The 1,153,433-nt window shown below is 30.5% G+C and overlaps 2 protein-coding genes across 2 annotated transcripts; both read right to left on the bottom strand.

Moving 5' to 3' along the window:
- Nucleotides 1-58,239: 58,239 nt before the first annotated feature.
- CCT6 (chaperonin containing TCP1 subunit 6) lies at nt 58,240-89,551 on the bottom strand. Its single transcript, XM_075356262.1, has 11 exons — nt 89,367-89,551; nt 88,079-88,142; nt 84,923-85,057; nt 82,062-82,235; nt 74,570-74,787; nt 73,250-73,409; nt 71,426-71,605; nt 69,413-69,560; nt 59,953-60,093; nt 59,234-59,402; nt 58,240-58,592 (listed from the first exon to the last, which is right to left on the bottom strand). Exons 1-11 carry the CDS (start codon nt 89,501-89,503, stop codon nt 58,520-58,522), a joined length of 1,599 nt encoding a protein of 532 aa, XP_075212377.1. The 5' UTR covers nt 89,504-89,551; the 3' UTR covers nt 58,240-58,519.
- A 283,469-nt stretch (nt 89,552-373,020) lies between these two features.
- Nucleotides 373,021-1,143,230, bottom strand: LOC142320256 (neuroligin-1-like). Its single transcript, XM_075357957.1, has 10 exons — nt 1,142,949-1,143,230; nt 1,105,383-1,105,689; nt 973,808-973,960; nt 808,126-808,305; nt 710,243-710,615; nt 643,234-643,480; nt 630,146-630,297; nt 532,170-532,270; nt 464,913-465,059; nt 373,021-373,785 (listed from the first exon to the last, which is right to left on the bottom strand). Exons 1-10 carry the CDS (start codon nt 1,143,069-1,143,071, stop codon nt 373,319-373,321), a joined length of 2,250 nt encoding a protein of 749 aa, XP_075214072.1. The 5' UTR covers nt 1,143,072-1,143,230; the 3' UTR covers nt 373,021-373,318.
- Between the last annotated feature and the right edge of the window lie 10,203 nt (nt 1,143,231-1,153,433).

The raw sequence follows: 1,153,433 nt of genomic DNA, 5'->3' as shown, positions 1-1,153,433 counted from the left end.
ATAATGATTTAAAAATAAAGGTACAAGAATTTACAGCAAAAGATCAAAAAAAAAAGTTGTGAAATTAAAATAGGATTTATAGCTAATGTAAACTAAAATAAAAATTGGCAATAGTGCCGCTGAACATTCATCGTACTTACTCCGAATTTTAAGTTTGATCTTGATCAACAAAAAAGTAGAGTATTTTAATCTTTCAACCAAATTTGTTTTTTTGTTTAAAGAAATATGCGTATTCTAGATTTATTTGTTAAACAAACAAAAACTTAAAAAGATTTACCTAATTGTTCAAGTATTAAACTGTCGTAAATATGGTTAAAAAGAATTTCATAAGTAATATTTTAGGATATATAAACATGATATATTTTTCGTAGTATGATTTAAAAGAATTTTAATCTTCCGTGACTCATACTACTGAGTTAACAGACGAATTATTAAGGTTAACTCTTATTCTACTCTATGTCAGTTTGAAATAACAAAAAGGTTAACAGGCTAACTAATATGAGATACAAGTTATTCCTGAAATTTTCATAGTCATTTTAAAGATAACAAGGATCTCATGTCAAGATCGCGGATACCGGTGCTCTTTGGTGGTTGGGTTTCAATTAAACACATCTCAGAAATGGTCGACTGAGATTGTACAAGACTACACTTCACTTATACTCATACATATCATTTTCAATCATACTCTGTAGCAATACCTGACGGTGATTACCGAAGGCTAAACAGGAAAAAACATCTCATGTCAGTATTACTAAAGTGAGGAGTGATGTGATTTACTACTGACTTTCTCACTGAACCGTATATACTGCTTGCTGTACATCGGGATGCCAGGGCCACCAGAATATAGGTGACATTCAGCTGTAAAAGTGGCATCTTTATTCTTTTCACTGTAGGTGCTGGCTGTTTAGTGAAGATCGTTAAAAACTGAAAAAGCAATTCTGCTTCTTTTGTTTGTCAGGCGCTTTAAATGCATCACAATTATAAGAATGAGAGAGATAATGATCAACAAATAAATGCAATCCTGCTGTAGAGGAACAATGTATCATATTTATTCTCTTTACTTATTAGAATACGTTACTATGTTATTATAAATCGCTTAAATTTTAATATAAATACATAAAGGTTTTAAAAAGTATTTCGTTAAGAAGGAATTAAATAATATTATTTAACTTTTTCTTTCCGTTTTATCAGAAACGATAACTTACTTCCTTGATGCATTTAATTATGATGATAGAGATAAATATCTAAAAAAAATATTATCTTAAATAAACGTTTAATTGGAAGAAAATTCTAAAACAAATAGTCATAAAAAGTCGTACAAAATACCAGTTTTCTGATAAATTATCACTACTCTCAAACATGAGTGAGCATATATGTATATTTATTCAAAATTGAAGTTTTGACTATAATGCGTTGATGTAAAAACTGGTAATGGAAGTGTTATCTTATCCTGCTATTATATTACTGTAAGCAAAAATATCTTGCTCATTTATTATATGCTTAAAGTCTATTTTTGTTTATGCATTTTTAGGAAATGAAATAAAAGGGTTTACAAGAAATATAATTATTTATATTTTGTACGAATACTACAAGTAGTGCAACTTGAGTCGATGCGTATAAATCAGTTTGAGGTGGGAACAGCAAGAAATAAATGTTGGCTGCCAAGCAACGCTTTTTTTGGAAATGCACAGATACATACCACTGCACTTACTTTTCTGCGTCAAACCGGTTATTCAGCACGACGGCTGAGTGATAGACATGCTGAAAATTGTATGCTTTTGATTAATAAATGTACAGATTACGTAACACTACGTCTTTCTTCGCCTGTGTCTTTCTTTTACTTTTTCTGTTTAGCCTCAGGAACCACCGTAAGGTATTGCTTAAGAGGATGATTTGTAAGAATATAAATGTAGTGTAGTCTTCAACAGTCTCAGATCGACCATTCCTGAGATGTGTGTTTAATTGAAACCCAACCGCCAAAGAAGGACCGGTATCCATGATCTAGTATTCAAATTCACATTTACTACAATTTGAACCTTAGAACTCTCGACTTCAAAATCAGTTGATATGCGATGACGAGTTCACCACTAGACCAACCCGGTGCGTTTTCTCTCCTGTGTCTAACGGTTATAACGCAAGGGAGTGACATGAATCTGGTTATATTTTACACGGAATATTATTATTATAATCTTAGCGTTTCATACAAAATTGATGTAAATTATCAAATTATCTCAATTTCTACTTTTTTCTATAAATGGTGCGAATACGGCTCAACAGATTTTAACGAAAATTAAAGGATGAATTAATTTATCTTAACCCTGATTGAAATTTTAGTTTCTGCTTAAGTAAAAGTATTTACATTGGGTACTATACACCTACTGTGAAAGAGTTTGTAATTAAATTGATTAGGAAACATTAAAAAACACTATTGAACCAACTTAAAAAAACATTTTTTTTGGAATTTTGACTAGACGGGACATTTTTCTCCCTCAGCAATAAGTAAGAACTGAAAATAGTAATAATTCTGGTTAATTTAATCGGTATTCTATAAAGTTATTTATTGAATAAGCTTCTATAAAATATTTTTATGATTTCGTTGGTTATATAAAAACCAATTTATTAATGTAAATAATTAAAAAAAAAGACATAAAAACCATTATCCTTTTTCTATAAGTTGTTATAGACTGATGCGATACATTTAATTTAAAAATTCGAATTTTATTTGCAGATAAACAGAAAAATGATGAGTAGAAAAAAATTCTTTAACAAACATTGAATCGGATGACTAAATCAAAGTAAATATTATTATTTTACTGCTATTATTACTGTAAATAAATAGCTATTGTGGGATAAAATATAGTGTACGTGTAAGTATATACTCGTACTAAAAACCTAAATATCCTAGAACCTGCTTGTTTTAATATTCTCTCTTTTCCTAATATTTTACGTTTTTGTTTAGTAACTATTTTTATTTATTTGGGTCTATTTTGATAAATTATTGTATTTCTTTTAAATAATTCTGCTTCTTTTTGTGATAAAATTAAAGCCAATGAGATAAAAATTTATATATATATATAAAGTTTATCTATTGATGAATAAGAATAATCTGAATAGCACTCAGAAAAATTTCTATTTAAGTTAAGGGATTTATAAAGTTTTATTCAATACAACATTTTTTCCTACGAAGTAGGAAAACAGAACAATTTTTATCAATGTTTGAACAACTTATAAATGAAACTAATTTATGAAAATTTATAAACAAGCAATTTATAAACAAATTAAAACTTATCAATAACAAAAAAAAAAAAAATAATAATAATAAAAAATTAAATTAACAAAATAAAAACATGTACTTTTGTTTTTTTTTTAAATTATTAAATATCAAAATGGTTATTTGATAAAGCTGCAAACATTTCTTCAAAGCAGTTGCTCACTCTGGTCGCCTTTCTGTTCAATTCATAGTTCAGGTAGGAGAATCCATGCCAACCGGTAATGTAGAACAGTATCATTATTATACCTAATAGTAGCTCCAGCTTCTATTACACCATGTCTCAATTCTTCTAGTGTGCCAATGCGAGCAGAATAAACTAACTACTTCATCTAATCTTAAAGTCCGCTGGCATGATCGGCAGATTGAGGTTGCCGTTTACTGGTCCGTTTCAACCAATCCATTACTTACTAAATGTGTAAATTAAATGATTCATCACATCACGGCAGCAGTGAGCACGTGCGTCATCATTGAAAAACCACATCTGCGCTCTTATCTGCAAGTGCAATTTCTTCCAAGAGTTCCATCAGATTTGTATGCAAAAAATGCATGTATCGCTTTCCATTGAGCCTTGGCGGTAAGAAAAAGGGCCTATGATATTATCGCCAAGACCACAACACACATTAAACGAAAAAGTGTGTCGGAAATGACTTGTAGCAGCCCCATGGGGATTTCCTTCTGCCAAAGTATGAGTGTTTCGATAATTTACAATCCCATTTCTTGTAAAACAGGTCCCATCAGTAATTATAATATTACTTAGGAATTCGGGAGGATGTTCACATTTCCTAATTAACTATCGACAGAATTTCACCCGTTTATCAAAATCAGGTGGTAATAACTCTTGCATACGAGTTTGGAATCGGTATAATTGTTGCTCCCGTAACGTTCGCCACACACTTGATTGCGAAACATAAAAGCGATATGACAACCCTCTGGTGCTTGAGGTAGGAGATAATTGTACCGCATTCAATATTGCATCTTCAGTGTTGGCATTTCTCACAAAATGTTCACGATCAGCATAGAATCGTTGTGGTTTAAGCATTCCTGTTTCTCGAACTCGCCTTTCCAAAGCCTCAAATGTTTTACGACCCGGTACTTTTCGATGTGGATTATTTTCCTGGTATTCACGTACAGCAGGCTATCCTTTTTTTATTTACTTTATCATAAATTAACAACATGTTCGTCAAATCTCCAAATGAAAAATGTTGTGGTATCAACCATTATAAATGACTAATCGAACAATAATAACAACACAAACACCGCTCAAATGGAGATTCAAATGCTACACACTAAACATAATTGTTGATCAGCTGTTATTGCCAACCTATGAAAAAATAAAATTTTTAATATGTTTTAGAAGGATGTCTTTCAAATATATTTTTATAATTTTTAACATTTGTTTGTAAATTTTTCTGTTTAAAATCACTTTACCGATCTAGTTTGTATTTTGTTTCTAATTAAAGTTGAACTCAAATTTGTGTTTAATTTTAATAGACGTTATTTACATAAATTTTCTCAGAATTAAAGTTTTTAAAAGTTCTTTAAAACTAGAAATTTTAATTTGTGTATTGGTAAATTAACAAAATTATTATATTCCAAACCTTAATTGTGTATTTTCCGACAAAATGTTTTCGTATTTTAATCCGATTTTCTCAAAACCTAAGTGAGATAAAGATCGGGACCAGTTTTACTTAATTTCTTAGATGAAAAACCATATGGAAGCACTTCGATTTTTATCCCAAGAACTTTTTTACGGTATAATTTCGCAGAGGGAGCAGAAAACAAGGTTAAAATTTCGCGAGCCGAAACTCGCTAACGAACCGTTTTCTGACCAACGTTTATATGAACTTTTTTATTTTTAGCTATAGAATCATCTTCCGAGAGATTATCATGAAATTTGGAATCACTGTACATGTATATACAATTACTTTCCAATTAATCTCTATTTAAAACAAGAAAAATTATTTGTAAAAACCATTTTTTTAAATGTTACGTTTAGTTTGATAAGCTTTGAATAAAAAAAAATTGTGCCGTAATTAATATCAACTATTATTACAGCGGAAATTATTTATTATTAAAAAAAAAGTTTAAAATTACTTTTATAAATACATATATATATTTAAATTAAAAAAAAAGTTCTAAAAAGGAGATGAAGTCTAATTCGAACCGATATGCCTTACCCTAAGATCCAGCGTATTTCATTAATTAAAATTTTATTTGGCTATAACTCTGGAAACAATGAAAATAAGTACCACTTATGATATATCATTGAAATCTCCCAATGAGGGCTCATTACTGCAGTTAAGAAAAAGTCCAAAAATCAAATTTGTTTGGATTTTAGGCTTTTTTGGACACTTTTGGTTCAGCCGATTGCAATAAAAAGGGAAGGTGCACAACTAGATGTTACAAAAGTCCTAAATCCAAAATTTCAACATTCTACGACAAATCGTTTTTACGTTATGCGAGATACATACGTACGTACATACATATATACATACGAATGTACAGACGTCACCTCCAAACTAGTCAAAATGGATTCAGGGGTGGTCAAAATGGATATTTCCGTTGAAATCTGAAATTTTTCGCGATCACAATACTTTCTTTACTTTGTACAAAGAAGTAAAAAACAAAAGAGATTAACATTAAAATTTAATGGAACTATTCTGTTTAAAAACCGGAAAAGTAATATTTATCAATGTCTAAATTATATTTAAAAGTAGATTAAGTGCTGTTCAGAAAAATTTGGGCGTCTTTATCAAATAGTTGAATTTATTTAATTTTATTCTTCGCATTGTGAACAGGTGTCTAGGACTATGGTTACATAAGACAGCTAATGTAAGGACAACTTGTTAGTAACAACCAGAGACCGAGTCCAGATCTCTGTTTTGCTTTTCTTTTTTAAAGATACCACAATGCTTTAAACCAGTCTACCGAACTTCTGTAAATATACAAAACTGGATTTATGAAAAATAAAATATAATTAAAATCTTTGGCCAAAAATCCTTTTTTTGTTATGTATATCTTTTTATTTAAATATTTGAATTAATATAAAAAAAATTAGTAAAATCTATTTTGTATACTAATTCACAAACATCACTGTTTCTTTTATAAACTGGAGTCTCAAAAGTCGCTGTAAAATTTACAATATATAAGCAACATTTTCCAATTCTTTCATCATATTTTTAACAAACAACTTATTAGTAGCAGGTTAATTATTAAGATAAAATCTTTAGCTTTCAATCTTTTTCTCTAAACTGAAAGTATGATGGTAATAAAAAAAAATTTAACCTCATTTCTATAAAATACTACTATTTTATTTCTTTTAACACTGTCATTTTAATGGAGCGAATAAACTCTTGAAATTATAATAAACAATATCTTTTAATTTACTGTGCTTACAGGCCTTGAAAGAGCCTGTATAAGAGCCTTTACAAGAAATGCATTCGTATAAAATGCATTTATATTTTATAAAAAATAGTGACGCTAATTAAAAAAATCTCAAATAAGAAAATTCTTTATTAAAGAGGTTTTTGTTGTTATTATTATTATTATATGAATTGTTAGAAAAAATAAATAGGTAATATTTTTATTTCTCGCGAATTAAACATGAGGAAATATTTAATTTATTTAGTGAAGGTTACCACGTAATAATAAAATTTGGATTGAAGTATGTACAAAACACCGATCATTCTAGGCAATTATCGGTTTTACAGCATATTTCATTTGAACATCCTCTTCAGGTTATGATTGTTAAGTAAATTACACATTGAAAAATTTGTTAATTTAAAAACGGGAAAAAATGTGAAAGTTATAAAATCTTTTTTATTATTAGATCGTTCATTTCAAGTTTTTCTACTTTTTAGATTTTAGATTTATCTATAAGATTTGATTTAACCGCATCCCAAAAAGTAGTCTACAGCAAAGTTGGTTTTTAATTTACAGACTATTGTTGCGGATTTGACGATCTTCGCTAAGTTCACAGAAATACTGTTTTTACATAATCTTAAACTTTGTATTAAGTAATCAGATAAATTTGGTAGTTAAAATTTTAATTCAATCACACTTTACGATTCTATTAAAAGCCAAAAAAAAGTTATTTTTTATTATTATCAAGTTTATCGTTCACAATCAAACCTACCTTAAAAACTGAAATTTGGGAAGAAATTTTTCTGCTATGAATGGAAACTATGTACTATTTTTACAGCAGTCTACATCAAACCTTTTTCGTGAAAAACGCAATGTTTGAAAACGAGATAATTTTCTTATTTTTCAGTAAAACATTCACTAAATTCTCCTTTTGGACACTGGTATAACTATTTCTTTTATGGAATAAAAATAAAAATTAAAAGAATATTTCATTGTTGTCAATTCAATAGAAACAAAATATAAATCACTGCTAATTTTCGGTTCCAAACAAAATATTGCTAGAATGGTGTAAATTCTTATGGTTGTATTTACTAATTAAGGGAGTATCAAAAGAGGGTAACAGGTTGTTTAACTTAGCGAAGAAGGCAAAGGGAAATCAATTCATTTCTCGTTTTCCTTAATCAAGTGAAGGATAGTTGTTACATTGCAAGTTGCTAAAACGATTTCAAGAGTGGTTTACAACACTCGAGTGGTTAATAAATGTCGCTTGCTACCTTTGCAGTTATGGCACCTAAATAAAACACACACACACGCGTGCGTGCGCACACTAATGTTAATAATAATAAACTGGTAAGAAAAATAATCTAAAACATTTGTTATTAAAAAAAAAAACTACAAAAAACTGAGGTTAAATTCTTTTATTCATCTCAATATAAACGCAGAAACTCGTTTATGAAGAAATGAGTAAATAATTATATAACATCGTACCACGCGTAGTTAAAGAATTAATCTAACGGTTATACAATTTCTGTAATTAAGTGCAAATATGGAAGTATAATGACATAGAATATAAATTAATATTATATAATAAGTTTTATTATAAAACTGTTTCAATGTTCATGCAAAATGGTTGAAAACAAATCATAAACATAGACTTAAAATTACTGTAAAACCACATTCAATTAAAACTTAATGGAAAAATTAAAAAAAGGGAAAGAGAATAAAGGGCAAGAATGGATAAATTTAATAACTAAGGCAAGAAAGGAGAATTTAGGTAGAATGGTAACAAAAAAAAAAAAGTTGATGGATGTACAGAGAAAATATAAACGTTCTAAAGATGAAGAAAGGAAACTGCATTGCATCTCGAATCTAAATTAATAGAATGTAAAAAATACAAAAGAAAATGTATTGAGTAAAAAAACACATATAAATAAGATTTATGTATAGTACAATAGAAGAACTTAGGAAAAATAAAACCAAAACATATTACTATCAAAAATCTGTATTGAAAGCTATCAATAAAGAAAGATAAAGAAAACAGGTGTCTGGTGTATATTTAGGAACTATACTAAAATATTAAAGGTTTAAAAGAAATGTTTATCAGATGGTTTTGAATGAATTCATTGGATATCATATAGACTTAAATAAGCAAGGATAAAATTTATAAAATAGAAAATCTACTATTATCAAATGGATCAAAGAGTTAGAAAGATGTAAAATATTTTTGGAGAATGTAATTGAAATTTGGTGTTACAGAAGAATGTTGAAAACTATTTGTTTGATCAAGATAGAGAAACTTGAGGCAGCATTTTTGTAAAGAGACGAACTAGATCGGTGGGCCATACATTACTATAGTTTGGTCATAGACGAATGTGTAGAAGGTAAAAACTGTAGAGAAAGAAAAAATCGACAAAATAGGTAACCAAAGGTTTTCTAAATATTGATGTTAAAAGAACAGTGGACTGGTGATGATAACATTCGATGATGAAAATAATGGGGTAACCTGTTTGGAAAAATAGTTCTGCTCATGAAATATTAGCAATCAAATTGGAAATAAATGAAGAAATTGAGTTGTAAGAATTTTTTCTTTGGATTTTCATCTTCAAATCTTTTTAAAACAACTATATTAAAATCATTCAGAATTTTATCTTACACTTGTAAAAATTAGATTAGTTAATATTTATGTATTTATATATACTAGAATCCCCGTCGCGGCTTCGCCAGCTCTAAATGGTTACTTGTGTTTCACGTGGTGGTCAACATTATTTTAATTTTATATATTTTAGTCAAGTAACCGGAGACAGGTGCAGTCAGTCGCGTCGCACATACAGTATCAGTGACTGTTTTGGTCAGCCGCCGCGACATACACCGTTGCACCCCTTAAAAAATCAAAATTCAAAATGGTTTTTAGGTATATATCTGAAGAATATTTACAAGTATAAATTGAATGAATATCTTGTTTAGCATAGTCGGAGTCGGAAATGGAGAACATTTGTAATCAATTTTCAAATTTTTGTTACCTTTCTTCACCCCTTTCAAGGTTGAATTTCAAAAAATCAAGAAAATTCTTTTTAGATATTTACATGAAAATTACACACATCAAAAATCAACTTGATAGCTTCATTGTTTTATCGAGAAATTAAAAAAATAGCCGGGTTTCAAAAAAAATTCAAAATCCATTTTAACCTTTTATACCTGGAATTTCAAAAAATCTAGAGATTAGTTGTTATTCAAGTGAAGATTACAAAAACCAAAAATCAAGTTGATATCTTAACTTGTTACCGAGAATAAAAGACAAAAAATTTCTTTGACTACATTTTAACTCTTTTAAACTCGGAATTTCAAAAACTTCTTTCTTAGCGTGCAGTTACATCGTAAGAACAGGAACACATATTTTCATCAATTTATCTTCAGTAGTTTTTGCTAGGCGTTAATGAATCAGTCAGTCAAGACAAAGTTGCTTTACAACTACTTACACACACACACACACACACACACACACACACACACACACACACACACACACACACACACACACACACACACACACACACACACACACACACACACACACACACACACACACACACACACACACACACAGAAGATTTATTTTAATGTTTTCATAAAAAATTTCCATAATAAAATAGATTTTGAAAGCTTATGTTTCTAAAATAAAAAATGTATTTCAAATTGCTCCTTTTTGCAAACAGGCAGCAAGCTAATACATGTAATAACGTTTAAAATCTATGAGCCCTATTTGGTGGTGTACAAACAGCTTCACGACTATAAAGTTTAGCTTTATAATTTATAAAGTAACTTAATTTGAACTATATTGCTAATATGCTGAATACAATTTTGTTTCATTCTATTATGATTGAATTTTTTTAAAAGAGTATTTTTTATAAATAATTATTGAATGTAACCTGAAGGAGTGAAAGGTAATTAAGTAATTACTGAAGAACATTCCCTCCCGATTAATTTCTTGAATTTTAGAAGTTTTAATCACTGATATTTTTTATATTTTCATATATCAGTGACGAAAACTAAATGTTTCGTCATTAAATCAGTGAAGAAACCACCTTGTTATTTTAAAATTGAAGTTGGATTCAAGAAGAGGAAGAGAAATATCAAACATTTAAAAAAATTTTTTTTTCTTCATATTTCTTAGATGGAGGTTCTAACCAAATTCAATTTTTTTATACGCAAACCCGTTACTAGACTTTTTATACAGCCTAAAAATGCATTATTTATTCTTTATCTTACTCTTTACCTCTTCGACAAAATACAAACGGTCAGTCGAATGAGAATTATCTTATCAATGCAATTTAAACACTGATATACAACACTGCATTAACTAAGTTCAGATTGCAAAGCCAGTTACCTGAATTTTAATGCCGTGATACCGGTTTACAGCTGCCGTCGACATTAAATTTATGGTGTTGTTTCAAAAATGTCGGTCTGAGACTTGACAGCTCTGTAATTGGAATTACAGCCTGCGGTACAGTAGTATAACCTCAGAAAAAACTTGTATTTATAATTTTTTCCATTTTGAAAAATGATATAAAAAAGTTTATACACTTTTAACTGTAGCATCAAAATATTTATTACACCGGAATATTATTCATTCCCCACGATTAAAGAACATAATAGTTACAATAATAACTAAATTAAAATCCTTGATAAAATAAATTGTAAATCAAAGACATGAACAAATATTTCTAAAAAATAAATTAATAAATAAAAATTAAATTAAAGTTTCAATTAATAGATAACTTATAATATTTAATACATTAGGTGATATCGTGACGGTCCAGATTCAGCGAGGTCGTATAACAGGAAATCATTATTATCAACTGAATTAAGAAAGGAATGTATTGTATATTTTCGTAAATAAAAGGGAATAAATAAATGTATAATACACAAATTACATAAAACCATGAAAGCGTGTATGTGCATATACACCCTTGAGTTGTATACACGTACGAGTACATTACGAATTCCATGATGATAAAAACGGAAGTAATACGTTAAGTCATATACATTTCTAATTTACTTTGCCTGGGAACATTTAATCATTGATAATGAAATCAAAATACAAAATTTACATGTATTTCTGTTCTAAAAAATGTGGGATTGAAACTCAAATTTATTTAGTCAAGACAGTTAATTATTTAAATTAATTTATCATTCAATTTTCTTTAAATTCCTCAATTAAATATATTTTTCTGTTAGAACCATAAACATAAAGGTTAATCAGTTGATAATAATCTTGTATAGATGGACAGAAAAAAGTAATACCTGAAAACGGCAAAGCCGTTCCACACTGCTATAATAAAAAAGTGAACGGTGAAATTGTATCTTCAGTATGATTAGTATACATACCATTAGTCGTCACAGAAATTGACATTGTAATGAACGTCATTATTCTCAGAGAAAGCAACTTTGACTCTGGTGCAATCTTTCGGAGAGAATGTATAGACGCGTTGAAGTTTTCGTCATCAAGCCATAAATGGCAGACCGGACATGCAGTATTCCCCTCCTTCCTAATACGACCAACTCTAATATCATTCATCATTCGTAATCTGTCTTTCAGCTGGTACGGGTTAGATACTTCACTATTTTACATTTTACTCTATTTTTAGAGTTAAAATTTGTCTCCGAGACCGATACTCTATTACTGAACAGTATCATACTTTTAAAAAATACTAAGAAGTGGAGGTATAGTGGAAGCTTCCTCCTCAAAAATTGTTATTTAGAGAATCCGGTGTTTCGGGAAATAATGCTTACGAATTTTTAATACATAAGATTATTTTTGGTACTTCCTAAACCTTTTACAATCATTTTCAATTAACAGCTCCGTTGTTTGCTTTCGTTTTAATGTTTATTTCTTTTTTATTAATTCAGTGAGCGAGGTATACTGTTCATATAACTACTAGTTATCGAACAAAGTTATTGTTAATCTTTTTAAAAATGCTGACCTCTGAGGAGAAGTGATGGCACCTTCCTCTATCTTCCGGAAGGTTCTCGACATCCTCTTTCAGTTCCAGTCAATTCAATTTCGGCAATTGAATTACAATTTAATTTCGGCTTTCAGTTCCATTTGTCATTTGCTAAAAAACTCATCCTCGTAAAAAGTAATTAAATTTTACAAATATTCTGTATAAATAAACAAATAATCAATAAATAAAAACATCAATTTATAATTTTTATTACGGTAGAAGTTTAAGTATATCTCTAAAATATTCCGGTAGGCTAATATAGATATAACGATTTTATCAACTTGAAATCGTTACGTACTTAAGGTTGTAAAAGATTATTAAAACGAAAGTGTTGAAATAAATTATTGAGTATTCGAAGTTATTGTGTTTCTTTATCCAAATAAGTTAATCAGATTTATTTTCAAATATTATATTTCATTAATTCGCGTCTACTCTGCTGTCATAGTTTCCATCCTTTTCCGTCTTTTTCAACATGGTTACACTGATCTCAAATATGTAGTTAGATTGTTCTAATCTTATCTTTATCGTCTTTATCCAATAAGCTATTTTTTTTTAAATTGTTGCATTAGCTTTGTTACTGGGCTATTGGTCTGAAAATGATGAGCAAAATTTTCATTTTATTTATATTATCTAAATTATGTGGGTTCTTCCAGTAATTAATTCCTATTTATCCCTTGAAAGTATTTTCAAATTTATCTGTTCTTTTTTTCAGTTTCTCGTAGGAGGAGGAAAAAGCTCTGCCAGCCACCGTACGCCCGCAAGAGATGGTAGTGTCGGGGACTCACCGACTAAAAAACCTCCCCCTTCTTCCCATAGGAACTGAACCTGGCCGCGAGGCATGAACACGGTTCCTATATAGCGGGGAAGGGATACATGTTCTGGCTTTTGAGCAGCAGGATCTGACGTTCACCGGGAGTCATCAGCAGGCGACGACCTGGGTGGGCCCCCGCTGCCCACTCTCGGAGACTGGCCTCATCCACTATCCATCCGCCAGTTTACCCTTGATTATGTCCGTGATCATGCACGCTAATTCCTCTTCTTCTGAGTTAATCAAAAATGATCATCCTATATAAACTATTAAATGTATTTTTACATCAATTAGGAGCACGACTGGAATCAGCCTCCTATGTCGACTCCCGCACGCCGCCCTGTCTACAATCGTTATCAATCTCCTAATAATTAATTTAATAATTATTACATTTTTTATTTTTTATTTATTGGTTATTTATTAAATATTTATATAATTTATTTTTTAGTTTTCAGTGCATTTTTATATTTGTTAATATATTATATTTTTTTTTTAAATTCTCAATTAGATTTAATTCTTATTTTTTACTTTTTAGAGGGTTTTCCTGATTTGTTTCCTTTTTTGATTAATGTTAATACTAATATTAGTTAAATAAAAGCATTTTTAAAAAATAATTTTTTATATGTAATCAAATATATTTTTGTAATTTTTTGTTGTTTTTTTGTATTTTTTTTTAAGACTAAAAAAAGTAAAAATATTTATTTTTACACATCGAAGTTACATATGTGTACCAAATTCAATAATTTTCATACGATAGTTCATGAGAAATGAAAATTTTCAACTAAATGCATGAATTTAGCGTATGGGTAACGCGTGGGGACGTGGGGGTTGTTCATATCCAATTCCGACACCGTAGTGTTGTATTGTCATCGAAGTTACATAAGTGTACCAAATTTCATTGATTTTCATACGATAGATCAAAAGATATAGCAGTTGCAAGATTTGATTATTCCTAAAGCGAGTTAAATAAAAGATTTTAATGACTCCGTAAATAACTCTTAAGTAAACATTTAAGAAAACTGAATTTTTCAACAAAGCCTACATTATAATAATCTTTTACAATCTACAATTTGCTATCTTCATTTTGCTTGAGTACCGATATCTGGTGTGCTCTTTCTTCCGTAATTTCTCCTTCTGTCCGATCTTATAAATCTGCGAGCCAGTTTTATCACTCTTACTTTCGCTACATCAATTTTTTTTATCACCCTTCGTTATTTTCCATACCTCTGCTCCATATACTATCCCCTATTCCGATAGTAGGCTACTGTCGTCTTTAATTGTGTGTGTGTGTGTGTGTGTGTGTGTGTGTGTGTGTGTGTGTGTGTGTGTGTGTGTGTGTGTGTGTGTGTGTGTGTGTGTGTGTGTGTGTGTGTGTGTGTGTGTGTGTGTGTGTGTGTGTGTGTGTGTGTGTGTGTGTGTGTGTGTGTGTGTGTGTGTGTGTGTGTGTGTGTGTGTGTGTGTGTGTGTGTGTGTGTGTGTGTGTGCCGGACTAGCGTAGACGATTAGTGGTAGATTTCCCGCACGAGAATTTGATAGTTCGAAACCGGCCGAACCAGTTATAGTTTAACGATAACGGCTTCTCTATACGGTGGCCTTGTCGGCCTCCGTTGTGCAGTTGGTTCCCAATTAACGATACATCCAGCTTGATCTATGGAAACTACAGATATATTCATTACATAATTGAGGTAAAATTACATACTATTGAGATAAAATAGTTTTGTTAAAGCCGTTAAAGTTGGAAATAGTATAAAAAGGAGATCAGAGTAATTCAAGTCTAAAGTAATAATTATTAAATAAATTATTTCGATAATTTAAAAAAGAAACAGATATATCACCGATAGAATTTATCTACGCTTTTGTGTAGTTACTAAAGAAATGTTTACTTTAGGAAGCACTCTGGTTTTGCCAAAAATTAATTACTAAAAAATTACGGATTCTTCTATTCGCCAATTTTTGGAAGAAAGTTTTAAGGTTGTTGTATCATATTTTTTCAAGGTCTCAAAACACGGAAGTCATAGATCTTGTTACATAATATTTAACAGCCAGTTTTTTAAAAGGATCCTACTAGTTTTTGTAGCAACAAACAACTTAGATTAATTTACATATTTTTATTAAATTAGATATAGATAATCTCATTAAAAAAATATTGAATCCATTTGTACATAAATACTTTAATTACAGGAAAGCGTTCGGTAGTAAGAAGCTTAAAAATTTGTGTAAACGTTAAATTTTACTGTATTAATTTAAAATTTTTATATAACATCTAATATTTAAGTCATTCACCTATTGCACACTTATTTATCTTTCTATATTGACATCACTTGCTGTCAAGTTATTTTAATGATATACAATTATATCAATAAATATATTAATTTTTGAATAATTGTAGTTATAAGATCATAATAATTATTCATTTATAGGGCTATTGTTTTATCTCAGTAATACTTCATCGTGTTCTGATGGAGATATACAAGTATCAATACGTGCTAATTTTTATCAGGTTCTCAACCTGATAAACAGTAATAATACATTTATGTAGTAGTGTAAAATATATAAAGTAGAGGAATGGATTTTAAAATCTTATATTAATCTAGAAGGTTTTTACATTATTATGCATACTATACTCGTATATAGGAACTAATAGTATCATTGGAGAAGTGAAATCTGCATACGAGTTGTCATCAGATGATCGGACACGATTTACTCCCGAAAATATGAGTTCTCAAAAATAATATGTATTCTAAACCAAGCTTACGAAGAAAAATGAGGATTAAGTAATTTCTCTTATCTTTTTACACGGATCCAAATGTTATAGTATCATTGGAGAAGTGAAATCTGCATACGAGTTGTCATCAGATGATCGGACACGATTTACTCCCGAAAATATGAGTTCTCAAAAATAATATGTATTCTAAACCAAGCTTACGAAGAAAAATGAGGATTAAGTAATTTCTCTTATCTTTTTACACGGATCCAAATGTTATTTAGTCGGTTTTTACGTTTAGAATATATATATATATATATATATATATGTGTGTTTAGAATATATATATATATATACACGAGTATATATTATAATTTTATATATTTTTCTAATTCAGTCAGTCGACTGAATCCTAATATCTATATATCCTTTTATTAAAATAAAACAGGAATCTCAATTAGCATTGTTCAAAATGCTAACTCTACCTGATGTATTTGTGTCACTACAAAATTGAAGTAAATCTAATTTGTTTCGTTTGCCTGCGTTATCATCAACGTATTAACATCATCAATTGAACCTGTTTTAAAGAAATTTGTTAATCCCTAATGAAATGTAGAACGTGTCATAATTTAAGCTATTTTGGAGAGCTATATTCTCTAATAATAAAAACTGAATTTTTATTATTTACCTATATTTACTGAAGGTGCGATTTTTAAAAATAATATAATGTAGAAGTAAAGACATAATTAAAGCCCATTTGATAAATATTATAGGAAATATTTTCTAGGAAGATTTTGCATGTGCTGTATTTATTTTTAATAAAAAATTTCCTTGAAAAAAAAAGGGGCAAACCTCCTTGTTAATCAACAGTGATATCTGGTGTCCATGAAACCAATGCTTAGTTGTTACAAAAGTAATAACATTATTTCTGGCTACGGCTCAACCTTCCACAATTAATTATGATCAACAATTCCGTTTTATACTTTACGTTAATTTTCTATAGTTTCGTCGTAGAACTCAATTTATTAAATTCTCTACAAAATGAGCGAATTGTCTGTCCAAAGAATTACTAGTAAAAGTTTATTTTGATTCGGTCGTAAATATAATTTTTTGGCATTGATATAGTTATCTTTTTTTGAATTGATGTCGCGTTACATTTTACAATCTTCTGTGTTGACAAAATTTGAAATATTCTATTTCATTATTTTACTTTTAATTATATTCTTTTCGTTTTCCTCATATATTTAAGTGAAAAATCAAAAATTTCGTGCAGCTAAGGGCGTTGTGTAAAATACGGTTAAGCTATCACCCGATTCAATTCATTCTGACTGAAAATTAATTTAAAAAATCTGATGTGGACAACACATGACTTCCTTGTGCGCTTATTAAATTACATTTACTCATTTTTTTTTAAAATGAAAAAACAAAATTTTATTTTTTTAAAATTTCTGATGTTTTTTCTTTTTTTTTGTTATTGCATTATTATTCATCGTAAAACCTTTTTACAATTAGAGGTTAATAATTTATTAATAAATTAATATATGTAAATTAAAAAAAAAGTTAAAAAAAGGAAATGAAGTCAGATTCGAACCGATATGCCTTCCCCTAAGATCCAAATATTTCATTAATTAAACTCTTATTTGGAAATAAGTCTGGAACCAGTGAAAATAAGTACCACTTATGATACATCTTTGAAAAGCTCTCAATGAGAGATTATTACTGCTTACGAAAAAGTCCAAAATCCAATTTTTTTTACATACATACATATATTCGTACGTACATACGTATATTCGTACATACATACATATATTCTGTACGCACGTACAGGGATGGTCAAATTACCGTTGAAATCTGGAAATCAAAACTTTTCGCTATCACAATTCTTCCTTTACTTCGTACAGTGACGTAAAAACAACTTTACTGTTATACGAACGGTACGTTTGGTAAGTTTAACTTAAAATAATTAAATGAAAAATATTCTGTTAAGTATCTATTATTTTTTCACTTTCTAATCTTTTTCCTTATCTCAGATTATTGTAATTTATTCAGTATTAACGCTATACGACTCAATCGTTTTCTTTGTCGATCTAAATTTCTTTTATCTAGAAATTTAGACCTTAGTGTAATTTCCTTAGTAAACACTAATACTCATCTTGTTGACAGAAAAGATATTTGTTGTAATATCTAATAACATTTCGGTATTATCTAAATCAATTGTTAATTAAATATATAAAATAAATTCCTTATCTGTATTTATTTCTATATTGACGTATCTTATATCCTGCAATATCTCATGATTTCTATTTAAGCAGCAAATTTATAAAATGAGATCGCCGAAACTTAAAGTTTAATTTAAGTAGTTGATTATTAAAGAGATTTATATTAGAACTAAAGATGTGAAAATCTACTTTAAATTAACAGCATTTAATCTTTTAGGTATGAAGATTTCACCTACTAGACCTTTACTATAAAAAAATAATTTTACGAAATATTTAAAAATATTTTATTTGTAATATGAAGTATTATTTAGTACTATGAGTGACTTTTACATCTTTTATGCGATTGTTTAAAAAATAATTTACTTATGATGCTAAAAGAAAATCTTATGTGGACACCACATAACTTCTTTGTACGCCTATTAAATTACATATACAAATTTTTTAAAATGAAAATGTAAATTAAATTTTATTTCACTGATACTTTTTCATATTTTATTATTGTTATTATTGAATTATTATTGACTGTAAAAGTTTTTTCCATTCAGAAACAAGAAGAAGAAATAAAATCAATATATCACATCTCTTAATCAAAGTAGAAGAAAATAAAATATAAACCAGTACTTTGCGTAATCCTGGAAATAGAGACTGGTATCTAAAGTGTGGCGTACATTTTGAACTAGCACTTCTAATGATTCTTAAAGATCAGATTTCGTTCTATCTCAAATTCCCAATCCGCAACTATCCAATTTGCTTACTTAAGATATCACATATTATCAAGTATCTTGCTTTGTCTAGAACCGAAATTTTTTATAAATCCGGATATTTCTTACAAATTTTTTTTCAGAAGTCTTTAGGGTAAATGATATTCAATTAGTATGTGTTATTGTTAGTACGTATGTTGGTGCCCTGTAATAAGTAAATAAGATTAATTTTACATCGAATTATTTTTCAAGACCTTTAGAAGCATTTCAAGAAATACTTCAAAATGAATTCTATAAATTATCTAAGGAGTTGCTCCACTATATTGAATTATAAGATAATCAAATTTTTTTTACGCGTTTCAATTCTTTTATTATATTTATTTTCTGTTTTTCTTATTGTTTTTATTTAATTCTGTCACAAAAAAATTCTGTATCGTTTTTGAAAAAAAAAAATATTACGTCTACTAATACTGTAAATGTCACAGAGCATTTAATTTGAGCCTTGAAACGGACATAAAAAACCGGTGCGCATGCGCAAGCTGGAGGTAGACACTTAACCACTGTCTTAATCAAGATGTCTAAGACCAATCGACTGAGGCTTTAATGATAATTGTTTAATTACGAACAAGTGCTCATTTGTTTTCGCGTACGTTCAAGAAATTAGTTTTTTTTAGAATAATATAATAATAAATAATTTATAATAATTAAATATCCACTTATTTATAGATGAGCTTAGTCGAAGTTCCACATTTTGTAATCAAACCGTTCCAGACAAGTGAAACATGTAATTAAACCTCACTTTAATTACTTCTATGATACGACTTAATTTTTCTAATAAGACTTCAGCAATTAAATACATATTTAAAAAAAAAAAATATTTTATTTATTCTGTTTACGCGTGTTAAATACTAATAATGCATCATAATTAATATTATGAACACGTTTTATTTTTTCTATAAATAATTTTTATAATTGTATAAATAACATTAATAATTATTTTTATTATAATTATAAAGAAAGTATTCAAATATATTCGTAATAATTAGCTCTTTCTTATAGCCAGTTATTTAACAATTAATCCTGAAGTACACTGAGTGGATAATTCATAAGTACCCTAAATTTACGGATTTTGCAAAATTTGGAAAAACAAGTAAAACAAACCGTCGAATATTTAAAAAAATATATATAAATATAACCTAAAAAACTTATTAAAGATAATAAAAATTATATAATTTTTTTTATAGAATAGTTATTCATGAAGTAATGTTTGCAACGAAATAAAGCATTTGCTGGATGCATTTTTAATGAACTAGATAACTTTCAAATAAACGTAATCCTGTATCGTGAATTTTTTACGCCGTATTAATATGTAATTCTATCGTCCAATGGGTTTTATAAATGAAACAAAGTACGTAACCTTTTAAAACAAAATTTGCCACATGCTTTGCTTTGGATTTTATTTTTTTATTTTATTAATTTTATTTATTACAAATATTAGAAATTTTCGTTTTAAGTGCCGTGTAAGTATATTCTGTTACAGTTGTTCTGTGGTTTAGATGCTTAGTATTTAGATAACTTACAGTATCTATCGGTAATATAAGTTCTAAATACGCATATTATTTTGTGCAGTTATTTTACTTGTTACCGAATATCTATATATTACGTTAACGTCAACGTGTGAACTGCTATAATACGCATTTTATAATTAGTGGAAAATTATGTAATCGGGTGTTCGAGAGAAGTCAGAGAAGTTGACTTGGGAATAATGTTTCCTTTGTTTTTTGCATGGTTTATTCAATCCCCTATTCAATTTTTTACGCCCTTGTGCAATAAGTATTATGATCGAGAAAAATTTCGGTTTTCGGATTTCAACGGAAATATACATTTTGACCATCCCTGAATCCATTTTGATTAGTTTTAGCGTGACGCACGTAGGAATGTATCGCGCATAACTCAAAAACGATTAGCGTAGGATGCTGAAATTTTGGATTTAGGACTGTTATAATATCTAGTTGTGCAACTCCTCTTTTGATTGCAATTGACTGAACCAAAAGTGTCCAAAAACCTTAAAATTCAAAAAAATGTGGATTTTGGACTTTTCTCTTAACTGCAGTAATAATCCCTCATTGAGATCTTTTCAACGATGTATCATAAGCAGTACTTACTTTCATTGGTTCCAGAGTTGTAGCCAAATAAAAGTTTAATTAATGAAATATTTTAATCTTACAAAGGGAAGGCACATCGGTTCGAATTTGACTTCATTTCCTTTTTTTTAACTTTTTTTAAAAATTTAAATGTATTGATTATTAATAATTATTAACCTGTGAATGTAAAAAAACTTTTACAATAATAATAAATCAATAATAATAAAGAAAATCTAATATGAGCACCAAATGACTTCATTTGTACCCTATTAAATTTCGTAACATATTTATTTTAAATGTAAAGTACATAAAATTTTATTTCATTAATAACTTCTGATATCTTTTTTTAATTATTTAGCGTAAATTTTTTTTATAATCAGCAGTTAATAGTTATTAATAAATCAATATATTTAAATAAAAAAATTAAAAAAAAAAAAAGGAGATGAAGTCTGATCTGAACCGATGTGCTTTCCCCTTCTAAGATTCAAATAATTCATTTATTAAAATTTCTTTTGGATACAACTCTGGAACCAAAGAAAATAGGTACCACTAATGATATATTGCTGAAAAGCTCTCAATGAAGGCTTATTGCAGCAGTTAAGAAAAAGCCCAAAATCAAAATTTTCTAAGATTTTAGGTTTTTTTGGACACTTTTGGTTCAGTCGATTGCAACCAAAAGGGGAGATGCACAACTAGATGTTACAACAATGCTAAATCCAAAATTTCAACATTCTACGGCTAATCGTTTTTGAGTTATGCGAGATACGTACATACGTACGTACAGACGTCACGCCGAAACTAGTCATAATGAACATTTCTGTTGAAATCTGAAAACCGAAATTTTTCGTGATCACAATACTTCTTTTACTTCTTACAAGGAAGTAAACTAAATTTTTTTTATTTGACAAAAAGCAAATAAAAAATTTATCTCTAGATTCGTCATCGAGAAGAAATTCACAAAATACAGATACGATAATTATTTGAAAATATAGTAAAGTTGTTTGTTTCAGCGGTATTATGAAAAATTATTTTCATAATATATTTGGGGTAATATATTATGGTATAATAAGATGGTATAAGAAGTTTCATGTATGTTCCTATTGCCTCGAAGTTAAAAAAATACAATTAAGAAAAAGTATGCTGTAAAACAAATGTTTTATTGCAAGTACCTTCTAATGAAGATATCTTACTTATTTAATATCCTGTTTTATTAAATTCTTAATTTTAATAAATTAACTTTGTTACATTTATTTTGGGTAATTCCGACATAAACGTATACTTGAGAGAAGGGAATGAGATCTTAATCTATGCAATTCAATACAAATTTATTAGTTTATTTAATAATACTGTATATTTATTTGTAACTTATCCGCTTTAAGACCTTTTGTTTTTTAACTCGTAATTGTTGTTTATAGTTACAATGTTGCCAAAGAAAAACAAGTATACCTTCATCAAAAATTGAATAATTACGTAATTATGCTGCGAAATGTATAACAATATAAAATATAAAAATAAATGGTAGAATTAAACAGGTTCAATTCTATAAATGAAAACACCGATATTTATTGCACACGATAACAGAACTAGTAACATCACAATGGATTCGGCCTTGAGAAAGCGATTCATTATCCTACGTTGGTGGAATTGGAACAGCTTGGAGATATTAACTTAGTTAAAAAAATCTGATGTGGACACCCCATGAATTCCTTGTACGCCTATTATATTACACTTACACATTTAAAAAAAATGAAAAGTACATAAAACTTTTTTTCGTTGAAAACTTCTGATAATTTTCCATATATATATATATATATATATATATATATATATATATATATATATATATACACACACACACACACACGAGGGCTATTCAGAAAGTAAGGAACAGTTCCACCTGACGCCGCCAGGCGCACGCCAATCGCGTATATATTGGTGTGCTCGTGCTCGGCACCTCAGTCAGCGTCCAGCCGTGACAACGGGAACATCTCCGCACTGCCCGTTTTTTTATATACAAATTTAAAATGTGTGCTGCAATCGAAAATCCCGCCAGTTGTGAGGTGCGGTCTGTGATTCGTTTTTTGTTGGCAAAAAACTTAAAACCAATAGAAATTCATCGGGAACTGTGTGAAGTGTACGGGAACAACGTAATGAGTGAAAGTTCTGTCAGGAAGTGGTGCATTCAGTTTAAAAATGGCCGAACAAACGTTCACGATAAAGAGAAGAGTGGACGTCCGAACATTGTGACTGACGATCTGGTCTCCAAAGTTGACGAAAAGATTCGTGAAAACCGCCGTTTCACAATAACTGAGCTTTCTCTATGTTTCCCACAAGTTTCACGGACTTTATTGTTTGAAATTGTTTCACAGAAGCTAGGCTACCACAAATTTTGTGCAAGATGGGTGCGTCACTGAGTGGTTGAGATCACAGGCGGCAGAATTCTATGACACAGGAGATTCAAAGCTTGTCCACCGCTATGATAAGTGCCTGAATTTGTATGGTGATTATGTTGAAAAGTAGTATTTTAGTACCTCTTTCACATGTATATAATAAAAGGTTTTTCTTGTACTTGGTTTTTTTAAATTCCAAAACGTTCCTTACTTTCTGAATAGCCCTCGTATATATTTTTTTAAATTTGTTATTGAATTATTATTCATCGAAAAAATTTGTTTATGAGAGGTTAATAAATTAGTATATTTAAATTAAAAAAACAAAGTTAAAAAAAAAGGAGATGAAGTCTGATTCAAACCGATGCGTCTTCCCCTAAGACCCAAATATTTCATTAATTAGAATTTTGTTTGGTTATAACTTTGGAAACAATGAAAATAAGTACCACTGATATAGCGTTGAAAAGTTCTTAATGAGGGCTTATTATTGCAGTTAAGTCCAAAATCCATATGTTTTTGGATTTTTAACTTTTTTGGACAATTTTGGTTCAGTTGATTGCAATCAAAAAGAGAGTTGCACAACTAGATGTTAAACAGGCTTAAATCTAAAATATCAACATCCTACTGCTAATCTTTTTTGTGTTATGCGAGATACATACGTACGTATATATATACATACGTACGTACAGACGTCACGCCGAAACTAGTCAAAATGGATTCAGGGATGGTCAAAATAGATATTTCCGTTGAAATCTGTAAACCGAAGTTTTTCGCGATCACAATACTTTCTTTATTTCGTACAAGGAAGTAACAAAAAAATATCAGAACAGAAATCAGAAGTTATTGAAATAAAGTTTTATGTACTTTTAAAAATGTGTATATGAAATTTAATACGCGTACAAGGAAGTGTCCACATCAGTTTTATTTTTAATAAGGTATTCCTATACTCGCTTTATACCTTTAACTATGAGTCTGAAGTTTAATTATTTACTTCACATTAATGGTAAAAAAAAAAACAAGGATGATCTTACTTTATTCCCCGAACCTTTTTTTTCTAATAACATATACAACCCATTCAATATTTTGATAACCTATACTAAACTTTGGTTTCAAAGAAAATCAAGAAAAGTATTATATTTTTTCTCACTTTTAAACTTAACTCGACTTTACATCCGTGTGGAATGCACTAAAGATATTCTAAAGATACGTATATAAAATATATATAAATTGCCTTAAAACAATTCTTTCTCGCTGTCTCAGTTCACTTTGGGCGTTTTTAATCTAACGTTATTCCCAGTTATCGGAAATTTTATTACTAATTGCTATTTAGTAAGGAGTAGTTTTCTAAAAATAAAATTAAAGAAATAAAATTGAATGGATAAATAGAAAAGTCTGGAGGATAACATCATCTTATCTCTCACCGACATTGTGAAGCGAGTTATTGAGTTACAAACTCATCAATAAAGATGTAAAACGAGTTGTGTTGCATTTTATTATTCTTCTTCTAACCGTTTAGTCGCGGTCATTTGATGGATTACACTCCTCTATTTCCTCCAGTTTCTGACAACTTCTTTCGGTTTCGTCACACTCCTGCTAATTGTTTGATATATATATATATATATATATATATATATATATATATATATATATATATAATATAAATATTTTGTGTTTTTTAGTGCCTGTTTTCCTTAATATAAGAAATATTTATATTTATGAATTAGTTTTGTGTGTATTAAAGAAATTGATTCGGTTAATCTTGATCTTGTTTCAAATCGGTTGAAGAGATGGGGAAATATTGGTTACGAGTAGTGTATATTAAAGATTTTAATAAAATTTCTACTCGCATATGTTTAGTTAATTTTGAAATGCAAAAAATTCATTTAATAATATATACATTTCTCCTACCAATTTTCCAGATATTGCCGGGTCTGGATGTGTGTGTGTGTGTGTGTGTGTGTGTTTATGCGCGCGCGTGTGTGTGTGTAAATGTGTGCAAACGCAATTAATGCTGCCGACTGCCAGGCCTGACGAAGCTGTCGTAGTAGTGCAATGAGAGTGTAAATTTACTGGTAAAAATGCATTCTGGAACAGAATCAATTCGACCTCTCCTGAGACGCGTGGTTAGTTGAAATCCAACCACCAAAGAACACCGGAATCAACAGTCAAGCATTCAAATTCATATAGAAGCAACTGCCTTTACAAGGAATCGAACCTTAGAACTTTCGACTTCAAAAATCAGCTGATTTTGCGATGACGAGTTTAATCACTAGGCTAACCCGGTGGGTTATCGTTTAATATACGAAAATAAAAAAAAATTGAAATAAAACTAAACTTTTTATTAAAAACTGTTTTAACAGGTTGAATGCCACATTGAAAATGCAACATTTTCAAGGCTGCTGTATTTATTTTGCTAAAAAATCCACCAGCGCTGCCATCTTTTTTTTTCAATTTCAATAAAGGTTTTGTTATCCCAGTACTAATTTTTGATGAAGTTCACTTTGCAGCTTTACTTTTTGAAATATTCATAGATAAAGTTGAGATATCAATTTGTGTTTCATAGCAACCGTGGATAACGAGACACCAATTGATGTCTCACAATGTTTAAAATATTTTAATTGAATTATAATATCTTTTACTTACTAACAACATATTGTATTTACTTTTAATTCTAAAGCTCCAGAATTGTTTGAATACTATTTTTATTAATCGCTATACTTTTTTTAAAATAAATTACAAGTCTTCTGTAATAAAATCGCATTTTATTGATAATTATACTTTGAATTTTTAAAGTAAAATTTAAATTTAATATTTTTAAGAGTATTTGATATTAGAATCTTACTAAACTTTATCAGTAAACAACTAAAATTAATTCACATTTTATTACAACACTTTTCAATTACGCTTATTTTGCTTTTATTTGGTGATATTCAAAAAAAGATTCTTTAATTTCAAATTTAAAGAAAAACTTCTCTTTTATATACAACACAAAAATACAAGAATTTTATATTTAAATAATTTGATACAAAAAAAAAAATTAAATAAACAACAATATTGCATCTTAAGTGTGACATTATACAGACATCATTTATTGTCTCATAGCAGTATTGGATTGCAAAACTGAGACATCAAATGATGTCTCATAGTAATATGAAGAAGCTGAAACATCATTTGATATATCATGGCAGTCAACTTGTTAGATATCATCAAAATCTTTAATGGAACAAATATTACGCGTTGGATAAAATATTTTAAAACATTTTTTTTTTAAAGTGAGGTTTTACCAAGGAAAAAAAATTGTTTATAAACTTTGTTCCAAATGTAAGCGTAAATTAAAAAAGAAAATAAATAGAAATTTTTTGAAATAACTCAGTAAATTGTGTTTATTGATTTGTAGTTAATGAAATTGATTTGATTTGTATTTATTTTATTATGTTACAACACTACCTTAACACAACGCTGAATTAATTTTTCAATTTTTATTATTTAAAAAAACTAAAAGTTTTTAACATTTTATTTTAGATACTTTTACGAAGTCTACCGCTTCACTGTTTCTAAAAAGAAAGGGATATATTAATTTGTTGTTTTACGCTGTTACAGTTTTTTTTACGGATGTTATACATATAAAACCTCTACGGCACAAGTAGTATCGGCTATAACTGGTTCAGTGAAAGTAACAATGTTCACTGTAAATAAATCAGGTCCTTACAGTGAACAGAATAAAGCTATCAATTGTAGAATTCGATTACTACCTAAAATTGGAGATTAATTTACTCGTGGTGTATTCGATATAATGATGTAAGTTACAATACGTTCGGGTCACTGAAGAAGGCAACGGGAAACTATTTCGCTCTTAATTTTTTTTTTTTTGTTAAAAATAACCAGAAAAACAGCGTTTCTTTATTATGGGTTTCTTCGGAGAATTTTCGGAGCGACATTTTTCTCTTATGTCATTTTTAATCTTGGCTATGGAACCTGGTAGACTGGTAAGAAATAATGTAAATAAATAATTAATTGTGACGAGAAAATGCAACATTGTTAATTCTTTATCAAGACTAAGATACTTATTTTAATATCAATACTATTTTTATATAATAAGCTGATTTTTATAAGTAGCTTGCATGCAAAACGGTCATGGATATATGTTTCATGGGGATTAGTAAATTAATTGATAATGTCGGTCTCCGTGGGGCGAATGGAAGCATCTTTCATCCGGAGGTCCCGGGTTCGAATCCAGATCAGACATGGCACTTTCACACGCTACAAAACTGTCATTTCATCTTGTCATCTGAAGCAATACCTAACAGTGGTCCCGGAGGCTAAAAAAATATTAATAATACAACAATTATTGTTTTATAAACCTCTGTATTATAAGACAATTCATTCTGTACCCCTATCTCGCTATTGGCCAATGGCCAATCAAACTTGCTTGTTTATTCTATAAATGTTTTGTATTTAATAAATTTTTGTCGGCTACAGATAGCTTGCAGGTATACGAAGACGTATAAATTATTATAATTTTGTTATTGTTTCGTTCAGACTTTGAGTTTGGTCGGAAATTACGTAATCGAAATTTTAAGCTGTTTTAACAGAGATGGCAACAAAAACTACCTGTAATTATTAATCATTGTTAAAAGATAATTTCTTTATATTTTATAATATAAATAATGTGTAAAATTACGCCATTTTTATATTAACTTTTATTCTAAAGTAAAATTTGCACGGTTTCAGAAATTTCATAAATTTTCCATAGATTATCACTAATACATATGACTTGACGGATTCCTTGGAAATTTTAAAATTTACCATCGATTTTTTATTATATATAATATACATATATATATAATTCTCATAATTTAACTAAAATTGCGAACAACTGCATTGGTTTGTTTCCTTCAGGTAAACGTGTGAGTATGAATTCGAACAAGGACAACCAGTAATGTACGTTACATGATAATTGATTAAACAGCTTACGGGAATTAATCAAACTTTTTCTTTAATATTATAGGAAATTTAAAGAAAATATACTTCAGATTAATCATCCCGGGAAATTGACCATTAATCTGTTGATTTATACCCGATGGCAAACTGTTATTTTATCACCCGGCTATCTCATTTGATTTTCATTAACTTAGACTGTTTTTATGAGATTTTTTGTACATTTACAGAGATTTAAATAGTGGTACATTGCTTCCTATCGATCCAAACGAAGGGTAGCATGTTGCTGTAACGGGGAAATCAAGCTGATCGTGCTAACGTAATACAGATTTCGAATTTATGAATTTTAATGTAGTCTTGTTTTTAAAATTTATATTTACCGACATTCTTATATCCTTGTGTCAAGATTCTACAAAACGTTTTCCAGATTTTGCATAACTTTGATTAACAATTCAAATCGATTGTGTGCGTGAATACACGTACACAAAATTGTGTTCGAATACACAATTTTCAAAGAACTCTATTAGAACCAATGAAAACATATTTATTTTTAGAAATGTAATATTATACTAAGCTATTTTTCAGTAGAAAAAAAACAGTGATCCCGGAGGATAAAAAAAAATTCTTAATAATACAATTATTGTTCTATAATCCTCTGGATTATAAGACAATTAATTCTATACCCTTATCTCAATAGAAGTATAATTGGTTTGTTATTCTTGCTTACTTGGATCAGTCTGAGACAATGGTGAGAGAATAAATGTTATTAAATCTAACAACAATAGTTGGAAGAGAATTATAAAATTTCTCCTACGACATTACTATCTCGGCATTTCAATTCAAGAGAGCGGGTAAGCGGATGAGCGTATACAAGCTTATACTTGGCGTATATACCTTACTAGCATACATAACTCGTAGAACTCCTTATAACTGGTAGAAACTGATTTCTCTAAATCAGTGTCGAATTTTTTTAACATTAAAATGATGCAAAATCCCATCTCAATTCGTTTCTTATCTCCATATACGTAACAGTCTCTCCGTAATTATTTTTTCTGCTCATTTAATATCTAGAGTTTAAAAAAAACTTAATAAATAAATTCTTTTTAAAAAAATGACAACTTTTTTTTAGTTAGAAATTTGATTTTCAGTTGGGTCTTAATCAGATTATCTGAGTAAGTTATTTACTATTTCCTAGACTCAGATCGGCCGATACTTTGGCCAATTACTATCAACCATCCCCATTCTTGCCGGTGTTTCAAACAAATTTAACCACGACTAGCATCTACCGCGACTTTGTATGCATGTATATCTTTTTAAAAGTATTCTTTAAATGGAAACAGGTCCCTTTTTACTTTAAGAAATATATGAATGTCTGAAGATAATGTACGCAGGATAGAAAACTACCTACCTTAAGAGGCAGATTTTAATTGTGGCGGCAAAGAAAGTTAATAAAGTAAACTTAAATTGGAAACCACTTTATAAATTAAGTTATATATAACTTCGTAAGCAATTCAATTAATATTACTGGTTTATAAGTAACATGTAATTAAATGTACCTGAGAAAAATAAGAAGGCAAAAAATTTAGTCAGTTAGTTTCTAGGGAGATTACGATGTAAACGTAGTATATACGAATAAACGTCAAAAGTAGGTAGCATTAAAAATAAAAAATCTGTAAAAATATCCGTTCGAAAACGCTTTGTTTTACATGTTTATAACTTGAAACGAAATTTATGAATCGATTAATATATATTGTATTTAAAATTTTCCAGTCAAAAAAATTATATTTTATTAGCTAAAGTTTGAAGTACATTATTTCAAACTACTGAATAATTACGAAAATCGTTTTAACATGTTTACGATTTTTAAAACGGGGGAAAATACCGATTTTTAATTGCTTTTCTTTCGCAATGAAAAATGACGTATTATTTATTAATAAATGAATTATAAATACTAAACTTGTTATTGTAATTTATAAAATAAATCTCACAAGACTTTTTTATATATCAATAACTAATTAAACTATTTACTAATAAACAATGTTTAATTTTTTTAGAGGAAATAAAATCGGACTGAAAATTTAGACTTTCTTTAGTTTTAGGAATAGTATCATCGACATGATAGAAGATTACAGTCTAACTAGGTTATTTTTGACTAGTTATTATTGTCTAGTAATGAACTTGTCATCGCAAAATCAGCCGATTCGAAGTCGAGAGTTCTAAGGTTCAAATCCCAGTAAAGGTACTTTTGTACGGATTTGAATACTAGATCGTGGATACCGGTGTTCTTTGATGGTTGGGTTTCAATTAACCACAGGTGGTTTCTTCACCCACCTGAGACTGTACAAGACAGCCTCTTACGTAATCATCTCTTACGTAATATTTTACGGTGATTTCGCAGGCTAAACAGAAAAAGAGAAGTTATTATTGGCTTAATACAAATAAATTAACAACCGTGATGGAAATATTTGCCCATTAACCTTTTGAGGTTTTGTAGAATCGCGACATAAAATAAAGCAAGGATAATAAATTTAAACTATTGTAGGAATCTTCAAATATATTCAAAATTATTTTATTACCACTTGCTAGTATATTCAATGACACGTTTAGTTGAGAGTATGGAGTAGCATACACTATGACTTTTTTACGGGAGTTCACAACTATTATTCACAATAAAAACATTCTGTTCAGTTATCGGCGAATTACAGTAGCTGAATAAATGTTATTAAGGAAAGGATAAAGTTTGTTAAGATCAGCCACAGCCTATAAGATCAATTACGGAGGTTTAAACGTAAAGAAAGATTTCTGAATGAATCAGAATATTATAATCAGTCATTTATCACAATTAATTGCGAAATCTGTCAACTGATTTATAAATGCATACATATTAAAAATAATGACATAATACTTGTTAATGATAACAATAAATACACGTGGAAATGTTAAACAGTGTGCGATCTCAAATGTAAATACCGTAATTCATTTCTTTTTTGCACGGCTAACCGTGAACTTCTTTTTCTTCTTTCTGTTTAGCCTCCGGGAATCACCCTCAGGTATTACTTCAGAGGATGATATGTACGAGTGTAAATAAAGTGTAGTCTTGTACAGTCTCAGGTTGATCGTGCTGAGATGTGTGGTTAATTGAAACCCAACCACCAAAGAACACCGGTATCCACGGTCTAGTATTCAAATTCGTAACTGCCTATCAGGGTATGTAAGGTAATAATAAATTCTTCTTTCTACCATTAGTTATGATGGCGTATTGGTCGGTTGAACAGCGTGCCTTCGCGATTAAAGAATTTTAAAAAAATGGCGGTAGTTTTATGGCTGCATGATGGTTGTTTTAACCTTAGTTCAATATCAAACTAATATATACAACTGTCTTATACAACGCCTTTATAATTGCAGCGCGCCTCACGGTTTTCTTTTTAGTCACGCATAAATACAACATTTTTATACAAGTAATTTCCTTTAATGTAAAAATTTTAGAAGTAATTTTCTTGTACTAAAAAGTAAAAAATGAGTTTTATTTATTTATTTGGAAGGAAAACATGTTTTTAAAGATTAAAATAAAATCTCTGTTCAATTTTGTTTTTAATAATAAAAGTTGATTTTTTAACACCCTTTAATACACTTCATTATGTCAATTTTCTAAAATTTAATTCTAGAATAAATAAATAAAATTTATCATTTAAAAAAGTTATTGTACTTCAAACTTAAAAATCGTGTTTTTCGTCACCAATTATTTCTGTTATAGGTTAGATATCATGAAAACTATGGGAGATAAAGTTGTGGGACCTGTTTTTTCGATTTTTCAAGTAAAAAAAAAAATCATCATGCCTTAAAAATTTCAGTATGATCTCATAAGTGAAATCCGGGCGAAATTTTTCGCTAGCCATTATTCGAAATAAAAGCGTTTTCAAATAAACTTTTGTTTGTTTTATTCAATTTATATTAAATCATTTTGTTCAGAATTAATTTCTCTACAAGTTTTGTTAAAAAAATTTTACGTTTTTATTACCCATTTAACAAAGTCATTTTACGTCAAACATAAAAAACAGGATTTTCTTACCCTAACTTATTGGTTTTCATTCCAGACTTTTTAAAAACTACTGTAGATATTGTTCTGAAATCAATTTTTCAGGTCAAAAACCGTAAGAAATCACTAAATCTGCATTTTAATTAAATTTCAGTACGACTTCATTTCACGGGGTAGCTGAAGAGTGAAATTTTGTACTAGCCGTAACTAGCATACGAAGACATATGTTTCTATGAACTATTTCCATTAGTTTCAGTAGAATAGGTTATGAAACTACCAGATCATCCTGATATATACCAGGTGGTCCATTTAAATTGAGCACCCTAAAAAAACTACACATTTTAGGGAAAAAGTTTTCTCTATTAAAATTTTTCCACTTCAAGGGGGGGAATACGTTCACAACCTATGTTGTGAAGGTACGACTGATATAAGGTAGGACTTAATTATTTTAAATAGGAACCTATATTTTTATTGCATAATTATAATTCTTTGCAAAAAAGAATTAAAATTTCATTTCAGACTTTTTTTCTAAATTGATAGTTTTTTAGTTATTCATCTTAAAAATTGCTTTAGGCGTATAAAGTGGTTTTTAGTTTCATTAGGTCTAACCCAGCTTCCGGCCTTCGTGGCGCGACTGGTAGCATCTCGGTCTTTCATCCGGAGGTCCCGGGTTCAAATCCCGGTCAGACATGGCATTTTCTTTCATAAGCTACAAATCATTCATCTCATCCTCTGAAGTAATACCTAACGGTGGTCCCGGAGTTTAAAAAGAAAAAAAAGGTCTGGCCCAGCTGATAAATTTTAAATAAAAAAAAACAATCAGTTAAAGGATTAACTTAAATAAAATTCATTTACGTTTTAATGAATTTTTTTAATCAAATAGTACGTACCAGTATGATACATAGCCTACATGTGTTACACGCTTTGGTCAGTTAAGTTATGTCGACTGTGAAAGTATTTGGTTTAATGAATTACTGATACTTTAAATTTTTTTTAATGCTCTTTATTATAAAAACTTACTAAACGTGAATTACAACACAAGTCCTTCTACTTCTATACATTTTTGATACGTTTTAATTACGACCTGTTAACATTTAGTAGTCCTTGATATTTCTACAGACGTTTGTTATAGGCTTTTTCATATTTCCAAGGGTATTTGGTACTTCTTGGTAAACCTTTTCTTTAAGGTAACCCCATAAAAAAAATGTCTACTGGAGTAATATGGGGAAACTAACAGGCCAATGAACTGGACCAGCTCGACCAATCCAACGATCATTGTATTCGCGGTCCAAAATTACTCTGGTGATAACTGAGTAATGTGCCAGACAGCCATCATGATGAAACTACATCGTTCTTCTCTTCTTCAAGGGTAGTTCATCAAGCAGTAAAGGCAAATTAATTTTTTTTCAAAGAATTCAAATCTTCAATAAAAAAATATAGGTTCCTACTTAAAAAAATTAAGTCGACTTCGAAATTGGCTTTATTTGAGCTTATCAAAGACAATATAGGCTGTGAACGTAATTTTCTTTTTGAAATGGAAAAACTTTAATATGAAACATTTTTTCCTAAAATGTGTAGTTTTTGAGATATTAGATGTCTCAATTTAAATGAGCCACCCGGTATAATTACTAAAAGTAAATTCCAGATCATTATAAAATTGTATTAAATTTTATTTCTATCAATGTCAATTTTGTTATTCAAAATTTGAAGCTGAGTCGAACTACGCTGAACTATAAGTAAATATTTTTCTGATAAACCAAAAATGCTATTGAAAAACATTTTTACAGATTATTAGACTGAGGTGATGTTTTAATTATTGAAATTTTGATCATTACTCAAAACAAAACTGCACAGTACTGTTTTCAGATACATTCACTTGCATATTTTATAAAAAAAATACCAGGCTTAAAATTAAAGACTGAAAAATTTGCTAGAATCTTTATTTTAAATGGCTGCATGGTTGAAAATTTCTGGATCCATTAATTTATTCCGTTATAAAATTCTGGTAACCTGTAGCAATAAAAAATAAAATAATTAACTTTGAATTGTTTTAAATAGTTTTAGATAAACATTTTGATTAACCACACATAATGAACCATTTTCTGCAAGAGATGGGGAAGAATCCCACTTTGAGATTTCAAAGTATGTTTCAGATAATGAAGTAATTCTTTAATTCTTGTGACTATAAAAATTTTGGAAAATTGCAAAATAAGCAGAAATGACAGGAAACATTGGCAACTACCGGTATGTTCGTAAGAATACAAATTTTTACTGGTTTAGGTGTCACCGCATGAAAATTATAGTATGATATAGAACCTATCATTTCTTTTGATAACTAAGCTTTTGATTGTGAAAATTTTTTTATATTGCATAAATTGTTTGTTAATTATAGGGTAACTAAAAAACAATCAAAAATTTCTATAAAAATAATCTAGAAGATAAAAATTATCTCTACATGATATTATTGCAGAGGAGAATTTTTTATCTTAATAATTTCAATTTGGAGAGAAATATTTCATTCTTATTAATGAAGAAAATCCTGTGCAGGTTGCAATGCCAAGAATAATTTGATTATATAATAATTTTAAATCCCACCACCTTCTAAACTGTTTATTACAAAGTCAACAAGCTATTTACATTTAACTAATTCGACATTGGTCATCTGTTATGGAAATTCTTCTACACTTACATTCACATCCAAGTAAATAACTTTTTTCTTTAAAAAAAATTGAACAAGCATATATACAATCACATAAATTATTATAATGACATTATAAGGAAAAGTGAAGGATTACATAATATGTAAAAAAAGTAACTTTTGCCAGTTTTAAATTAATATTTTTATTACCGAAGTAAATCGTTTCATTTTAATAGATTCATAAAACAGCAAAGCAGTTAAACACTGCCTTAATCAAAATGTAATTTTACAGCATTAACATTTTTAAAGCTGAAAAAAAATGTAGTGGAAGATGAACATTTTGGATGTTTATTGTATTATTAATTAAATTATAGTGTTACACGGCCCAAGTGCTCATGTATGATATTTTTCATTTTTACATGAATAATCTTTTTTAACACGAAAGAAAATAATTGGAAAAAATCAAATCGGTAAAGTGCTGACCTTCATTTTCTAGTTTGGTTGGTCAATCCTTTAGCCAACAAACTATTATAATTCTATCTTGAAATTTACTTTTTATTGAATCATTTATGTGGTAAGGACCTGATGACTGGGTTTGAGAGTGCAAATTGTAAGATAAATTGATCTATTGTAGCATATTGAAACATGTTGAAATAATATTTATTTTCAATTATAAATTACAATATTCAACATTAATTTAACCTAAATTTCTTACATTAGAGTCTTGCAAAGTTGGATTTCTTTAATTCAACAGTCTGTAAAACTTGATATCAAACTGCACAGACTACCAAACTAGCAGGCTGGCATAAACCCGTTTTACCACAAGGTGGGTTATTCAACCCTGTGGTCTGGTCATGTTTAAATATAATACTGTTACTGACACTTACAACTTCTGTTGCATAGCACTGTTCATCTTCAAATTTTTCAAGACTTTATTTACTTGTTAAATTGCATTTTATTATCTACATAATTTCTCTTCTGCATTTAATTGCTTGTATAATACTCATAGAATGTAGTACTTTTCCTATAAAGTGCATAATCTAAACTTAAGTTTAAATGTTTAATGTAATATTAAGTTTAATAAAAATAAGAAAATGAATAAATGTGATCTTTGAAATGACTTTGATGCAGTGAAGAGAAAAAAAGACAGTAAAATTCCTATAAATAAGTAGAAGGATAGACTACAACAAAGGAATGTAAAAGGTAAAGATGTGAGATTTACTCATGGTAATATGTAAAAAAATAATATTTCATGAGACTATTTATTTAGCGAGAGATTAATGGAAAGATAATGATACATAATGGAAAATTTAGGGAAAGTGGCTTCTAATGTTGAAGGAAAACCTTTAACTAAATTACTGTTAAAAAAGAAAAATAAGAAACTAATAGTTTATAAAAAAAAAAACTTTCAACCTGTTAATTACCTAAAGATTCTTTTTATATTACACTGTTCGAAATGCATGTATGCATGTATGTATGTATGAAGTGTATGCATTTATCAAGGAAGTGAGATAAATGAAATGATAAGTGGAAAAATGGCAGACCCTTGCCAGGAATCAAGCCTGACCAAATGATCTACAAGCCAACTGCTACAACATTTGACTGGTCTTGATTTAAAAGTAATGTCTCTGAGGTAATCAGATCTAAAATATTAGTATTTTAGAAAATTGATAGCAGAAACATTGGATTCTAGAAATGAAATATTACTGTCTATCTCTACATGAAACATACCAGACTAATGAAAAAGCAAAATCTGATCGATAACAGATGTTTACTAAGAAAGATTAATATAAAATCATGAACTACAATTTCAATGTATAGGGAAGGCCTCTCAAGCTTCTAAAAATGTAAATAAGGATGTTTGTAAAACTGAAATGTTTTTATGATCATAAAACATTTCAAAAAGAGAAATCAAATAAATTCTTCATTGGAGTAATATTATAGAAGCAGTTTTTACTGGTTAATAGCCTGCTAAAAACGTACACGAATTAAAAAATCTACTAAGGAAAGAACTTTTTACTTCTCTGTCTCATCATATGTTACTGTTTTTGAGCTTCATGGAAAGCAATATAAAGATCATTTATTCCAACATTTAATATCATTATCCTGACATAATGTTGTAAGTGGATCAAGAAAGATGTGTAATGGCTGAACAAGAAACAAAATTCAGAAGAAAAATTTTCTCATCCTTAATCTTTTCAACTGAGGCAAGTGAATCAAATATGAATGAGAATTAAAAAAAAAAAATTAAATGTTATCTGATATGTTGGAGTTGAATATCCATATCTTAGGTTTAAGTTAAATCTATTAGACTTGTTCATTTATGACAGAAGTTTACGTTTCCAGAAATTTGAATAGTACTGATGATCTCAATTAAGTAGTTCTAGTAAAAACCCACCGGGTTGGTCTAGTGGTGAATGCGTCTTCCCAAATCAGCTGATTTGGAAGCCAAGAGTTCTAGCGTTAAAATCCTAGTAAAGCCAGTTATTTTTACACGGATTTGAATACTTTGGTGGCTGGGTTTCAATTAACCACACATCTCAGGAACGGTCGAACTGAGAATGTACAAGACTACACTTCATTTACACTCATACATATCATCCTCATTCATCCTCTGAAGAATTATCTAAACGGTAGTTACCGGAGGCTAAACAGGAAAAAGAAAGAAAGTAGTTCTAGTAAAAAATATTCCCAGCTGCCAGGATCCAACAAATGATTAAATTATGCACAGATAAGAATGATTTGGTAATAGATGCAAGATGGTAATTATAATGAATGTACAGAATGAGGGTGATTAGGAAACACTGGAGGATTTCGGTATCTCAATGAATGAGTCACAATGATGGTTTGAAGACTGTCATTTTCAAACATGGTGTATTAACTGATAACATTATTTCTAGATCAGCTCAAGAACAAGCAGCAAGGAATCAGAACATTAGTGAAAGTTTACCCAGATTAGGTTTATTATAATTCTGTTTAAACTATACAGAAACATTATTTTATCATTTGTGATAAGCCATTTTAAAAGATTTCTTGTTCACAAACAATATAACAACATGCAAAATTAAGTTATTGAATCTTTTTTCTTTTTATACATTTAACTAGCTGACCTGGCAATGTTTCGCTATTGCTAGATTTGAGTATATGTAGATTAAAGGAAACAAATTTAAGTCTAATAAAACATTAAAAAACTGAACATTACAGAACATCACAAAATTTAACCTTTCCTTTTTTCCCTCATTCCCTTTTTCACAAAAATATTTCTTTCACGTAACTAATAAACAACAAATATAATTTTACACAGTGACTATTCCGTGGATTATGTTAACAATGTAAAAATGAAGCTTCATTCAACAGGAATGGTGTTCAAAACTTATCACAACCAGTGTATCTGCAGCGACAAGAATTCTCATGGTACCTTCCAAAGTAGCCATCAACAAAGATTTTCGGTGAACATGTGGGCAGGTATCTTTAATGACTATCTTTTTGGTCCTGTCATTCTACCAAATCATTTAATTGGAGAAAATTACCTTGGTTATTTAACCGAAATCTTCCACAATTTCTGTAAGACCTGCCTCTACAATTAAGAAGATATATATGGTTTCACCATGATGGAGCTCCAGCACATTTAAGTCAGCTGGTATTATATTTCCTGGATGAAACATTCCATGAAAGATGGATAGGCCTCAGAGGGCCAGTGCCCTGGCCTACCCCCTTACTTAAAGCCTCTTAACTTCTACCTGTGAGGCCATTTAAAATATTTTTTTATTAAACTCAACATTAAGGATCTTCAACAAAGAATACAAAATGAATTTCAAGAAATTAGGAATAGTCCTGGAATTTTTAAACAATTAAGACAATCTCTTAAAGACTGGGCAGTTGTGTAATTTCTGATGGTGTACACTTTGAACAACTCAACAACTTCTAAAAATCATTAACTGTTTAAGTACACCTAATGTTCTATAATAATTAATGTTAGATTATCACAGGTAGTTGTTTTATTTTTTTAATTATTAGGTCTACTATGAAAAAATTATACCTTAATTTGATACTAATTTACAATACTAGAATCAACAATAAATATTTAATTGAATGGAACGTAAAGTGGAGGACACGAAAACAAACACAAAATTATAACATCAATTTTCTGCCATAACTCAGCTATTTGTTAACCGATTTAAAAAAAATATAAGGCTTAATATTTTAGCAAATAAAATAAAATTTGATAAAACTAACATTTACGAAGATATAACGGATTAAAAAACAAACATGGCCGTTATTTTGTAATTTGCGAAGGTATTTAAGTCCTGATTTTTTTTCTAATTTTAAAACTTTATTTCCAAGACGCCTACCAAATATTAATGTGATTCGTCTAACCGAACTTGAGATATAAATTTTTATATAAAAATAACAAAATGGCAGACAGTGGGAGAACGAAGGAGAAATCGCCATTTTTCCTAGAAATATTTTTTGTTTAGTTTAAAAGTAGAATCTGAAAAAGTATAGCTAGCCCACCATTTTAGAAACATTCTATATATACTGAATATGGCCAACAAATCGGATCATAAATACAATTTTTTGAAATATCTCAACCCCCGCGCCACCTAGCGAGTCCAAACTAATTTAGAAACCTGTACGGGCGTGCGAACAACTCACGAAAGTTTCATCGCAATCGGAAGAACAGTAGAGAAATAAACAAACATTCATTTATACGAGGGTAAGTCAATTATTATCCGCAATTTGGTTATATTTTTGTTTATGTTAGTAGTACTGTCGTGTTTCGTAGATGACACATGCGTCGTTTAATTGTTACATCTGTGCAGGTTTGATGCTACTAGGTTAGTTCCATTATCGCTGGCCTGCCGTTAACCATGGCTGTTCCGCTTTCTGTTTGCACGAAAGAAGAGCAACGTTCAGCGATCCGTTTTTTGTGGTCAGAAGGTGTATCAGGGGACGAAATTCATCGAAGACTTTCGGTACAGTACGGGAACAGTGTGTTGCCGCAACGAAGTGTCTATGAATGGATTGAAAAATTAAAAAAATGGTCGCCCAAGTGTTACGCACGACGAAGGAGCCGGGCGACCGTTTACCGCCACAAATGAGGAAAACATTGAGCCGCAACGAAGTGTCTATGAATGGATTGAAAAATTAAAAAATGGTCGCCCAAGTGTTACGCACGACGAAGGAGCCGGGCGACCGTTTACCGCCACAAATGAGGAAAACATTGAGCGTGCACGTGACATTGTTTTCTTACTGTTGATGAAGTGGCACATCGTCTGTGCAAGATGGGCCCCAAAACAACTCACACAGTTGCATAAATAAACGTGCTTGGACATCTGCCAAAAAGATTTGGATCGCTGTGGTAACGAACGGGGGACACCTTCTTAGACAGAATCATTACTGGTGACGAAACATGCCATCATTACGAGGAGAGTAAACGGCAGAGTATGAAATGGAAACATCCAAATTCACCCTGCAACAAAAGTTCAAGACCCAACCATCCACAGGAAAACTGATGATTACGGTTTTTTGGGACTCAGGAACGGGACATTGACAATAAACAATGCGCGTTACAGTGAGATGCTTACTGCCAAGCTGAAGCCTGCAATTCGAAGCAAACGCCTTTGGACTGCTGTCCAAAGGTATGTGTTGTTGCACAACAATGCTAGTCCACATACTGCTGAAATGCTCCAGAAACTCAACTTTGAAGTACTGGCACAACGTACACATTTTTATAAAAATCGGTCCATCCGATTTGAAGATATTAAGCAAAATGATAACTGATGAAAAAAATCAAGCACTTAGACTTGTTATTCCCACTGAATAAAATCATCTAAATATACAACCAAACTGACATACTATTTTAAAGGGATTATCTAATTAGTACAAGAACATAACTCGAATCCAGAAATGACAAAAGTCAACATGTTTTTTGCTCCGACCCCTTATGCAGGATTTCAGTGAGACTAACCACCATCAGAAAGTATTTAGCTACGTAATCGGCATTAAATTATATTAAGAACTCTGATGTTGACACCACACGATTTCCTTGTATGACTATTAAATTACATACACATTGCTAAAAGTACAAAGAAATTTTATTTCGCTAATAACTTCTGATTTTTTTCTTGTTTTTTTATTATTAAATTATTTATTGTGTAAACGTTTTTACAATCACAGGTTAATAATTATTAATAAATCAATATATTTAAATTCAAAAAATAAAACTTAAAAAAATGAAATGAAAGTAAATTCGAATCGATGTGCCCCCTTATGATCCCCTTGTAAAATCAAAATATTTCATTAATAAACTTTTATTTGGCTATAATTCTGGAACCAATGAAAATAATAACTACTTATGATGAATTGTCGAAAAGCTCTCAATGAGGGTTTATTACTGCAGTTAAAAAAAGGCAAAAATTAAAATATTTTGGATTTTGGGCTTTTTTCGACACTTTTAGTTCAGACGACCGGAATCAAAAGGGAAGGTGCAAAACTAAATATTAAAAATAGTCCTAAATCCAAAATTTCAACATTCTACGGCTAATCGTTTTAGAGCTATGCGAGATACGTAGAGACGTCACGTCGAAACTAGTCAAAATGGATTCATGGACTATCAAAATGGATATTTCCGTTGAAATCTGAAAAACGAAATTTTTCGCGATCACAATACTTCCATTACTTCGTATAACGAAGTATAAATTGAAGAACACTTATGAGTAAAAATTTTAAAATACTACCCATATAATATTTGAGCCAAATTTATAGAAAATAGGTTCGGTATATCCTGAGATATAAGGTCAAAAGCAGTGCAAAACACACATATATTAGTAAAACCACTTCATACACAATTTTTGGCACATCATATTTTGTCATGCAAGTCTGTCACCAGGGGAGTCATGCAGTATTTATCCCTTACAACAGTCAGCAACTTTTTTTACTACTTTCACTGGATCTATAAAAAATATTACATTAGAATTTTTTTATTACATCCGAACTAAATAAAGTATTTTTATTTTTTATTAATAAAAATATTAACAATGGAAAAAAATCTTTAACAGTGTTTAATTCGTAACACAGCAACGTCATGTAATTTAAAGATTTCAATCTATTCAAATATCTAATAAAAGTGCATTTGTAAAAAATTTGTTAAAAACTAAAAAAAAATACAAGTTACATAAATTAAAAAATTAATTTTATAATTAAGTAAAGAAAACAAAAGCTTCAAATAAGGTGAACCTGGAAAAGACAAGTGGTACACATTAACAACATTTCTAATGAGTGTTTGTTTTAGAGTGATAGAATTTTGAATTGAAATAAAACACATGAATAGGTAAGTTTGAAGACAATTTTATTTTTATCTCAAAGATAACTTTTCCATTTAATGTTTGAAATAATACACTGGTGTTAATTTACATGATCTTGGAGGACAATTCACAACAACATTACATGAAATAATATGGTCGGAAAAATGTTTAAATGAATCAGTATGTGGTTTGGATCATTCAGATCATCTTCAACACCATCACTAACAACACCGATATTTTCGTCTGTACTTACAGGTCTTGTTGGTTTTTCATGGAGTTGAGTGAATATTTTTCAAGAATTATGAACATTCAGACGAATAAGTTGCTCTGATGGACGATTACGTGCACCATAAAAATTACGAAGTGCTCTACAAGTTTGGCGAACAGAACATTGATTTTTTGAATTATAAATGGTGTAATTATATGCATATAAAATTTGTTGCGGTGTCATTTTTTCCATGATAATTTTCCAATGCTCATTATTACAAAAATTCAAGAATAAAAAAAACAGAAATGGGTGAACAACATGGTTATTGTGGGGTGGGGTGGTGGAGGGCCCCCACCTCTAAAAATTTACAATAATTCAGAAATCAAGAAGTAGAGGAAACAGAAATGGATGAATAACTTGGTTATTCTGGGGTGGTGATAAAGTCAGGTGGGAAGGAGGGCCCCCACCTCTAAAAATTTACAATAATCAGAAATCAAGAAGTAAAGAGGAAAGAGAAATGGATGAATAACATGGTTATTCTAGGCTGGTGATAAAGTGCGGTGGGGAGGAGGGCCCCCACCACTAAAAATTTACAATAATCAGAAATCAAGAAGTAAAGAGGAAACAGAAATGGATGAATAACATGGTTATTCTGGGGTGGTGATAAAGTGAGGTGGGGAGGAGGGCCCCCACCTCTTAAAATTTACAATAATCAGAAATCAAGAAGTAAAGAGGAAACAGAAATGGATGAATAACATGGTTATTCTAGGCTGGTGATAAAGTGCGGTGGGAGGAGGGCCACCACCACTAAAAATTTACAATAATCAGAAATCAAGAAGTAAAGAGGAAACAGAAATGGATGAATAACATGGTTATTCTAGGCTGGTGATAAAGTGCGGTGGGAGGAGGGCCACCACCACTAAAAATTTACAATAATCAGAAATCAAGAAGTAAAGAGGAAAGAGAAATGGATGAATAACATGGTTATTCTGGGGTGACGATAAAGTGAGGTGGGGAGGAGGGCCCCCACCTCTAAAAATTTACAATAATCAGAAATCAAGAAGTAAAGAGGAAAGAGAAATGGATGAATAACATGGTTATTCTGGGGTGGTGATAAAGTGAGGTGGGGAGGAGGGCCCCCACCTCTAAAAATTTACAATAATCAGAAATCAAGAAGTAAAGAGGAAACAGAAATGGATGAATAACATGGTTATTCTGGGGTGACGATAAAGTGAGGTGGGGAGGAGGGCCCCCACCTCTAAAAATTTACAATAATCAGAAATCAAGAAGTAAAGAGGAAAGAGAAATGGATGAATAACATGGTTATTCTGGGGTGGTGATAAAGTGAGGTGGGGAGGAGGGCCCCCACCTCTAAAAATTTACAATAATCAGAAATCAAGAAGTAAAGAGGAAACAGAAATGGATGAATAACATGGTTATTCTGGGGTGGTGATAAAGTGAGGTGGGAAGGAGGGCCCCCACCTCTAAAAATTTACAATAATCAGAAATCAAGAAGTAAAGAGGAAAGAGAAATGGATGAATAACATGGTTATTCTGGGGTGGTGATAAAGTGAGGTGGGAAGGAGGGCCCCCACCTCTAAAAATTTACAATAATCAGAAATCAAGAAGTAAAGAGGAAACAGAAATGGATGAATAACATGGTTATTCTGGGGTGGTGATAAAGTGAGGTGGGGAGGAGGGCCCTCACCTCTAAAAATTTACAATAATCAGAAATCAAGAAGTAAAGAGGAAACAGAAATGGATGAATAACATGGTTATTCTGGGGTGGTGATAAAGTGAGGTGGGAAGGAGGGCCCCCACCTCTAAAAATTTACAATAATCAGAAATCAAGAAGTAAAGAGGAAACAGAAATGGATGAATAACATGGTTATTCTGGGGTGGTGATAAAGTGAGGTGGGGAGTAGGGCCCCCAACTCTAAAAATTTACAATAATCAGAAATCAAGACGTAAAGAGGAAACAGAAATGGATGAATAACATGGTTATTCTGGGGTGGTAATAAAGTGAGGTGGGGAGTAGAGCCCCCACCTCTAAAAATTTACAATAATCAGAAATCAAGGAGTAAAGAGGAAACAGAAATGGATGAATAACATGGTTATTCTGGGGTGGTGATAAGTGAGGTGGGGAGGAGGGCCCCCATCTCTAAAAATTTACAATAATCAGAAATCAAGAAGTAAAGAGGAAACAGAAAAGGATGAATAACATGGTTATTCTGGGGTGGTGATAAAGTGAGGTGGGGAGGAGGGCCCCCACCACTAAAAATTTACAATAATCAGAAATCAAGAAGTGAAGAGGAAATGGATGAATAACATGGTTATTCTGGGGTGGTGATAAAGTGAGGTGGGGAGGAGGGCCCTCACCTCTAAAAATTTACAATAATCAGAAATCAAGAAGTAAAGAGGAAACAGAAATGGATGAATAACATGGTTATTCTGGGGTGGTGATAAAGTGAGGTGGGGAGGAGGGCCCCCACATCTTAAAATTTACAATAATCAGAAATCAAGAAGTAAAGAGGAAATGGATGAATAACATGGTTATTCTGGGCTGGTGATAAAGTGCGGTGGGGAGGAGGGCCCCCACCACTAAAAATTTACAATAATCAGAAATCAAGAAGTGAAGAGGAAATGGATGAATAACATGGTTATTCTGGGGTGTAGATAAAGTGAGGTGGGGAGTAGGGCCCCCACCTCTAAAAATTTACAATAATCAGAAATCAAGAAGTAAAGAGGAAACAGAAATGGATGAATAACATGGTTATTCTGGGGTGGTGATAAAGTGAGGTGGGGAGGAGGGCCCCCATCTCTAAAAATTTACAATAATCAGAAATCAAGAAGTAAAGAGGAAACAGAAATGGATGAATAACATGGTTATTCTGGGGTGGAGATAAAGTGAGGTTGGAAGGAGGGTCCCCACCTCTAAAAATTTACAATAATCAGAAATCAAGAAGTGAAGAGGAAATGGATGAATAACATGGTTATTCTGGGGTGGCGATAAAGTGAGGTGGGGAGGAGGGCCCTCACCTCTAAAAATTTACAATAATCAGAAATCAAGAAGTAAAGAGGAAAGAGAAATGGATGAATAACATGGTTATTCTGGGGTGGTGATAAAGTGAGGTGGGGAGGAGGGCCCCCACATCTTAAAATTTACAATAATCAGAAATCAAGAAGTAAAGAGGAAATGGATGAATAACATGGTTATTCTGGGCTGGTGATAAAGTGCGGTGGGGAGTCGGGCCCCCACCACTAAAAATTAACAATAATCAGAAATCAAGAAGTGAAGAGGAAATGGATGAATAACATGGTTATTCTGGGGTGTAGATAAAGTGAGGTGGGGAGTAGGGCCCCCACCTCTGAAAATTTACAATAATCAGAAATCAAGAAGTAAAGAGGAAACAGAAATGGATGAATAACATGGTTATTCTGGGGTGGTGATAAAGTGAGGTGGGAAGGAGGGCCCCCACCTCTAAAAATTTACAATAATCAGAAATCAAGAAGTAAAGAGTAAACAGAAATGGATACATAACATGGTTATTCTGGGGTGATGATAAAGTGAGGTGGGAGGAGTGCCCTCACCTCTAAAAATTTACAATAATTCAGAAATAAAGAAGTAGAGGAAACAGAAATGGAAGAATATAAAACTAATGTAAAAAACTTAGAGAATAAAACCCAAAGGAAAAAACTATTAAACGGAAAGATACCAGTTAACACTAATATTGTAAGAAGAAAGAAAATAATATTGTAAAAATAAATATTGTAAGAAAAAATATTTCAGTTAAAAAAAAAAAAACGGAAATAAAATTATGATAGTGGAGGGCCACCGTGCCGAAAATTCAAGATCCTTATGAATAATTTTTTTAATGAAAGTAACTAATGAAATTGAATACATATATTCGAAATGTTAACATTATTTTTATTGAAAATATTTTACTTTTTTAATAAAATGTTTAATATCTTCTTAATTTTTGTACTACATTATTTTGCAATTCAGTTAATTTACTTTTATAAACCCAATCAATATATTTAATAAAAAGAAAAATATTTATAGAAATTTGGTTATTCTTAATTTTTTAAAAAACACCTCTTAAATGTTGAACCAAACATTTAAACATCAGGGTTTAATTTCTTAAGATTTTTATTTTGTTGGTACATCATTAATATTTGAAAGGCTGAAAGTTTTAAAATTAATTTCACTAAAATTTCATCCATTACTTTTTACTGTTCAAAAGAAAGGTTTTAAAAGCTAGAGAAACAAGAAATCAGACATGTAAATTGTAAATACATTTAAAGAACTAAAAGAAATAAAAAACCAATCAATAAATTAATGTAAAATTTATTGCCTGTATTTCTTTATAAATATTGGAAAATTACTTTGATTCATTTAAATATATTTATTCCAAAAAAAAACATTGTCATCTAAGATTTTTTGTAAGTGTAACAGGGATCAAAGGTAGATATGAAATGGATTTCATGTTGGTCATTCATCTTGGTCTTAGTCTATAGTGGGTTCTATATTTTTGTAGAGATTAAAATTATTTAGATATAATAAATTCATAAATAATAATTGATCTTAATTTAAAATAATTTATATTATTATAATAATAATAATAATTATATTTTACATACGAGATCTCTAAATAAAGTAATGAGACTGATTGAAAAAACTTTTTTACACAATCCAATTATACATGGATTCTATCAGCTTCGAAATAGTTCCCTTTGGTAGCCACGCAACGCTTCAAACGGTTTACCCCCTCTTCATAGCAGTGTTGGAACTCAGAAATTGGAATGTCCTTCACGTGGTCGGTTACATCTTTTCAGCAAATGCCGAGGACTGCTGTCGAAAGGTATGTGTTGTTGCATGACAATGCCAGTCTGCATACTGCTGAAATGCTCCAGAAACTCAAGTACTGGCTCATCTTCCGTATAGTACTGATCTTGTCCCTTCTGACTACCACTTGTTTGGTCCACTCAAAGAGGCATTAAGGGGTCGTCGATTTACCTCAGACAAAACAGTGAAAGAAGCGATACATTCTTGGCTTGCAGCTCAACCAAAAACCTTCTTTCATGAGGGCATCAGGAAGCTTGTGCAACGATGGACCAAGTGTGTTGAAATGCAAGCGTACTGTGTTGAAAAATGATGTATATATATATATGTAAGTTTCCTATTTGTATTGCAATAAAATTTATAACTACAGATTTATTACTGCAGATAATAATTGACTTACCCTCATATATATAAGATGTGGATTAAGCTATAACTGGAAATTAATTGCAGCATTTGAAACTTGCATGTATTTAATTGGCATTGCCTTTGTTAATAATCCACAATAAATAAGCCAGCAACATTTATTTAAACTGCATTCCAATGTTGTTAAACTTTGTTATCTATGAGAACAGGTTTATAATGTCTTAAGCCACTGGCATTTTAAGCCTTCTGCCTTTGAGTTTCTTTGCCTTTTTTACATTTTCCTAAACCACATCCGCAGTAAAGTGAATGGTTTACTATTTAACTCAGGATCCAATAAGTTTTTATTCTCCTTCCAATCAATCAATTTACATTATTCAATAAAACTCAACATTTCTATACCAATCCACAATCAATGTTTACTGTTGAAATTCATAACTGATACCGACTGTATTATTTACACAACCGGTTGTTATTGCCACACTACCTTAATGAGGCAGACAGGTAATATAAATAAGGTTAAATAGCAACTCGACAATCAACTATTTCATAATCCTTTATAGAGGGATCTTTGGTAGTTAACAGGTTAATGGACTGGTTGCAGTTATGTTATTAAGTTCATGACTTTCATACATTGGAAAATAATTAACATCTCAAAAAAAAATTTAATATGAATAAACAAATATTGAGTGGAAACATTTTCTGGTGTTTAGAAGCATTTTTTTTTTCAATGGGAAAATGGTTTACTCCCAGTAGTGGATGTTTGCAGGAAAAAAAAGATTCAGATTGCAGGAAAAGGGATCATATGTTTCTACATTTGGTCCCTGATGGAACTAAATACATATTACTAAGTGTTATAAAGGAGTGGATTTGACCCGGGATGAACATAATTTCTGATTGTTGCCAAAGTTGTAATGATATACCTATCTACAAGGTTACAATTTTAAACAACTAACTGATAATCATTTGGTTAACTTTCTAGATCTAATTACTGGGACACATTCAAACACAGTGGAGAGTTTATGGGCAACAGCGAAATGACAGAATCTCAAGGAATGCAGTATTATTGAGATCTAGCTAGACTCCAATTTATGTAAAACAAAACATTATCAGGGACCTGCTTGTCCGTTCAAATTAATGAAAAAAATAGTAAACACCATTCTAATTTGAAAGAATGTCACTGCTTCAACTCAGCAGGGAAAAAATAACACATCACTAAAATTATAAATAACTACATTTTATTTGTATTATTTTGTATATGAAACAAAATTCTTGAACAATGTTTTGGCAGTAATACAGGCAAGTTCTTTCTATCACACTAAATACCACTTGCCTTAATTAAAACTTTATTTTATTACAAAATTTAACAATACAAATGTACAACATGACTTTATATCAAAAAGACTCTTGACCTACTCTTGAACACAAAAAATCTCCATTCATTCATTCATTTTATTTATTGTTTCATTGTGTGTATTCATCTTTTGTGTTTAAAATATGCCATGTGTTCATAAAAATATCTGCAAAGTCACTCTACATAATCTATAATGAATTACACAATTTTAACTTTTACTGAAGTTATTATAAACTTAAGAAAATAAACTAAAATCAAAAAATGAATAGTAAGTGTAATATAAAGTATATTTTTTTTAATGAGGAAATAAAATGTATGCATGTATAAAAAAGTTGATAATGTAAAAATAATAATACATACAATAAAATATTTAAAAAATAAATACCATACAATGAATCACAATTTACAAAAATTTCTTAATAAAATATGTTTAATCATTTAAATAGCCAAATTCAAGAAATTTTTGGAGATCACAATAAAGTTATGAGGAAAATATCTATATTGGAAGCAGTAATTTGACCAGTTTATTAAATCTATCATGTGATAAGGAATGATCGACCTGAGACCGTACAAGACTACACTGCATTTATTATCAAACACATCATCATCCTCTTAAGTTATACCACCTTACAGTGGTTCCAAAGGCTAAACAGAAAAAGAAAGAAATGAAGTAAAGGTAAACCTCGTATTAGTGGTTTAGTGATGGGAACTTCCCCACCATTTTCTGTACAAGAAAAATAGCTCTAATTTTGAAATGAAAAATTTCTAAAAAATTGTTATAGATACATCATTTTCCCTAATAATTAATAATAAACTTGATGGTTCCAGATATAGCAGTTAATGAAATTTTGGAAATATTTATGTAATACAACAATAAAAAATCAATCCTGAGGTTGTTTAAAAATCCAGTTTCAATAGATCATTGTTGGCTGTATTTGCCTTTGGGTGAGTAACTGCAGAACATTAAAATCAATTTTAAACACGGTTAAAAAAATTTGTAAGAGTGGTCAGTTGGAAAGTTTTCAATTCAGCTGAGAATGATTTATGAAGTACCTCTACTTACTGCATATATTAATCTGATGTAATTCCAATCTGTATTGGAATTCTTAAGAGAAAATTTCTCTAGTTTTGATAATTTAGTATTTTCTAATAATAATTAGTAATACAGTTGTAAGACTTTATTTTTTATTTACCGATGTAAAGAAATGAATAATGATCTCAATGTGATAAGAACACAAAAAATGTCCTCTTAAATCTATTTTATGATCAAAAATATTACATGTAACGAATTCCTACACCAAAGATCTAAAAACTAACATGTTATTTACAGTCTCCTTTGTTAAAATAACTATCCCCAGTGCAGCTACCTAACCTGTACAATAACAGTTTATTTATAGTTTATAATAACAGATTTTAGGGGTTGGTGACCCCATCCTCTGTGCCTTTCTTCTCATTACAGACCAAGCTGCTTAACATTTTATAACATACATACTACACCAAAAACACTACCCACATTATTACAATATATACTCTTATACAGTTTCTTTCTACACATATACACAGTGGTGCTGCAACACCTTACAAAACACAACCATAACCAAAAGTGAAAACTATTCTGCCAGTGGGTGGATGGGTTCTACATAGTGAAAATCCAACATTCTCTAGGCACCTGGGTGAACCCAGTTGTATTTAGTTCTAGTCCCTGTATGTCTGAGTTTGCAGAGGTGGTTCTGTACTTCCCCAGTATTCATGGGATCAGAATTACTAGTTAAAAAATTGGGTAAGTGGTTCACCGAAGAATGTCAGAAAATTGAGATGGATCAACACTGGTTGAGGTGTTTAATAATGGAACGGTGTTGATCACTCTTGTCTCACCAATATGGGTGATATCAACTAGAGTGGTATGCTTGAATACCAGACGAGGTGTAATCTTTTGGCAGGACCTTTTGGAGATCAACATTACTGAGACTGTGTCCCCCAAGGTGTTGAAGAAGTGAAACAAAAAATGGAACGTCAGAGCAGAATGGAGGAACTTACTCCCTCTCTTATATTAACCTTCCTGTACCACCAGAAAAAATAAGAGTTGGTTACCTGTCACTTAAGAGTACGACCATTCATCCCCAATTGGTGATATTTCCAATCTCAAGGATGTAGGCACATTTCAACATCTTGCTCGAAAACTACATGTTTTAAAAGTCACAACGATAGCAACTGTCAGGAGGAAGAAAAATATGCTAACTATGTCAGATCACATTCACCTCACTCACGATATGGCCCATATTTTAAAGAGAAGGCAATTCTCAAAATTTGTACCTTGCAGAAGCTATCTTTTACGGCTGCACTGAGTATAAAAAGACACTAAACTCCTGGAACATGACCAGACCTCTCTTTTGCTGCCGCTACATTAAGGTGTCCCTGCAGATGCAGGTCTTGCAGAGTTAAAACAACTTGTTCAGGTATTACCTGAGCTAGTTGTTTCTCTCACAGCCATTATTTCAGAGCAAACTACGAGTATGAGCAAAAAGAAGGGTATTTTTGATTGACCACAAAATAAAATTCCTGCTGTTACTCAGCAAACTACCAAGATCCCTATGAAGGAACTGTTAATAAAATAGTCGCTTGGTATGGTAACTCCGGCCTCCCAGGATTCAACTCTCACCTCCATCTTGAGGTCTCTTAGAAGATACGATGGTGGATGAAGTGCTTGAAGAAGCAAAGCACTTCCTAAACACCAAAAAGAAAAACTGGATAATATTTGATAAATTTATAGTATTAAATACGAGGAAAGGTAATATTATGGGTACAAATATTATTCACTGGAATATCTGTTGTCTCAGTTCTCACCGTGAGGATATCTAAATCCTACAAAGGAAGAAACTCCATTGTTATTGTATCTGCAAGAAACTCACCTTCTTCCCCACAATGAAATGTCTTTTCTTGGCTATGTCTGCAAGAGATGTGATCATCAAACTGAGGGTAAAGGACGTGGGGGTGTGGATGTTTTCTTGAAGGAAAACATATTAGCTATGTGGATTCAGCTGGCTACAAGCATTCCTGCAGTAGCAGTGAAGGGATTGGCACCATATCCCTTCACTGGATATGGGATTGGCAATTTGTACTATCCCTAAATTTTGATGTCAGTGAGGATAATCTATCCTACCTGTTCCTTCACCCTGCCTAATAATTGGCAATTTCAACGCCTATCACAATTCATGGGGCTCATCATCTTGTTCTTCTCAAGGTACTATAATTGATTGACTGAGGCAGAACTAGGATCTTTGCTAATTGAACAACAGGCCGCATACATTTATCATAATCAGGTACTTTTTTGTGCATCCATCTGTCCTTATGTTCAGCATCCCTACTTCCACACAGATGGGTGGTTAGGATAGCAGATTGGATACAAAGATTTTCCTTCAACCAATATGATGGGGAATATCGCTATCACTCCTAACTAGCCATATTTACTAACATCTGGAAGACCAAGACAATCCACAAAAGCACCATTGCAAGGCCTACAGCAGAACTGCCCTGCACTTTTTGGAATGCGAGAGCTGTATACTGTTAACTCAATGTATTACATTTAGCTCAAAATTTATAACGTTCTACTCAGTCTATTTTGTATGAGTAGTTTTGTTATGTTAGTTTATAGGGTTTATGCTAAAGGAAATGTCATTCTGACAGGGACCAAGATCATGACTGACAGATGTCAATCGGTTAGTGGGTCTCAGAAGACAACTTCTGGTAAAACCAATCAGCTAGGTACAGAGGGGGTGGTGTAGCGACCGGAATTGTCACAAGGTGGGATCTTTCCGTTGGGGTCAGGATGTGCTGAATTATGTCAATAACCATTCCTCAGACAACTCCCATCATCCTGAGAATATTTTAAGTTCATAAATGACCAGTTTTTCCAGATTCTTGATCAGAAGCACTGGTGATTCCTGTAATGAAACATTGTAAAGATAAATCATGCCCTTCAAAGTTATGTCCTATACCCTGTGCAAATTGATGGAACAAATGGTACCTTGAACAGACGTCTAGTGTGGTACCTTGAGACGCAATTGCCAAGCACTGTGACTTCCGCCAAGGAAGATCATCTATCATGTTGTTGCCCTGGAAGCTGTTATCCAAAATATCTCCCTACTTCCTAAATGGTTGCTGTATTTTCGATATGCAATAGGCATACAACAACATGGCCTTGAGGAAAAAATCCTAAATGCACTGCAAGAATGAGATACACACCATTTCCACTGCTCCTTACCAGTTGTTGGGGTTGAAACGATGGTATCTGACAAATTTCACACTAGAAAATGGAATACTGCAGGGAAGGTTATCTTGTTTGCCGTAGCCATAAGTGAACTGTATGCGGAAAACTGTTATGTATAAATGATTTTTCAATCCACGTTGCCTGTAAAACCTTTAGCTACTGCGGAGAGCCTGCTCCAAAACATAACCTATTTAGAATTACTGGATTCAGTTTTTCCTAAGAGAAGACAAAATTATGTATATAAATAAATTTTTTATTTTTACAATCCCAGGTATAAGCTTCTTTGTAAGTTTCTAAGGTGAATTAATTATTACATAATATGCTTCTCATTCCACTTCATTGGTTAACTATTTTTTCTTTAAATTAAAGAAAAAATGGTGAACATCTTAAACAGTTCCAAATTAAAAATATCAAAATTTTTTTCTCCTTCCACAGCACATTAATTTTCAGCTCTTTCCTACACGAATTGCAATATTGGAAAAAAAAAGTTTTAGAAATTTCTTATAAACATCTGAATACATACCTGGTAATTACTTTTCCTAAATATTGAATGATTTTTGTAAAATTATCATTATATTTAACTTTCTTTAATATTTGTCACTTAATAGTTCAGTTATAAAAATCAGCTAATTACTAAAAAGAATATAAAAAACTCTTGCACGGTTCTGTACAAGATAGATTTTTTGTTCATATGAGAAAAATATACAACAAAAATTAAAAGAGATAATTAAAAGGATTATACTTTTTTTATTTAATATTGAAATATATATATATATATGTATATATATATATATATATATAGTGTACAAAAATTCAATCGTACCTCAAAACGTAAAAATTCAATTTCACCCCCTACTAAAACAATCACGCCATGCGATCGAAAATATTAGCACATTAATGAAAACAAAAATCTATGAAAATATGTTTTCTTGCATACAGCAAAAAAATACATTTTTAACATTTTTTTCCTCTATCTACAAAAATAATTTCACTTAAAAAAACAGTGAACAACTAATTCAGAAAAAATCATACTTCATAATCCATTAAGAGACTTAAGCGTGTTTTGTTAGCATAAGAGTTAAATATTTAAAAAAATGACTGCCAAATAACCTTTGTTTTCTTTAATTCAGAATAATTAAAGAGTGTGCGGGTGACAATTTTATATTTAGTAAAACTTTGTTTTCAAATTTTTTTACTTATTTAAACATATATATGTACAGCCTTCCTAGTAATGTTTCCAACATGGAATCATACATCTAAATTGGTTCAACCATGGAGCTGCTACAGTGGAACAAAAAAAAAACACACACCCCCCCTAATACATAACACTCATTTTTGGGTAAAGAATATTTCAAGAACACAAGCAGTTTCATTAATGTCATTAACATAAATGAAAATAAACAGAACCATTAATAAATGAAAATCCGAAGATATAACATTTCTGAATAACCATCACGAATGTACACCTTTTTCCTGCATAGCCTCTGGTAACTACCATTCAGATAATACTTCAGACAATGATATGTATGAGTGTAGTCTTGTACATTCTCAGTTCGACCATTCCTGAGATGTGTGGTTAATTGAAACCCAACCACCAAAGAATACTGGTATCTACAATCTAGTACTCAAATTTGTATAAAAATAACTGGTCTTGAACACTGGAACTCTCGACTTCCAAATCAGATTTGGAAAGACGCTTTCACCACTAGACCAACCCGATGAGTTATCAAGAGTACCTGATGCATGTAAAAGAAAAGTTACCCTTCAACCTTCTAACAAATACCCCATTTGAATTTGGAAAATTGTAAGATTGTTTACAAAGATTATATAATTATATAAGAGCACGCCATTGAACCTCAGGGGCACCCCATTTGTTACCAGCATGATGATTATTGGTCTAACCTCGGACGAGGTTCTTGCATTATCTCACCAGTCAAGCTTCACATATGCAATTCCCACGACCATTATTATTATTAAAGAGAAATTTATGTTAAATTCAATTCTATTATTTTTGTAATTTTATTAATCATTCAATTTAAATCCAGCTCACAGTTTGTGCTTCAACTGGCAAATTTCCACTACTACATAAATATTAATACATATTTATATAGCCTATGACACTCCTGGTAGGGTACAGATTCCAATGTGGGGTCATATCATTTAAACTGTTGTGATGCTACGGTGGAATAAACATACATATGTGTAAAAGGTGGGCTACTTAATGTACGTGTGTGTACCGGACAGAATTCCTATCACTTTATTTGCAATTTATATAATATTTTCACAGACTACTCAATTTATCAATAGGGATGAGTAAGTCTATGCATGTCGCATTTTATTGATGGATTTTCTTTGTAAGCACCTATTTTAACTGTATATTTTAAGTTTTGATTTCCATACTCAAATTATTACTATAACTTTGAATAAATATTTTCTTAGAATCTACAATCAAGATTTTTTTTGTGAAACTTTACTACTGTAACTTTTTAATTTATTTGTTTCGTATATAAAATGTTTCTTATTGGTTGATTAATTATCTATATTTTTATAATATAATTATAGATTTTAATTATCTTCAACAAGAGATAAATATTAAAAAATACTTTGTCTTTGTTCAGATTTGGTTCCATAGTGATTTTGTAATACACTAGCAAACACTCTACTTGAATTTTGAAAATAGATTGGTTGTGAAGATAAAATAATAATTCTGAATAACCAAGATCAGTTAGATCAAGAGTGAACCTGATGCTTGCTAAAGTAAGCCTTAAACTTATTAAATAATACCCCATTTGAATTTTGAAAATATACAATTGTTTGCAGAGCTATTATAAGAGCACCCCATTGCACTTTCAAAAAAAATTGCTCCAGGGATACCACTTATGTTACCTGTTGATGTTTGGTTTAGCCTCACATGAGGTGTTGGCATTACCTCACCACTTGCCTCACACACAGTCCTCCATGGGGAGCCCATTATTATTAAAAATAAATTTATTTAATACTAATTTATTTTAATTATTCTGATTTGAATCATTCAGTTCAAACCCAACACAGTGATAGAGTTCTCAGTTCATTAAAGATTGTGTTTAAACAGCAAATCTAAACTAATACATATATGTACATATTTATACACACTCCTCCCTCCTGGTAACATAAGGTTACTCCTCTCTTAATGTAAAGTAAGGATTCCATTGCGAGTCATAGATCTAAATTGGTTCAGCCGTTGAGCTGCTATAGTGGAGCAAACAAACACACAGCTTAAATACATTAGTCCTTTTTGGGCAGTTGTGTAATAAAAGAAAGGGATTATAAATTAATATTTAGCAATAAAACTTGTGGCACAGAGTGGACCAATGGTAGTGCGCTGGGCAGCTGCACACGGCTCCCTCCACAACTCTCTCCTGCTAGAAGCAGTCAATTAATTTACAGATTTTTATTTATATTTTATATCTGCATTTTTATTTATTTATTAACAAAAGAAAGGGATTATATTTTAGCAACAAAAAAAAGGATTCTTTATTTAGCAGGAGAGTCATTGGCGTGCATCCAGCTGGTATATTACATGGTCTGCTCTGCGCCAATAGTAGCAGCTGGACTGGCAACTAACAACCTCACAAGCCAACCTCCTATTATAATAAGGCTAGGGTTAAACATTATATTTCTACTAAATTCTTTATCAACTCACTCCCTGAGCCTATTTTAAATATAAAAACACAAACATGTTCAGAAAATATTCTCTACACACTAACATTTCTTTTCTTAAAATTCGCTCACAAACATGTGGATAGAAATGCATTGAGGGTCCCCTGGCTAGACAGTCTGGCAAACGAAGCAAGTCCTGACTGCCTAGTAATACGTAAGATGTAGCAACATCAACAAACAAGAGCAAGAAGAAAGAACATTCTTACATGAACAAATATACTGCCTGTCAAAAAATCATAAGGTTTCTTCTTAAATGATTATTAACAATAAATTACATTAATAATTATAAAATAAATTTTAGTACCGTAATTCATTCATTCAATATTCTAGCAGATCTTGAAACAACTATTTTTGATACAAAAAAATTGATCAGGATTTAGAATCCTATATATGATTTTTTGTGGCTTTTTAGTTGCAACTAAACACACACATAAATATTTATATAGCCATGACAATCCCTGTAATATATATTTCATGTACCACAGACAGCACAACAGGAATGATATGGATAAAGTTATTTTTTATCTTGCACACATTTTATAAAAAAAAGAAAATCAAATAGTTAAATCTGTAGTTCCAAAACTACAGAAAAAGCTACTATTCTAACAGATTGTCAGGCCTAAAATAAAAAAAAGAATCTGTCTTATAAGATCAACTGGACACAGGTTTGTTTGACTTCTGGTTAGTTATATTTTTTAAAATTACTTCCTGCACTTAAATTTAAATTACTTCCTAGTGTATGTCCTACACTGAATAAAAATAAGTAAAAATAATACTGCTCTGCAGTCACTGCTCAATGTTACTATCCTTAATATAGTGTTCAAATAAAGTGCTATTTTTAATACAGATGTGTATGATTTTTAATAGGGTTTGTATAGCATACAAGTGCATACATGTATGGTAAAAAGCAATGTTGGACTGAAGTCACATTATAAAAATGAGTAAAAGTAAATCATTTAATGAAAAAATAAATAAATGAGTAAAACAAAATAAGATTATTTACTTTAATTAAAAAAAATATTAAATAGTTAAGTGAGATAATTTGTTACTGCTTAGCTACAATAATACATGTTATGGAATTAAGGAAACAATTGCAATTGTGGTGTGTTAATAAATAACAACATTTAAGCATACAAAATAAATTACATAGAACAAGTTCACTCCTTTGATCACAGCATCAACAAAATCTCTGCGCTGCAAAGCACCATTAATACTTTACCATCCAAAAGTGTATTTTTTGAACTGTAACAAATTTTATGTATGATTTTTTTTATCCTTTCAAAGATGACATTCCAGCTCTCATAATTTCATCAACTAGGAGCAGATTACTGGCAATCACAGTACTGAAAATAAGATTAAAATTAATAATTATTTCAAGTTATGTAGACCACACAAAAAAAACTGAAAAATGATTCCGTAATTTAGCACTGCAAAATCAGTCAATACATGGCTGATTATAATAGAATGTTTCTCTAAAGCAAGTTTCAATAAATCATGAGGCCAAACTAAAATTTTATTTATTTTTTCATTTTAAATGCATGAAAATCATAGATAATAATGTACGTGTTGTCAATTAGCGTTGGCAAAGGTATATTTCCAACACTTTGATTAAATTCCCCTTTTTAGGGGACTAATAAAAATTAATGTTTAGAGGGGCTTAATCCGCTCAATGTTTAAAAATTATACCATTCATTCAGAACTGTAAGAAGTCCGATATACTAATGAAAAATGGATGTTTTCAGAAAGTGGAGGGAATGTTGTTATAGTAAGCATTATTATTAATCCAGCAATATGAACTAATATACCATACACCTCTATGATTCAGCAATTAACAATGGAAACACTAAATAATAACAAATTAAAGTAGTATACTTTAATACGTTATACTATCTTATGCTATACTATGTTATATTACATTTTTGAAGGGTTTGTAGGTTGCATGGAAGAGGGAAGGAGAGAAATATATGAAATTAAATTAACTCACCAAGAATTGATAATTTGTTTCTTAACACAATAATTATCAAATATTCCTGCATCTGATGGTTTAAGTACTTCTCCTGTGTTAATATCTAAACCTACGACCATATTTACACCTTTACCTTCCTCCTGAAGTTTAACTATAGATTCTTGAGCATCAAATCCACTATTAACAGCTATTAAAAAAATAAAAAAATATTTGGTTAGATATATTTAAAAAATAAATATTGTTACTAAAAAAAAAAGAAAATGATTTATTAAATATATGTTATATAATTTTAATTTTATCATCAGCCATAAATGGCTGCATTTCACAACTGACAGCTATTGATCAACTTCAATTCAAATGCATATAGCAAGCTAAAACAAGTTTTTCATTCATGTAATGATACTAATATTATAACAAGAATGATGACAAATCACCCATCATTCTGGTAATTGTTAAATCATTAAAGTTGTCAGGTATATAAGAAGACTACAGTAATGTTGTGGAAGAAAATTACTTCAGTGTATCATTACATAACACTATTTCAATAAACTAATCAGTATTTCAACTAACAATCCAATTTTATGAAATAAAAAAAAGATTTACACTGAGAAAGTATGAAAAGAACTAAAATTAGTCAAAGGAATGTAAACATAATTTACAACACTTAGTAAAAAAATCATTTGAAAGAAAGTTTAAATTAAAAAATCACATTTTAGCTTTTTTTTATTACAACATACCCAGAGTTTTTGGAATAACAAGTAATGCTTCAGCATAAGCCTGGATTCCTAAACGAGACTTTCCTTTGACTGTATTCTTGTAATTTTGGAGTTCTTGATAAGCAGCAATTTCAAAGGCACCTGCTCCTGGCACTACACATCCTATAAAAATTACATAATACAAACAAAGTAAATTATTTAATTATCTTTATAGTTTTATGATACTAAAACATTTATTTATTCTTAACAATCACCACATAAGACAGCTCAGTTATAAATGAATCCTCACACACTAGTAAGGTTTATCTATTTTATCCTGTGCAATGACAATTTACTATGACAAGCAAACTATACTATTCCTAAATAATTTATTAGGTCATGTGCCAGATGTTAAGCTATCAATTGAGCCCTGGCAAAACAACATGACCTCTGATGAATACAGTATCAGTTAACTTCTTTTAGTGTTAAGCATGGTTCATCCACCTATACACCAGATTTTAATTAGTATCCTGCAGATACTCAGCCCAAGGAATTGCTAACAAGTCACAGCATCCGGCATGCTATACTGCAAAAAAAGTTACTAGTTTTTATCTGTATCAGACCTGAACAAGTGAACCAAGAGAATCACATTGTGCAAACTTAGTAATAAAATTAATTTTATTTTAAGCTTGTTATTCATTCATCAGAAAGAAATATTTTTAAATTTACATAAATTTTTATGAAAACATTTTATGCTGCTTCAGAAGTTGCATTTTATGGATCGTACATGTTTATATAGGATATCATCATCAAGGTTCTTGCAAAAAAACTAGTATGTAAAATTAAAGATGAAGCTATTTTTTAATTTCATCTTTGTTTTTAAAAATCATATTTTGTTATATAGCAGTAGTACACCTCCCATTTTTCTTTCTTTTCATATTTTTGATAGGTTGATGTGTCAATAAATAATATTTATTGAATTATAATAACTTAAGTAGATTACTGCAGACTAATCATATAAATACTAAAAGTGAAGTTGCAGTTGAAACCTTCAGGTTGATATTGATAAAATTTGTGCATGGTCTGAGAAGAATAAGTTGGCATTTAATGTCCCTAAAACCAGTAATATGATTTAGTTAAAGAAAAATTTAATTCTATTAAAACTTGAATATGGTATCCCATCATGTAAAATATAGTGACTTATTATAGGGGATTTAAAAATATTTTTTAGATTTTTATTTTAAAACTTTTCTTGAGTATTCAGTACCAAATGCTCATTTGTTAGGTTACTATTAATTAAAGAGTGCTCGAGTGTAAAATAGAGGTGTCAGATGAATTTGCGGAGTAGTCAGTTATTTTTACATGGATTTGAATACCAGATCGTGGATACCAGTGTTCTTTGGCGGTTGGGTTTCAATTAACTATACACAACTTAGAAATGGTTAAACTGAGACTGTACAAGACTACACTTCATTTACACTCATAGATATCATCCTCTGAAGTATTATCTGATAATTACTGGAGGCTAAACAGGAAAAAGAAAAAAAAAGATGTATTTGTGGAGCTTGTAGGTTGGTCAAATTGATCTGAATATCATTAAACAAATTATTGTCTTTTAATAACAGATGCTGCAAGCATCGCTATAATAAGATATAAGATATAATAAGATACTGCATAACAATTGCTACAGCCAAGGAGTATGGCAGTTTAAGGGCAAAAACTCTTCATTTAAGTCTTATGGTTTGTCTTGACAAACGGACTATGCAAAATGGATTTACTCTTTGGTTGGATGAATTCATTTAGAAAGTCAGCTAAATCTACCTTTCACCTTGATATAGTTTTCAATATTTTTACTTTTATTTAATTATCTCTGTTTTTCTATTATAATCAAAGGGATTGTAACCAGATCCAACATATTATTTTTATTGTTTTTGTATTATGTAATAGTTTGATAAAATTATTTATTTAATTTTTGTTTGTATATTTGTGTGCATGTATATAAATAAATATACATATATTTTGTGACCAGTATTAACAGATCTGAGTAATGGATTCCAATTAAGAAGAATGTAATAGAAAATATAATAATGGAAGGAATCAGGTCCATTTAACAATTGTTCTTTGCAATACTGCCCGCTGACACTCCTACAACAAATGTTGTTCCTTGAAAAGAAATAACGGACCATAGTAGGAAATCCATAACTATTTGGTTTTAGAAGTTTAGTTGTTTTTATAATTTTATCCACTAATAGAAGGCTGTTCATTTTAAAACTAATTCTGCATTTTCCATATTGGTTATGTATTATTCTGCATAAAGGAATATATTATCTTGTTAAAGTCAATAAAAATATAAATAATGTAATTTATTTTAAATAATGTAATATATGTAAAATAATTTACTATTTAATCAATTTTCTTAGAATTAAATTCTCTATCAATGTAACAAGTTATTTTACGCCAAAGCTAAAAAAAAGTGTGTTCTTTAACTTCATTTTTTTGTCTATTACACTATTTTGAAGAAAATAGTGGGATTACAGGTCTGGGACCCACTTTTTAAAACTTTTTCATATAAAAAAACGTAAGAAACCACTAAATTTGTCCCTTAAGTTACATTCTCATAATTTCAGTGGGGCTTCATTTCAGCAGAGTAGAAATCAGGGTGAAATTTTTCTCTGGCTGTAACTTTCTAACAAAGCGTGTTTTCAGACCCATGTTTGAGTTTTTTCATTATTATAATGAGAAATACTCCTATGAAGTTTAGCAGAATCATCCTAGGACAACTGTTATATATATAAAAACAATTAGTTATTGTATGTGGTTGCAGATTTGTAGTTTAGCAAGTCAAAATATACACGGTATTGTTATTAAATTTTAAGTAAGAAGGAAATCCTCATATGTTTATAATAAAAAATTGAGTGGGCAATTCTGTGTCAAATCAAGTGGGAGAGCCATTCATATAACCAGACTGGCTGGGATTTTCATGAAATTTGATATGAATTAACTGTTGAGTTATGAGAAAATATTGCATTTCAGATCTTTATCATTAATTATTTTGTTTTTAGAGCCCTTTAAATTTGCTGGAAAATGGCAAATTTTGACTTGTGAAAAAGTATTAAGTCAACATAACTTTGTTATTTATTGGTAGAATGATAAACTTGGACTTATTTTAAAGCTTCTTTGATGTTCTTTTATATGATATACAATAAGCATATGTTTACAAAAATCTTTATTTTAAGGTCACTTTAAAATAAAATTTTTTAACCTTTTTAAGAAAAAAAACAGGTCTTATGAAATATTTTTGTTATTTTTCCTTTTTTTGGTAATGAAAAATTTTTTTATTCATTATATAAATAACTGTGCAACTTTGAAACTGAGACTACATTGGGATAAAAATAAAAACTGTATCAAATTTTAACAAAAAAAAACTTTATGGGATTTTGAGGTGGTAAATTCCTAACTTTTGGCGGCTGAACCTGTAAAATCAAATAAAATGTCAAATAAAAGCATAAAGCACTGTATAAATATGCCTGCCCTGAAGTCAAGATATTCAGTGTTTGTTTATTGATTGCTAAGTGATGGTGTAGTTACTTACAGTTTTCTTAAAGTTAGATATGTTTTGAAGTATGGCAACGTTTCATATTAATAAATGTTGTAATCAATTTTAAGAAGTAGGTCATAATAATGCCACTAATGTTACCATGGATGACAGAAGAAATCAAAGTTTAGAATGTGACGAAGATTTGTGGTAAGTGTTGGAAAAAACTTGCCTCAATTAGAAATAAAGCTTCAGAAGAAGAAGCAGATGATGGTGAAGAAGCCCTTTATGATGAAACTAATTATGCATTAGACAGGCTCAATAAGAGTATACTGAGTATTGGGGAATCACTTGTAAAATCTAAGATCATATCCCGCCAAAAAAGATTGCAAAAATTGTGTCATCAATGAGGGAAAAATATGCAATATAGCCAGTAAAAACTCTTCTCAAGTTGAATCTGATAGTAAAATCTTGGTTCAGTTGAAAAAAAAATTAATTGTACAATGGAGAGAAGTCTTAAAATAACAATTCTTACACACTTCTTCCATGAACTTGGAGCATCAGAAAAGTGCAGATGAATTCCCAGGAACTACCAATTACATGACACAACAGGCAAAACAAAAAGTTAAAGAACAGGGATTCTGTCATCACCAAGCCCTAAACCTAGAAAGGGTCTGGATCACAACATAGTTGAATGCATTCAGGTGTTTTATAAATCAAATAACCTTGTGGAAACATTCAAGTTCAAAAAAGACTAGACTGGCTAATCTCAAAGAGATGCATCAACAGTTTAAAGAAACTCATACAGGTATTAAAATCTACACTATGAGTGGAACTCATAATGTATGTGTGTGTTATCCATCAGAACATGAAATTAATGTTTGAAGGATGTAAATTAAATTATTTAACAAAACAGTGCAGCAATAATTTCATTTCATGAACAGTGTGTGGCACAAATTATTTGTAATCCACCTCAAGAAATTTATTATTATGGTGATTAATCCAAGAATTTCCAGACACTTTAAATGATAATTTAGTTATGTCTGACTGCCTTAAGCATGGTACAATATCAGTTCACCTTTTTCAGAAAAACCTAATTCACTCTCTAAAACAAAAGTATAATTTTGGGAATTTAACGTATCTTAAGAATGACTTCAGTGTCGAGGTGGAATGGTACTTCTTTGCCACATCACATGGCAAGAGGGCATGTGATGGGTCTTTGTGGTACTCTTAAAAGATTAGCATCAGAAGCAAGTTTACAATACCAATACAAAGATCAAATAACAGTCACTCAGTTTGACGATTGGGCTGTCAAATATTAAAAATATGAATTACATATTTGTTTCACATGAAGAATATCAGAAATAAGAAAAGTATTTAGTACCTTGGTTAGCAAAACCCTGTAAATCCTAAAGTTGCATGCTTTATTACTAATCAGGAAAGGATATCTTAAAACAAATTATCTCTGAAAATGAAAAATATGAACAACAAAGTTTTGCATGAAAATTGGGTTTCCTGAAATTTCTGATATAAAATGTTTTGTCACATGCATTTATAATGATGTTTAGTGGTTGGCTTGTCTATTATCTATAAATGAATCGACAGAAGTGAAAGTAAGTTTTTTTTTCACCTCAAGGTGAAAAAATTGTTTTCTTGATATATATATATATAATATATCTCATTATTGTTTTTCCAGCACACAATGATATTTTAATATTACATATAATATAGGACAGAAGTACTAACTAAAGTTAATCAAAAAACTGCTACTGGTTGTACAAATACATTATCTGAAAAGCAAACTACTCAGGCAGATGAAAAACTGACAGCAAAATATCAGGTATTTCAAATAAATACATAAACACTTAAAATTTACATTAATACTAATGGTATCGGTAGAATTTTTAAGTAGTAATAATTGAAAGCCAATGAAAATGTCACATTAACTGGAAAAAATTATTTTTATTAACCCTACAAGTGTCAACAACAGTTGCTTAAAGCGACTATCTACTGGTCTTTGGTGCCAAGGTTAACTGAACCAATTCTTAGAAAAGGGATTGTTACTAATCTCTGCTGCACTCTGTTGACTTTTCTTTATAATTATTTGAATAGAAAAAATAATACAGTATATTGATGTAAATATATCTGTGATTGACCAAGTGGCAGGCGACTTATATTATCGTGAATATAACTTCAATTTGGTCAGTTTGTTTACAGTTGTGTGCGTGCTACAGTTTTTCAGTTGTTGTGTTGCATTTATTATTGATACAGTAATTTAATGTTCTCTCTTTTATCTAGAAATGTTTAATGTTTTTCAATAGGCTACTGTAATTCTGTTTATCTCTTTAGTAGGTCGCTTAGTTGTTTTGTTTTGAAAATGAATACCAATGATGATTCAGTTCTTATAGATTGTGTAGGAAGAGATTTCGATATTTCAGATTATTATTCTATTGAATCTAATAGTGATAGTGATGATTCTGATGAAGAAAATAAGGTAAGAGAAAATATTGATACTGGTATTCTAAACATAATCTCAATCATTAGTATGCAATCTAATATCATTGTTATTGAAGTACCTACTGACTATCAGCTATCTTTAAACTTCTTTTGTTAATTTAGATGACAATGATTTAGTATCTCTGTCATCCCAAAACTGAGTTTCAGCGTACAGAAATTTCAGACATATTAACAAAAGAACCTAGGCCTATCTTAACCGGTAGTAACAGTGAAATCTGGATGAAAGTTATTCCACCTGAAACAAACACAAACCACAGTGAAATTCCCTTTTCTGTTCATCGTCCAGGAGCTAATATTCGACTTATTCCTCCAAGAAATTCTCCTCCAGGTTATTATTATTTTCCTCCTCATTATTCTATGATGTTTGATAACTTTTGGTGAACATTAGTGACAGAAACTAACTTGTACGCTGAACAAGAGATAGATAGCATGAAAGAATGGTTAGAGACTCATCCTTCTAGTAGAACTTATAAATGGAGGCCTGTAACATCTTCAAAACTTAAAACGTGGGTTGCTGTAATGCTGAATAGAACTTAAATAGAAAAAAAGAAATTCAACCCATTGGGATACTAGAATCCAAGTGATCCCTTATTTAGTGAGGTAATGGCACGGAATGAATTTCAATTGATTGAACATTACATCCATATTTCAAATAATAATTTGGTTCCAGGTTTAAAGTAAAATTTTTGCTTTCTTATTTTAATCAGAAATGGAAGGCACTCTTTATACCAAATCAAATTGTTTGCATAGATAAAAGCCAAATCAGGATGAAAAATAGAGTTGTAAATATTCAATACACGCCTAATAAACGGCACTCCCAAAATTCCAATTACGTAACAGTTCCAGTAGTTATGTCATGCACACTGAACTGTACAGCAGTAAAGATTTCTTTGCTAGTGGAGATTCACTTGGGATGACTAATGCTGTAGTGTCATTTTTAACTGATATTTGCAAAATAGAAAGTAAGGGATATCACCTCATTACAAACAACTCTCACAAGCACCCTTACAAGTATCTTTAGTAGAAGAGTTGTATAAAAGCAAAGTTATGATGACAGGAACTTTAAGGTCTAATTCCAGAGGTCTACCCAAAGAGCTAATGCAGTATAAATTTCAATCTGAGGGAGAAGCAGCATTTTTAGAAAAGGGGCTCTGTTAGCTTGTGCTTTTAGAGAGGAAAAACTAAAAAAAAAAATGTTCTCATGCTTTTATTTGCCTGAAGTGGCAAAGATGAACATACATAAAATTAAATTTGGTAAAGAGATAAGAAAACCATCCATGATACATACAATAAAAACATGGGTGGTGTTGATGTAAAAGACAAAAAGGTCTATCATGCTGCTAACCATGCTAGAAGGAGGTACTGGAAAAAAATATTTCAAAATCTATTAGATGAAGCAGTTATACATCATCATGAAGTATATGTACATCATCTACTATGATAATGCACAGACAATCCTTTGCCTAGATATGATTTCCTAGTGGATATTATTGAAGCAATATGTTATGGCAATAATGAGGATGATGTGCCTCTGTGACCTGGACGTCCCAAACTTAAAATATAGCAAGGATACAAAAAAAAACATTTTTTTAAAAAACTTTCAGATAGAAAGGAAAGAAAGTATTGTCTGTGGTCCAGAAAATAAAAGAAATATGTCAACATTTTGGTGCCCAGATTGTAATGTAGGATTGTAGATTATTACTGACAATTAGGCTACAAAAGGCAGAAAAATACCTGAAATAAAATTATATTTGCTAAATTATCCTAATATAAATAAAATGTAAATAGAGCAACTCTATTGAACAAGCCTATAAGTTAGTGTTACATATAAATGTATTTTGTTGTGTTCAGTGGTGAGTAGTGTAATGAATGTAGAGCGAGATGTTTTTTGTTTCTAACTTTTACTAATATCAATTTATTGCAATGAAACTTTGACAAACACAAAAAACTATAACAAACAAAATGTATATTTTGGAAAATTCCTGCTGTTTATGGATAATTCTCTGAAAGTACTCAAGCTTTTTTTTTTGTATGTTTCATGAATTTTTATGTTTGTTGCTACACTTAATGAATTGTCTTTTACTTATTTTACTGATATTTAGATATTTTGAAAGATAAAATCTTTCTGCATAATTTGATATCTTATACTTTACAGTGTTCCTGTAAACAACCAAGTTGTAAAGATATTATCAGAAGGCTGAAAAACAGTTAGATTTAAGCTGGCAACAGAGATTGTTCTTAATGACTATTCTTATTTTTCAAACATTACTTTGAAAAATTAATTAATTTGAATTATAACATTAGCATTAATCATACAAAAGTGACAATGTATTTTATCAAGCAATTGCTAATATTAACACAGATTAAAATATTTATTTAAAAAGCTACTGGAATGAAACTGTTAACAAGATTGTATAAAACTTTAATTTGAAATTTTTATTGATTTGCCTTAATTTTTGTATATTGTGTAAGATTTTAAGAAGGTCAAAATATCCAAATCTTAAATGCCATAACTGTATTAAGATAAGCATTATTATATATAATTATTATTATAATAATTATAAAAAATTATTATGTGCAAATACAATTATTATTTGCATTACTGCAGCTTCTTGAATTAGGAGAAGTGAGTCTTGAGAATTATATTTTACATAATTATGTTTTACACTTTTTAAGTGTAATTTTAAGTAAAACAATAAATCTCATACATTTTTAAATGAACTTAATTTCACTTTTAAGCATAAAGTGTAATGATTTTCAACATCATTTTGACTTAATATCCATTGCAGTCTTGAATAAAATTAACTAACAATTTTTAAAAAAGTAAATTTTGCTAAAACATTGACACACATTTTACTTTATCTACAGATCCCAAATCAGTTCCAGTCTCAAATTCTTTCAACTGCTTCATAGTATAATGACAAATAACACCTTTTTATTAAAAAATTGAAAACCCTTTTTTTCTAAAATTCAACATCAAAGGTCAACCTTGAAATCAAAATTTATGTAAACATAGGCTTATTGAATATCACACGAAAGAGCATCATATGAGCTTTAAAATAAGATCAAGTTTATCATTCTACCTTAATAAAATAACAAAGTTATGTTGACCTACCACAACTGTCGCAAAGTCAAAATTTGCAATTTTCCAGCAAATTTGAAGGGCTCTAAAAACGAAATAATTTATGATAGAAATCTGAAATTCAGTATTTTCTCATAACTCTATCAACAGTCAATTCAAACCAAATTTCATGAAAATCCCAGTTGGTCAGGTTGTGGGAATTTCTTAATTCAACACAGAATGACCAAAGTATTAACATATATGATGAGAATTGAAAAAGAGAGAATTAAAATCTTGTTTAATTTTTAAGGCAATATAATATTGCTTAATTTAAACAGTAAATTACAGAAACATAAATAGGTGGATAGAAAATAAAACTTTTTACATACCATCATCAATAGTATTTTTTATAGCTCGCAAGCCATCACGAACAGCATCTTTAATCTGAAGTAATGTATGCTTGTTTGGACCTTTCATTAATATAGTAACACTTAGTGGCAGCTTACATTCTTCTACAAAAGTAAATTTATCTTCACCCTAAAATTTTAAAAACATTCATTATTCAATAAGGAAACAAATAAATGTAGAATAATATATTAATTCTACATTAGATCAATCTGTGATGGCAAACAACATGTGCACAGGAAGTGATAAATTTCTTCTTGCAAAAAAATGAAAGATGAAGCCAATCACTGAGAAGTAAAAATTATATTCATGGCACATATTAAATTATATATATTTATTGTTCTTTTTAAAGCAATTTATACAATATATACTTTAGTATATTTACTATATTGTAGTAAGCAGATTCACATTTTTTTTAATTTGGGAAGAAAATGCCAAGCAGAACATATTTGATGAAAAGAGAAAAATTAAAGATCGTGCTACTTTTTAACATACAGTATCACTTCGGGAGATTGTTTAAATGAGGAGTCCTTTACTCATTAATAGATCAGGTCGTCCATTGCAATAAAAGGAGACTTTGATGATCTACCAGTGCATTAGAGGGCTAACAAAAAAGTATGGATGTTGGCAGGAATATTTACAGACTGGTTCAATAACCTTTTTATTCCTAAAGCATGAAGTACATGGAGGACGAAGGTCATCCATTTAAAATTCTTTCACTTGTAGATAATGCACCTGTACATCCTGTATTGAACACACAATATGAAAGTTTTACTCCTGCCATGTAATACATCCTTGATTCAACCTCTATATCAGGGTATTATAGAATAAGTCTTATATCAAAAGAATGTTCCATCAAATATATCCTGGATAAACTTTATAAGATGAAACACATCATGGATGCATGGAAAAGAATGCCAATTATGGTCTACATGAAATTTATTGGTATGGCCAGTTTTGGAACTAAAGCAATCAACTCTGAATACATGTTGGAGACCAATTTGTACAGAACGTTAAAACATGCTGACCCAAGTACAATTGAACTGCATTCATATATTATAAGTGTAACACATGCACTTGGTAGAGACGTTTTTGAAGGGCTTATGATTAAAAATGTCACTGAATTGACTGCTGACAAAGCTCTTACTGAGGAGGAAGTTCTTGACGTTACAGGACCACATTTGTTCAAAGGAAAGTAACGACAAAGCTCCAACAGCAGCAAATACAATCCTGGAAGGCCTGCTGCAACTGTCTAACTTGGAAATCATTTTCTAACAAATGATTGTAACATAGAATGAGCTGTGCAGTTTGAACAAGATTTGACTACTTGCATGGCAAGTTGCAGTTATTTAAGGAACTTAGGGAAAACAATCACGGCGATCAATAACTGAATTTTTATTTAAAGACTGAACCTGTAAATCTGGTCTGAAACAGTCAACCACCCCTCGATATCTCGGGTGATGAAAATGATTTCATACCAAAAGATGTGAAAGTAAATAAATTTTACAGAATTTTTAAATAAATATTGATATAATAAACAATAAATCTCTTTTTTGATATCCTAGATTGATATTTATACAATGAAACGTACCTCCTGTTTTTCTTTATTTTGCTGTAATTTTTACAGGGTTCTGTTTTTTATACATAGTGTTCTATGGAACGCACTCACCATGTAAAGACTTCACTATATAATAAATAAAGACAAAATCTGGTGTATATATTTATTATATAGTGAAGTCTTTTCTTTGTGTTATTAATAGTGTAACTATATATAAAATGTATTGATCCTAACATTCTTTTGCAGTTATTTTCCAAATTAATGAATGGTTTGCTGAACATATATTGAATTTAACACATAGGTATTTATATAAATTACTAAAAAGGTTTTGTACTAAATTACTAAACATGATGAATGTGAACTGTAACTGTACAGAATTCAATTAATAATGATTTAATTTTACAGCTTAGAATAAGAAAAAATGTATTTAAGTTATTACCAGAATATGTTCATAAACTAGACCAGCAAAACCAAGATATTCTTCTTTCAAATCATCAAAGGAATTCACTGCCAAACCACCACAAGCCAAAGTTAATCTTTCCATATTACGTCTTTTAGCACGCCGCAGTCCTAAAATACCTTCTTTTGCTAATTTATCTAAAGACATAGGATCAATACCCTGCAATCAAAATTTTTACCATTGTTATATAAACAAAAAAAAGCACACAAATTTTTCATTTTAAAATAACAAAGAAAAACTTTTTTATATATGAACCAACAAGTATTATATACTTTTTTACCTTAGTTGTTAACGAGTACTTTTGTGAGTTCCCCCGCATCCTTAAGGAACATGCCAAAGTACTCTCAAGAAAAATTAACCTAAGATCTCAATATTATCTACTTGGTGGTTTGTTAAATAGAATTTTAACAGTACAGAGGAATAATATGAATCTCAAAAAGATTAATTTCGGTAAAATAATAATTTTAGTATAATTAATTTTCAGTATAATTTTTAAATATCTGGAAACTTATTAATTAACAGCAACAAACAAGCTAAAACTGAATAAATGGTTAAGCAACAAACTATATATAATACAGGAGCACTTCTAATGATATCTACACACAATAAAAAATTACAAGAGGTTATCTCTAGTAAAGACTGTTTCATTGAATAAAAATTTATTCTGAAAACTTTTTTATTTCACTTAAACTATACACCGTATACTACTTCTCTATAGCAACTACTTCTCTGTGGCAATTATATAAAAATGAAATAAAATTAAAAAATTTCCTCAAGATACCTATCTGCAATTTAATCTACATTATTAATAAAACATCAAGTAGAATTTTTATAATTTAAATTTTTTTGTAGTTAAAATAGCCCAAAAAAATATGCAGTTCAGTATTAGAAAAAATGCAGAATATTGACTAAAATAATTCTGTTTTTATAGTAAATGTGGGTTGGATATGTGGATTATGCAGTAGGTTAAAGAATACTGCCTCATATCCCCATATCCTTTTTGCCTTAATAATGAAAAGCTAATTCATATTATTGTGGTATTTATGTTTGTAATTTAAGTTTCCAGATTATTGACATACTTTACAGCTACATATATAAAATGAGATACTGATAAATCAGACAATAATAAAGTGAGATCTGATAAAATTTCTGCATTAATGTATATAAGAAAAGCTTAACATTTTTAAGAGTTATTATTGACAACAAATTAAAGATAAAATAGTAAGATAAATTATAAATTAGATCGTAAAAGAAAAATTGACTCAAGCTGCAGGGTTATTAATGATAATGACTCGTGAAGAAAAATTAAAGAAATGATTAATTTTTCAGTGTATTCAAGAAAATTGTTACGACAAATGAAGTAAATAATTTATTGTTGCAGTCAATAAAGTAAAAACAAATACTCCGAATACATTTATATTTAACAATTCAAATATTGTTAGTTTCTAATATTTTCTTATTCTGTCTTGATGCCTTTGAAAAGAGCATAACCCTTGTTTTACCATTAAATAGAACAGCAGTAATTGGAATGAATTACTTGAAAATATAACTACACCTACAAAGGGATTCTTGAAATTAGAAAATAGTAAAAAGTGTACAATATCTCAAATAAATGAAAAAATAAATAACCTCAGAAATGTTACTTTCAGTTGACTTTGTGATCATACATACTTTGAGTAAAATAATAAATAATGTTTTAGGACAGATTATATAGAAGTTATTTTATGTTTGAACAAAAGACTAAAGTTCAATGTTAAAGATAATTAATGTATATTTAAAAAATGAATAGCTTCTGTAAATTACCTTTTGATTGATCAACACAAAACTCTTATCTGTACCATCACAAACTTTCTTTTTAAGAGCTATTACTTTATCTACACGTTTATCAATAAAATCTCTTTCAGCAGCAACAAGCTTTTCTCGTTCTTCAGCTGTTTTATAGAAGAAACCAGAACTTACTTCACTGTAAAAAAAATTTGACTTATAAGTTAAATAAATTAATGGCTTTGTAAATATTATTAACATTAACGTATCGATATCTTTTATACTACTAACTATACATTGAAACAAAGAGGTTTCAAAGATTAATGATTCATAAATTCAAGAAATAAATAAAGTTTTAAAAATAAGGTTACGAAAGGCAACAACTACAAAAAAAAAACCATTAGTGAATTCATAGTCAGAACAAGGAAACTGACTAGAGAACAATTATTCAACGGTCCATATGTAACAATCCTTGAACAGTCATATTTTAAGGAGCTTTTTTCCTTAAAAAAATCAGGCATTCTTGCCTGAATAACAGTTTTGCTTGAAACTACCTTTTTTGAGAAGAATTTCAGTTTGAAATCCAATGGATATATTTTTTAAGGCATAAAACCTGTTGTGGAAATATTTTGCAGACCAAAATCTTATCTGATTTAAAAAAAATACTTTACCCAATTCTGTACAAGGTTTTAAAAATCAGAGAATATACTGGGGCTTTGCGGACCTGAGAACTGATACTTCATAAAAATATTTAGCTCTCTATCAATGTTTTGAAAAGGGACTGTTTCCATTTTATGAAGACATGTTTGGTGCAAAACATTTTTTGAACAAATGGTCTTGCAAAGAATTTTTGATTAATGATGAATTTCTAGCCTGTCAAAAATAAACAAAGTTCAATCTAAATACACAAAATTCTCAGACTGCATAGAAGTATAGTGCAGTGTTCTCAGTGTGTGTAACAGTAGTACAACAGGATGGATGTTTCTTTCAGACAATAATGAAATCTCTTCAATAGGCCAGTGAGTCATTTAAAATATAGTAAATGTCACTCAAAAAGTTCCAAAGATTCTACTTAGCAGTCTCTTAAATCAGTTTGTAAGTAGGCAGACTTTAACACCAATTTTTTAAGCTTATGCCATCAGGATTTCTTCTTTCACTTTTTTTTCAAGAAACATTATGTTCTTGAATATTTAAAACATAACACTAACACTACTTTTCCTGGGTTATGAAAATTAAAAGCTTATTTTCATAATTTTTGTTTAATCAAAATTGATTTCTCTGACTAATTTTAAATTTCCACTTTCTTTATGAATCATGCAAATTAATTATATCAATAATAATGAAATATAAATACTATACCTCTTTTCATATTCCAAGCTAACATTACAAGTTAAAATGTACGCATTAGTAACTCTTTTGGGCATATCAGGATGACGGGATCCATGATCTAATACCAGACCTTTAATAAGTGTTGATTCAGTAGCTGTTTTATGTTTCATTTCCATTAATTCAATCATATGTAAATCTATTTCATTATTACCTTCAGGCTTGATAGCCAATATTGCATCAACACACACCTGAAAAAAAAAAATTTTGTCAATTAACATTTAAAAAAATAAAATATTAGCATAGATTTGATAGGTTCAACATATTAAGGCTAATTTCTTTGTATTGCTGATTGCATTAATATCACCTTTTTATTCATTGTAAAATAAACATGAAGGGTATACAGATGTTTGTTTTAAGAATTTTATATATGAATAAAAATTAAGTTGGTGAACAAGTTTAATGCAGAACAAAATAACTTTTAACTTCATGTATAGTTTTACTAAATAACCAAGAGAGGAGGTAAGAAGAGACGATTTTTTATAAATTTTCAAATAATTTTTTTTATAAAATACACATCTCAGCTAATGAAATAATGATGATTACAAAAGTACTCATAAAAATTTGAAAGCAGTAGGATGTCATTAAAAAAAAAATTAACACCTCATACCTCATACTACTTCTCTATATAATCGCCACATGAATTAAGACATTTATCATAGCGATACACCAGCTTCAATATACCCTTCTCGTATTCTGCCACCGGTCCATTTAGCCACTGATTAACAGCATTTTTATGTTCATCACCTGCGAATTACCACTAAAAATTTTGTTTCCTAAATAAATGGTAATGGTAATACATGGAGCTAAGTCCAGACTATATGGTGGGTGATCGTATATTTCCCATCCAAATGTTCTTAGTAAATCATGTGTCGGACCTGCAACATGTGGATGTACATTATCATGCAGCAGGATGACACAATCAGTAAGCAACCCACGTCACCAATTTTGGATGATGTGCCATAACTTAAGAATTTCTTAGTAGGCTTCTGCATTTATGGTTGTTCCATGTGACATGAAATCAATCAGCAGAATGCCAAACTGATCCCAAAAGACTGTGGCCACCAGTTTGCGTCCAAATGGCTGTGTGGCTTAACCTTTGTTGGTCTGGTTGGTGATTGAGGATGACGCCATTCACTTGACTGCTGTTTTCTCTCTGGCATGTAATACGAAATTGTTTCATCACTGGTAACAATTGGAACTCATCTTTTTCTGTGTAGCCCATTAAAAATTCCAAAGCAAGCAGATCCCATTCGGATTTTTTGTGGCGTTTCGTTTGACGTGTGACACCCAACGTGCACAAACCTTTCTGAAGCCTGAATGGTCATGAATAATGCGACCAATAACAGCTCTTGAAACATCAGGAAAAAGAAGGGTCATGTTGGAAATCATTGAGCGACGATCTTTTCTGATTTCATCAGTGCGTTTCAGTAAGTCCTCAGTGACTATTGAGGGCCTCCCTGAACATTCTTCATCATGCACATTAATTCTGTTATTTCTAAACCTTTCACACCATTTTCTGATGTTTCTTTCGTTCACTGCATTACCACCATACACAGCAACCAACTGCCTATGAATTTCAGCAGGCTTAAAATTTTGATGGTTTAAAAATGACTATTTTACAGTCGGTGGCAACATCGATTTTCCTATTAATTTTAAAACGTAATACCTAACATGTAATCATAGATAAAATGCGACAACTTAGTGTGTACATTACTAGCATGGTTATGAGCCGTTTTACTTTAGAAAATTCTCACAGGTAATAGTAGTAAAAAGAGAAAAAGAAAAGATAAATGAAAGAAATAAAGAAAATATCTATAATTATACTCATGTAACATGCTTTCACAAAACATATTATAAATTAATTTGTTACATCAGTTTTTAAAGCTTTGAAGGAGAACAAATAATAATTCAGAATTATTTCTCGATAATGAATTTTTCACATTCATAGTTAAAGCCCTCGAAAGCTATCAAGGATAATTGATTTCTACCTTCTAGCAAGCTTTTGGGTCTACGAAACCACACCAATTTCAATCATTTGTCCATTAACTGAGTATCCATCCATCCATTTTCATTACATCGAATAATTATTCTGAGAAATTATCTTTGGGCAAAATCTTTCGCTTGAAAATAACAAGGGTTAAGTTTTGTTCCATCTGTTAAATCTTTCACTAATCAAAGATAGTTGAATTCTGTGGCATTTTAAAGTACATAGGCATGTGATCAAAGTTACCTATTTGAAATTTAATATTTTTGTGCAAGCTAATAACACATCACTGAATTTCTATAATTTTATCTTCGCGTGCATCTGGCAATGTTTGACTAACAGTGGTCCGCTTCTTATAGTTAAACTAGATTTACACATAAATTTTTGAAACTAAACAGCTCTGGTATTTGTAAAATTCTCAATGTTACCCTTCTAGAGCTATTTGTTTTGCCTTTACAATGCACAGCTCTATATAAACTGCAAAACCCTTCCCTTTTCCTTTAATAAACAAAGACAATTCTTACTCTGGAATTTTCCAGATTTTGGTTCACGAAATCATTATCAAGAAGTGCTAATGCTTGGCACTTCTAAATAAATCCCTTTTCTTTCACCAATCTCGAATACAAAACTCATCAATGTCATATTAATAAAGCTAAAAAACAGGAATGTACCTACTGTATTTCCAGGCTCTTGTTTCATTCTAGGTTATTTTGTTTAAAAAATTAATAATAAATTTAACAGTATTCCTTATACTCTTCCTATAGTGGCAGAAACAGGTACTGTACTATAATATAATTGAACTCTGTTTATGTATCGTACCTATTTTTTTAAAACCTTTCATATTCAGTCATACATGACACTGGTTTGTAAAAAAATAATCAGATATAATACATTTTTTATACAGTAATAATTATTCAATAAATACAGTAATATTTTCAGCCAGAAAAAATTTTTGTGTAAGAAAGCATGGATACACATGAAGTGAAATGTTGCATTTGAAGTCTTCTTGTCTATTTACAAACATGCATTCTCAGACCATGGATCTTTTTGATGAATAAGATATGGGTTATGGAAAATGATATTAACTAACCACAGAGATGGACTTGTATCTTTTAGTAATCTTCCGCCTGGTCATGTCGGCATTTTTAAAATATTTGCATAAGATTCAGTTTGAATTTGATAAGTGGAATTTTTTCCTGCTTTTAATTTTGATAATTTATGAAGAGAACTCAAATTTCTATCAAATAAAGGAAGAGCTTCTTATATTAATTGTTTGATTTTCTGGCACTAACACTATATGACAACTACATGTTGTATTTATCCATGAGCCTCATGCTTTTATTATAATCTATTTTCGACAATAGTTTTTGTATTTGTTTTCCAGTTTTTTAACTTGTTTTTATATATGGCTGTTATAACAACCCTCATCATTTTTCACAGTACATGGGTGTTTTGTATAAAATCATACTGCTGTATTTTGGAAGAAAATGATGGTAATTTTTTCCCATTAGTCTTTAATATGATAAATACAACAGCTTTATTGTTAACCAAGAATAGAAATAATATTCGGTTAGAATACTACTTGGGTCAATCCATGTGAAATGACCAAAAAGTGGTTGCTTGACCAATAAAATAAAAACTGAAAATTACTCAATACTTTCCTACATGTTTCAGGGCCTTAAAACTATTTTTTTTAACTTTATTTAAGCAGCTTATATGTGGCGGCCATTTTTTTATGGTGCACACACCTATTTTTGTGACTGTAAGAGTTTATGGAAAAAATCACAACTAAAAAACTATTGGTCTAGTTGGTTTATTTACCTATCTATCTATCTCTTTTCTTTGTATGAGAAAATTACCAATATAAACGTAAAAACTGAGAAATTTCACTTTTGATAATTTGTTCAAGAAAGCAGGGATATGGCATACACAGTTTGAAATATTTTAGTGTTTTACCCTAAATAATACGAAGGTAAATCAAATATAAAGGGGATTTTATTTTTGTTTAAAATTTTATTTACTGAAAAATAAAAAGCAAATATAATTTACTTTTCTACACAGTTTCCTGCTTTAGGAAACTGTGTATTAGAAATACTTTTTCCCGGCAAGAAGGAAGGTTTTTTATCACAGCATCGTAGAATGAAGGTGGGTTGCATCAGGACCCAATTGTGTACAAATCCCTCCACGCCCTTGTCAACTTCAAATTGATGCCCTCCTACCTCCTAGAGTTTCTTTAAGCGACCCGAACAAATGAAAATCACAGGGAGGGGGGCACGCTGTAGGAAGGATGATAAAGTTGAGTCCAGTGCATTTCTTCTAGTTTTGAGACCATTAGAGCTGCTGCAGTAAGGGGTCTGATGTTGTCATGGAGGAAGATCATTCAACAGCTTGCAGTAGTAAGCAGCATTGATTGTGTCGCTCATTCAAAAAAAATCAATGAGCAAAATACCTTGCCGGTTGAAAAAAATGGTTGAAAGAACCTTGCCAGCTGATAGTCGAGTCTTGGCTTTTACTGGGACTGGGCTGCCTACCCTTTTCTCCGCCACTTCATACTGGCTTATTTCGACTGGGGAGTGTAGTGGTAGACCCATGTTTTGTCGCAGGTGATGATCTGTGGCTCAATCACCTTCTTTCAGACAGACAGACATCCAAACATCTCAACTTCTGATCTGCGAACAAAAGGCGAGGGACCCATCTGGCATACAATTTAAGGAACTGTAGGTCGTTTGTGATGATCACTTGACAACCTTAACTAATTCCAACCTGTTCTACAATTTCAGATACGCTCACCTGTCAATCATCTTCAAGAAGGTCTGAAACCACACGAATGTTTTGGTCTGTAATGCTGCTCAGAGGTTGGCGATCATGTTCCTGATTTTCCACTTATTCTCGCCCTTCTTTGAACTCTTTATGCACATGAGTCCTTGACAATGTTTGGTCCCCGAACTGTACAAGCAATCTCCGGAAAATTTCTGTTGATTGAACTCCTTCACGAGCAAGAAATTTTAGAATATGTGTTGTGCAGAGGAGGGGTGCATCTGTTGCTCAGACATTGTCGAGCGTTGGGATGAATTGGTTGGGAATGTGGAATGGCTGGCCTCTCCCCACTCAAGCATATTAGAAGTGTGGGCCCGGCCCCGTCCTACCAACCATAGACACTTAGGAACAAAAATCCTGTTTATATTTGATTTACCATATTAATGGTGATATACTTACCCCTAAATTTTTATGAATTTTTGTAAACTTAACTTTTTTTTAAACAATTCAAATTTAGGCTTCATATAACTCATGGGGCTGGTGATAAAAAATTTCAAATTTGAACAACTTGGCAGTAATTTTGTAAATGTTTATGACAAATTTTGTTGCATACTGTACTAATAAAAAAAGTTATAACCTCTCAAAAATCATGAAAAACCTGCTAAAAGCGATATCATTTTAAGTGCTCCAAGGGGGTTTCTTGACGTATTACTATAGTTGAAATAGACTTGTTTGAACCATTCAACTGCAGTGTTCATGTTATAACAGACGCTTGAATTTCCAGTCTGTCAGGAAAATAGCATCTATTTAGTTTTGCAGTTATAGACTGATCAGTCTGACATTAGTCAGTGACCTGTTCACATCTTTACTAAGTGTCTCAAATTTCATCCTGTGTTTGGAAGTGTTTATTAAGTAAATAAGTTTTAAAATCTGTTAAATTTTTACATTACTTAGTAATTTCAAATAAAACAATGCAAGAACAATGTTCCATAGGAATTTATGTGAATGAAAAGCGTCATAAAACAGTGTATGGTATAGTGCCAAAGAACTCATAAAAATTTGTAAATTTAGTGATGAAAACAAACTACTTATTTTTTACATGTTAATTCAGATGTCACTAGTGTTTGTAAATATCACGAAAAAAAATCTGTCAAAATTCCATCACCTGTATGGACAGAACTCATAAAAAAAAGTTAAAACAAATAACATTAGAGCAAGCTCTTAAAGAACATATTTTTCCAAATTTAAATTTAGTTCCTGGAAAGTTTCGTGTTAACCATTTCAAAAGTATTTTTTCTCAGCATAACAAAGAACTATATGAATGCAAAGACCAAGAGCAAAACATTGAACAATTGGATGCTGCTACAATTTAAAATTGTTACTATCCATTTTTTCTTCAATATAGTTTACAAAAATAAACTAATATAAAAATAAAAATGAATTCTTGAAAAAATCTCAAATTTGCACAACTTGCAGTGTTTTTGTATGTTTATGGCAAATATCACAAGTTTCTTGTGATTTGAGGTTTTTATTACCAGTCCCATCAGAGATACTTGAAACTAAATTTAAAACAAAATCAGTTTTCAAAAATTCTTAAAAATTTAGAGGTAAGTATATCACCATTAATATTATTTATGGTAAAATTAGTAACATATACCTACATATAACAAAAAATTATTCAAACTGTGAATGCCATACCTTCCTTTTAAAAAAATTACCAAAAATAAATATTGGTGTTTCAATAAGTTTATTAGTGCTCAAAGAATGACTTTTTTTTAACACGAGACATCAACAAAGTAACTGCCAAAAATTTGTATATATATCTGAAATATTTATTGTCACACCATTTCAGAACTTTGGACTTTGGTTTCACGGATGTCAGCGACTTGTAATACAGAAAATATTTACCGATATGCTCTGCAATATGACTATCACTGTTAACTATAATTAAAAAAAAATATTCTGTTCTCTGATCAGAAGTCACATCGATAGCTAAACAAAGTCAAGGATTCATTATCGTTGAACTCAATGATAATGAACTCCTCTTTAAGAGGAGAGGTATAATCATAACAGTTATAATCATTACCTGCATCCTGTTCAACAGTAGGTAGTAAGTCTTATTGAATTAGCAAATTTTTAATCAACAACCTTTTTATGATCGATGGTGTTTCTGTTTCATTTTAAGCAACAGCTTCATCTTCAGTCTCATTTATATAAAATATTCTATTGTATCACCACTAAGACTTTTATGAGACTTCTTAAAACAAAACAACTTTTATGTAATGAACTTCACATTATACAATACTAACATGGTATGTATACTTTGTATACTCACAACAATAGTACGCGCAATCACTTGATAACATGATTGTTATCACGCAACGATAAGAAAAACGCAACAAAAGCTATTGATTGTGTAAAAATACAAAAAAAATAATTTCACATTACACTGATATATAACAGGACAAATCAGATTAATGAACATCAATTCTCATGTTAACTGAAAAGTATACCCATACAGAAACTCAATGCGCATACTGAAAATGCCAAATAGTTATCCACACATTATTATGATGAGCATACTGGACCAAAGGATTCATTCGGGCTGCTTTATTACGTTAATGGATAAAACCAAAATATCAGAAAAATATCCTAAAACAAATACATTTTTCAAGTTGTTCAAAAGATATATTTAAATTAATAGATTAATATTAAACATACCTCAATTAAAATATTTGCAAGAGATGAATGAACTTTAGTAAAAAGAGATGTTTTAGCAACATCAATTAACTTTTCTCTGGTAAGTGCAATAGGGACTTTTATTTGATCTAATACTTCTAGTGTTTTCACTCGAGCTGCATCAAATCCTTCTGTGAGTATTCTTGGATGAAGTCCCTGAAAAATAAAAATGAATGCTTTGGAATTACTATATTTCCTCATCAGTTATTGAAATGTAATAATTTTGATAATAAACAATGATTTAATGTGACATGGTTTTTCACCAGAACACAATAATGGTTAAATTTAAAAAAATGACTAATACCTCTTTTAATATGAAAGAATGTACTAGTCTTTCTAATAAGTTAAGAACATACCACTTGTTATATGCGTTTTTGTAATCATTTAATCAATCTTAATGTTAAAAATGGGAAAAATATTTAAATAAATAGACTAACATAAGATATCATGGATTATTTTTAGTGGAAAAAAAGCCAAATACAGGTTTTAACAAATATATATATATATATATATGTGTGTGTTCAGATTCAAGTGTTTTCTTCATACTCTTGATAATTATAAACATCCTGTTATTTTCTTATTTCTTATTATTTAATAATGAACCAGCTGAGCTTACGTATTATTAACCAATTAATAACATATGACTTCATTTTCTTTTGAAATGTGAAATAAACATTACTATTTTTGTATCTGTTCTAGCTAGACAGTATGTTTTAAGAAATATTTAAAAATGTGTATTTAACTAAAGTATGAAATTATAATGATTTAATGTAATGAATAATTGATTCAATGTAAATTTAAAGGTAAATAAAGGAAGTGTAAATTAATTCTTGGTTCACATTTATCCGGCAATTACTTTGTGTATACTATTACCACAACCAACGTATTACACCACGGCTGGAATGGCTGTATATTAATTTTGGGCCGAATGCTTAAAAAATTGAATAGACCGGATAATTAAGTTATAATATTGTAATATATATATATATCTTCAATTGATCTTCAATAATAATTAACTTGGATTGAATGAAATTTTTTCACTACACTGAATCTGGGTTCGTAATTTATGTTAGCACAATTATCTATATAATATAGTGTAATTAAGTTTATTATGGATAATAATTACTAAGACAAAGAAACTCAATTAGCCTCCATAACAAGAATTGGAACATTTGCTGACAACTTTTGACATGTCACAAGGTTACAGAGCATGCAGATTTCAAATTATAAATTTTCAATGCAAATAAGGTTCCATTCAGTAACAATTAAAAATGAATGTTAGTTTGGCTTTAAGTAAAGTGAAGAAAATTTTTAAAAATGCTGCAATTTAGTCAAAAAAAAAAATAACATTGTCACCATTGTTTACATTCTTGAATGGCCTCGCTCTACATATATTTAATGACTTAATCCATACTCATAAAGATATAACAAATATTCGAAAATTACACTACATTCGTCACTAAGATAAAGCTTTAGCCATTGAACATCTTCAGACAACAAATCACATTAGATTTATTGATAGAACGATTTGATAAAAAATTCATGATTGCATATTTTAATGCAGATCACATTTTAAAAATAAATTTTTTGAAAAGAAATCATTAATCTATCTAAATTTGACCTTCTTTTGTCCAACTCGTTTGAAGCAATGAAACTTCCAGTTAACATATTTGAATTCATTGTAATTCAATTTCTAAGCTCAAAGCTATAAATACTGCCAGACTATAGAAGGAAAGATTATCAAATAAGAGCTGTTCAAATTTTCAAGAGTTCCTAGAATTTCTTGAGACCAGACATAACCTGGAAAATCTTTTAGTACAACCTCACAATTCAGTATAGAAAATGTTACAGGACATTAATATGGATTTAATTTTCATCGCAAACATTCCACTTCAATGTTAACAAGCATCACAAATATAAAGTTAGGCTCTGTACCCAGTGATGAACAGACTTTTTAGAAAATTCTCATACCTTTTCACAAAGGTTATAGTAACAATCAAATGACTTGTGATTTATGTCAAGACAATACACTCCGTCATACTGATAAAATTGACATTTTTGTTCAAACAAAAATGTAATTTTGTCTACTGCTGTAATGTTTTTTTGTCTACAAAACAACTCTGATATCTTGTTTGACTCAGGCAATCAATTAATTTTGCACATAAGTCTGCTCTCAAATTGGGACTACTAAATAAAGATTTGCCTATTTCAGGCATAAATAATGCATTAGTCATATCTGATAAATAACCTTCCATTACATACAATTGAAACTTCTAATCTTCAATCTACCTCATTTTGCCTTGTAAACTAGGAGATTCAAGATATCCTATTAGAAGCTAAGACATATTCTTAGCGGATGTCTTCCTAAAAAATTTAAATATAAGAATGTTGGTACATCTCTTTTTTTCAATAACTTAACAATAACAATAACTACCATACTTGATTCTGATCTTTCAGTTAATGACACTAATACATGTGAAACACACTTCCAACTTCAATTTACTCCAGAAATTTGCCAATCCATCTGGAAGTGATGGTCTACGGACTATCTTCATTATCTCCAGCAGAGAAATAAAGGTGTTTTATCAATGTCATGAAAAACACATTTAAATAAATCCTAGTCTCGCTAGATAGCGACAGTGAATATAATTTAGCTATTATTTATTAATATTCAAAGCATTATTTCTTACATTCTTATTGTATTACAATTCCTATGATAATACTATTATATATTATACTGACAAAAAAGATGTAAAATGCGTACTCGATTGTATTTTAACAATGTACTTCATTTTTCATAACCTAATGTCATCAAATTAATAATTTACACAGTAAAGGTTTACCTCTCCAATGTAGAGATCTGCCTGTTTCATCAATTCCCCAATTACAAGTACAGTAGAAGTTGTACCATCACCTGTCATATCATCCATTGCTGTTGAAGCTCTAGCAATAAGAGATGCAGTTGGATGTTGAATTTGCTGTAAAAAAGGAAGAAAATATACTGTGATTTAATTTAGAAAATACTTTCTAAGATCATTTCATACAGGCCATAGACATAAGAAAATGTATACCAATAAGCCAATGTTGAGTAAGAGGGAAAATTATTGGCCTTCAGAGGTCAATATTCAATTCAATTAGAGAAAAAAATTATGTTAACAGAGATAACTGTTCAAATATGCACTTGTGTTTGAGGTATATCAGCAGCATGATTATTAAACTGGATAAACTGTTCATGGTGGTCACGTCCCTGTATGTAACTGAAAAATATGTTGCTGATTGTCACAAGTGATGTAAAGATTTGAATAAGGTGGAATAGCTTTACTCCAGTCACTTTCAATAAAATTCATCCCCAAAGATTACAAAATTTTCAAGGTAATTGGGCTCCAGTTTGATTTGTAGTAAATTAAATAAAAATTATTTTTTTTGTAATAGTTGCCTCTTGCTAATCTAGACTTAATAAGGGGGCTTGAGGTTGAAGTTTGAATTAATATGAATATTTGAGAATACAGGTTTTTTGTATTTTTGTAAAAAAATACAAAATTTAAAATATTAAAGAACATGGCTCAGATTCAGGAGCATAAGCAATCAGCAGATTTATTTCAGAAGGCACTTTGAAAAACTGCTTATTTTTTCTTAATACGTATACTTCATTTCCACAAAGTCAATCACATAATTGTCCTGCTTTTGATAAATCATTTCTGTAATCTTCTAGTTCTAATACCACATTTAGTTTCCACTGGCCTTTTAATGTTCTGAACTGTTATCATCACTTGTTTCGATCTCTTCTAAAACTTCATTACTTAACTAAAGTAACTTGGTTACTTACAAAACAAAGCATATTTGTTACTGAAAGAATATATTTGTAATGTATCCATTATATTCTTACTGCATGAAGGTTTTTACACATTCTGACCATTTCTAGCTTTAATACATTAATACATTTTCTAGCATTAATACATGTGACATTACCACAGATCAAGAAAGATACATGCGCCTTATCAATTTTATGGTCAGGTATTATCAGGTTTTGCTCGCCAATATAATCTTCATCTGCATTGTACAACTGAGAGTAGACCATTCTCTTCAGATAGTTCTTTTTTAAATGGTATCTCTGCTTAGACTTTCTCCATGGATTACTTTGTTGAAAATACTGGAAATCTGTACAGCCAACCTGAGCTTTGTGAAAAGTTATCTAAGTAATTTGTGAATCTTTACACAGCAGCCTGTTTCTACACCATTCAAATCAGGTTTAGAGCATAACTCACAATTTGTCTAACCGAAAGCATACCAGACACCAGACTTAACTTCTGGCTCATTAAACTGACATGTTTAAACTCATTAAACTGACCTTGCAGTGGATGACCAGTTTCTGTGACTGACAAGAAAAGGAGGCGAATGATTAGCTTCAAAGTGGATTGGTGAATCAGCCAGCAATGTATCGCTATTATTAGGCATATCTAAAGAACAAGTAAGCCATATTATTGAGCAACTGGGTTACTGTAACTGAAGTTTGAGCCTATTCTGCATCTGCCACACTAGCCAGATTTGTTTCCATGTGACTTCCACTTCTTCCCTCATTACAGGTAATGATAATGAGGTGAAGGAAGCTGTGGCCACTTGGCTACACTAATGGGGACATTAGTGTTAGTTCATGGTAAACTCACAACCGCAGCTAGAAGACAGAGCGCAGGTGGCCGGATGGACATTTTAAATTTGAGATTTCTGTGCCAAAGATGAAGTTTATGCCTCTCAAAGGTGCAGGCAAGAGTTAGAGCATTAGTATATAGGTGTTAGATAAGTTGCTGTTTGGCAACACATTAGGCAAGCAGTGGTAGGATGCAGTCTCATTTGTATGTGTGTGTTTATTTGTACTGAGGTGTTTCGAAAGTGACCTCTTAATGTGGCATCTTTTTCTTTTTCCTGTTTAGCCTCTGATAATACTTCAGAGGATATGTACGAGTGTGAATGAAGTGTAGTGTTGTACATTCTCAGTTCCACCATACCTGATATGTGTGGTAAAGTCCGTGTAAAAATAGCTGGCTAGGACTTGAACGCTGGAACTCTCGACTTCCAAATCAGCTGATTTGGGAAGACGCGTTTACCACTAGACCAACCTGGTGGGACAATCTATTTGGAAAGGCTCTCCCCAATGATTTAGTGGTGAAGAGGCAGGGAGGCTGAGGTATTTGGGATGTGGCTTAGAGCTGGGTCTGTACTGGCCGGCCTATCTCAAAGCACCAGTTCAGTTTGGGAGGCTTTGTAGAGCCTCCCATGTGTGGAGGAGGCTTTACAGCCTCGTGATGGAAGCATGACAGCAAGAATTGCACACCATTACTAAGGGAATGTCCTTAGTAATGCCCTGTTTTAGGGGCAATAGGAGCCTGAGTGCTCTCAAACACCATGTAAATTTAAACTGATATTTGTTCCGGTTTCACCTGGCAGCTGATCAGCTGTGCATCTGTGGGGAGGTCACATGTTGCAGTCACACACATGCTTGACTGCCCAGCACCTTGGGGGACCAAAACTCAGGCCACCCAGTCTGTGTTCCTTGATGCAGCTGCTTTGTTCAACCAACATCAGTAGTTTACTTCTACCGCACTACTGTAGGAAGCTGAGAGATATGGTTGCTACCAGCAAATTAAGGCTCCCAAGCGCTTAATGGTGGAGGTACTTACAGTTCCTACATCCACATGGACCTTCCTTCCAGTACCCAGACTTTGAGGATGTTCTTAGAACATCCTGAGAGTGATGTTATTTCAAAAGGAAATCCCAAGTTAAATACTAACCAAAAGTTGTAAAAAGTGTACATTGTGTAATTCTGTGTAATTGCAGTTAAGTACACGCAAGTAAATTTTTGGATTTTTCTCAGCTCTTTAGAGCTGAGAAAATTGTTTTGAAAATTACCAGAGCCTAAATTATCATTTACCGGGCGATGGTCAAATTGTGAGGACCCAATATTATATAAAACTTCACTACAGCTACTATGTAAAATAAATTACCATTTCATGAAGTAAAGTATTTCCATCCTTGGTAATTTTTATATCGCCAGATCCAGATACTAACCTGTAAAATTAACACATTTTAAAATTATTTAAAATTTTTCACAGTAAATAATCTGACCCCTCTCTATATTGAATGAACCCCATCTAATTATTGAATGACCTTTTACTTTGAGTACAAATAATTTCTTTAGCAAAATTGAGGTCTTATGGTCCCTTTTCATCACACAAATATATTTTCTTAAATTATCTCTCCTAATTCTTTTGTTATTACTTGTGGAGTTTTGTGTAGAGAGGAATAAATAATAACCCTAACATTAACTAATCTCTCTCCACAGAGCAGCTTAGCATCTGAATAGGTAATCATAAACTGATAACACTGTATGGACTTTGATTTTGCACAATCATCCTCTGTTCAAAAATAAATTTGTATTTTCTTGACCCCAAATAAATAAATTTTTAAATAAAAATCAAAACTCTGCAGCACTATCTACCATCTAGTTTCTACAAAAATTAGTTAAACATTTTTAGGTAGTTAATAGTTGGGTTAGGTAACTGATTCTGTGTACTGAACTTTGTAAAATATCAATATAACTTATGCTATGTTAATATCAAAATATAACCTATGTATACCTATGTTATACAATTTATATACCTATGTATATAAATTGCTCAATTTATATACAACAAGGTAAATTTAAAATGAACAAGAGAATATCAATACAAACATTACTCTTGCCGGTAGGGTAACTTGTAATTTTACTAAAATCATTTTAAAATAGTCAAAACTACAAGCATTATCAAGCACTGAAAACATATATGCCAAGATTGACATATGCAAAGTATAAATCTAACTGCAAATTAAGAAAATGTTATTGAATTATAATTTATATTTAACACAATAAATTTATATATTTTAAGACAAAAATGAAGGCGTAACAGTAAACTCATGCTCAGAAACATGGATTTCTTATATAAATATGCACTTTTATTTTTGACTCTTTTGAAAACGTGTGCATTACGAAAATTAGCACAAACCGCCTACACCTGAAAATGTACCCACACTGATTATTATACATACGAATCAAATTTTAATTTTATCTAATCAAAACTAATGCAACTTCCGGTTCCGGTTCTTAACTAATATTCACTATGATTTAAATAAATTTGTTCATGAACTAAGCCACGATAATTTATAAAAATTTCACAAAGCAGGTGTAAACTACAACATAAAAAATGCGATGAAGAAGCACGTGGCTTCATTTGGTTTGAAGAACACACTACTTACATTTTCATAGTTCCCTTTGGTCCTAAGTTACTCTTCATTACATCCTGAATACCTTTTGCAGCAGATATATTAATTGCTAGCGCTTGGGCAGCTCTAGCAAATTCAGCTTTTGGATTAAGTAAACTTATAGCAGCCATATTCACTAGCAACGCCTACTGAATGATGCACTTAAGTAGAAATTCTTTGTAACCATACAGCTGATAGGTACGAATTCAGCCAGGGCTACCATCTCCCCTGTTGTAAAAACATAATCGTGTTGTCAAACGTAATTGTGTAATACATGTAAATAATAAAATAAATACTTAATTATTTCAATACTTTGAAATTTTTTGATTGCCTATTACGAGTTGTCTGCAGGTTAGGTTTCATTTACCTTTTAATACTTAAAAGGTATTTAATTTCTTATAAATTATAATAATTTGCTTAGTTTTATTATAAATAAATATTTTATATAATATATAAATTTATTTAAATTATATATTATGTAGTAATATAAGGGTGCTACAGTCGAGATTGTGGCGACATTAATCGCACATCTCTGTAATGGTCCACTTGCTAACAGAAATATGCCGATGTTTGAACCAGACCTCTAGTAGCAGACGCAGGGTGGTAACTTGGTGCTGGTTCCCGCGCAAATCATGTCTGGTATATACCGTGTTGTAAAAGGCGAATTGTGATGTCGCTACGGAATTATCTGTATGAAAGGGATGGGGGATGTAGCGACCGGAAGCGTCACAAGGCGGGTGGGTGTCGTCCCCTAACAGCTTAGGATGTTAATATCTAGTGTTCTAGAAGTACGTGTTGGGACAAGACATGTTGGAAAACAGTGGACATTTTTATTTTATATGCACATACAGGAAGCTTGCATATTAAATATTTCTGTAAATCTTCTCCTGTGGTATTAATTCCTTCTTTATTACGTTGTGCAAGAATAGAAATATTAGGGAAAATATAGTAATTTATCACACGTATAACACTTGTATACGCCATTTTGAAAAATTATGCGGAAGGCACGTACAATTTTCTTCCTGGCACGCGAAATTTTATTGACAAGCGTTTCCAAGTGCTAAACAGATAGTGGAGTGGATAAGGACCGGGATAGGCTTCATAACTGATGATGCCTATCCTGTATGGTAAGTTATTCAGGAATAGGTAGCTTATGTTTCTATAAAGTTTCATACAACCCACCGGGTTCGTCTAGTGGTGAACGCGTCTTCCCAAATCAGCTGTTCAACTCCTAGTAAGGCAGTTATTTTTATACGGATTTGAATACTATATCATGACTGGTCGAACTGAGACTGTGCAAGACTACACTTAATAATATATGTCTTATTATTCATCCTCTGAAGTAATACCTGAATGGTAATTCCCTAAACGTTCTACCGTCTCTTTATTTCCAATTACCACCTATGTATACATATATAATTTTTTACTGTTTAGTTTAGTCTTGTACAATCTCAGGTCGACCATTTCTGGGTTGTGTGGTTAATTGAAACTCAACCAACAAAGAACACCGGTATCCATGATCTAGTATTCAAACCTGTATAGAAGTAGAGTATACCTTTATTAGGATTTGAACATTGGATGTTCGACTTTGAAAACAGCTGATTTGTGAACATTCATCACTAGACCAACCCGGTTTTATAATGACCAGATTTATATATGTAAAACACATTTTACAACAATCTATTCTAGATTTTAAAAAATCTAGAATAATTTAAAAAATTTTTAAAACACAATTTTTTAAATTTATCACCTATATTGAACTAGAACTGTTTGGGAACAATCAATTATTTTCGTAAGTAATTGTTTCCTTTAGAAACTGATTTTGTTATATTTTTGAACAGCTCTCGTCCACCATTCAAGGAAATTTAAGATTCAGAGATGCACTGTTTTATATGATAATCAAATTTATTTTTTCCAGTTGAAGACGAGCTGCTCATGTTTTAGTGCAACTGTTTTTCTACCAAATTAATCCTATATACAAATTCCATTTAAACATTAAAAAAATTAAATTTATACAACAATAAATCAATTTTGCTGAAGATTCTGATTGTAATAATGAAATTGTAAATGGAACATCAAAATAATTCATATTATTATTGTGATACACAGTGTACAATAGAAACAGAATTATGTAAAAAATTATACAAAAAATAAATACTTCATTAACAAATAAAACATATAAAAAAACAAAAACGAAAGAAATGTTTAAATAAGCACAGTTTTAATAGCTAGCTTAATTGTAACCAGTTTAAATGACAAATAAAATCCATGGATTGAAAGTGTTCTTCCCCTACAAATTTGGTTGTATTTGTCAGTATCACTTGCACAACAGAGAGCAATACATAAACATAGGTATAAGTATGGTTACATAGAAAAGAAATTAAGGAAAAACTTATTAGAATCATCGTAGAAACTCGTGTTGAATTTCATCCTAACCCTTAAAAAAAAGTTTTTAACCTCATAAAAATGATCTTTATCAATTATGATAAACTTCCTAATAGAGCTATAAAATTTGTATGCTAAATCTCCCAATGACTGGAAAACCACTGTAATAGTGAATATTCCTACCATATTTAATGTTTAATATTTCTAGTTGGCACTTTAATGAATCTTCTGCCAAAGTTTTCTTTCGTAAAAATTACCCAGCACCAACATGAGATTGTTTCAAACTTAAAATGTTTGTATATAAACTTTGTCTGATTATTGTTGAAGTAAATTAATTTCATAATGTTGGATGGGATCTCAAAATATCAAATCAATCTTTGGGTATTTCAAAGTTTTTAATTTGGTCCTAATTTTCTGATATTTTGCTTTTTTTTTATATTCTTATGTTAGTTTTCATTTTCTAACTCCTTTAAAGTTAATTGTAATATTTTTATTGCTTAGTCCAAGAAAATTCAAATCTATCAAACCAGCATAATCAACCCTTTAACTTTGGAAAATGTATATGAAATTACAACAGTAATGCTACCCAGGATAGAAATGAACACTGCATAAGGTCTAACATTATAATCTACTGCATTCACCACATCTAAGTAAAGGCTTGCAGAATGATATATCAATGAAGATTGAATCGAAGCCTGATGATCTTGGAACCTGTGTACATCTTGATCTGTAGGACTTTAACTGAGTTGATAATTAGATGCTCTTAAATTCCCATTAAAACAAAGAAAAAATTACAATCATGATAAGTAATAATTAACTAGCTTTCAGATTACATTTAGCTTTTAAACAAAAATACAAAATTATACCACCAGAAGACTCATCAGACTACATATAAACTTATGTGCATCATCATAATCTTTTCCATTTTGTTTGGGGGGAAAAAAGGCTTGCCTTATAAAAATTCCATAGAATCGAGGAAGTCAACTGGGATATATTTTATATTACATGCTCACTATCTAGTAACATTTGCTTATATTGTCATCAATAGGTTGACAACACATTACATCTACCCAATTTTTTAGAAGAGTAATTGTGATGTGGTGTCAACCTATAGATGACAGTATAAGCAAATAAAGAATAACTACAATAAAGAATGGAGGGGACAGATAGGGTAAAACAGCAAATTAATGCACTCCTTTCTGTGGAACATTATTGTAGTTATTAATAATGAAAATTTCGGAATGAAGAGTAATAGTTTTGTATGTTTAAGATAAATAAATTTGACTATACATAATTTTTTCAGAATAAGAACATTTGTATTATATACTTGTTATATTTTTAATGTAGTGTAGTATAATGTAGTTGGAATGGATGTTCATTTAATATTATGCTATTTATCATCATTGATGTCTCTATCAAGCATGAGAAAATACTTTTAAACTTAATTTAAAACACTTAGTGTAATAAGAAACACTTGTAGGTCTAAGTAGCAAAGTTGTCTAAGGAAACTAATAAACTTTCTCTTCTATTTCACAAGTCTTGTTAAATACTGCTTGCTGCTTGCTTTTGTTTCACTGAAATGTTCAAATAAGTACGCATGACACCTATATATATTACATATATATATATATATATGTTTCATTTTATATTAAAAATTCCATGGAATATCAAGAAAATTTTTAAAGAAAAGTTGTTCATTAATATGACAAAAATGTGAAATTAGAAATCTAGAATGGTGAGATTGAAACTATAAAAAAACCTTAATTAAATTAAATTATTCAGCTTCTGATATTTTTATTTGATAAAAGTATCAGAAGCTGAGTAATATATTTGATAAAAATATCTAAGATATACGTTATATTACTTATATCTTAAAAAGTGCTTGTTAGTTTGAATATTCGTTTTTTATTGAAGGCAGTCTCCAGACCTACCAAAATTAAAAACTTCCATTTTAAAGTATAGCTTCCATTGTATAGATTACTAATTTTGCCTCCTTTTGTACCCCTTTGTGGTTATATCATAATTTCAAGCTAATGCCAGTTAATAATTTAAAGTGGGTGAAGATTATCCAAACTTCTGCTTCTATCCAAATAAACCTTTGCTTCAGCAGGAAATTTATTTTTATTGATCATTGTTTTTAGTGGTTTTTAATTTACTTAAATATTTCTTAATTGTAAACTTCTGAAAAGTTTGATGGAACACATTAATTGGTCAAATGTGAACTATAATGAAATGAGTTTCTTTTTATTCTGTTTGTATACAGTAGCTCAAAACTGACATCATTATTGTATTCTTTGTGTAAAGTTGTAGATATAGATAAACTGTTTTGATTATTGGATAGCTAATCCAATATTTGGACCAAATTTAGAAAAGAGTGCCATAAATTTGAACTAAAAACTAAATGAAAATGAAAAAAAATAAATTAAAATACAATATGTATGCGGTTATGAAATTTTAAACAGTCATGGAATTTGGCAACTTGAAATACAAGGAAAAAAATTATCAGTAAATGTCCCATTAGTAAATAAGTTTATATAACAATTTGATGATTTTTGAATGATGAAAATTTTGTTTATAACCTTAGATTGGAAACTAGCCTGGAATGGAAACTTTCCCTAATAACAGCTTGTCTGTAGCTATGGACTGTTTAGAGCGACAAAAAGAATGTGATTCTTGTTATTAGTATGATATGTCAAATATGTATAATAAACCATATTTAATCTTACAGCTCTCTGGATTCTGTCTTGCAAAGGTCAATCTGGATAACTGTACTCTAGCAGTCAAATAATAATATAAAAGAAATATTTAGTATAATATTGTTCTTTTGAAAATGTGCTCTGTGACAAAAAAAAGTAAAAAACATTTTTTTGAAACAGATTGATCTCCTTTTTCCCAAAGGGCTTCTTACCTCTTAGTCCCAAAAAACTACTGTGGCTCTTATCTCCTAAAAATTTCTAGCCACTAGACCTCTTAATAGTCAAATGTATCTTTCAATCTGTGTTCTACCAACAGAAATTCCTGTTTAATGTTCATAAAGATGTACAAAAGATTCAGGTCAACTTGGCTGCTAATTTAAAATAGTTGTATTTTCCACATTATACGAGTATTTCAAAATATGACAAAAAATAAATAACTTCAATGTATTTCAAATTCTCTTTTATGCAAAGGTCTCTTAACCCAGCTCATTGAATTAAAAAAGTAGAAATATTGTGGGCATTGTTGTTCTATTTCAAAATGTATTATCCTTAAGGGAAAGTTAAAAACAATGGTATTCAGGAGGTTTTGGCTCCTTTGATCTCCATAACATTTAGACCCTAGTCTTCATAATCAACAGTGTAGAAATATTAAATGCAGAATTTATTAATAGTAAAATACAGAGTAGAACCATTGGAGAAAATGATCAGAGTGTATTTTCAGCAAGTTAGAGTTACAGAAAATGCATGTGCTGATGTAACACACCATGAAGATTTGCTTAGGCCTAAGTGGATCAGTTTGCATGCACATGCATGTAGTGTCTAATGCAGTCAGTTGTTCAATGCTATTAAGCGATTAGCATGTGTTTTAAACATAACAAATATTGAGTCGTAATAAATATATATTTATATGCACAGATTTCTGATGATGGATATTTTAAACTGGAATATTGTGTTCATATTCATAAAACTTAATTGTATTGCAGCATATATTTTTTAATTTTTTTTTTTGTGAAAATTGTGTTTCAAGATCTGAGGTTATATTTATGTATTAGAAAATTATATTTTTCAATGACATACAAAATAGCACACAAGAGATAAATTATTGATTTTGCATAAATAATTAAACTACTTTTATCACATTTTGCATATCTGATAACCCTCGTGTCTACTCCATTGTCATCCGAAAAATTAATGGAACTAAACTAATCAAAATATATTCAAACTTTTATTTGTGGTTGTAGTAAAGTCATAAAAACACTTTATTAAAAATAAAACTTAACAGAAAAATGTTATGTTTGTAAAAATTACAAAAACATAACAATAGCTTGATTAAAAAATAAACACAATCAAAATTATGTCAAAAAAATCGCCTAACATTTATTGTTAACACGCAACCACAATTTTGGCAACAATGTAGTATTCAAACTAATTCAATTCACAGTTAATGTAGCCAATCTAATTTTTCAAAGGTGTAAATTTATTTTACTAAAAACACCTGTTTTTAATTTTTACAAATTCAAAATACTTTTCTCTAAATTTTTTTTTAGTAATAAAAGTTAACCTTTATTTTTAATTTTTAACAGACTTTACTAGTCAAAACTTTGTCTAGTCATATGTCATTTAACAAAGTTATTGTACTTCAAGCCGAAAAAAATGTTCTTTGTCACTGAATTTTTCTGTTTTATGTTTAATATCATAACTATGGTAGATACCAGGACCTGTTTTATTTTATTTTTCAGATCAAAGAATAGAAGAAAATATAAAAATTAAAAATTTCATAAATTATAATAAATAATAAAAAATATATAAATATAAAATTTATTATGTATAAATAAATTATACATTAATAAAAATTTATTTGTATAAACATAAAAATTTCAGTATGATCTCAATTAATTGGGGAACTGAAAAACAGGCAAAACTTTTCTCTAGTTGTACTTGATAACAAAGCGTTTTCAGATTTGTTTATATGAACTTTTTTACTTATTTCAAGCACTAGAATTATTTTCCAAATTATTTCCCTTTACTTATGAATCACTATATTTATAAATCATATATCTCATTAAAATTACATATAAATATAAATTACCCATAATTCTTAAATAATATTGTGTAATTATATTACTGTATTCTTTTAAATGATTATAGTACGTTGATTATTATTAAGTGTACTTCATTTTACCATACAGAAAAAAGTTGATTTGCAACTGACTTGATTTAAATGGATTACAACTAATTTGGTTGCAATTGCAGTGAATTTGTAGTACAGATCAAGTTCATTGATGTAAATGGATTTACATTTAAAAATTTAAATTTTATTAAATATTTTAAAATTATTCGCTTAAAGGACATTAAAACCAATGCCACCAGTAAATCCAATGAAGAAGATACTGATAAATAGCCCAAAAACTTTTTGGAAGAAGTATTTTCAATATTATAAAAATGAGTTTATAAATATTTAAAAATTTTTAAGTGTCACATTCCATTGTAGTACAATCAATTATTAAGTCTGTATGGACAATAAATTGTTGCCTGGTTTAATTTTATACCACCAAAGGTGATTAAAAGTTGATTAGTTCACTTCTGAAAATATGGAAATAGTAAAAATTACATTCTAAGAGACAATTCCTCACATTTTCATCACATTTGTGTTATTCTAAGTAATAAAAAACTTTTTTCAGGGATATAAGAAACAGTTTAAAAAACTACAGAGTTTAGTAAAGCACATTGACTTAACTCTTAATTTAATTTAATTTTATTTTATTACATTTATTTTTTGGTTGTACTGCTGTCAAAATGTGTGTGTGTACACACAAGCACACACATGCTTGTGTACTTGTGTATGTGTACAGTTGTGAATATACACATTCATCACAATTACTGTATAATTCAATTTTTCTTTTACTGCATTCAGCAGTTTTATAGCTTTTGTCATTTAGTTACAGAATCTATGTCGGTTTCAAACTATAAAATAAAACAAGAAAAAATCAATTTTATGTTTCAATTTGGTAAACAAAGTTGAGTTACTGTAATAAAAGACTTCCTTCCATACATCAATCTGAGGAAAGAAGAATGCTATTCAATTGAGATAATATTAAACATCTTATGATGAAAACAATAATCTACTATGAATTTTAAAATCCTACACATAAAAGCAAGTTAAGAAAGAGAATTAATTATCTAACTGGTTAATACTGTTGTAAAAGTTAATTTTCTCTAATAATGTAAAAGTGAAGGCTGTAACTGTCAAAATTATCTATTGCTATGATAATTATCTTTAATATAATAATATATTATATGATAAGTGTAAGCCCAGAGCTCAAACAATTTGAAAGTATAGCAGACCAACTTCTGGACCCAAAAGTAGATGAGAATTGACTTTTATTTTTGATAATAAAAAATAATATAAAAACAAAGCAATTAAAAAAAATAAAATAAAACAATGTATTTCTCTACACAAAACTGAGAAAAATTTTTTTAAAATTTTGACTATCAAGTTAAATAAAAGTTTAAAAAAATGTTTAATAGACAAAAGATTTAAAAATTATGTAATAGACTTTGTTTTTTTTAAAGTTGCATCAATTAGTAAAGTTATTAGAACTACAGGTTCTTACTATTTAAACCTTAGTCCAACAATACATAAATAAATTTTCTATTCAGATTGATATATAATGATACATTGTATAGATGAAGCATTATAAGAAATAAAATAAATGGATTGAAGACCATATTAATCATTTAAAATATAAACACATAAAATAATGTTAATGTGAATAGATAATATCAATAATTACTGGAAAATAATTCACAGTTCAATGAGAGCATTATAGAAACCTATTTTGAGGCTATAGTTATGTGCACGTTGAACAGGATGCAGAAAATTCAGGGTTTAAATTACTATTATTAAAAATTCACCAGTAGGGTAATATTGTTTTTATAAAATAAAAAAAATTATAATTGTATTTTAAATAAATATGTGTGAAAATTTGTTAAATGTTTGGTCATTTACAAAAAGTTACTTACGCACAATAAGGCTCTTTCTTATAAGCCAAAGTATTATGTTCAATTATATGAAAACAGTTATATTGCTGGTTTGGTTGAGGTGGATGCTTTGATCAAAACATACTACTACAATATCAGCTGTATTATGTTTACCAGAGAAGCGCAATGCAATGGTTTTATTCAGATTTAAAGTTAAATGGTTACAATCTATCCAATGAATAAATTTTAACTGCTATTGTAGAATTCTCAATTCTTTATAAATAATTATCTTCAAGTTTAGTTACAGTTGTGTTATCTGTGAAGAGGGCTACAATGAATGGTTCAAAATTTTGTTGCAAGAGATTAATAAATGATAAGAAAAGGAAGGGATTGAGGATTTTCTAAACTTTACACGTGTGTTCTTAATATAAGATGAAATTTCGGTGTTTGTTTACATTTGATAAGGTATGATTTTAAGCAATTGTAAGCAGCTCCTGTGATAGCATAAATGCAACTCTTTTCTTTAGTAAAAGGTGTGGAACTAAACAGAATGCTTTCCTGAGATTGCAAAAAGTGCAAATTTAATTTATTTTTATCTAAACACCATAAAATATTTCCAAAAACTGGGAAATCTAAGTCGGTAGGTAATTTTTTCTTAAAACAGTGCTGAAGGTTTGTTAACAGGTTATGGTTTTCAAGAAATGTTTAAAGTCATATTTTACAATTTTTCAAATACTTTAGAAAATACAGGCAGAAAAAAAAATGGCCAATATTTTGAAATATTAAATGCAGAACCTTCCTTAAAGAGGGGAATAATAACGGATCTTAAGAAATACTGTGTTGTTGAAAGATTCATTAATTAAATTTATAAGTCAGATAATAACAGCACCACGACTTCTTTTAAATTACTGCCAAGAATTTCATCAATATCCACTGAGTGTTTATTCTTTATATTTAAAATATACCGAGTGATTAAAAAGGACTTCACAACTTTAAAAGCATATAAAGTTTTATTTAGATAATTTACAGATTTGTTTGAAGTCTCATTTCATAGTAAAATACATAAAGTTTTGACTCATATAGTTCATTAGTACCAAATTTGGCCACCAGGTGTGTCACCAATGTTGCTAAAAGTAATTTACTTTACATTTACTGGTGTGGAACGTGCTCACTGTGTGTTTGGGTTTCACGATTTGCAGCCAGCAACTGCAGTTGAACATAATTTTTATAGAGAGTACAGTAGGGAGCCTTCTAGTAGGTGTACAATTTACTTTTACCACCAAACCTTTGTTGAGACAGATTGTTCTGTTGAACATGCAAAATCACCAGGATGCCTATGCATCCCTGAAGCTGCTGTGGAACAACTCAGAGAAAGCTTTGCACGTAATCCAAAGAAATCAACTTGACGTATGTCACGTGCAACTGGCAGTCCACAAATGACTGTTTGGGGCATATTACATAAACAATTGCACTTGAAGTTATACAAACTAACTATGGTTCAACACATTACAGATGATAACAATGTTGCTTGGCTATAGTTTTGTGTGGAAATGATAGATAGAACTGCAGACAATGATCCATTTTTAAACAATGTGATTTTTAGTGATGAGTCAATGTTTCACATCGGTGGCAAGGTGGACACCCATAACTACTGAATATGGGGTGGCGAAAATCCTCATGAAATTTTGCAGCACATACATGTTAGCCCTAAGGTCAGTATTTTTTGTGCCCTAAACAAACAATGACTGTATGGCCCATTCTTCTGGAAGGCAGTTGTAAATAATATCATTTATTTAGACATGCTTCAAAATTTTCTAGTTCCTCAGTTAGACTATGATAACCAAAATCCATGCTATAACTATCAGCAAGACAGGACACCACCTCTCTACCACCTAGAAGTCCGGGATTTTATTGGTATTTGATTCCTAGGTCAACGGATTGAACGTGAAAGTCCAATTGCATGGCAACCTCACTCCCCTAGCTATTTCTTGTTGGGTTTCATTAAAAGTTGGGCTTATGTACCATCTTTGTCTGCTGATCTTGTTGAGCTAAGACTTGAAAGCAGGTGGAGGTGGTGGTGATATACAATCAGAAATAATTTTTCAAGTACTTCAGGGGTAGTTGTCAGACAAATTACATTTAGATATTTCATGGTGATATCTAAGCTTAGAACTAGATTTTACAATTCCTTTAGTAAACCATGTGTTTTTCTGTTTATGTTTAAAGTAGTTTTTTCTTTTTTGTAAATAAATTAATACAGTCCATAGAAATAGTTGCTTAACACACATCAAATTATTTTGTTCTTTTAAAATTAATATAAAAAGACAGAATTAATTATCTGACAGTTTTATTAAAACAAAATTTTTAACTACATTTTTACGATTTTTCTGATTATTAAATAAATATAATTTAATAATTTTTTACTTACTAAAAAAAAACTATTTAATTATTGATTCCAGATAATGTTAATAAAATTGTGAAATTTATGTAGTTGCACGTGTGAAATGAAGTGAATTAAATTTTAGAAATACAAAATTTAACTGGATGTGTACGGATATAAATGTAGAAGAAAATATAAAGGGATATTAATATTAGAAAATATATTGCATATATTGTTAGCAAAAAATTGATTTAATTTTTCAAAATGTTTAAAAATCAAGTTAGTTAACTTTGATTTGAATTACACACAAGCGTGTGCACGCACATGCCCGTGCACACACATACACACACACACACACAGTATTAACTAATACAGCTTTATCTTTATTATTTTATAAGGTTACTGATAATATATTATAAAATTAAATATAAATAAATAAACCTACAGAACATTTTGTTTATAATTCTAAGCTTGTCATTAGCTATTTATGAACTTTACATTAGCTATCTATTGAACTGGCAAGAAAAGTTAGGTTTTTTGTTTTATATATATATATATATATATATATATATATCAGTATTATATATTTACATACAGCAAGCACAAAATGCTGCAAATGAACAAATTATTTTAGGGAAAATAAGATAAAACTGTTGGGTTAACCAACGAACTGCTGTAATCAGTAAACCAACTGTCAGATGTTGTGGATAATTGAATACTAAATTGAATCACTGACCAAATTGCCTCATCCATGAGATTGATGCTTTACTTACACTGTTGAGAGGTTGAGTTCGACTGTTTTATAAAGTAGACAGTAAAATATTTGGTTTAAAATCTAGAAAAAAAGTAAAACAATAGTAAATATAATAAACCAAATCATATTAAATTTCTGCCATGTTTTACTTTTAAAATCAAATTTCTCAAACTAGTATTTGGTTTTTTTTTGATTTTCATACATCAGTTTTCTCAGAATTAAATTCTACAAAATTTGTAACAAAGTTGTTGTTAAAATAATATCTACCTACTATTATCATTTCTGCTAATATCACCGTAGTTTCTACGTTGAGTACTGTTTATCTTTCATAGCTTCATTCTTTTATTATATGTTGACACATTATGGAACCACTCCATTGACAAAACTTATTGTACTGTATCTTTATCTAGCATTTAGTCAACACCCCTCCCTTTATTTGATGTTATGCCTTATCTAGGCCTTCCTTTTCAAGAACCTCAATTTCTTGAAAGCAAGAAATAGATAAATAAAATTAAAAGTATAACCATTAATAACAAGTAAATAAGAAGAAGGCAGAAAAAGAGACATATTGTCAATAAAAACCTGAACATTGCTAACGAACTGAAATGAGATTTATGTTATTGAAAAAAAATGACAGAAATTTATGGCGAAGTTGATTCTGAATGAACAACAGAAGTATCTCATTTTCCTAAACAATGAACAATGTCTACAATACTGTTTTAATGTTACACTTGCTGGGTGTCCAAGTTTAATTTTACATGTTTTATTTACTTGGCGGTTTTTTTGTATACTGAAATGAATTAAGTTATCTTTCAGTAAAATTGGTTAAAAGTTTTGCATGAATTTATTATTAGATCCTATAATATTTGTTGTTCATTATTATGGCGTATTATCTGGGTTAGTTGTGCATTGTTGCACTACATCCCTGTATAATTTTGAGAAATGATTGAATGAATATCCTAATGAGACAGTATTTTGAATTAAAAGAAAGAACATCTCAAAGAAAAAAAAAGATTACTTCTTTTTTTAGTTTTGTATCTTAAGTAGACATTAAAAAAAAACATAGATTTAAGTAAATTGTAAATAATCTCAGAAAAAAAAATTTTTCCAATGCTACCAAGTCCAAAAAAACTATTTTTTTCAGACGTTTGTGAATATGTATGTATATACATATATATGTTGGCCTGTTGGCTTATATTTGATCTTATAATTCTGACTCCTTCAAGCAATATACAAATTTTTGCCCATCACATTCCAATAGTCTGTGGTAACAAAAAATGTTTTTCTAATCTTTAAAAAAAAATTTTTAAATGCTCAAAGTAGAGTATTTTTATATACTCTATTAAACAAGTCACTAAAATAACTTAATATGCCTTCCCTGATGGGGAGCCCTCAAATTTTAAAAAAATCAAAAGAAAAATATTTAATTTAAATTTATTTAAAATCAATTTTTGTGAATATTTTAATCATTAAAAAAGCTCTCTGATGTGTGAGCCAAAAAATTTCCAAAAATTGAATACATATTTCAAAATTCTGATGCTAATATACTAATATTAAAAATTTTGGTTGTTGCTTTATTTTGTTGTCTACCTTGGCTTCAATAATTAAAATTAAAACAAGGAATTTTATGTTTAATAAAAAATCAATAACATTAAAATTTATTAATACACATGTGATTTTTTTATATGTTGAAGAGATAACCAAAACTGACTAATTCAACATTTTTAGTTAATATTTTGTAACACATTTGTATGTTGTATTTTTTATTTTTCCTAGCTGTTGAAGTTTAAATTTTTGAGCTTTTTGGATATTCATAAAGCATTTTTTCATTTAATATCTTGTATGAATGTTGTATTTTTTCATCATAATGTTCCTCTTCCATTTTTTCCAAAACAGGTAGATGTCTTAAAGGCCAGATTTTACCCATTCATATCAACATATATTTTAAGCAAATACATTAAAAAATGTAATTAAATTAAACAGTACTTACACGTTAAAAAATGCCTATAATATTATAGTTCTTTTACATAAAATTAACATAAAAAAATAATTCAAAATGTATATCTTTAGATATTTTCCAAATGTACTCTAATATAGACATAAATAAAATTTTAACAATTACTAAAAAACATTTAAAAAATAATAAAGATTTAATTTGTATAATGTATTTATACAAATGAATTAACCGACATGATAAAATTATACTGTGATTGAATTTTTTTACTTTTAATAACCAGTGTCATAACAACCATTTGGTTTGGCAGTGGGTGAACTGTTATTGGCAATTATGGCAGGAATATACCTACAACTTTTAGAAGATACTGATATTAAACAAATTCTAACGCAGCATGGTATTATGTTACATAAATATAATATTATGTTATGATACCATAATCATTTATAATGAAAATATTCATAATGAATCAGATATAATATTAGATAAATTTAATAAAATTGATATACACATAAAATTTACAAGAAAATAGAAAATGACAATTATTTAAATTTTTTAGATATAAAAATATAATATATTATAAACTTTCTTCAAATGATACAATAATTAATTTCAATTCATTTCATCATCCATGGTTCCAAAACATGACTATTTCTAATGTACTTTTATATAGAGCCATACATTATCTCAAAAATGATAAAGTTTCTTTAAACAAAGAAATAGTAATAATTAAAAATATTGCTATTGATGATGGTCAATATAATATTATTAATACTATAAATAAATTATACAATAAAATAAATACAACTAAAAATATAAAATTATTACCAGATAAAAAGGAAAAAAATATATATAAAAAATGTATACACTTCATTTAATCTAGGAATTGAAAAGTTGTATAAATGAATTAACATAAGAGATGATGTATTACAAATAATAAATTAATCAAATATATTAGTAATAATTATAATAATGATGCTAATCTAGATAAACAAGGGGTATATAGTTTGGGTTGTGAAGAATGTAACATAATATTTTAACAATAAATGAATCATAAATTCTTTATATATGCAAAAGAACACATGGATAATATAGAAAGCAATAAACCAGAAAATTCTAACTTCACTAAACATATATTAGGTAAAGGTAAATACAAGCCAAATACTTTTATGAAAATTTTAGACATACCTTATAATTATTATAATACATCTAATTTAGAAAAATATCACATTTACAATAAGCAAAAATGAACAAAAATTTTTTGAAGATAAATTATTTAAACACACCCTAAATATAAAGAGATAATAATTCAAATAAAATGCAATTCGTACAACATGGTTCCCGTTGATTTTATTTTATTCCACCAGATTACACTGTAAATTTCAATCAGTATACTGATAACTAGCAATCAGTCATGACTGCTTAATACTTTAATTTTTTAACTTTATTTTATAGTAATATTTTAATCTCCTGACGATGGTCTAAGGACTGAAAGATCTTGAGAAGTTCAAAATTAATTGATGGCAAGGTAGATATGCACTAATTTATTAATAAATTATTAACCTCTGATTGTAAAAAGAATTACAGTAAATAATAATTCAATAATAACAAAAAAAAGTATGAAAAAATATCAGAGATTATTAATGAAATAAAATTTTATGTACTTCTCATTTTAAAGAAATGTATATATGTAATTTAACAGGGATACAAGGAAGTTATTTTTGTTCACATCAGATTTTATTATTATTTTTTTTTTAACTATGTATCATAAAATTAGAAATAAATATTTTTATATAAAAATTTGAAAAAAGAATTCATAATTTTGGTTATTGTTTTCCAATAAAAAGGACTTATTTTATCATAAAGATACAAATAGAGCTTAAAATGATTGATTTGAAAAACTTTATAGCTACACCAAAAACTTTTTTCAAAAATGAATTACCAGCTTTTTAAAAATCAAATTTTACTAACCATCAAAATAAGTATTCCCATACCCTGCTCAAATTAATTAAATAATTACTAGTTGATTCAATCTTAATTGAAAGTTTAAAGAAATGTCTGTTTAGAGAAAAAAGTTAGTTCTAAAAACAATTTTTATATTTAAAAACAAATTTAAAGCAAAAACTAATCTTGAAAAATTTGTCCTAATATTTTTTTTGGAAAACTGAAAACTGATCATAAATCTTTGATGAAAAAAAATATTGAGAGACTGTGGATTAAAATAAGAATCATTAAAGAAGAACTACAGGAATTGGATACATAGTTACATGATGAGAAATGACAGTAGGGTTAGAGGGTAAAAAGTGATGATAGTACTAAACATTTAGTACTAATTCACTTCTATTTTTTCTACTATAAGAAATTGTCATCGCTAAAGAAAAAAAAAGATATTGCTTTATAAAATAAATATAATTTTTACAAAAATAATTTAGAACAATTTAGTCTTTTTCTAAACAGATACTTAGGATTATGTCTCCAGAAGATGATTTTTGACTTGTGGTGTCATTCCTTTGCTAGTGTTGCCAATAGTACTGGTGTTTGATAATCCTTGTTTTGAAATAATTGAAACTTGATTATTATCAGTGTATATTTTATGAGCAGAGTGTATTTTACTGAGTTTATTTATTTAATATGCATGCTCTTGTAAAATCTAGTGTGTTTGTAAATTTCATATTTTTCAAGTGAGTTGAGTTCATAACTTTAGAATGCTGTATACATATTTTTCATGTTAATTTCTTAGAAGTGCTTTGCACAAAGTTTGATTTTATTGGAGTTAAATTTTTTGTTTTTGAAATCTCTTAGAAACTAGCAATTCCAAAACATCTATAATATCTCAGGGATGAAATAAAATAACAGAATGCAAATTAAAGATGAAATGTTAAGGGTTAAGTCACATTTAATAAATGTGTTCCCAGTCATCATCAAAGATAACATAGAATGGAGTTGTCATTTCAGTTTGGTTATGTAGTTGAGATTTTTTATAATTTATAAAATCTTGCTTATTTATAGAAAAATGTTTTTCATGTAATTCAGGATTGTGATTTGTCTTTATTACATAGAAATGCAATGTTACATTGTATATGTTATTCTATTAGTGTAAAATGTATTGAAGAATCTGCAAATTTACTATAGCTATATAAGTTTGTTAATATTTATTTTTAGTTTAAAAAATTAGATAAGTAATGATCAAATAAAAACTAGCCCTTGTAATGTTGGAAGAAACCTGTAGAAATAAATGTTTGCTTTGGTGATAAAAACTATGACATAGTTTTATTTTGTGGACAGGAAACCTGTGCAATCGGTAACAATCTAGGGAATCCTCACTCACAAATTATAAGGTTTCTTTTTCATCTTCTTTCATAATGCTGTGATTTATTTACTCTTCCCATACATATATATGTATATATATATAACTTAGCAAGGTTGAATGCAATGTAAAAACTTTTTTTGTAGATGAATTTATTTTGCTGTCCTCATTTTTATTAAATAAAAAAAAATTTAACCAGAATCTTATTTTTTATTTATCTTTATCTTTATTTTCATTTTATTTTTGTTGTTAACATGTTATTATACAAAATAGCTTTAATTTTGTACAGGGTAAACAACATAAAACTGAACTCATAATGAAACCGCTACCAAGCACTATTTATGAAAGAGTCTCACACAACTAGCATGACTAGTGGATGTATATGTTATTACTGACTGTTGCTGCTGTTTGTCAGGTGGTTATATGTCAGTGCAATGTACATTTTGTTGCAGTGCAGAATTGTGAGTACAGTTGTGTTTGTGTAAAATGCCTTATTCAATCCAGGAGAGGATAGCTATAGTTGAGGCCTATATTTGTCTGGATAATTTAAAGAATCATATCAAGTATTCATAGAAAAATGTCCAAATGCCTCTGTCCCAGCAAAGAGTAGCATACATGATTTATTAAAAAAATGGCTTAAAACAGATTTGTTTTCAAATGCAAATGAAATAGGCAACCTTCCATTAGGATCACACAGGCTATTACCGATACTGAAAGGAGAATTACTGCCAGTCCATAAAATCACTTTGTAAGTTATACCAATAATCTGGTGTTAAATACACAGCTTGTAAAATTCTTCATGAATTAAAATTCAAACCATACTGCGTTACAACTGTGCAACAACTGAAGGAGACAGAGAAACTGAAACGACTTGATTATTGCAACTGGCTTCTTGAAAACATTGTTGGTGGACAGGTAGAGTTGTCTACATGCAATTTTTTCTTTTGGGGCTACTTAAAGGAGAGAATTTATGGATCTAATCCCCACAATACTGATGAACTGAAGATGAACACAATGAGAAATCAATGCAAATGACAACATTTTGTGTCGACGACTATCAATATGATCAGTTGAGCACAAAAGTGCATCGATGCCCAGTGTGGTCATTTTGAACATTTTTTTTTGTAACAATAAGGTAAATAAATGCAACATTTAAATGATGTTTTATGCTTTTCTTATTTAATTTATCCGTATCATTCATAAATTTCATTGCAACATAACCTAACGATTCTGCAGCAGTTACTTTATGGGTTTGGTTTTATGTTGCTTACTCTCTAGTTTGTGTCTATAAAAATTGTTCCAAAATTTAGTATCCTGATCTTTATTTGTTGTCTGGTTTTACTTAAAAATATATACTAATCTGGTGAATGCAGAATGTAACATAATCCCTTTTACATTGTTACTTTATGAACAAAGAACACACCTAACAACAATCTAAACTAATCAAAGCAATACCAGATATTCAGAGGTATGTTTGATTATACTGTCATTCAGCTGGGGATTCCCTCATAGAAAATTACTTATTTTGTGAGCATTAAAATACTTGATTGAATTATACTTTGTACTTTAAGTTGATTCTATTTTATGCTATATTTCTTGAGTACTTTTGTTGCATATTAACATTAGAATCAAATTCATCACAAATAATATTGATTTACAAATTTGAAAGAAAGTCATTTAATATTTAATAATTCTTAATGTTGTCATGATTTATCAACTGATCAATGAAAATGTGTTGTAATCAAGACATTCATTAAATAGCAGTTATACTCGTACATTACAGAATCGGATGGATACTTTGACATATTGCAAGTGGTTAAATTAAAGGGGGTTGTTTCAAATAAATGTTATTTTGTAGTTAATAAAAAAAAATTATACACATTGTTATTGTTTATTACAACATGTAATTAATATTAATGAATATAAAATTTCAATGTTTTATGATTCATGTTAAAAAAAAAATTAACAATTTTTTGTAAGAATCTAACAAGAAACTGAATTTGATAGAAGTTGATGTGAAAACAGTTTACAAAATTTATTTTGACTGTCAGTCATTGTGTACTAAGGAGTATTTTAAAGAGAAAATTGTATGTTCCACAACTCACATTGAACCAAGTTATGATCATAAGTCTATGTAGAGTTATAACTTTTTTCGATTGAAAGACCATTTGTAGTTGAACATACCTGAAAATGGATACACCTGGGTATAGACCCAGGTGTTCAAAAATTTTACTTGTTTCAGTTAACAGATTTAAAAGCAATGGGTTATAGGTATGTAACTCTTCAAACTAGACTTCATTAACCTAAAACTTAAAATATATACATATATATTTGTAATGTTGATGAATAATATGATGTTTCACTAAATAAGTTAATAATTTGCATTTAAACAGACTAAAAATCTATTTAATTGTTTCTTTGTTTATTTTCAGCAAACTTCAATAATATGGATTCTGTGGTATGGTTTAATGATGTGACTTCAGACATTAGCATGGGAAAATAATTTGTTTTTAACATTAATGATTTTCCTTGTTTCTTAGATGATTGAGAAAGTTATTTTCAGCCAATCTATATACTATTAATTTTCTGAGCAAATTTTATTAAAACTGATTCAGCTGTGATGAGTGAAGAATTAACTGGTAGAAATAGTGCAAATTGGGATAAAAAATTGACTTTTTTGTATCAGTTTTTTCAGTTACCAAGATATGATAAAAGTATTGAGAGGAATATATATGTAAAAGTTGACTAATAACACTGAAAAACATAAATTTTGTTTCCTAACATGATTTTAATCTGTTTTTGATGCTGAAGATCAATATGAAATCAGAATCTTTCTACCACCCACCATTTTTAAAAAAAATTTTAATTTTAATTAAAAGAATTTTTCAATGTATAGTTAGCAGTTTAAGCTCCTACATTGTACTTTTTTTAGCTTATTTTTTATTCTTAAACTTTGTTAACATAATTTGTAAGCAACAATTAAACAATACTAGACAAAGAATTAAATCATATCATAATCACATATTATGTCATCATATCTAATACTGAAGAGTGAGCCTTCATGACAAGATGTCTGTGCAGTCAAAATATGTAGCTGAAAACACAGCTGTGTTGTTTGTATTAAGCACTGGATTTAGGAATGAATTAATTTTGTTCAGTCTTATTGCTGTCTTAAGTTTGTTAATAGTGTAGGGTCATATTGCCTTGAAATTGTGTAAATGATATGGATGCCTTTTGTTATGTATGTGGTGAGTTTATCATAAAATCAAATAGAAAAAAACATTATACCTTTAATTAAAAAAGCATATCATTTGTACTTTCAGTGTAAAATTAGTGATCAGGATAAGAAGTGGGCTCCTCATATAGTATGCACTAATTGTTCTGTATATTTAAGAGGACGGCTGAAAGGTACATGGAAGGCTTTGCCATTTGGTTCTATGGTTTGGCGTGAATATCCTTCATTGCAATTTGCAATCAGGCCTGTATCTCACAGTGAAATTATTCCATTTCCTGAGCCACCTGTGAATGTATGTTTCAAAAGCAGCGATGAAGAATCAGGCATTACTGAAGAAGACAACAATGATTTTGATTTTGATCTTCCAATAAGCCACATCTTATATCACAAGGTGAATTAAATGATTTGGTTAGAGATTTAAATTTATCAAGAAATCAAGATGAATTGTTAATATCAAGACTGCAAGGTTGGATTTACTTAAAAAAATTACAAAAATTTCAGGCTTTCGAAGCCGACAAAAAGAACAAAAGAACTCGGTACTTTATTGATGAAAATAAACAATTTGATGAAAAAATTGCTTATAAAATACCAATCGCTTATGGTATTAATTTGAAAGAGACATACAATTTGATGAAAGATGTTCTTGAAAAAATATAAAAAACATAACCGAAACATATGTGATGATTTGAAAGTTATAGCTATTTTGTTAGGCATGCAGTTAGACTATACTAAGTACATGTGTTTTCTTTGCGAATGGGACAGCTGAGCTAGGAATAAACATTATATTACCAAAGAGTTGAAGAAACGAAACAACTTAACTCCAAATGGGAAAAATATTCATGAGCCCTTAGTGGAACCCAAAAAAATATTTTTATCCCCTCTCCATATCAAGCTAGGACTAATGAAAAATTTTGTAAAAGCAACGAAGAAGGATAGTCCTGGATTTTTGTACATCAGGCAGATATTTCCAAATGTAAGTGAAAGAAAAATTAAAGAAGGAATTTTGTTGGTCCTCAAATAAGAGAGTTGGTCAAAGATGATGTATTTAACTCAATGTTAAATAATGTAGAAAGCTACATGTTAAATAATGTAATTTGTTAATGTAATAATGTAATATGTTAAATAATATAGAAAGCTTAAATTTTAAGCGTTTGAAGCTTGTGCTTCATTTAAAGATGCTTGCAAAAACTTTCTCAGCAAACAAAAATCTGACAATTACCATAATATAGTTAATCAACTTTTTATTTCATACAGAGTTATGGGATGTAAAATGTCTTTGAAAATACTTTCCTCCACTCGCATCTGGATTTTTTTTGGATAACCTCGGAGATGTAAGTGACAAACAAGATGAATGTTTCCACCAAGACATTTTGGTGATGGAAAGCTGCTATAAAGGGAAGTGGAATGCTAACATGCTAGCCGATTACTGTTAGACATTAATTCGGGATGTGCCTGAGGCTATTTATCAATAAAGCATCAGCGAAATCATTCTAACACAGGTATAGCCATGCAAAATTATAATTTTTACAGATTTTAACTATATTTTCCCTTAATTTTTTTTGAAGTGTAATTTATTTAAATCTAAGGGTGATAGAAAAATTATATTTACAGATCTGTAATGTACGCAAAAAGGTTATTCAAGAAATGGTATCACACATAGAGAAACATTATAAAATTTTTTTTGTCTATCAGTGTAATTAATTTTTCAAATATAATTTTTTTGCTAATTAAGATACCCTCAGATTTTCTTAAATAAAGAGTTCTGAAGGACAAAGAAGGGAGACCTCATTGACAGTAATATGAATTTTTACTTGGATTTAAAAATAGAAGTTTAAAAGATTGTTAGACGATATAATGATATGAATACTTATTTTCATTTACTGAAGCAGGAATTTCAATTTTCAATTAAATTTTAATTTTTTCAATTTTCATTAATTGAAGCTTTGGAGTGGTTAGACATCACATATTTTTATATGACCATGAAAAATTATCCAGTTTGAAAAACATTTTGAATATCACAAAATTTCAGTTAATCTTAATAACGGGCCTCTGGGACCTAACAGTACTTGGGTGGCCAGCAGAGTACAAAAATTCAGACGATAAAGTTTTCCTGGCCCAAAAAACAAGATTTTGTAAAAGAATAGATTAAATATCCCATTGTTTCAGTTTTTAATTAAGGGCAGCCTGGTCATCTTAGACAGTACTGCTTATTTTTAAGGTAGAATATATTTTGCCAACGAACAGTTTGGATAATATAATATTTAGTTTGAAGTTATTTGAAGGCTAAGGAGTTAAAATCAGAAACAAGGAATCTGAACCTCTTGGAAAATATTACGTTTCAATTTTTACAAAAAGTAGAACTTAATTTGAAAAATTGTGAACATAATATTGTTAGAATACTGCAACATTAAAATTTATTTTGCAAGGGAGACAGTCTTAAGGAGTTATAGAACCTTGGATAGCTGGGGTTGAATTTCTTCAGTAATTTTGCTTTTTAATTTTTCTGATTATAGGACATATTTTTAAAAAAATGAGTGATGTGAATAACAATATTAATTTATTATAGTTGAGGAGCTAAGGAACTAAGGAATTAGATAGTATTTAGAGAAAAAATGTAGAGCCTCATGGACAAAATTAGGTGTTTTTCATCAATTCTGAAGATAGAAACTGTTTTGAAAAAGAATTATTTATATATTGCATTTTGGTGATGTAATTACTATACAGTCCATAAGCTATATAGTAATTCTTGATTATCATACACTCATAAAGAAGAAAGCTTAAAAGTAGTGAAGAAAATTTTTGTATCATTTAAGTACTTCTTGAGATTGTCCTGGTCAAATAAACAAACTAATATATAAATATATGAGCAGACTTTAATGTCTTTATACAATTGTATAGATAATTAAAAAATTGATGCAGGCTTGAAAAATTGTACTATAGTATACTATATTTTAAGAATGTACTTTAATTAAAAATAAACAACTTTGCAGGAAAACTTATTAGTTTCAGAATGCTTAGAATTTTAGCTGAAATAAAAATAGTGTCTCTGAGCAACTACCATTGAAATGACATATAAAAAATAAATAGAAGTAATAAATTGTTCAAAAGAGAAGACTTTTTTTGATATCGCCACATAAGCTTGAAGTTTTTGCATGGGCAGATATGGAAATGGAATTTTGTAGCACATGAAAAATCCCATGCCTAACCGGGATTTGAACCCGGGAATTAAAGACATTCCTGAAAAATTTCAATTGAACTGATTTATAAGTCGCTTATGTTAATGCATCACTCACTGTTACATAATGCATAATGTATTTGCATAGTGCTTTAATAGGAAAAGAATGTTTTAATAAATTGAATATTAATAAATTATGTTTGCTCCAATGAAATATGTTCTAAATAATACCAAAATAGACACAAGATGCAAATTGGTTTTGTATCCTCTTTTAGTACCATATATCCTAATTAAATTTCCATTTTTAATAAAACTGCTATAATATAATTACTAATCAAAAGACATAACATTTAAAATAAGTATTAATTTATTTTTCATGCATGTAAGTGAATAAATGAATTATATTTCAGATTGCACAGAGACTAAATGCTTGCCTTTTATTTATTTTTAATAAAATGTATTAAACATTAGTAGATTCATTAATCACATAATTTTATGATTACTGAATCTTAAAATTAGTCAGCTATGGTCTGAAGTTCCTTGAATATGACAAAAGGAAATGAATTTCTTAATAGAATTATGACAGAGGACAAGGTATGGTTCAAGTTTATGAATGTAGAGAAACAGGAACAATCCATAAAGTGGATGCAAAAGCATTCAACTTACGGTAGAAAAAAAAAATTGTTAACATTAAAAACCGATGACTTCTATGTTTTGGGTTTGCAAAGAATTTTACTATCAGATTTCTTGGGATCTAAGACCTATAAAATGCTGAAAATGAATGTAGATCAACTCAAAACAAGTAGTGTAGATGCTCTTGTGTTGTTTTCTTGCATGACAATGCATGGACCCAATTTGTAGGTCACAAAAAGGTTTTATTTGAACAGTTCAAGTGGGAGATTTGGTGACTATCCCTTCTTTAGCCTGGAGTTAATGGTGAAAGACTAAGTGGTTATCTCTTCATTAAAGTGCAGGTTTAGATGGTTACCTCTGAGGTTTTGAAATCAATGAGGAGGTAATGGATGGATAGATTTTGTCAGAGTTCATTGACAAGAGGTTGCAGAAACTGTTGAGGTAATAAGTGCCTGAATATGGATGTTGACTACATGAAGAAGTAGTGTACATTTGTAAGTAACTTATGCATATAATAAAACCTTTCTCTTTTTTTCTAGTCAAGCAAAAATCAATTTTGGCCTTTGTTCAAAGGACAACTGTAGAGTCAGCTGACTGTTGATGGTAATAATCATAACACCTAATAATACCAGTGTATATGATAATAATTATGTAGTAGGTTTTCCTGATTTGTTCTCAGAGAATTTAACGTTGTTCTTCAAGGTGAAGTGGTAAATCTTGCATTTCATATCGAGGTTCACTAGTTTAACTTGGACTCAGGCTTGGCATTTTGTAAGCGCTACAAAAGTTTCATACCAGTGGTAGTAGCAGGTTATTACTAGTAACCATATAATTTTATTATGTTAAATTTTGTTAGTAGTATTGCAGATTATAATGGTCGTCATGAAAGATGCCGATTGTGTTTTAACTGTTGTACCTTAGTTAAAAAAATCGCATAATAAAAATGAAGGTATCATCGGAACTGTAATTACTTTTGCTCTAAATGAATTCGACCGATTTTAGACTGTAATTTGTTTAAAAATTAGGGGCGTGAAAAGCGGAAAACTCACGATTTTTTGACATTTTTTTGAGAACGTCAATTACAAGAAAATCAAAATCGGTAGAGATAAAATTTTTTTTTGGAAGTAGAGTAAACGATTTTTTCTCAATAATTGTAATTATAGTATAGGTAAAATTTAAATGCGAGTCCTCCCTACAAGCTGCCTCTACTTGCTTCCTCAACTCCACTCCTACAACCCGACATGGGGAACACTTGATACTAATTGTTACAAAAGTAAGACTTCCAAATGATATTGCTTGTATTTATTATTATTTATATATATATATATTTTTTTTATTATTGTTTATTCTACATATTCATTTATTTTGTTATTGTTTATTTATTTAAATTTGTCATTTTAAATATTGATTATTTATTTAATCTGTTATTTATTTATTCTATTGTATTTATTTGAGCTATTATATAAATTATTTTGTATGAAGTCGTTTTATGTTTTAAGTTTATAAAATGTAGTTCGAATTAAAATTTAATTAATTAATTAAATTAATTTTACGTTTATTATAGTACTCTGTATTATTAATATTATTATAAATTTAATAATGATTTTAATTGTATTACTTTTACTCACGTTTCTTTAACACTTTATTTATGCGTGTATTTTTTTGTACAGTTTAATGCTTTTATTTTGTGGTTTTACAGGTCTAGAAAGTTCAAAAGAATATTACTTTTTCGTGCGTACGTGCTGTTTAGAAATAATTTTCGTAAATAACTACGCCACATCAAAGAAAATCATAACATTACAACCTATATTAAGTAAACAATTTATTTCATACACTTCTGTATTACGTTATTGTTACTGTTTATTTATAGCAAAACCTTCATTTAACATACTTGAAAAAAATGTAAACTTTAAGAAATAAATAAATAATTTTATATACATCTTGAACAAATTATTAGGCATAATAATTTTATTTATAATAACAAATTACCAGAACATACTTCGTTACTATAACAGTAACGTCATAATTAGATACGGTGTAAGTCATTGTAAAATAATTGATGTGACTTTTAGAATATACGACTTTGGCTGCTAGTGTGAGAAGTCGCTGAGTGATATTAAGAGCAGTGGAGGGGATGCCATATCGTACTACGGAGTCGCTTTCAGATATTACATACATTGTAAGATTTAGCTGAAAACTAACTAACTATTGTTTAAGCGTGCAGAGCGTTTTTTACGGGACGAAACTTTCTCAATGGATATTTTACGGGAAAAATCACATCGTTGTAATCCGTGAAACAATTTGAATAAGGTGACGGTATTTTGAAAATTAAGTGTTTAATATTAAGATTTTAATTGAGGTGGGAAAGGTTATTAAAAAAAGGTGGTTATTATTAAAAGGTGGGAAACGATTATTCAAAAAGTACAGTCGCAACTAGTAGTTGAGAGTGCATCTTTTTTTCCCTGTTTAGCCTGAATTAACGTCAGGTATTACTTCAGAGATGAATGAGGATGATATTTATGAGCGTAAGTGAAGTGATGTCTTGTACAATCTCAGGTCGACCATTTCTGAGGCGTGTGGTTAATTGAAACCCAACCACCAAAGAACACTTGAATCCATGATCTATTACTTAAATCCATATAAAAACCTTTACTAGGATTTGAACGTTGGAACTCTCGACTTCGAAATCAGCTGATTTGGGAAGACGCGTTCACCACTAGACCGACCCAGTGGGTTGAGCGTGCATCCTGTTCGTTGCTATACACACCAGTAATACGCAATGATTACTTACAATACTGAATCTGGAAGTTGTCCCGCCTCGTCTTCATCCTTTTTTTTTATTGTTTTAAGTATCAAATTCATTTTCGATAGTCTGATTCCTGAAGATTCATCATAAATCGCAATTCCTTGCAATTAGATCACCTCGCATTACTTGCGGAAATCCTCTTCGATTTTTCTTTCTGTATGTAAAACTCATTTTACCAGTTTTCTGCCGTAACTTTCTCTAATTCACCATTAATTAATTTCTCAACGTCTGTCAACTTGAAAGTTCGATTTCGATTAGCAACTTTCCTTTTTCACTTGCACCCACATAAGCTCTATCGCATTATATTGACAGTGATATGGCGGTAGGCGAATAACAGATTGTCCTTTCTCATTAGCTATAACATCAATTTCATACTGTTTACGTTCATTCTTACACGTAAGTATTTTTTTCCAACAGCTCTTCTTTAGTTTCAGTATCATTGCAAGCAACCGCTTTTTCTTAAAGCCACTTCTAGATTTCAGCATTCCCTTAGGTGTTTGTGGGAACTTTATTCATCGCAACAGAACGATAACTTGCATTATCCGTTAGTATTATGCTTCCTTCTTGTACGTAATTCAAAAAGTCATTTGTAAACCAATTTTAAAACTGTCGCTGTTCATTTCTGAATGATAATCTGAACTGGCTTTCGATTTGCTGCGGAAATACATCTTGCCATATGTATTTATGAAACAAAATATGTATTTCATTAATCTACGTCTCATCTTTGTAGTATATGGGTCAATCAAAACCTGATGCTTTTAATTTGTGAAATGTCTAAAAATTCAATTCTTTTTAACGCAATATCAGGTTTCCTATCAAGAAATGTCGACCTTTCATTTTTTTATAACAAAAGCCAATTTTTTTCAAAATACGATGAACGGTAGTAGATGATAGATTTACATCCAGTTTATCCCGTATTTCCTCTCTGAGCTTCTTAAGGGTAGGAATTTCATTCCAATGATAGTACTGATATATGATTCAGCGCAATGCATGTCGGTTGAAATCGTCCAGTAATAGATTTGCATTTCGTGGTCTATTTTTTCCTGTCATTACTATCGCACTCCTTAGCTGTCCATATCCTTTGTACTGACCTCCGACTATTGCCGCATGCTTCGGCATTGAGTTATTGAAGTTTGTATCAAAGTCAATCGTACAGGAATTCAAAGTCAGATAGAGTTTAAAAAGATCTATATACGTCGTAGATTACATTTCTCAAACTAGTCTTAACTGTACGGCCATATTGACCTGAAAACAAAGGTATTTAGATCTTGTCCATATTACACTTTAGATAGTCAGAAAAATTACAAAAAATTCTTTGACTTATAACTCGAAAAAAAAAAAATTGCAAATTAACATACTATTCCAAACTGTCTTTCACATAACGCGGCACCGTTAAATAAATTCGCTAAGAAACCATCACGACTGGACATATGGAAATCAGAAATCCAACTAATTTATTAGATACCGTCACTAATGGCTTAATGAGCCCATCAGACTGAAAACTGCCATTGCAATTCATTTATAGTAATACAGGTCGTTTTATAATGTTCTTAGGAGTTACAAAAATTCTGTACAAAAAAAATATTTCACTTACCTAAATGAAAGTTGTATGACGTGACGCAGGGACTCAAACAGTTTTTGTTAAAATCTATAAATGTTCAATATATGCTCCTCTGGTGACACGGAATACATCAACACGAAAATCTAGCTCTTGCCAAACTCGTTCTAACATGTCATTTTCGATAGAGTTGATTATAATGATTATGCGATCCTTTAGCTCAGAGATATCGTGCAGCATTGGTGGGATAAACACTTTATCTTTCACGTAACCCCAGAGAAAGAAATCACATGGCGTGAGGTCTGGTGATCTTGGTGGCCAAGCATAATGTTTTGGTCTTCTTCAGACGCACGTCCTATCCAGCGCCGAGGTAATGTTGTGTTAAGGTACTGTCGAACCTCGTTATGAAAATGGGCAGGACAACCATCTTGCTGGAAAATGAAGTCGTTGAGTAGCTGAGGCATAAGCCATAATTGTAATATATCCAGGTATATCATGCCGGCTACTGTCGTCTCCATAAAAAAGAACGGCCCATACACTGCCTTACGAGAGATCGCACAAAAAACATTTACTTTCGAAGAATCCTGAATGTGTTCCACATAAGCGTGTGGGATTTCAGTTCTCCAAACTCGCACGTTATGACGGTTAACTTTGCCGCTAATATGGAAAGTAGATTCATCTCTGAAAATGATTTTGTTTAGAAAACCTTCATCTAACATCTTTTCCTGTAACTGTTAACAAAAATCGAGCCTACGTGTTTTATCTCCATCAGAAAGACGCTGGATTAATTGAAGATGGTACGGTTTGCATAATAAACGTTTACGGAGAACTCTCCACACTGTTGTTTTCGCAATTCCTAATTCTCTGCCTGCAGCCGCAGTCGATTTTGACGGGCTGCGAATGAAACTTGCACGCACACATTTGACATTGACTTCTGAGGTTGATGGACGACCAGTTGAATTTCGCTTGCACAAGCAACCAGTTTTACTGAATTGTTTATACCATCCACGAATTGAATTGTCACTTGGTGGCTCCTTATGAAATTTCAACCGAAACGCACGTTGCACAGAAATTACTGACTTTGACAAGTGAAATTCTAACGCACAAAACGACTACTCGCTTCCCGTGGCAGCCATTTTCTCTACTGTCGACGCCTAGCGAGCAAATGGTTTACTAACTACCTAGTATATATGAAAAAAACTATTTGAAGTACTCTTTCGTACAGTACTTGTTTTATTCTTATGAGTGAAATAGTTTTTTGTTAATGAATTTTCGAAACTCCGAAGAAAATTATGAAACGCTCTGTATACAATGACATCATAATATGAGAAAACAAAGTAAGAACATGAACTGTAGGAACAATAACATGAGTTCTGGAAGTTATGAGTCATCTTACTACAACATTATCTGCTATTGCACAACAATCTCTTATCCACGAACAGGGGCATAAATTTAATTCTATTAGGTCTACATCAGTGTTCAAACAATAATAATTAAATAAGAAACCAAACGAAGAAAAAACGGTTAAAATCTACCGTGTTTCTTAACAATTTCATTATTTTTATTAGTTATTTATCATTTTATTATTTGTTTTATAAACCCTTTGTAAAAGGGGCCTTACAAAGGCCGCTTTTTATTTCATGCATGACCTGAAATGTACACATAATTGTAATAATATATTTATTTATGTATAATATAATTAATTAACATAAATACTAATTAACACATGTAGTGGTGTAAAGGATTCAGGAATAGAACACAAACGGAAGGTATTATATAGTTGTTGAGGCTGTATCGCTCGCTGAGACGATTTCTTCAGTCCATTATAATATATTTCCACATTTTTAAATCGATTTTTATCATCCTATAAATGACCCATAACATAAAACACAAACGTTTATTAATTTAAACTTTATAAAAATGAATTCTACAAAATTAATGCCAATATTAGCGGAAATTTCTTTTTTTTAACCTTACGTTAACCGAAAAGTGATGGTTTTACTTGAAACGACCTGTACGCTTAAATAATAATAAATTAATAAATAATGTTTCTGATGCACGGCTTACAATCACAACTTAATTTAACATATTTATCATTTAATTTAAAAAAAAAAAAAATTTATTTAATTCAATGATTTTAACTAAAGCGCGCGCCCATACCGTATTTAATTCGCGCGGGTGTGGCGGTACAAGCGGGGATGGTCGGCGCTTACTAAAATAATGTAATTTCACAACTTTCATAGAAAAAAGTTTGCTTGTTCGGTCAGCAGAGCGGTGTAGCCGCAAGGCTTAACGCACCAGGTACCGAAGGTGAAATAATGCAGTCCTGATGCAGAAATAAACACATTAGGAAGTCGCTAGCCCTGTGCAGTCAGGAAGACACAGAAGGACTGACATAAGATGATGTAAATGAATGGCTGACCAGAATTGAAGATGAAAATTATCGATTGATGACTGACCGGGAGACAATTGAAGATATGCTGGATCAGGATGAAGACGATGATGACAGTGAAAACGTAACACTATCACCATCGATAAGTACCATAGCTCACAAAAATACTTTTAGGGCATTTAACGTGTGTATGAAGTGGGCTGAAGAAAATAGTGGCAGCTGCCGATATTTTAACACTAAAACGTTTGTGAAAATAATTTTAAACTATCCATTAAAGCAAAAAACACAAAAGCTATTAACCAGTATTTTTCTGGTAAGTAGTTAATTGTATTATTGTTATTTTCTTAATCAAATTACATCAGTTATTCAAATGAAGATGTAAGTGCGTAATGTTTTCTGTTGGTTATTTCATTAAGATTAGGGTAAGTCCAGTAATCCGATAAATTCCGGTAATCCAACATCAGGGCTGCTCGATATGTGTCGGAATATCAAGAGCCTATTGTATATTTAAAGGAGATATAAAAGAATTTGTACATTTTTGAGTGAAATAAACAACCTAGATTTTTTTGCATACTGTATTTCATTTTTGCTTCTTTATTTAATATTATTTTTGACTATGTTTTCACTATATTTCTTTTAGCTAACAGAATACATCTTCTTCTATTCTATTTTACATTTATTTTATTTTTTACAGTTTATTTTATTTGATGTTTTTGTTATCTTCAGTTTGTCAAGGACTCATTTTTCATTTGCTTATTATTTTCGTAAATTAGAAAATATATCTTATTGCAATAGATATGATGTGATTTGATGTGATTTTTAAAAACAAGTGTTTTTAAAAATTTTAAAGTTTTCTTTAGTGATGTATCAAAGCTTATCACATTTTGATAAAAGAAGGTTGATAATTACATATTAATATGCTTTACTATATTTAAGGAAGGTTTCATTTCTTTTACCATAAATGAAGATTGAACTGATATTGAGGACAATGAATCCATTGTGAAAGCAATAGTTAAACCAATATTTAAAAAATTAGACAGCAGAAGAAACTGGTAATTTCAAAATTTAAAGTCAAGGACCTGGGTAAAATAGTAAACTGCATCCCTTATAACAAGAATATAGAGAGTATCAAGAATATATTTGGTTGGTTCCAAAATACTTGTTAATTCTCAGTGAGTTCTACACTGAAGATCAAATGGTATGAAGTAAAATTCTAATGGAAAAGAAACTGGGTTTGTTTAATCCAGTTAGTAGAGTTAGCAGTTTCTAGCACAGATTGGTATTTTTTGAGGTTAATAATCAGTCAGTTAATGGCAATAACAATTTATAAAAAAAATAAATGATAAATTGATTTTTTTTTAAACTTTTTATAAAAACACATTTTTAAAACAAAAAAATAGAAAATATAACTTTACAAATGAAGTTTTTTCAAACTTTATTAAAAGCTATCTTTATCCAAGATTTTGATCAATTTCATTAAATTTTGTCGTGTACAATTTGTGTTAAAATTTCTAAGTCATTCAGTTCTATAATATTTTAATAAGAAAGCTGTGGTGGATACAAAAACCATAAAGAGAAATTACGATTTTAAAAGAGAAATTATGGAGTGATTTTGTTAATTAATTTTAAACATAATTCTATGTTTTCCAAACTCATTGTTCTACTAAGGTAATGGATAGAAAGATATTATTGTTTTCCTCACTGCAAAATCTCTGTCATGAAATTGTACACAATCATATAAGAAGTATCTTATTACGATTATAAGTAGGAATTTTGCAAAATTTACTGAAATTCAAAACAGTGGATCATTCTAAAACTATATATTAAGATATAGGTTAGATATATTTCATTAATATTTATATGTTGTCAGTAGGTATTGTTTATGTCAGTGTCTATTACAGTTTGATCTAAAGAGTGGTAAATCATTTTAACACTCACTTTATAATAGTTGAGTGTCAGAACCAACTTTGATTTTGTTTTTATCCTAAACAACCGCTTTAAGTTGTTATTTGTACCTTTATGCTGATCTAAAAAGGTGGAGGTTGTTTACTGAAACCTGGTGTAGTTAATTATGTATTATTTCTTATATTTAGGATATAGAATAAAATTTTATAATCTTATTTTGAGTTATTTACCTTAAGGGGAACTTTCATATCACAAAGTGGTTCTTATGAAAATATTTTGAAGTTTTGGTGATTACAAAGAAAGTACCATGTTATATAAGGAAGGTACTCAGTAAATCCTTCAAAGATATTAACGCATGTATGAAGTGGGCAGAAGAAAATAGTGGCAGCTGCTGATATTTTAACACTAAAATGTTTGTGAAAATAATTTTAAACTATCCATTAAAGCAAAAAACACAAAAGACTATTAACCAGTATTTTTCAGTGGAGAACTTTTATGGTATCTTCAAGGTATCATAATTGGTTAATACAGGACCAGTGAGCAATTTGATTTAGAGAAATGGAAGAACATATGCACAAGATGTCTCTTGGTTGTTTGATGTTTGAGATTATATAATTTCTAATGTTAATATATACTAATGAAGATTTAATAAAAATTTTTACTTTAGGTTGTGAGTTTTTTTATACTAAAAGTTCAATAGTTTTAAATTACTTAAGCTTTTACATATTAGTACAAGTTTATTGGCTACATGATATTTTATTCATTACACAGAAAAGTTAAATTTTTTTTACTTAGTAAAATGATAAACCTGTTTAAAAAATGTTGGGGCTGAACTAATAATAATAATAATAATATTAAGTCTTAAATCTATTTCTTCAATATGAAATTTTACATGTCAATTACATTATGATTGTCATAAAATGTGATTGGAAACAGCATTAAAATGAATACAAAATTAACTTATGAATAAAATTTATTGTTACTTTTTATTAAGTTTCAATTTAAAAAATGAAGTGATTATTTTTAAATATTAACATAAAAAGACATGATAATATAAAAGTAATATACCAATAAAAAATTATCCTTTTATTTGAAAGCTTTTATTTCACAAGGGAACTCTAGAGTAAAGTTAGATATCTGCTACCTTATTACTATTCCAATTCTCATAGGGAGTGTGAGGACAACATCACTCCCAGCTGCCTTTAATATCCCTAATCAGAATCAGCTACCCATATATTGTTGAACTCTCTCTTTGTAGATATTCATATTGTAAAGGTAATTATCTGAGCAGGAGTTTGAATATGTGATTACTTGCTGTAGAAATAAGCTTTTATTCTGAAAGAGGATGAAATATAATGCATGTCACTTTTACACATTTAGAAATACAGTTATATAAAATTATTATACTTTATTTTAGAAAAAGTAGGGAAACTAAAAAAATGTTCAAAAACTGTTAAAAATGTTTTATTTATTAAAAAGCAAAACTGATGGTTCTCTTTATTGTTAAATATTCATCATCACACATCCTTAAACCATCGAAACCTCCAACCTCTTCTTTTGTAATAGCTATTTTCAAATAAAATATGGGTATAAATACAATTCAGTAACCGTTTAGCATATTATTTTCTTCTTGTTCATTTCAGAAGTAATAAAAAATCGAAAGTTAGAATATTAAATATGTTTATGGCAACAACAATATTCTATTCTTTATTGTTAAAGAATGTTATTACTTAAAATATAAAAAATACAGAATTAAAATTATTCTGTAGCCTTTAGTAGCCTTTAGCCTTTTCTATTAGTAGCCTTTATTATCTAATTAAAATTAAGTTAAAAATCGAGATAAAGAATTATTCTCAATCTTCTTAAAAATTTTAATTTTTGAGTCGGCGAAGCGTTAAAAAGGCTACTAAAACTTACTAATCCTTAATTTAATGCCAATTTGAAAAAAACATTTTTAATTTTTAATATTTTTTTCTATTTATTTCTTTTTCTATATAAAAAAATTATCCGCATGATACTGATAATTGTGTATTTATGTATTTATTTTTTTAACAGATTTTTTGAAAAACTTTTAAAACATTAATTTATCAGTTTATAATTATTAGTTTTATAACTTATTAAACAGAAAGTCTAACAAAAGGAGGAATGATTTTTGAAGGTATTTGAACATCTTTGTCTTGCTTTAATTGCAAGGAAATTCATAGAGCAGAATAGATGAAAATTGTTTGTTACAGATTACTAATATTTCTCTACTGAGTTGAGGTGGTGTATATAACACTTTATCCAGAGTGAAAATGTCCCAAAATGTGACATCTTTTTATTAATTTAGGCTTCTTAATTGATTGATCATATATTTAATTGTTCAACTTTTGATTTGACTTTTCATATATTCTTTTGTAATTTCATTTAATTGGTAAAAATGAAAAGAAAACAATATCTGATTTACTACAAAATATCTGACTGTAATTTGTTACTTTTTTCTTATGAACTGAAATGTATTGAATATATTGGAGTTTTCTTAGAACCATTCTGTTACACATCCTCTATTGTAATAGGCGACTTCATCTCTCTCCAGGGTATATACAGTGGTAAGGCACTGTTGTAGGAGTTGGTAAAGACCATTATTTAATATTAAAAAAATACTAAAATGCGCTAAAGTTATCGTTAAAAATGTTAAAGTTACCTTTGAAACAAACCACTTTTTGAGGATGTACTCTAGAGGGAGTGGTAGAAATGTCTTTTAATCAGTGATGCTTAAAATTATAATTTAGTTAGCTTAAAAGCTGACTACCTTTATATTTTTAATCACTAAAGATGAAGATGCCCACATTCATACTACTGATTTATTGGGTATCAATTAGGACACAAATTTGAAGTTTGATTTCAGGAGACAAAATTTGATGTATGGTAATTTTCTTGAAATCACCAGTAAATGTACTAAGAAACAAAATTAATTAAATAAACTAGTATATTATAATTTTATAAATATATATATATATTTTTAAGTGAAATAAAAGGATGAATGAAATATTTTAACAAGGAGAATTTCTTTTTTATATATTTATTTTAATGTTAACTGCTTTTTAATTTAGAAAAAAATAGGGATAATAAAATAATAATAATGAAGTACCATTGAATACTATGTAAGTCAGAAGTTAAACTCTGTCTGTTGCTTCGTGAATTCTTTTCAAAACCACTCACCTTAAGTAAATTTATAAAATAAACATGAGTTGCTTCTTCCTAGTTGAGTGAGCATTCTACTGGCAATTCAATTTTTTTTTTGCTGTTTTGAAGTTACTGTCGTTTTTATTTTGAACATTTATATCCTTGCTCTCCACGCTAAAGGTAGATATTTACATTAAATAATAGTAGATTACTTTAATACGTTTGATATATTTAAAAAAATTAAGTCGGTCATTTTAATATCTATATGATGCTGCAAAAATAATAAAAATATTAGAACAATTACTTTTCTATAAAAGAGTTTCATTTTATGTTAGCTGTTGACATTTGTCAGAAATGACATAAATATTTGTATATTTAATTATATACTAAAAGTACATTTTAATATATTAAAATATACTTATTTTATTTAAGTATATATTTATTTATATATTTAAATATTATTTAATTTAGGTTTATAAATCTAATATCCAGAACAAATGAGGTTACAAAAAAGTATTTGTAAGTATATTCACTAGGAATATGCTACCATAGCAATATTATTTTTAAGATAATATTTTTAGAATTTTTTAAACAGTTTTTTTGGGGTGGGAAAATTATAACTACATAAAGTCATTGCATGACTAAGTTCTGTCTAAAGAAAATAAATTAAAAAAATAAACATAATGAACCTTTATGGTTCAAATAGAGTATAATAAATAATAATTTTCTCAAATATTAGTACATTTATTTGAGACAGAAAATGAAATACATTGTCTTCTGGCTAATTTTTGAGCTAAATTTCAGTAATTTTCTCCAGAATTTTACATTATTGTGCGTAAAACTTACGTTCCTTCCGATTATCTCTTTTCTTCTAAAAGTGTTTACTCAATAAGTAAAATGAAATAAGTCAATAAGAATGAGTAAAAATTAAAAAAATAATAACTGAGGAAAAAAGGTAAAAAAAATAAAATGTATCAATGAAAAAAAAAAGATAGCGAGTATTATAATGAGATCCATTAAAATATAAAAAATACAGAATTGAAGAAGACTTTATTATCTAATTAAAATTAAGTTAAAAATCGAGATAAAGAATTTTTCTCAATCTTCTTAAAAATTTTAATTTTTGAGTCGGCGAAGAGTTAAAAAGGCTACTAAAACTTACTAATCCTTAATTTAATGCCAATTTGAAAAAACCCTGAAATTTAAAGAGAAAGAAAGAGAGAGAGAGAGAGAGAGAGAGAGAGAGAGAGAGAGTGAGAGAGAGAGAGAGAGAGAGAGTGTTTTGAACGTGAAAGAAAGAACTAAAGTTGTTGAAAATTTATAAATTATTGAAGGCGAATGCTGCACCAAAGAAAATCGTAAAAAATTATCAAAATCGTTTAACATAATAAATATATAAAAAAAAGGCCAAAATGTTTATACGAAAGAAACTTTTTTGAAAAAAGAAACAGTAAACTGTTAACAATAACGTATTTTGTATTTTCTTGTCAAATATCATTCACATTGCTACAAAATAATAGGAACAAAAATTTCAGCAAATACAAATATTTAAGGAGTGCTGAGAAGTTCTATTTAAATGATGCTGAAAGCAGTGGAATGTGATTTTTTCCAATTTTCCATTTAAATTTTATTTAATAAAATTTAGACCGTACAGTTCCTCTTATTTCGAGAATAACTCAAATGCTTTAAAACTTAAAACTCTTCTTAAAACTCTTTATACTTCTTTAAAAAAATGTTGATGGGAAATACTAACTGTTAAGGAGGATGATACTGGATTTATATACAAACTTTCATAAACACAGTAAGTATTGGTACCCAAGATTTTATATGGATTGTAATTAAAGGAATAATTCAAGATCGTAACTTCTACGAAATTTGAAAGTGGATAATCTTGCATTTTTAAACATGTTGTTGGAAACGTATTTTTATTAGTGTAAAATATAACTTCTGATATGAGCAGCGAACTCCACATTTCTTAGTAACGAAAAATATTACTGAGGAATAAGAGAAACTGGTTATATGATTATAATCAGTGGTAAAAGAAAGCTGTCATATCATATTTCGATAAAAACATCCATTAAAATATAGGTCCTTCTCTAAGATATAGAACGCGGGGTGACACAAAGAGTGTCCTCCATCCTTTATACGGCTTATTATTTATGTTATTTTTAAAACTTCAAATCACTCATTGTGACCTTCGTCATAAATGACATAGTCAGAGAAAATTATTTAAAGGGATTAAAAATTAAACAAAAAAAATTAATAATTAAGGATAATAATTATTCCTTAATTAATAATTAATTAAAATTATTAATTAAGGGATTAAATAATTGTACGATAGTTCCTCAAAAAAATCATTTACTGGTTGGAGTGTGACTACGTAGCTCTATATAATATAACAGACCAAGGTAACGGGTTTCTTCTAATTAAGAAGAAAGAGAGAGAAAATAAAGAAGAAACTAAATCTAAAGGAATTTTAATTATAAATCTAGAAGGAACTAAAAGGAATTCCTTTCTTAGAATAACAGGTGCGTTTAACAATTTGTTCTTTGTACTACAGACAACGACACCTTCAAGAGCTGTTGTTCGACCAGAAGAGTTACCGTACCGGAATAAGAAATTATAGAAAAACGTAAGAGTGAGGACGATGAAAATTGTCACACTTCAACAGCTTAAAGGACGAAGAGGATACTGGTCCTGGAGGCCAGGAACTATAAATACGGCCGAGGACTAGCAGTTAGGATGAGTATTTTTGAGATGCCGTGTTCGGCGCAGTTGTGATAACAGTGATATCAGTAAGCGGGAGGTAATTACGAGTGAAGAGTATATCACGAGCATTTCATTGTGGACAGTGGGTACTTTCATAAGGTTCGTACGGCGAAGAGGGAATCCTAGCGTTCTTTTGTGCATGAGCAAGGTAGCAACGATCCCTAAGTAGTCGTATATAGGGTTTTGAGATACAGACGAAGGAAGGACGTTCTCTCGACCAGGCTTGGTGTGATTTCAGATATGTCTGGAATCTTGTACACATTACTAGACGATTTACTGTCTGACGACGACGAGGCTGGGGAGCCGCATACCATCTGCGGGTGCGGCGTGAGGTTGCTCATTTTCGTGGAGGAGCGTTGTCATTGGAGATTACTGAGGCCGAGGTGCGTCAAGCCATCTGTAGTTTAGGTAGTGGTAAGGCTCCGGGCTTCGATGGAATAACGGCAGAGCTTCTTGTTCGCTCGGTAGGAGTAAGTGTGAGAGTTATCACGCGAGAGTTATCAACAATTTATTTTCAATAAATTGTTGTTTGGCGGATGCTTCCCGGTTTGTTGGAAGAAGGGGATCGTTAAATTATTGTTTGAATATGGCGACAAGGATCCCATTGCTAGTTCGTCGTATAGACTCTTGATATTACTTACCGGTTATTGGTAAGATCTTTGAGAAGGTTCTATACCTTCGCATAAATGAGAGGTTCACCTCGCGTGGCTTATTGATGGAAAACCAGTAAGGGTTTCGTCCCGAAAAGGTACTGAGGACGCCATACTCCAAGTGATGAGTGTGGTAACGACCAGTGAGATGGAATATGTCCTGGGAATTTTCCTAGACATTTCAGGGGCGTTTAACAATTTGTGGTGGCTCTCGGCCATTTATCAACTACAGAAAAGAGTTTAACTACTATGAGTGAATGGCAGGTAACGCAAAGTTACATTAGTGATCAGGATGAGCTCCTCGAGGGCAGGAATGAGTTAGGCAAGACGCTTTCGAAGGGGTGTCCCCAGGACAGTGAGTTGGGTCCTTTGTTGTGGGTGGTAGAATTCGTTTCTTTTCGGCGGATGAGGTTGGCCAGCGAGTGCTACACTGTAGCTTATGCTGATGAGCTCCTGCTGTTCGAAGGATGATCGCAGAGGGAGGTTGAGTTCATCTCTAGAATCCTGCAAGCTCAGGCTTGCAGGATTCTAGAGCTGTGGGGTCATCAACATAAGATGACTTTCAACCCGTAGAAGACCACTATAATGCTCCTCAAAGGCCGTTTGGCAATGAGCCGGCAGGTTTATGTTTCGGTAACAGGCTAGCGCATAAAATACGTTTAGGTTCAAAAGTACTTCGGGGTATTTGTCGAAGAGAATGCAATACAAGAAACACCTTCACTACGTTGTGGAGAAATGCCTTCTTTGATATTCAGTAGGTGGTTAATCCTGATTGGAGACTTATTTTTAAGATCATGAGTATCTTGTATAAGGGCGTCTGCGAGGCAATTGTGCTATATGTGGCGCCTGTTTGGGCGGATAAGCTAAACTTTAAAAGCTATCGGGATATATTGTTGAAGGCTCAATGCCTTATACTTTTTACGGTAGCCACCCGCTACCGTAAAAAGCGTGTTGAACTCACTCTTCTGCCTTCGGGTAAATAGTGGATTTCAGTTCCTTTCCATATTTTGTTTATTCAATCTTGTTTGAGACTACCGTGAGAAGATGTGTTTTGTTTTAAGTTTTTTTTTGTTGTAGGGATAGTAGTACACCGATGGGAATTGGGAATGTCACAAGTGGCATTCGCATCGGTGGCATCCAGACTGAGGCAAGAACAAGGCTGAGAGATGCCTTTTTTTGAGGTTTTGAAGATGACCTCCGGTAAAGACCATAGGGCTAGCGACGGTGGCGTGGGGACCGCAACTCTCACATGGTGGCATGTGACTGACAGTTGCTTCCCCTACGGGGTCAAGATGAGTACAAGAAGCTGTTCGGTGAGTTATTGTAAAAAGTAGTGAAACTGACAGTACTCCATTCATAAAGTCTAGGGTACTTCTTTTATAAACAGTAAAAGTAATACTACTTACAAAAATTGAATTATACGAACTTAAGATTTTTTTAGTGTTATCTTTTTAATGTAATATGAGGTTCTAGTGGTATTACAACGTTTTTGGTAAAATGGATTTTATTTTGGTTTTATAATTTAACTATCATTAAATAAATCTTGTCTTTTTTTAATTACCATTTTATATATAAATTTATTTATTGTCATTTTTCTTTAACATTTCTTTTTTTTTTCTTTTAGTACTAAATTGCACTTTATAAGAGATTTTTCCTTTGTTAGTCTCTCAATATTCTTGTCGAACCGCAAACACGCGATAATATGAATAAAACCGTCGTATTTCTCGGGTAGATGTACATTTGCTAATTACGAGGATAGTATTCCTGTATCATGAAAAATTGTGTTGTCCATAATAAAAAATTCCTAAACGTTTTAATATATAATACATCTTTGTGGACGATCAAACCACACTATTTCGCTTTGAAGTAGCTTAATAAAATACCAAGCTTGTCATCATTATTAAATATTTGTTATGCATTTGTATATTTCCACCTGAAATGCATTATTACATTTTGGGGCTTCCTCAAAATATCAGAACGCGTTTTTACTGTCAGATAAATTTTTGGCAACCGTATTATGAAGCTTGTAGACCGTTATCAAGTAAATTAAAAATATTTAATTATCTGTGTGTTTTTACGAATGAGGTAACGTTGCTAAAAAATGAAAAAAACATAAAAAAATTTGTTCCTAATAAAAAATTAACGATATCCATTTAGAATTTAATTATCCACTACAAAACTAGAAAATTGGACCACTTTAATGTAAAACCCTTCTCACCAATTTATTTAAAATCAAATTACGTTTATTTATTTAACTTCTACTATTTATTTATTTAAAAAAGTTATTATACTCGAAAACTTGCATTTTCCTCAACATCGTTTAAAAAGTGTTACATTATGTGGCCAAATAATTCCCACTAACAACTTGTAGATTAACCCAGCGGGATGGTCTAGCGGTGAAATCGTCATCGCAAATCAGCTGATTTTGAAGTCGAGAGTTCTAAGCTTCAAATTCTAGTAAAGGCAGTTACTTTTGTACGGATTTGAATACTATATCGTGGATACTGGTGTTTTTTGGTGGTTGGGTTGCAATTAACCACATATCTCAGGATTGGTCAACCTGAGACTGTACAAGGCTACACTTCATTTAAATTCATAAATCTCATCCTCATTCATCCTCTGAAGTAAAACCTTACGGTGGTTCCAGAGGCTAAACAGAAAAAGAAAAACAACTTGTAGATTGTTATTTTTATATTTATTTTATTTGTCTAGTATTTTTTTAATTATTTTTATTATTTTGGCTGATGGATTAATTCACCACAGAAGTTTACAAAGAAGCTTCTTCACGGGAATGTGAAAATGAAAGTGTTTAACCTGTGAAAAATGTCATGCCTGAATGAGCTTCGAACCCGGGATCTCAGGATGAAAGGCCGAGACGTTACCATCCACCAATAAGTAGGCCAAAATTTTCATTACAATTATTAATTACATTACAGTTATTTCCTATATTTATTACTTGTACTTACTAACATGGACTTTAAAGACATCTGATTTTTTTTTTCTTTAAGCTTTGAATAAGGTTTCATCATGGTTTCCTTTAGGTAAATAAAAATTTACCTTAAGCTAAGGTAGTTCCATTTTATATTTTTGCAGTCGCTCACTTACCCCATAATATCATTTATATAACATAAAATAATGAATTCTTCTACTAAAGTATTTATTTATTAATAAGATTAAACAATTTTTAAAAAAATATTTTTTTCTGAATAGTTAAAGAACAGTGAAGCAATCAGTGAGTTGTATAAAGATTTGCTCGTGTGAATTGTATTATAATTCAGGTAAATTATCATTTATAATACAAAAGAGTCATGTAATATTCATCAGTCATGTAATATTATAATAATCTTTTTCCATAACCGATTTTAAAATCGTTTCTCTAACGAGATTTCATCTTCACTTTTGGTTTTAAAATGAACAATTCAAAATGAAAAGCAAGTTGGGCGAAATTTTTTTTTTCAAAACAATATCTACTTAAAATTCAACAAAGGCTCTATTTTTAATTAAAAAAAAGAAAATTAATGTGAATATGATTTTAAAACAATAATAATTCTGAAAGCGAAACTTCCCTCGTGAAACTTACTACTTACTTTGTGTATATATAATTTACTTTTGAGATTCAGAAAAGGATTAGTTAAAGCGATAAATAGAATTAGGTAAGTTAGGTAAAGCGAGAGAAAACAGAAAACTCTACAATCAGAATTGTACAGTGTCGGCTATAATCGCTGTAGAATGTTACGAGTGAAAACTCTCGTTAACTTTGAAGAGCATTTAAAGATTACATCACAAATGGAATAAATGTAAAAAGATAGAGCACCTAGGGATATTTCCCTTTTTGATATGTAGGTGAAACATATAATAATATGCTTTTTTTAATTAGAAATAAATATTTAATTATCTCTAGATTTATATATAGCACAATGTTGGAGAATAATTAATTACAATAATTGGAGAAATGATTAAAATACCAGGAGTTTACTTACAAGCCGGAGCTAAAATTCAAAGTTTTATGTTTTCTAGAATTGTTTTAATGATAGAACTCATTGGATCTAGGCTAAATTTTTATTATTATTATTATTTTTTATAATTAAAAATATTCGTTCATTAATGTTTTGCTTATTTGACGTAACAAAAGCCGGACATGAAGATGAAAAAGGTTTTACTATTTGGTTCTATAGATCTGGACAGCACGATCTACCAGATTATATGACGAATTTTTTATTTTAAATAATATCTACATCTTCTCATCAATTAGAAATAAATTTTCCCTTAATACAATACGTAGGTATGTTTTTCACTGTTATTTAAATATACAGTAATGAAATTTATATCTCTAAATTTCATGGAGAATCGGATGTAATACATCTTTACAGCATTTATCGTTTTAAGTAATCAAATAAACATCAATGAAAAATGTGGTATGAAAAAAATAAAATTAAAAAGTAGTATCGGTTTATGAATTCGAATTCTACAATCTGATCGATCTGGACGAATAAGTTACACTGAATGGAACCGTGAAAGTCTCCTTGATAATGCAACTTCAAACATTTACCGATCTAAATGCGTTCCTTCGTATATTATAAACCAGCTTAACAATTACCGTTAAATTTTCAGAAATGTAAAATATGTCGATTTTTAGCGGTGTGTTGAACTTATTTCTTTTTTTACGTCTTGAGATAAACAACTACATTGATTAAAAAAAAAAAAAATGCTATAGTTTATACTCTATTTACACGAAGTAAGTTCCACTTGGCAATCGACAGTACCGGATGTCAAATTCACTTCATGGAGAGACTTAAAAGATTTGTAAATATCACAACAGAGAAGATCTTAAACTGCACTAAGTACAAAATATTACGTGCAAATATGAAGAAGCCTAACCCATAGCGGAGTGGTAGCATCTCAGGCATTAATCTGGAGGATTCTGGATCTGAATTTTGTACAGTTTGGCATTTTCCACACACTAAAAAATCTATTTTTCATTAGAATAAAAGCGAATAGTTAGTAGTAATTGGGCGTAATATATTATCGGATTGTGAAATAACAATAAAAAAATAAATAAATTATAATTATTTAAAACATAATACAAAGATTACGGGTAATATTAGTTTCGAAAAACATAATTATCTGAAAATAACTCATCATGTACAGAAGCTTATTTTGTTAAAAAAAAACATTCGAATAATCTAACCCTCTAAACAGCATGGTCTTATGACTAAATAATTTTAATTTCATTTTTTTTATTTCTATTTTTGAGTTTTACTCTATTTTCATTCATCAAAAATGAATAAAAAAGAAATTAAATTAAAACAACAAACGATAAAGATACTTAAATAGAGTAAACTAAGATTTACGGAAAAATAAATTTACCCAATTAACAATTCTTTTCTAAATATAATACAAAAATGGGTATAAATAAAAATAATAAAAAAAAATGTTTAATAGTAATATAGAAAAAAAAATTATGACAGTAATGATGGTATATACAAAATAAAATCTAAATGCAATTCAACAAACATTGGGCAAAGGGAAGAAGATTAAAATTAAGATATAACGAATACATGACATTCTTTAAAAATCAAAAACAAGATTCTAATTATGCAACTCATTTAATAAGGAAGGATATACTCCAATAAAAGTTGACGAACCAATGAAATTAATTCCAAACTGTGTTAAAGGTAGAAGAATGAATATTTTAAAGAATCTAGAAATCTTCACTCTAAAAAATAACAATAAAACGATCTTAAATCAACAGATAAAAAATCAGGCGCATGTCGTTTCAAAAACCTCAATTTACTGAAAACAGGAAATGGATAAATAGAATTAAATATAAGTATAACCGTTAATAACAAATAAACAAGAAGGCCAGATAGGGCATGACGTCATATGAAGGGAGGGACGTTGACTAAAATTTATATAAAGAGTACAGAATTTTAAACTACCAGCACAATAAGTCTTTACAATGGAGTAATTCCGAAACGCGTCAAAATGTGATAAAATAATGAAGTTAAGAAAGGTAAATAGTACTCAACATAGAAACTATAGCGACCTCAGTAGAAAAGATAATAGTAATTATTATTTTAATAAAAACAGTTCTATGGCACTAGTTAACCATGATTGTTAGAGTTCAATTAATTTCACTCTTAAAGGAAACACGTATGAAACTTGATTTTGAATATCAGATATAACATTTTGACTAAAGCTATTAACAATTGCGAGGGATTTTCATTTCATTGATATGAAATATGAATATCCTCTTTGTGTATAGCGGTTTATTAAACTCTGCATATCTGTTAGGTAGATCTAACAGAACCCCTACTAAAATAAAAATAAAAATTAAGATGTACTAAAATAAAAATAAGAATAAAAAAAATAAAAATTAAGGTGTAATTTTTAACTGTAAATTTTCCTCTGAAATTTGAGTTTTATTTTTATTTGAGTAAATTTTTTTTACTTACAAAAATTTATGATTACGTTATTGATCGAATTTTGTTATTACAAATGTACACTATATTTATCTATATTTTGCACCGTTTATAAAAATAAATAAATTCGTCACGATAATGCGATATGCCACTGCAAAATATGTCATTATAATTCACCTATGATGTTTTCAAAATTTATTACACAGATTAAGATGGTTGGTTTTATTTTGATAACAGAAAATTACTGTAAAATAACCTTAATTTTAGAATGCGTATTTCGTCAAAGTTTACTAATAGATAAGTAGAGGGAATGCTTAATAACGAATGCAAAAAAATTAATTTGGTTTGACGATAATAACATTGAAGCAACAGCAAGTTTCAAAATAAAATTAAAATCAGAGGACGATGTTTGCCATAAATATTTCTTCACTTCTATTCGTTTAAATTTCGAATTTCTATTCCTAATCTCTTCATTTTGAATTTTATTAACCGAATTAATTTTCAACAACTTTTGCTATGTCAAATTTAAATCTTGTTTTACTCTTTTCTTTGTAACCTTCTATACAAGTTTCATTTCTATTAAATAGTAATTAACTATACACAAATATTTTCAAAAGCTTCTTTCTAATTCTTCGATCTGTAATTGATCCTAACAGATTTTCTCCTTGCGTACCATTTTGTCCGGAATGACCATTGCAAAGAGCGTGCACGTACATGGATTTTAAGATTTCATATTGATGAAGATGTAATCATTAGACTTTTTTATATTAATCCATATAGAATTGTAATAAAAACTGCTTTGTTTTAATTATGAACCTACATCAAGTGCTCGAATCCCCCGTGGAGAATAAACCATGTAAATTTTACGTTTGATCTTACAACGTATGATAAACAATCAACGCCACCTATTGTTTACCAGCAGGTGTTCCAGTTTCTCCTCACCAAGTCGAACCCAGACGTGGTGGTATCCACTGATTGGTTGAAGCATGACGGTAACGTTGGTTGTGCTTTTGTTTTCAATGAACAGACTTATATGTTTGGCCTACCCGGTGTTACGAGTGTGTTCACCGCGCAACTACTCGCTGTGGTTAGGGCTCTAAGTATCGTTGGCCCTAAATATAGGAACATTCTTATTTGCAGTGACTCGTACAGTGCTCTCCAGGCGTTGGAAAGCCTTTATTCCAGGCATTCTGTCGTCGTTGGCATTTATGATAAAATCGCTGAGTTAGAAAAACGAAACAAAGGGGTAGTTTTTTGCTGGATCCCTAGCCACGTTGGGATTCTTGGTAATGAGAGAGCAGATTCTGCTGCGAAAGATGCGTGTATTCAGCCTCCTTTCACCACCCGAGTTACTACCTTTGATTTTATTAATCATATAAAACAATCACTACGAGTTAAGGTGGCAAAGTGGCTGGACGGCTGTCGTCGATAGTAAACTTCGCCGGATTAAAGACTCAGTGTTGCCGTGGGGCTCCTCTTGCAGGAACTCTCGTCGTGAGGAAGTGTTCCTCTGCCGGTTACGGTTGGGGCATACGAGGATCACACACGAATATCTAATGTCAGGAGGAGACCCACCCCTGTGCACACGATGCAACCGCCGCATGACTGTGCACCACATTCTCGTGGACTGGGTATGTTATGCGGCGTTGCGTCGTCAGTTTGATATACCCAGCAGCATTCGTGATGTCTTGGGCAATGATGGCAGGGTTTTAGAGCGAATGTTTCTCTTTTTGCATAGTACTGGGTTACTGCAAAGGATTTAATATACTTATATATGTTTTTCTGTAAGGAGAGTTTTTTAATAATTTTAACTTTTATTTTCGATTTGATTTTTTAGTTTAATTTTACTATCAGGGGTGGGGATTTTTGCACAACCCATCAGAGTTAGGTAAGTTTTTATACTTTCTTTATTCTATTATTTTATCTTTAATATTTTATCAACTTTGTCTGTGATATTAGTTTTGGGTTTTATTTTGCCTTCTTGGCTTGTTTTAGTAAATTTTTATTATATGATTAATATTATGTTTACACCTTGTATAGCTTATTATTTTGGAGTTATATTACCCTTTTAATAATAACTACCGGGCGATGATAACGCCCAAGCGTTTTTCGCCCACAAACAACCAAAAAAAAAATCAAGTGAAATAAAATGATTTAGATAAAACAAAAAAAATTGGCTGTTATTAATTACCGGCATTTGAAAATTAAACTCTACGACATGGTGTCAGACTTATCGTTGGTAAAAGTTTCGTATACGGTAGAATTACAGAATGAGTGAAAAAAATTCTTTCTCTGACACAGAAAGGTTATGTGTTATTGCTTACGCAGAGGTGAATAAAATTTGATTAGAGTCCTGCATTCTGAATAACGAAAAAATAAATAAATATTATTTCGTAGCCAATAAAAACAAGAGAGCATTACGGCGGAAAAACGCGAAATAACCGGTAATAAAAGAAAGACTTGCAGCGCATAATGTACCTTAATTTGGATACGCAATTACTACAGAAATATGTGAGATGAGAACCCTGGATACAGTAGATTAATTAAATATCGGTAGGAATGAATTTAAACCCGGCATACGCTGATTTATTTGCCGACATGGTTTTTCTGTTCGAAGAAGGATGACATTAGCACAGCAACTATCAGAAGCATTTCAAATAAACTGAGAAAATTTCAAAGATATGTCGTAAATTTACGAAAATGCAACAATTGCTCTCTAGATAAAATTAGAAATGCGGATGAGACAACTTTTGAAATGTCAAAGACAACAACAATTAGATGCAAAGAGTATTCAGATACGAACTGACGATTACGAAAAATAACATTGCTCAGCGATGCTGACAGTACGGAGGGGAAAAAATTACCTCATATGTAATTTAAAAAAAAAAAAAAAAAACACATTTACCGAATGGAGAAAAATTTCCACTCGATATTGTCGTCCGATCACAAGAAAAGGAATGGATGAATAATGAATTAGTACTGTATTGGATTAAATGCATCTGAGAGCTTGACAGGCACTTTGTTACGGAAACTTTTCATTCTTGTAATGGACAATTTTAGGAGTCATACGACCGATATAAAGCAAAGACATATTGCTGGAAAGTATGATTACGTTATTTATTATTCCTGGTAGAATCAGATCTATTCTTCAACCTCTAGTTATCTGCGTAAACCGACCATTTAAAACCGAACTCCATAAATACTGCACAAAATGGATGTCCACCAGGTTACATACGACTATTTATCTGATAAAATTAAGAAAATGTCTTTGATATGAATTTGTGAGTGGATCGGTCAGAAATACAAGATGATTTGATAAAAAAATCGTTCAAAAAATATGTTATAGTTCGAACGCTTTCGATAAAAGTGAGCGCCATAATTTGCGGTTAAGTGATTAAGATATAATTATAATTTTATGGATAACAGGAACTCAAGCACTGATAATAGTAATTAAGGTAAAATACCTACTATAATTTCTACGCTTTTAATTAAATATTAACGGTATAGATTAATTTACTTTAATTATGTAAATAAAAAAATGTTATTCATTCAATCTTCTATGGATAATTTTATTAATAAAATGTAAAAAATAATAATATTTTTTTACTTTTACAATTTTTCAAACCTGAGTGGCATCTTACTTGAGTGGGCATGGTACAGTACATCTTACATGTGTGTAATACAATATTCAATGATTACAATTTAAACATTTTCTGTAAAAAAATATGAACTATTTATTTGCAGTTATAACACCTTCACTAAAAAATAAAGTAAAGTAATTTATATAAAATCTTATAAAATAATGTTAATTATGTTTCATTGCTCTACTTTGTGATTTTGATGTCTGATTAGCTAATAAGATGGCACAATGAATGCGTTAATAAAATTGATAAATGATTAAAACCAAAACAAAAAAATAAATAACTCTGGTAAACGATTTCATTTTTTAATAACATATTACTACATCCCTTACACCCGGAACACAAAATCAATTTATATTTGTCGTATATTAAATTTATTAAACTAAATATCTACTGAGTGATTTATTTATGCCGCGTGTTTGCCAAAATAATAACGTTTCAATTTTTTGCTTTATATTTAATAATTTTAACTTTCAGTTAATTGGATTATAAATATTTATATAACACTCCGTTTTTTTCTTTTAACTATATACTTATCAACTATTTATCAAATGCGAACAAATTTTTTTTAGCAGTATTATAGTATGTACATTCCTATATTTTATATTTATCTGAAAATCCCAGTGACTATCGCTGTATGTGTTGGTGCGAGCGAAATAATAATTGGATAGAGACAATAAAATGTGGAACGGCGGAAGTGTGAGGATACGGCATGAGATTTACTGCATGAGCTTTGTAGGCTATGGTATGAGGGAGGCTGAGTGTAACCCGTAGTGCTTCTATTCTGGTGTATTCGGTTAAATTGGGGATCCCCATTCCAAAGTATTGCTAGTCCATCAGTATGTACAACGTACAAAAAGGTTGTTCATGCCTTTAGGGCATTACGTTAATTGACAATAGCGGACTATAATTAGGATAATATTAGAAGGCTGTTCTAATTGTCCCATTACATTTGATTACTTACTAAAACAAATAATAGTTATTGTTCGATGGCATTCAAAACCACAAACGATGTTTCTAATTTTTTCTTTGAAATCTGTTATTTTATTGTTTACAGACGCGGGGTTAATAATAACGGTGGAAAAACAACGGTAAAAAATATGAGATCATTTCAACACCATTGTACGCACGTAAAATGAAATCGAAGACTAAATTAACTAATAAAATATAAACGTTTCTTTGATATTTACTCTTTGTAATTTCAAAATTTCTCCAAAACTTAATCAATTTCACGTTAGCATGTCATGTCATCAATTTCAGCTAATGTTAATCTGAAAAAAGTAGCCATTTTTTTTGGCTATTTGTATTTTTGTTTGTTCAGAATGTATAAAGTCCTATTTTTTTATCCTGTCAAAGAAAATAATATTTAACAAGAATGTTTACATTTATTTCATTCATTAGAAAGCCCACGGGCTGGTCTAGTGGTTAACTCGTCGTCGTAAACCAGTTCTTTAACAAATGATTTTCAAAGAAAAAAAAAAAAAAATAAGGTATTAAGGTTCAAACCCCAATAAAATTAGCTGCTTTTTTTATGGACTTTAATACTAGACAGTGGATACCGGGTACTTTGGTGGTTGGGGTTGAATTAACCACAAGTCTCAGAAATGGTACATATCATCCTCATCTCATTGAGCCGCAGGAGAGGAAGTTTCTTATTGTTCACTAGTTGTACAAATTGCAACGACACATTAGGGAAAAAATAAATAGATATGTTTATTCGATTCGATAACATGCACGTATTGATTTGAAAATATTCTTGGCCTTATTTTAAAAATATCATTTTTTTCTTATACTACAGTTGAAGGAAAGTAATATGTGAATATTCGAGAATATAGAGCAATACTGATGTTTGAAAGTCTTGTCTTAAAACTGTTATCTAAAAAAAAATGAAGTGTAACTCAAAAACGTTGTATGACATTCAAAAAGTAATCGAACTTTATCTCAATCTAACGTGTCATCGGTTAATACTGATTTAAAATACAAAATGACGGACATGGAAGCCTTTTTTATCAAATCGAAAATTAAAAAAAAATCTTTGAAACTCGTTGAATATGGTACAAAAATACTGAAAAGTTGGGTATCAGATCATATATATATATATATATATATATATATATATATATGTGTGTGTGTGTGTGTGTGTGTGTGTGTGTGTGTGTGTGTGTGTGTGTGTGTGTGTGTGTGTGTGTGTGTGTGTGTGTGTGTGTGTGTGTGCGTGCGCGTGCGTTCGTGTATGTGTTTGTAAGTAAATAGTAACTCTGTTCGATCAGAAAAAATCACATGAAGAATGTTGTAACTGTAACAAATAAATGATTAAAATATTAAACTTTTGAAGTTTGAAATGTCATGTTAAAAGTTTGAATCCGATTTCCATGGCAGAATGGTAGCTTTTCTACCTTTCATCCGGAAGTTCTCGTTTCGAGTCTCGGTCAAGCATGGGATTTTATAACAAAAAAAAATCATTTCATTATCATCGGCAGCTGATACAGAGTCAGAATAAACGAAATATAGAGCAGTTAGTTACTATTGGGTTTCCCTTCAAGCCATTTATAGACATTCATGACTTCTATTAATTGTTCGGAACAGCTCGGAGATATTTAACTTAGTTAAAAAGTTTTAATTTTACGTCATTAAAAAATTTATATTATGTGTTTTTATATATATTTAGTAATTGTGAAATTCGTGAAGAAAAAATAGTAAAGTAGTTGAAGATGATTTTAAGTCGAAACCGATACTAGTTTAATGAGTTTTAGCTGTACTAAAACTGCAATAACCACATTTCAAGGTACTATACAATTATACGCTTTTATTAACGCTGGAAAAAAATTAAAAAAATTTTTAAAGAAAAATTTAACAGAAGTAAAAGCGCTTAAGTCAATAATTTTCTTTATTTTTTAGAGGTTAGCACATTTTTTTTTTATTGCTTACAGCATTGTTAAAAGCTATACGTCTTTTCTGTAGCGTCTTTCTTGTTCATTCTGGTACGGTAAAGATGAAGCTGGCTTTAGAACTGGGTAACACATCAATGAAAATTCACTGTTTTTGTTAAATAAATAATGAACTCATTATTCTGATCGAAATATTTTAACACAGTTTATAGATTACGTCAGTGTTAGGTACATTATAAATATAAAAAAGTTATAAGATAAAAAAAAAAAGATGTGATTAAAGTCCATATTAATTATTTAAATACAAACATATTAAATAATTAATGTTAAGATAAAGATAAATACACTAACTATAAAAATTTACTATATGGAATGCAGATAAATTAATAAAGTTGAATGGAATGCAGATAAATCGTGTTTTTGAGATTAGTATTATTTAAAAATTCAACAGATTAATAGTATCTCCATAAAAGAAAATCTTTTAATTGTATTTTAAATAAATTGGTGGGAAAAGTTTTAACTGGTTCGATAATGCAGGCTATATAAAATGGCGTCGAAAGGAGGCCCTTTCTCGTAAATCGAAGTATTATATTGAGTTATAGGAAAACAATTCCGACGTCTGGTTTGGGAATAAAAGTGGACATTTTTATTTATTTAATACTAACGGACCCGGCAATGCTTCGGTATTGCTGGATTTGAGAATATACGAGAATACATAGATTAAATGAACACAATTGAAAGTTCGATAAAACATTAAAATACTAAACATTACGGAACTTCACAAAATTTAACCGTTCACTTTTCCCCTTTTTTCTTTTTACCTATTTCCATTTCCTCCTTTTCTCACCTTTCCTTTTACCTTTCTACGTTTCCCCTCTTTTCGCTTTTCCCATTTATCCCTTTTTCCCCGCGCGTAAATCGGTCCAGTAGTTTTTTAGTCCACAGCGGATACGCGTACGAACATTGCCTTTTATATATATAGAAGAAGAAAGTCTGTTTGTATATTTCTTTGTTTCGTAAATATCTCAACACCGGCGCCACCTAGGGGTGTAGGGTTTTTGCAAAAAAATTTCTTTTCACGTAACTAATATATATCCTGAATATGAGCCAATTTCATAAATACAATTTTTCTAAATATCTCTACCCCAGCGCCACCTAGCGGGTCCAAACTAATTCAGAAACCTTTGCAGGCGTGCGTACAACTCACCAAAGTTTCATCGCAATCGGATGGTTGATATAGGAACGCATACGGGACAAACAAACAAACATTCATTTATATATATATATTGTCACCGAATGGCTTCGACGGCATGTGGCACTTTATCGCCTTGTAGTAGCCCTGAGAAGGACTGTTGTTATCGTCGATTGGCTTCGACGGCTCGTTGTAATTTATAACCTTGTGGTAGCTATGAAAAGGGCCTGTTATTTTGCGTTAGCTCTGAGAAGAGCTGTTGGGTCCGGAAGCTGGTATCCGGCGAAGTTGACTTGGCTGTAGTCGGACGGTCGAGGCTCGTCCATTGGATCAGACCGGGTTTCCCCTCAGCGGCAGTTGGATCCCCACTACAGCGTGGCAGTGGTGGCCCCCAGGGCCCTGCAGTGTTGGGTCAGCGTCGGTCGTCTTTCGCCGGCGCGGTCGAGGCGGTTCTCCCCGAGCGATCCCACGCTGGGCCGGCTCCTGCTCCTGAATCCGCAGGCCAGGACAATTGAAGCCCGGCGAGCTGGATCGGGAAGGTAGCGTCCGCGTCCAGCGGCTCCCTCGGCGGGCCGGCCAGCCTTGCTGCTCCAGCGGGGATGTTGGCATCCGCCTGGAGGTCTCACGCTGAGGCGGCCAGGGAACTTCTTCTGACTTCTTCCATTTTTTTCTTCTTCTTGGTCTTCTCCAGGTGATGGTCGACGATGAATTAAAAATTCACTCTCATCCACGCTCTTTTATTGGAGCCTGAGAGTGGTAGGGCCGCAGCGCCGCTATGATGAGAGAACTATGCGGTCATCTGCGCAGCGGGAGTGGCCGCTTGTACCAGTGCATACGTGTACTGTGCTCCCAGTGACATCTATGCTGCTAACGTTGCCGTCCGCCGATATTAAGTTCAGCATATATGTGGTAACAATATAAAAGATATGTGACCACTTTTTTTCTAACAAAGAATGCACATTAAAAAGTTTGAATACGAAGCTAAGTTAACATATTTCATTTTCTATATATAGGTCTACTCGGTTTATACTTATACGCGTCAGATAATGATTTGACAGCCGATTTTTGTATCTTAAAAACTAGTTCTGATTTTTTGAGGGAGTCCCAAGAGATTGCATTCAACAATACCCGATAATAAAGTACACCTATAATAAAGTTTTAAAAGCAAACCCTTTAGGTTCATTCCTATCCTAAAAACAATTATTTTCTATTAGTAAAAGTTTTCCTTGTACATATTTATTCATTCGTTCTTATCTCTTGGTTTAGAATGACTCCTACACCATTTGTTCCTTTTTTAGTTCCTGAATAAACAATATAATATCATTACTGTTTACTGCCTGCTTTATTTCACTTAACCCAATTACATAAACTCTGCTTATTTTCATTTCCCTTTTAAATTCTCTAACTTGTATACTTGCAGAATGTTCTTATAATAATTTATGCACCTATTCATACCTTCTTTCTCATTTTTGCTGATTTCCTTCTATCAGCTGATGGCCGCAACAACTAATGTTGCTTCCCTCAAAAATCTAACTGGAAAATGATTTTACCTCTTGAACAGTTAACAGAAAAAAGCTACGGAGTGATATTAAAACTTAGAGAATCACAGGGATAATCTATTGCCTTCTGCCTACAGATCAGCAATCCTTAACAAATGACAGAGATATTGTTTGGATCTGGTTTTAACATAGAAAGCAGAGTCTTTCTGGACCCATTTCTGATCTGGGAAAAGAGGATTCTGTTATCTATTTCTTAGTCTGGCTCCTCTTTTGACCTGCCTGGCTTTAGAGGTTCTATCAACAGCTAACCAATTGCTGGCATAGCTGTCAGGATGAAGGAAGCACACAAGTCTCAGTACAAGTTCCTGTACTTCCTATGTGAGGAATATAAATATTTATATGTATGTTAATTTTATCTGTTTTTAATAATTTCTTTACATCAATATTCAGTTAAAATAAAAATATATTTGAAATATTAAAAATTTATAAAATTATAAAATCATCATATGTTAATTTGGAGTATGAACATAGTGCATAGAAATTTATTAAAAGTATCGCTGAAAAAAAATTCAAATTTTCATTATTTGTTCTTTGACATGTTCATTGTCTTTTGACACATATCAAATGTATTTGATATTCAAAAACTTTATAAAAATATTGTTGCATGTATTTTTTGAAATAAATATTTAGTGTAATTTAGTGCATAATATTTAGTGCGTAACAAATGAATAACTCATGGTATGGTGAATGCTACATGGACAAAGAATAATCAAAACAGTAATTATTCCAAGTATTATATAAGAACACTTCTTGTAAGAATAACTTGATACAATGTGAAATATTTTACAATACTTATAAAAACGAGTAAATAAGTGGTTAAGGAAAGTCGGGCGTAGCAGGGATAGTTTAGTTTGTAAGCCTATATGTAGATGTGGATTATTGTAGTACTTATAGTATTGCTATATGTTGGTTAGGATATTTTATACGTACATGGATATTTATTACACACAGAATAAATATATAAAGTAATATAAATAGAGTGTATAAATATATATAGTGTTATGTTAATGATACAATATATAATGATAATATCATATACAATAATAATATAATAAACAGTGTCATGTTATGTTAAGATCTTTAACAATTATTTATCGCATAATTATGCTTAGATTAGATTAATGCACTGCATAAAATAAAAAAATGTGATGTGTACTTTTGTAGATTTAGAACTATAACAGATTCATAAAGTAAATTACTAGTAATAAGAATTTCTAATAAATAGTACTATATATTAACAATCAACTTATGATAAAATATGATAAAATGCTTAACATTTTTACATTACATACATTTCAAGTATTGCAGTAATTGTTTTTTTACATTCTAATTTAATTTCTTATGATGTATCTTTCTAATATTAATAATTTTTTATTAATATTTTATTTTTTTTGTTGTAATTAGCTGTTATGGAGGGAATTTAGGTGATGTTTTAAAATAGAATTGTGTATTGTTACTTTGTACAGGATTATTGTAGTAATTTTTGTGTTTTTGTAAGAGGTAACTAACAACTATTTGAAAGGTATAATTAATTATATTTAAACTTTTTTAATTATATTCGGGCTTTGGTCCGACTAACCTCAAGGTTAGGATGGATTGTGTACGAGCTAATATAATTGACATTGGGACGTCTGATTATAGAGGTTATCTGGTATCATCAAGAAAACATGGTTCATTAACTTTGTTGAATAGAAATCTGAGGAGGGTAGCTTGTAGAAAATTAATTAGAGATGACATAGTGAACAATTTATCCAGAAATATAAACAACAGTGTAATTATGGAATCCCAACTACCTGTACTCAGTGGAGAACAATACCAAAAAAAACAAACTTCAATTCATAATCTGAACAATGAAGGATTACCCATGTCAAATAGATTTAGCAGCCTTCCATTAGGGGTTACAAATATTACAAAGCAATTTGAACCCGTAAAGCCCCCACCTATTGTACTTTAAGGGATGAATAATGTCTAATAATGACTAGGTTATACGAACTGATAGAAATGGTTGTGGGTAAGGAAGAATACAAAATTCAACTGGAGGTAAACAATTTAGAATAATTTCTAAAGATACAAGAAGCATACAAGATAATCATAAATGTAGTTTGAGAACATGGATTAATAGGTCATACCTTCACTAGAAAGGATCAATGAGCCTTTCTTGTTGTGATTAGGAACCTGCACTACTTGATTCCACTGGAGATCATCAGAGAAGAAGTTGAAGGCCACGGGCGTAGAGTGAGAGACATAGTTACAGAGTAACTAAAGAGCCAACATCAATATTTTTCGTGAATCTAGAGCTGCAGAACAATAAAAGTATATTTGAATTAAAATATATTATGAATTGCAGCATGTTGTTTGAAACATCCTGGAAACAAACAGGCCTCATGCAGTGCATGAGGTGCCAACAATAAGGGCACACCAAAAACAATTGTACTTTCAACCCTTTACCCTTTCACTGGGTAAAGTATAGGGAAAGCCACCAAACAGCTGATTGTTCCAGGAATGACAGGAGCACTGCTGCAACCTGTGCTTTATGTCAGTACGACCATCCGGAAAACTATCGAGGTTGCATGGTGTACCAAGAAATATTACAGAGGAAAGGCAAAATTTGAAATCACAACTTACTCCAAGAGTCGAATCTGCTAGCCATAGGGTACCGGCTTCACATTTGATGATAACAATTTACCAACATTGGCGCAAAGCCTGAGATTCTCTGCCGATAATATGCTGCAGCACCTGGATGTAATCGTGAGAATAATGTAGACGTAGTGAGATTAATGTAGACACGTTAGACAGCCTTTCTTCAAATATAGATTCTAGTTCAACAGATTGGGAGTATGATAAGCTTGCTTACTCGGTACTCACAAAAATCTGTTAATGAAAAAATTTCTCCAGATCGTTACATGGAACATTAAACGTCTACTTTCTAGGCAGAAAGAACTAGAAACTATGGCAATTACCAATTCTCTGGATGTAATACTGGTATCAGGGACGCACTTTAAGACCGGAATTACTTTAGCCTTCAGGGTTTCTCAGTGTATTTAACAAATCACCCAGATGGGAGAGTTCATGGGGGAATTGCGATACTGATTAGGAATTATCTACGGCATCACCAACTTCCTGGTTCCTGCACTAACCAGATTCAGGCAAACCACCGTTGAAGTTACAGACTGGTCGGGACCTATAAGACTGTCCATGGTGTATGTCCTATGCGCCATATCATAACTAACGAATTATCTTCCAAATATATCTCAACACTAGGTTCCAGGTTTATTGCTGGAGTGGACTGGAACACGAAACACCCATTGTGGGATTTGCGATTGGCAACAAACAGAGGAAGGATATTGAGGAGCTGTGTTCAACATTTACGCCTGGATGTAATTTCAGGGCTTCAGCCAATATATTGACTTATGGACTTATCGAAGATCCCAGATTTACTTAATGGTTTTATCACTTTAGGTATTCACCTATATACACTTTAGTAGAAAACAGCTATGACTCGATGTCGGAGCACTTGTCTGTTTTACATACAGTGAGTACGACAGTGTTGAGGAAGAAAAGTACCCCTATTCTGCATATGAAATGAACAGATGACTGGATCTTAATATGACTCTTAATATGACTGGATCAAAGAGAAATTAATTGACCCAATTCCACTTGATATCCCTGTGGATAATGACTACGCAAAACATACAACTACATAATAATATGCAACGTCCGTCATGCAAGAAGGTGCATGGCGATCTACACCAGAGGAAACACATTCAAGCAGAGAAAATATCTATTCTAGAGAAGTTTTAGATCTAATTGGCTCAAAATGGCGTCTCAAAGACAGAACGCTTCTTAATAGGGCTGTAAGGAGGTTGTTGAGTGACAAAAAATTCTAGGATTGTATTGAAAATCTTTCTTACCTAAACAGAGACGGATGAACCTTATGGAAGGTCATGAACGGAGTACGACTATCCACAACGACGCTGTCTGCACTACAGGGACGTACTGAACATGGTTGAGGAATGAAAAAGGGAAAACCAATCTATTTGCTTCACACTTAGGCAAAACTTTTCAACCATACGATGAAGAGGGTCCTAGTGATGAGGATATTAAAGATGTCTTAGACAGCCCAATGCCAGTCAACTTTCCAATTAGACTGATCTCAACAAGGGAGTTACTGAAGTTAATCAACCAGGAAGGCAACTAAAGAAAGAGTACTTTTTCAGGATCCAACAGCCATTTTTTACTAAATATTTTCTTCCAAATCAGTGGGTATTTGGTGGTACTTGCAGAGAAATCATAAATATAATCCAACCAAACGTAACCTTGCTTGGCTTGTTAAAATATTTTTTTTTATTTGTACTCATCGATTTTATTCAAACACAGGTCTTCTAAATGTATCTGAGAGAGGTACAATATAAGCATTATGCTAATAATTATAAATATAATCTAACCAAACTAACCTTCACTCACTAACCTTGACTAGCAAGCGAAGCGAGTGTAGGTTAAGTTTGATTAGATTATATTTATAATTTTTCTGCAAATATCTCCAAATGCCCACTGATTTGGAATAAATTTAAAAAAATGGATGTTGGATTCTGAAAAAGAAACAAAGAAAGTCCTGGGGTTTGATTTAGTGATGCACAAAATGCTTGTAATGCAACCCCTTAAAGGCATCACGTACAATAATGATCTCTTTAACGCTATCCTGGGGACGTCTCACTTTTCAGCAGAATGGAAGGTATCTCACATGGTAATGGTCTTGAAACCGGGGAAACACATGAGGTTTCTTCTTACAGGTCAATTAGCCTCTTACCGGTTGTCGAAATATGTTGCTGATTCTTTAAATAAATTGTCTTTATGATCTTGTGATTATAATTATTTTTGTTGTAATTACGTATAAATATATTCATATGTATAACATTATTAACTTTATGTAAATTTATTGTATTAATAAATGTAATATCATGTAATGAGATTTGTTGAGTCCTTGAAACCTGTAGTAGACTGGATGAGGACTTGAATAGGACTGTATGAGGATGGTCTGAATGAAGTGAGGAATTTACTTATATACTGTGTACTGAGCTGCTGAATTGTCAGGAGCTGAGTGTGAATTTGACCAAGTCCAAAGATCTTTAAATTTTAAAAGTCCTAATTTAAATGAAAATGAATGTATCTTATTACTAGTGAATTTTAAATAATATGAATGAAACCTGTCTATACAAACTGCCCGCCAAAAATCATATGATATATGTATTATATTATTATAAATGACACATGAATCATATGATTTTTTGTTTTAAACATGATTTTTTAAAATTACAAATAAGTTACATAAAAGGTTCAATTTATAATGAATTATTTGAATGAATAAGTTTAGTTGTATATATGGACAATAACAAGATTAACATATTGTTAAAATAATACAGTTGAGTAATTTGCTTTTTACACAATCATTAAACTAATACAAATATATAATTAAAAACAATATTTATAAGTGTGTTCACAGACATTTTATAAAAATACAATCAAATGAAATTAATGAAAACAAGTGTATGAAATATTTAAATTGATCAAAAATATTTAAAAAAAATAAATAAAAAAATTATTTGAATTAATCATCTGTGTTTGGTAATTCTTAATGGACCGCTAGCTGTTTGCAAATCAACAATTTTTACAAGATTGTTAGAGCCTGGATAAACCTGGGTGACAATTGCATGTTTCCAACACATGGGTAGAGAATTTTCGTTTGTAACTGATACTGTCTCCAACACAAAGATTATGTGATGGAAAACGGTTACACAATAAATGGTATTGCTCATAAATGAACGACTATGAATTCAGATCAGAAACTAATTCTAAATGAATAACTTTAGTAGTGAGACATATGAAAAGTGCTGTATAAGAATTACTTGAAGATTTAGACCTCTGCTCGCCATGGCGAATCATAATTGGTCCACCACATTCTACTGTGCAAGTAGAAAATGGTTAGAAAGGAATTACCCTGTAGGGTGGTAGTTGACCAAGCTGTTGTACTTGAGTTTTTGCAGTATATCGAAAGCATGTCATACATTTACGAATGATGGAGGGAATAACTTTCTTGCCATTATCCAATATTTATGTTGAATGATGAATAAGTTGAACACCAGGATGCAAGAGTCGCAAGTGTTCAGCATTAATGATTATTTTCCTGATGTTAGTACTGGGGTGTAAAATAATAGGATGATTCACTTGGTAATGTGACAGAGAGTGTTGCTCTCTGCTACCTACGCGTAGTAAGCCAGAATTATACAGAAATGGGTCAAGTGAAATAAGTTTGCTTTGTTTAGAAATAGTTTGATTGTTTTTAAGATTATTTATTTGCCACTAAAATGCGTGTGTTGCGATTGCTGAATATTAAAAGGTAAGAGTGTGGTTTAGTTCCTGAGTAGTTAAAGGACATTTTCATTGTCTTGATTTGGTATTATGAAACAAAAATTAAAAGTGCGAATTAAGGTATGTAGTGATGAAATTCGTTCTGTGTAATCAAATTCAATATTAGATACAAATGATGTTACAATATGTTTGTATTTTTCTATTAGACATTCAGCACTTATATTACAGTTATTAAAGGTAATATTAATATCTTTCGGCCAATGGGCAGCAGTTTGTGAATGCCAATGAGGAGGACCATGCCACCAAAGTGACCTGTCAATTAACTTACTTGGTGAACAACCTCTAGACAATACGTCTGCTGGATTATCAGAGGATTTGATGTAATGCCAATTAGCATCTGTTGTAATTTGTTGAATCTCAGAAATTCTGTTGCTGATGAATACTTTCCGATTAGATGGTTTTCCCTAAATCCAATGTACTATCGTAGAATCTGTTTATAAATGGATTTCATCAAACTGTACGTTTAAGGCACTATTACCTTTAATAATAAATGACTAAGTAGTAAACCACCATAAAGCTCAAGTCTTGAAAGTGTAATTTCTTTTAAGGGTGCCAATTTTGATTTGGAACAAAGTAAATTAAAGGAAATTATATTATTAGTGTACACAGTTCTTATGTAAATACATCAGCTCCCTTTATGGAGGCATCGGGAATACATGTATTTGAATAGAATTAATTCTACTATCAATATTGGGTTTGGTAGAATGATCTATTTTAATGGATTCAATCAAATGCAACTGGTTGAATAAATTGAGGCATTGTGTTAATAATGTATTGGGCAATGTTTCTTCCCAATTAATTTTAAGTTAGTACAATGATTGCATAAAATGTGATAAAACAATTGGATCAATGAGTCCTGAAGGATCAAATGTACCTGTTATGATGGACAGAATATTTCATTTAGTGTGTTTTTTAGAATCAATAGCATGAGCAGTTTGGAAAAGTAGCTTATCTGAGGAATTATTCCATAAAACTCCTGAAGTACTAAGTTCTGTATTTGATTTAAAGGAATGGAAGTATTGTGTTCAGAAATAGAAATAATGTTATTATAGGAAAACCATTTATGGAGTGGAAAATCATATTGTTGTAATGATTCAGAAATATCAACTTTTAACTGAATAACTTCATCAAAGTTGTCTGAACCCGTTCTGAGATCATTAACATAAAAATCAATTCGAATGAACTTACATGCAAATGGAAATTCATTTTCATTTTCATTTGCAATTTGAATTAAACACTGTGTGGCAAAATATGGTGCAGAAGAGGTCCCATACATTACCTTAAATAATGCCTAGTGTTTTATCTCCTTATCTGGAGAATAAGTTGTAGATTGGACAGTATAAGTTGTAAATTGGAATCACTAGATTTAATTTATTTTATTAGATTTTATTTTATTTTTATAGATTTTATTAATTTTTTTCACTAATACTTGATGATATATTTTAGCTATGTCAGAAGTAATGATGTAATTATGGATTCTGAATCTAATCAATATGGAAATTAGATCTTGTTGAACTACAGATCCAACTAAAAGAGTGTCGTTGAAGGATAAACCGTTAGTGGTTTTCGCTAAACCGTCAGACAACTCGAATTTTAGTAGTTAAACTTGATGGTTTAAATACTGGATGGTGATGTAAATAACACACAATTTTATTTGTTAATTAACAAATTATCGGAGTTTAGTAGTGACATATGACCTAAATCTAAATATTCCTGTATAAAGCGGAATAGTCTTTTTTAAGGATGGAATTGTTGCTTAGCTTTCTTTCCAAAGATAAAAATCTATTTTTAGTGTTGATGAAGGAATCACCTAGTTGAATGTTATTAGCCTTGCATGGTAACAACATGAAAAATTTCCTCTGATTATTTCGAGTAGTATTGATTTGAAAATGTTTTTCACATGTTAAGGTTTCATTGCCTGAAGCATCATTATTAATTATTTCCAGAAATACTTGAGTACAGCAGATAGATTTTTATGAGCGTACAAGAAAAGATGCGACATTGTTGTTGCCTTCAATGTTATTAGGAAGGCGACCACTAATTATATATCCTAATTTAGTTTCCTGTAAAATAGGATATCTAAAATTACGAATGAATTTTCCAGGAAGGATAGCACTCAACTATAATTGAACTCCAATTAGTACGTCAATATTATTTGGTATATTAAAACTGGGATCAACCAGAAATATATTATGAGGTAATTTGAAGTGAACAATGTCAAATGTGGATGAAGGGAGACTGTCAATAATAACCGATAAAATAGCGCATTTCACCTTCAACGAAACGTTTTTAACGTGAGTGCAATGTAAGTGTAACACTAATTGGATTGAACTAATGAATCATTTATGTCTGAAATGGGTAGATTATTTTTATTAAGTTTAAAACCTACTTTGCGGGCAAAACTAAATGTACAAAACACATCGTTTAGTTCTGAACACGCAGCTAGCACATAAACATGTCTGCAACAATAGCATCTCCCGCCAAGTGTGAAGTGCGTGCGGTAATTCGATTTCTTCAGGCTGAGGGGTGTAATGCAGCTGAAATTCATCGACGAATAAGTAACGTGTACGGTGAAACTTCAATGAGTGACAGCAAAGTGTGACAATGGTGCAGGAACGTTAAGGCAGAACGTACAGACGTTCATGATGCAGGCGGTCAGGGAAGGAAGCGAGTGTCAACCGATGATCTCGTTGAGGGAGTGGATGAGGCAATTCGAGAAAATCGTCGGTTCACAATTTCTGTATTGAGTGATTCGTTTCCTGAAATTTCAAGGTCAGCTCTCTACACCATTTTGAGTAAGAGACTTCAGTACCGCAAACTGTGTGCGAGATGGGTTCCCAAGATGCTGTCCGACCATCACAAAACAATGAGAACGGATGCCTCCCTAACGTTTCTCCAGCGCTACCACAATGAAGGAGAAGATTTTTTGAACAAAATTGTCACAGGGGACGAGAAATGGGTCCATTTCGAAACTGAAGAAATAAAAGAAGAATCCAAACAGTGGATGCATTCCCAACCTACCAGTAAACCAAAGAAGTTCAAGCGAACCTTCTCCAACAGAAAGTGTATGGCTACTGGGTTCTGGGATCGGAATTGAGTTCTCTTGGTAGAATTCAAAGAACGTGGCAAGACCATCACTGCAGCCTCATACTGCGTGACTCTTCAACGTCTACGAAGGGCAATTCAGAATAAGCGGAAAGGAATGTTGTCATCAGGCATTGTCTTTCTACATGATAATGCTCAGCCGCACACTGCAGCTGTAACAAAGAAGCTCCTGCAGCGTTTTCGTCGGGAAGTGTTTGATCACCCTCCATACAGCCCGGACTTGGCTTCATCCGATTTTCACCTCTTTGCTGACATGAAACGCTGGCTAGTAGGACAACATTTTGGCACAGACATCGAGCTGCAGACCAGCGTAGAAACATGGCTGAAAGCATAGGCGGTTCCGTTCTTTCCGGTTCCGTTACGAGGGTATCGGAAAGTTGGTACCACGCTACGACAAAAGTCTAAATCGTAGTGGCGACTATGAAGAGAAATAGCGTAACTATGTAAGTACTTGTTACAAATAAAAAAAATTTTATTTTCACTGTGGTTTTAATTTCGTGACCTTGATCGAAACTTGAAAAAAAAATTATCGTACATACAGCTGTTAGACATAGCTAGAAGACATTTTTACAGGGTCAAAATAATTGTTGGATATCATTATGCCACTCATTCCGCAACCCGCTTGTATAAAAATTTACTAGTGTTTGTGGATTAAGGGACTTTTTGAATAGTAGATATTATTATTTTTAGAATGAGGCTCTATTTCTTCTCTAAGAATAATACTAAGAATGCTAATTATAGAATAACGATAGTAACTAGTTCCAAGAATGGTACATCTTAAGTTATACAGTATGTTGTATAAGGGAAAGCGGTAAAGGAAAACCGAATCAAATCCTTCATGTCGGAAATTTTGAAAATCTTGAGGTTTTATGATTCCCTATATATATATATATATATATATATATATATATATATATTGATATGTTACATTTATATATGTTACGTTCTTTGCAAACATAACCTTTACGAATCATTTTGTGACCTTAAAATATATCTTAATTGTTAAAAATTCTAGAAACTTTATAACACATTGAAAAATACAAAAAATATCACTAATAACATTAGTGATAATGATATACTATTGAATGAGAATGATATAGTAATTAATTTAATTTGCCAAATGTTTATTAAAATATAGAAAACAGTTTATATATGAGACAGAAACTATATATAAGTAATTCTGTAACATACTTAAATTATCGGTATCTGATGTTTGTATTGCGTATTAATAGAAGTTAATTCAACTTAAATCCCGTCCATTAACTGTAATTGTTCATGCATGTAGAAGCAGTGACCGTAGAAAAAGTTTCATGCGCATACTAAATTTATAAAACCCAGTAAATTTTGTCCATTAGTACATAATGCACAACTACGTGTATGTAAATTGTGCGTTTACTAATGCGCAAGGAAGTTATTTACTTTTGTACAATATTCGTATGAAGTTTGTTGTTAAATAAGTTTTAGATACACTTTACAAATGGTTTTTTTTTAAAATCAGAATTACTTCTCCAGCTCGACTCAATTGGCTAAATTAAAAATTTTCCTGAACAAAAACTATTTTAAAAACTTTTGTTTAGTATGAAAAAAATATATGATGGTTGGTTTTAATTCTAATGTAAGCAAATTTTAATTTTAAAAAGATCCATATGGTACAATCAACTACGTTAAAACAGAAATATTTATAAAGAGAATAAATATTTTCACAGCGAAGGGTGAATGAGTTTTTATGCAGCGATGAAAGAGGGAAGGAAAGGGTTTGGACACAGCTGTGGAGGGTGGTAATTCCATTTTGCTAAAGGGAGATCAGTACTCTTTTCCTAACACGGGTCTATCCTCCATAATTCTACCGAAGGTAGACTTTCCTGTTTTAATTTTACGATAGGAATGGAAGGATTCAAGAACTTTTTCATGTTTTATATCGAAAAAAAAAAGAAAAAGAAAACTGAAATGTTTGACAAGAAGTTTTTAGGTCATAAATCTAAAAGGACTGGAATACGAAGAGGAAAGATATAATGCTTGAATAAAATCGATGTAAAAAAGAATTGAAAACAATTAAATAATTTCTAGTGTGCATTTGAAAAAAAGAAAATTTAAATACAATGTTGTGTATGCTATACTTTATAAGTTTTATATAATTTTCTCCTGGAATGTAATTTTAAAATTATCAATGGCTTTCTTAATTAAAGAAAAAAATAGATATGATTTTTAGATTTCATTTGTCATCAACATGTGTCATCAGTTTCGTAATATTACAAACTGGCGGCCTACCTATCACGTAATTATGTTACGTACGATGATCAAATCTGTACAGTCGGAGATCAATACAGATATTTTTGTACTAGACCCAATTTTTTATTTCGATTTGTTCGAAATTTTTAATAATTTGGAACTTATATAATAATGCTGTTATATTTCACGATTTTTTTAGTTTTCATAAGTTACTAGTTTTCAGAACCTAATCGTTTTGGTGTTACAGTGATATATATTGCTAAGAAAAACCTGAAAAGGAATCTCGGGGCAATTCATTTCAGGAGTATGAATGTTCTGTAGCCATGGTCAAATTACTACGGTCTAAATAATTATTAAATTTCCAATAAATGAAAACGGGTAAATAAGTGATATTCTTTTGTTAATGAACAATTTACCTAATTTTACTTTAACCCATTTCTTTAAAGATGATTTATTTAATTTTAAAAGAAAATTTTAAAAGTATATTAGCATAAGTTAAGTAAAATATTTTTTGTTAATTTATACAATTATTAATTCAACAATCTTACATGAAATATTAGGACAGAGTTTTAGGACATGAAATATTAGTCCTTTTATTATTCGTATTACTAGATCAGTATTATTCGTATCATTGTGAGTTGGTGATTAACAAAAGTTTCAGATTTCTGGTGGGTCGTATAAATAAAAGTTAATGATTAAAATATTCCGTTTAGTGAACTCCTGTATACTGGTTACAAATGTTAATTTCAACCTTAGGGTGTAAATTATTCAGTTTTTATTATTGTATCATTTGGTAAATAATCAAAAATGAAAAAGAAACAATCATACAGGAAAAAGAAAGGTAACAAAAAAATATATCTCAAAAAAATGATAAGAAGATGAAAATGAAAAGGAAGAAAATGTTAAGAACAAGGGGAGAATAAAAAATTGAGATGATGATAAATATGAAGAGGAAGAAAATGTTAAAACCAAAGAAAGAATAAAAAGGAAGAAAATGTTGCAAACAAAAAAAAAGTAAACAGGAAGAAAATATTGCAAACAAAGAAAGAATAAAAAGATTAAGAGAGGATGATCAATATAAAGAAAGAGAAAATATGAAAACTAGAGAACGTGTAGATTAAATGATTGGCAACAAAAAACAAATAAACGAAATTATGATCAACTCCGAGTTAGGAAGAATGCTGTCGACAGTATGAGAGGAGTAATGAACGAAAAGATAAGAATTTTTTGCAATTTGTCAAAGATTGGGCATGTATGCCTCAATGTAAATGATCTTGTGAGGGTCTATCTTTTAGTCACTCTGTAGTTAGATTTAATGTAGATAAAATTAAATAGAAATTCCAGAATAATTAAATAAAATTAAACTAGAAAATGCATAAAATAAAACGATTCTAAATTATAATTTTCAATTAATATTAAATAAACAGATGTTTCTCCAAATCTATTACATATACACATATATAATAATGCCTACTGAATTACATATACACATTTTTAAAATTACATAAAATTTTATTTCACTAATAACTTCTGATTTTTCTCATATTTCTTTTTTATTGTTTTTATTGAATAATTATCTCTTGTAAATTTTTTTACAATCACGGGTTAATAATTATTAATAAATCAATTATTTAAATTAAAAATTGATAAGGAGATGAAGATCGATTCGAACAGATGTGCCTTCCCTTGCAAGATCCAAATATTTCATAATTAAAATTTTATTTGGCTATAATTCTGGAACTAATGAAAATAAGTGTTACTTATGAAATATCGTTGAAAAGCTCTTAATGAGGGCTTATTACTGGAGTTAAGAAAAAGTAAAAAATCCAAACTTTTTGGATTATCTTTTTCGGACACTTTTGGTTCAGTCGATCGCAATCAAAAGGGAAGGTACAAAACTAGATTTTACAACAGTCATAAATCCAAAATTTCAACATCCTACGGCTATTTTTTTTGAGTTATGCAAGATACATATGTACGTACAGACGTCACGCCGAAACTAATCAGAATGGATTCAGGGACGGTCAAAATGGATATTTCCGTTGAAATTTGAAAACTGAAAGCTTTTGCAATTACTATACTTCCTTACTTTGTACAAGGTAGTAAACACCGCTCTAAAAAGTAAAAAATAGTTACTTTTTAAATTTCAACTTTTTGAGGTCAGTTTAGATTTAAAAATAACAACTTACTAAAACTAAATCTGGTTCCGACTTCATAGTCGAAATTTAAATTTAAAGAATTGAAAATATGTTAGTTTTATACTTTTTAGAGTAGTTTATTGAAATCCACTTTTATTATTATTTTTAAATTCCTTCTAGTATTCAAATCCGTGTAAAAATAACTGACTTTACTAGCACTTGAACGTTGGAACTCTCGACTTCTCCAAATCAGGTGATTTGGGAAGACGCGTTCACCGCTAGACCAACCCGATGGGTTTTTTTTTTAAGTTTAGTTTAAGTGTTTTTTTAGTATTACTCAAAATAACCATTGTTTACAAAAATATGCTATCAATATTAAAAAGAAAAATAATAATAAAATCTTATTATGCTGGTTTATCTCTTCTTGCTTGTGCTAAACAAAAGTTTAGCCCTAAAAGTCTTAGTCTTAATCAAATTAAGATAAAAGATTCAGGGAAACGACGTGAAAATTTTGCTACTGAACGTGTGATGAGCCTTTTTAGAATGTGGAAATGTCTATTATTTTTTTAATGTTAAGTTTTTCAATTAATTTACTTCGGTTTTACTCTTAAATATTAAAATGGCAATTCATTTTATATCATTATGCTGTAGAAATCCAAAAATAAGTCAAGATGATGACAAAATATTAATAATATCTATAACTTTTCTATATAAAAAATGGAATTTTTGATTAAAATATCATATATAGAAATTTTACATAAAAGAAAACCTACAACGTAAACACCATAGTTTTTTTTAATAACAACAAATTTAAAAAAAGTTGAAATCGGTTAATTTTGTGAAGAGGAAGGGTTAAACATAAAAAAATGTACACCCGTTTAAGAACTTTCTTCTTTAATAAAGTTGTTTAAACACAGAGTTTATATAAAAAATAAGGCCAATAATATTATTTTTTAAATTCAATAAATATACATAGTGTTTATTTACTTTTAATAAAACCACTTGTACTTCATAATTAAGAAACATAGGCCTATATTTAATTATTTTTTTATTTTAAAAGTAATTCTTTAGCTTCAGATGTAAAATAATTTTCTAAACAAAAGAAAAAACCAATCATCATAGTTGGATCTGCCTTCCCAACCCACTTATTCCTTCCAACCACTAATGTTATGGCTCTTCCATTTCTTTATTATATCTTTAGAGCAGGTAAGCTTTTGTTTTTATTATACTCATACTTTTATCAGATCTTGCGATCTTAATGTTTTCTTTTTAGTTAAATTTCTTTTTTCGTTTTTTTTTTAAACTTAAACTTTTGCAGTTCTTGATTCTGTTTTGTTTTACTCGCAAAAAAAACTTCTTATGATGTTTTACTTTTTCCTTCTTTTGGGTCATTATGTAGTTTTTTGTTGGAATCAATTTTACATTAACTAGTTTTTACTAGTTTTAAAGTTTAGTTATGTTTTTGTTTCAATTTACTTTTGTTATATTTATTAAAAATTTCTTTTTAAGTTTCTTTAACCTTGCCGTTTAATAAATTTCTTTATAAATAGTCTATTAACTGTTATGTAGTTTCTTAATATTTTTTAAGCCTTTGTTTATTTTTTTAACGTCATTTTAAATAAAAAGATTTCTTTTGTTCTAGGTTTAGAAAGTTTCACTGCTTGGATTTTCCTGAAGTTTCTTTCAACTTATTATTATTTTATTAGAAAAATTCATCTTAGATATTTTTTTGTTATTTAATTTTTAAATATATTTTATTGCTTCTTTTATTTTTGTTAAACATTCTTCTACATATAAAATTTTTCTTGCTCTGTTTGGTTTTAGATTTATCCTTACCCTACATTTTTAAGAGCTTTCTTATTTTTATTTAACGCTCTATCCAAAATATTATACTTCTGGTTGTTTACAAATTTCTGTTGAAATTATCTAGTTATCTCTTGTTATTTACTGTTTAAACATTTTACTATTTTTACACTGTCTTTTTGGCTTCTAGTCTTTTAATTTCCTGTGCACGAGAAATCTTTTTTTAAGTAGTTTAATTTATATTCTTTTTGTCGTAGATTCTTTTCTTAATTGATTTCTTTTTCTATTTACAACTTTTAAATTAGTTTTTGTTTTCTTTCGAGTCCTTTGAGTTAAAATTCTGTTGTACTACCTTCTCTCTTTTCTCGGTTATAGGAAGGTATATTATTTACTTCTTTTTTACGTACTATTCTCTGTAATCTTATTTTAAAGTTGTAACTGTTTGGCATGTTTAAAATATCTAAACTGTTCTTGTTATGTTTTTCTTTTTTCTTCAATAACTTTTCTTGTTTTAACAGAATGAAATCGATAAATTTTGTTGATTTTTCTTTAAAACCGCTACTTTAATTTTTTCTTTTGTTTTCTTTTATTTTTTAAATAAAAAATCTGATATGGGGACCACATGACTTCCTTGTACGCCTAATAGATTACACATTCACATTTTTTTTTTAAATGAAAAGCACAAAAAATTTTATTTCACTAATAACTTCTGAATTTATTCATATTTTTTTGATTGTAAAACATTTTTTACAATCAGGGGTTAATAATTATAAATAGATCAATATATTTAAATTAAAAAAAGAAAATAAGTACTAATGATATATCGTTGAAAATCTCTCAATGAGGGCTTATTACTGCAGTTAAGAAAAAGTCCAAAATTGAAATCTTTGGATTTTGGGCTTTTTTGGACATTTATGGTGAAGTCGATTGCAATCAAAAGGGGAGGTACACAACTAGATGTTACAACTGTCCTAAATCCAAATTTCAACATTCAATGGCTTATAGTTTTTGAGTTATACGAGATACATAGTACGTAGTATGTACAGACGTCACGCCGAAGATAATCAAAATGGATTTAGGGATGGTCAAAATGGATATTTCCGTTGAAACTGAAAACCGAAATTTTTCGTGATTTTACTTCCTTTACTTCGAACAAGGAAGTAAAAATGTTTTTCATACAGTGTATTTTTTAATTTCTGTAGAAATTTCTTTTGAATTGCCTATTTTGCTATTTAATTCCTTGCTTATAATAAATGTAAATGCTGGTTAACAAAAAAAAGTTCTTACTTCATTTGGTGGCCGTAAAAAGCTAATAGGTTTTGTTTATTAAATGAAATCTCATTAACTGATCAGAGAAGGTGTACTCATACCGATAATCAAAAAAATAAGCAGTATTATTATAGTTTTTAAGTAACTAAACGATATTACAGAAAACTTGTTAGATATAAAATCTCAGTTGTATAAAATTTTAATAAGAAAAATTACCTTTTGTATACAAAACAAATTTCTATGATGTACTACGTTTATGATAAAAGCTGATATTTCTCACATCAGCTATAACAGCTATTTCTCATATATCTACGTATAACATACTTACTCTATGTATAAGTATGTGTTACTCTATGTATAACTTATTTGTATGTGTAACTTACTTTGATTCCGTTCTATTCAATATATTTCTTCCTATATATCCTTGCTACTTTTTCCTTAATAAGTACATGGGATCTACTACCGAGCTGAATCTATCTGCCAGGGAAGAAAGGCATTAGTCGGTGAAATAGCTGCTTCCTTGTTGGAGTTTAATAAGGCGATGACTTTACCTGTTATTACAATGATTATACTATCCATATATTTTTATCATAACATGGATAGTGCACTGAAAAAAACTTGTAAATCAAAGTTATGCACCAACTTTCCCTAACTTTATATCGACATTAAAATCGATATCCATTGCACTTTCAATGGCAATCGATAAAATCTTTGTCAAACTTTCGTTTTGAAGATTCTAATGTTCCTCAGATTAACTCTGTAAGATTTATTTTACGAATGTGTAGCATTTGATTTTTAGGAAATTGGCGTTATTACTATTAACAACAATTTACAGTCGCTAACGAAAAGATGAATATCGTTGATGCTGTGTAATTACATAGCAGAAGATGGAGACTTTTATTTAAAAGAAAATCTTCAGTAATTATCATTAAATTCATTACAAACTTTAGGAAGTTTAATTAATTATAACTTTAGGAAGTTAGATGTTTTATCTATAGATGTAGTATCAATGATCTCCATCCTAGATCATTTTAAAAAAACAAATTTTCGATTAGAAAAGCTTTCTGACACAATTTGGGCATTAAATTCAGTTATTTAAAAATACTTGTCAAATGTTACTGACTAAACTTTTATTATAGTTCATCATTTTCATCTCATATCTATGAATGAATTTCACGATTTAGGTTATACATTATTCTCCTTACCCTATGTAATACGGAAGAATAACGGACTGCAACCTACACAGGGGTATCGGTCTGGATGATTATGATAAATGCGTGGAGGATCTGGCCGGTGTAATTCACCCTCTTCGAAAGGATGTAGTCTTTGGTGGTCTTAACGCAAAGAACGTGACATGGGGAGGACATGTCACGGACCATAGAAGGCAGATTCTGGAGGAGTATATAACCGAGTTGGGTTTGGTGATGCTCAATAATGGGACAGCGCCTACCCTGATGAGGGTAAATGGGTGCTCATTTGTGGATGTTACGTTTGTCTCGCCGAGGTTTGCTGATGGGTCGTGGAGGGAGCTGCTCACCGAAGAGGAGTCGTTGAGCGACCATATCTTTGTTTGGTTTGGAGACGGTGGGTCTTATAGCGTGGAGGCTGACAACAGGAGTTTATGTTCGAAAGAGGGTCTAGTTAGTCTTAAGAAGTTGGTGAAAGAGTGCCTTGGTCATCTGGAAAACATCTTCAAGGTGATATCAAAGGCAACAGAAGGGTCGCTGGACCATAGAAGTCCGCAAAGAAAGAATGTATACTGGTGGACTGCTCGGGTGGCGGAGGCGAGAAGGTGCTGTATTAGGGCCAGGAGACGGGGGTATCTAACTTTAAATACCATTTAAATGTAAAAAAAAAAAACGGTTCAAAATTTAAAAATAGTGAGGACATCCTCTCATGCAGCTGCCAGAAAGCAGCTGGCCGAAAAAAAGCAGCGCTTACAAGAGTGAAACACTAGATAGTAAGAAGAGGAAGTGGAGAGAGCTTCTGGAGAGGTTGGAGGACGACATATGGGGTGATGCCTTACAAATTGTAACTGGTAGATTTGGTATAGCGTTACCCGTTCTTGCCGGGGCGGTTCTTAGAAACCAAATTGATATTTTATTCCCTAGAGGTGACCGGCCAATCTATAGAGAGATAGCTGCAGTGGAAATCCTTATATTCACAATTGGCGAGCTGCGACAGGCGGCAGGGAATCTGAAAGCTAAAAGAGTCCTGGCCTCGACGGGTTACTAACGAGGTTGTGGCTGCAACGGTGGAAGTTGCTGTGGACCAAGTGCTGGCGGCCTTCAACCGAATACTCCTGGATGGTTGTTTGCCAGCAGAATGGAAGGAGACCAGGGTGGTTCTACTGAGGAAAGATGGAGGAGATGTAGGAGGGCCAGTCGGATACCGACCTCTTTGCCTGTTGAGTTGCCTAAGCAAACTCTTCGGGAGGCTATTGGCAAAGCGTCTTCGAGATGAAGTAGAACGAAAAGGAGGCCTTAGTGAATGTCAATATGGATTCAGGAGAGGGCGGACAACAGAGGATGAAATAGCTAGGGTGCTGCGGATTGTTGATCAGGCCGCAGAGGGTTCTTGGAGGACGAGGTGCATCCCGGCGATGGTGATGTTGAATGTCAAGAGTGCATTCAACTCACTGCCGTTCGGGTGTATCATGGATGAGTTGATTCGGAGAGATATCAGCCCGTATTTTGTGCGAGTCCTTCAGAACTAATTTATTGGCAGGAGGATAGTTGGTCTTGCAGAGGGTAAGGAGGTTAAGACCACTATGGAGTAACACCACTGTGGCGTAAAAAAAGAATGTTCCGCACCGCACCACTCTGAGGTTCCGCAAAGTTTGGGTAATTGGACCGATCCTGTGGAACCTAGCATATGATGGCGTCCTCAGGTTGCGGTATCCTGAGGGAGTTTCGGTAACCGGCTTTGCCGATGACGTCTCCATGGCATTAGTCACCTGAACAGAAGAGAAGATAATCAATAAAGGTGAACGGCCATTCTACTGTTCGACAGATGGTTGGCAGGCCACGGCCTTAGCCTCGCTGTAGAGAAAACGAAGCTGCTGCAGGTGATAGCTGGGAGAAGCCGACTTTTTTCCATCAGTTGCTAGGGGTTACCAAACGGTCTGTACAGAGGCAGTTCTGGTGATTGCCTCGCTCCCCCTTTGAAGCTCTTGACGGAAGAACGGGTGCGAAAAAGAGAAGGGATGACAAAGAGCATGACCAGGAAGGAGACGACAGACCACTAGCAGGAGAGATGGACTGGATCAGAGGTGGGTCACTGGACGAAGAAGTTAATACCAGATATCAGGCCTTGGCTCAGACGTGAGCACGGGAACTCATGTTTGAGCTAACCAATTTTATCGGGGCATGGTAGCTTTAATAGCTATCTATACGGTAGGAAGAGACGGTCGTCTGAAAGCTGCCAGTATTGTGGAGAGCGCGAAACCACAGAACATACTGTCTTCCAGGGCCCAAGGTAGGAGGAAGATAGGATGATGATGCGGACGCGGTTGGGACAGGTTGCCGCAGATAATATAGCGGAGGTAATGCTTCATGGTGAGCGGAACTGGTCAATAGTCAGTAAGGTAATAGGGAACATTATCCAAAAGAAGACCCTGGAAGAAGTGGAAGATGGGTGAGGGGTGTTAGCTTTAGGGCAGGGAAGACAGCCCCGTTCAGGAGGGGTGCTCCGGCGTCCCACCTTCAGTGATTGAACGGGGACTCCTGGGGTCCTTAGGTAAGGAAAAGAAAGACCGAAACCTGGTCTGGGGCCCCGGTAGGCGATCCCGGACTAGAGGCAGCTGATTATTAAAAGACCGAGAACCAGCCACTGGGGGGTGCTGTTAGGAACGGCATAGCCGGGTCTGGCATGGTCTCCCAGGGAAGTAGAGGCAACTGGCATCCTCAAGGCCGTGTTATACGGGATCGCGGATCGGGCCTTGAGGGGAAGGGAGAAAAACAAACCTACACAGGGGTGATGTCTTGAGAAATTTATTGCTAATATTATCCAAACGTTTCCAAATGATAGTAACTGATGAGATTTAAAATAAAAAATTCTGGAAACCTCCTTTAATTAAAATGTTAGTTTTTTATAATAAACGAAGTGCTAAATTTTTCTTTATTACTCTATTTTAAAATACGACCATTGTTTCATGGAAAAAGAAATAGTATTTTTTGTTAAGCAAAATAGGTATTTTCTTCGTTATTTATTTGTTTATTATTTTTTTAAACAAAGAGGTTTCTTACAGAAAATTTAAAACAAAAATCTTTCCGGATAGGTACGGAGTTAATCCTTTCAAAACTGATTCTTGTTAGTTGATGTGTAAAAGTTTTTGTTTCTTTATTTATTGTTTAGATAACAATATAGTTTGTATTGCATTCAATGTTTCAATATAAAACAGTACAATTAACTACTGAAGATCAATATTACGAAACGGTATTCAATAAAGATTTCATTTTCTTTGTTTGTTTAATTAAACGTTTTTGTTTAACATTAAAAAGTTATTTACGGAAACAGTATGAAAACATTAATTAGCACCGGATACAACATTGACTTTTACAGTAATTGCAATTTTTTTATAATGCAAGCTATATGAAAGTTTTCATAACAGATAGATGTATTGTATATATTGTGCAATGGCACAATATATATCTAACCAATATAAACGTCATTACGTTTATTGTGTATCCATTTTTGATTTCGTTCTTTCTGTTATAAATTTGAAAAACTTCATATGAGCGTAGGAAGAATCGAATAATTTAAAAATAATATGAATATATTACATTTTATTACAAAACTGTAATAGTTCAATTTCTTTAAAGAAAGGAATTTATTATTTAAACAGAATACGGAAAACAGTAAAAATTTATTGTATAATCTTTTAAAAAAATTTTATTGAAAAAAGTTTTCCTTATATAAACTTTTTTTCTTTTAATTTATTTCCCATTTGAAAAAGCAGTACACTAGGACACGCTAGATAGTAAAGAATGTTTAACATTTAAACCCTCATTATTTAGGTCCAATATCGGAAGTTTTCAAAATATTTTTTTGTTAATCTAGTGTCCAGAATTTTGGAATTAATTTTTATAGTACTTAAAAAAATTGCCCTTTTTAATTTGGATCGGAAAATAGTAGAAAATTTAATTGTTGGGATGATTGGAGTGAAAATTTTATGTCCATTTTAAAACTGATATATTCAATATTAAAACAAAAATCTTACTGGAAATGCTAAAAATTATTTGTTATAGTAAATGTAAATAAAATCAAATGTTATAGATAGAATAAGTTTAACTTGGAAATGAGATCGTATCTAAACCAGGAATTCAAATAGTTATGTATCGATATTTAATAAGCTCTGGAATTTTGCCATGTATAATCTTTGCTACATATTAGTTACTGTTAAACAATGAATGTATGGCACAGTTTTATACAATTAGTAAAAAATAATAAATAATAAGTATTGCTGAGTGAAAAATACATTTATTTTGAATGGATTTCTATCACGAAACATTTCATGATCAATATTACAATAAGTAACTGAAGGATTATGTTTGGTTAAACAATAATGAAATCGTTAATTTTAAAATTACCTCTCTAAATTTGTATTTATTTAATTTGATAAAAAACCTGTCCGGTTTTTTAAATGTTGATTATTTATTTCGTGAAAAAACATCTGTAACCATAAAAATAAACACAATTTTATTACATGCAATGTGGCCTATATATTAATTACATAGCTATTCATGTGTTAAATACATCTGAATGAAGTAATGCTTTAAAATGTATTTTTAAACGAGGGGTAAGTAGTGTTCCGAACGTAAAACAACTAAGCGGTATGTAATACTGTTTACAGTCTACCGCACCGGTGGCAGTGGTCACTGTAAATCTTTTACAATATTCATTCATTCAAAACACATTTAAAATCATGTAAACTTAATGAATTTTAAAACGGAATTTTAAATTAAAATCAAAAGGAAAGTAATAACGCGATCAAAATCGATTAATGATTATCGAAAAGCGTGATTAATAATAATCTGTTCATCAAAAAATGGGGTAAATAATCTTATATCGATTAACATTCATGTTGCTGATTTTTTGTTTTGTTTTAAACTTTTGAATATACCTGGCAAAGGATAGCTTTACGTTAAATTAAAAAAGTTTAAACAACAATTTAACACTCGGTGAAATATTTTATTTATCAAAATGATAATATTAGGATTACTTTATTTGAGTGACATTTAAGCTATTATGAATAACAATAGCTGGTTATAGGAAGAGGTTGTGTTTATGTAGCGTTCCGTATTTTTTATGTTTTTGCGGTATTGTAAGAAGGTAAAAGGTATAGTTTGATATATTGCGAATTGAGTGAGTATTGTATTGTAAATTATTTTTAAATGTTTATTAGAACTTTCTTCTAGTCTCTTCTTCAAAGCCGTTTGACATGGAGGACTCATGACAAGAAGAAACGTAAACAGCTTACCTTTAAGTTCAGGAAGATGTACTGGTTAATAGGCAGGGGGTGGGAATTATCATTATCGAACAAATAGTTGTTGTATACAACAAACCTGAAACCGGTTTAGATCTATAGATATAGCTGTGGAATACTACAAGCGAGAGTAATATTGATATCTTTCAGCGATTTCAGAATAAATTATTGAGAACTATAACAGAGTCGCTGTGCTTTTCAAATTTATTAATTTTTTCATTTTAACTATTTTTTAATTTACTTTTTATTTTTTCGCTTTCTGATACTGACGATTCTGATAAAATCATCATAACCATGATTCTTTGTTTGGTTAGATTTGTTGCGATTTTTTGTGTAACTGTGAGTATACTTCTTGGTGTTTTTTTGTTTTCTTTTAATGCTATGGACTTGGACTTGCTTATGTTATGGTCTTTGGTTTGGTCAGTGTATGTAATTGTTTATCTTTATTATACACAAAAGTGTACTGTATAAAATATGTATCATATGTGTATACATGTGTATGTTTTTATAATTCTTGAGCGGTTTCAATGGAGACTTCTCTTTACATGACGTTTATTTATTGTAATAAAATTTTCTTAAGGTTCCGGTTAATTGAGACCTTAATAAAAATAATTTTACTGGCAAAAACGAACTTAAATATTCAATTTGTTAGAAAATCATTCTTCTACTTTTGGAATGATTAACTTTGGAGAAATTGAAGGGACTGGCTGTTGACGCGAGTTATAACTTTTTATTTTATTTCTTTAAAACTAATATCGGTTGATTAGTTTTGAAGAAAACAGGGTTTACAAGTTAATAACCTTGAGAAAGAAAACAGGTTTCCCAGAAACTAATCAACTTTCACCAAAGTTAATAGTTTTAATAACTACCGTTTTTAAATCGTACTAATTTATTTTTGCAAGTTTTATCCTTACAAATTATAATTTTTTTTCGTAAGTAAAAATTGTGAAGGGAATTTTTGAAAGCGTTTTTATAGGCGTTTTTGCAAAACAGTTTTGCCAGAAATTATAAAATCATAACAGTAACTTAATAATTATCTTTATTAAATGATTAGTAGTTTGAAATTATATTTTTTTCATACATAGAAAGTGAGTACATAGTTTAGGTATAAAAAACAATTTAACTATTTAATTACTTAAAAAAATAGACTCACACGAATTGAATTATAAAAATATATTTTCTTAAACTTGTATTTAACAAACAACGAACTATTAACTGAAGAAATGCTTATGATGCAAATTTTCATGATGTCTAGGAAAAATATGAGTGGGACTAACTTAGTGTATTGCTCATACAGGATTTCAAGAATTCATTGTATCAAAGTATTAATAGATAGCGTATTATAGTACTATATTATATATATATATATCTATATATATATATATATATATATATATATACAGCGTGTCCCATATAAAACGCAACCCATCAATCACTCATCCATGAAATTTCAAAAGTCAAGCTTACTCCCCTACTCGTTAGTGAAATGGACTCGTCCAAGATCTGAACATCGCGGCGACGCAGTAGAACACTACCGATAGTAACAACAATGCAATCATAACGTTCAGTGTATTGCTAGAGACAAGATGGTGTTTTCGCTAGATGAACGTGTTTTCATTGTTGAGTCGTACTTCAGTACGAAATCAGTGGTTGCAGTGCAAGATTTGTTTCGCCATAAGTACCCAGATAAACCAGCTTATAACAAAACATCAGTATTAAGGTTAGTTGCAAAATTTAGAGAGACTGGTTCTGTTGAACCAAAAGATCTGCACAAAAGATCACACAAAAGACGCACAAAAGATCTGCGTCAGTGTTGAATACAGATACAGTCACTGAAATCAAAGACCGATTACTCGCCTCGCCAAATAAATCGATCAGACGGTTGTCTGCTGAAATTAATTTGTCAAAATCAACTGTTCATCGGGCGACCAAACAATTACAATTACGACCTTATCGCATTCAAACGGTTCATCAACTTCTTGAACCCGTCAAAGAAAAACGGCTACAATATTGTCAATGGTTCCGTCGATTTCTGCGTGAGGGAATTAATGTTATGGATTCGTTATTTTTCACAGATGAAGTACGGCTTCATTTGGATGGCTACGTAAACAGCCAAAACAGTAGAATTTGGAGTGCTGAATATCCCCACGTTTATCACGAAAAACAATTACACCCGGAGAAGTTGGACGTGTGGTGCGCGATATTGCGGAAGAAAATAATCGGTCCTATTTTCTTCGAGTACACCATTAATGCAGAACGATATCAGGATATTTTATTTCAGTTCATTGCACTCTTGGAAGAGGAAGACAGACACTGCTGTCTACAACATGACGGTGCGACATCGCACTACACAGGTTCAACTTCTGATTTCGTTGAGGAATTCTTTGGTAATCGTGTTATCGGTCGAGGCTTGTGGCCACCAAGATCTCCAGATTTGACTGCGGCGGATTTTTTTCTATGGGGTTACCTCAAAGAAAAAGCCTACAGCAACAAACCACGAACACTTGAACAACTGAAAGTCAATATTGAACAAGCTGTATTAAATATTCAGCCACAAACTTTGAAAAAAGTTGCAAGAAACGCTGTAAAAAGAATTGAAGCTTGTATTCAAGAAGATGGCGGCCACTTCCAACATTTACTCTAAATGTAAGGTAATGGATGGTAATAATAAAAATTACATTTACATTTACACATGCCTTTTTATTATTTCAATACCTACTAATATAAGGTTGGGTTGCGATTTATATGGGATACCCTGGTATATATATATTATTATACTATATTTGGTAAAACATTCAAAAAACTCTCTCTTTCGCTCTTGTGTTGTGTGTGTGTGTGTTCACACACACACACGAAACTTAAGTACGCACATACAGATCAAGTTGTTGATAAGTAGGTATTATTTTTAAATAAAAATCTGGCAACGTTTTTCGTTAAAAGTGATATACATTTGCTCAACCCCTAGAAGGTTTGTTCAACTCGAGTAACCCTACAATAAGAAATTTGAATTTGGCTTATTACTCTTTTTAATTTAAGGGTTTTATAAATCGTACTTTCTTGATTGTAAGGTGTCCACAATTATAAAAAGTTATAACGTACTGCAAAAATTACAAACTATTATTTAAAGTTCATTTTCGATTTGCCTAATAATAATGCTCTTGGTGCACTTGGAGAAGTTAAATTCTACTTGTTGTGTAACTTATACTCGTAGTTAACAAAAATTAACTAACTAACAAAACTGCTGCTTAATTTAATTACTTTACCAAATTTCTATGAAACAGAGGTAAAAGATTAACAATATTGAAATTTTTTTTGTATTATAATAACGAAAAATGTGGAACAGCTAAAAATAAAAAATCTGCTATTTCGATTCAATTCTTATCTTTCGAGCTCCAAATATTAAAGGATAATATTTTTAGTTATAAAATTTCGTTCTTACATTCAAAAATTGCTAGATGTACAGTACAATTTTATTAGGAATTTGTTTTCTATTAAGTGTAATTTTTGTGTAAAAAGTATGAGAATAATAGGTTAATAATAGTAGAAGATTATTTATTTCTCTTCTTAGTCTTGACGATGTGTTAACATAGTGACTTTCAAAAAAAAATTACTCGGTGTGTGAAGTTTCATGGTCTCATTCTCTTCTTCGTAAATTGTTTTATACGAACATGTCAGTTTCATGAATATTAAAGCGCATTTAAAATAAAATTAAAACGTACACGTTCAGTACACCATGAGAAAAAAATAAAAGTAAAGTTTGAATGTTAAATTAAACAAGAAATTAACTTTTTATTGCTGAGAATCAATGAAAATTGTTGAGCTCTTTGCAAGATGTAAACCGCATAGCCAGCACGTCCTGCGTAACCGGATTTCACTTTCTCATCCGAAAATTCATGTATATATATCTGATGGAGTCAAGATACACGGTCATATTTTCAAAATATTATCTATTCGTAACGAGAAATCTTCCATTACCATATCATTTTCGTTTCGTTTTCCAGTCTCGGTTCTGATGCAGTAAATAGTAATAATACGAGTATTTGTTTTTGGTATTGTGCATTATAATTTATAAAGAAGCTTATAATGTAAAAAAATAAGAAATGGTGTACCTTATTTGAAGAAAAAACACGTGAAATTAAAAGATATTATTATTAAGAATTCGGATATGCTTCTAAAAGAATTTTAACAATGAAGATGAGGTGAATAAATGCCAGATTCCTGCTGCGAATCGATTCCGAAATCGGATGTTTGTCAATGAAAGTGTGCTCACTACTACACCGATTGGAGGGCCATATTCTGTTCGAATTTAACTTGCGGTAATAATAGACGAAATAAAAATTTCGGGAAAATCAACTTTGAAGAAGTTTCACTTTTGGAGATGAAATTGAAATCTTAAAGAGGTTTCAACTAACTCAAATTAAAATTTGAGATGTTGGTACTAGAAATCTATGTCTTCCTAAATTCTTAATAACATTATTTTGTTTGGGGATAACAGTTGAGACGTTACTTTTGTATACTTGAACATACATTACATTTCAGTATACGTGTAGACATTGCTAAGTAAAAAGATATGGCGGTTTCATGCATAAAATATTTTTACAGATATTTAGGATAGTAGGTGGTTTTAAAATTTGAATTTTAAGCTTTGAAAAAGAAAATACCTTTCCCTCAACGTAAGAAACAAGAATTATACTTGTAAATACTGTAATAAACTGATAACGAAGTTCACTTATGCTCTACACTAAAACAAGATCGAACTAAAACCTATTAAAGATGATGTGTCCACTTCCAATGAAAATTGAGTAAATTAAAAGAAATTACTCAGTAAACTATTATACCTGGGAAATTTCGATTGTTGATGTTGAATTGGGGAATCATCAATCCTAAGAAATTATAGGATTTTTCTATACACCTCCATTATCCTTTAAGTCTTTTCATAATTAATATATGAACAACATTAGCGCGATTTTACGAATCTACAACAGGTGATTGAACGTATATTTAAAGCTAATGGCAACGTAGTGGAATTAGAAAGTAGTAAAAGCAGATTTATTAACGTAGCTCGCAATGGATAGTTTCCAAGTCTTTGCCATGAATTAAAATTTTTATGACAGTTTCTTTTTTACATAGAAAGGAAAAGAATAGCAGTACGGTAATTTAGAAAATGTTTTTTTTTGGGTGATGGTTAAACTCATCATATAAGCTTGACGTTTTTATGAGGAAATATGGAATCGAAATTTGGTATTCGAATCCGGAACCGTCAGGATGAAAGGAATTACATAATAATTCCACCACAGAAGTGGGAACATATTTTTTTTTTGAATTTAATGGTTTTTTCAATATAGCACTGTAAAACAATAAAATAATGTTCAAAACTAGTTTAAAGAAAAAATAATGAAAATTAAAAATATTTTTCAAATCAATTTTTTCTCCAGTTTTCCCGTTCAAGTTTGTTTTTTTATTACTGTATTTTTTTTTTAGTTTCAGGTTTTTCATCCTGTATCTCCTGCTATAAAATTCGTAAAAAAACAAAATTGAACTTGCAGCTAAGCTATAAATATATAAAATCACGTTCTTGTAAATATGAACTGCAGTAGCTGCTCTTGGCGTGCAAACTTGGCGAGCCGAACGAACTTAGGCTGTCACTAGTTAAATTTTATTTATTTATTAACACACACATATATACATACATATATATTTATTTATTAACATATATATGTTCTTTTTTTTTAATAAAATCTAAATGGCATCGACTGCTATGGCCATTAGCCACTAATAATAAATAACAACAGCATGCTGTGAAACTACACCCCGCGTTGTTCAGCTTAATGTATAAAGACCGATTTATTTAACGTGGCTCAGATGCTAGCATTTATTCTTCCGTCATATCCTTCGATTTCTGGGATGATAGGTTTTGGTGCGGCTGAAATGTCAAGTAAGGTGAAATTTAACGTCTAACCATAAACCCTAAAAATAAAATTTTGCTTCATTATTTAAAAAAATCTCAAAAAAAAAATATATATATACATTTTAGGTTCCAATAGATAATGTAATAAATAACTTTATTTTAATTGTGGTAATACAAATATTATTGTAAATTTGTTCAAGCAAAAATGTGGTATCTTTTTCATTCAACTGTTATTAAAAGTTTATTAAAAAGTAACGTGTAGGCTAATCTGCACTGAAGTTTGTACAGAGACGCTAAAAACAAATTCGTCATCTGGTGGCGTCTTAACCATTATTCTTATATCCCTTGAAGTTTAGCGTAATTAAAATATTTATCATTTTAAATAGCTTTCATTGTAATTATTTAAATTTACATCAAGTCTCATTATATTCATGTTATTCACGTAAAAAATATTGTGATATATGTTTATACGAAAATTAATGTAATATTTATTTGACTAAGCCACAATTACCATGCATTTGAATCTATAAATACGAGGTTTGGCTGAAATAAAGTTAGTGAAAAATTTTGTAAAACCAACCGAAGTAAAAAAATAATAGTAGTAATATATTCCCCTATTTTTAAAGCACTATCCTTGTACAGTTTTTTCCAGCTTTTTCTGAAAACGTGTACGTACGTAAAGTAGATTTTGCTTCTGAATAGAATAGTAATTTATAAAGTAATACTAGTGTACCTTATACTGTATATGAGATAAAGTGCATATGTATTCTTCACTGAAAGTCTAATGTTCGAAGTGAGCTAAAAAAAGAAAGAAAAAAACGTGACTGCTTCACACTACTCGTTTCACAATGTCTCCATGGAAATTATTCCATATTGAAGAACATAGATGAATTCTTTTTACTTTTCCTATAATTTAAAACGTCGTGATTAATTAATTTTTAATCATTGATAAATTTAACTAAATGTGTTGCAAAAATAACAATAATTTTGTTATTGTAACAATAACATTAATCAAAAAATAGAGTTGGGTAGAGGATATAATTAGTTGGGTAGTTGGGTAGAGGAGGATGGCAACATATATTCACGTTCACCGTGTTGGTAAGGTAATTAGGGTGAATATTTAAAAATACATTATATTCCTTGTTTTTCGTATTTACGTTTCTTTTTGCATAAAATTCAACAAAGTAATTTCATGATAATTTTTCGATTATAAATAAATAGATTGCTTTTTTTACATTAATTCTTATATGTTGCAATTATGAAAATAATATTTAGCAAATAAATGGTTAGGTTTTTTATCAAAAAGTTTGAGTACGTACATAATTCATATTGCAATAAAAATCAAAGTCAAAACAAAAAATAAAAATGAGAATGAGGTAAAAACAAACCATCCAAAACATTTAAATTCAATATAGCCAGCCATACAGTAGAATTATTTATCTTCTTCAACCTCTCCCTTTCTGCTCATTCATTTGCCATTCTGCCAGGTTTCTCCACCACATATTTTTCTAAATTCCTCCTCCCAGTTAGTATCGAACTTCCTCTACATCTTTTTAATCTTATTGAAACCAATTTATCATTTTTTTTGACCACCTACCTAGGACATTGATTTTGGCTATGTTGCCCAATTCTACTTCCTTTTCAATATATTTCCTACTAGCATTCCCCTCGCAGCTTTGTATACGCATATGTATTCCCGCGTTGTATACGTGTAGAATTTAAAAAAATTGAAATAGTATTTAGTAATTACTTGTGGGGTGTTGCTATCCATAGTGAGTTATCACCATTCACAATTTACCGGGATAAAATAAACTTTTTAGATAAAGAATGTTCCCAAAATCATACTTTAATGAAATCAGGAGGATATTGAAATTGTTACTTTCTCCCAGCCCAGCAAAATCTAAATATTTCACGAAGATACGAGTATGTTAGATTGTACCAATAACAATAATCAACGAATAGAGCTGGTAAGAGAGCATAATTAACGCTATGCTCGATTTTGAGCCGAGCATATAAGTCTTTGAAAACGCTATGGTATAGATACTCGTCAACAGGAAGAATTTATTCTTCCTGTCGTGACCAAGCAACTAATCAGACTAGTCACTACAATCGACTACTTGCGACAACTACTAGCGACGCTAGTACTAATTACTATATATATATTATTTTTACTATGTATTATTTCTTACTATGTATATATTATTTATATTAGTTAATTAGCAACTAGGCATTACTAGCGACTACCAGTGACTACGCGCGACTACTAAGACTAGCGACTACTCATTTCTCTTAAATAGATTAGATGGCTACCAGCGAGTAGGAACTAATAGAGAATTTGTGTGATTTTTAACGAATACTAGATCTGCTAGCGGCTATTAGCGTCTACTAGCGACTGTAGAAAAAGATTATCTACTGCTAACGACTACCAGCGACTACTAGCTACTAGCGACTACTAGCGGCTACTAGTTACTACTAGCGACTTATTGCGACTCGTAACAATCGCTAGTAACTACTTAAGATTACAAACGACTTGCGACTATTCGCGACTACTTCTAGCGACTAGTGCCTGTTACCGACTATGGTGACTACCAAAGACTACTGGCGTACACTTGAGACTAGCGATTGCTAGCAAAGAGGCAGCAGTTGCGACTATTTGCGACTTACAGCGACTACTATCGACTGTTCATGACTACTCGTGACTACTAGCGAGCGAGTAGGCACTACTAGAAAAATTTAGCCATTACTACAAGTGATTAGGCACTACTAGCGGCTATCAAGTCTACTAGCGAATACTTGGAAATCTTAGGGACTACTAGTTACTAGCGATAACTAGAAATTCGGCACTTCTAGCGGGTGTTATCGTGAACTAGGTAGAGACTACTAGAGTATAATTGCAACTTCTTGAGGCTACTAGCGACTATTTGCGCTATTAGAGTGCTAACAAATACTCGCAACTACTTGGGTCTAATCGCGATTACTACCGTTTACTCCTACTATCAGTAACTATACACTAGTAACGGATACTAGCGACTATTAACGACGATTGGCGACTGATAGCGAGTAGCGGGAACTAGCGACTCGGCATTTCTAACGAATTTTATTGACAAATAGTGACTATTAGCGAATCATTGATACTCCTAGCGATGACTAACCACACTACTAGAGACTACTCGCGAGTCCTAGAGACTAATAGCGACTACTCCAGATACTCGCGACTAATAGCGTAGACTAGCCACTACTGGCGTTTTATGGCGACTTGCGAAAACTAGCACCTAGGCACTATTAGCGATAATTATGGTACACTACCGAGTTCTTGCAGCTCCTAGAGACAACTAACAACTACTCATAACAACCAGCTACTTCTAGTGAATACTTTTGAATAATAGGCACCAGCGATAGCAACTCTCAACAAATACTCGCGACTACTGGCGTTTACTCGCAACTATCAGCGACTAGCTACTACTAGCGAGTTCTCGCGAATACTAGAAACTATTAGCGGCGACTAGTCACAACTAACGACTAATTCGCTACTATTTTGTACTAGCTATTATCAATTACTACCAATAAGCAAGCAATAGAGACTGTTAGTGAGTACTAAAAACTGCTAGCGACTACTTGCGACCAGCCACTACTAGTGACTACTGGCGACTAATGACTATTCGCGACGACTAAAGGCTACTAGCGACTAGCAACTACTATCGACTACTGGCGATTAAGTACTACGAGGAATTTTGAGCGACCATTAGCGACTACTATCGAGTAGGCATTACTAGTAGCTATTAGCGTTTTATAATAAAAAAAAGAATTCCTTTCTTTAAACATCTCAGTTATTTTATAACAAGAGGTTATTCTTAGTAGACTAGTTAAATGATGGGAGTTAGTAGAAATGAAACTTCGTTTCCATTTTTACTACTGTTTCATTTTAAATTTATTTTATTTGTTCTCATAGTCTATTTCTATACTTTATTTTGATTTAGTTAGTAAAAATACTTCTTTTCGCGACTACTAGAAGCCCACTACTAGCAACTAGGCTCTAATAGCGACTACTAAGACTAGCGATAACTAGCGACTAGGCGATACTCCCAACTACTGGCGACTTCTAGTGAATAATAGTTAATACTTAACTAGTAAATATTCTAGTGACTACTCACGTCTACTTAGCGATTAAGCACTACTAGAAAATTTGAGTTACTTTAAGCGACTACTAACGTCAGGAGACCAGAAGCGACTGGAAGCGACTAGCAACTCTTAGCGACTACTTGCGACTACTTAAGACTATTAGCGACTAGCGACATCTAGCAACTAGGCACTACTTGCGAATCCTAGCGACTATTACCATAATACTCGCAATCACTAGCGACTACTGGCTAGTACCAGTAACTACTTGCGACTAGTCTTTACTATCGACAACAATCAATTACAGACTAATGGCGACTATTGGCGACTACTAGCAGCTAGGCACTACTATCGACAAGTAGCGACTTGTGATTAAGGAAAATATTAGCAATTACTTGCAACTATTAGCGGCGACTTGCCACTACTAGCGATTGGATACTACTAGAGATTTTGAGCGACTATTTCCTAACATTAGCGACTATACGCGACTCCCATTGACTACTAGTGACTTCTGGCAACTATTAACGACGGGCGACTACTCGCGGCTAGGCACTACTAGCGATTAGACCCTACTGGAAATTTAAAGCGACTTTTGAGTTTGAAATTTTGAACGTCTAGTCCCTACTAGCGGCTATTAGCGTCTACTAAAAAAAATTGGAAAAAACTTCTTTTTAAATATCTTAACCTTTTTTTATATCGTAAAGAGACGATTCATTCTTATTATTATAGATTATTCTATTTTTAGTAGTTTTATTAATTGACGGGAGTTAGCAGATATAAAACTTTGTTTTCATTTTACTACTGTTTTATTTTAAATTTAGTTTATTTGTTTGAATACTTTATTTTTATTTACAGTTAGTAAAGATATTTTTACCAAAATATTATTGCGATTATTTTAATCCCAAGATTTATGACATAATAGAGGTGCAGGATTTCTTCTTTTTGAATTACGTTAGTTTACATATGATAGTTCAAATTTAGTCAAAAATCAAGTTTAATAGATTTTAATTTAAGTTTAGATTTTAGTAAATCTAAATAATGTAATAAATTTTATAGTGTAAACTATTTCTTATCTAACATAGTTATAAACCTACAAAGCTCTACTTTAATAAGTCGTTATATTAAAAATTGAACATTTTTAGAAATATCATTTAAGGATTGAATGTTCACAAATCTTACTATGAGAGGTAAGTATTTAAAACCGACTGAAGAAAGGAATTAAATTTAAAATACGCTAAATTAGTCACTTTACATAGGCTCTTCTGTTTCTAAATAGCTGTAGTGAACAAAAGAACGGAAACAAACAGCTAAGAATATTACTTAGCGGTCATAAATCTCTTAGCGCGTCATTGTTTTGAAGATAATATATGCAAGAAATTTACTTAATTCTTAAATGCTCTACTGTAATCTGACCTAATCTTTACTCTTAACAGTTATTTTAACTTAACTGTTACCTTAGTTTTGGTTAAGTAAGTTAACTGTTTATTTTGATATTAATCAATATCACTATGTTTTGATATGTATTGTTCTATTGTATGTTTGAATAATTAAATTTAACATTATACATATATGTGTATATATATATATATATATATGTGTGTGTGTGTGTGTGTGTGTGTGTGTTTGTGTGTGTTATTATTATTATTATAAATTAATTAATTTATAAAAACTAATATTTTTTGTTATATTATTAATTACATAAATTAGAATTATCGTATTGAAACGTATAGTAGAAAGTACGTATCAAAACTTAAGTGATATTGATTAATATCAAAATAAACAGTTAACATACTCAACCATAACTAAGGGAAGAGTTAAGTTAACGACATAGCTGGTAAGGGTAAAGATAGGCCTAATCTTAATATAAGTGTATTTATAGTTACATTTATATGTGTGGCTGGGGTAAATTTACAATGATTATCATTGCAGTTTGTGGCCCTGAGTTCAGCCTTAGTAAACGTAAGGCTGTAAAAAAAGTAATATTTCTGCTGGAATATTAGATTCCAGCAGAAATATTAGATTTTGCTGGAGTATTAGATTCTGCTTAATAAAATACGGGGTAGCACATCCTACTTGCTCTATTAAATAGAAAGGGAATATAAAAAACCACACTGGTAGGAAACTAATTAAAATATACTTGTAGTTCAGATTAACCAACATTATTAAATACATATAATAAATTGGAAATATAGAAAGGAGGGTTTTTAGGGATAAAGAAATAGAATGTATCAATTAATATAAATATTTAGATGCAATTTTAAAACCCATAATGAATGCAGAGTAAATTTAAGAAAGAAATCTGATGTGGACATCATACAACTTTCTTGTACGCCTGTTAAATTACATATACACATTTTTAAAAGTACGTAAAATATTATTTCTCTAATAAATGTTATTTCTGATTTTTTGAAATATTGAAATATATTTGAAATATAACTTTTATATTTATGAAATCGTATTTTATTGTTTTTATAGAAATAAAAAGACTAATAAGTTTTTGTCTGGAGGTTGGAAAAGGATTTATAATCTTTTAAATTCAAAAATTAAAATATAAAAGAAAAAGGTTGACCTTTAAAGTAAACTATTTCTAATCCTATACTTATGGTATAGTTAATGTACACCTTTACTGCTTGCCTTCAAAGCAAAATTGCTCATCGGGGGCTACTACTAATGCTTACTACAGACTACTAGCGGAATAGCTCCAAAAGAGATGGCCGTTTAATTCTGTCTTTTCTTTTCGTATAGGAGTGTTTTTGCGTCGCATTCCTTCGTTGAAATGAACGTAATGGCAACATTTATTCAATTATCTTCAATTCAATTATTAGCTTTCTGTTTAAGTGCTTTCATTTAATTACATGTTGTGGTAAGTGCCCTTTCAGTCTGTTGTTATAAGTGTACCGCTTGGGCATTAAAAGAAATAGAGATTAATGTGTAAATAAAAATCAACTTTTAAACTGATATTGAACGAATTTTATATTTTTTGTAGTTTATATAACCTACTTTCCGCCTCTCATGTATAACAGCGATTAATAATATTATAAATTTATCATATAATTAAATTTTACCAACAATATTTACGCTATTATTTATTTAATTTTAATTATGTTTCATGAAACAACGTGAGCTTGTTTATTATTTACACGTTTATAAATTTTGTTGAAGTTTTAATTAAATTAATTTTTTGATAACCGTACATGATATTCATATTCCAAGATAAAAAAAAAATTAGACCAGTTTAAATGAACGACACTCGGTGTATTTAATAATGAAATACAAAATTAATTTAATATTTTAAATTGAGTTACGTAAGTGTTAACTCCTAACTGAAAGGAAAAGATGATTTTGCAGTATGATGTAGCAAATCGACACTTTTTTACCAGCAATTAGACACTAAGACAGAAAAGTGCAGTTAAGAAAAAGTCCAAAATCCAAACGATTTTGGACTTTTTCTTAACTGCAGTAATAAGAGCTCGTTGAGAGCTTTTCAACAATATATCACAACTGGTTCTTATTTTGATTGGTTCCAGAGTTATAACCAAACAAAATCCTAATTAATGAAATATTTAGATCTGACATGGAGAAGGTACAACCGTTCGAATCCGACTTCTTATACATATATTTTTATTGAACTTCTTTTTTTTAACTTAAATATATAGATTCATTAATAATTATTAACCTCTGACTGTAAAAAAAAATTAACAATAAATAATAATTCAATGATAACAATACAATAAAAAAAATAAATCAGAAGTTAATGAAATAAAATTTTATGTACTTTTCTTTTTATTAAAAAATTATTGCAATTAGAGGTTAATAATTATTAAAAATCAATATATTTGAATTAAAAAAAAGGTTAAAAAATATATATGTATATGAAGACGGATTCGAACCGATGTGTGCATGGCTTCAGATCCGAAACGTTCTCACTTACACCACATTTCTACTAGAGCTATGTGAAACAATATTAATATATAAACTATTATAAAATACTAAGGAAATTTTTAGGGCTACTTTTCTTAAGTATAACTGAATATTGCGTGTTAGTGTTTTGTGATATAAACACGTGAACAGTGTACTATTCACACACACGAAATATGGTTAAATCGGTGTCCCGAAGCCCGTGCCTTCTCCTTGTTAGCTACAGTAACATGGATCTTAGGTGCCTTATACTGATTAGATGGATATAAGACTTACATTTATTTAAAGAATAATCAAGAGACTTTTACTCTATCCTAATATTTCAGAGTAAGATTGTTGAATTACTAATTGTATAAATATTTGATGTTAATAAAAACTAATATTTTAGCAATTATGTAACTGTCCACTTTATTAAAGAATTGGAGGATCGTATCTCTCTATCAAATGAAATAACTTTAAATGAAGTGCAGAAAAAAATGTGTAAGTGTAATTTAGTAGGTGTAGAAAGAAATCATGTGGTATCCACTCAAATATTTTTGTTTTGTAATACTGATAATCTTATTTCGTTTAAGATTTAGATAAAATCTCTAAAATTTTAATATGTTTTATTTTTAATAAACTTCAAAATTCTTACGTTAGTATTTAGTTTGTATAGACTTTATTCATATCATTTTACCAATAGTCAAATTTTCTACAAGTTTTATTTATACATTTTAAGTGTTTATTAACCATTTAACAAAATTATTTTACGCCAAACATAAAAAAAGTCTTTTTTTTGATCCCGATTTTTTGCTTTTACCCCAGATTTCTTAAATACAACCTGGAACCTACTTTTTCAATTTTGTCAGGCCATATTTCTATAAAACCTCTATATTTACCCCTTAATTTGAGTCCCAAGTTTAGAGTCTGATTTAATTTTACCAAAGGAGGCAGAAATCAGGGCGAATTCTTTTTCTAGGTGACACTAGCTAACGAAGCGTTTCCAAACCTATGCTTATTTGAACTTTCTTTTTTGTTTTTACCAGTAGATCATGTCCTGAAAGTTTGTAATATTCTTCATGAATCACTCTGTTTAAATAGAGCTTTAAAAATTTATATATAAATACGCAAGCACTCTGGGGAAAAGGATCTATTCAGCAGTTATTACTACTTCAGTTTTAATTATTTATTAAATGGATTATTAAGATAGAAAGATGTATTTACTTGTTTTCATTAAAACATTTTAACGGAACATTAAACACGAAGTTTTCTTTAAGAGAATGAATGAGTTATCAAATTCATAAACTCGATATAGGATTGCAACGAAAACGGTGATTCACTACATTCTATGCGTTGCATTTTTGAAATCCGGGTACAGTAAAATAAACGATTAACAGTACAATAAAGTAAAATCAAAAGATTAAAGAAATAAATCCCTAAATTTATTTTATTGTTTCATTTAGTGACGCGAAGAATAAAACAGAGAAAGTGCTCAAGCCTTGTTTTGTAATGGAAAAGTATTGTTCTTACAGGGTCACATTAATCATTACATCCTCTTTTAAGAAAACTGAGCTAGGAGGAAGCTCTGTAGGCTCGATTATCCAACTCTAGAGTTAGTTAAATTTAAATGGGTCAGGAGTTAAAGCTAAATACCGTATTTCAACATAATGTAAAATATGAGTACAGAAAAAAATTTAATACAAAAATGGATAACGCAAATTAACATGAAATAATACTCATGTCTCGACCAATGAAGCTATTTATTTTACAGTAACAATTTTTACGGATAACAGATTAGTTTCATAAAAATAATATTGGTCAATCATAAAAATATATATATCAAGACGTTTTTGTGTTGGATTTTACGACTGCGTAAATAAATCCATGTACGTTCACACGCATATTTAGATGTAGGAATTCAATATTTATCCAAGAGAGAAAAGAGTGTAGTACGGCAAACTATGTTAGTCTATATTTGTTATTACCTAATAAGCTTTCTACCCAGTTTTGTATGAGAAACCATTGCATTTTCCTCATTAGCAGATGAGTGAACATTCAATATTTATTCATTTCTACTGTAAGTAATCATTTATGTTTTATCTGCAATTAATAATAGTAATGTAGAAAAGGATACCGGTATTTTGAAAGTTTGAAACTGATTTAAAACATTAAGGGGGAAATATTATGACGTTCAACAATCAAAAATAAGTATTTTATTCTGTTTATATTTGAAAAACTGTGAAAATATATAAACTAACAAAAATACTGTCATGGATCTGATAGAGAAATTAATAAAAAAATTCACTGATTATATAATCCGATGATACTCTACCATTGCTGAACCATTTTCATCGATATTTAAACGATAACTTGTAAAATAAAATTTCGACGTCTATAAATTGGAAACAATTAAAAAAACATACTTCATAAATTACGTTGTATTACTTCTTTCTTTAAATTTTTTACATACAATTTAGGAAACGAGAGAAAAAATAACTGGTCTCCGTCAAAATGTGCTAAATGTTTTCTATAATCAATTGTAAATACTGTAAAAATAATGCGCTAATATGCTACGTATGCAACTTTAATATAACAAATCTGTATTAGATTTCACAAATAAGAGGGTGTAGAATGTTATTCATGAAAGTAGTTTCTCATTCTGAATTTGCGTTACTGTTGTTATCTATATTGTTAAAAGGAATTTAAAAGTAAACTCGGTTTTCGAGACCGGGATTACGCTTACGATAGTGTTAAAGGAAAGAATTTCTTTCTATTTTACTTATTTTTGTAATAGCATCCGATGACACTAGAGTTCTTACAATAGCAACAATAATAGTATCGGTTCAAAAGCAATTTCTTAAAAATACACTAACCGGTATGTACCGTACAACTAAATTACTTTTGGAAAAGTGAAAGCTGAGATTACCAGTCCTTTAATAGCGTAATAACCACAACTGTGAACATAAATGCACAGACTGAGTGATAAAATTAAATGGAGAGTGACATTAAAGGAAGGTACGCTGCTAGCTAGGAAGTAAGTGGAGGCTTTCAATAGAGACCACGAGCAAATGCGCTAGTGAATAGCATTCTACGTAGGAAAGCGGTTGTTCAAATGAGACAATTTTATCTTCGTATTCCCGAGATAAACCTTGGTCTCTGTCACTGCGAGTTATAATACACGGACTTGAGTTTCATAAATAATTTATGTGACAAATTTAATTACCGTAAGTGTAGTTTTGCTTAAAACTATTTCTTGAATTTTATACTTAATTACAATCCTACGCAAAGTAATGTCGTGTTAAACAATTTATTATTATAACACATTCCCGTTAATATTATTACTAAAATATATGAGTTGTTTGCCCTGTTGATAAACACAAGTTATTTAATGTAAATCATCTGGGTCAGTCATAATATCAAATTAAGTTTAAACACATCCAAGAAAATTGTGGAACTCGTTAAGGTATCAAGTATACAGTTAAGTATCAAGTAGTTGTTTTATGGTAATTGTAGTTGAGTCAAAATACCTGTTGTTTCTTAAAGGATTAATTATTTTACATTTACATTAATAAATTGTCAATCTTTAAATTTTAGTTTCATTCTTTCAGTTTATGTTTTGTTACATGAAATGATACATTATGAAGAAAAAGATGGTAAAATCTATTTTCTTAACAAAAGATGTAATCTAAAATTTTTTCAAAAAAAAAGAAAAGAAAAACTATATACTGTTATATTAATTTTATTTCTTTACTTTTTTTAATATAAACATTAAATTTAAAAAAAAAATTATATCATCAGCGACAGATGGTGAATATACTTCTCTATACTTAAAAATTATTTATTTATGTTGCTTTCAATCAAAACTTTTAGATATTATTTTTGGCTAAGCTGAAATCTGTGTGAAAGCTCTAAACGTAGAAGAAAAAAATATAATAAAGCAATAAATAAATGGAAAAAATAATTTTTATAAAAAAAGACATCTTTGAAATTTAAAAAGCATTATTAACAACTGCAGTTAATATTAATAATTGACTAAATTATCTTATAAATTGTCATTTTAGGTTCTTTATTAATTTAGTTAATCAAGTTGTTTATAAAAATAAATTTAATTCGTAAAATTATTTACGAATGATATGGCTTATTGCTGAGAAAAAAATAAAATTTGTAATACAATCCTCCATTAAATGTAGAAATTATGTTTCGGTAGTAGTTTTTTTCATCGAGGAAGAATATTTCTTATGTTTTATATAAAGCTGCAGTAAAAAAAGCCTATACGCAGCGTACTTATGATCAGATTTTATCTTTCTATTGGAATATTTATATCTGAATGTTTTATCAAAATATAAAAAAACAAAACGAAGGAAATGTGATATTCAATTTCCCTTTTAGTTCTAAGTTCATATTTAAAAGAATAAAATATTATGACGTCAAACAGTTCAAATTGGGGAAGTTGAAATGTTATGTTGTGTGCGGTAGAAGTGTGGCTGAGAACTAGTAGTGTAGTAAAAGGGTGGTAGTTTTGGAGAATGGTGATGGTTCTGGCGGGTTGCCAGTTTGTGCTCAGGACAACAGAATGGAGATCAATTTATAGAGAATATTTTATCATAATGCAAACAAGATTTCTCTCCCCCCAGGAGGCCATGAATAGAGGCGCCCGTTCTGTTCACGACGGAGACCGCTCCTCCCTTTTCGACAAATGACCAATGATCCTGGCAACGTCTCTTAAAACCAATTCTCACGTGTTTTCTATCCTTGCTATTTGTAATTGTATTCGTCTTTTATAGAACACATATATTCAATGACGATTTTTTTTGTAGGTTTTTACTTTTATCTCAGAATATGAAATATATCAACTGACGTGCAACAGATTCATTTACAATTATTTTATTGTTGGGGAACAATAAACTTACTTTAATAAACTAATACTTTAAACTTACTAACAATAAAATTACTTCATAAGTAATTTTTTATTTATAAAAAAAAAATTAATAAAATTACAATGACAAAAAATATTTTTAACTATTTTTAGAATGTTACGTGCGACGTTTTGGGAAAAACAGATTATTATTTTTCGAAATTGGATCTTCACGAAGTATTTGTGTCACATGAGTTAAGGTGATGATGAGATGATATAAAAGCAAGGCATACCAATTACGCTTTGGTAATTGAAAAAAAATTTGTATTACCTAACAAAAATAAGCAACTCATAATAGATCATTTATGCGATTAGCAGAGTGTTATTCAAAGTACAGCAATAATTTGAGATGCGTTCAACACAAACAAAGAACGTACAAAATTATTTACGTTGTTCAGTGGTTTTATTTTTGGAGAGGGAGAAGGAAATTCTTCTTAAAAATATTCAAAGGCAAAAACATGCTAAATTAAAATTAAGATGGAATAACATAAGAGCCTTCTATAATTTAACAATATTTTTTCTTTTTTGTGTGGCTCTATTTTTCTCCATTTTAGAATTTTCATTATATCTCCAAAAAAATATATCCCTTACTATTGTCTTAAAGAGTAACTTTGAACCATTTTTACTATTTTAAAATTTTAAAAAAGGATTTAACTGAAAAAACTTTCATTTCTACCTCCTTCTTTATGGGATAAAGCAAGTATTTTTACATATCATATGAATTTTATGGATTGATTTTTCGATTTTATAATTTTTTCTCCTGCTAAAAAATCACACATTTGGTAAACATTACTTTTTCCTTTTGGCTTAGAAAAAACCTTCTTGTAAAAGTAAATTTACTTCACGTAATGGTATTTTTTTAAAATTAATTTTAAAAATGCAGGAAAATTGTGTATGTATGTGTCTAGATCTGATTTTATTTTCAAATTGAAGGGGTATAATAAAACTATGTTCTAATTTTTCAATATCTGAGTCGAAGACATTTATAAAAAAAAAATTATATTAAAGTGAAACGAATTAAGAAGGACATAAGGTCAAAGGAAAATTGCAATATTACGAATGGAAACGTGAATCTTATCCTTGGGGAATATATATTTTTTTATTTTATTTTCTGGAGTGATGAATTAGTTCACCACAGAAGCTTACAAAGAAGCTCGTACGTGGAAATATGAAAATGGAAATTTGTGGCGTATGAAAATGCCATAACTGACAGGGATTCGAACCCGGGACCTCTGGATGAAAGGTCAAGACGCTACCACTCCGCCTCGGAGATAGACTTTATACATTTTTTTATTGATATGGATGTGATGACAGGTGATAGTTGAATTGATGATAGTAAAAATTGCAAATAAATAAAACATCTTCAGTATCCTCAAAAGTACGTAAAATAAAACAAATTTTTATTTACAGATATCTAATTTAAGAATTTTAAACTTTTTCATGCCTTGATCGATTTTATTGTATCTTTTTCGTTAAATAAAAAAATAATTCACACAATTTATTATCTAATACAATTCTATTTTACTTACGAGACAATAAATTTTTTATTTTACGAAATGTGTAATGTTAAATTACTTTTACCTGACAACTAATTAAGTTTATTTATTTTTCGACGAACGAGGATATACTCGTATTATTAATTACGATCTGTGTGTTTATTTTATTACAGAGGTGTACAATTTTCAATGAAAAGGAAATAGACGAAAGGTAAATTGAGGCGACTTCTAAATAAAGACAAATATTCTCAGGAGAGAAATGCTCAGTGAACTACATCCCTGTGACTAACTGTCAACTAAGAAAATCCTACGTTCATCTAACTGTTCTGGGAATAATTACCTTATAGATATTTACGACATTTAAGCGCAGAATCATCTATATTAAAATTACTAGTTTCGATGCTGAAGTGAAATTTCAATAAAAATAAATTGATCAAGCTTTATTAATAAAACTTTATAGATATTAATATCGGTAAATATTTAGATATTTTAAGTAATTATTAATTTAATTTAACTTAATTTAAAAGGTGTAGGTAGAAAAAATCTAAATTAGTTTGAAGCAAATTTAATAAATTGCATTAAATCAAAGTTTGCATCTCATAAAGAATATAAGGATGAGAGGTAAAGTAAATGTTCTTATTTCTAAGCCAACGGTACGAAAGGTACAATTATGATGTATTCATATCTTCATAATTCAGTAGGATACGAAACACTATTAAGAATGTTATTTAAAAATAGGTTGTGATACATTTTGTTCATCACATATCTTTCGTTGGTATCTAATTTATGAATGGTTTTCAAAAAAGATTACTTCAACATTAATAAGCTTAGGCACAGAATTGTATAAGACTATGAATTGAAATATAAAAGAAGCTTCATGTAGTAGGAAAGTGATCTAATGAAAGTTTAAGCTTGTCAGAATGTGCTCTAATTACATTTTTTTTGCAAAGAAGTGAAGGTGGAATTGTTTCATGTAGATTAATAGAAATGTCTTATATTTAAATAAAAAAGAAACTTTACGTAATGGACAAAAATTGAATGAAAGTTTAATCCACAAAATAGTACGGACCATAAAGTCATATTTGTTCATAAATAATCTTTTTTTGTAAAACAAGTACGATCATTTATTTTGAAAATAAATTCGGAGACAAATTTCTGTTTTGAAAAAGCGTGGTTATATGCTCCAACATTGTTCAATATAAATATTAAATAAACCATGAAAAATATTTGACGGGATGTGTTTTATATATAGTTATTTGTCAATGTATAACATTTTGAGGCTCAAAAATCTCCAAACAAGTATATCAGTTTCATTGAATTTTAGATGTACATGTTAAAATTTGACGAAAATTGGTTGAGTCGTTCCTGAATCGTTCTTGACCGACAAGGATCAGCTGATGTCGGTCGGACCACTTCTGAAGTCTGAATATTTTTAGAGAAGTTTTACTGTGGACTTTGATATGCTCCAATAACCCACCGAGTTGGTCTAGTGGTGAACGCTTCTTCCCAAATTAGTTGATTTGGAAGTCGAGAATGTAGCGTTCAATTCCTAGTAAAGTCAGTTATTTTTACACAGATTTGATACCGGATACCGGTATCATCATGGATACCGGTATTCTTTGGTGGCTGGGCTTCAATTAACCACACATCTCAGGAATGGTCGAACTGAGAATGTACAAGACTAAACTTCATTTACACTCATGAATATCATCCTCATTCATCCTCTAAAGTATTATCTGAACGGTAATTACCGGAGGCTAAACAGGAAAAAGAAAGTGATATACTCCAATAAAAAAAATATATGTTTGCTTAAGACCGCACTGCCGAAGTGAAAACTTGTATTGGATTTTGAATTAATATATATTCCAAGTAGCATATAATGTTTACATTGAACAGCCACTTTTACCTTTGACCCCTAGAACCAATTTGACGCACAATTTGAACGTGTGTTTTCCACGATTATACCCTGTTTGTAATTAAATTTTCACGCTGAAAGAGTGGATTTACTGAAAAATACGTAGTAAAACACGGGTTTGAGATGCCCCTAAAATTATAACAAAGAAATTGACTATTGAACCTCCACGTCTCTTTTCACGGGTTTATTCGAATACATTAAAGAACGGCTACTTTCAATGAAGAATGTGGGTTCACGTGTTGAAACAGTTGATTTACTGAGAAATTCATAGTAAAACATATGTTTTAACTACAAACAGCATGATTAATTTAAAATTTATGATGATGATGTAGGTCATCATTACTTTCAGCGATATGTGTGTATATCATTGATAATTATTTAATATATGCAATGATCATTATTTACGATTCAAACTTCAAAATTATTGTTGGTTTTGTTAATGTAACAGCTACTTACTTAGTTAACGCTGTAAATATATAATGATGTTCTGCATAAATCAGTCATCATTACTTTCAGCGAAAGCGGGCATTGTGGATTTTTTATATTTTATAGTTGTGATAGCTAATTATTGACAGCTGATGTTATTTTATTAGTATTTCACATAAGAAACACGATTTCTCAGACATATCTTTCGTTAAATAAAAAAAGGGCGTATCTCGAAAACGGTGCGCCCTAGGGCATTTTTAACGCGATTTTGAAAGTCTGGATAGAAAAAGGTGCTTTGCGATCACCCGGAACGATAGGTCCTATGCGTCTAGCGCCACCGTTCTCGAGATACTAGCGCGAGCGAAATTCGTCCCCACATAATTGCAGGACCAAAATATTTCATTTAAAGTAATTTTTTAACAATAACAGCAATCTTTACCAACAATATTTTCAAGGTTAATGATTTTTAATGCATATAAATTAGGTGTTGAAAATCTATGTTATCCAAACTCAATAAAAAAATATTATATGAAACACTTACACTGAATTTAAAGAATTATTTTTTATTATTATTATGAGCGATAGAGAGGGAGAATTATTGTTAATCACCGGCAGTTTTTTCTCCCACCTGCCATCCTCTGCTGCTACATATACTATACATTCATATATGCGTATATATATTTTCGCTCTATGCCTTTTTCTCTTTCATGTATATATGCTTAGCGTCTTGCGTTACGTTACAGATTTTGAAATCCAGTCAATGATTTCTTTTCCCATCTTCCCATGTAATTTGTATGTACAAAATATTCTGATACAACCCGCCTAAAGTAGTTTTCACTTGAAAAAAAGAGTGCTAATCAAAAAACTGTTTTGTGCATAAGATTATATTTTTATTCAGGATTCTTAAACACAATTCATATAACCAAAATTACTGTTATTTATTTAATAAAATATATTTGAAGTTACAGAAGGTGTCGAAAAATCCCTTGTTAAAGATTATAGAAGTAGCGTCGCCACCTCTGTCAAGTTGTCATACTTGCCAGAGGCGACGCTAGCGACGCCACTCAATTTAATTTAACGCAATCCATCAGAGAAAAACACTTCTCTTTATTTTTAACATAAAAATGAAATAAAAATATCTTTAATACGAAGATTAGAAAACTGTGACAATGATATACTTATCTTAAAAGCAAAAATTTTAAGATAGTATATTACCGCTATATTAAAATTTCAAGTAACACAGAAAAAAATTTGTTTCTTCAATGTATATCTTCAGTACCCATTAAGCTGCTGTCTGTTGAACTATTGTCATCGTTTCCCAAATTTATCACAATATCTTCAATAATATTTTCTCATAAACCCTTCGCTTCCCGTGCTTTCTTTCTTCTTTAATTAATATTGAATACAATTTTTCCAAGCATGTGCATCTACTCTATTAACATATTCTATCAATAATGTTTTTACATCACATTAACTTAAATGTAGTGTTATTACTCCCAATGTAGTCTTTGACTTGTACCCATATCAATTGCATTGGTATGGAGGAACACGCAACACGAAACAATTTTTTAATTTTGTTATTTCATCTATTTTATAATGAATATATTTTCGTTTAGCTGATTTTACTAATCTTATAAGTTTTTCTTTTAACATGTGTTTGGTGTACGCGATTCGATTTTAACCATTCCTCAATTTCCGATTTTCGGGTCGAAGCGTTTGGATTTTTTTCAGCAATGGTACTGAGCATTACACATTACTGTGACGGATCCTTCAGCAACAATTTCGAAAATTTTTTTACCACTGAATAAAATTGTCACCATTCATTTCACTGTGATACTCTTGGGAAAATCTGAATATTCATAAACTACCGGTCAAAAACCCATTTTCACTTCCTAAGTGAGTTAATATTAAGTGTTATCTTTTCCAGCCAGGGTTTTCACTTCAGTTGACAAACCTTTTATAAAAGCGTCTTTTGTGCTCTTTATTTCTTTATTTACCGATACCTTTTCCCGTACATGTCCCGAATGAATGCAAGTTTCATCGAAATAATAAATTGTTTTACTCTCTTTACAAAATCACTTAATTTCTCTTAAATATTCCCCTACGCCATGAAATAATATCTTTGCGTTCAATAAAGAATTATTTTTTCTAGAAATAAAACAAAAATTCATTGATTTCGGAAGACGATGAAATGTACTAGTAGAAAAATTCGCCAGTTCAGAATCGGTATTATTCACAGCATTTAATATTTTATTTAAGTTAGAAAGCTCGTTACTGAAATAAATCGAATGAACTTTTTTTGTGATAGGATTTTAATAAAATCGTCCAACTTTTCCATTATTTTCACACGCTTTCGAATCTTTTTGGTTCTAATATGTTTACTATCAATTTGTGTTTGTTTATTATAATAAAAACTTTCGCTAACGTCTGCTGCACTACTTGATTTCCGAGCAACGTCTCAGTTTCAGGGTTTACTACTTTCAGGAAATACTACTTAATTTCACCATTAGTCTGAAATTTTGAATCGTTGAGTTTCAGTGTATTCCGCCATTATCACTGAAGCGATAAATCCATATAATTATAAAATTAATTCGCTTAAACACGCAAAAATCATAACAGCATCCTGAGTAATTTCAATATGTATACAAACAGTTACATTGCTGACTCGATTAAAGCTCTATAAACTGAATAAATTAAATAATCTTCCATAATAATCCAATACGCTTCTTCCTTTCAGGAGGGATAGGTTTTATTTAAAATAAGAGTATCGGTTTTTATTTTTAGAGTATTATTATACGAAATAAATCAAAATTCTTGTTAACGCTTCTTAAATTTTGGTGTAAAGTTTTTTCTACGTTTTGATTTTAAAAGATTTCAAATTTCTTTTTTTTTACACTTGGTAAAATTTTTCTAACATTTGGAGAACCAGAAATATTTATTTACATTCGAAACAGAAATAATTAATTGAAAATTAAACATGTATATTTAGTATATACAGGAAAAGACAAATAATCCATTACCCTATCAATGAAAAGATAACTAAAACAAGTGCACAAAAAGAGTTTAAACTAGAAAAAACTCAAAGAATCAAAACAATTAACCTGCACACTTCATTCAGAATGAAGCCGGAATCTGATTCGTAAACAATTTAAACATTGATTTTAACTAGAGTAACAAGAAGTATGAATAAATATTTAACGTAATTTATATAAAAATTAAGTATTCACTTACCAACAATATTGGTAAATGTTGTATAATACCAACGGTGCCAGATGTTAAGAAAATTCGATTTAACGTAATGTCACATAAACATTGGCTTCGTTTTGATTGAAATCATAATTGCTTATCACAATACTTATAGAAATATACAATTTTTCATATAAAAAAAATTGATTGAATAAGTAAATCATACGATAAACACAAGCAATTACAGTGGAACACTTAAACAATTATTAAACATGACTAAATTACATGAATATGACCTAACAGTAATATCATACTCCTATAAATGGTGTATAAAAGGAACATGCCCGCCCTCCACGACCGATAGTTAACTACTCTTTGAATGTCTACGCAAATATATAAGTAGTTACATATATATATATATATATATATATATACATTGCGCGTGCGCGCACAATCATTTATTTTGTACACCAAACATAATTTTCTATTAAATTTACCTAGTTGTAAGTCTTCTGGATAATCTATCTAGAAACCCAAACATTAGTGGGACATAGGGATATGTGACGCACAGAGATTGTAACTCGTGCGCTGAAACTGTTTTACAATATAAAAATAAATATTTATTTTATATCTACTTAGAATTAAAATATTTATTAAAAAAAAAAAGGAAAGGCAAATGATTTTAGGGAATCTACAGCTGGTTGGCCAGTTGTTTTCATAGTATTTCTTTAGCATAATTTCTTTAAAGATTTTTCAATTGTTATTTTAGGATTTAAAAAATTATCGAAAATTATTTTTATCCAAATATTATGTTTCTAATTAATTTCTAACTCAGATGTTAATGGATCGAACTAATCTCATATCGGTTAAACATTTTTATCTACTGAATGATTATAATCATCGGCTTAGATAATTACCTAAGCCGGCTTATCTTAATTGGTATTACTTGTACCAGTTGTCTATGTAGAAGAGCGATCACTTATCGTTGACGGTGAAACTTAGCATCCCCTTCCATCTATCATTTCTTTTGCTGTGACTACCTCGCTCTTTTCTTTTCTACCACTTGAGGGATTGAATTTTTCTTCACTTTTCGGACCGAATCAACATGTTGACTTAATACTTAATTCTTCGTAAATTTTGATCTTAATTTAAATCTTAAATTTTTCATCTTAATTTTTGTATCATTATGAGTTACTTTAATCTACCTACTTAATCCCTGTGTTATGAAACGGTGCAGCAGATTTAAATATGAATTCAACAAGTATGAGTTATATCTCAGTATTTTAGGCTGAATCATTCTGTAATTCGCACGTGCAAGTACAATTATTGTTCCATGCGTTACTTGTTTGACGTTTAAAAATTAATTAGCACAGGAGGATAAGCATTTAAAAATTATTTTGAGTCTTTGTTATTGATTGAGTGAAAGAAAGTATCTCAGTCTGTGTTATCATGTTACAATATGATATAGTTTTATAGTTAATGTTTATAACAGTTTTATTCAGTGTTATTTTCATTAATTTTAATTTGCCCTGTGTTTTTATGCCAATCGGGTTTTTTACAATGATGATTCTGTCGTGTAACTTAATCCCTTTATGTTAAACCCTTTAGTAGCTCCAAAAAAAAAAAAAATAATCAGCAACGTTTATATAACCTTAAAACAAGATAACCCTGAAACTGAGACGTTGCTCGGAAATCAAGTAGTGCAGCAGACGTTAGCGAAAGTTTTTATTATAATAAACAAACACAAATTGATAGTAAACATATTAGAACCAAAAAGATTCGAAAGCGTGTGAAAATAATGGAAAAGACCAGTATATTGAATGTCATTTTTTAGATAATTTTAATAAGCACTACACCACTGAATAAATTAACAGTTTTTCAAGCTTAGGCTTTAAACAGAAGTTAAGGTTTTATTACAACTTGATACTCATCTACAACAATTATTAAAGTCGTGTCTCGTTGCGAAGATTAAAGAAATGCGCCCTAGTAAAAATAGGGATAAGAGATGAAAATATCACTCATCTTTGTATGGTGGTTTCCTCATTAAATATAAAATTAAATAGTAGCAATTCGTATAGTGTACATAAAAGGCGTGTTTAACTCAACTGTCTTCTCGCAAAGAAGACAATGGGAAGCTTCTAGTTGAAACTATTCAATGAAGTCTTCTTTTTTAAAAATCTGAATTGGCCTTTGTAAAATTTCATGACAATATTTTTGGTGAATTAAATCTTGTAGTTGAATTAAATCAAAATAGCTGAGATAAACGAAAATTCTTGAAACCGTGGATGACCAGTGGTCAGGGAAATGCGATAATAATTCAAGAAAAACTTAATAAATATTATAAAAGCCTTTTTTTTAAACAATAATTTAAACGACTCGATGAATTAATGGAGTTAGATTAATACAATTATAAAATATGACGTCTGTAATTACAATGATTTGTAATTAATTATTAACAAAAATGCTTTAAAGTGATGATTTATACGTTGCAGTTAGGTTTAATGATTATTTTTTTAAGGCATCCATGTAGGATATTTATTGCATCCAAATGAGTTTGAGGTGTCAGTAAAGAATAATTTAATTAAACGTAAAGGCATAATTAATCCGTGTTACATCCAAAAACTTTCTTTCTTTGAACCTTTTGAGATTAAGGATTTAATATAGTAAATTCGTTACTGATGAAAAAGAATGATTTCGAATCCCTATCAGGTTTGTAAATATACGAATTTCATTCCTTGTAGTCAGAATAAAATTAGGATATGCTACCTATACTGTGTTAATGGGCAGAAGGCTGTAGTTTATGGAGGAATAAATAAATAGCTTATAACCTAAATAATTTGTTTTACCTACGGATTATTGAAGGTTGTCTTCCAGATGCATTAAAACCAACAGAAGTCCCAAATTTCAATAATAGCCTTTCGGTTTCAATTTGGTTGTTTCTGCGTATCAGCAAAATGTTTTCCTCATATTGGTTAATATTTTTCTCCTTCAGTGTCACAGATGTCTATGCACACTCGTACTTCTACTTATTAACTTTATTCTTACGAATTGCCATAAAAACTTATAATTTTTGCTTTCAGCATTTATTTTTGCGAATTAAAATTATTTTTTTACTTTTTTGAGAATAGAGAGTTGAATTGAAAATATAATTAAGTTAAACTGTAATATGGCCGTCCAGAAAGTACGAATCGTTTGCGCATCGAATGCGCGCAGCTTCACTCACAACAATAGGCCAAGGTCAGCTGGTCTTAATAGTTGTTTTGCTAGCGCTGAACGAAAACTCCTAGCTGTACTGTGATATGGATTTATTTGCATTTTTTTATAATGAATAATGGAAATCCTGCTGACAATGAGGTTACGATCGGTCATACGTTTTTGGAATGCCAAATTGTTAGTCCTGTGGAAATTCATCGTCAAATTACTGCCAAATTTGGTGGCAGAGTAATGAATGAATGAAACATAAGGAAATGGCGTCGTTTATTTACGGCAGGGAGAACATCTGTTCATGAAGAGTAACGCTCAGGACGCCCTACTCTCATTACTAAACAGCTGAAACAGCAGATTGAAAGACATGTTAAAGAGAACTGGCGTTTCACGTTAGACAAATTTAGTGATGAATTTCCTGTATGTTTACTGTCTCTGTAATATGAAATTCTGACTGCTTACTTATATGTGCCCATGGGTCCCATGAATGTTGACTGACAATTACAAAAAAAAACGCATGTCTGTTGCTCTGTCATTCCTGCAGCGATAACGTAGATATGGCGATGAAATGCTGGATCACGTAGTGACGGGTTATGAAACATGGATTCGCATTACACACCAGAGAGTAAAGGTCAATCACTTCAGTAGCGTCATTCGCGATCATCTTCAAAGCCAAAAAATTCAAACATTTTCAAAACGCGAAGTTATAGCCACAATTTTTTGGGATCGCCACGGAGTGTTACTGTGTAAGTTTATGCCTCACAGAGAGACAATTAATGGTGATTCTTATTCAGAAATCTTTATAAAACTTTGTAAATTCAAAATCGCCGGTGTGGTATTTTGACTCGTAAAGTATGTTTGCGTCATGTTAATGCACGTCCACATGCCGCAAAAAAGACATATGAACTTCTGAATGTTTCGGATGGGATTTTTTTAATCATCCGCTTTACAGTCCAGGATCAAAGCGATTTCCACTTGTTTACAAACTGAAGGAGTTCTTGGCGGGGACCGCTATGAAAGAGACTACGACGTCAAGATAACTGTTTGTGAGTAGCTTATTGGACTGATGGCAGACTTCTTTGACATACAAAAACTACTGCTGTGATTTGACAAATGCTTGAAAATAAGAGGTGATTATATGAACGAGCAGTTTAAAAAAATGTTGATTATGTTGAATACATTAAAGTAAAAATAAATACATTAAATTTGTTATAAAACAGAAATGGTTTTTGCTTTCTGAACGACCTTCATACCATATGATACTTTTCCAATACTTAAATAAAGTTCTAATATTTACAAATACTTTGGTTGGATAGGAATAAACATTTAAAACTCCAAGATCCAGGAGTTCGTATAATATTCATCTATTCCTTCTTAGAAAACAGCATCATAGACGTTTCTAGTTTATTTAATTCTATTGTTTGAATGTGGATTATTAATTTAATATTTACTGGGTTAGTACTGGAGTAACAGATTTGTAATTATAACCAATTTTAATATTTTTAATTAAATAAATAATTACGAAAAGAATTGAATGTATTAAAAAGTCCTGTTTAATATATTTTTATGTAAATACAATGATAACAATATAAACGCTCAACTCACTAATGAATAAACATTTATTTAAATTTTTGCAATTTTTCCGACAACTTTCTTGTTGTAGAACACTACAGCTTAAGTAGTAGATCTTACAGTTTATGGTTCATGTGATGCAAACTGTCCAGCTATGTTATAAATTATAAATTAGTTATGAAAATGATCTTTGAAAATTTATTTATTTTTCAAAATACATTCGGAGTGAAATAAGCAGATAAACATTGAAAAAATGGAGGAGAGATTAACTAACAAACACAAATTCACGCGAACACGTGCGTGCGCGCATTCAATTAGTACGTACTAATACACTCCAAAGTTTACTTTTTTTAATAAAACAATTATACAATTAGGTACCTGTTCACAAGAATGAAAAAGAAAACACATAATTCTTACCTATAAAATTGAAACGTGTAAAACAATATTTACAACCTAGGTTCATTCATATACGTACACGGAAACAATAAGGGGAAACAATGATAAAGGAAAAGGAAAACGAAGAAAGAGTTTTATGGGAAAAATAAAATAAAGATTACCTTCAGAAGGATAAAAAAAAAATCAATGAAACTCCTATGAGGGCTCAAAAACTCAAAAGCCATGGGACTCCTTTAGGAGGAAATATTTTATCGAATGAATTATATATAATACTCTTGCGTTGACAACAAGCACTTCCTTTCTGTAATTTGTGGTTTTATGAATCATGTGTGGGGATTTTTTCCATACCCAATTTATTACTGGCTAGAATTGTATTTCTTAGATACTGTAATTTTATACGAAAAATACATTGTTATTTTTTATTATACAAACTTTTTTCTGGTCCATATATAAATAATTGAAAGCTATAAATTATATATATTCTTTTATATTACAATTTAAGTAAGTTGAAGAAGATGGTTCAAACACATAACTTTTTTCAAAGATTATGAAAATTAATTTTTTCGTAATATTAACTTTTATGGATTTTTGTATATATTTTTGATATAGTTTATAATAATTTTTTATATATCAACATTGCTCAGTTTATTTATTTTGAAAGTTTTATATTATCTTAAAAAGAAATAAAAAAGATGGTTATTTTTACATCATAAATATAATGTACCTTTAGAATAACTGCTCTAATTTTCATTAAATAGGTATCATTACATGAATGATTGATTAATTTATGTAGATTAATTACACGAGTAATCATTGCTTTCTACATGCTGAGAAATGAAGGTCGTTTAAAACTCCTGAAGGGTATCAAGTATTACTGCTTAAAAAGCGGATTAATAAAATAAAAAAAGTTATGAAATTAAGAAAAATAATTTATTAGTGATAAAAATAAAGACTTTGATAAATAAATAAATAAAAAAGAGTTTTATAAATAAATAAATACATTCAAGCATTTTAATATTTATATATTGGATAAATTTGTATATGCATAATAATAAGAATAAGCGATTTAAAATAAATTTAAATTGGTGTATGTTAGGCATCATAACCTTATGGTTGTAAGCTATCTGATCCAAAACACAAGTCATTTCTGAAAATGACAAAACCATTTTTAGAAATAACCAACATCTTATGATAGACTTATTAGGAAAAAACCCACCGGGTTGGTCTAGTGGTGAACTTGTTAACGTAAATCAGTTGATTTCGAAGTTGAGATTTCTAAGGTTCAAATCCTAATAAAGATAATTACTTTTATACAGATTTGAGTACTAAATCGTGGATACCAGTGTTCGTTGGTGGTTGGGTTTCAATTAACCACACATCTTAGGAATGGTCAACTTGAGGCTGTACAAGACTACACAACATTTACATTCATACATATCATTCTCATTCATTCTCTGAAGTAATACCTTACGGTAGTTTCGGAGGCTAAACAAAAAAATTGACTTACTAGGAAAACTAAGAGTGAAATGCTTTTTATCGTTACCTTCTTCAGTGGGCTGAATATACTGATTTATATCAGTATATCAGATATTTAATCCTGAGTAAGCTTCTATCTGTTTACTATATTTTTTGGTTACGTAATGAACATTATTACTGTCAGGGAGAAGGCTCTGATTTATGTTTTTGAATCTGGGGTGTTTAATACTCAGCACAGGTAAGCCTGAGACAATTAAAAGTATATAATTAAATTTACACCATTCTGTATACTCTTTTTAAACTCTGCAAGGGAATATTTATGAGTTGTAGAAATTCTTTAAAGAATAGTTAAACATTTACATAATGAAAAAAAAAATCACATGTCACGCGTTAAATTAAAAAAATATGAAGTGGATATATTAAAACATTAATAAAACTATTAATTTATATAAATAAAGTATTAAATATTCGTTTATGCCCTATGAATAACAATTAATAAATTTTAGCTAAAACAAATCGGTTTTTAAGTATTATTTTCAATTATGGAGCTCCAGTAGCACTCATTTTCTTACCTGTAGAATCATATCACCAGAAATAGTGTCAATTTTTTCTTCCACTTTTTTCTGTGTGCAGTACAGTTGCCTCGGTTTAATTCCTAATTGTTCACGTTTACTCCGTAAAAGTGTCTGTAGTTCCTACATCATTCGGTAGGCAGCTGTAAATAGCACGTATAACAATAATAAGCTACCCTGAGGGACATCGAAGTTTAAAGAAAGTTGAAAGAAACGAATTAAAAATTAAATAATTTAGCAGTATTTATTTTTTCATTTCAAAAAGAAGATTAACCTTCTTTTTTATTTTATTTTAGATAGTTGAACAGTTTTTTAATTTAATTTTTTAAAAGCATTATAATTGTATGGATTATCGAAATGTTCCTGATAGTAACTGCATTTCGAAAGAAAATCGTTTATAGAAAGAGAAAATAATTTTTTTATTTACTTTAGAAACTAAGACTGTGAATAACTTTAACCATAAAAATAATTAATCTTTTGTTTAAGTTAAAAAAAATTGAGTTTTTAAAAGTTACGTTACTTTATTTATTTTTTGTCTTCAGTCATTTGACTGGTTTGATGCAACTCTCCAAGATTCCCTATCTAGTGCTAGTCGTTTCATTTCAGTATACCCTCTACATCCTACATCCCTAACAATTTGTTTTACATATTCCAAACGTGGCCTGCCTACACAATTTTTTCCTTCTACCTGTCCTTCCAATATTAAAGCGACTATTCCAGGAAGCCTTAGTATGTGGCCTATAAGCCTGTCCCTTCTTTTAACTATATTTTTCCAAATGCTTCTTTCTTCATCTATTTGCCGGAATACCTCTTCATTTGTCACTTTATCCACCCATCTGATTTTTAACATTCTCCTAGCACCATATTTCAAAAGCTTCTAATCTTATCTTCTCAGATACTCCGATTGTCCAAGTTTCACTTCCATATAAAGCGACACTCCAAACATATACTTTCAAAAATCTTTTCCTGACATTTAAATTAATTTTTGATGTAAGCAAATTATATTTCTTACTGAAGGCTCGTTTTGCTTGTGCTATTCGGCATTTTATATCGCTCCTGCTTCGTCCATCTTTAGTAATTCTACTTCCCAAATAACAAAATTCTTCTACCTCCATAATCTTTTCTCCTCCTATTTTCACATTCAGTGGTCCATCTTTATTATTTCCACTACTTACATTTCATTACTTTTGTTTTCTTGTTGTTTATTTTTATGCGATAGTTCTTGCGTAGCACTTCGTCTATGCCGTTCATTGTTTCTCCTAAATCATTTTTACTCTCGGCTAGAATTACTATTTCATCAGCAAATCGTAGCATCTTTATCTTTTCATCTTGTACTGTTACTCCAAATCTAAATTGTTCTTTAACATCATTAACTGCTAGTTCCAAGTAAAGATTAAAAAGTAACGGAGATAGGGAACATCCTTGTCGGACTCCCTTTCTTATTACGGCTTTTTTCTTATGTTCTTCAATTGTTACTGTTGCTGTTTGGTTCCTGTACATGCTAGCAATTGTTCTTCTATCTCTGTATTTGAACCCTAATTATTTTAAAATGCTGAACATTTTATTCCAGTCTACGTTATCGAATGCCTTTTCTAGGTCTATAAACGCCAAGTATGTCGGTTTGTTTTTCTTTAATCTTCTTTCTACTATTAATCTGAGGCCTAAAATTGCTTCCCTTGTCCCTATACTTTTCCTGAAACCAAATTGGTCTTCTCCTAACACTTCTTCCACTCTCCTCTCAATTCTTCTGAATAGAATTCTAGTTAAGATTTTAAGTTACTTTATTAAGTAGTAAATTTTATAATTTAAATAAGATACTTAATTTGACACATATTACTAAGCAAAGAGAATCTTCTATGTTTAGTATGAAGTTATTCATGCTTGAGGTTAAGATTTAGTATTAATTCTAGAAGGATTAACTGCTGTTGATCAATTTGGATCAGTTTTTCTCTTAGTTTTCGACTGATAAAACACGTAATAGTTGAAATAATAATCACCAGTGCCTCTCTGAAATTTTTCATAGTATGTTGCAATTGTTTAGTACAGATTTTAAATTTTAATTAATAGTTTTTGTTATTTTTAATGTAATATTACTTAAATGCAGAGGTTTTAAATCGGGGGAGAGGTGGAATAATCTTAATGGTATCTGATTAATGAGATTATCCATTCGATTAACGTTGTTAGTAGGACATTTTTAAACACGCAATTTATCAATTTTAATAATAAACAACGTTAAACACGCAACTATTTTAATAATGAAAAGGTACCCTTATTATTTTTATATCCACTTTATCACAACTTATGTAAATAAGTATATTTACCTATATTTATTTAAATTATTTAGTATTATTAGGAAGATTGTAATATTTTTTTATCAAGCTAAAATCTTATTTTTTTTAAATTTTTCACTGTAATACTGATCTTTATCTTACTGAATCAATGAGTACGTTTGTAAATAAAAAATAACTAGATTTCACTCGTTTAATTTTATCAGAATATCAGAAAAAAAACTTAAATACGCTGGATTGTGGTAGCTAGTAATTATTTAAATTGCTGTAATTTTGTTTCTTCATTTTTACTGGAATGAAGGCATATTGGAGTTCCATGTACATTTTATAACCTCATTCTTAATAAATCCGGAAACGATTTTTGTAAAGTTTCTTGCATATTATTTTTTATATAGAATATTTATGATTTGTTATATAGGACGTTTATATAGGATATTAACACGGAATTTCTTTTTTTTCGTAAATTTATAAATCTTATTAATCAAAAATCTATTAATATAATCTAATTTTAATTGCTAGAGCTACCTAATTTATGCTTCTTAAATGAATAATAAACTTTTTTACTAAGATTTGGTTGAAAATGTAACCATAAATAACAGTTCATTGGTCCGCCCTTTTTTTTCAGAAATAGTTCATATCAATTCATTTTTAATCATCCGCAGTCATTTTTTTTCTTTTAATACGTATACCCAAAGGGTAAACGAATGTACAACAATGTACAAAGAGTAATTTATATCGAGTGACTTGTTTCTTCATTAGATACTTTTCTTTTCTTTTTTCAATTATACTTTTCTTTTTCCTGTTTAGCCTCCGGTAATTACCGTTCAGATAATACTTCAGAGGATGAATGAGGATGATATGTATGAGTGTAAATGAAGTGTAGTCTTGTACATTCTCAGTTCGACCATTTCTGAGATGTGTGGTTAATTGAAACCCAACCACCAAAGAACCACCGATATCCACGATCTAGTATTCAAGTCCGCGTAAAAATAACTGGCTTTACTAGGACTTGAACGCTGGAACTCTCGACTTCCAAATCAGCTGATTTGGGAAGACGCGTTCACCACTAGACCAACCCGGTGGGTTCTTCATTAGATACTACGTCGAAAAAAATATACGTATGTATATTTATATGTAATGTATTTATGAAATTAATTTTTTCACTTTTGCATTGATATTTCTTCCAAATCTTATATTTTGGTGGTTATCATATTTTATTGTAAAATTAAATTTAAAAAAAAATCATAATTTAAAAGATTAAAACTACAGTGAAGATATTTAACATTTGAGAAAAAGTGTTTTTCTCAATCTCCTATCTAAACAAGCGACGATCCCATCTATACATCTTGCCGATTTGCTTATTTACTATTTATTTAGTTAAAAAATATATTGGTGTATCAAAGTTTAAAACTTTTCCTGTTTACAAAGTAAAGTTTTATCTTTTAACTCCTGAGGGATTTAAATATTAATACTTGAAAAGGTAAAGTTATAATAATATCCAAATATTTTTTCTAACGCAATGAAAAACTATTGCAAGACATAAAACAAGGTTCGTTATGAATAAAGATAAATCATTGGTGTGCGCAAATAATTCATCATACTTTATATTATGTAACTAAAATTTTCACACTGCAATAAAATTCTAAATTTGTTCGTATAAATAAAACGAAACTTTACATAGCTAGATGTGACAACTCTTCAGAATTTTTTATTGGAAACTTTTGAAATTCTGAGAGTTTAAAAAAATAAATTCGATTAAAATTTATTTAATTTTCTCTAAATTCAGCTAAAATTTGTATAAATATACGTTTTGATTTAGGTCAAGTATCCGAATTCTTTCTTTGAATTTTTTTCGAACTGTTACTGTAGAGCTTTAAAAACATCCAACTGAACTATAATAGGAAGAATGTTTTATTCCTCAGTAAAAAAAAAAGTAGTCTGTATAACAGATAACTTGAATTTCATTACTTACATTTTCATTAATTCTAAATCAGTTTTATAAAATATCAATACTAGTTTTTTCTATCTTCTTATTGGTATTACCGGTAACTATTATCGGTTACTGCATTTAGGTTACTCCATCTTTGAAGAGACATGTAATGTGACTGGGAAAAATTAATTCCGTCTTGATATGAGATCAGTTCAATGTGTGATAATAATAAATGGTTTTCAATTTCTGCTTCTTTAAAATTTCCAAAAATTATGATTTTGATACGATTACTTCCATCTTTTGTTCATATAAAATAAGAAGGTACGTTTTTTAGGAACTGAAACAGGATGTATGGTAGCTGACATTTGGCAACAGTATTTTCTGTCTTATAAAAAAAAATTAAGGAATAATTTCATAATTAAGGAATATTGTGATTTGACGAAGTAATAAGTCGTCATATTTTGAAAACTGCTTATTTTTATGTATTTTAAAATTAGTTTATCTATGTTTAGCTTTTCTTAAACTAGAGAAATGTAATATTTCAAATTAAAATTTTAATCTTACTTTTTAATTGATCTTCCTTTAATTTTCACTGGCGTGATCGACAGCAATATAAATTCAACAAAGATATTTAATAAATATAGAGAAAGTTGTTCACCTTTTATAGAAAATTTGATAAAAAAATATCATTACACTTGGTGCTACTATCGTCCGAGATTAGAATTATTATTAGGTCGTCTGTCTTCTTAGTGTACTCGTTTATGTTCCGCATAAAGTCAATTTATATTGTGTACTGCAGTGTGTGTGCAGTATGTGCAGGGAATGTAGATAGCAAGAAAGGGTGTAATTCTAGGCGGGTTGTTGTCAATTCCCGATTTATCAAAAGAAGAATTCCTACGATATCCCTTTTCGTTTGGTTTTATTATACTGAAGTATCTGATTTTGTTTACTTGGAAATAGATCGACTGTCAAATTGATTTAAACAAAAAGAAATACAAGTACTATTACTCAGAATTAAATATTGATTTCTTGGATTTAATTTTGTAAAATTTTCATTTACTAACTAACAAATAAAGAAAGGAAAAAACACAGAAGGTATTGAAATAGAAAAAACTGCTTCAAATTTAGATTAATCTTAATGTAAAACTATAAAACTGTCTTCTAGATCTATAATTTCTAAAATTATTTTCTTAATATTTTAGGTGAAGTATCAGGCATTCTTTCTTTGAACTTATTTCGAACTCCAACCGTAAAGTGTTAGACATCTGACTGAACTATATTAGGAAGAATACTCGGGTAATAAAACAGTATTCTATTACATTTACATGTCAATTTCATAAAATATCAATATTTTGCAATTTCGTAAAATATCAATATTAATATTTTCTTCTTTTATCAGTTCCTACTACCGGTTACGGCATTGAGGGTACTCCATATTAATAATTAATAGATTTCAGAAAACCTCATTACAAAAATAAATATTAACGTTTTGACTTATGAAAAATGTTTAGAGAATTTCATCATACACTTTGTTATAATGGAAAGTTTTAAGTTGAAATTCACAAAGGTGACAATTTTTTATCGTCTATTCAAAAATTCAAATTAATCTTAATGACAAATTAGTCGAGTTAATTGAATTAATTTAAATCAACAGAGATGAATAAATAAATAAATAAACGAATTAACCTAACTAATATTCAGGTGATATATGGCTCATATACTTTTGTTAATAAAGGTTTGTAATGTTTTCAGCTCATGAAACAATCACAAAGACATTAAAATTAAAAACTAATAATTCTGTAAAAGAGATTAAATAAACATTAATTATTATTAATTTAAAAAAAAAAATCACTTATGAATTTTTTTGTCTGTAATAATAGTAATGATTAATATACGGGTATTAACATGTTTTTTACTTTTAGCGTCAAAATATTAATTTTTTAAATAATTTATTATGAAGTATAATACTATGTACATAAAAACGTTTTTCAATATTGTACGTCATTTTTAAATCACAATATTTAAATAATGAAACATCGTTATATGTTCTATCATTTATTGAAAATAAAACTAAAACCTTTTCTGTAAAACGGATGGTTTCTTTCATTAATTCCTTTTAAATGAACACCGATTACTTTACGATATACTAAGAATGGAATGAACAATTTTAACAGATCACATTTACGCGAAGTTCGTGTTCTTTTGTGTGTAGAAAAGAAAAGGAGTCTTTGGTAAAGAGTGTTGATGACGTGTCCAGGGAAAAAGGAAATCAAAAGAAAAATCACGCAGTAAAGTGTTAGGCGACCTCCTGCTAAAACCAATTTGATTTTAGATCTCTCACGACTAAACGGATAGAGGATTTTTCAAAGAGATTTTCAGTTGGCATTTTCAATGTGTAAATGTTTCTTTTCAAGTAAATAGGTTTCTACAAAATTATAGAAAATATGATGAAAAAAATTTTCTTATATTATTAAAAAAAAATTGTATATAGTTGAACGAAACAGGAATTAACAGCTTGGCTGTAAATTTCTGGTAGGTATATATTAAACGTACCATTGAATACGTTTGTATTCATTGATATAATAAATAATATTAAATATATACACCTTCATTGTGTAGTGATTTGAATTTACTGGTTTGTTTTTATCAAGTATTTATATATTCACTTTAACAATCAATTTCAGACTCTGAATAAAATAAAAAAAACAAAAAACTGTTTGCTGGCTGAATTTACTTCATATTTTTTAGTGTATTGTAAATTAAGAAGATTGAGTTTTGACTTTAGGAACTAATTAGAATGCTAATATTTTATCCTATAGTTAAATTTTAGGTAAAATCCTGTACTTATCAATTAATTACTTAATGTATTCTTAGCATATCACTAAGTGTATGATATAAATTCAGATCAAAAAGATCACTTTAATTTAAAACGTTAAGAAGTTACAAAGATCGCCTCTTGAGATGTGAAATACACTAAAAGATAAAGAAACTATTAAATATACTTTAATATTATTTTTTTATTTGAAAAAATTTTGAAAAATACAGGATATAGTAATCATTTTAATTTAAAATTTTTAACTTTAAAAAAATTCTATAACAATAGTGAAAAGTATTCACTACAATAATATTTAAATAAAATTAATTAAAGGATTCATTTCGGTAGTTAAGAAAATTAACATAAAAAACAAAATAATCAGAATATTCAATGAAACGTAATTTTATAGTAAACCAAAATTTTATTATAAAAGTATACTAATGTCTCGTTATAACTAGAGACAGACAGTGTTTGTGATTCAATTTTTCTTAATAAAAATAATTATATTAATCCGTCCCTTTACCTATTCTTACTAATACTTTTTACTGTATTAACACATCTTAAGCAAGGAGGTACTTATAAAAACTGCTCTCTCTGAGAGTAATAGTGTTATACAGAGTGTTTCTAAAATGGTGGTTGGTTATACTTTTTCGGATTCTGCTTGAAAACTAAAGAAAATATATCCTTAGGAAAAATGGCAATTTCCCCTTCGTTCTCCCACTGTCTGTCATTTTGTTACTGTTATGTAAAAATTTATATCTCAAGTTCGGATTGAGGAATTACATAATATTTGGTAAGCGTCTTGGTAATAGTAAAGTATTAAAATTAGCAAAAAATCAGGACTAAATAAATACCTTCGCAAATTACAAAATGGCGACCATGTTTATTTTTCAATTCGTTATATCTCCAAAAATATTAGCATTATCAAAATGTATGTTATTTTGCTAAAATATTAAGCCTTTTATTTTGAAAAAAATGACATTTTATTTTTTAAAATTAGTTTATCGACAGGCGAGTTATGGTAGAAGATTGATGTAATCTTGCGACTGTTTTCATGCTTTCCATTTAACGTTCATTTCGATTAAATATTAATTATTTTTATTTATTGTTAATTCTAGTATTGTAAATTACTATCAAAGTAAGTATAATTTTTTTTCACATTAATAGACCTAATAATTATGACACAAATTACAACATTAATTTTCTCCCATAACTCCGCCATTTGTTAACAGATTTAAAAAATTAAAATGTCATTTTGTTCAAAATAAAAGGCTTAATATTTAAGAAAAACATTAATATTGATAAAACTAATATTTATGGAAATATAACGAACTGAAAAATAAACATGGCCGCAATTTTGTAATTTGCGAAGATATTTAAGTCCTGATTTTTGCTAATTTTAAAACTTTATTACCAAAACGCTTACCGCATATTAATATGATTCCTCTGTCCGAACTTGAGATATAAAAATTTACATAACAGTAACAAAATGGCCGACAGTGGAGAACAAAGGAGAAATTGCCATTTTTCCTAAGGGTATTTTTTTGTTTAGTTTTACGAGTAGAATCAGATTAAGTATAGCCAGTCCACCGTTTCAGAAACACTCTGTGTATACTGGCAATCCCTATGGTAAATAGAATGAATGTTCAATTTGGAGGCTGATATCTCCTGAATTCCATGGATAAAAAATACTGAGTTAGAAGGTAACAGTGAGCAACTTTACTCTCATTATCCTAGTAAGCTTCAGTCGTGATGTTTGTTATTCATGAGAACGTTATTCTCATTCTCAGAAGTTGCTTGCATCTCATTTCAGGAGAAACACAATCATTTGATTGTGATAGTTAACATATAAACATGAAAATAATACAAACATCACATAAAATAATACTGAAAATAAAATAGATATCGGAATATTTTAATTACGACTTCTTTAAATTCATTTTTGAGTTTGGCCTAAATGAAGTCTATCAGAACCGTCGCCTGAGTGCTTCTCTTACGAGTACTTAGAATGAACCAGATCTGATTCGTTACGGTCAGGCCATCTAACAGTGGTCTCGGAGGCTAAGAAAAAAAAAAGATTTGGTCTGTGAGTGAAACTTCAAAGTTTATAAAGCTCAGTTGACGCCCGGAGTGGTACGAACTCTAGACCAGCAAGAAGTCACAAGAAATATTAATATTAACACAAGTATCAAAGCGACTCGCTTCTTGCTATTATAACATCCTACCACAATACATTATCCCCTCTACTGTACTACTAGGAGTGCTAACACTATTTCTTCACCAAAAAAAACATATCAATTTCATCACGCTTTATAAACTTGGTCGAGTAATAAGTAGTGAGAGTTGATTTACTTTCCTGGCATCATAGTTCTAGAACTGTGCAAAAAGGAAAGTATTGGATTACAATACTTTCCAAAAAAGCCAAAAAAATACTTTTTTGGCATTTCTCGACGTTTCTGAACCCAGGAACCCTAAAAAAATAAATAAAAAGTGGGGGTAATTTTCGACCATATACGTATGTTGACGTGCTTAATAACTTTTGACTGGATAAAATAATTTTTATGAAATCTGGCACAGAGGCTCATGGTTTGGGGCAATTTGTTTGGGGCAAAAGTTTAGGGTCAATATTTCAAAGGGGGAGGGATAGATAATTTCTTTGGGCTCAATTTTCTTAACATTTTGTTAACATAACACCGTTTTTATTAAACCTAGTACATACGCACATGCTTATCTTACCACTTAAAAAAAAAAAATATTGGCCCCAAATTTTCTTTCATCTCCAAAAACCGAAAAGCTCCTTTTAATTTATTGTATATTTATTAACCAAAATTTTTGTCTTCCTAAGTATAGCGTATAACTCTTGCCTCATATTTTCATTGCTCGGCTATTTCCTTTAGCTGTTTTCCGGTTGCTTAAGAAAGAAAGTAACCAAATATTTTTAGGTTAGACTGTAGTTTTATTTCAAATTTTATTTTAATATTATTTTAAGTAACTAAGTCGCAATATAATTTTGTACTTCGATTATTTAACACTGTTTATAAAATATAATTAGATTAATTATAATATAGGATCCTAATTAATGGTAATTTTTTAAATATATAAGAAAGACTAAAACAGAAGATATGTTCGCTAAATAAATGGTTACAAGAATAATAAGCTACGAATTTAAAAAATTCTACATAGTAAAGAAGAAATCCACGTGATTTCATATCTTAACAAACAGTAGTAGAGTGCAAGCGGCCCCTAAAAAAAAAAAGAAATTACTTTGCGGTCAATACTGGAGCTGAGGAGCCGATCAAAGTTAAAAAATAACGATTTTTTGACTTTTTAAAACTTTTTTCTTGTATCATTATTTTTCCACTATATAAGAATAAATAACCAATGCCATAAATATCCAAAGTATAACAACTTTGTATCATTTTTTTTTTATGAAGTTGATGTTAAGAAATATGCGTATAGCATATCGAATAAATAGAAGGCGGAAAGTAGCTAACAACAATATTATTCCATTTTTGTGAGTGATTAAATTAGGTAAAAGAAAAATTACATACTATAATATTATAAGGAATTAGTTAAAAAAGCACTTATTATTGTAAAAATTAAAATTTCAAACAACCTTGAATAAACTAACATTTAAAGATGGTAGTTTGTTTTTTAAGCGAAAATATGATTTAAAAATGTCTAAATGGATTATGAATCCAACAGTATGTATTTTATTTATACTATAAATTTACAACTAAATTTATGTATTAAATTGGGGTAATGTTAGGGGTAGCTTTATCTTCTGGTTTTGTTGCTTTAAATTGTTAGCTTTTAAGTTTATTTTCATCTATTTTGAACCATTGTTTTGATTTTAACTTTAGTTAGGGGTGACTTCAGTTATTATCGTTGATTAAGGGCAGGAGATCCTTTTTTGAGTCGTAATTCTTTTAAGTAGTTCAGAAGTTACAGTAATCAAAAGTTATTTGTTTGAATTATATTTTCTCAATTGACTTCCATCGACTAGACCCAGTAGTGTTACATAACAGGTCTAAGATATTATAAAAAAAGCGAAAAGATGATCCAAAATTTGTATTCGACTGAATAGTACATAAATAAAAACAATAGAAGAGTTTTTGGGAACAAATATATATTTTATTAAAAATAATAATATCAATAAAATAATATATTTATGTAAATGAATTAAAAATTGCAAATGAACATACAAAGATTAAGAAAGTATGATCTTGCTTAAAGTAATTACATTATTCGGATAGTATTTATATTAAATTTGGATTTTATAATTAAAGAATTGTCTGTTTATACAAAAGAATGGTATTAATGATTAAAAAAATTGTGAAGAGAGCGTAATTTAAAAAAAAAAAAAAATAATAAAAAAGTAGAAAGGATTATGGAAAAAATCCAGTAAACGTAATTAGATAAAAAGTAGCTTACGTATTAATATTATGGTATTTATTTCTATCTAATATGTATTTCAGTTAATCTGGTGCCACAATATAATGATTAAAAACTTTATAATTGAGTTAATTTAGAATACTTAATTCAGAAAAAATTACACATTTGATGATTATGATATTTAAAAAAAATAAATGAAGATAGATGATCCAGATAATCTGTTTTACGTTTTTACAAAATATGTTAAGCTCTATGCCCAGAAAAAAGAAGAAAAACTTAAAGCATCAATGACCTTTAACCTGAAACATCATTCTGGCCGTAAAGATAAGATAAACCAAGACTGATTGTTCATTTCCGACGCCCTCACTACTTGGCAGTCACAAACGCACTTCCAAAGTACTGCACGCTACATACGTTCGATTAACGAGTTGACCTTACACACAAATATCAAGTTTAAACTCGCTCATCTCTGTAACTCATTGCATATGCGCGTAAGAAAAATACACCGATACAAAGTCAACATAACCTCGATTTGAGGTTACGTTGTCTGTTGTTGTCGTTAAATTACGCGTAGCTGAAGAATGACTCAACCAGTCTTCATCAAATTTTCACATGCACAACTTCAAATACACTAGTACAGCATATATAAATTTCAATGATATAGATGTAAGAGTTTTGGAGATTTTCAAGCCGCAATTTTTATACATAGGAATATATATAATATATGTATATGTTTATAAAAGGAAATTTCATTTTAAATGAATGATATTTTGTAATCCTCATACTTACAATGTAGAGAAAATTAAATTTAATCTCCCAATCCCACCGTGCGACCGAAAGTATTACCGTACATTTCTTCGGAAAGCCAGCAAAAAAGTTGATCTTAATAACTGAATAACTTAATATTGACTGATATACTCTTACCACTGAGAGTGAGGATTTAGAAAAATAAGTAAAATCGTGGAATTAGACACCTCAAAGTTCTCGTAACAGTAAAGATTAATTAAAAAAACGAATTTCTGGATTATGTTATAAGAATGGATCTTTTAAGTTGATTGCTGAAAGGGTTAGTTACGAAAAAAAATAGTAACGTCACTTGTTCGCAGAACGAAATAACTTCGACTAATTAAAACAATGCAATGAGAATAAAAGTGTAAATAAAATAAATAATACATGAAAGTTGCTACATTTATTTCCTCTTATTAAAACCTGTCAATGAAATAAATAATATAGGTTTTACAATATTATATTGTAAATCTTATACACGGGTAAGGTAAGCTCTTATTTCAAATTTTGTTGTACTACGGGTTTAATCCTGTACAACACATCAGTGGGTCATCGTTTTTTTATCAGAGTAGTATATTCTTTTCCGTTTCTACTTTACAGCAGGATTTTCTTTACTTTTAAAGATTTGATATTTTCCAGTAAATTTCGGGGTAATTTAAAACTTTTGTTATCTGACATCCAATTTAAAAAAAAAGTGAGATATGTTATACATCTGTGGCGCAAAAATCGACTTCCTGATAGTTGCAGTATAAAAAAGGTGTATTGAACTCTGTAATCTAACTGACGTTTTTGCATTACTCACTTTTTAGGCCCCAAGAATAGAAAAAACACAGAATCTATATGTATGTAGGTGACTATTTGCTTCTTATCTTAGGAACGGTTTGACATAACATGAAATTTGATATATGACTTAGGTATTAGCGACCTTGAACTGAGTGAGAAGACGTAAAGATCGATACCTCAATACCATATTTGGATAGTACATCTCAAATTTGGTTGGACTTGATAAATATTTTACTTGAATAAATTTTTAGTTCACCAAAAAGTAATATCACTGGAACAAAAAACAAATTCTCAAAGATTATCACAAAATTTTTAGTTTTATAGATTTTTTACACGTTATAGAAAAGTTATCGACTAATTGTTTTTATTCCTTATCCCTGAATACAATATAAAATTTTCTAAAGTAGCAGTTATCTGAATGGTAGACCTCTTCATTTTGCACTAAATTTAATAATAATTAAATTTAAAAAAAACAAAAAAAAACTAACAAACTGAAATTAAAAATTACGATCATAACTTATAATAAAATTTTCAGGCGGTAGCAACGATAATTTTGTTGTATAACCATATCATAAGGATTGTGTTTGTATCGAGGGAGACTGGATGTCACAAATTGATACTGTTTAGAAGGTATTTCCACAATATTATCTCCTTGGTTAACGATGTTGTAATTTTTAAATATAAAAGAAAATTATAAATATAATATATATGTAAAAAAGTTAATATTTACAAAATAGTGCGTAAAATGAGCACACTCCAAGCGGTGTTTATTTGAATTAATAGTTGACCCTCACCCTTACAGCTCTTCTGGCCACCGGATTTAAAACTATAAATTTTATACAATAAATATAAATTTATTGAGTTGTTATACGGACCTTGTTCCTCCTAATAACAGGGAACCTTACTGCAAAATATCATCAAAATTAGAAAATGTGTTTGACAGAACTAGATCATCAACACAAACAGACGAAAAGCTGAAAGTCGAATTAAAACAGAACTTCGTTTTGCTTGGTCAAAAAGTAATTTTTTGTTCATCTATTCAAAAAATATTGTCCTATGAGCTTTGTTATAAGATATATTTTAAGTTACTTAAAGTTACTATTTTAAGTTATATTTTAAGTTACAAGAACCTTTGTACAGGATTAAATTTTCGATGAGTTTATGTAACGTTTTATTATTTAAATAAATCAATTCATTAACTTTTTCTTATTATGTTTCTATAATAAGAGCTGGAAAAATAAAAACAAATTCTCATCACTTTTAATTGGAAGAGGAGTATTTTTTATTTTTTATTTTTATTTTTTTTTTATGGAGAATGCAAGGAGAATTGAAAATCATTTGCAGTGTATTTTTTATGAAGTTTTTTGTCAGTTTCTCTGTTTCTCTGCATTTACAGAAATATTTACCTTGCTGTTTTGAAATAGAAAACAAAAAAAACACGTTGAATATAATTCGTTGACTGATAATAACACGTTGAATACGTTAGGTGAACTGAACATTACAAATGATAAATAATTGATGCAATCATACATCAATGAGTAAATTATTAGAAATATGAACACACACACACACACACGCGCACATGTCTAATTAATGTAAAATAAATATTACTCAAATACGGTTCTGTCAGTATTAATAAAGTTTTTTCTGTAGAAAATATTGTTAAACGTATGACTGTCCTCCCCACGCATACATGCATTTTTGAATTTTTCACAAAAGTAAGTTTTTTACCACTGTATACTCCATTGATTTCAAACTATAAGTTGCAAACCTAAATCTGTCGACAGATTTAGGTCTGACGGATGATAATGTATGTTTTAAATTGTAAAAAAAATAAAATAAATAAAAAAGAGGATGCGGATTTTCCTATTGGAACATAGAAACTAAATTAAATTATTATTCTTTTTTTTTATATCAAGAGCGAAAATGGAAATATTTATATGGGCGACATTTAAAGTCAGCACCATTTTTTTATTCTAATAAGAAATCGCTGTTTCGAAATGATTGTGATATTTTTATAATTTTGATATGTGTGTTTTGTGTTAAGATATGGAATAAAGAAAGCTGCAATTATAAAGAAGGTAAGTAGTATATCACTACAAGAGAAAGATCTGGAACCAATTCTGTTAAATATTGGTTTATTTCTGAATAAATCAGTTAGTCACTAAATCACCAATTCTATTGACATCAACCCAATCTTGAAGATTAAAAGATCGTGTAAACAAATGTTTAATAGTAAATTTTGAGGGAATTTTGTGTGGGTCCTTCATTCGACCCACACAAATTCCCACCTAATAAACGTATGAGTGAGTAAAAGATTACATAATTAATTACTTTTCTCTTTGTATCTATGAAATATTTAAGTGCTCCTTAATTATTTCTTTATGATTTTATTATTCTATACAACGATATTTTTGTGTGATTACGATTCTTTTTTAAATAAGTAGCATAAACTTTGATAATACTGAAGAGCAGCCTTTATGAACTTGGTTGCTACGATAGGAGTTACAAGAAAATGGATATGTGCATATATTTTACTTTATATACGGAAAACTTTTAGTTATTTCTTAAAATTAATTCGGCAGTTGTTTGATTTTAAAATTTTCATACTAAATGGTTTTGGTTTTTTTTAGGATTATTACTGTTTTTCTCGAAATAAATAAGAAACAATTAAGCTAGCTTCATTCCATTGAAAATAAACCTTCCCAAACCTTAACCCAAGAAAAACGTTCCTACTTTATATATATATATATTATACGCAAATTTAATAATCAAGGTATGTGCTTATAAGTTTATCCGTTTATATCTTTTATCGAACATCAGTAGTTTATAAATTTACATTTGGTCTTAATTTTTATTATCGAAATTTCGAATATGATATACAAAAGAAACTCAATATAGAATTTCAATGTCAATTTGTTTATTTTTGATAAACTATAAGAATAAATTATTCTTTATCAAGAATAATTGATAAATCGACAACTTGTAATAATTATTTATGTATCTTCTTATAAATTAATATAAAATGATAAGATGCAAAGCAAAAAGAAAATTTTTTTTTTAAAAAACGATATAAAAAGGAGTATTATTAAATAAAAGGCACTATTCAATTTTTATTTTACACTAGGTGAAAAAAATCCCACAACAGTAATGAAATCTAATTAGGCTAAAAAAAAGAGGTAATAATCAGGCTAAAAGAGATAACAAACAGGAAAATATTATAGATAATATGACAAACAAAACTCGTCTGTATAAGCAGTTCAGTAAGAGAAGGGGTTGAAGACAGCTGTATCGAAGAATTCCTCTCTTTCAGGTGATAGAAGTAATAGTAGTAGTTGTAGTAATAGTAATAGTACTAGTACTAATACTTGTGTTCATGAATTTTTGATCACTGGCAATCCCAACGGCTTAAGTGCCTATCTGCTGAACACAAATTACAACGAGTTCTCCTCTTCAAAACCTTCTTTTTCAACCCAGCTTTCTCTTGTCGCTGATTAAATTTTTAACAATATCATTTTATCTTGATGCTTAATGAACACTTTATTGGGACGAAGATTAGTATTAAACGTTATCTTTCAAAACAAAATTTTTCTTTAAGATTTATCTAACGTGACAAGGCATTTAATTAAAAAAGATTATTATTAAAAGTTTCATTCGTATATGTCCCGTTAATTAAGAAGTCTTTTTCATAATTTATTTTATGTTAGGATTTAATGATTGTGTATTATACTACTCTACATAGATTCTATCGAAATATTCGATAACATTACAATAATTAAAGGGCTAAATGTAGTTTTTATTCTTAATTAAATTAAACATTTCGAAAAATGAAAGCGTAGAGCTACATAACTAAATGAAAAATAAGACCTGACTGTAAATTCTTCACGCTTATTCTTACACCAGATTAGCACTATTTGTTCACTATAGTCAGATAAAAAAATTATATTTTTATATAAATATAAATTTTGCACGATTTTGGTTATTCAAGAGTGTATCAAATTAGTTAATGAACTGAAATAATGCTAACTGAAATTGAACGATTTATTTTATGTAACAATTATTACATCTTTAAAGAGAAATATCGGGTGATTCAAAAAAGACCTCGCAACTTTAAAAGCGTATAAAATTTATTTATATGACTTACAGATTCGGTTGGGGTCTCATTTTATAGCAAAAGACATAACATTTTGATTCGTTTAGTTCATTAGTACTGAATTTGGCCACCGCGCTGTCAACAGTGTTTTTAAAAACGGATGCATTTACTCGTGCGGAACGTACTTGCTGTGTGTTTTGGTTTCACGATTTGCAATCAGAAACTGTTCAACGTAATGTTCGTAAGAGTACGGTAACGAGCCTCCTAGTAGGCATACAATTTTCTCTTGGCACCTAACATTTGTTGAGACAGGTTGTTCTGTTAAAAATACAAAATCACCAGTGCGCCCATGAGTCCCTGAAGGTGCTGTGGAAAAACTCAAAGAAAGCTTTAAGAAATCAACTCGACATGCGTCACATGAGACGCATTCTAAAAACGACTGTTGGCGCGTATTCGTAAATGATTGCAGTTAAAACCATAAAAACTAATCACAGTTAAACACATTACAGAACACAACGAAGTTGCTCGGCTGCAGTTCTGTGTGGAAATGGATAGAATTGCAGATGATTACACAATTTTAGACAATGTAATTTTTAGTGATGAGTCAACGTTTCACATCAGAGGCAAAGTGAACACTCATAACTGCTGAAAATGGAAGAGAAAAAACTTTCATGAAACTTTGCAGTACATTCTTGATAGCCCAAAGGTAATTTTTTTTGTGCCCTAAGCATACAAAGGATATACGGCCCGTTCTTCTTCCAGGAGGCAAACGTAACTATTTACGTTTTCCTCCTGGAAGTATCGTTTATCTAGATATACTTTAAAATTTTCTAATTCTTCAGTCAGAAAATAATGACTAAGATGGACGCCATTACTATCAGCAAGACGGGGTACAACTTTACTACCGCCTAGAAGTCGAGATTTTCTTGATACTTGATTCCCAGGTCGGTAGTTGGTGAACGTCCAATTACATGGCTACCTCGCTCCCCAGCTCTGACCCCGCTAGATTTTTTCTTGTGAGGTCTCATTAAAGATCAGATTTATGTACCACCTTTGTCTGCTGATCTTCAGAATTATCAATCAAAGGCTTCCATGGTAAAACGCAGAATTCAAATGTTAAGTCTCAACAGTTACGCTTGGTAAACAGTTAATAAACTTTGATACAACGTAAATAGGAATCTGGAATGCTGAATTTACTTACAATGATGGTAACATAAACAAATCTAAATTTGCAAGGTGGGTTCCAGGAATTATATTAATATACTTTAGGGTAGGAAACGTATAGACAATGCGGTTAATATTCCTGAAGGGCTGTCTTTGCAGAAAATCTTTAAAAATAAAAAGAAAAATGAAACAAAAAATAAAAGGGTAAAGGAGATGTGATAAAAGAAGCAAAAGATGAAGGTGAACTAAAAAAAATGGTGCAAAATGTCACTAATAAAATTTTAAGAGAATAAAACTTACTGTCAGCATTTACCCATTTTTTTAACTTACTCGAAAAGTTAAGAGTTAGATTTTCACTTTAGTAATTTTCTAGAAAACTGAGATATTTTCTTGAAAATTTTGAAACTTTGGTTAAACTGTTTTTATTAATTACTTTTCACGGTAGTCATTTATTAAGTTAAATGGATTCCTTAAAATTAGAATAGTTTTTTTAACAGGATAAAAAAATTCTTGTTTTATGATTTTTTAATAAAATGATAATAGAAACTTAATTAGTTCAGTGTAGAGCTCACTTAACTGAATAACATAGAGTTTTCTTAAATCTTTATCTACTCGTGCAATAGCAACTGGTAACAAAAAATTGCGACGTTAACAGGCAGAATACACAAACGTCTGTAATCCCAGAAAAGTTTGAAAAACTGAATATAAACTCTGATTTTTGAATACTTTCTTTATTTAGGTAGATAATCTTAGCTGTACATTAAGGGAAAGAGCAATTTTACTGTATAAGTTCTGTATGTAATTCTCGTCATTTAGTTCTATACCTACTGTAAGCAGTAAGCATTCTCCTACGAATCGGATAATTATCTGTGTCGATAGAATGGTTGGATGGGCATGTTATCATTTCTCAGTTGGCGGGATATCCGAGTTTACTCTATAAGCAGACCTAAACCTTATTCTTACCCACGCAGATATGAGCAAACGTTCAGCTCTCCTCTGCAGTACGTAGAAATGTGGACATATATCTGGTATTAAAACTACGTTTCGAATTTCTATTTACGAATATCTCTATATTTTTCCTTCTTATAAGATAATATACTACACCTATAGTTAGTTATCACTTTACGATTTTTCTGTTACAGTATAGGAGTCTGACACCCATACTCAAGCCGACCCACCTTTCTACGTTAGCTGCCTCCATTCCTCGGAACGTTCTCTTTTCACATCATGAAATGATGGGTTTGTCATGAAATCCCTTTGTCGGTCCTCTTTTATAAAATAGGTCTATTTTATGACTCAAAATAATCTTTTAGTAACTTATTTTTGTAGCAACACTTCTTCAGCCTGAACTTGCTTTAGTCAACTGACTAATGCAAACTTCATCCGTAGCAGGTATTTAACGAATTAGAAAGTTCTTAATTTTTTTTACCATCCTTTGTAGAGATTTTTTTCACTCGTATTTATTGCGACAGGTCACCGAATAAATGATTACAAAACGTACTACGCCTAAGGATTAAAAACCTAATATACCCCAAGCATCATCTCAATTTAATATAATCTCTTCAGATTCTTAAGAAGGATTATATTTAGTAGATTGTTTCACTCACAGACATATTCTGGGAGCTCTTTGTCTCAGAACACTTTTAAACCATGTAATAAGCTCCTTCTTTGATGATTCAAGGGTTTTATCTCGTTACAAATAACGGGGAAATTCCCCTTTAACTCGTATGACAATCTAATTACAACCCGAAATAATTAATTTGAAGTTATTCTAATCTCACCAACCTATTATCAAATCTATTCAAATAAATAATATAACTAACCTAATCGACTTAAATTGAATAAATTTTACTAATTCCAAAATGATGTTGGTTACTAAATTAAAAAAAAAAAACTAAATACTAGCAGTTTTAAAACTAATCTTTCTATCATAATTAATAGCGCGAAATAGTGGGAAGGGAATATAACCTTAACACTTAAGTAGAGAAAACTAACCACTTTAATGTGTTACTCCTAAAAGTCTTAACTACCCATATTTATAAAACGAGCTCTGCAAAGTAAAAAAAATTTAATTGTTATATTTTCACGCAATCATTAGATTAAATTTTCGAAAGTACAAGCACTTACTGTGAAAAATAGACCAAAAAAACTTCAAAAGTTTTTTGTATTAAATTAAAAATGACAATTTACATAGTATCAGTTTCTCGTTCATTTCCTTTCCTAAAATGATTTCATTCTCTACTATTGGTTTTTAAGTTGTTCATCTGTCTAGGTTTGTTCATGGTTTTGATAATTTCTGGAAAGTTCGACTCGCCAACTACTATTCTAAATTCCGTTTTCTAAACGAAATAGGTTGTTTTTATTATATTTCCAGGTATCATTAGATTTATTTATCTTTGATTTAAATTGATTAATTTTCTCTTTGTTCATATTAGCATTTTGTACATTAAACTTTCTTAATTTTGTTGATGACGTTTTACCTGAGACTTTAGGGAAGAATCTAACTTTGACTTGAGATAGTTAATGATCAGAATCAAACCCGTTATTTTTCATTCCAATAAATAATATCTCCGTCATTTGATTTATATAAATTGCAACATGATCTAACTGAAATTCACCCAGTATACAATTTGGGGGTTTCCAGGTATAGGCTTTCTTTTTAATTTTTCTTAATCTTGTTAAAATTAATGTTAGGTCAAATGTTTTGCAGAATTCAACTATTCTTTTACCGTTTGCGTTTGTTTGTTAAAGGTTGCATATCTTCCTTTGATTTCTCTATCTTCACCCTTTCTCTCAATCTGTGTGTTAATATCTCTTACAAAACTTCTTATATGTTTAGGGTTTCATTTCCTAAATTTAATCAGTACTGGTTGACTTTATCCGAATTGTTTAAATTATCCTGATTAATTCGGGCATGACAGTTAATTATATCATAATATTTGTTTCTACGCATAATTGTTAAAATTAATAATAATCTACTGTTTGCAGATTTAAATTCAATTAACTTAGGCTTTTCCTACTAGAAATGCTGTTTTCAGAATTTTAATTTTTAAATTTAGGATCTGTTGTGTACTGAACAGTTTCTGCTAGTTTTCCCTTAAATACTTTAAAATTTTTAAAAATCGAAATTATTCTCGTTTATAAACCTAGTCTTTTGGATCGCACAAATCTATCTTTCCTTTATTTGGTCTTGCAAAATCCGACTTCACCAATTAATATTTTGACCAATTAACAAATATTTTTCGCAAAATAACCTTTTATTTCTATGAATTTAATGTTTAAATTTCAGAAAGGAAATTTAGTAAGACTGCAATTATAAATTTGTAGAATTTATAAAGGCCGCTCCAATTAGTGATACAGACACCAGCCTATGAACATTTGTTAGGGCGGCTCACACACGCCCACGACACGATCTTTAATCCGCTTTCTGGTATTTTATAGAGGTAAAAGTGCCACAAAGTATCCCACTACGCCTCAAAACTACCGTTGTCTGTCTGCGATTGCTTATTCAGGTTACTCTTATTCACAGCTAACCCCCATATCTGAGGGTCTTTCTCCTATCCGGAACCTGGGGATGCGCCCTGTTGCCCACAACTTGGCTTCCAATCCTTATGACAGGGAAACTTCACAATTATTAAAGTTATATTGTCTTTTTTATTCTGAACACTTAATCTTGAACATTTACTTAATGTGTAGTATGCCGCCTCTGATAGAAGTCAAAAGTATCAAATTTTGAACTTTATATGTGAGGGAAATTTGTCTGAGATTTTAGAGCCAAGTGCCCAGTACATTTGAAATATTACTCTATCTTGATTTTATTTAACTGATCGCTTAAAGTTTAATTATGCCAATTGATTAAACTAACTGTGTAGTTATTTGTGAAATGTTTATAAGTAATTACAGAAATCTTTCTTTTATCTACACAATAGAAACCAAAATGTAGACTAAGTACGACTACAATAAAATTTGTGATTTTCTTGAAACATGAAAACATATAAAAGTAAGTTGGTTAGTAATCTTTAGAAAAGTTAATTGAACCATCTAAGTTAAGTGTTATTTCAGAACAAGATTTCCGTATAATTGAATTTTATGATGGACTTTTCTTATACATTATTTACTGTTGGCTTTCTACAATATGTTCACCGCAAAAAAGTGTGAGCCTATTAAAGTCAAAATATAATATATAAAAATAATAGTTTGAAAAATACCAAATGTTACAATTATGATAAATCGTTTATTTTATGGAGAATAAAAAAATTTATCATAATTCTCGAACAAAAAAAAAGTAATCATAAAACCTCTAGTAGTTTTTGTAAATATCATAATATTACGTATTATTCCCTGAATGAAATACAATATCATTACGCCTAAAGTATTTCTTATTTCAGATACTTTTGGTGTTATGCATTTATAAAAATGCAAAAGGGTTCCATGAGCTAAATAAAATATTTTTATGGACTAGGTAATTATTAATTTAAAAAATATTTTTCTTGTAATAAGAAACGTGTTTTTTTATTTTAAAAGCTCACTTTTTGCATTAAAACTGAAAAACTAAACTTCCCTCTTTAAAGTAACATGTTTTTTTTTTAACTTTTCTTCACGAATGTTTAAAAAAGTGTTATGTATTATATTAAAAATTTCCACATACAAGTTTGAAATTTCGATATTTCTACTTCAACCAATATGAAAACGTTTTACATAAGTTGAATTTTACTTAAAGAACTATTTCATTTACAGAAACGACACAGTAGTCTCATTTTTTTATATTTATCTAATTTTTGGAGATATGTGTCAAAAATCATAAAAGTAATTTTATTCCTATTTTTTATGGTAGTACGGAAATCGTTTAAACTTTGTTTTATATTAATGTACACAAAAGTACGACCTGAGTATAAAATTCAACGGATTTGAATTTTTTGAGACTTTAACGTAAATTTTACTTACAAAACTAAAATTTTATATGAATTAATTTGCATAAAACTAGAGTACAGTTTGTTCGATAGTCATAATATTGGTGTCAAAAGCATAGAGAATAACTGTTGTCCTACGGTCAAATTGAAGATTAGTGGTTGGTTGGTGAGAATTGTCAGAGAACATGTGCTCAGTCATAGGGATTTTATCATGATTAGATATAAATGTGCATTGGTTAATGACTTTAATACGTTAGTTCACCGGTTGCCATAGAAACATCTAAGTTAAGTGACATCGAGCAAGATTTTCTGATAATTGTATTGACTGGTGAACTGTTGATTTACTACTGTCATTCTCCAGTATGTTAGCGTCAAACAGGCATTCATCTATAAAAATCCTGACAAAAAATTTGTTTCACCAGTACCTCGAAAAACAGGTAAAAACGACTTAAAAATAATTTTAGGTTACTAAAAATAATCCCGGTTTTATTTAAAATGTAAAAATCTCGAAATATTACTGAAGTTTGAGAAAAACTAAACTTAGAATGTCGTAATCGAACATTGTTTGATAATGAACACTTGTAAAGTAAATATTTGTGGTGTAATTTTTGTTATACATTGGGAAAAGAATAATATATTCTAGTATAATATTTTAAGGCAATTAGGAAATAAGTAGAAATTAATCAGTGACGTAAAAGTACCATTAATGTGCAGTTTATTTTTAACATTAAAAAATTATTTTTAAAGCTGGTTGTAACAAAACCTTTTTTAAGGATTTGTTTGAGACGAGAAACATAAAAAAGAAGCGTTTTATAATTAATATGGTAATTATATATATTCATTAAGGAACTTAGCTTTTAAAAACTAAAAGGAGGTAGCAATAACAGTAAAACCTATAGTATTTTATTGTTAAAAAAAAAGTAAATTTTATGTTCATTTATTGATTCAATTTACCTAGATAAAAAGAAAAAAAATGTAATAGTAGGTATGAAATAACTGTAGAATTAAATATTATATTGCTCAGAAATATTTGTAAATTATGTGGAACATATAATAATGACAGACTTGTATCGTTATAAAGGGATAATTTGTATGAAGAAGAGGTTAGGGTACTGAAAAATATGTACCGTTACAAGCTGTCAATTATATATATATATATATATATATATATATATATATATATATAATGTAATATTAAAACAATGTTAACAGATGCGAGGGGGATGAAAATAAAAATGGAATAAAAGTTTACTAGTTGAAAATATAAATAAAATACAACTGTGTTTGAAAAAATAATGGTATTCTATATAAAAATTCAGGAAATTAATAGTGTTCAATTAATCATTTGACCTTTATTATAATACGATTTAACGAAGTTATGAGATAGAACGCTCTGAAAATCTTTACGTGTGCGTTAGGTATTGAAGTGTGAGTTTGTAATAATAGTTTTGTTTGTGTGTGATTAGTTAAAAAAAAAGTGTAAGTAAAATTTAATTTTACGTACAGTTTTGAAAGACGGTGTTAATTTATTTTTTATAAAAAAATTACTAAAGTGTGCATTTTAATAGCTGTCTAAAATAAAAATTACATCGCAGAAAAAACATCGAGAACCATCTCATCCCAGAAAGGATATGACGGTGAGAAAAATGTACAGAAAGGACATCATGATAAGATTATTGGTGGAAAGGACCCCGAAATATTATTTTAATGATCTCATTTTACCGTTAAGGTAAATTATTTTGCATACTTAAAAAAATTTTTTCTGTAAATAAGTTTTTTAGTTACAAAAATCTTTTCAAAATAAACAGTTCACGAGTTCATCGAACCGAATTCATCATTGTATTAATCTAATCATTATTTGTAAAAAAGATAATATACAGTATTATTTTATATAAAATATAATAGAAATAAATATTTTAACGTTCTCAGCAATAAAGTACAAAGTTTCAGCTTTGCAGATCTGATTTTTTTTTCAGTAAAAAACTTATAAAGCAGATACTGTAACTTTCACTTATTATCATATACTTATTAAATCAGAGACGTCAGAAGTCATTCTTCTGCCTTCTATGTAGTCCACGTTTACTTTTTAATAATATTTATTTAAAAATGTAATTAAACAAGTAAATTATCAATTTTCAAAAATTCTTTTTTTTTGTAGTCAGAGCAAATAAAATCTTTTTTTTTGTACTATTTCTTAAACACACTGATTGATTTTTAAAAAGGTTTTTTCTGTTTTTTATAAACTACCTATTACAGTTTATAAATACTCATAAGTGTGTTATGATGTAAGTGTCTTTTTAACTAATTCTTAATTAAAGTCTTAAATTTCTTTGTCAACTTAATTCTGAAATTCTTGTTAAAAATAAAAGTTTAATATTTAAATTACTGTCTCATACGTTTCTAATTTAGCAACGATGTAAACGAATGAAATTTATTTTTAATTATATTAAAAAGATAACTTTAAAAACTTTTTTCAATATCAGGTTTTTGTGTTTGTTATTTATCATTAGCCTATTAATGATTGGTTATTGCGTTTTTCTTAGAATTTTGATTTTTATCACCTAAATAGCTGAAATGAGTAATTATTTATTAATACTGGTGACTTAAGTTGAATAATCAAGCATTAAAGAAATAAATATTTTAAATACATAGTTACAAGATTTTTAATTTGTATCAGAAAAAAAAAGTTAAATTTAAAGCTTTCTTTTCATTTAGAAATCAGTTAAAAATGATTGTATCAACATATTTTGCTTTTTTTATTACAAAAATTAAAACATATTCAGCGTAATAACTAATGATTTTCTTCCATAACCGATAAACGCTGTACTTTTTTAATATAAACTTCAAAAAAATTTATAATTATATTTTATACTGTGTAAATAAAAGTTATTTACACTTTTCTATAGCCATTTTAAATTCTTTGCCCCTAATTATTTTGACACTTTATAAAGAGAGCTTAATTTATTTCTTAAGACACCCGCTAAAATGCTATTAAAAAATGCTACGTTTTTACTATATTTACAGGGGTTTTTATTTACATATTTTTGTTATTTTCCAAAAGAATGAATGGTATTCTATAGAGAATATCACAAAATTCATTTGTTACTATGTCAGAAGTTATGATTAGGGACCAAAGGTCTCCGTATGTTATCTCCGAATATAAGATACAGACGAATCTTTTTCCCAGCGGGAATTTGCCATCTATGAGATAGATACAATGTTTGCATGTACGTCCTCCGGAGAGAAATGCAATAAACAAAGAGAATACGAATGGGGAGTTCAATAAATAGTAAATATCTCAGTTCAATTTAAAAAAAAAAACTGGATGCCACTTATCGAATAACAGTAGTGCTTTTTGATCTTAACGTATAAAAATCATAAAAAGAAATAAGTAATTTAAATACCGAACTTACTTAAGATTAACATGCAATTTATTCTTATCTCCAAAACTTCTATTACGGTCTTAAAAAAGTATGTGATGCTGTAATAAAATAATAATAATAATTCCCCGGACAAAATCCGTTACATGTATGCACATTCCGGGACAGGCAACAACATGGTACTTCTGTACTTTTCATTTATTTCGGTCAACGAGCAATGATGTTGCTCAGAAGCTTCCCTGTGGAGCACGGGACTGGCGTTCCCGAGCTGTCCGAGCTGGTCACGGTTGTTCTTCATGGTTTCGCTGCTAGCAGCGGGATCGAAAGGAATGACCGTGATCTGTTATTACCACCGTTGAGCGGAATGCGGCGACGAGAAGGGATAACCCCCCTCCCGGTATACAAATCGGGCTGAGGGTGAGTTAATGTGAGCTTATTCTGCCGAAATCTTGCGCCGCTCAACGTGAGTCAGTCACTTCGGCCTTTTACAGGGATTGCCCCATAGGTGTGCTTATCGGAGTTTTACGGCTACGTGAAAGCAGTAATGTCGGTATATCGGGTAAGGCAGTAACTGACTCCCAGGCCCGGGTTAAATTGACCCAGGCAGGATCAGTGACACTGGATATGCCCAACCGCCTCTCCACCCGCACTTTGCGATAAATTGACTAAATTGATTTTTTTATGGAAATATCTACTTTCACAATTTCTGTGGTAGTGAGTCCACATAAAAACCCACGTCTTGGAGAGCCTTTGGAGCCTTGGAGAGTTGCCACATGTCCGAATCTTTAACATCCAAAGCACCATAGAGTCGGGAGCCTTGGAGAGTTGCCACATGTCCGAATCTTTAACATCCAAAGCACCATAGAGTCGAGATAAACGGAGACCCGATTTGTATACCGGGAGGGGGTTATTCCTTCTCGTCGCCGCATTCCGCTCAACGGTGGTAATAACAGATCACGGTCATTCGTTTCGATCCCGCTGCTAGCAGCGAAACCATGAAGAACAACCGTGACCAGCTCGGACAGCTCGGGAACGCCAGTCCCGTGCTCCACAGGGAAGCTTCTGAGCAATATCTTTGCTCGTTGACCGAAATAAATGAAAAGTACAGAAGTACCATGTTGTTGCCTGTCCCGGAATGTGCATAGATGTAACGAATTTTGTCCGGGGGAATTATTATTATTATTTTATTACAGCATCACAAACTTATTTAAGACCGTAATAGAAGTTTTGGAGATCAGAATAAATTACATATTAATCTAAAGTAAGTTCGGTATTTAAATTACTTATTTCTTTTTACGGCAGTTAGTGACACATAGACAGTGACATGCAATTCATGTCTTTCATTCTGTATGGGTCACCCTATATCTATTGTTTCTCCGTTAGCTACAGAATTACGCCCAATTACAATCGCCGTACTCTTGTTTTTAGAGGGAGATGATTAGAAGCCAAATTTAACCGTGAACTGATTTCAAATCCTCACGGATGAAAAATATATATGTATGTAGCCTAATATTATGTATGTATATATATATACGTAATATTGAGGTGAAAACAGAAACTGCCTAGTTTATTATTAATTAACACTTTCCGAATAGCTAGAAATCTGAATTCTGACTCATTTACCTATGATCGTTGTTTGGCATAATGTAGTGGTTTACAGCTTAAATAAACAATAATTTGATTATAAACAACCACCAAAGAATAAAATCAAACAATAATTTGATTATAAACAACCACCAAAGAATAAAATTAAATAGATGATAATTAAATGAAGTAATTAGAATGAAATTAAACAGAATTTTCATGACCGGAAGTGATAGAAACTTGCAACGTAATAGAAATTGCTTGCAGGATAATTGGCAGGGAGGTTAACTTAGTAAAATACTTCTAAAAATAAATTTTTCCTTTTATATGAGAAGGGTTGAAGGAAGGAGCACAAAAATAGATCATGTAAATAAATGGAAAGATTACTGAAAATTAATCTGTGTTACGTTTTTAGTAATCTAAGTTACTGAAATTGCGATTATTGATAATAAATTTAGAAAATTATTGAACCTATGTTGTAGCTAAAATATTGGCACATGTTTATCTGATAATCTGAGGAATAGATTTTGATTAAGTTCATAAATAACTTGATAAAATTACGCAAAATTATAGTTTGTTAACGATAAAATGTAAAATAATTTATTAGCGCTGGAGTAATTTTAATTGTAATAAATTCATACTACTAATGGACTATTTCTATGAAGCTAAAGTACATCTTTTATCTCTTAGGAAGAAAACAATAGAACGTAAGTCAGAGAAAAAAGTAGTAGAGAATTAAAAAGAATGTGATGAAAAAAACGAATAAAAATTAATTATTATATTGGAAACCGAAATAAAAATAACCTAATGAAATAATTCACTAAGCTGAAATTAATTCAGATTATGTTAAATCTTTTTTTTTTCATAATAAATATTATTACGAGGAAATTACCAAGCTAATTTCATTAAGTGAACGGAAATGTTAATTTTTATTTACACATTCGACCACTACTGACAAATAAGCGTTTGTGCGACAATTATTTTAATCACATAGAATGTTCGTATATGCACAACAATTTTCACAATTAGTTTGCTGTGAGGGTGAATTAATTTTGTATAAATTATAAACGCTCTCCCTCTTAAATTTAACATTCAGTAACGTATATTTGTACTGTGAGAGGAATATAATTTTGTTTAAGAGTTCTGCAGATGAGGAGAAATGGTATACATTGGTCAATACTTTTTATAAACTTTGGTTTTGTTCTTTTATACTACTAAAGTGGGTTTAATGACATCTGTTACGATATGGTAAAGGTGAACTAACTTTTAATTATTATTTAAACTTGGACTGGAATTCTATAAATTATTACTTGTTTCTCTCTCGATATATATGTAAATGAATAATATGTATTATATTATGCTTATTAATTGTGTATTATTTTATAAAATAGCAAATTGAAAAATAAAGAATGTTATAGTAACGCATAAATTCGTGCTGTTGCTACGACATCCCATGTTATGTGACATATAAATTTATATTGCTGAAATCAATGATAATGTTAAAGCTCTTCTTCTGTACAGTTTATTATTTACAAAAAAAATATTTTCATTTGAGAAGGAAATTAAAAAATAGCGTTTTATATTGTGAAATCATATAGCAGAGAGAGAGATTTAGAAATTTCTAAGAGGAAACGCGGAAGGATGAAAACTTACTAACTGGGAAGTACAATGCAGTGGTAAGCAAGTTTAGGATAGGTGTGAGTACAAAACTGCTGCTGCTGTTACCTCTCCTAAAGGTTAGCAGAGGAGGAGTAGCACAGTAGTCTGGTTGGTCGACATGCATCAGTCCGCTAACTTACGTAAGACAAGCGTAGTTGAAGATAATGACCGCTTCTAGCTGTAATAGACAGATGCGTATAGCAGCACCTAATACCCATTATATCTCGATTCATGTCTATTTGCTTGTGCAGGCATCAGCCAAGAACATTCAAACAAATCTTAATTAAACTTTAACCGTAAACTTACCTTAACCCTAATTGAAGTCTCAGTGATGTTTTAAGTTAAAAGAATCAGTGACCATTTTCATGATAATAATTGTAATTTTTTTACTTGCTCTGGGTACAGTTTATAAAAAGTAAATAACAGTTATATATCAGTAATTGTAATTCGAAACAATTTCCTTAAATGCTTTAAAAAGAAACCTTTTCTGAAACTGTGAGATTATTAAGATATAATTTTTGAGTAAAATATTAATTTCAAACTTCTTTTACCGATAGTTTTCCAGTGATGAAGAATTCGTTTAAGAATATTATGATTGCAGGAAATTAATAAGAATTAAATCTTTTCACCACGTGGACGATGGTAATACGGTTACGGTAAACGATTGCCACCGTGGGATTTGCGTACCGGTACTCTTATATAATGCACCCTTTTTTGATTTATAAGCTAAATTTGGTAAGTATTTATAATTGAGTATTACTTAATACTTCAGGTGATATATCTCTTTTTACTTCCTATTGCTATTATATATCGCTATAGGTTTTTTTTTATACAAAATGTGTTTCAATTGATGTGAAGAATCTCTTACTTACGCGTATTTAAGAAGAAAAGTTTTTCTTTTGCTCCACCAAAGTTTTGTGCTGCACAGTGTAAGTCAGTTACTTCGAGTATTGGTAGGGATTGTCCCATGGTTAACGGTATTGGAGATTTTACTACTACGTGCGAGTCCTGGCAGGGCTGTCAGGCAGCACCTGACTCCCCGGCCCGGGAAGTCAAATTTGTGGGAGAAGAAGGATCAAAGTAAATTTCAACCTAAGAGCAAGGACCAATATTAAAGTAGTTGGTCATTAGAAGAAAGAAGGTGATTTTTCTAAAGAGAATCCTTTCGTGATTCCTCGGAGATCACGGAAGCTGCAGGAGGACCTGTTAAAGAAACTAGGAAGATTGCTATGGGACTGTTTGTAGAGACTGAACGACCTACATTCATCACGATTTCAGAAAGGCAAGAAGATTGGACTGTTCGATATTGAGGTTGTTTTACATGGTTCGCTTAATACTTCCATGGTTCGTTCGTGTGTAGGGTCTTGCTAAACTGCACTGAAGAATAAATCGTTGAGAAGCTTCATGCATAACGAGTTGTTGCATGTCGACGATTGAACACACGACGCAATGAAGAAATCTTATCTTATGGACATCACTCGGTGAGATCAAGAAATTGTCGGAAATACAAGGAAGAAGTAGAAATACAGGGAGGTAAAGACCATTCAAAAGGTCAGTTATTTCGAGGTCAGAAAAATCGTTCTCAGGAACTCGCCAAAGGTCACGTCCTATGCACAGGTTGCTGCCGCCCCTGCAGCCACCTTTAAACCAAAGGACGTGATAACTAAACTGTCGTCAGCTTCAGCCAATTTAATGGAACAGATCATTAGTCAGAAGATCAAGAATCGACCAAATAGGGAAAGCAGCCCAAACTCGTCAAAGACAGAAACAGAAGTTATTAAAAAAGAGTTCATCTCCACCGAGGAATGAACTTTCGATCAGTTTCAAAGCGAAGGACAGTGAACGGGAAATGGACAGGAAGCCTGAAACTAAAGTAAAAATTGAAAAAATTCCTACACAGAAAACATAAAAAATAGAAATAAAAGTATTAGGAAAAGAAGATCTAGAAAAAACAAAAATGGAACCCCCAAAAGCAGGAGGCCTTTAAGTGAGAGGGCAAAGATGTCAGCCGCCTCACACGTATTGGGGGGTGATTGAGTCCCCCCCCAATTATGTATTGGGAGGGTATTGAGTCTAAACTCTGATGCACTACTGACCACAACATATGAGCTAGTATCGTCCGATACTGGCAGTAAAGGATCCTCCTTGCTTTACTGCGGAGTATCGAATGATTCCATCTCCGAAGTCTCAGATAGATTGAAATTCAACGTTGAGGTCTTTAGGAAGATGGAAAAAAGAAACAAAAAAGATGGCAAGGGAAAACCTAGGTGGTAGATTTTAAGAGGAAGTAAGTTCGAATGTGTTTGGGTAAAACAACCGACTAAGTGTTTTTTAAAATTTATTTTTATATTCTTTTGACAACATTTCATAGAAATGGATTGTGTATTCTAGTGTATTTTAACGAGTTCTGAAGTGTTTTTAATGTGTTTGTTTTAAATATTTTTAAGTGGAAAGGGCCGTTTACACTCTTGTATTTCTTGTATTTCATCTTGTATTTCTTTTGGGGTTACAATATCCCATGACAAGTGTTTATTACATAATCTGTATTGACAGGACTAGTCTTTTTAGTGTTTTTATGGGATGGAAAACACATGTTTTTTCTTTTTTTTTTAACGTGGAAAGGAGCTAATGGCCAAAGTAGTAGATGCTCATAAAGCCTCAAAGAAAAAAAAATCGCTGAAGCCGTCCGGAGGTAAGGAAATTTAGTTATTGATAATCCATCGTCGGATAATTTAGATTTATTTGTCCCTTTATTTTACAACGATTTCTATTTAAACACCATTCTCTTCAAACTAATACAAATTTATTGGTGAGGTTCCTGTAATTCACAAGAAGATATATCATATGTATCGATGTCCCACCGTACCCAAGTAAGACGGGCATGCAAATTTGGAACTAAAAAAAAAACAATATTGTTACGTTTTGCGTTTTATTAACAAAACCACCAAAGAAGCGTGAACGGATAAGAGTAGTATAGTATAAAATTACAAAGAGTTGTAATTTTTTCCCGTCAGAATGTATTGTCAGCATCATCGAGCACCGTTGTTTTTTCTTAGCCGCCTGTTCGTAACTGAAAATTCTCTTCACCTACACTTTTAATTGTTATTGTTGGAATTTCGAAAGTCATCGGTGTCTGATCAGCATTCCCGATCTGATCTAGGGATTAATTGTACCTTTTTTCGTAAAGTTATGACTTATCTTTGAAACTGTCAGTTTATCCTCGCATGCTTCTGGTAGCCAATGTTCTAACGTGGTCCTCTTCAAATAGAAAAACTATGTCGGCAAATAAATCGACTGACAGTTAAAGCTCACAGTTAAGGCTAGCGTTAAATTCATCCCTAGCGATATTTAACACATCGGCGAGCTATTTCCTCAGCTTCCATTTGACACATTACTGTAGAAATCTCATATCCAAATTCACATACATTCCTTACATACGCTGCATATTTTTCCTATGGATATTTCGGGTGTTTCCGCCGAAATTCTCGCTAGTTTTTATTGACTACGAGAAATTCGTTTTCTTTTACCATTAATGAATGCTGGGTTCTTCTTCATGAAACTTCCTGTCTGTACTACGATTTCCATATTCCTTTGCATAAATAATAACACGTAACCTTCCTGCTACAGTGAATTGAATGGAGTCTTTTTTATTCAATCATTCTGTAGATCAAATATACACAAAACGTTTATGTCCTGAACGGTCGTTGTCACAATGAAAACAGGTAATGAAAAGTCTAAAAAATAACTAAAAAATAATCAATAAAAATGTTTTCTTATGACATAAGAATAATCTTTTTGAGATAGAAATGCAGATTAATTTTTTAATACCGGTAATTACTCATATTCAATATTTAGTTTGTTTTATCTAACTAGTTGTATTTCACTGGATGAAGATTTTTAATCAAAATAAAGCAATTTGTATTACAATTCTGTACGAATTGATTAATATATGTATAAGTTTAAGAGATTACAATATTATCAATGTGATTCCTCAAAATCCATGGACGATGCGCAGGTTATTTTTACTATTGTCATTCCAAACAAAATGGTGCGCGTGGTACAAGGGTGAATATAGTAATATCCTGTTAACATAACTCAAACAATGATAGGCAGCTCAAACATTGCGGAATCATAGACTAAGATAAAGAATGAACTGAAAATAAAACTTCAAAATCTAAACTCATTTAAAATAAATAATATGAAAAATAATAAAAAATGAAATAAGAGCTATTCAAAAATCATCAATTTTTAGATTTATAACACACACACCACGCTCACAAAGACACGCGCACTCATACACAAATAGAGAGAGAGAGAGAGAGAGAGAGAGAGAGAGAGAGAGAGAGAGAGAGAGAGAGAGAGAGAGAGAGAGAGAGAAAGAGAGAGAGAGAGACAGAGTAGATGTATATTGTGTGCAGTATATTAAGTACATAAAGATATTAATGAAGTATCCAATCGGCAGAAGTAGACAAAGCAGTATGAAGAGGAGATCACGAACAAGTTATTAAAATGTAAATAAGTTTTTATAAATAAAAAGAGCGTTTTGTAAAAAGAACATAACAGTATATAAATTATTAAGGAACTAATAAAATTATTAAGTAAATAAATATAACAGTGAATACATAATACACTTTTAATAAATTTCAACACTGAATTATTATAAACAATAAAAAAACATTGTTTACATATCTCTTAATAACATGCACCTTAATTTACATAAATAAAAAATGCACTATATCGTAACCGCTCGGTTAACCTACTTCCGAAATCATACGGCGACATTTCAGAAATTACAAATTTTTTATTCTGAGTATCTATTCAATAATGTTAATGACCATAGTTATGAAAACAAAATCAAACAGATAATATTTTATTGAAAATAATTTTTCTTTATTGTTTTATTAGCTGTTGTACTAAACCCGATAGTCAATATTTAGTAATTATCATCATAATATTAAATTAATTTTACCGAAGTATGTGTTACGATAATAATGTATTATTACTTTATATGAACTTGTTTTATGACGTCAAAATCTTTCTGTTAACTTAATTCAATATTAATGCTTCACTCATTATTTAATTTAAGCTTTACTTAACACATTATTTAATGCTAAAATCATGTGTTCATATGTTTCCTATAACAGCATTTTGCTCTGATTACTCTGTTTCAGAATAATTTTAGTAATTCTAAGAGTTACTAACAGCACATTACATTATATTAAATTATTACTACAAATTATTATTATTATAAATTATCACACACGCAAGCACACACACACACACACACACACACACACACACACAAATATATATATATATATATATAATTTAATTTACTACTTTAAATGTGAAACGCGTCTAAAACGCTTATGTAATACATAAAAATAAGACATTTTTTGAACAATCAATTAAAAATATGAATATTTTAAGATAACATTTGTAAAAAAAAAATAGTTTAAATTAACAGTAGTTAAATAATAGTCATTTAATGTAATTTTAATTCAGATCATGGCTGTTTTCAATTCACATAAGCGTTTCAGAATGAAGTGGATAATGAGTACAATTATTTTGGGAGGATTCATACGGTATAGGTAATAATCTGGCGATTTTAAACTTACAAGTAACGGACTAATGCATATGGATCCTGTATTTTCAAGCTATATTAATAAAATTCTAGCAACAATATAATTAACTACACTAATTTTCTCAAAATAATATATTTTAAACCTAATTTATCTACACTGACCAATTATTTCAGAAAAAAAACTTTTTGATAGAAATCATTAAGTTTGAACGAGCCAAGTAACAGATAACTTCTACTTAATCTTTCTTTTTAGGACAATGAAGAAGTTTAATCACTAACCCTTCAATTTAGCAGTAAATTGAATATTTAGACTCATCATTATTAGCACAGTGGCTAGTGAGGTGGTATATAAATTCAGTTTACTGAACTGATGAAGATAATGCGGATTAGTGTACATACGGTGTTACACTTTATTTTTCATGTGACTAAAATATAATACTTTAAGTATTCTACTAAGGTCGGCACCAGTTTTTAAATTATACTGGTTTAATTTTACATTATCCTCAGATGGTTAAATGAGGAAGTAACGAAAAAGCTTTAAAATAGAAATACTTTAATCACTAATTCTTTGACTAAATTCTTTACAAAAAGTAGTTATTAGAGATATATTAGTTTTAAGAAATTTTTCATTATTATTTAAACAATAAATCAAGTTTTTCTGGAATGTGGATTTGTTTATGTGTATTTTTTCAGACACCATTCATAACATAATTGATTGTGAAAGCAATTAAAACTATTGCTCTATTTTCACTTCACAAGATAGTCCCACAATATAGTTGGTTGGACAAATACTCTATTAATCTGAACTAAAAGTCTTATTTAGACTGAATCTTCTATTCTTTTATTATTTTTATTCAGACTAAAATTTCTTAAATACAATTAATCAAGAGTTTATCTTCCATCCGTTACTAAGATTATAGAGTGATTTCATTAAACTTCAGACTTATAAATATATGCATGTGCAATTAAAACCGTAATTGTTATGGTAATGATTGCCATCTTTATAGTCTGACAGTTACCAATCAACGAATTTATTATGTAATTAACGCTCTATTTTAAGTGTTTTTTTAAATGAGTAATATAGACTTCTTAGCACTGAATACTTTAGCAAATTATTATTAACGATATACATTTTGAAAATTTAAAAAATAATTTAACACCAACAGTTAATATTTTATTTGCCCTAGTTGAAATATTTTCATGTGTGCTTTGTTGAAAAAATGGTAGAAATACGATAAAATTTAAATACGAGAAATTGTAGAAAAGCATGTGTGCTTTTCCTTTTTACCAGCGTTTCTGTGAAAAGTAGACCAGAGGGAGGTCTTCTCTTCTCAATGTGAACGACAGCATTTAGCCGATTAAGGTCTACAATGAAAATAAATTAATAAGGTGAAAAAATATACTAGTAAGTTTTATGTATGCATATACAGTAAGTATCGTTTATAGTGGCATCGGATACAATGGTATATCGGATATAGTGAGCAAAATCATGTCTCTTGATTTCTTTGGTGTGCTATTAATACATAAGTAGAGTATGTATATTGTTTATAATCACATCGGTTGTCGTGACATATCGGTTACTATGACTTATTTTTCCTACTGCAATGTAACATTTTATCGCTTATGATGACAGACGGAAGTGACTTGTCAGTAACGCAGTATACCTACATTGCAGCTACAGAAATATTTTGACGGTTAAAATGAGTCACCTTTTCCTTTTTACCTGAATTTGTACTATAGTTCTTGTTTTTCTTATCTTCTTCCTGTACCAGATTAATGCAAACTGAAGCAGCCACATTCAGTTGTTAATCATTTGTCTGTGAGCGTATCATATCGTACGGGTACAGTATTTTATTTTACGTATCCTGTGTAACTCATTTAATAGTGATTTAATTATGACTTTCCGAAAAACATTCACGATAGAGGAAAAAGCGCACATTATCTGGCAGTTAGGGAATGGTGAAATTAATGAGGACATTGCCCAAGAATTAGGCATAGGTCATACGACAATATCGGTGATATGGAAGAACCGTGAAAAAATTAGGAAAAATTTTGAAACATTCTATGAAATCAAAAAAATTGCGGCCTAGAAAAAATAATGATGTAGACCAAGAGCTGTTAAAATTTTTTAAATATCAGAGGGCTAGTGATAACTCTATAGCGGCCATATATTGCAAACTAAGGCGAAAGATTTTTCTAAATTTGAAATAACGTGAAATAACTTCAGCTTGGATGCAACGGTCCTGTCAGCGTCACGATATTGTGTCGAAGAAAATAAGCGGCTAGGCCGCAGCAGCTCCAACCGGTGTGTCAAAAAATGGCACGAAAATTAAAAGAGGGCTGTTCGGACGAAAAAATCTATAATGTTAATGAATCCGGTTTTTTTTTAAATTGACGGCAGAAAGACCACTACGGTTTAAAGGCGAAACAAGTTCGTTGGGAAAATTATCAAAAGAAAGACTAGCAGTACTAACTGCTACAAATATGACTGGAACTGAAAAAAATAAACTTCTGGTTATAGGGAAAAGTGCTGAAACCCGATGTTTTAAAAATTGAAATAGTTTCCTGTTATGTACGAAAGTAACAAGAAAGCTTGGAATAACAAGTGATATCTTTACGTCTTGGTTACGAAAATGGGACCGTGAATTAAAGATTGAAAATGACAAAATACTGCTACTCATTGACAACTGTCCGGCTTATCCACACGTTGAAAACCTTTCGAGTACAAAGTTTTAGTTCATACCACCGAAAATAACAGCAGTCTTAGAGTCCTTAGATGAAGTCGGTAAAAGTCCACTACAAAAAAAACCTAATTTTACAAATAATATAGAAGTTAGATCAAAAAAGGAAACACAAATAACTATTCTAGATGCTATAATTATGTTAGAGAGATCATGGAATAAGGTTTTTCCGCTGACTGTAAAAAATTGCTTTCGACATGCAGGATTTTTACCACAGGCTGGCGAAGTTACTGACGTCGCTTGCGAAGAAAAATCTTTAGCGAAATGGGCCAATAGTCTGCAAAACTAATCGTTGTCAAATGTGTTGTTTGAAGATTATCATGAGGTAGGTAATGACAACGCAGGTAACGATGAAGACATCAACCCGCCAAATCTTTTAGAATTTTAGCGGGAATGAAAATCGTTTACCGGTTTCCTAGTTTTACAGAAATTGCTAATGAAGAAACATAGAATGTTTGTTTTGATTTAGAAAAAAAACCTTCAAAAACTGTATCACAATACGAAATGTACGAAACAAAACAAAATAACAGACTTTTTGCAGAAAAAGTAATTTTTACAATTTTTCTCAACTTTTTACGCCACCCTATTTGTATTTATTATTGCATATTTTTGTTTCTTTATAATATTTTATTACGGAAATAAATTATTATTTTACTGTATTAAAATACCCGTATAGATGGAATATTAAAGAAGTACCACTAAGTTACCTAAGAATCGGTTATTGCGACTATCGTTTATAATGATCTAAACTTGTCGGTTACTTGGAGGTCACTATAAACAATATTTACTGTATATATATATATATATATATATATATATATATATATATATATATACACACACACACACACACACACACACACAATAATTTAATGTATTAGAAATACCCGGATTTATCTAATGTATTAGAAACGGTGCTAAGTTTCCAGGGACATCGGTCATCATTAGTGGTTGACTTAGAGACTTAGTTGAGATACTAGAGAGGTCTTATTTAATCTTCGAATTTTCTATATTTTTACAATTATCAAAACTTTTAACTACGCTATGTGGAATATATATACATATAACAAATTTAATATTAACAAAATAGTATATCAAAAGAGCACATGGTATGTTACATAGTGAGTGATGGTCAATAGCCGTCGCTCTTCCTAGTAACTGTACCGACCACTATTGTGAAATAAAAAAATATCTTTACATTAAAAACAATTCCAGTCTAATAGGAAAGGAATTTTACGAAAAGTTACTGGAGAGTTTCATTAAAATCGGAAAAATCGTTAGAACGTAAATGGATTACATATAAATAAACGAAATGTCATAAGGTTGAATAAAACAGTACCTCGCTTCTTTCCAACGAATTACAGTTTTCTATTATGTTATTTTCTGAACAAAAATGTATTTCTGTGCTAAACGACTGTACCAATTGCACATACGTCCATTGGTTTTTATTATATTTTTATAAAACACTGGGTTATAGTACCTAGTCTTTAACAAATAAAATTATACGTTAGTTTAAGAAAAATTGGTTAGTAAATTTAGTCTCGATAATGGTAAATTTGAATAGAAATCATTTTCGGTGAATAAGATCTAGAGAATAAATTATATTTCAAATACTGTATTTAAATTTAAATCTGTTAGCATTACTAAATCTGGGTGTTTTATTTCTGGCAACAGAAATTCATAATTACGTATTTACAAAAAGTAAAATTTTAAATGTTTATTTAAAAGTTACAGATTTAATTTAAACTTGGTTAACAACGTAAATTATGAAATATGAAAAATCCAAACCAACCCAACTCTATAGCTCCTGCTGCAACGGCATAGCTATTATAAAGAGAAAGTATAGTCAAGATCAATCAAAATGCTGGAGTTCGAGCAAATTTCGAAGTTCAAGACGGCGTTAGTACAAAAGATAAAAAAAAAGTTATAGAAATTTCCGAAAGATGTATGTATGCATATGTATTGGCTTGTATTCTGATAATTATTCTAGACAGGCTCAACGTAAATTCTTTGAAAAAGGCTTAAAAAATTTCAATATAAAGGTTATTGATAGAATTAAATTTTGGACAAAATTAAAAAAGGTGTAGGAGTAGTTTTTGTAATTTTTAATTGTTGACTTTTAGTATGTTTTTAAACTTCGAAGTTTTAACCCAGTCAGATTTAGTGGTGGGTAATATTCAAATTATTTCTGAATAGTTTCTTCTTCATATCTCAAAAATAAACCGCTGACCAAAAAGGTAGAAACTTGGCATAAATATTTGGCTACATGAATTTATATACACACATATGTATATATAAAATTTAAAATATTTATTTGATTAATATTTAAAATAAAAATATATTAATGGTAAAAACTGGAAAGCTGTACAACCCTTTGGCAGTTTTTTCAAAATTTCTAACTGTAATATTTTAATCTGCTCCACACAATAAGTAACGGTAATTAAGCTAAAGCATTATCAGTTAAATCAGACGTCCAGTTAAGTACTGTTTCATATGAATAGTAAATAATTAGAATACTGACATTAATAACAGTAATACAGATTAAAACTAACAACAAAATGTTTTACAATCATTCATTTATTTAGACCACTTAACCGATAGAAAAAATACCAATACTGCAAAGATTAATGATTATGTACAATGATTAATTTAACTTTCATCTAAATGCTGCGGTAATTAAAAGAATTATTTTTTAATTATTATCTATTTGTTATTATTTAGTCGTTATAGAATGACTATAAAGGAAATTAGGAGCAAAAAAAGGTAAATAAAATGTTATAACCTTTCAAAGAGGATGATGTTTTTTTTGTTTTCCAAAAAAGCGTAAAAAAATGTTAATTAACAGTAAAATTTTGATGAAAAGTAAAAATATGTATTAAATAAATTTTAAATAATAAATAAACATTTAATTTGGCTCGTCTACTGGGAAATCTACTGAAGTTCCGAGACTAGACTAGATTAAAAAAAAAATCATAATGTATTTTCTACTAGCTATGTAATTTAACTTTTAGACTCTATAAACGATTAATTAATGTTAAATAATAATTATATTAGCTTGGAATAAAAAAAAAAAAAAAAAAATAGTTATACTATTTTAATTAACAAAGGAAAATTTACGTTCTTTAATTATAATTTTTTTTTAATATAACAAATTACGTTATAAAAAACAAAAATAAATTTAAAAGCACTTATTTAATTAAAATGTAGCATCACTTACAATGACCGGATGGAGTCTGACACCCTGCTGACTGGAACAGCTTCACTTACCGACCAATTAACTACCGTAGTACATAGTAGCTGAGCAGCTTCCTATTGCTATTATGTGGTGAATGGTGGCTGGCTTCTTACCAACTCTGCAAAGTGGCTGGACTCCTACAACTAGACAAAGGTTCAGGAAACTTCTGAATTACTGAAATATTTTCAAGCGAAGTTATCGTATTTGAAATGTAATTTTTTTAAATAGGGAACGGGGAAAAATAGATTTACTGAACTTAGAGAAATATTACCCTTTTTTCTTGACGTAATCTGCCTGTGCTGGACAATGATAAAATATAGTAATAATATTAAAGTACAAAATTTAGCACGTATCAATAATTCAAAATCATTGTACACAGTATTAAATAGATTCTTACCTACTTTAGACATTTCCTGTAAGTAATAAGAAAATAAAAAACTCGAAATGCTATTTTTATCTCGTGAAAAGATTTTATTCCATCATAAAACAAAATTTGAAAAAGATTATAATTAAACTCGAAGCAAAAAAAAAAGAGCAAATTAATCTTCAAAAAATGTTAAAAAGCAATGAAATTTTTTATGACGAAAATCGGGCCCTATAATTATTGAGATATTAGAGTTTAAAAATTTCAGAAATAAAATTAAACATCTTATGAAATCGTGAAATAAATAGGATTTTATTAGAAAGAAGGCAAATAAAGCAATCATTATATCTTTGCATCTTACTCCAGTACAAAAAAGTGAAAAATTTAACAAATGATCACTTAGAGATTTAACCACGTTATGGGATAATAGACTTCATAAGAAAAAGCAAACTTTATTTTCGAAAATCGGCCCACGATTTGAGTAGTTTTAAGCACTTGGAACGTTTAATAAAAAGCAACGAGTTATTGACGTAATTTTTATTGAAGAACAAGGTATTGTTCTTTATACGCCTCGGTTGAAGTCATATTATTGAATTAAAACCAAAATAGAAGTAAAAACATAACAAAATATTGTTTTTAAGAAGGTATACGTACAATATTTGTTAAGCGTTTTTTGATAATGCTACTAAATTTTACTGTTTCGTATTTAAAGTAGTTATTTTAATATCTTGATAATTAATCTTGTTGCTAACGTACATGTTTATAAATTTTCCTGATTGCTTTGACAGAAGCGCTCGAGGATCTTTATGTTAAAGATATATCTATATTTGGCTACCGTATGTGTAAACTGATTTATACGTTTAACTTTGCTAGAGAGAAAAACAATTTAAATTTACCTAAAAGTAGCCGATATGTTTTTTTAAACTTAGATCTGAGTCCTTACTTTTAGATAGATATGCTTTCTCAACGTCTGACAGAGATCAAGTTGAAGTTATAAACAGAATATCGCCCGCCTAATCTTAACTGTGTCGTAAATCGTTACTGGTAGATAACTATTTTCACACAGCGTCAAATGTGTCACATATACTTCGCCTCGTTGGATTTCATTTCAATACATCTACTACTCCTGAGAAAATATTTGAAAAGGTTTGGAGCCCCTTCGAGGAAACACGTGGACTTTTATCAACAGAGAAAATAACAATCATCTGTATAAGTAGCTTTTATTGAAAGAGAAGTTTGGGAAACCACTACGGTAATAAATGAAACAGTTTTTCAACATATTTTAGATTTATTTGGAATCTTGCTAGGCAGGAGAGCAGTAAGCTTTTTATTTTAAGTTGCTATTTAATTTATTAAATAAATAATTTTTTACGTCATATACTGTAAAACAAACTGGATAAAGAGAGTTTACAAAGCTCCTTCAACTTTAGGAAGTAATATTTTTGGAACAAAACCATTTTTAAAAAATACTGTTTATATCACGGAATATAGGGAAAGAGTTTGATATCTTTTTCACAAATATTAAGAATCTCTTAAATATAGAAAAATCATTATTACTTCCTTGTACGAAGTAAAGGAAGTATTGTGATCCTGGAAAATTTCGATTTTCAGATTTCAACGGAAATATCCATTTTGACCATCCTTGAATCCATTTTGACTAGTTTGGGCGTGACGTCTGTACGTACGTATGTATCCATGTACGTAAATATGTATCTCGCGTAACTAAAAAACGATTAGTATCTGGATGTTGAAATTTTGGATTTAGGACTGTTATAACATCTAGTTGTGCACCTCACCTTTTGATTGCAAGCGACTGAACCAAAAGTATCCAAAAAAGTCCAAAATTCAAAACAATTGTATTTTGTACTTTTTCTTAACTGCAGTATTAAGCCCTCATTAAGAGATTTTCAACGATATATCATAAGTGTTACTTATTTTCATTGGTTCCAGTTACAGCCAAATAACATTTTTATTAATGAGTAATTTGGTTCTTACAAGGGGAAGGCACATCGGTTCGAATTCGACTTCATCTCCTTTTTTTAACTATTTATTATTATTTTTTTTAATTTAAGTATATTGATTCATTAATAATTATTAACTTCTGATTGTAAAAAAAATATGTACATGTAATTTATTAGGTGTACAAGGAAGTAATGAAGTGTCCACATCAGACTTTTTATATTATTAATGAAATGTTTAATAGAATTTAGCATTTATTTTTGTAATAATATTTGAAATATAAATGTGAAGAATTTTCTAGGTTAAATTTAAACTTATTTCAAATAATCTCTATTCAACAGTTTTAATATTTATTGTTTTTTTAAAATTAAATGTTCTTTAAATTAATTAATAAAAATTTTATGTTCATATTTCCACACATATGTGTCACGAGCCTTAAAATAGATACAAGTATTTAATTTATAGAAATCGCTTTTCAAGCACGTTATTAATATTGTAAACGATGAGGTGTCAACAATTTTGGTTTTGCTAACTGAATAAAATTGTTTTAATTGTCGACTACTTTGTTTTCCAAATTTGTATGCACTTGGTGTTACTGAAAAGACTGACAGGAATTTCTTAATATATTTTAAATGAAAACTGGTGCAGCCGTACAGAAATTATTGTACACCAAAAAACATTACAATAATATTATATTACACTCATCCTAGAATAATCCGGTACAAAGTTAATCTTTTGAAAAATATCCATATTGTTGCTTTACTTAAAATTGTTTTTATGGTAAATTAATACTTTACTGGAAAATTATGAAAATAAACAATAAATAATATAAAATATTTTTCTTAAATTATGAATTAAAAGGCATTTTTAATTTTTTACGAAAGAATATAATACGCTTTCTTTATAAATAACAGAAAATTTTTTCCCGTATTTAAAATGTTCAAACGCTGATGAGAGTTTGCCTTTATATTTTGAGCTCGTTATTCACATTTTAAATATTTGTACAAAAGTAACGCAAACTTAGTAAAACAAACAATTAACGACATTATAATATATTTTATTATTTGATTTTAATTAGCAAAATTAATTACAACTGTCTGCAGCTTTCTTGATTACTTGTGGTATTAGGAGCTCTAAAGTTCTTAACCGCATTTACAAACCTTCTCATCTACTTCGTTTCGTCTTAAACATGTACTTTCGTAAATATTAGAGTAATTAATATCTAGTTTAATATTAAATATTTGTGAATCTTATAAGAGTAAGTTCCTTTATTTCTTTACAGACCAAAGCGTTAGATACGTACATTTTCTCAGTAGTGTTACGCGACGAACCGATTCTAATAAAAATTATCAGGAACACCAACTTAACCTATCTGTTTGATTTTATGTCCGTGGTTTTTGGTCATTAAAATTAAACAAAATGAATTCGATGAAACGAGTGATAGATTTTAGAGCGAGGCTGGACTGTATTTTCATAGGTGATGAATGAAGACAACGCCTTGTTACTTGTTGAATAATGGCTTAATGAATTGTCATCTTGACAGTTAATGAAATGAATTGTAACATAACGTATAACATGAAATATAAAAATAAAAAAAATTAAATAAAACATTAAAGCTAACGTTCATCCGAAGAAAGAATGGAGTCCATACGGACTAAGAGTATGACGTGACCGCCTTGTATCAGATCTGAGCACCGAATGCGAACCTATGAGTAACACTAATTGTCCACCGGACGAAATGAAAAATGCGTCCGCACTGCGCGGGATTCTAACGTAGAATGCTAGTATGGCTTAACTTTCCGGTTAGCGCTAGCACCCACCAGATCGCAGCACCGGACGGCTCGACGTGGAACAGAACACTAACATACAAGTAGAAATCATGTAATGCTCGAATTTTCCTTAGGTTTTCAAATCGATGATATACTGTCCGTCTAAAGAATTTCAATGAGTTATCACCATATAAATAGATTCTGAGGAAGTATAAGAGTACTGATACTCGTAACTGAAATAATTTCTTAATCCGTTTCACATTAACAGTACTCTTTGGCATTAATAATGAATTTAATATTTTCCTTTTGTCGGGTTTTATCTGTACATATTTAAAAATTATTGTCTATTAGTTTAACAAATAATTAAAAAATAGGTAGTTACTTATCAAGCACATAGTTACACTTATTTAAATAATATTCTCGTTTTACTTTTAATGAAGAAATAATAAATTTCGTTTCCATTATTGAGGGATTTTTTATACAATAATTTCTCACTATTTACTGTTGATGACTGTTTAATATTCAAAATAGTCATACAATCTTAGATTAAAATCATTTATCTTTGGCAACGGTTTCGCGTTAACTCTTTTCACAAGTATAATCAAATTTAGTTAAGGGTGGTTTCTTGCGTCTATTTTTTTATTATATGACAACCCTTTAGCGAAGGTTTTACCTGTCTTTTCTTTTATTTAACAAACATTTTCCTTTTTAGAAAAACAAAGTGCAACTAATGAAAAAAAAATTATCACTGACTAAAGAATAACTAAAAGTAAACTAAGTGAAATTACTTTCTTGAGATCTTTCTAAATAATACATTATCGATGGCAAGTCATCTATTGAAAATGAAGAACGGCAAATGAAAGACGGAAAATCTATACGCGCCCTACAAGGCTAAACCATTTACAGAAAAGCAGAGTAACTTATCATCATGTTAGCACATAAGATATTCTACATTTGTGTGTCACCGTACATAGTAGTATAAAATTTAGATATATTTATTACGAGCATGTTCATCGGCAGACTTCAATTCCAATATGCATTCTGTAAGCCCCTCCAAGAAATGAACACTGAGAGGGTTGATTTCTCAACCCTTTCCTTGTTCAATGGAATTTTTCTGACGTAAAGAGATTTTAACCGGGAGTGGACCTAGTTTCGGAGACATAGCCAAAAGCCTGGTGTTCGAAGGGAGGCAAGGCAAGAGGTCACATCAAAGAATCAGAATCAGCTGAGAGCCATTTTGATGTTGTCTGCACTCAATTGGTAGTAATGTAATCACTCGTAATACCAGAAAGTTGTTGGTCCAGAATTCAGCACGCTACACGAAATAAAACTCCGAGTTGGCCATGAGCGCATTTCATCAATTGGAGGCACCTCCAGCAGGAGGGGTTTATTTAAGTGGTTAATAACTTAGTTGAATGCTTAGCTATTCCACAAAATTTTGAATGTAAGAGTTGTTTGCCAAGAATCCTGTACTAATTCATGGGTTGCTGTTAATGTTTTATAATAAAAGCTGTTTTTATGGCAATATAATTGATCAACGTAAAATCGTTGATCAGCTTTGTGCTGCTCCTAATTAGAAAACATTCTCTGATTTTCTACGGTTATTTTCTGTTATTAATTTACGAATTTATGTAAGTAATTGTTTAGGATAGCTGTTTCTTTTTATTCTAATAAGAATGCTCAATTATTTTAAAGAAATTATTATTATTAATATTAAAAATTTCAACAATATCAGATAAATTTATCCCAATATTATACGAAGAATCTAATTTATTATATTACATTTAGCAAATCATATCCGAAGGCTGGGTCAAGGAATTTAACAAAATGCTGATTTGCTAAAGTCTAATGTGGTTATGATTCAACAGTAACCTTTCCGATAAAATATATAAAAAAAGTGAATATATATGTTTTTTACTGATAAAATTCGGAAAGGAAATATCAATTCAATAATTGTATATTTGTTAGGAGTCTTCGGTTGTTTGAGAATAAATCTGAAGAATTTCTTAAAAATAAAAGCCAATGTAAAATATACTCAGTTAATTCGGTTAAGTAAGCTTCCACCGTTTTCAAGCGATAAATAAAAATAAATGCACTATTGTTAATTAAATAGCACACGGATTTCATCAGTAATAAATATTTTTCCTAATAATTACTTTTTTTGGCTTAATTATTACATATATATATATATATATCAACTATATCTTTTCAAAGACAAATTTTTTTAACATTAGATTAAAATAAAAAGGACCTCCTGGCAGAATATCATACGGTCGTAGTCTAGTAATGCATTTATAATGAAGTTAATTTTTTAGTTAAATTTATTTATTTCAGTTTTTAAATAAGGCATTTAATATTATCATCAGATTAAATATTTAACGTCATTACTGTTATTAAAAAATACTGAAATTTTTTTATTGAAGCAAAATAATGTAAAACATACAATGAAATATAAAAACAACGAAGGAAAAACAAAGTTTTATTTATTTAACATTGAATTTTACGAAATGTAATTTTTTTCAGTGACTTATTTTTATAAAGAGTAAAAATGTAGGGATAATTCAATTAAATATATTGCTCTGTTATTTTAAAATGTATTTATATATGTATTTTTTATGTTATATTAGATTTCGCAGAGGTATATCAGTTAATTTTGTAACCTCAAAACTAGTATTTTCAAAATCAAACACTGCAAGACTTGTAAGTTATTAAAAATAAATAAATAATTATATAAAGATATACGAATGTTTTATAAAAACGACATATTTTGTTCAATACTGATGAATATTTATGAATTTCAAATAACAGAGAAGAAAAAAATGCCGTTCCTATTCTAATTCTAAAATTCAGCTATTATAGACCATAAAATACATAGAATATCGAGTAAATCCACGTACCACCCTCACCCATGTAAGACACGCTTCCAGGTTTAAAAAATTGAAAAAAGTAAAAAAAATATTGTTACTATCTAATATTTTATTAACAAAATCCGCGTAGAAGATTGAACGTATAGCAATCTCTGTTATTTGCACAATGCCAGTAAGTCAGTTCTTATTGTAAATATTTAATTAAAAATATAGAAATTATAATAGGTGTATTTTACCTTAATTAATTAATTCATAGTATTGCAATTATTTTTGTTATCACGTGACCACAAATAATTATTCTTACTTCTATCGACAGATTCAAAGTACAACATTTCTTGAACGATATTTTAATTAAAACGTCCAGCATTTCTGACAAAGCCATAATTAACTCATAAATCTCTGTCAAAGATGGTAGCTTATTTTACCAGATGGTGCAATCTCGTTTGTCGTGTTAACCATCCAGTTTGTTTACGGAGTTTGGTTTTCAATAGTCGGTTTACGCAGATAGCTAAAGATTGAAGAATAGATGTCATTCCACCAGTAACAGAACACAAGAATGGCGGGAGTTTCAGTATTTCTCTTTAAAAATCACAGAGCCTGGACAATGTCCCTTGCTGCTGTATGTTTCTATTATCGGGCGGGTTTCATGGGTTTTTTAGGGACGGATATAAATTTTAAGTTTTATTTATGGACGGATTTGGTGATTTGCCTTCCTATCCGTATGGACCAGCGTGAAAATTATTTACTGGGTCTGGGACCTTCGGAGACTAAGCTTTTGAGTCTCGTACTTCCGGTGTGGTTCCCCTTCAGTCCGTCCTCTGAAGTCCTTTCGGTGCTAACTCTTTTCGGGCTAGCAGGAATACATCTATCGGGGCCCTAGTTATTTGGAGGAAGCAATGCGCCCCCTTCTCCGGAGGGAGTCGCATGTGCTGACTGAATTAAATTGTAAGTTTTGAGGATGGTGGGTAAGAGGATTGTAGATCTTCATCTTCTTTTGTGGCTGCCCTTCGTGCTGTTTCTCTGCTAGATTCTTCTACTGGACTCCAGTCCGTGGTGGTGGGTCGTGTCCACCAGTAATAATAAATTGATCACTCTTTCAAAAAATAAATATTCGCTTTATATCATCGATTGTATGACCCCTAAAACTGTCCATTACGATTATTGAAAATTTTCGTAATAAAGCGTCCGCTCCACGCTCCCTTACACATTTAATCCAGTCCAGTAATTCATTATTTATACATTTATTTTCTTGTGATCGTAGGATAATATCGGGTGGAAATTTTTCACTTTTTGGTAGATGGTTTCTTTTAAAAATTATTTACAGGAATAATTATTTTCCCTTCTAAAAAGTATTGTCAGAATCATCGAGAAATGTTATTTTTTGTAACCGGCAGTTCATATCTGAACACTTTGCATCTATACTCTTAATTGTTGTGGTTGGAATTTCGAAAGTTACTGGTATTTGGTCTGTATTCTCGATTTAATCTAGGGAATAATTGTTTTTTCGTAAATTTATGACATATCTATGAAACTTTTTGTCGGTTCACCTTTATATGCTTCTTGTAGCCGCTGTGCTAATGTCATCCTTCTTCGAATAAGAAATCGATGGCAGCGTACCCAATAAAATAAATCGGCTTACACAACTAGGACTAGCTTTAAATTTATCCCAACCGCATATTTAATTCATCGATATTTAATTTTTCATCATTTACCGATAATTAATTCATCGGCGAGTTTATGGCTTCCGTTTGACACATTTTTGTGGAAATAGAGTATTCAAACTGACGTACATTCCATTTATGCGCTGCAAGTATTTCTTCTATTTCGTGATATTCCGCGTTTTTAGCCGAATGTTTTTATTGGCTATAAGAAATTCGTTTTCTTTCTTTTACCACTTACGAATACAAGACACTTATTTATCAAATTTTCTGTCTGTAGCACTATTTCCATGCTCCTTTGCATTAGCAATAATACATAACTTTTCTGGAACAGTAAATGTACTCAATCCCTTTTTTCACTCATTCTGTAGTCTTAGTGTACCTGACAGTTTTACGTACTGAACGGTCGTTGTCACAAAGGAAACTGATCATAAAATAACTACAAAATGATCGACAAATGTATTTTCATATGAAATAAGAATAGCTTATGTGTGAGAAAAATGCAAAGGACAGCTTCCGATAATTCTGAAACCACGTCATAGATAATAGTTTATTCTTCTGACACCGGTAAATTACTCACAGCCAAGTTGTTTGTTTTATCTAAACATTTTATATTATTGCATCTAGCTTCATGGTAAAAAAAACTCTTTGTATTAAATTCTGTATAGATTGACGATTAATACACACACACATATATATAAGTTTAATGATTACTCATTGTCAATGTGAAATCTTTAAATCGACGTACGACGCGCAGACTCTTTTTGTAACAGCCATTCTGGGTAAAATAATACACATGGTAAAAAGAGAAGTCACACTCGGATATTCAAACTATACGTATCGATTCTAATTCTAGTGAAACCCCTAGGAATATAAATCTATCTATGTGTATTGGTTGAAATTCTTAAATACAGTTCGCAGTTTCAATTTAATTGCAATAAAGGTGATCGCTTGTGTGTGGCAACGGTTTCCAATAGAAGATAAAATTCTTTTGAGAATTGTATGGACGTAATTTAATATACAGTAAATTTAAACCAAATCGGGTAAGAATTTATAAATTAAAATTCCTTATCTATTTAAAGAAACTCAAAAAAATATTTAATTTTTAATTCAGTATCTTTAATTTCTGATAGGATAAAAAAATCATGTAACTAAGAAATTTTAACATTGGAAATGCTTATTTGTTACTGAACATGAATTATGATAAATTTTTCTTACGAATTAAATTAAAAATTAACAACAAAAGAAAACCTAGTTTCAATACATTAACTCAGAGAAAATGAAATCTTTTAGTTGTGGCTTAAATCAACACAGTTGGTTTGATTTATTAGAAACAATAAATGAAAATATTATTTCTTATGTCAGTGCCACGGTCAGTGAATGAATGGAGGGGGCCGGGCTCCGGCTGTCGTATAAGTCACTGTTTATCCCTATGGCGGGGAGAAGATGGCTGGGGTCCTTCCCAATAACAACTGATGGGGTAGCCGTCCAATCCTGAGAGACTGCCAAGTATCTCAGGATATAGTTAAATAGTAAACGGTCGTTTTCGAATCATGTACGGGAGACATGTGAGAAAGCCGGACGGACCGTCAAGATCCTCATTAAACTGATGTCAAATGTAGGAGAACCTTGAACGAGCAAAAGGAGGCTCAGGTGGCCAACTCGGTTTTGCTTTATGGTGCACCGGTTTGGACAAATGCAGTGTAGATATAACGTAATAAAAGCGCTTGGAAAGTGGTCAGCGTCGGATGGCCCTAAGGGTAACATCAACGTACGCCTCGGTGTCTACAGAGGCGGTGCTGGTGACTACAGGCATGCCGCCAATGCAACGGTTAATAATGGCTAGTACGATGGATTATCAGGGGAAGCCTCAGGAGGAGATAAGGGCGACAGTCGCCAGGGACTGGCAGGCCAGGTGGGATGCGTCAACTACGGGGAGGTGGACGCATCGCTTGATTCCATGTATAGAGCGGTGGGTCGGGAGGAATTTTGGTAAGCTGGGGTTCTGGCTCACCCAATTCCTGACCAGACTTGGAACCTTCCGTTCCTATCTGCATGGAAGGAGCAGAGCCGAGGATCCACTGTGCTCATACTGCCAAGAATCTGACACTCCTGAACATGTTATTTTTCAGTGCTCGAGGAGGGAGGAGGATCATTGCCGCTGCGTTGCAGTCACGGGGCAGATTATGGTAAACGACATAATAGACACATGTTGAAAAGCCAGTATCACTTTGAAGAAGTTGCAGGATTCATGGCAGGGGTTTTGCAAATCAAAGTCCGGGAAGAGAGGATTTGATGGATGCTTCCAGGTGGATCTTGTAGAGAGTATCACAATACAAAGTCCTCAGACTGAGGCGGAAGAACATGACCGGTGGGTTAGAGGGTGAAAGATAGCTCTCTGCGGAGTCGTCGTTCGTCCGCGCTTGCGTGGATAGGCGTCGGTGATGAAGCACGGAGACTCTGGATCCTTCTGGCACAAAGGCATCTCCCAGGGTCTTGCAATGCTTAATTGTGAACCCGGGAAGGGAGGATCGGTGAAATATGAGGTTTGGTCGGTAGGGCGTAGGCACACATACGCTCTCTTAATAACATCTAGCGGAACCTATTAGCGAGTCCGACACTCCGCTTGTAAACGGGATTCCTTAGACTCATCGAAATAAAAAGAAAATAAAAAAAATAATAAAACAAAATACTAATAAATATGTAAATTGATACATAATTGTTCCTCTTGATTGTAACGATGTCTTATCGTATTTAGATAGATAGATTTAGATTTAGATAGATCTGAAAATTTCCAAATCCATATATTTTTAATTAAATATTCAGGAGTAACTTGTTGTTGTTGTTGTTCAGGAGTAACTTGTAATAAATAAATGACTACACTGTTAATGGAATTGAAAAAGATTCTACTCTAAAATTTAAATAAAATGAGGAATTAAATTTTTACTTTCGTTGTAATAATTTTCTTTATTTTACTAAAGCTTTGAAATTATGCAATGTTATATTAATTTTCATTTAAACGTCGTTTCATTAAAAAAAAAAAAAACAATGCATGTAACTTTTATCTCTCCCTGAAATAGTTGCTTTATTATATTTTTTAGATTTTAATTGTAGAAATCAAAAGAAAATAAAATAAAAAATTGTAATTCAAAAGAAAATTTTAGATTTTATGTGAATGCAATATATCTTTATTATTAACGCATAGTTAATAATTGTAGGAAAAATTTCTTCAGATTAATAATAATTATAATAATAACTTTTCAAAATGTGTGACTAATATTAAAATATGTAAATAAATATTATTAATACAGTTCTTTTCGAATGTAGTCCAAGAAATAATAACTGAACTGTAACACGATTTTCATGCTCCTTTGCGTTAGCAATAACACGTAACTTTTCTGCAACAGTAAATGAACGATTTTGTAATTATAGTATTTATAAAATGATGGATATAAGTTTGAAGTTGATTACCTGCTGGAAACTCCCATCCTTATCCATAAAAAAAAAGCAGTAATTAGGGATTTTTTATTTTTATCATATAATGTTTTTGTCTTAAATCTTATTGTCTAATACATCAATTTATAAAACTCATTTCTCACATATTTCATATAAAACTATTTTGCGAGTTTCCTAATAGTTTTTTAATTTTTCAAAGCATTTTAAATTTAGAGAAATACCATTAAAACTACATCAAATATTGTGTAGATAATTCTTTTGGATTACTACTAGATTAAAATAGATATAAGTAATTATAATAAAAGGAATAAGGTTTTTTTTACGTTGAATATAAAACGTTGGTAAATATTTTCATCGAAGAAGTTAGTTTGTATTATTGTTCGTAATATTTATTTAATATAATGAAAAAAACAAAAGCAAAATTAAAATAAATAAAAACAAAAATTTCAAAAACCACTCTTAGAATATATAATACATTCAATCCTTCTTTTAATTTGTATTTTTAGAAGTCAACATTAAATTAAAAACATCTACGAACAATTTATTAGACAACATCTACGAAAATATTATTTTTTAGTTTCTAGTGCAATTTCTTGAAGTATTCTTTTAAATATATTTTATTTTATTTAGCATTCTTTTTTCTATTTTTATTTAAAATTTTGATAGGCCAAGAAAAACATTGCCCGTATAAAAATGATGCATTTATGAAACCCAAACGCTTGAAACCTGTCTTTATAAAAACAAGCAAGAGAATGTTACAAGCGTGAGGTAAGGGTTCTGAATCGCGATAATATGAAACCTATTCTTTTTTTTCAGTTAATTTTATTAAGTTCTTCTACTAAACTTCTAGAATTTTTGCGTGAAAACATTTTCAGTAGGGTAATTGTTATTATGCTACAAAAATCCATTACTAAGCAGTAATAATATTAAAAAATCTCCAATTTTAAAAAATAATTAAAAAAATTAATTTAAAAAAATGTGTTTGTAGGTAATATGATTTTTCGTTTAAAAATTGCCGGCTTAAATTATCTGGAAAATACGTAATAGAATCATAAGAAGAAACTATTTAAAAATAAATATAACATCGAAATTGGTTTATTCTGTGAAGAGTAAGGCCTAAGTACATTAAAAAATTAGTATGAGTCGGAGTAAGAACCTCCCCGTTTTTCAAGTCTGTTATTAGTTTAATTATGTAATAATCTCCACTTACCAACTATTTTTATTATTATATTCCAGCGCTTTCGGATATTAATCCATCATCAGAGCCATTTATTTGTTATAGATTATAATTATTTTCTTCACTCCTGAATTTAAAAAAAAAAAATTATAAATACAACAATTGATCGTCAAAATGTAGAAATAATGTCGACGTTTTCCGCCATGTCATTTGCTAGACATTTCTTAGAAAATAATCATAATTGCAACCCACATAATTTTATATATATTCTTGAATATTCCAACAACTTTCATAAAACAAATATTATTGAAAACTATTACATGTACTTAATAAAAATTTGATAAATGAACAAACGAAATTTGATAATAGATGTATTATTTAAACAAATACTAAACAATAATTTGATTCTTAGGTTGGTTGTACTGATTCATACTAATAAACATAACAATTGAGAGCTTCATACTGACACCCGTCGGACAACGTCGACATTATTTCTACATTTTGACGATCAATTGTATTTATTTTTGTTTTTAAAAAATTCACAATTCATCTAATATATTAATTTGTGAAGGAAATAATTATAATCTATTACACATAAATGGTCCTGATGATAGATTGATATCCGAAAGCGCTCAGACATAATAATATAAATAGTTTGTAAGTGGAAATTATTATATAATTAATTTATATGAATACCAACGGGCCATGATTAATAATAAAATAAATTTAAATGTTATTAGTTTTCATATTATGATATATTTTAAAATTTATTCATTTTTCATTTGCTTCCAAGAAGTCTATGGCTTAAAAAAATTGTTCATAGAGCGAAGTATTATTTTAAAATTGTATTATGATACAAAAAATAACTGTACTTAGTTCTTCTTGGCATTTATTTCTTTTGTTTTTCAATTTCAATCCGATGTAGAACATCTATCATTTTTATCGATTGAGTTCTTTTACTTTAAACTGACCTCATCTAAGTTACTTCCATTAGCTACTCTTCTTTACTTATTTTCTATAAAAAAATGTGTTGTTGTTAAACTCCCAATAAATTTTTAAATTCAATTTTCCTGCAAAAAAACTCTTACGATAAAAAATTAAGCTTTTCGATTTTAAGGACATTAAGGAGACTGGATAGATAGAGTTAATCTTAATTAACGGTCAACCATGATTTTTTCAAACCCTATAAAATATCCATTTCATTTCCACGCAAAAAATACCAGGTTGTTTTAAATTATTCATCTACAAAAATTTTAAATTTTCTATAAAAAAATCCTTGGAAAACAAAATTTAGCGATTTCTTTTCAATAAATTAGTGTAAGGCTTACATTTTATTTGTAAAGATTAAAGACTATTCCAGACTAAACTAGAATCAAGTACAAACCTGATCCAGTAAAATTTATGTATACTAATCTTCAACAAAATAGAATATAAAAATACTCTCTTATACGTATGTCTGGATTTTCCTTAAAAAAAGTAACTTTTTTTTGGAAGTATCCATTCTTGGATAAATTGCTTAATTTAAAACTGATTGCTTAATTAAAGTTATATCTGTTATGCTGCCTTAAAAAAACATTTCTCTAGAACAGTTATAACCGAAACTCAACTTTTCTTGCGAAAGTGTAAAGTGAATTGGTTTTTCATTGCCTTCTTCACTGAACTAAATATATAAACTGTTGGACATCAACAAGTCAAATCAAAATTGATATGTTATTGGCATTCATTGTCACAAGCGAGACTTTCATTACGTTCACTACTTCCTATCACGAGACAATAAATTATTTACGCTGTTCCTACTCATAAAGCCAATCAATATTCATAATTATTAATATTAGCTTGGTCTAAAAATGTAGTTCTCAATCAGAACTCCAACACCGGGAAACTAATAAAAATCATCTTTCACCAAAAAGTTTAGAAGATGTATCTCTAATATGAATAAAAAATCTATCCTTTTTGAGCATTTAAAAAAAAAATAGACCGAAATATATTTTCGAAACAAAACCTACTGCCACAAATAGAACAATTTTTTTATTCAACTTTTTATGAAAGAGATGCAACTTTTTATACTGTCATTAAACCTTTTTTTTCTTTGAAGTATAACTAATCTTTTTCTTTTCTATTAACAAGTCGTAAATCGTAATCACTAGATACCTTAGATATAAGCGAGAATAAAAAAAATTAATTTTTGTTAAATTAGATTATATATATTAAACAAGAAACCTGACGTTAATTAGAGCTAGACTTACTTTTGGTTTCTGACAATTGATCAACATGATTTCGAAGAAGTTTAGGGACAAATATACAGACTAACATGAAAATTTTACGAATTAGTGATCCTAAAGAAACTAAAACGTTCACATGCAGCTGAAGAAATTAGGAAAGCTGTTGAAAATAACGCAGAATATTGCCATCCATTCTCATATTTAATCTATATAGGACAGTTGCAGTAACTTATACGGATAAGTGATAAGTTTTAGAATATGTGATAAGTTTGTATTCTGAATTTAATATTTATTTTAATTCTTTCCTTAACCTTCCATGTTATTATAATGTACAAGTGAAATACAGTGTAATGCTAATAAACCACCTACATCAAATATTTAATTTCAAACGAAATATTATGAATTCATTACAGTTAGTTATTCATGGGAATAATTAATTAAAATATATAAATATATTTTAATAAAATGGGATTTAAATGATAACAAATCAACTTTCCACAACACATGTGTTACAAAATAGATTTAATTGTGAATATCATGGAATTTGACATACTGTTTTAACAGATTGTTATATTTCCATTTTCTGGTCCACTGTATAGCGTAAAATAATATAATACATACCCTGATTATTGGTGCATACCTGATCCATTGCATATAATACCCGTGAAGGGTTTCTAACGAAACAAATACGCAACGGTGATATATTGCCGAGCCATAGTTATACGTACAATATGTAATGTCAACTCGGTGTATCCGTTGTTACCATGGCAACAGCTATTGCACAATCTCAGGTATCATTATTTTCTCAGTATGAGTACACATAAGTACAGCATTAATTTCGCATTTTTATTTTGTAAAGATCTCAATCATTGATTTTACAATTTAAAAACTTTATTCAAATAGTTTCTTTAAAGCAATTTAGAAGTAATTTTTTTTTAGAAATCTAAATTTTCTATAAGCTTGAGAGTAGAAAAGTGATAAGAGACGTTAATGACATAAAAATAGTAAGACAATTGTGTATAATAATAGTGATTTTAAAGATTTGCAAGTGTAGGTCTCATCCATTAAGAAATAACAAAATATTCAGTACAATTTCAAAATATGTATTATTTTATTTACTTAAAAAAAATCATTTTGTTTCCAAAATATTCATAAAAAAAAAGAAACAGAAACTTTTTATAGTTCTTATAGAAAATTATGAACTTAACATGTCACATTGTTTTTTTTCTCTTCACATTAGTGGATAACATTTTTTAACTAACAATTAAATTCTGAATAATAATGAAATAAGACAATTCTAAAGATTTATTCAGATCTATAAATAATTATAAAATAATAGATAACATAAACTGTAAAAAACTGCAAATGATAGTTATTTTTAACGTTTTAGAATCATTTTAAAATTACGTGGAAATTATTCATCCAGAAGAAAATCTTTAATGAACTATTATCTTTTTAACAGTATCTGTCCTATGGAAGAACTGTTAGCAAAAAAAAAAAAAATTAAAACGGCTTTAAGATGGCTTACAATAACAACCGTGTCATACAAGAAACAAAATCTGCTCTAATAAGATCTGAAAGAAACCAAATCTATTAAATTTGAAAGCAAATCGTTAATAGTTTTTAACATTTTAAAAGTGTTGTCTCTTTTTGTCATAGTGATTCATGTTATTATAATTATTAATAATTATACATGAATATTTTACATATTATTCATGTTAATACATTAGTGTTCTGTTTATAATTTATTATTCTAAAAGAGTTCTAGAATTTTTAGATGAGAAAATTTTATTTATAATTTAGAAAAAAAATTAAATTATGTGGTTCATTTATGGTTTGAGTGAATTGTTGATAGTTGTAGTATTGGATATTTGCATAAACCAAACAATTCCAGGGATGGATTTGAAGCCTGAATATTTCATGAATACTATAAATCTGTTATTCTGAGTTGTTTTTTAATTTCTTAAAGAAAATAAATTTTATTGCAACATAATTTTAAGTTAGTTGAAACAAACGTTTTGATCAGTAATGTGCTGTTCTATCATGAGTAAGGATCTCCTATCCTTATATTCAAGTTTTTCTACTACTCCATCCATTCAATTCCATGGATCTTCTAATCCGTTGAAGTTCCATAGCGGTATTGAATCCCGAAGTGGAATTGGGGCCCGCTGTTTGGAAGAGTCCTTGAAGCTATCATCAGATTCCGGATATTCCCAATATTTTTTTCTTTTTTGTTTTGTGCTATAATTCCTTCGTTGTAGGACCATCCTTTCTCACAATTCACTATTTTTTTTGAATTTCCCTTATATTGAGTTCTACGGGTGCATTTCTGACCGTTCTAAGTTAGAGGCTGTGCTTTCCCTCCGCCGCTGACTACAAAATAAGCCAAAAGCTAGTAGGTAAATTATCAGGTTCAGTAATTAAATTGCACCTAAAATACAGTTTAATTCAATTTTTCATGTATTTTATACATATTACTGAGCCTTATCTTTTCAGACTTAAAAAACTATTTTTTTTTTTTTTTAGTTATTCTGATATAATTCCTAATTTTATACATTTATAAAGTACTACTAATAAACTATATTGGTAAAACTTAATTCAATTAAACATTATAAGCCGACCTCCACGGCTGAGAAGGTAGCGTTTCGTCATTTAGAGCGGAGGTCCCGGATGCAAATCCTGGTCAGGCATGAAATCTTTTCATATGCTATCAATTTTCACCGGGCTAATGAACATAGCTGTTGATACCCGCTCTTTCATAACAACAATTAAAAATACCTAGCCAAATTTCATTTTCATTACTTTTCATGTACAGTATTTGGAAAATCTCGAAATATAGACGGTACATGTCAGTCAATAATTAAATTAATCGTGTAGAGTTATGAAATTTACATAATGTCATCAATTATTCATTGTTTATTGACGATTGTAACAAAAATAACACATGTCGTAATATTTTACACTTACAAGTATAATTCCGTGTTTGGTAATAAACATTAATATTGTTGTTGATCTACTTTATTGCCATTTAGTATTATATATCTAAACTAGAGTCACTAATTTTTGCTTATTAATATTCATTATGGATGATAACTGGTAATTTTACATTGCTATTATAAATTATATCGTTAATTTACATAAAACTGTTATCAATTTATATAAAAAAATAATTTAATATCCCATTAACACATATTTATTTGTATTGTAAAGTAAACTCTAAAATCGAGGGAATGTTGACGATATAAATTATATTAAAAAAATAAATTTTTATTTAAAAATAAAAATTATTAAAGTCTTGTATATACTTCAGTAACAAGATTAGAGTCAATTTCCTTATACTTTTAATGAAACGTTTTTAGTTATAACTAAAAACGTTTCAGGAAGTGTCCTGAAGCGATAAAAACCGATTCTTAAGATATTTTCCATCGATTAAATTTATGTATTTACTCTTTATTTTTGAAATATTATGTGAATGTAAACAAAAGTATTTTTGTTACATCAAAGTTTTTAATAGCTTGGAAGATGCGATGTTTCTATAGTAGACATTAAATTAAAAGTAAAAACAGAAGTAAAACTAGCTTTTAATATAAAGTTTAACCTTTACGATTGTAGTTATATATACACGATAAAACATTTTCATATTTAATTTAGATTTACTTTTAGCTTCTACATCTACTGAACTCCAGTCAACTTATGACAATTAAAATAGGAATAAAATAATCTGAAGTCGCTTTTTTAAAACTCTTTTGTGTAAGATGTCATCCTGACATTCTTTATTTTTCTGTTTTTTCACTTGATTATCCTTATTTACGTTTCTGTAATTACTGTAATTAACGTCTGTTAGCATTTCAAACATCTTTCCTATTTTTTTCATTCAATTTTCAGTTCATTATTATGATTACTAGTATGTAAACACTGATACTGTTTTAGTAGTACCCACTGTTGGCCTCTAGGAGCGCTAGTGTCGTGCCGCCAGACCACCGGGTTGGTCTAGTGGTGAACGCGTCTTCCCAAATCAGCTGATTTGGGAGTCGAGAGTTACCAGCGTTCAAGTCCTAGTAAAGCCAGTTATTTTTACACGGATTTGAATACTAGATCTTGGATGCCGGTGTTCTTTGGTGGTTGGGTTTCAATTAACCACACATCTCAGGAACGGTCGAACTGAGAATGTACAAGACTACAGTTCATTTACACTGATACATATCATCCTCATTCATCTGAAGAATTATCTAAACGGTAGTTACCGGAGGCTAAACAGGAAAAAGAAAGAAAGTGTCGTCCCGCCATATTGGAAATTCCCTTTTTCCCTGTGGAAAATTATCTTTTCCCTCACACGCTAATTATTTTTAATTTTCAATATAGAAAATTTAACTTTATCTGATATTATTGTAAACAACAGGAAGCTTTTTAAAAAATTTGGATCCTACAGAACCCGATTTAAAAATTAAAAAAAATGTATTACCTCTTTCCAAGTTGTAACTATTATTTAAAATTGTAGCTGTCGAGCAAGGAAGTGAAATGGGACAAAATAAAATGGGTAAGGAAGAGACCAAAGCCTTCAAACCGATATTCGATAAAAAACCGGATTACTTTCAAACCGAGCTACCTCATAATGTGGGAAAGAGAAACTTTCTTTACTCTCTTCACGCGAATGTTATGTATATATATATATATATACATAACGGGGTATATATATTATATATACATAACGGGGTTGTGAGATTATATTACTGAGTGAGCCGGATCGAAGAACAATCGTCGATGACAGATGGGTGGTGTCGGCTGATTCCGGTGCGGCTATACTAGTCTCCTGTGGTACAGCAGCAGTACATAATAAGGGCGCAGGACCCGGCTATATATGAGTGGAACTGACAAGGGTGGTGATGTTTAGTGTATATTTGTCGCCTAACTCTGACTTTTTAGTTTATGCGAGAATGGTTGATGATTTCGTGGAGGAAATTGCCAGATGGAGGCCGAAAATCGTCGTGGTGGGCGGAGATTTTAATGTTAAGGTTCGGAGTTGGGGATCAGCTATCGGTGATCGAAGAGGCAGACTTCTTGAGGACGCTATGGCTTCAGTGGACCTTCAGTGCGTCAATCGAACGGGCGAAATGACGTTCGAGAGAGGAGGAGTGGGGATTTTTGTCCAAGATCTGACATTTGTGAACGTGAGAGGCTTGCAGAGGTTGTTGGGAGGAAGTGTTGGGGGAGGAGACCTTCAGTGACCACAGGCTAATAACTTTTGAAATTGGCGATATTATCCAGGAAGAACGGGCAGGCACCAGGAGCGTGAGGTTTCATTCAGGCAGTGTCGCGCAGTTCAACCCACCGGGTTGGTCTAGTGGTGAACGCGTCTTCCCAAATCAGCTGATTTGGAAGTCAAGAGTTCCAGCGTTCAAGTCCTAGTAAAGCCAGCTATTTTTACACGGACTTGAATACTAGATCGTGGATACCGGTGTTCTTTGGTGGTTGGGTTTCAATTAACCACACATCTCAGGTATGGTCGAACTGAGAATGTACAAGACTACAACTTCATTCACACTCATACATATCATCCTCATTCTTCCTCTGAAGTATTATCTAAACGGTAGTTACCGGAGGCTAAACAGGAAAAAGAAAGAAGTGTCACGCAGTTCAGGACGGCTACTGATTTTGAACTTGGCTGTAGCGAAGACACGGATTTGAATGAGCTGACTGACACAGTTTTCAGGGTGAGAGTGGAAACGGGTGTAATTAAGGAAGTGACTGCAGAGCGTGCAGGGGTATATTGGTGGACTCCCGAACTCGCCGAATTGAGAACAAGATGTGTGGTGAGTAGGCGCTGCCTCAAGCGAACGCACAGGAGGGGTGAGAACACCGAAGAGGAGCTCGGAAGGTTACGGCTTGCTAGACGGAACTTTCGTGGAGCAATTGCTGCGCCCAAAAAATGCAAGTGGCAGAAACTGTGTGATGCTGTGGAAATTGATCCGTGATGCCTATCGTATCGTCACAAAAAAGTTTGGAAGATGGCTGCCACTCCTCACCGATGATGAGCTGAGGAAAGGGGTTGATGAACTGTTTCCAAAAGGAGTGGACTTTCAAATGGAGGAAATTGTGGTGGAATCAATGGTTCCATTCTCGCTGCAAGACCTGAGTGAGGCGACTAAGTTGATTAAAGGCGGCAAGAGTCCTGGGCCGGATGGAAACCCCCCGGAGGTCATAAAAATTGGGGCTGAGACGGTGCCTGGTGTGGTATTGCGTGCAATGAATATGATATTGGAGATGGAATGGATACCGGAACGGTGGAGAGGTGCAAGGTTAGTGATGCTAAGGAAGACTGCTGGTCCTACGGGGGCACAGGTTTCGTTTTGACCACTTTGTTTATTGAATTGCTTTGCGAAGTTGTTTGAAAGACGTGGAAGACTAAACGACGGCGTAGAGATGGCAGGGGGACTTCATGAGGACCAATTTGGTTTTCGGCCTGGACGCTCAGCGATTGATGCGATCGGTCGAATGATGAATATTATTCGATCAGCTACGGAGGGCACGCGGAGGTCGAGAGAGATAGGAGCGGTCATGCTGTTAGATATACGCAATGCGTTTAATGAGCTGCCATGGGAAGTTATATTTCGTGAACTAGAAGTAAGACGAATTCCGGCATATCTGCGAAGGGTGTTGCACGAATATTTTAAGGACAGATTCGTGGTGGGCAGGTCGGAAGGTGGTGAAACGAAATTTCCGGTGGAGAGGGGTATCCCTCAGGGTTCGGTGTTGGGACCGGCCTTGTGGAGTATTGCTTTCGATAATGTTCTAAGGCAGCGCTTTCCGGCGGGCGTCACCCCAATGGCGTTTGCTGATAATTTGGCACTTGTGATTGTGCGCAAAACGGAAGAACTAATGGTGGCCGGTGAAGAAGCGACTGACGTGGTTAGTCGTGGATAATAGCTCATGGTCTACGGCTCCCTGAAGACAAAGTGAAAGTGGTTGTTATGGCTGGAAGACGCAGACTGCATCCATTGCGTTTTAGAGTGGGACACACGATAGTCCATCCTACTCCAGCCGCGAAGTATTTAGGCGTGTGGCTGGACAAGAACCGATCCTTTACTATACATGTTGAGGAGGCGAGAAAGGGCGAAAATGTGGTGAAGGCGCTGAGCAACATGATGAGAAATAAGGGCGGTCCTCAGACGGGTAAGAGGAAACTGTTGGCCAGTGTGTACTCTTCTGTGGTGTTATATGGAGTTCCTGTATGGCTGATAGCGTTATCGAGGGCAAGGGACGTGAGGCGTTTGGTTATGCAACAACGTAGGCTGAACATAGTGTCATCGTACGATCAATAGTGTATCGTACGATCAGCGCCGAGGCGGCTTCGGTTATAGCTGGAGTACCGCTCATAGACTTACAAGCGCAAGTGAGAGCTGCAATAGTGAATGGAGGGGACAGAAAGGAAGCAATTGACGATCTCTACATGGCTTGGCGTGACAGATAGCGAGATTCGGACAAAGGATGGTAGACCTATGGGCTAATACGAGACGTCAGGAACTGGGTGGAGCGAAAGCACGGTAATACAGGCTACGAATTCACCCAGTTCCTGTCTGGACATGGATGTTTTCGAGACTACCTGTACAGGATGGGCAGATGCCATACAAGTCGCTGTCATGATTGCGGCGGACTGGATACAGCAGAGCATGTAGTATTTTTTTGTCCTAGATAGCGCTACTTCCGCGTAGTGCTTGAGGGTCAGGGTGTGGAGGGGGCCAACAATATAATCGAGGTAATGCTCAGCGATAGCAACAAGTGGGACTGTGTCTCGGCTAGATCGCATCAATGATACGAGAGAAGGCCAATGAAGAGAGGCGACGGCAGGCTGAGTTGATGCGAATCTATGGAGGCTTGGAGTTCGATGACGGGTGATCAAGGGAGACCAGCCTCCGGGGGCGGGCGGCGGGGTCTCCTAGGAGTCGTCGCTCGTCGATCGCTCCCTGGGGACGCCTTCCGGTCACACGGATTCGGATAGTGGAGTGCCTGGGTGATCATGCAGGGGCTATACATACCATATGGCTTAGATCCGGCCCCTGCATGGTAGAAGGGGAGGTTTTTTAGCGGGTGAGAGCACGGCACTGCCGTCAGTGCGGGCCTGACGGCGGCTGGCAGAGCTTTTTCCTCCGCTACGGAAAGAAAAAAAAAAATATATTAATGACTTCATCTGTAGGAATGTTTGTATACATATCCTTTATATCAAAGAAAATCGTAAGCGATTCATCAGTTAGTGATATTTGCTTATTTCATCACGTCGACACTATTTTTAACACTAAAACTGCGTTGTAATTCCATAATCGTTTGCAAAATATTTGTTATCAGCTTAGATAATTTATAGTTGGTCTTCCTATAAAATTCACTAAAGTTTTCTTGGAGTATTTTCTTTGTGTACTTTAAATAAATAAAACAATACATAACAAAAATAATAAATCTGACGGATATTAATTACAAAATTATGAAACAAATAATAACAAAAATACTCGTTAATGATTCAGTTGTCACAAAAGTGGATAAACTAAAATGTTATACGCATTATGAAAAAAAAACAAAATTAAATCAGTTAAATAGAACAATACATTAGAGAAAATAAATTCGAATTTAAAGATAAAGATTCATCACAGAGTTATCAAAACACAATTAAGGATTATATAAACCATTCCAATCCAATCATGTAAACAAAACAGATTAAGATTGTTTATGCAAAACCCAAATGCGACGATAATGAAAGGGGATACCAAAGTACAAAAATAATTTTATTTAATTTTATAATTGTTTAAATATACACAATTAAGTGCAGAATAGTAATATGAGGAACAAAATATATATGCTATTTAATTATATAGGAGCTGAAACTTGTAAAATCACAAATTTATTAGCAAAAATAATTGGTACATAAATAGCAAAGTACAACAGTTCTGGTGTATACAAAATAACTTACAAATTGCGTCATAGTTTATGCATTGGCCAAACAATACATTTTAAAATAGGTACTAAATAAACATACAACTATATAAGATTAAATCAACCAGAAAAATCAAATTACTCACATCATATTTTGAACACCGGTCTTGAATATAATGCAATTGATAAAACAATGAATAAAAGTAAGTAATAAAAGGTTACAATATGAATGCGTAGGAATGTTTACAAATATATAAAAACAAAAAATCGCTCTGTTCAGAACTCATAAATGAACAAATAAATTTTGAACATCTTTTCAGCAATGGCAATAAAGGTAGAAAAATATTTCTATGTATACAAATTTTATTAAAAAAAAAAAAAAAAAATTGTAAAAAGTTTTAATATTTCTATATTAAAATTTTTCTAATATTAGTAGAATTTTAATCAGTTCAGATCTTAACTCAGACCGGAAAACACGGCAGTTACGCCTGCGTGTTTCTTGTGAATATATGCTTTAATATGTAATATTTTGATGTGATGTTACGTATTTTTTTATAGACAAGCCTAAAAAAAAGTAATGTGATAATTTTCATTCCCCGCCTTGTTTAAGTACAAAATTTATTGGTATAATGCACCATATACAAAAAAATTTAAGCTGAATTTCAAGTTTTAAACTTCAGATAATCCGAATATTTTAACAAAAACAGATCTGTATATATGTACGTATTTACATATATCCTTGGGGTTTTGTGTTTTTTGGTTAGAGGAGGTCATGAAACATCGAGATTTACTAAAAAAAGAAAAACCCAAACCGAAAATTCTGACCGATCGCCATACTTTAGCCACAAAGCTACTGTTGAAAAAATGAAATTTTATAGATAAATTACAGAAATTTTCATTTTAAAAATTTTAAGATACGATATCTATTTAAAGATTATCTGACATTGGGAAACAGTTGGACATGCAAACTTTATTTTTTTGCAAATTAACGGATTGTTTTATTTTTTTACGAATCGATTAGAAAGTACGTTAATTAAACGCTGAATTCAAATCAATAGGCTGTACGATTTATGCTTAACGTAGTTTTTATTTCATTTAAATCGATGTGTACACCCATTTTCTCTTCATATTTATTTATTTCAAACAACCGCGACAGATAATGTGTAAAGTTATTGTTTCACTGTTAATAGTTAGACGACGACATCGTCGCCTGATATGACAAAGTAATATGTATTTATTAAATAGTAATCGATCACTTAAAGAAAAATTCAAAAATATGTATGAGTAATTCCAATGTTTACTCGCAAGATCTTTTTAATTTCAACTTATTTTGATAAGACAATGTAAAATTCTTATTTTCAATAATACCCCAATGACTTATTTAACTGTCTGACAAATTTCTTCATTGATGTAATTTTATTTTTCGATTTTTAAAATTTTATGCAAATAAAGGTACGTATAGTTCCAATATTTAACGTTAACTGAAAAAAAAAATTCTATTAATTATTTGTTCAGAAAAGATGGACTGAAGCCACAAAACACTATATTAAGTAACGCGTGTGCAGCCATTTGTGCAGCCATTTACGCGTGTGCTTACATTTATCTAAAGAAGAATGGGGCCCAGATCCCGCTATGTCATGAGCATGATAATACGTTTTTGTTTGATGTTATTTGATAATTTCTATTGCGTCCAACCTCCACCTGTTTATTATCATATTGCATAAATACTTAACGCAATACTTTTGTAAAAAAAAAGAAAAGCAAAAAAAAAAAAAACGTAGCCACAGTTCAAGGGTTTTAAATGAAAATATCTTAAATATTTAATTCAAACTATTTCATACAAATTTTGATTCTAGTTCCTCGGTGCACCGAGCTCAGAATTTTCCTATATAAAATTAATCAGTGGATTATGTCTGATGTTATCTGAAGGGTTGGGTCATATCTCCACCACGAAGGTCGATAAGTTAAATAATAAAGATCGTTCGGTTTAAAACTATAGAAGAATATTATCTTTTTATCGGTTTATCTGAGATAAGATATATGGAATCGGATAATTTTCTTGTGCGCATATATTAGGTGCTAATAATCAGAAAGACGTACTCAAGCGTACGTTGAGTCAAATCATTCCTTAAAGTAGAAAATAGCATAGCAAATATTAACTTAACAAGCGCTTTCAAAGTTAAGTAGTTAAATCTTTTTTTTTTTCCGCTGGCTTAATCACAAATCCAAACATACGGTCATATGTCAGCATGCCAAGCAAGGTATCAACCTTATAAAGTCTAACATCACGAGCAGGATTTGGCTGTGTAATAAAACATCATTTCTATCAAAGAAAACAATTAAAATTAATATCTCTAGTGTAATGGTGGCTTTACAATACGTCACAACCATAGTTAAGATTAGAAAAGATTTTCTACTCGTAGTAAATGTGAAATCATGACCTAGTAGATGTGTAGTTTATTTTTCATTCATCGATTTAAAAGAATGTAAAACGGATCTCTACTCTGGTTGATTTTATTCTTTTCTGGGACTAAGTACCTTTATTACCGGCTTTTCGGTGAAAATTAAGAAAATTACGGTATTACTTTTGGTCGCGTGGTGGAAGTGGGTGGTGAAAATGAACTTTCTTTACTTTCTGAAATATGAGGAGTACGAAAATACCATTCACTTAAAATGGGGTTTCCTTTTTTATATATATATATATAAATAAAATCTCCAAAACGACTAAATCAATTTTACTGAAATTTTGGTATGCTGTAATAATGTACTGAGATTGTATATACGAAAATTTAATGAAGATTGGCTAGGTCATTCTTGAGTTAGGCTCAGTTTAAACTCGAAAATATTTGAGTAGGGCAAATTAGAAACGTGATTCGTTATGATGCTGCATGTTGGAACCTTGATTCTTTATTGCGGTATCTGTTAGCAATATTAAACCTAATTAAAAAAATATTAAATATAAAAACAAATTAAATTAACAAAAAATCGGTCTTCTTGCGCAAAATTGCGCAAGATTTATTTAGTTTTATTATTGGAAGGAAAAAATGTTTAAATCAAACGTATCGTTAAATTGTTTTCTGTATTTATGTGATATAATATTTTTTTGCAATATTATTTGGCCTCGCATTGAATACAATGGCGAGGCCGGTAGAACCACTCAAAGCGGCCGAAATGAATTTTATTTAACTGATTTATCTGTAATAGTATTTTTATAAAATAAATTTAAATAAAAAAGTAACAAAAAACGATTTTTAAAAAGCGCTAAAAGAGGGGAAAAATCTACAATTTCAAATCTCCAAAACTGTATTTTTAAGTCGAAAAAAATCGTGTTTTTACAATACGGGTGTGATTACAAACCGTTGTTTAACGGATATGAAAGAAATATGTTCCCAAGAAACTGAACAACGAAAACTCTACATCACGGCACAGGTAAGAAAAGGAATCGAAAAAGATGTTACTACTGAAAGTGAGCCAAGACTGTTTAGAATTGAAAGTGGGAATACGTACTTAATTTTTAGTTACCTTGAGTTTTCCAAAAAATTTACTTGGATATTGGTATAAAAATATTATATTAGAATTACGTCAGACTATATGTAATTAGAGTGTAACAATTAACAACTAAACAATAATTATGATAAAAGCAAAAACTATCTTCAAATCTGTTTAGACAACGTAGTTTTTGTTTATAAGATCTACTTATATTATTTGAAAAATTTACGAGAACAAAAAATTATTCAAAATTGAATGAAGAACTAAAAGATTAAATTAATAAAATAAAGAACAAAATCGTGTAAATAAACCCATTTGGTAAATCTTGACTTGAAAATACATATCAAAAATACAAATTGACGAATTGAAAAACTCATATTTTTTCTTTAGTCGTTAAAAAAATTAATTTCACGAATTTTTTAAGATTATGTGAATATTTTAAACTTTCTTAGTCGTCTTTTTTAGTCGTATTAATAACAGTAAGTAAATAAAGTACTCGTACTCTTCTGTTTCAATCTTCATTGTATACCATAATCACAGAGTTAAAAGATCAATTTTCTATACTTTAAAATATGAAAATAGTTCAGATATGAAAAAAGATTAGTTGTGTCATTAGTGAACATTATTAACTTGTTAGTTCTTCAAAAATTATTTTTACTAAAACGCCGTATATTCTTGTTTTATAAATCTGTATTTGTAATTGTAATTAACTATAGAAAATAAATCTCCTGAATAAAATTATGGTTTGCTTAAATCCAGTCACACGTGTATTAAAAATATTTTATTACAGGTTTAGCTGCTGTATCTACCTGTAAAAATATTAGAAATATTTAAAATTTAGCAAAATGTAGTAACATAATTTTTTTCTACTTGTGCTACATAATTTATATAATATTTTAAGCCTATGCAAGTGGTTTAACTTATTTCGTAATTTTCTTATTAAAAAAAAAGAATATATTGGTAAATATGCAATGGAAAATGTACAATATATAATTATATATATATATATATATATATACGAGTATATGTTTTTTAATTTATTTTTAAATTCATTTAAGTACTAATATTCGTATTAGTATAGAACAAATTGAGAATTGCATGACAATTGTAGATGCAATTCTAACAATGTACTAGTTACGACAATTCAGTGCTTTTGCACAAGTGAGTGTCTTTCTATGAAGAAAGCTTAATGCGAAACGAACTAAAATTTAATTAATTTTACCATTTAAAATTCCTAGCTTAGAGTTGTCACAAACTATTGCACACATTTCTTGTTACACTGAAGTGTTAATTGTACTGACTGCTGATGAACAAAAACATTAAATCTTACCAAAGTTAGTTCGTCATATTATTAATAAAAATCTTAAAGAATATTGTTGTATAACATTTTATACAAATTATGCAATGCTCTTTTTTCATTTAATCGAAAAATTAAACTATAATTTATTTTAATCGAGTTCGCTTATGCTGAGAATAATGGTAGTTGTAACTATAATACATAAACATATTAGGAAATTTATTTCTACAAGAATGTCCAAAAAGGATGGTAATGTATGTAGGGTGTATGTATATGTTCCACCGTAGCAACTCAACGGCTGAACCGATTTACAAGTATGACGCGTTGGAATCGTTAGGTAACGGAAGTGTCATAGACTCTACATATATATGTCTTTTGTATATATATCTATAGGTCTGTTCAGAAAATAACCGAAGATTTTTAATTACTCGCCAATGGAGATATTTAGTAAAGTGTGGTTGGGAACATTAAGTTCCGCAGAACCTCCTCTGTAACTGTATGTTCTTGGACTGTTGAAATTTTTGTAATGTGCTATTTTCGAGAGTAACGATACGATATGAAATTTTGGGAAACTGGGAAAAACGTTTCTACTTTTGAAACAAGCTTATGGAGATGATGATGATTCATGTTAGGAATGGTTTTCATGATTTAATAATGGTCGTCAGTCAACTGAAGATGACAAAAATTGCGTTGCAGCAAAGTTTGTTTCTCATTTGATGACCGAACAGCAAAAAGAACATCGAGTGGACCTTTGTCGGCAATTTTTTGAACAAGCCAATGACGATGAAACATTCATGCAATGTATCATATTGGAAGATGAAAGCTGATTTTACGGCTACGACATTGAGACAAAAGTTCAAATCATCACAATGGATCAGCAAAGCTTTTCCACGCCCCAAGAAAGCACCCAGTCTCAATCCAATGTCAAAGTGATGCCCCCAGTTTTTTCGATTTTAATGGAACTGTACATTATTAATTTTTGCCTCAAGGTGAAAAAGTGAATCGTGCGTACTTTCAAGAAGTTTTACAACGGTTACATGAAAAAATCCGCAAAAGGAGTCCAGAGTTGTGGCAAGATGACTCATGGTTCCTTCACCACGAAAATGTACCCGCCCACTTAGCTTTGTCAATTTGTCAGTTTTGTGCCAAAAATCAGATGACTATCCTCCCTCAGCTTCCCTACCCGCCAGACCTGGTTTCTTGCGATTTTATCTTATTTCCAAAATTAAAATCAGTGATGAAGGATGTCGTTTTAGGACTGCTGATAACATTAAAGCAAATTCGTCACGGACCTTAAAGGCTGTTTTAAATGATGCTATCCAGGATTGCTTCGGGAAATAGAAACACCTTTGGAAGGGAAGTAGTTTGAAGGAGACAAGTTCCAACAATCTGTAAAGTTAATAATAAAAATTAAAAAATAAAGTTCGATTATTTTCTGAACAAGTCTCTTATATGTAGTAGTGGAGATTTGCCTGTTGAAGAATAAACTTTGCCGGCCTCCGTGGCACGAGTGGTAACGTCTCGCCTTTCATCCGGAGGTCCCGTGTTCGAATCCCGGTCAGGCATGACATTTTCACACGCTACAAATCATTCATCTCATTTCTGAAGCAATACCTAACGGTAGTCCCGAAGGTTAAAATAAAAGAACAAACTTTAATGACCTGAATTAATGAATTGTAAGCCCTGTGTGAGCTGGGTTTTAACTCAATGAATCGAATCAATCCAACAAATAATATTATAAAAACAAACAGAATTAAATTTACGTTAAATAAAATAATATTAAATATATTTAAAAAATCTCTGTTTAATAATGGACTTCCCGTGATAACCGCATGTGGGGCTTGAATGGTGTGGTGGTGCGGGCATCTCGTGCGAGACTAGACCAATCATAACCATCAACTGGTAATAAACGAGATGCTCCTGAGGCGCTGTTTTGGGAGGTGCAGTAGGGTACGTATTTGTTAAAGGGGAATTTGTTAGCAGGTTGAAGGCTAATTGTGCAAGCATCAGGTACATTCTCGATCTAACAGATCACGGTTATTCGGAAATATTGTTATATCTTCGCAACCGATCTTCCGAATTTCAAAATTCAAACGGGGTATTTGCTAGTATAATATAAAATAACGATGGAACCAAATCAAACCAAGAATTAACTGATATACTTTGAAATGGACCTTATTTAACCCTGCATAGCATACGAATGTAGTGTTTAAAACTATAAATTAATGCGAAAGCATAACAATTAAATTAAAATTTATGAAAAACACAGACTTTCCACGGAATTGTGTTAAATATGTGTAATATTTTTTCGTAAAACCTCGTATCTCTGTTCTGTACAAACGGAAATTTCATGATAACATGAAAGAGGAATATATTTTTAAGGGCACCAAACGTTTGGGCTTCACATGCTTTGTAAAGTTGGTCCTAATGTTTGCTATTAAAAGTTTTACATTTTAAGATTTGATTTTAAATATTTTAAGATTGGTTAAAAATCTATACCTAGGTGAAATTAAGTTTCTGATAACACTCCTTACAATTTCTATTTTAACCATATCAGGTTTTTTTTATTTTTAATGCTGTTATGAAATTCCGTTATGAGTTAATAATATTATTGAAAATTACATTTTAAGTATTATTACTATTTTTTTTTGTCTTCAGTCATTTGACTGGTTTGATGCAGCTCTCCAAGATTCCCTATCTAGTGCTAGTCGTTTCATTTCAGTATACCCTCTACATCCTACATCCCTAACAATTTGTTTTACATATTCCAAACGTGGCCTGCCTACACAATTTTTTCCTTCTACCTGTCCTTCCAATATTAAAGCGACTATTCCAGGATGCCTTAGTATGTGACCTATAAGTCTGCCTCTTCTTTTAACATTTTCCAAATGCTTCTTTCTTCATCTATTTGCCGCAATATTTACCTCTTCATTTGTCACTTTATCCACCCATCTGATTTTTAACATAAATTACATGATAATTAGAGTTACAATACTTAATATTACTTTCGTGTACTCAATATATAACATGCGTATTGAAGGAGAGGATAAAAAACAATAGTTTATAATTTGTTATTTATTAATTAGTCGATATAATTTCAGATAAAATTCATGCAATTTTAAATTGGCTATCTGAAGTTATATGAATTAAAATTTGATATCTTTGTACAACATTTTTGATTCCATTTTCAAGTTACGCGTACATAAATCCTTTTAACTGGCTGCAAATCCCAGTTTCATGCAAGAATAAAAGCATTTTATTCCTGTAAAATTATTCAAACCGTAAATTGCTTTTTCATTTCAAACGAAAATCTCAAATTTTTTATTAGCTGACAATTGTTAACAATTAATGGATAATTAATATAAAATTATTTATCGTATACTGTTAAAAAATAATAAAATAAAAAAAATAGGCTTGATTACTATTGATTTTATTTCCAAAATTTAAAAGTTAAAATAGCAAGTCTTAAAATTCTGATAAAATATCAAACTAATTAATAAATTTATAAATATAAATCCTTTTTACAAATAATTACTTAAAATATTAAAAACAATGTTCAGTTTTACTTATAAATTGCATTCACGAACGGCAAAACAAGCAAAAATAAAATGATAAAATTTGTTTTTAATAACATGGAAGATGAATTTATATTTAATTTTATTACATGTTTGAAATATTAAATCTAGTTAGTTAAGAATTTTTATTTGTGGGTGATAGTATGTATGTTTGGAATAAATTATTAGCTGGCAGCCACGTATTAATGAATTCATAGGTTTTATTCAGTTTTAGAATAAATGTAGTGTAATTTTTCATCCACTTAAACGTTCATGAAAACTTATAGAGCATGAAAGGAGAATCGATTATCCGAATATTAAAATCATGGTTATATAAATAAAACATTTTTTAATAGAATGAAAGTATGTTTATATTTAACACATATATGAAGAAACGCACATTTTATATATATATATATGAATATTTTGCATATATTACATATATATTTTACATATATGAAGATACACAACATTATGTTGCTTTTTTTATTATTACAAATTAATTTATATTTACACTCATACTTGTACGGTAAAAAGTAATAAAAAGCTATAAATGTCTCTGATAAATGATTCTTAAACAAAACTCTTTCAGAAAAGACCAGTAGCTGGTGAGTTATGGATAAAATTAGGTGATTAATTTGCACTAAATTAAATGATAAGTTACAGTAGTATTGCAAATGAAACACAACGAAACTATTATTACAAAAGCACGAATAAAAATTTGAATATATGGAATGCCGAATATAAAACTCTACAGAAGGTTTTATTGGAAATTAATAAATATCGTGAAAAAATTTGTATTTTTTTTAATATAAGTAATAGAAATAATTTTTTACGTTCAGTTTTTAGAACAATATTGGTTTTTCGTTCTATTAAGAGTCCATATCTAACTTCAAGAAAACTGTTACAATTTAAATTTGTAAATCATGTAAAATTTTAATTGTAGTAAATCAATTTTTTTCCAAATATAAAGTATATAAAAAATTAAATAAATTAAGAATATATAAAATTTGTTTTCACCGCTTTACTTTTGAATGAGTTGTTACCAATTTTCTAAAGTAAATTTTGTTCCGCACCCAGAGATCCTACAAACAGGCAAAGAACTCTTCATCATTATTCCATTTTTTTGTAATACTTGTAGTATTTTTTTCATTACTTTTAATTACGTTAAATTAAAAAAAAAATTACTTCATTCAGTTATGCAAGTTCAAAACATGGTCTTCGACTGAAAAGAATGTTTAATCAAAATAATAATCCAGTAATATATAGTCTCTTCTACATGTATCATTCTTTGATAAATTTTATCCATAATCAAATGTTCCATTTTGTTGGTTTTCAAATGTTCTATTCCTCCATCTGGTGTTCTCCTTTATTTTTCCCCATCCCTCTTTGATTAATTGAAATGTTGTTTACACTTGAGAGAAAGGCTCTTCAGTTCCTGTTTTGAGATCTGAGCATACGTGTATATCATTGATGTTATATAATTCTAATATAAAAGCGAAATTAAAGTTAAAAACGCGTAAAATTATAACAAAATTTATTTGAAATAAAATTAAAAAAATATAAAAATTAAGTAAGATAAAATATCAGGTATAAAATCAGGTTTCATTTGAATACAATTTTGATTTTTTACAATAAATCAAGTAGAAGAGAGTAAATCAAACTTTGTTATCGATATGTTCTATATTTAAAAAACTTAAATGAGCTAGTAGACAACCAATAGTAGACGTGATGCGAATAGTTAACAAGTCATGATGTAACGATGGCAACGAAAAAATGTATCATTTGATTTTATATTACGTAACCGTTGTATTATTTTACTCTTTAACATTTATTCCGCTTTTTAAAATTTAATTTACTATTTACCTTCATACTGTAGTTTTATATTACATAAAATATTCATTCGCTGTTATATTCATTATAATGCTTCTGATAGGAATTAAGGTTGTCACGGGAATATCATTTCTACAAGCTTCGTTCTATATTTTATACGTTCCACCTGGTACAGTCCAATCAAAAGAAATAATTTATTCCAACATTTTCTCTTTTATTCTGCTTTAATAAAGCAAATAACTGAATCAACTCTATTCAGACCAAACGATAAAAGTAAACAGTTATAGCCTATACAATATGTATATACAACTACATAATTTAGAGACGCTTATATTTACTTTATACATAGCCAAGTTACATGTTTATTGAATCAATCACGCATAAAATGAAGCTACTACAAACGGTATTGATATTTTCATTTTTACAACCGAATTCATTATTTGACTGATTTTAGTGTACAGGTCCCATGGGAAAAAATAATTTTATTTTTCTTTCCATTCTTAAACTGCGATTGTGAATGATTGTTAGATTATCAGCACTTTAATTGTCACTGTCGGGTAAAATCAACAATATCCTATTACAATAAAACTAAGAATGTTAATTTTATATTACCTCCACGCATCTAGTTTGATTATTATTTTAAGAAAGTTAAACAAAATCTATCATTTCAGTGCAATTCATGAATATTAGATATTTATTATAAAAAGTATATTCAAAACAAAAAAGTACAATTACATGATTTTCAATGATCATTCTTGGGAGAGGTAAAAATCGTTTCTTTGAGATTATGAAAAAAAAAATTTCATATTTTTTTAATTTTAGTTCGAATTTTGATGTAGCTAAAAATGTGGAATTTGTACTACATGTTGTCAAAGAATATAATAATCATTAACATCGATGCGACTATAGAGGGCTGCGACAATTACAAGTGTTTTTTTGTATCTAAAGAAGTAACGGAAATTAGAGGACTTTGACCGTCAACAAGAGAGCTGGGTAGAGAAGGGAATGACTGGGGACGTAACGTCTTGGCAATGACTGCTGCGTAAGGAAATGCTAATGGACGTAGGCACCCCTAGAATAACATAAGAACACGCCGTATTTACTTGACGGTATACCAATCTACGCTGTAAGTTATAATACTCTCACATCTGCAAAAACGGGTAATTACGCATATAACAATAACGATAAAACCAGTGTTTCTAGAATTTTTTTATACTTGGGTCCCCCTTTAAATAATAAATAAGTCAAGTCACTATTTATTTTTACAATGGTTTATAAAACCAAATTGCTACACAAAAGAATCTTATTGTTGATACGTAAGCCGTATTGTTTTATGTTGAAACTTTTAAATGTAACTATTCAAAGATGCTAAATTATTTTTTTCTCTTTTATAAAACAGGGGTGAATAAGAAAAAATACTGAAGATGGGGCATAAAACACTAAAAAATTTATTAACTTCTAAAATAAGAAAAATTGAATATTCACAACTGCAAGGGTGTTTATTTATTTAAAATTACTCTTTAAAAATTAAGTTAAAATTTTAATCTAAATTAATTAAAACGATAAATATAGCTTGTTTTTAGCTTTCGAAACGTATGGCATTAAAATAATAAATATAAATTAAATATACTATTTTCCTGTTTCCATAATTTAATTATAAAAATTTACACAAAAGTTACAAACAATAAAATTAAAAAAACAATAACATAAAGGTTACATTTATTAATAAAAACTACTTTAAAAACACAATATTACTTTGTAGGGTGTTGACATTATAGTACACGTAAACTCTAGTATTTTTTATCATTTTTAATTTAAATAATCTAACAGTACAAAACGTATATCATGATTTTTATATTAACTTTAATACTTTAACGTAACATGCAGTTTTGAAGAGCAAATCATCTTTTTATTATAATGTTTTCATGTAAACTTTTAAAATTAATTATAGTTTGATTTTTTATTATATACCTAAGAAAAAGGAGGACCTACAGTCCGCCCCCGAATTTAGCATATAAGGAAAAAGAACTTTATAACGAAAAGGTTCAAAACCCTGAACATTTTTTAGCTGTTTTTTCTTTAATTGTGTTTCTTAACGCGTCCTGAAGGGCAGCCACCAAAGAAGTGGATGAAGAGCTTCTACTTAAACTTTTTCCTATATAACTTACAATTAAATCAAATTAAATCAGCAATTGCGACTTCCTCCGGTGAAGGGGGCGCATTGCTTCCTCCAAATAACCAATGCCCCTTTGTGGCGTGTTCCTGCTAGCCAATAAAGCGTTAGCAACGAAAGACTTCAGTGGACGGACTGAAGGGGAATCACGTCGGGAGCACGGGTTTTTAAAAAGCCTAGCCTTCTGCGGTCTGACCCAGAATTGGGTGTGATAACGCTGGACATGAACGGACACGGAACGCTATACAAAATCCGTCCATAAAATTAAAGAAACCACTAAAATCATACCCGACATTAAAATAAACCCATAAACACGCCCGAATAATAGATAGATACAGCAGCAAGGGACATTGTCCAGGATCTGCGTTTTTGAAGGTAGAAATGAAGCTCCCGCCATCTTTGCGTTCCGTTCCGTTCCGTTCCGTTTCTTAACACATCTTTAACCTCAATGTTTTTCCTTTTTATCACCAAAACACAAGTATAATTTTAGATAAATCGTTCGTATCAAGAAGTATAAATCGTTCGAACGAATGAATCTTTCAAGAAGTGTAAACTGTTCGAAAGAAAAATCGTTCGTGCGCTGCACGCAGCCGCCCACCGCACCACCATTGATTCGCTCTGCGCCAATAGCTCTCGTTTTCTGTTTAGCCTCTAAAACCACCGTAAGGTATTACTTCAGAGGATGAATGAAGATGAAATGTATGAAGATAAATGAAATGCAGTTTTGTACACTCTCAGGTCGACCATTCCATAAGATGTGTGATTAATTAAAAACCAACCACCAAAGAACACCGGTATTCACCATCTCGTATTAAAATCGGTATAAAAGGTAACTGCCTTTACTAGGATTTGAACCTTAGAACTCTCGACTTTAAAATCAGCTGATTTGCGATGACGAGTTAACCACTTAGATCAGCCGCAACTAAAATAGAATTGTGAGCACATACAACAAAGAAACCCACGCACCATCCTTTTTTTACGGAGAGTGAAAAAATGAGCTAAATTAAAAATGTGACCACATACAACAAATAAACAAACAAACAAACAAACCTACTCACCGACCTTTTTTATGGGAAACTTTTTTGAAATTAAAATTTTAATTTTCGGTCTCAATCGTTAAAACTCTAGGGTGAAAGTAAGAATGATAGTAAAGATTCTTTAATTACATCTCTTTTATTCATAAGCTCTTCAATTTTATTAGTTGAATTTTAATTATTTACTTCGAATTCTATAATATAACTAATAAAAAGTGCAAACAAACAATAGTTACACGTAAAAACCTGTTATAAAAATACAGTAAAAAGTTTAAAAACGAAAATTCCAACTAAAAGAAAAGCAAAAATTACTGATATCATACGGCTCTTCGGCCCTTTCACACAAAACTCCGCTCTTAAGATCCTAGAATTTGGTAAGCACTGGAAAATAAAGATTGATTTCTAACATAATAAACACGGCCGATTTCTAGGTCAGGTCGTTTGTTTCTTTTCATAAAGAACTACTTTAAATTTTATGATCCATTTTTGAAAATAATCCTATGGATGAAAAAAAATTAACTTGGTAATCCTTTTCCAGAAGCTTTATCTTTGAAAATACTTCTCTTGATAATAAAACTGATCGAAAACTTTCTCACTTGTGCTGCTTTTAATCAATTAGACAATACTACCGAGACAATTTCCCTTGTAGTAGTTTTTTTTTACTATTTTAAATAACACACTCTATTCACTGTATATCTCAGGGCGTAACTATAATGTATAGCGCATTATCTACTAATGCCTCTAAATGTGTAACTGTAGTGTATTACTCATTGAGAGGTAGAATTTATTTTAATTTGAATAGTACCAAGCAAATAAGATATTTACTGACATTAATCAAGCACAAAAATTAATTTGCAGTAATATTTTAATATTTAAAACTATTCTTTTTTGTTATCTGTTATTTAACTTTTATAAATACGTTAGAAGAAATATTTACTGATAAGGTTATATTAAAAGTAGCAATTTATTAATTAAAGTGTTAAATTTAAAAACAAAATTTGAAAGTAATGTAAATAGTAACTATTGTGTTACATTTTTGTATAGTAAAAAAATTGTACAGTTATACAATTTTACAAGAAATATTATACAATTCATCATTCAAGGATAAATGGGTGTAAAAGGTATTTATTATGACACATTTGTACATCAGGTTACTAGAATTGTAATAAAATATTCTTACATGAAAATTATATGCACTGTATTATAAAAACATAAATAAATGTGGGCGTTGTTAAAAGTAGATGAAATAAAAGTTAAATACAATAACGTTAAAATTAAAATTAAAATAAAAATTAGATTAAAATACAATAATGTTGAAGTTGTATACAACAACAAACAAAATTGGATTATATAGTGTTTGATGATGTTAAGACAACAGTATAGGTGAAGGTGAATTTTTCTTATGACGTAAAGTTTTCATCGGGTTGTCTTTTTTGAGTTTATAATAGCTTTTTAGGAGATCGTAATATAAATCTTTTACGAGTGCGCGTAGTTATCTGTAATTTTGAAATCATAATGATATTACGTTTGCGTATAATGAATTAGGTAGAATACGAAGTGAACAAGTAAAAAGCGTTATGTATTCTATTGAAAGGTAGTACTAATTTTCTGTTTTACGCTTAAGAGTTACTAAAGTGAGTATTTAAGTAGTCATCGAAACTAAAATCAGGATTGACTCCATCGTTTTCGTGTAACTAATGCTAATAATTAGGCTGTTAAAGATTAACAATTATGCTGCTAATGATAATGAATCGCTATTGTTTAGCTTACAGTAATTGCATCGTTCAATTTTGATTCAGATCATCCCGCAAAGAATATCACTTTGAGAATCATCATTCTAGAAATTGTACCATAGAGAGAACCCAACATACCGGTAATGGCAGCATGCAAGATTGTAACAATTTTATTTAAAATAAAGAAGCTTATTGTATAAGCTATATACACTAATGTATTTTGGTAAATTTAGTATTTGAAAATTTAAATACTTGTTTCATAAGATATCTCGTTTTTATTCGCGTGCCCTTTTCAAAAGAAATGAGTTAATTGTTATCAGAATCATTTTTATAATAAAAATTTATTGGACAGCTATAGGTGCGAGTTCCTACCCTACCTGACAACCGATAAAGCCTCTTATAATTGGTGTTAAGTTGTATCCTTTTCTCTTTCATGCGGTACTTCCTCGTTAAACGACGATCAAGGTGGTGTCCAAGGTACCGAACCCAGTCAGAGTGCAGGATGAAGACGCCGTCCAGGTGGACTCGGGGACAGTTAACCCTTCTCATCACTAATGTAACATGACTTATTCAGATTTACCTTTATCCTTAATTTTGCTAGCCACACGCCAATCAGGTTAATTTAAACAAAATAATTTAAACCAAATTTAAAACAAAAATTGTATGTATGCAAAAAAAATTGTTAAATTTCAAGCAGGAGTTATCTTGACTTATTTAAAATGTTTTTTTTTTAATAATTTTCTAGCGTATAGTGCATACTTATACAATATTTATAAGAAAAAACCTATGCTTATAAAACTAAGTTTTAATTTTTAAAACACTTTTAATGAGAAATAGTGTACTTTTATAGTTAAGTATAACGGATTTTAACAAAAGCATAACACGCTTTTGTTTCGTAAGATGCAAGAGAAATTTTTTTTTTGTACATTATTCATTTAATTTTTATAAAGTAATCTTTTACGTAAGTGATTGTAATTATATTCATAATTCCTACTTCCATGGCGGACTGTTAGTGCCTATACCCTTTCTCCAAAATGTTTGGGATCTGAATCCTGGTCCGGCTAGGCATTTTTTGTACGCTAAAAAATCAATTTATTATCATTAAAAGAGAATTAGGGTAATTTAATTGCCGTAAGCATGTAGTTGTTACCGGAAATAAATAAGTAAAATAACTGTTTTAATCGTCTTAATATTTTCATATAATAATAATTATTTGATCATCTCATGACTTTAAGTGGTATCCGAACGAGGTCCGTGCAACACTTAATATCAAAAATGTATATTTTATTCATGTTTACAAAGCAACTGAAAAATGTTACTATTAAAACTTCATTAGGAAAAAATTCACTTCAATGAATTCTAACATGTTCAATTAAAAAAATAATGTAGTTCATTTAAACTGTACTTTAAAATAAAATATGAATAAAGGATACATTTTATAACGAGAGCACACAGCGTAATAAATAGATGAAAGATAACACATATAAAAGGATATATATATTTTTTTCTCTCTATAATATATACAAAAAATATATTACAAAAAGGTTAAAAAAGAAATTTTCTTGATTAAAACTTCGAAAAAGATCTTATCAAGAACAACGTACAGTAGGTTGCACTGAAAATGTTAATGTACAGTATATTCTAATTATCTTGTTTTTGAAGTCTTATAATAAGATTTCGCAGTAAAGCATATTCTGCCCCCTCTTTAAACAGAGGAACATGATATTAATATTTTTTTTACTAATATCGTTATAAACTACCAATTTACTAATATAATTTTATATTTATTTTATACCTCTTTACTAATATAAACTACCATTTTACGTTAAATGTTAACTTTTATTTAATTCAGCTTAAAATAAACCTGTTTCATAACGAAATAGCCTTCTTAAACTTTTATTTTATTATTACTCGTGAAAATCAATCTAGTTACGTAAAAAAAAGCAAAAAACAAAAAAAACCTTTTTATACCTGTATATATATCATTTATGATTTTTTTTTCATGTAAAACATGCTAGATATAGTTTAAGCCTAATTAAAAGCTCTGCATTGAAGTTCAAAGCCCAGTGTAGATTGATAAATGAGAGTCAGTTAAGAGAATAATTGTAAGAAAACGGATGATGAACCATAAGAATTCCAGTTAACATATTGTTGCAACTAAATAATAAATTCATTAATTTTTAAACAAATTACACTGCAATATTTCTGTGGCTTCTAAATTCTTACTGAATATAAGATCGAAAGGATTTCTCATTAATAATTGAATTCATACGCCCCCAAGACGCACGCACATGCATACAAATACTTATGGATATGTCAGATATGGATAAACTCTGTTTCCCGGTGTAATTGTATTTACGAAAGAAAAACAAATTACAGGATAGGATAAATTACGAAACGGTAGTACTACGAACATTGTCGGTATTATCAAAATGATAAAACCTTAACTTATGATCTCTGCATTATCACTTTCTTGCTAGTAACCTACAAAAAGTACTAAATCTTTATACATACTTTTCACGTTTTAAATTAGTCTTACTAGATTTGGAAGGTTTTGTTGTGTTAAATTATGAATCTATTAATTTAAGATTTTATTTCCCCCATTCGAAGAAATTTTTATTTAGTATTCGTTATGTTAATTCTTTATTGTAATTGGTCGAAACTTGCTGTTTTCCTGAATGTGTGTATGGCTTTAATGGATGAAAAATGTGGGTTATGATTGGCTGGCACAGTTCGGAACCGTAATTGATTGAAAAGTTACGTACGGCGATTGGTTTAAATTTGGCGTAGTATGATTGGTTTCGGGTATTCAGATTGAGATTGGTCAGAAAAGGGGTAACTGTAATCGGTTGAAATTGAAATTTATTGCAATTTAATCAGTCATAAGCATTCATCGGTTGAATGATGAATGAATCGTATTTTATAATTATTCAATGTGTGATTAGTTAAGTGAATATCATGTTCAGATTGAATGGACTTCGTTTTTTATTGATTGGTCTGAACGAGTCAGCATTAGATTCTGCGGGAAAATTAAATGTTAGGGGTTGGTTAACTTAAATGGATACGCTTAATATGTGATACGCTGTAAATGGAGTACGTGATACCGGTGAACATATACTGGGACTCTTTAGTTTTGTTACGACTACGATCCTTTATCTTATTGGGAAATCTCATTCTGTTTAGATGTACTGATTCGCCGTTATAAATGACCAAAATTTCAATAAATTTAAATCAACAATTGCGCGTGATTTTTAATAAGGAATTTATAGCGTGCGCATGTACAGTCACATGCAATGTATGTTTGTTGGTGTTTGTGAGAGGAGTGGTTGTGTGAGTATGCGCGTGCACGTGTGCGTGTGAACAATTTTAAATTCATATTGTCCGTCTATTAGAAAAATATCTATTAATAAATAATTCGATGCCAACAATTCCTTTTTCTAATAGACGGACAATATGAATTTAAAATTGTTCACACGCACACGTGCACGCGCATACTCACACAACCACTCCTCTCACAAACACCAACAAACATACATTGCATGTGACTGTACATGCGCACGCTATATTATGTTTCCAGGTGTGGATAAACGATATTTCCCTATGTATTCGCAGACGAATAATAAATGTTTCAAAACTGCATCAGTTTGTAAATTTAAAAATAACTTTAGGTAGTGATATTTCGAAAAATGATAAGTTTATAAAATGTTAATAACTATAAAATGCCGAAATTTTAAATTACTATTTGTTTGAAGACAAAAATTTGATTGGTGTAATCCGGAGCAAAGTTTCAATGTTCCCATTAATACGTTTCTCTAAGTGGCCATTAGGACATTATTTTACTTTCCTTAAAGAAATACACATACTGCCAATATGAATTATTAATTTTAAATAACACTTATACATAATAAATAGTCATTATAAAGTTGCCCAAGAGCCTTAAATAATTATCAAAACCACTCGGTTCTTTTGTTGTTTAATTAATACCAAATCTGAATTTCGAGCTGTATATATTTACGGAAATCTGTTAAGGATAGATGGTCAGTAAAATAAAATAAGCCGAGCGAATGATTTTTAAAACGTAATTATTATTGAAATAAGATGAATAATTGTAACTAAATTATCCAGGTTACCACTTTATCTTGTGGTAACGCAGTTTCGCTCACAAAATGGGGAATTATTTTTGAATGGAATTTATTGTATTGTAATTAGTCAGTACCATTCAGTAATTGGAGTTCGGTGACTGTAAAAATGGTTGTTTTCTGATTGGTGAAATATATCCATTATTTTTTTAGTTATCTAAATTAGTTAGCTGTTTTAATTATTTAAGTACGGTATTCTGATTGGTTGGAAACTGATATGTTATGTTGAGTATGAACCAATCAGTATTTGATTATTGGACTTGTTAGAATAGTTGCGTACTAGAGCCGGTCCAATTTTGTGATTATATAAGTTAAGATTATTGAATGTTAAGATTACTTGATATTTTATCGGTTTTGGTTTTGCAGGATTAGAATCGTTATTGTTGGGATATATTTCATTTTGTATACTTCTATTAATTCGCTTATATCGAAGGAAATAAAATCAATTTATTTATGACTGTAATTTAATAATCTGTTATTTTCAGACATTTGCATAATAAAGATTAAGTCTAAAACTACGTACCTACGTGGATACATAACCGTCCACACAGAGATTATTGTCAACGTTAAAGACAGAAAAATACGGGTTTTCTTTCATTTTTCCTTACTGATAGATATGGTTACCACTATTCTATGTAGAATATATTTTATAATATATATAGTATAATATATTATATTATATATTTATGAGAAATTTAGTCATTAGTATTACTGAGTAGCCACAGGATATGGAACATAATCCGTCGTTCTGAGACTACCGTATCATATGACACCAAGGATGCTGTCTGTGTCTCTAGATCACCTCAATACCTGCATGGACTTTGAGTGGTTTGATCTACACCGACAAATAAAAATGGAAATGAGAAAGTCGTGTGTAAAGAAAACTCTAGACGGTGAAAAATGACTAGGATCAGAAGACCAAATGACTTTCAGAGGATCCCTTCATTACTCTTTTATCAATAGGCGCTCACCTTATTCCCATCCTTTTGGAAGATTTAGTTACTCCTAAGATAGGAGCAGTACAGTTTTCATCAAAATTTTGACCAAATTTTTTAAACAGTTTATTATAAGTATACGTTTTTTAAACAGTTAATTAAAATTGAATTAAAATATGTTTTTCGCCAAGAAATTAAAGAACCAGTTGAAAACAAATTCAAGCTTCCCTCCTAAAGGAAAAAAAATGTTAATTTCCGGAATTATTAATCGTGTTCACATAAAAAAAAAAAAAATAAATAAATAAAAATATCCAAAAAATTCACATTAGCTGTATTTGTTCAGCAAAGGAGGAAGGTTACTTTTTGCGGATTCGTATATAAAAACTGATTAAAGAAAAGATGAATTTTAGTATTTTCATTCGAAAAACTTTATAATTATTGTCGTTAAATTTTATTCATTTACAAAGTGTAACGAAATTTATAATGAATAATAAAGGAAAAAAGGTTATGGATATTATTTTAACGAAGAGTATTATTATAAATATAAATTAAAAACAGACTGTTATATAAATTAAAAACAGACTTTATTATAGTGCATTCGTAATCCATTCAAAGATAGTTGAATTATTTCAAATCATCGTTATTTATTAAAAAAATTCCATTTAAAACATAATACCAAAGAAATATTACATTTAATATTTCTGGCGGATTTGTTAAAATGAAATACTGTTTATTACTGTTTTGTCATTTAGAATGCAAGCTTTAAAAAAGATTATTGCGACTTAAAAATGATTAAATCTGGTATATGTTTTTAAGTTGCAGTACTTAATAGAATGTTAACTAAGTTGTGAGTGCTTGGCATGATAAATGTTAGCCTACTGAGAAGTGTACTGTTGTTGGCCAACTTGACTCATTCATCTGCATAATGTACCCGTATCTCATTCCTTCTTTTCTTTTACCATGGAGATTGCCTTCGCCTTCGGTTTACAGCATTTTTCTTTTAAATCTCATTTCTTAGAAACCGAAAGTGATGTGTATTCGAGGGTTGAAGTTATTTCAGTGCTATTAATAATTGATAGAAGCTTAATATTTTTTCTGTTCTTTAATTAAACGATATTTCATGTTAAAAAGTTTTCAAGAGAGCATTTATAAATAAATATTACCTTACCATCTATTTTCTTTATAACGCTTGTTTCATTTTACTATAAAGTACACAAAACAGTTAAATTTATTCCTTAATAAGAAGTAATTATCTTTTATCTTTAAACATTTTATTTTAAAAAAAATAAAAAAAATATTTGATATATACATTTTTTCTTCAATAGTCCGCAAATAAAATAATGAAAAAAATCAAATTTTGAACGATATATATATTGATTGTATTGAAAATATGCTATTAATTAAAAACAAGCTTTATATCGGTGGTAAATATTACCGCCGATATTTGTAAATAGATTATGTTAAATAAATGAATTCCCACCGGTCTGGTCTAGTCGTAAACTCGTCGCCGCAAATCACTTGATTAACAGATGATTTTCAAAGTCGAAAGTTCTCTGGCTCGAATCCCAGTAAAAGTTGATTTTTTTATATGGATATGAATATCAGACAGTAGATACCGGTGATCTTTGGTGATGGGAGTTTAATTAACTTCACATCTCAGAAATGGTCGGCCTGAGTTAGTTCAAAACTTTATTTACGTCGCACATATCATCCTCATTCATTTTTCCTTAGAAGGGGGTTGCTTATAGTTCTCTAGTTGAATATATTGCAACTTACACAACATTAGGAATACATATAAATAAATAAACTGCACTTCAGTGGGGACGTTATTGGAAAAACTTTCATAATCTGATGATTAACCAAACATTAAAAAAAAAGATTTTTAACCTTTCCTAACAAAAACCATCGTAGCCTAACCTAATATAATAAATGGTTAGCTACCATGGAGATTGGTAAGCTAGGAGCTAACCAGTCATAATTTTAATAATTTTGGTTTGAAAAATTACCAATAACTACAATAGTGGTTCGAAAAGTTGAGTAGATGAAAAATGCTAAAATTAGACAAGGAAAATGAAAAAAATAATTATATTTTAAGATTTTTTTTGTGTGTTTTACACGATAGTAAAGTCGAGTTGAAAATAGTAAAGAATAAAAAAATATTTATATTTATATTTTTTAAAGATCTTACTAATGATGTAGCACCTGTTAATGGAAAGAGTAGCTCCAACGAAATTTAATTGCCACAATAAAGCGAGTAATTAAACTTATCGGCAATTATGTAACCTGCTAGTATTATAGGAAGAAAACCTAGGTTATATAATTTGAATTACTAGAAAAAGGGGTTCTGGAGTAAAAAAATTACGCGAGTTCAGTAGTTCTCCAGCTGCATTTTAACTGAACGTATATATTGTAGCAAATAAGCATAAATAGCCAATCGAAATCTAGATAATATACTGCCCTACAAGTCACACCTTTACTAAATATTATGACAAAGTCTAGTTGTCGAACGAACGAACATCGTTATTTTCAGAGAAAGCAAGCTGTTTGCCCATCTTGTACTTTTGATACTAAACATGCGTTTTAGCTATAAGAAAAATAAAGATAGAGAATGAAAAGTAATAGATTTATTTATCGTTCAGGTAAAGAATCAGTGCATATATATACTACACTAGATTCAACTCAACTGTACTCTATAAGTGGAAAAACCTTTACGTTTAAGTTTTAACTTAAAAATATTTAAATTCATTAAATAAAAGAAAGGCAATACGTTATATTCATTTGATAAATAATCACATACTGGATTGTTAGAAAAATATGTTGTGTAACCGAAAGTAGTAGTGAATTGGTATAATGTAATTACGTGAGGAATATCGCAGCTTTTCAATTCGCCTGGTCTACAGACAGTTTAGATATCAGGTGTATGTTATAGGAAATTTAACCTATTAAACGCCAACATTCAGGGAGCCTGAATCACAGCCGCTGGGAGAAGTAAAATCCCATTAATTATATTATCAAAGCCGTTTTAAAGCTGCTGAGAAAGCTAACAGCACAATTTTATTCTTTATTAAACCTCTACAAGGGCGACAAAGAAAAAATCATTATATTTGGTCCAGTGGATCAGAATAAATAAAAATTTGTAAATTAAATTTTTTTTTAATTCAGCTAGTTGTTCTTCCTTCTTAATATACACGGAACTACATGATAAATTACTGACTCAGTATAGATAAATAATGTCTAATTTTGTGTGCTATGTTAGGTGGTAGTATGTGATTCTATATTATTATGATCTCATATTTTTTCAGCTTTTTAGGGTGTTATTCGATTACTGATGATATATAACTAGACTGAAATAAAACTAAATTAAACATCATTTATTTAAATCAAATTTTAATTTATATAAAATCTTCTGAGTAAACAGAGTTAATTTAACAAAGGGGTCGAATACAATTAGGGATTTAAAAAAATTCCAAGATTCTATCTTAATCAGTAAAGAAAAATGAAATCTTCACATTAAAAATCTCGGAAATGATTCTTTAGAAAAGAAAAAAGCCATTTAGCATTTTTTATAAATTAAAATTTGATATATGACCAACTAAAATTTGCTAGTTATTGCAGAGATTATTTTAGCATTATGGATAATAGGAAAAAATTAAATAATGTTGTAACTACCCGAAAGCAGATTCAAAAAAATTGGTTAAATGTTTTTCTAACGAATAAAAAAAATGCTGGTATAAGATTTATAGGAATTATTGATGGATATTGCAATTTAATAAATAATGTTAAAAAATAAGCTAGAGGAATTTATATTTCATGAATTAATCCTTTTTTAGGTAACATACATACGCGTATTTTATAAAATTATTATTTACAACGCGTTTCCGTATACATTTTTGGCATTCTTACATCAATAAAAATATTTCATTTCGTTTGCTGCAAGACATCGCGTTTGATTTATTAACTATTTTATTTTAATCAAGTAATGTGGTCTCTACATTCTACTCTATCAATAAAATATAGTAAAGCGTTCGAAATCTTCATCCATTACAGTTGTTATAGGAGTTCACAGTTTCTGATCTTATAGCATTGATTCAATATATTACTATCTTAGTACTATTATAATTAAGAAAATACGTGCAATGTGTAAGATACTTATTGAAATACTTTAAAAAAAGCTGACAACAGCGTTGTAAGAATTTTCCGTCACGCGGATTTTTTTGGATGCACAGCTTACACACACAACTTAATTAAAAATATTTATCATTTTATTTAAATATAATATTTTTTGTTTATTTTATTCAATGATTCTTATTAAAGCGCGCGAACATACCGTATTTCATTTGCGCGGGTGTGGCGGCACTAGCGGCTACTTTAAATATTATTCATTTATTTAATTCTATCGCTCACATGTGACGTCACAACATAACAGACGATTACAACAGCTGTACGTCAGTGCTACACTAACGCTCCTTGAGGTCAGAGGGGATTATTGACGCAGTATATGCGCTTAGCTACTTGTTTGTTTAGAGAATTATTTGGGGTGGGGGTGCGATTTTTCAAAGAGGTTTTTTGCAAAAGCTATTTTTTTAAAATTATTAACAAATGTGCCTAAGAAAAATAAGACCGGTGAAATCTCGCGTTGATAACCTTGCTGTACAGGCTCGGCCCCTTTATTCTTAAGTTGAAAATTTAATGGCGACAATGCCCCATATATAGAAGTAATTTGCCCAAGTTTGATCAAAATCGGTCATTTAGTTCTGGAGGTTTAAGGAGTGTCACGCCTTACTCACACACGTACATACGAACATCTGGAAAATATTTATCCGGTTTTATGGGTTCCTAAGGTGTCAGAAGTCAACATCCGGTGAAAACCGCATATGCCCAAATTGGACCGATTACAATAATTTACCTTCTAAAGCTACATCTCTGATATAGCGCTAGACGGGAATGTAAAATGTAAAGAACATTTTAGAGTGCCAATAAATCTTTTCTACTCATATTTAAAACGCCTTCAATAGTCTTCCCTGGAGAACCATACTGTAGGCCCTCAGTAAGAGGAATATCAGTCCTTATCTCTTCAGGATGGTTTAAGTGTTATACGGATAGGAAGATCCAATGCGACACGGAGGAGAGCTTCTTTAGCTATGTAGTGATATGCGGTATTCCTCAGGGGTCGGTTCTGGACCCTGAATTTTGGAACCTATTTTGACGATGTGTTGCGGCTCGAAATGCCTGAAGGCAAAATCATCAGCAAAGACATCCGTTTTGCTGATGCAAAGAGTGAGGAGGAGCTGATGAGGAAACGAAATGCTGCGGTTAAGGCAACAACGCTTTGGATGGCCTAAAATGGTCACCAGCTTGCTGCTAAAAAAACTAAAGTTGTAGTGATAGCAATCACGAGGGTATGGTAGCCGATACGCTTCAATGTTGGAGATGTGTCGTCATTTCAGAGCGTAAGGTCAAGTACTTAGGTGTCTGGCTGGACAAGAAAAAACCTTTATTCTACAAGTTGATGAGATGGAAGCGAAAACCGAGCGTACCATAAGTACTTTCAGTAAGTTGATGGGGAACGTTGGGGCCCCTAGAACCTTGCAGAGAAGATATATGTCGCGGTCATTGACTCTGTAATCCTCTATGGAGCACCTTCACGGCTGAGAGAGCTACAGTATAGGAAAGTGCGAGCTAGGCTTGAGAAGATACAAAGGAGGCATTTCCCGTTGCCAGGGTGGCTCCGATGGACTAGAGGTAGAATTAATAATTTTTTATTTGACCTGAAAAATCGAATAAAATAGGTCCCAGAACCGTATCTGCAGTAGTTTTTGAGTAATCTGGGGTGAAAACCAATAAATTGGGTGTAAACTCCCTTTTTTTTATATTTGAGATTAGGAAATCATTTAAAACGTCTTAAAATTTTCAGTAAGACCTCATTTCCCTGGGGTAGCTGAATTCCGAGAGAAATCTTTCACTAGCCGTAACACGCAAATGGAGTATTCAAGGGCATGTGTTTATAAGAACGTTTTCCATTATTTTCATCAGTAGAATAGGTTATGAAAGTAGCGAGAGAACTTCGTGATACACTCTGTATATATCGTGAAATATTCTTGGAATTTAAAAAAAAATAATAAATTAAAGATGTAATTAAAAAAGGTAAAGTCTTCTTATTATTATTTATAATAAATGTTTTATAAATAAACTAATTCTATTACTCCTGTTTGAATTTAAATAAATAATAATTAAAAATTAACTTTATTATTTTTTTTGTAGAAAATATTATTTTATTATGATTACTGATGTTGCAATATTTCAGTATGACCAATGACTTTGTTATTAAAAAGTATATTATTGAAAAGAATAAAACATGTCGGAGAAATATAAGTAAAATTTTATTTTAAAGAAAGTAAAATTTTTAAGTTTTGTATTGAAAGGCTTAAAATTTTTAAAATATTTTTACCCATTTTAGTCAAGAACAAAATGTGTCTGCCAATTTAAAAAGTTTTGTATAATTAGAGAGTAAACGTTTTAGCTCGATACAGAACGAGATCATTCAATAAAGGCATTGGTGTGATTTTTATATAAAGGTTCGTATACGAGTAATAATAATAAGAAAAAGAGAAAAACGGGGAAATAATTTAAAAAAAATTAATTTTAGTCATCATGCAAAGATTAAGGTTGGCGTTTAGAATTTCCTTCCTAAATTATTATTTAAGAGTATTGAATTGATCTTAACTGGAGTGATTTGGTTTGTTAACTTACAATAATTTACAATTTGTAAAAAAAAACCGATATTTACAATTACAAAAAAACTGTTTTTTTTTTTGTTATCAAGATGGAACTGTTAACAAAAGTGATAAATTGGAATGAGTGAGAATGGAAAAGTTGACACGTATACAGAAACGAAAATAAGAAAAATATGTTGAAGGATTCTTTCCGATCTTAAAAATTTATGACATAGGAAGAAAGCAATTGAAATAAAAGCTGTTAACTTTTTATGAGAAGACAAGTTTAGCAGTTTTTCTGCGCATAGAATTTTCTCATTTATAAATTTAATACAATGCTGTAGGAAATGTGATAATAATATAAAGATACTGCTAAAAATGTTTACTTATTATTAAAATTACCACTAAAAAATATTTTATTATAAAATAAGCGACAAGTACTATTTAAAAAAATAATTATATCATATACTTCATTTATAAGTATTCTTTCATTTTTATTAGATTAACCTAATTTTTTTATTAGTTTAACCATAAAGAATACTAAAATCTCAATGAAAGATTTTAATACTTTTTATAAATCCAAACGGAAAATGGATAAAAAAAAATTTCAAACTACTTTCTCACGTTTAGAGTTTAACATTTTTTTTTGTTCAGTAAAAATCAATGTAGCAAAAAAATTTCGTAATGAAATTTTTCAACAATTCATTCTAGATTCCTTCCTTTTACTTTTCGTTACGTGTAAAAATTACCGGAACTTCATTTTTATAATAATTTAAATTTCTTATTACAGTTTTGGATCAAATTAAAAACCACTACCAACTTAGTAATTCGTAAAATGTAATAATTGGTTTCAAAAAGCAATACTAAAAAAAGAGTTGAAAAAGTATTGTTTTTTTACTTAAGTGATCTATTAGTCAGTTAAACTATTTAAAAAAAAAATATTTATTTTTCATTGATTCGATTTTAATTTAAAACATGGAGGTACGCAATGATAAAGTCCACCCAAAGAAAAAAAGCCGTTTAGAAGAAAATTAAAGCGATAAAAGTGTGTCTTAATGAAAAAAAAAGAAAAAGAATAAAGAAAAGCGACTTAAAGAGAGTGTATGCTACTGACTACAAACTAAAGCTTTTTAGAATGCAAGAGTGTGCAGTGTTATTTACCTTTAATTTTATCAGTAATTTTCTTGATTTTTTTTTCAAATAAAACTTTGAATATCAGAGTAACATCCGGCTATTCGTATTTTAATCAATATATTCCAAAAAAAAAGTAAAAATAACAAATAATATCTTCACATCATATATGCAGACTACAATTGTTTTATTTAATACTTTACTTAAGAGAGATAAAAAATATTTACAACGAAACCACTACAGGGAATACTTCTTCTATTCATAAATGAATCATCAATACCGTTCCATTTGATAAAACGTGAAGCTTGAACAAAGATAATAAAAATGAAAACAAAAAAGCTGACAATACAGTTGTTTGTGATGCACGGCTTACACGTACAACTTAATTAAAAATATTTATCATTTTATTTAAATATAATATTTTTTCGTTTATTCAATTCATTGATTCTAATTAAAGCGCGTGCGCATTCCGTATTTAATTCGCGTGGGTGTGGCGGTACTAGCGGCGACGGTCGGCACTAACTCCTTCTTCTTTTTTTTTTCCTGTTTAGCCTCCGGTAACTACCGTTTTTAGATAATACTTCAGAGGATGAATGAGGATGATATGTATGAGTGTAAATGAAGTGTAGTCTTGTACATTCTCAGTTCGACCATTCCTGAGATGTGTGGTTAATTGAAACCCAACCACCAAAGAACACCGGTATCCACGATCTAGCATTCAAATCCATGTAAAAATAACTGGCTTTACTAGGACTTGAACGCTGGAACTCTCGGCTTCCAAATCAGCTGATTTGGAAAGAGGCGTTCACCACTCGACCAACCCGGTGGGTGGTCGGCACTAACTAAACTAATGTAATTTTACAAGTTACATAGAACAAATTTAGCTTGTACGGCCGATTGACTAGTGTAGCAGTGAGGCGTAATGCACCATGAACCGACACGACCAGGCGATCGAGTTCGACACGCAGCCAAACCGACATACTTTTTTACACTTTAAATATTAATCATTTATTTAATTCTACCGCTCACCTGTGACGTCACACAAAGCATACAACTTCAAGAGTATATTTTTGGGGTGCGATTTTGAAAACGGTTTTGCGAAATTAATATCTGGATATTTGGAAATCTCGAGATATTAAGGATGACCTTGCTCTACAGCCTCACTCCTAAAACCTTTTTTAAGTTGAAAATTTAGTGGCATCAATGGTCCATATATAGAAGTAATCTGACCAAGTTTGGTCAAAATCGGTCTAGCAGTTTTGGAAATATAAGGTGATTTAGAGGCCAACAACAAACGCACACACGTACATACGAACATTACACATCCGGAAAACTTCCATCCTATTTTTTGGGTTCCTTAGGTGTCGAAACGTAAAGATTCGGTGAAATACCGCATGTCCAAATTAAACAAATTACAATCCCTTCTTGAGCTATAGCTCTGCTACAGCGTTACCTAGAAGGGAAAGTAGATGTCCAATTGAGAATCTTTTTATTTTTTTTTTGAATTTTAGTTATAATATGAGCAATTTCAGTTGTAGTTAAATAAGTTTTTTATATTTCAGATAATTTCGAAGAACAGACTTTGATTAAACGGTGAGTAAAATGTAAAAATATAAATTTTCTACTGACAAATTGGTTACTTATAATCATTATGGTTATAATAATGCCAGAACTAAAAAAAATTTCTTAAATAATATACTGTAATAAAAATAATATTATATAACGTGTTCCTTAGATAAAAACTTAATGCAGGTCAAATTATCGAAATGTATTTTATTTGTTACTGGAACTCAATAATTCGTTTGTAATTTAACAAAACAAAATCTGATGAGGGCACCACATGACTTCCTTGTACGCCTATTAAATTACATACATTTAAAAAAAATGAGAAGTACATAAAATTTTATTTCATTAATAATTTCTGATATTGTTTCATATTTTTTTTATTGTTATTATTTAACCATTATTTATTGTAAAACTTTTTTACAATCAGATTAATAATTATTAATAAATCAATATATTTAAATAAAAAAAAAGTTGAAAAAACTCAAAAACGATTAGCCGTAGGATGTTGAAATTTTGAATTTAGGACTGTTGTAACATCTAATTGTGCACATCTCCTTTCGAATGCAATCGACCGAACTAAAAGTGTCCAAAAGAGCCCAAAATCCAAAAGAAATTGGATTTTGAACTTTTTCTTAACTGCAATAATAAGCCTTCATCGAGAGATTTTCAACGATATATCATAACTGGTATTTATTTTCATTATTTCCAGAGTTACAGCCAAATAGAGTTTTAATTAATGAAATATTCGGATCTTATAATGGGAAGCACATCGGTACGAATCAGACTTCACCTTCTTTTTTTTAACTTCTTTTTTTAATTTAAATATATTGATTTATTAATTTATTAACCTCTGTTGTAAAAAAAAAAATTATGGTAAATAATAATTCAATAATAACAATAAAAAAATGAGAAAAAATATCAGAACTTTTTAATGAAATAAAATTTTATGTACTTTTCGTTTAAGAAAAAATGTATATGTAATTTAATAGGCGGACAAGGAATCATGTGGTCTCGGCCTTTCACCCGGGGTCCTGGGTTCGAATCCCGGTCCGGCATGGCATTTTTTACACACGCTACAAAACATTCATCTCATCCTCTGCGGAATGAATTGCTTGACTGCTGACCCCGGTGGTAATTATTTATTTATTGTACTGTACAAATATTACACACAAATTGTTAATAATTTTAAATTAAATCTGTTATATTGGTCTTATCTTCGAATTTTATTTTCTTTATTTTTCAGAATTCGTGTAAGAGTACTTTTGAGAAAATTTTGACACAGTAACACACTGTACATATGTTTGATTAAAAAAGGAAAAACTGATATGTTTCGAATATGCTTCTCTGCTGATTTAGTTAGAAAACTGTTTGTTTTCTAAATCAATTGTAATAGCAGTTAATGTGGGGTTCAATAAACCACATGCTACAGGAATGATCGGCCTGAGTCTGTACAAGACTAAACCTCATTTACATGTCATATATTTGGGGGGGGGGGGGTTGCTTACTGTTGACTAGTTGAACAGATTAGGGAAAAAATTATCTTTTCGTTAGGATTTCTGTAATTTTAATGAAAAAACTCCGATCATCTTATTCAAATGACTTTTAGGCACCGGTTGTAAAAAAATAATCGACTGTAAATGTTTTGAAGATTGAAGACTCTAAAAATACATTTTAAGCTGATATTATTTAACTTGAAAATGTAATAATGAGAAATAAATATTCAAATAAAAGTGAACTAAAATTTCCTACGAGTTCTAATTGTAAAAGTCACTTATTTTAATTAGACACTGCGATATAAAGAGCCCTAAGACTAATTTAAGTTTAAATGTATAGTGTACATAAAGACCGAATATGGTTAGCGAATTGGGATAGGTGTAAAGAAACTTTTTAAATTTTCTATGGAAAATAATCTTATTGGTGGTTTATAGAGAAAATAACACACGATTATTTTACCACGTTGTAAACTCTATGTACTTTAGAAATTATTAAAACTATTTTCTTTATAAGAAAAGTTTTTTCTTAAAATTAATTTACACATTAATAACTTAACTTTTAAAGTTGAGAAACTTAAAGCAAAAGCAGTATTTCATGATTTTTCCCTATTGGGGATTAAATACGTCTTTTGCAGCTAATGTGACCTTATTAATCATCTTATAAATTACGATAAAACAACTTTTAATAAATCTTCTATAGGATTTATTTAGACACGTACATTAAAAATGGCAGAAACCTAATCCAATATTTTTCTCTATAAATTAAAATCTTCCGTGAACGTACTCGTAATTTTATTTTTAGCTATATTACTTTATACATAAAATTCAAATTTTTAGCCCGCCTTTTTTTTGACTACATCAAAAAAGAAGTATTTGAATTTTCATTTTCTAATTTTGCAGAAATGTTCGTTTAACCAAAACAGGGGCAACAATGAGTCCTTAGTTTCTCATATCTCGGTTGTTACTTTTTTTAAAAGATTACAAATTCTTAAAATAATGTTTTATTGTTATATTACTTGTCAGAATAATTCAAAGAATGTTAAAGAATAAATGAATAAAAATTTGTCTATAAGTAAATTAAAAGATATTCAATATAATATTTGTTTGTACGGATGAAACGATAAACTATGTAATTTTGTGTTTAAAGTACATTCAAATACGAGTATAAGCGGAAGCGGATACGGTTTCAATAAAAAATACGTGTTAGAAATTATGTATAAATAAATTTGAATATCTCCGTATGTACAAACCTCCCAGTAAACATAAATCACTTGAAGTACCATTTTAAAATCGAGATATCCGTAAAAAATAATAAACAAATAAACAAAAGGAGAAAAAAGTATAATGCGGATATTCCCTAATTCTCATCTTGTTAGGAGAAAATGAACTACGTGAATCTGAAAAATTAAGTACGTGAACCTGCAACAATTCAGAAATTTATTGCATCAAGCTATATAATCTTATTTTATGGCATTTTCGATAAGAAGTGTAAAATTTTTTCTTCTTTTTCTTTGCTGGTATTACTAATTATTGTCAATCGTCATATGCAGATTAAAAACATATCGTAAGAAAAATAAGAATAAAAACGAAAATGAGCGAAAAATAATTTTTGCAAATCTAGTGTATCCACATTTATTCAAATTTATTAAGCCACATTTATTCATCGAAGAAGTTTAATAACCTTCCTATATTATAAAATGATAAGAAAAATATTGAAATCGCAAAAATTGCAATAGCTCGAGAGCTAATTGATCTAGGCAATGACTTAAAAAACTCGGAGAATCAAGTCATACATAATCAGGTCTTCCCCATAATTTTTCCTCAAATCTGAGTCGAGATATGGACAATGATTGTCCCTAAATAACGGCAAGAAAAATTAAAAATGTTTAACTGCAGGAGGGACAGCCCTCTACTTTTATTTATTTTTTTTATACATCTGTAATTTTCCTGCTGCCCGGAGCCGGACGTGGACCCTCCTGCCACCCCTTCTAACCAGGACCGTAGAAGCACCTTCCACTTTTTCACCGATATCTCTGCTCAACTCTTCGGTCACATCACCACCGGCTCGCACCCGGAGGTGAAGATTCTCCCCCTGGCCATTCCGTACGGAAAGGACCCCAGTTTCACCCGGCAACATTGCACCTTTCACGGTGCGGAGGATATCAGCGTAGGACCTCGCCTCCGTCTTGACCACCACTGTGGTGGTTGGTGGCCCCACCAATCGCATCTGGCTTTGCGGCAGCAATGTAGAAGACAGACGCAACAAATGTACAAAATGTCACTTCGCTACCCGCCTACACGTATTCCCAACGGCGCGTCTTAAAATCTTTCCGATCCACCCTGGCGGCCCGTAGAAACAGACCGGTCGGCTCTGTCCATTATTCAGCACTTGGGTAACTGATCTGCGGATGACAGAGGCCATCCCACGATCCCCAACCGTCGAGTTGATTACTAAAACGTAATCTATCCTTCCAAGATCTATCTTACACGCATCATCCCCGCCAGATAGATCACGGGTAGTCGATCGCTCAACAAGAAACTGACCCACCCTTCGTTTACAGGCACGAGCCAAGTCCCGAATCGACGGAATCCTCTGGAATATCATAGCGTTTTGAGATCTGTCGACCCCAACCGCCATATGAATAATACAAGCGTATCCAACACTTTCTTACAATTCCGTAGCATCTTCTACTAGGGCTGAAGATTGGAAGACGTTTTCAGGCCAGCCCCTCAAAACCAGCCGTTTGAGGTCTACGTCGGTGGCCCCCCATCATCGATCGCCCTCCTAAGATCCTCACTCATCCAAGCCATGTTCTGCCGAAGGCCTCCGTCCGGTGTGAGGCTATATCCCTGATGATGATGATGATGAGAGTCTGTGTGGCTTCATCCACTACGTCCAGTTGTGCAGGCCTCCTCGTCTGAGGCCCCACAGTTGTACGTCAAGGACGTCTTTAAACATTTCCACCTTACGGGCAATACCTTCCATATTGCGGGAGTACTCTTTTATTTCCAGCTTAGTGATCGCGTTTTGGTGGACAATTAAGCTCAGTTCCTTGATCTACCGGAGTAAAAATTCAGTGTTAAAAGCCAAAAACATTTTCCGTTTCGGAAAATCAACAGTAGTTAATTGAAAAAAATAATTAATTCGACGCACTCAATGTAAACGAGTAAACGCTTACACCTACTTTTATTTAAATTAAGTAAAAATTACGTTCGTTGCGGTCATAATGTACAATTAGAAAAATAAATAACTTACCCTATTTTTGTTGATCTTAAACGGTGTGTAACTTTACTGAACTTCAGTTACCCATACTACACAGACAAAGCTGTTAACGTTTATTTGTCTTTTGATTTAAACAAAATGTTTTGAAGACAATTACTATTAAAATTTGGAAAATATAACTACATGTAAAAATGAAATTACGGGAAATAAAGAGGGTCCTTTGAAAAACACTCAGTTCACTTAAAATACTTCTATTTTTCGTTTTCCAAATTTTGGAATTTTAAATATACCCATTGTATCAGATAAATCTCAAATTCTAGGGTGAAATTAATCTTTAACATTTACGATAATTGAGAAATCGAACACGATGAAAACTTTAGTTAAAAAGAACAGCTATTTTAAATCTAATCGAATTTATATTTAGAACCATATCAAAATAAAAGGTTTCAGAAGCTTGAACAATGTAGATATAAAAAACAATTTAAAGCGGGACAAAAAACAAACAAAAAAATTAGTTCTTGTTGAAACACTTTAAATTTTAATTTATTAATGCCGTTGATTTATTGATGTGATAAATTAACTTTTAATTTCAACTTAGAAAACAGCTTTAATTAACATGTTGGTTCGCCCTATCTCCATTGTATTTACCTTAGGATGAAGGGATCAACAAAAAGGGAAAGTAAGAATAGAAATATTCACGTGATATAATGTATGGTGTTTTCTTATTCTTTACAATTATACGGAAATCTTTGTACCAGTTTTAAGAAACATTTAGCTTCCATAGCTGTAGAAGAGGTTTAAATCTAAACTTATTGACTGGTTGCTCTTAGAATGCGTTTATCTCCACTGCACTAAAACAATATGCGCAGCCACAACAATAGACTTTCAGCAATATTTGTTGTGAAACAAATCACCACATTAAATAGGAGAAGGTTTTGCTTACTACCAAAGCAATTTTCTTTTTCTGACGCGGAGCAACTTAAAAACATTTTTATAATCTTATACTGAATGAACTTTAAATATTACTAAAGTATTTTAAATGTACTTTGTCAACTGAATCTACTTTAAAGTAACGATAAAATGTTTAAAAACAAATAACTTCATAAGGTTTTTCGATAAAATCTGTCCCTTATTTAATAAGACAGTCATAGTTTCATATTAGTTTGTTCTTATATTTTTATTCTTCCAAGTTCTACCTCAGCTAAAATAGTATTTCTGTTATTTTTTATATTTCATCTAATTTTAAAATAAGTGTACAAATTCATTATTTTTGTGAACTTTAAAAAATACATTTTATGCTATGTATATTACAATTTCTGTTTGTCCTTAATGGTTTAAAATTCTTCAGTCAACATCAGGACAGAATAAAACATAAAAATTAACAAGAGAAAAATTTTAATGAAAGAAATAATTCAGAAATAAATATGAAAGAGAATCGTTTTCACTGATTAGTTTAATTTAAGAGTTTATAAATAAATATATATATATGTGTATTTTTTTTTTTTTCTTTCCTTCATCTCTTGGAGTGAAAGTGAAAAAGGTTCATATCGTAGCATTTATATATGTCAATAAAAATAAAATTATTGCTATGAGGAAAAGTATGGTACCAATTTATAGAAAGGTGACCACCTGTGCTTTCTGAAATGCATTTGTAAAAATTGCCTTACCATAGGGAGATAACCATTAACCACTAGAAATTTGCATCTTTCTTCTTATTTTATGATTTATTTTTTTAATGGAATTTAAAGAAATTGGGTCTCAGTTTTGATAAAATTTAATCATAAAGAAAGCGTTAATAGAGTAGATGAAAATACTAGGATGACTAAAGTACAGATTAACACAAAACAAAATATTTTTTTATTAATAACGCTTATTTTATTAAATAATAATTTATTTTAATTTTTTGTTACATAATCACTTGAAACCCTTCCTACTTTAATACTTATACACGTTTATTGTAAGGGAATACTAATTCCCATTCGAAGTATATAGTAAAAAAAATTATAATGATTATTCGTTTATATACAGAACTATTTTTTTGTTATATTTGGAGGGTTAAAAGAAAACTATAATTAACTGCCTAAAATAATATTTTTAAGATTTTAAGAGTAAAATCTTCCTCGAAAAATAAAATTTTCTTGGCTTTAGTTTAATACGAATATAAAATAATAAAATAAAATAAGTAAAAATTTCTCCTTACAAGTCCCTTCTTCTGTACCTGAATAGCAAATAGATTGCAAAGAAACAGTTCAAAAGGAATAAAATAATTAGGTTTATTGTTCAAAAAATCATAAATTTAGATGATTACTCGTAGGTTTTTGTTGTTTTAAATCGGCAGGCACTAGAAGTAAAATGAAGGAAGTTAATTTACGTTATGTCATCATATTTTATTTGCAGTATGCTACTATTTAAAATATTCTTCTTTAATGAACAATGTTAAAATAACAGTTCTCATAATTATTGTCACATGAATGTAGAAGTATATAAGACATCGGGAGAGAAAACTGATTGCAAAATATTTGATTATTTTTAATCTAAGTTTCAAGTTTATTATATTTTATAATAAAATAAAAATGGAATGGAAAAAAACTGAAATTAATTGTATGAAGCCGGTACAAAACCATAAACTTTCAAATAAGCATTAGTACAGTTTTAAAATTTTACATAATTATTTATTTTATACGATTTTCTAGTGAAATGGGTTATATTTTCATTTAGGTTTTTATCTCATCCGAATATAAACCTAATAATAAATATTTAAACAAATAAGAGTAAAAAAAATCGTGTTAAGTTTACTTAAAATTAGCTAACAAAATGCTTCGAAAACATGATATTACTCAAAAAGATTATATCATGTTATAGATGATTACTAGAAGGAATGAGTTATTTAAAATCGGCAGGCACTAGAGGGAGAATTTAAGGAAGTAATCCGGTCTTTTAAAGAGTTTGCGTCTTATTTAGAAAACGGACACATTCTTTAATACTTTTTTTTTTTTTTTGTAATCATTTGACTGGTTTGATGCAGCTCTCCAAGATTCCCTATCTAGTGCTAGTCGTTTAATTTCAGTATATCCTCTACATCCTACATCCCTAACAATTTGTTTTACATATTCCAAACGTGGCCTGTCTACAAAATGTTTTCCTTCTACCTGTCCTTCCAATATTAAAGCGACTATTCCAGGATGTCTTAGTATGTGGCCTATAAGTCTGTCTCTTCTTTTAACTATATTTTTCCAAATGCTTCTTTCTTCATCTGTTTGTCGCAATACCTCTTCATTTGTCACTTTATCCACCCATCTGATTTTTAACATTCTCGTATAGCACCACATTTCAAAAGCTTCTAATCTTTTCTTCTTAGATACTCCGATTGTCCAAGTTTCACTTTAATTCTTATTTTCTGAATTACTGATATCCTTATTTGTAAATAATTTATGTATTAAGCAATAATATACAATTATAAATAGCTATTACTTACCTATCGTTGCAGAAATCAACCAATCAATGAGTCAAACTAGTACTAGTGGGTGCAGTCAATTATTTCAATTGCATACTGGATGTTTGCAGTGCTTATCACTCACTAATTCTTATTTTCATCTGATATGGGTTTGATTTAGTCCATGAGATGGGAAATAAATAACCTGCTGTTCGGTTTTTATACAAGCGAAAGAGATTTTAAATAATCCTAGGTTTTGAGTAGAGGGCCATGAAATGTCTCATTCGTTAAGCGACAGGAAAGATAAATGGCGGTGTGGAAAGGCGAATTGTTGCAATTCTGCTCGTTTAAGGAGCGGTACGTGGTTGTAATCCAGCAAACTGAAACTGGAAGTCGTTTATTTTCTGCACGCATGGAAGAGGGAAGTTATTAATTTTAAATTTTGTAACAAAAATTCGACGTAGGTACTTTGTAACCGATTAGAAAAATTTTAAGGCAAGTGTTTCCGAATATTTTTCTTCAAAACCCAGTAATAATAGGAGGGAATGATCTTACTTGGAAATAGACAAAATCTCTTTTTTTCAAGAAGATACAGTGTTAGGTAGGATTACCTTCAGCAGTGGGTGTTTGCGGAAATTTGTTGAGGAAGAAAAGAATGTTTCATATATCTGGATCCAGATCGAACGAAAGACACGTTACTGTGTGTTGTAAAAGAGTTTATTAGAATTGGATCGAACACAATTTGATTGCTGATGGATTTACGTGTTATATCTAATCTAGAAAGTTACAGTTTTATACATCAAACTGGCTAATCACTCGGTTAACTCCCATTACCGCGGATCCAGTTACTAGGATGCATACAAACACACTGGAGATTTTATGTTCAGTAACGAATGTTGCTTTATGGTCGCAAGGGATGTAGTAAATCGAAATCTACGGTAGATGGCAGATTTATGTGAAGGTATGAGGCGCCAACGTAACATCGACATGGACCCGTTCGATCAAATTTTAGCAGATATCGTCTTGTTTTGACCTCCATAACGGTGAACGTAATTATTTTTTATTGTTATAATAGCATTTTCGAAATGTGTTTGCATTCGAAATAAGACCCAAAAATTAATCTGAAAATGTATGTATTTTTAAAAACCTCAATGAAAAGATATAAAATAATTTTAAAAAATGCATAGAAATTTTCTGTCTCGATCCTTAATTCGAACGTTGAACGTTCGTATAGTCATACCGTCCATAGATATTATTCGTTTATAGTCAACCCCGTTATAGGTTAGTCTAAAAAGGTTACTACATCATGATTCGGAAGTCGAGAGTTCCAGCGTTCAAGTCCTAGTAAAGGCAGTTACTTTTATACGGATTTGAATACTAGATCGTGGATACCGGTATTCTTTGGTGGCTGGGTTTCAATCAACCACACATCTCAGAAATGGTCGATCCGAGACTGTACAAGACTACAATTCACTTGCACTCATACTTATCATCCTCATTCATCCTCTGAAGAAGGAACTAAACAGGAAAAAAAACGTTACTATATCAACAAGTAAAACCACCTTTTTATATACTATTAAATAATAAGTTATAACTACTTTTAAGTTTTGAAACGAGTAAGAAAGGAGATTTTTAGTAAACTTTTTCTTTTTTGAATTCTTAAAATTTTCATTAATACACTTGGAATCGAAATCTTTCCTTTATTTATTTAATTTTTGATTGAGGTTGGTAAACGTAATCTATCGATTGTATTTCTGTTAAGGTTAGTTACTACCTAAAATTTCTCAACCAAGATAACTTCCTTTTATCAATTGATTTTTGCTTTATGAGTTGCTGTATTGTCTTTCATTAAGTACCGAAATACTTAATCTTCCTTTTATTTTGATTAAGAGTTTTATTTTAATTGTTATTGACGTTAAGGAACCATACTGGATTTCAGTTTTTCATTAATTAAAAAAACAGGCTATTTGTTGAAAATAAAGAAATAACAATGTGTAAGTATGTGCAATTTTCGATAAAGAGTTTCTCTAATCATGACTTACATTACACAAATGTTTAATTTTATTTTTTCCATTTTTAATTGTTGAAAATATGGATAGACCATCAGTAAAATTTAGATATTTCAAAAAGATTTCGTTCCAGATCATTACAAATTAATCTACTTCTGTTGTTAAAAAGGACCGATTTATAAATGCAAATTTAACTTTATAAAGAGATTACGTTCCAGATAAATTACTATGCTAAATTATTAATTACAATGGTTAGTACTAGTATTACAGATATTAATTGGCTACTTTTTTATTTCTCCCTTTTTCAGTAAGTATTTTACTTTCATATTTTTTAAATGGAAAATCAATGAAACTAATGGGCGTGACTTCCGTCATTATACTAAGTAATATTTCTATGTATAAATCCTGTGTACGACCCTTTTTGAATTAGATCATTAATCACGTATGATATAATCGTATGGTTTTTCCAATATTACTCTGTACTAGATAAAAATTTCATTTATTCATTCCTGTTCTGCTTTAGAAAATTAATTTAATTGCAGTATTTTAGTTTCAATTTCCCGTAATCAAGTTAAAACGAATAATTTTTTTGTTTAAAAATATCTATTAGATTTTACCTGCTCACAAAACGACGTTAAGCTTTCCTAAACAAGTTTTTAAATAGAGAAGTGTATTTGCGTGAGTAAAAATTAAATCTTCTCATAACTTATCAATATTTAAGTATTTTTAAGAGATTCTGAACCTTCTTAGGGTAAAGACGACCTACCCTAAGAGATTCCGTATTTGATTGTTGGCATTATGTCAAAGGAAGATTATTTAAATTTATTTTTAAATTAATTATTAAAGTAAGAACTCGATAATAAAATGAGGCCTCTGACAAATATTAATAAATTGGTAATTCATAATGTGTTTAAAATAAAAAAAAAACTATTTTCTATAATTTAAAAAAAAAAATTATTTGAATACCGATTTTTGAAAATTTCGGTTTTGAAATCTAGCTTGTAAAAATGTAATAAAATAAAGTTTTTCAATAATTTTATGAGAAAGTTTTGTCGTTTCTAAAAAAAGAAGAAGAATAAATATATTGTCTATATAACAATTAAAATATTAATCAGATATATTACCAAAACGCATAATTTTTGACCAATTGTAGTAAAGCTGTTATTAATTTTAAAATAAATGTATTTTCGTGGTTAGTAGGACGAATGGAACTGTTTATGATCTAAAGTTTGTGTAGTAAATATTAAAAGATTATGGTCATTAAAGAAGAAGGTAGAAGGTAGGTAAAGAGGTATAATATTATAGTAGTAAAGATGTAAAAATGGGAATGATGGCAGGAAAGATTGGTAGGTAGCTTTATCATTATCTCATTTCATCTATTTTTCAGAAATTATTTAAAAGATAACTGGTTATAAATCATACGATGATGTAAACGTTGACAAGCAATGAAAAATTCGAACATCGGCCGGAGAAAATGAAAGTTGTTGACGATACTTCATGTTACTTATGTGCTGCTTGGGAGGATGCTATTTGTCATGCTAATCCCAGAGAGAGAATTTGGGAGAAAATTTCATTTTTATATAACCAAGGAAGAACACACGCAATTATAGACAATGTCGAATAGTAGAGAAACATTAAAACTTTAGTATGATTTCTTAGATCATGTACTGAAGCGGTGAACATTATTTGGAAATTAGGTTTATTAAATTTCTTGAATTTTTTCACAATTTTTCAAGCGTTTGCTTAAGTAGAGTATTACAAAGAAGTGCTAGTTGGAATGCATTTGGTGACAAGTAACGGATTTGGTGTTTTATTTCCATGTTGTGCAAGTACCGAATGAAAATCATGTTGACACCTTCCTGTCTTGTGGCAAGAAATTTAGTTACGTCGTTGGTTACAAGCCGGCAAAGTCTATCACGTAAGCGGCCACTTGGCTTACCATTTTCTAAATACTTACGTACATTAAAAGTGTCAGCGTAGGAATTGTTGGCAAGTGAGGAAGGAATTATCGATACATATCGGTTATTTGCCCGCCACGTACAATTGCTGTTTAAATCCACATTTTAAAGTTTTTTTAACAAAACAATAACCTAACCTAAACTCTATAAAGAACTGCACGGCGTTCTGTTCCGTATTTGGTAAATGCCAAATGTTCATTTCAAACAACAAAAATCAGAAGCACAAAACTTCGAATAATATAATTGAAGTGAAATAGTAACTAGAATAAAAACAAGAAGTATTCAAAAGAGATCAGTTGAATGATAAGCGCTGTTGTCAACAGAGATAACAATTATTAAATCGTAATAATTGTTTCGCTAATTCTAAAATATAATGACATTTTAATAAGTAAAACAGCTAACATGTAAATTGAAAGGTACTTACTGTTTGAACTCGTTGGAACGGAAAAGTATGTGGCGGGAAGAAACCAATAAGAACCGACTTATCTCTAATAACTGTCTCTTAGAAAAGAGCAAGTTTAGAATACTTGTTTAGAATACTACACTATAGGACTACAGAAAATGGATTATAAGGTGTAGAGGAAATTTCACTGTAAACAAATTTTTTATTCTAGATGGTAGAGATTTCCAGCAGTTTTAATAAAAAATATTTTTTTCATTACAGCCCTTTCTTTCAACCTGTTGCTAAAATAAATTATGTACGCATAGCCAACAAGTTATAGAAGCAATATATGATTCAGTGCAAAAAAAAATTTCTATCTTAACTGGAAGTCAAAATATTAGTTACTGAAGTACTGAAATCTTCAGTGGGAAAATTTTTGAAAAATCTTTAAACATCCAGATAAATTTCTGGTAATATATAAAATTAATCAATAACTTTACATGTCTTTTAATTTTTCTGAGAGAGAATGATGCTGGAAACAGTATAAATTTATTTATAATTTTCTACAATTTCTGGATTTTTGCATTATACTATACATAAAATAAATTTCAACAAAAAAGCAACACGAAAAAACACAGTTTAATTCAGAAAAAAATATTTTTTTTTTTTTACATCGAGCTCTACAAAAATATAAAAGAAAAAAGTTTTCTTTTGTGACGTCTGTTGTAGATACATCCAAACAATCTACGAGGTGAAGATGCGAGACTGGCTCGTACGTGTAAACTAGGCAAGTTGTAATAAAGGAGCGAGTCTTCATATGCAGGGCAATAACTCTTTCTATCAGAGCCGTTAATTGAATTCTAAGATTAAATTTTATTGATAACACGGATTTTTAGCATTAATAGAAGTAAATAAACTGTATTCTAAAAAATAGTCTCAAAAAAAAATAATAAATAAATCGCAAAATTATACGAATATTAACTAGATTCCATTGTAATTTCGTGCACTTCACTACTACCTTATATTCATGAATAATTTCCACGAAGTTTTACAGTGATATTAATTTTATATTTCAATAAAGGAAAATGTAATGAAATTTACGTGTTATTATTTAAAATTTGATTAACATGTACATAGCCTACAGCTCTCTAGTAGGTTAGTTTTGTCTCTAAACAGTTACTATTTACACAAGCTTTAAACAAGTAGGATATGGGTCTTGATTATTTACGCTGTGGACAGTTTCGTTTGTATACTAGTGAACAGTAAACAGCAATATCTGCGTCCTTTGAATAAGTGTACGACGTACTCATTAATAAAACATACGTATTAAATATAGGTATATAAAAGTTATTATAAATGCATAAAGGGTTATTGTAATGCAAGAAAGGTAACAATGGTTACCTTACAGAAACGGATTTGTCCATTTCTGCCTTGTTAACAGGTATATGAATGTGTATGTTTACGTACTTGTGTTACGTGTACTTTTGTGTAAACTAAGTTAGTAAATGGTTAAATACTATAACAAGTCTCAACTCGTTTCAGAAATTTGCCATTAAAGTGAGGAATCGGTGAAATTTTGGAGAAAGATTCGTTCTCATTACGACGTCCTAACAAACATCAATTTATAAAACTAATCTAAAAAAACAATTAAGTTATTGCATAAATTAATTGCAGTACAATTCCAATTAATATAAAATTTAAAAAAAGATCAACACATATTGTTGTACAATTTAAAAAATTGATTTCTTTACTAAAGATGTAATTTTTTTTATCATTGTTTATCTATTTTATAGTTTTGTTCTTAAGTCTTTATTTGTTCCCCCAGATATTTTGCATCTTTAAGAGTTTTATTCATCCTTACCTAGTTCTCTTTAATGTTGATTTCCACTGTTTGCAGTGTTTTATAACCTTTTTCTTTGAATTTAATGTTCTTTCAATGAATGCTCATAGCACATCCAATTATAAATTCTTTCTACGTCTCAATGTTTTATTTATTACCTACTTACTTACAACTAATATAGTGATATATTTAAAAACACTATTTGTAATGAAAAGTTACACTTTAATCTACGTAACAGCGGACGGATATTTTTTCTTGCCCAGACGCTTTAATATTATCTGTTCTGAATAAAATTTCTGGCTACGTACTATAAGGGAGCTCTTACTAAAAAGGAATGAAAAAGGGTATCAAACCTATCAAACAACTCGTGACACAATAAAAAAAATAAAAATAATGGTACGGAACTGTTACCTCCAACAATGCCCATAATCCCGAACAATTATCTAAATATTAAACTTAAACTATTGGAAATCTTTCGAAGAATGTTTGTTTTTGTTCTTAGTTTTTCAAAAATTTTCTTCCTGTTAAGGACGAAAACTTGCGCTGGGATCATAAAATGTGGTTGATTATACTTAATACCGTAATCCGAATTTATAATATCCTCTTAAAAGTCTTAAAGATAACGATTAAATGGTTTAGATTTCAGAGATAACAAAATTCCATTTTCACAGTCAAATCAAACAATATAAATATAACATTTCTGAAAGTTACATATTAATTTTATTTATATGGTCTCTAATACTGACAAATTTAAATAACAAATAATCAAAAATATCATATATTTTTAAAAATTAGTCTACATTTTTTGCCAGATAATCATAAAAGTTTACATCATAATAGTTACATAAAAGACTTTTAAATCGAAAACGCAACACGTTACATTTAAACATCGTAAACGTTTGTACTCGATCGTTTTATTATAATAACGATCATTTGCCGTAAAGTGAATCTGAGCGATATTTTGGGTTATCTTCGATAAATGATTAGCATGAAATAAAGATGTTGATATTAAGCGTGCAACACTTTATAAAGATTCAATGTCCTACATTGAATTCTATTTCAGCGATACAAAAAATCGGTGATCTCAAAATGGATAATATACCCGTAAATGGATATTTGTATCGTCTATGACCTATTTAAATCTATTACTGACTTTTTAGGTTGATAGATTATACAAACTGGTGTGTAATATTTATGAAAAAGGGGAATTTCCATGAGACTTCAAAAAAAGAGTTATAGTCATGATACCAAAAAAAGCAGGGGCAGATAAATGTGAAGAATACAGAACAATTAGTTTAACTTGTCATGGATCAAAAATCTTAACTAGAATTCTATACAGAAGAATTGAGAGGAGAGTGGAAGAAGTGTTAGGAGAAGACCAATTTGGTTTCAGAAAAAGTATAGGGACAAGGGAAGCAATTTTAGGCCTCAGATTAATAGTAGAAAGAAGATTAAAGAAAAACAAACCAACATACTTGGCGTTTATAGACCTAGAAAAGGCATTCGATAACGTAGACTGGAATAAAATATTCAGCATTTAAAAAAAATTAGGGTTCAAATACAGAGATAGAAGAACAATTGCTAACATGTACAGGAACCAAACAGCAACAGTAATAATTGAAGAACATAAGCAAGAAGCCGTAATAAGAAAGGGAGTCCGACAAGGATGTTCCCTATCTGTTACTTTTTAATCTTTACATGGAACTAGCAGTTAATGATGTTAAAGAACAATTTAGATTCGGAGTAACAGTAGAAGGTGAAAAGATAAAGATGCTACGATTTGCTGATGATATAGTAATTCTAGCCGAGAGTAAAAAGGATTTAGAAGAAACAATGAACGGCATAGATGAAGTCCTACGCAAGAACTATCGCATGAAAATAAACAAGAACAAAACAGAAGTAATGAAATGTAGTAGAAATAACAAAGATGGACCACTGAATGTGAAAATAGGAGAAAAGATTATGGAGGTAGAAGAATTTTGTTATTTGGGAAGTAGAATTACTAAAGATGGACGAGCAGGAGCGATATAAAATGCTGAATAGCACAAGCGAAACGAGCCTTCAGTAAGAAATATAATTTGCTTACATCAAAAATTAATTCAAATGTCAGGAAAAGATTTTTGAAAGTGTATGTTTGGAGTGTCGCTTTATATGGAAGTGAAACTTGGACGATCGGAGTATCTGAGAAGAAAAGATTAGAAGCTTTTGAAATGCGGTGCTATAGGAGAATGTTAAAAATCAGATGGGTGGATAAAGTGACAAATGAAGAGGTATTGCGGCAAATAGATGAAGAAAGAAGCATTTGGAAAAATATAGTTAAAAGAAGAGACAGACTTATAGGCCACATACTAAGGCATCCTGGAATAGTCGCTTTAATATTGGAAGGACAGGTAGAAGGAAAAACTTTTGTAGGCAGGTCACGTTTGGAATATGTAAAAAAAATTGTTAGGGATGTAGGATGTAGAGAGTATACTGTAATGAAACGACTAGCACTAGATAGGGAACCTTGGAGAGCTGCATAAAACCAGTCAAATGACTGAAGACAAAAAAAGAAAAACTGACTTTTTATTCCTTTTCGAACTATTCACTTATCTTTTTATTTATTTCCACAAAAAATTTACAATATTAAGGTTATCGCGGAAATTATTCCGCGATTTAAGTAAAAAAAAAATAAAATAAAAAATAAAAAGCATAAGAAAGACAAAACAAAAAGGTATATAAAAAGCATAACAATGAAACAACAAAAATAATAATTAATTTATTATTAAATAATAATAATACTAACTGACTATTCAAAACATTATAAAAACAATATTTTTAGTCGGTTTTTGGAACAAGAATAAAAAAAAATAAAAAATAGAAATAACTACTGTTATCGATTTAGACAATCCCAATACAGAGTGTGAAATTAGTTTAAAAATATCTTTCTTTTTCTTTAGCCTCTATAACCACCATAAGAAATTACATCAGAGGATGAATGAGGATGGTATGCATGAATGTAAATGATGTGTAGTCTTGTAGTCTCAGATTGACCATTCCTGAGATGTGTGGTTAATTGATATCGAAACACCAAAGAACGCCGGAATCCACCATCTAGTATTCAAATCCGAAAAAAGTAACCGCCTTTACTAGAATTTGAACCTTAGACTTCTCGACTTCAAAATCAGCTGATTTACGATGACGAGTTCACCTCTAGACCAATGTGGTGGTACAGTTTAAAAATATCTAAACATATAAAACTTCAAATATGACTGCTCACCACGAGCTTTGCACGTTTTATTTATAGGTTGGGTAGATATGACTTATTTCAAGAAAGATAATGTACAGCGTGAACTTTATTCTAATCAATGAGTTAATTTCCCCAATGAACAAACTTTTTATGGATGCGGTAACAGTTTAATGCTTTAATGATCGAAAAGATTATAAAAGGACCTTTAATAAATTAAAATTCAAATGTTGAATTAAATATTGATACTTTATGTTGTTTAACAATGATAGTTTTGCGTCATTATTTAATCTTTTAAATGTTAATTTTGTCACCAGTTTCCAAAGATATAGCAAACTTTGCTATTCTTGTATATTTATAACAGCCAAACGGTCCTTTATTCTTATTTCAATCTTTCTCATAGTTTACTCTGTGTATTCTAAATTGCAATTACTGTCTTTACAAATCACTTTATAAATGCCTACTCTTTTAAGAGGTTTAGTTTTATTCGCATGATATGACTTATTATGATTCCAGCTTAGAGTTATATCTGAATAATATCGACAGTTATGATCAGGTGCGTATCCAGCTCAAAACAGTAGGGGGGCAATTTTCTGAATTTAACGTCTTTCATGGGTTAAGGTAGTCATGATGGAGGTGCTATGCAATAATACACAATAGCCAAAGGAAGAATTAAAACATTTATTAAAAAAAAAAATTAATTTTGTAAGAAATGTCTGTGAAGTTTAAATGCAAAGTTCTAAGTACAGCTTCAACTAATTGTTCCTTGTTAGCGAAAACCATTGTCGGTAAATGATTAACATAGCTAACCAATTTAATCTATTTTCACTAATGGTGTTTCTTAGCTATATTTTAATTCGACGAAGGGAGCTAGCGGAATGATCGATAGTACGTTTTGTACAGGGCTGTGAAAGCAATATCAGCAGAATCTTTTTGATAGTCGGGAAAAGGATTCGCTTTTTTAAAACCCTCAGTTATGTCTAGCGCTTCCTGTACTTTCATATTTTGAATCAAATTCTCTTTCTCCCTCAGTGTCTTCTAAGTTGTGGAAAGTTGCACAAAATGAAGTACTTTCACTTCATTCCTCCAATGAAATCAGAATAATATCGCCTTTAGGATCGACTTTCATGTCGCACTTTCCGACTTATAGGAGTCAGAGATGACCCGCACAGTTTGTTTTTTATTTGTTTTTTCTGACATCTTCTATTTAATTGGGTTGCTCGAAAACCATATAATTGTAATTTAATAGCAAACTAATTCATATTTACGTAACAAATCCACCTTGATCAATGGATTATTTCATTCATTATCTTAAAAATTTTTAATTTTACGTTTAACCTTTTGTTTTATAACGATTTCAATGAGATCTATCTTAAAGTTAAATCTCTGTCACTATGAAAATAAATCATTATTTGTTTATTTGCAGGGTAAGCTAAAAAACTTAATTAATTTTTTTTTATATTAGACGGTATGAATTTTACGTACTTATTAAAGTTAATTATTTCATAAAAAATATTTTTTAAAATTGTGACCTTTTTCTGTATAAATAAAGACTGAATAATTCATCATGAAGGAATACAAGATCATACGTTTTAATGAAGCGATTGTACTGATTTACATTTGACTTTGAAGTAACACTTCAAATTTAGCGACCGAATTGTAGTGTCCATGTAATATAATGATTGTATTTCACACATGAAAGCGGGTAGGTTGGTACTTCTTTACATGTTTATCCGGTACAGTTGATTCAAAACAAAGCTTTATAGAATGTACTGTATGACTGCCTTCTATTTAGTTCAAATGATTTAGTGAATAAAATGATTTTAGTGAATGTGCTTGATCAGTGAGTTTCATGATTTATTTATGATAGTATTTAGAATTCAATTGCTGAAATAAACTAATTTTGAATTATTTATCGATTTTTAGAGGTTCTTATCTGATGTAAAATTAATTTTCTCTTTAAAGATAAATAAACATTCCCCGAAGTCTTACAAGGCTAAAAAAATACAACATGCATTTCTATAATTCTTTATTAATGTAAAAGTTATTTTGCGGTAAAAACTGTTCGTTTCAATATAAATAATCAATCGGTGATGGATGGAACAGAAATATTGGTTTAGTTGTAAAATAAACTTCTACGATATTTGTGGTCGGAAACGTAATTAATTGTGGTTAACTGGTAAACTTATAACTGATAGTTATAAATGTCAACCCAAACTAAATGCTACAGTACAGTTCCATCATACTTTAAACAAAATGAAATGTTACTAAATTAATTTGCCGTCTTCCTACTTTGGCTATAACATTATTGCAAAAACATGTTTTGTCAGTTACATAAAGTTCAGTTGAAAGTTATATTATGTATTTATAGCAATACAGAGGTTTTATTCGAGTTTAGTTAATATAGTGTACAATTCTTCTAAGATTATTCACATGTAATTCGAAAATTTTGAAAGATTAATTTGTTTTATGACGAATACCTTCAGCTGAATTTCCCTCTAAATAAACCTATCTAATCTCTCTATTTGTTTTCTTTATGGAAAACCCAGATAGAATACTGTCTGAAAATGATTAAAAATAGTACGTACATAAAAATGTTATAATCAAGGCAACAGACCTCAAAGAAGAAAAATTGGAAGGGTTTTCAGAGAATTTCACCAAACTGAAAAAGAATGAACCATTACCAAAAAATAAGAACGGGAATAATAAAAAAGAAGAAATATAAATAAGGAAAAAAATATAAGTAAATAAGTGATTGTGTATAAATATACAATCAAGAAAGAAGAATAATTATTTAATTAGAATTATTACTACCAGGATCAATAAATAAAAATGATCAATTTATAATACAATTGTTACATCCAATATACTAGAAACTAAGATAAACAAAGCGAGACGTGAAGAGCTCCAATTCAAATTTACGAAATCACAAATAGTGTACTAAAGTTTAAATTAAAGTTAAAGTTTTCAATTTAAAAATAAGCAGTTTTTTAAAATTTTGATCATTCATTAACGACATTATCATAAATTAGTTTAAATTTTTGTCGCAAATAACATGTACAACAATGTAGAAATATGACGAATTGTTAGACGACAGGTGTATGATAGGGTGATACTGGATGATCACCGGTTGATGTCAGAAATTCACTCTTTAACGATGTGATTCATACTCAAATGACAAAAAAATAACTATCTTTTTGGTAGTATAATATTTTTTATAAATCCGCAGCTTATTTTCTACTACGGCTGTCCAGTTACTCAGTCACATTTCCATCAATCAATGTTTGATACCGCATGTTGGCTATAATCGCAATGAATCATGGGCTTCAATAAGAGAAGAGCTAGTCTAGTATAACCAAATTTTAATGCAATAATGCACTTTAATAGCTAATCTAATGCAACTAAACTTACAAAAAAAATTATAAAACAAACTTGTTACAAGATTTATAGCTTGTTGTAAACCATAATAAGTTTATCCTTGAATCGTTTCCATAGACAACAAATTTATAATGTATTTGGACGAATCCTATTTACATGTTAGTTTATACCAAACCAATATCGTGGAGTGACAGCACTGACCGAAAGCTTGCTGCGCTGATTTCTAAAGGCAAACCTGTTTGTTTTGTTCATGCCGGTTCCGAAAATGGTTCTGTCAAGAACGCGCTTCTTATATTTAAATCTAGTACTAAAACAGGAGATTACCATGACGAAATGAATTCTGTTAATTGCGAACAGTGGGTAAAACGACAATTAATTTCTAATCTTCCCTCTAACTCAGTCATCGCCATAGATAATACTTCATACCATAACGTGCATCTGAACCGCGCTCCGAATTCGAAACGTGAAAAGCAGACATGATCGATTGGCTTATACAAAAGAACGTGTTATTTACGAGTACAATGTTGAAACCACAACTGTACAATTGTATAAAATTGCAAAAGACTCGTGTTACATTATTTAAAGTCGATACAGTTTTAACTGAGAAAAATCACACTGTTTTGAGACTACCTACAGTTCCTTGGAATTAAATCCGATGGAAAAAAATTTGAGCAGTTTTAAAAGAGTACGTCGTGAAAAAATGTTAATTTTAAATTAGGTGTTATTGCATTAATTGAAGAACGAGCAAAGTCAATTATAAATGCTGAATATAAGTCAAAGTTCGATCTTATTAAGAAATTAGAGACATCTTATTTGTCTCGGGAACCTTTAATCGATAGTTCCATTGAAATGTTTGGCAAGTAGCAGTTCAGATCAATCTTCATACGTAGTGTAGTGCTTCCCGCGCCACTTCTCCTCCTTTTTTCTTTCTTCTTCGTCAATCACTTCTCCTTCAAGCTTGTTGTGATTTGCAACAAGCTCTACACGATATTTAACACTTTACTTAATTTTTATTAAAAACTATCATCAATTTTGTCACTTGTTCTGAAGGAAAGCATGTACGTGGCTTATTTTTAAGTATCAAACAGAACTGCATAAGTTATTAAAACAAATAGGCGCTACAATGTCCGCTCAAAGATAACAGTAGACTTCACTTACATAAAACTGACACTATATTTTTTTGAAGTGAAAAAAAAATTAACGCAAGTATATTATTGATGTCATCACACAAGGATCAAAATATATAAAGAGTTATCAAGCGATTCCCCGAAAAAAACCCAGAAAATTACAGCCACAAATCATTATACTATTATATTTATCTACAACGAAAGAGATCAAGGTAATCCAGCAAGTATTTATATAATAGAATAAATACTGAATACCTGAAATCAATGGAAAAAAAGATGGCAAAGTGATTGTAAAAATTCAAAATGAGGAAAATATTAAATAATTTAAAATCCTTAAAAATTACAACTTTATTGTTTTGTGATGAGGAAATGGGTTAAGGAAATTTTTCAATTATTTAAACTATTGAATTCATTTTTGTCCCAGTAACCGTTTTACTTAACTGTAACCTTTTCAGCTACTTGTAGTTCTTAAAATTTCCTGGTAAAGTTTTAACTAAAATACTTCCATGTTGAGATTGCAATCATAGGTTAAAGAAGAACTATTGGAATCTTTATCCATTTTTTCAAAAAAATTTAATAGCATCAATGCCGAAGCACACGAGTTACTTTCATGATTATGCATTCACTTTTTTCAGAGACATTTATACTCTAACATACACACAATATTAGAAACAGAAATGGGCCCTAGGGCTTTTATTTACATTTTTTGATTCAAAAACCTGAAAGGAAATTTAAAATTAAATTCGATTCGAAAACTTCAAAACGTAAACGTGGAAAAGTTACAAAAAAGTTTACCCAAAATTACAACCCAATACATTTAACCGATGAAAAACAAAAACATTAAATTGTAGTCACCAGAAAAGTAAAAATGTAAGCTATAAATAAATACTGAAAGTCTGTATGTAGGGGGCAGTATAATGTACTCCATTTAAATACAAAATAATAATAAAATTTTTGATATATTTTATTTTGTTATGGGTTAAAAAAAAAAATAAATTTTAATAATTTATTTGGTAGTGTTGTAATCTATAATACCATTAAATTTTAATGGGAGATGAAAGTAGAGTTGCATTGCTGTGTGCAATCAATCTATAATACGCGTATATATTATATAATCCAGTGTGATGTCACGACAAAAAAAATAAGGACAGAAGTCAGAAACACCTTTTTTTTTCTTTTTTTTTTTTTTTTTTTAGTCAGAAACACCTTCATATGACATACGTTAACCTTTCTTTCTTTTTCCTGTTTAGCCTCTGGTAACTACCGTTTAGATAATTCTTCAGAGGATGATATGTATGAGTGTAAATGAAGTGTAGTCTTGTACATTCTCAGTTCGACCATTCCTGAGATGTGTGGTTAATTGAAACCCAACCACCAAAGAACACCGGTATCCACGATCTAGTATTCAAATCCGTGTAAAAATAACTGGCTTTACTAGGACTTGAACGCTGTAACTCTCGCCTTCCAAATCAGCTGATTTGGGAAGACGCGTTATCCACTAGACCAACCCGGTGGGTTGACATACGTTAACCTAATATTATTTACAGTACATAATGCACTCACGATATCTATGTCGAACTGATCGTGTTTTCACAGTGTAATTTATTTATACCTTTTAATTATTGTTTTTTTTTTTATTGGGAGTTCCTCCCCACAACGAAGAACTGAACTGAATTTGAAATCAATTAATATTATAACCTCTAAAATTATGAACTGTTTAAGAAATTGTTACTTTCTATAAAAAAAAAAAAAAAATTATCTCAAATCAATTAGTCGAAATATCATTTTTATAAGTGTTTATTAAATATCTGTTGTTTTGACGGTAAATTGTAATGCAGAAGTAGATACTTTTGAAAACTGCAAATGGTTGAAACAGAAGCGGTATGTACCAAGAAAGAACTCTGCTAAACGGTCACTGACAAAATAAAGAACAAGATTACGCTCAAAAACTGTTTAAGAAATTTTTATTAAAATCTAAAACAATTTAATTTGCTATTTTGATTGTTCTTCATCATCATCAGGAGTAGGTTTTGAGAAAAAAATACATAAAAAAAAAAAAAAAAAAAAAAAAAAAAAAATAAATAAAACAATTAATTGACAAGTAAACAGTACTAATAAAAAAAAAAAAAAAACCACTAAATATTAATCGTGTTTCGTGGTATTTGTTTTTTCGTAAAAATTTCTTCTTCTTTTATTTATTTACTTTTTTATAAATAAATTTATTCAGTGTCTTCTGATTATATATTTTTAGATGTTAAGCTAAAATCTTTAATAAGATTTTTTTTGTTAATCTTTGATCATAATTTTTTTTCCAGTCTAGATGCCGTATCTGTAACTAAAACATATATATATATATATATATATATATATATTTTTTTTTTTTTTTTTAATAAAATCAGTTCAGTCAAAAAAGATTTCCATGAAACCTCGATCAGTGTTTTTCCCCTATAATTTATTTAATAATCCCCTCCAATATAAAATTATTTAATGTCACATACAAAAACACCCATGTACGATCACAGAAACAAACTACAGTCAGTATCATATGATATAAGAAGCTTATCAATTCATCGATTATGGAAGGGATACTATAATATCCCTTTGTTGACTGTAAATGATATTAATAAACAGGGTACCTAAAATTTTAATACTAAGACTGAACGTAGCTTAATAACTTTGAACAGGCTCAGTGTTCGTTCATAACATCATTACATTTTTTTTATTACACGAGTATCTGTGTAATTATGTAGGAACTACGATGTGCTAAAAAGATTACATGAGTGTCATTCATTATAATTGTTTTTAATAAGAAAATTTTATTCGGAGATTTAGTCGCTTTCTTACATTTTCATCTAACTTGATAATAAAAATGAATAAAAAGAAAATAATCAATACAGAACAGAAAATAAGATTTGAGCTGTATGAAGTTTACTCGTAGATGTTGGATTAAGGTACAGTAGATAAGAGGAGCCAATAGTAACAGAGGATCCTTATACTCATGGGAATGAATTGAAACGTGCTTTTCTTGAAAAAAGAGAGAGAAAGATTTGATATGAGTTGTACAGTTCAATGATTGATTTAGTTCTTTGTTTCAGGAAAAATGTTTTTTTATATAGTATTGATAAAATTTTCCATAAAATTAGGGTTTGAATGAAACCTAAAAAAATTTTCTAAAGTAAAATAACTAAAAAAAAAAAAAAAAAAAAATCTAAATCTTTTATGATTTAAAATTTATCATTGTCTACCAGTATGAAAAAATATGCGTTTTTCCGTTAATTTAAATTTATTATTATTTAGCGTAAATAAATTTAATTTTGTCATCATATCATACTAAACTGGATCTATACTATGACCAAAATAACGCTGTTTTGCTTAAATTTAAAAATCATCAATCAGTCATTTTTTTTAAATAGCGGTCAAAATCGACTATTTTGGTAATAGTAGCATAGCTGAAGCTCTCTAGTAAAAGTAAATAGAAAATGATGTTTTTACATCCTTCTCATATCTTCTTTCAGAAGTATTGTTACCAGATAACTACATATGAAATAAAATTCGAATGTGTAATATTTTTCTACTGATAGCGGAAGCCATTTTTATTTTTATTTTCAGTGAAATTTTTAGACATTTCTTTGTATCATAGATGATAATAAAGGTAAGCTAAGCTAGGAGAGATTAAATATAATAAAAAATATATGAAGAATGTTAAAGTATTAATGTAGAAAAAAAATTTCTTTTTGCAGTAACATTTTTTATCAATCTGATAACCACTTTAATATTATTCATATTAATAAAGATATTCGTATAATAAAGAATGGAAAAAGGCTAAACGGTTATCGAGTTAAAATCATAAAAACAAAAATCCTCAAAAGCTGCTTACAGAAAATAAAGATTCAAAATCCTTTATTTTCTGTCGGAACATCTAGATGATCTAAAACAAGAAACTTATATCGATTGTTCATAAAAAGTATATCATTATCAGTAGATGAAAAAGAATTATAAACATAATAAAACTTAAGATATATTAATGAATATATAAAAAATTTTAATAATAAATAAATAATTATACATTTAACCAAAAAAAGCGAACGGGACAATATCAGTCCAGTTAGTGAGTGAAAGTTGGCATAAACACGGTTAAACGATCTGAATACTCTACTCGGAATGACCATCACGCTTCCTTATACAACAGCATGGAATTACCATGGTGGCTAGTACGAGTTGTCAATATGGACTGTTAGAAAAGCTTATACTTTTGAAGTGTTATAGTCATGATACCAAAGAAAGCAGGGGCAGATAAATGTGAAGAATACAGAACAATTAGTTTAACTAGTCATGCATCAAAAATCTTAACTAGAATTCTATACAGAAGAATTGAGAGGAGAGTGGAAGAAGTGTTAGGAGAAGACCAATTTGGTTTCAGAAAAAGTATAGGGACAAGGGAAGCAATTTTAGGCCTCAGATTAATAGTAGAAAGAAGATTAAAGAAAAACAAACCGACATACTTGGCGTTTATAGACCTAGAAAAGGCATTCGATAACGTAGACTGGAATAAAATGTTCAGCATTTAAAAAAAATTAGGGTTCAAATACAGATATAGAAGAACAATTGCTAACATGTACAGGAACCAAACAGCAACAGTAACAATTGAAGAACATAAGAAAGAAGCCGTAATAAGAAAGGGAGTCCGGCAAGGATGTTCCCTATCTACGTTACTTTTTAATCTTTATATGGATCTAGCAGTTAATGATGTTAAAGAACAATTTAGATTCGGAGCAACAGTACAAGGTGAAAAGATAAAGATGCTACGATTTGCTGATGATATAGTAATTCTAACCGGGAATAAAAAGGATTTAGAAGAAACAATGAACGGCATAGATGAAGTCCTACGCAAAAACTATCGCATGAAAATAAACAAGAACAAAACAAAAGTAATGAAATGTAGTAGAAATAACAAAGATGGACCGCTGAATGTGAAAATAGGAGGAGAAAAGATTATGGAGGTAGAAGAATTTTGTTATTTGGGAAGTCGAATTACTAAAGATGGACGAAGCAGGAGTGATATAAAATGCCGAATTGCACAAGCGAAACGAGCCTTCAGTAAGAAATATAATTTGCTTACATCAAAAATTAATTTAAATGTCAGGAAAAGATTTTTGAAAGTGTATGTTTGGAGTGTCGCTTTATATGGAAGTGAAACTTGGACGATCGGAGTATCTGAGAAGAAAAGATTAGAAGCTTTTGAAATGCGGTGCTATAGGAGAATGTTAAAAATCAGATGGTTGGATAAAGTGACAAATAAAGAGGTATTGCGGCAAATAGATGAAGAAATAAGCATTCGATAAATATAGTTAAAAGAAGAGACAGACTTATAGGCCACATACTAAGGCATCCTGGAATAGTCGCTTTAATATTGGAAGGACAGGTAGAAGGAAAAACTTGTGTAGGCAGGCCACGTTTGGAATATGTAAAACAAATTGTTAGGGATGTAGGATGTAGAGGGTATACTGAAATGAAACGACTAGCACTAGATAGGGAACCTTGGAGAGCTGCATCAAACCAGTCAAATGACTGAAGACATAAAAAAAAAATTCTTTTGAATTAGACTATATAACGATATGTAACATTTGTAATTAACTGTTGTTTTTATTTTATTGTTTTATAAGCATCGGCAGTTATTTTTGTGTATTATTTATTTATTTATTTGTTTTTTCTTCAAAGTTTTATTTACAATCAGTTTTATATGTAAAAATTAATGTAAATTAGATATCAATGATGTGAAAGAGAAAGTTTCTAGTGAAACCCCTCAAACATTATGAAATAACATAACAAAACATAGTCGTGTTTGCGTCTGGTTGAGGCAAACACGATTTCAGCTTAAGAGTAAACCAGGCAGATAGACTTTATCGAAGGTTTGCTGGACATCTCCAAATGCTGTTGAACAATTTAAAAATAAGTGATGAGACGAAGGTAAACGATACTTGAAGAAGAATTCCTATATTAGATATCACAAATTATCTCTTAGACCCAAGCCATGGTGACGTTTTAAGCGTCTAATATCCTCTTTATTTTCCAGTAAGTTCGCAGCCAAATAATTACTAAGCTGTAATTTATACTTAAAACTAAATCTTTGAATTTCCTCTTGTTCGGCAACCCCATATACACGCACACATATAGACCTCGCTGTTCGTCACAACCATGGCGCCTCTGTTATACTCCAAATTTATTCTAGAACCGCTACGTAGTTTCAACATTGCTTCTGCGTATCGTTCCAAGCTGATACCATATGTCTATACGGGCTTTAGAAATATTTTGTACAATAACTGTTTGTTATACAATGACAACTGAGACCTCCTGCCTAATAATCAGTACAAATGTTTAAATTTAGTGTTTACTGCTTCCTGTTTTATCTCATTGATATTTCCAAGTCAGACGATGGTCCGATGTTCCAGTTGCAAACCTAAGTTACCTTACGTGGTCAGCATGCGGGATAAAAATTCTAACCAAATGAGTTGGTGAGCAGTCATTTTTTCTCATTGTAAACGTAATATGACGACCTCACTGAATTAACTTTTGTTTTCCAATAAGTTAACCACCCGTTTTCACGGTCATCGACCGTGTCATCAACAAACGAACCAACAATTACATTGCTGGAAGTTGAAATGTCTGTAGTACAAAATCAGTTCCAGAACTGAGCCATGAGACACTAGACTGAACGTCAAACATATCAGATAATTCCTAATTATATTTAACCGTTTTTCTTTTTCTGTTTAGCTTCCGGAACCACCGTAAGGTATTACTTCAGAGGATGAATAAGGATAATAAGTTTGAATATAAATGAAAGTGTAGTCTTGTACAGTTTCAGGTCGACCGTTCCTGAGATATGTGGTTAATTGAAACCCAACCACTAAAGAACACCGGGATCCATAGTCTAGTATTCAAATCCGTATAAAAGTAACTACAATTATGTTTAACCTAGAAAAAACGACAACCCTGCACAAATACCTATTTGTGCAGAATCAAGTAAAATGGTTAAGGCAAACTCGATTTCAGCTTAAGAGTAAACCAGACAACTAGACTTTAGCGAAGGTTTGCTGGACATCCCCAAATGCTGTTGAACAATATTTCTTCCCTTCTAAACACGTTTCAATGACATTAAAAATTGTGAGGGTTTGTGTTATAGCAAAATGAACACTCTGGAAGCTAAACTGATTTATGGTCAGGAATAATATGTTACTTTATGTTAGCCTTCAATCTTCTAAGAAAGAGTCTCTTCAAAGATTTTAGAGTGAACAGGCAATATACTTATAGGCTGGTTCGAAGTCTCCTCGTTTAGAGGCTTACCCATTCTCGAATCCTTATTATCTGCAAAACTTTCTACTCCGACGCATGGAAACTTGGTGTCAAGGCTGCTATACAGGTACCTTATGTTCGGAATAGCTTTAAATGGCTTCATAAGTAGCATTTTGGGGGTAACTAATTGAAAACCTGGATCATTCTTTAACTGTGCTTGTTCCTGATCTTAGGCGAAGTTTCTATTGATAAAGGTTTTACAGGAAGACACAGAGGAACCAGGCTATCCTAGTGTTCAAGTATTTCTTCTTCATTATATCCACTTTTGTTGTGAGGCTGAAAGAACTTTCATAGGAACTCAGCAAATATATCGTCTTTCTGGCCACACTTCGAGTCTATAATTCATTTGAATTCTTTAAAAGAAGAGATGTGTGTTGAGGTTCCTAAAACCTTTTTATAACATTTCACAGTAACTATTCATCTTTACTTGAAGGGGAAAGATTTTCAAGGTAACTCTTAAACGTTTCGTTGGTAATTTTCTTTAGTAGCCTCTTCAACCTACGAGTAGTTCTGTTTTATCTGGAGGATTTCTATAACATTGCCATTTCATTCTAAGCCGTAGTTTAGCAGCAACAAGATACTTTCCTGTCTGGGTAGTCTGTGCCTTTTCGCCCCTTATATGTCTCCTCGCGTGTTGAACGCAATTCTGCTCTGTAGAACTGATAATTCGTCCTCTATTAAGTTTTGATAAGATTTCCAGTCAGTTCTATTATGGAGGATTAGGGATTTCTTTTGCCTTATCACCGTCGTACTAACAGTAAGAATAATAACTGAATGGAAGAATCATAATTTTCTCTACATAATTTTCTCTAACATCAGTATAAAAAAAACTCCCGAAGTGATATAAAAGTTCAAGTGCGGGATTTTTGTCTGATATGTCGGCCGGTATGTGGGTTGCAGTCCGGAGATTACGAAAAGTTGATTTTTATGACACAATCCATTAAGATCCTACCTCGAGTTCTTATCAGTCGAGAAACCCAGAACAAGTGGGTAGCGTTCCAGTCAGAGCACTCATAATAAAACGGGAACCTAGTACATCGAAAAACCCAAAAAACAAGTCATCTGAGATGGTGTGATTAAAATCTTTTCTAATAGATTAACAATAAAATAACATCAATAACATAAACATCACTAATGAAAAAATTAACACGTTAGCATGCTAAATCTCTCCCCGAAATTAAATGTTATTCAATCCTTTAAGTGATAACATCCTGAATTCATTACAGGGGGTGGTTGTATATGAATATCAAAATTCACAGAAAGCGGTTCTGATTAGTGCTTCTTGCATCTCAGGTGCTTTATGTGCGTCACAGACATAAGAAATATAGGAAAGATAATGTAACAAAACAATTTAATATAGATCCTTCTCTCCTATAAAACAATGAATTATATAAACCGTATTAAATCAGTGAGGGAGATTTATATATATATATATTATAACAGGGATAATTAGGAAATCCTGGAAAAGTGGTTTAACAAAAGGATAATACAACGGTTTTTCCACAGGATAAAATTTAATAGGTCAGTAAAATAATTTATTAATACTAAAGTAGAGAAAATACAACTTAAAAATTGTTTTAAATATATTATGCTTCATAAAAAAAAAGTTAAATTTCATTACTATACTTACTATGTGAAGCTCTAACCCTGCTAATCAATCATATGTTGTGTTAATAAATGAAACTTACAGATTTGCATTATAATTTTTCATGATTATTTTTTCATTTTTAATTTCAGCTAATCGAAAAAAAACTAATATAAAGTTATAATAGAATGGACCATTACACTTGATGCTTCGTTTTATTAAAAAATTCGAGTTAGGTCAATATAAAAGGATGTATAGTATAAAATGAAATCAGTTTAATGAATACGAAATTAACTATAAATACATCAATACTAATTAATTTAATTATATTAAACAAAGGATAATATTTAACTTTTCATTTAATACAATATAAAATATAATCCCCATTAAATAATGGTGGGGTATAACAAGTAAAAAATATAAATTAATAAATTACATTTATAAAAACCTGACTTAAAACATATTCAACTGATTATATATATATATATATATATATATATATATATATATATATATATATATATATACACAAATCAAATTAAAATTTTATTTAAAAAAAAAAATTGTTTTTCATTTAGAGCAATTACCAATTTTTTGTTTAATGTAATTTAATATAATAAGCCGGTTGATTCATATAAAAGCAGTATATAGTTACCCCAGCGAATCTACGAGCTTGTGACATCACGTGCTGACATCTCATTATATTATTTTTTCCAAAACATTAATTTTGCGCTTAATTATTATTTTTATTTCATTTTTCGACTTACAAACAATTCGAGCGCCCAAACAACACATTTGTTTTGTGTGTTCAATTCTTTCCACTTGAGTTGATTTCATGTATAAAAATGTTTAAGGATTCAATCTTGTAAACAATAACAATTCCTTAACCAATGACTAACGCTCTGATTGGTATTATGTACAGGCCTATGAAATTATATTTAGATCCGTCATTCGTAGTACACAATGTGTGTATAAAGAAATAAACTTTAGTCCAGTTTATATTGTGTTCATTGAAGGTATTTGGATAGCCTTTTTGTGCGATCATATTATTTTATAATTATTCGTATCTCGTAAATTTTTTGTAAAATATAATTTTTTGTTTTATTTTTCTTCGTATGTTATTAGTGTGGTTTATTATTGCAGAATTTAAATCCGTAAGAAAAAAAAACTTGGTATCAAGCACGTGAAATTATCAAATCAATAATGTTTATTATTGTATGAAAAAAAGAACCTCTTCAAGTAGGTAAATTAACTGACAACAAACATATAATTGGTACTCAAAATGCGAAGAAAGAACTGCTGCTGCTTGTAGGATATCTAGAACACAGGTTTAAAAAATTCAGAAGAGAAAAAAAGATTTGATTCTTCAATCAACATCCCTATCGTGTTCTTTCAGCACGCCGAAAAAGTATAAATGACGTTCGAAACCTGTCAGTGGACTGGACAGTTTTGATGTAGGTGTAGATAAAGAATTTCATTCAAAGAAGAATAAATTACCTACATTTAAAAAAAAATAAGGCAAGAATTTCAGTCATCTATTGATTTTAAAAGTGAATCAACTTTAGCTGGTATTTTGAAAGAGTTAGGTTTCAAATGGCGTAAAACTGAAAATAACAGAAAACTTTTAATTGAGAAATCCGATATCAGGTGGAAGAGAATTGAATATTTGCAGGCAACGGCTAAGTACAAACAAAGCAATGCTACAATTGTTTATTTGGACGAAACGTACGTTTTAAGTTTGCATTGTTTCACAAAGTTGTGGTCTGATGGTATTGTTGACCGACTTCATTTGCCGATTAAAAAAGGTGACTGTTTAATAGTAATTCATGCTGGAGGAGAAATCGGTTTTATTCCGAACGTGTTACTAACTTGGAAAGCCAGTTTGAAAAGTGGCGACTAACATGACAATATGAATACAAACAATTTCATGAAATGGGCGCGTGAAAAATTGATTTCAAATCTTCTACCAATGTCAGTAGTAGTTGTTAATAACGCCCCTTATCACAATAATAAAAACCTTATCGAGTAACATGTTTGGTATAATAACTGAAGGAGAGGTAGACAGGATCAAGGTTATACATTACTGTCATTGGTTTTTAAATTGACATTGGTAAATTAGATACACTTTAGTAATATTTTTTTAGTGATGAATCACAGTTTCATATGTTTTGTTGTGCGCATTTTCAAAATACTCGATATTAGTCCACCGAAAACCTAGTGAGCTGTATGAAGTTCTGTTACACAAAAAATTTATACGACAAAAAGATACAGTTTGATTTTTACCGGAGGTCGTATTTTAGGGGCTACACTTTTTTATGATAAACTTATGAGTAGCGTATCAGATTTTTTCTGATGGATTGTGTGCACGATTAATTAACGAAACGTAAATATTCTTATTTTCAGCAAGATAGTGCTGTTACTACAGCCGTTGGTATAATTCCATCAGTATGTTAATAGTGGAATGAACTATGAGGAAGCGTTTCTGGTCACACCACTTTTGTTATATTTATCCACGTGCCGCTTTTAACTTCGGAAATTATAAAAGTGATATTTTAAAAGTGATCCAATTCACTGGAATATTTAAGTCGCATTTCAACTGGTGATCAAAATGTGTCGTGTGTATTTCAATTCAAGCGAATCTTTGTTTTTTCAAGTTGAGATCTTGTAAATATTTTTTACAGCTTCATAAATATTTTCCATAATTTTCTTCAGAAAACAAGCTACAGGATATCTTATTAGCTCACATTCGCGAACAGAATATGAGAAAATTATATTAGAATTAAAAACTGAAGTTTGTTAACGTAAAATATAAAAAAATTAAGATAAATGTAAAAAATCTAAACAATACATTTATGATTATCTTTAAAAAGAATGTAAGCTAACCAAAGCTAATATTCTTAAAATTATAAATAAAATAGGAACAACAAGAAGTTCAAAGATATTCATTATAATTTTAGGGAATCTACGTTGAACTTTTTTGTACATTTCTAGTTGAATTTCCCAAAAGAGTAATTTCATAAGAAAGAGGTAAATGGGTGTACGCATAATACAAAGAAAGTTTTGACGTTATTGAAGTACTTTGGTAAACAAAAAAAAAAAAACAAATTTATCCCAGTTGATTCGTTTTGCTTTACATTCAATGAGGACTTCCAATTTTTATATTATCAAACAACCCTAGCTCATATGCTATTAAAACTTTTTTTTATCAAGTAAAGGAAAGTTTTTTAATTTAATTTAAATAAATTCACTGTTATACACTGTTTTTTTATTAGTAGAGGTGACAGTATGAGTAGTACTGATTATAATTATGACTATTTCGGTTTAAAAGTTTTCTGTGGAGATAACTACTCAGAAATATGAATCCGGCATGTGCAGTATAGAAGACTACAGATTAAGTTGTAATCCTGCACTGACCAATATTACTATTTTTAATAAGCGAGTTGAATCTATTTATAAAGCTACAAATATGCATACTTGGTTTCCTATAGAAAAGTAAAATTTAAAAAAATCATTTTAATACTGAAGATTATTTTACTGAAAGCCTAATACTCGTATATTGATTCCTTAGATATTATTTTGTGCAAAGGAAGAGAATTAAGCTGTTAGAAATAGAATTAAGTAATAAAGCACATTTTAATGTTAAAAAAACAATGTGACCAACTCTGAGAAAATTTCTGAAATTAAATTTCAATTACTTAATAGAAATTTGTACCTAAAGTAAAAATAAAACGCAAATAATATTTTTAGATAATAAACGTGAACAATTATTAAACAAGAACCAGTGTGAGTAGAAGCTAGAAAATAAATCATATAAATACTCTATAAACCACGTAATGAATTATGGCTGCAAGAAAATTCCCCTGTTGGGAATTATTTCTACATATAATTGTCACTATACACAACTGTCACGATACGGCTGTCTGTTTTGGTTAGATTTGTGTTTTAACGTTTGATTTATGTAATAAATGGAGGCTTCATAAAATATTTGTTACAACCAAACCCACAGGCAGATGGGGGTCACAATAATCGTTTAGGAGCTATTGAACACTTAATGTTATTCAAACCCTAAATGTTACTATCATAGTCAATTAAGCATAAAACATAAGTCGCTTTACTTTTACATGTAAAATTTCAATAGCAAGTAATATATAATAGGGAGAAATTATAAATAATTGGAGAGACATCTAGCGTCATTGATAGTACGCCAAGAAGATTATTTTCGGATTTTATTATCTGATGCATCAACAATGCGTAACATGATGTGGAATAAAATAAAGTCCTGTAACTGCATAAGATGATTTATAATGTTGTATAAAGTAGTCTAGGAAAGTAATTGTATGGAACTATTCAAAGATATGTTTTTTATACTGACGTAAATTTGAAAAAATATGAATGATAATATCGAAATTTTTAATTAGTAGTCTTATATTAGAGAAAATTCTATAATAAATAAATGAAAATTTTTTTTATTACAATTTAAAAATATATATTTAATTTAAAATATTATTTATAATTTTATCTTATTTTTATTAACATTTGAATGAAATATGTTCTAAAAATATTATTTCCTTATATATTATATTTTTAATCATAAAATACGCGCACAGATGTACATTTTCCGGAAGTTTGTAAGTAGACTCACGAACGAAATGGTAAACGAGTATGCAATAATTTGTTTCTTAATTAAATAACTGGCATATTGTTTTATATATATACATACACACACACACACACACACACACACACACACACACACACACACACACACACACACACACACACACACACATTCACACACAAATTTGAAAATTGGCTTGGAAAATGATCATCTGAGTTAATTAATTTATTCGTAAAGATAAACGATGAAAGTAATTTATCATTATTATTTTTAGAAAGGAAATTAAAAATTCATACCTGAAATGAAAAACATGGTTACCCAAATATAAATCATTTTAAGTTTTTAGCTGGACATCTGACAATTAAAAATAGAAATAAATGCCACTTGGAAATATTCTGTGAAAATATAAAGAGAGGCTTTTATAGTAAATTAGTTCGACAAGTTTTGTTCATATAGAACTTCCTTGACGACTTCTTTTTTATATTGAAGTAAACTACACGATTAATTAAAATCGTTGTTAGAATAATAATTACCTGTTAACGTAACATACTGAAGAAGTTTTGTATTATTTGTTTATTAAGAAATAAAATGAATAATATATTGTAATAGAGAATATAATTCAATTAATACCTTTTATTTAACATATAAAACTAATGAAAAAAAAAATTATTTTAAAATCTCAGTATATTTACAGTCTATTTATTTGTAAGTTACTTTTTTACTATATATTTGAGGTACGAAGCTGAAACATTGTACTTCGTTAACTGAAATTTTCACTAAATAAATAAATTTTAACAATTTCTGTGTGAAATGAGGAAAGTACAAGAAATAAAAATAAAAAATAAAGGTAAAGAAAAAAGTCAGAAATCCAACTGAATATAATAAAAATCAAGTAAATGAAAATCTAATACCGCTCGCTATTAAGCTTTTCGTTATAACCTTATCGACTTAGCCCCTTTAAAACAAGATTTGAAAAAAAAAATAATAGCTAGTTTGATATTGCAATATTTCCATATTTTACAGTTGTAATGGATCAAGCCTAATAAAAACTAGTGTTTAACTCCTGTGCCCGGAAAAATAAGATTTTATAAAAGTTTGAAACAAGCAACAGATTTATATATATATATATATATATATATATATATATATATATATATATATACATATATATATATATATGTGTGTGTGTGTGTATGTGTATGTATATATATATATATAAAATATCAGGTGGTATAAAGGGTATGCAAAGTTTACGAAACTAGTGACGTGCATACAGTATTTTCCATACTTTTTAAATTGCATGTTCATTTTGAAGCTAACCAAGTAACATTGAAACTGTTCCAATCTCTGCTCCTATTGCTTTATTTTTAGAGTCATTGGTTGCTAATCATATAACTATGATCCAGTTTAATTTCTAAGGAAGCACCTCGATTTACTTGAGATATGTAATTCATTTTTCAGTAGGCTTTACACACTTTGTAAAGTGTGTAAAGTGTAAAGTGTGTACCAGTCTTGAGGCAGGTAGTTAGAGTAAGTGGTTAGAATTTGTTGACTACATGTTAAAACACATTAACGGATACTGTCTGTATTGAGGTGGAGATATAAGTGTGAGAGAGGGTCGAAAGGGAACTGTTGTTCATCGTTTGTATTTGAGAGGCACCGGTGTTTTAGAAATCTAAAGATTTTACTTTTTTTTGGTGATCCTCCATTATGCCCTCTAGATAAGTGAAGAATAAAAATTCGATATATTTTTCCTGATTGTTTATATTATGTAATATTGTGACGAATATTACAATTTTTACGCTAAACTGATTTTGAGTGTTAAAACGGCTGATTAAATTGTTAAAAGTTGTCATACTAACTTCTGAATTTATAATTTGCCTTTATGATAATGTCAGTTAGGATCATTTATAATTTATCCTAGTTTTATTAGTTTTATCTGTATCATACACAGCATAAGTATGATTTAATTATAAATAATATGAATTTTTTAAAATCATCTATTCCTGATAATTTTAAATAAAAATTTATTGTTATTTTTCTAATAATTGCAGTAGTGAACCTTCTACGCCCATTTCTACTTATTAATTAGCCGTAGAACTAGTAATCTATATATATACATATATTGTATATATTATATATACAATATATACATATATATATATATGTGTGTGTATGTGTGTGTGTGTGTGTGTGTGTGTGTGTGTGTGTGTGTGTGTGTGTGTGTGTGTGTGTGTGTGTGTGTGTGTGTGTGTGTGTGTGTAAGAAAATTTCCAGACTGACTGATAATCTACGCCCAGCAAAAAAGATAAATTAATGAAAATTTGTTTGCACAGTACAAATATGCAATTACTATAAGTGGACACTAAGAAAGGATTTTTAAAATTCCGAGTTTAGAGGGTTAATTTTTTTTGAATCTGGCTAGTTTTTGAAGTTCTTGGTAACAAATGAAGATAGCAATTTGATTTTCGGTGTGAGTAATCTGCATGTGAATATCTAAAAACAAATTTCTAATTTTTTTTAATTCGGCCTTGAAATATGAAAAAAATTCGAACAATTATTTTTAATGAAATTTTCTCAGTTTCCGACTATAATAAACTATATTCACTCTACTTGGGCTTTCAAATACTCTTCAGATAAATATAAATATTTAAAACCCATTTTCGGGTTTTATTGAGTTTTAATATTTAATTTTTTCATTTTTATTTAAAAAAAATATAAATTGTTTTTTACATTTTTCCTGTTTTATACTGCCGCTATTGAATCAATCTTTATGAGATTTAGTAACATTGTGATGGTAATTTTCGTTTGTAATTTTGATTATATATTTCGGAAGCGAAGTCGCGATGGGATCTCAAAACCAATTAGTGGAACCTTGCTGACCAAACTGTTGTTCTGAAGAAATTACAAATACACTGTGATAGTTTTTATAAATTGAACAGGCTTTCGTAGTTATTTATCATATTATTTTCACAAGCATGAGTTTAATGAACACAGGGGCTCTCTCGCCCGGGGGACAGAGCCCCCCTGACTGCTACAGGAATCGCAAGCTATCATATAGGAAGGGCGAAACCGTGACGGGGATGCTAGTAGTTTAATACCGTTATAAAATTTTCCGAATGATAATTGTATACAACGAAAGTCATTGTTTTGTTTTATGGTAGAAACGTTTTACAAACCATTACCCATTTGATTTTATAAATACAAAAAAAACAAAAAACATTCAGTTTTCAACAGGTCTGTGTTACATACATTTTGTTTTATAAGTTTCAGAAAAATCAAATTCTTATTCTAAGAAAGTGGTTAAATGATTTCATTGCTTTTAAATTCTCAATCGCAACTACCTGATTACCACCCTCTAAACCCGTAATAATTTTCCCTTAAAAAAATCTTAAATCATTAACATAGTTGCGTATATTTAATTAAACTGATCGGGCGGAAATCTTCTAGTTTTATCAACCATTACGTATTAGTTTTTTAATATCATATCTCTTGTTATGCAAATTTAGTTATAAATATTTAAGTATAAAACATTTTCATGAAATTACAAAATTATTAATGTCCCATAAAATTAAATTACATCTTACATCTTTTAGATGCGTATAAGATTTATTATAATTCCCTTGTAAAAATATTCTAGACTCAGCAACGGTCAATCGATACCGTTTTTTAATGAATTAAAAAGTAGAACAGTAAAATAAGAGATATTAATGAGAAATGATTAAGAAATTGATGAAATGAAGTGACCGAAGACGTCTACTATGACATCCAAGAAATATTTCAAAATTTTCAAAGAAGTTACCTTGTTTAGACTAAATGGCGGCAATATGTTTGTTTTTGTAAAACCAAAAAGATTCATAATTCTTCAGAAGCCTATTATGGTTATATGGTAGAGATTAAAATATCGATGGCCATATCATAACCTGCCAAACACCATTGTATGAAGCGATAATGTGATTAAGCACTATTTGAATCGTTGGTTTGCTAATAACATAACATCAAATACACCTGATTAAGGCTACAAAAGATATATTCGTATTGTTTACTACTGGAAATATTTACATGAAACTCTAAAAGTGAATAAATAAGCTGTTTTACTTGTATACTATATCACCACAATTAAAATTATTTTTATAATAGACTGTAATCAATATTGGAAATATCCTTTAATTCTGACAAACATGTTTTAGACCGCTTCTCTCCTTAAAAAAAAGAAATTGAATATAGATTGTACAGTAATTGATTATTTGTTTATAGTAACTGAAATTTTAATTTAAAAATAAATAGGTAGATTTGTTTTACGTAAATATTACCAAATAAAAAAAAAAAAAACATTTTGTTATAGGTAAATATATAAAAACGGGCATATACATTCTTTAATTTTCTAAGAAAAAAAGAATTAATATTGAGAAAATTAACGTTTTCTGTTTTAAACGTTCTTATTTGGAAAACAGACAGAAACTAAAACAATTTTTTGAAGATTAACACTAATTTGTTGGTTTTTATTACTTTAGGGAAAAACTTTGTTATAATTATTTTCTGGATATCCTATTAAATTACCTTATTAAATTTATAATATTAATGTAGAAATATCTATAATATTTCCATCTTTCTTTACATGCATCTTTATCAACGCTATAAAAGCTACGTGCATTAGTTCCTTAAGAGTAGATTGAAAATTCAGTAGAAAGGATGTTTTAAATATAAATTTATGCTTTCGATTGAGAGTGCCGAAAAAAAGTTTGTGCTTTTTTTTACTTTTATTGTATAAATCCTCTTAGAAATACACATTTCATAGTGTTCGTACGTATATTTTAATGTTAATTAATACTTATTACTATTTCTTTAATATCTTTTTGTTATTCTAATTTATTTTTAGAAGGAACTATTTCCTCAGTGTTCACTGGGTATATATATATATTTAACTATCACGTTTTAATTACTGTTATTACTTACATCTGTTTTTTACTGTTGTAGAAAATCTATATATAATCAGTATGGATTTTGTATAAGCTTAGCTAGAATGAAAAGGAAAGATATTTTCCTTCTTTTATAAAATCCGAAATGAGGGTGGTTTTTCTACTACTTTTTATTTTTCCTTATGTTTTACGTTATACAACAGAATTTATCAAAAAACTGAATATAACTTAATTATTAGAGTATCACATACTGGATCTTTTAGGAAATTAAGTCGAACAAAGAACTCTGTCATTTCTAGTCAGAAAATAATATTTACAGTCTATACACGGAATAAGAGATTCTGAGATTATTAGTATAACCTTACACGTATGGCTGATTGATTTAGTTCAATGCATTGTCGATTACGTAACCCATAGATGGTTTTTTCGGCTAGTATGTGCTTCTTCGGAAATGTTTCAAAGGGAAAGTTATAAAAAAGGAGATTACCTCTTTAAATATGCAATATTTGGTGTTGGTGTTTGTATTTGCCTTTACGTGTAATAAGTAACATACTGATATCTAGTAAACTTTGTATACCGTAAAATACGTTAAAATGTATTTTAAAGTAATTTATGGTAAATAAATTTTAAGAATTAGTCTATTGTATGTAATATAAGTAAAATTAATATGTATCTATTTAAGATAAATAAAACATTTTAATAAAAATACTTGTAATTTTTCAATATTTTTTTAATATTTTAAACACTTTGTTAATTAAATCTACCATTTTATTATTATTTTTTATTCATTGTTTAAATGTATTATAAAATTTGCAACAAAGGTAGTAAAAAAAGAATTCTCATTGGGTCATTTAAAAAAACAAAACTTTCATAATAATCATTATTTATTTATTTTTGTGATGATTAATACAGAATTACACCCAAAAATATGGGTATGATTTTACACAATTTACTAATATTATTGTTTCTAATTTGAACCGATATAATTTTTTTAACTCATATTTCCATAACATAACTAAGCATGATTTAGTTCACACGAAAAGACTAACGATGGGTTCACATTTTATATCAATTGCCTAACTGTCGATCTAAGTTATAATAACTGTCTTAAAGCAATTTTATTTTTGAAATTTATTTTAGCAACTACATGCTAATTACCCACCTAAAGTTATTAATGAAAGGTAAATTTTGTAGCGTATGAAAAATGTGGAGTCTGTCCAGAATTAAAAATCATATATAAACTTCCGCATGAAAAATAGAAATGCTACCATTCTCATTCAAGATCGGCGTAGTGGTGAAAAATAACTTAAATTATTTTAAATTTAATAATCTTAGTTGCATCATATAACAGTTTAATAATATAAAATATTTTTATTATAAAATTTTCAACATTTTTACATTAATATTTAGTACGTATATATTTTTCTTTACCATGTTATAGTTTTATTAAATGAGGGTATCTCAGTATTAAAAAAACAAAAACATATATTAGCAGCTGTGGAATATCCATATCTGATAAAAATGTGATGAAAAAAATCGTAACTTAAGTTGGATAAATGTACGAAAAATGATTATATTTTGTTCAGTATGAAACTCTGCGCGGGATCTAAGAGACAGGCGACAGGTTTTTAAATTACGAAGAAAATAAATGAAAACCGTACCATAAAAAAAGACTGCACGTTTGAGAGTACTTTCTTATACATTTTTTTAATAGTTATGAAATTTTAATCAAAGAATGAAAATTTATTAATAATGAAGTATACAATTTTTTTTTGAAACAAAATAAATTACTAAAACTTCTAGACATTATAAAGCTTTCTTTTCATTTATAAAATCAATAAATATTTCATAAAATAATCAAATAATCATAAAATTCAACATAACATAATATTTATAGAATGATTAAAAGAATTAATTTTAGTGATTAATTTAGAAGAAAATCATAAAAAATGTTTGAAAGCATAAATCATAATTAAAAATTAAAATTCCCTATAAAGATGGATAGATTCCTTATATCTTTTTAAAAATAAATTATAGAAGTCAATCAATACAGCAGTAAGTGTGCTAATCTTGGGATGGAGAAGTTCTGGATTTGATTCCCGCTACAACGGTTTGGAATTTTTGTCATATAATTCCATTTCTATTTCTTTACCTATGCACATCATGAAAAACTTTGTGATGGTCATTTTGTACCAAATTAGTAATTTAATTTCAAACTCATTTTTACTCACTTGATTTACCTGATTGAGACCGAGTTAACACTGAAATAAATTCATATTTTTCTACCTACTCAGTGAGTAGGCATAATTATGAAAAGCAAACAATCTAAAATAAAAGCACTTACCGAAGCATTTCACTTTATGAGTAATGTTGGTAATTTCTTTACTGGCTTATAGAATTCTTTTCCATTTTTGAGCTAAAAACTACTGTCTAGAATGAATTATACTACACTCAAATTTTAAATGAAACTTAAGTTATATAGCAGATTGTAGTATTAGAAAACTAACAAAAATTACTGGTGAAAACCAATTTTATTTTATTTCACTTTTATATCTGAAAAATTTGTTTTTGTAGCATAAAATTTATAAATTCCCTATTATACGGAATTAATTTTCTTTTGAAAAATTGACGTTTGATTTTTAATCAAACGAAACGATTTATTAGAGATAGAGAGTAAAGAGATTCTTTTGTAACGGTATTACCTGAAAAATATTAATAAATTATCTTATAATTTACCATTTTTCAGCTCGTCTTTAATCGATATTCAAAAGTAGATCGAATTCAAAGTATTCTTGAGCATGTCCTGATTAAAGTGACATTTACTTTCCTGTCAGTATAATCTACCTCGCTGCTCGATCATAATAAAATTATGTATATATATATATATATATATATATATATGAATATACATCAATATCTTATTGTATTGCGTATGTATGTAACGTACTTAAACATATGGGTATAATACAGTAGTAAATACATTGTTATATTTGTGCAATAGACCAATACGTTTTGCTCAGGGTCAAGAGTTATGCGGATTATTGCAAATAACGAGTTATCCGCTTTGGAACGAAAATAGGGAAAATTTTAAAAGTAAGAACCACAATTATTATAAAGCAAAGCGAGTATTCTTAAACAAAATTATAATTATTGTTTTTTTAATTAGGAATTTATTGCTTGTAATTAATTTATTATAATTTTATTTATCGGTTGTGAGGTACAAATTGTAAAGAAGATAAAATAAATTAACAGAAGGACTACGTAATTGTTCAAACACTTTGTTTTATGGATTTCACATTTGTTAGTATATTATATTATTTATAAAATTTAATATTTAAATATTTAAAAAAAAAAAATAGTTTCTATTTTAATAGAGTATAAAGAAATACTGGAAAGTAAACAGACCATAAGTGCCCAGCATGTTACAGGCTGCCAATCCACTACAGAATCGGGAGAAACGAGCCACGTTAGTTTTGGGCAACATCCCAACCCGTAGGGGGAAGACACCCACGTTGTGACGTTACCGGTCGCCACACCACCCCCTCCGTTCCAAGTCCTGAGGGGCTTTACCGGAGGTCGTCTTTAGACCCTCTAACTGATGGGGGGGGGGGGACCTTTGTAAGGTGGAAAAACTAGGAATCTCAACAACCATTACAAATTAAGAAGATTTTCATATTGTCTGAAGAAGTTTGTCAAGAAAATTTCTTTTAGCATCTAGCTAAAGAGAGGGAAGAACTTAATTTAGGATAGAACATATTTAAAATAACTTAAAATAATGTAATAAGTATTATTATCGGATATCTCTAAAACGTTTACATTATTTTATTTCAAATAAATAATTCTGTTTAAAATTTATTGATTTCTGATAAGATTGTAAAATAACGTGGAATTTTTTGCACTGTTTCTCGATTTTATTTCTGTCAATTTTAGGAATTACGAAGAATTTTTTAATGATTTGATTTTATTTAATTTTCGAACCTTTATAAAGGCTTATTTTATAATTTTTTAAACGTATATTAATTATTATGTTCAACTTATATCCGAATACGATTTGTACATTTATTTATTCCAGAAATAAATATACAGATTATGCCATTATTAAAACATTATTCGTTGAAGATTTAATCAATCTTAAGTATACAAAATGTCATGTACTAATGGAATGACTGTAACAAGCAACTCACTAAATCTTCATGGAAAACTAGGTTATTAGATATAATCTCGGCTTAGTTTTGTTTTGTTTGTTTGTATTATATAGCTACACTGTTATAATAGGATATTTTCCTTTTATTCGTTTCCTTATTTTTCTTTCCATTCTGTTGTTTTATAGGTTCAGTTCTTCTTAATTTATTCTTTAATACAGCTCTTTATATTATTTTTCGTCCAAAAATGCGGTTTTAGTGTTATGCTTTTTGTCGTTTACTATGTTTCCCAGTCTTTCTTGCGGACAAATAAACCTTACGGTTTCTCCACCCCTACAGTTTATATTATTACTTAAAAAAAAAGGAAATTTTTGATTATTAGGAGATCTGCACGTATAGGCACACACGTACACGCATTTATATATATATATATATATACATGCAATGATTACTCAATTACTTGAATACATAATTACATAATTACTTGAATTACTGTAACATAATTATACTAAAAATTATTATGGCGTAAATAATAAAAATGAATACGGTCAAAATATCTAGATGAAAAATCGAGGTATATAAAAAATAATATAATGAGAAGAGTTGATTTTTTCATAAATTATTAAATTTTTTTTTTTAAACGAATTATATTTAATTTCAGAGTATAATTTATTTCACTGCAAAAAAAATTGTTATTTTCAGTTATATTTCAAAATTATTTTTCTGACGAGTTTACTTTAATTCAAATTAATATTAATTTTCTTATCTATTTTAAGACGTGCAAAAGAATGTTATAATGTCGTAAAATAATTATATAAAATTACAAGAAGAGATTGTGTTTATATAGTGCTCCGTATTTTTTTTGTTTTTGTGATATTATGAGAGGATAAAAAGTGTGTCGTTTATATGGTTTGATGTATTACGAACTCAACGGTTAACGTATTGTAGAATTATTTTTTAGAATGATGAGTAAAATCATGGAGCAGAAATCAGCTGTTCAACGCGATGTAGTAGAGCCGTTTAGTGGTGCTGGTTTTTCGTCTAACAGAAAGCGAGCTAACATCGGACCTTTCTCTCAGTTTTCTGCGAGAAAGCTATCTTGCAGAAAATTGATCAGAAACAGTTTAACGATCGATGTAGGTAATATATCCGAGACTGACATTGAGGTGGCTGACTCTCAGACTACCCCGCTTTACTGAAAATAAAAAGAATGTTAATTATTTTATATACGCCTAGCCGATCGGGACTCGCTTTGCTTGTCTAATCGTCTACGTTGGATGGGGAACAAACATAAAAACTTAACTAAGGCTGATACAATAACTTTTTCATAACGATCAAACCTATTTATTCATTAATAAAACTAATTCAAGACGGAAAGATAAAGAAGCATTATCAGTATTGGTAAAAAAAAAAAAAAAAAATAGTTACAAAAATAAAAAAATGTATTAGGTAAGCGGACTGGGTATAATATGTGGAATATCATCATACGAGATAATGCAAAGAAAACAAAAGAGAAACGAAGGAAATAAATAAAAGTAATTATATCATTTTGCAAATTAACGTGATGGATGTTTTTATAAAAATAATAAAATAACTTTAATAACTTAATAAATAGCTTTATCAAGTTCATTAATAAACAAAAATAAGAGATAGAAGGATAAGATAAGAATTATCCCAGAATTCAAGAAACCTAAATAGATTAAAAATGAAAGTACTCACTTTGTTGCCCAGTTAAAGAATGGAATCTTAATCTTTTAGATCTTGTGTACTTAACAAAGAAAGGAAATCGAACTGGGATAACTCTTACTAAATACCAACCAACTCTTCCCTGCTTTTAATTGTAAGTACTATTCTTTGACCTGTAGTCGGTCTAGGAAATTGAATATAATCTAGAAATAAAGATTTATGATGTTGATTTTGATAGCTTCTTTAAAAAAGTAATAAGACGGCTATCTACTAATTCTTAAGAGGATCTTAAGAAGCACGAAATTTAAATTCAAATAAAATCTAATTAAAAAAAAAAATCATATTATAATATTTAATTTATTCAATAATTTTAAGTTTTAATTTATATTAAGTGCTATAATTTCTGCAAAGTTATTGAAAAATAAGGGTTGTGTAATTTCACATAGTTTAGTAGTTGGTTCAAAGTGGGTTTCGATAGCTCACCAAAATATACCAAAGTGTACTTAGGTTAAGCGTGCTATTCTGTCAGACTACCCGATCCACAATTCCGCGGTTTCATATCCATCTCTTGCGTTTAATAATTAACATACTGCTATAGGCATACTCTTAAGAGTACGTATTGATATATATGTTTCCACACTACCAAGTGATTATAATAATTAACATCTCACATCTACCTTAACATTAGTCGACAGATATTTTAGTGTATTAAGTAGGGAAGTGCTGTGATATATTGTAAAGAGTTATTGATTTATTGCTATTAATATTAGCCTACATTTCAGTAATTTAAACTTTTCACCTGATACAAATTTATTTTCGGTTCTTTTGTTTTACGAATTTTAATTTTAAAACTGTGAGTTTATCTGTCCTCTGTTCTTAGAAAGGACTCCTTTTAATGTAATAGAAAAATAAAATTGAAATTTCGCTGTCATATTTCTCTTGACTAAAAGGGAATAATGTACACAAAATTTTCTTTTCATTTTTTATTATTTAAAAAAAAAATTAAACGTAAAAAAGATTAAACTTTTTTGTAAATAAATAAATTAAAATTAAATTGGTTTATTGTGTTTTTCACGCATAAATAAAATAACAATGGTTCTTAATCTGAAAAGACTGACTTTAAAAGCGAATTGTAAAAAATTCAGTTTAAAATAGTCCTTTCTTTCTCCAAAATAAAAAAGTTACGTAAATCTCAAACAATAAAAAAAATCAGCTCGTGTAAAGCTCACAGCTCTTTCTTCACTTTTGTTCTTTACTGATACAAAAAAAAAACACAATGTTAAGTATATCTTTTGCTTGTGTTTGCAGATAACAAATTTTAATAATCTTTCATCATAGTTTTTACCGGTAAATTAGTTTTTAATAAAAAAAAAATGGAATTTTATTTAATGTGTAACGTAGCAATAAATATTTCGGGTATTTTGTTCTGAAATTGATGTAAAAATATAGTTATTCTGAGATAAAAGATTAATAAAAATTTCTTCAAAACTTTTCACTTTATATTCTAGTGAAGTTTTGTGAAAAATTATTGAAATTTTTTACTACGTTTGTCCCTAAAAGAGATAGATGTTCAATTTGCAACTAAAGTTCTTAGTTAAATATACATTCCTAAATAATTAAATTGGAAAGAATAAAATATAATTGTTTTCCTTATAAATGGAAATTAGCTGTGTCTTGTAAAACATTCTGTCAAAGTTACTTGTCAATTCGTTTCTGTAATTAAAAATACAGTAAATATTCCTATACAGCAAGTTATTCCTCATATGAAGAAAAATGGAAGGCCATCCACCGAGAACTGCGCAAGCTTCTTTATATATATCATTAAAAAAAAACTTGGATAGAAGAATCAGAGAACAATGACAATGTGCAACTAGAAAAACAATTTTACATAGAAGTAAGAAGCTTGTATAAAGAAAACACTGAGAACATTTTTTAAATGAGTCTCTTCTTGTGTGTCATTGGCGTAGGTACGCGGGCGCTTATGAATATTACTTGTTTTTAAATGCATAGAACCAGACTAAATAAGTGACATATTTTTCTAATTTACTACTTTTACCGAATTTGAAATATAAAAATACAGCTTCAACTTTTAGTACATATGATAATTTTTGTATAAATAAAAATAATAAAAGACAAATATTGATTAAATTACCTTTGATTATTATAAGTAATTTAACATATATTAGTAGTAAAGTATAAAAATAAAAAGCAAGAAAAAACAAAAATTTGCTATGAATGAGATATTTCAGAAGAATTTGTGAAATCCTGCATTAAAAATATTTGAATATCGTTTTTTAAGAATTGTTTATGAGTAGTCATACTCATACATTAGGACTAATTTTTAATGGTTAATTAGGCAAACAAATTTAATTAATCTGGTAATAAGAAAAAGTATAAAAGATAAAATTGCACAGAGAACATGAAGAAAAATGTGTGCGTAGAATGTAGCAAATATTTTGAGATTAAAAGATTAGTTGAAAATGTGAAAGAAATGTTTAATGTAAAAAATTCAATTAACTAAAGAAAAGGTTCATAAACGTAATCGTAACATAAATGAAAACTCTGTCAAGTCTTAGAAAATTACTTAAAAAATGATTATGTACATGGTCGGAATATTAGATGATGTGACAATGAAATTGACTGATGTTAGATGACAATAAAATTTTTAATGTTTACTTATTTAGTAGCAAACTGATTTAACCATTTCAGAACTGTTACTTTAAACAGCTATCCCGTTTTTTTTAATGTTTTTATTGCTTTGTTTTTTAGTTTATTGTCTTTAAAAGCAAAAAAAAAATTGTAAGTGGTACCACTACCTCCTCCTTCTGCTGTTAAAAGTTACTGGCTTAAATAGAAATTAATTATACAGTAGTAAGAAATAAAAGTAAATCCCATAAAATTTCCAACAACAGAAATATTTTTAAAATTTTGAATAATTAAAGCAGAATTCATTCGCATTGAACTTCTTTTATTTTGTAATTTATTTCACAAGGTTGGGTTCTAGCAAATGGTTTCATAAGAGAATATAACTTAAGATACGTTCTGTTGAAAAATTTTTGACATTTCAAGTGGGTTCTGTGTTTGTCTATTTGGCGGTACTGTTTTTTTTTTTGATTTAAGAACTCACCTTCAGGGAAAAAATGGATAAAGAAATACGTTACTGTTTGTAATTCCAAAAATTCAAATGTGGGCTTGATTAAAACTTTTCCTTTACAAGAATTGTACAAGAAGGAGTTAAATTGTTGGTAAGAAGTCTGTATACTCTTTACCACTTAATTGAATCTGCCTTTTCATTTCGTTTTGAAAATGTAATTTTTAATTTCGACGTATATTTACCATGAAAATCTCTTTTCGTAAAAAATTATGGTGCGTGGGTTTGTTTATTTGATGTACGAGTTTGTGTACACATTATTATTTTAGATGTTATTGGCGCAGAGCCGACCTCGTGGTGCGCCAGGCAACTAGGCAACTGCTCGCAGCGCACGAACGATTTGTACTTCTTTATACAAAAGATTTATCTAAAATTATATTTGTAATTTAGGGATAAAAATTCTGATGTGAAAACCATTTGACTTCCTGATGTGAAAACCATTTGACTTCCTTGTACGTCTATTAAATTACATATACATATATTTTTAAAATTAAAAGTACATAAAATTTTATTACATTAGTAACTTCTAATATTTTATCACATTTTTTTTTTATTGTTATTATTGAATTATTATTTATCGTAAATTTTTTTTTATAATCAGAGGTTAATAATTATTAATAAATCAATAAGATCCAAAATTACATTAATTAAAATTTCATTTGGCTATAACTCTGTAACCAATGAAAATAAGTACCACTAATGAAAAGCTCTCAATGAGGGCTTATTACTGCAGTAAATAAAAAGTCAAAAATCCAGATTTTGTTTGAAATCTGGGATTTTTTGGATACTTTTGGTTCAGTCGATTGAAATCAAAAGGGGAAGTGCACAGCTAGGTGTTGCAACAGTCCTAAATCCAATATTTCAACATCCTACGGGTAATCGTTTTTGAGTTATGCGAGATACATACGTACATACAGATATCACGCCGAACTAGTGAAAATGGTTTCAGGGATGGTCAAAATGGATATATCCGTTGAAATCTGAAAACTGACATTTTTCGCTATCACAATACTTCCTTTACTTCGTACAAGAAAACAGCTAAAAATGTTCGATATTTTGAAGTTTTCGTTGTAAAGATTTTTGTTGTTGATACTACGCAAAATTCATGAACGTTATTTAGTTACAGTTGGCAAAAACATTTAACAAAATTGTATGTAGTGGAACATAAACCTTTTTTCTAGTAGGATAGCAATAAAGCCTAAGCCAAGGCGTGGGCATGAAACGCAGTTAGCATTTTTATAATTAACCTACTAAAAATAAATGGATATTTTCAACATAAACTGTAAGAGAAAATTCGTTTAATTAAAAATTTCTGTCTCTTTTATTAATTTTGTTATACGAATATAAATTGATGAATTCTCTGTATACATTTAAAAAAAAAAAAAATATGGATTTCATGAATTTTTGTTATTATTTTGTAAAAATAATACATTGTTTACTGAAAAACAGACCAGAATGTAGTAATCTCGTTCTACTGTACTAATTTTTATTTATTTTTTATTTATTTATTGGCACTGATAATAAGAAATACGCGTCATTCAACGCAGTAACGAGTACCATATTGTTTGATGGCGTCTCCGTGCAGTAGTTTCTTAAAGTAATATTAGTATTCTGTATACCATTACAACAACTGTATCTTTAATATTATATATATATATATATAACACTGTTATAAGTGGATAATAGCTAGTCTTACCCACAAGAATAAATTAATACGATACGATTTATTAAGTCAATAACGTAATGAATTTTTAACGAAATAGTTAATTAACATTATTTATAATATTTCATAATTATTTTTTAATTAAAAACATTTATATCTTTTGATAAATTGGGCACGGTTATTGCTGTACCGTGTAATGCACATATATAATTAAACAATTCCATTATTATTATTATTATTCAGCTAATTAATTATTCTCAATTTTTTTTTAAACTGACGCTGATATCAAGTTTTGTACTTAAATACGTTGAGGTCATGAGGTGTGTGGTTTGGGTATATGAAATATACCGTAGCTTCAATCCATAGCAGTAATCCATTTTTCACAATGCCTGGCCGAGAAATTCCCATTTTTCATGTAATTGCTGCAGAAACGCAACACTGATTGAATTGTTAGCTTTGAACCCATATTTTTGAAACAAATTAGAAAAATAAATCAGTTTATAATCTGATGTGGAATGTTTAAAGTATAAGCCTATCTGCTTTTTTATTTTTGTTTTATTTATCATAACAAGTCACAATTACTTAAAAAATATATATTATTTATCGATACGTAATGTATTTAAAAATTACATTGTTATTGCTATTCTGTCATTATAAAAGTATATATAAAAAATACAATTAATTATTTTTTTCTGTTCAATACAGTCTTAATTTAGAATTTTTGAAAAAATATCCTACTCGACTTTACTACAGCATTTACTACAAACATTTCCAGGGAACTCACAATTTAGAATACACTTTAAAGAAATACAAATATTACTTTTAATTCATAGAAGTACACACAGATAATCTTTATTATTGTGCTATTAATATTCTCTCTTTTTTTAAAGATTATATTAGACTCAGATGTGGAAGCTAAACTTACTTTCTAACAAAAGAGAAATTACAAAAAATGAGAAAATTTAAATATTTGATAATGTATTATTGATTCAATTCTGTAAATAATTCAATTTAGATTCTGTATACGACTCCATTTGGTAGCGTATACTAATACTAATACCAATTTCTTTTATAATTTCAACGTAAGGTCTTAATAAGAAAGGATTGCAAAGGTGAATTAGAAGTCGCAATTAAGTGAAATGGGATGGGTATAATGTAACCATACAAGATAAATCAATGTGTTTGTAATGGTGTGCACACTTGCATGCGCGTGCGTTGGTTCACGTATTTATTATTGCTATTCGTGAGGGAGTTAAGATGAGTATTACTACGGAATCGAATAACAATGGAAGTGCTACTGTCCGTTTAAAATAAAAAGATCATTTGCTTTAGGGAAAAAGACATTGATGAATTGTTTTAGTCTGTCTTCAGATTTAGAAATGCGGTTTTTTTTGTTCTTCGTACGAATTATATTTGAGGTATATTAATGTTTCATTCTGACGCCAGAATTTAGTAATTGCGATTTATAAATTAATGATAGTATACACATACATTCACACATACATCTATGTGTAAGAATCCAAAGAAACATTTTTTTATATATAAGATAAAATGCTTGTCTATATTCTCTGAAAACATTTTTTCTTTAACCCGGCATTAAAATAAAAATAAAATAATGCCCTGAGGTAGATAATCCCCACGTCAGGAACGTACCATCTACGTTCCAAGTCCAGGGCGGTAACAGCTGAACATAAGTACAATACCTATAGTTGACTAACTGGGCTACGAGCATTTTTCCTCTGAAATATGATTATTATTTTGATCTGACTTTCATCTTCAGAGCATTATACGGAATGGTTTTTCGGCCACCTGCAGATCATGTACATTTAAAAACTATTTTGGAAATGGACTTATACTATCTTTATAATTGGGGATGTGGCGGCCAGGTTCGAAGTGATTACGAGTGTAACATAGACCCTTCAGTTGTCCACAAGTCCCACGCGTTGGCAAGCACGTAGTAAGGTGCCCTTATATGTCAGTGCAAGGGAACCCTGAAAGCTTCGGTGAGTAGGAGGGGCCTGAAGTCATACATTGATTGCGCTCTCTGCCAGGACATAAGCCAGTTCCACCGGAATTCCGGATCGGACATCCAGGGTTGGTAGCTCTGGAATGGGAGTGCACCCCGGCTGATAGCTTTGATACAGAGGGGATAAACATTATGCAGAATCAACCAAACGTGGCAGAGGGTTTACGTAACCCTCTGCCACATAAATCGTCTAGAAACAGCCGATTCGCCAGAAGAAAAACAGAAAAGAAGCAAGGACTTAGAATTAGAGATGAAATCAGAAACCAACGGCACGGCAGTTATTTGTAAGAAGTAGTACACCTAGTCCCATGCATCTTGTGATTACAGAGAGTGGTACTACTTTAAAGAGAGCCCGTCTTGATTGTTTGCGAAATAACTGCGTGTGTTGGTAGACCCGTTAAAAAAATGCAAAAACTTTAATGATCTGTACATAAAGACTGTAATCGACGGCCAAATACTGAAAAGTCTTGCGTCAAAGAAAATTTATGAATTCCCGTGCTTGTACAACCGCATAGCATCTTTAATTCATTAAAACGGGTATTGAATTGCAGAGAAGAAAAAATAATTCAAGAACTATAAGGTCAAGGTCTGACTGAATGTCGAAGGTTGACCATGACGAGAAATGTTGAGGTTCTTCCTTCCACTTTTTATGTGCTGACGTTCGATAACTTAGCCTGTCTGAGAAGGTACTTTGCTAGCATACATTGTTTGCACGTGTGAACTTTTATACCACAGCCAATGTGTTGTTTCAAATGCCATCGTTTTGGACACACTACACTCAGAAGGGAAAGACAACAGATCTGCATGTGTGGTGAGACTAGTCCTGAGGGCGAGCCAGCAGAGATCCTCCTGCTTTTGTTAACTGCAAGCGGCAACATAACTGCCGTTCTAGAAAATGTCCGGTTCATAAAATGGAAACTGCGATACAAGAGGTGTAGACACTACAAAAGGTTAGCTACCCTGAAGCAAAACAAATTTTTAGCAACCCAACCCCTCGACCTACGTCGAGTTACGCACAAGCACGTACTACCCATCCCTTCATCGTGAAAGTCTAATGTAGATCAATTACTTTCCACTCTTGCACCAATTCTTCCAGCTACGATTGAAAGATTCATTGATACGATTATCAAGATATCATTTTATCAATGATAATAAATAAATAAATAAATAATAAATAATTTCATCCTATGATGAATGCTTCTCTTCCTGAAGAACTAGTAAAAACTGCCAAGATCCAGAAACCAGTGGAAGTTTATGTAAGGATGTGGAGGAGTTCTGAAAAGGCCATAAAATACTCCTTGAAGTAGTCATAAGGTGAAGGAAGGTGTAGCAAGAATACAGAAGTTCGATCCTGATGTGATGCAGGTCCAACTCAAGATAGAGAAGATCTTGGATAAATTGTTGAAAAGAAACCTTTGGAGCTTTCAAAAACATAGAGGACACGAAAAGAGAAGGCGAGCATTTTAGCTGCTCAAAAGATTTCAGCGGGGAGTGCATCCATTCTAGAATTGGACGCACTCCACTTGAGCCAGGGTCATCCGGTATCGGCCCTAGAGCATCCTCTACATCACTATCGGTGGTGTCAGAGGAAGAAGATTCCACCTATGAGACCTGAGGTATACTATCTTCAGAGGTTGGTAGAGATACACTATCATCAAAGGAAGATGGAAAAAAGAAGTAAAAATGCATGGCCTAAAGGTAAACCTAGGCGGTTTACAAAAGAGATAAGTTTATAAATAAAGAAACTGTTTTTTATGCGATTTTTTAATTTTTTAAGTTTTCTAATATATTTCTTTTTAAGGATATTTTAAATAAGTTGTAGTTCTTTTATTAGAGTGTAAAGTTTTTGTCACTTTTTTCTTTTCTTTTTTTGGAAAAAGGGCTAAAAAAGTAAATAAAAGCAAATAGTTTCGTTTATTTGTTAAAATAACACTGTATTTTAAATCATTAACTATTTAGACAAAAAAGATAACAGTGTTTTCTTAATCTTCCAGTAGGTCAGTATCAGTAAACTCATACACACGATTGTGGACCGATTTTTCTCTTAGCTTTCCATAATATAATTATTTATACATTTTTACGGCTTGTGTGTTTCTGAACGCTCCTGAATAATTTATTTTTCATTACTAAAAAAAAAATTCATTTTTTTGTGATAATTTTTTTTAGTGACACAGTATGACTTAAGTAATGATCGATAAAATTATTCATCAGATACAGAAAATTGTAACTTATTTAAGGAACCAGAAAACCTAACGCCTACATTATCTATTCATTCTGTTGATTAAAATGTTTTTAAATTTTGTTAAAGGGTAATAGAAAATGTATATATGAAAATTTCCTATGTCATATGTTTAAATTACATCATAGTAAGTAATATCATTTAGTTACAAATAACAACTTAGTAAATGATATTATGAAGTGAAACTGTGAAGTTGGACAAGTTAAAGTTGTCAACTACTTATGCGAGTCTATCCACGAACATTGCTGTTTAAGAGTACAGCACATATGAACTTAGTAAAAGGTGGGTTTATAACTTTCAAACTTCAACAACTTACGCTCAGACACAATGACTGGCTCTACAATATTTAGCGTAACGTATAAGTTATAATTTATCATTGACTGAAACAGTTAAACAATTGCTATACAATTCTTGTAACATAGTACCGTAGTATTAAACAATTCAGCATAAAATATGTTGTTTAATTTGCTATATTCTTTGTGCTTTTATGACTGGGAATGAAACTGTGTAAGATTAAGTGTTAGTTAACATTTTAAATAAGACGTGTTTCTGGTAAGATTTCTTTTAATTAGCTTAAAAAGTCAAACACATTCTCATTACTTTCCAATTTGAATTAATATTAACAACTATTATTAAAGAATTAATATTAAAGAAACAAAAATTACGTTCGGCAGAAGTAAAACATTTATACTGCCATTATACACTACTTTTAATAGGAATCTATTCATTACGTATTTTACACTGTGAATTATTTCTATGTAATTATATAGTCTTATTAACAATATCTATCTTTGATTCCGTGGAAGGATATCGATAACGGGCCGTTTATACAAGTCTCTGTTCACAATAACCCTATTTTACGTAGGTTTTAAACACTAAACGATTTAGTTTTTACGAAAAAGATTATTTAATTCTTGTTAATATTTCTATCAATACATAATAGAAAATTGTATTATTAAAATTTATACAAGCAAAACTATTGTAAATTTCCTAGAGCAGTCTTTCACTAATCTACACTTCATAAACATTTTCACTTATAAGCGAATGAAATTGTGAACTTATAAAGTTAGCAAAAATAACTATAATATGTTAATTTTATTAATATTGAAATTATGTTATAATAAATTATTTCAACACTACTTTCAAGTTACTAATACCGTTAAAATAGTACTATTTAAGCAATTAAGTAGTTACTATTAAAATTATTAATTTCAGTTATTTAATACTATGTTTAAGTTTTTATTAATTGTATAAGAAACCTCGAATGATTTTTTCCAAACTTCCTTTCAATTCAAAATTCAGTAGAATCAATACATATCCTGATGAAAATTAGTTCTAATTTTCCACTGTTCTATACAAATAACGTAGATTCATACTTAAAAAGCAAAACAAAATTATATTTTAAATAGTTGATGATTTATAATAGTTGTCCAGCCAGAAAGGATTATTTCGATGTGATGTTTCAGTCTATAAAGTGTTAAGACATAACTTTTCCGTTTCTTGCTGAAATTTGTTCTTGTTTCCACTAGAGATAATTAAGCTTAATCTGGCAAAAGTTTTGTTTGATTTATTTCTGTTCTGTTCTATATAAAATTTTTCAAACAAGTTAAATTGCATATTTTATTTTGAATCTATTTGTATAATATTAATTTGATTTGTTCGTAACTGAACTGTATCTGTAAATTAAGAATTTTGTTATGAATAACCAGTTAGAATGCCTTATTTGTGTAATTGTCATTTGTTTTTATTACTTATTGTGATCGCGAAAAATTACAGTTTTCAGATTTCAATGGAAATATCTATTTCGACCATTCCTGAATCCATTTACACTAGTTTCGGCGTGACGTCTGTACGTACGTACAGAGGTAATACATAATACATATGTACACACGTACGTATGTACATATGTATCTCGTATAAGTCAAAAACGATTTACCGTAGGATGTTGAAATGTTGAATTTAGGACTGTTGTTAACATCTAGTTGTGCACCTCTTCTTTAGATTGTAATCGACGGAATTAAAACTGTCCAAAAAAATTCCTAAAATCCAAAACATTTTGATTTTGGACTTTTTCATAAGTACAGTTATAAGCCCTGATTGAGAGCTTTTAAACGATATGTCATAAGTGGTACTTATTTTCATTGATTTCAAGAGGTATAGTCAAATTAAATTTTAATTAAGGAAATATTTGGATCTTACAAGGGGAAGGCACATCGATTCGAATCAGACTACTCTCCTTTTTTAATTTAAACATTTTTGTTAATAATTATTAACCTATGATTGTAAACAAACAATTTACAATAAATAATAATTCAATAACATTAAAAAAAAATATGAAAAATAATCAGAAGTTATTAATGAAATAAAATTTTAAGTACTTTTAATTTTAATTCTAAAATGTCTACAGAGCTTAATAATTATTACAAAATCAGTATATTTAAATTTAAAAAAAAATATATGTATGTGAAGTCTGATTCAAACCGATGTGTTATGGATGCAACACCTTCTCACTTACACCTCGGATACACAGTTACACTTGAGCGACGTGAAACAAAATTAATAAATAAACTAATATAAGATGCTAAGGCAATTTTAGGGCCATTTTTCTGAGTAAGTGTCCCCTTTCTTAAAGAATTAGTGGATCGTATCTCATTTTCAAATGAAATAAGTTTAAATGAAAAGCAGAAAAATATGTGTGTATGTAATTTAATAGGTGTACAAGGAAGTCATATGATGTCTACATCAGAATTTCTTATTTATAATAATGAAAAATTACAAAACATATACGCATTTTTGAAAGTGTCATTATCAAAAAATATCAGACAGTTTAATTTGGTTAAATCTGATTTAGTTTGTTATGACAAACCATCATTATAGATTAACGATTAACTATTTTTGAACAACATTCTACTGCGAACTGTACAAAGCAAATGGTTCTCCGAACAGCAAATGCATGTTTATATTAAAAAATATCTATATTTTTATGTACTGTATAAATTTTATTGCATAGCAATTTATGAACATTTTACATTATTAATTTTAGGATACTGAAATTCTAATCAGTTTAAAATTGATTACTTGCTGAGCATAATCTATGTATATAAAAGTTATTTTCATTTAACGTAAAGAGTCTACGATAAGTTTTTTTAAATTTATTGAGTGAGAATCAAAAGCAATTAATACATAACAATAAACTGTTTGGGTTTATCAAAGATATATATTCCGATAAAATTCTACTGAATGGTAAAACTGTCAACTGCAGAAAATATTTTTCTAATGATTTAAAAAAATTGACATTTAAAGTATTTTAATCTTAATCGTTTAATAACCATTGAGACTTAAAAGCATATTTGTCAGAGAATGTATGTGGAGCTGTCGGTATAATTTAGCTAGGAAAATATGTATATACTCGTACCTTTATTTTTTAAAGGTAATAAATCTATCTGAATTCCAAGTAAACGGAAATAATTAAAAAAAAAAATGAATATAAATATAAAAATAAATTATTGTATTTAATAGGATTAGTTATAGATTTATAAAGAGAATTTAGATTATTTATATACATAAAAATAAAATAGAGTTTGAGTTAATACAGAAAATAAACAGCGTAGAAGTGATAAATCTAACTTAAATTTCAAAGATTTTAGTTGCAGGATTTTGTACTACTTAATCAACTTGCCGGAGACAAAACTTTGATGAAGTAGCTATTATAGTAATTAAATTTAGTGGAAGTAAAACATCTAGTTCATAAAAAACTTATGAAAAAAAATTATTAAAAGTATTAAAGACAAGACTACATGTACAAGTATTTCTTAAAATTATTACAAAGTTATTATTGATTATGGAGTGAGTTTGAAGTAAACTTAATTTAATTTTATGCTATTGGTAAACTCATATTAAAAGAAATTATTAATCTTAAAGTTTAAATCTTATTATCATAATTTTTAACATTCTAGAATTCTTATAAAATTATATATGCATTAAACCGTATTTTTAAAGCTAAAATACACGATATTTAGTTTCAAAAGTAAACCAAACATTTTTTTATAATATAAATGTCTGTTCTAATTTTCGGATATCATTCTGTATAACGGAGTGTTGGGGGCTAAGTTTTGTTTGTGGTTTGTAGAGTGTTTATTCTGTGATTTTACGAGTGATACTGTTATAATATTTTAATGAAATTAGTAGTTCGTTTTGTAAATATTACTTCATAAACTTGGAAAAAAATGAACTAACGTTATCAGAGGAAGACAAAATTACTGATGGTTCAGGGGGTGAAAAATATACAAATGTTACATTTAATGATTTGGTAATTGGAAATGTAGGTACTAATTTGCCAAATAATCGTAATATAAAGAAATATTATTTCCTGCGTAGCTGAATGTAGGCCTTCAGAACTTCAAAACACCACTTTTTATGTGAAAGTAAAAATATATTAGTATCAAGAACTAATGACAATGGATTTTGTTTTCTTGAGTCTTTTTTATTAAAATTTGAATAACTAGTTTCAGTAAGTCCAAAAAATTAGTACTTCCACATCATTATTTGGAGATTTTTTTTAATTCATTTGAATTGACTCAATTTTGGATGTTCTTATTTACCTCATGTATTAAATTAATAAAAGTGATAACAAAATGCAAGCCTAAACAAACCAAATAAAAAGAGAAATATAAATGATAATAATACTAATATTTCTAAAATCCCACTGAAAAATAAAGAATATCCCTTTCGGCACGCCGGAAGGCGGAGGTAGATTTCACCGGGCCAAAGTAGGGGCAGGCGAAATTGGATTGTACGAGCTCGAATCAAACATTACTGTCCATGTTTTACGGACACTACGTTTTCTCATTAGACTACAAGCTACTGCTATTACAATTCCAAGAATATTTTGGTCATCTCTTGCCGTAAGGGTTGGTCATATCAAAAATAGTTTCAGACAAAATTTTAGGTAATATTTAGAGGACTTTAAACGGATTAAGGACCACTTTAAACGGAAACGATATTGTGCTATTAAGGGAGATAGATGTTTTTTTCTCTTTGAAACCATATTTTTTCCACCCTGCTGGGCTATTAGCTGGCGATATCAAAAACCTTTACTTAGATTAGTTTTAGGTCCTTATCCAAAGAATAGTAGGAACTTTAAACGAATTCGATATTTTGCTTAATAAGAAAGTTATAGCAATATTTTGTTTTCTTTTTAAAAAAGCCCTCCTATTACCACCCCAATAGTCCGATTTTGCCCATTAACGAATTCGACCGAGGGTTTTGGGTCGTTATATTTTATGTTATCAATTGGAAAGCGATTGGCGCAAAATTACAGCAGTTACCGTGTTCACAAAAAGTGAAATATGTATATAAATTTATATATTAACTTTTGAACTGACGGTGGTTTTGGGATCTGGAGGATGTGAAACGCAAATATATGTTGAAATTTTCCGGATGTCGAATCATGGTACCCATTACAATAGGTAGGTTTCTTATGAAATCTACTTAAAAAGGTTTTGTATATGCGCAATAAAACAGGTCCTAAGAAACCTCAGCGGTAATAAATCATTAATTAATGTGGACTAAATGTAAAATAAAACCATAAAAATTTCAGTTTTTAAAGTTACCTACCAAATTATCCCTTTTTGATAAAAATACAAAGTAATTAATAACCATTGAAATATAAAAATCTCAACAATCCTTTATGTTGACGGTGAAAGAATTTGAAATAATTTATTTTTTGGGTTTTTTTTGTCATATACTTTCCAAATTTAACGGTTACCGGAATGACACAATTGGAAATTAGCACAAGACCACCCAAGGCACCAAGGGAAAGGAAACAATTGAATAAAGTTGTAAAAATCTATAACAAACGTATGCCATGCATATATTTCCTAGATTTTATTCTAGACTCATAAAGAATAGTAATAAAAAGATAAAAAAATGGTATTTAAAGCTATTTTATTGTTTATTGAACCTTATTATTGTAAAATCTTTGTTTGTATAATAAGGATAATTTTATTAAAAGAGATGCTATACATAAAAAAAGCATCAACCTCAATGTATCTTTACATGTATTCTACTTTTGTGGATAAAAGAGGACTCTCTTCTAAACTGGAAGATCAGTTGAAAGATGACAGAGCAACCATCTAAAGCCCTGTTAAAGGATATCAGGTTAGATGGGTTTGATCAGCGATCTGATTTCGATGAAGATAAAGATGTAAATTTCCAAATTGTGAAAAAAAGCCATCGGTAAAATGCATCAGAAATGTTTACCATAATTATTATTTTTTTTATTGAAAAAGTAATAATTGTGTTAAAAATTTCTATACCCAGTAAAAAAGAGTAGATTAATTTGAAATTAATTCTGCAAATACTAATCTAGTTAAGTCTTACTCTATTTTCTTTGGAACCAAAATATGTTTTGTTCGTTGACAAGTATTTTAAAACTTTTTACGTTTTAGTACATATAAAAATAATCTATTAAGTAAATAAATCATTTTGGAATTCTTAAGATAAAATCTTAAAATGACGAGATAAAGATGGATTGCATATTGAAATTCATATATTAGGTCCTTAATTTATTCATTTTATAATTAAAAAGATTTCTTCAAGTTACTTAATTTTTATTAAGCCATATTATCTGTAGTCGATAAGTAATAAGCAGCGGTATTTACGGTACGGAACTTAATAATACTTATTAATTTAAAGGCCCTTTTAATCTTTCTAAAGTAAAATCTATATATTTCATTTTGTTGGTTATGCTTAGATTTAAATCTTTTTTTTCATTAAAAACGAAATAAAACCATTACAGGATATAATAATTTTAAAATGGAAGTTTTAAAAACTTTTGTGATTAAGAATAACATTTAAAAATCTGTTTAATAAATCAATAAAATAGAATTTCAGAAAACATAATTTTTAATGTATTAAATTCGTAGCGTAACATAAATAATATTAGTAGAGGAGAATTATATAATATATTTACATGTATCAATAGGTCAGTTCAGCCAGTTACTGCTAAAATAAAAGTTCGCTGAATTCAAGTAAAAAAAAAGTTCAGAAAATATCTACTAAGAGAAGATTTATCGTAATAGACGAGATGACAGTTCGGCAGTTTATTATACTTATGGATACCATGCTTTGTTTTCAGTTCCATTCTCGCCTTGTGTACATTTTTTCCAAATCTAAAGATAAGTTATTTTTGCAATCTCTGAAATCTAAAGCACTATTTTACGTGCTCTCGTTACATAGTAACAACGCTTACCGAAAGGAAGAAAGAGAATATGTCTATGTTAAATGTAGGCCAGAATTAAGTGAGTAAAGAGTAAAAATGATTGGTATAAAAAAACGTGAAACAAATTTTGCATGACAAAAAACAAAAGAAGGCAAAAATCAATAAAAGTAGTTTTATGTATGTTACTTATTATTGGGTTAAGGGTTTGGACGTTGAAATATTACAATGAGTAATGCCGAAGGAATGGTAATATCCGATGAACAGATGATTAACAGATACTAGACTGACGTGTTTCGAAATAAAAACATTAATGTCCAGATTGATAGATTGGTTTTAAAAATTAAAAATATTGAAGAAGAAGGAAAGTGCAAAATTATGTTTAATAATAAACAAGTCGACTAAAGCTACTCTATAAAGCAGCGTTTCTCAACCTTTCAGTACTTGCGACCCAATTTTCAATCATAATTTTCATCGCGCCCTCCCTCTCATACAATAACAATGTATGCAATAATAATGTATTTTGACGCTAAAGCCTCCTCTATGGATCATGAGACCTTGCCGTTGGTGAGGGGGCTTGAGTGCTCAGGGATACAGAGTAGCTGGACCGAAGGTGCAACCATGTCGGAGAGGTATCTGTTGAGAGCCAGACTAAGGAATGATTCCTGAAAGAGGGCAGCAGCTCTTTCAGTAGTTGTTAGGGGCGTGAGTCAGGACGACTTAAACGGCCGTATCAACATCACTCAGTCCTCTGAGTACTGCGCAGCTGAAAGCAATGGAAAACTACAGCTGTTTTTTTTTCCAAGAAAATGTGGCTCTGCATTTTCAAAAGCAATAATGGAGGCGCCTTCCTTGGTAAAATATTCCGGAGGTAAAATAGTCCCCCGTTCGGATCTCCGGGTGGGGACTACTAAGGAAGGGGTCACCAGAAAAGTAAAAAATAACATTCTACGAGTCGGAGCGTGGAATGTTAGAAGCTTAAAAAAGGTTGGTAGGCTAGAGAATTTAAAAAGGGAAATGGATAGGGTAAACGTGGATATAGTAGGAATTAGTGAGGTTCGGTGGGAAGAGGAAGGCGACTTTTGGTCGGGTGACTTTAGAGTAATTAACTCAGCGTCAAATAATGGGCAGGCAGGAGTAGGTTTCGTGATGAACAAGAAAATAGGGAGGAGAGTGGAGTATTTCAAGACGCATAGCGATAGGGTCATTGTAATAAGGATAAATTCAAAACCTAAACCGACAACGATTGTTAACGTCTATATGCCTACAAGCGCCCATGATGATGATGAGGTAGAATGTGTATACGAAGAGATTGATGAAGCAATTAAACACGTAAAAGGAGATGAAAATTTAATAATAGTTGGAGATTGGAATGCAAGCATTGGAAAAGGCAAGGAAGGAAATATAGTGGGTGAATACGGGCTGGGCAAAAGGAATGAAAGAGGGGACCGACTTATAGAGTTTTGCACGAAGTATAATTTAGTAATTGCCAACACCCAATTTAAAAATCATAATAGAAGAATATACACTTGGAAAAAGCCAGGCGATACTGCAAGGTATCAGATAGATTATATCATGGTTAAGCAAAGATTTAGAAATCAACTCGTGGACTGCAAAACTTACCCTGGAGCAGACATTGATAGCGACCATAATTTGGTGATAATGAAATGTAGATTAGGGTTTAAAAACCTGAAGAAAAGGTGTCAGATGAATCGGTGGAATTTAGAGAAGCTTGAGGAAGAGGAGGTAAAGAAGATTTTTGAGGAGGACATCGCTAGAGGTCTGAGTAAAAAAGATAAGATAGAAAATGTAGAAGAAGAATGGGAGAATGTTAAAAAGGAAATTCTTAAATCAGCAGAAGCGAACTTAGGCGGAATAAAGAGAACTGGTAGAAAACCTTGGGTTTCAGACGATATATTGCAGCTGATGGATGAACGTAGAAAATATAAGAATGCTAGTGATGAAGAAAGTAAAAGGAACTATCGGCAATTAAGAAATGCTATAAACAGGAAGTGCAAACTGGCGAAAGAAGAGTGGATTAAAGAAAAGTGTTCAGAAGTGGAAAGAGAAATGAACATTGGTAAAATAGACGGAGCATACAGGAAAGTTAAGGAAAATTTTGGGGTACATAAATTAAAATCTAATAATGTGTTAAACAAAGATGGTACACCTATATATAATACGAAAGGTAAAGTCGATAGATGGGTGGAATATATTGAAGAGTTATACGGAGGAAATGAATTAGAAAATGGTTTTATAGAGGAAGAAGAGGAAGTTGAGGAGGATGAAATGGGAGAAACAATACTGAGATCTGAATTTAAGAGAGCATTAAAAGATTTAAATGGCAGAAAGGCTCCTGGAATAGACGGAATACCTGTAGAATTACTGCGCAGTGCTGGGGAGGAGGCGATTGATAGATTATACAAACTGGTGTGTAATATTTATGAAAAAGGGGAATTTCCGTCAGACTTCAAAAAAAGTGTTATAGTAATGATACCAAAGAAATCAGGGGCAGATAAGTGTGAAGAATACAGAACAATTAGTTTAACTAGACATGCATCAAAAATCTTAACTAGAATTCTATACAGAAGAATTGAGAGGAGAGTGGAGGAAGTGTTAGGAGAAGACCAATTTGGTTTCAGGAAAAGTATAGGGACAAGGGAAGCAATTTTAGGCCTCAGATTAATAGTAGAAGGAAGATTAAAGAAAAACAAACCAACATACTTGGCGTTTATAGACCTAGAAAAGGCATTCGATAACGTAGACTGGAATAAAATGTTCAGCATTTTAAAAAAATTAGGGTTCAAATACAGAGATAGAAGAACAATTGCTAACATGTACAGGAACCAAACAGCAACAGTAGCAATTGAAGAACATAAGAAAGAAGCCATAATAAGAAAGGGAGTCCGACAAGGATGTTCTCTATCTCCGTTACTTTTTAATCTTTACATGGAACTAGCAGTTAATGATGTTAAAGAACAATTTAGATTCGGAGTAACAGTACAAGGTGAAAAGATAAAGATGCTACGATTTGCTGATGATATAGTAATTCTAGCCGAGAATAAAAAGGATTTAGAAGAAACAATGAACGGCATAGATGAAGTCCTACGCAAGAACTATCGCATGAAAATAAACAAGAACAAAACAAAAGTAATGAAATGTAGTAGAAATAACAAAGATGGACCACTGAATGTGAAAATAGGAGTAGAAAAGATTATGGAGGTAGAAGAATTTTGTTATTTGGGAAGTAGAATTACTAAAGATGGACGAAGCAGGAGCGATATAAAATGCCGAATAGCACAAGCTAAACGAGCCTTCAGTAAGAAATATAAGTTGTTTACATCAAAAATTAATTTAAATGTCAGGAAAAGATTTTTGAAAGTGTATGTTTGGAGTGTCGCTTTATATGGAAGTGAAACTTGGACAATCGGAGTATCTGAGAAGAAAAGGTTAGAAGCTTTTGAAATGTGGTGCTATAGGAGAATGTTAAAAATCAGATGGGTGGATAAAGTGACAAATGAGGAGGTATTGCGGCAAATAGATGAAGAAAGAAGCATTTGGAAAAATATAGTTAAAAGAAGAGACAGACTTATAGGCCACATACTAAGGCATCCTGGAATAGTCGCTTTAATTTTGGAAGGACAGGTAGAAGGGAAAAATTGTGTAGGCAGGCCACGTTTGGAATATGTAAAACAAATTGTTAGGGATGTAGGATGTAGAGGGTATACTGAAATGAAACGACTAGCACTAGATAGGGAATCTTGGAGAGCTGCATCAAACCAGTCAAATGACTGAAGACAAAAAAAAAAAAAAAAGACGCTAAAGCTACCCTACGACCTTTACAAACCTTACTAATTACAAAGAATAAGTAAATTTATTGATATTTGGCAAAACCAATTCTCACCGATTCACTGACAAAACCAGAATCTATACCGGCTATAATTGAGATTGTAGAAACTGTCTTTAAGGATAATTCTGCCAAATAATTGCAGTTCATACGTCAATCATACGTCAAATGATACTGTTGCCCGTCGAATTGGTGATATAGCTGAAGATGTACAGCATCAGTTTTTCGGGAAGTTACATGACAAATGTTTTCCAATTCAGGTTGATGAGGCAAAAGACAGCAATAAAGATGCTCATTTCATTGGCTATGTTCGATTCTGTGACCGTATGTCAGCAATAGAACTACTTTTCTGCAAACCAATAGAACTCAAAGCAACAGCACTCACACAATTTGCTATCTTAAATGATTTTATAAATGAGGCAAACATAGAGTGGAAGAATTGCGTCGGAATATGCACCGATAATGCTCATTCAATATCTGGAAGATTCCAAGGTATACAAGCACTTGTGAAACAAAAATCTTCACAGTGTGCCTGGACATATTGCATAATCCAAAAAGAAGCTCAGGCTTCCAAAGAAATGAGTCCTGGTCTAAATATTGTGCTAACGATGGTTGTAACCGTAGTAAATTATATAAAAATGAGACCCCTAAAATCAAGAATCTTTTTTGCACTTTGTAAAGACATGGGTGGAGTATATTCAGCGTTACTATTTTATTGAGAGGCAAGATGATTATCTCTCCATCTCCACCTTTAGGTGGGAAAGTTTTGCAACGTTTTTAACAGATGAAATCGACATTTTTCTAGAAAAGGAAAACCGACCAGAAGTCGAGAAGTTTCGAGATGGTTTATTTGTGCTAGAATTGAGCTGCTTGGTCGACATATTCCAGAAATTAAATACTTTGAATCTTCAACTCCAAGGAGCAATACACATATGTTGAATACGAGCGATAAAGTTATTGCTTTTGTAGAATATTGACATTGGGGAGCAAACATTTAAAACAAAATACATAGAAATGTTTGCAAATGTGGATGAATGCGTTAAAACTTACAAGGCTGAAGAACCACGCATGAAAGTTGTTTTTGTAACCGTTGAAAATTATTTTGCCATGTTGACAAAGAATTTTAAAAAGTATTCTTTTACTGACAACAACTTGGTAGCAAACTACAAGTGGGTTAGGGATCCATTTCAAAATACTCCCGAAGGAGTCTCAACTGCCAACGAAGAAATCTTCATAGACTTCACGGCAAGTGGTGAAATCAAAAGACAATTTAGTAATAAATCACTGTTTGAATTTGGGCAAGGGTGAATGGTGAAAACAAGAGCATTTATTGGTGTAAACGAATACTATTACCATTCTCAACATCCTACTTTTGCGAAACCGGATTTTCTGCGGTGGTTGCTTTAAAGACAAAGTATGGATCTCTGCTAAATATAGAAAAAGAACTCAGCGTGTCTATTTCTAATATTAAATCTTCCTTCGAAAATCTTTGCTCTGACAAATCTTTTCCTTCGAAAATCTTTAATTGCAAGACAGGCCCTTGGGCCTGTCTTGCAATTAAACTTATAGTTATTAAACTTGTTTTTAATTTAGTTTTGATCAGTTAATTATAAAGAAAAATAATGAATCCTGTTTATAAGTATATTATATCGGTGTAAATTTGTATTTTATTATTTATTATGTCAAAATGTATTTTTTTTTTTTGCTTTCCTTTCAGTAAATTAATACATATTTTTAATAGTATTTTCTTTTCGATATGCTCGCGCTTCTCATTTAGTTTCATCACACCCCCTGTGGTGTAGGGAGGCGCGCCCCACAGATTGAGAAACACTACTATAAAGAAAATAAAACTGCAATATTTTATCCTTGATTTTCTGATGTGTTTATGTGGGGTGTAAAATTTACACTGATTTTAATAATGTGATTCTATAGAAATTTTTATATTTATTATTAATAATATGAAACTATAATTTGCCATTCAATAATGTATACTACTTTCTTTTTATTGTATTCTGATACGTGTGCCAGTGATGTGAAACAATAAAATCAAACACAATGTATTAGTTATTCGGTATGCAAGTCACAAGAGCTGTCAACATAGTATTACACTATTATGTTTAAAATAATGAAAAAAGTAACTACAAAGCTGATTAAATTCACACAAGTTTGATGTCAAGAGTAAAATAGCTTTTTCTATTATTACTATTATCACTAATACGGTAAAAATACTTTATTGTTTATATACTATAATTTCAGTATAAAATTTAGTAATCAAGGGATTCGGATTCTGTTTGGCAAACTGATTAAATAAATGAGGTTTTAAAAATGATTGTTGAGTTCGAATTAAGTGGTTGATAATTGAGATATGGTGGATAATAATAAGTATTTTTAATGATAAGTAATCCAAAATAAGCAATTCCTTTAAAGATATGAATGATATATGTAAAATAAAAAAAATTATTCTTTGTATTTTACATTTTTTGTAATAAAATATTTATTTAACTCTAAATAATGACTGTTTATCTATAAAGTTCCTCTTATATTAGTAATGTCATAAAGTCATAATAATGTCATAAGTCATAATGTCATAAAGTGCAAGTGAATTAATCAAGCGTAACATATAATACAGGATATATTTTTAAAATATCTTTAGCGAGTGGTAAGTTTCCTTTCTATAAAATATAGACGATATTGGTTTTAGATTTTCTTTTGTGGTGTAAATAATTCCTGATAATCGTATTTTTATTTACCAAAATTCCATCAAAACATCGTAAGTTTTAGAGATTAAAAACTGAATTTCAGACTGATGAAATTTCAAAACCGCTTTCAGCGCGCATAATTATGATTCTGATTACTAGTTCTTTCTTTTGATTAATTCAACAATCCTTTTATTCTGCAATATCCTTTTGATTTATGTTCATCACAATTTATTACGAATCGTAAATTCTTCATGTTCTTTCTTAAAATATTGTAGGTGTAAAAAAACAAAAACAAAAAAAAAAACAGACGACTAATAGTTTATATAGTTCTGAGTATTTGTTGAGGGAAAAAAATATAATATCTTACAATTGATCTTTTTTCTAAGATTTCTTTATAATTTCGGTCTTCATAGTTAATATTCCAAAATTAATTAAGTAAAATATCGCGTGCTGCATCTGTATTTTAATGCGGAATGTGTTTATTTGTTTCGTATTATTGTTTTTTATTTTTTTATTTTTAATTTTTAAAGTAGTGTACAGAAATGACTGTTTTTAGCAGTGATGAGAATTTGAACTGTAAATTTATATCTAACAACTAAACGAGAGAGAATAATAGAAAAACAATTTACTGGTTCAACAATGCATAACATTTCAGCAGTCTCGATAAAATATATTCAGATGTTAAAACATTTTTTATGCGTGGAAAGCGTTTTAAATGAACCATCGAATTTTAATCTACAATCAACATAAAAAAGAAAAAAAACAGTATTGGTGGATCATTATTATCGTAAAGTATTCTAGAATATTAAAACAGTTCGCATTTTGAGTAAACGTTATGTAAACGATTATAAAATCCAATCTAAGAACGTTGCATTAGTCATACAAGAGAATGGAGCCCATAATGCCTTCGGAACGTCACGACTAAGCTACTATATAATTCCGTATTATGCTCTTATAGGTATCCTCAAGTATTCTTACAGATTATAAAGGATTTATTCTACATACTTTTCTTATTGTTCTCGCTTCTATTTCTTTTATATGCGTTATATTTTTGTATCATTTATCATGTCATTAAATAACGTTGTAATTGAAAATAGTCTTTTCTATTGAAGTTTTTATTTTTGTAATTTAATTCAACCGTTTCACAATTAATATAAATACTCAGTAACAAGTATGATTAAATATTTGGAAAGTGCTGTAATTAAATAATCAATCTTTAGAAATCACTTACAAAAATTAAAAAAAAATAATCCAATTTAGCATATTTTGTGCTTTTATTTTTTTAATTTAACTTTAAATACTTCTAAAAAACATACTTTCCCTTTTCATGTTAGAAAAAACTAACGACAACAAATAAAAGTAATTTTATTAGTTTTACGTAAAAATTTTACTAGGTAATATTTTTTTAATATAAGAATAGCTTTTTCTTTATATGATATATAAAGTAATTTTAACATTTTAATACATGCGCCATCTTTGGTGACACATGCAACTCTAGGGTTAAGTCAATTCGAGAATAATATTTTTAACTAGCACACTATAATTAAGTTGCTACGCTAGAACAATGAAATATTTTTATCTCAGTAAGATGAGGTTGCAATCATTTTAATTCAAACAGTAACATTTCTTAGTAGAATATTTTAATTTTATTCCGTATAAAAGTTAGAATTTTCTTGTTAATTTTTAAACAAAATTATGCTCGTTAACTGTATTACACAATTTAAATATTAAGAAACATAAGAAAAGTATAAAGATATTGTTTTTGTGTGCCTAGGTTTTAAGTTTATTTGAATGAAAATTAAATAATTTTTTATAATATTAAATGCAATTTTTTTTTATAAGTAGAAAAAATTTATTAGAAAACAAAATTTATAACAACTTTGTTTCGGAATCGTGAATAAAATGTGTTAATAGGATTGTTACCTATTAATACGTACTGTAGGTATATATATATATATATATATATAAATGTATGTTTCCCATTGAGGTGTAGTTATAAATTATAGGATAAGTAAAATAGACTTATTATTTTAACTATTAATTTAGTCAAAGGATAGCTTACCTACTTCTCCATAAAAACCTTCCGAGGCAAGTAATTCTTTGATAGTGACATAGCCTTATTCGAAATTTTCTCTTGGTCTGGTGACTCTTGTATCATATAGGGAAACTGAAATTTTAAAGGGCGATAAGAAATTAGTTTCTTGTTTTTTAGTTGATAATATTTTACTTTTTTCTCTTTTAGTTTATATTTTATAACTTAAAACAATTATTTTTTGATTGTTGTTTGCTTAGATACGTTAGCATGCCGTGCAATTCCAGAGATGAAAACTTATTACTGATTGGAAACTTAACATTGATCTTGGAGTGGTTCTATAACTTCCGCAAGAAAATCAAAGTTTGTTGCAATAATTTTTGGCCGAAATCCAGTTTGTTCTTTGTATGGATTCAAAGGCATTGTTGAGCCTACTTCTCCATGGTATGTTTTAGCAAGGGGTTGACCTGCATATGGATAAACCAAGGAATTTGTTTCCAGTTCGTTGGTTGCTGATACAGTCCTTTTATTTTATACCAAAAATATTCTATACAATCGTAACAACACCTGGAAACAGGCTGAAAGCGATATTTTTATGAAGGTATACCAGTACGCATAAAGGAATTTCAAAAAGAAGATAGATAAGCAGAACAATTTCAGCTGTGTCTATACGTTCTATCCACAAATGCAATCGGCAAAAGAGAAAAAGATATCAACGTGATTACACATTTTAATTATTTTAATTATTTATATTTTTTAATTTTAAATTTACTACATAATTAAGCAAATATGAAACTATTAAAACATAACATAATCTATTTCATACACAAGCTCAACCAATGTCTTACCATCATTTTTTGAGCGGCTTTTAAATTTTCGTTCAAATTTTAATTATTGAAAAAATCATTAAAAGAACGTAAAGAACTTAAAATACCGGCTAAAGAAGTATACATATTAATGAAACGACATTTAAATTAAAAGTTTAATTTCAAACTTAAACGATGATACTTTAAACGCATACTACAAGTACAGAAACGGAAATATTTAAATAATTCAAACTTTCAAAATAAATTGGTGAGGATTATAACAGAGGAGCCTTTGTTTGTTAGAGATAGATAAACTGATGACCAACTAGGATCACCTTTTGTTTACGAAGACATCCAAAAATTTAGCTAGCGGTACAAACAGAGGTCAGACAAACATGAAATTATCTGGCAGTAAATCTATTGTACAACAGTGATGACATCAGGCGACTAAAATATTTCCATGTGCTGGACCTGGGAGATGTAATCAGAGAAGTAATCCGGAGAAGTAACCAAAGAGTGGGAATACAGGATGAGCTTCTCACTGTGTAGTGAACGTCACTTTGATAGTTACAAATTACAGCTATTTCTATTACCGACGAAGATTCGTTATATTTATAGTGTTTTTTCAAATATTGTATTGATGATATTGTTTTTATTGTTATTCTTTTCTATCTGTGACCCACTTCTCGTGCTATGTTAAGTATTGGACTTGAATCATTTATACAAATGGTTTTCCTATGCATTTTTTAATGTGGAGTTTTGTCGGGAACCTCTCTTCACGTGATTATCATTAATCAAATTTACTTGTGGTCCCCTATGAAGTACCAATTGTAAATACTGAGAGGTAGATAAACAAAAAATTCATACTATTCCATGTTTATGATGTATACATATTAATTACATTAGTAAAACTTTAAATAGTTAATGTATTGTTTTAACCTGTGTATCTAATATATTAACCAATTTATTTTTCTTGTTTCATATTTTTTCGATGAATATTTACTTTATCATTTCACGAGCTAGTCCTACTTTTAACTGTAAGTGGAGCAAACCCATTTCACAATACTTCAATTCATCTATTTTTTCTCTAAATCAGTTTTACTGTTTAAATCATACGTTTTAAATCAGTTTAACTACTGAATCATATGTTTAATTCTAGAATAAAAACACAGGGATTCTGCTAATAAAGGAAAAAAATTATACAACTGTTAGTTAAGAAGATTAAGTAAGCATTAAAATTAACGATAATGATAACGGTTAATCAACTCACCTGGAATAAATAATTGATTTTATACGCATTAAAACTCTTGGTAAAGCACACTTTTAAACTGTTCATTACTTCTTTTCTCTGATTAAATCCAGGTATTACAAGATCTATTTAATTAAGCTGTTAAATAAATGAGAAAATGATACAAAATTAATATACATTGTATAAGAGATATATATATATATATATATATATATATATATATATGAATGTGTGTGTGTGTGTGTGTGTGTGTGTGTGTGTGTGTGTGTGTGTGTGTGTGTGTGTGTGTGTGTGTGTACGTAATAAAAAGAAAAAAGTGATTAAGTAAAATAAAGTCCATTGAATCTTTAATGAAGAAATTATATTTCTGGTTTAAGGCCTCATATTTATGAGTAGAAATAGCATGCAATGAAAAATTTAAAAAAAATTCCAGTTACAAATTAACACCAATATCATTAGACAAATATTTACAGTGTTAGTCTAATATTATTTTCTAGTACTTTTTCTATTAACATAACTACTTCATTTTAAACACTAAAATATATACAGTTATTATTTAATTAAATATAATACAATTTTCTCAATATCACGGTTAAATTTAGAAAAATTTAGCTTGGTCAGATGTATAAATAATACGTGATAGATCTTCTCATAAAATAGGTTATGTTTCGTTTTATGTAAACTCATGAAGTGAAAAAAAACTACAATAGCCTATTGGTTGTTTTAGATACTGCTGATAAAATTAAATCATAAGAGATTAAATTTATGATCAAATCAATCACTTCATTAAAATCTTTAGGAATAAAAACAGACAGCTCAAATTAATGACATTTTGTTACAAAAGAGTTCTTATCTGTCTATTTTAAGATAGATTAGAAGTTGTATTTGTAAACGCTTAATTTACTCATTTGATGTGATCTTGGGAAGAATACAAGATATAGAAGTAATAGTAGTATTAGTGGTGGTAGTGGGCTGGTTTTAGGATTTGATTAACCTTCTGAAAATTGTTGAGAATATTTTACCTGCTAAAAAAGGAAAATTCATGGTTTTAAAGACGATATAAGTGAAAAAAGTGGACATATTTTTATAAAAATAGCAATAAATTGACCAAAAAATCTACGAAGTTCACAGCTGTATGATTAAGTTAAATAGAAGATAAGAACTTTAGATAGAGTTATATATGGAATTTTTGTAAATTTAGATTCGTGAGTTTAAACAAAGTTTAATCTCTTTTTTATAAACAATACGCATGAAAATTTACAATAACTCAAAGCAGTTATCTCTTTCCAAAAATACTGAGTTTACCTGTAATATTCTGTTGACATGGTAACAGTCACATACGCAGCATTGAACCGTAGCATAGGCTGCTTCATTTCAATTAATAGACTATGATTGATTACTCTTAGCGCAGTGTGAATAATGACGACGTATAGTTTGGAGTATTTTACATGAAAAGGTGAATGAAGGTATGAATAACTCTTACATGTTAGGAGAATTATATAAGAGAAGGAGTTTTCATTGAAATAAAAATAAAATTAAAAAAACTCAAAATAATTTAGCGTAAAAAATACAGATGTAGCATGTTTCACCTACACCACCAGATTGGTGGTATACATCAGATTGTATACCACCGAATCGTACACCACGTTTACTTATAGTAAACTATAAGTATTCAAGTTTATTCATGCCATATTTTACGAAAAACAATTCATGAAGCTCAGTTAAATTTCATGGCTGTTAACAGATAATCAAATAGGCATAGGTATTAAACGTTGTTATAATATACTTTTGTTGATGATCTTTGAAAATGTTTATTGTTATTTCTTGGTTAACTCCATAACAATACCTTTTTAATTATTACATTTTTTATTAGTTAAACATTACTTGTAACCTGATTAAAAAACTGTGCGATTTTGCATAGTTGACAGTCGGTAACAATGGACCTCTAAGAAGATATAAATTTTTATTTGTTAAGTATCCAACAGTAAGAGAAATAATTTTTTTTTTGTACAGACTAGTAGCAATCTCAACTAAACTAGTCTATGAGAAGATTTATCGTGACTTTAGCTAAATATAAAATACACAACAATGTTTTTATCGTAATATTCTTTCATCACAGCTTTTCATTTTATAGTCCTTTAGAATAAAATAAAAGTTAATATAAGTAAATTATTAAACAACTTTTTATTTTGCTTAAATAATAATTATATACTTTGATCACATATATATATACAGGGAAAAAAAGAAAAAAATTGCAGCGGGGCGTCAGCCTCTTCTTACTACATGGATAAATCCACGTATATAAAACCAAATGTAAAAATAAAAAGACTATGCGAAACGTTTTTATTCAACTTAGAATTGAACATTTTTTTATATTACCACGGAAATGGTTAATTTCATTTACCCGCAATGCTTAAAAATATATATATAAGAGTACCTGTATTTATATACAAATAAATAAAAACTCACTTTATAATTATTTATGTCCTTTTTTTTTGCTACAATCGTGTAAATGATTACGGCATTAAGAGTAATAATTGTTACAGAAAAAGCACAAAAAATCGTACTTTTAATTTAACGTAAGAATTATTAGTACTTATGTACATCTCGTACCTAATAAAACTGAATACATTTAAAAAATAAAATATAAAAATTTCTTGTCATAAATTACCAAAACAAACATTTCAAAAGTAGATTTACCTTAATTTCATTTTAGAACGGTGTGTATGATTTACAGACCTGATTCAGATATAGCTGAATAAATGATTTTCAACAATATTTACAAAGGGAAAACGTATTTTTCATTGTAAAACTTTACAAATAAATATATAACGAGTAAATCAATAAAATAATATAATTATAACAATTACAGTAGGTACTGAAGTAAATAGAGATTACATATTCCGAACTAAGGACACGGGTAATCAATGATTTCTAAAACTAATATTTAATATTGTAAACTTCTCCACCTTGTAAAATGTTGAGCATTATTTTAAGTTATAATTTCGATTGTAGTTGTCCGATAAAAAGTATGGTAACATACTTTAATAATTTATGACTTGTTATTACTAATATGTTCACAATATATGTAAGGAACTGCTCTGTATACATATCTTCTTAAATTTCATAATTTATTGGATCTTTAATTTCGCTAATCCTAATATTTACACAATAGTGAATTATACTGTATTAGTTTTCTAAATAGGAAACATAAGTTAGTTTTCAATAGACGATGGAATTAATTTATTAATTGTCTTTTAGTTACAGAGCTTAAAAAACTTAATACATTTTTTAATGTAGTCCTTTATTAACTAGGCGGAATGTCATGTCATACCGGTATTTCCTGGATTTGAACACGTTTCTTGAGAGTTCCAGAAGGAGGATTACTAGATGTTCGAACTGGTGGAACCGGAGGAATTTTAGGTGGTGGCGGTGGATCGAGTTGAGGTAACGAAATATTTTTACCGTAGCAAGGAAGTGCCAGATCACCTTCCTCTGGCATACACGGACGTTTACTTCGTCGTCTACGATGACGATGGTAGAATACAGCAGCAAAAAATAAAATAAGGTTGAGAACAAGAAGTAGACAACCGATGGCCCCTAAAGCTGCTGTGTGTCCCGTTACAAAATGTTGTATGGATTCATCATCAGCTGACCTTGTCGATTCCTCAATTAAAACTGAGTTATTGGTTGGAGCAAGAACGACACATTCTACCGAGCTTATTGGTGTTGTCTGTACGGGTGGCAGCGGCCTAATGATTGGTTTCTTTGTGAATGACTCAGCACGAACGATTCCTGAAACAAATGATAAAACAATTTACAGGTTTGTCCGTATTAAATAATAGATTATTTTGTAGCTTATTATATATAGATATATTTCACGATCCTGGTGGATTAATAGCAAATAGTAATGATTATTAAAATAATGGAGAATCAAGGTGTACAAATTTTTGTACACACATTTTGTGTACAAACCCAACAAAAACCTTAATCTATTAAAATATTCATTTATTACAAGAAATTGCTGCTATCTATGATCTTGCTATGAATGACCTGTGCAAAGTAATAGCAAAAATCTATTAGTACAAAAATGTCAGTTTTTAACTGGAGATGATATATCAAGATTCAGGTAATAAATTATGTATAGGTGTTCTTTGAAAGTCCAAATATGTGGTTTTTTCAGCATTTAAACGTGACTTTATTGTAATATACGGCAATATAATTGATACAACAGTTTCTGTTTTTTACTTAAGATACAGAGTCGTGTTTTTAAATTGAAAAAGATAGATGTGCACTAAAACTTTTTCCGGCAATGGTGAGGAGCGTTTGATCTGGTCCTCTTAAAGTTAAAACACAACGGTAACAAATGCATATAATCAGTTGATTCGAATTAAAAGAAACCTAGAAGAACGGTTTTAAATTAATTTTACTAAAGACGCCCAATTTTTTATGTTAAAATTATAATTACTGTGTGCATCCAAGCTACAGCATAATAATGTAACACAAATCACTACTGGGATTACGAAAAATGTTTAGATATTGATTTTATAAAAACAGTAGTTTCCATTTATGACTAAAAATGTAGACCTAACATAATTTTTCTTGTTCCTTTTTTTGTCTCTACATGCCTATAAATATATATTTCTTCTACAGTTATATTTATTTTATATCTAACTGGAATCCTGTAAAAAATCTCAACTTACTGAATAATATAAAAATAAAAAACAGAAAAAGAAAAGATTGTTTGGATTTTCAGGCAAAAAAAGGTTCAACATATATAAATGATAAATAAAAAAAAGCTTTCAAGATTGTTATTTCAAAACTGAAATAATAATTTTCTGGCCGGTGTTTCTATCATAATCTCACGTAATTTTTATTGAATTTCAAGTAAAAAGTTATATTTAAAAGTATAGTTTTCTGCAAATTAGAAATATAAGGAAGTTATTTAATTATAACTTATTATTTAATTTATTATTTAATTAGTCTATAATTTAATATTAAATACTTATAGCCAGAGGAAAAAGGTAGATGCCACTTTTGCAATAAAATAGCTTCAGTGCTGTGAAGCGCTCAGTTTGAGAATATTTGGAAATGATTCTTATGAGCATATGAAAAAGTGTATAAAATTATAATACGTCATTAGTATGTTTCACTATAACTGAGCAATTATTATTTTCGTTAATCTTTACAAATTTAAAAGGCTGCGAAATCTGTGCAATTTCTTTTAAATTTAGAAAATATTATAAATTTTACACAGATAAAAATTACTTTTCCTCAACGTTATAGGTTCATACGTAATATTCAACTGTTTATGTTCTGTCATATCCAGAATCCATTGAAAAACGAAAGGACATTTTCCGTCCTGAAAGCGAAATCAAAACTATTTTGAGGATCGATTATATAACTGGTGTTATCGTATAACACTTCAAAACAACACTTTAAAATGTGTAACACTTTAGAATATATTTGTTGGGGTATCTTAGCGTTTAATATAAGATTGAAGAAAATAAACACATTGTTTTGAGATATTACAATCTTTTTTTTCTGTGAGTCAAACTGATCTTCCGAATTTTTCAAGAGTATTTTTCTCAATCAAGAATCTAGTTAGGATTGGCTTTGATTAAAATCTCTTAGTAATCATTAAATTTTACAATATTGGGTAAATATATTGTCGAAAGTCTTGACCGACATTCTGTTTCTGAGTAATAATTGTAAACTTTACCCGGTAAAAAATCGGATATATAAGATATTTATTACTCCGTTAATGACAGTTTGGTGTTTGATATAATTTGTCAGAGCTCCATCCACCTAAACGTGCTAAAACACTATGTGAAAAAAAAACAAAACTTTCTAAAAAAAAAAAACGCATTTGATTTAATATTTTATATCAGTGTATATATTTATAAAGGTACATACAAGTATAAATTTAAATTTAAGGTGAAAAATACGTGCTCTGATATTTGCTCTGACATTGCTTCAGTATTTTTTTTTTTTTTTTTGTATTTTAATCAAGACGCAGGTTTGTCGCTTTTTTCATTTCTTAGGAACGGTCTTTCCCAACGGGGGTATTTTTAATAAGTTTTTTTTTTAAAGGAAGGTTATTTTATTTTCGGTTAGCAACTTGCCAGACGGTCGTCAGTCGGTTATGACAAAATGAATTCTGTTTTTCTTTTTTATGTTATTGTATTCTTGTTCACGTAAAAAAAGTTTGTATATGTAATATTTAAAAAAAAAATATATTCACATTATTATTGTTATTATAAACCTAAACAGATTATTAATCAGATATTTTTCATACCGATCCTTTCAGATATTGCTTTATAACAGACTATATACGCGTACAATTTTACAACACTATTTCATGAGTATACAGTATTTTTATTATATTTTTCTCAATAAATAAATATTCAAACTTATTTCCATAAACGGAAAGTTAATAATTAAATGTTTGTGTCCGATGGTAAAAATGGTCTAAATCTTTTAACGTTTATTTCATCATTTTTTAAAGTATAAACTTATTTATTCTTCTATAGAATTATTATTTTTGCTAGACATTATTTAATGAAAACATAATTTAAAAAAAATGTTGGTTTAAAGAATTCAATAAATCTACTTTTAAGAAGGCGTAGATTATGAAAGCGTATAAAGTATAAACAGGGGGGAGTTGCTTGGCAACAGATTAATACTGGATAAAAAAAAACTCTAAATAAAATGTATTAAAAATTAAGCCTCGAAGAGATTGCAGTGGAATGGGATTAGTAATTAAAAAATGTGAATGTTGAAAATGAAATTTCTTTGTTTCCCTTAAGTAGAAAAAGTTTTGCTACGTACAATTAGCATTATAATAAGAATTGCGGTAAATCTTTTAACCTTTTTAAAATGGATAGAAATATTCATTCAAGTTATTTTGTTTTTAAAATTAAAAGTTATAATAAAACAAACGCTCATAAATTTTTGCTTGTGCCCATGCAAAAAGAAGTCATACTCTAATGATAAAATATATAAAATACTAAAACAATAACATACAGAATTAAAAATACAATAAAAAATTTGTAAGCTTAGCAATTTGTATTCCAATTTTTACTAAAAGACCAAGATAAATAAATATATACACAGTGAAACATAGCAAAATATAGTATGAACTGTAACACACATTTTGAATACATAATAAAATAAATTTACAATAACGTGGTCTTCACGCTCGAACTCCTTTATTTCTTTCAATTTTTAACTTTAAATCTCAGCTATTTATATGTTTAATTCGATTTACCAGTGGATGCTAAATTATCTCGAAAAAATATTAAAACCCTTCTAGGAAGGAATGAATGAAAGTAAAGGATCACTATCAAGACTGAAAAGTACATTCTCTTTCAACAGACCTTAAAAATATAAGATCGCGAAAAATTAAATGAAAAGAATTAAAGTTTAGAAGTTAAAAAATTCTGGCTGTAGTATCCTGCATTTAATGATGCAAGAACATAACTGGGGAGAAGATCGAACTCAGCACAGCTTCTCTGCTTAGGCAAAGCATACGTGTAGAAAAAAAAAAATAGGGTGTAAATACGTAAATTAACATTTGCGTTAACGTTACCACCTGGACTATAACGATTTATCTCTTCAGTGGCATGATATTACTAATAGTCATACTGAACGTTTTACTTTCATTTGCTTTATAACAGTTTTATTATTCTGTAAAAATAATCCAAGTTTGCAATTGATAATAGAAATTTCTTTCAAACTTCATACAATTAGTAGTTTGTTAAATTTTTTTTTTGATTCATTATTATCGGTAATTATGGGTAAATTAAGACATGACCTGCTGTAAACTTAGCCCTAAAAATGTAACTTTTAACAAAGGACACTATAATTTTATCACCGGTAATTTGTTATGAATGAGTTTCAACAGAAAAACATACGTGTTGAATAGCTATGTAATTTTAATAAAACTTATTTTAATGTATTGTGGTATTTTAGTGTTTTATACTACTAAAATGTGGTATAACGTATATTTATAGTGTTTGGAATAAAACTCACCAAACAGAAGATATGTAGCTTATTGATTAAATAAAAAAAGTGATTAACTACTTTATTTTTAAGTATAAAAGTTTTATTTTGTTTGAAGTGAGAGTTTTCTCATTTTGCTAAAGCAATTGACTGAGTCGACATTTCGGCTTTAAAGAGATATATGGGAGCAATAAACGTAAAAGTAGGGTTTGAAAAGCAAACAGATCTTTCTAAGTAGTTTCATGAATTTACTCATCCAGTTACTTGTTAAACAAATAAATTTATTTAAAGATATCTATTACGACTGTTATTTTGATTAATTAGAAAAATTACGAATTTTGGAATAAATTTATTTGTCGACAAAACAGTGGAAACTACTTTTCGATAATAACCAATTTTAAATATGTGTGCATATTATACATCATCGTACACAGATTTACTTTGGATACAGAATGCTGTTTAATCTATTATTTAAACCTAAAGATGTTTCATAATTGTGAAATTAAAATTTTGATTCACGATCACTCATCAATTTGTACATTATTCAAGGTAATAATTATTCAAGGTGGTAAAATATTGCTGAAACTGTTTCATGTAAAAGCATGAAAAATCTAAAGTAAAAGCATGGAAGTAAATAAACTTTGATGTTTAAATAATCAAAGAAATATTTTTCCAAATTTGAAGGTGTAGTTTTTTTACTTACATGGTAGCAAGAGAACGACATTTTTACATCTTAAGAACCTAACAACTTCATATGATTCTTTCAGAATTTATAATTTTAAATATTAAAGCGAGGAAGTCATCCTTCAACAAGGAAATGAAAATTATATTTCTCAAGAAAAAAGTAATGTTGGTTTTATTTAAGAATAAAACCCCCTCACAAAAAAAACATAGGAAACTACACCACTCGCCAAATTAGATTATATCAAAATGTAAGAAAATAACCTTGGAAAGAAAAGTATGTATTTTACAAGTCGATTGGTTTGGGGATATAAACATGATAGGAAGAAAATCTGTCTTGCAACACTGTGAAAAACTTGAATGAAAATGACGCGAGGGTGAAATTGGACAAAAACATACAGTGAATATTGGATCAGAAAAAATATCTGATTCAAATTTTACAGCAACATGCAGAAGAAGAGAACGTTTAAATATTAAATATAATCTTAAAGTACTACGTATCAAGTAAATTAATGAAAATGTTACGTAATAAACAATCAGAATTTTAGTACTTTAAAATTCTTTGGGATGAAAATATTAGTTCAACATCCATGACGCGACTGGTAGCATCTGAGTTTCATCCCAAAGATTTTAGGTGCGTTCATTTTTACCATCGTTTTCATGCAGTAAACTGTACAATTTTTAAACTTATGCACTGAATCATTAATGAATTAAACTGAGACTACTGTTCCTCTGTATGTAACGATTAGCTGGTTATGTTTTGCTATTTAAATAATACTTCTCCACTGATACAACTGATAAGCATTAATTGCATTTTTTATTTAATTCCATTAAAAAAATTAAGTTACCTTAATCATGAATTTTAAAGCTTTTTCAATAATATTTTATTAATAATCATGAAAATATAAAGTTTACACAACGTTCAGAGAAAAGAAAAAAACGGGAAAACGCTATGCTGCCAAGAATTTTTTTATCGAGATTTATGAAAAAAATACAAGGTATATAAAAACCAAGATATGTCGGACATTTTTTTATTTTTGACAACAGGATTTACAGACTAAATAAGGAACTTATTTATGCAATCACACTTTTACACTTCCGAATTCTCTTTTTTTTATCAGCTAATGTTAATTTATAAGTTTCAAATGTAACACTATTTGCAACTTTTATATTTAATTTCATTAAATATGTTCAATTTTTAGTTATTTTAAAAAAAATATGCATCAGGGAAATTTTTTTAGTATCTTTAACAGTGAATCTAGGGATACTGAAAATTGAAGATATGAAGTTCTTTCAAGCGTATTAGTTTATATTAACCGATTATTTCACATTTCTTAAATTATTCGTTCTTGATAAAATTATAATTATTATGGGAAAATTTTAAAAATATAATTAAAATTAATAATATTATTAAAATTATAATTTGTTAGGATTTTTACATCTAAAAGTGCTGTCTCGTTCTCCTTTGAAAATAATAACTCACAATAGGAAAGCGCATGAGATTGGAACTTATTTAATTTTTAACTCGCTTACATTTCTAGTAAATGCTTTTTACTAACCCAGGTTTAACGTACTTTGTGGAAGAGCAGACATATTTACAGGGGTGGAAATCTTATCATAAATTATATAAAGAAAAATAAATAGTTTTAAAAGAATGAGATCATAACTTTTCTCAGAGTCCTCAATCTACTGTTTTCTTAAGTTTGGGCATTACAGACAGGATGCAAACTACTATATAAATTAGTTTGTGAAATAAACTCGGCGCCAAGTACAATTATAAAAATAAATCATATTTTATTGAAACTTATAAATTGTATTATGCAAATAATAATCCTTTAAACTGATTTATCTCACTCATTCTTCGTTAGCAAACACCAAAGAATTGTTATAACTCAAGAGTTAGGGTTTACCGCTTTTAGTAGGAATCTAGTTGGATGATAGTAATTCAGTTGGATGCTGTCACAGAGTATACAATTCTCGGATAGAGAAATATTCTTTTAGGGAAATTTGTACGTGTTCTTGGATGATTCTTTAAAATCTGGTGAAAAAAAAATTGTTGCAGCATGAATATTATGTTGAATGTCAATGCGCAATCGTTGTTCAGTGATACTTTGTTCCCAAGCGGGTAAAGATTCACCGATTTACAATTCACACGAATTGTAGACAGGATGGGCTCTCAAAACCAGAAGAAACGTTGAATTTTCCTCTGAGCGATTTGCTAGTTTCGTACTGCGTTTCATTCGAGGGTCTATCATATTTTTCACTTCTTGCCTACTTCTTTATCTTATCCTTGATTCCTTCTTCACGAATTTCAATTCTGTAGATACAGTTCTTAACTCAGAAACTTAACAGAACATATCCAGAACCAGAACAGAATAGTCTTGATCCTTGGCAAGTAATGATGGGATGGGTGCTTGTAAATTGATTGGGTTATTCTGTTTCCATTTCAGTACTGGAAAATAAACTTAATGGCAGAATTGCTTATCAAATAAATATGTAGCGATACTACAAATACAGGATAATAATTCTTCTACAGCTATTCGTTATTCAGTGTCTCAATATTTGGGTACAGTATAGTTAATATTATTTTCACCTTAATACTGTAATAATTTAGGTAAATGAACTATTATTCCAATCATAGTTATATAAAAAGTCTTGAACTCAAAACAACAGTTAATCCTGTTTTGTTTTTCAACTTAAACTAATCGTATCTATCCATAGCTGTTTGCACGAACTGACAGACTATCAGATAGAAACTGACATTTTGCAGTAAATATTGAACTCTTGAGAATATTTTATTTTGTTATTAAAAAAAAAGTGAATTTAGTAAATATTACTAATTTATTTACCATATAAATTAGTTCAGTAATGTACTGGAAAGAAACAACTTTGGCCGTTCGAAAGGACATTGAGGTAGGTGGACTGATTTTATAAAAAATATTAAAACTGAAACTCGGGGTTATAAGTAACTCAAGCATCAGTATATATTTAGGTTTTTTCATATAATAAAGATTATGTACAAGATTTCACTAATTTTTATGCTTATATTTCTTTTAGCTTATTATAGCCCCGTTCAAAGTTAGAATTAGGACAAGGAATAATGCCGAATATTATCTAGCATAAAGTGTCCAAAAGGAAAGAATTATATTTGTCATAATCTGATAATGAATTCTAGACTTATTTTTTATAATTAGCACAATTTAGTTAAAAAATAATTTATTTTCAGAAAAGTTTGAAACTTAGCAAACTGACTGGATGGGCAGAGACATTTTCGACTGCAGATCTAGAACTGGCAGATAATTTACAACAGATATAAAGTTAATTTTGTAAATTTTTTATGTCGAAGCGAAAACCGTTTAAGAATTAAGTTGGTTGGTACGTTTACATTACCAATTACTTATGTTATTTTATAACTCCAAGTAGCAAATTTGCAACTATAAATCTATGATAATTTGTTGAATATTCAGATTTTAAAATCAACTACTAGTTCATTTGAAACTGTCGAACACTGTTTGTTTCGAAGTATATAAATACAAAAAAAAAAGGTACGTTCATGTTAAATTTAACTTTCGGTACAAGAAGCTCGACTCTAGAAGAAAATTAAATACACAATGTAAGATAGATAGTTATATTTTTTGTGTCAAAAGAACAGCTTGTACAGTAGTAATTAAAAAGCAAGAATTATTTTGGGGGTATAACTATTATTGCTGTGGTTGAGAGCACACCAAGCCAAACGTGATGAGGTGGTAACGTATGTTTCCGTGGCAACAATTACTCCCACTAATTCAGTGTTCAACTACTTGTCAGTTCAGGGTTGTTATTTGTCTGTCAGTAGTAACCTATATTTTATCTTTAAGCTAAAGATATCAAGGGTCGATTTTAAATAGTTGCTAGCTTTAGACCATATTAGTTTAATACCAATTTTCATGTACATGTCAGCAAAGATAAATGTCTATTATGGGTTATTTGACCGGAAATTCGCCCACTAGGCAGAAAATTTTATCTAAACCTCGACTCTAACGTGCAACCTGTTGATTATATACCCAGTTCTCAACAATTGAGCTACCTTATCGTCCTTAATTATGTAAAAAATTAAGCAGAATACATTTTTAACCATTAAATAAAAAAAAATAGAATTAATACCACTACACGTAAAAAGGCAATACTTTAAATTTCAATGCAATTACATAACAGAAGGAAAAAAATCTGCAATTTTATTGTTTGAAAATATTTTTTATTATCAGTAAAATTCTATATCTTTATCGTTGAACGGAAACTTTCGGTGAAGATTATCATTTTTTTTTTTGTTTAACAGACGTAAATAAACATAAATGAACAAAAAACATAAACATACCATGTAAAATGTTTAGTTCAATTATCAATATGTAAACTGGATTACTTTATATATATATATATATATATATATATATATAAGCTACTAGGAAATTAATTTGAATCAATAAAAGTAAATATTTATTAATAAGAACGTATGTTCTTTAATTAATAAAAAACTATATTCGGTAAAGTTCTAAGTGTTTGCATATGTCCGTGTTAGAGAGAGAGGGAGAGTGGGAGAGTGAGAGAGTGAGTGGGTGAGTGATTGCGCGCGCGCGCAATTAATTATGTGTGTACGTGTGTACGCGAGTGCGCGTGCGTGAGTGTGTATCACTCAGCAATTTTTTAATGTCTAGTTATTCTTGTAATACATAAATATACAAAAATAGTAAAAAGTATAAATAATACAAAGTGTCCCAAAAGTCCCATACCATAGGTATTGTACTAATTTTCCCCTGTTTTCTAGTTGCAGGACTGAAAGATGTTGACCACTGGAGGTTGGATAGAGATAATCCTTCTTTGTGGAAGAGAAAGACAAGTTGCAGATGAATTTAATGTGAAGCATCCTCAAGGAGAGCCAGTGTCGCACACAACGGTTGGTAGACTGCTTGCAAAGTTCAAGGCTACAGGTAGTGTTGTCGGTACTAAAAGATCTGAACGTCTGAGCACTTCAGAAGAGGTAGTGGAATGGGTTTTGGTGAAGGTATCTACAAATCCGTAAAAATCCATTCGCCGAACAAGCTTGGAAGTGGGCGTTTCTTCAACAGTACGCAGGATCTTGCAAAAAAACAAGTATCATCCGTACAAATTACAAGTGTTACACTACATGTCAGAAGACGATCCTGATTACCGTATGGAAATCTACAATTGGTTTTTGATCCAGTTGGAGGAGGACCCAGAGTTTTTGTCTAAGGTTATGTTTGATGACGAAGCCAACTTATATGTAAATGGTGAGGTGAACCGACATAACTTACGGTATTGGTCCGACATTGTTTTATCGATAGTAAGGAAAAGGAGCTGATCGAGTCATAGTTTGGTATGGTTTGTGAAAAGACCGGATCATTGGCCGCTACTTCTTTGACGGATCAATTAACAGTGAAACTTACTTGGCAATGTTAGGAAATGAATTACTAACCGATTTGGATTTGCTGGATTCTGCAAAACCAGAATGTTTCATGCAGGACGTTACATCCCACTACGGTTCGTGTTTGGCTAAATGAACACCTCCACCATTGGATCGGTCGTTCGAATGAAATGAATGGGCTCCTCGATCCCCGATTTAAAACTTATGGATAGTGTCGAATGGTGTTTTGTAAAATCCCAAGTTTACATGTCAAGATCAGGGACAAAAACCATCTGCGAGAGCGCATCACAACTGTGTGCAAATCCGTAACGCCTGACTTGGTGATCAACATTCTTCGAAACACGGGAGACCGTTTTCAATTATGTTTCAACTTATACGGAAACAACATTGAACAGATATTTTAAATAGATTGTATATATCCCTATGGTGGAGGACTTTTGGGACACTTTGAACTCATATATACAATAATAATAGCAACTATCAAGTATTTTTGATAGAAATATATTAAAAATCGTTATATACGACAAGGCCGGCAGAAAGTCGAATACGCGAAAATTTCGGATAGTAAGGTGGTTAAAAACCCCCTATTAACCGTCAAATTGTGTTATAATTTTACACATTACGAAGCTAATAATCATGTTTTACAAGAAAACAAGAAAGATTAACTGAAAAAATGAACTTACAGTTACAGAATTGTCTGGAGTTTATAATAGTACGTACATCACTTCAAAGGTTCAAAGGTTGTGATGATGGAAAAAACTTTTTGAGGGTAGTCTGCTTTCCTGACGAGTACCGTTTCTTCGCTGCCAAGTCTCCCCATCTTTGCAGTATCATTATTTTGATTGCTATACCTTCTTCTTGTTGTTCAATGTATTAATTGCAGTTTCTAGAGCCTTAACTCCGTCGCTATGTGAAAATCTGCGAAGCTCAGCAGTTGGTGCTTGATATTGATCTTCAATTTTATTGTCATCGCAATTGAAAACAGTGATAATTTCTTCATCATCCATTTCCTACTGATCATCATTCTTCATCCAACTTTCGATTTCTTGCAAAGATGCAGCCTCACAACCAAGGGATACGTTGCACTAAATGTAGAAAGTATCTTCGGTTTCATCTAATATTTTCGTTTTCATACTTTCATCATCGCCTTCCAGCTTCTTCCTTGTTTTGGCAATTGTTGTAGCTCTTACTTCAGACCAGGCCCGTGTTACCCAATAAGCAACATTCTTTATATTGATGCGTTTCAATTTTTTAATCATGTCTTGTCTTTCATCAATTTCTTCTAACACTGTGGACAGTAGCTTCCTGTGATAGTTCCTTTTTATCGTTTCCAAAACGATAAAAAGGCAATGGCGGTTACATTGGGAGGCCATTGACCCCAATGAAAATTACATTGGGGGGCAGAAACATTGCCTTAATGTTACCATTTTGAAGCTCCTTTGCTTTAGGGTGCGTTTTAGAGCATTATCTAGCAACAAAACAGCTCTTCTGGGTAAATTATTTTCTTTCAAAAACTGTTGAACGAATGAATTCCTTAATGAACTAGTCTTCGAAAATTTCAATGCTCATTCATGCGCTTTTAAAGGAAGATGTATGATTTTAGTCTACCAAATATTACATTAAATATGTATGAAAAGATATATCTATTTTTCCCCAAGCGTTCTATTTTTTAAAACGTATTTTTAGTCAGAGATTTAATTTTTACATAATTATTTTCTGGTGTTGCGCAATTTATTTACCGAAAAATTATTGGATTTTTAATTATCTAATGATTGTTTATTATATCGGTAAAACATTTTGAGATTAAAATATTTTAAAATGGTTAATTGTTTTTTATTAAGAGGAATTTTATCAAATGGAACATGTATTATCATTTCTGACAACTTGACACGATCTATTTCTATTACCTTGTATTTTCTTAATAAAACAACCTTAAAGTTCTGCTCTTTTTACTGATGTTTAACAGTGAAATACACGATAGAGTTATGTTTGCGATTTCAGTTATTTTTGAACAATATACGACACAATGTATCTATTCGCACCGGTTTTTTTTCAGTCACTTTATTGGGAACTCAATCGTAATTATTAACAATAATTTCTATTACATTTTATTAATTTTCTTATTTTTATTTATAACTTCTGTACAATTTTTTTTTTTTAATGTCGAGTGATTTTAACTACAAGATACTCTAGAGTTTCTAATGATAATAATATAAAAGATAAAATTGTTGTGGAACACTAACTGAAATTGAACTCTTAGTTATTATCTGGTTTAGCAAAAAGAAATTGAAATATCGCATTTTATTTCATTTTTTTAAGTTAAAGATAAGCGATTTCTTCAGTCTGAATACATAAAAGATAGGGCCTATGCTTTCTAAGATAAGGAGTAGGATTAAAAAAATAATTTTCAATATATATAGTATATATGCTTATAACAAAGTTGTAATATAAATTTTATGGAAGCGCTAACACTTTTTTTTTTTGAAGTAACAAAAGTATTTTCATCGTTTCTTCTAACTAAAGAAAGAGGTGGGGAAACGTTTTACTGATTTAAGACGGATTGTGCTGTTTTCTAGTGTTAGAAAACAAGTTTTCATGTCCCATTTTTTAATTCTGGATATAAAGGAAGTTAATAATTTAGGAGATTTTCTGAGATCTACTTATTTACGGAAAATACACAAAATACTATTTTTGTTATTTATATTGAGCAAAACTTTATTTTAAAGTTACTTTATTTGTAGTAGCTGTATTCTTCCTAATAAAAATATCCGCATATTAATTTGGATATGTTTATAAGTATTTATTATACTAAACAGTCTTATTCTTTGCTTTTTATTTTAGAGTCAGACAGAATATTGGAAACATACAGATATAGATAGCTTCTAGCGATTTAACAAGTACTGTAGATACGCCTTTTTTTGACAAGAAAAACATGTTATAGGTTTTTTTTTGAAACTAAGAGATGTAAATTTTAAATTGAAATTAATATTTCCTATAAATTATTTTAACTACTATTAGATAATATTCGATGTAATAGAGGATTTTGTTTGTTTGTAGAAACAAGAGAACAAATATTTTGCTACGTCAAAAACTATTACAGTGATGATGAATTTCCTACATTTGTGGACAGGATATTAATGATCAGCGAATTTTTTAATTATGATTTTATAACAAACATTTTTAACAAACATTTCGGTAAATTCCCTGTTGTATATTTGGACTTTAAGCTATTAAGTAGCATGTTTGAAGTTGAGCTTTTAGACATTTTTAGACTATTGGTAAGAAATACATTTTCGACACACAAATATTTGTTAAATTCCAAACGTATAGAAGAAGATGAAGAAGAAATAGATCAGTTTAAAAGTTATTATTTTCGTAGGTTTAATAAGAAATTAAAGAAACCAGATTTACAGTGTAGCTTGAGATTTTTATCGCAAGTTTTAAACATTAATTTTAACAAAAGGGTGATTGTGCTAATAGACGAATTTGACAAGTCTGCGCAGGATGCGAATTTTAATGACAGTGAAGATGTTAAAAAAAATTATGTTTATTGAAAAATTCATTAGAATTTTGTTAAAATCCAATGTATTTGTAGAACGAGCACTCCTTACCGCCTGTGTAAGGCTCTCAGCTGGCATAAATAATACTGATTATTTCTATTTTAATGACGATCACCCTTTTACGAATTTTATGGATTTAAAATTACATTTAAATTTAAAATTTAAAATGAATTAGCCGCTGGTATGATGGCTACAGGGTAAGTAACAACAGACTATAAGTAAAAAGGTCTATAATGTAGGTCCATTGTTAATTATATAGAATTACGAATATTTCAAAATTATTGGTCGCAGAAACGTTTTCATTTTTAAGATTTAAAAACACTTTAAGTAGCTATCTAAATCGGAAAATTAATTCAGCCGTTTCGAATAATTTTATAAACATAACTGGCATTATAACAATGAGCCTAGACAATGTGTTTTTTTTTTTTAATCTAGTTATTACCTCAAATAGTACAGAATTAGATTCTAACGAAGTAGACATATATTTGAATTTTATGTTAGATTTAAGTTATTTTATGTGCGTTGAAAAGCATACTATAATAAGTAAAGACTTTAAAAATTACTCTTTTGAAATAAGAAATTAAATTAGAAAACAGTTAGACGAGATGGAATTTATGCAAAGTAAATTTGGAACTTGAGATCTTTCGTTTCTCGATTCGTATGATCAGTCATTAATAATCTTAGGAAAAGAAGAAAGTTCATGCATAAATTTTTAAAGAGTACAGCAAGACTGATTTAGCATGGACTGAGTCACATAAACCGAGAAGCTAATTTAAAAGATACCATGAGTGATTACGCTATTGGATTGATTCACGTTCAAGTTCAACCAACAAATCGTACATTTGATTATCATAAGAAGAGACTTTACTGGAATAATAATTCAGATTAAATATGGACGGGGAACTCATCATACATAGGTCTAATCAAATTTTCAATAACAGTTATTATAATGCATTTGGCGAATTTTTTAAGGATAAAGTTAATAAATCCATTTTGATAGGATTTCATGCAAGTAAAGTGAAACAGTTTAAAAAAGTTAAGTTTAGTTTAAGCTGCCTATACAATACTACCAGATATCTCCAATGTAGTTAATGTTATATTATTCATCCACATGTTGTAATTTTCGTTCGATTAAGTTTTATTAAGATTCATTAGGGTCGTTTAACGTTTGATAAACGTTTATTTAACGTTGTTTAATTGTTGGTTTAGCCTTAAGTTATTGTTCGATTAGCATTGAGAAAAATTATATTAAATTATTTAAGCTTTATTTAAAGGTATTTTAGCGTTATTTAAACGTTTGTTAGTGTTACTTTTAAACATTTTTAGCGTTAAGGCGCAGCTTTGATACTTATAGGAGTCAACAGCTTTAAGTGTTTGGCAAGTAAAATTGTTGTCAGTCACAATTTTTAGGCATTAGAATTCCGTTATCGTTACAAACTGAAGATAAATTTAAGTATTCTGTTTTAGCTACGTTTAACGATAATTTATTGGCTCCAAGCCAATTATTTACATTAATTAAACCTTCATTTTCTAAAATATTATTGGCTGCTTATGATATTTCGATTTAAGCTCCTCTTTTAATTTTATTATTCTTTCCATATTTTCGAATAGAGATCAGAAACTTTACAAAGAATATTAAGCGGAATTTGTTGAGTAATCGAACAAATTCTTCTGATCTTTATTCTTGTTCTGTTCGCTTTACGAAAAAGTAGCAGAAAGGTTATAACGGAATTTGGGCTTTTTTTTTAATAAAACATAAGCGACAAACAAGAAAACAGATGTAAAAAAAACAAAAACACAGAAAAACATAAGAGAGAACAGAAATGAGAAAAATGCAAACACCTAAAATATCTAATAATTTTTATTTTGAGTATTTAAAATTTAAACCAGATTTAAAATGAAATTATATTATTATTTATCTAAGTATTGATTTTCAAATTTTATTAATTCTTTTATTTTTGTAACTAATTTTTTCGTGATTTTATATTCTTTTTAGATCGTGTACATTTATTTTGTGCCAATACATCTTTGTTAGTGTCTTTTATGCATCATTCAATCGCAGCTTCTAAAATTGTAATAAAATCGTCTTTTTCTTTAAATAAAGTCATTTTTATTAATTACGTATTAATTGTATTTTTTATAAATTTTATTGAAATTTTTAAATTTCTACAAAGCAAGAAACCCTAACAAGAGAATAATATAAACGTTATGATAATAAAAATGTTAGAGGAAAACTTAAGACATTAAATGTAAAAATACATTTTTATCTAAGAAAAAAAGACTACCGAAGATTGTTTAAAAGAAGATCTTGTATGATAAAGAAGTAATCATATGTTTGGATATATCTAAAAGTTGCTCCTTATTAGAGTCAATTATTTTAATTGTTTTTTCTTTCGTGGTAGTTTGAGCTTACTTTATTGCATTAGTTGTGGTAAGAGTTTTCTTCCTCAGGTTTGTGTTTTTCTTTATTTACAAGTATTATTATTTTTTAGTTATTTTTAGTTGTAGGCCTAGACTAGGCTACATAACCTAGCGGACACGGCGTTGCTATGGGCCAGTCTCCAGCTTTTCCGCATAGCAACCACATAGCGGACGACAGCTTCGAGGCGGTAAACAACACGCTAGTGAATAGAAAACGTGATAAGATCACTAAAAATATGAGTGGTTCTTCGGGTAGTAGCAGTGACTCTGATATTACGGACTCGATTCCAGTCCCTCCGGCGTGGCAAACCGTGCCCGTTTTACGCACATTGTCGGTAGCTTACACGACTCCTGGGATTGACATACCTCTCTCGAATAGATTTGTTAGTCTGCCGGTGGAGGAGACTGACGGTGCTGCTCCACAAAAGGAAGAGGTTAAGCCGCCTTCGATAGTATTGTATGATATTTCGGATATCACGAAGCTGTATGAGTTGTTGGAATCGGTGGTGAACAAAGCGGTATATACATGGTGAGAATAATAAACAGTAAACAACTTCGGCTGCTGTCGAAGAATATTGAGAGCTACAAAAATATAATTCCTGTTGTTCGCGAAAATAAGAACGCATTTAAGAACGTTTATTGTAATTTATATATTCGACTAACATATTAATATTTTAAGGTTTAAGTCTCTTATTTTAAAATAAGTAATATTTAATATATCACGTTTTAACATTTTACTATCATTATAATGTTATAGCGAAATAAGCAAAAGAAAAATTAAAGATCTAGGATTCTTTTATTTTGCTTAAAATTACCTTCTGTTCATCTTATGCTTATGTTCATCTTATCGTTTAAAATAGGAGAAAGAGGTAGGTTAATTTTTATCATAGTCTTTAATATGATAAACTATGATAAAACATAGACTATGATAAAAATTAACCTACCTCTTTCTCCTATTTTAAACGATAAGATGAACAGAAGATAATTTTAAGCAAAATAAGAAAAGAATCCTAATTTAATTTTTCTTTTGCTTATTTCGCTATAACATTATAATGATAGTAAAATGTTAAAACGTGATATATTAAAATATCTCAATTTGGAAATTGCATTTTAAATTAAAGGTAGTAATAATTGACGTTAAACAAAAAGCCATAAAAACACAATAAGCATCCACTATTAACATAAAAAAACCCAAATATCCACTAACTTTTTGTGGATGTTTGAACAAAAAACATTAAAAAACGACAACCGTTAACATTAAAAACTCCAAACGTTAAACTATTGTTTGCTTCGGAAATAAAAAAAAGATGTAGTTAATTATTTGCTCAAAATAAATAAATATAAATCAAGATTCAATACATGATTAATAATCCTATAATTATTTCTGAGGAGATATGGAATCTTTTAGCAAATTGGGATTGTCTGAATATTATTTTTCTTATACTTTTACTGTGGAAAACAATGGTAGAAAACAAAATAAATAAAAAAATAAAATAATTAGTAAAGAAAAAAACAATTTATTTAAGAAGTAAATTTGGTTGTAATTATTTGCAAAACGAAAGAAAGAAATTAATCGACGAATAGAAAACATAAAAACACAGATACATAAAAAAAAGACAATTTTTCTTAAAAATTAATTTACTAAGATTGTTAACCATATCTTCCCATTTTCCAGGATAATTTGTAGAAGTGTAATAATGTGTTAATTCTTTAATTGTACAATTAAAAAATTCCGTGCCATATTCGTCGATTAATTTCTTTCTTTCGTTTTGCAAATAATTACAACCAAATTTACTTCTTAAATAAATTGTTTTTTCTTTACTAATTATTTTATTTTTTTATTTATTTTGTTTTCTACCATTGTTTTCCACAGTGGCACGGAATTTTTAAATTGTACAATTAAAGAATTAACACATTATTACACTTCTACAAATTATCCTGGAAAATGGGAAGATATGGTTAACAATCCTAGTAAATTAATTTTTAAGAAAAATTGTCTTTTTTTTATGTATCTGTGTTTTTATGTTTTCTATTTTATTGCTCTACAAAAACAAATTTTTCAACTTTCTTATTTTTGTAGTTCTAAAATTGGGTACTTTAATTTTAAATTTATACTTTAAATCTAATTCTAATTTACTGGTTTTTTCTTCTATTTCTTTATCCATGTAAGAGATGCAAATAAAAAAGTCTTTTAAAACATCTAACACAAAAATATATATATATTTTTGGTTTCTAAATATTCTTAATTCTATATAAGTTAAAATATAAGTAGTATTATTTTCTTCTGATAACTCATCTCTCTTTTTTTTTACAGTAAATACTGGGATACTTTATTGATTTAACTTCTTGTACATCGTAAATATTTAAATTATGCGTAATATTTACTCTTTTAATAATAAAATAAGGCATGCAATATTTTGTATCTATTAATCCTTTTTCTGAATATTTATTTCTTTAGACATTGTAGGAAATAATGTTGTGTATTTTGCAAAATAAGTCTCTCCATATTTTATGTAAAACTTGTAAATTAAGGTTCCTGAATGTTTTTTCGATAATTGTCACATAATTTATAGACAAAGTGTTAAAACTTAATGCAATAATTACAAAATGTATTATTTTTGGCCTATCTTTATTTTTTGCTGGTAAACTAACACGATATCCTGTTAACTTTTCAGTTTTTTTATTTGACCATAAACAATAATACATTAAAGCCTTACGAACTATGCAACATGCATTTTTAGAAAATTACTAGGTTTTACCATTGCTTTCAAAATTAAGTTGAATAAAATTGTGTATCAATAAAATATTGTTCAGAATATTTAATTACATTATCACAATCTTTTATTGGGTCTTTACAGAAATTATCTTCAATAGTAGAATAATTATAAATTGTTGTTATTTCTCATCTTGTTATTCCGTGCAATTTTGCTCTTGGATCGTTAATATTTCCCTTTATCTTTCGTCTGTGCAATTTATTATGTGATGCCCAATAGTTTTATTTACACCTGGCACAAGTAATTTGGCACAGAAATGTATTATAAATTTTTGGTCTTACACTATCATTTAACCATATTAAGCCATTTATCCCAACGTATTATCGTTATTTACAATAATGTTTTTATATTTATATTCTTTATCTTTATCTTGTGTAAAATTAGAATTATTGATTAAATGTTTTATTAATTGCTTGTGGACAATTCCTTTAAAATCTTATGTTACAGTCAAGTCCATTAAAACGAAATTTTCTTGATTAATACCTTCAAAAATCAGCTAAATTTGCTTCCGTTAATTCTATTTTATAAGGAAAAATGATAAATTTGTTATATATTTTTAAGATTTTGTAAAGAATCCTTAGGAATTATTTATTTTGGTCCTTCGTTATATTTAATTATAGTTGAAAGTTTTTTCTTTACACCACAGTTTGTCAATTGATACTTAGAAAACTTGTTTTGTAATTATGTTTTATTCGAACCACAAAGTAATTTTTTAACTAAGGTTTTATCTCCAACTTTTTCTGTATTTTCTATTCCAACTACCTTTATTAATAAAATGTTATCACAAAATGGTTCTGTTGAAGGTTTAAATAAATCTTTTCTATTTTCTTTGTATTCTTCTGGATAATTTATGTCGCCAATATTTGTAGTAAGATTGCCAATATTTTCTATATAAAATCTATTTAAAAAAGAATCTGAGGTAAACTTTTTAATGTTCTTTCCGAATAAATCTTTAATTGTAGTATTTGTCTCTAGTTCTGATTCTTCTTGTTCTTATTTTTCTGCCAATTGCTCTATTTCGTCTTGTTGTTTTTGCTGTTCTTTAAGAGCTTTTAATTTTAGTAGGGCTTCCTGGGCTTCTTTTTCTTGGTTCTCTGTTTTTTCTTTCCAGTAATTGCTGTCATATAACCTCTCTTATTTCTTGTGCAGGAATAATAGGTGCAGGAATAATTATTTCCCTAAATTTTTTTTCAATGCTTTTAATTTTTATTTGTATCATCTTGTATTTATTATATTTTTTAACTACCGTGGCATAATTATTTTTAGTTACACCATTTTTATTACTTTTCATTTTAATTTTCTCTTTTCCTTGTTTATATATAGAAGCATTCCTTTAGTTATTTATTTTTTATTCCTTAATTTTTTTATTATTAATAGGGTAGATGAAATTTTCCATTAAAATCATGGTAGCTGGAATTTAATCGAAATATAAATCTTTTATGTTGGTTTTCTATTAAAAATGTACAGTAGTCGAACGTTGCGAGATATTGTAAAAGTCTTACCTATTTGATAACGAAAATTATTAAGTTAAGTGATTTTAATAGTGGTTGTACTATTAAAATTTTCTTCTACGAAATAAAATACAAATACGGTTAAAAAATTGAATCGTTTTAAAAAAAAAACTTTCTTTTGTCTAATAAATAGATAGATCAAAAATTTTAAATTAAAAAATATTGTGAACATTATAGTGAGAACATCAGCTACAAAAATTGGTCTCATCACATCAATACCAAAAAGCACCCCTGAGAGTTGCAGAATCACCTACTAGAAAAACACCAATTAAAGATCTTGGAGCTTTTGCGAAGGAGTACAATTTAAAAGGATTTTTAAAATGGAATAGATCCGAATTGATAAGTATTATTGACAGAATAGTTAGAGTTTCATTCGATTTAGATGACTTTAAAAGATGTAAAATTCGTCAACTTAAAAAGATAGCACACGAGAACAAGTTCCTGCTAATTCACGGAAACGAAAAATGATAGAAGCTATTTTGAAACCATTACATGTAATTTTCAAGAATATTGTGGTCCACGATTTTATTATCGGTGATGACATTGTTGTCCCAGCTAAAAAAGAAAGAAGGCATTTGAAATTTCAGAAGGTAAGTCGAGGTTTATAAAGAAATTCGGAATTCCAGAAGTCGATTATCCAATCAAGTGGAATTTATAGAAATTGAAAATGCGATCAAAAATATTGAAAATATGATCAAACAGGCAAAACAAAATGGCAAACATTAAAAGGGGGATAAAATTATAATAGCTGCTCCATCATCCAATTTCAAAGGTGATGGATTTAGATATAAAGGCGTCAAAATTTACGCAACATGTTGGAAAAATGTTATCATCGAATATACAAATGGAGGTAACTCAGGCAATATTTAATATTAAGATCGTTAACGTACCTAGAGGTAGGGGTAGACATGGAAGACCTGTAGGAATAGTGTACTTGGCTGAAGATTTAAGAACAAAAAAATGTATTAATAACTAGAATTGAAAATAAAGATAATTTGTGTTGTCCTCGAGCTTTCATCTAAGGGATAATATTCTCGATACACCAGACGGGAATATAGAGAAGAAATTTGTTAGATTCGCAGAAAATTACAACGGGAACTTACATATGAACTGTTAAACTTGTTCGAAATCCTATACAAGATATTGGAAATGAAGGATTTAGTTTGAAAGATATAAAGAAATATAGAAAAAGTATTAGATATTCAGATTAAAATTGTGCGTGCCGAAAATATGAATAATATTATTACAAAGGTGATTCAAAAGATAATGTAATTTATCTTTACAAGAATGGTAACCATTTTGAAGTAATTACTAGTATGAAGGCTTCACTAAGCAAATCAAATTACAGTAAAAAATGTGATAAAGCGTAGAATGTGGTAGGCCAAAATGTAAATTTGGCCTACCAAAGATAATTATATTGAGGTGAAAATATTTGCATAGAATGAAAGAAATAGAAAATAGGATTAAAACCAAAAAAAGGCTACTTACTAAAAGAAAAAAAAAAGAAATGATGGAGCCAATTAAAAAAAAAAAATAATTGCTCATAAAAGCTAACAAATCTGAAAGTAAAATTTAATGTGAGAAAAAGTATTGAAACAAATGTTTAATGAGCATATTTCTATGCACATACAAAACTATCACATTTTAACATGCAATTTTCCTCAAAAAAATATCAAGTGACTTTACTATTAAAAATTATAGGAGGTCGGTACACTGTTTGGAAGTAACTTGCTGTTTCTATAGCAACTGACTGTTGAAGGAGGTCACACCATGAGTAGAAATTCAATTTCGAGCGTGAAGCAGTGACTGTAAAATATGATGATACATTTTCACTTATTGGAATAAAAGTTATAAAATAAATCCATTAATTATATACAATAAGGAACTTTTCAAAACTGACTGCATTTAATAAATGATGTATAACATAAAAAAATATTACTTAGATTATTTAAAATTTAACGTAATATTGTTAAATGCACAGGCCTAGGTAAAAAATTTCAGACATTTTACTTTTATTAACATGTTTTATATGCTTTTGTCAAAATAAAAATTATTTATTCAGATCTTTCAGTGTAAATTTTCATATTATTTGTAAAAAATCAATTCTTTTATTAAAGTTTATTAAAGTCACGTTTTTCAGCATCACATATTCATTAAGTACGACAGATTAACATTATGCCGTCTTATTATTCGATAAAATTATCAGACATTATAAATTCTGCTGCTACTTTACTGATAGCCAACGGAATAAAAAATAATTTATAAATATTATTAAAACTGTTAAATAAGAATTAAATACTCCAATATAATGGAGTGATTTTTTAAAATAGATCTGACTTTTTATGCCCAACTGGTAACAAACATAAATTTTCGGGAGATAAAATATTGTTAAATAACAATATGATGTGGATACTCGACATGACTTTCTTGAACGCCTATTAAATAACATGTTTTTTTTACAGATTTATTTCTTTTATTACATATTTTTTTTATTTCCTTGTACGAAAGTAAAGAAAGTATTGTGATCGCGAAAAATTTTGCTTTTCAGATTTCAAGGAAAATATTCATTTCGACCATCCCTGAATCGATTTTGACTAGTTTCGGCGTGATGTCTGTACGTATGTATGTTATTACACACAAATGTATCTCGCATAACTCAAAAACGATTTGCCGTAGTATGTTGAAATTTTGGATTTAGGACTGTTGTAACAACTAGTTGGGTACCTCCCCTTTTGATTGCAATCGAAAGTGTCCAAAAAAGATCAAAATCCAAAAAAATGTGGATTTTGGACTTTTTCTTAACTACAGTAATAAGCCCTAATTGAGAGATTTTAACGATACATCATAAGTGGTACTTAGTTTCATTGGTTTCAGAATTATAGCCAAATGAAATTTTAATTAATGAAATATTTGGATCGTATAAGAGGAAGGCATATCGGTTAGAACCAGACTTTCTTTTTTTAACATCCTTTATTTATACATTTTTTTTAAATTTAAATATATTGATCTATTAATAATTTCTAAGTTCTGTTTGTGAAAAAAATATACAATAAATAATAACTCAATAATAATAATACAAAAAATATATATGAAAAAATATCAGAGGTTATTATGTAATTTAATAAGCGTACAAGTAAGTCAAATGGTGTTCACATCAGATTTGGTGAAACATCTGATCATCTGATTTGTTTTCATTTTGTTGATAGCTACATCATAATAATTTCAAAAACATAATATTAGATAGATGTTAGACTTACATTTATTTAAAGAGTAAAAAAGAGACTTTTACTCTGTCCTGATATTTCAGCTAAGATTGTTGAATGATAATTGAACAAATATTTTATGTTAACAAAAACTAATATTTTAGTAATTGTGTAACTGTCCACTTTATTAAAGAACTGGAGGATCGTATCTCACTTTCAAATGAAATAAGTTTAAATGAAACGCAGAAAAAAACGTGTATATGTAATAAAAGGCGTACAAGGAAAATAACTACCACTTATTTAAACATCGTTGAAAAGCTCTCAATGAGGGATTATTACTGCAGTTAAGAAAAAGTCGAAAATCCAATTTTTTTTTGTTGAATTTTCGTCTTTTTTTGGACACGTTTAGTCCAGTCGATTGGAATCAAAAGGAGAGGTGCACAACAAGATGTTACAACAGTCCTAAATCCAAAATTTCAACATCTTACGGCTAATAGTTTTTGAGTTATACGAGATACATACGTACGTAGAGACATCACGCCGAAACTAGTCAAAATGGATTCAGAGATGGTCAAAAGGATATTTCCGTTGAAATCTGAAAACCGAAATTTTTCACGATTACAATACTTCCTTGAACGAAATACAACTAAAAAAGCATATAATAATATGGTAATAGGAAAGAAATGGAAAAAATATAATTGAATATTCTACTTCTCTGAAAAAGAAGTTAATAAAAGATTAATGACGAGATACAGATCATTTTGAAAAAAATTACACAGCCGTTCTCAAGAATAATAAACTTCCCAAGCAAGAATTACTTGGAAAATTAAAGGTACAGCGGTTTGTTAGCTCCTTCACTTAAAAGTACTTTTGTAAATATACAAGTCTAACCCAACAAAATGCACGTGACATTCAGCACTAAAGGGTGACATGATTAATTTTACCTCACTGTTCGCTAAACACTGTTTGAGAATTATATTAATAAGAATTATCTAATCGGTTATTCTTAAAATCTGTTTATTTTTGATAAATAAGTGTGATATATTTTATGAACTATTTTATTTACGAACTGTATTTTTTGCTAGTCATGTGATTGGCAAGTTGATTATAAATACCGTATTGAAACAGTCTTAGTTTAATTATTTTTTATAGAAATGTATTCATGTTTAAAAAATATATATTTATTTACGTTATTAGAGAGGAGTATATTTAATTTTCCTTATGAAATGGAAGGTAGCAATTATTTTAAGATTTTTAGATAGCATGCAACTATCATTGTTATTTAACGTGATAACAACTACAATGGAACGATAATAATTATAACGATAATTATTAAATAATTCAGAGGAGAAATTCATTCGTTAATATTTCATTTTTTACTTAGTTAAAATTTCTAATTATACAATAGAAAAATAGTTTATATTATTCCTAAATGCTTATTATATATATAAATAAAGAAAACTATGGCTAAATTTCAAACACTAATAACAAAAACGTTACAACATTGAATAAAATTACTAAAATATGCAAATATTGCTTGTAACAATAATATATAACTTATTTGTTTTGCTTCTAAACAAACAAAATTATGTCAGTGAGATCATTAGTGAACCGAGTGAACTATTGTTTCAGAAATGAAATGCTCAGAAGGACGGAGTTAAAATAAATTTATGGAAATTGCTGTTAAACAAGCAGCAGTTGGAGAGTCACTAAGTTTGAACATTTAGCAGCTGTTCAGTAGTGCAGATTCACCAAGTTCGGGAGCCACTTTACGATCTAGAGCCCAATGCCTGTCGTCTTACTAGCTAGTTTGCCCATTGCTTCGCTTGATTCCCTTCTCTTTTCAACTGTTTGATAACTTTGTATTCCGTTTCTCAAGCTTTACTCTAACATTAGTTAAATCTAATGAAAAGTTAAATAATTCATCTATATTTTCCTGTTTTATTAGAAGAAAATTTTAACTATTTACATACGTTTTTGTAATAAGAAAAAAATACTACTGTAAATATGATTAATTCAAATAATACTTCAAATGGTATTGTTAAAGAACATTTCCAACATCATTAGGTAACTTCATTATAGAGTATTCAAAGTAACTTAATAACAAACAGGTACTTCTATTTTAAATTAGTTTGTTATTCTCCTAATTTTCTTGTATGTCTTGTAAAAACTTTAGCAGTATTCATTTTTACTTCCTTGAACGAAGTAAAGGAAATATTTCGATCGTGAAAAATTTCGGTTTTCAGATTTCAACGTAAATATCCATTCTGACCATCCGTGAATCTGAATAGTTCTCTGAATAGTTTCGGCATGACATCTGTGCGTATGTATCTCGCATAACTAAAAAACGATTAGCCGTAGAATGTTGAAAATTTGGATTTACGACTGTTATAACATCTAGTTGTGCATCTCCCTTTTTAATTGTAATCGACTGAACCAAAAGCGGCCAAAAAAACCAAAAATCCAAAACAATTTGGATTTTTGACTTTTCTTAACTGCAGTAATAAGTCTTCATTGAGAGCTTTTAACGATATATCATAAGGGGGAATTATTTTCAGAGTTATGCCAAATGAAATTCTAATTAATCAAATAGTTAGATCATACAAGGGGAAGGCCCATCGATTTGAATCCAACTTCATATAAATATACTTTTTAACTTTTTTTTTAAATTTAAATATATTGATTTATTAATAATTATTAACCTCTGATTGTAAAGGAAAACTTACAATAAATAATAATTCAATAATAACAATAAAGAAAATCAGAAGTTATTAGTGAAATAAAATTTTACGTACTTTCATTTTAATTCAAAAGTTTTACAGATGTTAATAATTAATTATTAATAAATCAATATATTAAAATTTTTTTTCCTCTGGTTAGGGGAGTAATCCTTTTTACGGACAAAGTGTCGGGCGTGCTAACAGGTTCCGCAGATGTTACAACGTATGTAGCCTGCGCACTACCGACTAAACCTCAACCTCACCAGCCCTCCCCTCGCGAGGCTGGAAACCGCATTTAAGCATTAGTTAGCCCCAGGAGGTGCCTTCGAGATCAGTGTGTTCAGACATCATCACTGTGCATCATCACTGTCGCTCATCCATGCAAGTACGAACGAACGCCAGCTCTGGAGAAGGCTATCTGCCCTCCCTTCGCTCTCCAATCCGGTATCCTACACCTCACTTCTTGAGGTTGTCGCTGGTCTTCTTCTTTATATTTAAATAAAAAAAATAAATAAATAAAAAAAATATATGTGTACATGAAGTCGGATTCAAATTAATGTCCGTGGTTACGGATCGACACCGTCTCACTTACATCACATAACTATTTGAGCGACGTGAAACAAAATTAATATATAAACCAATATAAAATGCTGATAGATACACCACAAAATATGTGATGCAATGTGGTGTCCACCACGTTGTAATTGTGTAACGTCTACATTATTAAAGAATTGGAAGATCGTATCTCACTTTCAAATGAAGTAAGTTTAAATGAAGTGCAGGAAAAAATGTATTTATGTAATTTAACAGGCGTACAAGGAAGATATGTGGTGACCACATCAAATTATTTAAATAACAATATTAAATCGTTATTATTATTGTTACATAGTACTTGAGCTATATCTCCATGAAAGAGTTTTAAGATATATTTCTCTTTCAAAAAAGTAATATTTTTATTTAATTTTTAATTTTGTAGCAATTCTATAAAATGCAAGAACTAAGAAAACAATGGAAAAACATTTTTTTCTGAAAACCATTACTTTGATTATATTTGCACACAATATCAACGTTATAGCAAACGTAAAAATATTTTAAAAAATCTTGGTAAAAGAGCGAAATTCTATCGGTATGATGTTTTTTTAAAATGTCCTTAGTTATTTTTATTTTTTAATAATTTCAAATCCAGGATCTTGCAAGGAAATTTTGATGGACGAATGAAAATTAAAGCCAACGGATTTCTGGTAAAAAAAATAGAACACAAAGCAAAACAGCGTTGCATTATTTTCATAAAAATTAATTTTAACGGTGGTGTGCTGGTTAGACTTTCAATTATAATTTTGTTTACGAAAGAATCGTACATTTCAATTGCACCTGTTGTAATTTTGTAACAAGTCATTGTAGAAATCGGTCTATAAACTAAATAAAAACATGCTTTACGTTAATTTATGTAAAACATTTAAACAACAAGAAACGTGTCGTTTATATTTTTAGAAAAATTTAGAAAATATAATATAGTTAATATAATTTATTCGGATGTATGATTATTGAGATTATATTTGAATTCATTCAAATGTAATTTACATAATTTACGCCTATAAAATTAATATTATTTTTATTTTATTAATATCAAATAGAGATTATCAGACGATTTCTGATGCCAATGAAATTTAAAAAAAGAATTTTTGTACTTACAATAGCCTATCCCATAGTGTGGTACTGGGTTCTATTAAGATTAACATGGTAAGCGTGTTTGTATGTTCTCGTTTTGTAAGCGAAGTAATCCAAAATAAAAGAACATAAACGGACCGATTAACTGTTCCTATTAAAAAACCGTAAATATTTTAAGCAAAAAAAATGAAGGGTTTTAAGAAAAATATATAAATTTAACAAATACTATTAATTAATAAAATTAGATGATCAACATTCTGATGATTAAACGGCATACCGATTTTATCTTACAAAAAATGTAACATAATATAAAAATATTTCTACTAGAGTACAAAATAAATTTTTGTTTATGACGGTTGATGGTAGAATTATTTAAAAACATATCAACTTCTGTAACGAGCCAAATTTTAATAAAAATTATTTTTAATAACTTACATTAAACATTTTCAGTCGTCTTTGTGATCACCTTCAGGACTGTGAATCACATACGATGGTCATGATCGTTCCATGAATGAACATACAATAACGATGAACCACTGGAAAATTCCATTTATCGTTGAAACATTTTATATTTTTAAATTATAAAAATATTTTAAATTAAAAGAAAACGTGTATTATAAGATATAAGCTTAACGATTCGATATAATATTAACGACCTCAGAATCTCAGATTATGTGTCATTAACTTTATGAAGACTGTATTAAATAACGATGAAAGGTTTTTAAAATTTTATTTCGATAAAATTCACTTGTTTTTTGTTGAGATGTATACGGACCTTACTTATTAATCAAAGAAACTAATTAAAGATAATAGCAAACGTAATTAAACGGAGAAATATCATGTTTTGTTGTTAAAAGGGGAGAGGAATATAAATTAATCATTTTATTCTAAGTTATGCTTAGATTAAAAACGATTTTTGGTAATTCAACAAATTTATCATTTTCAAACTATGAAAATACTAAAAATTGTAAACACCAAATTTAACTTTATTGTTTGTTATACTTGCATAACACATAAATAAACTTATGTAGTGAAATTGAATTTAGGCCTTTAGTATTTTAAAGAGAAGCTTTAAAAACTTGGCTGAGATCAATTTAGCTACTTTTAAGTTTGTTTGTTACAAGAAACGTAGCACTAAATTAAAGTTTCATCTTGCTTCAATATATTACAAAAATACTTTACAAAATCCTTCCTGTGAACTTTTAAATTGAATAATAAGAAAGTGATGAGAATAATAATAATAAAATCTGTATGAGCAGTCATTTTATGTACTTCGTTAATTACATGAAACGTATGCTAGAAGGTTAAAAAACCATAGATATTTATTCTTCTCATTCTAATTAAAATATAAAAATGATAAAATTCAAATGAAGATTAACTTTCCTTTCTTAAGTATAACTTAAGTAAGTAAACTGAAACAATTTTATTGTTATAATCTCTTCATTTCTTTAACAAAAAAAAAAAAATAATATTAATTTAATGAAATGTAGCTAATTAATTGTATTTTGAAAAACAAAAAATTAAGGTATCATTTATTTTTAGAAAGTGTTAAATTCTAATTTATCATTTTTTTCTCAGAACTTAGATCCACTCAATTTGTTTATAAAATATGCGGTTACAAAAATATGCATTTTGTAATATTATAAAAAGTAAGTAATTTATATGATATACTAAAAATGTAAAAATCGCAGATGAATAAATATTTCGTAGACTCATTTAAAAAAAAACTTATTGTTATAAAAATATGAATGAGAAAAACATCGGAAATAATCATTTCGCAAAGTTTTCTGTTTCTGTTTTATTAAAAATGTGGAGAAAAAATGGAACGACTATTGTAATTTTTCATTATTATAAGGCTCAAGCGTACGTTTTGTGGGCTTCAAAAATAATTTCCACGAGATATTTTGATTGGTTTTTATTTTTTACTCATTTCAAAATTAATCTTTAAGTAATCCATCAGTACGTGACAAAATAACAAGTATGAATTACTAATTATATCTTATGGTACCTAACTTTGGTTATTTGACAGAAAATAATGTATATACTACATGATTTCTATACTACAGGTAATAAATTTGTATTTACTTTCAAAATTAAGCATAAATATCTCAATCGTTCAACTATTCCTTTTCGAGAGTGGAATAGTCAGTGAAGAGCAAAATTTAATAAAAACATTTGTAGTATAATGATAGCCGAATCTTATTCTTGATGAATAGAAACATTTCTTTCGGATGGGAATTATTCTCGATGTTAACTGTTTTAATTGATTTCGGTTTTAATTACAATGACGGCTTGTATGAATACTATTCAAACACAGTAACGTTTCAAATCACATTGCCTTTAACTCTATGATAGAACGAAGTTAAAACACTCCGTCTTCTATCAGCCATATTTTTATAACCTTCTTCAAATAAATACTTCCATGTAATTTCTGCTATTAAAACCTAAGTCAGTTAATGTATTAGACCAGTAAAGAAGTTTAATAAAATAGAAAAACACATTTGTCTGTTTAGAATTACTCAGCGTTGTTATTAAAAGGGTTTTTATTAATTTTTATTTTTCATTTTCATTCCACCTCGAAAATGTCTTATACGTTACCGTTTCTCAAACAGCGGACTCGAAAATTAGAAATAGTTGATAAACGTACAATAAAAAAAATACTTTTTGTCATTTTTCTTTCATATTTATTTTCTTTCTTTTCATATTTTTTCTTTGTATTCGTCATTTTATAATTTATATTTTTCTGAATTTCATATGCATCACTCATAATTACAATCCCATATAATGTATATTATAATGTTATGACACACATCCAACATATTTGATTATACCGAAATTAAGATTTATGTCAGTATTGAAAAGGAGTTGAAAGTAGCTGCATTTTTGTGCATTGGTGATAGGAATAGTGTTTTCTTTGTGTGTGTGTGTGTGGGTGTGTGTGTGTGTGTGTGTGTGTGTGTGTGTGTGTGTGTGTGTGTGTGTGTGTGTGTGTGTGTGTGTGTGTGTGGTGGGTGTGGGTGTGTGTGTGTGTGTGTGTGTGTGTGTGTATGTGCTTATATCTGTGTTACGTCCTATTTTCGCAGATTCAGGATTGTTTTATTATTAATTAGAACTTGACTGCAAACAATGGCCGGAAGATAGAAGCTAGGTGTGGAAGATATTAAAATTTGAATGTAACGGTTAGGGCTTGCTTGATCTGTCCCTTTTCTACACGTAAAGGCAGGAGTTTAACGTATACCTAATTCCTACGTATTTTGATGATATTAAGAGAAAAGGCCGATACATTTACAAAGTTTAACGCTCGGTTAGTCAAGGAATGTACTGAGTTCTCCATTATCTAATTTAAAAGAGAAATTGCTTTGGATTACTTTTCAGATAAAAAGCTATGAAAATGATATATAATTTAAAAAAAGAAAGAAAAGGTTCAGATTTTGAACTTAATAGCGTTTAAAATTAGTGTAAAAAGTAAATATAGTTTATTAAATTGGTTTAAATATTCTTAAAATTAATTAATCTACTTGTATATTTAAATCTGTAATTTTAGTGTATATTTAATTTTATCGAGTAAGGAAGAGAAAACAGAAATTTTAAGAAGCCTCTTGAGTTGGCCATGTGAGAATCGTATGACCTCTTTCACCCCACCAGTCATATATTCTAATAAAAATATTTTAAATAAAAGAAAAATTTTTCCCGTAAGCATATGATGGTTTATTTCACCGAATTAAAAATGCTGAGTGTAACTTATTTCAAAACGTGTTTGGATTATTCATGCTATTTCCTTGATATCCGAGATACTCTCTTTCCGATGGCCTAGTCTAATACAATATAAAAAAAATTGAATTAAAGTATAATTTAATAACAAAAAAATTTATTGCATGTATTATTTGTTCCAACAAGTTTTGGTGAATTTGACAATATTTTACATTTCTTGTAAGATGTAACAAAAAATTAGTTCGGTGGTGTCATTGCGAACTGATTTATACAAGAACATAAAACTGGTATCATCACGAAAATATACGTTTCACTTGTGAATTTGACTCGCTGAGTGTGTCATTTGCAGTTTTAGTTGCAGTGAGTGAATACATTACCCGGTAACTACACTTCTGTTGTTAAAACTAGCATTGAAATTACGTTGATAATTTCCGTTCAACAGTAGTATAGTTGTAAATTTTACGATCCAACATCTGAAAAAGTTTGTTCTGATAACTTTAATATTGATAGTAATTTAATATTAGAAGATACAGCTGATTTTACCGAAAAACTAGAGTTATAATTTTATTTTACATCTGCGCTAAGAAAACTTAGCTAACTGCAGAAAGTTTTTTCAGGTAACCACGAGTACTTAAAACCATACCGTACTGAGTTAAGGTTGTTTTTAATAACCCCTAAGGGAAATGGTGATTAGAAGTCCTTATTCAGCTGTTTATCGTAGAAAAATCGTTCAGCTTACCGGCCAGAACTGTGTCGCATATTTCACGTAAATTAACTGTGATTACTAGATAGCAAAAACAGTTTTAAAAGTTCTGTACGATATGAAATTTACCTTTATGACTCTAATTTCAACAGATATTTTAACAAAAATAATTTCTCACCGTTTCGTTGATATCAGTTTTTGTCAATTAGATGATATCAGTGCTTGGAGACAAGATCGTACAATTAATATGCGATTCATTTTTGTTAACCTCTTGAAAAGTAAATGTTCTAAAGACATGTTAAAGAAATATAAAACAAACTATAAATGATAAGAAAAATTTAGGATAAACAACTGGATTACAAATCATAGAAATTATACTTAAACATATTGTCAAGCGGTTCAGTAATAGGTATGGGTAGTAAACCAAAGTAATTCTTAAAACTTAAAATAAAGAATGCATAAAAATAATAATACATTTTTAGCAAGTAACCCCTTATTTGTACATTAAGTACATAAAAAAATTGATAAGACATTACAGACTATCTTTTTTTTTAGATATCTTCTAAATATACAAATTAAGTGTTTTAATTATTAACAAAAAGTTTTTATATTATTATATTTAAAAATGTTTTGAGAGAAAATGCATTTTAACCGTATTTTAAGAGAATGATATCATCCTAAAAACTAAGGTTATGTTACTGTATCTCAGCGAGAACGTGTTCTAAGTAAACACAGAATAAAATTAACCCTAGAAAATCCTGAAAACAATGGAAGTTTAAAGTAAACATTTCGTAAAATATTCTATATTATAAGATAACATCTTTAATATTACTTTTACATCAGCTTTGAGTAAAATATTGAAACTCTCAATACAGAAATATGATACGTATTTAGAAATAAAATGATTTTATAGACTATCGTTCTGAAATTTATATGGATTATTATGTAAACATCATATCATATCCTCAACGAATTACTTTAAATATACAGAAAAATAATTTAAATTGCACAATATTTATTTATATTTTTCAGATTCGTAAAATAATGGAAATACATTAATAAAAGTACTAAACATACTGCTGTAACTGGGTCGTTGAAGTTCAACTACCAATACTGCACTTGATGAGTTTAATAGCTGGTCTGAGAACGATCAGTCTGAATGATGACGTCTGAACAATAACTGGGTACTGGCGTATTTAGTGCATTACAATAAAACATTAAACCATTATTGTGTTTGTATATATACAATTCCGGAGGTTAGTTTAATCTAGTTAAGCCAGTAGCTGACACTACGAATTGACTCTGCTAACCAGAGGGTTGGGCCAAGATTTAAGAACAAGTGGCTTATTCTGTTATTCTTTAAGTACTATTCTGTATTTTTTTCTTTTCTTTTATATATATATATATATAAAAAAAAGAAAAGATAAAAAAAGAAAAAGATGGAATATCTTATATTCTCCGATTGCTTCGTTAGTTATATAAAAAATATAAACTACAAAATTTTTACACCGTGCTCTGGGAATTAAAAAAATAGTCTGTCAGTAAAAATGATTTTTAATTTATACTTGCACAAAACGTATTCAGTTATTAAGATAAAAATATTATTGTAAGGGAACAAGCATGTTACCTATTAGCATTTACGACCGGTGCCTAATAGGGATCCGTGAGTAAGACTCTTATCTCCAAGAAGTTTTTATTTTATACCCATCATGAAGTTAGGAATATTATAAAAGCTATAAGGTAAACATTTGCAGTTTACCTTATTTGTATTGTATAGCATTCTCTGGTATTCTATCAAATGAATTCTCTTCATCAAATAAATCTCTGTTAATTACAATGCTACTAGGTTTACACTTTACAATTCTACAGAAATGAGAATATTCGCAATCACAATTGTAGCACATTATTTCTAATAGTATCAATAATTCGATGTATAAAAATATATTTATCAAAAAATGTTATAATTTTACTAATATTTCAAATCATGGTTATATGTATTACGGTTCTTATTTTTAATTGTTGATTTATTTTATTTCTATTGGTATACATGAGATTAAATTGATTTCTATTGATATTAATGTGAATATTACATTATTTCATGAGGTTGCTATCAATACTCTGATTGTAACTGTGGTTGTAAATATTGTTTTTTATACTTGTTTTTTATTGTTAAAATCTCTCGGATTCTAACCCAGATTTTATTTGCTTGTTAAAAAACTCACTGTTTGGCAGAACGTATATCCGTAATTAGAAAAGATTCCTGAAGAAATTTTCAAAAGAATTAAAATTTTACTGTAAGGAATTAAAAAACAATACACATAATAACAGCAACTAGTTTTGACCGATCATTATATTTCCCGAGAGTGCATCAATGAGTAAATAAATGAATGATATGTTACTATCCAGTATCCATGACCTAAATATTGTTTCAAACTATACAAGTATATGATGTCAATAAAATGTTTAAGCTAAATCATCTTTAGGTAGAAGACATGATACCGGTGTTCTTTGGTGGTTGGGTTTCAATTAACCACACATCTCAAAAAATGGTCGACCTGAGAGTGTACAAGGCTACACTTAACTTATCTACATACATTTCATCCTCAGTCATCCTCTGAAGTAATACCTTACGGTGGTTCCAGAGGCTTAACAGAAAAGGCCAAGATAGAAGACATCCTTAGTTTTCTTATTACAAGATTTATAAATTTCTTCAATTCCAATTTTTCTTTAAATTAATAACTTAACATTAAACTACTACTTTTAAAATCTATCAACCCACTTAAGTTTTACGTCGTCTTTGTAACAAGATTAAACTTAAAAACACTTATTCGTTACTGTTCTGGTTTTCCATTATTAAAATTTTTAAGTATAAAATGAAACACCGCATAAAATTATTTGTATGAATTTCTTTTGTTACATTTTTTGTTGATATTAATAAACTTATTTCTGCATGAATCGATCGGTTTTGATATCGTTCATTATCAGTAATTTTATACTCTAAATGATAAAATGTTTTATATTCTACTGTACGGTTACATTTGGTAGAAATTATAGTTTTGTACTTCAGCTTTTACTTTAGTCATATTATACTCATAATTCATCGTACTTAATTCATCATTATTTTCCTTTCTTTCAATGTGATTCTTGCTGTTTCATTCTAGTGCATCTTCAAGAAGAATTCTTGTTTAGAAATGAATCCGTCCTATTCAGTATTATTTCTAACTCGTTCTCAGTTTCCGCTAAAGAACAATACCATCAGCAAATCTAAACATCTTTATTTTTCCTCCTTTAGTAGTTACTCCACTTTCACATTATTCTTTCCATTTCAATATTGTGTAGTCTCTAATACGAGTTGTAACTTGTACAAAAACAAAACAATAACATAGATAAATCACATACTTCTCTTATTTCTTTGTTTTGTTTTTTCTAACTCTATTTTAATAAACTTGATTCTTGAAAAAAAATTACTTTAAAATGTAATATAGGTTACATGAATTATAAAGAAATACCTTTCTCCAGAATATTAAAAAAATAATATAAAATACCAAATTTGAATTAAAATGTAGCATTTAGCTCATGCAAAATTCTAGGAAGTGTACTTTTAAATAAGTGAAATCTTGTTCTTAAAAAAACAAAATCAACTTGAGATTCATAAACTGCAAGATTTGCAGTGCAAGGATTTTATGTATTAGAAAATTTTTAAAAATTAGCAAAAATCTACGCACTTTTAAAAGAAATTCAATTAGAGTAAAAGTAATGGGTTTAAATATAAGGCTTAAAAATGGATCAATAAAAAATGTTCATAACGATGATACGTCTATAAAAGAAGTAATAATTATGGAACTTATCAAAATTAAATAATTTCATTTAAATAAAATATGAGTATTATAATTTGAGCTTCGTTAGTTTACAACAGCCGTTTATAGACACAATTTGAGAATTTGTAACAACCGTCTACATTTTTTCAAAAATTACTGTTTTTACGTCTACTTAATTTGCTACAAAATAATAACTGTTCTAAGTTACTAATATTAGATGCTAATATTATTTGTTATGCAAACTACCACTGTTCTGTATAATGTCAGTATTAATAGAAAATTGCAAAATTAATCTTACAGAAAGTACAATAGTAAATGTGTTTGCACCTTATACTCGTAAATTACTTTGTGTGTACGTGTGTTTGTTACATGTTCATATGCATTTGGGTATATTTTAGAATAGAGAATTTTTAATAAAGCATTAATACTATACTTCAGCGGAAAAACAGTAACAAATATGTATGATAGGTAAATACAGATTAAATCGATTGGTTGTTTTATGAATCTACACATCTAGGAAAAAGTATAAAAAGAAGCTGAAAAAACGATGACTATGGCAGAAAAAACTTAACACATACATACACAGATAAAATCACTAAATGATGATACATATAGCTTACCGTGGGTAATTTTCAGTTATTTGTTCATTGTAAATTTAAATTAAAATATTTTCCAATTTATAGCTAAACTTCCGTTCTCGTAAGAGTATGTGTGTGTGTGTGTGTGTGTGTGTGTGTGTGTGTGTATGTGTGTGTGTGTGTGTGTGTGTGTGTGTGTGTGTGTGTGTGTGTGTGTGTGTGTGTGTGTGTGTGTGTGTGTGTGTGTGTGTGTGTGTGTTAGTGAGTAAGAGTGAGACCATTAGTTTGTGGAGTCGGTTGATGGGTTTTGGAAACCTACAGCTAATCCTTTGAAGTACGAAACATTAATATTCTGTTAATGAATATTTTTTAACCGTATTACTACACTTATTACTTACTAGAAATTCCGTTTGCAGATACTTAAAAAAAAGCTAATGGACATCATTCATTCATTCAAGTAAATAAATAATACAACCAATGTTAGAAAACCGTTACACGGAATATTTCTATTTTAACAATAAATATTAAGAGAAGTAATAGAAATATGATGCTTAGCGTGAATCAAAAACATATATTCATTTTACAAAAAAATATTTTTAAAGATGAGTAATAAAATACATAATATATTATAATATACCGTGACCGAAAAGTACAAGGAATTCGTTTAAAATTGACAAAGATAAAAAATTCAGTTTTTAAAGCTTAACTGGTATATAAAAAAAAAAGTTCTGACGTATCAAGCAGATTAACCTATCATTCCTTAGTGTGCTTTTGGAAAATTTTAAATATAAAAAGGCGTGGATTATTATTCCTTCTTAGGGTTTACTATTAATGAAAGAGATCTGCAAATATACAGGTTCCTTTAATTGAAGACTAATTGAAGATTGATATCAAATTTACAAAGCCTAACCAATTTGATTTTCACAGAATCACATAATTAATAACTTAACATTGTGTATTTCAATAATACAGTTTTATGAAAATCAAATAAAATATTTGTTTATTATCTTTCTTTATGATGGAATTTTATCAAGAAACGGCTTCATCCATCGACTGTTAAAAAATACTTTATAGAAGTGCTAAGTACTTTTAAAATATTTTGTCATCATCCCAACGGAGAAAAGTAGGATATCCTTCTACTATATTCACTTTCCACTCATAGGATAGATGACGATCTATCTTTCCTTGTATTATACACATTTTCATTTCAAATCGTACAGCAATACTGGAAAAAACTGTTGAGAAATATGAAGTGTTATATAAACCAATGATATTTAACTGATTGGCGTAATACTAAATAGAAAATTTAGAACCGTGTAAATTGCAATCAAATATACCCATTTCCTGTACTTTATTGTTTTCTTGTCCTTTAGTTACACAGTTTTTAGTCAGCAAATGTAGGTAATACTGTTAATATATTGTTATCGGTTGTCGATTTATATTTAAATTGATATATTGTATTCAATAACTGCTTCCATTACTTGTTTTTTATTAGACTAATAATTGTGTATGTATTTTTTTTAATGATTACTTCACCATATAAGCTCGAAGCTTGTGTATGAAAACATGAAATGGAAATTTTGTAATGTATGAAACATGCCATTCCGGACTGGGATTCAAACGCGGGACCTCCCGATGAAAAGCCGAAATGCTACCACTCCGTTACGGAGATCTATATTTAAAATCACATAATAAAAATTATTATTAATTTAAAGTTAATAATTTAAAATTAGTGTAAACTGAAAATTATTAGCATTAATTTCAATTTTAAATGAAAACCATAAATTGCATTCATTTTATATGTATAATAATTTATTTTTACATTAGTTTGAATTTAAAGAATATGTTTTTTAAAAAGAATTGCATTTTTTGAAGTTTATAAGATGTAAAGATATATTAAAAGGCTTTAACACCTTCTTTAGAGATAGTCTTGTTCACCTACGCCAAGTATTTAATTTATTCCTTTCGTATATTTTAGTAGGAATAATGCAGTTCAAAATTATAATAAGATTTAATCTTTATTTAAATAATTTCTAGTATCTTTACGAACATAAGTAAGTAAATACTAATTTTATAATTTTAGTTACGGTAACAAAACATTCACTCAATTTTGATTGGTCAACTCTGTAACGCTACATTAAAATAATAAAAATAAGCACGTTCAACTGAATGAGTTAAAACAACTCCTTGTCTTACATTTAATTGCTTGACTAATTCCTTGTACTATGTGGTATCGGTTACATAAAAGTAAATTATACAAAGGTTTTAAGGTTAAGTTACAGTTCATTTATGCCATTTGATATTTAACATTATGTTTACCTACTCTTTTACAATGTAATTTTACATTATATATTATTTTATAAATATTAAAAACATTATTAAAAAATTGGTTAAATTTCATTTTACGTTTAAATAATTTAGGTTATATTTATTTTAATGTTTATTAGTTTAATACTTTAATATAACCGAGGAAGAACAATATGTTCGTAAATAATTGGCTTCAAAAAAAAAAAGAAACAGTTCTCTCTCTTTTTCTGTTTAGCCTCTGGAACCACCATAAGGTATTACTTCAGAGGATGAATGAAGATGACGCGTATGAATGTAAACGAAGTGTTGTAGTCTTAAAACAGTCTCAGATCGACTATTTCTGAGACGCGGGTTAATTGAAATGCAACCACCAAATAATACCGTTATCAACGATCTAGTATTCAAATCCATATAAAAAACTGCCTTTACTAGGATTTGAACGTAGAACTGTCGACTTCGATATCAGCTGATTGGAGATGATGAGTTCAACACTAGACCAACCCGGTGGGTAAAGAAGCGGGTTTTTCTATTGTTTAACCCCCGGAGACCATCGTAAGGTATTGCTTCAGGGGATGAGATGAATGATTTGTAGCGTGCGTGAAAATGCCATGCTTAACCGGAATTCGAATCAGGGACCTCCGGATGAAAGGCCAAGACGCTACCACTCGCGCCACAGAGGCCGGTTCTAAGAAAAAACAATTCCATATAATATCATGATTGAAGAACTCCTATATATTTATTTTTAAAAAACGAATTTAAAAGACCGGTACTTCAACTTAACAAGTTTCTCCTTAATATATCTTTAGTTCGTTTAAAGAAACAACATTCTTGGAATAAAATGACTAATAAAAACTAAACCAAAACACTAAATGGTTTGGAATTTAAATGAATACTATTACATAATTAGTTTGAAAGAATGAGAAACAGAATAATTTTCACCGATCGAACGGATTTAAAAAAAAAACAAAAAAAAAAAACGTTAAATATTATTTAAAAGCAGAGTATAATAAAATCGGCCGGAGTTTTATATTTATAAATTCACTAACTAAAGTGGAATACTTTCTTTGAGAACAGTAAAATGCTTATGTAACTTGTGGGGTGATTTCAGGTAGTGAAAATCTTCACATCTAAAATATTAGGTTGTTAAAGAACATTCCTCCTAACCTAAGGGAACCTAGTTAGAACAATTTTTAATGTTAATTATTACTGTTCCTTCTATTACTATATTAGTATGACTATTATTATTAAACTCTTATATTTCCATTTAGTATCTCTTCATGGAATCATACGTACATTTTTTTCTGGGATTGAAATACACGTTAAGTTTCTTGACAGTAATATGTGGTGTAAAAAAGGACTTTTGTATTTTGATAATTAATTTAGAACGAAATTTACAAACTTCATCCAGTTCTGGTTTTTCTGGAATGGAATTTTATATATACTAAATTCAAGTGAAATATTTCGTTAACAAAGCCCAAAATGATTGTAATAAAAATTCTGCCGGAAATTAGTCAATAATTTCCATTGACCGCTTATTTGATTTATAAGAAAAGTTGTATATTTGAAACTTGGAACATTTTTTAATTTAATTGAAAAAACTATTCTTTTGAAAAAAAATACTAAGAGAAGTAAATAATGATTATATTTTATTGCGGAAACAATAAAAATGATTTATAATTATGTTTTTACTGGTCTTAAACAAATATTTTATATTTTTTCTCTATGTAAACCAATAGTTTAAAATTTACTATTTTGTAAAACACAGAAATATTAAAAAGAAAAACTTCTTTAAATGAAAGTTTATTTTTTTCCTCTTTGTTTTTAATTAGAAGTTTATCAGATTATAGTCATATATTATTTTGCCCATTTATTAAACTGATTTAAATGAAATATGTAGCAAATACAGCAATACGGATATTTAGTATATCAAAATTTAGTGATCTGGCGTGCATATGTGCAGAATTCATGGTAGTAGCATATGGACGTGTTGCTTATGCAGGTAAATTGAAAAAAAATTCAAAATTCAATTTTGTTGACAGGAACGGGAAAGCAATATTTTCTCATAAGCAAACTAATCAATAAAGGCCGAACGGTTAAATGAAAGTTTGACTTGATTAAAAATTAGGATTTTAAATACACAATTTGTTTATAATGAAAAATTTTAAAAGTGGGTTTAAAGAAATAAATATCATTTATTTTGGTTTGGAACATTGATTTATGATTTGATTCACAAAAGGGTTATATTTTTGAATCCGAAAAAACTGAAAATGTGTAAAAAATAAAATTATTTGAAACTTAAAATAACCTGTAGTTATGATTCTTTTTTAATATTCAATTTTACTCTTTTTTTAAAAAAAAATTACCATATGAAGATCATGGAAAACCATGGATCTTAGCAAGATCTGATTCTTAATTCAAACCAAACGTTTGGTTCTGCAGATGATAGCAAATGCGATAGTTTCAGAAGGTTTGGAAATATCAAAACGTCTAAATATGAAACCGGTAGAGATTTGAACTCAATAATAATCGTAATAATAACAATATTTACCTACATGGTGAATAGCTTTATCGATCGCAAAACACTGATCTTCGTGTTCCCTGAATGTAGTTTGTTATAACAAACTGTTCTACTGTTCAAAACAAACTCACGTTAGTTATTGTGTTTATAATAAAAATAATTATTATGAATTAATAATTTACGTTTTGTTTAAATTAAAAATGTGATATTTGCTAATGAAGAAAAATATTCGACTGAACGTTCAAAACTTTTCAAGATTTTGCGTTAAATGTAAAAAAGTAAAGCACAAATTTTACTTTCATAATATTAACGTTGTACTTCATATTTAACTGTGCTTCCATCCTTATAAAATAAATAAATAACTGAAAAGTTAAACAAGAATATCGATTTTTAACTTTATTACTTTTTTCTTAAATATTAAAAAAAAAAAATTGTAGCAACGATAGTATGTTTCGAATTATAGATTGATAACTCATTGCTTTTCAATAGTCAAAGTTTACTTTCTATCCATCCAATCTTCTTTTTGAGCCCTCTTCACTTTATATTATCTTTGTACAGTCCTGTTTACCAACTTTCTTGTTTATTATATTATTTTTTTGGTAGTTTATCGGTATTACTAGTTTCTACTATTTTTTTTCCTAAATTTTTACGGGCATCGACTGCTACGGTCATTAGCCCTCGTCACATTCTTTAAAAGAAATTAGTATCACCACCAGGATCGTCATATGTAAGGGTATAAAGGCCCCTTACATTTTATTTAAAAACACAACCAACATAAAAAAACATTAAGACACAACAACAACAAGACAAAACAACATTTACGGGGTGTAAAGGGCTCCGATATTAAAATTTGAGATAAGGTTCTCAAAAGACCATGAAATTAAAATTTCAACTTATCAATACCATTTCATTCTTCTACCTGTCTCGTTTATAGTTTGTTTAAGCACCCTCGGGGCAACAAGAACCGCCGTGAAGCAGTATATTAGTCGCGCCAGGATGCCGTGGCAGTTGACTCCTTATAAACAGGCTACAGGCATCCATTGCGCTTACCCATAGCCTCGCGCCCTCAGTTTACTCTTGAGGGTCCCCCATTCCATCATTGGACACACCCCGACTCACTGCTCTTGAATGCAGACGAGCCAGGATGGCCTAGGCAAGAGGGCTACCTCCCGTCAGTACATATGCCACGCTTCGAGACTGTGTGAGATTTTTGGGGGCCATTTTGCACAAATCTTTCTCATACCAAGATCTTCAGTTAATATTAGACGAACCGTTTCTCGATTGATGTTGAGTTCTTCTGAAATCATTTTCACGGATAATCTTCGATCAGATCGTACGATTTCACGTACCCTGGTGAAGTTGTAATCTGTCCATGGTTGATTTTTTTGTATATTGACTATAAAACATGAATATTTTCTAATTATTTCTGATTTTAATTTACTATTACTACTATTATTTTATTTATTTTTTATTTATTAAATTATAGTTAGGTCACCGAGCAACGTAAATTTGTATATTATTGTGTTCAAATTGTTAACTTGTGGATTCTATAGCAACGTAGTTTTCGTAAATAAAATATCACTATAAAACAATTTAAAAAAACCGTAAACCACCATAAAACAGCACCTTAAAAAACTCTTCTGATAAAGGTAAATAAAGGCGCCTGGCAACACCAGGCGCCTTTAGGCCTTTCCCGTACAAATCTTATGGAACAAGAAAAGGTATCCCAAATTGACAAAACTGAAACTACGAAAAAACTTGACACCTTAGAACATAAACCTGAAAACACAGTCCTCTCCTTATATCAAAATCTGAACATATTAGCATCCAATAATAATTTTAACAATAAAATAATTTTAACTACTTCTACTCCTAAAAAAACTACTCATACTTGTAGATGTAGTTATAACCGATTCCATTAAATTACAGAAGGCCGCTCTTTACCAAAATTCCAGTATAAATACTCCTTTTCTTAACTATTGCTAACTATTGAAAATTATTTCACCATCTAATATTAATTATATATAAAATTTTATTGTACCTTTTTTTTTTCTTTAAATTAATGTATATATTTATTTATTCTTTAACTGCAGTGCATCCTTTGTAGAGAGGACAGATGTCATTGCGAAATCAGGTTTAGGGGAGTGGATTCCGATACCTCTCAAACGTTTTTCAACCTATCTGCAATTCGGATATTAAGGTTAAATTTTGCATAAGGTGATCGGAAGATCGTAACGAAGTAACGAGGCCACTATAGCTTTTACTATATTAATCGTGGATTATTATCGGGGAAGTCATGAAAATCAATTACTTCCTCGTAGCCTCGGCACGATGAATATTTTTTATTAAAGCGCCAAATCCCTCTTAATTTTTTTTTAGAGGATGTTTGTTATATCCACTAGTTTTTAAATGGCAGCAAAGTTAATACTTTCTTTCAAGACCTGCTCTATATGAAACAGATAGACATCTGAATGTTATCATCCAGGTGATGATAACACAATCATTGTGTTCATTTGAACACAATCATGCAGGAATGTATTTTTTTTAAATGACAGGAAGAGCATGTCATGAATGAGGTATTTTCAAACTTCCTACTGGGGTGCACTGTTACACATTATTATTATTATTATTTATTATTATTATTATTTAATCCCACAGTACAAATTATATATACAAAATTAACATTAAAATTCAGTACACTTAACATTCACAACTACAATCGACATTCACGCATTATACTTGTTCGTTACTGCTACTTGCTCCGGCATATATTGTTACCCTTTGTCCGCATTCAACAATATTCGGAATTCTCTTCATATGGCCCAGTAAATGTAACCACATATTTTATTACGCCTCTGCAGGTTTTCAAAATTTCTTGATTTCAGTACCTGATCCTACACCGTTTCAATCAGGACTTGGGTTTCAGCCTTCAGTTGTCCTCTAAGAAGCCATAAATATTCTGTGCGCCTTGTGTCTCCATTCTGATGGCCAAAATTTTCTCACGTTATTCTTTTTTCAAACCTTTCTGGAATATTTTCATGTTATTCTTCACCAACCTACCTTCGAGCGGCCTTCAATTTCACTCTCCCAGTAATCTTGTAAATTTTTGTGCATTTCTAAAAGCTTTCGATAGGATTCCCGCACACCTTTTCTTGATTTCAGTACCTGATCCTACACCGTTTCAATCAGGACTTGGGTTTCAGCCTTCAGTTGTCCTCTAAGAAGCCATCAATATTCTGTGCGCCTGGTGTTTCAATTCTGATGGCCAAAATTTTCACACGTTATTCTTTTTTCAAACCTTTCTGGAATATTTTCATGTTATTCTTCACCAACCTACCTTCGAGCGGCCTTCAATTTCACTCTCCCAGTAATCTTGTAAATTTTTGTGCATTTCTAAAAGCTTTCGATAGGATTCCCGCACACCTTTTCTTGATTTCAGTACCTGAAACTACACCATTTCAATCAGGACTTGGGTTTCAGCCTTCAGTTGTCCTCTAAGAAGCCATCAATATTCTGTGCGCCTGGTTTTTCCATTCTGATGGCCAAAATTTTCCCACGTTATTCTTTTTTCAAACCTTTCTGGAATATTTTCTTCATCCTATTCTTCACCAAAAGCTACCTTCGAGCGGCCTTCAATTTCACTCTCCCAGTAATGTTGTAAATTTTTGTGCATTTCTAAAAGCTTTCGATAGGATTCCCGCACACCTTTGTTCTCATTCCATTTCCATTCTTCTGACCAGTTTCATGAGCCTATCGTTCTAATTGTTCAACTTTTATTATTATTATTATTTTATTAGGTTAATACTTTACTTTTAATTTTTTTAAAAATATTTTAGTACTAATAGTTAGTACTTAATTATAGGTTGTCCAAGTTGTGGCAACGAAAACGTTGCATTTAAAATCCTCGGTATTATCGAGGAAGCTGTGAAACCATATAAAGGAGGGTATTTAAAAATCTTATGCAGATTAAATACCCCATCTCTACCATTTTTCGAAAACCGAAAAACATATTACGTAACTTATTGTAATTTATAAGTAATTGTAATGACATTTTATCTATTGGAGAAAAAATACAATTTACTACTACTGATTATACAATCTATGGATTGTACGGTTTAATAAGTTCGAGAAAGACTTAATAATAAGACCTTTGAGTGAGACGTATTCCTTCACCTTTATTTGACAACAACTACCTATTGGCGAAACCACATAGAAACGTATGAATCCTTATGCTGATCAAATGTTCAATTCAATGACTACGATGTCATAATCATGTGAGGAAATACTAGGCCACAAAATACTAGGCAGGTAAATGTTGGGCATTGAGATTGCAGGACAGTAAATGGTTAGGTAAAATCAGATCTACTAATGAAATGGGTTTGTTATGATAATGCTTCATCAGGTGTAGGTAGAATGGATCGGGCACTTTTTATGGGTAACCTAAATATTGAGTAGGTACCCGTTATGGTAGTGGGTGTAAGGGCTGGTGTAACACTGACCACTCGCAGAGAGTGCGGTGAAACGATTCACCTACGATTTCGATGTGCGTTTTCTAATAGGTCGTCGTCAACGAATATTGGCGAAGGATAAGTCTCAATTGAACGAATGATCGGTCTTTAAAGAGCAACATTCATGTAATTCATGTACTTGAAAATTTATTTGTCGGTCTGAAAGGTTTTTTTAATAAAATAGGACTCAAGGTTTCGTGTACTTGAATATGAAATAACAAAATAATACTCTGTTGCCTGGTATAATTAAAACGACTGTGTAAGGGATCGAATTGCAGATTGGTTGAAAAACTACCCTTTTCCACTCCCTATGGGAATTTCTTAGTAAATTCCCATAATCTCGATCCCTGTCGACATTATCACAACAGTTTTGACTGTTTTGTAGGCCTCCAGGGGAGAGATTCCACTCAACAAAAAAAAATATCAACGCCCCATGGGTGCTACAACATGAAATTGTATTTCTATTGTGGTGTGGAAATGTATCCAAACAAATGGCAAAGAATGTAGATTCCTGAGCTTAGTGAATACAGAAAAAGAAGCTTTAAAGTAACATGTCATAGATTTTCCTGAAGAATCGTAGATCCTTTCTGAAGAATAGCTAATTATGATTGAGAAGAACAGTCATGGTAATCAGTACCTTTATGAAGAATTCTAAACCGATCGGTTGATAAAAGAAATATCAAAGCACTTTTCCAGGTTGGCTGATCGGCTGCATTCAATTCGATATACTGACATCAAAGATAAAGAAAACCTCACTTTGGAAGGCTTTTATTATTCCTTTAACCATATAAGGTGTGGTATGTATATTAGATTAGGGAAAATGGAAAAAATTAAAACTTATTTAAACTAAATCTGATAATTTAAATAAACTTAGATAGGCTTATCGTATTTTTCTGGGTCCAACTCGGGATATATTTTTAAAATTACTTTAAAGTCTTAACAGTTTAGTGAAACATTAAACTATTTATTCAGTTGCATTTTTCATTAGATATGACTTTTTTCAGAAATGGTTTGTTTGTTTTAATTACAACATAAAATTCACAAGTAAGTTCTGAATTAATTTTAACATTTAGCAGATGTTTAACAGTAGATCCTGAAAGTTGATCCCTTTCTGCGGACCAAATGTTCCCCATAATTAAAAAAAACTCAACTAGAGCAGATGTCTCAGGCAAAGACATTGCAAACTCAACCATTTTAGAAATATTGCAACATGTCTTGAAACGCCTTAAAAATTGCATTCCAGTTCTCTTCAATAATTCAATAATCAACTTCAACGCCTTAAAAATTGCATTCCAGTTCTCTTCAATAATTCAATAATCAACTTCAACAATCTGGTACTTTTTCATAACTTGAACACAACCTATCCTTTGGTTTTGAATTACCCGGTTCAACAATGTACGTTCATCAAATAGGTCATTAATATTTATGGAATCTTTTATAATTTCATTAACAACTTGTGCACTTTCTTGTAGATCAGACGAGGCAATTTCATTTCGTAGATTTTATCCACTGAAACTTACTAACTTTATCAAAACTTCAAAACTGGTTCTTCACAACTCTTAGTATTGGATACTAGAATTATAAAAATTGTCTACGCTTAAGAAGAATTTCTGTTCCTGAACATCATTATTTTCTTTTAGAGTCCATAGCAATTGTTTGACAAAAGATGGTATAAATTTGTGGGTTTTTCTTTCCTGAAGTTGATAAATTAAGAATATGTCTGAAATGCTTCTGTTGCTGTGATAGAATTAGCTTCCAATTTCTGAAATATATTTTTAAATAACTGTAGAATAGAAAAATTTCAAAAATAGTTCATTTTTCAGATTTTCAAAAAATCAAACAATTTTGTGCATTTGCCACAATAATTCTTCATGATGCTTCACTGATGCACTATAATTACTGTCATATCTATATACAAAAAGTCCACTGATGATTATTTAACAACTGATCGGCCATCTAGTTCCAGTTTGTTTTTTCAACGGTTTACGAAAATTTTCTACTTTTCAATTTATTCTATAAATTTCTGAATTGTATTCTTTTACCGTCTTAACGTTGTTTCCTTCCAGAAAATATTTACTTTTTTTTGCTGTTCGTTAAACTTTATTTTTTCTTTTTCAAATGTCTTTTACTCTATTTTTATTAATTCTTATTATTACTATCTTTCTTTCTTTTTTCTTCTCTCTCTTCTATTTTTATTATTTAAGAAATAATTATTCTTAAAATAAATAATTAATAATGAAAAAATCTTTCCTTTAATTTCTTCTATTCTATAAAAATATTGTCGTACAATCGTTTTAGTTTGAATTTAATTATTTATTATTATTATTATTTTTTTTTTTAACTGTATTTTTACGGGCATCGACTGCTAAGGTCATGAGCTCTCGTCACATTCTTTAAAAGTAATTTGTATCACCATCTGGATCGTCATATGTAAGGGTGTAAAGGGCCCTTACATTTTATTTAAAAGCAAAAACTACACAAAAACATTAAGACACAAAGACAAGTACAACACACAACACTTACGGGGTGTAAAGGGCCCCGATATAAAAATTTGAGATAAGGTTCTCAAAAGACCATGAAATTAAAAAAAAAAAACTTATCAATACCATATCTTTCTTTCTTTCTTCTACGAGTCTCGTTTATAGTTTGTTTAAGCACCCTCGGGGCGAGCAGAACCGCCGTTGAGCAGTATATCAGTCGCGCCAGGGTGCCGTGGCAGTTGAATCCTTCTTATAAACAGGCTACAGGCATGCACCACGCATACCCATAGCCTCGCGCCCTCAATCCACCCTTGAGGGTCCCCATGCCATCATCGGACACACCCCGACTCATTGCTCTTGAATGCAGGTGAGCCAGGATAGCCTAGGCAAGAGGGCTACCTCCCGTTACTACACGTGCCACGCTTCGAGACTTCCACATTTAAATGAAACCACTTCTTAGAGATTTTTTAACACAGCTTTAAAATTTTCCACTATTACAGACTTCTAAGAAGTCCACTGGCGTGTAAAAATGCAACTATATTTTCTTCATTTCCATTATCCAGATCAGCAGTAATATTATTTCTAAAACGGAACCTCTTTCTGAGGTCCTTATATATGGTACACTCTTCTGTTAGATGCTTGATTGTCAGTGTTTTATTACAAACACCGCACATTGGTCTCACTTCGCCGGTTAACAAATATGAATTTGTTAATCGCGTGTCACCGATTCTAAGTCTGGTCACCGCTACTTGTTCACGGCGAGTCAACTTAAAGTCGCTTTCCCATTTATATGGAGAAGTTTTTACTGAGTTTAATTTCGTATTTAAACTCCTCCATTCAGCATTCCAATTGTTTTTTACTATGTTTGTTAGACGGTTTTTAACATCTACCACTCTTACAGGAAATGCATCCAAATCATCGCAGACTGTTGCCTTTCTGGCAGCTTCGTCTGCGATTTCATTACCTGTAATACCAGCATGCCCCGGAGTCCATACAAATACGCATCGCTGTCCTCGTTGATTTAGAACGTATAAAATGGACAGGATGTTTGCAATTAGGACATCCTTAATGTTCTTGTTCCGAATTGCGACAAGTGCACTTACAGAATCGGAACATATTAACACTCTCTCTTCGCAATAGTGTTCAGTGTAGCGAAGAGCTAGCTGAATTGCAGTGAGTTCTGCCGTGTATAAACTGGCCACATCTGGCACTTTCCAAAAGTGTGCTTCTCCATTTGCAATGGAGAAGCCCACTTCTCTTATGGAAATTGCTAGTGTCTCAGGAATAGCAATTTCGTATTCTCTTCTTAATTCGTGGTATCTAATTCCGGCTGGTCTGGAATAGGTGGCACGACGTTCATATACTGCAGCCATAGGATGATTCATGAAAAGTTTATTATTTATATGGGCAGGAAAAGCCCATATATTTGCTGCGTATCTTAGCAAAAGGATCTCTCTTCTATAATGTAGTGGCAGCATTCCGGCTTCAGACATTAGACTAGTCGCCGGACTTTACGGAAAGCGCCTGTTGCATATCTTATTCCGCTATTGTGAATAACGTCTAACTTTCTTAAATGCGACTTCCTAGCGGATGAATATACAATACATCCGTAGTCTAGTTTTGATTGAACCAATGCCTTATACAACCTCAATAATATCTCATAATCTGAGCCCCAATTAATGTTCGATAAACATTTAATAATGTTTAGGGCTTTTTTGCATCTAACACTCAAGTACTGTATGTGTAGTCCCCACGTAAGGGATTTATCCAATACTAATCCTACAAATCTCACGTTGTCTTTATATATTATTGGATCATTGCCTATTCTCAACATAGGACATTGATGAGGAATTCTCTTCCTACAGAAGTGTACACAACTCGTTTTTTCTGGTGAAAATTGGAATCCATTATTCCTCGCAACTTCATTTAGATCGTTAATCGCCCGTTGCAATTTGTACTTCACCATAGCAGTCTTGTTGCTGGCATACACAATTGCCAAATCATCAACATAGACGCTTTTCCTGATTTCTACTGGAATGGCTATTATCAATTTATTAATGGCAATGGTAAACAAGGTAACGCTCAACGGCAAACCTTGTGGTATGCCATTTTCCAACATTCTTTCAGATGAATATTCATTGTTGACACGTACTTGGAAGGTACGGTCATTGATATAGTTGCTGAGCAATACTGGCAGATTGCCACGAATGCCCCATTTATGTATCTGGAGCATTACTCCATGTCGCCATGTCATATCGAAAGCCTTCTGAAGATCAAAGAAGACTCCGACACAATGTTTTCTTGTAATAAAGCTGTTATATATAATGTTCTCTAAGTTGATCATTTGATCGGTGGTAGACTGGTATTGTCGAAAACCTGCTTGATATGGTGATATCAGGTTTTCTTTTTCTAAAACCCAAACGAGTCGATTATTAATCATTTTTTCGAATATTTTTCCCATAGCGCACAGCAAGGAGATAGGACCATAGCTATTCGGATCTGTTAAATTTTTATTTTTCTTTGGTACTGGAACAACATGAGCTTTTTTCCACTGCTGCGGGTACATTCCATCCCGCCATATTTGATTATAAAATTCTAATAGATTGCGTTTTGCAGTGGTATTCAGCCGCCTGATCATATTATAATGGATTTCATCCGGACCAGCAGCTGTGTTGCCTGCTTTCTCCAACGCTTTCATGAATTCTCCTATTTTAAATGGTACATTATATAAGTAATTATACTCAGTCAGGACATATATTAGACCCTCAAGTTCTTCTTTTTTCGCTCGAAAATCTTCTTCGTAGTTAGCCGTTTTGCTGGCTTTCTCAAAGTGAATGGATAATAGCTCTGCAATTTCGTTCGGAGTGTCTTTTCATCTTCATCTTGAAGGCTAGTTATGGGAGAAAACTTTTTATGCCCACAAATAGCCTTCATTTTCCTCCAAACGTCTGATGCAGTAGTACTTCTGTCAATGGATGACACGTACTGCTGCCAGGATCGTTTCTTCGAGTCTATCATGAGACGTTTTCCATACGCCCTGTATTTTTTAAAGGCAATAAGATTTTCTGCGGTAGGACGTTTCTTAAAGGCGTTATACGCCCTTTTCTTTCTTTTTATAGCTTCACTTATTTCATCGTTCCACCATGGAACGGGTTTCTTCATAAATTTCGAAGATGTCCTGGGAACGAATCTCGATGCCGACTCAAGTATCGCATTTGTTATAGCGTCGACATCGTCCTCGATAACTCCGGTTGTTTCAGGGAGTATCGTTCTAGCTGTGAAGCTCGTCCAATCTGCCTTTTCAAACAATCATCTTTTAGAGATGGGATATATATTTCCTGTAACATCAGTTACAATTTGCACCGGGAAATGATCGCTTCCATGCAAATCGTCTAAAACATGGAAGCTGTACCTCGGTGCTATCGATCCGCTTATGAGTGCAAGATCTATACACGACGTTGATCCATCTCTGGCATTGAAAAAGGTTCCTGACCAGTCGTTTAAAAGAATAAGTTCAGAATTCATCAGGAACCTTTCCAATACTCTTCCGCGGGGATCTACTCGATCCGATCCCCAAAGAGAATTATGAGCATTAAAATCACCCACCAGTAAGACAGGTGGGGTAAGCTCAGAAATTAATCGCTCTATGTCATCCTCCTTCCAGTCAAAATACGACAGGTATATGTTGCAAACTGTGACCTGAAGCGGACGCTTCATTTTAATGGCGACCGCTTGCAGATTTGTATTTAGATCAACAGCTTCGGTGGTAGCTCTGGTCGATGTTAGTATGGCTACTCCACCTCTAACTCTCACATTTGGCGGTTGATCTCGCCGAAATATAACATATCCTTTTAATTTAAAATTTTCATTTCGGCTGAAATGTGTTTCTTGCAGACATATACAAATCGGGTCCACATCATGTACCAAGCGTTGGAGATCATGGATGTTTGAAACCATTGATGTTCCATTGTACTATCGACTCGCTGACTTTAAATTAAATTATAGCCTAGGTTTTCCTTTCGGCCATCCTTTTTATCTTTTTTTCTCCATATTGCGAACAGCATCGTGTTCGCGGAGAACGTCGTCGCCCGTATAGCTTCCAGTCTCCGAATCGGAGACAACAGAAACCGCCGAGGACGACGGGCATGGATCGGCACCGGTTTCAGGCACCGATTGAGAGGCGGCAACCTTGCCAACCCCCGACTCGGGGATAGCACCAGTCACCGCCTGTGGAAGGGGACACTCGCCCCCCCCCCTGTGTGATGTTTCGTGGCCTCTGGGGTATAGATGCCATCTCTGTTGAAGGAGGCTTGGGAGTCTCCATAACAGAATCTGTAGCTGTAACTTTCTTTTTATCGTCAATAAGTATCTCACTCAGACGGACAAGGCATTCTGGTTTGGCGTCCGTTTTCTTCTCTATAGGAGCAACTTTCATTTTAACTGATTTATCTTCGGGTGGCTGTACTACTATCTTTGGCTTGGCAGCTTCTTTACTGCTGAAATGCTTCATCTTGTTTTCAATGATCCTTTCAATCATGCTACCCAAAGTAGGCGCAAGTTTACTGATGAGCTGGCTTTCATCAACAGCAACCGGAGCAGGAGCAGGAACAACAGCCGCAGCCTGAGCATAGGTTGTTGTTGCGGGTCTGCGGGTTGTTGGTCTGCGGGCATTTACATTCTTCTTTGCTTCGAAGTATTTGACCTTTTGCAGGGTTTTAACTTCCCGCACAGCTACCTCGTCTTTGTAGACAGGACAGTTCCTGAATCTACAAGAATGTGTTCCTTTACAATTGATGCATGTAGGAGGCTCTTAAAATGGCTCTCCCTCATGCAACTCATCGCCGCACACGCATATTTGCGGTCTCTCACATCTTACAGCGGTATTTTTTAGATCGCTACTATTTTTTAGATCGATGATCATTATTATAACCCTTATAATTTTCACGAACTATAAATAAATCTTTTACTTTGATTTAATAAATGTAGATTTTGTTAATTAATAAATTATACAGCGCAAATATCCAATAAAACTATTTCTCATGTCAACTTCTTCTTGTTCTTATCCACGTCTTCGACTAGTTTTTATGACCAATTTAAATATAAAATATGAATATAAATTTATTTATTAAATATAAATACATAATAGAAACTAGCTCAAAATAATTTAAAAAATGGTCCTATTTTTCAGTGTTTTACCTTTTTTATTTAATTTTTAATTTACATAATTGGTATTAAATAACGAAGAAGATTATGTCTGAACATGATCGAATGTAATTTATTTTTTTTTAAAGTAGACGAAACCATAAAGATTAAATGTTTTTATGCTACTGAAACAATGCATCCAATCATTTTTTTTCTTAATTTGTGAAGCACACATCCAAAATAAGGAAAAATTTCACTTTTATAAAATTTTTGTTTTAAAGAACACAATTTTTCCACCGGGCTGGTTTAGTGGTTAACTAATTGTCATAAATCAGTTTTTTAACAGCTGACTTTTATAGTATATGATTCTGAGGTTCAAATCCTAAAAAAAATTAGTTGAAACTGCTTCATGTTTCACAATTATGTAGGGACTTTTATTTTACCCGTAGAAGGAAATCTTACAGGAGATGCTTATTGGAACTCGTTAACCAATGGAAGTTTACCAAATATCCAGGAAACCTTTGGACAACAGTTAGATAAGCTATGGTTTCAGCAAGATAGGGCGGTACCTTATTATTATCTAAGGGTAAGAAAAATCTTCAATGAAACAGTTCTAGATAATTTGATAGGTCAGAGTCTGTCCTCCATGTCTGTCTATTCTAGATTATCATTTTTGGGGTAATTTAAAATATAATGTATACAAAATAAAACCTGTAAACATTGACGTCTTCAAAAGGCGTATGAAAAAGAGCATCAAACATGATACAAGTTATAAAATGGATGTTATTCGAACTTAAGGTTAGTCCACTGCTACAGAGGAGAAGCATTTTGAAAATTTCTTGTAGAATAATATACTTTCAAAATTTATTGTATTATGTATTTCAGGACCGAAAACGTTTTAAAATTAAATACTGTGATAATCAGAATAAATAATATGAACTGACTTAGTCATTTAATTTGTTGTAAAATATTATTATATATTATTGTGAAGGCTGCTGTTATAGTGTTTGAGTCATTAATTCCAACATTAACTGTTTAAAGTTTGATACTGAATGTAATTTTGAAGAAAATACGAAATATAAAAAGTTACTATGGGGCGTTTTACTTCGTTTTATTACTACCGCTAATTTTCCGTTTTTCCAACTTTGATTACTTATTACTAAAAAAACGAGCGAAATGATCAAGAAATGGATTTTCCCATCGTTTTTCTCGTAAAACTTTACATTAAAATCACGTGTTATCTGTTCACTTTAAGGTTTATAAAAAACAATTGATTCAATAAGGCGGACACCAATTTTAAATGCATATTTAATAGTCATATTTTAACTACGTACATCCGTACTTGTTTCTACCTCCTAATATCCCTCAGTTTTGAAATATGAAGCTATTTCCATAGTTTATCACTCACTCTCTCTCATTCTGTGCGCGCGCGCGTAAAATATTTTTATTTTAACCTAATTAATAAAAATAATTAAATATATTGAAATAATTTAGTTTAAATCCAGTATCTAAAAAGTGTTATGTTCCTTGTAAAAACAAGTTAATTTTCATGAAAATTTCATTGTGATCGAATCAATCTTTATCGATTATTAAAACTATTATTGATTATTTTTTAATCCCGGTATCTTCTACCATTATTGAAATTATTTAGTGAATAATGAAGTACTTTAAAATGAGAATAGATCACAATAAGTGTATGTATAATGTAGAATGTTCACAACCCATTTGCACTACATGTATTATACGCCCACATATGTACATTAACACCAAATAACAGGTACAAAGGTACATATGTATTTTCATACACACAACGCTTCTGTATTAAGTCTAGTCAAAATACCGTTCTTGGTTTACCATGATGTGTAAATCAGGTTATATTTCAGGTTATGAGCGTCATTGAGAGATGTAATCTTGTCACGCTCACTTGTCACGGATTGTGTTTATTTGTACGTAATGCCTACAATGATAATTAATAATGCTTCATGGTTGTCGTAGGTAATATAACACTGATAGTCCTTCAAGTATCTGTTAATATAACTCAGACTAATATCTCCTTTGTCACTTTGATGGTCACCACCCTAAGCGACATTTCTCCCTTATGTCAAGCACACTATTGACGGATTATATAACACTAGATTAGGATGCTTATCTTAGGTGTCAGTTGTATGAATCGTGTTGTAATTTTCTTACAAACTTATTTTTTTAAATAAATGAGTTATTCATATTTCATTTTTATAAATTTCATTAAATAAAAATTCTTAATAAAAATTAGCTGTTAATAGTTCACTTATTCAATTAAGTAACTACAGGTATTATTAATACAACTACAGTTTCCGTTAATGGGTATGATAAAACCCATTATCGTTTACTGTATATTGGCAATTAAAATATTTACTAGTTCACGTACAACTTTAAAAAAAAGAAACTGATTTTTAAAAAAGGCTACAAAATATAATAGTAATTGTATGTAATCCAGAATCTTATTTAAACAATTTTGATGTTTATTTTGTGTAACTAAACAGAATATTTTAAACGAAAATTACAGAATATTATTTAAAAAAATAAATAATTATTTCCATACTGATGTCTGATTTTTATGACCCAAACTTGATTACGTGAATCCAAATTGCAATTAATTTTTTAAAAATCCTAAAACCAAATCAAGTTTAAAGAAAAATATTATCTGGTTGCTATGTAAGAAAGAGAACTCTAAATGCGTGCAAACTTTTTACCTCTCAATTAATTTATGTCAGCCATTTTCCTTGTTCCTTAACTTTTCACGTGAAATTCATTATTTGATTTTGGGGGAAAAAATCCGCTAAAAAGCGTTTGAAACAAGAAATCTATGTAATTTCAAAAAAATAGATTCTAGAAACCTTCTTTTGGGCTCCAGTGAAATTTTCAAGCTTTCTCATTTCTGTATTTATTTTGGGTATAGAATAATCTGTTCAACTCATCCAGGTTATTTTCTAAGAATCCTTTTTGAAAAGGAAACGGAACTATAACTGATGAAATGGCAACTAATAATAGAAGATAAACATGAAAAGAAATTTCTATTGTAAATTTGAATTTAGATAATTGAATTTGAGATTACATAATATAATAATCATTATTTTTAAGATTATTTTTCTCAACGAACTTGGTTACCGTGAACTTTAAGGAAACCAACAAAATTGGTTTTGGTGGTCGTGTCTTCGTCGTGTCTTCGCTTATGTATGCCGTTCCGGCCTGGTGGCGCTCTATCGCCATCAGGCGCAACAAAGAGAGACTGGCGAGGACGCACAGGTGTGTGATCCTAGGTGTTGTGTCCGCATACAGGACAGTGTCCTATGCCGCCCTGTGCGTGTTATCGGGTACACCTCCTATTGACCTAATCGCAAAAAAGAGGGTGAAGAGGGCACAAGGCAAGCCAGAACAAGAGGTCAGGGATGCTGTTTATATCTGGCAGGAAAGATGGTCGCAGGAAGCTGTGGGTCGATGGACGAGAACCCTCATCCCCAATATCAAGCCATGGTTGTCGAGAAGATTTGGTGAGGTTGATCATCACCTATTGCAGTTTTTTACAGGACATGGTTCTTTCAATAACTATCTGCACAAAATAGGCAAGAGAGAAGAGCCAATTTGCAACTACTGCAACGAGATAGATGATGCTGAGCACACGATGATGCTGAGCACACCTTTTTTGAGTGCAATAGGTGGGACACACTTAGACATAGTAAGGCACTCTCAGGTATAACTCCACAGACAACAATAGACTACATGCTAAGAAGCGAGTCAAACTGGAACAATTTTGCTGGTTTTGTTAGACAAGTTGTTGTACAGAAATACTCCGATGAGAGAAGACAAGGTGTTGGCTAGAATAGGACTGGGTGGACAGCCTTGCTGGTGAGGTCCAGCATGCTGCGGTGTGTTGGCACTGATGAGCCACCAAGGACTCCACGGGTAACAATCAGGTAACAGCACACTGAATACTGAAGGGACCCGGCGCCGCGTCGCGGCGAACTGGGTCTGGCGTGGTGTCCAAAAGGGCAATATTAATAAAGAACTCTCAAAAAGAGCTAACCGGTAGGCCGACCTGCCATGCCGGTATATAGCCGGTAGGTGGGGAGGCCTATTTGAGTTTAAAGACACTCCCCTGTGCGGCGTAATACCAACAAGTCGGTCCGGCCCAGGGGAGCTGAGAGAAAAAAAAAAAAAATTGGAAAACTAAATTTTCCTTCGACAAAAAAGAAAGTCAAATGAAATATTAAGAGTTTCTTGGCTCCATATAAACATCATATTGTTTTCATTCCTAAAAAATTCCTCTATTTCCAGAAAATAGAATATTTCCCCTTCGTTCATAAAACCTATCTAATATTATTTAATCGGCTATTAGGAAACATTTTATTTGAATTCTGGACGGAAAACATCTCTTTATTTAAAGTTTCAGTTATAGACAGAACGAAAGGTTATACCCGTGAAATCGTATAGGTTTGAGGCTGGTAAAACTACCTCATTTTACAGTCAGCGGTTTAGGTTGCAAGGGGATGATGTTGCTAGTGTCACGCTTAACTGCCTGTAACTTTCCCCATCAGTGTTTATGAGATTTTTGGTATAAAAGGGTCAGATTGAGAGAGGGATGAGCCATTTTGAACTTATACATTCTGCATCGATTATTTAAAACACGAACCGATTAAAATTAACATTTTCAGATTTTAAAACTCTTGAAAATAATGAAATTTTAATTATCAAATCTGTAACTTAATGATTATATTATCTTTTTTCCTTTTTATAATTTGTTTTTAACAAAAGTTTAAAACGTATGGAAAAAAATTAATAAAAAAACATAATTAAAATGTTTAAATTGTAGACACATGTTTACAATTTCAGGCAATGAAATAAAATGATTTTTATTCTGCTGTAATTAAAAAGTACTGGTAGAAAATTATTATGATACCACATTTTAATATATTTTAAATGTAAGTTTCGAATAATTTAAATTAAATTTATTATTTCTCTTCGCCAGACATCATGTTCAACGTTAATTTTTTGTTCATTACTTGCATTTTTGTTGCTGTTTTATGTTATGTGTATTTTTCCATGCGTAAGGAGTTAGATTTGTTACTACTAATTTCTAATAGATTGGTCTCCGTGCCAGAGTGATAGCGACTCTGTTTGGAGTTTCTGGATTCGTGTCCCTGTCAGGTATGGGATTTTTACACACGTTATTAAAGATGTATTTAATTATCATTTATCGGAAGATTTTTTAATTGTAGAAAAAAAAAATAGGAATTTGAGTTTCAATTAACTCCGACGCACTTGCTAGGAAGCCTAAACTTTTTTATAGACATTACAAAAGCCTTAATAGTAAAAATAAACTAAATGACCAATTTTTGAAAAGGCAGAATCAAGATTGAGAAACAGGCTAATTTTTATCAACAATTTATTGAATATAAAATAAATAAATAATAGAATTACAACAGTTCGTTATCGAGTACCAAACATATCTGATATGTCGCACACGCATATATTTTGTTTCCCACGTTCGATATATATATATATATATATATATATATATATTATTACATCCATACTACATACCATACGTTAAGCAATTTAGAATTTAATTTAAATAATTAATTAATAATAATTTAATTTAAATACCAAATTATATAATTTCCTGCTTCCTAATTATCTAGAAAGCAAACATTATCAATTAAACAAGTGACAGACAATACTCTGAATAATAAATCTAAGAACTGAAAAGTTCAAATCTTTAAATGTCATATTTTAACGTAGTTTTCTTTTGCAATGCAATTATTACAATGTGGTTTTTCAGAGGATTCTCAGAAATTACTACAAATCCTTTGTACATCCGATGAGGGTTTACTATTTGTTACTACCGAATATTTATAGAGTTCATTAGTAAACAGAGGGAAATAATCGCTCATCACGTTTTTTCAACTTATATTCAAAAGGGTGGAGATTTTCCAAGGGATAGTATTAGTTCGTAGTCAGTAAAAAAGAAATATTTTATAAATCAGAATCTGATTTTCCCTTTCATTTGGTATCTAAAAGACGAAGTTAGCAAAGGAAGTTTTATAATTTAAAAATTATTAACTTAATAACTGTGTAATATGTTTCAAATTACTTGTAATTTTTTAAGAAGCCGTAGCGAAGCAGTATAATTTACTAATATTTACAAAAGTAAAATATACAATTAAATGATGAATTAGTTTTAGAAAGTATGTTAAAATTGTATTTACGATTTAGTACATGTTAGTCAGTACTATTCATGATTAATTAATTATTGCTATACCTGTAATTGTAAATTCAATACTTTCACAATTTTTGATAGGATCTCTTAATGCAGTGAGTAGAATTTAGTAAAATTAAATCTCTTTAAATTTTCTTAAGCCTTCGGAACCACCGTAAGGTATTACTTCAGAGAATGAATGAGGATGATATAATTGAATGTAAAAGAATTGTAGTCTTGTACAGTCTCAGGCCAACCATTCCTGAGATGTGTGGTTAATTGAAACGCAACCATCAAAGAACACCGGTATTCACGATCTAATATTCAAATCCGTATTATAGTAACTGCCTTTAGTAGGATTTGAACCTTGTAACTCTTAAAATCTTTTCTTTTTTTTCGTAGAAGGAGGAAAAAGCTTTTTCAGCCACCGTCTGCCTGCCCGTTCAAGACGGTAGTGTCGATCTCGCACCGACGAAACGACCTTCCACTATTCTCACAGATGAACCGGACCGGGCCGCGAAAACACAGTTCCTTCCGGTAATTTAATTACGGGCAACACAGCTTAGCTGGCTTCCAAGCAGCAGGATCAGGTGTTCCTCGGGGATTATTGGCGAACGACGACCCAACGGATCTCCGCTGTCTACCTCCGAAGACTGACCACTGGAGGAGGCTGGAAAGACCTCCTCCGGTCGAACCTAACTCCCACATATTTGGCTATGAAGTAGGGGGAAATAATCTTTCCATCCTGGATAAAGGATATCTCAGGATATCTCCCTAATTTGCCTCCGGCCCGCCATTACTACTGCCTTAGTTTTACCCAGAGCAATCTCCAAACCCTTGGACGCCAACCACATCCCGACCATAGCGAGTGCCTCATTTCCTGCCGCATTATCTCATCCTCCGTTCTCCTTACAATGGCCAACACCAAATCATCAGCGAAGGCGATGGTTGTACTCGTGGAGGGTAATTCAATCCCGTCGACGCCGTCATAGGTGATATTCCGTAACAGGCGCTCCAAGACGGATCGCTGAGGAACTCCTCTGGTCACCTGTAGCCGATGTTCATCGCTCTCAGTGGTGCAGATCAACTATTTGAGAGAAGCCCTATTTGAGAGATACTGCTGAAATAATCTCCTCAAATAAGGACGTGACCCTCTCCTCTTCAACACTTCGTCCACAATTGCAAGCTATTAAAGGCATTTGGAGCCGTTCATGTTTCCTCAACAAGACCATCCTCGCCACCATCCACTCTCTCGGGATATAATCTTACAGGAGGATGGTGTAAAAGTCTGCAGAACCTCTCCTGGCGCTGCACTACTACGGCCCGGATAATCTCTTGAGGGACATCATCTGGCCCCGAGCTCTTGCCCTACTATTTACAACCCTCAATTCCTCTAATTCAAAAAGGGGGATATCTGCCGCCTCAATCTCCTCCTTGTCTACTGGCAGAACCTCTGGAAACAACTGCTCAACAACCTATGGAACATCTCCGAACCCAAAATTGGAAGCTTCCTTCCAATCTTCTTCATGACAATTTTATAAGCTGTGTCCCACTCATTCTCATCCAGCTCGTGGCATAGCCTTTTCCACAAACGATTAGACTTTATAATAGCCAGATTTACCGTTCCTAGCTTCTAGATGAGCCAAGCGCAACTCCCCTTTCGTAGCAGCATCCGGGGTTCATCTCTAACATTTCCTCCTCGTCCTGAGACAAGTTGTTCCTCAACTCATTTACCTCCAGGGACCACCAACTGACACTTTTCTGATTACGATCGCACACCACCACCTCTTTATATGTTACCTTGATCACCTCAGTGAGGACCTCTGGTTGCACCGTCACCTCATCCTTGTACCGCAACAATATTCTTCCTGCCGCTTAAATCTTGTTTCAATAATAGCCTCGGCTGGAAGGTAGACCATCTAGTCACACTATCCTCCGTCTCTACTAATATCACTGCGTTATCACTGAGCATGATTTCAGAGATAACACTTAACTCAGTGATCCTGTGCAAATAATTCTCCCCAACGAAGGATAAAATCAATATAGGAGAAACTAACTCTTCTGACGAAAGTAGATGCATCACCTCTGTTAAGCACAAAGAACCCAAAACCAGTCATTGGGTCTACTAGAGCTAAACCTCAACGATTTATAACTTATCCACCAAAAATGCTATACTTAGAGAAATCCTCCGCTACAATCATGCAGCGCCCCCTCCAATATCTGAACGTCCTCCCTGACTCATCGATATCTCCTCAAAATCGATATTGGGGAAAAGTAGCAACTAACGACGATGACCTCCGTTAGCTCAACATAGACATATCCAGTTTCAGCGCTAATCTTCTTCGCGGGATAGCGGGCACTCACATCAAGGATAGCCGCATCATGCTGTCTACCAGCAAAACAACCAACTTGCTAACAGCACCTAATTGGCGGCTCCTACACTGCCACCAAATCCATCATACAATCCAGCAAAACTGCGGCTATCACATCATGAACCGCAGGGCTTCTCGCTGCATTTATCTGGAAAATCTTCATAGTCGTGTAGAAGCCCTACAGTTCCACCTTCCGAACGAATGCCCTTCAACTTTACAGGCAGGACAAACTCTGCCCGCAATCCCTCTTCAGGTGTCCCTCTTTCCGGCAGTTGAAACAAAACTTTTTTTTTGTCCAGGCGCTTGCAACTTGCAGCTCGATGTCTAGATGACTAGCACCTGGAACAGCACTCCTCCTCTGATCTTAACATCACCCTGCAGGCCACCCAATCTATGCGACCTGCTTTAATCAATTTATCAATATAAAGACTCAATACGGCTACCGTGGCTACTTCTGTGGCCCCAAACACCGGCCTAGTGGAAACTACCTTTGCCACGGCGGTCTCTCCCACGATATTCTGGACGCTTTGCTCAATCTCCGCCAACGTGTTGAGCTCATCAATGTCCTTAAGGAGGAGATGGACTTTCCTCCCTTGTCTCCCTCCTAATGCCACAGCCAGCCCTTTAAATTTTTTAAGGATATCTCCTGATTCAGTTTCTCCGCGAGTTGACCTTCCAACTTAACACGAATTTCGTGGTCTTCCTCTGTTCTTTTCCTCGCGGAAAGAATCCCTTCTGCTCCGATACAATCGCCTTGACTTCCTTCAATAGATCTGCATAGGAGCGTCCCTCAGCCTTCACCACAACTATGGCCGTAGGGGCTCCCATAGGCTATGATCCTTAGGCTTGGTGCTCTTTTTCGCCGGGTCCGGGATTCCCTCCAAAAATACCCTGAATTTCCCCGAACATCTCTATCCGTAATATTCCACCAGACGCCTCATTGTCTGGCCTACCTTATCCGCAGCTCCAACGAAACATATCTTTTTATCAGTATGTATAACTGTACCGACCGCCTGATTTAGATATTTTATAACCTGATCCTCTCCAAGCTACGAATTTACACCAACACATAGATTAATCTACATCTCTCTTCCATCTCCTCCATCTTCGGCTAGTACCCCTGACGAGGACCTTTCAACAAGGACCTGACCCCAGTCAATTTATCTTCTCTATGCAATTTTCTCATCCATGGCAACTTTGTGAAGACGCGATTCAGTACCCCTACCTCAGGGTTGCCTGCCATGTCAAATACCATGACTTCCTCTTTGTCATCCTCTTCCGTAATGCGTTCCAACAACTCAGTGCATTTAAAAAACTGCTTGTGCCATCTCTTAGCTACCAAATCTGCCAACAGGTCCTCATCGACCCCCTTCTTCAAAGCTTGTACTTCTTGTCTCCCATACGTCCGTGCGGTCTGTGTAGCCGCATCATGTGATTCTCTCAATTGTACACGACCATCAAGTGACACCCGCCAAGAGCTCTTCATGCCCTCAATATTCCTCTAAAGTTCTCCCAATCTTTTAGAAAATTCCTTTATCTCCACCATATTGTTGATATTGGAAACCGTCATATTTTTTAGCAACCTAATCTGGTGGTCCATCTCCAACATAGCCGACTCGAATCTATCAAATTCTTCCTTAGTTTGTTCCAGCTGCTCTATCTCCTTCGGTATCGTTTGCTTGTGGGGCCTATCAAGTGAACCGGTTCGCTCGGGAGATTTCATTAATACTCTCACAGCACCCAGTTTGGGTACCACGAACAGGTCCACCCTAGTCCTCTTTCTTAGTAGAAAATTACTTACTAAGCTGTGTTAGCATTTTTTTTGGAGTTTTTCCCTGTATGGATAACCGGCGAAAGATCTTCACTGGCGATCGAGAAGCATGCTTCAACGGCCGCTTCCCGTGAGATCTGCCACTACATGCGGGTCCGCCTCCACTCATTGAGGCCGGTGAACGATCGTCCCAGGTACCGTAATCGTCTGTATCAGACATACAGAAGTAACGCCGACAAAACTTTTTTTAACTCAATATAAGGAGAAAAAGGGAGTGCAGGGATAAGGGGTGTCCCTCAGGGGCTCCGATCTAGAACCCAAAGGGTTTTGCGTGCGGGGGCCCTGACACTGAGATATAGGGAAAAAGCCTTTTCTCTATATACTCTCTACGTGAGACTTAGAAAGATTTTTCTAACTACATTCAAGTGAACGAGTTGGTAGAAACCACGTATCGAACCACCAAATCTGGGGGACGTTAAGAAGCTTAGATTTTGCGGACGCTTTCAGGTTATGTTGACCAGTTAAACGTTCCGACTACACAGAAAAAAAAGGCTGAAAACATTCACACGCCTATCACACATACAAAATCCATACTCACCAATATAGTACGATCTTTCATACACTAAATAACACAAACACTAACAACAAACTAGTGAGAAAATCCACTAAAAATTCACTGAACATCAGAGAGAACCAGACACGTCTAACCACTACAATACCGACCCTCGAACTCTTAAATCTAATCTGAACTTGTTGTCACCATGACTTTTTTTAGTTGCTTAGTAATGTCAAAGTTCTTAAAACTCGAACATTACTAGTTAGTAAAAATACCAAGTATATTTATGTAAAATATTTTATTATCCGACCTGTTGCAAGATACAACCGCTTTTTAAAGAGTAAAATTTTCACGACAATAAAAGAAAATGTTAATATGACTTCAAGTAAAGTTTAATGTTGTATTTTATTAGAGTTTAATTAATTTAATGCATCATATCTTTAATATGTAGTTTATTGTTCATAATAAAGCTAAGTTGAATAAGTTAATCTAGTATAAATTCAAATTAATCTAGTAACTATTATAAATTCATGTCACGTTTACCGGTATTGTTCATTAAATATATTCAATGAAATCTTTAAATATAAATGTTCATATAACTTTGTAAAAATAAAAGAAAAGAGGTATTTATTTTGGGAAAACATATGCAAGTTAAAGTTACAAGAGAGGAAAATGTAAAAAAAAACAAAATAGAATTATCCTTGAAATTGACAAAATGTTCATATAAGTGCAAATGTAATATAATCAACAAAAACTAGTAATTAAAGTTTATTTGTTTTTCTGAACAACATTTTAAACACTTCATTACTAGCTTATTTTGCGTTCAGAATATTCATTTCGAATTAAATGTTTTTGAATCAATTATTTACAATTTGTTTTCTTATTTTTTTGTAATTATTATATTTAATTATAATTTTAAATCAAAGTATTTATGTTAAATATTTTAAAGTAATATAATTTTAAGACGCTCTCTGATATTTTGGATTTTCTATTGGCTGAGACTTTTTTCTGAAATCTTAGGTATTAGGTTTTCATCACCGTTCTGATGTTTTATCAGTCAACAGCGTTGGTTTGATGGCTATTTAGTTTTCTCATGTCTTCTTTGAGGGTATTTAACAATTTGAAGTTTTCTTGGTTTTTCTGTTTATGAAGAAATGTAAAATGTTCAGTAAATGGTTCATCCTTTTGATATCGGAGTGAAAGCTGATTCTTATTAACCTCATTGTGTGAAAGTTTTTTCGATTTCCCTTCGATTTTTTTCGATTGTAGATCTTTGGTATTAGTTTTGTTTCATCCTTTTGAAATTTCGGCCTGAGGATTTTTTCTTTCTCTTTTTCAAACTTTTCCTTTACTGTTTAGTTATTATCGTTTCAGCTGCATACGGAGCTTCCGGTTTTATTACGGTTCTGTGTGTGTTAGTTTAGAGTTACAGGAAAGTAACTTTTTGTTTTAAGTGTTTGTGATCAATTGAAATGCTAGTTCCAACTCTGTTTTATTTTCTATCGATTTCTTTTTAGATGCGTTCTAGTTTATCCGTTGTTCTAGATACTTGAATTGGTCTACTTTCAATGTCGTGGCTATCTTTTTCAAGATACTCTGGTGCATCTTTAATATTAGTCTTTTTCAATATTATCCTTTAATATTTTTAATTTTTCAATAATATCCTTTTTAAGGAAATTTTCAATATGATCTTGAGCGCTTGAGTTTGCAATTACGGGATTTGTAGTTCAGCCTTCTTCCCAGCTTTTGGTCAGCTCAACAATATCATCAGCGAAAGCTAGGCAATTACATTTTAAACCTTTTGTTTCTATTTTGATTTCGTTGTTTCCATTCCCTCATTACGTTTCCTACGTCGTAGTTGAAGAGCAGGGGTGGAAGCCCATTGCCTTGTTAATTCTGGATTATTTTATTAAAATTTATAAATTTTATGGCCACACTACGGCTACTATATAAGTAGAAAGCCATAAGATTAACTTAAATAACTCGTATATTTAATTCTTAAAGTCTGATTACAGGTAATCAAATGTAGGCATACAGCCAATTTATTAGGTATCGAAAAGATATAATTTTAATCCGTATCTTTTGTAGTAAAGGAAATTTTTCCTTCTAGTTTCTTTGTATTGACCAAAAAAACATTTGCGTTTCTATAGCTTTTTAGTGCCATATAAGATATAAATCATCGAAAATCACAATTATATCTTCATTGTTGAATATTCTTGCTTATTGAAAAAATGAATTATAGTGAAAGGATTAATTATTATAAAACACTCAGCTTTTGGACACTTATAAAATAAAAAATCATATTTAACGTGTACTTTTCTACCAAAAGTTGTTTTTTTGCCGTTGACTAGTTTCAATCTATCTTTCAAGATATTTTTCTTTTATGCTGCACTAAGCATTTCGTGACACTTAAATATAATAAAAAAGCTGATTTAGAAGAAGGGATGTTTTAGAAGTACTTGAAGGCTAGAAACAGAAATTACGTGATATAATTATATTTGTTTTTTTTTTATGTATGTTTCGGATAAATAATCATTTAAAGAGATAGAATGAATTAGGATCACAATAAAATAGAATGCTTCGTTTTTAATTTTAATGAACAATAAAAAAAATAGTTATTTCCGTTGCAAAGGAGAATGGGTTACAATTATATATCTACACAAACATAAGAGAGTATAATATTGAAAATATTCTGTTAACATAAATTGCTTTACAAAGAAAAATTTTAACAGTTAATTAAAAAGCAAAATACCGTATTTTAATAATGTATAGCGTAGGCCAATTTATTACAAATTAATCTATTTATTTATCAATTCATTATATTGAAAATGTTATTCTAAAGTACTCACGGATTTTAGATGCGACATTATAAACGATTTATAGTATTTGTTTCTACAACATTAATTAATTAGATTTTTCTTTTATCAATAATTACAATTGTTGATTGCTAATTAAACTGTGATTGATTTAACATTGTTTCGGTTATCCTACTAGTGCTAGTGATTAATGCATATTGCATAATGAGATATTTTCACTAAATTCAAATATTAGTTGTTTACTAGTTGTATTTCAGATTAGAATACACTTAATAACTGACGAAGACTCTTATTAATTTACATAAACGACACTTAATTAAAATATATTAAACTATTTCTGTAAAATTTGATTTATGAAATTATTGGTTAAGTTAAAAGTAAAACAAACATGTTGTTTTCTTTATTCGAATTGTAATAATTTATTATATAGTTTTTGATTTAAGAGCTAGAATATGCAGCAAAATGAAACGTATTGTAGCAACCGAATGATTAAACAAAATTACAATTTGAGGGATGAAGTGTAGCTAATTTATCACATAAAGTTCAGAAATTTAATGTCATTAAATTCTTTGTAATAAAAATAAAATGAAACATTATTAAATAGCCTATAAGTTATTAAAAACAACAGACACTGTTAAGTATTGAATATTAGTTTTTCCGTGGAATTTCTGTGGGAAAAAGAAAAACGAAGAAGAAAGAATTTAATTAGTAGAACACGCAAGAAGAATAAATTCTTATAAATCGTTTGTTTTTACAACAGCTAACTCAACAACATCAATTTTTTAGTTACTTTTTAATATATAACTATTAAAATCAAATAGTGGATGCGCTCAAAAAAAAAAAATTATAAAATACTTTATTGATATTACAAATGGAATTACTCTAGTAACTAATCATACGGATAGTTTATACGAAATTAAAAATGAGAAAAAAAATGATAAGAAACGGTAACAAACAAAAATCAGTAATTATGTAAAAGAAAAATCTATTAACAAAATAGAAAAATATTACAGTTTCAAAGTTTCCAATTTATATTCGTTGGAACTTGTGCGATGCTTACTTAGGTTTCTCCTCTCATTTTCGCTTTTCTCCGCCATTTAAACCATTTGATGGAATTTTCTGGTATTTTTTTCAGAAATTTGAAGTCTTATTAAGGAATTATTATTACTTATAAGTCTAAATTTTAATTGATGGTGATCTGTTTTTCAAGACTGTTTTATACTTTTGAGAATTTTCATATATTTATTATATAGAGTCAAGTTAGAAATGTAATACGGAAGGATCAACTAAGACTAAGGGGTTTTTGTTTGAAGAGTTGAATACGAACTGACAAAAACGTTTTATCAAAGCTTTACATTTATCTTCAGTTCGAAATTTTTTTCACGTTGAGGAATATTTCAGAAACAAGTCTAAATGATTTTAATTGTCATTTAACATTTTCCTTTTGCTTCCACATGTTTATTATAAGTAAGGCATATATTTAATTAAAGACAAGACTATCTTATCTCTTTACTTTCGAATTAGTTTACCAAATGAAAGTAATCATCTAAGTGAAGTAAAAATTATGTAATGTGTGAATCTACGTTAAATTCAATGGACTATTATATTAAATTAGGACTTCAAAACTGATGTATGTTGCTGTATATTATGAAACAGTTATGAAAAGTAGACAGACAGTGTATATGGTGGGTTCTGTAGACTATGTTAACGTGGAAACAAGGTTTGTGTTAAATGGTTTTTTTTTATGGCAGAATCATATACTGGTTATTTAAAATAACTTTGTCTTACCTATAAAAAATTATTTCGTTACGGTAAATTAGTAAAAAAAAAGAACATGATTTTTAAGAAGGATCTTGGTTAGTTAGATGAATTTCAAAAGCATTATTAGATTTTCACCTCATTTGAAAAGAGAAATTAAGTATTTAAATAAAATTGTTAACATCTGCGCATTGTAAATATGAAATCCCTTCTGAGTAACTGAACTGTTACGTTTAATATTATCACCATTAACGCTTTTATTAATACATTTCTTTTATTTATTTGTACTTAGATTTTGAATCGTTCGATTTGAATATTTCTTCTTAAAAGAAGACGATAAAAATTCACTATTGTTTACGTTAGTTTTATCCTTTTGACTCGATGTTGTCTTTTCTTATACGCTGGATTATTTGCGTTGAAGACGCTGGTACACAATACAAATGCCACAAATAGCTGTATGATTCTTTACACAGAGCATACTTTGTAAAAGGTTTTTCCTATTCAACTTTGTTAAATGGCAAGGGGTTCAGCAAATTTCACGCACCCTATTGGTTACTTGTGTCATACCATTTAGAATGATTTTACTCTTAGCACACATATGCTGGATGTACATAACTTATTCTAATTTCTTACACTTTACTAGAACAAAGTATAAACTACCAGTTTCATAAATTTCTTTTGTCAGTTCTGAATTAGCATAAAATATATCCCATTCTTTTAAACCGTACGTGAGAATATGGAATGAAAATTTTGTAGCGCATGAAAAATGCTACAAATCTGCCATAGCAGGATTCGATCGAGAGTTTCCGGATAAAAGGCTGAAACGCGTGTGGCGGAGTAGTATCTTATTCCTGAATGAGACATCTATTAAATTAAAAATTTTACATTCATTAGATTACAATTAATTTTTAATTACAGATGGAGTTATAGGAAAGTGTAAACTTTTGATAAAATTTGCAATTTTATGAAGGTTTTCTTCGTTTAATGATGCTTAGATTTTATATTTTAGCAGGTACTTTTTAAAGAACTTGGTCTGGATTACTAATACTTGGAAGTAATGCCGCTCAAACAGAAATAATACCACTTACAAAAAACGAGAAACTTTATTTTAAAATAATTCTGAATACATTAAATTTCAAATTGTTTAAAAAATATAAACGGTAAATTAAATTTATCAAATGATTTAATTAATGTATGTTTATCAAACTAATAAACTTATTTCTTAAAAAAAGATATCACAGAAAAAAAGGAATAAAAAAGCTTCTTTACCTAAACAGTTGTCTCCTAAATTTTGGGATATGATTACATTTAAAAATTAAAAATAATTTAACCACATTATTACATGACGTAAAATTATATTTTTAAATTTACTAAATCCTCGTATTAATCAATCTATTGTTGACTTATCAATAGAAAAATCAATGATTCAATTTCAGTTCCTCACGATCACGTTAAGTAGCTTTTGTGGCCAGGGAATACCTGATCTCATAGTTATGTATAGCAAAAAATAACTATTTGATCGCGTTGTTTGATGGTCGTAAATAAGTGAATAGAATTTTAGTTTAACACAATAATTATTATCTTCCATAATTTTACGCAGCATGGGTTTTCAATTTCGTAAAAGGATGCTTTTATAAATTTATTTTAGTCAATATTCATTAATTGCTGTAATAATTATAAAATAATATCATTTTTAAAATTATGGTTCCTAGTAAATTTTGATCAACCAAATGTTTTTTATAATAAAGCCTTCCCCAATCTGTTATCCACATTTGTGAACTCCTAAATTTGAATTCAAAGATTAAATAAATTAATGAAAAAATTATGTAAATTAAAATAATTATATTAAAAAGAATTTTGAGTTTTAATTTGAAAATCTTTAATTGAAAACCCAGCTTTATTATAAAAAACATTTGGTTGATCAAAATTTACTAGGAACCATAATTTTAAAAATGATATTATTTTATAATTATTACAGCAATTAATGAATATTGACTAAAATAAATTTATAAAAGCATCTTTTTACAAAAATCATTTTAATCATCCACTCAGTATTTTAGAAATATTCGCGTTTTTAATAAACCCTTTGGTTGATGTGATTTTAGTTCTGATTCAAACAAGCTGTATTTTACTTGTATAAACATGCCTGTGGCACTGTTCTCGTTTTAGATACAAACAAATTTTTTTAATTTATTTTGATATTTTGATATTTAAAAAATTATAATAACAGAATTTCTTCGAAAAGGTTTGGTTTTTAAATTTGTCAAATAAAAAGTATTTGAAATATTTAAAATAATATTTTTCAACAAATTTGACAGTTTTCCTGTTAAAGATATTCTAGATAAGACGTAGGGTACAGATCCTTTTAATGTTGGCAATCGTCCTACCTCTGTCAATAAACTTACTATGTCAATACCTTTTTATAGAAAGGTATTAAACATATTTATTTTATAATGATATATTTATAGCGATAGTTCTATAGATTCGTTTTTCCTATGATACCAGGAATGCCAAATAGTATTTTGATCTTTTCAATGTTTCATTAAACAGATCTACTTACAAGATTTAGGTAAAACTATAAATACCTTATTTTTTGAATATTCAAAAAATCGAATACTTACTTATTAAACAGTTATTTTTTAACATATGATATTAATATTCACATAAGGTAGATAAAGTAAAACAACATCTAAATAGCTTTTTAACAATTAACTGTAGAAAAATTAAATTTATTAAATGGTCTTACTTCGATATATTTTTCTGTGTGAGATCACCAAACCTCCAAAAACCTCTAGGGAGCTAGCTCAATAATTTTAAAAGAAAAAAATAAGGTTTTGACCCAGCATTATAAAAAAAAAGACAAAATAAAACTTTGACGTAAAAAACTCCTGATAAAATTGCGGATTTTTCACGGATAGTTACAAAAATGGCCTATATTATAATGGCCTGTAAGTAGTAGTCTCATACTTAAAATTAGATCGTTTCGAGGTGAGACAGTTTTATAACTTAAATTTTTTTATGTTTAACTGTTGAAAAGTTGTTTAAAGACTTTATCAAATTGTAAATATATAGTTACGCATTATATTCGTAGTTTTCTTTTGATTTTGTCTGAATACCAACTGCGATTATTTTTTAAAGAATGTCCAATGATTAAATTAGAATATGGATGCCTGGTTGAATCTGAGTAGTCAAATATGTGGTTTATAGGTATTCATATAATAAGGTTTTATCAACGATTTCATTTAACATTCTGTACGTAATCGATAGTATAGGTTGATTATACTCAAAACAGGATTTTTTTTTGTATTAAATAAAGAAAAACAACGATTAATAAAATGGTTTTTGTGAAAATTGATCAAGCGATTAATAATCGTGAAAATATATTCTAAAATAAGATATTTTTACCTAATGAAATCTAACGAAATATGTGTGATGAAACTATTAGTCGGTATTTAACAGAATACTTTATACTTTAATGTATACTTTACATGTAATATTATACTTTATAAATGTAATAAAATTTAATTACATATAATTAATTTAATTTATTGGTATGTAGTATACTTTATATGTCTAACGATAGCATTACTTTATACAGTGATGTCAATCACGAAAACGATTCTTACAAAGAGGTGGGAAAATTTTTATAAAAAAAAAAAAATGAAAATAATAATCTAAAAGAGTAATTCTCTTTATTCATAACATCTCATTGAAATTATCTTATAGTTTTGGATTTCCCACACGTTGCTCGAAGCTTGACAGAAAATGATCTTAAGAACCATCTGTGAATAGAGTTCTAAGGGCTGAAAAACTAGAAGTCAAATAACAAATTCAAACTGTTGCAAAACTGTTGCCTAAATTTTAATGATAATAAACTTTAAGAATGAAAATAAATATTTTTGAGGTATTTTAAAATTATCTTTACGCAAAATAATGGTTTTAATTTTTCTTAGGTTTGTACTTATTTTATTTAACTTAATTTACATTAAGTTAAGTTTTGTTTCTTTTAAAATATAGGATATTTAAATCAGCTTTTTAAATTCAATCTGAAGAAGATGATTTACGAATAGCTTTTTAGGAAATATGAATTTATGTTTCCGGAAGTAATTTAGTAGTTATGTACAGATGAGTATGTACTCTTATATCCCCCTCTTCACTGCTTTATTGGTGGTATTGATCCACTGAACTGTATTTAGTATATTACTAAAATTGCTCCTATTAGAAACTTCATGAACCCTAGGGAACTAGTATTTCCATATTAAACACTATGAAAGGTGATACCTATCAAATGCACCGACAACTAGTAAGTAAATTACAGGTTACGAATATGCTATAGACTGCTTGCTTTTAAATTGAAAAGTGATGAGATGTTGGAGATGAAATGGTGAATGCGGTAGAGTAGTACGTACAGAATCGAACTCAACTAATCTCGAATTCAAATTGTGTTAGTAATCAGAAGTGTGTAGTAGTGAATTATTTTAAAAAAACAGACCAATCAGTAGAAGACTGTTAGGTTGTATAAATATACTGATTAAAGTCAAACTAACTTCATAAATTACTCATCATGTTAATATAATGATTTCAAGTTGATGGTAATTAGAATCTAGCTTACTTTAAAAGCGTCTGACATAAATTCTACTAGAATAATTCTACGTAACTGTATAAATTTTCTAAAATTATTTATGAACAACACTGATTATCGAATTAATAAATACAATACAGAATATGCAAAAACAAGAATTACTAATATACAAACGATAAAAAATTCCCCCTCCACCCAAAAAAAAAAAAAAAATGTCTGCCTATAGAATTTTCTAATAAATTCATTTTAATTTTTACTTTCCCGTCTAGATAGCGATATAACAAGAGCTATAGCTTTAAAAGGAAATGTACTAATATTTTAATGGATCCAATTTGGCCATAATCGGTTTTTACCAGATCTTGACGTTTTGACACCTAAGGAACCCAGAAACCCGGATGTTATGTTCGTATGTGCGTGTATATGTTCAGTTTGGCCTCTAAATCACCTTATATCTCCAGAACTATTAAACCGATTTTGAATAAACTTGGTTAGATTATTTCTATATAGCGGTATTGACGCCATTAAATTCTCAACTTAAAAGATCAAGGAGATGAGGTTGTAGAGCAAGGTGACCCCTCAGTATTTCGAGATTTCGCCTAATTAAGTTCATCATATTTTTCTAACACACATTTGTTAAAAATTAAAAAATAACAATATTGGCAAAAAAGTTTGCAAAATTGCACCCCTACTCAAAAAAGTTCTGTTGCAGTAGTCTGCTATGTTGTGATATCGCAGGTGAGTGGTAGAATTACATAAATTAATTATATTTAAAGTGTAAAAACGTAACCCGTTCTGGTTGGATCTTGAACTCGATCGCTCGGTTGTTTCGTTATCTAGTGCGTTAAGCCTCACAACTACACCAAATTGATTTAGTCAGCGTTGTGGGCCACCACTACCAATTTTGATTCTGCTGCCTTAGCTCGAAGTACATATCCGGTCTTCATCAGAGAAAAGATAGAAGAACGCCTGAAACTACGACGCATATGGCAGAGAACTCGTTACCCATCTGAAAGGGAAGATTTAAAAGGCTTCTCAAGATTAATTCAAACTTTTTAAAACATTTCCTTTCAATCTTATATTGATGATAGCTCTGATAGGCAGTCTTCTGAATGTACTTTAATGAAACTTACAGAGTAGGAGTAGAGACGCCAGTAGTCTACTCCTCTTCACCGTAAAAATAACAGAACAAGGACGAGACGTTTTCAAGAGAAAGCGAACTTATTTTCTGAGCACTTTTCCGATGTGTTCCAGCCCAATAATATCGAAACGGATCCAAATAAAATTAGGAAAATTTCCGAATATTTTATTTCTCCTTTTCAAATGTCCTTACCAATTAAACGCTTTACAATCCACAAGGTTTCTTCAGCGATTAACAACGAAGTACATCCAACAAGGCGCCGGGATATGATTTAATCACCGGTCAGGTTCTTCAAGCATTACCTCGACAAGCGATACTTTAGTAAGTCTAATTTTTAACGCTGTTATTCGAAATGGTCATTTTCCTGGTGGAAAATTTCACAAATAATTATTACACCAAAACCGGGTTAAGAACCAACAGATGTTAAATCGTATGGGCCTATCAGCTTGCTTCCAGTGCTCTCTAAAGTGTTTGAAAAGTTTTTTTTTTTAAAGAATGAAGCAGTTCGTAAATGATCAAATTCCAAATCACCAATTTGGGTTTAGGGAGAAACATGCTACTGTGGAGTAACCAAACGGAATTGTTAATGTTATAAATCATACTCTAGAGAACAAAAAAATACTGTTCACGGTTTTCCTCAATGTCAGTCAAGCTTTCGATAAAGTTTGGCACGTAGGATTGCTCTATAAATTAAAAAAGATGTTACCTAGAATATAGATATTTTCTAGTTAAACATAAAGAAGTTTTATCGGATTTCTTCCTAATAAAATCAGGGGTATCTCAAGGAAGCGTTCTCGGATCCATCTAATATGTTCTGTTTACTGCCGACTTGCCAATTATGGTAGATACAACCGTTGCAACGTTTGCTGATGATACTGCACTTCTTGCTGTCCATGAGAATCCAGCTACTGTATCTCATTATATTCAAGATTATCTCACTCTTCTCGAATCCTGGCTTACAAGTTGGAAAATAAAGATAAACGAAACAAAGTCGAATAACGTAACATTCACCCTTCGAAAGGGTGAAATTATTGATTTATAAATTCATCTTGAAACCACTTTGAACTTATGGGCTTGAATTGTGGGGTACAGCAACCAATTCCAATATTGACATACTTAAACTTTATCAGACAAAAACCACTGCGAAAACTGTTAAACATATCTTTGTGTATAAGCAATAACCTCATATATAACGATTTTAAATTACGAACCGTTAGGCAAGAAATCTTTCTGATCAATCAACAATATCAAAATCGTTTGGATCGACATCAAAATTATATGGCAGTCAATTTATTGCATAACACTATCAGCGATTTTTCAAGATTAATGAGAAACAATATTCCTGATTTGATATGTCGATTCAATTAATTGGTTTTATAAACCAGCTTTATGAAGTCTTCTTCAATTCTATTTCTTTTCGTTGTTAACTTTTAAATTACAAACCAATCGGTCTGTAGTTTCTTAATGTTCATTCCAAATATAGCTTTTTTGCTTATTGTTCAATTTTAATTCTGTACAGATTGTAAAGTTACTGTAATGTAATAATAATAAAAAAAAGTTCTTCGTTTTATCATATTCCATTAATTTTGTTCTATTTATGTTTATTTTTAAGTAAAGGTTTTTCCAGTAATGAATCCATACCATTGAATTTGTTTTCTAATTGATTCATCGATCAAAATATTGAATCCTAAAAAATTAATAGTCAATTTCGTTGTCTTTGGCGAGCTGCTCAAGCACTTTATTTCTGTTTTTATTAATTTATGGCTTCTTTCTCATATAAACAAAATACCAATGTTGATAGTATATACATTGATTTCGCTCCTATCTGTATTACGCTTAATCTTTATTCGATTTTACTATTTACTATTTTAGCTACAATGATTATTTTTAAAATGTTAGTTTTTTATTTTTTTTTAATTAAGTCATATATTATTGAAATTTTAAGTATTTCTTTAACATGTTGTTGTTTTATAATTCACCTACAAAGTCAGTTAACCTTTATTAGATATTGGCATTAACTTATACATTTACTTATTACTTTATTACTTATTATTAACTAATTACTTTTGGCATTATGTTAACTACATTAATTCAATTTTTATGAAATTAATAATTAAATAGATTACTAGTTTCGCGAATCTATTTTAATGTAAAAGAAACATTTATAACAAACAAAGGAACAATTTGTTTTGTTATTTTACTTTAATATTTATGTATAATTAAATAAAATGAAACATTTTCTGAACAATAGAAGAAACAAAATTTTAGTATCGTTAACTTTTTTTTAATAAAACAAAGAACAGAGAAAAAACATCGTATCAAATACTGTGAGTTATATTTTTATTTTTCTGTTTGTTTATATGAAATATTTAATGAGCTGTTTTTAATTTTTTGTTTGTTTTTCTATTTTAAAAACGGATGGGTTTTATATTTTAAACATTTTGTAAAAAAAAGTATTTTCACTTTCCGGTTAAAACATTTGCTTATTTATGAAATGACTGATTATGATTTGTTATATAATGCTTAAATGTAAAATAACATAACGATTTTTACTCAAAAAGACATTTGTAAAAAATCTTTGTTCATAATTTGAACAAAATCTTTACTGGTACGTAATATCTTTATATCTTCATAGTTTTCCTAAAAAGATTACATATATAAACCTACAATGTAAAAAATTCCATAATTGATAGTAACATGAGCTTTTCTATTTTTTAATTTTTTTGGAATATATCACACATATTTTTTGAAGATAAAGTCAGATAATAATTTTTTCTATTAATTTGTTGATATAAAAAAAACATCGCATAAAGATTTTCATTTTTTAAAAAATATCAAGTAATATAAGAATATATTTCTACGAATGAACTTCTTTGAAATCTCAAGTGCTTATGAGATTAAATAATTTATATATATGTATGTATATAAAATACAAATATGTGACAGAAACTAAATGAAGTTTCATTTAGTTCTTTAGCTAAATGAATACTTGTGTGGCTAAAAGAATGTCGCAAACCATTAAGAAAGTTAAAAGGACTAGTAATAGAAATTTTGTGCGGTATGCATGAAAAATAAAATAAAAGTGTGCGAACACCGGTCGTTTTTTTCATTCTATTTGCCGTAGGGCAAAAGGAATGACAGCATAACGTAGATGGTTGGAACTTTTCCAGACTTCTACCGGGAGAAGTCAACAACCTTTTCAATAATGAAAGCTATCTTCTGTTGATTAACAAATGTAATTACGTTCCTTGTAGAAAGTTGACAATAAAATTTTCAGTTGAGGAGAGAAATTTCTATCCTACATATTCGTAGTATGCTAGTACTGCTACTATTATATGTAATATATTAAATTAAATTTTGAGAGAAGTCCAATTATGATAATTCTCAAAATATGCGTGTTTAAAATCTGCGTCAAATATTCTGAATTTTTAAGTTACAATTTTTTTTTTTTTTATATAAATAGGCAAACATTCAATTTCTTTGATATCTTTCCTTTTACAAGAATTATAAAAAATATGATTCATTAGCTGGGAATTCAACCTTGGGCTTATGGATGAGACGTCAGCATATTTTAATGATTTAAAAAGTAAATATATCATATAAACGTATTTTTGGTTACGATTTAAAACCAGTTACGTAACATCTACATAAACATGCATCATGTTACTTCTTTTCAAAAAGGGTTAAATTTTCTTTATTAACGTTTCTCAGAAATTTAAATCAACAAGACATAACAACCATTTGGCATGCTTAAAAAACCCGGAGTGAGTACTCGAACTATTTAGAAATTAATATTTTAAATATTAAAGCGAATTAATTACGGACGACATCAAGAGACGTAACGATATCAATACCCAAAATGATCTTTTTCATAAATGAACTTCAAAAAATGCGTTTTTTTTATCATGTTGAAAGAGCTTCCATGTTATACATGCGCTGTCTATATGATAACGTAAAAATCAAATGTAATAAAAAAAGTACAAAGTACAAACGAATAAACAAGCATGTAAACACGAAGATTTTTGTTAAAAATGTTCGTGTTTGAAGATATATAGATACAGGAACGGAAGGCAAAAGTGGCGGGAGTTTCACAAATTCTCCCTTCGAATCGCTCAGCCTGGACAGTGTCCCTTGCTGCTGTATGATTCTGTTAATCGGGCGTGTTTCAAGGGTTTTATTTTAATGTCAGGTTTAAGTTTCAAGTTTTGTTATATTTTATGGACGGATTTGTGAATAGCGTGTAGATACTGAGACAACGACTTTATAGAACTGTGTAAAAAATAACTGATAAAAAGTTAAATAAACCGATTTGTAGAAAATTAACGCTAAGAAATTTTATTGGGGATAAACCTTGACTAACCACAATCACGTTTAGACTGGATCCTATTTTCTTTCTTAGTATCACTTTGATCATTAATTTTACAAAAAATGATGTCTTTTTCAGTCCGAAAGAGCTACCCTTTCAGGTTTTGTTTTTTCATTCTTCCTTCATTATTTTCTTCTAATTAAAACTGACATCCAAATTTCATTTACTCATTATTTTTTGTTCGATTTAGTCTTTGCGAAGAGAATTATTATTTTTTTAATAATTTCATTTGCATTTAATTTCTATTGAAAATTTTTACAAATCACTGGAAACTGTTTCAAAGAACAACAATACCACTCACCAATGATATGGATAAATAATAATACTTAAACATTAAAATTATAATTATTCTTCAAACCACCATTCAAAGGGCACATTTGATTTGAACTGTTCAAAAGTTTAAATATTTTATTGGAATAGACAGATAGATATACCATCCGTACGGATAGGTAGACTATATAAAATAGGTAGAGAGGTATACAGGTAAGTATAACTATAGAAGAGCGCTAATCTAACTGCAATCTAATATTGCACACTTTGGTTTCGATAGCTTACATTTGAAAATTAGATAGCGCGTGAAAATTTATTTTGAAATGGAATTCCTCGTTTCATCATGACAATAGAATACCTGCTTATATATTTGATCAGTTCATGAAAATGATAAATAGAAACTTAGTAGCAATGTAAATTGTTATTTATTTACAATATCGGGCAGATGGTTATATATTTTAATTTATATTCTGCGGATGATTCACTCTATTCTTGAACGCTCCTAAATGTTCATTTGGATTGAATTAGTGTTGGAATTCTGATATAACAAGGTACCAAAATTGTTGGTCTTGTCCAAATCAATATTTTGTTAAATTTGGCAGATGTTATTAACTAAGAAGATGTTATCAAGATGGTTTCAATCCCTCCTTCGTCAGTTCTCGTAACCGAGGTAAACCAATTAGCATACAACAAGGGGAAAGACAACAATGTCTTTGTGTATAATGTAATCACAGGTCTTAGTAATCAAGGAGGTACAGTTCAACTACCTTCACTATGCAAATACAGTAATCCATCAAACAAAACACTTAATCCGTATCACAGTTTCATGACTACACACAACTGACTTGTGACTAACAATAAAAAACATCAACACGTAACCCAGAGTTTATTCATTCCACAAAATCGACACTCAGTTACAACCAGATGGAATATATCTGCTATTATTTCGTTCAGCGTCATAAATTAAAATATTTAGTCTATACATACTTATTTGTATATCTTAGGTCCCATAACATTTATTTGCCGACCATTTATGGAACAAAAATACTGCAGGAAATGATAAAGGCATTCTGAAAAATAACATCCTATACTACGTATACTAAGTGTAAGTGAAGCAAATTCCAGTTGCTTTCGTTACAGAATCGAATATACTGCTGCACATAAGTATGTTATATCCACTGAGATTAAGGATATTTAGCTTTACAAGTAACACTCTTTCTCACTTTCACTGCATGGTGAACAATAGGTAGCAGTAAAGATTATTAATTTCAGAGAAATAAACCCTAACTAATTCCTTTTTGGTATCACGTGTTTTATCTGCATCACAATCATAAGAAAGACTGTGAAAGATGTTGATGTAAAGTGACAAGTTAACATATTACCACTAAAAATTATTATAATATTGTTTTTAATTAGTAATTAGTAATACCGGTAAAAATTAATTTAAAATTTTTAAGAAAGTTACTTTTAGAATTACATTAATGATAAGAGTGATTTATTAATATTATAATTTACCGCATCTGTAGTAATACCAAGTCGATAAGAAATGTCTAATTCAAGTATAGATTTAAATTAAAGATGAACCGAATAAGTTAAAGCAAATAAAAACCAGAGGACGCATATTTTTTGCATGAGTGAAGTTCTAGATTGAAATTTTAGTAAATTGTCAGAATTCATATTACATTTGTTATGAGCTTATTCATAAGGATTTCTACATTTAATATTTTCTTAAAGAAGTCTTCCAGGTTATTATAATCTTGAAGAATTAATGTTTTCTTTATGTTTACAAATCACTGCAGTATAATCACACAGTTCTAAATTATATACTTCAAAGGATGTTAAAAGTAATCAATCATCAAAGATTGCTTGAAAAATGTTGTTTCAGTTTTGTTTTTTCGTGTTGGTCAATTAGCAAATCTTGTATGTACATCTTAGTAGCTAATGATTTTAATGTTAAAACTTGTAGGAAAACTTAAATAATTCAACAACAATCTATTTTCCCTTTTTTTTATGCTCGTGTTTGTTAATCGTTAATATTAAAAGAGATTTTAGGTTTTGGTAGAATTGCTAAAAAAAAAAATAAATTTAAATGAAATATCTATAAAGGTTTTTTTAGAAAATAGGTCATCAATTTTTACTTCACACTGTAAACAAAAGGAGAGAATAATTTTCATATTACCTTATATATTCTAAATCGATGTATTAAATATTTTAATCTAAAAAGATGTATCTCTGAACTAAATGAGATTTATACAATGTAAAAAGTAAATAAATATTACCCTTTCGAAACAGTGGGTCATTTAATATAGATTCCAATAATCACAAACTGAATTCAACGTCAAAGTAACGTAAAACTAATGACTGAAACTTGCAACCGAAAGAAAATGAAAATTGGAACTATAGTAATTATTTCTATCTAGGAAGGGTATAAAAAAATGGTTACGGGATATAGCGACCTATTTTTTCTTTTATAAGTTATGTAATTATTAAAACAAAAGATTCTATAAATTTCACTAGTACTGTGGTTTTTTAGTGTTGTCTGAAATCTCTTAATACGATACAATTTTAATGTTCAATACTTTTTTAATTCTACTAAGGTCACCAGCTATGTTGTGGCAGACGCGGATTAATTATCCTTACCTTTGACGGGAATCAAACCCGAAAACCTTCCGTGGGGCAGACTAATACGTTACTATTATTGCTACCAGATAGTGCTATAATTTATTTTTATTCCAATGATTCTATAAAATTTTTATTAATCGGTCTTAAAAGTGGAAAACAATTTAATTAAATAGAAAAAAGGTAGTAAGGAAATGCAAATATTTGTAATAATGGTAGATCTATCATTGCTCTAAAAGGATCAAGAGTAACAATTTATGAGGATACTCGTTAGCGTACACTATTTTTAATTAAATATTTCTAACAATAAATTTTATTGGTTTAAAATTATTAAAAAAATTAATTATAAGAATATCGGAAAAAGGCTCGCATATCAGAGCTTTATAAGTCTACGAAAAACAAGTAAAATATATCATGGAATAATTTTCATATTACTAATATGCTCAAGTGAGTTGTGATTTAATTTCCAAGATTTAAAAGTGAAACTTTAATAGCCATCTTAAACTATGTATAAAAAAAACAGTTTTTTAGTTTTGTAATCCTGGTAATAAAATTAAATAACTTTTTATTTATTGAAAAATTTGTAATATACTATTGTAACTTCCAATAAGAGGTGTAAATAAAAACAAAAGTAAAATTAATAACTATAAATAAAATAAAAAATCGTTAATATTACTTTAAAATCTAGTAATTTAATTTATAAATGATAATTAAAATAATATTTCATGTACTGAAATCTGTACAATTTATACTGCAATTTCAGACTTTCTGTGTATTATAAGATTTTTCAAATAGTGTAATTTAAAACAGCCTTTTTCACGATACAACCTCTATTTTATGATATTCATATATATTTTGCAATGCAAAGCGTTTAGGGAACGACAGGTGCTTGCACAGAAGAGTTGTGTGGAACAAGTCATAAAATATGCGGAATTCCGGTAAGTGCAGGAAATGTTTGTTTTGTTAACAACTGGAATATATATATATATATATATGTTTTTAACTGAGGAAATCAATATATGACTTCTATAATTTATCAAGTATTATGTCACCTGCTCATGATCAAAAAAAAAAAAAAACACCAGGAATATCGTCGTGCTTCACATTGAAGGTAATTTCGATTACAGTGAATAGGTTTATTAAAATATGCACGAACATCTCATTAAAAATTTACAAATTTTTTCTACGACTAAATTATAATGTTTGAATTACACGGCTGGAACCTATATCATAATGGTCTTTATGAATCAGATTTTGCGCTTCGATAAGCTGACCGTTCGTATTCTAGATCTTTATCGCGTTCGTAGCCTCATGTTTATGAAAATATTAAGTATTTTACAGATGTTCATTAAAGAAAATAAATAATAGTAAATTTACTTAATTATATATTTTTTGACATGATGACTGAAATGTAATGAAGTAAAAGGATTAATACATATAAATATTATTTATATATGCATTCTTCGTATCAAGAAGCTTTTTGCATACATGAAGCTTTTTGTAACAAATATGATAAGTATAATAAATTTTAATATAAACAACGTATGTTTATAGTACACAATACAATTTATTTTACATTTGATAGTATAATTGGTAGCGCTCAACAACGGCTGTGCACAGCCGTCCGGCGTACCACGTGGTCCGCTCTGCGCCAGTAGCAGCTAGAATAAAAATGTGAGTACATGCAACAGGCAAACCAACGCACCATGCGTTTTATTGGAGAGATGATGCAAGTGTTCAACCAATCAAAAACCTACTTTTCAACCACGGACCAATCAGAACGGGTATTATTTAATGTATCAGCTATTTTTTACTTTGATTTTTAATCCGATTAGGTAACTAATTGCTATAATTCACTGTTTATCCTTTTGTTAATTATGTCGGATTCTCTGGAAGAAATATCTTTAACACCGATCGATATTAAAGAAAAGACAAAACTTATGACTAATAACCTATTGCCACAGAAATATCTTGTATAATGTATTTTTTTTTAAATTAAAAAATAATATTCCGTAAACAATATATGCTACCACTGATATAAATCAATTATCTCGATATTTTCTCAGCCGTAGAAAAATATACGGTATACAACTCATTATGATGCCCATTAATGCACTCTGGCAAAGTTTACGACACTCGCCAAGGCTCGTGTCGTAACTTACTTCGCACTCCTGCTTTAATGGCTATGATTGTAGTAGGATCGTTACATAATGTCCTACTAATACACCAGTGAAATATTTTTAATTAATTCCGGTTGAAGTTTCAGGAAAAATCAATTCATCCTTCTCTTTCTCCCGTCTTTGAAGGAGTTGGTTCTCTCACCAAATGTTATTCTAGGACAAGTACCAACACACATACACGTATGTGAACAATTGGATTAGCCAAGCTGAAAAGAATAATGTGTCTTCTGGGAAAACATTGCCAGATGACTTCAAGATACATATTAGGCCGGGATTCGGTGAGACTGGCGTCGCGACCTGCCGGCTCCCGGCGTCGTATGCCACCTCTATTGTACAAAAAGCCCGGCTACGAATTGGCCTGATCGACTGTCTGGGGGTCGGTCAGGACGGATGCTCGAGGTAGTGTTCTGGCTGATTTCGCTGCCATACATGATCTGGTGTGCTTGAACACTGGTGGAGTTTACACTCCACCACTAGCGGATCAGAGGCACTAGCGGATCAATTGTGGATGTGATCTTCGCTACCCAAAATTTGACTTGCCGGATTCGTGGGTAGAGGGTCTGAGAGGGCTAAACTGCCAGCGACTACAAGGCTATTGTCATGATGCTCGCTGGTGTGAGGTGCTGTGCGGACTTCAGTGCAAGGCTAGAGTATCAGAGGCCTGGACTCACTGGCTTTCGCCGAGAATCTGCTTTTTGATTACTTCTTTGTGTGGTACAATTTTATATCTATTTTGGTCTCTTTTACAACCGTTTAGCATTGAAACAAGTAACCAAACTAAGGTGATCAATTTCATTCACGAAGAGCATAGCACACAATTTTACATTCCAAAAATGTAAAAAAATCATTTAACAAAAATCAATAAAGATCTTATTTTTTAATGTAGCGTAACTGTTAACAGATTATGATAAAATACATAACGCGCCCACCCACGCGCGCACACACACACATATCTGTAATATATAAATAAGTTACAGAATTTACGTTTCTCTAGTAGTCATTATGTTGTAACAAATATTAGTTAATTTATACTATTACTACCTTTTGTGAGGTGTCGTCAAGACAGTTGCGAAATTAAATCCAAATTTCTATTTTTAAATTAGCTCTCTTTAAAATTTATAAAATAAATATTAACTAATATAAGAATGTATACTGAACAATTGTTTCTTTTTACTAAAAACCACACCCAGAAGTCAGCGTTTATGGTATCCGGGGCTCAGTCCAACAAGACATTAGTTTTGTATTAATATCAGTTTCTGAATTATATGCTCGAGTATCACACGTCCTCTTATTTTAATAAAAAATCACTTATAAAATTGTCTTTACAATTTTTTAAAACTTTTATCATTTTTTCATTAGCTGGAAGAAGTGAGGAACCGACAACTTAGGAATGCTGTCAAACTAAATCCCTACCTTCTATAAGATTAAGGGGAGAGATAGAGAGTTGACATCTCATTAGATTAGTAGTAAATTAATGCTATCTGATGTTAACTGAATCCGAAAATTCTTTCATTGAATCTGTTTTTCTTAATCCCGAACTGGGTGATTATATGCATATTCAAAACAATAAATCGATCATTGGCTGACCATATAATACGCTAGCAGCAGAAACAGTTTTCTACATTGAATGGTGCTAAATAACTGAAACAAAATTACCACCACCATATTTTCATTTTTAACAAAATAATTAATGACAGTTGAATTAACGGTAAATGAAGTAATACATTTAAGTTTCAGAAATAATTATGTTTGAATGCCACATTTTCTTTCTAGTAAAGTAATTTATAGAATATACCAGTAAAATTATATCAACATAGGGATATCAGCTACTGTTTTCCGTGTGATATTATTCTCCCCAAATCAACTTAATCCCTTTAACGTTAAAGAAAAATATAGTTTTCGTTAAAATCCATTAAGCTAGTTGAATTTTGTCCTTCGGTAGACGTAAATAAGATAAGCCAGATTAACGCAGATATTATGTTTACTTGTAACAGTGCAATGTTGCACTATCAAATGTTTTATTTTCAACATCACAAGTTCTATTAACATTATATGCAAAAGAATAGAATTTCACTATAAATATTTCATTTAAGTTATGATTTTAATAAATTATAATCTATATATTAATATTTTGAAGCAAAAAAAAAATTTAAATAATGTAGATAGAAATACCTTACTGAAAAAAATATTAATCGGTATCTATTTATTGAGTTGGAAGTTTCTCTACTGTTGAAGAGCTAATTAACTCTTTTCCTATTCTCTGTATACGGATTTGCCTAATTAAATCTCATAACACCACACAGCTAATGAACAGATCGATTAATAAACATTAATTACTTAAATTTGAGTTTATTATCCTAATTACATTAATAATGAAATATTATGAATTACAATAGGATAGCTATGATGGCTTAAAATCACCAAAGATTTGAGAATAAACTAACACATATATTTTCACTTAAGAACGAATATGCGTGGATGAAAACATATGTAGATACAAATTTACTGAATATGAAAAGTTACATTTATCAACTTAAATCATTAATAGATTTATATAAGATCTCTCAAATGCAAGGAAAAATCGACTAGGTATGATCACAAATTTTGCAAATTGCAAAGTTTCGAAGCTGTATTACTCAAAAATGTTTTTTATTAATCTAATATATAATACGTTAATTGTTTATTGAATACTGTCACACAAAGGTTTAGCTCTACAAACTCATGTTTACCAAATTATAGAAAAAAAAAAAATTTATTTCTAAATTTACATTTTCGACATCGACTTCTATGGTCATTAGTTTCGAAAAAAATATTAACATTATGCAGTAAAACTACAATCAACAGATTTGAAGTATATTTCCAGGTTTAAAAATCGCGGATTCAGACATTGGAATTTACGAATATACTTGGTGTACACATCCTTCAATTTTAGGTTTTCAAAATCACTAGATTTTATGGGTTGCAATTTAATTTGCTATTTTCCTTTTTTAACTTAAATTCATGCTTTTTGGAAATTTTAATTTCAAAATTAAATTTCTCAAAAATGGTTCACATTTTTCGCATTTTTTTATGTATTCCTAAAATACTACATTTATTATACAAAAACAAAAAAAAATCTAAACAATTTCTGACATTTTTATAAAATCATTGTAAAGGATTACTTTTTCCGGTTAACTGGCTTTAAATAATGTGTAGTCATAATGTAAACTTCTGGCGAAATTACACAAATACAATGTTAAGTTTTCACTTTGTTCATTATATATTATTCATTACAAATACTTCTGAGGTTTAAATAATGAAACATTGTTTAAATCACATTTGACATACATGATACTTAATTAGTTGTCTTAGATCCTTAATGTAATTAAAATAGTTCAGTGTGAAAAAATTGCTAAACAATTATAAAAAAACATGCGCGTGCACCCACAACACAACAACCCTCTTTGAAATATTCAGTCAGTTCCAGATCTGTGTTTCACCTAAATTGGCTACTTCGAAGCAAGATTAATTTCTGGTGATTCAATGTTTATAGTATAAGTTACTGTTCTTTGCCGAAACTAAAAATTACAGTAATAACAATGTATACATCTACCTATTTAACAACTTGGAAAAAATTATTAAGTTACAGAATACTAATGTACAACTTTTTCTAACTATTCACATTAAATTTTAGAACCTCTAAAACTTATTATTAAAAGAACATATTGAATCTGTACAATTTAAACGATAACAGAGAAAAAGTGAAATGAATTTATTTTCAACCTGTGACTTTCATTTAAATTCAGCCCAAATTAGTAATGAAGTCAATGTAATGCATACATTTATATACAGTAAATCTATTTGGTTTTTTAATAAAGAAAATAACAGTAAAACAAAATTCAAAAGATCTATCTGTTCAACGAGTCATAATATATTGATATAGATGACTCGTAGTACAGTTTTGAAACGCTACATTTTATTTTAAATAGTTGAATAGATTATTTATTACATACTGAAAGAGAAGGAGTACATTTATACTCACTTGATAATTTGAGGTAAAATTTTTATGAAAGTAAAGAAATTAATTACTTTTTATTATAGGTTAGTTGTAAGGTAAATTGTAAACTTTATTAATCATAATCATTTAATTTATTTAGAAGGTGATGTAGGGATTGATTATAAAGACCGGTTTACTGTCTCGGGAAATTAAATGTACTGTTTTAATCTGCTGTAACCGAATATGATTCTTTTGATTAACAAGAGTAGAATTATTCAAATCTTCATTTCAGTTTAGGATGAACTTACGCGGATAATTTTTTCAATAAAACACAAAATTCGGTGTCGAAAAGCAGTTTTTTTAAGTTCGTCGTAAAAAGCTTTGTTAAATGACTAATAAATGGGAAAGATTTATTAAAAAGCTTGTAGAATTTGATTCTCAGAAAATTAACGTAAATACAGCTAATACAAAGTAAATAAAATGTTTAAATATCGGTTTTTTATTGATGCAAAACTAGACGAAAGATAGACATCAATCGATGATATGACTCTTAAAACTGTCTATTAAAAGTATGGAAGGTTTTCATAATAAAGCGTCTCGTCGACGTTCCTAATCACATTTAATCCAATCTAGTACTAATTTTTTATTCACCCATCTCTTTTCTTGTGCACGTAAGACAATAACGTGTGGAAATTTTTCAAACGACAGTAGATGATTTCTTTTAAAAATGACATACGAAGGTAATGTTTTGTTGTCCGAAAGAAAACCTAACATTGTTGTATCCAACGTTGTCCTTCGTAACTGGCAGTTATGTCTGAACACTCTTTGCATCTACACTTTTAACTGTTATCGATGTTATTTCAAAAGTCACAGTAGTTCCAATTTCATGTAGGGAATAATTGTTCCTATATCGAAAATTTATTAAGTATTTTTAAAACTTAGTTTATCTTCGAATGCTTCTGGTAGCCGCTGTGGTATGACGTTCATTTTCGGAAAGAAAAATTATGTCGCAAAGGAATTGGCGTATCCATTTAAGAGTAGCTTTAAATTCATTTCTATACGATATATAATTCATCAGCGATTTCCAGGACATTCCTCCGACACATTTCTGTAGAAATTACGCCTCCAAACTGACTTACGAGTATATTAAATATTTGGACAGCAAGTATTTCTTCTATTTCTGAATATTTCGCGTATTCCGCTGAAATACTCTCTTGTTTTTATTGGCTGTGAGAGATTAGTTTTCTTTGTTTCGCCACTTACGAATGCAGACTCTGCTATATCAAATTTTCAGTTTATTACAACTGCTTTTCCATGCAACTTTGCCTAAGAAATTATACGTAACCTTTCTGCAACAGTGAATAAACGCAATCTATTTTTTTCTTCAATCATTTTGTATTCTACTGTACATGAACTTTTATCGATTGAACGGTCGTTGACAAAATAAAAATTTATCATAAAATGACTACAGAATGATCAATAAAAACTCTTTCGTATAATAAGAATAGCCTATGTATGAGAAAAATGCAAAGAGTAGCTTCCGATAAGTCTTGCTTCAAGTCGTTGATAAGAGTTTAATTTTTAAACAGGTAATTTTATTTTATTGGATCTAGGTTCATAGTAAAAAAATATGTTTGTATTAAAACTTTTTGGATTGATTCATTTTAGTATTATTAATATATATATATATATATATATATTACACACACACACATATATATATATGTGATTATGTATGACATACAGACTGTTTGCAGTCGTCATTCCGGACAAAATGGTGGGCGTGGTTCATGGGTGTGTAAGGTATTATTCTTGAATCTTATACGAGTTTGCTCATTTTTAATTGTAAATCCGTTGAATAGAAAATTTATAGGATTTTATAAACTTTCTAAAACTATTAAGTAGAAAACAAACGTTAATAAAAATAATAATAAGTAAATTATTCATATTTTAATAAGTAAAAGAAATTCATATTTCTTTTATTTTGAAATCACTTCTCATTCTAACGGAAGAGAACGAATAGACAAAAATCCTCTTCAAAATCACATCCAGCATTATGATAATCAGAATGAAAAAAATAAAACGATTTAATAACAGGAATTCCAAAAACGGAAGAGAGGAATAGTAGAGTAGTTATTCAGGAATTAATCCTGAAGGTGCCGAATTAAAAAGATTCCCCAGCAGAAAAAATTCTACAAGATATTTTACTTCATAGTATACTTTTAATTACTTTTAAAAATGCGCAATACCTCTTATTTAAGCCAAAAATATCAGCATAATAAAAGTTTTAATATTAAGTTGATAATGAATAAAAAAAAAAAAATATTATTATGATATTATTCATTTATCATTTTACTTTTTCTGATATCAGATTAAAAAGAGAAAAGTGGAACTTTGATGTTTTTTATAATATTCACATTTGTAAAGACAATTTACTTAATAATTTTTTACAAACAAAATATTTTATAAATATACCATATTAGTATCATAGAGAAGTTTATAAATATTAGTAAAGAAAATAGGTTCAATCACCAACGTATTTTTATTTTTAACTTACCAGCGTAGTAATGGCTGTCCTTTTCATGAAAGTGATGATGTCTCATACTGACATCCTCATCTCCTGGTTGATGAAGCTGCGGTATTAGATTCAACCACACAGCAATCTTGTGTCCACGGTAATGATTTTTCAAACGTGATCTTTGAACTGTAAGAAAAAAATTTAATTATACTTGTACATATTGTTGTACATACGCAAAATCTCTTATATTTTAACATAGAAACAGATATACGAGTATATTCGTACACTAAGCTCATAGTTTTCAATACACTTTTTGATTAAATATCTGTTGATCTGTATTATAAAATAATTTTTAAAATTATTTAATATTTTGTGGGATCCTTTATTTTAGGTGGGATCCTTTAACAACTCTTATAATCTACTGTTCAGGAGGTCTTATATTTCGATAAAATTTTAATATAAATATCGGAAATAATACATTGCGTAATTTCAAGATATGATTTTCGATCAGGAAGCAATAAAAAAAAGCTGACGATTATTATTAAATTATCTACTAAATCACTAAATAATTGTAGGTTTTGTTCAAATAGAAATTATTATTTTTTTTTTAAATTAAATGTTGATATAATATTCATTTCTTCAGCTATGTTGTACTTTACTAAAAATTTGGTTTTTGTAATTGTTTTTAGGGAATACTTGAATTTTTAAGTAAATTTTTTTCGAATTCCATTCTGGGTACAGTTGAAGAGGTTTGTCATTTATTAAGTAAGGCTTGTACGGTCAAAGTATGATATGCGTATTCAAAATATTAACTTCGGTATTCTATTTAAAATTAATAATCCTAACTATTATAAATACGAAGGAAAAAAGTTATTAAAATTATATTTTAGCATCTTTTATTGATTACATATTATCAAAATAAAATATTAAAAAAAAAAGTAATTCAATTAAGTATTTTATGTAGGCAACGTATTGAAAAAAAAAGCAAAATGGTGTAAAGAAGAATAAGAAATGATTTTAATTATGTAATCCTGTGTATATATTGTTACAAAAACAATATTAAGCACTAACCTATTTTTGAATAAAGGAGAGACCCAGACTTCTGAGAAAATACAAATTCAGAACCACACTTAATTGAGCAGAGTTAAATGATCTCAATTGTGATCTAACTTTATTTAAGGATCAAGCAGAAATTATCGCATTATAACTGAAAGGATGGTATTTGTTAAAACACAATATTAAAATAAGTGCTTTCCATGATAGACTAAAAAATTTATTTTAATGTGTGCATATACTTCATTCTTTTGTATAAACTTTTCGGTATTATGTATATAAAACTAATAATACTATTATATTATTTATAAACTTTTTAAAGTATTATTGTCTGATTGAAGAATTATAACCTTAGCACTAAAATTATTGCTTTTATTAGCAACATTTTATTATCACTTCTTGAGGTAAAAGCGGCTCAAAGTTGGGAAAGTTGGCAAAGTTTCAATGTACATTTCAAATTACAAATTGGAAAGTTGGGAAAGTTGACAAATACATATTTTATATATGTGTACTCAAATAATAATAATAATAATAATTTATATACACATGAAAATGAATTTTTAAATGAAACTTGATGGTAAATCATACTGGAAAACAAAAAATAATCTAAATCACTTTTACAAACATATATTACAGTTATAAAGATTTTTTTTTTTTATTATCAAAAAGGGGATAGTTTATACTACTATTTTTAATACTCATTTATACTACTGTACTAGTAAATATCTAGAAGACAATAAAACTTCTATAGTTAATGTTTACTTTAGAAAACTCATTATGTTTATTATGTATGTTATTTTAAGATTAATTTACATATGCTTAATATATATATATATATATATATATATATATATATATATATATATATATGTATGTATATATTAAGATTATTTATGTCTGTATAAAATAAAATTTCTTATCCTATGTATTAAAATTATATTAAAGCTAAACGATTAAAGTTTACTGAATGAAAATGCACTTTATGTGAAGCGAGATGTTGTTTCGTAGCCACCGGCTGTGCTTATTCTGTGAATTATTTCATATATATTCTATTTCCCTTACCAAAGAAACAGATGCTGTAACTGTGCGTAACGCTCAAAAGCACGTACATGTTTCCGACTACTTTCGTTTTTGAATTTAAATCTTTTTTAGTAATCAAATGATGCTTCAGTTGCGGTCAATCTTTATCTAGACATTTGCAGGAAAACATTGAAGAAGTCAAATTTAATTAACTTTTAATCGAATAATACTTTTTTTTATTAAATGTATACTTGAATACTGAAAAGTACCAAAAAATTTGAAAAAAGTTAAAGAAAAATAAATAATTATAACTGTCATTACTAAAACATTTTAGCAGAAAAGTATTTTAAAATAATGATAGGAAATTAATAATAGTACGTATAAAATTACTTCGAGAAGGACCCAAATCAAATTTTAAACAACGAGAGGGACTTAATTCACAAAGAATTGTCTGTAGCACAATCTTATAATTTTCATTATTTACTATTTGTATTGCTGAAAACGTTTTGAGCAAATTAAGCAGTATCGTCGTTAATATAATACCTCGGGATTGTATCGGGGGTATCCCCATATGGCGGATAGGGGGATTCCTTGGTAGATATGCCGGATAGGTGGGAAATAAAATACTACCCGTGGACCAAACACAGGTATCGCTCGTTTGTGAGTTTTAGACTCAAAACACTCCGTAACCTACGCTGGAACCGTTCGTGCTAATGGGTAAACCGGCTCCACGTTGGTGAGTTGCGAACGATGGCCATAGGGCATAGGGCCACCCTACTGTAATTGTACGCCCCAGATGCAGTACGCGAGGGCTTTGCTGCAGTGGTGTGTTTATTTCTCAGTACCCGTGGAATTTGAATGGAAATCGACAAAGAAACAAATCACAGGGTTGAGGGACTCCTAAATAACTCTCGTTCTGAAAAAGCCCTTCTGGCAAGATGAAGAGAAAAAAGTCAACTGTTGTAGATCCTGATCAGCTTTTCCAACCACGTAATGTAATCGTTCTACCGAAATGCCTTAAAGTCAAAAGACCAGAGGGAAATTTTAAGGCAGTCTGTCCTTTTTTGACTGAAAAATCGATTAGTGCTGGTGCCGGATCGGCCGTCAAAAACATCAGCCTATCAAAATGTTAACAGATCATCAGTGGAAGAAATTGCTAGAATTGAGAAAGATCGGAGACATCGACATTATAGTGAATTCCCGTGTTCACCCTGAATATCAACAGGGATTAATTGAATTGCACTAATGAGGAAATTACTGAAGAACAAACTTTTCAAGGAAAGGTTAGTTCTAAGGAGCATTTAGTTCTAAGTCACTGTCTTGGCAATAACTTACATCAAGTGATACACTTGATGTTTTTTAAGGTATTATCGGTTCAGGTTGTTTTTTTCGAGAGCGAAACGTTGACTCTGACTACTGCATATAGGCAGAGGATCCAGAGTATAGAAATAAGGGTTTTGAGGTCAGTGGCAGGGTACAGTCGTTTGGACATAAAACGTAATGTTGATTTTCAGGAAGATTTACAATTACACTGAATGAAAAGGTCCAAGGGTGCCAGCTAATTGGACAGATGAAGAGATCATTATGAGCGTACGGATGAGGGAAGATTTTCAGTCAGTTCAAAGAAAACAGAAAGAGGAGTAGGTTGTGCCGCTGTGGCTAATGGGATTCCGCATAAATGGTCACTTCAAAGGGAGACAAGCGTATACACTGGTGAAATGTATGCTGTGTTGAAAGCGTTCTGCTACCCGAGGTATTGAAAGATTTGTTATTTGTGCAGATTAACTTACAATCTGACCTAGAGAACAAATCTACAACAGGTCCATTATTTTTTTTCTCCTGCTGCCCTGGGTCGGATCGGCATTCAAGCAATACTCAACTCAGGAGAGCGGATCTTTTATTCACCTCATTTGCCTGCCTCAAATTACTGCTCCCATTGGAGCTCCTCTATAGTGAATCTCTTCACCTCATTGCATTCGATGATCATGTGTTCCACTTCTTCCGTTAGGAAAAGACTCTGGATGACTCATAGCATCTGTACTCTGGTTAATAAGGGATGAGGCGCACCAAATCGTTTCATCAAGACCAGGTACGCTTTCATTTCAAGGATCAATATTTTTAGATCTAGTACTAATTTCCTCCATGCCTCCTGTTTCGCAATCTTCATAGTAGCAAATAGTGTCTTTCTGGCCGTTTTATATTCCGCCCCCGCTCATTCAACTTCGCCTGGACGTCTCTTTCTTGCACGTTGTAATTTGCGTCGTGCTGCAAGCATTGTTATACGCAGATCACCTATCTGCTTGGACAACCAGTGTACTTTGCGTCTCGTTTGATTGCACTGTGGCCGCAAGATATCATTTTCTTCTTTCAACGTCTAAAATCCTCCGGATCCCAATATTGTCTGCTCTCTATCCTGTCTATTACCGCCCCAGAAAATGCTGAAATCTGAGCAATGATCTTTCAATTTCATCCTGCAGTCCTACGTACCGGATTTCCGAGTTGTAAATTAAATTGTATTTCACGATGATCACTAGTAAACTCCTTGTTCATAACTCTCCAGTAAATAACCCGTGATAGCAACCTTTCAGGAATCGCAGTTATGTCAATCGTTGATCCCGTACCTCTAGCCACAAAAGTCCCGACATCTTGAGTATACAACGTCACCATATCCAGTGCCCCGAGCAACGTCGCCAGTATGTAACCCCTACGGGTTGATCTCGTTCTGCTTAACTCGATACACTCAGCGTTAAAGTCACCCGTCAGGACGACCGGACATCTTGACACACGCATAACTTCTTCGAGGTCAACTAAAAATTCATCAAAACGGACACCAACGGGCAATTGGGTGATATATAAACACTGATTAGTATACACGGGTCTAAAGTCAAGGCAACGAAACCCCTTACTGAGCTTTTCTCAGTATTGCATAGCGGCCGGAAAGTCATTTCCATCCACATCCATGTGCTAGTCACCGTTGACAATCGTTATGTTGTTGGGTTCAGAAATAAGGACAAAGTTAACTCCGTCCTTAACCGCCGATGCCCACACCTAGTCGTTGAGCCAATCTTGTGGCCTGCTCCCATTACTTGGGACGATTCTTGGTTTGTGCCACAAACTAAGACACCGAGGCTCGTTTTTCACGTTCATTTGGAGCGCTTGCTATGTAGGCATTCAAGGCAATGAGGAAGCAGAATCTGTCACTTGAACTGCTGCAAACAAGTCACCAATCGAAGAGATTGCCGGCCTTATAAGGCCGGAAGATTCGATGAATGTAGCCGCAACCAACACTGCCTGTGTGACAGCAGATTTGGGCTATCATGCAAACAAATACCCGCAATCAAATGAAATGGCGACAGATGGCCATACTACAGATTAGACTACAAATTGCGTAGTCTACGTGAACAATTTTGAATCACTAGGCTAAGAATTGGACATAAACGGCTAACTTCACCCTAGTTTCTACAAGGGCTACAACAGCCTATCTGCTTTTGTGTGGATTCGTTTACACTGAGGCGCATCATTTAAGGCTGCAATCTCCACACTGACCTCAAATCCAGATAAGGGGTGGATTGCTGGAAAGATAAAGGCTGTAAAGGCAACATCACGGAAGACTTTGTGAATGACCAGCTAGCAATAAACCGAACTACCAAAATTTTTAAAGACTATGAAGCCTTTTAATGCGCATAAATTTTTTTTTTTAAATAGTGTGATTTTTCCTGTAACTGTGACTGAATGAAAAGAACAGGCTATAGGCCTTAAATGCCAAGCATCAGAATATATATTTAAAAAAAAAAATCTTCTATTATCATTTAAATTTATTCGGATTATTATTTTAATGTTTCCTGCTAATCTAATTAATTTTATTGATCTGCTAATTCTGTATAAACATAGCAGATAATAATACATCAATCATTTATTGAATGTTTCCGTCATAAAGTTTAGCTATCATATATACATATCCAAAGATTAAAAACAAATTATATTATCTGATTATTTAAATGCAAACTATATTTAATCCTTTTTAATTGTTTGATAGTAAATAAAGGAAAAAAAAAACGTTTATTAGGAGATGAAAAGATAAATGTTTTCGAGAAAAAATGTAGATATATAAAAATTGAACAACGTGCAAAACAAATAAAATCTCTCTTACTTTCATTATTTTCTTTGAACCTATACAAATCTTACGTCCGCAGTTTTTTCTGTGGTAGTTTATTTCTAAAAAAAAAAAAAAAATTAAAAAAAAGACTTATGAAGATATTTTTTATGTGATATTATTAAAAAAAAAATATAAAAAATTAACTGTTTTCTCAAAGAACTTAAAATCATCAGGACTAATAAATAAAAAGGATTTTGTGGTATTTAACAATTTTATCAAAAGAAAGGTTCTTCTAGTTAAAAAAAGATCAGAAGTAGGTCAGAAATATTTTTTGTGATCGTGTAAGAAAATACTTTAAACCAAGGTTTAACCTAATCAAAATCAAATACCAAATAATTTGATTTTGATAAAACTATGCTTTAAATAAAATCAGAGTCGTATTTTCTCTATTGTTTAAATAAATCAGATAATACTGAAATAAACTTCAACGTACAGAATACCCGTTATTACAGTAGAATAGAACAGAAATACTTCAGAAATGTTAAATCACTTGGGCATAAAGAAATTGGAAAGGACTTCAGTTCACTGCATTATAAAATTTCTAACTTAATATTAAAATAGGTTGTAAAATTATCAAACGTTTCTGAATAACATTTAGTTATTTTATTCCCATCCTAAATCAAAATTGTATTAAACTGTATTGTTTAAGTTTTATTCTCATACTCTCTTTCTATCTTTTTTTCTGTTTAGCCTCCGGAACCACCGTAAGGTAATATCTCAGATGATGAATGAGGATGATATGCATGAATGTAAATGAAGTGTACTCTTGAACAGTGTCAGTCGGCCATTTCTGAAATGTGTGGTTAGTTGAAACCCAACCACCAAGGAAATCACGATCTAGTGTTCAAGTCCGTTTAAAAGTAGTAGCCTTTACTAGGATTTGAACCGCTTAAAAATATAATTTAAGATACCGTCTAACTTAAATGTCGATAAATGTCCCTAGAAAACTTAAGATAAAAATTATTACAAAAAATCTATTTTTTGAGAAAAACCTTAGATTGCGGTAGGTAGTCGTATCATTATTGCGTATTTTTTTCTGTAGCTCAAATATTATTTTATATTCTATTTTAATTTTTGTGAAACATTTTTTTAAAATGAATACTGTTTCCCAAAATGTCTACCGATATTTTAATACATTTATTTATATATATATAAAAACTAACTAAAAGAAAGATAGCTTGTCAATTCTTTAAATTCTGACTTTTCGAAGTAAAATTATCAAAGAACTATCACCAACTTAACTGTGTAAATTTAAAGTTTTCTTTTAATTCTTACAACGTGTTTAAAATGATTTATATTAAAATGATGGAACGATATTACGCTATTGATTAACATAGATTAACATTTACAATAAATATTAATGAAAATTAACAAAATTATTTTCGAAATGATAACAAAACGTAACTACTGTGTATGTTCTTATTACAATATTTTGCTACTTCTTGTTTAACTTAGATATACACGACCGTATATTTCCCTGCTTAAGTAGTGCATAATCAACGCAGAATATTTATGACGTGGGGTTCTAGAGAGTCTAACCTATTCATTTTCCATTCTAATATATTTTCTTGTTTCATCAAGTATCCTCAACGTGATCTTATCCAGTTTAATAGTCTCCTCAGTAAAAATTAGAGGATTTAGGGAATAAAAACAATCATATTGTAAAAAAATCATTAAATTTTTATTCATCGGTTTGAATGGCACGAATCGCTATTAGACGAAACCCTATAGACTAGTTTTTCTGCTCAGTGAATACTACAACAAGGGCTGTGCTAGAAGTTCTAAAAATCTACGTTAGTAGAAATTAATCTTTTCCGTACTTCTTTCAAAAAAAAAATTATTTTCAAAATATGAAAACAAAATTCTATTTTTTAATATTTGTAATTTTTGTAGCTAAATAATAAACATTTTTTCAAATGTGTTCAGAAATCTGAACGAATCTGAAAATTGAAAAAAATTGAACGAAAATCTGAAAGAAATTGTAAAATGATAAACCACGCCTACTGGAGAAAAAAATGTACTCTATTCATACACTATTTTACAAAAACAGAGAAAACTAAACGAAAGCCCATACCTCAAATGACTTGTTATTTTTTACTATCGTCATAGTAAAAAAATAATATATATACATATATATGTATATATATATATATGCCATATATATAAAAGTTTATATATATATATATATATTTTAGGGGAGGTGAGAATTAGAAATATTACGCAGATATACGTAGCTTACCAGAGGATAAAATTACATTGAAGCATTAATGTTATAATCTAATTAACATAAAAATTTATTATTATCAGCATATTTAAAATTGTACGTAATTAAATACAAATGAGGTTTTGATTGCAGTCTATAAAAAAAAAAAAAAAAATTTCCCTATATACAGAAATTTTTTAGATAGATACAAGAGAAAATGAAAGAATTTTTATAGCCTTATACGTTTTTGATAACTTGCAACTGGAGGTAATTTCTATCAATAGTTAGTCATTTACTTGTTTATGATTTCTTTTATTCTTCATATTTTAAATGATACTTTGATTTTTAAAAAGGTTCCTTAAGTCTCAATAAAAAAAATAAATCTGTAAAGTATAATGTGACGTTAATTTCTAGTTAATAGTTATTGGTTTTCTTTTTGTTTTTAATGTAAATAAAATTAAGTAACTTACCTTCTATATATTAGTATAATGTACAAATAATGGATACTAAACTAAAAACAAATATTGACACTATTTGTTGAAATTGTTTGTTTAAAGATATAAGATATAACATGATTTGAAATATGTGATTATTCTGAATTATAAATGATTCGAAATTTATTGTTGAGAGTATTATATTCTTTAATCCGTGGGAAAAATAAAAGCGTAGAAAATAAATTAATGGATAACCAAGAAAATGGCGTTGAATGCAGTTAATATTTAACATGTAAATATAATATTTTTTTCATATTAAAAAAAATAACCATTCTGAAATAAAAAAAAACATACATCTTTAATATGAGGTATTCTTAATCCTTAATGATCATAGAAGAAAAAAAGGGGAAAAGAAATAAATTTTTATATTCTTGCGAGTTTGTAAATGAGTCAAAGAAAATGTGTCGTATCATTACATCCACGTTTAACAGAAAAGATTTCTCTAGTAGTAGTAAAGAATTTCTCTAGTATTAAAGAATTTACATTACATACCTTGTTTTATAGAAGCTAAAACGGGTTAAAATAATTAGTCATTTAGAATTATAATGTAACACAGGTAGTTAATTATTCCACCATTCAGGTAGAGATTACCTGAATTGGATTAAAGCACAAATACAGGATTAAGTATACGTGAGATGCTTGTAATTTGCGATAGTAATGTACTTGTGGTCTACTCCTTGATATTAGGAACATTCAAACTGAATTATAGTATGCATCATAATACGAAGAAATTACCAACAATACCGCTTAACTTAAAATCAATATTGTTAGGTATATGATTTCGTTATACAACGTTATACAACTTAATAATCTTAAATCCAACTATATAATTTTTGAAGTATATATATATATATATATGTGTGTGTGTTGTAATCTTACTCTTAGAATATATTAATACAGCCAACCTAAATGGAAAGACTGATAATAATAATTGTAAATCCAGCAGGTTTACTAAGCCTAATAAATTTACCTTATTAGTCTGAACGACACTGAAAAGGATTCTTTTTACATACTAATTATGAATGTATCGAATTCAATGACTTATAGTTAGTATTAAAATTTAAAATTTAGGAGTGATTACTTGTTTTAAAATTGATTTTTATAGATGGATTGATTATTTTTTTTTTTAATACTTTTATTTACAGTCGTATCAACAATTATAGTCATTAGCGACTAAAGTAACATTATCATGTAGTATTATATAAAACAACAAAAATAAAAAAATAAAGAAACAGGAACAATAAAGAATAAACATAGACAAGTAACAACAATAAGTACAAAATAAAATACATAAATCACACAAAAATCACTAAATCGTATTTTTCATTCCACTGTAGGAGACCTTCGGTTTGGTTTAATAGAAATTTCATTTTCGAACCCAGGTCTAAGTTTTGTCGGATGGTTTCAAAAATTGGGCAATCAAAGAGCAGATGGTGCACGGACCTTTTGCAAAACTCATAGATCTTCTGAGGAGAGCGAAGTACATGAGCGTGGGTTACCTGTTGTGTTCAATCCTTAGCCGAGTTAAGAAGACTTGGTCTTTTCTGTTGCTCGGAGAAAGAGGTTTCTCGAGCACATTCTCGCGAATATTATTTAATGCTGTGGGAGGACTCAAGGACTCAGCAACCAAAACCTATTCTACTAAGCCTGCAATTTTACACGGACTGATCTCATGAAGTCTCTTTCACATGTCGATTGTACTCGGATGCCATTTATTGCAGCTCTATTGGCAGCCTCATCGGCCCGTTCGTTCCCGAGGAAGCCACAGTGGCCAGGGTTGTTTATAAGTAAAATAATTTTATTGAAAACTGACTAAAAAATTACATCTTTTAAAAGAAATTCATTTTATTTGGCTTAATTTAGTTGTTTATTATATTTTTGTTAGGATTCTGTTTCTGTATTGGGATTTTTGAATTACTGCTACATCATCTCACTTACATGTTTGTCATTTATAATGCTAACAGTTATTTCAGTTTATAGGCCATAGTAATTAATGCTCGGAGATTAGAGAAAAACATCAATGACAGAAATTTTAGTTTTGAGTAGAGATTTTAAAAAAAGGGAATTTTTATTGACCTATTATATCTGTGATATATAAAATTTTAATTTTACCTGTTACAAGAAATAAGCTGAAGGGAAGGCGTGTCTTTTTAAAACAAACTGATATTTAGATTATTGCATCTACTAAACAATTTAAAAAAGTACTACCGAATTTACGAAGTAGTTTTCATCTTACGATTTATTTATTATTTTTTGATTAATTTAAACAAAGAACAAAGTTACTGATAATATGTTTCTTTAACAATATAAACAGTATAAACATGTAAAACGATGAAATTTCTATAATAATCGTAAATCAAAATTCTTAAGAATAAAAAATAATAACACATGTAGTCCTGTTAATTTCATTCATTCATTCTGATTACAGATTTTTATTTGTTTTATCAGCAGTAATGTGAGATTACAGCAGAATTTCTTACATGAGGAATTTTTGTAAATTTTTATAACTGAATGAATGGAAAACACCATAATAAAGAATCTCAAATAACATAATAAGAAAGAATAATTAAATTTCCAACATAAACATATGAATATAACGACTTCAGGTTGGGTTAAGTTAGAAAATAGACTTTTTTTCTTGGACGAACAACGAGTTATCAGCGCCCGGACACAAAATTACTGTAGTAAATAATTTTAACAAAAAAATTAAAACGATTTAAAGACCTATGCGGTATGCTAAGTGAGACATTAAAACAGAATTAAAATCCAACATAAAACGATAAAATTGCCGAACGGCGAAAGGCAGAAACATTATAGTTTTAATCAAATTTTTGAATCGAGATATACGGCCTTAAGAAATCTTACGACGATAGAAAACATCGATACATTGTTGCCTAAGATATTTCGAATGTAGGCTCTAGTTTAAACTTGCGACGCAATGTCTTACAACAGACTCTGTCCACAAGGATGTGGTACACCGTCAGTTGACAGTCGCAGCGAACACAAACAGGTGCATCAGTTTGAGACATCAGATATTCATGAATAAGCGTAATCCTATTCGCAAACGGCAAAAATAACTTCTACACGACGGGTATTCCTACATGAGAGCCAGTAAAATTTCCATTTCGTGACGACTACGTTAAGTATCGCGACCGTTCTTGTTATGAATGTAAAATTAACAAAACAAGCTAGTAGTAATATTGCTGAACTTTTTCATTTTTTACAATGACTATCTTCTTACTTTTACCAGAAAGAATCAACAAAACGAAAGAAAAAATTGATCAGATCGGCATTAGAATGGACAAAATTAATGAATATAAAAACTATGCTGTGTGAAGTATAAAAAATAATTAATAATTATAAGAAATTATAGCGATTCTACTATAGAAAGATAACAAATTAACAAATGTGAGAATAAAATAGCCATTACGGACGAGTTTTAATTGATAAATATTTAAAAAAGTTTTAAAATTGAATGCAGAAAAATCAGATTTATAAAATTAAATTTATTTAAAACAACATCAAAAGTAAATTCAACTTAAAGAAATTAATGAAAAATATTGAGGTTTTTATATAATTTATAAAAAATTATAAGGGAAGTATAAATATGATAGTGTGCAACACACAATAGTTTTATATTCTATTTGATCCAAGGAGCAATTTTTAGTAAAAATTACTATTTTTTTTAGGTTTAGTCTTTTTTTTCGGCAAGGCTTTCTCATTCATATATATATATATATATATCATATATATCATATATATATATATATATATATATATATATATATATATATATATATTTATATATATACTCGTCAACGCATGACACGTTGTACTCGTGTCACAATTTTTAATTTACTAAAAATTGGAATAAATGGATTATAACTTGCGCCACTAAACAAATTACTGACACACTATAAGTGTTTAAAGTAGCCTTACGAAATTATTTAAGTAAATATTACCTGTATTTTCTGTTAATTCCTAGCATAATTGTCTAAATCAAGTCCTTTCTTTATTGATATGTAACAAGAAAGCAATACAAAACCAAGGTTTTTACGCTTCTTTGCTGTGAAACAGACTGATTGGAAAATGTCATCCAATCAGCGTACAGAAGCCACGTTGTATCAATACTTCATTAACGTTATAACATAAAATATAACTAGCGTTTCTACACTAATAGTAATGTTACAGTAGAATTTTCTCTCAGTTTATTTTCTTTCATTTTTTATTCTATTGATTTCATGATTCTACATTACTGACGTTATAAAGTTAGCAAGTCACTGGTGTGACACATGGCAAGAAAATAATGTAAGTTTACATTTAATTTCGTTTCACAGTTTTCATAACAACAATTAATAAAAGTTTATTATCACACCAAAACCTGTTATTGAAAGGGGAAAAATAAATTTTATACTTATTTTAAAAACAAGTGAACGAAACCTTATATTTACAAAACATTACATATATATGGAATTTCAGTTATACCTTATCTTCTCTAATTGATGTTTCGTGATAACTTTAGAAAATAATGTAATATGCGATGATATAAAACAAATAAAAAAAAATTAGGAATAAGTTATTATTATAAATTAAACAACAATAATAAATAGGTACAAGATCAGTAAATTTCGTATTTTCATTGCAGTGAAAATATTGTATAAAAAAATTATCAGGAATATTTTAGGGAATATATACTCGTATACTTTGAATGTTATCCTGAACATCGTGAAGTTTTCCCAGAATTAAAAAATTGTTAATACTTTATGAAAACAAAAAATCCTTCAGATTAAATATACACAATATGAACGAGATAGACCGGACTGTCAGGTAATCCGGATTGGTCATACAGAATTAACAAATTTTTGCGGAAAAATAAACTTTTAATGAAACTAATTTGATGATAAAAAGTGAGAATTTAATAAAATCAGTGTATAATACTTTGTGATAATAGTAATAAAACGACTTTTAAGAATGTTCTAGAATATAATCATCGATTACTTATTGCTTAAGAATGATTCTCTTCCTTTCCAATAAACTTTTATTTGTTTATGAAAATATAACACCATATGATTGTAGTATACAACACGCGGATCAGTCGGAACCTTACCTTTATCGTGCTAGCATTTATTTTTATTTTGTCTACAGTATTGGATTTTTTTATCATACGTTTCATTAACTGATTCCGTATTTGTAAAGGTTCTTATACTATTCTGCCAAAACTTTTGTTTTTTTGTGAAAATAAATAATAAAAAACGTTTGTCAGTTACTACAGAGCAAAACCTGAACGTGATATATCGTGTAAACAAAGGGGATAATACAACAAATATTGCACTTAAATTGTCAGGAAAAAACTGTGTCCGACTAGGAAAAAATAAAAAGTTGATTGAGGAGTTTTGCCCTAAAATGGTAGTAAAATACAGTTTAGGAAGTAGAGATATTATAAAAAAGCCAAAGTACGAAAATTTGGATGGGGTTTTATACATTTGGTTCAGTCAACAATGTGAACAAGAAGTTTCTCTTTCGGGTCCGATTCTTCAAACGCTATAAGCGTAAAGAAAAAAGTAGGTGGTGATCTGTCATTTACACCGAGTTTTTAGTAGCTTTCAAGATGGAAAGAATGTCATGGTATTTGACAGCTAGCAATTTCTGGGTGAAGTATTTCGGGAGCTAATGCTGCTAGTGAAGAATTAAAAAAAGTTTATTAATGAAGAAAATTTACTTCCAACTGAAATTTTCAAACCGACGGTATTGGTTAAAATTTTAAAATGCTATCCAAGAAAATTCTGACCTCTAAACTCAACTCTTCTGCTAAAGGACATAAATCCAATAAAGAAAGAATAACATTGCTACTCTGTAGAAACCTGCCAGGGAAATTAAAGTTACCGCTGTTTATAATAAGAAATCCTTTAAACACAGTGCTCTAAAAAATGTTAACACGAATACATTCCAACAAATTACTGGGGACGAAAATCAGTTTGGATGAGAGAAAATCTCTTGAAAAACTGGCTATTTTGAGAAGCAGGAAGAGGCATCAGCTGGGGAGCTTTAACCTTAAAACGTTTGCAAGATTCTACAGCCGTGAAGCGATTTTCAAATTTAAAACAGAAGATAAGTGAATATGTATCATACATAAGTAAATAAAATTTTCATAACTTTCTTGAAATACTGGCATTCGGAAATTATTTCACGAATATTTCACGCGTTTCTTGAAAGTATCCAGAATCCAAGTAAGCTTCTACTTCAGTAACTCTTTTCTCGATCGAATAATTCATTTTAAAATAACACAAGCAATGTACGAATGAAAGCATGGACAGTTTACAACTGACAAAATTAGATGAGAATAGTAACATACAAAACCGATAGCGGAGCTAGTAGTAACAGCGGCGGTAACAGATTTAAAGATAATTACAGTTTACTCAAAGATAATTATTATTTACTCAAATAATTACAGTTCGTACCGACTCAGTTCGGTTTTGTCTCTCAATCGGTAATTTTAACCTACGTATAAATGTAACCTTGCAAATAAAGATCTTAATCGGTATAAATTTGATGTTAATTAGATTTTAAGCAAATTATGATCGAAGGCCTTATACATTTTAGTATCATGTTGAATACTGAACAATTTTTTCACTGCCTGAAGTATTTTAGAAATCTATATTAAACTATTTATTATGGTGATGAGAATAGATTTAAGAATTGAGTTTTATGTAATATAGAATGTACTGGGTTATCCTGATATGAAACACTGAAGTGGGGTAAATTTGCCTCACGCATGAAAATTGAAATGAAAATCGCATAAAAACATACGGATCTCTTTATCAGGTTTATGTGACGCAGGTGTAGAGCGCTCACTTCAATATTATTTGTTGCTACTGTTGCTGTTAGCCAGGTTGAGATGACTTCTTTCTATGTTAACCGCTTTCGTTGAAAAATTGTTCATTCATTTGCTAACACTTTCCTCTGCGTGTGTTTATTTATCGGTAGGGGGGAAGCTTGAGACCATTTTGTAGTTCGGCTAAAATCGATTTGTTGAAATTAATCATATTCGTTTTGCTCATTTTTATCAGGATCGTAACGCCTGGTTGATTAATTTAAAGATGCTTCTTGAGAACTCATGGTTAACAAAACTAACATATCAATAGAATCATCGAAACGAGGAACACCAGGATTGTAAGTGTAATACTACTAGTAGCATTAATATATGAATGAGTTTATTTTACGGATTACAAAACATGGAAATCTATGAAACGTAAAGCAATTTAAAATTTTTAAAAATAAACCGATAAAAATATTAATAACTTAATTAGTAGGCTGTGCTTAATGAAAAAAAGTCCTTACAAAATAAATAAGAGCGCCTAACATTTCTTATCACTTGACATCAAGATATATTGATGTCGTGTTCAACGAAAGTTACAAGAGATATATCACCCTATTATCCTTGACGTTAGGTCTAAGTGTAAGGATCAGACAACCGTACAATTAATATTGATATCTTTACCAATTGAAAATAGAGCTACTGATTTAGCTCGTTTCTGTTTTATTCCAATGATATTGAACATTTTCATTATTAAAAAAAAAGGAAAAAATTACAAATTACATTTTAATCGAAGTTAACTAAACCTAACACACTTCTAAATTAATCCAAATAAAATATTAATTACGCTTATGTTTGATTTAATTTACTGTTACTACATGACAAATGTAGAAACAGTAAATTAAATACCTACATAATTTATACAGAGAGATCATAAAATATTTAGCACATTTTAGGTGTTAATAAAAAGTAATAAACCAATGTAACTCTCATTTTTTTATTTATTGCTGAACACGGAATTTTAAACAGTTTTGTTTACAACACTTATTAACTTCAAACAAGTTCCACATAAGCATTTTTGATGGCATATAAAGTGTCTAGACAATATTTAATTTTACGACACACATTATGAAGAATATTTGGAGTTATTCCATTAATTACACCTTTAAAAATTCTTACACCTATAAAAATTAAGTACCTATAAAATAGTTCATTGATGTTGACAATATTTTTTCGTACACCCTATCTTTGACAAGCCCCCAAAGATGGAACTCGAGTGACCTAACGTCAGAGGTAGCAAGGGGACTGGTCCGTCACGGCCACTTCAACGTTGAGAAAATTGTTCATGTAGTCTATAACATGTAAACCTCAGTTTGATGGGGCTCCATCTTTTGTAAGTAAACTTTAGGTTGCAGATGTTCAATTTGTGGTTCTACATACTCCTGTAACATTTCTAGATAATTATCAGTAATAACCGTTAACTCGGCGAAAAAGAATGATCAGATCACTTCATTTTCATAGGCAGTGGGCGTATAAAACTTTAATTTTCGAGTTATCCTGCTGTTTGTAGAACAGTATGAGGATTCTCGCTAGTCCAAATCTAAAAGTTATGACGGTTACAAGACTAGAAACATGGAAAATAGCTTCGTCACAGGAGATGACGAAACTATTTTTTCTAAAAAAGTGTTGTCTTCCTTCACTCTTATCAAGAAATTGCATCAGCGTGGTTTATCGCCATTTATAATTGCATTTACAAACTGAATTTTGTATGCATGAAGTTTTAGGCGCTTGTGTAGAATCTTCAAAATTGTCGACTGCGGTATTCCAGTTCTAAACTAACTATATTTTAAACTTAACGGTATTTTAAACTAACTATAAAGAATATGTATTATTGTTCTGATTTGAATGAAAAATTAATTAGATTTATGATTACAGATTTTATTTACATTCATTCATCTAATAGATGAAAGTTTCGTCAATGATTTACAATATCTGTTTTGAACATCTAATTAAGTTTTTATCTCTCATTTTTATGAATGACTGATTTCATTTCATTTTAATTAATTTTTTCTAAATTAAAAAAAAATAAAAAGCAAAAACAACAATTGGAAAATACGTGACATTTGTTTCGATGTTAATTTATATAAAATCATACTGGATATAGAGATTCTAGACTGTTTGCAGGTTATAGTATAACTCATATTTCAATTACTGTGTAATATATTGCATTAAACTTGTTTTAACTAAAACAATATATAAATTATATATCACTTGTTTCGATATGAATAATATCTACAATTGCATAACTGATGAACAAATATCTAGGTCATCCTGAGATAGTTTCTAATTAAAAACATATTAATTCCAACAATCCTGAGGTAAAATAAAATTTCAAAACATTTAACACTTTTTTCTATAAGTAAGGAAAAACTGATTTTTTTAATAAAAACATCGTATTAAACGTAAAATAAAAATATAATGTAGTAAAACATTATAATAAACAAATATAATGTAATAAACATAAAAATAACGATATTCGTATATTTTAAAGTAAAATATGGAAAAATTAGAAACCACCAACTTTATATAACTATAAATCGTTTCATAATACTTTTATGTATTCTTTTCAGATTAATTGAAATATTTTTTATGATCCAAGAGGAACGCTAACAGTGGGTAACCAAAAAATATTTAAAGTAAATATAACCTCACCTTAAACTAAATTCTGGTTTAATTCTTCTTAAAATAAAAGTTCGTAAATTTAACCACAGTCGAGTACGGTCACCCCCATCGTTTGATAATCTGACAAACATACGTTTGCGACCGTGACAAACACCAGTTTGTCAAGTTTACCTGACAAACAGGTTTATCTCTCATCGTAAATAAAAGGAAGGTAGTTGTAACTGAGTGTTAGCCAATAGTTGACATTCTGAATCAATATATGCACAGACTAAAAATAAATATATCAAAGTAGAAACTTGGAATTGGAAAAATAGGAATAAACAATACCCCTATTTCACTAAAGCCAGTTGTAGCGGTAAACTGTTTAACATTACCTTTAACACTTTACAATGACAGCCAATCTGATATTGGGTGTGTTTCGGTCATAAACTGAAATTTTAATGTAATTTACACAAAAAAGTAATTATTTACTTTAATGTAATTTAACAGAAATTATAGGAGATATCAAGATTATTATTGTAAAATGTCATACGTGTTAATTTAAAAAAAAAAATCAATAATATATAATAGGGGCGATACCTATAAGATCGTTACCAGGAAGTTAGGTAGGTCGCTCCCGGTGTTTGCAGGGAAGCTTATGAGGGCGGTGAGGCTACCTTGTTCCCCATGCGCGAGAAATAGGCCACGGAGGAACTGCTCACGCATATATACAGGTGTTTTACGGTGGAGGAAGTCATGGTGGCGGCAGGCAGGCTCAGCCGTGTTAGAAATCCGGGTCCTGACGGGGCGCCTGCCGAGGTGGTCAGGGTGTACGTTGAGTTGGCGCCTCGGCAGGTCGCCCACTGTTTAAGTCGTTTGTTCCTTAAGGAGCCATTCTCGGCCGAGTGTTAGGCGGCGAGATCGGCTCTTCTTCGAAAACCAGGGAGGCCCATAGATGACCCGCCAGCGTTCAAACTTATCTTTCTACTAAATGCCGCGGGTAAGCTGTTTGAGCGGTGCCTGCTGACCAGGCTGATGGATGAAGTCGAAGCCTCAGGTGATCTTACGGAGAACCAATTTGGATTATGGAAGAGATATACACAGTTGATGCCGTCAGGAAGGTCGTCACTACTATTGGCGAGCGTTAATTGGAATACGTAGGACCAGGAAGGTAGCGGGCCTGGTCTTATTCGATATTAAAAACCCCTTTTCGGACTTTTTTCGGTCGACCTTTTGAGAGGAGTTTCCGACTACCTCCGGAGGGTTGTGCATGAACAAACGGAGAATCAGAATCGTGTACGAGTCTGAAAGGTGCCGGTCTGCAGAGAAGTAAGGATGGTAGGTGAGCTGGAGTTCAGGGCGAACGCCGCAATTCAGACGATAGTAGGCTAGATAGAGAGTAAGGGTCTGGTGGTCGCGGCTCATAAACTTAGGCGGTGGTCTTCAAGGGGACAGGAGGTGGATCGAAGAGATGACGTTTGTTACGGAGGGCGTATCCATCACCCCACCTCAGTTGTTAAATACCTGGGGGTTTGGCTCCACAAGAGACTGACTTTCCGGGTACACGTCTTAGTGATGGTGGAGAAGGCTGGATCTGGGGCTGAGGCGGCTCATTCTGAACATCGGTGGGCCGCGCCATTCCCAAAGAAGGTTGATCGCTTCTATGGTTGATTCCGCAGTCTTGTATGCTGTGCCGGCTTGGGTAAAGGGGCTTCAAGTACCCAAATGGAAGGGCATGCTAGAGAGGAGACTGACCACCCGCGTCATCACCACTTATCGAACAGTGTTGTATGAGGCGGCATTTGTCCTGGCCGGAATTCCTTTTTGTGTAGTCCCCAAATGGGAGTCTGAAAACAATTTCTTTATGTTGAATGTAATATCCTACCAATCTCTTTAGCTCACGCAGCTCACTTAAGTAATCAAATGAAAGGGTGAAACTTGTGTTGGATATGTTTCAGTATGAGAATAGTTTGTAGAATAAACGTGGGACCTGAAATGGTAGCATTGCTACATGGATATACAAAATGTTTTACTATTTTTTTTTTACTTAACTGAATGTGGAAAAAATCTGTTAGTTGTCAGTGGGTTTTCCTTTTTTGGTAAAAATAGTCTACATTAATATAATTTATGTTTTAAAGTAAAATTTTGTTTGATTTAAGTCACTGAAATCTGAAATCAGCTAAAAGCAATACTTTTAGAATTTATTTCTGGCCACTTAGTCTCTGTTTATAGAAACAATTCTCTGACAAAACAAAAAAAAAATTTTGTTCAAAATTTTTTGAATAAAAAATTCTAAGGATGAAGCTATGGCCTAAAAAACAATTTTCTAACACATTTAATTATGTTTATTTGAATCTACATTAACTGATAAATACTTTTTTACGTACAATTATTTATAGGTTAGCGAGACTAACTTCATTCAATGTGGTAATAGAAACAACTAACAATAATAGCATTAAATATTCATATATGAAGGAATTCATACTAGCAATAACATACCCTCATTTTACATTTACTAAATTTTCATTCGACTAATATATTTGTAACAAACGTAATATTTGCTTTTAACAAATTTCATTGTGTAATATACGTCTCTCTTTCTTTCGTTTTCTCAAGACGTAAAGCAAATTTCATAAAATGCTTCATTTTGAACGTTGCCTACTGAAAAATTTCACATGTGTCTGTAGTGACAGATAGAGTTGAAAAGAAGAAATCTGAAGAATTAAAAATGGGGAAGTTGTAGACAATTTGAGAAGAGTAAGTACTATTTACAGGAATTAAGGAGTGGAAGGCATACTGGTCGGACAGACTTTATGGAAAAATCGTCCGTAGAAAATTATATTAATGGAGAAGATGGATGAGAAGAAAAGATGAGGAAAGTGGATGAAAAGAAAATGTGAAATTGAGGTGCAGAATTGAATGCTACATCAGTTAATAAAACTGACTTTTTAGTAAAAATACTGCTAAAAATAATCGCAGTTAATGAAAAAATTAAAAAAAAATTGTTTAACTTATTTTAACTAGTATATAAAGAATTAAGTTAGAAAATTACTGATATAAAAGAAGAAAGCTTTAAAACTTACTTAAATGCAATATTACAGTGATTTCATTCATTATATAATTATTTATAAATCATAATCAATTAATGATAATCATTATCATATGTTTGTATATATATATATATATATATATATATATATATATATGTGTGTGTGTGTATGTATTATCCATAAAAAAATCTGTATTATTAAACAAAACTTAAATATCTTATTTTAAATATTTGATTAAATTTTAACAGAAAATTAATAAAATTATCTTAAATAAAATATTAATGAAGTTTGCCTTAGCTGCTGATGAAAAAGTTTTTCTAAAATCTCGAAATGCTTAACTGAATGTAATTCCCTTTTTTCTAATTTTTATTAACTTTTATATTTGCTAGATAAATGTTTTCTATCACTTTTTATTTTTTAACTCATAATTTTGCTGGAAAATATTTGTCAAACCATGTAAGAAGAAAACTATGGGTTTAGACCCTTTAAACCTGATAAAACATCACAGTCATCAGTTTAGCCTCTATCAGGATGCCACCGGTGCAAATGCCTCGGCATTCATTTTCATAAGTGTATTTATACAACTTACTCACCTTCATATGGCTTCTTTCAACCACGACCACCTAACATAACTTACAACCCTCAACTGTTAAATCAACAGAATCGCAGAAGCGCTATTCCCGCGCCTTCCTCTAACACTGAAGGTTTCACACAAAAACTCTTTCCATATCTAACTTCAATTAGGATATGCACACAGATGTCTTAACTGAATCTTTAAACACTAAAAATATTATTTCTATACCAACAAAACAAGTGTTCTTTTGTTTGTGTAGAAGATACGAGGTTTGTAAATAAAGTAATGAGACTAGGTTTTTTGGCAGCCAAAACTAAACTAAACTAAACTGGCAACACTGTAAAGTTACTAGTAAACATATGGTTATATGAACAGCCGATTTATATTAGGTATTAATATTTTTAGTCTATTGTTGCCACCCATCGGGTTGGTCTAGTGGTGAACGCGTCTTTCCAAATCTGATTTGGAAGTCGAGAGTTCCAGCGTTCAAGTCCTAGTAAAGTCAGTTATTTTTACACGGATTTGAATAGTAGGTCGTGGATTCCGGTGTTCTTTGGTGGTTGGGTTTCAATTAACCACACATCTCAGGAATGGTCGAACTGAGACTGTACAAGACTACACTTCATTTACACTCATACATATCATCCTCTTAAGTATTTATTATCTGAAAGGATTACCGGAGGCTAAACAGAAAAAAGAAAGTCTATTGTTAACACGAGTGACATAAACAAACTTTTCGAGAAACGAGTTTTTGTTGTGAGTTAGCAAAAATGAGTGATACTAATTATGAGAAACTTTACGGTATCAATTTTTGTGTTAAACTCGGTGAGAATGCTACTGATTCTTTTTCAAAATTGTAAAGTGTGTACGGAGATGACGATCTGTTACGAGCCCAAGTTTTTAGGTGGTTAGTTAAAGCACTTTCATGGCCGGGAATCAGTTGCGGACGATCCACGCTCTAGAAGACCAAATCAAAAATCAAAACCATGCTAATTTGTTTCTTCGATAGTAATGGCATTGTCCATAAGGAGTTTTTGCCTACAGGACAGACTGTAAATCAATATGTTTACGAGAAATTCTTCAATGAATGCGGAAAAGAGTAGTTCGCGTGAGACCAGCCATCAAAGACAACTGGATGTTGCATCATGACAATGCACCTTGTCACTCTGCACTATCAATTAATGTGTTTTTAGCAAAGAAAAACATTCCTGTAGTTCAACCAATTTATTCACCTGACTTGAGTTCCTACGACTATTTCCTGTTCCTTACTTTAAAAACACCTAAAAGGACACCATTTTTGAACAGTAGAAAACATTTAAAAAAATGTAACCGACCATCTGAAGGATATTCCGGTTTCTGAGTTCAAACACTGCTATGAAGAGTGGGAAAACCGTTTAAAGTGTTGCGTGGCTTCCCAAGGGAACTATTTCCCAAGGGATAAACGTTTTTCTGAACCAGTCTCATTACTTTATTTACAGACCTCGTATATAAATATACAGATGTCAAAAACATCAGTTGAACAGTTTAGCTGCTATTGCTTATCAATCCATTAGACAAATTCATAGGATAGACAAATTCATAGGCAGAAATACATAAAATAAAATAAATATATAAAGGTAAAATATATAAATTGGTGTATGATAAAAATTCACACAAAGTTTTACGAATATAGATGTTAGAACAGAATTTTTTCTGATATTTGATAAAAAAAACATTTTCATAAAAATGCATTTCTGAGTATTGATCTTAGAACAAATTCATAGAGTAAAGGTGTTAAACATTAATAAGTATAAGGACTTTTTTTCAGAATTCTAACGAAGAATTTAGTACATTGACCAAAAATGTTGGTAATTATTTTGAGTTTTATGGTAGGTTACTCGGCAAGCTGTATCTGGTAACCTACGTGCGTTTCTTACAGATTGAGATGATGCCAACACACAGGAAAGGGCGCTAAAAAACAATTAAAAGCAGACGAGCGCTAACTACAAAGTGTGATACCAGTGTAACGATCCGAAAGAGAGAGAAATAGCTGAGAGGGTGAGCGTAAACGGGCGAAGAGGCCAAGGGACAGATAATGGGCCTGTCTGATTACTGCGCGCCAGGAAGTAGAAGTGGAGGGTATTTCCCATCCTATCCCCACAGCACTCTTCCCGTTTCATTTTATTTTGACAGTCATATAAATCACTTTCTTTGCCTCCCACTACCACCACCTTTTAAGCTAAATAAATCAAATACCTGCCTTATTTAAAAACGGGATTTTCACAATTTAAAAAATACGAATCGGATGCCGTAATTTTAATCTTTCAGTAGAAATCTGTTAGCGATGGTTTATTAAATAAAAATTCCTTAATATTTTTCTATTAATTCTTAATAAATTGAAGACGTAACCACAGATTTATTTATAATTTTAATAATATTATATGTTACGTTCTGTTATCATATAATATTTTCAACTTAATTTATATTTATTCCAAGGAAATTTAAAGTACACTTTTTTATATCTCTTTAATAATATAATATTCTTGTATTAATAACATTGTTTTTTCTGGTGAAAACATACATCTGTTATAAAAAATATGTAGAATAATTTGAACTAAATATCAATTATATTTATTCCAAGATTTTGGTTTACATTTCCATAAACATTTTTAGCACTTGGTCTTTTATCCATCAAAAAAGATAAATAAATCTCTTATATGAAAAAAAAACTCATATGAAATATCATACCTATAATCTGCTTGGATTTTATTATTTCCTAATACTTTTCCGTCTTATTTTCATTTCACTTTTCCGATGATCTATTTAAAAAATTATTTTAATTTTAATCTGCATTAATTTAAGCTAAGAAATTGGAATATATAAATAAAATTAAATCTTAGAATTTTTATTATTCGCCTTAATATAATCTAAAAGGATAAACAAAACCTTTTTTTCTTGAAAGATCCAAAATATTTTAATGATTTAACCAATATTAATTAAGTAATTATATAAAATTTAGGTGAATAACATAGTATTTTGAAAAGTCTTTGTAAGCCTTTATCAGACTAATGTTTTAGTAAATATCCAGAAGTAATTTACATTGTAATATTGAAGGAAACTGTCCAACTTTTCTTGAAATAATTAACTTATACATTTCCCCTACTGCCTAATATAAAACGTTGAACTGTGAACTGTACTAGTAGTTGCAATAGTGAGGCTAAAACATATTATAAAACTGAATCCATATTAATAGCATGAATCTAATTACCTCGATTAGAACTCTTCAAATATGAGTAGTTCACGATATTAAAGTAAATCATTCATTTTTAATACCTATTAATGATTTATACATAAAATTTTAAAGATAAATTAAATTTTATAAGCTTTCTTGAAAATTGTAATCGCAAATTCAAATTATATGTAGAAAAGTTATTGTGGCTAAAAAATATTTTGTGTTACCTATTCTACTGTTGAATGTAGATAAGACATTTTATACCAAGATTTGGGCAATTGATGAACTGTGACACAATAATACTATCTAAAACGTGACCTTTGAATTATGTTATTGCAACAAGAAAACCGCTAGTCGAGTGAGGATACTCCGTCTGTTAAGACGTGCCTATTTGAGCTCCGCGTTTTATTGTGTTTTCGATTGGTTTTTTGGCGTTTTTATTGATTTGGACTTTTGGGAATCTATGTGCTTTGGATAACGGACATACTTGTAAATTTTTAAGAGACTTGGATGCGGATTTACCTTGTTATTAAGAGTTTTTTATGTTATGGTTTAAGTGACTATAAGGCATATTTTTTGGCTTATTTTGGGGACATTAAGTTATTTTTTAGTGATACAGTGTGTTATTTTGTGAATGAAGACATAAGAGAAGATATTTACATATATTCATCGTGAGTACTTTCTCTGTTACGAAGCTAATAACGAAATTTGAGGTTATATTATAGACAATTTTATTGAAATTTTTCTAAGTTAAACGAACTGGACAATACATGCATATTTCTAACTAGTAAACAACCACTTAGAAAATTTCCATTCAAGTTTACTAATTCGTATGAATTTAGTCTAAGTCCTAGCGAGCGTTATATAAGGGGAAATAGTTTTTTTCACATATCTTCTGATCCATAGATCCCAGAACTGAAATTCTTCGACCCAAATTTTATTCACAAATTTTCCTACCCCCTGACCCCCCCACAAAAAAAAAAATTTTTGGACCTCATTTTTCAACACATACATTTTACCGATCCCCCAAACCCCCCCCAAAAAAAAAATTGGGGCCCCCTATTTTGGTGTGTGGGTACTCGTTAGACGCGGAATTGTCCAAGGAGTACAACCGTGGACAATGAGACGTCGTGGGTCACTCCCAACAGAAGATATGACTGGACAAAGAGCTGGAACTTCCAAATCCGCGAATGTTAAAAAGGTGGCCGACTCAAAAGGCAAGAAGCGTTTCAGGAAGGGTTCCTCCGAGGAGGAAGAGTCCAATCCTAATAGTCTAGGTAGCATCATATACCAACTTGGTCTTGTGATGGTGGATCTAAAGTAGCACATTGGCCCTGGACTTACCAAATACATCGGCGAGCACGAGCTCGAATTTAAGAAAATTTAAATGGGTCTGAAGGCCCTATCTGAGATGTCACCACCACTAAATGTGGTGACACAGGCTACTCAAACCGAGATTTTTTAATGGAACAGGCAGACATTTTAGACACTGAACTTAACGATGAAGAACTAATCGAGAGACTCCCACAAAGATGGTCCTCACGTGCTATGGGGAAATTTAAGGCTGTTTCCCTCACAGATTGTCATGGGGATACTTGCCAGTTCGTGGATATCCCAAAATCTAGAAGAGCCACGAATGAACAAATCAAACCTGGTACGATAGCTCATGATGTCACTACCATGATCACAGACCAAGAAGAGAATGAAATACAAAAGAACAAATATACCATATTCTACGACTCGACTCTAGATGAAAAACAGACGGCCAGATGCTTATTAAAGGCGATAAGGCGAGTGCTGGATAAGACAAAAGATGCTACATATGTTTTGCCTAGCGGTCCCCATGGTAGTATTATTAAAAAGATTCTAATATACATGAACAGGAATAACGCCTCAATGGTCTCCTTAGTTGTCCCTGGGAGGCTAGATACAACCCGGACAAGATCCAGATCGACCTCCAGACGACGTGCCACTCCTCCTGTTGAGGGTAGCAAAATAGTCGTAGTGAAGGCACAAGGAAAATCCTTCGCTGATTTACTTAAAACTGTAAAAAACAAAGTAACTAAGGATGAGGCCGGGGAAGTATTGTCCCTTAGGAAAGGCAAAAATGATGAGCTGAAGTCAGAATCAAGGGTGAAGATAATGTTGCACAGTTCACTACCACCCTTCGAGACAGAGCCGCCGAGTTACAAGTGGATTTGAGGACAAGAGGGGATCGGCGTGCATCGTTCATATAAAAGACCTAGATGCCGACACTACGGAAAGAGAGATTAACGATGCTATTGCTGCGGTAGCTGGCTCCTCTGAATCCTTGCGAGTTACATCTATCAGACATGCTTACGGTGACACCCGCAATGCCACTGTAATTACTAACTATAGAACTGCCACTAAACTGATCGCCAGCAGAATAAAAATAGGCTGGGTACACTGTCGTGCTTATATCCGCACAGAAAATGACAAGTGCCAGAGATGCTGGACATCTGGGCATAGGAGTATAGATTGCAAAGGTCCCGAAAGGTCTGCCCTCTGTTTTAATTGCTGGGAGAAAGGGCACGTAATTAGGGACTGCAGAGAAGGCATGAAGTACTTAGACTGTGGCAGCGAAACACACCGCACCGGAGGCATGAAGTGCGGCTCCAAAGGCGATGCCTAAGTTACTGATGGCAAACACCAACAGGAGTCGTCTCTCCCTTGACTTAGTGGGAGGGACGGCCATGGAAATCGATGTCGATTTATTGGTTATAACTGAGCCTAATAGAATTGAAGCTGCTCGCCACGTTTGGACCACCGACACTGCCGGGGATGTAGTAGTTAGAAGCTACAGTAATAGGATGGGATGGCAGTTGCATCATAGAGGAGAGGGGATTTTAGCGATTATTTTGCCGAATTTTGTCTTTGTGGCTGGATACGTGAGTCCTAATATCGGAATTGCTGAGTACGAACTATACATTGACGAAATACAACGGGTCAACTTACAGTCACCGAAAAAAGCCGTGGTTATGGGTGATTTTAACTGCAAGGCCCCAATTGCTGGTAGCAGTTATACTAACAGAAGAGGGCAAATTTTTATTGAAATGATGATGGCGACTGATATGATCTGTCTAAATGACGACTCTTATACATTTGAAGCCAGAGGTCATAGATCTGTATTAGACCTGACATTGGTTGACAATAGTTGGGATCCTTCGCTCTATCAATGGAGAGTTTTGAGGTCAGAAACTGGTAGTGATCACTTTGCCACGTTATTTTCTTTTGACGGTATACGACCGGTGATCGGGAGAACATCAAAGCCGCTGAGATTGTCTAAAAGACAGGTAGAAATAGTGGTTGAAAAAGTTGATCGCAAGCTCATGGCTGGCAGAGAGGTTACTCCTTTTGTTCTGCAGGAATTAATAGTCACGGAGATGGCGAGGATTCCCCAAAATATCAGGGGGTATCAACCCGCTTACTGGTGGACTGCGGAGATTGCGGACCAAAGACGGATTCTGCAGTACTGGCGAAGGAGAAAATTTAGACTCCGTAGAAGACTCAGTTTCTTCTACGGAAGGTACACAGCACCTTCCGTAGAAGGTGCTGTGTACGAGCATGCTGTAAATATGTTTGCTGATACAAGGCGGTTACTAAATTACCTAATAAAATCTAGCAAGAGAGCACGTTGGAAGGAGTTATGCTTGGAGCTGGACTCGGACCCGTGGGGACGTCCTTTTCAGATCGTCATGGGAAGACTGGGTAGACGTTTGCCTGTCCTTACAGCTGAGTCCGCTGGTATACGATTAAGAACACTTTTTCCGGTGGCTGAATCGGGTCTATCGGAGCTGGTTGAATGCGATGCAGGTCGATTCACACAACATGAAGTCACCTTGGCGGTATCAAGACTCAGGAACAAAAAGAGTCCGGGTCCAGACTGTATTCCTGCTGCGATCCTCAAGGGACTTATGATGAAAGCCCCTTGGGAAATGACAGATGTGGCAAGTTATTGCTTGCAGAACAGGACCTTCCCTAATTGTTGGAGGGAGTCGCGCACTGTCTTCTTGCCCAAGAAGACTGCTAATGCAGAAGTGGTTGGTTACCGCCCGTTGAGCCTGATAAACAATATCGGGAAAGTGGCTGAGAGATTGATCGCAGAAAGGTTACTGCTTGAGTTGGAGACAGGCGGGGGTATTCATAACAACCAGTATGGGTTCAGGCGTGGCAAATTGACGCTTCAGGCGATTGAAAAGATAACTAGCTGGGCTATAACAGTCAAGGCTGGAACATGGCGCACCAGGAAGATTACTTTACTGGTTATGCTCGACAATAGAAATGCTTTTGGGCCGTCCAGTGGGACTCCATCATGGCGGCTTTAGTCAGAAGGCGAATAAGCCCTTACATTAGGAGACAGATCTCCGAATACCTGTCTGAAAGATGGACTACGGTTAGCACGCTTGATGGTGACATACGATACCAAGTTCATGGTGGTGTCCCCCAGGGGTCAGTACTGGGACCATTACTTTGTTTACTGGTCATTGATGATGTATTACGACTACAGCTACCTGAAGAGATGGAAATAGTGACCTATGCTGATTTAGCGATACTCACCTCTGCGAGATCAGAAGATGTCCTCGAACAAAGGAGCAATGACACTCTAGAGATCATAAATAACTGGCTAACCGACAAAGGATTAACACTTTCAGTAGATAAAAGTCAATATATTATGTTGGCTGGAAGGAGACGGCTGCGAGATCTTGAACTTAAGATAGGGGAACATAGGCTTGAACGTGTCAATCAGGCTAAATATCTGGGAGTGATAATTGATAAAACCTTAAGCTTTAGTGCTCATATAGTATATATATATATGCGAGAGAGTCGAAGGATTACTACAAGCCCTCACAACGCTATTAGCTGGCCGAGATGCCCCAAGATCATCTAAACGTAGGGTTTTAGTCTCCGCATGCACCTCGGCTTTTTTGTATGCTGCACCTGTTTGGTATAGAGCCATATTCACGCAAAGGAATGCTAAACGATTGAGGAGTCTACATAGACAGGCTCTAGTTGGGTCGATGTTCGGATACCGCACAATATCTTATGAGACGGCGTGCGTTCTGGCGTCCACAAAACCCATAGAACTCCAGGTCTTGGAACGCTGGCTTCGCTTTCAGGGCATGGAACGGGGTGATGCTTCTGAAGTGGTTATACAGGCATGGCAGCGTAGATGGAGTCAACATGAGTGGGCTATGTGGACAAAAAGGTTGATTTCAGACATTAGCCAATGGGTCAAACGAAAGCATGGCGAGGTCAGCTACTATGTCTCTCAGATGTTCTCTGGACACGGAAATTTCGAGCAATATTTATTCTGCTTTGGTAAAAGAAGCTCTCCACGTTGTCGGTACTGTGAACGCGATGACACAGCTTAGCATACAATATTTGAATGCGATAAATGGACAACACTTAGGTTTCGCACGGGAATACAGAATCTCACACCCGAGAAACTAATTAGCTTCATATTGAGTTCTAGACAAAATTGGAATAATTTTGAAAAATTCTACTGAAAGAGAAAAATGATACTGAAAGACGTATGGGGTACTAATAAAGACTGAAGTAATTGTAGAACTAGGATATTCATGAGTATTGTCTCTTTATGAAACTTACGACCGCGAGTAGGCGTTACGAGATCGGACTGGGAATGTAAAGACCGAGACCCGGCTTCGTAGTTGGTGGCTGGGAACGACATAGTCGGGTCTGGCCTATCTTCTGCGGGGTTAGAGGCAGGCAACATCAAAAGACCGAGACCCGGTTCCCGGGGCTGGGGCTGGGGACGGCATAGTCGGACTCGGTTCCTGCCCTGGGGATTTGAGGCAGGCAATGTAAAGAAAACAAAAAGAAAAGATCCGACCGGGGGGGCTGACCTACCGTGCCGGACATACAGTCGGTGGGTGGGGAGGCCTCCTTTGAGTAAAAGGACACTTCCTCGGGCTGCGTATACTTAATTGGATAACCGGCCCGAGGGAGTAGGGGAAAAAAAACAAAAAAAATAAATAAAACAAGAAAACCGCTTGTAGAAAAATTATTTTGCTATTCAAATTGAGATTTAGATGGTCATACTATTTTTTTTACTTAAAACTTTTAAATGCAGAAATAAGATCAAGCTTCAACTCGATCTAGGCAGTTCTTTTTAGGGTCAAGAGAATTCACTGATTATTTCATATCCAACAGTGCACAAGGTTTGATGAGGCTATAACTTTGTTACAGTCGGAATAAAGATCCACTTATGAAGGCGTCATTAAATCCAGTTAGGGTAGACATCTATTTCATTATATTTAAGGAAATAGATGTCTGTGTAATAATTATTTTAATCGTTGGCGTCCATTGACTTAATGTAATATTGAATAAGAAGAACTGTAACTAGACTTCCGTAAAGTCTGTTTTTGAATCGTTCAAAGAAAAATAACTCCCGAACAACTCTAAAATCCTCCATTATCGAATCTCAAAACAATAGGGTGGGTAGGGTTTCGTTGTGGCCTGATTTAGTCTGGAACTTCAAACATTTAGTTTAGAAAGCTTAATTATTTATCGATTTTAGTACTGTAATTTTATAACTTTGTTTAAACTTCTTGTTTATATTATGTATATTAATTCACAATATATTAATATTCGTATTTACGAATATATGCTATAACGTACGTGGAATTGTTAATTATGTTCATTATATAATTCGTTTAATTACTATATTAAAATATGAGTTATGTGTTATAAATTATTGTCTATTGAGCTATTATACTCGATGTTTATTCTTTTGTAACTCGTTGAGGTATTTATCTTTAGTGATAGAAGTGCTTAAAAATTAATGTTAATATTATGGTAACATATTTACAACTGCGTTGTAATTTTCAATAAAGTGTCCATTGAGTTAAATGCTTTCTTGCTGTGATTCTTTAGAATAATGTGGTATCCTTTATTCGATGAATTGCTTGTGTTGAATTGATAATTACTATATTATACCTTTTCATACATTTAAACTGGTTCAATTTACTTAAAGATGAAGATTACTGGACGAGTGTTCAAAATATAAACATGTTTATCCAACAGTAAGTGTACATGAGAATGTAGTCTGTTAATTACATGAAAGTTTTAGCTTGCAGAAACTAAAAACGCGAACGCATGGTTTTAGTTAAGACAATTACTTAAATACGAACTACGATCTCGCATAAAAAAAAAACATTGTCTTTAGAAAACAAATGTATTCATTTCGTTCATATTTTTCCTAATGATTTATAATTCGAAATATATTTAGTTAATTAACGCTCGCATAAAGATTTACATGGCCATAGATTCTAGAATTCTTCGTATAAAATATTACACTAATACATTTTAAAAGATTAACTTCCGTGTATAATCTCGTGGCAAAACTACTCATGATGATCTGACTTACCCCTGAAAAACAAAAATTATTACTAGAATCCGGGGCGTGCGTGTTCCATGTTTTCGTACTAAAATTTCCTTAATTTCATCTAAATATGTAAACCAATCACCGCGTTTTCTTTTTTAATTAATTTTAATCAGTAACCATTTATTTCACTTTTAGATTAAATTTAAACAGATTAACCCTTTCTGTTTAAATTTTCTTTTCAGATCATTATAGTAAGATATCATTTTTACGTTTCAATTTCATTTTCAAGATATAATTTTTATGTTTCAATTTCATTTTCAATCAAATAGTACTTATATATAACTAATTTATTTCAAAGTACTTTCTCAATTTCTTGAAATTGATAAATAAAGTACTCTATTCCTTAACGTCTAACGCTTGTAATTTGTAATATTTAAAATCTAGCGCTCTAATTTTAATACTCAGTTTTTATTTATACCCATTAATAATTTTTTCCAGCATATAAATTATAATCAAAAACCTATTAGTTATAACGATACAAGCTTGAAATAAGAAATGAATAAGTATTAAAGGGTACTAGAAAGAAGATGAAAACAAATGGAACGGTCTCTCACAAGCAGACGGAGTAAAAAAACGGATGTTGAGATTATAAAAGACACAACAAAATTAAAAGATTGAATAAGAGCGTAGAATAAACGTTATTGGGAAAGTAGGTTTTTTCCCCAAAACCAAAAAATGTTTACGGTATTTATTACTTACGGGTTAAATAATAATTTCTTGTCAACGTAATATTATTGTAACAATAATAATAATGAAACAACTGAAAATTATGAAATATATTTAATATTTCAAAAGAAGAAAGCAGAAAGGAAGAGGCATGAGTGAAGAAATATAAAGAAAGAAGCTATTCAAAATGTCATACAAAAAGAGCCACTTTAAGGGCAAAAGTAGCGTCCTGGTGCTTCAAATAGGAAGCTGTCCGCCCGCCTAATAATGAACAATTTTGTACAACTGTCGTGGACATAAAATTCGCCCGACTGGTCAGACAGGCAGTAAAGGAAGAAGGACGGTTAAAGAGGGAGACATCACGCGCCAGCCACTTTAACCCTTATTTTATTGCATCCTACCCTCTATAAAACGTAATTAAACCCATTTTGCATTCACAAAACAATGTCTTCCGCTGGTTTGTATTATTAAAATATTACGCGTTTAATTTTGAACCATAAAGGCTAACAATTATTCATTTTTACATCGCTAAATATATTGGGCTGCTGTTTCGTAAAGAAATCCTGAATAACAGACCCATAAGTAATCGTAAAAGATAGTAACTAATAACTTGAACAAAGAAATTTTCACATTTTGTATCTTCCTTGTAATTTATTTATTTTTTATTTTTCATCTTCCATTTTTTGTTTTCCTAATAATAACAAAAGGAGAGAATGTCTTCATGTAGTTATATGAATTATTCAGCTGAATCTACATAAATTTTAGGTCCTCAGTAAAATAATTAATATTTATATAGATAAAAACTCTATAGTTTGATAAATAATGTTAATTAAATACATTAGTATTAAGATACGTTTTCTTTGGGACTAATTGGGCGATAATCCGCCAGAACTACAAAATCAAAATTAAATTCTATATAATTTTTAGTTATCTTGAAAAATATCTTCTGGGTAAAATATATATGCACTCAGTAAATCGAGTTTTGAATAAGTATAACAAAGAATTGTATAAAAGCTTTCTTTTCTAAGCCTATTCCAGAAAAAACTGGAAAAATACAAAGTTAGAAAAAAAATGGAGGTCGGATATTTCACTAAAATAACAAATTTCCTTATGAAATAATCTAAAATTCTTAAAGTAATGAATTACTTTAAGGAACTTGAAAATATATAAACGTGTAATACGATGTACTTCTACTGTGATGTATACCAAAACTGATTTGACTTTAAGGAACTAACTAAATTATTTACTTATTCCTTTTTAATCTTTACTCATTTTTACTATTAAGTGAAAATTTATTTAATTATTTTGGATACTGATCAACTACTTTATCTTAATTGTTATTAAGTAAATCATACGCCGTCTTAATTAATTCTATAAATCTAAAAAATTATGAATATTTCAGTTTTATATGTTAATAACACTTATTAATAGATTTATGATTTTTATGTATTTCTAAATTTTGCCAAATTTTTTTTTTGATTTTCGGGTAAAAAAAATACAATTGCAAAAATCTTTTTTAATTATAATGAAAAAGAAAATTCACGTAAAGTTAGGTATAACTTTCTGAACACTTTTCTTTCAGTTACTAATTTCATCTTCTTTGTTTTCAGTATTCAAATAAGTAAAAACTTCTCCTTTTGATCTATTGTTTGATATTTTACAATGGTTTTACAATGGTAACGCCCAGGTTAACACCTGGGTGTTATCATCGTCCGGAAGTTTATTAATAAAAGGGTAAAATAACTCCAAAATAATAAACTATATAAGGTGTAAACGTAATATTAATCATATAATAAAAATTTACTAAAACAAGCCAAGAAGGCAAAATAAAACTCAAAACTAATACCACAGACGAAGTTGATAAAATATAAAAGTTAAAATAATCGAATAAAGAAACTATATAAAACTTACCTAATTCCGATGGGTTGTGCAAAAATCCCCTCCCCGGATAGTAAAATTAAATACATAGAACCAAAAAAATCAAAATTGAAAGTAAAGGTTAAAATTATTAAAAAAACTCTTCTTACAGAAAAAACATATATGATAATATTAAATTCTTTACAGTAACCTGGTACTATGCAAAAAGAGGAACATCTGGTCCAAAATCCCGTTATTATTGCACAAGATATCACGGATGTTTCTGGGTATATTAAACTGACGATGCAGTCCACGAGAATGTGGTGCAGTCATGCGGCAGTTGCATCGTGTGCATAGGGGTGGGGCTTCTCCTGACATTAGGTATTCGTGTCTGATCCTGGTATGTCCTAACCGTAACCGGCAGAGGAACACTTCCTCACGACGAGATTTTCTGCAAGAGGAGCTCCATGGCAACACTGAATCTTTAATCCGTCGCCCAGTCACTTTGCCACCTTACTCTCAGTGATTGTTTTATACGATTGATAAAATCAAAAGTAGTAACTCGGGTGGTGAAAGGAGGTTGAATACACGCTTCTTTGGCAGCAGAATCTGCTCTTTTGTTACCTAGAATCCCAGCGTGGCTAGGGATCCAGCAAAAACCTACCTCTGTTGCGTTTATCTAACTCAGCGATTTTATCGTGATTTATGTCAATGACGACAGAATGTTTGGAATAAAAGTTTTCCAACGCCTGGAAAGCACTGTACGAGTCATTGCAAATAATAATGTTCTTATATTTAGGGCTAACGATACTTAGAGCCCTATCCACAGCGAGTAGTTCCGCGGTGAACACACTCGTAACACCGGGTAGGCCAAACATATAAGTCTTTTCATTGATAACAAAAGCACAACCAACGTTACCGTCATGTTTCGATCCATCAGTGTATGTCACCGCGTCTGGGTTCGACTAGGTGAGAATAAACTGAAACATCTGCCGGAAAACAGTAGGTGGTGTTGATCGTTTATCTTATGTTGTAAGGTCAAATGTAAAATTTACAAGGTTTATTCTCCACATTCTTTACGGTGTTAATAATTATTGTTTTCTCTTTCGTTAAATATCAAGTTAAAGTAGTATAAGATAGATATTTTTAAAACAATTATTGAAAAATAACTCTCTAATACAAGATCATAATAAAGAAAAAATCGAGATTTTTTTTAATCAAAATCATTTTGGTATAATAATTATAGATGTTATTAAACTATTTAATTTATTTGTAAAGTAAATATTTTTGGGACAAATGATGAAAATAGTGTTGTGTTTCTTAATAATATTTTATAGCAATACTTATTTTATTTTTATTTCTATTTGCGAATGCAGAATTAATTATTATTATTATTTTAAGAATATAAGGTCGTTCAGAAAGTTTTCAGCCTGAAAACTTAATTTTTTTCAAATTAAAAACTTTTTTCAACGTATTCCCATTGTAATTCGATACATTAAAATATATCGAATTACAAATTTTTAATACCCTTGGTATAACGCAATCCAGCAATGCAAAATAACTGGTTGTATCAGCTTTAATCTCATATTTGAAGTGAATCTTTGTCCTTCAGGCTTCGGAAAAGGAAATAATCTGTGGGATACAGAACCGGCGAAAAAGGCGCATGTCGAGCATGTGGAAGCGTAGGTCATAGAGTTTTACAGCAAATCGATACGCGTGCGCGTGCACGTGTGTATGTGCAGGCGCATTATTAGGGTGGAAGAGCGCTTTCTTTTTGGCCAGATGTAGATGTTTAGTATTAATTGCATCCTTCAATCGGTCCGGTAATGAACCGTAATAATCCCTAGTGAGAGAGTAAAGGGAGGATAATGTCTTTAATCTCCCACAGAGTGGTTCTCAAAAATCTGTACCCGTGACATTTCCTGTAAATGGAACCGTTTTTTTTTTCTTTGTTCGCATTTTCACCTGTTCTCAGTTGGTTTGTTCTCCGGTGGTAATAGTGAATCCGTGATCTACTCGTATTTACTGTTATAAAACGTCGAAGAAACTCAGCGGAATCGCATTTAAATAAGTCTAAAAACCTTTGAGAAGTGTTCACTAGAAGGCGATTTCGGCCGATTCTTAAAAAACACGACACTTAACGAGGGGAAAGCTTTTCTACGTCCAAAACATCGTGTAAAATGTAGTGGACACGTCCATAGAAATGATTGCAATTTTAACAAGCTCGAGTACCTTTAATCGGCGATTATGTAACATAGTATTGCGCATTTTTGTGACGTTTTAGTTGTAGTGTTTTTTGGGTATGTCAAGCAATATCATTCTGAATGGATATATAAACACGTGTAAAACCGTCAAAATGGAAGAAGAAGAATCCTTTAACGTGAAATATAACTCTTTTTATGTAAAGCCGGGATTAAACCTTTTAAAACAAAATAAATATTTGCCTGAACTCCAATTTTAACCGTTTTTCAGAAAATCTCAAAACGCGTTTGCATTACTTGATCGCCACAAAGAAGCAACTAAACGCACTCGTCTGTAACATTGCAGCACGCCGTCTTACGGATTATACTTGAAAAATATTGAAATCATTTGATCATACTTGCGCCATCTCTGTGTCAGGCAGAGAACTTTCCGAACGATTCTGGTATACGTTCTCGATCACGTTGTTAGTAATTTTCAAAATTGGTTCCGCTGTTTCTTTTGGTTTGACGGCACATTCTGATCCTTTTAACGGGAAAAGTCATCAGCCGCTACAAAGAGGCGGGCGCTGGTATCCTTTATCTCCCACTTGACTTTGGTGTTGGCCCGCACCAAGTCGTGTAAGGACTTGATCTCCCACACCAAGATAGAGGTAAAAGTATCGAAACCTACTGCCGGGATACACCAAGAGCTGGTCTCATCTGAGTTATTGGAGGCCATTTTATTTAATAATATTATATTTTAATTCATTAAATTAGCGTAATTAATTTTATTATTTACATTTATATTATTTATTTAGTTTATTTTATTTTATTAAGTTGTTTAATTTAAATAATTTAGTAATTGTATTAAAGCTAATAGAGTGTTTATTTATCTTATTTGTTTGTTTATATTATTAAAATTATTTATTTGCTTTACTAGTTAAAAAGATGGAACAGCGAGAAGACCGAGAGAATGAGGAAAAACGGGCGAAAAAATGGCAGTAGAGGTGTCTAATAGCAATCGGTTAGCACCTGTAATAGCTGAAAAAATTTACTAGAGTTTCCCCTTAAACGTATACTGGAGGGCCTTGAACTAGATTTAAGCTATTCAACTCACGCCGCCGATTATAATTAAAAGAATCGAAAAATCATCTTCAGAAACATGGGGCAGCTGGATGCTAGGGCTTTTGCCGGACTACGCCACCGGCTTGCGTAAAAGGACGGTAACAGCGAACCTTGAACCACAACGTGTTATTAATCTACTAACTAGGTTAGCAGACGACATCGGTAAGTGTCCTCTGGACTACGTCACCAAGAAGCACACCGCCAGCCGACCATACTACCACCTGAAGCCAAGTGCTTAACCTCAAAGAGAAGTTAAGAAACGAAAGGAAAAAAGAACTAATTAGAGAAAAAGAGTAAAAAAATAATAATATATGCAAATAAAGGATTAAAAAAGGAAAGTTATAAGGAAAGAAAAGAGAGAAATAGTTAAATGTAAGAGAAGGTAGGTGATAGGAAGCAATACTACTGTTAGACAGCGATCTAGCGAAGAAAAGGATGATGGGAAGCCTGACCCACAACAGGCACGTGGTGGATTAATAGGTTAGACTGACTGGGAAAAAACTAATAAAAGTGTTTAACGGAAGTAAATAAAAAAAAAGTAAAAAAATAAATAAAGAATAGGTTGGTAAAAAGAGGTTAAATAGCAAAATAAGGACGACAGAAAATCAGGTCACGTACTCTGCGGGAACGTGCACGGTAAATATTAAAAACTCAGAAAAACACGCACATTACACGCTGAAAGTACACAAAAAGAACAAGCACAAACTGCTACACGAAACACAAAATAACAACGAAAACCCAAAATATCAAATAAAAATGGTGAGAATTCCGGGATTTTCAAAAAAAACAATTCTGCCTGCATTGGTATCCACATAAATTCTCATAATTTATTATTAGTTGTCTAAATCTCAAAAGGCAATTGGAATTTATTTTATACGTACTAAATTAATAAGTTCAGATAGGCGTATTAAATACAAATCAAGAATGCTGTCATATTAGTAAAATCACATCAATTAAGTTACAGTGAACATAATATAATCTTGTTTTTAAAATTATTAAAAAACAACGTTAATATCTCAATTAAATTATATTAATTTAATATTATGATTGTTTTATTTTAAGGCTCAATAATTTCTACTTTTCACAATCAAAATTTAAGCAGTAATTTTTCACAATAAAATTTAAGCAGAGTATTTAAACAGGATAAAATTTGAAACTAAGCGTAACAAACAGAACACAATGTAAGTAACTTTCAGCCTCATTAGAAGACAAGCTTCTTCTATTACTGATAAACTAAAGCTATTGTGAAAATGCTCAAGTAATGTTAGGAATTGAAGTGCATAGAGCTACACAGGTTACTTTTGCTACATACAATTAGTTTTATTACACAACTCTTTAATTTCTGATTTTATTTAAATATTTTGATTCAAATATGTTGCGTTATAAAATATTAGATAAATCCAATTACTTGTTTTACTTTTTGTACTCAGTTCTGATTTTAAATTATTAAACGAATTTATAAAAAATGGTTTACAAACCAATTTTTTACAATAAACGTAGAAGGAAGATTAAAGAAAAACAAACCAACATACTTGGCGTTTACAGACCTAGAAAAGGCATTCGATAACGTAGACTGGAATAAAATGTTCAGCATTTTAAAAAAATTAGGGTTCAAATACAGAGATAGAAGAACAATTGCTAACATGTAAAGGAACTAAACAGCAACAGTAACAATTGAAGAACATAAGAAAGAAGCCGTAATAAGAAAGGGAGTTCGACAAGGATGTTCCCTATCTCCGTTACTTTTTAATCATCACATGGAACTAGCAGTTAATGATGTTAAAGAACAATTTAGATTTGGAGTAACAGTACAAGGTGAAAAGATAAAGATGCTATGATTTGCTGATGATATAGTAATTCTAGCCGAGAGTAAAAAGAATTTAGAGGAAACAATGAACGGCATAGATGAAGTCCTACGCAAGAACTATCGCATGAAAATAAACAAGAAGAAAACAAAAGTAATGAAAAGCAGTAGAAATAACAAAGATGGACCACTGAATGTGAAAATAGGAGGAGAAAAGATTATGGAGGTAGAAGAATTTTGTTATTTGGGAAGTAGAATTACTAAAGATGGACGAAGCAGGAGCGATATAAAATGCCGAATAGCACAAGCTAAACGAGCCTTCAGTAAGAAATATAATTTGTTTACATCAAAAATTAATTTAAATGTCAGGAAAAGATTTTTGAAAGTGTATGTTTGGAGTGTCGCTTTATATGGAAGTGAAACTTGGACGATCGGAATATCTGAGAAGAAAAGATTAGAAGCTTTTGAAATGTGCTGCTATAGGAGAATGCTAAAAATCAGATGGGTGGATAAAGTGACAAATAAAGAGGTATTGCGGCAAATAGATGAAGAAAGAAGCATTTGGAAAAATATAGTTAAAAGAAGAGACAGACTTATAGGCCACATACTAAGGCATTCTGGAATAGTCGCTTTAATATTGGAAGGACAGGTAGAAGGAAATACTTGTGTAGGCAGGCCACGTTTGGAATATGTAAAACAAATTGTTAGGGATGTAGGATGTAGAGGATATACTGAAATGAAACGACTAGCACTAGATAGGGAATCTTGGAGAGCTGCATCAATCCAGTCAAATGACTGAAGAGAAAAAAAATAAAAAAATAAAAATTAAAAAAAAAAATGGTTACGTCTGTTTATTATTTTTTTTCAATAAACTAACTTTCAGTGCTACTAATTTAAGTAAAGTAATAGAATTATTTATATTTGAATGGAAAAATGAGTTGTAGTACAAGTATTAATAAAATTACGTAAAGTGGAAGTGTATGGTTAATATTGTCTTAACATTATAACATAGAATTGAATATAGGATATAGGACTAAAAATAAAAGCAATAAAATTCTATTACATATTACGGAGTATCACTAACATAGCTTGGTTTAACACCCGGTGATACAATAATTAAATAATAAATGTACGTATATATACCAGTAATATTGTAGACAATGCAACAAGGTGCTTTTTGATTTACTATGTAAAAACAAATCCCTAAACAAATTTTTGGACATAATTAAATTTATATAATAATTAATAAAAAACAATTCAAATTTATATAGAAAAGTAATTAATAGTTGTTATGTTGAAATCTGATACTTACCAGCCAAAATTATAATCTAACAGATTTAAAGAAATAGGACATTTTATAGGGCCCACTATTCAGCTAAAACTAAAATTTTACTTAAACGTAACGAAATTTTCATCAAAATAAAAGGAACTATAATACAGACGTAAAAAAATTAAATCAATAGTAAATGTATTTACATCGGTTTTAATCTGTACAAAAGTCCACTACTACTGTGACAAATTCAGTTTTCTGTAGTATTTTTAAATATTTTCAGAACCCAACATAGATTACAATGGCATACTTTAAAATTTACATATTTTAAGCTACATATCGGTTTAATTGCCGTCTGGCGAAAGAAAATTCCAAATTTATTAAAACTAAAAAGTAATATGAATTATAAATGATGTAAATAAAAACAATTATTACAAGCTGTTTATTATTATTGTGTTTGCTCGTTCATAAATCGCAATGTGGTTTTATGGATTTAATTCACATTTAATTTTGTGTGGTAAAATGATAAAACGAAATCTATATATATAAAAATGTTAAGTTCGTTTGTGTACGGCTTCAAAAACTCAAAATGTTCTGCACCGATTGAGCTCAAATTTTAGCACGATATATAATCCGCATCAAAGATTGTTTTCATCTATTTTTAATTTGTACAGTTTATTATAAATAAGAGGCTAATAAATCAGATGGAAATGTAAACAAAGGAAAACCAATCAGATCAATGCAAGATGGCCGCTGTCAAACACAACGACCAATCACAAAGAGCCCGTATGGCCGTTGCCAATGTAAACAAAGTCACAACTGATTAAGTAACAAATTTCTTTGAATTATATTTAACAGCTAAATCATCTGTATTTTATTAAAAAAAAAAACAAAAAAAACACCAAAACAAAAAGAAAAGCCACCAAGAAGGATGACTTACAGTAAATAAATTAAAACACCCAACTTTCTTATAGCCCAGATAGACTTAAGACTATGCAAACAAAAAAAGTCGAAATAACCAAATACACAGAAAATAATATCCCTACAAAATGACCAAAAAATCTGAGCTGCATCAAACCAGTCAAATGACTGAAGAGAAAAAAAAATCAAACTTTTTAATATTTATTTGTTTAATGTCCGTTTGTCTGCCTAATGGAATTTTATAGCGGTTAATGGCTACTGCTGTTACAAGTAAAAAATTAAACTACAATTAATCCGTTACATCATTTCTGAATGTCGGATGTTAAATATTGTATAATGTATACAGTAATTTCGGCCCATTTTTATCCAATAGCGATAAAAATCAGGTAATGTAGTAACAAAAGAATGAATGTAATCATATTAATTAAATTTTTTTGTAATTGCAAAAGTTATTGCTTATTATTTCCAGTGATTAAAGGAACTCAAAGAAATAAATAATTAATATTGTATGAAATTTAAAATACGCATATAAAAAGAAGAAACAATAGAATTTTTATGAATAACAAGCGCTGCAGGCAGATATAAATGGATTTGAATTAATTTTGGAATGGAAAGAATGATTTTTTTTTATCATTCCAGTAATGTAAGTAAGTAACCAAAGTTATTTTACGCTTGGTACCTGAATTCTATAACTCGCTGTACTACAAAAAAAACGAGTTAAAATACCTCCACGTGGACGATTTTTTATTTTTAAAACCACACTTGTTATATGACTTCAAACATAATCTTCTTATGAAACGGACTTCACACAAGTATTTCTGTTATTTGTTAAAAATTTCTATACATTTGAAATAACTTTTTTAAAGAACGTGATTAAATACTCGTATTACTTACGAATATTTAATATTTTATAAAAAAAAGATAAGGCTTTAAATAAGAATTTTTACGTTTTTGTTAATTTACACTAAAGCCAGTTTTAGTACAAAAAATATGTAATATTGTGGTTCACTTTTTGAGTTACCATTATAAAAAATTGTAATTGTTAATTACTATTAAGCTGCTGAAAAAATAGTGTTTTACTTTTTACTTTCCCGGCTACAGCTCTATTGGTATTGCAGCAGCAGACCTGTAAATGAAAAGTATATCGATAGGCCAAAACTTTTGAGTTTTAAGTTTTTATGTACTTAAGCACGTATATTATGATTAATATCACCAAATTTTATGCAATTATTTGTTGGTTTTTTGACTTGGATAAACAAATACGGGTTGTAATCGTGAAAGATTTTCGTAAAAATCATTGTTTAAAGGAAGTTATATTTTAACACAAAATTTTACGAGTATATTGCAAATTTTGTTTTTTCATTAAAGAGTTAACGTAATACTGAAACTAAAAAGAATAATGTGTGTCCTCTGCGCACACACAAAAAGTTTGCTGTTTCTGGTGGGAAAGAAAAAATATATGACTAAGCCATAATAGATATAACTAGATTTAAAGTGAAAATATTTATATAGTATGTTGTATATAATTCATGGAAGACATTATTTGCAAAAGAATATATTTTGATTATAAAAGCAATTCTAAAAAAAATTCGTTTAATCTAATCCTACTGACAAAGAAATTTAATTGCTTTAATGTCTAAACTTAATTTACATGTAATTAATGGAATAAGTCAAAAAGGGGGCAACTGGCGAACTTCCATGTAATAGAGCTGAACAGAGAGAATAGAAAGGGGTCGCTTCATTGGGACATGTAACGCGCACGCTGTAATTGGATTCTGAAGAGCTCCGTTCCATAAAATTGTATTTAACTGTAAAAAGAAATGAGGAAGAAGTAGAAACGACCAAGTACTGTAGAAACTAATTTTCCTACAAAGTTTGTATACTGAAATTATGTTTTAGATGAAATAATATTTATATTATTTTTAAAGTTAACTGTTTATAAAACATGTTTACCATCTCAGTCGCGTTAAATTTTCTTCTGTTATACTTTTGAATTGTGCAAAAATCCTATTTTCTTCGTCATTCATTAAAGTTTACTAACAATTTTATCGTAAATAAACATAATAGACTTTATATTTTCATAATATAATTATATGAGCCATATAAAATTTGCTTGAAAATTACTGTACGATATTCTGGAAAAGAGATATTTCCAAAGGAAATGAATATATCAAAAGCTAAATTAACTTTTATACTTTATTAAAAAATCTCTATTCTATGATTTTATTATAAGAATATGTATTATTACTGCCAGATAATAAACATTTGTTCAATAGTATTTTTATTAAACTGGTACCATTTGTTATGACTTAGAGTTAATAATTTATAAAAAAAGTCTCTTTTAAAACTGTTCTTGGTTAATTCTCTATGTTATAAAAAAAACATGTAAAAAAAACTTGTGCAGAGTTTTAGAGTATAACAAACAGCATATATTTGATTAACCAGTAGACCCTATACACATGCTTCAGATTTCAATTCGCTTACCACTGTGACTCACTGCATAAGCGCATACAACAAATACACGATTGCGTAGTAAACATAACCTCAAATTAAGGTTAACCAATCATAACCATATTTTCACATGCAAAACTTCAGACACACTATTACATCATGTATCTAAATTTTAATGAAATTGATCTAGTAGTTTTGGAAATTTCCAGAAACAAAATTTTCAAAATGTTTGGAACAATTGAATGTAACTCAAGAAAAATTCAACCAACCTTCATCAAATTCTTATACGCATAACTTCAGATATATTACTACACATATATAAATCTAATTGAAATTGATCAGGTAGTTTTTGAGATTTTTGACCCAAAAACTTTAATCGTGAATGGCATTTTTGTAATCCTCATACCACAAAATGTAAAGAAAATTCATTTTCACCCCGATCCCACAATGCGACCGAAAAAAATTCTCATTGAGGTTATGTTGCTGTTGTCGACCTTAAATTGAACGTAAAGAAACGACTTAACCTACCTTCATCGAACTTTCACGTGCACAACATCAGGTACATTACTACAGTATATCTAAATATCAATGAAATTGATCAAGTAATTTAGGAAATTTTCGCGCCACAAAATTTGTACATATGTTTATTATACATATAATTTTATTTTATAATTCTACTCTTTTTTTTGTGTTCCTCTATAACTAAATACTGGTAATTTATAAGGAAATTTTAATTTTATTAGGTACAGTAAGGAACAGTTTATTTGTATTCGACCATATTCTTTAAGTCTTCACCAAAAAATCTTCCAACACCACCAACACATGCGAGTCCCTTCGAAAAGGGGAGCGAATTTCATCCTCCAAATACTAGGGCTCCCGAAGACGCATTATTGCAACCCGCCGTAAGGCTCTAGCACCGTAAGGGAATGGACTGAAGGGGAATCACACAGGGAGAACGAAGCAGAAGCACATACGCGGCTAGTCTCTCAAGGTAAGCCCCGGTCAAACAATTTATTTCCGGTCTAAAGGATCGGAACGCAGCAAATAAATCCGTCAATAAATAAATTAAAATAAATATAACCGCCATTAAATAAATAATTACCCGCCCGATAAATGAAAGATACAGCAGCAAGGGACTTTTTTCGAGGTTCTACAATTAGTAGGGAGATACATAAATCTCCTGCTATCCTTGTGTTCGTTCGTTTCTTCTCCAGCCAGGTTTTCTTGTTTCTATCAATCCAGTATTATGCGCGGATCGTAGCAACAGATCGTATTTTTCTGCATCATTATATGATTCACGTATTTTTTTCTTTTAGCGTCTCTTTTTTGCTCTTTAGTAATTATCCTTATTTTTATTCTATTTCTAAACATTTTAACCTTCATCCGAGAAGTATAAAGGTTATATTATATGTTCATCAAATGTTATATGTTGTTCATTAAAACTATCCGAAAGAATTATTTGTTTTTTATTAAGCGTTTGAGATCCTTAAGGCGCCTTATTACATGGAATAATTTTCAAAATTCAAATTTAATTTTCAATATGAGGTTGTATCGTGTTCCATTATTGTTGTACTTCTCAACTTTAACTTTTTAGGATTTTTAATGTTTTATAATACAAAAGACACAAATATATAATGATTTATTGAATTTATACCGTTCCATGCTATAAATGCATTTTTGTGTATGAATTTTAGGTCTTATCTTTTACAGATGAGATAGTCTTACCTGCTGTTAAATAACATAATCAGAATTTCAAATCTAAATCTCTCAATAATTAATCAATATCTAAATAATTAGTCCAATGACTAAGTTCTCTATTAGTTTATAACCCTTTTTAAATACTAGTATATTAAATTAAAACATGATAAGGATAAAATCATTGACCTATATTTTTTACTTTCATATCACTATTCAGGTAATTATGTATTAAGTAAGTAGACAACCTTTTAATCCAGTACTCTACTATTATGAATCATAGATATGTGCTGAATTCGATATATTATTAATAATATTATACCTTATTTTTTCCCAGTTCGGCATATTACATCACCCATAAAGATTATAAAGTATTTAAATAAATTTTGTTAATTTATTTCTTTGGCTTTCTATTTAAACTACGTATTTTTTTCACTTCAAATACGATCTGTTATTTGTTAAAGATTTTTCCCAGTTCTTCCACTTCATATACCTTGGGTAATTAATTGAAATCCATCCAGCCAGCAGTAGAAAACTAGATGACGATTCACCTTCACCAGCAGGAATTCGTTCAGGACTCTAGTCCGATTATCATTAACATGCTGTAGTTTTGAAGTAATTAAGTAATTAAATAATTAAATTGTAAATTATTAAAATTATCGTAATTGCGAAATTTACTGTTAAGCAAAAGGACCAGCCAGATAATGTGAAGTGTTGTTTTTACTATTTTAACAAAGGAATTATATTTTTATTTAAAATCTCTACTACGTTTTGAGGATTTTTTTTTTTTTCTTTCCGTAGCGGAGGAAAAAGCTATGCCAGCCGCCGTCAGGCCCGTACTGACGGCAGTGCGGGGCTCTCACCCGCTAAAAAACCTTCCCTTCTACAATGCAGGGGCCAGATCTAAGCCATATGGTATGTACAGCCCATGCATGATCACTCAGGCACTCCACTATCCGAATCTGTGTGACCGGAAGGCGTCCCCAGGGGGCGTTCGATGACTCCGAGGAGCCCCCGCCGCCCACCCCCAGAAGCTGGTCTCCCTTGATCACCCATCATCGAACTCCAAGCCTCCATAAATTCGCATCAACTCATCCTGCCATCGCCTCTCTTCATTGGCCTTTTCTCGTATCATTGATGCGATCGTAGTCGAGACACACTCCCACTTGTTGCCATTGCTGAGCATTACCTCGATTATATTGTTGGCCCCCTCCACAACCTCAAGCACTACGCGGAAGTTGCGCCATCTAGGGCAAAAAAATGCTACATGCTCTGCTGTATCCAGTCCGCCTCAATCGTGACAGCGACTTGTATGGCATCTGCCCATCCTGTACAGGTAGTCTCGAAAACATCCATGTCCAGACAGGAACTGGGTGAATTCGTAGCTTGTATTACCATGCTTTCGCTCCACCCAGTTCCTGACGTCTCGTATGAGCCCATAGGTCCACCTTCCTTTGTCTGAATCACCTTCCATCTGTCACACCAAGCCATGTAGAGACCGTCAATTGCCTCCTTTCTGTCCCCTCCATTCACTATTGCAGCTCTCATTTGCGCTTGTAAGTCTATGGGCGGTACTCCAGCTATAACCGAAGCCGCCTCGGCGCTGATCGTTCGATACCCTGCGATGATACGTATGTTCAGCCTACGTTGTTGCATAACCAAACGCCTCACCTTCCTTGCCCTCGACAACGCTCCCAGCCATACAGGAAGTCCATATAACACCACAGAAGAGTACACACTGGCCAACAGTTTCCTCTTACCAGTCTGAGGACCGCCCTTATTTCTCATCATGTTGCTCAGCGCCTTCACCACATTTTCGCCCTTTCTCGCCGCCTCCTCAACATGTATAGTAAAGGGTCGGTTCTTGTCCAGCCACACACCTAAATACTTCGCGGCTGGACTAGGACGGACTATCGTGTGTCCCACTCTAAAACGCAATGGATGCAGTCTGCGTCTTCCAGCCATAACAACCACTTTCACTTAGTCTTCAGCGAGCCGCAGACCATGAGCACCTCTTAACCATATCAGCCGCTTCTTCACCGGCCACCATCAGTTCTTCTTCCGTTTTGCCCACAATTACAAGTGCCAAATCATCAGCAAACGCTCTTAATGCTTTCTTAGCATTGGTCCACAAGGCCGGACTCAACACCGAACCCTGGGAGTTAAATGATCGTTAAATCGTTTTGAGAATTAAATGAAATAATCAATTCATTGTTTTTAATACTTTTTGTTTTGAACTTAACCTCTTAACTGTAACCAAAATCCCACTGGACGAATTCAACATTTAATTAAAATATTTATATATATTTATTTATATTTTATATATGATTTAAATTTTAAGATTAAGATTTAAGAGTTTTAAATTAATTATTTCATTAATTCATTTAAAACGTTTTAAATTTATTATTTTATCAAAATTTTTCAATCAGCTTTTTTTGATGAAAGAAATTTTCCGTTCTTTTGATGGACTTTACAATTAGTGAAGCTATAATTAATTCCACCATCTAAATTTGTCATACGATGCATTTAAGAAATCCCAAGAATACAACTTTATTTTCAGAACTCAAAAGCCTCTAGAATTTATTGGAGCTTCTGTCAAGTTGTATCACTTCACGTCGTTAAACAGCACGAAACAGCATGAAAATTTGAAGTTATACCTTGGGTTATTTTTTTAGTAATCCTTTAATGATTTTCTTTTTTTTATACTATAGTAGCTCTTTTATTCTACTAAATGAAGTAATTGTGGATTTATAATACTTACTAATAAGAGAATAATCAGACTCTCTAAATTTCCAAAAAAATTTAAGTTGTAAATGCTTACAAGTGGGAAATCGATTTTTATTCTAAGACCATACAATCAGTCACGACAGTCATTTTATTCATTAGCACACGTTCACAGCACATTCAGTATCACATATTAACAGTACGATCAGTATATGCAATGCAGTTCATTCTCTCTACATTTTCATTATTGCGGATAGAAATAAATCTACCAGTCAGCATCTCCCTGAATATCGTATTTGAATATAAACTAAACGGAATCGGAGACAGGATTATTCTTATCTAACTTCCAATACTGAAAATTTTATTCATGAAATTTAAAGATTTTTTAAATTTAAAAGTAAAATCCAAATTCGTTCAAAAATGTATCTATCTAATATGAGTTCTATTTCATAAATATTTATCTGTTTAACAAAAATATTTAAAAATTTTATTATTAAAAATATTTCCAGTGATTTAATTAATTTTTCTTTTAAAAGAAAATCTTCCTAATATTCAAATTAATTAATTGAATAAATAATTTTCAACTTTGTTAAGTGAAATATTTAAAAAAAATTACCATTAAGAAAGATTTAAAATAATAAAATAAAAACCGAAAATAAATTTAATTAATTTGTTACATAAAAAAATAAAGTAAAGGAGAACTTTAAAAAAGAAAAGTAAATAATTTCTCGAAATTTTACCACACTCGAACCTAAGTTTCATTATTAACGATTCAATAGTTCACACTATTAATTGAAAGTGAATACATATAATGTTTCTAACAATAAAATTAAATAAATGTTAAAATTAAATAATTATTATTAACAAGCAAAAAAAGAAAAGGTAAAATAATAAAAAACTATCTTATTTTTGAAGCCAATTAAATCTACTTTTCTACCGTTGTTCTGCGGCTTACGGTTAAAGATTATAGATGATTCATCAAATGAAATAATAATTGTTTATTTGATCAGTTTTGAAATGATGTAAGCTTTGAGACGATATGGAAAAAGAAAATATATAGGAGATAATTTTAAAATAAATTAATAAAAAAAACCTGACTAATAAAAAATGCACGATATACTTTTCAAAATTAATTTCTAACTTTATATAATATATAATAATCAGAAGTTTTAGCTCTTATTAATAATGTAACAAGATGCATTTCAATTATTTAAGTCAAATATGGTTTAGAAATGTTTTATATAGAATAAGAATGACACAGCGATTAAAAACCAATACTGGAATAAAAAAGATTTAAATCAAATTTGTGTAATTCAGTTTTCAAAATCCATAGTTAATCATAACAGAATATTCAACTCCTTGTAAAAGTAAATAGTCTGTACTTTTTATTTGGAATTAACCTGGCTGTTATATAATACAATAAACCTTTTTTTCTCGTATTAACCTCGTAGTTTGATCAATTAACTAAACCAAAGAATTGTAAGCGGGAAATATTTTGATTGTAAAACAATCAAATAAAATAAGGTTATATTTATTTCGTAACTAGTAACAAAGAGATTCACGGCAATTTTAACAGGATGAAATAATTGATACCTTTTTACCAAATATTCAAAGACTTTCCCTTGAACATGGGACGGTTTAATTACGACACCATTACTGTTCTTATCATTTATTAATTGAATGATAACGTTTTGGGAACTTCGTCTAATTACCCGGAGAATAACCAAATATGCACATCTTTATTTAATAGTATCTTAAAAGCATTTAATGCAATTATGAATTTAATATGCATATCTTCATTTCTTTTTTACTAGACAAAAAAACAAGAAAAATAAATTAAATGAAATTCTGAAATTCCTTTTTAGAATAAGCGATGAATATTTTCTTGATTATAATACAAAGGGCTCATATATTATTGACAATACTGTTTGTTTAATTAACTTCAACATTTCTGATATTTCCATTAATGATAATATAAAAAAGGTCTGTAGTAAACGGTTATTGAAATAAGCCAGAAAACTTAATTAGAAATATTAAAAACCGTTTAAATATATTTTTACTAAAATCAAAAACTAGGTGGCAATTTCATTGTTCAATTATGGTCATCTACAGACACTGTGGAAAAAGAATGTATAAGATAGTAGTATATAATATAATATAAGATAGTAGAATATATAAGATAGTAGTAGATATAAATGTTTTAATTCATGAAGAAGAAATAATAATGAGATATTTATTTATATACATGAGCAGCAGCAGATTGATGCTCAATAATAATTATTTTTTGAAATTTAGGAAACTGACTTCTAATCCTTATAAATACTAAAAAAAAAAACAGTAAAAAGAGCAAAAAAGTAATGATTTACAAACGAAAACTGCAATTGCAATTTTGGTAGGTAGATTCACTAAATTAAAGACTTAAACTAGACTTAAGGAGCATTTGAATCATTAAAGATACAGAAGATCGGACAAATCAGCTGAAATCAGCACTGTTTGGAAAATGCTCACAATTTTAGCAATTAAAAAAGATAGTTTTAGAAAATGGTATAATAATGTGAAATTAGATAGTCGGTAGGCTTGTTATGTATATAACAATACAAAAACTTATTTTTTGAACAGTAATAGTTGACCAATAACGTAATAGTATTTTTGAAATTATTAAATATTCTTTCGCGAAAATTTTCAGCCATAAGCATATTAAATGGTTGTTCCGTTCTCTAGATATTGTTCATGGGAGGGGATATCTATTTAGTTTAAGGTTCATGTTATCTTTGTCTTTCTTGTAATTCATCTTTATCTATTCACCTGATATAAAATGCGTTAGTTAGGTCGTGGTGAATAATCTAGAGTTTGGTTTCGATGAGTTATATCATTAAAATTAAATTTACCTTTTATCTTGAAATTCTCCAAAACAACAGTGGTTTGAATTGTTTGTATTTATTTTACATCTACTGTAAAAGTAGTCTTTTTTTAGTGTTTGGTAAGTATGGTTAATTAGTTGACAATTTAATGCATTATCTTGTCATGTATAGTGCTGAAGAAAAAAGTTAGTTTAAGTTATAAATTTTAGCATGTTCGATCAGTGCTACCAATTATATTAATATTATAATAGTAAATAAAAACGAAACAAGCTATAACGCGTACGGTGATGTTTTTTCTAAGTAAAAACTTTCTAGGTTCATAATATTTTAGACATTTTTTATTCACATCATTGTACTTAAAAACTTTCTTTACCAAATTTCTTTGTTACAGTTTTTATATTTTAGTAAAAAATTCTTAAATTTAAAAATTTAGATATAAGTTGACGTACATTGTGTTCAATTAACACTTTAACATCATCGTCATCTGTTTGCAGGCAACAGATTTTAGTAATTTAGTTCAATACACTTGGGGAATCTGTTACCACGTGTTTGAGAAGCGTATTGCCTCAGTCTAGATGAGGCCTTGTTACGCTTTAACGATTCTAATGTAACAATAATTTAACTAACTTCACTACAACGCAGAAGAACATTTAATCATAAATACATAACACAATAACACAAACTTGAAAGCCAACGTAATTAAAAGTTTTTGTCAGCATAATAAAATTATTTTACGAATAAAATAAATTAATATTCCATAAAAATTATTGGCAATTTTTTACTTAAATGCTGAAAATATCAGCTGATATTTATGTACATAAAATATTATTTCAAGTTAAATTAATTTAAAATTTTTTACAAATGTAAAATTCTTAAACAACAAAAACTAAGCATATTTTAAATTTTTGGATAGTTTTATATATATATATTTTAGGAAATATCAAATTGTTACATATTTATATTACAAAATAGTAAAGTTTTTGCTATTGTTTCAACTGTTTACTAACTCTTTCAGAATAAGTCAATTACAATTATGGATATTAACATTTAAAATACTGAACAATAATATTTAAAGCATTAAGGTAAAATAAATCAAGAACCCTCATAAAGATAATCTCAGATACGTGGGGTTAATAAATACTAGCAAGTTAATATACAAATCCATAAACCTATTTTAAATTGTATATACCAAAGATAATATCAGATAAGTGGGCTTAGTAAATATTAGCAGGTTAATATACAGATCCACAAACCTATTTACCTAATTTAAATTGTGTATACTATTGTTCAATACAGTCTCAACCTAACCATCTTTAAAAAACAAATTTTGGGGAATAATTATTACTAACGTGCAATAAAAACAACCCATTTACATTATTAAAAAAAAAAATTATAAGATTTAGTTTTCTTTTGCATGTAAAATGTAGTAAGCTATAATTAAATTTAAAATTATTTATTCAATTACTTTACTATTACTATTACTATAGAACTTTTTTATTTTTTAATAAGAAGATAATCTTAATATATAAATATCAGATTTCCATAAGTAACTTATGAAGCCGATAGAAATTATAAGTCCTAAAATATGTACTGGTACTCGGGAATTTACATTAAAATAAAAATATATGTTATAAAGAAAAAAAAAATCTCCACAAAAAAAATAAAAATAAAAAAAGGTCTTTAATTTAAATAAGTTAAAAATAATATAACATCAAAATTACTTTGAATATTATATTTTAATAAATCATATAATAGTTAGTGAACGGGCAATTAGTGTTTAATTATAAATAAACATGAATAATAAAATGCAACTGTAAATCTAAAATTAGTCGGGAAAAGATAAATACTATAAAGTAGAATTTTTAAACCAGACAACCTATATAAATCAACCACAACCTATAAATTACAAACTTATCAAATAAACTAAATTTAAAAAAAATATTATTTGTTGGTATAGCTTCTCACATTTACATAATTTTTAATAAACAGTTTTTCTCATCAATACAGACACTACCTTTCTAAAAGTGATATTCTGAATTTCAGAATAAACATATTACGATTACTGGTCATTCTTATGTTAAAACTGGAAGACGTAAACAAGTTAAAAAAGGTCTGTATTTTATAAGTATATAATACAGGAGATATTTCATACAGTGAACCTAATCGAGATCCTCCGAAATCACGTGTAATTGTTCACTTTATTTATGATGAGTAATTATAATTAGTAAATTCAAACTTATAAAGATATTAAAAAGAGAAAAATTGTTAGCTCAAATTATATTTCGGTAAGCGGTCACAGATCGTATTAACGCATAACAAATAGACCGTGTTCTATTTTTATTAAAAAATTCTCACAATATATTAAATTTACAATAATTTCTTCGAATATTATTAGGTAGATTATAAATATTAAATAGTATTCAAATATTATTTTATTAAGTAAAATTCTAAACTCTAACCTTAAATAACACTTGACAGAAAAAAAAACTTTTTAATGTTTCTCTAAGTATGATACAATTTCTTGAATTGCTTTTTTGCGTACATACAAATTTGTAAATACAATTTTTCTATCACTCTTAGTTTTAAATAAATTACGCTTCAAAAAAAAAAACAAGGGAAAATATAGTTAAAATTTGTAAAATTTATAATTTTACATGTCCATACCTGTGTTAGAATGATTTCGCTGATGCTTTTGTTTTATAAATATCCTCAGGCACATCCCAAATTAATGTCCACTAGTAATCGGCTAGCATGTTAGTATTCAATTTACCTTTATAGCGGCTTTCCATCACCGAAATATATTGGAAAAATACACCGTGTTCTTCACTTACATCACCGAGGTTGTCCGGGATAAAATCCAGATGTGAGTGAAGGAAACGTATTTCCAAATACATATTACATCCCATAGCTCTGTATGAAGTAAGAAATTGATTAACAATATCGTAGTAATTGTCGGATTTTTGTTTGTCGAGAAAACTTTTACAAACGTCTTTTAAATGAAGCCCTACTTTCTACATTATTTAACATTAAGTTAAATACATCAGTCATATTTGACCAACTCTCTTATTTGAGGACAAACAAATATTCCTTCTATAATTTTTCCTTCACTTACATTCGGAAATTTCTGCCCGATGTAACAAATCCGGGACCATCCTTCTTCATTTCTTTTACAAAAATTTTCATTAGTCCTACCTTGATATTGAGAGGGGGTAAAAATATTTTTCTGGGTTCAACCAAGGGCTCATGAAAAATATTTTTCCTACTTAGAATTAAGTTATCTCGTTTCTTCCACTCTTTGGTAACATAATGTTTATCCCTAGCTCGGCTGTCCTATTCGCAAAAAAAAAAAAAACAAAAGTACTAAGTATAGCCTAACTGCATGCCAAAATAACAAAATAGCTATAACTTTCAAATCGCCACATATGTTCCAGCTACGTTTTTTATAATTTATTTTTTCATGAACGTCTTTGATTACATCGTATGTCTCTTTCAAATTAATACCATAAACAATAGGTATCGCAGGATTTTTTTTTACCGTTGTGTAGTAGAACCACTTTTAAGCTTTACTTGGACGAATCTATGAAAAGGCGCCATTTCTCAGATTTATGAACTTGTCCTAACTGCAAAATAAGCTCATCAATATTTATGCAATAATCCAAATTTTTTCAATCAGTAGGTACTGATAAAGGTTTTTTTGTCGGCTTCGAAAGCCCGAAATTTTTGTATTTTTTTAAGTAAATTCCAACCTTGCAGTCTTGATCCTAACTGTTCAGCTTGATTTTTTGATATGTTTAAATCCCTAAGTCATATAATTCACCTTCTGATAAAAGATGTGGTTTATTGGAAGATAATTCAAAATCATTGTTGTCTTCTTCAGTACTCCCTGATTCTTTATCGCTGCTTTCAAAATATACATTCGTAGGTGGCTCAGGAACTGAAATAATTTTACTGTGAGGAATAAGCCTGATTGCAGATTGCAAGGAAGGAAATATTATAGTATGTTTACATTTTTTAGAAATTCCAGACACACTTGTTAATAAAAAGTAACAATCGGTTACATGATCGTTTGGTTCACGCTAAATTATAGGTACATCAAATGGCAAAGCCTTACGTGTATCTTTCAGTCACCCTCTTAAATATACAGAACAAGTAGTGCAAACTATATGGAGCCCACATCCTGATCAATTTTACACTGAAAGTACAAATGATATGCTTTTTAATTAAAGGTGTAATGTTTTTTTCTATTTGATTTTACGGTAAACTCACCAGATACATAACAAAATGCATCCACATCATTTACACAATTTCGAGGCATTGACACTGCATTGTTAACAAACTTTTAAGACAGCAATAAAAATGAATAAAATTAATTCATTCCAAAATCCAGTGTTTAATACAAACACAACTGTGTTTTGAGCTACATGTTTTGACCTGCACAGACATGATTAATCTTGTCATGAAGGTTCACTCTTCAATATAAGATATGTCATATAATATGTGACTATGATATGATTTAACACTTAGTGTATTTATAGCTTACAAATTATGTTAACAATAAAAAATGAGCTAAAATAACATAGGAGCTTAAAACGCTAACTATACGTTGAAAAATGAATAAAATCATTTAATTAGAATTTTAAATTTAAACATTTTTTAAAAATGGTGGGAGATCCAAAAACAGATTATAATCATGTATCGTATCTTAGGCCAAATTTATGTTTATCAGTGTAATTACAATTAGGAAATTTCTTTACAATTTTTATGCCAATGCTTTCGCCTTATGCAAGTTAAATTGAGTACTGCTACTTTTATTTAACTTCAAACTAGCTACTTTAAAATAACTTTGGTTTTATTAAGTTTTAAAGAGGTAAAAATATTATTCTTTAAAAAGTTCATTTATTTGCAATAATTACATTCCTATCAACTACTATATTCCCTTGAAACATTACATTTACTCTAAACATTTTCCATTTACTCTATAAGATTCATTTAGTTTATATAAATCATTTAAATTTATCAATAAAACATATTGGTTTAAGGATTGGTTCTTAAAAGGTTATTTAAATTTTTTTTTGTTTGTGATTTATTACATAAATTTAGGCCTATTATATTAATTAAATCCATACCAGAATAATATTAAGTAACATTAATTACGTAATTACTATTAACATATAATGTTAATGAAATACAAACATTACAATTATTTATATTTATTTTTCTATTATTTCAAAAAAGGATTATTTTATTGCTATTACTTTTATGACAACTTTAGTTTTTTAAACTATTTTTATCTGGATAGCATTATAAAGTTTTTATTCCAATTAATTTTTATTTATTTTTATCCGTACATTTATAGTTTTTATTCTATTTATCTTGCAGATATAAAATTGAAAAAAAAAATACAGTTGGTAATGCAATATCAGTTGTTTTTATATTCAAGGCAAAAAAATTTATTTTCATATCTTTGTTGTTTAAAGGAATATTATGTGGTAGTATCTACGGATAGAAGTGAAAATCACCGAACATTAGATAGCGCTAGTGCCAATATGATATTTAAAAAAAGGGAGCTTTGCAAACTGCAACCAAACCACTTTGCATCAAACGAGGTAGTTATTGAGTTATTGATCTCACTAATGTTTTTAACAATACTAGTAGTAGACGTTTTGATATTATGCAATAGTTTTTTCTTAGGTAGATTTCATAACAAAGCTACCTATTGTAATGGGTACACCGTGATTCTAGTTCCGGAAAATTTCGACATATCTTCGCATTTCACACCCCCCAGACCCTAAAACCTCCGTCATCACAAAAGTTTATACGTACATTAATATATATTTCACTTTCTTGTGGACACGATAACTGCCGTAATTTTGCGCCAATCACTTTCAAACTTTTCCTTAAAAATAACTCGTCCAAAAATCTCGGTCGAGTTCGTTAACAGCCAAAATCGAACCGTTGAGAGGGAGTGGGGAGGCTTTTTCGTAAAAACAAAATATCGCCATAACTTTCTTTTTAGGTAAAATATCGAATTAGTTTAAAGTTCCTACTATTCTTTGGATAAGAGCTTAAAACTTATGAAAGTAAAGTTTTTTTATATCACCAACCATTGGCCCAGGGGGTGGAAAAAGTAGGGTATTGAAGACAAAAATATCATACCTCCCTTAAAATGCACAGTATCGTATCGGTGCCCTCTAAACATATAAGTCCTCTAAACATTACGTAAAAATTTTTCTGAAACAATTTTTGATATGAACAACTTTTACAGCAAGGGATGGCCAAAATATTACTGGAATTGTAAGAAGATGGTGGGGGGGGGGGGAGTTGTCGTATGGTAAACATGTGAAACTTGTTTTCACATGCAACCATTGTGGTATTGAGTAAATTTGAAATTTTTCATTAAGGTGGAAATCTTTATTATCCCCTACTTAACACCGGTGAAATCTCCGCCTTCTGGCGTGCCGAAAGAGAGTTTTTTATTTTAAAAACTATGATAGCTTTTGAACAAAACATAAAGAGATGCATTAAATATTTTGTCAAACAAGTACATCTTCTGTGATTGCAACTGGCATTTTAAATTACCGTATTTAGGTAAATATTCGTCGTGACGTAAATATGTATTTTACTTATAGATATAAAGGCTAATAATAAATAATTGTAAATTAGAAAATATAACGATCAGAATTATACGATAAAATAAGAAAGGTGTTAAAAATTAAAGAATAAATAAATACAAAACAGATGTTAGTCGGTTATAAAAGTAAACCCTATGAGGCTGAAAATGCAAATTCTCCTTTGTATGTAAATTCCCTTTACATGTAAAGTTTTGTTCGGTTTTGTTTTTTAAAATAATACTGTTAATAATAACGATGTTTTCTAATGAAGTTTTGGCATTTAAACAAAGGATGATATACTACTCATGTTTTAAAGTAGCGAGTGGATATAAAACGAAATGAAATAAAGTGATTGAAAAAACAGAAAAAAAATAAGACATAAGAGTGGTCATGATAAAATATCAGATACATAGACCTAAATTAAATATTTTTATTAATATTAAGGTAAAAATGATTTATTGCTATATCTAAGAACTACCTACTTCTGTTTCGATCCGATCTTCTTAAATGAATTTAAATTATAAGCACATTTTCAGAAAATATATAGCAGTGCAATGAAATAACTGATTGTTTATTTTAACCATTAATCTGACTAACAGAGGATATTTAATTAATCTGACAATTAAGAAGATAAAAATTTTAGTGCTATTTTTAATGGAAAATTGGTTGGATAATTTTGAACGAACAGATGCACAAAACGTTTCTTAAAATTGACAAAAATAACAAAGTGTGATTTTTTTTTGTTAAATCCTCATTAAATAAAAATAAACTGCTTCTTTTTTAGGAACTTTGTCACGAGACATTGATGATATTATTATAGCTTTAATAAATATATTATTTTTTTCAAAAATATTTGTACACTGATATATTCTGCAACATAATTTCAAGAATTTATATTTTCCTCTGTAGCGATATTTGAAGTATCGAAAAGTTACTTAATCGATTATAAACTGACGTATTACATAAAGTTCATTATTAATAAAAGAATATATAAACTGCAAAAAATAAGTTTATAATTAAACTAATGTTGGAATTAATTGCGATTGAATTATTAACCTAGTTACGAGGATAATCTGATTGATAACATTGCAGTAATCTTTTTTTCTTTTGCTATGTTTGCTACTAATTCCAAAACAGCTGCACAATTTTTCGATGATAAAATATCAAGATATTTCTCTAACTTATACGAATGAGAATGAATAAATCAAGACCGCAAACGAAGCATTTGAATAAAAGAAATAAAAATTTAATATTTATAAATATTTCCATAACGTCTTTCGATCTACATAATTCAACTTAAAAAATATATATATTTCGTCTTCACCTTCACTTTCAATAAAAGTTTAAAACCCTACATATATAAAAACAGTTACGTATGAGATAACGCAAATATGTTTTAAATTAGGTTTGAATTTTACAAAAGTAAAACCGGTCCGAGTTTTCCGATAAAACTCTAGTTACTAGTTTGGCTTCCGCAGCGATTTTCAGATAGGAAACAAAGTCCCTGAACAGTCCTTTAGGTAAAATCGCCTTCCCACTGAATCCCAATAAAGAAACCTAATTTTAGTGTCTGAAACTGAAGGTGGCAGGATGGCACCACAGATAGGGTCAGGGCCTAACACACAATTCCCGTGATACCTATTTAGAAGGAGGGATGAAGAAAAACAAGAGAGTGTAGATGAAGGGAGAGGATATAAATCAACTCGCACAGGACCTGCATGATGGAAAGTAGTTTACAGTTTTACTCAGCACTATGGATTGAATTACGTAACAAATAAAACTCTAAAGTTCTGAAATGAAAAAAACAGATAAACAATTTACGTAACGTAAAATAACGTTTATATTAATATTTAATTATTAATAATCACCTCGCAAATCTTTTAAAACCTGTAAGGTTTGATTTATCCGATTTTAAATCATTTATTTCCGAATTCTCTATCAAATTCCAATCGGTCTTAATTTTAGTTATAACACTAAATAAATGAATTTCTTGAAAACATAATTAATACTACAAAATTTGGAGGTGTGGCTGAAAACAAAATATGAGATAATTATGAAAAATATAATACAAGAAGAAGTTTGAAATGAGATTTAGTTACAATAAATACGTAATGTCACAAAAATGAATTGGTATCTGCAAAGACAAATGATTTATAATTAAAATATAGATAGTAAAGTTCTTTAAAATTCAGTATAAATCACAAAGACTAATAATACTGGAAAAAAGAAACAGAAGATAAAATATAAATATTTTACAGTTCTATGTTAAGAAGCATAAACAGAAATAAATAAATTAACACGGTCTAATAAAAATGGAATTGATCATTCCATTTTGACATCTAATTTAGTGTTGCTAAAACAATTATCATTATTTAAAAAAAAAAACTAAATAATAAGCACAGATGATAGTACTTATAAATGAAAATATGCATTAAATATAAAGAAAGGATAGGAGACCTTTGCTAATAATTAAGTGAACTCCACATTTATACACATCAAAAAAAGATATCTACAAAAGAGTACTAAATTACCAAAGGGAATTAGTGACTCATTGGTAAAGTATCTTTCTACAGCTTCTGATGTTTCATCTCAAGGAAGTATACCTTACAGAAATGCTTCTAAAACAACATTTTATGAATGCAGTAAATACATAACGTCATGCGTACTTCATATTGCCAAATCTAGGAAATATTCCATACCCAGGAGATATTTCAGAGTATCATATCTACTTTAATTTTTTAAAAGCAATATTATGGCCGTAGGTTGACAAAATTTAACCTTATAATTAAAATAAGTAAAGAAAAAGAAATTGTCAGCAATACTTATGATTTTATGATAACATGAAATTTATGTATATTTAACTTTTTTTTATAAGTGTATGATTTTGAAATTAAAAAATGTAATTAACAAAACATCCTGTGTTTCACACACACGCGTGCACGCACGCATACATACACACTTTTACATCTATAAATATTAATATGCAAGTGTTTGTAGAGTATTAAATGTAAGTAGAGCTCTTTTTTTTTACCGATTGTATTTGTATTTACAATGTGCACCTATGTATTTATTTATGCGTGCGGTCTTTCGTGTGTTATTACATAACACACATGCATATATATATATATATATATATATATAATTGTCCTTTTCATATTTATTTTATATAAAATTTTTGCTTCAATTTTTCCACGTTGTTGGAGTTTGAGGGATTTTCTTCCATTATTCATTGCTACTACAGAAAAGACGAATCATTCTTTTTAAAAATTCTTCGTAAAAAAAGATTAGATATTTTGGCATTATAGGAATACCGGCATTGATCGAGCGATAGCATGAGTTTGATTTTACTTAACATTTTTAATCAATTGTATAATGACTTGAATTCTTGCTAAATACTGACAAAATAAATAAATTTAAATTAAAATTTTATAAAAGAATGTATAATTAAATAATATAACACATTTTATTTATAGTATTTATATAGAAAAAATTATGTACAGTTTTCTACTGGAAAATTTGTTGAAAAATTTAACTTGCTAAATAACATAAATTATAATTAACAGAATTCCACTATCCTTTGTCTATAAATATCTGAATACTTTTATTACTCTATGTGGATTTATTATTTTACTTTTTCCACAAAAAAATTTACAAGTGAATGTAGTATGTAATAGAGGATTCTATTAAGAGTTACCAAAATATTTTTTTTTATTCATCGATATTAACTATAATTATCAGCTATAGTTATTTACCTTTATTTCCACATATTTTTAAATATTAACTATTTTAATAATTTTAAAAATTTTAATTTATTAAATTAAAAATAAAACGTCATTTTATTCCATAAACTTTCAAACGTTTATAATTTATCTGAACAAAAAATTTAACCTGTTATTTGATTGACTTTTTTACGTACTCAAAAATTTAACAATTTGTTTACTTTAGTATAGCATTATTTGTTAACAAAATTTAACATTAAATCTACTCACTCATACATTGATAAAAGATTTAGTGAAGGTGATTTCTTAAAGGACTTATTTATTTATTCCATTTTTATCCATATTCTTTTTGTGTTATAATGAATATAAGGTAGTTATTAGTTAATTTTACTTGAATGTTAACACCTCTTCTAAAGAATTATTATAAACGATTAATGTACAGTTAAAATTAATGACATTGAAAAAAATTTGTTTAATTACAATGTGGAGCTTCAGTCTTAATCGTTGTGAAGAATTCACATTAATGTTAAAAAAAAAGAAAAACCAACGACTCTTATTCAATTCCCTGGAGGCCGCAGCAAAAACCACTTTTATCCTACAAATTAAAGCGAGCTATCTTAAACAACCATAGGTAGTTCATTAAACAATGTAGTTATTTAAGTCCTTCTCTTAAATAAATGTTACTGTATCACATTAAATGTTTCTCTACTTTCATTTTATATTATAACATTTTTTAAATTTCTTAAAACCAGATTCATACCGAAATTAACATGAGCGATTAGGATAATTTGACACACGGCAGACCTAAATTAAACAACGTTTTTTCATTTGCTTAGTTATTATTTGATTAATATTGCATTATAATTATTCTCATTAACAAGTGTACAAAGAACCTTTTCTTAAAAGAAAAGGTTTTTACAAGAGATTTTACAGTCAAAAATTTTAAAGATTTATAAACTCGGACACTGCATAACAAAAATATTTCTACTACAACCTAGAAACTGTGCATATCGGAGTTTCAATGTAGAAGATTTGTATTGCTAAACCTAAGTTCAATTTTTTTCTTCAGTTTTCTACTGAACAAGTTTGAGAGCAAAATTTTATATTAAATTTAATTTTAGGAAGAGGTGTAAAAATTAGAACTGGTAAAGAATCCAATTTTAACTAATTCGAAATACATAATTGAAAGTGCAGATGTTACAGATAAGTTGATGCTAAAAGATGGGTACAAAATTAATAAAATTTAATTATTATCATAAAAAGAATGCTAGCTCACGACAGAATTATCAACAAAAACGTGTTTCGATTGTGTCATCTAATTCTTTTCATAATGGTCGATATAAATTTAATATATTTGCCGAGTTGTTTTTGGTCGTTGGACGTGATTAACTACTTTCACTACTTTCTTACACTACTTTCTATACTAATCTCTTTGTATCAACTTATCTATTACATTTACTTCTGTATATCTTAATCTTAGAATCTTTACCATACTAATTTTTATACCTCCTAGAATAAATTTATCAATATTCTTGGATGGATTAATACGAGATCTATCAACCTTGTCCTCTTTTTCAAAATATTCTGCCCAAACCTTTCTCCAATTCGTCCTAAAACCATTTCATTTTGTACTCTATTAACCCATTTAACTTTTCATAGTCTCGTTTTTAAATTTCAACAATATGTCTCATTAATCTTATTCTTTATTCATTTTGTTTTCTAACTTTTTTTTTTTTTGACTCTCCTCCACTGGGCCGGTCCGACTGGTTGGTATTGCGCCACCCAGAGGAGTGCCTGTTGTACTCAAATGAGCCTTCCCACCTACCGGCTGTATGTCCGGCATTGCAGGTCGGCCCACCGGTCAGTTCTTTTGAGTCTATTGATATGCCCATTTATATATATCGCCACGCCATACCGTGATTGTCTTGACGTGACGATTGGGTCTTTTCTTTGATCTTTCCTATCAAGAAAACCCTTGGAGTCCCCAGTGGCTCATCCAAACATGCCAGTCCTCACCACTGGGGCTATCCGCCCTTCCCTATACTAAGATCAGAACCCCAATCTCCTCTCGTCCTCATTTTTCTGCGTTAATATTTTCTTAATAGCTGAATCAACCCTGTTCCAGGCTAGTTCACCCTGTAACATGTGGTTAATTAATCTGCCGTTACTATCAGATGATAGATCGATGTCTACTAATTCTTCTCTCCATTTATGGCAGTCAGTAAATGTGTGCTCAACATCATCTTCGCGATCGCAATACACACATTCCGTCGATGCTCTTCTACCGATTCTGTGCAAGTAAAAATTAAAGTTGCTATGCCATGTAAAGTATTGTGACAGGTGAAAATTCACTTCCCCATGCTTCCTATATATCCAGCTTTTAATATCGGGGATGAGTCTCTTTGTTCTGAGTCTCCAGGGCCATTCTCATTCTACCTGTCCTGCCAGTTTGCCATTAGCCGCTGCCTAGATTCGTGAATTCCAACTCCCTGGTGTCCCAGCGAGCACACACAAAGACTTCTTACTGTTCATGACCAGATGCACTAAAGCATTATAATCATACAAATATTGTTAAGCGTCTCTTTTTGAATCCTTAATCTACATTTGACTCTGGTAAATTTTGTTTCTAGTAAAAGGTTTCCTAGCTTAAGGCAATATGTTATTAATATTTTCTTTATTTAGTCAGATTTTGATAAATCCACTATTTGATGAAATAATTCTGAAACCTCTGTATAACTTATTCTCGCTATTTTAATATTTAACTCCTTTTATTGTAGGTTTTTCTTTATTTGCAGAATGCAATGTAAATCTTTCGTCGTTTTCTAAGATAATAGGTTTTGATTTTAATTGATCTCAATCTTTAATACGTTTTTGTAAGAATTTTATTTACTACTATTTATTTAAAAAATAGTTTTAATTTTTTTATATTCCCTTTTTAGAAATATTACAATATTACTTTATGAGCTAATTAATACATGGAGTGGTTCATACCTGCACACAGGTTATCCTTTGTAAGTCTTAGCATCTTAGTTATCTAAGTAAGTAAAACTATATATTGTAAGTATCTATCTTTTTGTTATATTCTGAACAATGGAAATAAAGGAATAACTAATCTAACACAATGTAAAATAGACTAAAATCTAAACTACTTCACAGATCCTCTAATATTTTTTTTCGTGACTTGTGAATATGAGGAGTTTTCTATTTAAAAAATCGATCACAAACTTTTTGTTATCTTTTTCAATTTACTATCATTTCTGAACTAAAAACCTGGAGTCACCAATAACAATTTATCTGTATAATCAATTCGATCTCATGATTTTTACTCATGATTTCAATGAGAGAATAAATAAATAAAAATTAATTCTATGCAACTAAAATAAATTGGTATTTCTTTTTATTTTCTATTTTAATTTATTTGTTATTTTTATGAAAGAGGAAGCTGTTTAAAGAATGAATAAAGAGACTTTAAAAAAAAATATATAAATGCGAAAAAAAAATATTTCAGTCATACGTTAATAACAATTAAACTACGTGGATTGAGCAAAAGAAAAGGAGCTACATTAAATGGTTATCAAACTAAATGGGTAGCAAATAACATTTTCTTAAGCAATTAACGAAAAAATGGAAAGTTACAACTAGACACGCTTTTTGAGTCATTCTCAATAAATTGTTTATTATTGTTAAATATTGCTTTTTATTTATCTATAAATAAAAAATAAAAAGAAATTATTAAAATATTATCATTTTTATATTCCAATATTTTCCCGCTTGTTTTCAGTTCCGTACAGGCACGTAGAATAAATAACACAACATGATCTTGTCGGTTCTTCAACTTTCATATGTGTAAATAATGGTGATAAAAATAATCAAATCCGGTAAAACCAGTTCCTAGTGCCATTCCAATAAAAAAAAATCAATAGCAAGAAATAAAATCAGAGAAGAATAGTGAGCTAGAATAGAGAATTACCCATTTTATAATTTAATTTCTTTATATTGATTTGTATAGATCTGTTTTAAATGTGTTTCCTTCTGAAGTAGAAAATACAAATGCTAAAAACCTAAAGAATGTGTTAAAGATACGTCCATTTTTATAAAAAAATAATAATTCCATTTTCAAAGTTTTTCCATAATAAAGGAAAACAAAATTTCTTAGTATAGGAAAACTACAGTGCATTAGATAATATTATATGAACAGAATGAATGACATTTAATCAATTATATTTTAGGGTTGAAGCAGACGTAAACACACAAGGCATTAATCATTTGTTATTTTGTCTCCGTCTAACATCCCTAACTCACATTATGTCTCCCGAGACAAACAAATAATGCGTTTCTAGTTATTTATTGAAATGACAAAATAAGCTTCCCCAAGTAATCTTATAATGATCTTTTATAAAAATAAAATTGTAAAAATAAACCCATAATGTAATTATGGATTAATGATGAAGTTTTCTTAGTAAATTGTAAACTACGAGAAATTTTTTTAATTGAATATAATTTTTACATTCTCGCTAAGTTTTGTAGAAGCAGTACCCAGTAAAACAAAATGAAGTATTCATAACTTACAGCGAATATAACACTTAAAAAAATATATATAATAACATTGAAGGACAATCAATCAATATTAAAAAATAGATAAATAGTAATAAAATATATAATAACATTGAAGGACAATCAATCACTATTATAAAACAGGTAAATAGTAATAATGTAAATAAATCTATAAATAATCTGCCGTACGACTTACTAAGGCTAAGGTAAAATTGTGTGGAAGGCGTATAAGGCTCCCATGTGATAGTACGATGTCTTGTTTTATCTACATCTCCAGATCTTCTTTCATTTGGATCTCTGAAACAAATATTATGCAGATAACTCTAAAGAACTATAATACAGAATGTATGTCGATTTGGAGCAGTTAATTATTTGTTTACAAATGTGAGTGGGTTTATGTTTGGGATGACATTCTATTTGTTGAAACATTATGGATAAAATCCATACACATTTATCTCAGAGAATTCACTCGCAGAATTCTTACTCAACTTCCAACTACTAAATATTTGAAAAGGTACACTCGGATATAATATCTGGAACGCAGATAAGAAAATTATTACCGCAATTTCTTTGCTTATTTTTTTTTCATACACAACACATGTACCTAATCTTAATATTTAATTTTCAAATGCATGATTATTGTCTGAGAGAGTTGAGTAGTGTCAACTAAAGATAAATTCTTCATATCAAGTATTTTTGCCATACATAATGAAATCATTCTTATGCTTCTAGGCTTATAAAAATGTAAAGTATTTTATCAATATTTATTTATATTTAAAAGGTAAGGTATTTATTTATTTTTAAAGGCTATGTGATGAATCAGATAAGTTTAGGATTCCTTATTTTTTTAACCTTAAGAAATTTTTTTTAGATTATGGTGTTTATATGAATGACAATAAAAGACCACGAAAATGATTTCTAATTAGAAAACATTATGAATAATGATGTTTGATAGTCACTGCAACCTGGGTTGCAGCGACTACTTAATTGGTAAATCCAATTTTTTCAACGTTTAGGAATACACGTAATAAAAAATTAATATATTCAAATATAAAATTATAATTAGTAATTCAGGTAGTGATCATTAGTCATCTTACTGTAAGAAAAAATTAAAAAAAAAAAAAAAACGAAAAGCATTACACAACATTTGTAATGGGGGAAAAAGGGTGACTTACCACAAGAACTTTTATCTTAAGTATGATCTGTCACACTTCACGGATTTTTACAGTTCAAGTAGTTCTTTAAAAGAAAAGAACTAATTTTACACACAGAAAGTAAAAATATAATATATTACTTTAAAAACTCTTTTGTACTTTTTGTTTAGTGAACTAAAATAACGCTAAATGTCTTCACTTTTAACATCATTTCTGATTTATAGTTTGCATAGTAGCATTGTAAACCTTGAAGTTACATTCACCACTAATATAATTTAATTAAAAACCAAAATACACACTAAATTTTATGAAAAACGAAAACATTCTGAGAAGTTTTTTTATAAAATGTAAAACTACAGTTCAAGTACAGAAATTTTATTATTTTACACTTTCTTATGACTAATTATTACATTAATTAAGATAATCGACATATGGAAACTAGTAATATAAATGAATTTGACAGTTAGCTGGATAGTATCAATTACTAATATTATATTACTGTACTGTTAATTAATTACTAACAAATTAAGAATACGGTACTTAAATAGCAACAGTAGTGAAAAAAAAACCAAAAAATAAACCTACAAAAAATCTTTTTTATCTAAACATATTCAAATTATTGCTATTAATAAAAAATAAAAAACTAATAAAAAATCTAATTTATTTTAAAAAACTTATAAATTTAAAAGATGAATAAAATAAATGTAATATTGGTCAAACAAATATTGTTAAGAAAATAGAATCGAGGATACGATAATTAAAAGAATTTACACCAGAATTAAAATGATCGACAGAAAATGTAAGGATACGAGTTGACAAGTCATCGATATCAAATTTGGTGGAAATTTACGAAAATTTATAATAAATTTTCGCAGTATATCATATTTCCGCTTGGATTGCCGTATTTGATTTGTGTGTAATTTTCTGCCCTTCTTAGCATTGCCACTAACATTCGTAGTGGACGCGTTTCGAAGTAGCTCAATGCTCAACTACTTTTAACACTCTGAAAAGTAATAGGGTGCTAAAAGTAGTTTTCAGAATAGAGGTACTTGGAAACGCGTTGACCACGAATATTAGAGTGACAATGCTAGGAAGGGTAAAATATAACACTCAAATCAATTTATTGTAAATTGATACGGAATAAACTACAATTTTTTTTAAAAAGAATTAAAAATATTTAATTTTTCAAAGGTCTAAATTTATTGTACTAAAAACAGCTGTTTTTAATTTTTCCAAATTCATAATATTTTTCTATTAAGTTTTATTCTGTTTTGTTTTTAATAATAAAATTTGATTTTTTTGTTTTCATAGACTCAAAATTAAATTTTCTACAAATTATTATAATAGAATTTACGGATTCATTTTACAAAGTTACTATTATACTTCAAACTTAAAAACCACGTGTTATTCGTTAACGAATTTTTCTGTTTTACATTGAATATGATGAAAACTATTGATGATACAGTTCCAGAATCTATTATTCAATTTTTCAGGTCAATAAATATAAGCAACCATCAAGTTTTCCACTAATGTAACTCCTTAACAATTCAATATGACCTCATTTCAGCGGAGGAACTGAAATCCGTGTGAAACGTTTTACTAGCCGTAAAATGATAAAGCGTTTTCGGCCGTATATTTGTATGACACTTTTTCCTTATTTCAAACTCTAGAATCAATTCCTAAATTACTTCTCTTTATAACAATAAAAAAGTAACTATAACAGCTTGAAAGCATTGACTGGAGCATGACAATGTAAGAAATCATTGCATGATTAGGACCATGTTAGCGAATGCCAATAGGAGTATTCTCGCTCACGACTTATTAGTCGTGTTGTTGCAGACAAGAACGTAGACCTCCTTGTGGTCACCGAACCCAATAAATATGAAGCTGCCAAACTTGGATAGACTGTTGATATGTCGGGAGATGTTGCCATTATGGACGTAAGTCATAGTATACAATGGAGTTTCAAGATTAGAGTTAGTGGCGTGGTGTCTGTTGAGACCGAAACAACTCTATTCGTGGGTGTGTACATTTCGCCCAACATTGCGATCGCGGACTTTACTAACTTCATCGACACTTTACAAGGTGTGATTACCAATTCAACCAAGAGGATCGTAATGTTGGGTGATTTAAACAGCAAAATGGTGGCTGGCAGTCGACATACTAACAGGAGGGGACAGATCCTTGCCGATCTCCTGGAAACTGCCGGCTGCATCTGCATTAATGACGACACGCCCACGTACGTAGCGAGAGGTCATCGGTCGGTGCTTGACCTCACCATCCTGGACTGTAGGTGGAGGAGGAATCAGTACCAGTGGATGGTTCTCTCAGAAGATATAGCGAGTGACCACCGCACCTCTATCTTGGGCCTGAAAGACGTAGATTTCAGGCGAGAAGTGCACTCCCCCCCCCCCCCCCGAGATTCTCATCAGTACAAATAGAGCAAATCGTCAACAGGACTGCAAGTAGACTGTCTGATAGACATCAACAATCACATGAGGCTTTATCTAATATAACAAAGAAGGAAATGGACAGAATGGCAGCTAACAACACAAGGAGGCGCTCCGTATAATGGTGGACTGCTGAAATTGAAGCAATGAGACAAGAGCTCCAGTCCCTTAGGAGAAGGAAACAACGTATTCTTAGAAATAACAGAGAAGGGTACCAGGAAATTGCCAATAGATACCTCGAGGCAAGAAGAACGCTCAATAACGGTATTAAGAGACGTAAATAGGATTGCTGGATCAGGCTCTGCGAAGAGCTTGACAAAAAACAGACATATCGTATTGTGACCAAAACGTTTGGGAGACGTATGCCTATTCTAAATAAGACCAGTGTTGCAAGGGAGGTAGCCAGGTTGTTCCTGCAAATAGTGCCTGATATCGTGAGATCCACACCTTGCGACAATAGAAGATTCACCATGGAAGAGCTACAACTTGCGGCGAGGAATTTGGCAACCAAAAAGAGCCCTGGCCCGGACAAGATTACCGCGGCAGTGATCAAGAGGCTGGTTCAGAAGGCTCCCTGGGATATGCATGAGATTTCCAGCCACGGCATGGAGAACGGAGACTTCCCCGACTGCTGGAAGGAGGCCAGAGTGGTATTCCTACCTAAAGGCACCTCTTCAGAGGAAGAAATAACCTATAGACCCCTGAGCCTCCTTAACATGATGGGGAAGCTAGTAGAAAAGATGCTGGCTGGCCGCATCCTCAAAGAACTAGAAGAGGAAGCCGGAATCAGTCCTAACTAGTACAGGCTACACGATCCACCGTGCAGGCTATCTGCCGAATTTTGGGATGGGCTGACGAGGTGAAGAGAGGCACTTGGCGAACCAGGAGAATTCCACTGATGCTGTCACTAGACATAAAAAACGCGTTCGGGGCTATTGGTTGGGGTCACATTAATGACGCAATTGCGGCTAGGGGCCTCAGCCCGTACCTGCGTAGGCAAATTGAATGTTACTTGTCCAACAGAGGATGTCTGGTAGAAGCACAGGAAGAAACAGTAGATTTCCAAATGCACGGTGGAGTTCCGCAGAGCTCTGTTCTGGGGCCGATGTTGTGGCTGGTGATTATAGATGAACTCCTTCAGAAGGAGTTTCCTGTCGGCTTCCAGGTCCTGGCTTATGCAGATGACCTTGCAGTCCTCGTAGAGGGAAGGACGGTCTTGGAGGTGCGGGAGAGGGTGTATGCGGCCATCGACACTATACAGGAGTGGTTGAGGTCCAGGGGTCTGCAACTGTCTACGGTAAATTCCGGTGTATAGCCTATACGGGTAGAAGAGTGCTAGAACCGTTCAATATTTTCATCAACGGTCATGCTATAGAAGAAGCGAATAACATCAAGCACTTAGGAGTTATCCTCCAGAAAAACGGTAGATACACCGAGCACATAGTCAATGTATGCAACAAGGCAGAAAGAATGATAAAAATTCTAAACATCATTATGTCATCGCAGAATGCCCGTCGGGCCTCAAAGCGCCGTTTACTGGCGACCACCGTCGTGTCTTCGCTTATGTATGCCGTTCCGGCCTGGTGGCGCTCTATCGCCATCAGGCGTAACAAGGAGAGACTGGCGAAGATGCACAGGTGTGTGCTCCTAGGTGTTGTGTCCGCATACAGGACAGTGTCCTATGCCGCCCTGTGCGTGTTATAGGGTACACCTCCTATTGACCTAATCGCAAAAAAGAGGGTGGAAAGGGCACAAAGCAAGCCAGAACAAGAGGTCAGGGATGCTGTTTATAATATCTGGCAGGAAAGATGGTCGCAGGAAGCTGTGGGTCGATGGACGAGAACCCTCATCCCCAACATCAAGCCATGGTTGTCGAGAAGATTTGGTGAGGTTGATCATATCGCAGTTTTTTACAGGACATGGTTCCTTCAATAACTACCTGCACAAAATAGGCAAGGGAGAAGAGCCAATTTGCAACTACTGCAACGAGATAGATGATGCTGAGCACACCTTTTTTGAGTGCAATAGGTGGGACACACTTAAACATAGTAAGGCACTCACAGGTATAACTCCAGAGACAACAATAGAATACATGCTAAGAAGCGAGTCAAACTGGAATAATTTTGCTAGTTTTGTTAGACAAGTCGTTCTACAGAAATACTCCGATGAGAGAAGACAAGGTGTTGGCTAGAATAGGACTGGGTGGACAGCCTTGCTGGTGAGGTCCAGCATGCTGCGGTGTGTTGGCACTGATGAGCCACCAAGGACTCCACGGGTAACAGTCAGGTAGCAGCACACTGAATACTGAAGGGACCCGCCGCCGCGTCGCGGCGAACTGGGTCTAGCGTGGTGTCCAAAAGGGCAATATTAATAAAGAACTCTCAAAAAGAGCTAACCGGTAGGCCGACCTGCCATGCCGGTATATAGCCGGTAGGTGGGGAGGCCTATTTGAGTTTAAAGACACTCCCCTGGGCGGCGTAATACCAACAAGTCGGTCCGGCACAGAGGAGCTGAGAGAAAAAAAAAAACATTGCCCGGAAGGCACTAGTCAACAATAGCCAACATTAATCTCGTTGGTATAAATTCCTCCGAGTTTAGAGAATGTCACCCGCAATAGGCTGGGAAAATGTCAAATAATAATACAATCATTATAAAACGAATGCTTTTATAAAAAGACTTACTAATACTTGATACTTTACTTATTGCTCGTTATTTTTGGTTGTGTGGGTTTAATGAACAAAACAGAAGACTAATAGTCAAGAATACTAGTATATTTGGGAGTTTACTTATCAAATACATTTATCAATTTCTGTAATTAATGTTAATTCTTTATATAAAATGGTTTTTTTTTTATAATAAAAATAATAAATTGTAAAACATCAAGAAATACCTCTTCAGAGTATATAAAATAATTCAGAGTATATACCTCTTCAGTAGTGTATCTATTGATTTACTACTTGAAACTTGACGGTTTTATTTTTATGTTATTACTAAAAGACTAAATAATTAATATCTGTCAAGATAAATACTTCTGAGAATATTTGTGTATTAGATTTACTAAAATAATTGAAGTAGTTTAACAATTCAGTAACAGATTTAATACGTTTTCTGAATGAAAAAAATTTTAAATAAAAATAAAAATTAGATCCACAAAAAAATTATTTTTTTATTTCTTTAACTCATTGCAGTTATTGAAACTCAAGTGAAACACTTTTTTCCAGTAGAATGTTTACATTTTCGGATGTTTCATAACGATGCATTTATTTTTTTAAACACATTAAAAAAAAAGATAAACTAACTAAAAACACCCAATTAGATCTTCCTTTTGTCTCTGAAGAGAAAAATAGCAATGAAGTAAGAATATATTACTAATCTCCTCTCTGAAATCGAGACTGATGTCAGTGAAGGTAAACTAAATTTCGGTATGTGCCTAAAGGCACATAGTTTAATTTATTCTAGACATAAGAGATATATTATTATTTGCAGTTAAATCTAACAAATAAGTTGCGGATTATAGTACTGGAAAATAAACACTCGTAAATTTTCCTTAACATGAAAGATCATTTGTAACATCTGATTATTTATATCTGGAATTATTTTAATCTCACAATATTTTTAACAATATGTAACATATGTATAATTTTAATATGTATTTTCTATTAACAATATGTTTCCTCGTCCATACGCTGAAATGGATTGAACAAGAATTTTCAAAAACTTTTAGCACTACAAAAAGATTTTTTTCTTTTTTTAAATTGTATCTATTAGAAAAAAGGGTAAAAGTACTGTTAAAGTAAAAATACTGTTAAGGTAAAAATACCTGAATCAATGTTAGGATTTATAAATATTTCAAAGCTGAAATCTAATATTTTAAATTGTTTGCAAAATGCATTAATTAAAGTTATTTTGTACAAAATAAATAACGTAATGGAATATTATTTGAACGAAATTGGGAGTAGTTTGTAAATATTTGTAGAGTGAACTTGAACTAGCCCGTTGCTTGTAAATAAATAGACAAATATATGTATATAAAAAAATAATATGCGTAACAAAATACGTTTATCCGACTGGAGAAGGAAAGTAAGTAATGAAATTGACGATGATAATATTTGTATAACGCGTAGGTTTTGTGTATTTGTGGTAATTATAAACGGAAGCCCCGTAAAAAAAAAAAAAAAAAAAAAAAAAAACGCTGGGCAGACACCAATTTGTAAAGAAAATAATAGAATATTGAGGCCAACCGAATTTATACTAATCGAAAGATGAATTTTTTTAGAAAAATTCCGCTGTCAAAGATATTTATCATTGTGTTACATTTTGGGTAGACTAATTTACTAAACTAATTAATGAAAAGAGCGTGGGTTTTTTTCTTATTTAATTATTCGTACAATGTTTTTTTCTCTTTCAAGTAAAGAAAATATTTATGCCAAAGCTATTTTTTCAACTAAATTTGTTGAATAATAAATCTGGATTTATCTATTCCAAAGCATTTGATTTTTCCGAACGCAAAATACTCTTGAAAAATTATCTAACTGTAATCACCACAAAGTTATATAACGATAAAGATAAAGCAAATGAAGATATACTAATATCCTCATATATAGATATATCAGTATTTATACTGATATAGTGTCATAGAGAAACATAATACTTTCAAAATAATTGTTCATGAACAGTCATCTATGATGTGATTTAACATATTACTATTTATTATTAGATAATACTGCTTACAATAATTTGAAAAGATATATTGAAATTGTCGATAAGCAGTAAATATAATTTCAAATAACGATACATGCTTTTAATCCTTTTTTTTTTTTTATATTCCCACCTACTCCTCTGGAACGGATCTACAATCAAGTTTGACTCGCGCCAGAGGAGTGTCCTTTACTCTAGCTCGCCTCCCCGCTCGGCGGCTGTATGTCCGGCACGGCAGGTCAGTTCACCGGTTAGCTCTTTTATTTATTTTATAGATATTCATCATACACTGATTACTTAGAGTCCACCACCCTTGTTCTCTCAGCAACAGTCACCCCTATTCTTTAATCTCTCTCTTTTTTTATATGATATCATACCAACCCAACCAATTAGTTTAAAACTTAAGCCACGGAGTCCTCAGGTTTCTTCACCTCTCTGCCCATCCACGCAAGCACGAACGAGCATGAGCTCCACCTTCGGCTGTCCGTCATCACAATCGAGCAAGAGCACCACCTTAAATTACCCGTCAACAACAAACAGTTACCTTATGACAGTTTTCAGTATCTTTTAACAAATTTTTTTTTTTTTTTTTTTTGCTTTTAATGCTTTTAATCCTTAGAAATATATTTATGCACGCATTATGGTGATTTTTTTTTTAAGTTAGATATGTTTGTAAAATGCTGCTGTACAATTTTTTAATAATGAAAAAATTGAATGCTAAATATATATATATTAAAGATATGAACGACTTTACAATATTTCCATTCTACTTATAAAACATTTAACATAACGCATAAAAAATTACATAATAAATTTTATGTTACATAAATGTTTATTTTAACATAAATTATTTTTAAAAAACCCCTAATTTAACAAGAATAGAAGAGAAGTAACGTTATAAAAAATTTCCCTGAAGTAGACCTAGGTTGGCTCATAGACTGCAGGCTCAATGAGGCATGGAAATGGAAGCTGTATTTCTCGCACTTTGTAACTATACGGAAGATTATCATAAAGTTTTCGTTGTAATATATACGACAAATGTTTATATACATAAGATATTCTAATAATCAGAAAAATTAAAAATTTTCATTATTTTAGCAGTTTTCATTAATTTAAAATTAATTTCTTATTTTTTACACTGATTATTATTCAATTTTATTAATTATACTTCAAATTAAGTGCTCGAGAGACAAAAAAATTAATTTCTTTTTTAACAGTAAAAACATCAATTGAGCATTAAAATCAAACAATACCGTCTTTTAATAATTACTCGTAGTGCTCATAAATTTTGTTCAAGTCGTAAATTATTCTGCAGAATCAATGGCATAGTTAATTGTCCTAAACTTTTAATCCATAAACCTTCTAATATTAAATGATATTAAATATTATATTTGAAGAGTCGCTCTTTATGGCCCCCTACAAATAGATTTTAAGAAAAAAATTAATGATATTTTAAGGCTTTTAGAATAAAACGACTATTTGTTAGGCTTATAGTGTTGGAGAAGGGAAATACAGCAGATAAATTTGGATCGTCAAAAAGAAACATATAGGTTACGACATTTATTTAGTCAATGATTATTTGATTGATATTCTAGATGGAATAGTATCTAGACAAAGAGGTAAAGGTGACCTTTGCTATAATTTTTCAAGCAACTCACCAAATATGCTGCAACTAACTATGAAACTATTAAGCGAAGAGATTATGATATATTACGATGGAAAGTTACAAATCGTTCTATTAATTTACTTCATAAAAAGTAGTAAGGAACTGATATCACCATATAATCTGACAAGAGAGTGTCAGTGCCTGTTACAAAAAAGTACCGTATAAATGCACAACTCGGTAGCCCCGATAAACTTTTCGAATATTTTATCTATTTTCATGTTTATAAAGTTCCTTCAAAAATCAATTCCGAGTAATTAACATTACCAGTAATATTTAGTATATTCTTCTAAAGCTTTCACAGAATGTTCACGAAAAATATCAATGTATAGATAGAAAATTAATTTTTTATTGGTAAAATTCACAAAAAAATTTAAATTTTGCATAATAATATGATATGTATTCGTACCTGGTAAAAATGCCGACATGATATCAATTTGAACATGAAACTTTCCATTTGAAGGACATAAAAATGCTACCAATAAATCTGAGACAAGTTTTTCATAAAAACAATGGTTTAAATTTCAGTTTTTAATGATGTTTCTGCTTTTATAACAATTGAAGATGAATGATACCCTATATTTATTGCAATACATTGCCGTTACGAAAGAACAGGCCTTAAAAATCGTATAAAATCCCACCCACCTGAGCTCAGAAAAGTGAGGATAAAGATCATACATATTCACAAACACACACACGCGCGCGACCAAAACTATTTAAAGAATAATTATCTTGTAATTAAATCTTATTTCCAAATACATTCCAGATACATTAAGATACAGTAAATGCTCTGTGTAAAAACAAAGAATCACAGAAAAATATTTGCAGTGTTATGAGTTACTTTAATATATTTTCCTATATGCGAAGGACAAACAATTTAATCCTTTACTCATTTTTCTTCTGCTGGAAGCTGGGAATTTTAAAGAAAAAATATAAATTCTCTAATTTGTTTAATCTATGTTAAAGGTTTAATAAAAGGATAGGTTTACTTCTTTATAAATATTTAATGAAATTTTACTCAAGTTTTTTAATATTAAATGTTAAAGTGCAGCTAATTTGATCATTGCCTGGTGTGCGTAACCACATATTGCCATTCCCTACGTTACGTCAGCTCATCATTCAAAGAACATTATATGTCAACATTCAGGTTAAAACTTATTTTTCTTGGTGTCTTACCTTTTGAAAGACACCAGGTGTTATGCCTTATAACACCTTGCCTGTATTTTACTCCTTACTTCACCCAGATTAACTAAGTAGAATTAAGTGATGGCAAACCTATTAGAGAAATGCAAATATATAACTCATATGGGGTTTAGTTTTACAAATATTACTGACCAAATTACAGTTTTTAAATAATTGATGTTACCACTGAAATATTAACAGATTTATTTATACGTAGAAGCTAATTGTTCTATTGTAAATTATTCAATTATTCTAACTGGAACTACTTCGCTCAAAGTTTTAATATATTCCTGAAAAACTTAATATAATCCCTAAAATACACAGAGATTTAGGAATATTTAATTTATAATTACTCAAATTATTACGAAAATGAACAGAAATTTCAAACTTAAAAATGTATTGTTAAATTTATCTAAACTTCTTAACTGTAAATATTAAAAACCTATATTTAATGTAACCAATTAATTGGTTATTTATTTCATACAATTCTATAAAATAATATGAAAAGCTTCATGTTCTAATTTTAACGTGTAGGTTAATTATACGAGTAAATAGAAATTTTAACGCTAAATTAGTAGAGATTTCAACTTAAACGGACTCATTTCCCAAATCCATATACTATTGTGCTATATGAATCAAAATTAATGCTAATTGGTACAAGCTTTTGTTAAACTTCAAAAAAATAATGTTTTATTGTAAAAATAATTTTTATTATAATTAAAGCGAATATAATAATTTGTTCTGAAAATGTAGGCACCTATGAGAAAACTAAAAACAATTATTACATTTATAAAAAAATTATATTAAGAAGAGCAAGATGGCTACTGTCAGCTCTTACATCAACCGTTTCAAAGTAGGAATGGAGTCCTAATTTCTCACAAAAGCGTTTCCTAATATTTAATTCGACTGGGTTTCTTCTGGCAGCATGTTTTCAAATTAACCAATTACAAAATAAAACTTTGATCTAAATTATTCAACCATAATAAATCGCTATTAAAATAAAATATTACAAATCTACCAAAGTTTTATTCACGTTTGTTGAAAAAAGTGTTAAGTTTTATTTTAAGAATTTTATCTAACCCAAACAGGTGTAAATAAAATAGTTTATTTCATATAAATAAAAATAAAAATAAAAATAAAAATAAAAATGAAAAATGTAAATAAAGTTATTTTACATTAAAATCCTAGTATCCCGTTTCTTACTTAGTAATTCTTTTTTTGTTATTTTTCTGGTTAAAAAATTATTTATTTGAATCATTAGAATAACAACTATAGTCCTCCTTTGTTTTACTTCGAAGAATGCTATGTCTTTAACATCTCACTGTAATAATTTGGTTTTCATAACATACACACTAGAAGGCAGTATTTATACTGTTTTTTAACAAAAAGGGATACTACAATATTATGTGGTACATTACGTTACTTTTCCCGTCAAAATTATGTAAAACTCCTGAGGTAAATGAAGCATTCTAAGTTCCTTTTATAAGAGTAGTAATGCTGAATCTACTAAGAATCACTATTTACTAATTTGCTTGACCAAAAAAATCAAATAATTTTATAATTAGATGCTTGTTATTTTTTAAAATAACAATTTTTGCAGTACTTCGTGTCACTTCTACTTTTGGAGTACTACCCGATAAGCTTTCTACTTAGCATCTTAAATTTTAAATTATCATCTTAAATTCTCAAAACACATTAAATTTTTTTTTTAACATATTTTACTTGTGTGTGGTATATAACTAGTTTATTCCCGCTGGAACGGATTTCTGAAATTATAGGGAAGTATTAATTACAGTAAAGCAATAAGAAATAATTTTAATAATTATGTTATACAAATGTTGCTTCCTATTCTTTTACGTAATAGTATTTCTCTTTACTATCTTGTTTGTAATACTAAAAGTATAAAATGTTTAGTTTTTCTCCCATTTTAATTACAGTTTAATTACATTTGTCGTTATAATTTTTTTAAATATTTTTATACGTTTTTTGTCCATTTGTTCATTGTCAAGTAAAAGCTCCTACAGCGTTGAAAATATGATGGAACCAAATGAACTAACTCGAAGGGCTAATACAGGGCAAACAGTAGCATTGCTATTGTTGTGCAGTTTCAGTCGTGTACAGACATGTACAAACGTGATATAGTGTATCACATATTCATCAGAACGATGCCACTTGTGAGACAGTAGTGAACCAGTAACCACGTCATTGTGAGTACTTTTCGTGTCTGAATTTTGTGTATTATATATTTACAATTTTATTTCTTTAAGGTGGTGAAGTGAAGCTCAAGTCCCAAAGGCGAAACCTTACTCCATTAGTAAAAAAGTGTTATGAACTTTATTTTGGATGTAAAGTCTGAAGCGGAAGGGCCTGGGCACCACATACGTGTTTATCGTATTCTAGGTTTCTCACTGCATGTAAAAATGGCACATACCACATGCCATTTGCTATCCCTATGATTTGGAGGGGACCCAAAGATTCTTCTGGCAGTTACTTCTACCTAAACATTAAAAGGATTACGTAAAAATCAAACCATACAGTGATGTACCCTAACTTGCAATCTGCAATGAGACCAGTTTCACACTCCAAAGAATTCCCCATACCAAAGCCTTCAGAATATGTGACAGATGAAGGGAGCTCAGAGTCTGATGCAAGTAAGGAAGAAAAAAGGAACCGATTCTGGTGACACAACTTTTGAACAAAGTAGTTCACCTGAATCTCATTTACTAACTCAGAAAATCTTAACGATCTCATACGAGATTTAAAGTCTAAAATGCTGAAAGGAAGGAATCTTCAAAAGAATACAAGAAGAATCTTCAAAAGATATGTATATAAAGATATATACTTATCGTAAAGACTATTTTTCTGAAGAAATTCGCTTAATGTTTTGTAATGAATTTCTTCTCTTATGGAGACATTTTGTAATGAAGATAACCTAACAAAATGGAACATTGATTCCTATAAGTTAGTTTAAAAGCTGTGCTTCTGCATAATAGTAATAGATTCCCATCAATACTTGTGGCTTACTCTGCTAGTTTGAAACATATGAAAACTTTAAATTTATATTTAATTTTAAAAACATTTGTAATCAGTTCATAAAACTAATGTATTTTAAATTATAAAACATGTAAACACAATTAATGTACAATTCCAGCCGCGGAGTACTTCGTTGGTTGTTTAAATTGTATATTATACATATATTGTATATTAATTAACTGTATAAATTAATACTTTCTTTATTTAGTTTTGAATTTACATTAAATTAGTTAAACATTATATTAAATTATGACATTTAGATTAATTACACATTTTATAGAATATTAAATATTCTGACTAGCACAGATTTACATTTTCATGTTAATTCGTTCATATTATAAAGTAAAATTCATAAAACAATTAAAAGATCAGCTGGTTCATTAACAAATAAAAAGAAAGAAGAAGATGACAGGAGATGGTTACATTAATCAATAGGATAAAGAAAACAAATGAATCTCAACAACCCGTACAATATCTGTACGACAATATTTTCTGGAAGAAAAATAGAAAAAATAACATATATGAAGTTATTGACAAGAGAAGAAAATAAAATGTGTATATCACCTTAGCTCTTTGAGAGTATGGTTCAATACATTTGGGATGCCGTGACTCTCTTGCTGACCTGGCAGCGTCAAAAAGAACTCTCTTGAGTAAAGCCAAGAGAGATTTTTTGAGAACTTAATATAATTTATTAAAAATTAAATAACTTCGAGTTTTCAAGATAATTCCATTGAAATCAGTTTTCATAAATATACAATAATTTTCCCAAATGCTACAATTAAGGAATATTTTTAATACTAATCAGAAATCTGCTGAAAAGAATATAATCTCGATGTATTTATCTATTATTTAAAAACGTGCGCCTGTTACTGAATTAAAATTACACTGATGGAAAAAAAAATATTTTTTTGTTTCTCTAAGTGTGACACAATTTCTTGAATTGCTTTTTTGCTTACATTACAGATCTGTAAATACAATTTTTCTATCACCCTTAGTTTTAAATAAATTATGCTTCAAAAAAATTTAAAGGAAATATAGTTAAAATCTGTAAAATTTATTTTGCATGGCCATATCTGTATTAGCATGATTTCGCTGATGATTTTATTTTATAAATGTGTTCAGGCATATTGCGAATTAATGTCCAACGGTAATCGGCTAGCATGTTAGTCCGGGACAACCTCTCCGAGGTTGTTCGGGATAAAATCTGGATGCAAATGAAGTAAATATATTTGCAAAGACATATTATATCCCATAATATGAAGTAAGAAATTGATTAAAAATATTATAGTAATTGTCAGATTTTTGTTTGCCGAGAAAACTTTTGCAAACGTCTTTTAAATGAAGCCCAACTTTCTATATTATTTAACATTGAGTTAAATACATCATCTTTGACCAACTCTCTTATTTGAGGACCAACAAATATTCCTTCTGTAATTTTTCTTCACTTAAATTCAGAAATTTCTGCCCGATGTACAAAACTCCGTTACTATACTTCTTCATTAGTTTTACAAAAATTTTCATTACTTCTACCTTGATATTGAGACGGGGTAAAAATATTTTTCTGGGTTCATCTAAGGGCACATAAATAATATTTTTCCCATTTGGAATTAAGTTTTCTCGTTTCTTCCACTCTTTGGTAACATAATGTTTATCCCTAGCTCGGCTGTCCCATTCGCAAAAAAAAAAAACATGTACTTAGATAGCCTAACTGCATGCCTAACAAAATAGCTATAACTTGCAAATCACCACATATGTTCCAGCTGCGTTTTTTATAATTTATTTATTCAAGAACGCCTTCATTACATCATATGGTTCTTTCAAATTACTATCATAAGCGATTGGTATTGCAGGATTTTTGTTAACGTTATGTAGTAGAACCACTTTTAAAATATACTTGGACGAATCTATGAGAAGGCCCCATTCCTCAGGTTTATGAACTTTTCCTAAGTGCAACATAAGCTGATCAATATTTGTGCAATAAACCAAATTTTTTCCATCAGTAGATACTGAGAAAGTTCTTTTTATCGGCTTCGAAAGTCCAAAAGTTTTAATTTTTTTGAAGTAAATTCCAACCTTGCAGTCTTGATCCTAACAGTTCAGCTTGATTGTTTGATAAGTTTAAATCCCTAACCAAGTCATATAATTGACCTTCTGATAAAAGATGTGGCTTATTGGAAGATAATTCAAAATCATCAGTACTTTCATTCTTACTATTTCTTCTCACTATTTCTTCTCACATTCTTCTTTCTTCTCACTATTCTTCATCAGTACTCCCTGATTATCGCTGCTTTCGAAACGTACATTCGCAGGTAGCTCAGGAACTGGAATAATTTCTCTGTTGGGTACAGGCCTAATTGCAGATTGCAATGAAGGAGATTTTACAGTATGTTTAGAATTTTTAGAAATTCCAGACACACATGTTAAAGAAAAGTAACAATCGGTTACACGATCCTTTGGTTCATGCCAAACCATAGGTACATCAAATGGCAAAGCCTTACGTGTATCTTTCAGTCACCCTCTTAAATATACAGAACAAGTAGTGCAAACTATATGGAGCCCACATCCTGATCACCAATTTTACACTGAAAGTACAAATGATATGCTTTTTTAATTAAAGGTGTAATATTTTTTCTATTTGATTTTATGGTAAACTCACCACATACATATTAAAAGGCATCCACATTATTTACACAATTTCGACACTGCGCTGTTAACAAACGTTTAAGACAGCAATAAGACTGAACAAAACTAATTCATTTCTAAATCCAGTGTTTAATACAAACACAACTGTGTTTTGAGGAACATGTTTTGAACTGTACATACATTATTAATATTGTACATGAAGGCTCAATCTTCAGTAATAGATATGATGTCATAATATGTGACTATGATATAATTCTTCTAGTATTTTTTATTTATAGCTTACAAATAATGTTAACAAAGTTAAATAATAAAAAATGAGCTAACAAAATACAATAACTTAATATGCTAAGTGTTCGTTGAAAAATTAAAAAAATCCTTAATTAAAAATTAAAAGCTTTTAAAAAATGGTGGGTAATAGAAAGATTCTGAATTCATATTAGTATTCAGCATCAAAAAACATATTAAAATCATGCATCGCATGTTACGAAAAAAATTATGTTTATCAGTGTTATTTAAAGAGGACTAATTTAAAAAACTAGACTTGGTGTTTAATTATGTATTCAGTAATGAAAATTTAATCTGATTAAGTTGTTTTTTAAAGCGACAGACTAATTGATTTACCTGAACAAATACTCATTTTCGACTAACTCTCAGCTTTGTTCTATGTAAAATACGGAGCGAGAGAGGGACATTGCGCATTTTGTTACATTTTGCCCTATTCTACGGGTGATGAGGGTATAGTTTTTTTAACAATGAAGTTTTGGAAATGGAGGATCTGTAGCGGTATCATAATGGAAGTGGTTGGCCAGTATTAAGTAAATACTGCAAAAAGGGCTGGAAGTATAGATTTTCTTTTAATCAATTATTTAATTTTAATTATAAGATTTTTTTAGTTCAATCTCTCAGCCGGTCATAGACCAAAGATTGTGTTTTGTCAATTATTTTAAGTTTGTATGTAAATATTTTTTTTAAAAGTTATTATTATTACTCATAAAATTCATCTTTCCTGTGATGTCACTCATTAGCCCGCATACATTTTTCATTACTCTTTTTTTCATTTACTAATTTCAGTTTTTATTTCATTTACTTTTTTATCAAAAATTTACACGGCTCAAAAAATTAAATTTCAGTAAAAAGAAGAAAGAATTATCTGATAATAAGGCGCTTAAGCAGATTTATAAAGAGAAAAATACTACTGGAGCAAATCAGGAAATTTTTGGAGAGCGGTTTGATGTTTCAAGAAGAAGAAATTTATTAAATAGTAATGTTAATGAAGGGACGAGTAAACTATTTTAAGGATCAAATGAATCCCACCGGAGAAAGAAGTAAAATCATATGCTAATGAGTTTTAAGAAAACGATTGTTTTTCGATTTTAAAAAGTTTATACGAGCAATGTATTGGATTAGGGGAATATCGTTTAGCATTACAGTAGATTAACAGATTATATCGAGGTAAGTAGTATACTGGAGGAATTCAGGCTATAAAAAAAGCCGATTCTATAGTATGTGTGAAAATACAGAAAGGTTAAGACTCAGGTTTCATTTCCTAATTTTTTATTTGTAAAAATAAAAATGTTCACTTTTTTGTTAGTCAGTCTTGATCCATTCTTCAAAGACTTAACATGTGTTTATTAATAATGTATAATTAATATAACAATGTTATATATAACATATATATAAATTACAAGATTATAATAATAATTTATATTACAAACGAAATGTAGAGTTTGAATGAAGCAGTAAATAATAAAACATTTAAACCTATCACAGGTATTGAACCAAGGCGGCATATTATTCGACGTATGAAATTTTGAAAAATCATTTTTGGTCTCCCAGAAGTATGGATAAAATCTGAAATTTTGAGGATTCATCATCTAGATCTTGCAGAATCGCAAAAATAATCTAAAATTTTCAAGAATCTTAATTCTCAAAAAATTACTACAATAAAAGGGCTCGCAGCAATTTGATCTACATCATTCGCGTAATATCTTTTTTAATTTTCTCTTACATTTAATTAACAATGTTTCATCATTTATGTAATAACATTTGATTCATTTCATATTTAATTTACTTTGCTAATAATTCACATTGTTAATTTAAGTTATTACTATTATTGTGGAAAGGGAACACTTAAATAGTCACAATTATCACTCACAGGTATCATCCTTCACAAGGTGATATTCCCGCCTTAAAGATTAAAATAAGGTATCTTCTTGAATTGTGAAGCAAATATGAGACCATTCAATCAGAAATTGAATTGGAATATTTTGATGAAGTTTTCGGTTAGGATCGTATACAAGTCGAAGAAGACTTGTGTACTGCAGAATCCAAATTGCAACATTTGATAAATAATACACAAAAATCATCTAATAAAGAATTTAGTTCAGATACAACATTTAAACAAACAAACTACAACCCATCAATATATCTTTATTTAGAGGTAATGTTTTAAGAGTGGCAGCACTATTTTAATATATTTATTGCTTTCTTATTTATTTTTATATTTTATTGATTTGTACATAATAGAGATGATTTATATGATACGCAAAAATTCCATTGTATACATCCCTCTTTGAAGGTTGAAGCTTTAGCTATCATTAAAAATCTACCAATAACAAATTGAAATTATATTAATGCTCTAGAATTATTAAAAACACGATTTGATAACAAATATATAATTGCATTTCATAATGCTGAGCGCATTTTAAGTCAGATTCTGTAAAAAGAGAATCCGTACATATTTTATCCGAAATTATTTATGAAATTTCCTCATATGTGAATTCGCTTGAATCATTGCAACTTCCTGTAAACACATACGAATTTATTGTCGTCCAACTTCTAACATCAAAATTGCACTACTATACCTCAAGATTATGGAAGGAAAGTTCAAATCAAAGGTTTCCCACCTTTATAGACTTAATCAAATTTCTTAATTCGAGACAACTTCCAGAAAATATTAATCCATTCACTTTAAACACACAAGGGAAAACAGAAAACGAAACAAAAGGACAGCATCAAAACAATTCAACCAAAGCTTTTAACACACACTTAACCGTGAATCATATCAAAAAATTTAAAGAAATAAAGTCAGTTTTTATTCAAAATTTAAGTCTAAGTAATGTTTATTTTTTTATTCAAACCATCATTTACTACAATGTAAAAAATTTGAAATTTGCCCATCAGTGAACGCAGAGACTTTTTTAGACATAATAATTATTGCTTTATTTGTTTAAATAAATGTCATACTATTAATGAGCGTTACTCAAAAAATTTATGTATGATTTGTACTAAAAACATAATAACATTCGTTCGTATGGGCAAAATTAATCATCCTAATTTAGATAGCAATAAGCCTGAAGGTAATACCTATTGTTCATTTAATCAAACGTAATTGTTCATTAGTCAAACGAAACTATAATCTATCAACAGCCATATATAACACCAATGATATATATGGTAATCATCATTCATGTAGAATCTTATTAGATTCTGGTAGCTAGGAAAACTTTTGCACATACAAATTTGCCTGAAAATTAGGACTTAAACGACTTAAATGATCTCCCCATTTCAGGCATAAATAGCTCATTATCTCAGTCCAAATTCAGTGTTACGCTTATATTACACTCTCGATATAAGAAATGTTCATTCAAAGTGGAATCTGCTGTTTCATTTGGTATATCAGACATTTCTTCTAAAATTTGACATTTCTAATCTTAATTTTCCTGATAATAAATATATTTCTATTAGATCCCATGTTCAACTTAGCAAATAAAATTGACATACTCATTGGAGCTCAATTCTATTTGAGTGTTATCTTGCCTGGGAAATTCATTCGAAATTAGATATCCTATTATTCAGGAAACTAAATTAGTATATATACTTAGTGGTAGCCTTCCTAATAACGTTAGCCTTTCCTTCCTCGCAACACTCATAAAAATCTCTCAACTCTACTCGAGAATTTCTGGAAAATTGAAGAAGATTTAATACTGATGCTTCAGTTAATGAAACCTCTACGTGTGAAAAACATTTTCAATCCAACACTACTTATTTATTTGAATGAACCTACGAATAATAAAATATTCAGAAAAATTAAACCTAATCAAGGTATTGAACCAAGGTTGTATATTATTCGACGAAGGTCTGTGCATTCTTTGTTGATCTTTTTTTAGACGAAATCTGATAAAATGAATCAATGTGCATTATTTTATAAACTTACTTTGAACACAGTGTTTTAAAAAAAAATGGGTAAATTTTCTTAGGTAAAGTTGTATATTGCAATCACAGCAGCCATAACGTACAAAAATGTTTTTTTTCTCTACTCCCTGTTGGAGTCAAATTAGGTTGTCTTCTAAGTTCTGACTTATTTTCATTATTTATCAATAACCTGGATGAATATTTGGAAGGAGGTATTAACATAAGTGGAATTGCAGGACTTAATGTTGGTAGCATTTGATTGGTTGACTGCAAATTATAATACCCGATTTTAAAGGTTATCATGATAAGTAAGGCCTGAAAATTAATTTCACAAAGTCTAAGGAATTAGTGTCCAAGAATGGTGGAAGATCTACAAGAATGGGAAACGGTAGTTTAGATTGTGGTAGGCAAAGTTGACAAATATTGAGGTATAAAAAAGTTTTTTAAATCGTCCACTAAGATATACAAACCTTAATGTGAATAACCGCCATATGAAATTGCAAAAGTTGGATTGAATTAGCGATATATTGGCAAGCCGCGTGAAGTGTAGGTGATAAAAGAGTTTAATTAAAAATTTTTGTGGTTTAATTTTATTTTTGTGGTTTACTTTGATGCACTTTATAATAGTTTTCTTTATTATAACCAACATTCGCTGGGGAATTTTTTATGCCAAGAGTAATGTGAGCAAAAATCAAATATTTGTTTAATACATGTTTTCGTAATCATTTTTGGGAAATAAAGACATATTATTGAAAAAAAAAAACATTTTCACATTTTTGTCAAATATGTAATTATACACTACTAAGTACTACGTGAAGAGCCCCCCCCCCAAACCACGTAAATACTTGTGTTTTAATTATGAATGTACCAACTTATTTTTATAAAAAAACCTGCGGCTAAAACATAAAAAATGTTTATTTTAATAGGAACTGTTTTAACTTAGGAACTTTAAATGTAGAAATACATGTACTTAACAAGTCAGTCGTACATGAGATGTCCCCAGATGTTCAAACAAACTTTAACTCTCTGTTGCCGCTCTTTATATACTCATAACTTTAAGTTTAACATACGTGTCAATTCATATTGTAATGAATCAAATTTGGCGCATAAAAGTTACTACCGTAAACAGTGTAGTGCCAAACAATGGTGCGCAAACCACACAAACGGGAAAGTTAGTCCTGCTGCAATAATAATAATAAAAAATAATAATAATAATAATGATGATAATAATAATACTCCGGATAAATCCAACACGAAGTCCATGTATAACATCTACGCACACGTCCGGGGCGGGCAACGATGTCTTACTTCGGTACTTTCACTTAGGTCGGCCAACGGGGAAATGGTTTTGTTCAGGAGCTCCTGAGGAGTACAGGATTGGCGGTCCCGAGCAATTCAAGCTGGCTGCGGTTGTGCTTCTCGGTTTCACTGTTTGCAGCGGTGGTGGGGCATGGCCGTGATCTGTTTTGGCGACGTTGGGCGGAATTCGGACGGTGAGTGCTCATCTCTCTTCTCGGTTTGAAACCGGGTTGAGGGTGGATTGCTGTAAGCTTGCACTGCCGAAGTCTTGCGACGTCTAGCATGTGTCAGTCACTTCAGTCCTTGGCAGGGATTATCCTTTGGGTAAGGGTCTCGTAGCCATTACTGCTAAGTGCGAGCCCTGGGATGTCGGTATCGTGGGTCAGGCAGTACCTGACTCCCCGGCCCGGGTTAAATTTGTGGGAGGCGGCTAATTGGGAAACCCAGGCAGGATCTACGATGCAAGGCACGCCCAACTGTCTCTTCGCCTGCTCTTTACGACACACTGACTGGCGAACATTTTCTTTATGGAACAATCTACTTCCATATTATCTGTGGCAGAGGGTCCACACAAAAACCATCGTCTTGGAGAGCCTTTGGTCTCAGACCCGAAACTTAGGAAGAATTTCGTTGTTAGTGATAAGGTACAGGCGGATCGAACTAAATTTTGGCCAAAAAATCCGTCAGTCATACCGAAATATTTCGTTGTACGAAAATGAAGAATTTTTCGCGTGGCATCACGCAAGCCGCCGGAGGACCAATCAAGGAGGTTAGAGATACAGTTGGACTATTCGTCGAACTATCAGTGATTTACAGTCTTCGCGCCTTCTTAAAACTACGAAGATCGGCGTAATGGATGTTCAGATTTCACCTCAGGGCATTTGAATACCTTTAAGGGTGTATTCGTGTGCAGAGACTTATTAAATTGTACTGAAAAGGAAGTAGTAGAAAAACTTTTCGAACAGGGTGTTGTAGCGTGTAGGCGATTGAATACTCGACGTAAAGGAGGAGTTGTACCCTCTGTGTCGCACGTCCTCACTTTCAACAACCAAAATCTCCGGAAAAGATTCGCAGTCCGCTGGTTTCCACAGACTTGAAGTTCGTCCGTTCATTCAGACTCCACTGAGGTGTTTCGGATGTCAACGGTTTGGACACACAGCAGTACGCTGTACAAGGCAACAGGACAACAGGTTTGCTCTTGTGGATCCCACTGCACCCACATGAACCGTGCAAGGATCCAACCGGCTGCATGAATTGTCATCGGTATCACTTGGCAAGATCGCGGAATTGCCCAGTGTACAAAGAAGAAGTAACCATTCAGGCGGTAAAGATCATACAAAAGTTTTCAGGTACTTCGAGGCAAAGAAGACAGTTCACAGTATAATGCCTAAATCAACGTCATATGCTCAGGTTGCAACTATTTCTTCAGCTTCAATCAAGCCAAAGACGTCATATCTGAGCTAGCACCAGCCCTAGCGAACATGGGCAGAAAGAATTCTCTACGAGAAACTTAGAATGCGACCAATCGTAGAAAATAGTTCTACACAGGCACCAAAAGTTCAAGACGTAATTAAAGGAAATATTACTCAACTAACAAAAGAACCTACGGATAAATACGACGAAAGAAAATCAAAAAAATTAAAAAAAAATCTCAATCTAATCTGAAACAAGTTGAAGTTCAGATAGAAAAATTCCCAAATCAGGGAAACAGAAACATAATGAGAAAGTGAGCGAGAGAAAAGATATACCAGTAAAAGTGGTTGTGGAGCCTCCAAAGGAACAGAGGCCTCCAAAAGAGAGGGCGAGCATCATAGTCGCCCCAGAATTAACCTTGGGGAGTCCATCAAGCATGGACTTAAATGTAATACTCCCAGCTCCATATGGGTCGGTATCATTGAATTCCGGCCGCAAAACAACCTCCCCACCATCATTGATGGCGTCAGAGGGGGATGAGCAGATGGTAGAAGACAATGTCTCCAAGTCTCCGGACACCCTATTTTGAGAGGTATTGACTGTGCGAAGAATGGGGAAAAACTTAAAAAAGGTTGGCGTAAGGGAAAATCTAGACGAAACTTTATTTGCAAAATGGTCTCTGCAAATGAGTCGATCTTGCAATGGAATATCAATGGATGTTTTTCGAATTAGAGCGAGTTACAGCTGCTAATGAGAGAGCTAAATTCTTTGTGCTCTTGCTTACAAAAGACGCATTTAAGGAACACTGATACATTGAGATTGCAAAGTGTCAACATACGCTTGATCAAGCTCCTAACCAAAGATCAAAAGGAGGAGTTGCCATCATCTCAGCAACTCGTGCCTTCGAAGAAGTTCATCTATGCACTGATTTACAAGCGGTAGCTATACGCATACACCGCCCAGTCAACGTGACATTATGCAATGTATATCTGCTTAAGTTAAATTGGAGAGAAGATTTACACAACCTAGTGGAACAACTGCCACCCCCTGTCATTTTTGTGGGATTTCAATGCCCTTCTTTAATATAAGAGGTGGTTCTTCATCCTGCATTGATTTAGCTTTTGCTAGTGCTACTGTAGCGCATAAATTAGATTAGAAAGTAAATCAAGATTTACGTGGAAGCGCAACTTTTCGTGGAAAGATCACTTTTAAGTCGTGGTGTCATTAATTACACCCTTTAAATTATATCCTAGACATAAGAGATGCATTTTTGGCAAAGCTGACTGGATTAGCTTCACTAGAGGTGTCCTCCTCTATGAATCATGAGACCTTGCCGTTGGTGAGGGGGCTTGAGTGCTCAGGGATACAGAGTAGCTGGACCGAAGGTGCAACCATATCGGAGAGGTATCTGTTGAGAGCCAGACTAAGGAATGATTCCTGAAAGAGGGCAGCAGCTCTTTCAGTAGTTGTTAGGGGCGTGAGTCAGGACGACTTAAACGGCCGTATCAACATCACTCAGTCCTCTGAGTACTGCGCAGCTGAAAGCAATGGAAAACTACAGCTGCTTTTTTTTCCAAGAAAATGTGGCTCTCTGCATTTTCACATAACAATAATGGAGGCACCTTCCTTGGTAAAATATTCCGGAGGTAAAATAGTCCCCCGTTCGGATCTCCGGGTGGGGACTACTAAGGAAGGGGTCACCAGAAAAGTAAAAAATAACATTCTACGAGTCGGAGCGTGGAATGTTAGAAGCTTAAAAAAGGTTGGTAGGCTAGAGAATTTAAAAAGGGAAATGGATAGGGTAAACGTGGATATAGTAGGAATTAGTGAGGTTCGGTGGGAAGAGGAAGGCGACTTTTGGTCGGGTGACTTTAGAGTAATTAACTCAGCGTCAAATAATGGGCAGGCAGGAGTAGGTTTCGTGATGAACAAGAAAATAGGGAGGAGAGTGGAGTATTTCAAGACGCATAGCGATAGAGTCATTGTAATAAGGATAAATTCAAAACCTAAACCGACAACGATTGTTAACGTCTATATGCCTACAAGCGCCCATGATGATGATGAGGTAGAATGTGTATACGAAGAGATTGATGAAGCAATTAAACACGTAAAAGGAGATGAAAATTTAATAATAGTTGGAGATTGGAATGCAAGCATTGGAAAAGGCAAGGAAGGAAATATAGTGGGTGAATACGGGCTGGGCAAAAGGAATGAAAGAGGGGACCGACTTATAGAGTTTTGCACGAAGTATAATTTAGTAATTGCCAACACCCAATTTAAAAATCATAATAGAAGAATATACACTTGGAAAAAGCCAGGCGATACTGCAAGGTATCAGATAGATTATATCATGGTTAAGCAAAGATTTAGAAATCAACTCGTGGACTGCAAAACTTACCCTGGAGCAGACATTGATAGCGACCATAATTTGGTGATAATGAAATGTAGATTGGGGTTTAAAAACCTGAAGAAAAGGTGTCAGATGAATCGGTGGAATTTAGAGAAGCTTGAGGAAGAGGAGGTAAAGAAGATTTTTGAGGAGGACATCGCTAGAGGTCTGAGTAAAAAAGATAAGATAGAAAATGTAGAAGAAGAATGGGAGAATGTTAAAAAGGAAATTCTTAAATCAGCAGAAGCGAACTTAGGCGGAATAAAGAGAACTGGTAGAAAACCTTGGGTTTCAGACGATATATTGCAGCTGATGGATGAACGTAGAAAATATAAGAATGCTAGTGATGAAGAAAGTAAAAGGAACTATCGGCAATTAAGAAATGCTATAAACAGGAAGTGCAAACTGGCGAAAGAAGAGTGGATTAAAGAAAAGTGTTCAGAAGTGGAAAGAGAAATGAACATTGGTAAAATAGACGGAGCATACAGGAAAGTTAAGGAAAATTTTGGGGTACATAAATTAAAATCTAATAATGTGTTAAACAAAGATGGTACACCTATATATAATACGAAAGGTAAAGTCGATAGATGGGTGGAATATATTGAAGAGTTATACGGAGGAAATGAATTAGAAAATGGTTTTATAGAGGAAGAAGAGGAAGTTGAGGAGGATGAAATGGGAGAAACAATACTGAGATCTGAATTTAAGAGAGCATTAAAAGATTTAAATGGCAGAAAGGCTCCTGGAATAGACGGAATACCTGTAGAATTACTGCGCAGTGCAGGGGAGGAGGCGATTGATAGATTATACAAACTGGTGTGTAATATTTATGAAAAAGGGGAATTTCCGTCAGACTTCAAAAAAAGTGTTATAGTAATGATACCAAAGAAATCAGGGGCAGATAAATGTGAAGAATACAGAACAATTAGTTTAACTAGTCATGCATCAAAAATCTTAACTAGAATTCTATACAGAAGAATTGAGAGGAGAGTGGAGGAAGTGTTAGGAGAAGACCAATTTGGTTTCAGGAAAAGTATAGGGACAAGGGAAGCAATTTTAGGCCTCAGATTAATAGTAGAAGGAAGATTAAAGAAAAACAAACCAACATACTTGGCGTTTATAGACCTAGAAAAGGCATTCGATAACGTAGACTGGAATAAAATGTTCAGCATTTTAAAAAAATTAGGGTTCAAATACAGAGATAGAAGAACAATTGCTAACATGTACAGGAACCAAACAGCAACAGTAGCAATTGAAGAACATAAGAAAGAAGCCATAATAAGAAAGGGAGTCCGACAAGGATGTTCTCTATCTCCGTTACTTTTTAATCTTTACATGGAACTAGCAGTTAATGATGTTAAAGAACAATTTATATTCGGAGTAACAGTACAAGGTGAAAAGATAAAGATGCTACGATTTGCTGATGATATAGTAATTCTAGCCGAGAATAAAAAGGATTTAGAAGAAACAATGAACGGCATAGATGAAGTCCTACGCAAGAACTATCGCATGAAAATAAACAAGAACAAAACAAAAGTAATGAAATGTAGTAGAAATAACAAAGATGGACCACTGAATGTGAAAATAGGAGGAGAAAAGATTATGGAGGTAGAAGAATTTTGTTATTTGGGAAGTAGAATTACTAAAGATGGACGAAGCAGGAGCGATATAAAATGCCGAATAGCACAAGCTAAACGAGCCTTCAGTAAGAAATATAAGTTGTTTACATCAAAAATTAATTTAAATGTCAGGAAAAGATTTTTGAAAGTGTATGTTTGGAGTGTCGCTTTATATGGAAGTGAAACTTGGACAATCGGAGTATCTGAGAAGAAAAGGTTAGAAGCTTTTGAAATGTGGTGCTATAGGAGAATGTTAAAAATCAGATGGGTGGATAAAGTGACAAATGAGGAGGTATTGCGGCAAATAGATGAAGAAAGAAGCATTTGGAAAAATATAGTTAAAAGAAGAGACAGACTTATAGGCCACATACTAAGGCATCCTGGAATAGTCGCTTTAATTTTGGAAGGACAGGTAGAAGGGAAAAATTGTGTAGGCAGGCCACGTTTGGAATATGTAAAACAAATTGTTAGGGATGTAGGATGTAGAGGGTATACTGAAATGAAACGACTAGCACTAGATAGGGAATCTTGGAGAGCTGCATCAAACCAGTCAAATGACTGAAGACAAAAAAAAAAAAAGAGGTGTCCATTTTAAAAATCTAACTGGAGACATCAATAGCGATATTCAACATGTGACAAATATCATCGCTGCTGCAGCATCACGGCACATCCCACAAACTTCAGAGATGTTGCAACATCCACCTGTTCCTTTGTGGTCGGATGTTGTATGTACGTGAAGCTATTAAGAAGAAGAAAACGGCATTCAACATTTTTAAGAAAAGCCCCACGCAAGAAAATTTTATTAAAATTTAAAAAATGCACGGCTAGCGCCAAAAGAGTTATTTTAACTGAAAAGAGAACCGCCTGACAAAAATAAGTCTCCGCGAAAACAGGAGACAACTTCGCCAGAATTATGGAGCAAAGTTAAAGCGGTATCCGGTGGATCAACTTACCACCAGGTTACCTGTATCAAAGATGGAGAAAAGCTCCTTCACTCGTCTTCGGACATAGCCGAGAAATTTGTGAGTCACTATGAAACCGTCAGTGCAACCGAAAATTATGATGATGATTTTAAAAAACACAGAGCCAAAAATGATAAAATTGTTTGATACCTAGACTAATTTTTTATTATAATGAAGAATTCACTAAGAAAGAATTCAATCATGCTCTGTTTAAAACAGCGAACACTGCCGCTTGTCCAGACAACATCCGATACAAAATGATCAGAATGCTAGATGATGCCATTGCAAGGAAGAAAATAGTTGAACTCTTTAATTAAATTTGGATTTCTGGTATACATCCACGATCGTGTAAAAAAGGGATTATTATCATTAACTGCTATTGTAAAAACAGGGAAAAATCCCTTGGATGGGCGAAGCTATCGACCTATCTCGCTTACATGCGCCCTAGGAAAACTTTTTTGTAACGCATGATAAACTTTTTTAAAAGAAGAATGGACTTCACACCCTATCAAGCGGGGTATCGTAAATTTCACTCAACCACAGACTTAAGTAGTGGCTTCACGCAAGATGCACTTGTTCAGTGTATACTGGCAGCAATTAAAAACCTTAAAGATAACTGCAAACAATTCAATCTTGATATGGACACCTGGCCACGTCGGTATTCATGGTAATGAAGAAGCTGATATAAAGCAGCCAACAGCAAACAAGTCGATATTCCATTAGATGACCTTAAAAACTACAGTAAACAAGTCGCAAGAAAGGAATGGATAAGGAGGTGGGGTGTGCTTACTACGAGGCTTAATTGCATTAAGAATACCCCGACTTCCCATTAAAACAAAAACAGTCTAACTCGTCAAAAAAAAGTAGCCCTTACAAGACTTCGAATAGGTCACACCAGACTTACTTAGTTCGACCTACATGCTAACAGGAGAATAGAGACCAATGTATGAAATCTGTGACGCTTCTCTCACAGTGGAACATATAATAGAAGAGTGCACGTTGTACAGAGAACTCAGAATAAGGCTCAATCTAACCAGCAAATTGGCTCATGATTTATCATATAATGATAAAATAGAAAAGAAAATGATCGAGTTTCTCAGAGAAAGCGGTTTATTGGAGCGATTATGACTCATTCATTTTCGTGAATAATTCGTTGAAACCAATTTAGTTGTGTTTTTGTCTTAACTGTGATTTTTTTTCCCCCAGTTAATTTTTTTGGTGTTTTTAGTGTAGTTGACGAATTTATTTTAGGATATGTTTTAATAGTTGGGGGCCCTTTACACGCGCTTTGATATTTTAACATTTCTTCAGAGATGGATTACAAATTTTATGCGACAAGGACCCTGTACATCCTTATCACCTAATGTTTATATAGGGTCTTATTGTTTTGTGAGAAGTCTGTTTATCCGGATGATCTGTTTGTGAATACAGGCATTTGACCTAGTTACTTTCATGGGAGAGGGAATGCTTTCAATTTGTGGCAACGGCTGTGACCATAGTAGTCGATGACCACTATTTAAAAAAAAAATAATAATAAATTAAGTGCTGTGAAGAATAGTTTAAGAAACCGGCTAGCTTATCTTCCATTAATAAATGAATTAAGATGTTCTGTGCAAGAGGATTTTAAAAATGTTTGGCGCTTGGACGAAACACTTTTTATAATATTTTAATAAAAATATAAAAAATAGAATAATAAGTGATTAACATATGCAATTATATGAACAATAATTGTATTAAATATATAATACATAAAATTAGTATTGATGTATGATTAATTATCTGACATATATAAAAACAGAAAATATGAAAATAATGGATTTCTTAAGGCCAAAATAAGGACGAAAAAATATGAAAGTTTACGTAGAATATTCGAGATGTTTATAAAAAATTAACTTTAAAGATTATTTTTAAACAAAATATTATAATTCAAAATATTAATTAAAAGGATTTTAACGTAAGGTAATAAGTTAAAGAAAAAATATAATACAATTATAAAATAAACGAAAATTTATTTTTTTTATTTCGGTGAACAGTGAAATATGACTACAACACATCACGGTGATTCAATATTTCTTCTAATGCTATAAAAGCGCGAATAGAACGACGCAACGCCTCACTAAATTGTTGCAACAGATTGATATTATATCGCTACAAATAAGACTAATATTACATCTGTATGATGTCGTGAATAAACTTCTTTATCGCCATCAAGATGGAAAGAAAGGTGACCATGATGACGATGAGAACGTTCAACCGGCTTAAGAAAAACCGTGAAACGAATGACAACGGTCTAGAAAATAAAAAGAGAAATATGAAAAAAGCACTGATAAAAATAAACATGGACAGTTACAAATTCGAAGTGTACGGGGGGAACTTGTTGAACGCTATGAATATCTTACCGAAAATCAAAGAGATTTTACAACGCGATAGGGAATTACGTATAAGTCGGCAATAACAAAATAAAAAATGATTTCAAATGTTTTGTACAGAAACTGCTGGACGGTGATCATAAAGTTTTTATTGTACTTAATGCGTTTATCGGCAAGATATTTTTGTTTGTAAATAAAATTATTTGCAAAAATAAATCTATTTAAAATGATTTATTTGTATTTCATTGGGCCATTAGGCGGTACAATATACAAATTATATTAAAAATTGTAGGCTACATGTTACAGAAAAGAATGATAAAAGGGTTTCATGATAAAAATCACCGTGAAAGTAGTACAGTATAAAATGTGAGTGGGCGTATCTACCTAACCATTGTGTATATCCTGGTTGATTCATTGTGAATATAAGATAAAAGAGATGTAGAATTCGTTTGTTAGAGATGAACGTTTGGTTAAGTATAAAGGAATGTGAAAATAAAATTGTGGGAGCCACTCCCAAGAATATATCACAATTACTGTATTCTCTACTCTTAAATAAACAACTAAAATTATTTATCCGTTTTTACTTATTTCAAATTAATTTATTTCAAATACGTGTTACTTATTCTAAATTATTTATCTGTTACATTCAGTTACACAGTTTCCAGTCCTAAAGCCGATGTTTTTTTTTAATTCTAACTATTATCGACGCAGATCGGAAGATTAATTAAACGAAAGAACGGTCAGTTAGTTATCACTTATCACTCAGTTTTGAACTTTTCCTACTAATTTTAAGCTCTGATTGACTCTTTTAAAGCAGAAAGAATCCTGATCCCGTAGGGGAAATCATCCATGTAGCAGTTTCTGTCACTACGCCACCTCCTCTGTACCTAGCCCTTATGGGTTTTACCGGAGGTCATCTTCAAAACTTCGGCAAAAAAAGCATCTCTCAGTCTTGTTCTTGCCTCAGTAAGGATGCTATACTAAGAACTCTCAATAAAAGAAAACAAAAGACATCTTAACTAAATCTTACACAAGAATGAATAACAGAAATAAGGAAATGAAATTCACTACCTACCGGAAATGTGAAGAGTTGAGTTTAAAACGCAATAACAAAGAATACGAAAACAGAAAAACATAATAAAACAACAAAAACGTAAAACAGTAAAACAAAAAAAACAGAAAAAAAGCGGGAAAATACAAGCGGCATCCTAGACCCCCTCAGTAATCCTTTCTTTGCCAAATAATTTATGAAGTTCTCCACTATGACCAATTCGGCCTGGTTCCGCTAATTAAGATATAGATTTAATTCCGACAAATAGTCTCCGTTCGCATCAACTCGTACTTTGAGCATTCATACAAAATACAATGAACGTCATCCAATTGTCTGCATTGCGGACAACATTGCTGAGTACAACAGACCGAACTTCTGCAACTTGTTCCTGAAAATGTCGTGCTCAAACAGAGATTGTGTCACGTAGTTGTTCGGGTTTACCAAAGAGGAGTCCTGGAAATTAACACCTGGAAAGAGACCGTATGTATAACCAACCTCATCCTTCTGCTTTCTGCTTCATCCCATATGGTTGCCGCAAAAAAATTGGGGACAACCTTTAGACAGCGTCTTGTCTGCCTCATGGCTTCCCTCTCGGAGTAACGCATCCCGATCACTGAAGTAACTTTGCATGGTCTGCAATTCACTCACAATGCATTCTCTTCTTTCCAGTTGAAAATGGCCGAGGGCCACCACAAATTATTAAACGCCCCAGACATATCCAGGAGTATTCCCAGAACATATTCAATTTCACTATTTGAAATTGATCACACGGAATATGGCGTCCTCCTTGACTTTTCCGGGATGAAAGCCGTACTGATTCTCCATCAATATGCCACTCCAGGTTAACTTGCTATTTATACGAAGGTACAGAACTAACCAAGCTCCACCGTTATGCAATCGAAGCCCGTGACCATACCCCTACCTAAACTAGATAGCTTGACCCACCTTGGCCTCACTAATCTCAAACGACAATGCACCCCAGCGAAAATGAGCGCACTCATCCTGTACCCGCAGATGGAATGCGGTCTCTCTAGCTTCGTCATCATCAGGTGGAGTGAATAATCGTCAAGTTAAAAAAAAATGAAAAGAATAAAAATAAATGAAATTATTGCAAACCAGTATAGTGAGTCTCAGTATTGGATTCTTATCGATTAGGGACAATAAAAGAAACCCTTTTAACTACTAGGTACAGGTCTGTTTAACGATCTGCTTTTGTTATGCTGCCCACTGTTACACAATAAACACCTACTGTACCGTCAGAAGAGACCAGCTTTGGAATTTATGGGAACACACTTTGACATGGGTCCGGTCCGGCAGGTAAAGAGGCTAGTAGTATAAATATCCCTGGGAAGACCGGCTACAAATGAGTACGGGTGAATCAGTCTAGCGAGACATTACGACTTCAGTCCCACAACAGCATTCAGTGAGGCGTTCAACAAGGAGAGGCTGCGCGATGTGTGGAGTTGTGCGAGATCGGCGGAGTTCTGCGACGGTCCAGCGAGACTTTACGACGTCAATTAAGTGAGGAGAGTCTGTGGTGTTCGTCTGCGAGACAAACTTGTGAGACGGCAGTCTGCGAGAGCAATCTACGGAGAGGACAGATGTAAAAGCAAATTTCCAGTGAGAGTCAGATTCGATACATTAAGGTGACAACACCACGGGGTAGTTTTATTTGTAGATAACAACGGTATTTGCAAGTGAACATTATAACGATTGTTTGTTAATACAAGACTAGTGGTTAAAACTAGTCTATCTACCCGGAATGAAATCCGAAAGATTATTTTAAACTTTTCTCGTGTGTAATCTCTATTATTTACTATTGATATTTATTACTATTAGATGTGTAATATTATGATTTGTTATTCTTTGTTGATTACTTTATGTATTACACTCTGTTTTTATGTCATATTTACTATTTTGATTATGTTAAGTATTAATGGTTTGATTTGTTATTGGCATGTAATATTATTACCGGTTACTACTATAACACTGATTATTGTGGTGGTAATTACTATGATTAATATTTATGTTAATTGTTTTATTATTGTCACTTATTATCAATGATGTATTTATCGCCATTGTAATTAATACTGATTTATCTTAACAGTGAAAATCTTAAACTAATAAACTGTTATTATATAAACTTTCTAAATTGTCAATCTCTCAATATCCTGATCGAGCCACGAACACGTGACAAGATGTAGAATGATCTATATCTTACACTAGAAGAGCTCGGTATAAAGAGAATAAAGATTTTGTCGTATTTGTAGAAAACAGCTGTTGGAGTCAATTCAAATGAACAAGTGTGATGAAAATATATTATCCATAAATAATTTTCCAACTAATAATTAGAAGTCATCGATCACGTAGGTTTCTATAGAAATTTCCATTCAAATAGTATGATAACCGAAAAATAACTTACCAATGATTTATGTAAATTTAATTGTACAATTAATATAATAGGGAAAAAGACGTTAATTCTGCAGAAAAATTCTAATTACGTGGTGAAGTAAACGAAGTTTGAAAATTATTTATCGATAATATAATTGCGTCAAATTAATAATTGCAAAAATCATCGAGCACAAATGTAGAAATTTACATTAAATAATGTGATATAAATAAATTATCGATAATAACTTTACAATACTTGACGAAAAGTATACTACTTACTACAATAGTCAACAAAAACACGAATTCTGTAGAAAACTTCTAATTATGCAGTGTGATGAAAATATTTTTCCAGTAGATTTCATTCAAATTTATTAATTTGAGTTAATCTTGTTTATTAACAAGATTAATGCTGCCATCAATTGACGTAAATTATATTTAAATAAACAAGTATAATGCAACACTATATTTGATATTTAGCAAACTAATTACTTGCATTATTAAATAAGATTAATGTCGAGTTACGATACAACGTAAATGAGACTGTAATTAATCATTAAAATCTTTAAATAATAATGTTTGAATAAAAATAAACAAAATACATATATTTCATCTTTATTTTTTACATTATATATGTTATGTACATACATTTATTTCAACTCAACTCTCTTCATTATCTTTCCTCATCTGAATATTTTCCCCCTCTACAGATTATAATCCCAAAATTTATTCATATCGCCAATTATTTTCCTAACTGCTCTTCCACGATCTCTTGGGATGATGTATTAATTATCCTCCAACCAAATTACTAATTGTTTTCCATATTGCGATAATTCAACACTGACTTTGTAAAATGAAACTCTTGACTCTTCTCCAACTGGTTTAATGGTATAGGAGTATCGTTTAATTTTTTGCAGTCTCTTTGAAGTATTAATAATATTTGTAATAAAAATATTCAGTTATCTAAGGTATTCATACAATAAAATATTTAAGATTATTCATACCTAAATGCGGATAGGTAACATTCTCCATGATTGTACAGCTAGAGCATACTCTCACCCACCTCCCGATTGGGAGGATGACTATCATCAACTGTATACTCTTTTCTCTCCATACCTCCATCTCACAACCTCCATATGAGGGTATTTGGTGATAAATTCTTCTTATTCTCATCATTATTAACCCATATGGTGGTGGTGGGGGGGTTAGTAGGCGTCCTCGGCATATTTTGTATTAAATTATATTATATACACATTATATATTTCATAGAAATTATTAATTTGTATTCAATTTTTATTTATTTTTGTTTTGAAGATCTCTTGAAGAGATCCTCTACTGCATATTGTCATCTCTGAATTATTGTTTAAAATACACTGTTAAAAAAAACAAAAAAAACACTAAAGTTGAATTTAAAGAATAAATTTAAAACACACACACACAGACACACACACACACACACACTTTAAAAAATATTTTCATATTTTAAGAACTGCTCTTTAACCGTTCGTTGAGATTACTATTTTAGAAATTACAAACTGCAAATGTAAAAGAACTTTTAATATTTGAAGACCTGAAGACCCCGGGTCTTCATATGACATTTTTCATGATAAAAAAATTTCCAATACACATTCTTATGCCTAAATTTTTAATTTATGTACTGAACATTTACTTCATGTAATGCAACATGTTGATTCGCATCATACACCCTCAACGTTTCATGTATTAAGCAACAATAATATAATTTAACATTTATCATCATTTAAAACATATAAAGTATATAAATATACTTTATATACTAGTACATACTTTATTTAAAAATATAACTTAAATGAACAATGATCAACAGATAAATCATAATTATTAACTATCACATATTTAGTACAACAAAAAACTTACTGGTGAAATTATTATTGGATACCGTCTCATACGCTGTGGAAGCGGTCTTAGACGATATTGATGTCGATACATGACTTTCACTATGTATTTATTGCAAAGCCGTTTGTTTCTCGAAACACATGACTTTTGCATACTTAGTAATTTTTCAACTTCTTTTTTCATTTAAAAATTTAAATTTTAAAAAATTAAATTTTCTATAAAAAACTTAATTTACACTAATTAAATTATAAATGAAATAAAATTTAGTATATTTTATACCCAAAATACTATAAATATATTTTATTTACATCTTTGGTACGAAGTTTGTTACTAAGCAACTGTATTTATGGTTGTATTAATTGTTTTATTAGTTGTTATTAACTTGTAATATTATTACTGTTTACTACTATTATGAGTACTATTATTCAAAGTAAGTAAACCACATGGATGAGGGTAAAGAGTATCATTTTATAAAGTTGAATTATCGCTATATGAGGAACAACTAGTAATTTGGTTGGAGGATCATAAAATACATCTTCCCAAGAGATCATGAAAGAGCAATTCGGGAAACAATTGGCGGTATGAATAAAAATTGTGGGATTATAATCTAAAGAGGAGAAAAAGATTTAGAGGAGGAAAGATAATGAAGACAGTTGCTCTGTGGGTGGGAATCAAGGGTCGGGGTTGGGGTTAATGGGGAACATCGAAGGGAGGTAGGTAGGTCGGGGAAGCGATGGTAGGGACGTAGAATTAGTATGTAAAAGTGATCAGGGTCAGCGTCAGGGTCAACTGAATATTTTTATTACAAATATTATTAATATTGCAAAGAGGTTAAACGATACTCCTACTCTACCATTAAATCAGTTGGAGGAGAGTAAAGTGTATTTAAAGTCGGTGTTGAATTATCGCAATATGGAAAACAATTAGTAATTTGGTTAGAAGATCATTAAATACATCTTCCCAAGAGATCATGAAAGATCAGTTCGGGAAACAATTGGTAATATGAATAAAAATTGAGGGATTATAATCTATAGAGGAGAAGAATATTTAGATGTGGAAAGACAAAAATGAAGAAAAATAAAGGTACATAAAAAATTTATAATGTAAGAGTATATTTCCTAACAATCGTTAGAGCTGAAAATATGTACTAGAGGATCTGTTAGGAGATATCCTCAAAAAAACAACCACTGACCCTTCCATCTGGAATGGTTAGTGGTGGGTAGGTTCAGGGTATGGAATGATCAGGTATCGGGTGTTAATGAAAATCAAAGGGTTGGTCTAGTGATGAACGCGTCTTCTGATTTGGAAGTTGAGAGTTTTGCGTTCAAATCTTACTAAAGGCAGTTATTTTTATACGGATTTATCTCATTATTGAAATATATGGACTGTAATAACGTATAAAAAGTAATGAGTATGGTCTAATTCTTTAATGGATAGGTTACTGATCGGTTAAGACGGTTTTGATTTAATGTTATGATTAACTAAATGTCCGTGATAAAGCATGTAAAGATGAAAAAAATTGTGGGTAATACATACAATATTAGATATGAAGTTTTTCTGAAGAAGATTGTAATAGCCAAGGAGGACCGTGCTACGGTAGTGAAATACAAAGTAATTTGCTTGGTGAACAACCTCTAGACAACACGTCTGCTAGATTATCAAGGATTTGGTGTAATTCCAAGAGACTATTACCTGATTTCAGATACTATTACCTGTAAATACTTTCCATTTTGAAGAATATCCATGGATCCAACAAAGTGCTATGGTGAATTCCAAGTATAAGTGTGTCTCGTCAAGTGTATTTTTAATGAAATAGATGCTTCACGAATAAACGTGAAAGTCAAGTCTTCACAGAGTTCAAGTCTGGATAATGTTATTGTTTTAAGCGGGATTATTTTGATTTAGAACGTAGTAAATTAGATATAATTACATGGTTGGAGTATAAAGTACGTATACAAAAGCGATAACCGTAGTCCTTAATAGAGGCATCAGAAAATCCATGTAATTAGGAATAGAATGAATTTTACTATTATTAAACTTAATGGATCTACTTATGTTAAATGACTCAAGCGTAATTGATTATACAGGAAAACCACTGTGTATTAATAGTTTGGGCAATTTTTCGTCCCAACCAATTTTGAGTTGCCATAATGACTGCATAAACTGTATGAAAATTTAATAGGGTCAATGATTCCTAGTCGATCATAGACACCTGCTGTGATGGAAAGAATATTCCTTTTGGTATAGATTTTAGAATTATTAGAATGAGTGATTTGGAAATTTAGTATATCTAACTTGTTCCATAGAAATCCTAGAGTACGTATGTTGTGTTATTAGATGATATTAATGAATTAGATGATACGGATAAATTATGATTAAACAAATACTGGAATTATACCACGTGTGAAGTGAACCATAAGTGTTGTAATTTGGAGATATCGTTCTTTAATTGAACAACTTAATTTATGTTATCTGAACTGGTAGTGAGATAATCTACGTAGAAATCATACTTAATAGCAACCAGAGAAGTTTGTGGAAAATTAATTTTCATTTTCAATTGATATTTGAATCAGACATCTTGTGACTAAATATGGTGCACATGAACGTTCCATTAAGTTACGGTTCGTAGTGCGTAGTTTTATCTCTTGTTTTTGAGAATTACGCCAGAGAATCCGTTGTAAATTAGAGTCACTGGAATTAACCAATACCTGTCGATACATACTTTTTCGGAGGTAATGATAATTATGAATTCGGAATCATAATAGTATAGAAAATAAACATTGTTAGAGAAGTCCAACTAGTAGAGTTGAGTAGATAAACCATTAGTGATTTCAGATGAACCGTCGAAGACCACTCGAAGTCTGGTTGTTAAACTAGTTTATTTAAATACCGGATGATAGGGTAAATAACATATTTGATTTGTGTAACAAATCATCGAGTTAAGTAATGACATACGACCAAAGTCCAAATATTCTTGTATAATTGATTCTTTGCATTTATGAAAGAATCGCCTAGCCTTATATTGTTGGGTTTACATGGCAATGCCACTACAAATCTACTTTGACTATTTCGAGTTGAATCGAGTTGAAAATGTGTAAAAATAGAACTTTCCTTAAATGGAACAGATCAATCTCCTCAATTTTCCAGAAGTTCTCTAATGTAGACAAAAGATTTGTAGAATCCTTTCCAGAAATAAAAGATGTAATGATATTTTTGCTCTAAGGGTTAAGAGGAAAACAACCACTGAGAATATATCCCAATATTTGGTTTCTTGGAGAACAGGATATTGTTTTGTAGGTAAAATAAAATTCAAATAAAATGTTCTCCAATAAGGATGTCAATTTTATTTGTTATGTTAGATTCAGGATCTGCAAGAAACAGATTATGAGGCAAATTAAAATGCAAAATATCAAAGGTACATACATGTCTGTAGGATATCTTATTTCTGTTAGAATTGCGCATTGTAACTGGAATGAAAAATTCATAGATAAACAATGCAGTATCAATTCAAAACTATATTCACAATGAGAAAGTATTGTTTATTCCTATGATAGGAATATCACTTTTAAATGGGAGTTCTAATCTTCGTGCGAATTCATAAGTACAAAAATTCGCTTGACTGCCAGAGACATTGGCGGCAATACATAATGCTGTCGATAAAATTATTTTCTTATTTGAATGCAATTTAAATTATGATTCTCAGAACAAATATCACATATAAGTTTAGAAAAACATTTGTCAACTGAATGACTAAGTAAACAATTATGTTCCAGAAATTTCTTCCGTTCAACAGAAAAATTAAAAAACTTCTTAGAATGTAAATTATGATTAGAAATTACAAATTAGATATTGTTTATAACTAAATTTCGAATAACAGTTAAAATTACTTGCTTTACATTGCTTATTAGCATTCATATTAAAACATTTAAGATTTAGTTCCATTGTTGAATTGTAGTCCCTTGGAATATGTCTTGATGGATTGAGTTATTTGCATTAATATTTTCAGGCATTTGTCTTCTGAGTTTGAAGAATTCTATGAAATCTTTGAAAGTGGGAATATCCAAGTTGTAAGTTTCTCCTTCCATAATCTGGAGGTAATAAGTTCATATGTATAGACGGGATTATTAATTTCTTCAAAAGCACCGACTAAGATACTTCATTGATAAAATTACATAAATTATCCAAATATTTTCCCTTTATGGAATTTTAGTTTTAAAATATAATCTGCATTATCAAATACAATTAAATATTTATTGTCGAAACACCTTTTTTAGTAGATCTAATGCAACTGCATAATTTTTGTTCGTAACTGGTAAATTTTAATGATAGCTAACGCTTCATCTTTCAAGGAAGTATGTAAATAATGAAAGTTTTTGTAAATTAATTTCTGTAAACTGCATAAATCGTCTTTAACCTGTATATGGTCTGTACAAATATTCTCATCATCTTCCATTTCAAGTTGCGTTTGAACGGCATCATATTTGTCTTGAAAACTCTTGAACGTTTTCTAATTTGATTCGTAGAAGGTGAACAATATTAAGTTGAGAAACCTTAAAAGTACCAATTCTTGTTGTAGAGGATGTAATTGATCCCCTATAATTAATTGTTCTCTGTTAATTCTTAATTAACAAAATAAACATTAAAAAAAATAAATTACTTGATAATGAAGAAATAAGGCTGTTTTTTAATTGGCAACCATAAAACTCCTGTATTGAGTCATAAATTGATATGTTTGACTTGTGAGACAAAACCTGAATGGTGTGTAATTGAAGCATGTTACAATAAATTAACTCATATCCACGGTACGGAGGATAAAAAAAATGTGCGAACACGTGCCCTATGCACTTTTCAGTATTAGACACATTTGCCGTTGGATTCAATAAATACTTTGTTGTGCGTTAAATCGTATTTTATTAAGTATAATTCGTATATATTTGGATACACTGATACATTGATATATTTATATTATTTGTAACCTTTTCATATTATTATTATTATGTACATATTATTATTATATTTGCTTCACTGCTATGTGAAATAAATGTTACGTTGCATTTATTACAAATAACCTTTTAAATATATTTTAGTTTAAACATATTTTTAAGCTAATGAATTATGTGATTGAACTGATCATTAACATTAATAAAACTCAAAAAAAGTGCTTAACAATAAATAGCATTTTATAAGTAAAATAATAAAACAGCTGTTGAACTCAACTTGGATTAGCTTATTTGTATAGTTTACACAAGAAAGAAGAGAGAAGTTATATTGTTTATCATAAGAAAGGAGGATGTGAAACTTAGCATACATATAATAATTAACAACTTTCGTATTATTTTCATAAGTAGAACCTTTTACGAAAATTTCCCAACTGAACGTTTGTTTGTATAATATTTGAATTTATTTGAAAATTAATTTTCTCTTTTCTGAATATCTTTATATTTTCCATTTTCGTTTCCTATATTATATGATTTGTATACAATGTACGCAGTTTGAAAAAACAGGATATATTTTCTATAAGAAAAGAGAACGAAAAAATATTTAAACTATTTATCAGTATTAAAAAAAAAAAAAAAAAAAAAAATACCTATACAGTATATTCAAAATATTATTACTTCTATGTACGAAGTAAAAAAAGTATTGTGACTGCGAAAAATTTCGGTTTTCAGGTTTCAACAGAAATATCCATTTTGACCATCTCTAAATCCATTTTGACTAGTTTCAGCTTGAGGTCTGTACGTACATACGTACGTATGTACCTCGCATAACTAAAACCGATTAGCCGTAGCATGTTGAAATTTTGGATTTAGGACTGTTGTAACATCAAAATGTGCACTTTCCCTTTTGATTGCAATCGACTGGACCAAAAGAGTAAAAAAAAAACTAAAAATCCCCAAAAAATTGGATATTGGACTTTTTCTTAAGTGCACAATAAAATAAAAATTTTCAACGATATATCATAGTTAGTTCAAACTAAACTTTTTTCATTGGTTCCAAAATTATAGTTAAATGGAGTTTTAATTATTAAATTATTTGGATCTTAAAAGAGGAAGGCATATAGATTCAAATTCGACTTTTTTTTTAAAACTTTTTAAAAAATTTTAATTCATTCATTTATTACTAATTTTTAACCTGTGATTGTACAAAAATGTGTGTAAGTCATTTAATAGGTGTAGAAGGAATTCATGTGGTGTCCACATCAGATTTTTTTTTTTGATAATACAAATCATGGGAAAAAAAATCTTTGCGGAATTAAATTACTGTTATATTATTTAAAAGACTGATTAAGTTTCTTTGTTAGGATTTAACATACGATGGGCAATGTTTGATGACGAGAAATGTTAACTTTTAATTTATTTTAAATAAAAGTTGACTTATTTTCTCTTTTAATAATGTACTTATAATAAGGTGATAGCGTAATTTCTTACCAGAAGACCGAACCGTTCTGCTCATTTTATTATTCCACATAGTTTCAATCAAACAAATTTTGAAAAAATAAGCTTTACTAAGATGCGTAAATTTGATTCTATTTGTCTTAAAAAACAATTAAAATAATATTTTTGGATAACTTTCACTACCGAATGTTACATACATACGGCGTATAAACTTATAAGTTTATACGCGTAATCAGTTTATTATTTCTCGCAGCGCGGGCATTCTTTTAAATTCTGGTCCTCATAAAGGAAAGGAAATTCTGTAATAATAATAAATACTATTATAACGTTCCAGGAGTAATAAATAAAAAAAATTAATTTCGAAATTTAAATATAAAATTATTTGTTAGAATCTGCTGTGAACTGAAATGTTAGTATGTAATGTAAACTTAACGTATTATTCGTTATTAAACATACGATAAAAATTCATTTACTATTGGTATCGATGAAAATGATTAAGAATCATATTCTACTACATATTCCTACGTTTGTACTTAGCAAAGATATTTTCACAGCTTTCGATACTTTCTCTCACAAAATACGAGAGTATACTGTAATGCAAAAATCAGTCAGAAACAGTCTGGCTTACAAAAGAAGCCACCTTGTTCCATTGTTTAAAATTTTGTAAATAATATTTACCAAACATCAAACAATTTATGCTGAATAAAATCTTGTTCTGTTTAAACAGCAAGAACCACGTCATATAAATTTGAAGAATACTGCATCATAAGTCACTATTTTAGTCCCTGGTTTCGCATATGCTATTTTCGTGCTGAAGTACTTCCACAGAAAAGTTTTTTGATATCTGCCGCATGAAAAAAATTAACTTTTCTCTGTGCCATCATTAAAGTTAATATAGTTTCAGTCACTGTTTCGTAAAAATATATTTAAAAAAAAATGATCAGCGTCTACAGTAGTTTATTTACCTCTAACGTTTACGAAGTATATTCTTTTACAATACTGCATAGTTTAAAGAAAAAAATGTAAATGTAAAATTATAAAACTGGAATCATTATTGAGCTAAAAAATCTATTTTTAATAAATTTTTTTTAGGTATCGACCAATGTTTGCGTAATGTAGTGAATCAAATACACTGCTTAAATTGTATATGAATATTACTAATTCTAAATTGGCTAATCGTTTGGAAACGAAGATTCTTCATTTTTAGTAACGTAAACCACCGAGCTATTCTAGCAGTAAACTCGTCGTCGCAAATCAGTTTAACAGTTACTTTTTGAAGTTGAAGGTTCGAGGTTCTATAAATCCTAGTAAAAGTTAGTTGCTTTTGTACGGATTTGAATAATAGACAGTAGATATCGGTGTAATTTCATGGTTGGGGTTAAATTAACAACACGTCTCAGGAATGATCGGCTTGAGTCTGTACAAGACTACACCTCATTTAAATGTCATAAATAGTATTCTCATCTCTTTGGGTCGTGGATGGAAGGTTGCTTGTTGTAGTCTAGTTGAACAGACAGCAACGTACACATTAGGGAAATGGATTTAGAAACGTAGTAGCTTAATATTATATGTTGTATTATATAACTTAATATTATATTTAATAGCTTAATAAAATGAATAAAACATTAATATCAAATGTAGAAATATAAAGGTTCTGTTTTGCTTTGTCAATTATACGGTTTGAAATGCCGAGAACCAAATTAGTATTAAAGTTAAATGTAATTTTAGTAACAAAAGTTAGGTTTACTTTAACTGCCAATATAGTTTACTACAGAGCTATTTTCTACTGTAAATTTATACAGATATTAGATTTAAAATGGTAATATGAATTAATTAAAATATAATTGTTTGTTTTAACTTGTAACATTTGCAATATAGAATTATGCTTTTCAAATAAATCATCTTTGACAAAATATGTAATGGTTAAGTAAAATATAACGTATTTTTACAAGAATTGATGTTTTATTGGAATGAATTGTCTAAAAATACTATCTTCATATGAAGAAAAATTTAAATAACGGCGGAGATACTATTTGATAAAAGAGAATCTTTTTTTCGCCAAATTAAACCAATATTTAAATTCTGAATTCAAAAACAAGTTTATCAGTAAATAGAAAGAATATTTTCATAAAACTTTAACTAAATATTAAGCTTCCGTCTAATTAAATTTAAATTTTTGGCGTACTGTTTATTTCTATCAAAGGAAAATTTTATTGTAAAACGGTTAGTGTCGCCGAAATAATAATCAAACCAAAGTGAAATTGGAGAACAATAAAGATCAAAGTCTATATTTAAACACACGTAAACTACGTATTTTATTGAATTGTTTTATCGGAAATTGGATACACACAGAAGGGCAAATATCCCATATTTTTTCATGTTTATTCAAATTGTAGATAACTTGTACTTGCTGTTTAAACGAATTTTAATTAAAAAATAATAATTAAACCTGAATAAGTATTAATTTATTGTAAAATATTTTTAAGTTATAATTAAAAAACTAGAATAACTCAATTCAGGTCCCTTCTGTTGTTAACCAGACTGTAGAAGTTCCTACCAGTTGATGAATGGAACTGCCAGTTGTTTAGCAACAAAATATTCACGTGTATATTGTCTAAAAACCATCAAAGAATTTTGCGCCAAGCTTAATGAATCAATAGAACATTATTCATAGTTATATAATCACAAAATTTATTGTAGAATTGATGCAAGACCTCATTTTCTTTACTAGTTCTACAATAATTATTTTTAAACTTTATATTTTGTAGATGATTAATTTCCCAAATAAATTTTAGTTAGGCTGGTGTATTGAACTAAGGAATGGAGATTTTTTTAGCATATGAAAAATGTCGTGCGATTGGAAAACGGGACTTTCCGGGTAAGAGACTGAGACTCTACCCTCCACCGATATCGAATAATAATTTTTGATAAATCATTAAATTGGATGGATATCTTTCTGTAAAATTTCCTCAAACAAGTTATGTTTGTTTTAGCTCAGTGTACGTAACGTGGGCACCATTCTGTTTTTTGCTTTCATTTTTTACCCATGCAAAAAATTATATAGTATAACCTACACACTAGATATTTTATCTCTTTTCTTGCATTCCTTCGGTATGAGTAGAACAGTTGATCGCTAGTTACAATGCAACTTCCCATCAAATGGCATTTGCACTGCCTGGAAAACAATTTTAGATTTGTCCTTACAATCACGTATGTGTGCATTCATTCAGTTTTATTAATTTCTTTGTTCTTAAACAACAGGTGTTTTGAGCCGATTAAAGTTATTGATGGCGAGAAATATATTTGTGTAGAGTTTGAAAAATTTCCAAGAGAAACCTAAATTTGAACCCAGAACCTTCTGTATGTTAGGAAAAAATGCTTTACTCCATTTAAAAGGCCGTTTTATTTTTAATTCTAAATTAAATTTGTTTAACATAGATTGGAGAAACGGTTTGAAATACACTATCCATGATATATTTAATTTATTATAATAATAATAATTTTTTTTTTTGCGGTGGGAGGTGGAAATGCATTTATGCACGGATTGTCGGGCTCCCGCTGATGGTATTATCCAATCATTATCAGCAGCCTACCGACTAAAACCACCCCCCCTTTCTACCAGAACTCGACCCGGAACCGTTTAACACATTTTCTTCCGGTCGAGTCCTCCTATACTAGCCTGATTAGGTGCTACCTAATTTTCAGGACTATCCAGGTCAACCTTTTTGGTCCTGAGAATGTTGCCGACGAATAGGACTACACTTTCCCAGCTGCTCAGATTACTGAGCATTATCGCAACCACATTGTGGGGCCTCGGTGCTCCGAGATCCACCTCTAGTGTTCCTCGATCTGCCGCCCACCGACCACATTTGAAAAAGGTGTGCTCAGCGTCGTCCCGTATACCGGGCCAATAGAGGGAGTCGGAGGACGGCGCTTTCCCTATGACATGGAGGTAAGCGCGGAAGTACGCGTGACCCGTTAAAAATTGGGTCATGTAGTACTCCACCTCTCTAAGCCACCGCTCCGTCCACGGTCTGAGCAGAGGGATAAGTCTTGCGGTCCTCTAGTCTCGTGGTCCCAGATCTCTGCCATGCGAGGAACGTGCGAGTGCGTTCCTCGTTGGCAATGGTCTCCTGGTCTTCGACTGCCCGTCGCCTCCTGCCCTTGGCGCTCCCTTGTCAAAATAGAAACGGGTATGACGTCGGCGACCACCAGTACTGCAGGCTCGGAGACAGATATGCGGAAGCGACTCGCAAGGCTGCGGTGCGTTGCACCTGCGCGGGCCGCTTCTGGTTTCTTGCAGCTCTTAATTTCTGGGCCCACACTTCCGATCCGTTTAACAGGATGGAATGCACCGTGGACATCAACAATAGCCGTCTGCTGACCTTCGGTCCGCCAACATTCGCTATGAGCCGGCTGAGAGCAGTTACGGCTCTCGCAGCTTTTTCGGCAGCTCTCCGTAGCTGCTCAGCAATGCTGAGTTTCCGGTCAATCATCATACCGAGGTACTTTGCGTCCGGCTTGGTATCGACAACCTCTACCCCGATCAGCAGGGAGAGAAGGGTGCCGATACGCTTCTTCATTAGAACCACGATCTCCGTTTTGCTGAGGGCTAGAGACAACCCATGGTCGTCCAGCCAGGCACCGACTCTGCACGGCTCGGCTGAGCCTCGGTTGAGCGCGCTCCATGTCGCGGTCTGCGGCAAGTAGCGCAACGTCGTCAGCGTACCTAAGCAAGACAGATTCTTTAGGTATCTCCAGCCTCAGCAAGTCATCGTAGACGGCGTTCCAAAGGCTGAGGTCGACCCCTGCGCCACCCCTGACGAATAATAATAATACTGTTACAACTATTGTAGCAATTTTTATCTCTAAATCAATCTTCTACAGAGATCTGAAGTAGCTTTATTTAGAACCAAAGCTAGTTAGGACTTCAATAAAATTAACAACTCTAAAAAAGCGCAGTGCCATAAATTTAAAATAATTTATATAAACTGGAGTACTCTTTTGTGCGTGGCACTTAGAATGTTGTCATTAATAAGTAAAGTAATCTTTGCTTTTTTTTTTTGTTTCAACATTTATCATAATTTTTAACTACATACAAAACCACTTGAAATTTTTTATCTGTAGCATAAATTTATCAATAAGCATAAATTTTATCTGTAGAATATTTTTCATCGTTTAAAAGCGGTTTACGGTAGTAAAACTATTGTCAGGAGTACTGTGAATAGGTGGGCGTTGAAATTTCGCTAATGTGAAGCTGGTAAAGCGACAATTGAAGACGCACCTCGCAGCAGACGACAAGTATCTGTGACTGACGAGAAACATCGAAAGGAGGTGGACGATTTGCTTCAAAGTGATAGGAAAATCACCCAGCAACTCATTGTTATTCAGTTAGGCATATCTAAAAAACGAGTAGGCCATATTAACGAGCAGTTGGGTTACCATAATATCTGTGCGTATGGGTACCGCGCAAACTGCCTGATGGATCTCTGCAAACTGAAGTTTGAGCCTATTCCGCATCCGCCATACTCGCCGGATTTGGCCCCGTGTGACTTCCACTTCTTCCCTCATCTCAAGAGGGATCTCAAAGGTAATCATTACACCACCGACGGTGATATGAAGGAAACTGTGGGCACTTGGATTCGAGAAAGATCGCCAGAATTTTTCAGCGACGGATTGCAAAATCTTGTCACACGTTGGGAAAAGTGTATCAGTGTAAACGGGGATTATATTGAAAAACAAATAATGGATTTTGTAGCTAACGTATTGTAGTTTTATTCATATTTTACTTTATTCCAATAACTCTTTTCATTCCCATGCTACGCATATTTGTGCAAAATTTATCAGCCGAGCCTAATATCTTTTAGTTTTGCTGTCCTAATATATTTAGGAGATATTTCACCTTCAAGTGAGCATAACTAAAATTCATTGCAGTAACTGCTTCAAATAATTTCATTGCCTGTGTTCTCCCTCTTTAATCGCGAACAAACACTACGAGCAAAACATCTCTGTAAATTGTATATTATGCAAACTTCTTACAATTTCATGTTTTTTAAATTAAATTTTTTTTTGTTGAAATGTTACTTACTATTGCTTGTTTTTTGGATTAAACAATCTATAATTAAATAATGAAGTTCTATATTGTAAACAACATAAGAAAAGCACTAGTTAAGAGCTGAACACTATCAAATAACATTTGAAGCTTTAAAATTAATACATGCTGGCATTTGTTCTGTTTTCACACAGCAACCGTTACAGTTACAGTAACGTTTTTTGCTGACTTGATGTCAGTCAAAATTCACTACTGAAAATAACGTAGCCATTCTACAGAATAAAAAGTATTCCTTGTCGTGCTTACCAGATAAAGTGGAAGTGAAGTTATTTCCCGTTGATTTCATCATCGAGAAAATATACGGTTACATTTTCGCGTGCTAAGTTAATCGCAGTGCAAGTGGTATTCAGCCTTAAAGGAAACCTTCACTGTGTTTAGTAATTCAAATAAAGAGAATAGGATCTGAATAGTGCACTCTTGCACCAGATATGAAGTGCTTTTTTACAGGTAGAAGAAAGATTAGGGTAGATGGTTTAGAACAACAAATTAATATATCCTTTTATGGTGCGAAACAATGTATACAGTACATTACTTTAATTTAGCAGGAGAAAGATCCAATAGACCATATTATATAAAAGTTTATGAGATCTGTTGATATATACGATATACTAGTACGAGAAAAAAATTTCATTTTGAAAGACAGATCAGTAAAATATTATTAAATATGTCCAAGTAAAAGAAAAAAAATTACAAAATAATTTTTTAAATCATTTATTTTAAAAACGAAAAAACTCATAACAGAGATTGCAATATAATAATGCAATTGAAATCGAATAAAGCAATTTTTCCGTTCACGTAGGGAGCATTCTATCTTTTCTACCGAAGAACCGAGAAAGGTTCTTCGAGGCATCTGTTTAAAATCAACTGAATCACAGAAAGGATCCACCATATCATTCTCATTAACATAAGCATAGACATCAGGGAATAGGTGCGCAATCACCTAGAATTCCAGGTTTATGTTATTAGAATTCCTAATACCAAGTGGAGATGTTCTCAGACACCTAGAAAGATGAGACAAGAAAAAAGATACAATTAAACCTAAATTCTGATTTCCCAATCTAAAATGGCGGCCAACAACAATGTGTTTGTTTTGGAGACCTACAACTACGTTTGTATGCTCCCCTTTAATTTTATTGTCAGTTAAGGTATCCCGACTCTTTCTTTAGAAATCTTTTCCGATAAGACTAGGGCTAACTTAGTAAGCACCAATTTAGAGTTACGGCCTTCCCCGGAAGGTGTAGGGGTGAGGTCGGCTCAAAAATTTAAATGTGTCATATGGTCATGTGATACCTTTTTTAAAGCTTTTATGGGAGACAAGCAAAAACGTTCAAAAAATTAAATTTTGACTACTTAATATAAAATGGCTACTATCATTACGTTAATTAAAAGTTGAAAAAATATTTAATATATTCTTCAAATACTCCTTTTAATTAGACAGTCTTGAATTTTAAAAACTATTGAATAATAATTATAAAATTTATTTACATATTTTTTGTCATTACAATTCTATTTCATGAAAAACGTTTTGAGAAAGTAATTTTATTCCATAATTTGACAATGTCAGCAGCAGATCACATTAAACAAAGGTAAGTTACATTTTGCAAAATTTACATTCATTGTTGATTTTGTGATAAGTACCTATAGATGTTGATGTATTAATGAATGTATTAGTGTTATTTTCGATAAAGTTTATTTTTTAATTAGAAAGCTTAAAAACTTTAAATTACAAAAGTCGACGATAAAAAGGTAATGAAGTTTAAAGAAATGAAAATTAATATAAAAACTTAATTTTTTTGTTTTTCATTAAAGTGCGGAGTGATGGAACTACCTCAGTCTCCGGCCGTCATAATGAACGGAAGGAGCAAAGATGTTGGTATCGCTCCTCGGAGCCATGCAGGCCCAGAAGGGCCGAAGCATGATGCCTTCGGGTATGTGGGAGGTTTATTAAAAAGTTTATTAAAAAATTAATTTATATTGAACAAGTTTAACCTGACTAGAAACCTAATTTTGTTTCTTAACTTATTTAAAAAACTGGGTAAAACGAATATTTTTTTCAATTCAAGAAAGAGTAAAAATAATATTTCTATTTGGAGAAATAAAAACGTACAAAGAAAGAGTTAATGCATTTAATGTTCGTCATCTTTATCACTCAATCTCCAAGATCGTTGTCGTAAATTTGATAGGAAAATTTCAACGCAACGGCAACGTTTTAGGTGATAAAAAGCCTGGCCGACCCAGTACAGATGAAGTTATTGAAGGAATATTTGCAAAAATTTATATTAATAATCAACAATCGGCAGGAGCAATTGAACGAAATAAAAATTTTATGAAGGTGATCAGTGCAAAAAGTATTAAAAAAACATATATACCATCTATACAAGATTTAATAGTACAAGAACTTATTGAATTTTGATAGAAGGGTTGAATGCAGTGAAATTTTGATATAGAGATTAACAGTAAAGACTGATTTTGAAAAATCCAACCAAAGAAATAATTCGAGAAAGGTAGAAATGCCCTTTCAGTAGTTATTGAGGGCACTAGACAATTAAAGAGTTGATACGTTCTGAACAACATCCCAGAATCTAATATACTCGTATTTTTGGCTTTGACTACTGCACAGTTGAAAGCAATGGAAAACTACAGTTGCAATTTTCTAAAAAAACTCATTCCTTAATTTTTTATAAAACTAATGTGATAATATCCTCTATCGTAAAATATTCCGCAAGAAAAACTGAATCACAATTGTGATTCATCTATAAGTGGGACCTTCTTAAGTGAGGTTAATAATATAAAACCTAAGATATTCTTTGAATTGAACCGTGAAATGTTAAAAGCTTGAATAAGAGCGGTAGTATAGTTACAGTTTCTTAGCGAATTACGGATAATTGATACAAAAACAAAATGAATTACAACTGTAGAAATAATAATGTATAAGAAAAGGGTATGTGTCAGGCATAGTTATTTTTGTAATGAGAACAGAATAGCAGAAGAAATATTTAAATAGAATAAAAGAAGTTTTATTTAAATCCAATTCTACTAATTCACGTACAATAAAGTTGCTTTATTACGTCTTATAAAATATTATTTTATAAACAACGAATAAAAAATATGTTTACCACTTTTAAAAAATACATCAATACAATTATTCTTTACTTATAATAAAAATGTGCGTTTCTATCACTAACCTGTGTTTCTATCACAGATTTAATTATTTTTATATGTAATAAATATAAACTAATAAAAAAATTATTAGAATAAAATTAATTAAAAAAATTGTTATTTTTAACAAAATTAACTAAATTATATATCAATCTATAAATAAAATAATACGTTTACAAAGTTTTTGGAGAAAAAAGTATAATAGGGTTAAAATATTAAACGTGAATATTAAATAACGTTTTTGGATTATTTTTTCATTTATCTTCTTTAAACACTGAAGAAATTAAAATAATCTACAAAAGTTTTTTCATGTTGTCTGTCAGTAATCTAATGAAAGAGATTAAATCAAAGAACAGAATTAATTGTGGATTACGTAAAAGTAAAAGAGAAATTCAATCTCGATTTTATCTATCGGTATTCTAAAACGAGTCTTACAGAGAAGCTTTCCAAAAATCTATTTGAATACATGCTCGAACAACATTTTTACGATTTAATGTTACTTCTATGTACGAAAAAAATTATTGTGTTATTCTTTTACCAAACTTCTTTAATGCCAACTTCTTCAGGGGAAGATATTACATAAAATATTATGACATAACTTATTACGCATTCTTAGAAAATTAATGTTTTTCTACTGCGCGAAATTCAAGGGTATCTAAACCTAATTTTGCTGTGGTAAATCTACTTCTAATTACCTCAAGTTACGATTCCTTCCAAAATGAAAATTTATTTATTTAATGAATCCTAATTCATATTCTTAATCATTCACATAACAGAATCTGAAATGTTCAATCTTAATGATACAAATATTGAAAATAAAAATAAATCATATTGGCTAAAATTTTTACGGTTAAATTTTATGTACATATCTTAAACAAACTATATTTTATTCACCTGATTGTAAACGATCGTTTAATGGACTTCGTTTTACGGTCAAATGAGGAATGTATCTTTTCAAACGCAAATATTAATCGAATATTTTGGAGATGACTCATTGATTCGCTTCTTTTACGATCTAATAGAATCTCTCTTCGTGTTCTTTACTCAATGCTTTAGGTTTTCTGATAAATAATCGATATATGAGCTTGAAGTTATAATTTTTTATACTCTCATCTTGATACCTTGGTTTTTCAATTTTTAATTACCTCAACTTAAAGAGGTCGTACTTAGTAATCCAACTGTAATTCAGTTTTACCTGCGGAGTATTTTACCTTACATGATGCTATAACATTGGTTTTCTAAAAAATTAGGGAATGATTTTTTTAAGAAAAATACAATTGTAGTTTTCTACTGTTTTCAACTGCGTAGAGTCAAAGCCATTAGAGTCAAATTACATTAGATTCACGAATTTTGTTTAAAGCGTATCAACTCTTTAATTGGTTAGTGTCCTCAATAACTACTGAAAATGCTGTTTCTCTCTGTTCTGGATTTATTTTCTATCTGGATTTTCCAAATAAATACTCTCACAGTAATAGTAATGAGTTATCTCCTTATCAAAATCATATAATTTTTTAATAAGATTTTTCAGTATAACTGTGGCGGATACTCACGTGCAATACAGCGTCCATTTCGTTTTGTGTCTCAGCTGAATTGTCTCCTCCTTAGAAAATTCTCCACCACAATTCAGATACCGCTAACAGTCCGCGATTACTTTTTTGGATCGAGCCAACGGAACTAACCTTCATGCTAATAGTCTTTTCACTATGTGATCCTGGAAAGCAGGCTTTAACAGTAGCTAATCACCAATTCATAGGATGAAATTCAACTAAGAATGTTCTAAGTACGTTACAATTTTTTCTTGTTTGTTTAAAAGATTTCCTGTCTTAAATTTATAGTTAGAACTAATTTTTAATAATAATTTTGTGTCATATCATGCCAACTATTTGTAAGACAATTCCATTGTTTAAAATAATTGAAGTATTCATGTAATATGGCAGTGTAAATCCTCTGTAAAATTTGTACTCTTTAGTTGAACGTGAATTTGAGTCTTACTACTTCAAAGAAAAAAGTCATGATAAATCAAATATCAAAATAGCTTTCCTTGTTTTACCAGGTTACCGAAAACAAGTTTTATAATTTTGTTAAACAAGTCTGATATAAAGATGCGGTTAGCTGTTATCATTTTCATAACTAAAACAAAAAATATAAAATTACAACAAGAAAAAAAGTGTGAAGGTATATTTAAAAAAAATGAAATAATAACATATAGAACAGAGAGAGAGAAGAGAGAGAGAGAGAGAGAGAGAGAGAGAGAGAGAGAGAGAGAGAGAGAGAGAGAGAGAGAGAGTAGTAGTATTAAGCAATAATTATGAATATTCTTGAAAATAAATCGATTTATTTTATTTTTTTTTTACTCTAAGTTCAAGAAATATTTTTCAATCTAGTACGTATTAAAACCTACACTATTCAAGTAAACCAGTTTTACAAATGTTATGTTATTATAAATTTAATTTAATAGTTTGTAAATTAAGGTCAATATCTTAATGCTCTGCCAATGCAGAGCTTGGTCACCTTTAAATGAAAAGTCACGCATCTGCTATGAATAGTAGACCTTAAATCAGATGCTTGAACGTTGTTAGAGTTAAGTTACTTAAAAGCAGTATAATATACTATAAAACTCCTTGTCTCAAAATTCATTTGATACAGACATAAACTTACTATTACATTACACAATTTCACTAACCGATAGCTGTTAATGTTATGTGATTAAATTTATGTTTTTATATTTCTAGCCATAACAATTCAGACTTGGAAAATTTTATTTTGAACAAAAAAACTTTAGAATAGTTGGAATTTCAATTTTTACTCTAAGAATATGGATCTCACATTCTGCTGACATAAACATGGAGTTGCGTTGGGAATAAATAAGTGTGATCAAAAAAACTAAACTTAACGACAAACGATAAATACATCCATTTACAATAAAGATGAAATAAAAAATGAAACAATACAACGTATAATGATGCAATGCTAGTGAGATGATAAATAATTTATAAAATAATATGATACAGGCCATTTGATCTTTAAGTAATGAGCTTCTGTTGAAAACAAGCATTATTTATTTTCATTTTACAATAAAAATAACTTCAAGAGAGTAAGCTATTATTCTGCTGGGAAAGAAATTTTGATTGGTGACTTCAGGACTCTCAATGCTACACCACCAGGACAAAGAGAGGAACTTGTATTTCCAAATCTTCATTGACAATCAAATGAAAGGTTATTTAAAAAAAAAACCAGCATTTTAACAACAAACAAATATTTAATTGCTCTAATCTCCGAATAATCACGAAAATTAATTTAGTGGTCGAAAAAAAACAACAGCTTACAATTAATATTAATAAAAGAAAATGATAATGATAAGAATAACGGGAACAAAGCCGATAATAATAATCAGAAGTTAAATTATTTCGATATTACAAAGTGGTAGTGTTTTGTTCATTTTTGTGATGAAACTATAAATTATAAAGTGTTTTACCGAATTACTATTTTCTTAATAGTAAATCACAAAACCCGATTTACTGGGATTTTTTTTTCAAATTGTTTAGACGAGTCCAGATATAGAAAATTTTGAAGAATTAAAAGAAAAACATAATTTCATTTTTCTACATTTAACAAAAACCCGGTGGTCTACATTTGACCCCCGGTGGGTTAAACCCAACGGGTTGGTGGTTTTTTTGTTCTTTTTTTGTTCACTTTTCGCCCTGAGCCGGACCCACAATTAAGTATTACGCAGCCCAGGGGATGTCCCCTGTTTGATACTCAAACAGGCCTCCCCGTCTGCTGGATGTATAGCCGGCGTGACAGGTCGGCCCGCCGGTCGGATCTTTTCCGTCCAACGCCTGCCTCTAACCTCCAGAGTGAAGTAACCAGACCTGACTACGTCGTTCCTGGGCCCCATTGCAGAGGCCAGGATTCGGTCTTTACGCCTTCGCCTCAAACGAAGACATCCCGGAAGGAGGCTTCCCCACCGAAGTTCAATGCCCATCCGCACGAGCACGGGTGAACCGCAGCCGCGGTTCGCCCGTCTTCCATCACCCCCCCCCCCCGCCAATACACACCTTTTTATTTTTCCTTCTTAGCCTCCGGGAATTACCATTCAGGTATTATTTCAGAGGATAAATGAGAATGATATGTATGAGTGTAAAAAAAGTGCACAGCCTCAGTTCGACGTTTTTTGAGATATGTGGTTAATAGAAACCCAACCACCAAAGAATTATGCGGTAGAGCTTCATAAAAGAGAAATTCCTTTGGTGGACCACATGTTTAACCATAACTGAATTGAATCGAGAACGCTATTAAGACTAATATTCTTATAATCTTTACAGATAAAGTATTGATATGATTATTCTCCTTTGATTTATACTAGTGATTAAATTTATCGAAAAAATGAAAGTAATAAATTAACAACAATTAAAACAAGTCTGTGAATACCGATAGAAAATTGAGGACCAAGTAGTAGTGAGAAAATATGTACAGATTAACAGTTTATTACTAAACCGAAAGGAATACCTATCAGATCAATTAAATGACTGGCGAAAATGAGAAAAGATATTTTTGATAAAGACCTAATCTAAAGAATGCAAGTTTAAAGAACAATCTATATAACATGCAGGATAATAAATATACTTAAAAGCGATGTATAATTGTTTTACAAAATCATGGAAGGAAAATTTCTATTTATAATTTATTTTGTTAATTTAATGTCAAATGTTTTAGTTAATTTAAAATGAATTTTAACTTTCACAAAGGAAAGGTCACGAACATTTTGTTGATCTGCAATTATATCGGACTAAAAGTAAAATTCCTCACCGAGCAGGTTAAATTATAACAGTAAATTCAACTAAGCGTCTATTTAGAGAAAATTTAAATCCTCAATCATGTACTGGGGAAAACAGAAAGAAGAAACATTTTGTTTTTAATTGAGGGATCATTGTGTTTTAATTCTGGTTACGCTTCTTTACGAAATGTTGAATCTAATTCTTTGAATTATTAATTAAGAAAAAAGTAATCTTTAAGGAAAAGATGAAACAGAAAGAATATAAAAACAAATCTTTATGTTTCTTTCGAAAAAATCAAACTAAATCAAAAATCGAAAACAAACTAATTATTCTGATTTCCAAAAATAGAAGACCATTTATAATAGAAAATTCAATTATTGCCTAAGGTAATATACCAGACTGGTTTGAATAATGAAATAATTTAACAAAAGTATTTGTAATTAATCCAAAGCTATGCAATTGCTGAATTTAATGTAGCTGATCATCTTATTTGACGGTAAATAAATATTTATTTTTATATTTTTACACACTATTCGAAGAAATATACGGCATTAATTTCGGTCTCATGTTTTGATATATATATATATATAAAAGACTTTTTCCTATAACAATTCTAGCTCACAAATCTCCAAAAACTACTTAATCAGTTTCACTGAAATTTAAATATGCTGTGGTAGTGTATCTGAAGTTTGGATGTGAACATTTTATTAAGATTGGTTTCGTCGTTCCTAAGTTACCGATTTTAATTCGAGATAGCACTTTTGAATATTTTAAATCGTTTTTTTTTTGTCGCACGTTGATAGTCAATTCATCGTAATGGAAAAGAATCTTCCATAAATTAAAGGAATCAAATGATCGTAAGTATTGGTTGGTTTCATTTGAAGTTATTTTGACTGAAAGTAAAGTTGGATTGTCACGCACTGGTTGAAGTTGCAATAAATCTCCAAATAATGAAATGTGTTGCTTTCCAAACCAACCATCTTGTTCATCAGAAGAATCGAATATTTCACATAATCCAAGATCTATGTACATGAAAGTTATGTTAGATATCATCAAAATTTCATCATAATTATTAATGGCGTGGGATTGGAGTGGATGAAGTGGATTTTATAAATCCTAATTTTTTTTTTCAGAATGTATGAAATGACGTTACGTTTTTGAGTTTTAACATATATTTAAAAAAAATTATCTGAATTGTATTAAAAAATAAGTAAATTTTTTAGAAAAAGGCCAATGCAAAAACACAACTCGTAACATACTGTAAAAATAATTAATCTTCTAGCTATGTATTGCAAAATACTAGATTGTGTGCACACTGTCTTCTACTTCTAGTAATCTGATTAATAAAATAGATCAGCTTAAACGATTTGTAAAAAAACTCGTCTTTTAATTTCTGTAAATGAAACATCCATATACAGCATTCATTTCATAATTATTAGAATATTTTCCAAATATTTGATCGTTTAGCTCAATGTTTGATGGATTTCGCAATCTTACAAAGCACGCGATGGAAAAACTGAATTTTACCATATTAAATCTTCTAAATATAAGAACAGAAAAATATGCATGAAAGGTGACGACTTTTTACTTCTTTCAAGGTACTGCAATTTCAGAATTCATCATTAATAGTTTATTTAAAAAATTAATTAGAAGTATATTTCATATAGTTTGATCTGTCCACTAAACATTTTAAAACAAATTCTGATGGCTGGGTTTAATGTACGGCCATTAAAAAAATTGCTATTTCGGGAGTCAGAAAATGAAAAGACTATTTTGTACTGAAATATTTTTTACGCAACAAATACGTTACGTACATAATTTAGATCATAATTATTACTTTCTCGTTAGATAGCGCTGTAGCTCTAGAAGGGAAAGGTATCTGGTTAAAATTGAGCATATGCGGTTTTCACCAGAACTTGACGTTCTGACACCTAAGGAACACAGAAGACCGGATGGTTAATGTTCGTATGTACGTATGTGTATTCGATGTTGGCCTATAAATCACCTTATATCTCAGATCTATTGGACAGATTATGACCAAATTTGGTCAAAATACTTCTAAGTATGTGGAATTCATGCCATTAAATTTTCAACTTAAACGGTAAAGGGGGTGAGACTGTACAGGAAGATCACCCTTAATATTTCGAGATATTACCTAATTAAGGTAATCATATTTTTTAACAATTAAAACATAACAATATCCCCACCCCAAAAAATGCTGTTGTAGCCGTCTTCTTTGTTGTGACACCACAGGTGAGCGGTAGAACTAAATAAATTAAAAATATTTAAGTGTAAAAATGTAACTCGGTTTGACTGGGTTTCGAACTCGATCGCCCGGTTGACTTAGTACCTGGTGCGTTAAGCCTCGCGGCTACACGAATTACAAAGGGTGCAATTGGCCTCCATTGGGCAATCCTTATATAGACGCCCCGCAATCCCCCAGATGAAACAATGTCCTCGACAATCGGGACCGCCGCAGAACCCAGCTCAGTGCCCAATCCTCCAACATCTATCACAATGTTGCCCAGCTGATCTCCTTAAAACCCGGCGAGACACCCACCCAATGCAGATGCGGCCGTCCTTCAGCAACTTATCTAGGAGCAGAGGCAGAACAGCCACCGATGTCACTTTTGTATCCCCTAACGAGGGCCGTATGGAGAGGAGATGTATCCCTCACTGAGTCTCTAGCTGTCTTGAGGATATCGCCCGTTAAATCTACCTTAGATGTAAGGGCTTCTAGTCCTTTGAGCAAGTGAACACGTCGAAATCCTCTACCGGCCATAACTATCGTGCCCTCCACCTTGACCAAAATTTGCCGGTGTAGCTGCTCAGTAGCGTCACATGTCCGTAACTCTATTAAAGATCCTTTCCCTGACCTCAACGCGCTGAAAGTATACCTGCTTCGCCCGGCGATATGGAGTCCTTTACAGTGCGAAGGAAATCCGCATATGTGCGGTCTGCCGCCTTCACCACCACTATCACGGTCGAGGGCCCTGCCGGTTTCTTCACCGAGATCCTACTCACTGTGGTGCGCCAGTGATGACATACCCACTGATGACATAGCTGTGTGCGCCTGAATTTTACAAGAGCGCCTCCGAGCCACATAATCAGTCACTCGATAGAAGCCCCATCCTTCCGTGAGGCTCACAAAATCAGGTATTGACATTCTCACCCAATAGCAACCGAGCTGACTCCCTTAAGCGATTGACCAAACGTTCCTCACCCTCCGATGAGTCCACTAACACCAAATAATGCAGTCTGCTTACGTCCACTGATCAACTGGGTAAATCCATAGCACGGGTATTGCCAGCAAAAACCTGACCAGCTTACAGTGAGCACGATCGAAGCATCGGTTCCGCCCAGGCCATCTCCTCCAACACCGAACACCATCTCCCAATAAACTTTCTCTTATGCAGGTCGACCACCCACGCAAGGCCATCAGCACAACTGACAATCTCCAGTACCACAATGGACGTAAATATCTTCTTGGGCCATCACTGAGGATCAGCCCGGGTAATTCGCTGTCAACTACCCAACCACCAGTGCCTTCCGCACTTTTATTCCAAGAGTACCTCCATCGTCGTTTGAGTGGTCACATCAGAAACAGTGAAATAAGTTTGAATAGCTTCATCCACTAGGTCCAACTGAGTCGACTGTGCTCTCTTTAGTTCCTCAGATGTATTCTCCATCACATTTCGGTTCAGTCCTACCATCCCGGCAATATCAACAATATTATGGGAACACTCCCTAATCTCTGCCTTCTACATGTTAGCCAACATGTGGCTAACTAGAGAACTAAGCTGCCTAACGTAACGCAGAAGAAGAACCGTATTAGCTAGAAACCACCTCCGCTTGCCAGTATCAGAAGTCACACCACTCGTCATCCGCTTATCCTTGAGCTCTTCCTCCTTTGATTTCATTTTCTCCTCCGTTGCCGGAGAGAAAGACGAAGTAGTCGTTTCCCAGTCGGCTTCAAAAATGTCGGTGCAACACCCGCAACAGCACGGGAGCCCGCTGCAGGAGGCTGATCATCTCGCTAAAGCGGCTTGGCACCAACATCGCTTCCAGAGACTGAAACCCGCACACCCGCAGCCCACTGGTGCCGCCGGATCGTTGCCTCTCCCTTCTTCTTTTCTCGAGGTTTACTCAGTAGTCGCTCTGCACGCCTCGATTCAAATTAATTCAATCAACCATTAATTCAAACTGTCCTTGAGTAAATAAATACTACGTAACCAAGCAAACAGTTCATGGTTACGTTAGCTAAATACCGGTAAACAAAAAAAACAAAAGAAAAACAACAGTAAATAACAAAAAAAAACAAGAAAAAAAAAAAAAAAAAAAAAAAAAAAAAAAAAAACAACTAAATACAAAACTCTAGTAAAAAGTTTAAAACACGGAGCGCGAGAAAAACAAGTGCGTCCTTTTTGTTCAGAATGATACTGTGTCATCGCAAAATTAAAAGTACTTATTTTTTTCCCAAATTTTGATTAATGTAAATTAATTTTTGTTTAGAAAAATATTTAATTAATTTTATCTTTGAAATGAAGAAGTTGTGATCCACAGTTACGATATCAAGAAAGTTTTATAATCTGAGTAAGCGAGTACGGATTAAAGATGTAAAACCATAACTTCTTACCGCAACGGTCAAAACTCGAACGATTTAAGAGCATAAAATATCACGGTTGTTCTGAAAAGCTAAAATGAAAAATAATGCTAGTTATTTGATGGTATGAATTTATCAAACCCGTAAAGAAAAGTAGCCACTATAATACTGTGACGATACGAAAAAAAGAAATAAGGAAATACAGAGAAATTTATCACATAAAAGCGAATCGCTTAAGATAAATAGAGGGAACGCGTAGATTAATTTCTCCATACCTAAACGTAATGGATCTCTGTTCATCGCACTCTGCGCGACAGTTAAATTCCTGCCCTCTCGAATCAATTGCGTTTCATAACGGAATCGAGGTTGGCATTCGAAATGGATTTACGTTTAGTCTCCTGATTAATGCATTTACCCAGACTTATTGCTCTTACGTTACTGATAGAGTTAGTACTGCACTAAATGTGACGTTATTTGAATTGTTGCTTTGTATTATATTATTATAATACGTTGGAAAAGAGAGGGTAATATTTATCAAGTTTGAGAGCAAAATTTATTTCGCTGTGACTTGAACAAATTATGAAAACTACAAAGAAAAGTTAGGTCGTTAAGTAAATTTAATTTAATTTATATGACTGTAATTTAGAACTTTGTTGTTAAATTTTAATCAAATTTTGTAAATTTAATTCATTGTAAATTCAAAAATTACAGAATTAGCGTAAATTTACGTTACTTATCTTTAAAAGTTTACTTTATTTCCAAAAGTTCCATCTTTGAAACGCACGAATCACGATTGTGCATTTATAAACGAATAGAATAACTGAATGTTACTTATTATATTTGCGATGTTTTGGTTGAACTAATATAACATTTTTTCTACGTTATTAAAATCTCACTATATTACTTTAGTAATTTATTTAAAATAAACAAATTTTATATCACCGTTTAAATATATTATGTAATAAAATTTTATTATATTAATTGTTAGATTATTTTTGTCGTTTAATTATTTCATATATTTTCTCATCATCATTATTATATCAACACTCATTTTATGACTATTAATCGTAAAATTATAATCTTTTTTAATTCATTAATTCAGCGTTTAAAGTTTATGAGTAAGAATATGGAAAGAAAGTTCTCATAAGAATATCAGAAGTAGTTATAAAATAAAAAGAACGCGTCAGTGCATTTAATTTTGTATAATTAAGGAAACACTTGATAAGCAATCTCAATTCACAGAAAGGTCTGAGTATTTTCTTGAAATGCTTTTACTGCTCTACTAATGGATTTCAGCTAAGATTCAACATTTGGTGAAATCACAGCTAATTATATACAACTATTTCTTGAATCTGCGCAAGTTAACATCAGATTTAGTGTTTCTGATTTTACATTATGAAAGTAATTATTGGAACATGACAAAATTATTACAGTTAAAATTTGATTGTATCAACTTATCAAAACACTCATAAACCAGTCTGTATACTTCACGTGGAAATAAGTACCATTTTCAAGAAAAATATAATGAAATAAGGATGAGTACCTTTTTAGAATAAATAAAAAGAAAATATCTATTAATTTATTAGAGTAAAAAATAAAGTATAGTATGGATATCATTGTTCAATTTCTTAAAAAAATTTATTATAAATTATTCGTTATCATTTGAAATGTATTATTAAAAATTAATTAGAGAATGAGAGAAAAACAATAATCATTTGAAATGTTACTCAGTAATGAACAAAATTATATGATATTACGTTCTTACGTTTTATATTCATAAAACGTTTCAAAAAAAATTAAAACAGCTGTTACAAATTTTCTGAAAATAAATTGTAAACAGGTTTGGTGTAGCATGATTAGGTAGGTCGGAAAAATAATAAAAGTATATATAAGATGCTCCGTCCATTGAATCACTGAAACAAGATGAGGAAGTAAGGGAGTAGAACAAAAGTAAAAAGAGGAGAAAAAATTGATGATAACAGAAGAAAATGCTTCCACCAGGGAAATTTACATGTAATCAAGTAGAACCCCATTTACTGAATCCATTCGTCGTATCGCCTTGAGAGAAGCCTGGGAGCAATCAGATGACGCCTCTTCTGCTTGTCTTAACGGACGCTTGGTAGAAAAGAAGTGGTAAAAAATATATATTTTTAGCTTTTATAATCTTATGTTATAAAATTATCACTCGATCTTCCGATAATCTTATAGTTCGGCAGTCAATTAAAATCTGAGTAATGGTCGAGACTAACAATTTCCGGCACCAATATTGTATAATTTCAGCGCATTGTTTGTTATAGTAATTCATGTTCGATACTTTAATTTAAAATAAAAAAAAATCGTTATAGTAGCAGAAATTATGTGGATATTCATAATATTATTTTAAAAAAAAAAAGACATATTTAACGTTGTGTAACCTGTAGGTCGTAACTTTTATTTCTTGTTTTAACAGCAAACGTACGTATAGTTTTATAAAATATTAAAACCTTATTTTTTATTATTTCATATTTATATACTAAAAGGTCGACCAGGCTGGTCTATTGGTTAACTCGTCGTCGAAAATCAGTAGTTTAACAGTTAATTTTTGAATTTAAAAGTTCTGAGGTTGAAAACCTAGTAAATATTGGTTGCTTTTATACGGATTTGAATGCTAGACAGTAGACACCGGTGACTGTAGTGGTTAGGGGTCAATTAACTACACGTCTCAGAAATGGTCGGACTCAGTCTGTATAAGATTACATATAATTTACTTACTTACTACATAATATAATTACTTTACATATAATTTATATCATTCTCATCTCACTGGGCCGTAGGGGGCCCAGTGAGATGTTAATTTTCAAATTTTTTGAGATGTATTCAAAATTTTTGAAATATTTACTACATTTTAGTAAATAATTATACTTCTAAAAAACAACTGTCTTGGTTAAAGTCAGTCAACCAGCTAGATTGGAAACCATTGTAATAATTTTAATCGCAAGACAGTAATTCCAAGAATAGTTGATGCCTTATTAAAAAAATCTCTATTTAGAAAGATATTTATATAAACTTAATAACCGTAAATTTAGAACGTAACGAGTTTCATTTTAGATTTCACGACTTTCATATTTAAAAAACAGACAATTATTTGATTGTTCATTCAGATGAAAAAAAAATACATAATAGTAATAATAATATATAATTACGTAATATTTAATTTATCATATTGTGGCTAGGCCAAAGTTTGTACCTGCATAAACATAAATTTTAATAAAATTAATAAATAATATTTATATAATAGCTATAAAAAAATAATTATATTCTAATATATCTTTCCGGCCGTGGTGCTTTAAGGGACAGACTGCAAAAATTCGGCCTGGTAGAAACTGGAATGTGTCTACAATGTGGACAATTGGATGACACCTTTTTATGATTTTTGAATTTTTTTGTATGAATGCTTGAAATACGAGTTAATACGCATGGAGACCTTCTGTCGACTTGATCTTATAGAGTTGGCGTTGGATCTCCGTGTAAACTGGAGAAGCCAGGCCGGATGGGCAGTAGTGCAGAGTTTATTGTGTACTTAGCAAACGAAAGGATCGCTGAGTTGATCTAGAGCATGCTCTGCTTGGATTTCTCTTGTATTATATTTTTGTTGATGTTTTTGTATTATAAATTATGTTTTTGTTGTTGTTTTTATCCTTTTTTTGTTTTTACCCGGACCCGCATCTAAGCACAACCCAGCTCTGGGGGATGCCTTCGTCTCAAACTATCTCGACAGAACACAAGGCCACTACTACCTGCGAAAACAGCAGCGGCTAAAACCGGCGAAGCAACAGCCTGTCCCCGCCGCCGAGCCGATGTGTCTTTCTTCTTGGTTTTTCTGCGTTTTTTTATCAGTCACTCTCCACGCTGAAATTCCACAATCTCCATTTTCACCGCATTATCGGTCCCACTTCTGTACGAGGGGACCTCACGCACCAAAACCAAAGAAGTCCCCCTCCTTCGGGACCGTCTTCCCGCAGGGGGAGTTAAATCCCCTCCAACAGTTGGGGAAGCACTCCCAGGCCAGTCTGGCTTGGTCATAGTTCATCAAAAAATAAATTAAAGAAAAGTAATTTAAAATGAAACAATACTAACAAACGAGTGTAAAGAAACTGAATAAATTAATACTAACAGCTGTGTAACCAAGAAAACAGTCCTTGGTTGCCGTAGATAAACACCAGAAAATAACATTTAAAACAAAAAACGAGTAACAGAACAAAACAAAAAGGGGGCTCAAAAACGAAAAAAAACAACAAAATTATTATACAAAAACGTAAGGTAAAATTGCAGAAATACGGAGCGGGAAAAGCTCCGTACGAACGCATCGAAAGCTTTCATAACCTCCGTTGTTTTTTTGTTTTGTTTCAAAGTTAGTGTTATTGTTCCATGTCATATTTTTATGTTTCGTGTTGAACTCTCTTTTACTTTCTACGGGTAGGTAGTTTAGTTCCTTTGTTTACATAAGTTCTTTCAGTCTTATTTAAGCTGGTAAGATGAGTTTTGTTTTGAGTTCATTAATTAGTAAGTAGTACACCGACGGGAATGTCACTCGTGGCATTCGCATCGATGGCATCCTGCCGAGGCGGACTGGAATAGGTCAAAAGCCGAGGTTTCGAGAATGAGCTCCGGTAAAATTCGTATGGCGAACGGTGGGTGGCGGCGGAGGGTGACTTTCCCTGCGGCGGTCCGGATGTATTCCAATATATAGAATAAAATAACTTTAGAGAACATTAACCATGTCCAGAATACAATTCAAGGTCATTTAAGTAGCGAGGTATCTGTTAGACACATTGTACACTTATTTCAAATCACTGACAATCCTAAATTCTAAAATAAATAAATAAATTCTAAAAGCTATTACTTTTCTTTAAAAATCTTCTTTTAGTTCCGATTGCTTCTACTATATCAAACAATGTCAAAGGCGTATACGGTATTCTCACTCTTATTTCTTTCTACTACATTTCTCTACTGCAGCTATTTTTCTTAACATTTAGTAGTCACTATGGCAATCTTTATTTTATAAAAATTAGAAATAACCTTCGTTCTCTATACTGGATCTTACTTTTCCTAAAATTCTAAACTTTTTATTAGATTTTACATTATAAGATGGTTTTTTAAGTCTTACAAATGTCAAGTACACAGATTTATTTTTTTCAAACTGCCTTCTAAAATTAGTCTGAGGGAAAAATCTATCGTTATCCAACGGTAATTTTACCTCTCGTTTTATCATTTTATAAATATTGTTCTAAATAGTTACTAGAGGCGTGAGAGGCTAAAACGTTAAGCGTAATAATTCTCATCTGTTTCTTCTTATTCTGGTATGTTAAAAGTAATGCTCTTGAATAATACTTAGCATTAGTAGCATTACTAGAAGGCTGAATGACTTTCTAGTCTGTATAAAGTTATAATTTTACACAGCTTGTCCAATACGTACAACAATGCGTACATCAAAATAATTGATACTGTGAAACTCAATCAATTTTTCTGTTTTAATTCTTGTTTAAATCTATCAAAAATAGTTTATAATATAATTTCTGAGATTATTATGACTGTGAGAATTACTTATTATCTTTTTACTCATATTAGCACTTCATCAAATAACTTCTTTCTTATAATAAGATCTTACACGTAATTCTGCTTTCCTTTCTATACAGTTTCTATCTATTCCTACCAGCTATTAGTTCTCTTTCACTTCTTAACGCTGGTCTCCCGGTTAGGCTTCTGATATTATATTTTGATTTGTTTTCCTTAAATTTACATTTCTGAAAATTTCTTCTTTGTTTCTTATAATAACTTTCTTTTTTAAATCTTTATTTCTATCCTTTAACGAAATTTTTCTTTGTTACTTTACGCTTAATAGTAATAATTAAAAATTTATATAATAATTTCATTATTTATTAAGGACAAATATAAGTCCTAAAAAGGAACACGAGTATAAAACATAAGTAAAGAAAATCTTAAAGTTTAATAAGGATCGAAGCTTTGACCAACCAATATATTTTCGTAACATCCGTAAAAGAAAATATAACTCGTTTACGGAAAACTTGAAGGATAAGTCACACATATTAAAAAGAAATTAGTGTTTCTTTTAAAAAGTTCTTATAAATATTTAAACAGATGAATATATATTTAGGAAAAAATATACTTCAAACCTGTTGTCTAGCTTATTATTTATTAAAATGGTGTTATTATTATTAAATAATAATTAATAAACCCAAAGAGATAACGTATAAATTTAAACTCCCACTACTGTAGTAACAAAACGTAATAAAATATTGTTTTATATATATATATATATATATATATATATATATATATATATATATACATATATATGTAAAATATATACATACACTATAATTAATGTAACAAGTGTACGACATTTTGAGGTCCATTCTTCGTTACCGTACTTTTATCTCTATGTAGTGTATACATGAATGTGTGTGTTTGCGCACACGTTGTTGTTTGTAGAACAACCATTTGATATAAACTGTGGTTATTCTAACACACAGATGTTTCATATATTGGATTAATATCCTGTACTCTAGTATAAAGGGAAGATCGAGTTTATTAAATACCTGGTGTAGCAGTCCATGTAAATCTAAAGGTGTTATTTTAACCATATATACACATTTATTGTATAATAGATCTATAGAATTTAATTTACGCAAAGTAATTTGTCGATATATATATATAATTTTCTATTACATTTTGCTCTAAATTTATAAATTTAGTAGATAAGAATCGTGCAATATAAATAAAAGTTACCTTAAGTATATAACTAATAAAGAGCCGTTCTGAGATAAAAAAAAATCAAGAAAATCTTAAAAAATAAATGTGCCCTGTTTACGATAATTTCGTTGTTTATGAAACACTACATAAGCTATTTATATTGGTTAAAGTAACAATAAGACTTCAGTATTTAAATTACGTGGTGGCTTCACCTACCCATTTTTTACTTTTATGTTTGTAATAATTAATTCAGTTTTATAAAACATACTTCATATTTTTAATTATCGTTAGAATTACTTAGGTTATATTTACATCTAAATTATCTAATGGATTATAATTAAAATACAGTTGGCAAATTTAAATAATTTCAACATATTTTATGCCTTTCTATCAACATATTAACTGATAGTGTTGCCAGTAATTTTAAAAGTAATGAGACTATTAATAAATGATTATAATGTACTCATGAAAACAAATTTAACAAACTAAATGGATTAACTAAAATTTAATTAAAAGAAAAGATAAATGCGTAAAAAAGTAAATAAATTATTTTGAAACTATAATGTATTACCCAGAAAAAAAATAATTTAGAGGACTTCGTAGTGATTCTATTTTATAAATCTTTCTATCATTGCGTTGATTTTTGTAGTTTTGCGCAAATTAATTTTCTTTTATCATTAATCCTGTTTCGCTTAAGAAATTATTTTACAATAGAAACTTTTATTAGTTTTCCTATTTAAATCTTTGCTGATATGTCGGTAATGAATGAAAATGAAATATAGGGATACAGAACTATATACTTATAGTTAAGCAGGCGAGTACACTACCGTCTCAGGAACCACCAAACTTTAAAAATCTAGATATGTATATTTATGTAAATACATTTACATTGTGTGTAACTGGGTAAAAACGAAGGACAGACTAGTCAACCGATTACAGATAAATATTACACGGCTATATTCTTTGATTTCTTTGCAGATTTAAAGACACTACATAGTCATGCGTATATAAACCCTTTATATAAATATCAAAGGTTTTCTCAATTATTTCAAGTAAGTTTATTGCTGCGATTCATACAAAATATTAAAGCCATTTCATCCTGATATTTTTTTCTGTTTGGGATTAATAAAAGAATGACTAAAAGTATAGTGTTTTGGAGTTAGGAGAACCGATTTAGCCCGATCAGCCAAATTGTTTAATGTTTGTAATAACTTGAGAGAAAAGGAAGTTGTTGAGTTGGTTCCTAGGTAGGCAGTTCTTCCTACCAGATACCAAGGCCATCTGCTTCTTGCTTCTTTAGGATTTCTAATATCTATCTGTCAACCATAAAGCCTAAAATGGGTAAAAGGATCATGGTAAATGGAAAGTGTAAATTACATTTTACATTTCCGAAGGAAAAAATATATATAGCAAATCACTGAATGTCCTTACCTCTTACTGAAATTAAGGCTTTAATTTCATTTCACTGAAATCGATCAAAATGAAGTTTAATGTTGTAAGACAATATAAAAATTTCTACAATGAATTTTGCTTGCTACTAAGATACAAATATTCTTGATTTACAATTTTATGTTTTAACTTAATTATGATTGTTTCATGAAATAAAAATAACTCGTATTTTATTTACGGAATTATGGTAAACGACGATGGAATATTTACAATGAAAAAAATAAACAAATTTTAATTTAACTCCCACTTTTTTTCGTGGATAAAACACTTTTTCACAAAAACAGATCAGTAAAACCTCACACAGATCCCAAAAAAACTTAAAAGAAAACGAACATGGAGTGAAAAAAAAACAGACTAAAAATAAATAACACTGAAAACATACATGTTGTTGCTCCTGCAACAACATATAAGATTAGTAGTAAAATAAAAATATTAATTCTCTCTCTCTCTCTTTTAAACACCCCCTCCACACACACACACACACACACACACACACACACACACACACACACACACACACACACACACACACACACACACACACACACACACACACACACACACACACACACACACACACACACACACACACACACACACACACACACACACACACACACACACACACACACACACACACACATATACACACACCAGTATGTGTAATTTACGTTTTCCCATGTAACTGAATACAGTAAATGCGCCCGATACATTACGCAACGATTCTAGGATACATTTAAGAAAGAAGGATTCTAGGCAATGCCATTTCCAGTAATTATAAAATAGTTTAAATACTACCACATGATAAAAAGAAAAAAAATCTGGAAGGACTGAGAATACGCTTAATGATAAAAAAAAGGACCGGATACTAGCATTTAGATATGAGAGTACACAGTTATTCGTTATCATTAAGATATTCCGATTTCTGGCCATCAGGATAAATATTAATGTGACGCCAACTATATTTTTCTTATAAAATACAAATTATTATCAATATGCTTTTTGTTTTTAAGTAGCACTTTTAGGTTTCAGACAGTCTATTATTACGAGCCGGCCTCCGTGGCGCAAGTGGTAGCGTCTCGGCCTTTCATTTGGAGGTCCCGGGTTTGAATCCCGGTCAGGCATGGCACTTTCACAAACTACTTTTCATTCATCTCATCCTCTGAAGCAATACCTAAAGGTAGTCTCTGAGGTTAAAAGAGAGAAAGAAAAAATTACATTATTAGGATGTCCACGAATATTAAATAATCAGCAATAATGTATGTACTATTAATACACAATGTATCCAAATCTGAATTTCTGGGTTTATTTTTGTTAAGTAAGCTTGTATAGAAAGATAGATGTTCGGTTAAAACAAAAGAAGTGTGTGAATTCCATTTTTTTACTTTCACATAGCGATTAATAAAATATATGATAAACTCGTTTTTCAGATACACAAAAAAATTAATTTATAATTACGAAGTTTGAAAACATTGTAATCTATATGAACAATTTACTTTGTTTCGAATCTATAACAAGATTTTAATCCGTATTCATAGAAAATAATTACGATAACACACACATATTGCTCAGAGAAAAATCGTCATTGTCAAATTGAGTCACGTAAATTTGGATACTAAACGTATCCATTCTCATCGACATAGGCCTTTGCTCTCAAATTTTAACTAAAAACTACATTATACAAACAAAAATTTTTTTTGGAAATCTCTATATTTGTAAGTTACTAGTAAGGTATGGTTTAAATATAAAACAGGCCAAATTTAGTGGAATGAAATGCAGTAATATGATGCAGATCCGAATTCAAATGCTTTACAACAACCTGCTTGTCAAAGGAAAGCAGAGATGAATTGCTAATATCTGTCTTCATACAAAATTGCTTCTACACTGGTAACATATTACAGTATTTTCACCAGTTGGACATACGTTTCTATGCATGGGATTTCTTTGATACTGTATACAAAAACATTCACAAATATGAATTTACTATAAACGTATGTAAAATATAAAAATAAAATGTATATACCAACACTAGCTTGCGTCCCATAGAAAAAATATATATAAAAAAAAATCCTAGATTAAAAAGTGTCATTAAAATACCTAATATTTGGAAATTTAAACTTTTCGAAAATCTGGATTTAATTATTATTAACCTTGGTACAATAAACTGTAATTTATATGAATTTTTACTGAACCGCGTTATATTTCTGATACTTATTCTTAAACTTACTTTGAATTACTTCGATTTTTAGTTAAGCGATATCAATTAACTCAACAAATTACCAGTATGTATTACCAGCAGCATTTCTAACAAAGATTGAGTCTGTATGTTAAAAATAATTTTATAAGTTATATTACCGTTGATAAAATTAATACTGGATAAACAACCTCTCATAACAATGGATGATACTATATTAAACTTTCAAGAGGTTATCTTTAAACTCGATCGCGTCATGAGAAACTGGAGATTAGGTGCGATCAATCGGTGTAGATATCACAATCGCCTGTTAGAACATATGTAGAATTCTTTGATGGAATTACATAAAAACGAAAAATTTTCCGCCTTTTCCTAAAATTTTGGACAAGACGTGGGTTTGGACAACTGAAGTGTTTGCGACCAATAAATAGGGATTTATTAAAACACAATTTTTATTAAACAGGGATTTATTTATTTAATAGGGATTTTAGTAGGATTTGAAATCGCTCTCATGTGGGCTATTTATCGGGTTAAGGAACACACATTAAACATTTATTAATCAGGGTCTATAAACCTTTTCTTACTTTTTCCTGTTTAGCCTCCGGTAACTACCGTTTAGATAATACTTCAGAGGATGAATGAGGATGATATGTATGAGTGTGAATGAAGTGTAGTCTTGTACATTCTCAGTTCGACCATACCTGAGATGGGTGGTTAATTGAAACCCAACCACTAAAGAACACCGGTATCCACGATCTAGTATTCAAGTCCGTGTAAAAATAGCTGGCTTTACTAGGACTTGAACGCTGGAACTCTCGACTTCCAAATCAGCTGATTTGGGAAGACGCGTGGGTTTATAAACCTGTACTAGAGGAAGTAAACAAAACCGTGCGAAACAATCAAATCCTTCAAATATATGCAGAAATAAAAAAACAAATCCTTCGCATTTAGCGAAGGAAAGTTAAATAAATCTTAATAAATTAATATCAACAACTTAACACATATGGTTGAAAAACCATCTTCTTTAGCTTCTTTAAATTGATTATATAATAGGACGAATTTGAAAACTATATTTATCAATCATAATATGAAGAGATTTTAGGCTGAACCGGGTAAAACCAAAGTTTTTCGTCTAATTAACTACAAGAATTACTTTTTATATGTATTAAGATTAGTAAATAATTGTTAACATTAGTAAATTTTGTTATAAAAAAGTGTGAAAATTAAGGTAAAATAAATATTACTCCGAATGAAACAGATAATTAAGAACATTTTCAAATTTAAAAAATAGTATAGTAAAAAACAGAATGGAGACATTCAAGTAGTAAAATATCATTATTTATTATGGAAAAAAATCCACTAGATCAAATAAATTTGCAAAACAAACGTAAAAATTCTAAAACATTGAATAACAAAGCTGGTTAATAATAATTAAATATAAATTAAACAATAGAAATGAGAAAATATATTTTTGGCGTAAAAAATCGTAACATTATTTAAAAACTGCAAAAATGTCTTTATCATCATAAAACATTGTATAATTTCATATGATAGTAAGCTTTGTAATCAGAACATTAGGACTAATATAAAAATGACCAAAGAGGTTTTATCCTTTAGGATAAAATAACTGTTACAGAGTAGATTGGAAAAAATAATTGAAATGTACGACTGTAAAATAACGCGCTGTGTCATCCGTGTGTCGAACAATTGAATCCAACGAACGTTTAATTATTAAATTTTATTTCTGTTATTATTATCTTTCATATGTATACGTTGAATCTGTTCAATTTTTGAACAATAAGCACCCAATGAGAAGGGGATGATATGTATGGTACGTAAATGAGGTGCAGTCTTGTAAGGACTCAGGCCAATCATTCCTGTGTCGTATTGTTAATTGAACCACCAAAATATACAGGAATCAACTACCTAGAAATAAGTGATTTGCGACGACGAGTTAATCACTAGTACAGCTCTCATTGGGCTTAAATCTGAAAGTTGTTTGTTATATTTTAATTGCCTTCCAATATTAGAAATCTGATTCAACCTATGGAGCAGGAGGATCATAGAAAAGTTTACAATTTAAAAAAAAAAAACAATTTTACGGGGTTTATTTCCATCTCTGAGCACTCAAAAAAGTGTAGTTGAATTATCTTGTAAAATTGAATTACACTTAGCATTATTATTATTATTTCAATTCACACTCAGTATTAAGAATGTTTGTAGTTAGATGATTGCTGGTGTATGTTGACGGAAGAAAATCTGAAAAGAACATAATATAAAATTCGGGATACTGGTCAATAGAAAGTTGTTGAACAGAATATAATTGGAAATATCAACGAATTTGTAGATTTACTTCAACATATTTCTGAATTTTCTGAATGCAAACCGAATGACACACGTCTATGGCAGAATGCTGAATCTGATGACCCTGGGATCCTATCTTTCAACTGAAAACAAAATTACCTAATAAGTTTTGAAGATGATCTACACAAGCACAAAGTGAAAATTTACAAAGAATGCGTTGTAATCTGCAAAGCAATAGTGAGAACGTTATTAGCCTGAGTTTAGTGCTGCAGAGACATTGATAAAAAAAGAGAACTTGTGCAAGCAAAAAATCCTCGAATTTAGTCCGGAAAAATTTTAACATTAAAAAAAAATTACACACAATAACTTTGCTAATGATTTAATATAATAGTGTTTCTCTTTTCTATGTCAAATTTAAATATTTTAAACGTTGAGGTTAAAGTTGACTTTTGATTAGAATGTGAAACACATTACGTAATTATATATTTTCAGTTACCTAATGCGGTAAGAAGTATTTTTTATTAATTATCGCATCAGAAGGGAATAAAAATTATTATTAAAATTGACAATATTATTAAATAAACTTATTAAAAAAAATATTAAAATTACTTTAAAATAAATCTAGATCAAATTTAAAAAACAAATACATCAAAGATTTCACTGGAAGGTTTAAATTAAACAAACCTACAATACAGATATTTATACAAAACACAGTTCACAGGCCACTTAAACAACAGTGCGCCAAAATTAGCAACGTCAAATGCGCACTTTGTCCCTCAAGCAGTTTCTTCTGTGTGCATTTAGCTGGGAAAATATGACACTGAAGCAAATGAGCTATACTCAGCGTATCATCCACCAACCGTCGCACGCATCAGAGTCCACAGTGAAACCCCACTTCTGTAAGTTTGTCCTTCATCGTGGGATAATTAATTAGTGATTACAATGCATGTTGCAGGACGATGCATTGTTCTGAATCATGTTTGTCCTCCGGTGTTTAGTAATAAATATAATAAAAAATTTCGAATTTTATTAATATTTCTTTTTAAATAAGTTGTGTAAATTATTACTAACTACCTTCTTAAAGTTTGACGCATATATCTACGGACTTTTCTTATGGTTTCACGGAAAGTTATAAGTATTTGATTGTCCAAACAAATCGTTTTACCTTGGGTTTACAATGAGAGCTGCACTGTATAAAAAATACTGAAAATTAAAAATTCCATGCTTTAATTCGGACTTTATACAAAAGCAAATGTCAATAACAAATCCAAAAACTAGCATCAGTAGTAATAACTGTTACAATAATAATGTTATTATAATTGATTGATTGATTTCTTAACAAGGGAGTGAATCGGGTAAATTGAAGTTCATTGTTTGTGTTTTAGTAACATAATTATCAATTACATTCTATATACGAAGGTAATGAAGTAAATAGTTTACCACATACATAAACTTATTGTACACGCACAGACACACAATCAACGACCACGACAGTTAGTCGTTAGTTCAATCGTCATTACGGTAGACTGACTCATTAAACTGTTCATTCCATCCATTATAAACCAACGGACTGTTTTTAACACCAATAGAAATCTTTAGTCGAAAGACCAACTAATTGCAGTGCCCTTTATATCAAAAGGTTATGCAAATTTCATTACATTTCATCCCTCAAAGTTAATTAATGAAGATTAACATTTCAAATTACCTTCATCAAAAACTATCCACCCAAATTTTAATTATAACAAAAAATTATCTTATTTTACATTAACAATAAGTATTATTAGTACCGTAGGTTGATATGCTTTCTTAACTTAACGGATCGTATAATTATTACAATATTTTCTCTGATTCCAGTGTAATTATTTACTATTTTTTTTTAAATGATAAAAATTCTCATTATTTTATAGCGTCATTTTAAATTTAATAAAATTTTAAACGTTAAAATTTTACATTGCTTTCCTTTTAAATTATGCTTAGCTGAAACGGTATCACAGAATTCTTCTAAATAATTATAAACTTGCCATTCGTAACAGGCTAGTAATCATATTTTACTGAACTTGTTAGAACTGCTGATGAATAGTACCGTATGAATCATTACATAACATCACCTAATATTTTATTATTTTTTTAATGGAAGTTAGAAGTTAGAAATTGTATATAATTAAAATTTGTCTAAATATTCTTTCATGAACATCACTGACAAAACATGAAGAACAGTAACAAATTACTAAATGTTATCTACAATAACAAAATGTCCTCCTCTTCAACGAAATTGTAACTTCTTAGCTTTTCATTCCGGTCAGGTTTGAGATTTTTTTTAAATGCTTTTAATTTCCATTTTATATTTCTAGGCATAAGCTTTGGAACCCAACGGGTTGGTCTAGTGGTTAACGCGTCTTCCCAAATCACTAATTTGGAAGTCGAGAGTTCCAGCGTTCAAGTCCTAGTAACGCCAGTTATTTTTACATGGATTTGAATACTAGATCGTGGATACCGGTGTTCTTTGGTGGTTGGGTTTCAATTAACCACCCATCTCAGGAATGGTCGAACTGAGAATGTACAAGACTACACCTCATTTACACTCATACATATCATCCTCATTCATCCTCTGAAGAATTATCTAAACGGTAGTTACCGGAGGCTAAAAAGGAAAAAGAAAGGCATAAGCTTTGGAGGCATACACTTCTGTGGTGAATTTAATCGGGGTAAAAAACATCTTATTTTTCAAACAATTTTCTAATTTTGAGGATTGTTCATTATACTTTTTTTAGAATTCCCAAAATGTATTTTTTAAATTCTGTAAGTACTTCATGATGACTCTACTGTGTATCCATGTTTCATAATTACTTAAGTAACTAAATGAAATAGAAACTTGAACATTCAATGAAGTGTTTTAGAACAAAATAGAACAAATGCAGTTTTTCGTTTATAAGATTGAACTTTGCTCCATATGAATAGAACTCGCCATTGATTCTCTGTTATTAATATAAATTAATAGATTCATCAACCACCTAAGCCATTTTACGTTCACAAGTAAAAACGCTTACAGATAACAATGGCATATTTTCGATTAATATTTTGAAGCCCATCTGAATAAGTATCTGTGTTATTATCATAAAATAGGTGAGAGAATCTGTAATATTCGACTTTAAAGCTATTATACTGAATGTAATCTTTCATTGATCGTATAGTGGTTAAGGATAGACCAGAAGACCTTCTGAACTGGAAACAGAAATAACATGACTGGAGATGGTAGCCCTAAATAAGAATAAACGTTAAATTATGTAACTTTAAAAACGGTGGCCTAAATGATAAATAAAATTTTTATAAAAAATAATCCATTTTAAAAGTTTTCTACCATATTAATTAAGTTAATTAAACATACAGAAAAAACAAAGAACAGTAATATTTCAATTCTTAAAAAATGAGTAATAATTAATTTAATAAATTATAATAAATGTTATCCGTCTATATTAACTTTCTATATGGTGTCTTGTGAATTTTCTATATGTCGTTTTTGCATGGTTTTATGTATTGTCGATTACGTTGTGACTTTGTGTGGATACATGTGTATTTATTTTATCGTTTTTCATTTTATGTTGATATGATGACGGTCTCCAGTGAGTGGCTTTCTGAAGATGGAGCAGATTTCAGAAACGCGTTAAAAGTAAGTAAACACCATAGGGAAAGTTCACGTAGACGGATATCAATTATTAAATTAATTTTCACTTGTGACTTAGTTGCTGGTTTATTAGGACTTTTTGCCGGTTTATATTTCGAAACGACTATTATGACTGATGCGGGAAATGAGAATTGAGGATAAACAAGGGTATTCGACCACGTTGCCCAATGTCACCAACGTTATTTAATACATATCTGGATGAGCTAATGCCTATTTGGTAAGGTATAATTGACTTCGGTGTACATCTTGAACAAGGAGTTTCTCTTTTAATTTTTTTAGCGTTTGTTGATGATACAGTGATTTTACAAGAAAGTGAAGACAAGCTGCAAGTGTGGCAATTTATCAGCGCCATCTCCTCAGTAAAAAGTTCCACATGGAAATTTCACAGCCGAAATATAAATTTTTTAGCTTTTGCAAAAAATGGCTCTCATGTTCATTCAAAAACAGTCATCGATGGGGCAATTATTGAAAAGGTCGAAAATTTCAAATATCTGAGGTATGACCTGTCATGATCATGAACAAGATATAAATGTAAAATTGACTAAATTTAGTGCGGTTTGTAAATGATACGTCGTAGTCTGAAAAGTCAGACCAGGAAGGATACCCAAATTAAAGTTTATATAACAATGGCCGTTCCTTTACTTACATAGGTTAATGAAGTGTGGAACAGCAGATAATCGGGTATTTCCCGTATACAAGTAGCAGTGATGAGGTTCCTGCGGAGTGTGAAGGGTGGTACGAGAAAGGATTGTATTAGGAATGAGATCATTAGCGAAGAAAATAAAATACAGTCAATGAACGAAACCATCAGACGATATAGAGAAAGAGAGACGAGTTATCTGTTACGAATGCCTCAATATAGGTTGTCGCTGCGTGCGTGTAAGCCGAATGAAAGAAGATGGATGTAAGCAGACCGATACGTCGATGGGCGCCGGAACGGGGTAATCAAGCCTAAACCACGAAGGAAGAAGAAAGAAAGAGAAAAAGAAGAACAATAATATTGTCAATTGGATATCTTAAGATGAATTTTAAAGTTGGTAACAGTTATGTATTAATTTGATCCTCTTAGCATCTGTAGGGAAAAGTTTGTTCAACGGTCTCTGAAATGTTACTTTTACATGTTCATCGAATCAGCTTTTACTGCAATCGTTTCGCTAATTTTAGATTATTCACCAAAATACAGTTCAACGAAGGTTTTTAAAAATAATATTTAATATTTTTACTTACATCGTGCCTGTTTAGAAATTATGCCAAAGAAATTACTTTTCAACCAATTAAATTCATTTAACAGTCTGTTACAATTTTCTGTAACCCCACTAATACATGCATTTTTTTTAATGTATGATTAAAAAGAAGAAAATGAACTGATCTAGTTTACATTATACCTTAGTATTTTCCTATACTACTGTATAAATTTGAACATCAGCTACTGGTAGTACTGGTAAACTTGTTAAACGCATCTGTATTTTAGACAATTCCATGTGTAGTAAGAGATTAGTAGTATATTAGTAATAACTGTTATTTTTTAAAATTAATTATTAATTGTATTATTAACAGGAAACATCAAACCTATTCATTAGCGATACTGAACTGCAGTGGGTATCAAAGTATGGGCCTCAGTGCCCCAACTGTGGGTTTAGGAGCCACGACTTCACAGGGGCGCCACGAAATGCAAAATTTATGAATTTTTCATAATATTATTTTAAATTTGAAATCAATGTCATAGAACACGACGTTTAGCGGATCTGATGCAAATCATTTAGTTATTGTTAATGGAAGCCTTTTAAATGGTTACTAGATGATGCTACATTAGTCTCTCGATTTAGCGGTTTCTCGAATTTTCACAACTTTGTGTTCTTACATAAATAAATTACAGTTTTCGTGCTCAATTAGTTTTCAGTTAAATTGTATCAACTGAATATTATGATAATGTTAAGTGAAGTTTTTGAAGTATTTTTTTTGTGTCCATTTTTAGAAATGGATTGTTTTATAATAAACGGCAATAAGCGTTGTAAGAGTGAAAATGAAGACGACAGATCATCAGAAAGTGGGAAGTGTGTGAAGAGACGTAAAAGTCAAAAATAAAATGAGTTGTTTAGATTTGGTTTTAATTCTGGAGAAGTCAATGGTGAATTAAGGCCACAATATGTTCTGTGTATGAATGTTTTGATACAGAGTACGAGTACTAGCTACCAAGTAAGTTGAAATGCCATTTAGAAACCATTCACCCCAGCGAAGTTAGTAAACCTTGTGATTGCTTCAGCAGAAAGAGTTAAATAAAAATAAGGGTATGTTTTGCAATGCAAGCACTTAATACCAAGCAATACTCTGCTAGCATCTTTCAAAGTAGAATACAGAATCATAAAATGTCCCATTAAAAAGTCCCATTCAATCGCAGAACGCATTTTGCCCGCTGCTGTAGGTGTACTGAACATTATGATCGATGAGTACGCTGAGATGCTACTTGCGAAACTTCCTTTGTCTAATAACACGTAATTACCTCATAGCGTAAATTTTAAATCTTCAATTCAAAATAAAAATAATTTAACAAATCTCAGAAAACAAATTTAATCTAGGGGGACAAGATATTCTCATTACACAAAAATACCTTATAAAAGATATATAATTTAGATCTCAATGATCAATTAATTAAAAAAGGAAGGAATTTGGCTTAAAACTGAACGAGGTTGCAAATAATAAAAATAGTGATGCTCACTTATTTTGCTATGAAAGTTTTATAGATGGCAATGACATTATGAAATACATTATTTTCTGTTAGTTTATTACTGCTAGAACAAAAGTTCAAAACCTGTTCCAAAAAAAAATTCGTTATACTTTTATATCCGAAAATAGTTTGAAGCTTTATTCGAAGCAAGGCCCCTGAAGCACTGTGGATCCACTGCGTTATTCATAGGGAAGCATTTGCGTAAACATATCTGAGTCCTGCATCGAACCGCATCTTAAAATATACAGTGAATATAGAGAACATTTTAAAACCTCGGCCGCTAAAGACAAGATTACTAAAAAAAATTATGTGAAGATATGAGATCCGAACACGTCTTTGTTTTACTACAGCATTTTGAGAAGGCTTTCTCGTGATAATGTATTGTCTCGTACGTTTGAAGTGCGACAAGATACTTTTCTTAAAAAGGAGGAACACAAATATACCGAACATTTTGATTTTTTTTTTTTTTTTGGAAAAGCTAGCATATTTGTGTCTGAAGGAAAACAATATGCGGTGTTTAAAGTAGATTGAGAAAATATCAGCTTTTATATAAAAAAAAACTAAAGGTATGAAAAATGAAAATGAATGAAGACGGAGGCAGGAATGTATCACATTGTTACAACAATTTTTTACCTCCAATGGAGTTGATATCTTTTGGAGATACGACATTTACGTTTGAAGAATACTTGACAGAAATTTTCAAAACGATATATTGATAAATTTTAATGAATTAAGACGCATTTAACGTTACTGCTCCATCTGAATTTAGTGCTACTGAAGAAGAAAATTAAAATCTAATAATGTGTTAAACAAAGATGGTACACCAATATATAATACGATAGGTAAAGTCGATAGATGGTTGGAATATATTGAAGAGTTATATGGAGGAAATGAATTAGAAAATTGTGTTATAGAGGAAGAAGAGGAAGTTGAGGAGGATGAAATGGGAGAAACAATACTGAGATCTGAATTTAAGAGAGCATTAAAATATTTAAAAGGCAGAAAGGCTCCTGGAATAGACGGAATACCTGTAGAATTACTGCGCAGTGCAGGCGAGGAAGCGATTGATAGATTATACAAACTGGTGTGTAATATTTATGAAAAAGGGGAATTTCCGTCAGACTTCAAAAAAAGTGTTATAGTCATGATACCAAAGAAAGCAGGGGCAGATAAATGTGAAGAATACAGAACTATTAGTTTAACTAGTCATGCATCAAAAATCTTAACTAGAATTTTATACAGAAGAATTGAGAGGAGAGTGGAAGAAGTGTTAAGAGAAGACCAATTTGGTTTCAGGAAAAGTATAGGGACAAGGGAAGCAATTTTATGCCTCAGATTAATAGTAGAAGGAAGATTAAAGAAAAACAAACCAACATACTTGGCGTTTATAGACGTAGAAAAGGCATTCGATAACGTAGACTGGAATAAAATGTTCAGCATTTTAAAAAAATTAGGGTTCAAATACAGAGATAGAAGAACAACTGCTAACATGTACAGGAACCAAACAGCAACAGTAACAATTAAAGAACATAAGAAAGAAGCCGTAATAAGAAAGGGAGTCCGACAAGGATGTTCCCTATCTCCATTACTTTTTAATCTTTAGATGGAACTAGCAGTTAATGATGTTAAAAAACAATTTAGATTCGGAGTAACAGTACAAGGTGAAAAGATAAAGATGCTACGATTTGCTGATGATATAGTAATTCTAGCCGAGAGTAAAAAGGATTTAGAGGAAACAATGAACGGCCTAGATGAAGTCCTACGCAAGAACTATCGCATGAAAATAAACAAGAAGAAAACAGAAGTAATGAAATGTAGTAGAAATAACAATGATGGACTATTTTCACTGACTGCGAAAATAGGAGGAGTACAGGTTATGGAGGTAGAAGAATTTTGTTATTTGGGAAGTAGAATTACTAAAGATGGAAGAAGCAGGAGCGATATAAAATGCCGAATAGCACAAGCTAAACGAGCCTTCAGTAAGAAATATAATTTGTTTACATCAAAAATTAATTTAAATGTCAGGAAAAGAATTTGGAAGTGTATGTTTGGAGTGTCGCTTTATATAGAAGTGAAACTTGGACAATCGGAGTATCTGAGAAGAAAAGATTAGAAGCTTTCGAAATGTGGTGCTATAGGAGAATGTTAAAAATCAGATGGATGAATAAAGTGACAAATGAAGAGGTATTGCGGCAAATAGATGAAGAAAGAAGCATTTGGAAAAATAAAGTTAAAAGAAGAGAGAGACTTATAGGCCACATACTACGGCATCCTGGAATAGTCGCTTTAATATTGGAAGGACAGGTAGAAGGGAAAAATTGTGTAGGCAGGCCACGTTTGGAATATGTAAAACAAATTGTTAGGGATGTAGGATGTGGAAGGTATACTGAAATGAAACGACTAGCACTAGATAGGGAATCTTGGAGAGCTGCATCAAACCAGTCAAATGACTGAAGACAAAAAAAAAAGAAGAAGAAGAAAATCTAATTGATATATCTTGTAATAACACATTGAAACAAAATTTAGCATATTAGAATTAACTGAATTTTGAGTATCAGTAAAAAATTAAAATCGACTCCTATGTTCTAAACCTCGGAGAATTTTACTTCTATTTGCGACATCTTATTTGTGCGAAGCCGGGCATTTTGGCAAATGCTGGTTGAAATTTATGTATCGCGCGAAAATCAATAAGGAGTAGGAAATACCCTCATTTTCAGTGTAATTTCACGATTTAAGAAAATGTATGGTAATCAACAGGCTCATCTATTCTCAATACTTGACATAATTACTTGAATTTGTTCATTAAAATTTTTTTTGTGAACTAAAATACGTTTTATTTATTCTTATTTAACCCTTAGAAAACATTATTGACTATTTCGCAAAATGTATTTGTTAAAATTTGACACAGGGCGGCTTGGGAAATCTGGGTTGAACAAGGCGCCGAGAATCAAAACATTTTGGAAACCACAAGACTAATACCTACACAAATTTTAAATTGAGATCCAATGATTACTTGTTCATATAGTTGAAGAGGAATGCAACTAAGACATTTGTACGGATTATAAGAACATTAAATCAACGGTTCTGCTTTACATAGCACAGAAATTAATACTATTTTTACTTACGCGAATATCTGAACTTTTAAACTAAATAAAAAAAACAAAAAACAATTAATACTACTTAATACATTATTTAAAAATTATTTAAATAGTAAATTTACGTTATCTTAGTCAGAATTGTACTTTATTTTATCTAAAATGTCAAAATGTGCGTTACACAGCTTTTCCTAACCAGCATACGTTGATATTTTGGAGCTCATTATACTTCGAAATGTTTGACAGTTTCCCTACTCCTTCGCCATAAAACGATTGGCATTTCAACAACGATTGTCTTCATTGCTTTCCAATAACTTACTGAAATTTTCCTCACGTTCCAAAGTAATGCTACCCTTAGAATAATAAAAACTACGTAGGATAGATAGATTGATTGTGATTCCGACATAAAATTAAATTAATTAAATCTTTAGATGTCGTGCATAAGATCTTTTTTTGTAATTAAAATCTCCAAATTATATTACAACGAATTTAAAAAAAAAGATTTATAAGTAAAAAACAAAACGGATAAATGATAAAACGACTGCTTATGCACCAGCTTCTTTTTCAGGAAAAATTTATAATATCAAAAAAATATATACCGAAATGACATATCTGAATAGCTATAACAATTTAGATAATAATCATTATATAGTAAATTATGTATTATTATTATTTTATTATTATTAATGATTAATATACAATATATCATCTATTCACATAAAAAAACCTGTATTTTATCTTTCTGCTATCTACATACTTTTAGTTTATTAATTTTTTGTCATCTAAGAAAATCTATTTTATTAATACATTTGTGTTATATTATTAATGTGTAATACACAATTTTGAAATTATAACTCACTGTTAGTAGTAACAAAAACCTTGCTTTGACGAAAGGGCTCCTTGTAATATCACATGTGTGCTTATTATTATGCTTAATTCGGTAAGCAGAAAGATCAGTGTGTGAGGATGCTTGTGAGGGAGTTTTCTACGCTGTGTAATATACAGGGATGTCAAATATAATTTCTACATTAATAAGAAATTTTGAGTTACTTCGTAACTCCTCTTCTGATTACATAACAATGACACTAGTGCCAACGTGGTGACTAGAGGTACTAATGTTTTATATACCAAGAAATTAGATGTCTAATTACATTTACCAAAAGCTCCATATATCGGCAAAAAGTTATATTGATGGAATCCATTCAAGGGGCTGCAATATTTATCTATTTTGGGTTTTAAGCACTCGCTTGCTTCCTGTACTTAGGTTCCTTTGATGTTGAGTGTTTGTATCTCCTCCACTTCTTTACAAATTGCCAGGTTGTTATCTACAACCATGATAGGATTACTTCCTCGGTGCTAGTTGGGAGCTCAATTAACCTTAAATTTTTTTATGAGGTTTTTTTAAATTTCTTCATCGCGTGTGTAATAAAATACTATGTTTCCAAAAAGCGGTATTTCAATAAATATTAATTCAATAATATTATAAATATTATTATTTTAATAAATATTAATTAATTATAGAAGGAATCATTTTTAATCAACTTTTATCGTGCCAAATTAAAAAATAAAAAATTAAAAAATAAAAAGTTTTATTAAATTATAATGCCAATCTCCTTGTCGGAGTAGAAGGGTCTCGCCTTCCATCCGGAAGTTGTGGGTTCAAGTTCCGGTCAGGCATAGCACTTTCCCACACGCAACAAAAAAATCGGCATCTGTTATGGAATACCAGGCAAAATAATAAACGTCATTCATCCTCTGACGTAATACCTTACGGTGGTTCCGGAGGCTAAATAGAAATAAAAGGAGGTGAAATAAACGGAATGTAGAGGAGTAAATTTCGGTTGGTCTTTTTCTCCTTAAGTCAGTTATTGACATTCAACACATTTAAAAAAGTTAATTATATCAAAATTATTCTTACCATAGAAGAATTTAAAGTATAGTGAAGATTACAAACAACAAGCAAACATATCATAAGTAGTAGTATTAAAATTCTTTTAATACTATTTTTTTTTTTTTAAATGGTTAATAACAATGTAATAAGGTCAATTTATAAAAGAAACAGACTTAAAAAGAATTTTCAGATTTTGTGTATTAACTTAAATTTAATATTTAACAGAATTCAAAAAAGAGGTAGTTCTCAATTCGACTGTATTTTTTTGTTTAATAATTATAAACACTTTTTTTAACCGGGTACTCGCAAACCTTGTCAAATTATCTACTCGCAATAATGAAACATCTCTTTTTTAGCAAAGGTAAAGTGGTAGCAATAGTGAAACCAATTAATGGGATAGATTACGCAATCTTATCATTTCTGTCACAGCTTTCTCATTATGTGAACTATTTAAGAGGTTATTTGGGTCCAAATCAGACAAGGCGATGCCCTCTAATGTTTTAACTCGACTAAGAGCGACATAAATTTTCCCCTTGGCAAAATTTTTCTTGGCGAGTTCTACCACTGCCCTGTCAACGACTGTAATCTGTAGTTTGTGAAGAGTTACAGCCCAGCTTAATATTAGAGGTAGCACTCGGGGCTCAACATCTCCCTACCTCTTTGTCACTTGGAATGTTATACAACTGGTGAAATGGCTACGCAACCATTAACATCATTCATTATAAGACTAATTTCGTCATCAAATTTTATGAATACAGCCTCCGGTAACTCTCCTTCCTCGTATATCAAGCCGAAGCGGTGAGAACATTGCTATATATTTCATTTGAAAAATGTTTGTGTATTACACTGACGTGAACAGCATAACTCCATATATTCGTTCCGTAAGAATCGACTGTTATACGTTCTCTTTTGCGAAAGTCTACATTTTCGTTGTTTTGAGAAGTCTCTGCGAAATTACTCATGACCTTTCTTTCTTAATTAAACGATCATTACATTCTTGGCAATTTTTCTTTAAACGTTGCTGTCTCATTTGAGCAGCGCTTTTAGCTGGCCTACCCAAATTTAAATTACATATACTACTCGTGTGCATATATATATATATATATATATATATATATATATTAAATAAAATGTATATAATATATTATGGTTATAATATAATATATTAAATATTATATATATATATATATAAATATAGGTACATGATACCACTAAAAATTATGAAATAATTAAAAAAACAGCAGACATAAAAAAATAATAGTGCATAAAAGCTACAAATAATTATATTTTATTGATTTTTTTTTTATTAATACATTATGGTTTATTATTGTTTTTTTACGGTTTTTATTTTAATTTTTTAAATTATTTTTTTTACATTGTCAGAAAAATAACTGTTTGGAAATCACATATCTATTCTCTCTTCTAAAGCTAACTCTATTATTTCATTAAATAAATATGAATTATTTATGTTACAAATGTGTTACGTAATGTGAGTGATGTACGAAAGTTCAGCTGACCTAGCCCATCTGACTTAACTGCATTTATACAATAACTGACTGCAGGCAGAGCTGAGTATTTCATAATGTACAAAATACTTAACTAACTTAATATAAGAAGATTATATTACAATAAAATTATTCCGTCATCCATTATTATTATATATATTATTAATTTAGACGTTATTAAGTTGAAAGTTTTGTATTCATAGCGTTTTATAAACACGATAAAAGTATTTAATATAATAAATACAATTCTGTAATAACAAGTGCAGCCTATTTTATGATAGTAACTTATTTATTCATCACTACTATTATTAAATTACTACTCACTCCGTACTATTCTTATTATTCTACGTGATCTAAATAAACATGGGTGCGCTTTAACTATTTGCGATGATGAGTCATGTCTCAACAAGTTAAAACATATTTACTAGTAGTTTACGTAAAGTAAAAGTAGACAACGATGTACGTAATAAGATTAAAACAGTTCTGATGAATCTTAAAAGTGTGCATCTTAAGAGTTGATCTTCTTAAAACTAATTTCAAGTTATCTTTTTTATTTATTTTTTTAAAGGTGGGTGCTAATTATAGTAAACAAATTACCTTGTGAGTGTGAGTTTTATACTACCTTATTATTTATATTTTTTTATAATTATATATTTAATTTTTTATTAAAATTTATTACCAATAATAATAAAAGTAAACTGGGTAAAACAATACTAGAGTAAAAAAGAAATAAACAGAAAAATAAGAGTTGCATAAAGTTGAGAAAGGACATGCGTTTAACTATATCTATAATAGTAAAAAATCTGATGTGAACACCACATGACTTCTTTTTACGCCTATTAAATTACATATACACATTTTTTTTTTTAAATGAAAAGTACGTAAAATTTAATTTCATTAATAACTTCCGTTACTTTTTAATTTTTTTTAATTGTAATTATTGAATTATTATTTATCCTAAAACTTTTTTTATAATCAGAGGTTAATAATTATTAAAAAAATCAATAAATTTAAGTTAAAAAGAAGAAAGGAGATGAAGTCGAATTCGAACAGATATGCCTACCCCTTTTAAGATCCAAATATTTTATTAATTAAAACTCTATTTGGCTATAACTTTTTTTCTTTTTCCTGTTTAGCCTCCGGTAACTACCGTTTAGATAATTCTTCAGAGGATGAATGAGGATGATATGTATGAGTGTAAATGAAGTGTAGTCTTGTACATTCTCAGTTCGACCATTTCTGATATGTGTGGTTAATTGAAACCCAACCACCAAAGAACACCGGTATCCACGATCTAGTATTCAAATCCGTGTAAAAATAACTGGCTTTACTAGGACTTGAACACTAAAACTCTCGACTTCCAAATCAGCTGATTTGGGAAGACGCGTTCACCACTAGACCAACCCGGTGGGTTTGGCTATAACTTTGGAACTAATGAAAAAAAGTACCAACTATGACATATCGTTGAAAATCTCTCAATAAGGGGGCTTATTACTGCAGTAAAGAAAAAGTCCAAAATCAAAATTTCTTGGATTTTGGGAGTTTTTGGACACGTTTAGTCCAGTCTATTGCAATCAAAAGGGAAGGTGCACAACTAAATATTACAACAGTCCTAAATCCAAAATTTCAATATTCTACGGCTAATGTATTTGAGTTATGCCAGATGCATACGTACATACAGACGTTACGCCAAAAATAGTCAAAATAAATTCAGGGTTGATCAAAATAGATATTTCCGTTGAGATCTGGAAACTGAAATTTTTCGAAATCATATTATTTGCTTTACTTCGTACAAGGAAGTAGGAAAACAACACTGGGGATTGAATATTAATGAAAACCTCTGGAGAATCCAAAAAAATAAAATAAAAAACACCACAATGAAAAATTGTCAACTTCGAAGAAAGGGAGAAATGTGAAGAATTTTAATCCCATTGTTGTTTTTAAATTAATGCTGTATTTTAATTTAAATAAAAAAAGAAAAGTATATTTATATAAAGAAATAATTGATTATACCCAAAGGAAAATTATATAAGCCAGAAATTATCTATTGAAAACAATTGCCTAAGCTCAAGAAAACAACATTGCACAATTTTTTTTTTTGGTGCTTATTTCTCTACCCCCTGGGCTGGATTTATCATGAAGCTGAGCACAGCCCAGGGGATTATCTACTCTAACGGATCGTTTCAGTCCCTACATTGGTAGGTAATTATTTTACTTGATGAATGGTTGTGGTAGACTTAATTTATAATAATGTTGAAAAAAGTTCAGATAGTGACGCTATACTAATGAATTACAACTCAATAACAGTCTGAGTCTCTTTCAAATCGGATCAGAAGCCAGATTTTTACACAAAACACGATTGGGATTTACAACTATCTGTAATACAAAATTCTTTCTCCGAATTATTATATTGTGACGGGAAGTACTCTGTAATATAGTTGGCAGGATGACACATCAATTTTAAATTCTTCAGTAAATCTCAAAATTTACTTCTTGGGATTTACTTTAATCTACTCAATCAACAACGCTCAGTTGACTGAGCAGACGTGATAGAGGTATGAATCACGTATACAAGAAAGCCAGGCTTATGTGATAAAACAAACAAAATAAAATCCAAGAAAAAAATACAAATGGAAGATAATTTAATAAAGACTATGAGCTATTGAGATTACTATTGTGTACATGCAACCTAATCCAATTGAATTGACATTGTCACAACTGAAGATTACGTTTATACGCTTAATACATTAGGAAACATTTCATTAACTTGTTTTTAGAAGCTGATTAACGAATGATAAGTCAGGTGACAAAGGGGCACTGCCAAGGATTTATCAGTTTTTTGTTATCTTTAGGGGGGAGGACTGTTTTTAAAACAAAGGAATAATAAACAAGCAATGTGATGCTTTGTGACTGAACTGGGAGGTGTAGGCGATCTTCATAATAGTTTCACCTTCAATTCTGGTTACTAAGATAATTTCGAAGTGGAATCTAACCGGGATTTAGCTGTGCCATTAAAAGAGTGAAGACATTTGAAATAATTTCATATCACAACAAATATATAAAAAGTAATCTATTCCATAAAAAAAAGCACGGTGTGTTGGTTTGTTGTATGTGCTCACATTTTTATTTTGAATGAAGCGCTATCATGTAGCGGAAAAAAATGAACTAAAAACTGTACAGTAAATGGTATTGTGTACTACAAACAAACAATACGTTGTTTACATTTATATTTATTATGCTTATTATTTTTTTACGTATTATTAAAAAAACTATTGTAGACATTCGTTTTTTGAAATTTTATAAAAATAAATAAATAAATACAGAAGCACCATGCTTATTGATATGAACGATGTATAATATGTAAACGTATCAATCCTTTTACTTCATTATATATCTTTCACCATAGCAACAGAAATATAATTAAGTAAAATTACTAAGCTTTTTACATGAGAATATGAACGTGTCGAGGGTCAAGAATACAAACAGTCGGATGAGCGAAACGAGCCCTGACCGGCCAATATTAACAAGAATGAATGCATAAGATAAGCACAATTAGAGCAACACGAAAATCATAGTAGTGAACTTGCCGTTGATAATTATACCGTCTGCGAAAGTTAAGGTAGGCCAAGATATAAGACTATTCTTTTTCTTAGCAACATTACGATAATTGATTCTTTAAAATATTATGTAACATACAACTTTCAACTAGAAGATTGAAGAATCTATATGATTCAATTGTTCAGCTAAATAATAATTGCTTCAAACAGATGTTTTACTGTCCGTCGTATTTTATCTAGGTAAGGTGTTTGTTTAGCATTAAACAAGACAACATGTTTTTATATGTAAGGTTCATTTTTCCACATAGCTGAGAAGAATCTATTTCCACGTCAGACACTCGTCTATTTCTAAATTAAAAAAAAAAATAATTAAGTAGATGTTCATAATTTTAAAGTATTACGTCCCTCAAAATCAAATTTTTTATTATTGAATGATAAGTTAGCGCAAAATTTCAATCTCTAATTATTAAATTGTACAAAATAAAATTATTTTATTTTATTTTGGAAATTTTTTATTTATTGATATGAAAAATGACCTCCTCTATGAATCATGAGACCTTGCCGTTGGTGAGGGGGCTTGAGTGCTCAAGGATACAGAGTAGCTGGACCGAAGGTGCAACCATATCGGAGAGGTATCTGTTGAGAGCCAGACTAAGGAATGATTCCTGAAAGAGGGCAGCAGCTCTTTCAGTAGTTGTTAGGGGCGTGAGTCACAATGACTTAAACGGCCATATCAACATCACTCAGTCCTCTGAATACTGCGCAGCTGAAAGCAATGGAAAACTACAGCTGCTTTTTTTCCAAGAAAATGAGGCTCTCTGCATTTTCACATAGCAATAATGGAGGCGCCTTCCTTGGTAAAATATTCCGGAGGTAAAATAGTCCCCCGTTCGGATCTCCGGGTGGGGACTACTAGGGAGGGGTCACCAGAAAATTAAAAAATAACATTCTACGAGTCGGAGCGTGGAACGTTAGAAACTTAAAAAAGGTTGGTAGCCTAGAAAGTTTAAAAAGGGAAATGGGTAGGACAAATGTGGATATAGTAGGAATTAGTGAGGTTCGATGGGAAGATGAAGGCGACTTTTGGTCAGGTGATTTTAGAGTAATTAACTCAGCGTCAAATAATGGGCAGGCAGGAGTAGGTTTCGTGATGAACAAGAAGATAGGATGGAGAGTGGAATATTTCAAGACGCATAGCGATAGAATCATTGTAATAAGGATAAAATCAAAACCTAAACCGACAACGATTGTTAACGTCTATATGCCTACAAGCGCCCATGATGATGATGAGGTAGAGTGTGTATACGAAGAGATTGATGAAGCAATTAAACACGTAAAAGGAGATGAAAATTTAATAATAGTTGCAGATTGGAATGCAAGCATTGGAAAAGGCAAGGAAGGAAATATAGTGGGTGAATACGGGCTGGGCTAAAGGAATGAAAGAGGGGACCGACTTATAGAGTTTTGCACGAAGTATAATTTAGTAATTGTCAACACCCAATTTAAAAATCATAATAGAAGAATATACACTTGGAAAAAGCCAGGCGATACTGCAAGGTATCAGATAGATTATATCATGGTTAAGCAAAGATTTAGAAATCAACTCGTTGACTGCAAAACTTACCTTGGAGCAGACATTGATAGCGACCATAATTTGGTGATAATGAAATGTAGATTGGGGTTTAAAAACCTGAAGAAAAAGTGTCAGAGGAATCGGTGGAATTTAGAGAAGCTTGAGGAAGAGGAGGTAAAGAAGATTTTTGAGGAGGACATCGCAAGAGGTCTGAGTAAAAAAGATAAGGTAGAAAATGTAGAAGAAGAATGGGAGAACGTTAAAAAGGAAATTCTTAAATCAGCAGAAGCAAACTTAGGCGGAATAAAGAGAACTGGTAGAAAACCTTGGGTTTCAGACGATATATTGCAGCTGATGGATGAATATAGAAAATATAAGAATGCTAGTGATGAAGAAAGTAAAAGCAACTATCGGCAATTAAGAAATGCTATAAACAGGAAGTGCAAACTGGCGAAAGAAGAGTGGATTAAAGAAAAGTGTTCAGAAGTGGAAAGAGAAATGAACATTGGTAAAATAGACGGAGCATACAGGAAAGTTAAGGAAAATTTTGGGGTACATAATTTAAAATCTAATAATGTGTTAAACAAAGATGGTACACCAATATATAATACGAAAGGTAAAGTCGATAGATGGGTGGAATATATTGAAGAGTTATACGGAGGAAATGAATTAGAAAATTGTGTTATAGAGGAAGAAGAGGAAGTTGAGGAGGATGAAATGGGAGAAACAATACTGAGATCTGAATTTAAGAGAGCATTAAAATATTTAAAAGGCAGAAAGGCTCCTGGAATAGACGGAATACCTGTAGAATTACTGCGCAGTGCAGGCGAGGAAGCGATTGATAGATTATACAAACTGGTGTGTAATATTTATGAAAAAGGGGAATTTCCGTCAGACTTCAAAAAAAGTGTTATAGTCATGATACCAAAGGAAGCAGGGGCAGATAAATGTGAAGAATACAGAACAATTAGTTTAACTAGTCGTGCATCAAAAATCTTAACTAGAATTTTATACAGAAGAATTGAGAGGAGAGTGGAAGAAGTGTTAGGAGAAGAAGAGTTTGGTTTCAGGAAAAGAATAGGAACAGAGGAAGCAATTTTATGCCTCAGATTAATAGTAGAAGGAAGATTAAAGAAAAACAAACCAACATACTTGGCGTTTATAGACCTAGAAAAGGCATTCGATAACGTAGACTGGAATAAAATGTTCAGCATTTTAAAAAAATTAGGGTTCAAATACAGAGATAGAAGAACAATTGCTAACATGTACAGGAACCAAACAGCAACAGTAACAATTGAAGAACATAAGAAAGAAGCCGTAATAAGAAAGGGAGTTCGACAAGGATGTTCCCTATCTCCGTTACTTTTTAATCTTTACATGGAACTAGCAGTTAATGATGTTAAAGAACAATTTAGATTCGGAGTAACAGTACAAGGTGAAAAGATAAAGATGCTACGATTTGCTGATGATATAGTAATTCTAGCCGAGAGTAAAAAGGATTTAGAGGAAACAATGAACGGCATAGATGAAGTCCTACGCAAGAACTATCGCATGAAAATAAACAAGAAGAAAACAAAAGTAATGAAAGGTAGTAGAAATAACAAAGATGGACCGCTGAATGTGAAAATAGGAGGAAAAAAGATTATGGAGGTAGAAGAATTTTGTTATTTGGGAAGTAAAATTACTAAAGATGGAAGAAGCATGAGCGATATAAAATGCCGAATAGCACAAGCTAAACGAGCCTTCAGTAAGAAATATAATTTGTTTACATCAAAAATTAATTTAAATGTCAGGAAAAGAATTTGGAAGTGTATGTTTGGAGTGTCGCTTTAAAAAATTAAAAATTTAAAAATTAAAAAAAAAATGGTTACGTCTGTTTATTATTTTTTTTCAATAAACTAACTTTCAGTGCTACTAATTTAAGTAAAGTAATAGAATTATTTATATTTGAATGGAAAAATGAGTTGTAGTACAAGTATTAATAAAATTACGTAAAGTGGAAGTGTATGGTTAATCTTGTCTTAACATTATAACATAGAATTGAATATAGGATATAGGACTAAAAATAAAAGCAATAAAATTCTATTACATATTACGGAGTATCACTAACATAGCCTGGTTTAACACCCGATGATACACTAATATCAATAATTAAATAATATGTACGTATATATACCAGTAATATTGAAGACAATGCAACAAGGTGCTTTTTGATTTACTATGTAAAAACAAATACCTAAACAAATTTTTGGACATAATTAAATTTATATAATAATTAATAAAAAACAATTAAAATTTATATAGAAAAGTAATTAATAGTTGTTATGTTGAAATCTGATACTTACCAGCCAAAATTATAATCTAACAGATTTAAAGAAATAGGACATTTTATAGGGCCCACTATTCAGCTAAAACTAAAATTTTACTTAAACGTAACGAAATTTTCATCAAAATAAAAGGAACTATAATACAGACGTAAAAAATTTAAATCAATGGTAAATGTATTTACATCGGTTTTAATCTGTACAAAAGTCCCTACTACTGTGACAAATTCAGTTTTCTGTAGTATTTTTAAATATTTTCAGAACCCAACATAGATTACAATGGCATACTTTTAAATTTACATATTTTAAGCTACATATCGGTTTAATTGCCGTCTGGCGAAAGAAAATTCTAAATTTATTAAAAACTAAAAAGTAATATGAATTATAAATGATGTAAATAAAAACAATTATTACAAGCTGTTTATTATTATTGTGTTTGCTCGTTCAGAAATCGCAATGTGGTTTTATGGATTTAATTCACATTTAATTTTGTGTGGTAAAATGATAAAACGAAATCTATATATATAAAAATGTTAGGTTCGTTTGTGTACGGCTTCAAAAACTCAAAATGTTCTGCACCGATTGAGCTCAAATTTTAGCACGATATATAATCCGCATCAAAGATTGTTTTCATCTATTTTTAATTTGTACAGTTTATTAATAAATAAGAGGCTAATAAATCAGATGGAAATGTAAACAAAGGAAAACCAATCAGATCAATGCAAGATGGCCGCTGTCAAACACAACGACCAATCACAAAGAGCCCGTATGGCCGTTGCCAATGTAAACAAAGTCACAACTGATTAAGTAACAAATTTCTTTGAATTATATTTAACAGCTAAAACATCTGTATTTTATTTAAAAAAAAAAAAAACACCAAAACAAAAAGAAAAGCCACCAAGAAGGTTGACTTACAGTAAATAAATTAAAACACCCAACTTTCTTATAGCCCAGATAGACTTAAGACTAAGCAAACAAAAAAAGTCGAAATAACCAAATACACAGAAAATAATATCCCTACATAATGACCAAAAAATCCTTTGTTAGGTTATTTTTTTTCATATATATATGACCAAACAATCGTTATACTTGGTCCGTTCCATACGGACTATAATTACTTTTAATAAACGAAACCCTTTGCAATGATTGAACATTAACTTTAACCTCTTCAAAAATTATTCCTTTTGAACTAAGCCACATTTTGATATCACTATTTTTCTATAACATGGCTGGAATTCTTTTCGTTTAATGATAAGAAACGTTGTCGAAGACAATAACCGAATTTTCTTCCAAAGGACGCTAAACTCTCTTCCATAATACACCGCTAAAGTATTTCTAAATAATTCAAATTCGTGTAATTTTTTTACGAATCGCGTTTTTAAAAACGCGTTTTTCGAAATCTCACCTTTTCTCAATTGACCTGCGGGGTTTTGTTTTCTTTGGAGACCGTAATTCATTAGTCGATTCATACTCGAGAATCACGTTGTACACTGAAGCAGCACAACTTCTACTTACGTTAGCAGTTTATTTACATCTGAAATCAACGCCGTTTGATTATTCTGTAATTTGTAAGCATTACTCTGATTTTGTAAGCATTTAAAATGATGTGTTTTTTCGCACGACTTAAGGGTTTTTTTTCGCAGCCCATAAATTTTTATATATAAAAATGTTAAGTTCGTTTGTGTACGCTTCAAGAACTCAAAATGTTCTGCACCGATTGAGCTCAAATTTTAGCACGATATATAACCCGCATCAAAGATTGTTTTTATTTATTTTTCGCATCAGTCACATACCCGCGACCGCGAGAAAACAGTTTTTTTAACGGTCAGCTGGGTACCAGTGACCACGCCATCTGCCGGAAGCGAGGGGAACACGTGCCATACTAGCTAACGACAACCGCAGTCACATGTGAAACAATACCTGTTCCCAATTACATTGTTTATTAACAAAAGAAAAAACGTATACACTTGCATCTGATTCAGATTATTATACAATCTGAATTAAATATTCACTTTAATCGAGGTACTTTTGTGTGATCGTGTCGTGATTGAACTGCGCCTTTCACCAATTTATTAGAAAATGACCAACAGTGGGATATATGTATTAATGACGCGTGCAACACTGCACATCCTAACCAAATTCGCGTATTATTCGCAATTATATTGACCGCTTGCTTCCCTTCATCTCCCACAGAGTTATGGAAAAGATATCGATCGCATATGGCTGAGGATATTTTGCATAGAGTACGCCTAGAAAATACCAATATGACCATGGAATTTACAGAAGGCATTTACAACGAAGCGTTGATAAATATTGAAGACAAGTGCTTAGCTATTGCAAATAAAGTTCTTAGTCAATGGGGAATGCCAGCACCCACCCGAGCTGCGATTGCTTCATTTGATGTGGATTTACGCCGTGAACAGATTTACAACATTGGTGATCTTCAGTCAAATGTCCAATCAAACATTCCCAAATTAACGCGTGAACAGAAACGCATTTATGATCGCATAATGCAAATGATAAATGATGGAGTTGGGGGGACCTTCTTCTTGGATGCGCCAGGAGGAACTGGGAAAACATTCCTCATTAGACTGATTCTAGCAACGGTTCGATCAAAAAATGACAATTATCCTGTTGTGGAATATTAATCAGCCAAAACTCTACAACGGCACGCGACTTGCAGTTAAGAAATTGATGAATAACGTAGTGGAAGCAACGATTTTAACGGGGCCTTTCAAAGGGTGAAGATTTCCTCATTCCTCGAATACCCATAATCCCGACCGATACACCATTTTAATTTAAAAGATTGCAATTCCCAATTCGATTGGCATTTGCAATCACAATCAATAAAGCTCAAGGTCAATCTTTAGAATTGTGTGGTTTAGATTTAGATGCGGATTGCTTCTCACATGGGCAACTGTATGTTACGTGTTCCCGAGTCGGCAAACCAGATAGCCTTTATATCAACGCAGACAGTGGAAAAACAAAAAAATATTGTATATTCACAAGTATTGCAAAATTAAACTTCTATGAAACGTATGCTTTGTTTTGTTTCTCATTTCTCATCCACGCAACCACAATATCCCACAGCGAAGCGGGCGGGTAGAGCTAGTATATGTATTTATATATATATATATATGTTTTAATAAAAACTTTTGTCAGATAAATCTATTCTAGATCAGAGCTGATTAACCATTTCTAGATAACGTTACACAAATTTCTAAGATAGAAGTTCGTCAGAAGAAAGACTATAGCGACTTAAAAGACACTCGGCATAGCAATTCTCGGAGAATTATTTCAAAATTATTAATTATAATTGTTTATAAACAGGTATGGTACGTTTTTATTCACATTTTAACACAACGTTTACAGCTTAAACAGTTACAGATAACACATTAAAAGCAATTTGTAATGAGTAGTATATCATTAATATTAAATGACAGATTTTAAAGCAATGTACACTTAAATCTAATTTTAGTTTGTAACAATGATCTTGTTTCTGATAGCATTTCAGTTTCTTTAATACTTCTATATAAAAAAGAGTTTTCCCATCAACAATAATAATAACAAAAAATCATGAATTTTAAAATAAAACATATTTTTAAAATCTAAACTTTAGTTTTGGTTCTTAATTTTTAATCTTAATTCGTTTGTAAAATCTTAAAACACAAAAAAAAAAAATAAAACTTACCCTGTTTTTGCAAAGTTAGTAAAATAACTGAGAAGGGTCTCTGATACAACAATATCTTGTCTTGTGTAGTTGTGCGAAAAATGTGGCATACCACCGACCAGTGGGTGGCCTAATATATATGGCAAGTCATCCCCTCGAACGCTGCCCAACCGCTAGAGAAATAAACAAATAAAAAAGCAGATTTAGTAAAAGTACAAAAAAACCGGCTTGTGTTGTTCTGAATATAATAATAATATAATTAAAAAATAAAAATACATATAATAAATATATAAATAATTATTGCTATTGAAGGAATCACTTGTATTATATTTGAGTAGAAAAATAAATTATTATTATTTTTTTACCAATCGAAATTTCTTTTCATGAACCGATTTAAGTATACAGACTAGGAAAAATCATAATCTTCCCAATTTATTTTCTATTATGATCAATAAAATTATCAAAATATTCTTACTTAATTTCTGCCAGTAACTGTGAATTAAAGGGTGATATATAATTCCGTTGAATCAGGTTTTAAAAAAAGTGACAAAATAGAAAATGTAACTAAGTAATTGCTATTTAATCAATACCTATTTTTATAAACAAATTGCTTAACACAAAACATCTAATTGATGAAAACTCTCATAAAAATAAAACTCGATGATAAAAAAATAATCAATGTCAACAAACAGTACAAAAACCGTTTATGGGAGCTCCTGGGCTCCAGCTGGTCACGGCTGGAGCAACAAAGGCCATTCGATGTTTCTGAGTGTATCAGTAATTTTTGTTTTAGTTTAGTTCCATCGTGATTTTGCATTATACTAGCAAATACAACGTTTGAGTCTTGAAAATCGGAAGATTGTTTGCGAAGATTTAACAAGAAATTGTCGAATAACAATATTTTTTTTATTTGGCTTCATATGATATCACCACATAAGCTTAAAGCTTGTTCGTGGGATATGGAAATGGAATTTAGTAGCGTATGAAAAATGAAATGCCTGACCGGGATTCAACCCGGGACCTCCGGATGAAAAAGCGGGACGCTACCACTCCGCCACAGAGATCTGTTAGATTGAGAGTGTACCTGACGCGTTCAAAAATTAGCCTTCAACCGACTAACAAATACCCTGTTTGAATTTTGAAAATCGGCCGATTGTTTGCAGAGCTATTATAAGAGCACCCCATTGCACCTCCTGAAATAGCGCCCCAGGGGCTCCCAGTTTGTTACAAGTTGATGGTGATGATTGGTTTAGCCTCGGATTAGGTACTCGCATCACCTCATCACTCTAGCCCCCAACACAGTCTCCACGGCAAGCCCATTATTATTAAACAGAATTTTTTTTTAAATTTTAATATTACTTTATTTTATTTAACGTAAATTTAATTCTATTATTTTTAATAATATTATTCCTTCGATTGATTTGAATCATTCAGTTCAAACGCAGCTAACATAATGATAGAAACTCACAGATCACAGTTCATTAATTCAATTCATTAAAATTTGTGCTTCAACTGGTAAATCTCCATTAGTATAAATTTATATAGTTTACGTGTTATAAATTAATATAAACACGTGTACATATACATATATGTAAGTTATGTTACTGAGAAAATAGTCTGAGAGTAGATCATGCATTACATTCCATAAGCCACGTGTGTAGCCTACTCCTAGTTTCTACGAAAAGCTAGTGTGAGAAAGAATGTAATGCAGTTGCAATCTTTGTCTTTATGCTAACTGTAAGAATTATAAGTTAGCCTCAGTCGGGAACTCATACAGTTAACATGTACTATTAGACTCGTTCCACATTATATCGTCCTATTTTATAAAACATTAGCATGTACGCATAATGATGTTAACATTTAATTATTTACGATTAGATGTGTACTATTGTAATATATAAAGTTAGTTTTTTAAAAACGTAACTCGTTAAGTTTTAAACTTAACTTATATAACTTATATATATATATATATATATATATATATATATATATATATATATATATATATATATATATATATATAATATATATATATATATATAATATATATATATATATATATAGCCTTTGACATTCACGGTAACGTAAGAATTCCAATGCAGGGTTATACATCTAAATCAGTTCGGTGGTTGAGCTTCTACGGTGGAACAAACATATACCCTAAATATATTGCCTTTTGGGCAGTCGTTTAAAAACAGCTGGCATTTTTATTTTATTTCATTCGGAATTATCGAAGAAGAAAATAGAAGATAAACTTATCGCAATTACGTTTAAACAATATTCATATAATCTTCATCTATAAGTATTCGAATGAGGAGCGTAGCTCTCCAAAACCTAGTCCGGTATCAATAGACAATTAACATTTTACCTTAAACCCCTATTTATAACTTTCTAGTATATAAATCATGATAAATTTAAATTACATTTTAGTTAAATACTGCGCAAATATGAATTTATTCGCAGAATCTACCTCAAAATCATAAATTTGATCAATTTTAATCAAATGTAATGCTATAGCAATTAGTTTACGCAGGCGCGGTCATCTACGCTGAACGTTGTGAGACTTGGTAATCGTTTTCAACATACATTCTTTCTTCTGTTTGTAATGTGATTCGTTTCTTCTACTACTTTTCACCCCCTAAATTATCTAATATTTTTTTTTTCATTTTGCGGCAGAAGTTCGTTATATGTGATTTCTTATCATGAATTTTTACTGTGGGTTATAACCTATATTGCTTTTTGTGATTTTCTTTCCGAGGAATATAAATCGATAAACTTCGAATATAAATATTATGCCACAAAATACTATATTAAAATAAAAAATTATCAGTTTTAATATTTCATTAATTATGAAGTTATTTAATAACATTAATATTAGTCCTTTTATTTCATTTCGGACCCAGCAAACCTTTTGTCCCGTTTTCCTTTGACGTTTGTTTCTTGGCTTCCCTAGAATTCCTAGTTTTGTGTTCAAGAAGAAATAGAAAAAAAACTCAAGTTTTTTACCTGGAAACCTCATAAATAGAAAAAATTACTCTAAATGAATAGCTTTTGGCCATATAGTTGATCTATGACAAGTATGCATCATGTTTTTACTATCTTCATAAAAGAACGTATAATTTTAGCGTTTAAAATTTTATTTATGTAGCCGTGTTTACCCAGTGGAATTAACACAAGAGATAAGTATACAGATTTTAGGTACGTTAAGTAAATTTTAAATTATTTTTAAATTATAAAGAGATAATGGAATAAAATATCAGCCTATTTTATGTCAATTTTAATTACTGTGCTGTTGAAATGTAAGCTTTATTTGTTTAATGGCAAAACAATATCCGAAAAATAAAGATAAAAGAAAAAAATCTGACCAAACAGGGAAGTTCTATGATTGTAGTTGATTCCAAAGCAATCCTATCTTGTCTGTTAGTTTGCCTCACGACAACTTAATTAAATCTGGCGATTCGATTTAAATCAAATGAAATTTAAACTTAAATGAAATTATACTCAAACCGTCTTCCATCCAAATGAAAACTATGAACTCTATTATTTCCTTTTATTTTTGACTTCATTCGTAATCAGTATGAACTAATAATGAAAAAAAAAAATTATTTTTAAACAAATTGTTTAGATTAAATGGTTGAATTTGTATTTTTTTCTATTATTCTTTGCTATAACCCAATTTACTAAAACTAACCCAATATAACTTTTTATGTTCTTCTTATGAAAAAGTTTTGCTGTATCTTGGCCAAGACATATTTTCATCTCTACAAGATTTTTAAAATTCTACGTTACATTTTGAACCTAAATTACTCAAGATTTTCTACTTTTACTTGGCAAATAATCCATTTATTTTTATTTTAAATTAAAATTCTTCAAATAACTCTATAGGAGAATATGAAAAATAAAAGGAATGTATGATACACGTTTTAAAATTCTGTAATATAGAAATATCGTTCACAATTTTTAAGCTTTGAATCGAGTGAATTTTACAATTTTCAGAAGTATTGCCAATTACTAATAGAATAAACAATATTTTTCTCAGTCTAATTTTATTAAAATACTATTTAGTGAAATAATAATTTTATTCTAATGCGGTTTTATTAAAAACAAATGGTCTTATATATTAAAACAAATAAAAAAGTATATTTTTTCTTCAAATCCATTTTATGGTTATAGTATTATTATAAGTCTTTCACTCCTTGTAGTTTAGAATGCAGCCAATGAATGGTAACATTTTACACTTCAGCCTTTAATTAAATCTACATTTAAAATTAGCTATCACCCTAATAAGCAATCAGCCTAAACTACCCATCAAATTCAAATATAATATCGGATGAGAGTTCTAACAGACTATTATGGGATTTCAAAAATAGTAATGAATTAAACTATTTTGAGTTAAGAGGCTTTAAATATTACAGGTTTATCAGTATACTTCATTTCATAAAAATGATGTATAAAATCAACAATACTTCATATTTTATTCGACTATTTCTGTTAAACAGGGTAAGTTCGTGGTTATTTAACTATACATATCTGTATAATAAAAAAATCAACGTACTTAAAAAAATTCTTTATTATTCTTCGTTCTACTGAATCGAAGAAAAAATCAATATGCAATAAGTACTCACTTCTACTCTCTTTTACACATATAAAGAAGAAAGTCGAGCGCATGTGGTGAGTGAACTTGAGTCACAAGCTCTACAGCAAAACAATGTATTTCAGTGCACCACTAGACGTTTGGTGTAAAAGACAAAGTGTTCACAGCTGCAAGGAAGCCTTATTGGAAGGGATAAAAGGCAATTTTAACCATTGTTCTAAGCAAAGCTTTGTCTTTTGTTACATAGAATACGTACTAACGCCTTGGAACAAATTATATATCTATTGAGAAATAACATTATCATAAATTGATGAATAATTTAAATTATAAAATAACGAAAATAAAATTATGTAAATGGCTCCTCTTAATAGAGTTTATACATTTCTTTATTTATAAAACATTATATTCTACATATAAATAATATAAACATTGCCTTGAGTCAGAAAATGAATTCTAGGGCGCTTTCGGCATTATGATATAATCAATAGAAGAATAAAATCTATCTGTGTTATAATAAAACGTTTTAACGGACATCTTATCAACAATTTTACCAAACATACTTTGAGATAGATTACTTCAAACTTACTTTGAGGAAGACGAAGTATGACAATAGACATTTTTTTCTTGTTCTTTTTTCCTTCATTTTTTGCCCCGCCCCTAAATTATAAAAATTATAAATTTGTATAATTTCCTTCATTTTTTGCCGGACCCGCACTTGAGCATAACCACAGCTCCGGGAGGTGTCATCGCCTGAGTCCCAGGCAACTGGGACTCAATCTTTACTGCCACAACTCTAATAAGGGTATGCTAGAAGGGATCCCCTCTTCGGGACTACGGTTTTACAAGTAGCATGTCTCAAGCGAGGAGACCCCAAAAGGGATCTTCTCGTCGGAACTTCGGTCAGCCTCAAAAAGGGGATCCCCTACCGGGACTATGATCTTTCCACTCCCCGTTCAATCATCGAAGATGGGACATCTGAGCATCCCACCCCTCCTGAACGGGGCTGCCCCAACCGCAAGCCACGCTGTTCCTCAGAGCGCGGCTCTCTCGTCTTGTGTGTGGCATTGCAGCCACGACCTCCGAGCGAGTGCCCTTGCATATTATAGGAAGGATGCTTGGCCTCCACCTGACAGTCCTTCCGCTGGTGACCACTGCCCCCGCTGTTGAAACATTGTCCCCTCCTGTCGGAACCGCTGCAGGATCCAGCGCGGTCCTCTACTCCCAGCACCGAAAGCACCGCTCTTCGGTGGATCTCCTCAGCACTCTACAGGCCATCTACTCAATACAAACTCGACCAGCCTTAATTAACGCACACGCCAAGATGGGCGGCACCGCCATCGTCGCCACCTGGGTTGCCCCAAACGACGATAGCAGGGAGAGCACCTCCATAGTCACCGACTCTCCGGCAACCTTACGTGATTCCTGCACCAATTCTTCTTCAGTTGTGAGAGCATCGACGACTTTCACCAGCAGGTTGACCCGTCAAACAACCCTACCAGTTGTCACCGTGGTGTCTTCAATTTTCTCAATTACATGAAAATAGACTTAGGAACAAAAATAGAACTATTGTGATTATTTCTATTTTTTCTTGAAATGATGTCATCCTGAAACCCAGTTGAACGTTTATATTTATTTTCACGTAAATTCAACACAAATTATTTCAGTTTTTTTTGATGTAAAGTAATTGAGACCGATTGATTAAGTTCATGTTCAAATAATTTATTTCGCCTACAATAAGTGAGTGTCACTTTTACAATGTGTTTAAATACAGAAAGAGTTATCCTTTAGCTTAAACAAGCAGATTGGATTAACACTCACGTAAAACCAGTTACGTAACTTGATCATGGATATTGCATGATATTACACAACCGGCACAAATCAATTGGTTCTGGCATTTAATTACAAATAACGATACCATTTGTTTTATTACAAATAACTAATACAATTATTTGTAATCATATTTGACTGTAAATTTTAGAACTCTAATTTGTCAGTTGCGTCTTAAATATAGGCACAATCCGGGAATGATTAACATTAAATTAGATAAAGCTAGGCTTTGGATCCTGATTTTTTTTTAAGTCGAGTTACGACGGTTAAACAAAAAAATAAAATAATACGATCAGTGACATTATTACATTTAAATTGATGAAATATATCGTCATCTATGAAGTAAGAAAACTTATTTTCTTACTGTTACTTCTCATCTACATTAAATTCATGTAAAATTTTTCTTTCACAGCTGGGAGAAATAATACAAGTATATATTATTTGTGATGGTTACTCATTAAAAAATTAAATTAGAATGTAGAAAAAACAAGGTTTTTTTTTGTATTTACGGTGTGCAGATAACGTGATTCCCAGGTATTTTATAATACCCACTAAAAATACCCATCTAAAATTACACAAATTCTACACTTTTTACCCCATAAATATTGTGCTGCAAGCATATAAATAATAATCAAGACATCTCAATTAAATCACCACGAATAAGCTTTACAAGACTAGGAATTTGGGACAACTGTCGCATATTAATTTTAGTTTCCCTTTATTCCTGGTTTTGTTTTTATTCCTGCTGATGATCACTTAATATATTTATAATATTTATTTATAATTTCATATGCCCTACATATTTGTTCAACGTACAAGAGTTTCCGCAAATCACATAATCAATGTTAATTATTACACAATAAAAGTCTAGTAATATTCGCGCGTTATATTTCCAAGATTAGTAATAAATGCAGCCGGTAGATGTTGCTCGATTACCAATAGCTATTCAATGCTATTTTTATACTAATTAAAAATTTGATAACTTTCTTGCGAAAAAATACTAATTACTTAATCTATAAAAATGTCCTGCTACATAAAAACTTATAAATGAATTCGCTAAAAATATTCACCAAGATAAACTTTTAATCTATTTCAATATTTCTTAATCTCTTGCTCATTTAAACTTTTTGAAAAGTTTTTCTTTAGAGTAGTTAATTATTATTTTTTTGCTTTAACATATTAAAGCAAACACCATTTCATTCAAATAGATTCTGCTTTTTTTCTTTATTTACTTCAGACTTATGTGCTGCAACTAGTTTGCTCTAGTTTGATTTTATTAATCGTAATTTTATTATGAATTTATATATAGCTCTTTTACATCTTAATTATAGGAAATTAATTTTGCCTCGCTAATTATGTAATATAATAACTGTTTTCAATTTCTAAATTTTCCATCAAAATAAGTTGTTTTAGTGATAATAAATTAAGTAGTCAAATCATAAATAAACTATTGCAAGATTATTTTCAAACCGCGAAGTATTTCTCATTCAAATTAACAGTTATAAAACTTGAAAACCGTGAAGTAACCTTTGGCCTTTAGGTTTGAAATTAAAAATAAAAGTCTGTATTAACAAATTTTATAACATGGTAAATCTAATTTTCAATATTTGTTGATTAAAATGACGCATTGCACGTTCATACGAAGTTTTAAGCTACTTAAAAAAATATTATTATTTCTTGTGAACGTTTGTTGGAATGACCTATTTAAATTTACAAGTATTTTGTAAGGCGTGATACATTCAAAATGGCCAATTTAATAAAAATACAAACGTGAAAAATCCAAGGATTAAATTATTTGCAACATTTCATCAACTAGAAATCAGAGTTACTCGTTTTTTAATTTGTTATTTTATATATATAAATATTCATATATTCATTCAGCCAATTTTTAGAAAATCTTTCTTGATATGAGAGCTCTTGGTTAATACAGAATTTACAGTTACATGACACGTTTAATACTTTCCGACTTTTTTTAGATTACTGAAACTAGCAAAATTTAATTGGCAAATTAAGAAACATTTATAAAATTTCTGTATATAAATTTATAAATTTTCATAATTTTTTGAAAATTAAAAATAATCTTTCTTTAAAAAGTTTTAAAAATGGATGAAATTTATTTATAACACTTCATTGATATTATGATTTTTTTTTTAAATTGTTGAAAACATGTACACTGTTTGCTGTTTGAATAAAAAGTTACTGTTTTATTTAACATTTCTAAGCTCTACAAATGTTAGTATATTAGTTTTTTAAAATCCCGTTTTATGTAATTTAAAATAAATTTATAAATATATAATTTATATTCTATTTTTTTTTTCTAAAATGCTGATGTATCGTAATTTATTAAAATTTTTGTAACAACAATTTGTTTGTTCAATATGGACAAAACCTCTGACTCTCCTCCATTTTACCCAAATTAAAATGAATATTTTTTTCGTAATAAAGAACTTGTTTTAGTGATTTTTTTTTTTTTTTTTTTTGTTACCTACATGATGGAATAGGTCTACTTTCGTTAATAAACCTTTTTTAAAAATGCAAACTTAGGTTACATAAATATTTAACTTTATTTATATACATGAAAGATAAAAATGTACAAATTCAATCAATGAATATGAAATTTCAATCAGCGTATCAATTCAATTCAATTCAATCAATGTTTAAAAAATTTTTGAAACAACGTTTTGAATTTGAAGTAGCATACTGCATTTCATTTACAACTGTGATAAGTCCTGCGGATGACTGCAGCAGGGAATTATTATACGGGTATATCGAATGTTTAGTTTCTAAAGCTATAAATTTAAAAAAAAGTCATTACATTACATCATTAACTTATTTTAAATGACTAAATTTTTTGCCGCAATGTTTAATTTACAATCGATTCCTATCTACTGAAACCACAAGTAAATTTGAATACTAGAAAATGACATGCAGAGAAACGTTTCCATTGAATTCCTCAAAGAAATATATATGTATACATACGTACAGTATATGCATACGGATGAATATACAGTAAGATGTGTAATTATTATTTCCCACTTTTCTATCCAATAAAACGTGAAATATAATTTTAGAAATATTAGATATTTTACTATTTTTTCATCATATTGAGTTTTTGTTTTATAATATATAATATTTCTTATAATTCGTATCATCTATAGCATAAAATTATCAAACGAATAATAATATAATAAACAGAAAAAATATTGAAATAACAAAACACTACTTTTAATTGATTATTGGTGATTTAATTGATTACGTAATTAAGATGATCTCAAATGCGTTACGTTATATTTACTTCACATAAAACCATTATGAAGATAATTAGTTATTTGAATCAAGATTTAATTGAAATTTGCCACTAAATATACACGAAGAACGTTGTCTTTGTGACAGATGTAATTTAATATTCTTTACACGAAAACTCAAGTACTAATTCAGTTTTCTGGAACAATAACGTTTACTGATTCGCAATTTTATTTATACTCTGTCCTGAATGAAACAATTATTTGAAAGTCGTAGGTATTCTTGTTAGTACTTTAAAGGAAAAGTTTTTAGTTGTCTTTTCAACTTCTTACAATTTCTCAGCATGAGAAAAGAAATTACGAGATTTATTTCCTTACTCAAAGTCGTCTGACAAAAGTAAAGCTCTTACTTGTTAAACCGTGTTTTGGACAAGTGACAAACTGGGTTTAAAAAGATTTATAAGGCTGCGAAAAAAAGTGATACGGATAAAACTAAGTTGGTTGTTCAACTATGCTAAGAGGATGGTGGCGTAAAATAAATTTACAGCTTGAAAAGATTCAGCTTTCTAAAAGACTGTTACTTTCATTCGTCTATGTTGTAACGGAAGTCACCAAAATTGAAAGATTTGTCAACAAACAGAATATCATCTGCTTTTGCATTATACCGGAAAAAATATAAGCCTGCAGACCGCAACTGAATCCATTAACTGTATTAAAAGTGTATATTTTTGTGAATTTTTGTCAAGATCTGTAACGTGAGTTTCCATTACTGATTATGTCGTTATTTATTCATTCTTTCTCACTACCTCTCCCTCTCTTTGACCCTGTTTTAAGTCATTATTCCTCTGTCACTCCAAGTACATTTTAAATTGTGCATTTCTGTGTGTTTTGTAAGAATGTGTATATGAATCCGTAGCGAAGAAAATACGGATCAACTGCATATCATTTCCAATAAGCGTAACTACGAACATTTTAAAAATAACAGAAAGAATACATGCACAACTAGTAAATATGAACTTCTTAAATTTGTCTCTATTAACAAATCAAAATTTTCAGGCAACAACGAACAATAAATTTACATCCGTTATCAATATTATTATTATTATTATTTTACTAAAAATTAATTTTCTTCCCGTGCAGGTAATGAAATTTATGACAATATATGTAAATTTACGTAACATCCTACCTATTGTTTACTATCAGCAGTATAAGTTGAGTGTACTATTATACATATGCAGAGGACTTTGATTAAATTCTGCATATTTCGTCTGTATGTGCCTAGCAAAATTAATTATGAAAATAAGTAAGGCGTTTGTAAACTTTACTTACGAATATTCATGATTAAATATTTCTGTCTATGAAATTATTTTTAAATACAACTAATAATTCAAAAAAGAAACTTTATTTGAAACCGCTTAGTCTACTAACATCTATTTTTATTTTGAGCAATCTGAAATAGGGCTATTAATTGAACTGTAAACACACTTAACAAGCGCATAAAACTACACATAAAAAATTCAAGCTTGAAATTAACATTTAAGTAACTTCTAAACTAAATTTGAGTTCAACACCGGTCACTGAGTAATTGTATCGGTTGATAACTTATAATCAGTGAGGATTTATTTAACATAACATTTCATTACACAATCATGAAGACTTTCTGATATTTTGAGTAATAATAACGTAATTTTTTTTATGTAAGAAATGCTCTATTTAATTTTATGAATTTTATTACAGATTAATTAATTTTATTTGTAATAAAAAAATTGTATTTGAATTGGGATATTTTTATGAAATGCCTTTAGAGTTAACTAGTTAATTGGTTGTAAAAGAATATATAGTGTATGACACTAAAAATACATTACTGACAGAAAAACAAGTAAATTTAATAAATACAGTTTGTGTTAATAACTTTGGGTGATATTTAAGTATGGAAACAGCTTTATACTGTATATCTGAGACGTATTTGGAAGTAGAAAGAAATGGGGTTCTACGTAGTTAAAAAAAATCTGCATTATGATTGGTTTATAATTTTTGTCCGCCATCTTGGATCCGACATATTGAATCTATCTTAATTTTCTTAAATATTAAGGTGATATGAAGGTATATGTAAGATGATTTTATAATGGGTACCGTTTGAACTTGTCGCTGTTTAACTACATCAATTTGCACTTACAGTTTTCTGACTTCCGTCATATGTTAAGAAAGTGCTGACTCAATTTTTAACAGTAATAAATAAAGTTTACGTCTTGGTATGCGCTTTTAAAATAATAAAACTGATCAGGGGAACCTCACTGTAAATACGACATATTGACAGTTTTTTAAATACAATAAAAATGAAACTCCCTAAAAACCATAACCATCTATATATATGATATGTATTTACTGTACAACCATCTGTCATCAGTTTGATATTTGGTATACGCTGTTATTTCAAAAATACACTGTAAGAAAAACACGCTGTTTTGAAAAAACGCATAGTTTACGATTCTTTCTTTTGCTTTGTGGTTTTTATAGTTTCAGTTACCGTTCTTTTTGGAATTATGTCTTTATCAATGTCTGGATGTCAATAACACTTCAAAAAAGCAAATCAGGAATGATCATTTTTATGTTTCCAAAATAACAGCCGCGTTCTGTGACAAGGGAATGAGTAATTGATACTCAACTTTTAAGATGAAAGGGGGCTATTGCAGTAGAATTTATTAAGATATATAATCCACGATGTGATTGATAAAATAATTTTGTAATAAATAGAAAAACCTTAAGCTTTTACATCTTCCACTAATAGATCAGATACAAATTATATCCAGTGACACTAATAGTTTTACGGAAAAGAAAAACTGTATTAAAACTACCGAAGGATCTGTGTTGAAAGCATAATGAGAAAAACGGTGATATAAGTAAAGAACGGGATTAAAAATTTTGAATGAAAAAATTTTTATCAATTGATTTAAATAAAAATGAAATAATAGGTAATTTTTTCATATTGCTGCAATAAATTATAAACGAAAAAAATTTAATAAGCTTAGATATTTCTGTTCAGCATGTAAAGTCAATAGTCGTGTTTTCTTCTTTCAACGGTCTTCCTAACGGTTAGTAATCTATTCGAGTAGGATTTAATCTGTAAAACGGATTAAATCATTGTCGCTTTTCCAAGTCGTTTGATATTATTTTGACATCAGTTAACAAAGTTAGTCAGGAATTGATTTCACAATTATTTTTGTATTAAAAGCCTCCTCTTTATTCTTATTAATCCTAAAATTCATCATTCAGATCAGAAAATCCCCCAACATCTCTGCGCAGAGAAAATATTTTTACATTTACTATTCCTTAGATGTAACATTCATGCTCTATCTAAGGAATAGTAAATGTTATAAAAATATTTTCTTTTAATGCGTCATTAAATTTTATGAAGAAAGAAAATTATTAATTTTTTAATCAATTACCTGTATGTAATCACCGTCCTTGGATTGATAGCCAAAATGAAGGAAATAAGTCGTAGCACCACGTCTTGCATGAAGGTGTGCAACACGTAATAAAGGAGCTACTGTATGGCCATCGCTCAGCGCTTCTAAGGTGGAATCTCGAATATTTATTGGGTGAATTATTGGTTTCTCCCAATCTGTATATTCGTTCCTTATCGTTGAAAATATTTCGTTTAGGTGGTAATAATAGGCATTCCGAACGTAGGTTCTGTAACAAAAAAAGAGATAAAAATCTTTTAAAAATATGAAATCCGGTCCATCATCAAAAAAGAATTTCATAAAAAAATAAAAATAATATTTCCCTAGCGATATTAACATTAATAATAATTCAGAAACAATAAAATCAAATTATCAGGAATTATTATTATTAGATTTTACACTTAAATAATCTGTTTAAAAAAACATGTATACATGTTTTTTAAAAACATTAATAAAAGAATACAATATAAATTGTATACTCCAATATATTTTTTATACTCCAATATATTTAAGTTTAATTTTACATATTGTAGTACAGTATTTTTCAAAACAGGTAAATTATATTCGAATTTCTAAATAGTGTTAAACAGAAGAAAATGAATCTAATTATAAAGCATGTAACTCAGCCTGGGGTACAAAAGTACTAGTCAGTGTTACTTTCACAGTTTAAAGATGTCCATTATAAAATCAGTCAAAATTGTGAACAGGGTGAAGGTGTCTCGAAGAGAGTTGAACAAGTAAAAAAAAATATTCAATTTGCCTGATTTTATACAAAGAATATTAGGTTCTTTTATTTTGTACTGTTAAACCTGTAATTTAAATAAGTTTACTTTAGTTTTCCTTTGAGATTTTACACGTATCATATAATTTTTGTATTTTATTCTTCCTTTGTATATGATAGTTTTCCTGCAGCAGCAAAAACATATAAACTTATAAATAAATATGTATATAAACTTATATATATGTTTTTATAGATTGCATAATTAAGATAATAATAATAATTTTTTAAAGTTATTTTTCGATTAATCACGATATACAGTTCAGCAATGATCTGGTTCATTCATCAGTATTTCATTTTGCAAATGCAATTTTTTCTTATTAAAAAATTAAATACAAATTTGATTTACATATTAGTCTATATCGTTCTTGAATGAGATTGTTAAATACTGTATTTGTTTACTATTTATATTCTGTGTGTTTATAACGCGTGTGGGACCAGCTGAGAGCCACAACAATAAAAACACAATAAGAAGTAATTTAATATATACAGTGCACTATAAATATGTGTAAACAACAGTGTAAAAATTGTTTCAAGTGAATCAACATCATCCAGTTCTCACTGTCAAATAAAAATCGACATCCAGGCATAACCAGCTGACAGTAGGTACCCTCATTCGCATATGAAGAATAAAATTTTAACGCCCAGAAAAACTTGAAGCCTTACTGGGATTCAAACTCAAAACCTTTCAGATTAATAGTAGACACCATTATGTGATTGTTTTCAGTATTTGCATTTAAAATTGTTGTCCATATTACATCCTATCCAAATTATAAAAGAAAAAAATCTGATTTGGTCACCACATGACCTCCTTGAGTGCCTATTAAATTACATATATACAATTATATAATATTAAAATTATATTATAATTATTTAATTATATATATTTTTAAAAGTACTTTAACTACTATTTCACTAGTAACTCCTGATTTCTTTTTAATATTTTTTTTTATTGTTGTTATTGAATTACAATTTATTGTAAAAATGTTTTTACAATCGAAGGTTAATAATTATTAATAGATCAATAAATTTAAATTAAAAATAAAATGAAATGAAGTCGGATTCGAATCGATGTCTCCCCTTATCAGATGCAAATATTTCATTAATTAAAATTTTATTTAGCTCTACTCTGAAATCAATGAAAATAAGTACCATCTATGATATATCGTTAAAAGCGCTCAATTGGGGCTTATTACTGCGGTAAAGAAAAAGTCCAAAATCCAAATTTTTTTGATTTTGGGCTTTTTTGGATACTTTTGGTCCAGTCGATTACAATCAAAAGGGGAGGAACACAACTAGGCGTTACAACAGTCCTAAATTCAAAATTTCAACATTTTATGCCTAATCATTAACTAGCCAAAATGGATTCAGGGATGGTCGAAATAGATATTTCCGTTGCAATCTGAAAGTCGAAATTTTTCGCAATCACAATACTTCCTTTACTTAGTACAAGTAAGTAAAAATAAGCAATACAGTAGAGTTCCAAGATTTGATTGGTAATTTTGGGATGGAGGGGAAATTTTTATTTTATAGCTGATGTGAATATTTTTATACTGCTTAAAATGTGGCTAATATAATAATTTTTTTTTATCAGACATCTTTTATAGATTAGTGACATTTTTATTTTTTTAGTTTTTCCTTTGAATTTTAATTATGAAAAAGAAATTACCACATTAGCAATTTTACAAGCCAGTCCGTTATGATGTGAATTTTTATCACTCTAGAAAAGGCAAAGTTATTCTGGTCACATCTGCTTACCGATTAAATGTGCATAGTTTTTTAATCAATAATAATAAAAACCTTCAATAAGTGATATGTTTGGTTTTATACTACCTAATCTGATCAATAAAATCAACACCTCCATAGGAAGAACCAGTCAAATTGTATGATTTATAAGTATTTAATAATCCTTTTCTATTTTTAAATTTGCAATTAATTTTTATATCAAATTTCATATTCAAGACAATAATCCTCTATATCTAAAGATCATACATTTTTTAGACTAGATAATTCTGAAATTAAATTTACGACAGTTATAAATAATAAAAGTAGTTAGGTTGTAACTAAACCCATCGGGTTGGTCTAGTGGTTAACGCGTCTTCTCAAATCAGCCGATTTGGAAGTCGAGAGTTACAGCGTTCAAGTCCTAGTAAAGCCAGTTACTTTTACACGGATTTGAATACTAGATCGTGGATGCCGGTGTTTTTTGGTGGTTGGGTTTCAATTAACCACACATCTCAAGAATGGTCAAACTGAGAATGTACAAGACTACACTTCATTTACACTCATACATATATCATCCTCATTCATCCTCTGAAGAATTATCTAAACGGTAGTTACCAGACGCTAAAACAGGAAAAAGAAAGAAAGTTAGGTTGTAATTACCAAATTAAAGTTCATAGTAAAAAACCTTACTTTTTAATGAAGTGTTTGTCAGAAATTTTATTGAATTATTCAAAATGGAGGTGGATACGCTTGTGGGAGATAAAATATATTTGATGAAAATCGAAAGTATCAAGGAATAGTAGACCGAAATTTTGGAAAAAAAATTATATAACATTATATGTTTAATATATGGATTTGACACATATAGCTGAGCTGATACAATGTATATAAACGTAATATAATGTATTCTGTATCTGTATAATTATATAAATGAGGGAAAGCTCTTTCTGCCCGGTTCATCACTACTCTAATTTTTCCGAATAGCTGGAAAAAAAGATTTTGCATAATTATCACTAAAAAAGTTTAACAGAAAAGTAAGAGAAGATATTTTAAATTAATAACTCATAAGGAATTAAATTAAATAGGTTGGAAAAGGATATAGGAAATGGATAAACTGGAAATTGAAAATTATTAGACATGTCTCAGTTACGTAGTAATGTAATAGCAGAAGATTTTTTCTATCATTCGTATCATATTTCGCTCCATCTGAGATGCAACCGAAATTTTTCAAGAATGCAACTATAAGTGTAGGATTTTTCCTTAAAGCACTTCTATTAGTTTTAAAGGAGATTAAAATTTCATGCTTCCCTTTTATCTTTTAACCATATACTACAAACAGCCTTGATTCAATCATTCCCTTGGATATTTTTAAATGTAGAGTAGAAAATAAAAATATTAAAACAAATGCTAACTAACTGTATGGAATTTATAGTATTTTACCATTTTAAATATCCGTAAAAGTTTAAAAAAGTTAAAAATCCATTGGTGTACAATTTTCGACGAACATATGTTTCTTAAGTTTCAATTCTTAAAATTTTATAATTTTTCAAATATTCATATATTTTTCTTAAGATTCTCAAACTGACAAATCTTTCAAAGCTAATAAAATCTTTTATGAAATTTTTATATTTTCATAAAAATTTACAACATGAAAATATGATTTACTTTTTTATGAAATGTTATGATAGATTAATTTTTCCTTATTTTATTATTCGGAAATTTCAATAAGCTTTTGTAAATATTGTTAACCTTAATCGAATAAGTTTTATTTTCCGTTAGATGCACGTAGCTGAAACTAAATAAGTCCCCTCTATCTTTAACTAGCTATCATGAAAGCGACAGGTAAAATTGCCAGATTAAAATAATATTAATCATATAGAAGTTTGAACGCTGTTTTATGAGAGAAATCGTTTTTATATAAATTAATGAAATAAAAGTTTTTATATAATTTAATTTAAAAATAAATAAATTCAATTTTTATATAGTTTTACTTTTTTATAAAATTTCACTTTTTATTTTTTTGTAAAATATAAAAAGTGAAATTTTAGGAAAATAAGATTTTATTTATTAATATGCCGATCATGTTTAAACGAGTTCAATTACTGATTTCATATTTCAGCGTAAATCGTAATAAATTTCTATATTTATTTCATAATAAATAAAATGGATAGTAGACAAAAAGGAATTAATCATAAATTCGATAGTAAATATAATAGTAGTAAAGCAAACAGTGGTATTAATACAAGTACTAGGTAAAAAGTATAAAATCGAGTGCACTTTATGAATTACTATAGTGGGCATAATTTTTTCTGATTCTGTACTTATAATTTTATTTTATATAAACGTCACCTGAGATTTTAAACAAGTTAGTAGTATTCCCCTGCTGTTTTTTATTTCAAAATCTGTATACAGATATCTGTAATAATACTAAATTACGAATTTTCAGTTAAATAAAGATTCATTTAATCCTTACCGTTAAGAACAAGTTTCCTTCATTATATACAAAACCATTTTAATTATTAATTTTACCCCGTTCATAAAATGTTATTTCACTTTTCATGAATTTCATTATAATATTATGTATAATAATATATTATTAAACATAATAAAATATATGTATTATTATCTAAATCGTTGTATAAAAAGAGATTTCTACAGTTCCAAGCCGTTCTTAAACTGCAGAATTGATTAAACAGAATGAAAATTTTGGATTTTAGTTAATAACGTCGCTGGAGAAATATCAATTTTGAGTAGGTATGTTAATTGGGTCTCAGACTGCGGTAGCAGATGATTACAGAGAGTTTCTGATAACCACATATTTATTGCTAGTTATGAATAGAAAATAGCATTCCCAAGCGAATCCAATAAATATTTGTTTGTAATTTATATTTTAATTATTAAAATCTCCACTTTAAAAGCCGTATTACACAGATGAATCAATCTTGAGGACTTGTTTGAAGCACTCTGAAATTTTAGTCCAATATAATGTTAAACCATTATAAGAAAAACGTTTGAATGTTTTCCTAGTTTATTACTAGTAAACATTTACAGAATAGTTTTAAGCTGTCTACATTTAAATAAATAAAAAAATAAAAAATGTTATACTTTTCTGGCATTGGTTATTTATTCGTATATTGAGGAAAAATAATATAAAAAAAATTTAAAAAGGATTCTTAAAATCGATACTTTTAGACTTTGATCGGCTCCCCCTCCCCCAATGTGCCTTAAAATTATTTTTTGGCTCGTTGCACAACTACTGTGCTTAGGAAGACAAAAAAAAAAAAATCGGTTAAAAATATGTAACAGGTAAAAAGACAGCTTTTTACGTTTTTTAAGGAAGGAGGAGAATTTGAAAGCAAAACTCTTTTTAAAATGTTAGATAACCATGTAGATGTACTGAGATTGATGTAAAGGGGAGTTATAATTGCAAAATTTTAAGAAAACTCATCCCAAAGAAAATATCTATCCCAGCTTCTGGAGATACTGATCCCAAACTTTTACTAAAAAAATTGTTCCTAAGCAGGACCCTCTTTTTGAGAGGGTACCTCTCAAAAGGTCCGAGGGTACTCGGACCTTTTTTGACTAATTAAAATACTTTCCTTCTTCCAGCATAGCATTAGAGCTATGACAGCAGAAAATTAAAAATCCGTTTTTTTATAGTTCTTTTATTTATTCGTGTATCTACACATAAAGATTTTAAATTTTTTCTAATTACTATACGTATGACACACGTATGCGAAAAGAAGCATCTGCTTATTTTCACACACGTTTTTTCTTTACATTGTTCATAATAATGAAAAATATTTTACAGTTGTATGAAATGAAGCCATACACTTCTACCATTAGACGTTATTCATTCTACGAGGGTTATTTTTTTTCAAGGTCCGATCGGTCACGAAATTAAAACCACAGTGAAAATAAATTTTTTTTTATTTGTAACAAGTACTTACTTACATAGTTACGCTATTTCACTACATAGTCGCCACTCCGATTTAGACATTTGGCGTAGCGTGGAAACAACTTTCCAATACCCTCATCATAGAACAGAGCCGCCTGTGTTTTCAGCCATGTTTCTACGTACACAGTGTGTGGTACTGAAGTCTCTCACTCACATTGGTGTAGAGATCTGACCTTGAAATTTCAGGAAACGAATCACTCAATACAGAAATTGTGAACCTACAATTTTCTCGAATTGCTTCATCCACTCGCTCAACGAGATCATCGGTTGACACTCGCTTCCTTCCCTGACCGCCTGCACCATGAACATCTGTATGTCCTGCTTTAAAGTTTCTGCACCGTTGTCGCACTTTGCTGTCACTCATTGAAGTTCACCGTACACATTTCTTATTCGTCGATGAATTTCAGCCGCATTACGTCCCTCAACCTGAAGAAATCGAATTGCTGCACGCACTTCACACTTGGCGGGAGATGCTATTGTTGTAGACATGTTTACGTGTTAGCTGCGTGTTCAGAACTAGACGAAGTGACGCGGCGTGATTAAAGGCAATACTAGAGACGCTGCGCAACACATATGCGCAAAGGTTCATCCGATTTTTGCGCGGGTTTTTATTTCGCGACCGATCGGACCTTGAAAAATTAACCCTCGTAATAGTGAAAGAAAGATTAATAAATTAAATTCAAGTAAAAAACTTTGAAACAAAACACCTTTGTTTTAAAATCTCTTTACAAAAAATTAATTAACAAAATCATTTCATAGTTAGTAGAAGCTATTATTGTAAATTAAAATTACTCTCTTACATTATTTTTATTCTGGTAATAGAGAAAATTCTTATTTCCTAAATGTACAGGAGTTAATTATTATTATTATTTTTAAGTAACTTTTGTTTAGCCTGATATTTTCAAAAAACGTTATTGCAAGGTTAAAATATAAGCCGCTAATGTATAATTTTATGAAGTTATACATTATACAAGAAGTTTATATCTTTAATTAAATTATTTTAAAATAAATATATACAAATATGTATTATACATATTTATTATTTGTTTATATAAACAAACATTTATATATGTATAATGCATATATATATATATAAATTTATATATGCATTTTATATAAATTTTGTTTTCGGAAGTACTTGAACTAAATTCTGAGAAAGAATTTAAAGAGAATTATCATAGAATAAATCAGAATATTTCAAGGATTTCTTACAAAATACTTTTGAATCGTTACCATCAAGGTGTAAGCTATACGTTTACTTCAGTTACAGTAATCGTTGCATTACTTGGAATGTTTTATGAGAGCTAATAGCAGTAATTATTTAATTCTAAAGTAAATTACCTTATTAAAACACTGGAAACTGGAATATTATTTAAACCCACGTTTTGTTTTAAGCAAAATAAGAATAATAGATTTTTGCAATTTTCTTTTCGACACAGAACTTCAGACAATTTGGTCGATAAATAAAATGTAGCAAGTAAATATACCACGTTTAACAATTCTCATTCTTTATTTAAATTATAGAAACATTAAACATACTTTATATTATTTACTCGAAGACAGCTTTATTTCTAGATAGTTTCTTTGAATAATCTGAACCTCTGAAGAATTCGTCAATAATCAGAACAGATAGCATTTAGGCCTCGCCATATTTTATTGCTTTAAGAAAATAATTTCCGTGTGTTTTCTGTATCCTATGGAATAATTTCAATTTTTTTCAGTACTACAGCTATTTACATTTATAAAATCAATTAAATTTCAACTTCCAAGTAACCAAAATATAGAAATGAATCATGTCTTCAACTGAGAAATTAATCTTCGGTTGAGCGATGCTTGCGCTTAATTATTTTTCCCTTTTCTATTACAGCTTTTTCATCAGATAAGAAATCAGTTAATAAAATGAAGCTCAATAAACGAAATTTTCGCGTTTGTTTTCTCCTTCATAAGCACACTAATTAGTTATACACGAGTAAATTAAACAAATAAGTTTACAGCAGAGTTACTACATTTTTTTTAAATTTGGTACAAAAAATTGTTTACACAACATTATTCGTATGTGGTAAATTTTTATTGTAGTCCACATTTTGGAGCATGTCTATCTATAGGTAAATTGATTTAGATTATGGCTCATTAAATAATGAATACAAATCCAAGAATTTTTTTTTATATTATGCAATATGTTTTTTAAAAATCCATGCTATTTAGACCTGTTTTATTGTCATAAAACAATTTTTTTAGATGAATCAATTTTTAAAGCAGCATTTGGATGTAAGTCAAAAGAAGAAAAAATATCGTTCATATTTTTCATTTATTTTTAAGATTAATGGATTTAAACGATCTTATTTTTATTTTATTTTCTTTAGCTGTTGAATCATCTATATTAGTTTTTGATATTGAGATGATTAATGGCAGTTAATTTAGGAATGGTTTTGCTGAGTTACTTTAAATCTAATTAAAAAAAAAAAAAACTGCTCAATGAATGATGCGTTTAAGATTTTTTTATAATTTTGTACTAATAAACATAAAATAAAAGATAATTTTCTAGAGAATAATAATAATACTTTTTTTATATATTATCTTAAAAACTGAAATAATTTAGTAGCTTTTTTCCTATGAATTATTACTTTTCCATTTTTATGATTTATTAAAAACTAGTACTTTTGTTTGCGAATTGTTTACAAGGGATGCTTTTAAAGAGATTGTTACATTCCAGTTAATGATAAGAACATATCGATTAACTGAGTAAACATACTGATTATCCGGAAATAATATTACCGCTTTATATTATTATGATGCTTTCTTACTAATATTCCGTTAGATAGATAATGTTACGATAGATAAATGTTACGACACCAATCGATCTACATTTTTTACATTGTCTTGTTTATCAGTTACAGTACTAATTTAAATGTTATATGGACAAATATGTGGTTGATCATATATTTTTTGTCAACGGTCAGTTAAAAAGAAAACTTATTAAAATTGAATATTGTAAAAAGTTACAATATATTTTATATTTGAAAAACTTCAAATATTTTTTCTTAAGAATTTTAAAGTTTTACTTTGAAAGCTTGAGATGCAGACAGCGAGTTTCGTCCATTCTGGCTATATAAACTGGGTTTTTGAAAGAAATTTATTTTTTTTATACAAGTTTGTAGCAAAAATAATTTAATTTTTATTTATGTTGTAGGATTGCGTAACGTAAAACTCCTTTTGCTGAGCTGCATAAAAAATCATATAAGTAATTTGACATTTATCGGGAATGCATTACATTAATTTTAATTTTTTTTTAGGGTTGAAACCCGTAATTTCGTAAGTCTACCAATTTTACACATGTTGAACTTAAATAATTGTAACGGAGTTTCTTATTTTAATACATTGTGAAATCAATGTTCTCACCATATTTTTATTGATTTAATTAGTATTTCTTCTTTTAAATTTTATACAACAAATAATTAATCACTTATCTTTCCAACTATATAATTTAAATTTGATTAAAATTGTCAATTCATATTTATATTGATATATAAAATGTTTACAAGCTCTTCATGCGTTTTTGGGAAATGATCGAATGTATCAAACTAAAGAAAAGAATGTCAAATGAACAAAGATTTGAAAATGTTTCGTTTGTCATCTTTCTAAAAAAAAATTAATGACATCTCATCCCAACAAAATATTACGTATAAATTTGGTGCACAAACTTTTAATATAAAACCTAAATCAATGTGTCAGTGTTCTGTTCTTTAGCACACCATTAATTGTCCATTCTTTTCTATTTTCAGCTAACCTTTTTGTGTGAACGTAACTTCTTTCTATCTTAATATCATCGAACAGTTTCCATCTTCGTCTTCCTCCCATTCTCATAACATTCACTGTATGCTCTAAGAAATTAACTCAATCTTTTTAACTCTACCACCCCCAAAAAGTAAAAAAAAAAATATAAAATTAATATTTTGCGATCCCTCAACCACAACCCAATGAAACCTAGTTAAAACTATTTAGCTCGTTGATAGCGACGGGCATGAACATGTGTGTATCAACTGTACAACCATGAACAATTTACTATTTCCAGCTTGATGTATACATGCTCCTGTAATTGGATCTGCTTGCAAAATATTCATTGTGAGAGTGTCATGATTTGGAACATGCATATGATACGTTTGAACACTTTGTGCTCTCAGCTGTATTAATGAGCCATAACAATTGTAGAACGTCAGTTTAGTTTCGAATGCGAAGCGTACGTCTGGTGCCTTTATTTACTTTTATAAAAGTGTAGTTTCATTAAAAATAATAATAATTGAGGTTTGGTGGTTTAGTGTGCGGTCAAACGATGTAACTGTGTTTTTTTTTAATTAGATTTTATGCAAAATGGATAAATTTGTGAAAAAAACGAATTGAGCTACCTATATCCAGTGAATTGATTAATAAAAAGACAAAATTATACAATAAAAGTTATTTAAATTATGTTTTTCCCTCATTGAATGGAAAGCCACAGTGGGTTTTTTGCTTTCAAATCCTCTCCGATAATGCATGAAGCCATCAAAATTTATTCAACACATGGAGACTAAACATCCGGATCATAAAAGTAAACCCTTGGAATTTTTTTGATAGAAAAATACCTATTTTGAGAAATCAACAAGCTTCTATTTTTGTAAATCAATCCATCTGATAAAAGTACACTTGAAGCATTTTATCTTATAGCATTAAGAATAGCTATGATGTCCAAACCTCATACAATCGCAAAAAACTTCACATTGCCTGCTGCAATTTATATGACAAGTATTTTAATGGTTGCGGAAGAAGCAAAAAAAACTGAAAAAAATTCCGCTTTCTAACTAGACAGTATCAAGACAAATCGATGACATGGCTGCCGATGTTCCGCGATCAGGTAATCCAACAAGCGAGTCAGTATTTTAGTATTCAGTTTGATGAATCAACTGAAGTAGCTAACATATCTTAGTTCTTATATTTTGGGAGATATGAATGCCATAGGTACAAGTCATTAGAGAAAATATGTTGTTTTGGTAAACACTACCTCGTCGGACAACAAGACAATGTCTTTTTGATGTTTTTTTCTGAATCTACTAAAAATTATAAAGTAGGCTGGACAAAATGTATTACAGTATGTAGTAATGGTACAAAAGAACAGTGATTACAGGAAAGAACAGCGGATTTCTGAAAAAAACTTTATTATACCAAGAGCGAAATGGACGCACGGCTTTTATCACGGACATGCTCTTGACACAAAAATTATGTTGGAAAATCAAAGAAATTCTTTGTAAATCTGTAAAAATGGTTAATTTTATTAAAAGTTGATCGTTACTGAATAGGCTGCTTGCAAAACTATGCGATGAAATGGGCGAAAAAAAATTTTCTTTTCCATACAGAAGTCATATGGTTATCGTAGGAGAAGGTGTTAACCTGGTTATAGGAATTGGGAGATTAATTAACAATATTTTTCCAGGATAAACAAAGGCTATTCTCAATTTTTTTTAGAAAATAATGAGTACATGTTGCGTTTCGCTTACTTAGCTGATGTATTTTCACATTTAAACGACTTGAATGTGAATTTACAAGGACGTGAAGTTCTTGCTTTTCTTAAGAAGCTTGTTATCTGGATTATACTTCTTCAAAGCAAAACGTTTGATAAGCTTTCAATCACTTCACACTAATATTCCCCACAGTTTGGATAGCATTAAAATGCATTTGCGTAAACTAAAAATTCAGTTGGTGGAGTATTTCCTGGAAGATAAAAACAGTTTCTAGAAGAGATGGATACTGAATCCGTTTAGTGAAAACGTTGTTGCAGCTGCTAACTACCGAGTTGAGATTTAGATTCACCTCATCGAAATGTCTTCCAATAAAACATAAAAGTACAACTTACATCTGAAGATTACATCTGAAGATACCAGAAGAATTGAACATATTAATCCCTTTCCCCACGTCTTACTTTTGTGAAAAGAGTTTTTCGTATATCGTTGCCCTAAAACTAAATATTTTTTATCATTTAAAAACAATTTGCTTTTGCAGGTTTCTATCATAGATCCACATATGGAAAAACGTTTAAATGAAAAACAAAGGCAACCATCTCATTAATTTATTTTCTTTATATATATATATAGTTATAAATGTTTATAATAGATGATTCTTTTCTCATAGAATCATTTCTTTATTGTTTATGTTTAAAGTTGTAGGCTGATTTGGCGACCACAGTGGGGGTCCGAACAGCTGTTCTAAGACAACCTTTAACAAACAGTCTTTCCGTAACACATGTCCAATCCAGTTTCATTTTCTAGTCTGCAATAGTGATCTACTCACTCCCACTCTCTCTAACACCTCATCATTACTAATTCAGGTGATTCGTTTGATGAATTTTTTAAAAGTTAGTGTTATTATATTTAATTTATTAGACACAAAGTCACATAGAGATAAGGAAATCTGTAGAGTACTTTGAAAAACTTCTACAGAATGGAATCCATTATCTAAAACTACTTTTTAAGATTAATTATTTTAGAAATAACTTAGGTGATTTGAAGGAAATTCTTCGTTGTCAATTTTGAAAAACAGATAAAGTGATCTATTAGGACCTGATGTTTTTTATCCGATAAAGAAAATGTAAATTGTAATACGGGTTGCTGAACGTTAAGAATCTAACAAACAACAATAAAATATTCTTTAAAAACTGAAAATGTAAGGTAATAGCTTTGAATAGGTGTAAAAATATGTCCATTCTTGCATACGAATTATATATATCTATTCCTGCAGTAAGGATATGATTGAAAGTTTATGGTCCAGTTGGATATCTTTCACATGCCATATAATTCTTCTTTGGGAAGCCTGATCTAGTTGTAACAAGTTCTCTCCGGTCACGGAGGATTTGGTGTACAATAATCAATTTGTTCTACAACAAAGAATACTCTGAGAGGTAAAGATGAGTGGCTAACAATAGAGAGATTCGTAGCTGAAGAAGTGGATTACAAGTAGTGGGAGGAGTTAGTGGGAGGAGTTAACATAACGACTGAAATCCGGCTGTTGGGGTAAGCACGGAAACGGCATAGCCGGGCCCGGTGTCCCTGGCCTTAGCGATTAGAAGCAGAGGCAAGATGAAAGCAAGGAAAAGATCCGGGTGAGCCGACCTGTCATGCCGGACGTACTGCCGGTATATTTCCCTAGGCTAAGTAATACTTGATTGTTGAGCCAACCCAGGGAAGCAGGACAACAAACACAAAAAAAAAATAAAAAGTTACAGATAAAATTTTGTAAGGACAGACAAAATAAGTGTAAAAAAAAGTTTATAAAACTGTATAAAAATTATAAAAATTGCAGTAGCTATATCATTAACTCCTGGATTTCACCTGTAATGAAAATATAAGTCCATAGTAACGATTAAAGTTCAGAAACATTTATTATGTACGTAAACCCAAGAAATTTGAGGTGAACGATTTTGTTTTCTAACATGCATCTCAATTACTCAATTAAGAGTCACTGAATTCCTATGTGGAAGTCTTGTTTATCTGGTTTCGTGGTCTTTCGTTTTTGATACGTCATCCATTTCTCAAAATTCGATCCTTTATCATTGGTCAAAAATAAATCGTCGATCCCTAAAATAAGTCATATCAAGAAGATGAAATGGATATGACCATTTAGTTAAATTCGATGTATGTATAGTAAAATACGTATCAGTAAATTACAAAAACATTGAAAAACACTTTAAAAATAAGAAAGGATTCAGTTTACATGAAAACAGTTCCGTTTAACGTTTTTTAATTCCCAAATTTTTCCAAATAATAAACATTTTATTTGTATCTGATTATCGATAAGACTGAATTCAGAATTAGACTATGAACTTTCTGGAACAGGAAGTATTATTTATAAAGAATATGAATTATTTCATTACATTATTTTCATTACATTATTTTCATTACATTATTTCATTACTTCAAAACATTTATATGTTTGTTTTTACATAAATTTGGTTGAAGTACATTGTGCTAACCAAATTTCAACTTTCTATGATATCAAGAATATATTATACGGTAAAGTTCGGGGTTAGAAGACAATCTGGAAATTTTAATCAATAATTACAGATAGATTTCAAGAAAATCTAAATTTAGGGGTAGGCTGTTTTAGGATATATTTGCTTTAGAACAACAATAAATTTCTTTAAACAATTGTTAGTGAAGGAATTAAAATATATTGCGGTGTTAATCAGCGTAAGCGACAGATCGGTATAAAAGCCCTCACAACCCTTGTAAATCCTAGAACAACGTTGGGCAATCTTTATCACTGTATAGAATTATCGAGAAACCGGGTAAGCTAACCTGGTTTAATAGATTATTTGCAACAAAGGGGATTGGTGTAAGTGAGATAACAGTGGAGTAGTGTTCTTTGGTCATTGGAATTCGATTGATCCCTTACATCAGCAGGATTTATTAGCGAGATTATCATTGTTATCAGGTTACTAGAACGATTACGGGGTAAATGGGGAATCATTTTTTTTATCAAACTAATGTACGATTTACAAATTGTTTTCTGGTAAAATTACTGATAGAGTCACTGTGATTTATTAAATCTATGTTAGGCGTAAATAAACATAAAATTATCTTAAATTTGGCTTAAATTATTCAAAGGTTTTTAAGAATAATATTATTTATATTCATGAATAATATGTATTCTATGTGAGTGTAAATATATATCGTATACAAATAATTAATACTTGATGTATTATTTATAATTACATATTAAATCAAAATCTTTATGGTTCCTGTTTTAGAATTTTATTCTCCCTTCCAAACTTCACAAAATGCATTGCATAACCGAATGTCTAAAATGTAAATGTCTAACTGCAAAATGTTTTAAGTAATAAAAATCCAATGTAAATTCAGATTTTAGAACAGTTTTTTATTGTGCCAAAATCACACTTTTCATCATTAAATATAACAAAAAGGTTGCTATATAAGCATTTTTTATAACAATCTACTGATTTTCTTTTATCTCATTATGGTTTTTATTTTAGGCTAAATTGCTTCAATAGATTTCAGATAATATCGAACTTATATGATGGCAACCAGAAAGGAATATGAGCTTACTCAATTAAAATTTTACACACACACACACACACACACACACACACAATAGCCCATATATCTAATCTCCTAAAAGATTGGTAAAGTGTAAGAGATAAACTCAATATTAAGATATTATATTTGTAGCAAAACATCCAGACATTTTTATCATAAAAAATCTGATGTGGACACCCCATAACAAACTTGTACGCCATCAAATTACGTAAACACACCTTTTTAAAATGAAAAATACGTAAAATTTTATTTTACATTTTATTTTATGGCGTGACAGACATCATGCCGGAACTAGTCAAAATGGATTCAAAGATGGTCAAAAATGGATATTTCCGTTGAAATCTGAAAACCGAAATTTTTCGCCATCACAATATTTCCTATCCTTCGTGCAAGGGAGTAAATACGCTAATGTCAATAGAAATAAAAGTTTAGAAAGCATATGTTATATTATGTGATTGCATGTGCAATAAAAGCACGAAAAATGAAAGTCAATTGAACCATAAACCAAAGTAATTATACCATAAAATGTTGGATACTCATTAGGGCTCTATATTTGTTTCTAAAGTCATTAGTTTTGATACACGTAATACAATATCATACAAATCTCCGTCTGTAAAAAAAGCTTAAGCACGCATTTAAAATAAATAATAATAATAATTAAATCTTGTAATAGGATAGTATTAAGTATAGAAAAATTAAATAAAAGAAGTCGTTTAAGACTGATAATTCTATTCTTTAAGGAAATTCTAATTTAAAAACGGTGAAGGCAGATTTAAATACCATCTATTTTACAACGTTCAAAACATTGTAAAACGTATGTGATGATAATATAATGACCTGAAAAAAATTTAGTAGCACGTCGGCTATCGCTATAGAGGCCATTATAATGTTATTGTTCAGTTGTAAATGTTTGTAAAAGATCTGGATATAAATATCTAAGCGTGCTAATGCCAAAATGTAAACATGCTAATAGTAATAGCAATAATATATTTTTAGGTAATTAATTAGTAGAAATAAAATCCCAATTAATATAAAAATTTACTACATATATATGAAAGACAATGTATTTGTATTAATTTGGTACAAATATATATTATAATGTGAATTTTAAATACAGCAGCTATTTAATTAAACCATACGACAACTTCATGAAGTTAATATAAACCCAAATCCAGCGGCTTCATGTATAGCACTATTTAGATATTATATTATAGCAGGAGCGACATAAAATGCCGAATAGCACAAGCGAAACGAGCTTTCAGTAAGAAATATAATTTTTTTACATCAAACATTAATTTAAATGTCAGGAAAAGATTTTTGAAAGTATATGTTTGGAGTGTCGCTTTATATGGAAGTGAAACTTGGACGATCGGAGTATCTGAGAAGAAAAGATTAGAAGCTTTTGAAATGCGGTGCTATAGGAGAATGTTAAAAATCAGATGGGTGGATAAAGTGACAAATGAAGAGGTATTGCGACAAATAGATGAAGAAAGAAGAATTTGGAAAACTATAGTTAAAAGAAGAGACAGACTTGCAGGCCACGTTTGGAATATGTAAAAAAAATTGTTAGGGATGTAGGATGTAGAGGGTATACTGAAATGAAACGACTAGCACAAGATAGGGAATCTTGGAGAGCTGCATCAAACCAGTCAAATACTGAAGACAAAAAAAAATAAAATATATTATGCACTCGTCCATTAATCTTCAACTTCGCCCCAATGAAACTACGTCACCTAGGGGGAAAAAGCTTTCTGAGCAATTCTTATCACTACTGAAAGAATTTTCTACAATTAGAACCGTGACCATCCTAAAGGACACAAGAGATTAAAAATTCCTTATATCACATCAAGGACCCATTATAATGAGATTTACCATCTTCCCGAAATGGACAACGTATATATAAAACTCTAATTACTTTAAATAGCATTTAGGTAAATATAGAAATTTTTTTTTGAATAATTTAATTATACGATTTTATACCATAATTAAATATATTTAAATTAATTTATTAGAAACCCTAACAAAAACTGACGAATACATTGAATCTAAGAAACCTTAGACATTATTGCTGGATAATACTTCATTTCAAATAAAAATACAATAAAAATAATTATATAAACCCTATGAATGAAATATGATTCCTTGAAATACTAAATTAATAAACACCAACAGCTGTGAACCTTGAAACTCTCTTTCATCAAGGATTTTGTAGTTTTATACTCCGACTTAATTTGACGATGAACTATTATAAACAACCATTGATTTAGATATGTTCGTCTACTTTCGATCTTAACAGATGTACAACCAAATTTGAAATAAATAATTTTACTAATAATATCAGAACAATAAGTTGTTAAGTACAAAACAATATTGCAAAGGGTATACCCTGTTTATTTTTAAAGCTTTTATATTTATAAATTAAGCATAAAAATATTCAACCAAATGAGTTGAAGAGATGTGGAGCTTTGCTTTCTTAAAACCTTGTAACTCATTATAGTTGAAGGAATTTTCATATCATGATGTAGGTATTATCAATTTCGTAATTTAGTTGAGTCTTTTGATGCCAATTTGATGAAAATAGAAGCTGTTCTGAATTTACAATTTGAGGGCAAATAAGTATGCCCTCAATTAGCAAACAATTATGAGAGATCTATAAATGATTTTTTTTTACATTTCTTCCTTAATCGTTCAAAAATATTAGAAAATATTGAGCACAAGATTTTAACAAGTAGTAAATTACAAAATAACTTTAATTTTGAAACTTCATTCCAAAACCTGTATATATTAAAAAAAACTAATAATACAATAATATATGTGATAATTTTTCGTTATTTTTCGAAAGAATTGCGAAACTGTACACTTTATCTACAAAATTCCGCTTTTAGGTTTTATGCAAAACTTATAAATACGGTTTTATCTCTAAAATGTCTTTATTACCGCTCTTTAACAAATATTTTTTTTTTTTTAATAATTTTATTTTATTGTTTTTGAAAAAATCTTAATTATTATTGAAACAAATACTTCTATACACAGAGTAATTCCAAATTACACGGCAATCTCTCGGAAGATGACCTGTAGTCAAAATTAAAAAAAAAAAATTAATATAAACATAGGTCAGAAAACGGTATTAGCGAGTTTCGGCTAGCGAAACATTTAGATCTGCTTTCTTCTTTCTCTGTGAAAGTAAATTATACTAAAATTCTTGTAGTACAAATCGAGGATTAAATTTGGTGCTTCTTATGGTTTTTGATCTAACAAATTGAATAAATTGATCCCAAACTTAATTATCTCACATATGTTTTAAGAAAAATGGAGTAAAACAAGAGAAAATTTCTTGGAAAATACAATTTTATAGGTTTGGAATAAAATAACTTCGTTAATTTACCAATAGACATATAACAATTTCTAGTAAATTTTGTAGAGAATTTATTCTGAAAAACTTAGGTAAATAACGTTTATTTAAATTAAACAAAATTTGAAAAATCCAATTTTAATTAGAAACAATACACAAAAACTGGATCGGAAATGTGATACAATTTTAAACAGAACAATTTAAAAGGAGCAAACAAAACAATCAGGTTTTGGAAAAGAGCATTCGAGAAACAGGCATCCTTAATTCACAACGATTCGATGCTGGTTGTGAATGTTTTGTGAGAAATGCCAGCACTAAAAAAGCAATATTGGATACGGTACAATTATCTTTCACCTCAAGTACCAGAAGTTTGTCACACCGCTTTCATGTTTCGCAGTCAAATGCGTGGCAGTTGTCACGGAAGCCAAAGCCTCAATGGTTTTACGATCCGGCACGCACTATAACCATTCCATTTTTATTTTACCAAAAATTAACAGGATGTCCGTCAATCCCCCAAATGAAAACAAATTTGTGGTATCACCCACTCTGAATGACTGATCGAACAATAATAGCACAAACCGATCAAGTAAATGTTGACACTAAACTTAATCGTTGATCAGCTGTTACTGCCAACATATGAAAAAGTAAAAATTTTTAATATGTTTTAGAAGGACGTCTTTCAAATTTATTTTTGTAATTTTTAGGATTTGTCCGTAAATTCTTCTGTTTAAAATCTTATAACTTTTCAAAATATAAGTAGACTTACCTACATACAGTATAAAATAAATAAAAATTTTCTATTTAAACTTGCAAGGTTATTACTATAATGCCTTTCATAAAATATTCTTTATCATGGTGGAAAAATATATTATAATATATATAATATGAATTATAATCAACTGTAAATTTTAAATAGTATTTTCATTTGTAAGTTAACTGTTATTCTAATATGATTATAGAGTGTATCAGTAGATATGACCGTGAGTAAGTTCTGCCTTTCCTCAGTCCAAAGGAATTAAATGAGTAGCTGAGAGGAATGCAGTAAAATAAATTATCACAAAATAAAAATATTTACTAAAATATATACCAAAAGTACTGATAAATAAAAAAGTTAATTCAGACAGCTTTTATGTTACGAGTAAATCTGTAATATATTTTGACGTAATGTGTATAATTTATAAAGGCTGATAATAATCATTCTTTTGTAAGATACAATAAAGTCTTTGGCCTATCAAAGTCCCAGTGTTTTTTACTGAAATATATGTAAAGCATCTTGGAAACAAGATACAATAATCAGAGTCGGATTCCCGAGTGTAATGATGATGATGTTTCTACGGCGAAAAGAATGAAGATGTCACGTATCGGGATGAATATCCTCGGCATTTCAGCTGACTTGGCATGCTTATATGCAACAATATATTAAGATTAGTGAAGACAGTAATGGGAGATCGTTTACTTCTTAACTTCATAGTAAGCCTGAGATAGGAATTGAGGTTGACTTTGATAAATCCACTTTCGTGGATTTATATCTGATCGCTTACAACCTTAATAATTATACTATATACATACGAAGGGTTATCAGAAACTTAAAATATTATTATAGCTTTGTAGATGTGTCGACAGTTTACAAATGTTACTCTTACCATAACCTATTTTTGCGTAGGTAAAATCTACTTTACAAGGAAAAATCTTTGGATAATAACTCTGTTTTCTTGTAAAAAAAAGAAAGAAAAAACATGACTGATAAGTTTCAAGATACAGAAAGCTATAATATTTAAGTAAATAGGGTTTAAATGTAGATGGATGACCAATAAAATTATAGAAAGGTAAAAAAGACCGCTAGGAAGGATAGAAATAGTTAGCAATGAAATGGGGAAGATTTCTAGCTCTTTCTACTGGCGACCAATTCTCTCCCACTATTACTTTCCAATGGTTGAACAAATGGATCATTCTCAAAGCAGTTCTTTGTACATAAACCATCGTTACCGACACCACATTGTTCACTAGTGGAGCGAACATAAAGCGGGTTCAGTTGTGTTAATCCCGTTAAGTGGTCACGCAACAACCACAAGTCCTCTTTTGTTAATAGCAGCTTGGTAAGCATCTCTTTCCTTTTTCAATGTTCAATATTAACACTGGAATTGTATGTTGTAATAACAAATTGTTCGTACGTATTATTACAATTCACAGAATCATAGTATTCGTACAAAAAATGATTAATGTATTGGATATTTAATTAAATGCCTAGTTCACAACAGTCCACTGTTGATAAAACGTCGAAGTCATTTTGTTGCTGCTACTGCTATAACACATCAACAGATTATGAAAGAGATTGATTCCTGAGTTATTAAATAAAGGATTTATCTCGCTTATTTATTGTTATTGACATACCTTCACGATTTCTATTTCTATTTAAAGTTTCATGTCTTCGTATCATTTATTTAGTTTAAAAATTGATTTATAATTTATTGAGGAAAAAGTTGTTTTACTATTTTCAGTGAATGTATTAAAATATTGGTTAAAGTAAAAAAAAAAAAAAAATTACTATACTAAAATATTAAACATATATATTATACTAAACAACATTATACATAATACAACAAATTACACATATAATTACACATTATACAACATTATACATATATATTATACTAAACAAAAATTACTGAGTCACATCATTCAAAAATTTGAATAGAAAGCAGGATTTTTACTCGTAAGTAATACAAATTTATAGAAAATCTAATTTTTTAAAGGAATTGCAGCTTATAGATTATAATATGGTATGTTACCTAATATATGCCTTTTCTTTGGTTTTCTCCTGTATTCAGCCTCTAAAATGTCCATTTTCAGTTCCCGAGAGTAATCGACAAGCATATACCGGTTTTATTTCCCTGGTAGCAAGTTTTTGTCATTGCTATACTCTGATAAAAACCGTTCATAGTGAGTACTTGGTAAATTACTCACCTTGGCGATGAGTACTTACATCGCCAAGGTTAGATGGAAAAAGTCCAAATGTGAATGAATATATTTCAATGTGTATTTTAGGAGACATACTGCTACCGTTTTTTTTTTTTTTTTATACTTTTCAAGATGACTACTCACCAGTTCTACATTTTTTTTTAGATAATATTTTTAAATTATACGAAAGTTTTGTTTTCAGATTCACTCAAACTCCTCTTAAAATCCGAATCCTGTATTAACTTACGTATCTGTGGTCCAACAAATATTACTTTTTGGCTCTCTGATCCTGAGAAATTTGCTTTTAAGGTGTAAGAAACTTCGGCTATTACGAATCATTGCTTTGAAAAAATGTTTATCAAACCAAGTTTTGTAATAATGGCACATTCTTCGATTCACAGTAGTTTGACAATAACATTTTTTCCCAGTTATGTATGGTTCTCTTTTTGGTCGGTATTTTGTAATATAGTGGTTTTTACTGATTATACTGTTATATTCCCATAAGAAATAACAGTACTTAATGTAACAAAGGAACCGTCCTAATAGAGGTGCTGAAATTCTTCCTACCTAATGGAAAATACATATATTAGTGCCACTTTCGAAAGTTCCAGTCTTTTACCCTCGAAGTCAGTAACTCCGACACAATTTTAAATAAATTAAAATGACGAATCAAGTGATTAAATTCTAAGTTCTTGAATAATTTTTTTAAGGTTCAGAGTTCTCACCTTAGAAATCTTTTCTTTTCTTTTTCTGTTTAGCCTGAATGAATGTAAATGAAGTATAGTCTTGCACAGTCTCAGGTCGACTTGGAAATTTGGATCATCTTGTTCTTTATTACTTTCTATGTCACCATAGTCTTCTTTATCATCAAAATTTTCTTCTCAACTGCAAGTTTTGGGATGAAACTGGAACAGGTAACTATCTCTTCACAGTGTGGAGTAGATCTTGTGGTTGAAGCAAAATTAGAATATACAGCAGTTGTCTTGAATATATTTGTGATGGCTTTGATTTTTGTAATACGAAAATAATAGTTTGTTGAGTGGTCCTTAGTTTCTCTCCACACTATAGAACAGAAAAAGGTATGTTGCAGTTTCCATTTAGCCTTTTTTTTTTTCTCTCTCAGCTCCCCTGGGCCGAACGACTTGTTGGTATTACGCCGCCCAGGGGAGTGTCTTTAAACTCAAATAGGCCTCCCCACCTACCGGCTATATACCGGCATGGCAGGTCGGCCTACCGGTTAGCTCTTTTTCAGAGTTCTTTATTAATATTGCCCTTTTGGACACCACGCCAGACCCAGTTCGCCGCGGCGCGGCACCGGGTCCCTTCAGTATTCAGTGTGCTGCTACCTGACTGTTACCCGTGGAGTCCTTGGTGGCTCATCAGTGCCAACACACCACAGCATGCTGGACCTCACCAGCAAGGCTGTCCACCCAGTCCTATTCTAGCCAACACCTTGTCTTCTCTCATCGGAGTATTTCTGTACAACTTGTCTAACAAAGCTAGCAAAATTGTTCCAGTTTGACTCGCTTCTTAGCATGTATTCTATTGTTGTCTCTGGAATTATACCTGTGAGTGCCTTACTATGTCTAAGTGTGTCCCACCTATTGCACTCAAAAAAGGTGTGCTCAGCATCATCTATCTAGTTGCAGTAGTTGCAAATTGGCTCTTCTCTCTTGCCTATTTGGTGCAGGTAGTTATTGAAAGAACCATGTCCTGTAAAATACTGCGATAGGTGATGATCAACCTCACCAAATCTTCTCGACAACCATGGCTTGATGTTGGGGATGAGGGTTCTCGTCCATCGACCCACAGCTTCCTGCGACCATCTTTCCTGCCAGATATTATAAACAGCATCCCTGACCTCTTGTTCTGGCTTGCCTTGTGCCCTCTCCACCCTCTTTATTGGGATTAGGTCAATAGGAGGTGTACCCGATAACACGCACAGGGCGGCATAGGACACTGTCCTGTATGCGGACACAACACCTAGGAGCACACACCTGTGCGTCCTCGCCAGTCTCTCTTTGTTGCGCCTGATGGCGATAGAGCGCCACCAGGCCGGAACGGCATACATAAGCGAAGACACGACGGTGGTCGCCAGTAAACGGCGCTTTGAGGCCCGAGGGGCATTCTGCGATGACATAATGATGTTTAGGCTTTTTATCATCTTTTCTGCCTTGTTCCATACATTGACTATGTGGTCGGTGTATCTACCGTTTTTCTGGAGGATAACTCCTAAATACTTGATGTTATTCGCTTCTTATATAGGATGACATAGCCTGATGCTATGTCATCCTATGCCATTTAGCCTGATGCATAATAAAGTTACGCAAGAATTTCAGAAGATATAAGGGGCCCAAAACTATAGTCTTGATCTATATTTTACATCCAAAATATAGTTCATATATTTTCAAAGGAGTAATATTTCTTTTTTGAGATATAAAAGTTAATTCACCACACACATAATAAAAATTTAGGATAATTTCTGCAACTACAAGAAATTTTTATATGACTTACAAAGAATACACAAAAAAACATATATGTAGTAGAAAAAACAACACACGTCTAGATCAGAAAAAGTAGAGATAAAATAAAACACCAAACTCGCCTGTTAATCGCATAAAAGCCAGAGAAAAACCGATTTTCTGGTTTGGGTTATTCCACAGTAAAACTCGTGACTGAAATGACTACATCAATAACGATGTTATAATGTAGTAAAGGTGCTATTAATTAAAGCAAATTACTGCTACAAATTTATTTTTCCCAGATGAAATGAGAGTCATAAGCGTTACTTTTGATGTCGTTGTATGATGTAATACCATATTAGTCACACTGGTCACTCCTCAAAATTATTATATCCTGAGCCATTTCTAAATATGAATCATTTATAAATATCTTGAGAAATTCATATTTCATTATTAACGTAAACATTGACTCACAATAAAACATTACAAAACGTTTAGTCTTAATAGAGAAAACAAATTCTATAAATTTTCATTTTTTACAAGTAACAATGTCAAAAAAGCCCGTAGAACAAATTGTAAGGTCATATTTTTATTCAGAGTCAGAAAATAAATAAAAGCAAACCAAATTATGTCTACAACAAAATTCTTGTAGATAAAGAATTTGATTAATGATATGAAAATAACTACATTAATCATCCAATGAACGCTCAGTAATTCGAAAGAAAATTAAACAGTAGCAAAATTATAAATTGCATGAAGAATTATGTTTTACTTAAAATAGAATTAAAAATAGCCTGTTTAAAAAATATTTATTTTGTAGTCTGTTTTATAAATATCTGTTAAATCATTAAATGAAGAAACCGACAAATCTTTGATGAAAAGTAATTTTTAAATTCTGAATGGTATTTGAACCATTAAATATGATTTCCTCCATATTTCCAACGAATGTTTAATAATTTTGTCTTAAACCTATACTGCTGAACATTTTCTAAGGCTTATTAGATGAACACATACCCGCTTCTGATTTCTAATACTGCATATTTTAATTTTTTTTTTTGGTGATTTGATATTTTTGAAAATTAATCAGTTAATTTAATTAATTATTTGGTATTATTAAATTTTCTTATGCCATTAAAGTACTTTAATTAAATCTGAATAAAAATGTAGTCTTAGATCATCATGTATAACTTATCATTCAGGAATAGTTCTATACATTAACCTATCATGAATAAAGAATAATTAAAAAAAAATAAATTCAACTTATTTACATTATACGTAATTTTTAAAGCGTTTAATGTTACATACAGATGGAATAATAAAAATGAGGTTTAAGCAAATGATCGATGGCACGAACTCAGGGTTTAAATTCTTTTCAAAATGTTCTTCAAAGATGAAAGTTACGGTGTATGAAATATGGAAAACGCAATGGCCTCTTTATTCACATAGTATCTTCCGATCCATTTCTCCCTATATATTTTGCGACCATCCAATGAAAGCTGCAAACATTATCAAAAAATATTATCATCTTCCCAACACCCATTTAGCATTCACTGAATCGCTGTATAAAATCGTAAACTAAATTATGTGTAAATTATACATATGTATAATATTATTCTATTTTTCATATAACGGTAATATATCATGTGTTAATATAAAAAAAAATAAATAGATGTTCTGAATGTTTCATATTTAATTTATTAGAAAATTATTACCCGTTTATTATTTATGAAGGTCAATGAGTTGTGATTCTGTAGTTAAAAGAATTCCATAACTGAATAGAAACCTTATCAAGAAGATAGGTAGAGTATCTATGTCTTCGTAATTCTGTTGTTTTCTTTCATAGTACAGCTGAAAAGTTTAATATCTCATGACTTGAAGTTGTTTTCATATACCAATATATTACAGGATTTGACAAGAACTAGGGCAAATTTGTAATGAATTTAAGAAAGGACAGTAATATTTAGAAATTTATTTTGTGTTAACAATTTTTTTGTGCTACTTTAAATAGTGTATCATCCAGTGAAAGTTTTTACTGTTTTTGCTAATGCTGTTGGAAAGTCAGATAGGTATATGGAATACAGAAATAGAGCAGAGATACTTCTCTGTGGCATTTTAGCATGAAATGTTAGTGGTGACACATTGGTTTTAACTTTAGCTTAATGTAGCGATGTTCAAAATAGGATCCAATAATCGGAAAATTCTCTAATATTTTAAAAATAGTAAATAATAAACTTTTAGGCCTGTATTGAGAGGTTTCATTAGGTAGTTTAACAAATTTATGATTAATATTGTAATTGCCACAAAAATAAATTATTCTGATCTCAAGACGGTGGTATAAATAATGAAAATAGGATCAAAGATCGGGTTAGATAATTTTATAAATAAAATATTTTCTAATAAAGATTGCAAATATTTAGGATTTAAAAAATTTAATTGAAGGAGCCACCTGAAATAGAAAGTTGGCCATCTATTTTAGATTTGTTGTCGGGTGCATTCTCAAATCAAAATGCTTTAAACATTTCAAGATAAATGTATGGCAATAGCTTCAGCTAGTATTTTTGATTCCATTTTAACATAAGTCCACTCATATCTGCGTTCAGTGGTACATTCACCAAAATATTTAAATTGTATGTATAAAATTTTTACCAATTCTATTACTAATTATATAATCTTACTCAATTTTTCGATAAACATAGAAAAAAAAAATCTTTAAACTATACAAATCGTTTATTAACGACGTTGAAGGATAAATTTTATTACGAATCGTCTCTTTAAAAAAAATTAAAAAAAAAGAGAGTTTATCGAGACCACAGTTAATTTTAAAAGGTAAATTAATTGAAAATTCATTTTAATAGCTCCAAGCTACTAAATCTAAAAATGTAATGAAAAAAAACTGATATGAACACAAATGACTTCCTTCTACGCCTATTAAATCACATACACATTTAAAAAAAAAATGAAATTACATGAAATTTTATTTCACAAATAACTTCTGATTTTTTTATTTAATGTTATTGAATATAATTTATTTTAAAAACATTTTTACAATCAGAGGTTAATAATTATTAATAAATCAATATATGCAAATTAAAAAAAGGAGATGAAGTATGATTCGAAACGATGTGCCTTCCCCTTGTAAGAACGAAATATTTCAATATTTAAATATTTCAGGGCTATAACTCTGGAACCAATTAAAATAAGATATATATTTATATGTCACTTATTATATATCGTTGAAAAGCTGTCAACGAGGGCTTAGTACTGCAGTTAAGAAAAAGTCAAAAATCAAGATTTGTTTTGATTTTTGGCTTTTATGGACACTTGGTCCAGTCGATTGCAATCAAAAAGGAAAGTGCACAACTAGATGTTACAAATGCTCTAAATACAAAATTTCAACATCCTACAACAAATCGTTATTGAGTTAATGCGAGATATATACGGAGATACGTACGTAAATACGTCACGCCGAAACTAGTCAAAATGAATTCAGGAATGGTCAAAATGGATATTTCCGTTGAAACCTGGAAGTAATAATTATAGTTCGCTAATAATGTGAGTAATTTCTACATTCAGTTGTATTTATTAAAAGATATATTTGACACAGAATAATTAAAGAAACAAAATCAGTTCTCAAAGCTTGAAATTCTAACTTCATTATTTTGTGAAATTTTAAATTATGGCACCCGATGAACTATTTCTTTAAGAATACGATATATTTTTATAAACAAAATTTTTTGTTAGGGTTATTGCTTAAAAAAAGGATAGAAATGCAGTTTTTTGTTTAATAATAATTTTTCAGATTAAGAAAATTTCTTGTCGATTTATATAACACAACCAATAGATTCCGATTCCGTAATCTTGTAATTGCAGGAATTGAAAAGAGTAGCTGTCGGGCGTAAATTCCCCTATACTACCGTCAACTATACTCTCTTTCTAATTAGTTCTAGTATTTCAACTTTCAACATGAAGTATCATTTCAATTATCTATATCTCGGCAACTCATCATGACCAGCCGCAATGTAAACGAAAATACTAGTTTTCACCCACAGTAGCGTTTGTTGTACTGATATCAGAAATAAAAATTGGCACTTCTATTTCAGAATCGATAGATCAACGAGTCGAATAATTCCTCATATAAAGTCAACATTGTTTCAAATTATTTTTTGATTCCTTTTTTTATTAAAATATTAAGTATGGTTTCTTAAATTTATTTATGTTATTTTTATACAATTTTTTTCATTATAAATATTTTGATTTTTGGTGTTGCTATTACTGTAAAATTTATTTATGAATAAAATAAAATATTACCATAAATTTCCCTTTAAAGAAAAAGAAAATTAAACTAGCTATATTAAACATTTTTTATGTGTACAATATGTATTTTTTAATGTATACTTCATAGCTTATATACCCCACCGGGTAAATTTTTAAACCCTTGGTTTAGTAAAATAGCTGAAACGAATTCGTTAAAATGGCTTGTACCTTCGTTATTTACTGGATTTTTAAATATTTAATAAATTTAGCAGTTCTTTTTTCGTCAACTGATTAAATAATTCCGTTTAATTTAAAGTGAACGAAATTTTATGAAATTCCCCTACATGATCGTTACTCTCATAGTTCATTGTTCATTTCAATCCCTTCGGGAAATTAAAATTTAAGAAGTAAGAAATACTTGCTCCACATTTTGAAAAAAATTACTAAGGAATAGTGCGATATAATATAACAAAATGCTAAGTCAAATATACATATTCTTACCTATTTAATTTTACACTACATAAAAAAAAAAACTGTCAAAATCTTGAATTGCTTTTACTAAACCGAGCCATTTTTTAAATACCTCTCCGAGGACATTATTAACTGAAAATATATTATTTTGTAAATAATATTTTTAGTAATATATTTTTTATTTTAAAGTCTTATTTAAATGTCTACAACTGTTCTGAATTTAAATAATTATATTTCTACGTAAAAAGATTTTTATCTAATGTTAATGAACGAGTACTGCCGATAAATTGTGATTTTTACCTAAAATTCGCCTTCGATCGAGGACAACAGCTAGCTATTCTGTACACAACTACAACCCATCTAACGGGTCCTTTGTCTCTTGCTCATTCTAGGGGCTGTATGACAACTAGAAATTAAGTAAACTTTCAAAATTATTATTAACTTACAATAGTAGGTCAAAAAATTATTTTTAAGGCTACCCAGTAATATCCATTTACCAGAAGTGAAAAGATAGAAGGCCGTTAAATTAAAACAAGTAATTACATTTGTTATGTAATTTAAAATTTAAAGAGAGTGAAAGCCGACATAAATATGATTTTTTTATTACAATTTTTAAGTATAATTATATATCAAAAAATGATATAGTCATACATATAAATAATATAAACATACCTTTTTCACTCGTATACTAATCTTAACCTTCAATAACGAGAACCGTCTCTCCCCAGACAGGGCGTCGTAGCGAGAATTGTCTTCAATTCTAAAAAGTACAAGATATGTATGACTGCAATTATTTTAATTTAGTATTAAGGTATTCAATGTCCAATTTGTCTAAGAATTCTAAGTATATGTATTTGTATGTTTGTTTTTTCATTATAATAACCACAGCCCAATTCCAAACCACAGGGTGGTATGGCGACCGGAATGGCCACAAGGTCTTCCTCTACGGGCTCGGGATGGGGTAATGCAACAAAAGAACTGGGAAGCGAGGAGATGAGATGAGGGACAGACCTCTGTGGAGCTCTGTGTGACCGTTCGTCACTCCACAGAGTGACGAACGGCTGAGTGACTCACAAAATGAGTAAGGGCTTATTCTGGTGGGCGGAAGCGAGGAAACAGGGGGCCTCCTGATTCCCGAGCTGAAAAGATCGAGTCCCAGTGTGGGCGCCCTAACCAGGGTGCCGCTGTTAGAAGCAATGACATCAATGAGACAGTGACATCGGTTGGCGAGGGGTCGAGGGACAGCCCCCTGCGGAGCTGCCGTTCATCCATGCTTGCTCGGGTGGACTGTAGTGATGAGGCACGAGGATTCATAAACCTCCGCGCTAAGAAGATCGAGTCCCGGCTTCCGGGGCGGGGTCCAGGAACGACAGAGTCGGGCCTAGTTATCTCGTCGTGGAGATTTGAGGAGGGGCACGAATAATAACATCCTGTCGGCTTGCATGACGGAAAGTTGGGCTGTCATACCTGAAGGCACCACCAGGGGCTGTGTTATCATCCTCATTCATCCTCTGAAGTATTATTTGGGTTATTAACCCGATTAATGGTAGTTACCGGAGGCTAAACAGGAAAAAAAAATATATATATATACAAAATATACATACCCAACTCACCGGGTTGATCTAGTGGTGAACGCGTCTTCCCAAATCAGCTAATTTGGAAGTCGGAGTTTCAACGTTCAAGTCCTAGTAAAGCCAGTTACATTTACACGGATTTGAATACTAGATCGTGGATACCGGTGTTCTTTAGTGGTTGGGTTTCAATAAACCACACATCTCAGGATTGGTCGAATTGAGACTGTACACTACACTTCATTTACACTCATTCATATCATCCTCTGAATTAATACCTGAACGGTAATTCCCGGAGGCTAAACAGGAAAAAGAAAGGTATGCATACTCAGATTAAAAACGTTCTTGCGGAACCTGTTAATTAGTCCAACACTGTCCGTAAATGGGATTCCTGCCCTCACCAGGGAAAAAAGTTCATTTATCTGACGTAAATTTAGCAATATAGGTAGTGACAATTAATGTTGATGACATCAGCTCTAAATAAACCGTTTTATAAATCTTTAGACTTATAAAAGTCTAAAGATAGACTTTTATCTTTAAAATCGTTGTTGACACCAAGTATCTGATTATTATGTTGTAGCGTCTTGCGTTGTAGCACTTTATTTTACAGTTTTGTCTGGGAGATGCTATTCGATCAGTAAAAATTTTTCTTCGGAGAACATACTCCCGCACTCTTTTAAATAAAATAATTTTGAAAGAAATATTTTGTTATCGTTTAATCAAAACTAATTTAATATTTTTCCATAAGTGATTATTTATGACTTTCAAACCGGAATGAAATTTTTTTCTGTGAATTTTTTCAAATATTATAATACAAGTTAAATAATTCGAAATAAATTTACAAAACGAAATTAACAAAGGCAAGGTCGTGTTATGGTGTCAGTTAGTTACATAGAAGGTTGACAACTAGTTGTAATTAAAATAATAAATTTTATAACACTATTTTACTAATAGAAATTAATTTAAATGTTTGCTTTTCATATTTAAAGTATTAATAAAATCATACAGACTCAAATCCAGCCTTATTTTAAAATTTAAAAATAACTCGTACGGTTAATTTTTTCAACCTTGTTTTGAGAATGTTATATGAACTTAAATTACTTCCAGAATTTCTTAATTTCTACGTTTCATTTGTAAATTAATATTATGTACTATTTTTATACATTTGCAACCACTTTTTTTTAATATTAAAAAAAGTCAATGTTTAAAGTATTTGGTATGTCTTGGTAACGAAAATAACTTTTCTCTTTACAACTGACAATCTTCAAACAGGTTGAAACATTGTTAACGTACCCAAACTGTATGCAAAATATCTTATTCGAAGTATAAAATTTTATAATGTTGAAAATTAAACGTAATAAATTATTATTAAGCTACTAGGTTTAAAATACAAACAAAGTGAAAATCATTATTTATTTTTTTCATTACTGAAAAGTGGACGAATAAATTTTTAATTTCCTACAGTAAACTATTAAATATATAAGAAAACAAACTTTAAACAAACATAGATATATATTAATTCCGTATGACATGGCAGTGATGAAATAATTACGTAATAAGAATATATATCAACTCAAACTCCGGATGGGGGATTGGGACGAGCCACGACTTGGTCGCTTGAGGAGCTGCGGCGGGCGATCGAAGATACGATCCCTGATGCCGATCTTGAACGGCTACTCCTTAGCGGCTGACTCAAGGTAATCTTCCGGTCCTTCACCCTTGTTGAGAGTACTGACATTTGGTACAGTTGGCTCCGCCTGGATTGTTGACATGGAAGCTGAAATTGAGCATTTTCAGCACATGACGGTGCTTCTCGGAAGGCTCCGTGGCTTAGGGACTCGACCACTGCTGGCAGGTTGAAGCCTGGCCAGATCCTTCTTTTGCAGGCGACTACTCGGGTCCTCTCCGTGGATGATAGCAGCTGTGAGGTCTCACTTGGGCAAACCGGTTATGGTGTGGTCATCGATTCTGCGTCGGGGGATCGTGGGTGGCCTCTGCTATTTACAGTTCCATCCCTCAGATGTTAGTGAATGGACAAGATCGGCGGGTGTGCTTCTGTGGTTCACAAGGGCGGGTAGCAGAAGTCTTACGGCTGTTTTATTAAGTTTATAATTCTGTACGTATAAAGAAAGTAAAAATAAAAATAAGCTATTTTTTGAACAGGTTAACATAAACGAAGTTCATTTTCTACTCTGGGGAAATGTGTGATGAATAACCTTAGGTGGTTAAACTCAAAATACAGTATAGTTCCATTTTGATTTAGCTAACTGTTCAAACATGATGGATGGAAAAAAGAGAATGAAAAAAATTTGGAAAAAACCTTTTTAATTTTTTTATTAAATTAAAAAAATGCTGAGTGGAAATTTATTTTAATAATTTATTTGTAGTCTAATACTATTTAATTTTTTAAAAATTAACACGTGTGTAGAAATTATTTTATTTTTATAAACTCACATTCTAACTAATGAAAGGCAATTTCTATTTGGTAGAAATATCACTTCTACCACTTCATTCTACCACTTTTCACACTTCAGTTTTTCCTAACAATTTCGTTAATTTTTTTTTATGTCTAAAAAAGTTATGATAGAACCATTTATTAGTTATCGCTTCAACTAATTTCATTTTAACTATTCATTTTTGCAGTCACGTAGTTGCTCGGATAAGATTCTCGAAATGATTTTTGGGAATTGTATAAAACAATTTAATACCCCCAGAAAATTTTTACTTCCTTGTACGAAGTAAAGGAAGTAATGTGATCGCGAAAAATTTCGATTTCCAGATTTCAACGGAAATATCCATTTTGACCATTCTGAATCCATCTTGACTAGTTTCGGCGTGACTTCTGTACGTTCGTATGTATCTCGCATAACTCAAAAACGATTAGCCGTAGGATGTTGAAATTTTTGAGTTAGAACTATTGTAAAATCTAGTTGTGCACCTCCTCTTTTGATTGTAATCAGCTGGACCAAAAGTGTTTAAATAAGCCCAAAATACAAAAAAATCTGTATTTTCGACTTCTTCTTAACTGCTGTAATAAGCCCTCATTGAGAGCTTTTTTTAATTTAATTATATTGATTTTTAATAATTATTTTTAACTTATGACTGTAAACAAATTTTTACAATAAATAATAATTCAATAATAACAATTAACAAAAAAAATATGAATAAAAAACAGAAGTTATTAGTGAAATAAAATTTGATGTCCATTTTAATTCAAAAATTTTTCCAGGCATTAATAATTATTAATAAATTAACAATTAAAAAAAAAGTTATGTACATAAAGTCGGAGTCGAACCGATGTGTGATTTGGTTATGGATCCGACACGTTCTCTCTTACAACACATAATTATTTCAGTGACGTGAAACAGAATTAACATATAAACTAATATAAAATGATGATACGAACACCACAAGAAAATGTGATGCAATGTGGTGTCCACCACAATGCAATTGTGTAACTGTCCACTTTATTAAAGAATTGGAGGATCGTATCTCACTTTCAAACGAAATAATTTTAAATGAAGTGCAGCAAAAAAGGTTTATATGTAATTTAATAGGTGTAAAGGAGGTCATGTGGTATACACATCAGATTTTTTTTCTTAAAATAATCTATATGTTATATTCAAGGACGACAACATTCATATATACTTAATTAAAAAAATTTTTTATTAATAAAATTGAATTCTTTTTATTTTTTCAGAAATGGTCACTTTAATAGAAATTGGGAAAATATTTTTTCTGATGAAACTTCATTAACTTCATTAAATGTTATATCTATTTTTCTATGACCGAATATTAGTTATACAATAAAATTAAGAAATTTATCTTTAATTTTAAATTTAAATTAAACTGAAATTTCCGTTAATGATATTTGAATCATGAATTTGCCTTATTAAACCCTCAACAAACGTACTTTGTATATTAGACACAATAACTGTCAAAATACACGGAGAAATTAAACTATTAACCACCATATGCAGGAGATTATTAGAAATTAGCGGTTATCCAAGAGCTCTGAATATTCTTGACAACATTTAAGATCTAGATAGTTGAAAATATTGCACCCCACAGACCTCCTTTAACAATTATACAATTCCAGTTCAACTCATTCATAATATTTCGTATAAACTGTATTGAATGGAGAAAATATTTAAAACACAGTAATAGCCTTTTAGGACCACGCAAGGTCCTAATTATCAAGAATCCGATAATGTGATATTTTTAACTGTAATATGTTTAGATTATATAGTGTAGAAAATATTTTTAAAACAGCAGAAATTTGTTCATGCAATTCGTATATAACATTCCAGCAGTAATCATGAACTAAGAATTAGACTTAGTGTACCAATTCTTTCCTCGTATACATTAATAAAAAAGTATTTTTTTTTTTTTTTTTTTTTTTTTTTTTAGAAAATAATATATATGTAAACATTCTATCTCAACTGATCAAAAAATTTGAAAATTATAAAGATTTACTGGCTTTCCTATCAAAGATAATTAATAATTTTCATCTTATGTTTGATGGAAAACGTTTGGTAATATAAGAATTAACCTTCATTTCTAAACTTAATTATCTAAATAAGTTAATTTAATGTTAAAATTACGTTATTATTTACAATCAATAACATGTATAATAAATTAAAATGCGTTATCAATTAATAATAATAATTTAGTTTAGTGAACAGCAGCATACACAGTTTACATTTTCAGGACATTTATTTTACGTGTTAATTGTTATTTAAAGACATATTTAACTGATTTGTATGCATTTTTAATACCAGTAAAAAGACTTTACCGATTTAAAAGGCAGGAATAATTTCTCCATAATTAATTAGTTGTCAACATTGACGATCCCTGTTATAGGAACAGGCTAATTACAGGCAGAGAAATTATACAAAAATCTTCAAAATTGAACAAAATAAGATACAGTGTAGTGTATTGTACACTCCTACTACAATAATATTAGTAATTATTAATTCATGTAATCTAACGTACGTAAGATTTTTTTTTTTTTAACTGAGAGAACACGGACTTATGTAAACATGCTAGGAACACGTATTTATTTATGATCTATGATTCATAAATTATTGAAGAGTATTTTTATTTTATGCAGCTTTTAATACTACTTGTTTTAAGGTTATTTCAGTTTATTATTCCATAAATTTTCAGAGAAAAACATGTTTTGCATTAATTGTGATTTAAATAGGTCGTGTATTTACATGATTAGTTTACGCAAATAATTTATTTTGAGATAAGCAAATAAAGAACGGAGAAGAAAATCATTAGCAGATGGTTAGAATATAAATGTAAATTACATGGGTAAACATGAAACTGTAACGAAGTTGGTTTTGAGGTAACAAAAACAGAGAATTGAAGAGAATGCGATGCAGAGAATGTTTAACCGATCTGACTTCCAGTTAATAGTTGTGAGTAGGTTGTGGACATTTCACTTTGCTTGTTAGTTAAATAAAAAGCTACACATCTGCTGCATTACAACATGTGTTTCGAAGCAAAAGTGGTTTGGCGATAGAGAGTGTTATTTAGCTCGGACGTTTTGCTGTCCGGCTATTGGTACAAAAACGTGTAATTCTATTCTCCAGATTCTGCAAACATAACTAAATTTATTTACTCTGGGCTACCATTTGTCACCAATATCAGCTCCAATTATGTATTCTGTTATTTTACAAAATCTCTAAATTTATCTACCAATTTTGTAATGTTTTCATCAACAAGCAACAGAAATGAGGTCACACTCATTTTAAATAATGAAAAAGGAGATTTATTTCTATGTGTATGCCACTGAAAACAATACTCTCTAACAGAATATACATGACAAAAGTGTTCTATTAATTGCACGTATCTCAGTTTTTCAGAAAAATTGTAATTTTGTTTTAATTTTTTAAAGCTAAATAAAATACACTATTTTTAACTTCACGAATATAGTCAAATGCAATGCAATCGATTCTCGATTCCGATTTATTACTCAGGAGAAAGTAAAACTATTGTACAAACATCAATAGTTACTGAACTACCCATTTGTAAAAAAATTTTATTTTTATAGGAGTGCGTATAATGATTATTTATTTATCTGCCCATTAATCATTTAATATCTGTTAATTTCTTTTTACCTTGTATACAATTTGTATTTTACTTAGAAGAATTCTGCCTGCCTAATAAATTATGTCATTTTACATGTTAATCATTAGTTCATTTCATTCTTACAGTACTTGATTTTATGAAAAAATAGAAATAAATAAAATTTATCTTTAAACGTGTAATAAAAATTTTATTTTTTTTCATTCTAGAATATTCAGTTTTCACTCGGTATCTTTTTTTGAATTTCTATTGAATGTTCAACTCACGTTCTCATTAATCTTCCCCTATTTTAAAAACAAACAGTGATGTGATACCAAACAAACAGAGCATTTTGTACAATTTTATTCTACACAAGCAGGCTACCAGCATTTTGCAAGTTTCATTAGTAAAGTCACAGAAAAATGCCCTTGTTCGTTTGTCGTTAATTCTAATTAATAAATATATGTAAAATTGATTATTATTAATTTTATAATTTATCTCGGTAGGCTAGTCAAAGAATATATAGATGTCGACGTGATAAAACTATTAATTGATGCTGGTAGGTCAAACGGCTGGTATACTGTACGTTAGAGTTCATTTCCCAGCTTACCCTTCAGAATTTTTAGCAGAACAATTTTGTTTCACGCTTAAGCGGCTCATTTACTGAAAAAGGTCTAACTGACTTATGAATTAAAAGTAGGTAAATCTTTTCAAACCGGGTGGAAAATTGAAATATTTAATTTCAGAGAATGCTACTAAGATCTAGTGCGTAATGATATTCAAAATGGTCATAGTACTCACAGTAATAGATGGTCTATTGTAAATCTAAAAGAATGAATATAGAATTTAGTAAATATTGCGCATTTCAAAAATAAGAGTAATTACCTAAAGGTTTCTATTGATTATTTAGTAAAGGAAAATAACCCTAACAAAAATGAACAGAATCGGTATCGGTAATGTATGACGTTTTGAAAAGAAGGAATTAATTTTAACAATATCTATTTGGTTTAATGAAAAATCATTGATCGGTATCAGGGTACTACCAAACTGGGAAAAAATATTTCAGTCATTGGAGAATTATAGTGAGATGGATGCTCAAAGTCTAGAGAAGTCTTGAAGTAATGTTTTAGTAGAAAGTGATTTTCCTAGTTTTGTTGATCGCTGTGAATATGTTCGATTCACACAGACGGTATATACCGTCTCTCTCTTTCTCTCTCTCTCTACATATATATATATATATATATATATATATATATATATATATATATATATATACTTTATTCCATTTTTCTCTTATCCGTAGTCCCTTTTAATTTGATAGTCTTCTGCGAATCTATCTGAACACTCACTGGTCCATGGCAGAAGCATTGTCTAAATATATAATATATTAAATATAATTATAGTATTTATTGGGAAAACCAGTAAAAGAACTCAACTAGCTGAACCGAGAAATTCAGTTTATGAAATTTACATATTGTTACCACAGCTGCAGAGGCAGTAAACCTTTTTATTATTGGCTTATTAAAACTACATAGGGAAATTAACGTGTTTATTTTTGCCGATTACGTAAAATTAGTATTTTTTAAATAGATTTTTCAACAGGTTTACATCAGTGAAATCGAATCGATTACATTACCTGTAGTTTCAAGATAATACATGAAAATTTTAAACGTAATATATGTTTGCGGTTATATTTGTGTATTTTAATTCATTGAAAAGAATGTTTTCTTTTGTATAACAAATTGAATAAACACCACTTCGCATTAATCACTAAAATCTGAATCTTAATACTGCAGTGAAATAGTGCAAAGATAATTTTTTTTTTTTTAATTATTACAACATTTAATTATTATTACAACATTATTACAACATTTAATTATTAAACATTAGAGATAAAAAGGTATATAATCTCTGAAATAACCTATGATATTATAATCTAAGGTATTACTAAGAATAGACACAAATGCTTAAATTAATCCTAATATTAATTGAAAGAAAGAAAATTCTAAATCCAATAACGGTATAGTACGTAAGGAAGGAAATGCTTGAAAAGATAAATTGTCAAATCATAGAATGCCTGATGTAAGGGACCTTCAAATTGATATATGAATATTCAATGACCTTACAAGGTATGACCCAGAACGGACAGGAATAAATGTCATTTCCGCTTTTCTAAGGATCACAAATGAAAATTTTCGGCTTTTAGAATTGGATTTACTGCAACAAATCCAAAAGTAATATAAACATATGTTGAATTTAAAAACAGTATTTTTTCCTTTAACATATTTTATACGATGATGAGTGTAGATAAAAAATCTAACACTAAAACAAGTCTTAAAAACTAGTATTAACTCCTTGCTTATTTAAAATTAATACTTAAGTCGCTAACTTTCTTTCTAGAAATGTTATGAATTTCTGAAACGTAAAATTAATTTAAGTTTTCGTGTTAATGAATTTAGTTAGGTTCTTCTAAATTTATAAAAAAAAAATCTATGATAAAGAACGTATTAAGCTAAAGTAAAAAACACGAAATTTTCAATTTTTTACTGTACTGTAGAACAGAAAAACCTCTTACAAACAAATTAATATCCATGTAAAAACTGAAAATTCTCATACTGCTATAAAGTACTAGAACTACTTTACAGTTTACCATTATTGATAGTCTAGTTAAATACAAGGTAATTAAGAGAGCGCCTAAATTATGCCAGCCTTGGTAGCGACTCGGGCTTTCATTCGAAGCTCCTGAGTTCGAATCCCGGTTTGGTATGACATTTTCACAGGCTACAAAAAAATTAACAATTCATCTTCTTTTGAAACAATTTTTAGCCTCTAAAGCCTAAAAAGAAAAAAAAAGAAAAAAAAGAAAAAAGGCTAAATATGAGAGTAAAGAAAACAGTAAAAAGAGTAACTTAAATTTTATTAAATGAATTACGTTAGAATTTGTGATAAAGTAAAATCATCTATGAACTTGGGACCTCCAGGTTTAAATCCCATTACATTTCTCACAAAGTAAGATTTTCATATCACATTCCCTCTATAAGGTTGGCGTCAAGCAGGGCATCTGTCCGTAAAACTTCCGATAAATTCGTTCACTCCTCTAGAGAAACTAAAAGAAATTGCTAACAAAAAGCTTAGAAAAAAGTAATAAAATTATTTCTTTTTATAGAATAAGACATCACAAAGTGTGCTTAAGCAATTTTATTAATATTTAAAAGGAGGTGCATCCATATTTTAATATTAATATTGCACTACGGTGAAGTAAAATGTAAAATTATGAAATTCCTCTCTTCTACTTAAAAACATTTTCTTGGTTGTAACAATTTCTCCTGACCTCTATAATAGTTTGGGTTTAATCACTAAAAACAACAAAACTAGCAGTGCATTTAGATTTAGTTTTAAAAGTATTACAAGAAATAAATCTTATAAAGTTTAAATCCAATAAAACTAAAACTTAAACGATAATTAGGGTGAGTTCAGTTCAAAAAAGAAAACATGACTTAAAATTCATCAGAGAAATTCTGTTAACTCAAAATAAATCGACTAAAAAATAAGCTCGCGTGGGAAAAAGTAGAGGAAAACCTATAAAGCTTTATATATATAGCTCCATTATGAAACTGAATTTTGAAATTTCACATATGTTAAAATAAATAAAAGTTTTTCAAAACAAGATATTACATAAGATATAAAACATTCTCTCAGGTACTTCTGAAATTTGAAAGTTGATTCCGGAATAATATACACCGTTATTTTATAGGCTTGACAAAAACAACTTTGTATTATCATTGGACCAGCTTAACTTAAAGGATTATTTTCATAATCCAAATGTCACATAAACATGTCACAAAACATAAACATAAATTAAATGTCCTAAATTTTTCCGAGATTATAAATATAAGACAGTAATTCCCGATAACACTGTCCATGTTCAAATATCACGACATTCCTATCCTATGTCAATCAAGGGAAGAGAGAAACTAAGTATTTTTCCGTAATTCTCTTCCTTCAGCCGAATATACTGTTACGCATTTATCGAATATAGGTCATTTTCATTTGCAGATGAATAACGAAATCGACTGTTTATTCACCATACCGAGTGATTGCATACTTATTACTATTAAAGAAAGCAATCCCGATAAGTATTCTTATGATTCAGCAGCTTTAAATTTTATATACTGTAGCCGTAGAAAGACCCTGTGATCTAATATAAAGCAACAAACATTGTTTCAAACCACGTTGTGAAAGAATGTCTTATACTCACTGATTAGTGCTGGGCAAGATGGTAATTACCTTTTTCACTCCATATCAAAGGCAGTCCGGTTATTGATTATCTCCTTCCTCTTACTCAAACCTTCTCTTATCCTTTCTTTATTCCCTTTTCTTTAAAGAAATGGCTTGAAAGTTAAAATTATCACCGAGTTTCCTTTGATGACCTTATGGCGAAACGTTCTCGTAGCCGGCCTGACAACCGCTTACCTTTTGTTAGTAGGATAGAATCACCAAATATCTGTACAGCGTTCTAAGAATTTTGTTTAGCTCAGGCAATTGCATAAATTTCCTTCTGGGTAGTGCCAGACATCCTATTACTAATTCTAATTAGTTTCTCTAGACTCATTGTCAAAACAAAACTTTTTTCCTTTCACATGTTTGTCAAAGTTAATGTCATCAACAACTACATCTTACATCTAAATCTAATCGTTCTTCCCAAAGTTTTTCATAAAATCTATTCCAATTTTAATTTAACCATTTTTTTCCGTACTTTAATAATATTTAAAGTATTTCCTTTTTTCTAACCGCAATATTAACTCTTTATTGTTAACTCTTTTCTATTATTCTAATTCTTATTCTCTTCCAGTATATCCTCTTTAATAATTTTTTTTTTTTTTTAATATGATTTTCGTATCTTGTTTATTCAGTCGATTGAAATTTATTCAGTTATCAAGACGAAATTTGCTTTCTTTAAATATCAAAGCTCAAATTCATTACGACTAAAGAAAAAAATATATATGCATTTTATTTAAAATCGTTTATACACGTAGGCTACTAAGTATTTTCAATAAATATAATTTTTGGCTAAACTACTTCAAGCGTTAGACCTCTTCACATAGTACACCTCTTTTTGTTATTAAATAGCTACATTAAAATAAAGTTGATGCAGGCATCATATAATTGTTATATATTCTTTTTAGAGGTTTTTTCATGTATTATCTTATATTAAAATTCCAATACACATGCAGTATTACATCTACTGTCCCAGAGAAGCTACAACGATCTAAGTCAGTTTCAAATATCAGTATGGAATTTAAAACCATAATATACATGGTAGACCATGTTTTATGAACTATAATACATGGTGGATGTTGGATGATGGTGATGAACTGCTCTTGTTTACATAATTTTGTTACATATTTTGAAATATAAATATCTTAAAAACGTTGATAAAAGAAGTCATTTTAATTTATTAAACAAATAATTAATGTACTTAATATGTCTGTGTAATTATTTTTGCTTTTTATGAATGTTATTTTGTTACATATTAACACAATAGCATTTCTATTAATTAGTTAATTGTAAATAAAATGAATGCCAAATCATAGTTTTTTCATTAAACTAAACACATGTTATCAAATTTAACATTATTATTCGGTTGACATCATTATTAATTAAATTGTTTATTATTATACATTAGAGAGAAAAAATTGTATGAAAAAATTTAATTTCATCCATTATTTCGGGATTAATTGCAAACAGAATATTCTATTTTATAATACAAATAACATCATTTTTTCATTATTCTGTATCTAATGGAAATAATATATAATTTTCAAGTAAAACAAAAATGATTGTTATTCCTACTTAAATTGATACTTATTAAAAAATTCTAATGTGGACACCACATGACTTCCATGTACGTCTGTTAAATTACATATATATTTTAACTTTTTTTCATATATATTTTTTTTTGCTATTGAATTATTATTTATGGTAAAAATTTTTTTACAATCAGAGGTTAATAATTAGTAATAAATCAATAGATTTAAATTAAAAAAAAAAGGAAATGAAGTCGGATTTGAACCGATGTGCCTTCCCCTTGTAGGATCCAATTATTTCATTAGGCTATAACTCTGGAACCAATGAAAATAAGCACCACTTATCATAGTTGAAAAGCTCTCAATGAGAACTTATTACTGCAGTTAAGAAAATGTCCAAAATCCAAATATTTTGGATTCTGGGCTTTTTCGGACACTTTTGGTTCAGTCGATTGCAATCAAAAAGGGAGGTAGGTGCATAACTAGGTGTTACAACATTCCTAAATATATAAATAGTTTATATAAATACATTAATATATAAATACATTCCTAAATATATATAGTGGGTGAATACGAGCTGGGCAAAAGGAATGAAAGAGTGGACTGACTCATTGTTTTGCACAACGTATAATTTAGTAATTACCAACACACAGTTTAAAAATCTTAATAGAAGATTATATAAATGGAAAAGCCATGTATGATACTGCAAGGTATCAGATAGATTATATCATGGTTAAGCAAAGATTTAGAAATCAACTCGTCGACTGCAAAGCTTACCCTGGAGCAGACATTGATAGCGACCATAATTTATTGATAATGAAATGTAGATTTCTGAAATTAAATTTCTGATAATTAAATGTAGAAACCTGAAGAAAAGGTGCCAGATGAATCGGTGGAATTTAGAGAAGGTTGAGGAAAAGGCGGTAAAGAAGATTTTTGAGGAGGACATCGCAAGAAGTCTGAGTAAATAGATGAGGTAAAAAATTTAATTTTTGTACCTAATGAAGAAGAATGGGAAAATGTAAAAAGAAAATTTTTAAATCAGCCGAAGCAAACTTAGGTGGAACAAAGAGAGCCGGTAGAAAACCTTGGATTTCAGACGATATCATCCTGATCAGACGATACGTTCATCCATCAGGATGAAAATGTAAGAATGCTAATGATGAAGGAAATATCGACAACTAACAAATACTATAAACAGGAAGTGCAAACTACCGAAAGAAGAGTTGATTAAAGAAAAGTGTTCAGAAGTAGAAAGGGAAATGAACACTGGTACTTAAATGAAGAAAATTAAATGAATTACTTAAACGAAAACGGAGCATACAGGAATGTTAAGGAAAACTTTGGTGTATATAAATTAAAATCTAATAATGTGTTAAACAAAGATGGTACACCGATTCATAATACGAAAGGTAAAGTCCTTATGTTACATAAGGTGATAGATAGGTGGATATATTGAAGAGTAATACGGAGGAAATGAATTAGAAAATGGTGTTATTAAGGAAGAAGAGGAAGTCGATGAAGATGAAAGGAAAGGAAAAATACTGAGATCTGAATTTAAGAGAGCATTAAAAGATTTGAATGGCAGAAAGGCTCCTGGAATATACGGAATACCTATAGAATTACTGCACCGTGCAGGTGAAGAAGCGATTGATAGATTATACAAACTGGTGTGTAATATTTACCATAAAGGGGAAGTTCCACAAACTTCAAAAAGTGTGTTATAGTAATGATACCAAGAAAGCAGGAGCACATAAATGTGAAGAATACAGAACAATTGGCTTAACTAGCCATGCATCAAAAATCTTAACTACAATTCTGTACAGAAGAGGACTGAGAGGAGAGTGGAAGAAGTGTTAGGAGAAGAACAGTTTGGTTTCAGGAAAAGAATAGGAACAGGGGAAGCAATTTTAGTGCTCAGATTAATAGTAGAAGGAAGATTAAAGAAAAAAAAACAAACCAACATACTTGGCATTTGTGAACCTATAAAAGGCATTCGATAACGTAGATCGGAATAAAATGTTCAGTATTTAAAAAAAATTAAGGTTCAAATACAGAGATAGAAGAAAAATTGCTAACACTTACAGGAAACAAACAGCAATAGTAACAGTTGAAGAACATAAAAAAGAAGCCGTAATAAGAAAGGGAGTTCGACAGGGATGTTCCCTATCCCCGTTACTATTTAATATTTACATGAAACTAGCAGTTAATGATGTTAAAGAACAATTTCGATTCGGAGTAACAGTACAAGGTGAAAAGATAAAGATGCTACGATTTGCTGATGGTATAGTAATTTTAGCTGAGAGTAAAGAAGATTTAGTAGAAACAATGAACGGCATGTCCTACGAGAACTATCGCATGAAAATAAACAAGAACAAAACTAATGTTATGAAATGTAGTAGAAGTAACAAAGATGGACCACTGAATGTAAAAATAGGAAGAGAAAAGATTATGGAGGTAGAACAATTTTGTTATTTGGGAAGTAGCATTATTAAAGATGGACGAAGCAGGAGCGATATAAAATGCCGAATAGCAAAGGCGAAATGAGCCTTCAGTCAGAAATATAATTTGTTTTTATCAAAAATTAATTTAAACGTCAGGAAAAGATTTTTGAAAGTGTATGTTTGGAGCGTAGCTTTATATGGAAGTGAAACTTGGACGATCAGAGTACATGAGAAGAAAATATAGAAGTTTTAGAAATTTGGTGCTATAAGAGAATATTAAAAATCAGATGGGTGGATAATGTGACAAATGAAGAGGTTTTGTGGCAAATTGATGAAGAAAGAAGCATTTGGAAAAATATAGTTGAAAGAAGAGACAGACTTATAAGCCACATATTAAGGCATCCTGGAATAATCGCTTTAATATTGGAGGGACAGGTAGAAGGGAAAAATTTTGAAGGCAGACAACGTTTGGAATAAGTAAAACAAATTGTTAGGGATGTAGGAGGTATATCGAAATGAAACGACTAGCACTAGATAGGGAATCTTGGAGAGCTGCATCAAACCGGTCAAATGACTGAATACAAAAAAAAGTATACTTCCTTGTAATCCTACAAGGAAATAATAAATACTTAAAAATTTTATCTAAAGTTTAACGACATTTAAATTCAACATGAGTAAAAAATTAATTATTAAACAAGAAAAGATCATAAAACAAACATAATATTTTCGCTAATTATTATTTGCTGGACAACAGAAAAATTCCACAATGTAGTCGATTTTTACTTCCTTGCACAAAGTAAAGAAGGTATTGCGATCGCGAAAAATTTTGGTTTTCAAATTTCAACGGAAATATCCGTTTTGATCACCCATGAATCCATTTTGACTCTTTTCAGCGTGATGTCTGTACGTACGTATGGTATATATGAATGCACGTACGACTGTGCGTACGTATCTCGCATAACTCAAAAACGATTAGCCGTAGAATGTTGAAATTTTAGATTTTGAACTTTGTAACTACTAGTTGTGTACCTCCACTTCTGATTACAATCGACTGGACCAAAATTGTCCAAAAAAGCCAAAAATCCAAAATAATTTTGATTTTGCACTTTTTCTTAACTGCAGTTATCAACCCTCATTGAGAGCTTTTCCACGATATATCATAAGTGGTACTTATTTTCACTGATCCCAGAGTTTTAACTAAATAAAATTTTAATTAATAAAATATTTGGATTGTACAAGGGGAAGACACATCGGTTCGAATCCGACTTCATTTCCTTTTTCTTTTAACTTTTTTTTAATTTAAATATATTAATTAACATCTGATTGCTAAAAAGTATGTATATGTAACTTAATAGGCGTACAAGGATGTCATATAGTGTCCACATCAGATTTTTTGTTATTAATTATTTAATTTTCTAGTCCTATCTTCGCGGCTACAATGTACGCTAAGATTTCACTATGACAGTTCAATAACAATAAGCCTCAATGTAATAATATATAGTCTCATACTACTCTTTTTGGATTTGTCATTCAAATTTATTAAAATCACCTTTAACATTTAGGGCGTTAAGTGAATAAAATGGTCTGTAACATAAATTATGTATACATAGACAGGCTTTGTGTGTCGTATTTTGAATAAAACTTTAAACAGCCCACAGTTTAAACTTTTTAGCAGCCCTCAGTTGAGCCCTGAAATCTGAAACAGTATGCAGGCTATAGTATTTAATACAAAATACATACAGTCATTACCAGTTAATCAATTTTAAAGCCATTTTCATTATCATTTATACTAAATTTACAGGCACATTAAACAAATGTGAGCAAACAAAATTTTTTTTCTTTTTTTTTATTGCTAATGGAAAAGTTTACAACACACTATACAAGAAAACTGTTGTGAAATTCAGTCTGAATTATTTGTTTTGTTTTACACATCTTAATATCTACTTCACAGTTTCTCTGGAGTCAAAAGCATTAAAGAAATTTATTATTGACTTAATTTCTAAATAGTTTCTTTACATCTGTTAAGTAATACACACTTTACGTATACAAAATATATATATTTTTTGTATTAATTTGTATGCAAAAACAGAGTGCACTACAAACTATTAAAATGCACATATAGTTAGAATTCCACTATATTTAAAAACATTATCTTTCTTTATCCGAATCTAACCAACCGATAGATAAAAGTAACACATGTAATATGAATACAATGCACAAAACTTCAGTTAGAATTCCTACACTAAAACGCATACTTACAATCATAACAATAAAAATTCTTCTCATTTGTCTGGTTTGGTGTAAACCCCAACGTTTTCAACCTTATAAGTAATTCCAAGATGCTATATAATTTTTTCAACCTAATGTAACAAGACGACTCAATTATATTTTCTTCTTCTGCAGGAGTAGATTCAGATAAGTGAATGGCATTAAGTGGATTTTGAAGCAATGAAAATTTATCCATATCATTTTGAAAATATCTGTCAAAGCAGGTGATATATATATATATATATTATTGAAAAATGAATTTTGTACCTCGAGAGGAATCAATTCCATTGGTGGTCAAAACTTCTTGCAACAAGAGGAAACATTTCTTGCTTCCGTTTCTATTAGTTTTTCTTTTTCATAACTTTAGTTTTTTTGTTAAATATAAAGCTGTCTCAATCGACTTTAAAAGGTGCATGTTGCTTCGATGCAGAAAGAAATTTCGAGCTTTCAGCTTTTCCAAACTGCCACAGAAATATTCTAATTTTTTTTCAAAAAAACTTCACAAAATGTTCGGTGTACGTATGTTCCTCCTCTTTAAGAGGAATATCGATCTTTTGCCCGAGTAAAAATTACTTATTTCTTCAAATTACGCATATAGTTTTCTATACACTTCACCAGTAGTAATTTTGTTTATTGCACCGATTGGCTCCCTTCCCTTTCTGAATCTATTTATTTATTTAGCGTATGACACCAGCGTATAACACAACACCAATTACAGTCAAAATTAGAAACAAAGATTTAACAAACTAACATATGCTACTGATTCTGGAGTCACCATCAGGAAATCTTCAAGATTCCCTTCATAAGCTGTACAAGGTCAAATTTCTGTGATGTGTCTAACAGTGATTTTCACCACACATTCGCAACGATGCGTCGGTGTTTTACTCCATTTATACAGGAAATAGGCGCACCTACCATGCTGAGTTCGTATTCTGTTCAGCGTTGACCATGTCTTACGTGGCAAGTCAAAACCCGTCGGCATTTGAGTAATACATGGGATTTGGTTATTCTGCTTTGTGGTCCATTCTTGACGCCAGGCGTCAGTTAGGTTAAACCCGTCCTCTGTGGCAGCAATTGCTGTTTTGATAGGTGGCTTTCTAGATCGAAGGCGACCAGAATTGGCATCCTCAATGTCCTCATGAATTAGTAGGTTTCGATTGTCCATAATCTTCTTGTTCTCTCTTATAAGAGCGTTCATACGGCGCAGGTTTGGGGTTGGTATGAGGCTCAATACCGGGAGCCATTCCACGGTAGTAGACCTGATAACGCCGGCAATCATTCTCATAGTGTTATTAAGTTGAGCATTAATTCTATGAACATAAGGGCTGTTAAGTCGCACTGGTGCGCAATATTTAGCAGCCGAGAAGACCAGGTTCAGAGGCGATGTGCGCAAAGTGGAAGCTGATGCTCTCCACGTTGTTCCACAGAGCTTATGCATAATGTTTCTCGCTTTTAATTTCCCTGCAGTTTTCATTAGGTGCTCCTTAAATGAAAGCGTTCTATCAAGTGTCACGCCTAAGTATTTCGGTGTCTTATTGTGAAAGAGCCATGTATCCTCGAATAGAATTTTAAGCTCCCTATTAGCAAACTTGTTACTCAGATGGAAGCACGACACCTCTGTTTTACTAGATTTGAGGCGCCATTTGGTTTGAGGCGCCATCTCCGGAAGTGCCTTCCCAGTTTCTCCAGGTCAGCCATCAGGACCACCTCCGACTCTTCAAATGATCTACATTTTATTGTTAGCACCCAGTCATCGGCGTAGACGATGCTTTTTAGATCTTGTCTCTGGCATGTTCGCAACATAGAGGCTGAAAAGGAGAGGCGCAAGTACTGACCCTTATAGGAGGCCATTCTTGAGTTTCCTCGGTGAGCTTATATCGGATCCCATGATAACTTGTAACATTCTGTCGTTCAGCATGTTATTAAGGAGGCAAGCTGTTAGTTTGCATGAAATTACACAGGGACCTTACAAATCATGCTTTCTCCCTAGACAGTGCCGTAAGCGGCTGATAAATCAATGAATGCAGCAGAGGTTTTAAGATTTCTTTGGAACCCCGCTTCAATGTACGTTGTGAGCGAGAGAGAACTTGGGTGCAACTTCGTTTTAGCCTAAAGCCTGCTTGTTCATTGGTATAACATCATATATCCTCTGACAGATTCTGTTGTAGATAAGCCTTTATAGTAATTCATATGTCACTGATATCAATGCTACAGGCTTGTTGCTCTTAGGTAAGTTTGCTGGTTTTCCTGGTTTTAAAATGGCTACTACCATCGACCGCTTGAACTCTCTAGGCACGATACCGGTCTGCATTATGTCAGTGACGAATCTGGCTAGCCCAAGTTTTGCGTATTTTCCGCAGTTTAATAAAATTTCCGGATTGATACCATCGAACCCTGGTGATTTCCCTGGAGCAACATCTTTGAGTGCCGACCCAATATCTTCAAGTGTAAAAGGGTGAGCGTACTCAGTCACCCCTGCCTTCCTCCGCAAGTTTCTTAGTTCGCGTTTTATCTCAATTGTGTGTGCCCTGTCTCTTGGTACCCTGGATGTTGCCACTATGTGGGATGTTATGGTGTTTGGGGAGACACTTGTTGTCGGTCTCTGAATAGGAGTCGCTTCCTAATTTTCTTAGCAGAGTCCATGCATGAAGACTCGACGTCTGAAAGTTCAGGCTTCCACCGTTTCTGACTATTTCTGTTGTCTTGCAGCATCGAGGCTATGGAGAAGCTCGTCTGCCACCTCTTGATCGCCCGTCTCGAGGACACTTTGGTAGAGAACTTCGCTATTTTGTGACCACCCTGAGATGCATTCTCTGCGAAACCCTCTAGGGATGCACTTCTTAGCTGTAATTGTTACTGCTCCAATAAATCTTCTATAGTTTTTGCTGATTGGTGTTATCCAGCCTAGGCATTTATCCAGATCCCTAGAAAAATTTTCCCAATTAGCTGTTTTGGGGTTCCATCTAGGGCGGGGTTCAGAGGTCACGAGAGAAATTCTACTACCTGCCCCTATAATAACTGGACGGTGCTGGCTGTGAGGAAATTGGCAGAGAATTTTTCGGGTGACTAGCAGCGGCCGACGTTTGCTGTCAGTTGAGGTGAAACATAGACACGGGATATACTCCCGCCTCCAAGTCGCTGATTTAAAAGTAAATCGGTCTTTAGCATCAAAGACAAGACTAAGATTCTCATTTTCAGGCCATCTCACCAGAGCCTCACCGTTCGCATCACAATCCTTATAATTCCATTGATCATTGTGGCTATTAAAATCACCCTAGTAGACCGCAGGATGAGGTTGTATTTGGATTACTGACGTTGGCCATGATACAGCTGGCGGTTTATAGATATTGGACACTGTTATACTTCCGATTTTAACTACAACATTATGAATTTCATTGTCCGTGGAGGTGGAGATGAAAGTGGCGTTTTCTATATCGCGCCTAACGTAAGTAGCGACGCCGTACGAATCATGGTATGTGGCATCAAGTAATTCATATCCAGGTATTTTGCTTCTTTTCTGCAATTGTTCCTCAGTGTTACAATGTGCTTCTTGGATTGCAACCAGATCAATATTGTCATTCTTCAGTAGTTTCGATAAATACTGGCTCTTAGAATAACTTATGCTTTCCATATTTATGTGGCAAATTCGGACTGAAGGTCCATGATTTCTTGTTGGAAAGTCCTGAAAAGGACTGTTGGGTATATCTAGCGACATGGCCTGCAGTTCGTAACACTGTACACTTGTGTCTGCGTGGTCAGGAGAACCTATCTTCTTGGTTTACTGATCTGACTGCCAGATTTGCTAGCTCTGCTAGCTCATTTAGCGTTACCCATAGTGCACCACGTGGAGGCGAACTAATTTTACACCGAATCTATATTTTCCCTTGTTAACCAACCATTTGGCAGATTTATTTTCTAAGGCTTCTGATTTGAATTCGTAAAAAAACCTTTTACTGATTGCGAATATTCTTAACGGTTAACTTACCAGTAAATATTCTATTGCCATATTGCTGAAGAGCTGAAATTTAACTTATTTATTTCAAATGAAGTATTTACAAAATGCAAAAAAAAAATTGATTATCTCTTAAAATTGACATCGAAAAAGGAAGTATTTGAGACGTATCAGGTATATTTTCCTAGGATAAACATCTTAGGCTGTTACTTAGAATGAAGCGATTTTTTTTAACTCATTTATAATGAGGTTGTAAGGAGTATAAACAATTTATGAAAAAGCCATCTCTACGTACTCATCACTATTTTCCAATTATTTGGGTAGTTGCAGTGTTGAATATTGGCATAGTTTACCCAAGGAGGGTTGTAGTTAAAGTTAATCTGATTATGAATCCTTTAGGAATTAAATTAAGTAAAGGTTGAAAAGAGGTATCAAGATCCCAAGGACAGAAATACTGGACTTTTGAAACCTGGGTCTCTATTTAGCGTGAGGCTCTCTTAGGATTCAAGAAGGGAATCATTCCTCTGACAAGAGTTAAAAAGGGGTTTAAATGATCTCCATATTTAAATGTGAAATTCATTTACTAAAGAATCACTTATAAGTAATTTTATATTTTTAATAGCTACAGAGATTATACAGAGATTATTTGATGCAATAATTACACAGGGGTACTTATAAAAAGTAAGTAAAAGTTATTTTGATAAACGAATTTAAGGTTGCTAATTAAAAATGGATTTTAATAGGATACAAAGTCTTGAAGATCAGTAAGAAGGATTCTTTCTTCACTTATCCCGAGGGTTAAAATTATGAAACGACTGATTTACGGAAAACGTAAATATTTGAAAGTTAGCAAATTACTACATAGTTACGTGTTATTTACTCTCTTTAAATTATTTCTAAAAGGATGAAGCTGAGGTGGATTTCAGAATTAACATATATTTCCCAGGTTTTTTTTTAATACTAGTATGATTAACCCAAATTTAAATTCTGAAAGTAACTCTAATAATGTGCTTAAAATTTTTTCCTGTTTCCATTTAACCATACCAAAAGGGAGTTTTCTTAACCATGAAGTAGAGAAACATAACGTTATTATAATAATGAATATTTTTATTAATCTTTTCTTCATATGACAACTCATTTTATTAAGGAATGTGATCCTTAAAAAAAGATCATTACTGTTCAGTAGCTACTTACGTACCTACAGTGAGATGAACGGTGAAATATTTAAGGTTTTGGCACAGATTAGTGGCACTTGATGGAAACACCTATTGTCAGTCAGAAAAAAGAATCAGATAGTCGAGTCCTTCCTGACTATTTAAAATTTAAGTATGAAGTAAGGGAAAGTCCAAAACTTTAATGTAATTAGTTATCAAAAATTCTGCATTATGATATTAAAGTGAGAAAGAAGTGTAATGGAGAAAAATGTAAATACAATTAAAGTAAGAACAGCTGCAATCGTAAAAAATCGTGCAAAAATTACCAACTTTGACAAGAAATAGGATCAGAGGATCGAAGAATTGCTTGATCGCGGTTATAGGAACGTAGTGAAATTAGCACCTTATGAGTGCCTGTACTGAACTGAACAGTCATAAAGAACAGACCTTTTAAGTTGGAGGAGTAATCAAAACGGTAATTATTCGTTAGAGCAAGATTTTTCAACGTTAAATCCAAGATAAAGGGAAAAAGAATAAGCATGAGTTCCCGTGAAGTTTTTAACAAGTATAGAAGAAAAAAAATGGGATGTGATTATTTTAAAATTACTTGACAAGGTATTTTACTTTAAACCATCATTAAGAGAATACGGCTTGAAAAAATGGTTTTCTAATTCCATTTTATATTACGGAAAATCTGGAAATATTAAACAAAAGTGTTATTCGAAAGGTAAATCTCAATGTCATTGAGATGATTATACATTCTGTTCACAAATTTAAAATAATTCATAATTGCTTTTATTTTTATATACAAAATGTTATTTTAAACTCAAAAGTTTGAAAAATCATTTGATATTTTTACGTTCAAAAGTAGGATATTTCATGAATAACGTGTAGTATAAATGGTATGGTAAAAATGATCAAACCTAGATGATTTTGATACATAATCGTACTTAATAATCAGTTGAAACAAAAGTAGAGACGAAATGAAAATTTTCAGAAGAATAAAATAATACTTATTTTTTTAAATTTTGTCTGTCTAAAGAAATTATCTTGTAACTTTATGAATGAAATAATTTGGAAAGATATTTTAAAAATATCTTTAAATTGTTGGAGTACTTTTTAAAATTATTAATCAAGTTTTAATTTTAACAGTAATTTTAACTTTAATTGTACTTTTTTAATCATTTTCAACCAACGTAGAGTTCGTCGTTGAATTCAATATATATGTATGTTTATGAACACTGATAGTCTCAGATTTTTATTTTTATTTCGGATTCGGATTAAGCATCGTTAGAGGATTACAAAAAAAAAAAAAAACATACGAATGGTCGCGATCGGCCGCCGGGTTCAATGGTGTAAGCAATCAAGTTGGTTCAAAACTTGTACGGTTTACTAAAATATAAAAATTATATAAAGATATAAATTTTCTAAATCAAGCGTGTAAGCCCCCAGGAATGATGGAAAAACTAACTTTTTAATAATTGAAAAAAATAATTTATCATAAAACCGCTAAAACATGGACAAATAAATTATACTAACTTAACGCATGTAGAAGAGATAATAACTTGTTAGAAATGAATTAATAATTGAGAAAACAGTTACAATAATAATAAAAATATTCATTGCGGAAAGTCTTATTAGACGTTTCATTGATAACTGGTTTTTATTACAATTTATGTTCATATAATCATTCGTTTAGAGAAAGAAGTAAATATTTTTCATTAAATATAAATATAATTTAATTCAAGATAACATAATGTTAAAATTACTTCAATATCTTTTAGTCTTTTGAAAACAGCAAAAAAGGGGCATAAATATGTCAAAAGAATTCTCTTTAAAAATTATTTTACAGGTCATCTTATCGAGAAAAACTAATAATTAATTAAGCTCTAAAATTACATGAATAAATAGGTTTATAAATTTGTATAATTCCATGGTAAATTTTATTTTATGCGATATTGAAATAAATGAACAAGATAACGTACCCTTATTTTTAATATTACCACGTTCTATCTATTTGTAGAGCTGGTAGGGTTAACACAGAGCAAAGCAAGATAAAATAATTTAACTTCCCATATTGAAACAAGCTTTAACTATGTAATGTAGATAGGAGTTAAGCCAAACAGGCTTGTGCATATAGTCAAAAACTACACTGTAATATATTCTAGCGGTAAAAATCATAATTAGACAAGCTCTCCTATTTATGTCCTATATTCAGTAACATCGAAAAATTACGCCTGGTACGCATAAAAACACTGTTTATATGTAGCTAAATTTTTATTCAATAAAATTAATTTAATGAAAAATACTAAAATAACACTGGTCAACAAAATTAAATTTTTTATTTGTTAAATGAGAGTGAATGGACGATTCTTACAGTATCTTTTATGCTGATTTCATATATATTAATAAGTTTTTTCTATCAGGCTCAGTTTTTTCTTAATTGAAATTTGGCGAATGAAAATTGGCGAATGTAATATGACACTATATTATATGTATTTTGTACTCACCTAAAATCTATTTCTTTTGGATTTTCTGCCGTAATTTGCTGTAGGTAGATCTTTCTTTAGATTCCAATAGTAGTCAGCTAACATTTTTGGGTACCATTTTCCCTGGTGTCGTGTTTCCATTGTAGATATCTCCTGGTGAAAGCGTTCTCCATGTTCACCACTGATAGCACCGAGATTTTTAAGAAAAAATCCAAATGTAAATATAAGAAATGGATTTTGAGTGACATGTCAAGAAGTTTACTCACAATTTATCAGTAGTTACCGGTCTTATGGTTCTCAAGGAAGTTGTTCCCAAGGAACATTCTTCAAACGCCGGATCACTCACTAATTTTCTTATTTGTGGTCCAACAAATATACCTTCCTTTATTTTCGCATCTCTTATATTAGGGAAACTGTTTTTTTGAAAACTGAAACCCTGCACCATTATGATCCATTGCTTTAACAAATTTTTTTCTTAATGTGTAATGGCGAAAGATAAACTTTATCTGGTTTTTCTGACCTGACTAATAATATTCTTCTCTCTTACAGTCAGTACCTCTATCTTTGGCCACTGCTCTTTTATGTAATGGTTTTTCTTATCCCTGTTGTCCAACTCGCACAGGAAACAACAGAGTTTAGTGTATCTATTATTACTTACAGATCTCCGATTTAGATTATCGATTTAGTTAACAATGTTAGACAAGAAGCACAGCAAATATAAGGAGCCCAAGATTTATCCTGACCACCTAATTTACATCCAAAATACAGTTCATACGACTTTTTCATCAGTGGAGTTTTATTTCTTTTCTGAGATTTCAATATTACCTTACCAAAGACGTAGCAAAAATTGTTTGGATGATTAATGCAACTGCGAGGCGTTCGTTGTTAATACATTACAAAACTAAACTTGTTTAAAAAGAAACACTTTATAAACACACTAATTTAATACACATACACTCACTTTACTGAACAACATATACCTGCAAATATGAAATCCAGCTACCAAACTGAATGTTACACACACGAGAACTGCTCTTGAATGAGAATTAAGAATATTTCCCTAATCTACACGACAGTTTATAAGTAGATATAATGACGGACATAATTAATCAGTGGATGATATGTTTATAATAAGATGAATGTAGGAAGAATGAGTCCCAATTAAGGGACTATAATAAACAAACAGAAGCTATTTAATTGATAAATAATATAATAATATAGGTTCAAGAAATGGTCTAATTTCATATTTGAAATTTGCAAGAAAAATACTATAAGAATCAGTTATTCACTCTTATTTAACAAAATCATTGTTGATCAGTGTAATAAGAGAAATAAACAAAAACAATACGTTCTGTAAACAGTGTTTATTTTATTTAGATAGAAAATTTGTCAATATGTTATTTTAATACAAACAAGAAATCATTAGAAGCCTAACGCAAAAAGGGAACGCTGAAAGGTTTATGTTAAGTATAACAGTGTTAAAAAAGAGCGCAATAACTATAATTAAGGTGTCAAATTAAAGGAATATAGCTGGTGTTGGCAGCCGACACGTACTTCGTTGGAATTTAATGGGGGTCTAGAAATTCTATAAAAAAGAGCAAAGTGACAATATGATTACAGTGTTCTTTTAGAACTTGATAAATACAAATTATAAAATTTTTTTAATTTTTTATTTCAAGACAACAAAATATTTATTTCATACAGGGAGAGTAAAATTTCTTTATATTTATCTATTGTTTTTAGATAAGATAACAAATATTCATCTTGTAAAATATATATGGTACACATAAACACGTGGGCGCGCGCACCCACGTAGGCACGCAAAGAATAAATTTAAAACAGTTATTAATATAAGGCAATAAAGGAACTTTATAAAGTTAGTATTTTTTTAACAATTATGTTATAAAAAAAAAATATAGATATATTTCTGGGCAAAGATTACAATAAAAGTGCTAAAAACTTCTGAACCTACATAACTGTAACGTAATAAAGAATTCTATTTTGTAAAAAATGATTACGCGTTTATTAAAAAATGATTTTATTGCTTTTATGTTTCTTGGTGGTGGTAGGTAATTATAAAAAAGAACTGTGATAAATGGTTATTAAAATAAATTGAAAAACCACAAAGCTCTCGGAAACATTTTTAAAAAATAAATAAATTATCTGAATCTACGCAAACGCTCTTTTAGATTGTTAAACAACCGATCGTCCTTACCTACTGATGAAATAATGTTAAAAAAAATAACTAAGGAAAAAATTATAATGATAATCACTCAACTATGCAATGAAATGAATTTTTAATTAAACTAATAAAAGATTACTAATTTACTTGATAAAATTTACAAATTCAGCTTATTAGATTATATGATTGGTGTTAATTTTTTAATTAAAATCTGAGAAATATTGATTTTGATTATTAAAAGACCTTTTGCTTTCCAAAATTTTGAAGTAATAGCAGCAAGTAGTCAAAAATATTTTTATTTTTTTTTAATTGTTAAGATCGATTAATTTAGTAAAAATACTATTAATATTTCTATAAAAACCGGTCATGAATCTAATAAGGAAGCTACAAATATATATTTTTTTAACTTAAAGGTATTAAGAAAACAGCCTTACGTTTTGAAACGTCGACGAAATTGAGTTCGACAGAAGAAATTATGAACGAATACAATTTTAGTTTCCTATGACAAATTGGCAATATATATTTTTTGTGTTTATAATTATTTTTCTTTACCGCTGAACACTATGTGTTTATAGTTTATTCAAGGCGGCACACAAAATAATTAAATGTACGCACATATTTGCATAAGAATATTTATATCTCTAAGAGTTTAGAATCTTTAGTACAATTTTTCTACCCTTAAAATATATATGTTTTTCTACAAAAAAATACAGAAATACCTTTTCAACTTTTGGAAAGGGTAATTAGAATGCAAACTACTTTTGGAAAATAGGTTTCATTTTCTTGTGAATATATTATAGTAGTAAAGCTTTGTGTTTTTTTTTTCACATTTTTCTCTATTTCTACGCGAACCAACAAGTTTTTTGTTGTAATTAATGAAATTATTTATTTTTGTTTATCAACATTATTTGTCTGATTTTTATCTTACAAAAGATACGGAAACAGGAGAAACAAAATGTATTGCCCATTACTGGTTGAATGAAGAAAAGTTTTCTAACTTCACAAACAATAATAAAGACTAAATATATATATACGTGTACTTGACCGTGTTTTTCAACTTATTAAAAATTTATTTCATCATAATAAATCTAAAAATAATACCATTGGTAAAAATTATGAGAAACCTGACTCCCTAAAATATTATTTTTTTAAAAATTAACTATTTACCTCGGAATATTTCAAAACAATGGAGAGAAAAAAAATTAGGTTTGATGAAAATCTTCCAAACATACTTCTTGTTGATTATATTTTTCTTTATTTATTTTTTCTAAGTGAGGTTTTATCAAAATTAAAAAAAATATAAGTTGGAAGTAAATCTTTTAAGAAAGCTGCTATCTTAAAAATAATGAGATCGTTAAAAAAAAAAAAATATTAATGTTATATCAACTAATCGAAAAGAAATTAAATTTTAAGCTTATTACTTGTACCAAGAAAGCTATCTTAAGTTAATAATTTTTTGCTACATTTGTAACTTACGTTATTGGCAAAAAAAATCTTAAGATAATATGATATAACCGGTACAAAATGTAATAAACCTTAATTAATATTTTATTTACTTTGATTTTAATTTAATTAATCTTTAAAAATCTGAATCGGAAACGAAGCAGTTCTTATTTCATAATTAAATTAAAATTGGATAAGAAATTTACCTTTCTTCATTTCTTTTTAATATTAATTTTACAAGAACCTTTTCAGTTTACTTGGTTTAAAAAATTAAGTATCATAATGGCAAGAACATCATTACAAGAAACCTGTTTTACATTACGTAACCTTATGTTTTAATTTCCAATTCATGATATCCTGCTGTATCATTAAAGAGAAGATCCGTATTTATAATTGATTTTAAATTATTAATCTAAGTAAGAGAAGAAATTTGGAATGAAAAAGCTTAAAAATGTATTTATTTGTAAAAAAAATCATCAAATTTTACGTATATATGAATTTTGTTTCTTTTTAACGTGTTGCTTTTAACTCGATTCTAAGTGCACTTAAGATAATCTATTCTTTCATTCAATTAATTTGTTTTTAATAGATTTTCTTCTTTTTGCTTTTTGTTAGCAATTTACTTTAATTTAAAAGTTCTACTTCAATATTTAATCACATAAAAGGACATACCAACAGCAGCTTCATAATTTCATTTTGAAGTGCGAATATTGTCGTAAAAGTTTACACGAAACTACAAAATTATAAAATCTGTAGCATAATACAAATATATAAGATTCGTAGTATTGTGATTCCAACGTTAATAATTTACTTGTTCTGTGTTTTTTTAATATCTGTACTGTGTTATCTTAAACTACTTTCTATTTAATACATAATTCTTTAATATTTAATATTATCATCTTAGCTGCTTGTACAATCTACACAACCTTTCCCTAATAAGTTAAATAACCCTGCTTGGCCTAAGATCTAACTGTCTTTTTACTAGACATATTTAGCAGATCTTTATTTTCCTGTTTAAAAGGTAACTGGAATAGACAGGTATTGATGCATGTAAAAATACTACAATTTTTAACATTCTTTTGGACACAACGGCACAACATTTTTTTTTTACTTACCTTTCATTGTTGCATTGTTTATTTACTCAGTCCAAAATTAGTTTTAAAGCGTCATCCTTTGTAAAAATATTAATTTTTTTTTTAAAATCTCCAACAATTTTTTTATAGAATTAAATATTTCTCTTCCAGAAGCTTCATAACATTAATTGGGATAAACTACGTTTAACTCATTTTTAGTCAAGGTAAGCACAATGTTAGCAGAAAATGTTGCATTTATTTATTTCTTTGGACTTTTATTTAGACTTCATACGTATGATGTAATTATTTTACTGCTTCTTTAAAAGAATATGAAAAGAAGTAGCAAAATACATTTTTTCAACTACTTTGTCTCACAGGTAAAGTATCTGTACTGAAGCTTGTCTTTCATCCTTTTGCTTTCTTATAGTTTTCTCCCGCTAAATTTCCATCTTTAATTCTGTAGTACTTCTTCTCATTTCATTTGTCATATAAAAAACTTTGCAATAGAAATCCCACTGTAGCTCTGATTTTTTTTTCAACCTGTATTAATCTTATTGCTAAAGCTGTCTCCTTTTAACATTTCCTGAAACCGAACTGATTTCATTTGGAGTTGAATATGACCACTTGATCTGAAAATTAATTTATTTTCCAGTTTTTTTTTTTTTTTAATTATTATTAATTACAAACCTTTTTAATAGACACAGATAAACACTGAACTTAACCTTCAGCAGAGTTACAGTGATTACAGCTAAATTTTAAAGTACATTTTAAATTACAAAAGAAAATTAATATGAGGGCAGGGATTAATTATGTTTGCGTATAGCCACCCGATAAAAAACCAACATTTGATTTTAGATACCACGAAAGCGTAAGCAAATTTTGTATAGTAGACTTTGGTAAGATTTATACTTAAGGTAAAATATTTTTCTTGAGTTACAATATTACTCTATCTGATCGTGTAATAAGTAGTAAGCTTCCTCGAATTAGTAACTCTACAACCAACGGTAGCTATCTAAGACTAGACAACAGACTAGACTAATAACTCAACCTTTCCCCTTCATTTAAGCCAGTTGCTTTCTAATTAGTAACACTCCAGAAAATATGGATCATGTTTATGGAAGCATTCAGTAATATTTACTTTATGGCAAAAGAAAAATCTTCTCACACTATAATTTCAAAATTCACGAAATGTGTCAAAAATGCCAGATGGTTATTTAAGAGTACAATCTTGTCTTATATTACCGTAGGGGAAATTGTAAGGAATCCATGTTCTAGCATTAATTCTCAAGAAATTGAGTAGAATTATGAATTTTATTCTAAACCAAAAAAAAGAAAGTATTTTCTTAGAAGAAAACTTGTTTAAAATCCTCAAATTTCATTTATATTCAGAGTTAAGTTTCTTTTCAACAATAATTATTTTTTTCTATTATTTTTTCACCTTTTCTACAAGTATTTTCTGTCCAGTTGCAGTGTTTGTTTCAATTCTTCTATGACGTTAGTTTTAGATAGAGGTTTACAAATACCTATGATTCATGGATATTTTCTGTTAGTAGAATATTGACGGTAACTGCTTGTTTGAGTCTGACAATTTCTGACTACAATCACTCGCTCTTTGTCATTTAATCACAGATTTTGACCCATAAAGTTACTGTTTTGTTTGCGATCAATTTTACTCTGTAATTCCTATAAATATTAAAGTGAAATTTAATAAAATGTATGCATCCTAAAATATATATGTGTTACACTCATCACCAGCCAAAATTGGGTAAATATAAGCTACACAATTTCGAAAGACTCTAGCAAAACTTGTACTTTTTACTGTCAATTTTTCTAGTATTCTAACTAAATAGTGTTAAGCATTTTTGAAATTTATTATTATAATATTATAATTTAAGAAATTTTTAAAAATAATTTCATTATTTAAATATTAAAAAAAAAAAACAATTTCAATTAAAATGTACCACTTTTATTCTTGTTGTTCATAAATAAATTTCTTCATTATCTTTGAGAAATAAATAGATCAACTATGACTGTAACTAATAAGAAAAATTTGTTTTTTCAATCTATATAGGAATCTCATTTTGGACTATGTAAGACTAATTTATTAATGAAAAAATCGATAAACGCATCAGTTCAGAAATCTCATTATTTCATGGAGAATACAGAAATCATAGAATCAAAATTAAATAATTAGGCATAATGATTTCATACAATGCTCTAATGAGAAACAAATTTTTTTAAGACAACAAATTAATTTTCGTTTGATACCACTATATGCGCGAAGTTTTTTCATATAATCTAATAATAATAATCAGGCTACATGTATGTAGTCCTAAGCATTTAAAAAAAAATTAATTTAAAAAATTTTATATTTACTACAATATTTTTCATAAATTAAATTCACTTATGAGACTGGTCGTATGTTGAACAAGCAACTTAGAAATATTTCACTGTAAAAATAAATATATTAACTTAGGGGTAGATCAAATACCGCTCAGTGGTCAGTTGTTGTGACTTGTGGTCATTGCAGTTTCCTTTAGGAACTCTGGACGGTTTCCGTTGCTAGATTAGGTAGAATACTGGTCAAGTAAAGTGTAGCATTTCCTGAATAGAATGACCCAAGTATAGAGGAAGAATGTGCTTGCAATACAAATATAGTGTTTGCTTTTCTCAAATATAGGCAACCCAAAGTTGTTACAAATAATCCTACTTAATAGTTATAATCTGACTCGGTTTGTCTATTATTTGTTATAGAAAATTAATAAATTATTATTATTGTAATCTATCACATATACGGATATATTCTCCGCTTGCTAGTCCAAACAGTATTTATAAATTAACTTTTTTATCATTAATTTATTAATTAATATTATTAACTTTTCGTATTCAGAGTAATTTTTTATGCAAAATGGGCTTTAATTATTATTAAATTAACCAAACCAAATATATTTGGGGATAAACTTTATTAAATTTATCAAACAATAAGATAAAAATGTACCCAGTACTTGCAACGAATCAAAATGAGAAACAATAAAATAACGAGAAAAACGTTTAAAATGTTGATGAAAATAAAGTTATTAGTTGTGAACAAAAGCGATCTGTAAATCAATAAAAAATATTTGGACATATATCCAATTATGTTTAATACTACTCGTATGTTATATTCAACTGTGTACTCAATTATACATTCTATTATGGACATATATTCAACTGTGTACTCCAATACTAATGTGTACATTGATTACTTCTTAACCAAAGATGAATGTTCAAATAAAATATACATAAAAATAATTATTTAGAATAACTTTATACACTACGGCAAATATTAGTTAAAGTTTAATTTAGAGTAACATTAAAGTACCTGGGTGTATTAATAGTCCTTAATCCTATCAAAAATCTAAATATTACACTAAAACGAATATATACTGTTAAGTAATATTTTGGGTGTATATATTAAAATTTAATCGTCACACAAAACCATTTCTATGAGTAAGGTGGCAACACCAGTAAGAGAATTAATTTTAACCAAAACAAAACTCAATCCCCCGATTTTCTCATGTCTATGATATAATTACGACCCTCGATTACCATTTATATTCACCAGACATTCTTATTAATATTTAATGTCTCCACTATGTTTAACGGTCGCTGGCTGGGAAGACATTTTTCAGTGTTGATGAAAGGTTGCTGGCTGTTCGTAAGTTGGGAGCGCAAATCTTCTATTTTATTACAAATAATAAAAGATGAAAAATAAGAATAAAAAGAAAAGGAAAAGAATATGCAATAGATTTGAAAATAAAAATTAAACCGATAATGTACAGCACTCGCAGCTGAACTTACACTTAAGACACTATAGAGTCACTAGGTCCAGAACTTGCAGCCATTTTAATCTTTTAACTTCATCCCCGTTGTCTAGAAAGTTCAAGACATTCACGTGGTTGTTAAGTCGCAATTTGTACTTTGAACTGAAACGTTTTATTTCCTCCCTGACGCTTAGTAAAGCAAAATAATTTTGTATTTCACTTTTTTTTTGCAAATCAAGGTGCTTCTGTTATACAACTCGCTATTTTATTTTGAAACCGCTGTGAGATTTCAACATTGGACTTGTTCGCATTAAGCCAAAGTTGGATCCCATAGGTTCAGATCGGTTTTAGAATTATTGAGTATACCAGTAGCTTATTAGATGAATAAAGACAATTGAGAATGTCTGCCCAACAACCAGAACCTTTCCTTGAACTTTATCTCAAGTCTCTTTCTCCTTTCTGTTGTATGAACGTTACATGTTAGTCGATGGTCGAGGTATAGACCTAGGTACCTTACAATCTCAGTGGTACTCTCTCACCACTCCTCATCGTGATTGTTACATGATTGTATTCAACCACCTATTGATTAACTAAAACTGAAATTGTAGGCTATTCTACGCTGTAGTTCGGCTGGCATCAAAATCGAGAAAACTTGTGTCAACGCCAAAGAAGGCGACCTCGACTGTAGTTTGGTTTCCAGTAAAAAAAGAGTACAACACGGGCTCCAGCAGAGCCCTGAGGAACTATCGAATTGATTTCGCGTTGTGAATATCATCGGAGGATCTCAATCAAACAGGCACTGCCAATTCATCCTCAATCTAGCTACCTACGAATTCCAGTCTGTCTTGTTGTTTTGGAGTACTGGTGATAACATGTTCTTAATTAATAACGTGCTGATATTGAACTGAACATCTGAGTGAAGATGTTATGAACTTCAGTCTACATCCGCAGAATTTCCGAGGATACAAAGATGTCCAACAAGTCAGGGATCTTACAAGGATCTAACAGATAGTAGGTAGGCTGCCGGAAATCACATTCAAATGCATGGTTATAATGAAGTCCTTTAGAACCCTGCCTGAGATCCCAAGAGAGGATCCAATCACCGCCCAAAATAAAACGTGAACCTAGAATTGAGAAGAAATGAGAGAAACTAGCAATATTTGTCCAGAGTCGAGGAGGACAGTTACTGCAGACACTAAAAACGGTCCAAGCCAATCCTGGATCTCTATTGAGCTCGCCTGAATGTGATCTGTTCTGTACTCCAGCAGCTAATGATGTTTTATGACGTCTTTAATCATAACCGTGGTACATTCGTGTGCTCTGCCATCCGGATAGTGAGTACAGTAGATAGAAAAACCTTAAACACGAAAGAAAATGTCTGAAAGCAAGACAATGTCTAAGAGTTCACTAATCAGTAAAGCTTCTATTTTTTTTTCTCCAACCGGCTTGTCAAGTAATATTCCATGTTGCAACTCTTAGGAACTTAAAGACTGTTAATTGTCATTAACAGAGTTAATGGTAATTACTGACTTACAAAGTAATGGAAATTACTTTCATAAGAAGTCCTATTAGGTTTTCTATTTGTTACTCGATAAACTAAATATTGGTTGTTAGCTTACCTAGTTTGTTCTCAAAAATGTTCTGGACATCGTGACAAACAATCTGCAACGTAAAATCTTGGACAAGTAAAAGAATTCGTGTCTGGATCCACTCGTTTTCCTACCTAACACTGGGAAGTTGCATTATCCAAACTGAATGAGGTAGCCTGCCTACCTTGATTTCCGATAGAAGTAGTTAGTCTCTTAGTGAATGTAACCCTTTACTTCTGTTTTCTCTCTATGATCTATTTGTAAACCTTACATTTCCAGTAGTTTGCCGGATGGTTACTGGTGTAGCATGCAAACAACTGGAGTGTTCCTATCTTTAGTGCAATCAGCAATTCTATGTCGTTCAACTCATTTCACACATTGATAAGGTCGCACACAATTATTTTTCGTATGGACGAACTGTTGGCAGCGCATACACTGCACTAGCCCTGGAGACCGTTCTACCCACAACTAGCGATATAATTTAACTCATACATTTCCTTGTTGTTATCTCTCGACTCATGATTTACAAAGAAAGTTAATAATGGGTCTTTTCTAATTCGGTGCCTACGTTAAAAATGTTACGCACGGCATGAATGTGCCTCTTAAATTCTTTTTTGATCAGCTCAATTGGAACAGAGAAATGTAGGTTCCTCACTACTATACGAAAGTCTCTTTTATCCATCCTGCTGAAAGAGTGGCCGATCTGTTGGTGTTTCCTCACCAAGACAATTTAGAGCTGAATATTCTAATACTTTAGTCGCATTTATCGATTACTATTTTTATTAATCATAACATCAATGGGCCATATAGGACTACAGGTGGTGGCCTAATTGCGTTCTTCCGATCAGTATCCATGTTTGCTTCGTCTTAGGGAGATCTTGAAAATGATTCGATAAGGGCAAATTATCAGTTGATACATGGGACTGAGTTGTCTTACGTCCACGCGAATCCGGTACAGTCTGTCATGTAACAGGTGCTACATGCGGGGCTGTTTTGTAAGTTTCAGTTTCGCTGTGATCAAAAACATCAAATATAATATCGTCCCTGATAAGTCTGTGTCGAGATTTTTTTATAGGATCTCTACTAGAAGTTGACAACGATCCACGTTTTCTAGACGACTTTCACGGAACTACGGTTGCCAACCCATTCTCATCGATGGATACAGCCGAAGGCTGATCCATACTTGAAGCCCTTACATATTAGATTAACCAAAAATCGATTTTAGATTAGGCAAAATGAAACGTCTGCAAATCATAAAAATTAAATAGAGAGATTAATACCCTTATAACACGTAATCCAACAACTCATACTTGTTACGCTTAGAACAAGAGTAATACACTTAAAAATAAATAAACAGCAGAACGTAAAAAATCATGTTACTTATACAGCTCATTTACATTATGTACACACACACACACACACATATTATTTGTGTTTGTATTTACTTTTCTTAGGCTTTATCTGTCTTAATTTTAAATTTAGGAAAAATTAATGATTTAAAATTAACAATTATGTACCCTTAAAGTTTCTGTAGCGAAACAAATTATTTATAAAACTATGAGCTTTAAATAAAGCAGAAAATGTTATGTGCTTCTATGTCCCAAGAGAAAAAATATGACTTTCTAGTTGCTTTGTTAAAATTTGTTGCTTTGGAATTGAAATTATTCGTTTAGACCGGGATATCCTTCTCTGATAGAATATTGGTATGAAATATTACACTTTAATCTGAGATGAATTAACGGGTAAAATAGTATAAAACTTATCATTCTAGATTAATACAAATGCCATTATTATTTTACAACTCACGAGTACAGCATTGATTATTTTATGAAAAAGCACGCAATTTGAATGTAAGCATAGAGTATATGTGATACTTGTCCACACGCGTGCACACCCTCATATATGCACATTAAAAAGTTAATAGTTCCTAAACTTTCAGAGGTATTCCATGATACAAACCTTTAAAGCGTTTTTGCTTTTCATCCGGGACAGGACTTCCCGGATATTATTTCTTTATTTCTCAAATTGTCCTGATAAGAATGTCTAAAATGTATAAAGCTCATGTTAGTTAACATTAAAGTTAGGTAATATAATTTCTTTTACCTCAGAATTTTGTTCCGATCTTCTTCTTCTATTCCATATTCGATGTCATGAGCACTGAAGTCTAAATAACTTTCTGTTGTTGTCGTAGCTAAAAGTAAATCGGTTGTAACAAAATGATCTGTAGCAGTCTCTAATAAAAGGAGTGGATCTGCATGTACCCAAGGTCCGTAACCAGGAAGAAATCGAGGTGGCGATATGCGTACAGATAATAATGCTTCTAATGAAAGATGACGAAGACAAGCAAGAAGTTGTCTTCCTGTCGGCGGACATCCCAGCTGACCAGCTACTGAAACTCTCAGGACTTCGGGTTGTTGAACTACGGCCCAGGGGCTCAACACTGAGCCTGATAAAAGAACAACCCTTCGAAACAAACCTGTTAAAGTAGAAAATAATCAATTAAGTATATTATTTATTTTAAAACTATATAATTTAAAAAAATATAATTAAGTTAACCTTAAAGAGAATACTATACTATATTTATTTTACTGTTTTTCTATTAAAATCAGTTAGAATAATAATGAAAATTCCATACGTAATAAAATTCATCTGATTTAGTTTGTCTTTCAATCACTATAATTAATGTAATGTGTAATAGTTAATATAAAGCTGAATTTAGAGTACATCTTGTTTTAAAGACTTCCAGAATATTATCGCATACGTAGTGAATATTGCCAAAAATACAGAAGGTACTTGTTTGAATGTAATGTTTTGTTTATTCTTTAAAAGAATAAATTTTAAAGGATAAAAAAGTTTTTCTATACTTCAACATGTTCATTTAAATAAAAAATCACAGCAATTAATATACAAATATTCAACATTATCAACATTAAATTATGGAAAAAACCCCATCGTATTTATTTTAAAATATATATATATATATATATATATATATATATATATATATTATATATTATATATTATATATTATATATATTACAACATTAAATTATGGAAAAAACCCCATCGTATTTATTTTAAAATATATATATATATATATATATATATATATATATATATTATATATTATATATTATATATTATATATATTATATATATATAATATATATATATATATTTTAAAATAAATACGATGGGGTTTTTTCCATAATTTAATGTTGATTCCAATAAAAACCTAAGCTCAATCGAAACATATTTTCTATTTACTTCAGTCAAAATAAGAAGTAAAAAAGTAATAATTGAAATTGATAATGTGATAAAGTGAATATTAAAAATTTATGTAATTTTAAATAACTTTTGTACTAGGAATTGTACTTAGGAATTAATGCTCTTTAAGAGTACAAAATAAAGAATTTGAAAATGTTTGGATGTGAAGAAATGTATACCATTACAGACTACTAATTTAAGTAATGTATTTTTATATTTTGATAAGTAGTCATTCTGTACTCAACAGTATCAGTAAAAATTATATAAATCTTCATTGTTTAAAAATAAAATACAGCGATAAATTTATTGTGTTTTAATAAATTAATATGGAGGTGAGGCACACACGATTTATTACGTATCGAACTACAACTCAATGATTATCGTAGCAAAAACGGCTTATAAAAATCTTCAAAGCGATTTAATTAAATTGATTTATGAAAAGACACCAACCATTTCATTAAGGAAATGATATCATTTTGTAACACACAGCATTTGTAACATGCCTATTTGTAACACATTATATTCTTGAATCGAAACGGAGTTCATATATTATTATTGTAAACATATTTTAGTAGTAATATAAATTTATTTTTGGTTTGAAGAAATTATATCTTTATATACCGGATTACATAAAAGAGTATCGGGGTGGTTTTAATTTGTTATAATATCTATTGTTATAATGTTGTTATAATGGGGTTGTTCAGCGTTGATTTAAAACTAAAATAAAAAAAAAGAAGAGTTAGTTTTATTTGCGCGCCTAGCCATTGACTGATTTCCAATCTTTCCGCTTGACGCTCTAGCAAAGATGACGATTCCTAAACAGAAAGCCTTTTGTCTCTTGAAGTTTTTTAAATGTAAATTTGTGGTTACAGTTTAACAATCTTTCCGTAGAAATTTTAATTATGATCCTCCATGTGAAGATAAGATTTGTCGATGGCGTAATGAGTTTGAAACCACCGGATATCTGTTTAAAGGGTAGAATACGGGAGACCAAGGACATCTGAAGAAAATCTTGAATTTTCCGAGGAATCGTTCTTGTGTATTCCTGAAACGTTCGTTAGGAAGGCCAACCGTGAACTAGTAGTGTCAGTGTTTAATGTTTTAAGGAAGCGCTTACATGTGCATCCACACCGTGATGATTGGAGTATTCTGGAGTGATGATTGGATGCCGTGGAGTCTGTGGTGTGATTTTAGTCTGATGTAAGGTACCTTGTGTGTGTGTGAGGTTGGTGTCTGTTAACTGTGGTGTCTGAATGTGTGTGACGGCGTATTTCCCCCAACCCGAAGTAATGCACACCAGCTGTACCAGGAAGGATGGGTAGCCAGGGGTGGAGGTTTAGTCGGTAGTGCGCAGAACACATACGAATTTAATAACATCTTGCGGAACCTGTTAGCGAGCTCGAAACTGCCTAGGCGCCCGTAAATGGGGTTCCTCAACCTCGCCAAAAAAAAATTTACCCTATTCAGGTGCTGTAAGTTTAGAGCCTGATGACTATGCGATCGAAGTGACTGTGCATGAAGATGACGGTTTTCTTTATCATAGTCTGTTTAGTGAAAAGTCAACATTTCTTCTTATGAAAAACATTAACATACATTATGTCCGTATCTGGAGTCAGGAAATCCCTATGAATTCTTACACTGATAATGAGACTCAGCAAAATTAAATATTTTCTGTGCAATAACCCCTCGGTATGTTTACGGGTTGCATAGGCGTAACAGATACGTTATATAAGTGTAGAAAATATTTGTATACGCTGCAAATATGAGCCTTTTTTTCTGAAGTGGAAGATGGACCAGATTATTTTATTTGACAACTAGACGGTGCACCTCTTCATTGGCATGCACCTCCCAATATTCATGGAAGATAATTTACGAAAACTTTGAGCAAATAAAGCCAAAAGGTTCATTTAAAATAAAGTAAAAAATCTAAAGAAACGGGAAAGAGATGAAAATAAGCAAATGAAAAAGAAATCATATTTCATTGGGGATTAAATATTTTACTAGAACTGACATTTTTTCTGACTAGTTGTTTAAAAGTGCTGTTATTTGAACAAAATTCATTTAATCGGAGTTAAACGGATAAGTAGAACCTATGGATAAAAACTTGAATATACTGAGGACATTTGACGATGTGCTTACAATTAACAGGAAAACTGTAAGTTCCATCTTTGCCTTGTGCTCTTAAATACATTATCTTTGATTTTGCTTAATGTATTTGTTATATTAATAAGAGCAGTATGCTGAATTTAAGAATAGGTATAAGTTTCCAAAAAGAAACTCAGAAAGATATTTCTAATATTTTATTTACCTTACTTTAATTGAAATAAAATTACGCGCTGTTAACGATTTTAGAAACAACAGTGTACGAAAATTTCTTTTCGTAAAAGTAACGATTAAAAATTAATTTTTTTCCCCCAATGACTCGAGATATTGTATTAAATAAAATACTTCATGGGACAGAGTTGTAAATGTTCGTGATAAAAAACTAAAATTATCATACTGTAAACGTACACTTGAAAGTAGTATAAAAATAAATCATAAAAAACGCTTGAAGGATATATTTTATTATTTTTAAAATAAAAATGTAATCAAAAATATTCTTTGCTTTAAAACCTTATTTCGTTTTTGTTTTTTTTTTTTAATTTTAGAATCTAATAAGTGATAACTAAAGATGTTTTTAGAAGGTTTAAAAGTACTAACACAACAGAGCAAGGCTATACAATTTTTAAAATGAATCCACCATAATGGATTTAAAAAGTACAATAAAAGGACAGTAGAAAGATTGTCGAGGAATAACATTTCCAAGAAAATAGAGAACGTTTCATATATTTGAAAAATAAAATGTACATTATATATTTTAAAGTAAATCGTTTGTTTACTGATACAATATAAGATTATTGATACAATATTGAACGATTTTTTTCACTATTTATCTTTATTATTTACTTAAAGTTGTTTTCTAACCATAAAAGATTTGTATTAGTCGATAATAACTACGAGGAAATTGTTAAAGAACTTAGAAAAAGACAACAGCCACTACCGTTGTATCAATATATGATTTTTTAAAACACAATTATTTTTAATGTATTAACATTAAAAATTTTCAGTTGATATAAATTTTACCTAAGTCATTCGTGAAATAAAAATTTGGTAAAAGAAGCGTTTAACTGAAGCGATAAGTAAGATTTAAAATTATGTCTTAAAGAGGCTATTTTTTTTTTCATTGTTATAAAAAAAAGGTTTATGTCCAATAAATTTAAGTGCACACTGGATTTTTTCTAACATCACTGGATTTTTCAGATAACAATCTTTCATATCTTCTCTTTCTGAAATCATATGTTGATCTCGGTTCATTTGTGACATAATTTCGATATTTTGTGATTACGTAAATAAATTTTGATTAAACCATTTGTATTACTGCACGATTCGAATATCACGTAAAACCCCTTTACAAGTTATATACTCGTTTTTATAGTTCTTAAACTACAATTGTTTATACTGATCAATTAATGTTTTCATTTACATTGAGATATGTTGAATGGTTCTTACACTAAACATTATACATATGCATTAAATAAAAATTTAAAGTATACAAATACATTAGGTATTACATAGAGTTGCCATGATATACATTTTATAAGAAAATTAAACATGCGATTGAATACTACTTTGGCTCATTCAGGTTATAAGCACAGACTTGAAAAGGTTTTTATTAATAATTTGTTATTATTAACTTGCATATTATAATTAGCTTCTAAATTTTTGAAAAAATTGGGTATACAGCTTGAAAAAAATTATAATCATGAGAATATTGCAATACTTAACAAAAAACTTTTTAACCACTGAGAGATGATATTTACGTCCTAATTTCAAATTAAGATACTACTCATCAGCATGAAGCACAGATCTGCGTAACCCGGGTGAATACAAAGTTAAAAAGATGATAGACCAATTGTAAAAAGAAAAACAATATCTGGGTTTTATAAATACTTATCTCATTACTTGTGAAGATAGAAACATAAAAAATTGTATGAGTTCATAATATAAATAAATCAGGCTATATTACAAACCAATACTCCTATTCGCGCAATAGGTTTTTGGAAAATCTAACTCAGTAAATTTAATTGTTGTTTGTAGTAAGAACAAGGTGCGCTTTGTAAAAACGTTTTATGTAGTATAAGTAGGAAGAATTTTAAATACGGAGCGGCTCCATTTATGACAAAACATTATCTTTACACAAGATTATTTCTAGTCATAGATATATCAAGGTGAAAACAAAATAAAAAAAAATTATATTTTAAATGGTGAATCACCATACAGAACACATTTTAAATATTAAATAAATATCTACATTAATTTAGTATACATAGTAATAAATTGGAAGAATTTTAAATACGGAGCGGCTCCATTTATGACAAAACATTATCTTTACACAAGATTATTTCTAGTCATAGATATATCAAGGTGAAAACAAAATAAAAAAAAATTATATTTTAAATGGTGAATCACCATACAGAACACATTTTAAATATTAAATAAATATCTACATTAATTTAGTATACATAGTAATAAATTTTGCTTCAATAAATATCTAAGTAAAACAGCAGCACAACAGTTTTAATACAAACGAATTTAACAGGCATATCAGTACAGTAGAAATTGACTACAGAAAAAATTAAATTATATACAAAACTACAAAGTACAGTATATAATCTTGAAATGTATGCAAATGATTTAATGTATTTAAAATAACTATTTATTTGCAATTAAAAGCTTTCGTAGTAAAATTTATTAAATTCAGTAATGTTGTTGAAAGATATGAATCACAAAATTGGAAAATATTTAGGTGCACGAATGAAAGAATCCACTGAACGCTCGCTCATAAATACGTAAAAATTAAGGGCAACAATCCTAGATGCAAAATACATTTCTGGCAACCACTATCATATTTTTTACTGCCTTGACCCAAAAGAGGCAGTTGTTAGTGGTATTTTTTTCTTTTTGTTTATGTCCTAGCTATTTTTTATCTTATTTTGTAACTAATGAGAAAAGTGTTTTTTTTTTTTTTAACTATGGTAATTGAATTATTTGAGCTAATTTTTTTTGAAAGTTGCTTCTAAGATGAATAATACTTATCATTGATAAATAGTAAATATTTTTATTACTACTCTTTATACATGACGGTCCAGATTTAAATAGATTTTGTCGTTTACCTCTAAGAATAAGGTTTTTTTTTTGCTTGAGTTTTACGGGGGGAAAAATACATGTTTTGTCACCTAACAACTTTCACATTTTTACAGTCAGCGTTTATACGATGTCTGTGCATCCCTGAAGTGTAATATGTCCGCTTCGCAATTTTATTGCCTTTTACGATGGGTAAGTTACTTCAGAATGCCCAAATTTTAATACACGACGAAAGTATTTGACCGTCATAAGGATAATTTCAGGGAATATATAAATTATAACATTATTTAAAATTTAACTATATAATTTTATTGATGAATATTTTATTCACATAACAAGGTACTTTATTTAGATCAAATATTTAAATTTTAAACGTTGTAAGTAAATAAAAAAATATTTATCACTAAATAGCTATAGTTAACTAAGTAAATAAATATCTACAACAAAATCAATCTAGAAATAGCCTACCTAAGACCTGAACTCTTGATGATAAAACATATTTTTTTTACGTTGTGTAACTTGTTAAGGTATAAATAATACACCAGAACTCTAATAAAACTAGCAGTTTTATATGTGAACTTGAAAGTTTCAAATATGATACTTCTCTATTTAATTAACATGAATGAAGAAACAAAGTTCCGTTTATTGTGAACTATTGCAACAAAGTAACAAAGTTTTCTACTAAACTCAAATTAAATCTCAGTTTGAAGTAAACTCATACGAAGATACTTTAAGGAAATTACATCCAAGATAATTTGTATTTAATTATAAGATCAAAAGCTGAAAGCTTAAATTATCTCTTCAGCTTATTTCGTTAAAATTTTAATATTAAATTATTTTTTAATTATACTTTAATAGCTACTTTATACTTTATTTAGGGCGAGAAACATTTCTATTTTCATGTTATTGTCTTTAAATAAAGGTCAATAACTTTTACACTTCTACAAAAACATCACTTCTACAATAAATATCTGGTTATCCCTTATACAACCAGTAAAACAACTGAATTAAATTTTTGTGCAGTTGAATATACTTTTAAACAACTTTAAACATAATTTTGTAGACGTATCCTTTTAAAAAATATTTACTAGATATATTTAAGAATGTTAATTTTAGTTATCATCGATTGACATCAGGGGCACAACACTAATTTAATTCTACCAAGTTGCAACCGTACGCTCAGAAAGTTCTAAAAAAAGTAACCGTTTATATATTAAACTATAATACTCGTATTAATTTTAAAGACTTTTAAACTTTGTAATTATTCTCTGAAAGTGGTGAATGTGGGTTGTTATGGGTGCAGTCATTGCAGTTATTAAATTAGTTTTAATTTTATTAGTAGTTAGGGTTTAATTATTACCAGTGTCTAGGGACTGCAAAAACTTGAACTCTAAAACAACCTACTCGTAACGGTAATTGGTCTTGTAAACTGTTATAAGGAGTACGATATTAACAAGCTGCAGCATTTTGTTGTTATGTCAGTTGTTAACATGACCCACTACGTTACATTACACTGTTACTGAAATAGTTTTTCATGAAACATAAAAATAATTAAAACTATTGTTTTAATTACGTTTATTACAACCATACGGTATGGTTGTAATAAAGGTAATAAATTGGGGTTTGATTGTGTACATTAATTCCTGTGTCATAAAAATCATAATATAAATCGTAAAATCAGATGAATGATATAATAGAAAATAATACAAGATAGCTTAATACAAGATCTAACCTTAATTAAACTGCTAAATAAAAAATTCCAAATATTTCATTTACAGAACAAGAAACGATTGAACGATCGATATTTGTCAGACGGTGATGAAATTTATTAGTTGAGGCTTAGATTGAATACACTTACCGAAAATAAATCTGTAATATAGTATGAAACAATTGTTCCAGATAAATGAGCCATAATTATTGTATCTATTTTGAACAAATGGTACATTTATTCCATTTGCGTAATTACTTTACAATATTGATAAAATTATAAGCACCATAAAAACTAAAAACAGAATGAAATTTATAAAGCACCAAACCCTGTTTACTTAACATTTTAATTAAAAAAGAGACATTAATGTATTAAAATGATAATTATTTAGTCACATACAGAAAAATTCTACTGAAATGAACAAATACAATGAATTAAACAAAAAAACTGTGATATATATTATTATTTTAATAATAAAAAAAATTATTTCTATTCGTAGATGAAAAACCTAACGTTTTAATAAAATTGAATGTGCACAGAAAGAATGTTTTACCTGATGAAAAACTCTTGAAATTAATAACCTTGTTAATTTACATTTTTCCGGTGTAACAAAAACCCATTTGTTATGACGATGGTGAATGTTTGTTTATTCACTCAATTTCCATCCACCTAGAATTGCTTTTTAACATATTATTCTTTGAATTATAACAAATAGCAGCTAATTTTAGAGAATTAACTGTTTAAATAGTTTTTTTCTATTACATAGCCGTAGTTCTCCTCAGGGATATAGTTTTTTTCTATTACATAGCCGTAGTTCTCCTCAGGGATTCTTATTTCGAGATTATGTGATATTTGTAACTCCTTGGGTGGACCTGACTTTAGTCTTCTTTCTAACTATAAACATGCTACATTATTAGCTTCGATTAAAAAAACATATTTCTACACACCTTACATTTTACACTAAAAAATTAAGTAATACTTAGTGTTGATAGATGTAGAACAAGAAATACTCAGTCACACATGATATTTTTATTTATTGAAGTAATAAGAGATATGGGGATAATTCTTTTATAATCTGAGCTGTCTGGAACAGGAAGGCAGCAATCCTTTATTTAATACCCAATTTACCTACTAAATACATTTTTGACTGGAGAAATCCTCATACCGAAACTGGAAGGATTGTAGGTATAAATAAGGAACGCAATACTCCTAATTACTAATAAGAACTTTAACCTCTTAAAATTTATTACACATGAAATTAAAAAAAAAAGAAATTATTTTCAAAAATTCTACTTCGTTAACTTTCCTACAATCAGTTCTTAATATTTTTCTCAGAATTATTATTTTACTGAATAAAAAAAGAATGAACTCTCAAAAAAAAATTTGAATACTATTTATAAATATATTCTTAATGTATACTTTGCAATCTTTCAACTAGTGTACAACAAGCAACCTCTCCGTGGCCAATGAGATATGTGTGACGTAAAACTGGGATGTAGTCTTATACCGACTAAGGCTGATCATTCTTGAAACGTGTGGTCAATTGAACCATAACCAATGATTTGCAACGACAAGTTTAATTACCGATGAACAATATTATGACTCAAAATAAGTTTAATTTTAAAAAAAATCTTAAATTTCGAACACATTAACTTTTTGAATTACTAATAAAAATAATTAGATTCTAATTCTGTATTTATTTTAATCACTTTTTCGTTATTAGTGGTCAAATCAAGAGATACAAACTTTTAAACAAATTATTAGTTATCCAATTAATAAAAGTCAACAAGAAAACAATAGTGAAAACAAATTATATTATTGTTTTTTCAAGTAATATAAAACAATGAAAAAAATCATCTAAAATGAACAAAAGGAACTACAGAAAGTCTATAATGTGCACTAACAGAATCCAACATTTTAGTTCAATATTATTTTAAGGAAAATATAAAATTATTTTAAAAATATTAAGTACCATTACTTTATTCAGTACTATAAAATAACAACAATAAAAAAGAAGGAGAAAGATTTTTTCGTAAAAACATAGTTCCCTCTTAATTTAAAGACTAATATTTTAATTTCAATACTTTCTTCATCATAGTAGATCCAATTTAGCAGACAATGTGGTCTGCTAGATGCCATTAAATCCTATAGATGAAAAAATAAATATTGGATAGAGCATTAATTAACGGTTAATAATTTTAATTGAGTGAAAATTATTATTTTGTGTAATTTGAAAGTGACTTAATTTTTTTTAGCGTTACATTATCCTACTGTTTAACAGATATTAATTAATAATAACTACATTATTAAATTATAAATACTGTAATAAGACATTATAATCATATGCAACGTAATTTATGTAAAATTTATTTTCACAAAAAATTCCACGTAAAAGAGTATTGTTCTTCACATTAAAAGAACAGAATTATAGAATAATTAAAATAGCGTATAACCTGATTTTAATAAAGAATAAGTACGCTTCAGGAAAAGTATTACAAAAATTGATATAAATTAAAAAATAGAGAATTAAATGATAAGTTATTTGATTGCAACTTCCCGAAGCTATTTGTTAAAGTATATTTATGTACAAGTATATATTGTTATGTATATTTATGTATTATCTGACTTACGAAGGTGTATTAATTTTATCTTTTACCGTAATTTAAGTTATTCAATAATCATGAATTAAAAATATATACAGATGCATTCTTTAAATCTCTATATATATCCCTCCTTTTCAAAAAAACAATTTTATCACTTTTAAAAGTTTTCCTTGGTCAATATATCTACTTTCTCCCTAAGGTAACTTATTCTTCTCATTGACCTATTAATCAATGAGAAGATTGATTAATAGGTCAATCTTCTCATTGACCTATTACACTGTTACAGTTAATACAGTTAAATCAGTTAGATTTAACTGTATTGGAAATACAGTTAAATCTAAATGATTATATTTATCATTTTAGATTAAAAAAGAAGTATTACAGTTTTGCCTTTTCTGCAATTGTCTTTAAAGAAATAATTAAAGCATACATATTTATTTTACGTTTTTTTAAAAATGTATTTTTTTTTTTATTTAATTTTCTTAAAAGTATTATATGTCTTTCATCACAATTTATCATTAATGCGTGGTGGGCGGGGGAGGGAGGGAGTCGTAACAGTTTTAAATTCATTTAAAAAAATAATTTTCATGAACGACTTTTTAGTACCTAAATTACTTTGGATTTTCATTCATTGATGATGTAGTTTTTCTTTTAAGTTTAATGTAAAAAAAAATTGTTAAGTATTGCATGATTTTCCTGGCTACACCGGTCAATTCATTATAACCAAAATAAGATTTAAGCATTAAAGTTATTAAATTTCAAATAAACAATTTTTAATTTTAGGCGCTTCTGTACTTTGTAGAGAATATTTGGAAAAACTTTTATTTATAAAGAAGCGATCTCTAACAAAAAAAGGGCTTAAAAGAAAAATATTTAAAAATATTGAAAAAATAAAGTATAACTTTCGAGAAAGAATATGATTTTCATCTTGGGTCCGAATAAATGGAGGTACCAAAAGTACCTTTAATTTAATAACCATTTAAGTGATAAAGAAAAATACAACAAAAACGTTTAATAGCAAAAACGATAACAGTTAAAGCAAAAAACAAAAAAAATAGAATATGTATTTTTAGAGGTGTGAAATAGATTAAAAACAAACTTCTAAAGACATATATGTGAAGTTTAACTAATTTGCTTAAGTAAAGTTTTTTCTCTAAATCACTTAAATAAAGGAAACAATTAGAAAACGGAAATTTTTAAAAAACCTTTCTGTATTTTAGGTTCGGAATCTATAATTTAGAAAAATTGTAGACATTCCTTGTCTATATACTTCATATATATATTTATATATGAAGAATAAACTTTTAAAGAATTTTTTAAAAGTGTTTAAAACAAAAGGAGATGAACAAGAAATATATATTTCAATATTTTGAGGTAGGAGTTGATTTATTGACTCTTTTTTACTTTCTTATACAAAGTAAAGGAAGTATTGTGATCGCGAAAAATTTCGGTTTTCAGATTTCAACAGAAATATCCATTTTGACCATCCCTGAATCCATTTTGACTAATTTCGGCGTGACGACTGTACGTACGTTTGTATGTATGTACGTACGTATCTCGCATCACTGAAAACAATTAGCCGTAGGATGTTGAAATTTTGGACTGTTGTAACATCTAGTTGTGCACCTCTCTTTTTGTAATCGACTGAACCAAAAGTATCCAAAAAGCCCAAATAGCAAAAAATTTGAAATTTTGGATTTTTTCATAACTGCAGTAATAAGCCCTCGTTGAGAGCTGTTCAACGATGTACAAGAACTTATTTTCATTGGTTTCAGAGTTGTAGCCAAATTAAATTTTAATTAATGAAATATTTGGAACTATAAGAGGACCGCACATCGGTTCGAATCAGACTTCATCTCATTTTTAATTTAAAAATAAAAAAAATAATTTTTTTCAAGATTTTTTTTAAAAATTAAATATATTGATTTATTAATAATTATTAACACGTGATTGTAAAAAATAATAAGAATACTATAATAAGAATAAACATAAGAAAAAAATCAGAAGTTTTAGTGAAATAAAATTTTATGTGCTTTAAAAATGTGTAGCTTATATGTAATTTAATAGGTATTACTACATGTGTGTATATGTAAGAGTTAGTGAAATATCTGATTATTTAATATTAACTGAAAATTATAATTTAGAATCGTATAATTTTTTGGATTTTCTAGTTTTATTTCTGTTTAATTTTATTTAATTAAACTTTTTTTTTTAATTTAATAATATTAATTTATTAATAATTATTAACTTGTCATAGTAAAAACAAATTACGATGAATAATATTCAATAATCACAACAAAAACAATGAAAAAATATCAGAAGTTATTAATGAAATAAGATTTTACGTATTTTTCATTTAAAAAAAAAATATGTTATTGTAATTTAATAGGCGTACAAAAAAGTCATATGGTGTCCACATTCGATTTTTATATATATTTTTTATGGTGTAATATATGTTATGTATATTTAAAAAATAAAAACAGTTACTGTTTGAAGAAGAAATTCTTGGTGTAAAAGAAAAAGTTACAGTTAAATTTTCTGTTGAGGAGACCTGTGATGAGGAAAAATCCGGAATTGTTACTGAAAATGATCTACAACAAAATTTCTAGCGCTTCTAGCGATATAAACTGTGTAAAGGCAATGAAAAAAGACATTTTAGCCACACTCCATTATTGTGTTAAAATAGATGATCTAAAATTTAGTAAATGCCCAACAGGAGCAGACAGCTGGTATTTTTATTTAACAGGGCACTTACTAGAAATGAGGTTACTGAGAGGCCGAGTGTACCAGCGTTTAGCTTCTGTATGGGAAAATAATATAAAAAAGTTAGTAAAAATTTGCCTTAGGTAACACAGACAACTTTTTCAAATGACTTTTCAATCCTGTTTCCGATATTTTTATTTCGCTGTTATATAAACAATAAAAAAAATAAATTTTTGTTTTAATAGAAATAAATGCGTACTTAGTTATATGATTTTTTTTTTTTACTTGTTTCAGTATTTTTTTTTGTTGCAGGAATATACACACTGCTTCTTTAAAATTTTTTATAGTTAGGGAAAAAATTATTTATTACAGAATTATTAATTTAAAATGTTATAAATATTTTAGTAATATAAAACAGAAACTGTTAAAAATATTCTCAAATTTGTACCCTATAACTAATATTTTTGCTTTCAGATATTTATTTATTTTTATTATTATTATTATTATTGTAATCAGGTTAATCGGCCACTACAAACAGAGCTATGAATTTTTTTAGTAAAATTTTATTTTTCATCTCAACTCGTACTTAAGGTGATGCCTGGTGATATAGATGGCTACAAATTTTACAAAGAAATTACAATATGAACGGAAGGACATAACTTTTTTTCTTATTACAGTTGTATTTAGTGCACAAAGATGTTCCTAAAAACACAAATTTACTATACCATAGAATAAACAATTTGAAACTATTATTACTTAGACGCTACAATTTATCTTAATCTACATAGAGTTTCTCGTACAGTAAAAACATGAGGTACACATAATATCGTAAAAAATTCCATTTTCAAAGCATGACGAATGTTTGATCTCTGTGAATCTTGATGTAAAAAAAATTAATTATGAAAATATAAACTTTTGTTTTTCAATGGTGTACCAACAAAATTAATGGACGTTTCGTTTTTATTTAGGACACAATATTGTCGTGATGAAATTTTATTACTGTTTTAATCGAAGCATTTTCATCTTTCATGGTATAACCAGTACGCTGCCAATTAAAAAAAAAAAAAAAAAAAAACATGGGTTTTATCGAAAAGGAGCTACACTTTTAATAACATAGAAGCGTATTAAGTCCAACGCTAATACATAATAATTATATACGGAAAGATTCTGAAGTTCTAACTTTCTTATTAGTAAAAGGGACTTTAAACTTATAGTCAGAAATGCGTTTAAAAAAAAATTGCGTAAAAACCTACGTAGTTTTTAAATATTATTTAAGTCTGCAGAAACTCACCTTTTTAAATCGTTTTTTAAAGGTTTGACTGTAATTTATTTTAGGAATCAGAGCATTTTTTTTTGAATTGTTTTTTGACAAATTATTATATTTATAAAGCTTAAACAAATTATGGTATACTTTATGTTACTTTATGATAAAGTTAGATCGATTATTGATATACAATCTTCATTAATATATAACTAGAAAAAATCTCTATTATTCGGAGATTTAAAATTCTTAATACGTAACCGAATCTTTAATTTTTACAAAAGTACTCCAATATTCACCCAGTGGAATAGTTGTACTAGGTGTACATTAAACCTTACCATTTATTCTTGGGACCTAGCAATCAATTCGGGGTTGCTTTAATTCCAATAAAATATTTTTTTCTCGTTCTTATTCATCAAGGTAAGTTATATAAATCGTTTAAATTCTATTCCAATTTTATATGAAGTAATTAAACAAGAAATACTGTAGGGGGAATTGAACGAAGGCTGCAGAAGGAGATAGGCTTCTTTCTTTTTCCTTTTTAGCATCCGGAAATTACCGCTCAGGGGTTTTTCACTTCAGAGGATGAATGAGGATGAGATGTATAAGTGTAAATGAAGTGTAGTCTTGTGCAGTCTCAGTTCGACCATTTCTGAGATGTGTGGTTAATTGAAACCCAACCACCAAAGAACACTGGTATCCACGATCTAGTATTCAAATCCGTACAAAAATAACTGACTTTACTAGGACTTGAACGCTGGACATGTCGACTTCCAAATCAGCTGATTTGGTAAGACGCGTTCAACACTAGACCAACCCGGTGGGTTAGAAAGCGATAGGTTACACTCGTACCCACCGGGTTGGTCTAGTGGTGAACGCGTCTTCCCAAATCAGCTGATTTGGAAGTCGACAGTTCCAGCATTCAAGTCCAAGTAAAGCCAGTTATTTTTACACGGATTTGAATACGAGATCGTGGATACCGGTGCTCTTTGGTGGTTGGGTTTCAATTAACCACACATCTCAGGAACGGTCAAACTGAGAATCTACACTTCATTTATACGCAATAGATATCATCCTCATTCATCCTCTGAAGTATTATCTGAACGGTAGTTACCGGAGGCTAAACAGGAAAAAGAAGGATACACTCGTAATAATAATAAACGCGGCCTATATAAAATATATGTGGTTTAATGTTTTAAATATATATATATATATATATATCTAGCAGTAAAAAGAATGCTAAAGCTGCTTAAACAAAGAGTCTTAAAACATACATAACATATATAAGTATAGAGATTAGGTATATGACATATCACGTGATTTATCCTATATTTATACAGAAAAAATCAAAAAGTGACAGTCGTTCCGTCAACATATTATAATTCCAAAATCTTCATAGTTAAAGGAAGAAATAATAAAGTTTTTTAATATAATTATGACTTCCGTATGTAATAAAAAATTTGAAAATACATGAAGAAGTTTGAAGTATTAACTATTTTGTTTGTTTGCCTGTTGATGTAAGCACTATCAATAAAAATAAGTTTAATGTAAGTTCTATAAATTATTTTCCTCGAACAGATGAATAGATACTCTTATTTAGTTCCGTAGACTGATATAATGATATAAGTTTATGCATGTGTGTGTGAGCGCGTGGGCGTGTGCATGAGAAGCGAGTATGCAACTTATGTGAGTATGTACTGAGCGAGTGTATATATTTTGGGGAATTTAAAAACCTTTACTTGATTTACAGATATAGTCAACTAATCAATTGGTAAAATAAACGTTTTAGTATTCCTACCTACGGAAAACTGGGTAACACTTTATAATATGTCTCTGTAAATTCGCAATTAAAATTGTTTATACATTATACAGCTTGTATACAATAAAAACTTTATACACAATCTTTTTTTATGAGTTTATATTATGATTAAATACATATCTTTTATTATTGGTATGTTCTATGTTGTTTTGGTTATTATTAATAATCATGTAATATTACTTTTAATTTTTAATAAAATGTAATGTTACTGGATATTTTTTTATTAGTGTGTATGCGTGCGCGCTCGCGTGCTCATATGTGTGCGTGTGTATGCGACGGAAATAAATATTGATATTGTTATTCAACCTACTATTACCAGCACCTTTTTAGGCGTTATAATCTTTAAGAATCTCATTGCGATAATCTACTATTTAACGATTCTTACTTATTGCTTCTCTGAAGACTAATTGTAGCAATTTTATTATTTTCATAATTTTATTATTTTATTTTTATTACGGTAACATTATTATGAAACCCTTATCAACTCCAGATACTTTAACAAAATGGATTACAACACTTAAGTAAAGAGACCATACAGCAAAATATAACTACTTTACTTACTTCAAATTACATTTCATTAAGAAGTATTTGAATGGTTTTTGAGATTTTAGAAGGTCTCTCGGAGAAATATTAACTTAAAAATTATCAGTATTACACGTTTTTTATCATTACTATCATCATTCTGGTCTTAATAAGGGGGAAAGATAGATTCTCTATTAAAAATCTTGTTGAGTTTTTGCCTCCTCAGAAATATACCTTCCCGTATTACAGGAGAGGTATTCACTAGTTATTGCCTTCTCTTTCACCAAGATTCTTAGAAAGCACATGGAATCTACAGCGACTTTTGAAAATCGTCATGACGGTGTGACGTCGTTAAATATCTTACAGCTTCATAAAATTATTTGTTAGCGATGAATGTATATATTACATTTATCAACTATTCATCGGTAACTGAACTACATTTTAAGACTAGTTAGAAACTAAATTGTTAAACTGTACGCCGTATTACCCAAGTAGAATGTGTATAGGTCCAGTTTCGTTGGTAGGAGTGAAGAATTCATTATGAAATAAACGGCCATATGCGGTTACATATCGGAAATTGTTCTAAAGAAGATAAAGGAAATCATCGAACAGAGGATGCAGGAATGGATTGAGTGGTATATAGTGCAGTAAGAAATATGTAGGCACATAACTATTAACGGAGTTGAAAGGTAATTTACGGATTAATGTTACTATAAGTACTACTATCGCTAGTTTAAGAGTAAACGATTATTTATTCAATTAATTCCATAAATATTAACGTAATACAGTTAAATTTTATCTCATGTTAAACAATTTGATCCTATTAATAGTAACTCTATGACGTAATGTTTAAATATATGAATTGGTTATAACATTGTTAAAACCGACAAATACATGTACGGCACGAAGTGCTTTCTAGTGTTAGGACATGATCCCACATAATATGACAAAGGGAAGGCAGGTAATGAAAGGGGATAGATGTAATGGTCAGATATAGAACTAAGCTACCTTTCAGCCAAGCCGTACGTGAAATAATGTTAACTCGTGAACCTTTAGATAACTCGGATTAATTTTCTTCATTAAGGCGAACATTTTTAATTATCAAAAAAATTTATAGTAATATATTATTTTATTTAACAGACAAATCCGAAACATGATTACTTTACACTTTTACACTAGTTGGAGACAACATTTATCAAAATAAAATTTACATAATTATCAAATTGTACATAGTTCATAAGTATATAGTATGAGTTTTATATAGTATAAATATATTTTTTATATAGTATATAGCATGAGTTTTTTAAGTTTATTCTACAATCATTTTAATGTCAAAATAATGATAAAATATAAGTAGACCATTCATAATGTATAAGTTTAGTAAGAGTAGACCATTATTAAGTTTAGTAAGAGTAAACTAAACTTAAACACGCAATTCGGCAATAATTCAATTTGGGGAATCTGAAGTAGTGTTGGCACTGCTAGTAAATCAATGGAGACGTAGGAAGGATGCCCTTTCACGTATTTCGCGAAAGGGCATCGTAGGTAGCAAGAAGCCAGAAGCTGGTCCAGTATACCATGCCCATTTAGAACATCAATTGAACGTCCTACACTTTGATGAGTAATAATTATTACTGAATTTTATTTTACCTAATTTTTTTGTAGGAATTTGAATAAGGCTGAAAGGATTTGGCGAGTTTTATACGTTACTTGCTTTACCTAGCACTACTAGTTGTGCATACCAGTGGTAATAAATTTGCGTATTTAATTAAAATAAAATTTAGCAATCAACTATGCATTTATTAATCAAGCTCGGTGTTGTACTTTAATTAAATATTCCGAGGAAATTTTTATATTTTCCGAATAATGCGCTAATTTAGTTAATAGATATTATTCTGTTCTGTGTAGGCTGTTCCTGATCGCTTATAGTTAAAACATGATTTAAAATAAGTAAATAATCATATGTAGAAGTCTTATTTTTCTGCAATCACTGGATGACCGCTCATAAAATAATATTATTAACGGAACTCGAACATCCAGAGAACAACAACAATAACGTAGAAAATTAATATTTTTATCGACATTAACACAGTGTTAAAGGGAAATCTAACTTTAACATGATTTAAACTTATCAAATTGATTTATAATCAACTAATTTAATCTCATAATAAATGTGATACCAGATGGACTCCTTAATGAAAAGTCATGATGTACGTGTGTGTGTGTGCGTGTGGGTGTGTATATATTACATAAAATCAGAATTTATTACTTTCAATAATAATCAAAATATTAATCCAATAAAATCGTGAAATTAAGATTTGTGATCAAAATGGGTTTACAGTATTCTTCAATATTGTAGTACTGACTACCTCTCTTGGGCAAATTCACTATAAAATCATTTCTACAATTATTTTTGTCACAAAAACAATTTAATATTATGAAAATTCAGAGTGCAAAAATGAACAATTAATTATCTACTTTTTTACGTCCGTTTTATACATAATGACTTTTAATAACAGTAAAAATATAGTACAACTTCAACAAATCAATTCAAAATACAACAAACTTTGTTACGTATAGTAGGAAGAATGTCCTAACCAAAAATAATATACCTTTTTTTCCTTTTTTTGGATTTACATTAAAATAAATATTTTACTCATATTACTTGCATAAAATCAGTTTTACAACTTATGTTACTAAATACAATATTTATTTTCCTAAAATATTTTCATGAAAATGCTAATTTAATAGTTAATCATTAATACATAAAAATCTATCATCAAAAGAAATACGAATAATTTGTTTGAAGAAAAATCTGATGTGGACACTACACGACTTCCTTGTACGCCTAATAAATTACTACACTATTTTGCTGCATTTCATTTAAAGTTATTTCATTTGGAAGTGAAATAAGCTCCTGAAATTCTTTAATAAAGTGGACAGTTACACAGAAAATTGGTCCTAAAAATGTCCTTAGCGTTTGAGTATAAATTTTTTTCACATTGCTCAGTTAGATATGTAGTGTAAGTGAGAACGTGTCGGATCCGTAACCATGCACAAATTGGTTCTAATTCTACTTCATATACATATATTTTTAACTATTTTTTTAATTCAAATATATTAATTATTAACCTCTGATTGCAAACATTTTGAATTAAAGTGAAAAGTACATAAAATTTTATTTCACTAACAACGTCTGATTTTCTTTTTGTATTGTTATTATTGAATATTATTTATGGATAATTTTTTTTTCGTAGTCAGAGGTTAATAATTATTAATAGATCAAAATATTTAATTATAAAAAATATATTTATATGAATTCGGATTCGAACCGATGTATCTTCCCCTAGTAAGATCCAAATAATTCATTAATTAAAATTTTATTTGGCTATAACTCTGGAACCATTGAAAATAAGTACCAATTATGATAAATCGTTGAAACGCTCTCAACGAGGGCTTACTGCAGTTAAGAAAAAATCCAAAATCCAAATGTTTCAGAATTGAAACCCCGCTTTATTTAGAGGTCTGAATGTATACACAATTTTTACTCAGCCGATTGAAATCAAAACGGGAGATGTTGTACAACTAGTTGTTACAATAGTCCTAAATACGAAATTTTAACATTCTACGGCTAATCGTTTTTGATTTATGGGAGATACATACGTACGTATGTAAGTGCAGACGTCACGCCGAAACTATTCAAAATGCATTCAGGTATGGTCAAATTTCCGTTGAAATCTGAAATTTTTCGCATTACAATACTTCCTTATATAGTTTTTTCCTTTTATATAGTTTAATTTCATCCATATTTTAAATTAATTTAAACGTTCTGAAAGAAGCTATTTCAAAACTAAATTTACTCACAAAGAGATTGGTGGTACTCAGTTGTATGCATCCTCTCAAAAACTAGGCTCCGTCAGGCGCATGCATTCCTAATAGACCGAAATGCATTAGCATAGAAAAGCCTTCAGTGAACGAACTGAAGGGGAATCGCATCGGGCGAAAGACGAAAAGATCCCAATTTACTAATCTCCAAGTAATAATTCAAGTAAAAGCAACATTTAAAAACCCCATCTATAAAGAACTGGAGCGAAATCCTCAACTACATCATGATATAAAATCAAGTATATAACTGCAATTAAAAAGTTAGATATCCGCTCGGCATCTAGAAAGACCCAACTGCAACAAACTGATGTCCAGTCTTTGTGATTAATTGGGAGAAAAATTTTCCCTCAATCCTTGCGTTCCGTTTCGTGCCGGTACCCAGTAAAGATTTATTTAAAAATAATACATTAGATTTCAGCTGGTAATTTAGGTTAGGTTGATTAAGTAGAACGTTTATGAAGACGCGCAAACTAAGGGACAATAACAGAAAATATAGATAGTATAATTGAATAATTTGTTTCATTTTTATTTTAATTCAAATAACATAAAGACTATTTATCCCTAAGAAGTAGCAAGCCCAAAATTCTATAAATTACATTTATTCCCAAAAGGTTTACTTAAAATTTAATAAGTAATAGTTACTTAATGTATTGGTTTAATGTAATGATTGTAAATTGGCACTTTATGATAACATAAATACATGATAATATCAATTAAAATATTAAATATAACATATGTATTTTGCCAAATTTTAGGAATTATTTTTAAAAATAAAATTGAAATGAAATGTTTTCAACATTTTATGATATTCTAACGCTCATCAAACATTTTATGCTGTGATAAAAATTTATTGATATTTTCAAAATAATTGTAATTTGAGCATATATCATGGTACCTATATTGAAAACTCAAATTTCAATACGTTGTAGATCAATGAACGAACCTTTTACTTAATTTTCTTCCATGATTTTCTTTTATTGAATTCAACGTATTTTAAAATATTTCTGTTCATTACATCCCCGGCAAATATAGCTAGAATAACTATATTACAGCGGAAAATATGTGATCATATCAAAAATGGGGTATCGAGCTTTTTGCAAAAGTTAACGTTTTAGGGTCCAACTAGTTCATCTAGACCAAAAAATATATGTTTGTATGTGTGTCGCATTGTTTTTGGGCTTTTATCTTAGGATTGACTAAACCGATCTTTTCAAATTTGGCTCAAATATTTTCATAAATGGAGGTTTAAAAATTCATGATTATTTCTTTTAAAAATTCTTTTAGGTTTGCGGTCTAACAATTTTTTTAACTTATAGACCCCCAGGCTTAAAACTCAGAAAGTTTTTGAAAATTTTATTTTTCTTATTTTATCCTTTATTAAATGGGGGGGTGTTAAATTTTTCCCCATAGTACATTTTTTATTTTATATTTGAAATTATAGTATTTTAAGAAAATTAAAAAAATTGGTTACTAAAAAGTTTTCAAATCGTCTTACATTTTTGTTATTGTTTTATAAAAGATGAAAATTATTTTATTATAAAAATAAAGGTTAGACCCATAATGTTCCCACTCATTTGAACTCATAACATGAGTGACCCACTTCCGACTTAATAGGGTTAAAATAAGGTAACATTAAATTTTACTATTATTTTAAACTTCTAGATAACAAATGAAGATATCAACTTGATTTTTGACGTGTGTAATCTTCATGTAAATATCTAAAAAGAAATTTGTAGATTTTTCGAAATTCGATCTTGAAGGGGGGAAGAAAAGAAAAAGGTTTTAAGCAATGATGATTGCAAAGTTTCCCCATTTACGATTTTACTAAAGGTAATATTCGCTCGATTTGGGCTTGTAAATACTCTTCAGATATATATCTAAAACTACATTCGGTTTTATTTTTAATTTAAATTTTTTTAAGGGTGCGACACTACACGGCGTGGCGGCTCAACTTACACAGTCATTGCCGTTGTTGCAGTATGTGCGTAGCGATTGGCTACATCTTCTTCAGATTACTTGAATAAAATCATAAATAAAAGCCAAAAATTAAAAAAAAAAAAACCAAGTATGGTCACCTCCTTGCGGTTTTGCCACGTAACGTTAAGAACCGTGCGAAATACTTTTTACCCATCGTACGGGTAATCAGATAAACTAATACTTTTAAGATGGAAAACAAATATTACAAATATTTTAAAACACGCATTCTTCAGGTCACTCAATCTTTCGAGTCCTGCATAGACCATACTGTTCTGAAGAAATTACAATACATCGATAATTTTTATAAATTGAACAGGCTTTAATTTTTAGTTATCATTGTTATTCTTACAAGCGTGAGTTTAATGTACCCAGGGTAGTCCAGACTGACCAACCGGGTTGGTCTAATGGTGAACACGTCTTCCCAAATCAGCTGATTTGGAAGTCGAGAGTTCCAGCGTTCAAGTCCTAGTAAAGGCAGTTTCCTTTATACGGTGTTCTTTGGTGGTTGGGTTTCAATTAACCACACATTTCAGAAATGGTCGAAGTAAGACTGTACAAGACTACATTTCGTTTACACTCATACATATCATCCTCATTCATCTTCTAAATAATAGTTTAATGGTAATTCCCGGAGGCTAAACAGATAAAAGGAAGGAGAGTCCAGACTAGTATGTATATATATATATATATATATGTGTGTGTGTGGCTGTGTGTGCACGCGCGCGAGCGCTTACATACACATATACCTGGATCAAATTTATACTAAGCTTTCTGCTTACCACAGCCGAAAAATAATTTGTGAACGAATTTTGGAATTGTTCTGTTAAGAAAGAAGTTCTAATTAAAATTAGAACGATTAGAATTCAAGAATCAGCATTAAAATTCGCAATCCTTAGGCGTGTAATAAAATACTGAAAAGCAGATCTCACATTATAAAGAAAGCAATCATTTTTTTCCTAAATTTACATTATTAATCTTAAAAAATCCCTTTATGTTCATATGATAAAAGTAAAAATGCATGAATAAACTTGCCACGAAAGTGATTTTGTCTTTATTTGTAAGATAAATTTTAGGCCTTAGAAGGTGAATAATGAATAAACATTATCTGACCAAAATTTGGTAAATTATATGGTGTAAAGAACATCTGAAGAAATGTTCTATCATTGAAATTCATAACAATCATATAAGCTATTATTTGAAAAAAGAACCCCATTTGTGTAATTATGTATTTTGAACGTCATTCTAATCCATAAATTGAAACTTCACTTAGTTGGTTATTCTTCACCAATTCTTACAAAATAGCTAAAATTGTAAAAAAACTAAAATTCTCATTCATGTAATTATTTAACAGTCTAATTAATTTTTCTCTCGTTTTTCGTATTTAACTGATCCTTATTAATAATTTCATTATTGATATTCTATAAATTCTCTCATACAATGAAACAGATTTTTACAAATGAATCCATTTTTACCAACATTTTCTGTCTTCAAAATCATTTTACGGACGAAATCTGCCATTTTACGAATCAATTATTTATTTTCCTGTTCTCTTGTTGTTTGGCTCTATTCTTTGAAGAAAAAGCAGTTTTCGTTGCAATACATATACGAGTAGTAACATCTCGTTGAAAACATTCTGGTATTTTGTGCAGAAATGTCGTCGTCTACTGCCTTTGGGAATCGGAACTGTTTCAAGACAAGGTTCATGTTACTTAGGTTTCTCCGTTGTAGATTACTTTCTCACACTATTCAATAATTTTCCTTTCCCCTGATATCTTTTTTATATCTTCGGTTGTGTGATTATGGGTAAGATCCTATTTGGTTCATTCTAATGGTATCGGAAACTATAAAACAGTCACAGCTTTGGCGTAGTCTCGAACGAGGACTAAATGTAAACCGATATCTAGGACAATAATTTCTGACTGATTGAAGCACAATAATGTGAAAGACTACATTTCTATCGGACAAAGCTGCTGAATATAATTTTTTTTTCTTTTTTTTTCCCTACTCTCCCCGACCAGATATCCAATTATGTACACTCAGTCGGGGAGAGTGTCCTTTTACTCTCAAAGGAGGCGTCCCCCACCCGCCGGCTATACGTCCGGCACGGCAGGTTGGCCTCCCCGGTCTCGGATCTTTTGTTTTACATTGCCTGCCTCTAATCCCCCGCTTTAGAGCCAAGGTCCGGCTATGCCGTCCCCCAGCGCCTCAGCAGGGAACCGGGACTCGGTCTTTACGCCTTTGGCCTCTAATCGACAGCGCCGACCCCACAAAGAGCCTAGGCTCCCGCAGGGACGACCCCGCCGACCGGGACTTGGTCTTTTATTTTAACCCAAACTCAAACTCCCCTGGAGTTCACCCCCTTCTCAGGTACCCGCACACCAAGGCGTACAGGCCCTCCATGGAGTGACTGTTCGCCCTACCCTACTGTTTATACTCCCATTCTTCTGTCTTCATCCTCTTTGGCCCGCAGGACCTCCCCGGCGAACCTGCGGAACCATTCCCAGTTCTCATTGTTGTACTCCAACCAGTTTATGAGATTTTCTGGTGTAAGACCATTAATTACTATTTGACCTCTGTTAACGACCCATCTTGGACATATGAACAACGTATGTTCGGCATCGTCGTTCTCTGGACAATAGATGCACTGCGGGGTGGCTCTCTTCCCGATCCTATAATACCATATATGGTATATGCTGTATATAATACCATATAAAATGCAAATCATTTATCTTCAACTACATTTACTTTTCCCATTATAACAAATTTATCGGACGCTTTACTTTATTTCTGATCTTTTTAATAATGCTTTAATTATTCGTATAATACTTATATTGTGAAGTTTTTTCCTTAATGCTAAAAAATCTAATCTATAACGTTTAATAATCTAAGCTATAACATTTAATGATAATGTTGGACGATACAAAAATTGGAAAATTATTCTCGATTTGTAAACGCTGGAAAAAATGGCAAATAGATAAAACGCATAACTGAACTCAAAAAAGCACTACAATAACATAATTTAAAATTTAAGTTCATCATAGCAATAAATCTTGTACGCATAAGATTATAAAAACAGTATAATGTGGTTTTGAAGTATAAAAAAAAACCATTTTGAAATACCAAACATGACGGATTTTTAACTACAAAAAAATAACCGTAAAAAAACAATAGGCCTATAATTTATTTTATGTACTCGCTACCTTCACCCGGCCCGTTCCCTTAATGAACATCGTCAGAATAAATTACTTGTTAATATTGATATGAACACATCAACTAAATTTTATTTACAGTAATGTATCAAAATAAAGATTATGTATTTTACATCCATATACACAAATCATTCTTTTATAAACTCCATATCTGCCTAGTTCCGAATTCCTATTAACATAGCTAATTTTAACAAACAAATAGTGGAATGCTGGAATGCGTGGCACAGTCTTTTGTTGATGACACGTGACAGGGTTGTAAAAGAACAATATACTTGCAAAAGAATTATGATATATTTATTTAAAACTGTATTTAAAATTCCTTTTAAATATAAAACAAATAACTGTTCATCTGAAATTCAAAAGAAAAAGAGAACAAATTATAACAGTGCAATAAGAAAATCAAAAAAGAAGCATAAAAGTTAAGAAGTACATATTACCTATATAATCACTCTTATATTTTCTTCTATCACTTTAGCGTTTGATTTTATACGCATCCTATCCATTTATTTTCATAAATACGTCTATCATCTAAAGAGAAAAATTGAAATTGAAGAATATAAAATAAACAACTATCTTTACAGATGTTAGTAATAAATATCGTCGGAGAGATATGGCTCAAATGATATGTCCAGTTGATATGAAAAACTAGTGTAAAAATGTAACTACAATTAAAAATTACTTTAATTTTTTAACAGGAACTTGTAACTTATAAGCGCGGCAGCTAATTTTTGTTTATTTTGCCGTACTTACTTACTTGTGCGTTCGCACAAGAGCAAATGTCGAATAATGAAACTTTGTCAAGTTTACTCGTTCACCAGAGGTTTCAATTCTAAAAAAGAATTACAGTTCCTGATTTTAACCTTGATTTTACGTTTATTTCAGGAAATTTCATAATAATTTGTAATCATTGCAATTGCAAAATATAGTTAAACAAGTTTATAGTTTAAGAACTATAAATTTAATATAAGAATCGTCTAAAATTATACGATACTTTAAAGAACGTGAGGTCAAAAAGACATTAGATGTAAACCAACTCAAGTTTAAAAAGAACCGATAATTCAAGAAGTCGGAAGACAATTTTTACTCAGAATAAACGGAAGCTAGCAAAAGAAAATCAATGTTATCTAAATAGTACTCAGATGGTCTTCTAAATTATGCTTGTAGATCTTAAGAAAACAGCTAATAAAGTGAAAAAATCGAAATAAAATCTAATAATATATCAGAATAAAACGTTTAACCTTTGATAAGTTGGAAAAAGCTTTTAAATATTTCATATTGAAAGAGCAGTGAACGGTTTGAAAGTATAATTTAAGTGTCAAGCAAAAATTCACAGGAAAAACAAGAAATATGTAAAGTTTCACGGATGGTTTTATTATCTAAACAGGTAACACATTAAACTGAAGAAAAAGTGGATGAATACTAAACTGGAATGAAATGAAATATAGAAGTGAAAGGAACCCTGAAAAAAGGAAATAACAAAACCCACTTAAATAACAAAACAGGTTTTTTTTAATTATTGTTTTTTGCTTTGTATTTTTTAACACTTCATAAACTTGAAGCGTTTTACAATTACAAGACTATGTTGATTTAAACGTTATTTAAAAGAAAATTATTTCGGAATTAAAATTAAACAAAGTTTAAATGAGTGTAAAGTGGGGTTAGGTACATCAAAGGATGGCCGATGAAGGAAGACAAAAAGTGGTAACTGGGAGTACAGCTTACAGTGAATGTTTTGAAAATCTAAAACCAATTAGAGAAAATAAGATCTCTGCGGAAAATTCTTTCTAGAATAAGAATTAGATTAATAAATCATACATTAAGTTATCAAAAATTTGGTAGGTTTAAAAATGTATAAGAAAGAGCTTAACAGAAGAAACAACTATCAGATATTTGTAGAAAAAATAAAATGTCTATGTAACAAATACGTTGTGATTAAAAGATGGCAGTATTTACGGGACTAAAGAAGGACATTTAATCTCAAGACTAATGACGAATATGTATGAATATTTAAATATATAAATATTTATACATAATTTTTTATCAAAAAACAAATATATTTGTAGTTTAAACATTTTAATATAATTTAAACTGTAATAATAAAAAACCAATCGGATGGGCCAAAGGAACTAAAAAGAAGACATTTTTATGAGCGATGATTTAAAGACTTCAAACCCATGCAATTATGGTTACGTTCTACGAGTTTTGAATTGTCTACTATCATGTTTTAGTCTGTCTGATGAACATGATCAGGTTTTCTATATTTTTATTTTTCTACCTTGTTAGAACATTTCTTACATCAGCGTTACAAAATTCTCTCTTGTTCAACATATTTTTTTTTAAATAAATTTATAAAATGGTATAAGATTACTTATTTAGCGAAAGTGATTTTTTGTTTTTCTTCTTAATTATTTTTACCACTTATTCGATGTAAAAAATACATGAGGATGCTATTGATGAGGGTATTTCAAATTATTTTATGTGATTTAGGCTAAACTGTGTTTTATACTTTAGCAAACAAATTAATCCGAACAAAGGGAACTTTTTTTCTGTTGTAGGGAATTTTCATTCTATGTCAGACTGCTTGTTGTTTGATGTTTCAGATTATGTTGTTTAGTTCATATACAAACAAAATTAGTTAGTGGTTTTTGTTCTTTTATAATTCATTATAATTTTCTTTGTTTCTAGTTATTACAGTGGATATAACCCCACGAAACCGGTCAAAAATTGTTACTCTGTCTCAACACACACAAATGACTCAAAGACAACCTTAATAAGGACTCTTGAGAGCCAATGGAGCTAATGTTTCTGATATGACAGTTTGTAGATGATCGTTGTCAGTGGGAAGGATTGCTTACAAACCTAAAACGAAGCAGTTACTGATTCGGTTATGAAGAGAAAAAGACTTCAATGGGCAGCGGAACATAAAAAATGGATTATTGAAATGCGGAAAAAAGTTATTTTTTCAGACAAGACTCATTTCTTTGTCCAAGGGGAGAGAGTAGCCTACATTAGTAAGTCAACAGATGAGAAGAATACTACGCTAGCACACCTGCGACAAGCTCCCAAACACCCAGTCAAAACTATGTTTTGTGGATGTTTTACACATGAAGAGTCAGAAGCACTTATGCCTGTGGATGGGATGATGAAATTGGACCGATACATTAACATATACCAAAGAAAGAAAGTCCCACTTATATAAATCCCACATGATTGCATCATGTTACACGTCAAAGAAAGCAAAAGAGGTCTTCAAAAATCAAAATATTCGAGTGCTCTCATGGCCAGGGAACTCCCCCGACCTGAATCCCATTGAAAATTTATGGGCCATACTGAAGAGAAAACTTGGAAAAATGAATTGCTGCACAAAAACTGATCTTAGTAGTTCAGTGATACAGGTTTGATTTCGAGATATAGAAATCAAAAATCATTCTTCTACCTTAGTGGAATCAATGCCAAAGAGGATTAATGTGGTAATAAAAAACAAAGGAGGACACAAACATAAACTGTTAGATTGAAGTATAATAATAATAATTGAAAATAAAATTTTCTGTTAAAAATACTGTGTTCGAATAAATTTGTTCGCCACTGTATTTTACCATTTTAGAAAGCGTTACTTACATTGATTTAATTAGACGAATCGGTTCATTCTGAAAAATAATTTTGAAAAATCCACTAAACAATAGCCAATTTTTTTTTTTAGTACCGCTTAACAACTCAAGGGGCTTACGATTCAGTACCATACCAGGTTTTGCCAGGATATACCACGCAATTTCCAACTTGAAAAATTTCTGAAATTTATATATGGGTAACTTAATTATTTTTGGTAATTATCATTAAATTAAAAGTGCTAAAATAATAACAATTAAAAAATTATTGTGATTGTTATAGCAATTAATAAATTTAATCTTTTTTTCTTTTTCCTGTTTAGTCTCCGGTAATTACCTTTCAGATAATACTCAGAGGATGAATGAAGATGGTGTGTATGAATGGAAATGAAGTGTAGTCTTGTATAGTCTTAGTACGACCATTTCTGAGGTGTTTGCTTAATTGAAACCCAACCACCAAAGAACAACGGTATCCACGTTCTAATATTCAAATCCGTATAAAAATAACTGACTTTACGAGGACTAGAACGCTTGAACTCTCGACTTCCAAATCAGCTGATTTGAAAAGACGCGTTTACCACTAGACCAATCCAGTGGGTAATAAATTTAACTGCTTTCACTTACGTAATAAAAATTCGAAGCATAATTATTACTCGTTTACCGGTAAATAACATCACATGTGTTATGTTATGACATGATGTCTACACTTGCTCTGGATGTTACACCAGTGTGTGAGTGATGGTACATTTAAATAATATTTTGGTAGACTTTTATATAAAATTCATAACATCAATTTTAAAGCGTAGGCAATAACTGATAATGTTATGCAACATTTCATTTTATCTGACCTATTTTTGGAGGCCACTCATAGAAGGCTGCTTCTGCGGGTGACATGTGCCTACAGGACCAGCTCCTATGACGCGATCTGCGTCATTACGGGAACGCCGCCGATAGACCTATTGGTTGCGGAATGATGCTTGCGGTTTGAAGGCGTAAACAAAGAGAATGCAAGGGCATGGCCATCTGGCAGCAACGGTGGGAGGCGAGCCAGGTAGGACGGTGGACTACGCGTCTGATTCGGGACGTGAGTGCTTGGGTGGGACGTAAGCATGGTGAAGTTGGATACTGCCTCACTCAACTACTTTCGGGCCATGGGAACTTTGATAGCTATCTGCATCGCTTCCAGAGGAGGAGAACGGCGGGTTGCAGGTACTGTGCGATAGCTGACACAGCCGAACACACCTGGTTCGACTGTGTCAGGTGGAAGAACGAGAGACGCCAGATTCCGGTGGCCTTAACACCAGATAACGTCGTCAGACACATGCTCCAGAGTGAGAATGGATGGAGGGAGGTAGAGAGAGTGGCTCGTCTCGTACTAACAGCGAAGAGGCAGCAGGAACCCCCTTGACGTGCACACGGCCCTCGATGTCAAAAGAGGCGTCGAAATGTGTTTTGTTTTTGTAGTTGTTAATGTACTTGGCTAGGTTAGGAATTTATGATTGTATTATGTGTCTTTGTTCATGTTGTTGTTGGATTATGCTGCCGGATATACCGATGGACATTGAGTGGGGGGATATTGTGTGCGGTGCTCTACCACTGACGGCGAGGGAGACACGGCGCAACAAGTAATGTGGGGTGATGGGAATGCGTGGGGGATCGAGGACAGGTACAAGTCCATCTTGATGCGTGTAGGGGCCAGGGAGGCAGCCTCTATGCCTAGGGTGTTCGGGCCTACTCACGCGCAAGATTAGGTGGGTCGGAGCTCCCCGATGATGGCATGGGGGACTCTCGAGGTGTGCATGGGGGGACGCGTAACTGTGAAGGGCAAACGAAATGTGTGTCTTGATCAGGTACAATAGGGACTGGAAGGGTGCTCTCCTGCGGAGAAAAATTCTGATCACCGGAAGATGTGATTAGTATGTTTTCGAGGAGGCACGAGAAACCCCGATGGGATGTCCGAGTTCGGACGAGCTAGGGAGGGCAGACTGCGCTGCCATGAAACCCTGAGGCGACTGTGTTAAGCTTTTTAGCGTGGACTGGTTGTCTTGGGGGAGTTTTAAAAAAAAAAAATAGACCTATTTTTGAGAATTTACGTATCGTTTTCTTTCTTTATTAAAAAATTCCCTATTTTTTGGTTTACAATTCACAAATTTCCGAGGAATGATTTCTTCACTTTCTTCATTTATTATAATTTTCTTTTATTTAAAAATTTTTAACATATTTAATATTTTTTTATCAATTAATTGCTTTCTTTTGTAAATTATTTATTTCGTTAATTTTCTTATTGTAGTAACTATTCAGTATATTCAGTTATAATACCACTTGAAAATATATGTATCAGAATATACAAAAAAATACTTATACAAAAAAAGTTTTTTTTTAATATTTCATTGAAAAATAGTCTATAAATAACTGAAAACAGACAGAGTTTTGTTTAACATTCACTCCATTTTTAAAAGAAATATTTAGTCGTCACAAGAATATTTTTTTATAAAATGTGCAAAATATTTACACACATTCTCATGTGATAAAAAAAAAAGGTGCGCATTGTCTAGCCAAGCACTCAACATGAAATCTTGATGAGTTTCTACTTCCCTACCAATCTTCACAATGAAATACCTGTCACCCTTACCAATTTATCATCTTTAAAATCTACCGATATAATATATGTAATTATTTTATTTATCAAGCATACGGAGGTTTTGGTGACAAACAAAATACAAAAAAAAATGTCTTAAAGGTTAACGTAAATAGATTACTAAAGAAACAATTCGGTGAAAAATAGAAGGGAAGCGTTGCGTCTAATCACAAAAAGAGAAAACAGAACAAGGATTAGTTTCATATCATACAATAAACAATGTTTTTAACAATTTTTACAATTAGATTTTATTTAATTATAATTTTGATTTTATTTCGTAAAAGTCATTTTTATAAAACCGAAAATTTATTTCAGTAATCCATAGAATTTCCTATAAAACGAGAATATAACAACTAGTTTGAAATTATATTTTTGTTTTTTATAATATCACCAATTATAAATTGTTTGTTGAACTGAAATAAAACATGGACAGAAAACTATATTAATACGTATAATCTAGTCAATTTTTTTTGTTATCTCTGGTTTTATTATTACCACAGATTGGAAATAGAAAATTTGTCTTTCTGAGTTAACATAAAGTAAGTAAGTGTAACATAAAGTAAATTACCTTGTTGATAATCAACTAAGCTTACCAAGTTTATTTGATACCAACAAGGGATAACGTAATGCATGAGGTTTGATCTTTGAAATAATATTTTTGCTGTAATTCACTTAGGTCGTTGATTTTTAATTAGCGTCAAGATAATTACTAATTTGTGTTTTCCTCTAAGTAAAATATTTTAAATATTAAAAAATTATTTTTAATTAGTTAAATATCGTTTGTAGTGAAAATATTTTGGCAAAAAAGAAATAAAAGTTGTGAGAAAAAGATAAATAAAGTAATACTTAATTTCAAGTTTAATTTAATATTTTCTTATGAGGATTAATCGTTCTAATAAAGAAAAAAAATTCATAGTAGTTTTTCCAATTGTATTTATTATTAATAACGTAGAGATAAAAATCTTAGAGCGCCTGGTCCTAATTACTTTTTACTTAGAGACTAGTTTAAAAAAAAAAAGAGGGTGCCCTATTTTACATACATAACGTACAGTAAATTTCTATCATTCGCTACGCTAGATTTGAATAAAACATTAGTGTAAATTCAGTAGCAACGTTAAGATGATTCTCAAACAAGTAACCTGAATTTACTTCAAAATAAAATCTCTACCTAATAATATTAACACTGGTAACTAGTCAAAAAAATAGCTGTGTTTAGTTATTTAAAAGATTTTTGCATTTATCGGAAAAAATAGTGGTTAACGTGCAGGGATAACAACTTTAAATAATTAAGGTAAACTTTGCGCCTCTTTGAGAAACCTGTGTTGAAAATGTTTGATCTACACCAACAAAGAAAAAAATTTATGATTTAATAGATAATTTACGAACCAATATTAGAGTTTTATACTAAACCTTGTATATCTACACATAATTTTTTTAATTATAATCTACCTGAAAACCTAAGTAGGATGCACATAAAACGTTCTTCATTTGTCGGTGTTTTTTAAATAGTGCATTTTTACAGTTCAGTAACTCTATTTAAAAATATTATTAAAATAGACACTGTTTAATATTATCTAATAAATAAGTTTTATACAATTTTCAAAGGCCATTTTCAATGTGGCAGCTGTTTGAAAAAATTCTGCATTAGCTCATAAAGATTGAAATGTACTCTTCCAACACTATTACTGAAATACATTGTTTTATAATTTGAATTAACGAAAAAATGAAGCAAAGGCTGTGAAGAAAAATGATTTCCTACAAAATTTACAGGAAGACTCAGCCTCTATTGCAAAAACAGTACAGTCAAATCTCAGTGGAATAAAGCAAATTAGATATTCTGATAGATAAAACAATTTTATAAAATTCTATGCTATCTTGTAATGTTTCATTTTTTATAATCCCTACAAATTTTCTTCAGTTACACCACAACTTTCAAAAGTAATGCAAAAAATTACGTATTTTAAGACTGAATACAACTCTATCATTTTTTTTTAAATTAACGGATTTGTTAATATAACTATTGAAACAGATTATATTTTTTCAAGGCGTTAACTATAATCCTTCAAAAAACTGGCCTCACAGAACGAAAAATGATTGAATATTATGAAGATCAAATGAACAGTTAACATTTTTAAATCATCATGAATTCAAATATATAAAAAATAATTGTAACAGTTGCATTGGGTAATTCAACGACGTTTTCCTCTCTCTCATAATCAGATTGTAGCAGCTTTTTCTATTATTCCATAATTAGAAAAATCCTTTGGTAACGAGACATATTTTGTTTACTTAATTATAAAGAAAGCAGATGTACTTATTAACTTTTATACGATCTAAATGACGATGTGGAATATTATTATAATCTCAATGTATCTGGAGTAAAATATGATTTAAGAATTTAAAGACTGTTACAACTAAAAGATTTAAGTTTAGTGGATTACAAAAGTAATCCGTAAATTAAAATTTGAACAATATAATTTGAAACTTTATTGTTCTTTTTTTGAACAATACATAAAAAATTATATTATAATAACATAGAATAAACATTAAATTAAAAATTATAATAGAATTTTGTAAGCTTTATTTGATTTATAGTTATTGATTTATATTTACATTTAGTTCATGAAAAATTTAAAATTCTACATCAACCCGAGACGCAACACACGTAACACAATAAAAGAGATGTACGATTAAAATTTAAGTTCAAATTTAATCTACTTTTCTTTAAACTCATGAGCCTATTTATTTGAGAATGAATTCAAAATGTATTAAATTTTTATCCAAAATTTTTCCTACGATTCAGAATTACTTAAAGTACATTGAAAACATTTTTGTAAAGTTACATCTCTATTCTATTTTCTTCTTAATTTGAAATTTATTCTAAATAGGGCCATAGTATCTAACTATCTTAGTTCCAGGACTTCTTATACAAGCAAATTTTAAAACATTTTATCAAGGTATCTTGATAAGATAAAATTCCATATCTCTATATGGAAAAATAAATATAACATTCAATCTAATAAATTAAAATATTATATTTGCAAGTCATTCCTTTAGTTTGTTTTTGACAATATTAATATTAATTCTGAATTAGCTGTGATTTTCGGCTGGGTGCTGCAACTATGTGAAGGTTTTATTGGGCCGTGCAAGTACTAACAGAATATATATCTACCACATCATCTAGTTTAAAAGTCACTAAATTATGGTAATTAATCTTTTTTTTTTTTTTTTTTTTTTTTGTCTTCAGTCATTTGACTGGTTTGATGCAGCTCTCCAAGATTCCCTATCTAGTGCTAGTCGTTTCATTTCAGTATACCCTCTACATCCTACATCCCCAACAATTTGTTTTACATACTCCAAACGTGGCCTGCCTACACAATTTTTCCCTTCTACCTGTCCTTCCAATATTAAAGCGACTATTCCAGGATGCCTTAGTATGTGGCCTATAAGTCTGTTTCTTCTTTTAACTATATTTTTCCAAATGCTACTTTCTTCATCTATTTGCCGCAATACCTCTTCATTTGTCACTTTATCCACCCATCTGATTTTTAACCTTCTCCTATAGCACCACATTTCAAAAGCTTCTAATCTTTTCTTCTCAGATACTCCGATTGTCCAAGTTTCACTTCCATATAAAGCGACACTCCAAACATACACTTTCAAAAATCTTTTCCTGACATTTAAATTCATTTTTGATGTAAACAAATTATATTTCTTACTGAAGGCTCGTTTAGCTTGTGCTATTCGGCATTTTATATCGCTCCTGCTTCGTCCATCTTTAGTAATTTTACTTCCCAAATAACAAAATTCTTCTACCTCCATAATCTTTTCTCCTCCTATTTTCACATTCAGTGGTCCATCTTTGTTATTTCTACTACATTTCATTACTTTTGTTTTGTTCTTGTTTATTTTCATGCAATAGTTTTTGCGTAGGACTTCATCTATGCCGTTCATTGTTTCTTCTAAATCCTTTTTACTCTCGGCTAGAATTACTATATCATCAGCAAATCGTAGCATCTTTATCTTTTCACCTTGTACTGTTACTCCGAATCTAAATTGTTCTTTAACATCATTAACTGCTAGTTCCATGTAAAGATTAAAAAGTAACGGCGATAGGGAACATCCTTGTCGGACTCCCTTTCTTATTAGGGCTTCTTTCTTATGTTCTTCAATTGTTATTGTTGCTGTTTGGTTCCTGTACATGTTAGCGATTGTTCTTCTATCTCTGAATTTGAACCCTAATTTTTTTAAAATGCTGAACATTTTATTCCAGTCTACGTTATCGAAAGCCTTTTCTAGGTCTATAAACGCCAAGTATGTTGGTTTGTTTTTCTTTAATCTTCCTTCTACTATTAATCTGAGGCCTACAATTGCTTCCCTTGTCCCTATACTTTTCCTGAAACCAAATTGGTCTTCTCCTAACACTTCTTCCACTCTCCTCTCAATTCTTCTGTATAAAATTCTAGTTAAGATTTTTGATGCATGACTAGTTAAACTAATTGTTCTGTATTCTTCACATTTATCTGCCCCTGCTTTCTTTGGTATCATAACTATAACACTTTTTTTGAAGTCTGATGGAAATTCCCCATTTTCATAAATATTACACACCAGTTTGTATAATCTATCAATCGCTTCCTCACCTGCACTGCGCAGTAATTCTACAGGTATTCCGTCTATTCCAGGAGCCTTTCTGCCATTTAAATCTTTTAATGCTCTCTTAAATTCAGATCTCAGTATTGTTTCTCCCATTTCATCCTCCTCAACTTCCTCTTCTTCCTCTATAACACCATTTTCTAATTCATTTCCTCCGTATAACTCTTCAATATATTCCACCCATCTATCGACTTTACCTTTCGTATTATATATTGGTGTACCATCTTTGTTTAACACATTATTACATTTTAATTTATGTACCCCAAAATTTTCCTTAACTTTCCTGTATGCTCCGTCTATTTTACCAATGTTCATTTCTCTTTCCACTTCTGAACACTTTTCTTTAATCCACTCTTCTTTCGCCAGTTTGCACTTCCTATTTATAGCATTTCTTAATTGCCGATAGTTCCTTTTACTTTCTTCATCATTAGCATTCTTATATTTTCTACGTTCATCCATCAGCTGCAATATATCGTCTGAAACCCAAGGTTTTCTACCAGTTCTCTTTATTCCGCCTAAGTTTGCTTCTGCTGATTTAAGAATTTCCTTTTTAACATTCTCCCATTCTTCTTCTACATTTTCTACCTTATCTTTTTTACTCAGACCTCTTGCGATGTCCTCCTCAAAAATCTTCTTTACCTCCTCTTCCTCAAGCTTCTCTAAATTCCACCGATTCATCTGACACCTTTTCTTCAGGTTTTTAAACCCCAATCTACATTTCATTATCACCAAATTATGGTCGCTATCAATGTCTGCTCCAGGGTAAGTTTTGCAGTCAACGAGTTGATTTCTAAATCTTTGCTTAACCATGATATAATCTATCTGATACCTTGCAGTATCGCCTGGCTTTTTCCAAGTGTATATTCTTCTATTATGATTTTTAAATTGGGTGTTGGCAATTACTAAATTATACTTCGTGCAAAACTCTATAAGTCGGTCCCCTCTTTCATTCCTTTTGCCCAGCCCGTATTCACCCACTATATTTCCTTCCTTGCCTTTTCCAATGCTTGCATTCCAATCTCCAACTATTATTAAATTTTCATCTCCTTTTACGTGTTTAATTGCTTCATCAATCTCTTCGTATACACATTCTACCTCATCATCATCATGGGCGCTTGTAGGCATATAAACGTTAACAATCGTTGTCGGTTTAGGTTTTGATTTTATCCTTATTACAATGATTCTATCGCTATGCGTTTTGAAATACTCCACTCTCCTCCCTATCTTCTTGTTCATCACGAAGCCTACTCCTGCCTGCCCATTATTTGACGCTGAGTTAATTACTCTAAAATCACCTGACCAAAAGTCGCCTTCCTCTTCCCACCGAACCTCACTAATTCCTACTATATCCACATTCACCCTATCCATTTCCCTTTTTAAATTTTCTAGCCTACCAACCTTTTTTAAGCTTCTAACATTCCACGCTCCGACTCGTAGAATGTTATTTTTTAATTTTCTGGTGACCCCTTCCTTAGTAGTCCCCACCCGGAGATCCGAACGGGGGACTATTTTACCTCCGGAATATTTTACCAAGGAAGGCGCCTCCATTATTGTTATGTGAAAATGCAGAGCCACATTTTCTTGGAAAAAAAAAGCAGCTGTAGTTTTCCATTGCTTTCAGCTGCGCAGTACTCAGAGGACTGAGTGATGTTGATACGGCCGTTTAAGTCGTCCTGACTCACGCCCCTAACAACTACTGAAAGAGCTGCTGCCCTCTTTCAGGAATCATTCCTTAGTCTGGCTCTCAACAGATACCTCTCCGATATGGTTGCACCTTCGGTCCAGCTACTCTGTATCCCTGAGCACTCAAGCCCCCTCACCAACGGCAAGGTCTCATGATTCATAGAGGAGGGGTAATTAATCGTACGCATATAATAACTTTTTATGTGTAACTTAATTCTTTAGAAGTAATCTGCATGTAACCATTATTATCTTTCATTTATGATAAATGCGACAATTACGTAGCCCTGTATGAAGATTTAAAAAAAAAATAATATTACAAAAATATGCCTGTTTGTAAATCGTTAATTTACTTATTAAATTTAAAAAAATAACTTATTTTAGAAATAATTAAATCGCACCATTGTATTCTTTATCTCGAATGTGTACGGTACAAACCACAAGAAAAAATTCGTATTAAACTTTGTCAGTGGGGATTGTTAGTAAAATCTTGAAGCACAGCTTTAACTCTCAATTTTCTCGATTTTTAGATACTATTGTCAGGATAAAGTTTTCATAAACATAATTGGGTTCATTATTGCTACCGTTAATAATTAAATGTTAAAAAATTAGTATTCCTTTTATACATCGTTATGATTAATGTTCCACTGAAGATTACTCTCACTAATGTAACATTTATAAAATATATTATATTGTAATTTATTTAATTAAGAAATATATACATATTTTTAAATATAATTTTCTTACAAAATTTATGGGCTTTAATGATTATCTATTATTATTATTATTTTTAACTAAAAATAGCATCAATAAGGTAATATTTGTTATAACTTTTATGTATTGTAATCAAGTCATCTTAAATTACAATTTAACTGTATTTTTTTTACGTCATTATGAATGATTTTTTAACTTGATCTTTTATTTTAATGTGATTTTTAATAATAGGTATTTTAATATCTTAAACTTTAAAAGGTATTTTGAAATATTTTAGATAATTAAGAGAACTTAAATTCTATCAAATATAAAAAGAATTTAAAAAGACATTAAGAGTTGCTCAAAATATTGCTTTTTAAAAAGGTATTTTTTTAAAATTATATTTTATTCGTCTAATAATATATATTAATTAAGATACTACTAAATGTTACCTGTATTACTATTCTATATTAATCAAGTAAAGCCAATAACGATATGGATTTTAATAAGTTTTTTATTATACAAATATTAATTTTGTTTTTAATTTCATCTGAATTTACTTGGTCAGGTCTAAATTTTGATAATCAAAAATTTTGCTTCTGATGAGAAATATATCTGAATGATCAGAGAGATGCATTAATATTAATTTAATTTCCTTAATAATGTACGTCCGTGGTTATAAAAAGTAAAGAATTAATTTTTTTTTCAACAGTTTGTATCTGATTATAGTGTAGGTTAAATTTATCGTAACAATACCGATTCAGATTTTTTAATAAGATTGAGGTAATAATAGAAATTATGAACAGAATACCTAAATTATTTAATATCCTTAAACCATGTTATCGGTAATTGAATTATTGATTATGAAGTAATTTTTATTAACCTAGATCGGTTACAAAAGATCTATTGTGAAGAGACTAAAAACAATTTTCATTCAAGCTGATAACCTACAGGTTTTTCCATTAAATAATGGATAACGTAGCCGGGTTTTATATACTGTTAATAATAATGCAAGGTAATATTAAATAAGTGATAAAAAACTTAGGTTATATATAAATGTTTATTAATTAACACATGTGCGCGAGCCCATTCTCACACACAAAGAATAAACTACGCTCGTTCGCGGTTCAGTAAACAGTAACTTCACTCATTTTGAACTGAATTTAACAAATTCAAGAATAAAACAGAATTAGTGATGTAAAAATAAAGTACTAAAAGTTTTCAATTGTAATGACTGTGAATGATATACCCGGCATTAAAATTATTATGTTTTCATGATATTGTACGTACTTGTTTCAGGAATATCGGACACTATTGACGGGATATTGTCGTGAAGAGACTTTCATTACATCTCAATTTTTTGTTACTGTAGAAAATTATTATAAATGAAATAAACACTATTGAAGAATTAAAGAAAAATTTTAATTTTATTTGTAAAGACGAAATTAAAATTTATTTTAATATACGAGTAATTATATAGAGAATGTTTTTTGATTTGGTACAACTGTTGCTGTTGATGTTAATATTGATTATTGTGATCCAAACCAGTCTAGAAAGATATCTGCTATTCCAGCTGTGAAAGCTTTTTGAATATTCGAAGTAGCAAAAACTATCTCAGTTTCTATAAATCAGAGAAGTGTCAGAAAAAAGTACAGAAAAAAACTACCTTCGACAAGTCAAGAGTCAAGATTTATACTGAAAAGGTCAATATAATGATTTTTTGTATAACGGTGTTTCATGGCAAGAAAGAAAAATAATTAAATATTTTATATTGAAATTTTATGTATTATAGGAGAGTAGATGTCATTTATAGAGCTTGACATAATCTTTTGCGATATCTAAATGAAAGTTTTGCAATATCAGTTACGTAACCGTTCAATATGGTTTCCGATATAAAATTGAATTTTTTTATTAGGTCGATCCAACTATGTGATTTGAAAAGGAATATTCAGTTCTGAGAAAAATCTTCTTGACATGCCTTGATCATTAATGATTCCGAATCCTTGCTCGGATACGTCCATCAGAAGGCGCAGTCCTTTAAAAGAAGAATCTGTTTTTGTGTGGCTGCAATAATTGCTTTATTTTCTTTGTTTCAGACTTATCATTTTGTATTCAAGAATTTACGTTATAAGAATTTATGTGAATAGTAGAAGCTATTCAAAAAATCGAAATCTTGCATATAAAATTGACTATCCAAACTTTTACGCATCTTGATTCTCTTCTATCTCTTTTTTTGAGGTTACCCCACATACGTACCATTTCAATGTAGAATTTGTATCTGAGGCCACATTAAACGTTAACGCCTACCTTCAAGGGTGTTAGTTAATAAATGGTTAATGATAAGACCCCTATTAAGAGCCGGTATTAAACTTTTCTCTAGGTCTTTCATTTGTCTTTCAATATATTCAATTTCTTCATTTTTAACATCTTTATCTTCAGGATATAATGGATTCTAGAGTCGGGAATACCTTTTCAGTCTATTATCATTACCAATTATTCTTAATGGATCAAGCGCGCTTTACAATAAACTGGCCTCACAGTCGGTTACGTTTTGAAATGTTTGTTGCTGAAACCCGTCATTTTCCTCTTTAGGTTTTCCTTATATATATTTTTTTTAAATGCTGTTCATTTTTTGCAAATGTTGGTGGTTCTGGCTTGAAGAGACAGATATTCAGTATTAAACAGCAACATTTGAGTTCATTCAATATATGACTACTTTCTTATAATATATAAATAGAAATGATTTAAATCTCATAGTTAGATTAGATCTGTAGATAGTTTATTGGAAGTCAGTTATAAAATAAAACAAAGTTGATGGGCTAAAAGCCATATAATGTGCTTTTGTCTTGAAGTCCACTTTACGTTGCAATAACGGAAAAGTAATCTTTAGAAAATTAACAAGCAGTTCTATTACGAAAATTAAAAAAAATAAATATAAGTATTACTAAAATAATTAAGTTTTTTTTTGGAAGTCATGGAAAGCGTACAAATTTAAAAGCTTAATACTAATTAGTCAATACGCATATTAAAAAAAAAAGAGTCTGGTATGGTGGATTTAATTTAATTTTATTACCGTGTAATGTTTATATTTTCATCAAAAGTGTGAAGAAAAACACTGCGATGTTGAAATTGTAGAATTTATTAATATTTAAATTACTTTTAGAAAAGTCGTTTTTAAAACGAAGTGCAATAGAAAATGTAATATTTAACCTAATTTTTATGCATATATTACAAAATAAAACGGCGATAACCTTATATTGAAGCACTAAAAGGTTACTTTTTTAACATATAAAAAATTTATGTAATAACCAGTTCTGTTATATTACGAAACTAATGTTAACAGCAATATATAAACATTATTTTCCGGCCCTTTTTTCATATTAATATTTTTTATTTACCATATGGAAATGAAGGTTAAAAAATGTATTATAAAATACAGTTTCACACCTCATTATTTTTACGAATTAACTTTTACGGCTATAAATATGAGTGCTGGGTTTGCGATTCGCAATCGTGTTTTTCGTTAGGTAAAGTAATGAAGCAAAGAAAAAGTTGCTTAAGAGAAGTTGTAAAACTTCCCTCTCCTCAGTTTTTGATCCTATCCTGTTTCTTCTTCTTTTTAATTTTTTCTATCTTTTTCCTTCATTTAGTGAAGCTTTAAGTCGACATTTCCACTATTTCCATCCGACTATAATATTTTATAAATCGTATTTTTCTATTTTATTCTGTCGAACGGAGTAAGTTAAATATTAATTATTATAATTAGAAAACCTAATAAAGCGGCTAAATTTCAACGGATTATTTTCTCAGAATAATTACTTCATTACGATTGCAATAATAAAACAAAATTAATACTTTTATCAAAGTTTTTAAGATAATTATAATTAAAAAGAAATAAAAAATAAAGAAAAAAATTGCTTTTTAATAGGAATTTCGTTGATTGGTATTTTAGTATCATTTAAAATACCAACAGATTTACACCCATAAACAAATTACCAGCATTTATATTACATCTCTATAAATAATTTTTGGAAAATATTTTTATAATTTTTGATTTTCTGTTTTAACTTAGCGGGTAGCGTATAACATGAAAAATCAGTCAGCAACATACAAAATCAACTTTGTATAATACTGTTGCTTTTTTTTGACCAGCTATCTGTTTTTTTTTTTAAATTCAATAATGGGCAAAAACTATTAGGTTAATTTTATTTTTATTGTATAGACACATAATACCGGCTTAAATCGTATTGATACACTAGTATCAACACGAATTGTAAAAGGATGACCGACGAAACACATTTGTTGTCTGATGCTGCATTCTCTTGTCTTTTGGCATTATGAACATTATTTAACCTTTTTTTTTTTCTTTTCACTCTACTCCCCAGGGGAGTGTCTGGTAAACTCTAACGAGCCTACCGGCTGAACGTCCAGCATGGCAGGTCGGCTCGCCGGTGTCAGCTCTTTTGAGTGATTTTCTGTTTGCCCATTTGGAAACCACAACATACCTCGAATAGCTGTAACGTGGCACTGGGTTTTTTCTTACTCTTCTTCTTCATCAGAACCTATCTAAACCCTTGGGAGTCCTCAGTGGATCATTGAGAACGACACACCTCAGCGTGCCGTCTCTCACCACTGAGGCTGTCCACCCTACCCTATTCTACACTAGTAACCTAGTCGCCTTTCATCTATATCCTTCTCTGTTAATACTGCTACTATAAATTCCGTAACCTTCTTCCAGTTTATTTCGCTCCTCAACATGTGCTTTAGGGCCTCTGCTGGGCTCATACCTATTATGCCACAGTTCCTCCTTTTAATTGCCCACCTCTCACAGCAGAAAAATGTGTGTTCTGCATTGTCAATTCTCTCACAGTACATACATTTTGGACCTGGCCTTCTTCCAACACGATGGAGGTACTCATCGAAATTGCCATGACCTGTAAAAAACTGCGTGATATGATAATTTAACTCACCATGTTCCCTGTCTAACCGTAGTGCAAGATCTGGAATCAGCTCCTTCGTGCGTCTGGCTGGTCCATCCTCCTGCCATCGATTTTGCCATCTATGTCTAAGTCTATCTTTTGCTTCATTTGCTTCGAGGCCTTGCGCCCTCTCTACTCTATTTAGGGCCATTAAGTCTATTGGTGGCACCCCAGACAACACGCACAACGCCTCATAGGAGACCGTCCTGTAAGCTGAAACAACCCCCAACAACTGCCTCCTATTAGTACTAACCAGTCAAATTCTTTCTTCAAATTTCAAATTTCTTTTCACAAATTTCAAATTTCTTTTAACCCTGACTGAGTGCCATTATTTAACCTCAAAAGTCTCAAGATCACTTTCACCTAATCAATAAATAACTGGAAAATGTCAATTTAAAATAAAAAAATTTTAATAAAATGACATTAAATTTTATTTTTAATGTTTGATTACAAATTATATATACAATAAATGATTTTACTATTGCTTATTTCTTTACTATAAAACATGTCTTCCCAAGATATCCGTAGATATATATTAAATCATTTAATTTACGATTAGTAATTCAATATCTTGAAATTAATATATAGCAATGAACTACTATTATGTGTGTGTGTGTATATATATATATATATATATATATATATATGTAATATATTATGTATAATAAGTAATAATACGTGAAAAGTAGAAGCTATTAAAAAAATAAAATTCTTGCATATAAAATTGACGATCCAAACTTTACGCATCTTGATTCTCTTCTTTCTTTTTTTTTGTTACCCCACATAAGTACCATTTCAATGTAGAATTTGTATCTGAGACCGCATTAAACCTTTGCGCCGAAAGGAGGCTGTAAACAAGCCTCTTTTTCTGCACGATTAACGTGCTCACTGCCTGATACCAATATGGCTGGGGATCAAGCAGACGTTCACGGTTTTATTACGTTGAGCAATTTCGGAGATGATTGTATATCATGGACAACAGGGTAATAATAATGAGGATAATTGAGATAGAGATGGTTAAGATTATGAAAACGGTGGTTGCAGAATACGAAGATTATATTACTACTCAGATTTTTGAGATAATCAAAATAAATCTTAGATTAAGATCAGTTACATCTTAAGTTAAAACTGTTTCGGTGTATTGTTACGACAAAAAGTATGAGAATACTTGTATAAAAATATATAATTTATGTTTAAAACTATACATTTTTAAACGACTTATATACCTTTGAAGTTACTTTAATGTTGTTTTTTTTTTTAATTCTTGCTGTGCGCACGAAACTGTGGAAGAAATAAACTACCGTAGAAAAAAAGCAAAGGATAAATAAAGTCTATCGGAACTAACTAATTAATTGAGTTTTAGCAAAGTATTTTGAATGGTCGTCGCAAAAACTCGCCATTGTCAGCAATAGAATTTTTTTTATGGAATAATTAATACCTGAAAAACTATCTCCAGAAAATATCAAGGCAACTACTAGTAAATTTCTAAGAAATAATAAAATATTAAACTATTATTAACGCTTCCACATAAATATTACAAGAAAGAAAATTAATAACAAGCTTTTAAATTATGAGTCGACTGTACATGGAGGACTAATGTATCGCTGAACTATTGCAGGACGTATGTTTTACGGAAATATAACTATGATCGTTACGCACTTTCGATAAAAGTCCACCACAGTTCATGTAAACAAACAATAAATAACAAAACAAGTGAAACAACATGTCATTCCGCTCATTTGTTCAGTAGAATTATGTATCATTCATTAATTACCTAATGTATTTAGTATGAAATATAACCGCTATGAATAATAAAAGTCGTCTAAAGCTATGGAGTTTAATTTTTCCGTTTAACGTCATTCACTGCCTTCGTAAATTATTACTTTTGTGGATACTATTAGCATAACAGTGGATATTAATACTATTGTATAAAAATGAATAAAATTGTATGACAACAGGTTTAAGTCTTATAGAAGAAATATATATTAATTATAATTCACCTCCCATTGCATCTGATGAATATTGAATTCTAGTATTTAAGCTTCTTATACCTGAGAGAAATGTCTTAATAATTTTATTACACAGTATTCTATGAAGCTACGGTAGCTTTTGAAGTTATTCACTGATAATCATTTAATGTAGCCGGGTTATAAAATAATTTCTTCTACTCATGAAAGATATAATTTATTCATAATGTAGCTTTCCCATCTGGTAAAATATCTAATTTGATGTTTATATTAGTGAATTCAATTATAACGACAAGTTAATATCAACGACTAAATTATAGGAATTCAGTGTGATTGCAAAATACAAATTTCTCCGTTGTACTTTTAGATTTTGATAATTTTATTTTGAGAATATATATATTTTTTTAATAACAACTCCAATAAGAATTTTTTTTTTTAAATCAAGATATTTTCCCTAATGTTTTAAAAGTGTGTAAAGTGTTAGAAAAAAAAATTCCTTTTGATCTTTAATAAACCAACTACGTGGAAAACTTGTTGCTCCATTCAAAATATTCAATCCTAAACTGTTAATTACTATGAAATATTATATTAGTTATGTTCCTAAATTATGAAAGAAACTATTGAACATTTTTTGAAGTTATTAATTTGTAAAAGAAAAAAATAATTATTTACGGAACATACAGAATTCTAATATACATAGTTTTATTTTTTTCGATTTTATCTCTATCCCACTGTTATCATGAATAGAAAATGTTATACCACACAAACCTATATAGTTAGATTAAGCCAGATATTTAATGACCAAGTGAAAAACTTGAAAAGATGACCACGTACTTAATCTAATTTCTTAATATTATTATACTTGTGTAGTTTTAGAGCTTGTTTTTTACTAAATTTAAACATATTTTATTTATGTAGATTAGGGACTTATATGGTCTAAGGTCAAGGTCTAAGATAAAGAGTAAGCGCTTATAAGCGCTATAAGGGAAGAAACTTAAAAATCTTTAAGAAATGTAAAAATTTTCTATTAACTGACCATAGATAAATGAAAAAGAAAGAAAAACACAATGGCATTATGGCGCACTGTTTGGGAAATCTGTAATGAAGTGTAGCAGTAGAATAAGAAGAAAAAGACGTCAGGTTTATAAACGTGAATAATTTAAAAAAATCAATCGTCATCATGACAAATAATTTTGAGTTACTCTTTGACTTAAATACGTAATTATTGTAAATTTAAGAAATATCTCATATTTTTTAAATGTAAAAAAATTAGAATGTATCAAATTAATTAAACGATTGTTGGATTGTTATGTATTTTTTATATTTACTTTATATTATTATGTAAATTTTTTATATTGAATAAGTAACTAACGTGCTTATATTTTCTTTTTTTATTTCATTTCAAACACTTTTAAATCTTAAGAATAATAATTACGTTTTACAATGCAAACTATCAGTACCTTTTTAAATGGCGATTTACATATTTTAACTTCAGCTTCTTAATTAATGTTATAAAAGAAAGACAATACTAATTAATCTTGTGTATGAATACAGGTATTTGTGAACGTAGCGATTATAGTGAGCAAGTAAACTAATTAATGAAATGTTTAATAAATGTAATCATTATGGACTGTTAATTTAGTCAACAATAATTAGTAATTAAAATTCATTTGAATACTGATAGTTGAATTAATGTTTCTGTACTAACAGAACTAACAAAGATTATATTTTTGACGCCAACTGAAATAATAATTTTAGAAAATTAGCAAAACAGCGATTGAATAATTTTGACGGTATTGCACCAAATAACTACATTTATATAAATAAATTTGTATAAATAGTAGTATGGTATTATATAAATATACGTCATGCTCTAGTTAAATACGAAAGCTTTATTACTTCTGTTTTATTGTTTATCTGTAAAAATATATTCTTTCAACTAAAAAAAAATATAGCTTTGCTAACCGACCAAACTTTAATCTTTAACAAATTTCTGGATTTTATAACAGATCTTTATCACGAGAAATTCCAATCTTTATACCAGTATTTTTACTCAATTTATAAATTTTTGCACAAAATATTAAGCAAAACAATAATCAATCATTATTCAGTTGTATTGGGATAGGTATGTTCGTCACACAAAAACCAGAATAGTACAGTACTTCAAATTCTCAAAAATATTACAACCAATTACAATACAACCAATATTACAATCAGGAAATTAACTTCAGTGGTATCGTTTACAACATGTTTTATCGGTGAATAGCGACAGCAGATATCAATTTCAAAAAATAAAATTTTATCTTTTAACAAAATCTATTTGAATAAAATATTTATGTAAAAAAATCTTAATTATTTAAAAATATTATATCAGTTTGATAAGCTTGCTGGAAAAAGAAACAACAGGACTAAAACTTAGCCGATTGTCCAGGAAGATTGTTTTCCACTTTGAAAATGAAAATGGATTCCTGAAAATTCCCAACGACCCAGTCAGATAAAAAAGTTCAAGAAACATTTTCCAAACAGATAAAAAAGTATTTGTTTGGAAAAGCAATGTGTCGTTTGAAAATCATGAAGTTCCATAATATAAACTGCAGAAATATGAGTTTCATATTTATTTGTTTGACAGTTAAAGGAGTTGACCGGTTGCATTCAAACATAAAGGCAGAATTTTTATAGAAATTACCCTTTCACGTTTTACTGAAAAAATATCGAGTCGATGAAATTTCTGCAAACGCCGGGTTTTGTGTTAAGATTACTACTTCAATTACTACGACAATATCATATGATATAAATAAATTTATATAAACAGTAGTACAGTATTATATAAATGTAATTCACCTCAATTTAATTTGAGGCAGCAGGATAAAAGGAGAAAGGGTCAATGAACATCAATGATAGTTGCGATCTTTGCTTATATAGGAAAATATTAAATGACATTTCATAATAATATTTCCTTTAATACAGACGAAGCTAAAAGGTTCAGGAAAAATTAACAAGACGTGGGCACAAAATTTGGTGGTAAGGATTTGTGCAGAGTTAAAATAGTGGCTGTACGATTAAGGGAAGTAGATGTTTATAACTTACGCCCACCTTGTTATTGACAACCTCACTAATAACAGAGAAATGGATTATACAGTCAATAATTTTAAAAAGAAATCTTTGCTGAAGAACTCCCTCTGATAATTGTTAAATTAGTCTGTAAAACAATAAAAGTGATTATATAAATTTGGTACTTACGTTTTAGTCCGTCGCCCGTCGATTTCAAACTTTTGGGTTATTGTTAATATCACCCGATATAACTATTATATTACCATTTTTATAACCATTTATATCTATTTATTATGTAAACATAATTTAACTAAATTTAACCTAAGCAAGGCTTCGCTCGCTAACCTTGACTAATTAATACAGTTATGCTTTTAGTATTTAAATAATAAATTCAGTAATTATTGCACTTATTATTTAAATAATCAACGCACTTCTGCTAATTAGTCGAGATTAGTAAGCGAAACGAGCGTAGATTAATTTTCATTAATTTATATCTAAAATTTTAAGCGGCAAACTTTTGGGTTATTGTTAATTTAACCTGATATAACCATTACAGTATATTACCATTTTTGTAACCACTTATATTTATTTATTTTATAAATATAATTTTTTGTTTTTCTGTTTAACCTCTGCAACCACCGCAAGGTATTACTTCATTACTGTTAAGTAGTCGAGGTTAGCGAGCGAAGCGAGCATCGGTTAAGATTGGTTAAATTATATCTATAATTATAAGTAATAATGCTTATATTTTCAATATGTAAAGTATGTTAATGATCCCGTAACGTTGAAGTATTTTCAATGTTACAGGAACAATATAGTTATGGTCGACGAGCTAATAAGTATCATTATGTACCATAGGTAAGTACCAAATTTATATAATTAATTTACGTAAATTTATAGAAATAATTAACCAAAATAATATATTAAGTAATTGAACGAGATATTTAAAAACGCAACAATTTATTGAGGACGATTTTTAGTGACCAAAAATAAAACACCTTTGTGGGATCTAGCCGTCTCAAGCCTGTAAAACGAGCATAATTACTCCAAAACACACAGAGAAATTATAGGACACCATATTTAGCTCACCGATATTTTCAAAGAATACTCTATTGTAGGATTAAACAATTTGTTATAAAATGAAAAGTTAGACAAATAATACCAGAAGTTGTTATTTTTCCTTTTTTTTTAAATTTAACAGGATACAATTTTTCACGGAGAGCTGACTCAAATTAAGTTATGATGTTACTAGCTTCACCAATAAATAATAGATATTTTATCTTGTAATTAATTTTGTAATATAAGTGAATGAAACAATGATGCTACACAGACAGTACTGGTCAAATTATATTGTTTAAAGTTTTTTTATTAACCTTAAAAATCCAAGAATGCTGTTAAAACCTCCATTTAGTTTTCCTTTAATCTTTCTAAATTTTTGTATAAAAGTGTTTCTGGATTCAATTTTACGTCTGTGAAAAGCACAGAACAATTGTAAAAATATTTTTTTATCATGGTGGTATAATTATTTTTCTCTCTTTAGTCTTGTCTTACTGATTTTGTTTAGGAGCGATGGTTTTCCAATTACCGGCTAATTTTTAAGTATAAACCCCTTTAGTCAGGAAAAATTATTTATAAAAATTAATAAAAACACCTGACAACACAGTTGTGGAACTTTCCCACCACGCGGCTTTTTTCTAATGCACGACTTACACACATATACACACACACATTTAAAAACTTATCATTTTATTTAAAAATATTTTTTATTTTTATTTTATTTTATTTTTTATTCAATGATTCAACTAAAACGCGCGAGCATACCGTATTTCATTCGCGCGGGTGTGTCGGTACTAGCGGCCACTTTAAATATTTTTTTACGCTACAAATATTATTCATTTATTTAACTCTACCACTCACCTGTTACGTTACAACACTGGTAGTGCCGGAGGCTAAGCAGAAAAAGAAATAAAGACGACTACAGCAGCTGTTCGTCAGTGCTACACTAGCGTTCTTGTGGTGTGAAGGGGTACTAATGACTCATTGTTCTCACTTAGCCACTAGTTTATTTAGAGCATTTTTAGGAGTAGGGGAGCGATTTTGCAAATATTATTATTTTTTAATTGTTAACAAATGTGCCTACCTTCATTAGGCGATATATCGAAATACTGAGAGTGACCTTGTTGTACAATCTCACCCCCTTGACCTTTTAAGTTGAAACTTTAACGGCATCAATGTCCCACATGTAGAAGTAATCTGACCAAGTTTGGTCGAAATCGGTCGAGTAGTTCTGGAGATATAAGGTGATTTAGAGGCCAACACTCTGAAAACACACACACACACACACACACACACACACACAGAGAGAGAGATGAAGATCCGGAAAATTTCTACCCGGTTTTCTGGGTTCCTTAGGTGTCAAAACGTATAGGATCCCGTGAAAATCGCATTCGCCCAAATTGGATGGATTACTATACTTAACTTCTACAGCTATAGTAATAGGCGGGAAAGTAAAATCTAAGTATTATTTTTTTTCGTTTAAGAAAATGAGCATAATAATTAAGAATACATATTTTTAAGTATTTTATGATACTCAATGGAGGGCATTATTTGTTATTTTACACAATATTTTCCACTTTGTGACTCACGTAAATCATAAGTAAGATAAAACTGTAATGCGCGTAAACCATTTGTAATATAACGGATATCAGTTTTTTGTCTACAGTAACTGATATTTACATTACAGTCAACTTAAGTAATGAACAGAAGGAAGTTGAATAACGTCAGAACAGAATAACGTCTAGCGTCAAATGTAAAATGGGTTTCGGGAGGCTTGACAGGATTATATTATGCTTAGTAAAGAAGGCAACGGATATCAATTCCCTCCTCATTTTCCGTAAATATTCGATAGAAATGTCGATTATGATTATGCTATTTTGTAAAAAATTGTGGTTAATGTCAGCATGGTAACTAGGTTTATGTCACCTACTATACAATTATACCATACATATAATCAAATTATATTACAAAAAAAAAAGATTTTACAAAATTTGCTTTCCCATTTTTTTTTTCTAAATTTCAAAATAAATTAAAAAGTGTTTATCAGGCAAGAAAAAGATATTCATTTAAAATATTTAGTTATGCGAATAGGATAGCATACTTAAAAATAATTATCCAGAGCAAAATAAATTTAATTAGAATCGATTTATTTAAAATGTAGGCCTACATTAAAGAATAAAAAATTGTTTTGTTTTATAATTTTGAAACAATATAAATTGAGCTATAAAACTAATTCTATTTTATAATTTATTTATCGGAGGACTAGAGCCTAGAAGAGGAATGTGACAAGTAGGATGTTGTTAATAAACCCTTTTTTAAAGAGCCCTGATAAAGATATAGAAACAAATCAGCTACAACGTTGGAGGACATGTTTATGTGAATAGAGGACAGTAGGTTTCTTAGGCGAAATATGGAGTCGTGGGTAGAGTCGGGAAGAGGGAAGACTAAGTGGAATGACAACAATATATAAAGTAGCCTGAAAAAGAGGGGAAAACACCTCCTTTTGGTGATGAAGAAGTTGCCATGTCGGAGAGTAGAATATAGAATGGAAAGAGATCTCGAATCTATGAGGTATAAAAAAGGATAAACAAGAAGAAAATATATATTAGATAACCTGTTCAGGTAATTCAAATCTAATATCTTTTAAACATTTATTCTATATTAAACGGAATAATGAAAATTCGTTTATTATTTTTCTATTTATTTTTTTAACTAATGAAGCAATTAAAATCGCAACAAAAAAGCGTCAAGTTTATAATTATTTCATAAATTTTAAGAATACATCTTTTTCTACTACTGTGTATGAAAATGACAAAAATATGACCTTTTCTTACTTATGAATAAATACTCCGCTCATTACCAGCTTTTTCTGGATATAATTTTTTTGAAACAGGTTTTACATACAATACATCCCTAAATACTGGTTATAACTACTTAAGGAGGCCTCATATATTTCACCTTATAAAAGAGCCCTCCCCAAAATTATTCTGTTAGTCAGGTTTATTCTTATTTTCCCTCACGGTTGCAGTAATTGTATTAAAAAATATTAATTTTTGGTCTTTTGATTCTGTTATTAAAGGAAATGTTTTGCATTGCTTATTACATTATTATGTTTACTCCAACATGATTTTGCTTTAATTTTTATCGTCAGTTTTTTAATTGGTTTTGCGGTTAAATGTTTTTTCTAAACAAAAATTTCTTAAAAATTACATTTTAACTCTTTATGAATACATATTTCTCAAGTATCTCCTGAGAATGTGTAAAACATATTCCGATTGTTATTAATAGAAAATTTCAAAAAAAGACTTCCGTACTTACAAGATATCTGATACAATTAATATTGGTGTAAATCCTAGTATACTATTTGAGACTGATTGTAATACTAACTTTCACTGGCTGGATGATTACATGTTTTTAATATACATTGATAAGAAATCAATTACTGCCAGAAACCGCTACTAAAATTCAAAAATAATCTTTCTATGTTGAGTACTGCCTATCTTTTTTAGGTTTATTTTTTTATCACTTATTGACGCGTTTCGGAACTTTTCCATCTTTTGTTAATTTTATTTACCTATTTCCTCTTTTCAATAAATAATATAGTAGAAAGAGATATATAAATAAAATAAATGGATAAAATAGAAGAATTATATAAGTAAATTTATAAGATAAATATAACCATTAATAACAAATAAACAAGAAGAAGGCCAAATAAGGCATGACACATCAAATACAGGGAGGAGTGTTGACGAAACGCTATGTAAAGATTTACAGATATTTAAAAACACCAGCACAGTAAGTTTTGACAACGGAAAAGTTTCGAAACGCGTCAACAAGTGATAAAAATAGGCAGTACTAAACACAGAAACTACAGTGATCTTAGTAAAAAAGATAATACTAATTATTATCTCAACAACAACAAAAAAATCTTCATTGACGATTTATTAGATAATATTTTAAAGTTAAGAATAACTGCAACGTTAAGTAAAACAAATTTTTAAGTATGTAGAATGTAGGGGGTAGACCGAAATGAAACGACTGACAATACTTAGGAAATCTTGTAGAGCTGCATCGAACCATTCAAATGACTGAAGACAAAAAAAAAGTATAATTGGTATTCCTTTTTTGAAGTAATTAATTTCTTTTTCTGCTATTAATAACCAAATTAATAAATCACGTATCAATAATAAAATAAAATACAGTAACTACTTTTTTTGTGTTTTCGTATAAATTTATATTAATTTATTTTTTAAATATTTTTAGAAAATGCTCTTTTACTAGATACTAAAAAAAAATTATCAGTCTATCTAGGAAAGTGTTTTTCTTCAGTAAAATGATGTATTATTTTTCTTCTGGTAAAATGAACAACAATAAGCAAAAATTAACAATTAAGAAAGTTCAAATAAATAAATAAATTATTGCTAAAAAAAAAATCATATAAAGAACATAAATACTTTCGTACTTTATGATTTTTGACTGAAAAAGAACGTTATATATGTTTCTCTATCATGTTTTACAATATACCATGATAACACATTACTCAATATATCAAAAAAAATCCCCGATATTCATTAAATTAATGTGGTTTAAAACTTTTATATTTAACAAAAATTTGTTTCAAAATTAAATTTTTGTGATTTATAATCATACATAATTAAAAGATTTTTCATTTTTCTGTCAGGTTTCACTCATGAGGATTTTTGAATTTCCTAACAGTTGGTTTACGGATTAGTAATAAATACATTTAATCAGTTTATGATAAGCTATAAAATAACAAATTTATTACAGTATTGCTACTGATTACTAGTATAAAAATAACACCTGTTATTTTTATACCTTTGGCATCGATGGAAGAAGAGTGTGTTTATGTATTTGATGTATAAAAAATCCAAGTAATCGCAGAAGAAAGTATACAGGCATTGAATAGATGCAAGGAATATAATTCAGAAAATCTGTCTAACTGCCAAGTATTTTTTATTGGATTGATTCCAGGAAGTAATGACAAAATCTATCTGATACTAATAGACCCATATCAATTTCACCTTATTCCTGTTTATTCTCAAATTTACGCGTAAAGTGACTGTACATGAAAAATTAACTTAAAAAAGGAACGGAAAAATTTATACGATATATATTAACACTTGCAGAAAACCATATTAATAAAATTAATATATTAAATAATTTGTAAAAAATTATTACATTTTTTTTTTTTCAGTGACCTCTTCATAACACTGATAGAGATTTTTAACAATTGAAAATGAACGATTGTTTTAGATAAATGTAATCTTTTTTAAAGAAATATTTTTAATAATTTTTTTAGATTTATTTTAATAAACATTTAGAAACAGCTCAACAGGAATTTTCTCAGCTTTGCTGTTTCCAATCCGGCACGGTCCTATTCACAATTACTTGAGAAACTACGAAAAGATTTATACCAAACTTGAGTGGTACATGTTCTACTAAAATAAACCTCTTTATAATGTGTAATCTCCATATGTCAAACTACGATCACAAAAAGAAAACAAAACTGTTAATGATATTTCTATAAGAAAAATTAAATAATATTAAATTTATAATATAAATTAAATTATTTATTAAAATTTTTTTATAAAATTAAACTATTCTGCTTATTATTGGTTATAAAAAAAATAATTACTGTATTTAAAAAATATTCCCAGAATATCACATTTTTTTCTGATTTCGTTAACGATTAGAAACTTCACTACAACTTAACAAATCAAAGGAAAATCTGTTCTAATGGTGTGACACAGATTCATTAATTTTTCTAGTGATGTTTGAAAATAAAAGAAAAATTAAGATTCAAACATATATATGTAGGGCAATATTTGAAAAAATAACACTATTTTTTTTTTTTGCAAAAGAAAATGCTATTTTTTCATTTCTTTTTTTAATCTTCTTGAGTAACTTATTTTAATGAATAAAACCATCAAAATTAAGTTTTTAATATTTAAGTTTGCAATATTTAACCTATTAAAATGTAATTGTGTTTTCTCTATTTTTCTGTATATATTACTTTTCTTTAGGAATAAAATATGAAAAAGTTAATAATCAAAAAATTAGAAAACGTAAAATTATCTTTTCAATTATTAGGGAAAACTAAATTTAAGCTATTGGTGATTGTTGATCTATTTTTCTTTATAAAACAGAAATAATAATTTTTTTTTTTGAATGACTATTATAGAAAATAAAAGCTATAAGCTATACGTAAACAAATTGTCATCACCTAGTCAAATAAAAATTTTCCACATTTCTCTGGTTTTTAACTAACAAAAAAATTCATTAGAATAAACATTTTATCTTGGAATTTTATATTATATTTTGTTAAAAATATTGTTCAACCTTATTTCATCTTCAATAAAATGTTAGTAAAAATACTATAACATATTAATATTAGGAAACATTTTAGAAAAACATTATACTAATATATGTGAAGTCAGTGTTTTTTTGCTTAACCTCCGGAAATCACCGTCAGGTACTACTTTAGAGGATGAATGAGGATGATATGTATGAATCTAAATGAAGTGTAGTCTTGTACAGTCTTAGGTCGACCATTTCTTACTTTCTTTCTTTTTCCTGTTTAGCCTCCGGTAACTACCATTTAGATAATTCTTCAGAGGATGAATGAGGATGATATGTATGAGTGTAAATGAAGTGTTAGTCTTGTACATTCTCAGTTCGACCATTCCTGAGATGTGTGGTTAATTGAAACCCAACCGCCAAAGAACACCGGTATCCACGATCTAGTATTCAAATCCTTGTAAAAATATCTGGTTTTACTAGGACTTGAACGCTGTAACTCTCGACTTCCAAATCAGCTGATTTGGGAAGACGCGATAACCACTAGACCAACCCGGTGGGTTAGGTCGACCATTTCTAATTAACTGAAACCTAACCACCAAAGAACACCGGTATCCACGAACTAGTATTCAAATTCGTATAAAACTAACCACATTTAATAGGATTTGAATGCTGGACTTCGAAATCAGCTGATTTGCAAAGAGGTGTTCACCACTAGAACAACTCGGTGGGTATGTGAAATCAGCTTAGTTCAAATATATGTCTACGTGTACTTTTCTAATTTAATGATCGTGGTTTGAATCTGATTTATGCAGATTTCAATTTGAAACTTAACAGTTGTTTGCGTCAATCCAAGCTGTATTTAGCACCCATCTTTACAGATTGTAGAAGCGCGTTAGCGACTATGAATGCGCGCACGTGTGCGTGTGTTGAATTCTATCTGTAAGCATTTTCTACGATATTAAGACCTTAATAATACTTACGAAGCCATTCTTGGTTAGATGCTATACGATGGAATATGACTCAGTTTTCAGTTCGCCAGCTCAAACAAATAGAAAAAATTTATCTAGTTAAATTTTTTGTATATCGCTAATACTTTCTCAAGTACATACACAAACGCATAAATTATTTGTGTATATTCCATGACGTGTTTTTAAGGTTATGGCTACATTTATTTTTACGAGACCCAGACTTTATCTTATTCAAACCTAACGAGTCGTTGATGATTTCAGTTAATGAAAATACAAATATCTTATATTTGTTTTGATATTATTTTTTTAATTAGTTGATAGTTCTTTGTTAATGAATTTTTACTGCGTAGGATTTTCTAAAATTTTAAATCAAGCTTGACAACATTCTTCAAAGTGAATATTTGATTCAAAATTGGCTTTTCAGAACAAAAGAAAGTATGAATTTATAAAACAATCTGGTAGATAAAGTTATTAATCTAAGTTATTAATTAAGTTTACAAATAATCGGCATAAAAAGTAGGAAAAGAAAAATTTAAGCAATCATTGCTTCACCAATTTTGTATAATGCGGGCACACAGATAAGAAAAAAACTTACAGAAACGCGTAATACCAACAATCAGAGACAGGATGTAGTATGTTATAATTAAAAGGAGAATTTAAGTTTTCAAAATATTTATTAAAAAGGAAAAAAATTGTACTTGGCGGCTCACCGCCAAATACAGTTAATCGCGAAATTCATAACATTTTATAATTTTTTTTCTTCTAATTATTGGAAGGCAAAATTTTATAGAAAATACAAACAAAACATTTCAAGTTAGGATACTAAGTATACGATAAAATTTTATAACTATACGTACAACAGAATTGAAATTCTCTGTTAATGAATTTTCAATTTCATTATTTGATTCAAAATTAGATTTTCTGAATAAAGAAATATGAATTTATAAAATAATGTGATCGATAAAGATTCAGAAGTTTAAAATCGGCGTAAAATGAAAATTTCAAACGGGAATAAAATAAACCATCACACTGGAAATATACATGTCAATTAACGTGTATTTTATTTGAAATTTTAAATTAAATTTATATGGAACACTGATGATGATAATAACGTAATGTTATGTTAATATAATCTAAATTCTTCGCATGTTACTATAGTTTTGATTAGTTAACAAATTACATTGCTGTTAGTGGTCGAGCTTGTGGTAAATTGGAATATGGATTGGTTTAAATCTTCCCACATCAAATAACGATGGTATTTAATTTTATAAATTTATACATTTTGAAATCATTTTAATAATGGGTATAAAACGAAGTGTAAAAGTAAAATAACCTTAATCACTTTGATTTATTTTATAAGCTGTAAATAATTTGATAATTATAAATGATAATATCAACATAACTTTAAACAGATAAAATTTATTACGAGATATTTATATCAAAGTAAGATTAAAAAACGGTTAAAAAATAATCTAACCATATTTTGTAATTTGCTTTAATTTTTTCCGTAAAAAATGTATTAAATTAACCATTTTTGTTCAAATTTTATTCTTTATTTAAACCGATTTATATTGCAGATATTTATATAAAAAAAAAATCTGATGTGGACACTACATGACTTCCTTGTATGCCTATTAAATCACATATACACACTTTTGTTGCACTTCACTTAAACCTATTATATTTGAAAGTGAGATACAGTCCAATTCTTTAATAAAGTGGACAGGTACACAATTCCTGAAATATTAGTTATTAACGTCAAATATTTATACAATTATTAATTCAACAATCTTACCTGAAATATTAGGATATATATCTATCTAAAGCTATGTTTTTTAAATTATTATGATGTAACTATCAACAAAATGAAAACAAATAACCAGATATATAACAAAATCTAATGTGGGACACCACATGACTTACTTGTATTAAATTACATATACACATTTTTTTTTTTAAATTAAAAGTACATAAAATTTTATTTCATTAACTTCTGTTATGTTTTAATATTTTTTTCAATTGTTATTATTGAATTATGATTTGTTGTAAAACTTTTTCTACAATCAGAGATTAATAATTAACAAATCAAAATATTTAAATTAAAAAAATAAAAATTGTCTTCCCCTTAATATTTTTAATACCGTAATATTTAATTAGTTAAAATGTTATCTGGCTATAACTCAGGAACCAATGAAATAAGTACCACTTATGATACATCGTTGAAAAGTTATCAATGAGAGCTTATTAGTGCAGTTAAGAAAAAGTCAAAAATCCAAGTATTTTTGATTTTAGGCTTTTTTGGACACTTTTGGTCCAGTCGATTGCAATTAAAAAGGGACGTAGGTGCATAACTAGATGTTACTACAGTCCTAAAACCGAAATTTCAACTTCCTACGGCTACTCATTTTTGAGTTATGCGAGATACGTACGTACGTACGTACATAAATACATACGTAATTACAAACGTCAAGCTGAAAATAGTCAAAATGGATTCAGGTATGGTCAAAAAGGATATTTTCGTTGAAATCTGAAAACCGAAATTTTTCGCAATCACAGTACTTCCTTTACTTTGTACAAGGATGTAATAACAAATAATTAAATGTAAAATATTTTAAATACATTTTGTTTCTTCGGCTTTTGTCTTACAACGTGCTTCAAGTTCTCCTGGTGGAGTGAAAAATGTTATTTATTTTTTTTTTTGCATAACTCATCATTCATTATTAGAACCGAATTTAATAAAAAGTCTACATAAAATAAATCGAGATTAAAAAAAACATACGGTAGAAAAAAAAATTGTAGATAAATATTTTTTTTTTAATATTCGAAATTTGTTAAAAGTCATCTAATACTTATTTTATCACCAAACAAACTCGTTCAAATTATTTATTTATTTTTTTGTTGTATTCATAAACAGTTTTAGAATTTACATTTATACACAAATACAACATAAATCAAGGGTTGTAAATTTAAAATGTACATCAAGTTTTATAAAACGTAACAATATTTAAATATTTACAGTATTTCTGTTTTATTTGTACTGCAGTTCCACATCTTAAGATATATTACTTTGTTTGATTCTATTTATGCAACAGTAAAAGATAAGTCGTGTTTTTCTTTCAGAGCTGTTTATTCCTTTTATCTTTCTACGAAAATATTTCGTTTTACCTCTTTACGTATTTACACCTCTTACGTGATACGAATATGTTATTGATATATTTGTCTTTATATTTTTGTTTATTTTTCCTTGATGTAAGTTTATATTTTTCCTACGTTTTATAAGTGTGTATCATATTATAATTGAAAATTATCTTCAAAATAAATTTGACTATATATATATATATATATATATATATATATATATATATATTATCTGAAATAAATCATAAACTATGATAATCATAACATTAGCTATGATTTTCAGTCCTTGGTCAAAAAGGTCTGAAGGAACCGCAGTGCTAAAATTCCTTTACAGCTCTGAATTATGGAACTGGCCATGCCCGTTTAATTAAAAAATTGTTTACTCTTTTCTAAATCATTTATTATTATTATTATTATTATTTAATAATAATTACTTCATAAGAATAAGTGCCTCCAGTTTTAATTATGAAATGAATAAAAAAATTATTTTATTTTATATATTTGTTTATTGTTTTTTTATCTCGACATTAAACTACATCTCATATTTATTTTTATTGAACTCATTTAAATGCATGTCAAGTTTTTATGTTTATAGTCGTTAGTTTCGCTGTAAATCACTGCTCTTATATGAATTAGTGCTGTTGTTTTTCATAGTGCAGCTTACGTGCAATTTTTTTTTGCCGTTGGCTAACTTGCAATTGTAACAGTAGATAAATATACGTACGCTGTTCCGGCCGTCTGACAACTTTACATTCCCGTATAATTTACAGAGCATTGAATTTGCGTAGTAGTTGTTTTGGTACGGGGAATGAATTTTTTTTTATTAATTAATTTCCTTGATAAATGATGTAAAATTAGATTTTTATGATTTCTTTTTTTTAGATACAAAAAATTAAAATAAAACAAATTTACATTTAAGGTTATTTAATAACAGATTAGATAACTTTTAACAATTTGTGTTTTACTACGATTAGATAAATTTAAAAAAAAAAACTTATAAAGATAACTAAAACGTTATTATATTACGGTATATATGGACATTCGTAGATAAGTTTTTCTTATTGTCTTTATATTTCCTTACATTAAATTTAGAAACATAAAGCTAATAAAACTTAATTCAGCATCTATCCCTCCCTCCCACACAAACTCTCTCTTTCTTTATATATATATAAAACAGAGAGAAAAGAGTGAGTTTTATCGCAGTGAAAATTAATCCTGATTATTCAAAATAAACTTAATGCTTTGTTAGTTTTTAAGTTACGATGTAGTTGAAACACACAGGCTTCGCTCTAGTCACGTCCTGCTCTCTCGAAAAGAAATTTAAACCAAAGTCATATTTACCTTAATTAGCAGGTATAATATAATTGAATAGGTCATTCATTCGGGAAGAAAAGTCCGGAGGATCATAATAAGATCAGGTTATTGACCAATAATTAAACTACCGACAGAACCCTTGCACCGCATCCAAGGCTTCAATTTTTAAGTAATTTTTTGAATTTTCATTTCATTTAGATGTTCTATAATTTTTATCCCTTTTTCTTCTTTGCATCTTCTGTTTATTCTTTTAGCAATATTTTGATGAGTCTTCCTTCTTTCCTCCTTCTCTTATCATAACAGTTCATCAGTAAGCTTCGTATTATGAATTACTGTGATTAAATTTTTATTTAGTTTCCTCTCTTTATATTAACTTTTGCTTCACTGTATCCACCCACTTAATTTTCTCCAATCTCATCTATGCCTACATTTTAATATCGTACTGCCGTTTTTTCCAGAGAATAAATTACGACAAAATGATGCCACGATTAGCGTTCCCGTACTAGAGGTAGACTTGAGCCCAGATCGGATAAGATATACTTTAACGCTAACATCTCTTCAAGACTGCTTCCCAAACATCATTCCGTTGTTCATAACTAGCAACAGATAAGGATATCAAAGTAAAAATTAAATGTACTATACGTAAAAGATACCCAGTTGTCTAATGGTTCCGAATAAACAAAGCTGTATCAAATATCTGTAGATTTACAGAATACTTCACAAATCAGTCAACTAAGCATTGAAGTATATATGAAATTTAGTCTAACGACAAAATATATAACAACTATCAGAATTGAAGTGATTTTGCCTTAAAATCCCTGGGAAAGAATATTTGGCAATGACTTCTCTTTTTAACAAAAAAAAATTACATAAAATATCAAATGTTGGAGAAAACACTTATCTTTTTGCAGTGGTTAATAGAGCATCCTACTGTTTAAGGATCGAGTACTAACCGAGCCATTACCGTTCACAATCGCTAAAGATGTATGTAAGTATGTAACTGTGCGCGCGCGTATATTGTTACATATGTATTGGTATCTGTTTCATGTAGCCTACTTGAAATGAAAACAAATTAATTATTATAACTAATTAAAATCTGTGTAAAAATATAATTAATGGAACTTTTAATTTTGAATTTATTGTGACATTAAATAACGTATTTTATATTTTTATTACAACTATTTATACTTACGTTTAATGAATAAAGATAAAATCTGTTTCATTTCCTTTTTGAAGGAATTAATTCTTCAGTACCACTTAATGAAACTTATTTGAATCTTTAAGTTGTAGTTTTATCATAGTAACTTGTTCAACGTAAGTATCCTAAAACAGAAACCATTTGGTATTTTATTGCTTCGCCGTTAAAATGTCTTTTTTTATCTTCTATCTCTTTTCAAACATTCCTTCCTTTAGCGTATTCAACTTCTTATATTTTACCTCGTCTTTAAACACGATTTGATCTGTATTTCATCAATTTAGATCTTCCAGCAGAGTGAGCAGACTTGAAAACTTTTCGTAAAATTTAACTTCTTACAAAAGGGAATTATCATTTTCAGCAAGTTTAAAGATACCAACTTTTAAATATTCAGCGAAGCATTTTGTTTCACAGTAAAATAAAGAAAAATGTTGGAACTGATGACGTAATAATGAGTGAATTTTATTGAAAAGCTAACAGAAATTTTAATGACGAAGAAAATGAATCTTATTTGATCCGATTACAAGAAATTATAATTAAAATCTGACCTGCTTTATTGTACTCTCTCTCTCTCTCTCTCTCTCTCTCTCTCTCTCTCTCTCTCACTCCCTCAATCATTCAACAGATAAATACGTTATACATATATGAATGATATTCTACTTTGCTTTTTATTTAAGAAAAAAGCAAAAATAATGATTCAACGAATATAACAAACTCAACATTATAGTAGATTGAATACCAAAGGAAAAAGAACTGTGGACTGAATTTTAATACAGACGAGCAGCTACGTTCTCTCTAGTCTATAATAAAAATCCAGGGAAACAGTGATAACCATCATGATTTACTGTCAGTTCATAGATATGAAGATAATTACTTGTAGATTCATCTGTTATTATTTGTAAATAAATAAAAAGAAAAAAAAATTATGCAAGTTCAATTAACAAAATATATGAGAAATTACTGCACTTTTGTTAGTTTTATGCTTATTACATATTAGACCAATTTTATAAATAGTTGATTTTCATCATTTGATGTACATAAATATTACTTTAACTCAATAATTTCAAACTCCTGAAATTTGGAAAATGACAGTAAATAATAGCTCGTTTCTAACTCTTTCTGTTTATTATAACAAGTAAAGATGTTGATTTTACATTACTATGGTTTATTTTAAATAAATTCACAAAAATACCAATGCCAACAAGGAAGAAGAGTTATTGTAAACAATCAATTCCGTCACTGAGTAACGATATTTTTACGTTTACCGTGTGCTACAACCATTTCTGCATTTGTGTAAAGTAAAAATTAATTTTCTTGTGAAGTTGTCGAAGATTATTTTTTTCTGCCTTCCGAATTGATTATTATATACTTACACCATGACAGCTTCTCAATAAAAAAAAAAAAAAAAATATGATAAAACAGTTACAAACCCGTAGGTTATGTAAATAATTAGTCAAATGTAGAGAACCCTTAATTCAGAAATGCTGTTCTATTGTACCATGATAACTTCAGTCTCCAATCTTATAACGTCTTATTTAGAGAAAAGAATTCATATCGATAGGTTGAAACATTATTTAAGTAGCAACATTAACACTTTTAGTTTGTATTGTTTAATATATTTGGAAAAAGATTAATAGTATTTCTGACAATACAAGCATTATGGTCAACATCATTAAAATTCACATAAGTAAACATTTTTGAAATCAAAGTTTTTTTGAATTGTAAATAACCTGCTTGTTCACAAAACAAAAAATTATAATTCATAAAATCAATTTTTTAACAGACAACTACGCTCAACATAATTCATGATCACAAGTTCATCAGATCTTATGATTATATTTCAGAAGTTCACGAAGTATACAAGAAAAAAAATAAATAAAAAACAGATCTTTGCATCAATCATTTCTTGTTTTGACAGTTGAAAAACTGAAAAATCTACGGGAGCTATTTCTGATCAGTAATAAATTTTCTTTGATCTTTTCATTGAAATTTCTACCAAAATATATTTTACATTACCTTGGTGTAGTGATGTAAATTATATGGTATAGAAATGTTTTTAAACCAAATAAAAAGCTTTTTAAACCAAAATTTACACAGCATATAACTACATTATCTTATATCATAACATTTCAAAAATTCAGAAAAAAAAATTATATAATTCTCAATTATCATGTAGCATGGTGATTAACTGTTTGTAACTTAGTTTATTAGGAGTTAAAATTAATGTATTTACATTAAAAAAACTTTTAATATTTATGCTAGAAAAAGAACAGAGTGAGTGCCTAATTGTAATAAAACTTTTCACATTTATAATCACGAACCAAACTTATTTCAAAAGCCTCAGTGCATAATTACGACAGTTAAATGAGTTCAATAACTTTAATATAATATAAAATATAAAGAAATTACAACCCTGAAGTATGTAAATTAAATTTTATTGTCTGTACTAAAACTATATTGGCCGAATATAATATAACTTTACCAATAGAAACAAATAATACATACCGCTCAGAAATTCACACATTGAAAATTACATTAACACGAAACTCCTTACATATAGAAATAAATTCTAAAATTTAAACGGACTCGAAATCCGTTTACAAATACTATTTAAAATTTATAATTAAATCGTCATAAATTTTGAATTTCAAGCAATAAATAATGAATAATTAATATATTTAGAAATTCTTTTAATACTTGAAAGAAAAAAATCAACTAAGAATGACAATAATAACAGATCCGCTAATTAAACAACATTTAAGAAAAAACACAAAAATAGTATCTTTACATTGTTTTAGGCAGATTAACTCAAACTTCAAAATGAAGTATGGGAAAATGATATAAAATATTTTTCTGCTGAATGAAAAATGTAATCTGACCGGATTTCAAACAATAGACGAAGACGCTAACACTTAGCCACGGAGTTATATGTAATTTTAAAACAGTTGATCATCATCGATTGGAAATATTAAATAACGTTCAAGTTGAAACATCAACATTCCTGTTTTTAAATGAAGTCAATATGGATAAAGAATCTGCCTCTATCTATTCAAATTGGAGGATTTCATTTTGAATAATATAACTTGTAAGTTGCAAGTGAGTGAATTTTTACGAATTATTATTTATATTAAAAAATTGAAAACTTTCTTTAACATTGTTAAATTACTGCAAATTAGTTATCAAATAAGTTATACAAAATGATCTATTGGGAAAGAAAATTCGTACCAAATTAATGATAATGGTAAAATTTTATTTTCTTACTAACCGAAAGATGAATCTTTATAAACTCTTTAACTGACCAATTTTTCTGGAAATATTTAAGATGGCCACAAGCAGAATGATTTATTGGGAACAACAAATCATACCAAATTATTGGTAAAGATAAATTCATGGTTCATGACATATAATCGAAAATACAACGTCTCTCAGTATTTACAGACAAATTATTTCACAAATTAATCGGTAAGTCAATATCTATCAGAACCATTAATTTCACATTTTTAGAAAGATTTGCGTAGTTTTTCTTAGAGAGTTCATCTTCTAGAATTCCAAAATATCTAATAGACTTATTGTTAAGATATATTCAATTGTGTTATTAAAAATGATTAGTAACACCACACTGAATGAACTGTTGCTTGGATTTATGAGTTATAAAATTGTAAAAAAAAAGAAACCATACTAAATCTAGCACAAAGTCTTTAAAAAAATTTTTAACGAGAAAAGAAGTTCACCATATATTTAAGTATAACAAAATATGTATAACATATTTTATTATACATATAATACATATAAAAAATATAAAAAATGGACAAGAAGATAATGCTATGAGTTAAGAAACAATTTGCGTGTGGGTAAAATTAATTTTATGTAACAAAAGATATTGAAATGAAGCTTTACAGTTTCAATTGCTGAACAGAAAAATACATGACAATAAGAAGAGAATATGTATGTCTGTCTGTTGGAGAGTACCCGTTGTGGCGTATTCCTGCTAGCCTATTAAGCGTTAGCACCGAAAGGACTTCAGTAGACGGTCTGAAGGGGAATTGCGTCGGGAGGACAGGCTTCATAAGCCTAGCCTTCCGCGGTCGGCCCGTAAAATGGGTTCGATAACGCTGGTTCAACAACGGATTGGAATGCAATTAAATCCGTCTTAAATTCACTAAAATAATAATACACAAAACTTGAAAAATTAGACCCGAGATATAAAATAACCCTTTTAAAAACCAAGCCCGATTAGAATCATCCAGCAGCAAGGGACTCTGTCCAGGTTCTGCGATAAAGTAGGGAGTAATAAACTCCCGCCAACTTTGCATTCCATTCCCTGTTGGAGAATATACAACGTGTGTGAGAAAAGTAATAAGTCTGACTTTTTGCTTACCAAAGTTTTTGTTTTTTTCAAACAACAATATTATCCCCTTCAAAGTAGTTCCCTTGGGCAGTTATACACCGACGGAGTCGTTGTTCCCACTCCTGGTAGCAGCGCTGGAAGGCTTCAAGTAGTAGGGCTTTTAACTGGTCGGTCGCAGTCTTTTGAATGTTCTCCAGAGTTCCAAAATGACGTCCTTTTATAACGTGTTTCAATTTCGGGAAAAGGAAAAGTCACAAGAACTCAAATCAGGTGAATCGGGGGTTGAGGAACTGTAGCAATGAGTTTTGTGGTAAAAACTTCCCTGATGGAAATGGCCGTTTAACACGGGGCATTATCATGATCAAGCATCTACTTGTCTGCAATGTCTGGCCTCACACAAATTACTCTTTTCCTGACCCTTTCAAGGACACCATTGGGTGACACTTGGTTGACAGTTTGTCCTGGAGGAACAAATTATTTATGCACGATACCCCTACTGTCAAAAAAGCGAATCGGCATGGTTTTGACCTTTGATTTGCTCATTCGACATTTTTTTTGTCGAGGAGATGATGGAGTGTGCCACTCTTCGCTTTGCCGCTTTGTTTCATGATCGTACTCAAATATCCAGGATTCATCACGTGTGATCACACAATTAAAGAACTCTTCTTGGTCATTGTCAATTCTCTCAAGAAGATCAACGCACACGTTTCTTCGATTGTCCTTCTGTTCCGTTGTGAGGTTTTTCGGCACCAATTTCACACAAACCTTTCGCATGTCCAAATCGTCTGTCAAAATTTGATGTACGGTGAAAGTGTTTAAATTTAACCGTTCACTCATCATCCTTATTGTTATACGACGGAATGATCTCACAAGAACCCTCACACGCTCATCGTTTTTGTCAGACTTTGAAGTTGAAGGTCTCCCTGAGCGAGGTTGATCTTCAACGTGTTCTCGGCTTTCCAAAAATGATTTGTACCAGTAAAAAACTTGTGGTCTTGATAAGCAATGTTTCCCGTAGGCCTATTTCAACTTTTCAAAAGTCACACTTGCGGATTCCCCAAGTTTGATTGCACAACGTTTCTCTAAATTCTAAATTTTCGTAACACACAACAAAAACACAACTTCACTGATGGTGCTGTCAAAAATAATGTATTGGCTGAACGGAGTTGAAACTCGTACTGAGGATATGGATGGGATGAACAAACCAGTCTAGCACAGCCCGGTAGATACAGCGTTGCCAGATCGCTTGCAGTGTTATCAATCTCATTACTTTTCTCACACACCTTTTTTTTTTCTTCTTTTTCCTGTTTAGCCTCTGGTAACTACCGTTTAGATAATTCTTCAGAGGATGAATGAGGATGATATGTATGAGTGTAAATGAAGTGTAAGTCTTGTACATTCTCAGTTCGACCATTCCTGAGATGTGTGGTTAATTGAAACCCAACCACCAAAGAACACCGGTATCCGCGATCTAGTATTCAAATCCGTGTAAAAATAACTGGCTTTACTAGGACTTGAACGCTGGAACTCTCGAATTCCAAATCAGCTGATTTGGGATGACGCGTTCACCACTAGACCAACCCGGTGGGTTTTCTCACACACCTAGTATTTTATTATGTTGTCAATAAAAAAGAGCAGCCAGTCGAAGTTCCTTATCCTAGGTTCATATACATTATTCGTTTTTTTGTTTTTCTTTTCCAATCATTAATATCTTTCTATTTTATAAAGAATGTTTCTTAGCTCTGAAATTTTTGCAGAACAAACGCTTTTTTTAAAAACAATAAAAATTACGATTGTTCTATTAAATCAAATCGTTATAGTTGCTGTCAAATTTTTGTTCTTTGTTAGGAAAATGTTGTTTCTAAAGAACGGATTACTGGAATATATCAACTATCGCCATTTAACAGTGTAACGAGAGAAAAATAACACCTATCAGCACTTACCATTATGAAATATATTTTCTAACATATTTTAGAGTTGTCATCATTAGTATACATATGTACTAACTCTCTATTTTTCTGTTTAGCCTCCGGAACCACCGAAAGCTATTACTTCAGAGGATGCGTAAGAGTGATATATATGAATGTAAGTGAAGTGTAGTCTTGTACAGTGTCAGGTCAACCCATTCCTGTGATGCGTGAGTAATTGAAACCCAACCATTAAAGAACACCGGACACTGGTATCCACGATCTAGTATTCAAATCCGTATATATGTAACTGCCTTCACAAGGATTTGAACCTTATAACTCTCGGCTTCAAAATCCGCTGATTTGCGATGACTAGTTTAAGTAGACTAATCCGGTGTGTTGACATATGTGCTAACTAGTAATTAATTTTTTACTAGTTATCACTAATCTCTATTGCTAAATAAACCCTAACATTAAAATCGTGATATTGTTTAATATAATTTGTTCAGATCAACTGATAATTCTTCATCACCAATATTTTTATCACTGATGTCAATCATTTTTGTTATCTCTAAAAATTCTAACGATGATATTTCTCTTAACAGTCATCGATTCGATAAACTGAATAATCAACATTTACAAATGTTGCTTAAACGTTATACGTTAAAAATCGAATTTTGAGAATTTCTGATTGAAATTCTGCAACGTCTTATAACATCTTCATCGTGAAATATAATAACATCTTTTTAATGACTATTATTCAGTCATATGAATTTAGCGATTACAAATAATATAAATTTTTCAAAATGTTTAATTAATATGAAAATAATAGTTTCTGTACCACATGCAGAAGTATTCATTGTATCATATACGTAGTTTTTTTGTACTTTATTTTAAATATGAAAGTAGATCTTCATTAATGAAAACATTGAAGTATTGCAAACATACTGTCTTAAAACAAAAGTAGTAACTGTTCCATTCACTTTCACTGGATTTATTTTCTTAAAACCAAGGTGAAAAATTATAAGATTCGTATAAGTACTTCACATTTCAACAATGACATTTCCTTTAAATTATATTTCTCTTCAATCCTGTACAATGAATGACTTTATATTAAATATTTTTTTAATAGGTTGAAAGATATTCGATTCTAATATATATCGCCAATGGAGTTAACCCGCTTTGCCGATGGCAAAATAGATTTATATCCAAGAGATATTAAATCTCTAGATTAAAAGTCTTTTTTATAAACTAAGATACTTGGCTTAAGTGGAATATGGCCAAGTTAAATCCAGCCAGCCACATAATTCAGCGTATCTCTGAATTTATCCGAGTCATTGAGTTTACGAATCTATCCGTAAAGTTTTCAACGATATTTTCCAATATCAAATCATTAGAATTCAGTGAAGTGAGGTGACTAGCTAAATCGAATTTGAAAGTTAGACCAAGCTTTAACAAACAATAATTAAATATTAACACGTTTAATTAAATTTAACTGGCATCGTTTACATTTATAAGCCAACAAACTAATATTGTACATAGAAATTATGATTATTTACTAACTTGGATGTATATAAATAAAGTACGTAATTTTAAATTTACAGGAAACAATTCACTATTATGTTCACAAAAACAGTTTAGTTTTAAAGTATTTATTCGCTTTTTTGTGTACGAAACAATGTTAACTCGTTTTTAATTAATGACGAAATGAAAAACATTTTTATCTCGAATTTTTACATTTTTATTAACTTCCCAAGTGTAATATGAAATACTGTTGTGATTTTATTAATTATTAGCGTATTAAGTGAGATTGGAATTTCTAGCAAATAATAAATACATATTTTTGCCAAAAAATAAAAATAATTTCCAAAGACAGCCTACATTACACAGATCCTAAACCATTCGCTTAGCCTATCTTGTTCGTTCAACTTTCTGTCAGCAGGGTGATGAAAATCCCGAGGGAGGCACAGCTTTTTAATTACTTTTTTAATATAAAAGTTCAATTTAAAAAAAAAGAGTAACATAGTATTTGCGGGACATAAATGGAACAATTGTGCTGAATGAAGCTTCTAGGATATATTATACCGATTGTTCGATTGAGTTGTTCGTATAGCCGTCAATTTTAACTTAAAGAAAAGATGTAAGAAAAAACTTGTATTCTGGCTAACGGAAGAAAATATCAGAATGTAAATTGTTAGAATTTATAAAACACAATTAAAAAAATCATATTACTGTATTCAGCTGATAAAAGATTGTCTTTTTTTATATAAATTAATTTAAAAATGAAAGTCGTGTTATTTAATCCTATAAAGCATAAATAAGAAAATAATGAAGGATTAAATATTAAAATAAGACATACCGGACGTTAGTTATTTGAGTATAAAAATCTAAAGAAGGCAAAGTAAGTAATATATTAAAAGCAAACTTGCTCAATCAAGGACATCAAATATAAAGAAAAATTTGAGACCAACTATATATTAAAAATTACCAATTAATGCTTAAAAATGTTTACGTGTAGTGCAGTACCATAAACTACCATTGCCAAAATAGCTCATGACTCGAACTGAAATTTTATGCTGACAGAGATACGTCAATATCCATAAAAATATGTTAATTACCGGCGTATAGTTAGTTATTTGATGAAATTTTCTTCTAAACTTATGGTTAAAAGTATAAAGAGAAACTTGCAAATACAAAGAGAAAACTTTATATAGTACTTTTTTACAATTTATAAAAAGCAAACACCCTCCTTATTATTACAATAAGCTCGTAATAAAATATGCAGAAAATTTATGTTTGATTACTATTTAAAACACGTAATTATACACAATGACGATTAGTTAAATACACAAACTTTTGTCTTCACAGCTTAATACGAACATAAGTGGGCTGGTGTGGAGAACTATTAATGGTAGACTAATGTGAAGGACGTTTCAACTGACATTCGCGTCTCTGTTGTCACTAATACCCTATTATAGCAAGAAATTCCATCGTCGGTTACCCAACATATCATGGCGTTTCTCACGAATGAGAGCGCTAGGCCACAGAAATTTTGACCAGAAGCCGTGTATAGTTTGGGAAATGACGTTGTCACGTACCCACGTCTACGAATGCTAGCAAATTTAAAGGAAGACGTTAAGCTGTAGAAGATGAGTTACACTAGGTATTTAATACAAGTGTGACGGATGATAACCTTCGATTTACTGTGACGTACTGAAGACAATCGGCTCCTTAAAGCTAAAGAAATTACTTCGTAAAAGTATCGGTCACGGTAGTACCTATTCTATTTTTACAAAACATTACGGGTTCCGCAAAATCTGTACGAGGTGTTCTCAAATCGGAAACAGTCCCAACAGGAAATTTTTGAAGACTTCTGATTCGATTTAGACAAGAAGGTAAGAACAATCTTTTCCATCGAATAGTCACATGTGATGAGATATGGATCCACCATTAGAATCTCGAGTCGAAATCGGTGATATAGAGTGGTGTAGGAAAACTGATGCTTGCTCTATAAAGGCGTTCGTCAGGTGGAAAAATCCTCGCAACCAACTGGAAAAGCATATTTCTCCATATTTATGCGATTTCCTCCACAAACGTTGTTGTGTACTACTGCTTGCTGTTGACAAAATGAAAGTCGCCTACAAAAAAAAAAAAAAACGGTATCTGTCAAACCGATATGTAATTCTTCTTCACTTCAACGCCGGGCCTCACACGGCTGTCAGCAATAGGGATAAACTGGATAAAATGTATGGAAAATCTTATAAAATCCCCCGTATAGTCCGGCATAATACCATTTTTATGTTTTTTTTTTTTTGGGCATTGAAGGAAGTTCTGAGAGCTATCGATTTCAGATCGACATCGAAATAAAGGAGTTCGTACGCAATTCGCTCTTGATATGTTCTCAAACGTTTTGTGAAGAGGGAATCCATAAGCTCCCCGATGAGAAAAATCGATGACAAAAACTGTTGGCAAAATTGGTAAAAAATCGTTGACCAGAAGTTTTTTAAAAGTTATGTATTTCATTTTTGTGTTTTTATTCTGTACTAATAAACATGTTTACATTTTTGAGAAGAAAATGTTAAGATATAGATATGATTAATTCAGGAAGGTAGATGAAGACGATAACCTTCAATACCGCAGTTTAGGAAATTATCATGTTGTAATTAGAAGCCAATAAAGAAATTGATATTTACGAAACTATGAAAAAAACAACGTGGAAAGAACTAAATTAATTAAATACCAGAAATAAACATATGAGTAGTTAATTACTGGTCTCTATAGTAGAATAAATAAAATTAAAATCAATTTTAAATAAAGTAATCTGATAATAAATACAAGATATTAAACAGTAACAATTAACGGTAAATACACACTAAGTATGAAAATACGATTAGATGCAAAAGATATTCTATTTAGTCATAAATAATAGCACTTTTTTTTTACCTCAAGTTTACCGTTAGGTATTGCTTTAGAAGATGAAATGAATGATTTATAGGGTGTGTGAAAATGCCATGTCTGACCGGGATTCGAACCCGGGATCTCCGGATGAAAGTTCGAGACCTTCTACCACTCGCGCCACGGAGGCCGGCAAACTTTTGCACTTACTTATTCTATATCTAACGATTTAATAAAATTAATAATAGAGTACGTTAAATATTAGACTGGAAATGTTACAATTATAAACAAACATAGAAAATTGCCTATATTAAATTTGTTAATAGTAAAACGATATGATGAAATTCAAATTTATTTATTTCGTATTATTAAAAAAGCTCACCGCCAGTTAAATAATTTATTTTTTATTACAATATAATTAAAATATGTAATTTATTATTATATAAGTTGATCAGAAGATTCATTCGGTTTCATAAATTATTTATATAAAACAATTTCTTAAAAAAACTGGAGACATAACAAAAGATGTCCGGATGATTGTCCTTTTCTACGAAGAGGTAATTTTGCCTTTGATACGGAAACATTTTTTTTTTTGTAAAAGTAAGTGGCTTATGTTATTTTATTATTAATTTTTATTTCCTTGTACGAAGTAAAGCAAGTATTGTGATCTCGAAAATTACGGTTTTCAGATTTCAACGGAAATATCAATTTTGACAAGTTTCGGCAAGACATCTGTACATACGTACGTATGTCTCATGCATAACTCAAAAACGATTAGCGGTAGGATGTTGAAGTTTTGGATTTAGGACTGTTGTAATATCTAATTTTGCACCTCCCCTTTTGATTGCCGTCAACTGAACCAGAAGTGTCCAGAAAAGCCCAAAATCCAAAACAATTTGGATTTTGAATTTTTCCTTAACTACATTAATAAGTCCTCATTGAGATATTTTCAACGATATATCATAAGTGATACTTATTTTTATTGGTTCCAAAATTGAAATTTTAATTAATGAAATGTTTGGAACTTACAAGGAGAAGGCACATTGGTTCGAATCGAACTTCATATCCTGTTTTTTTTAACTTTTTTTTAATTTAAATATATTGATTTGTTAATACGTTATTAATCTCTGATTGTAAAAAAAAAATTACGATGAATAATAACAATAAAAAAAGAATACATCGACAAATATCAGAAGTTAATAATGAAATAAAATTCTACGTAATTTTCAATAAAAAAAAGTGTATATATAAATGTGTAAATACGCAATTTGATAGATGTACAAGGAAATCATGTGTTGTCCACATCAGATTTTTAAATCGAAAATAACATCCTGTAAATATAACGGAAATCAGTAAAATTTCAATTAACTAAATCTGTCTACTCAAGTGATTAACATGAGAACAATTAATCAAAAACAGATTTTTAATAAATTTAATGAAATAAAACTAAATGAAAATACAAGTGACAATAGACGATTTTACATTCTTCAATATAACTATATGATTCTTTAAAAGGGTTATATTTGTAGATTGCTGGCAAAGGTAAGCTTAAAATACGAGTTTTGTTAAAGATTTGTGATTTTTGAAAACTAAGATTAATGTGTATGTGGTGTCTCCGTTATTTTAAAAATGCTTGTAGTCACTGAATGTAATCTGAATTTCGTATTAGAAAATCTGGTTATATGACAAATTAAAAATAAAGTCAGTATTTCGTATTATTTTGTTCATTTGGGTTATTCATACACAAGATGATGCACCTTTATTATAGAACTATACACTGAGTTAAGTAAAAGATAACGACGTAAATTATTAATTGGATAATTCATTTTATCGTGCAACATTCATAAGAATGTGTAGGATACCCTGTGAGTGCCCTACACAGAGTGCTCTCACTAGAGGCACTGGCGTCAAGACCGCGAGTCGCGGCTTCTGGGGTGGGGTCAGGAACGACAGAGTCAGGCTTGGATACCCCGCCCTAGGGGTTAGAAGCAAGCAATGAAAAGATCTAACCGGCGGGCTTACCTGTCGTACTAAACTAAGGTTGGCGGACGGGGAGGCCCGTTTGAGTAGACAACCCCCTGGGCAGTGCTTTGCTTTGTTGTCGATCCGGCCCGGGGGTTAATATAAGAATTACAGCTATAGTATAAGAATTAAAGCTTTCAATTTACTTTCTGTAGAACATTTCATATTATTTACAAAATTTACACAGTAAATTTAAAGAAAATTTTTCTTTTAACAAATATAATCGTATCCTGTATGAAACAGAATATTTTATGGTTTTATGCTAACGTTTCTAGATGATTTCGCCTTTTTTTTTTCTTTGCTTTGAATGATAGTAAAAAGATCGTATACAACAACATTTAGGTCACATGGGAAATATTCACATGTATGTGCGACTACGATATGAAAATTATTACTTGTTCATATATTTAATATTTCATTATTATTATTTTACGGAGAAAGAACAAAATATTTTTCAGTTAAATTTTCTTCATTTTTATAAAAAAAACTTCTTATTCATAACGGAAAAAGAAAGAAAAATATATAACCTATTGTTTCCTGTACTCGTTTATACCGACATTACAATAAATGTAATAGTAACTCTATCTTATGCTTTTCAAATTTCTGTGTGGATTTGTTTTATTATTCCAAGCGATAATAGTTTCTATTATTTCGGTTTACGTATTAATGCTTTCCATATATACAGGATATTTTATTTGAATAAACTTCATTTAATTTTATTATTTTTCAACTATAGTTAATATTTTTGCCATGATAATTCAATTTACAGAAATATTTGATATAACTATAACGAAATTAATTGAATAAATTAATCAGAATACCATATGGTTAAAAATCTTATCTTAAGTTAGTCTTTATAAAACGTAAGTATTATCTTCCAATCGATAGTTATTTAATTAAAAGTAACACGACATTTTAATTTTAATTGCATAATATGCCAAAATTGTATTAACGGATTATAATTTAAAACAACTAAATAAAACAAATTAACACAATAAAGGAATGAAAGTTTATGAAATATTAATGCCAATTTTCTATTAAATCTTTAAGAAGCCTAGTTGAGTGTTTGATCCATCTGTTGCACGCGATCCCTGTGTGGTCCTCGGCGTTAGAGAAAAAGAGGAATGCAAATCGCCTAACCTTGCTCCAACAAAGAGCAGTGGTAAGAATAACTGCCGCATATCGAACAATATCCAGACCTGCAGTTGAGACTATGACTGAGACCCAAAGTGACATTAAGAGCTAGACAACTAGTGCGGTGACGAGAGGGAATCCTCAAATCAATGACCGAGGAACAACTCCTGAGGGAATGACAGATGTAATGGGATGAGACGAATAAGGGCAGATGGATTAAACACCTAATACCGGAGATCTCACAAAGGATTAGGAGGAAACATGTGAACCCACTTTTTGGCTTATAAAACTGTTGTTGTGACACGGAGGGTTTTCCCCTTACCTGTTTAGGTTCAAAAGAAGGAGGACACCTGATTGTCAATGCTGCGGATTAGAAGATACAGCTGAACGTACCTTTTACAACTGTCATAGGTGGGATCAGAATAGTCATCTTTATGGGCTGAGGTGGCTGACACCAAATACAGCTGAATATATGCTAAAGGACGAGCTAAGTGGGAGTAGGTGTCAAAGTTTACCTCTGACATACTAAAGACCAAGGGAGATGAAGCTAGAAACTGGGGTGAAGATTAACACCAAATACAGATAAAAGAGAAAGGAGCGAGAGGGTTTGGGACAGCCCTCCGTGTAGTTATCGTTCGTCTGAGCTTGCCTGGATGGGCGGCGGCGATGAAGCGATGGGACTTTCGACCCCTTGAACGGAAAAGACCGAGACTCGGCCACTGGTTGGGGCGGCTGTAAACGGCATAGCCGGGCCTGGTGCGGCTTTTCCTTGGTGGTTACAGCCAGGCAACCTGGCTGAGTACCCAGGACCTGAATAAGTGCTTACATGCAGATCCGGCACCGGGTGAGGGTCCAGTGAGATAGGAGTTTTAGTCGGTTGGGTGAAGGAACACATAGGCTCTTAACATCTAGTCGAACCCGGGTGGGTCCGACACTCCCCCATTTATGGGAGGTACGTAAATGAAGGACACATCGAGAACAAAAAAAAAGTTATGCAAACTGTCAACTATTTTTTAACTGAGAAAAAATACTCTTTATTATTACAGTTATTTGTAGATAACAGCTGTGATTTATTCCTAATATTTTTCGACGCATAACTCGAATATACTACAAAAAAAAAAAGGTGTTACAAAATTTACTCTTCATCTATTAAAAATAATGTCAACATTTCTATCGAAAGAGTAAAATAATATAATTTTTATTATATAAGAGAAAGAAGAAGCCTTATGTTTTTTATTGGCGTGATTTTCTAACTCGGAAATTGCTAAACTTTCTATACTTTAGAACTTTATCAGATCTTTTACATGCGTCACAGCCATAAAAAAATACTGTGGAAAAAAGTGTAAAACAACAAATTAACGTACATTTTTCTGTTATAAAACAACGCATTATGTACACTGTTTCCACTTGTTTTACAAATATGAAGTAGTAATTTTCATCGTATATCATTAAAATTATAAAATAAATAATGTAATTTGAGCTGTTTTTACAAATATTTTATTATACCTTAGGTTGAGATAAAAAACTAAATGAAATATATATATATATATATATATATATATTCTTATTTACCACAATTTACATTTATGACTATTCTAATCATAAATCATAGTTTAACGAATTAGATATAAAATATTGTACGATGAAAAGTACAACAAATATTTAACTTAGAGAAACACAAGATATCGTGGATAAACAGTGACAACTCGGAAAAATATTTATGGCTAAATAAATTTGTGTTTACTTTTTAATAACAAATAAAAATTACAACATGCTAGGAAGAATTACGGGATCATTTCTATTAGGCACACGCATTCGGGTTTTGTTATTTTTTGTGGATTTTCATAAAATTAGGATGTAATGTAGTTTAAATCATCATAGTAAATGATTAAATAATTTATAAATAAGTAATTTTGTAAAACTGTTCTGTAAAACCTGCATTGACCTGTACGTCTAACAGAAAAAAATAGCTATTTGATGCTGTCTATTGCAACGCAGTGTTAATATCTCGTTGTTCTGTACATAAATGTTAATGTACCTACTTGATAATGTTCCGTTATTCGAAGTATTAGTTCGTTAAATGTGTAGAACATGTTAGTGTAGCACAGTTTTTAAAAGCACTTTATAGGTGAATACAAGGTGATATTTCGTTAGCTGCCGTGTAGCAGTACGCTATAAAAAAATAAATAGCTCTACAAAATGGTTATGGGTGTCACGAATATATAAGCTAAAAGTTATCTTGAAAGTTTTACTGTAAACTTGCAGATCCGAGTAGAAAGTGTTATACTTGTGTTCGGATGGTCGTAGGTTCCTAACTCGGTGAATATGCGGAAAAAACAACAATTCATACATAACGTATTAAAATGAGTACGGGCTACATAAAAAAAGACCCAAATTACATGAACATAATGTATCGAATGATCATTGTTCAGTATTTTGTTAGCGGCAAATTTCATGTGCAATTCAGATCCTGGGTAAAAAGATGAACTGCATTAAAAAAAAAAAAAAATGAAAATATTACCTACGCTGGAAACAACTCAGGAAATAGCATTTTGAAAACTGAACTAAGTGAAGTAAGGTAAAATATCAATAACAAAGCCACGTTTATAAATCTGGTTCCAGTAGATCGATGATGTTAAACTATATTGGGTACAGTTTTACTGCGTGGTATTGGAATTTGTTAGGGACTAATGATTCGGCAGTCGACGTCGCAAACAAAAAACCATATAATTTCTAATGCCGAGTTTAGGCGGTTGATTTACTCCACCATATGATACTTTTTTCTTAATGAATATTACTTTTTTTTTCTCGAAAATATAAGAGAATCACTGAATGTTAATTCCTGGGAGTTACTGGAAACCGAAACGTCTGCTGATGCAACCATGTTGTTAAAAATAAATAATCAAAAATTTACAAAAATTAAAATATATATTCACAACAAATAAAAATATATAAAAATAATAAAAATATATATTTACAACAAAGCTTACAATATGAATTTATTTTTACCGGAATTTAACATTACAAAACGTAAATAATCAAAAATTTATACAAAATAATCAAATATTTATTCATTTTCGCAGATACTAGAGCGCAAAGAACAAGTTTAAGCAAATACAGAATTTACTAGAATACTTGTTTAGTTGTAACAATTTTATGTTCGTAAATTTGAAACACTTCTGAACTTACATGACACTGAGCGCACATTAAAGCAATTGTTCTCTTTATACCTGTTCAAACAAGTCCTTAAAAACATTAGGCACAAGCGCACTACATGGCACACTAACTGATAACAGCATCCGATAACTCTACCCTCAAACAAACTACAGTGTAAACTGATATTTTAAACTAAAAAAATTATGTAGCTACTAATTACTAAGATCTACAATAGTTTTGTATTGTATATATTTTTTAGTCGATTAAAATTATTGTATACAATTTAACTTAAATAATAATAATTTTGAAACAAAAAAAAGTACGTTTAATATTCTGTTCAATAATATTATATAGGTATTTGTGGGTTTATAAAACCTATTCGTAGAAAGACCAATTTTTTTTATTTAACTCCAACCTCTTTTCTAATGGGAATTCATGACTTTTAGATTCCGGCGAGAATTGGAATCCATTTATTTCCATCATTTAGAGATTTTATATAAAAAACAATTGATACAACATGAAGACTATTATGAACGGATAATTGTTTCCTTACTTTTCTCCATTCAATCAATCCAACTCATTACTTCATTATGTATTTAATAATTAATAAAAAAGTAAAGATTACGTATAACAAGCAGAAACGAATAATCTATTCAGGTATTTAAGTTGGCAAACCAGATTACGCTTAAAAAATAATTACAAAAATGTTACTAAAAAATTAATTGCTAGTAGGTTTTGAGCGTTATTCTGTTTACAATTTTTTTCAATAATAGTTTATTTTTTCTAATATTAATAGTTTTATAATATTTTTGTTTGTGTTTATTGATATTTTTAATTGTACGTTAAGAACAAAGTTTTTAGATAATATATCAGCATTTTATGAAAAAAAATTAGTCGATATTTTAGATTTATGCCAATGTGTTGTGTATGTATATGTTGCGGTAAATTTGATTATGGACGGTGATATATATATATATATATTTGCGGTGATTATGAACAATTACCGTTGAATTTGAATGATCGCGTTCAATGTTGGAGAATAAAATAAACAATTTGTATATTTAACGTTAATTATTAGACGAGGTTAGCGAGCGTAGCTAACCAAACAACCTTCGCTTGCTAACCTCGACTAATTAGCAGTAATGTTTTGATTATTTAAATAATAAATTCGGTAATTACTACTTATAATCGAAGTATTTTAATATGTAAAATATGGTAATATGGAGAATAATTATGTTAAATAACCGGTAAATTTAAGAGATTGCTATATACGTATTTATTTTTATTTCTCCAACACTGGAGACGATTAATCACATTCACTAGTAATTAATACTAATCATCGGATTACTCAAATTTACCGTAATATATACACACACTTAAGATAATCATTGAAAAATATATTTACGACAAAGCTTACAATATGAATTTATTTTTACCGGAATTTAACATTATACTTAACGTAAATTATTAAAAAATGATTCTGTATCCTCTACTGACAAAAAATAAATTTTATCTCTTAATCGGTATGCATTAAAATAAATCAAATAACTTCTGGGAAAAATTGTTTAACATTTTCTAAGGAGGCCCTTGACACCCTCTCTGAAAAATATTTTGTTTGATCTGCACACTTATTGTGGATTTTAACGACAAAAAGTAGACAGTTTTAACAATATAAACTGTCTACGGTAAAAAATATAATCGAATAAAATAACCTTCTCAGGAATTTTTAATTTCACGCTTCACATCCTGATAATAAATAAGAACTTACCGGAAGTGTGCAGAATAATTTTTCTAGCAAACCATTTTTTACTTAATATATATTTTTATAATTTGCAATTTTATTTGTTTACTTTTTTCTACACTAAACATGGATTAAAAAAATAAATTATAAACTGTTTAGACAAGAAATTTACAGTTAGATATCTAATAATTTCATAAGACAATACTGCGAAATAATAACTATCGGCTAGCGTATAATATAGCAGATTAAAGAACTAATTAAAGTAAATATTTACACATTATGTACATCAAAATTTCATAAAAACAATATCCATTTCTTCCGCTCCATAGAATCTTCCTCTCGAGCATTCAGTCTTTCTATAAACCTTCAATGTTGTTTATGTCTCTCTCGCACCGGAGTCTTAATTGTCTCCTTTTGTTAGTTATGTCACCCAATACTAATTTTATTAGTTCACTTTGCGGTCTTCTGGGGACGTGCCAGCCCAACGACATCTCCCACTGCTTATGATTGCTATTATGTAATATTCATTGTCGGTTTCTCTCAGCTCTCTATTTTTTTCTTTTATTTCCGATCTCTATGAATGCTAGCCCAAAAAATCTTATAAAAAAAAACAAAAAAAAAAATGGTCTATATTCCTTTTAAGAGTCAAAGTGTTAGATGTATATAATACATGTCTGGCTATTGTTTTATAATTCTGGATTTCAGACTTACTATATTAAAGTCAAGATTTTGTAAAATTATTCACGCCTTCTTATTGATGTTTAGAAGAATATTTAATCTACCAAATCATTCTTTTTTTTAATTTTGATTTAAGGGTTGAAAATAATTTTACTGAATTTTTGTAAGATCAGTGTCACTAAGAATAATTACGTAAATTATACTGCATAAAAACGTAAAAATCAGGCACTAAAGTGATACAAAAAAAATATGGCAGTTTTTCTTGAATAAGTCAGAATATACGTATGTTTTTGTACCGTACATTCCTTATGTCTTTGGAAAAGATATATAAGGTATTTGTATTTTTTACTACCTTAATAATTCCACAGCCGCTTCATTGTTACTTTGTGTGAAGAATATTTTCTTCGTGTTTATTTTTTGTTTTAATTCTTTTCAGCAATTTTTATCATTTGCTTAAAATTTTGTTTACTCATATAATTTAATTTTCAATGAAATACTGGCATTATTCAGTCAAAACCTGTTTTTATTCAATATGTTTAGTGACTTGTTGTTTTATTTCTTATACATTTGATGAATTTACATACACGAATGAATATTAAATAAATGAAAGTTAAAATGGTAAATTACTTTTTTCTTTCTTTTTTTTCGGAAATCGAATATTATAATGCTACACAAGCACTACCAAATTTTATTTGCAAATTATTAATTCCTAATTTAAAAAAAAAAAATCTAATGTGGACATTATATGACTACCTTGTACGCCTATTAAATTATATATACACATTTTTTTTTTTTTTTTATGAAGACATAAAATTTTATTTCATTAATAAATTCTGATATTTTTTTTATTTTTATTACTGTATTATTATTTATTACTGAAAATAGACGGAACACATTACAGGAACATTACAACATTACAGGAAAGTTAAGGAAAATTTTGGGGTACATAAATTAAAATCTAATAATGTGTTAAACAAAGATGGTACACCAATATAATACGAAAGGTAAAGTCGATAGATGGGTGGAATATATTGAAGAGTTATACGGACGAATAAATTAGAAAATGGTGTTATAGAGGAAGAAGAGGAAGTTGAGGAGGATGAAATGGGAGAAACAATACTGAGATCTGAATTTAAGAGAGCATTAAAAGATTTAAATGGCAGAAAGGCGCCTGGAATAGACGGAATACCTGTGGAATTACTGTGCAGTGCAGGTGAGGAAGCGATTGATAGATTATACAAACTGGTGTGTAATATTTATGAAAAAGGGGAATTGCCGTCAGACTTCAAAAAAAGTGTTATAGTAATGATACCAAAGAAAGCAGGGGCAGATAAATGTGAAGAATACAGAACAATTAGTTTAACTAGTCATGCATCAAAAATCTTAACTAGAATTCTATACAGAAGAATTGAGAGGAGAGTGGAAGAAGTGTTAGGAGAAGACCAATTTGGTTTCAGGAAAAGTATAGGGACAAGGGAAGCAATTTTAGGCCTCAGATTAATAGTAGAAGGAAGATTAAAGAAAACAAACCAACATACTTGGCGTTTATAGACGTAGAAAAAACATTCGATAACGTAGACTGGAATAAAATGTTCAGCGTTTTAAAAAAATTAGGGTTCAAATACAGAGATAGAAGAACAATTGCTAACATGTACAGGAACCAAACAGCAACAGTAACAATTGAAGAACATAAGAAAGAAGCCGTAATAAGAAAGGGAGTCCGACAAGGATGTTCCCTATCTCCGTTACTTTTTAATCTTTACATGGAACTAGCAGTTAATGATATTAAAGAACAATTTAGATTCGGAGAACAGTACAAGGTGAAAAGATAAAGATGCTACGATTTGCTGATGATATAGTAATTCTAGCCGAGTGTAAAAAGGATTTAGAATAAACAATGAACGGCATAGATGAAGTCCTACGCAAGAACTATCGCATGAAAATAAACAAGAACAAAACAAAAGTAATGAAATGTAGAAATAACAAAGATGGACCACTGAACGTGAAAATAGGAGGAGAAAAGAATATGGAGGTAGAAGAATTTTGTTATTTGGGAAGTAGAATTACTAAAGATGGACGAAGCAGGAATGATATAAAATGCCGAATAGCACAAGCTTAACGAGCCTTTAGTAAGAAATATAATTTGTTTACATCAAAAATTAATTTAAATGTTAGCAAAAGATTTTTGAAAGTGTATGTTTGGAGTGTCGCTTTATATGGAAGTGAAACTTGGACAATCGGAGTATCTGAGAAGAAAATATTAGAAGCTTTTGAAATGTGGTGCTATAGGAGAATGTTAAAAATCAGATGGGTGGATAAAGTGACAAATGAAGAGGTATTGCGGCAAATAGATGAAGAAAGAAGCATTTGGAACAATATAGTTAAAAGAAGGGACAGACTTATAGGCCACATACTAAGGCATCCTGGAATAGTCGCTTTAATATTGGAAGGACAGGTAGAAGGAAAAAATTGTGTAGGCAGGCCACCTTTGGAATATGTAAAACAAATTGTTACGGATGTAGGATGTAGAAGGTATACTGAAATGAAACGACTAGCACTAGATAGGGAATATTGGAGAGCTGCATCAAACCAGTCAATGACTGAAGCCAAAAAAAAAAAATTACTGAATTATTTTCGTAAAAAATTATTTACAATCAGAGAAATTATTATAAATCAATATAATTAAATTTAAAAAAACGCTAAAAAAAAAGGAGATGAGGTCTGATTTGAACTGATGTGTCTTCACCTTGTAAAATCCAAATATTTCATTAATTAAATTTTTATTCGGCTATAACTCTGGAATCAATGAAAGTAAGTACCACTTTATAATATATCGTTGAAAAGGTCTCGATAATGGTTATTAACGCAGTTAAGAAAAAGTCCAAAATCCATACTTTTTATTTTGGGCTTTTTTGGAAAATTTTTGGTCCAATCGATCGCAATCAAAAGGGAAGTGCAAAATTAGATTTTACAAAAGTCTTAAATTAAAAATTTTAACATTCTACGGCTTATCGTTTTTAAGTTATGCGAGATACTTACGTAGGTACGTACGTACAGACGTCACGTCGAAACTACTCAAAATGGATTCAGGAATGGTCAAAATGGATATTTCGGATGAAAACTGAAAACCGAAATTTTTCGCGATTATAATACTTTCTTTAATTCGTTCAAGGAAGTAAAAATTTCTTTCAACGAAATCTGTAATTACTAATATGAAAATAAGTGGTATTTAACTTTAACTTTAACTTTGGAACATTGGTTCCGAAGTTATAGCCAAATAAAATTTAATTAATGAAATATTTGGATTTTTCAGGGCATATTGGTACGAATTAGACTTCATCTACGTTTTATTGAACTCTTATTTAATTTAAATATATTGATTTATTAATAATTATTAATGATTTCGTTTACTTTAAACTTTAATTTATTATTATTATTACAATAAACTTTAACTATTATTTATTATCTCTGATTATAAAAAACGTTTTACGATAAATAATAATTCGCTAATAACAATAAAAAAAATACGTATGAAAAATATCACAAGTTATTATTGAAATAAAATTTTATGTACTTTTCAATAAAAACAAAATGTGTGTGTGTAATTTAATAGGCGTACAAGAAAGTCTTGTGGTGTCTATATCAGATTTTTTCATTTTAATTTTAATTTTTAATATTGTTATTAAGTATCTTGAAACACTAAAATTATGATTTTTTAATGTTTTTCTTTGATAAATATTATCCTGAAATCAATTATAATATGCTAGTAATAACATTTGTGTATTATTATTTCATATTAAAAATACAAATGTAATTCATATGGTGCAAATAAATTTTTATTTTTAAATTACATAACTTTTTTTTATGAATCCGGAATTATAATTTAATTAAGAGTAGAATGACACACTTTTCAATATTTATTTAAAAGTAACTAAAACAAATAAAATCAAAATATTTCTACTTAATAATCTGTTTTTTTTTTTTTTTTTTACAATACTGCATAAATTACTTCTGCGTTATAACGTTGGGACGTTCATCGGTCATTGATTTTTCTAAACAATTGGGTGAGCACTAAATTTGAAATGATTTAATGTTCAGACAATTGTTCAGTCATCGTTTATTTTCAATAACATTGCAACTGATTCAGCTCTTCACAATTCATATGGTTATCTGATTTCAATTTATTTGTATTATAATACTACATTATATTTCTCAAAAAAAAAAAAAAATGTAAACAAAAATTGAATGTTTACAAAGTTTTTACGTGAATAAAAGAGCATTACTTTTTATTGGTTTTTTAGAAAGAAAAATTGATAATAAATCTTTAGCTCAAAGCTTAGATTTTAATCCATATATTTATTCTGAAAAGAAAAATTGCACACTAGGTAACTCGGTAAAATATCATTAACACATAAATCAAAATTGTTTATCATAGAAAAGCAATATTTTTTAACTTGTTTTTTTTTTTAAATCACCTTCCTCTGTAGCGTAATATTTTAAATAAACTTCTATTTATGAGGTTTTTACAGTATAACGCTCATAAATCTGTTTTTATAAGCTCAAACATGAATGAATAATTTACACTAAAAACTATGGGACTTGAATATTTTGAAAGATTAACAATCATACTAGAACCCAGTTAAATTTAAAGTAACCATAAACAAAAGAGCTTCCTCCTATTCGCCGTGATATATTAATGGCTTACTGATTGTCTACCTCAATTAAACAAATCTACTGTTTTACTATCCGGAAATCAACATATATATTTTTTTCTGGTTAATATCATATTTTGTAGATTGTTAAATTATCTGCTGAAATTCTTCATTGATTACTACCTTAAACATTTAATCACTACTATCGATTTATCCTAAAATGCGAAAATAAATTTAAAAAAATGTATAAGTGAAAGTCATTTACTGTTAATCCGTGACTACAGTAATATATTGCCTTGACAGTGTTTTCTACACACTCAGTTAAACATATATATTTTAATTTAACTGGGTTATATTATAAATGTAACTGAATGAAGTAATATTGCATATCATATACAACACATATTTATTAATTTACAATATTTAAGTTTTTATTTTCTGTTGTTTAATTAGAAGTAATAGAATATTAATATTTTCAATCAATGAAATGATTGAGTTAAACAATCAGATTGGTGACTATTGATACATTGGTGATATTGGATACCAGTTCAAAAATAATTTTATTAAAAATTATTTTAATTAATCAGACAAGACTTTGGCCTTACTTTTGTGAGGAGCACATCTTGAAGTAAAAATTAAATTTTCTTTTTTTTTCTGTATTACAAGATTTTATTTAATCTTGTAATAAAGATTTACTTATATGAATTTTATCTTTAACAGAATTCTCAGAAAGCTTAATTCTTCATTTAAACTGAATTATCCTTGTACTAGAAATTAAATTTGTTGAAGGACTAGGTCATCGATACAACTTGGTTTTCGTACTATGCCTACTTTAATTTTGGGACTAATGTGTACATTTCCAGCTAAATTTTCTTACATCTTTCTATGGTGCTGAATTATATAACTGTGTTTTGAGGTTTAGTTGCATATGTAAAAATGATTTTGAAAGAATAAAATTACATAATTAATTCTGCTAATATTCTGAAAAGTAAAGTAAAGAAAATTAAATAAAGTCATTCATTAATTGCGAATGAAAGTTTTGTATAAACCGACATATTTTAATTTTAAAACAAACTATTCTACTATTTTATCTGTGGAAGTTATTTTACTCGTACGAGTTATGTTCTGCTTTTCACTAAATCAAAGTATTTTGAATTTACAATCATGACTGTCGCATTTTAAGTGGTAAACCATTAGTTTACTGTTTATATTACAGGAAAATGAATGTTTCAACTTGTAAATTACAAACCATTTAATTAATTAATGTACTTACATTATTAATGTACAGTATTTATGAATGTACATTTATTCATTTGGTATTTGTTAAAAAAGAAAGACATTTTAATTTTTAAATTAAATAATTTTTTTACGTTTACGCATACTATTAATGAATTAACAAGAGGAAAATTACTGGAGACTTAACCACTAAACGTGTAGATCAGAAACACAAACATACATACAAATAGAGTGAGAAAGAGAGAGCATAGTAGAAGTGAATGTGCAATATAATTTATTTTAAAAACCAGTTTGTAAAGAGGTTTAATTATTCAAACGGTTATAGTGCGTCTACTTAAAAAACCTAATTAAGTAAAACTTACTTTATAATAGCATATAATTATGCTCAATCTTTAAACCTTTGCTTAATACAGTCAATACAATCCGCACTTTCCTATTTATATACCTAATAAACATTTTCACAGTCTATAAACATTTATTTTATTAGCACCTTTCTTTACGCAACCATACTACTTTCAGGTATCTACGTCCTGGTGCTCTAACAATACTAAAAATAATGGTGCTCTAACAATAATCTAACAATACTTGAGTAAAATAAATCACGACAATATGGAGATGGATCTGTATAAAATAAAACCGTGATTTATCGTAGTTTATAGATAAAATTATATTAACTCGTAAAATGTGTTCAACTGTTTCTAGTCCCAGGTTTGCAATATTTCCTCAGTGTTATTTTACTATCTGTATTTGTTTTAGTAGACATGAGCCACGTACTATTTATGAAAGAATTACTTATGCAAACTAACATTTTATCAATTAGTTGAATAATTATAAACAGAACTAAATTTAAGAATTAAGTAATAATTATAAATTGGGGTAAAGTTAAAGCATTTGTGTTTTTTGTAATAATAAATATGTTCAGCATTTACTTAAATCAGTTTTCTGCAAAACTCCTGCAATTACTTTAATCCTTTTACAACTATTACATATTTAATTTTTAATATTAGGTTAAACATATGATCTGCCAATTAGTTTTATATACGGGTGTATATATATATATATATATATATATATATATAAAATGAAAACTTCTTTAACTCATATACGAAATATATAATACAACCTGCTTTTGTATTAATTTCCTTCTTAATTTCATTATAATTTTCAATACTATTTCCGTAATTATAATTTATTTTTTTATTTTTATTTCATTGTAGACTTCCAATGAAAAACTATTTATCTGTTTTTATACATACATACATATATATATATATATATATATAATGAAGGAACGAATTGGTCATTTAGCTTATGTAGGATTGCATATTTCAAAATAAATTCCAGGAAAATTAAATGTTATAGAAATACTGTGGAATGAGAGAGTTGATTTTATTTAGTTTCGAGCTATTCGAAATTTAACATTATATATTCATGACCCTAACTCGCTCCAGTTACTATATGCAATGAATTAATTCTGGATCCTGTTTATTTTCAATCCACAAATTACGTTAATAGTAAATGTTTTTATTTAAACAATACAATCAACTAATCTTTACCTAAGGGGAGTATGTTAGTACAATATAGAAGCTCATAAATTAGAATGATAATGTAATTTTTATTAATTTATCAGATAATATACTCGTAAATATGAATATAGAACATAATCTTTGAAAACTGATATATTTTTAGGACATTAATATTTAACAGTCCGAATAATAAATTTTACTAAAAACTGTTAATTACTCTATTTTAACATATATTTTTCTCAAAAGGTCTTTAGGAGTTAGTTACCAACATCTTCACCAAAATCTCTGTTAGAGCGCTTGTAAATTTCACTTGTCTTAAAGATGATAGGAACCTCCACAGCATGTAATCGAATATTATATTCCGTAAATGTTTCATTAGTTGGTTTTATGTGTTGTTTCTACCAAACCAACTCGGTTTTTAAAAAATTTCATTTTGTTCAAATACATTGAGATTTTTATTGTTATGTCTATTTATAGAGCTCACATGTTGTATTAATTTTCTTATAGGTATCTGTTATTTCTATGAGGTCACTAGAGAAAATGTGATTGTGTTTTTTGTAATTCCTGTATTTTTCCCCTTACTGTATTTTAATATGTGTAAATTTATCTTAAAACGACAAATAAAACAGAAATATGAATATAGCTTATTATTCGATTACATATGTAAACTGTTTCAAAACCGTTGAAGACCATTCCCCATCTACTAACTCACTAGTAAGAGAAATTAATGCTGAAGAAAGTAAAAAAAAATACAAAAAAATTAGCTCCGAAAGGCCTTTAGAAGAACAAGTTTCTTTAATTTGAAACCGATTCGTTAAAGTGTTGTCATATTTTCTTATTCTGTTAAAATAGTCGTATAACAGATAGCATGAATCTTTCTACCTCATACAATTCTATTAATTGTAAGAGATTAAATTTATTATAGAAAATAATTATTTATTTTTGAATTTAAATAGCAGCCTATCTAATTAAAGGGATGAATATTCAAATTAAACAAAGGCAAGTGCAATAAAAAAAAAAATGTATAAAAGTCTAGCTAAAATGGCTAATTATCTTTATCTGCACGAAATCAAAATGAAGCTAAATATCCTTATTCTAAATGAAAAATGTTTTAATTTGTAGAATCTTGCTACTCTTATGGCAAAGCTTTTTTCTGGATAAAACCAACAATTAGAAAGAAAATAATTCTAACATTAAAAATGAAAAAAATACAGTCAATTTAAAAAAAAAAATAATTAGTATGGCATTAAGGAAAAGACTCATTTATAACGGTCTTACTTGACCTAATTGTACGGTAAATATTAAAATTGTATCAAAAATAAATGTTGTACTTGTATATATATATTATACATGTATTACATACATAATTTTACTTTTTAAATTCTAATTCTAATTTTAATTTTAAATTGATTTATTAATTTTAAGTTCATCAGAGACTACAAATTTTATTAACATATAACTATTTTTTTCCTTTGTGTTCTCGCATAATGTATTTTAAAACTTTTTCTACAAAGGAACCCAGCATTTTTTTCCCAGGTGAACTGGTATATAATCGTTTGTAACGAAGTGTTGCCATACAGCGGCGTATTGTGTAAATATTGTTTTCTTTCAGTGTTTAAACAATTTTTAGAAGAGTAATTTATTTTCCCACATGATAGCCATTATTTTCCAGACACGTTATATCTACTCAACACTTTCCTTTTCTGCTAACAAAATAACCTACCGTAAAATTTATGATTTACATTAACACATAGTGGTTATTGTTTAGTTGTGTTTCGTGGATTCAGTACACTATACAACAGGGAAAAGAAGGAAATAAGAAAACAGAAAATCTGTTAAAAGTTGTTGATACTCAAGACTCAAACGCACGCACACATGCTCATACGTACTTGTATTTTTTAAGATTTTGAAAATATTTTAATTCCCACGTTGAAAAAATAAGAACGAAGTTAAACCGCGAATAAGATTATTTAATACATAGGCAAAACAGATAAAACACAGGATATCCTAGTCTATATTTTAGTTACATATCCATTATTTTAGTTATCCGGCTTTATACTTGTGGTAAAACATTATTGTTGATTAAAAATTTATTTATTAATTAAAAAAGTGCAATTATTAAATTGCAATTAATAAATTATAAATACAATTATTGAATTATGTATTGTGACTTTTTCAGTCCAAATAGAAATTACTGAAGATTTTTAAAAATAAACTGAAAAAGCATTAATTTAACATATTAAGGAGTCAAACTAAAACGTTAAAATTAATTTTTATTTGTTATATCAGTTAATTTTAGTTAAGTTTTATTTATTTAATAGATATTAATTAATAAATATATTATTGTTTAATAATGTTATATATTTTATAAGTTAATTTGAAAAGAGAATAATAATTTAAAAATGAAGTATTTTAGGGAAATGTTTAATGATGCGGATGACGACAACCGGAAACTACGTTAAGTAATGGTACAGTTCAGCAACATTGTTTTCAAAAGATTTTTCAAAAGTAATTCATATATTATGAAAAAAAAAATCCATTTTAATTTGATAATTTTACGACTATTTCTAGAACTGTTTTTTTTATTTATTTTATCTATACAGTAATAATTTTCTGTTACATAATTTTGTTTATTTTCTTTACAATACATTTTGTTTATTAGAACAACGCTATTCGATAATTTTAATATGGAAACATTCACTGAATCATCTACTCAGTCTGAGATACAATATTTTATAATCATTTCAAAAAATATGTAAAAAAAAAAATGGAATGAAATGTTTTATGCAATATAAATGGGTTATTATTCAGTGGGTTATGAATAATCATAAATAGTTTGAGTAACATATATTTAATCATTTTCTCAGTTTATATGCAATTTTTGGCTGTAATTTTCGTGATTATAGTGTTACTTAAAAAAAAAATTACTAAAATATTCTTTGTCAAAATGTAAATTTTTCAAAAGTTTTAAACCTTTACTTTTCAATAGGTTCAATATTTTTTTAATCCATTTTCGTATTTTTTATATTTTTTCGTCAATAATTGGATTTAAGAAATAGTAAACGATAAATGATTTTTTAATATAATATTAGTAATTGAAAGTATAATAATAAGAACTCGCTGCTTAAAACACATTTCCATCAAATTGAATAATACTCGTTTAAAATTCGGAATACGATACAACTTTAAAAACTGCAACCTTCAAATATATGCTAGAGATTTTATTATCATACTAATAATAGAATAATATATCTTTCAGGAAATATTCAAAAAAACCGTAAAAACAGAAAAAGCTGTTTCTAATGTCAGTACCGCTGGTGTTTCTACATTGTTCGGTCTTTACTATCTAGACGCTATCTTGGCTATCTCGTAAGAGTTTCGTACGTATAGTAATCAACGGAGATCTGCTTTTGGTATCTTTTTTCTTTGAAATGAATTATGGCGGCATTCGTGGCGCGAGGTGTTTCATCCGGAGGTCCTGGGTTCAAATCCCGGTCAGGCACGGAATTTTTCATACGCTACGTTTCCATATCCCACGCACAAGCTCTTCAAGCTTATGTAGCGATATCATCAAGAAAAAAAAATTATCATTATTCAGTAGTGTAGACATTTATAAAAGTTTTATTTTAACACAGTTAAATATCTACAGTCTACTTTCTTAGAACAATGAATGTTTATAATCGACTAGAGAAAGTCCAGTAGATATTAAACCCTTATATATTATGTTCATTTAGGTTGGTATCTTATCACAGTTATTGATGTAGTGGGCGAAACTAAATTAAGAATGATGTAAATATAAAATTATTAATTTTGAAAAAAGGTAAATCTATCACAAAATAAGATAGTTAAATAAAATATTGTATTAGATTCTGGAAAAATATAAATGATTATCCATCTTATTAAATTATAATGCAACGAAAGAAACACTTGCGTTTTGGGTTGAAAGTAATACATATATATATATATATATATATATATATATATATATATATATATTACAGATAAAAATTATAAGTAGCAATCCACAAGTACGTCACCTACATGTTCTATCTGAATAAGTTATCGCTGACACTCAGAGATAGCATCACTCCTTAGCGTATTACTATTCCTCATAGTGAAAGAGTTTAAAACTGGCAGAAATCTTATTTCACTTCCGAATCAGAAACAAAGAAAGATTTTTTAGAAACCATTTTTAAAAAAATTAAATTGTGGTGGAAGTTGGAACTAATTTTAAAGAGTGCAAAATTAATTTGATTTTATAAAAACTTTTCCCACTAGTATACATATTTTTTTTCTGTTTTCATTACTTCAGCCAGTAACTGTCATTAACTCAGCCATAAAGAAGGGAAATGAGAAAAAGATAAAAAACTACAAAGACATGAAGAGAAATCGTCTAAAACGTATAAAATTATTAAGATGACGTTAATTAAAGTCCACTAATTACGAAACTTATTCTCCATTTATTTTTTTTTTAAATAATTTTCTTAAACGATTCTGTTGAGTATCTTATTTTAAGCTATTTAACGTTGACTTTAAAAGTATTTATTTCCAATTTAAAATTTTTAAAGTTTGTTTTTATAAAATGACATACATTAGGCTAACAGTGAAGCTGTATTATCCATTATTATATGGTAGATCTACCGTGTTTTTTTTTTTTTTTTCATTAGAACTTAATAAAAGATGTCTTTTTTATTATCTCAATGTAGAACGAAGAAGAATTTTAAGAATTGGCTAAAAATAATAAGTAAATAATAATAAGTATATAATTGTTAACACAGAAAGCTGGATCAGGCTAGATCAATTATTAAAAAAAATTACTTTCAACTAAAATATACTGTAAGGCAAGAAATTACAGTTATATACGAAAAAACTAAACTATTCCTTTTTTTCTGATAATGTACTGAATGATATATATAAATTCATTCTGTTTATTCCATTATACAAATTATTGTAAGCTTTCTCGTTGTGCATTAAATTATCTTTAAAACATAATTAATATTATGTGATTTGAAGCTTCAAGTCGGTAAACAAAACTTCTGCACTTTTGTCAAAACAAACGTAATTTAGTAGAATAATTTATTAGAACAATAAGTTAATAGAAATCAGCAAACAAAATTCAGAGTTATTGAACTGCTTAGGATAATAACAAATAAGTTTAAATGAAAAGTTTTACTTCACTTTCGAACAAATTTAAAAATCAGATTCGTTTGGATTATTCAATCGAAACTTTTAACCACAACTAGAATTTACTTTTAACTGTCAATAACGAAAAATATCACAGTTAAATAGAGTAAATATAAGTAGTATTCGGTTAATAAATCAAAATGCTAACTGCAAAAGAGTAGAATAAAATATAATACATAAAAAAATATACAAAATTGTTTTAGAGATTATAAAATATCTATGATGAAAATTAATACTGAATTCAATGATGATGAAAATTATTACTGAATTCAACTGTATGTTAATTATAGTTTTAAAAATCTCTGTCGCAATAAGTGCTTCAGAAGGGCAGATTTCCTGTTTTAGTAAAAAAAAGAAAGGATGTTGCAGTGCTGTGATACTTTTTGAAAATAATATTCCTTTTGGTATTTTAGCTAGCTTTCGGTGTTTTTTTTTTGTTTTAAGTATTCTTACTGTCATATATCCAAAAAGATTAAAATTTCAAAACTGATTTTTCTGGATACCAATCCCTTTCCTTCATATCAGATCACATTTTGGATTAAAATACTAAGCAAAACTAGGTCGCTCCTGGCGATGCTAGCAAACAAGTTTAGGCTACAAACTTGTTTTGGAACATCGGGAAGCCAGCTCTCAGCTGGTGGTTCTCGAAAAATCTGATGTTAGTTTTCTTACACATCACCCTTCAGTTTACAACATGTAAATCTTGAAAACCCCGGAAAACGTACCCAAAAACGCACTCTTTTGTCTTCAACTCCGGTTCCTGCGAACCGATTTGCTTGAAAATCAATATACTTTTATTTATACCAAGTTTACATCATCCTATCAAGTATCATCTAAATCAGTTAAAAATTGTGCCCAGCAGAATGAAAAATGTTGAACTGTACCTAAACTCTCATTTTTTAGCTCTATTTATGGTTCCTATGAACTGATTCACTTTAAAATCAATAGAACTCCATTGCCAATAGGTTTACGCCACCCTATCAAGTTTGGCCAATTCGGCTAAGATTTGCGTCTGGTAGAGCGGACGAAGAAATCTTAGATATACATACGTACACGTGTATATAAATATGACCGGGCGCAGTCGCGATTTCCAAATTCTTTGGAAACTTGCTAACAAAAACTCCTTTATTTAAACTAATGTGTTGTTTTTAGAAAAAAAATTAAACTAAATTTCTATGAAACTTTTGTTATAATTTTTCATTTATCCTGATTAAAAAAAAATAATATGAGAAACTCAATAATCATACTAATAAGTAGTAGTCAAAATGTGTAAAGAATACGTAATTAAAGCAATATCCACACTTATCTAGATTTAGGTAAGCACATAAAGTTTTACTTTTGTTATTAATGTAGTATCACAGTTTACGATGTAATATTTTCTTTTCCTAAACAGTTACATGAACGTCGAAGTTTTATGATATCAACGCTATGATAATAAGATTTACTCTCCCGACAGTTAGTTGGATATAATAAAAATTCCTTTCGGTCAAAAACTGGCTGAAATATACACATTTCTAGATTGAGGATGGATCTGGGGTCCTCCAAACGAGCACATTTGTAAAGGTTTTGTTAAAAAATTCTACACATACACGCAAGCGCGCGGCTGCATTTGTTTACACCTGAGCGTGATAAAGCGAGCTTTAAGAACTTTTGTTTATATCTCAGCATCAAAATGTACAAAAAATCTGAAATTTGACACACGATACCTTCTTTAAAGCAGTGATGCCATTAACTAATATCTTAAGAAAGTGGGAGGTACTGATGGCTGGGGGATGGGCCTTTTAAGGTGTAAAGTTTAGTGAAAAGCTTCTTACTATTTATCATTTCGAATAAAAATTATATAAATCTTTATTGTTTAAAAACTAAAATACAGTGATTGGTTTATTGTGTTTTAATAAATTTATATTGAGGTGAGGTACACACGATTTATTATATATCGAAATACAGCTCAATAATTATCGTAGCAAAACGGCTTATAAAAATCTTTAAAGCGATTTAATTAAATTCATTTATGAAGACACCATGTCATTAAGGAAATGATATTATTTAGTAACATTATATTACTGAACCGAAACGGACTTCATACATTATTTTAAACATATTTTAGTTGTAATATAAATTTATTTTGGTTTGCTTTCAATTAGTAAAGAAAGTTTCCAAAAAAACCTACATCGTTAAAAAAAAGTCTTGCTGTTAATTCTTTGCTGTTATGTTGCTTTTAGTATTTTAAGCTATAAATTTAACATTATGGCTTCTATATAAGTGAAATTTGATGATGATATATGAGGTAGTTAGGGTTTTACTGATGGTATAGAAGACTTCAGAAAAAAAATTTCTTTCAAATCAAAAACAAAGAAAAAGTTTTTAGAAACCATTTTTAAAAAAATTAAATACTGCTGTGGAAAATAAGCATAAATCCTATTTATATTTTACGTTTTATATATATATATATAGTAAAAAAAAAAAAATATATATATATATATATATACATACTATATTTTGATTACGATATATATTAATTATGTAATGAATTTCATTACTGATTAATTTTAATATAAACTTTTAAATGTATTTGGATAAAAAAATATTTTATTGTCTTATTATATTTTACCTTTTGCAGTTGGTGAGAGTAAGAGGAGATTTGCAATTGTGGCTCCATGTCCATGACCAACAACAGTAATCCGCGTAGGATCGCCACCAAAAGCACCAACGTTGTGTTTCACCCATTGAAGTGCAGCTTCTATGTCGCTCTGGGCTGCACTGCGTTCCTCTTGTTCTAATCTCAGGAAACCTGAAAAAAAAAAAAAAACTATTGTTGACTTTATTACCTTTATTATTTTTTTTGATGATTACATTTGGTTGTGTATAAACAATTCCGTTGTTTGACGTATAAATTGCAAACACTAATTTGGCTAAATGAAGAAAATTTAAATTAGACGTCGTTTTGTAATAAACAGTCATAAGATTGCTTTATGAGTCAACTTAGGTCTACTCGTTTTACATAATTTTATAAATAATTGATGTAAAAATCGAAAAGTTTATATTTTTGAAAATACTTTAAAAAAATGACGTAGTTTTACAGCCGATTTCTGCATATGGTAAATTAATGGTTTATAACTACAAACGTTTATGTCAACAAATATTAAAATTGAAATTCTATGTACCAATAAAATCTCAGTTTATTTTGCCTATTAATTCTGCATTGATAATCAGACTGTCATTTTACTGAGACTGTTTTTTAAGGTTACAGTTTGACAACAATAAAAAACATTAATTTAGAAATTTAGTAGCAAAAAAATAATAAATTTAATGAGAAAAAAAAAACACAAATGCATCTATTATTTTCCTTTTTTTCCTGTTTTGCCTCCGGGAATTACCGTCAGGTATTATTTCAGAGGATGAATAAAGATGATATGTATGAGTGCAAGTGAAGTGTAAGTGAAGTGCAAGTGTGAAGTGTCTTTTACAGTCTCAGATCGACCATTGAAATCCAACTACGGAAGAACACCGGTATCCACAATCTAGTATTCAAATCCGTATAAAAGTAGGACTTGGAACACTGCAACACTCGACTTCTAAATCAGCTGATTTGGGAAGACGCGTTCACTATAAGACCAACCCGGTGGGTTAAATGCATCTATTCCACCATAAGAACATATCACTTTCCGTCACTATGTATATTAATTTTGTAAATATTCATGAATATCCTGTTTATAAACATATTTCAATTTTTTTTTTATGATCATATTTGTAAATTACAAATTACAACTACAACATAATTTTTGTAATTTACAATTAAATAGTTTAAATAGTTTACAGAGGAATGAAATCATAGGGGGAGGAAAATAAAGTTAACAAAGTTATATATTGTTAATCATCTCTCAATAAATTAGTTTCACTTCCTGAATTTTGAAAATGTATATAATGAATTGTTTCAGACCAAAACGTATGTATTAATTATGTTGTTCTATATAGAACAAAACTGGGACAGATAATATTATTTGTCCCAGTTTTCCATAAGGCTGTGAAGCATGTAAAACAACCGACAACAAGCAGTACTGCAGTTTGTTTCTCTGTGCGATAATATTAATTAAACAACCTGTCGTTAAGTTTAGCAGAATGAAAATACAACCTAAATTTTATGGAACTTGGAATACAGGATTGTATTTTTTCCTATCCCGAGTAATCTTTGCATAGAATGCTTGTTATTCTCGGTAACATATGTATTTGGTAACGAGGGAGATGTAAATCACCTCAATTCACCTACAACGTTGGTTATGGGACTGAAAATGCAAACAATGAATTATTATAGAAAGTAGCAGAGCTTACTTTTGAATAAAAGATGATATTTTTTAGTGGGTTAAAAAATTATGAGCTCGTACAAACTATTTTCATTCTTTAGTCAAACCATACTATCGTATTCGTTTGTTAAAATTATCATATTTCCTGCCCCATGGCTGTTAGAAGTGTTCTATGTATATGAAATATCTTAGTTCAAAAAAGAAGCAGATTTCGTTTGGTTTTTTACGTAAATATTTATAACAGTCGTGTATTTCATTCGTTTTAGATCAATTAATGGCCTGCTCTCTCACGACTGGTCAGTTTTAGTTTAGAAAATGAAATAATATAATATAATATACGTCATAATGATGATCCCCATTCTTAACATATAGAACGGCTAAGATATCTCATTATTAAATTATAACGTCAGGAATACATCATTTCCTTTATTGAATTAGATTAATTGCCAACTGAAATAAGATCTAAGGAAACGTTATTAGACGAAATTAAATGCTTTAATGATTACAATTAGAAAGATTTCAGTTTTCTATACCACATTATATTACAGCTTTCAAGAACAATGTTTCAAATACGTACATATTATAAAGGTTATATTCATTATACTTTTATCTTCAAGAATACTTTGTTGAAGTCCTGTTAACAAGAGAGGGATCTTTAAGAGAAGCCCTATAATAATTCACTTTCGCTGAGAAATAGGATTCAGTAACGTGAACGGAAAATAAGGAACATCAAAGTGACCCAAGAAAATGTGATTAATACGTAGAGGATACCGTGATTGAATCAGTTGGGTAAAAGTATTTCATTTCTAGTCCTACGGGATTGTCAATTTCTAACCCGTTATCTAAATCTAATTTATGAAATTTTAATCCAATAAATAGAAATTATAGTACTCAATGCAATACAACAAAATACTCGTACAATAATTAACCACGAATTATTTGGAATATAAATAAAATCTTTACATGGATCATTTTTGGCTAATTTTCAGCAGTAAATAAGTATGCGGTTGTTTATAAATAGATTCTCGAATTATTACAATTATACCATTTTTTTTCGTTTTGGAAACAGTTTTGTAAAATTCTTGAGTACATCCTCAATTTATCTAATTATTACATTCCTGGCATCACAACTCTACAGCTACGCTGCAAGAATGAAAGTGTGGTAATCCGTAAAAAAAAAAGTGGTATGAGATTTTTAATTGCCCTGGATTATTCCTTGACGTTTCATGACGCAGGGCTCACAAAAAAACAGAAAGAATGGAGTGGAATATTCGTACGTACGTATGTACATGTGCTGGCGTATTTGAAGTGTAAGAATTTTTATTAAAACTAGATGAACCGATTTCAATAATATTTCGCAGAGATACTCATGTATATAGGGTAATTTGATGGTAAAATTTTGGGGTCAACACCTCCAGGGGAGTAGATAGTTTTTTCACGTCAATTTTCACAAAATTTTGCAAACATAACCTCACGTTATATTAAGCTTAGAAATTCATTCGTGTTTATCTTACCATTTAAAAAAAAATGGCCTAAAATTCCCCCTTCTCTAAAAACGTAAAAAGCTTTTTTTATTTCCTGTATATTTCTTAATCGAATTTTTTGTCTTCCTAGACATAGTAACTTGACGGTGTTAGATTCCAGACTGTTTCGCAGATCCTACGTAGAGTACATAAACACGTCTTAACCGTTGGACGTCTCTACTATTATTGAGTAGATTAATTGCAAAGTGGTTTACATGATTCTCAAGCCTCTGCAGGTATTTGACGCTGCGCTGGCGTGCAATTTCACGAACCGACGGGAGCTCCAGAAAATCATGAATCTCATCATTCCGCGTGAACCATGGCGCTTCGGCAATCATCCTCGCTACTTTGTTCTGGAATCGTTGTATAATTATCACATTACTAGTACCAGCTGTTCTGCAAAATTCTACACTGTACCCCAACTGAGCGCAGGATAGCCTTTCCTGCGCCAGTCCTGGTAAGAACCCAGTCCTGGTAAGAAACCCAATCCGCTCGTCTCGTGTGAAAAATAGGCCTCCCTTTTCTTTTAAACACTGTCGTTCTCAATGCAAGTAGAATGGGCAAGTGATTCGCAGAGAGTTTAGGTATGTAGATGAAATACCCGAGTTGACAAAAAGGCAAGTAAATCCGGGATTATTGTCAGATCTGTAAGCTAGTATGTCGGTTGGAATTCCGATAACACGTCCTGGCACAGATTCTGAACACACCTCGTCAGCATTCTACCCCTGCTGGTTGTCAACTGGGAACACACAATGGGGGGGGGACCCATTGTGGGGCCGAAGGAACCCACAATGGGTCCTTCGCGTTCCATTGTCCTCCTGCAATAAATCTAGAATCCAGAGTCGCAAAGTAATCGGAAAACAACCCGTCAGTTAAAGTATGGTGCGAAGGGCAGTACACCGCGGACAGCCTAATAGGCCTCAACCAGTCCGTAATCTCAACCGAGGTTGAGATTCCTCCATGGGCCTACTCATCTGGGTGATTCGTAACATACACAGAATAATCTTGAAGCCTAAGGTTGTTCCGGTGAGTAATGTGCGTTATCAATATTACGTCCAGGGAATTAGAAACTTCCATAAACCCTTGCTCCTTACGCCTAGAAAGTTGGCCATTAACGTTTCATGCAGCGATTCGTAGAAGTTTGGACATCAACAGATTTTGGAGAGCACCTGGGTGAGCAAGGCTATCAGACTCCCAAACTGTTGAACCAGGAAATCTATATTTGATGAAAGCCTATCCAATTTGCCCACATTGCCCTTAATAGCACGCCCAGTTGCCGCAACATACGTTTTTGGAGAAATTTAGACTCGGCAATCCACGACCCAACGAAGGAAAGTTTTTATTATCAAGCGCGGGGCCATCCACCCTGGGGCTAGCGGGTTCTGCTCTCGGAGCAAGCTGCAAATCCCAATTCGCCTTCCGACTACGCTTCCTCACCAATATGTCTTGATATACTCTGCAATATGTCTGATATACAAGGAGCAGATTGCAAGAGTGCTCCTGCCCTTCCTGGGACAGTCAGCTGTCCAATGGCCCTCTCCACATTTCACGCAGCGCAATAGCCTTATACAATTGTTCTTAGTGTGCCCATCTTGCTGACGCCTCATGTACTGCACGAGGCCTGTAGGCTTCCGTAGGGTCTCGAATGATACTCTGCAATTGGCAGTATACTCCAATTCAAAGATGGTCTTATTATCTTCCTTTGGTTGCAGGTTCACGAAAAAAGTCGATGTGGGCTACTTAGTTACCTTGTGGCGTGTATTTATTAAGTCCTTCACCCGATACCTGTAACCTTCGATTTCGTCCTTTATCGTTCCCAGTGGAATAAATTGGCGCAGGTTTTGATTACAACACGAAAGACACGTTGATCCTTCCTTGTGAAAGTATGAATATGAGACCCTGCTCCCGAACAACATGTATAAAGTTGGCCAGAAACATGCTTTGAAGGATACTGTGGGTGGGGGAGCCGATCAAAGTTTTAAAATAGCGATTTTTTTAATTTTATAATAATTCAACGATTTAATTTTATTAAATAATTTAATTCATAATTCAAGAATAAATAACCAATGCCAGGAAAGGACGCGTTGAAGCGCTTTCGGAATTAATTTCTATCCTCAGGAACTCACATTTTCGTCATATTTGTAACAATAATTAAAGCTTCATATGTTAATTGTAAAAAATTTCGTAATTATAACAGTTGGTCGTCGTATATTTTTAAATTACGTCAACGTAAAGGTCCTGTCAATTTGGTGTTCTCAATTTGTTATTTGGTGGTTCAGAATTTAAATTTTATCTTAAAATTAAAAAAATTTCAGGTTATAAATACTGAAAGTTACTTTCAGATTTTAATTACTGGAATTTTAAAATTGCATAAGTTATAAAAGGAAAATATTAATAACTTTCTAAATCATTAGTGTGAATATATTGTGGAAAATATTTTTTTTTTACTACGCTCTGTGGTGTTCAAAATAAAATTTTTAACTATTTTTTATATAAATCAATTATGATATGGCATATAAAATAAAACTATTGAATGGTAAATTGGATTTGTTAAAATTTAACAATTATTATTTAACTTGTATTGAATTATTAAATAATATTGGACTAAAAATTTTCTTGTAAAATAATAAATCTAGATCATTCGTATACTGTTATTAAAAAAATTAGCATATTATTAATTAAAAGTAAAAAAAAAATCATGATGTTTAATCAAAGTATGATAAGTGAAAACTTAAATGGGTTATTAACAGTACCTCATGCAAAATGAAAATACATTACACTTAAATAAAATAACTATAATTTATTTCATGCGATATAAGATAAGAACTCTTATTTTACAAATTGTTTTTTTAAATGGTTTAAACGACTACGTAAAAAAATAAATAAATATACTACGTGAAAAGCAAATATTTAGGCACAAGTTATACTCATTTAGATGGCACATAAATTTAATCAGTTTAATTTTATTTATTACGCATAAACATGAAAAATCTGGTTATTGTTTTTAATAATATTGTAATATATTAAAAAATACAACGTGTAAAACAAAATATGTTTGTCATCATTTATGCTACATAGTTCATATATATGGTACATTCATTTCCATTTAGCTATGTACTATATTTTAATTTCAAGCATTAATTAATAATCTTCTTTTCTGACAAATTTCATTTCCCATAACATAACCTTGTATTATAAATTAAAAAAAATTTAGACTTTTAACTTCTCGCCCAATAACCTCATTCTTTTCTTCATTATACTCGTCTCGTATCTTATCAAAAAAACTCCTTTAGGTGTTTAATGATTATGCCGCGTACTTAATTAGTTGATGTCAATTCAATTCCCGACAAAGATTTGATATTTTTGCAATCGTTTCATTAACCTCCTCTTTCTGACTAAAATATGTAGGAAAATATCATCGATGTCAGAACATTAACATTATAAAATTTAATTGTCAACCTTTTTACTTCAAAGTAAAATCATAATTTATAAAACACTTTTTTATTTTGCAATTTTCCTACGGTACGTGTTGTGTTTCAATAAAGTATTATACTCGATGCAAAAAAGTTTAGGAATTTCTTTCTACATTTTCATCAATATTTTATACAAAAAGGCTTTTTTCTGAGTAAAAGTTCTCATTGTTTGTGCTAGCCTTCTTTTGATATCTTATCTATTACGCTCTTCCTTTGTAATTTACTGTCTAAATAAGAAAATTGTTCTATTTACTTTATGTTACCTTTTTACAAATTGAAATTAAGATAATAATATATTACAATGATGTATAGCTAGTTATTACTTGTATTATTTTACCGCTGTTGCAATCAATATCTGTTAAAGAGGTTTAACTTTAAACGATTAATAATTAATTTCATAGAGGAACTAAATTTGAAATAGTGTTACATTGCATATTTATTAGTTTACGTTCATTTCTTTAACAGGAAACGCGTTTGTTGAAAAGTAGATTTTTCTTCGACAGAAGATGACTTATACTTCATTATTTTACATTTATATGTTTAAATTTACTAATTTATTGTAGCTGTTATTTCGTAGTGAATGTGTATTTTTTATAGTCCGTTTAATTTTTTTTTGTTTGAAAGAGAAGCTGGTGCATCTAGTTTTATTTTCTGCATTTTGTAAGGAAACTATATTATTTCTATGATTTTAATTGTATGTACCTTTTTTAATTTTTAATTAGTGAATTAGTCGAACTAACCTCTAGGATAGTAGATTGTAAACATGGATGCTAGCTGTTCCGAACTACGATAGGGAGGCATCTCCTGGACCTTTTTTTTATTTTTTTAACCTCCTGGTCCACCGTTAGATATTGCTTCAGAGGATGAGATAAATGATTTGTAGCGTGTGTGAAAATACCACGCCTGACCGGGATGCAAACCGGGCCCTCCGGATGAAATGCCAAAACGCTACCACTCGTGCCATGGAGGCCGGCATCTCCTGAACCTTGCATCACCACTAGCAAACGCAGACCGCTACTGTATGCAGGCAGAAACTCGAGGAGATCATCACGCCAAATGTTAATTAGAAACAATATTATCTCTAGTCATGCTGATGCCTCAGAAAGTGACTCTGAAATTAGTCTGACAGATTCACAAACAGATAGCCTTTCGTGGCAAATAATCTCAACTCTTCAGAAGCAACGGATACCACAATCCCCAAAATGTCTTCTTGACAAAATTATCATTATCGAATCTTTTCAAACCTCCACTCATAATGCTGTGTAGTATCACGGATGTCATGCTTTTACATGAGTTTCTTGATAAAGCTGTGAACAATAATGACTACTACGTACGTTTAATAGGTACGAAACAAAAACGTGTGCTCTCTAAGGACATTGATACATTCAAGAAAGTAATTAGTTTGGTACACGAACATAATATCATCGGACGCACGTTCACACAGAAAGACGAAAGGACTTTCCAAGTAGTACTCTGGAATCGGCATCACTCGGTTCCAGTGGATACCATCAGAAAAGAGCTTGAAGAAAAGCAGCACACAGTCTGTAGTGATACTGGCGCCCGACATAGAGTGTCGAAAGAACCGGCATCAACGTTTTTTAAATCTTGAACCTCAGAACAACAGAAAGGAGATGTTTAAACCAAAATATGACCGCTGACTGTAGTGTGACTTTTGAAACTCCAAGAAAATCTCCAGGACTAGTATGTATATGCGCTGACAGGAGTATGGCCATACCAAAAATAACTGTATGCGACCATATCGCTATATCAAGTGTGCGGAAGGGCACAATCCTCCGGCGGACTATCCGAGGAAGTACAGAAGAACTCCGGCCACCTTACTGCAGTCAGGCAGATCACTCTGCCAACTAAGAGGGTTGTAAAGTGTACAAAGAAATAATAGATAGGAACCAGGTGCGCCACGTTGCAAGGACTACTACTACTACTAGTACTATTAGTAGTCTACTTTGTACTACAAGAAGTCACTTGTACCGATGAGATTGAAGTGTTCAAAGGATATTAAATATGCAACACAACATTTAACATTTTCAGTAATGCAAGAAGGGATCTGGGTCTTAACACCGGAAGAGAGGTATGAAGTGGAAGGTACTGACTATCCACCGAAGCTGATGGATCTGATTAATACTAAAAGACGCAAAAAAATTGAAGGTGTCATTGCTACAGGAAGATTGAAGACAGCCTTCTTTCAACAGAGTGACACGCAGATTAAAAAGGACATTCCAATACGGGAAAGACACTTGCCTTGTGATACTTCCGGTTGCCAAACCATCCATCACCGTTCTTAGCCAAGATTGGCTTCAACGGGAGTCGTTTTTCGCCCTCTAGGCTTTTACATTTCATAGTAATAAACCAGGCATCGTTGGAATGCCACCGACGTAAATGCCTCGGTAGATATTTACATCAGTAATTTATAAACTCAGCTTTTGTCTTCTCTGCAGGACTCATCCGAACATCTTGAATGTCCCAAATCGTTGCCCTCGAACTACCTAACCGAGTTCGCGGAAGCACGAATCCCGCGCCTAGTTCTACATTTTATAAAGACAATTCAAGTGCAAATATCTCATAAATTAGAGGCAAATTAATAATAACATACCACCAAAAATGTTGTTCGCAACAACGAAATTTGTTCCTAGTTCCGTTAGTGACCTCAAATTCAGTTCATACCCCTGACTCGGTAACATTTTGGACCCCGGTATGGTCTACCACGGTGAGGAGAACAGACCTTCTACTTCCACTCAGCTCCATCGCAGAGTCCCGCATGACATTTACTTTCACTTATTACCATCGTCGAGATGCCACTACACCTCATGGCTGCATGGTTACTCATACCCTCGGCAGTGCAATCGTCGTTCCGCCGACAGCTAACAATTACAACAATCACCATCACTTTTTTCTAACTAAGCGTGCCTCGATGCTAACACGCCTACCTCCGGCCAATAAACTACCCAGGCGGTCCCTAGCCACCCGGGGGTGAACCTCTACTATACGGCATTCAGCCGTTCTGTTCAGGGCGAGGAAAAGGAGGAAGCCAGCCACAATAGTCCATTGTCTGCGAATCTTCCAATTGATTCGCAGTCCAAGAAAGGAATTCATTCTCTCGAGCTCCCTAACAACTCTGGTACGTTCAGTCTCGTAGCGGGGATAAACGGAAAGGATATGGTCCGCATTGTCATCGATCTTACAGTCCGGGCACAAGTCTGAATCAGCCAAACCAAACCTAGCCAAGCTATTCCTGAATGCACCATGTCCTGAAAGGAATTGAGTTGTGTACCGATTGGGGGGATACCCAACTAATTGCTCGCAGCTCCCTAACATTAGGAAATATATCATGCATGTATCGACCAGTAGAAGAATCGTTCCACCTAACTTACCTAGAGTCAAAATCTTGGTCTTAGATTTCTCGCATAGGCCCAGAGGTAAGAAAGTCTCCCTTAGAAACATACCAATTGCTACATTCCGTAGGTAAAATGTCAATGGGTTTTATGCCGGCGATCACAGAGACTGCCTCTTTCGAGACAATTTTGTAGTTTCCGACAACAGCTAAAAATAGAAGACGCTGGGCTCGCAATAAAATGTCCCTATAACATTGGAATTGTAAACGATGAGCCCAGACAGTCGCATTGTTCAACATTGTGGCCTCACAGACACGTTTGTAAAGAATACGCATGGTACGATAATTCAACCTTCAATCGGGATGGATGACTGCGAACACCAAAGAAGACATCAATAGCCTTCCTTACGACAAACTGAAGGTGCTACCTTAATTGAAGCCTCTCATCAAGGATGACACCCAGATAGTTCTGATTAAAAAGGACATCCCAACCCTGTAGGGGAAGACACCCGCCTAATGACGTTCGGGTCGCCACACCCTCCTCCCGTTCTTTGCCCTATTGGGCTTTAACGGGAGAATTAAAAAGGACAGCTGAAGTCCATAAGAAATGAAACATTGAAGGAGTACCTAGAAAATCTTGCTCCCTTGAATAGTAGCACGCACTCTTTGAGGAAAGCTGCTAAGCATCGGCCAGTTCCACCTGCATTGCCTCCTTTTAAAGCTTCGAACAGGATACGGACTAGGAGCGACTCCATAAAAGCCGATTTATTTGCTTCTCATTTGAGCCTGATCTTTTCACTGCTGGACGTGCAGAGTCTTTATGAAGATGAAACATATAAGTTTCTAGACAGCCTGATCCCTTTATGTGTACCATTAAGCCTTTTTCTACATCGGAGGTTCTGCGAGTAATCGAACGGAAGATATTAAAAAGGCTCCCGCCTTTGATTTGATTACTCATAAGATGTTAGTAATGGTTCCGTTCAAGATCATCTGGTAAATAACAGACCTTTTCAATGGGATCAGAACGACGTGTTTCCCTTGTGAGTGGAAGGTCTCTCATATAGTAATGGTTGCGAAGCCCGGTAACCCTCCTCATATTGTTACTTCTTACAGACCTATACGTTTTCTACAAATAATATCCGATTTGTTTGAAAAGCTGCTTCTCAGGAGGTTATGGCCTATCTTGGAGCGAAAATAAATTATACCAGATCATCAATTTGGCTTCAGGAATGGGCACTCTACCATTGAATAGACCAGTAGAGCTCTTACTGTCATAACCAGATACTTGAATGAGAAGATATACTGCTCAGCAGCGTTTATAGATGTTCAGCAGGACTTTGATAAGGTCTGACTGCCTGGTCTGTCATATTGTTTGTATATGACATGGCAGTTAGCTGATTATGAAGATACGGTTAAATCCTCTGCTAAATTACAATAAGAGTTAGATGAGATCAGCGTGTGGCTGACCAAATGGAAAATGAGGGTGAATCAGAAAAAATTCGAGCCAAGTAACATTTACGATGGGACGGGATGATTGTCCATGCTTCCACCTGAATGGGGTCTATATCTCTTATACGGATCGGATGTACGGTACCTTGCCTTCACTTGGACCATCTCCTAACAAGAAATGGCCACAAGATAGAAAAGAGGATACAGCTTACAATTATAGGGAATTAAACTGGTTGTTGGGTAGATACTTCCAGTTATCCTTATCTAATAAACTTACGATCTACAAAGTTATCCTTAAACCTATCTGGTAGAATGGGATCCAACTCTGGAAGACGACGACTAACAACAATATTTAAATAATTCAAAGATCCAAAATTCTTTAAATATGTGTGGACCATAATAGAGAAGCCGTAGTTTTTAATGGGTTAAAAAAGTCATGACTATCTAGGATTACCTTCTGTTTACAAAAAAAAAAAAAAATTAGTTCGCGGTATAAACAGAGAATAAAAAACACATTTAAATTTTCTAGCAATTAATCTATCGGATGATAGCAATGGTATCATTTGACTAAAACTTCTCCTCGGGCTGGACTTGGGAGGTTTAATGGTTTAATGAAGTTAAATCGGGAGAAGCAACCTAGGATTGGGAACACAGGATAAGTCTGTCACTGTTTAGTGAACGTCACATAATATTCTACATATTACAATTATTTCTATCACCGATGAATAATTGTTTCATTTATAGTATTCTTTTCATATATTGGTACTGATGATAATGCTTTTAATGTTTTTTTTTCTTTTTACCTGTGATTTATCTCTGTTGCTGTGCTGAGTATTGAACGTTACTTGGGCCGCTTATAAAAGTGCTTTTTTATACATGAGTTGTTGAAACTTTGTATGATTTAATGAGGAGTTTCGTCAGGTACATCTCCGCGTGATTTTCATTAATAGAATTTACTAATGGTTTCCTATGAGATCCCGATTGTAAATACTAACAGAGAGACAAAAAAAGAAAAAAAAAGTAATTCATATGATATCGAACAAAATTTTTAATTACATTATATCTCCGTGGCCAGGTAGCAGCGCCTCGGCCTTTCATACGGGTTCGAATCCCGGTCAGGCATTACAGTTTTCACACGCTACAAATTCATTTACCATCTAGTAACTGCAAGAAAGCTAAGCCTGTTGTTATTATGAAAATAAATAGATAAAGAATAAATAAATATTGAAAAACTCATAGCTACTAATCAAACATTTATGGATATACGAGAAATACTTCATGAAACTATTGTTGTAAAAGACTACAATTGTAAAAGACAACTATTGTTGTCAGAAAATAATTACTATTTGTAATTTATCGACAACGGCTTACAAAAAAACTCTTTCTAAAACGTGTGATAAAAATACTAGGCAATGGAAACGAATTAAAACTTTTCGAATTAAGTAATATTTAAAACAATTTAACATAAATTTTATAGTTTTTTTTATTTTCGCTATCGAGCTTTATTTTCAATTGGTTACCTACGAACTATGAAATCATAAATAAATCAACTGAAAAATTTTAACATGAATGAAGACCTTTAAATGGTACTCCTTGTTGAACACAAAAATTAATAATATAAGTTATTTCCCAAGAAAAATACATCATGAGAGTGTAAAAATAAAAATGCATATGTATAAAAATAATAAACGACAAATAGAAATGATAGATTAGTAAAATTATTAAAAAAATTAAAAATTTCAACAAGCACAACAAGAGCGACAATAAGTAAGATGGGAATAACAGCAGTAAGTGGTAATAGAATCAAACAACAATCGATATCAAAATGATTAATAGTTAAACAATGCTAAGAGATAGTACGACTGAAGAAAGGCAGAAATACACCGCCTACCAATGCGTTGTGTAATTTAGACAATCCCACAAACTACAAAGGGTATAGAGTGTATAAGGACAATTTTGACTTGCAACTCATTATGCACCAAAATTATTCCTCCTAGAACTTAACGAGATGCACAGGACAGATCCTTTGACCTGAATAATAAACTTTCTCTTCCTAAATCAGAGATCAGCTGGGAATGTGTGTGCTCATCCTGGTAAAAATTAGCATATTCATACCCGATAATTTGATCGTCCTGGATCATTTACCGAAGTAGTGGTGCATAACAACGTTGATGATTCTTCTTCTAAGGATAAATTTCAGAAAAATATGAAATGATATTTCATGTCACTGAGTTTCAACTGCAACATTGAGTTTCAACACTCAATGCTGAGTTTCTATTGCAACAGATCGGGAACCTCATGGGTCTACTGACAAAAGTGATCACTAAGCTCTGCTGATGGGAAAGAATTTGAGAATAGCGACATGGAACATACGAAGTAGAATTGGAGGCATTGTTTCTAACCGAACTGCTAGTTGTGGTCCTTCAAAACGCATTTTACTGACCGAAAAAAACTTGAGTATTCGAGGCTACTGAGTGTACGCAACTAACTATCCAGACGGTAGGGCGTATTGTGTTTCTGATCAAAAATGGAATGAAGCTCCCACCATGTATGACCATTCATATTCAAACAACCTCGGTAGAAATATTAGCATGGTTTGCTCCCCTAAGATTTTCAGTGATCTACTGTTCCACTTGTTACTTGATCACGGATGACATGTATTCTGAGTACTTCAGTTCACTAGGTTGCTGCTTTATTATGGGAGGTGAGTGCAATGTAAACATGTTCTCTGGGATTCTACTCTTATAACTCGTGGAAGAGCCTTGAATGATTGTATTACAAGGCTGCGGTTCCAGTGCTATCTAAGGCTAAGAATTATGTTATGGACTTACGGACTTGACTAAAGCTCCTGAACTATTAGAATTCTTCGTTAAATCGGGAGTTGGCTATTTTTACACTGACGTGTGGAATAACCTTGATTTAACCGATCACTCTTCTGTGACATTGGCTGTTAACACATTGAAAGAAGTAGAACTCATCAATCGTTCACAATAGCAGGACCAACTGGGAATCCTACTGGAGTTGGATTGCGGAAAGGTTACCTGCGGGAGTACAATTGAATTGTACGCATCATATTGATAATGCAATGCAACGTTTGGGTTCAATCATGCGGGAGGTAGCATAGCGCTCAACGCCTGCGGAGGTACATGAGGGGGTGAGAAGGCAGAGATTACCCTTCATAGGTGATGAGACTTTTTGAAACTAAACGGAAAATTCGGAGAAGGTGGCAATACTAAAGGAGTCCCGATGACAGAATGGCTTTTAACAGGGTTGCCCGCATACTAAATTTTATAGATGAATATTTAAAAATACATATACAATGCTGAAAATATTTTATAAAACTTTTATAAAACATTTTATAAAATTGCTACACATCTTACCACTTTATGTTTGAAAATGTGTTCAAATCTAAAAGCAAATTTCCTTCAAGATATTAAAAATTATATGTATATAGGTTACCTATATTTAGCAGTTAGATAAATCGAACAAACAGCTTATTAAAAATATGTAAGAAAAAAAATAATAGCATGATATCATTATTAAAGAAATTAATAAATCCCCACTCATGAATCAAAATTATCAGTTCTATAAACGTAACCAGTATATGAATAAAATTATATTTAATGAAACAAATGATCGAACAAAAAATATTTTTAAATATTAAAAAAACACACACACACACACACACTCGCCAATGGTCGGTTAGTATTTTTTTTAAATTTTTTGCTTGATGATATTGCCACATAAGCTTGAAGCTTGTGCGTGGAATGTGGAAATGTAGCGTATGAAAAATGCCATACCTGACCGGGAAATTGAACCCAGGATCTGCGGATGAAAGGACAAGATGCTACCACTAGCGCCACCGAGGCCGACGCTTGTATTTTTCAGTATTAAAATACAAGTTTATTTTCTTCTTAAATGTCAAAGAATATCGATATAAGTAATAAAGCCAAAACAATTTATATATTAATTATTCTGAAATTTATCTTTTAAAGACATTTCATGAAGTATTGTTTACGTGTACAATACATGTGAAAACAATAACTAACGACATTGCAGTACTCTAGCGATGCTATTAATGCATAAATCAGATGAAATCAAAACCTAAATCAGAAATTAAAAGCTGGTAATATTGCAGATCCAGATGCAGAGTTAAATTCATCATTTACACTGCAATATAGGTCCACTCATTTTAAATAAATTTTAAAACTTAGTATTTAAGTACACCCAGAAATTAATATTTATGTTTTTAACAATAAAATAATATTTTGTTTAAAATTTGCTACAAAATATAACCTAATATTCTCTCACTCTCGCATCTACTTGTGTGTGTGTATGTGAGTATATATATATATATATATATATGATAAGACATTAATTACACGAGTCACATCTTGCAGTAAGGGCTTTACGTATATCATAACCTCAAAACAAATGACTTCAACAGATGTCTTCTATGTACATTAGATTTACTCCCTGATATGTTAACAAAAGGTTCCATTGAAATTTCGGTATCGTGTTTAAAGGAAAGCAGTAGTTTACATGACTGATGATTAAAATTATTGTATTGTATTGTTTTGTTTAGGAAGAAAATTTGAAAATTATTTGCATTTTTTTTTTCATCGACTGTATATAAATAAATTTTACTTTAATGTCGCTTTGGAATTCCATATGTTAGTTACTTATTTATCGTTTAATGTTAATATTTTGATAACATCGATTCAACATCCACTTGGAAAAACTCGAAAAAATCAACAAGAAATATATTATAATAGGTAACAATCCAACTTTTCAAAAAATAATTAGGCAAATTTAAAAAAAAAATATTGGATCCAGATATAAATAAAAATGTTATTGAAGCAGAGTCATTAATTCCAAATAAATTTGTTTACGATTCAGAAAATTTTACAATTAATTTTTTCGCTGAACTGTAAATAAATCAAGGAATTTAAAACAAGGGTTGTTTTACTTCTACTACATTAATAATATTATCACAAACAAATGATATCAATATTTATAATTATTTCAAAATAAAATATAGGAAAGGTATAAATTCAGTCGTAACCCAAACTAATAAATATTATTAAGACATAATATTGGTATTCAACTTATAGAAAATTAATTTCATCTTGTTGAGAATTTTGAGGTACGAATTAATTGCTAAGGTACTAATTAAGATGAGTATCTATATCAATAAACTCTGTGAAAATGTTTATAATAATGTATATTTTTCTGGCAGTCACGAAAAAATTTATAAGATTCTGCGCTCTTTTATCTATTTTCTTTATAGTCAGACCTAATCCTCGAAAGAAATACACACTTACATTTCCAGTTATTACAAATAGCAATTAATTAAGGAATGAAAAAGATATCCAATCACAAAAAAAAAGAATGAAAAAGTTTCAATTTTGCAAAAAATTTAGTTGTTTTAAAACAAACTAAGAGAATAAAATGACTCACTTTTTAACCAAGCGGAAATATGATTCCAGAATATGAAATCCACTTTCGCTAATTGTAGTTATAAAAAAATTAACGTAACATTCCTTCATCTGTTCATGGAATTTTTAAAATGTTTGATTTTAAAATGAACCCTTTCCATTTGAAAACTTTCATGTTTATTAAAATCCTACAGTTCAATATCAGTTTAACGATACTCAGATAGTACAATTTTCATTTTATAAATTCCGATGTATAGAGTAGTTTGCAATTTTCCTATTAATGAATATTTCTGCAATATTTTCATGTGTTAGTTATACTTATTTCCGCGTGTTAGTTTTGTTCTGGATTACATTGAAGATATATATGGTGAAAAGGTTACAGAAACGGAATAACGCTGGGTTGCAAAATTTATGACAATGCCGACTGATGTTCTCAAGACAAGCGTTCGTTGTCACAGCGTTGTTTTGTAGTTACATTGTTGCTGAATGCAAGGGGAAGGATTCTAAATTAATTCTACGCGTGGAACTCAATTTATTTAACTTTGTCTTCAGTTTTAGCCGTGAAAGATTTTTTTTTTATTCCAGTTATAACTAAACAACCTACTGAAATAAACTGTTCTAAGATTTACCGTAAAAAATTATTTTTGTTTTATTGATGGATTTAAAAAAAAAAATAAATAAAATATAATTCTTTCCTGGAATAAAAATTATACAACTAAATTAAAATATGAGATCTGTTAATTTATCAAATTATGATGGAGTAAATTGAGCTTTAAATGCTTATTTTTTAGTGTATACTTTTAAGTGATTTCTGGACTTTCTTAAGTGATTTCAAATTATTCATAGTTATAGTATGAGCTAGATTAATCACACAATACTGAGCCTTGAACACGTGATATCAAACTTTCCACCATAATACCTTGTAATTCACTAAGAACAGTGGAAAAATAACGAATTATGGGATATAGAATTCAACAGCAGGTGGATATTTGTATATTCTCATACCTTCTTCAGTTTATATTTTTACAGTTATAAGATAATAATAACTTATAATTTTATTCAACTATTTGAAAAAATAATTAAAAGAATAATTGTTTTTAATACAAACACATGCGGAATAAATTATTGCAAACAATTAAGTCAGACTGCACTAAAAATGAGGAAATACTTTCGCAAATTCTTCAACACAATTTTGTAAACGTAAAATAAATTATTACCTTTTTTTTTGTAATTATTGATATCACTTTTTAAACTTACGGGAAATACGGGAAACAAAATTCTGTTTACAGTTTTTTACGTATATCTTTTTGTCGTATTTCTAGTAAAATTCTTTTTACGTTTACATTACTTTCTGTGTTATGTCTAAACATAAAATTGAATGATGTGAATGTAATACAATTAATGTAAATATTTTATTATATATAAAAAATAGAAACTAATATGCATGTTTCTAGGTTAAAACTACAAAATTAAAAAAACGTTTTACTAAAAATTCAAAAATAATTACCAACAAAAAATAAAATCCAACAAAATTTTTTATACAAAACATTAAAATATAAAACCTTTTCTCTTATATTTAAAAAGAAAAAAATACAAGAAAACAGAAAAATGAATCCATTGTAATAATAATAAAAGGACATTTTATCGAGAACGTAGTTTATATCAATTAACCCCCTACTCGGGCTGCTTTCTTAACATGTACTATTTTTAGCTATGTTTATACTATTTTCTCCAACTTACTAAAACTTTTTCTAACTGAAATAAAGTGATTTAAATACATAAGGAAAATAAATAAGTAAATAGTTTTTTTTTTTTGCTGAATTTCTTTATTTACTTACAATCAACTACAATGAACTATTAGTAAGTCGCAGGACTGACCATCACTTGAAAGAGGACCACCCAATGATAATCCTCAAGTAATAGTATAACATAACTTACAAACAATAGTATAATATAAATAATATAACATTTGATAGTGGCTTTGAATTTCACTCAACATTAACATTAAAACAAAAAAATAAATAACTTTAAATAGAACATTAAACGAAACAATAACTTTGAAACAGCCAAGAAACAATAAACGTGAGTACCAAGCCTCCAAACCCGATCATAACAAGTCGATTAACAAGATCAAGCACATGGAACCTTTTTAGTCTCCTAACGTCCTCGATGTTGTCTAGCAGATTCAAAGCGAGATGATTAATGTGCTTATCCAACCTGGACACCTTGAAACTAGACATCCAACTTCGTCTCGAACGTATGGAATGCCTACGTAATCGTGGATCTAAGCATTCCTCGCGAACCACGGCGCGTGGGTTATGTTCCGTAGAAGTTTGTCCTGAAACCGTTGAATGATCACCACGTTGCTGTTACTGGCCGTTTCCCAAACTTCAATCCCATACGTCCATATCAGTCTCAAGAAAGCCTTGTAGGGCAAAATTTTATTGGACATGAAAGTTGTTATCTCTTATCCAACACCCAGTATATCTTCTTAATTTCAAGCAACTTCCTCTTCTCCCTAACGATCCCTACACGTCAAACGGCAATGAAGGTAAAAGCCCAGATACCGTACCGTACTGACTTGAGATATCCTGATACCGTGTACTGACTTGAGGTACTCTGATACCGTTTAACCAAAACGCAGGGTAATTTTCCCTCCTCATCGTGTACGTCACATAGTTGGATTTCGCCGGATTAACCTTAATTTTTCATGTACGCAACCACACGCTGATGGCAACCATTGCAGATTGCAATTTGACCGAGGCAGTAGCCGGGCTATCGTCAGTCACCGAGATCGCCGTGTCATCCGCGTACGACGCAACCGTGACATTGGCTGGAGTAGGCAGGTCAGAAGTGCATATCAAGAATAGATCTGGCCCTAGAACTGACCCCTGCGGAACCCCAGATTTGTTATCGAAAAACGTTGACATCTCTTGATTGTAATTAAAGCGCGAGAAGCGACAATCTAGACAGCTGCATAAAATTAAAAAGTACGGTTGCGGTAGGCACGATTTCAATTTTAGAAAGAAAATGGTATCTAAACTTTTTCAAATTCTTGCTCTATGTCCAAAAAGGCCGCCGAACAATTGACACCTCAAGATTACACCAGTCACCTGAAGTTTACACCGGTAATTCTACGGGCTTTTTCCACAGTCGACTGATCATCCTTAAAGCCTAATTAATGGTCAGGTATCACTCCTTCACTTCACGCCAACACTGGCCACAATCTACGCAGGAACAACTTCTCAAAGATCTTGGATAAAACCGGTAGCAGGTTTTTGGACCTTTACGAAGACCTTCTGCGAATGCTTCTCAGGTTTCAAGACCATTGTTAATTGCCTTACGCAAGTTTCAAGTTGCCCTACGGATCAAATTAAATAGGTATGGAATCTAAGAAATAGTCCGAGAATGTTTTGAAGATATCATCTTATGCGTAGAGCACTCAAATCCTGCAGCCTTCCGTACGCATCTCATACTCTTCTTTACTTCTTGTTATATTTCCACCTTCGAGAAGGCCCTCAAAGGAGACATAAAGGAATCGGGCTAGTTAAGAACTTACTAACCTTCTCCTCTATACCATCGTACGTCTCATGCGCCCGAAACACCTTCCCTAAGTGCTCAGCGAACCACTCGGCCTTTTGGCTGTTGTTACAGACCCACCCATCAGTCGGCATCGACGGCGGGAAAGAGATTGGCGGCCGCTTGAATTTCCTCATCACCCTCCACGAAGAATGAACGTCCCTCCTCAGAGGGGTTAGACTCTCAACATACTCCTTGAACGACTCATTCTTGTGCACATGCAGTGGTACTTTCAATCTGCGGGCCGCCCTGTCGTCGCCGCCCTCTCCTCAGGCCTCACGAACAGCTGTCACTTCCTTCTAAATGTTCGGTTTGTTCTAAAAAAGTCCATAACCTCCCTGGGATAGTCTGTAACTCGTTGTATTCTGTCCCCTGCAACGGAATAGAGCGCCAAGCCGCCTCCCGCATGACAGCGGTTAAGCACCTGGTAGCTATGTCCACGTCATCAGCGCACGTCAGCACCAAATCGAAAGATAGCTTCTCCTCAATCAGACTACTATACGACGCAGACGAACTGGGAATAAATAAATCAAAATAAGAGAAAATTCCAAATATGAGAGAATAAACAATTTTTTTTTCGATTTTAAATTCGTACACGTACAATTACATAATAACTTAAATTAAACCATGGTGTTTGGTGTACCACTAAATAATAAATTCACACTTAAATCTATATTGAATGTAAATTCTAAAGGCGGGTCCTCCCCTACAAGCTGCCTCTACTTGCCTCCTGAACACTACTCCCATAACCTGGCATACGGAACACGTGCTACTGGTGGCAATAAAAGTAAGATCTCAAAATGATATATACTCGTACTTTTATTTATTATTTTCATTTTTTTATAATTGTTTATTCTACCATATTAAATTATTTTTGCTATTATTTAATTATTTAAATTTGTCATTTAATTGTTATTTATTTACTCAACTGTATTTATTAAGGTACTTGAGCTACTATATAAATTTTTTGGTATGAAATCTTTTTATGTTTTACGTTTATAAACATAGTACAAATTAACTTCTGATTCATTCAATTAATTTTTTCGTATATTATAGTACGAACTTAATTTATATCTCTATAGTGGAAGTAATTTTTTTTTATAATAAATTAAATAATGATTATATTACTTTTACTCACGTTTCTTAACACTTTATATTTTTTTTGGAAAATTAATTTTTTTATTTTGTAAATTCGTAGGTCTATATAGCTTAAAAGAATATTAGTTATGGTGCGTATGTATTTAGAAATAATCTTCGAATATAACTACGCAACGTCAAACAAAATCATAAAATTATAGACAATAATAAATTAACAAATCGTTTCATATACTTTTGTATTACGTCATTGTTACTGTTTATTTATAACAAAACCTAGTTTAACATACTTAAAAAAAACATACTTTCAAGAAATAAATAAATTACTTCATATACGTCTTGAACAAAATAATAATTTTATTTGTAATAACAAATTACCGGAACATATTTCGTTACTATAATAGTGATGTTTAATTAGATACGGTGCACGTCATTGAAAATTAATTGGTGTGACTTTTGGAGTACACTATTACAGCTGCTGGTGTGAGAAGTCGCTGAGTGATGGTAAGACTAGTAGAGGGGATGCCATAGCGTATTCCAGACCCTCCTTTCGATATTACATACACTATAACTACCTGAAATTCAAGCGAGAATTCAAATTGTTTAAAACCCCAGAGCTAGTGCATAACTCTGTAGTTAATCTAGGTTGCTAGCTAAACATTTTCCTTCTTCTGTACTACTAAGGCTTTTTTTTTTGTCTTCAGTCATTTGACTGGTTTGATGCAGCTGTCCAAGATTCCCTATCTAGTGCTAGTCGTTTCATTTCAGTAAACCCTCTACATCCTACATCCCTAAAAATTTGTTTTACATATTCCAAACGTGGCCTGCCTACACAATTTTTCCCTTCTACCTGTCCTTCCAATATTAAAGCGACTATTCCAGGATGCCTTAGTATGTGGCCTATAAGTCTGTCTCTTCTTTTAACTATATTTTTCCAAATGCTTCTTTCTTCATCTATTTGCCGCAATACCTCTTCATTTGTCACTTTATCCACCCATCTGATTTTTAACATTCTCCTATAGCACCACATTTCAAAAGCTTCTAATCTTTTCTTCTCAGATACTCCAATTGTCCAAGTTTCACTTCCATATAAAGCGACACTCCAAACATATACTTTCAAAAATCTTTTCCTGACATTTAAATTAATTTTTGATGTAAACAAATTATATTTCTTACTAAAGGCTCGTTAAGCTTGTGCTATTCGGCATTTTATATCATTCCTGCTTCGTCCATCTTTAGTAATTCTACTTCCCAAATAACAAAATTCTTCTACCTCCATATTCTTTTCTCCTCCTATTTTCACATTCAGTGGTCCATCTTTGTTATTTCTACATTTCATTACTTTTGTTTTGTTCTTGTTTATTTTCATGCGATAGTTCTTGCGTAGGACTTCATCTAAGCCGTTCATTGTTTCTTCTAAATCCTTTTTACTCTCGGCTAGAATTACTATATCATCAGCAAATCGTAGCATCTTTATCTTTTCACCTTGTACTGTTACTCCGAATCTAAATTGTTCTTTAACATCATTAACTGCTAGTTCCATGTAAAAATTAAAAAGTAACGGAGACAGGGAACACCCTTGTCGGACTCCCTTTCTTATTACGGCTTCTTTCTTATGTTCTTCAATTGTTACTGTTGCTGTTTGGTTCCTGTACATGTTAGCAATTGTTCTTCTATCTCTGTATTTGAACCCTATTTTTTTTTTAAAATGCTGAAATTTTTTATTCCAGTCTACGTTATCGAATGTCTTTTCTAGGTCTATACACGCCAAGTATGTTGTTGTTTTTCTTTAATCTTCCTTCTACTATTAATCTGAGGCCTAAAATTGCTTCCCTTGTCCCTATACTTTTCCTGAAACCAAATTGGTCTTCTCCTATTAAGGCTAGCCAAGGTAAATTCCTCTCTCATTGATGAAGAAAACAGTCATTTAAGTTTTCATAACTTTACTCAATTATTATTCAGTATGCTTAATCACTGAAGGGTTTGAGTGAGTGATCAATGAAATATCAGCAGATTTAACATCTGATTAAAATATGCTTCAGTTGGTACGATCAGTTATACATAGAGATTAAAAGAAATTTGTAATAATGACAGAACTTTTAAACTGACAAAATCTTCAAAATTTATTGATATGGCTATTTCGAAGACACATAACTGATAAAGTATTCCCCTCTTAATACGAGTAATTTTTGTGTTGTCGTATATCAGTCAATTCAGTGTAATAATCTACATCAAACTAATAGGTAGATACATTATTCAAAAAAGTACCGCTTCATCATTATTAAGAAGTTATAAATACAACACATTACATTATTTAAAGGGATTTTGTAAGAAGTAGTGAATAAAAAAATTATAAAGACTATATTACACATACTGAATTTTGCGTTTGTGTATAAAAAAACGATTAGTTTTTTAAATTCTCTATTTTTTCAGTTATAAGAGAATCCGGTGTTGGGTAAGGGACATTTTAATATATATTATTTAGTTTCTATTTTCATTTAATTATTTCTATTTGATATTTATTGCCGTGGGCTATTAGATAAAACATTTATTTTACTGTGCTGTTACATTTTCACAGATACAGTTATATTTTCTTGGAATATTAGAACAAAACATTGAATTAGTTAAAATATATTTAGTATATCAAGATATCGGAGTGATAAACGTGCAATTTTTAATCAGGGATTTAGTTTTATACAAACTTTTATACAACACTTAAGATAAAATTACATTTTGTATAAATTAATAATATAGTATTATATAAAATACGCAAAACAGAAACTTTAAATTAGTTTTTCAAATTCGAGCATACCAAGAGTCCCACAGTGACATAGTTGAAATTTATTTAATCAGATAGTAGTTTCCTGTCTTAAAACTCATGTTAAGAATGACGTATGCTTCAACTTTTATAATTAAGATTGCCGAAGAATATACCGCCTTGGTTCAATACCTCGGTTAATTTTAATTATTCTAAATATTTTATTATTCGCTGGTTCATTCAAATGATTAAAAGTCATTATTTCGTTTATAATATAAATTATTTTTATTATAATCTTTGAACTTGTAATTCATATATATAACATTATTGTATTAATTAATTAATTATACATTCGTAATTAACACATGTTGAGTCTTTGATGGACGGAAAAAGACTAACTAACAATAGAGCATTAGACAAATTCATTTGAGTAACAAAAAAAGTGAGAATTTATGAAGAGTAAGAAAAAAGTGAAAAATTACTTTTAGACATAAAAAAGGAGGAAATGAATCCTGAGTCTTAACAAAAATTTTCTTATACATATGTAATTAATAGACACAAAGTTCTGTTTTTAACTATTAATGATGTAAATTAATTATAGGCTTATACTAAAGATATATATCAGAAAAAACCGACAGCAATTTAACAAATCTCGAATATCGTTTACTTACTATAATCAATCAATTAAAATTTCTTTCTTTACAGGCCAATGCGTATTTATATTAAAAGAAACTTAGATGTAAATAGGCATAAGATGAAAAGTAATATTACATTTATGTCAGATAGGTGCAAATGGTTTCTAATAAATACTTTGTATATAATAAACAGATAAAAGTTACAATGGTAAAACACAATCAATGGTCAAAAAATCATAACTGAAAAAGAATTCCAGCTAAAACCGTACTGAAATTTATTGAATGCACGTAGAGTAGATAACATTTATTACCTCTAATGCTCGTTGAAGAAGTAATGTAGGTTTTTACGTGTTACTTCATCCACATAATTATAACTTACATAAAAATTTTATTTTTTGTAGTTAAAAGTGTATGGTAATGTTTGTTTTTATTTGAAAAACGTGGTGTTATATATAACTTTATTTTTAACTAATCACTTCCCATGTCAAAATCATCGTTTTTTACCTCATTTAATAAGAAATCTTTAAAAAAGGTTTAAGAAATTTTATATATTTTTTTTTTATTTTAGCTAAAATGCCGATCCCTTTTTCGTCTTATGTGGAGTTAAGGATTAAATTTTATTAGATTATGTAAGTTCAATGCGCAGAAAATTATTTTGTTATTAAAATATTTTAGTCATGAATATACGAGCATTTTATTTGTAAAATAAGCTGTTTGACTGACTGATTACTTCTAAAGAATGTGAGAGGTTTCGTGCCTTTATATTTTACTTTCAATATGGCAATATTTTCTTTCTTTTTTTGTTTTAACAACTCCCTAGGAAACCGGTACCTTGCGGTTAGATATAACTCGATCGCCATAGGGTGTTGTGGGAGCAGCCTGCCCCCCTAGTTTGACCCAATCCAGAGGCCATCCACCGGAACCACCACTAGATTACAAGGACGCCCCCACTCCCTCTTGTGGGCAGTGAAGACGCCCCTCCTCAGGAGGGGTACCTGACCACGTTCCTATCCTACTAGGATCCAGACATGGATTGCGCATTCCCTTCTCTTTATTCGCCACCACTCACACGGCAAGAGTCCTCCATGCGATCATCAGAAGCACCCCGACACCTCGCTCTTGCATGCAGGTAAGCCAGGATGTTCTAGGAAAGAGGGCTGCCTACCTGACCCTACACGTCGCCACATTTCAGAAGTTAAAAAAATACAAAGAGAAACTAAATACAGTAGATCAACACAAGTAAGTAAATCACAAAGAAGAAATCAAAAACGGAACAGCAAAATGAGATCACAAGCGGTCATCTTCCCCCTTCAAGTTTAGTATGCAAGCAGCTGACTTAGTCATCTCGGTCCATCTTTACCGAGAGCAGAGCATGTGGCCTAAACCAATATCAGGAGCGATAACCACCAAAAGCCAGGACCGAAAAGTAATCCCCCTATCTCACTTGAACCAGGTGGGTTGCGGTGTATCATCAAAGTCTCAATACCGGCACGCCACAGACACCCTGCGGCGGATCCTCGATAGGACTAAGTGACGCGAAAATCGATCTTCTCATATCGCCACCCAACCCAGTCCTTCACTTCCGGAATAAGGCGCTTGGTCCAACTACCCTTTACACAAGCTGCCGACCTCCTCTGTCATCGAGCCATTATCCTCCCTTTCGTCTCCTGTGCAGATAGTCTGGCAAAGCGGAGGACCTTCTCCATCACCAGTAGGTCTATAAGTAAAATACCTGCAACCACGCAGATCGCATCAAAGGAGACTGTTCTGTACGCGCACGTAATGTGCAGGAGCAACCTCCTATGAACCGATTCCAGTTGCATGCAGTACTTCTCTATTCTCATAGCGCGGACGTAGGTTGGAGACGCATACAGCATCACCGAGGTGACAGAGAGTTGTGGCGATTACCCTCTTCCTTTTTCTTAATGTAGCGTCCAAACAACCTTCTTTCTTTCTTTTTCCTGTTTAGCCTATAGCATTTACCTTTCAGGTAATACTTCAGAGGATGAGTGAGAATGATATCTATGAGTGTACATGAAGTGTATGTAGTTTTGTATAGTCTCAGTTCGACCTTTCCTATGATGTATGGTTAATTGAAACCCAACCACCAAAGAACACTGGTATCCACGATCTACTATTCAAATTCGTGTAAAAATAACTAACTTTACTAGGACGTGAACGCTGGAACTCTCGATTTCCAAATCACCTGATTTAGGAAGACGCGTTCACCACTAGAACAACCCGTTGGGACGTCTAAACATTCTATTTTTCTCTATCCATAAGCCAAGCTATTTTTCCGCAGGACCTGTGATATCATCTCAGTGATATCATATCACTGAGATATTGATCGTTAGACGGACATAACGTACCAGCCTTCTCTCAGAGAAGACCAGGGCCTTGGATTTATCTGATGTCAATGTCAAGGCCCCGAGAAGTGAGCCACCCATAAATCGCTTCCAATGCCTCGCTGCCCCTCGTTTTCACCTGATTCTCATTAGTACCTACTATTAGTACTGCCAAATCATCAGCAAACCCGAGCACCTCCACCTCCGCTGAAAGTTGCAACCCTAATACACCATCATCCGCAACGTTCCAGAGGAGAGGCCCCAGCACTGAACCTTGAGAAACACCTGATTTCATTTCAAACACAAAGTCCCCCGACTCCGTTGACGTAGTTACTGTACGCTTACTAAGAAAGATTTTAATAATATTTAGAAGTTGACCGTCTATACCCCGTTCTTCCAGCGCGGTGTCGATGACCAGCCACGGGACGCTGTTGAAGGCATTCCTCAGGTCTATACTGATCAGCACTGGTTTTCCAGGCTTCCAGGTGCCTCCATCCGCCTCACCTACAAAGAACATCACGAGCCTGACAGCATGGACCGCAGACCTCCTCTTCTGAAAACCATACTGCCGGGGGATAATCTCCCTAGGCGATCGATGTGGTCCCTCAAGCGCCTCTCAATAACTCATTTGTAGATTTTCCCGAGCTAGCCAAGTAGATCAATTGGCTTAAGCGTTTAGGCCAATTTGAGAAGCCTGGAAGGAACTTAAGTTTTCGGGCTTCAGTATCAACACCTAACTGGATTCCCTCCGGCACTCTGGGAAAACTCCGCACGTGAACGCATTGGCATTCGAGGATGGTGTACGGAAACTACGTCGACACCAGCCGTGCCACCGCCCCCGGTATCCCGTCCAAGCCTGGGCTTCTCCTAGGTCTAACACCCTCTGCTTCCAAGAGTTCTGGGATAGAAATTCTGTTTACATCCGCTAACATATGCCATCTAGTATCCGGTAACGCAGAAAACAGGGAACTTATAATCTGCCCAATCCTGTCAGTAGGGATCACCGGTAACCTCCTGCCCAACCGCTTGGTGACAATGCGGAATGCCTGCCCTCAAGGTTCGTCGTGCCGATCCTCAAGAAGGTGTTTCCAGGATTCACTCTTCCGTCTCCGTATGGCTCGTTTGGGTCGCTGCCGGGCAAGCTTAAAACCCTGACGAAGTTCAGCAACAGCGAGAGGACCACTTCTCGCAAGCCCTTGCTGAACTCTACGTCGCAGCCTCTTGACCTCGGCCCACAAGACACCAGTCTCTGTTGACCACTAATAGACACACGCCCATGGCCTCCTCGCCCATAAGAGCTCCGCACCACAAGCAGCCCGTAGAGTCGCCATCTGATCCTTGGGAGTCTGCGGTGCTCCATCAGCAAACATGCTTGTCAACCTCCTCTTCAAAACCTCCTGGTCACACACCCAACTCGCCTGCCGTCTGCTCATCCGCTGGATACTCAGTTCAACCCAGATGCCCAGATGTCACTCCCCAGCCTCTGTCAGCACCTCGCATCTGCTGATGTGATGGGCAAGGGCCTCAGAAGCATAAATAAGGTCAGTAACTGACTCGCTACACTCCTGTCGAAAGGTGTATACACTATCATTCAAGTTGAGTAGGTTCAAAACTTGGAAAGAGTAAATAAAATTGTCATAATTAAAATCACAACCGCAACTGAAATAAATTTATTTATATTAAAAAAAAATTATATTATTTAAATATAAATAAAAAATTGCTTAGATATAGTGCAGGTTCTAAATTAACTACGGTGTATGTTATCTTGGTAAAATGCAGAGTTTCCAAATGAAAAGTAGAAGGAGTTAAAATTATTTGTACTCAATCACGCTGAAACGATTGAACAGATCAGAATTAAGTTTTAAATTTATCTAAAACTTAATTTAATTAAAAAAATTAGTCTGATTTATTATTAGATAGAATCAGAATTTTTTCTAACAGTATCATAATATTAAAAATAATTTTTATTTGCATGAGATAAAAATTTAATTAGGTCTAAGGAGAATTTCAAAAAATTAAAAATCAGAAATTCAGTGTTCATTTTCATTATTAAAAAGAAAGCAGCCACTGTTGTTAAGAAATTATGATAAAAGAACTGTTATAATAAAACTCCAATAAAAAATAAATTGTTCGATTTAAAATAATAGATTACCCTAGATTAAAGTTTTATAAATTATTTAAAAACTAATAAAAACCAGTTGGTCTGTGTTTATAAATAAACAAAAATAAAATAGTTACTACTTAGACTGATGTGGACTAATAACTGTTTATATTTTAATTACAAAGTTTTATTTTAAAAATACTAGAAATACTTTTTATTCCTTTAGGAGCAATTTTTTTTAAACAAATTATTTAAGTTCTATTTTTATATATTTTTTTTCATCTACATATTGTTACCATATATATGCCTAACTAAATATCGGCGGACGGCAACCGTATCAACTCAGATGTCAACGGGAGCACAGTACACGTACGCGTTGGTACAAGCACCACTCCCGCCGCGCAGATGACCGCGCAGTTCTCTCACCATAGCGGCACTGCGGCCCCACCACAATCAGGCTCCAATAAAAGAGCGTTCCGAAAGTAAATTTTTAATTCTTCTTAACCACCACCTGGAGAAGAGCAAGAAGAAGAAGAAGAAGATGGAAGAAGACAGAAGTTCCCTGGCCGTCTCAACAATGAACCTCCCGGCGGATGCCAATATCCCTCCCGGGGCAGCAGGCCTGTCCGGCCCGCCGAGGGAGCCGCTGGAAGCGGACGCTATCTTCCCGCTCCAGTTCGCCGGGCTTCAATCGCCCCGGCCGGCGGACTCAGCAGCAGAAGCCGGCCCAGCGTGGAATCGCTTGGCGAAAACGGCGTCGGCCGCGCTAGTGAAAGACGATCGATGCCGACCAGAAACTACGTGGCTCTGGGGGCTACCACTGCCACCCTTTAGTGGGGACCCAACTGCCACTGAGGGGAAGTCCGATTTGATTTCAATTGACGAGCCAGAATTCCCCAACTACAGCCAAGTCAGGTTCGCAGGAGACCAGCTTCCGGACTCAACGTTCTTCTCAAAGCTTAAGACAAAAACAGCCCTTCTCAGTGCTTCTACAAGGTTATAAAGCGCCTCGTGCCCCGAAGCCATTCAGAAACTAATTATATATATATATACATCCTTTCTTTTTTAAAGGATAGTCTAAGAAATCATTTTGAAGTACTTTTTTTGGTATGAAAGAGCTATGGTCAATAGCCAGGTGAAAATTGGTAACGTATGAAAAATGCCATGTCTGACCGAGATTCGAACCCTGAACGAAATGCCCAGACGCGGAGGTCGGCAAAAAATATTAGTTCAATAATTTAATTCTTTAATAAAATTAAAAAAAATTGTGAGAATAATTAATATTTTGCAACGTTCTTTCTTGTTATCAATGTTTCTGGTAAAGAATATTTAAAATTAAATTTATTTTGTCTTCAGTGATTTGAATGTTTTGATGCATCCCTCAAAGATTCCCAATCAAGTGCTAGTCGTTTCATTTCAGTATACACCCTACATACTACATCCCTAACAATTTGTTTTATATATTCCAAACGTTGCCTGCCTGCAATTTTTTTTCCTTTTACCTGACCCTCTAATATTAAAGCGATTATTCCAGGATGCCTTAATATGTGGCCTATAAGTCTGTGTCTTCTTTTAACTATATTATTCCATATGCTTCTTCCTTCAACGATTTGCCGTAACACCTTTCATTTGTCACTTTATCCACCCATCTGATTTTTAACATTCTCCTGCAGCACCACATTTCAAAAGCTTCTAATCTTTTCTTCCAGGTACTCCGATCGTCCAAGATTCACTTCCATATAAAGCTACACACCAAACATATACTTTCAAAAATCTTTTCCTGACATTTAAATTAATTTTTGATATAAACAAATTATATTTTTGACTGAAAGCTCGTTTCGCCTGTGCTATTTGGCATTTTATATCGCTCCTGCTTCGTCCATTTTTATTAATTCTACTTCCCAAATAACAAAATTCTTCCACCTCCATAATCTTTTCTCTTCCTATTTTCACATTCAGTAGTCCATCTTCATTATTTCTGCTACATTTCATTGCTTTCGTTTTGTTCTGTTTTATTTTCATGCAGTAGTTCTTGCATAGGACTTCATCCATGGCATTCATTGTTTCTACAAAATCCTTTTTACTCTCAGCTAGAGTTACTATATCATCAGCAAGTCATAGCATCTTTATCTTTTCACCTTGTACTGTTACTCCGGATCTAATTTGTTCATCATCATTAGCTGCTAGTTCTATATAAAGATTAAAAAGTAACGGATATAGGGAACATCCTTGTCGGACTCCCGTTTTTATTACCTCATCTTTCTTATGTTTTTCAATTATTACTGTTGCTGTTTGACTCCTATAAATGTTAGCAATTCTTCCATCTCTGTGTCTGAACTCCAACATTTTATTCCAGTCTACGTAATCGAATGCCTTTCTAGGTCTATAAATGCCAATAAGGTTGGTTTGTTTTTCTTTAATCTTCCTTCTACTATTAATCTGAGCACTAAAATTGCTTCCCTTGTCTCTATACTTCTCCTGAAACCAAATTGTTCTTCTCCTATCACTTCTTCCACTCTCCTATCAATTCTTCTGTACAGAATTCTAGTTAAGATTTTTGATGCAGGATTAGTTATGCTAATTTTTCTATATTCTTCACATTTATCTGTTTCTGCTTTCTGTGGTATCACGACTATAACACTCTTTTTGAGGTCTTCCTCGAAATTTCCTCTTTTCGTAAATATTACACACCAGTTTGTATTATCTATCTATCTATCGCTTCTTAATTTTCACTGCGCAGTAATTCTGCAGGTATCCCATCTATCCCAGGAGCCTTTTTGCCTTTAAAATCCTTTAATGCTCTATTAAATTTAGATCTTAATATTGTATTTCCCTTTTCATTCTCTTCGACTTCCTCTTCTTCCTCTATAACACCAGTTTCTAATTTATTTTCTTCGTGTAACTCCTCGATATATTCCACCCAGAAGGGTGGAATATATCGAGGTTGGTTGAAACCTAAAATATAAAATAAAGGTTGGTAGAAGCCAACCTTTTTTTTCGTATTATAAATCGGTTTACCATCTTTATTTGACACATTATTAAATTTTAACTTATTACCACAAAATTTTCCTTAACTTTTCAGTATGCTCCGTCTATTTTACCAATGTTCATTCCTCTTTCCACGTCTTTAATCCACTCTTCTTCCGCTAGTTTGCACTTCCTGTTAATAGTATTACTTAATTGTCGATAGTTCCTTTTACTTTCTTAATCACTAGCATGCTAAAATTTTCTACGTTCATCCATCAGCTGCAATATTTCCTCTGAAATCCAAGGATTTCTCTTTGTTCCGCCTAAGTTCGCTTCTGCTGATTTAAGAATTTCCTTTTTAACATTCTCCCATTCTTTTTCTACATTTTCTGCCTTACTTTTTTCACTCAGACCTCTGGCGATGTCCTCCTCAAAAATCTTGTTTGCCTCCTCTTCCTCAAGCTTTTCTAAATTCCACTGATTGATTTGACATTTTTTCTTCAGAATTTTACACCCCAATGTACATTTCATTATCACTAAACTATGGTCGCTATCAATGTCTGTTCCAGAGTTAGCTTTGCAGTCGGCGAGTTGATTTCTAAATCTTTGCTTAACAATGATGTAATCTATCTGATACCTTGCAGTTTCGCCTGGCTTTTTTCATGTGTATATTCTTCTATTATGATTTTTAAACTGGGTGTTGGCAATTACAAAATTATACTTCGTGCAAAACTCTATAAGTTGGTTCCCTCTTTTATTCCTTTTGCCCCGCCCGTATTCACCCACTATATTTCCTTCCTTGCCTTTTCCAATGCTTGCATTTCAATCTCCAACTATTATTAAATTTTCATCCTCTTTTATGTGTTTAATTGCTTCAACAATTTCCTCTTATATAAACTCAACCTCATCATCATCATGGGCACTTGTAGGATTATAGACAATCATTGTCGGTTTAGGTTTTGGTTTTATCCTTATTACAATAATTCTATCGCTATGCATTTGAAATACTCTACTGCCTTCCCTATCTTCTTGTTTATTACGAAACCTACTTCTGTCTGCCCATTATTTTAAGCTGAGTTAATTATTCTAAAATCACATGACTAAAATTCGTTTTCCTCTTCACATCGAACCTCGCTAATTTCTACTACATCTACATTTATCCTATCCATCCTCTAAATCCGTCCTCTAAATTTTCTAGCCTACCAACCTTTTTTAGACTTCTAATAATCCACACTCGGACTTGTAGAATGTTATTTTTTAATTTTCTGGTGACCCCTTCCTTGGTAGTTCCCACCCGAAGATCTAAACGGGGGACTAGTTTACCTCCGGAATATTTTACCAAGAAAGGAGCCTCCATCTTTGTTATATGAAAATGCAGAAAGCTACATTTTATTGGAAAAAAAGCAGCTGTAGTTTTCCATTGCTTTCAGCTGCGCAGTACTCAGAAAAATGAGTGATGTTGATATGACCGTTTAAGTCGTCCTGACCTACGCCCTTAACAACTACTAAAAGAGCTGTTGCTCTCTTTCAGGAATTATTTCTTAGTCTGGCTCTCAACAGATACCTTTCCGATGTGGTTACACTTTCGGTCCAGCAACTCTGTATCACTGAGAACTCAAGCTCCCTCAACATCGATAAGGTCTCATGATTCATAGAGCGAGTAAAATTAAATATCTTCTTTTAAATAAGTGAAAGTATACTTTGATTTACATTTTTATATTTATAAAAATAACAAATAATAGCAAAATAAAAAAAAATAAGTATTTTTACAGGTAAAAAACAGTAAATCAAACAGTTCAAGTTTTAATAGGCAGTTGTAAATTTACTGTTCTAATCGAAGTCGTGTCTTACAACAATTCAATTATTCTTTTTCGAAAAGAACTTACTATGATAAAAAAGTAGGCATTCGCTCACAAATAAAAGTGAATAGTACATCAAGATTTGACGAACATGATGAAACATTCACTATTAATAACAAGCCCTAATTTATTACAGTTTCGTGAAAGTATCTTTTTGTTCTACCTAAGTAAATTAATCTAGGTAGGTGTACTTACTGCTCTTCCCTTCAATGTCATTCAAAAAATTGCAAAAGGAACTAATACTTTTTCTTTTAGTAATAAAAAAACCATTATAAAATCAGATAATCTACATTTTATTAGAATAAATAATAATAATAAGAATTTTAAACATGAAATAAAATAAAAAGTATAGTTTATTGTTTAATATTCAATAAATCAGATAACGAATCATTTTATTTTACTCTAAATTGTGGTAATTTTCATTTTTATGATAAAAAATATATTCAATAAGTTCTACGTTCTTACAATACATTTTATAATAATAGGAAAATGTAGAAAAAAAAGAAAGGAAACCGTGGTTTAGACGGTTAAATATATATATATATATATATTAAAAAATAAACGCCTTTAAAAAGTAGAAAACAGTCTCTTGAAAATAAATTTAAATTAAGAAAAAAAAATACATGAAAAATATTTGTGTTTAGTATTGCATGGATGTTAAAGAAATAATCGTGAATACCGCGTTCGTCAAACACAATGAAGAAAGCGTGGTAAGAGTTTAAAATTATTAAATAATAACCGACTTGCTGTAAGGTTAATGGAACTTATTCATCCATAGGTTTCAGCAGTTACTTCACTGGTGCTTTCAGCAGCACTGTTGATAATAGCATCCGGCTTAATGACGTTACGTAACCTCGCACATAATTTAGTAGTGAAATATGTTTGATCTCTGTAGTGTTTATTCGTAAAGTTGGATTTTCCATATTTTTATGTTTATTAATTTTATACTCCTCGAGTAGGTTGAAATCTTAATTTTTCTGAGTCATATTTAAAATTTACATGTTGTGATAGACACTTAATGTGTTTTTGTATCTGTAAGAGAATATAAATTCAGTTTGTCCGAGGTAGAATTTAGTACAACTGCAGTTTAATTTCTAAATATCAGGGTTTCTGTTTTTGTTTAGATACCTAGGTTGCGAAAATGACTATAAAAGTAATTGCATTAACGTATCTCTATGCAAAATAAATAAACAAAAATAAAAAAAATCATATTAATTTACCGTGTGTAAAAAAAAAAAAAATATATAATTTGATATAATATCTTTTGGATGAGACGTACAGTATTGATTTAAGGCTGAAATCAAAGATCAAAAAGGAAATCTTATTTGCGTGCATTACGGCAGATTGATTTATGTAATATTTTCGCTTGACAGTCCCACTACCAATAATGGCAAATTCTAAACAAAAAGCCTTATGTGTTTTGCAGTTTGTTAAATGCGAATCTATAGTAACCTGCTTCAACGTACATTCAACGTAGATTCTGTACAAAGTTAAATTGTGATCTCTCAAGTGAAAATAATATTTGACGATTAATCCGTTTGAAATGATTGGATGTGTTTGTATAGTAAATAGTACCTGCAACGACCGAGGGTAGGTGGGGAAAAGGATGAATGTGTCAGTGAATCTATACAGTCCTAAAAAATCTATTAGAAAGGCCAGCTACGAACAAAAAATGTCTGTGATGATAATGTGGAATTTTTTAAGGAAATACATATACATCGATACCTTTAATAACTGTAACCGGCTATTAACAGGCGTAACAGGCTACGCCTGTAACAGATGTAGTCTACCGACTACGCTGTTCATGCCGATTTCACATCGAAATTTTGCAGCGGGAAGATGACGAATTTCTTGATCGTATTATGATCAGTGATGTGAAAAAACATCATTTTAGTGAAAAAGTCAACATATATTACGTCCATACCTGGGTGAAAGAAAATCTCCACGACTCATACGATGAGAAAAGGAACTAAAAAAAATTAAGTATTTCTGTGTGATATTCCGACAGAAAGTTTACAAGAACGTTTACTTTTTTCGCTGAAGCAAGCGTAAAATGCAGTATCTTTCTTGAATGTGCTACACACACGGCTCTCTTTTTCGCAACTGCAAGATGGAACAGAGTATTTTATTTTAGGAAAATATGGTCCTTCTCACTGTTATAACTCTGTACGGAAATGGTTGAATGACGTTTTCCTTGACCGCTACTTCGGTTGGCATCGATGGATGGGAGAGCTTGTATGTGGTGGCCACCAAGGTCACCCGATCTGACCACCATATCATTTTTTTTTTTGAGGGGTTATAAAAAAGTTCTTATGTATGTGTTCTATTTATCTACGCGGTTTGAGGCACGGAATTAAAACAGCTGTCTCTTACATTACTCCAAACATGCTAGTTAAACTATGAGATGTTTAAAGTTTAGAGATATTAAATAAAGTTAAAACCCTGATATTCTTTTTTGTACAGTGTCTTTATATAACAAAATTGAGAAAACATCGTTGAGAAACAAGAAACAAACCAAAATATTATATAGCAAACACAAGCATCAAATAAACGCACTCCTCTGGAATATATAAACTGAACAGTTCCGATTGTACAATCTATGTCAGTGGTCTGTACGTTGGCCAAACAGGACGCAGCTTCAAAAAAGAGGTAAACATCTAAAAGCCTTCCACAATAGTATTATCAGTTTTTATCAACCATTTCATAGATACGAATTACAATACACCAATACCAGACGAAAAACTTGGTATTCTACATATATATATATAAAAAACGGACCACATCTTAACACCCACGAATATTATGAAATATACAAATACACAACAAAATATACATAATTCAAATAAAATATACCTTTGCCTTTAAGGTTCTGCATAATAAAAACAAACCGTCAGTACAAACAAGAGGACAAGCAAGGACAAGCACTTATCACTAAAGACAGTTGCAAGAGTGATTTGAGGGGACTAATAAAAATATAGGGGACTCACGAAAACATTTTTTTAACATAATGCTCATGAAATCTATTTTGGTAAGTCCATCAAGAGTTTATATTTTGAAATGGTTTTCATCAACCTACGTCGTAAAAAAAGTAATGAATTTCATACATTATATTTACTCATAAATATATCGTATTTTCAGTATTTTTCAATTTATGATTTTTAATGAAAAGTTTGGTTAAGAGTATAGATATTAAAAATTAAACTCGTATAATTAGAAATTTAAGCGTGTAAGATATATGAATGAGAAAATATTCCAAGCTCAAGTTGGGAATAAATCTAGAGTCTTCAATGTATCAGTTTGTTGCTCAACACTTTTCAAATTTCAAGTGAAAATCAAATATAATAATAACAATACTAATAATAATAATAATAATAATGATGATGATGATAATAGTATCATTTGTGTTTATCATTATATATTAAATAATTAACAGCATTTATTTTTTTTTTTAAATACTGTGTTGTATAAATATTCATTAACGTTATCAGTTTAATAAACGATTTTTTTTTTAAATTAGAAAAAAATTAAATTGTATAAATTCTAAGCCTTTCAGTAGTTTAATTATTTATTACGTCTACGGAAGAAGCAACACCCCTTAAATATACCCAGCACGTAACCTATAGCAGAAACTATGACAAAATCGAGTTGTGAATTCATTTAACACAACATTCTAAGGTAAACGTAGATACCGTGTTCCAAAATTCAATTCTCGTTATTTACACACGGAGAACAACTAATTAACTAAGCAATTAACATAATTATGTTTTCTAACGAGTTGTCTGTCGACAGAAATGTTACATTATTATTAATTTAAAAAACAATAAATCACTTTTTTGTTGATGTTTTATGGGAAGTAATATTAATAATAATACTAAATATTAATAATTTACGTGATCATAAACATACATATGTTGACACATTATTTGAACGTAAAATTACTTAAATAGAAAATATTTTTATATTTATTTCTTAAATGTGCTTAATATTTAACATTTTATTATAGATAAATGGCATTTACTAAGAATAAATTTAGATGAAAATAAAATCAACATAATGGTATAAAGTAAATAAATTTCCAGTATATATTTTTATCAATATAATTTTCTATAAATAACACACATAAAGAGTAAATCTTTAATTTTTAGAAACGTTCGCTGAATCTTCTGAAAATAGATACAATTGAATTAACCATAATTGAATTACAATTCTAGTGTAAAGTTGATTAACTTTTTTCCTTACCATTCTTTTTTAAAAGACTCCGTTTCCTAGGTAAAGTTATAAAACAATTTTTCAAGAAGAAAGAGAAGATGTTTTTCTAATGTTTCTTAAGTAAATGATATGTGTTATTTTTAATACTAAAGTAGAATTATAAAGTTAATGAATTTAAACTATTACTCTCAGACGTGTACTGTTCTCTGATGGAAGGAATTGATTTATGAATACATTTAATTAATATTATTCACTTAAAGTCGAAATTTTTTAATAAGTTATACTTGTTTACCGAGATAAACGGTATGTCTCGAAAGCAAAAAAAATGAAAAAAATATTTTGTACTAGAGAGAATTGAAAAAAATTACTGAACGACATTTTTTTTTAGACACTGGCAACAAAATAATTGCTTCTGACTTGTACTGTAATGCTAATAAAAGGTGATGATAATATTGAAATTCTTGGAAAACATATAAAAAGGCAAAATTGGTTGTATTGTATGTTTTGACCTGAAAAATAAATTTAAAATGAATCCCATGTAAAATTTCTACTGGTTTTCAAAGAAAATTTATTGTAAATCTAAAATTTGAAGTTGAAAAACTATTTTTTTTTTTTTTTACTTTTATTGTAATTTTGCATTGTTAAATTAACGATAAACAAATCAAAGCTTGTTACATAATATATGCATAATAATTACATATAAATCTATATAAATATATAATTTTGAGGAAAACGAAACAAGTAACCTTTACTGAAAAAAATAAAATTTAAGAAATTTGAATTCCGTTTAAAACAAAATACGTTGAAACGTGGTAAATTATTATTTTTTTTTTTTTTTAGTATTACAGAAAGACAAATAAATAACAAATTATGAAAATTTAAATAAAAGAACAAACAATTGTTCTGTCATTTTAACTAAGGTACTAAAATAATAATCTAGCGTGAAAATTACATAATCAAAAATTGAATTTGAAATTATTTGAAAAAGCTTTTATTTTATAAATTGACAATGTGAATAGTAGATCAACAAATAAATTTTGTATACAGTTATCTATATATTGGTTTAAAAATTCCTTTTCGATCATTTTTTTTGGGAGAATTAAAACATGTACGCTTTTTTAAGATTCTATGTTACAAGCGTACCCGTACGAAAATTTCGCAGTTTACATTTTATAAAAATAAAAACAATCACGTTAGCTAGAATAATAATTCATTTGTAAACCGAGAAAAAGTAAGTTCAATTATTGAAGCATTACAGTAACAAACTGTAAAGAACGTTAGAACACATGGAAAATGCAGCTGCTACAAAACATTAGTTTTGATTAATACATTTATTAATATTGGATAACATGAAAAAAACAGCTGCACAATGTTGAAGTATACACATGTATAATGACTGAAATATCTATACATCTACTATGATTGAAATTTTATAGTACCAAAATGTACAGAATATTAAAAACATAAGAAATATAGCTGTACAGACATTAGTACTGAGTCTAGTTCTATCAAAGCGATCGGACACTGGCGAGTCGATGGAGATTGAACGCATCAATAGGCCGATGAAACAAATTTGAATTTTAACTAACATTTTTGCACTTTCAACACTTTTTTCACTTTCTTTTTCGTCGAAAGTGAATACAAAGGTTTTTACAATTTAATTTACCATCTTTTTGGAGGACATTGCTCTAATGATAAAGTGGCAAATGATTTTGCAAAAAATGAGACAACCATTTCTTTTAAAACTAGAACTTACTTGAAAATTGCCCATTATAACAAGTAGATTATGGGTTGAAGATCAGTAATTAGCTTCGATGATGATTTGTTCTACTATATTCTGCTTTCTGAAAACTTTGGTATTTGAAGAGAAACTTATTCCAAGAGAAGAGTTAGAAATCAGAACTTACAACGCCGGTGAATTTATACGAAATAACCCTGAGATCCACTATAACAATTTAAATCTAATGGAACATTATGTGAAGAGTAACAAAAGACATTTTTGACAATTATGTAATTTTAAGTATGTATTTTGTATTATGAAATTATTTTTTGTTTTATTATTTTTTTTAAATTAAAAAAAAAAAACGTTTAGTGTAAAACGAAAATGTTTTCTTCATCTTTTCGTCTAGCTTTTCCATAACTAGTTAAATATTTAATCGTTATATCATATCTTAATATCACTAATTTTTTATATAGAGTGTATAAATTGCTATCATGCCATTAAATTATATAATTTTATCTTAAATATATCTGAATAAGTACAAAGAAACAAAATAACAAAAATATAATTAATTAAAATGTATAATATTTATAATACTTTTATGACCGAGGTTTAATTAATTTCTGTATTACAATACATATAATTAGACGATTGTTTTGTTCTCTTTCGTAATATGTTGCAGTAAGCAAAAAAAGGTTCTTTGTTAATATTAGTTCGTTTTGTTCTGTATTTAACATACAATAATTTTTTTTTGTGAAAGTAAATCACTCCAGGATTATTGTAATTAACAAAGGTTCATAACGATAATCAAGTTCTGTATATCATCCCCCCCCCACACACACACACACACATATATATATATATATATATATATATACAATAATGAATTTTTCAAAATTTTTTGGATGAAATTTATATTTTTAAAGAATTAACAAGGTTATTTCCTTCTTTTATGTATTCTGGTATAGATTTATGTATAATTATACACGCCTATCTTGTAGATTTAAACCTCTTCACTTCCTTCTATAACTAAATTAATTAACATTAGTTACCTTAAGTACGACCCACCACCAACTTAATCCTTTTACCTAATATGCAAGATTAAACGAACTATCGTATCGAGAAGGAAGTAATTTGATAGTAGGCAATGCGATTTGATAATATCTATTTGGGAGGAAATTTTATTTCTAGACATATTCCATTCAATTATTCTATATTAACTGCTATAAAGAAGAAAATCCATTTTTCTTAATTGTAACAAAGAAAAGTTGCACAAAATTGAGGCAAGTGATTTTTTTTTATAATAAATTATTTATTGTTTATTTTTATAATTTTTACATAATCACAATTTATTAGGCTAAAGCGATTCGGTAATTTCTCTCGTACAATTTCAGATAAAATCTCTAAACTATTGCAATAAATTCAACCTTAACGCTAAATAAAACTGCAAATATATGTAGAAAAATAATTTCAGTACTAATTTTAGTAAACAGTCTATAACCATGTTTTAATCAAATCTGCACCGGACACGAGTCTTAACAAGTGTTATTTTGTTTTTTTACATATATTTTGGATATTTTGTGTTACTGCTACCTAAGTGTTTATGAGATAAAGATTGCCTGACTCTATCTTCCAGATGTGCAGATACTATTTTTCATGTGGTTGTATAAAACTTCAATTCTGGGTGTGAGATGCCTATTGCATAAGGCTGCGATTCTTAATATAAACATACCGAATCGGTACATTCATATTTTGTGATATGATAAATGAAAAAAATCAGCTATACAAATTAATTAATTTTGCTATCGATAAAAATGAAATAAACTTTGACCGTGGATGGCCTAAGGGAGATTAAAAATGTTTTGAAGTTATTAAAAAAGATTGAATTTATAAAATTTGGTTCGATGGCCGTTACATACGTTCACAGCTAAGTAATAAAGCTAAATAACTTAAAATACATTTAACATAGACATTATAAATTACCTTATTCTTAGTGGCTGTAATAAAGAGCATATCTTTTTTTATGTTTATTACAACAATAATATCTGCGAAAGATATAAACAGAAAATACATCAGATACCATTCCTAGTAGATACGGTGATATATAAGACAAGTTTAATTGTTGTGAGGTTTTATTACACGTAAATACATCGCATATGTTTGCGTGCGTGTATTTTGTGTCTGTATAACTGGGATAGTTATATGACCTTACATAAGAAAAAAATGAACGCCTCAAAAATTGCGTTTCTCAGAATTATAAAAAAACTTTTCATTCCAGATGTATGGGAAGAAGTAAGGATTGATGTATTTAGTATATTAAATTTACTTAGTATACTAGTTAATAATAGGCTTATGTTATAATAAAATAAGCCTATGATGTAGTATGAGACGGCTATTCGATGAGATTAAGAGGAAGCAAGTACACCATCTTAGGCCAACAAAATTAAGTTGACTCGAAAAGAGAAAGACTTCAGTAGAAAACTTTTTATATCATGACGGGAAGCAAGAAAGAAAAGATGTTGATAAAGCAATGAGTTGAATAAAGCAGGAAAGAACTGTTTTGGCTGAATGTGGAAAAGAGAACATTTACTGATTGTTCTGCAAATGTGAAACGTGGATAAAAGAATGAAAAGGGGAAGAAGGAAGAAGAAAGAATCAAGTTTATGAAAGATAAGAAAGGTGAATAAGGAAAACATGAAGAGAAAGACATATAATGAAACACTAAGGAACAAAAATAGGAAACTGCACAACAGAACCAAAGAAGAAAATTATTTTATATACATAAAAAAATAAATAAAAAAGTACTAATTAGCACTTATCATAGGTATGTGTGCGCGCGCGCGTGTGTTTATTTAGCACAGGCTAAGTATTCGAGTACATACTTCTGTATTATTAAAAATTTTAAATAGAAAAAGCAAATATAATATACAGTATCGTATATCTAAATTCAAATGTATCTTTTAATAACGTTTTTAAAACGGGTGACGTCTGAGAAGTCTTATACATTAACGCTTGTTAACATTATGAATCAAACTTGTAAAAGCCAAGTACTGTTATTGAAAATTACACCTCTTTCCATTACTATATTATCTGTTTTCAAAAAAAAATACGTAACTGGATATACACTTTTAAAAGATAAGTTAAATATTAAGTTGATATACATTTTATGGAAAAATAAATTTTCATCCTCTTTTCTCATTTACCAGTATAACTAAATTTACCTGCAAATATTAAACCTTTTCTTCTAGTAACTAGATTTATTTATAATATATTTTTAGCCATCTTACTTACAAATATTATTTTATAAAAAAAAGAAACACTAGAATTCTGCAATAGTTTAATTTTTTATTTATGAGCAAAAACTAAAAAAAAAGAATTATTCCTTTGCCAGATTTATTGCTTGGAGAAACGGCTTTGCGTATTTTCTCTCTGAATGTATTAAGAAAGATTTGTAATCGTTTAATATTATTGACTACAAGGGTGGATGATTTATGAATTTTTAGTTTTCTGAAATTCAATTTTTATTTACTTCAGGAGGCCTTAAACATAAATTTATTTGTACACTTGATATTAGATAACCCACTTAATTTTTTTTTTAAATTTTACATTACTATAACAAAATTTGGAACAATAATACTACTCTCTGAAAGGTAAATACTGATACTTGTATATAAATCTATAGCATAAAATAATTATTATGCTGATTTTCTGCAAATTAGAAATCAGACCATTTAGTTTAATGCTTAGATTATTTTATAAATTTCTGTTCCATCGAATCAGTTGTCTAAATTATTTAATTATAAATCATTAAATATTACCTACAAAAATCAGTAAAAAAACTACATTCAATATTTACTGCTTTACGTTATTTTAATTTTGAAACAGTTAGATTAAAACTCAAATAATATGATAAAAGCAAATGTTGTTTCCATGAAATTTGATTTTGCTACTTTTTAAAATAGAAATTAAATAAAAATATACGCTTATCTTTTGTTTATGCATTTTAAATCAATTGATCCAAGTCAAAAATTAGTTCTTTAAAAACTGTATAACAACAGCAAACAATTAATTATACGCAAACATCTTAACCTTTAACACTTTCTCGGATATGCATTATTATTTTCTGAACAATAAATTTCTAAAAAGGAATATTTACAAAAATAAATTAAAATAACTAATATCAAAAAAGTGCTGGTCTCATTAAATCCATTATAATCTTAAAAAACTTTATTTGATACAAGAAATCCACTTTCCCAATTTAAAATTTTATTATTATCAAAATTTGCTTCCTATTTAATTTAAGTGGATAATCGAAATATCTATGCTAAAACATAGTTCAATAATCTGACTTTTTGATCACAAAATAGGTTCTGTTTTGAAGAGATTACAGTTATAGCAAGCTCTTCAGCTAAACCCACCGGGTTGGTCTAGTGGTGAACGCGTCTTCCTAAATCAGCTAATTTGGAAGTCGGGAGAGTTCCAGCGTTCAAGTCCTAGTAAAGTCAGTTACTTTTACACGAATTTAAATACTAGATCGTGGATACCGGTGTTCTTTGGTGGTTGGTTTTCAATTAACCACACATCTCAGGAATGGTCGAATTGAGACTGTACAAGACTACACTTCATTTACACTCATACATATCATCCTCATTCATCCTCTGAAGTATTATCTGAAAGTAATTACCGGAGGCTAAACAGGAAAAAGAAACTCTTCAGCTAAAAAATATATAGTACAGTATTTTCATGAGAAATGAAGTATACAAAAAAATATTTGTTTAATCATATATACAATTTAAAAAATGTTATGTTATTTTTTATTTTTACGTAGATTGGGTTGAAAAGATACACATAAATTTGATGACTTGTAACGAATTCCGAAGTTACAAAGTAGACTATATTTTAAAATATGCATTTAATTTCAGTTTGATGGCACATTCTCCCCAAAAATTTATATTTTATATTAAATAAAGAATTATGAATTGCTTTGTACTCATTTGTGTCCAAGGCAATGTGTATTTATCTGCCAAATTTCAGTTTTCTGTCGTTTAAGGAAACAGATATATATTAGAGCTAACGAAAAAAGAAGTAGAAAACTAAAAGTACTGCAAATATAAGAATTCCCAGATGTTATGATATTAAAAACAATCTGAAAAAACTAACCGACTCTTGTATACAATAAAAGAAATTTAATACTCTTTGGATAAAATGTAATAATTTAATGAAAAATGGATAAATTAGATTTTATATATATAAAATGATAAAAATAATTATTATTTAATACATTGTTATAATTAATTTTAGTTTGTTTTTTTTTAATGTAATAACTTCTAAAATCATATACGAAAACAGGGAAAGATAATTTATGTTTTACTAGGAATAGAAATACGTAATTACAAACTATGATTTATTTTAAATTATATAGCCAACTGCAGATGATTTAGTAGACTAATAAATTTAGTTCGTACGTGTGATTTCGTAACTGCCTGATGATCAAACACTACTATGTAACTGTTATTCAGTCCCAATACGATCGTATTGAAGTTGGTGTTCTAATAGGGCCCATATGACAAATATCCACTGCAACAAATTAGGCTAGTAGTAAATTTTACGTAGTCCCTGTTGTAAAATAATTAACATAGAAGCTAGTTTTTCTTCTAAGTTGTAAAACATTTACTTTGAAATCAGTGTATTTTTTTTTAGATATTACGAAAGTAACTTTTCTTATATCATTAAAATATTTCTATACTTACTATATTATAATTATTATTAGATTTTTAATATTATTATTTTATCAAGCATAAAATTATTTAGGTATTTTTTTTTTTTGAGGTTTTCAGGGGCATCGACTACTTTGGTCATTAGCCCCATCCCACTTCAAAAAAAAAAAAAAAAAATAAAAAAAAAGGTTCAATTATTCACATTTCTATGAATCAAAAATGTTCAAAAATTTACGTTCTTCTAACTTCGAATCCAGAATATTACTTTCTAGGCTTTCCTTTCGGCCATCCTTTCTTGCACCGTTTCTCCATTCTTCTGACGGCCTCAACCTCTGATGACAGCGTATCTGAGGCCGCAGACATGGCATCGTCTTCCTCTATTTCGGATGCCAGTGACGTTCTGCGGCTGACGTCAGTTGATGAAAGTTTCGTCGGTGCTGTTAGCATCTTTGTTAGGGAATCTAAACTAATAAGCAATGATGTCTCCGCGGTGGATGAGCCGGACTCTCTCTCTACTGCAGTACTGGGTCCAGCTGAAATAGATGCTTTCACCGAAGCTGATCTTTGCGCTTTTGGAGGCTCTATTGGTACAGCTTTTATATTCTCTACGTTTGGTGGTTTCTCAATAATAAATTGTACCTCCCTTTCCATAGATTCAGATTTTCTAGTCACAATTTCTTTAAGCTTGTGACTAGACGACGGAATGATCCGTTTCTCTTTGCTAGATAAGTCAAGATTTTTTATTTTTACTTCAGTTGGTGGCTTAATAATCGCAGGTTTAGCTGGTGATTTAAACTTCGGTGGTGCGTCTCTCATTTCAACGGCGTCAGACGGAGAGTGAGCGTTCTCATGTTTAGTTTGTTCCATCCGATGAGTCGACTCAATCATTGAATCAATGATTCTTTCAATCATCGTCGCAAGACTTGCAGCCATCGTGTTAAGCAACTGCTCCACGTTAATTTTAGATGTGGAAGAGGCAGCCGCTGCTTCTGCGTAAGAAGTCGATGGTAATGGTGTACGCTGATTAACAATTTTCTTCGCTTCAGGATAACTGACCTTCTTAAGCGTTTTAACTTCCTGAATCGCTGTTTTTAATTTATATGTAGGGCAGTTTCTTGAACGACAATTGTGATGCCCTTTACAGTTAACGCAGGTTGGAGGGTCTTTACACGGGTCACCCTCATGTGTTTTTTCTCCATATATACATATTTCCTGGGCTTCACATCTAGCTGCTGTGTGTCCGAATCGTTGACACTTAAAACATCTCATCGGCTGCGGAATAAATGCTCGTACATCAAGCCGATGGATGCCAGCTCGTACCTTTTCAGGAAGATTTGGCCTATTAAATGTTAAAACATGCGACGCCGAAGGAACAACTTCACCATTTCTTCGCATGGTTAGTCTGCGACACTGAGTCACTCCCTGACTCGACATTTCTTGTACAATTTCTTCTTCTGTACAATTAAGAAGATCGCGACAAACAACAACTCCTCTGGATGAGTTCAGTGTGCTATGCGGTTGAACAGAAACCGCAAATTCACCGTTCTTCTTCAACGCCTGGACTTTCTGGCTTTGCACGTCGTTGATAGTTTCGACGTGCAATCCATTAAAAGCCTTCGGATTTCTTTAATGCGACCACCAGCACAATTTGTAATTTCTCTTGCGATTAAGAATGGACTAACTTTTTGGAAGTTTCCATTCTCTTTTGTAATAATTAAAAATCTTGGCTTAGGTACACTATAGCCAAATAAGCTTTTACGTAAATCTTTACTGATTCTATCAGCATCTTTCTTGATTTTGTCACACTCTTTGGTCTTTTTCCTCTTCAGGTGTGGCGAATCGGAGGATTCTAAACGAGGGTGTTACGTGCACCCTCTGCCACGTTTGATTGTTCAATATTCATGAACGGTTGATCCCTTCTGTAGCAAGGCTAGGCGCTGGGGTACACTCCCACTCTAGGACTACTAAGGATCTACTACTTCCACTACGGATCGGACCTTGGAGGTCCGATCCGGTACTCCGGTGGAACCGGCATATGTCCTGGCAGAGAGCGGATGCGCAGTCTCTGCACTGACTTCAGGCTCCTACTCACCGAAGCCTTCAGAGCTCCCATGCACCGAAATACATGGGCACCATTGCTACATGCTTGCCATCGCAGGGGGCATGTGGACAACGGAAGGGTCTCCGTTACACCTGCAATAACATTGACCCTGGCCGCCACATTGCAAGCGCTAAGAGTTGTATGAGTCCATTTCCAAATCGTTTATTATTCCATTTCCTGCAGGTAGCCGAAAAATCCAGTCCGTTTAGTGACCTGAAGATGGAAACAGGTCAAACTTAAAAAAAACATAACCGAGGAATTTACTCGGAACCCCGTTAGCCAGCTATATGTAATGTACGTATGTACAGCTGTTGCCGCCCTGGACGTGGAACATAGATGTTGTGTTCCGGACGTGGGGATTATCTACCTCAGGGCTATTTAGTTATTAAATTATTAAAAAGTAATTTTTAAGTGAATGATATAAACAAGTGAATTCAACACTTTTATTTTTAATTCAATATCTCCTGTTATCCGACTATTAGACGTGCTATTTAATCCATAATATGAAAATATGTACAAGAATATTCTCGCATTATAAATATTTAATTCATATTACAAAATAAATTATTACTTATAATTATAAGAGTGGTAAAATTATTTATATGCTGATAATCGTAATTAAACAATCCTTTCTAATACAATCAATTAAAAATTTAATTTTTATAAAACCTTATACAGTCTATTAACACTAGATTACATAGCGTATATACTAAAAAATACCATTCTGAAGTCTGTTGTATTGATTATATTGACATAGAAATGAAATTTGAAAAAAAAGTGTTTTATAGCTGATAATAAATACTTTTAACTCACATCTTAAAAATAAAAAAAAAAGATTAAACTAAGAAGATAAATTGGAGAAAAAATAAGTTTTTATCAACACGTAACTTAAGCAACCATCCACAACACAGTGTTTGTCGTAAATTAGAACTTTTCCTGCCCCGTTCAAGAAGAACAAGTTCTAATCTAACTTGTTCTTCGTCTTACGCCGTATAATTTTTAAATAAACCTACTTAGAGGCTTCCTTTTTTAAATGTACACCTTAATTAAAAATTCTTAAACATTTAAAAAATTATTAGCTCTTTGGTTATAAAAAGGTTGACTACAAATATCTCCGATTAAAGCTAATTATTAAGCAAATAACTATATCGAAAAATAATTATACAACACGATAGTCAAGCAAGATTTAACAATCTTCAACTTGAATAGAACGGAATAATTTTTTTTTAATCCAAAAATGAAACAAGTATGGCTTTAATGTTTTAAATGTCAAATCTACAAACCTGTAAACAACCGTCTTAAAAACGATTATATTATTTATCTATTGTTTCATAACTTATTTACAATCTGTAACATTTACATAGATCTTTAGTAAATTGGATCACATCCCAAACTCAAAAATTATAATAAAAATTTTATGCCAAGCACATACAATTAGCAGTTATGAATGACACTAAACACCAGTAGAACAATAAAAAGTAAATAAGATATAAAAAGTACAAGTAAAAAAAAGATGAACGAATGTAACAATATATGTAAAATATTTGAAATTAAAAGTCGAACGATAATGTACAATACTCACATCCCAGTATACGATAGAGAAATTAATGACACATACGGGCTCATAGGTCTAGAACGTGCTCTTGAGCCCCTGATATGGAATATAGTCTATGATGGAGTCCTGGAGGCTCGGTTCCCTGAGGAGGTACAACCAAAAGCGTTGCAGATAACCAAGGCCCAACCAAGGCTTGGTTATCTGCAAGAGGACTGAGCAAGAAGAAATAAACGCCGGCAACCGCTCAATCGACATCATGAGGAGCTAGATGGAGATGAACGGACTGTGTATTGTAGTGGGAAAGATCACATCGGTGGTGATGGCGGGGAAGAGGAGACTTGAAGGCATTTCCTTCACCCTCAACTGCAAACAGATCCACCCTTCACGGGTAGTCGGGTATCTGGGTGTGTGGCTGGATTCTAGAAGATCCTTCCTAGTTCATATCCAGAGAATGACGCAAAAGGCGGAGAGGGTGGTGAAGGCCATCTCTTGGATTCTTGCGAACACCTAAGGGCCAAGCTATGGTAAGAGGAGGCTGTATGTACATTTGGTATGCGCCATCATCCTCTACACGGTTCCTGTGTGGACAAGAGGATTGGCGGCGAAACGAGCGTGCTCCATGCTAGGAAGAGTTCAGCGACGTCTGCCGTCTGGTATTAAAGTTTGCCGTTTCCGTGGATATCGTATAATATCCACGGAAACGGTGTTGGTGGTAGCAGCCATTCTTCCAATAGACCTAGTCGCCCGCCAGAGTGAGAAAAAGGTAGGGGGATTGGACAAGAAACTAGCGCATGAACAGCTGATGGCAGGCCAGATGGGTGGGCGGAGTGAAGGACGCTTGGACATGGCGGTTGACCCCATCTGTTCAATCGCGGCTAGAGAGAAACTTCGGAGATGTGGGGTACGAGCTGACTCAGTTCTTGACGGATCGTGGCTGTTTTCGCTCGTACGTAAAGAGATTCAAGCGGACGAAATCGGACCTAGGCATTCATTGTAGGCATGTCAACTCCGTCGAACATGCCATCTTCGAATGTGCTCACTGGGAGGGAAATAGAGGAGATTGTTATCATCATTTGAGGCAGCTGAATACTGATATCGTAGTTTTAATGCTTCAGTCTAGAAGGAACTGGACATTAATAGAGGGTATGTTCACGGGGATCATCAAGGGTAAGCTGGCTGATGAGTAGTGGGGGAAAGCTAGTCTCCAGGGGTGAGCAGCGGAGGTCCACCCAGGTCGTTGTCTGCCAATGATTCCTGGGGAACGCTGGACACTTCTGCTCGGAGTCTAGCTATCGACGTGCCTGCCTGTATCGCATGAGAACCTTGTTCATGCCTTAAGGTTTGGTCCAGTTCCTATATGATAAATGGAGAGGTTTTTTAATCGGTAAAAACCCGACTCTAACGTCTGTTACGGGCGGATGGCGGGTTTTCCCCCCTCATACGCAAAAAAAAAAAATAAATAAATAAATAAGAACTAGAACGTTCAGTTAGTTTAACCTTCTAATGTTATCCCTGGTGCCAAGAAGGTTTACTACCTAGCGATTTGCGTGGTAGTTGAGCCAAAGGTTGTACTTTGATTTATAACATGTGTATCTTCCCCGCACGAGTCGTAATCCTGGATTTCACTGTTCCTTGTAACCAAGCTGCCTCTCTTATACATCTCGCTAACTTATTCTATAACCGCTGTAAGATATTGACATTGCTTCTGTTCGCGATGCTACACAGTTCGATCCCATATGACCAGATAGGTTTTGGAATTGTTGAGTATATCAACAGCTTATTTTAAAACGATAATTCAGAACCTCTGTCCAACAATCAGAACATTTCCGTGAACTTTATCTGAAATTGCCTTCTATTCTTTCATATATGAACTTATCACGTTAATCGACCATGATTCTTGAGTTCCTCTAAGATATGTTTAACTGGAACACAGAAATGTAGGTTCCTAACTACGATAAGCAAGGCTATATCATTCTTCCTGGTGAAGGTGTGGCTGATCAGTTGTTGTTCCCCTACAAATTTAATTTTCTTTTGTTCCTTTGAAACGATGCGTAGTTGTTTATGGCTAAATATTCTAATATTGCAGTCGCATTTATCAAACTTTAGTTTATCGTTCCGATGAATTCATATAGCCTCATAACATCACTGAAGCCATACAAGTGGTGGTTTAATTGCGTCCTTTCGATCGATTTCCACGTTGATTTCCTCAGTCGGAAGGTCTTGAAAATGATTTGATAGGGATAAATCACTGGTTGATACGTGAGACTAAGATGTGTTACTAAGACATGTCGGTCTTTCATTGCAAGACGGTTTCGCATTCATCAGTTACATAAAGTATAATATCGTCCCTGATAAGTCTACGTCGAGACTGTTTGCTTGGATTTCTAGAAGCCGATAAGATCCGCGCTTTTTAGACGACCATGCACCAGAACTATTAGTTGCCGACTCATTCTCATCGCTGATACATACTTGAATCCATTTCCGGAGTTATTAAATTTACCTAAAGATCAATTTAATACTGAGAAAAATAAAATGTTTGCACAAATATTGTATAAAATAACACCCGTAAAACTGGTGTAATCCAACTCACGTCCTCTAAAATACAATGAAAGAAAAAAAAATTCAATACCAAAATGTAAACAACCTTGTTACCTTAAACAGCTAAACATAACAATATAACATAAAAATACATGACGGATATATACTAACACGCAGCGTGCATACAGCCAGACAGACAGGCAGGCAGACAACAGGCACGCGCTGCACGCAAAAACACATACACACATATACATACAATAAAAATAAAACAGGTGTCTGTGTGACACACACACTCACCCACAAAGAATACGTAAGAAAAAGATGGAGAGTTTTTACAGAAATACAAACATACATAACTCATTTTGAAAATTTATTATTTTAAATTTGGATTATTCCATTTTTAAAAGTTTTATGCTTTAATGTAAAGAATTTTTCCGAACTGCTTATTTCCTTACCTTCATTTATATATTTTGATATTTCCAAAGGCTTTTAATTTTATCCATCTACTTTTTCTGGAAAAAATGCTCGGATTACTTATTATTATACTTAGCCTCACATTTACATAAAAAAATTATCATATTTTCATTATACCTATTATAATAAATTATGTTATGTAATACTACTTTTTTAATATAAATTTATTTTAAATCATTTTAATAACAAAGCAATGAACTAAGTTTTAAAAAATGGTTTTATTATTAATTCTTTTATTTGGTGAGGACTACAAGCCGAGAGACTCTTCTAACTTCATAAATTTCTGTTAAAAACAATTTTTTTAATTAAAAGTCTCAGACTCAATATTCTACCATAGATGATTATATATAAATTATTGCCTGTATTTGTTAGAGTATTAAAAATACTAGAAATGCTCCAATTACAAGCTATTTCCATCCTAATACCTTGAACAGACTACAATAGCTTAAAGTAAGACTAATCGATAAAAACAGATGCACATCATGTGTATATTGTGAATACAGCTAAAACATCGCGTTTTAATTTTAATATGAAATTTCTCACCACCACTTTGAATTGAAATCGAATTTTTTAAATTGCAACTTTTTCATATGATACCCTTTTCAATGTAGAATTTGATGAGAAAAAAATATGTTGAAACCTATTTTTTTTTTAATTACTGCTCGTGTTTTTAAAATGTCAGCAAGTGCATCTGCGATTTAGATAAGTCGCGCTATAAACGAAAGCCGAGAAAAGTTTTGTAATTTTGTTTTACATTCAAATTGATTTCAGAAACGTATTTATAATATTTCCTGTTGTTAAGCAAGTCAAAAATTATTATAAAAGTTCAATATTTTAGTGAATTACTGTATTATTAATTAAAACTGTGAAAACTATTTTAGTAACTGTGTTCTCAATAACAGAGAATTTTCAGTTTTATAACATTAAATCCTATACTTTTTTTAATAGCCTGATAATTATCAAATGTTTATGATTGATGAATAAATGTTAGAACGATTTTTAGTCAGCTTATTTATCATTTATGATCGAGTTAAAGCGCTCTTAAGAGCCAATAATATGTTTATTTTAGTAAGTATATTAAATAATTTTAAAGGAAATAGGGCGGACATTATTATTAAACAATTTCCTGTTTATTCCAGATTAATTATTTATAAAAATAAACAAGCTTGGTAATCAAAATATAAATTTCAGTAGTTTAAATTTCATTATTAGAAGGAAGAAAACACTTTATGCATTAGGGATGATTGCTTAAGGAAGGAAAATAGAAATAAATGGAAAATTAGAGTGAAGATATAAGACAAGGTCAGTTTCTTGCTTTACTAATGTTGATCCCTAATCTGAAAATACTGTTTCTGCATATGAACGTTTTTTTTTTGTTTCCAATACAAATTAAATTCCACTTTGTAACTACAAAAATGCAATAATCTACGGTTACAGACATGATTGTACTTTATCAAAGTGAGAATAACATATCAAATATACCTATGATATACATATAATATATATTGTATTATAAATATTAAAATTTATCATCCATTTAGTATGTTGAAATGTTAGTTTTATGCTGGAAGCGCATCATTCAAAGTATGATTAAAAAATTAACTTGAGATGTTAAAATACAATGTTAATAAGTAGCGTCCTGGATTTATCGTCAGTTTATTTGGAAAAATAAGAAAAAAATAAAAGCTTATGTAGTGTTTTATAATCGTGTTAAAAAATCAAGTAGTTTTACAAAAATAATTAGTAGTATTTACAAATAGCTAATTGTTAGGTAGATTTCATAAGAAAGCTACTTATTGTAATGGGTACCAGGATTCGAGTTCCGGAAAATTTCGACTTATCTTCGCGATTCACATCTATCAGACCCTAAAACCACCGTCATTTCAAAAGTTTATATATATATATTTCACTTCCTTGTGGACACGATAACTGCCGTAATTTTGTGACAATCGCTTTCAAATTGATATAAAATATAACGACCCAAAATCTCGGTCGAGTTCGTTAATGGGCAAAATTGGACCATGGAGGTGGAAGTGAGAGGGCTTTAAAAAAAAAATATATATATATATATGTAGCTATGTCTTTCCTATTAAGTAAAATATCGAATTTGTTTAAAGTTCCTACTATTCTTTGCGTAAGGTCCTAAAACTTATATATGTAAAATATTTTGATATCACCAACCATTGGCCGACGGGGTGGAAAAATGGGTTTTCAAAGGCCAAAAAAAAATCATACCTACCTTAATATGTACACTATCGAATCGGTTTAAAGTGGTCGTTAGTCCTTTAAACATTTCCTAAAACTTTTGTCTGAAATAATTTTTTATACGACCAAGTGGCACTTAACGGCAAGTGATGACAAAAATATTGCTGGAATTGTAAGAAGATGGGGCTTGTTAAATGCTAAACATGAGAAACTTTTTTCACATGCAACCATTGTCGAATTGAGTAAATTTGAAGTTTTTCTTAACTTTAAGGAGGAAATCTTTTTTATCTCCTACTTTTTTACCCTGTTTAGGCTCCGGGAATCACCGTCAGGTATTACTTCAGAGAATGAATGCGGATTATTGTATTGTCTCAGGCCGACCACATCTGAGATGTGCGGTTAATTGAAACCGAACCACCAAATAACACACTGGTGTTCTTCACGGTGTTCACGGATTTCAATACTAGATCGTGGATACTGATCCACGATCTAGTATTGAAATCCGTGTATCCAAGAAACTGCCATTACTATGATTTGAACGTTCGAACTCTGGACTTCGAAATCAGCTCATTTGCGAAGATGCGTTTACCACTAGATCAACTCGGTGGGTTTTATCACCTACTTAGCGCCGGCGAAATCTACCTCCGCCTTCCAGCGTTCCGAAAGGAATATTTTTGAATAAAAAAATGGTTTAATGGCTTAATTATCTATTTATTGAAAACATGAATAAATTTGACTAAAATAGCATGTGTTATTTAATTAATCTTTACACCAAAGAAAATGAAACAACAAAAAGTATAATTAAAACTTCAATAACTATTTAACATTTTTTATGTTTAACAAACATAAAAAAATATTGCATTCTATGAAAATTACAATTATAAGAGGGCGGTCCCCTTATTTTACATTTTTTTTCAGTTACATTTTTGCCTGGCGTGGAGATGTAGCCGCCATCTTGGCGTCAAAACGTTTCTACACTCAGTAGCAGCGAGCTGTCGTAACGTGTGGACTGTGTTTTTTACCTTCTTCGTTGCGAATTATTGAAATGTGCGCTTCAATAGAAAATCCCGCGAAATGTGAGGTGTGTCAGTGATTAGGGTTTTACTGGAAAAAAGCCTTAAACCAATTGAAATTCATCGACAACCTTGTGACGTGTACGGAGATGGAATAATGAGTGATGGTGCAGTGAGGCAGTGGTGCATTCAGTGTAAAAATGGCCGCACCAATCTTTATGATGAGAACCGCAGTGATCGGCTTAACCTTGTGATTGATGAACTGACGATAAAAATCAACGGTAAAATTCGTAAAAATTGCCTCATTACGATTACGGAACACTTGCTTCATTTCTCCCAAATTTCACGAAGTTAAATTCATGAAACTGAATCGCGGAAGCTTGGTTATCACAAGTTTTGTGCAAGATGGATACCAAAAATCAAATGTATATAATAAAATTTCTTTTTTATATTTTGTTGGTTTTTTACTTCAAAACGCAAGTTACTTTCTGGAAAACCCAGCTCGTAGTTTAGAAACGGTACGTTTAAAAGGAAATTTAAAATAAATAAATGAAAAAGTGAGAAACTAAATATAAACTTATATTAGTTCAAAAATAAAAATTTAATAAATTCTCTGAAAGAAATTCGAAAGAATTTCTGAAATAAATTTAGTAATTTTTATAAAATTTAATAAACTTGTTTATACTTAATAACTTTTTTATTATTACGAAAGGACTAATATTAATTAAAATAAATAAATAGAAGATTCACTATAATTAAGAGGAGAGAGAATATTTTTAAATAATATTGTTAACAGACTATCTACGGAAAAGACTAGTTCGTCAAACGAGTATGTTAAGACAGAGGTTTAGTTTATGTTATAATAGACAGATATATGTAGGGCAAAAACTTAATAGGATGAAGGCAACACACACACTAGATAACTGACGTTGTACATTGTAGGAATAGTGGTTTATAAAAAAATTACTACAGAAAAAAAATAATACGGCTGAACTATTCAAAATAAATTGATTCAAAAGAAAAAATAGGTTTTAGTTTTAATTTAAAAAAACAACTCTCAGTTTTCAAATATCTATTGTAAAAATAATTTTTATTTAAAGCTAATGAAAGTAGTAATAAAAGTAAAAAAATATATAATGGGATTTAAGATGTTAGGTAAAGAACCTGAATTGCAAGGAAAGAATTAACACGAAAGGAAAGGGTGTTTAAATACAAACATTCTACAATTTATTGTTTTAATTTTTGATTTGACATGCGATAGAATGGTATGTATAAACCGATAAGCTTTTCATTGACTATATGTGTAAAAGAATAAAGAAGAAAGGCTGGAATACTAATATATTGGAAAATGATTTACGTAAGTGAATACTTAAGCGAGTGAACATGTGTTACATATCCATTAGAAGTACACTTGGAAGCATGTATAAAATTAAATAAGAAGTGAAGAGACTAGAATCAATGGTGTTGAATCGGGAGGTAAAATGTAATTAAGAGGATTTCTGCAGAGCCTAGAAAGAGCTTTTTGTTTAACCTTCAGCAGTTTTGAATGAACTGTAATCAAATTCTGTGCAGCGTTTGTTTTGTTTTTCTTTTTAAACAATTTTTTAATTATGCATTCATTTATTATGCCTGTCGATGAGTTCAGGCTATTTTTAATGCTTCTAAATAGTAAATAGGAATAATATTCATCTTATAACTTTTTGCTTATGCTATTATAACGTTTGATATGGAAATCGATGTCTACGTATACAAAATACCTGTAAGCGAAAATTCCTGAGAAATACAGGTATTAACAAAAATTATATTAGTAAAATGATTAAGGAAAATTGCAAAAATAATTTTAGTAATTACCTTAGAGACCAACAAACTTTAAAGGGAACAGGTTTTAATAAAGTTTATCTTTTTAATAATCAATAGAATTACTTTAAAATTAAAAATGGCCAGTGAGAAAATATATAAAGATGTTAATTGTTATTCTTTTATAATATATTACTTTTCTCCAATCAGCAATTTATACATTTTTAATAAATAGAAAATTTTGATAAACATTGTACGTATAATGTGCGTTATATTACAATCCAGAAATCGGAGAAAATTCAAGTTTCTGTTTTTATACGAAGTTGTACACGATTTCAGAATTATACTATTACAGATCTAAATGTTTAATTTTTATATTTTTGTACTAAATTCTACATTCTAACGTAGATAATTAAATAATAAATAAAGGATTAAACTGTAAAATTAAAAAAAAGTCAGACATGTATGATAGTAAAAGGGATATATATTTGACAATATGTATTTTAATAAAATATTATCATGGTGTAGAAGGCAACTTCTCCATCGGTAAAGGAGTGATCTCAATATCTTTGAATTTCTATATTATAAGTCCCCTGATTTTAAAAATGTTAAAATCTAGTTTATAAAAATATGTTGAATACACATGTGTGGGTGTGGGAGTGGTACTGGTGGCGGTGGCGGCTTGTGTATGTTGTGTGTGTGTTTGTCGTTGAGTCCTATTCAGCATACATCTCAACAATGATTTAACTCTAAATCATTAAATGTAGTGCAGTAGCTATTTCATTAAAGAATGGATTCGAATAAATTGAAAGAAAATATTTATTTAAAAAATAAATAAAAAAAACAAATATTTTTAATAAAACAATTTTATTCAGGAACTTCAATACAGCAAATGGTTTTAACAAACCAATTTTTCATATTATAAAAACATATGATATTTATTTATTTTTTATTTTTTATCAAATATTATTGGATTTTAGAATCATGTACTGAAATTAAGAATGTTGTATGAAATTTAAAACATCTATGTATTATTCCTTTTTTTATCTTCAGAACCACAATTAAACCAATCAATAGTACTGTAGTACAAATATCTTTGCGTAAAAAAAATTACCAAATTCAGAACATCACTGCCCCTCTTAAAATTTATTTGTTTCAAATTAATGTTTCATAATTATAATTTTAATTGAACGTATATCTGTACTTTTCTTACAAGAATTATGAACGATTTTAGCAGATAAGAATGATAATCTAGATAATGAGGAATTAAAAGGACCATCTGCTGCACTCTAATGAGGCTTTTTTGCAGTATGTGGACTTACACAGCTATAAAATACCGACAAAAGACCTTTATTTATTTAATTAAAACTTTTTTTATTTTAATGATTTAAATTTTAGTTATCTATGTTCATATAAATAATCACAAAAGATAAACCTTTAAAAATAGGAAAAGAATGTTGAAATACCAAGTGAAAAAATATAAAATATTATTTTGAAATTACAGTTAATTTATGACTTAAATTATTAAAATTCTTAACTCTTATTTCTCATATTCAAGTAAATAACTATTAAAAAAGTTTTACATCTAAGTAAGTATAAGCGGATTATGGGATTCAAGAATACACAGCAAGTATTTGAAATCCCTTAATTTTTACTTAGCTAGTTTTTTTTTTCTTTCAGAGAATTACTCGTAATCTATTGACTTACTTTATATATGAACGCTATTCGGAATTTTTTTCATGAAAACATAAGCACTGTATTAGAAAAGAGTAATTAAAATAATTTTACACTTCTGGAATAATCATTTACGACTGTAATTATCATACAACATTGCATACAAATTCCGATGGTACAAGAAAATAATGAGGCTATTTTGAGTATTGTAATGTTATTAGTAATGGAATGAATTACTTAAGAGACGTAGACTTAAGTAATGTCGTGTCGGTATACGACGATTGGTAGTTCTCAGAAGTAAGGATTTCATTTTCTTTTTAAATCCTGGCTGTTAACAGTACTTTACAGAGATAAAGCCTACTACCAACAAAAATATCCGTTTCTAGAATTTTATATTTCTTGATGGTTCAAGACTCTAGTTCATTGATATTAAAATATATTTTTTATATTGGCATTTAATTTGATTTTTTTATCAGTGTCCACAATATGAAATTTGGTTCAAAAGTTCGTATATTAGAGGGTCTGATTCTATTTTTAAAGAAAAAACATAATTTTAATTAATTAGTGTGGAGGAATATTTTGAAAACTGTTGGATATAATGGAAATTTTAATCGAACATGCTTTTTAGTTTATAAAAAAGTAATAGATTAGAGGTTGAGTACTTCCATAACAACTCTGTACCAGTTAAATGCGTAGGGTCGTTGCGAAATTAAGCATACCATGTTATTACGACGGAATATGAATCGGTTCTTCATTTGGTTGAACTACCTCTACTCTCATGAGTTGTAAGAGAGGTACTGTTTATGAACGCAAGGAAGCGTGCAACGTAAATAAATCCATACTACAAAATGTAACTCTGGGCGACAAACTACAGAATGTTTACAAGCATTTAATGGCCAGCGCACTACCTTGTTTACATAATATAGCAAGTGGGGTAGGTTTCTCTTCATATTTTAGGGATCGTTCCCCAGAATCAATATATATATATATATATATATATATATATATATAAAGGATTGTTATTAAAGTTATTTATACCGTTATTCTTAGAATATCACTGAAAATACTATTCATGTACTCAAAGTCAAAGTTACGATAATATCCATATCTCTAAAATAATTTAGGCTATCCAACTTATACAGTTTAGTTTTTTAAATATTATTATTCTATAAGTGAGGGGAATCAGGTTTCCATCCTTTATCACAAAGGTAGGAGTGCATTTTAAAGGAAACTGAGCAACATCGTTACAAGTTTAAATTTGTTTTTTATTTAGTTCTAATTGAATGTCATGTTTTTATACTTTTCTTAAAATATTTTTGTTGGTGAAATTATAGAATAACTAGAGTGAAAACTATACAAAAATAAATTACTACAAAATTCTTTAAGTCAATCCTATAAACACGCACTCTTAAAGAAATCAAAAACAGAGGAAATAAGTTTGATAAAACGTAAGAAGATATCTTCCATAAACATTTAATACAGATTAAATGTTTATAAGCTTTCTCAGATTTTATATAGAAAAAAATCATAATTTTAGGGAAGAAGTGTAATTTTCAAGATATTTTTCTCAAATTATTATTTTACTTATTTTTTTTCAGTAAAAAATTTTGGTAAAAAATTGAAATCAGGAATATTTTATTAAATTCATAACCCTTCCAGATTCAACATTTTTTTCGTATTTGGCTTTTATTTTTTATTATTTTTTCTCAGTATCAAGGAGATAGAATTTTTGAGAAATACTAATATCAAAACGATCTTTTTTTACATTATTGGCACTTTGCGTTCATAATTGTTAATTTATCTATCTTCGAAAGCGTATTTATTGTCTTACACTCTTACAAATTTTAAATTCTATAATTCTGTACTTAAAAATTGGAAATGAAAAACCTACATATATATATATATATATATACACACACACACACACACACACACATTTCTCTGTAACGTTCTCAAACTTTAGATAGATCAAATTAAATTATTTTTAGTTCTTACCATTTCTTCTTCTCTTGACAGGTAATATTACCTGATTAAATACTGAACCAAATATTAAACATAAGGAAGTTTAATACTTATATTTAAAACCTTAAATATAAGTATTCTGATAGGGAATACTATACTATTTTCCCCTATACTATTCTGATAGGGAATAACGTTTTGGTTACTTCTAAATGATTCCAGTGGAAATTAGTGTTGGTAGTTTTATTTAGTTTTGGGAAATAAGAATTTAGGTTGTGATTACAATTTCTGACCACAATCCATTTCAAATCTTGATTTTAGTCTGAACATTTTTCCCAGTTTTTTAGTATGATAGCATCTTTAATAGAAAGTATTACTCGTATTTCAGGATCTGAATTTTAGGAGGTACAAAAAAATCTATTTTCCTGCATTCTCAGTTCTATGTGTTATTTAATTAAACAAAACACTTTAATTATTTTTCAGATAATCTTTTGTTGTTTTTTAAAGTGAAGTTTGATTACCTCTCAATAGCAAATAAATAAAAAATTTGGGGAGCTTAAATATTTAAATATTCTTTGTTTTACCAAATCTAATTGTACCATCAGTCAGAGAAAATAACATTTTCGTAATGGTTAATTAAGTCCAACATAATTCAATCGATTCCATAATTTAGAAAGTTGTTTGCGTAGAATCTATGCTATCTTTAATAATATTTTTTTTGCCGCATCAATAATTATGTTTAATTTATTTTACGGAAAATAGGCTCAATCTTTGTTTACGAGACCGCTAATCCATTAAAGAAATATATATTGAAATAGCCTACTACTTATATTACTCATTGAGTAATAATGTTTAAATTCTTGGAGCATTTACTTTTTAATAGAATTTAAAAGAATAGTATACTTTAAATGTACGAATGTATATTTTTTTTCACCATTTTTTATAAATTAGGTTTTTATTCCTCACACCTTAGGAATTTTAACCACAGTTTGTAAAAAATAGGTTTAATAACCTTATTAAATTAACTTAACCGTTAAATTTGTATACAACGGCACAATAAATTATCGTAATACACAATATAGATAAATCGACACATGGTATGATAACACATGATAAAATACCGATGAAGACAACAGACTACATGAACAAAATAGCCTAATACTTGAATATATACACTATTATTCACCACAGTTTGGATAGCATGAAGATGAATTTGCGTGAGCTAAAAATTCAGTTGGCTGAGTAATTCCCGGAAGATAAATATTATTTCTCGAAGAGATGGGTAGTGAATCCATTTAGTGAAAATATTTTTGCAGCTACTAAGTTACCAAGTTACCAGTTGAGATTAATGTCCAGCTCATCGAAATGTATGCCAAAAATCCGTTACAACTACAATTCACATTGAACATTTAGATAAGTTTTGGCTTGTTTGTCGAAGTGAATATGGAAATTCAGTTAAAGAAGCATTGAAACTACTAATCCGTTTTATCACGTCTTACCTCTGTGAAAAGGTTTTTCGTCTACGGTTGCGGTAAAAAGTACATAGGAATCGTCTTTTATCACTAGAAAACAATTTGCTTTTGTGTGTTTCTAACATAGATTCACACCTGGAGAAACTTATAAATGAAAAAAATACGCAATCATCTCATTAATTTATTTTTTATACATGTGTATTTATAAATGCAAGTAAGATGTTTATAATAAATGATTATTTTATTCTCATAAAATGATTTTATTATTGTTTACGAGTAAAGTTGTAAGCTAGTTTTGCAACCCCCAATGCAAGTTAGTCACTGTTTTCTTATTTGAATACGTGATTATGTTAAGAAAAATTAAGATATTAAATATATTGTAATTGTTTCTATAACGCAATTGGACATCGACTAATGAAAAATTACAATATCCTTTTTAGAACTGACAATCATACATCTTTATCAGTCAATCTACATATTCCCTTGCAATATACCCTGGCCGGTTTAAACAAACCGTAGTAATGATTTCTTTAATATTTTACTACGGAGAATGCTAGGCAAATTTATTTATTAATTTATAGTTAATTTAGAAAAATAATTTTCTAATTATTTACTCAATATAGAGATTAATTTACAGTCACGTAATTAGAACGTCATTAATAATTTATGAAATAATTTTTAGCGTTATATGGCTTACTTTTAATAAATAAATAAAAAAACCCTAATATCTATAATGTGGTTCATTTAGTATTATAAATAATGATTTAATAGAAATTCTTTTAATTTTAAAACAAATTTTATTCTTTGTGTTTTCTTCTTTCTAGATAATTTTCAATGTTTTATAGCCGTTAACATTTGTTAAGGATTTAACCAAAAATAAAAATGGAGTTGCAACAAAGCTGGGCTTAGTAAAAACATTATGGTTTACAAGTCTGAAATATACTGAATAAAATGAGCCGGACAGAGAAAAAAATAAGCGAGATTGCAAAACAAAGACAAAAAGAAGATTATATAAGGAAACAATAAAAAAAAAAATTACAAAAATAAATTACGAAATATTCGTTGCCACATTTCTCATCAGAATAAACATAATATCTTTAAAATGAAGTTTTAATTTTTTTATGAGAATTCTGTATCCATGATTATTTGTAATTTTTAAAAAATTAACTATAATAAGTTCGTAAAATATTATGTAGCTCCTTTTTTTCTTTAATTATTTTTATAAATAACTGAAAAAAAAAAAATTAACGTTAAAATTACTAACGATATGATTAATTTTTATGGTGTAGTGATTTACCTAACTGTGAAAAAGAATTCTTTTTATATGAACATTTTCCGGTTCTTTGAATTCCCATTTATGAAAGAGTATAAATTTACCAAAAATTAAAAAAAAAATTTATTGCACCTAAATTTTTAAAGAGAAAAAACGAAAACCGACAGTTATGTCACCTAACGATTCATCATAATATGCGATGCGTTATAACCGCTGTTAAATGCAGGAAAATTATATTCATTTACCGAAGGTTTTGTGTTTTTAATTAGGCAAACGCTACTGTACATTTGATTGATGACAGTACAATTACAAGGATGAAAATGACATGTCATCAGGAATTTAATGAAAGAACATTGACTTTTAATTAAAAATGAAATAGAGTATTAATAAACATACAAAAGATTGCATTAAATTACATTACATTTAAATAACTTAATTTTCAGAAGTAGACAGTTTATAAGTTTTAAATTTATTTTATTTTATTTGTATTTTTATTGATGAAATTAAACAGAGGCTTTGAAGTTTATACGTGAAATTTGCGAATGAAATTTTGTAACGTATGAAAGATACTATGTCTAACCGGGACTCGAACCCGAGACCTCCGAATGATCTCAGAGTTCCGCCGCCGAGGTTGGAAAAATTAAATAAAAGAATGCAAACTGTTACAGAATAATAGGAAAGTAAAAAAAGGTCCGCTTTACACAGGATAAATGTACTGAGATTGAGAAGAAATTTAAAAAAGAGAGAAACTAAAATTTTGTGTATAATTCATTAAGATTGGTATGTGCATACATAATTAATTACTCATTAAAAACGTATGAAGGCAGAAATGGGTATTTTACTTCATGGATGACAAAGGGAACTATCATAGCATTTTTATGGATGATCAAGGGATCGGTTGAAAATTCTTGAACAGAGGAAGAAAAACAATATATATTATAAAATATTAGTAATAATAATAATAATAATAATAATAGGTGTTTATTTAAAATCATTTAAAGCCAATATTTTTTTGGTTTAAATTGTGTTAAAGTAAATAAATAAATGATATCAGGACAAAAAAAAAAAATAAATTTAATGGTTTTATATTATTACATTGTACTACGTAGGTATTAAAAGCAGATGTACAGAACTCATTTTTAACAGATTATTAAAAATCAGTCAATAGTGTTACATAATATAGAAAAACATTTTTTTTTTCATGAAAAAAAACCTTTCTGGCTCTATTACATGGACCTATTACATTGGACCAAACTGCTGGGTAGTAAGTGGATGTTGGATAATTTACAGAAGTAAATTTTTTTAGAGCAAAAGTATGACATTCATAGACAAAAATGTATTCAAGTTAAAATATGTTATTTAATAAATATATAAAATATATTTCCGGATATTTATTTATCCGGAGCGATATATAAAATATCGCTCCGGATGATACATATTTACAGGTACTAAAGATGATTTGACAACCATTATTTTTGTATCCTGAATACTCGTTCTGATATTTTGATGGAACCTCAAGATGTAATATTATATTTTACACTGGAAAAAACATAATTAGCACATAATAATGAGGCTTAGCATATTTTATGAAGATGCTTTAAATTCCAAAATTATGGTTTGCTTTTCTTTTTGTTTGTTTTTTTTTGTAACAAAATCAGTTTGATTTATACAACTATTTTCACTAATAGGAATATTTTACTGTAAAATGTTTAGCTAGACAGTAATTCTCCATTCGGTTAGTGATTTTTTGAAATCATATTTATAATACTATTAATTAACTTCAATATATATATATATAAAGAAATCTGTATCCAAAGAAATTGGTAATATTTTAGGTTTGCAGGACAAAATAAATAATAGTTTGCATGATTATTGAAAGTTCGTATGAAAATTATTTTTTATTTTCTATTACACAAACGGCAATGTTATTTATAAGTAACCCAATCACTATGAAAATAATAAAACAAATAACAGAAAATTTTCATCCGTTAAAAATAATGTTTTACAGGGATAAAATAAACTTTGGAACGGATTTATTTCTGTAAATATAAACGATTTTAATTATCATAACTCAAGACTGATCTACCCTTTTGTCGTATATTTTTTAAGTATTTTTTGCGTTAATGAAAGTAACTTTTAAAAAAAAAAATTAATAATAGATTTAATTAAGTTGATTTTTCACTTTAATAATAAATGCGCATTAAGTGGAAATGTTAAAATATTAAATAAGTCATATCTTTGCTCTTCTGTTATATAAAGTTAAACGGGAACGTTTGCAGATGAAGTTCACACAACGTGAATTACAATACAGACTTCATTAAAAGAAATTAAACGCACAACTTCTCAACTCTTAAGTCATAAATTTCAGTAATAAAATGGTATTGTTCATTTGAGTTAAGTATGTGTATCATACTATATAAATTCATAAAAGTCTAGTTCTTCCTTTTTTTAACTACTTCAGAAAAACATTCAGCACATACACGAACGTAGAGTTTACTGCCTGCTAAAGGTTATTCTATAAATAAGAAAACGCATGGGTTATTGTACATCCAAGTGTAATAATCTCCTACATCCTACGACCCTAGCCAATAAATAAAATTTTATGCGTAAAAGAATGCAATTTTTATTGTTGTTTTTCAACCATATCTCAATTTTTCTGGGTTCAATGAATTAAATAGACTATGAGACTGTAGTACAATCTTAAAAAAATTAATGTCATTCAATAGGGGTAATTAGTCTAAAAGAAAGATAAGGGTGAAAAATTACACTCTTTTGATTAAGGCCCGAAGTACCATATTAGATTTAAAGTGTGAGAATTAATGGGAGAATTATGATTCAAACAATAATTTTTTTTGTTTATTTATTAAGAGTTTATGAGAAAGAGCTATTAGTTAAGTAAGAGTTCAATTATTAAAATTCTGCTTATTTATCTGAGGGATTTATTTTAAAAAAAAGCTTCAACTTGAGTAGGTAATATAGGGGGGTTCAAGCACAGATAAAGTATGAGTCTTAGACCGTTAGGAGCATAGTTTAAGGCTACATGATGTAAGAGATGTGTTGAATCGAGGCGGTCAATCGATCTAAGTGCAGAGACTGGATCCGGTGGCAGCACAGTTCACATGTTGCCGCCGGGAGATCAAGACGGGATGTCGGAGTGTGTGCGGGCGGCATCGTGTATGAGAGCGGGTGCTCATTGTTATCGCTGGTCAAAATGCGCAACACTAGCTTGATGCCGGTCGACAGATGGTATCAGCGTGATATTATTTTCTATGTATTGCTGTAATGTTCTGTTATGTTTTATCTACAGCGGTCCTCCGTATGAGACTGTACCGCCTGTGCTTGTGGCATGGTATGAGAACTGGTGCCTGTGCTTACCGTAGTTCCCTGTGTCCGTCAGCTACGGCTCCTACGGGGGTCGGTCCTTTGGCTATAAGGCAACATCATATGGGAGTACGTTACTTTTCTTGCAAGTAATAGGACGATTATCATGTAAATCTTTAAGAGAATACAGTTACCCTGTATTCTCAACCCTATCAAAACGAGTCAGAGTAGGTCTCTGCGAATCAAAAGTATTCAATCTCTGGGCTACAACCGCACAAAAATGTAACCTGGAGTTATATCAGTACAAAAAATTTTTCCGATCATAAAGCAATCCCATTTCTGACCCACATCGGTAATGATATAGAAAGCTTGCTTACAAATTCAATTTCAAAGATTGACTATAAGTTCAGCCTTGGACTGGAATGAAGTTTTACAAAAAAAACGAAAGTTATGTGGAAAGAGACGATACAGAAATATGCAGCGGTGATATTAGAGTAAACGGTACAGGTGAAATGGAAGAGGCGATCGAAAAGCGTTTCTGATTTTTACTAAGGCGGACAACGGCCGACATCTAGCGTTGACAACTTATTTCTCCGTATAACTGAAACTGTAAAAGGATGCCGTTACGAAACGGTAAAAGGAAAGTAGTATCCGGCTTCGATACCGGTTCTACTCACGAATCAAGTACAAAACGTGCTAGGTTAGAATTATAGAACCGTCACTACTGAACATAATCAACAGTGCATGCAATAGTAACCGGATTACATACTAATATAACAATAGGAATAGTGAAAAGGGTATAAACAGATTTTTACTCAACCTAAAACAAAATGGTACAAATCTACTTACTGAGTCGCTTAACGAATTTGAAAAAGCCAAAAATTTCAATCTATTCTTCGAGTGTGTATATGAAAGACGTAGAAAAACGGCAGACGGTTACGAAGAATACACAACAAAAAACACAAACATTGATTCTAGTCAACAACACCACCTAAATAGATAATTCTGTAGATAAGGCTTTCGATAAAATAACAAACAGAGAGAAAGAATTTCTTACGAAAGGAAACGGATGGTCTTTGCTGAGCCTAGACAGTTATTAGTTAGCATAAACAAATACTTCCCCTTATATGGTTTGTCATACGTCGATCGAACTTGCTAAAGTATTAAAGATAAGAAAGCTGTAATCAAAGTTCGAATTGACGGTAACTACTGCTTCAAATGGGTTATATACTATCTAAACATGTAAGCAGACGAAATCTTCATCGGTTAAATGAGCGATACTACACTTTGGAAAATAAATATAACTTCAGCATGATTAAATTTCCAGCTCAAATCAAATACGTAGTAAAATTCAAGAATGATTATAAGGTTTCGGTAATCATAATAGAAAAAAAGAGAAGTAGTAAATAAAACCGAAAAAGATGTGCGATGCAGAAAATAAATTTTTAATTGGATGCGGAAAAAATGTATTAAAATAAAAAGGTATTAAAAAAGGTACAAAAAATAAAAACAGTTTGTGTATCGTAAAATTCAGACTCATAAAGTCTAGTTCTTCCTTTTGTTAACTATTTGCTTCTGTAAAAACATTATGAATGTACTAAAGATTATGCTATAAGTAAGAAACCTATGTGTTACAGTACAACTAAACGTAATAATTTCCTACATCCCACAACACTAGGAAATAATGTAGACAATCACTTCGATTTACTCTTCCTGAAGAACGATACGGTCGGTAATTACTGTTACATATCAACTTTCTCACGTCTAGTCACAGTTGAAAAGTAAGAATCAAATTGATACATGGTTGTATCCACCACTGACAAAGAATTATACACATGTTACGCAGCAACCCGAACTCATGAGGCGCGGTCTGTACTTTGTGTCTTATGATTCTGATGACGAAATAAAGCAAGTATTATCTCAAACACTGTTACTGTACAGAGGTGCTGATGCCACACAGAACTTTGTACAGCTATTAGCACGGATAAAGTCAAAAGTGGTAGACAACCTGAATTTGAAAGAAATATTTATTTACTTATGTATTTACAGCTGAAGATCAGTCGAGGTACAACACAATCAATAACTGCGAAATGTATAAAATATCGTTCAGTTCTCAAGCTAAAATGGTGGAAGACTACTGTCATTTTATCGGCATGTTCAAGGCAGTACTATGAATATCAGCGAAAACATATCGGAAAAGTTCGTGGATGTATTCCAATTTTTGGCATCTAGACCAATCTAGATGCCAAAAACCAGTTTGTCCAAACAAACTGGTGTCTAACTTACCAAAAGATGTATTTCAGTAAATCCGTAGGTAGCTCAGTGATCACGATTTGATTCTATGGACTAGAAAAGGTTTATATCCTTAAGATTATAACGACTCCTGATCGAATATCGAAGAAACGTTGCTGTCTAAAGAGGTCGACAGTACAATCAACGACTCGTTGATAATAATCTCGCCACATAAACGACCAGATTAAAACATGCAGAAAATATGTCGACTCACTTCGGCTGTTGTACATTAGGCGAATGCAGCCATTGGTACCTGAGTGTGACTTTCTGTTGCTATCAAACATATTCGAAATCTCCCGATCGCTATACTTGGCCACATAAAATATAGTCGAGGCTCCAGGCTGACTTTCGATGCCATGCTGCATAAAATGGAAGTGCAGTAAGAGCTGCTCACCCATCCGAACATGTACATGTTCATAGAATTGTGCATAAGAGATGGTAACGACGTGCGTAAAGAAACACGCCAGGGGCAAAAATCCGTATAACAAATCCGAGTCTACCAAATAAATACATCGCTTATGTAGAATCCAACAAATTCTGCGGCTAGCGTATCTGCTGTTACCATCCTTAGTCGCAGTTCGAAGGGGTAGACGAACGACAAATTTAACGTGTACTAGGAAGTCTAATGTCACATGCTGACGATGATGAGATCGGTTATAAGCTCCAAGGTCGACGTAAAATATCCTCCACATCTCCACGATTTGTACTACTAGCTGACTTTCCTGCCAACTAACGAAATGTCCCCTGGTTCCGACTGCAGCAAATTATGACAACTCTACTTCTGAAAAGTACTACGTCTGTCATTATAATGCGCTAAAGCAGGTAATCAGATGTTGGCTTGGTCGTGAGAAAGGTTTTAAGACAAAAAGCTAGGAATGATTTGGAGAAAGACTTTTAAAAGCTATTGAATAACTTCATGTTTCGAATCAATTTCAAGCTAGTAATTGGTCAGAAACGACCATCTAAACTCATTGCCATGACAACATTCAAAGACCGTATTATATACAAAGAAAACTTGTTTGGTGTAATAGTATGGAATGATAGTGTCTATCTCAATTATCCCATACGGTATCGCTATTACGGATTATATCGGACTGAGACCAATGTTATACACGTTCTGCAATGCTAATAAGGTAATGAAAAACGAAAGACTGATGACGATGTGGTAATGGCTTTGACTTCCATACTGAAAAAGCATAAAATGATACATTTACTCACACGGTGGTAAAAAATGGTACAATGATAAGTTCAAGGTTTTGGTAAAGGAGTACAGTATTCACCACTACTCCACTTACTCCGAGTAAAACCTCTATAATACGGTATTTCAACGGGTAGCTGAAGACAAATATGTGGATGAAATTCACAAAGCCAGAGTTGTATAAGTGGCTAAATTTGCTACCAAAACTCGTACATTAATATAAAAATACGTAAATCAGTGGGATGAAGTCGAAAGACGTTAATAACGACAACGAAGAGCTAGTATTGCGTACAATTAACTCGAGTACGGTAAGACTTGTTAATAAAAACAACCTAAATTCACCGTGAATTACTATGTATGAATAAGCACGTACCAGAAACCCTTCATCAAAGATTATCTATCAAAATGGTACATTAAAGTCTTCAAGATATACGCGGTGCATACCGAAAGCTAACCTGTAATGTATTAACTGATCGATACTCGCGTTGAATTATTGAAAAGTAAAATCCACGAATATGAGTTGAACAAGAGCAAACATAAAGACGCTTACCTAATCGAAGAGGTTATCTAAGTTATCTATGTACAGGTGATAAGCTACAGCCAAATGGTTGGGACTGGATAAATCGTACAACTCCTGGGTTCAGATAGATCGTATTGCAACAATAATCGGAAAAACAGCTATATATAAAGATGACGTTTTTCAAACAGAAGAAAAATTTGATTGTGTATAACTTCGACATCACCGTGACAAGCGGCTGCAGCGGTGGTAGGTCAAGAGAGATACGGCCCACTATTGTATGTATAGTAATTATGTGGTAGGTCAGAATGTCGTAAGACAAATCCTGTATTCAGTTTACTGTTCCATACTAATCGTTAACGCTACAGAAATATTTACGTATTTTCCAAGTCTTTTTATCAGTATATCAGTCCAAGTATCTCTTATTTGGAAATTTTAATGAGATCAATACCTGAGATCGGCTGTTTCCCGTATTTGATAGCTAAACAGGTCGTATTACCAGAAAAAATCTTGACAACACCTTATCATGATATTCGATAACGTGATTGAAGAGAAACAGCCACCGTCAGGAGTTTGAAATGAAGATGAAATCATTAAGGGAACCAGGAAGTAATTTCTTTGTTGTGCAATATGTTGGTATGTTGTGCTTTTCTATTGCTTGGAATTGAGACATTTACGCACAATTGGCTCTGTAAAATGTAGAACTAGACGCGGGGTTCGTGCTTCCGAGAACCTGGTTAGCTAGTACAGAGGGCAACGATATAGGACAGTCAAGATGCCAGGAAGAGGCCTGTAGCTAAGGCAAAAGCTGAGTTAGAAATCACGATGTAAATATCTACTGAGGTATTTACATCGGTGGCATCCCAACCGATGGCTGGTCTATTACTGTGAGATGTAATCAATTAGAGGGTCTGAAGACGACTCCCGTTAAAACCCATCAGGGCGAGTTACGGTGGAGGGGGGTTGGTGTGACGACTTGAATCGTCATAAGGATGGATCTTCCTCTACGGGGGTTGGGATGAAGAGAAACAGCAAAACATAAGGAAAGTATTGGCATGGGAATTTGATTATATTATTGTTTGTTTCTATTGTTTTAATTTTTATCCAGAAAGTATTTTTGTAGAGGAGGTTAATTCTTATTTACCGAATGTGAAAGATAATATCTGCTTTTTTCTGGGGATATTAACTTGAATGTTTTGTCTGATAAATTTAACGACTGATAAATATAAATTTATATTAGACAGTCACGGTCTACATTTGCCGACTATGTGATAATTTACATGAGTTAGTGGAACGTGTATTGATCATTTGACTTTAAGAATTATAGATAAGCCTATGTACAATGATTATTTCGTTGTTGATGTATTAGACACTGGAATAACCGATCAGTCCATGGTTATTTTATACTTTGATAAAAGCATAATTGGCAAGAAAGTAATAAATAACTGATATTAATGTAATTAATTCAAAAACAGATTTTACTAAACTTAAATTAGCTTTGCATAATATAGACTGGAATAATTTATATAAGCATACAAATGTTGACGCTGCTTGTGATTTTTTTTTACATCTAATCTTTCTGATTGTGTTTCTACGGCGATTGGTTTTTACCAAAGTTCTAATAAATATAACATTTTGACACCTTGGATAAATGTTAATTTAGTTAGAAAAATAGAAAAAAGGAATATTCTTTACAGGAAAGTAAGGAATGAACCTGGGAATAATAGGTTGCTCCAGTATTATACCACATACACTAAATTTTTAGGTGACCACTTAGAAAAGTCTAAACAGACGTTTTTTATGAAATGCTAGATACTTGTGATGATTCACAAAGTGAAGTCCCAGTGGAATGTAGTCAATTACAGGTTATTAATAATAATAATAATAATAATAATAATAATATAGATAAATGTAAGGATAGGGGTTATAATATCTAAGAAGGAGAGTATTGTATGTGATAATTTTTTGAAAGCCCAGTGTTTTAATAAGTATTTTCTAGAAATACCACACAAACTTAAAGTGGAGCTAGACAACATAAATGATTCTGGTGAAACTGACTTTAGTAAATTTTTTAGGGGGAGTCTCCTAAGAATTCTATGGTTTTTTATCGACTGATGCTAATGAATTACTTGATATAATAAGATCTATAAAAAATAAGAAATCGGCTGGAATAGATGAATTGGCAGTAAATAAAATAAAAAAATGTGGCGGATATAATATGTCATCCTTTGGTTTATATATTTAATTTATGTATGGAATCAGGAGTATACCCTTCTCAAATGAAGAAAGCTATAGTAGTGCCTATTTTTAAAAGTAATGATAGGAAAATTTTAGGTAACTATAGACGTATTGCATTGTTGCCAGTCCTTTAAAAATTATTGGAGAAATTTATTAAAAAAACGGTTAGTTAACTATTTAGAATATATAAATTTTTTTAGTGGGATTTAGTTCGTGTTTAGAAAGGTGAAAAGTACTGAAAATGCATTATTGATCTTTATATCTAAATTGATTCATAACAGCAACGATGGCAGCAGGCCAGCAGATTTATTCTTTGATTTTAAAAAGGAATTTGATGTAATTGAATAAGAGCTGTTACTAGGAAAGCTTCGGGCAGCTGGAATTAGAGGCGTGTACAACAACTGGTTTAAGTCTTATTTGAATGGTAGATACCAACAAGTTAAAGTAAATTAGTAAGGGTGGCGAAGTAATTTATGGGGTTCCCCAGGATCTTTACTTGGATCGATGCTGTTTCTTGTATGTACTGATTTATGTCGAGACTCTTTACGAGGGCACATGTCCACCTTTGCAATTGGTACAGCACTTTGTTACGTTTCACCCTTTCAATCTGGAATTAAAAATGACATGAAGGCTGACCTGCGGATCATAAGATGGTGGCTTGTGATGAATTGAATTTCATTAAGTGTAAATAAGACAAATTACATGAACATCAATTTGCAAAGTACGGTAGAAATGTTTGATGTATTAGATATTGCTCGTTGCGATGTAAGGTGAATACTGGTTGTTCAAGTGAGGATATTTCACATGCTACATCTGTGAAATACTTGGGCATTACTGTGGACAGTAAACTATCCTGGAATGTTCATATTACTAATCTCAAAATGTATGTATAAATAAATTCTATTATTTAAAAAAAAAATATTGCCCTGTTATAGTTCTGAAATCGCTGTATTATACGTTTGTAGAGTTAAGGTTAAATTATGGGGTGATATGTTGGGGTGGAGCTTTCTGCAGTGTTTTTATATCTGTTCATATTACTCAGAAGCACGTACTACGTATAATATTCGGTAAAAGTAGTCGGCATGAATCCTTCCCATTATTCGGAGTCCTTAAGAACTTGCCACTGCGTCGTATGTATTTCAATAGAATACTAATGACGTATTATGAAGGCTGTAAACAGAATAGGATCCTTGTTACTTTGGTTACAAAGCCTTTGCGGATAGCGGATAGAGTAGTTCCTCCTAGTCCAGTAATTGAGTTATTTAAAAGTTTTTATTCATTCTTAGGTCCAAAAATATTTAATCAGTTACCAAGGGAATTTAAATTCATAGAAGACTAAAAGGTGTTCCAATCAATTTACGATTGGTTGTTGTCAACTGAAGATGTAGAGAGTTTTTTAATTGATTGGCCGTAATTGTGAGTGGAATCTATGACTAAAATTTTCTTATTTTTATTAATTTTTATTTTTGTTATTATTTCTCTTTCGATTTTTTATCTAGGATTAATTTTATTTTATCACTGTATTCTTGTATTGTATTTATGATTTTGATTTATTTAATCTGTATGTACGTATATATAACTTGTCACTAGCTGAAATTTTAGTACTGCAAGACTTGTATCGAGTAATTATTTTTTAAATCCATTTGGAAATCCATACTTGACCATTATTCAATAAATGGCCAGTTTATTATTTTGCTCATTGAAAAATAATGGATGGTAACCTCCAATGCAGTTATTACTATAGGGGGTACCTAGTTCCACTAGATTATGTAATAATTGTTTACTTTTATTATTTTACTTCTATTTTACATTGTTTGGTTGAATGTCTACCAAGCTTATGTATTAAGAATTTATAACTGTATATAATTTTATTTTCATTTGTAATCTGTTTATTTTGTGGAATAAAGATTATTATTATTGTTATTATTACTTTACCCGCGGTCAATAAAACTATGTCGATTGCTTCTAGTTGACTCATTCCTACCTTAAGGAACTGAAACACCTGATCTGTGACAACTGCAACTTCCTGATCGTGTTCGAACAAGATAAGCTTAATCTAGAGCATGTATACAAGGACCACATGAGTACAAGTAGCGACGTGTACGACATTACATCTGTTTGTTCCAAAGCTTGGAACAATGACCCCCCATGACTTAATCTTTACAGCTAAAGAGAGTTGAACAGAGGCAGAAAGTAGTTATCATATATTTTTAGCGGTCGCCGTCGTTATTAATGCGTCTGTTGTCCTACTAGTGCTTGCTAGTGATGCCGCCGCGTAAACTGTATTGCTTTTGTAATACTGTGGATACTCTTTGGCAACCGGTACGGAGACAATATCGCCTGACAATCACTACGTATTTGGTAATATTTTGATACGGTATGTAACGTTTATTGCTTATCACTTTACCTCCTTCTTTTCGTGTTTAGCCTCCGGGAATTACCGTCTGGTATTACTTCAGAGGATGAATAATGACGATTTATATGAATGTAAGTGAAGTGTAGTCTTGTACAATCTCAGGTCGACCATTTCTGAGATGTGAGGCTAATTGAAACCTAACTACCTACGAACATCGGTATCCACGATCTAGTATTGAAATTCGTATAAAAGTGATTTGAACGCTGGAACTCTCGACTTCCAAATCAGCTGATTTGCTAAGACGCGTTCATCACTAGACCAAGCCGGTGGGTTTATCATCATTTTACCTCCTGACAAGTGATATCACATGACGGCCGGTACCATGCTATTATTGCGCAACTCGATCAACGATGACGACAGACACCCGCTCACGTACCTTTTCTTGCGAGGTCGCTCCAGCATACGCTCCGATATTCCGCCTCAAGCACTACACATATACAGTGCCCCATCTCATTGTACACAGATGTTGCAGGCGACTACATCTGTGAACTATACTATCACCGGACCCAGTTTCTCGAACTAGACCAATCTACCGCCTCGATCCAACACACCTCTGATCTTGAATTATGCTTGAACCCCCTACCACGCCTTCTTACCTATTAACTCGGTTTTGTAAAAAACAAGCCTTAAAACCTGCCTCGGAGTAAAGAATTTATAAGAAAGAGGTTTTTATCATCATATTTTGTTTAATTATTTTAGGAACAAGTTATGTGATGTTGATTATATTGCCTCGTACTTTTCTTCCCAAGATATCAGCGTTGAACATTGCAGATGGGGAATAAAATAAACCTGCTGTGATGGGGAATTAACCTTCGTTTATGAAAGTGAGTGAACATTGTTAAAATAAAAAATTATTATAATAAGACTGCATCAAATATAACTTAATCGCTCAATAAATCTAGCACTGTTTAAAAATATTCAAACATTATAGAATTATAGATATTTTAGTCAAATCAGAGTTATTTATTAAATAAGACGTATTAATTACATCAGAATTGCTTATTTGCATTTATTTAGTAAATGATGTTGCTAGTGAACAAAGCACATTAAAAGAACCAAAGTTGAGAGAATAAATAAGCACAATTTATTATAGAAATATGCACTTGTAAATATGCATTGTAAAAGTAACCTTATGTTATACTGTAGTTTGTTGAATTAACAGTTACAACATTTATGTTTGAAAAAACATACTCGCTTATCAGTTAATTTCGAGGCTCGTTAAAAAAATTTAAAATTTAATAGTATCAATGCGTCGTAAGAAATAAATCTGACAACGTTTTGTTAAAATCGGTTCAGTAGTTTTGGTGATATAAGGTGATTTAGAGGCCAACACAAAACACACGTGCAATCGAACATTAACATCCGGAAAATTTCCATCCTGTTTTTTGGGTTCTTTATGTGTCAAAACGCATATGCCAAAATTGGACCGATACAGGACATTCACTTCTAGAGCTATAGAACTGTCTAGGCGGGAATGAAAAATTATGTATTGTTTTTTTGTAATTGCTTAATAAACTAATATAATTACACCAACAAAATATTGCAACGAAATTAGTTATTTATAAAAACTAAAAAACTAATGTTAAAAATCAGATGGGTGGATAAAGTGACAAATGAAGAGGTATTGCAGCAAATGGATAAAGGAAGAAACATTTGGAAAAATATAGTTAAAAAAAAAAAAAAACAGACTTATAGACCATATACTAAGGCATCCTGGAATAGTCGCTTTAATATTGGAAGGACAGGTAGAAGGAAAAAATTGTGTAGGCAGGCCACGTTTGGAATATGTAAAACAAATTGTTAGGGATGTAGGATGTAGAGGGTATACTGAAATGAAACGACTAGCACTAGATAGGTAATACTGTAGAGAGAGCTGCATCAAACCAGTTAAATGACTAAAGACAAAAAAAAAGAAAAAAGTAAACTTTAAAATTTTTTTTTCTTATTTTTGAATGTTTTATGCAAAATTATTAAAACTGTACATATTTCACATTTAATACTTTTTTTAAAAGAAAATCACATTGAAATTTGTAAGTTTTTTCGACTTATAATTTAATGACGTATTTTAAATTGTAACAATACAATCCTGGACAAATTTTTTATTAGCCTAAACAGTGAGGAGATTTAAAATGACTTGGTGGCATGAGGAAAATGTGCTAATTTGGTGATTATTCATTCCTAGCAATGGATATCAGTGAAGTCAAAACCGTTTACAAACAGTCTTATAGATAGTTATTATAAAAATGTGTAGTTAAGAAACCTTTTTATTTTCGTATATGTAATACTCATATAAAATGCGCGCGCGAAAGTTATTATTTCTTTATTAGGAATAATTTACATTTAAATCGCTTTTTTCAAAGTTTAGTTTTACATCAAACATTTTATTTTTTTAGCAGAAAAACGCTTAAGAAGTTTTTTCCTTTTTTTACTCTAACAGTTGATATGGATTTTCCTTGAAAAGTTTTTTGTGGTTTAAAGTAGCAACCTTTTCTAAAACAATTTTCTTATCTTACGTAACAATATAGTGTATTCCTGTTGAAGCGTATATGGAAAGAAAACTCTTTTAAATAAATGAAACATTTGACTTTCTTTATGATATTGCCTATACCGTGAGCGAGAAATCTAATACGATGCAAGAAGAGGATGATGAATAGAGGAATAGGTTAAATAGTAAGAGGTTGCTAGAAAGGGTGTACGAGTGTGGTTTATTAGTTGCGAGTAGACGAGGTGGATTCGAAAATCGAGTTAGGGCAACTGCTTTGATGTCTGCTCTACATTCCTTTTGCATAGATTTTGAAGATAGCCTAGCGAGATCGACAAGAAGCTCTTCTATATCTATAGAACAGTTCCTTTCAGATGTTGAAAAGCTAAATCCTGGACACGAATATATTTGAATAATGTTTATCACCGAGCAGTACTAAAAGTTAATTCTACAATTAAATCTACTTTTAAATCTACTATATATTTAAAAGAATGTTTTTTGAAATTATTATTTCTTCATTATCTTTAACATCGGATATTGGTCAATTTATTTAAATTATTTTTTAAACTTAAAAATAAAAATAAGAATATTTAACATTATATTCAGATAATGTTTTGTATATATTACGAGAACATTAAAAAAATTAAAGATAACTCTCAGAAGTTATTTTTGCTACAAGAAAAATCAATAAATTTTTCTTAATAATATCTTAATGAAAAGCTACATTAAGAAAGAATTCATTCGAAGCCTTTAGTTATTTATTGCGGTAAAAGAATATTGAAAATGATTTTGCTAATAATGTTAAAATGTAGATTTTAAGACTGCCGAAATAAAAGAACCAACAATAAGTTGAATACTAGAACAACACAATACAATACAGACACCCCGGATTAATTCATTAGTAATGGAAGTCGGTGTTGTTGACTATAAAGTTAGTGAAACGAACAGTATTTATTTTTAAATGAGTTTTAATGTTTAAACTGTGTACACGTTCTGCGCATATCCATTATTGTTTTACTGATAATTGAGGTGAGTAAAAAATTAATCCTAAATTAAACCAGCCATTCTTATGAGTAACCGGCATCTCATGTGTTTAAAGAGTGACTCGATTTCCCGATGCCTTCTTCATCGAGCCGAATATGTAGTAGATCAGCATGTTAACCGAAAATGAGTCATCAGAAGCGCTTCAAGCGTCATATTTTTTATTTTAATATTCACCATTTATGGAACTAGTTGTGTTGTGAATATATTCAGTACTATCAGTAAAAATCATTCTGATTGGATCCTCTTGCATAGCAGGTGAATTTTATACCCATGACAACTACAAAGAAAACAAAATTGCGGCAGAAAGCAAGCATTGAATTAATATATTTTCCTACTTTAGACTGCATAAATAAAATAACTAAAGGCGTGATTTAACCAATAAACTAACAGTAAAAATTAGTTTATAATAAACAAAGTTAAAATAAAAATAAATTATGAAATGTAACAAGTTTTATTTAACAGTTTATTTGTTTTATTTAACAGGTTAAAACAGTCAAATATCAGCAAGAAATCACGATCATTGGTAGATTAGATAAACTTAAATATTTATTTAAGTTCGCAATATTGTTCATCGATCGGTTTATTTTTCACAGCAGATGTCACATCAATTATTTAAAAGAACAAATATTTACATCTGCATATAAAACCGTACCAGTGCATAAAATTTTAAATACGGAATGATTTTCGATTTCAGAAAGTGTTTGGAAGGATAAAGTGAAATTTTCTATAGTTATCCAGAAATAATAACGATGTTCTACTAAATTTACATAATTTTATTTTTTTCTATAAAAGTGAATTGAGAACAGAAATTCAGAAATAAATTATTGTACATTTCGATCTCTGTGAAGTTCATCAAATGCGCTTTATATATATATATATATATATATATATATATATTTATTCTCGTAATAATAGCAAATACAACTTAACAATGGAAAACCAAGTTTCAGAAATACAAATATTATTTCATAGTCTAACTTTAGAGGTTTCTACCGCCCCAACAGATGTAATTGAAAAATAAATTTGATGTTTACCTCATATGAAATTACATCTTTATGTAAAAAAAAAACGTTACACTAATTTTCGATATAGAATAATTATAATTTTCTAACAAAGCGATTCATTACCCAGTTATTGCTAGCGTCTAATCATATTTTATGTACAACCACGAAAAACTCATCATTTTGAGATTACGAAAAATTATACTCTCTTGAATTAATAAATTAAAAGGAAAGTTAATTTTATATGAGAAAACCTTTCATGGATTGGTTGGTCATTTATGAGGATCATTAGCTTTGTGGAAATTATTGGAAACCAATTCTGACTATTTTTCTATCGAGTAAATTGTTGTATTTAACCACTTGATTCAATAATAAATCCACTGACCAATATTTAATAATAGCAGCTGAATTTTTAAACCTTTTAAATTTCAAAAATGTAAATTGTTTAAAATAATTCTATGAAATCTTTAAAGAGGTTTGAAAAACTTGAAAACGAGTTACGTAAAACTGCACCTGTTACAATTTACCAAACTTGTGAACCGTTTTTGAGAAATTTAACCGTTTTTATGAAATAATTATATTCCATTGAAATTACATAAATTTCTTGCAGCTGCTGAATTTATGTGCAAAATTATAATATTTTACACAGTCAACCCTTAAACATACCTTCCTATTCGGAACTTACTGAACTTTTAATTCTCATAGTTTTGATATTTTGATAAGCTTCAGAGTTTGGAGGGGGGTACCTAGAATTTTCGTTAAGAAAAATTTTATAATTAGTGTTGCTCATATTCAGGGAGCTCAAGTTTTAGATGGAATTTAAGTGGGATGGATATCCATTGCGGAGGAAGACGTGACGTAGTTTTTAGTTAAATGGTTTCTTTCATTTTGTTTCATTTCGTCTTTTCTACTAATCCTTAATAATTTTCCCCTACAGTTGTTACGTTGCAGGTTTAGTTTAAACACGAAAAGGGCATGTGACCTTAAAAAGTATGTATATTTTTAAACGCATTATGAATTCAAGTCCGAGGGGATTTTGTGTCCGCATATGGTGGGTGTAACAAAAACCAAATGGTGCGGGTTTTTACCAAATTGACTATGATGAGGCAATTTAAACTCCGGATGGGGAATTGGAACGAGCTACGACTTGATTGCTTGAAGAGTTGCGTCGGGCGGTCGAAGATGGGGTCGCTGATGCCGACCTTGAACGGCTAGTCCTTAGGGGATTGCCCGGTGACATCTTTCAGTCATCCACCCTTGTTGAGGATATTGACAGTCCGGACCAAGGAGTTGGCTCCGCCTAGATTGTTGACACGGCGGTTGGAATTGAGCATTTTCAGCACATGAAGGCTCGGTGGCTAACGAACTAGGCCACTGCTGGCAGGTTGAAACCTGGCCAGATCCTCCTTTTACAGTCAACTACTCGGCACCTCTCCGAAGAGGATAACAGCTATGAGGTCGCACTTGGGCGGATCGATTACGCTCTGGTCATCAACTGTGCGGTAGGGGATTGTGAGGTGGCCTCTGCTATTTTTAATTTATATTATCGGACAAGTCTTACGGTGATCCGTGGAGTACGCAGGAAGAAGGATGGGGAAACGCCTTCTCGTTCATCAGACACAGACATCCCCATCTTTGATGCTGACAGGTAGAAGGGACCCGCGGGTCCGCCGACTACTACAGTTGTGGTCAAGGCGGAGGAGCGGACCGTTGCAGATCTTCTCCGCCTCGGTGAAAGGGCAGTTTCACCAGAGGAAACCGGAGTCCTCTCCTCCCGGCAAGGGCAAGAGGAGGATCTCCACCTACGGGTTCGGGTGGCCATTGGCGAGGCGTACCAACTCAGCAAGGATATTGCTGAAAAGGTGGAGGGTATTACTACGGTCCTGACTGGTAAGGGCGGCAGAAAAACCCACGTCCTGGTTAAGGACGTGGATGCACTCACGTCACAAGACGAGGTTCTTCGAGAGCTTCGCAAGGTGAGTCGATCACTATGGACGTCTTGTCAATGCGGCCGGCTTACGGTTCCACTCAGGTGGTTACACTGGTAGTGCCGCCAATCCTGGCGGACAAACTACTGTCTAAAGGGCGAGTTCGGATTGGGTGGGTGGCCTGTCGAGTGGTACAGCGAACATACGACGACCTTTGCTTCAGATACTAAAACCCAGACCACAGGGCGAAGTTCTGCTCTGGCACAGACAGAAGCGGCCACTGTTTTACATGCGGTGAGGCTGGGCATTCACCCAAGGACTGCCAGCAGAATCCTAGGTGCTTATCCTGCAAGTCACATATTCATACGCCTGGAGTCGGGGATGTAAGATGGCTCCATCGGCAACTGGAACTGCTTCTTCGTAAGAACATCATGGTATCTCTAAGGGACAGCACCATCCGGAGAGGGTGGGAGGCTTCGGTCTCCCGCTTACGATGATTGGGCGGGGACTCCCTTGCAGTACCGTTGGGAGAAAGTGAGACCTAGCCACGGTGCGGGATCCTTTCGGGGGTTACCTTTTAGAGGCAAGGCATAAAGACAGAGTCCCGGTGCGGGATCCTTTGAAGTCCCGTCCTTAGATGCATGGCGCCTAAAAGACCAAGTCCCGGCTATCTGGCGAGTACTTGTTCACGACCAGGTAGTTAGACGCTATGGCACCCCTCGAAACCGAGTTTATGTTTAGTTGCGGATCCTGTTCCGCGGGGCGGAGAAAAAGGGAAAAAAATCATGGTACGAGTGCTTAAGAATTAAAGTTGTTCACAAATTACAATAAATATATTAAATTTTAGTAGAACCGTTTTAACCATTTTGAGATATGAAAGAAAGAAATTTCTCAGCTTCAAGCCTAAAAATTGAAAATTAAGTTCTGTATTTGACAAGACATATATTAAATAATAAAAAAATATATTCTATGATTTTGAATAAGAAAATTGGAATATTTATACAAACATTAAATTTTTATAAAAACTTTTGTTTGTGTTTCCTAGAACTATATGTGGGTGTTGTGTTATTTAGAGATCTCGGATTATCCATATAAAGAAGAAATCAGATGAATAAATTTAGTCAGCCTATATTTGCTTATCTAGAAACAAAATTCATTTCCTTTTTTCGGAGAATTTGCGAATTAAGAACTTTTCCTCTGCTGTTTATCTTTATTAATTTTACACAATTTATGTTTATATAAACGTCAAAACATAAAATTCTATAAAATATAAAATTAATATTGTACAAATAAAAATATATAAAATTAAATTAATATTAATATTGTAAAAAATTATAAATTGTTTAAACATGCACTTTTTTGAGCCAAATTTTTTTTAAAGATTTTGGAACCTTTTCTTTTTACATCTATACCGATTGACTGGAAGTTAACTTCAACATTTAACTTAATGATAAATCTTTAATTCAAATTTTAACACCGATAATCGACCGTTTTTATAAAACTAACTTGTTCATTAAGCTATAATGTAACGATAAATTTAACATCAGTAATTATAAAATTATACTACTAAGCAAATGTTTAATTCGTATTCCTTAAAAATCGTGTTTTAATTCAATATCATGGTAATTTTTTATAATTATTGAAATCCTTGATGCAGGATAAATATACAAAATAAGCTTCTTATAAAATCATGAAAAAGAATGCTTTGATGATAAATAAGTTTTTTTTTTTTTAGTTTTATGAGTTTATATGACTTTTCTCTCTTTTTTTATAGGTAATACTTCCTAGAATTTTTTAGAATTAAAATAAATAATTGCTTCCCAATTTCACAAATGTTTCGTTTATGTTTAGACAATAACATTCTTTTTTCATGATTTTATACGAAGCTTATATTATATATTTATCCTGCAAAAAATTGGGAGGCGATTATTTATTTTAATTCTAAAAAATTCTAGGAAGTATTAGGTATAGAAAAAGAGAGAAAAGTCATATAAACTCATAAAACTAAAAAAAAAAAAACTTATTTATCATCAAAGACTAGAAAAATAAGAGTTAGGGTTTTAAAGCGAATTTTGTTTCTTTATTATACGATTAAGGTTTCTGTAACATTATTAACTTTAGAATGTGTTAGTATGTACATATCCGGGTTAATATTTATGTCGTCGATGATTTTCTTAGACGGATTTTTATAGACGGAATACCTGTAGAATTACTGCGCAGTGCAGGGGAGGAGGCGATTGATAGATTATACAAACTGGTGTGTAATATTTATGAAAAAGGGGAATTTCCGTCAGACTTCAAAAAAAGTGTTATAGTAATGATACCAAAGAAATCAGGGGCAGATAAATGTGAAGAATACAGAACAATTAGTTTAACTAGTCATGCATCAAAAATCTTAACTAGAATTCTATACAGAAGAATTGAGAGGAGAGTGGAGGAAGTGTTAGGAGAAGACCAATTTGGTTTCAGGAAAAGTATAGGGACAAGGGAAGCAATTTTAGGCCTCAGATTAATAGTAGAAGGAAGATTAAAGAAAAACAAACCAACATACTTGGCGTTTATAGACCTAGAAAAGGCATTCGATAACGTAGACTGGAATAAGATGTTCAGCATTTTAAAAAAATTAGGGTTCAAATACAGAGATAGAAGAACAATTGCTAACATGTACAGGAACCAAACAGCAACAGTAACAATTGAAGAACATAAGAAAGAAGCCATAATAAGAAAGGGAGTCCGACAAGGATGTTCTCTATCTCCGTTACTTTTTAATCTTTACATGGAACTAGCAGTTAATGATGTTAAAGAACAATTTAGATTCGGAGTAACAGTACAAGGTGAAAAGATAAAGATGCTACGATTTGCTGATGATATAGTAATTCTAGCCGAGAATAAAAAGGATTTAGAAGAAACAATGAACGGCATAGATGAAGTCCTACGCAAGAACTATCGCATGAAAATAAACAAGAACAAAACAAAAGTAATGAAATGTAGTAGAAATAACAAAGATGGACCACTGAATGTGAAAATAGGAGGAGAAAAGATTATGGAGGTAGAAGAATTTTGTTATTTGGGAAGTAGAATTACTAAAGATGGACGAAGCAGGAGCGATATAAAATGCCGAATAGCACAAGCTAAACGAGCCTTCAGTAAGAAATATAAGTTGTTTACATCAAAAATTAATTTAAATGTCAGGAAAAGATTTTTGAAAGTGTATGTTTGGAGTGTCGCTTTATATGGAAGTGAAACTTGGACAATCGGAGTATCTGAGAAGAAAAGGTTAGAAGCTTTTGAAATGTGGTGCTATAGGAGAATGTTAAAAATCAGATAGGTAGATAAAGTGACAAATGAGGAGGTATTGCGCCAAATAGATGAAGAAAGAAGCATTTGGAAAAATATAGTTAAAAGAAGAGACAGACTTATAGGCCACATACTAAGGCATCCTGGAATAGTCGCTTTAATTTTGGAAGGACAGGTAGAAGGGAAAAATTGTGTAGGCAGGCCACGTTTGGAATATGTAAAACAAATTGTTAGGGATGTAGGATGTAGAGGGTATACTGAAATGAAACGACTAGCACTATATAGGGAATCTTGGAGAGCTGCATCAAACCAGTCAAATGACTGAAGACAAAAAAAAAAAAAGAAGATTTTCTTATTTTTGTCTTTCATTTCTGTATTTTAATATTGCTTAAATTAAAGTTATTTTGATACCAATTCAGTAATCATTACACAATATCGAATATATATATATAAAACAAAACATTTTCTAGAAGTTAATTAAAAGAATTTAAGTTACGCTTATTCAATTGTTATAGTAATATGAGTAGTCTTTTCTAAAATTTCTAAAGTTTACATCAGTAAAGTTTAGAAATACTACAAGACCAAAACTATTGGTAATTATCCCTAAGGGTTTACAGGAGTTTGACCGTATCTACAAATAAAGTAAGCACGAATGAATATTCATTTATTCATTCATCTCAGAATTTGTATAATTCTTAGATCTATAAAACTAAGATTCGTGGAAATTTCCTTGTGAACCTAGACACCCTCTTGTGAGAAATATTTTTAGAATATCAACCACTTAAATAGTAATAATATGAGTTTAAATAATCAGCTGATGTAAATCTTCATCTTTCAAAAATACAGATAATATAAAGAGTTTCTTTTCAGTTATTATATACAGAAAAATATATAAACAAAGTATTAGTTTGAAATAATGAAGCACCTCCACTTTCTTTTTATATTCTACTAAGCACTTACAAGGTAGTCTTAGCCAATTTTCTTCGAAATAAATTGACGTGTTGTTTTAAAATATCTTTCTTGTTTGGGTGCAGCTTCCCTTTTCACAACTCTTCTACGATGTGTTTGGATTAGGTTTTCTAGTAATTTCAAACGTTTTGTTTTGGAATACAGTATATTATTTCTTTCCTCTTTAAAATAAATTTGTCGAATGTCAGTACCCTAGTCAAAGTAAAATTTCATTACTGTATAAGAGGTTCATATCTTCGTAATTAAGATATATCATTTCTATTGTTATATTATAAAAAATGTTTTATTTCATGGCAAATTCTATCAGTAAATAAATTAATGTTTTATGTTAAATTACATAACCCAATAAGTAACTTTTATATTCTGATAACTAAATGAAAACTACAGAAACATAAAAACTTTCTTTAGACAATTAATTAAACTAAATATCTATAAATCATTAAAATGCCGGCCTCCGTGGCAGGGGTATTAGCGTCTCAGCCTTTAATCCGAAGGTCCCGGGTTCGAATCCCGGTCAGTCATAGCATTTTCACACGCTAAAAATCATTTCATCTCATCCTCTGATGCAATGCCTAACGATGGTCCCGGAGGTTAAACGAAAAAAAGTCGTTAAAATAATTATATTTATTTATTAAATATCTGTATAGGAGCATTTTTTTTTTTTTACTGGTTTAGTGATGAGATTATGTTACTTTATTTTAAGTTATATTAAAGATAAATAAAAAGCCTGTACTAAAATTTAACTTTTATTTAGGAAACAATTTCAATATTTAAAATAATATATCATTTTACTACTTTTATTAGAGAATATTATGCAAAGCACGTACACCAGCTGTAATTGCCAGTTAGGCCTGCTCGTTTCTAAATTTTTCTCAGTTATTTTTTTACACTTATTGCGAGAAAGTAATTTCAAGGGTTATTTATTATTTTTAAATTACATTTTTATTTTTTTATTAGTTTTTGAAAAATAATTTTACTATAAACAACCAAATAGTAAATTATATAAGACTGCTCGTTTTGTTTTAAGTAAAAAATGGAAAAAATTGAATTTATATCAAGCATTTAAAAACAGCTGACAATGTGTACATTTTTTCATTCTATTTATATATAGTGTCTTTTTGTGTAAAGATATTTATGTCCTAACAACATATTGTTACTTTTTTGGAAAGATTTCAATGACAAACTAAAGTAATAAATTTACATTATCAATTCTGAGATATATAAGTAATTAATATTGATATAGAAACTCAGTATTATTTCAATTACTATAATCTCTCTTTTTCTGTTTAGCCTTCGGAACTACCGTAAAGTATTACATCAGAGGATAAATTAGAATGATATGTATAAGTGTATAAGTGCAGTCTTAAACAGTCTCAGGTCGACCATTTCTGAAATGTGTGGTTAATTGAAACCCAAACCACCAAAGAACACCGGTATCCACAATCTAGTATTCAAATCCGTATAAAAGTTAACCACCCCATTGGATCCAAATTACGAAGAAAACTTTAAACGAAATATTAATAGATTTTATTATTAATTTTTTGTGCAGTTATGATTAGATAATTTATCCTCAAAAGATATCTTAATAATCTGAAACTTAATATTATTACTTAATAAATTAATCGTATTGGAATAAATAAAATTGAAAATTTCAAATGTTGCGTGGTACAATAAAAGCAATGTTACCAAAACTTTCGCTAAGATGATTACGAACTTCCTATATGAAAGCAATTGCTGGTAGTAGAACGTAAGAAATTAATTAAAAGCCAGTAGCTGAGATAAGAAATTTGAAATCGATCCAGGGATATTCTATTTTGATAAAGTTTTTAATAAAGTAATTAGAGAGAGTTTAAAAGGATTATCTCCGATTCATATACTCTATTCTTAATCTTGACTTACAGTTTTTAACCCCTATCCGGTCGTAGCAAATTAACTAAATGTGTGCGTCTTGACATACAAATGTCATTTTAATGTAACTCTTCTCTTTTAAAAACATTTCCTCAACCTTTTCCCCTTTCCAGTATACATTTTAAAATTGATTAATTGATTTACCTACCGGTTTATCAACTCACATCAGTACCGTTGAAAACAGTTTATTTCTTTCTACTTTCTGTATCTATATTTTGATACAGCAAGTGCTTGAACATACTTAAGATACTTTTTATAACAATTTTTTTTTTTTTTAAATAATTTTCTCCCTTTGATCTTTTCAAGGATATAAACTAATTCGGTTATTCATTTTTTTTCATACAATAATAACCGACTGACATGAATAACATTGATTAATGGATAATGGATTTTATAAAAAAATACCATGACTGACCGGAACTGAAAAGTCCGGAACCTCCGGGTAAACGAACAGATACTATTATTACGCCACCGGGATTCGGCGAAGTTAATTTACTTGTTTAATCTTAGTAAATGCAAGTTAATTAATTCCTTATCATTCAGTCTGTTATTGTAACTGTTAATTTTTATAAAGTGGCTTCTCGTATTTTGTATTTGTGTTATGAAGGGCATTCAGCTGCAAAACATCCCGTCTAATTTCTTTCCCATCAAAAGAAGCACACGAACTGTTTAAATAAATTTGTAATGGAAAACAAAACTGAATAATTTTTTCAAAAATAGTATTTTTCTGATTTTAAAAATATGAATTAAAAATATTTAAATAGAAAGCCTAAGAAAAAAAAAGAAATTCAAACCAAAACAGCATTAATAATTTTTAATATTGCTGTATGTTCTAGTTTACGGGTATTATTATTTTTAAAAGAGAACCCTATTTATGTAAAAATTGTATTTCTTTACAATATTAATTAAAACTTTACAGAAAAAAAAACAACCAATATAATAATTTAAGGAAAGTTAATTCTGTAACAGGATATAATAACACTTTGTTTTTGTAAAACGGCAGGTAGTTTTAGGATATGAAACCAGGCTGTGAACCGTTCCAGTGAACTTATAAAGTTATCTTTCAACAGATTAAGAGGGTTACCCTATCAAACAAAGTTACTATATTCTTAAGACAAGGCAAAAGACAAACTTGGCTTTTTAACTATGACTTATAATAACAAAAAGTTCAATATTGTAATAAAAGGGTATTTTAAATATACGCTCTACTGAATTTAATTTTATTAATTTTCTGTGGTTATTTTTTAAAATGTTATTATATCTACTATACGAATAAACTAAACTTGTTTTTCGTTAGCGTTTTAAATATATTTTAAATTTAAGAAATTAAACAGACGACATCGTAATATTTAATAAATAATAAGGTACATTAAAAATATTTAGTGATTTTACAGAGGAATTCTTAATAATTTTCTATGTTCTATCGTGGTTAGTGTTGTGTACGAGTTATACGCTTGTGCACGTGTAGTTAATTTGGTATATTATTACGACCAAACAGTGATTACTCGTATTAATAAGAAGATTTTGTTCCGCAAATCTTTTTATCGTAAATTTAATACTCTACTTACGCCGAACAAAGTTTCCTTCTCTAAAAAGATCATTAGAGATATTATGGTGACCGTTAAAAGAGATCTATTATCAGTGGCGGTTACTAGGAAACAGGGTTGCTTGGAATTAGTGGTTACTAGATTAGTGTCAGCTTGTAACGTATATCTATTAATGATTTATTCTTTGATTATTATTGACAAGACTAAGATAACTAAACTTATCCTTTTTCATAAGTATTCTATATTATTCCCTAATTTATTATTACCATGTATAATTTAGACCGTATAAATATTGCTTTAGCCTATTCATAGCAGCCATGTCAGTAGCTTAAAATTAGTTTTTCTGAGACAATGAAAATTCTAAGACAAGTTACCATGTACGTATATTAAGTAGGTCACGGAGGTCTATATAACGGGGCATATATATATATATATATGAGTATGCCGTGGTGGTCTTACATTTCATATAAGATATGAAAATCGGTAAGGAAATGGAGTTAGTGATGTTTGTTTTATTTTTTAATAATGTATGATTTAACTGCTTTCAGAGGAAAATATTTACAACCATTTTTGTGTTGTTATTTTATTATTAATTAAGTTATTCAAAATAGTTAATTTTTTTGGCGATAACGCTGACAGAAATAAATAAAAATGTAGAATAAAAAGAAAAATAAATTGTAAAAAATAAGAAATATAAATTTAAAAAGAGATTACAATTCGTTACCTTAGAAAAAATAGAAGAAAGAGATAAATATTTATGTAATGTTATAATTTAATATTTACGGTGGGTATAAAAAAGTTACGAATCAAACTCAATCACAACATTCAAAATACAAAGAATATCAAAATTTTGGGATATTTTTAAATTGTCTCAATAAGATGAGAAAAAAGATTCAGATATAAAGCGTCTGTTACACTTATTTTTTATACTTGGATCTTTATAAGCGATATACAATTATTACCAGAAATATTAATTCGCGAGAGAAAAAATTAAAAAGTGTTTTCAAATAATTGTAGGCTCATTCGTATATCTGTTGCACATTTCCTCTTACGGAACTTTTTAACAAAGAAACATGAAGTTTGATAGTTCAGAAAATGCAACAAAACTACTAAATACACTTTATCACGGAAGGAGGGAAAAGCAGAAGTAAACAGTTGAAACTATCGACTTCCAACTCTCATACAACATAAATATTTGTATGCTGCCACAAATTCAAACTTCACAAATATATAAAATATATAACAAATAAACATCGACTATCTAAAATAAAACAAGGAAAAAATAAACATGAAAATAGAAATACAACGCAAAAAAACATATGACGTAAAACAAGACAAATTATTTCATATCACTCACTGACGTAAAATTATTGAAGGATCTGCAATTACTTTTTGGGGGGGGGGAACGGCCTAGACGTTGTTGAATCTCCTGTCTGTTGAGAAACACTTTCAAAAAGCAACTAATTCAAGCAGTAGTTATCAAAAGGAAAATCAAAGAGGAACTAACTATGAATAAGTCCCTCGCTGCTAAGAGAACGCAATTTTCAGCACCCTTTAAGACGGAGAAAGTTGATCGGGCAGTTCTTTCGTTCAAAATATGTAAAGTCCTCAGTGCAGTTAAAATCTACCCTGAATTCTTGGAGAACTGGGGCTGGAATACTAGAGAGTAGCTGAAGGCGTTTTATAACAGCATATATTTTTTCCTGTTTAGCCTCCGGGAATCACCGTCAGGTATTACTTCAGAGGATGATATGTATGAGTGTAAGTGAAGTGTAGTCTTGTACCCACTCAGGTCGACCATTTCTGAGATGCGTAGTTAATTGAATCCGAACCACCAAAAAGCCCACCGGGTTGGTCTAGTGGTGAACGCGCCTTTCCAAATCAGCTGATTTGGAAGTCGAGAGTTCCAGCGTTCAAGTTCTAGTAAAGTCAGTTATTTTTACACAGATTTGAATATATATCTAATAGATCGTGGATATGGGTGTTCTTTGGTGGTTGGGTTTCAATTAACCACACATCTCAGGAATGGTCGAACTGAGACTGTACAAGACTACACTTCATTTACACTCACACATATCATCCTCATTCATCCTCTGAAGAATTATCTAAACGGTAGTTACTGGAGGCTAAAAAGGAAAAAGAAAGAAAGAACCACCAAAGAGCACCGGTATCTATGACCTAGTATTTAAATCCGTACAAAAGTAACTGCCTTTACTAGGACTTGAACGTTGGAACTCTCGACTTCGAAAATCATCTGATTTGCGAAGAGCGTTCACCGGTGGGTTCCATAACAGCATATCGTCCTCTGTAAAATTACCGTCCTTGATGAAAGAGAGTAAAATAGCAATATTGAATCTAGGCAAACCCGCGACAGATGTCGCTAGTTATAGTCCTATATCATTGCTGGGTGTATGTTATAAACTGTTGAAAAGCTATTTATAGTTAGACTAGTTATTTTCTACTGAGAATCTATTGTGCAATAGGAAAAGAACAATAATTGTCAACGACCTGCTGGCTTAACAGACGGGCTTTAGAGAAGGTCGAATTTATGCGATCCGGTATTTAAACTTATCTCTAGCATTAAAGAGGAATTTCAGAAAAAAATGCAGTTACAGAGCCTTCAGTATTTTATCATCAGTGAGTGAAATGAAATTATTTGTCTTGTTCTACGTCACATGTTTTATGTTGTATTTCTACGTTTTATGTTTCTTCCATACATGCTTTATTTTAGGTATTCCATGTTTATTTGTTATATATTTTATATAATTGAGACGTTTGAATTTGTGCAGCATACAAAGTTTAATCCCTCGGATTGGTCTAGTAGTTAAATCGTCATCGCTAATCATTTGATTTCGATAGTTCTAAGGTTCAAATCCTATTAAAGGCTGTTACTTTTACGCGGATATGAATACTAGATTATAGATACCGCTGTTCTATGGTGTTTGGGTTTCAATTAACCACACATATCAGAAATGGTCGTTAATGAAACTGTACAAGATAACACTTCAATTACATTCATACATATTCATCCTCATTCTTCCTCTGAAGTAATACCTTAAGTTGGTTCCGGAGGCTAAACAAAATAGAAACCATACAAAGGTTAACGACTGTTCTATTTGCATTGTTTTCCCCATTATAGGTTCTAACCTGGTTGTTTTACTAAAACAGGTTAAACGGTTGTTTAACCGGCTACTAAAAATGATTCCAGAACTATAACTTTATATATTGATCTTTTAACAAGTTTTAGTCTTTATTTTATTCTTTTATTATAATTTAGTTTAAGGTATAATTAAATTTAAAAGGTTAATTCAATCACATTTAAAATGTTTTTCTCCATGTTACAAGTCTCATCCATAATGCGACTGACCTTGTTGATTGACACGTTGGCAAAGAGTCGTCAATTAATAGGGCTTGGCTTTACTTCTATTTTTTTAAGAATTGAATCTTCTTTAAAAAGAAAAAAACACGTTTAAATATAAGTTACCTTTTGTTATTTTCTCTCCTTTCAAATATTAAAATGTTTTATGATTCTTGGAAACCGATTTTAACATTTTATTTTAGTTCTTGCACTCTATCGGTACTTAATTTGTACAAACATTTGGTATCTATTCTACATTTCAAATGATACAGAAATATTTTATTTAAAATATAAAGCGGAAACTGAAAAAAAACTCAATGAATATTTGAAAAAATATGAATTACAAATCACCCGCTGGGTAAAATATTTATTTTTATTTAACTGGAAAAATCAAACGCAGAATACGAAATAACCGCACAACCGCATTCACTTTTTAACAGACAGTAGAGAAATAAACAATTTTATAAGAATTATAATGTTTTATTTCCGGTTACAGGCTTATATTATGAGGAATACTATTTAAATTTTAACAGTCGTATTTTTTAATTTAAAATTATAATAACTTTACTTTCACAATTAAATATTTTAACGGTTTATTTATAAATCTATGTAAGTACCTTCTTTAAACGACATATAAGAAGATAATAAAAAAATCTTGGATATATTAATTTGTTCAAAAAATAAAGACAATTCTTAAATATGATAATGAACACTTTATGACAAATTATTGAAATAATTCTCATTAAAAAAAAAAAATGAAATTTTCTAATATAAGAGATTTACATCTAATTTAAAGGATGAAGGAAATTACACTTAATAAATACGAATTTCGATCTTACGAAATAAACTGCCTCATAAAATTTAAAATTATTTTCAGTATTGAATAAAATTCTTGCAACTAAAATAATTTATATATAATAATTTACAAAACACAAATTTTAAGAGAAAATTGTTTTAATTACTGACTTTTTAAACTGAATATGTTATCTAATGAGATGCATTTCACATTAAAATAATTAACGAAGGAATGTTCCAGTATTTCAATGTTATTTATTTTTATGTAACGTTTGGCAGGTTTTAATAAATTACATAATTTTTTTAATCATCTGTTTTTTCAATCATCTTTTATCATCAATATTTTTTATCTTAGAAACCAATAACTTTTTAATTGATGAAAATGATACCAGCTAAGCTTTGCCTTGTAGAACAATGAGTGGATTCATTTTTATAAGGGGAAAGGCGGCCCCTTATCACCTATTCCGCCGTGATACGGAATTCACAGCTAAAATATTTAAATATTTTGCAGATTACTAAGAATTATAACAAATGACAAATAATAACATAAACTACTACTTCTCTTGTACTAACTACTTTTTTATAACTAACTACTTTTCTCATAAAGTTCAATTGTCTAAGTGATTATCGTGTTACAATGGAGAAAACAAGAAATCGAATAAAAGTAACCTTTGGATCCGACATAAAATGCCCTAACTACATCATTTTTTGAGATTATATGGTGAGAGGGTCATCCACTTACGTCTTTTTTCATTCGTAAAGCAGCTCGGTCAAGGTAATATTAAAAAGAAAATCTTTTTCCTGCCTACTCATAAAAATAATCTGACTCTTTTATGACGTGATTCTTTTTTCATGAATAATCATTATTTTTATTTTTTCTCATTAAAAATCTTTTTTCTCAAAAATGGTTTATGAAAATTTTTAGGATTGATACAATTTAAAAAAGAAAAGAAAAAGTATATTCGTATATGTATAAAAATTGAATGAGAATACAAAACTATTTTTAAAAAAAACCTGCATTCTTTTCCTTAAAATTACCTTCAACGTTATCAAAATGATCTTGTACACTTTAGTTACCAATTTTTAATTGCATATTAACGTTATATATCCTAGGTTTTCTTATAAGAATTCACAAATAAAAAGTTATTCAAAAACCAAGATTTTTCAGAAGAAAAATTTTTAATTTAAAATTGAGTTTAATTAAATCCTATCTCACAGAAAATTGTTCGCTCTTTATACATAACTGCAGAGTTCTGAAACGATTTTTAATAACGAGCAAATGCCTACTTTTACAAAATTATTGAAAAAGATTGATTGAAAAAGGTCATTTTTGTGACTTTTTTTACATAACTTAGCCTTTTTCTTTTACCAAAATTTGCTCATCTCTACGTGCTTTTCTGTGAAGGAGAGGAAAGCTCTCTCAGCCGCCGTCTTCCCGTACAGACAGCAAGTGTCGGGCTATCACCGACTAAAACCCCTCACCCTTACACATCATGCCCTGATACCTGCCTTTTGACATTAATCAGAGCATGCTGTACACTTGCGGGACTTCTTGAGTGCATTGAAGAATCCTGGACACATCAGTGGCAGTGGTGACCTCTACCTGCTCTAAACTGCCTTGTCAATCAGATATCATTTCTTAAACGAAGATTAATTAAATTAGACAAGTTGTAAAAATAGATGATTTTAAGATTGGAAAAAGAAAAGTGTTAGTATTTTTTCTTGGTTTTAGTATAATAAAAAAAAAACATTGTGTTTATTGTTATAGTTTCATGAAATTGTTTCATTGAAATAGACTAATAAGTAGAAGAAAATGGAAAGAGCCGTAATCAAGTAATTTCTAAAATCTCATGACGTTTAAATCCACAATTCTTTGATTATTAATAAAAAACTAATAATTATTATTAAACCACCCCTGGAAAAATCCCGAAAAGTTTATAGTCATGTAACCACGATAAAATTATTACAAAGATTTAATAAAATATAGATAATTTTATTATTATTATTATTTTTATAATTTATTTTATTATTATTCGTTACGTTTTAAATTGAAATTAATTAAACCACATACATAATTTTAGAATGTCGAAGGGCTGGATGAGTTGTCAGATTAAATGATACGTGACATTACTGCTGCGTAATATGATCGGTCAGTAAGCATCATGTAAGCTATTGTTTAATACGGATTTAGGTCCTAATAAAGCAATCGTGTATGGTTTTATAAATATGAAAACATTATCCGTTATAAAACACAGATTTTCAATTTAGAACCATATTGCATTACCATCAATTTTTTTCATTTGAATTATCTGTTTAAACCATTTTAAAAATTACATTTTTACATTAATTTAAAAGGAATTTATTATATTCTTACAAAATTTTTATTAGAACTAACGGATGTTTCAAAAGAGACGCAACTCTAGATTAAGAAGGTAGAAGTCACGCACAGGTAAATTTTATTTCTACCTACATGTCAATTGGCAACACTATACTCAACGTTAGTAGCTACAGTTGAAATGTCCTTCTTATGTGCTATACTAGTATAAGTTCGACTCTATAGTGTTAGCTATATCGTTTTCCAAGACGAACGTGTGTTTATAATTGAGAATTACTGTGCGTATAAATCTTACGAACGAGTGAAAGACGAGTTTCGGATAAAATTTCCCAAATTTTCAGTTCCTAATAAGTCAACATTCAGTCGCGTTCAATTAATAAATTTCGCGAGACAGGGAGTGTACATGATCGGAAAAGCAGATGTTGACTATCACTGTTAACAGTAGAAGTTCTGGAGCATGCGAAAGAATGTTTGATTCGCTCACCCAGAAAATCGCTGGGAAAGTTATATTCACGGGCTGGGCTTTCATTATCTCCAACTTAAACAGTTTATCGCCATGTTAGATTTACACGAACGATCGCTTCTCGACCTTTGGTCCCTACTGCAAATTTGCATTGCAACACCGGTTGCTTTTTCAGCAAGATCAGTGTTCTACGTTCTCGTCGTCTTGGCTGTACAACGATCGGTGGTAATTAGTCAACATACGTTGCTACGGAGTGTTACACAAAACAGCGGCGTAGTGTCTTGCAGTAATGCCACCGTAAGCTAAATAAGGATGTTTCCTTTGTGTGTCGGTGACCCTATTTCGTAGTTCGTGAGGCCAAGGAAATTTTAGGTCCTCTGGTAGGTTCGGGAAGCGACTTCACTCCGACCTCGCCGGTGGTCGTATATTAGGAACGTTTTAGATTTTGACTGTTCGAGCGGGGTTGGGTAAGAACAGACAACCTTGCTCGGACTACGTTTGCGGACGCTCACTTGGTTTTGTGTCAGATGGTAGGTTTTTACAAGCTGTAAACGTAGTGCCTGGCGTTGCAGCTGGTGTAGTTACTCTTCCAGCGACATGGAGCGGCAATCCGGAGGGGATAGCCTGGCCAACTTGGCGAATTTCGCCAAGGACTCGGTGGCCGTTGACCCCTTTACATCTCGACGATCAATCGGCAGGCCGCCGCCGGGAAATCACGGGCTCCAGCTAAGAATCTCGTGGTCTACGCGGGGAAGGTACCCTACCTCATCGTGATCAGGTGGCATTGCACTCAAAACATGTGGTAGCCTCTGCTTCAAGTTGTGCAGGGAAGGCGGCAGCTGGAACTGCACGAGGAGAGCTCGATGGGGAGAGGCAAGCCAAGTCGGAAGGGCGTCCTCTTGAGAAGTCGAAGGTGGCTGATGACCGCTGTGCGGTGGTCTGCCTTGAGCGGGAGGTCTCCGGGGGGTAGCCTGTAAAGGTGAACTCCGGTTCCAGCAGTTTGGGGCGGATCGAGAAGATGCTGGCCATATGGCCCAAAATTTCCTCCAAGAAAGAGTCGCGTATTTCGGTCAAGTTTCGGCAGCTCGTCGACTCGTACCTATAGGAGTGTAGCTCGTTGGTTGCTGAGCTAGCGTTGAAATGTGAGAGCCTCCAGGACGCTAAGCGTGCATTAGATTTGGTCGTTGATCGGTTGTCGGGCTAGGTGGACCAGGTGATGGAAGGAGTCAGGGACTTCAAACCATAAACGCGTTGGGTTCTTGATGAGATCCACACTTTTTTGAAACGGGTGGAGGAGAAGGTAAAACAGCTTGCCTCCTATGCTGCGGTAACAGCCGCACCTGGCCTAAGCAAGTTAGTCCCCCGGTGCCAGTACAGGCGCCGGTTAACAAAATTAAGCGAACCAACTTTAAGGTTGTCCCTGTAACCCTTGGTCCATAGGCTTCGTCGTCGGTGACGGAGCTGACCCTGAAAAAGGTCCTGGACCCGTGGAGAGAAAGGTTCCAGATTTCCCGGGTCAGAAAAACAAGGGACCATGGAGTGGTCGTGGAGATCGCAAATGAACAGCTGGCGAAGCGGCAGCTGGAGGCCAACGTTCTGAAAAAGAACGGATTGAAGGCCCAGTTGCTGGGGCCAAGGGAAGGCCACAAAAATTGGTGAACGATTTTCCAAGGGCAACGAGGGCAGAGGTGCCCGAAATTTATATTTTTAATGTAATGATTAAATTTTTTCACAAAAAGTGATTCCATGGATAAACAGGGTGTATCTTCAGCAAACAAATTAAAGTAATTCTTTTCACACGTATACTCATTTCCACTTACAAAACTACGGAACAATATTTCTTGAAAAACTTTTTTTAATTGCCATTAGCTTTCATACTTGGCTAAGATAAAGAGCATAAATAGAATTCCATCTAAGTTAATAGTAGTAAAACTCAATATGTCATTAAAATGTTCTATTAATAAATAATTTACATTATACCAAAGGTCAGTTACATAAGTCAAATCAGTTCAAAAACATGTGGTTATGTTTATACGGTTCAAATCAGTAGTTAAATGTGAACTAAGCCTTATAAATTTAATAAGCTAATTTTAAATAGCTTTGAAGGCATCGGAATATATGAAAACATAAATTTAATGTCGTTCTTTGTTCAGGTTAAGCCAAAATATTCACTGATATCCTGGAAACCCTCCAAAATATCTCAGTTATCAATAGTACGGTCGCTTAATGATTTGAAAAACAATTTTATGGCATTTAGAAACAATAAAAATACTGTAAAGCTGTTTAAGTAAAAAAAATAATACGAAATACCTTTGAATAAAATCTCTTTAGTGACAACAAACATTTTTACACGCTAATAATGAAATATTATAAGAAATACGTACAGTTCAATTATTACATCCTTGTTTGTATGAATACAAATACAGTATAGGTTTAAATAATAAGTTTACATAGGTATTTATCGCTTAATATACAGCTTAATGCTACAAAAAAAAAGAATTCAAATAAATAATATAAGTAGTTGTCCTTCGCTATATTTAAGAAGTTCGCATCACGTGGAAATGTTGGAAAATTACGTTGAATGTTTTAATTTCTATAAAAAGTATTTATATAAACAAAATTTCATTAAATAAATTCTACTTAAAACAAATTACAAATATTATATTTTTTATTCGAAATTTAAGTTATTACTTGTTTGTAAGTACCTAAAAAAATATCTGGTGGTATGATGAAGAAAAAAGTTGATCTCTCAGACTCATCCAATAAATATTTGTTCTGGCCGCAGGAGTTTCAATTCTCAGAGGCCCTCCCAAGTCGACTATATAATTGTAAGAATTTTTATGAAGTAGGTAAATAACAAAATTGAATGCTCAAAGCAATGGGGACTGTAACAAGTTGTTCCCCAGGGTCTTTAGATTGCGTTTATAAATACGATAATATTGTAATTTTATGAAATCTTAAAAATTTATCTAGCATTACGGGGAAAATATTTATTAATTGGAAATACATGTTTTTTTTTCTAAAACCTTAAACTGTATAATTTTAATAAAAATTGTAAAATTTGAATACTAGATTTAAAACACCTATAGTTAGGATATCTACATGGTGCTATATAATCGTTTACTAGGGATCTCTAACATGAGTATAAACGCTTTTGATCCAACATTTGAATGAGTTATGATCTTTATTATATTATACGCATCTGGTAAACGTAGTCAGTTGCAAGAAAGAACCTCTGCTGTCCATAAAGAACATCTGGAAAGATTATCTCAAGAATGAATAAACTGCATCTAAATCTGGAAACCGGAAATTTAGGACAATCACAACCGTAAAGGAAATAAAACATAAGCAAGAATGACTATTTTCGATTGAAACCCCCATGCGGAAAGCTGGCCGATCTCAGACCATGGTGACATTTTTCAAAACCTATAAATACAATATTGAAACACAGTATAATAGCTATGAATTTGAGATTACCACCGAAAATGGAATGTTGATTATTAGTCAATCTCCCTTCAAATGATGGCTTTTCATTCGGACAGATTGTTATTAACTAACTGATTTTGCGCGGAATCTTAACTGTCATTGAAGTTAACGAGTATTACAAGAATTAGATCGCATCGTGCAAGATATTTGTCTGTTTTACTACCTAAAGATGTATATGAAAAACAAAGAAAGAAAGAAATGCGGAAATGGAAGATTGATTTCCTCAACGGGAATGGTGAGCTCCTAGCGGAGTCTCAGTATTTTATTCGCAAAGAGACGGGTCAGGTTTAGAATTTTTCATACATAAAAAAAATTTCAATGCCATATTTCCATACAGCTTAAGCTTAAAACCTAAAAATAAAGGCATATATTAATTAGGAAGGTTCTCTCTCAAAGAAATGTTCTAAATTCCTCAGAGACCCCTAGAAAATATACAGTTAACCCGATTAACTGCCTTTCTCTCACAAGAAAAGTATAAATATTTATGTTCACTAGATTCTACGATTTTTGCACAAAAATGGAATTGATTAATCAGGAAATACGGAAATGCAGGGCTGGAACTTTAACAAAATTAATTATGACTATTTTGGTTCATTTTTCAAAGATCTGATGATTCTAATAGAAATAAGGTTTATAATTTACAATGTTTCTTTACTAATAAGAACACCTGGAAAGGGTATTCATCTACAGGAAATTTGACACTACTTTGTTCAAACGTTTTTTGACGTTTTATCCAGCCATCTACGGTTAATGATGTACACAAATGTGATAAAAAAAATTGTAACTGTAGTTAAATTCATTTTTTTTTGTAACTATAAATAAATTGATCATGTGCGACCATATATTGTGTACATTTGTGTGAAAATCTCCAGATCCTAATTTGATACCTGATATGAGATCATACAATGTTTATTAGACTTATTCCAACATTTATTTAAAAGTAACACAAGCTGATCCCTAATTATAATCACTTTAATAGATAAATAAATTTATCTGTAGATAGATAAATTTTGTAGCGTATAAGAATGTCATGTTTGACAGAGATTCGAACCCAGGAACACCGGATGAAAGGCCAAGACGCTAGAACTCCGCCACGGATAAGAAGTGTGTGCCTAGATATTGGACGTTAAACACAATGATCGACCTTACTGTTCCTAAAGAAACCGTACTATTTTTATTTGAAAATTATAATTAAAGTATTCATTCAAAATTCACTGTGCATTTACTTTGAGTTTAATAAAATACGATAGGAAAACTGCAATTATTAGCGAAAAAATTAAAACACAAAATTATAAGACCTTTTGAATAGTTTTTTCACGATTTTCATTTTCTGTTTTTTAAAATGTAAAACAACATATTTTTACAGTCAATCCGTTATCTAATTTTATCCGTTATCGTTTGTGTAGTTTATCATTTATCATAAGCACGTCTGATTAAATTACTTTAGTGAACCAGAAGATTAGGAATCCATCGTCATCATTTTATTATTCATGATTAAGTTGTATCATCCTCTGGTAGTTGAAATAAGTTATAAATTATTTTATGAATTTAAGTAAAAGAAAAATACATTTAACTAATAATAACTGACTATATGTAGATCAGAGGAATAATTCTATTATATTTTTACCATTTTTGAATCTATAACTAACTTAAATCCAAAAAGATATACACTTTCCTAAAAATAAAACTAATCGAGCCAAGGCATATTCTTCAACGCCGATAAACACTAATACCATAGTACAAAATGATGTAAAACATTATAAGCTTTTGAATAATTAATAAATAAGAATAAAACATTATTGTTTTCATTCATTTAAATTAAAATTAAAATTTTTTAAAGACAATTTATTTATATAAAACTTCTGTTTAAATCCAAACTGACAATTTTAAAACCCGTATTAATTTATTTTAGCATTACAGTAATACTAAATTAGATCATATAAATAAAAAGGATAACTTAATACTATGAGTTATAAGGAATTGTTAAAATCCTGTAACTTACCATCTAGGAATTGGAAAAATTCGTTGGAATACAGAATGTAATTTCCTTTTTTTTTATTTTACACGTTCAGTGTAGGTAAATCATAAATTATTTAATTTTATTTTATAAATTATGACATATACGTTAGCCAGGATATAAATATTGTATTTTAAATACAAATATATTATTTTAAGCAAAACGTAATCTACCCTACCAAAAAAAATCAATAAACATTATTTATTGAGACATAAGACCTAATATAAATAACTGGTTTTGAAAATTATAAATATAATTCATATTATCAATCAATTTTAAAACTAATAATATAGTGGTAGATTGCATTTTTTTTAAAGTGAAATTTACAGATGGAATAGAAATCTAATGACGGAAGGCGTGTTAAACAATGAACAACGGAAAAAATGAACAATTTGATAAAACTAAATATATTTTAGAACAATAGTTTGTGATGAATGAATGTGTATATCTTGTTTGAAATGTATGAAACAAGAATAAATAAATCATACTGGTCAGTATACTGTATTCATTATAAATGATAACCACTATAGGTGAGAATACGTTATGAAATAAATAAAATTAATTATAATAAATTTAATTTATATAAATACGATTACAATACCGTGGTTTTAATAAATCAAGAAATTTATTACTGCTTCAAATTTTTCGAAAGCAGTATACAAATTTCAATTATTAATCACCTGTTAATACTGCCGACAAACAAAATAAAAACTCTAATCTTAAAATAAGCGGGCCAGTAAATCTTCTTTTAGAAATTAATATAATGTTCTTGAAACATTAAGAAACAATGATGAATAAGACTGTTTCCGGGGTAGGCTATTGACAATTCATAATTCAACATTTGAACCATTGATTTCTTAAATTGTGTACGAAAGAGCTGTAAGCCGGTCTAGCATGGGCTCGATAAGTTCTTTAAACCTTCAGAACATGTACTCAAACATATGAGTTACATCAGGAGACTGTAGATCTTCTTTACTAGGAAGAGACCTCTGTGGAAGTTGCCTCTTAAACAGCCGTTACCATTACTTGCTGCCGGATAACAATTTTCCGGCTTTTTGATCAGACGTAACTCTGGGTGCACATTAATTGGATAGTTATAAAATTTGCCTAGATTGTCACCTTTCAAATCAGTTGTTTTTGGGCACAAATTAGCAGCGCGATATAAGAGATCTATGAGAACCGTTAAACTGATTCTTAGTAACACCAAACCGCTGCATCTTTGCATTTAATTACATCCTATTTAATATATATAGTTTTTAAATTAACAATAATTTAATTTAAATGCCCAACGCAAAAAAGGGTTTGTTATTAGGTTTTAGTTCTGGATATATTTATGTATAAAAAGCGCCAGTTGTTCTTTCCTTATTCAGTGTAGCACGTTGGTGATGCTTGTAATATCCTACCCCAGTTTCCATAATTCACCTGTATCACAGCCCGTTGGTCTTTCAATTTAAATGAGCAATAACTTATACCCTTTAATAGAAACACGTATCTAATTAGTTATTACTCTCTATATTATCAGAGAATATTTTTTCTGTTCATCTGAAATTTAGGGCGGTCAATTAAATTTATTGCCTATTACAAAATAAGTCACGAATGAGTGCTTGTATCACAGTAGTAAAATTACAGATTATTTGCCGTGGCTTCAGTACCCCGATTATGATTTACATTACTAAAAGAACTATATTAGATAATATACATTGATAATATTTACATTTAACAAAAATTAAATGTATTTATTAATTTATTAAGTCAAAGATCGGTTTAACTTGGACCGGGTAATTTCAGAGTAATATATTAATGTTGAAGTACTGTTATTAGAATAAGTTTGAAACCCAAATAGGTATCCATCCCACTAACTTCAACAAGAATAAATTTAAATAAATGAATGCATTTCGTATTAAAATATAACTATGATATATATATATATATATATATATATATATATATATATATATATATATATTTAACATGTAATATATAATATAATAACAGATGTTACACGTAAATATAAATTATATCATGACACTGAACGTACGAAAAATAAAATAAATGGAAAGTTGGAAAACGGGACTAGAAGATATATTAAAATTAAATATTGAGCAATTTTGCATTCATATTTGGTAACATCAACATAAGGCAAAATTTATGGGCACGTTTTCTGGAAGTCACGAAACACATAGTTTGATCTTAATATCAACAACACATTTTCTCATAATTACACAAGTGTAATTCACTTCACGTAAAAAAAAAAAAAACAAAAAAAAAACACTTTTTTCCTAACTATTGATCATATATTTAAGTTCACAAAAATATTTGTAATATTTAAATTAATTTTGTAACTATTAAATAGCTTTTTTATTTTATACTGTAAAATATAACAGAATATAAGAAACTAGTCTAACAATAAGTAATATAGTCTGACATACGAAAAAAGTTACATTTGTGTGAGTTGCTATAGCGCTGTAACTAACACTTTCAAAAAGCATAATATAAATAAAATTAAATCCTGTTCTCTTTTACATACTTTTTTAAAAACAGGTTTAAACAGTAAAAACTCGTCATTGTCTTTTTAAAAAAATTGTGAGAAGAAAGGTTTTCCATATCTTTTTTTACGCAACAATTCTGGACTTTACAGCTTCAAAAATATAGTTTCATAAACTAATTAACATAAACCAAATATGGACTTTACTCAGAAAATTTCATATCGTTTGGGTTATTGTTTCAGTGACAGTTGTTCGACAAAAGAAACAGTTTTATAACAGAAATGCAAAAAAAGCTCACCCGTTTATTCATTTGATGAACTGTTATAAAGGAAGAGTAAAATTAGTAAAACCAGTTGTTTAAAAACTATAGTTAAGATTGTGCCGCCTTAGTAGTCTCAAAGAAAATACAGCCACTTCCAAATGTTTTGTTAGTAATTTCCTTTTTTTTTCTTTTTCTTCTTTTCGAAGAGCACATTTAGAGGGCACGCTTAATCAACTTTTTAGCCCATGCTTCTTTCATTTTTCTAGAGTGGTGTTCTTTGAATTCTTGAGTCCATTTTCTCCCTCTTCTACAAGTGAGTTATTTCTTTCCTGAAACTCTAATTCCTGTATTCTTTTTCTGAATGTTGCTCTGTCTTTTAAAATGACTGAGTCTATTGAATCGTTTACTAGGTCACTGTCTATTTCTTTAAGCCAGGTTATCTTGTTTCGTGAGTGTTTAATAGGGTGAAGATCTGTTTTGTTAGTCTAGTGTTCTCCATTCTGTATATGTGTCCATAGAATTGCAGTCTTCTTTTCCTGATCACATCTGTTATTTTTTCTATTTTGAAAAATAGCTCTTGGTTTGATCTTTGTTTATAATCTAGTCCTGTGTTGTTTTTTTGGGCCTAATATTTTCCGTAAGATTCTTCTCTTTATTTTCTCTATTCTCTCTACGTCCTGTACTTTATGAAGTTTCAGAGTTTCTGCCGCATATAGTACTTCTGGTCTAACTACCGTTTGGTAGTAATTTCTTTTTACTTTTACCGTATATATTTCTATTATTATTTTGTTGGATAAGATAATTTTTTTTAAAGATTAGACTTTTTATTTATTTTTGGATTAACACTTACGTGCAATTCACAACGTCAAAATAAGAAAATAATTCATATGGACAAATGCCTTATTTTGATTCATTTTTCCTCAGTTCGCCATTGTGGTTTTTCGCCAAAATTTTATATCTTATAAACAATTTAAAGAGATATTTTAATGCAATTTGGTACATCTATAACTAATAACATCCTTTAAAAAATAATTATACACGAAAATTTTATTTCAGAAAATTTTATATAGTGGTCATAAAAAGTTTTAGCTCTGTTATATAATAATTATTATTATTATTAGTTTTATAGAATTATTTATTAAATAAAATTTTAAGCCTTTTTATTGGGTAGAAAAGAACACCTAATTTGTTCAAATCGGTTAATAAGTAGCTGAGGTATTGTTGAAATTGTGGGTCGCAAAAATTACGCAGTCTGACAATTTTGTTCCGGTTTTTCACTTCCTTCACTAATTGAATTAAAACTAATTTTTATTATTAGTAAGTCAAAATAAGTCAACACAAGCACAAAATACTAAAACTGCCTAGTTTTTGTCATCCACTTTAATAATTTCAGCCACATCTGAGTTGTTTATCAACTGATCTGAAAAGAGTCATATATTGTTCCCAATGAAAGGTTTAACAGTTATCTAATAAAAATATAATTCGATAGACTAATATTTACGAAGCTATTAATGACTGAAAACCTTAAAGGTTTTCAATTTAAAGATTTAAAAAATTACTATTATAAAAATAATTGAAATAGGGTCTTAGTATTTCCATTAAATTCTGAATAAAATTTATGTTTTTAGTCCATAGATGATAACTGCACTAAACAGTCGATATTCAAAGGTATTATTTTAAGCATTCACGGTGTGTGCTTGACTCACTTTCTTAACGCAAACGATCGATTGAATCGAAATTAAATTAGAAAGCAAAACAATTTTTGAGCTTTTTATAAATATGATTCCAATTTTGCAAAATCGACATTTTTAAAGTTTAAATCATTTCTTTAGATTTATTGGAGATGAACATATTTGTAGACTTTAAACTCCTGTTGAAGCAAAAAGAAATTATTAAAAAACCAGAAATTTAATGGGCTGTATAGAAGTTCAATGTTTTAGACCTTATCAGTAAGTGGGTATTAATGTTACAATACCCATATTTGGAAGTGATCGAGCTTGGAACTGCTTACACCAAAAAAGTGAAAAAAATGTGTTTTCTGATGATGTAAATTTTTAGGATATTTTTTGAGAAGTAAACGATTCTCAACAATAGGTAATATAAAAAAAACTACACTGTTATTCATTATGATCATTATTCTAAATTAGTTTCTGTGTTATAACAAATCGAACTCAGGCGCACAGTTTCGTTAATCGGACTACAAATATTATGAAATTAATAACAAATTTTCAGACAAGAAAAGTTCTTTACTACGTTTAAAAATATAAGATTTTGACAATATTTGATATTATGTAAAGGACTTGAGTAAAACAAAACAGAATATTAGTATTGTATAAAATTTTTATGAATAAATTTAATCAAATAGTCACGCAACCAATTAATTTAGTAAATACAGTTTAATATAATTAATTTTTTATTGTGAAGGTTTTTGAAATTATTGCTTTTCGAACAATTTACATGCAAAATATTATTGTGCTTAGCTACACCCATATTATCTAATTTTTCTTAAAGATAAATTTGTCTTCTTTAAATTTTCATTGGAAATTACTGATGTTCGATTAAAGATCACAGTAATCAATTCCAGCTTCATTAGTGAAGTTGGAGTAAACAGCTACAGTAATGAAGTTTCTGTAAAAGTAGCATTTATTTATAAAGTGAATTTTACAAGGAGCATTATACTGACTGGTATATAACTGATCAGATAGCAATTGATGAGTCTTTATCAGACTCGTTCCAATTTTCAAATAAGGATGTATTATTTCTACCGAAGTGTTATCTAGAGTCATAAGTTTTGAAAATTAACACTTTTATGTACGTAAAACAAATGTTTAGTGTATCCTATAATCCATTACCTCATATGTACTATTTTTATTTTAAAATTGCTCGGTATTATTCCACCATCGAGCAATCTCATAGAGTCATCAGGGTCATTAATGGATGTCTAGAGGAAAGGGAATTCTGCTCGGTGGCGTTCATAGATCCAACAGATCTTTGATAAGGTATGGATACCTGGCTTGCTCAATAAATTGAAATTACAACTTCCTCAACCCTACTTCCTGTCTTACCGAGATCTTGAGGGGCGATTCGCTCAGATGAAATGTAATGAAGAGTTATCAAGATTCTTTGAGTTCAGAACGGGTGTCCCTCAGGGCTCTGTACTGGGTCCTGTGTAGTACTGAATATTCGCTGCGGACCTTCCAGTCCTGAAGAATTGCACGGTCATTACATTTTCCAATGAAACTATTGTCCTGGCCGTTAACGAAGACACGGGAGCTACAAATGTCATTAGATCGTTTGTGGGCGTGGCAGAAAAAACGGAGGATTAAAGGTAATCAAGATAAATCGAAGAATGTCACACTCGCCATGCGGAAGGGTGACTCTCCCAGTGTGTATTTAGATGGTGTCTTGACCCCACGAACAGAGACTGTGCACTACCTAGGACTTCACCTGGATTGGCGTTTGACCTGGAAGTAACATGTGAAGATGAAGAGAAAACAACTAAACGCAAGGTATAGGAAACTACTTTGGCTAGTATGGAGAGAAACTCAGGTCTCACGTTACCCAACAAGATATTAATTTACAAGGAAATTCATTAACAGAGTTTTTGAAAATTGGTTCTCAGACAAATAAAAGGAAATATTATATCATTTGTATTTAGACAAAATAAATGAATTGAACGGATTAACTAGGGGTGCTGCAATGGTTACCTTATTGGCTTTTACATTATCTTTAATCTCTGCATTAAACAAAGAATTGACACAAAATATTTGCTGGGATGTGATTTGTAAAAATGTCTATATAATAGTTTCTCTGAAATCTTTATTACGTAAAAAAAAAAACTTTGTAATCGCTAACAACGGTATTTATAGGGTATTATTAGCTTTTCATAAATACTCACTGACATTAATTTTTTTTTTAATTGAAACGTACCCATGTTAACATCTGAATAAGATCAGATTATCGTATGCTACGCACGTAATTTTACGAGATAGATTAGGTAAAATCTTGGACTCTATACTACCTGACTCCCGGCAAGGGTTTGGCATTTATTCACCTATCATTTCATCCACTATCTCTACGTTTAAATACGTGCATAGCATGAATAAAAGATATTCTTATACTTTTTTAAAATATATTATACTTTTTCTAAATCCGATGATAAACATGGGTATATTTGGAATTAAAAATAGTAGGATAAGTTTTAAAATGTTATTTAGCATTTGCGAGAATATAATAGTTAATATAGTTTTAAGAAATTATACAACCTTCTCAAGTTTATTTCGTAATAAAATTCTATTTTCTCATTTTTCCATCAAATTATACGGCAGCATGTCATACTTCAATCCTACATCTTGCTGGTGTAGTTTAATAATCTTCGATATATTAGTTTCCATTAAAGTGCAATTTACGGTACATTAGTAGTTATTTAAATATGAATTTAAAAACAAATTGATCATTCTTTAAGATATTAACGTTCTACTTCGTTTAGTTAACATTTCTAAGGGGAAGAATTTTAGTTTTCTATAGACTTCACAATTAATATTTTTAAGCAAACAATTACTATCTTTAACTAAATAAATAAGAAAAATTATTTGTATTTGTTTGCTTCACTAATTATTGTTTAATTTTTATTAGATCGTAAATATTTATCTCTTTAAACAAGTGAATAAAGAAGATGAGCTAAGTCTTTTCATAACATAACTATATACATATAATATTTGTATAATTTAAATAATTGGAACAATGACTAACCGGTTAAGGTTTAAGTTTTTTTCAGATTTTTACCTTTGAAGGGATTGTTTTATCTTTTTAAAATTAAATTATCAAATTTTTTAAAAATATACAAACTAGTATATATAGAATAAATGAATATACATAATAAATAAGGTGCAATTAGGTTAACCGGTTTGAAAACTCGATTAATATTGACATAAGACGTAAAATATGAATTCATAACAACTGAGAAAAATAACGTGGTAAATACCCATAAAAAATGATTTTAAAGAAAGTAAAAGTCCTAAAAATTTATTCTACTTAATGATTATTTTTAGTTTTTAGTTTATTTATTAGTTTTTTTTTAATTTCAAAGTTATTTTACTTAATAATTAAATGTAAATTGTTTAACTATTATTTAACAATAGTAGTAGTTAAAACGATGAAAATTATTTAACTAAAATTAAGGAAGTTCAATGTAATATGTGTGATTAATATTTTAACATATACGCTTTTGTTTTACCGTAATCTAAAAATGAGATAATACGTTAATGATAAAATGTATATTGCATACGTAGCTCTTGGCATTATGCAAACCAATATTTTTATTTATTATCGCTTTACTTTCTTGCCTTATTTTCGTTTTAACAAAAATGGCGTCATCTCCAAAAAAATAAGAAAATAAAACAACTAACCTTACATCACATTATTTGCTTATATATACTTCTTTCTTGATTTCTTTTCAGATCATCCTGGGCTGAAATTTCCTTTTTATAGGAACGGTGAGAGATTTGAGGTCACGGTATTCAATTTACTTTTTCTATGTATCTTTTTTTTCTTGAAAATCTATCCTGTATGTCTGTTCACGTTGTCTCAGCAACGTACGCGGACCTGATGCTGCTTTTCAGAAACGTAAAGTCAATCTTGTTGCATTTCCTTTCTCCGCATGTCATCTGTCCTCTTCAAATTGTCATACCCTCACCTATTACCAAATTTTATTACGTTTTCCACTCCAATAAGTTTTCCATTGCCTTTTAAGGTAAATCATTCTATCATAAAAATACTTTTCCTTGAAAATTTACAATTCTTATTCAACATCTTACTTTATAAGAATGTAATTATTATTTTAAAAATAACGTTAATAAACTAAAATATTAAATAACACTTATTATTTTATGAGTAATTTATGAATTCGGAAAATTGTTTTTATAAAAAAACAATCCAAATGATATACAACTAGCAAGAATGTATACAAGTTTGGAATGTATACAAGAATTAATACAAAAAAAGGTTTCAAGGTTATACAAGTTCAAGGTTTCTTATATAGAGACAGGTTCAATATCTTTTATCATATTAAAACATATAAAAATCAATAAAATTATGATTTTTAATTGTGATCCTGAAATTTACGTTCCCCTATGGTCAAATTCAACATTGAATTGATTATGTAATACTAGTTGATCAAACTAGCACATTGACATCATTACATGAATTGTCATCGATGTCTGTCGCTTCCCAGTATGATGTTTTATTCACTTAATATTATTCATATATGATATAACTAATCCCTTTAAATCCACATCTGTGGAAGACGAATAAAGATTGTTATAATGGGTGAAATATTAATCTTAACTTTTATGTTCATTTCAGAAAAAATAGGTTTATAGTAGGTGAACGTACACCTAAAAGTTATTAACAATGAAGGTTAATATATTTAATGAAATATTTTCTACATTCTAGTGAACAAATTAATTTTTAACTTGTGTATGTTGTATATTATTCAGAAAGCCTCCGTAATAACTGACTCAGCTTATAAGTAAGAAGAGATGCAACTGTCATAGGTTATTGAATCCCACATTTCTTTTTCGTAAAGTAACTATTTACATTTGGTCGTGTTTATTTCCAAGCTTAGCCCATCATAAGTTGATTAAATTACAACTCGACAACTAAAAACGGCGGCTTGGGAGGTGAACTGATAAACTGATGAAGTTAAAGACTTGTACGGCTATTGATCTTCTACGTAGAAAGGGAAACAACCGGTGTTCCTCCCAGAAACTAAAATTTCATCGATTATAAACAAGAATTGTTACGTAATACATAACAGAAACAAATCTAATGTGTCCATAAAGTAAGATCATATCCGTCAGTAACTGTTACTGAAAATTACCTATAAAAAGTTCAATTAACTTCTTTTATTAACTGGTGTTAATAATATTAAATGTGTACAACTAATAAGGATCGGTTATTAGCGAAGTGATAAAATATTTAATAGAATTTTTTTTCTACTTCGACCTTACAAGTTTGTTATTTAATAATAGTTTTAATGATATATACCTCAATTGAATATTTTTAGGAAAATAAACCTTAAAAATCTTAAAAGTTATAATTGTGTTTTTTTTTTGAAAATTAAAACTAGATTTTATTAATAGAATGTTATTAGACGCTAGTATCACAATATAACAAAATTCCGATAATTGCGACGATTAGAAAAAGTAAATATAAAGCATATAAATAATAACATAAAGAATTAATCTTAAGTACTTCATCATAAAGAATTCATTTTCTTTAGTATAACATAAATTACAAATTATCGTTAAATGAGTAAAAAGTTGGAATATTTGTAAGGTTTTGTAGATAATTTATACTGAAGGTAAATATTTATTGCTCATCAGTATTTTATTTAAACCTTAATAAATAATTAAACAAATTATAATTTATTTTGAAATGTTAAAAAAACATTTCTGAAATGTTTTAACTGAAACAGTTCAAGCATTTACTTTATTAGACGAAACGTGCAGTTGGATACTATTGGTTTAAAGAAGATTAAGTATTGATTCATGTGAAGATAAAAAAAAAGATTATTTATTTCTGTATCCCAGCAGCCTTTATAGTTTTCAAAAATTTAGTTCAATAACCTTCCAAATTTGTCTTAGAAAACAGTTAACGTGTAGTCTGACAGATATTATGTTATATTTATAACACTGTTATATCAATAATTGTAACTGAAAATATATTTTTCTCAATATTAAATTTTTATGAATTTCTTTAGTTGCGATTTTAATAACTTCATAGTTTTTATCTGTCGTCTACCTACTTTTTATTTGTTCCAACTTGGTCAAAGAATAGTTAAACGTAACTTTAACAATAGGTACCGGGTAATTTTCTCTAGGAGCTTTGTTGAAGTCTTCATACGAAAACTTTTATTGAACTTTTCCCATTATGGAAAGCATTTTAAAGAAAAACATTTTTAAACTAAAATCAAAGTCGCCACTAGGTGGAAAATTCCTATACTATCACAAGATTTGCTGTGATTATTATGTCTCAAGTGGTCGATCGTAAACTACACAATGAAATAATATTCAAAGAGAATTAACTGTTATTATAACAATATTAAAGTACTTTCAATTCATACTGATTTCCATCTATCTATCTGTGTGTATGAACGGCGTTTAAGTAGAATTTTTAGATTTACTTTCAGTATATATTTTTCTATCGGTTTTGTTGCTATATTTTCTCACTTAAAAATCTGCAAGACAAAGAAAGATACAAGAAAAATTTAAAAAAGAGAAAAAAATTCGTAAAATTTCTGGTAACGGTTGACTAAAATAATTTTTTTTTTTTCAGAATTTAAGCATGGCTGTAGGTAAAAAATTGGTATTTGTAATATTTTTATTGTACATTACTTTTAGAAGATTGATTTCTATAAACCAATTCGTTACTAAAATTTGTCTGACATTCAATAATAATACTTTCTAATAATTACGTTTTCGTTGAGGAATATCTTACTGCGAGAAAAGACGTGTGTTAAGATGGTACGTATAGTTCACAACATCCACGCAAATTGTTTAACGTAAAAAAACCTTACTCCTTTTCTAATAAAATAAAGTAGATATCATTTCAAATCGATGTAGTGAGTCCATTGTCACTCATACGTGTATGTTGAACATTACGCCCATGAAATTTATTGCAGAACACACAAATTACATCAGGTTACACTCATACGTAAAAATATTAGAAATAAATTTACAGTTATATTTTCGGAGCTTGACTTCAGTATTACTAAATGTATAAATCTGAAAATTGTATATTTTATTAATGTTTGACGTACTTAAGGATAAAGGCTATAGCAGTCTCGCTCTGAGCTAAAATTAATAAAAAAAGGTTTAATTTTTTCGTTTTTAATCGTAGAAATTTTGTCATTTAATTGAGTTGCAGTGAAAGGTAATGAATTAACTCTAAACAAGAAAGCACAAATTAAAAGCAAAAGGTTATACTTGTTTATATTTTGTAATTGATCAATATATAAAAAATTCATAGGAGTTATTCTATTAAAATTTAATTATTATCATTATCTCAGTTTTTCAAGTTCGTTTGATGACATCTAGTTTACCTACATAAATAAACATAAATGTATTGCTTATAAATTAGATTTAAATAGATTAGCGATGTAACTGCCTGGTAGAATGAATTGTTTTTTAATTTCGTAAAAGGAAATTGCTTTAAGCGGGGAAAAAATCAATTTGATATCGTCTAGTTAAATAGTAGAATGCACGTTCAACAAATGATCTTCCGCAAGACGGAATATTTATGATTGCTTGTGATGGTTCTAAAAAATCAGCCAGTAGCCATTCTAAATAACTGAGCTGGAATAATTTCAATTGCGTAGCACAAATAAAATTTAAATTTATTTATTTATGCATAAAACCATTAACAAATACTGATGATACTTGTCTTCCCGAATGTGGAAATATACAAATATAGAAAATCATTTTTATTTAAATAAGAAAATAATATTAAAAATATAATTAGTGTTTTTCGTGGCAGAGTGGTAGCGTCTCCTCATCCGGAGGATCCTGGTACGATCTCTCGGTCAGGCATTTCATATTTTCCTACTCTACCATTTCCACGGAGCTAATGGCCATAGATGTTGATGCCCGTTGTTTCATAACAAAAATAAAACTTATATTCTATTCATAAAAAATTGTATTATTGTTATAAAATCAGTATTAATCAATTATTAACTTTCAACCCCTTTTAATTTTATATTCCACACACTGAATAAAAAAATTCGATCATTCCCTTTAAGAAAAAATTGTTTTGGAGTTAAAGAATTTTTTAATTGAATTCGTCATGTATTTAATGACACTTCGAAAGCGTGTGTGTTTGAGGGGTGTTATGAATTTTTTGATTCTTATTTTATGATAACTATTACTATTCTATCTTCTATCAGCATGAAGATGTAACTCCAGAAACTATTATAAAAATGATTTTCTTATCGTACAAATGTTTTGTATGTATATTGAATTTGCATGGTTGATTTTAGAACACTGTGCCTTGATTTAACGCGGGTCTGGTTTCAAATTAAGACGGTCAAATTACGGTATATAAGGTATAAAATAATATTAGTGAAAGGATTATTCAAAAGGTTTTTCGGTAAACAATACACATGAACTTACATACACATGTAATTCAATAAACAATGAAGCAGGTTTCCCTTTCAATAATAGCATACTGAAGCGTGTTAGGTTGGTAATACTGAAGTGTTTGATTTATAAACATTTTAATTATCACAGTCAATAAGCCATCAGCTGTTCAGAGAATATGTTGTGTTGAGTTAGTCTGTCTTACTTTATATTACTTTGCGGTTTGTAATTCTGATCTGTTTGTGATCAAGGCGTGATGCAAACTACGTACAATATTTGTAATTTTGATTCGACTGTGTCCGGAGGAACGCCGCAAGGAGACATGTGGCGGCGTTCTCCCCCGATGACGTAATCGGGTGGTTGGTCTGGTCCAGGGAACGATGGCAGGAGATGGTAGGCCTGGCTCACGCCATCTTGGACTCGAAGGCCAAAGAGGAACCCCCTTAACTGCGGGCGCGTCTCTGAGGAATGGCTGTGGATGGACGACTGGTCGGCGTCGGAGGAGTTAGTTTTAAGGATTATACATTAGTTTTATTGGATTATATGGTTTATTGTTGTTATTATTTTGTATGCTGCTTGAAAGTTTAGAACGGCGTGAATAGTATTGTTGCGACGCTTAATTTTGTTGTACTTAATTGAATTGTATGGGATGATTTGTGTATTACTGTATGGCGTGAATGTATTGGTGGACGGCGTGAGAATTTGGTGTTAGGATAGCAACTTGTTTTTTGTATTTTTGTGTCAACGGTGCTCACAGTCGGGTTCTAACTATTGTAAGTTAGGGTGGGCCCGGCTGATGAGCAGTCAGGAGATTTACGACGGGATTCTCAATCATTGTTATGTATTATTATTGTGTATGTATGTTTTGCTGTGGTAAAACAAGCTGCAAACAGTGGGGACGGGTGCATGGGAAGGAAGTGACAGGAAGTCACTGTTGGATATAAAAGAAAAAAAAAGCCTCCAAAACTTCTGGAGGCTGGGGATGAATCGTGGCGACGATTAGGGACAGGGAGGTAGCTTATTGCCGAGGGTGTTCTGGCTCCATGTAATGGGGTCGGGGCTCCCCGATGATGGCATTAAGGACCATCAGGTATGAGAGGAACGCGTGGGGGCAGCGGTACGCGGAAGGAGTGCCGGCTGCAGGTAGGATAGGGACGGGGAGGGTATCCCCATAGTTGAGGAGGGAGTTAGCTGTCCAGAAGAGGTGGTTGGCTCACTCCGATGAGGCTCTGGGGACCCCGGCGGGATATCCTCCGGTGGGAGGCAGATAGGCTGGGCAGAGACTGCTGCCACGGCACTGTAAGGAGACCATGCTATGTCTTAACAGACGGAGACTGGTTTCCTTGCGGTGCTTAACAAAAATAAAAATTAAAAAAAATTGTAATTTATTGTGCGAGATATTTTAGGATTTTATTGTGAATTATTTACGTATTACCTTTTTATTATAAATTTTTTGTGATTTTAACTACGTCTGACCTTACACCTACGGGAAAGAAAACGAAAACTATCACCCTTAACACAAAGTTGGAGGTGAAAATAAAATGATGATGGTTTACATAACATTGATATCGTAAATCATTATGGCCATGCTGAATCAACAGTTTGTTTAATAATTAAATATAAAGATAAAATTACGATCGCTAGAAAAAAATGTTGTTCCTCTTCAGGCTTCACAAATGTCTTATTTACGATCTCCTTTAACGGTTAAACGTGAAAAACTGTTGTAGAAAATTGTACTGAACGCCTTATTCCCGAGGCAAATATTATTATTCGTGAAAGAGCGTTAAGTTTGCATGAAGTATTAAGATCTAAATACCGTGCTGAAGATATGAGCTCGTTCAATGCAAGCAAAGGACGGTTTGAACATTTTAATAAACGTTCAAACCTGCATACCATTTTCATTCAAGGTGAAGCAGTCGGTGGAAATGAAGAAGACGCCGAAAAATTTAACAAAGATCTACACATTATCATGAAATAAGGAGGATACACGCTACAGCTACTATTTAATGTTGACGAAACGGCGATTTTTTGGAAAACGATGCCTAAACTTACTTTTGTCGCAAAAGAAAAACGCCATATGCCTGGTTTTAAAGTATCAAAAGATTGACACACTTATACTTGGAGGAAACGCGAAGGGGAACTGTAAACTGCTCGTGTATGACTCAGAAAATCCCCATGGTTTTAAAGGAATTAACAACCAATCTCTTTCAGTGTATTGAATATCTAACCAAAAAGCACGGGTAACGAGGCGCATTTTTTCTGACCGGTTTAAGAATTGTTTTAGCCTGCAACTTAAACATTTTGTACAAGAAACAATATCATACACAAAACTGTTCTACTGCCCGATAACGCTCCTAGACATCCAAGCTCCGAGAAATTGGAAGCAATTAATTCACATGTAAAAGTCATTTATATCTTTGCAAATAACATGCGATCAAGGATCGATTCAGTGCTTACTATCTTAACAAAAATATTTTCTCAGGTGGTTTCTTCGACTAACATTTCAAACAATGAGATCTGTGATTTGCGAGCGTTCTGGAAAAAATATATAATAATATCCTTCATACTGTACGAAATGTTAGCAGAGTTTGGAAAGAAATCAATGAGGGTGTGCTTTGAGAGAATGGCACAAGCTGTATCAAGATGATGATCAAGATCAAACTGCACTGGATAACGAACAAGGAATTACAGATAATATTAAAAATGATGTTATGCAACTTGCCAGCAGTTTAGGGCTCGAAGTCAATGCTGAAGATGTAAATGAACTTGTGGAAGGAGGTAAACAACTTTTACAAAACGAAGACTTGTTACCATTAGCCGAGTCGCAAAATGAGAAGCTAGATGACGATTCTAATAGCAGTGATACATTTAAATCAGAGTCAAAATCGACATCAGTAAACCTTCAACCTCATCCTCCATTTCTCAGCCACAATTAACAGTAGAAGGTTAACAGGAGGTATTAGAATAGATTGAAAAAAAAAAGTGATTACGTAACTGAAAATGATCCTACGTGAGAACGAAGCACAAAAAATGTAAATGGACTGTTACGTGATACGAAATGTTACAAGATGGTGGTAGATCATTTAACGTTCCTTATTTTATTGAGGCCTATATACGTTTATTTTAAGGTAACTATTTTTTTTTTTTTTTTTTATACTGTATTAATATTTTTCTTTTGTACTTTATTATTCTTATAGTTTTTACTTTGATTCTTCAATACTGTACTGTATGTAATTCTATTTACTGCACTGGATTCGATTTATATTATATTAATTAAAGCATGTTTAGCCAAATTGACTAAAAATTCGGTCTTCTACCTGCGAAAAGAATTACGGATTTAGCCTACTAAATATGTACACCTACAGATACTATACTGTACACCTTTTTTGAGAAAATAGTTTTGATTTACGCGGTTTTAATTTACACCACAATTTTCAAGGATGAATTAACCACCTAAATCAAAGGATTCCTGTATATAGTTAAATTAATTTAGATTTAATCAAATATGTCGTTGAAATTGGATTAAAATCCAAATATCCAACAATTCTGAGGTAAAGCATATATGCTATTAGAATACAAAACGATTTAGAAAGTTAATTAAAGTAAAACATAATACAAATTTGATGATTTATTTTAAGATTCTTGTAATTATTCTATATTTAATTATAAACAACTGTCATGTCTACTTCTTCTCCGACTGTTCTACAAAATCAACTAATTAAAGTTTTTATCATCTCAACTACACAAAGTGGGAAATTTGAAATTTTTTATTTAATAATTTTAACTATATCTTTGGAATGAAAAATAAAAATTATTAAAAAAAATTAATCGTTCGAAAAAAAATTAAAGGTAATTATATAATTTAACCAATAATTTTATTATTAAATATTTATTGTGTCATCAAATGATAGATCACGGCCTCAAATAACTAATGAGTAACTTACATGTACTTATTTACCATAACCCCGATCCAATAGTTAGATATAAGTAAAAAGTAACACGAAAGAAAAACAAATAGTATTTTTAATTACTAAAGATAATATTATATAAAACAATTACTTCACATTTTCGGCTTTATACCATTTCTTGATTAAAACCGAAATTCTTCATCGGGTATTCCCAATTTGAATTTTTAGATAAATCTAATGTATATAAATCATCAATTGTTTATTTTATTACAATGCCATAAGTGATCACATAATATATGATTTTTTTTTGCCAGAAATAAGTTAAGAGTTGAAAAAATCTAATTAAAGATTTCTGAACTATTAGAAGCAAATCCTGAAACCATATTGTAAAAAGGCACTATTTCTATTCAATCACAGAAATCTTTTACTGTAAAGTAATAGGCATTATTAAAAAAATATATTTATTTAATTCAATATTTCAGTTTTGTTCTACTTAAACAAAAATGGAAAAAGGCTTGAACGCAAGAAGTTTTTTATTGGGATAGTTAAATTACTTATTTCATTCCAAATTAAAAAACATCTATCTTTGCTTTCAATATAAAGTTATTTTGTTCACGGACACTAAATTACTATATTTATATGTTTTAAATATCTTTTTAAAAATTAATAATATTTAGATTATTTTTAATAATATAATAACAAAGTCTAATTGATAAATGAAAATGAAATGTATCATTATCTATTTAATAGGTTTTACAGCTTTGTTTACAATCAGCATCCAATGAAGAAAACGAGATTTAAAATGACACGCACGTTCACAGTCGTAATTGAAAGGGATTGGTGCCCATAGGGATCAGACAGGGGCAATAATACTAATGTGGTACAATGAACCACAGTAGCCCTCATACTTGTTCAGCAGATCTCCGTTTTGAATGGCGTCGGATCAGCGTTTATAGCGTAGTATATTCGATGGTCCTTTTATTAGAAAATACTTCTTTATATATTATTCTGAATAAAATCAAATCATGTAATCTTAGTATTTAAAATAATTTATTTCTATTCACTATATCCAAGTGATAATGCTCTTTTTAGGAATGGAAAAAGAATTCTCTATTCAACTTTTTATTGATTTTATCCAATGAATACAAAGCGCTGATGTAAAAATGCAATGAAACTCACTTGTAATAGAATTTTTTTTCTGAATATATTTCTAGAGACTATCTATTTAAATAACTAATAATATAAGTTTTGCTATTTTTTTTTAATCTAATACTTTTATCCAAAAAAATTACGGTAAATATATTTTTAATGATTAATACGTAACAGTTTAAATATATTCAAAATCGAATTTATAATAAAATATGTTTTTTTCTTCTTATTATAAATAAGTGTCAAGTAAATCTGAAATCAGATGTGTTTACTACAGCGGAATTAATATATAAAAAGACTTGCGGTTTCTCACTGATAGTGTGATGAAGAATATAATTTAGCAGTATTGCTTATTTTGTTTTTATTGCATCGTGTTTTTAGTGTTTATTGTTTATTATTTACGATCATGTAGTTACATTTAAGTCGCTAATGGCTATAATTGTTTATGGGACAATTAAAAAAAAAAAAGAAATAATAAAATAACTTCTTTCAGAAGAAGTGGAAAGACTAGCTGCAGTTTTTTTCCACAATACTCTATAATTAAAATTAAAGTAAATAAAGGTTTATTGATTGTAGTATATATACGTAAATGAATTACTAACAATGAAGAATGCTTTGAGCGAATTTACCTTACAGCTTTAGAGCCTTCAGCTCTAAAGCTGCCATTCTTTTTTTTATTATTACCGTAAATTAAGCTTTCCATAATCTATTGATTTATTATCTTAAAAGTATTTATTTATCTATTTTACTTAAAAAAAAATTAAAGGAGATTTTAAATTAACAGAGTATATGCGTGTAAAATTATATTCATCAACAGCGAAGAAGGCTACACTTTAATTTAACCTTATTATACCTTCTTCTCTCAATTTTTCTTTACGTTCAGGTGAAAATAAGTTTTGATGCCAAAGGCTAATTTAAAGCTCGGTGAAGCAGTTATTCTTTATTTTGAAGCGAGTAACTAAATGAGAAATATAAATAAGTAATATTTCGAAATAACATTAAATTAGTGCAACAAAAGGATGAATGACAGGAATATTAAATTAGAGGAATTATTCAACCATATGATGTGAACGTGGTAGTAATCAAAAGCACAACATATGTCAATAAAACAAGTTTTTTAGAGCTTGTTATACAGAGGAAGATGGAGAGAGAGAGAGAGTGAGAGTGAGTGAGGGGGAGAATTTGTTATGAAGGATATTTATAAAGGGAAACTATTGCGAACAAAATAATAAGGTAAATAAAAATCATCGATACAGCGAAGAGCCGCAGCTCTTCGCTGTATCGAAAACGTGTGCATACGGTGAACGGTGTCTGCAGATACGGTGGGGGTGACAGGCATATAGGCTGGTCACAGGAAAACTGGGGCAACGGTTGGCTACCCTAACTACGGAGAATGCCAGGGCATAATTAAATGTCTTATTTCCGGTTGATGAACCTGGAATAGCCGATTTGATTGATTGTAATGGAAGAAGATTCACTGAGACCGAAGGTGCCGCAGCTATTGGAAGATTAAAAGACAAGAAAAGCCCTGGTCCAGATAACATACCAGCTGCAATCCTTAAAGGACTCATGAATAGAGTTCCCTGGGAAATCACAGATACTATGAACTATGGAGTACAAAATAAACTGTTTCCTGACATATGGAAGGAATCCAAGGTAGTTTTCTTACCAAAAAAGGCAGTCGACGCACAGACTATTACATACAGGCCACTTAGCCTTATAAATAATATCGGAAAAGTGGCAGAAAGATTGATAACAAATTCAATTATAGAAGAGCTCGAAGGTAATGATGGATTACACAGGAATCAGTACGGTTTTAGAAAGGGCAGATCGACTTTACAGGCTTTGGACAGGATATATAAATGGGCCCTCTCCACGCGTAGCGGAACATGGAGAACGCTAAGAATACCAGTATTAATTACGCTCGATATCCAAAATGCCTTTGGTACTGTCAAACGGGATACTATAAGGAATGCCCTGGCTAGAAGAGGCATTAGTAATTGGTTACAGAGACAAGTTAGCGATTATCTGAACAACAGATGATGCACTGTTAATACCTTGGAGGAAAGCTTGAGACATCAAATTTTTGCTGGTGTACCGCAGGGGGTCTGTCCTGGGCCCCTTTTTGTGGTTAATAGCCTTTGATGATGTTTTGAGGCTAAATTTACCAGATGGAGTTGAAATCATAGCATATGCTGACGACTTGGCTATACTAATTGCAGCAAAAACTGAGATCGAAATTGAGACTAGTGGCAATAGAGTCCTGGAGTTGATTCACGCCTGGTTGGGCGAACAAGGCCTGAAACTAGCTGTAGACAAATGTGAATACATTTCTCTAACAGGCAAAAGGCACATCAGAAACTTAGACTTGAAAGTGGGCAATCATTCTATACATCGAATTGAACAAACGAAGTACCTTGAAGTCATCCTTGATAAATCCCTGAGCTTCAGTCCGCATATACCTGACAGATGTGGTGCGGCAGAAAAGTCGTTAAAGGCTTTATCTGGAATATTATCTGGCAAGACTGCTACTAGAGCCTCCAGAAGAAGAGTCATAGCTTCTGCTTGAACGTCCGTATTATTGTATGCAGCACCGATATAATATAAGGCTATACATATTGCTATTAATGTCAGGCCACTTCAGGGAATTCATAGACGTGGCTTGATCGGAGTAACAAGTGGATACGGTACCATATCGTACGAAGCGGCATGTGTTCTTGCCTCTGATCCACTCATTGAACTTAGAGTGCTAGAAAGATGGTTGCGTTCCCAAGGTATGGAGAAATTGCAAGCAAAGGACCAGATAATGGATAAATGGCAGGAAAGATGGGATCAACATCAGGGCGCCCTGTGGACCAAACGCCTTTTGCCAAGTTTAAGACAATGGGTGAATCAGAATCATGGAGAAACCGGATACTATATCACACAATTGTTCTCGGGCCACGAAAATTTCCAGGCGTATTTCTTCCGATTTGGCTTGAGAAATAGCCCCAAATGCATGTATTGTGAATACAAGGATACGCCTGAACACACCATCTTCAGATGTGTTAACTGGTATGATGTGAGATTACGAGCTGGAATATCGGACGTGGAGCCGGAACAACTTGCCCGATTTCTCCTATCTTCTGATGAAAATTGGAGGAAATTTGAAAAATTCACCTATACTGTCATGAAGGAGAAAGAAGAGGAAGGTAGAAGAAGAGGATACTAGCAATTTGTTACTTCAACGGCATAGAACATCGGAATTATGGGGAATAATAAAGTTAAGACTGAGACCCGGCCTCGTAGTTGGGGTCCGTAACGGCATAGCCGGGGCGAGCTCCCCGGCTGCGAGGTTTGAAGCAGGCATAAAAAAGACCGAGACCCGGTCCCTGGGGTAGGGCTGCGGACAGCTTTGCTGGACCTCGCTTTGTACCTGGGGATTTGAGGCAGGCAAATAATTAAAGTAACAAAAGATCCGACCGGGGGGGCCGGCCGGAATTATAGCCGGTGGGTGGGAAAGCCCTCTTAGAGTATAAGGACACTCTCCCAGACCGAGTATACTTTATTGGATAACCGGTCTCTGGGGAGAAGGGAAAAACAAAAATAAGATCTGGTGGGGGTACTCGCTGGTGTCTCCCCGATTCGTCTCAGAGCTTTATAGAAAAAAAGGTAATGTGAGGGAATGACCAAAGAAGATGCGACGGCACTATTAACTGAAGAATGGCAGAAGGCATGGGACGGCAAGGAATGACGCCTGGACGCAATTACAAAAACAAAAAAAAAGATAAAAATCATGTCAAGGAAATAAATAGAAAAAACCATGGAGCTTGAAAAGTCAGCTGAAAATTAATTATTGATGATAAATAAACAATAAAAAGAGAGATAAATAAATAATAATTACGTATTAAATTACCAATTAAACACCAAACAAAATTCACACATTTACTTGCATTCGTGAAAATGGCTAAAACATTTATAAAACCTAAAATAATAATACAATATACGGTAGGTAACCTGATAGAAATATTTAAGTGTGTTTCTCATGCATTAGAAGTTGCTGAATTTTGTCGATAAAATATCTAAAATTAATATTACCAATATACTCTATATATTATCAACATACAAAAATTGAAATTGAACATCATAAAACAGATTATATAGAAATTGAGTAAAAGGAAAAAACAAAGATAACATTTTATAGAGAAAAGTAACACAGATTGTAAAACGTTGCAGCTTGAATAACTAGAGCGTATGGCAATCAATGATAGATAATCTCGGTAAAAAAGTTTGAATGGAAAATTGCTGGTGATTTATGATTTTCTCCGGGCAATAAGTTCAACCGCATATCTTTTCCATAACAAATGTTGTAGCTATAAACCATCTTTATCTTATTTTAATGCGTTAAATTCTTATAAAACTTGAATTTAAATGAATAAAAATGTGTGATTCAACTTTATACTACTTAACTTTTAAGCATATTATCAGATTATTAATCGAAATTTATTTGAAAGTTTTAATAAAAGCATTTGTGTGATAATGAAATGATTAGCATTATATTTATTAAAATTAATTAACGAAAACCTGATAAGTAACTAATTAAGCGTCCATAAAGTTTCTCTCTGGCAAACATAAAATGAAATCCATAATATTCTCGTTAATCATTCCCGATTGATCATCGATTGTTTGGATAATACAATAAGATGAAAGTGAATAAAAGAAAAAAAAACCATGCCTGTTTTAGGGACCACATTTAAGAAATAGTAACCAAGAAGCTGTATAAAAACTAGAAAATTCTCAAGAAGACCGTCGATGCTGAAATAATCATAGATATGACTGAAAAGCAGTGCAATCATGTTGACAAGCTGCTTGAAAAGATCGATGAAAATTATATTATATAATATCAGCTTAATTGGCTACTCAAAATTACACATAAAGTACCTTCTTAATAGATTTGTTACTTTAACAATAGTTTTTAATGTTATGGTATAACGAAATGGCAGTAAGAAATCTTTCATTTTTTTTAGTATTTTTTATACTAGGTTGAGCCTGATATTTTTTTATTTGCTACAAAAGCGGAGAAATTCACTTACATTTTAATATTTCGTTTACTTTCTTGCTGAAATGTATCTAACATTTGTTGAGTATTTGTTTGGGAAAACATATTCCTTGTTTTTTAGTTTTGAAAATAAAGTTGAGAAAGGATTTCAAATTATTTAGTTTATACTCGATCTTTTAGCATACTCATTTGATACTCACATTGATTTTTTAGAAAGTAATAATATGGAGGACTATCACCAGTAATATATTTCTTTGATACCTACAATTACCTTCCTAAAATTACTTTCTACTAAAAATCATCTATGCTTCTCAATTTCTTAACACAAAATCATTTCCTGTAATTCAATTTAATATCCGTCATTATGGTAGTTTTAATAACTTTACTTTTTGTTTTGATATCTAAGGACAGTATATTTCAGTTTTAAAAATCATGAAAACTTAAAGAGATGATTTCGAAAGTAAAGTACTGATTAAAATGGAATTTATTGACATCAATAGATGAAAAAGAATAATATAAGAAAACACTTGTCTTTTAATGATTACTGACAATCGAAACAAAGATACTCCAAGAATTTTGTTTATGCATTCATTACTTAATTTCTAGTCCAACATTACAGGTTTTCTTCAAATTTAGTTTAAGATAAATATAATATTGATTGATAGTAAGTTTCATTAAACAAAAGAATAGCACTTTTATGTTTTTGTATTTACCCATTTTTAAAATATAACTAAAAATTTAATTTACAGGAATTGATAAATATTGTGTGACGACTTACTTGTAGGTTGAAATATTAAACAAATATTGGTTAGGACACGCACAGTTATTTATATGTTTAAGTCGGTATTTACTTGGATCTTGGTGGGAGGTCTAATGATGGTGGGCAAAGAGTTCAGTAATAGTGTAGTTGGAAACAGGGTGGGAAAAGTCATGTCTCATCCGTGGCCCAATAAACTGCCGACATTATTGACTTTGGGTCCCAAATGAATCCTACGACATACTTCACTTTCTTCCGCTCCAACCCAGCTCGTTTTATATAGTTTTATCTAGAAAAAAAACACTGAATTTTCCGTCATTAAAGTCAACATCATTGTTTGTGAATATAACTTAAAAATACTACAAACGTTTGAAGATAAATAGCGTATGAATCGAATATCACGTCACCTTTATTATGTGAATGTTACATTTAAATGTTTACAATGAATTTAAAATACTGGAAAATTAAATCTTCTTAAGATTTGCATTGTTAAGTCCAGTATTCTTTACAAAAAATGTTTTTATAACTATTGAACAATACATAAAAGAGTATACTGTAATTCGTACAAGGTTTTCGGAGAAAGAAAAATTTTTAATCAAGGTTTGCTTCAAAGTTTAATTCAAGACTCAAAAACCATCCTAATGTTCTGGTAATTAAACTTCTGGACGGTAAATGTTGCACGTACGGGTTAATTGCTATTAGAAGTTTTTCTTCCAAGATATTTGCGATCGTTCACCTCATTGTTCCAATGGAATAAATGATAGATATCTAATTGTGTTAAAAACTGAGTAATTATTTTGATATTTTTTAAGTTGATTTACCCCCGAATGGATCCCCCACCGGAATCATCGTAGACGGGAGACCGAGGTCTCCCATCCCCTCCCGGATGGAGCTGTCCCTCAGACATACCATGATATTCCTACGAAGAAGCACTTACAGATTCTGATGGAGCCATCTTAGACCCCCGACCCTCGGGCACATGACCATGCGACTTGCAGGATAAGCACCTAGGCTCCTGCTGGCAGTACTTGCGTAAATTGACCAGCCTTTACACATGTAAAACGATGGCTGCTTCTCTCTGCGCCACAACAGAACTTGGACGTGTGGCCTGGATTCCAACATCTGAAGCAAAGGCCGTCAAATGTACGCCGCATCACTCGACAGGCCACCCAGCCAATCCGAACCCACCCATCATACAGTAGTTTGTCCGCCAGGATTGGCGGCACGGCCAGTGTAACCACCTGAGTTGAGACGTAAGCCGGCCTCGTTGACAGGACGTCAATAGTGACCGACTCTCCTATCGTCTTGCGAAGCTCCCGAAGAAACGTGTCCTAAGACGTCAGGGTATACACGTCCTTAACCAGGACGTGGGTTCCGGCCTAAATCTTCTTCAAAAGGCTCCAACCTACGAACGTTGTGGTCCATGTCTCCGGGGCACTCTTTAGTCTCGATCTTAGTTGTCGGATGTTTTCGGACCATCACATTTAGCACCCTAACACTAAGAAAGAAAAACCTCATATTGTGGGCAAAACACTTCTGTTTCACAAGAGCCAACTACTACACGCCGTTGCCCTGCAGATCCTTCTTCCCCCATACCGGAAACCTCCATCGACGACTCGTATCTCTCCTAGTCAGAGGGCTCCTCCGCTAAATGTAGGGAGCTCCAACCGATCCGAGACTTCTTCTTCCTCTCACAGGTGAGGGAAGAACGACGTAGTCGACACTATTCTCCATGATTAATCAACACCTGTCCAACATCCTGGTCGGGAGAGACGGAAAATCTATTTCATAGTCCCTAGCGGACGAACCAGACGAGCCAACAACTCTCTTCTGGTATCGAACCGAAGCCTCTCCAGTCCTCTTCGAATTACTTCTTGAAAGCAAGCAATCGGCACGCCGAATCTTCGCTATAACCATCTCTTCAATACTCACCACTGCTGTCGACAGAACTTCCTGCACGGTGACCCCAGACCCTCCCCGCCAGCACGATCTCTAACTTGTAACAGCAGAAAATTCCTCCTCATCGATCGCGACGTCGCTCTAAAGTCCACCTGGATCTGCCATATCAATTAATTATAATCTAAATCTTGAATATATATCGAGTTATATATACACGTTATAAAAAAAAATAATTTAAATAAAATTATACTTATAAAATTTTAGTTAATAAACCATATAAGGCGAAGGTAAACAAAGATGTAAACTGTCTTTGATTAAATCAATAATGCGTAACCAAGCAAACAGTACTTGGTAACGGTAAGAACACCATGAAACAAAAAAAAAAAAAAAAACGGAAAAAACAACAGAAAAACGAAATACCACTAAATAACAATAAAAAACCCTAGTAAAAACTTTAAAATACGGAGCATGAGAAAAACACGTGCGAACGCACGTGTTTTAGATTTTAAGTGATTTTAAAAAGTGAAATCATCTCACGACTACAAATATTTGAAATTTAGATAAGTAATTTTAATCCGTTATGTGAATTGTTCAATGAAGTAAAATTAAAAATTAACAATTTCTTACAGTAAATAACAAATAAAAGCTGACAGCAAACTTTATTATACAGAAATCTGGAAGAAAATATTACCGGTTACAAACAGTTGTATGAATTAAATATGTAAAAAGAGAAAATACGTTATAAATTTACTTTTATAAAACTTTTAAAAAGTAAAAAAAAAATGCATAGAAGAGAAAGTAAATAGAAAGAATAATATTATACTATGTTGATACTTGGAAATCTAAGGATCATTTTAGAGGAAAAACTACTGTAAAGTTAAAAGAAGAAAACTTTTAACAGTTGAATATTACCTATTCTAAAGTAGCTATAACTTTGACAGTCTTTGCAAAGAAACTTAACAAAAAACTTAAAATGATACATACAAAGACAACAAAAGAGAAGATTACTCAGACAAGACTTTTTATTAGAAAGAGATGTAGTTTTTGATTAAACAACAAACCAAACATCGACAATAAACACAGTTCTTAGTAAGTAAGCTGTACGTACAATATAATGGGAATCTCTTATTCTAAAAATCAGTTGTTTATTATTGTTAAACATAAGTTGAAATTCTGTAAAACTTTAACAACATTAGTCCTGTTCGAATAAGTATTTGGCTTTCTTAAAGCTTCATAATTAGTGGTGAAGTTGATAACGATAGCAGCTAGGTGTTTATAGTTAGATGCAACTACGGGAAGAATACTGACGTTGTACTTAATAGCCAGAAAGTTAGTAACAGTCTGTGTAGCGATAGGCAATGAAACTTGTTTATAATTGGCCAAAGAAACTTTCATAGTTAGGGAAGGTGATAACGAAAATTTAACCTTTACCCGTTACATGGACCAAGCACGTTATTTTGGTTCTATCCTCACTACGAAACACAATGAAAGTATTAAACAGGGACAGAATTGGTGTATCATTCTCTTAAACGGAAATTTGTTTAATTAACTTTTTAATAACAAATGTATAATGTAAAATGCTTATGTTTACGATGAAATTCCCATATAGCCGTCTTTCTGTTCCTAGATTTTATTTTAAAATACTTTAAAATAGATGTTTAAAATTTTCTGATTTGGATCTTAAATCTCTCTAATATTTAATTTATTCTTTTGTTACGTTTTTACCGATAATACACTTATTAAATACTTCTAGAGTAAATTTAAAAGAAAATATTTTTTTTTTTACAAAAGAGAAAATTATAATATTAAATAAATACCACTTATTGTAAATAATAATTAACTAATTAAAAAAGTTATGGAATAGCAAAGCTTAAGTTAAAAGGATTTTATTAAAAAAAAACAAAAAAAAAACAGTGGTTTTCTATTTTTATATAAAAAAATGTTAACATTTAGATTAAATTTTCATAAAAATTATCTTTACTTTGATAATATTTTTTTCTTTGACATTTTTTAAATTATTAACCTGATTCAAATAATTCAAATGAGTACAATAAAATGGTTAATTTTTAAAAGTTTTTATTTAAATCGCTTTAGGAATATTCAAATCTTGCAACTGTTATATCTTTTGATCTATCATATGAAAATCAATGAAATTTGGTACACGTATGTATCTTCGATGTCAATACAGCATAACGGTATCGGAATTTGATAAGACCCACCAACATGCCCCCACGCGCAACCCCTACGCTAAATTCTTGCATTTAGTTGACAATTTTCATTTCTCATGAACTATGGTATGAAAATGATTGAAATTTGGTACACGTATGTAACTTCGATGTATAAAAATAAATATTTTTACTTTTTTTTAATCTTAAAAAAAATACAAAAAAAAAATTACAAAAATATATTTGATTACATATAAAAAATTATTTTTTTAAAAAGCTTTTATTTAACTATTTTTAATATTAACATTAATAAAAAAAGAAACAAATTAGAAAAACCCTCTAAAAAGTAAAATATAAGAATTAAATCAAATTGAGAATTTTAAACAAAAAAATATAATATATTAACAAATATAAAAATGTACTGGAAAGTAAAAAATAAATTATATAAATATCTAATAAATAACGAATAAATAAAAAATAAATAACTGTAATAATTATTAAATTTTAAAATTAAAAGTAATGAAATTTTTTAGTTAAATAAAGCGTGGCGCATTTTTATATGTAATCAAATATATTTTTGTAATTTTTTTGTATTTATTTTAATATCATATTAAAATGTACATTTAACTAGAAAAAAATTTCATATTTTAATACTTAAAGAAAAGTTAATTACGTCGGATTATTTCAATACTATTTATTAATGTAATTAATTAATTTACTTAATTATTACAGTAATTATGTGTTTCAAAACAATAAATGTTGTCACTTCAATTCAACTTTTGTTCGAAAACTGCGTCTTTTTAAACATCTATTATTTAATTTTAAATATAAATATAATTGAATCTGGATGGTTAAAATACATAAGTGATGTTACACGTGATTAATTAAACTTGAAGTTTGATTCCTACTTTTTCATTTATCCCATTTTTATAATATTAATAATAAAAATTATTTGAGATTTAATTACTGTATACTCAAGTAATTAAGAGGCTTTATTAATAAAAATAAAAAGTAAGATACATGCTTTAAATAATTTACGTGTATTTTAATCAATTTTTACTTCCTTGTATGAAGTAAAGGAAGTATTGTGATCGGGAAAAACTTCGGTTTTCAGATTTTAACGGAAATATCCATTTTGACCATCCCTGAATCTATTTTGGCTACTTTCGGCATGACGTCTGTACGTACATATGAATGTATCTCGCATAACTCAAAAACGATTAGCTCAGGATGTTGAAAATTTTGATTTAAGACTGTTGTAATATCTAGTTGTACACCTCCCTTTTGATTGCATTCGACTGGACCAAAAGTGTCCAAATAAGCCCAAACTCCAAAAAATTGGATTTTGGACTTTTTTCTTAACTGCAGTACTTAACCTCATTGAGAGATTTTCAACATTATTTCATAAGTGGTACTTATTTTCAATGGTACCAGAGTTATAGCCAAATAAAATTTTAATTAATGAAATATTTGGATCAAGGGCATACCTGTTAGAATTAGGCTTCATCTCCTTTTTTTAACCTTTTGTTTTTTAATTTAAATATATTGATTTATTAATCTTTGATTGTAAAAAAAATTACGATAAATAATAACAATAAAAAAAAGTATGAAAAATTATTAGAAATTATTGATGAAGTAAACTTTTTGTACTTTTAAAAAAAATGTGTGTCTGTAATTTATTAATAAGCGTAAAGTAAGTCCATGGGCTGCCAACATGAGATTTTTTAATTAGTCATCATCTCTGTGGACTATTGTATATGTATGAGTGCAAATAGTAATATCACTTTAATTGAAGTGAACTAATTTTCCACAATTGTGCAATTTTTGTTTATTCTACGTAAATGTTTAAAAAACACCTTTTGTATATTTTATAAGAATCATTTCTCTTACACTTAAGTCGTAAGATAGAATATTTCACACTTAAGGAAACAGTAGAATCTAAGATTATGAATCTCTAAACGATTCAAACCAGAAGTACTTTTTTGTCAGTAACGATTTAATGGGGAACTTTTAAAAAATATTTTATGTATTTGTGAAACTGTGTTAGTTATATTATTAAAAACAGCTATCTGAAAGTACCAAAATTATTTCTAGGAGGTATATTTAAAAAAAAATTCTTGAAATCCCAAGAAATATACAATTTAATTGTAATTTTTAACAATTTTTAATTTGTAATTTTAATTTTTAACAATTTAATTGTTAATCATTCTTTTAAAATAAATAAACAACAGATTAGTAAAACGTTTTGGGGTGAAATTTGATGAAAGTAGCGTCTTAGTTCTGTAAATATCCTCCCCCAGTTTAATGGTTTCAAATTTTGGGTGTATTTTGTTTCCTATTTATGTTTCTCATTACTCCGAACATCTACTCTTTAAACGTTTTAAATAAACATGTAAATTACTCTACATCTTTATTTAAGTTTTAAATTCGATTTTTACCAAAGTAATTTTTTTTCTACCAAGAGTATAGACCACTTGGCATAACAGTTTCCGAATAAAAATACATTATTATTTTAGGAATACATCGATTGATATTTTAGTAATACTGCAACTAATTTAAACTTGGTACACTATTTCAACGAAGCATACAGAAATTAAATTTTCGTGTATAACTGTTCGAATAAGTATATAACGTTTATAAATATTTAAAAACGAACTTTTCCTTAAATGTAATAGAAATGTTTTAATATGATTTTTAGAATTTTTGTGAGATTAAAAATATTTATTTTCTGTAAACAGATGAAGATTCAAATATGTTAACAGAAGCATTTCTGAAAACAGATATGAGAGTTCATATTATACATTTGGAGAGGTTTAATTTAATTAGTATACATTCAAATAAATCGTTGAAAACATTGTTTTATAGACTTAAAAACGTGATCAATATAAATTTTACAACACTTTAAAACATTCAAAACCTTTATTATTGAATCGATAAATATTTTACAGATATTTATCTTTCCTATGAAGCAAAACGGTGCCGGAGGTGTTTTACAAAATTAAGATACGGTTCAGTAATTCCTCTTCTAGAGGAGAATTCAATCTGAACAGGTTTTACTTCAGTTGGATATTTTCTCACGCCGCGCAAAGTGAATAATCGGAAGGTCATTCTATAAGAAATCTGCCTTTTTTTCGGATGCTCTTAAATGGTTTTGAGCATACATATAAACTAGTTAACGCAAAATAGTCTAACAATAATATAAACTCCTGTTCAGGTTAAAAATTTCCAATTTCCTAAGAGGTTGTGAGAAGGATGTATATTAGTTTCCTGCAGCAATCCTTGAACCTATATGGAGAGGGAGGAGTTGTCCGTTCACAGGCTGCTACTTCCGCAAGTAGTCCACAATAAAGATTGAAAAACATACTGTACTTATACACTTTGTTGAATTTGGTGGGACTAAGATGCTTCTGAATCCTCCATCTTCTTTTGTTTGATGTTTAATTAACAAATGTTATATTACTTTATATTATATATCAAGCCCAGTCTTAAATACCGGTCTTATTTGATGTATATAATCCAGGACACATTAGTCTTCGACCTAATTTGTCCTCTCTCTTTTTGCTGTTTAGCCTCCGGTAACTACCGTTTAGATAATTCTTCAGAGGATGAATGAGGATGATATGTATGAGTGTAAATGAAGTGTAGTCTTGTACATTCTCAGTTCGACCATTCCTAATATGTGTGGTTAATTGGACCTAATTTGTCCTGGATTATATGTACCATACTTAAGTCTAATATGTTCGTATTCGGTACGTATTAGACGACTGCACAATAACACTAATGAAAGAAGTGTAAAGTAGAGCTTTCTAATCCTCGTAGAATAATACAAAAAAAGAATTCAGTATTTAATATTTTTTATGTACAGAGTATTTTGCAAAAAAAATTGCGATAATTATCCAAAACCCTTGGGCTAAATTCATCACAAAGATGGAACGGATTATAATGAAACATGGAATAATTCGGAAAATATTTATTTCAAATTAAAAATTATTATTTTTTTAAATTCTATAATGATATTTTCCTCGAAAAAAATTTAATATTTGAAAGATATTATTATACAAAATTAAACAAAAAAAAAAACAACGTAAAATTATGCTTAAATAAAAATAATTTCCTAACCATTAACCACATAAAATAATTAACCAAAGAATAATAAAACAATTTTTTTTTAGACAGTTTTAATTCTGAAAAAAGAAAAGGATGAGGCATTGGGCTAAAAGAAAAATAAGCTGGAAAATTTTTGTTGGTTGTATCTGAAAACTGAACGTATCACTGACCGCCAATGAAAGAGGTTTTACGCTTATGGTATCCCGACATCGTTATCGAGCTTATGTAGGTAGATCGCGCTTGATGGTAAGGCGGGCAGCGGCACACCGGCTGGGCGGAGCAGGCCAGTCGAAAAGACAAACTGCTGAATAATGTAAAAAAAAAGAGGCGCTGTTCACAGCTGTAGAGGTAGGGGGCATTCGTACGTGCTAAAGTTTTATTTTTAATCAGTTTGAAAGCTTTTTTATGCAAATTCGCCCTTTTATTCTTTACAGTCTTTCACAGAGATGAGTGAGAATATAGCAATATTCCTCAACGCAAAATTTAAATAACTCTAATACAAATGGGGTGAATTTTTCAGCTTTAAAAATGACTCAGAAATTTTAAGTCATTAAAATCAAATATCATTAATATTAACTCTTTTTCAAGAGCGAACAAACCGTAATGTAACCACCAAAAGTTCACGTGTAAAAAAAAATCTATCATGGAAATTTTTATGTTATTGTCTGTTCTTCTAAACTCTACGTTTTATACGTTTGAACGAATGGTAATGTTAATATGTTCATTTTTTTACGAAGAAAAAATTATTGAGCATAAGAATTTCAACATATTGTATAATATCATTAAAAAATTTATTTACATAAAATTTGCTCAAATTTTATTTTCAATTAAGTATCTCCAGTATGGTGTTTCCAAATCATTTTTAATCCACAAATTCACATTTTCGTAAAAGTAAAAGCAATAAATGGATTTCAAAACAATAAAAAAAAAAATAAATAAATCCATGTACATCCTCCAGACATTCTGGTTGAGATATTGATCAAACTATAACGGAGTCATTATAATGACCTTGATAATAGCAATTTCTGAATTGTTATTCAGTAATAACTTTCGAAGAATAAAATGAATTTAAAGAAAAATTTCAGGATATTTACAAATCATATAACTTTTTCAGTTTATTTATCTTCATTACATCCATTTATATAAAAAAAAATGTAAAATGTTAGTTAAAAAATTAACTTCCATCATTAAAGTCATCTCGGTCATTCTGATACGTAAGGAGTGAAACAACAAAAGTTTCGGATTGTATTCCCTTTTCGATCTTTTTATTACATTCAGGATTCATTACAACAAACACTTTAAATTCTAATGAACCCGTCACTTATAAAAGAATATGATTAAATTCAATGAAAGAATATAATATTCTATTGTACTAAATCTGTTTACATTAAACAGTAAGCTATCGTAAGTTTAGCGATTACTATAGCCGGACTCCGTGCCGCGAGTGGTAGCGTCTCGGCCTTTCATTCGGAGGTCCTAGGTTCGAATTCCGGTCAGACATGCAACTTTCACACGCTACTTTTTATTCATCTTATCCTCTGAAGCAATACCTAACGGTGGTCCCGAAGGTTAAAAAAAAAAAAAAGAAAAAAAGCGATTATCTTAACAAGCAAAATTGTATTTTTCTATCACTGAAATTAATTTTTTTAATAATATTTACATTATAGAACTTTTATATTCAAGATTATATTCATTCAGGTATACGCTTATTTTTTAAATTGGCTAACTCAAATCATTATATTCTATTTACCTAACACTAAACATAAAATAAACATTCGCTACACGTTTTTATTTGCCAGATTATATTATTAAGAGCATGAATAAAACAAATATGTGAAAAATGTTTTGGTTTAAAACATTTACATAAAAAATATGAATGTTACGCAATAGATTTTTTTGAGTAGCAGTAAACTGTTGTTATAAGATTGGTATAAATGTTTTGTTGCACCACTGAATAATCTGATAAAAAAAATAGAAAAAATTAACTACATATTATTTTTATGGGAATGTTTGGCAAGAAAGTTCGGTTGGAAAAAAAACTTTTCCCGACAAAACTGATTTCAAAAGAGTTAGAAAAATAAAATCAATGAATTGAATCATTGAAGATGAGTAAATCGACTCCCAGGAAAGTTTAGAATATGCATTTTTTATTTCGTTTATTATTTAAGAATAACGTAAGAAATACTCCTACTTGACAAATCAGAAGTAGAATAATTTATTAATGATGACAGATTGAAATTGCTTTTCCATCGCTATGCGGGCATCAATACGATAAGAGCGAATCGGAATAATTACGGAAATCCTTTCTGCGCAAATGCTTTATAGCCAGTCATCATCATCATCATTACGGTTTAATCCTTCAGCCTAATCTACTACTATTGTATTGCGTCATCTGGCTTGAACTATCAATCTCTTCCATTTGTATAAATTATCTACCTTATTTCAACAGTTTTGTAATTCCACAGAGAATTATGAAAATCTTACGGCTCGTGCTATTTATAGGACATCGTTGTTAAGTATAATCTCAATACCTACCTGTTACCTATCTATATCCTTCTATAATTATTATTTAACCTATTTACTTAGCATAATCAGCTTACTTCTGCAGCTTAAGTCTTTCGGAATTACAAGGTTTTAAATGTCAAAATCTTATATATATATATATATATATATATATAGTTAAGGACAATAATAATACTTGTATTAGTTGCGTGAAAACGAATAATTCCTGCAAATCATTACTTTATTTTCTACACTGTGCACAAAGCAGTTATCATTAGCATAAATGTAATATTAATTACTTTATATCATGTGTAAAGGAATAACATGTCCTCTTGTACGTTTCTTTTTTCTAAATAATTATTTCTGAGACTAAAAATTAAAACAATATCTACATTGTTGAACGGAGGTATGTTAAAAATACTATTCTTAGATCTGTGGAAACAAACATTTTTTCTATTCCAGTATTTTTGTATTAAAAAATATTCAATTTACTATACGCGTTATTTATTTCCACCAATATCGCCTAAAAACTGTACGATTTACATCTATAACCGTGTTAAGATTTAAAATAATGATTTATATGTCACTTACTTAAAAATTTATTCACTATTTTATCTATTTATCCTATGCACCATTCTTTCTCTAGTCTTTGCCTTCTAGTCGTCCTTAAGACTCTGCTATATAAATGTCTCTTTTTTTATTTAACATAGATCACTTCATTTTCCAGTATTATATATAATTAAAATGTTAGTAACGTAGCTACTACTAAAATTATTAAAAAAGTTCTTTAAATTACCGATAATTTTATCAGCTTCTTTTAATGTCTCACTACATATTTTCGGTTGTTATTTTAATGAAAAAATTAGGCAAACAAATATTCAACTATTGAAATGATGACGTACGCATTGAAACACATTATTTAAGTGTGCTTAAAACAATTATTCTCATTAAATTAAAAAACATTTCAATTAAAGACATTGCAAGACAAAATTAACATACATTACATACATACATATATATACATTAGTAATATACTTCAGTTATATAAAATAACAGTAAATAAAATTATCTACTTTCAAATATTTTCCTACAAACGAAACATTACAAATTTTTCTTTATGTCCAATAAACTGGCTTTCGATTTCATTGATCAGGATAATTAAGTGTTGTTTAAAATTGTTTTTTAACGATATATAGATTATAATAAACATTTAAATTAAAACTTATTTATTTCATGCCCTTTTTTAGTAATCAAATTTCTAACTATTGCTACGATTGAGTCTTTATCAATTTCAGAAATATAAATTTTGAAAAAGAATGGTTAGAATAACAGAAAAAATAAATTTTTCATAATTTATAAGTTAAGAAATCCTTTCAATTTTAATTAAATTAACCCTTATGTTGGTCAGGAATCTCCGATGTTTTCTGTGTACTTGAAAAATGATGTAGGTGAAACGGAGGTTTAAATATTATAAATGTTAACGAGGGGATTTAAGTCTTCAAGAATACCTGGATAGACAACACTGCTCAAACTTTCATAATCAAAACGATTTTACTGGATTAAAATAAAATAAGAAAATTACAGTTTGGAAAAGAAGAAATTGAATATCCTAGCTTTCAGTTTTGAATTGAAGGGAGGTAGAGGCCCTTGGAGTTAAGGAAATCTAATCTCTTGGATAAAATGGTTTGTAAATTTATTAGAAATAGAACAGATTTTGAAACAAAAACGGTTTCTTCTCTTTTATGATTAGTAATTTTTGTAAGGTAGAATACAATTTTAAAAAGAAAAGTTTCACATATCGGCATAGAGTAGATTTTCTTATTTATGGAAGCTAGGGGAAAGGAACTTACATCACTGAAATAAAAGGACCTCAGCATCTCTTCTTACATGGTATTATTTTTTCTATAAATAGGATGAAATTTTAAAAAGAAAATTATGGATATTCCAGTATTTAAATTTTTTTAGGAGTAATCAGGGGACAGCACGACAATGAAGCTAGTTCAAGTCAACTTCAACTATTCGATTCTTGCAGCTGATATGACGGAGAGGTATGTGTTAGAGATGGGTGTGAATCTTGCGCTCATCTCCGAGCCTTATACACCCCCAAGCGCTGCCGGGGATGGTTGTATCCGAAGATGAGAGTGCGGACATTTGGCCGTGTAGTAACCTCCCCATCCGGAACGTGTTCCGGGGGAGGAGCTATGTGATGCCGGGGGTTGGTGAGGGATATTACTTTTCTTGCTACCTTTCGCCAAATATCAGCTTTGAGTGTTATAGGGATATCCTGACCACTCTTTCGAGAGATTTTGTTGCTCATCGGCTGGCGTAGTTAGCAGGTGATTGGAACGCATGGTCAACGTCCTGGGGATCAGCCAGGACAGACAATAGAGGCAGACTCCTGACGGAAATCAGTGCTCAACTTGATATGGCGTGCTTGAACGTTAGATGTGAATTCACTTACAGAAGGGGAGCATCTGGCTCAGTTATTGATGTAACCTTTGCAACTTCATGGTTGATGGTTAGAATACGGGACTGACGAATCTGGGGCGTGTATACGGCTACCAACCATTCGGCGATAACCATGACGAGAGCCGAAACTGGATACGGCGGAGGTGATACGTTTACTTTGTTAGGCTGAAGTGTTAAAGGCAGGGACTTACTGCCTTTGTAGAGAGCCGAAATTTTCGGATGTACACGAGGCACGTGTACATCCGACAACGGATGTGTCATCTCACAACGCTGAGAACAAAGCGGATTGTTTAGCTGATCGTTGGTAAGTGCACGTGAGAGGCAGCTCCTCTCACAAGAATATGGTTATGTTAATATACATGGCTGTATATAAGGCAAAGAAGAAGAAACTGTCCAGGATGATTAAAACTAGGAACAGAGAATGTTGGAAGTGCTTACTTCAAACGATAGAAGAGGACCATTGGGGGAAACCATACAGTTTATTAGTAAAGAAGGTGCTGAAAGCAAGGTCTCCAGTTACCCGCGATTGTTCAGAGTTTGCAAGAATAATCGAAGAGTTTTTCTCGTGGGGATGTTGCACTGAAGCGTGAGGAGATGGATGCGGGGCCAATATCGATGTCCGCAGTGGAGGAACTTAAGGCAGCCGTGCAGCGAGTTCCCTTGGAGAAGGCACCAGGTCTTCGCCGTCTACCAAATACGGTTGTCAAAGCGAAAATTGTAGCTGAGTCTGATATATTTTTAGGGGTATATAATACATATTTGAGCGAGGGCGTTTTTTTCCTGTGAGGTGGAGGCGACAACGTCTTGTGTAGATACCGAAGCCGGGAAGGGATTTGGCACTTTCGTCGTCCTATCATCCGTTATCAATGACTGATACGTTGGCAAAGATATTCGAGAGAATAGTATAACAACGGCTTGCCTACGCTGTGGAGGAAGCTGGGGGACTCCACGGTAATCAATACAGCTTCAGAACCGGGAGATCTGCTTTTGACACTAAGTGCGGACGTTAGCTGATAGCACTAGTGCTAGTCGCCAACATTGCAAAGGAAGGATGTGCGTCTTGGTCGCAGATGATGTGCATAATGCGTTTAATAATGTAACCCATGTTGCGATCAGGCGTGCGCTGCAGGGATTTCGCGTACCGCAATATTTACTACGAATTATTTTTTCATATCTTGCAGATAGAAGATTCATATGTGAGGTGGACGATGGTGTGAGCAGGTGGTCGACAGGAGTGTTTCACAGGTCCTCGGACCAACCTTCTGGAATATTACTTATGATGACGTTTTTAGCGTCCCACTGCCCCATAAAGTAATGATAATTGGAATTGCAGACGACATAGCAGTTTTCCTAGAGGCCGATACCCGGAACGAGACTGTTAGCAAAATCAAGGACTGCTACACTGCAGTTGGAGCTTGGATGGCTGAAGCGGGACACAAGTTTGGCGCCGGAGATATCCGAGTTTGTGGTTATATTCTTTGCGAAGCGTATACCTCCATTGTCAATTTGTCAGTCGAGGAGATTGGGAAATGAATAGAGTCAAAGAATTCAATAAAATATCTAGGCGTATGGATCGACTCCCGGAGGATGGTCCAAAAGAACCCATGGTTCGCTGGATTTTAATTTAACGCAGTTGCTGGCAGGCCATGGGAGAATTAGAGAATATCTATTCCGTTTTTGGTTGGATTAATCGGAAGGATACCCCGACTGTGAGGTCGAGGAGTTGGCGTTCCATGTGTTCTTTTGTTGTTCTCGTTTTAAAACAGAAAGAGAGGAGATGATGGATGCCATTGGAAGAGATGTAATGTTTAAACCAGGGACATAATTGGGATTACGCTGAATGGCGAAGAATACTGGTCTGCCGTTTCCTGATTTGCAAGAGCGGTAATGACGAAATTACGCACTATCGAGGAAAATCGTAGGCCAAGAAGGGGTCGTCGGGGGATGCGGAGACAGACAGGTGCGCGGCTGAGAGCCTAGGGGTTCCCCGTACGTGTGGGGGTCGCCTGGGTGCGATGAGTCCGTGGGCACTCTGCTACTGTGTCTGATGGTAACCCGTGAGGTAAGTATGCTGTATTATTAAATTGCTGTGAGGTGTTTGTTTATGTGATTGGATGTGGCTGATTGATATGACGTGATGTGTACAGTGTGCGGCGTGTGGTATGTATTCTGGAATGATGATTGCATGTTGTGGATGTGTGATGTGATTTTAGTAAGACGTGAGGTACCTTGTGTGTGGGTGAGATCGGTGTCTGTTTACTGTGGTGTCTGAATGTGTGTGAGAGCGTATTTCCGCCATCCTGAAGTAATGCGTACCAGCTGCACCAGGAAAGATGGGTAGCCAGGGATGGAGATTTAGTTGGTAGTACACAGGAACATATACGCATTTAATAACATCTTGCGGAACCTTTTAGCAAGCCCAAAACTGCCTAGTAGCCTGTAAATGGGGTTCCTTCATCTCTTAAAAAAAAAAAGAAAAAAAGACGAGTAATTAGCTGAGTCTGATGGGTGTTACGGATATTAAAAATTTTTCAACGCTAGTGATATTACATCTCTGGTCCCTTGGTAACATTTAAAATTTTTTTTTGTGTGGGGGACACTTTTCTTACAGGTGGAAAAGTGTCAGTTTATCACTGGTCACCTTACTATAAATTAGTGTCAAAGGAGGTGGAATTGGTATATACGGAATAGTTACTTAATTTCTACAAAGCCTGTTACAATAGAAAACAGTAGCTCAAAATAATTAAGTCTGTCATTTCGGTATGGTAGTTCTTGAGAATTTCCATGGACAAATAAACAGACATTAATGTCGTTATGTTGTAGTTATATGTAGATTTATACGCTTGCTTGAAATAGAACTTTATAATGGAATGTTATATAAATGTTCTTTCTTTCTTTTTTCCTGTTTAGCCTCCGGTAACTACCGTTTAGATAATTCTTCAGAGGATGAATGAGGATGATATGAATGAGTGTAAATGAAGTGTAGTCTTGTACATTCTCAGTTCGACCGTTCCTGAGATGTGTGGTTAATTGAAACCCAACCACCACCAAAGAACACCGGTATCCACGATCTAGTATTCAAATCCATGTAAAAATATCTGGCTTTACTAGGACTTGAACGCTGTAACTCTCGACTTCCAAATCAGCTGATTTGGGAAGACGCGTTAACCACTAGACCAACTCGGTGGGTTGTTATATAAATGTTAAATAAACTTAAATAAACTTACTAAACTTAACTAAATTTGTATTAAAGACAAACCTGTTTAACTTTATATAAATATATGCGGAAGTTTTTTTAATATTTAAGTATATTAAAATTAACTGTTCTACAAAAATAAATAAATACAATAATAATAACTACAATAACAACAACAACAATAATAATAATAATAATAATCTTTATAGGTACATCACCATTTACTCAGTAATGGTTTTCCATTTCATCAATGGTTCTCTAACTATCACAATATAATTATGATTATTATATTATAATTAATTAATAACTCATAATTAATTAATATATATATATATATATATATATCTGTTATAATTGTTAATATGTAACTAATAACTCTTGAACTTAATTGTTCAAAAGTATTCCTGGGCTATACCTTTAGCCCAGGAACATGAGTTGCCCAGGAACATCCCCGAAACATAAATCTACGTTCCACGTCTAGGGCTGTGGCAATAGTATAAAATATAAAGTGAACTATAAAGATGTAAGTATTTTGCATGGAAAGGTTATTATTTTTTTTTAGTGATCCCGACTTGACTTCCATCTTCAGTGAGTGTATGGATTCGATTTTTCGCTTTTTACCTGCAATTCAAGTATAATGAGAACGATTTTCAAAATGGACTTACACCATCTTTAGTCCTGGCGATGTAGCGACCAGAATCGATTTCACAGCAGGCGTAACAAAAAATCTTCCGTAGTCCATATGCCCCGCGCGATGACAAGCATCTATGACAAGGTGCTCGTGTGTAGGTGCTTTGTAGCCCTGAGAGCTTCGGTGAGAAGCAGCTTCGTCTCAGTGCAGAATCTGCGCATCCGCTCTCTACCATGATATATGCCGGTTTCACCGGAGTACATGGTCGGACCTCGAGGTTTGGTAGTCCGGGAGTGGGGTTTCCCCACTCCTTTTCACTATCACTAGGGATAGAGATTATATCAACAAGACTAGTAACTGAGACGAGTAACAAGAATTGTAACTAAGCTTTTTATCCAAAATTATAACGTCTGGTAAAATTTGATAATTTAAGTACCGAGTGATTCAAAAAGGAATTCACGCATTTAAAAGCACATAATAATTTATTAGATAACTTACAGATTCGTTTGAGGTCTCATTTCATAGAAAAACACACCAATTTTGTGATTCAATATTCAGTTTGGCGTTATGGCTTCCATTTGTAATGCGACAAACATCCCTTCTGAAGTCCATTTCATTCCAGACTTTAGCCAGCAAGGCGGGAATTACCTACGCAGCTGCGGCGTTAACTCAAAGTCTTAAGAAAATTAGCAGCAAAAGGTAGTTCATAAAATCTACCTTTTATAAAACTCCACAAGAAAATATCTAACCAGGTCAAATCTGGGAAGCGAGGTGGCCATGGACTTGGACCTTTACGACCAATCCACCGACCTGGGACTTGAGTATTAAGCAAATCTCGGACTTCTGGGTGGTAGTGAGATGGTGCCCAGACTGGATGATAGTAATGGCGTCCATCTTGTTCATCACCGTCTAACTGAGGGTTTTAGAAAATTTCGAAGCATATCCAGATAATTGACTAACGGTTGCCTTTTGGAAGAAGAAACGGCCATAGTTTTTGTTTACTAGGGCACAAAAAATATTGACCTTAGGACTATTACGAATATGCTGCAAAGTTTCATGAGGGTTTTTGCTATCTCATATTTGGCAGTTATGGGTGTTCACTTTGCCAAAGGATGTTGACTCATCATTAAAAATTACATTATCTAAAAATGTATCGTAGCCTACAATTCTAACTAAATAAATTCTTATATGCTTTTAAAGTCGTGAAATCTTTTTGAATTCGCGGTATTAGATAACGAAGCAGGGTAAGTAGAACAGAGAAGAAGAAAAAGGGTTGGCCGAAAGGAAAACACACACACACCACACACAAACTCTCTCTTGCAAACAAGTCGATTTTTCAGTGGAACGTCAATGGATGTTTGTTAAACATCCTTGAACTCCAACGATCGGTACGTGATGTGGACCTATATGTTTGAAAGAAAACTATTTTCTCATAGAAGGAGATTTTAAACTAAGAAACTATTTGTCGGTGAGACTTAGCATCAAGTATGAGTTAGAGGTAGTGTAACCTAAATAACCTCGAATAGAAGTAGTAAAGCTACTTCTAAGTTGAAATAAGTACAAAACTGCAAGCGGTCGCAATGAGAATGATTCGTCCACATTACTATGTCCAGCATATTGTCAAACTTTTATTAGGAAGATGACGTAATGCAATTAATAACCCAGCTTCTCTCCCCCATGCTACTAATGGTTGACTTTCATGCACATGAAAGTGCAAAGAAACATGTGCATGAAAGTCAAGTTTATGGGTCACGTAGAATAGATCCTCAGTGAAAAAGAATTGAAAAGTTCTTTTGAAATTTAGAGTTAGTTATATTAAATGACGCGGAAACTTATTTTAATGCCAAAGACGGATGAATGTCCTGTGCATTATTTACATTTTCTAAGTGCATCGATTGCAATGAAATACTTTTTACAGTTTTTCATGACCTTCACGGGAGTGACCGTTTTCAGGTGGAAATTTCAATTGATGCACCATTGAAAGTATATTCAATCCCATAAAGATGTTTGTTCGATAAGGCACATTGGACGAGCTTCCCTGCTGACACAAAACTTCCTAAAACAACTGGAGTCATTGAAAACGATGTTGATGTGCAATAACTGATGTTATATTGGACATGGCATCAGATATAGTCCCAGAACATCCGGTAAACCCAGGAAGATACCCGTTCCGGGTGAAAAAATGAAATTATGAAGAGATAAAAAGTATAAAAAGTAATAAAAAAGTATAAAATGCTTTCAAAAATAGTCTAACATTAAAAATTTAATTGCCTTTTATGAAAAAAGACTTAGAATTAAAAGAGGATTCTGGCAACAATACGTGTCATTAATTAACAAAAATACGACTGCCGCAAATATTTCGAAGAAAGTGAGAACTATCTTAAGGCAAAGATACTATATCCCCATTTCTTTCCTTCACTATAATGATGTTCTATTAGATTCACCAAACGAGATTCCTTAATTATTATCCATCAATTAGAAGTAATGGGTGAAACGGTTAATTATGATTATTGTTTCAAGACTCGAAAAACAGAACTTAAGGATCCTTTAAATTTTGAAACAAAAATAAATCTTTCGTACTATTTAGAACAGATAAACTTGTGAAAGAGTTGGAGAAAACGTGCAATACCGATGATTTCAGGCATTTCAATGTAAGTTTAAGTAAAGGTAATTGTTAATAAATACATATATCTAAGGTAAGTCATAATTGCAGATTACAAACTAGGTTTTATAATATGCATAATACAAATAATTAATATACAGTACATAACTTTTATAATAAAAACAACACTTAAGAAATTTCTACCAATAAATAATTAAAAACTTCGTAATTGAAAATGTTCTTTTTATCAGTTTCTAAAATATTTGAATGTAATTTATGAAAAATAGTTAAATTTGTTTTTTAAAGTCTTTTACCATATAAATTAAAATCATTTGGTACCGTGTACATATTCTTGAGCGGCAAATAAGTAGGGGGTACATTGCGTTTTACTGCGTAGTTATTCATTATTTTTAAAAAATAATTTATAAAGTAACGGATAATGGAAACCTAGAGGAGTCAACGTATTACATTGGTGTAGTTATTTTATTTGGGTCTTTAGACAAAATACTTGTTAACTACTTTAAGTGCTTTTGTTGGAAATTTAGTTATAATTTTTAAATAATAATAGTATAATATACAATCACTAGTATGATTACTAAGTAAAGTAATATAAGTAGTATATATAGTAGTATAATAATAAAAATAATATAATTATATTATAATAATAAAATAATTATAGTAGTATAATTATATAAATATGCATTTTGGATACTTGAAGGCAATGATTTAAGGATAAATCAAGAAAATCGTGCATCACAATTTTAATATATACTAATACAAAAGAAAAAATTAGAAAACATTTAACCCAGATAATTTTTATACATGTATATATATATATATATATATATATATATATATATATATATACAACTAAAATAAAAATTTATGCGTTTACATAAACATTACAATATTACATTTTCATGAATGCAATGTTTCTTTATTTTGTTTTCTCTATTTTCATTTTATTTTTTTGGGGTATCATGGTAGATCATTTGTTTCCTTAGAATAGGCTCATGTGAACTACCCCAGGAACAGGATTTCCTCTGGATTACCTAATTTCTCCTGCGGTAGATAGAACGTTATATTTTAGACAGTTTCTCTTTTTCACAGAGTATTTTCTTCTCTTCGCAATAAAAGAAAAAAAAAGAAAACATTTTATTTAATTGTATGAATAAAAAAAATTCAATTATTTTTTAAAACTGAATTTACAAAAAAATCACTACTAATTTATTATGAAAAATAATTAGAATATTATTTATAATTTTATTTCCTTAACAATATACAATAATCTTTGTATTCATTTCAGTAATATACAGTTAATTTTTACGATACCTAGCATTTACCAAAGGGAAAGTTCCTGATATTGATAAAATAGCTTCCTTTTTATAAAAAAATTATTATTCAAAATAAAAAACTAATAATATATTTTGTATTTTATAGGGTATAAAGTAATAATAATATAATTACTTTTTTATATTATTTTTTTTTAAATTTAATGTAGCAGTTTTGTTGATTGTTAAATTTATTGATTTTCAACAAGTGATTACAATATTAATAATCTCATAATGTAAATAATACATATTTCACTGTTAATGGTGTTCCTAGTTACATGTGACTGTGCTCATAATTATAAATGTAGAGAGTAGTTACTATTTGATAAGTAATTACCAAGCTTAAAGCGTTTGACTTCGATAACATCTTTGCAATTTAATATAAAATATATTTTTTTTAGAAATATGATGTAAATAAATGGGGTAAAAATTTACAATCTACATACTTTGTGTGGTATGTGTGTTTGTGTGTATACTATATGGTTCTTAGTACATGGTAAGTGATTGACAGTTTTTATGATCAAAAATTAAATATACAAAACTACAAATACTGCAGAACTATTTTTATCGTAATGATAAAAGTGTTTATAAAATCATGCCCTTTCCTTTTGTAATTTAATTGTTTAACTTCTTTAAATGAAAATTACGTCCAAACCGTCACCTAGACGATAATACATCCTCATTCAGAAATTGCAAACGAAGTTCATATTAGCAACATTTTGGTGGAAGCAAACGAAGAGCGTACGTCCATAATAAGACCTGAATCAACTAAAGTGATGTAAAATATTGCTTTGTTGCAGTATGTAGAAATGGATTAATCTAAAAAAAGCCTTCCAGTGTACGTTAAAAATATTATTTTTACAATAATTTTTCAGTATAACTAATAGACATACCAAAATATTGAGGTAGAGTCTGTACATGTACTTAGATTAGAATTATTTTTTTGCCGCAATGTTTAATCTACGATCGGTTCCAATTATCGGAACAATTATTAAACTTGAATACAAAAAAAAGGTGACATGCAGATCCATTGAAATCCCTAAAAAAACTATATATGTATACATGTCTTATACAATATACAGTATACATAAATATGTAAAAAGTTGAGTTCAAAGAATATTGATCAAGTTCAGAACATAAAAAGCAAAGAAAACACCAAAGAATAGTCTCATCAATCACGCAAAGAATAACTACAAAGAGAATAACTAGAATAACACAAAGAGAGAAATAAAAACGAACAAAATTAAATGGTGAAATGAAATGAGTAATTTTGATGATGCACAATACCCTAGGATAGATGATTCATCTCAAATTCTGGAGAACTTAGAGATCTAATAAATGCAGTCGTTTTAGGCGCTTAACGTCTTTGCTGTTATCCAGGAGGTTAACCGCCAGCCAGTTCACATGTTTGTTCAGTATCATTCTGTATCTTGTAATGAATCGTCGTGCCTTCTCTCGAACGGTTTATAATCCCAGATAATTATGTAATTGTGTATTTCAGTGTTTTTCGTAAACCACGGCGCTTCTGACATATTTTTCAATTGTTTGTTCTGGAATGGCTGTACGACTTCAACATTACTCTCCCTTGTCGAACCGCACAGATAAATTCCGTAGATTAAAATCAGTTTCAGGACCGCAGAGTAAAGCAGCTGCTCGTTAGATGATATTTACAACCCCGGGCCAATGAACCAGTAATCTCCCTGAAATTAATGATAAGTTGCCTTCTTTTCTTCCTGACGTGACTTCTCCACGTCAGACGGCGGTCTAAATACAATCCTAGGTATCGCACGCTGTAAACCTACAGGATGAAAACCCTATTGAATTGAATTCGCGGGCAGTCACCCCTCCTCACTGAAAAGTTACAAGTGTAGACTTTTTTTTAAACCCTGCCTCCCGGAACCAGCTTTCTCACCCACTGCCTGGACGTGACGAGTGAATGACCGAGTATGGTCCAACCATACTCCAAGATGCTTGGCAGCCTCCCGTGATTGGACCATCGCTCCCTCCACCGAAATCGGGAAGGGCATCAGTCGCCGCCTTCCCGCCATTGGGACCAACACAGATTTATCGCAGGACAGGAGTCCCACCCTGGCCATCTACTCACCGAGCATCGCGATAGCGGCATTCGCGACACGTGTCATCTTCTCTTCGTTCTTTGCCACCACCATCAGAACCAATCATCAGCGTAGGCGAAAGGGATGACACCCCGCTGGTATCGCAACCTGAGGACTCATCATAACGATATTGCATAGTTGGAGACTCAAACGGAGTCCTGGGGTACACCACATGTTGACCGGAAACAGAGATCACCAAACTTCCTACCATTAAGATAGTCTACCAACATCTTCCTAAAATAGCCGCGCACACCCCACGTCCTCAGCGCCCGGAAGACCAGCTGAGTGAGTTAAAGGAATTTCGAATATCGAGGAGTATCACCATCAGAATCCTGTGTGTCCTCCAAGTGCTCGCTACTGCTGCATCTACAATCTTCATCACCGCGTCGATTGCATCGACCGTCGACCGTCCTGGTCGAAAGCCATTTTGCCTCACGCGCAGCCCTCCGTTCATCATAACTTCCTCACGGAGCCTGGCATCAAGCATCTTCTCAAATAGCTTCGTGAGATTATTAATACGGCAGATGGGCCTATACGAAGTAGGGCTGGGTGCACCGTACCAGGTTTCTTCATCAAAACCAATCTCAATCACTTCCAATCTTCTGGAAAGGAACCACGGCGCAGCACGCTACTAAATACTCGGAGGACATTCGCTGGTGTCTCTTCCACTAAGATGCGGACTACTTCAACCGGTATGTCATTCGGGCCAGAGCTCTTGTGTAGTCTCGTCTACTGGCCCGGACTAGCTCCTCGACCCCGAAGGGTGGAATGTCGTCAACTACTACCTCTTCCCGCAGGAGGACTTCACCATTTTGGGAGCAGCGCTCTTACACTGGCCCGCATCTGCTCCTCTGCAGAACCGGCAGCGACTGGCCAAACCTCCAAGTCACAATCCGGTATATCCGGCCCCACGTGTCTCCGTCAACACTGTCGTACAGTTCCCTTCAGCACCTCTTCTTCGTCTGTTTAATAGCATACCTCAGAGCCGCCCTGGCCGTTAGATACTCTCGTCGTAAATCCTCGGAGCGTACAGGGTCCGAACGTAGACGTATAGACTTAGCCGGATTACCTTCACCTTTCATTTACATAGTAATTCAGTAATCAGATCCAATAAGTTTTTAGTTCAGCAGAAGCTTCGTAAGGATAAACATTCACAGCCAGTTTTGCTGTTGTTATCCTCAAACGATGTAACTGATGTAATGTCGATGTGATGTCCTCTGGAGTTGGGAGGTCTGCAGTGAAGACAAAGTACAGAACCGACCCCGGAACAATACACTCGTATTCTTTTCACTAATTTCAACTAATTACAAATAACATTTTTATCAGAAAGGAATAAATATTACTCAATTTGCTCGGTACTTTCTAGCATAATAATATTAATTTAATAACAACAACTAAATAATTTAATAATAATAAATACAATTAAACGTACATTAAAAATTAATATACAGTTTTTTCATGGAAGAATTTGAATAAAATTATTATTGCATAAATTTTTGTTTTAGAAATTGAAGAGTGTATTTTACAATAATATGAAACACAAATTTAGCTATCCATTGGTTTTCCGAAGTTCCCATTAGTTGAATAAAAAAATGGTCAATTAAATTTCTTTAATAAAATTCATTCAAATTTATAATTTCACTAAAATTCGATTACTATTTGTATTTACTGTAATAGATAAAATTATTATCGTTTCTATTAACTCTTACCAAGACCATTAGGCAAAATATTCATTAAAATCACTACCACACAAATTTCATTTAAATAGGTTGTAAAATTAAAATTAGATTTGTTTTATAATTGTTAGTTTAAAAAGCTCTGTGGTTATTAACCCTCAACCTCATTCTGGAAATAGTATTTTTACTAATACATCTAATTTTATAGAGAAATTTTCACAGTCGTATATTTATAAATCTTGCAAGAGTAGAAATTTAGTTTCATTTAACGACGCTTGCAGGTGCATATGCAATTTAAAGAGCTATGAAAATGTGTTGTTATTGAGAGTATTATGGCATAATCCTGCTTTACAACTCAGTCACGGTGCATTGTGTTAACCCTACATAGTGTTAAATTTAATTACGGTAAAGTATTTAACATTATTTTTCAATTGCCTGAGGAAATAAAACTTTTAATGATACTTCATTTTAAAATAGTTATTCAATAGTAAACAGTTAACATAGAAACTTTTATCAGAATTTTTATGAGTGTGCATTTAAAAAAAAATAATAAGATACAGAATCACTGAAAAAGTAATATATAAACCGATTCTTACCTACTATTATCTATTATATTAGATATTTTGCATTAAAAATTGTTCAGATATATAATTAATATATATTCCATTAAAAAATTTGTTTTAAAAAATTACAATATAATTTTATTTCTTCCATATGAATAAATTTCAAATTGTACTTCATTCGTAATGAGATTATTATAATAAATTTAACATAAAACGTAAAAAACTATATAAAAATTCAGGAATAGGAAATTTACTTATGTTACTGTATAATAGTAACGTAGATAGTTTTTAACCTACTGCAAAAAAAAATGTATATTGTTGGTTTTTGATAAACAAAAATATTTAAATAAGAAAAATATATCAATTTATTAATTTTTAATTACACATATTTAGTCGCATTAACAATTTAATGTGATTTAGCGAGATATCAGAGTAATGTAACTGTACCGGTTAATGCGTAGTTTAGGACAAACTCAAGCTGAACATTCCTGAAATGTGTGATTAATTGAAACCAACCACCAAAGAACACTGTTATCCACGATCTAGTATTCAAATCCGAAAAAAACGAATTTACAATTTACATTTACAATTACTTTACAAAACTGTTTTGTAAAGAAAATATTCATAATCGCTTAGATATGTAAACTCATAATTAAAGCCATAACATCATTGTGATTTCTTCTACTGCAAAGAACACAAATTTACAAAAAAAAGGATACGTATAAAAAATACAGCATCTAAAGTTTCAGATTTATCTGAGTTAATGTTTTACCAATATAACTGATCTAATTCCTATTTTTTTTTTTCATAAAATAGGAAAAAAATAATGTAAATAAATAAGAAAACATTCTTCATGGTTTTCTTGATCCACGGAAATATTTCATTTCCGTGGATCAGAGACCTGGCTCGTTAGGGTAAATTGACGGCGGGCCAAGTCCTTGAAGTTCAATCCGCTGCTCGAGACTTGTCCGAGGACGATTTTGATTTACGGATTGACATCGGTCACACTGATTATGTCCACATAATTGATTCGGCGGCCGGTGACAGGAAGGTGGCCTCCATTGTCTGGTGGTCGGTTCCTCATGTTATAAAGGATGGTGACAATAGGGGGATGTGCTTCTCAGGACCTTCGGGACGAGTCGACCAACTTTTGCATCGCTCAGTAGATTACTTCGGTCGACGGATTGGAAAGAGTTATCTTGTGCACCTCTTGGTGTCAACGCTAAAGGATGTCGTTAACGACCGGTAGGCCCGCCGACGACGACATTGGTCGTTAAAGTCTCCCGGAAAAAATACGGCGAATTCCACCGCTTAGTGAAAGGAGCTGTGTCACCAGGTGAAGTCGGGATCCTCTCCGCACGTAAGGGGCAGGGAGAGGACTTCATATCCGGGTGCGGGCTGATTGTGGTGCAGCTGAACGAATTAGTTAGGACATTTCCGCGAATGTCAAGCGCATCACAACAGCCCTGAAAGGGAGGGGTGGCAGGGTCTTCACGTTCTTGTCAAGGACGTGGATGTTCTAACTACTAAGGATTAGTTCATGAAGGAACTTCAAAAGGTTACGGGAGTCAGAGTCGATAAAAGTTCTGTCCATGCGACCAGCTTGCGGTGAGACACAGGTGGTCACAGTGGCCATGCCACCCATCCTAGCGGACAAATTACTGGCCGACGGACGCGTCCGTATTGGATGGGTGGCATGCAGAGTCATAAGGTACTACCTTATGACTCCCTTATGAGTTGACGACCTTTGTTTCCGCTGCTGGAAGCCGGGCCATAGAGCCAATTACTGTACTGAGCCAGATCGTAGTAGACACTGCTTTACCTGTGGCGAGGTTGATTACCTGCGGAAGGTCTGCGGACGGGAAGGTCGGTGCCCTTCCTGCAGGTTTCAGGGGAGGGATGTAAGACATCACCTACGCCGTATGATGCGGCTTAGTGCTGTTGGGTGTTTATGGGGGACCCATAAACCGGGGGACCCACAGTCCAGGAGTGGTGGGAGGGTCCAGCCTTCCACCCATCCTGAATGATTGCCTGGGACTCTTTCGCAGTACCTTCAGGGAGGGAATGTGAGACCGTATTCCCGGTGGGGGATCCCTTTGGGGGATTCCTCATTAGAGGAAGGGCGTAAAGACCGGAGTTCCGGTGAGTAGTCCCCATTGGGGTCCCCTCATTACAAGCGTGGCAAGCAAATAAAGACCGTGTCCCGGTTACCTGGGTGGGACTTTGTTTTATCGAGGTAGCTTGAGGCGATGGCACCCGCGGAGCTGAGTTTATGCTTGGTGGCGGGGAAAATACAGATGTAAAAAAAAAACCATCTACCTCACTGATTATTATAATTTGGACCTTTTTGTAATTCCCTGATAGAAAAATTAATTTCATACTCTAATCATAACCACTATGAGTCCCGACTACTCTCCGAAAAAAGAACCGACTACTCTCCAGCCTCTAGAACGTATCATCGTGGAGCCAGTGGAGGAGCTGAGATAATTTCCATTTTACCTCTTATACAATAAGGGATGTGAAATAAAGAAATAGAGGTTGTAGTAGAAAGGAAGATCAACTCCAAATACATTTCCTTGTATCAAGATATATTACTGTTTATGGAAACTGTTAATCGAATTTAACTATTCGCTTGTAATATTTTTATTACTTTAGAATGTTTCCTCTTTTTTTGTAAGGAAATTTTCTGATCTTAAAACAAAAGTGTAAAAAAGGTTTCAAAAACAATAGTTACTAAACATAAAATACGCCGCAATATTAACTGAAATATAAATGTGTGCATATATTTATTTTTTGCCTTTGCTTAAATAATTTTTTTCTGATTTAGAAACTTTAAATAAGACCTTATATTTTTCTTGGTAGAGAATTACTATCAGTAAAAGAATAATATATCTGTTGAGCTAACTTATTAATATAATAACAATTAATTTTTTATGGTGTTTCCTAATCCGGAAAAAAACGAAGGTAAATACCACGTGGCCACTGACTTAATCCGAATTTTATTTTAGTTATTCTTATTGTATTTACTTCGTATGTTGAGATTTTTGGTAGAGACAAGAAAGAACGAGGTAGCTGTGGAGAAATTTTTTAATTGTACTAGAGTAATCGTGTAAACCTTTTTTGTTTTAATTACACCTTAATAATACTTTTATGTGAGAAATTTAATTGGTTTTGAATTTTTGAGAAGTTTAAAACTTGAGAGGTTGGTTTAGCGGTATGGAATATTTACGGAAATGACTAAAAATATCGACGTAAGGAAATTAAGATATATTAATGTACTGAAAAATCAACTGTTATTTATTTCTTAGTTACTAACTGTTATTTGTTTATTTTTTTTATGATGTTGCCTTTTACTTGGTAATCAGATAAATTTATATTTTAGATAAATCAATTAGTTTATTAGTTTTTTATTTATTATTTTTCTTCTATCTTTTACTTAAGATTAAAAAATATTCCCTCTTTGAATAAAAATAAAAAAAAAATCGTTAGCCAAATAATTTATTGAAATTCATTCAACTGTACAGATATTATGTATCCGTCCCTGCCTCAAAACTGAGATTGGAGAGAAATTTCAAACTGAAATGTACTATTTAGTCGTAATACGGATATAAATGCCTAAATAATCTTAACAGTTTATCATCCAACAAAGTTTAATAATTGAATTACAATGACGATGATTAACAAATATGAGTAGTAATGCTAAGGGGTAAGGTCTTTCGGGTAAAATCGCTCAGCACTAATTTTTGAAAAACTCTGTAACCTTTTCGTATCTTACAATTCTCAGCAATGTTAAGAAACTTATATTAAAAGAAAATAAACAAATTAAAACTAAAATTGTGTATAATTACGATTTAACTATCACGAAATAAGGTGCAAAGCTTTACAAAAGCAATCGACAATGTAATTTATTACTCTTCCTGTATATAAATTCAAACATATATATATTTTTTCTTTTAATTTTATCACATTTTTATTTCTTATATTTTAGAGCATTTTAGAATGCTCAATCTGCTTTTAATTATATAGATTTATTTTAGAACTGGGGATTCATTTTTTATACATGAATCATACAATAAAATAAGTACTTGGTTTCAATAGTGATTAAAATTCTATACGTTTTACAAGAATTTATTAATCTTTAATTAAATTTAAATTACAGTTCTCTTCATATTTTAGAAGTAAATAATTTTTACAACTTCAAATTCATATGCTGTAAAGAGATATTCTAAAACAGATTCTAACTGCAACTCACAAATTACACACGCGCGTGCACACACACACACACACACATACAAACCTACGCGCGCACGCATTCGCGTAAATGTATAGATACCGATATTTTTAATCCAGACTAATTGGATACTTAAGTTCTGATGATTTGTTTACATGAGACAGGTGTTCTTATCAAGTTTTACTGCATGATGATTGGGATTAGACTGATTAACCAAGAGCTCCAAAGTTAAAGGATTTTTAAAAAATATATAAATATCAAACTATGGAGATTTGGAGATTTGAGAAAAACTACAAATCAGGAAAAAATTAAATTACAGAACTTCTGCAAAAATGTTCTTTTTTGGTAATTGTGATTTAACGACAATGGATAAATAATTTAAAGTAAATTATTGGTTTTAATAATAATAAAGTATAAAACATTATTCATTTGAAAAAAAAAAAACAACGTTAATAATTTTTTTATCTATTTTTCCTTATTGTCTTATAACAAATTTGATAAGAGTTGAAACTCAACATCAAGTTGATAAAAAACAAAAATCAGACTGACTAAAAGAAAATTCTAACTATAATGAAATTTTGATTTATCAAGATCAGTTCATGTGAATTTCTGAATGAAATTCACATAAGTAAGTATGAAAAATAAACATGTAATAAAATTTTAAATGAAGTTAACAGCATTTTTTTTTTTTTTACTAAAGTTAGATAATATATTAATATATTATTTGCCCGAAAGGCAGTGATTATTAAATGAATATTCTTTCTGTTTCTAACACCAGTAGTAAAGATTGAACCATACATATTGATAAATTTGGAAATTTAAGCGCTTGAAGGGCAAGTAAATAACCTTATATAGAAAAACACATTTTAATTTTGAAAATCGATCCACAAACTGAATAGTTGTAAGCATTTAAAATTGATAATAAAAACAAAAAAAAATATTTGGCATAATATTTCTTGAACATTGATCTCGTATTTTTAGTTTAAAATCAAAATATATTCTTTTAAATAAATCCAAATTAGAGGTAAAAAATATACATAAAAATTATTAAAGAATGAAAAAATCAGCCAAAATGAAACGCTTCAACATATAATACCTGCGAAGATGTAGGCCTAATAAATATGTGTGTGTGTGTGTGTGTGTGTATATATATATATAATCCGTAGTTTAATACTGTGGTGTAGAAAGGTAAAGCTCTGTAAATAAGTAGGTTAGTTAATAGGTAGTATCAATTCCTGAGGACAAGAAGACTTTAGAGTCGACAAACGACTCAGGAAGAGAAGGGATAGATTGTAGAGCAGCTGCATTGTTACAAGTGTGATGCTGTCTGGCAAATTTCCAAGGGCGCGAATGAAGCTCTTAAACCAAAGTACTATGCGAGTAGAAACAATGAATTAGTCTAATATTTTATCCATTTTGGTAGAATATATTTCGGTATTGCTGAATTTAACAAAACAGATTAAACATGAATTCTAACTGCTGTACGTATATATACATTTTTTTTAATGTTTGCTCTGTAATTTCAGCGAAAATATAATTTATGCATTTTACAGTTTTTTACTTTTTTTTAAAATTTTTATTCCAGTACATATCTACGTTCTGAGAAATATTTCTTCACCACAACGAATTGTAGATTACGAAAAATAAATAAGACTAACTACTAACGATTTATTTCAGGTAATGAACATAAAGAACATTAATAACGTGTTGTAGCTACGTCCATTTATTCAGTAATTAAAATTTAATTTCAAGAGTTATAAAACTTTCATTTTAAAATATGATGTCAGTTTCAGCAGTCGTATAGTTTATTGTGAGAATTGTAAATCTATTCGCATTACGAAAAGAAATTTCACGGAGTCAACAAAATTCTTTTACAATATATGTATAGTAAAATAACGGAAAGATTAAAAAAATTATTAATCTTTGTTTCTTTCTGTTATTTTATTGTTAATTTTCTTTAACACATTAGGTAAAAAATAAAAAATAAACTGCTCGGTAAAGAAAGATGGACTCTTACACAATAAAATTTAATTGGTACTTAAAAGTACTTATCCACACAAACAGTTAGGTTAGGTAAAATGACTGTGCTCGTATAGTGTATGTAATTTATTTTAAGCTATTTAATGAACAAAAAAGAGTGTTACCCATGAAATATCGTTCGATTTTGACGGAACGAAATCTCCGTAAGATTCTTATTTCTTTTATGATTTACAAAAAATAGAGGAAGTTGATAAAAGTAGCTATTTTTAGTCATTATTCATTACAGATAAAATCGGTGATCGAAAATAGTACTATCTATACGTATGGGACAGCAATTAAAAAAAAATTATATACGACGCTAAATACATTATAAATTCGGTTTTTCATAACAGTAAGCTGTAATTTATTTGCTCATAAGAGGATTCTTTCCGGTTTGATAAAGGGCTGTATTAAGTTTTTTAAATATCTTCTTTTTTTTGAGGTTTTTAGGGGCATCGACTACTTTGGTCATTAGCACCATCCCACTTCAAAGAAAAAAAAAAAAGATTCAATTATTCACATTCTTATGAATCAAAAATGTTCAAAAATTTACATTCTTCTAACTTCGAATCCAGAATATTACTTTCTAGGCTTTCCTTTCGGCCATCCTTTCTTGCGTTTCTCCATTCTTCTAACGGCCTCAACCTCTGATGACAGCGTATCTGAGGCCTCAGACATGGCATCGTCTTCCTCTATTTCGGATGCCAGTGACGTTCTGTGGCTGACGTTAGTTGATGAAGTTTTCGTCGGTGTTGTTAGCATTTTTGCTAGGGAATCTAAACTGATAAGCGATGATGTCTCCGCGACGGATGAGCCGGACTCTATCTCTACTGCAGTACTGGGTCCAGCTGAAATAGATGCTCTCACCGAAGCTGATCTTATTTGATAAAGGTGTAAACAATCGCTGTTGTTTTTTAATTTAATCTATTTCCTGTTAGTAACGTGTTGAGTAAAAATCGACTAGGAATGACAATCTTACTTAAATGTACTTTTATTATTTTTTAAAAGTAATATGAGTGTGCATTTTATTTAAAATCGGGATAAAAGTTTCAATATGAACTATATTTATGTTTTTAATATTATTTTCCTAATTTTAGTAAGTACTTATATATTACGTAATTAAAGCAAAAAGTATTAATGATGAGTTGTACCCGCTTTCATTTTTTTCAGGAATCAATAATTATCTCCTGCACTCATATTGTCACTTGTTAATAGAATAATCCGTTTCAATCGGAAATATCTGTATAGATTTTTGTTTTATTTATTGAAGCATTTATTAAACCAGCCGTTTTTATTAACTTTCAATACATTCCCAATTTTATTATCAAATAAATAAAGTGTACCGCAGTTAAATATTTTATCGCTTCGAGAAAGAAAAGCTATATAAAAATATCAAATTGTTCCTTTAAATCATATAATATAAAAACACTCGAACTAGGTACTCAATGAATTTGCATAAAACTTACTTTTTGAAAATGTAATATCCATAGAAAAATTAATAAAATTTAAAAAAAATATCCTACAATATTTGCAGGAACACTCCCACTCGCAAATGTAATTATATACATTGTAATATCAATAGGTTCTGATTAAACGGTTATTTAGACTGAAAATAAAAATAATCTTATAAAATTTTTCGAAGAAGCCACCAGATATTCACATATTGAATATTTATTGAAAAATGTAAATATTTATTGGAACTGTAATCAAATTATAAAAAGTCGGCTTTTATGAAAGCCTTTTTAAGGTAGTTTTGGCTAATACTAAAACTGTTTTGCTAAAATTGTAATACGGTTAATAACAACAAAAGTCTCACTTATAGATACAAAAATGTTTTTAAAATTAGGACAATTGTCAACACCCAAAGCTCAAAAATAGAAATATAGCAATAGTAATTTTTTTTTAGGCTTTTAACTTCTAGTTTTTTTTTGGGGGGGGGGGGGTTACTAACAATACTTGGAAGTTCAGTCAAAATCTGGACAAACTGTGATCTTACAACTTCACTATACATTTATATTACCGCACATAAAAAGTTAACAGAGAATATAATCTATTAAAGAAGACTACCCAGTAAAAAGATGGTGTTATTGGGACTTTATTTGTATTATATCAGAATAAAATAAAAATGAAATCACAGTAGTAATAACAATAATAATAATATTTTATATTTACTAATATACTATATTTATAATATTATTTATTATAATGATTACACCTTTATGTATTCCAACCTTTGTTTCTCGGTATTATGTATTTTAACCTTTGTTTCAATACTAACGTTTTTTACTACCTTTATTTCCTTCCGTTAATTTAACCTGGTTGCTTTTATGTATGACCTAACAATTTTTTTTTCTTCTAGTAAAAATTTACTGTAGGTTTTTTCACTTTTAATTCTTTACACTTCAAATTTTGTTAATCCACTAAATTATTCATATTCATCTAAATTATATCTTTAAAATGTTTACATTTTATTATCGAACAAGATTAAACAAGCAAAACAAAACGGATGTATTTTTAAAACAATGATTTTTTTCTCGAAAAATCCTGTTTTTTTAGATATTAATTAAATAACTGGTTTCAATGGAATCCCGCTAATTTACTATGAACTATCCGTTTTCTTAAATGTTGGTTTACCCTTACGTATAAAAATGAGCTTTCAAAATATTTTTGAGAACCAATAAAGAAATGTCCAAATAAGAATAGAGGTGATTTGCAGAAAATATTCAGGAAATACTTTTCTTAACTTCTCAAACTTTATTTTAGAAAAATTAAACAACTATACGAGGAAATGTTAAAAAATTATACTCTTCCAATCAAAATTTGTAGTAAATACGTCTGGAGTAAAATTTTCAAGTTATCAAAAACACCATCATAAAATTATATATGACATTCAAACCATGTATAAAGATATATAACTGCATGTGATATATAATTGTACAACATTAGGTAATGAGCGCCGAAGTGGAAAAGAATACTGAACTACTTTGTTCTTTACTAAAGCTTCACAATTATTGAATTTTTAGCAATACATTTAAACAGGGAAAATCTTAGTTTTTCCATGATTTTTTTTTCTTCGTCATTTGACTGGTTTGATGCAGCTCTCCAAGATTTCCAATCTAGTGCTAGTCGTTTCATTTCAGTATACCCCATACATCCTACATCCCCAACAATTTGTTTTACATATTCCAAACGTGGCCTGCCTACACAATCTTTTCCTTCTACCTGTCCTTCCAATATTAAAGCGACTATTCCAGGATGCCTTAGTATGTGGCCTATAAGTCTGTCTCTTTTTCTAACTATATTTTTTCAAATGCTTCTTTCTTCATATATTTGCCGCAATACCTCTTCATTTGTCATTTTATCCACCCATCTGATTTTTAACATTCTCCTATAGCACCACATTTCAAAAGCTTCTAATCTTTTCTTCTCAGATACTCCGATTGTCCAAGTTTCACTTCCATATAAAGCGACACTCCAAACATATACTTTCAAAAATCTTTTCATGACGTTTAAATTAATTTTTGATGTAAACAAATTATATTTCTTACTGAAACCTCGTTTCGCTTGTGCTATTCGGCATTTTATATCGCTCCTGCTTCGTCCATCTTTAGTAATTCTACTTCCCATATAACTTTCCATGATATTACTATAAAATTCCAAATCCCAACTATGGAATAAGCATTTTACTGAATGAAAATAGTGTTATCAAGCTTTTACTGGATACAATTATTGTATTCGGCAGTTTGCAGGATGTAAAATTTTTCCCATTTTACAGTGCAAAATATTTCATCAATTGCCTACTATAAAAAAACAATTAAGTAAAATTGCTGCAGCATGAGGCTACATTGTTTTGTTAAATTAGTTTGTAGAATTACAATCACGAAAAATTACCGTATATTGTTACTTACTGTACTTTGTAATTTTTACAAAATTCACTAATGATAATGATTCTTTGAAGAGTAGAGTCGGTCATTCTTTATTGAATTTAATAAATTAGGCTGGACAGTGAGATAGAATCACTTAAGTGAAAGTTCAAAACACAAGTGACGAACATAACTGGCTGTAAAAGGTTTGGACGGTGCTGCAAATAATAACACTGTGTTAGTAATATTGTAAGAAGTCTTTTATGAAACAATTCTGAAAACTACTGAGGAGTCACTTCCACCCTATTTACAAATTGAAATGTATAGTGTGTCTTAAGGATAGAACAAAACTAAATGTTTGCAGAAGCATCATATCTATTTAATAATGTTTTAAAAAGGCAACATGTTGTGCATTAGTAAATATCTGTGACAGAGATAATCATTAGGCTATATACGTTGAAAAATACTTAAGTATCTAATGCGGAGCTGAGCCATATATTAGAAACGGTAGTTACGTCTGGAGTGGAGGAGAGATTGGTGATCTGACGGTGGAAACTTCCCTTTCACGGGACCATTTCTATCATCTTTTGTCAAAAAAAAGCAGCCGTGAATTCGAAACTGACAATTTTATGAAAAATCGCTATGCTACGTAATTCTATCTAACAGCAAGGAATCTTATTGTAATATTTCATTAAAATCTGAAAACGAATTTGATCGTGACTGTCACAAACACACAAGTAAACAGATAAAGTGCTAATAGGTTGAGATAAAACAGGACGTTGCTTCGCTCGGTCAAATAGATATTAACCTAATTATACCGTTATTGTGCAGTTAAACAAACAAATTTATCAGTGATATTAGTTGGGTAAATCCTCCAATTTCCATGTGGACACCAACGTTAAATTACGCCGGATATAATTAGTAATTGGACCCACGATTGATTATTCGAATCACATACCACTAGTTGTTATATACAGTAATATATATTGGCAATTACTAAAGTAACACATTTTAAAATCCCCACCAAACACATGGGAAGAATAGAAAAACTTGTAGAAAATCATATTATACAACATCATGAATTTTATACTTTCTTTAGTATTTCAGAATTTATATTATTCAAAAATAGTTTTAAAGAGAATATTAAACCTTAAAAAGAAGTAACTGAAAACAATAGGTTACCATGATACATATTTTCATATAAACGATCTTTACGTTTTATATGTAAATAAAATGTACTACAATCATGTAAATTTCGGTAGAGGTTCATTAATCAACGTCTTTGGCATGCTAAAAAAAAAATAAATATATCAAGAATGTAGTTTGAACTGTCTTTAAGGATAACTTTTTTAATTTGAGGCATTTGTAAAATAAATATAAATAAAATGTGATTTTTACACATTTATAATAATCTTGCGAAGTCTCTGAATAATAGTGCCAAATTAGGTAATTGAAAGATTTTCCTTAACTAAAAACCATGATAATTCACTTATAATTACAGTAATAAAAGATACTCCTAGTTATAATCATCGTAATGTATGCTTCAAAATTCTTAACAACTATTATAGGTAGCGCTATGTTGTCAATTATATTTAACTTTACGTATTGTTTATCAAATGTAAATCATGGACACAGAATTATCCGTACAAATAATCTTTTTATTTACGACGACCATGTAATAATACTACAGGAGAATCAAAACAATAATTAAATTTAAATACCTCACATGAAGCCTCACATGAAGATTGATTAGCCTGATGATAAAGCAAATTACGTCGATAGTTATCATAGAACTGTCGAATAGAATAAAATAAAACAAAAAAATGATTTTGTTATTTGCGTCCAACAGCCGACGGTAGAACTTTTATAATGGTAATAAATATTATTATTTTATCATCCAATGGTTAACCTGATTTGTCGAGTTGAAATATCATTAATAGAATGAAGCTGTTATAAAAATATTTTAAAAATGCGTTCAAGGCTGAGAACCATGAACAGTGAATAAGAGACAACAGATTAATACATAAGTGACAATTGAAAAGGAATTTCATAAATTTCAATGAGGAAACCAAGAAGAAAAATAATGAAGAAAGCAGAAAGAACAAAACTTATGGAAATGGATTATATTCAAATGATTTGAAACGGTTTGGTCATGTAGTAAGGAAGAAAAATATAAGGTTGGTAAAAAATAATATCCAATTGCTGGAGAGGGGCAAAAGGTAAGGTGAATAATTGTTAAGATCATGTACTTCAACGTAATAACATGGAAATCATTGTTACAACTAACCGATTAACGGCAGAGATAAATGACAGAAGACAAAAAAAATTAATTTATTTTATATATGTACGTGAATGTTTGGTTGAAGACAAATAAAAATAATCTCATAAATAAGTTGACAATATTAATCTAACGATGAAGTAAAGGTATTTAGAAGGAATTAATTATAAGGTTATAATTAAGTTGAATACAATGTAAAACTGGATATTGGGTTTATTTTTATCTATAAATATTATAAAATTATTTTTGTGGTCATTTTATAATAGAACTAAAACGTATGTGGCTAAAAAAATTATTCTTAAACGAAACCATCATTCGATATTTCTTTTATACACAACCGTTTAATATGAATATATTGTTGTTACCAACGATTTTAATTCCAATTAATGAAATATTGCTTAGAGCGATACATTTAATATACGAATACGAGTATACCGATTTTGTAGCACTGGTCGGAAATTTGCCTGTCTTCCCAAAGAAAATAGATGTATAAAAGAACAGTAAAGAAAACATTTAATTAAAACACATCACTGCGAGAGATTTCTTTCTTTAAATTGCGAAAATAAATAAGAAAGAATACAAGAAATAATTGCTTTAATTTATCATAAACTAAATTAAGTTCTTCTTGCCTAGAAGTTTTACCTTATGCGTAAATTAAAAAAGTTTCCACTTGTGAAATATTTAATTTTTATGGTCGGTTTTTCATTTATAGTGAGGTATAGATCCTCTCACTAAAATTAATCTAATTTATTTTCAGTAATTAAAAACTATTATCATAAAACAAATATGGTATTCTTATTCATATTTCTTAAAATATTTTGGTGAAGCTTGGATTTATTTATTGCAATTAAAAAATATAGATGAACATTGTGAAATACACCTTCTGAAGGAGCACGTTCTGTTATTTTATTTTTGTTATATTTTATTTCATTTGATTAGAAGCAGAGTAATAGCTTAAAAAACTAGATCTAATTTACAATAATGTTATTTACGCTAATTTGCATTTAATTGTTTTAAGACAAGCAACTACGAAATACTGAACGTAACTTTCACTCTAGATATAACGATATTTGATCTTAGAAGCTCATGACAAAATCAATAACTGTTATATCAACAAAACAACGATTTAAGAGTGTAGATGATTCGGTGATTCTCCCTCATAAAACTAGAAATTAACCGAGATTTTCTTTTTTAATTGTACGATAACAATACATATGATTATTAATTCAAAAATAACTTATTTTATTTTATCAGTTTAAAATAAATTATTAAATAATAATTTAAGGAAGGCCGGCCGGTGGAAGGGTTTCGGCCTTTCATCCGGATGTCCTGGTTTCGAATCCCCGGTCAGACATGGCATTTTTCATACGCAAAATTTCCATATCTTATGCACAAGCTTCAAGTTTATGTGGCGATATCACCAAGCACAAAAATAAATAAATAAATATATATGAACCTACATAATTTGAGGGATACAAATAATAATGGGCTTATTATTATAATTTGAAGTATGATAAACAGTTCTTACGCACGTGTTAACTAACAATGGAAAATATTTAACATGATATTGCTTATGCCTAATCAAAACAAATATCGAAATTAAACACATTTAATAAATTCTACACAAAACTAGATTTCTCTGGCAAAGTTTACACAATTATTCTGGCTGTTATAAAAAAACAGATTTTTGTAAACATGTGTTAGAACGATAATAACTTACCCAGAATGCCGAGTCGATAATTGACAGTAACTACAATAACGTGTCCGTAACTGGCGAGTACGCTGCCATCGTAAGGATTTCCTGAGTTCCATTCGTAGGACTCTCCATGAACAAATACAAGAACTGCATAAGGTGCTTCTAAACCTCGACTTCCTGTTTAAAATAAAATAAATTATATTTATAATCTAATATTAAAGCTAAAGAAATTATTTACTCGATTGTATACTAAAAATATCTTTTGCCTACTGGAAAGTTCCGAAGAAAATTATGCATATATATAAATATAATTTCAATTATTAAATATCAGTTTAGTATAAAAATAAAACTAAAAAAATTAAATTCTCAGAAAAACATTGTAATTTAGTGATAACATTTTTTCTAGAAAATTTTCATAAAAGAAGACTGTCTACAGGTTTCATTCCTTAATGGATTAAAAAATAAAAAGGCTTACCGTGTAATTATAGACATTTATAGAGGTGGTAAGTGTGTGAAGTCTTGAAAAAAGTACTCTTTAGTAAGAAGAGATATCATTTATCATTAAATGAGAACTCATTAGAAATCTGTAGGATTTAACTCTTGAGATATTCAAAGCAATGTTTCAAAAATGTTTAAAACGATTTTTAAAAGAATCTAACTTGCTTATTTTTACTTAAAATAAATTGTTCAAACTTATTTCCACTTATTTTTAACATCTGCGGGTAATTTTCATATGGTTATTGTAAAAGACCTATTATTATTTTTAAGTTTAAAAGGGTTCATACAATCGGCTGCAATTTCTAAAATATTAGTCACAGACTTCATACTAATGCAACGTCTAGATTTTACAACAATAAGGGATTAAATAAATATTATTTAATTAACCTTAACACTATTATTACTAATGAGCATTGCGAACAATGCTGATCCTCCGGTAGTATATCTCTTGTTCCGGTGCGGTAACCGATATAATTCTCTATGGTATAAGGGATCTAGATCACAACTCTCGATTACCCTGGAGTATCCCTCCTATTTAATCAATCATAAAGAACTGCTACTAGAGGGACACACAGAAAGCGCACTCGCATACGGACAGCGCTTATGTTAATTTTTTTCATAACTCTGCTTAAAAAATATTTCGTATAAATCGAAACTACACTATAAATTACCTCCATTGTAGCAGCTAATAAAATTATAAACACTCATTCAAATAAGATTCCATAAAAAAGATTCATACCAATTTCCATTTAGTATGTTTTCTAATATTTATATTTCGTCAAAAGAATAAAGTGAAATTAAAGTTAAACGTGAAACTCTTGAAAATAGGACTGAACAATTATATGTATATTATTTTTTTTATATCTTGACCTCAAAAAACAATACCACCAAAATTATTAGTACTGCAAAAAAGCTTCTGAAAAAAAATCTTACGAATAACAAGAAAACTAAAATAGTAAGGAAACAGCAAAAAAAATTAATACATAGTAAAAAAAACAAATCTTGTTGAAACATGGGATCAACCTAAATTAAAACGCCACTCAGTATGAATAATAATATCTAGTAATAATTTTATCATGTATTTTAACTGAATTCGATTAAACGAGAACTTTCTCAATTAAACCCGTACATTTGTTATTTATTAATTTTTAGAATTGTAATAATTTTTAGAATCACCAATTTTATCAATAGTAATGATTATTTTTTATATTTTTGATTGAGTTACTGAGCTATTTTCACGATGTTTATATTTAAAGGTACAATGGCAACATAGATAAAATGAAGCGATTTTCTAATCTTTATCATCTGAGTTTACTGTTCATTACGGCGTAAAAAATAAGCTGAAATAATTTTGATAAACAAAGAAATTTAAAAATAAATTTGAAAAAAAATTGTAAAACAATCGAGCTAGAAAAGTAACACATATTTCTGCATTCTAGGCAGCTTTAGTTCACAGTAGATCAAAGACATTCACCGTAGTTTCTGTGCATCAGTATTCTTAGATTAAACTCTTTGGATTCTCGTCTTCGAATATGAGTAAATATAAATGGGTTTATATTTGCGCGGGAGACTTTTTTTCAAACGTATAAATATTATTATATCTGACAACATATTTTTAAGAATTTCACGTCATTGTTGAATGTTTCTGATGCACGGCTTTTACACACAACTTGTTTTAAAATATTTATCATTTTATTTAAATATAATATTTTTCGTTTATTCAATTTATTTTAACTAAAGCGCGCGCGCATACCGTATTTAATTCGCGAGGTGTGGCGGTACTAACGGCGACGGTCGGCACTAACTAAACTAATGTAATTTCACAATTTACATACTACAAATTTCTCTTGTACGGTCGGCATACCGATGTAGCCACGACGGTTAACGCACCAGGTACTGAGTCCACCGGGCGATCGAGAAATTCGAGACCCAACCAAACCGAGTTACTTCTTTACAAGTTAAATATTATTCATTTATTTAATTCTATTGCTCGCCTGCGACGTCACAGCATAGCAGTAGTTTAGAGAATTTTGTGGTGTGGTGGTGCGATATGTCAAAAAAATTTTTTTCAGATATTAATGTTTTATTTGTAAATAATAAAATACGACCTTAATCAGGCGAAATCTCCAGTTACCGATGGTGAACTTGCTCTACAGCCTCAACCCCTTGACCTTTTAAGATGAAAATTTAATGGCATCAATGCACCATGTATAGAATTAATCTGATCAAATTTGGTAAAAATCGATTCAGTAATTCTGGAGATATGAGGTGATTTAGAGGCTAACACCGAACACACACGTGCGTACGCACATTATTATCCGGAAAATTTCCATCCGGATTTTGGGTTCCTTAGGTGTCTAAACGTCAAGATCAGGTGAAAACCGCAAATCCCCAAATTGGAGAAGTTATAATACTTTCCCTTCTAGAACTATAATAATTAGAACTAATAACTATAATGAAATTAAAATTATGAACTAAAATAACAAATAATACAATTTAATTCTTTATCAATTTTAAGCTTTGAAATCAGCACCATGAAAGGCCAATCATTTTGTTGTTAATCTGGTGCTGAATTAAAAAAAAACATCAAAATTTAAATAAGTATTAGAAATGTATTTCTTCTTTTTACTTTTTAGTAGATTTTAATTCATTTTTTGAAAAGTATGTATTAATTGTAGCTTATTTTATTACACCCGTATAATCTAACTGTTCAGAAAGGCGGCAAAACTGAACTTGGGTTGAGATCACATTTTGCTAAAACAACGTAAAGCATTACGCTGGTAGTTAATAGATAATGACTTACAAAAGAAAATACAAGTTTGTATTCTACAGCTAGACACATTGCATCTCTAACCAGCATATTCACTAATAATATAAATGATATTCTGCTGTCTGTTAGCACAGTCAATCCAGTTCACATGCCGGCATATGGCAGTTAATTACTTCACAATAATTTATCTATACATTTAGAAAATTATTTTTTAATTTTTATATATATATATATATACACACACACAGAAGGAAGTTTAAGGAAAAACAAACTGACATTTATACCACTTATTGATTTAGAAAAGGCATTTGATAATGTAGACTGGAATAAAATGTTCGGCATTTTAAAAGAGTTTAAGGGACACAGATATAAGAACAATTGCTAAGATTTAAAGGAACCAAACTCCAATTGTAATAATTGAAGAGCTTAAGAAATCAGCAGTAATGAAAAAGCGAGTCCGTCAAGGATGTTCCCTATCACCATTACTTTTTAATCTTTACAGAGAATTAGCTGTTAATGAAGTTAAAGAACAATTTAAATCCGGAGTAACAGTGCAAAGTGCAAAGATAATGATGCTACGATTTGCTGATGATATAGTAGTTCTAGCCGAGAGTAAAGAAGGTTTAGAAGAAACAATGAATGGCATAGAAGAAGTCCTTCACAAGCATCACCGCATAAAAATAGACAAGAACAAAACGAAAGTAATGAAATGCAGTAGAAATGAAGTAAATGGACCACTAGATATAAAAATAGGAGAAAAGGCTAACTTATGGAGTATTAAATAATGGACATTTATGGAGGTAGAAAAAGTTTGTTATTTGGGAACAAAACTAAAGATGGACGAAGCAGGAGCAATATAAAACGAAAAATAGCACAGCCGAAACGATCTTTCATTCAGAAATATAATTTGCTTACATCAAAAGTTAATTTAAACATCAGGAAAGCATTTTTGAAAGTATATGTTTGGAGCGTAGTTTTATAAGGAAGTACGACTTGGACGATTGAAGAACCTGATTAGAAAAGATTAGGAGCTTTTGAAATGTAATGCTACAGGAGAATGGAAATATAAGATGTCTGGATAGAATGACAAATGAAGATGTATTGCGTCAAATTGATGAAGAAAGAAGCATTTGGAAAAATACAGCTAAAAGAAGATTTGATTTGATTTGCATGGCATTTCTCCCGCCAACACCCTATTTGGTCGCCCTAAAGCATAAGACCGAATATCTGTGCCACAAACGGCTATTGAACCTCGAATCAGTTTAGCGACCAGTTCCCTAACTAGCTCCTAGAGCTAACCTAGTGAGCGAACTAAGCATGCTGCCACACATCACTTGCTTCGTGTCCCACCGCTCACTTGTCATATATTCTAAAATGGGTACACCGTCAACTACTAAAATATATATGACATTCAACAGATTAAATTTATCACGTCAAGACAGGAATTCGCTGCCACGCCTAGGTAGCTGAATGCCCGCAAGTACCAGCCCACCAATATTAAAGCGCTTGTAGCTTTAATTGGCTGATGTCCAGCTATAACTCTCGGGTAGCTTCCCACAACAGTGAGGTGGAGACTTTCCCTTAAATAAACTACTGATGCCGGTTGAACAAAGCAACGGCATCAAGGAAACACTCACACGGTCCGACAATGTGGCTCACGCCACACGCCGCTTATGAGTGGCCAATTTTCCCCTTGACCTCTAAGTTCCTAGGTGGCCTGAGTTCTAGCCCCCCCAAGAGCTAAAAGAAGAGAGAGACTTATAGGACACATTTTAAGAGATCCTGCAATAGTTGCTTTGATATTGGAAGGACAGGTATATGGGAAAAATTGTGCTGGCAGGCAACGTTTGGAATATGTAAACAAATTGTTAGGGATGTAGGATGTAGGGGGTATACCGAAATGAAACGACTGGCACTAGATAGGGAATCTTGGAGAGCTGTATCAAACTAGTCAAATGACTAAAGAAAAAAAATTATTGTAAAGCTGTCAAGTTAAATTTTTTTCTTCTTCAAAAATACTGTCAATCTCCGTAGTGGAGTGGTAGCGTCTCGGTCTTTCATCCAAAGGTCGCGTGTTCAGATCCCGGTCCCGCATGGAATTTTCCTACGCTCTCCATCCCTATATATCCACGTTACAAGCTTCTTTGTAAGTTTCTGTGGTGAATTATTCATCAGTAAAAATAAATCTTCATATTAAATTAATGAAAATAATTTTACTGATACTTTTATAAAAGAATTTTAATTAAATTTATTTATTTTTCAAATTTGTTAATGTTACTATATTGTTATTTTTTAATTAAAAGTGGCTAAATTACTTCTCTTTTAATTTTTCAGCAAGTGCATTATAAAATTTACGTTTTTATAAATATGTTTGTTACTACGTATGTATTATAATGCTATACTCTTAGTAAAACTTATGTTATAGGCGCACCGTATTAAAAAAAAGTAATTAGATAATTGTACGTTGAATTTTAATTAGAATACATATTTTCTTTATGCGGTCAGGAAAATAATATATTCTTTAAGTTTATCAGATTAATTATTCTTTTATGTAAATCTTTCACCCTCCGAAATAAACTGATATATTTTTTTTTACAATATCTACAGTAGTTTGCGAACTCACTTTTGCGTTTTATTACTGTAATTTAATATCAAAATTATTTTAAAAATTCGTACCTTGTTTTTTAAATACACCTTTTTGTATAAAAAGAGACCGTTGTATCTTTTAACTTATTTAATTAACCTAGCTAAAAAATGTGAATTAATTTTTTCCCATTGCTTTGTGTCAAAATGTAATTTTTAATTATTTAACCTAAAAAAAGATTTTACATAAATTTAATAAAGTTAAGAATATCACTATCAAAAGTAATTAACTATCTATCTAAATTTTTAGTTATATTTTTACAGCATATATTTTAATATACATTTTATCAATAATTTAATTTTATGTGTATTTAATTTGTTGGTAAATAACAGTTTAATGTTAGAAATAACACAAAGATTAAAAAAATACGTTCCCAAATTAAGTTTTTAATTTTAATAATATTAGAAATAGTAATGTATACTTTTCAGCGGGAATAGTATAAAAAATTACATTTAAATTAAAAAAAAAAAAACTAAATAAAAAATAATAGCTGAACAAGAAATTAATTACAATTACAAAAAAATCTATTTTATTTTCTTATTAGCAGACTTATCAATGTGTTTGTAACTGATGAAAAGGTATAAAGATTTAAAAACCATTAAATTATAACGAAAAATTCAATTACTTGTAATGCATTGGTTAACATGTGCTTAATTGCATGTAAAGATTTTATTAAATGATATTAACGTAAATGAAAATTGCATAATATTAAAATTACAATATTCCTTTTCCTGTCAAAATAGAGATAAATTTAATAGCAAGGTTTATTTTTTACTTGCGAATGTTATACATTCATATAATCCCAATGGACCGATGAAAATATCTGAAACAAATTGTTTACTAGAGAGAAAGTTATGATTTTATATATCATTATTTCCCATTATTCCCATTTAGAAGAGTGCGTGAACTTGAGTCAAACAAGGCTTTACTTCCTTCTCTTTTATTTTCCTCCCAAAACGTCTTCTTCCTTTCACTATGTTTCTTCTTCCTCTCCTCCGCCCATATTCTTCCTATTTTTTCTTTTTTTTTGATCTTGTTCAATTTTCTTATTTCTAATTTCATTCCAAATTTCCTTCTGTCCATAATTTATTCTTCTGAGATGTTCAGTCGTTCCAGGCCGTCTTGTATTTTAAAGTCCATCCAAATGGACTTTAACTTACTTGCCTTGACGATGTTGATAAATTTCTTAGTGATTCTATCTTCCCCTATGCTGCATAAGTGTCTGTAGGATTGTAGACGCATTTTCCTAAACTTATCGGTGATGGAGTCTGTGTTGGGTCGTTTGATCCAGGTTCCGTGTCTGAGGACCGCACCGTGGATTTTCCGTTCTGCTTCTCGATTTCATGAATTTCCATATTATATATATGATTTTATATATATTTATAAAGAAGAAAAACAAAAATAAAAAGTATATACAATTACTCAAAAATGACTAATTAACAAGAGTTTGACTAAATTCAAAAAATCAGATGGTAATTTCACATCAAACTCTACAGGTTATCAAAATTTATAAAATTTTTGTTATGGTGTACATATATATTTCATATTTACTCTTAATTTTCCTGATAACTACTATTCGTTTATAATGTGAAAACATTTGCATCCTGAAATCTAATTAATGTATTCCAATCTTGGTTTATAGCTACAGTTTCTAGAATCCACATGTCAGGCTACTATCAAAAAGTTAAATTTAGTTGCTCATATACTGTATATGTTCTATTAACCTTAATAATAGTTAGTTTTGTTATTATTATAAAATATTTCTATAATTTTTTCTCGGAATCTTCTTCAAAATTTTCAGTTCCCTTTTTACCTACTGTGCACATTTCGGTGTCATAAAATTATATTACGTTGTTCTTGGGCGATTCGGTAACAATTAAAAGTAAGAAGAAAAGAAAACTGAAAAGAGATACCAAGCTAAAGTTTTGTAAATGAATCTATACTAATATAAGCAAGAGAGAGCTGATTCATGGGTAAAAGAATTTAAGCAGTGAAGATGAGGTTATAATGAGCTGATAAATGATGTACCCAGCGTAACCAGCTCCGAAATATTTTTAGTTATTTCATTTTTTTTTGTGATGGAGAAAAACACTTTCGTGTTATCATCGTTCAGATAACGCGAAAAAAAAAATTAAATAGTCGAATACAGATGCACGGCCTTAAGAAACAAGATATTCGATAGAATCATCATATAGTTTCCTACAATATCTCCTATAATATGGTTTGCTTGACATTTCTCCGGCCACCACCCCATTCGGTCGCCCTAAAGCATAAGACCGAATGTCTGTGCCACAAATGGCTACTGAGCCTCGAAAAAGTTTAGCGACCAGTGTCCTAAATAGCTCCTAGAGCTTACGTAATGGCGTGAGCGGACTGAGCGCAGTGCCATACACCACCATTTTACGTGTCCCAACTTCTCACTTGTCATATATTTACAAAAATGGGTAAGCGCACCTCGTCAACTACGAAAAATATATATGACATCCATAAATTACAATTTACTTTGTCTAGACAGCAATTTGCTGCCAAGACTAGATCGCTGAATGCCAGCAGGTATCTGTCCACCATATTAAGGCGCTTGGAGTCCTAATTGGCTGGTGGTCAGTCATATACCTCAAGGTTAGCTTCCCATAGTAGTGCGTTAGGAGTCTTTCCCTTAAGTAAACTACTGATGCCGGTTGAACATAGCAACCGCATCAAAGAACTCCCACACGGTCCGACAATACGGCTCTCGCCACATTGACTCGCCGCTTGTAAGTGGCCAATTTTCCCCTTGAAGCCATAAGTTCCAGGGTGGCCCGATCTCTGCCCCCCCCTCCAGAGCACACCTGTCAAACATCAGGTGTTCATTTGACTGGACCTCCCCGCAGACGCACAGCTCATCACAGCTGCCAGGTGGAACCGAAAGAGATATTGGTTTAAATTAACATGGTTAGTGAGCACCTGGGCACCCGTTGCCCTTAAAAACGGAGAGGCATACCATCTCCCTGATCCCGTATAAACTTGTACAGGGATCTTAGTCGTGTTGTCCCATTCCAGCTGCCACGCTTCCATCGCGACGCTCTGCAGCCTCTTGAGATGGGCAGCCGGCGGGAAATGGACAACTGAACGAAATTTAGATCCGGTGCATTGTGATCACCGTTCCGTTCCGGTACTGGCCCGGCCCGAAACCGCATTGAAAATAACTCGGCCTGGCCTCTTCGCAATCTCCACATTGCCGCTCGAACATTCACCACTAAATCGATGAGAAGAGCCTTTCCCAATACGGTCGTAGCCTCATAGGAGATTGTTTTAAAAACAATAGTGCATACAATGAAGGCTCTGCGCTGGGCGCTCCTTAAATTTCAAACAAGTGCTGTATTCATATCCAAGCTATGTGCCCAAACGGGCGCCGCGTAAAAGATCATGTTTTTGAAGACACTTCGGTATACCATGTACATTTGACGGCCAGACAACCCATAGTCCTTCCGAGCAATCCTCCTAAGTTTGTGCATCACAACGCCGGTGTCCGCCGCTACTTGCCTAGTGTGGTTGCTGAACAACCTCTCATCAAACAAAATACCTAGGTACTTATGAACTATCACTCGGCTGCTTACACAGGTTTTATACTTTTTTTGTGGGGGTTTCGACTGTACGACAATCTGTCTGCACCCAAGAGAAACATAAACTTCGTCTTGGGCACAGAAATATTTAAATTTTGAATGTCCATCCAGCCCTCCGCGTTTGACAAGGCTGGTTGCGCTTGATCTTCCAGCTGTGATCTTGAATTACCACGAACTAAAAGGAGACACTCAATGGCGAAAGCCCGGGCCGTGACCCCTTCTGGGAATGTTACTTCCAGAAACCCGTCAAAAACCAGGTTCCACAGCAGGGGACCGAGAACGGAAACCTGCGGGCTTCCCCTGATGACGGATTTTTTCATAGCTTGGTGCGCATTTTTAAACAGAGCCGTACGATTAGACTAATAGTCACGTACTACGGCCTGCAGAGCTACGGGAACACTGCGGCGTTTCTACTCACAGAAGGAGGAACAGAACAGTTCTGGAGGACAGAACTCCAACACAAGGAAGGAAATGCTGCCTCTATGTCTATAAAATAGACAATAATAGACAAAAATAGACATAAAATAGACAAAATATTAACAGTCGGTGCTCTCCACTTCGGAAAGAGCTTTTAAGATGCAGTCCTCGGTGCCAACCTCTTTTGTGAAGCCATACTGGCCTCGGTTTAGAAAACAGCTCATCTCAGTGCTTTATCAGAGCCGTTTCCCAAACCAGCCTTTCAAGCAACTTCCCGATTACCGGCAAGAGATTGATGGGCCGATAACTGCCGACCTCACTAGGATCCTTTCCTGGTTTTAAAAGCACCCTCACCAAAGCCACTTTCCAACAAGTCGGGAAGCAGCCCCAGCTAAGGCACCCCGTGAACAGCTGCCAAGCGGCTCTCGTATGACAGGCAGCAGATGGTAGAATATATCCGGGTCAAGTTGATTAATCCCTGGTGTCTTTATCAGTGCCATATGACAAACCGCTCGGTCTACATCTACGGGATCCACAGTCCGTACGCCAGGGAAGGGCCCTGTCGTCGACCTCTGCTTTAGCCTCCGGAGCATCTGGAAACAGACTATCCAGGAACGCCTGGTAAGTTGCCATAGATGTTAAAGTGCGATCACGACCATCAAACTCACATTGAACTCTGGACAGCACGTGCATTGGCTTACAATATTTCGGATGTTAGCTTCTAATTTAAATTTATGACGTAATGCCGCGTAACACTCATAATCTACAAGGAAGTGGTGTATTGTTAATTGTTGGTCGCAGCGAATACAAACGAGTTTATTCCATGTATTGTGGTTTAAGGAGAAAGACATGTGGTAGATCGATAAGATAATACTGATACTTTTTTTCTGAACCGGAATCTACTTTAAGGTGATTATGATTATGATGATGGTACAGCAAATACATTAAATTTTTATTTTGTGTACTGCTTTATTTATAATCAGTTTCCTGAACAATGAACTTATAAGTACATTTTACAGTGTAATAATGACAATGACGTGAAAGGGGAAAAAATAAAAATATATGTATTTTTAATATTTTTTTTATTTTTATTTCCAAGTGTATATTGTATATTTGTAACAATAGATTTGTTTCTGCATTAAAGCTATCGTTGCTGATTTCTGTCTGCTTTAAATTTTCCTTTAGACCCTTCCTATATTTGTAATTATGTCAGGAAATTGAAGTTTTGCAACTTCCATTAAATTATAATTAGTTTCATAAAATAATAAGCTACGTAGTTTCCAATACTTCCATTTTGGCCAAAAATCATTACTATTGGTTTTTATTATTTTTATTTTGAAACTGAATTTCCCTTTGAACCACGAATCTATACTTTTCATTATTTTTTCCTAAATCTGTTTTAGTTTTCATTAAAAGAACACTGATATTGGTTAATTATTACATCGGTAATATTTCTTCTTTTTTCAGAGCTGTGTTAAAATATACAACAACAATACTACAGCAAAAAGGCAGTGACGATGAGGCAGCGAAGGGATGATGGACAGCTTCCTGTGGAGTCGTTGTTCGTTCGGACTTGCCGGGATGGACGACGATGAGGAGACACAAGGACTCTGTCGCCCTCGAGCTGTTAAGATAGAGACCCGGCTGGGGCCCCCTTTGGGACCCAGCTAGGTAGATAACTGTTACGACCAATACCCGGGTGGGTCTTAGTTTGAATTGGCGATGACACCTCTCGGAGCTGATCTGTGCTTACTTGTGGGTCCACTTCCGGGAGGGGTGTGTGTAAAACCACTGGAAAAAAATTTTCATCTTGGATTATTAGTTAAATTCGTTTTTTTTTTTTAATTCCTTTGCGGCTTCTTCTACACATAAATGAGCTGCAGCAGTTGTAGATGAATTTTTTTCTAACACTTTTCGAATAAGTAATTTCCTTTTTTCGATTTCTATTCTCATCATAATCGTTTAATCTCTGTACTAATTGTGAATATAAATAACTCATCTTTCTGTATTTGAACTAAATCTTTTTAAAATTTTTATTCTAGCTATATTAGTCATATCATGTGTCATGAGAACCTTTAGAAACAGACTTGAAGTTACATTACAGGCTCATTTATTTAATAAAAAATTTAACCTTATATACTTTGTATCAAATCTTATAAAAAAATTCGTTAATGTATATATACTATTTAAATGAAAAATAATAAAGAAATATTATTTATGCTAATTTATTTTATCGGGTAGGTTAACGAGAAGTTTACGTGGTTGTTATATGAGATTTTATACTTTACAGTTTTGAATATTATTTGTTAGATGCATAAGTGAACAATTAAGGGAGAAGTTTTGATCTAGTGTAACATTAGCGAGGTTTATAACATTGGGACAAATAGGCGCCCTAAGGTGAATTGTAGCATATAATGTTTTTGATAACGCAACCTAATATAGTAAGAGCTGAATACGTAAAAAGCCAATATAACAGCAGAAACTGTTCCTACCTCCGTTAATACAGATTTTCCTGAACAGTGTAACGGTGTTTTGTTAGCGCCATAGGAGCGGAGGTAAACATACCGTCGTTTTATTTTCTGTATTAACTTAGAAACGGCAGCAGAACTGCCCATTCTGGAACTTCTCGTTCAGGTTTCATAATTAAAAGCACACTGCAGGTATATGTAATTATACACCTTCATAAGAGCTCTACAAACAAACCAACCACTTTTCTCTTATGAAAATAATGAAATAATGATTGGTATAAATGTTTTAAATTGTTTTAGAGATATCTTAATACGGCTAATTAAAAATATATACATTAACTTTCATTTTATTTACTTAGATTGTCTTATTATTATTATTAATAACTCTAACGATAATTAAAAAAAATTACGTCTTAAACATTTAGTTAGGAAAATATAAGAAGACAAAGAATTTTGTTACTTGTAGCATACAATCTACGTTGTTCTACACAGTAGATAACGAGTACAATGAATAACGATGAAAAATGACACAAAGAACGGGTTAGTAAAAGCAAATAAATAATTCCATAAAGAAAAATTTACCTATAGTTTCTAAACTTTTTGAAATATTTTTGAAAAAATGCAGTGATTTACGACACAAGTATGAACAATATGAAAATCATAAAAACCAACAAAACCAATTTTAAATGTATTGTTACACAATTTTTTTCAAATTTTAGGGTTAATATGTTTTAGATTAAGAGATTTTTATGGGAGAAAAATAGGATTTTACAGATTTCTACATAATCAAATTATTTGTTTCTTGGATCGTTTATTAAGATACTTCAGTTGATTTAATTTAGTTGTGGAAGAAAACACGCAAATAATAAAATATTAACGGTAGATATTAATTTTATCATGTGCTTTACGCGTACACATATTTAAGATACAGAGTGTAATAAATACTTTCAGATTAAAAATCAGAAAAGAATAAAAGGTTTGAAGAAGTTCATCGAATCACTTAAGTGATTAATTAAAAAATAAAAAATAAAGACTCGACTATTTTTTTGTTACAATTTTATATTAACTTGTCGAGTGTCTTTCATTAATAGTATATTTATTCAGCAATTACTTCTAACTTTGAGACATTTTATTACCGAGTTCCTTTATTAATAGAGAAGTTAAGCCATTAGGCAAAGTTAATGAAAAATGTTATCATTCATTTATGCTTAAATGACTTTTAACTTCTTTGTTCTGGAAAAGAGCATTCAGCTTTAAAATTCCTGCAATTCCTGATGTCTAAGGCTGAAAAGACGGTATGTGAATGAGAAAAACTCTGAAGAAATCTGTATTGTTCTTTATAAAAGTATGTTTATAGTGATATATTTTTAACTCCTCTTATAATTATATAATTAAATGTAACTATTTATAATTATATATTTATATGTAGAAATATGAGCATTTATAAAAATTTAAAGTTACAAAAAATATGTTATTTAATTTAGGGGTAATGTGTTTAAGAAGGCTATTGCAATTATATTCCAGATGATAACAGGAATTTGCGATGATCGATGATGGATAATATTAATGATAGTGTACTATAAAATGATTATTATCTTGCATAGGCTTGAAACTCTGTATAATCCATCTGCTCAGAGGTAACGACAAGGCGGACTGTATGTCTAACTATGCAGTAGAATGCGTTAAACAAACATTTCTGAAAAGTCGTATACTGCTTAAAAGGATGTATTTTTAGCCGGCTTAGCAATATAAAATTAAAATTCAACTTTTAACTTTAAACGTAAAAACCAAAATTTATACATTTTGTTACGTAACTTATGATCGAGCTATAATGAAAGTTAGTTTTTTGATTTAAAAAAAAAATATATATTTTATTGATATTGCTAATGATTTTTGATGTCAAAAATATTATTGACAATATCAGATAATATAATAAAGAAAATTTATCTGACATTTGTCCGAAAGTTCATAATAATTTGATAGTTTTAATAGAAATGGTTAAGAAAATTCTAAGATTTTAAAAAACTTTAATTTTTACTTACTGGTTTTTAAAATTCAGGTGACTCATAAGAGTACAGACCTATATTTAAACTACCTTTGTTTTTTAATGGATTAAAAAAATTCTTTATACAATTTAACAATCATTTATTAAAAATATTTCATCTCTACAAGCTGATCTATCTCCCAAAAACTGATTCTATGTTTTAATAGCTATTAATTAACAACTTTTATAAATATGGACTATAGAGTTGTTCTCAAACATACTACTTATGGTAAAGGAAAATAAGTCTTAATGTGTTATTAATGAATAGTTATTAACTTTCTCAGATTCAAATGACGCATCAGAAGAAGCCTATTCGTAAAAATAGAGGAAGTTTCGTAAACTATTTCAAAGTCATAAAAATCGCCATAATTATACACTAAGAGGTAGGATAACATTTTTCAACTTAATCATTTTAGAAAATTTAGAAATATAAAAATGTATATGCAGTTGTATAAAACTATCAATAAAAATTAAGTAACAATAAAATTTTATTAATAAGAACCTATTTTTAAAGGACTACCCTGACATTACCCATATATTTTTCTTAAAAGAATAGATAAAACAGACGGGAATTGTTTTAAAAACGTATAGTATATTTCTTAAGAAATCTGTATTTACATAGATATAAATAATTTTATAATTATTACTATTTTATACATATATATATATATATATATATAGAGTGAGTTGGTGGAGGGGGGGGAGAGAGAGAGTAAGTATTAAACAACAAATATTTTGGTTTTAATTATAATTAAATAATTACCACAAGCTCTTTCCAAATAAACAGCTTACGACTGCATTGCCTCAATATAAAAATAATAATAAATTTTATATATTTTTTTGTTACGAGTTTACCTTTACCACCCCTTCCTGCCATAGATGGACAGAAATATAATGTCAAGCAGCTTGGGAAATCACTATAGGACATAAGAACAGGTGAAAAACAGAACAGTTAAAATCCATGGTATGCTGTCTGTGGGCAAAGACTTTCAGAGAAAGTAGAAACAGTCTTATATATATATAAGTTTATTTTAATTATTCACTAATTAATGATAACACGCAGCTACTTAATAAACAGATCTTTCTCCACATATCTCTAGAAATCTATGTCTAAACTGAATTTCCTAGTGACTTCCATTAGGAGTACATTGCGCGATAGTTCGCTGTTGATACTTAGGTAAAAGATTTGAAGATCGTCTATAGTTACTCGTTATAGATATTGAAGAGAGATAAAAACGGAAGGGTGCCAAGAAGTAAACGATAGAAATAACGCAAGTCGAGTACTGTTCTTCTTAATCACAAAGATGGTGATTTAAACTGTTTATGAAGCTGAACACTGAAGAAATCAGAAAGGTGACGCAATTCCTACCGAAGTTGGTTTTGCATTCTCGATAAAATAATAGTTATAAACAAAAGCGGTACTAAGTGAGGGTTGAAAAATCAAAGTGGCTTTTCACAAGAGCTTTAGGGTTTGAGAACAAAGGTTTAAGGTTTTACAAAATCTTTTGCCATCCGGAATACCAGATTTCTCCTCGCCTTAACGGTGAAAGACTCCACCTGCTGAGTTAGAGACAGTTTACTATTAAGGAAATACCAAGACCAATGATGCTTTTTTCTCTTTCAATTACAATAGAGGATATATAATATAGTAATTAAAAAGAAAGTATCTGATTTTCTAGAAAAGGAAACTAATTAAATTTATTTTGTTCACCTTAACCGGCATGTAGTTTGAGCTAACCTACAAACATTATTAATATTGTATAGAAAAGCTTGATAATCATAATTTGTGTCAATCTCCTTGCATCAGCATTTAACTGGGCTTCCTAATCAATAGTAGAAGAAATAAGAAAAGAGGTGACCTCAAAATTGAATCTGAGAAAACCAGATTTTATAACATGAGGACTTCAAGTAAAATCGCCCAATTAGACGGAGGTATTAGTAATAAATAATACAATTTTTTAATGAAATTAAATAATTTTTTTCCCGATGATTAGAGTAGCTGATATTTTAGGTAACAATTAATTAATAACTAACAACTTTATAGAACCTAAAAAAAAAAAAAAAAAAAAAAAAAAATATTATACGTGAATATTAAAATGAATTAATGTCATTTATTTTAAGTGCTTCAGGTAACTGCAGTGAAAAAATATAACTGGCTCTGCAGAAATTAAACTACTATTGTTGCTGCAGCAGCAATAGTGCTAAAGCATGGAAGTAAAGATGTAACTGGAGGGTTAAATATGCCTTTCTGGAGTTTTAATTGAAAACGAATAAAATATAATTGTATGAAGAGAGGAAAAACTTACTTGTAATAATGTAATTAAATTTAGGTTGAATAATAATAATAATAAAGTTTAGTTAACTCAATACTCCTAAGTTACAGTCTATTTATTGACCTGTTCCATATCCTGTGTAATGAATATTTTCAAATAATGGATCACTAGATAGACATTTACATATTTTTCAGTACACATAATTCAAAGACTGAAAATAAAATTAAAATAAATATATATTAAATAACACTGATAATTTCAAAATATTCGTTAGCTGATAATTTAAAGTACTTTGTGGTCATTTAAATTTATGAATGTCAAATATGTTGAAGAACCTGATTCAAGAGGATTTTTCAAAAAGTGAATTGATTAATTTACATTAAAATATTAAACGTTTTACCGTATTTAATATTTGTATACAATTACTGTTTTGACATTTTAAAAAATGGCCTCTTTAAAGCAAGTGAAGTATTTACTATGATTGATTATTGGAGAGATAAAATATTAAAATTTTTTTTCATGCTGTCGTGAAGGGGAAGTCTTAAACGATAATAATAAATTAAATAGGCTTAGATCTGTCATCCACAAACTACGTCCCGCTAATTTTCACCATTTTTGTTCCCTCCTCACTCCCATCATCAATTTTACTACACATCTTTCGTCTCAATCCACACATACAACACAATAATATCACATGAGAATCGTGGTATCCGCCAAAGATAGATTTATAATACTTTGTACAAAATATATAAAAACCGATAGGTAAACAACATAAAAATTACTTTTCACACTATAGATCAACAAAAAAAAAAAAAAAAAACAATTTAACCACACAGTCTTATAAAAAATTACATGAACAAATACTTTTGAAATTTTTACAATGTTCATCATATCAAACGCTGCTTAAAAGATAAAATAGAACAGAATAATTCCACAGTAACATAGACGCAGGATTATTATTATTCTGGATTACACATATAATAGATTACTGGATTCATAAAGAAAAAAGTAACAGTGTATGAACTAAATCCTAGACGACACCTAAACACAAACGAAAAAGATAGATTCCAGTTTATTGAAAATATATGAAATATAAAAATCAGCACTGGAAAGAGAAGTTCTGTAACACATTTTTTAACGAATCATAAACTAGTGTCATTTCTTTTTCAAAATCGACAGTCACATTTCGAATCCATGACGCGACGTCTACTGTAATGGAATGACGAAAGTAGCAATATTTACATATAAAATTTCCCTCACATATTTGTAGCTTATGTTAACCTTATGGTATAAATTAAATTTCTAAAAAAAATAATTATTAAATTTAATCATATAAAATTATTTTTAATTTAATTATGTCATTAAAACGAGAAAATAAATTTCTATAGTTTTATTTTGTTACCTTAAAATAATTTTACTTATTATTATGGTTTTTATGATATTGTATCAAAATATTAAAAAAAGTTATAAAATAAGAAATTTTAAAAAACCACGAAGCCGTTTTGAAGAAATATATCTACTGCAGCGCTCCCTGGCTGCTTAAAACCGTAAGACTAATCTAAGAACATGCTATGAGGTGATACCTATGAAATGCAGTGAGCGATACCTTTGCAATGCAAAAAACCGCGTCAAAATCGGCCCAACCGTTTTAGAGAAATCATCTACTGGTCGCCGCTATGGCCTATAACTGTAAAACATGTCTAAAAACCTACCGTGAAGTGATAACTATGTAATGCAAAAAACTGCATAGAAATCGGTCCAATAGTTTTTCAGAAAAATAGTAACAACATATAATCTCACGCTCACACATAATCTCTTATCCCAAACGCACATTCCATCTCCGTTCTGTCGTGGGTAAAAAACTACTCGATCAACCGCGACCATATTTTTAGCCATATTTTTGGAATAACTGAGAAGTTTTTTTAGATATATTTCATCTCGAAAAAACCGTATCAAAATCGGCCCAGCTGTTTTAGAGAAACACATCTACTATGGCGCCCCTGTTGGCTTTTAACCGTAAAACAAGTCTATGAATCTGCTCTGAAGTAATACCTATGTAATGCAAAAAACCGCTTCGAAATAAGTTCAGTAGTTTTGTGAAAAATGGGGTAACAGACATAGACACAAACACATACACAACCTCTTACCCCAAACGCATAGTATACTGTCTCCGTTCCATCGCGGTTAAAAGATGTTTTTACCAACTTTTTCTTAAATAAATTTTTCTCATTTGATGAATCAGTCCTGTTTTAATGTTTGAATAAGATAAATTCTAAAAAGAAAATACAACAATACTGCATCTGTACGACATACTCTTAAAACATCGGGTTATAGTACTGTTAAGAAAGAGTAACAATCGCTGTTTAAATATCAATAATTTATCTCTAAAAAATGCACTAAAGTATAGTTTGAACGATCACAAAATTTATTAGATCTATTAATAATTTCCACATTAAAAAAAAATCTTGTGCAAAAAGACTTTTTGTTATTTTATTTTGTTTCCAAGTTCCAACTTGAAGCTACATAACAAACCTTGGTTCTAACTAGTCCCGCTCAAATTTTTTCAAATTTTAACCAGCGTAACCCAATAATGATTCAACTAATTTTCATAGGCACTACTTCAGATATACTACTAAAGCATATCGTTTTTTTGTTTCTCGTAGGAGGAGGAAAAAGGATCCACCACCCACCGTCCGACCACAACAATCGGCAATGTCAGGCTCTCACCGAATAATAAACCTTCCCCTTCATTCCGTAGGAACTGGACCTGGCCGCGAGGCATGAACAAGGTTCTTTTGTGACGGGTGCAGGGCACACTTACTGCCGGCTTCCGAGCAGCAAACTCTAACGTTCACCGGCAGTCATCGGCAGGCGAACACCGGGTGGGCCTTCGCTGCCAACTCCCGGAGACTGGCCGTCACCCACTACTCATCCACCAGCTTACCCTTGATAACGTCCATGATTATTCACTCTACAATAGGCCAGCTTCTCGTAGACCTGAGCATCCAGCCCATAACGTTATCAGGATGTTCCAGAGGCTGATAACATTCTGCCCGCGATTGCTCACATTGGTGGCAGTTGAAGACGATATGTTCAACGGAGTCAACCTGTCCACAGTAGACACACTGGTCTGACACCGTCCATCTGAACTTCTTCAGGTACGAGCGGAAGCATCCCATGTCCCGTAAGAAACTGGGTTAGCTCGAACCCCACCTCACATAGGTTCTCTCCTCCCAAGGTTTAATTGTAGGGAGCAATCGCCTTGTCCAAGTGCCGTTCCTAGACTCCTTCCATCTGCCCTGCCACCTGTTCATTAGTAGTTTCTGTGCCTGCTCCTTCTGCATTCCGCCACCTTTCTCTTTCCGCTGTCAAGCGAGAAGGTCAATCGGTGGGATAGCCATTATCACCAACACAACATCCGTGGAAACAGTCCGATGTCCTCAACAATCTCTCACTGCCAGAAACCTCTGTATGCTCTAAAACATGGAACATGCGCGCCGCACCGCCAGATAGGGCGCATAGACAGTGTGTATTCTCATCCAAACAAGGATCGCATAGAAGATAGCGGTGTGTACTATGTGCGCATATAATCTCCTCTCCCATAACTCGGCCCATAGACATTAGCCATATTCCTGGAGAGAGCATTAACTACTCTCTCCGCTTTCTGCGTTGTCCTCTGGACGTGTACTTCAAAAGATCTTTAATCCACACACGTAGATACTTGACCGCGCCAGGTGGGATGATCTCTTGGTCGTCCAGGGAAAAGGAGAAGAAGCCTCCAACTTCCTCCTACCCACCATCACCACCGCAGTTGTCTATTCCACCGCGATGCACAATCCCTTGTCTCCCATCCATCTTTAGACGATGTTAAGCGTGCGGTTGAAAGCTTCCATGACTTCACCTTCCGTTTTCCTGCAAATGACTAGTGCCAAGTCATCTGCAAAAACGATCGCGTAAACCCCTCCAGGAACCGTAGTTCCAGGACCCCATCGTAAACAAAGTACCACAACAGAGGTCCAAGAACCGATACCTGGGGAACGCCTCTGGTGAAATCTTTCTCGACACTTGCCTTGACAGGTCCAACCTGACAGGTATTCAAGGACTACCCTCCTCAAGTAGAGGCTGATTTCTCTTCTTCTGAGCTGATCAAAAATGCTCACCCAATATAAATATTAAAAGCGTTTTTTACATCAATCAGGAGCACAATCGGAATCAGCCTTCTATTCAAACTCCCGCACAATCCTCCTTGTCCTTAATCATCATTAATCTGGTGATGGCATCCATGGTGGAGACCCTGTCCTAAAAGCAAATTGATGGTCACTGAGACCTCCTTCCTTCTCGACCTCAGCTGGTAACCTCCTGACTAGCATACTCTCGAAATCTTGGCCACGTTATTCAAGAGGCATACTGGCCTGTACGCCCATGGATTGTCTGGCGACTTTCCCTCTTTCTAGAGTAGCACCATCCTCGCCTCCTTCCACCCATGAGAGATAACTCCCCGAAGGAGGATGTTGTTAAAGACCTCTAGGACCGCCCCAGGAACCACTTCGGTTATCCCTTCAACAAGTTCCTGGGGAATATTAACCGGTACCGGACTCTTACCAGCCACACAACTCTTGGCCGCAGCTGTTAATTATTGGTCCGTAAACAAAGGGATCTCCACTGTCGCAATATCTTCTCGTCAACCTGCAATCCTTCCTGAAAGAGCGCAACCTGCGCTCTTCCAGGAAACTCACAAGCTACAGAACTGACAAATCTCTGTAAAAGGCCAGGGATCAGCAGCGGAACTTTCCTCCCGAACTTCCTAAAGACTATCTTAAAGGCATTGCCCCACACGTTCTCCTCCAGCTCATTGCTCAGGTCTATCCATTGTGGCGCTTGGACTCTTTAATGTCTCGCTTAAGCGCTACTTTGGCTCCCAGGTGTTGTTCACGCTGGAGTCCCTCCTCACATCATTTCTGATGTATGACTGGAATGCTCATCTGGCCTTTAAACACAACCTCCTCAATCTGGCAATACCAGTACACCACTTTCCTACGTTGGTCTCGCACTCCAGCGCCAAACTCCGCCATTTACTTTTCATGGACGACCGCCGACAGGAGCTCTGGAGTATCATGTTCGTCCTCCGCAAGCCGAGTCGCTATTGTCTGTTCGAACTGCCAAACTTTGGTCATCCTCGGCCGAGGCATCCACTGTCTCCGCTGAAGTGGAAGTCGGCCCACCTCAAAAGCTATAGCTCGATGATCACAGAGTTATACCTCTTTTATAACGCGCTCTTATGGCTGTAAATGGCTGTGGAATGAGGGCACACTACCATCATTCAGCTAAACGAAGCCTAACCCCGGCCCTGTACATGTGATTTAATATGTCATCATATTTACTTTTAATATAACTGTGTAACAGTTATACGAGGTGCGACAATAAAGTAATGAGACTGATTTTTCTTTGCAAGATGTGGCAACCCTGCAGCTTGCGTAGGCACACCATCATTCACCTTGGTCTATAAGCTACTTCTAGTCCAAGCGGCACATTGATGCAACTGCTCAGTCGTGATTTGTGCTGTAATAAGTGAACACGTGTTTGTGTCTCTCGTCACAGAAATGAAACCGAAAAATATTGCGCAACGATATGCCATTTCTTTTTGCGTTAAATTGGGTGAAAACGCGACGACAACTTATGGTAAGCTTCAGAAAGCTTTTGGAGAGGAGGTTATGTCAAGAGCTCAAGTTTTTCGGTGGCATAAAATTTATAGTGAAGGCAGAACGAATTTTGAAGATGAAGACCGCAGTGACGACCATCAACCTCACGGACAGATGTCAACTTGACCAGGGTACGTGAAATCGTACGATCTGATCAAAGATTATCCGTGAAAATGATTGCAGAAGAACTTAACATCAATCGAGAAACGGTTCGTCTAATATTAACTGAACATCTTGGTATGAGAAAGGTTTGTACAAAAATGGTCCCCAAAAATCTCACATAACAGCGTGAAACACGGAAAAATGTGGCAGCCGATCTGTTAGAGCAAACGGAAATCAATCCAGATTTGTTGAGCCGTGTTATCACTGGTGATGATGGTTGGTTTTTTCAATACGATCCAAAGACAAAACGCCAAAGTTCGCAATGGTGCTCAAAGAGATCACCCAGACCAAAAAAGCTCGCATGTCAAAGTCAAAAGTGAATTGCATGCTTATGTGCTTCTTAGATTCCAAGGGAATTGTTCATAAAGAGTGGGTGCCTCCTGGACAAACAGTTAACCAATATTTCTACAAATAAATTTTAGAAAGACTTCGTAAACGAGTTCTTCGTGTCCGTGCCAACATTGCTGATAATTGGATTCTGCATCACGATAATGCGCCATCCCATACTGCTCTGTCAGTACAGCAATTTTTAACCTCAAAACAAATTTCAGTACTACCACAGCCACCTTATTCACCAGATATCGCTCCGTGCGACTTTTTTCTATTTCCAAGAGTCAAAATGGCGGTCAAGGGACACCATTTTCAAACAACACAAGATGTCCAAAAAGCTGTGACGAGGGACACAAACACGTGTTCACTTATTACAGCACAACTCACGACTGAATAGTTGCATCAATGTGCCGCTTGGACTTGAAATAGCTTATATACCAAGGTCAAAGATGGTGTGCCTACGCAAGCTGCAGGGTTGCCACATCTTGCAAAGAAAAATCAGTTTCATTACTTTATTGTCGCACCTCGTATTATAAATTACAGATTGTATATCTGTAACATTTATAACAGATTAACTGTGTAACAGATTGTAAATTTTATACCGGGACAAAAAAAAATATTGAATAAAATTGCATACAAATATTTTTTTTCTGAAGAATTAAATCTAATAAAAGTAAAAACATACTTACCAGTTTAAATATTTATACAATTAAAAAAAAAGAAGAAATAGTGGTAAAATTAACACTATACAAATAGATTCTATAACTTAAGAGAATTTAATTTTTCAAATATGATTTGAAACAAATCAGTTATTTGGAAGAAATAAACAAAAAATAAAGATATATATAATATATACATGCTTTTCTTAAAAAAACAAATGAATAAATAAATTACAAAAAAAAATGTTTTTTTTTAGTCGTGCGTAAATAGAATTTTTTTTATAAGTAATTTTTTTCTTGTGAAATCAATATTTAATGTTTACAGTTGGAATTAAGATACAAGTCTGACTAGATAGTCGGATGCTCGCTTAATCAAAGTAATTAAAATAATTAATTTCATTATTTCTATTATTTTTTTTACTTTTACATTATTGAATATTTTTTGTTTAATCTAAAACTCTTGTTTCCTTAATTTCCATAGCAAATTAATATTTTCATGAATATTTTACACCGGAATCGAATATAACATTGGGAAATTTAAACTCGGTTATCCGTTGTCTTAATCACGACTACGTTACATCGGGTTAGTAATCTAATTAATTGTACGTCAAGATGTTGAATGTTTTTTTTTGTGAAACCGCATTGATTATTTGACTTTATCATAGCCTATTATATTCTAATAATTTAATGGAGTAAATGTTACATTTATTTTGCATTTAGGTTAAAAAGAAATTGTTTATTATGTGGGAGGTCCTCGAAATTCATGTACCAGTTAAATGTCCAAAATCATGTAATAAAGTCTTTAAATTAAAATTAAAAAAAACAAAAAAGTGAAACATATTCCTACCAAATTCCATACTACTCTAATTTTTCATACCAAAATAATCACATTTATTATCAGAATGAAATGAAATTGGTAAAGCTTACAAAAATATCCACTTTTTTTATCGCAACCATCGGTTAGTAGGTATGAATAAATTAATAAACAAAAAATTTAATTCTTGTATTTTATTAAAATCCTAATAAACCTATCTTACACTTTACATTCCAAAAATATTAATGTGATTCCATTTGAAAATAATGAATATTAAAGTTCTTTTAAGCGGACAAAGCTAGTTTAAAACTGCTAATTTAAAGAATTCAGAATATTTTAAAAGTTTGGTTTTGTTAATTTGAATAAACGAATGAATAGATTGTTGTAATTTATTATTATTATTATTATATTTGACGATAACTTACAGTAAATTAATGTATCAACAACTAATAAAAGTTCAGCAAGTAACTTGTTTTATGTATATAAATCCACTTTTAAATTCGAAAGTAAAAAATAACTGATAAATTAATTTAATATCTTCAATAAAAATCTTCTATTGTAAAAATGTTGAATAAATAAAAGCCTAGGGGCTGGCTGGTTTAGAGGTAGACTCCTCATCGCAAATCACTTTTTTAACAGCTGATTTTCGAAGTCGAAGGTTCCGTCCAGTTCAAATCTTAGTAAAAGTTAATTACTTTTATACGGATTTGAATAGTAGACACTGAATACCGGTGTACTTTGGTGGTTGAGATACAACTAACCACACACTTCAAGAAAGGTCGTCCAGTTTGTGCAAAACTACACCTCATTCATATGTCACGCATGTCATCCTCAACTCATTGGGTTATGGAGGGATTGATTATTGTTCACAAATTGAACAGATTGTAACGTACAAATTAGAAATAAAAAAAAAACATCAGTGCAAAAACAGTTTAAAAAGCCTTGTGATTCTAGTTATGACAAATATTCTTTCATTAATTAATTTTATTACGAGGCACATGGTTTATTTTTAGCTTTCGAAAAGTAGAAATCAATATACATTATTTTCTGTTTAATTCTTTTTATTGATGCGTTTCATTCAGCTCATCTCCTTCTGATTAATTTATTTTAGATTTCTTTCGTAAATCTCGTTTTCCACAATCATAATATTTTAACGAATTGCTAAAATTGTGCTTAATCTTTCAGTGAATGTTTTTACTGAAAAATTTACTTCAATATTTGTCACCAAACATTAACAAACTAACTTAAAGTTTTTTTTTAAAGTATAAATACCACTACATAACTGTTTTTTTTAAAAAATAATCTGTCATTTGCCAGGTTTAACTCTATTCTCAATTCTTTTCTGTTCTATGTAAACTTTTCAATCTCAAAAAAAAAATTATTACGAATTAATCCTGAGCTATTTGTATCATATAGTCCAATTAATCTTTATTATCCTTCATATCATTACGTTCTACACATCACTTTATCACCAAAATAACCAAACCTGGATGATATTTGATTAATTGCATACAAATCTCTAATTCATTACTTTATAAGATTTGTTACAAATTTTTCTGTTTTTTATAGATTTTTCATAAAATCTCTTTTTTCGAATTTTATCAATCCGATCTAACACAAGATTTTAAAAGACCTCTTCTCTTTTACTTTCCACTATTCTTACTGGGCACATTTTATAACAAAAGAATTTAACACTAACATTTATGAAATTAAATGATCAATAATATTTTTAATATATATATATATATATATATATATATATATGACCAATTAGTCTTTTGCTTTAGGCTAACATTTACTTAACAACCCGATGATCTGTAGTTAAATAAAACTGTTTAATTCCTTATGCAAGCCCTAGCGCTCAAGCACTCGTTGAAACATTGTAATTAATGAAAATTAATATGAACACATGGTTTTTCAGTTATATACAAACAAAGAATTTACATCTAATTTTGAATTCGGTTCTTAACAAAATCTTGACTTTTTCTTTTCTAAATACTAATTATAATATTCTGAAAGGTAAGAGACGACATGCAAACGAAAATCAGCAAATTATTGAATACGAATATCACGCAAATATGTTTATATTTCACAAAAAAAAAAAAAAACTTTTAACCGTTAAAACCCACTAAAACAAACATTAAAGATTTTCTAACAGTTAAAAAGTAAAAATAAAACAAAAAAATGTATGTTATAACCTTCTGTTCCTTACAAAACAAAAATGAGCAATTATATTACTATTATAGCTTCAATATACAGAAATCTTTTGTATTCAGATTAACGCATAAAAATTCTTTCATGTTGGATAAACGAAAATAAGAAAAAAATTTCTAAAAGTTTTATAATAATTTTAGTAACAAAAAAATCGAAAACTTTATTAATCGGTCACATATAGAATGACTCCGACCGGTTAGGTAACAAGAAGGTATATCTTAATTCCTCTGTATCGATGAAGTGTATCGAGACCAGTGGCCACTCACGTAGACTCTGTTCACGTCCGGAACGCAATCTTTCTTGTTCCAATTCTCACCTCTGATTATTTTATGTAAAAAAAAGTCTGATGTGAACACCACATGACTTCCTCGTACGCCTATTAAATTACATTTACACATTTTTTTAAATGAAAAGTACGTAAAATTTTACTTCATTAATTACTTCTGATATTTTTCATATTATTTTTTTATTATTATTTATTGTAATTTTTTTGCAATCAGAGGTTATTAATTATTAATAAATCAATACATTTATATAAAAAAAAAGGTACAAAAAAGGAGATGAAGTCGGATTCGAACCGATGTGCCTTCCCCTTGTAAGATCCAAATATTTCATTAGTTAAAATTTTATTTGGCTACAACTCTGGAACCAATGAAAAGAAGTACCACTTATGATACTGTATTGAAAAGCTCTCAATGAAGTCTTATTACTGCAGTTAAGAAAAGGTCCAACATACAATTTTTTTGATTTTGGTTTTTTTTGGACGCTATTGATTCAGCCGATTCCAATCAAAAGGGGAGATGCACAACTAGATGTTACAACAGTTCTAAATCTAAAATTTCAGCATCCTACGGCTAATTGTTTTTCAGTTTACGTACGTTCAGACGTCACGCCGAAACTATTCAAAAGGATATTTCCGTTGAAATCTGAAAACCGAAATTTTTCCCGATCACAATACCACCTTTACTTCGCAGAAGGAAGTAGAAAACCATTATATTAGTAATTATACCTATCTTATTACTGTAAAAATACCAATTCGTAACTATATAATGTGATTTGCGTATCTAGGACACGATCTTACAAGTAAATACAAAGATTAAAATGTTTTAAGAACCAGTATATTTTCGCGTATCAAGTCTGTAGATTTCATCTAAAAAAGCAATTAATAAATTTGCGAAGATTATAAGAAGTACTAATACTTTTTTTATTTAATAAAGTGGCAGGTCTTAAAAGTATTCTTTTAGAAATATATATTTTTCTCACTTTCCTTTTTGCGAAAACCGCTTACATTTTCAAAACTTAATGAAAAACCTTTCATGCTTTACTATTGTATGAATTGTGGGCACACGCGCACGTGCGTATCCATATATACATATCCATACACATTTGCAGATGTACATGTTTATTACCTATGTACATCATTATAATACTCGGACGGTGTTTTGTGAATATTTAAAATCGTTTTTTCCTGCATAATTTAATTTATTTTATGCCGTAATATTTAATTCGCATCTATATAAATTGAAATTTTATTTATTAATCTGATGTTTTAAGATTCTTTGGTTATTACTTTTCTTAATTCCTTTCGGTGATAATACATATAAAAATTTTCGATATAAAAATATTTGCTTTTATTTAATAGCCTACAACATTATTTTTCCCATAATATTATTGATTTACAGATAAATTTTTTGTTTATTTTTATTGTAATTGTACTCAATCCTGATTCAACTCTTGAAATAAAACGTGAAAAAATTTAAATACCAGTTATCCGTTTTATTCTAACAATCGAAAATGAAACGAATTTTCATGAGTAGGTTGTATAATAACTTTCTGTATCTAATAACTAGTGATTGGAAAAGCTCCATTAACTGAAATGTGTTCTACAAGTAATAACATGTAGTACGAGTAATATCATTCGTAGGAATGATATTCCTACGAATTTAAACATTCTATTAACACTTGTGAACTACTTTCAAAACAATAAACTTCAATTCGGTCATTTATCTCCAGTCTCTAAAAGCTATAACATCAAACTACATAATTTTAATTAGTATGTTCTAATATGCTGAAATGTCAGGAATAAATTTTAATGAATAAATTAATAAATTTAATTAATTTACTTAATTTTAATAAATTAAGTAGCTTGCTAGTTGTTTTGCTACCTGATCAAAATAATTAATTATTCTTTCTGCGGAATGATGTTATATAGTAACAGAAAGATACGATGGAGTTGGAATATTCCATAACATTAAAATAAAGTACAATGGAACAACTATCCGTAAATATTGTTTTATTTTGTATAATCAAAACCAAGTTTTCATAAACTCTCTGCATTTACCTTTTAATTATTCGTGCATGAAAACGAAGCTCATAGCTTTTAGTCGGATGCACTTAAACAGTTTGACGCGTGGGCAGTAGACAGATTCACCATCAAATTTCCCTAATTATATATATACGTAAATATAAATTTTCTACGCATTAAATATTACAGTACTTTATACCAGTCAAGTCAGAATAAGTTACATTTCAGTGGGAGCAATGTAATACATATCTATTAGACAATCACAGGCATTAGACATCGTTAGGCAATTTAGTGCACATCTGACTCATTCGCTCGCGATTAGTACTTAAGCATTTCTTACCATACCTTTTTTTTTTTTTTTTTTTTTTAACCTCCGGGGCCGCAGTTAAGCATTACTATACAGAGGATGAGATGAATGATTTGTAGCGTGTGTGAAAAATTCCATGCCTGACCGGGATTCGAACCCGGGACCTCTGGGTGAAAGGCCGAGACGCTACCACTCGCGGCACGGAAGCCGGCTTCTATACCATACCTGGAACAGTCCATGTAACTAGGTGGTGTGAAATTGGTATATAAAATAGGTGACGAAAAAAATAAACATTCTTGCTTCCATCCAACAAACGTCTTTAATCGAAAAGATTGGTGGCAAAAACCAGGTTCCCAGATTCATTTTTTCACCAGTGGAAAATACTGGATCTAACGAGTCGTACTAGTTCTACATAGAGTTCTTAAAAGTAAAATATAAAAATTAAATAAAAAGAAGTGATGATAAAAAAAATGGTGAATAAAAAAAGGAAAGATATGACAGCTTTCTGTTTAAAATCCAGTTTAAAGTCAGTTAATTATAACTGATTTATTAATTAGAAACTTGGATTTTAGATTTTAAATACCAGTTCTTATATAGTTCTAACACAGGAATTTTTCATTTTTTTGACTAATTGTTTTTTACACTACATCGTCAAAACTACGGTCCTTTATTTTTTTTTTTAGTTATCAACATCTGAGATGGAAATTTTGCACCATTTTCAACTACAAGAGCGTTTTCTGTGTTATTATACATTCCAGTAATTTCTAGCAAAGGAAATCTGTTTTCGTCCCGCTGGCGGGGAGACGGGTGCTGGTGCCATCGCGATGAACATCGAGGGAGAGGGTACAGTCGCGGGAAACTACGAAGTATTGCGAATATGGCTGCCACGAGCATCGAAAAGAAGAATGTATTCACACGTGGTCAATGCAACACTTTTCTTCAGAGTTTCGGCGTGGAAGGGAGCCATGGCCATGGGGCGCAACAGGAAAATCCTGGAAAGTATACAGCGCCGCATGGCCCTCAAAGTGGCATCAGCGTATGCCGTGGTGTTGACAGAGGCGGTGCTGTTGATCACGGGGCAGCCACCTCTTCAGCAGCTAGCAGAGGATCGAGTGTTGGGCCACCGGGGAGTTCCCAAACGGGACATACATGCGGCCCTGTTCCGAGATTGCCAAGTTAGGTGGGATGCATTCACCAAGGGCAGGTGGACGCACCGCCTTGTTGCGGATATAAACCCATGAACCAGTCGGAGGTTTGGTGAGCTGAACTACTGGCTCACGCAATTCCTGACCGGCCATGGAGTCTTCCGCGCCTACCTGTGTGTAGGAGGAGGGCGGATGACCACTACTGCCGTGGCCCAGATACCGCAGAACACGTGGTGTTTTGGTGCCCGCAGTGGGTTGATTACGGCCTAGCTTGCTCGGTGATTTCCGGACCGCTCAGCGTGGAGAACATCATCACCACCATGTTGCGGAGCCCCAGCTTTGACACTATCGCAGGTTTCGTGGCGAGGGTTCTTCAGGAGAAAGATTGGGGGGCTCGGGGATGAGGGACAGCCTTCTGCGGAGCTACCGTTCGCACGTGCTTGCACGAGTGGGCGGTAGCGATGAGGCACGGGAACTCTCGCACTCCCGAGAGACAAAGTCCGAGATGCTCCACTCGGGGTGTCCCCGTTAGAGGCATTGGCATAAACACTGAGTCCCGGCTCCCGGGGTAGGGTCCCGGGGGTGGCATTGCCGGGCCTGGTGGATCCTACTCTGGGGGTTTGAGGCGGACACAAAGTGAGATCCGACCGGCGGGCCGAGACGTGGGAGCTCGTTAGAGTAAAGGACACCCCTCTGGGCTGAGTAATACTTTAACTGCAGGATCCGGCCCGAGTGAAAAAAAAGAATTCTAGCGAATTACAGTTAGATTCACACTTTCCAATTGATAATTCCACCAAGATTGCTTTAATATGGCAAGTTATTGAGTATAGATGTGACACTGTGACTAAACATTGAAGTTAATTAATAAATTAAAAAAACTTCAGAATATCTGTTTAACTTGTAAACCTTTTTTTAAAAATATTTTCCCTGATTAATATTAATGATTCTAGTTTGGGTGAACATTTAGGCAACTTTCTATTACTTTTATACAATTTTGAAATTTAAATAATTTTTTTTTTTAAATTACATTTTTAAAAGTAGTAGTATTATCATTAACGTTTGTTATTTGTAATATAACATGTAAAATGTTTATGTAAAAAGTTTTAGAATGCTACATTAATTTTTTACTGTTATTTACAGTTATTTAATGCAAGTTTAATGTAATCATGTTTAATTTATTATTATGTAATATTACCATTTAGTTAAACTTAATCTTTTTACATATTTCCTTTTCATTGAAAGAAGCAATTTTATAACTATTCATTAAGTTGAATGTTGCTAAGTTTAATGACAATGATGAGAAGATTTACTTAAAAAAATATTTCACATTGAGTTCGTTTTTTAAAAAGTAAGAAAATGATTATTTTTAAACATTTAAATAAGTTATATCCACCAATATTTGGTTTGCTTCAATAGTTAATTTTATTTTAAAATAAATTAGTTTTATTTAATAAATTATTACTTATTTTTTACTTTCTTCTTAGATGTCTAAACTGTCATCAACGAAAAATTAAAAAAAAATGTTTTGCGTATTTTTAATTTTTTTAGTAAGATGTTTTCAATGTTTCATTGTGAGTTTCTTCGTAAAAAAAATTTATAAATAAGACACGTGTTAAAATCACGAGAGAATGAAAAAATTTATCCAATATATATTCGCTTCCATCGCCGAAAATCGAAATCATCGAAAATGAAATACGATTACTGTTACGGAGGATAGCTGAATATGGCTACTAAGCATCGCAAATCTGTTTTACGTTTTCACAAAAAAATACCAGCTTTTAGAGACTCGTTTTCTGAGGCAAGACGATATATCACGAGCCGAAATTCATCAAAGACTTCCGTTATGATACGATGATAGTGTTTCGCCACAACGGGATATACACGAATCGATTGAATTATTTTTAAATAGTCCAACTAGTGTTATCCAACCAATATTGTCGTCACCTATGGTCATGGACGCCCATCTGTGACATAATTTTGTTAGAAGAGATATTAGTGATGAAGTACAAATCTCATGTAAATTAGTTATGGTTCATCATTTAAAACCGTCCACAACAAATGTTTTAATAAATTCTGAATTAAAAAAAATCTTTTAAAAGAATCAAATTAAAAGAACGAGACCCTCAAAAATTCACAATATTTCGTAAACATGTTTGCAGTAGATAGGCAAAAAGAAAAAAATTGATTGTTATGGTAATAAAGTATTCTTAAACACAACTACCAATGGTGAGTTCACTATTATGAGGCAGAGTAACGGCAGTGTACGGAATGGAAACAACCTGAATCTTATCTCGTCAACTAAAAGAAACATTAAAAGGTCATAAATTCATCTTAGGCAAACAATTAAAGGACGCGGTGGATGCTAGCTCATTGTTTATCCAATATAATAAATTTATTCCTGAGAAAATAAAGAAGATTGTGCAATTATGTAACAATTACATAAAGTACAAAGATGGATATTTTGATAATGATATGAATGAATGTACTCAAATATTTAAATAAATTTTATAGAAATCTAAAATTTCCAAAAATCATAGAACTTCAATAAATATCATAATCATTTAAATAATAAATGTAAATAAATGAAAAAACTATAATCTAATATGGGTACAATTATTTAAACAAACATTAATGGGAATTTTAATAAATTATCTGGAATCTTTATATTCATATATTTTAAGTTGATGTTTGCTTTTTATTTATTTTGATATCTAACTTTAGTGAAATAAATTTTGATTCTTGATTAACTATAAGTGAAATCGGGTATAATATAATTTTTTTTTTTTTTTTTAATTTCTTGTGATATCATTGACGATTTTACCTATATAAGGTAAAAAGTATTTGGAATGTATCTAATAATATGGTTGAATTTTTAAATTATTTCTCATTTTTATTACATACCAATGGATTACCATGTTTGATACAATTAAAATAACCGTAGCATATGAGATTTGTAAGAGAATGTAGTCTTTTTTGATAATTAAGGAAAAAATAAAGAAGATAAATATCTATCAGAAGATAAAAAAATTGAAATTGAATGTAAAGGCTTTTATCACTTCAATTTATTTATTAACGTTATAAAATGTCCCGAAAATCGAATAGTAAAGTAACAGGAGATTGAAAACAAAAGGAAATTGTAAATAAATAATGAAATAATGATTGTACGAATGAAATTCTGTAATTCTTAAATGAATTTGAATACCAGGAAAATAATTATGTGTGTTGTACTTTGTATTTAGATCACAAGCATATAAATTTAATTAGAGAGAATAACATTGAGTAATCTTGAGTATCTTGAAATTCAGATACCGGGAAGAATGCCAAAGATTACATAGATCAAGTAAGGAATGAGGCAATTTTTATAAAAATTAAAAGAAAGAAATTTGCTTTATAACAAGGCTAGTAGAAAAACTTCAATTAAAAAAGATTATGTTTTAACAAAAAATTATTTAGTAAAAATTTGAGAGAAAAAACTGTCGAAGATGAGAAGGAAAAATATAAATATAATGGGTTAAAAACCAAGAAAGATATAAAATAATAAAAAAAGCAGATACGACTGGAAATACCTGAACCCGAAACCATGAAGTAAGCTTACGATATATGTGTTAAAAGCAAATTAGCTATTGCAATCAAAAATTAATATTAGTTTCACGCAAACCTTAACACCAACTTTTTAGAAAGACGATTAGATATCTACACATATAATCTGTTGCATAGGCAGTATATGTGAGGTGAATGACCATAAACGTTTTGAAGGAAAAAACCAACTCTTGCATATACATTTAGTTCTAATAAGCCTTGAATTTATAAAAGATCAGTAGAATTTAAAAGTCAAGTGTTTTCTCTGTTGTCCAAAAGGTTAATCGCCAAAATATTTGGGTGGTTATTGAGAACCGAATTGAACTTTGAAGAAATGGCCAGATCACTTCTGCAACTACAGGTATGTTGAGATATCGTTGCATAATGTTTTCTGTAATGTACTAAGGTGAATCTTTGGGTGTGTAAAGTTTTGGATTGAAAATAATGTATTATACTTAAGTTGGATTTTGCTAATATTCTTCATAACTGAATGCCGTAGGTCCAAGTTACATTAAGGAAAGCTTTATAAGGTAACTTGCTTACAGATAGCTTTCAATTTCTCTTTAAAATCAGATACATTAGACGAAATTTAGTATTCAGTTGTTTCCTTTTTATCAAAATTCGAGTTTTCCATATGAGGTTTTTGTCTACGAGAATACCCAAGTATTTTGCCGAATCTGATCGCAGTTGAATGTTTTTAAGTTTAAAAGGGGGGCAGATGTTTGTTCGGAGAGTGAACGTAACGTGTGTAATTTTATATTCATTAAATTTTATACGCAAAAACTTCTGCCGTGCCTCAATTGTTCTTAAAGGTGACATGGTGTCTGGTTGACTCGTAAATTATTTATACCGAGATGTCTTGTCTTACTGATAAAATATTTTTACTGATAGTTGTTGTTAGCAAAAGCAACTATTGAATGTTCGGAGAAACTGCCATGTCGAAGGAATATGTAGAGCAAAGGATCAGAGATAGAAAACCTTTTTGAGGAATATTTGCGTTTATGGAAATTAGTAAAGACAATTCAGCCTGAAATTTACACTTAAAATGTGATTTACTTATACAAAAAACGGAAAATGTTAAAATAATAATGTTAATAATGTAGACGCTGTTTGATTTCAAAACGAAAAGCCAGTGTGCCATACTTTCTCGAAGGCTTGGTACATGTTAAAAAACGCGACAGAGTAGTATTTATTTTCTTCTAAGGCTGTCTGAATTAAAAATACCTCTATGAAACTGTTCGATTATGAGTTGCTTGAAACCCAAAATGTAGCCAATATTAGTTTGTTTTGATCTAAAACAAAAGTTTTAATTTTTAAGTAGATGTTTGTCGAAAACTTTTGCAAATTCAAGTAAAAAGCTAATAGTCGATATGCTGTATAACATTAGATGGTTTACCTGGTTTGGAAACCACAATGATTGCTACTTTTTCCTTACATCAGAAATATTGAATTCCGAAACCGAGGTTAAAAATGAAATTAATTAGTCAAAGTTAACAAAAAAATTAAAAATAAAAATTATAGATCATCGAAAATAAACTGGAGTAATACATATTTAAAAAAATTAATTGTTTTTCATTTCGATTTATATCCTCCATGTATTATCTTATTATCTATAAATTACCAATGTCCTACTATACAATTCGGAGGAGCTGGCAGTACACAGGAAGGACAGAAATGCCCTTAACAGGTCTGCCCGCAAATTTAAGAGGTTGTTGAGGACAGTGAGAAACCAAACATTTAGAGACGATGTCGAAGGATTATCCCCCCTGGGTGGAGGTGAACATTCGTTGTGGAGAGCTATAAGGAGTTTCGAAAGGCCGACGATGCCGTCCACACCTATAAAATTGTCTAATGGATGGGCTTGCAGCGACAGCGAAAAGGCAGTACTGTTTAGACACCTACGCAATGTGTTCAAGCCATACGATTCGAAAGATGTTGATGAAGAGATCTTTGAGCTCCAGGATATCCGCTTCCTCTATGGTTCCCGTTGAGACCCGTTACGACTGCAGAAGAATCGCGAGAGGTTGGTAGATTGGAATGCTCTAGAAAGACCTCAGGAGTTGGTTGGTGACAGGAAAAGTGTTTTGTATGTTACCGTCTTCGGAATTCCTTTATATAACCCACCTGTTCAATGCAATAATTCAGGCCACATGGTTCCCCTCGGAATGGAAGGTACCGCAGGTTATTACAGTTTTAAAGCCGAATAAACCCGCAAATGACATGGCTTCGTAATCTTTCGAAGGTCCTTAAATGATGTCCCTTCAAAAATTATGGTCAATTTTACAGAAGGGTATATTTAACCCTGATCATCAGTTTCGGTTCAGAGGCGGCCAATCATGCATCAAGCAGGCCCACAGAATTTTTAATGTGGATGCCAAGAAAGAAAGGAATTCTGTTCGACAATCTTCCTGGATGTTCAACAGGTATTTAAAAGGTTTGGCTTCCCGGTTTCCTTTTCAAACAGACGTCCTAGATCACTTCAAACGGTCTATCTTGTGTTATGTAGTTACCTAGATGAGCGGTTTTCTCAAGTTAAATTCACTTGACCTAACCAAGGAATTATCTGTCTACATAGAAAATTTATCAGAGTTTCGGAGGATTTTGTTTAACGTCTGATTCTATGTTTGATATATATACTGCAGACCTTTCCACTACAGAAGATATAATATTTGCGTCCTTCATAGACGACACAGCAATTTTGGTGGTTTATGGTAAACCCGACATTGTATTGACAAACTGTAAGCTGTACTCGACCTTAATGACGAATGGTTAGGTAGATGCAGGACGAGTCAATACTGCCAAATCGATTGAAATGACGTTTACCGTGAACAGGAGAAATGATCCTCCAGATCAACTGGACAATGCTCTATCCCTGAGGTGGACACTGTATGCTTACTAGAGTTATATCTAGATTATATCTAGGATCTGTAGCTAGATCTAGGGTTATGTCTAGAAAGAAGAAGAGACAGCTGAATGCTAAACTTGTAAGAATGTACTGACTGGCTCCTTGGTTCTCATTTGTCCTTGACGAACAAATTGTTGCTGTATAAGGTTTCCCTGAAACCAATGTGGAGGTGCACTATACCGCCATATTGTCCAGTATGTCCCATATGGTGAATTACTTGTAATAGTACGTTGAAATCATCCAACAGTTTCAAAATAAGGGGTTCAGGATAGTATCAGGGGTTCTATGGGTCGCCAGGAAGAATGAGGTGCATGGGTATCTTGGGGTGCAAAGAGTTCGTGAGGAGATACGGAGACCCTATAGTACTTCATAACTAAGCTGGACAAGCATGTGAATCATCTGGCGCTAAATGTACTCGAAAATGGTGAGAAAGTAAGACGATTAAGGAAGCTAATGTAGTGGTCCTCTTTGAGGGATGGATTATCATTGGCGTTCATGACCCGTGGGATAGTAGGGTGATTATTGTGTCAATGGGAATTTAAACTTAAAGAATCTACACTGGAATCTGACATATATTGAAACTAGTTGCTGACGTATATATTGACTAATCTGACATATATTGAAACTAGTTACTGCGCAGCTGAAAGCAATGGAAAACTACAGCTGTTTTTTTTTTCCAAGAAAATGTGGCTCTGCATTTTCAAAAACAAAAATGGAGGCTCCTTCCTTGGTAAAATATTCCGGAGGTAAAATAGTCCCCCGTTCGGATCTCCGGGTGGGGACTACTAAGGAAGGGGTCACCAGAAAAGTAAAAAATAACATTCTACGAGTCGGAGCGTGGAATGTTAGAAGCTTAAAAAAGGTTGGTAGGCTAGAGAATTTAAAAAGGGAAATGGATAGGGTAAACGTGGATATAGTAGGAATTAGTGAGGTTCGGTGGGAAGAGGAAGGCGACTTTTGGTCGGGTGACTTTAGAGTAATTAACTCAGCGTCAAATAATGGGCAGGCAGGAGTAGGTTTCGTGATGAACAAGAAGATAGGGAGGAGAGTGGAGTATTTCAAGACGCATAGCGATAGAGTCATTGTAATAAGGATAAATTCAAAACCTAAACCGACAACGATTGTTAACGTCTATATGCCTACAAGCGCCCATGATGATGATGAGGTAGAATGTGTATACGAAGAGATTGATGAAGCAATTAAACACGTAAAAGGAGATGAAAATTTAATAATAGTTGGAGATTGGAATGCAAGCATTGGAAAAGGCAAGGAAGGAAATATAGTGGGTGAATACGGGCTGGGCAAAAGGAATGAAAGAGGGGACCGACTTATAGAGTTTTGCACGAAGTATAATTTAGTAACTGCCAACACCCAATTTAAAAATCATAGTAGAAGAATATACACGGAAAAAGCCAGGCGATACTGCAAGGTATCAGATAGATTATATCATGGTTAAGCAATGATTTAGAAATCAACTCGTGGACTGCAAAACTTACCCTGGAGCAGACATTGATAGCGACCATAATTTGGTGATAATGAAATGTAGATTGGGGTTTAAAAACCTGAAGAAAAGGTGTCAGATGAATCGGTGGAATTTAGAGAAGCTTGAGGAAGAGGAGGTAAAGAGGAATTTTGTGGAGGACATCGCAAGAGGTCTGAGTAAAAAAGATAAGGTAGAAAATGTAGAAGAAGAATGGGAGAATGTTAAAAAGGAAATTCTTAAATCAGCAGAAGCAAACTTAGGCGGAATAAAGAGAACTGGTAGAAAACCTTGGGTTTCAGACGATATATTGCAGCTGATGGATGAACGTAGAAAATATAAGAATGCTAGTGATGAAGAAAGTAAAAGGAACTATCGGCAATTAAGAAATGCTATAAACAGGAAGTGCAAACTGGCGAAAGAAGAGTGGATTAAAGAAAAGTGTTCAGAAGTGGAAAGAGAAATGAACATTGGTAAAATAGACGGAGCATACAGGAAAGTTAAGGAAAATTTTGGGGTACATAAATTAAAATCTAATAATGTGTTAAACAAAGATGGTACACCTATATATAATACGAAAGGTAAAGTCGATAGATGGGTGGAATATATTGAAGAGTTATACGGAGGAAATGAATTAGAAAATGGTTTTATAGAGGAAGAAGAGGAAGTTGAGGAGGATGAAATGGGAGAAACAATACTGAGATCTGAATTTAAGAGAGCATTAAAAGATTTAAATGGCAGAAAGGCTCCTGGAATAGACGGAATACCTGTAGAATTACTGCGCAGTGCAGGGGAGGAGGCGATTGATAGATTATACAAACTGGTGTGTAATATTTATGAAAAAGGGGAATTTCCGTCAGACTTCAAAAAAAGTGTTATAGTAATGATACCAAAGAAATCAGGGGCAGATAAATGTGAAGAATACAGAACAATTAGTTTAACTAGTCATGCATCAAAAATCTTAACTAGAATTCTATACAGAAGAATTGAGAGGAGAGTGGAGGAAGTGTTAGGAGAAGACCAATTTGGTTTCAGGAAAAGTATAGGGACAAGGGAAGCAATTTTAGGCCTCAGATTAATAGTAGAAGGAAGATTAAAGAAAAACAAACCAACATACTTGGCGTTTATAGACCTGGAAAAAGCATTCGATAACGTAGACTGGAATAAAATGTTCAGCATTTTAAAAAAATTAGGGTTCAAATACAGAGATAGAAGAACAATTGCTAACATGTACAGGAACCAAACAGCAACAGTAGCAATTGAAGAACATAAGAAAGAAGCCATAATAAGAAAGGGAGTCCGACAAGGATGTTCTCTATCTCCGTTACTTTTTAATCTTTACATGGAACTAGCAGTTAATGATGTTAAAGAACAATTTAGATTCGGAGTAACAGTACAAGGTGAAAAGATAAAGATGCTACGATTTGCTGATGATATAGTAATTCTAGCCGAGAGTAAAAAGGATTTAGAAGAAACAATGAACGGCATAGATGAAGTCCTACGCAAGAACTATCGCATGAAAATAAACAAGAACAAAACAAAAGTAATGAAATGTAGTAGAAATAACAAAGATGGACCACTGAATGTGAAAATAGGAGGAGAAAAGATTATGGAGGTAGAAGAATTTTGTTATTTGGGAAGTAGAATTACTAAAGATGGACGAAGCAGGAGCGATATAAAATGCCGAATAGCACAAGCTAAACGAGCCTTCAGTAAGAAATATAAGTTGTTTACATCAAAAATTAATTTAAATGTCAGGAAAAGATTTTTGAAAGTGTATTTGGAGTGTCGCTTTATATGGAAGTGAAACTTGGACAATCGGAGTATCTGAGAAGAAAATGTTAGAAGCTTTTGAAATGTGGTGCTATAGGAGAATGTTAAAAATCAGATGGGTGGATAAAGTGACAAATGAGGAGGTATTGCGGCAAATAGATGAATAAAGAAGCATTTGGAAAAATATAGTTAAAAGAAGAGACAGACTTATAGGCCACATACTAAGGCATCCTGGAATAGTCACTTTAATTTTGGAAGGACAGGTAGAAGGGAAAAATTGTGTAGGCAGGCCACGTTTGGAATATGTAAAACAAATTGTTAGGGATGTAGGATGTAGAGGGTATACTGAAATGAAACGACTAGCACTAGACAGGGAATCTTGGAGAGCTGCATCAAACCAGTCAAATGACTGAAGACAAAAAAAAAAAATAGTTGCTGACACCGCGAGTCAGCGGTCGGATTCTCTGCTGAGAATTCAGTGCCTTTAGAGTTTTTAACTTCATAATTTTTATCTGCCTTTAAGTAACTTTAATATTTGTGACTTTCCTTTGTTAATTTTAATGTTTCAAGATTTTATTGCATGTTATTTGTTAACATTGTTTTTGTTATTGCTTTGTTTGTGTCATGAGAGGTGATGCAAATTATTAATATTATATTTGAGGTGGGATATTACTGGATAATCTTTTCACACGTTATTCTTACCCAAAAATCTTACTTATGGTCACAATCCTTTTTGCGACCGATTGTAAAAATAAATAGCTCAGAAAAAAGTATTATCCTATAATTATTAATAGTATTGTGTTTTATGTTTCCTGTATATTTGATCAGATTAAAAGAAGAGATAAGAACAACTGTTAACATTAATCTAGATAAGACATCTAAATCTTTATGACCATTCAAGTAAAAATGTAAATCACGCTAACTGATATATTAATCAAAACTCTCTTATTGTAGAACGAAATGAAAAACTCATTTTATTCAAATTGCTTTAAACGTTCCAGAAAATACAAAAGGAAAATCTGTTTTAAAATAATTCTGAGTAAAAGATGTATTCTCAACAAATGAATTTCATTTAATTTTCTTATTTTTCCATAATGTTATTTTATACATCTGAATGTAATACACGTTTCTGTTGGTGTACCACATTTGTTTCCATACTTTATTTTCTCAAGGTATAATCTAAGTGTAAAATATGTAAGGGGAAAACAAATGAAATAAAATATGTAAGGTAGTTTATTCGTAATAAAAAAACATACCAGCTTTAATTTAATTAAAAACAATAAAAATAATTTTTGAGAAGCCGTACCCTCTCTCCCAATCATTACTTATTATATTATTTTCATCACCCTTAATTCTACAAAAGTGAACAATTTCGAAAGTATTTCGTGGTATCCAGGTTATTGCTAAGAAAGATTTTAAAGAATTATTCTATCTCTGATGTATAAAATGTGATGAAAAATAGGTTTGAATAGGTTTTGAATGACAATTATTTTACTTTCTTATAGCCAGAGGCTGGTTTCTAAAAGTCACAACCTTTCATTTACTATCTTAGTTTCTTTCAGCAATTATTCCTTCTCCGTACCTGGATGAATTCAAGTTAGTTAAAGCATTCTCAACTTCTAAAAATTAAATCTTTAAGTTTCTATCTTTTTTAGTTTTTTCTAACGTTGGCGAATTTAGAAATTAAGAAATTATTATTTCAGTAAATATTAAAAAAACTAAAAAAATAAAAACTTTCTTCTCAATTTGCGGCCTTAAAATGGATCAGCCGTAAAGTTGCATACAGGCTACACACTCACACAAATATATAAATATATACATATAAATAAAATAAAAATTTACTTTTCCGGATTTATAATGTACAGCGCTTTAAAATATTTGACTGCCTGAAAAGCTGCATTTTAAGTTAGTATGTACCTGCTTCAACTTAGAACTGATGTATAAATAAATAGATTTAAAAAACGTTGACATACCTTTTTAGTTTTCACTTATTTCTTTAGGTTACCATCTATACTGTGACGTTTGAATGGTGTTAGTGGATTAGGTGTATTTGAATAGATTAGGATGAAAGGATAAAAAGGGTCAAAAATAATGTGAGTGAAATAGACTAGGTGGGTAGTTAAAACCGAACGGATTTGTTATTTTGCAAGTTGAAGTAGGAATATTACCTTCTTTATTTATCTATGTTGTGCAAAGTACATGTTTGCATAAGTTTTGCGCCAGACCAATCGAGATCAGTTAGAAATGAATGTGTTTTTATACTTACAAACCGGATGGTTTTAGGAAAAATATTGGTAAGCAATGCAAATTTTTTTCTTTATTTTTTGATTTGGCTATATTAAGTCTCGCAAAACTTTAACTTATTTGTTTTGTATTTGTGTACTTAATGCCCTCTATTTTATAAGACTGGAAATCTAAACTTTTAAAATTAAAGAGCATACTAAAAACTTATGTCTTGACTCTCATTTTTACAATTATTAATATTTAATTAAGTAAATTTTAACGTTAAATTTTCTGTACACATATGCGCATGCAAATATAAAAATATTATACTTGTATTAATGGAGTATAATTATACGCTAAGCATTTCTCTACCCTATTATTTATTTTACCTATTATTTTTAATCTTTCATTCAGAAACAATTCTAGATGTAAATTAGCTTCAAATTTTTTACACATTATTTATTTAACCATTATTTAAGTTAAAAATTTATTAAGAATATTCTTCTATTAAACCCGCCGGGTTGTTCTAGTGGTTAAACTCGTCGTCATAAATCAGCTGATTTCGAAGTCGAGAGTCTTCAGGTTTAAATCCTAATAAAGGTAGTTGCTTTTATTCGTTTTTGAATACTTGATCGTAGATCCTGGTGTTTTTTTAGTGGTTGGGTTTCAATTAACTGACTCACATATGGTCGGATCTGAGTCTGTACTACACCTCACCTCAGTTCAACACTTCTGAGATATGGTCGGATCTGAGCCTTTTTTTTAACCACACAGGGGCAACCGGTAATCGCCTAGAAGACGCTGCCTCGGTCGGTCCTGTACAACTAAACATCACTCACATATCACAAACAAGGAACGCAGCTGTCTACGGGTCCCGAACCCAAAAAGCTGCATGGGATATTTGAACATTACCGGGAAATACAAAAGAAATAAATGTATTAACATTTCAAATATCCATACATCATAAAACTTATAATTAAACAATTATTTTACTAAAATGAAAAACAAATGAAAAATCTGTTTTTTGGCCTATTATTGAGTGTAATATCAGAATTATCTAGGGTAATAGGAAACAAATTTGGTAATTTTGGTCTCTTTTATTAATTGTTTAATTATTTTTATTATAATTTAATTTATTCAAGTAACCTTTAAAATATTTTCTCACCAAATTATATTAAAATATTCTTCATTTTTCCTTTAAATAAAATTGTTTTCATTAAATAAATTTTGTTTATTGAACTCATAATGACTGCATCAATTTTTTCCGGATTATACAAGAAAATCATTATATAAAAAAAAAATTAATATTTGTTTAACTGATTAAAAGATTTCACTGATTAATGTTCTTATACCAGGTGTTATTAGTTTTTTACGTAGCATTAAACTCTCTACCTGATCTGGCGCGGGTAATTAATTTTATTACTACTGTTATAAGAAAAAGTAACAAAAAATCGTTCCCGTTTTTCATCGAACACTTCCTTGTCTCAAATTAATTCCTATCAGTCATTAACCAGACAAAACAAAACTCATTATTTTTGTTTATTTCTATTTTTCTGCTTTTCAGTAAATAATTATTTGTAAATCTAATATCTCTTCTGAATGTAAGAACCAGTAAAAATTTCAGTGATTATATCCAGTTATACTAAGTTTGATTTTATTTATTAATGAAATTTAAAACTTATTATTCTTTACTCACCACATGAATTAGACAATTATACGTTTTTACGTTTTTGTCTATTGAAGATATTAAATTTCAGTAAGTAATTCTGGATATTTGATCACAGCAAAGAGTACATAAGAGTTTTAACAAAAAGTTGAAATACCGCACGAAGTTTGCCGTTGATCATGATTTGTTAAATAAAAATATTTTTTTAATTTTATTGTTCCTGGCTGAACCGAGCAAATAAGAACTTGAAAATATTATTCAATTGTTTCAAAACTAAACCGTATTATTTTTCCACATGAAATTTGTAAATTTCTTTATTTTCGATCTACGATTTTGTAAAACCAGTAATCCCATGGACTTTTTATAACAGATAAAATCCCTTTTGAATTATTTATAATCAGCGGATTTTATTTTACATAAACGAAATTGTATAATTTTGGAATTGAAGAACTGGAAAAGAGACAGAAAATGGGATACATTTTATGCAGTAAATTATTGTATTTCTACAATTTTTCTAAAGATAAATTGAAATTTTTGGCAGGTAACCAGGACTGAACAAGAATTAGAGATCAAAGACTAATAAAAGATACTGCTGGTGTAAACTGATGAGGTTAGGTTCTTGTGTTTCAATAACCACTTAATAATACTCTCAGATTTGTAACATTAAATGGAGCTCATATTCTTTGAATCATTTCTAACTGCAAAGTTCTACCCCCTTAATTCCTCGGTTCAATACCTGGGCACATCTTGGCATATTATATGGATAGTCACTGTGTGATAGGGAGAGAAACACTGAAGTTAGTTACAGTTTTACCTAGATTCCCTCGAAAAGAGTACGTTAATCCCAATAAATATTTCCCCCGGCGATATCTTTCCTACCTGAAAAATCTTCTTTTGAAAGTTCTAAAATCAGCCTTGGAAATTGGAACAAGATTTTCTGAAATTCAAACAGGAAATGTCAAAGAATAGAATGAAAAAATAAAAATTTATGGTTTGGAATATTAGAGGTCTTACTGGAATGAAAGAAAAATTGTAAAAAATACAAAAGGAAAGAGAATAAATATAGTTGTTCTATCAAAGACCAAAAAGTTAAAGTGATAAAAAATTTAGTGCCATTCATTTATAGTGCATTGGAAAAGAATAGACGAGTAAGTAAATGGGTGGCAGTAATGGTAGCTTGTAGTTAGGGTAACAAAATAAAGAATTATGAAATTATTATTGATAGAAGTGTTACCATAAGATTTAAAATTCAAAGAACATTTATGATGGTTGTTGGTATTTATGCTCCTGAAAAAGGAAAAAAAGAGGAAAGAGAGAATAATTTAAAAAGTATTAGATAACTACAAGCATGGTAAAATATTAGTAGAAGATATATATGTACCTGATATTAGAATCCATTCAATTTATTCCACCTTAGAATATCATGATAAGAAACATGAAAATAACAGTTGGTGAGAATTGCTGGTATTAGCTGCTTATTCTTTGTTAACCAATTTTTTCTTTATGAAACACCAATTATACAAGTACACGGGCTTGGGGATCATGATTATTGAATATATTTTAATATATAATTTTACTTCATTGTTTCAAAGTAAATCTGTTGTGAGAGGGGGTGAAATCTATTTATATAATTTTTTATAACTGAGACAAGAATTCTGGCTTCTTAATTAATAGTTACTGCAGCACCAAACTTTTAAATAATAACAAATTTTATTTTCCAGTAAGTGTTACATACTGGAGAATAATGTATTTTACAATTTCTACCAGAATATGCTGAATATTCAAAGAGAAGAATGGAAAAATATTAGATCTGCAAGTTTTGAATTGGCAACAACAGAGTCTCTAAGGAAAAAAGATAAGTAATAAAATACCAAAAAGGTATCAGAATGGGGAAATAACAGATCAAAGAAGCAATGGAAGCTTACTTCAAATTTATCAAAATTCATGTGATGAAAGGAAAGTAGAGTACATTCAAAAGCTGAATGGAGAGAGGGTAATCATTAGACAAGTTCTCAAGGATTCTTAGGATTTGTTTATCAGTAAAATAGAGAATGTTATTCATGAAAGAGAATCAATGACAAATAAAATATAAAAATATTTAATAGGTATACATTTTAGGTATATTTGGTATGGTACATTAGACAATATAATGAACAAATGACCGGGACATTATTGAAGTTGTGGTTTAACCAGTAGAAGATGATTCTGCGATGCCTGCCTCTACTGAAGCAAACATTGTGGATTTCTTATAAATGGGTGACATACACAAAGCAATACAGCAATTAAGAATAACAAAGCTGATGGTCAGAGGAACTCAATGTCAAATTATTTAAGTATGGAAAGGATTAAGGATTATTACTTTAAAGCAAGAATTTATATTTTTATAATATGTGTTGGAGAGTAAAGATGAATTCCTGAAACCTGAAAATAGCCATTACTGTTTCAATACAAAAAACGAAGTAAAGAATTTTATGATAATTACAAAGAAATATGTATTCTGAAAACAATTATGAAATACATAGCTACTTGGTTAATGAAAGGGTAAAGGTTAGTGCTGATAACGTACTGTGTATGTATACCTTACAGATCATGTATAATAATGAACAATTTATCCACAAAATTAAAAAAAAAAATGAGAATACTATGTGGAAACTAACATAGCCATTATAGTTTATGAGAAAAGATTATTTTTTGGGTTAGAATGTAACCAGTTCCAGTTCTATTAATGTAATCAGGAATCGTTATCGTAATATTAAAATAAAAATAAAAGAGTTGTGTCTTTTTTCAGAAGAAGTAATAATTATTAAGATATTGATGCAATTTTTGTTTGATAAATTATTCAAAATATAAATAGAGAAAGTGGTGGAACATTGAATGTTGGAGGGATAAACTGAGTGGAGGGATATTACTAGAGGACAATCTGCAATTAATACTCTGTTTTTAATGATCGGATAATATTCAAAGACATTACAACTACTCACATTTCTTGATTTTCCAGGTGTAAATATCAGTAATTAAAACCAAGATTGTTACTTTCCAAGGAAAATGGCTATAAGATCAAAAATAACACTGGTTAATATAAAATTTGGAATTGAAAAGGGAATAAGTGTTCTGTGTAGTATTTTATATGCTGAATCTGAATATGTATTCTGAAACAACCCATCACAATGTTCTTAAGTTAGAACCCCTTAATTTCTTTTTTGTTCGATCATTTATGGATCAAACAATACAAATAAGTAAGTACGTCTGTATATTTGCTTATTCACATGTGACTTTTATTGTGATGCATGCTGCAGACCTATATTTGATACAAAACAGTCAAATGATGTCATTTCATGGTCAAGCCAGACTTGTATAGACATGTCAGTGAGTAAAGTAATGTATAATTCAACATGTTTGATTTTTTCAGTATGAGTTCAGCTCTTGATTGTATCATAAGTGATGCCATAAATTTAGTGAAAAATTTTTATGACAAATCAACTTTGGTATTATTTTATTGAACATCAAGATTTGTTAAGTTTTGTGTATACGCAAACATTAATGCATTCATGTGTGTGCAAAACACACATGTTTTATTGCAATACATGGTGAATAAATTTTATGAAGTATTTTACGTAATTAAGTATTTATAAATTAAAACTTGATTATTTTTTTATAATTAAGGTAAGTATTTCTGTAATTTTTCAGTTTACTTTCATTCATTAAAACATTCTGAATTTTACACTGAATAAAAAATCAGGCTTGTAAAAATTTTCCAAATATTTTTTGTTACATTTGTGAAGAATTCAACACAAGTCAACAAAAAAATAGTATCAAATCTGTTGAAAACTGCTTACAAACATTATTTTGACTGTTCCAGGTGGGAGACCAAGATAAATCCTGGTCTCTATATGTAGCATCAAGTGCTACTACCTTAAACTAACCCAGTGGTAAAAAGAGGAAAAGAGAAAAAAACATTTGCATTTTGGAGTATCTACAATTTGGTGGGAACCTACTAACCATTACATTGACTGTTATTTTTGCTTAACAAATGTTACTGGTTTCAATTCAAACAATAAAAGCAGTATTTCATACCCAAATGTTCATTCAGCTCGGAGGCCAGTACTGGTGTTGGTTTACCAATTCCGATGGCTCAATCTTCTTGGAAAGAAATTTCTTTCCAAGAAGGCTCAACCGATGAATCCTCAACTTCAATAGATATTAATTACATTCCAGAAGAATCAAATACTGAACCTTATCTCATCACACAAACAGAACTGAACAATCGAATTTGTGACTTGTATTTGTCGAAACAACATGCAGAACACCTGAATTCACGTCTTAAAGAATGAAATTTTTTAAACAAGGATACTAAAACTTCACTATAAAGAAATCGAAATGAAAGTTTACTGAAATATTTTTAAAAAGATGGTTTAATCTGATGCATGATGTTAGGAGGCTAATGTCTGAACTGGACATTGAATATGTTATTTATGATTAGTGTTTATTTATAGACTCAGCAAAAAGAAGCTTAAAGGCTTCTAAAGTTGTTGTGTAACTTGAATAGGTTTTCTTCTACATTGGTAAGAATGAAAGAAACATGTGAAAGTATGCCAAATATTTTAAAAGCTTTTAAGTACGATGAAAACTCATAGCGAATCATTACCGACCTGAAAGTGATAGTACTTCTTCTCAGTCTTCAGAGTGGTTTCAGAGTGGCTTTACAAAACATATGTATTTCTTGTTTTTGTAGGATAGTTGGGCTACAGAGAAATACTACGCAGGTAAAGACTGGTCAAAAAGAAATCAAATTACCCCTGGAAAGGAAAATGTTGTCAATATTCATTCCCCTCGTCAAAGCAGATCATATTATTTTACCATCTCTACCCATAAAAGTAGGCTTGATGAAAAATTTTGTAAAAACATTAGATAGAGATGTGTCCAGCTAAATATTTAGCTGAGGTTCTTTCACAATTAAGCAAAGCCAAATTAAAAGGGAAAAAGGGAATTTTCATTGAGCCAAAAATAAGAAAATTAATTCATGAAAATATATTTGACAGCAAACTGAATCCTAAAGAGACAACATCTAAGTCATTCAAAAATGTTGTTACTGGCTTTCTTAGAAACAAAAAAGGTGAAAAATCATGATCAGCTTATAAATGAACTCTTAGTGAACCACAAAATTTAGGCTGCAGAATGTCACTGAAAATTCATTTTTTACTTTCTCATTTTTACTTTTTCCCTTCAAACTTGGATGACATAAACAATGAACAAGGAAAAAGGTTCCAGCAAAATAAATTACAGATGAAACAGCATTATCAAGGCAGATGGGTTGAATCTATTCACTGAACACACAAAGAAAATAAGAAAAAATAAATTAAGACAAACTTAAATGTTTGCAAAATAAAGGTAGGAATTTTAATTGTATTCTATTATTATTATTTAAGAAGTTTCTCAATATTTTAAAGGATCATAACTAAAATTCTGAGGGTGATGAAGAAAAACCAATTTCAATTTAAGATTCAGCATGAAAAGTATATTCTAATTCACCTACTTTTATCTCAGTTCCAAATTATTATTTTTTTTACTTGTGTAATGATTGGAAATGCAATTCTGGAGTAATTTCTACTTTAAACATTCCTATCTATAAAAAACATGTTGGCTTATCAAAAAGTCAAACTATTACAGATGGTTCATCAGATCAATAATAGATATCTAATGAACAAAGTAAGGAAAGAAACGAAACTAAAATTCAGTCAAATGTTGGCGAGCCCATTACTGATGTACGGTGGTGAAACTTGGATTTGGATAAAAAAAAAGAGGAAAATTGCATCCACTCAGTAGAAAGCACTTTCTAAATGGGAAGTTAAAGGTTCCTCCACATTAGATAAAACTTCCAATCTAGCTAAATAAGTAGAACTCACAATCCATTCACTGAATGATCGAGTAAAGCTATACGATGCAGTGGAAAGAAAATAGCAAAAACATACCAATTTGTGCCAGAGAAGGTGGTAAACCGAGAAGATGATTGACAAATTCGAAGTCATAATTATAACCAGATCCTTATTTTCAGATGAAAAACACCAACAAGAGTTTTGTAGTACAGGAGGAACTTCATTTTTTTCTATTAAATGGCTAATTAAATGAAACTAAAAATCCTTCATGTCACATGTTATTCTTTAGTGTTAAATTAAACTTAGATTAATAGATTTCGTAAGAAAATAACTCAGTTACGTACTAAAATTTGGAAAAAAGTGATGAACAAAATCACTTTCTTGAATAAATCATTTTTATTAATAAAGTTCAGTGGAAGTAGATTTATTTACAAAACAATTCCTCGAAATTGTAGGTAGTGACACCTTACAATATACAACTAATAGAGGTATGAGGTAGAAAAGAAAATGTTAATTGTTATCTTAAAAGTCACTATTAATATTAATAAGTGACTGATGACAAATTCTGGAGAAAAGTTTACAACGTCTTAAGGCACAAAAACTAGGAAATCAAACTAATTTTACATACCAAGTAAATGAATACAAGCCAGTGATACTAAAAATTGGCTTTGAGTGTTGTATTATAGTAAAATATGGTAATGATATAGCTCTCATTTAGGCTAATATTAAAAATATCCAAAAATTGAATGTAAGAATTTTTAACTCTTTAAAATACAAATACCTGGGAATTTAAGAAATTCCTTGATTTTTAAGATTATGTGTATGTGTGTGTGTGCGCGCGTGTGGGTGTGTGTGTGTGTATATATATATATACATATAAAACTTTGTTCCTTTGTATAAAGAGGCATCAACTAGAGTTGCTTTAATCAAAAGTGACAATGTACTGCACTGATAGACTTAATGGAATAAAAGAAGAAAATACTGAATTTCATGTAGGCTTGCTTATTGATGTTCATTTTGTATTAAATTCACTGAATCAAGAATCAGTCAACTACTTATTGTTACACCATAATTATATATATTTTTTATTTCAATACATAAATAATTAGTTAATTTAACTTCTCTAATTCTCAGTTATACAATTTATGAAATAAAATACAAAATACTTATTAGACAGGAATTTTAACATCCAATTTATGATATAACTTCAAAACAGAAAATGTTACATCAATATGAAATGGTAGCTTTATGCTAATTCTATGTACAGCTGTGATAAATGCAAATGCACAGAGGTATGAATAAAAGCTGCTTTCATCAAAAGTGATCATGTTTACTACATTGACAGTCTTTCTTATCAATGGAGAAAAAAAATACTGAATTTCAGTAGGTTATTAAAAAAAAAGGTTAATGCAATAATGTCCATTATTGCATTAACTTCAGTGAATCATTAATTAATCGTCTACTTTTTGTTAATGATGGTTAGCAAGGGATGTTTTTTGTCTGTAAATATCATGATTTGCCATATTGGGTATAGGGGGATCTTGTTAATAATTATTTGTTATAATCTAAGTCACTTAAATTTTCTTTATGATAACACTAAATAAACTCTCAATTACTCCCACTTAAGTCTAAGTTATTTTAAAGCTTTAATCATAGTTATTAATTGAAATGCAAAATATCAAGAATAATTTAAATTAACTACCTATCTAAAACTGGCCCTTTGGGCCTATAATAGGAAGCCCAATAGGAAGATAATTACCCTCATACTTCATAAATTATAACTGTAAGAGACCACTTAACCCTAATTAGGCCTTCCATTGCAGGTAGTGATTGCTTGAAGAGCTTAAACCAGTAATCTATATTATGGCCATCCATATTAAAGTAAGATGCATATATGATAATAAAACAAGAACAGGAGTGCACTGGCACCGGAACACTATTTCGATGTTGTTTTGGGGGGCAATAAAAAATTGTCCTTTCACATAAAATTTGTTTTACCTTAAAGTCTAACCTACGTTCTATTTTAACATTAAATATTCATTTTTATTATATTTTTAAAATTAACACTGGTGTAACTTACAAAATTCAGACCGCATGAAAATAGTCTTTCCTTCTGGAAATCTGTAGGCAATCGGTGACAAAATAAGTGACTGAAAGTAATTCACAAAAAAAGTTGAACATTTGACATGTTAAAAATAAGTTTTGCTTCGTATCAATGTAAACGTCAAAATAAATGTGTAGTTTTCATAACATTATCATATAGCCACCGCCTTTGGCTGTGAACCATATTCTTGTGGTCTGCTATAATATAAAATTAAATATTCCAGTAGTGAAGATTTACAAATGCATCCCTAAACAAAAAAATAGCATACTTATCATTGTATGAAAACTTTTATAGATACTGTTTAAAAGAAGGAGGATAAAGAGATTAAATGAACACACCCAATTTTATGGATGGTTTAAAAAAGCTGAGTGAGGTAAGAGACAACTAATATTATAGATACTAACTGTATTAAAAAAGTATCTGAAGTTTAGTTTCACCAATTATATTTCTTCAAGTGTCAAATTATTACCTATGAGAATTTTCCATCAATCAGAACTTAGTCTTAATTAGATTTATTTAGTAATGGAGCTAAAACACATTTACCAAATTAATTTACCAATATTATGAAAAATCTAATTTATCTTCAAAGAAAAAAATGTTATATGACTTTATGTGCCTGTTGGTATAAGACAAACTTGTTCTAATATAATATGCATGTGGAAGGTTGATTCAGCTAGTAATAATGTTGGGTCCTATTATATAAGGAGAAGTAAGCAATGTATACCAGGTATGATGATCACACTGATCTGTGTTAAGAGAAAAATCTTAGGGAAAGTGATGGTAGAGTAAGGTAGCGGTGTGCTGAGGGTTGAATAAGGGTATGTAGAAGGGTTAGAGACGGTGGGTGATCAATAAGTACCGAGAACGTAGTATCTTGGACCTGAGACCTCAACCCGCATTTTATACTGCCTCATTAAACCCTTTAAAACGGCTAATGAACCACCAGGCACAAACAAACTTCCTTCGCTTTACTGAGTAAAAACTTTACCAGAACAAGAAAATGCGATAAACAAATTAAAAAATGGAGTTTATAATTAATGATTAAATTTGGCTATTAATTCTTGAATTGAAGTCACTACCAGAAACTATTAATTCTGTCCTTTTCGTAATTTACAAACTTAAGTTAAAAAAAAGTGTAGCTTTGTTCAGAATAATCTATTATCAAACTAAATTAGTTAGAAAAGAATAAAGTTACGGAAATTGTTTGTTGTTATTAGGAAATATTTCATCGTTATATCTTCAGAGCTGTAAATGTAAAGTTTACTCAGATATGAAGATTATAATAAAAATGAACATTGTAAAGAAAAATAATCAGTTAAATTTATTAGATTTGTAGAAGTATTTAAAATGATATATTATTATATCCATCTTTATAAAAGGAATATTTAAAATAAGCTTGCTGAAAAGCAAATTAAAAAAAATCCTTACACCATTCCAAGAAAACAATTGACAATAATAATAATAATAATAATAATAATAATAATAATAATAATAATAATAATAATAATAATAATAATAATAATAATAATGAAATTTAAAAAATGCACTTCATTAACTCCAGAATTTAAAATTCTGAACATTGTTGTAAAGTATGATTTAATTAAAAGCAAAAGAAGGAAAAAATTAAATAATTTTATCTTCTCTTAATCTTAAAAAATATTAATAGGATTAAAACTTTTAATGTTATTTTTGCTATTTTATTCTCAATTTCTCTAAAGAATTTTAGGGTTATTTTAGAGATCTCAGTAACCCAACATTTAATTGGTTAGGAATAATCCCCAAGCTTTTACATTAAGAAGAAAAATCTGTGCGAATATTCATTGCATCACGTATTTAATATGACAGTTTCCTTGCCTTCTTTGACTATTATTATAGCGGGATTAGAATTTAAAAATTAAGATTAAGAAAAAAAAATTATCGACCAAAAAAACTCTGAATTAACTTATTAAATTTTTAATTTTTTTCCTTTTGTATAGAAAACACAATTTTAAGTAAGGGATAAGCAAATAATCAAATAATAAGTAAGAAATTCTAAAACATATTTTAAAATTAATATCAAAATTAATCATAATTTACTGCAATGAAGTTATTTGTTATAAAATGCAGTAAGGGAAATGATATAAAAAGATATTTTCCTCTGAACCATTCTAACAGTTTCACTTTTCCCCCTGGATAATTTATGAAATTGTTTACAACTAAAAGCTTAAAAAGTTTAATTTATATATATATATATAAATTAAACGTTTACGTTACTTTTATCAAAAATATCCAAAAACAACCTAGTAATTTTATCTAATACAACGTTAGGACTATCCGTTCTTTAAACAAAAATCGCCATACTATATAAATTACATAATGTCTTATAAATATTATTTAAAAATATAATGTTATTAAATTAATTTTAATATAATACATTACAATATTATTTACATAATACGTATAATTTACTCTTATAATTTACATTTAGTTTGTTATGTTATTTTTCATTTCATTTATTAAAAATTACCAACTAATCAATACGTATACTCTTTGACATACATGTATATCAAACATATGTGTTTGATACATGTATGTTATATACATATATATCCGTATATATACATATATATATATATATATATATATATATATATATATATGTATGTGGTACATACTCATACATGTATATGATACACTCTAAATAAAAAACTTATTATAATATTTTGTAAGTAACAGGAGTTTCACTGTCTGTATTTTTATCAAAATAGACAGTAACATATATCTTTGAAGCTTTTTTCTTTTACTTTTTTAAACCTCCGGTACCACCGTTCAGAGGATGAGGATTGCTTCAGAGGATGAGATGAATGACGATTTTTGTAGCGTGTGAAAAATGCAATGCCAGACCGGGATTCGAACCCAAGAACTCCGGATGAAAGGTCGAGACGCTACCACTCGCGCCACGGAGGCCGGATATCTTTGTATTTAATCTGATTTTTGAACATTTTTGCTAAGTTAAAATTTTGCAAACAGTTTCTAAAAATGAAAAGTTTTACTACTCCGACAAAAAATGTTTTTTCAATATTTAACTTAAAAACATATTGACAGACTGTTATTAATTTATGATTAGATAGCAATCTCTTCAGAAGATGAAATCTGCACAATTTCGTTAAAGTCTGTAATAAAATATACACTATAATCTGGGAAATAATATTATATTTTTCTACCGTTTAAAAGAAAAAAGAAATTATAATATCTAGAACCCAAGTAGTCTCTTTTCTAATAAATCTGTGGTATTTCTTAAACATTACTGGTTAGTTCTTTCTAGACTAATATAATAAACATTAAATTATAATAAAGTAAGTAACATTCAATTTATTTGAATTAACTAATTAGAATTAATCAGAAACGTATCAATTTATATACAAATATGTATTTTGAAAAAACAACAAAAATATAATATTATATGAAATAAAATTGTTCACTATTCATCGATTCACACGAATAAAATCATCTGAATTAGTGCATATATCATTCAGAACAAACAAATTCAATGAAAAGGTTTTTTTACTTAACGGTAATAATAGACTCTTTAATCATCATAATTCTCACCGTCAAAAACTACAATAAATTAAATTAAATTACAATCGTGAAGCATCTACACATTCATACAAAGGGACATATTACAGATACACGTGCAAAAGCAACGCGATAAAAGAACAGAACGTTGTTTACAGCTAACATGGGTCCAGTCATTAGCATGTAAAATAGTAGTAAAAAAACTATATAAAACGTGTAATATTTACCATTAATATCCAAAATTAATTCTATGAATTTATTAAAATATAAAATATGTATGTTCATAAACACCAAGTAAAATTACATACCAAAGAATACACATACACACAACAGAAGTCGAACGATATACTAACCTCACTACTGCACTTGAATAGCGGAGCGCTGTCATCTGCGTGTAGATGCTTAATTATTAACCAACGGCGCATCAACAGTTGCCGACAGTAAACAACTACGTATATACCCACCACTTCACTGATGTAACGTTATTCTAAATCATCTCATTATCATAATCGTATAACTTTTCGTTTTTTTTTTATGTTCTATTTTTAAATATTTTATTCATAGTTTTTATTCTAAAATAAAAATTAGTAACGTAATGAAAACTTAAAATTTAAATAAAAATCTGGAAATTTTATTGTAATTTAAAAAAAAAAATTAAATTAAATTAAGTTAAAATTAAATTTTATTGTATTGCGATCTCTTAAATAAACTGCAATTTTTTTTTTTTCTGTAGAACATACTTTTAAATGTAACTTATATATATAAAAATACTTTATTTGTATGTTTTCAAATGATAATATTTTTAAATATGTTTTACATAAAAAAAAAAAAAAAAAAAAAAAAAAATACAGCATTTAGTCGCAAGCAATTTCCAAATAATTAATGATTTCAGAAATTTCTAGAAGCCAATATCTATCTTTTGAATAAGTAATAAATAATAGTAACTGCTTGTCTCTTGGTCATAATTTACTAAAATATAAAATGGGAAATTTGTTATTCCTGACCTAGTTCCTGATATTAGAGAATTGAGTAGTAACAAATAATTGAAATAAGAATCAATACTGAAAGAAAGGAAATTTATTGTTTTTGAATATTTGGCTTCCTTCCGGATTGAAGCCACATTATTTCCTTTGAAGGAAATAAATGTGTGTAACTAATATTTAGCATACAAAATTCCAAAACAAGACAGATAGTCTAATCTAATTCTAATCTAAGTCAGATGATATATTCTTTCTGTAATGAAAAAATTCTTAAGGTAATAATAATTTGCTCAGTAATAAGTGCTTCTGATTGTTCTTTTCTTGGTGCTTTTATCTGCGATTCACTTTTATGCTGATCATTCTCTTGTAACTGCTACGCCCGGTCTATTAGCTGATATTATTTTACATTTATTTATATAAAATACATATAATTTTGACTTTGGAGTGTTTCATAAAATTGTTCTTTCTCCTTATTTAATGAATTTTTTTGAACGGTAGAATAGTTACATTATTATTTATTTTTAATAAAATGAAAGGACGATCTGAGTTTTGAAACATCCTTACAAATAAACTTCGTTATGTTGTGTCGAATTATTACTTAAGATAACGAATTGTTATTTTTCATTCAAAAATCACTGCTCGTTGGTAATTTATGAAAATTTACTTTAATTCAATAAAATTTTAAATTTTAATTAAAAGAAAAGAAATTGTTATGTTACTAAACAGACATCTTTCGTTTTAAAAGTTTATTTTAATGGAATTTAAGTAATCAACATGAAGCAAACAATGTAGTAAAAAAAATACAGTGTATTTTAAAATGTATCTATCACTGTCTCATAGAACCCAAACAATAATTGCAAAAATTGTCTATTTAATAAAATAACTGATTTTACGAGTGATTAATAGTATTCGTCTATTTTTACTAGGGTAAGAACAAGACAAATTTCTGAGTTTAAAAATCAGTATTTATAAATATTCCAAAGTATAAAATATGTACACGTGTGTATCCCTTATATTAAATTAAATATTAAGGCAAAATTTAATTTAATTTGATTTTTATTCTTATAAGTAGAAGATTTTGACTATTGTAAATTATCTTCTTAAGTACCTATGAACGAAAATAATAATTTATTTTTAACTGATGTATCTATTTTATTGTTTATTAACAAAAGGCCCCACTGTTCACTATTTCGGACTTAATCTGCGTCAACTGCTTGCCTGATAGCAAAAAAATAAACATAATTTCTCAATTTTTTAAATATTTGTTCTACTATTAAGTAGTTGTTTATATTATTTATAAATACTGATAAATTAATAAATAAATTTACGATCTAAAATTTTGATAACTCTTGATTTTTGTAATTTCTATTTGATAATATTAATATTATCAATAAAATCTTAAGTTCATGGATTTAGAGACTTGAAGTGTTTAAATAATTGAAATTATTCGTTTTAATTTTAAACTTATCTAATGATCTATATATATGCTCGATTTAAAAAGGTGAATAGAAATTAAGCATGTATTTCAAACTTTGTAGAAAGAAATTATATCATTTTGATTGTACGTGAATAATAATAATTTTAAATCTATTAAAATACAAAAATAAAATACGTTTTGTATGAAATATTTCATTAAATGTGCTTCATTTTTATTCTCTACAAATGTATTATAATGAAAATATTAAAATTAATCTGATCTGTTATGGACTGTATTATTGTACAGTTCATTTATTAACTTTAATAATTTAACGAGTCGAATGAAATAAATATATCTGAATTTATTTTTTTATAAAATTGTTGTTATTACAAAAAGTAATGACATTGCTAGTAAAGACTATTTTCTAGTGCTAATGGAGGTTAAACCATTGAACAAAGCCGGGCCTCGGTCTATATAATTAAGACAAAGACAAGCGAGAATGCAATTAGACTCCATTAGTGTAAGTACCACACGAAAGCTTAACAGTTTGTGGTATCTTCGTTTGCATCTTCCAACACACGTTTATAGAGATAATAGCAATACCAATTTAATATAGATTTAGTCATCAAAAATACACCTGTCTGTATTTAAGTTAACTTGTGAAATTATAAAAAAACAACGAGTCGATAAAGTAATAAACAGTAGTATGAGTGAGTAATATATGAATTTTTCCACGGTTACATATGCTATTGAGTAATTATTTTATTACCTGAATATAACGCATTATTTCACAACAGAAAGGGATACATTAATCTGCTGCTACTGTCTAAACCTTTAATATGATTTTGATGCGTATAACTCAACTGAGGTAGAGATAGGAACTCCAATTAGAGATGCGTTTTTCTAAAGGTTCAATGTACGGCGGGTGCTATAGTGTATAAAGTGAAGGTATCGTTCGTAGAACTAAATAACACTTGCATTTTGTTGGGCTTCCCATATTGATACGAACAATACAAGTAGATCAATGAAGAAAATAGCTAGAAGGCATTTTACTCCTCGTTTTCCTAAGTAAGATTAGCAAGGGATGTTTCTTATTTTTGATAATAATTATGCCCTTTTTAAGAGTGTATTGTGATTTAATGAAGGTCACCTGGAAACATTATGGTTACGACAGTACAGATACATAAAATAGTTTCGTTATACTTATCGCGTATCAAATGTTTTGGCTGTATTTTTAGTATTCTAAAGAGAAGACTAAAGATACTTTAATACCGGTGAAAAAGAAATTATTTCTATTGGTGATGATGATTTCAGTTTTACAGGATATGTGTAGAAAAATAACGCTATTGAAATTCAGTAAAACCTCTTTTATTCATTAGTCATTAGTTCGTTACCTATCTGTATGTGCGTGTCTTTTATTTTATTCATACTCCTACTAAGAAATTCAAAATAATATATTCTATTTTATTTAGTCCTTTTTCTCAACGTAGTTTTTTTTTATTCTTTTATTGATAATAAACATCGCGTAGCAAAAGTAACCCTGGTTAGTTATTTAAAACTATATTACATATAAATTCTATAATTGAAGTTAGATTCAGCTAACTAAACATTTAATAAAATATTGTAATCTCTTTTTACAGATGAATGTATATGGTAAACAAAAATATTCTTTTTAGAATTAAATAAAATATTTCAAAATATACCTGAGTCTAAAACCGTATCAACCTAAACATAATACGATGGATGGAAAAAAGCTACTCGTGCTTTAAACGAAATTTTTACTGAAAAAAAGTCGTACATTATTTTATTATTTTACAATAAATCATTTATTGATGAATCAATTGAGTAATAATATGAGTTTGGCAGGGAAATGATATAACGAATAGAAAGTAGATGAAATGTTCACAAAGTGCATCGAATAGAACCAGAGGCGAGTAAGTTGAATTTATGAAGTTATAGATTTACAATATATCAGCTGCCTTGATATTGAAAAGGAAAATAGATTTTTGCAAAAATAAAAACCAAAAACAAAAATCAATAATTGTACTAAAAAAAGATCAAAACAAAGACTGGAAAGCAAAATATACAATTTAAGAAGTGAGATAAACTATGTTTTGTAATTGTGTATGTAATTATATTTTTACTTTACGATTAAAGTTTATTCGATATAACCTTATTTCATATATATCATATAACGCACTGACAAATTATGTATACTTTTCATTTAATTTTTGTTTTTGTTTCATTAAAAAAACAAACTGTGAAACAAATCTCTTTTCTTCTCTGTTTATGTAAACGTAATTATTTATCTGATAAAATTTTGTTTCTAAAAAGATTGTAATATTTTTTTCTTTGATATGATATATATTTATGAATTATTCATTTCATATGTTAATTCATAAATCAAATAATTTTTGATGTTTCTATTTTATTAATTCTGTGACCTCGAATTAAGTAAGTTGTAATGTTATATATAGCAACAAAATATTAATATTATCAATAAAATCTTAAGTTCATGGATTTAAAAACTTGAAGTGTTTAAATAATTGAAATTATTCGTTTTAATTTTAAACTTATCTAATGATCTATATATATATATGCTCTATTTAAAAAGGTGAAAAGAAATTAAGCATGTATTTCAAACTTTGTAAAAAGAAATTATATCATTTTGATTATACATGAATAATAATAATTTTAAATGCATCTATTTAAATACAAAAATAGAATACGTCGCCAAGAACTGAGTATACGAAAAAGAATAGACACAGTAATGAACCACAAACAAAATCAAAGAGTATCTCTTTCAGTTTTTCTCTAAAGTGTTTAATATAAGTACTTTTCGTCTCGCGCTTTGCATCCAACCGTTAGGCGAATTCGCCCCATACATTACCCAGCATATCTAGAATAATGGAAGCAACAACTACTTCAATTCTCTTCCTCAAAATCGGGTATATCAGTAGGTAGCGGAGGCATGTACGCAATATCCTTTATAAAACTCCAAAGGGAACACATGGATTCAAATCAGGTGATCTTGGGAGCTACCGCATATACGCTTTGTCAACGGGTCCATACCGACCGATCCACCTTTTGAAGAAAACGTCATTCAGCCGATCCCGTATGCCAATGAGGAAGCGCACTATCTTATTGCCAAATATAATTCTCTGGTCCGTCTGGAATTTGAGGAAAAATGTACATTCGAAGACGTTACTCTTGGTACTCCTAAAAAACAAAACGGCCCGTAAACTTGCCGTCGGAATATTGCACAGACAACATTTAATTTTGGATTTTTCATTTATCCTTTAAAATTTTTTCCTTCTATTTTAAGAATTCATGTAAATTTTCAAACTCGAGATATGTACATTATGTGCGATAACGTTTACTGCAAGATGAAATATTGACTCGACACTAAACTCAAAACCATCAAGAAATTTGTCATCTTCACTGTGTGTTATTTCGATTGCGAAGTCTGTATGCAGACCCTAGTCAGTAGGCTTCAAACCCTGTAACAGCTGTAAATGGTTAGGACGCATTTGTAAGCGTTTCCTTAAAACATTCCATATTCTAATAACTGGAATTACTAGTTCGCGGCCAGGTTACCTAAAAAATTTTTTTCGGAATACGCATGAAAGACTCCCTGACAAGTTCAATGTTTTCTTTAGATATTCTCGGTCGTCCCGTACGTTTCCCTTTAGACAGCCATCCGGTCGTTTCAAACTGATTATGCCATGGACAAAGAATATCATTGGCACTTGAAGGATCACACTTTAATTTCTACAGGAAGTATAATGAATTATAACTACAAAACACAGAAGGCTTCCTCTTCAGAACCGCCACTTTTTCTAGTCACACTGTGAAAGAAAAGGAATTCATCTAAGACCGTGCCCGTATCTAATCTGTTCTTTTGCTCTTATATTCTTGTAAATCAACACTGTACACGTAATTATAACAAAGTAAAACCCCCATATTCTTTTTTGAACACCTGGCATTATACCACGTAACTAAATTTCGTCTGCTGTTTTCAGCTTAATGTCGTGAAATAGGCTGTATAAGTTTACTAATATAAAATTATTTAATTATTAATTTATTATCACATAATGATTTGAGGCTTTAACAGATTCTGAAGTTTTTTTTTTAACCTGATGAAATGTGTTTTCACATGTAATTAAAGAAATAAATATTGGGAAAACGTACTCTGAATAATTTATTATTATTTTTGACCAGCTAAAAAAATATAGGCATTATTATTGGTTTAAAAGAAGAATAAAAAATGAAAAGTTTAATTTTTTTCTGCTGAAAACATGATCATAATATCAACAAAAAAAAAGTCTGTACAAACTAAGTGAAATTTACTTTATTTCAATATATGTATTATAACTCAGTATCTTTGATTTCTTAAAATCAAAATAAGCACGGCCACCTCGGTTAATTCACGGTAAATCTATCTTTATTCACCCTTTTCCTTTTTCCTCAAAAGTTTTTATGAATAACAAATTTTAAAGCTCCTTATTCTTTACCTAAGAGTGATTAATTAATTAACTACTTAGTTAATTAACGCAAGTTTAGAAGAAATATTTTCAATTTTTTTGTTTTTCGAGATGCATAAGTACACTTTTTGTACGCTTCCAAAAATTTTAAATATCTGGTTAGTGGAGAAGTATTTATATATTCACGTTTCACTATCTTTAAGGAAACTTAACAATAATTATTAAACGGCAGCCTTTAAAGTATATTTACATTTTAAAATTAATATTAATTCAATACTGGGTTTTGTATTTTTCGATAAACTTGGTTTTTTGAAAGTAATGAAATTAATGAATAATAAATGCAAAATTATTTCTATATAAATAGATTGCTAACAATGCGACAACCTTTCATTTCAACAGTATTGAAAATGCCACTTTAGGCACATTCATTTTGAAATGAATATGACAGCGATTGTGAATATTACTTTCATTTTCAATTCACTGGTATCGTAAAATATTATTAACTATTATCGGTGATATTAAATGATACGCACACTATTTCAAGGCAGTGCTTTTATTTTATCAATACTCAGTTTATTATAGGATTATCTCTACAATATCCTTCGATTGAATTTTTTTTAACCTCCGGGTCCACCGTTAGGTATTGCTTCAGAGGATGAGATGAATGATTTGTAGCGTGTGTGAAAATGCCATGCCTGACCGGGATTCGAACCCGGGACCTCCGGATAAAAGGCCGTGACGCTACCACTTGCAATACAGAGGCCGGCCCTTTGACTAAACTGGTGCAAAATATTTAATAAAATTTATTTTTGAATCCACTACATAACTGATAATGCAATGCTAATGGTTGGTTTTCATGATTAAACCCATTACTTTCCCAGCTTATTAAAATGAACGCGTTTATTATTTTCAAATCACTTTCAATTTAAAAGCTATTGTCTGAAACATGGCCTATTACTGGGAAAATGTTAAAGTAAGATCTCTCAGATAAGGCGTGAACAATGAGAGAAGTTAGTTTATTAGGTTAAAATATATATAAATTATTGGTTAAGATATATTTATATAACAGCTTTTTGAGCATTACTCACTAGTTTAAAGTCATTTGTAAAAGTTTTTAAGATGTATCATCTTGAAATATAGATAAAATGGAAGGAATTTGATAAATTACTTTTTTATTATTAGCATATCACATATAGTTTTTAATTGTATATGCAGTAAATATATTTTATGAGCTGAAAGTAGTAGAGAAGGAGGGAGAAAGACTCTAAATCACATAACATACCATCCCCTAACCAAACGTCCTCTTATATGGTGCAATGAAGTGTACAGAAAGTGAAAATTAACTTATATCACAGTTTTGCATGAAAAAAATGTAGGAATTGGATAAGAACGAGGAAACTGGCAGCAGTAAATGAGTTAATTGATTGATGACCCTTTAATCATCAAATAATAAAATCAATGATTTTATCTGAAGAGACCTTATTCCCATTTAAATTCTAAGGGAGAGGAGAAATACGAGAAGGAGGCGATGGTATAAAGTAGTAAGAAAGATTGTGATGGAAAATAGAAGACGGGGGAGCAACAAAATGAATTATAATGTGGTAGGATATATGTGAGAACAGACAAACCGATTAAATAACATTTAACAGGTGTTATTAAACTATCGTAAAAAAAATCTTTTTTCTTTATTTTTAAAACCCAACATTCATTTACTATGGTACAACAGGAAGAATAATAAAATCACTTATAGTTAAAAGGAAGGGGAATATACAATTATTATTCAAAATATCATCAAATAAATTATTATAATTTATTAAAATTAGTAAAAGAATAAATTAAAATTAGAATATTATATTATTTTTGTTTGTCTATTGTTTACACGGTAACAATAAAAGATTTTTGCAATTATTTTCACGTTACTTTTGCTTCTTTCTTTTAATGTATGAAGTGAAATGCTTCTTAAAAATTCAGTAAAAGTTCATTCCGGTTTTATAGATGTTGTCAGTTGTAATGTTACGGTCACTAAACGTTCATTGCAGTTGAGAAACTTTTAGTGTTTACTGTTTTCCTGTTTTTTTTTGTTAGTTTTTTTTATTAGCGTTTTATTTTAAGAGGTTCTAAAGTCAAGTAGTGTTGCATAAGTTCTTGGGTTTGTTCTATCCTTTTTACAACTAATTTTTATAAATAAAAATAAACGTGGCGAATTTTTTATTTATTTGATTTGAATGTTTATAAATCTGTTAAAAAAAAAATTAAATAACTTATTATTTTAGGATAAATAATGTAAATTATATAGTAAATAATTTAAAACTAATAAAGCTTAAATTATATTTTAAAATCGTTGGTAATTATAACAAGAAAAGTATAGTAATAAGGTATAGTAATTATATATATAAAAAAGTCTAAAACGACAAAAATTAATGTGGAACGACTCTTAGTGCTTTCAAAAATATTAAATTTTATTGAATTCATTTTAGAGTTTTCATTCATTCGTCAATGGAATTGCTGCAAATATTTTACCTGTAATACGTTATTTAACTTAGTAGTTTTGTTATAACACTACATAAAAATATTTTTATGACAACGTTAGCGTAGTGTGTTAATTGTATAATACTATCATTAAAAATAAAGATACTGTTTCATAATAATGATAAATTATTAATGATCTACAATTACATTTTTATTTATCTTTGTCTTATTTTAATTTCTTCTTCAGCACAGAATAATGGAAATATTAGAGATCTAATCTGAAAATTTTACAAAAAATTATTTGTTAACAGTATTATATAGGACATATAAATACTTGTATTACACATAAACAAGTAAAATTAAACATTATAAAAAATAGATTTTTCTAAGTTGAAATATATGTATTTAATGATGAAATAATAATAATAATAAAAGATATTTCCGCGCCATTGTATTTAAATAAGGACAATAAAACCTGTAGGTTTTCTATGAAGTGGAAGAAAAAATACTCGTTAATTACAAATTAAAATGAAGGGAAAAAATAAGCCATGCAAATCCTTTCATATAAAAATGTCATTAATTAAAATCAGCTGCTATGCCTTCATTTCTTTCAATACGTTGGCATATGGTGGTACACCAAATTGCAGCTCGTTTCTACTCATTATTACTCTGGTACTCCTACTTTAAGTTTATCGGTATTATGTGTATGCGTGTGCTTGCTTGAGTGTGTATCTTTAAAAATTTCTATATGCGCAGATGTGAAATGTCGTTGAAATATCTTGAAAATATGAAGTAGAGGACGACGTTTTAATACCACAATATGAACAAGCACATTTCAATTTAACTAACTACAATTACGATGAAATAATTTTAATTTACAGAATTTTTTAAAAATAAACTTAGGCTATGTAATTAAATTAAAGGGAATAATTTTAAGAATATCACTAAAAGTAATAAAAAAAATAAAATAAAACACAATAAATTTTATGTAACAAATAAATAAATAAATAATAAATATTTATAAAAAATTTTATTATAATTTGTAACACGTGTTATGGCAATTATGAATAAAACTTTTCTTATAAATATATTTAGTGAATTATTTTCTCTGAGTTTTTCTTTTGAAAATAGATATTGGAAAACTCCTTACAGTTATAAGATCTGTAGCAATATTGAAGCAGTAAAACTACTCTAAAAATTTTATGAAAAATAAACAGATACAGAAGTACAATAAGTTATGTGTTCCATATACACTGTATTTATATATAAGCTATAACAATTTTGAATTCAACACCAGGTATACTTGCGAGGGTAGAGAGAAAAAAAGAAATAAATTGTGAAAGAAATGCTATTAAATAATTTCTTATGACAGAAAGTATAATCTTGCCTTTGACCAATGTACTGTTGCACAGTATTATGTCAACATCCATTGAAATAGAGGTGATATGTAGTTTTAAGTGTTATCTTCTTCTTCTTTACTGTTTCAATTGATAATATTTTGAACATTATTAATCTCAGAGAAATTAATCCTGACTGGTGGTTTCATGTGTTATAAAAGATTTTACTGTGATAAAAAAATATTAGGGTAGATAACTCAAAAAAAAAAAAATAATACCTTTGGTTCAGAAAACAATTCATTATTACTTTGTTTCAAATCACTGGAAAAATCAAATATATAACTTAAAGGGAAAATTACTAAAATAATAAAGTTTGATTTCAGCAGAAATTGAATTCGTTGTAATAGAAGAGAAAAAAGTTTTAAATAATTTTAAATTGGCCTAATTAAAAATTATTTGCATCCAGTTTGTTACTCTCATAACCTATTTATGTTTACAAAAATGATAAATCCTAGGAAATTTGGATTCTCTTCACAAAATGTTTTATTTTAAATGAACTGATATGTGATAAATATTACAGGAATTCTTTGTTATGCTAAAGCTTTCCATCTAGGTATAAGTAGCTTCCAATTGTAATTCTTGATTTAGTTGTTTCACACTGTGATCCCTCGGATAGTTAATAATTGTTAATAATATTTTTCTGGGTAAAAATATTCTTTCATTAATAATGTGCAACACAATTAATTTATGATACTGGAATATGGCCAGAAGATGTTGTTAAAATATTAATGATACTGATATCTAAAATGGTTGGAACCAGAAATTGTGAAGAATATAAAACTATCAGCTTAATCACATGCTGAAAGTTACAAATAAAAGTATGATTACAAAAATGGAGAAGAACAATTAGGTTCAGAAAAGAACAAGAGAAGCTGTACCACTGATCAGAATGATTAGAGAGAGATGTTTTGAAGAGGATTGAGCATGTGTTTTATATATCAAAACAAAATTAATTGAGATTCTAAAAGAAAAGAGAGTTGATTGTAATGATAGGAGATTGATCAGAAAATTGTACATGAAGCAAAAAGCAGCTGTGAAAATAAATGAGAATCTCACAAATTGGTTAGAATTAGTATTGGTATAGAAGAGAAGAGTGAGGGAAGGCTGCTGTTTATCATCAATAGTGTTAACCCTTTATGTATAGAATATGTTGAAAGAAATATAGGATGGCAGAAAAATAGTAAGGATAGGTGATAGAAATATAACTTGTGCCAGATTTTCTGACCATCTGCTGATTATAGCTAAAAAAAAAATCAGATATTACTAGGAATCATAAAGCATTGGAAGTAGGGATGAAGGAATATGGGATGAAAATAAATTTGAGAAATGTTAAAGTTGTGAAGGTGAATGAGAGGGAAGATATGGATGTTGTAACAGCAGGAAGGTAAAACAAGTAAAAAGATATATATATCTCGGGACAATACTAAGTGAAGAAGTCTGGAGAAGTAAAGAAGAAATTAAGATAAGAATTGCAGTAGCAAAGGAAGTCCTTTTTGGAAAGAAAAACCTACTCTGCAGCAGCATGGATCTTAATTTTAGGAAGAGACTGGTAAAATGCAGTGTTTGGAATATTCTTTTGTATGGTAGTGAAACATGGAGAAATTGGGAAAAAGGAAAAATATAAGATCAAGGCTTTTGATGCATTGGTCTGGAGGAGGATAGAGAACATAAAATGAGTGGATAAAGTAAGTAACTTAGAAGAATTTAGAAGAATAAACGAAGATGGAACAATATTGGCGACTATCAGAAAGAGGAAAGGAAACCTGGCATATAATTAGGGGTAAAGTAATAATAAATACAGTTCTTGAAGGCCCTGTTCCAGGTGAAAAAGAAGAGGAGGAAAGAGGCTGAAGCAAATAAATGACATAAAAAATAATGAAGATCAACATGAAACGAAAAGGAAAGCATTGGACAGAAAGATATGGAGACATTGGTGGTGCCAGGGACCACAGGCAGAACACCATATAAAGATGACATTTTATATGTTTGTATAGTTTTGTACTTCTAGCGTTACTTAAAATACTAACTATACATCGAATGAAAAACCCATTCGCTAACGTAATCCACTGGGTTCATAAATTGTAACATAAGGATTAAAACGGGTTATGAAATTATAAAATCTCTACAATTTAAAACCGAATATTTTTCTTAATCTTTTTTATTGTTCTTCTACAGAAATAAAATACAAAATCAAAACGCTAGTAAAATTCCATAAATTTTAATTAAAAAAAGCTTCTTCTTATAAGAACGCTTTATTTATATTATAAAGTATAACAGTATTTTGTATTTTATTTACTATTAAATTTAAAATCTCCTAAAAACACAACATTGTGTCACTTATCGTAATTGAGTTTCAAAAGTTTTTTTTTTCAGAAAAACATTTAGCTTTACACTCTACTCGTACGGTAAAATTTAAACTAATATATTCCCCACTACCTTTCAGTTTTATTTCTGTTTTAAATTTAATAAACAGAATGTGTTTCACATTACGAAACACAAATAGGGATATTTAATTTAATAGTGCTTATGCAATATATATATATATATATATATATATACACATGCACACACATACTCATCAGTTTTCAGAGTCAACTGTTTTTTTAATTAAATATAACTACTTGAGGAATGGGAATACAATTTATTTTACACTCAGTAAAAAATTAATTTTATTTTGCGCATATCTTCAGAAATGAGTGGCTTTTCAAAATATTACCGTTGATTATTTCATGCGTATTTAATATTCATATTGACGTTACGAGCTCTCAATTAAGTCTTATATTTCTATGTATTTAATAAAAGGGTACATTAGGCTAAAATTCGGTTGGGTGATAAGAACATGAGAACAGAAATAACGTCATAAAATGTATTATGCTCTAAAATACAAATAAATATATTATAAAAAAATATAATACGTATTGAAAATACAAATAAATATTTTATTCGAATCTGTAGATAATAATACATTAAATATAACAACTTAAGTATGGGAAGTACTCATATAAAAAACAGGACCTGTCTAACCAGTTGCATCTGTAGATCATGGTGCAACATTCATTAGAATAAAGCCAAAAATAGACAATTAATTGCATAAAAAAGGGGGTTAAGGTCAGTATTATTATTTAAAAATAATAAATGCATGAAATAATAATTTCAAAGAAATAAGTAGATACTTAAAAAAATAGCTCCAAGCTAATGAAAATTATTTAAGCACCTATTTGTACATGTAAGACGAAGATATAAAAAATTACCTTTTTAATTTATTATTGTTTAAAACTCATTAGCATTTTAATATTATTTTTGTAAAAAAATTTCTAACATTTAAAAAAAATAAATTAGTGGGTAAACCTTTAAATGAGTTTGTAATATATGGCCACGGAAAGAAAATATGTTTTGTCTTAAACAGAAATATTGTGTTGGGTTGAAAAAACATTTCCTCTTTAGTTTAATATAGTTAGTTAGATATTGATGTATTTCAGATGTAATTTTTATCTGTTTTTTCGCGAAGATAGTGCATTAATTCATATAAACACAGGATAAGTTAAAATGTTTAATTTATTAAATATCGGCCTCATGATTTATATTCCTAGCTACCCATTTTCCCCATTACATTCCCCACACAACCCATTTTTGAGTCTTGAAGCCTTTCTGAGGGAGCTCCAAAGATAACATAATCCAGACAGAAATATACGTAGACATTAATAAGTATTTAATAATGATGATATGTTGATTCAAGATATATTTCTTTTTCTGTGTTCTGAAAATATTTACTAAGATAAAATGTAAACAGAAATTTTATGTTTTACTACTTTCCTAATACAGTTTATTCAGATTCAGTTGGCCAACAATTCGTCTCCATATTTCTCTCAACTTCTCCCTAAATACTGCTAAAGATTATTGGTCTCAAATGAGCAGATAATTTCAATGAATTTAATTAATTGAATAGAAAACATAACGAAATCATAATAATTTTATAACTGACTGTAGATAGCAATATATAAGCCAACCGGTCTAGTGGTGAACTCGTCATCGCAAATCAGTTGATTTCCAATGACGAGAGTTTATAAAGTCGAGAGTTCTAAGGTTCAAATCCTAGTAGAGGTGGTTGGTTACTTTTATACGAATTTGAATACGTGATCGTGGAACCAGTGTTCTTTGGTGGTTGGGTTTCAATTAACCAAACCTCTTAGGAATCGTTGACCTGAAACTGTACAAGACTACACTTCAGTTACATTCATACATATCAACTTCCGAAGTAATATCATACGGTGATTCCCGAGACTAAACAGAAAAATAAAGAAAAGTTAGCAGTATCTAGAGTAAAGCAAAAAATTGGTAGAGAGATCAACTTACACAAAAATGATTTTTATTCAGATTAAAAAAACATTATTTTTTGATTGTAGCCTACTGTGAATTAGTATTTATTCCATCAAACGAGGAAATGAATAATAAATATGATATCTGTTTTTAACAATTTTTTTTTATTATAATTAACTTTTGGCCATTATTATAAAATTTAACTATTTCAAATTTTTCTTCTTTAAAGTAAGTTAATACAAAAGTAACAAATAAAACAATAACAAAGAATCGAAAAAAATAATGAAATATTACGATTAGTTTCTTAAATAGATCCAATATCCCTCGTCCATTTTTTCTATCAAAAGGTTTAGCTCTGTTTAAGCGAAAAATTTTTGTACAAATAATGAGATCCACTGGTAGTTAAAAATTACGTTTACACAAACTTGCACGATTATGTATTTACTCATCAAGGTTTGTAAATACGTTTTTATATTTACTTTGTAGGTATATTTAAAAAGTTAAATCAAGAATAGGTGCAATACATATCTGTTAATATTTGAATAACATTATAACTAACAATATAACTACATATACGTTCATAATTATCTATAATCACTTGCCTAAAAAAAAATTCCAAAAATAAAAACTTTAATAAACAACGTGTAGAAATAAACACGTACACACATACACACACAAACACACACAAACACACACACACACACACACACACACACACACACACACACACACACACACACACACACACACATACAAGTGTGCGCACAACAAATATGCTCATTACATTTATAAAATAACGGCACATTTACTTCTCTATCAAGGATTGTTGATAGCAGCTAAGTGAAATACACAGCAGGAGTACAATATTTGTACGTATTGGAAAAGCGTGCTGTGGTTTCATAGCTGGATACCGCAAATTTTACCACGGCAGATGCATTTGTTTCCCTTTCAAATGCTCTCGGGGACAACAGTTAAATCCGATATTAATTAACAATAATCCTTTCTATAATGCGTAACGTGTAGCGATACGTAAATTTATCCTGGCTCAGCAATTTGTACGAGTGTCCTCTATTACTTCTAGTAAAATTTACAACACGTAAAAAATATTCAACAAAAAAATAAATAATTTATTCTTAATTATATAAATTATCAATTGATATTATTTAGAATTTTAAACAAAACAAATAAATTTATTAATTATTTTTCTGTTTAGTATTATTATTATTATTATTATAATTATTATAATTCTGTTTGTTGTTCAAATCAACGGGATATTTTTTTTTGTTTACCTTCATTTAGCCCGCTCCGCGAGTCTGAATAGTCTCTAAGCATAACTCAGCTCTGGAGGGTGCCTTCGCCACAAACTACCTCGGCAGAACACAAGGTCCCGACTACCTGGACGGGACTCGGTCTTTTTTTTTTTTTTAACCACTTGAGAGCAACCGGTAACCGCCTAGAAGACGTTACTTCGGTCGGTCCCAAGTGACGTGGCTGAAGACTAGCCCCCCCCCCCACCCTTAGTGCAGCTTAAAGCTAATCTCCCGACGGGGTCCTTATTGGATCACTGAGACATCCCTCCCGGTTGCCAAGGTGACTTTCCCCAAGAGAACTATCCTTCCCTTCCCTATCACCTAGTCTGGGTACGGGTATGCATCCCACGCATACCCTCCCTGAATCCCGCCTCACCTTATAAACCTCGAGGGTCGTCAATGTGTCATCAGAATGTCCTGATCCAGCCATCTGCTGGACTCGAACATCCTCAGCAAAGAGGCTGCTTCCCTGGCCCTGCATGGAATGGAATGGAATGCAAAGTTGGCGGGAGTTTATTACTCCCTACTTTATCGCAGAACCTGGACAGAGTCCCTTGCTGCTGGATCATTCTATCAGGCGTGTTTTTAAGGTTTATTTTTTGTTAGTGGGTCTAAGTTTTCTTTATTATTATTTAGTATTTTAAGACGGATTTAATTGCATTCCAATCCGTTGTTGACCAGCGTTATCGAACCCATTTTATGGGCCGACCGCGGAAGGCTAGGCTTATAAAGCCTAATTCCCCGACGTAATTCCCGACGTAATTCCCCTTTAAACCGTCCACTGAAGTCCTTTCGGTGCTAACGCTTAATTGGCTAGCAGGAATACGCCACAACGGGGCACTAACTGTAAGGAGGGAACAATGCGATCCCTACTCCGGAGGAGTCGCAATTGCTTGTTTATTTTATCTAACTTGTAAGTTTTGAAAGGGAGAGTTTGTGTAGAAGCTCTTCATCCGCTTCTGGTATAGCTGCCCTTCAGGACGCATCTCTGCTGGGCTCTGTTCCGGACTCCAGTCCGTGATGTTGAGACGAGTGGTGGGTCTTCCTTCTTCTTCATCTTCTTCTTCTCCCTCTTCTTCTTCCGAAGACCTCTTCGTTCTTCTTTGGCCTGCACTTTCCAAGAATTGGTAGTAACCGAAGTTACATACCATTAACCTTGAAATTCCCGAGGCCCCGAAGGGCTGAACGGGGGAAAGTGCAGGTTTCTTCTCTCTTCCGTGCTGTCAGTGGCTGCTGGGCTTGTGACTGCTGGGCTGATGGCTGCTGGGCTCGTTCCCTCTTTCTTCTTTCTTGAAAGGAATGGAAGGTAATAGGGAACTTACAAAATGGTGATACCTATTCGCGATCGCGGTTTTGGGGCGGCGATTTTCTTAGAAGAAGTAAACAGAAATTATTCATTCTACGTAATTATTAATCTTCAGACACACGTGTGTCTGAGAAGGGGTTGGGGGGACCGCGTGGCCGCAGTGAAGAAACCATTTGTTTTTGTGGTGGCTGTTGGTATCTGCAACAAAAGAAGCAGAACACCCCGGGCCCTGCACGTGTCCACGATTCGACCCCCTGGCGACAGAATTATTTTCGCCAGTTCCCCCCGAAATATTAGAACAGGACTCGGTCTAGCAGTACATTCCACGCCTCTATACTGAGAGGACGCGATTCCGATCTTAATGCCCTGCATATAATGGGGAACCCCCAAGGGGATCCCCCACCGGGACTACGGTCTTACATTCCCTCCCTCAGAGGTGCTGCGTAGGAGTCCCCGTCCAATCATTGATGTTGGGACGCCAGAGCCTTCCACCCCTCCTGGACGGGGTTGTCCATCACAGGTTGCAAGTGCATCTTCAGGTTGCAAGTGAAGCCTTGCATCCCCTACCACCGGGTGTATGTCCATACAACCGACAGGAAGGACACCGAGCCTCTCGACGACAGTCCTTCAGTAGATGAGCGGCCTCACCACAGGTGAAACCGTGGCCACTACGATCTGGCCCGGTACGATGTGGCCTAGCTTCCAGCAGCGAAAGAAAACAAAGGTCGTTAAATGAACATTTCATAACTCTCCAAGCCACCCATCCGATGCGGATAAGTCCATCAGGCAATAAATTACCCGCAAGGATGGGTGGTACAGCCACAGTGACCACTTGCGTCGCATCATAGGCCGGACACATGACATAACTTCGATCGACACTGACTCACCCGTGTTTTTCTGAAACTTCATAATGAACTCATCGTGAATGATGAGTTCTATTATGTAAAGCGTATAAATTATACGTCATAGTTCATAATTATTATTCAACTTATAATTAATTATAATGCAGTTCACCATTTATATTGTCAATCCTGTCTTAGAACAGATTACAATTAAAGTAATATATTAACTCTTCACTTAAAATGTCAATACTAATTTATATACAAATATGGCATAAATTTCAAATCAGGTCATAAACAGTCACTTCTAACTTAAACACTCCACTATACAAATTTATAAAAGTAATAACAAATAATTATTAAGTACCAAATTAGTTCTTTAGTGTCTAAAAATAAATCTAATCAAAATCATTACCGTAATGTTAATTCCGCCTTTTCGGTTGTACAGTAACGTTAGAAACCTGCGCGGTTCGATGCTGTAATACAGAAGACTGAAAATACGTTTGGAAAGAACCTCTCGTAATTACGTGCTACATAATAGGGCTTTTAACCTTCTCTAACCTCCTTCTTTATCGACTGTTTTTGGTTTACTTGCGATGTAAAAGGGGTTTTTGTTTGGTACTCTTGTTTGAGTATTATAGGTTGAAAGTGTTAAAAATGATAAACGTCCAGATATTTGAATTTTATTATTTTTAAAATTTAGTATTCTCAGTTATCCTTGCAATATTCTTATCTGACATTTGTTAATTTTATTTTTTGTTATTATTGTTTACTTTTTTAGAAAAACAAACAGTTTAAAATAGTTTAATTGATAATTAAACAAAAAGGATGTTAAAAATGGACAAACGTTCCGACTACGAAAGAAATAGATAATTCACACACACACACACACACACACACACACACACACACACACACACACACACACACACACACACACACACACACACATCATAAATTGTATTGTCTCAAATCTGCAATTCTGGCTTTACAGTCGGATTCTTTCTATGTTAATGGAACTTGTTTTATGCATACCTGGTGAATGCCCTTTTCAAACGCTTCCGGTTTCCAAAATATGTTCACACCTCTTATGATGTGTTTTTATCGCTCGGAGAACTTCTACAATAGACTTCCTATAATTTCTTTGTACAGCAGTCACTGATTTTATTTCTGCAAACCATTACGCGCACTGTGTAGCTTTCTCTTGTAGCTTCGGTATGAAACTGAAACTCTGGTTTGTAAAATTTTGGTCTAACACAGATCCTATCTGAAAACTAAAACTTAATTGTTATCGCTTCAAGATTATGCATAGGTACTAATGAGTACTATAAAATAATAACTATATTCGTTTTTTAAATCCTGGAGCGCTTTTCGGACAGCCGATATTATTAAATCTAGTCTAGTAGTATGATGGTTTATATTTCTCTAGCCAAAATCTTATTTCATGGTGCCAAAAATATTCGCAATGTTAGTACATAAGACAGTAATTAATTTGCTCTTTCATGGCAGTAACAAAACATGTATTAATTGAATAAATAAAACCAAACTAAGTTACAACTTTAATGCCAACTACTTTAATATGGTAGACGCAAACAATTCACACATTGATACAAACGATTTATCAATATTTAATAGTGAATAAGACATTTTTATTTTTTTGATATTAAATAATTCAATGTTTTTATAATACAATACTTATTATTATTATTATTATTTTTTTTTTTTGAGTACATCATTCGTTTATCCTCCGAAGAGATGGATTCGCAGTTAGGCATTTACTCAGCTCCAGGGGGTGCCATCGCCAAAAATTATCTCGTCAGGAACTAAACTTCCCCCTAGGTAGCCGGGACCCGGTCTTTTAATTATACGACATGCCTCTAATAAGGGAACCCCAAGGGATTCCCCCATCGGGACTCCAGTCTTGACGCAACGCCTCAATTGGGAATTCCCAAAGTGATTCTCCACCGAGACTGAGTTCTTAGTTTGACCCTATTAATGTTGAAGATACAAAGGGGTCCCCGTCTAATCAATGAGAGTGCTACACCTTGCGGCCCACTTCTCCTGGACGGGACTGTGCCAGTCTTAAGCCCTTCGCAAGAAAAGGCGGTGGGACTCATATTTTGCTGCTGGCTTTGCAGCCCCGACCCACAAGTGAATGCACGCGAATGTTACATTGCAAACATTTAACCTCCGTTTGGCAGTTCTTCCGGATATTTCCCTCAATTCCACAATTAAAACAACGCCTCCTTTTGTCGGGGCCGCTGCAGGACCCTGCCCGGTGTTCTATTTCCCAGCACCGATAGCATCGTTGAACCCGACAAGATACCCGTCCCACACGTAGTCGGCTAACCTTTAGTTGTTCCTCGGCCAGCAGTGGCGAGACCGCTACCGTCACCAGCTTAGTTTCCCCAAACGTCATAACATAAACAAAAGAATTAACAGTGTAATACCTGTGTTGCTAAGGTAAATCGTTCTTCGTAGGCTAAATTTTTATAAAAAAAAAAAATAAATAAAAAATAAACACCGTAATTAGCTTAAACAACAAAAAAAAAAACGTTAATAAACGCAATCAGAACGTTAAATTAAATGAAATAAAACAACAAAAAAATTAACAGTATTTAAAATCACGGGTAACAAAAGTAACTCGCAAGGCGAACTAAACTAAACGAAACTAATTTAAACAAATGAAAAACCCAAAAAAAGAAAAGCGCAAGAAAACTAAACACGAACAAAACAACAAACGAAAGAAGTACTAATGGAAATAAACAGCAACACCTAAAGTATGGACAGTGAAAATTGAAAACGAAGAGCGCTATCAACACGTCTGAACTGGCTCAGATCTCGACCTCCATAACCTATAATTATGATTAAAATCACTTAAATACAATTTTTAATAAAAAATAAAAAAAAACATCAGTACACATATTTCAAATCTAGAACAATAAGAACCTCTATATCGTCTCGTAAATAAAAATTATTTTTACATAAGCTGTTATTATTTTAATAAAGTTAAAACAGGTTCTTATGTGTTTCAACAAATTTAATTGTGTTTATTTGTAATACTAAAATAAATAAAAATCATTATTAATAACAAAACTACTGTATTTTTGCTCATTCAGGAAATTAAAAATATAACAAATTAAAATAAATAATATTAAAAAAAAAAAAAGAAGAAACGTTTTCTTTGGGGAATAATAAACGTTTTCACATAATAATGATATTTAATATATATTTTTCATTAAATTAATGGAAAAAAAATAATTTTTTATGTTAACTTCACATTATAGGATTCTCTTTATGAAACATTGGTCATAGAAGCATAATAATGTCGATACATTCTTACTATTTTTCAATTAAAAATTGAATTAATAAAAAAAATGATCAAAATTGGTAATTGCTGTTTATGTCAATTGGAATATCTGTAACCACAGGTATAACACAATTTTTCTGTGTTATATAAATATACATATGAAATAAGAACCCCACGTAAATCTGCAAAGGGAGATTTTGATAACTTCCAAAACTTTAATTTTTTCTAAAATTAAATTTTAATTTTTAGAAAATCCAAAATTATACTGCACTCCATGGAGTTTCGCCTTATTAATAAATGTCAAATTAAATGAAAGAATTTGGAAATGTGTGCATGATTTTAAAATCAATACATTTTTTTTAAATTCTGAGAACGTAAATATTGTTGTAGGCATTCAACCACTTAAAAATAGAATCTACTTATAAATTACTATCCCATACATATATAAAATGTAGCGTGTACTTTTGCCTGATCTAACGGTGTATTTTTACTGGGAAATGAAAACGTCCCACGTATTACATACTTTTCTAAAAGAATATATTAATTGGGTTCGCAGCGGAAAAGTTTTAGTTATCAATGATTTTGGCTTATTAGTTACGTTACATAATTGGAACCATCAATTTAAATTAATTAAACTAATTTTGAATGTGGATTTTGTCAATTTATATTTATATACAGTAGAAAATTTAAATAGATTGATTTGAAAAATAACATGATTATAACAATATATAAATAATAAACAATAGTAGATGTAAAATAATAATGAAGAGAAAAAAATTTGACTTCTTTTATCACAATTCATTAATTTACAATTGGTTCTAATAAGGAACTTTAAGTAAATGAATTACAATAAACAGTTGGCGAGTGGTTTCTAATGAATCGTCTCAATAAAGTTTACGTACGTAAGATAATATTTCATTTATACCAATGCACTTGTACAGATTCATTCCATAAAAATTAAAAAGATCCGTAAAATTCAAACAAAATATAGAAAATCAAATAATATTATAATACAAAAAGAAAAGAAAAACAATACCATAACATAACATAACTTATTAAAGGAAATCAGGCTCTTAATCAATGCATAAAGAAGATCCCCATCACTTAAGGGATGTCGTCTCAGCCAAGAGTCCCTCAGAGTCCCAGGTCCACCACGTGAAGGCGTTTGAGTCGTTGGATACCGTCACTGTTGTCTAAAAGATCCAGTGCTAGATAATTCACACGTTTACAAAGTTGCTGTTTGTTACGTGAACGGAATCGTTTGATTTCTTCGCGGACATAAGGCAATTCCAGGCAGTTATGAATTTTTTCGTTCCGTACAAACTACGGCGTCTTTTAATGATTCTCGCCAACTTATTCTGGAAGTATTATAACCTCAATGTCACTTTACTCATCGTATCCCATAGCTGTACAGTACACGTCCAAATGGGTTTCAGAATGAACTTGTATATTAAAAGTGTTGGAAACCGACAAATGTGAATTCCTGTTTATTACCCAATAAAATTTCTTAAAACTGATGCTTATCTGTTTTCTCTTCTCTTTTATAGTTCTTCCATATCAAGTGACTATCAAGGTGTAGCCCGAGTTACCGTACTCGGTCAGAGTAGGAGAGAAAACGCCGTCTAGGTTTAACCGGGGACAGTCAACCCCTTAACACAAAAGTGATATGACTCGATTTATTGTGATTTACTTTTATTCTTCACCTTGATAATCGACAACTTGTCGATCAGGTGTAACCTTTATTGAAAGGTTCTAAGAGGAAGTTTTTAATTGGGATTTAAAAATGAAAAAAAGGAAAATAGCTGTTTCATAAATATAATACATTACACGAAAGATGAAATAAATTTAAGCAAAGAAGAGGTAATTGTTTTTTAAAATCCATCTACAAATGTAATTTAACTGAGATTATTAATTAAATACGCGCATAAATATTCATGAAATTTATAATTTTTAACAGATTAAATTGTTATAACAATATTTTTTTTTATTTAAAAAATCTGAGTAGAGTAAGATAAATACGTATCTGCGTGACAGAATTAAATTGAAATGAAAATTTAATTTTTAATATAGATTCTTTCATCATTTTATATACCGATTATAAAATGAATAATAATTAATTAAAATTTAGTTAATTTCTCTAAATAAAATAAATAAAAATCTATTTTATTTCTCTAAAAACAATTGAAAATAATTATACTAATATTACAGAAATAAACATATCATGATATTTAATATTACTATCACGGATTTAATAGTAGAATATATGTTGCTTCATATAATTAGTAATATACTGTTACTATAATCATTTCTACTGATACATTCTTGAAATTATGTAATTTATGAGATAATGGTGCAAGAAATATTTGATTTAAATTATAGACTGAGAAAGTTGATGAATTTTTGAAGAAGCACAAATATTGTATTTATTTTAAATTTTGCTCGACGAATTTTCCCAAAATAAACTTCATGAACTCAGGACTAGAAAAATAAAAATTGAAATTAAATTTTCTTAAATTATTATTTTTTTTTTCTTCTGAGCTAAAAATAAAAATGAATTCTGTAAATGCTTTTAATTCCTAATATATATTAAGATCCTTTTTTTTTTAATAGAATATAATCTCCTCTTAGTTTTTATTAATTTTAATTAATATATCGTTCTTATTACTTTAAGTAAACGTATATTGAAAAAAAAGGTTTGATGAAAAAAGAATTGAAATGTGTCTGTCATAAGTGAGATCATATTTAAAAACAAATATTGTATAGTCAGCGTGGTATAAGTTTTATTCATGCACGGTATCCTGTTTTGCATATCGTGCTTGCCCATGCAATCACTGATATCTGCATTGCTTCAGGCTAGATCCTATAAGCCGTGAAAATATGTATCAGAGTATCCCAACTTTTCCGCATTATGGATATGACATAGCGACTTTATCCACTGACTGGAATAATTGATATTAAAAAAAAAAAATCAAATATAAATATATGTATGTGTGTATGCGTGCGCGTGCGCGCGAGCGCGTCCTCGCTTGCATAGAAAATATATAAAATATTCTGCACCAGAATTAAATTAAAGTGGGATTTAAATTCAAACCCTTTGATCTTATATTTTCAGTTTACTTTTTATTAAAAATATCAATATTTTATGTTTGTCAAAATTCGCATTAAATTAACGATTAAATTTATCGACAAATTGACATCATTTACTTAACGGTTTATTTTTCAGTAAAATTAACAAAAGTGATGGAATAAAATAAATTTCCACTTAAGACACAAAAAAATTATAAACGTCATCTCAATTGTATTGCTTATTTATTTTATTAAAAAAAAAACAACATATGTTCAATTCGATGTAGGATTTTCTTTAATATCTGTTTAACAGGAATTGTAAATATGATTTTAGTATTAAATTGATTATATATTTTTACCGTTAAATAAAAACGTCATAGATTAAAAAAAAAATAGTAAATATATAAATAGAATAAATATAAATGTAGTAAATAAATAGAATAAAATGCAATCTAGTTACAATATATCTTTTATTTAGCTCCACAAAACTTAAATTCCAGTTATTGCCTTTATAAATCAATTTATAATGCCTGCTCTTACGTCAGGTTTATCTTTATGTTAGCGTTTCCGAGATGATTTTTAAAGTATTCTTTATCGTGCTACACTATTATACGAAGGTTAGCAATTTTTATTCATGTTTTTTCCTGTTTTTCTTCTCTATTATTCTAAAGTAAGGTTGTTTTTCTCCATAGGTGAAATATTTTGTGATACTTTTTTCTGTATACTTTCAATGGTTTTTCTATCAACAGCATTCAACTCAACTGTATCATTAATAAAAGTCATTTATCTGCAAGATCAAGAGGCATCAGACTCTTGATCTCTCAGCTTGTTTTGTACACGACCACATTAAAAACTCAGTATCAGAAAGTTTACTCTTAATTCTCATTATATGTACAATAATTAAATTAATGAAATCTAAGTTATACAACTTTAACAAATAAATGAAGTTAAGATTTTTTTAAAGTAAGAGTGAAGTGTAAAATCTTTATTTGTGAAGTTTGGAAATAAACACAGAAAACAGGATCTTTGTTATTATTAAAGGAAAACTTTATTTCAAAAACAGTTGAAACGTTTTCATAGGTTCTTATATAAAACGCATTCTCTTCAATAATTCCCTGCTTTTTATATTCCTTTAAATAATTACTTCGTAGTTTTGTTGTCTTTTTTTTTTAATTTTATGCTATTAGTAGTTTATTTTTTCCGATTGCGTTGTTTATCTCTGTATTTTTCTGGGTAAATTAACATTAGTGACTGATTCACCAACTAACTTCAAGATCCATCGATATATTCACAGGTGAATTGATTCCAATTTGTCTATAATATTTTTGTAAAGAGTATGTTCGTAAAAACAATTTAAAATAACTAGCACTTTCAAATTACATTAAAATTTAAGTATAATGTAATTTGTAAAAACTATATTATAACTTTTTGAATAATATATATTTTAGATTTCTTTTTTTTTTGTTTTCATTTACCAGTTTTTCTTTGTCTTTCCAAATCAGAGAGCATTCTCAACCTTTAGAGTTCAAAAGATGGAAATAGTGCATACACAAATTTTAATGATAATTTTTTAACGATGCTATTAATTTCATTTACTATTCTTCATACTATTAATTGTACCGTTTCAACCTTAATTATTATCATTTTATTCTTAATCAGATTGACATTCCATTCTTTTTCAAATTAGATTTATTAGTAGTAAAATGTTAATGAGGAATGACTCTCGAAGAAAAGTTTTACATTGCAAAAGGATTTTTTTAACTATGGCAGAATTAGGTTTCATTAGACAAAAATATGGCTTAGGTATTGCGTATAAAATCACAAACATAAAACTCCATCATCCTGAACGACATCAGTTTGTTTTTATTTATAAAACATTTTGATAAGGTTTGCAAAAATTATTTGAAAAATCTGTTCGAATAATTAAGTTTATAACATTAAGAAGAAATGGTAGTTTTTTATAAAATTTATTTTCTCGTGTATTATGTTCGGTGCTGTTCTTTGGTTTTTGATCAGTTTCGTTTCAGAAATTCTTATAAGGCGTAATGGAGCTATTTTAATGGTTGGACGTATACATTTAGCAAACAAATCTAGTACTCGATCACGATTATGTTTAAGTCAGATTTCTGACTAACGTTGAATTCCGTACTGCTGGTAACGTGCTAAAAAAGATTATAAAAAAAAATTATTAAAAGATTGAGCTCCTGTTTGATTAGGTTGACATTCTTACCCGTAGGGGAAGACACCCACCATGTGAAAGTTGCGGTCGCCATGTCGTCACCCTCCCATAGCCCTTACGGGGCTTTATCGGAGGTCACCTTCAAAACCTCGGCAAAAGGCATTTCTCAACCTTCTTTTTGCTTCATGTGAATGCCGCATTTGATATTCCAATCTTTGTACTACTATCCCTAAAAAAAAAAGCAACAAAACTAAAACCACACCACATCTTATGTTACATTCAAACAAAAATGAGTAAACAAAATAAGGAAAGGAGCTGAAATCTACTACTACCCGAAGGTAAAAGAAGTGAGTTAAACACACAATTACAATAAAACAAACCAACAAAAAAAACTTAACAATTACAAAACAAACAAAAGAAGAACGCGGGAAAGCGCAGGCGGTATCCTAAATATCCTCAGAAATCCTTTTTTTGCCAAATAGTGTATGACATTCTCAACTATTATCTATTCGGCATGGTTTCGCCAATTGACATGGAGATCTAGCGACAACCCGATAATATCGAGTCGACAGATAGCCTCCGTGCGTATGAACTCATACTTTGAACAGACGTACAGAAAATTTTTATATTGTCCAATTGACTGCATTGTGGACACATTCCTGAGTCGACCAGGGCAAACCTCTGCAACCTGTTCCGGGGAGCGTCATGCTAAAAAACATATTGCGTCACATACTTATACGTATAAGAAACGTACGTATACCCAAGAAACGCCCTACCAACTAACAACATCAGGAAAGAGACTATGCGTATAACGCCCCCCTCTGACTCATCACAATTGGCATGTTGTTCAATTCACAAAGCATTACCATGTTGTTCAATTTCCCGAACTGTCAGAAGTTAGTTCAACGTCTTGGCGACATAACATTATTGTCCCTCTGTCGCAATCAAGTCTATCGGCTTCACGCCAACAATCACCAAGATCGCGAAATCGTTCGGTAGCCACCCGCTAGTGTTAAAAGTATAAGACGTTGAGCTCTCAACAACATGTCGATTAGTTTAGGCATTCGGAATAAAACATTCGATTGGAAAAACTGCTCTGTTTAATATTCAGATTTGATAAATATGTTACATTAACCAGTCTTTTTTAATGTCGTGAAGCATGTAAAGCTTCTGAGGTACAAGCAACACAATTAAAACTCAAATTATTTGTATACATTGATGTTCCTCAAAAACAGATGGTGAATAGTGAGAGGGTTATTTCATTTGGACCCGAATGTCATTAGGATTTGGTGTCCTTGGGCATACTATTTTGCAACTGTACTTTGTACTTTAACGAGTTTACAGTTTTGCAACTGTAAGCTTAACGAAAAAACCCGAGAAACCTTTAATTCCTCATTTTCTTTAGTAACTGGCATAGCATGCTGTTGAGGATAACAATATATATACCGAACACTTCTATATATATATATATATATATATATATATATATATATATATATATATATATATATAGAAGTGTTGGGTTCAGGTACCCTAAAACCATTTTTTATTGGCTTGATATTAAACTTCAACTTCAAAGTGTACTGTATGTTTTAATATTGTCTGTTAAATGAGATTTGTAAGCATTTTCTAGTTATATCTTTATATTTATTATCTAAATAAGACTCTTTACATTTTAATAACTGTAAACAAAATAATTAAGAGACGGAGATTACATTGATCAACATGACTTTTGTCTCACAAGTACCAATAGGTATACTTAATGCAGTTTTTATCCTGTTTTCAAATACGTATTCGGAATTTTTTCATAACCCACAATTTTTTGTTATTTTAATGTTTTAAAATATTTTAAACGGGTTTTTCATCCGTTTGTCCATTGCCAAGTAAAAGCTCCTAGAGCATTGTAAATATGATGGAAGCAAATGTGCTAACTTGAAGGGTAGCCTTGCTACATTTGTGCAGGTTCAGACGTGTATAAACATGTACTAAACGTGATCTAGTGAAGCACACATTCATCAGAACGATGCCAGTTGTGAGATTGTAGTGAACCAGTAAACACAACATTGTGAGTGTGTTTTATGTGTCTGAATTATTGATTCAAATCTGTGATTGAATTGTGCATTACATATTTACAACTTTATTTCTTTTAATTAGTCGTTAGTTACAAAATACCTAGAGTTTTTTTTTAAAAATCATCCTAACAGTTTTTGTTATGTATGTGGTGAAGTGACGCTCAATAACACAAGGCAAAACCTTACTCCATTAGCAAAAACGTGTTATGAATTTTATTTTGGGTGTAAAGTCGAGGACCAAACAAGAGGCTGTGCTCCACATATCTGTTTATCGTTTTTTAGGCTTCTCACTGCATGGAAAAATGGCACACGATACATGCCATTTGCTATCCCTATGATTTGGAGGGAACGCAAAGATCATTCTTCTAACTGTTATTTTTGGTTTACAAACATTAATGGGATTACGTCAAAATCAAAACATAGAGTGATGTACCTTAACTTGCAATCTGCAATGAGATCAGTTCCACAATGCGAAGAATTGCCCATAGCCTCCAGATCATGTGTCATTAAATGAAGAGAGTTCAGAGTCTGATGGAAATAAAGAAGAAAGAGAAACAGATTCTGATGGTACAACTTTCAAACAAAGCAGTTCATCTGAGCCTCATTTTTTGACTCAAGAAAATCTTAATGGTCTCATACGAGATTTAAAGTTATCCAAAAAACAGTCTGAAATGCTTGCTTCACGACTAAAAGGATTGAATCTTCTTCAAAAGAATACAAAGATATGTACTTATTGTAATCGTCATTTTGAATTTACAGAGTATTTTTCTGAAGAAAATGGCTTAGTAATGACATTTCTTCTCTTATGGAGACACTTTGTAATGAACATAACCCAACAGAATGCGCTTGTTTACTGATTCCTCTAAAGTTAGTTTTAAAGCTGTGCTTCTGCATAGTGGCAGTAAATTACATTCAGTACCTGTGGCTCACTCTGCTAGTATGAAATATATGAAAACTTTAAATTTATATTGCAAAAGCTTCAATATGCAGTGTACAAATGGAATATCTGTGGTGATTTGAAGGTAATTGCACTTATTCTTGATCTGCAGCTTGGTTACACAAAGTACTGTTCTTTTGGTGTGAATGGGATAATAGGGACAGGGATAATAAACCATTTCATTAAAAAGTAATGGCCTTAACGCGAAAAACTGAAAAATATGAAAACTGGCCCATTGTGTAATCCTAAAAATGTCTATCTACCTTCGTTACATATCAAACTAGGATTAATGAACAATTTTGTCAAGGCCATGGACAATTTTGGTTTCATGTACATAAAAGAGAAGTTTCCTAAAATTAGTGATGCAAAAATTAAAGAAGGAATATCTGTGGGTCTACAAACACGATCAGTAATGCATGATGAAAAGTTTGAGGAACTATTGAATCCGCTGGAGAAACCAGCTTGGCAAGCATTCAAAAATGTTATTCAGAGTTTTTTATTAAGAAATCGAAAGACGGAAAATTACCGTGATATTGTCAACGATCTTATAACATCTTATAAAAATTTGGGTTGTAATATGTCCTTAAAAGTACACTTCCTGCACTCGCACCTAGATTTCTTCCCGAAAAATCTTGGCGCAGTGAGCGATTAGCACGGGAAACACTTTCATCAGAAGATTTCAACTACGAAAAAGAGGTATTAAGGCAAATGGAATCCTAATATGCTGGCCGATTATGCTGGACCATCAAGAAGGATGCTCCGCAGGCGAAATATAACAGAATCGTCATTTCTTACATTGTAAGCGAGTCAAATGTTTAATATTGTGTAGTTAAGAAAACAGAAAGTATTAAAATGTTTGAAATTATAAATGCCTGTCTCTCAGAAACTTTGTGTGATGCGGTAAAACCGATATCATATTTAAATTCAGGAGAAAAATACTATCAGAATCATATAATTTTGTTACCGAGATAAAAAAAAAAATCTTTTTTGTTATCTAGTGTTATTTTTCTTCTTCAGTCACCTATTTATTCTGTATTTCTGTATAAATTTTTAATTTCATTTTACAATGCCAATATTAATTGACTTTAAAATTAAATTAATTTGTAGTTAACGTTGTATTAAAAAATTAATTTTACTTAAAAATAATTGGGAATAGAGTGTGTATTCTGTGAGGATAGTATTACTTCTCAATCTAAAAATTCGTTTGCTTATGAAGCTAATGGTTACAAAACAAATAAAGTGCTTTAAATAATTATGTAACTTTTTACGAGGCCAGTCATGTTCACAATAAATACTCCAGCAGACTATTTTAACTCATTTGTTTTACTCGTTTGTTTTTTATATACATTTGTTAAAATTAACGAATATCTCATTACAAAAAAAAAATAACAATAATAAACAACAACAAAAAATCTCTTAATCTCTTAATGCTAGTCGAAAATTTTTTTCGACTAGCCAGACATGTAATTTTACGTTGCAATATTTCATCAATTTAATATTACACTGATGGTAAAGAAGGAAATTAATGATTAAATATAATACATACAGCAATTTCTTTTAAAGTTAAAAAACAAAAAATAAATTCTTTATTAATACAATTTCGAAGATAAAGGAGTTATTGTTGACTGTCTATACAAATTTATATGATGAAATTCCAAACAATCTGCAAAAATATTATTGTATACTTTAATGCATCCATAAATGACGGTTGAGTGATTAGTTTAGCACTTTTAAGTTGCTACAACTTATGTGTTATTTAGAATTTCAGTAAACATTATAAGTAAAATTTTTAAAGTCCAGTTGTTCCTTAGAGTTACATGGTAGGAAGTCCTCTGATACAAAATTGCGCTTAGAAACAATTGTAACCACCCTGTGATATATACACAAGTTTCACCCGGTTTTATTAAATTTATTGTAATACCACATCTATTTACTGTTGATTCGTTTCAAAACCTACAATGGACAATAGATTACACACATAATACCTAAATATATGCATTTACATATATACACACATATATACATGAAGTTTTCAATTATGTAGTCTACATATCAATTACAAAAGTTTAATTGATAAATTATGTAAATTAAATCAATTATATTCAATTTAAAACAACACTAAACCAAGGGTAGTAATAAGGTACATTTGATTACCGATAATTAGTTTATTCTATTATTAACTAAAATTAATTACTGAATGATAACCTTGGTTTTGTCTGACTGCCTGTATTATAAGGTGGTAATATTTCTCCTACAGATTTTAAAAATTGTGCTTGAATGATTCATGTAATTATACTTTGTTCCGAATTGTTTCCATTATTCGTTTTATATAAATAATTTTTTTTTAAGGAACTACAAGTAAATCATATTTACAGAAAGCACATGATGGTATTTCCAACGAACAACCTCTATACATATTCGAATGAACTTACAAACATCGCAATTTTTACAATAATTTAACAATATTATGTCAACAATGTTATTAACAGTATTATGTCTATTGCAAATTTTTATCACAAACACAGGTCACAGTGAGTCAGTCATTCTAATGCTTCGGGGGTAAGATCATAGATGTCGTGTAGCAAGCCTCTAAAAGATTTATTTGGACAAATAAAGGCCTGGTGGGCGATTGTTTGCTTTTCAGCTCCACATCCGTCGCATCGTGGGCATTCTGCAGCTCACCACTGGCTCAGACTCTTATTGCAGATATTTGTGCAAATCCTGTTGATGTTACACCACTGTCTTCTGGGAAGAGTAAATCCTGGTACTTTCAGAGTTGGATCTATTACAAGGTTGGAGTTAATGATATTCTGATCTTGCCATATTGATGTCCAATGATACTTTGTGTTGAGGTCGTTGACCCGATTGGCGGCTGTTACAGGTAAATGTTTGGACTTCAGTCTCCGGTGCTGTTTGAGAAAATATATATCGAAATGAATAGTCCGATATATATATTCGGCCGATTCCAAAGGGTTAGCATTATATTTTTCCAACTGCGATTTAAGGGCTGTCAGTCGTCTAGTTTCGGGATGCGATATTACTCAGCAATGGCAGTCACTGGAGTGGAGTTGTTCTAATCGTTTCAGTTATGGTTCGCGTATCCCGGTTCAGATGTGTGTCGACGAGGTTGATGTGGCAGCTATTAATCCAAACAGGAGCACAATATACTGCGGTTAAATGTACGAAGGCTAGTGCACTGATTCTTAGAGTTTCGACGGTAGCTTCCCATGATGAATTGGCCAGCTTCTGAATCAGACTGGCTCTAGTTTTAACTTTAGTCGATAATCTTTCAAGGTGTTGTTTAAAGGTAAGTGTTCTATCAAGCGTGACACCAAGGTATTTCAGGTGTGGGTTATGTTTCAGTGCTACTCCTTCATAGTTAACGGCAAGAGTTCGTTGAGCTTCCCTGTTGTTAAGATGGAACGCCGTGATTTCAGTTTTATTTGGATTCATTCAGCTAAGTATTCTTCTGTCAGTACATCCACAGTCTGAGCTAAGTTCGAGCTTTGGGTACCGATGGCAATATCATTTGCATACATAAATTTTCGAGATATAGTTGGTGGTATATCTGAGTATAAATATTAAAAAATAGAGGTACCAGTACGGATTCTTTGGTAGCCCCTATTGTAGGCTGTAGAAAATGCTTGGCTTTCTGTTGAGCTGTTCTTGGAAAAGTCTGTCACTCAGCATCTCATTCAATAAATTAAGGAACGATTTGTAAGGAACAAGCTGATACACCTTGAGTAGTAGTCCTTCTTTCCAGACTGTATCGTAGGCTGAACTTAAGTCAATAAACGCTGCAGATGTTTTAAGCCTTTGTTGAAATCCTTTCTCAATATAGGTTGATCACAGTAACTTCTTCCTGTCATAAAACCATCCTGCTCCATTGGTATACCATTACTGACAATGGGTGATAGACGCACAAGTAATATAGTTTGTAAGATTTTGAAAAATACGCTTAAAAGTGCTATTGGTCTGTAGCTTTCGGTTTGAGCGATGTCCTTCCCAAGAACTGTACAATGCTTACGAATGCACAAGAGATCAGGTAATAGGTAAGCAATTGTCAGGTCTAAGCATTGCAGTTGGCCTTCTTGGCGCGAAGGGTAGATTCTCGGCCTTTCACTCGGAGGTCCTGGGTTCGAATATCGGTCAGGCGTGGCATTTTTCAGACACGCTACAAAACACTCATCTCATCCTCTGTGGAAAAAATTGCTTGACTGCGGACCCGGAGGTTAAACAAACAACAACAAAAAAAATCTAAGCATTGTACAACCTGTATAAAATGGACTTATGCGTAAAGCTATAAATAAAGTACATACATACATGTATTGCTACACTGGCACTGAACAATACCATAAAGGTACAAGATTTTACAAAGACCTAATGAAAAACGGAAGCAAAAAATATAACATCATACAAGAATAGACGAAGAAAAACAAATAGCATCACAAGCTCATGTAGGCATAGGAAGATGCTCATCATATACGTGATATTGTACCAGTTTACGAGATTCCTTAAGTCCAGCACATGTAGGCGTTTCAGACGCCGGACATCCTCGCTGTTGTCTAGGAGATTAACTTCTAAAATGTTCACATGATTAACTAACCGTTGTATATAATTTGAATCGAACCTTATGATCTCTTTGGGAACATAAAGTTCTGTTCCTTGCGAACCACGGTGCCTCTACAATGGATCTCGGCAAATTATTCTGGAAACGTTATATGATCTCAATGTTACTCTTCTTCATCGTACACCATAATTCTATGGCATACGATCTAATCTGTTTTAGAGTCTCCTTATATATTAAATGTTTCTTGGATACAGACACGTGTGATATCATGCCTAATAACCAATTAACTTCTTATGTCTTGTATTTAACTGTTTTCTTTTTTCTTTCATGTGGTATTTCTACGTCAAACGACGATGAAGGTGGAACCCAAGGTACTGTACGTGATCAGAGTATGGGATGACAAAGACGTCTAGGTGGACCTGAGTACAGTCATCTCTTCTCATCACAAACATAACACGAGTTTACTTATTTTGATTCACCTTTATTCTCCATTTTTTTAACCATACGTCGGTCAGGCCTTATACCATTGGAGCTTCGCCAAGGCTAAACTATAAATGTTACTAATAAATGTTACTATGTATACACAGAATGTATCACAAAGTTTTCACGTGACTTTCATAACATATTCTACTCGTGAAAATAATGGAAAAACTTCATATAAATATATGTTTCTACAAGCATGCTTTATTTACCGACGAGGCAAATTTCACTCGAAATGGCGTCAAAAACTTATGCAATGAGCATATATGGGCAGAGGTAAATCCTTATGAAACGGGGAAAGGCAATTTTCAGTAACGTTTCCTCAATCAATGTATGCTGCGGCCTTCTTCACAATCAGCTATTTGAATCGTTCATGTTATCTGGCTGCTTAAATGCTGAGGATACTTGCACTTTCTTCAAGAAGAATTGCCGTAGCTGCCTCAAGATATTCCTGTAGCGCTGAGATGCAAAGTATACTTCCAGCATGATGACGCGCCTCTCTACTTCTCTTTTGCCGTTTCTACTAAGTTAAATCATTATTTCTCAGAAATGGATCGGTCATGGAGGTCCTGGCCACCAAGACCGCCTGATCTATTTTGGGCTCGTTTTTGAGTATTTATTCCAAACTGGCACGTATAATGCCCTTTAGTCTAGCGTACTGTTTGTAAATTAAATTCAAAATTTTCTAACTTTTCTTTGTTTTTTAACTTATCTTACACCATTTTGTTCAGAATTACATTTTTTAGGCTTTCTTTGAAATTTTTATGTGTGTAATACTACTCATTTAACAAAGTTATTGTACTTCAAATATAAAAAATAGGGTTTTTTACCCCAACTTACTGGTTTTCGTATAAGATTTCTCAAAAACTTATATCTTAGATCTTTATTCCATTTTTCAGGTCAAAAACATAAAAAATCATTAAAGTTTTCCTTTAATTAACGTGAAAAAAATTCCAATACAACCTCATTTAACTGAAATGAGGTAGCTGAAATCCGAGCGAAATCTTTCTTTTACTTGTTGTAACTCACAAAAGAAACATTTTACGATTTATGATTACATGTACTTTATTCATTATTTTCAAATAGAATAGGTTAGGAGGTCTCGGACAAACTTCGTGATACTCTCTCTCTCAATACATATAATATATATATATTTTCACTTTTTATTTTTTTGTTTTTGAAAGGAGCTAGTGGTAATTAACAATCCTGTTTTTTATTTCATTTATAGTAGAGTTGAATAATTATTTGTTCTAAAAACGTATCGCAACTTTTGAACAGTGTAAGTAAAATTATTATATATTTTTTTATTGATTTACAGCAACATTAATTAATTCAAACCATTACTCAATTTATATTATTAATTTTAAAACACATTGATTACAGCTAATTGTTATTGGCGATTAATTAATAAAACTTAATTATACCAACTATTGAATAATGAAGATCAATATTTATAAAATTTAAGCACAGTTGAATCGTTACAATTTATATGAATATTTAAAATAATTAATATATAATAAATTTATACAAATTTTATTGGAAAAGATATATTAAATATGAGAAAGTATCTTATGTAAAATGAATAACATAATACATCAATAATTAAAAAAGTTATTAAAAAAAGTAATTAAACAAATGCTTTGCGCTCTAGCTTCATACCCAACAGAACAGAAGTTTTCAACATATGATACATTTCTTTCTGAGAATAATATTAATTTTTATTCATTCATGATTATCTATAAACATAAGACATTGTAACACACACATACACGCACACACACACACACATACACACACACACACACACACACACACACACACACACACACACACACACACACACATATATATATATATATATATATATATATATATATAAAATATGAAATGGGTTGAAAATTTATCGTGTTTTAATGCAAAAGGTTATTTATGTATTAAATGAGGTTTGTTAAACCAAATACATATGTGCCGTTTTGATCGACCACTTTTTGCTATTTTTAAGATAAAAATCATAATCCTGTTACTGTAAAACGTTTCTGTTTATTGACCTGTACGAAAGATGCATCAAAACTGCATAAATTCTGGCCGCTTAATCTCGATGCTTAGTTTAATTGTTCCAGTTGCTGACATAGTGGTTAGAATCAATTGTTTGATCGGGCAGCAACAGTTCATTGTGAAAAATTTACTTCTCGTATCACCCCTACACACACACATATATATATATATACACACACACACACATACACACATATATATATATATATATATATATAATATGAAATGGGTTGAAAATTTATCGTGTTTTAATGCAAAAGGTTATTTATGTTTTAAATGAGGTTTGTTAAACCAAATACATATGTGCCGTTTTGATCGACCACTTTTTGCACACACACACACGCACATATATATATATATATATATACATACACACACACACACACACACACAATATAACTTTTATTGTCTCAATTCTGGCTTTGCTATCGTTTACGGAATTTCATTTTTTCGATCATGAATTTTTCCGTACAATATTGTCGTACTAGATCGATTTTTGATCCCACATAATGAACTATTTCAAAAGATGTATAATTTCGTTCCATTTTAGCAACGATTTGCTGATGGAAATCGATCCAATAAATTTTTCGTTGTTATTAAATCACGTGGCACCCAAATATAGAATTTTTTTTTTGTATCCATCCCCTTCTTCAAATGGTTTTAAACTGTTTTTATTTGGGTATGTTTAGTTGCTATCGACATCACGACTACTAAGGTCTTGTTCAGTTTTTTCCATGATTTCATTGAATTATTTTCAGACATGAACGAAAAGTGCGAGGTGAACAATTAACGTCTAAATTTGTAGTTTGAAAACTCTTGAACAGTTAAATGCCACACGTACTGATACTGGAACATATCCTTAAACATCAAAAATATTTAGTATTCTTCTTCTTCTTCTTCATGTTCTTCTCTTTTTGTATAAAACTTCAAAATGTATAGAATTTATTCTTTATTTTCACAATTTTCCGGACAAAATAACTTTTAAATAAAGAAATTAATATTAATCATAAAAATTCTAAGTGATACATCACTTATCAAAACCACAAAAGTATTATCATATTTAATTATTATTAACCGAGTTATACGATATTACAGCCATCTACCAGGAGAATATGAAAAAAATATTTTCCCCAATCCCATAATTGTGTGTGCGCGTGTTCGCGTGCGCGCGAAAATCTACTAATTGAAAGGGAGAATTAACCAATAGTTTACTATTTTGAAAATCACTTTTACATTAAAGCATGATTTTAGGGGCAAATGAGATGAAGGTAACTTAGTAATAACCTCTAGAAATTAAAATATTTTCTGTAGAGATATTGAATAAATAAGGGATATTTCCGGAAAAATGTTTATTTGTTATACCACATTGTTTATGCATAAACGATAACTTTGAAAGAAGCAATTACAGAAAATTAATATTTTCCTTAATTAACAATAAATATATGAATTAAAAACTTCTCCAACATTTTTAGATGACTATTTTAAAGAATTCATTTAGTTTCCAATACGAAGATCCTGTATTCTTTAAATAAAACCAGAATATTAAAACTTAAGTAAGTTATCTTATTGAGAATGTGCTTTTCTGGCGTGTAAAGAAATATCAAACCTAATCAAGATTCAAACTCAGGTCTTTCGTATTAAAAGCCTCAGACGATATGATACCCTCACTAAGTTAGTAGATAAGAGTTATATTTTAAATTATCGATATACATTATTTTGTATCATCATACTGGCTTGATGATATTAACGGCTAAAATTATGAAATCCATACATATCCAATCCTATCAGGAGATAATATAAAAAAACATGTTTTTTTACGCATAAACTAAACTATTAACAAAAGACATAAATGTACTTAATATCAGAACCTTTGTAATAGTAAAAACTATTTTTAATTAAAAAATAACTTTTCGATGGAGTTGTGTAAAAGATGGAACAGCCTGTTTACTCTCTATTTTCATAGAAGGAATTCGAATATTTACATATTCCACTACTGTAGTCAATAATAATATTAGGCTAGTGTGCTGATGCAGATAGCATACAATAACAAACTGATATAGATAATACTTTGAATACAATTACTATTTGGGTATGACGTGCCACGTAAACATAAATATAGTTTCAAGAGCATTATGAGAATTGTTCAAAATAATTCTATCCTAGAAATACAAATACAAATTGTCAGTTAGATAATTTGTGGCAAAAGATATGTAAATAAACGAACGTGCTAAATTAATAATAAATGTTTGTTTATTAATTATAATTTAAAAAAAAAATATGATGTACAATTTGATGGACTCAATACAATATATATGTACAACATATTTATCAGTATATAAGTATTTGTATCACTAGGTGTTACTGATACATGGTAACGCATAATGGGTTTATATTTTTAATTATACAACTAATTTATAAAAATCTATCACATTTTCCTAAATTAAAATCTTCATAAATGAAATAAGTTATGAATATATTTCACGTTCTACTTAAACGTGTAAAAACCACGGATTTATATTTCTTTAATTAGTGAATAAATTTGTAGAATAAAGTCATATAAATTTACCAATATTTAAAAATAATAAAAGTTGGACCCACTTAGAAATAAGTTCTGTGGTCCATATATAGATGTTGGAAGAGTGGCCATCACAGTGGGACACGTCTAGAACAGGTAGCTGGACTAAAAGACTTATCCCCCAGGTCGGTATGTGGGTTAACAGGCGTTACGGGGAGGTGGTTTCTATCTCTCGCAGCTATAAAACTGGTCACGGACCCTATCTCCACCTGTACGACAGAAGAATCTGAATGTCGCTACTGTAATTGCATTGATACTGTTAAACATTATATACTTGTGCTGTAGATGGGAGGAAATAAGGCAAGCTCTTGGAGCGAGTAGATTGACCCCGGAGAATACGATTCAGTTCATGTAACTGGGTAAACGTGTATGGGACACTGTTGTTACCATGGTCAAGTGGATTATAAAGACCAAAGAATGTAACGCCAGGGAATGGAACGTGATGTAGTCTGGAGGTAGGAACTCACAGGGGCAGCCCTGCACATGACAGGCCGGTTCGCTAAGGTGGTCCGCCCTTGATGACTGACCAGAGACCCCCTGTGTTCGTGGGAAAATAAAAGACGGAGACCCGGCTGGATCCCTCCTTTGGGGAGGGGGTACAGTTGGGGAGGGGTAGTGGGAAGGGGTACAGGGAGGCAATGGCAACATAAAAGAACGAGTCCCGGCCTACTGGGTGAGCGATCTCCCTAGGGCACAGCACAGGATCCTGTAAATTCATTTGTCTGAAAAAAAACCCCATGGTCGATAAAATAAAAGTGGTAAATGCATTATTTTACTAAAATACAATAAAAAATTGAAAGCCTATCAAGTAATATGAATGTATAATTGTCCATAAATAAATTCTATACGAGTAAATGATAATGATCTAGAAATTTTTAAGCGAGTTTATCTATTTTGTTATTACTCAAAAAGAAACAAATGTAAAAAAATGATAATAGATTAGAACTGTTTGGCTAATATAAAACCTGATACGGACTTCTCACAACTTCCTTGAACGCCTATTAAATTAAATATACACACTTTTTAATGCACTTCATTTAAACTTACTTCATTTGAAAGTGAGATACGATCCTCCAATTCTTTAATAAAATTGACAGTTACACAATTGCTGAAATATTAGTTTTTATTAACATCAAATATTTATACAATTATTAATTCAACAATCTTACTCTGAAATACTAGGATATAGTAAATGTCCTTTTATTACTCGTATTACTATATCAGAAAATCTTAAAACTAAAGAAAGAATAAAAAGGAAAAAAATGTAGCAAATTAAAAAAAAAATAAACAGGAACAAAATATTACAAACTAAGGAAGAATAAAGCCATTAAGAGAAGATGACAAATATAATGAGGAAGGAGACAAGTAAATAACAAAAAGATTAAGAGAGGATAATGAATGTAAAAATGCATAAAATTTGAAAACTGGAGAACCTGAACACAAATTATGATCTGAAGAATTACTATATCAAACAAAAGAGCGGTTAAATGATTTACAACAAAAAAACAAATAAACCAAATAATGATCAACTCCTACTTAGGGAGAATATTGTTCCACAATATCAGAGGAGTAAAATAAAAGATAAGTTTAGTAAACTAAAAGATAAGATTTTTTGCAATATATCAATGATCGGGCATGTATGCCTCAGTGTATATATTTTTGTGAGGGTCTATTTTTCAGTCAATCTGTAGTTAACTTTAATGTAAATAAAATTAAACAGAAATTCCAGAAAAATTAAATAAAATAAAACATAAATTAAACTAGAAAATCCAGAATAATATGATTCTAAATTATAATTTTCAACTAATATTAAATAATCAGATGTTTCACCATATCTATTACATATAAAAATATGTAGTAATGCCTATTAAATTACATATATACATTTTAATAGTACATAAAATTTTTTTACACTAATAACTTCTGATTTTTTTTCATATATATATATATATTACTGTTATTATTGAATTATTAGTCATTGTATTTTTTTACAATAACGGGTTAATAATTAAAATTTATCAATATATTTAAATTTAAAAAAAGTTAAAAAAGAAAAAAAGTTAAAAAAAATGGGATGAAGTCTGATTCGATACCGATGTGCCTTCCCTTGTAAGAAACAAAAATTTCATTAACTAAAATTTCATTCGGCTATGTCTCTGGAACCAATTAAAATAAGTACCACTTATGATATATCTTGAAAATCTCTCATTCAGGGCTTATTACTGAAGTTTAGAATAAGTCCAAAATCAAAACGTTGGATTTTGGGCTTTTTTTTGACAATTTTGGTTCAACTGCAATCAAAAAGGGATATGTGCATTACTAGATATTACAACAGTCCTAAATCCAAAATTTCGACATCCTACGGCTAATAGTTTTTGAGTCATGCGAAATACAGCGTACATACATATACGTACGTACAAAGGTCACGCCGAAATGGATAATTTTTGTTGAAATCTGAAAACCGAAATTTTTGGCGATCACAATACTTCCTTTACTTCGTACAATAAAGTAAAAATGAGTTCATGTATAAAGCAAATATTTTTTGAAAAGTTTGGTGGTAATAAAGAATTATGTACGGTCACGTATCTATCAATTATTTTTATTTTATATAACACTAACAAGCAGTACTACTTAACTCAGATGTGGATAGAAAGTAAAAATGAAATAAGAGTTTATCAGTTAAAAATAACGAATAAAATAAGAAAATTCAACGACAGGCTTATTTTATAAGAATGAAGCAAAAATGTTTTATACATTTTAGTTTTTATTAATATATAAAACTGGATCGAGAGATAACCTTAAGCTGCCATGTACATGCATTATTTCTCGAAGTGTAATTTATCAGATGAACGGTTATGGATTAGGTGCAATTGAATTTGAAGTAATACAAATAGCGATAATTGGTATCTGAATAATATATGATTATTGTTAATTAAATAATAATATTCCATTTGAGAATTGTCTAATTTACAAAATTTTAAAGTAATTAGTAAATTTAAGCAATTTTTTTGTGAAAGGAAGTATTTGTTTTCATTATACGGTTCGCTGTTATTTTAATTTGAAACCGTCTAAAATAAATCGTGTGCTCGTGGGTCCATTTTCTTCAAACTGAAACTTTCATTAATTTATTGTAAAAATCATATTCTGTAGATTTCCATACGGTACATATTGACAATTTAAGTTTGTAAACTTGTCTAATAATTATCATCTTTAACTAAATGGAACAGATAAATCCAGAAAGATCTACATATCAAGAACGATCATCATAAAATCATATATAATTCAGTAAAATCCAATTTCAACAGCAATTACTCAAAGAAACATTGCAGGAAAACGATTATGTTGTAATTTGAAAATAACAAATGTTTTAGACATTGAGGATTTCAGTCTTTAACATTACTTGAAGACTCAAATCCTCAATATTTGGGACGTAATAAATCCTCAACATCTAACACCACCCTCCCTCACTTCAGAAAATTCTTCAGTCTCTAACTAAAAAAAATTCCATATTGAAAACAGTTATGTCTTCTGAAAACGCAACATTATAAATAAAACAGATAGATTTTATTTTAGTATTAAGTTTACTGTGTTAAATTTTAATATTTTAAAAGGTATATTCAATAATAATAATTATTATTATTTTTGTAAATGTTTCAATTATAATTACTATAAACCCTCTCCAAATGAAAAGAAACGGAATAATACATAGCTTTAAATAAAATTTAAATTCTTTTTCTAACTGTAAAATAAGGGTATTTTGGCGTTATAAAAATTCAGCATGTTTTGGTCAGAATGAGTCACTATGATCCATTGATCGCTAGGTGCGTACGTTAATTGTCAACATTTTCTTAGATGGAATTACAATTGGTTAAGCCCAAGAGAATTCGAATGAACAGTGATTTTATAAAAATTTATTAAAAAAAAAGCAAAATTGATTTTTAAATAATAATTGAGTGTTTTTGAAAGACAAAATTAGAATGTTACTTGATGGACAAATTCACTAAAATTCAAGTTACAACCATTTAAATAAATCAAACTTTTTCTGAAAGAAAAATACAAGATGCATTGTAGAAATGCAACTATTGTAGTACACCCTACATGTTCACATACAGTATCAATTTCTTCATGCAAGGGAATTCTTAAAATTCTATCTAAATATTCTCTACTGCGAAAACTGCAGTAATTATAGGACTACAATTATATTATAGTAATTATTGTTTTTCCTAATAACGTAATTATAGCTTTTTAATTGAATAATTTCAATACAATAAAATTTAAAAAAATAAAAAACCCTTTTTCAAAACAAGTTTCTCAGATTTACATTGAACCCAAAATATTAATACAAGGTTATATAAAATGAAATAAAATTATTTACAATGCCATTAAACTATATAATAGTTCATAAAAATAATTATTATTGCTAATATTATAACAACTCGTTACGTCAGTTCTTAAACTACACTACTTACAAATAAAGCTAATATAATTTTAATGAAAATATAATAATATTTTTTAAAGGTGAACTCATCTAAAATATTTCTAAGCTACATTACTTATTAATCACTCATCAAATACACTGGTGATTAATCGCTTCAGATAATTTAGTTCTTATAAGATCAGAAACAAAGAACATAAAGTTAATACTGAAAGACTTATCGTTTTCTTAGTGATTCCAATTAAACTGAAGAGTATTTTCTTACTCGACGTAAGAAAATTAAAAGTTAAAATGAAAGGCAACGCGTTTTCCTTAGATAGTTCTATAATGAATGAGACAGGTTCATTTGTCATGTAGTTATCTCTTTATATACTCAATTAATTTCTATAAATTCACTTCATAAACTTGAGCAATGTTTCCGATTAAGCAGTCGCAAAAAAACTCTATTTTTCGTATTTTTTGTTTACATAAAACATTTTACATTTTAGGCTTTATTACTGAAACGTTTCAAAATTATTTATGTTTTAAATATTGAATAATTTCATTCAGCCGTTACTCGCAGCACTAAATAAAATAAAATAAACGTACATTATCATACAAATGTATGATTTTAAACCAGTAGGTTTTCACAAATATACAGTGGTATGAAAATTACATTAATAAAAGTAATGATAATTATTATTTTTTACAGTGTTGTGCGCAATATATAAGAAATGTAAGGATGAATAAAGAATTTACGGTAAGGGTATTTATGTGTGTAATGTGTGTAAAAGGGTGTGAGCTGGGTTAGCTGCTGTGGCGTCCCGCTGGGGGCTTTCAGGCACTGCTCTGTGGCTGCATTCTCATATATTTCAGTGACAGATATTATGGAATTCTGCGGGCATACATCAATACTGTCAGGGAATTTTTCAACAGTCCCTACTGATTCTCCGTATTTCACATCTTAAAATCGCTTTTAAATGTTACTAATCGGTAAATATTTTTTATAATATTTTGTGCGCGGGTGGACATACGATTTGGATACATTAATTACATAAACGCAAGAACTATTTTTTGATTTATTCAAATAATTTATTTAAATATATTTCATAAATGGATTTTAATTAATTGAAAATCACCTAAATTATTTATTTAGACTTATTACGGTAAAAAGTTCTATTTTTACTTCGTTTACATAATAGACATATTAAAAATTTGGTTCGGTCTGTCGTTTCAAAAGTTCATCAATGACCAACATAAACAAAAGCAAAACACATTTACAGTGATCACTCATTTTGACAGTTATTCTTAAGTTAATAATTTTGAAAAATGATGTCCTTATTAAGAATAAAAATTGTTTTTTAACAAATAATTTTTAATTTGAAACTTTCTTTCTTTCATTTCATGTAAATTTTTTAAAATATTTTACACAGAATAATCGAATATTTTCTGTAGATTGAGAATACGGGATTTTTAGTTCATAATAAATTTATTTAATTCAAACAAAAAATATATATATTTGAACAGCGATAGCATTTCTAATATTCTAGATTTTATAACTACTGTAGTTCACTTTGTAATTGAACGATCAGCATAGTATTAGAAGATGGATTTTTAATAATTGATACGGATCGGGTGGTTTAAACACAAGTAATATTACCAAAAAAATTTAATTTTTAATAACTATAGGTTTGAAAATATTGTGTGATATGCGAAAGATTAATTTATTTTGTATAAATATATAACAAACAATAACAATAAAACAAACATTTACAACAATATAACAAATATTTTTGGCGGTTATATAACGTATACTTTAATATTTTAGGCTCTATACAGAACGTTCCGGGTTCGTATCCCGGTCAGACATGACATTTTCACACACGCTACAATCATTCATCTCATCCTCTGAAGTAATCCCTAACGGTGGACCCGGAGGTTAAAAAAAAGTTCTATTCACAGAGAAAAAAAATAAATGAAATTCACAGTTTTAAACAAACAACTTCATAAAGAAAAATAACGTACATTTTTTAAAAGTTAGTATACGTTTGTATCATAACAAGAGGTTATATTTATATAACAAAAAATTATACACACAAACATTATCCGCACGTTTTTTTTTTTTGTTTTTTGGCTAATATGCCACAAATTATACGTACACTTTTTTTTATTGAAAAATAAATCGATATTATAATTTATATTCCAAAATACGAATATATAACATAATACAATAATACTTTTAAAAAATATATTACGTTTCATCATTTTTTCTATACTTTAGGATCAACCAGTATTTAGAATTATAATGTTCTTAAATAAAAAAAAAATTGTCAATTTGTCTATTATTGTTATAAATCTTATTATTCTTTCATGCAAGTGGATTCCGTACTTTTATCGAATCTGATGAAAACACTTTGAAGGAATGCTTGCAAGGTTCATTTATTTTTATTAGTATTCCTATACATAAGTAACTACTGAGTACAAATTTTTTAAACACATTTCTTAAATATTACATTTTCTATAACATTTGAAAAGTGCATTATTATACGTCCAGTAAGTTTAATATTTACAAAATATTTCTCTAACGCACTGTAAACATACTTTCTTCCTTGAAATTCATATTGTGCAATGAAATAGTTACTTAAATTATTCAAAATATTGCGATTCTTTTCCCTTAGACTTAATTTTTTTTTAATCACCTTAAATTTCTCTTCTCAGATTAGTTTCACGTGTAATAATTTTATAATGTTTTCTATATCCTATGTGGATTACTTCACAAAGAAACTATTGTAATCATGATCTTTTTGTGTAGGTTTTACCTACAATACGTCTTTATGTAACCAAATACTGTCTAATTTTAAAATTAACCTGTCTACAAATCTATTAAAGGAACTGAATATTACTAAAAGAATATTTTTTTTTTGTTTAAAAAATAAGATATTCCTTAAAATATATTTCAAAATTCTACTTTTTTCGAAAAATATTTTAATTAATTCCATTATTTTCTAATTTATTTTTATAATTTTCATTTTAAGACTTATAGTTTAATTTTTTACAGCCATTAAGTATCACTCCCGATAGAAGTGTTTTGAATATTTCTAAATCCTTAATATACTATTTTAATCCATTTTCATAAAAAACTATTCTAGTTTTGAAAAAAATTTTGTTTTGCTTAATAAATATAATTTTATTGTATAAATAACGACATTTTTCTACTACTTGAGTATTCTGTTTTTTTTTTTTTAGTTAAAAGTTTCTTTAATATTTCGACCTCTAAAACTGAGAAATTGTTTTTAACCAAAGTAACGTTAAATATCGGTGGAATTCATTGGGAATATGATAAATTAAGTGAAAAGAAAAAGGGGAAAAAGTAAAGAAGTTGTACTTTTAAAAATAGGGAAAACATTTGCCAATGAAAATTTAGATCGTAAATAGTTGACAAGACTACTGAGCTAAATAAAATGTTTCAGACTTGATTGTTTTAATTTGACCATCAGAATATTGTTATCAGAAAATTTTATTATTGGGCATTCTTTCATTATTATCTAAATGGAATTATTAAAAAAAATCTTATTAAGTACTTAGCTTTCATATTTCAGTTATATAAAATAAATATTTCTGTTCATAACGAATACTAATGTCATTAAAATTCACAGTTTCCTAATTACAAATAAGAATATCACTGAATGAAGAAATAAGAAGTTTCTTTACAATAAATAATCAATTTCACACAAAATTCCATTCTTCTTAAACTTCATGAAGCGCAAGAAAGTAATCTTGACTGACAAAATGTAAACTTTCTGTGGATATTTCTAGCCTAATAGAAATATTTCTAGTTTGGGGCTCATTAAAAATATATACTCAGAAAGGTGATTATTATTTTCTAAAGTGCAATAATTATCGGCCAACATTATTGTTGAGCATCTCCAACTACCTCAACTATTTTCGAATTTTGCATTTGTACTTCGAGCATGTTGACTGGTCTCTACAGAAAGATTAGGAAATCACAGATGAAGTTCTTCGTGGATAGCAGCAATATCCTTATTGCTTTTCTACCAAGGTTGAAAAATAAAAATTGTTTTGTTTACTTAAACTTTATTATTGTTAATAAAAATACAAAAATAGATTAAAAAACAATTATATGAAAAGGAATTATAGTAAATATATGAAACGATTTATACGAATTGAAATCCAGAATTTTGTACGTGTCACAACATGTTAAAGAATATAAATCTGCATGCAAGAAAAAATTTTCACTCACCGTGATGTTATGGAAAATAACTAATCTCTTTCGCAGTTATGGGATATTACTACTTTGAATAATTTACTGTACAGCATTAACGTATTACGGAATTATTGTGCTGATAATAAAAAATTCATTACAATAAATCAGATACTTGTTAGACAAAGTAGGATTTATAAACCTGTGATTGAAAAAGGTTAAACTGTACAGAATAATGTACATGTTTATATAAAGCATTAATTTCATTCTGACAAAAGCATTTTGTTGGTTATCTTTTTATTAATTATATTGTATAATCCGCCTATCACTGAAATTAACGATTTAAAAGACATTATAAGTCCGTCATTAAGTATGGTTTAGAACAAACATGCATATCTTTTAAAAGTAAAATACTGCAGGATTTAATTAGAGGCTAATATGCTTTATTAACTCTTTCACTCATAAAAAATATATTTATCTATTAAATGTTGCTTTACAAAAATCGTTCTATACATTTATAGGTTTGTTATTTTTTAATCAAAGATAAACATTTAATAACCGGTTTTAGTGCCAATTACTGAAAAACTCTTTTAATTTTGTAATTAATGCAACAAATCAGTTGACCTATAAATTACAACTTCTCCATGAATAAATTTATCTAAAATATTACATTTTTAAATTACCTGTCATTAGATTAGCAAAAAATACCCGACGAATTATTTATCAAAAATTAATGTGCATAACTATATATATATATATATATATATATATATATATATATATATATATATATACAATATATACATATATATACATATGTATGTATGTCATATATAGATTCCTTTTTTATCAATATCACTTATAATTCGTTTTCATCTATTTCATTATTTCATTTTATTAACTACTGAAAATTTTACAGATGCGCTTTCGTCGAATTTTAAATTAAAGATAATGATAAGTTAATACTTATACATGTCTATTTATGGAATGGCAGAAACATAGTAGCTGTAGATAACCCTGACATGAGTCAAAAATACCCAAAATTGATACATGTTAAAAGAATAACAAGGATGCCAGGCTTACTAGGATTAATTAGGAGTGAAGTGGTTTTCCGTTGGCCTACCCAAACACAAAATTGAAAGGCAAGCCCATTGGAATACAAGCAGTATTCAGACCTGCAAGAACACTTCACTCAATTCACCATCGGAACAGGTTATGCAAAGCATATCATTACTCAAAAAAAAGTAACAGTAGCTGATTTCACTTGTGATCAGATGGTTTTACATGCTTCTGTCCCGTATCCGACAGATAATGTGAAGAAAAAATTAATGAACCTTCTACATACCATACATTATATTCACTGTTTCAACTCGTCGAGAAAATTTTGTTTTTTTAAAAATATTATCATGATATACGTTAAAACAGAAAATAGGTTTGCATTACACATAAGTTAGGGATTATCCTTACGCTGTCTAACTTTTCCACCAATATTTTCGCAGAGACCTATTTGTAAAATATAGCAAAACAAAACTGTATCGAATTAAATCGAGTGTAAATATATTAAGTGGTGTTGCATGTTGCTTAAGAAAAGTTTATTTATTTATTACAGTGTAACTCCAGATTAACGGAAACAGACTAGGTTGCTTAAGCGTGCGCCCACAGATGTACATTAAATAGTACGCGCACGTCCATATAAGCATGCAAAAGCAGAACGTTAATTCCTACTAACTTCCAAACAATTTAAATAAATCTAAAATAGGGCTACATAATAAAATATTTCATAAAAAAAATATTAAGATTTCTGCGAAGCAAACAAATAAAAAGGAAATAAAATTTAAAATGCTCTGGACATTATTTTACACGTGTATTGTTATACTGATATTACATATATTTTGACTGTTATTTAAGCCTGTATTATTTGACATAATATTTTTTTTATTTTTTTATATTTATTATTTAAGCCACGTATTTTAATATTCTGTTTAAAATTTCTCAAAGAAATCAACATGTGATTTTGTTAAATCTTTTTTTTAAGCCTCCGGGACCACCGATATGTATTGCTTCAAAGAATTAGATGTAATGGCAATTTTGTAGCGTGTGAAAATGCCATGCCTAACTCGAATTCGAACCCGGGATCTCAGGATGATAAACCAAGACGCTATCACACGCGCCACGGAGGATGACGGCTTGTTAAACTTATTGGCACAGATTATGTGCACATTGTTTTTGAAAATATAAACTAAAAGTAAAACTTATAAATATAGGTGCAACCTTTCAACCATTTGGTGCAATAACTATTATTAATAACTTAAATATTTGGAAATTTCTAAAATAAGAAACCAACAGAAATAAAAAATTACCACATAATTATATCTTGTGTTCAGTTATACGTCTATACTGCAAATATAATTTTTTATGGAATTAAATAAAAATAATATAAAAATAAGTTATAGATTTTTTTTGTTTTTAATTTGGCTATAAATTTTAATTCTGTCACAAATTAATATATTATTTATTAAAATTAGAGTGGCTGGTAATATTTAGAATTGTTGATTAAATAAAATTTTTAATAGTACGAATAGCGAAAACGTCTTTACAAGCAGTGTCCCAGGCGAATTCTACTTTTGATAAACTGTAAGCAGTCAAAGAAGTTTAAGATTACCATTTAGGCTTGGTTCTTGAGATTTCTTGATAAAATTTTGATAATTACTCTGATTTATGTTATTTTTTATAGCAAGAGCGGGCTCTCCGAATTAAACTTCCTCTAAGCAAAAGAATTCTAGTAGAGTGGAGTGTATAAATCATGTTTAACCACAAATCTTACTTTCTGCTAATATTGTAACAACCTGCAGATACACAAATGACTAATGCAAATAGCTATAAGCTATTTGAATTTTTATGTCAAGTTAAATCTCGTTATTTAAAAAAAAAATAAATAAATAGTTTAAAACTTTATCAACTTTTTCAAACCTTAATCTTGAATCAGAAATTTAATTATTATTTTATGAATTAGTCTATAAAAGATAAGCTTCGAATTTATAATTTTTATTTTACAAGAAATTAAAAAACCTTTCCTCAGACGACATATTATAAACTTCATACAACATACTAATTAAATATGTTTTAAATTATTTTTTATTATTCTACCATTTTTTAGTAAAAAATGTTTAAATTTTATAAGAATATAATTTTAAAAATATGAAAGGAAATGGCATAGAGATATTTTCTTGTGCTCAAAAATTATAGCTACCTTAAAAGTTGTATAAATATTATTTTTCACTATACTAAAATATTACATTTAGCTGGAGTTCATTCAGCTGCAGGCAGTATATAATTTAAACCATATAAATAAAACTATTTAAATTCCAAAACAATTTTTAAATTGAATTCATTCGAATAACAGAACTCAAAAAAATTTTTCACTTAAAGATTCTGAATTAAGATAAAAATGAATATAATGATAATTTTTTTATAGAGAAAATTGCTTGCAAAAATCTCAAACCGAAGGGTTTTTTTTAGCATATTATGAAGGCTTATAGATGTAAGTAACTGATTATTATGTACAGTGCAGTTACTTTATCTCTTCTAATAATATATTTTAAGATACTATGTAATTATCTCCAAAAAATTAACTGAAAATCAAATCATAGTTTTTTTAGAATACGGTAATAAAATAATGTAATGTACACGTGATTCAAAGAAACGGGAAATTTTGAAAGTTGTGTTGGTAGCCGTGGGCGATTGGTACCACTTGATAAGTGGGGCCAGCCTCTCTAACCTAACCTGCCATTTAGTTGTCATGGATCCTTGGAGTGGTGCGCAACGTGCATTTGGTATCAAAGCTTTTTACAAAAACAATGACAGTGTGGAGGGAGCGCGTAGAGAATTTCGCCGTCTTTTTAATCTGGGACGGCACGACCGTGTTCCATCAGCACATGCAATTAAAACATGGGTATCTAATTTTGAGGAAACTGGTTCGGCAATGAAAAAGAATCCTCCACGCCGTGAGCGAACCGTCCGTACACTACAGAATGTTCAAACTTTACAAGATGGTGTCACACGAAGTCCACATCGGTCAATCCGTCGTCCTCAGCATCTTTACAATTGCATAGTTTCAAGTGTTCGAAGAATGTTAGTGAAGGACTTGCAATACCATCCATACAAGTTGCAGATCGTCCAGGAACTGAAACCGAACGATACAGTTGTGCGAGCACAATTCTGTAATGTAATGCTTCAGAAGATAAATGATAACGAAGAGTTTGTTCACAAACTGTGGATGTCAGACGAAGCGCATTTCCACCTCAGTGGATTTGTTAACAAGCAAAATGTCACATACTGGGCACAAGAAAATCTTACGCAGCTACACCAGCGTCCTTTGCACAGCCAGAAAGTGACCGTGTGGTGTGCTATGTCATCTTACGGTGTTATAGGCCCTTATTTTTTTGAGGATGACAACGGTCTTGCGATTACAGTGACGTCGGCTCGTTACGTAGCCATGCTTGAACCTTTGTTGTGGAACAACAAAAGAGATTTCCACCGATTCTTAACGCAGCCTGGTTTCAACAAGACGGAGCAACGTCACATACTGCACGAATATCGATGGCAGCTGTACGCCGATTGTTTGGACAACGTGTCATTTCACAAAATGGTGACATTAGATGGCCTCCCAGATCGCCTGATCTTTCAGCTTGCGATTACTTTTTGTGGTGTCACCTTAAAAGCAAAGTGTTCCACAGTAGACCTGCTACAACGAAGAACTGAAGGCAAAGATCCGAGAAGCAATTGCGGAAATTCCAGTTGAGATGTTACGTCAAACCTTGAACAATTTAACGAAGAGACTTCGTGAGTGTTTACGTAGAAGAGGTCACCTGGAAGATGTCATCTTTAAAAAATAAACTAAAATGTATGTATCCTAAAATGGCAACATTTGTACAATTACATGAAATAAAATTCATTTTCTAAAAAAAAACTTTTTCATTAACGTTATTTAATTTTTTAAATTTCCCGTTTCTTTGAATCACTCTGTATTACTCAGTCTTGTGTACAATGTAAGGCAATTCGTAACTTTTGTAAATAACTATTTTTAAAAGAAATAGCATTTGATTTTTACTATCCGTTTCACATTTTTCTCAATAAATAAAAGTAATTAAGGAAATTCCATTCCAAAATACTGCACAATATATTTATCTCAGTGATCTTTGAAGAATAAGAATGAGTTAAATTAAGGTATATAGAAATATTAAGATACTTAACAATATCCACTTCGAACAAAACAAAAATATTTTTTATTGCAAAAAACAAAGTAGATACTTTCGAAAAGGGCAGCACTATTTTCTATCTTATTAATTAAAAAATAATTATCGTATTTAAAGAATTTTCTTAAAAAAGCCATATTTTTTAGTTTCGGAGCTTTAAATTAATTCTAATTACTATTCATCTAACGAAATGCATTCGGATATCTTTAATTCAAGTTATATTATTTTAGGATTTTTTTTAGTTTTTTAGTTTCAAATTTAATTTGCAATCGGTTGCATTTAATCTTAAGTAAATTAGATCACACTTGCGATAAGGAGTTCCTGGTGAAACTCTTCAAAAATTACACACTAGTATTATAAATAACTTTTGTGACAGTAAATTAAGCAGTAAATTCAGAAATTGTGAACATTTACCACTTAACAGAAAGAGAAAAAAAAATAAAACAAGTAATGAATAACTAGAAAAACGATGAAACAACGAGAAAAAAAGAAATGAATATGCGATAAATGAAAATAAAAATCGAAGAGATAATGCACAGAACACAAAGCTGAAGTTACATTTAAGACATTATAGGGTCACAAAGGTCCAGAACGTGTAGCTTTTTTAATCTTTAACGTCATCCCCGTGGTCTAGGTTAAAAGCTAAGATATCATTTGATTGTTAAATCGCAGTTAGTAATTTGAACTGAGTAGTTGTATTTCCTCCCGTACTTATCGTAAACCTAATTATTCGTGCATTTAAGGTTTTTGCAAACCAAGATGGCTGTGTTAAATACCTTGGTAGTTTATTGTAAAACCGCTGTAAGATTTTGAAACTGGACTTGCTCGCTGTACAGTAATGATGGATCTCATAGGCCTAGATCGATGTTAGAATTGTTGAGTGTACCAGCAACTTATTACATTAACGATAATTGAGAACGTCTGCCCAACACTCAGAACATTTCCTTGAACGTTATTGCAAGTTACCTTCTTTTCTATCTTATTTGAACTTTCCACGTTAGTCGACGGTTGAGGCGTAGACCTAAGTATCTCACACTCTCAGTTGCGCAATTACAAAGCTATCAAAGTGGACCGTGGGCAATCACCACTCCTTATAGTGAATGGTTCATGGTTCTATTTTGTTTGGTTAACGCATATTCTCAGTGTACTCAACCACCTTTCGATTAAATCCAACTAAGATTGTAGCATATAATATAATTAAAATATATTTTTGTTATGAAATTGTAATCACTTTTTTTTAATTTGTAATCTGAACAAGATTTTCAGCATGATCTTTCTAGAAGAATGCTAGAATAGTTCATTTTGTTATCCATGGACAATCACACGTATATTTCCTGATGTAATTTTTATAATAGGCTTCATATATATAATAGTACTTGCCGTGTACCCAGTCTTCGCCCGGGTTGTCCCTCATTTCAATCCCTAATATTCAACATCAAATATTATGAGTGAAACCGAATCAACTGGTTCAGCGTTTTTTGGATTATATATTTGTGAATTTTCATCATTGCTGAAATTTTTTTTATTGCTGTATTTTGGCAAACGTAATCGAAAAATTTGAGGTAAGGGAGTGAAAAGGAAATGGGGGGTTTACAAAATTAAATGTAAATAACAATTTTTCTCTTGTTTGGAATTGTTGGTGAGTAAAAAGACAAACAGACACATAAAAATTCTTATGTGTGTGTGTGTATATATATATATATATATATATATATATATATAATAGCAAACAATAAAGTAACAAAAATAATTTTTGGTTTTATTATAAAGTCTAAATCACTATCATAGAACATTAAACATTTTTTGATTACTTTATTATTAATAAACGATATCTTACTTATCTTATATCTTATTTATAGGTTTTGTTGTTAAATGAATATAAAAAAAGGTAAGGAAAATATTTTATACTGAAGTATTGTAATAATAAACCATAAATACAAGGATGAAAAAGTTCTAGAAGGAGTTTTATATATTTATGTTCTTATTTTCTTCAACATATTAGGGTAACATTCTCAAAAAATTGTTTTACTTAATCATTCCGCTGCCCATCGGTTAAATTTGAAGTAAAAAAACAAAGTTTTTGTACTTAATTTCTGTTATGTAGAAAGAAATTCTATTTGACAAAACAAAATATGTACAGAAATAATTTTGGTTCGTTATTTTAGAAGAATAAAATTAAACATTTCAATCTCATCGCTGTTAATTGCTAATAAAATGAATTTTAATATTTTATAATATTACTGTTATAAAATAATAATATAATTTATTATATTTATTTTATGATAATCTGCCATATTATAATATATAATTAAAATCTGAATAGACTATTGAAATCGGATCTTATTACTGATGCATAAAAAATAATATTTTACTTTCCTTATTCAAAATTAAACATTAAGTTTGTATAATAAAAATATATTATTACACTCTTAACTATGAACAGCTAAAGTAGCTAATATAATACACTGAACAGAAGGTAATCAGTAAAAGTAGAAACAGAAAAGTAGTATGAGTAAACTACGTTACATGCAGCTGCACAAGAGTTGAGTAATACGGGGCGACAACCACTTTCTCTGCATGAATATTCATCACAGGGTTTCAAAAGAGAACGATATTCACATCAGTGCCCAGATTAAATCCCATTTCTCAACCGGGAAGGCTTCAACCTTAGCGGATGAAAATCCGAGGAAAACAATGGACTTCTCAAGACTGGGCTTGTACCCTATAATACATAAAGCTCTAGTAATCCGGTATTTTAGAATACTTTTCTCCACGTCAATCTTCTTTCTATATATTATTAAATATTTCTTTCCAAGATATGACATTTATATTAAACTTGTAATCTCTGAAAGAATACTGTTTTACGATACAATAAATATTCAGATACAATAAAATTTAAATATTCTGAGAGAAAGAGAACACTTTTAATTAAAATTTTCATTTGAATTATTTTAAAAATTGAAAACTTCACAAGAGTGCACATAGAAATTTGTTTGCGATTTTCTGCTCAAATAAATACGAAGAACACTAATGAATTTCCAGCATATAAACTAAATTAAATATTCATTAAATTTTTATACTGTTACAATACTGTGGCATATTCGACTATTAATATACAACAATTAAGATTATAATACTATAATAAAAATGAAACCAAATATCTAATAATGTACAGGTGAACATAAATTATTCAGCGCATTTTAGTAGTTATAAAAAATGAATAAAGCAATGTAGTGCGCGTTGATTTTCTTCAAACTTTAGTGTTGGTACTGGAGCATTTGTTCTCAAAGTGGACGATAACGCTCAATTGTGGGCGTTGGTGGCCTTCAGGAGGGGCGATAGAAGGCCCACGGAAAATTGGAAGCATTCAGGCGGTCTAATAAGGCGATGACTGATTAAAAAAAGGCATTATATTTCCTGATATTTCAAACTAAAATTATGTACCTGCATAGGGTACTACACTAGTACAAAAAAATTAAGCGACACCTACGAGTATATTTATGATAAAAAATGATTGTATTCAAACTACTTTAACTTTCCAACCAAGAGGTTTAGAGACAAATAAAACAAATTAAAGCTTGAATACTCTACTTTTTGACAGTATATTTCAGATTTGAAAAATCATCAAATTAAAAATAAATCAATGAGAATAATGTTTTAAAAGATTTGTAAGTTTTTCTTTGTGTTTGATCGAGTGCGAAGAGAAAACGAAATTTTTTCAATAAATCGCATTAAAATCGTTTAAATGCTTAAGACTTGAGCCTTAATTTCTTTTCTTGTATGTTTCTCTGCGGTTTTTCAGAACCAAAATATTCTAATTTAAAGAGAAAAGCCTTCTTTTGTCTTTAATGCTGCGTATCTCTCGATCTAAGCAATGTATAGGTATAAATAAATATGGAAATTAAAGGGTTTTGATCTAGCTGATCTAGCTTTAATGACAACTTGTGAGGTCTTTAATGTAGCGTTGAAGTTTTCTGGCTTTTGTTTATTTTTTTTCGAGGTATTGAACTCTTTAATGATTGAGACTGTAAAATGAATCATCCCCTCGCAGATTAACCCAAGATGATGTTACAGTCTCAATAATTAATCATTTCAATATCTCGGCACAAAATGAACAAAATCCAAAAACTGCAACGCTACTTTAAAGACTTCAAAATTTGTCAGTTAATCTAGATCAAAACCCTTTAATTGCTGTTTTTAAGAGCGTATCCTAAAAAGAGCAATTTCATTAATTATTTTTAACAGATGGTAAGTGTAAAAATTTTAGGGGGCGCTAAAAAAATCTTGATTCCCAATGTGGTTGGTGAGCGAAAAATTTTGAGAATCAATGTACTAGAGTTACTGATTACCTTGAATGAACATGCCGCACCGGCACGATGTAACGATGTAAGGGTTCGGCAGTTGAACAATGGCTACCGTGCATGTGCGTAAGAAAATTGCATGAAAGAGTTCTGTTTTAAACTTTTAGCTGTTTGTAAACGTTTTCGTTTAGAGTACGACGTTATCCTCCTAATAAAGATAGAATTCAACATTGATGTCAGCAGTTTCAGGATAGAGGAAGGGAAGTACACAGAAAAAGGTGCTGGCTGATTTCCCGTCTCAGAGGAAGCGGTGGATCGAGTGTTACAGAGAAGCCCGGGTATATCCACTCGTCGTCCGATTTTAAAACTGGAGATAATACAATTGAAAATTGTGAAGGTCCTGAAAAAGTGCCTAAACCTTCATGCATAGAAAATTAAATTTGTGCATGCAATTAAAGATGATGTTAAACTACGCCGTTACAATTTTTCCATGACATTCTTAGTAAATTGTACGAAGATAAGCGTTTTTAGAAAAAGTAATATTCTCTGAGAAAGCTTCTTTCCATTTTTTATCACGTTAACCGTCATCATTGTTGAACTTGGGGTAATGGGAACCCTCATGCCGTTCGGAAAACAGACGTGACAGGCCAAAAATTAACATTGGGTGGGCGATGACTGCTTATGTTGATGTGATCGGACCATTCTTTGCACAGCCAACGGTTACTAGCGCTAGTTATAAAGACATGTTACACGAGTACGCAGAACCACAAATAGAACTTCGAAAACCCAACGTTAACTTCGAACAAGATGGCTCACCACCACGCTGAGGTTTACACGTTTAGGGGTTTGGAGCTTACAAGTTATTGTTCATATTTTACCTATATGAACAAATTTCTCAACATTGGAATAGCCAAAATGAACGAATTCCCTGGCCACCTCCCTTTGTTACAGGAAAGCAAATTACTCGTATACAGTTCAAAAAGAAAAAAAAAGTTCTTTATATGGAGGATTTTGTTTTATAGTTTAGATATGTAAAGATTCAACTGTACATGTCTTGTTAAGTACTCCATAATGATGATAAATGTTAAATAAAATTGTTATAAAAAAATAATAATGAGTATATGCTTCATTCACTTTACATCTGTAATTAATTAACTAGGTCAATGAGGAATATTTGCAACAATAACAAGGCTACATTGAACAAAAAACATAGCAAATTATTTACACTCAGAACACAGCCACCAAATAAACTCTACGAATGGAATAAATAAAGTGAATTATTCAGTCCTCATTAAAATCTACATTGGTCAAACGGGGCACAGCTTCAAACCAAGGTGTAATGAGAACTGCAAAGCCCTCTACAGCAAAATAGTCACCATTTACAAATCACCAAGTAAATGCATATTACAAATCCATCAACTTCACCACAATATTCATATTCAACACATATAGAAAAACCAGATTTTAACACGCTTATATAATACACAACACTTAACAACGATATACTACATAAATTTTCACTCTTGAAATCCAAATACGTTTTACGACCACTCCCAAATTTGTTTCTTCATATCTTTAAAAAAATACCCAGCTATAACATATCTAGTTTGGTTTTTTGTATTAAAATTTTATAAATTTCCGTTAAATCTTTCTTCAGCGTAATTTTTTTTTAAAGAGTACTTAAAATTCAACTTAAAAAAGTATTAATTTTTTTAAAAAGGGCGCAATATTTACTATTTTTTTTGTAGATAAAAATTTTCGCTTTTGCATACAACCGATTGTAATATTTTTTTTTTATATTATAAGTAAAATATATTAATTAATTTTTACGGCAATTTCTCCTTTATAATGTAGAATCTTTTCTGATAGGATTTTGCAGTTTGTTCTTCATCTGTACATTTCCCTACCAGCAATAGTTCTCAGAATTGTTATATTTAAGTTAACAAAGTTGTTGGGCTTAAAGTAGCTTATAGGATTTGCATAGTTGCGAAAATTAAGAACGTATATACTATATTATCATATTTGTTTATATATATACGTATATTCCACATACTGCGCAATGTAGAAAGTTTAGCTGTTAAAGCTAAATACAAGTGAGTTCGTTGAATTTTAACTTCTCAAAAAGTTAATAAAAGTTTTGCATTAAATAAAGTTTTCCGTCATAAGTTGATACATATTTTTACTTACATTTGTTACAGGAAACAATCGGAAATTTGTCATCATATCTGCATAGGAAAATGGTTTAAAATTTGTATTAACATTAAGTTTGTTTTATACGATTATATTGAATTTCTACTTTCAGGATAGATATTACAATTTCTGAACACTAACAATGTATTCATCGTCATAATAAAGAAGAAAAAAAACGTTCCTCATGTTATCTAATACTTTTAAAAGAAGAATGATTAATAAAACGAAATTTCCGGTTATTGGAAGCCGTTTTAAAGAAAGTTGTTTAAAATTATTTTGAACATTAAATAACTTTCTTATTTACATTTTACAAAAATTAAAATTATAGAAAAATATTACATACTACAAGAGGTGTAGCAAAGCCTAAATTGGTATTAAAAACAATTCATTGCGCTTTTAGTTTGAAAAAAAATATAATAAAATCAATTAGGCCTGCAATTCTATTATAACTGGATAAGCCGTTAAGCAATAATTTACTTACAGATTTTTAGTTTTATATGTGTTGTTTGCTAGATAAGGATTTAATTTTCTTTCTAACTAATGTGCCCAACGGATTGCTAGTATATTTTTAAGCAGCTGGGTGCATCTCTATAGAAGAAAAAAAAGACTATTAGCACAATGGTAGCTACCAATAAGTTGAAATCCAGGAAAGTAATCGCGGTTTGGCAGAGGTTTCAACTAAGGAAGGGTCAAATGTATCTTTTTAGATGGAAGATAAGCCCCATAAAGACTGTTCCACAGGTAAATATCGTTTGTCAGTAAATAAGCTGACACATGCCTCAAATAAAAGTTTACAGGCCTTGAGAAGCCGGTATTTGTTCCTAGGTTTTCTCGTAAAGAACAGTGGTTTGTTGGGAGGTCAGAAAAAAATTCCTTTCAGAAACTGTAGCCATTTATTAGTTTTTGAGGGCATCGGCTAATTGATGATATGGAAGGTCTGAAAAAAAAACAAACTTGAAGTAATCTATTTTAATCGTGGAGTAATAAAAGATGAAAACTAATAGGAAATTAAAGCCATATTTTCCGAAAAAAATGTTTTTCATATCCCTTTTCTTTATTTAATTTTTAATATTGGTTTTCTCTTTGTCGAAATACTTTGAGGTTAATTAGACGGTAATCGGTTCGCTGATGGGGAAATATTCAAGAGTAGGAAATCAAAAAATAAAACAACCTTGACATTTTACATGTCACCTTGAACGCTAAAAGCAACGTCAAAAGTTTTATTACGAGTTGTTAGATACTTTAAAGTAAAACATTTACCACTTCTAAATTTAACCTACCAAACCTGGAAGTTAAACCTACAATTAGTTGTAATTAGCGAAGATAATTGGAGAGATAAACAAGATTTCTAGTAAAATTTAAATAAAACCAATTACAAATGCAGTAATAGGATTAATAACGAATAAGAATAAAGGACTTGTATTACATCAGTACACTAAAATATTAATTTCAATCTGGGTGTAATCAACGCTCAACATATAACAAGAGTACAAATGTGTATGACCGATGTCAAGTTGGAAAGTAGTTGGAGGGTATGGAGCAAGTTCAACAGATGAAAGAGGTTATTTCTTAGAAATTTTCATTAGGTACAATAGCCCACCAGAAAAGTATAAACAACTTTCAAAACCAGTTATTGGATTAGACACTTTTGATCAAAATATGATGAACTGTTTACATTACATAAATTACGTGAAGAACTTCAAAAGAGTATTCAATTTAAAAGTTCTAGAACAACACTAGTAGCTATCCTGAAAAAAATAGGGTTTAAGTGGTGTAAAACTGATAATAATAGGAAAATTTTTATTGAGAAAAAAGACATCCGGTAAAAGAGGATAGAATATTTAAGAAAAATGACCGATTTCAGAAAAGAATATTCTTCGATTGTTTGTCTGGACGAATCGTATTTTTTAACGTCCCATTTGATGACATCGTGGTTGGAGGACAGTGGTACAGGAGTAAGAATGCCGATTAATAAAGATGATCGGATAGTCATAACTCACGCTGGTGGAGAAGTGTGGTTCATTCCGAACGCGATGTTTACTTGGATAACGAGTTCATAATACGGTGACTTCCACGACAGCGTCAACAAAAACAATTTAATTTGAAAAACTAATTCCTGTTCTTCCCCACCCCAAACTAGTCAGTGGTTATTGCCGATAATGTTGCATACAACAACAATTCACTTCTAGAGCAGCCTCCGAATTAAAATGATAGAAAAAGTCGCATGATTAATTCGTTAGAAAAGAACAATATTCCATTTAATAAAGAACCATTAAAACCGCAATTTTATTTCGTAATAAAAACACAAAAATTCAAAAATAAACTACCATTCTGATGAACTACTAAAAAATACGGCTTTCAGTTCTGCAACTTCCACTTTATCATCCCGATTTAAATTCAATCAAGATGGTATGGACGGCTCTGAAAGAATATGTTGGTAGTAATAACACAAAATCATTAAAATCATATTTGAAAAAATTAGTTGAGAAAAAAATGAATGAAATGAATAAGAATGATTGGAAACCGTATTGCAAACATGTCAAAAAAGCTGAAATGACTATAAACAGATGGAACCGCTAATCGACGAAATGACGGTTAAATTTATCATATATCTAGAAAATGGTAGTGAAAGTTGTTGTTCAGATGAAGACAGAAAAGATGGTAAATTTACACAGGAACTGAAAATATAATGCAAATTTCAAGTAAGTGTTAATAATAATAACAATAATAGTACAATCAACAATGAAAACGATCATCCAAAAAATAAACGAATTTGAAAATTCTAAGTAATAAAAATTCTAAATATTGGATAAAAATAGTTGTTCAATAATAATTGTACATCTAATATAGTGTAATTAGGATACTTTCAAGCTCTAACATTTTAAAATTTAAGTTAAGATTTTTTTTAGTTTAATAATACATATAAATTAAAATTCTTATTTTTGTAATCTTTATTTATTGAATTACATAACAATGAATTATAACTAATAAAACATAAAAACGGTAATAAATTTAACGGTACATAAATAAAAGTACAACGATTTGTTGTCCTATTAGACGGATAAAGATAGATGGAGAGTTCCGATTAAATTATGGTTACAAAATATTTAAAATCATATATGTTCTGAATGTCAGAGCAGTATTTCATTCTAACCAAAATTGAATAATAATATAAAATTAATTTAAATGCCACAAACCAAATAAATGAATGGGAGCAAAAATATGGAGATAGTGCTGTGGTGCGTTAAACATTCTTATGTACATTTTCTGAAATTCTGATTAATATGCTATTATGATTAATTCGTTTTCTATTTAGGTTCATTGTACTGGTAAATTAAGTTTTTGAAAATATTTACAATGTTTAAAAATTTGATTTCAAACACTTAAAATAAATATTATAGTTACGCACCATTACCATAACCAAAAAATGAAACAATAGCAAGTGATTTCCTTTTTTAATCGATACTAAAATGATAAGTCTATGCTGGGACACAGGATAATTAAATTAATAATTGTGAAAATCATTTCGAGAATCGATTTATGTAAAGAAATTTATTTTAAAGAATCTATTACTAAAGTAAAAGGATTAGTGTAGGAAAAAAATGAGAATTTGGTAGAAGGATCTAAATAACTTACGAGTTTGTGGGTACTGAATGTGACTGTGATCCTTCAATCTATCTGCTATTTTTTTTTTTGTTCTCTTTGTTCAATGGCATAAAAATGTTTCTATTTTTATTATGTTAAAACCATTTAAATAACGATACATTATCGTTTTACAGCAGGAAAAAGGTCATTCAAATGATGTTCGATGCAACGGTATCTACACTCATTGGAGCTGACTATTCTATTAATCCGATTTACTTAATTCTTCAGCCACAATTTAATACTGTAACTCATACGTTATTTCTCAATAAGGTAAAATATTAGGCGCACTGGTCAAAAATTGATGAAACTAGTGTTTAAGTGATTGATAAACTGTTATGTCAAATACTTCTTACTTTTTTTGGGATCATCCTATAAACAACTTTTAAGTAGCAGAAGAAAGTCATTAGATTGCTAATAAAAATAGAGAAATAAAAAAAAAACTGTAGGTAGTATTTTTAAGATCTACTATTAATAATAAATGTCCCTTGAATAATTAATAAATAATATTCAAATGTATTCTGAACGATTAAAAAATACAGACACTCATAAATGTGCATAAAAACGAAAGAAGCAGATTGTGAAGATTCAAGATCAACATTATTTTTTGAATGAAAACAATTTTTTTTCCCCTGGGCCGGCTCAACAATCAAGTATTACTCAGCCCAGGGGAGTGTCCTTACGACTCTAATTAAGTCTTCCGCCGCCTAACGACCGTACGTCCGGCATGGCAGGTCGGCTCTCTGTTTCCGGATCTTTTCCTTAGTTTCATCTTGTGTCTGGTTCAAATCGCTAAGGCCAGGGACATCGGGCTCGGCTATGCCGTTCCCGGGCTCTGTTCCAGTAGCCGGCTCTCGGCCGATATTGGTTTTTTTTCTTAAAGTAACTCCTCCCACCGTTTCTTGTAATTCACCTCCTTTACTCGCATATCCTCAGCCACGAATTTCTCAATTGTCAGCCATCCTCTTTATCTCTTAGCATATACGTTTTTGTAGTTTCCGGGGTAATCTCTTGTATGTTATATCTTGATTTTAGATCCTCCCAACGTGCACATTCATAAAAGGTGTGTCAGGGGTTGTCCTCTTGAATAAACAGCCTTATTTAGAATGGAAAAATTTCACAGAATATTTATCATAAATATTAGTATCTATGATTAAACTTACTTTTTTAAGTTAAAACTGAATGTGATTTAAATGTTTTTCCTATTTTAGAAATATTCCTTTTCCTTCATAAATAAGATATTTAGGTTACTGCAAGTTTAGAAATAGGATTAAGTTCACATTCTCTCAAAATACACTCACTAGTTCGTTCATTGCGGATATTTGAATTGTTAACCTATCAATAGTATTTATTTTTTAAAAAAATTTCAACTATATATGACCATTTCCTATCATAATTATCCTTCTTTTTTTCAATACAATTAATACAATTACCTTCTTTTTTATCCTTATTTCCTATCATAATTGATGTAAAAATATGAAAATAAGAGTAATCTTTTTAATAAGATAATAATATTATTTTATTATGTTAAAATATGAACAAATAAAAATATAAGCTATGAACTAATTATGTAGACTATAAAGACCTCAGTACATTGAAAGAGAGCGTGATAATTTTTTCTGAAGATGAAAGATCTTGAGCTTATTGAAAGAATATAATACTCACTGGTGTATGGTGGCTTATTTCGACAGAACTTAAAGCGTTTTAAAAATATTTTCTTAAGACATACCTAAAAAATCATGTATTTTTTATTAAAAAAATTTATTAAATATATTTAAAAATATAAATAAATAAACACTCATTATATGATTAAATATGGTTAAATTATATTCAGATTTCGTAGTGAGTCTTACAATGAAACAGGAAAAACAAACAGAAGAAAAACTTAAATGTTTACATGAACATACATCTGAAATTTCTTTGTTTCAGAGTTACGGTTAGTAAACAAATTTCATATTGATTTCTAATATATTGTAATAAATGATTAATCGTTCTCAGAAAAAGAAGTTTTTCAAAAATCATTCAAGGATCAGATTACGGGAACAAAAAAATTAGTTGTGGATCTTATGTATTTTGCACGCTTAAAAATTAACTGCATGTCTAATATAGATCTAAAGGCAATATTCTAAAGAAAAAAAAAATTGGAATCATAAATTTTTGGTTTTAATTTGTTAAATTATCTATAAATTAATAAAAAAAAAAAAAAGTATATAATTATGGGAAAATTAGTATAATTAAACTAAACGTATTTAATCATACAAAATTCGAATTTATTTTGAAACAAATAAAAACTGACGGAAATGTTATAATTTTTCATCAATCGTTTTGATCTTACAAATAAATTATAGAAAAAAAAATTAATAACAGAAAATAAATAAGAAGGAGAAATAAAAAATAAAATAAAATACCGGTTTAACAGTAGTGGTTAATCTTACTTAACTTTCGAAAAACCAAATTATGAAATTTTCATAATTAAATCCGTAAAGATATTGTTTATTTCAAAGTTACATTGTAACATTTGATCAAAAAATTGATCTTGCTAACTATGTGAATAGTTCTGTAATCTTTCAGAACAAGGTTAAATACATTTTGTGCATATTACAGTCGAAAATTGCAAATTCTTCATTAGAAATTTTAGAATTTCCTAATGAAGAACAGGGACGTAATCATTTTTTACGTATTTAGCAATGGCAGTGAAACTAATTGATCATACTAGGTTCACATGATGAATATCAAGATTTTATAAAAGAAGAATCCTTTGCTTCCGAATTTCAGTAGTTACGGTACGAAATGTTAATTACAATTAACTTCATATTCCATTTAATGCTAAGATCAATGCCATATCGATAAAGATGAAAGCGTGTTTAAACAGGATCAACATAATTCTGGGCTAATGTTAAACGAATCTCCCATCGCACTGACTTATCGTTCAGTAAAGAACGTCAAGTACAAAAATAAAGGTTTTGTTTTACTTTTGTAAAGGTTTAAAATTTACTAAGAGAAAAGTGGCTCCGTTTTGATAGTTAAATGTTTATTTGCTTCAAGGCAACCATCATAAAGTTCTATTCTACGATTACTGAGGAGACAGTTTTTTTTTCAAAATGGAGTTAATTAATCACGAAATAATCATCAATGCCATTAGAAAATATTTGCTGGTTCACTAGTTTCCTACATAGGTTTCCTATTAATGTTTGGTTTGGTATTGCTTAAAGCACAATTACAGGTCCGTTCGTACACTTTCTATTTTAACATCTTACGAGAAATGTGTACGTAAATTAATTGTATAATAATCATACTAGAACTTTTATATGATTTTCGTTCACCAGAACATGGAAAATGTATTCTCACATGTACGAATTTCACAAAATTATTTTAAAATGAAGTTATGTATCACTTAATTTATGTAAATAAGTGAATTAAGCTTGTTGGATGAATTATTTGTCGTTACCGTCATCTAATCAACTTCATTCGTTTACTACCTGTGATGTAATGTGAAAAATTTAGAATAAAAAAAAAAAAATTAATTCAACAGAAGAGACAGAGGAAAATTTACAACAACGATGATGTTACGCGTTAAAACCGTGCGTGATACAATAGAGACAAAAGAGACAATAGAGGCCCAAGCAATTTTAGCTTGAGCAGGGCGTTATGTAAACTTTAACAGAAGACATTTTCAACAACCATTGTAATTAGAAGTAATAATTATAATAATAATAAATTTTATTTTAATTTTCAGTTACTTTTAATATATTTTTTGTTATAATACTGAAAAAATTTGCTATGTTGTAAAATTTTAAAATTTCTGCAACGTTTCTTTTATGTTTTAAATAAAAGTGAAATTTCTCAAACTTATATTTGCTTTCAATTGCAATTTTTTTTTTCAGTATTATGAGCTTTAAACATTTGTATTTGCTTATAGAGAATTTAGAACATTTCATTTATGCCACAATGAAAGCAGAGTGTGATATCAAACTCCTCCTGTAGATGACCGGTGCAGTGTCCTTATTATTAATATAAGGTCAGACTTGTGTGGAAAAATGAGCACTGTATACTGTATTGGGATCTCTCCGTACATACTGATAAATTTATTGCTGCGAATAGGCCAGGCATGATTCTCCACATTATAGAAATGATGCTCTTCTCGTTGACGTCACTCACCCATCTGATCACAATATTAATAAGGCTGCAGCAGATAAAATATCCAAGTACAACCCTCTGACAATAGTGTATAAAACATTTACAGACTAATCGATAGAAATCATTACCCGTTGAGATAACAGCAACTGGATTAATTAACAAAGATTTGAAGAATTGCATAGAAAAGGTTGGCCGGGATCCTAAACTCATCATTCAAAAAGCTCAAAGGTCGGTAATTCTGGAGATGTGTAGGATTGTACGGATTGTGTTAAATGTACCACAGCACTGAATGGGATATGCCTCAATAGCTCTTCTTACTGGAGTTACAGATGTGCAACATCTCCGAAACAAAAAGGTAATTTTTTATTTATTTATTTATTTATTTTTACATTTCTATCTTAAAAGCTATTTGAGAGAAAAAACAAATTAGCAAACATGTATTTAATAATATTGAAAATTAAAATAATTAATAATTTATACATTACATATATATCTTTTCTGTCATAATATAATTACAAACATTCAATTCATATAAAACTTTGAAATTATCTTTACTTTTTATTGTGATAATGTCATAATCAAATTATTCAATTGTTCAAATTATTATTATAATTTAATAATTTAAAGGAAAAAAAAAAATATTACGTTTAATATGAGACACAGTATTAATATAATATTATCTAAAATTTTATACAATAAAATATAAAAAACAAAATGAAAAAGTCATATTACATTTTGAATGAGCAAACATTAAATTATTCTCTAATAATTTTATGTAACAAATAAGAAAATAAAAGCCAATTAATATGAGAAACAATGTTAGAATCAAATACAAATATTAAATTCAATTATAATATAGCAAATTTGCTAAAATACATTTAATATCAAATATTTCAGTAATTAATAATTTTTAAATTACGTGTAATTCTTTTTAATGTAATGTATGTAAAAACATTACATTCATATAAATTTTTTATTGTCACAAAGAAAAAAAAATGAAATTACATTTAGAATGATTAAACAATACTAAAATATTATCTAATAATTTTATGCAACAAGAATAAAAAATTACAATTAATATGAGAGACAATATTAGAGTCAAATACAAATATTAGATTCAAAATAAAATAATAATAAGCAAATTAGCAAATATACGTTTAACATAAAAAATTAAAGTAATTAATAATTTGTACATTATCTATAATTCTTTTAATGCCATAATAAACCTAAAAACAGTTCATTCATACAATTTAAAAAAAAATTTATTTATCTTTATTTTTATTGTCACAGTGGTAATGTTATATAGTATTTCACATCATTATTATTATTATAATAATTTTATACAACAAACAAAAAGATTGAAATTACGTTTAGTCAAATACTTAATAAACATATTAACCGCTATGTTAATTGATGAAATATTATAAAATGAATAAATTAATTAACACCGAAACACAGTTAAAGAATTGATTTATTAAACCTCCAGAAGTACTTATGTAAACCATTCGCATCATCAGTTGGTGATGTTATAATTAAATGAACAAATGAAAATATAAATAAGTTTTAAAGTAAAAAGCAAAAAAATCAGCATGATGTGAATTATGTTCTTTATTTTTCCTGTTTGGCCTCCGGTAATTACCTTTCAGATAATACTTCAGAGGATGAATGAGGGCGATACGTATGAGGGTAAATCAAGTGTAGTCTTTTACAGTCTTAGTTCGACCATTCCTGAGATGTGTGGTTAAATGAAACCCAACCACCTAAGAACACCAGTATCCACGATCTAGTACTCAAATCCGTGTAAAAATAACTGATTTTATTAGGACTTGAACGCTGGAATTCCAAATCAGCTGATTTGGGAAGATGCGATCACCACTAGACCACCTGGTACGTGATGTTAATTATGTATGTTGTTATGTAAATAGTTATAATTTATTGTGTGTAATCAAAATATCGTCTTCAAAAGATACTTGTTGGTTAATCAATTTATGTGTTTATTTGAATTTATAAATGTAGTATTTTTCTAATATGTTTATGTTTTTATTGTTTTTGCATGTTTCTAAAATTTCTAAGTTGTGTTCGAAATCGGTAATGTTTATGTTGCAACAGATGGTCAGCTATATTAGAAGTGCCCCTCTTCTTGTTCTTGTATGCATTATAATGCTCTGCGAACCTTTTTTTTTGAAATATCTGTTGGTTTCGATATATACACCATGACAATCATTACATTTAATCATATATTTCACTTAAATTTTTTCCATTGGTATTATTATTATTATAATTCCTTAAATATTTTAAAATGTGGTTATTAGCTTTGTATGTGGTTTTATACTTATCTTTATCGTAAACATCAATCATTTTTCTCTATGTTCTTCTTAGTAGTTGTGTATTACATGAAATAGTTATTTGTAAATTTATTATTATTCTGCCGTAACGTTATAAAACTATTCTGATGTTTGATTGTTTGCTTTTATAAATTCTTTCGAAAATTTAATTATCAAAGCTATTGGAAACTGGTAATTGTTTTACCGTATTTATTTCGTTTTTGAGTTTATCTGGGTTATTCTTTGTGTATGTATGTATGTATGTATACTCTAAAACTTAAATTTTTATACGGGCCAATTTATGTGATCATGAACGATTAGATTCTTTATGTGTAGTGGTGTGATTTATGGTTGGTTTCCTGTAAACGATATTTCTATAATGCTGTTTCCGTTTATTTCAATTTCAATGTTCAAAAAGTGTATTTTCCTGTTAATTTCCATTTAAAACGTGAATTTTAAGTCATTATTATAGATATTAATTATATTTAAAATAGTTTTATGTTCGTTATTGGTAGTTTGATTGACCAATATATTATACTTAATCCACAACAATAATTGATGCTTGTTTAAAATATTATTGATTAAGATGTTTTCAAAATGTTGTAAGAAAATTTCGAACATGATTGCAGATAAAGGTGAACCCATGGGTAACCTTTTTGTGAGTGGATTACAGTTTTCCTCAGATTTCAAAAATCAAAAATAAATATTTCACTTTATCTTCTTTTTTTTATCTACACAAATTCCAAACAAATAAAATAAATGGAATTTATGTTGGTATTTTGAAGTGTTAAAATACTTGAAAGTTTTTCTATTGTCATGCAATTCTGATGGTATCTAGATAGATTTATTGCGTTAGGTTGGATGTTAATTCTTATTGCAAATAATAATTAGTATTTCATTTACTTTTGTCATAGGCAGCACAGTTATATATATTTTTTTAAATTCTTTTTTATTCATCTAATGCAATTAAAATAAGTGATGGTAATTCCCATACAGATTTTTTCTCGGGAGTACCTAATTTCTCTTCACATTAAAGAGATACTGTTAACAACAAATTTTGTCAGAACTAAACTATTTGAAACTTTAATAATGTTACTAGTTTGTAAGTACAATTAACAATTAAGTTAATATAAGAATTTTTTTTTGTATGAATATATAATGTAGCTATGCAATTTTGTAAAAAAAAACTGTAAAGGATAAATAATGAATAAAGAAACATAAATAAAATACCCAGGAGTTTATTCACAGATAAAAAAAAATGAAATGATAAGAGGTAGAACAATGATTCATAATTAATTAATAATGCAGCTAATTTAGTAATCCATTTTCTATTAGCAAAACGGTAGTTGATGTACGAATGCAATCTCATATTATTTCTCTGACCTTTGATGAAAATACTATAATTCTACAGATTAATGAAATATTATGTTAATTTTTGTTAAATTACTTATTAATGTCCAATTAAATACCAATTAATTAATACCATTTAATTTGTTAAATTACCAATTAATTAATTAATGTCAAAAAATCATAAAATAAGATTAGGAGACCAATATTACTAAATATTTATTTTCAAAACTAATAAAAATCCGAAATATTTTTTTTTACCAGCTCTAATTTTTAAAATTTGATGAATAGTCTACCACTGGAAAGATGGCCAATGGAATGTTCTTAGTCTTTTTTTACGATGTTATTTTACTTCTGCTCTCTGAGAATAGAATCGAGCTGAACTAAAAATTGATGTATCAGCATTTTTCTCTCCGTTACATTTTTGATGTCACGCTAAATAAGTGTTAAGATCTCAAGAAGGCTTTTAGAGGGTTACCGTTTTCACATCGCTGAACACATTTTTCTATATTCTAAGGAAACTTTCGTTTTAAAACTTTTGGTACAAATTTAAAAACTAAAATTTTACACTTATTTTGTGGTGAAATAAAAACATGTATTAATTTTTTCACGTAACAATCTTACGGAAGTGGATGTGTCAATTATAACTTTGATAATATAAGTTTCCAAATTAGAATAAAAGTTGTAAAGTGAAAACTTAATGGAGTACTTAACGTTGTTTAAGGCTTATTCTAGAACTTAGCTTGTTGCTTTTTAGGCAAGTATAAAAAGGCATGTGGCCATATTTTAGTTATAAAAGAAATTTTCCTGTGAATATTACTAAAATATAATTTTCATATATATAAAAAAATACTAATGCTAAATAAATGTAAGAAAAAAAACCAAAACTTTAAGTTAATTTCATTTAAGCACATAATATAATTATGTTATTTAATTAGAAGGTTAAGTTTAAAATAAGATATCTGTCTTATTTGAAAACCGTTAAACTGTGAAAATAAAATAACATAAGATTTTTTTTTTAAAGTTCGAGCTTGAAATTTCACATTTGACTTTTAGTTTGCTTGCAACTGTTTATTGTGTATTATTTATTTTGAGGGTTTTTTAAGGACCTTCTTATCACGTGCTTTTGTCAGGAAACTTACTTATGGCTCCGCAGGACAGCCGATTGTAATTATAAATGTTATTGAGAAAAAAAAATTTTCACAGTTCACAGTTTCAAATTTTTAAAATAAAAAAATAACTGGTAGTTTTTAAATTATTAAAAGTCCCTTATTTCATAATTAATTGCATACAACAGTAGAAAAAAAAGATTTAGTACTAGAGACGATATTGTAATTTTCGCAAGAAATATAGATAAGGCTAAAATCAAAATTCAAATATTAAGCTATTGTGCAAGCAAAATTGGTCTTCAAATTTCTTGGGAAATTTAAACATTTAAAATTTCTTACAACAAAGAAATAATTAGAGTTCAAAAATTTAAATATTTGGGATAAATCATGACACCGATTTTAACTGAAAAAAAAATGGGATGAAGAATGGAGTACGAAAAATGGAAACTGCTTATAACTCACGAAGAACATTTATAATAAAAATCTCCTGTCATATAACTCCACATTGAGATAATGTAAATCTGTAGTCCTACCAGAAGCACTGTATTGGGCAGAATATTTGCAGTGTTTTTCAGAACAAGAAATAGCAAAAGTAAACAAAAGAATTTTAAGAAAAAATTATGGACCAAAATATGAAGATAGAATTTAAAAATTAAAAAGGTAAAAAGAAATTTACAAATATTCAGAAAAAATAGGGAACTTAATCCTGAAAGAAATTTTTTTATGGAAATTAAATCCAGAATGAACAACCAAAGATTGACAAAACAAATATTTAATTTCTACATAAATAAAACCACACCTGGTTTAAAGAAACAGAATCAAATCTAAACGCATTAAACATTTCTATGGATTTCTGTAAACAGAAGTGGATTTAGTGGAGCGATTCGAGAACCAACGTTTCCAGAAAGAAAGAAAAAGAAGGGTATAAACCTGAATAGATGGACGAAGAATGAGACAAAAGAGTAAAAGAATGAAAACCTTTTGTGAAAAGAAGAAGTCAAAACTATGCAAACGTGGTCGGAATGAGAAGAAAAAAAATCGGGCAGGGCTGTGTCGGGGTGCACAGTTGATGGTTTAATATGAAACGATACAGACCTTGGTTGAAGTTCCTCCGAGCTACAGACCGACCACCTTATCTGTAGAGTTAAATGGGAGAGCTACCACCGTATTTTTTTTTTTTTTTAACAAAATAGAAAGTCGCCAATGGAAATTTTTACTTCCTTAACTTGGCCAATTCTACAAATAAATTCGTCGGTCTGTATATCAGTGAGTCACTTTTAGTGGATTGAAATAAAAACGAGACATTGACTGCGTATTAAATTTAATTTTAACATAAAACAAATAGTATATGTTATTTATTTCGACTAATATTTCACGAAAATTTTGTTTAACATTGGTCTGTGATATGAGAAGTAAGAGAGAGACATAAGACATAGTAAGCAGCGGTAGAGATGCTCGCACCGTCGGCGTCGTTTACTGAGCGCCCCCTGCCAGCTTTGCGACGTTCCTAAAACAGTCTCGCTCGCTTGACACCGGACATTAGGGTACCTGTGCGTGCCCATAACCTCCACTTTCTAACGATAAGCGTAATTTATATTTCCGGCTGGCTTTCGCGTGGAGTTAAAATAGCAAGAGCGACGTTCCCAGGGGATATACGGCGAACGACAATTCTGAGGAGCCGCCGCCGCCATCCCCTAAGGCTGGCCGCCTATAGCCGTCCGGTATCGGTCGTTCTGCCTCAGATCAACTGTAGAATTCCAGCCTGCCTGCCTCTCTCCCCTGCTGCCTTGTTTTGAATTACGGCTGACACTGCAGTCGTTACTCTTGGTCAAGCATCTCTGTCTCCCAATATCACACTTATGACATTATCTACATTTACTTGGCCGTGGTCCTCCATGGCGGCCGTCAATTCTCTCCACCTCGAGCAAAAAAACATTACGTGTTCTCCCGTATATTGCTCCCAACAATGATAGCAGCAGCTCGTGGTACTCCTACTCATACGGTACAGGTAATCTTGAAAGCATCCGTGCCCTGATGGATGAAAATGAGTTAGCTCGGAATTGGTATCACCGTGCTTCCACTCTACCGAGCTTCTGACGTCACTGATGAGCCGGTGTATCCACCGTCTCGTCACCACCGCATTCCACCTGTCGTTCCAAGCTCTAAAAATCTCGTCGGCAGCCACTTTTCTCTCACTCCCCAAAGCAATAGAATGTCACATTCTGTCCTGCAGGTCAATCGGTGGCACACCAGCTATGACTGACGCCACCTCTGTACCTATTGTCCGGTACCCTTCGATAACTAGCAGACTGAGCTGTCGTTGTTGGCTCAACAACCTCCTTCAGTTGCGTGCCCTATCAAGAGCACCAACCCAAATAAACGCCCCATAGAGCACTACTGAAGAGTATACACTGGTACCCTCCTCTTCGCTGTCCTTGGGCCACCCATATTGCTCATCAATCACTTATTATTACTTAAATCAATGTGTCTCAACAAAATTTAAACACAAACACTCGAATCACTGCGCTATCACGTCTAAGTCGTGAGCTATACTGAATGGAAACGAGCGAGAGCGCCAGTATTGGCCAATCTGCGCTGCGCCTCTCTCTCTGCAAACCAGCTCACCAGTGACGCAAACTCAAAGTCGTATCGGCGAGCTGACCATGTAAGTTATGACACCGCATTTACGTCTCTGAGACTAATGGTTAGGGAGTTATTAACGCAGGACGATAAAGACCTTTTCGTTACTCTACAAATTTCTGTTCTGGTATCCGTAAGTTTCGGTGTGATTTTAAAGATGTTTCATATCAAAAATAATATTCTTTATTACGCATAAAAATATTTTTAATTATATTTTGGTTTTAGGCACTTTCTTCCATGTAAAAAGTTAACTTCCTTTAAATAAAATATTTTAATAATTTTATTTAAAAAGAAATGTGTTATTAATATTAATTCTTATTAATCACATCCATTCTCTGTCTAATAAAAGCAATCAGAATGCTTTTTTTTTTAATTTTTGGTCAGAATAAAATTTTTGTTAAAAACGATAAAGTATATGTTCAGCTGCTATATATTAATTGCTTATGTAGATTAACAATTACTCATTGAAAATACTCGAATTAATTATTATAAAAGAGTAGAATGCTTGTTTTTTATGGCAGAAATTTTCCCTTAAGTAATACTGATTTGACAGCTTAGTTTGCTGATTTGATATCATTAGCAAACTAAGCTTTCTCTTCAACACCAGCACATTAAAATACTATTAATCTGTTAATCTTAATAAATACGGAGTAACCAATCAACTAATTGATACTGAAATTTTACTGTAACATTCTAAAACGAGACATACATACGACTGACTTTAAAACAGAAATGTTTTTACTTACCGCTGGCAGGAATGTAAAGATTGAGATGTAAACAATCCTCGCTCTGATTTGCCAATAAAGGAACCAGTTTCATTAAATGGAAATATCGAGCACGAGGCATGAGTTCCAAAGCAGCAGTCTGATTTTCTATATCTGGAGGTAATTGAGGACAAACAGGAGCCATGGTATCCGCCAAACGCGTACCTTCCCAGGGAAGTGGTCTCGATGCCCAGTTGAAACGATTTTCTCCTACAGGAGGTGCCGCATAAGGCACTCCAAGAAAGGCTTCCACAGGTTCCAGATGACGCGAGTTGAGTTCCAGAATTATCTTAAATAAAAAAATAAACAATTTTATTATATTAGTTTTTATTCACTTAATTAGTCTGGACAGAAAAAGTACTTACTTACTAAGGAAGAAATCAATTATTTTAAAATAATTTTTTAATTAATAAATTCTTCATCTTTATATATCCTTTTATTACTCTATAAAACTATCATTCAGTTAATATTGTTAGCATAGTAAGTATATAGCTTTTACAAACAATTTTTAAAAAAGTTTTGCATTTTTTTTCTTTTCTTTTAATTGTGTAACCCTGCATCAAATTACAGGGAATATATTGCGAAGGTACATACTTATTTTATCTTTGAAATTTCAATACCTAACAAAATAAAATAATACCTATCTTTCATTATCAACTGATATTTAATAACATTTAATTTTTTTATTCACTGAAAGTCCAGTCATTAAAATTAATTTATCCTTTAAACTCATAAATTTTGTCAAAATTAGTTTTGTAAATTATTTTAATCTAAAAATACTGTAGTTATAATGATTATTGTTAACTATGTTAGATTTGTATTTGGCAAATTTATTAACGTGTTTAATTTAATCTAATTAACCTTAACTCTACTGCCTCTGTTTACTGATACCATAACCATTATCCTGGTTACTGGTTAAAAGGATTTAGTTATTATTTTCTTTTATTTTTTTTTATGGTGTCTAACAAATCGGTTTTATGGATTTAATTTTTCACTACCACAATTCTTTTTAACAAACAAAAGTAATTTTAAGTGGAACATTTTCTTTTTATTATAAATTACCTAAAAGTAATGAAACTAGAGAGTGAAGGTCAATTACATACAACGATATTTATTGTTTTAAATTGGATACATATTTTATTGTTGAAGATTAGTATCAAGAAATATTTTTGCATGTCATTATAAAAAAAAATTACTTTATTTCTACGTATTTTATGTCGCATTTTTCAGAATGGTTTAACATTTTATTTTCATGACAAAGACTCATTATTAACAAAGAATTTATTTAGATAGTAAATAAACATTTGACAGTATATTCTATAAAAAAAAGAATTACTTAGAAAAAAGATACAATGAAATTACACCCACTGATTTCTAAATTGAACCGACAAAGGATAACTGACTTATCAAGCAGCTTATAGAGCAAATGCCGGCTATAGTCAGTGACAGAAAAGAGGGTAGAAAGTAAATTAAAGGAAAGAAAGAAAAACAGCCTGGCAACCAACCAAATGAAAAAAGGTTGTTCACTTTCTAGATGCATGTAAATATTTCAGCTAAGTTTAGAATTGGTTACTTGTAAATTTTCGGTAAAAGCAATTTAAACAAATCTTCTATTTTATTTCTTCTAATACAATAGAAATTAGTTTTTATTTTTTATAAAATATAATCAAGGAGTGTATAAATGTTACGGTTTTTACCACTGCACTACAATATTATTCAACCATTTCCATATCATCGAAAGATCATTAAAAATCTTTAATCTTATAACAACTCACTCATTGACCCACTCCTTCACAAAATGAATAAAACAAAGAATAATTAAAAAGTAAAAGATATTTCACGAAATTGGATGATGAACTTAAGATATAAGATTACAATATAGTTTTATAAATGAAAAAAATGCGTAAACTAAGCATCACCCAAAGATTTAGTCACGAGAGAAGTGCAATAACTCCAATTTAAAAAAAAATAGAAATAGTGCTGACTGAATCCACTTTTATAATTGACAAAGAGAACGATAATTCAAAAGAACATACCCAAACTAAAATTTTATAATAAAGAAGCAATATTTGCCATCCAAATCAGAGAAACAAACCAAAATTATAACAACTTAGGTCCTTTTACGTGTATAAAAAGAATGAATCATGTAACGTGGAATATATTAACAATAAAAATAAATAATACTTACTATATGAAAAAACATAGGCCAAAAACACACATTTAAACATTTAAAAATATACATTCTATGTATGTCTTTATTACTACAAAAAAAAAAAAAAATTGTCTTTTCAACTGAATCTTCAGCTGAAACCACCCTGCACAAAAATACAAGCGAGTTGCTAATAAAGACTCCCAAAAGCGCTTAAAAGCGTTTTAATGAAAGTAACAGATTCCCGTTAAGTAGAAATATTTCTTGGTGTTTACATTCTTAACATCAGGGATAACATCTTAATGACAATGAATAAAACTATCTACGTACTCGTATAACAATATCACAATAATTGTACTAACTGTTAGTACAATTTATAATACTAATCAAACAAATGGTGTTGTAGGACATCCGCAATTCCATAATAAATAATATCATTTAACACACATATTGTAGAACACGATATTTCTGCATGGAATTAGTTTCTAAACAAGCCTCTGAGGAAACTATTGAAGATTAAACAAAAAGTCGCATTGTAGTAGGAAATAAACTCATTTGAGAGCACTACTACTCCTTCCGAATGGATAATTCTATTATTAAGTTATTCATTATATTTTATTGTGGACCAGATAAGATTTATTGATCTAATATCATTTTCTCAAAACACAAATTTTCAAATAATTTTTATTAGTAACATTGTGAGTAACGTTATCTTGAAGCTGCAGCATACATCACGTAAGATATTGGTAAATATATGTAGAAATTGTATAGAAATGATAATTACACTATAACCATGACAATTTTACTTATAAGTACGGAGAAACACTGCGTTTTTGTCAACAGTACAAGGCGTGCTCCTAATAAGCCCATTTGACATATAACTTTTGTGCACGATGTATATTAATTGTAGTTTACTGCTACAAAATAAAATACTCTATTTAATATAATATATTTAATCTATATATTTAATATAATATTATATATATATATACATATATGCATATTTGCAGTTTAAAAATTAAGAATATGAATATTTAAGTGAAATTTCTTTAAAGGATCAATTATAATCTTTAATTCTAACCAATTTTTTCTTTTTTCTTCAATTATACGAGTATGATTGTTAGATACACTTACTCATTTCTTTTGATTAACTTTTTACGTTAACATACATCCTAAATTGTACATACACAACATTTTTTCTGCACAGAGTTGCCATAAGTTATGATCAGAGGTTTGGAGGAAATAAGGATTTAATGTTCATCACATCTGATATTGTTTTAAAGTTATGCGATTCCTTTTCCTAAACTATAGACAACTTAACAGCAAGTATAAACAATTCATTAAACGGGAGATTCATTCGTTGAACTTGATCATTCAATGAAAATTCGTGGAAGTGTCTGTAAGATCATTCAAGTAATTCACGAACGATAATAATTCACAGAACATGAAATAATTTGTTTCGTGAGGCAATGAGAACTGGAACAACATTTACCAATAATGTTTGGATTACTAATAGAGAATAGGTAGAGAATAGTGAATTATCAGAAACTGGGAACATTTATTTTTTGCCGCAGTGTTTAAAACAGTTGGTTCCAATTTATCACTACAATAAGTAAACTTGGATATAAAAAAATGACACGCAGAGATGGGTTTCCATTGAAATGCCTCAAAGAACGGTATATGTTTATATATGTGAGACATGCATACATATTTTATACAGTATATATAAATTTATACTAAACATAATTAAGTTTATACGAAGATAAAACCAGAGAACATTGTTCAAAGTCAAAGTTTCAGAACATAAAAAGTAAAGAAAACACCAAAATATAGTCTTAATCACACAAAAATAACTAATCACACTAAGAAACAGTGAAACAAATTAATGAACCATCAAATTAAGTGGTGAAACAGAATGAAGAAATTTGACGATGTACAACACCCTAGGGTAGTTGAACCACTCAAATCTCGGAGAACTTACAGATCTACTAAATGCAGTAGCATTAGGCAGCTAACGCCCATCCAGGTGGTTAACCGCAAGCCAGTTCACATGCTTTATCAGTCTCATTTTGTATGTTGTAATGAATCGTCGTACCTCCTCTCGAACGCTTGATAATCCCAAATAATCGAGTATTTCAGTATTATTCGAAAACCGCGGCGCTTCAGTATATTTTTTATTAATCTTTTTTTGGAATCGCTGTACGACTTCGCTGTTATTCATGTTTATCGTACATATATATTATCCAGTTGCATTTCTTAGATCCAAATCGGTTTCAGGACCTCTGAGTTCAGCAACTGCTTGTTAAATAATGATAGTTACGATCACCTGCCGAGAAACTAATAAATCTCCCTGTACATACGTTGCATCTTTTTCCCCCTGAGATAACTCCTTACCGTCAGACAATGATTCGGTTTCAGTCTTACGTATCGAAAACTACTAGAATGCGATATGAAAGCACCATTAAGTTGACTCACAGGCAGTTCTTCCTCCTCATCACAAACGTAACATGCGTAAGAATTTACCAGATTAACTTTCATCTTACATCTTGTTAGCCACACGCTAATTAGATCCAATACAATTTGTAGTTTAGCTGAAGATATGATAGGGTAGGCAATCACAACCAGGATTGCCGTATCAACAGCAAATTATACAACTGTGATGTCCTGTGGAGTCAACAATTCCGCAGTGAAGACAGAGTATAGAACAGGCCACAGAACTAAGCTCTGAGGAATACCCGACCAAAGGATACAGAATGAGTACAAAAAAAGTCTGTGAAAGAATACAAACAAGTCTTGATTGTACTTCACCTGAGAAAACGTCCGACCAGGTAGCTACGTAGGATCAAGTAATGCTGTTGAAGAAGTCTCCTTTTCAATTTATAGAGTAAGCCAGGAAGCCAGACCCTATCAAGGACCGGCTGGCCTTTGTAAAAATAAAATACAGCTAAGCATTACATCTTGTCTTCTAGGTACTAACTGATAGTGCTGACAATTCTGTGTGTTTGTTTGATTTTTGAGTGATCACAAAGCCGAATTGATGGTTATGAATAACTCGCCCTTCTTCCAATGTTTCTTCCAGGTTTCATAGGAATTGTGCTGCGCAGAAATTGTATTATTTTTTCAGCCTCTCATATGTCAAAAAAATGAAAGACCGCCTCAAGATACCCTTGCGAATACGTCAGCTTTCTAACTGTCGTTTCAAGCCCATGACCGATCTAATTTTTTCAAAGGTGGGAACGATGGTATTGATCTGTTGAAGACCTATGTGATCATCCATAGTAAGTAGTCATCATAGTTTTTAAATGTTTTTCTTTAATAGACTTTGGCACCGTTTTAATCTACAAGCAGCTCTGTTCAAAGCTGTTCTGTCCTCAGGCCTTCTGCAATATTGCCTCCTCTTTCTATGTCTTCTCTTGGTAGAAAAAATATCCATCACCTTCCTCGGGCAGGTCATGCCTTCCTGTCTTTCATGTATAATCCCTAGTGAAGCTGCCTCCTGCAGGTTTGTGGTCAAGTAATGAATCGCAATATCTATATCAGCACTAATTTCCATCCTAACAAGCACACTGATCTGTCCTCAATCTAGCTCTTATAGAAGTCCATGTCGGTCCTATTGTATAGGACAAATGGTCCTACACCGACGAAGTCCCAGTCCTACTATATTGTTTTCATCTCAAGTATTTTGGCGATGTACACTTAAATTAGGAATAGCTTTGATTCGACCGAAAAAATACTGATGAAAATTCGTTAAATAGACTAAGTAAACTCTCAGTCGCTGGAAAAGAAATCATTGAGATCAAGAATATTTAACTGTATAGAAGCAATTGGATGATAACGTGTTCATTTTAAAGAAGCGAGTAAGAAAATCCCACTGGGAAATAGTAATAAAAGATTAAATAAATCATCAGACTGCCATCATAGCGATCAAGAAGGTTTTTAAACCTTTCCCCCTCTTTACAAACTCTTAAAATACTTTACATGATCCAGACAACTATTTGTGAGGATATTTGAAGGCCAAACTACCAATATAGTAAGGTCTAGACACTCTTTTCGAACGAAATTTCTTTCGGTAAATTTCAGTAGGAAATTTCTTAGAAATCTGATTGTATCGTTGTAATTAGTTTGCTTCTGGTTGAAGATAATAAGATAAGTAAATTGCTGAACAGTAAAAATGTTTATGAAAAGTCATTTTGTAAGAAAACATAATTCTAAAATTACAACAGTTATATCTATCATCTGTAAAAAAAAAAAAAATTTCAGTATGCCATGGAGAAAAAGAATCCGCATTTTAAAACTTACTGGTTTAAGGAAAATTCACAAAAATTATTACTGTAGTATTGACTTAGTTGTAGATTCTGAACAATTAGCTGGTCTAATAATCTGTTTATAACTGTGCATTTTGGTCTGGTCTCTAAGTTTCTTTAAGGTTTTAATGGTATGAAAATTATGGATTGTAAAAACATCCGGTATTCTTGAGACAACTATCCGGTATATCACACAATGTAGTCTTTCACGATATAGAATGGATTACGAAGCTTTTTGAACACTAGTGAATGAAACAAATTTAAAAAGCTAAGTTCAGTTCAGATTTTGCTGAATATAAAGATTATAATTAAAAACTGTAGCTAAATTTACATTGTTACATGATTTTTAAGATAAACCACTTGAAAAATTATTGATGAAAACTGTGTTTATCAATCCTTTACACTTCCCTTTTCAGTTTATTTTGCAACTAATTACTTTTTTCTTTTTTTTTTTTAATGAAAATAGGCGGAATAACAATTACAAAAACGGTTAGGTCTCTTTCTAAGTATTAACAACGTATCTGATATTTAATAAATATTTTTTCGTCAACGTTGAGACCACAGCTCATTCAATTTTAATAAGAAATATTTTCTTGGGAACAAATATTCTCCTATCTATACATATATATAAGTTATGTATATCTTAATAAATTAGCAAAGTTTATACGTTTTTGTGTAATTATACGGAATTCAGGAATTAAGAGAAAAAATAATTGATTTTGAGGGTTTTTGCATCGATGTATTAACTAGTTTTAATGCTTCTTACACTAATCATGGATATCATATTTCTCATTCTATTACATTTGGAAAATAAAAACAACAATTATTAAAATATCTGACTGCAATTGACAGTTTGGGAAAACATTGGATAATCCGAAAATAATTCGCAGTAAACTATTCTTATTTATTTTAAACTACAGTAAAATTTGTTTTCTCCAAGTTTTCTAGCAACTGCCGGGTCTGGGAATGTGTATATAGGCAAATGCAATTACCGCTACTGGCTTGGCAGGCCCGACCTAACTGCAGATGTAGTGCAATGTGTAGTGTGTACGATGAAAATAAAAGCTTACTTGCTCGAGGCAAACAGTCGCTGTGCAGGGCATTATATTATTCTTTTCTCGTAACATTAGGTTCGTTCAGAAACTGAGCATTCTGAAATACGATTTAACTATTTTCATGAATAGCAAAACTTCTTTTCACAATTAGAATTTATTAGCATCTTGTTTAATTTCAGACAGTAATTTCTTTATCCAAAAAAATTACAATGAAATTGTAAACCGTACAGTAAGTCTCATAGACTTTTTATCAAATAATTTTTTATTCCAATAAAATATTCTTTAAAATTATAACAATTTCATTTCACATATTTATTTATTTATACACATAATATATTTTTAAAAGGAATTAAAAATAATAATTAAATATAAATAACTTAAAAAATCATAATATTATATTTATATACACGTATGTAAAAGTAAAGAAATTTTCTCTGTAAAAACAACTTATTAAAAATTGTTCTAAACTAATGTTTTAATTCTAACAGTTTTCAATCTCAATTAGGTTCAATTATTTGGCTAAAGTTTAACATTTGACTTATACTTACTGGAAAGATTTTAATTGTTAGCAATACGAAAAAAAAAATAAACGTAGTTTGGAAAATATCTAAATTATAATTTATAAAAAAGTTGGCATTTTTTTTCTTCGATTTGTTTTAAGCTATAAAATTGTAGGTGAGAAATATTCGTTTCTGCAAGGACAGCCTAAAGAAGCTGGGAAAACAAAGAATATTATCACATCTACAGGATTTTTGGTTAATTTCATAATATTGTTTTAATGACACGTTTTGTGGAACAATCCATTATAATATTAATTATTATTATTATACAGGTATTAAAAATATCGTAATTAAAAAAATATCATAGTATTATAATTAAAAATTTAGTTAAAGTGGATAAGACGTGTTATTTTGATACTGCATCTAACACAAGATGCCTACAAATAACTCAATTTTCCACTCATAAATTAAATAGCAATAGTAATTTTACAATACTTAATAAAGTTATATTCTACTGTATGTATAGTAACATTAACATTTTATTTTCAATAGTTCTTGCATATTTTACAATATGGTAGATTATACAATGGAGACGGTCAAAATAATTCATCCTCTAGTTCATTTATAGCAGAATAATTGGTTGAACACATATATAATTTGTAATACTTTATTTCTAACTTTTACAACGTATGTCATAGAAGCTACTTTAAAGCATTTTTCCTTTGAATTGTATTTATTTTTTAATCTTTAGCTCTAATAATAATTATATATTATTATATTATATACCTCACTTGGCACGTGTAGTAACGGGAGGTAGCCCTCTTGCCTAGGCCATTTTGGCTCACCTGCATTCAAGAGCAAAGTGTCCGATGATGGCATGGGGGACCCTCAAGGGTGGATTGAGGGCGCGAGGCTATGGGTATGCGAGGTGCATGCCTGTAGCCTGTTTATAAGAAGGATTCAACTGCCACGGCACCCTGGCGTGACTGATACAAACTGCTCAACGGCGGTTCTGGTCGCCCCGAGGGTGCTTAAACAAACTATAAACGAGACTCGTAGAAGAAAGGAAGAAAGATATGGTATTGATAAGTTGAATTTTTTAATTTCATGGTCTTTTGAGAACCTTATCTCAAGTTTTAATATCGGGGCCCTTTACACCCCTTAAGTGTTGTGTGTTGTACTTGTCTTTTGTATCTTAATGTTTTTGTGTAGTTTGTGCTTTTAAATAAAATGTAAGGGCCCTTTACACCCTTACATATGACGATTCATATGATGATACAAATTACTTTTAAAGAATGTGACGAGGGCTAATGACCTTAGCAGTCGATGCCCGTAAAAATTCAGTTAAAAAAAAAAATAATAATTATATTTTATCGTTATTTGATAAGGATGGTATTCTAAAAAAAAATTCAGGGCCAGATGTAAACTCATCGAATTTTAACTTGCTTCAGTTACCTCCCTTCTGTTAAAACCACTACATGTTAACCATCCCTGTTTTCATCGCTTGCTTTTGTATTTCCCTTATTTCGGTTCAAAGTTATATTCCTTGTTTATTCGATACTTAGCTTGGAAGAATTGTATTTCTTTATAACTGTAATATATTTCTTTACCAAAATATTTATGTTGGAAAACTTTATTTCCTTACTTTAGCATATTTTTGAAGATTTTTTCTTCTTTAGAGATGAGAAGTTATCTATTCTAAAGAATAGATAACGTACTTTAAAACATTGCAAAATATTCTTCCATATGATTAAATTATATTATATCTTATATAATATTAATCTATTCACCACACCAGCAGTTTGGTGTACTCTTCTAATTAAATAATAAACATTTAATTTGATATATTTACGAAAAGAGACAAATAATTGAAGAATAAATCAACAAAGTTATTTATTGTTAATATTTATCAAAAAAAAGCTTTCATTAAGTTTATATATTCCAGTAGAAATAAACTTAAAAGAAATAGGATCAACTCAGTTTAATAATTTTTTATTGGAAGTATGAGGGAACAATACATAATTCATATGCATAATTCTAATGAAGTTCTCTCGCGTGAAAAATATTTCCGGAATTTCGGATAAATATGTGTGGTAGCTTTAAGGGAAATTTATTCTCTGAAGTATTTCTTATGCAATTTTAACAAAGTATCTGAGAAGTTATAATTCTCCCTGAAGAAAGCAGCAGAGGAGAATTACACCCTCCGGACGTAACTTGTATGACTACATAGATAAACATGAAAGACCAATATTGCGTCTCGTTTCAATAAAATTAATAGTTAATTATTATATAATTAACATAAAATCATGCAGTAATATCTCAAAAACTCGAAAAAATCTGTGGTATAATTTAAAAAACTGAATTTTTTTGGAATTAGAAACTAGTACTGGTATTCTATTAATACAAAATGTTCGTAAACATTTTCGCTAAAATATTTGTAAAGAGAGAATATATCAAATATTATTTATAGTTTCAGATTACATGTCTCTGACATCAATTAGAAATCAGTCTTGGCTTTAAAACTTATACTTTACCTTAATAGACGTGCTAATATTAATAACTGAAATAAAGCCAGTTACGTTTGTTCTATTTTTAGATGCACAGTGAACTGTATCACCAAATTTTTAGTTATTTTCGTCAGACTTCAAAAGCAAAATAACTAAGCTAATCAAAATTCATCTATTTGATTTACGATCCTAGAAAAATCTATGAATTTTTAACTCAAATAATTAGGTAAAGCATTTTTTTTACTATTTACTATTTACATATAATTATAGTCATTAAATTATACTCGATTTTATAATGGAGATTTAAAAGTTTTTGAAATAAATTATACTAGAAAGTAAAAGACGTTTTTACATATAAACACAAATATTGATTTCTTAAGATAAGATTTCTATACATACACTGTAATGCTTGATCTTAGAAAACAATTTTGGGAAGAGATATCCATCGATTAAAAATTTTCTTTTGTATAGGTTAGTTTTTATTATTATTAACGTAAAATTTCATAATTAGGAAGACCATATATCGATGACCAATGATACCGTGGTTATTACCAAGTTAATAAAATTGTTCTGAAAATATTGCATCTATGATGAAAAATTTAATATCTACCTTTACAGTTCTACCTAGCTCAGCCGTTCATAATTTATTAAAAAATTTAATTGTAGCTGATAAAAAAGTAATTTAAAATATTCTTTTTAATTTTTTCCAACCAATAGGATTTTGTTTGTTTATTTACTTTTTGTTTTAGTACTTCTTAATAATTTTTTTGTTGTGTTTATCTTTTACGTATATAACTGGAAACATGAAACTGTTCTCAACAGTTTAGAATCGAGTAGCGATATTAAGTAAACATAAATCACAAGATTTCTTCTAAGAACACACACGATGAAACAATGTAATAAGAAGTGTTGATTTAACTTAGGTAACTTTATTTCCCATTTCTAACCGTTGACATTACCCGGAAGATAAAAAAAAATTCACCGTAAAACTGTCCTTCTTTTTAATATATGTTCATATAATATCAAGAAGTAATATCTAACATAATGTTAAATTTCAGAATGTAAAATATTTATGATATATATTAAGATGTAATAAAAATATATACGATATATTTAATAATACCTAAGATAAAAAAATCTACGAAAAGATTTTTACATAGAAAAACTTCTTATTTGTATGCAGTTTTTTTATGGTTACGGAATCATTTTACCTATTGGTATCGCTTAATAATTAATTTATACTGAAGTTTACGGATTAATTTTCTAGGAATCAATGATTATTTGTTAGTTTGTAAGCAAATGAATTTGTAATCATATGTTTAATAAGAATCTCTAGTTAATTTATTATATCTTTTTCATAGGTGAAACAAAATGTTATGACCATGGCTACTTTGACCACTCCTATGTAAGACAATTATGATGAACGTTACCATTCATTACTCTGATGCGTAGTTGTAAAAAATAAATTAAAAAGAAACAATGTAGGTTTCAGTTGATGGTATGAAGGTAATTTTATATATTCGTAAGGTAAAAGGGGGCAAAGGATTACTTCCTGTGATATAAAGAAAGTTATATTAATAAAAGTAACTACGGAAGCCAAGACACCAAGACATTATTAATAATGATTCATGTAATAGGGCGAAATTCAATTAATTCTACATTCTGAAACAATGCTTTATTTATAATAAAAAAAAAGCTTACGTTTCTATTTAATTCAAAGTACACATTTATTAGGTAAATTAAATAGATTATTAACTAAAGCCTATATATATTTCTTTGTTTGAGTTTACATATCTATTTCTTTTTAGAATACATTTAATTAAACAATATAATGGTGCTGGTTCTGAGAACAGTAGATCTCGTTCATTTTGTACTGAATAAAATAGATTGATTCCACAACGTAATTGAAGATCAAAATAAAGTACAAAACGTATTGTTCGCTCATAATGGATTTTTTTAGGAAGATTCAGCCAGTGTCAAATAAAATCTTTTTCTATTAGTATCACGAGCGCCTTTATAATGGAAACCAGACTCACTGACAGATGACTGTGAAGGAGGTATTTGCATTGTACCTCAACAAGTATAGCTGAGGAAAAAATAATAAAATCAATTTTATTGAAAACCAGCCTTATACTATGAATTTAATAAAGTACCAAAAAAGACACGATGCTTTTTATAAATAGTATAATATTTGTAAGACAAAAATTAGGCTTAAAATTCGTTTTATATTAGTCGTTGCCTAATGTATGAGACACTCATCGCAAACTTCATTAAAATTGGAAAAAAATGATTTCCCAAAAATGATTAAATTCGTCACAGAGGAAATTTCTAATCACGAGTTAAAATAGATATTTGCTAGAACCATTATTTCTTTATTATAATCACAGTTAATTATTTTATTTGTTTAACGAGAACTATCTTTAGCTCTTACGAGCAAGAGGCACATTCGAAGGAAGATTGGCAAAACAATTTGTTACGCAGTAAATTCTATTTATTACGCGTGTAACTTAATAACAAAATAATAAATAATGTAATGAAGTAAAAAACTGAAACTGGTAACATTTCTTACTCAATGAAAATCATTAAATTGGTATGCTTTTTGTATGTTTTTATAACTAATTAGAAGAGAGAATGTTTGTTACCACGTGTTTTATCGGCAATTATGCTTGACATAACATTTTCGAACGACTAAGATGATTTTAAACAAAAGTAGGCTAGTATATTATTTAAAAGTGATATATTAAATTTTCTAAATATATGTAAAAATATTTTTAACCTTTGTTTATATATTTATAATTATTTTACTACTATTTTTTTTCTTTTTTTTATTGAAAGATTTCTGTCATGCTAGTATCAAATATTACTAAATATAAGCTATTAATGTTTTTTAGTCGGAATATAAAATTATCTTTAAACAACATATTTTAAAAAACGTTTGGCATTTTTTTAATAAGAAATAACCTTTCTCATTATTGCTATACATATCAACACTTCATTTACAGCTTTGCATTTATATTTTATATTTTATTAATGGCATTTCTAGACAGCTATAAAAATCTAAAAAGTATGAAAAACAATCTTAATAAAGACCTAAACATATTACATCAATAGCAAACTAACGTTAATTGAAATGTGTCTGTGTGTGTTGTGTGTGTTTTACACACAGATATGTGTGCAATTATTATACATTTACAAATAAGCTATAATTATCAATTTTTACTAAATAACAAAATATAAATCATGTTGGTTAATTATACAATTTCATTAATAATATTTTTTGAATGAGGGAGCAAATACAGTAAGTATCGTTTATGGTGACATCGGATATGACATATCGAACAAACTGACCAAAAACTTGTCTCCTGGTTGGTTTGGTATGCTGTTAATACATAAATACATATGTATGCTATTAAATACATACTGTATTTATGTATTATAAAGATATAATAAATAAACTAGAGATTCTTATTAAACATATGATTACAAATTCATTTGCTTACAAACTAACAAATAATCATTGATTCCTAGAAAATTAATCCGTAAACTTCAGTATAAATTAATTATTAAGCGATACCAATAGCTAAAATGATTTCATAATCATAAAAAAACTACATACAAGTAAGGAGTTTTTCTATGTAAAAATCGATTCGTAGATTTTTTATTAAAAATTAAGACTTATTTTAAAACCAAGGCAATGTAAAATTGGTGTTTTTGTGTGGTGAGCTTTTGTGTATTTTCACATAGAACTTTGATTGTGATTAAAATTGAAGTAAACTACGAATATGCTTTGATGATAATTATGATTGCATTAAAGAATATTAAACGATTTACGAGTTAACAGTTTTATTGAGATACTTTTTATAATTTTGGTAGGCTGGCTATTTTAATATAGTTACATCTCATTCATTATCTAGAAATACATGAGGTCAAGCGTATTTAATTATAAACAAACAAAAATAATATCCTATATACAGTCAATTCTGCGTAAGCTTACAATAGACACAGGCTATATGTTTTTTTGTAAACATGGATAAACAAAATGTTTTAGCTTGTAATGATTTATCTGATGATTATAAGACTAAACGAAGCGTTATAAAATCTGACTGCTTAAATACTTTAGTGTCAGTGATTATACACGAAATTTTTAATTAAAACTTTTGTATTGTGGTTGTAACGTTGCGTTTAATCATAGGTCTATATCCCGAACAACAGATTTGTTGAATAAGTGTCCTGTATAAATAATTTACACACGCAATGAGGATATTTTGATCGTTTTGAGAACTGAACGGGAATGTTTTGTGTCGCTTATTTTAGTGGTTTTATTGCCTTTAATTTTACTGTAATGTGGAACTTTGGCATTTTGTACAAGAAAAAGTGATTTGCATAATGTTTAAGATCTACATGTTAAAAAAATATATTTATCTGCTAGAAATTGTATGAAAATAATAAAGGATATTAAAAGTATATTGTGTGCTACAGAATAACATTCATTATTAATGACGTTCATTCTGTATGTTTTAAATTGAGACTGATATTGAATGAAAAATTTAAACCATCAAGGATGAAAAAAGTTATCATTTCTAAGTGTCCCGTAGGTAAGGATTTTTTACTCACTTTAAATAAACATTTATACCACAAATACAAAAATAAATTAAACACAAACACACAAATCTGGCATCTAGAATAGATGATATTTTCTTTTGAATTTCATCCGGAAGGTTCTAAGTTTGAGTCTTGGTTAGGCTTTCATTATTTATTCGCTACAAATATGTCACATCGTACTCCCTTTTACAACCTTTTTGTATTGTAAATTATCCATCTATTAAAAAACATTCATGTTAATAAAAACTGACCTGCTGTCAGGCTTTTATAACGTTTTCCTACACTGTTTCCACTTTTAAGTTAATGTCTTCCTTTTCATTTATCGTCTTCACTTAATTTCATTTGTAATTTTCATTCCCCCTTTTTTCCTTTGTCATTTTTCATTACATCTTTCAACAAAACTTCCCTATTTTATTACTGTATCTATTTAAGTTATTACCTAGTTTAGTAGTACCTAGTTAAGTTAAATTCTGTAGCTATATACTCTTACATCCCTTAACATTTAATTTTTTTTTATTATTGTTCTAACTTCGTTTTGAAATCAGTTTTTACTTACATTTTAAAAACTTCACGTTTTTATTGCTTGTTTTTCAAGATCAAAGCACTTTCCAATCATACATTTATACAAATAATTTCTTAATTTCCATATTTGTCATAATTTAATTTTTATATTAATATTTTATTTATTATTTAGAATATCATATTTATTTCTTTATCACCTTTGAGTATTTATAAATACACCATTACTCCAAAATATTTTTTTTACTGGTACAGAAAACTTTCAAGATTTCATCTGATCTTATTTATACATTAAACAAATTATTACTTATTTAAATGATTTAAACCAATTTTACATTGCCTTGGTTTTAAAATAAGTTGTGAAATAAGTCTTAATTTTTTTTTAAATCGACATCAATATATGATTGCTATACTACCTTAAATAAAATGAAATTCAAAACTTTTTCTGATTTCAATATACAGTAATATACGGCAATATGATTCTGTAAGTAGAGTCTTAGTAAGCCTTAGAATCTGTGTGATAGTCTACTCAGTACCTTTATACCTTATGTATATATACTTACTTTCTATGTATATGAGATTAGTTTGTTTGTGTATGTTAACTTACAAAGTAACAAGTCTGCATCAGCTATAGTAAAAGAAAAAGAGAGTAAGAGATAGAGTGTGATGAGAGAGATGGGAAAGAGTGTATATGCTCCTCTTTCTGCTGGAAAACCATTTGGTAAAAGTAGACTCGGTTTATAAAATATGTAAAACACTTTTTATTTGCATACAACTTTCTACTCGTAGAAAAGTGATACATATTTGAGGAGGCGGAATTCGAAAAAAGAAGATTTGAAAAGACTATATCACGTTATATCCTCCTTTAAATGCACATGATTTCATCGAAGTGGTTATAAATTCAACCGTGTATAATATTTATACTGATGTAGTATACATGTATATATCTCACACAATTCTTACAACTGTCACCTACACATTTTATTACTAAATGTATTATTTTAGTATTCATAAATGTTTTTTCAGTTCATTGTATTGTAAAATAAATATTGGTATGTAAAAAATTTTAACGAAACAGGGCATGCACTGGTATATTGTTATGCTGCAGTTGTTATTCCACCCTTTAATTCAAACTAGTATAACAACAAATTGAAATCAACCGTTCAAATTTCCCCAATACGACTGATGCATGATGAATAATAAATACATTTCAGAATATTAATCTCCATAAAATGCTGCGTATGCTCTTTAATTCTTTCTGATTATTACATTAATAAAATTTTGTTTTCATTTCAGTACTCACTCATTAATTTTATTGCCAATATTTATTTTCATAGAATTTTTATACTCTCATAATGTTTTACTTTTCAGAAAATGGTTATATTACCATACCATTTAAAATACCATATTTAATTAAAAATATGAAATACCGTTTTTTTAATTTTTCATCTAATTTTTTTTTTTTTTTTTTTATGAAAGAGCGAAAGTCTACATATATTAATTAAAGGTATTAAATTAACCACGTCAAAATTATTAATGTGTATTTCAGTTTTTCTTTGACTGTAGTACTTTATTAGAATTTATAATAAATAAAACAGGATAATTTAACGATGATGCGAGGGATATTTTAACTAAATCTATTTTCTTCAAAATATAGAGATATTTTGTATGTGATACAATTGGATAATGACCAAAATACAAGACTTGACTCCAACTACAATATAAAATTTCATAAACGTTAGTTTAAGTGTTCCTAAGATACAAAGTAAAATAAATGTCAATTCATAAGGATATACATTTTAAAAACAAAAATTTTCGTTTATTTTGACGTAAGATACTTCTAAGAACCTAACTTTTTTTGTTATACTGTTTTATTTACAATCTTAAATAACGAAAGTATAACTAAAGGGTATGATGCAATATGACGTGAAAAACAGGTATCCAGTGATACCTCCAAGGCAATACAATAAAGTTTGAACAAGAGTCCTACAACTAAAAGAACAATGAATAAAATATAACTAAAAAGAAAGTATTCTTAAATCAACAAATAATGAAACAATGCAAAAAGGCTAAATATTCAGCATAACAGTTAAATTGTTAATAAAACTAAAGAAAGTACAATATCACCGCACAACAGCCCCAAGATCCAATTCATACTATCTTTTCAGTTGTTTCACATTCTCACTGTTATTCACTAACATAAGAGCCAGATGGTTTTCATGCGTGTAAAGCTTAAGCTAAAAGCTTGAGTTTATTCGGTGAATATCTTCACGAATAGATAGCATCCCTAGGTAATCATGGATCTTCTTGCGCCAAAATTTATTTAAGAGTCTGTCGAGTGCTTTTTGTAATATTTGGATATAAATGGATATAGTAATTGTGGATATAAATTGAATGCTTTTAAGAAAGTGAGGAAATAAATTGACAAAAAAATCACATTACAATATAATTACAATCTTAAGAAGAACAGACTTATAAGTTTCAATGAGTACAGCTGCCGTAGACTAAAACAATGCTTAATACTCCAGTTAAAAGAGATGATTAAAGCAATCATTTAAATGTCTTAGTGATAAAACATGATGTAACATTATACTAATGAAACAGGCCATCAGACTTTAAGTTAAAGAGTGTAAAAGTAAAATTGATTAGTTGATAAAAGCACACCGATCAGTAAAACAAGTATATCTCTGATTAAAATTGTATCTTGATAAGTTTTATGATAACGCATTTTCTAATTCATTTATTTAAGATTTATCAGTTTTTAAATACACATCTATAATTGACTGCCATGCTATTTAGAGTGCGCTCATTTTTAATAAAATTACATGAATAAAATTTCCGGTATTTTTAGTTAATTTGGATTTTATTGTTAATCATAAATATTACGTTAAAACTCAAAACCATATTTTTAGGTTATATTTTTCTTTACTTTAACATAAAGTAACGAAGAAAAAGAAAATTGAAGAAAACAAATTTGTATGTGGTAACGCGTTAGTATTATCGAGGAATATAATTGTTAAGCAAAATATTATACCAATGTATTGTTTGATCTTGTGTGTACAGCGGTAGATTCTTGTTGATACCAAACAAAATATTTTATCTTACGATCTAATTCCGGTAATCATACCCGAATACGAAATTCAGGTTTAATTGAATTATATCAGAAGTGCGATTTGAAAAGCCTTATTAAAAGGACGAAAAAGCTGTTAGGCGTTGGTAAGAAAATAAATAAGCACACACACACACACACACACACACACACACACACACACACACACACACACACACACACGTTCAAATATATGCATAGAAGACACGAAGAGAAAGAATTATCAGATGATGTTTTAAAGGAGAAAAAAGAAATTGACGACAGTATTACAAAGGACTTTATTTTGAGATAAGAATATGATAGACTATAAAAGATTGAAAGAAGGCAATAGGGGTATATGATTTACATTTAAAATCAATGACTTACAGTTAGAATTATTGTCTGTACGAGAAGTAGAACTGAATAAACTTAATAGATTTATATGGTAAATTTTACGAGACTAGAGTAGCACTGACAAACTAAAGTCGTAAAATCTCATGTATCGAAAGCGCGTATCAGTTATATTCACCATCACAATTTTCTAATGAATGCTGGAACATATATTAGACGAAAAAACTCATTTTCAGAAAGATAAGGCTCTATGAAAGCTATTCGATTCTCATATGACTGTAGGAAGCAATTCGAGAAAAATAACGTCACCTACATGGTATTTGTAGATCTGTAGAAAGATTTTAATTACGTAGAAAGGAAAAATAACTTAATATTCTGTAAAAACTTGACTGAAATGTAGGGAACAAATAAAAATTCAAATAAAATACTGTAAATAAGATTTCTATAGAATAATACAAATCAATTTAGAAGATAAAGAGAAGTGAGCTCTGATTGACCGAGAATGAAAGAAAGATGTAGTCGTACATCATTTCTTGTTAACAGAAGAAAATGTTCAGGAATTTCAAAGAAAAATTTCAAGCTGAAGTAATTATCTCAGGAAAAATGAAAGTAAAATGTTTAAAAAATTTGATGAAACTGTTCTTTTACCAGAAATCAAAAATGTGTTTTTGATTTCCAAGTTTTTATGCTAGAAAAGAAATTCAGTTAGATAATATGCAAAAATAAAACAATGGGAATTATAAGCAAATCAGTTAATAGGAAATTAAATACTGTGATAGAGAAACATAATATACCGAATATAAAACATTTTGATATTTAGGAAGTAAAATTATAAACACTGGATTAAGTAAGGTAGGGATCAAAAGAATTATTAGAATGAAGATTATCATGTTATAATAATCTATCGTAACAGATAGACTGTTGATAGATAACCAAAACCAATGATTACAGTTATGAAATTGTAGTGAATATTTCATATTAATAAACTAACTATTACTAACAACTATTATTAGAACAAAAGGAAGCAAAAACACGAAGAAAAATCAGCATTTACTAGAAAAAGAAAGTGAAAAGAATAAAACCAAAACAAACTCAAAAAAATTTAAATCAAAGGAAAATGATCAATAACCCAGTTGAAAGAAATAATGAACGGCATGGATGAAGTCTTACGCAAGAACTACCGCATGAAAATAAACAATAACAAAACGATAGTAATGAAATGTAGTAAAAGTAATGTATATGGAACACTGAATATAAAATTAAGAAGAGAAAAGACTACGGAGGTAGAAGTATTTTGTTATTTGAGAAGTAGAATTACTAAAGATAGACGAAGCAGGAGCTATACAAAATGCCGAATAGCACAGGCGAAACGAACTTTCAGTCAGAGATATAATTTGCTTACATCAAAAATTAATTTAAACGTCAGGAAAATATTTTTTAAAGTGTATGTTTGGAGCGTAGCTTTATATGGAAGTGAAACTTAGACTATCGTAGTACCTTAGAAGAAATGATTAGAAGCTTTTGAAATGTGGTGCTATAGGACAATGTTAAAAGCAGATGCGTGGATAAAGTGACAAATGAAGAGATGTTGCGGCAAATTGATGAAGAAAGAAGCATTTGGAAAAATATAGTTAAAAGAAGAAACAGACTTATAGGGTACTTAAGGCATCCTTGAATATTCACTTTGATATTGGAAGGATAGGTAGAAGGGAAACATTGTGCAGAAAGGCAACGTTTGGAATACGTAAAACAAATTGTTAGGCATGTAGGATGTAGGGGGTATACCGAAATGAAACGACTGGCTGTAGATAGGGAATCTTGGAGACCTGCATCAAACCAGTCAAATGACTGAAAACAAAAAAAAAAATTAAGGAACATTTGCCTTGATAACAATGTTAATATCGCAAGCAAGTAGTAAGCTTTTACTTATTCTTGGGTAACTAATTAATATAACCATCTAAATTAAAAGAATCGAATTTACACCATAATCATTAGGTCATATATAAGATACACAAGCCATCACACTTATTAAATATGTAGCACTTATATGTAGACTAAAATACAGTTATAAGTAAACGACTGTTTAAAATAAAATTATAAGTCATATCAGGAAATACTTAAGTTTCTGTTACAATTATAATATTCTTAAATATCAAAAGGTGTTTTAAAATTATCTAAGCCATAGCAAGTTCATTTAAGTCCAAATACGCATATGTAAGATGTTAACAAATTTATCCCCTGTTTACCTGAATATTCGGAAATATCAAATAACTATCAATTTCACTAGTTGGCGAAAGTTTTTATTTACGATATCAAACAATTAATTCCAAACAAAAAAAGATCTTGTAAAATAAGTTAAACATCATTATGTTCAAAGATGCATTAATTGATAGTAGACGAATTCCTGTAATTGGATTTTCTGGCATTTCCCAAGACTTTCCGAACTCGTCTTAATTTGATATCCTTATAGTTCTTGAATCATATCCTCCCTGACGTAATTTTTTGTATATTGGACAGGTATAATATTATAATCTTTTCTTTGATAAACACTGTGGCTTGGCGAAGAAGGTTTTGATAATATTGAAGAAGGTTTTCAATATGTACACTGGTCAATGAAGTAATCGTTTTACAATATGCAAAGTAAGTTTTTAAGAGCATTGCTTCAAAATGAAAATAAGGAAATTAAACTTTGGCTTATAGATCCGGAACAATAAATACCTTGTACTTAACTCTTTTTTAACAAATTTATATATTTACATCACTTGTATACTAAGGAGACAGCAAAATTAAAATAATTAATTCCTTAAAATAGCAGATCCAAGATTTATTTCTTTGAACCACATACAATAAAGATTAATACAAGATACGCAAAGGATAACGTAATTACCCGGTATCGACTATTCCATGATTCTAATAATAATATGTCGATAAATTTTTTGATACTATGAAACAACACCTTACTTAAAGTATGTATTCTTAAAATCGGTCTAATTTTAATATTTTCGTATGGTATTTTTTTAATATAACTGTCCATTTTAGCAGTCTTCTTTACTATGACTAGGTTATCCAAAACGTTATACCATATATGCATAAAATATTCATATATTGGTAGTATATTATTTGTATTGTTGTATTACAGGAACTTTACCAGGGCCAACAGAGATAAGAGTAGGATGATTTACTCCTCACTCTGCATCTATTAATCGATCCCATATTATTTCGTTTTCCAGGACTAAGCTACCCTAACAATATAAAGTTTTAAATGAATCTACAGCACCAAAATTCGTGTGAAAATTTTGAACCATCTGGTGTAGTTCAGTCTGTGAAATTTTATTACGAATGATTACTTGAAGTGTATTTATCACTCTTAGTGGCAACGGCACACAAATAATTTAAGCATAAAGTGTTTTCCATTGTGTGTTTTAAATCCTTAAAAACACACACACACAGACAGATAGATGGATAGATAGAGAGAGAGAGAAAGAGAGAGAGAGAGAGAGTTAGAGGGAGAGATAGAGACGCACGCACGGACACGTTTTTTCTCAAACGTAATTAAACCATATTAATTTACTTTTCTAATAATCTGTACATGGAAATCATTATTTATTCTATATCGCGTTGAGAATAACATTATAGGTAGGTATTGTTTGCATTATGGGGTATTGAACGCGTGATTAAATCGCTTTTCAGATTATTTTACTTTTGGTTATAATGAAGTGTTTTACATTAAGCTATTTATTTATTAAATTACGTTAATTAAAATGAAATAAAATTGATTTATGAGTAGTCAATGACTGTTTAATTGAAATTGTTATGTATTATATTTGTATTCAAGGTTAAAAATAATACGTAAATACCGGCGAGATATTTAAAATAGCCGGAATAGATTTTAAAAATAGCCGGAGATATTTTTAATAGCCGATGGCTATTTTAAATATTTGTAAAGGAAAAATTTTGTTCTTTATATCTCTATTAATAAAATAATTTTAGTTCATACGAATAAGCAAACCAATGGCTTCTGGTTAAGTGTAAAGTTTCAATCACAACACCAAAAGCTGCTCAACAGTTTCAGTGACAGTCTGATGTACCATTTCATTATTTGGAATTGTAGGACCATATCTCTATGAGGAATATGACGGGTGTTCAGTTACAATAAATATACAATACTATGTTAGCATATTAGAAAATATTTTCGGTCTTAATTAACGAGTCATCTGTTAATCATAATTTCTAAAGTTTCCGTAACAGTTATAAATAAATTTTTTCTGATTACGTCATCTCGAAGAAGAGGGATATCCGTGGCCGGCAAGATCATCAGATCTGTGTACTTGTAAATTTTCCTTTGGAGTTATTTGAAATCGCACTTTCCTCACCACCACTACCATTACCAAGCAATCTGCAGGATCTTAAAGAACAGATCCGATAAGAGGTGGCTCGAATTCATGTGGTCACACTACAAATGCGATAGGTAACCTACGCACAAGACTGTTGAAATGGTGGACCATCTCTTAAATGTTATTTTTAAATAATAAGAAATGATATATTTTCATTTCATAAGTAATAAAGTGATGAAATATTACTTTTTTATTAATTTTAGTGAATTTTTAATTTCCAGATTCATTGTCATTGTGTAATATCTGTTACATATTTTTTCTTATTTTTTATATTCAGTAATACCGTTGTTTCCTGTAAACATATGTCTATATATAATAAAAAATTTGGAGTGTCGCTTTATATGGAAGTGAAACTTGGACAATCGGAGTATCTGAAAAGAAAAGATTAGAAGCTTTTGAAATGTGGTGCTATAGGAGAATGTTAAAAATCAGATGGGTGGATACAGTGACAAATGAAGAGGTATTGCGGCAAATAGATGAGAAAGAAGCATTTGGAAAAATATAGTTAAAAGAAGAGACAGACTTATAGGCCACAAACTAAGGCATCCTGGAATAGTCGCTTTGATATTGGAAGGACAGGTAGGAGGAAAAAATTATGTAGGCAGGCCACGTTTGGAATATGTAAAACAAATTGTTAGGGATGTAGGATGTAGGGGGTGTACTGAAATGAAACGACTAGCACTAGATAGGGAATCTTGGAGAGCTGCATCAAACCAGTTAAATGACTGAAGACAAAAATAAAAAAAATAAAAAATGCCCACTAAATTGAATTTTGAAAGACATTTTACCATTAATAGTTAGATTGGCAATGGCATCTTTGTCAGTTTATTCTACAACAAATATATAAAATCGTTGTGGACTATAAAGATGTTGATGGTATGGTAGCTACGGGCTTTAGGTGCATACAAAAGCTCACTAACATGGGAATGGAAGAGCCTTATCCGTCGCCTACCGGTAGGGCAGGCGACGGATAAGCTGAAGCGTCTGCTGCTGTATGAAGGCTGGCGGGTAGGGAAGGAACGGCTCCTTTACCTGAAGGACATAAGGTGATGAGACATGAAGAGTCGCGTACTGTGTCAGTCAAGGCCGAGGGGGCGAACCTTTGCTGACCTATTCAAATTCGTCAGCGAAGGTGTCGAAAAGGGGATGACTGAGGTGCTCTCGGTTAGAAAGGAGATGGATGACCCTGTTTAAATACGTGTACCGGCGAAAACGGCTGAGGCACTGAGGCAGATGATTAGCAGAAGGTTGAGGGGATTGCGGTCACGAATATTGGCCGGAAGTCACGCCCTGCATATTTTCATGGAAAGGACCAGGAGCGTGATGTTACTACTAACGGGGTGGCTGAGTCGGTGGCAGTATTTGTGGATTATGCCACTGCAGAGTTGAAAGTCACCTTCTTGCGCCCAGTTTATCATCCCAGAATGCGACAGTTTCGGTACCGGGTTTCGCAGTCCGAAAGTAAATTATGGCGGGGAGGATTCCGCGGGCTGAATCAACTGCCGCATAATCTAGAAGTAAGAGGAAATGAGCCAGCGTGGTGAGAATGCAAAAACGATTGTAGATGCAGCGAGAGCTGTCATGTTGCAGCGAAGTATGGGGGCCCGGATCGTTCTAGTCTAAAGCTTTGTTTTAGATGCAATGTTGAATAACACAGAAGGAATGAATGTCCCCAGCGTGAGGGGTACGTGGTGGACAAGAAGAGGAGTGAGTGCAGGGAAAGTTGCGGGTAATGAGACGTCACATATCGAAGGGGATGGTGACGACTACTATAATATTTTCTGTCTATTGAGGCGTTCTCTGCAACTCAACGAAGATAGGAACAGATGGGCGATAGATGCCTAGGGGGAGGTCCCTTCTCGGCTATCTGCCGATGTTATGATGAGTAGAAGGTAGGGTGGAAGTTTTTAGTTGACCTGAAGCGGAGCGACCAATACCGGATGGCTGTGGGCGATCATCCTTGGGGAGTGGTCAGCGGGGGCTTCTAGAAGTCGTCGTTCGCCGTTGATCCCCTGGGGACGTCATTATGGTTATTGTAATTCGATAACATGAGTGCCCGGGTGATTGCACAGGGGCTGTGTGCATACCATGTGGTTTAGGTCCGGCCCCTGCGTGACTAGAGAGGGAAGTTTTTTAACGGGTGAGAGCCTCGCACTTGCCGTCAGAGCGGGCCTGGCGGCGGCTGGTAGAGTTTTTCCCTCCCACTAAAAGGAAAAAAAAAATTTGGAAAATTATTGTTTACACTATTAAAAACACATACACATATGGGAATAATTTATACCGATCACATAATTTCAACATTTATTGAAGAAATTAAAAGTAAACACCAAATAATTAAAAGTAAATTAAATATGAATTTATACATATATAGAAGAGTTAGGGTTACATGCGCAGACGAGCGTGTCTTTCACACGCGAGAGCTACATGCAAGAGATATAGACACTCATACACACTAATGGTAATACAGAAGGAGTACATATAAAAAAACAAATTAACGTAGTAGTTAATATCATCATGAAATAATTTTGCAAAATAAATTATACAGATAACAGATTTGTTCGTAAATTACAAAAAAAAATAATTGAAAAAATATTGTAAATAAACATAATAATAAATAAATATTACATACGATTATCTGAACGTAAATCGTTTGCAAAATAGTCAGCATTTATGATAAAAATAATACAAGTATAACAAATAGAGCGAAAAATCCACAAAACAAATAATTCATCAGAAAACAAATAAATATGGTTAATTTTACCTAATATGAGATATTTTAATTGGAAATAATATTAAAAATGAAGCAATTACCAGATCATTATGGAAAATATTTTCAGAAAAATAAATAACATGAGAAAAACTGACAATAAAGTTGTAATACTTTTCTGGCATTGGTTATTTATTCTTGTATAATGAAAGAATATGATGTACGAAAATAAACCAAAAAAACTTTTGAAAAATTCAAAAGATCTGTATTTTTAAACTTTGATCGGAACTCCTATCCTCGATTTTATACTAAAGTATTTTTTTCTTTTTTGGTACATTTGTACTACTATTATGTCTAGGAAGACATAAAAAATCTGGCTAAAAATATACAAATAAATAAAATGATTTTTCGGAAAAGGAAGAATAAAAAAACCAAGAAAAATGTCCTAGAAATACTGTATTAATAAGATTAAATATTTTCGCCTGAAAATGTTTTTTTTCTTTATTCAGAATCAAGACAATTAATAAACCGTTTTTTAATGTACCCTCATTTTATAGGAAACAACGAATACAATGTATTTTTTTAGTATTGGAATTCTTTTTTAGTATGTCAAATTAAAATCAGATGAATGTAAAAGATTCGGATCAAAATTTAAAATTAAAAAATAAAACAAAAAAACATACTCTGCTGTATTCATATAATTTTAGTTTTTAAACATAAAAAAAATTATTTTAATTTCTAAATAAATTTATTTACAATACCGAAAATTCTTTACAGTAGAATAAATTTATAGTGCAAACCTAGATAAAATAAAAAATCTAAAAGATATGTCGAAACGTTCCAACAACATTAATCTAACGGATATAGTGTTACATACATGACGATATTACAAACCCAAGAGTTCACCTCTAACAGACGTCAACGGCAAATAACTGCTTATTCTTAGCGATTACCTACCTAGTACCGACAAGTTTAGCCGGAGTTTATTTTTAACAAAGATTAAACAATCAAAAGTTACATGATTTTCTATCGAAAATTCATCAAGCATGTCTAATGGGGCTCGACTTCATAGCCTGTGGTAAGTCCCTTAATCATAACATATTAACACATAATCTTAATATAAATCCCTTTTGTTTCATTCATCGGGTTTATTCCCCTTAATTTCTAATTGCTTGGAAACGTAAAGTATTGTGATTTCCCAAAACTGATACCTATATATTTTTAATATTAACTTAAAGGAGTAACAAATATATATTAAAATTGTTATAATATACATAAAAGCTCATAATATATATTTTATTCATCGAAGTATATAATTCTTAATATAGGACACAATAAGTTTAGATTCATAGGTCATATAATATAAAAAATATGTTACATTTATAACGCAGTAAATGTATGTTATATTTACGTAGATACTTGTAATCTAGCAATTATTTTACATTTACATATTAAATAATTCATGTAAAACCTTACTTAATATTTGAACAGATTTAATTGTAATTTAAATTTTCTGTCATAAATTAATTTTAATAATAGAAGCATAAAATCAAAAGTCTCTTAACTTCAAGGGGCAAAGGACTGTAGAACCTTGTACCAATAATCTCTTTATCAGCACCTCTAAAATCCCATTATGCCCACTATTGTTCTCCTTAGGGAATGACGTAGTGCTATAATCTGTCTGCTTCAAACCATTATTTCATTCCTTATCAAGCAAAACCAGCTTTAACACTTAGATAAATAAAGTCATTAGAAATTCACCGTAAACTACACATGTTTTCCTTTATCAGTTGTTTATTTTATTGCTGATTAATTAATATAATTTCAAGGGAACAAAATTCCAAAATAAAACCTTTATTTAAAATTCTGTATGGTGTTAACGATGTAAGAAAAAAAATATTAGAATGGGTTGTACTAAATTTGTTAATATATTATTATAATCTTGTCACAATACATACTGTAAAAAGTTTTTTTATGTCCTTTAATCCACCTTTTGTTGGGGTAACTCAATATGAAAACAGAACTCTTTGATAGAATATTAAAAAAGCAGGAAGAAGATAACGTTGCTCTTTTAGCTTTTACGTATGACGTAATATTGTAACGCGGATCAGTAAGTTCGCTTTAGTGTTGGGACATGCATTACCAGTAATCACATATTTCTAATATACTCAACTCATTTATCCCTAATCTAGCTCAGAATTTTCATTTCTTTTTACTTTTCATAGTTATTTTTATAAAATTTAATAAAACAGAATACGTGCACCTATTAATATTGATTAAATATTTTATCGAATAAAATATAAAACGCATTTTCATTCGATAACATCCGTTTAAAAATTAATAATAAGTAAATATTTGATAAAAGTTTTTGTTCTGACTATTTGTTGTACTCTTTTTTTGTTATGAAATCCTTCTTTTAGAATATCTTCGTATTCTCTTTTTAGAAAATTATTGTGTTTCATCCAAAATCCATCTTTCAAATTTGTAGTTTATAATTTTCTGTAAAAATTTAAATCTATTTGTTGAACCATAACATAAAAATGATTTAATGGATTATAAACGATACGGGTTCAACTTTTCTTAACGTCAACTAAAATTTAGAGAAATTTTAATTGGGTTTCATTCTTTGTAAGACTATTTTTTGAATTAGCACAATTTGTATTCATTCCACCGAGGGGGAAAAATTAAGGTGAAATATTTTTGATATCCTTTTGGGAAAAAAATTGCAATGGTTTACCATCTTTTACAAACGTATTATTAATCATTTTCCAGCTAAAAATTTATTCTAACAAAACGTGGGCAAATGTTTGTTGGAGAATTCTTTATTGATAAAAGAAGTAAATTACCGTAGGAAAATTTTTTCTTGTTTACAAAACATTTAGCTGAAAAATGTGAATATTTTATAGTAATTTTTCGTATTATAGAAGTATTTTTTTTTTTGTTACATGAAATTAATTGAACAACTTATTTACCTTTTATTTATTTATTATTTTTTTTTTTTACTGAAGCAGGTAAATATCATTAAATAACATGTTTCTAAATGTAGTGAAAATTATTGAGAATCAAATCCTTAAAAAAACGGATCAAATTTCTTTTAAATCTACTTTTGGTTTAAACGTAATAATACAATTAAATAATTCAGCTAGTTAACAATAAGTTCAAAAATTGAATAACAAAATAGGAACCTTTTTATCATATTTGGTGCTCAAAAAAAAAATGACCTTGTGTTTGTAGAAAAATTATGACAGAAATTGACCCAAGATTTGTATAATCAGTTGAAGGCTAGAAGTAATAATACCATTATTACATTTTTATTACAAACATTTCATAAATTAGAATGTTGTTATTATGTGTAGAATGCAGTTTTGACACAGTATAATCAAATTAAAAATTTTAATAATTTTTTAATGATAAATCTAAGAAAATATACGTTAAACGAAACGAACGGTGTTTCCCTCACGTAAGAAACTTTTCAATCCCAAAAAAAAACATTTCCAGCTGACAGAATACTTAAGTGTAATCGAAAAGCTGTGACAAACAAGTTAAAAAAAACAGAGAAAACGCGAATTTGTTGAATCAGGGGATAGATAAAAAATGAATAACTATGAATTTAGTTAATTCTAATCATGAAAACAGCACGCTAGAAACAATTATTAAAACTAGATTTATATTTGTTGAGCCTAATTTAATTCATTACGCTTAAAATCATTGAGTATAACAAGTAAACGTATAAAAATAATAGTCTTAACAGTGTAATAAAGATTATAGATAATTATCGTATTTATTTATAATTACTAAAGTCGTAATTATTATCATTATCAGTTCCTATTATTATAAATTATTTATATTACACATAATTATATTTATAAAACCCAAAATTTTTTCTTTCATTCTTAACTTTATTTTGAATTTGTAAAAACATTACACTACAGGGGATTTGCTAAGAGTACTGGAATATGAGAAATAAAGTTTCATCGATTTAAATCTCAAATTTTAATTAAAACTTCGAAGTTCCTGGTTTAGAACAATTCTGGATAACAAAAGACGAAAAATCTTTCCTAAGTAGTAAATAACGATTATCATTTAAATATATTTTTAATGGTAATTGGAAAAGTTTTATGCGGTTAAAATTGTATTTTAAATTGAATAAGGGAAGTAACTCACCGACGTTCGGTAACAATTTTTTAATACTTTTCTTAAGATGGATTTTTTGCTTTCTCCTCGCTTATTTTTCATTTTACTTCAGTAAATGATAATCCATTATAGTTTTATTTTGTAGTTTTAAGCTGAGAAATATGCTAACTGTGTGAGTTTACATTATTTGGCTAATGACTACCAATGAAGAGAAAAAATCGATTCACCAAAGAACGAAAAGAGAAACTTTTACTCGAAGAGAAAACATATTTTTGTAAAATGTTAAAAGAATGTAAATTAACTAACACGTCTACTAAATGCGGCATGAAAACATAATTTCTTATTCTATCTCTTAAATAAAACATATTTGTAATATTTAAAAAGAACAAAATTAATTAAAAATCTATTTACAAATATTTATAAAACGTGTGGTAAAATGCATTCTAAGAGATATTGTAAAATACTTTATCTAAAACTTTTACCAGTTAGAAGATGATCTAAATATTTTTTAATAGATATAAGATTTCGCATCACCTGGGAGGAAATCGTAATCTACTTTTTGCGAAATGATTTCGTCAACCAATTCCCTCGTTTTTAAGTTTAATAAAGAAAAAGTATCAAAATAAAAGTTAAAGAAAATGTCTTAAAATAATGCTTAGAAGGTTTATCATTACAATGATATAATTATGTGATTAATAACCAAAATAAGACTATATAAGGAAAAATAAAAAATTGAGGCGTGAAGGAGGATGTGGCTAGCAGCAGTCTTAAAATTGCTTATCAGATTAAAAGTTTTATATACACATATATATTTTTTTCTTTTTCTTTTTTTCATTATTGTCACAAATCCACAAAATTAATATTTTTACGACCTCCCGAATCAATTAATTACTTTTGCACGTAAATTGGCTTAATATTGCTAATACACCAATAAAAATGAAACAAACAACCTCCTTTCACCGACTTATGTTAATTAATTTTTTTTTATCATGTAATGCCATTAAATGTTCATTAAAGCAAAAATAATCTGATTAAATAAAACGTATAAAAAAAGTTCCGAATAAATTTACATGAGACTAGATATTTTATAGCTTAATTTGCTATTAAAATGATTTTAGTATTTTGTTAATATTTTTAAAATTTAATCCTTTTGTTTAATGGCTTCTTATGACTAATTTTGTTGTAGTGTTTTAAATAATACTTTCAAGAAAATATTGTAGATGTTGTTTCTAATTTATACTGTTTCTAACAGAAAAGTATTCAAAAGAAAGTTTATTTTTTATTTTATTAAATATATTAACTTTAAAAGGAACACATCTTTACACAAATTCCTTACATTTTCAAATCCTTAAGGACTGAGATGCTACTTATAACTCAGTAGTTAAACTCGTTCTGACATGTTACACTTTCGTTCTCCATGCCTGTCTTTTTTTATATCTGAATTTTTAAAAGTTAAAATTTAGGTTACAGTAAGAGAAAATGGAAGTGGCTTTCCGACTAATAAAATATAATGGATACTTTATAGAAAATAATAAATAAAAATAAAATCTATATCTACATATAAACAATGCTTGACATAACAGATGCATAATTTTTTGTACATTGCCTAGTAGATGAATAACAAAAACTTTACTTCAGGGAAATCTGAGAGCATATTTTTATAAAAATAATTTTTAGATGCGGGACTTAAATTTTAATATTTAAAAATAGTTTTTTATGCAGACGTTTCTGAAAAATATTAACTGCCTGAAGCACTGTTTAAATCAATTGAAAAATAAATTTACTGCCTAACAATTCATGAATAAAATATTTCCTGGTTCATTATATGTTATCATTTTATATTTGTGTCTCTCTTTTTACAGGAACTATGAAAATGTACGTTTTCACAATGGCTTGAATGTTTTTCTATCGTCACTTGAATATAAGGGAAGCAATGAGATATCATTTTATGTAGGTACTTGAGGTTTTGTCTGAGTAACTACATATTATAGTATAAATTTTGTAAAATAGAAATTAACCATAACATTTCAAACCTAAATTTTACTTTTAAAATGCAAAATTATTTTTATTGTTTTTATATTGAATACAATTATTAACCTTTCTTAGCTTAATTAAATAACATTTTGACAAATACTATATGTACTATGCATACATGTGTTCTCAAAGTAAAGCGAGTTTTGAAAATGGAATATATTCAAAACACGTTAACCTTTATTTACGCTTGAAATGATTTAATTATAACGAAGCAATGAAGTGTTAGATAATTGTATTTAATACAACAATTATAACGTTCATAGTATTATTTTTAGTTAGTAGTAAAAATATAATTATATTTTAATAATAATACTTCTATTCCTTTATAAAAATCTTTATACTGTGAACCTAATTATTATTATATCTTAAAATACATTATGTAGTTAATGGATATAAAATTTATATAAGTTAAGTTTAACATCGGTATTTAACACAGAAATTCAATTAATATTTTGGAAAAATTATGGTTTTGAAATAAATAAATTTAATTTATTTTTGACGATGTGGAATAAAAATCTTCTTTCATATGTAATTATTAATTATTTAATCATGTTTTTCAAATGATTGTGAACTTATAATCACATGACAACTACGTTTTTAACGTGAACATTGTTAAATTAAAAAGGCTAGCAATTTCTAGAAAAAAATATTTGTTACAGTAAATGCGCTAGAAAAGCGGATTTTCGGTATTAATTAACCTTGAAAACGTACCCAAAAAATCATATCTTTACCTCCGGTTCCTTTGAACCGATTCGCTTGAAAATCAGTAAGGCTTTATTTCTAATAGATTTACACCATTCTACCAAGTTTCAAAAAGTACTGTTACAAATTACCTACTAGAACGAAAAAAATTTGAAAATGTGCCCAACGACCCGGTTTATTTTAGCTCTAACTCCGGTTTTTGTATAAAATGATTAGGTTGAAAGTCAATAAGGTTCTATTCCTAGTAGATTTACAACACCCTGATACGTTTTTTCAGAACTCATAATTCTTTGGAAATCCCCCCCCAAAAAAAAAAAAAATTGAAAACCTAGAGTCAAATAGTATTCACCTGATCTACCGATAAAATAAAATTAATTATGGAATTATGATTTATTTTAATGTCTTTCATAAAATAGAACATTGATGGTTAGCATGATTTCCTGTTTTTTCTCACATACATACTACACGTTTCTATTATTATGTTTTTTTTTTGCCTTTCACTCAACTGATCCTGGATTTGACTTACAGGAAGGATGTTATCGTATTTTACTAAAATATTCTCGTCAAAAAAGTTACTCTAGTTGATTACATACCGTTTTCTTTTTCTTTTTAAAGAACGTTTCTCGATCAATGTTTTATTAAATACGATATAAAACAAGATAGATCTTAAGAGGAAGCGACATCATATTATAATTAAATAGAAAGATATAAATTACGGTAATTTATAAATTTATTCAAACAAAACGAGAAATGCTGATTTGTATTGCTTGATACATTAGATTTTAAAACACGACATCAGTGTTTTCATATAACTTAATAAGCTGTACGATACTATTAATGTTATATCGAGTGAGGTTGCTGTATTTCTGTTGTAGATCGTAGTTGGATAATCTACTAGATTTAAATATATGCAAAATTCTTTTTTTCATATACTGTCTATAAATTATAAGATACTATTAAAAAAAACAACTATTTTCATACTGTTAAAATAATATTTAAGTAAACTTAGATGAATACAACTCGCTTTAAATTTAAATTACTCATATAATAATTAGGATTAAAATAATATTGCGGTATTAATATTATATTTTAATATCCGATCTTGTCTGTAAAACTTTTATTCGTTTTTTATTTATTTATTTAAAGTTTTAATATATTTTATTAAAAAGTAAAATATTTTTATAAGCTACAAAAAAAAGTTAGTTGGAACGAAAGTTTAAATTATAAAGTAAGATATTTTTAACATTTAAAAAAGGAATTTCCAGTTATTAACATTAAATAATAATTTTCAAATTGTAAAAAAAAATTGTAGTAATATAAATATATAAGAGCTTAAACGTGCTATCAACTGATTATACGTTTTAGAAAAGTGAAACGTGTCTTGTTTAATAATTAATTAGGAACACCGTTTGAAGTATTTTATACAGCATGCTATATTATACTTTTTAATTTTCTGTTGTTAAACGAGTATAATCGATACACTGAAAAAAAAAAAAAAATGAAATGATGGTTATTAGTCCTTTAATTCACAATCTAATTATTTCATTATGTTGTATAACTAAAAAATTCTAAATTCTTCATTTTCAACTGGAATAAAAAAATGTGGGATAGATATTTCATCACCTTCTTCTGCATAGAAGTGTCTACGTGCAGACATCCGTTTTGAATTATATGCGCTATTACATTCTATCTAATCGGAATGTCCGATTTTCAGTTCTTTTCTGTAAACGTTATTAGGCACAAAAAATCCCGACTGAAATAATCTTTTAAAAATTAATATCACGTATTTCATTAACACCTACCAATAATAATGTTACAGTAAAATAACAGAAACCTATAGTTTATATAACTAAAAGAAGAGCTGACAATACAGTTGCAGGACTTTCACAAACGGGGTTTTTTTTCTGATGCACGGTTAACACACACAACTTATAGTATTTATCATTTTATTTAAATATACTTCTTGTTTTTTTAAATCAATAAGTCTAACTAAAGCGGGTGCGTATACCGTATTTCATTTGCACGGTTGTGGCGGTATTTTAAATACTTTAAAGTACCGCCTTTAAAGTAAGGTGTGGCCACTGTAAATACTTTTTTACACTTAAAATGTGTAACATTTACATTTATTTAACTCTACCGGTCGGTCACCTGTGACGTTACAACGTAGCAGTCGACTACAGCAGCTGTACGGTAGTTCTACACTAGCGCTCCTGTGGTGAGAGACGGATACTAATGATAAAGTATACACTACTAGCCAGTACTTTATTTAAGCATTTTTTGAGGTAGGGATACGATTTTGCAAAATACTTTTTTTGGAAATATTAATTTTTAGTTAACAAATGTGTGTAAGAAAAATAATGTACTGAAGTGATCTGATCAAGTTCGGTCTAAATCGGGCGAGTAGTTTTGGAGAGATAAAAGGTGATGTAGGGTGCAACACCAAACACATACAAGTGCATACGAACATGCGGAAGGAACATTTCCATCTGGTTTTTTTGGTTTTTTCGGTTCCTTAGGTGTCAAAACGTCAAGATCTGGTGAAAATTACATATGCCCAAATTGGATCGATTACAAAAATTTCCCTTGTAAAGCTTTAGCAGCTCTGCTATAGCGCTTGATTGGAAAGTAATACCGAAAACAGTTTTCATGGTTATTTAAAAAAAAAAAATTGTTATTTCAATCTCCAAACTCCATATTGATAAAAAATGTTTAACCAAGAATGTACGATTTCGGTTCGTTTCATCAGTTGCTTTGATGAAGGTAATCTACCAAATATCAGTACTATAGTATTCACGTAAAAGATGTTAATGTTTTTTCTAGTAATAGATAATTTGGCAAATATCATTACATAAATTTATCCTTCGATAAAATTTGAATTATATTTATCAAGAAAATTCCAAAATAACATTTCAATAAATTTCTTTAAATAAGGATGTTTGTTTAAATTGGTAAAATAAGAAATTCAAGTATATGCATACTCATCCTAAGACAGAATAAATGTGGCTGTATAAACCCCCTTCGTAATGAGCCGTGCACGTTTGAGTGAGATTTTTATCATTCAATAGTGATTATACAAGATGGAGATAAAATTAAGCTAAGATGAATTTGAAAAATGTCATTAAAATTAATTTTTATTTTCATTATTACTTCTTTCCAACTACTAGTTAAAATTTATAAATGACCACACGTATACATTTTTCTTTAAAAATTTTCTATTAGTGCAACAATATCGTTTTGAAATAAGTGCCTTAGCAGAAAGATATAAAGGTTTTGAATTTTTTCATTGTCGAAAAAACAACGAAACGTTGTGAAAGTTGTACACAGAATACACAGGAATATTTGTTTGTATTTTACTTACAAATAGTGTATTTTTATCTCCTATCGTAGTTATAAACATTTGTATGTGTCAAAAAAGAGCAAAAAATAATTTTTTTTCTCTAGAAAAAATTATAACAAATGAGTTTGTTTGGTACTAGCTTTTACTAAAACATGCAAAAAATAACAGGCTTAAATTTTTTTAGTCTTATTGTCAATACATACGACAAATATCACATTGCTGATCATCCACTGCCCGTCAGTACAAACAACTACGACGATAATTGACTGATTTTTGCAATTCACTGTTACACTAAATTTTTTATTTTTTTATTTTTAAGGCCGCAAAGGACCACTTTAGTCAGAATAATTCAAGTCTTTTTTGCAGATCTTTTGGCCTTTAAGTTCTTAGCTTTTACTTTCTCCCAATATTTAGTCATTCTTAATGATCTTGCTTTACGATCCTCTTCTGAATAAACCCTTTTTTTATAATTAAAATTTCTTAATTTAAAGTTGCTATTCGGATCTTTAATAACAAATTTTAATTTTTCGGATTTATTAAGTAAATCTTCGTAAGTCAAATTTAATTCTTGCATGTCTTCTTTAATTTCTTTGATCCATAATGGCGGATTTTTTAAAGACCAAAATCGATCGATAATTCTCCAAGTAATCCTATCCTGCGGTAATCTTAATAAGTGTGCACAGAAAGAAACGTTCTTAATGTTCGATTTTAATGTTTTACGTCTCATTTCGCTCGGAAAACTTAGCTCTAGCACTTTGTCATGTACTTAAACCACTACACTAACTTTATACCACTTTTTTGACACTCTCTCAGGAGCACTTCAAAGTATGCCCTGGTTCTTTATTAAAGACAAATCGATTAAAAATCCAGAACTCGACGAAGATTCATAACAATGTATTATATAAATAATTTCACGTAACAAATTTCATTTTGCTTATATTCATAATAAAATAACGACAAGGGACAAAAAAAAGTTAATTTTGGCTCGTATCAGTAAGAAACAAATACTCTTAAATTAAATTCAATAAAATACTCCTCAATATTTACACAAGAAAGTGATGTAAAAATTATTTCAATAAATATATATTATTGTTTCATTTATTCTATAATTATACTAAAAAATAATACTAATAAAAATATTCAATTATTTTGAGTATTTACTTACTCCACGTATGGCTCCAGCTTCTGTATCCACAATTCTCGAACTGTATCTTGGCCCAGATAGCGCTATTGGAAACAGTGTTGCGATGCACAGACAGACGCCGAGCACCGGTCTCCATGTCTGCATCCTCCCAACACCCAGAACCCATCACATCTCGACTTACCCCTATGACTGTACGTCCACCATCAAATTAAAACGAATGATTTTTGATTTATCAAAATTATAAAGTAAGTCTAAAGTTAAATTTATTTTACTTATTACCATTTTCAAAAATATTTACGCGAAGTTTTCATTTCAGTTCAACTTTTCTAAATTATCAGTGACTTATTTATAAACGGTAATAATTTATGAATAAATATATTAAAGGAATTATACTTCTTCTGTAAAGCTATTTATGTACTAAATTTAGGTGGAAATAATAAACGAAGTAGTTTATTTTTAATTTAGATATACAATTTTGGGCAAAAAGAAAAAAAAAGTTCGCGAACTGCACCTCTACACGACCAATTACCTGAAAACAAAAAATACAAACAAAATTTAACCATGTTTGCCTTAAGTAAAAACTTTGTGTGTTTATTCATGAGCATGCAAGCGTTTCCACACATACATACATAAATATTTATATATATATATTCATATAGTAGCTATTTATTTATCACTACGGATTTTAACTTCCGTAGAGAGCCACAAAGGATTTATATATTTTATTTATTTCTTTAACTAATTCTTTTATTTTAATTTCAATAATATTATGTCTTTGATAAGTTATAATTAATCTTTTTTTTTTTTCATTTATTAATACTAGCGTACAAATTATTAAATATTTAATATAATAATTTTACTATTCGATTCAATAGACAAATAAAGAAACATAACATGCTATTATATTAATCTACTTTTGAATTTGATAACTGGAATGCTTGACCAGCGTGTAATAACGGTTATTCAACTTTATTCTAAAATATTTTGAAATAAAATTGTTAATAATTATTTTATTAAAAAAAAGAAGAGAAAAATATCAACCGGCACCAAAAGAGATTACTTTTGATTTAAAAGAGATTAAAAAAGCAGGGATCACTAACGATGTATTTTATTGATGTTTTTTAGATGTATTTTTTATGTATTTACATGTTTTTTTAGTGTCGTCTTTAAAGTTTGTCCTACACTTGGGTGGTCGCCTGAAGTATAAGGTTTACGTGGTAAAGAGAGGAAACAGCTTAATGTCAAGTATAAGGGACAAAAATTGTTGCAGGGTAGAAACTCAACAGTTATCGTTATCTAATAAACTGTCGATCTACAGAGTCATCCTTAAACCTATGTAAACGTATGGGATCTAGCTATGGAGTACACCGAGTATCAGCAATGTTGAAATAATTCAAAGATTTTAAAATATTGTTGAGGACCATGACAGAGGCGCGTGGTTTGTTAGGGGAATAGAAATTCACGAAATTCATATCTAGGATTACCTTTTGTTTAAGAGATTCAAAAATTAGCTTGCGGTACAGAGGTTACAAAAACATGTAAAGTATCTGGCAGTAAATCTTTTTGACAGCAGCGATGACATCAAGCGACTAAAAATTTCATGTGCTGGATCTGAGAGATGTAACCAGAAGACTGATCAGGAGAAGGAATCTAGGATTCAGATTACGGGAAGATTCTTTCACTGGTAAGTGAACTTCACTTTGATAGTCTACGAATTACAGCTATTTCTATGTACCGACGAATGTTTGTTTTATCTATATTGTTGTTTCCATAAATTGGTATTGATGACATTATTTTTATTTTTATTTCTTTCTTCTTGTAATTTATTTCTCATCTATATTATATATTGAACTTTACTTGTACCACCTGCATACAAGTGTTTTTCCTATATATGAGGTGTTGAACCTTTAAGGCTTTAATTATAGATTTCGTCGGGGACCTCTCTTCACGTAATTATCATGAATCAAGTTTAATTATAGTCTCCTATGAGGTACCGATTGTATATCCTAACAGACTGACAAAAATAAAGTAAAAATAATAAAATTTTTAAAGAGTCTCTTTAAACAAAATAAGCTTTATGTGGTCTTAATTAATAGATTTACTGATTAAAAAACTTAATTATGTTCTACGTACTTAACAGCAACTATTAATAATTATTTTTTACAGCTATGGATATTACAAGTTTTATTCTTACGCTAAGCGTAAAGATCCATATTTATTATTTGAAATTTTATCATTTGCTTATGATTTGGTCAGGAAAACCCGATTATTGTACATCTTTGTTCTACAGCAAAAAAAAAAAAAAAGGAAAGACTTTTAACGTCGTTTATTCTATGAAGTCATCATGATACTCATGCCCAGGGAATAAGTACTTAAATATTTATTTAAGGTACACCACCGTTAAACTTAATTTGCACCCAGCAAAGTGACTTATTTTATTTTCTTTTGTTTTTCTCATTTTTTATTTAGTAATTTTATTTTTTAGCTTGGTTTATTAAATTATATTTTCATCATTCTTCATACTTAATATTCCACAGTCACATGTCAAGTACGTACATTTTAAAACTCCATTATAATCTTTACTTTCAGTTTTTTTAAATTCATTTAGTATTAAAATAAAAACGAAATAAAAAGTCGTTTCTAAATCTGTATTACACATTATACGGCACCAGATTAAATTAAATAAAATCAGAGCTTCAGCTATCTTTGTTAACAATTAATATTAATTATGATACGATTAAGAAAAAACAATTAATGTAAAAGTAGGGTGGAATATAATTATTGCATCTCTTGAGTCTTCATGCTTAAAATTGTTCCGGAAGGTTCGACGTTCTACATTTAATATTAAATTACTGGTATGGGGAACTGTATGAAAACTGTACGTCACTGTATGAAAATTCTACATTCTACCGTGCGTATATGAGCTTCCGTGGTTACTAGAAGCAACTCTCTCTCTTGACTAATGACTCATGACTCGACTTAGTGAGTCAATCAGACAGCCCGAGTCGCCGCATTCGTCAATCACCAGGAACAGGTTACTGACGAAGGTTCAAGGACCTTCCCTGGCAACACTCCACCACCGTTTTCTGACGGGCCGAAGATGTCGTTAGGAAACCTTCGCAGACAAGAGACTCGTTGATCAGGACAACGACTCCAACCTTACTTGACTTCGTAAGTTTCAAATATTTTAATTTTATTTTCATACAGTTCAATTCGCATTTAAACGCTAATATTACTGAACCTTGGGATGAGGACTGCCCGTTCAACCATCAGCGGGTTACCATCTTCTTATTCTTTCATAAATAAGAAATAGTGTTTTTTTTATAATTTTTATGATTTTATTTTTCACAGAATTTATATAATTGAAAATATAAAAAATATGATTTTTAATTTCTAATACATTAAGTGGGTTTAATTCTTTTATTAATGGTAATTCTAATTGATTTTTTTGGGGTTTTATTGTATTTAAAATATGCGTAGCCTTTCAAGAAAAGCTGCTCATTCAAAAAAATATCGTTCACAAGAAATCCAAAAAAGCAGCCCTTATCGTTGATAAAATTAAGTGAAGGAATGCAGAAAAAAGTAAGGAAATTATTACCGTAAATGAGTAAAAGCCCCTTTTTGGAATACATTGTGGTTGAATCATGTTTTGATAAAATTGAAAAATTAAATATTTTTTTCTATTTCCATTTAAAAAAAAAGTATTATGTACTGACAGTTGATTTACTAGTAAAATGTAACTTAAAACATTCAAAATTTATATGTTACGTTATGATAGTGGTTAGAAATGATAGTTCATTTCAAATCACATACTCATGTCAAATTTTTATTTTTATCACGAAACATAACAAGAAATTACCTAAATTCGTGACAAATTTTTTGTTAAGTTTTTTTGGGCGGTGGATTATTTAATCGTAGTTAGGGAAAAAAATTGGTATCAAGAAACTGCATTTATTAATTGCCTAGCCATGTGACTGTTTACCACATCTGATGTCTAGGTTGATTTCAGGTATGAGGATGCAAAAATTATTCATATCACTCCTTCTAACAACTCAATCGTTCTGACATATCAGTCTGATGCGACTTAAACAGTAATCTTATTATTGTCCTAAAATGCAGATGGACTGATTATTTAAAAGAATGCTACCGCATATTATTTAGTGACCTAAGTACTAAGCAGTAATTCTTGATGCATTTAGTTAGGATTGTTTCTTGCTTTCTGGCGGAAATTTTAATTTATATTTAAGTAACATGTTTTTAATAACATTTTGTTTAAAATTTATAAGATTCAAGAGCTATCGGGAAAGGTATATGTTTAATTCAATCAGCGCCATTAATTGCCTATGGTAGCTGAATTTTATACAAATGCATGTGTGATTTCTTTTGTAGAAGTCTTCAAAGAATGATGTTTAACCGAATGTAAATGAATGGTGAAGGCAAAATTTCAGGATTTGTAAGTAATTAAGATGTTTATATCTTCAGTTCTTCAGGTGTACTAATATTCCTTTCATTGCAGGAAGCTTCTTCTTCAGCGCTGAAACACGTTTTTAATATTCTCTCCCAGACATTAAAGGAAAGGGGGTCTGACTGCCTTATTCGATGGATATTAAAGTGGATAACGAAAAAACCATTTCACAGCCATGAAACTATTACTATTCTTTAAAAATATTTCATTCACAAAAGCAAGCTGTTCACCAGTCCAACGCTTTATGATAACTAAATAGTATGGAAAGTAGAATAAATGAACTAACAAATGAACCGAATAAAGTAGTTTTTACAGTTCCTCAAATAATACATAACTATTATATTTTAACTTAAATTTTTCAATACACTTTAAATTTAGCATTAAAATTTTAATAAAAAACTCAAAGAAAGTTAGTGGTAGTTTATAATGACATCAACTTAAGAATCAACAATCATAAAACGATTCAAAACTGAGCAATATATATTTTTTTTATTAAAACGAGACAGCACATTTACAATCTATTCAGCAAGATAATTGATGAGTAAGTTGCTCCCAGTAAATAAGTTCTATTTGAATTAATATTAAGTAGTCACAAACCCAGTGGCTGGTGACTTAACGATAACAACGAAACAAAAGAAATGAAATAGTAGAGGGCTTTGTACAGCAAGACTATAAAGCTTCCTAACTGAAACGATAAGGCAAACCAAGAATATTGTTCCTCAGCAATTTTGAAAAATCACTGACCGTGCTATCCAATAAATTGGCCACCAAATAATTCGGGTGCCGATCCAAATGATTTTGATAACGTAGGCTGACCAGAGAGATTTCCTGCCGAACGGATCGCAACTTAATAGGCTATTGCTTATGTACCAGGTATGTGAAGCATTTGTTTCAGTGTTTTTGTCTGGTAGCTATCTGGAATTGCATGCCGTACCCCACAATTCAAGCTCGTAAGTCGCAAAAGGCTTCAAAACTGATTTATAAATCAATAATTTACTTTCTACTGAGAGCCGAGATATATATCCTGTCAGGCAGTACATGTTTTTAAACTCGAGATCCAACTATTTCCTCTTAGATTTGACATGTTTCCCCCAAGTAAGTCGTCGGATGAAAACCTAAATATTTACAGTTTTGACATCTCGGAATCGGAACACTGAAGATAGAAACAGGACACTATCACTACGAAGGATGAACGTGACGTGATTTGATTTCGTTTATTTTATTTTTATCTTCGTAAGCCACGATTTGACGAGAGTGATATAATCTTGAATAAAACGAGACGCAGTAGCCGGATCTTTATGGACAGCAAGAATTGCAGTATCGTCAGCAAACGTTGCAACTATGGTATCTGCCGTAATTGGTTAGATCGCCGAAAAACAGAACATACAAGATGGGTTCAAGAACGCTTCCTTAAGGTACCACTAAATAAATAAGGAACAAATCCGTCAAAACCTCTCCATGTTTAACCTGAAAAAACCTGTTCACTAGGTATGATTTTAGCACTACGTAGAGAACATGCGGTAAAACCTTTTTCAGTTGATAGAGCAACCCTACATGCCAAATCTTGTCAAATGCGTGATTGACATCGAGAAAAATCGCTGAACAGTTCGTTTTATCGTCTAGAACATTATTTATAATGTTAACAATCATGCTTGCCTGTTCCACAACAGCATGTTGCTCCCTAAACCTAAATTGGTGAGTCGAAATTTGATCGTTCACAAACTGCTTTTGTCTTCTCAAACACCTTATAGAGCATAGAAAGCAGGCTGTTAGGCCTGTAAGACGTTACATTTGTAGGGTATTTACCAGTTTTTCTTTCGCAATTAACAGTGAAATTTTCCACAGACCAGGAAAATGACCAATTCGGACAATAGCATTAAAAATTAAAGTAATCAAGCGCATCGCATGGCAAGGTAGTGCCTGGAGAACCCGACCGGTGATTAAATCATACCCCGGTGCCTTTGCTGAATGTATTTCATAATTAATGACTGAAGAGACCTCGTGTACTGTAAAGCGCGTAATTGGCAAGGACATTTGGAAAGGAGAAGCAAAGTTGGAGATTTCCCCGATCTGCTCTGGATCTGTCTCGATATCATTGGGCTGGAATACGACTGAAACGTGTTCTGTAAATGTGGTCGCCTTCTACTTAAAAAACTTGCCCACGTTCCGTCAATGTTATGGAGAGGATGAATTGACTGCAGGCGTCTCTTGAACGAGTTTGCAGCTTTTCATAAAGTGTACCCAGCAACCTGCTTATTATAAATATTCTCAGTGTAAGATAGAAACGAAGCGTTCTTAAATGCCCGAACTAACCGTTTTAGTTCTTGAGAGGCTCTGTTAAATCTTCACTTGTCAGCAGGGTAACGAGTTCTCTGCCGTACGCGTCGTAATCTCCTGTGTTCTTCTATCTTCTCTCTGATGAAGACCGGGTACGTATTTTGAGTATGGGGAGTAAACTCCAAATTGGGCATGGAGATACACGACACTGATTGAACCAATTTGGAAACTTCGTGTACTACATTGTCCACGTCGGCCGGTGACTTCAAAGGCACGTCTACATGTATATTATCCTCCAAAAAAAAAAAGTTAAAAAAAGTCATTTGATGGTAAATTTATTAGACAAAGTGGGAGACCTAGCAGTTAGCGTAGCGGCAATAGACATTGTAATTACAAACAGAGTATGATCCGACAACAAGTTAAAATGTGGTTCAACATGCTAGCAGTTCCTAGAAGTACCCTTGAAAACGTAAAAATCTAGGAGATCGGGAATTTTATTTAGATCCGCAGGCTAGTGGGTTGGTTGCCCTGATGACAAAACACTCCAGATTATTGTCAGCCATTGTCCGGAAACGTTGCCTGCATTTTGGTGAAGTCAGTCGTGAACCCCGTTGTAGGTTCTTCGAATTCCAATCTCCACCACAAATGAATCTTGGACCCAAAGATCTAAAGAAAGTCCTAAACTGATCCGCCTGTACAGCATGTCGTGGTGGGCAATAAACGGAGGAGAAAGAACACCTTGATCGTCCACCGTGGGCCAATAGCCTGTAAAACGACCTGCTTGTATTCAAATTATATATAGTAATAAAACGTACTTCTTACTATAACAGCGGTACCGCCGTGCGCATTTCCTGATGGGTGGTTGTTGCAATATATTGTATAGTGATGAAACTTGGAAAAATGTCTATCAGTGAACCGTGTTTCAGACACAAGCATTACGTCTGATTTATTAACATTTAAAACGCTTCGAAACCCAGCTTCTTGTCAGACAACCCGTTAGCATTCAGATTGCTTGTCTGAAAATGTTGTTCATTTTTTCTCATGACGACTCGGGAATAGTCCGAATATCCTGTCCATCATAATCCCCATCATTCGGTCAGACCGTTGAAACATATATTCTACGATATACATGAGCCCTTGAAAATTCTGGTTAACAACAGCACGCTGATTATAGGAACCACCCATTTCAAGTCCTTCAACGTAGGTAGGACCGGAAGCATTCGATCTATTTCTATATTCATTGTTATCAGAGGGTCCACACATTGTAACTTTCTCAGCGTAGGTAGGACCAGAAATATCCAGCTTGTAAACAAAGTCAGTATTATTGTTACCATTAATGTTATTACTATTACAAACATGAGAATCATTGCCACCGGAGCCAGTTACCCGCACACCTCCTCTTTTGGCACTCGGAGTGTTGTTATTGACTGTAGTATTAGTATAATTGCTAGAAGTTGTAACTCCAGAAGGTAGGGCTGGATGGGATGGAAAAACCATTGTCTTATATTGCAGATAAATCTTACACCCTTTGTAACTGGCGGAGTGTTGGTCGCCGCAGTTAACGCAGGATACCGGGACCTGTGGTGCCTTGGAACAGTCTACAGTCGCATGATCTGTACCACGTTCTATACAACGGTGTGGGCGATTACATTGATTCTTGATATGTCCAAAGCTTTGCACCTTTTGCATTGTACCACCTCTCTTTTCACATAGGAAGCCTCAAAGACTACAATTGTATAATTCTGAGAGTTCACGTTAAAAATATCCTTATTATTAGATTTCGGCTCTAAATCCACGAAATAAAGCGTCAGAAAATCCTTCGTTTTACGATGGAGGAGGTTAGTAACATTTCTCACCTCGTGGCTCAATTTAGCCAACACATCAACGATTACCTTCGAGTGATGCATGACTTGCATGATCAGTCTACATGCTCTCTCATGTTTGAGTTTACACGTATAATGACTGACATTGCTTTCAAGCATTTTTGACCTAATGACTTTATATGTCTCAATGTCCACCGGCAGAATTTCACCCTGTGGACCGATCTCATTGTTGTCAATGTATATTTCGTGATAGTAGCAGTAGAAATAAGGCAAGGTAAAAAATTATTCAATTCCGTTGTCGAGTTGTTGCCGTTCACAAAGATATGCTTTTGTTTCAATGAATTCCACAACGTTTTCAAGAAGACTAAATATGTTAGATGTAGGAACTGTAAAATTAAATTATTAATGGAACGCAATTAGTAGTTTCTATGTAATATATTTGTTGGCGTTTTTTTGTCACCGGAATTTTATCGGCCTGCCAACTAACCTTTCCGGTGTGCATGCGAAGTATACTGCGTAGCAGGGAGGGTTTGCCTCACTAAGGTCTGTAATGTCACTTTCACTGATCGTTCCTGATAGTTCACCCACGTTGACGATAATGCCATCTCTAATTTACTTACGCCGTGCCGGCTTTCTAGGTCCCTGCCCGAACATTTTAACTCGCGTATTTCGTTATTTGATAGAGCAGGATTCACGTTAGGTAACATGTAGTTGTTTGGATGAATCGCCGTTGCTATGAGATAAACCTTCGAGCTGGCCCATAGCAACGCGCTGTTGAAATAAATATAATTTGCCTAAATGAAACTCTTTAATAAACAAAAAATAAAAGAAAATGAACACAGAACACGAAGAGAATACAAAATAAAACAAGAACACGAAAACCAAATTACCCAAACAACGGAAACTTATTGAGAGCCAGAATAAAAACATGTCCGCTCAGCTACACATCAGTTGGTGTACTCCTGAGCAATAATGATTAAAAAATACACAATAATAATATATGTCTTCAAATCGTTTTTAAATTATATCATTTTTATTTAAAACATTTTTCAAGATCAAAACAGAAACCAAGATAAAATAAATTACTGGTATCAGTGCCTCTAATAATTAACGTTTGAATATAAACAAAAAAGTCAAAATCAGAAACATACAGATGAAAGAGAAAACCTCCTCCTTTTTTTAATTTCGGGTAAAAAGAGTATCCCACTCAAGCTTAAAGGCATTTATACTGAATTATTCATAATCGAAAAAAATATTAAAAAAAAAAATTTTTATCAAAACATATGTTTATATGAAAAAGAAAATTAAATAAACTATAATATTATTTATTATTCCTAATATCCCTGTAGTCACTTAGCGTCTAGATAAATTTTCTAATATAAACGAAACAGTTTTCTTTCTCCTGGTCTTTGAAAATAAAAGATATTTAAATTTTTTCCTTAATATAATTGTTTGGTTGCAAGCATAATCAAAATATGCATTAGCATTATTGTTTTCTGTTATTTTTTTATTTATTTATTTATTTTTTTTTGTGAAAAGCAACAAAAATGTGGGTTTAAGCGTTTCCATTTTTAAATTTATACTGCTAATGATATTAATAATATAACGATAAACAATAATATATCATTCATCTTATACAAGTCGACTTATAAGAAAGAATAAAATGTTTATGTAAGAATTTGTTTAAAATGTGGTTTTTTACTTTTTATGTTTGCGTAATCTTGTAAAGGAAGTAAACGTAAGATGATGTAATGAAAATAATAATAATAATAATAATAATAAAAATTGTTCGATTTTATCATTTTGGTTTTCATGAGGTGAAGTTTTAGAAAATAATCTTTATCTCTTATTTCTTATGTTCAATCCTTTCAATATTGTACGTTTTATGTTGCTTTTCACAAAAATAATGTTTTCTTCCTTTATTTACAACTACAATGTTTG

The sequence above is a fragment of the Lycorma delicatula genome, chromosome 2 (genome assembly GCF_047948215.1).
Source record: "Lycorma delicatula isolate Av1 chromosome 2, ASM4794821v1, whole genome shotgun sequence".
NCBI classification, from domain to species: domain Eukaryota; kingdom Metazoa; phylum Arthropoda; class Insecta; order Hemiptera; family Fulgoridae; genus Lycorma; species Lycorma delicatula.
This window is presented reverse-complemented; position numbering and strand designations above follow the sequence as displayed.

What these genes read in the sequence shown, in the direction of transcription:
- CCT6 (XM_075356262.1), bottom strand. Translation starts at nt 89,503, where the DNA reads ATGGCTGCTATAAGTTTACTTAATCCAAAAGCTGAATTTGCTAGAGCT. An exon ending in CAGATCTCTACATTGGAGAG is followed by an intron (nt 82,236 to 84,922) that starts GTAAACCTTTAC and finishes TTTATTTTTCAG; the next exon opens with GGACTTCATCCAAGAATACT. An exon ending in AAACAAATTATCAATTCTTG is followed by an intron (nt 58,593 to 59,233) that starts GTGAGTTAATTT and finishes TCTTATTTTCAG; the next exon opens with TACTGTGATTGCCAGTAATC.
- LOC142320256 (XM_075357957.1), bottom strand. Translation starts at nt 1,143,071, where the DNA reads ATGCAGACATGGAGACCGGTGCTCGGCGTCTGTCTGTGCATCGCAACA. An exon ending in AAGCTGGAGCCATACGTGGA is followed by an intron (nt 1,105,690 to 1,142,948) that starts GTAAGTAAATAC and finishes TTTTTATTTAAG; the next exon opens with ATAATTCTGGAACTCAACTC. An exon ending in ACTAACTTTGCAAAAACAGG is followed by an intron (nt 532,271 to 630,145) that starts GTAAGTTTTATT and finishes TATTTGTTTCAG; the next exon opens with AGATCCAAATGAAAGAAGAT.